Genomic DNA, 1,153,433 nt, shown 5'->3' with positions numbered 1-1,153,433 from the left:
GTCTTACTCTCTCCATTCATGTCAGCAAACTTCAGTTGCTCTTTCTTGTTTTTAACTTTTGACATTTGAATCTTGCACTTTTCTGTTCATGAAAGAAAGTCCCTTATTCGAAGAAGCATGTCCATTTGTCTGTATCCAAGGGTAATGAATTTAGTCAGTCGTACAATTTAGGGTCACTTCATGAATTTGAACTTATTTATAAAACTTTAGATTTATAGCACAACTGCTTATTATTCCATCCGAGGATCATAATGCAATATAGAAGTAACTATTGACCTCAAAGCAGGCATGGAACAACATGCAACAGCCAACAAAATGGCACAGTCAGACTTTGTTTTCCTAAATTTTCAGGAGAGTCCAATAAAGCAAGTGTTGATATGACTTTAAATTTTATAATAAGCAAAGGCTGGCCTTCAGACTGGGAAACCCAGTCAGAAGCTGGTTAAATGTTGTTAATTAAAGCAAGCTTTTATCACTATCCGATTTACATGTCAGACCTTATAGACTTGCCTGTTAGGAATGCAAAAAGTTCATCACGCACATTCCTAAATCTCCACTATCCTAACTGCAAAGGGCTAAAATATAAATCCACATACGCGACCAGTTTCTCATACATCTGCACGCAACTATGGAACGCACTACCAAAGGCCATAAAAATAATGCAAGACTCAACTATATTCCAAAGGCTACTGAAAACAGATCTTTTCAAGAAGGCATACGACAAGCATCCATCCTAAATACTAAATAACAACACTATACACAATCTATACAAAACCAAACTCTTATCACATGACTGCTTAAACTTTTTGAATTTAATAATCAAGTAATACCACGTTATACCTTATGCTGAATATGGTCTCTTATAGTGGATGACCTAATATATGTTACAATCCTATTTATTACTCAGGAACCTTCATGCAATATCATAATTTATTCTTCTTTACTATGTATGTATCCACATGATGTATATATACACCATGATCTGCTCCATCCATGTTATGTTCCATGTCTGTTACCATGTATGTAAGCACCTTAATGCAATACTATTTGTAATTTCTGTTACCCGGAAATGGCTACCACCATTACGGCAAATGTAAGCCACATTGAGCCTGCAAACTGGTGGGAAAATGTGGAATACAAATGCTACAAATAAATAAATAAATAAATCTGACAGCACAGACCACATTTTTGCTTGCATGTAGGTTGTGGCCAAAAATAGTTTTACAGGATAACCATAGCTTTTTTGACATTGTGAATGAGTTTTATAAATTTGATGATAAGAAGTTCATGGATAATGAATAAATACTGTTTTTTAAAAAATGTATTTTTTCACACTTAGGGGTATGTCTTCTAAAGCGCATTAGTAAATGGGCTTAGTTTGTGCTAATGCATGACTTTCCCTCATGCTAAGCCTATTTCTAATGCACCTTGGAAATAAAACAATTTTCTTCCACTATTTCTCTTTCAGGTCATGCACTAATATTGGCATTGACATGCATAACCTGAAGAAAATTGATGTGGGATCTAGTGGCATAGTCACGGAAGACCTCGGGGGCCTGGGCCCCCTGCTTTGGGCAAAGATACCCTTCAAACTTTTACAACTAGATGCATGGCTGGCGGGAATGCCCAATCCCCGCCAGCCAAATAGATTCTTTGCTGGAACTATGCTCATACTGCTGAAGTAATGAGGAAGCCGGCAGGGTGCTCCAGATGCCAGTGGCAGCACTTCCATGCATGTTCAGTTTATGCATTGAACTGAGCATGTGCAGAAATGCCAACATTGGAAGCTGGAGCACCCTGCTGAACATGAACTCCTCCCTGCTCATGTTCAGATTTGGACCAATTATTCATCAATACTTATTTAAAATTCATTTGTTTTTATTGTGCTTTATTTTGTCCTGAATGCATAATTTATAGGTTGTTTAAAATTTTTTTTTAATGAAGTTTCTTTTCAGCGCATGGAAAGATCAATTTTATAAAGTGGTTGCCAACATTTACATACCAAATGTGTGCAAAAATGGCTAGAATGCTGGTATGTATGTTCATATACGTCAAAAATCTGCCTACTCTGTAAATACAGTCATATAATTATTTTTTTTAAATATTTTGCTCATACCTTTTCTGTAGTAGCTCAAGGCGAGTTACAAGCAGGTACAGTGGATATTTCCTTCTCTAGAAATCATGCTTTAGTTTTGTACCTGAGGCAATGGAAGGGTAAGTGACTTGCCCAAGATCACAAGGAGCAGCAGCGGGATTTGAAGTGGCTGTCTCTGGATGTCAAGACCTGTGCTCTAACTACTAGACCACTCGTCCACATGCATTAACCACTAGGCCACTCCTTCACATGCATAGTATATATTTTACAGGTAGGCATAAACATGGGTGGAGTCTGGGCAAGTACACATGCTTATAACTTACTGATTAAACATTATTGCATGGATATTTACACTAGCTCCTTGACTGCCCTGATTGCTCGCATCTAACTGCATAGGCATGTATATACCTGGTTACACCAGTATTCGATGAAGAAAAGAGGGCACCTACTTTCCTTTATAGAATAGGCATTACATAGGTGCACTCTGTGTGCTTATATATAGGTGCATTGATATAATATTGCCCTCTGCATGGCATGGCTCACTTAACTGTTATGATTAAGTCAACTCTTAAACAATCAATCTAACCCAAAAAGAGAATTGCTTTTCATTAACCAGCTAGAAGTAGAGAGAAAGTAGGACTACCTCTTTAATTAGTTCCTCCCTCTTCCTAACAAAGTCAACTGGTCCAATGACCAGGTACAGAAAGAAGTGTACACAGTGATGACTGCTCTTCAATAAATAGCTCGAGTTATTGCACAGGATTAGATAGATGCCATCAGAGACTGTGCTATAATAGAGAGCCTTGTCCCAATTAAAGTGCAATAAGAAATGAATGAAGTCTTTGTTGTTTGGGAAGCTACTCAATTCCTCTTCCCTTTTCCCATCAATTTATGAGATTTCTTTTCAAGGTTCAGCCTCCCAATTAAATTGTTTAAACATGTTTATTTTTACAGGAGATCAGGCAGCCATCCAGATATTACTTATATAGGCAGGAACAATAATGTTGCATACTGAGTCCAAAAAAGAGCTTAGACTTTGTATATTGTTACAAATCAGTAGCAGAAATGATGTCTTACATCTCCTAATGAAAGTCAAGCAAATTCATCTACAATGTTTGTATGACCTTTCTCCTTCCATTTGGCATTAGAACACAGGCGCTTAATATCTAAAACATACCTACAGAACCAGAAGGAATATTTGCATACTCTATTACTCTCTCCTTATGAGGAAAAAAAGAAATGTGGTGAGATTAGGTTGCTGTTTATGACAGTGAACATTGAATCAGAATTGAACATATCCCAACACAACAGTTGTGTGGTTTCTGTTAGTGATTACCTGTTATACTGCTATATTATGTAATGCCAGCAGAGGCAAAATACATACTGCAGAGGTCAGGTCACCATCTACAAGGAAATTATTTGAAATAGAAGAACGTAATTTAAAATAGTGGGGAAAGCATGTTGAGCATAGCTCATGGAATTCCGTCTCTGTAGGTGTGTGTGTCTTTGACCTACAGGGGTGGGGGTGTGATATGAAAGGAGTGGTTCAGAAAGATCCTATTGTTTTTGAAACAATATTAAAATGAAACCAAGTATTATATCTAACCATTAGATGACACTGTCAATAAATATATTTATTTTTTTTATTTATTTAGATTTTGCTCACACCTTTCTCAGTAGTAGCTCAAGGTGAGTTCAATTTAGGTACTCTGGATATTTGTCTGTCCCAGGAGGGCTCACAATCTAAGTTTGTACCTGAGGCAATGGAGGGTTAAGTGACTTGCCCAAAATCACAAGGAGCAGAAAGGATGCAGTTTACAGTTTAAGCAGAGGGCACTACTGTCTCAGGCAACAGGTATTGCTATACTTCTTTACCACTAGGATGCAATACATATAGGGCTAGATTCCATATATGGCACCTGAAAATTCCACATGGAAAAAGTGTGCCTAAATTTTATAGAATAGGCTTAAATTTCCTTATGGTATATTAAATAATGCTGATCGCCTCTCCACATGACCAAATGTAGTCACAGCCATTTACACTATATTTTACTTGGTATAAATCCCGATGCTTAAATTAGGCACAGAGTGGGTGTATTCTATAACAACGCATATAGATATTAGAAATGCCCATGCCTATGCCCCCTTTTCAACTATGCAACTTAGAATTTACACTGAAAACGTGATGAGTATGCTCTTTCTGAAAGAAAGAAGTGCTGCTTTGTTTCTGGACACAATATAGCTATTAGGGGAGCGCTTGTCCTGAATCTCCTATAGGTGTGTTATTATTCATTGCTATATTTGGAATGTTGGGTGTTCAGAAACATCCAACAGAAGAGTCGAGGCAGGTGGCTGAAACACGACTTGTGTAGACTCATTGGATGTTTTAATAAATTTCTTATATACCTTGAACATCGTCCAGCTTCAACTTCTATAAAGCTTATTTTCAAAAGAGAAGGGTGCCCATCTTTTGACACAAATCAGGAGATGGGCATCCTTCTCCCAGGGTTGCCCAAATCGGCATAATCGAAAGCCGATTTTGGGTGTCCTCAACTGCTTTCTGTCGCGGGGATGACCAAAGTTCACGGGGAGTGTCGGAAGCATAGAGAAGGTGGGACTGGGGCGTGCCTAACATATGGGTGTCCTCGACCGATAGTGGAAAAAAGAAGGGCATCCCTGACGAGCACGGGCGAGTTTACTTGGTCCATTTTTTCTTGCGACCAAGCCTCAAAAAGGTGGCTGGACTGACCAGATGACCACCGAAGGGAATCGGGGATGACCTGCCCTTACTCCCCCAGTGGTCACTAACCCCCTCCCACCCTCAAAAAAACTTTAAAAATATTTTTGAAAGCCTCAAATGTCATACCCAGTTCCCTGACAGCAGTATGCAGGTCCCTGGAGCAGTTTTAGTGGGTGCAGTGCACTTCAGGCAGGTGGACCCAAGCCCATCCCCCCTACCTGTTACATTTGTGGTGGCAAATGTGAGCCCTTCAAAACCCACCAGAAACCCACTGTACCCACATGTAGGTGCCCCCCTTCACCCATAAGGGCTATGGTAATGGTGTACAGTTGTGGGGAGTGGGTTTGGGGGGGCTCAGCACCCAAGGTAGGGGAGCTATGCACCTGGGAGCAATTCTGAAGTCCACTGCAGTGCCCCCTAGGGTGCCCGGTTGGTGTCCTGGCATGTCAGGGGGACCAGTGTACTATGAATGCTGGCTCCTCCCATGACCAAATGGCTTGGATTTGGTCGTTTCTGAGATGGGCGTCCTCGGTTTCCATTACGGCTGAAAATCAGGGACGACCATCTCTAAGGACAACCTAAATTTCTCGATTTGGGCATCCCCGACCGTATTATCAAAACGAAAGATGGACGCCCATCTTGTTTCGATAATACGGGTTTCCCTGCCCCTTTGCTGGGACGTCCTGTGAGGACGTCCTCAGGAAAATTTGGGCACCCCTTTCGATTACAGTCCTCCACGTCTCATTAATCCATGCTTTTGAATATGCTCTGTAATTTTGTTCTTTATAATAGTCTCTACCATTTTGCCCAGCTCCGACATCAGGCTCACCAGTCTATAATTTCCCAGATCTCCTTTGGAAACTTTTTAAAAAATCGGCATTACATTGGCCACCCTCCAGTCTTCTGGTACCAAGTTCGATTTTAAAGATAAATTTCATATTACTAATAATAGTTCCGCAAGTTCATTTTGCAATTCTATCAGTACTCTGGGATGAATACCATTCAGTCCAGGAGATTTGCTACTCTTCAGTTTGTCAAATTGCCCCATTACATCCTCCAGGTTTATAGAGATTTCATTCAGTTTCTCTAACTCATAAGCTTTGAATACCATTTCTGGCACTGGTATTTCTCCTAAATCTTCCTCTGTGAAGACTGAAGCAAAAGAATCCATTTAATCTCTCCACTATGGTTTTGTCTTCCCTGATTGCCGCTTTTACCCCTCAGTCATCTAGTGGTCCAACCAATTCTTTTGCTGACTTCTTACTTTTAATATACCTAAAAAGAATTTACTATGAGTTTTCGCCTTCAACGCAATCTTTTTTTCAAAGTCCCTCTTTGCCTTTCTTATCAGTGCTTTGCATTTAACTTGACATTCTTTATGCTGTTACTTATTATTTTCAGTCGGTTCCTTCTTCCATTTTCTGAAGGATTTTCTTTTCACTCTAATAGCTTCCTTCACCTCACTTTTTAACCATGCCAGCTGTGGTTTGTTCTTCCTTCCTCCTTTTTTAATACACAGAATATATTTGGCCTGGGCTTTCAGGATAGGATTTTTGAACAACATCCATGCCTGATGTAAATTTTTGACCTTCGTAGCTGCTTCTCTAAGGTTTTTTTCCACTGTTCTTCTCATTTTATCATAGTCTCCTTTTTGAAAGTTAAATGCTAACGTATTGGATTTCTTATGTGTACTTACTCCAAAGCTGATATCAAATCTGATCATATTATGATCCCTGTTATCAAGCGGCCCCAGCACCATTAATTCCTGCACCAGATCATGCGTTTACCCAATCATTATTATTGCATTCCCCAGTTTGTTAGCCTCCCTAATTTCTGATAACAGTTCTACATCCATCTATTAATCCTGCCAGGTGGATGGTAGTATACTCCTATCACTATCCTTTTCTCCTTAACACATTGAATTTCAATCCATAGGGATTCCAAGATGTGTTTTGTTTCCTGCAGAATTTTCAATCTATTTGATTCAAGGCTCTCCTTAACATACAATGCTCCACCTCCATCGATTCAATCCACCCTATCACTATGATATAATTTGTAGCCCAGTATGAGAGAGTGTCCCACTGCTTATCCTCCTTCCACAATGTCTCATAGATGCCTATTATATCTAATTTTTCATTTAGTGCAATATATTCTAACTCTCCCATCTTATTTCTTCAGCTTCTGGCATTTGCATATAGACATTCCAAACTATGTTTGTTGTTCCTATTTACATCTTGCTCAGTAGTTGACAATGTTAATTTGCAATCTTTTATCTGATTTTTTTAAGGACACCTGCCAGCTTATAATTGAAAAAGAAAAACGCCTATATTGCGACCCAAATCGGGAGATAGACGTTTATCTCACAAAAACGAATAAAGCGGTATAATCGACAGCCGAATTTGGACGTTTTCAACTGCACTCTGTCGTGGATGCGGACAAAGTTGATGGGGGCGTGTCAAAGGCGTGGTGAAGGCGGAACTGGGGCGTGGTTATCGGGCGATCAGAGATGGGCGCCTTTCGCCGATAATGGAAGAAAAATATGCGTTTTTAGCGAGAATTTAGGGCACTTTTCCTGGACCCTGTTTTTCCACGAATAAGGCCCCAAAAAGTGCCCTAAATGACCAGATGACCACTGGAGGGAATCGGGGATGACCTCCCCTGACTCCCCCAGTGGTCACAAACCCCCCTCCCACCACAAAATATGCCGTTTCACAACTTTTTATTTTCACCCTCAAATGTCATACCCACCTCCCTGGCAGCAGTATGCAGGTCACTGGAGCAGTTATTAGGGGGTGCAGTGGACTTCAGGCAAGGTGGACCCAGGCCCATCCCCCCCACCTGTTACACTTGTGCTGGTAAATGGGAGCCCTCCAAACTGCCCCCCAAACCTACTGTACCCACATGTAGGTGCCCCCCTTCACCCCTTAGGGCTATAGTAATGGTGTAGACTTGTGGGCGGTGGGTTTTGAGGGGGATTTGGGGGGCTCAACATACAAGGGAAGGGTGCTATGCACCTGGGAACTCTTTTACCTTTTTTTTTGTTTTTGTAAAAGTGCCCCCTAGGGTGCCCGGTTGGTGTCCTGGCATGTGAGGGGGACCAGTGCACTACGACTCCTGGCCCCTCCCACGAACAAATGCCTTGGATTTATTTGTTTTTGAGCTGGGCGCTTTCATTTTCCATTATCACTGAAAAACAAAAACGCCCAGCTCACAAATTGTTGAATAAAACATGGACGTCTATTTTTTTTTGAAAATACGGTTCGGTCCACCCCTTCACGGACCCGTTCTTGGAGATAAACGCCCATGGAGATAGATGTTTTTGTTCAATTATGCCCCTCCTGTTCTACTATGGTCTCATTTGCAACCTTGCTATTGGGATACCCTATCTTTCCTGTTTTGGTGATATCTTTGAAAGATACCTTGTTCCAAACCATGCATTTTTGAATTACTGTCGGCCTTCCCCATGGTTCTAGTTTAAAAGCTGCTCTATCTCCTTTTTAAATGCCAATGCCAGCAGCCTGGTCCCACCCTGGTTAAGGTGGAGCCCCCTTTCCCCGAATGTTGCCCAGTTCCTTACAAATCTAAAACCCTCCTCTCTGTACCATCGCCTCATCCACGCATTGAGACTCCGGAGCTCTGCCTGTCTCTTGGGCCCTGTGCGTGGAATGGGTAGCACTTCGGAAAATGCTACCCTAGAGGTTCTGGATTTGAGCTTTCTACCTAAGAGCCTAAATTTGGCTTCCAGAACCTCTCTCCCATTATTTTCCTATGTCATTGGTACCCACATGTACCAAGACAGCCAGCTCCTCTCCAGCACTATCTAAAATCTTATCTAGGCGATGCATGTGATCCGCCACCTTCGCACGAGTCAGGCAAATGACCAGGCGATCCTAATGTTCACCAGCCACCCAGCTATCTACATGCCTAATAATCAAATCACCAACTACAACAGCCGTCCTAACCCTTCCCACCTGGGCAGTAGCTCCTGGAGACACATCCTCAGTGCAAGAGGCCCCTGGTGTGCTGGTTCTGTCTACAGGATTACTTCTAGCTGCACCAGGGTGATGCTCTCCTTGTAGAGTTCTCCCTCCTCTAAGACAGCACAGGGGCTGCTAGATTGGAGGTGGAACTTCTCTACAATGTCCCTGTAGGCCTCCTCTATGTACCTCTCTGTCTCCCTCAGCTCCTCCAAGTCTGCTACTTTAGCCTCAAGAGAATGGACTCATTTTCTGAGAGCTAGGAGCTGTTTGCATCGAGCACACATGTATGACATCTCACCATCTGGGAGATAATCATACATGTGATACTCAATGGAAAAGACTGGATAACACCCCTCTCGCTGCTGGACTACTGTCTGCATCTTACTGTTATAGAGCTGTTAGTAATTAAAACTTCTTAAGGTACTAGGGGATATCAGATGAATTTAAAGAGCCTTAAGATTAGTTTAATTTGTAATTTATTTTGGGTTTGCCTCTTAGAAACTAATTAAATGTAATTAGAACTCTAATGAAAACTCTCCCCTTGTTGTCCTAATTAGAATTGACAATAAATGAAGAGTTGAGATAGGAATGGATTGGAGTTGGGGAAGGTGGGCGAGAATGAGGACTGAACTGAGACCTTCTGTGCCTTCTAGAGACTGATAATGCTGTGGCAGAAAATTCAAGTTTTAAAACTATGGGGAAAAGGGTGTGGAGACTAGCTAATAAAGTTTGCTTTTTTTTTTAATTCTAACTGTGTTTATCAATATCCTACAATTCCTCTTTTAAACCCTAATCTTTAAGCTACCAAGCACAGAATAAAATTATGTCTCTTACCCACAGAGATGTCCTCTTCTCTCAGAACTTCTCAGAAAGCATGTTAAATCATTTTATGGTATTTTGCCTGTTAGCATGTGCTTTTAACTATTTAAAAAAAATTTAAGAGGGGTGTGTCATGGGTAGAGAATGGGCATGGAAGTGTTAACCACCTAGTGCAAGAGGTACTAAGCCCAGATTTTAATGCCCTTTAGTAAAAGGGGTCCTAAATGAATTGTGTCACAGGTATACCACCTTATTATACCTGTGTCTTTGATATTCGTCTGGAGTTTGCTGTTAATTGAGAAGATCACTTGGATATACAGTATATATATAAGTATACTTATTTTGCACAACTTTAACGTATTGTTGATCTATTGCAGGCAGACTGGAATTTTGATTTTTACAGAAGTGCACACTTTATAGTCTTTGTGAACCATAAACAGATTTGGTTTTCTGGGCAGTCAAGCTATGAAAATTAGCCTGTTTCTCAAACCAAATGTATGCAGATCTGGCTGATGACTATTCATTGTAGATAGTTTGAGGAGCAGGATTGTTCATCTTAGTTTATTACAATCATTCATTTTCTGTTATCCAGTAGGAAGGAATCAGCCCATTAACTACATTGTCATTTCTGTTAAGCCAATGCTCAAATCATGAGAGAGACAAGTTCAGTCAGGTTATTTTTTTAATCTTCATCCAAGTACATTCTTCCCCTTGCTGTGCTATTTTATAATAAGCAGGGTTACACATACCAGAATTCATGGAATGGTAGAGAGAAATCCCAGACTGGCCTTGTCTGCTCAGTGACCTTGAATCTCTAGAACAAGTGTGCATTATGTTGTAGCTGATGGGGGGGGATAGGCCACTATGTTGCTGATTTATTAATGTGTGCAAAAATGTTCAAATGCTTCCCACATGCAAGTTCAGCAATAGCCAGATCTTAAGTGGTAAAACAGTACAATGTATGATGGAGCTTGGAGTCTAATGCCTGTTAGGATGCTGAAGTTGCTGGACATGTGGACCTCTACCATTAAGTACTTTGTTTTTATCAGGTCTTGTTTGAATAACAAGCTAATTAGCACCAAGAATTGGCTTTTTAGCAAGGAATTAATGACACTAATTAGAATCAATTAACATGTACAGAACCTGTGCCTAAGTTTTACATGCAAGTCAGAAAAAGGGGCACAGAAATGGGAGGGCCATGGGTGGATTGGGGAGGATCAGGGTGTGACTTTTAGTTGCACACTTAATTATAGAAAAAGGGGCCTCCATGCCTAAATATAGCTGTGGGCATTTGCACCATGTTTTTATTGGTGGAAATGGCAGCCGCTAAAACGTAGGTGTGATCCCTGGGTTTAAGCACTATTCTATAAACCATGCCTAACGTTAGGCATAGTTTATAGAATAACATCTATGTGCCTTATGGAATTAGTTCCAATTCCTCTGCATGTATATGTGTGGGTGAGTGTGAGAGTGAGAGTGTGTGTGTGAATATACACTTGTGTGCCTGTGTGTATGTATGTTTCTGCATTGTGTGCATGTGCCTGTATGTGCTTGTGTGTACATTTATGTACATCTGTATCATGTGTACATGAGGATAATTTTATAAAGCTTTTCCTGTGTGTAAACTAGACTTTTCACATGAAAAAGGGTCTTTAAAAAATTGCACGCATAAAAAGAAGGCATACAGAGTGTGCCTCCTGTGAATCACACAAAGGTATTTCCAGGGGCATGGTTAGCATACATCTGAAGTAGAGTTGCAATGTAGATTAGATTAGATTAGATTTATAAATTGCTTATTAAGCAGTATACAAAATCACATACATAATTTAAAAAAATATATAAAAACATTAAAACATATACATACTCTATTACATAAACATATCCAGAACATATTACATAAACATATCCTGTTCAAAAAGGCATACCACACTGATCTATCCTAAATTCCAGATATCGAAACTTATACCAGAACTGGACAAAACTGAACCCTCGATTCAACTTGATTGCTTAATTTACTCTGTCACCATTGAACTTTAACGCAATACCACTTTAATTCTCATTCCAGAAATGAACTCTCTAAACCTGACTGCTTAAAGTACTCTAACTTATGAACTTTAATGCAATACCACTCTGTATTTCTCATTCTGATAATGGCGATCGCCAGTACGGCATAATGTAAGCCACATTGAGCCTGCAAATAGGTGGGAAAATGTGGGATACAAATGCAACAAATAAATAAAAACACAATTTTCATCCACAACTCAAAGTAATTTATATAGTCGTCAATTAGTTTCTGCCCTATACATCTTCTAATTACTCTTATTACTAAGTCAAATTATCATCGGTTGATGTTGCTGCCATAAGCTTTTTCAAACAAATGATTTTTAAAATTTCTTTTAAATTGCTATTCCCTCTGTTTACAAAGCCACGCAGCAATGCCGACACAACCCATTTAAGTGAATGGGCTGTGTCAGCATTACCGCACCGGCAGCCGCTAGCGTGACTTTGTAAACAGGGGGAGAATGTGTCTATTATCAGTGAAAATCATGCAGAATAGGTTTGATGTGTTGAAAGAGTGAACATCCAGAAAACAGTCTAGCAGCAGAGCTCTGAATCAATTGCAAAGCATGTAATTTAATATTCGGTAAACCTAAATACAAAAAATTGCAATAATCAAGACCCATTAAGAACCAGACTTTGAACAATTAAGCCTAAATCTGGGATTTCAATTTCTCCAACATTCGTATCTTAAAAAAATTATTTCTTCCCACCTGACAAATATGTGGTTGAAAAGACAGATTTGAATTTGAAAGTACACATAAACTATGAACCGGATTTAATATTGGTATCTTGTAGTCATACAAACATATTTTTTTCTGGAACATCATCAGTATGCACCTTCCCAACTATCATAATCTGTCTTCTTCACATTTAACATCAATTTATTCCATTTCAACCAATCAGCAATTTCTCCCAACATAAACTTTACTCTTTGAATAGCTAATTCAATCCCAGTATCAATCCAAAAAAAGAAATTGATGACGAGCAGGTGGGTTTTGTAATATGTGTATGTTGTGATTTGTTTTTTGTTTTATTTTTTTATGTATGTTTGATTTGTAAACCACCTTTAAAAAAAATAATTAATGTACATCATCTGCATAAAATGCAAGAACAAGCGCACATTTACATCTGTCTCAGAGCAGGTGTTACTTTGTGCAAGAGGATTTGTGCACTGTTAGGCGTTTATGTACTCATTCCCTCTTTCATGGCAATTATTCATGATCACACGCGACATTCTAGTTTTTCAGTTAAAGGTCCTGAATACTGGAATATGTTGCCACAGCACCTCAGATTACAAACTTCCCAACAATAGTTTAAAGCAGATCTCAAACATTTCTTTTTACCAATGTATTTTCCTAGTATGAGGTTTCTTTTTCTTTTCCCCTCTCAGGTTGCAGGTGTAGGTCTGGAGGACATAGCAGATCCTTATAATGCTGACCCGTTCCTCTGTCCTATCAAATATTGTAGTTCATGTCCTCCTATCCTCTCTAGTTGGTGATGTCATTCCTATCTTTCTGTACCCCATATTAGCTTTGTATGCCGCTCAGACAAATTATATTTGATGGTTGGGATAGTAAATTTTCATTAAACTTGGAAACTAGCCTCATGCTGCCTTTTCATAAACAATGTTCCACAGCATAAATAAAACTTTAATCTAATGGCCTCAGCAGTGCCCCTTTCAGTATCACTGTTATATACCAAAATACTTACAGCACCCAAGAAAAAGTTCTAGGTGTCATTGCAGACAATATACTGAAATCTTCTCCTCAGTGTGCAGCGGCAGAGGCCCAAAATGCAAACAGGATGCTAGGAATAATTAGGAAAGGGATGGCATATAAGACCAAGAATATTATAACGCCTCTGTATTGATTGCAACCTCACCTTGAGTATTGCGTTCAGTTCTGGTCACTGTATCTCAAAAAAGATATAGCGGAATTAGAAAAAGTTCAAAGAAGAGAAAACAAAATGATAAAGGTGATGGAACTCCTCTCATATGAGGAAAAGCTAAAGAGGTTAGAGCTCTTCAGCTTGGAAAAAAGATAGCTGAGGGCAGATATGATTGCGGTCTACCAAATCCTGAGTGGTGTAGAATGAGTAAAAGTGAATCAATTTTTTTCTCTTTCAAAAAGTACAAAGACTAGGGGGGCACTGAATGAAATTACACAGAAATACTTTTAAAATAAGAGGAAATATTTTTTTCAATCAAATAATTAAGCTCTGGAACTCAATGGCAGTGGATATGGTAACAGAGGTTAGCATACGTTCCTGGAGGAGAAAAGTCTCCTAAAAGGAGAGCATCACCCTGGTGAAGTTGGAAGACTGACAGAGACTGATGAGAAATATAAAGAGAGAGATTGATCGTGAGAGATTGAACGTTACAATGATACATGGGATCTTTTGAAAATCTCCCCGTCACCATATGTGTACTAGAGGTGTCTTACGGTTGTGAACCTAATTTTTCCTATGATTGAAACTAAGTACTTCTTCATTTTTTGATAGTTTTGATTTTGTTCTGTAAGTTTTTCCCTCAATAGTATCTTTTCTCTCGTCTCGTTTTGATATTATTCTTCTGATAATATATACAAGATGTTACTTTAATAGATATCACCTATGTCTATTAATAACTGATTTGTTACTATACCACCCTCTTTTTTACTGCAGACTGGTCCAGTGGTTTTGCTCTGCAGGTGTTTTGGAGGTGGTGGTTGGCTTATGATGAAAGCCATTATAGGTGTGTCCACTGAGTTGGTACCCTTGGCTTATGAGGCCTTTATTTAATATTCCTTAAGAAGTAACCTTTTGTTATACACAAGGTGCATATTTATAATTATTTAGAGCATTTCTCTATAAGTTTCTTAATTTATTGTTCTAAGCAGAATCACTAATTTTTTGAATTATTTGATAAATTACCTCATGAAAAACTCCAGAGGAAATTGGAAAGTCATGGGATAGGAGGTAGTGTTCTATTGTGGATTAAAATCTGGTTAAAAGATAGAAAACAGAGAGTAGAGTTAAAAGGTCAGTATTCTCAATGAAGAAGAGTAGATAGTGGGGTCCCTCAGGGTCTGTACTGGGACTGCTGCTTTTTAACATACTTATGAATGATTTAGATATGGGAATAACTAGTGAAGTAATTAAATTTGCTGGTGAGACAAAGGGACTCATTTTCAAAGCACTTAGACTTACACAGTTCCATAGTAACCTATGGAACTTTGTAAGTGTTTTGAAAATATGCCTCAAAGTTAATCAAAGATGTTAAATCACAAGAGGATTGTGAAAAATTACAAGAGGACCTTATGAGACTGGGAAACTGGGCATCTAAATGGCAGATGACGTTTAATGTGAGCAAAAGCAAAGTGATGCATGTGGGAAAGAGGAACCCGAACTATAGCTACGTGATGCAAGGTTCCACATTAGGAGCAGAAGCATAGCTAGGTTTTAAGGTCAGGGGAGCGGTTATGCTTGGCGGCCGGACAACCCCGGGTTTCATCTGCGCTGACTGCCATTCCCCAGAGGCTTCCCCATGTAAACCTCAATAGCCCCTAGGTGCAGTGGCCTGCAGGGCTTACGAGATGGAGCAGGAAGCGGGGTGATGAACGTGATGGCCAGACAGGCAGCAGGCAAGAGAGTGATCCAGGTACAAGCAGAGTCAGGAGGCAGGCAGCAGGTCAAGAGAGTAATCCAGGTACAGGCACGGTCAGGAGGCAGGCAGCAGACACAAGAGTAATCCAGGTACAGGCAAGGTCAGTAGGGAGGCAGCAGACACTAGAGTAATCCAGGTACAGGCAAGATCAGTAGGGAGGCAGCAGCAGACACAAGAGTAATCCAGGTACAGGCAGAGTCAGTAGGCATGCAGCAGACACGAAAGTAATCCAGGTACAGGCAAGGTCAGTAAGGAGGCAGCAGACACTAGAGTAATCCAGGTACAGGCAAGATCAGTAGGGAGGCAGCAGACACGAGAGTAATCCAGGTACAAGCAAGGTCAGTAGGGAGGCAGCAGACATGAGAGTAATCCAGGTACAGGCAAGGTCAGTAGGGAGGCAGCAGACATGAGAGTAATCCAGGTATAGTCAAGGTCAGTAGGCAGGCAGCAGACATAAGAGTAATCCAGGTACAGGCTAAGTCAGCAACGAAGAACAAAGTAGAGGAGAAGCACACTACTGAGCAAGTAGCACCTACCAAAGTAGAAGCCGAAGCAAGGAGTCTAGGGAGAGATCAACTGATAAAGTGCTGGCATCTGACATCAGCAGGGAGAAGGGGCACAGCCATAGGACAAGAGCAGGGGAAGGAGGAACTGGAAGACCAATAGGAGAGAAGCAAGGGAAGCCAGGCAGTGGAAGAGCAGACCCAGGTGGGTGGAAGCAAAGCAATCAAGGAGCCTGGAAGCCAGGAAGAGAGAGAGAGAGAGAGAGAGAGAGAGAGAGAGAGAGCAGAGCCAGGTGCATGGAAGCAAAGCAATCAAGCAGCCTGCAGCCAGAGAAGAACTACACACACATGGCTCACGGCTGTGCCGGTCAAGTATGCGTGTCAACGGGACCCTGCGCAGCCCGAGGACACCGCTTGCGTTGAGGTAGGGGACATGAGATGCATTCTTTGGAAAGCTCTAGCTGGTTAGCAGTAGTGGCCATGCCTATATGACAGGAATGGGTTCCATAAGCCCCTTTCCAGACCTAATGACAGTAGACCCTGTTTGAGAACCCTGGTGAACTGATAGCAGATGAGAGAGTGACTACTGGCATGTAATAACCAAGGTGCTTATTGAGGACGCAGCATCAGATAGTTGCGTAAGTTGAGCATTAGGCACGTAGGCCACCCCTCTAATCTGTTGAGTGTGAGCATTGTCCCCTTGGCTGTCTGATCCATCTTGGATCAATGAATTTTTATGAACACTTAGCAGAGATTGGGTGGCGACGCTGGTAATTGCGAAGCAAAATCAGTGCTGGGCAGACTTCTACGGTCTACGCCCTGATCGTGACTGAATAGATAGGGATGGGCTTAAGTATAAATTTTAAGGGGCTTCGATGTTAGCTTCAGAACTTTTAGTAAAAGAAGAGTGCTGGGCAGACTTATATGGTCTGTGCCCTGAGAATGGCAAGGACAAAATCAAACTCAGGTATACATATAAAGTATTGCATATCATGTAAAATGAGTCTATCTTGTTGGGCAGACTGGATGGGGCCGTATAGGTCTTTATCTGCTGTCACTTACTATGTTACTATGTTCAGCTAACAGTCTGAAGCCAAGAGCCCAGATGTCACCGACTGCATGACGCTGTGGGGGATTAATTTGCCTATGCGCAATTCTGCAAAACAGGGTAAAGAGAATGCGTACCTGAATAGCAGCATTTCTTAGTGGTCTGTACAGACCTGCCTTAATGGTGCCAACAATGCTGAAAGGACATCATGTGTAATGGGTAGTCTAGTGGATAGCCTCGCCCAACCCTTCATAATTTGCCGGATGGCAAAATGGCCCTTCGGGTTGTGCAACCCCAGCGCTTTAAGGACAAAGCTGATGCTGACTAGTTGAGTGTACACTGCTACTTGGCTGGAGCCTTTAGTCTTTTCTTTTATGATGAAGTGAATGAGTGTCTGTACCTGAAGCCAGGAAGATGTGTTTTCTGTACAGAAGTGGAAACAGTTTTCTACTGCTTTCTGACATTTTCTTGCTGTCAAGTCAGATAATGATGCCCAAATCAAATGTCAAACATCTGATGACCAACCTGTCATACCTTCTCTAGTTCCGGTTTTCACCGAGTTGGCCAACTGTGCCAGGCATCAAAAGTGTGAGCTTAGAAAAAGACAAGGCATCAGCAATATTATTCTGGTCCCCAGGGATGTGCACAGCTTTGCATGTAATATTGCAATGCATGCAGCACAATATGATCACCCTAAGGAGGGCAAGTATGGCAGGGGGCATGGCTGTGAACATGTTTAGCATATCCACCACCGCCATGTTGTCTGTTCTAAAAATAATGTGCTGGTTGGCTAGGTTGCTGGACCAGAAGGTCAAGACAACCATGTTAGGGAATAACTCTAAAAAAGTTATATCTGTTGTGATTCTGGAGTCGTGTTAACTAGCAGACCAGTGTTCAGAGCACCACGAGCCCTTAAAATAAATGTCAAAGCCAATGTCTATGGATGCATCTAAGAACAGCTGTAAGGGATACTCTGCCAGAAGGCCTGCTCATTGAAGGACTGCAGGAAACTTCCCCCCACCTCCAGGTCATCCCTAAGTGACTATATGGCAGATAAAATGGTGTCTGTTTTTGACACCTGCCATTGCGAGTACAGATTGACGACAAAATATCTTCCCCCAAGGTACATTGTGGGTTGCAAAAGTTAAAAATTCAGCAAAGATTGGAATTGTCTGAGAGTTGCCTTTTTGGACCCTTTGAAATTATGAATCTTGTCTGCAGGTTTTTGCACTGTGTCATGTGGGACCCTGGAGATTTGACTTGCCACATCAATCTGTGTACCCAGGAATATTAACATCTGGATGGGACCTACTGTTTTGTCGCTGGCAAGGGGAACTTCAATTCTGCGTGCCATCCTCTGAAAGATATTGAGGGTGGTGGCACATTCTACTTAGGATTTGCCAATTATTAGAAAATCATCCAGATAATGAGTGATGCCTGGAAGCTTAATAACCTGCTCCACCACCCAGTGTAGAAATAAGCTAAATTGTTCAAATTAGTGGCAGGATGTTGAACATCCCATGGCAGGCATTTGTCATAATGCTGGTTATCTTCAAAAATGTCAATAAAATTTACTTTAAAATAAAAATAAAAAGAAGTGTTGGCCCAGGTGGAAGCCCAAAATATGATAGGAATCAAGGTGAACCAGCAGGAGCATTGGACGGCCAACACTTCAGGGTCAATGAACTCAAACAAAAAATTCCACAGGTTATAATAAGTTGTATATGGGCCTGTATTTACCTGGTTCCTTTATTGGAATGATCTTGAGGAGGGAGATCAACATGTCTAATAAGGGGGGTACAGGGAAGGGGCCCGCTATTCTACCTAAAGCAAACTCTGACTCTATTTTCTCTTTGGTGATATGGTTTGTGTGAAGTGACATGGAGTTGTGGGGTAGTGCGGGCACTCTACATTGGGGACCAGTATAGGGTATGGGAAAGCCGTGAGAAAAACTGTCTTGCAAGAATAGTGCCTGTTCTTGATCTGGGTACTTGGCCAGCCATGGCAACATGGTGTCAAGATTGATTGGGGACGGGAGTGATAAATAGGGGTGCCAGCTGAAGAAAATATACTGGAAGGGAGCCACTGCTCAGACTCCTTATTTGGCCATGGAAGTCAGTTTGTTGTGGAGACGACCAGGGTTTGGAAAGAATGTGCACCTGTCTATTTGTGTTCTAAATTGAGTGGCAGTGAGGGTATTTCCGCAGGATGAACAGATGTGACGAAACCAGCATGGGTTCCACGTATAGTGGCTGTTAAACTGGTGACAAATGCTTTTACTAGTGGGTGCATTGGGGTTGGGCCTATATGAAGACATGTGATTAAATGAAGGAAAGCTGTCAGGTTTGAATGGGTTGCAAGCAGTCATCTCATCCAAATAGAGGTCCACTACATGTTGCCTGCAAGATATGGTTGGATCCTCTGCCATACTCTTACGGAACTTAATATCATAAATAAGCCAGGCCCAACCCCCATATTTTTTGTGTACTCTAGTGATGGTGTCTAAATACCTAGGCTTTCTTTTACAAAGCTGCGCTAGTGATTCCCATGTGGCAAATAAGAGGAAGCCCATAGGATTGAATGGGCTTTCTCTCATTTGCCACACCGAGAATCAGAAGTGCAGCTTTCTAAAAGAGGCCCCTAATGAGGTATGGGCTCAATTCAGGCTCTTTTTCAACAACCATGCTCATAAAAATATGGAAGGCTGAAACCCAGTTACTAATGGACTTGTAAATTTTAGGTTTCTGCTCTCTATCAAAACATTTAAGGTCTTTTTCCACTCTGTCCATAGTAATCTCATCCTGATCCTGAATAATTAGTGAGAGAATATCAATAAATTCTCTGTTCCAAATCTTTTGCTTCAATTTTAAGGGTACACCTTTAGAAAAAGAATTAACACTACAAAAAACATTTTACGACGCATTTGGAGTTTTTGCCTGACCCAGGACTACCGGGGTAACACTGCATGCTTCTGCTGTATTAAGCATAGAATAGGTTCAGAAACAAGATTACTAGATTCAGCAGCTGGGGTGAGCTCCCTGTTGGCAGATGGATTAACTGCCGCCTTAAGAGTGCAATTCCCATCTGGGGAGACCTGTCTGGACCAATCATTTTGTAACTGAGAAGACTTTGTCTATATGACTCAATAACACTTTGAATGACAGTAGCAAGAGATAATTCATCATCATTGGCGGCAATGGAAGCAGTAACAGGAAGTAGTGTTGTAGCACTGTGTGCAGACTTACCCCTCTTGCACTCCTTGGTCGTAGCTGTCTGTTCTGTGATGTTGGCTTGCATTGGAAGCTGGATCTGAGGCTTTGTGAGTGGTTGAGTAGGCATCTTCGCTGGTGAATTTAGCGCCGGAGTTTGTAGACGCAGGCGAATCTCTTTGATGCCATGTGTTGCAATCTGCTGATGCAGCTCCTGAAAGAGATCCTCCAGACCTTGAGGTTCAATAATACATAAGTACATAAGCACGTAAGTAATGCCACACTGGGAACAGACCAAGGGTCCATCGAGCCCAGCATCCTGTCCATGACAGCGGCCAATCCAGGCCAAGGGCACCTGGCAAACTTCCTAAACGTACAAACATTCTATACATGTTATTCCTGGAATTGTGGATTTTTCCCAAGTCCATTTAGCAGTGGTTTATGGACTTGTCCTTTAGGAAACCGTCTAACCCCTTTTTAAACTCTATTAAGCTAACTGCCTTCACCACGTTCTCCGGCAATGAATTCCAGAGTTTAATTATGCGTTGGGTGAAGAAACACTTTTTGCCTTTCTGTTGGATTTGCGTGGATTGCCCGACCTCGCAGAGCGTTGACCTGGCTCTGCATCCATTATGGGGGTTATTCTGGAGCACTTAGGCTGGGCCTCTTTTGCCAGGGGCATGTCTGCAAGACAAGGCTAAAAACAAGAAACTTAGTAATAAGGACAAGTACAAGGAACTGGCAGACACAGATAAATGTGCAAGTGAAATGGAGCAAACCTAATTATTTATATAAATAAAGAAGGCGTTAAAATAAAATCTGAGCACAACATCTAGAACATATGCCATCAACTAGAAGGTGGACAGCACAATTCAAATAGAGAAGTGACCAATGCATGAATGGGAGATCATGACAACATGGTGGAGGACGCAAAGGTATAGCATCATTAAGGCTTCCCTAGGTCTGATGATCTCCACAGTATGGTTCCATAATATGGCCTTCAAAGTCACCCAATGACCTCCCCAATATGGCCTCCCAAGTCACCCAATGACCTCCACAAAACGGCATCCACAAACACCACGTGACCTCAACAAAATGGCTTCTGAAGGCTGCCAGTGACCTCGCCAACAAAGTTCCTGGAGGACCTCCCCACTATGGCTATTGTTCATTTACATGGTGACAAAATGGCCAGCGTGCGTATAACTGCCACCCAGGCACATGCCTTGACTAGAACAGAACCCTACTGAGACACTGCTGCAGGCCCCATGTAGGCCCAAATATGTAAAGGCATACCATACTGTGGGGCAGTACTGTAATTTTGCACTTTAAGATGGCATGTTAAATTATCTTTTAAAATGAGCACTAAAAGTGGCACTTAAATCAGCACTAATCTCAGCACTTAAAAGGCATGCTGCATGTTAAAGCAGCATTAGCCTCCCCATGTAGAGCAATGAAGAAAGTGAAGCTAAAGTATGGGAAACCAGCACAATGAGAACACACCGCTGAGCACAGTGAAAGACCTGGAAGCGTCGTAAAGCAAAGCAACAAAGCAGCCCACCAGCATGAGAGAGGCGCCATATGAGGTAGAGGCAGTGAAGGGCAGTGCATAGTGCAAAGAACATGTGGTTAGACCAGTAAAAGATGCTGTGGAGATCTTAACAGAGGCAGCACCAAGGGGAGCTACAATGCAGGAGCCCTGCCATGTGTGCTGTGGATCCATGCCCTCACAGAAATGGGGACATGCGTGGTGAGAGTGAACACAATGAACACATCCTGACCCCCAACTCAGCTCGTATACAACAGCATATCTGCAGAAAGTTCCCAAAATAGCGACACCGCACATGAGAACCCGAGAGAAGATTTTCCTGGACTCTGCCGGGGGATGGAGCAGGTATGGAATCGCTCAGTCAAAGTTTGCGGCAGCACTCATGGAACAGGAATCACTGCTGCAGAGAGGGAGAGTTGCGACACTGCTGGGGTTGGGAAAAGTGAAGTGCAAAGATATACTTGCAAGGTAACAAAGTCGGGAGAAACAGAGTGCAAGGATCAGCATACGAGATAACAAAATTGCTGCACTCCCTCCCAGCGCTGGCAGAATAATGGCACTGTCTTTCAAACTCTTCCTCTAATCCCACCTTGACTCCACCCTCCCACTTCCCCCTATTGGTTGCCCCACTCGCTTCTATTGCCCCTCCTACCTGTCCTTCCCAATATCTGCTGTAGCTCAACACTGACCCACCCCTTCTTGTGCAAGCCTCTGCTGATGGTGGCTTGGCCTGCTCCTTTTCTTTTAGGAAGTTATGTAAACCCTTTTTAAACCCTGCTAAGCTAACTACTTTTACCATTCTCTGGCAACAAAATCCAGAGTTTAATTACACATTGCGTAAAGAAATATGTTGTCCAGTTTGTTTTAAATTTTAAATATATAGAATTGTTCTATAAATTTATTTTTATACAGTGTATAATGGTGGTGAACTTTGCATACCCTTTCTATATGTAAAACCAAGTTTTTACATGCAGAAAGCCTTCCAAAAATTTTCCTTCTTAGACTGATATGATTTTTAGATTTTTTGAGGTGTGTTGCAAATGTTCATACACAGTAGAATATGAGCTAAACTTCAGAATGTCACAGACTCGTGACTCTATTCTATTAATGTCCAATGATCAGAATACTCACAATAAAGTCTGTTTCCCTCATCCATTCATATCCACATCAATAGGTTCTCTGTAGGAAGACTAAAATAACCACTGTCTCATTCAACTGGACTGTGTGGTTTCATATATTTGTAAGCGGTGGCGACAGTCTAAGCTCAGATGCCAGAACATGAGAGAATCTTCAAAGTGCGGCAGAAAATCAAATTGCCGCAGTGCTTGTAATGCTAGGTAATTATTAGGAACTGTAATCCATCATGATTCACTGAGATTAGTGCTGAAAGTATTTAGGCATTAGGTTTTACAGCAACCTATAAGAAGCAACCCTTTGCAGCAGGAAAGAGCCAAGATCTGGCTTAGTAGACTAGAGTGTTTCAATGTGATAGTGATTTCTATTTTATTTGTACAAAAATGATAGAGTTTAAGAACTTCAGATAATGTGAGACATTGCCATGTGAGTTTGTTGTGAACTCAAGGACATTGTGATATGAAAATTAAATTTATGATTGCACAATAGCAAGTTTAGACTGAATAGTTTAATACAGATCAGACGTGCAAATATCATGTATTTAAAAGGTTCAACCCAGTCTTTCATAGAAATCTAACTAGAACCAATGAGTAAATTCATTATCCAAACTTTAAGGCAGCAGAACTCTAATTTAACACAAAATATTCATATAGCACAGTACCATTGTGCTTAAAGGGAACTATGAACAATAAAACTCAAGATGATTTATTGCCAAGCAAGGTAAATGTTATCTTTTCCTTCTTTGGAAAATATGTATTAGACCCAGGCAGATTCTTGGCCAGCTTTCCTTGAAGACAACTATCTGGTGTTGCTCAGATCATGAACTTTGTGCTGGAAGTGGTAAAGGAATAAAGCTACATTTGCACACTATTGTGAGAAATTTGTGCTTTGTTGATATTCAAAGGTTCATTTTATGTGATACCCCACTAATTATAATTAAATTCATAGTGGTTACAAAGTATTAGAATGGGTGAAAAGAAAAAACACATATAATAAAAGTAAGACAGACACATGAAATGTAAAATAAACTATAGTATGTTAATAAATTGAAAACAGCAATGGAAAGGGAAACATCAACCAACAAAAACAAATAAAACAAATGTCTGTTGCAGCACAAAAAAACCCAGCAGTAATAGAGAACTGTTCCCAATGAAACCTAGCTGAAAACCTTATTGGGTCTAGAACTTATTATTCATAGAGCGGGATAATCGAATGGGAACGCCCATCTCCATGGCTGCCCATCTCCGAGGACGGGGGCGCGAAGGGATGGGACAGACCGTATTATCGAAAAAGATGGGCGGTCATCTTTTCTTTGGATAATACGGTTGGTACCGGCCAAATGCCTAGGATTTGGGCGGATTTGAGATGGTCAGCATCGGTTTTCAGCGATAATGGAAACCGAAGCCAGCCATCTCAAAAACCCGGCCAAATCCAAGCCCTTTGGTCGTGGGAGGGGCCAGGATTGGTAGTGCGCTGGGCCCCCTCACATGCCAGGACACCAACCAGGCACCCTAGGGGGGCACTTTTTAAAATTAAAAAAAAAACATTAAAATACCTCCCAGGTGCAAAGCTCCCTTACCTTGGGTGCTGAGCCCCCCAAATCCCCCCGAAAAACCCACTCCCCACAACTCTACACCATTACCATAGCACTTATGGGTGAAGGGGGGCACCTAGATGCGGGTGCAGTGGGTTTTGGGGGTTTTTGGAGGGCTCCCATTTACCAGCACAAGTGGAACAGGTAGGGGGGGGTGGGCCTTGGTCCACCTGTCTGAAGTGCACTGCACCCACTAAAAACTGCTCCAGGGACCTGCATACTGCTGTCATGGAGCTGGGTATGACATTTCAGGCTGGCATAGAGACTGACAAAAAGTGTTTTTAAAGTTCGTTTTTTTTTGGTGGGAGGGGGTTAGTGACCACTAGGGGAGTCAGGGGCGGTCATCCCCGATTCTCTTCGGTGGTCATCTGGGCAGTTTGGCCACTTTTTTGGGACTTGGACCTAACAAAAAAAGGGTCCAAAAAAAGCGGATCAAATTCTCGCTAGGGCTGCCCTTCTTTTTTCCATTATCAGCTGAGGGCGCCCGTCTCTTAAGCATGCCCTGGCACGCCTCTGTCCCACCTTCGCTACCCTTCCGACATGCCCCAAGGAACTTTGTTCATCCCCATGACGGACTGCAGTTGGGGGCACCCAAAATCGGCTTTCGATTATACCGATTTGGGTTGGAAAATGGACGTCCTTCTCTTTCGAAAATAAGCCTGACAGTGTTGACTGGTTACCAATCCTCATGGGGGTCCTTTAACTAAGCCACGTAAGGGCTTACACGTGCCCAACAACATGTGTCAATTCTGAGTTACCGCCCGGCTACAGTGTGACCCGGGGGGTAATTTCATTTTTGACGTGCATCCGATACACGCGTCAGAAAATAGTTTTATTTTCTGGCGTGCAGGCAGTAATCAACATTTGGACGTGTGTTGACCATTGCTGCCCGGTTAACACGTGAGACCTTACTGTTAAGTCAATGGCTGCCGGTGAGGTCTCAGACCCAAAATGGACATGTGACAATTTTCATTTTGACATATGTCTATTTTCGCCCCCCCCTCAAAAAAAAATAATCCTGCGCGTTTCCAAAACACATGCCTACACTACCACAGGACATTTTTCAGCGCACCTTAGTAAAAGAACCCCACAGTTTGGAAGATAGATAATGTCCTTTAAATAATGCCCATGTATGTATACTTTGTTATTTATTTTCTGGGATTTAATAACTGTCTTTATGAAGAGCTTTACCAAACAATCACAATAAATGAGGTAAACTTAGAAACGGCAAACTGAAACCTAATAGGTCTAGCATGAAACAGTATTAGAAATGTACACAATTAGCAGCAATGTAGATCATATAACAGAAATATGATAAATGTCAGTACAATACAAATTATACCATAATAGGCAGCATGGAAGAGCATTCAAATAACAAAGATATAATGTCAGCATGATACCAATGAACACCTAATAAGCAGATATTAGCACATTCAAATATCATAGATATGATGCTAATGTTTTTCCTACAATACAACTTACTATGTAGTTGAGGGGCCAAAAGCGAGTCAAGAAGTGATCTCAATATAATATCTTTATTAAAATATCACCCAATGTGGTCCATGTTTGCCCACTCATGGGCTGCTTCAGGGGTACAATACTAAAAATAATCAAAATAATATAGTAACCATAAAATATAATATATAAACAGCAAGAAAACAAAAATGTGAGGGTTCCAGGACAATATATGTGCACTAACAGCAATGAACAATTCCAATAAAAATTAAAATATTTATAACAAAAATATAATCATGCTTTATAAATAATATATGGAAAATAAATACTACTAATAATAAACATGTGGACAAGTCTATGCGATGCATTACAATATTTTGTGTACTTGTGCACATGAGATTCAATGATATCTGCCAGCATTTTCATCCCACATTTTCCCACCTATTTGCAGGCTCAATGTGGCTTACAGAGTTTGTTACTATTGACAAGCAAATATCTATGGTACATCTTATGTGTTACAAAATAAAATGTGTAAAATATGTAGTTCAAACTACAGGCAGCAGTGCTTAAGAACATTTCATCTTTACATACCAATGCTGGGAGTACAAAAGGACTCACAATCCTAGATCAACTATGAAAAAAATGCTCAGCAGAAATAAAAAGACCAGATAAAAATCTATAAAACCAATTTTCAAACTTACCCCCCCTGTTTATTAAGCTGCACTTACAGCTGTTGTGCGCTAATGCCTCAGCATTGCTGCACAGATTAGTAAACAGGGGGGTTAGTAAGAAACAACTCCCTTGAAAACAGTAGTACCATAACATTATACTCTAAAAACAAATGAACATACCAAACCTCAATTATTATTTATTCAGAGCACACTGTAGTTATAAAAGTCAAGAAAGTTTACTTTTCAATAAAAAAAATAAACTAGTATCAAACTCACCAGTGCCGACAACAACATTCTCACAGACTCCTCTTACTGCAATAGCAATTGAAAACAGTGCATGATGGGAGACATATCTAGTACGTCCTGGTTTACTTTAACATAATAATTTTTAACAGCAAACCTAGTAGAATCTAAAAAAGATAGACAATAACTGAAACCAGGTCAAAACTAAAAATATTACATATTACAACAACAAAACAGATTTTAAAAATGCTTTAGGTGCCATTAACTCACGATTGGAATACATATGCGTTCAAGTGACATCATAAAGCGGGACATCTAATCAAAAAGCTTCAAAGTCATCAAAATTAAAACCGTATATGACAAACATGTTTTATGCATTAAAAGCTTGAAATTAAACCCATAAATTGGTATTTAAAAATGTTCACTGACCAGTGATGTATAGTAGCACTGAATCCCACAGAAACAAAAAGTGCCTAAAATCGAGCTTGGAATGCATATGCGTTCCAATTATGTTATCTAACTCAAGGCAAATTCTATGTGCAGTTAGACAAGATATGAGGAACTAGTCTACATTACAGGGTGTGCAGCAAGCTAGTCCAGGTGTGGAGTGAGCCATATGTATTAAAGGCTTGGGGAAAAAGCCAGGACTTCACCTGCTTTCTGAAGTAGTACTTCGGATTTGCTTCTCCTTTCTAGAATGCTGACAGTTTTGCAAGAAGTAGGCATTTTTGTTCTATACTTCCAGCATTGTAATTCTACCATCTTCTGAGAATACCAAAATGTTACTAACATTCCTCAAAGTTAAGTCATGTTCAACATGCTAATCACACACACACCCACATACACACACATTATCCACTCCTACCCTAGCTAAGATTTTATTTATTTAAAAAAATGTTAACCTGTTTACACCTAAGTGGTTCACATAAAATACATACAAAAGCATAAATCTACAAAACAATACCAAATATAGAAACTACTGACCCTTCTCCAATACCCACCATACTCATAAATAAGCCAGCCTCAAAGTCACCCCTATCCCATAACTTACCCCATCTCAACTGCAGATCTCTCTATATACTAAAATATTAAAGACTCCTTCTCAAAAGAAGGCCTGCACAAAAAAGTGGGAATTGAATAATCGTTTAGATCACAACCTATCTGCACATAAATGCAACTGATACCATAACTGTGGATCTGCCACAGCAAAAGATAAAGCTTTAGTATTTGCATAGTGTACTGTCAACATCATGACCATAGAAAAATGCATTGCAGTCTAAGGGGTCCTTTTACTAATCTGTGATAAAAGGGGGCCTGTACTAGCATCAATGCTTGTTTTTGACGTGCTAAGGCCCCCTTTTACCGCTGTGGGTAAAAGGCTGTCCATTTTTGGGAAAAAGAAACGGCTGTGCTGTAAGTGAACCACTTACCACATGGCCATTTCAGTGGGAAGCCCTTACTGCCACCCATTGAGATGGTGGTTAGGGCTCCCGCCCTAACCCGGCAGTAACTGCGCAGTGCCGATTACCACCAGTTAAATTTCGGTGCTACAAAAATAGGACATATTTTTGTAGTGCTGGAAATGGTGCACGCTAGGGGTGGGACTACTGCCAGGCTTCTGCAATAGCCCAACTGTAGTTCTGGATTGGCACATGGTAAGCCCACGATGGGCTTACAGCTGCTTAGTAAAAGGGCCCCTCAGATTGCAAAGCTCTTCCAGTTTGATACACATTCAAAACTCCTGAGATATACTCAGGTACTTTTCTATACAGTGCCTGATGGATGATTGTCAAAACCTTGTGCTGTATTCTGTATTCCACTGGTAACCAGTGAAGTTGTTTGAATGCTTCTATCTGTACCTTTAGAAGCCCCAAAACCAAAACATTGCATTACACTACAAAAATCCCTCTCCTCCAACATTGGTTTCAGTCTATATAAAACGTAATTCCTGAAAAGCAATTGCTGATAATTTTCAAGCATCATTCTGCATGTTCAACTTTCTTCAAATTAGCCCTTTATTGACTTACTCCTGCTACTCTATCTTATCTGTCTATATGTTCCATGTTTTCTTACACCCTATACTGCCAATTAAAATGTTTTATCATGTATTGTGTTGACATTGCAATGTAGCACAATATGACATACTTTGTACTGTAATTTAAGTATTTTTTACCGCTGTAATTGTCTATTGCTTATGTTTAACTTATTATTGCTGTTCACCGCCTTGAGTGAATTCCTTCAAAAAGGTGGCAAATAAATTCTAACTAATAAATAAAACCTTAAAGAAAGCAATTTTAATATTCATGAGGACAAATAGAGTTTGTAGGCATTTATAAATCCTGTGGAAGACCCAATATGGAAGGTTCCTGGTCTCAATCCTCCACGTGGGTTATGGAAATTTCTAAACCATATCCATGCCACTCATCCTATGATGTATAATCCCTTTTAACTAAGAATAAATAAATAAATAAATCTTCCTTTGTAGTAAGATTAACCACAATCCATGGCTATTTATTTTCTGAAACTTTATAAACACAGACCTTGACAAATACAGAGCACTATCAATAGATCTTTGAATACCCACAATGCATTTTACATACAGCCCTGTCCTTCATTGTTACCTTGAGGCTGTTTATACCAATAATGAATAAAAGCTTAATCAGCAAATGTAGGTACAGTGTACAGCACAAGTTTAAAGGCAGTTGTGCTGTGGAAAGAAAGAGCATTTAAGAGGAAAATCAAGCCCTCTATAGTTAATCGCTGGGACAGAATACAAACACAAACAATGAATCTCTCCAGGAAACCGCAGACCTGTTTAAAATTAAGCCTGTGTTTAGGGTGTCTTTGTAAAAAAAAGAAATCTGATAAGCAAGCATACCTGTCTGGTTATTAATTGTTAGAAATTTCTTTGAGGTTGTATACTGTTAGTTGATAGAGGATTACAATCCAATACTGGTGTTCTCCATATATGCTGTTTAAGGACAGCTCTGTTGGGGGGCAAATTGATACTTTGACCCTGGAAGTCCTTGCCAGCCATGTTGCGGTAAAACTGGTGAGCACCTGACTCATAGTTGTTGCGTTCTGAGTAAAAACCTGTTTGGAAGCACAGAATTGTAGCTGTAGGTTAATATATTGGTGAAAAGAATAAAAAAAGAAACAAAGGAAAAAAGAAACTTGAAATGGCAGCATATGGAACAATAGCTGAGTGACAGCGACGGTAAGTGAACTGAATATGTGAAATGTTTGCTACATTTCTTTAAAGCAAATAAAATCACTAATGAGGACCAGCAGCTGTCCGTTTTCCTCACAGTCAGTGGGTTGAATACCTACTCACTGATTCAGAAGCTGGTTGTTCCATCTCTGACACAAAAACCCTGAAAGAACTGTATGACTTGGTGCAGAACCATGTTAACCCCCAGCTATCCGCTATTGTGCAAGCTTAAGTTTCACAATCAGCACTGGCCAGGGAGTCTATTGCTGCTTATGTGGGGGGACTACACACTCTGGTCACTTTTGTGACTTCAGTGATTCTCTGAACAGACAACTGCACAGTCAATTGGTGAATATGATCCCAGAAGAATGCATTCGGAGTTGCCTGTTAGGCGATCCTAGGCTGTATATTCTAATCTAACCTGCAATTTATAGTCCACACTAGTCCTGGCAACAGTTTCAAGGAGGTTAACAAAATAAGATAACCCAATACAAAATGAGGAATTTTAAAATTATTTAAAACATTAAAACACAACCAACATTTTATCGAACAAAAATGTTTTAAGCTTTTTGCATAAGTGTATATAGTTATTCTCCGAACAAATTTGTATAGGAAGAACATTCCAGATTGAGAGTGCCCGCGAAATGGCATTTTAGCCGAATGCCATTAAATGCAGGAAGTTTCGACAAAAAAGAGATTTCCCTTTGGAAGCAGCTTTAAGGCAGATTCATTTCTTACAAGGTTTTTCGGGCCTAAACTAGCTCTTGTTGACTAGGAGACATGATCCCAGAACCTTTCTGCTTCTTCAATGCCAAGTCCACGTTGTTGTCCAGATGATTTTTGGTGGATCCCCAGCTCTATAAGTTAAGTGAAGCATTATGAATGATCACAGTGTGGTGGATCCAAATATTCAAAAGGGTTTAACTGGTCAGGAGAGGCTCCTGCCTGATTAAATCCCACTGAGATGGCTTTCCACCAATATTCAGTGGCACTTAACTGGGCAGTGTTGCTGAATATTGCCTGTGACCGCCCAGGTGAAATCCAGCTAGTATAGGGGAAGTCTAGGGATGGAGATGGGGACGAGCCAGGAACTATGCAGGTACCAGAGAAATTCAGTGCCCACATAGCTAAGCAACCAGATAGAACTTCACAAAAGGCTGCTCTAACTTTGGTCATTTAGCTAATCATGTGCTGGTATTAAATATCTGGAATAGTACAAAAACACACCCCACAATCCTTGGTGAGAATTATATATCTAATACAAAAAACCAAAGATCAATGCTGTCTGGAACAGGCTAACAGCAGAAATCCAAATCTTAAAAAAAAAAAAACTTATACCACAGCACTCATGATATAGATTTTTAATCTCTTAATGCTTTTATAAAACTTTTATGAAAGAGTACCCTCAGAAAAGTCCACCTATTTTAAGGCAATATCATTAGTTTTGCCTGGTGGCATAGCACATCTTTCATAGGGCTAACTCTTAATCACGAGTGTAAGTGCTATTACCTGAATCAAAAAGTGCTCACAAATTATATAGTGTTCAAAAATGAAAAACGTGCACTTACCTTTAAACGTTTTTTTTCAAATTTTTTGAAAAAATTCTCCACTTGCTCATAAAATATACGGCTTGCTAATGCATCCTCTTAAGCCTGATGCTGTGGACTGCACCATAGTCGCCTTTCTCATATACTGCACTAACACAGCTTTTCAAGGCGCCTTTTATGTGACTCGCACCAGCGATCGCTCTGATGACATCACTGCAATTTAAAAAATGCTTGATTAATTGACCTGTTCTGAGAGATATCGACACAGAACAGATAAAAACAATTGTAATGATATAACTGATAAACAAGCATACACAGAGGAACAGGTTATAAATGGAAAAGTTAGATCATGGAATTCCACTCAATATTTTCATTTAATCCGTGAGGACTGATGGTCTATAACTTATATATCCACCATTGTTCTCTACGAGTTAGGGCTGTCACTCGATCTCCTCCTGCTGCCGACTCTGGCACATGATCGATAATGAACCATCGCAAATCAGAGAACACATGATGATGTTGTAAACAATGGGGAACTAGTGGTGCTGTCAAATTCTTTGTCATAAGACGACTTTTATGCTCTACTAATCGGGTTCTCATTTTCCTTATTGTACAGCCCACGGAATATAATGCACAAGGGCAACAAATAATGTACACATTACTAAGGATGACTGACATGTGGTTAAATGCTCCAAGGTATACATTTGCTAAGTACCTCTGTGTGTTCATTGTTGCAATGTACTCGTTTGAAGACAGAACTGACATTCACCACATGGTGAATGACAACCTTGAGTGATATGCTGATTGTTCTGTGTGAACTTGGTATGCACCAATTGATCTTTGAGATTGCGACCATGGGTGTACGCTTTGCAAGGATGTTGATGAAATACAGGATGAAATGTCAACACTTGCCAGTGTTTATGTATCAGCCGTGCTATTTGTGGGGCCAAAGTAGAAAAACTCAAAACACAAACCATTTGATCCATTTTTTCTTTTGATTTGTCTAATAACAACAGGGAGCGCTGAGCATACCAAGCTCTCTTGTATGCTTGTCGTATACACTTGTCTGAGTATCCCCTTGCCTGTAGTTTGACTTAGTAGTCATCATCCTCAAAAATTAAAATGGTCTCTTCCGGTCGAGCAGTTTCTGCGTTTGCGCAGAATATGCTTGACGGACGAGGCATTTAAAGTTCAGGCTGAAGTTTTAACATCTAAACTACAGGTGGGAAAGAGGAACCCAAATTATAGCTACGTAATGCAAGGTTCCATGTTAGGTGTCACCAGTGCTCATATAATATACGGCTTGCTTGTCCAGCTTGCTACCCAGTCACACAATGTGCGACTGCCCCATCGGCTTCCCCTGATAACGCCCGACACTGCGGGTTTCAATAATTTCCTCAGAGACTTGGGTTAAAGCCATCTAATGCATCCTCTTAAGCCTGATGCTGTGGACTGCACCATAGTCGCCAGTGCATTTTCTTTTAGCAAAAAAGGTGATGGAACTCATAATCTAGGCCAACCTTCAGGGGTGGGGTGACCACTGAGGGACCTATGCCACAATAGCCAGGTCCCTTGTAACCAGTCACAGAATCTATGACAAGGCAGAATTGGTGTGTAGAGCCTGAGTTCTTTCATTAAAACTTGGGGTCCATGGGTCAGTTTTAGCAGACAATGGAAAAAGGTGCTGGTACTCAGTACCCCCTCAAGAAAAGCCCTGGGTGTCACCGACTAAGAAAGGGATCTAGGCGTCGTCGTTGTTGATACGTTGAAACCCTCTGCTCAGTGTGCTGCAGTGTTAGGTATTATTAGGAAAGGAATGGAAAACAAAAATGAGGACATTATAATGCCTTGTATCGGTCTATGGTGTGACGGCACCTTGAATATTGTGTTCAATTCTGGTCACTGCATCTCAAAAAAGATATAGTGAAATTAGGAAAAGTACAGAGAAGAGCGACGAAAATGATAAAGGAGATGGGACGACTTCCCTATGAGGAAAGGCTGAAGTTGCTAGGGCTCTTCAGTTTGGAGAAAAGACGGCTGAGGGGAGATATGATAGAGGTCTATAGAATAATGAGTGGAGTGGAACGTGTAGATGTGAATTGTTTGTTTACTCTTTCCAAAAATACTAGGACTAGGGGGCATGCGATGAAGCTACAAAGTAGTAAATTTAAAATGAATTAGAGAAAAGTTTCTTCTCTCAACGTGTAATTAAACTCTGGCATTCATTACCACAGAATGTGGTAAAGGTGGTTAGCTTAGCGGGGTTTAAACGAGGTTTGGATGACTTTCTAAAAGAAAAGTCCATAAACCATTATTAAAATGACTTGAGGAAAATCTACTGCTTATTTCTTTGATAAGCAACATAAAATGTATTGAAATTTTTTTGAGATCTTGCCAGGTATTTGAGATCTGTATTGGACACTGTTGGAAACAGGATGCTGGGCTTGATGGACCTTTGGTCTGTCCCGGTGTGGCAATACTTATGTACTTATGCACACCATCACAGGTCTAGAAAAGAACTCCATTCAAAATTACATGTTGTCAGTTCTCATTCAGAGTATAACACCACATGTATATGCACAGGTAAAAAATACATCAACAGATATCCTTCATACAAGAAATGTTTATATAATCCACTTAGCTCATGCTGTCTTCATATCCAGTGTAGGAGAATATCGAAAGCATGCTTTACAGTTCCAAAAACCTGCTGTCTTCCAAATATAGGGGGGATGAAGCAGCATGCAATCAGATCCCCAATACCCGACAGGGAGTCCCCGTTTTGCCAAAGCTGCATCATGGTAATAATCCTGTGCCATAATCAGTGCTTCTAAACAAAATAGGCAGGGTAACTGACAAGAAAACGCCGATCAAAATTTAAAGATGGAACTCCGTCTACTCTAGTAGAGGGAAAGCCAATCAAATCAAAGAACGGAGTATTATCATTCAAAAAAAACGCGGACAACTTCATCCTGATGTCTAGACCATTTTTTTCAACTGAATTGAAGAAATTTCATCATTTCTCAAATTGATGCAACATACGCATCAAATCGTCCCTGCGATTGGAACGATGCAATTGTTCCAAGACAATGCATTGTAACATATCAAATTGATGGTCCTTCTGTTCACAATGCATAACATGAGGAGCCTCCCACTAGCCTAACTTTATACAGGACCTATGCTCCATAGGTCTCGCTTTCAGAGTTCTTGAAGTTTGTCCAATATATAGAGGGTCACATGGACAGCATAGCAGGTAAATAACACCCATTGATTCACAAGTAGTGTCAGTTCTCAAAATACACTTCTTTTCAGTTGATAAATGAACAAATTCACTCGCTTCCAACATTATATTGCATGTCCACATTTTTATGAAATGTGAACAATGTCCATATTTTCTATGTTTGCCTTGTCGCAAATAATGAAGCTGTTTCTGAGACCATACATCATTCCAACTCAATAAATTTCCAAGCATACAACCACACTGATATGAAAACAAAAGTCTGGTTCTTTCAAACACATGATGAGCCTTCAATATCCCAAAATGTTTCTTCACAGCCTTACATAGAGTGTTCTTATTCGCACTGAATTTAGCCACAAAAGGGGTCTTTTACTAAAGATTAGCTCGAGTTATCTGCTGCAGGAACCATAGGAATAAAATGGGACCTGCTGCAGATAACTTGGGCTAACCTTTAGTAAAAGACCCCCACAGGAATTAATCTCCTCTTCCTGCTGTGTTGCCTTATACTGCAATAATGCATCACTTGGATTGTAGAAAGCTCTTTAATGTTTGTTTCACTAAATCTATTGGATAACCACACTGCATAAATTTCTTACTCAGCTCTTTTGTTTTCTGTTTAAAATCTGTATCTGAAGAGCATATTCAGCTATATCTTAAAAATTGAGCAAATGGAATATTTTTCTTCATATGGGGCAGATTCATACTAGAAAAATGCAATGTGGAATTTCTGTCTGAGGTTTTTGAAAAAACTTTTGTAGAAACACTATTTGACTTTCTATACCAATACATCCAGAAATGCAATTTTTATCTCATCAAAAGATACCTCAAACTTGATAGAAGAATGGCAATTATTCAAGTAACTTACAAACTTGTGCAACATATCAGTAGTGTCAACCCAAAGACAAAAAACATAATTGACAAATGTAACCCGATGGGTTACATTTATTTTTCCTTAGTTTTATTTTTGCCTGGGGTCCGGGGGAGGCCCTGGGCTTCCAATGATTGTTGGTGGCCAGTGCTGTGGGTCCAGAAGCGGTTCTGGGCTTCCTGAGTGGAGCGGAGCTGTCTGCGGCTTGTCCCAATGCTCTGAGCTTTGGATTTGGGTTTTTTTGAGTTGGCATCACTTGTGTGTGGGGTAGAGTGAACATTTCTAGTTTTTTAGAAGTTTTGATAGAGATTTATGATAAAATTCTACAGATGTCTTTAAATGTGTTTAAATTTATTTAAAAATGCACTGTATGTGTAGTTTGAAGGTACTAATGATTGTAAGTTATTTTCCAAAATGGAGATTGTGAAAAAATGCTAATTACGGTCCATGAGGCAAACAGCCTGTGTTCTGAAACCTTATTGGCTGGCAGAGGTCAGCTGGTGACTCAGAGACCCAGTCTTCCTTGGCAACAGCTTGCCAGGAAGTGGAGGAGGGGCTGAAGACACCGAAGAGGAAGATGCATGTGTGGAAGCTCTGACTGCATGACAGGATTTCTGAGACAGAAAGTATGTGAAAGTAAGTTTTTCTGTAAGTGTTTGAGCTCTGAGTGCAGATGAAGTAAGCTGGTGGAGAAAGGTGTTGGATTTGAGCAGAGAAAAAAAGTTCTAAAATGATTTTTTTGTGTGTGCTGTTTAAATATATGAAAGGGAATTTCTCTGCAAGTGTTTGAGCACTGAATCACTGAGTGCAGAAGAAGTGAGCTGGAGGAGAAAGGTGTTGGATTTGAGCAGAGAAAAAGCAGAACTAAAACTGATTTTTTGTTTGTTTGTTTGTTTGTTTGTGTGTTATTTAAACGTTTTGCAAGACTGAGGAAGAGAGACCAAGTGCATGATTGTGTAAAACAAATTTGTGCAATTTGATTAATCCCAGTTAAGCCACTAGGAAAACTGGTCTCCAAGTTTAAGGTTGGACGTGCAGCATGTGTGTTCTGCATGGTCTGCTGGTGTACTAATGTGGAAGATTGTATTATTTTTTGAGAGACCAAGTTGCTGTGGGCAGTGTGACTACAGGATCCAATGAAGAGTGCCCTCCCTTAGTTAGGGAACTCAGTAAAAGAATAGAAAACTATTTAAGATTACACAATTATTATTTATTTTGTTAGTTAGAAAGCTACAGTTATCCCTGTATCCCAGCTAGGGCTGTTCCTGCTGTTAGTCAGGGAGGAAGTCTTTTTTGTTGATTTTATTTAAAGTGTGAGGCAGTAGTTTCCTGAACTAGAAAAGAAGAACCTGAGCTCCAGTGTTCAAGCAAGGAGAAGAAAGAAGCTCCAAGCAAGACCAAAGATAAGTCTTCACTCCCATGCATAGCTTAAGGACACTGAAAGGTCACTGAGTTGTCTGTTCTAGAGACTGGATCTGGGTGTTCACACCTGAAAGACATAAATTAGTTAAAAAAGAATCAATTCTTGAGACATACACTAAAGGAAAATTATAACTATATAGTAGGAGAAAGGAAATAAGATACTTTGGTTAATACTTATCTGATGGTTTCACTGTTGTTCGTAAGCTATACTACTGCACCTGTTAGGGACATTTCTATTGTTAGTTTATGTTTAAATGTCTGTTATGCAACAAAAGAATCTAATGTGTTAACACCACATTTTCTATACCCTAAATTGGGTTTAAATAAACAACTAGTAACTTGTACTTACCATCTGTCTGGTTCCAGACATTTTTCTATGCTGTTCATCTGCAATGCATCCAAATCTCAAGGGGGCGTGTTGGGGGCATGTTAAGGATGGGATTTGGGCAGTCCTATGACTTAGATGTTTTTCAGCCATAATGGAACAAAACAAAACTAAGATGTTTTGAGCTAGATCCATTTTTATAATGAATAAGGCACAAAAATGTGCCCTAAATGAACAGATGACCACTGGAGGGAATCAGGGATGACCCCCTACCACCCTCCAAAACTATGAATAAAAATATGACTTACCAGCCTCTATGACAGCCTCAGATGTCTATTAGAGCAGCATGCAGGTCTCTGGAGTAGTGTAGTGGTCGGTGCAGTGCACTATGGAGTGGGGAACACGGGTCCCTATCGCCCTCTACTTCTCACACTTGTGTTGAAAACTGTGACCCCTGCCAAAGTCACCAAAACCCTACTGTATCCACATATAGGTGCCCCCTTTACCCATAAGGGCTATTGTAGTGGTGTACAGTGGGGAAAAGTATGTTTTGGTGGGCTTTGGAGGGCTTAGGGTACAAGATAAGGGAGCCAAGGTGACATGTGTACCTGGGAGCATTTTTATGAAGTGCACAGACATGCTCCCTAGGGTGCCCCATTTCTCTCATGTGATGTCTGGTGAACAAGTCTGCTAAAAATGTTGGCTCCTCCTACATCCCAATGGCTTGATTTTCTATTTTTTGTACTTTTTTTTTCAAAAATGGACCAAAAAACAAAACATCCAAAGCACAAAACTTTATTCAAAATTGTATTTAAAAAAATATTATATATATATATAATGACCCCACGGTACAAACCACAGGCCACTGCAATTCTAAATACTTTCCTGCTGAGCAGCCCTCTTGCCAAGAGGAAACACAGAGACAGCCCTCCCGTGCCAGTCCCTCCTCCGGGTCCCCTTGTCCAGGATTTACAAAACTCCAGACCAACAGTCTTTCTTTTTTCCTTTATTTATTCTCTTCAGCACAGTCCTTGATACACACAAACAGCAGGTTTGCTTCAACTTGCCTTCACTCCCTTCTCATTACTTCCTGGGAGTTGAAAGGGGTCCCACCCCACCCCTGTCAGCCTCTAACATCTGACAGTCCCCCTCCTGACCCCAGCTGAAACCCCTCACCCCCTGTTGGAGTGCTTCTGCAGTCACTTCTTTCCCTCTTTCACTAAGTCACAGAACCATTGGCCACAGAACCATTGGCCAGGAGCCCTTTTACTTGCCCACCTTTAGCTTGCGCTAAGGCTGAAATGTCCATGGGCTCTCCTCCTGCAGTCTCCTCTCTCTCCAATCCTCCTCCACCTTCTCCAGACTGCCAGTCCATGGGCTCCTCTACAGCCCTCTTTACCAGCTGCATCCCATCATCATTATCCCTCTCACCCAGCTGTTTCCTATTTGGTTCCTCCAGCCCTCCCAGATCCTCTTCCTTTCCCCTAGGATTCTGGGACTAGTAGTAGGGGTAACACTTCCTCCTACTACCCGGCCTCTCTCTCAAGGGCTGCTGGGACTTGTAGTCCTTCAGCTTCATTGCCCTCATTGGTGAAGGAGACAGGCTGCTTTCCCCCACCGGCCCTGCACTTCTGATTCTGGCCCTTTCAGCTCTGTCCTCCCGGGGTGATTTAGGGTACCTAAGCGACCCTCACTCCCCACTTGATCACATACCCTCCCTTAAGCAATTGCTACCCCCATGTTCTTGCTGTACTTCAGAACAAGGGTTAGCAATCCTTGACAGAGCATCAACATTACCTAATAATTTCCCTGCTCGATGCTCTGTTATATACTGGAAGTGTTGCAGGGCAAGATACCAGTGCATCAGCCTTGAATTGCTGTTCTTCATCTGATTAAGCCACCTAAGGGGAGCATGGTCATTAATAAATTTGAATTCTCATCCCTGCAAATATTACTAACAGGCCTGAATGGCCCAGCTAATAGCTAGGCACTGTTTCTCATTGGTAGCATAATTCACCTCGTGCGGAAGTAGTTTGCGACTCAGATAAAGTACCGGATGCTCTTCCCCCTCATGCTCCTGGGACAGGACCAAGTACCGGATGCTCTTCCCCCTCATGCTCCTGGGACAGGACCGCCCCCAGTCCTACTCCTGAGGCATCTGCCTGAAGGACAAAGGCCCTGAAAAAATCCACAGCCTTAAGTACCGGCTCTTGGCATAATGCCTGCTGCAAGGTATTAAACGCTTCCTGCCCCTCCTTCTCCCAACTTAGCTGGTGGGGTTTATTACCTTTAAGCATGTTCGTGAGGGGAGCTGACAGGGCCGTGCCTAGGGTTTCTGGTGCCCCCCTGCAGACTATGAGTTGCCCCCCCCCCCATACACACACACATAATCAGGCACTCTTTTATAATTTCAGTCAACTTAGATCAAACACCAATTCTCTCATTCAATTCTTACACACAAGGAGCTCACAGCTGCATGTCTCTTGGCCAAACCCAGTTGCTTTCACTCTGTTCCCGGGCAGATTTCTAACAGGAGCTGATCATCCAATCAGAGAGCTCTATTTGAATGCATATTAATATACAGACACTCTAATGGGAATTTTTAGTCAAAAACGCTAGATAAACCCTTCATTTTTGGATCAAACTTAACAGTTTTGATCAGAGCCATGCCCTAACATTAAGGCTGTAAATATTTCCATCAATTTTTACCCATAAATATGCAAATGAGAACCTCCCAAAAATGGACTAATTTGCATATGATTTAAACAAATCAGAGCATATGACAACCAAGTACAGACTCCCAGCACCTGAATTCTGCAATTAGATTTAATGCAAATACTTTTAAAACTTAAAAAAAAGCAATCAGATTTTCACTTACCAGCTCTTCCTCTTTGAAACTACTGTTGAAACCATCAGCCAATGAAATGGCTTTTAGCTGTAGCTATCCCAGAATACCTGATAATTATGCACACAACATTGCAGTCATGCCCTCCTCTCGGTGTACATGATGCTCAGAAAAAAAAACCCAACTTTGAACCACTTACAGATTTTAACAATTACACTATTTATTTTTTTTCTCCCCAGTCTCCCTCCAAACCTGTTCTCTTTAATTTGAATGTTGTTCAAGCTCACCTTGACTGATAAGTTCTTCCTACACCAAAGGCATATATAGCACTGGTTGTATTGTTTCAAGCAACTTGCAGAGCCTGCCTGCCTCAGTGAATATTGCTGCGCTGCTTTTACTTCTGGTGAAAAAGGGGAGAGCAGGGGAGATACGAGAATGGAGAATCACAACTTCAGGTAAAAGATTTTGCAAGTGAGCGGAAGCGGCGCCCTTGAAGGCAGGCACCCCCCCCCCCCCCCCCGCTGCGCTTACCCCGCTTACCGTGTTGGCACGGCCCTGGGAGTGGACAGGGTGGAAAAATGGGGAATAAATCTCTATAATAGCCGATAAGCCCCAGAAAGCCTCTTAATTGCTTCTTTGTGGTTGATCGGGGAAATTCCCTTATACTTTTAACCTTATCCAGAAGGGGTCTCACCTCCCCCTGGCCTACCTTGTACTCCAAGTATTTGACCATGCCCTGAGCAAAGTGGCACTTTTGGAGATTAAGGGTTAAACCGGCTTCCCTAAAGGCCTGTAACACAGCTCGTACCTGTCTAACATGGGTCCCCCAGTCCTTACTGTGGATTACCATGTCGTCCATGTAGGCGGCCGCATAATCTTGATGCCTCCGCAATACCCTATCCAGGAGGCATTGGCAGCTTGCCGCTGCGGAGTTTAAGCCAAATGGCAACATGGTAAATTGATACAACCCCATTGGGGTAAAGAAGGCCGTTTTAGGGTGAACCTCTCTTTAGTTAAATCCAGAGTGATAAGGTATCGGGCTGTTCCCAACCTATCCAGTAGTTCATCTATGCACTGCATAGGGTAGGCATCCACCTTACAGATGGCATTCAATTGGCGGAAGTCTATACAAAATCTCCAGGTTCCATCCGCCTTTGGGACTAAGACCACCGGGCTAGACCAGGGGCTGTTTGGCTCCTCAATCACCCCAAACTTCAACATCTCCTGAACCTGGTTTATAACTTCCTGTCTTTTCTGAGGGGATAGCCGATAAGGTCTCTGCTTCACTACCTTACCTTCCTCTGTTATGATTTCATGGGTTAACAGGTGGGTTTCCCCGGGACATGGAGTTAACACATCTGCAAATTCCCCCCAGAAGGTGTTCCATATCTCCTCTTTGCCTAGGATTGAGCTGAGGGTTAACCTCTGCTTTCACTGGCTTGAAAATGTCCGAAATTTGTGGACCCAGCTCCTCCTCCATTTCCCCTTTTAAATTAGCTATATATCCCTCCCTATCTTGCCAGGGTTTCATTCAATTTACATGGAAGGACTGGAGCTTTCCCCTCTCGTTGGCCACTTCATAAGTGAGTGGGCCCAATCTTTGCTGCACTGTCCAGGGACCTTTCTACCTAGACATGAACTTATTGGAAGAGTCCAACACCAAGATAAGGACCTTGTTCCCCTCCCAAAATTCCCTCCACTGGGTTCCCTGGTCATAATACCCCTGTTGCTTACTCTGGCTCTTCCTAAGCACTTCCTGCGAGTATTCCCACAGCCTGTTGAGCCTCCCCTTTAAATTATAAAGATAAGATACGACAGTCCTGTCCTCCAGGTCGGGAGCAACCCACTGTTCTTTTAGGATATCTAGGACACCTGTAGGGGAACGTCCATACATTAATTCAAAGGGAGATACACCCAGAGAGGCTTGCACATTCTCCCAATAAGCATACAGGTCCTAATTCCCATAATTAGTTGCTAACCCCCGCCGTAACATGGCCTTAAGGATCTTACTAAACCTTTCCACCATCCCATTCATTTGGGGATGGTAAGTGGATGTATGTAAGGGTTGGATGTTAACGGCCTCCCAAACCTGTCTTAGAGTGTGGGACATGAAATTGGACCCTCTATCCGTAAGAACTTCTCGGGGAAAACCTACCTCACAAAAAACCCTTATTAGCTCAGCCACTATACTCTTGGCCGAAATATTCCGCAGGCGAATTGCCCAAGGAAAACGAGTGGCCACATCCATTATCACCAAAATATAACTGTATCCCCTACTGGACTTAATTACTGGCTCTACTATATCCATCGCTAACCGCGCTACCGGCTGCCCTATACGTGGCATGGGACATAGGGGTGCCCTCTTAGTAAAACGATCCGTCACCCTCTGACAGTTGGGGCAGGAACTGCAGCATTTCTCCACCTCCTTATAGACACCAGGCCAATAGAAACGGCTCAAAATTTGGGCCTGGATAGCCTGGGTCTCCTTATGCCCTCCGAGTGGGTGATCATGGGCCAGACGAACAAACAGCTGTCTGAAAGCCTGAGGTACTACCAGCTGCTTCCTGGAACCCACCCCCTCCTTCTCCGAAGACCTCCTATACAATATCCCTCCTTCAACCATGAAACTGGGATACCCCGCCCTGCCTTCCTGTTGACCACTCTCCCATGCATATTTCAGAGAGGGGTCTGCAGCCTGTTCTAGTGAGAAATGAGGGAACTGTTTAAGGGCCCCAGGATCAATTGGGAAATACCCCTCTTCTTCCACCCAGTCCATGGCCCTCTTCCTATCCCTTTGCTCTGCCCTTTTCACTGGCTTCGCCTTGCGAGACTTCCCGGGTGCCCCCATAATATCAGTGTGAAAGGGAAAAACCTGGGCTAGGTCAAGTTCTTCCTCTTGCCCCTGTCGAGCCTGTGCCCGGGTTGTCACCATAACCACCGGCCCTGCACTTCTGATTCTGGCCCTTTCGGCTCTGTCCTCCCGGGGTGATCTAGGGTACCCAAGCGACCTCCCCCTTCCCACTTCCCTCGCTGCATGACCCTTGCTCCCCACCTGATCACAATATAGACTTTTTCTTTTGTGAAAATGACCTTCTTTCCTATTTGGATTTTGGACATTTTGTGCAAAATATCCAAAGTCGGACTTAGACGTCATATTGAAAATGCCCCGCCACGTAACTTTGTAAATCTAAGTGCTTTGAAAGGCTAATTAAATTCTCTATCTACTGGAGCTTATTCTATATACTTGCCCTACACTAGAAAGCTGTCTGTTTTGCAGGCATAACAACTACTTAGCACAGCAGCCAAACAGACTTCCCTGACTCCTAAAGCCAGATTTTCAATTACAGCACTGTCACGCACCACAGCTATCAATCTTTCCAAGTTTCATCCTACCCTTTCACAGCCAGGCCCAGGGTCACACAGTACTCAGGCCCCAACCAGGTCAGACCTGAAACCAGGTGAAATCTTAACACAAGATTTTAAGACAATTCTTTCTCAGCTCACTCTAGAATGTCATATTCACAATAAGCTGTTTAACATCTAATGACCCAAAACAAGCTTCTCAGTCAGCTTCAGTCACAGCATGTCTAGCACCCTCACAACTTAAAAGGAAAATCAGGGTTGTGTTTCTTCCAAACTTTGCTCTGAACCTGTTTGGCTAGATACTCTCACACAGCAGTGAGACACTTTTTGAGCTTATCAATAGAAATCAAACAAAATAAAACATGGAAAAGAAAATAAGATGATACCTTTTTTATTGGACATAACTTAATACATTTCTTGATTAGCTTTCAAAGGTTGCCCTTCTTCATCAGATCAGAAATAAGCAAATGTGCTAGCTGACAGTGTATATAAGTGAAAACATTCAAGCATTACTATGACAGTCTGACAGGGTGGGAGGATGGGGGTGGGTAGGAGGTATGCATGGGGACATCAAAGCATATCATTGATATTCTAACAGGATGGGTGTAGATAGGTGAGGGGTGGGGTGGGGTGATCAACAGAGACATACAGCTTTATGGTTTATAATGGGCTAGGAACCCCAGATCCTTGTTAAGTCCTTTCTGTTGGGTGTTAAAATATTCAATCATTCTGACTTCAAAGGTCTTACGTTCTTGTATGGTTTTAAAGTTACCTTTCAGGATTCTCACTTTAAAACCATACAAGAACATAAGACCTACCCACCCCCATCCTCCCACCCCGTCAGACTGTCATAGTAATGCTTGAATGTTTTCACTTATATACACTGTCAGCTAGCACATTTGCTTATGTCCGATCTGACGAAGAAGGGCAACCTTCGAAAGCTAATCAAGAAATATATTAAGTTATGTCCAATAAAAAAGGTATCATCTTATTTTCTTTTCCATGTTTTATTTTGTTTGATTTCTATTGATAACCTTAAGAGTGGACTAACACGGCTACCACACTCCTCTACACCTTTTGAGGAAATTCTCTGTCACCTCACAGAACCACACATCTGTGCTTCCTCACTCACAGGGTCACAGCTTTTCTGAGCAACTGCCACCCAAGCTCTTGCCAGGGTAACAATGACTCTGAAGCATATACTCAAACACATTCTAAAGCTTTTGCATGCAAGCAGTTCCATTCTGCAATCTCAATCTCCATTTTGAAATTGGGCAAATAATACCACAAAAATCATCACATATTTTAATAAAAACTATATCAACATCCCATTTTACTGTGTATCAACCGAACACTTTTCTTCAAATTTGAAACACTATGCCATACATGACATTACCAAATTTCTTCACAAAAATACCCCAAATTCACCAAAGACCCCTCAACATCAATTTTAAAAATTAAAACATCCACTATCACAAGTGACGGGAGCCTGAAATGCGTACCCAAAAGCCCTAAAACCTGCCTGCATTTAAAACAGCCACAAAACCAATTTGAGGTCTAGCTTCATTTGGGGCCTACTGGAGCAGCAATGCATATGTGTGGAAAAACACACATGCACCCGAGCTCCTGCCCCCAGAAGCCTCATTCATGGCTAGATGTGCCTGCCGCTTGTCTAGTCGTAGAAGCCCCCAGACATCATCCAGATCCAAGAAAGTGTCCCCATTGACCACTCATGACCCCGTGATCCTGGAAATAGCCCCCAAACCAATCCCAGGTAATTGTACCTTTTTTTAATCCTCCAGGTTACAATATTATAGGTCTATTTAAACACGTCAAATGTTCTGCAGCCATGTTTTGAAAGGAAGCTCACATCATTTTGAAGTGGTGTGATTTTCAAGCAAGCAGTAAATTTGGCACATGTAGTTAAATGGTTAGTCAAGAAGGTAGTGAACATAAGAACATAAGAGTAGCATACTCGGTCAAACCAATGGTCCACCTAGCCCAGTATTCTGTTTCCAACATTCACCAAGCCAGGTCACAAGTACCTGGCAGAAATCCAAATCGTGGCAACATTCCATGCTACAAATCCCAGGGCAAGCAGTTGCTTCACCATGAGGCTTATTTTCAAAGCACTTAGCCTCCCAAAGTTCCATAGAAACCTATGGAACTTAGCCTCCCAAAGTGCTTTGAAAATATGCCTCCATGTGTCTTAATAGCAGACTATGGACCTTTCCTCCAGGAACTTGTCCAAACCTTTTTTTAAACCTAGATATGATAAGAACATAGCCATACTGGGTCAGACCAATGATCCATCTAGTCCAGTATCCTGTTTCCAGCAGTGGCCAAGCCAGGTCACAAGTACCTGGCAGAAACCCAAATCGTGGCAACATTCTATGCTACAAGTCCCAGGGCAAGCAGTTGCTTCCCCATATCTGTGTCAATAGCAGACTATGGACAAGTTTATCTTTTTGTTGTTCAATGGATGCAGTGATTGCTAAGATTGGTTCCTCCAATCCCCAAACCAGCAGTTCAGCGAAACGCTGGCCACTGTCGGTGAAACCAAGTCTCCAGTTAAAGCAGATAAGTTATGTTTCTGTTTCTAATGATTTTTTTCACTGTAATTTTTGTATTGTACAGAGCTGAGTATATATTGGGGGGGGGGGAGTTGTTTATGCCTATGAAGTAATTGTCCATAAAGCCTCACTAAAATTTACTGCTGGAGGTGGTACTCTGACACTTTTACCTCTATTTTATTGTTTAATTTTCACTTTACCTCTGTCTCTGCATTGTGGTTTTGAGCATAATGAATGTGGGTAAATTAATAGGCCCTGTCTAGCTTGCTATTTTATCTTTTTGCCAGACCCTACAGTAAGCACTATTATTGTAGCTTCAGTATACCAAAATATATTAGGTTGCTCAAGTGACATAATTAGAACAGGAAATTAAATGTTTTAAGTGTGAAAATATTAAGCCTGGGGCTGGTCTCATGGCTTAGTGGCATGCTCCTGTGTGAGAGATCCAACTTCAATGTAAACTAAAGTGTGGGAGTGACAAAGGAAAGCAGGTGAAATCAAAAAGTCACCCCAGATAATGTTAAAATGCAACAGCAGTGGGGAAGATAATGTAAACATTATCATCAACAAGAAGGGGAGACTAAGTGAAACATTATGCAGAAGATACCAGTAAAATGTTGCTGGAAAGCAACGAGCACAAACACTCATAGTTTAGGAAATAAAGTTCAGGATCTGCAAACCCTGATGTTAGAGGCTTACTTGGATATTGTTGCTGTCACAGAAACATAGTCCAATGATTCCCATGAGTGGGATGCAACCATACCAGGCTATAACCTTTTTCGAAAGGATAGATATGACTGAAGGGGTAGAGGAATGGTGCTGTATGTGAAAAACAATATTAAAGAATCTGAAATACATGGGACCTGAGGAATGGAGGAAGCACTATGGACCAGCTTGAAAAGAGAAGATGGAACCTCTATACACAGGTGTCATCTACAGGTCTCCAATACAAATGGAGAAGCTGGACAAAGATCTGGTGGCAATATCTATAAATTGGGTCTGATGCAGACTGGAATGTCCAAACTGCAGAATCAGAAAGAAGTAAAGAGATTGAGGATGCCCTTCAAAGTGCTCTACACAAAGTGCTCTGGTATTAAATAGAATTTGCTCAGAGGAAAGGAAGGTGAGTAGTGGCATGCTCCAGAGATCAGTACTAGGGCTGATTCTGTTTGATATATTTGTGAGTGACATTGCTGAAGGCTTAGAAGGAAAAGTGACACGAAAATTTGCAACAGACTGGCATACCAGAGGGAATAGAAAACATAGAAGAGATCTGCAAACATTAGAAGAATGGTCTAATGCAAAGAAGTGCGGAGTGATGCACTTGGGGTATAAAAATCTAAAGGACTAGAAGAAGGACCTTGGTTGATGGTGTCTGAGGATCTCAAGGCTGTGAAACAATTTGATAAAGCAGTGGCCATAGCCAGAAGGATGCTGGGCTGCATACAGAAAGGAATCACCAGAAGAAAAAGGGAGGTGTTAATGCCCTTGTACAAGTCATTAGTGAGGCCACATTTGTAATATTGTCTTCAAGTCTGGAAGCCATATCTTGCTAAGTGTCACGTCTCTCGCGCTTGCCGCGCTCTCGAGGACCTTGGCATACCTTCAGGCTTCTTCCCCGGGAGCGCGGGGTTTGTGAGTCCATAGGCCACTACCGTGGAGCGGCAGTGGCAGGCAAAATCACCTTCCAGGTAGAGAGGAAACAAGACTGGACCGGAACTCCGGACTGGAGTGCTACACCGGAACACTCGGAACTGGAACGCACCGGACGGGTGCGCACTGGAGTGGGGCCCGCTGGACTGGACACACTGGAGTGGCCCCACTGGACTGGAACATACAGGAGTGAAACCCGCTGGACTGGAACACACTGGAGCGGAACCCGCGGAACTGGAACACCCTGGACCTAGGCTTCACCTACACTTGACTGCCTTTCCCCGAGGGTTGAGCCCTAAGGTTCTGGCAGCTGGTAGGACTTACAGGAACAGCAGGAATGAAGATCCAGGAGTGCCCCCTGGCACCTAGGCGAAGGCAAGGCAGACAAGCAGGGACTGTCCGGGTTCTGGCAGTCGGCAGGATTCAACACAATGACTAGTAAACTGTACCCAGGCTAATAGGAACGCTATACCCAGGCAAACCAGTCATACACAGGAACATACACAGAGCAAACTCAGGAGACTTGGAAGGCTATACACCAGCTAACAACTAAGCTGTGCCCAAGCTAACAAGTCATGCACTGGAAACAAATGCAGAACACTAGCAAAGCTTTACACAGGCTACAAGCCACACGGTGCCTAAGCTGGCTAGTCAAGTAATAGGAACAAACCCAGAGAACTAGCAAAGCTATACACAGGCTACAAGCCAGACGGTGCCTAAGCTGGCTAGTTTATCACTAGGAACCAACACAGAACTAGCAGAGCTATGCACAGGCTACAAGCCAGACGGTGCCTAAGCTGGCTAGTCTACACCAGGAACAAACACAGAACTAGCAGAGCTATGCACAGGCTACAAGCCAGACGGTGCCTAAGCTGGCTAGTCTACACCAGGAACAAACACAGAGAACTAGCAGAGCTATGCACAGGCTACAAGCCAGACGGTGCCTAAGCTGGCTAGTCTACACTAGGAACAAACACAGAGAACTAGCAGAGCTATGCACAGGCTACAAGCCAGACGGTGCCTAAGCTGGCTAGTCTACACTAGGAACAATCACAGTCTTGGGATAGTGGCTAGCAAGGGCGGCTAGTCTAACACGAGGAACAAACACAGAGAACTAGCAGAGCTATGCACAGGCTACAAGCCAGACGGTGCCTAAGCTGGCTAGTCTACACTAGGAACAATCACAGTCTTGGGATAGTGGCTAGCAAGGGCGGCTAGTCTAACACTAGGAACAAACACAGTCTTGGGATAGTGGCTAGCAAGGGCGGCTAGTCTAACACTAGGAACAAACGCAGAGAACTAGCAGAGCTATGCACAGGCTACAAGCCAGACGGTGCCTAAGCTGGCTAGTCATGCACTGGAAACAAACACAGAGAACTAGCAGAGCTATGCACAGGCTACAAGCTACACGGTGCCTAAGCTAGCTAGTCATGCACTGGAAACAAACACAGAGAACTAGCAGAGCTATGCACAGGCTACAAGCCAGACGGTGCCTAAGCTGGCTAGTCTACACTAGGAACAATCACAGTCTTGGGATAGTGGCTAGCAAGGGCGGCTAGTCTAACACTAGGAACAAACACAGAGAACTAGCAGAGCTATGCACAGGCTACAAGCCAGACGGTGCCTAAGCTAGCTAGTTTAACAAACATAGAAACTCACACAGAGCAAACACTGAAACTGTGTACAGAGCACTCTATACACCAGGACCTCTAGATGAGATGCAAAGGCCAGGACTGTAGTCTCCAAGTGACTAATAAAGCCCATCAACACCAGAGCCACAGCTGCAGCAATCACCTTGTGACCAAACAGAGGCTTGACACTCAGAGCAGTCAGCCCATAGGAAGGAACAGCGGGAGCCATCTTGGATACTGGCAAAGAGGAGGAGGCGGCAGCCATCTTGGAAGAGGCAAAGCCCACACAGGTGAGGTTCAGTGGGCAATCAGCACACAGAGCCAGAGAGAACCTAAGACACACAGACACAGAGACAAGCAGAAGCCAGCAAAGACACTGACTCCCAGAAAGAGGGTAAGTCTGAGGGTTGTCACGGCCACGGACGGGACACTAAGGATGTAAGAAGACTTGAAATGGTCCAGAGGATGGTGACAAAAATGATAACAAGATTGCACCAAGAGATGTACCAGAAGAGACTTGAAGACCTGTATATGTATACCCCAGAGGATAGAAGGGATAGAGGGGATATGATACAGTTGTTTAAATACTTGAATGATATTAATCTACAAACAAATCTTTTCCAGAGAGAAGTGATAAAACTAGAGGACAAAATTTGAGGTAGACTTAGAAGTGACATCAGGAAATACTTTTTTTCATACAGAGGGTGGTAGATGCTTGGAATGCCCTCTCAGTGGATGTGGTAGAGATAAAGAGTGGCAGAATTAAAAAGTGCATGGGATAGACACAAAGGTACTAAATAGAAAAAGGGTAGTATCAAAACAAAATTTAACACATCATCAGCTATAAGTTCATTTATGATGCACAGGAATGGTGCTTAAATGGCAGCTCCAGCAGTGGGGAAGTGAAGCCAATGCTAAACGGACTTCTACAGTCTGTGTCCTGTATATGGCATGAATAGAGACAGCAGATTTGGATAATTTAAACAAGCCATCTTAGAGACAAAAAAAGATTATATGAAAAATATAACCCCAGCAAATAATCTTCAAAACATTTATTTCAGATATTAAATCATTAACCTTTAACGACAACATTCAAATAATTCCACCAGAAATGTAGCCTCATGCAGATGCATTGGCTAAATTGAGAACATAAGGCAGAGTCTTTTGATAGACAATTAGAGTCCACAGTCATTGGTTAAGATAGAAGAGAAGGAGGTTGTACCTATGTATGAAGATCAATATTGGTGCCAGTTTTCAACAGTATCAGAAAATACTTTAGCTGTATATTTGAAGATGTTATCAAAGAAAGCAAGTTTTTTAGATATATGCCCTTAATACCTATTAAAGGATGTACCTCTAAATATAGTCATCTGGTTAACGGGGTTTGTAAACTCTGTTTTAGGTAATGGGGTCTATCCTTCTGATCTGATATAAATTTTGTTAACATGAATTTCAAGGATAATGGGAGCAAACTTTTCTAAAGAAGAGAATTTTAGGCCAGTTGCAAGCATTTCTTGGCTTGCAAAATTACTAGAATTCGTAGTGTATATACAACTTAATGATTTTATATTGCAGTTTGATATCTTGCATGTTCACAACATGGCTTTAGATCATTTTATAGTACAGAAACACTATTATTAGAGATGACAATAGAACTAAAATTATCTTTGAGCAAAGGGAAACAAATGATTCTGTTACAGTTTGATATCTCAGCGGCCTTCGATACAGTAAATCACAGGCAGTTGTTGAGTAAATTGAACAAACTGGGAATTGATGAATTAGTCGAGTTGGTTTTGAGATTTTTTGCAAAACAGATCATATAGAGTTAAGAAGGGAAATAATATTTCACCGGAGTGGCAGTTAGTTTGTGGGGTTCTGCAAGGCCCTCCTCTCTCATAAGTACATAAGTATAGCCATACTGGGACAGACCAAAGCCCAGCATCCTGTTTCCAACAGTGGTCAATCCAGGTCACAAGTATCTGGCAAGACCCCAAAACAGTATAATACATTTTATGCTTCTTATCCTAGAAATAAGTGGATTTTCCCCAAGTCCATTTTAATAATGGTCTATGTACTTTTCCTTTAGGAAGCCATCCAAACCTTTTTTAAACCCCGCTAACCTCGCCAACATTTTAAACATCTATTTGAGTAAGATGGGAGAAGCTTTGTCAATATTAGGTATTGGTCTTTTCATATGCAGATGTTATTTTCCTATTATGTACAGCATTAGAGAAATTTGAAGACACCTTAGAATTGATAAAAGATGTGATTACTAAGACTAAGACAGACTGGTTGAAGGATAATTTGTTGAAATTAAATAGGTTAAAAATGAAGATAGTGTGGTTTGGCGCAAATGATCAACTGCCTAAGAGACAAATGACAGAGGATGGTATTTATTTATTTATTTTAGATTTTGCTCACACCTTTTTCAGTAGTAGCTCAAGGTGAGTTACATTCAGGTACACTGGATATTTCCCAGGAGGGCTCACAATCTAAGTTTGTACCTTGTTTGTAAGTAGTAAATACAATTTGAGTTGGGTGAGAAATTAATTGATGATCATTCCAAGGTATTGGGGGTCATTTTAGACTCAGAGTTGTCATTTGAACTACACGTAAATGCCTTAGTTAAAACATTCTTTTTCAGATTAAGACAAAAGCAGTATGCTCGGTTTTATCTCCTTTAGAAGTGTGGCACAGGCTATTCTAACTCCTTATTTAGATTACTACAATTCTTTATATGGAGGTATTTCATGTAAATTGATTAATAGGTTACAGTTTTTGCAGAATATGGCAGCAAGATTGATTTTTGGATTGGGAAGGATTGAGAGGGCTACACCATTATTGCAAGATTTACATTGGTTACCTATTACTTTGCGGATAAAGTTAAGTTGGCTTGTTTGATTTTTAAATTTCTCTATGGTGACAGTTCCAATAGTTTAGTTCATTATCTGGATTTTCCCTTCTGCATTTTGCACAGTGCATAAAGAACGGTGTTGGAAGTTAAATTATCCATCTGTAAAGAATGTACGGTGCAAATTTGTTTTAGAATCTCCATATCTGTACCATGGAGTAAAAGTCTGGAATACATTGCCTTTGCATATCCAACAAATTTGGATTTATTGTGTATATAGGAAAGCTCTCAAAACTTATTTTTTTAAAGAAACATTTTTGCAAGAATGTTTGTAAATGGTATATAATTTCTTATACTTTATATAAGGTGATGGAATATTTTATTTCTCCTAGTGTAGGATAAATATTGTTGTGTTCTGCTTAGAATCTAATTGGAATTTAGCAGAATACAAGAATTGCATAATATAACTTAACAAGACAGATCTGGATGGGCTGAAGTGGATTTCAATGACAATTCCAATAGCTGGGAAGTAAGAGCAGTGCAGAGCAGACTTTTTATGGTCCGAGTCCTGAAAATGGCAAGGATGGATCAGGAACAAGTATGCGTATTTTATACCACATTCACATTGTATGAATGCAGGTCTTATAAATCTCAGTAGGGGAGGGGAATACACAGTATAGTGGAACTTAGCAAGTAAAATGTTGTAGTACTATTGGATTGTTGCTTCAATAATGCTTTAATAATGAATGTGATGTTAGGCAGACTGGATTTACTATGTTACTATGTTTAACCCCCAAGCTAGGCTTCTGCTCTTCATGCTAGTAGCAGGGCTGCCAAGAGATGGGGCAGGGCCCGAGGCAGACAATCTTAAGGGCTTCCTGCACCCCCACCCCCACCCCACACCCTGTCACTTAATGCATCTACTTCCTCTGTCTGATTTCTCTCTCCTGCTTCTGTATGCCGGGACCTGGGTTATCTCATTAATGTGTACATTGCTCTGCTGCCAAAGGTCCTTCTTCTTGCTGCATCCCTTATAGCCTATGCAGAAACAGGAAGTACTTCACAAAGGAGGAGGCTGGACAAGGCAGGAAGAAGGACCTATGGCGACAGAGCAGAGTTAACGCATTAATGAGATAACCAGGTCCCTGGCCTGGCACACAGTCTTCTGCCTGTGTATGTCTGCCTGCCACCAGAAGCCTTGCCAGTACCGTCCCACCCCCTTGGAGGCTGGGCCCGTGGGAATCTTGCTCCCCTCCTTTGGGCAGCCCTGGCTAGTATGTGCTGAGGCTGATGGAGAAACTCAGCCATTGCTAAACAGTGGCCTAGACTGAAGAGATTCAGGATGCACAAGCACCAGATTCTGGAAGATGAGTTCTGTATCCCTTAGCTAAGGATTGTTGTTACAAGGTCTAAGATAAAAGTGAGACAGTTAAAAGGGATGTGCACTTATTTTCAGATGAATGGTAAAAAAAACAATGAATGAGGTCATTTTCACTTCATAGCAGATCAATATTAGCCACTGCAATCAGTGTTTCTTTAAACACTGGCTGTGGTGGTCAAAAAACATCCATATATTGAGCGCCACTATCTAGATAGTGGCCAGTGCTGAATATCCAAATAAGGTGATCAGTGCTGGAACTTATCTGAATTGTGACAATATTCAATCTGTTATCCGGGTGACTTATCTAAATAACACAGGACAGCCTTCTATCTGTTCTAAGTTATCCATATAATCGGAATAGCAGACTAAATATTGCCACTATCCAGATAAGTTCTGGGATACTGCCCATGCTATGCCCTGGCGCTATCCATATAGTGCAGAGGAGATATGTAAGAATATTCAGAGCTACTATCAGATAGTGCCTCTGAATATCACAAATAGCAGCATTTATCTGGATAGTAGATGCTTTTGAATATTGATCCATATATCTTTAAATGAAATGAATGGACGAGAGGCAGGCTTAAAGTAAATCATTTGTTCTATTTATTTTCTGTGGCAAACCACACCTGCACATAGGCAGGAAAGCACACAGACTGGGAGGAGGAGAAGGCAAAATCAAAAAGCACTCTAAACATGTTGAAACCTTTTCACAGGGCATCCCATTCTACCAAACCCCATGGCTGATGTTATTAGCAACTGACTAGGAAAGTGAAATAAAGCTGCATGCAGAGAAAAGAGAGAAAGGTATTAGTTCGAGAAAACGTTTACAGAAGAAAAAACTTGTAAAAGGAAACATAGAAAGAGAGAGAGAGAAGAAGAAGAAGCACTGTTTATTCTAGTGTCACAGCAAAGTGACTCCCGTAAACGTCTTTCAGGCTGTCTGGATGTAGGTCTAGGATTACGTGGAGGGTCATAATTGAACGAAAACGTCTATCTCCATGGGTGTTTATCTCCGAGAACGGGTCCGTGAAGGGGCGGACCGAACCGTATTTTCGAAAAAAATAGACGTCCATGTTTTATTCGACAATTTGTGAGCTGGGCATTTTTGTTTTTCAGCGATAATGGAAAATGAAAGCGCCCAGCTCAAAAACGAATAAATCCAAGGCATTTGTTCGTGGGAGGGGCCAGGAGTTGTAGTGCACTGGTCCCCCTCACATGCCAGGACACCAACCGGGCACCCTAGGGGGCACTTTTACAAAAACAAAAAAAATGGTAAAAGAGCTCCCAGGTGCATAGCACCCTTCCCTTGTGTGTTGAGCCCCCCAAATCCCCCTCAAAACCCACTGCCCACAAGTCTACACCATTACTATAGCCCTAAGGGGTGAAGGGGGGCATCTACATGTGGGTACAGTGGGTTTGGGGGGGTTGGACGACTAAGCATTAAGCAGCACAATTGTAACAGGTAGGGGGGGATGGGCCTGGGTCCACCTGCCTGAAGTCCACTGCACCCCCTAACAACTGCTCCAGGGACCTGCATACTGCTGCCAGGGAGGTGGGTATGACATTTGAGGGTGAAAATAAAAAGTTGTGAAACATCATTTTTTGTGGTGGGAGGGGGTTAGTGACCACTGGGGGAGTCAGGAGAGGTCATCCCCGATTCCCTCTGGTGGTAATCTGGTCATTTAGGGCACTTTTTGGGGCCTTATTCATGAAAAAACAGGGTCCAGGAAAAGTGCCCTAAATTCTAGCTACAAACACATACTTTTTTTCCATTATCGGTGAAAGGCGCCCATCTCTGTTCGGGTGATAACCATGCCCCAGTCCCGCCTTCACCACACCTCCGACATGCCCCCGTCAACTTTGTATGCTTCCGTGTTGGAGTGCAGTTGAAAACGTCCAAGTTCGGCTTTCGATTATACCGCGTTATTCGTTTTTGGGAGATAAACGCCTATCTCCCGATTTAGGTTGCAATATAGGCGTTTTTGTCTTTCGATTATAAGCTGGATAGTGAACACAGTGAGGATGGGAGGACAGGGCAAAGCACAGGCAGGCCTGTTCTCTGTCTCGCTGCCAACAAGAGGCTCCCTAGCCCTCGTTGGCAGCTTTTATGCGTTCCCCTGTAGCCCTGCCCCTTCTGGCTTCCCAACCAATGACAAGCGGGTCTCCTGCCGCGTCATCTCGATCGCCGATGTGGAAGCCGGAAAGGAAGGGTCACTCTGACTCAGGAGCTGCCGGGCAGCAGCCGCCATGTTATGTGCGGCTGCTCGGCATGCCCCTCGCTGGCCTACCTTAGTGAACACAGTGAGGATGAGAGGACAGGGCAAAGCACAGGCAGGCCTGTTCTCTGTCAAGTGTCATGGAAAACTGAGTTTTAAAACGTTTCTATGTTCTGTGAATCTAGACTGCCTGCATATTCAATCCAGAGAGGAAACAAACCCACAAAGTATAAGCATCTGACTGTCATCGATACTACTTTTCCTTTTAAAGTGAAAGCAACCGTTCTACAGAGCTTGCAATCTAGTTAGCACCTTTACTCTTTAATGTATTTTTCCCCTTTAGTCTCATTCATTGAGTCCCTTGGTTTGATGGTATACATTACGCTGATGATATTCTGATCCTGGCTGGCGCTGACCCGGGTGACATACAATCCATTAGTGCCCTTAATCTTAAGCTTGACCAGATATATGACTGGCTTCATACCCACAGCCTTAGACTCATTTCTGAGAAATGCAGAAGCATTCTGTTCAGTCACTCTGGGATACCTTCCGTGGTCTGACCACTATTATTTTGGCTGGCTGTCAACTGGCCCAAAGCGAGTCTCTAAAAGGTGATTCTGGACAACAGCCGCTTCTTCCAACAGCATGTCTCATCAGTGATTCGGACATGTTTATATAAATTGTGGTTGCTCTATTCAGTTTGTCATTTGTTTTTGGACTCTGCCCTGCGTATCCTTATTTATTATCTGGTGTACTCTAACCTAGATTACTGTAATGCCTTGTTTCAAGTCATTAGGTGTAGGAACATTCACAGACTTCAGCTGGTGCAAAATGCGGCTGTGTGCCTGAATGCTGGGGCCTTGTTCTTTGCCCTTACTGTGTTTAGAACATTGGCCCCCGTGTCCCATCGTATCGCTTTCAAGATTCTGTTAATGGTGTATAAAATCTATTACTCAGGACACCCTGCATACTTCTCCCAACTCTTGTTACCCTACCATCCTTCCTGGACTTTGCGTTTATCTCAGCACCACCATCTCCAAATCCTGTCTTTGTACTCTGTCTCTACATATTAGGAATAGGATATTCTCTGAGATGGGCCCTACCTGTTGGAACTCTCTCCCTTGACCTACATTTTGACCAGTCCCTGACAAGCTTTAGGGCTAAGCTTAAAACATTTCTCTTTTCTGGGGCTTATGGTTCTTTTCCTTAACTTTGGTTTTGATTTGCATTATTGTAAACCACCTTGATGGGCTTCCTAAAGGCGGTGTATCAAGTCTTAAATAAACTTGGAAACTTAATGTGGTCAAATCACAAAGCTTGGGTGGGGCAGGTGTGGAAAAAGTAGAAGCAGTGCAAGAGAATCAGTTGATGCTCCCTGCAGATTAAGGGCCAGAAGTAGCACTAGTGAAGAGGAGCAGAGAAGACTATCTATAATCCACAGAAGTCCAGTGGCCAAACCAAATAGAGATTTCCTTAACAGGAGAGTAGAAACAGCTTCAATGTCTGGTACAACTGTGAAAGACTAGTTGCTAGCTCCAGTCTTTACCCTGGGCAGAAAAAGGTTGATGTAGTTTGGTGGGGTGGGGGTGGGGCAAGAGACCAGCAACAAGTAAAGTGAACAAAGTAAATTAGCAGGCATCTCCTGTTTTCTGCTGAGATGTATATGGAGTGGCTACAAAATCTAATGAATCCTCATGTGAGAAATTTCCATCAGAATAATTGGATATTGAAACTTTTATAGCTGAAGAGGGAATTAAAAATCTAATTGTTAGCATGATAAATAGTGAGAAGATAGGAAGTGGCATTCCAGGTCTAAAAGAGCAGGTAAATTAGGTAGTTGAAAGGATGCCCTTGTCCTTTCATCTTTTGCTTTGTCCTCAACTTCAGTTCCAGCATTAGCAGTGGTAGCAGCAGCAGCAGCAGCAATAGTACAACTACCCCTAAGAAAGCAGAGAGGAATTCCCATAAAACAGAGGAATGGAGGTAATTTAAAGTGATTGAGAATATGCAGAATGCAGAATCTACATACTCTGAAAGGCCATTTATTTATTTAAAAATTGATTGAAGACCATCCAATGCAATGTACTTAAGAACATACATAAATAACAAATTTAAAACTACACACAAACATACAATAAACACTTACAGTGTAGATCAATAAAAATAAAAATAAAACATACCAATCAAATAAAGAGAAGCATAAAAACAAAGATGAAAATAAAAACCCAAGACATCTTTCCAACATGGCATTCTGCATCATTTGCAGAAGCAAAACCCTTTCTAGATAGGTTCAAGGAAGCATGATGATTTTAGGCTAGGGTACCTATTCTGTTCTGCAAGTAGCAGTGGGAGAAAAGCTGCAGAAAAAGAGAAAATCCATTTCTCAAGCTAATCCCTCAGCCTCTTCTCCCAGTGAGGTGGCAGTCAAGCAGCCCCAAATTATGTCTAAATAAATCACCATGGAACTGATAGTGATCTCCATTATCTTTGTGCCCAAGGCAAAACAGCAGGCAGCATTGAAGGTGGTGACATGGTGCATTAAGGAAATAATTGCCCTAGATGACTAACTCCTGCAGGTGATTGAAAATGTGGGGTTCAAGATGTTTCTGCATCTGTTAACGCCCAATAATAAGTTCTTCCAGGACAACGTTTAGTAGGAGGTTGATTTCTAGCCTACAACGTTTGTGCCATGACCAATTTCAGACACAACTGGAAAAGAAATAGATTAGTAGCATGCATTTCACCTGTGACATCTTATATAGTTAGAACACTATACACACCTATCTCTTTCTGACAGCACCCTTCATTGTTCTCTGTTACCACTGCTGCTTCCTAATACCATTTACAGATGATTCCATGTGGTTCACAATTCTGATCCTACCCACCATGCTGTCATTTTACATTCCCTGCAATCAGTGTCTTCCATCTACTACTACTACTTAATATTTCTAGAGCGCTACTAGGGTTACGCAGCGCTGTACAGTTTAACAAAGAAGGACAGTCCCTGCTCGAAGGAGCTTACAATCTAAAGGATGAAATGTCAAGTTGGGGCAGTCAAGATTTCCTGAATAGAGGTGTAGTGGTTAGGTGCCGAAGGCGACATTGAAGAGGTGGGCTTTGAGCAAGGATTTGAAGATGGGCAGGGAGGGGGCCTGGCGTATGGGCTCAGGGAGTTTATTCCAAGCATAGGGTGAGGTGAGGCAGAAAGGGCGGAGCCTGGAGTTGGCAATGGTGGAGAAGGGTACTGAGAGGAGGGATTTGTCTTGAGAGCGGAGGTTACGGGTAGGAACGTAAGGGGAGATGAGGGTAGAGAGGTAAGGAGGGGCTGCAGATTGAGTGCATTTATAGGTTAGTAGGAGAAGCTTGAACTGTATGCGGTACCTGATCGGAAGCCAGTTTGCACCTTTCTTTGTGCCTTGTGTCTTCATTTCACCGTAACTGTTGTTTTTCCCTCTGATGATGGCTTGGGGTCTTTATTCCATCTTTAGTGCCCATTGCACTTCTTTTAGTTCTGTGAGGTCTTTATGTCACTCTCAAAATCTTCATTTAGTGTTGCCTCTGTGGTGGATGCCTTCCAGGAAGTATTAAGCTAATTTAAATTAAAATGGATGGAAAATTCCTTTGTTAGGGTGCAACATTACTTTCCCCATTAACTTGAATAGACTTCAATGATCCAAATAGAATGCTGCCATGACTTAGGTCACTGATAGGCACTTGTGACCTGATTTGGCCACTGTTGGAAACAGGATACTGGGCTAGATGGACTATTGGTCTGACCCAGTATGGCTACTCTTATGTTCTTGTGTAAATAATTTGGAATCCAAAGATGAACTGGTTAAATACAGAGCAGTTGTTTAATCCTTCAAACACCAAAAAAGAGGACACTCCATGAAATCAATCAACAGCACATTAAAAAAACAAATTGTAGTAAGTTTTTATTTCATGTAGTGCATAATTAAGCTATGGAATCTGTTGCAAGAGAATATGGTTAATGTGACTAATATGTGGAGTTCAGCAGAGATTTGTACAAGTTCCTGGAAAAACAGTCCATAATACATTTTTAGCAAGGTAGATCTGAGAGAAATATCTATCTATCACTCATTCCTGAAAAAGAGCTATTAGTAATTGGTCTTCTTTTTGAAATCAGCCAGATACTTGTGGCCCAGAGAGGCCACTACTGGAGATACTGGGCTTGATGGACCTTATGCAGAAGAAACCATGGAAGATACAGTAGAACTTCCTTGAATGGTAAACAAGCCTTTTGGTTCACATGAGCTCACACAGATCCAAAATAATATTAGTACATAAGTACATAAGTATTGCCATACTGGGAAAGACCAAAGGTCCATCGAGCCCAGCATCCTGTTTCCAACAGTGGCCAATCCAGGTCACAAATACCCGGTAAGATCCCAAAAATGTACATAACATTTAATCCCAGTCCAGATGAGGAGACCAAAGGGAAAAATAAAACAATGAGTGTGCAGGTAAGCAAGGCTTAAGACTGTAACGTGCCTTAGGCTACATGGGCCAGTAAGTTCAAAACTGAGGACCTTTCAGAAGGGTGGATTTTAGGAATTTGTTATCAGCATATTTATGCATCAGGTCATGAATCTTCCTGTGTTTACCAAGTCTTCTACTGAGGTGTCCTTAACAGATGTCATACACCCATTAGTCTGATTAGTCAGGCTCGTCCTCTAACCAATTCCTTAGCATGTCACTTTTTCCTCCCTCTTTTTATTTGGCGCACATTTTAGGCACTGGTTTATTTTGGTTCTCCCTAGGGATTGTGCACTGTACCAACGTGCCATACAGGTCAGACCAATGGTCCATCCAGCCCAGCATCCTGCTTCCAGCAGTGGCCAATCTAGGTCTCAAGTACCTGGCACAAGCACAATTTGTAGCACCATTCCATGCTACCAATCCCAGGGCAAGCAGTGGCTTCCACCCTGTCCATCTCAATAGCAGGCTATGGACTTTCCTCCAGGAACTTGTCGAAACCTTTTTTAAACCTAGATATGCTAACCGCCATTACCACATCCTCTGGCAACATGTTCCAGAGCTCAAGTATTCTTTGAGTGAAAAAATATTTCCTCCTCTTTGTTTTAAAAGTATTTCCATGCAATTTCATTGAGTGTCCCCTGGTCTTTGTACTTTTTGAATGACAGAAAAACTGATTCACCTCTACCAGTTCTACTCCACTCAGGATTTTATAGACCTCAATCATATCAACCCTCAGCCATCTCTTTTCCAAACTGAAGAGCCCTAACCTCTTTAGCATTTCCTCATACAGGAACAGTTCCATCCTCTCTGTCATTTTGGTTGCTCTTCTTTGCACCTTTTCTAATTCTGCTATATCTTTTTTGAGATACGGTGACCAGAACTGAAATACTCAAGGTAAGGTCACGCCATGGAGTGGTACAGAGGCATTATAACATTTTTGGTCTTATTCTGCATCCCTCTCCTAATAATTTGTAGCATTCTGTTTGCTATTTTGGCCGCCGCTGCACACTGGGCAGAAGATTTCAGCATATTGTCTACAATTACACCTTGGTCTTTTTCTTGAGTGCTAGCTCCTAAAGTGGACCCTAGCATTAGACAATTATGATTTGTATTATTCTTCCTAATGTGCATCACTTTGCATTTGCCTACATTAAATTTCATATGCCATTGGCTGCCCTGTCTTCCAGTTTCCTAAGGTCTTCCTGCAATTCTTCACAATCCACATGCGTTTTGACAACTTTGAATAGTTTTGTGTCATCTGCAAATTTAATCACCTCACTCGTCATTCCAATTTCCAGATCATTTATAAATATGATAAGTAGTAGTAGTAATGGATGCTGAGGACCTACAGAATGAATGCACTTGTAAGTTAGTTAGAGGAGTTTGAACTGTACACAGAAATGCATAGGGAGCCAATGAAGTGACTTGAAGAGAGGGGTTATGTTTGTGCAGCGGCACTGGTGGAAGATAAGTTGTGTAACAGAATTTTGAACAGATTGAAAGGGAGGGAGATTGCTTTGTGGAAAAGCTGTGAGAAGTAAGTTACAGTAATCTATGCGTGAGATAATGAGAATGTTAATATGGGTTTTAGTAGTGTGCTCAGGAAGGAAGGGACAAATTTTGGTAATGTTATAGAGAAAGAAATGGCAGGTTTTAGCAGTCTATTGGATATGTGCAGAGAAAAAGAGTAGAATCAAAGATGACCCCAAGGTTACATGCTGATGAGATGGGGTGAGTGAGAGTGTTATCCACAGAAAAAGAGAATGGAGAAAGAGGAGAGGTAGGTTTAGGGGAAAAGATAAGAAGCTTAGTCTTGGCCACATTTAGGTGAGACATCCAGGCAGCAATATCAGACAATAGGCTGAGACTTGGGCTTGGATTCCTGGTGAACTTTCTGATGTAGAGAGGCATATCTGGGAGTCATCATTCTGTGATCATACTGAAAACCATGGGAGGAGATCAGATCGCCAAGGGAATAAATATACAGAGAAAGAAGAGAAGAGGTCCCAAGACAGAGTCCTGAGGTTCACTGACTGATAGTGGGATAGCAGTGGAGGTGGATCCTCCAGAGTATAAACTACCTCCCCCCCCCCCCCCAAATTCTATATATATGGTTCCCAAATTTGGTCGCTGATCCAAGATGCATGTGCATGTTAAGTGGATGATTAGCCGTTAACAAGCAATAATTGGAGGCTAACAACCAATTATTAATGTTAAATGGCACCAATTAGGATTTTTGGATACATCTAGCTGCCCGTTATTCTATAATCCTGGATGCTCAAATCCCATAGCATGCAACCCTAAAGGGAGCATGGCCATGGGAGAGGCATGGATGGGTCAGGGGCATTCCAAAGTGTTGAGCGCAGTGTTATCGAATATGGGGGATCTGCACTCAACTTGGATGCCAGGTTTCAGCTGGTATAAGTCCTGCATCCAGAGTTGGGCACAGGAATCCTAAAACAGGCTTAACGTTGATTTTTTTCTGGCACTGAATTTTGAGCACTATTTGTAGACTTTCCCCCTAAGAATGCAATGTGAGAAGAAAACCAAGACAGGATAGAGCCCGAAATCCAAATGAGGACAGCATATCAAGGAGTAGGTGATGATCAATAGTGTCAAAAGCAGCAGACAAGTTAAGGAAAATGAGGATTGAGTAAAGTCCCTTGAATATGGCCAGGAACATGCCAGTGGAGACTTTGGCAAAGCATAATTTCTGTTGAATGTAGAAGGTGAAAACTGGATTGTAGTGGATCAAAAATAGTTTTACATTTTCAAGTAAAGTAAGGTGATATTTTTAATCAAGAAGTGTAAACTTAAAAACAAAATTTTTATCTCTAAAACTAATTTGGATCAATGATTAGAATATTGGAACATTAAGGGGGTCTTTTACTAAGGTGTGGTAGTGTTTTTAGCTCACGGTAGAAATCAGCTGGCGGTAAACATCAAGGGCACCTTGGCATTTACCACCAGCTGATTTCTAGTACAAGCTAAAAATGGTACTGCAGCTTAGTAAAAGACCCCCTAATTCATGAACAAGTAAGCAATGAGTTCCAATGATTACAGTGGTCCTTGTGGTACAGGTTTAATATTTTTTGAGAAATTTTGAATAGTGTTTAAACTGTTACCTTTATAAAATATCCACAATGTCAAAAACACCTCCATCTCAAGATAAGTTCTGTGTTATGAATTTGGTCACTAGCAAGTGGATTGAAACATTGAAAAAATTGGAAAGAAATATTTGATAATGGAAAAAAAACTGCTGGACCGATGATGATACATTTAGATGGCGTTTCTTGATGTACAGTATGTGCCATGGGAATTATATTGCCTCTGTGCTGATGATATTATTTTGAAAAAGTCTACTTTTAGGAACGTTGCATTACTACTTGTACTTATTATAAGATGTTTTTGATATTAAAGGTTTGTTATTTTCACCTATTTGGGATGTTGGTATATTGGCCTTTACAAAAAAGAAAAAAAATAGACCCATTTTTGGAAATTTTTAAGTACCCTGTTATGAAATTACCTCCCACATATATGTTTACCTTCTTTGTTAATATGGGAAAGTTCAAAATTTACTTCGACAAATTACTTTAAAATAGGTGACTTTTATAATCTCTTGTGGAGTGTATGTAGTGGATCCTCCTGCACACCCTCAATACTTGTTTTGGAGACATGTCAAAAGGTTTCCTATTTTTTTAAAAACTTTTATGCCACCCTTATGACACCTAAGTGGTTTACAGCTTCAAAATATATATACAACATAAAACAGCAAAATACATTCCAATTATATGTGAAGGGGCATTTTCGATATGACGTCTAAATCCATTTTTGAATATTTTGCGAAAAACATCCACAAATCCAGTAGCGAACATGGCCATTTTGAAACCAGAAAAATGCCCAACTTTTTGTTTTGAAAATGGCCATTTGCTAGATCATTTTGTGCTCAGTGTATCTATCATTTAGGAAAATGTTTGGGGAAAAAAAAGTCCAAGTGAAAAATGCAGAAAAACATGCCATTGGGATATATGGAGAGGGGCAGCATTCTTAGTAGATTCGCCACACAGACATTTCAGCAGAGCAGTGGAGCACCCTAGGGAGGCACTGCAGTGAACTTCACATAAAAGGTCCCAGGCACACATCTCACTGTTACTCCCTTATATTGCATCCCCTTATATTGTATGGTGAGCCCTCTAAAACCCAACAAAAACCTACTGTACCCAACTGTTCCACCACAAATGTACTCACACGTTCCACCACAAGTGTACCAGTTAAAGTGGGATATTGGCCTGGGTCCTTTTTTCTACAGTCCACTTCACTGACCACTAGTCTACTCCAAGGACCTGCTTGCTGCTCTATTAAGCCTGGCCTGAAGCTGTCATAGAAGCCGATATGTACTGTTTCTCTCTCAGCTTTGAGGACCTCACCAAAAGTCTTAATTTTGGCCCTACACATTTTTATTTTGTTCCATTATTGCAGAACAAGGACTATCTTTTGGTGCCGCCCATGTCCTCTCCAAAACACACCCTCAACACGCCCTCTAGAAATTTGGATGAACTGTGGAGCAAAACGTCTAAAATTGGAATGTTGAAAATTGCAACATGGCCATTTTTGAGAGAAAAACATCATTCTGCCATCTTATGATGTTTTTTAAAAGTACTAAGTAGAAACAAAACAGAAAAGAAAATGATACCTTTTTTATTGGCCTAACAATACATTTTTCAATTAGCTTTTGAAGGCAACCCTTCTTCTTCAGATCAGAAATGAGCAAATGTTAACAAACAAAAAACACTGCCTATAGTAAAAAACAAAAAAAAACAAAGGCTATTTGCTATGACGCTGAATAGCTCCTGAAGGATTTGGATTACCCTTTCAGTGATGGCCCATCAGTGGCAACCCACAGCTCTCAGCAATAGTTTTATGGCCATCACTGATGACATCACTCAGGGGTAAGAGTAGACTTAAGTCTAAGTTCATATGCTTGCAGCTGAGATAAAGAAATCGCTGCAGAGATATTTTTGATGATCTCCTTGTATAATAGTTGTTATTTGGTAAGTCCCATATTGCCTCATTCACCCTCCAAAGCCCCAAAGAAGGGCTGTATTAAGTCCTACGAGAGCACAACATTTATTTATTTATTTACTTTTTTGAGAGATTTATAGACTGACCATCTAACACTGAATGAAATTCTACCAATGCACTATTATGCACAACCTATATAGCGTATATTTGCTAGGGGTATACACATGGACAGAGTGTAAACAGAGTTCAAACTTATGTGCATAACATATAGAATTCTGTAAGTTATGTGCATATGTGTGGGATTAGATGGTAATACACCATCTCTATGGCTGGCATAAGTGCTGGCACCTAAATTTTAAGTATGTATTTAAGTGATTAGGCTAGGATTCTATAAAAGAAAGTAGATGTCAACAAATCTCCCACAAGGCATCCTCTGGGCACCAAATTATAGGTGTCCAGTTACAGAATTGCTCTCTTAGGGCCAGATTTAGTAAATGATGCCTAAAATTAGGCGCCATTAAGATCTGTGCTAATCACCAGTTCTATAAAGGTCACCTGCCGCTATGCAATCTTTATAAAATAGCACTTCACGCAGATTCCCATACCTAACTTTGGATGCGAGGACCTACGTCTCCTGAAACTGGGTGTAAATCCTCATGCCCAACTAGTGGCAGTTGGGTGCGTAAATCCAAGTATTCTATAACATCGCGCCTAATTTCTGGGAATGCCACTGACCTGACCATACCCCTCCCGCGGCCATGTTCACACTATGAAATATAGAATAGAGAAGTTGTGCATATCTCCTAATTAGTGCCAATTAACCCTAATTAAGCCTAATGATTGTTGGCACCTCATTGACTAATTAGTTTATGCACATTTGTGGGATCCATGCCCAAATTTGCACGCTCAACTTTGATAGATAGAATCTGGGGGTTCATACACACTGAGCCCTGCTTAATATCTGACCTAGAGGCGCGTTAGTGCTTTTAGAGCACGCCAACCATTAGCATGCGCTAACTGTGTAGGCGCCCACAATATTCTAATGGGCGCCTACACATTTAGCAAGCACTAATTTTGTGCACGCACTAAAAATGCTAGTGCACCTTAGTAAACAGGGCACTAAGGACCAGATTCTATAAATCACACTCAAAAATGGGTGCCAGAAAAGATTGGCTGCAAGCATGATTCTTTAAAAGGTTTGCATGCTGTACAGAATCACGCTTGGCTCCGATTCTCATCTCTAATTTTGGGTGCCAGACTTATGCCTGCTGAAACCTGGCATAAATGCTAGCGCCCAAGTTGGGCATGGAGACCCAATACTCTCTAACAATGCGCACAACGTTTTGGAATAACCCTGACACGGCCAGCCCCTCCCATAATCTCTCCCTTTTTTGAGTTGTGAACAACGGGATTTGGGCACCATGCATTATAGAACAGTGCACAGCCAAATGTGTGCACAAATCCTAATTTGAGCCAATATCAATAATTGGTTGTTGGCCAATTATTGTTCGTTAATGGCTCATTAGTTAATTAATTTACACGCTCATCTCAGGATCACATATGAATTAGAATCCAGGGATAAAAGGTGTTTTTATCTGTGTTAACTGTATGGACAGATGCTAGGAATTCCCCCAACAGTTAATGCAGAACTTAACACACATTACTTTTCACTACTAATATGCACTAACTGCAAAACTTTATCACATTTTAATAAAAAGACCCCTTAATTTCCAAGATGAAATTTCATACAGGAATTGCTTTCTTCATGGTCTTTATGAACTGCTATCAAATGCTTGTTTTTACATTCTGCAGAACTTATTTTAACTCAACTGCTAAACTCATTCATGTGATTTGCACAGGCCATGGCACAACAGATTGATGTGTCTAGTATCTAGACCAGTAAGACAATGTACATTTGTAAACTGCAGCTTCAAGTCAGAGCACTGTCCCATGAGCTTTTATACTTCAAAGCTCCTGCTATGTATACCAAAATATAAAGAAAGCTTCCACTTCTGTTTTAAGGTATATAGCACCACTGCAAAAGCATTCTAAAGGCAATATCATATTACATAGGTATGAGAGACTTGATTGAAAAGAAGGGTTGAGTTTCAGTACACTGAACAAGGTGGCCACATCAGAAAGAGTACAAAGGAGATGCAACATAATACAAGGTGGCATTTAAAAGCCAGATGACTTCTGTGAAAGTGAGTGAACAGTAGCTAAATACACAGCTTCACTTCTAAAATCTAGAAGTGTTTGGTTGGAACAACAGTTAATATGTTTGGGCTTATTTATCAATATTTGGTGGTAATCATGGATGCTACTAACAAGTGATTTCGTAGGGTGACTCAAGCTGTCAGACTTCACTCATCAAGCTTTTTTTTTTCTTTCTTGACTGGGAATTTGAGTATACTATGGCCATTATTTCTACATACAAAAGGGAGCAATTCTGGGTGCCCCGGCAAGATGAAAACCACCATAAATGGAAAGACAAAGACTTGGGTTAGAAAATTTTCTGAAGGGTCTCCTCAGAATGCTCATTTTATTTGCTCTGCCACACTCACATTGTTGGTTGTGAACGAATAGAACTCAAGGAATCACCTATACAGTACTTGGTTTAAAAATCACCTTGAACCCACCAGTGAACTTGTTAGCATTTATCTGGCAGTAGACTGACAAACTAAACAGGTTTTGCCTTGGAGAATGATTAGTCTCTAATAATGAAACAATGCTTTTCCCCCTATTTTCCCCCTACTCACCCGATGCTTTTTCCTCCATTCTCAGCACTTCCCACCCATCTACTCACTCACTCACTCCCAACCAACCTACTAGAAGCTCATCATGAAACTGTTCCTGCGGTAGCAGGAGAAGACTTCTTATTAATACTTTTCTTTCTGCTGACAGAGGAGGAGGTTGCCACACCTCACTGGACCTGCTGAGCAGAAGTCTCAGCCTCATTGACAGGAGCTATTCCTAGCCAGTTAAATCGCTTTGAATATCGACCCCTCAGAATATATACAAATGTTCACTGTCATGACGGGTTCATTCATACTGGCTGGCTCACTACAGCACCTAAAGTTCATTCCAAGCAGGGGGAAATGAATCTTCAGGACCCTTAGGCAACTGAGCAAGTATCTCTTCCAGTGATTTCTCTGCACACAGAGAATGGTTTCGCAACAAAATTAATTTACTGGATTGAAACGTCTTTAATGTTGATTTGACAAACTGCAGATTTCTTGAGATTATTCATCTCCAATGTACATTCCTAGTATATCTTTGCCCCTTCTGGCAACATGGTAATAGGTTCTAGGGATTTAACCTTGGAATCTGATTTTCCATGCTGCAAATTTGTGCATCTCCTTTCCTCCTCACAACTCCATTGCTCCTTATTGATAGCACTGTATGGGTACTTACTTCTTACTCCTTCCTGGATTTACTACCTGGGGGATACTGGTACAGCAATTGAACAAGATGAGGCAAAGCTGAGCATGCAGGAAAATCTCCCACTAAAAGTAGCACAGGTCACTTTTTAGGGCATCTTTGTAAAAGGACCCCTTAACCCTCTATTACCCCAGGTACAAAATAAGTGCCTACATAATATGTAAACCATTTTGATCGTAACCACAGAAAGGTGGTATATCAAGTCCCTTCTCCTTTCCCTTTTCCAGAGGCAGAATTGCATTCTGGGCCATTCCCTAGAAATTAAGCTCTGGTCTCAAGGTCAAACTTGACTCTTTTCTAACCTTGGAAGACCAAATCTTAGCTCTAGCCAACATGGTGTTCCAGCATTTGTAATATGCTCATCAGCTATAACTTTTTCTGCCCTCACCAACTTCTCTCTTCTAGACTATTGTAACTTCTTATGCATTGACCAACAACAAAAATTCTTAAAGTTGTTGTTTGAGAAAGACAGGGGAGAAATTTATCAAGGTGCAGTAAAAGTCAGGTTTTTACTACACCTTGATTTACTGAGGGAGTCAACAAACAGAGGTAGCTCAGTACGGCAAGTCACTGATTTCAATAGCACAGTATATGAATAACATTGCTTGCAATCAACCTCGTAAGCACCATTATTTCAATGTCCTGGGAGCATCAGGCTGCAAACCTGGGGATCTTTTAAATAAGTCAACCAAGGAGTCAGTGAGCTCCCCAATACCACCTTTATCAAGCCCCTACCGTTGCAAGCCCTCCCCACCTCTGATAATCCCTTCAACCAAAAGTCCCCCCTGATAGCCCCAATACAGAACCCCTCCCTTCCGCTGATACTCTCCCTGGCCCATAATCCCTCCAATTCAATGAGTGCTTTAATCCAGTATTCCCATCAGCCAAAGCCCCCTCATCTTTCCAGAGGCTCTTCTGGGCCCAACTTTAAGATCCCTGTTTCCTAGTGGGATCAGGCAGGAGTGATCCTCATTTTGAACCTGGTACCAGCAAGGGCAGCAGTGACTGGGGATTACTCCTGCCTGACCACAGTAAGAATCAGTGATCTTAAAGGTAGGCTTAAAGGGTCTTCAAAAAGGTGGCGTGGGGGGGGGGGACTTGGCTGACTGGGGCTCCTTCTTGAATTGGGGGGCTTCCAGGAGAGGTGGATATCAGTGGAAGGGGGCTTCTGATTTTGGGAGTTATCAGGAGGGAAATTCAGTTGGGTGGCTATTGGGCGGGGAACTTTCAGTTGAAGGGGCTTTTGGTTGGGGGAGCTTGATTTGGGGGGCCTTGATTGGGGACATTGGCAGTGGCGGGGGCCTCAGGCAGCATCATTGTCTATCAGTAGCCTCTTTAAGATGTGGCCTTTCAAGACTTTTTTGAAATGTTCTTCTGTTTCCTGGTTAAATAAGTCCCAGATGGTCGTTTATAAGGGGGGGGGGGTTCTCATTATCTGGTGGAATGTTTGTTGAAACTACCTGTAGTCCCTGATGAAGAGCATTAACTTTGCTGACAAAGTATGTGGCAAAATTATTGATGATTAGTTACAACTGGGAAGTTTTGTGGGGAATGCCATAGACTGTTTAAGACTTCGAATATGTTCATGTTCATCTTTATTTGATATACCGCTAAAGAGATGTACCATCTCAGCGGTGTACAATAATGTAATAATCATAAGAAAGTCATAGTAGGAAAGGAACTGCATTTCCAATAGTACAGCAAAAAAGGAAACAAGCAATACAGTTGTCATATAGGAAGATGAGAGCAATAGAGAAGTACAATAGAAAGTGCAGAGTACAGACTTGGTTGCTTGGTTAAATTTGCAACCTGTTCAGTGAGCTGAAAGAAATAAGTTTTTTTGGCTACTGTTAAGCCTTGCAGTACAATGCCATGTGTTTCCTACTGTTGAGCTCTCTTCATCTAGATCAAATTTCTACCATTTTCTTTCACATTTACATTCTTAATGCTTAAGGACCTGTAGTTTTGGGGAGAACCATTGGGAGCAATTATGTGTAGAGCATAGGACCTTCTTTTGTGGGACTTTCTTCTAAGGCCATCAGTGTTCTGTCACCAACAGACTTTCTGACAATGCTCTGACATGTAGCTAAACCTTGTATTTAGCATCAGCAGACAGACTCAAACCCTTGATCCAATTCTTCTTTAAGACTTATTTTTGAGAAGTACTTAAATAAGAGCTATTGCCTTCTGCGAAGTTAAGAGTCCGTTCTTAACAAGCTTGCTCCAGACAAGAAGGGGCTGGGGAATCAGCTACACACTGCCTGGTAATGTCAATACATATACAGTATAGTGATGAAAACTCAATAACTTCACAAGGAATTGGAAAAGCTGAGCAGTCAGATCACAGCATAGACAGCTTCTGCACTGCTTTTTCAGACACAAAGAGAGAGAAAAGCAGGATCCATACCTAGCATGCTTGGAGGCGAAATGTCGAGATCACGTGACACTATTGTTGATGAGTTTGCACTGGCTATCCATTCACGTACATATTCAGTTTAAAGTTCTTACGCTGACTCACAAAGCCGTCTACACTGGACTTGCTGAATATCTGGCTAAATTAACCATCTCCTATGCGCCCTCTCATTGTCTTTGTTCTATGACTGACCACAGGTTGGTGTTACCTAGCCCATGTCAAGCTTACTGGGAAGTGTAAAAGCACTTTATATTTTTTCTCCTCTTACTTATGGAATGACCTTCCTCTTGATCTTAAAGCTGAATCATCTTTAAAAACTTTTAAGGCAAATCTGAAGACCTTTTTGTTTACTAGGGCTTTCTCGCAGGAAACTGAACTGGTAGGTGCACTTGATCTCAGTGCAGAAGAAAAGAAAAGATTGTTTGGCTGATTTTGTCATGATTGTTGTACTGTCCTTTTATTTTATAGCATTCCTTTTCTTACTTTGTATTTGAGTTTTTATTATTTTTTTAAATTGTAAATCGCTTTGACTTACGCTGTAAAAAAAGTGATTTATCAAATTTTAATAAACACAAACAAAGAACAATAGGGAAGCCCAAAAGGCACTGGGAGCAGAGCACATGTGTTCAGAAAGAGCCAATGACAGAAAACTACAAAACTATAGGAACTTGTAGTCCATAATACACAGTGTTTGATAAATACAACAACATACACTGCTTCCATGCAAATGAGGGCAGAACAGTCATTAACCCCTGGATTCTATACAGATTGCCCCAAGTTGGGTGCCCAAATTTGGGCATAGATCAATTAGGTGTTAATTAGCACTTAGTTGCAAATAATTAAGAGTTACGCATGCATCTGCTCTATGCCCTATTCTCTAACGTGCATGCCTACATTTCCTAGTGGGCAGCTCAAAAGGGGTCATGGCCATGGGAAGGGCATGGGCCAGTCAAGAACATTCCCAGAAATTAGGCATAATGATATTGAATACTTGAATTTGAGTGCCCAACTGACATCAGTTGGGCAAGGAGATGTACATCTAGTTTCAGCAGGCATAAATCCTTGCACACAAAGTTGGGAATGGGAATCCTTACTAAGCGTTATTCTGTAAAGGTTGCTTAGCTCTAAGCAACCTTTACAGAACTGGCGCTTAGTGCGGATATTAATGACGCCTACCTTTGGGTGCCATTTACCCAATCTGGCCTTCAATGTGCATAAGTCCATAAGTATTGCCATACTGGGACAGACCAAAGGTCCATCAAGCCCAGCATCCTGTTTCTAACAGTGGCCAATCCAGGTCACAAATACCTGGCAAGATCCCAAAAAAGTACAAAACATTTTATACTGCTTATCCCAGAAATAGTGGATTTTCCCCAAGTCCATTTAATAACGGTCTATGGACTTTTCCTTTAGGAAGCCATCTGTCCAAACCTTTTTTTAAACTCTGCTAAGCTAACCGCCTTTACCACATTCTCAGGCAACGAATTCCAGAGTTTAATTACACATTGAGTGAAGAAACATTTTCTCCGATTCGTTTTAAATTTACTACATTGTAGCTTCATCGCATGCGCCGTAGTCCTAATATTTTTGGAAAGCATAAACAGACGCTTCACATCTACCCGTACAACTCCACTCATTATTTTATAGACCTCTATCATATCTCTCCTTAACTGCCTTTTCTCCAAGCTGTAGAGCCCTAGCCTCTTTAGCCTTTCCTCATAGGGAAGTCATCCCATCCCTTTCTGTACCTTTTCTAATTCCACTATATATTTTTTGAGATGTGGCAACCAGAACTGAACACAATGTTCGAGGTGTGATCGCACCATGGAACAATACAAAGGCATTATAATGTCCTCATTTTTGTTTTCCATTCCTTTCCTAATAATACCTAACATTCTATTTGCTTTCTTAGCTGCAGCAGCACACTGAGCAGATTTCAACGTATCATCAACGACGACACCTAGATCCCTTTCTTGGTCTGTGACTCCTAACGTGGAACCTTGCATACTTTATAGAATACACTTAGATGTAATTCATTTCGGTGCTGATTTTTTAGGCATGATTTATAGAATCTAGTCCAATATACAAATATATGATTACATAATAGGAGCCATTGAGGGGAAGGGAATGCATTTCAGGGCATGTACATATCTACAGGTGTAGTGTTAATTTTAAAAAATATATATGCTTGCAGCTGACTCTTGACCTACATGTTTGAGATGAAACACTGGCCTTTGTAGGAGTGAAGGAGTAGTCTAGTGGTTAGTGCAGCAGACTTTGATCCTGGGGACCTGGGTTTAATTCCCACTGTAGCTCCTTGTGACTCTGGGCAAGTCATTTAGGGGTCATTTTACTAAAGCATGCCGAAAAATGTCTTGTGCTGGTGTAGGCACGTGTATTGGGCACACACAGGTCCATTTTTTTAGCGCACCCGCAAAAAAAGACGTTTTTCTGGCTGAAAATGGACATGCGTCAAAATAAAAATTGGTGCACGTCCATTTTGGGCCTGAGGCCTTACTGCCACCCATTGACTTAACAGTAAGGTCTCGCGCGTTAACTGGGTGGTAATCGTCAGCATGCTTACATTGCCGATTACCGCCTGGTTAGTGTCATGCAGTAGAAAATAAAAAATATTTTCTGCCACGCGATCGGATGCATGTAAAAATTAGAATTACCACCCAGGGCACGCAGTAGCCCGGTGGTAGTTCTAATTTGACACGCGCCTTGGTAAAAGGGCCACTTAACTCTCCATTGCCCCTTGTACAAAATAAGTACCTGTATATAATAAGTAAACTGCTCTGATTGTAGCCACAGAAAAGTAGCTACAATCCCATTCCTCCTTTCTTTCTAAATTTAGATGACAGTTGCTAGAGAACACCTTTTTAGATTTGCTCACACCCTTTCAGTGATAGCTCAAGATGATTTGCATTCATGTATAGTACATACTTCCCTGTCTCCAGAGGGCTTCTGATCTAAGTTAGTATATGAGGTGATAGAAGGTTAAGTGACTTGCACAAGATCACAAGAAGCAGTACGATTTGAACCATTCTTCTCTGTTGTCAATTTGGCACTCTATCCACTAGGCTACTCCTCCACATTGATCTCATGCATTTAGATATATCGCCACCTTAAGGACTGATATTTCCCCTTTTTAAAAGACTCTTTAGCATGCAGCAGTTAACAAAGCTGCTAAATTTTCAGCTGGTTCTTGACATCCTTTTGACAAGCCATGCTCTAGTGAATGCAACCAGCTTGAGCCAGTCCTGGGTGTTTTGAAGTATGCTCTCTTTTCATGGACAGTGAACATTCTAACTTTTTGCATTCAGTATGAAATGAGAGAGCAATCACACACTCTCACAAAACGACTGCCAGTAAGATGGTATATATAAGCAGTATGTTTATGCAACAGCTGAATTTGCAGCTGGCTTTTTGTGGGGTTTTTTTCATCCAATAAACCATTCTTAAATGTTTCTAAAGTAAGACATCCTTTAATAAACACAGTCTTATAAACTTTTTAGTGAATACTCTCATTGGTAACAAATAGGTCACTCAACCCTCCATTGCCTCAGGTACAAAATTAGATTGTGAACCCTCTAGGGACAGGGAAATATCCAGTGTACCTGAATGTAACCCACCTTGAGCTACTACTGAAAAAGGTGTGAGCACAATCCAAATAAATAAATAATAAATAAGGGATCTAAAATACTAAAGGGCATTAACATACTTAAACATGGACATTACAAAATGCCTTTATCAAATATGTTATTTGCATACACATCCTTACTGGGTGGTTCCACAGTGTGCATGTCAACAAAGTGAACAGCAGCAACTTTTATGCTAATTAGATTATTAGGTATCAAACCTACTTTATTAGGTTTTTTTTTTTAACAATTCTGTGTCTATGGGAATAGAGCTTAGTAGATCGGGCCCTATGTGTATTAGCAAAGGTCTTGTGATTCAAGAAACAGCTACATCTCAGGAGGTATAGTTAAGATTCTTGTTCATGGTCTATGTCAACACATAAATTTTGATGTGTTTATTAGCAAAGCAAAGAAACACTAATCTGAAATAACTATTTGCCACTGGAAAAAAAAAATCAATACTATCAGAGAAAACATCCAGAAAGAACTTGTATATAATATCTACACTGACAAAGAGAGGGGTAAAAAATACTTCAGATACAGTCACCCTCACAGAGTTGGGCTCACTTTTTATTATTCATTTGTTCCAAACATTCCTTTCTTCATTCCATGTCCAACATCACAAAATATTCTTGCTGTGCGTTTGATCAATTATCTTCAAAATTATCAGTGATAAATCACCTATCTCAAAGATGTGACAAACTCATATCTTGAAAATGTGTTTCTCATTATGCTACATAAATTGCCTATTAAGAGGTTTCTTCATCTGCATTGCGCTCACATTGTAAGTGTCATATCTATGTTATATGAATGTTCCTCCATGACACCTATTATGATGTACCATTTGTACCCTGCTGAAATGTATCATATTTCTGTTATATGATTGCTCCACTGTACCAATTTAGGGGCCCTTTTACTAAGATGCCTTAGCCGCTAATGCACACCTAAATCAGCTTAAAATGGAATGCTGCGGGTCGCGCTAAGGTGTCCTGCAACTAACTACCAAAGTAGTGCATGCTAACTGCACGCTAAAAATATTTTAAATTTTTTTTGACAGGGCATGTCAGGGATTAGAAAGAGGGCATTCCTGTGGTAATCAGTTAGCGCAGCTACATTACCACGTACTAACTGGTTTGCGCAGGAATACTATTTGTAAGAGTACAGCTGTATTCATTTGTTGGGTTATAATCTTTAGTTATACAAATCTGTTGAGGTCTACAAAAGAAGTTTGTTACAGAAATTCGTGTTTCACAAAATATTTTTGAAAGTTTGGAATTTGGGGACACAAATAAAACTGTTAAACAACTTAACTTTATCTGATTTTTGTGGTTAGAAATCTTTTTCTTGGTTTATTTTCCCTCACTTATTTCAAAAAGTTGTGAGTGACGTTAGTTTAAATGTACAAACAGTTAACTTCTTGCTAACTGAGAAATCACGTACAGAGTGCTACCGCACAAACTCCTCTGTTTGTCAGTTTGATCTGCAAGAGCTTTTTTCTATATTGGAAATCAATAGACCCCTGACGCAGGCCTTTAAGGCCGAAACATGATTCGTGTCGGGTTTGCTTTTATTGATTTGAAATAAAGACCTTGTTTTAAGAAAACACCACTTGTGAGAGGACTCTTTTGGATCCACTGTCTCTGTGTTCAGGTGTATTCTATGACAATGCAAATAGATTTTAGAAACACCCATGACCCGCCCATGGCCATGCCTTTTCCGCTATGCACCTTAGAATTTACACATATCAATTTACAGAATATGCTTAGAAAGTTGTTCACTTAAATTCTAGGTAGTGTCAATAATTCCTTGTTAATTGGCAATTATCAGTGCTGATTGGCTTGCTAGCTAATTAAGTTGTATCCAAAATACGACCAGATTTGCGTGCACAAATTAAACTGTGCTATATAGATTCTGGGGCTTAGTGCCTTTGGCAACTGACTCTGCATTCACTCTTCATTTGGACTAGCTTACTATACATGTTGTAACTAAGACCAGTTCTGCATACCTTATTCAACTGTATATGAAATCAATGTTATATATAATCAGCCTAATATATATATATATTTGTCACTGTTTTATTTATCTCAATGCCTGTGTCCTACCCATCTTTACTGTTTATATATGTGAACTGCACTTGCCCTCTGCCTCCTTCCCAGCTGCCTTTTAAGGTGTTTTCATTTGTACTACACTAACATTGTGAGTATCATACGATGTTCTATGTTACATGTTGCCTATTATGTTTATCATTTATATTGACTTGAAATGTATATTTCTGTTATATGAATGTTTATTGTGCTCTTTTAATATGTACAGTATATTTCTGATACTGTATCAAGTCACTGCTATTGCTAGGATTTAATATGCCTATCTCCAAATTAATCTCATTGATTGTATTTTGCTATTGGTGTGCTGTTTAACACAATGTAAGTTATATGAAGCTATGCCTGTTTTATACTGCCTTGGGTGAATCTCTTCATAAAGGTGGTTAATAAATCCAAATAAATAAATGTTTTTATATCTGAAAAACCTGGTGATACCACTGGAGTATAGTGACATTCCATATATGTCAAACCAATCTGAACTAAGATTAATTAGAATCCATTTAGCAGTAGGATGGAAATTGGATTCATAACCTGGATTTAGTAAATGGATATCACCAGTATCCTGATTGAATCTGCATGGAATTATGAGTAGTTTCTTCAGAGAATGGATGATGAAATAGTGGTGGAACTGTTCAATCTACCTGCCTCAAATTCTATTCTGAATAAATACAAAAGACCTGATAGCAACATTAGCAATAACGCAAAGTTCAGGTAACTCTAGCAAGTATCCACAAGGCCAAGTCAGGCATAGCACTAGCCACAGAGAAGAAGTCAGATATACTTGCACATACACACCATGTGAAGCAGGTCAGATATAACCAGTACATGACATATACTGATGAGCTTAGCATGTCATTTCACTCAGATAAGGGGAAAACACTTGTATAAACACATCCAAAAACAGTGCAGAAAAAAGATCTCAATGAGACCACTCAAGCCACCCAAGGTTCAAGGCGTTGAGAACAGTATACCATCATAGATCAGAAAAAAAAACTCCACTTTCCATAGTATCCATCAATTTATTTCCTTCCCAGAAACAGAGTAAAAAAAACATTTTTATATCCACAGGTTTAGAAAAGCAAAACACAGTCACTATAACTCAAATTGGGTGAAAATTTCTAATTGACTTATTTCATACCGTCTTCAAGCTGTATATCTTCACATCAGCTGTCAGTAGGACCCCAATACCCAACAGGGAATCCCCGTTTCGCTAAAGCTGCATCAAGGTAAATTATCCTGTGTATGGCCACTGTACAATAAGGTCCTGCAGGCTTTTTTCTCCAATTTTTGGATGTGTTTATACAAGTGTTTTTCCCATTACAGAGTTTAATCTACTTGTTTGATATAAGACCTTTTCTTTGGATACAGATTTTCTTGTTTCAAACTTTCTAGCGTGTGTGAACTTTAGTCATTTCCCTCAGATGCCAGGACTCCTTGGGAACTATTGACTTGCACCTTAAACATGAACGAGCACAAGCAGAGCTTAGAAGTGCAACACCTGGAAAAGAGCATTTCCACTTTCAGTATTGGTTTTTTTTTCTGCAAGTCCTTTCTCCTAATCTGGTCTGTGCTTGGTTTGTTCTGTCTGGGACCCTGGAGCTGAGCCAGAGCTGCTCTTGGATTGGAATGTAATGAAGTAGCAGACTATTTCTGGCCAGCCCAAGATGATTAATATCTGAGTCAATTGCTGGTTAACAGCACCACTAAGGTATTTTTCAGAGATACACAGTCAGTTACCATCAAACCAAAACAGCCTGAAAAAGAGCAGAGTTAAAATAACGTGTCGTTCGTTTATTTCTGTATTAGTATCTATACCCACACTCAACTTCAAACTAATAAAGCAGCACTTGAGAGCATGATATGTAGCACCCCCTTACGGCTGCTGTGAAACCAATATCTTTGATAAACAGAAGTTTTGTTATCACAGTGGACAAGTGGCAGATGTTTTCCTTGAAGGTGGTTCACGTTCACCCAAGTAGCTACAAGCACATTACTGTTAGAAACCTATGGAATGCATTGCCCATTGAACTTAGTTTAATACAGAATCTAGATCAGTTTAAAAAAGCTTTAAAAACGTATTTATTTTCTCAGGCCTTTGGTTCCTCTGATGTATGATAGTGTTTTATCTTAATAGCATGTATATTTACCTTGTAGCATGTTTTATTTTAAGAGTTATATAGCAAATGTTTGTATAGTTTTTTGAGTGATGAAATAGTTTTTATTGTCATATTTGTTTGTTTGTTTTTATAGTTTGTATGTGATTTGCTCCCCACTTAGACTTTTACAGATATTGAGAGTTATAAATAAAGTTTTACTTATTTATTTATTTATTTATTATTATTATTCCCAGGTGTGTGTTATCTTCAGTTGTGTTCAGAGATAAGGGAAGGAGACTTACAATGCTAATAAATGTAAAACAGATGTATTTTTATTATACAATATTATTAAAAGAATATTAAGTACTTCAATAGTTTTAAAGACAAATGCAAACAGATGTTACATTGCAAGTAAGATATTGAACTTAATAATAAAATGTATTTTTTTCCTGTTTGGTATATCACATTCAATAATTGTCAATTACTGATCTTTTTCTCTATTGTCCCTACAGATATTTCAATTAAACAGCTTGATGTCAGATAAGAGTCTTTATGGTAACTTCAAATTACTTCTTATATTCTACTAGTGGAACCATGCCCATTTCCTCAACAATGAAATGGGCCCTAGGTAGGCTGTCCTGTAAGCTTTTTTTCTCTCTCTCCCCTCCCCTCCCCTCCATGTCCAGTGATTCTCCTAATCCCTGCCCTCCCATCTGTGTCCCGCGATTCTCTCCTCTACTGTCCTCCCAACCTATCCATGTCCATCAATTCTCCTCTGCCCTGCCCTGCCCTCCCCTTCCCTTCCTTCCTTCCTTCCTCCCTCCCCTCGATGTTCCTTGATTCTCTCCTCCCCTCGATTTGTACCTGAACGTTCTCTGGCTGGCTGGTGCTGGCTTCCGTTCCATTCGTAACATCCCTCCTGACTTCAGCTCGCCTCCAACGTTCCCTTCCCTCTCATTGTTCTGCCCTCTGACGTCATTATGTGTTGAGGCGAGGGCGGGGCAATGAGTGGGAATGGATGTCACGAACCCAGGCATCCAGAGGTAGAACATTGGAAGTGCAAATTATTATATAGGATTTTACCTAAGAGCTTTCTTTTATGTAAAACTAGTAAAAAAGGCCTGTTTCTGGCTCTAATGAAACGGGCGTTAGCAAGGTTTTCCGCGGAGTGTGTATGTTTGAGAGAGTGTCTGTGAGAGTGACTGTGTGAGAGAGAGAGAGTGAATGTGCAAGTGTGTGTGTGTGACAGAGTGAGAATGGGAGCGAGTGTGTCTGTGAGAATCAGTGTGTGCGAGTGTGTATGTGAGACAGTGAGTGTCCTCCCCTCTCCCCCCTCTCAGGTCTCAGGACCCCCTCCCCTGTGGTCTGAGTACCCCCTTCCCCCCTCTCTGTGGCCTTAGGGACCCCCTTCCCCCCTCTCTGGTCTTAGGGTCCCCCCTCTCTGCTCTTAGGGTCCCCCTCCCCTCCCCCCCTCTCGATAGTTTACCTTCCAAAGACTCGATCCCGGTTGCCTGTGCCAATGAATCTTCCTATTTTGCAGCAGCCTATAAGGGGAGTTCTTTGTCCAGCTGGCTAGTCCCTTGAACAGGTTTTGCTAACTATTCTGCTTTTACTGCCTAATAAATTTATTGAGAAGTGTATGCCTTTACATCAAAGTCTTCTCTTAAAATACAATATAACCTTCGTCTGTGGGACTCTCGGTGCTCCTCGGGTCGCTCCCACTGTGCCTCCGCTTGCGGCTTAGTGCTGTGGTGTCAGCGTCTCTGTCCAGGCTTGCGTGGCGTGGTTTGGGTCCCGGCTGTCTCTCCTTATGCTTTGTGGGGCAGTGCCAATCGGTCACGGGGCACTCCGAATCGCGTTCATGCGTCATGGGTTTGATGTCACGTTTTGACGAGCGATGCGATTTGCTGAGTGTCAGTGCTCCACCCTCGACATCATCACGTTGTGACGCAAGGGCAGGGCAGACACTCATGGAGAAAAAGGGATCTACACAACTACAAATTTAGAACGTTGGGAGACTTGAGGCTTCATTAGAACGTTGGAGGTGCGTTTTATAGAGAGATTATTTCTTTTCTTTTTCTAAAACTTAGAGCCCACAGTGCCAGGACCTAGCACTATTAAGGTAAATATTTAGAAGTTGCCCCTCTCTTATGGAATTCTTTGAATGCTAATTTAAGGACAGAATGTTATGGTTTAGAAAACTTCTTAACACTTTTTTATTTTAGAAATACAGTATGTTGAATATTAATTGTTGTTTTTTTTAATTATTTATTTAAATTTTCCAATACATCACCACTTAAAGTGAATATGCAATCGGCATTATTTAACATTAGGAAACAAAAATAATAAATATATATCTTTACAGCCTGTTTGTCCACAAGTTAAAGAAATTTGATTCCAAGATTAAGGAAATTCAAAAAAAAAAAAAGAAAGAAAAGAAAAATACAAAAATTAACAATCAATAGATGCTTCCTCTGGTTCAGACCCCAGCCTGCTGATTAGGGAAAGTTTACTATATTCATATCAACTCTTGCATCAATAAACTCTTTTAACTGTTTTGGGTCTACAAACTGAAAATGTTTACCCTCAAGCATCACATCACATTACAAAAACAAGGAAATCGCAAGACAAAATTTGCTCCCAATACCACCACCCTGGGGCGAAGTTCCAAAAAGGCCCTTCGTCTCATCTGTGTAGGCCGTGAGAGATCTGGAAAGATACGGACCTTTGAGCCCAAAAACAGATTTAATAAATGTCTCAACGAAAGCCATAGTACGGCATTCCTATCAGGTTCCAGCGCAAAAGTGACAAGCAGAGTTAACCTCTGAGTAACTATTTCTAATGAGCTTTCTAGGAATGAGGTAAGATTCATTCCTTCCCCTATTACGGGGGGGGGGGGGGGTTCCTACCACCACTCCAGAACTCCCGATGTAATAAGCCCGTGTAATGGGAGGGAGGGAGTCCTTGTCCATTCCTAAGATGTCCACCACATATTTTTTAACCATCTCCAAGGGAGAAATTAACGACGATTTGGGAAAATTAAGAAACCTAAGGTTAAGTCTTTTAGTCTGATTTTCCAAGTATTCAAGTCGTTTATGTAGGAAATTATTGTCTTTAACCAGAGCTGTTTCTATATCCACATGTTCCAATTTCTGGGTTTGCTGTGCAGTCACTTGTGCTTGAAGCAGGGCAGCCTCAGAAAGAACTTCAATATCAGAAGAATTCTGCTTTAAAGTAGTTTGCATAGAGGTTTGGATATTGTAAACAATATCCCATAGTGACTCCAGCGTCACAATTGCTGGTCTAATCACTCCACTAGCCACAGGAGGAGATTGAGATAGACTATCAGCATGAGCTAACTTGGAAACAATAGCTTGAGGCAATACCTTTGAAGCCTGTTGTAGTAATGTTTCCCAAAGTTGAGAATCTATCTCCGTTGCTGCAGTCACACCCTCAGACAGGACCAGCTGAGCCACTTCGGCGTCTGTCTCTGTTTGAACAGCCAGCAACTCTCCTCCAGGCTGGGGAGGTGCAATTTGCTCCACAGGGCTCAGGGAAGCCCTGTTTCCACTCTCAATCAACTCCGAAGGGCCGAGAGCTGCAGAGGGGGTCGAAGTTCCCTGAGGACCCGGTTGCTGCCTGGGAAATTGCAGGGTTGTTTGTTTCATCGTCGAGGAGGTCACAGGAACCGAGGGATATTCCTTTACCTTCCCCCTCCGCTTCCCCATCGTTGACGAGGCTACAGAGGCACCGATGAAAACTCACAAACACAGCAGCCTCCAGGAGCAAACACAGGTGCGTCCATTCACAGCGCCATCTTGGAATTGATGTTCTGATTAATTGTTGTTTTATGCCTCTTTTACTACTTTGTAGCTTCATCGAATGCCCCCTAGTCCTAGTATTTTTGGAAAGAGTAAACAAACTCTTCACATCTACCCTTTCCAGTCCGCTCATTATCTTATAGACCTCTATCATATTTCCCCTCAGTCATCTTTTCTCCAAGCTGAAGAGCCCTAGCCACTTTAGCCTTTCCTCATAGGGAAGTCATCCCATCCCCGTCATCATTTTTGTCGCCCTTCTCTGCACCTTTTCTAATTCCACTATATCTTTTTTTGAGATGTGGTGACCAGAATTGAACACAATATTCGAGGTGCGGTCGCACCATGGAGCGATACAAAGGCATTATAACATCCTCATTTTTGTTTTCCATTCCTTTCCTAATAATACCTAACATTCTATTTGCTTTCTTAGACGCAGCAGCACACTGAGCAGAAGATTTCAATGTATCATCAACCACGACGCCTAGATCTCTTTCTTGGTCGGTGACTTCTAACGTGGAACCTTGCATGATGTAGCTATAATTCGAGTTCCTCTTTCCCACATGCATAACTTTGCACTTAAAGAATAGTTAAGCTCTGGAACACTTTGCCGGAGGATGTGGTACCTCGGTTAGCGGTTTTCAACCAATGTGCCACGGCACTTTGGTGTGCCAGAGCTAGTCTGCAGGTGTGTTGTGGGAGTACAGGCTCATTTATATATGTAGAGCCAGCTTAATTTGATCTGGAACTGAGTGTACCTTTTATGTTTTCTTTTCTCTTGCAGTCAGCAGCAGCAGTTCTACAGCCTCCTTGCGCCAACTCCGGAGCCTTCTCTTTGATGCTTCCCACTTATGTGGAAGCAGGAAGTTACATCAGAGAGAAGACTCCGGGGTTGGTGTGAGCAGGCTGTATGAATTACTGCTGCTGACTGCTAGAGACAAGAAAACTTTTAAAAGGTACATGGGGTGGGGTGTCAAGAAAGACAAGGGCAGATGTCTGGTCACTGGCTTGTGATTGGACAGGGGGGAGAGATGCTGGATTATTTGTGAGTGTGGGAGTGGGGGAAGAGAAAGTAAGTGCTGGACTATTTATGTGGTTGGGTGGAGGTAAAATGCTGGACTGTGTGTGGGGATGGAGTAGAAGATAAAATGCTGGTTCACGTGTGGGGATGTGCCTTGATCATTTTAGTCCTGTATAAGTGTGCCGTGAGACAAAAAAGGCTAAAAATCTCTCGGTTAGCGTATCTGGGTTTTAAAAAGGTTTGGACAAGATCCTGGAGGAAGAGTCCATAGTTTGCTATTGACACAGACATGGGGAAACAACTGCTTGCCCTGGGATTTGTAGCATGGAATGTTGCCACAATTTGGGGTTTTGCCAGGTACTTGTGACCTGGCTTAGCCACTGTTTGGAAACAGGATACTGGACTAGATGGACCATTGGTCTGACCCAGAATGGCTACTCTTATGTTCTTATATTATGTTCTTATGTACCTGTCATGTCTGTCATTAAAAAACATAGAGTTGATCTTAAAAATGGACTGTATTGATTTATTTTTTACTGTAAGTTAAGGTTAATTATATTTGCAGTGATGATGAGCTTGCCAAAGGTAATAAGGCAAATAAAATTTGTGCTTTGTTAAATGATTGCTAAAACATTCCAACATTCTCTCCAAATATACTAAGGCCATGATATCTTAGGATATGAAGATTCTAGAAATGCACAGAGTAGTCATTTTTGTATTTATGAAAAAGACTATTCCTTTTAGTGAAGAAGTTGCTGAAAGCCTCAAAAGCACCTAATAAAACAGAGGCAAGCAATACATCGTGAACTTTATCATAGGGTAATTGATACCTCTGATTATAAAACTCAAATGAGAGATGCTTTCTGAATTCACATACAGGAACAGAAACGCAGACTTAACACTGCTGGCTATAAATGTAAGTGCCTAAAGAATTAATTATTTCAATTGATTGATGAAGTGTTCCTTAGAGATAATGCATATTTTGCGGTCACAAAGACATTTTTTGAAAAGTACAGAAAACGAAAAAGCAATCTACATTTCCACTATATATTTTCTTTTATTATTTGTTGTAGGCACAATTCAGATTGGCCTCTTTTTCCATAAATAATGTTGTTGCAGAAGCCTGTATTCTTTGTGCATATTTTGACAATTGGTGTGAATTAGATTGGAAGGTACCCAACAGGTAGCTTTTGCAAGTTTAGGTGCTCTTTTACTAAGGTGTGCCGAAAAATGGCCTGCGCTGGTATAGGCGCATGTTTTGGACACGCACAGGTCCATTTTTCAGCAAACATGCAAAAAAGACCTTTTCTTGGGCGGGGGAGGGGGGGTGAAAATGGATGTGTGGCAAAATTAAAACTAGCACACGTTCATTTTCAGCCTGAGGCCTTACCATCACCCATTGACTTAGTGGTAAGGTCTCATGCATTAAACAGGCAGTAATGGTCAGCGTGCGTACACTGCCGATTACCGCCGGATATGCAAAACCCAGTAGAAAGTTTCTACTGCATGTTTTGGACGCGCATCTGAAATGGAATTACCACTCGGGGTATGCGGTAGCCGGGTTGTACTTTCAATTTGACACACGTTGGACGCATGTAAGCACCTACACGTCTTACTAAAGGGGCCCCTTAGTGTTTGTGTTGTGGACTGTCTTAATTCTACATTTGAGAATGGAGATGTCTTTTAAGAATTTTAAAATGGAGTTGAAAATGTGTTTTGTAGATAGACGTTTGAGCAATGAGGGGTGTGGTACAGTACATTTTTTGTGCTGGACAACTCCATTTTAGACGGGTCATAGAAGAAGGAATTGGGAGATGCAAGCCAGTGTGTCTCAAGTTTCACCAGTATTTTAGAACAGAATCTTCTGACATAAAGTCTGTTCTAAAGTATAGCAGAAATGGACTTTTATGCACCGAGTGCCACAACATAAATATCCATTTTGAAAAAATAAATGTAGATAATACAGGTGGGTTCCAAGGCAGCACATAACCAGTTATCTTTGCAACCTTAGAACCATTACTTACTATTATCCCAACACTGTCATAGTAACTGATTCTCCTTTCTAGTTTGACATTTGAGGGGGACAAAAACCACTGGGAGTTTAATGGGGCCACCCTTACCCCCAATCCTTCCAGTGAAGTGCTGCTCAATAGCACCTGTTTCCCAAATCCTAAGCGTGCTTGGTAGCAGGTATAACTCCTGACATTGATATTTTAGAATATAAATGTTTAATCCCCTTATGAAATGAGGAAAAACATCTTTGAACTCGCCACACCCATATATGCCCATATCACCTCCCTTGATATCTGCATTCTGCACACATTTGAGCTTGATAAATGCATATCCTGACTTTGTAAATTGGGGAGATTGCAAGATAAACTTTAAAGTGCCAGTTTATGCATGTTTCAAATGTGATTAGGACTTACAAAATGAGGGCATTAGTTATGAGTCTATTGTGTTTTTTTTTCCCCGGTATTCAAATATTTTATTAATTTCCAAGAATACAAATAACAGGAAAACAATGATGGAAAAACATAGGAAGCAAGAAACACAACAGGTGGGAAAGGAAAAAAAGAGAAAGGAAAGAAGAGAAAAAAGGAGGGGAAAGCATCCAGGTGTTTAACAAATAAGTCCTTCGTACTGGTTTAAGGTGTGGCCTGAATAGTTTGGAGGTAGTTGTCCAAAATAGACCAAATTTTTTTTTCTTAGATACTATCATCCGACTTTTTGCAGCCATGGCGAGCTCAAACTTCTGATGCTGCAGGACTGTATTCCACCAGAAATGAATATTCAGCAACCATGCGTTTTTCCAGTTTTGCAAAATACGCCGTTGAGCAATAGTGAGGAGAATGTCCAATAGTTTTGATTGCGGGGAGGTCAAATCAAAAGTTGCATGAACGGACTTAAAAATTACAATTGAATAAGTCAGGTCATCAGTTATGGGCAAATGTTTTTGTATAATATTCCAAACAGCCTTCCAGAATTGAAAGATCGGAGGACACTCATATAACATATGAGAGAAAGTACCCACTTGCAGCGAACAGTGCCAACATTTGTCTGATGAGCTCAGGCCAGCAGTAGCAAGTTTTCGAGGAGTCCAATTGGTTTTATGATATAAAAAAAACATAGACAGTAAGACCGCTGCAGAGGAAAGAGGTTTCATAACTTTAGACCAGAAACAGAACCACATATTTTCATCTACCACAGACTCTGTATCAAGCTGCCAATTATGTTGAAGGGCAGTATTAAAGTTGTATGTTGCGTTAATAAAAATTTTATAAATAGATGAAGCTGTGTGCCCAGCTAATACTAGTGTCTGGGCGTTGGCAAATAAAGAAGGCAGCCGAGATGACAATAATGCCAGCTCAACAGATACCTTCACACTATGAGTAAGTTGCATCCATTGAAAGAACATAGTAGGAGGTAGAGAAAATTTGGATACCACCTCAGAAAAGGACCAAAAACTATTATCAGCATTAACAATATCAGACAGATAGAAGACTCCCTTATCTATCCACTCTTTCCAAAAGAATGGAGCCTTATTTATTAAGATATGCGGATTATACCAAAGTGACTGATGTGATGACTTACTGAGAGGTATTGCTTGAAATTTGTCGAGGTCCAATAAACATTTGACCGTGGAGACTATAATCTGATTAACTCTATGTGATGGAAATGAAGAAGCAGTAAGAAGAAGCGGTAAAGTGAGAGGAGCTACCATGGCCTCCTCCAATTGCAGCCACATGGGCTTGTATTCAGAAGTGCGGAAGAACCATCTGCACCCCTGCTGTGAAATGTAAGATTTATGATAAGTGTTTTATATGTATTGAGCTGTGCTGTTTTTAGTTTGTAAAAACAAAGTACAGGTAAATACAAAACTCCACTATTGTAACTATGCAAAGCTGTAAACATTTCTTCAAATAGTTTTTAAATGGAACGAAAATGCTTTAAACTCCCAGCCAGTGTTACTATGGGATATTTACATCACAGGCTGAAAAAAACTTCCATAATGAAATTTACATTTTAGCTTTCAATAAGACAGCAAAAAATGTGAAAATGAATTTATAACTTCAAGATATTATGTTAATCAAACGTTTACAGTTTGCTTATTGCGGTCATACCAACAGTGGCCAAAGTTTTGCAATTTGCTGTTTCAGACATTAAGGACCACCGAATTTTACATTTCAACATGGTTCAACAAACTCAGAACTTGATTGCACATATGCTCAAGATGCAGGAAAGTAATTTTAGTTATAATATATTATTAGCTTCACAATACATCTCCACAGTACAGGGCCTGTCTCTGATGTACATCAGAATGGTACTATGCATGTCTGATAGCTGTACAGAAATGATAAATAGAAGTAGTTAATAGTAGTAGAGGTAGTAGTAGTGCTATGTTCAATCCTTTCTCAGAATCCTGGAGAAAAATGCTTAGGGACCTCTGTGTCTTATGTTCTCAACCCAGTCTTCGGGACTCTTCAATGAATATTCATGAGATAGATCTGCACAGAATGTAGTGCATGCAAATCTCAAGCATATTCATTGCGAAGATCCAAAAATCTTGACTGGCTGGGTATGCCCCGTGGATTGGGTTGAGAACTTTGACTCTAAGCTGTGGTTATTGGATATGAAGGCTATTTGATACCATTCTGGTCAAAAGATGGCAATACCATAAGCAAGCCTATGACTTCTCCCAGCATCCTGTTTCCAGCAGTGGCCAATCCAGGTCACAAGTACCTGGCAAAATCCCAAAACATTACAATACATGTTATGCTGCTTATTCTACAAATAAGTAGTGGATTTTCCCCAAGTTATTTTAATAAATGGCTTATGGACTTTTCTTTTAGGAAGCTATCCAAACCTTTTTTAAACCCTGCTAAGCTATTTCTACTACATTCTCTGACAGAGTTTAATTACACATTGAATGAAGAAATATTTTATCTGATTCATTTTAAATTTACTACTTTGTAGCTTCATTGTGTGCCCCCTAGGCATAGTGTTTTTGGAAAGAGTAAACAAGTGATTCACGTCTACCCATTCAACTTGACTCATTATTTTATTGACCTCTTTTCTCCAAGCTGAAGAGCCCTAGCTGCTTTAGCCTTTACTCATAGAGAAGTCATCCCATCCCCTTTATCATTTTCATCGCCCTTCTCTTTACCTTTTCTAATTCCATTATATCTTTTTTGAGATATGGTGACCAGAATTGCACACAATATTCAAGGTGCAGTTGTACCATGGAGTGATACAAAGGCACTATAATGTCCTCATTTTTGTATTCCATTCCTTTCCTAATAATACTTAATGTTCTATTTGCTTTCTTAGCTGCCGCAGAACACTGAGCAGAGGGTTTCAATGTATCATCAATGATGACACCTAGATACCTTTCCTGGTTGGTGACTCCTAATGTGGAACCTTGCATTATGTAGCTATAGTTCGGGTTCCTCTTTCCCACATGCATCACTCAATGGTTCCATTGAGAATACTGACCATTATTCCTACTCTCTGTTTTCTATCTTTTAACCAATTTTTAATCCACAATAGGATACTACCTCCTATCCCATGACTCTCCAATTTCCTCTGGAGTCTTTTATGAGGTGCTTTGTCAAATGCCTTTTGAAAATCCAGATACAAAATATCCACTGGCTCACATTTATCCCCATGTTTGTTCATCCCTTCAAAGAAATGAATAGATTAGTGAGGCAAGATTTCCCTTCACTAAATCCATGTTGGCTTTGTCTCATTGATCCATGCTTTTGAATATGCTCTGTAATTTTGTTCTTTATAATAGTCTCCACCATTTTGCTTGGCACTGACGTCAGGCTCATCAGTCTATAATTTCCTGGATCTCCTCTAGAACCTTTTAAAATATCGGTGTTACATTGGCCACCCTCCAATCTTCCGGTACCATGCTTGATTTTAAAGATGAATTACATATTACTAACAATAGTTCTGCAAGTTCTACTGTAAATAAATATATAAGGTAAAGTCTCTTGTCTACAGTTATCAATAGATGCAGGGCCATTGTTTAAGTGAATTAAGATGAAAACATATGTGAGTATCATAGATATGTGTGCATTGACTAATTATTTCTCTTTCATAAAGGCAAGATCCATTAAACACTACAAAATAAATAGGGGTGGAATAACTTATTTTTACCAAATTTTGAACACACTGGAACTTTGCATGCTCGTTTCAACAAAACAAACATAAAATTTGAGTTTTGTTTAACTGAGTAGCTAATATTTGCAAAAACAGGAACATGTTAAACCAACAGAAGAGTTCAATCCTGCTGCTAGTGCTCTCATTCACAGCCTCTAACTATTTGCAGAAATCCTTAGAACATCTGGCATTAGCTCATTGGCAATAGAAGACAGAGTGGGTCACCATAGCACACGGGGAAAGGATTAAGGATAAGGGAGAGGCATGTCCATGGTTACTTAATTTATATCAGTGTTTCCCAAGTCCAGTCCTGGAGTACCCCTTGCCAGTCAGGTTTTCAAGATATCCACAATGAATATGCATGAACTTGATTTGCATACACTGCCTCCATTATATGCAAATCTCTTTCGTGCTTATTCATTGTGGATATCCTGAAAACCTGACTGGCAAGGGGTACTCCAGGACCGGACTTGGGAAACACTGATTTATACCACTAATATAGTGGTATATGTTTCCTTCTGTACAATATTGCTTCAAAAATAATTGTTTTAAAATGGAAAAATAGTTCTTGGAGCAACAAATACAACATTTTGAATGTTTAACAAAATGTTCTAGAGCAGTGTTTCCAAAGTCCAGTCCTGGAGTACCCTTTGCCAGTCAGGTTTCCAGGATAACCACAATGAATATGCATAAACTACATCATTACATGCAAATCTCTTTTATGCATATTCATTGTAGATATCGTGAAAGCCTGACTGGCAAGGGGTACTCCAGGACCAGATTTGGGGGAAACACTGCTCTAGAGGTTCCACGAAACTCAAGATATCTCTGAGATCTCCCATCCCTAAAATCAAGTGAGGGAAAACCATCCAAACATATTATTTCTAGCTGGGTATTATACTTTGGGAAATGATTAATTAAAAAAAAACAAAGTAAATTCCAGCAAGAGCTGGAGGGTACAGACTATTCAAAAGACTAAGTCAAGACTCGGTTAGTACTCTTCTATTGGGCACTATTTCTTCTTTGATATCTCATTATCAGCTCAGGTGATACCTAGAGCCACAGACTGAATATAAAACTACACAAGCAGGGAACCTTTCACAAAGGCACGTTAGGCTCTATGCATGTGCAGCACGCACTAAAAGGAGACTGCCGCTAGGCTACCGCAGCCCCCGGAGGTAATTTCAGATGTGCCGTGCATCCATAATGCCTCGTGGCCTTTCCAGCAGTAATTGGCAGTTGGCGCATGCCGACCGGTCACCGCATGTGTAGCTCGTGAGCCCTTACCAGTAGATTAATGGGTGGTGTTAAGTGTTCAGGCTGTTTTTAGGTGTGCGCTGGTTTCAGTGTTACTGCATGCCCTTTTCCCATCCCATTTTAAAAAAGTCCTTTTTTGCAGACACAGTAAAAACTGGCCCGGCACACACCCAAAACACGTGCCTATACTACCGCATGCCACTTTTTATCATGGCTTAGTAAAAGGACCCCGCATTGCAGCACACTAAGATCATTCAATCTTAAATTTGATGAATCACCATTTTGTTGATTTCTTGGTTCAAATATCAGTAACACAGCCTGATACACATCTAAAAGACAAAAAATATTTCTGACTATTTAAGATAGATATCTTCAGTCTTTAACACCAAGAGCTCATAGTTGAATTTTGAATGGATTCCAGGGGAAAATGTTTGGTCCTAGTTGAGATCCATCGAGAGGTAATGGTTAGAAGTGGGCCTAGACTCTAGGGTTTGGGTAGGGGGATTGTGGGTGGGGACTGAGGTGGTTTATCTATATAAGGGTTGGCAGGGTTAATAAGAGCACAGGCCCTGCTGCCATCCAGAAACATTGTATGCTTGTCTATTAGATAGGCCATTAGTCTTGGGGGGAAGAAGGGAGTGTGGGAATAGATCTGTAACTCATTGGATGCTTTAAAGGAAAAGAAAGATCATTTTGCTATGAGGCTTAAACTGTTCATTTGTTCAAGAGACAGAATTTCTTTTAAACAGTCGAAAGGATCGAGTTATATGGTAGGGATGGAGAGGGAAGAAAGGATACTTGTAGCTTGATGATGGTATGTAACAAAATGAAGATGACATCACCACGGAGACCCAGGCCAAGGTATCGGCTTGCTTATCCGACATTGCTGCATGGATGTCCAACCGCCACCTGAAACTGAACATGTCCAAGACCGAGCTTATCGTCTTTCCACCAAAACCCACTTCTCCTCTTCCTCCACTCTCTATCTCAGTTGATGGCACCCTCATCCTCCCTGTTTCATCTGCCCGCAACCTCGGAGTCATCTTCGACTCCTCCCTCTCCTTCTCTGCGCATATCCAGCAGATAGCCAAGACCTGTCGCTTCTTTCTCTTTAACATCAGCAAAATTCTCCCTTTCCTCTCTGAGCACACCACCCGTACTCTCATCCACGCTCTCATTACCTCTCGCCTTGACTACTGCAACCTTCTCCTTACTGGCCTCCCACTTAGCCATCTATCCCCCCTTCAATCTGTTCAGAACTCTGATGCACGTCTTATATTCCGCCTGAACCAATATACTCATATCACCCCTCTTCTCAGGTCACTTCACTGGCTTCCAATCAGATACCGCATACAGTTCAAGCTTCTCCTTCTTACCTACAAATGCACTCAGTCTGCAGCCCCTCATTACCTCTCTACCCTCATTTCCCCTTACGTTCCCGCCCGTAACCTCTGCTCACAGGACAAATCCCTCCTCTCAGTACCCTTCTCCACCACCGCCAACTCCAGGCTCCGTTCATTCTGCCTCGCCTCACCCTATGCTTGGAATAAACTTCCTGAGCCCTTACGCTAAGCCCCCTCCCTACCCATCTTCAAATCCTTGCTCAAAGCCCACCTCTTCAATGTTGCTTTCAGCACCTAACCTTTATACCTTTCAGGAAATCTAGACTGCCCCTATTTGACTGACTGTACATTTGTCCTTTAGATTGTAAGCTCCTTTGAGCAGGGACTGTCCTTCTATGTTAAATTGTACAGCGCTGCGTAACCCTAGTAGCGCTTTAGAAATGTCAAGTAGTAGTAGTAGTTGTGGTTCTTAAATGTTTATTGTTCTATGGATAGTTATCAATAAAATGTTAAAAATGCTTCATACACAAACTGTAGCACAGGTATAAAGAACAAGTTCCAACCACACACTGTGCACAATATTGTATATATTCTTATAATGTTAACACGATCAATATTCCCCAGATTTTTTCTGTTTTAAGGGTTTTACATTTTTTCATTAGGAGGAAAAAAGACCTCAGAAGCCTACCGTGCTCAGTGCTGCAGCACAGACAGTTTTTAGCACTAAATAGGTACACAGTTCGATCATGGGTCAATTAAAATATCAAAATAGAACTTCTTTTATCAAGCAGAAATAGCCAGCACTTGACTTCTTGCAGCAATCCAGACGGGGACCCGTTTCGCCACCAGCTTTTTCAAGGGAACTGCCTGCCTGTATGTTGTGCCTGTACCCTACCTGTCATTATTTAGGCAGCATTTTCAGGTAAACTTGATTAAAAATGAACTTACAATGACGTGGTATACACAACCCTACCAGATGTGAACAAGCCCTTCTTATTCTGAGCATTTAACATACCAGGAGTGGCCCAGACTCAGAAGGGCTTAATCATTTCTGGTACAGTTGTTGAATCTATGAATTGGCAAATTTTTTCATTGATGTTTATTTCCACATATGCTTTATATTTGATTTTAATTTCCAGTAAAGGTGAGCCCTTTAGGTCCTGGGTTGGAGGGAGATCCTCCATCTTTGGTTAAGCAGATTTAAGTATTTATATTTTATTTTATTTATTTTTTCTATATGTTTACTTATGTTTGTTTCTGTTTTATGTATTTTGTTTTTTTCTTTCATTAGAATAACCCAACACACTTTGGAGTTGGGTACCAAAGGTGTCCTTGGTCATCTTTATGCTCTGTTTTTATAGATAACCCAGATGCAATAATTTGCAAAAACATATCAGGATAGATGAACTGTTTTCATGATATTTTAATGAACACATTTTTTCATGGTATGTTAATGATGTAATACATTTTCATAGAGGGTTTGCAACAGAGGTTTGTCCACCCTGTTTCTTCACAGCTTTTCCTGTTCTTCATTGATCTTCCTGATACATGACCAATTTGAGTACCACTTCTTATCTCGCCCCACACCCCGTTTCTTTACCAGAAGTGGTTATATACACACTTTGCTCCCATTATCTGTGAAACCTCATTTTCTACTATTTCATTTTACGTCATCTCTTCCCCCCCCTTATGAACCAATTTTAAAAAATCATTCTGAATAAGTAGTTTCAACTTTATAATACACTTTAAAATGCAGCACAAGACAATGTTAGTTTAAAGAAAACAGTTTAGAATGCTACACTCCCTCTACCTTGTTACTAGTTAAAAATATTCAAAAGGTACAGTGAAATACTGGATCAGTCAACCAGCAGACTGAATAATATGTGGGTGCATCAAATTCTTCCAATTGCTTTAAATTTGTAACATTTTGCTCTTTACACTTGAATTAGCATAATCATAAACTGACAATCAAACATATAAATTGTGAGAGACCGTACTCACCCGCAAATGCGCAGTAGAGACTTTCCCTCTCTGTCCCGCCCCCGTGTCAATACGTGATGATGGGGGCGGGACAGAGAGGGAAACTGCGCGAAGGGGAGGGAGGGAACCGCCGAGGTCACTACCGCTCCCCCCCAACCGGAGTCACCGCCGCTGCCCCCCTCCTCCCGGCCCGGGCCCTCTCTTCGCAATTCAACTTACAGTGCCAAAAACGCAGCAGGCAGATCAGCTGAGCTGCCGTTGGCCTTCCTTCCCTGCCTCTGTCCCGCCCTCGCCGACGTTACGTCACACGAGGGCGGGACACAGGCAAAGAAGGAAGACCGACGGCAGTTCAGCTGATCTGCCTGCTGTGGTTTCGGCGCTGTAAGTTGAATCGCGAAGAGAGGGCCCGGGCCGACGACCTCGGGGGGGAGGGGTGGCGGCGACCTGCCGAGGAGGGTAGCTGGAAATCTCACCCATTTTAACGGGCATTACGACTAGTATTTAATAAACAGTGAGTTAGACTACCAGAATCCCCTGAGAAAATGGAAATGAATTGCTCTCCAGACCCTGTTTGTGGATTCATATTAATTGCCATCTAAATTAATTTACTTCTAATTACTTTGAATTTTTCCTTTCAAAAGCTATTTTTCCCTCCCAACTTGAGTTCCTTTTATATGAACTTATAGTAATGCACCCAGATAATTGTCAAAAGATGAGCACTATCCCAGTGTAAATCATTAAAGCTAATCTGATATAATTTATCACTGAGCACATTGTGCATTTATTACACAAGCCTAATATTGATCAACTCTTAAGAAACAATGGAAAATATTTCTTTTTTTCCTTTAGTAGTAAGAAAATGAAGTGATAGCTATAGCAATTCCTCATTTTTATTATCAACAGCCTTTTTTTGTTTGCTAAGGTTTTATTAACATTCACTTTTTCACCTATGCATGTGTATTCTAGACTGTCTGCAAAAAGCGAGTATACTTGTTGATACAGCTGTAATTCCCTCCAGACTGAGTCATCATATGAGCTGCCAAGAAAGAGCTTCTCCAGTAGCAAAAAGATCACTATAAGGTACTTTTCTCTTTGACTTCTATCAGGACTACCTCTACCATATATCCACCTCCGTATGACAGTAACTTGAGCAATGTATTCAGGGTTTCTACAAATCAAAACAAGAAGCATAAGGGAAGTTTGACATTACAGAAAGTGACAGAAGGGAAAAGAAAGAAGAAGGAAGAAAAATAAATTGAAGCCTAAATTGTGAAAATAGGAAGGTTGTTGCTACTGGACTTTACCATACTGAAGAGTACAGATGCTTTCAGGAAGTCAGTTTTCAAAACAAAAAGACCACACAAGCTCTTAACTTGTCGAAAACAGCTCTGCCAGTCCTCTTTTGTTATTCTCTAGGAAAATTCATCTTTGAGCCCTTGCAAGAGGTACTAGAAGATATTAAGTTATTTTAATTGCTTGAGCTGGAATAAAGAAACAAAGCAAACTGTTTTCTCCATTCATTCTTCTCAGTAAAGGTTTCTTTCTGAATGATATATGTGATCAAAATTATTAATACTCTACACATCTTTGAGGCCTGCAAAGGGAATTCTTAACTGTATCCTCACCAATGAAAATCGTATAATGTGATGCCCATCAGCAAGCTTAATCAGGTGTAGCCCTCACACTCTGAAACATATTCCTATAGAGGCTATACTAACTCAAAACTACTTCTACTTCAGAAGGAAAGTGAAAGCCTGGCTTTTCTCCAAAGCTGTTATTGACTGTGATGGCTGCCTTTCTTATCATTCATACTCAATCTGGACTAGCTTCTAATGTGAGACCAGTTGTGCATACCTTAAACATTATATACATTCAATATACCCTCAATCCAGACACTCACTTTATATTTATATCATCTCTTTGTCATACCAATCAACTGCACATGTCACCGCTGCTACCTAATAAATATTCATTGTAGTGTGCTGACATGAGTATCATATTTTTGTTATATGAGCATTCTAATATACCATTTAATGAGTATGGTACTAACTATAATTTAATTTGGCTATTTCCAAGTTCTAATTGCATATTATGCTGACATTAGGAGATTTTATTATAGTTAGGGCTCTTAATCATAATGAAAGTTGCATATGTCAAGCTACACCTATTGTACTACACCATTTTTGGTAAATCTCTTTAAAAGTTAATACATCTATCTGTACACTAAAGACTCAGGGATTTGTTTCCTTGTCTCCATGTATTGGCAAATTCTTATTCTTTTTGTCAGAATGGTTGTCCAAGTTTAGGGGTGGAGTGTACTCTGGACTTTTACTTCAATACTTCAATATTTTTTGTGTATTTGGATCTGTTGATGCTGTTAAGTAGTCCTGGAGTCAGAGGTGGTTCCACCCAAGCCCTATTCAAACTACTCCCCCTTTTAATCTGTGTACATAGTACAGATTTATACATGTCAACACCAGCTTTCTACAAACAGATTTTACATGTGTATGTGATATACATGAATAAATGCAGGTACAGTACAGTCTCGATTATCCAACATAACCGGGACTGTCCTATTGTCCAATATGTGAAAAGTTGGATAATATGGTAAACAATAGTAACCCCTCACTTAATGTACAGAAAATATACTTTATGTTATTTGTACAATGTTCTTAGTGACAAAATTGTTAGTACATAGGTTAATATTTCTCTATGGCATGGGGTTTACAATGGGTCAATTGAAGTGTTTGGATCAATAACCAGCTTATAATCGAACGAGAAAAACGCCCAAGTTCCGACCTAAATCGGGAGATGGGCGTCTTTCTCACAAAAACAAATAAAGCGGTATAATCGAAAGCCGAACTTTGGACGCTTTCAACTGCACTCCGTCGCGGATGCGGACAAAGTGGACGGGGGCGTGTCGGAGGCGTGGTGAAGGCGGAACTGGGGCGTGGTTATCACCCGAACAGAGATGGGCGCCTTTCTCCGATAATGGATGCGTTTGTAGCTAGAATTTAGGGCACTTTTCCTGGACCCTGTTTTTTCACGAATAAGGCCCCAAAAAGTGCCCTAAATGACCAGATGACCCCCAGAGGGAGTCGGGGATGACCTCCCCTGACTCCCCCAGTGGTCACTAACCCCCTCCCACCACAAAAAATGATGTTTCACAACTTTTTATTTTCACCCTCAAATGTCATACCCTCCTCCCAAGCAGCAGTATGCAGGTCCCTGGAGCAGTTGTTAGGGGGTGCAGTGGACATCAGGCAGGTGGACCCAGGCCCATCCCCCCCCCTACCTGTTACAATTGTGCTGCTTAATGCTTAGTCGTCCAACCCCCCCAAACCCACTGTACCCACATGTAGGTGCCCCCCTTCACCCCTTAGGGCTATAGTAATGGTGTAGACTTGTGGGCAGTGGGTTTTGAGGGGGATTTGGGGGGCTCAACACCCAAGGGAAGGGTGCTGTGCACCTGGGAGCTCTTTTACCTTTTTTTTGTTTTTGTAAAAGTGCCCCCTAGGGTGCCCGGTTGGTGTCCTGGCATGTGAGGGGGACCAGTGCACTACGAATGCTGGCTCCTCCCATGACCAAAGGGCTTGTATTTGGTCGTTTTTGAGATGGGCGTCGTCGGTTTCCATTATCAGCGAAAACTGAGGTCGTCCATCTCTAAGGTTGACCATCTCAACATTTAGGTCGACCATCTCTTAGGTCGACCTAAATTCTGAGATTTGGGCATCCCCGACCGTATTATCAAAACGAAAGATGGACGCCCATCTTGTTTCGATAATACGGGATACCCCGCCCCTTCGCGGGGACATCCTCAGAGATGGGCGCCCTTAGAGATGGGTGTCCCTGTTCGAAAATGCCCCTCCATGTGTACATTTATTTGCATTAGTTTTACTTTTGTGTATGTTCCTTTGACTTTCTTCAGGTGCCCCTGTGGTGTGGGCTAATTGTTCCTAATTTTAAAAAAAATACCTTGGCTGCATTTTGTGGTAGGTTATTATTTCCTGTAAATAGGAATAGTTTCTTTTTTGTGTACTTTATGCAATGCAATACAATTTTCAATTAAAAACATATTTTTTTCATGAGGAACAGGCATAGGGTATTTTTAACTTAAAAATATTGTTTACTAACACTAATTAGTAATGAAAAAAATAAATAAAATTTGTACAGCAAGCAACTTGAGCACAAATATAGAGCAGCATACACTGCACAGCAATTGTATAACAGGCAATGTGAACAGAAATACTGTGCAGATATAGGACCGAACCAGAGAAACCATATTTATCAACTTCATATTCAGTACAGAAATACAGAATCAAGCAGAGCCCCATTTCTCAAGATCATTGTATTGTCTTCTCCAGTCAAAATCAGTGTGAAGCAGAAATCAAGGCGGCAGAACTAAAACTGGAAACCCTCTGGATCAAAGAATGAAAGTAAGAATAAATAAAGTGTTGTAAATATAAATGAACAAACAGGAATAGGGTACATGAGGTACTGCATAAAACTCATTGTGCACAAGAATCTTACCACAGTTCCATTTCTGCAAAAGCATGGCCTCGGATCAAACATGGATCCCTGACTGGAAAAGCAGGCTCTTGGGTCACAGAGTGCAGTGTGTCAGCTCCAAAAATTTCTGCAAAAGCACGGTCTCAAATCAAAAATGGTTCCCTGGGTAGAAAGCAGCTCAAAACATCTTTAATGTTCACTTTCTTTTGCAGTTCCTATCTGCAAAAGTTTCTGCTCTATAGACAAAAAAAAAAACTTTTTTCTTCTTTCCACTGGCCAAAAATTGATGCCATGCTGTAAAAGCAAAGTCTCAGCTAGAAACTTCTTCACTGGTTCCCTCACTGTAAAAGTGGGGTCCCAGGTCCAAGAATTGCTGCCTTGCTGTAAAATCAAGATCTCTGCTTAAAAGTTTTTCAATGGTTCCCTCGCCATACAAGTAGGGTCCCTGGTTCAAAAATTACTGCCATGCTGTACTATTAAAAAACAAGTTTAAAAGTTTTTCAATGGTTCCCTCTCTGCACAAGTGGGGTCCCTTGCATAAAACTATGGTCTCAAAAACAAAATTAATGCATGAAACCATTGTCACATCAAAAGAACAGTTCCCTCACTGCAAAATTGGGTCCCAGGTCCAAAACTTCATTCATAGAAGCATGGACTCAAATCACAAACAGGAAGAGAAGCATGTGCTTTTAACTCGGATGAGGGATGCATGAAGGAATGTCAGCTGCAGTGGCGTACCAAGGGGGGGGGGGCGGTGGGGGCGGTCCGTCCCGGGTGCACGCCACTGGGGGGGGGTGCCGCGCGCCTGTCGGCTCTTCGTTTTCATGCTCCCTTTGCCCCGGAACAAGTTACTTCCTGTTCCGGGGCAGAGGGAGCATGAAAACGAAGAGCCGGCAGGCGCGCGGCACCCCCCCCCCCAGCGGCATGCACCCAGGGGGGGTTCTTTCGCCAGGGGGGCATCACACTGTTCCGGGGGTGCTGCACCCGGGGGGTGTGGCGCATCGGCGATCTGCCCCAGGTGTCAGCCCCCCTAGGAACGCCACTGGTCAGCTGCACTGCAAGGATCCCTTGCAGAGAAGCACAATCTCAGATCAAAAACATGGTTTCCTTGCAGTGCGTGAAGCCAGAAAACAGGAACAGAAGATGCACACTTCTTAACAGTAATGCGATGATGTCACCGGGGGGGGAGGTCTGTCGGATATGCCAGATAGTTGGATTAGCGAAGGTCAGATAATCAAGACTGTACTGTATTACATGTAGGGATGCTAAAATAAGGGCCACAGAAGTTCATTCCTTCTTCATCCTGTTGTAGGGATGTGCAACCATAGGGCCCTGTTTACTAAGCCGCGCTAGAGGCATGTTAGTGCTTTTAGCGCACGCTAACTGTGTAGGTGCCCACAATATTCCTATGGGCGCCTACACAGTTAGCGTGCCCTAATTTTGTGCACGCGCTAAAAACTCTAGAGCACCTTAGTAAACAGAGCCCATAGCTTGGGGCTCATAAAATTTAATGAGTTCAATCCCATCCCTAATTACTGGATTCTTGAAATGTAGTTGAGCAGATGGTACAGTGAACCATATCAGAATGATTGCTGAATAAATATTTCTTGCTAGACAAGGATATCTTCCCCTTTACAGCAAACCCAGACTTCTATCCTTCTCCAAATAAATGGCTCAAACGGGGCAGTTGGCATCTTGGCACTCTCCTTTCATCCCACCGAACGCTCCATATATTCACACATGATGAAACTGTATAAGAAGAAAAGTGGAATTTATTATGGCCGCAGCATTTTACTACTTAAATATATGAAAACATTTGCAGTATCATGCAAATACATACATGCATGCAGTTACAATATCAAGCAATAAAATACCTAGTTAGATCCTCTATCTTTATTTATTTATTTATTTATTTGCTGCATTTGTATCCCACATTTCCCCACCTCTTTGCAGGCTCAATGTGGCTTACATTATGCCGCAATGGTGATCGCCATTAACGGAATGAGAAGTACAAAGTATTATTACAATTAAGGCACATAAAATATCGAGTAAATTAGAACTAAATAAATAAATAATTCATATCAAGTATATGAGATCAAGGATAAGGTATAACGTTCAATCATAACAATGTGATTAAAGTAACCAAATTAAAAGAGTTCAATGTTGGCTTGTTCTGGTACAGTTTTGATGTCAAGTCTTTTATGAAGGATTCTTTCTATCTAGAGCATTTTTGGGCAGGGCGTCTAGCTGCCTGAGTCATACAGCTCTACCAACTTCCATCTTACACACAAGGCACCTTTCCTGTTCCTCCTCAGGCATATATCATTGACATGCCGAGGTGCCACCATCACATCCTTGTTGAGAGGGTTGCTGTAAAAGCTCATCCTCTTCTAACTGTTGACTCTCTTTCTTGATGCATTCAGCCTCCCCATTGCGTCCACTGACTTTCTGTTATATTGGCACTGGTCCCCTTCAGTACAAGAGAGGGACCACTCCTGGTTTTTATATCGCCCATGCCACTGCTAGCATGTGACAAAACAACACACATTTAACCACTATTGCAGCTTGAATTGGTGTGAAACATAATGCTGTCTGCTCAATCAGGCTATGACCCACCGCCATAGACCGAGGCATCAACACATCATGGCCTCCCCATCCCTCCTACTACTAGCTGCGGCCATTCCTAAACTTGTATATTCTTTAACTCCGGTATTCATGAAGTCCTGAGCTACACAGCTGTACCCCCCCCCCCCCCAAGGAGCAACCTGCTGCGTGCAAAATGTCTGGGCAAGTCACTTAACCCTCCATTGCCCCAGGTACAAATAAGTACCTGTATATAATATGTAAGCCGCATTGAGCCTGCCATGAGTGGGAAAGCGTGGGGTACAAACGTAATAAAAAAAATAGTCCGACAGCCAAAAGGCCCGAGCTATCTGCGTGGTCCATCTGTAAAAAGTCAGATAGGTAGTGCTTAAAAGGTGGAGGGCAAAAGATTTTTTTTAACTTATTCGATACTTTTTTGATTTATTTGAAAGCTTCCCATATGTAGATATAAATATCATGAAATAAAAACTGAATATCACTAAAACAGCTTCAAACAATAATACATGGCCAAATTTCAGTGAGGATCAGTGGCGTTCCTAGCTTAGATTGCACCCGGGGCGGATCGCCGATGCGCTCCCCCCCCCCCCGCCTGCAAAATTACACCTTCCCCCCGCCCAGCGAAATGACACCTCCCCCTGGGTGCACGCCGCTGGGGGGGTGATGCGGCGCGCGCCTGTGGGCTCCGACTTCGCTAACTTCCCTCGTTCGTTGCAGCTCCCTCTGCCCCGGAACAGGAAGTAACCTGTTCCGGGGCAGAGGGAGCTGCAGCGAACGAGCGAAGTTAGCGAAGTCGGAGCCCACAGGCGCGTACCGCGGCACCCCCAGTGGCGTGCACCCGGGGCGGACCGCCCCCACCGCCCCCCCTTGGTACGCCACTGGTGAGGATAGCCTGTTTACTGATGGGTTCATCTTAACTGTTGTTGTAATCTGCCTTGGGAAGCCTGGTGTTATAAAGATTGTAAGTAAAATTAAACTCTCCTTTCATTGGGGCACATGGAATCACATCTTCACCTCATCTCTTTTTTTCAAATGGATTATTCTGTTTTGAGCAAATTTCAGGGATAAGTGGTTTTCGTAAGACAAAATCATTAAAAAATGTATTTTCTTTCATGCAATAAGATAACACAGAAGCACATACCACCTCCTATTTAGGAGGTGCTAAGGGCTCCCTTGTGTACCCAGCATTATCCAGTTAGTGCGCACTAATCCTAATACACTAACTAGATAATGTGGAAACACCCACTCTTTGCACATGACATGCCCCCTCTAATAATTACCATGTGGCTCTTGTGGTAATTTCATTTTTGGCACACATCCGATACGCATGGATGAAAAATAATTTTTATTTTCTACTGCGCATATCAGATGCGTGCCAAGGGCATTTGGTGCGCGTAAGTCATTATCGCCTGGTTACCACATCAGACTTTACTGCTAGGTCAATGGCTGGCAGTAAGGTCTCAGACCCAAAATGGACGCATAGCAATTTTCATTTTGCTGCAACTCCATTTTCAGCAAAAATTTAAAAAAGGTCTTTTTTGCAGGTGCGCTGAAAAATGATTCTGCATGCGCCCAAAACCCGCACCTACACTACCGCAGGCCATTTTTTAGCGCACCTTAGTAAAAGGACCTCTCTATGCCCTGTACCAAATGTTTCTTCAGAACTTTTTTTAATTTGCCTAATAAACAGGAGAACTGGAAGAGACAAATACACAGTTACACACTCTTGTAGCTCTCATCTTTGTCTGCTTATAGAAATTTCTTTTGGCTTTTAAAAAAAAATCTCTTTCAAGGCTATTTTAGCTACCTCCACAATAAACTGGGTTGGAATGCTGCTTTTCTTTGGATAAGACAGTCTCAGCTATCACAATGACCTTCTGCTGAGGGATGTTCATATAATGAGACTATGAGGCTCATTTTCAAAAGAGAAAAACTTCCAAAAAGTTTCATAAAGGATGGTTTTCTTCTCAGAATGTCCAAATTGGTATTTTCAAAACCTTGCAGACGTTTATCTATGCAATTCGTCTGCAGTGTGTCCAAATCACAAGGGGCATGCTGGGGGCATTTCAAAGGCAGGGTTAGGGTGTGCCTAACACTTGGACATTTTACAGCCATAATGGAACAAAACAAAATAGCCCAGGACTAAAACAAAGACATTTTGGTCTATGCCTGTTTTCAGAACGAATAGGGCACACAAAGGTGTCCTAAATGACCAGATGACCACTGGAAGGAATCAGGAGTGACCCCACCAATACCCCCCAATGGTAAATGACCCCCTCCCACTCTATAAAAATGTGAATAAAACCTCTATGACAGCCTCAGATGTTAAAGTCAGGTCTCTTAGAGCAGCATGCAGGTCCCTGGAATAGTGTAGAGGTTGGTGCAGTACACAGTGGGGGACCCAGGTCCCTATCTCCCTCTACCTGTCACACTTGTGGTGGAAAATGTGACCCCTCCCAAACCCTACTGTACCCACATATAGATGCCCCCTTCTCCCATAAGGGCTATTATAGTTGTGTACAGAGGGGGACAATGTGTTTTGGGTGGATTTTGGATGGCTCAGGGGACAAGGTGAGATGTGCACCTGGAAGCATTTTCATGAAGTGCAAAGAAGTGCCCTCTAGGGTGCCTCGTTGCTCTCCTGGGATGTCTGGGGGAACCAGTCTACTAAAAATGCTGTCTCCTCCTCCTCCTTTATTTCCTGTTCAGATTTTGGACGTTTTGTGCAAAACATCCAAAGTCGGACTTAGACATCATATCGAAAATGCCCCTCCACGTCAAAAGTCGCCAAAATAATATCATATCTATGGGTGGAAAAATTCTGTAATATCTGAATAATATGTGAAGAGTTCAATTTAAGAGATAACCGTAAAGGTTTTTTTCTGTCATAGCAGTGTGGGTGCGATCTGTCATTTTGCCTGTCAATGAACACTGATTGCAGAGTACTCTTGTCCTGAATGTGACATGGGGGTGATGTAATGATTGACAGGTTAATGGCACAAATCTCTTCATCAGTGGCTTTTTTTTTTCAGTTTTTACACTACAGTGGACGCTGTTTGATTTTTATTATAAGACCTTTTTTACTGTTGATCTCTGTCTAAGACTGCGGCTATGGTGAGTGGTGGATTTTGTGGTGAAAGTTAAAATTGCATCCTTTATGAGAAAAAGAAAAGTTGCAGATGAAGACAAGAAGAAAATGAACATGCATACTGAAGGAAAGCTATGGAGCTTGTTGGAATATGATCAACTCTGCAGACTGAAGAAAAGGAAAGAGCAATGGAACAGCTGCTGCAGAATGGGATGTCCCACACATGTGCAATAAAGAAGAATCTGGAAATTCTGTTACGCTAGTGGCCCCATGCACTTGGTGATCCATTAATGTAATAAAATCTTATTCGATGTGCCATGGGGAAATAAGTGACCGCTTCCTGATGGTATACAAGTTCTTATGTAATATATTAAGAAAAAACTAATTCTATATATGCTCAAAATTGCACACATTAATATGGGCACACACCCAATTTGCGTGCACAATTTAACTGATAAATGAGCCAATGAGCACTGATAATCGGACACTAATAATTAATTATTGGCACTAATTGGCATTAATTAAAATGTGTGTGCACATCTTTAGGCGTAGGGATCCATGGGTAAATTTTTCACATGAATCCAAAAAGAGGATGAAGCCATGGGAGGGGCATGGGTGAATCAGAGGCATCCTGGAATTTGTGTGCAGTTATGCTAAATAATGGAGATCCGCACCTAATTTAGGTGTGAGAATTTACAACAGGTTTTGGTGAAAATCCTCACGCCCAAAATTGGGCGCAGATGCCAGCACCAAATGCTATTCTATAAATGGTGCCCAACTCTGACTGCCATTTATAGAATAGCACTTAGTACTCATTTTTATCGGAGCCCCAATTGGGACACCATTTATAGAATTGAATCCGAAATGGACAAATTGTTGTTTTACAATTTTAGGGACCCTCCTACTAAAACGTGTTAAGCGCTAACATGCACTTAACAAGGGTACCGGAAACACTACTTTTAGTACTCAATACTAGGATAAAATATTTTTTTGAGTACAGGACAATAAATCATATTGCTGCAGTTTGATGTATTGGAAGCTTTTGATGCTATCAACCATTCGTTGTTCCTTTTTAAATTAAGGGGCCCTTTTACTAAGCCATCTACGCATGCCCAACACGCGCCAAAATAGAGTTACTGCCTGGCTACCGCATGGCTCTTGCGGTAATTTCATTTTTGGCCTGCATCCAATATGCACATCCAAAAAATGTTTTTATTTTCGGACACGTGTATCAGACGTGCACCAAGTGACATTTGATGAGCATAGGTCATTACCACCCGATTACTGCGTGATTCTTTACTGCTATGTCAATGGCTGGCAGTGAGGTCGATGACCCAAAATGGATGTGCGGCAATTTAAATTTCGCCATACATCCATTTTCGGCAAAAAAAATTTTAAATGCCTTTTATTACAGCTGCGCAGAAAAATGGATCAACATGCACCTGAAATGACCAGATGACCACCAGAGAGAACCGGGAATAACCTCCCGTTACTCCCTCAGTGGTCACTAACCCCCCTCCCACCCTCAAAAAACATCTGTAAAAATATGTCATGCCAGCCTCTATGCCAGCCTCAGATGTCATACTCAGGTCCATGACAGCGGTATGCAGGTCCCTGGAGCAGTTTTAGTGGGTGAGTGCACTTCAGACAGGCAGACCCACCCCCTCCCACCTGTTATGTTTGTGGAGGAAACAGTGAGCCCTCCAAAACCCACCACAAATCCACTGTACCCACATCTAGGTGCCCCCTTCACCCATAAGGGCTATGGTAGTAGTGTACATTTGGGGGTAGTGGGTTTTGGGGGGGGGGGGGTTGGGGGCCTCAGCTCACAAGGTAAGGGAGCTATGTTCCTGGGAGCATTTTATGAAGTCCACTGCAGTGCCTCCTAGGGTGCCCGGTTAGTGTCCTGGCATGTCAGGGGGACCAGCACACTACAAAGGCTGGCTCCTCCCACGACCAAATGGCTTGCATTTGGTTGTGTCTGAGATGGACGTCTTTGGTTTCGAAAATCGTCAAAAATCAGAAGCGACTATGTCTAGGGACGTCCAAATCTAGGGATGGCGAAATTTAAGGATTTGGACGACGCTGATGGCATTTTCGAAACAAAAGATGGACGTCCATCTTGTTTCGAAAATACGGGTTTCCCCGCCACTGGATCGGGACGTTTTCCAAGGACGTCCAAATTGAAACTTGGACGTCCCTTTCGAAAATGCCCCTCCACGTTACCTATTTACATAAATCTACTCCTTTTTGAACTTTTTTTTTATTTGTATATCTGGGAGTTCTCCTGTGCTGTTGTTTATTCTTTATTTGTTATATTTGCTGTTTTATATTCTGTACCTTTCTTTAATATAACTAAACGCAGATTTGAAGAAAAAAAAAAAAGAAAGAAAGAAATGATATATACAACTAGTGAGATGTGTGTTGAAACTGATTGGCTATTGTTTCCAGCTGGATATATGAACATGAACACTAGCCAATGTTCCAGATGTTAACAGTGTAAGGTGCACTGCTGTTTAGAGATGTGATGCTTCTGAAAAGATACATCCCCTGAAGTAGCAGTTGGCAAAATGGGAGCTTCAGGATTGAATTAAGAATATATATATATATATATATATCAGATGCCTAAGTTCAGTATAAATGTTTATTTTTATTTTTATAATGCTTTGATGTAGATAATACAGAGGAGACTTCATGACCTATGATTACAAATCATAGGTCCCTGTTTACTAAGGTGTGCTAGCATTTTTAGTGTGCGCTAAAATTAGCACATGCTATAAATGCTAGAGACACCCATATATTCCTATAGGTGTCTCTAGCGTTAGTACGTGCTAATTTAAAGCATGCGCTAAAAATACTAACACACCTATAGAGTGGCTTAGAGGCCTTTTACCAAGCTGCAGAAAAAAGGACCCTGCGGTAGCCAGGGCCCTTTTTACTGCAGCGGGTAAAAAGCCCCAAAAACAAAATGGCCATGTGATAAGAAAACTCTTACCGCATGGCCATGTGGTGGGGAACCCTTACCGCCACCCATTGAGGTGGCGGTAAGGGCTCTCGCAATAACCCAGCAGAAACCAGGCAGCACATGGTGATGCCCAATTACTGCCAAGTTACCACAGTGCTAACCATTTCCAGGGATATTTCCCCCTGAAATGGTGGATGCTTGACCCGGAACTACCATCAGTAGCCACATTGGGCCAGCAGTAGTCCCAGAATAGCAAGAGATACGTTCACGTTGAGCTTACCGCCACTCTGAAAAGGGCCCTTAGTAAACAGGGCCCTTAACCTTTTGGGTTATTGCAAAATTAGGCCTATTTTATTTATTTATTAGGATTTATTTACCGCCTTTTTGATGAAGTTCACTCAAGGCGGTGTACAGTAAGAATAGATCAAACATCAGCAATAGGCAATTACAGCAGTAAAAATATTCAAAAACAATACAAAGTATGGCATGGTATACTAGCAATGTCAACACAATACGTAATAGAACATTATAATTGGTAGTGAAGGGTAAGACAAAGTTGTAACATATAGATGGGTAAGAAAGTAGGAAGAATTAGAAAGTATGTAAAGTCTTTTCTCCTCATGTAAAAAATGATTAAAAATAGAAAAATGGAAAATAAAAATTAACCGTTTTAATTGAATAGTTGTTTGCAAAATCAAATTTATCACACCTTAAGACAAATATTTTTTGATATGGTACGTTACTAAATTATCTCACATATTTGTTTTTTTCTCAGCACAATGGGAAATAGTTCTGTATTGTTCAAGAATTTTCTCCTTCTTTATCTGACTCACGGAATAATTGCTTGAAACTGGCACCTCTATGATCAAAGCCATTCTGGTGTTTTCCTATAAATTAATTACTATGATCTTTTTTTTCCCCTACCATCATGCGTTTGTTTAGGGTTGCATCCCAAACTCACCTGTACCCATGTGCCACTTTCATCCTGTAATTTAAATATTTGGCAATATATTGTTTAAATTGCTCATTTAGGATCTTTTCTCCAGCCACGCAAGGATAGAAACATGATGGCAGATAAAGGCCATATGACCTATCCAGCCTGCCCATCCTCTGTAACCCCTAATTCTTCCTGTTCCTAAGCAATCCCACATGCTTATCCCATTCCCTTTTAAATTCTGGAACAGTCCTCGACTCCACCACCTCCACCGGGAGGCCATTCCACGCTTCCACCACCCTTTCTGTGAAATAGTACTTCCTTAGGTTACTCCTAAGCCTATTCCCTCTTATCTTTGTCATATGTCCCCTCATTCCAGAGCTCTCCTTCATTTGAAAAAGGCTCTCTTCCTGTACATAAATGCCCTTGAGATATTTAAATGTCTCTATCATGTCTCCTCTCTTCCAGCGTATACAAGTTGAGGTTCATAAGCCTGTCCCTATAGTTTTTGCAATCAAGACCGCTTACTAATTTTGTAGCTGCCCTCTGGACCGACTCCATCCTGTTTATATCTTTCCATAGGTGCAGTCTCCAGAACTGCACGCAGTACTCCAAATGAGGCCTCACCAGAGACTTATACAACGGCACTATCACCTCCTTTTTCCTGCTGGTCATGCCTCTCTTTATGCACCCAAGCAAACTTCTGGCTTTGACCGTCGCTTTTTCTACCTGTTTGAAAGCTTTAAGTTCGTCAGACACAATCACCCCTAAGTCCCTCTCTTCCTTCGCAAACTGAAGCACTACACCCCCTATACTGTACCGTTCCCTCGGATTTTTCCGACCCAAGTGCATGACCCAGTGGCGTAGCCAGAAGTCAATTTTTGGGTGGGCCAACAGGTTGGATGGGTGGGCACTAGACAGTGGTGTGCTGGTAAATGTTTAACAACAGGCTCTCTCCCCGGTCCACCTCTGCACCCCCCCCCCCCCCATCCACCTCTGCACCTCCCCTCAAAATTGCAGAGCTGGCTATAGCCGGGGAGAGAGCCTGGGGGGGGGGGGCAATGCATTACTGTCTCCAGGGAAAAAAAATTAAATGATCCCAGGTTCCAATTTAATTCATGTTTAATGTGGGATAAAATGCCATAAATAAGTAAATAAATATAAACTTTTAATGTTGAGCACCTGATTCTCAAAGTGGACATATTCCAAACACTATAATGAAAATAAAATGAATTTTTTTCTACCTTTGTTGTCTGGTGACTGTTTTTCTGATCATGCTGGCCCAGTATCCGATTCTGCTGCTATCTGTCCTCTTAACTCCGTTTCCAGGGCTTCCTTTCCGCCTTTCTTCTTCATTTCTTGTCCTACATCCATAAGTAAAAGCTGGGTCCTCCGCAAACTTGACTGTCCAGTGGATCCAGCTTTTGCCTATTTTCTTCATCCATGTGCAGTTTTTCTACTCTCTTCCTTTTCTGTTATCTCATCTCCTTCCTCACTCCTCCCTCCCCCTCCATGTCCAGCAACCCTCCTCTCCCCCCTACCCTCCCCTCAATCCACCCATGTCCAGCAACTCTCCTCTCCCCTGCCCTCTCCCCTTCTTCCACCATGTCCAGCAACCCTTCTCTCCCCTTCCCTCCATCCAGCAACCCTCCTCTCCCCTTCTTCCACCATGTCCAGCAACCCTCCTCTCCCCTTCCCTCTGTCCAGCAACCCTCCTCTCCCCTTCTTCCACCATATCCAGCAACCCTCCTCTCCCCTTCTTCCACCATGTGCAGCAACCCTCCTCTCCCCTTCTTCCACCATGCCCAGCAACCCTCCTCTCCCCTTCTTCCACCATGTGCAGCAACCCTCCTCTCCCCTTCTTCCACCATATCCAGCAACCCTCCTCTCCCCTTCTTCCACCATGTCCAGCAACCCTCCTCTCCCCTTCCCTCCATCCAGCAACCCTCCTCTCCCAATCCCTCCATCCAGCAACCCTCCTCTCCCGTCTGCCCTGTTTCCTTCCTGCCCCCCGTACCTTTAAATATTACAGTTTTGCTGGAGTCGCGGGCGGCCGGCATTGAAGACATCGGCAGGCTTACGCCGGTTCCAGCAGCCTTCCCTCTTCCCTCGTTGCAAGTCGGATGATGGCTCCGCCCTCGTAGATACAGGAAATACGTCAGAAGAGGGCGGAGCCATCATCCGACTTGCAACGAGGGAAGAGGGAAGGCTGCTGGAACCGGCGTAAGCCTGCCGATGTCTTCAATGCCGGCCGCCCGCGACTCCAGCAAAACTGTAATATTTAAAGGTACGGCGGGCGGCGGCGGGGCAGTGGCGGGTTGGGGAGGCAGATGCGGGATCGGAGCTCAGCCTGCTCCCTCCGCTCCGCTGCCTCCACTGCTGGGTGGGCCTGAACCAAAACTGGGTGGGCCTGGGCCCACCCAGGCCCACCCGTGGCTACGCCCCTGGCATGACCCTGCATTTTTTAGGATTAAGCCTAATATTGGTCCATTCCTCTAGCTTCGCTAGGTCCTTCCTCATGTCATTCACACCCTCCAGGGTGTCCACCCTGTTGCAGAGTTTAGTATCATCCGCAAAGAGACAAACCTTACCAGATAGCCCTTCCGCAATATTGCTCACAAAGACGTTAAAAAGAGCCGGCCCCAGGACCGATCCCTGCGGTACTCCACTGACGACATCCTTTTCTTCAGAGCAAGCTCCATTTACCACCACCCTCTGTCTCCTACCATTCAACCAATTTTTTACCCAATCAGTTACTCTAGGTCCCACACTGAGGGCACTCAATTTATTTATCAGTCACCTGTGCAGAACCGTGTCAAAGGCTTTGCTGAAATACAAGTATACCACATCAAGCGCCCCTCCCTCATTCAACTATTTGATCACCCAGTCGAAGAAGAAAGTCAGATTCGTCTGACACGACCTGCCACTAGTGAAGCCATGCTGCCTCGGGTCCCGCATTCCATGTAGTTCAAGAAATGTCACAATCCTCCTTTTTAGAAGCGTTTCCATTAGCTTACCACTGAGGTCAGACTGACAGGTCTGTAATTCCCAACCTCTTCCTTACTTCCACTCTTGTGCAAAGGAACCACATCCGCCCTTCTCCAGTCCACCAGGACCACTCCAGTTTCTAAGGAAGCTTTGAAGAGGTCCATCAGCGGAGCTGACAGAACTTCTCCGAGTTCCTTAAGCACCTTCGGGTGTATCCCATCAGGCCCCATCGCTCTGTCTACTTTTAGTTTGGCAAGACCCTCACGAACACAGTCCTCCGTAAACGGGTCTTGGTCTACCATACATCCATCCCCTTTAGCCTTTGCTTTCTGCAGCCCTACCCCCGGTTTTTCATTCGTGAACACAGAGCTAAAATACTTGTTAAGCAGTTCAGCTTTATCCTTATCATTACAGTATAACCTTTTGTTTGTCCCAGCTGCCCATGAATCAAAAACATTTTTATTACACCAGGTCTGAACCACATATTGAGTTGTTTTGTTTTTCTTATAAAGTAGGTTTTCCTTTCCTTTTCCTGAGACAGGTAGAACTTTGGCAAGTGCCACAGTGCTTACCACAGACTAAAGCACCTCCCTCAACTTCTGGAAATCTTTCTGTGCTATGCGGAGTCATTTTACTAAGCTGCGGTGAAAGGGGGCCTGCGCTAGCACCAGCACATTTTTGACACACGCTGAGGCCTCCTTTTCCTGCAGCAGATAAAATGCTGTCTTTTTTTCTCGATAAGAAATGGCTGTGCGTTAAGTGAACCACTTACCGCATGGCCATTTGGGGGGGGGAGCACTTACCGCCACCCATTGATGTGGTAGTAAGGGCTCCCGAGCTATCCTGGTGGTAACCAGGCAGAGCGCAGTGCTGCCTGATTACTGCTGGGTAAATAGAAAATATTTTTGTAGCACTGGAAATGGGAACTGCCGCCAGGCTCCTGCGCTAGCCCAATGGTAGTTCCAGATTGATGCGTGGCAAGCCCATTGCCATGTGCCAACCCTTTAGTAAAAGGGCCCCTAAGAGTGTTGTTTCTAGCCGGGTCATTTGCCATCAGTTTTAGAATTCTTACTTTGTTCTTTGATTACATTCAATATTTGTCCCAGGAGTCTATATATGGCACTGAATTTTCAGCACCGAAAACTGAGCATGGATGCAAGATGTGCATCACAATTAGCTAATGAGCCATTAACTAGCAATCAATTGATGGTAACAATCAATTATTGCAGTTAATTGGCAATAATGTGGGATTTGCACACACCTCTGCCTGAGCGATATTCTATAATTCCGTGTTCCTAAAAATCCAACTCATTCTGGATGGGGCATTCTGAAAAGTTGCACAAGGGGTTATAGATAGCCATATTTCCACGCCAGGATGCCAGGAGTCAGGTGCCAGCATTTACATCAGCTTTCAGCTGGTGTAAAAACCGGCACCCAACTCTGGGCACAGGAATCGTCACTGAGCGTTATTCTATAAATAGAGCGCAGTCCAGACCACCGTTTATGCAACAGTTTTTTTCAGTGCCAAATTTCTGCGCCATTTATAGCAAGCACCCCTTTGTGTGCATTCCTGTTAGCTGACTATCCTGAGTCTATGGTCTCAAGTTAATGCCTCTGATAATGGAGTCTGTTTTGGGATGTTTTGCCAGTGCCTTGGAGAATCTGTGTGTTGAGTGTCTCTTCATTTTTGGCACCACGTCAGATTCCATCTCAAGAGCATCACAAGTTTCCAATGCAGCAAAGGCATTTTTAGGGGCGTCATTTGGAAGAGTGGGTGTCATAAAGTAACAGAGCTCACTGTAACTCATCTATTCCTGGGTTGATCTTATACTTTTTTTCTAAAATATTTCACAGATCTTATTAGGTCATACCACTGCAAGCTATTATTTTTAACTTGCAATATAGTGCAATATGTATATATATCACTGACTTTGTAAATATTATCCAGGGTAACTTAAAAAATGTAGGGTTTCTTTTACAAAGCCGTGCTACCGATTCTCGGTGTAGCAAATGAGAGAAAGCCCATTCAATTCCTATGGGCTTCCTCTCATTTGCCACGCAGGAATTGCTAGCGTGACTTTCAGGCTTATTTTCGAAAGAGAAGGGCGCCGATCTTTCGACTCAAATCGGGAGATGGGTGTCCTTCTCCCAGGGTCGCCCAAATCGGCATAATCGAAAGCCGATTTTGGGCGTCCTCAACTGCTTTCCATAGCGGGGATGACCAAAGTTCATGGGGGGGGGGGGGGTGTCGGAAGCATAGCGAAGGCGGGACTGGGGCATGCTTAACACATGGGTGTCCTTGGCCGATAATGGAAAAAAGAAGGGTGTCCCTGATGAACACTTGGCCGACTTTACTTGGTCCTTTTTTTTTTACGACCAAGCCACAAAAATGTGCCCTAAATGACTAGATGACCACTGGAGGGAATCAGGGATGACCTCCCCGTACTTCCCTACCCTAACCCCCTCCCACCCTAAAAAACATTTTTTAAATATTTTTTCCAGCCTCTATGCCAGCCTCAAATATTATACCCAGCTCCATGACAGCAGTATGCAGGTCCCTGGAACAGTTTTAGTGGGTACTGCAGTGCACTTCAGGCAGACAGACCGAGGCCCATCCCCCCACCTGTTAAACTTGTGGTGGTAAATGTGAGCCCTCCAAAGCCCACCACAAACCCACTGTACCCACATCTAGGTGCCCCCCCTTCATCCCTAAGGGCTATGGTAGTGGTGTACAGTTGTGGGGAGTGGGTTTTGCAGCACACAAAGTGTGGGGCTCAGCACACAAAGTAAGGGAGCTATGCACCTGGGAGCTTTTTCTGAAGTCCACTGCAGTGCCCCCTAGGGTGCCCAGTTGGTATCCTGGTATGTCAGGGGGACCAGTGCACTACGAATGCTGGCTCCTCCCACGACCAAATGGCTTGGATTTGGTCGTTTCTGAGATGGGCATCCTCGGTTTCCATTATCGCCGAAAATCAGGGACGACCATCTCTAAGGTTGACCTAAATGTTGAGATTTGGGTGTCTCCAATCGTATTATCGAAACGAAACATGGCTGCCCATCTTATTTTGATAATACGGGTTTCCTCGCCCCTTCACAGGACGTCCTGCGAGGATGCCCTCAGGAAAACTAGGGTGCCCTGTTCGATTATGCCCCTATTTGTAAAACAAGTCTTTAAGGCCCTGTTTGCTAAGGTGTGCTAGCTTTTTTAGTACACACTCCATTGCTAGAGACACCTATTTATTCTTATGGGTGTCTCTAGCGTTAGCACATGCTAATTTTTAACAAAGTTAAAATGATGTGAACTAATGAAAAAAATAAAAATTCAAAAAATAAAGTTAAAAATTTGATTAAAAAAAAATTAATGCAATATGGATGCGTGAGTGCCTCTTGATGTGCACACAGTGGCAGTCGATGTAGGATCTGTGTTGGTTGGAGAAATTCTCCTTGCAGCTCAGAGCTCTAAACAAACCAGGTTGCTTAAAGTTTGGTCAGATTCCATCAACAATAAGTGCTTAATAAAATGAATGGTCTGCCTTTAATATATTCTTTGGAAGACAGAAAATCTAGATTTCTTTTTTAATATCAAGGAAATTACTTGGAAGAGTTTTGTGATGTTCCAAACTAAATCCAGCCTTTTGTAACCCTGTAAATATCAAAATGAAATTCAGGTATGATTCTGATTATATACTGCTGTGCAATGGCCATGAACCTACATGGTGTTCCAGATAATCATCTTTTCCCTATTTTAAAAGTGCATTCCACCCTGTCATTTTTATCAAGTGATGTCCTAAGAGTAATTTGATTCCTATTCTACTTATTTATCCAAACTAATATAATTATATAGCAGTTTATTTATACAAAAGCTGGACTGGGAAACAGAATATGAATCCTATTTTGGAGGTCATTCTATTACAGTGCAACTATATTTAGGCATCTAGAGGGCACCTATGTAGTGACTATTCTATATAGGAGAGTAAGAGCCTTGTTTACTAAGCCGCATTGTAGGCATGCTAGCATTTTTAGCACACACTATTGCTAATGACACCCACATATTCCTCTGGGAGACCTTAGCATTAGCACACACTAATTTTTAGTGCATGCTAAAAACGCTAGCGCATCTTAGTAAACAGGACCCTAACCCCCGGATTCCGTATAGTGTGCTTAGATTTAGGCACTGAAATTGGCGCAGATTCTATAACACCACGTATAACTTAGTTGACTAAGAGGGGCATAATCGAATGGGGCAGGCCATCTATACGGGCGGCCATCTCTAAGGCCGGCTCCGTAAAGCGGCATACCCAACCATATTATCGAAACAAGATGGCCCGCCATCTTTCATTTCGATAATACGGTCAGGGCCGGCCAAATCTCAACATTTGGGCCGGCCTTAGAGATGGCCGGCGTTAGAGATCGCCGCCATTGGCTTTCACCATTAATGGAAACTAATGGCAGCCATCTCAAACCCGGCCAAATCCAAGGCATTTGGTCGTGGGAGGAGCCAGCATTTATAGTGCACTGGTCCCCCTGACATGCCAGCACACCAACTGGGCACCCTAGGGGGCACTGCAGTGGACTTCACAAATTGATCCCAGGTGCATAGCTCCTTTGCCTTAGGTGCTGAGCCCCCCAACCCCCCCCCCCCCAAAACCCACTCCCCACAACTGTACACCACTACCATAGCCCTTAAAGGGTAAAGGGAGCACCTACATGTGGGTACAGTGGGTTTGTGGTGGGTTTTGGAGGGCTCACATTTACCACCACAAGTGTAACAGGTAGGGGGGGAAAGGCCTGGGTCCACCTGCCTGAAGTGCACTGCACCCACTAAAAACTGCTCCAGGGACCTGCATAGTGCTGTGATGGAGCTGGGTATGACATTTGAGGTTGGCATAGAAGCTGGCACAAAAATGTATAAAAAACGTTTTGGTGGGAGGGGGTTGGTAACCACTGGGGGAGTAAGGGGAGGTGGTCAGTTGGGGCACTTTTTTGAGGCTTAGTCCTAAAAATAAATGGACCAAATGAAGCCGGCCAAGTGCTCGTCAGAGCTGGCCTTCGTTTTTCCACTATTGACCGAAGCCGGCCATCTCATAACCACGCCCCCGTCCTGCCTTCCATACCCTGCCAAAACGCCCCCTTTAACTTTGGGCGGCCCTGCGACGGAAAGCAGTTGAAGCCAGCCAAAATCGGCTTTCGATTATACCGATTTGGCTGGCTTTAGGAGAAGGCCAGCCATCTCCCCATTTGTGTCGGGAGATGGCCGGCCTTCTCCTTCAAAAATAAGCAGGAGAATAAGCTGAGCACTGATAACAGCACTTAACAAGCAATAATTGGCATTGATTAGAATTTAGATGCACAACTCGCTAAGCGTATTCTGTAATGATGTGCACCATTTTTGGCTATATCTTCCATCAGTTCCGCTTTCTTTGGGTTCTTATTATTCTTTTCATAAAGATTTGAAAACTTATTTGTTTAAGAAATTTTTAAATTATTTCTGTCATATCATATCTTTATTTATTTAGATTTTGCTCACACCTTTTTCAATAGTAGCTCAAGGTGAGTTACATTCAGGTACTCTGGATATTTCTCTGTCCCAGGAGGGCTCACAATCTAAGTTTGTACCTGAGGCAATGGAGGGTTATGTTACTTGCTCAAGGTCACAAGGAACAGCAGTGGGATTTGAACTGGCCACCTCTGGATTGCAAGACTGGTGCTCTAACCACTAGGCCACTCCATCTTTGTATTGTTACCCACTTTGAACCATTTTTTTGTGGGAGTTGGCAGGGTACAAGAGCCATATTACAGTACTACTACTACTACTACTACTTAACATTTCTAAAGCGCTACTAGGGTTACGCAGCGCTGTACAATTTAACATAGAGGGACAGTCCCTGCTCAAAGAGCTTACAATCTAAAAGACAAGTGAACGGTCAGTTCGATAGGGGCAGTCAAATTGGGGCAGTCTGGATTTACTGAACGGTAAGAGTTAGGTGCCGAACGCAGCATTGAAGAGGTGGGTTTTAAGCAAAGACTTGAAGATGGGCAGCGAGGGGGCTTGGCATACGGGCTCAGGAAGGTTGTTCCAAGCATAGGGTGAGGCGAGGCAGAATGAGCGGAGCCTGGAGTTGGCGGTGGTGGAGAAGGGTACTGAGAGGAGGGATTTGTCCTATGAACGGAGGTTTCGGGCGGAAACGTAAGGGGAGATGAGGGTAGAAAGGTAGTGAGGGGCAGCAGACTGAGTGCATTTGTAGGTAAGAAGGAGAAGCTTGAATTGAATGCGGTATCTGATTGGAAGCCAGTGAAGTGACCTGAGGAGAGGGGTGATATGAGTATATCGGTTCTGGCGGAATATAAGTCGTGCAGCAGAGTTCTGAACAGATTGAAGGGGGGATAGATGGCTTAATGGGAGACCGGTGAGGAGTAAGTTGCAATAGTCAAGGCAAGAGGTAATGAGAGCGTGGACGAGAGTTCGGGTGGTGTGTTCAGAGAGGAAAGGGCGAATTTTGCTGATGTTAGAGGAAGAAGCGACAGGTCTTGGCTATCTGCTGGATATGCGCAGAGAAGGAGAGGGAGGAGTCAAAGATGACTCCGAGGTTGCGGGCAGATGAGACGGGGGAGGATGAGGGTGTTATCAACTGAGATAGAAATTGGAGGAAGAGGAGAAGTGGGTTTTGGTGGAAAGACGATGAGCTTGGTCTTGGACATGTTCAGTACATTATATCACATAACAAAAGAAATATGCACTGTAATTTAGGTACGAGCAGTTATGCCAGCCATACAGTTGCTAAAAGTGCATGCCCCTAAATGCTGCTCTTGTAACTTAAAGTATTCTATAAGCTTTCCCTCTGATCCTATAAATGGAACATACAGTTATGCATGCAATTGTATGGAAGGTTACCACTTAGATAATTTAGGGGCCCTTTTACCAAACTGCGGTAAAAATGGTCTTAGCACATCGTGTCCAACCAATTGCCCACTATAAATATCTATTCAGTAATCAGTACTATGTATAATCATGCACAAACAATATATATTCGATTACTGTTATAACCAATCTACTCTGTTGTTTGGCGGTACCCTGCTATCAATTTTTTATGCGGTAGTAATTCCCACCTTTCTCATCATCGGTCATAGTAAAGAATACCTTTCAAACAGTTTTATACTTGATCTTTTATAACTATATTAATAACAGCTTAATATTTATAGTCAAAAAATTCTGTACTTATCATCAAACGGGTTATTTAAAAACCCTTTAGATCTTGTGAGGCTAGATCTTGGAGCTGCACACCAACACGTGTTTTGCTTCAGCTTTTTCAAGGTATGCCCCTTTATGTCTCAAAAATGAGTACTGAGCTCTTCACCCCTTCTGCCAAGATACCTTTTCATTTGAATATTTAGATTGGTTATAACAGTAATCGAATATATATTGTTTGTGCACTTAGCACACCAAGGCCATTTTTACTGCATGGGTAAGATGGCTGCTTTTTCTATTTTTTGAATTAATGTCCACTTGCTCATTTTCCCATTAGTTTCTGGCCATTAACACCTATTCTGTTGGCGGTAAGGGCTCATGCACTAATCATGCACCAATTGGTTAACGTGCGGCAATGTAGCTGCTCTAACTGATTAGCACAGAATATGCCTACTTTCTGCCCCTCAACTTGATCCAGTGCTAAAAAATAAAATCTGTGTTTTAGCATGTCGGAGGTGTGTGCTAATCACAAAATTATTGCGGGACACTTGAGCGTGCCCTGTGGTGAGGCCTTTTTTGCTACGGTAAGCATGTGTTAGTGCTTACTGTAGCTTAGTAAAAGAAACCCTTAATTGGCCTTGATTGGTGCTTAATTGGTGATAACTACCAATAATTGGCCTTAGCTAATTTGCAGGTACCCACATGAGTAATGACCCTAATCTGTGAAGTGTGCATGTAAATTGTCTAGTCTGCAACTGAACGGGGAGCATGACATAGGAGAGGCATGGATGAGTCGTGTGTTCTGACTATTCTGGTGCACCCTATCGGCCTTATTTTCGAAAGTGATGGGCGCCCATATTTCGACCCAAATCGGGAGATGAGCACCCATCTTGCAAAGGCGCCCAAATCGGTATAATCAAAAGCCGATTTTAGGCGCCTGCAACTGCACTCCATCGTGGGAACGAACAAAGTTGACGTGGACATGTCGGAGGCATGGTGAAGGAAGGACTGGGGCGTGTTTATCGGCCGAGCAGAGATGGGTGTCTTCGGCCAATAATCGAAAAAAATGGCTGTTTTTTGTGAGAATTTAGGTCACTTTTTTGGACCCTTTTTTTTTCACGAACAAGTCCCAAAAAAGTGCCCTAAATGACCAGATGACCACCGGAGGGAATCGGGGATGACCACCCCTGACTCCCCCAGTGGTCACTAATCCCCTCTCACCAAAAAAAAAACAACTTTTTTTGCCAGCCTGTATGCCAGCCTCAAATGCCATACCCAGCTCCATCACAGCAGTATGCAGGTCCCTGGAGCAGTTGTTAGTGGGTGCAGTGGACTTCAGGCAGGTGGACCCAGGCCCATCCCCCCCTACATGTTACACTTGTGGTGGTTAATGTTGAGCCCTCCAAAAAACCCCAAAACCCACTGTACCCACATGTAGGTGCCCCCTTCACCCCTTAGGGCTATGGTAATGGTGTCGACTTGTGGGCAGTGGGTTTGGGAGGGAATTTGGGGGGGCTCAGCACACAAGGGAAGGGTGCTATGCACCTGGGAGCTATTTTAAATGTTTTTTTAATTTGTAAAAGTGCCCCCTAGGGTGCCCAGTTGGTGTCTTGGCATGTGAGGGGGACCAGTGCACTACGAATCCTGGCTCCTCCCACGACCCAATGCCTTGGATTTGTTCGTTTTTGAGCTGGGCGCCTTCAGTTTCCATTATTGCTGAAAACCGATAGCGCCCATCCCAAAATTGCCCAAATCCTAGGCATTTGCTCCGCACAACCCGTATTATCAGGTTTGTCCCGCCCCTTTGCATGGCCGCCTACGGGGCACCCACTTTCGATTATGCCCCTCCACATAGGATAAGATCAGGGCTAGATTCTATATATGGCACCAAAAATAGCAACATTCTATAAACTGCACTTAAAGTTAGGCGCGATTTGTAGAATAGTGCTTACACCCAGGGGTCACGCGTAAAATTAGGCGCTACCATTTGCACCAATGAAAATGTGCTGCAAATGCCCATGCCAAAATTTATGCACAGAGCCCCATATTCTATAATTACATGTGCAACTCAAAACCATGCCCCCGATCCACCCCAAAATGTCCATGACCCTCCCATTTCCACGCCCACTTTTTAAAATGTATGCAAGTTCTAATTAAATGTAACTAGTAATAATAATTGCTTGTTAAAAAGCCAATTATTGGCAGTAATTGACTCATTATGTAATTAAATTGTGTGAGCAAATTCAGTGAGCACACAAATTGTTTTTGAATTCGGGAGAAGTGCCAAATTTAGGCATGTGCATTTATACCTGCATTAGACATGATGTAAGTGGTCACACCTAAATGTTGACACGAAAAAGCTGACTTATTCTAATATCCTATAACAGCAATTCTGTGCTTACTTGCCATTATAGAGTTTGTGCTTATGCATGAAATTTAGGGGCCTTTTACTAAGCCACAGTAGGGCTACCACACGGGTAGTGTGTGCAAAATCAGCACTATCACTGAGGTAGCGCAGGCACCCAGCGGTAATTTTGAAGTTTGTGTGTGTTGTTTCCTATGGTAGAAAATAACAAAGGTCTGGGGATACAATTCTGTCTAAAATGGATAAGGTTACTTCAACCCTGAAGCTTTTAGGCAATAAATCACTATAAAGAGCAGAGTCTGTATACACACTTTACACCCTAGTAAGAACAGAGACAATTTTGCAAGATCATAAAAAGGAAAATGAAATAAACTGATGTTAAGAATGTTCGGCCTTCAGTGTACCTTAGAGAGGACACAAAGTCCAGTTCTCATTAATCCCCAAGAGGGGCATGAGATCACATTTAAAACACCCAAACGTTCCCCTCTGTAACAGTTTTCTAATTGTATCCCCGCCTTTTAAGCTTTCCAATTCTTTGTACAACAAAAACCATCCAAATCTATTAAAATGACAAACCACCGGAAGTTTCTCAATTGTTGTGGGAAGAAAGGTACAAGAGTCACTCTGACAGTGACATTTGCAGACTAATATACAACAGTAATAACTATAATTAGTTTAGTTTAGTTTCTCTTTTCACATAGCATCCTACCCAGGATACTTAAGAAGAAATAATATAATACATAATTTTAATGATACATAAATCCATGAAAACTAAACTAATAACATATAAATATGAAGCACGCTAATGCCAAATACAAAGCAAACTAATCCAATCCAAGAGAAATCAACATAAAAGTCATAAGAAGCAGAGTTAAAGCCAAAGAAACTTGTTTTTGTCTCTACCACTTCCTCTGGATCACTATTATAAATCCTCTTAATATAGTAACATAATAAATGTTGGCAGATAAACACCTGTACAGTCTATCCAGTCTGCCCAACAAGGTGGCCAGAATCGTGTCTGGCAAGCTGCGCAGGTTCCATTTCTTCATGGTTGAACAATAGCATCATAAACAGGGCAGTTAGCAACTTGCCTTGCTGTCACAGTAGACATGAGCCCTATCTCTATTATGTAGAGACAATGACATACAGTTTTTTTTATTTTTTGTTACATTTGTACCCCGCGCTTTCCCTCTCATGGCAGGCTCAATGCGGCTTACATGGAGCAATGGAGGGTTAAGTGACTTGCCTAGAGTCACAAGGAGCTGCCTGTGCCTGAAGTGGGAATCAAACTCAGTTCCTCAGGACCAAAGTCCACCACCCTAACCTCTCCTCCACTCCAGAACACTAGATGTGATTCCAAAACAGATCTGATTTATTTAAAATCTAGATATCGCATACAGTTCAAGGTTCTCCTACTAACCTACAAATGCACTCGATCTGCAGCCCCTCCTTACCTCTCTACCCTCATCTCCCCTTACGCTCCTACCCGTAACCTCCGCTCTCAAGACAAATCCCTCCTTTCAGTACCCTTCTCCACCACCGCCAACTCCAGGCTCCGCCCTTTCTGCCTCACCTCGCCCCATGCGTGGAACAAACTCCCTGAGCCCATACGCCAGGCCCCCTCCCTGCCCATCTTCAAATCATTGCTCAAAGCCCACCTCTTCAATGTCGCCTTCGGCACCTAACCACTACACCTCTACTCAGGAAATCTAGACTGCCCCAACTTGACATTTCGTCCTTTAGAGTGTAAGCTCCTTTGAGCAGGGACCGTCCTTCTTTGTCAATTTGTACAGCACTGCGTAACCCCAGTAGCGCTCTAGAAATGTTAAGTAGTAGTAGTAGTAGTATTTATTTAAAATCTAGATAAGAAAGTCCTCATTCATAGGCACATCCTTACTTAGCAAAAATATACAACTTAAAAGTCTCAAATGGAATGTTTATTTAGACCCTGGATCATCAGAGAAAATACCTATATCTGGGATTCTGACTTATATAGTTTAGAATTATTTCTAGCTGGAACTTATGGGCTGGAGACATAGTAGAACTTTTTGGCTTAAATGATTCTAGATTCCTATTCCCTACATTAGTGGCCAAGAAGTTTGCATAGAGTTCATTCTTGAGAAAAGGAGGTAATTCTACTGGGTTGTACTGCCTTCTCTTTCCTGGAGGCATGAAAAGAAGAAAGACCCAAGCCAGGAGATTGAATAAGCATAGCAAATCTCCAATTTAATTCACACCTTTATCTATAGTAGCTAAGATGAGTTACATCCAGGCGCATTTTCGAAAGAGAAAGAAGCCCATCTTTTGACACAAATCAGAAGATTGGCGTCCTTCTCCCAGGGTCGTCCAAATCGGTATAATCAAAACCCTATTTTGGACGTCCCTAACTGCTTTCCATCAGAGGGGTGGCCAAAGTTCAAGGGGGCATATCGGAAGCGTAGCGAAGGTGGGACTTTGGCGTGCTTAACACATGGACGTCCTCGACCCACAATGGATAAAAAGGGCATCCCTGAGGAGCACTTGGACGACTTTACCTGGTCGTGTTTTTCTTACTACCAAGGCACAAAAAGGTGGCCGAAATGACCAGATGACCACCGGAAAGAATCGGGGATGACCTCCCCTTACTCCCCCAGTGGTCACTAGCCCCTTCCCACCCTCAAAAAATATCTTTAAAAATATTTTGTGCCAGCCTCAATGCCAGCCTCAGATGTCATACTCAAGTCCATCACAGCAGTATGTAGGTCCCTGGAGCAGTTTTAGTGGGTGCAGTGCACTTCAGGCAGGCGGACCCAGGCCCATCCCCCTCCCTACCTGCTACGTTTGTGAGGAAACAGCGAGCCCTCCAAAACCCACCAGAAACCCACTGTACCCACATCTAGGGGCCCCCCTTCACCCATAAGGGCTGTGGTGGTGGTGTACAGTTTGGTTTAGTGGGTTTTAGGGGGGTTTGGGGGGCTCAGCACACAAGGTAAGGGAGCTATGTTCCTGGGAACATGTTATGAAGTCCACTGCAGTGCCCCCTAGGGTGCCCGGTTGGTGTCCTGGCATGTCAGGGGGACCAGTGCACTAGAAATGCTGGCTCCTTCCACAACCAAAGGGCTTGCATTTGGTCATTTCTGAGATGGGCGTCCTTGGTTTCCATTATCGCTGAAAATCAGAAACGACAAAGTCTAAGGATGGCCATCTCTAAGGACGACCAAAATTTCAAGATTTGGGCGTCCCCGACCATATTATCAAAATGAAAGATGGACGTCCATCTTGTTTCGATAATACGGGTTTCCCCGCCCCTCCATCAGGATGTTTTGCGAGGATGTCCTCAACAAAACTTGGGCGTCACTTTCGATTATGCCCCTCTAGGTATTTCCCTATCCCTGGAGGGCTTACAATCTAAGGGGTCCTTTTACTAAAGTGAACTAACAGATTTAGGGATCTTTTACTAAGCCACGATAGCATTTTTAGCTCGAGGTATAAATCAGCTGGTCGTAAATGCTGAGACGCCCATAGGAATATAATGGGCATCTTGGCATTTACCACCAGCTGATTTCTACCACAAGCTAAAAATGCTACCACAGCTTAGTAAAAGACCCCCTTAGCTAGTGCTAATGATTGGTGTGCGCTAAATGATAAGACACCCATAGGACCAAGAAAGGAATTTAGGTGTTGTCGTTGATGATATGTTCAAACCTTCTGCTCAGTGTTCTGTGGCAGCTATGAAAGCAAATAGAATGTTAGATATTATTAGGAAAGGAATGGAAAACAAAAATGAGGAAATTATAATGCCTTTGTATCGCTCCATGGTGCGACCGCACCTTGAATATTGTGTTTAATTCTGGTCGCTGCATCTCAAAGAAGATGTGGTGGAAATAGAAAAGGTGCAGAGAAGGGCGACGAAAATGATAAAGGGGATGGGACGACTTCCCATGAAGGAAGGCTAAAGCGGCTGGGGCTCTTCAGCTTGGAGAAAAGACGGCTGAGGGGAGATATGATAGAAGTCTATAAACTAATGAGTGGAGTGGAACGGGTAGACGCAAAGCATCTATTTACGCTTTCCAAAAATACTAAGACTAGGGGGCATGCGATGAAGCTACAAAGTAGTAAATTTAAAATGAATCGGAGAAAATGTTTCTTCACTCAACGTGTAATTAAACCCTGGAATTCGTTGCCAGAGAATGTGGTAAAAGCAGTTAGCTTAGCAGAGTTTTAAAAAGGAAAAGTCCATAGACCATTATTAAATTGGACTTGGGGAAAGTCCACTATTTCTGGGATAAGCAGCATAAAATGTTTTGTACTTTTTTGGGGATCTTGCCAGGTATTTGTGACCTGGATTGGCCACTGTTGGAAACAGGATGCTGGTCTTGATGGACCTTTGGTCTGTCCCAGTATGACAATACTTATGTATATAAGTTACACAAGTATTGCCATACTTATGTACTTATGAATATAATGGGCGTCTTCTCATACAGTGTACGCTAATCATTAGCATGCACTAAATCCATTAGTGTACCTCAATAAAAGGACCTCTAAGTTTGTACCTGAGGAAATGGAGAGCTAAGGGCCCCTTTTAATAAGCTGCGATAAAAGGGGCCTTGTGCGTGTGGTGGTGGCCATTTTTGCCATGTGCCAGGGCCATTTTTATTGCAACAGGTGAAAAGGCCAAAAAAAGAAATGGCCTTAATCTAAGTTCATATTTGCCGTGCAGCCATTTCAGGAGGGGCACTTACCGCCACCCACTGAGGTGTCGATAAGGGCTCCTGTGTTAACCAAGCAGTAACCGGACAGCATGCAGTACTGCCCAATTACCACTGGGTAACTCCTGCCTAGAAAATGAGATCTGATTTTCTGTAGTGCCGGAAATGGGGTAAGCCTGAGGTGGAACTGCCACTGGCTCCTGTGTTGGGCCGGTGGTAGTTTTGGGTTGCCACGCTGCAACACTTTAGTAAAAGGGCCACTAAGTGATTTGCCTAAGCTGCGGAATTTGATCACGCTTCCCTAGTTGTTACCCTGGTGCTCTAAATATTAGGGGGTCCTTTTACTAAGGTGTGCCGAAAAGTGGCCTGAGCTGGTGTAGACATGTGTATTGAACACGCACAGGTTCATTTTTCAGCACACGTGCAAAAAAGGCCTTTTTTGGCTGAAAATGGACATGCGGCAAAGTGAAAATTGGCACACGTCAATTTTGGGCCTGAGACCTTACCACCACCCATTGATTTAGCAGTAAGGTCTCATGCAGATTGCTAAAACATGTTGTTTCTTTCTCTACAACATTAGCAAAATCCGTCCCTTCATCTCTGAGCACTCTACCAGAACCCTTATCACCTCTCGTCTTGATTGTTGTAACCTACTACTCACCGGCCTCCCTCTTAGCCATCTCTCTCCTCTTCAATCAATCCAAAATCTGCTGCATACTCATTTCCCGCCAAAGTCGCTATGCCCATATTAGCCCTATCCTTAAGTCACTTCACTGGCTCTCTATCCATTTCCGTATTCTATTCAAACGTCTCCTATTGACCTACAAGTGCATTCACCCTGCCATTCCCCAGTACCTCTCCACTCTTGTCTCCCCCTATGATCCCCCTCCAGTACTCCGTTCTGTAAATAAACCTCTCTTATCCGTCCCTTTCTCCTCTACTGCTAATTCAAGACTCCGTTCCTATTGTCTCGCTGCACCTCACACCTGGAATAGACTTCCCGAGTCTGTACGTCTAGCCCCGTCCTTAGCTGTTTTCAAGTCCAAACTCAAATCCCACCTCTTTACCACTGCTTTTGACTCCTAACTCACTTACCCTGTCCTTTTTCCTCACCTCTTTATTCCCTTACCCTTAATTGTTCTGTCCATTTACCTGTCTTATCTAGATTGTAAGCTCTTTGAGCAGGGACTGTCTTTTGTGTATGGTGTACAGCGCTGCGTATGCCTTGTAGTGCTATAGAAATGATAAGTAGTAGTAGTAGTGCATTAACCGGGCGGTAATCGTCAGCGCACATACCCTGCCAATTACCACCCGGTTAGCGCCATGTGGTAGAAAATAAAAAATATTTTCAGATGCACGTATCGGATGCACATAAAAAATGGAACTACCACCCAGGGCTTGCGGTAGCTGGGCGGTAGTTGCAAATTGAAGCGAGATGGACGCACGTAGGCACCTATGCGCCTTAGTAAAAGGGCCCCTAGGTTACTCCCACATTCGGAGGCATTTCTGCACATACAGTACTTGCCACCTAACTTAAGATGGCTCCAGTCTGTAGCACCTGATCTTTAATATGTGTCCCATCTGCAATATGAAATGATGGAATTCTTGGAACATGGAAAAAGCAGCTACAGCTTTCCAATTATTTCTGTTACTTTGTTCCCAAGTCTGGTCCAGCAAAACAAGGTCCAGAATCTTGATCCTCCTGTCATTAATTCCCTTCTTCTGCTTATTAGTTTGTAGAACACATGCATGATCCATAAAAGCTGCCTAAAGGAATTTTGCCATTTTTTCAGTGCAGGCTTTGCAAAATCATTTCTTTTAATATTCTAGTTGTCTGCAGAGCTTTCATTGGATGTGAAACATAGGCAGAGAGCTGGGAGGTTTTCCTGAAATGTATGTGGTTGAAACCCCCTGAGGGGGCTGAGACACTGGTTACCAGTACATGCCGAGTAGATTGCAGTTTTAAGTAATTCATGCATGTGTGTGTGTGCGCACACTTGTGCAAATTCTGGGTTTTATTTTCCTCCATTCTATTTTTATTAGATATATCTCATTACTATCAAAGTGGAAGCACTGAATAACTGCAATACGTTATACTTCTACATAGCACATAACTGCATTCACAACATTACCATCTTTCTGTTTTCAAATAAGTTGAGATCTAAAACAAGACTTATCCTTTATTCATGAGAGACAGATGTTATTTTTGGCTGTGCAGTGTAATGAATACCATATTATGCTCTCTTTAACCTAGTCCTAGAAATAACACACTCTAGCGTTCACGAGCTAAAGCCATTATCTATAAAAGCTTCCATTAACATGCAGACCTGATTTTTTCTTTCCAACGTGAAAATCTTAAGCTGTCAGCTGCATGCACTATTTATTGTCAATGCTTATTTTTATGCAAGCAAAGTACAGTATTCGTGTAAAATATAAGCCTAGGCAAGCTATGATGTATGAGAACAATATTCAAAGGGAGTTTTGAGGGTAAATAAATAGGTGATTATCAACAGAAAATAATCCTTTGAAATATAGTCCCTATCCCTGCTTTGGGGAAAAAAGAGGGCTAATGGGACAAAGTTAGAGCAGCTTCCATAAGTACTCACGGGGATTTCTTTTTGTGGTTTTATCCAGCATATTTTGCATCTTTCTCCATAGTTTAAACTTTGGGGGAAATTTTTGTTAACTATATTGCTGCTTCTTCCAATCCCTCTAATCGATGCTAATTCAACGCATGCTAATCAAAGTGGCGCTACCGATTAGCATGCATTGAATGTAAAGAAGCCCATTCAATTACTGTGGACTTCTTCACATTCCGGCACACGGTAATCAGTAGCACCACTTTGTAAAAGGAGCCCATAGTGAATTATCTTTAGCTCAGTTCAAAACCACTATCAAGACTTGGCTGTTCCAGCAGGCATTCAATGCTTGATACTCTGTAATTCTTTTTCTTTCTATGTCCATTGGTTACACTCCTCCTTTTTCTTTCTGATCCTTTCCTAATCTCTCTTTCCCTCCTTTTCTCTTCCCCTCCTGCTATAAATTTTTCTCTAACTGAATGGTTCCTCTTCTTTCCTATCATAAATGGAATTTCCCTTTCTTTTTTCCATTTGTAGTCTGTCAAACCACCTTGTTCTGCATGACAGGTTAGGTAGTATAATAAATCCAAATAAATAATAAAGGATAAATTTACCATACCCTCCCCTCTGACTAGCAACCCTCAGGTGCAATGTAATAGTCTTGCTGCATTGTACAGCTTATACCAAGCATACTAGAAATATATATAACAATAATGACAAAATACCATTAATTAGCCATCTTCACCAGAAACAAAGTCCAATTATAATGCATACGATAAAAAATTCCAACTTTCTAGAAATATATGCCTCTGTCCAAATCCTGTAGCAAAGCCATGAGCTTTTGCATGCAAATAAAGTCAAGCATCTTGGTTTCCCTTAATGATAAGACTAGAGGATTTCAGTCTAGCTATCACTGCAGAATACATTGCTTTCCAATAAGAAAAGAATTTTCCAAAAACTGTCAATGTGCTTTCCCCATCAACACTATACCCACATTCAACTTCAAACTAATAAAGTAGCATTTGAGAACATTCTATATAGATAGATATTTTAGGGTCATCAAAATGTTATAGCCTTTCTGAGCTTTCCCTTTCTCAAAAGTAGTAGGCTATAATATTCTTGATCCTTTCTTTTTCATTTTAAATACCGTTCATTACTCCAAAAATAATAATTCAACTTATCTTATGCAGAGATTCAATCTCAGAGGAAGTTGTGGTAGAAAACAGGAACCCAACATGAATTTGTGTTTCACCCAACTGGCTGTCTCAAGGGGAACTACTTCCTCCACTTCATTTTTCAGTATGACAATTGCACCAGTCACATCGCTTCTGTTCTTCCATTGAAATGGCCAGAATGGTCAAAATGATCCCATTCTGAGCTTCTGATCTAACCAATATGAATACTACCCCATCAACACTGGCATACCAAGAGGGGCATAATCGAACGCGAACGCCCATCTCCATGGGCGTCTATGTCCGAAAACGGGTACATGAAGAAGCGGGACAGACCATATTTTCAAAAAGAATGGGCGTCCATCTTTTGTTTCGAAAATACGGTTTGGACGGACCAAATTCCATGGATTTGGTCCTTTCTGAGCTGGGCGGTTTTTTTTTTTTTTTTGCGATAATGGAAAATAAAAACGTCCAGCTCAGAAACGTCCTAATCCAAGCCATTTGATCATGGGAGGAACAAATGTACAATACTGCCATAGCTCTTAGGGGTGAAGGGGGCAACTACATGTGGGTACAGTGGGTTTCAGAGGCCTCCCATTTACCACTACAAGTGTTACAGGTGGGGGGGTGGGTGGGCCTGGGTCTGTCTGCCTGAAGTGCACATACCCACTAAAAGTGCTCCAGGGACAGGACTTGTTGCTGCTGTATAACCTTGGTAAACCAGTTGACACCTGAAGACTAATCTCGCTGAAAACGTCCTTTATTTGAATAAGTACCTTTACTCACAGTTAACTGCAGATCAGAGGTTGTGCCCCACTGGCAACGAGTCTCGCTGGTACTGAGATTAGCAGTAGGTCCAAGCTGGCAGAATGGTGTACAATGCCCTCTTTCAGCAACATTCAAGGTAAGAACTAAGTGCTATAACGTGGCTAACACATGAACAGGATCTAAAACTGGCTTACAAAAATGGCCACTACCTCATGGACTACAGAAAACAAAACAGGGCACACTCTGACCCACTAAGCAGAGGGAAAAGCACCAGGGGAGTAGAGCCTACCAACTACCAACATTGTGAGCATTTAACAGAAGCTAGTGGAATCACGGAGCCCAATACCCTACACCCACCACAATGCATTGCTGATGTGACTCTGCAGTGCCCTTAACAGAAAAGGTGTCACACTCACCCGAGACCCACATCAGAACCAGGGAAAGGCTGTCAGAGGATAGAACACATTCTGCTGTCATGGAGGTAGGTACGGAATTTGAGGCTGGTATACAGGCTGGGAAAAAAAGTTAGTAAAGTGGGTTTTGTTTTGGTGGGAGGGGGTTAGTGACCACTGGGGGAGTCAGGGCAGGTGATCCCCGATTCCCTCCAGTGGTCATCTGGTCAGTTGGGGCACTTTTTTGGGACTGGTTCGTGAAAAAAAGGGTCCAAAAAAAGTGATCCAAAATCGCGGTAAAAACGCGAGAGAAAGACGTCCATCTCCTGATTTAGGTCAGAATATGGGCATTTTTCTCTTTCGATTATAAGGTGGCAAGTCACCTCAGCAAGCATCATTATCTTAGACCCAATTATCCTCTTTCAAGATATGGCTACTAAAACGTGAACAATTTCCTTAAAAAAAAAGTTAAATTCTCTTGCAATCCTGCAAACTGCATAGCAAAGTACCTATGTGAACATTGTAGAGTAGAGGAGTAGCCTATTGGTTAGTACAGTGGACTTTGACCCTGGGGAACTGGGTTTGATTCACAATGCAGCTCCTTGTGATTTTGGGCAAGTCACTTAACCCTCCATTGCTCCAGGTACAAATAAGTACCTGTATATACTATGTAAACCATTTGAATGTAGTTGCAAGAAAACACAGAAAGGCAGTATATCAAGTCCCATCTACAACAATGTTGAGAAGTAGGGCCAGTGCTGGGCAGATTATAAAAGTCTGAGTTCAAAAAATGACAAAGACGAATCAGGATCAAGTTTGCATATTTTATACCACATTCATATTGTATGCTATGAGTATGGGTGCTATGTATCTCAGTGAAGGAGAGGAAGACATCTTAATGTGGAACTTATAGGTCGATGATCGGAAGCAAATGCAGGTGCTAGAGGCTGTTAGCGCCATACTAGTGCCTTCGTTTGCTACCGCCCCATGATCAGAGCCCCCGAGCGTGTGAAACAATGTGTTCGTGGGCTCTGAACACAACTAGCATGCAAATGCATGCAAAACAGGGCTCCTCAATGATCAGTGACCAGCTCTCTAGCCGTGGCAAACCCTATGCCAGCTTGAAGCTCGCATTAGGGTTTGCAGAACATTGGGGAGGAATGGTGAGTCCTGTCCAGCATGCATTTGCATTCTAGCAGGCCCCCATTCCCCCAATGCAGCAGCCCCCCCACAAGAACCCTGACCGACCCCCCCCCCCCACCCCAGCGACAGGGGGCTCGGACCTCCAGTCCTCCAAACCCACTGACACAAGTTCAGGGGAGCAGGAGATCTGGTGGGTCCAGCCCCCCCAACCTCCCCAGCATCCCCTCAGATGTCACCTTATATGGTGTAAAGCCCTACCCAGCGCATCCCAGGATGCACTTGGCAGGGTTGGGTGCTGCCATTTTTAAAGCAGCACCAATGGAAGAGGGGGATGGCCACCTCCCTCCTACAACTAAAGGTAGGGGTGGGGAAGGGGTGCTAGACTACCAGGTGGGGGGTATTGACCCACAGCCCACTGGGCCACCAGGGACATCTGAGGGGATGCTGGGGGGGTTAGGGGTGTTCGGGGAGACCTGAGGTCCGCTGGACCTCCAGCCCCCATTTCACTTGGCTCAGGGTGGGGGTACTTGGGGTCTGTTGGTCCCATGGACCTCCAGCCCCTATGTTTGACAGGTCTGGGCTTTTGACAGCCCAGACCTGTCAAATAAGTACAGGAGGATTGTGCCTGAGCAATCCTCCCACACTTTACCCTATGATCATCGATAACAGTGTGCACAAATTTGCATGCTATTATCTCTGATCATAGGGGTAGTAAAGCCCCGTGCTGTTCCAGCGCTATTTTTAGAGCATTGTTTGGAACAGCACAGGGCTTTCAATCTTCTGCCCATTAGTGAGTATAATGTTGTTAGTTAGTTAGTAATAGTTTATCTTTGTTATGTGAAACAATTAGGGCCTTTCTTTTTTAGCACTGAGTTTCAGTTTATGTAATCACAACCATTCTGCAATGGTGTTCAATTCAGTATTAAGTACTTCAACAGAATAAAGTAGGGGAGGCTCCAAAGTACATTACAGTTGAATATCATCAATGTAAGAAAAATATGTGATTTCTAATGTTTGAATCAGGGATAGATAAAAGTGATAGAAAAAAATTGAATAATGGTGCTAATATAGATCCTTGTGGGACCCTGCAAGCATTGACATAAGAATTAGGCAGTAAATTATTCCAAAGCTCTTTATAATGTCTGTCTTGGACGTCTAAACAAAAACCACTCAAATGTAAAATCAGTAATACCAATATCAGATAGTCTACTAAGCAGGAGTGAATTATCTACCAGATCAAATGTGCAAGAGAGATCCAGTGATAGTAGAATTACTAATTTGTCTTAATCTAGGCTAGAATGTATGAATGTTGTTACACCCAGAAGGGTGGTATCTAGTGGGAATGCAGGTTTTTACATAGCTTGGTTTGACTGGTAGCCTATGCAGAAGATCTAGGGGGATGGACTTTTGGGCAACAGCCACACCAGCATTCATAGCTATTTAGATTATTATAGCTAGTGCTTTATGGTTGGGCATAGAAAGGTAGGCTTTTATAAAATTGCCCTAATAATTTGAATCATAATACAAAGCAGGATTCTTACACCATGCTTTACCACTCTAGAACACACAGCAACTTGACTGAACTAGGCTGTTATCACATATTGCTAGTACCTATCTCAGCAATAAAAACTCTAATAAAGGACTGCATGCCACTCACCATCAACTCGCTCCATTTCACCTGTCTCCCTTGCATCTGGACTTGGGGAAAATCCACTGCTTACTTCTAGAATAAGCAGCATAAAATCTGTTTTCCTCTTTTCAGTTCTTGCCAGTTGTGACCTGGATTGGCCACTGTTGGAAATAGGACACCGGGCTTGATGGACCTTTGGTCTATCCCAGTATGGCAATGCTTATGTTCTTATGCTTCTGGATCTGAAACTTCCTTTCCTGCAGGTAAACAGTTGTTAGTTTTGCTCCAGAAGGCATGCTGCATAGGTAAGCAGTTGCTCATTTTATTGACCTGCTTGATGGTGATCCTCTCATTCAATGCCTGTGGCACCTACTACTGGCTCAGCTTGGTCATCGAAGAGTGAGGAGTGGTATATGCATGTCTGTCTCTTAATCTGCAGCCTCCAAGTCAGCTGTCCAGGTTGCAGAAGCTCCAGTACTTTTCTGGTAGCACAAATTGAACCTCCACAGTTGATGGTCCTTGGTTGCTGCTCCCCTGGTGACCCACCTAGCTTCGCCTCTGATGTATGCTGACTCAGAAATTAACTGGGCACTGGCTGATATTCAGACCAGTGCCCACTAGATGGCTAAGTGCTGTCTCTGCCCAAGCTCCGACCCTGGACCATCTGTAGTCTAACTGGTTAGGGAATGACAGGTTTGAGGAGATATTCAGCGTCACTACCCAATTAAGCGCTGCTGAATACTGGCGGCCGGTTAGATCAGCAGGATATAATCAAACAGGAGCCTCTGCTGCCTAGTTAAACCTTTTTGAAAATCAACCCCTTAAAATTTAGTCGGAAACAGTCAGTACTCGGCAAAGAAAGGCCATCGCATTCCAGAATGAACCTTTCCTTCCATCATTTGCAATGACTTCATTAAGTGTCACTGGTGCTGGTTTTTTGACTTGAGCCAGTTTGTGTTATTTTTGCATTGTCCAGACACACATAGTTTTTCTTTATTTTCATTTCCTTAGCTTCCCTCTTACCACAACAGAGAATAAAAAATAAAAGCAGCTCCATTTCTGCATAATTCGCTGGGAACATCTGGAAATGGTCATTAAGCATAATCATGTCAAAAAGTATGTAATATTTTGCAGATTAGGCTGCCAGGGTTTTATAATGTAATGTTCTCAGATATTGGAATACTCTTAAAACCATTAAATCTATCTGTAGAACAGAAGCTCTGAAAATTATATTCAATAGTGTCTTGGCAACTTAAATGGTGTCCTTTTTTCTTGTGGACAGTTTAAACTACAACTGTTAAAAGGCTTTTTGGCCTACAATAATATTTATTATATATCTGTGAAACCATTTAATGTGATGTATCATAGTCCATACAACAGATATAATTGGTGTAGTGCTAATGCCCAGATTAGCTATGTGGTTTGCACATGACTCATATGTGTCATATCTCTATACTCAGTGAATAGGCTATACAGGAAATGGAGAAGTAGCCTAGTGGGTAGAGCAGCAAGCTGTGCACCAGGAAATAGTTTATAAAAATTGTCAAGATTTTTCTCTGTATTTGTTATATATTCTTCCAAAAATCTAAAAAAACTGTTTAAAAAATTGCTATAAATGTGAATCAGTGCCATCAGTTTTGGAGTTGATGCTTACCAGATAAGCTCCTTTATATACATCTTGCTTTAATAAGAGACTATTGTTGAACAAGGACTGATATGGACATTTCTATTAAGGACTCTATCCAGCTAATTTTCGAAAGAGATCCCCGGCCATTTTCCGACACAAATCAGGAGATGGCCGGCGATCTCCTGAACCCGGCCAAATCAGTATAATCCAGGGGCGTATCTGCGTGGGGCCTCAGGGGCCTGGGCCCCCACAGATTTTGCCCTGGACCCCCCTACCGCCATCAACCCTCCCCCGCTGCCGTTGCTTACTTTTGCTGGCGGGGGACCCCAACCCCCGCCAGCCGAGGTCTGCTTCCACCTGCCGCTGCCGTAAAAACTTCTTCTTCAGCCGGCGGGGGACCCCAAACCCCCGCCAGCCGCCCCGCGGTGTTTAAAATTCATCTTCGGCCTCCGTGGCCGTGCTGCTGTGATAGGTGCTGTTGAAATCCACTTCGGAGTCTGACGTCGTTGTACGTTGTACGTGCTGCGACGTCAGACTCCGAAGTGGATTTCAACAGCGCCTATCACAGCAGCACGGCCACGGAGGCCGAAGATGAATTTTAAACACCGCGGGGCGGCTGGCGGGGGTTTGGGGTCCCCCGCCGGCTGAAGAAGAAGTTTTTACGGCAGCGGCAGGTGGAAGCAGACCTCGGCTGGCGGGGGTTGGGGTCCCCCGCCAGCAAAAGTAAGAACGGCAGCGGGGGAGGGTTGGCGGCGGGAGGGGGGTGGAGAGAGTCATTGGTGGCGGTGGGGGCTCGGCGGTGGGGGCTCGGCGGCGGCGGCGGCGGGGGGGGGGCTAAAATGTGCCCCCTCCCTCTGGCTCTGGCCCCCCCTACCGCCGGAGTCCAGATACGCCCCTGGTATAATCGAAAGCCAATTTTGGCCGGCTTCAACTGCTTTCCGTCACAGAGCCGGTGAAACTTCAAGGGGGCGTGTCGGTAGCGTAATGAAGGCAGGATGGGGGTGGGACGGGGGCATGCTCATGAGATGGCCGGCTTCGTCTGATAATGGAAAAAAAAGCCAGGCTTGACGAGCATTTCGCCAGCTTTACTTGGTTCCTTTTTTTTCACGACCAAACTTCAAAAAGGAGCCCCAACTGACCAAATGACCACCAGAGGGAGTTAGGGATCACCTCCCCTTACTCCCCCAGTGATCATTAACTCCCTCCCACCCTCAAAAACACAACTTTAAAAACTTTTTTGCCCAGCCTCTATGCCAGCCTCAAATGTCATACACAGGTCGATCGCAGCAGTATGCAGCTCCCTGGAGCAATTTTAGTGGGTGCAGTGCACGTCAGGCAGGTGGACCCAGGCCCATCCCCCCCTACCTGTTACACTTGTGCTGGTAAATGGGAACCCTCCAAACTCCCCCAAAACCCACTGTACCCACATCTAGGTGCCCCCCCTTCACCCATAAGGGCTATGGTAATGGTGTAGAGTTGTGGGGAGTGGGTTTTGGAGGGGATTTGGGGGGCTCAGCACCCAAGGTAAGGGAGCTATGCACCTGGGAGTTATTTTAATTTTTTTTTTAACTTTTTAGAAGTGCCCCCTAGGGTGCCCAGTTGGTGTCCTGGCATGTCAGGGGGACCAGTGCACAACAAATGCTGGCTCCTCCCATGACCAAATACCTTGCATTTGGCCGGGTTTGAGATCGCCTGCATTAGTTTCCATTATCGGCGGAAATGAATGCCGGCCATATCTAAAGCCGGCCAAAATGCTGAGATTTGGCCGGCCCCGACTGTATTATCGAAATGAAAGATGGCCGGCTTAATTTCGATTATAGGTTGGGAAATATGAGTGGCCCCAGCTGCTCTGTTTTGGGTGTCCTCACTTCGATTAAGGGTGATAATGATAAACATCTGCAGCTGCTCTTCCCATTTGGAAGCTTGCACTTGCTTTATTGGCACCTCTTTAAAACAGCTTACTCTGTATTGCACTTCAGAGGTATTTCTTCACATTATGGGGTGGTATTTGAAAGCGTTTGAGCTCCAGTTATAGTAAACCTTGTTTTTCCCACTGTATGCTTGTGTACACTTGTTTGCTTGTGGTTTGGGGGTTTTTTTTTTGGGGGGGGGGGGACTTTTTGCCAATTCTTGAAAGATAATTGGTGTGTGGGTTTGGTTTCAGACTGGGTGTTAGCTGGTAGCTTAGCATATACTCTGTATTTTCTACATGTGACCAACTCTCCATTCTCTACCCTCCAAGAGTTCATTGCTGTGTGTGATGTGCTCCCTCACTGCCCTCCATTCTCTCTCTCCTTTGTTGAAGCAGGCAGCCTCTGGTCCCTTGGAGCCAACAGATTCTTGCAGCACAAGTTCAAGGTAAGCTCTTACCTCTCAGCCACCTCTTCCCTTTCTGCTATGTAGGTGCTAAACAAACACTTCTTGCATCTTATAGGATAGCTGGTCGAGAGGATTGCAAGAGACAGCAGTGGACTGTAATACAGTGGACTCTGAGAGCCATGATTTCTACCCAATTCATTGTACAGATGTCTTGTTCTCTATTGGACACATTCGGTTGTGGCTGCCTGTGGGGTGCCGGAAGGGAAGAGGCCCTGAGAATGGATGTGTGCATCCTTCATGGTCAAGGGCTCCCCATTCTGTCTCTGTTCTTTAGAATTAAATCTTACCTCTATTTTCACCAGGTTCACGGGTATCCACAGCAGGTAGTTTTTCTCCCGCTTTCCACCTCATGTGTCTACCAGCTAGGTTCCATCCTTCTTTATGTGGTGAACCCCAGTCCCCTTTTATGAAGTACCCACCCATTCTCAAGGTTGTTGTGGGTGGGGAGGGGGGAGCATATATGCACTGAATGTCTTTCCAGGTTATTCAACACAGTCCTACAATCCTCCATAGTTATGGAACAACAACATTTCTAAATTCTAGCCTGCAAACTATTTTCAAGGTGGCCACAGGTACTGAGCCCTTAAGTCATGGTGAGGGAGAGGGTTTCTGGTTACAGTTCCTAATCCAAATTACCTGCAGGTGGCTACAGCCTGGTGGCTGGAGTGGCCTAGTGGTTAGAGCACCAGTCTTACAATCCAGGCAGACCACACTCATTGCTCAGCAGCATGTTTGCATTATGATTTGTGACTATGGTTGGCTGACCATTTTGGGTTTGTGTTATTTTTTGGGGGGGAAGCACATAACTTTACATAGTAATATAGTAACAAAGTAGATGACGGCAGAAAAAGACCTGCACGGTCCACCCAGTCTGCCCAACAAGATAAACTCACATGTGCCATTTTTTGTGTATACCTTACCTTGATTTGTACCTTTTTCAGGGCACAGACCGTATAAGTCTGCCCAGCACTATCCCCGCCTCCCAACTACCAGTCCCGCCTCCCACCACCGGCTCTGGCACAGACCGTATAAGTCTGCCCAGCACTATCCCCACCTCCCAACCACCAGCCCTGCCTCCCACCACCAGCTAAGCTTCTGGGGATCCCTTCCTTTTGAGCAGGATTCCTTTATGTTTATCCCACGCATGTTTGAATTCCGTTACCGTTTTCCTCTCCACCACCTCCCGCAGGAGGGCATTCCAAGCATCCACCACTCTCTCCGAGAAAAAATACTTCCTGACATTTTTCTTGAGTCTGCCCCCCTTCAATCTCATTTCATGTCCTCTTGTTCTACCGCCTTCCCATCTCCGGAAAAGGTTCATTTGCGGATTCATACCTTTCAAATATTTGAACGTCTGTATCATATCACCCCTGTTTCTCCTTTCCTCCAGGGTATACATGTTGAGGTCAACAAGTCTTTCCTCATACGTCTTGTAACGCAAATTCCATACCATTCTCGTAGCTTTTCTTTGCACCGCTTCCATTTTTTTAACATCCTTCACAAGATACGGCCTCCAAAACTGAACACAATACTCCAGGTGGGGCCTCACCAACGTCTTATACAGGGGTATTAAAACCTCTTTTCTTCTGCTGGTCACACCTCTCTCTATACAGCCTAGCAATCTTCTAACTACAGCCACCACCTTGTCACACAGTTTCATCGCCTTCAGGTCCTCAGATACTATCACCTCAAGATCCCTCTCCCCGTCCGTACCTATCAGACTCTCACCACCTAACACATACGTCTCCCGTGGATTTCTATTTCCTAAGTGCATCACTTTGCATTTCTTCACATTGAATTTTAATTGCCAAATGTTAGACCATTCTTCTAGCTTCCACAGATCTTTTTTCATGCTTTCCACTCCCTCCGGAGTGTCCACTCTGTTGCAAATCTTGGTGTTATCTGCAAAAAGGCAAACTTTACCTTCTAACCCTTTGGCAATATCACTCACAAATATATTGAATAGAATTGGCCCCAGCACCAATCCCTGAGGCACTCCACTACTCACCTTTCTCTCCTCCGAGCAAACTCCATTTACCACCACCCTCTGGCGTCTGCCCGTCAACCAGTTCCTAATCCAGTTCACCACTTCGGGTCCTATCTTCAGCCCGTCTAGTTTATTCAAGAGCCTCCTGTGGGGAACTGTGTCAAAAGCTTTACTGAAATCTAAGTAGATTACATCCATAGCACGTCCTTGATTTAATTCTCCGGTCACCCAGTCAAAGAATTCAATGAGATTCGTTTGCACGATTTCCCTTTGGTAAAACCATGTTGTCGTGGATCTTGCAACTTATTTGCTTCCAAGAAATTCACTATCCTTTCCTTCAGCATTGCTTCCATTACTTTTCCAATAATTGAAGTGAGGCTTACCGGCCTGTAGTTTCCAGCTTCTTCCCTATCACCACTTTTGTGAAGAGGGACCACCTCCGCCGTTCTCCAATCCCACGAAACCTCTCCCGTCTGCAAGGATTTATTAAACAAATCTTTAAGAGGACCCGCCAGAACCTCTCTGAGCTCCCTCAATATCCTGGGGTGGATCCCATCTGGTCCCACTGCTTTGTCCACCTTTAGATTTTTAATTTGTTCATACACACTCTCTTCCGTGAACGGTGCTATATCCACTCCATTCTCACATATACTTTTGCCAGTCCATTGTGGTCCTGCTCCAGGATTTTCTTCTGTGAAAACAAAACAAAAGTATCTATTTAGCAAATTTGCTTTTTCTTCATCATTATCTATATAGTGGTTCTCAGTATCTTTCAGTCTCACAATTCCCTTTTTAGTCTTCCTCCTTTCACTAATATACCTGAAGAAAGTTTTGTCACCCCTCCTTACATTTCTAGCCATTTGTTCTTCCGCTTGTGCTTTCGCCAGACGTATCTCTCTCTTGGCTTCTTTCAGTTTCCTCCGGTATTCCTCCCTGTGTTCCTCTTCTTGAGTCTTTCTGTATTTCAGGAACGCCAACTCTTTAGCCTTCATTTTCTCAGCCACTTGTTTGGAGAACCATATCGGTTTCCTTTTTCTCTTGCTTTTATTTACTCTCTTTACATAAAGGTTTGTGGCCCTATTTATAGCTACTTTCAGCTTGGACCACTGTCCTTCCACTTCTCGTTCATCCTCCCATCCCATCAGCTCCTTCCTCAGGTATTCCCCCATTTTACTAAAGTCAGCACGCTTGAAACCCAAGACTTTGATTTTTGAGTGGCCGCCCTCCATTTCAGCCGTCATATCAAACCAAACCGTTTGATGGTCACTGCCGCCCAGGTGGGCACCCACTCAGACATTTGACACACTATCCCCATTTGTGAGCACCAGATCCAGCGTCGCTCCCTCCCTCATTGGTTCTGTCACCTTTTGTCTGAGTAGAGCACTTTGAAAAGCATCCACGATCTCTCTACTTCTTTCCGATTCCACAGACGGAACTTTCCAATGTACATCCGGCAGATTGAAATCTCCCAGCAACAGCACCTCTCTCTTCTTTCCCAACTTATGGATATCTGCAACCAGATCTTTATCTAGATCCTCCAATTGCGTTGGAGATCTGTAGACAACACCCACGTGTACAGAGGTTTTATCATCTCTTTTTAAGGTGATCCATATCGCTTCCTCCTTTCCCAGGTCCCTGACATTTCAGTTGCCTCGATGTCATTTCTCACATACAGAGCTACTCCTCCACCTTTTCGACCCTCTCTATCCTTCCTAAATAGATTATAGCCCGGTATGTTTGCATCCCATTCATGGGAACCATTTAGCCACGTCTCCGTGATTGCAACAATGTCTAAGTGTGCCTCCAACATCAGGGCTTGAAGGTCATGAACTTTATTGCTTAGACTGCGAGCATTTGTGGTCATTGCTTTCCCATGTACATTTTCTGGTATGTGTTTCAACATTTGTGATTTGGGGTTGTTTTTTGTCTTTGGGTACCTTCATATCTTTTTGTTTCACCTCCATAGCTTGTTCTTCCGCATCAGTTCTATTTTGAGGAACATCACAGTGCTGTAATGGAGCAAAAGAATTCTGTAGGGGCAACACTTATGAGGGTGGATGCCTCTGTGTCACATAACGAAGTCTGCCTGAGCCTACGGTGAACCATCTATTCTTAGGTGGTTTTATCCTTTGAGGTAGTGGTGTGAATTTGGCTTGATTCTGTGCATTATGATGTTGTGCAGTCTTAGAAGTTGCTTTAAGTGCATCTAATTCCTGCTTTACTTTACTGAGCTCCTGTTTTAAACTATTGAGCAGATGACAGATAGGACAACCCTTAAGGCTCCAGATGATTGGCTTTGAAACTAAAGCACCACAATTATTACAGAGAATAAAAGACATCCTGATTTGTTGGAATGGGTATGAACAGGTATGCTATAATGGGGTTTAACCGTGTGCAAGATTAATTTTACTCCTCAGCAATCTGAGACAGTTGTAATTAGGGTGAAGTTAATTTGTGATAAGTAATTATTCAGAAAAGCTATTTAGGAAGTGTCAGTCTTGGGGTGGGCGGGCTTAAACTTTACCTGTGGAATGTGTTTGCTGTAAAACCTATCTCTCTAGGATTGTGTTAAGCCACTATTCTACACAGCTCTTTGGGACAAGGGGAAGACAAGGTTAAGAAATGCACCAGAAATGTGCAGAAATGTGCAGGGTAGGGAAAGCCAGCACAATTCTTTAATATGAGGCAATGACATCCACTAAGAGTAGAACCTCAGGCAGGAATACCATGAAACAGTATCCACCCCAGAAAGGGGGATACAGAAGTGAGGCGTGTCATCTCATTCATCTCAGAGGAGGTTAGTTGGAAGTTGCAGCCACACTCACGGGAGGGTAGCTGCAACCTCAGGCCTTGATCTGGGACAGAGGTGTTATGACATACTAGTTGCCTATTAGCCACATGAAAACTGATATTGGACAGGACATTTGCATTATTAAATACATACATTTACAAATGAGTACAGGTGTCCTGTTTATAATGCTTACGTTGAGCCCTGATGCGCCATCTTGCTGCCCTGATCATGTCAGGACTGTTGCTCCTGATTCGGTGGAACCTCCGCCGGAGGGACTCAAGGTCCCTCCGAATGCCAAATCTTCTGCAAGATATAAGTTTGTACACCAGGAGTCAGGGGATGACCCTTCTTGCCTTCAGCACACAAATTCATTTGGAAATCAAATAGGAGAGACTCACAACACTGATTGTGGGGAGGGGGACACATTACATAGTTACAGATGATGTCATTGAGGTGGACGCTAGGACAGAGAGTACCGTTTGTGTTTTTGCTTTCTAGTACATAGATTCTATTAATGAATGTGCATGTGCACATATCACTGCTTACCCTTGAATGCAAACTCCAGTTTGTGCTTACAATGCTGAGGGAGCTCTTATATGTGTAGCTACAGGAGGGGTCCCTGATAGGCCAGGAGGGGGGGAGCAAACACTTACCTCTCCAACCTGTCCCTTATCTCAGTCCAGGCTTGGATGGAGAGAGTCCTGGGGGGCAGGTGGTGGTGGTGGTGGGGAAATAGAATTCCCCTGTGCCTTACGCACAGGTACACCAGTAGCAGATTTTCTGCTATGCTGAAATTAGGTTCTCTCTGGAGAGCCATTTTCCCAGTGAATAGCCATTGGAAAGCGTGCATCGCCTTATATGGACGGCCATGCGTGATGGCCGTCCTTACATGTACGGCTCCATATATGGCTCACCATTCCATATATGGATAGGTCAGTATGTGCTCGTCTTCACATGTATAATGGCTCCACACATGGCCGGCTGTGACGCATGGCCGTCCATGGACTGTCATGCGTGCGGGGCCTACGTGCGGAGTTTTCCTTATATGGGAGTTTTCCTTATATGGATCATTCTCAAGTGTGCGAACTTCATATATACACAATAAAATGAGTATGTTCGTTATATTTCCCATAGCTGCATGTTCCGCAAGTATAGTACATGTAGTTGCGGACATCCAGGTAGGGGGGAAATATAAGGAACATTGAGAAGTATAAAGTACAGTAACGCGTTTCTCACATAATTGCCATATTTTTCCTATTCTTTGGGCGCACTTGATTTAGCTGTGTTCAACTATGATAATGGAATAGCTGAGGCCGGCCTTTTTCCTATACTTTGGCCATCCCTGATTTGGCCGGTTCCCACCGTATTATCGAAACAAAAGATGGCCAGCCATCTCGTTTCAAAAATACAGTTGGCTCCTCCCCCTCATGGCACCATCCTCGGAGATGGCCAGCGCCATTTGATTATGCCCCTCCAGATGACCACTGATGGAATAAATTAATGACCCCCTACTCTCCCAGTGTCACTGACCCCCTTCCCAGCATCAGCATCAGATATATAGTGCAGTGTACTGTAGAGAAGAGGTCCCAGGCTCATAATCCACTCTAACACTTGTGGTGGAAAGTGTGAGCCCTCCAAAATCCAACAAAAACCTACTGTACCCACATATGGGTGACACCTGCAGGCATAAGGGCTATTATAGTGGTGTACAGTTGGGTGCAATAGGTTTCTGGTGGATTTTGGAGGGTTTCCCATACAATATAAGGGGGTAATAGTGAGACATGTACCTGAGAGCTTTAATGTGAGGTCAACTGCAGTGACCCCTAGGGTGCCCCACTGCTCTTCTGGGATGTCTGTGGCCAGTCTAGTAAGAATGTTGGCTCCTCCTACATCCCAATGGCTTGATTTTGTGCATTTTTCACTTGGACTTTTTTTTTTCAAAAATGGACCAAAAAGATAAACACACAGAGCACAAAAACATATAGCAAGTGGCCATTTTCAAAAAAAAAGATAGACGTTTTGCTGTTTCGAAAATGGCTTTATTTGCTATTTGGATTCTGGATGTTTTGAGCAAAACATCCAATGTCGGACTTTGATGTCATATCGAAATGCCCCCCCCCCCCCCCCCCACACACACACACACACACGGGGCATAGTTATCAATAGAGGCTACCACTAAGATGTTATTTTAATACTAATTTGATCTATTTTAGCACAGGTCCCAATTTATACAGTGAGATCTAGGGGTTAACAAAAAAAAATACATGTCTTAACAGAAGCCCACACTGATAACTTTTTACTATTTTGTGTTGTATTGTATTTCTTTTCAGAATATGTTTGAGGTTGGATTCTCAGAGATGGAGGCTGTCTTTACTCATATTTGGAGGATTAAAACACATTTGGAGAGCATTATCTTGCTGAGATTGTCTTCAGAAAGGCATCATTTTTTTATAATTTATAATTTTATTTATCTTGCATTCACTGAGAACATTCCAACTAGATACATATAACACCAAAAAAAAAAAACAAAAGCCGTAGTCGACCAACATGTGAAACACCTCATAAATAAATTGTCCATCTGGTATGGAGAAGGGCAGATGGGTAGGGAGGATACTCACCTGATACAGTTGGCATAGCAGTGAACAGCGGATTTACATACAAAACTTATAGGGTTGGACCCAATGATAGTGTGGAAGGAGAGAGCACAGTTACTCACTATTGCAGGCCTGCAAGAAGTACTCTTCAAAATTCTCCATCAAGGATAAATCACTAGAGTGGGGAGCTCAATTAAAACTTTGGACAGAAGATACCTATTCAAAGTACAAAAGGGGACAGGGAACTTGGATTCATATGGCTTCATTTTGCTCTGTGTCTGTGGGACATGATCAATACAAATTTTAGGTGTGGAGTTAACTGACCAAACCAACAGCTATGCCCTATTCAGAAAAATGAAGGATCTTTTTTCAATGGTTTGCTTGCACATGATGCCTAAGGGGCCCTTTTACAAAGTGGCGGTACGCCCAACGTGGGTTTACCGCACGCTAAAAATGAACTACCGCTGGGGCAACGCAGCCACCGGCAGTAGTTCCTGGTTGAGCACACATCATTTCTGGTGCTCCCCGGAAATTACTGTTGTCTAGCAGGGTGCTAACCTGGCAGTAATTGGGCATCACCGCGCACTGCCCAGTTACCACCAAGTTACCACAGGAGCCCTTAATGCATCCTGCCGCATGGTCATGTGGTAAGTTATCTTACTGCATGGCCATTTTGTGGGGGGGCTTTTTACCCGCTGTGGTAAAAAGGGGCCTGGCGCTTGGGAAAAACAGCCCCTGATGCTACCGCGGGGTCCTTTTTCCCTCAGCTTAGTAAAAGGACCCCTAAGTAACTACAATGACTGGTGAACAGGTTGAAACTTGTGGAGTATGGCATCCTGAATGGGATATTTACTCAAGAGCACCCTAAGGATTTGTGAAAGATTATTTTCTGTTTCTCTTTGTTGAGGCTATATTATACTTCTGACCAGTGCTTTTTTTTTCTAAGAAAAAAGGTGCCGGTTCTCAAAAGACTGGCCACCCTTCAGGGTTGGGGTGATCACTGAGGAACCCACCCCACAATAGCCATGCCCCCCGCAACCAGTCACAGAATCTATGAGAAGACAGAATTGGTGTATAGAGCCTGAGCTCTTTCATTAAAACTTGGGGACCATGGATCAATTTTGGTTGACAATGGAAAAGGTACCCTCAAGTACCCCTTCAAAAAAAGCCCTGCTTCTGACAATCAAGCATCATATATTTTCTTGAAACTAGAATATTGATGTTGACAAAATGATGATCACTCTTTTCAGTAGTGATTGTAATGACCTTTGGCAAGTTAAATTTCAGTAGAAAGTTCACACCATTTCCACTTCAGGGAGCAATGAAGAACCTAGATAGAAATCAGTACTGTAAGGTGAACCTCAGGGTCATATTTGAACTCCATTTATTTAATTTGCTAACATTTGAATCCTAGGCAACTGCAACGAGAATTGTTTTTTTTTAGAAATAATGTGTAAGAAGATATCCTAATGAAATGATTAGAAGATTTTAATCTGTGTTTCTTCAACTAAGCATCACTTTCCTTCCCCCAGTGCATCCTGATATCTGTTCAAAGAATGTGATTGTCTGGTGTTGGAAACGGCTGGAACTAAAACCTCTCTTCGCAAAGTGATTCATGAGGCAAATTCTCTCTTTAATAAAAGCCTTCTGTCTAGAATGAGACAGACAGACAGGTACCATTTGCCACTTTGAATACATAAACATTACAAATGTAAGTCCACTTTTTTCATAGGAAGTTCAAGTGATTCATTTTATTTATTGTATTTATTGATTTTTTTTCAGTTTACAAAACGCATATAAAATGTAAAGCATTCATTGCCAAGGCAGGTCACCTTGAAGTCTGACATGGTACCATGATTTTATGGATACTTTTACAGCACGCATTCAGTCCTGGAGCTTTTGTCCAATGTGGGTGAATTAATGGAGAGCTATATAATGGTAGAATGCGATAACATCTTTACCTCCATCTTCCTCTGCCTCATCAAAGTCACCTTCCATTTCAGGACAACAAAAGAAACTTGGTCAATTAAAACACGAAATCGGAAAGCAAGATCAGGGAGACTAAATAGCCCATCTGAGTAAAGTCATTTGTTTCACTGCCGGTCCTCCTCTTCTGGATCGTATAGTACTGTCTGACTCACAAATTTAAACAGAAGCTATCTCTGATGACCCTCTCTGGCATGTTCCTTGTTTAAAGTATACCTCCTCCATGAAATGGGACCTCCTTTTCCCTAAAATAATGCAATTTAGCTTCTAGCATTCTCCTGCCAGTGGATTTATTTATATACCAGTAGTAGGAATGAGAGCCTGCAATGGAAAATGCCCGATAATGTTTTGGAGCTGGCTCTGGCATAGATATTACTCATATTCACAGCACATAAAAAGATTCAACTGCATCAGTGAGGAGGCACACTCAAAGGTAGCAAAATATTCCTCCTTTTCTCTATTTATTAAAGCCAGTTGTAGGAAGATATGTCAACAGAACATGATTCAGAGATTAAAGAGGTAACAAAAAAGTGGTCTGCAGTATCAGTAGAACAAAGGCTTTCCCGCACACTGCGGCCACTTTTAGCGCAGTTGTAAAATGTCTGCATTTCCCATTTTCTGTATTAATGGCCACATGCTAATTTCCCAATTAGCAATGATCATTAGCATGAGAGACCTTAGCACCACCTATTTAGTGATTAGCACTGGCCATGCCCCCCCCCCCCCATTTTTTAGTACATGATGGTTAGCGCATGTCAAACACAAACTTACCGAAGGAAGGCTCAGCATATCCTGCTACACTAGATTTTATGCTGTGAAAAGCATGCTTTAGTGCTTACAGCAGCTTAGTAAAAGGACCCCCCAACCCTATACAGACACGTAGAGGGGCATAATCGAAAGGGGCGCCCAAGTTTTCCTGAGGATGTCCTCGCAGGACATTCTGGCAAAGGAGCGGGGAAACCTGTATTATCGAAACAAGATGGGCGTCCATCTTTCGATTCGATAATACGGTCGGGGATGGCCAAATCTTGACAGGTCTTCCCTAGAGATGGGGGTACTGCAGTGGACTTTAGAAAAAGCTCCCAGGTACATAGCTCCCTTACCTTGTGTGCTGCTGAGCCCCCCAACCCCCCCCCCCAAAACCCACTACCCACAACTGTACACCACTACCATAGCCCTCATGGGTGAAGGGGGGCACCTACATGTGGGTACAGTGGGTTTGTGGTGGGTTTTGGAGGGCTCACATTTACTACCACAAGTGTAACAGGTAGGGGGGGATGGGCCTGGGTCCGCCTGTCTGAAGTGCACTGCGCCCACTAAAACTGCTCTAGGGACCTGCATACTGCTGCGATGGACCTGAGTATGACATTTGAGGCTGGCATAGAGGCTGGCAAAAAATATTTTTAAAGAATTTTTTTGAGGTTGGGAGGGGGTTAGTGACCACTGGGGGAGTAAGGGGAGATCATCCCCGATTCCCTCCGGTGGTCATCTGGTCAGTTCGGGCACCTTTTCATGGCTTGGTCATAACAAAAAAAGGACCAGGTAAAGTCATCCAAGTGTTCATCAGGGACACCCTTGTTTTTCTATTATGGGTCAAGGACGCCCATGTGTTAGGCACGCCCAAGTCCCGCCTTCGCTACGCCTCCGACATGCCCCCGGGAACTTTGGTCGTCTCCGTTACGGAAAGCAATTGGGGATGCCCAAAATTGGCTTTCCATTATACTGATTTGAGCAACCCTGTGAAAAGGACGCCCATCTTGCAATTTGTGTCGAAAGATGGGCGTCCTTCTCTTTCGAAAATAAACCTGATAAAATACTAGGGGTAAACCACCAGAAATCATGGCCAGATTGAAGCCATGGGCATTTTAATCTGCTTGGGAGCAGGCATGAATGTTAGTGCCTAAAGTACATACATATGCATATTTTATATAATACGCGTGTAAATCAAAACTCTGTTTAGGCCCTGCCAGGCAGCATTCCTACATGCAAATCACGTGAAAGAATACATTGTCTGTGACTGCACATACTTTCACACAAGTACCCCTGCACTAATTTCATAAAAGCCCTTTTATGCATGTAAAATGGCCTTCATGCATGAAAAAAAAACTTTAAAAATTGCCTCCTAAGAGATTAATATGTTGGATTTATGATGTCCTTATTTTGTTTTTCTTTTATATGATGATGGCCCTTACCTTCTAAAAAATATCGTAATCATCAACCAACTCCTACCCAAATTATTTAGCATGTAATTTGGTGGTCATGTCCTATGCTGTTTAACCTATTCATAAATAATGATCTGGAGAAAGGAGCAATGAGTGAGGTTGAAGATCACATAAATGTATTCAAAGTCATTAAAATGGCAGAAAATTGTGATGAATTGCAAGTGAAATGTGAAGTGGCTTTTTACAATGGATGTAAAAATTAGAACTGACATACCTCCAACAAAAGGGAAGTGAAGTGCAAACCAATCACCAAAACAGTAATACTTCCCTGTAAACACCATGAGGCCCTTTTACAAAGGTGTGCTGTGGTAGTGTAGATGTATGTTTTGGGCGTGCGCAGAATCATTTTTCAGCACACCTGTAAAAAAATGCCTTTTTTAATATTTTTGCCGAAAACGGATGTGCGGCAAAATGAAAATTGCCGCGCGTCCATTTTGGGTCTGAGACCTTACCGCCAGCCATTGACCTACCGGTAAGGTCTCACACAGTAACCGGGCGGTAATGGTCTATGCACGTAGAATGACGATTACCACCCGATTACCGCCCACATGCCAGAAAATAAAAATATTTTCTGGCGCATCTAGTGGATGCACGTCAAAAATTAAATTACCGCAAGGGCCACACGGTAGCTGGGCAGTAACTCAAAATTGACACATGTAGGCACCTAAGTGGCTTAGTAAAAGGGCCCCTGTGTTCAGTCTTACATACTCCAGAAAGAGTGGAGAAGTGGCCTAGTGGTTAGAGCACCAGTCTTGCAATCCAGAGGTGGCCAGTTCAAATCCCACTGCTGCTCCTTGTGATCTTGGGCAAGTCACTTAACCCTCCATTTTCTCACGTACAAACTTAGATTGTGAGCCCTCCTGGGACACAGAAATATCTAGAGGCTTATTTTCAAAGCACTTAGCCTCCCAAAGTTCCATAGAAACATATGGAACTTAGCCTCCCAAAGTGCTTTGAAAATATGCCTCCTAGTGTACTTGAATGTAACTCACCTTGAGCTGCTACTGAAAAAGGTGTGAGCAAAATCCAAATAAATATATGTTTATATCTGAAAAATAGGAAGGAAAAGCCTCAGACTGCTGATGGATGCTTTTCTATCCATTCATGTATCCTTCACAGGCATAAAAACCTTCCAGCCTCCCTACTTTTACTCAGACTTTATTAACATGTTCCAAAAAAACTTTCATTTAACTTGTACTTAGCTTCTCAGCTTAGTTTCATGGTATCCCCCCCCCCCCCCCACCCCTTAATCTTTCTTTTTAAATAGGAAGGAAAAGCCTCAGACTTCTGACAGATGCCTTTATACTCTTCTACCCTTTTATGTATCCATCACTACTACTACTACTACTACTTGACATTTCAAAAGCGCTACTAGGGTTACGCAGCGCTGTACAGTTTAACATAGAAGGACAGTCCCTGCTCAGAGCTTACAATCTAATGGACAAATGTACAGTCAGTCAAGTAGGGGCAGTCAAATTGGGGCAGTCTAGATTTCCTGAAAGGTATAAAGGTTAGGTGCCGAAAACAACATTGAAGAGGTGGGCTTTGAGCAAAGATTTGAAGATGGGTAGGGAGGGGGCTTGGCATAAGGGCTCAGGAAGTTTATTCCAAGCATAGGGTGAGGCGAGGCAGAATGAGCGGAGCCTGGAGTTGGCGGTGGTGGAGAAGGGTACTGAGAGGAGGGATTTGTCCTGTGAGCAGAGGTTATGGGCGGGAACATCACAGTGAAAGTAGGGAGGCTGGAAGGTTTTTATGAATATGATGGATATATGAATGCATCAATTCCAATTTCTATCTAAAATGGGCCTTAAAATTTGTAAGTAAATAAATGATAAACAAAAAAATAACATGTGCTGGAAGCACAATGCTGAGCTAATATTTAACACAGCAACTTACCACTCAGTGCATGCTAATTCCCACATAAAAAGGGTAATTCTATAAATTAGGTGTTCACATTTATGTGTGTGTCATGCACATAAATGTTTAGAATAATGACATATGCATGCATATGTGCACACTTATGCACATAAATGCCAGTATTTTGCCTAAATGCTATACTACAGATACCCACTTAATTTATATAGGGAGCTTTTTTACAATGCTGGGGTAAATGCTGGCTCATGCATACTGCAGCTTAAAAGTGCTTTCCGCAAGTTGCACTCAGGCATTCTGCGGTAAGTCACAAATGTGCATGCACTATCCGCGCAAATGTGAGTGTGTTTGCCCTAAATAGTCAGTGCATTTACATTAATGCATGCTGATTAGTGCAGGAATACTGCATGAGTCCTTACCGCCTATATAATGGGTGGTGGTAAGTGCTCACGTGGTAATTTGTTTTTAATGGCCACGAGCTAATGGCGACATTAGCACATGGTCATTAATACCAAAAATAGAAAATCAGCTGTTTTACTGTTGAGGTATAAATGGCCTTAGTGTGTGGGGAAAAACAAAACACATAAAGGTGCACTAAAGCTGTTTTCTACCACAGCTTTATGAAAGGACCCCATAGTGTATATTTGCAAGAAGGGCAAGAAGTGGGTTGCAAGAAGTGGGTTGACATCCCACTTACACAGGTGACTTACAGAATGTGTCTTCCCTGCCCCGTTTAGGTGCCTGTTTATAAGTGTGGGTGCCTACATGTTAGGCATGCTGATTCCAGGTTATGCAAATATTTTGTAATGCTATAGAATAGGCTGCCGCAGGCACAAATTGAAAAAGTTGTCTCCAAAAACATCTGCGTTTAAATAACGCGATATGAAGACATGGACAAATCTAATAGGATGAACACAGCTGTGTTCATCCTATTAGATTTGTCCACGTCTTCATATCACGTTATTTAAATGCGGATGTTTTTGGCGCCAACTTTTTCAATTTGTACCTGCGGATGTGAGATGGTATACTTTTCTTTATCAAGAGACATTATGCGCTCCACCGTCAATCAGTATACAATTGTGCACTCACTGATCGACCCCTGATGAAAGCTTTCTAAAGCCGAAACACGGACCATGTAGGGTCCAAATAAAGTTTTGATTTGTGAGCATCTTACCCTGGTGTTTTGGATTGATCTCTTGAAGTTGGTTTCTTTTCTACCTTTCTTTGTGTCGTTCTATTATTTGTGGAAATTGTGAACCCCTCTTGGTTGTTTGCGATAGAATAGGCTGCTACTGTATTTATTTATTTATTTTATTGCATTTGTATCCCACATTTTCCCACCTTTTTGCGGGCTCAGTGTGGCTTACAATAAGATATGAATAATAGAATTACATTTGTTACAACTTGATTATGGAATACATTGTGCAGAGTTGTGCGAGACATTCGAATATCATTAGGAATATAACAATGGGACATCAACATAGAAACATTGGAAGGAGACAGTGGGACAATGGATTACGGGATGAGGGATGAGTATGGCCTTGGGGGTGCCTAATCAGAGGCACCAACTTATAGAATTTCCCCCTAACTACATAACTTGGAATGAGGTGAGGAATGTCTGTGGACTGCACCTTGTAATTAAGGCATGGTAACTTGCCACACGTTAACCATAGCAGATAATGTAGATCCCTTAACACCACCTGCAATGCAGTTAAAGTTTGGTAAATATCAGGGGCAGTATTTAGCCATATTCAATGCCAGCCCTTCTCTGGGTACAAGCACTGAATATCCAGGTTTGGGGAGGCCACTATTATGCAGCTGGAACCAAGTATCTACTCAGTTAATGTAAAGGATTGAACAAAATAAAAACACTTACCTGGAGGGAGGCTGCTGGGCAGTAGTGGGTCAGTCTGGGACATTTTCGTCCCGATCCTGCTCTGTTGGGGACTTGCTCTGGGGCTGCTGGCACCCAATTTGGGTCTTTGTTAAGTCTGGGTCCAGTTAAATCAGTTAAAGTACTAAAGGATTTTGAAATGATATTGACATTGTTTTCTGAGACATGTTTAAGTAGAAGCTGCTGGGAAGTTACCATTGTATTATATATGTCCCTACACATATAATATTTTTGTTCTACTTATTGGATTTAGTAAGCAAGGGGAAGGCAGGCTGGAAGGAAAATGGTCTGCTTTGGAACTGGCCTGCCAGAGCTCCCCTATATGCATGGTGGCTTATGCATTGGAGCTCTGGTAGGCCTCTGATGAAGCCAGGTCTCAATTTTTATTTCTGCCTGGTGGGCTGCCGCATTGGGCCACAGGCAGCCACCAGCAATGAGTGGAATCAGCCTAGAGCTATTTTGTCGGTGGGGGCAGCCTGAGGAGTGGCAGCAGAACCAGTTAAGAGGTCTCCTGACCTCAGATTTTATTTTTTAAAATTTTATGGGATATTTTTGATGCGTTTGGGCTCAGGCTCCAGAGAGCCATTTTAAAATGTATTGTTTTTGTGGTTGGGGATTCTGGAGGCCTTTAAAAGGGAGGTTTAAGTAAAGTAGACCCTTTTAACAAATATTTTAAGTAGGGGTTTTTTTCACCTTTTATAGTGCGGAGGGTCTGAGGCCTTTAAAAATGCAAACATAAGAATAGTCATATTGGGTCAGACCAATGATCCATCTTGCCCAGTATCCTGCTTCCAGCAGTGGCCAAGCCAGGTCACAGGTACCTGGCAGAAACCCAATTAGTAGCAACATTTCATGCTAACAATCCCAGGGCAAGCAATTGCTTTCCTCAGATTTTCGGAGTCTGTCAGTTATGCTGCAAAAGGAAAATTATTTAAATTCCTCTTGAGAATTTTGCAAGTTTGGGATATGTTATGTGGTCATTTTTGGGAAATAAATGTGCAACTTTAAAAAATGGTGATTTTAAAATTTGGTCTGGATTATATTGAATTGCAATGGATTTCTTGGTTATTTTTGTCAAAACTCTGAGAGTCATTCTTACTGTATTTTATTAGAAAATTTATTTTCCCATTAAAGTTAATGGGCAAAATAACTTTCAAAATGGAGATTTCCTCAAAGTTTAATGAGGAGAAAAAAAAAACATAGTTAGCCCCCCCCCCCCCCCCCCATGCATGCTCAGTTTTCATGTATGCAGAAAAAACAAACATTCATGGGCATGGGTCAGCAGTAGCTGAAGCAAAGGAAAAGAAAATCAATACATTCAAAATAAAACACTTTTTTCTACTTTTGTTGTCTAGACATTTTATTTTCTATCATGTTGGTCCCAGTTTCTCCGTCTGTCTTCTGCTAATTCTCTTTCCAGCAACTTTTATCCATTTGTCTTTTCTTCTCTCTCCTGTCTTGTACTATTCCTTCACTACACCTGTCTCTCACATATTGATCCTTCCTTTATCTCTTATCTCCCTTTTCTCTTTTCACCCTCTCTATCCATTCAGATTTCATCTTTCTCACCCTTCTTTTTAACTTTTCAGCAACCTATTAACTTTCCATATTCTTCTTTCATTCCCTAGGTGTCCCATTTCCCATCACTCCTTTCCCAGCCTGCTATTCATTTCCATCTTTCATCTACCCTCCATTACTATATTTCTATCTCTATATTCACTATCCTCCTCTCACTCATTATATTGCCACCCCTTCTTGGCCTGCCCCACATGATTCCACCATTTCCACTATTTCTCCTCCCTCTCCTTTCCTCCACTGTTGTAGCCCAATACTTTCTCTCCCTATCCCCCCTCACCATGGCCTAACATCTCCATGTCCCCTTTTTTCCACACCCCTATCATCTTCCTGTCCCATCTCTCTACCCTCCTGCCCCTCCACCTTGGTCAATCATCTCTTTTCCTCTTTCTTCCCTCTATTGTCTAATATTGCTCCCAATCTCTTTCCTGCTGTTGTTCCCCCCACCCTATCCAACATGAGCCAGCATCTCTCCCTACCTCCTCCCCTCCCATTGTTCAACACCTGTCTCTCCCTTCCTTCCCTGGGTCTAACATCTTTCGCTTCCTTCCCATCTAGCATCTCCCCCTCCGGTCCCACCATTCCCAATTTCGACTTTGGTGAAATATTTTGTATTATTGACAGAAAGCAATTTGTTGTACACTTTATAACAGCACTGTTAGTTTGTACAGCTTTGATTTTAAATTGTATTTTAACTATTTTAGCATGTTTTGAATTATTTTAACATCATTGTTACTGTTTTAATCTAATCTCCCCCTATTTACTAAGCCATGCAAGCGGCTGCCATGTGGTAATGCGGACACAGCCCATTCAAAGTGAATCTTAATAAATATTTTGTCTGTGCTTTAAAAAAAGACATGTTCATGTGAAACACATATAGTATTTAATGCTTTAATGAGTCACATGTGGTTCCCAGGCTCAGGCCTTTGGAGGAGGAGGGGTGTTTTTGTTTTATTTTCCCGAAGGAAGATTTTGCAGCTGCCAGCCTACTCCACATCATGAGGAATAGGCTAATTCAATCCTGCTTTTATCCTAGTGTAAGCAACCTATTGTGCCTGCTTCTCTTAGGAAAATCAGTAAGAACGTCAGAAGCATCATATTCATGAATGCACTGGGGGTAAAATCTACTCCTTATATAGGTAACCCTACATTTTTCTGTCTGAGAAGTCATGGCTTTATTATAAAAGGTCCTAGCAATATGGATCAAGAAACAAATATAAAACTAAGCTTCTAAGCCAACATTGAAAACATTAATTCAGTAAGGGGTCCTTTTACTAAGGTGCGCTAAAAATGGCCTGCGGTAGTGTAGGCGCGGGTTTTGGGTGCACACAGAATTATTTTTCAGCGCACCTGTAAAAAAAAGGCCTTTTTAAAATTTTTGCCGAAAATGGACATGCGGCAAAATGAAAATTGTCACGTGTCCATTTTGGGTCTAAGACCTTACTGCCAGCCATTGACCTAGCAGTAAAGTCTCATACGGTAACTGGGCAGTAATGACCTATGTGCGCCAAATGCCACTTGGCGCATGTCCGATACGCAAGGCAGAAAATAAAAATTATTTTTTGGCTGCGCATATTGGACGTGTGGCAAAAATGAAGTTACTGTAAGAGCCATGCGGTAGCCGTGTGGTAACTCCATTTTGCCATGCGTTGGGCACACATAGACACTTACGTGGCTTAGTAAAAGGGCTTGCTGTGGGGCACACTTAGGCATCCCAAAGTAATTTTAGCTTTTTGGGGTGGGTCAGGGGCGATGAGTAGGCGTGTCCTGCACTAATCAGCAACATTGCTGTGCACTAACCAATTGGTGCATGTAACACAAGAGCCCTTACTACCTACAAAATAGGTGTCGGTAAGTATTCATGCGCTAATGGGAAACTTAGCGCCTGGCCATTTTACCTAAGCAATAAAAATGGCCTTAGTGCATGGGAATGACACATGTAAGCACTCGCTTACTGCAGGTTGGTAAAAGGGCCCCTAAGTAATTGACAATATAGGGAGTACTACAGAATACACTTGAGTGTCCTGTGGTAACTTCAAAATGTGCATACACTTACCACATGCTAAAAAATACTTCCATTATTTTTTGGAGGGGGGATATCAGGGGTAGAGAATGGGTGTTCTTGCACTAACCAGTTAGTACAGGGATACCATGTGAGCCCTTACTGCCTACAAAATAGGTGGCAGTAAGTGCTCACACAGTAAAGTTTAAAAATGGTCGTCAGCTAATGGCAACATTAGTGCATAGCCACTGATACAAAAAATAGAAAACAGGCTATGTTACGGTCTTAGTGAAAATGGCCTTAGCACATGGGAAAGACCTGTGAAAGGGCACAGTAAGGCCACTTTTTTCCACAGCTTAGTAAAAGTACCCCAACGTTTCTTGAGTGCATAGAACAGAACTTTGGTGGTAAATCTATAAAGCAGAGGTATAGCCACTAGTGGTCCTGGGCCTACCCACTTAAGGGCTCAGGCCCACCCAGCAGCAGGACACCCTTGACAGCGCTGGAATGGATGCTCCCACGATCCTGCATCTCCCTCCTTCCCACCCTTAACAAACATCTCTCTCTTGAAAGGGTCACAGGCAGTGGCAGTGATTTCCATACGCAGCCAGAGGCTGACCCAGAACCTCTCCTCTGCCACAATTTCCTGTTTCTGCTTGGTTAGAACGTGGCAGACCAGATGCTTTTGGGTCAGTGGCAGGCAGCATTTGAAGAGAGATATGCCTCTTAAAATAGATGGGGAGAAGATCCAGAGAAGTGCTGGACAATGGTAGGGAGGAAGGGAAGATAGAGGAAGAATTGCTGGACATGGGGGGGTAGGGGAGGTTAAGAAAGAGATGCTGCATAGGGTGGGGGAAGAGAGAGAAAGAATTGTTGGATGTGGGGTGAAAGAGGGAAGGAGAAATGCTATATGGGGGGAGAGGGGGAGAGAGAGAATTATTGGACATGGAAGTGGAGGGGAGGAAGGGATGAAAGGGGTTTGAAAGGGAGAAATGTTGCACATGGGGGAGAGATGTTGCAAGTGGGGAGAGAGAGGGAGAAATGTTGGACATGGGGGTGGAGGGGAAGAGGGAGAAGAGAGGGATAAATATTGGACATGGTGGTGGAGGGGATGGAGAGATAGATGCTGCATTGGTGGGAGAAGAGAGAGTTATTGAACTCAGGGCATAAGGGAGGGAGAGAGAGAGAGATGGTGGACCATGGGAGAAAGGGAGAGATGTTGGACATAGAGGAGGTGAGGAGGGGAGAAAGACGGAGATGTTGGATCCAGGGGCAGAAAGGAGTGAGGGAGAGATGCTGGACAATGGGAGTGAGGGAAGAGACAGGGAGAAATGTTAGAACATGGGGGAAGGAGAGAGAGGGAAGAATGCCATTTTGTGAGCAACTGTAGATGCTGAAGATTTGTTACAGCAGTTTGAGTACACCAGTTATATGCAGGGGCGTAGCCAGACCTCGGCGGGAGGGGGGTGAACCTGAGGTGGGGGGAAACTGTTTAGCCGCCTCCCCCTGCTGCCAACCTCCCCTCACCGCCGCTGCCAACCCCCACCACCACCACCACCACTTTGGACCCCCCCCCCACAACCACAACCCCCCCCCCCCACCGCAACCACGGCCCACCTGCCCCCTGCCGCATCAGGTACCTTGTTTGCTGACTGGGGTCCCCAATCCTCGCCAGCCGAAGAGTCTTCTTCAGCGCCGGTCGACTCCGGTGCCTTCGTTGTGGTATCATCTGTTTCTGAAGCCTTATGTCCTGCACAGGGCTACATGCACGGTGCAGGATGTAAGGAGTCAGAAACAGATGATCCCACAATGAAGGCGCCAGAGTCGTCCGGCGCTGAAGAAGACTCTTCAGCTGGCGGGGTTTGGGGACCCTCGCCAGCAAACAAGGTACCTGATGCAGCAGCGGGCCGGGGGGAGGGTGGGCGGCGGTCAAATGTAGAGGGGGGCCAGGGCGTAATCTGTGGGGGCCCATGCCCCCGTGGCCCACATAGCTACGCCCCTAGTTATATGTAACCATTCTACTGGCTTAAGAAGAACCCCTGATGAAGGCTTGATGTGCCGAAACACGGCCCATGTAGGGTTCTATTGTCAGGAATTGGCTAAATAAATGACTATTAGTGATCCTGTTGACAGTTGTGGCTTGGCTTTTTCCACTCTTGTGGTCGCTTTGGTTCTTTTTGTGGAAGACATGTTTTCCTCTTTTGTACTAGCTGTAGGAAATGTGTATAGCAGATGTCTTTGTATTATGTTCAGTAGAAAAGGAAATGCATATCTGTTTTTATTTCTCAAGTTTTGAAGTGTATGCCAAATTTAACTTCATGGGGTTTCCAGTTCAATTATTGCCTACAAAATTTTATTTCTAATTTATGATCCCTTGTTCTGTGTTTGTTTTGTTGGTGTAATAGCAATAAATACTCAAATTTCCTATAGGTATAAGAATGGAGACAAAATTAGGTTGCTACCTTATTTGTGTCTATGTGACAGTCCTAGTGTGCTGAGTTCCTTAAACCTATCTGGAAATTATTTCCATGGGTTGCCCAGACTATACAATGAATAAGCCTAACTGAAAAGGCTCTTACACACAGCTATCACACCATCATTGGACTTCTCACCGTGTGGAATAGTGAAGCGTGTTTAGTGACTATAATATTCAGTGTCCATTTAATACTTCTCATAACAGAAATGTCACTAGCACAATTCTTTTTTGATCTCCATACGCGATACTCATTAAGCACCAACATCTGGAACAAATTGTGGGGGCGTGGCAAGATGGCAACTTGATCCCAGTGTTGTGAGAGACGCTGATCCTTAGCTGGTTTACTTCTTTATATTTATTCCTGAAAATATGCCTCATACAAAGAGAAAAGGGACTGTGACATTTCTTCTCCCGCCTACCTCAACGTTGTCCCCAATCCAGCAGAGATTAGATCGTTTCCTCACCGGAGCCTCTCCATTAGAGTTGAGGGGGGTGAATCCTGCTGTGGAGGAAGTCGGAGGAGTGAAGCTCCGCTGGGACATGAAAAATCTCTTTCTCCCCCCTCTGATTCCAACATTCCTCCATGTCCAGTGTCCACTGCTTCGCTGGGAGGCAACCAGCACGTTTCCGGATGTGTAACAGGCAAGTTTATATCCTCTCCACCTTCTCCTTCTTTTTTCTTCCTGGGGTTCTTAGGCAGATAATAGATCTTATTAAGAGGAGGAATAGCATCCTGTGGTATTTTCAAATTTTCAACCAAATATCTTTTAAATAAATCCACAGGCAAAATCCCAGGTACTTTAGGAAAATTCAGTAGGCAGAGATTTAAACGCCTGTTGAAATTCTCTATCTGCTCGATCTTTTTATGGAGAGCTAATTTATCTTTGACTGGGGCAAACCTAAAATCTTGAAGCTGTTTCACATCATCTTGAATTTGTTTGACCCGAGTGGAAAGATTTTCTTTCACTGACTCAACTGTCTTAACAAGGTCTTCAAAACTTAAGATTCAAAGCTATTACCTCACCTGAGGATTTCTGAAGTGTTGAGTCCATCTTGTGAAGCATCACCCAAATCTTTTCCAGATTCACCTCCGATGGTGTATCAGGGACTCCAGTCACACCCTGAGTCCCACTCTCCAGGCTCTCTCGCTGCCACGCTGGACCCTTGCTAGGAGCAATGATGTGAATAATATTTCTGCTATTTTGGAACAATCAATAGAAAATGTTACTGAGAGAGCTACACTTCTAATTTCCTTCGTGTTTGAATAAGATCTTAATGTCGTTCTAAGACTTTATTTTAGATACTCAAATGTGTTTTTTGGAGGAAAAAAATTTTGGATTTATCCAGATGTTACCAAATCAACTCAAGAACGGAGAAAATTGTTTTTGGCTATGAAACAGGAAACATTGAATTAAGGAGGAAAATATTTTCTTGCTAATCCATGTAAATGCTTGGTCCGATATGGAGAGACAAAATACACTTTTTTTTATTCCCCAGAGCAATTAAAAGCTTTTCTTGATTTAAAAAAGATAAAATAACAATATTGTTGGAAATAGAAACGTAGGATAGGTAACCACGTGTAGCCTTTATGTTTGAATGTATTGCTAACTATTGCTATATATACAGTTGATATATATAATAGAAAAATCTCCTCTGATTTAGTCACGCTTCCTAAATGATGGTGGTCTAAGAAGGTTGATTTTATTTGTCTTTATGATGCTTCATTTTCTTTGTTATTGTTTCCTTCTGTGTTTTTGAATAACAAGAGTATGTGTTGTAAAAAATTTGTAAACTTATTATAAATATAATAATAATTTAAAAAATCACCAACATCCAAAATAATAGCATTGTGGAAACTGATAAAAACTCCTGGTGTATCGAGTAATGTACCATAAATCGTTCTTAAAAATAAATGCAACAACTGAATGCGGCAAAGACCACTTATCTGAATGATGCAGCCATCTTGAATTTTTGGAGGGGTCAAGATGGCTAGCAGGGGCATCTTCGAAAGAGAAGGGTGTCCATCTTCTGTCACAAATCGGGAGATGGGCGTCCTTCTTTCAGGGTTGCCCAAATCGGCATAATCAAAAGCCGATTTTGAGCATCAACTGCTTTCCGTCGCGGGGACGACCAAAGTTCACAGGGGTATGTTGGCAGTGTACCGAAGGCGGGACAGGGGCGTGCTTAACACATGGGCGTCCTCGGCCGATAATGGAAAAAAGAAGGGCGTCCCTGACGAGCATTTGGGCGACTTTACTTAGTCCCTTTTTTTTCAGGACCAAGTCTGGAAAAGGTGCCCAAACTGACCAGATGACCACCAGAGGGAATTGGGGATGACCTCCCCTTACTCCCCCAGTGGTCACTAACCCCCTCCCACCCAAAAAAAATTTAAAAACATTTTTTGCTAGCCTCTATGCCAGCCTCAAATGTCATACCCAGCTCCATCACAGCAGTATGCAGGTCCCTGGAGCAGAGTTTAGTGGGTACTGCAGTGCAGGCAGGCGGACCCAGGCCCATCCCCCCCTACCTGTTACACTTGTGGTGGTAAATGTGAGCCCTCCAAAACCCACCACAAACCCACTGTACCCACATGTAGATGCCCCCCTTCATCCCTAAGGGCTATGGCAGTGGTGTACAGTTGTGGGGAGTGGGGTTTGGGGGGCTCAGCACACATGGTAAGGGAGATATTTACCTGGGAGCAATTTGTGAAGTCCACTGCAGTGCCCCTAGGGTGCCCAGTTCCAGTTGGTGTCCTGGCATGTGAGGGGGACCAGTGCACTATGAATGCTGACTCCTCCCTTAACCAAATGCCTTGGATTTGGTCGTTTTTGAGATGGACGTCCTCAGTTTCCATTATCGGCAAAAACCAAGGTCGACCATCTCTAAGGTCGACCTAAATGTTGAGATTTGGGCGTCCCCGACCGTATTATCAAAACAAAAGATGGACGCCCATCTTGTTTCGATAATATGGGATGCCCCGCCCCTTCGCGGGGATATCCTCGGAGATGGGCGCCCTTAGAGATGGTCATCCCCATTCAATTATGCCGTTCCATGCATATTGAATGGCGTTGGTATAGCGGTCAATGTCTCGGAATTGGTTCAGAATCTTTCTTACCATGCAATCCTATACAGTTAACATGGATGGTACTTTCTCTGATAAATGGTACTATATTAGATCAAAAGTTAATAATGGTAAGCCATCGTGTACAGAGTTGTTTTTGGCTAATGCTCAATCTCAGAATAATTCATAAATATTTTAGTCAGGATTAATTTTAAGCTGATAGTGCAGGCACTAATATTGTCAAAATTGGACTACTATAATAGCTATTTATTGAGGAAATTACACATTGTTCAAAATACCGCTCTCTGATTGATCTGCTTAGTGAATAAGTTTGAGAGAATCACACCTTGGTACATACAATTTCATTGGTTCCCAGTGGAGGCCAGGATTGATTTTAAATTATATTGCTTCATATTTAAAGTCATTCATCGACTGACCCCACCCTACAATATCAGTTTATTGACTATTTCCATTCTAAATTCGGAACTCATAACCAATTAAAATTAATATTTCAATTCTTTAAGGGTATCAAGTCTAAGAAAGCTTTTTCTATGTTATTCTCTCACCCTCTGATATTCAGCCAGTAGCAGGCAGCACTTTGACTGCCTGCTGCTGGCGTTCAACCTGGATATTCAATGCCAGGCCGTTTCCAGTGACTGGCAATTAATATCCGGGTTTTTCAACACCAGCTAGCATATGACCGGTTAAGTCCTGATATTTGGAACTTAAAGGACCATGGCTTAGTAGGCAAAGAGAGGTCTGCTTTTTATGTGGCCTTATTGGCTGCTAAGCCTGGCCAGTTAAGTTCTAAATATTGGTACTTAACCGGTCATTTCCCTGGAACACCCCAACACCGCATGCTTTATTTTTGGTACTAGCTGGGCATTTTCAGTGGCGATAATTGGTTAAATGCTGCTGAAAATCACCGGTTATCTGCTGAGATGCAAGTTAACCAGTCGGTAGCCATTTCTGGCTGGTTAACTCACGCTGAATATCAGGTCCCTATTGTGCAGCTAGGCTATGAAATTTACTGTTCATGTCTGTGGTTCAAATGCTTAATTATGCTGGTTTTCACAAATCGATTAAGACTATTGTGTTTCAATAAGTGTTTAGTCTAATTGTAATTGTTAATTTAGAAGTCATTTTACTAAGTCGTGGTAAAAAGTGGCCTTCAATAGTGTGGGTGCATTTTTGGGTGCACGCTAGGCCATTTTTTGCCGCTGCTGGGAAAAAGAGCTTTTTTTAAATGGGCCGGGAAATGGGCGTGCGCTGAAATTAAAACTAGCTTGCACCTATTTATTGTCTGAGCCCTTATCACTACCCAATGACCTAGCGGTAAGGGTTCACGTGCTACCCGCGTGGTAATCATCCAGCACGTGCCAACTGCTGATTACCTCTGGGAATGCCCCCCGTGGTACAAAATAGAAAATTATTTTCTACCGTGGGATTTGGTGTCCGCCAAACTCAGAACTACTGCCAGGCACACGTGCTAGCCCAGCGATAGTGCTGGTTTGGCTCGCCTACCTGCGCATTAGCCCTCCCTTGCCTTAGTAAAAAGGCGTCTTAGTTACATTGATTGAAACTGATTGTATCCTTCATATTCCAAAACATGGTCTTCTCCTTATGTAATCCACTTTAAACCAGGGGCGTAGCCAAACAACAGATTTTGGGTGGGTCTAGGCAAGAAGTGGGTGGGCACCAAGTGTTCTTTCCCCCCCCCCCCCCCCCCCCCCCCCCCAACCACCACTAAAAAATATCTCAGCTGGCGGGAAAATGCTTCTTTCCACCTTGGCAGTCTGCAGCAGGCATGTGCTGAAAACTGAGCATGCACAGGTGCCAGTATCGTGGAGAGTTGTGTTTTCGCTACTATCAGGAGGAAGTCTTCAGCTGGCCGAGCTTGGTATCCCCACCAGTTACCACTAAATGTGTGGTACTGTTGGGTGGGCCTGAGCCCTAAATGGGTGGGCCCTGGCCCACCCAGGCCCACCCAGGCCCACCTGTGGCTACGCCACTGCTTTAAACCTGTACTGGTGTAGATGGAATATAAGAAATGGATAAAATAAAGTGTGTAAATGTTTAGAATACTAGCATAGATCTTCATGTATGTGTGCAAATATATGCTGTTTTTATTTAATTTAAGCTTTTAACAGATTCCATAAAGACATTTGTTACACTGGGGGTTTTTTTTTTTTTGTTAGTACATTTCCTTCTTACACCACTGCACATTTCTGTTTTCTAATAACAATAAAGAAGTGATTTATATTTATTTTGGAGCTTCTTTTGTTATCAGATGCTGTGCATTGACATTCTTGAAAAATAAAGATCAATTCATCACATTCCTGGAGGGGTAGCAGTGAGAATGGGAGATTACCTAAACAACAATATATAGAAACCACGCATTCCGATTGTCACAAGAACATTACAACAACTACAAGGCTCACTTTAATGACTATGTGCATAACTCCAATAGTGCTCAGGTAGGCTCTGATAAAATTGCTTTAAAAAGTAAGGGCTTCTTTTACAAAGCCACACTAACGATTCCCGCATGGCAAATGAGAGGAAGCTCATTCAGTCCTATGGGCTTCCTCTCATTTGCTGCGTCAGAATCGCTAGTGCGGCTTTGTAAAAGAAGCCCTAAGTTTACAGAAATATTCAGGTCAATATTAACACTCAGTGGTGAGCATTTTTTTAAATGCTGCTGCAGGGATAGCAGGAGGGGAGCTAGGGGTTTGTGTACGTTGTATTTCATTGTGTATGTTTTGTACTGGAATCTGCCTAGTTTATAGGCAGAATATAAAAATCTAAGATAAAATAAATAAATAAATACAAGTACATAGAAAGGGCTCGCTGTTGGCAGTTATCCAAATACCCAGGATTCTATATAACGCTCCTAGATTTCTGTGCCGAAATCCAAGCATATTCCATAACAACGTGTGTAACTTAATTAGCTTAGCAAGCTAATCAGCATTGATAACAGCACTCAACAAGCAATTATCAGCACTAATTGGCAATAATAAATCACTAAGCATGTTCTGTAATGCACTGTGTCTAAATTCTAATGCACACATCCAAAAATGGGCATGACTATGGGCGGGGAACTGAGTATGTCATGGGCATTCCGAAAAACTACATGCTTGGTTATAAAATATACCTGCACCATGCGTTATTTAGGTGCCAGTATTCACACCAAGTTTTACTTGGCATAAATGGGCACTCCTACAGTTAGGTGTAGTCGTGGCCACTAGGCGTATTCTATAAACCACCTATTCTATATGCCATGCATAAATCTAAGCAGAGTTTATAGAATATGCCTATATTCCGTGCATATTTTTCAGGCGACATACATAGAATTTAGTCCATAGCGGTGATATGCAGTCACGCTTTACATAGCTAAGCAAATTTATTTAGAATAGCCTTTTTGCAAGCTTAAGCTAAACTGTTTAATTACATGATCAGCAGCTGAATATTGCCCCTATTTGTATAGAAAAATGGAATACCCACAATCTGTCCCAGCGCTATGTACCATATATAGAGGACACCTATATTTAAGTGCCTAGATGGCACTTATGTGGCACCTATTCTATAAAGAAAGTAGGCACCTATATGCCTCTATAGCATGCAAGCATAACAAGTAGAATATGTGGCTGTAATTCAGGTGCACCACATTTGCCAGCCATAGAACTGGGGTAAGTGCGTGCACCTAAATTGCTGAAACACGTGTAAATTATAGTATTCTATAATTTATGAACACTACTGTCAGTCCTGCCTATTCTCTGTCCATACTTACTTATGTGTACACCAATCTTCAAACGACACCATTGCCTTTAGGTGCTTTTTTATTGATTGTGCTTAGTCAGATTTTGGGTATTTTGTGCATATGTATATCCAGTATTCTAATCATTTTTGCATGTATTTGATGCACAGCACCATACACAAAAAATGTTATAGACAGTCTCTTAAAGAGATTAATCTCATCTGCCATGCAAACAAAATCTTCCTTGTGCCTCTTAATACATGATTTACTTCCTATGTTAAAATATTGCATTCAGCTTTCCTCCCAGACTGAGCTCTGATTTTGACATCCAATAATGTCCTGCTAGCTTGTGTTTGTTCCTCTGTCTGGAACACAAATGTTTATTATGACCTTGGGGGAAACATCCCATCGTCCATCTGTAGCATCTTTCCTCCACCTGTCAGTTTTTTTATTGTTCAATTGTCTCATCTTATGCCAGTCATTACAAACTAATCTCCTCATTCATTTTCCATTAGCTTTGTTGTCAAGGATATATTTTGTTGTTAGTTAAAATTATGTTTTGCAAATTATCTGCAGTTTCATAACAAACAGTAGTAAATTACTATTTGCAAGGATCATGCATTTGTGAAGCAAGCTTAATCTATCAAAGCCCTGTAGGAGGCGCTAGCTATCTCGTTCATATGAAAACCCTTATTTTCTGATTAGCTGTATTCTTAAACCATGGACTAGGACAGCAACTGTATCAATATTCTAATTTCAAATTGAAATGCAATTTTCAAACAAAACAAGTGTTTGATTAAGAAATGTTATGCTGATTTTATCATGGTAACAAATTTAAAACCTTAATAAAAAGTAGAGGATTAGGAAGTCAAATATGTTAGTGTTTAACTTTAAAAAAGGAAGCTATGACAAAATGAGAAGAACGGTTAAAAAAAAAACCTAGAGGAGCGACTGAGAGGATAAGAAACCTACAACAGGCGTGGATGCTGTTCAAAAACACCGTCCTGGAGGCCCAGGCCAAACATATTCCACGTATCAGAAAAGGAGGATGGAAAACCAAATGACAGCCAGCGTGATTAAAAAGTGAGGTAAAGGAGGCTATTGGAGCTAAAAAGGAATCCTTCAGAAAATGGAAGAAGGAACCGAATGAAGAAAATAAGAAGCGGCATAAGGAATGCCAAGTCAGATGCAAAGCGCTGATAAGAAAGGCAAAGAGGGATTTTGAAAGAAAGATAGCGTTAGTGGCGAAACTGATAGTAAAAAAAATTTTAGATAGATTAAAAGCAGGAAACCAGCAAAAGAATCGGTTGGCCCACTGGATGACCGGGGCGTAAAAGGGGCGATCAAGGAAGACAAAGAAATAGCAGAAAAACGAAATGAGTTCTTTGCTTCGGTCTTCACCAAGGAAGATTTGGGTGAGATACCGGTGCCGGACAGGGTATTCGAAGATGAAGAGTCAAAAAACCTTAATGAAATATCTGTAAAACTGGAAGACATAATGGAGCAGTCCTGCAAACTGAAGAGTAGTAAATCTCCTGGACCGGAAGGTGTTCACCCCAGGGTACTGATAGAACTAAAAAATGAGCTACTGTTATTGATTTGTAATTTATCCTTCAAATCGAGCATGGTACTGTTAGATTGAAGGGTGGCCAATGTAACGCCGATATTTAAAAGAGGTTCCAGAGGAGACCCGGGAAATTATAGACCGGTGAGTCTGATGTCGGTGCCGGGCAAAATGGTAGAGACTATTATCAAGAACAAAATTACAGAGCACGTTCAAAAGCATGGACTAATGGGACAAAGTCAACATGGATTTAGTGAAGGGAAGTCTTGCCTCACCAATCTGCTGCATTTCTTTGAAGGAGTAAACAAACATGTGGACAAAGGTGAGCCGGTTGATATTGTGTATCTAGATTTTCAGAAGGCGTTTGATAAAGTCCCTCAAGAAAGACTACAGTGGAAATTAGAGGGACATGGGATCAGAGGTAGTGTCTTACTGTGGATTAAAAACTGGTTGAAAGATAGGAAACAGAGAGTAAGATTAAAAGATCAATATTCACAATGGAGAAGGGTAGTTAGTGGGGTCCCTCAGGGATCGGTGCTGGGACCTCTGCTTTTTAACATATTCATAAATGACCTAGAGATGGGGGTTACTAGTGAGGTAATCAAATTTGCAGATGACACAAAGTTATTCAAAGTCGTCAAATCGCGGGAAGATTGTGAAAAACTACAAGAGGACCTTACAAGACTGGGAGATTGGGCGTCTAAATGGCAGATGACGTTTAATGTGTACAAGTGCAAAGTGATGCATGCGGGAAAGAGGAAGCCAAACTAACTACGTCATGCAAGGTTCAGCGTTGGGAGTCACGGACCGAGAAAGGGATCTAGGTGTCATCGTTGATGATACGTTAAAATCTTCTGCTCAATGTGCTGCTGCGGCTAGGAAAGCAAATAGAATGTTGGGTATCATTAGGAAAGGGATTGAAAACAAAAATAAGGATATTATTCTGCCGTTGTATTGCTCCATGGTGCGACCGCACCTCGAGTATTGTGTTCAATTCTGGTCGCCGCACCTCAAAAAAGCTATATTGGAATAGGAAAAGGTGCAGAGAAGGGCAACAAAGATGATACAGGGGATGGGACAACTTCCCTATGAGGAAAGGCTGACGAGGCTAGGGCTCTTCAGCTTGGAGAAAAGGTGGCTGAGGGGAGATATGATAGAGGTCTATAAGATAATGAGTGGAATGGAACAGGTAGATGTGGAGCGTCTGTTTACACTTTCCAAAAACACTAGGACAAGGGGGCATGCGATGAAGCTGCAGTGTGGTAAATTTAAAACAAATCGGAGGAAATTTTTCTTCACTCAACGCGTAGTTAAACTCTGGAATTCGCTGCCGGAAAAAGTGGTTAAGGCGGTTAACTTAGCGGACTTCAAAATAAAGTTGGATGGCTTCCTGGAGGAAAAGGCCATAAAATGTTACTGAATGGACGAAGGAATAATACACTATTTCTAGGATGGGCGGGACAAATTGCTTGTTCTTTTGGCCACTGTCAGTGACAGGGTGCTGTGCTCGATGGATCCTTGGTCTGTCCCAACATGGCAAAGCTTATGTAAAATGTTGCGAAGGGGGAGATGCCGCCCCTCCTAGGTGCCACTCCTGAAAAGTGCTGCCTGAGGCCCCCACCTCAAGTGACCTAATGCTCGGGCCGCCCCTGTCTATTAGGAGAGAGGGTTAGCCTTGTCTCATCTTTTACATGCTAGAGTGGGGCAGCTGCCTCTTGCACTGAAAAATCATATTTTACTCAAACTGGGACTTATTCCACTCATTAAAGGACTCTTAATTGTTCCATTCTTGAAGGCTTTTGTGTTTTTTTTCTTTTGCTGTATTATGAGAAAGAAATTTGGATTACATTCACACTGCTCTACGTATTTATCAATCATTGTCAATACTGAATTTCAGCCAGGACCGACCAATTTTTGTTATAAGTGATGGAGTAAAAAAGGACTGACCATTTTGCTTCATCTTGTGAAGAATGATGAAGCAACTTTCCTAGACTATAACACATAAAAAAAATAATTATGTGTTGAGGCACTTGACCTACATTATTAATACACCTCAGTATCAATACCGATCACCGGTGCACAGGAGAAGGCTTTTTGCTAGAGCCTGCTTTTTCACGTTGCAGCGGATATCTTGAACAACACTTTAATATGTTGAGGCACTTGACCTACATTATTAATCCACCTCAGTATCAATACTCTGACCCCTGAGGCAGGCGTCATTTGGCGCCGAAACACGGCCCGTGTCGGGTCACCTGTTAATAAAGTACTCCTGTTGTCCTAGTCTTGAAGGCCCAGTGTTGCTCTTTTTTCGTCTGTATACTTTGGTTGTATGCTGTTTTACCCTCTCTATCTGTACTCACAGATCAGCACCAGCAGACAGCAGCTAACAGTCAGCAGGTAAAAAAAAACATTATGGCTTTATTTGTCTGACAGGAATATAAGCAGCTGTGTGCTGCCTCATTATGGAGTGTTCAAGCTCTCTACGCACTGGATTAATGATTAAGGGACAGCTCTAACAGCCAGTTACCATATCCTTATACTTTTTTCTTCAGAGATCAATCAGAGGAAGAAGAACAAAACCAGCTCCTCCCAGCATGTCTAAAGGCAGGCATCAACAAGGTCTAAGTACTGAGAGCAGAACAGGCTAATCACTGAGGACCAGAGAATTAGATGGACCTGGTTCATCCATTCTACCCAACTCAAATATACAGACTTGAAATCCATCACACATATATACTACAAAGGTTGTCCCATGCAATGGGGCCAGCACAGACAGGTGCTAATCAATAAATTAAGAAATAAATATTACTTTTTAGTTCTGTAGTGGGATATACTGCCCATACCTGTTTGTAACTGAAACAATAGTGTGGTACTATGTGCAGTCAAAGGTCAAGAACTCATATAGTATCGTTAAACATCAAATAATTCCCAAACCTCAATTTTTTGTGGAACTGTAAAGAAATGTCAGACAAAATAAAATAATTAAAGCAGTCATCCTTTCAAGCTCTTCATTAAGCCAATCTGGGGCAACTGTTTTTAATTCATAAAAACAGCACTGTTCTTTATAATTCAGGTGGCTTTCAAAGTCTCCACCCTCCCTCCCACATTCAAGGGAGTCAATAATCCACCATGTGTCTTGCAGTACTTTGCTACTGTTTTTCTCACATATTTTTCTTAATGACATTTTATCCATAACATCTAGTGCTACACCAGCATCCTTCAAGGCTTTGGTTAGGTTGAAAGCAAGTCTGAGATCTGCAGATCTAGTACCACCTTCTTATTGTTTAACAGCTACATTTTGTGTGGTAATCCAGGGGGAAACATAATCGTTCTACATGTGTAGTCAGTTCAGCAGCAATAAAAAATAATCTCTTGCAGCCTCAAATACAGAAATCAGCTTAAATCCTAACATCAGCACTTTTTCCCTTGAGTGTAATATCGTTGCTTTTCAGTCTCTGGTTCTCACACTCCATCTCAAACTTACTGTAAGCTTTACAATAAGTAACTCAACAAAATAACCCAAATAAAAACATTAAAGTGTACACATGCTCAGCCATGGGAACCCTGACATCATGATTGTCATTGACAGCATCATCATCATAAGAGAGTTTAAAGCAAGGTTGCTACCTGTAACAGATATTTTCCATAGACAGCAGGATTAATAAGGCACACAAGTGGATGATGTCATCTAACGGCACCAGACCAATTCTGCTCCCACACAGCTCACTTAGTTCTGTATAGGTAACATCTGTATAGATAAGCAACATTGCTTCGTCCATTAACAAGCAAGAATGAGGCAGGGACACAAGTGGGTGACTCCCAAGCTTAGGGCTGCTCAGTTTCATATTATCTTAGACTTTACAGCAGCCTGCATAGGAAACTGAGAGAGTTGATAGGTGATAGGGGCAGAGTGGTTGGCACCGCTTGATCAAAAGTATTGTCCTTTGCTGAGACCTGGTCCAAATAATAATGTGTAATAAACCATGAAAGAAGAACCAAGTAGCTGCCTTGCAGATTACATTTAGCAAAGTGGTTCAAGATGGCGGCGCTAACGGCTGTGTGAGCCCTGGACTCCGCGGTTCCAGCGAACGTAAAAGCTGACAGAAGTTCTCTTTCCGATTTCAAAAATGGGAAAGAGAAAGGGGAAAATGTAGGCCCCTACCTCCATGGTGCCGACGTCGACTCAATCTTGAGGCAAACGACGTTGGAGAGCTTCAGAGTCAGGACCCCGGGCGAAAGAATGCCTACTTCGATGGGTTCGACTCCTTCGGGAACCGAGCGCAGCACTGAGGGAGTGAGGCTGAGTCCTCCCGATTCCATCCCCCTCCACAACCCGGAAGTGTGATGGCGCCGGCAGGACCGCAGCACCTGGGGAATGCAGCCTTGCTGTTTGCGGAAGGAGGATCTTTCGTTGCACAGACTCCTGTGAAGGAAACGAGTCGGGGACAGACGCTGGTCGCTGTCCCTAGAATCCAGGATCTACCTTCCGAGGATATTGGAGGTATGGAGAGACCAATGAGGGTGACAATGGAGACATTGTGGGAAGCAATCCAGGGGGTGAACAAGACATTACTTCAGATGAATGTCTCTGTTACTGGCGAAATTAAGGACTTAAAACAGACTTGCCAAACATTGATTAAAGATGTTCAAGAATATAGAGGGCAAATTGAGGTGATTGAAAATGAAGTCAAACAATTAAAGAATTTAACAACTACTTTGATTAAAGACAAAGAAACCCAAGAGAGAAAAATAGAATATTTGGAGAATAATGGGAGGAGAAACAACCTGCGGTTCTTGAATTTTCCCAAGTCACCTTTAATTTCAGCAGTGGATATGCTCAAGAAGTATTTCAGTGAAATATTGTGGATTCCTATGGAGGGATATCCCCCTATAACGAGGACCCGATATATTTCAGGGATAGTGAAACAATGGAATGAACAACCACAGGTAACTCCAAGTTTAAATTTGACTGAGTTTCTTGAAAACTCTCTGGAGTTTGTAACAGAGAGAACCACGCTGATTGCATCATTTGCTCTTGAACTTGATAGAAATAATATTTTAAGACTCTACTTTCACCATTTAAATGAAATGTTTTTGGGACAAAAAGTTCAAATTGTTCCTGATATGGCAAGAAGTACACAGAAAAGGAGGAAAGAATTTCTATCTTATAGATCTAGAGTTGTTAAATTGGGTGCTACTTTCTTGCTAAAGTTTCCCTGTAAATGCTTTGTAACTTTTGAAATGAATAACTACATATTTTTCCCCTTTGAAATTGTTAGAATTTATCTCATCTAAAGAAAATGTTAAGTCGCCAACTGTTTTGCCTCCCTAATTACAGTGCTGTAACGTCAGCTGTAGACATCCGTAGCCCCTCCCGTTTTAATTTTTGATTTACTATATAGATTTAAATTTCCTAGTGTCTTGATCCACCTATTGGGGACAAATGTAAATTCTTTTTTTCCTTTATAATTTAACTTGTTTAGGTTATAGTAATTTGATTGCCTTTACTTGATTGCTGATATTTCATGTTTATATTATTGGATGTAAACAAAAAATTTATAAATAAAGAAATTAAAAAACAAACAAACATTTAGCGAAGTAAGCTTTAAGAGTGCTAATGTCAATGCAGTAGTTCTAATTTGAGCTGAGAGGGATTCTGCTTGTCCATAATAGAATTGAATACATTAAGGGCAAACTTAAGGCCAGTGCTTATTATATTGATAAAGAATTCTGACCACATGTTCAGTGAATGACAATTGCCAATGAGTTCAGCAGCCTTGATTTGAGGCATGTGTAAGCAGAAGTAACTGATGGTGCTAAGGTGCAAAGAGCACTGCTAATATGGGGGTATATGGTTACAGGGCCGTGCCAACCCGGTAAGCGGGGTAAGCACGGCAGGGGGGCGCCTGTGTACAAGGGCGCCATGCCCGGCGCTGCTGTCCAGTTCTTTTTCAAAATCTAAAAAAAAAAAACTTACCGCGTCGGCGCATTGGCGGAGGCGCCTATGCGCATGCGCTGGTGCTGCCTTCCTGCACGCACGACTCTTTGGCGCCGCCACCGCCAGCTGTTCCCACGTGCGGCAGTGCGGATGCGGAGTATGTGCTGCACGTGACACGTTGGTTATTTGGACTGCCGTTGGAGTGCTGACTGCTGAGACTGAGAGGCAGTGAAAGGCTGAGAGCCGCTGCTGCCTTGGATCATCTGGGGAGGTCAGCGAGCTAGCCTGCTGCTGGTGTAGCGACGGAGGGGTGAGTTGTGAGGAAAACTTGCGTTTATCTCTGCCGAGGAATTTTATATTTTATAGTTTTAAAGTAACTAGCAGGGACCTGCTGAAACTTGATGGAAGGGCCTGTACAGGGTCATGACACTAAGACTGTCATAGCCTCTTTTCTGTCCCTATCACCTTCTCTCCCATTGTCTCCTCCCTGTTCCCAGCAGTGTATGTATCCATTTCTCTCATAAAGTTCCATTAACCCCTTTCCCCCAACACTCATTCTGTCGACTTTTCTACCTCACACCCCATGCTAGCTAAACACAGAGAAATTCCATGGTGGTTCAAATCCCAATCTTTCCCTCTCCCCTCCCCCCCAGACTAACTCAGTAGCAGTTTCTTCCCATGATCAGATTCAACCCCCAGCTTTCTCTTTCCTCCTCCAACTGAGCACTTATGTCTAGAAGAGCAGCTGAGAGGTCTAGGGGACATGTCACTCACATAGCCACATGGCCTAATTCAGGCCCCCTTAAGCTCATGGGCAAAATGAGTAGACTTTTCTTAAGGCTCCCTGCTACTTGTCACACAGCCTGTCTCCACTACTTTGTTCTCTTCTACACATGTCCTAGAGACCTCATCCTCATTTGACCTGAAACTTCCAATAACATCATAGTAGCGATGGGAGCTTTCCCAAGGCTTCTACTGCTGGCTATAACCTCCCCAAACTATCTGCTGCTTCTTCTGACCATGACTGACAGCAGTACTCTGGGCCCCCAACTTCTGGGTTCAAATGCATGGTTGCTGAAAGCTCCAGTTATAGTAACAGTCTACTATACTGAGCCTTGTGCTGCCACTGTCCCTAGCATAACCCTTTACCCTACACCTAATCACTCGACAACGACTATGACTTAGACCACATCTTCCATCAACTCCCCCTATGCTATCCCTTAAACTATTCCATCCTCCAGCCACTCCCACCCCTTATCCTTTGCTCATTTCAACCTTCCCCCTCCTGCCTCTCCTACCCCCTTCTTACTTGCCCATCCCATCTATCTGCATATCTCCATCATTATTCTATTATACCACAGCTTGTACTCTCTCTGTACTCTCTACACCTTGTAACCCCTATTACTGTGTAAGTCAACAGTCTGCACTAGTATTCTGTTTTTGCTACCAAGCCACTCTGGTTTTTATGATATCCACAATGATAGTGCTTGAGAAATATGCATGCTGCACTGCTAAGTGGTTATAAACCCTTTATTTGTTCAGCAATCCCACAAAGATGCACTCCATCTTTCAGCTCCTATTTCCTTTGCATCTTGTGCCAAACTGGGGGGGGGGGGGGGGGCACCAACTGATAGTCTGCAGAGGGGCACCAGAGACCCTTGGCACGGCCCTGTATGGTTACACAACAAAAGAGGCACAACTGAGAAGGAAGAGGAATGAACAGATTAGGAGCAAGGATTCCAATGGAATCTGAGACAGTCAAGAGAGACTATATTCATACACAGGTAAGACAATGATCTGAACAGTACTTTGAGGAACTTTGTAGTTATGAACCTGAGCCTTCAGTGAATGGCAGAAGCCAGTGTAATGATTTTTTAAGATAGGTGTAATCATTGCAAATATTTTTTTCAGATGAAGAAATAGCACAGATTTGCAATACAGTCTACTTCAAGTAAATCACATAAAATTAATAAAAATGATTACCAATACATCAGTAACTATCACATATCAACAGTGACAATTTTCTGGTGCCCTGCTCCCCCTCCCCCAACACAAACAAAAGAGAAAGTATGTTTTAAAACCCAGCTTAAATTTTGCAAGTGATCTTTTGCCTTTTAAGTGAGGGAGAAACGAACGTCGGAACCTGGAACATCATACTTTAGTATGCTGTTTCCAACAGTGGCCAACATATAGTGTTGGTACCTGGAACCTCATACTATGAAAGAGAACATAAGAAAAGCCATACTGGGTCAGACTAATGGTCCATCTAGCCCAGTATCCTGTTTCCAATAGTGGCCAATCCAAGTCACAAGTACCTGACAGAAACCCAATTAGTAGCAAAATTCCATGTTACCAATCCCGGAGCAAGCAGTGACTTCCCCCATGTCCATTTCAATAACAGAATTATCTTCCAGGAACTTGTCCAAAACTTTTTTAAACCCAGATATGCTAACTGCTGTTGCCACATCTTCTGGCAATGAGTTCCAGAGCTTAACTGTTATTTGTTTTAAAAGTATTTCCATATAATTTCATCGAGTGTTCTCTAGTCTTTGTACTTTTTGAAAGAGTGAAAAATTGATTCACTTTTACCCGTTCTACACCACTCAGGATTTTATAGACATCAATCATATCTCCCCTCCCCTAGTTGTCTCTTTTCCAAGCTGAAGAGTCCTAACCTCTTTAGACTTTCCTCATATGGAGTTCCACCCCCTTTATCATCTTGATCACTCTCCTTTGAACCTTTTCTAATTCCGCTGTATCTTTTTTAAGATACAGCAACCAGAACTGAACACAATACTCAAGGTGAGGTTGCACCATGGAAGAATACAGAGGTATTATAATATTCTTGGTCTTATTTTGCATCCCTTTCCTAATAATTCCTAGCATCCTGTTTGTCTACAGTAGGAAGGGGGGGGAGGGAATGGGATTTGATATACCACCTTTCTGTGGTTACAATCAAAGTGGATTACATACTATATACAAGTAGTTATTTTGTACCTGGGGCAATGGAGGGTTAAGTGACTTGCCCAGAGTCAGAAGGAGCTGTAGTGGGAATCAAACCCAGGAGCTTTCTCTCTGATGTAACTTCCTGCTTCCACATAAATGGAAAGCGTTAGAGAGAAGGCTCCGGGGTTGGCGCAAGCAGGATGTATGAACTGCTGCTGCTGACCGCTAGAGACAAGAAAGCTTTTATAAGGTCCATGAGGTAGAGGTGTCAAGAAAGACAAGGGGAGATGCCTGGTCACTGGCTGGAGATTGGACCAAAGGGGGAAATGCTGGATTATTTGCAAGTGTGGGGGTGGGGAAGAGAAAGTAAATGCTGGACTATTTGTGTGGTTAGGGGGGGAGAAGATAAAATACTGGATCATATGTGGGAGTGGGAATGGAAGTGGGAGATGGAGAATGTAAAAGGCTGGATCACATGTGGGGGTGTGCCTTGACAATTTTTGCGCTGTGTAAATGTGCCATGAGACAAAAAAGGTTGAACATCAGGCATTTTACTCTGTTAAGCCATCAAGATAGTTTTAGGGCAAGTGTATTGTGAAGCACTGGCGAAGTCTTGTTTGTTTGATCCGTAAATACTAAACAGCAGAAGCAGAGTGAAGAAGCACACTAAGGAACTAAGAAGAATATTTGGTCTCAGCTAGAGTTTTGTAGTAATTCCAATCTGCTATAGGGACTCTAATCTTTGTCATCCGACACATGGCATTGTTGGATGTATTGCTTGTGGTGTTGTTCTTCTCTTTTGGTTCTGGTTTGTAAATAAATAAATAAAAGGGCTTGAACTAAAATAGCTGAGAAGAGCCAGAACATGTAGTTCCTAGTTTGCTAAGCGATGAGGAGGTAGGAAGTGATGCTGCCAGGGCCAAGACCCAATTGGAGGAGTAGCCTAGTGGTTAGTGCAGTGGACTTTGATCCTGGGGAACTGAGTTCGATTCCCACTGCAGCTCCATGGGCAAGTCACTTAACTCTCCATTGCCCCTGGTACAAAATAAGTACCTGAATATATGTAAACTGCTTTGAATGTAGTTGCAAAAACCTCAGAAAGGCGGTATATCAAGTCCCATTTCCCTTTCCCTCTCCCCCACAAACACACACATGTAGAGCAGGTGATGGAGTGGGAGTGTATGAAGGAGGACTCCAGTCTTTCATCTCCTGTTCTGCACTCAACCCCAGTCCACAAGCAGAAGCAATAATACCACCAGCCCCTAGAGAAACAGGGAGGAAGTCATGCAAAACAGAAGTGTAGAGGCATTTGAAAGCAGTAGAGGATCTGCAAATTTCAGAATGCAAGTACTGAAAGAAGTAAATCAATACAACCTTCCAATTAAAAGCCGATATTAGAGACGATAATTCACAACCAAGAGGGAAGAATATCAGTTATAAAAGCCACTTATGAGGCTCAAGAGAGCTAAGTATAATGAATATCACTTTAGGCAGATCATTCAAGTTCTGATAACCATCATTTGTTCTTCCCTCTTTTCAAAATAAACTTCCATCAAGAGGCACAATTTTCATATATGTAGAAATAAAAGGTCCTGAATATTGTGCTCAAATTTAAAATGTCCATATACTGAAGATCTCAATGAATCTACTCCATTGCACATTCAATGTTTGCAATAAAGATGGCTGGTAAACAGTTTATTAATAATGCCAATATGAATAATAATTTGCTCTTTAATGAGTGAGAAACTACACAAGCATTTATCTGCACCACTCTGATGCTTAATCCTTCACCAGGGACAAATATAGTACACAGTGAGTAATAAACTGGCAAAAATACTCCTTGGCATCTTCACGTGATGAAAAAAATGGCAGACATCTAATTCTACTGTTTGTGTTAAGGTGGCTTATGCTAGTATTCCATTAAAAAAAAGTAGGTGCCTACTTTTCTTGTGGAATAGGCTTCAAATATGCACTTTCTTAGGAAATAAATCTAGCCCTCCCCCCTTATAAAATAACCCTCCATACATGTATGATGTGGTATTTGTTATCTCAAATTTACCTCCTATTTACAAAGCTGCGCCAGCAGCTGGCGGTGCAGTACTGCCGACACAGCCCGTTCACTTTGAATGGACTGTGTCGGTAATGCTGCACGGCTTTGTAAACAAGGGGATTACTGTTTGAATTTACAAAGAGCAGCAAGAGAGAATGTCTAAACGCAAGCCATGACCTAAAATCTGCCTCCAGAAACAAAGCTATTTGGCAGCTCTGAGGATTTGGGCTACGCTAAAAACAAACAAACAAACAAAGAGAATCACTCAGAATCAGAGAGCATTGATAACTGGCACAAAGAACATGGGTGACCCTGAGAAAGCTAAGCTCTAGGACATTGTCTTTTTGCTCTCCCTCTAATTCAGCCTTGAAAATATGTATCACATTAGTTTCCACATCTGTCAATGACAGGACTTGTGAGCCACACACAAGCTAAAAAAAACAAAAAAAAAAATAGGAGTATAGCACAGTTTTTATTTAAATTTGTCTAAAATGTGTTTGAAATGAATCCCAGTTGAGTTTCATGATATGTTTCCAAACAAAACAACAAATTAGCAGAATTCTAAGCCTTGCATGCAGAAGTGACAACTGCCTTGGCTTTACTGAGCAGTACAAAGGTATATAAAATAATGAGTGGAGTGGAACAGGTGGATGTGAAGCGTCTGTTCACGCTTTCCAAAAATACTAGGACTAGGGGGCATGCGATGAAACTACAGTGTAGTAAATTTAAAACAAATCGGAGAAAATGTTTCTTCACCCAACGCATAATTAAACTCTGGAATTCGTTGCCGGAGAACGTGGTGAAGGCGATTAGCTTAGCAGAGTTTTAAAAGGGGTTAGACGGTTTCCTAAAGGCCAAGTCCATAAACCACTACTAAATGGACTTGGGAAAACTCCACAATTCCAGGAATAACATGTATAGAATGTTTGTACATTTGGGAAGCTTGCCAGGTGCCCTTGGCCTGGATTGGCCGCTGTCGTGGACAGGATGCTGGGCTCGATGGACCCTTGGTCTTTTCCCAGTGTGGCATTACTTATGTACTTATGTAAATGAATTAAATGGTGCAATGTCCGTGCTGATATTGTCCATATACTTTAAGCCTGTTATTCAGATAGCTTACTGGTTTAGAAGCTAAATATCATCATTAAATGGATAGTTTTTAGGGTTCCTTCCACCCTGCCTCTAACCTAGCACACAATTATATGGATAAATTTAGGGATCCTTATACTAAGTCGTGTTAAGTACTAATGCAGCTAAAAATGGAATACCATGGGAGATTCAAGATGGTGACACAGTAAGATGCTTGCACCCTGTGCTCCTGCATTGCTTGTTTCTTTGGCAAGTATTTTGATGTTTTTCTACCTTTGAGATGCCTAAACAGAAGGGGAAGATTCTTGCAGCTGCCTGTCATGAAACTCCTAGCCACCTGCCTGGGGTTACTCTGCAGCCACTTAGAGGGTCTATCCCTGGCACAGCTCAGGTCCACCTGCACCTGCCGCTTGTGCTCTACACTAGCACCCTCCTCCCACTGCCTGGGTCACAACCGCCTCTGGGTGATTCTCCCACTCTCAAATTATCCTCAGTGATTTCTAGGTTACTGGAGCCACAATCCCAGTGGTCCCACAGTTCCCAGAATGCACTTACAGACCCAACACACAAACCACCAGTCCAGACAGGCAGAGGCAATAAACTAAAAGAAATGCTTATTGTCTGAAAAATTGAACAATGAATAAAAAATGTGCAATCAGCAAACAATAACAGGTAACTGAAATATGGATCAATTATAACACTAACTAAACATTTGTTTTACTTTCTAAAGAGTACCTGAGACGATCAGGATTCACCGAGCCTCAGCAAAGAGATATGTCTCTTCTCTCTGGCTAAGACTGGAGCAAAAGCCAGTACTCTCCAAATGAAAATGAGCACCTGGGCTAATCAGAGTCCAGAACAAGAAAATTTCAAATATATACTGCTTCTTGCTTCCAGTTTGTGTGCTGAAACTAAAGAACATTCTTTTTTCTATAAAAGCTTTACAGCAGAGAAACACCAACTGCTGGCCAAATATGAGAAATACACTTCAGGACATAATTAATGCAGGAAAATGTCCAATACATTTTACAGACTTAAACACACTGTTTCTTCAGTGTCTGATAGCCTTCGACCCCCAATTTATGGCAAGCAGTTATTATAGGCTCCTATCGACCTTCCTAACTCCCTTTGGTATTTGAATTGGATCTCTCCTCTAATATGGTCTTATCAAGCTTGATTATTATAATTTTGTTTTCCTGTTTGGAAGATTTGCTATGTGCTTTCTCTGGGCTCTTTTCTATAATCAATGCTTGTTCTTTTTCAAGATTTTCTTGATGTAAATTGCAAAGTTTATAAATAAAAAAAATAATGGAATACCATGAAATGTGCTCAGCTGGGGGAACTTCAAAATGTGTGCACACTAATCATGTACTAAAAAAAACATTTTTTTTTTAGAGGGCTTGTCGGGGGCAGAGAGTAAAGAGAGTAAGCATTCCTGTGCTAACCAGTTGGTGCATCTACATTACTGCAAGCCAACTGGTTAGCACATGAATATCCCATGAGCCCATCCAGCTCATTTTCGAAAGAGATTGCCGGCCATCTTCCGACACAAATCGGAAGATGGCTGGCGATCTGCTGAAACCAGCCAAATCTGTATAACCGAAAGCTGATTTTGGCCAGCTTCAACTGCTTTCCGTCGCAGAGCCGGCAAAATTTCAAGGGGGCATGTCAGTAGGGTAGTGAAGGGGGGACGGGGGCGTGCTCACGAGATGGCCGGCTTCTCCCGATAATGGAAAAAAGAAAGCCGGCCTTGACGAGCATTTCGCCAGTTTTACTTGGTCCCTTTTATTTTCACGGCCAAGCTTGAAAAAGGAGCCCCAACTGACCAAATGACCACCAGAGGGAATCGGGAATGACCTCCCCTTACTCCCCCAGTGGTCACCGATCCCCCCTACCCAAAAAAAAATAAAAATAAAAAATCCAAGTGCTCATCAGGGACGTCCTAAATCAAAACTGTTTTTGCTCAGCTTTTTCAGTAGTACCAGCGGGATTTGAACCAGCCACCTTTACAAGGCTGGTGCTCTAACCACTTGGCCACAGGTCCACTTACTTGGATGTCCCTCCCTTTTGATTATGCCCCTTCAGGTCTCTCTCAGCCACTCACAGACAGCTAAAAGCGCTGTGATTGGCTAAGAGAGACCCCTGTCTGTGATTGGCTGAGAGAGACCTGAAGGGGCATAATCAAAAGGGAGGGACATCCAAGTAAGTGGAGCTGTGGCCAAGTGGTTAGAGCACCAGGCTTGTAATTCAGAGATGGCTGTCCAAAAAAGTGCATGCCAATCCAGAGGTAGCCATCCAAAAAGTGCATGTCAGGGACGTCCTTTCACTCAAACAAAAAAAAGAGGATGTCCCTGACAAGCACTTGCATTTTTTCCCACTTTTTTAAGTTGCATGAAGTCTTTATTGAACATTTATCAAAACAGCATCACAAAATACAGCACTCCAGAACAATTAAGTCATAGCATAACTGATCAGCAAGATCTAAGCATCCAGAAGTACCGTATCCCAACAGTGGGCGTCCTCCACTGCTTGGGTCCCACGCAGCCCCAATGAGAGGTGTAGATCTCCCATTTTTTCCATGGTGCATGGGGTCGGAAAACGACTGTGAATCTCCTAATTAGATCATTATAATAACCTGTAGATCATTTGCATTCCATTTTCATTAGCTGCTACCGTGACAGGGTGCCCGATTGGTGTCCTGGCATGTGAGGGGGGACCAGTGCACTACAAATGCTGGCTCCTCCCACGACCAAAGGGCTTGCATTTCGCCGGGTTTGAGATGGCTGGGCCCAGTTTATTACGGCCGAAAACCGAAGCCGGCCGTCTCTAAACCTGGCAATCTCAACATTTGACCTAAATGTTGAAATTTAGCCGGCCCCAACAGTATTATCGAAAGAAAAGATGGCCGGCCTTCTTTTTCGATAATACGGTTGGCTCTGCCCGAAGATGGCCAGCCATATAGATGGCCGGCGCCGTTCGATAATGTCCCTCCATATTGCCTACAAAATGAGTGACAGTAAATGCTCAAACGGGAATTTTAAAAAAATGGTCACATTCTCGTATCTTTGTAAAAGGACCCCTTAGCGATTTACATGACTAAATGCTTTCCATATCACTTTTGAAAATACGCAAATAAGAAAATTACACATTCACCAGCTGTCAACAAATGCATTATTTGCTTTGAATACTAGGCAGACTGTGCCTGACTGTCACAACAATGAAACTAAAGCAAGGGCTATGAAGTGTTGAAAATCTTGAAGTGTAACACTCACATATACACATAAATATAAAAGAGCAACTTAGAATCTACCTCATAAGCAGGTCTGACAGATGCTGGGACTATATCAAAGCCCACCCGCAACCATACACTCCAAAAATGACATATAATTCATAGTAAATAATTTATGTTTTAACTAGTAAAAAAGACCCGTTTCTCACACAAATGAAACGAGCGCTAGCAAGGTTATCATATAATGGCGATTATGTTTTTAAGGGAACCGTTAGGAGAAATGTTCTGTCATGATAAGTAATAATTGGGAAGGGTGTAAGATTGTAAGCTCTTTGAGCAGGGACTGTCTTTCTTCTATGTTTGTGCAGCGCTGCGTATGCCTTGTAGCGCTATAGAAATGCTAAATAGTAGTAGTAGTAGTAGTAAGGTGCCAGTACTCATTATGGGTGGGGTCACCACATATGACCCCACCCCTATTATAGCCACACCCACATTAGCCACACCCCTTATACCAGCCATGGTGCATATAAACAGACATCATTGAAAATATTATACTAGTATAGGAGAAAAAAATAACGTGATTTTTTTTTCATTATAAATAATTTCTGTAAGCTGTTACAGCTCCAGTATACCCAGTGCAAAATAAGACAGCAGATGTAAATTCTCAAATTGGACATATTCCAAACACTAAATTGAAAATACAATGATTTTTTCTACCTTTGTTGTCTGGTGACTTTGTTTTTCTATCCATATTGGTCCCAGTCTCTGATTCTGCTGCTCTCTATCTGTTCTCATAACTCTGTTTCCAGGGCTTCCTTTCCATTTATTTCCCTTCTTTCCTCCTTTCTTCTTCATTTCTTGGGTCCTCCTCCGTGGAATTGACTAGAGGAGGTATAACGTGGATCCAGCTTTTGCCTATTTTCTCCATCCATGTGCAGTTTTTCTCCTCTCTTCCCTTTCCCTCATCTCCATCCATGTGCATCTTCTTCTTTTTTCTTACCTCCCCTCCATCCATGTCCAGCACTTCTCTCTCCTCTCCTCCATCCATGTCCAGCATTTCTCCTCTCTCTTCCCTCCCCTATATCCAATTAAAGCAATAATTCTCTCTCCCCTCTCCTCCATCCAAGTCCAGCATTTCTCCTCTTTCCCCGCCAACTCCTCCATCCATCCATGTCCAGCAATTCTCCTCTATCTCCTGCTCTCCTCTCCATCCAGTTCCAGCATTTCTCCTCTCTCCCCTGCCCTCCCCTCCCATCCATGTGCATCTCCTTCCTGTCTTCCCTCCCCTCCATCCATGTCCAGCATGTCTCCTCTCCCCTGCCCTCGCCTCTCATCCATGTGCAGCGATTCTCCTCTGCCCCCTGTCCTCCCCTGCCATGTCCAGCGATTCTCCTCTCCCCTGCCCTCCCCTCCCATCCATGTCCAGTGATTCTCCTCTCTCCCCTGCCCTCCCTCCATGTCCAGCGATTCTCCTCTCTCCCCTGCCCTCCCCTCCCATCCATGTCCAGCAATTCTCCTCTCCCCTGCCCTCCCCTGCCATCCATGTCCAGCAATTCTCTCTTCCCTGCCCTCCCTTCCCCTCCCATCAATGTCCAGCATGTCTCCTCTCTCCCCTGCCCTCCCCTCTCATCCATGTCCAGTGATTCTCCTCTGCCCCCTGTCCTCCCCTGCCATCCATGTCCAGCAATTCTCCTCTTCCCTGCCCTCCCTTCCCCTCCCATGCATGTCAGCATGTCTCCTCTCTCCCATGCCCTCCCCTCTAATCCATGTCTAGCAATTCTTCTCTGCCCCCTGTCCTCCCCTTCCATCCATGTCCAGCGAATCTCTCTCCCCTGACCTCTCCTCTCATCCATGTCCTGCAATTCTCCTCTGCCTCCTGTCCTCCCCTCCCATCCATGTTCAGCAATTCTCCTCTCCCCTGCCCTGCCCTCCCATTCATGTCCAGCATGTCTCCTCTCTCCTCTGCCCTCCCCTGCCCTCCCCTCCTATCCATGTTCAGCAATTCTCTCTTCACTGCCTTCCCCTCAAATCCAAGTCCAAGTCTCCCCTGCCCTGCCCTCCCCTCCATGTCCCGCAATTCTCCTCTCTCCCCTACCCTCCATCCCCTCCATGTCCAGTGATTCGTTCAAATCCCAGCCCCCCCCCCCCGCCCTCCCTCAGCTACCCGACTTTCCTTGAAATCTTTAATTTACCCGAAGTTGCTGTGAACCGGCAGTAAAAACAGCTGGCAGGCAGGCAGGCTTGCCTCCTCATTGCTTCCCTTCCCTTTCAGCGTGTCCTGCCCTCGTGGAAAGGAAATTACATCAGAGGAAGGCGGGACGCGCTGACAGGGAAGGGAAGCGACGAGGAGGCAAGCCTGCCTGCCTGCCAGCTGTTTTTACTGCCGGTTTGCCGCAACTTCCAGTAAATTAAAGATTTCAAGGAAAGTCGGGGAGCTGAGGGAGGGAGGGTGGTGGCGGCGGGGGGGGGGGGAGCTGAGGGAGGGCGGGGGAGCATGGGTGCACAGGTGCACGGGGGGAGCACAGGTGCATGAACGGAAGGGAGCGGGCAGGTGAGCCGGACCTCACAAAAAAGGTGCCCGTACGCCGTACCGGTGTGTACCGGCACAAAAAAAGCACTGAGTAATATGCTCCAGGGGTATGAGATACAGATTGTTTTATCTATGTTTTTTTTTTTGTTTTAATCTTTCTTTTTTTGTGATTTTTATTTATAGTATTTTTTAAAAGATAAGAGTATGCAGACTCCACCCATGTCTAGCATTTCTCCTCTCTTCCCTCCCCTCCATCCATGTGCATCTCCTTCCTGACTTCCCTCCCCTCCATCCATACATGTCCAGCAACTCTCCATTCTCCCCTGACCTCTCCTCCATCCATCCATGTCCAGCAATTTTCTTCTCTCCCCTGCCCTCCCCTCCATCCATCCATGTCCAGCAATTCTCCTCTCTCCCCTGCCCTCCCCTCCTGTGCTGTCCAGCGATCTCTTCTGTCCCCTGCCCTCCCTTCCTCTCTTGTCCAGCGATCTCTTCTCTCCCCCTGCCCTCCCATCCATGTCCACCGATTCGCCCTGCCCTCCGTCAGCTCCTTGACAACCCTCCTCTCCGTTCCTTCCCCCCCCCCCCCCCCCCCCGCGCGTTTAACCCTTTTACTTTCAGGAGCAGCGACGGTAGTGAAGAGGACAACACAGCTTCTCCCTTCCCTCACACAGTGTCCCGCCCTCACAGAAACAGGAAATGCATCATCACAGAAGGCGGGACACTGTGTGAGGGAAGGGAGAAGGTGGAGGCGAGCCCGCTGTGTTCTCCTCTTCACTGCTGTCGCTGCACCTGAAAGTAAAAGGGTTAAACACGTGCAAGGGGGGGAGTAACGGAGAGGAGAGCTGTCAATCGGGGAGCTGAGGGCAGGAAGGAGCGGAGGGACCGTCCGAGAGCTGCCTGGCTGCAGCACTGCCGCACCAGGCAGCCCTGCGTTTGGGGGGGGCAGCAGCCAGGGGAAGGTCACAGTTGGTCAAGCCTCTTATACAGGGTGCCTATGATTGGCCTCCCATCCATGTCCATCAATTCTCCTCTGCTCTGCCCTGCCTTCCCCTTCCCTTCCTCCCTCCCTCCCTCCCTCCCCTCCCTCCCCTCGATGTCCCGCGATTCTCTCCTCTTTGCTTTCGAAAATCACTGAAAGTCAAAAACATCCATGTCTTGGGACGTCCAAATTTAAGGATTTGGACGTCCCTGACGGTGTTTTCAAAACAAAAGATGGACGTCCATCTTGTTTCAAAAATACAGGTTTCCCCACCCCTGGATTTCGCCATTTTGCATGGACGTCCAAATCACAACTTGGACGTCCCTTTCAAAAATGCCCCTCCAAGTGTTACAGGCTTTTTGAGAGTGAAGCTCTCTTACTGCCATTTAGTAAGGTAATTAGGGATATTATCATTTTGTCATTTTCTGAAGGTTTTATGCCTGATGCTTTGAAGAGATCTGTTGTTAGGCCTTTGTTAAATATCACGTAACCCTGATGTTGTCCTTAATTATAGGCCTGTCTCATTGCTCCCTTTCCTGGGGAAACTTACTGAAAAGATGGTTTATGACCAACTCCTTAACTTTGTGGAGAAGTACAATGTTTTGGATATGAAGCAGTTTTGTTTTAGGCCTTTGCACAATACTGAAACATTGCTAATTTCTACCACGCATAAAAAATAACATGACACTATGACACTTTGTACCCATACATTGTATTATCCCTATGATACTTTGTACCCATACATTGTAAGCCGCACTGAACCTGCTATCGAGCGGGAAAGAGTGGGGTATAAATGCTACAAATAAATAATTAATTAATAAAATAAAATTTAGATAGTGCCAAAGAGGGTTTTGATTAAGGTAAACGCTATCTGTTGGTAAGCTTGGCCATATCAGCAGCCTTCATGCAGTTGATCATACCATATTGATAGGCTGTTAATGTTTATTTATTTAGATTTTGCTCACACCTTTTGCAGTAGTAGCTCAAGGTGAGTTACATTCAGGTACTCTGGATATTTCTCTGACCCAAGAGGGCTCACAATCTAAGTTTGTACCAATGTTAGTTTGCTGTCTGTGTGAGAATTCCTTGATGTTGTGTTTTATGTGATGGTCTCTGTTTTTATAATGTCATGTCATTTCATCTCTGTGAATGTACTTATTATAAACCGCCAATAGCTCTACAGACTGTGCAGGTTATACATGTTCTAAATAAATAAATCTAATTTCTAGTTACCATTGGGAGTGGGAGTTTGACTCCACCCAGAAGTGACATCAGACATGGTGGTATTTAACTGCAGCAACTAGTGGCAGGCTACTGTCTAAGATGTGCAACGACTTGTGCAGCATTAGGCAAATTATATTATTGGTTTGATTGGTAGAGTTTTCGAGATTTGTTTGATTTAGGCTTTTTAGATTTAGATTCAAATCTTTTTATATAGTGGATTTTATAGAAATTGTATTAGCCATAATGTGTTGGCCTGGTGGGTTCTATAGTTAATATGAATTTTCCTACCTGGTGTATTCCTCCTGTAATATCATCAAATGATTTTACAGATCATTTAGTTAATAGAAAAATCTAACAGATAGTGTTCTAACAGGATGATACATGAGATCAGTAGAACTACAGCTAGAAGTAAGGGAAGAATTGATAAGATATGTAATTCCAGTAACGCTAAAAATAGGAATTTGGTAAAGATAATTAGGTCATTGAAGGGCCCTTTTACAAAGGCGCATAAGGGCATACGCTATCCAGCATGTGCCAAATTGGCATTACTGCTTGGCTACCATGTGCCCCAGGCAGTAATTCTGAATTTGGCATGTGCAAAAACATGTAGTAGAAAATCTTTTCTGTTTTCTACCGTGTGGCGCTATAAACTTGAAACTTGAAAAGGGCCCCTAAGGTATAGGAGGGTTAAATGATTTGCCCAAGGTCACGGGGAGCATCAGTAGGATTTGAAGTGGGTTTCCTGCTGCTATAACCAGTAGGCTACTCCTCCACTCCACCACAGGGTTTCAATAACTCAGCCGCAAAGTCGCAAACTCTCCTCAAGCATGGGTTATAAAGCAAAGAGTTCAATATCTAGTCTTAGGTAAATCACATCAGAAAGTAGGTGCAGCCTTGATTTCACAAATGTGACCTTAACCTCTATCTAACCTCTCTCTATAATAAACACTATCTACTTTGGTGAGCAGTATGATATATATAAGGTACTTTCTAATTTCCTCAAGAGTCTTTTGTGAGGTACTTTGTCAAATGCCTTTTGAAAATCCAGATACACAATATCCACCGACTTACCTTTATGCACGTTAATTCACCCATTCAAAGAAATGTAGCAGATTGGTGAAGCAAGATTTCCCTTGACTAAATCCATGTTGGCTTTGTCCCATAATTCATGCCTGTGTATATGCTCAGTAATTTTGTTCATTGTAATAGTCTCTACCATTTTCCTTGGCACCATCATCAGGCTTACTGGTCTATGATTTCCCAGGTCAACTCTGGAACCTGTTTTAAAAATTGGCATTACATTTGCCACCCTCCAATCTTCTGGTACAACATTTGATTTTAAAGATAAATTGTAGAATACTACTAATAGCTCTGCAAGTTCATATTTTAGTTCAGCCTGGGATGTATATCATTTGGTCCAGGTGATGTGCTACTCCTTAGTTTGGCAAATTACCTCATTACATCTTCCAGAGATGACTCATTACTATTAAATATCATTTCTGGCCCTGGTATCTCCCCTATAGCTTCCTCAGTGAAGACCAAAGCAAAGAATTCATTTAGTATTTCCGCTAAATCCTTGTCATCTCTGAGTGCCCCTTTTACTCCTCAGTTATCTAGCAATCCAAATGATTCTTTTACTGACTTCTTGCTTCTAATATACCTAAAAAAGATTTTACTATGTTCCATCTGATCTCAAATATCCCAAACTGACACCTAGACTGCTTCAAATTTAGATAGCTTAGATATAGTATATCTTAGATTTGATGTAGACCCTTGACTATTCTGTGCCAGGACTCACAAATACTTAATTCAACTCTGAAAATTTGTCTCCAGTATCTTGTTGAATTAACAGTCCTGTACTGCCTGGTGTATAAGAACATGCATTCTGGTAAGACTGGAGAGGGTCTTGTGTATCACATAATTAATTATTTATTTATTTATTTATTTATTTGTTACATTTGTAGCCCACATTTTCCCATCTATTTGCAGGCTCAAGTTTTTAGTGATTTCCTGAAGTTTAGATGGTCGTAGATTGTTTTCACTCCTTTTGGCAGTGCTTTCCATAGTTTTGTACCTAAATAGGAGAAGCTGGATGCATAGATTGTTTTGTATTTGAGACCTCTGCAGCATGGATAATGGAAATTTAGATATGTTCGAGATAATCCAAAACTGTTCCTATTTGGCAGGTCTATAAGGATTATTATTAGGATTCTGTCACGTGTGAAAGGGGATTTGTTGTTATGGAAGATTTTTCGAAACAGTTCAATGGTGTGACTATGTGGCAGACTCCAGAGGTTTATAATGATGATTTACAATTAATTTTCAGATGCTGCGCGGGGTGCTGGATTTGGTATTTATTTTGCTGGATCTTGGTGTTTTGAGCCTTGATCTGCCTTGTGGTTTCAGAGAGATTGTACTAGGAATTTAGCCTTTTTGGAATTATTTCCTATTTGGGTGGCTTTAATGTTATGGAGTGATAGGTTATAAAACAAAAAATTGGTGATTAGATCTGATAATATGGCTGTTGTTTTTGCTATTAATAGACAGTTTGTACACTGTGAGCTGACTTTGTGTTGCTTATGATTTTTTTTTTTGTGATGTTTGTATTTGAATGTTTTGCTGAAAGCCTGTCATATTCCTGGATACAATAATGTTTTGGTGATTCATTATCTCAATTTCAGTGGTCTCATTTTTTGCGCTTTACTCTGGATGCGGAAAGAAGTGCAACAAGAATGCCGGAGGAATTTTGGACAGCTTTCCTGCATTCGTGGAGAAGTTATCTGAATCTTTATCTGCCAATACTTTGAAGTCTTATTCTGGGACTTGGAAAATTGGGGGTTGCAGTAGGTATTGGAAGTTTATTCCCGGTGCTCGTGTTGGAAAAAATTTGATAACTGCTTTGGTGAATACAGCCTCTTTTGTAAATGTGCTGGGTTTAAAGATCCTACAAGTTCATTTCTGGTGAAGAAATTAGTGTGGGGAACTTGTATTTCTGTTCTGAAAGTTAATAATGCTAAGACTCGTTTGCCTACCAGTCATGATATTTTACTTTCTTTGCTGTACTTCCCAAAATTTGTTTTTTGCAGTATGAGTTGGTATTTTTTCAGGCTGCATTTTCATGGGCATATTTTGGTGAGTTTAGGGTTAGTGAATTAATTGCAGATTCAAAGCAGATACGTCCATGAGAGATCTTTTAGTGGGTGATGTTACAACCGCTTCTGACAAAGTCGATTTGTCAATAAGAAGGAAAAGGAAAATTTGGGGAACGTTTTGATTTATACATGATCATTTGAGTCTTTTGAATCAGTACCAGTTTAATGCTGTTTTGAAATTAGCTTTGATAGGAGGAAATGTCGCAGCTCTTGCTACACTACTGTAAAACATATGTGCCAACAGGACAGGATGAGGAGGAAGAATCATAAATATTTTTTTATATCAGTGTGAAACAGACAGGAATGCCTACCTCCTCATAGGGTTTCTTTGCACAGAGATGCAGTAATATTAGGAAATTCTCACATTAGGAATCAAGAAATTATATAAATGCTAGCTATATGTCAGAACTCCAAAATGATAGCATACAGTTTTAGATTTTAAAAAACTGTTTTTGTTCAATAAACACAATTTTTGCTTTGTCACATTCTGCAGGGTTGGCATTCCTGAAAAGAAGAATAGAAATATATATCTGTTCCCTGCTAGAAAATATATGCATTTAAACATATATAACTATATTTAGCCTGAACACTGGCAGGTCTAGCCTGGAGGGCACAGAAACAGTACAGTTTTCTCTGTATTATTTACTCATTACAATGATATGAAAAGTGATACCGTTTCACATTTATAACAACCGAATAGAGGAATGATCTACTGATTTAAGGAGTGACCAATAGAGCAGGGCACCTGGAGTTCAAATTCTGCTTTTCCAGCTGCTGCTCCTAGGACAATTCACCCTTTATTGCCTTAGGTACAAATGCAGGCTTCTATTTACTAACTTGTAGTAAAACAGTGCACAAACCCATGATACCACTTTATTACAGCTAGGAATATAACACATTCCTGGCCACAGCAACACAAAGATAGAGAGCTCCAACTTAGGCTATCATCTTTGAAAGTAACCAGTGATTTGCCAAAAATAGCCCTCCCACCCTAATCCCTTTTTAAACAAATCAGAACCCTCTGATTCAATCCCATCCTTGACCCATTGCAAAAAATTAGGTAATCCTTGATCCAACCCCCTCTCCAATTTCTTTGTACATTAGTTGATGCCCTCAGACCTATCTTCGTTCCCTGATCCATTTGTAAAAAGTTGTGATGTCTTTGGACTCCTCAACACCTACCTCCCCCAGCACGCCTAGGATATACCACTTATTTCTGTGGGCAAGTGAGGAGCAGAAGTGATTCTTAGTTGCTCCTGCTCCAGGGGCTTCCTCTTCCAACATGGCACTGCCTGAGCCTATAGAGATAGTCTCATGGTACAACTGCTAAGGGTCAGCCTGCAAATAAGGGTGTTCATTCTGTTCTCAAGTCAAGTCTTCTATTCCACAGGTCAGCTGGGAATGTTGCAGAGACAGTGTTCACTTTGCTTTTTAATTGATGAAAGGATCCAGCACCAACACAGCCATATTTCACAATACTGCCTCAGGGTATGGTCCCTTTAATAATATTCAGTGACTTCTGCCACCCTTCCTGTTGCTCAGTATTGCAAAACATGGCTGTGTTGGTGCTATTTTGAAAAGCTTTTTAAATGCTAAAGTTGTCAAAAAAAATTCAAAACATTTTTCAAAGAATGACATTGAAGTAAATATGTATATGACATTACTGGAGTTGTTTACTAAAGCTTAGGTCAAGCTATCTGCAGCAGGGATCATAGGAATAAAATGGGCCCTGCTGCAGATAACTCAAGCTAACCCCTACATTGGCTAAAAAGTGGACCGATGAAGAGTAAGTTGAGTCATAAGGCATGTTCCTCATGTGAAAAGAGTCGCTGCTGAGGTCCGTAATAAAAAGTCGTGATATTCTTGTACATGAAATGTATGTTTGGAAGCTATTAAGTCAGTGTGGGGTTTCAGTTTCAATAATGAACACCAATATGCTAATCAGGTGTTCATTGGCATTTTTATTGCTGGCCCTTGTAGTGGTGCCACACCAGGTAGCATTTCTTTTTACTATTTCTTTCACTGCCTTTTTGACATCTCCTTCCTCATATTTAGATAAGTACATAACTACGTAAGTGTTGCCATACTGGGACAGACCAAAGGTCCATCAAGCCCAGCATCCCGTTTCCAACAGTGGCCATTTCAGGTCACAAATACTTGGCAAGATCCCAAAAAAGTACAAAACATTTTATACTGCTTATCCCAGAAATAGTGGATTTTCCCCCAAGTCCAATTTAATAATGGTCTATGGACGTTTCCTGTAGGAAGCCAGCCAAACCTTTTTTAAACTCTGCTAAGCTAACTGCTTTTACCACGTTCTCTGGCAATGAATTCCAGAGTTTAATTACACGTTGAGTGGAGAAAAAGTTTCTCCAATTCGTTTTAAATTTACTACTTTGTAGCTTCATCGCATGCCCCCTAGTTCTGGTATTTTTGGAAAGTGTAAACAGATGCTTCACATCTACCCGTTCAACTCCACTCGTTATTTTATAGACCTCTATCATATCTCCCCTCAGTCGCCTTTTCTCCAAGCTGAAGAGCCCTAGCCACTTTAGCCTTTCCTTATAGCGAAGTCATCCCATCCCCTTTATCATTTTCATTGCCCTTCTCTGCACCTTTTCTAATTCCACTATATCTTTTTTTTGAGATGCGGTGATCAGAATTGAACAAAATATTCGAGGTGCGGTCACACCATGGAACGATACAAGGGCATTATAATGTCCTCATTTTTGTTTTCTATTCCTTTCCTAATAATACCTAACATTCTTTCTTAGCCGCAGCAGCAAACTGAGTAGAAGGTTTCAACGTATCATCAAGAACGACAAGATGTGGGGGGTTTTCCTGTAGAATTTGATTCAAGGCTCTCCTTAATATACAGTGCTACCCTTCCACCAATTTGATCCACCCTATCATTATGATATAATTTGTACCCCGGTTTGACAGTGTCCCACTGGTTATCCTCCTTCCACCAGGTCTCAGAGATGCCTATCATATCTAATTTTTCATTTAGTGCAATATAATCTAACTCTCTCATCTTATTTCTTAGGCTCCTGGCATTCTCATATAGACATTTCAAGCTATGTTTGTTGTTCCTATTTACATGCTTAGTACTTGACAGTATTAATTTGCAATCTTTTGTCTGGTTATTTTTATTTAAGGACACCTGATCTACTATGGTCTCTTTTGCAACCTCACTATCAGGATACCCTATCGTCCCTGTTTTGGTGATATCTTTGAAAGATACCTTATCCCGAACCATGCGCTTTTGAGCGACTGTCGCCCTTTCCCCAGTTTCTAGTTTAAATGGTGCTCTATCTCCTTTTTACAGAAAGGTGCTCCAATTGAGCAATTCTCCACTGGAGGGAGTAAGGGAAGCACAATAGGCATTTTTCTGTCCCTGGAGGGCTCACAATTAAAAAAAAAAAAAATCACAAACAGCTGCACTGGTGTTTAAACCTATAAGCTGTGGTTTTCTGCTGACTAAACATTAGACTACTTTTCCACCTGGAGGCTGTATAGCTATTTTGTAATATGGTCATTCCAATGCTGCCACAAATACATTCATGTACTTTGTTTTGCCCCTGTTGATAATTTGGATGTTTCCGTTTGTAAAATAGATGTTCATTGTAGATGTAACAGCACTTGGATGTCCATTTCTCATGTATTTTAGAACAGGCTGTATGTCAGCAGATCATTTTCAAAAATACATGAGATATGGACATCCATATTCTGAGTTAGAGGTCCATTCTATAATTCTATTGTTATTATAATTCAATTTTAAATGAGCATTATCCAGCCACTCTGCCACTGCTGAAAGGCATATTTCCAATGGCTCTAAATCTAATATCTCTGGATCCAAATACGCCACTAACTGAATATCCTCTGCAAAATAATAAGCACAAATCCCTAATGTCTGTATTAAATTGGCCAATGGACTAAGATACAGATTAAAAAGAATAGGAGAAAGCACTGGGCTTTGAGGTACTCCACAAAGCAGTGGCACCGGAGATGAAACTGCTGACTTCCAGGTGACTGTACATGATCTCTTGAATAAAAATGATTGAAATCAAGACAAAACAAGGGTTCTCACTCCTAAATCAATTAATTCCAGAAACAGTAGCTGATGTTCTAGATCAAATCCCAAAAGAGATCAAGCTACACAGCCAGTGCAACCAAACCAAAAATGCTCTATTTTCACCTATCATAGCTGTCAAACTGTCTCCTACTATGTTCTTTTTTCTCTAAAACCTGCCTACCAAGGATGTAAAACATTATTATTTTTAAAAGATTTTAATTGAAGGAAAACTGCCCACTACATAAATGTAGAAATCAATGGTACATTGAAACTGGACAATAATATGCTGGGACAGCAGGATCAAAAGCGGGGGGGTGGGGGTGGGGGGCTCAAAATTTGGCATATTATTTCCTTCATTATTCTAATACCAGCTCTCCTAAATTTAGACCAGATTAGGAATAATTTTGTCTGCTAACCAGGTAAATACCTGGATAAACTTAGGACAGCAAAGGGGCTGCCCTAACTTTATCCAGACAGTTATCTGGGTACTGGTCTCAATAGTGTTCAGGACGCAGATCACTTCTGATGGCTGCCTGTGACCTGATTATTCAATCAATGTCAGTTCCTGGATTAGGCCCAGCATTGAATATCAGGATTAGATTCAGCCTGTGGCAGTAAGGCCCTGATGCTCAAAAGTAAACATGGGAGCTAGAGGCCATGCGCACCGTACTAGCACCCATATTTACCAGCACAGTGGGGAAACAATGAGTTGAGGAGTGGCTTAGTGGTTAGAGCACAGGTCTTGCAATCCAGAGGTGGCTGATTCAAATCCCACTGCTGCTTCTTGTGATCTTGGGCAAGTCACTTAACCCTCCTAGGACAGAGAAATATCCAGAGTACCTGAATGTAACTCACCTTGAGCTGCTACTACTGAAGAAAGTATGAGCAAAATCTAAATAAATAAATTAGTGTGTGAAGCAATAATGCAGATTAGATGAGCTTGGCTACAATTTAATGCTAATGAGATCATGAACATGCAAATGTAGTTGAGTGGAGAAGTAGCACAGAGGAGTAGCCTAGTGGTTAGAGCAATGGCCTTGCTATCCATAGGTGGCTGGTTCAAAACTCACTGCTCCTCCTTATGATCTTGAGCAAGTCACTTAACCCTCCATTGCTTCAGGTATAAAATTAGACTGTGAGACCAACAGGGAAATACTGCATGTAACTCACCTTGAAATGCTACTAAAAAAAAGTGTGACAAAATCCAAATAAATAAATACATTTTGTATTCCTCCCCAATGCTACAAAAAGAGCACATAAAACAAAACTGCCTTAGCACTGCAAAAAATAACACCATGTCACAGCAGGCATTAGGGTGTTGGAAGACAGGATTTCTCATGATTCTTTCAGCAAAATCTGCTGGCTTTGATTGCCTTTTGAAAGAGAAAGAACAATGATGCATTTTTCCAGTTCGTTAGGATCATGGATTGTCCAATGGTAATCAAAATATCAAATAAAACTTGTTGATGCTCTGTTGGATGAATCTCAGGAGAATAAGATTTAAAAGCGTCCATGCTAAAAAAAAAAAAAATTAAAAATGCCTAGTGAAAGCACGCTTTGGTGTCTGTTTCCTGTGTCTAAATGTAAGCATCCAAGCTAAAAATAAAAATAAAAATTAACGCTTATATTTAAGCCACAGAAAATAGACACCAATGTGTGCTTCAAATTCGGGTTTTACCAGGCCATGTGCACAGCAGCCGAGCTTACCGCGGAACTGTTCTATGCATGTGCTAAGCACAATCCTCCCATGCCAAAGCGCAATCCTCCTGCCAAACTCCCTAATACTCAACGCTATGAATGCACCTATATTTGCATCTCATTAGCATTGAGCATTAGGGCATTGTTCTTCTGCGCTGTTCCGGCAGTATTTTTATGGCGTTATTCAGAATAGTGCTAGAGTTTTGAGCATCGGGGCCTCATTGCCTTTAAAATTCGCTGGCTGCTGCAAGCTTAATATGGAAAGAAGGGAGATGGGAGTTAAATTTACTAGTACTATTCAAGAATCACACCTTTTTTCTGCTGTTCTTTTATAGATTGAACCTTATGAAACATTATCATCCACTATAACCAAAGTGATCTTTTCTTTTCTTTTCTCGGACCTCTTATGCAACTTTCTTTAAATTAGTCACCTTACTTTCCAACTCTTCTTACTCTCTTTCCTACCTATATGTTCCATCCTTGCTTTACCCTTCACTACCAATTAAAATGTTCTATTATGTATTGTGTTGACATTGCAATTAGTATACTCATACTTTGTATTGTTATTTGAATATTTTTACTGCTGTAATTGCCTATTGCTCATGTTTGATCTATTCATACTGTATACTGCCTTGAGTGAATTCCTTCAAAAAGGCGGTAAATAAATCCTGATAAACAAATAAAATAAAATAAATAAAATGAAGCTTAACCTATTTATCCACTTAAATCTTGCCACTCACTCTCCCCAGACACTTATTTTCATTACATTGTAAACTCTATAAAGAACTGTCTCTTATGTGTATTTGTACAGTGCTCTTGCGCCTTATAAATGTTTAGTAGCCTTAGAAAGCAAGGTCCTCTGTGTGTATTGACTTCTCTGTACCAAAGTGCTTGCCTCCTGCTACTCTTCATTTGCTCCCTTGGTCATAGTTTAAAACTGAAGAGAGAGGCATTTTTTTAAAATGTTTTGTGGAACCAAAAAGAGCCCAGAACATGGACAATCCAAATGCTGTATCCGTTCCTCAACAGTTCCCCCTCCTCCCCCAGGACATCCATAATCACCCAGCAGAACCCATACATTCACTTTTAAGTAAACACTTAATCTACAATTTCCTTTAAACCAACACTTTACAGCCCCTCTGCTCTCCTGCTCCTTTCACACTCACCATGGAATGAGACAGAACAGCTGAGAGAATAAATCAAGAGCAATGACCCTTACAAGCCTTTCTGTGACCTTACCAGGCTTGATCTGCAATATCTAACTGGCTGGGAGGGAGTGTTCCTTCCTGAGTACAATCATCAGATTTTTTTTAACCTCTTGCTCTCTATTGTCTTTGTTTATTGGGGGTGGGTGGGGAGGGGGCATCAGATAGAATGGGAGGAGAAATTTTATACCGGTCCTCGGGGAAAGGTGATCTTGAGGAAACCAAAACAGAAATTCTAAAACCACAATTGCTCTAAATAAATGATTTTCTGTGCATTATCCATTTAAATAGACAACTCTGAACAAGCACCACACAGTCAGCGATAGGTTAACATGATGCTTAAGAAATATTAAGGACCCCCCCCCCCCCCCAAAAAAAAAAAAAAAACATTTTTCAATGCTGCTGAAATGCATTGTAAAGAGGTTAACAGACGATAAAGTGACTTGCAGTTTCCAACGTGGAATCAGAAAAATGATGGAAAACATGTGGAAAGCAAACACAGACCAGATGACTGAAGAGAGAATGAGAGCCAGAAAAAGACTGCAAGAAAATCACAATCCAGTGTAAAGTCACTTCAGTTCATGCACTTCACCAGCATTTCTAGACTGCTGCCAGCTCTTTGCCACTTTGGGATTCTGGGGATTGGAGAATATTCTTTAGGACAAGCCTCCAGCACAGGATTCAAGACCCCCCCTTCTACTTCTGCCATTCAATACAAATAGTTCTGAGCAATTAAATAACACAGGAATCTTTGTACTAAAGTATGTTAATGTGGTAAAGGAGTCTTCCTGTGATAAGCATTTTGGCCTGTGTAGTAAGTGAAACCCTCCTGCCAGATACAGCTCTAAGCAAGGAGCACAGCTTGATACTGGACTGACTGATATGAGACCTGACTCACTTCTTCCAGTCATATGAAGAATTTTCTAACAGGCCGAAGAGCAGCCTAATGGTCAGAACAGTGGGCTAACAACCAAGCAACCTCAGCTCAAGTCCCACTATAGCAGCTTGTGACCTCAGGCAAATCATTTAACCCTCCATTACCACAGGTACAATCTCAGGGCTCCTTTTACAAAGTGGCAGTAAGCTAAAAAGGAAGTACCGCCGAGCTACTGCAGCAGCCCGACAGTAGTTCCCACCCCCAGTGTGCTGTCATATCCAGTGCTACAAAAATATAATTTTTTTTGTAGTGCTGGTGTGTACCCGAAATGGCCGCGCAGCAAGTGCTTCACCTGCCGCATGACTATTTCTTGAAAAAAAAGAAAGACCTACCTTTTACCCGCTGCAGTAAAAGGGGTCCTCGGTGTACGTCAAAAACACACACCGATGCCAGCGCAGGCCCCCTTTTGCAGCAGCTTGGTAAAAGGGATCCTCAGATTGTGAGCCTTCCAGAGACAGAAAACTACTTATTGTACACAACTTCAATAGCCTTCAGGTTCATAGGCAGCATATGAGAAATTAAATTTTAAAAAAAGACATCATGTAATTTGTCAGAAAGACTTTTCTCAGGATTGCTGTTCCAAATCAAGAAGCCCTTTTACTAAGCTGCACTAAAAAGTGTTCCAGCACTATCACTAGTACAGGGCTTTCCCAAGCACTGAGCCCACTTTTCCCATTTCCTCAATTAATGGCCAAGTGCTAATTTCCCCATAAGCATGTGGCCTTTAACATGGGAGCTCGTAACAACACCTATTTTCTAAATGGAAAGGGCTTTCGCGCTAATCACATGCTAATCAGTTGACATGTGGCTATATAGCTGAGCAAACCAATTGGCACAGAACACGCCTACACTCCACCCCCAAACACATCCCAGTGCTAAAAAATAAAAAGTATTTTTTTAGCACATGGGAAGCACACAAAGATGCCCAAACTACCGTGGAATGCCTGAGCAGGTTAATGCTTACTGCAGCTTAGTATTACTATAAAATTCAACATACATTTTTGATAAATGTTCTTTTCTGTCTATTATACACAAAATACTGGTGACAGGATCTTGACCGCCTAAGGGTACCATGTTGGAGTAGCCTAGTGGTTAGTGCAGTGGACTTTGATCCTGGGAAACAGAGTTCAATTCCCACTGCAGCTCCTTGTGACTCTGGGCAAGTCACTTAACCCTCCATTGCTCCTGGTACAAAATAAGTACCTGAATATATGTAAACCACTTTGAATGTAGTTGCAAAAACCTCAGAAAGGTGGTATATAAAGTCCCATTTCTCCCATTGCTTGATCTCTGCTCTGTAGGTAGCTGATGACTCACTTGTTTAGAGAAGCTAGGTGGAGGGGAGCACCCTTGGGCTGCACAGAATTTCTCAGTTCACTCTAACCCCTGGGGCTCTCAGACTCAACACAGTTTCCTCCTCTCTACGCAGCTAGTTCTCTTTCATCTGTAGACAGACTGCATAAGTTGGTGGCACACCAGAAAATTTGCTACTGCTATGTGATTTGGGAACAAATTAAGCGCATCCTTATTTTTTTTAATAAGATGGATCTTGAGCTTCTAAGTTCATATTGCCCTGTGCGCTAAAGTGCATTACCTTTCTCATTGCCATGTAGTTGTGAGAAAATTAATGGTATCACGGTGGGACAGGGGTAGAGAAAAGGCTAGCATGCAAACCTTGCATCACAGGGTCATCATATTAACCTCTTTGGCAACCATTCCAAAAGAAGAAAGGTAGTTTAGTTTCTGATTGCTCATCTGTCTTCAAAACACAACAGTAAACCTGCACAGACTCCAACATGAGGTAGCCTATAAGAACGAGTGTACGCTGAGACTGCTTATTCAAAGAGCTGAACGAGGAATAGGCCTCGTAGAGAGAGATTATTATACAGAGCTTCCATTGTAGGCTTCCAGGCCTATTTAACATCATCAACAGATCTAAATGTTGGAAATCTAATTATTTGATATTCTGGAAATACCTCAAAGCCTCTCTGTTTAAGCAATGTCTCACGGATGATCATAATTAATTTAAACCCCTAATTGTACAGTTATTCCAATTTCTCAGTTCCATTCTCTGTTCCATTGTTATTATACATGGATGACTATAAATTGTTACCTTTTGGCATCTAGCATTCATTTCCATATTACATATTGTAATACCCGGTCCTTGTTATAACTACTTAATGTATACTATCCCACATCGCTTTTTGTACTGTTAATTACAATAAGTTAGCCACATTGTACCTGATCTATTGGGATAATGTGGGATATAAATGAAATAAATAAAATAAAGTGCTGAAGTATGAAGACATATTTCTAGAAATATCCCAAACACTGTCTAATCTAATAAATTCATAAATAGTATGTTATCACAGCATAACCACCATTCTCATTCATAAATTAACATTGTTTATTAGAACAGGATCCTCAGATTTTTTAACCGCTTCCACCATCCGGGAACTGTGCCCCAATGTATTAATGGTGTTGCTCACATCGTCATCGATCAACCCATTTTCTCTATATACAGGAGCGAATACAGTGATGCATGCCTCTTCCCTGAAGAAGAATTTCGAAACCTGACCATGTCGGCAGAGGTTTGAGCTGGGAGAAAAATCTCTGCTGAAAGTCATTTAAAGCTAAGTAACATTATAAGATACAGCTTGTATACAAAAGCTTGCAATGAACTTGAAGATATTGATTGACGGAGAATATTTAAAGCGAATTATATGAGAAGCCTTTTTGAAAAAGTAAAAGTAAAAAAATTTAAAGAAAAAAAGAACTATGATAGAGGAAAGAACACGGGTTGATCGATGACGATGTGAGCAACACCATTAATACATTGGGGCACAGTTCCCGGATGGTGGAGGCGGTTAAAAAATCTGAGGATCCCCGTCTAATAAACAATGTTAATTTATGAATGAGAATGGTGGTTACGCTGTGATAACATACTATTTATGAATTTATTAGATTAGACAGTGTTTGGGATAGTTCTAGAAATATATATTGAATTAATCCCCACACTAGAAGCAAAAGGTCTATTAAATCAGAAGTATGAAGACAAGCATCCAGAATCTGGTTTCATCATTAAACTTGGACAGGAATTCTGATAAGCAGAAGGAATGAGTGAGAATCCACCTGTATGTAAAGGAATGGAAAAAACAGAATATGCAAAGCAGGAGAAAAAGCTCTTTAAATAACTAGGGAGCTCTTTTACTAAGCTGCGGTAAAACATGGCCTGCGCTAGTCTGGATGTGTGAAATTAGCGGGTGCTGAGCCATTTTTTACCATGGTGGGTAAAAGGGCCTTTTTTAATGGGGCGGTAAATGGCCGTGTGCCAATATTAAATGTTGCGTGTGGCTATATACTACCTGAGCCCTTACTGCCACCTATTTATTTGGCGGTAAGAGCTCACATGCTACTCCTGTGGTAATCAGTCAGCGCACGGCAATGTGGCCACGCTGCCAATTACTGCTGGGAATGCCCCATAATAGAAAATAGAAAATTATTTTTTACTGCGGGAAACAGCATGCGCCAACTTAGGAATTACTGCCGGGCACCCAAGCTACCCCGACAGTAGTGTCTATTTGGCATGCACCCTACTGTAGCTTAATAAGAACATAAGAGCAGCCATACTGGATCAGACCAATGGTATGAGCCAACAGATTTATTTTCCATTGAATATAATTAACTTTGGAGCCCTTTTACAACAGCATGGGAGGGCTAATGCACAGGTAGCGTATGCTCAATTGTCACTACCGCCAGGGTAGCGTGTGCACCTGGTGGTAATTCAGAGTTTGGCGCATGCCAAATCCCATGCTAGAAAATAATTTTCTATTTTCTACTGTGGGGGCATTCCCGGCAGTAACTGGCAGTGCGCCCACATTGGCACGGACTGCATGGTTACCACTTGGGTAGCATGTGAGCCCCTACCATAGGTCAGACCATAAATAGGTATGTGCTAGTTTTAATATTAGTGTAGGCCCATTTCCCGGCCTGTTAAAAATAGCCTTTTTCCCAACCATGGTAAAAAAAATGGCTCAGAGCATGCCTAAAAGATGTGCCCACACTACTGCAGGCCACTTTTACCGTGGCTTTGTAAAAGGGCCCCTATGTATGAACTTGGCAGCTAATAGTGTGCTGAACTGGATAATGTTGGTATATTTAGACTGACTGGACTTCTACATGAAGGTAGCTCTGCCTTCATTATTCAATATCTGTCTTTCAAATAGTAGTAATAAAAATATCAAGTGCATTTTTATAATATACCACTGCAATCCTCAAAATAAAAGAATCAAGTTCTTATAAGCCATCTTTTTCTTTTGATCAAGGCCCAGGAAAAAAAAAAAGATTTTAAATGCTCTCAGGTTTCAACCTAATTCATGTTTGATGTGATACATAAATGTCATAAATTGATAAGTAAATAAATACATAGATAGAAACTCTGAATGTTGAGCACCTGATTCTGATAACATGATGTCTGTTTTAGTGGACCTTTAACAGGAGAAAAAAAATCTCGACACGAATATAACACATGCTAGGGTGTCCCTATAACCAGCCCCTCCAAAGGACACACTGGTTATGATTTATAACAAATTGCTACTCTACCTTCTGAAAAGTTATTCCATTATTATACTTCCTCTGTGTACATCCATATGCTGCACAAGCTGGCATATTTGAAAATATAAGTGAGATTAAATAAAAATGCTACCAACAATAAAGAATGACAACGTAGATGCAGCAGCTCATAAGTTTTGTTTGCTTTGTTTTGCGCATACTGGGATGACAGTGGTGCAGGGGGAGGGGAAACAGAGGCTAATCTAATTGGCTTCAACCTTTTGGCAGGAGAATAAAAAGGAGGAGGAGAACCATCACGTAAACAAAAGCAATGGACAAAAAAGTGAGGACAACTCAAAGAGGATATCAGGAAGTCTTTAATATAAACAGCTTAGAAACGACCTGACATGGCCGTGTTTCAGCACCAGGGCCTGCATCAGGGATCAAATGAATCTCTTGTGTTGTGGCTAGTTGGCTTAACCAAGAGAGATGTAGCTGTGTAACTTGTATTTTTGATGTCATAGATGAGTTTTGCTGCTGTGGCATTCTGCAGCCCAGTGTTCTTTCATCTTACAGAAGTTACACAGCTACTACCATAGGGTTAACACCCAGCTGTGGGCAGAGAACATCATCCCCTGAGCCCCACTTATGGGTTTGACTCCCCAGTCCAGCTGAGGTTCTGACTCCTGTACCAGCTTCTACAAACTTGACAGCCTCTGCTACACTCTTGGATCAGCTTAAGTGGAGTTGGCAATACAGAATCCCCCTTAATCTTCTAAGGGTGACTTGACAGGGGGCTTAGAATGAATCCAGATCTAGGCAACCAAGGACAATTTTCCCAGATTTACTCTCCCTATTTATTGCATGGCAAGCTCTTCCCCACTCTGTGGCTCTGCAAATCAGGACTCTCCTCTATGGAAATGATTTCATATGTTAATGATCCCAATTCTAACCAAGGGTTACACATGCATTAGCGCGGTAACTCACATTATTAACTAGTTGGCAATATGGTAATTAGTTTTAAGGACAAAACTTGTGTTTACTGAGCCCAACAACTTTTATTACGGGATTTTTCTTCCATATTGTTTAATGAATTTAGAAACAATGCAGCAATAAATAAAACAATAACAACTGTGTAAAAACAAAAAAAGCACCATCATGCATGTTACCTTTAACTGAGATTGCAATGACATCAATGACTGGAAACAGATTGGTCCAGGGGCTGCCAGATTTAAGCATATGTTCCTTTTCCCAGGATTTTCTCATTCATCACCAATTCAAATTTATGCATTTCACTCACAGTACTCCAACACTGTTCCCTCTAAGCTGCGCACCTTTTAGTAAGAGGCCGCACAGCTGATTAGCCCCACCGCACAGCCGGTACACTGGGCCCTCCTGCATCACTCTGTCACCCTTTGCCACTGCTGCTGCTACTTTCCCAAATGAGCAGCAGTGACAAAACAAAATACAGCAGTTGCGGGACCTTCCTGTACATGCCCGGGACTGCCGCCCCCCCCCCCCCCCCCCCCCACACACACACACTTCCCAGCGTCACTTCTTGTTCCGGGTCAGAGCCGGCAGCTGTGAGTTTGTACAGGAAGGTCCTGCATGACTGCTGTATTTTGGTTTGTCACTGCTGCTGCTGATTAAAGCAGCGATAAGAGTGTTAGGGCCAGATGCTGATGAAAGTGGGGAGGTGAGACGCTGAATGTAAGTAGAGAAGAGGGGGAAACCAATGCTGGATGAAAGTGGTGTGGAGAAAGAGAGGGGAAGATGCTGGTTTGAAGTGGAGTGGAGAGAGAGGGGGACAGACACTGGATGGAAGTGAGGTGGAGAGAGAGGGAAGCAGATGGGGGTTGGAAGGTGGAGAGAGGGGGACGATGCTGCTTGGAAGTGGGGTGGAGAGAGACAGGGAAGACACTGGTTAGAAGTGGGGTGGGGACAAAGGTTGAAAATGGTGGATGGAAGTGGGGTGAAGAAAGAGGGGCAGACGCTGGATGAAAGCGGAGTGGAGATAGAAAGGGGCAGATGCTGGATGGAAGTGTGGAGGAGAGAGAAAGGGGCAGACGCTAAATAGAAGTGGAGAGGAGAGAAAAAGGGGCAGATGCTGGATGGAAGAAGGGAGGAGAGAGAGAGGGGCAGACATTGGATGGCAGCGGGGAGGAAAGAGAGGGACAGATGCTGGATGGAAGAGGGGAGAGAAAGAGGGCACATGCTGGATTGGGGAAAGAAAGGGCAGATGCTGGATGGGGTAGAGAGGATAGAGTTAGTGAGTTCCTGGGGAAAGAGGTGGCAAGCTTTAGGTAGATACAATGAAAAGAGAGAAATTGAGAACTAAATAGTAAGAAAGAATTAAATCTAGACAGAGTCAGAAAATAAACTGAAGAAAGCTGAAAGGTAGAGGAGGAGAGAAAAATGACAAACGGACAGGAAGCAAGAGAGTTAAGAGAGGACGAGGAAAGCAGAAATCAGATACTGGAACCAACACAACTGAAAAAAGCAAAGGTAGGAAAAAAGAATTTTATTTCCCGTTTAAGATAAAGTAGTGTCTTAGCTGTGTTAATAAACGTTAATAAATAAAAATAGAAAATCGGAATAAGGTGTTATCTTTTTTTAGATTAATTTTAATACCTTTTTGAATAACTTTCAGAGACCAAAACCTCCTTCCTCAGATCACTCTGTCAATCTGTCCTCAGCTTTCGACCTAGTTGATCATGCTCTTCTTCTCCTTCATCTTCAGGCTATTGGTATCTCTGACACTGTTTTGTCTTGGTTCACCAGCTCTCTCTCCTATTGCTCGAAGATGCTGGACTGGGGAGCTAAGGCTGATCGAGAGCCAAGTGTTAAAGTACCTGTATATATTTCCAGAATACTGTAAATATTATTCTGTTCAATATGTTGCATCATTTTGCCATGCATTATTTTGATTTGTTTGGTACATAACTCCCTGGAGTTAATACAGTGTATATAATATCATCAGTAACAGAGGTACTGGGGGAGGTAACTGGTAGATAGTGAAGGTGTTCTTCCATGCTGTGCTCAAAATCGCCCCTACTGTCCCTTTTTTTTTAAAGAGTGGTGCTCATACAGGGCTGTGTCCAGTATCTGAGTAAGATTCAGAGTAGCTATAAAGTACAGGTGAACAAACAGGGAAAGCATACAGAGTCATTTCCACCTCTATGTGAGTGTTTATGTATGTATGTATGTGTGTGTGTGTGTGTGTTCATGTCTGTTTGTGTATCTGAAAGAAGTGTTCACAAGGTAATGTAATGGAAAATTTCCGCTCACGTCAACTCAGTCCTTTGCTCGCAATGACAAATTTTTGCTCATGTCAATTCAGTCCTAAGAGGGAACATTGCCCACCACATATTAATATCTAGCACTGAACTGATTTTCCAATGAGTTAAAATAAGTTTTATTGCTCTAGAAATCAAGAGTGTGAACAAATGTAAACTATTCTTTGGAAGGTACCAAGAAACTAACAGGCAAATGGTCCGCAAGGGCCAGACTAGCATAGGGTCAAGAGCAGATCAGGTTAAAAAAAAAAAAAAACAGGCAGTCCAATATACAAATCCAAAGAACTTTTATTGGCAACAGATGATGAGGAGTGAAAACTGTGCCCAACTTGGTCAAGTTTTGCCCAACTAAGGGCTGCCTCAGGGACTCTAAGTACTGTAGAACAACCAAAAAAAACACATAAATGGTAATAAATAGCAAATAATAGCAAACAATACTAATAACATGCATACAAATAAAGCCATAAAAACATTGTCAGTTGTAAATAGAAATAATAAATATTATCTTATAAATACTTATTCCATATCCAATGCGTCTAAAAACAGGGAAAGGTGTAAATAGTCTAAACAAACACCCACATGAATAAGTGTCTTCTAATATAGTTCAAAGCACAGAAAATACATGCATTTAATATGTGTACATAAAACATTAATAACGTGTATATCTAAATTATCATTTTTAACGTGTGATTTGCACTTAAAAATTATTCATAAAAGGCAAGTTGCATCATGTGCTATAGTTGTGTATTGCAAGGGCAGCATGCTTAAAACTTACATACCCAGTAAGGTATAAAGAATGAACTTGCACCAGACCTGGCAGCAATTAAAGGTAAAAAGAATGAAATAACACAAGGATATTACAAAACACAGATCAAAAACTTTGAGCTTCAAACTATTTGCCCTTTATGAATAGATTTTAAGTGGAAAGCACACATATTTTAAAATTTATAATTTGAATAGTTCGCCAAAGTCGCTCTGAAGTCACTTCACTGGCTCTCTATCCATTTCCGTATACAGTTCAAGCTCCTCTTATTAACTTATAAGTGCATTCACTCTGCTGCCCCTCACTACCTCTCCACCCTCATCTCTCCCTACACTCCTTCCCAGGAACTCCGTTCACTAGGCAAATCTCTCATAATTGTACCCTTCTCCTCCATCGCTAACTCCAGACTCCGTTCCTTTTATCTTGCTGCACCTTATGCCTGGAATAGACTCCTTGAGCCATTACGTCAAGCTCCATCCCTGACCACCTTCAAATCCGGGCTAAAGGCTTACCTGTTTGATGCTGCTTTTAATTCCTAACTTGTCACCTGCTCGTAAACCTTTATCTTGTCTTCCTCTCTTCAATAGTCCCTTTCCCGTATGTCCTTCTGTCTGTCCTACCCTTATCCCTTATTTGTCCTGTCTGTCTGTCCTGATTTAGATTGTAAGCTCTTTTTGAGCAGGGACTGTCTTTTCTTCATGTTAAATTGTGAAGCGCTGCGTACGACTGGTAGCGCTATAGAAATGATTTATAGTAGTAGTAGTAGTATACATATTAAATGCATATATTTTCTCTGCTTTGAACTGCATACACCTTTCCATGTTTTTAGATGCATTGGATATGGCATAAGTGTTCTTAGGATATTATTATTTCTGTTTACAACTGATAATGTTTCTATGGCTTTATTTTTATGCATGTTATTGATTTTGTTTGCTATTATTTACAATTTACTATGTATTACTTATTATTTATTATCATTTTATGTATTATTTGTATCGGTTTGTTCTACAGTATTTAGAGCCCCTGAGGCAGCCCTTAGTTGGGTGAAACTTGGCCAAGTCGGGCACAATTCTTACCCCTCCTTGCCTGTTGCCAATAAAATTTCTTTGGATTTGTATATTGGACTGTCTGGCTTTTTACCTGGTCTTGCTTAACTATTCTTTGGAAGGGCACTTTGCAAAGCCCATGGTCCTCCGCATCACTATTGTAAGAGTCCATTCCTCACGTAAGTTGAATATAAATACTGACACAGTACTAGATGAAACCCCAAAAGGGCTTCAGATTAGGCTAAAACAACAATATGTGAGAAAGAGTTCTGGGCTCAGTAATACAAGACCAACACTTGTCATTGCTATCTCTGATAATGCTTGAAACTTTTATTGGTGCCCAAATGGCTCTATATGCCAGGAAACATAGAGACTGCAAAAGAGAGGCAGAGAAGGAACACCTGTTAACTTTGCTCCAATATGCTTGCTATATTCCTCATGTGTTCCTCTGAATTCCTGCCTACAGCACCTGACCTTCACCTCTTGTAATCATATAGAATTTAGAGGCTAATCCCCTTACATCTTACAATTTAGTGCAAAGTTCTTCTGTGTCTACTCCTCTGCATAGCCCTCTTTACTAGTAAAATAAGTGAACACACAATATGACAGCTGAAGCAACTGATAATAGGTTTTGTTAGGGAAGCAAAAGAAAAGTACAGCTGGGCCTTCAAGACTGAGACAACAGGGGCCGTGTTTCGGCATAAACAACGCCTGCCTCAGGGGTCCAAATTCAATATCAAGATACACAGGTAGGGGGCTCAATAAAAGCAAACTCTTAAGTTAATATACAAGTCCCCACCAAAGAAATTGCAAAAGCTCCTGTGGAACGCCGTCAGTCAGAAAAACCGCCAAACCACAGGTCAGTCATTCTCAGGTAAACTAGGGTGCAATAAAAGCAGAACTTTTACTGCACCATAATAACTCCCCTCCCCCCGTGTTGTCTGTAAGTTCTTTGCATTTTTGGACTAGCATAACAAATTTCTGCATTTGTAATAAGAACTGATTGATTTGCATAGTTTGTCATATCATTTGGGTCAACCTAGTCAATATGGACTAATCAAAGTAGCAGTTTGCAACTATTACTATTCTGGATGCTTCCAGAAGTATAAATATTTGAATTGATACAGAATGAGTATATTTATTTATTTATTACATTTGTACCCCCACATTTTCCCACCTATTTGCAGGCTCAATGTGGCTTACATAGCACCGTGAGGTAAAGCCTCCTCGGTTAAGAAAACAAATACAGAGTGATGTTGCTAAATGAAATAAATATGTACAGAGAAATTAAGAAACATAGAGAGTAAGGTTATGTAAAGTTCATTAAGTTCATATCACATTTGGGTCAATTTGAGTTGTTGGATTCAGGTATTTAAGTTGGATCATTAGGATATGCCCTTTCGAACAGGAAAGTCTGTAGTGATTTCCGGAAGTTGAGGTGGTCATACATAGTTTTCACGGCCTTTGGGAGTGCATTCCAGAGTTGAGTACTTATATATGAAAAGCTGGATCCATGAACTGATTTGTATTTGAGCCCTTTGCAACTGGGGTGGTGGAGACTCAAAAAAGAACGTGATGATCTGATTGAGTTTCTGGTCGGCAGGTCTATGAGGTCAGACATATATCCTGGGGCATCACCGTAAATAATTTTATGAACCAGGGTACAAATCTTAAAAGTAATACGTTCTCTGATTGGTAGCCAATGGAATTTTTCACAAAGGGGTGTGGCCCTGTCGAATCGCAGTCTTCCAAATACAAGTCTCGCTGCCGTATTTTGAGCAGTTTGAAGCTTCTTTATAAGATTTTATTTGCATCCAGCATAAATTCTGTTAGAGTAGTCGGCATGGCTGAGGACCATTGATTTTATCAGATTGCAAAATATTGCCCTCGGGAAGAACAGTTTCACTCTTTTAAGTGAATGGAACATTTTCTTGATTGTGGAATTAACTTGGCTCTCAAATGTAAGGTTCCTGTCAATAATAACACCGAGGATTTTCAAATTATCTGAAACAGGAAGAATGTAGTCTGAGGTGATTAGGTTGGAGGGAATATTTGAGTTGTAGTGGGATGAGAGGATTAGGCAATGAGTTTTATCTGCATTTAATTTGAGCTTGAATGCTTTTGCCCATGCTTTTGCCAATTAATACAAGGGATGTGCATTTGTTAGCATGCATTCAGTTTATTAGCGTGCCTTAAACATTTGTATGTACAAAATTAATGTAACACACATTAAACTATGGACTAGCACATGTGAAGTTGATTTCTGCATGTTACAAAGTTCTACCACATTTTTAAAAATAGCCAAAAGGTTTGAAACTACCTGAAAAAATGTCCAACAATTTGGGAAGAGATCTGAAAATGATCTGAAAAAAATATTTTTTTCCCATGCACATCCCTAATTACTATTTATCAAACTACTAAAATGTATTTCAAATACAGCAAAATGCACAGAGATTAAGTTATTTCTAAAGGATATGATGGCTGTGTAACTGTCTGCCTTTTTCTTGGCAGTGGGAATGGTCAAGGGAGTAATTTTGTTTTGGCTTTTGTCTCAGGTTTAATCAGTTCTCTCACTGCTTTAGGCTACTAAGCAAAGACATCATACAGAAGATTGGAGGTTTTCCTAAAGTACTATAAACAGTCTGGCAGTGAGGAATAATGGTAATTGATAGCAGTACCTAAGGCACCTTAACATGGACAAACATAATGCCCAACATCAATATTTAAAGAATTAGAGCATCCAACAAATCTCTTCTAGTTCCAAAGAGCCACACACATAACTTAAAAAATGACTCTGAGAGAGACATCAACAGTGACTTAATTAGCCTTTGTAACTTGATACCGGCAAATGTCAGACACAATTCCCATTCTTCGCCTATCTCTTCTACTTTTGTGGCAAGTGCTCAACCAAAATTAGGAATCAGAAGAATGTTTTGTCTGAATAACAAGCCAAGTCTCTATATATTAATGTAAATATGCTACAAACTCCACTTCAGTAGTTTCTATATACTGTAAATATACATAAATGCCTCTCAAGATAAAAACTTAAAAATGGCTGCCAATCCCTCTACAGGAACTTGAGTGAATCAAATTCTTTTTCATATCTTTAGTTTCTCATGATGTCAACAGACATCAAGCTACATCTCAACCCAATATCAATGTTTTGGCTGGCAGCCTGCTGTTGGGGTATCCTTTCATGTGCTGGAAAAAGTAGAAAAGATTATTATGCTGGCATGAACAATGGTGCCATGCTCCTCAGATGGGTGTCCTCGGTTTCCATTATTGCCAAAAATCGGGGACGACCATCTCTAAGGTCGACCTAAATTTCTTGATTTGGGCATCCCCAACCGTATTATCGAAACAAAAGATGGATGCCCACCTTGTTTCGATAATGCGGGTTTCCCCGCCCCTTCGCCGGGACGTCATGCGAGGACGTCCTCAGGAAACCTTGGCCGCCCCTTTCAATTATGCCCCTCCAAATATTATCGGAGATTTGTCGATATGATCATATTAGTTTGTGTCCATGTTTATTGTGCTGGTGGCCAATGAAATGGAGTACTGAGTTCAAGATTGTTATAATAGTGTTCAAAGTTCTTTCTAGTGAGGCCCCTGTAAGTATTTGTACTACCTTCAAGATTTACTGTCAGCCAAGACTCTTGCTTTCTGAAAGGAAGGTTTATGTTCTTTCTGTGAAACATTCCAATCTAATGGAGATTCAAGAATGAATGTTCTTCATTTCTGGCCCAGTTCTACCAAGTTCTTTACCAGCAGAATTACAAATTTTGACTCATTTACTTCCTTTTAAGAAACAGCTGGAAGGATATTTGTTTCAACAGATGTATACAATGATACTGTGATAAACTGGCAGGTGCACTATGGTGTAGTATTTTGATGATGATTTAATTTTATTGATCTGATTTGTTATTGACTATTAGTTATGTCATGTTTTGTGGAATTTTCTGTGCATGTTTTATTTGGCACCCACCTAGACTGTAGGATAGAGCAGGAAATAAATCTTTTAAATACAGTAAATGCCAATATTCCAGCTATGAACTATTCCAGTGGTCTCCAACCTTCTTCATGTAAAGGGCCACAAAGTAACATCATATGATCTACAACAGGAAGCTCTCTTTGGCACAATGTAAGCACGTCATTGAGCATTAGAAGAAAATTTGAGATCCTATTCCATATACCCTGGCTTAGGAGTGAGGTTCATTGCTGTCATGGTATGCGTAAAAATAACCCATTTGGAAACATTACCCCATAGAATTTTCACAAGGCAGCAGGAGGTGAAGTCTTGTTTTAAAAGTGTTGTCTTCATCCTGCACAGCATGGCTCTGGCAAAGTATGATCCATGCAGTCCCAAAGTCCTGTACTGTTCTCACAATACTTTGAGAACAGCACAGGATTTCAGGCACCCATGCAGCTCGCACTTAAGGAGAACCACATGCTGCAAGAAGATGACTGCACTGGGAGAGGTATCTACAGCATTGGGAGGGGCTAAAGAGACAGAGGGGTAGATGCATCAAGCAAACGTAAAAAAATCAGAAACGTAAAAACCTTTACCGAATCTCAAATAACGAAGCATGCTCCAAAAACACAGCCCCAAAAAGTTTGGTGCGGTATTGGAAAGAACGATGCACTAATCCCCGTCGGTAATCGGCTCGTAAAGCATGCGCAAAGCAGCCAAGTGTTATGCTGGCTGCTCTGCGCATGCCAGAAACGTAAGAAAAAAAAGAAACCACAAACACGTGGCTCCCCACTTTCCCCTGCATGTCTCCACAAACATTAAAGGATCGGGAGGGGGCAAAGGCGCTCATCAGCAGCGTCCTGTATGGACGGCCTTGCCCCCCCCCCCCCCCCCCGAGGTCCCCGCTGCTCCCCGCTGCTCCATTTGTGAAATAAAAGCTTTTAAAAATGAAACCTTTGCAGTTGCTGGGCTCCCCCTCCCTTCCTGTGTCTCTCTTCTTTAGTCGGCAATGCTCCGCCTCCTGCCCTCCTCCACCTCCGTGCCCCCCCCCCCGATTTTGTCCCCGCCGCTACCCCCCCCACCGGACCCTCCCTCCACCATAATGGCCAGTGCAGCGCCTCTCACCTATGTTTGAAGGCGCTGCACAGGATGGATCAGCTATTCTTTAGCTCTTCTGTCTCCTCCGATTTCTCCTTTTTCTTCCTGTGTCCGCCCTCCTCTGACGTCAGTTATATACGTAGATAGCTGACGTCAGAGGAGGGCGGACACAGGAAGAAGAAGGAGACATCGGAGGAGACAGAAGAGCTAAAGAATAGCTGATCCATCCTGTGCAGCGCCTTCAAACATAGGTGAGAGGCGCTGCACCGGCCATTATGGTGGAGGGGGGGGTCCGGTGGGGGGGGGGAGCGGCGGGGACGAAATCGGGGGGGCGGGGCACGGAGGTGGAGGAGGGCAGGAGGCGGAGCATTGCCGACTAAAGAAGAGAGAGACAGGAAGGGAGGGGGAGCCCAGCAACTGCAAAGGTAAAATTATGTATAATCATACCTGATAATTTTCTTTCCATTAATCATAGCTGATCAATCCATAGACTGGTGGGTTGTGTCCATCTACCAGCAGGTGGAGATAGAGAGCAAACTTTTGCCTCCCTATATGTGGTCATGTGCTGCCGGAAACTCCTCAGTATGTCGATATCAAAGCTCCATCCGCAGGACTCAGCACTTAGAGAATTACACCCACGAAGGGACACTCTGCCCAGCTCACCACCGCCGAAACGGGGGAGGGGAATTAACCCAGCTCATCCCCACACAAGTGGGGGAGGGGAATCCGTCCAGCTCATCCCCGCGGAGCGGGGGAGGGACACCACACCCGCCGATGCGGGGGGATCTGGCTTATCCTGCAACCGCAACCGCGGGAGGAGCTGACTGACCCTAACACCGCCGAAGCGGGAGGGGTACAAAGCTGCCCTACAGCCGCACGAAGCGGGAGGGAGTGCCGGCAGAATTTATGTCTCAATCCAGCCCCGTAAAACGGAGGGGAGAGGAATGCAGCAGCTCACTGTAACACAAAGTCGTCTCAACTCTTGAAGAATCCAAGTGAAAGAAGAACTTGAACACGAAGTCCTCCTGAAGTAACTGAAGGCTAAACTTGAACCTAAAATTCAACCCGAATATAAACAGTACAGATATCTGGGAGGGGCTATGGATTGATCAGCTATGATTAATGGAAAGAAAATTATCAGGTATGATTATACATAATTTTACCTTCCATATCATCAAGCTGATCAATCCATAGACTGGTGGGATGTACCGAAGCAGTACTCACCCAGGGCGGGACATAGAAATCCCTGACCTCAACACTGAAGCTCCAAACCGGGCCTCCGCCCGTGCAGCCACAGTCAAACGGTAATGCTTGGAGAATGTATGAGCCGAAGCCCACGTTGCCGCCTTGCATATCTCTTCCAAGGAGACGGATCCGGCCTCTGCATCGAGGCCGCCTGAGCTCTCGTGGAGTGAGCCTTCAGCTGGATAGGCGGCACCTTCCCCGCGGCCACATAAGCCGCTGCAATGGCTTCCTGGACCCATCTTGCCACTGTAGGCTTAGCAGCCTGCAGACCCTTACGAGGACCTGCAAACAGGACAAACAGATGATCCGATTTCCGTAAATCATTGGTCACTTCCAAGTAACTGATGATGACTCGTCTCACATCCAGATATTCAAGAGCGGAGTACTCCTCTGGGTAGTCCTCCCTACGAAAGGAAGGGAGACAGAGCTGCTGATTCACATGGAAGCGAGAACCAATCTTGGGCAGGAAGGAAGGCACTGTGCGAATAGTCACTCCTGCCTCAGTGCACTGCAGAAAAGGCTCTCGACATGAGAGCGCCTGGAGCTCGGAAACTCTTCTGTCTGAAGTGATAGCCACCAAAGAGACTGCTTTCAACGTCAGGTCTTTCAGAGATGCCCTCGACAAGGGTTCCAAAGGCGGCTTCTGCAATGCTCTTAGCACCAGGTTGAGATTCCACGCAGGCACCACTGAGTGCAGAGGAGGGCGCAGGTGATTAACTCCCTTGAGAAAGCGCACCACATCTGGCTGCGAAGCCAGGGAAGCACCCTTCAGGCGGCCCCTGAAGCAAGCCAGAGCCGCTACCTGGACTTTAAGGGAACTGAGCGACAGGCCTTCTTGCAGGAACGCCAACACTGAAGAAATTGGAGCAGTGAAGGGAGAAAATGAGCCTGCTTCACACCATGCTGCAAAGATACGCCAAACCCTGGCGTAAGCAGTAGAAGTAGAGCGCTTCCTCGCTCTCAGCATAGTGGCGATGACCTTGTCTGAGAAGCCCTTCTTCCTCAGACGCTGCCGCTCAATAGCCAGGCCGTAAGACCAAAGGGAGAGGGATCCTCCATCATCACGGGACCCTGATGTAACAGGCCCTGCTCCACTGACAGCCGCAGAGGATCGTCGACTGAGAGCCTGAACAAGTCCGCATACCAGGGACGTCTGGGCCAATCCGGACCCACCAGGATTACCCTGCCGGGATGCTTTGCCACCCGGTCTAGCACCCTGCCCAACATGAGCCAGGGCGGGAACACATAGAGGAGCTCTTGTGTCGGCCACTGTTGGAGAACAGCATCTACTCCCAGGGATCGAGGGTCCCGTCCTCTGCTGAAAAAGCGCGGCACTTGGCCATTGGCCGATGACGCCATCAGATCTAGGCTCGGCTGGCCCCAGCGCTTCGTGATATCCAAGAACGCCTGAGCAGATAGTTGCCACTCTCCGGGCTCCAAGGTATGGCGACTGAGAAAGTCCGCCTTGACATTCATGACTCCGGCAATGTGGGCCGCTGAAAGCTGCTCCAGGTTCGCTTCCGCCCACTGGCAAAGACTCATAGCCTCCTTGGCTAGAGGGGCGCTCTGGTACCTCCCTGGCGGTTGATATAGGCCACAGCCGTGGCATTGTCCGACAGGACCCGTACAGGCTTCAACACGAGTACCGGGATGAACTCCAATAACACCAAGCGAATGGCTCTGAGTTCCAGGAGGTTGATAGACCACTTGCCTCTGCAGGAGACTAGAGCCCCTGCGCTGTCCTTCCCAAGCAGTGGGCTCCCCAGCCCATCAAAGAGGCGTCTGTCGTGACGACAATCCACTCCGGGGTCACCAGAGGCAATCCTGCAGACAACTTGTCTGTCTGCGTCCACCAGCTCAGCGCCTTGCGCACTGCTGGGTCCACGGGAAGGCGCACAGCATAATCCTCCGACATCGGAGTCCAGCGCAGCAGCAGAGATAGCTGTAGTGGTCTCATATGAGCCCTGGCCCAGGGCACTACTTCCATCGTGGCCGTCATAGAGCCCAACAGCTGCACGTAGTCCCAAGCCCGAATAGGAGAGGCTACTAGGAACTAGTCCACCTGAGCCTGAAGCTTGACAATCCGATTGTCTGGCAGGAACACTCTGCCCACTTGGGTGTCGAATCGAACTCCCAGATACACCAGGGACTGAGTCGGGCGCAGCTGGCTCTTCTTCCAGTTGATGATCCATCCCAGGGAGCTCAAAAGAGCAACTACCCGGTCCATAGCTTTGCCGCACTCTGCATAAGAGGGGGCTCGGATCAACCAGTCGTCCAGATAAGGATGGACTTGTACTCCTTCCTTTAGCAGGAAGGCCGCTATGACCCCCATTACTTTGGAAAAGGTCCGCGGAGCAGTAGCCAACCCGAAAGGGAGGGCTCTGAACTGGAAGTGTCGTCTCAGGACTGTAAAACGCAGAAAGCGTTGGAGAGGAGGCCAGATGGGAATATGCAGGTACGCTTCCTTGATGTCCAAGGAAGCCAAGAACTCTCCTGCCTTCACTGCCGCTATAACAGAGCGGAGAGTCTCCATGCGAAAGTGCCTCACTTTCCAGGCCCGATTGACCCCTTTGAGGTCGAGGATAGGCCGGACAGAACCTCCTTTCTTTGGAACCACAAAGTAAATGGAGTAACGTCCCTTGCCAATCTGATTTTTTGGCACCGGAACGACCGCACCCAGGCGGATCAGGTTGTCCAAGGTCTGCTGCACTACCACAGCTTGACCGGAGACTTGCAGGGAGAGAGTACAAACCCGTCTCTTAAGGGTTGGCAGAACTCTAGCTTGTAGCCGTCTCTGATGACTTCCAGCACCCACGCGTCTGAAGTTATAGTGATCCACTCGCCCAGAAACGAGGACAGCCGTCCTCCAATCTGCACTGGGGCGTGGACCAAGGCCCCGTCATTGGGTTCGAGACCCTGGGGGAGGACCGGAGGGAGCACCTCCGGGACGGCGGTCTCTGCGAAAGGAATGCTGCTTGGGGGAGAAATTCCTCTTGAAGGAAGAGGGGGCAGAGGAACCCGACTTGCCCGGGCGGTATGGAGGTATCGGGACGAGTACTAACCCGAGCCCTGACCTCTGGTAATTTCTTGCCCTTAGACGTGCCGAGATCGGTCACGATTTTGTCCAGCTCGACCCCAAAGAGCAGCTTGCCTTTAAAAGGCAATCTAGCCAGGCGGGATTTAGAGGCGTGGTCAGCAGACCAATGCTTCAGCCAAAGCCACCGCCGCGCAGAGACTGTCTGAGCCATGCCTTTAGCTGAGGCTCTCCAGACATCATACAGCAAGTCTGCCAAATAGGCTAAGCCCGATTCCAGGGCCGGCCAATCAGCCCTCAAGGAATGATCCGAGGGGGAAGCCCGCTGCACCATAGTCCGGCACGCCCTGGCCACATAGGAGCCGCAAACTGAGGCCTGCAAACTTAAAGCAGCTGCCTCCAAGGACGACCTTAAGGCCGCCTCCAATCTTCTGTCTTGGGCGTCCTTTAGGGCCGTGCCACCTTCCACCGGCAACGCCGTTTTCTTAGTCACCGCAGTGATTAAAGAATCCACGGTAGGCCACAGATAGGCCTCACGTTCACTCACAGCCAAAGGATAGAGGCGGGACATAGCCCTAGCCACTTTAAGGCTCGTTTCCGGGACATCCCATTGAGCCGCAATTAAGGTGTGCATGGCATCATGCACGTGGAAGGTTCTAGGCGGGCGCTTCGTCCCCAGCATAATGGCAGAGCCAACAGGGGCTGAGGGAGAGACGTCCTCCGGAGAGGAAATCTTCAAAGTGTCCATGGCCTGTAACAACAGGTTGGGCAAATCCTCTGGGCTAAAAAGCCGCGCTGCAGAGGGGTCATCCGCTCCATCCGAGCGGGGATCTATCTCCTCCAAGGAATCCGCAAAGGATCGTTGGGAGACCTCAGACACGCTGCCCTCATCTACATCGGAGGAGACAAAAGTCCTCCAAGGCCTGGAAATCAACCCGAGGGCGTTTACCTCTGGGAACCTCAACCTCTTTATCAGAAGAGGGAGCAGGGGCAGCGTTTTGCATGAGGAAAGCCTGATACAGCAGCAAAACAAACTCGGGGGAGAAACCCCCCAGACTGTGCACTTCCGCAGCCTGGGCAACAGCCCTAGACGCACTCTCAACCGGCGCTCGCAATAGCGGGGGAGAGACATGCTGCGCATCCAAAATGGCGTCCGGCGCGAAACTCCGTGAAGGAGCCGCGCGGGAAGAACGGCGCTTAACTTTAGCCGCTTTTGTGCCGTCGCCCAAATTAAGGGCGTTCATGGCATTAATGTCTCCAACCTCAAGGGCGGCCCGAAGAAGCCATCCGAGCCGCGTGGCCGGCCAAGATGGCGGAGGCGAGGAGCGGGGGATGGGCGTTTATGGCGGGAAAAAACCGCCACGCCGGAGGAACGACCGGGACATTCATCGGTCACTAAACTATCACCCATCAAGGGCGAATCAGGTTGTAAAACCCCCGCATCCCCTCTAGAAGCGCTCCAGCGATCCGGGGAGCGACCCTTTGCGCCCTCGCCCTCCGACGCCATTGCCACGAGGAGAAGAATCGGGGAACCCCCTGCCCGCTATAAAAAGGTAAAATTACCTGCTTGCCGCTCCGAGCTGTAACGAACTGGTGTCCCAGTGAGTAGCTGCAATGAACGTTTAAAGAAACGTCGAATTAAACGCCTTTAAAGACGTTTAAAAATATTTTTTTTTTTTTTTTTTTTTTTTAAACGGAGCCAGCGGGAGGGGGGAGAAAAGGAGGGACCTGGCACCACCAGGTTTGCACTTGCTCAAAAGAGCCCTCAACCCCAGGCCTCAACAAAACCTAAGGATTAGGCTTGGAGGCCTAGCCAGAGCTGCTGCTGTGTGTGACCACCACCTGCTGAGATAGAGAACATACTGAGGAGTTTCCGGCAGCACATGACCACATATAGGGAGGCAAAAGTTTGCTCTCTATCTCCACCTGCTGGTAGATGGACACAACCCACCAGTCTATGGATTGATCAGCTTGATGATATGGAAGGTTTCATTTTTAAAAGCTTTTATTTCACAAATGGAGCAGCGGAGACTTCGGGGGGGGGGGGGCAAGCAAGGCAAGGCCGTCCATACAGGACGCTGCTGATGAGCGCCTTTGCCCCCTCCCGATCCTTTTTTAATTTAGTTTCCTTTTTTATTTTAGGCACAGGGAAGCAGGGAGCCACTTTTCTTTTAAAACATGCCAGCAATTTGGTTTTTCATCGTGCAGGGGGCAGTGGGGAGATGACAGCTCAGGCTTTAACGACAGGTCTGAGCTGACGTTAAATTTCTGGTGGTAAGTGAATCGTTGCTATCGTCGGTATGGTTAGTGCATTCCGAATTGTCTACATTTCAATGGTAGTTTCTCATTTGCATTCCAGTTTCGTTAGCTGCTACTGCCATCGAAAAATAGGCTTTAGTGCATGGAAAGGATAGGAAATTCTTCCTTAAGGGCTCATTTAACGATGAAAAACGTTTAGTGCATCTGGGCCAGAGTTGGGGAAACGACTTGCTAAAGGAGACAGTAGGTGGGTGGAGGAAATGAACTGGGGGAATTAGGATAATGGTATTTCTTTGTGAGGGGGGGATGAGCTGAGGAGATATGAACTGGAGCTGAGGAAGACAGGGAGTAAAGGATATATACGAGGGAGCATAGCTTGTTTTTTTTAATAGGGAGGACAGACTAATCTACTGCATTATAGTTAGGATTTTTGATTTCAAGGATTTTCATTTGGCAGTCTTCAGAGTCCAAGATGAGCTATAAGTAATACTGATATTTTTTTTCAAATGTGTACATTTGTAGCAACAACCACGAGCACTGCTGCATTGCCACCAGTATTGGCAGCTGCAAGAAGTCAGCACTGCCTGTGACTCCATGGATTGCTAGATTAAAAACACCAAAATCCATAATTGCAGTCACTATTACTGTATCCCAGGGGAAATCTGTATCAAATCTTTAAAATGTTGCATCTTTGAGTAAGAATTAATTTCTGTTTTCAAGTTTAATTATTACTCAAAAACAGTGGTTCTATTGTATTATTTTAATAAATTTAACTTGCATAATTTTGGAAAAATATTTAAATATTGTATACATAGTTCTCACAATCTGATATTTAGCCACCACAATCCATGGGGTTTTTTTTTTTTTTAACACTGGCCACAGTGCCTGGATTGTGGGCGGCACTGAAAATCTGGGTAGAGCAGTGAGTGCCCTAAATTTATCCAGATATTTATCTGGTTAACAGGTTGAATATTGCCATTAACTGGATAACTGCCAGGAATGCCCATGCTCCACAAACACCACCCCAGCACTATCCAGATAGAGCCAAAGTAGCTTGTAAGGATATTCAGTGGCACTATCCGAATAGTGCCAAAGCAGCCTGTAAGGATATTCAGTAGCACTATCCAGATAGCGCTGTTGAATATCCTACATAGCAGTAGCTATGGGAAATATCCAGATAACTGCAGCAGTTTCCGGATATTTTCCTTTGAATATTGACTTGCTAATTTATTTGTGCTGATTTCCTCTAGGAGTAACGGGTGAGCCAGAGTACCAGGAGTCACATGCCGACAAATCTGGGGGAATTGCCAGTGTACTAAGAAACACATTGAAAGAAAGCACAGCATTACTCTGAGGTTTACCAATGTCAGTGCCAACTTGCAATCTACACATATACCTCAGCACTGACATGTGTAAATGCTGTATTTTACAAAACTGGATGTCCAGAAACAGCCGAGTAAGAAGCTGAGTAATATAACTCAGCACATTACGAGGTGACTTTCCAGGTTACTGAGCACAACTGTGCCCTAAATTACCCCCAGCTTTACATTCCTGTGAGGGCTGGCATTACGGGGGTGAAACCTAGGCAACCGTCCTGCGCCATGTCACAGAAAGGACATGATTTAGCTCTCGAAATGTCTCCTGATATTTCTACCAGTACAGATTTTGCACCATCCTCTCAGCTGTCTTATTAGCATTTCAGTAGGAACTGCTTCTTTTTTACTTGTTTATTTAGATTGGACCACATCTACTAAGCCTTTCCCATACGCACAAAATAGGAAAACATCTCTTAATATCTCTGCCTGATAGTGGTTTTACAGGACTTGAACAATTACTATTATGCAAATGAAAGCCTAAATCCCTGTCCTTTAAGATTTATCAAGTTAAACTGCTAGCTTTAGTCAACTGTATAGATCTTACAGTTTGCAATAAAGCTACCCAAAATTGAACCCTACTTAGTGGCCTAGTGGTTAGGGTGGTGGACTTTGGTCTTGAGGAACTGAGTTCAATTCCCACTTGAGGCACAGGTAGCTCCTTGTGACTCTGGGCAAGTCACTTAACCCTCCATTGCCCCATGTAAGCCACATTGAGCCTGCCATGAGTGGGAAAGCACAGGGTACAAATGTAGCAAAAAAAAAACTGAAGAGGAAACAGTCAGCCAATGGGTTTTGGGACCCCCTCTCAAGTTTCTGCCCTGGGCCTTTGCTTCTCTAACACCAGCCCTGACTCCTGATTGGGAGCAAGTGTAATATACTGATCTCCATATTTTTAAATATATACATGAATTGCTATTGCAAAATTGAAATGTATGCGTACTTTTCTGGCCATCCAAAAAAATGCTTACAATACTCCCATTTCCAAAGTGCTTATTGCGGCTTTTATACATGTAAATAGTGGCTTCCTAGAATTGTAGTTTACATGTGTAGAGGATTTTACACACGTAAATACTACTATTTTCATGTTCAAAAGCCGCAAGCCCCCAATTGATTTCCTTTGTCTATTTGATTACTTTGCAAACAGCCTTGGGTTGAACTCTGGTTAAGGTAGTCTATAAGAACATCATAACAGTAATTTAAATGCTTTGTTTTAAATCTTTTCCTCTCCTTTCTTTTGTGGATTGTGCAAGATTCTCTTCAATCAGTAAGTTTGGCAAAATGATAGAATGAAATCAAGCTTTTAGGAACCAGGGCAGCTGTTACTAATTCTGCCATTGCCTGAGGCTGTGTGTTAATGTTCAGATTACATTGGCAGCAGTGAGAGAGAAAGAAAACATGTTTGGAAGATATAGCATATGATTGAAAAGCAATTAAAAAGGGTGGGAAAGAGCAGCAAGCCCTGAGTGATGGTCCTGCATCTTTGTACATAATAAAGAGTGATTATATCAAGTTCTACGTATTTCTCTCTGCTACCAAGAAATGAGCAACAAGAAAAAGAACCTTAACATAGCATCAGAATGCTGTAGCAAGTCAAAATCAATCGACACAGCCTCAGAAAATTAAACCCTGGTGGAATATCCCTTCTCAGCTTTATTGCAAACTGTAGAATCTATAGAGTTGACTAAAGCTAGCAGTTTAACTGGATAAATCTTAACGGACTGGGGTTTATCCTTTCTTCTGCATAATATGAATTGTTCAGGTCCTGTAAAAACATTACCAGCTAGAGGTATTAAGATATGTTTTTCCACTTTGTGCATCCGGGAAATGCTTAGTAGATGTGGTTCAATCTAAATAAACAAGTAAAAAAGAAGCAGTTCCTACTAAAATGCTAACGAGGCAGCTGAGAGGCTGGTGCAAAATCTGTATTGGTAGAAATATCAGGAGACATTTTGAGAGATAAATCAAGGTTTCGATATCTTGCTTCATATTAAGCAACTGAGTGGCCTAGTGGTTAGGGTGGTGGACTTTGGTCCTGACGAACTGAGTTTGATTCCCACTTCCGGCACAGGCAGCTCCTTGTGACTCTGGGCAAGTCACTTAACCCTCCATTGCCCCATGTAAGCTGCATTGAGCCTGCCATGAGTGGGAAAATGCAGGGTACAAATGTAACAAAAAAAAATGTTTTTGTTTAAAAGGTTTGTGTTAAATGAATAGTGGATGTGGAAGGACATTTTCAATATGATGTCTAAATCCGATTTTGGATATTTTGCTGAAAATGTCCAAAAATCAAGTGGCGAACATATATAATTTTCGAAACAGAAAAATGTCTGTCTTTTTGTTTTGAAAATGGCCAGTTACTAGATGTTTTTCTGCTCACTGCATCTATCTTTTTGGACCATTTTTGGGGAAAAAAAAAAGGCCATGGGAAAAATACACAAAAACAAGCCATTGGGATGTCTGGAGGGCCAACATTCTTAGTAGACTGGCCACACAGACATCCCAGCAAAGCAGTAGGGGACTCGGGGGCACAACAGTGGAATTCACATAAAAAGTCCCGGCTACACATCTCACCATTACCCCCTTATTTTGCATGGTGAACCCTTCAAAACCCACCAAAAACTATTGTATCCAACTGTACACCACTACAATAGCCCTTATGGCTGCAGGGGTCACCTATATGTAGGTACAGTACGGTTTTGGAGGGCTCACACTTTCCACCAAACATGTAACAATTAGAGTGGGATATGGGCCTGGGTCCCCTTCTCTACAGTGCACTGCACTGACCACTAGGCTACTCCAGGGACCTGCTTGCTGCTCTAATAGGACTGGCCATAACATCTGAAGCTGTCATAGAGGCTGGTATGTACTGTTTCTTTCACAACTTTGGGGGGGGTGGGAGGAGGTCAGTGACCACTAGGGGAATAAGGGGGTCATGCCTTAATCCCTCCAGTGGTCATTTGGTCATTTAAGGCACCTTTTTGTGACTTACTCTTGATTGAAACAGATCTACACCAAAACATCTAACTTTTAGCCCTGGACATTTTTGCTTTGTTCCATTACAGCAGAAAAGCGTCCAAGTTTTGAGAACACCAAAATCCTGCCCCCAGCATGCCCCCTATTATTTGTAGATCCATATCGAAGCTGTATTAGCTATTATTTTTCTGATATTCTTGACAATTGTAAGTCACATTGAACTCAAGAGGCTTAACGTGGATAGAAGTGTCATAGTAAAGTAAAGTAAATACCTGGAGAACAGATTAAGCAAATTTTAGCAATTACATTATTATTTGTTGTCATTTAAATTTGTATTGGAAATTACAATTAACAATTCACATCCAGAAAAAGTAAAATCAAAATACAGTATATGCCAATCTTACCAGAACAAATGGGAATACGTACATAGCCACAAAAGAAAAAAAAAAACAATATATCAGATAAAATATACCAAATAGCCTGTGTTCCCTTTAGACCCCCAAATGAGAAGAGAGCTGAAGAAGTAAAGTACCTGGTTCTGAAGTGAACAACCTCAGAATGTGTACAGGGAACATTCTCCAGACATTGAGTAAGCTCATATAGATGGATTGGTTCTATACAAATGTAACCCTTCTCTCTGAATTTGACAAAATACTGTCAAGGAAATGTTAAAAATCCAAAACCAAAGCTCCAGGTTATATTTGAAAAAGAATCATCTAACTTTCAATGTTGTGACAGAAAGATATATATCTTATGACTATAAAAATAACTCTGACCTAATGATCTTATCCTATTATTAACTATTAGCCAAAGTTCCTGTGGAAAAGTCACTTTTAAAGGAACAGTAATATTTTTCTTCTGAATATCACTGCTCTTGCTTTTTAAAAACTGCTTCAGCAAACTCTGACAGCTATATTATATAACATGCACATCATCTAAATCCAGTTTTCTTTCTATTCACATATTTATTGCCTCAAACATACTCATTCAGTCACTACTTACACATCCAGAAGAAACAGTTTTTCAGTATGTATACAAATAAACTAGAACTTTCCATACCTTTCTTGATGACCTCAAAACCAATCACATTTTCAAGATATCCACAATGAATAGGTATGAGGTAAGTAAAATATATGCAAACAAATCTCATGCCTATTCATTGCGAATATCCTGAAACCTGACTGCAGTATCACTAGAATAGGTTTCAGAAGCTCTGATATTTAATATTTCCAATATTGAGAAATACTGTAGAATATAAGAAATTTATATATCAAATACTTTTCCTAATATAAATATCTACATTTATAAAAGTGTCATACAACTAGTGCTTCTGATTTTCAGTTGTAACCAAAAAACTCTGATAAAACACTCCTGAAGGGGAATTTAGAGTGTTCGGTTATAACCAAATAAGGAGTCCTTTTACTAAGGTGCGCTGAGAAATGGCTTGTGGTAGTGTAGGCGTGGATTTTGGACGTGCGCAGAATCATTTTTCAGCGCACCTGTAAAAAAGGCCTTTTTAAAATTTTTGCCAAAAATGGACGTGCGGCAAAATCAAAATTGCCATGCGTACATTTTGGGTCTGAGACCTTACCACCAGCCATTGACCTAGCGGTAAAGCCTCATGCGGTAACCGGGCGGTAATGACCTGCACGCATCAAATGCCACTTGGCACGCGTAGCTGATGTGCGCCAGAAAATAAAAAATATTCCCGCGTAGTGGACACACACAAAAAATGAAATTACCACAAGGGCCACACGGTAGCCGAGCAGTAACTCGGAATTGGCATGTATTGGGCACATGTAGGGACTTACGCGGCCTAGTAAAAGAGCACCTCAATCCTGAAAAATCACTGATTCCTCAGCTCCAATGACATCACCCAGCAGCTGCTGTTGCAGCCAAGTGATGTCATCTGAACCAGGAACTACGGCAATGGCAGGAGCTTCAGCTCTTACTCCTGCTGCTCTCTGCTGTTTCACTGGTTCTGGCACTGAAAGGTGAGAACAGGCACTTCCTTTCTTGTGTCACTGACAGGTATGGCAAAACGGGACAATGGCAGGAGTAAGAGCAGAAGCTGCCACCACTGTGGAGGGAAGGGGAGAAAGGGTAATACAGGGGTAGGAGAAGGGGGTGGTTGCCACTGGGGCTAGGAGAAGGGTGAGCTGATGCAGGCAGATGAAGGGTTGTTGCCAATGCAAGGAGTTGGGAACAGGAGAGGGATTGGACTGTTGCTGATATATATAGAGAGAGGGAACTATGGCTGATAGAGGAGGCTGGGAGTTGTCACTGATAAGAAGGCTGGGAGTGGGAAGCTGCTGCAGATGTAAGGGCTGAGAGAGGGGTGTTACTGATGCAGGGGGCTGGGGGAAGAGGGGGCTGATGCTGTTGCTGGGGCTTAGAAGAAGGTCTGATGTTTTGCTGGAGGCTGGAGAAGGGGGGGGACTGGCACAAAAAAACTGTGTTTGGGGTCATTGAATGGAATTAAACCTGAAACCCACCTAATAAACTCTTTTTGCAATGTGAGTACACTGATAATGTCTATTTTTTTATTTTATGTATTTATTACATTTGTACCCCGCTCTTTCCCACATATAGCAGGTCCAGTGCGGCTTACATAGTAAAAGAAAGTATCTGGAAAAGCACCTAATTGCCCTTAAAATTCTCAACTATAAACACCTAGAATCAGAAGCCATAGATACAACAAATTCATAACTACAGGTAGTACTAGAACAACCATACAAAACTTAGAGGCCCTTTTAATAAAGTGCAGTAAAGTTTTGCAAATACTGTACGGTAACAATTATTTATTTATGTATTTATTTATTTATTATTTTTTATTTATTTGTAGCATTTGTATCCCACATTTTCCCACCTATTTGCAGGCTCAATGTGGCTTACATTTGCCATAATGGCGATTGCCATTCCGGACTACAAATATGCACTTGGTTTTGCAATCAAGTGCGTACAGACATGGTGGAAGAATGCATTGTGATCTTGCGTACATATTAGTACATGGTTTTACAATCAAGTGCGTACATACATGGTAGAAGAATACATGATCTTGTGTAGGTGTCGGCATTATGTAGTTGCTCAGGTGAGGACTTTAGGGTGAGAGTATTGGTGTATGGCAATGAGGTTAGTCGGCATTTTGTGTTTGCATAGTAGTCGATATTAGATTAGAAGTGGTCTTATTTGTTCATTAAGGTCATTGAGTTTGCTCGGTCACGTGATTAAGGTCGGTCCAATCTTAATCTTCATTCTTATTGTTTGGTAATTAGGACGGTTGTTTGTTGTATGCCTTCTTGAATAAGTCAGTTTTCAGTAGTTTTCTGAAGATGGTTAACTCTTGTGTTGTCTTTATGGTCTTCGGAAGCGCGTTCCATAGCTGCTTGCAAATGTAGGAGAAGCTGGTTGTGTAAGTGGACTTGTATTTTAATCCTTTGCATTTGGGGTAATTAAGAACACTGACAGCATCTTCCCATACAGTTGCCATTTACTGTGGCTAAATGCTGTCACATATTGTGTGCATGCACTTACTGACCTGTAAATAGGTGCATCCATACTGTCTGCTTTGGTGACTGTTAAAGGAGTAGTTATTAAGGTGTTCTAAAAGGTGGCCTTTTAATACACCTCAACAAGATAAAAGCAGATTACATAAAAACCACAGAAACGAGTGAATAAAAAAGGAGAAGTGGTTTATTAAAACAGTTACCCAACATGACCGCGTTTCGCCCTCAAGCTGCATCAGGGGTAAAAAAACTAAAAGGGGTGGGTAACAGGGTCTACCCCTAATAGAAAAAAATCAAACCACTTTTTCCACTTCTCACCACACTGTCAGTTCCATGAACCGAGTGGGTCTGAGTATGGTGAGAAGCGGAAAAAGGGATTTGATTCGAAAAAATTGGGACATTGTACAACAACATCCGTTGTTCAAGAAATTGGAGTTACAGATAGCTTTCTCGAGGGAACGTAATCTAAGGGAATTGTTATGTCCGGCAGATATTGTGCCTAGAATGAAAGCTATGGATGGAACCCACAAAAAGTGTGGATCATGTATGTTTTGCAATATTATGATCGAATGTGACAGTTTCCGCAACCCGGTGGATAATAAAATATATAAATTGAGACATCTCACGACATGTAAGTCAGATCATGTGATATATTCTCTTAAATGTCCGTGTGAGAAATTATACATTGGCAAGAATGACAGGAGTTTGAAAAAAAGATTGAGTGAACACAAGTCCTGTATAACATCTTCGAAGTTGAGGGCACCGCTAGTCTCTCATTGCAGAGAATGTAATCACAGTTTCAGGCATTTTCAATGTTTAGTGATAGATCATGTGCAAGAATATATTCGGGGCGGAGATAGGAGCAAATTGTTATTAAAAGCAGAACAAAGATGGATCCACAGATTAAAAACTCTGGAACCTATGGGTTTGAATTCGTCCTTGCAATGGGGAGCATTCCTATAAATCCATAATTTAACAACATCAGGAATCGGGTGTTGCCCTTTAAAAGATTCAGTCGAGCTGTCAGCTGGAGTCATTATGGGGATTAGTTGAGTCACGCACAACGGCAGTGACGTACCAATCTGAGATTGGACAAAGGTTCTTTAAATCCCTCATCAAGTTCAGGTGAGGACGCCGAGAATTACATAGAAGGTCTATATTGATGATAAAGGCAAGATGACATGATTTGTTCTTGAGGGATGATTATGGTGAAGTTTGGGAGAGTTTTTCGTTGTATTGATCATCACAATGAGACGCGATAAAGTATGTAACAACAAGATTTATTTTTCTTGCTTTGGTCTAGTATTTACGGTGCTGAAATCTAGGAGCGAGCAGGTTCCCTGATGAAGATATTCGAAACGGGACCGTAGGAACCGGCGCATTACTAAGAAGGAATTGGCGCAGTATTGAGAAGAAAATGCGGCAAGATAAGTGAAGGGGTTCAATGTTTTTCGATATGTCAAACTGTTTTTTCAGTCTTAAAGAGACACTTACATGATCTAATATAAAGGACATTGTAATTAAAAATTGAAACAAAAAAAGAAAAAATAAATAATCGAGGGTTTTTGAGTCAGTGATGACTTTTTCTATGTGCTATACAATGAACACCAATGTGTAAAGATAGCCGTAACAGTTGAGACTTTTCCCTCATTTGCAAAAAATCTCTGCTAGAGATGTAATTAGATTATCTAGTAAATTAGCAGTGTATCTGGTGTTGGAATTTTTACATTTGGATTCAGATTGTTGTCATGTCTAATTCGTGGAAGACCGGCTTTAGTTTTTCGTCAGAGTCAGTGACTTCCTTGTTAAGTGATAACACGTTTTTTGGATCCTCACCTTTGGGAGTGGGGTCTGGAGATTGGGACACCCTACTCATTAAATTTAAGACAGCTATCAAATTAGAATTAAACAGTACAGCATTAATTGAGTACTGTAAAAATGAGCGCATTCCCCGGGGCTTAAGGATACAAAAAGCGCCGCAAGCTTTCAAGTCAAACGAAAATTTTGTGAATAAATGGAACATGATTCTAAACAAATGCTCCTTGGACTTGATGGTGCTTATCATTGAGAAAAGTAAAGTAGTATTAGAAGCAGAGAAAACAGCTTTGGATGCGGATCTTAAAAAACTTAAAGAAAACAGCCAGACGGCAGATTTTGATTATCAACATGATAAATTGAAAGAAAATCTAAGATTATTTAGGGAGAACATCAGAGCCCTGAAAATAAAGAAATTTGAAAGGGATGCCAAGGATTATTCAAACAATAATGTATATATATGGATGCGTAAGGATGCTCAATTGACTAACACAAGGGATGAGTCACAGGCTGAATCTCTAGACAACATCTTAAGTGACAGTTCATCTTCAGGAAGTGAACGTGGTGATTTTTTAGGCAGGCGCCAATACAGAGGAAGAGGGAGAAGCGCCCGAAGAAGAAGGGGTGGAAGCGAAACGTCTCGTCCATACACCAGATCACAGAGACAATTCCATCAAGTTCCACAGTGGTAACCAATTTGTCTAAACGAACATTATCTAGTGCCGAGTTGAGTTTATTACAAAAAGGTCTGTCATTTGTGCCTATGAGAAGGTTTGATCTTTTTCAGTTTCGGATTGACCTTGAACGGTTTCTCCGACAATTACAATTGAGAATTCATTTTGGTAATGCAGATCAATATCATGAAGAATCGAGGATACAGATCAAATCTTCCTGGACACCCCCTGGACCATTGGATCCAATTATTAAAATATTTAAGGATGTGCTTCTACGGGACATCACAAAACATTCTGAATCCCAGGGTTGGATAAAAGACAATTTATCCAAGGAAGAAAGAAAGTCTATACAAAATTTGACATCGGATGAATCTATTGTTATTAAAAAAGCAGACAAAGGGGGAGCCATTGTGGTGTTAGACAAAGAAAGTTATCTAGAAGAAGTTTTCACTCAATTATCAGCCATTGACGTGTATTCGAAGATAGATCAAGATCCAACTATGGAACTTCAAGATATCATCAAAGTAATAACAATGGAAGGATTAGCAACTGGGTTTCTATCGAAAAAAGAGTTTAGATTTTTAAATTCTAAACATCCTAGAACTCCAGTTTTATACATGTTACCAAAAATTCATAAAAATGTAGAGAAACCTCCAGGCCGCCCCATTCTGTCACTGAGAGGATCAGTGCTTGAACCCCTCTCAGTGTTTGTGGATTCTTTTTTGAAACCCTTTGTTACATTGACATCTGCTTTTTTGAAAGACACTACTCATATTTTGAATGTTTTGGAAGGAGTGATCTTGGAACCTGATGCACATGTTATCATGGTAACATTGGACGTAAAATCGTTATATACTTCAATACCCCAAGACGAAGCAATGGAAGTCATAAGGAAGGTTTTAGAAGCCCGTCCGAGACCATATGATGTTCCTACAGAATTTTTGACAGAACTGGCTGGATTGGTTTTACAAAAAAAAAAATTTTCTTTTCCAACATGAATATTTCCAACAGATTTCAGGATTGGCGATGGGGGCTTCGTTTGCCACCTCGGTTGCCAATTTATATATGGCCCGATTCGAAGAGAGACATCTTTCAAACCATTATTGGAAAGATTCTGTGTTGGTATGGAAACGATTTATTGATGACATTTTTCTCCTCTGGAGAGGGGATGATAACACCTTAAAACATTTTGTCATCTGGTTAAATTCTTTGAATCCAGTTTTACAGTTTACAAGTGAGAGTTCTACATCAAACATCCATTTTTTGGATGTTGATATAGAATTAATAGTGGGTGTGTTCCAAACAACTGTATATAAAAAATCTACAGATAGAAATACGATGTTACAGTACAACAGCTGTCACCCGAGATCATTGAAGGACAGCCTACCATTTTCACAGTTCTTGAGGTATAGGAGAATCTGCTCGGACGATAGCCTCTTTAAACAACAGGCCAAAGGATTGGCTCATTCTTTACATCAAAGAGGCTATCCGGTACATGTATTGAAAAGATCCTTCACCAGAGCAAAATACAGTAATAGATCTCTATTGTTATCCAACAATGCTAAATCTGGGAATGAAAGCAGAGACTGTTGCAAAGTATAATAAATCCCTAATTTGTTTAGTCTTTCCCAAGTGCCAAAATATGTAGAGTAACAAAGATATGAAAATAATAAAGAGAACAGATAAAGAAACAGCACCAGAAAATATAATTAATATATATCACATTTAGGGGGTCTTCAATAAAAAGAGCAGTAGGTTTTGCACTTACCATGCATTAGTTGCAGGAACAAGCACATAATCCCCCTAATTCACTAAAGTTGTGTGCTCAATTTACGCTTAACATGGAAAGTAGCTTGATCAACTTAATTCAATAATTGGCAGTTAACTGGTGTTAACAGAGAATTACTGTCTGTAATTGGCTTTAATTGGTCCTAATTGGTACTAATTAGCAATTATGCACACAAATTCATTGCCAGAGAATGTAATAAAAGCAGTTAGCTTAGTGGGATTTAAAAAAGGCTTGCATAGCTTCCTAAAAGAAAAGTCCATATTCCATTATTAAGATGTACTTATTTCTAGGATAAGCAGCATAAAATGTATTGTACAGTTTTGGATCTTGCCAGGTACTTGTAACCTGGATTGGCCACTGTTGGAAACAGGATGCTGGACTTGATGGTCCTTTGGTCTGTCCCAGTGTAGCAACACTTATGTATGTACTTAGTCACTATTCTGTTAGTTGTGTGCACACATTATATAGCATGCAACTTCAAGGGGGCTTGGACTCAAAACCCCACCTACAACTTAGTCTAGGAAAGGAAATCCTCCCACCACTCACTCCCACTCCTACTACCACTTGGAAGCATTGATCCATATAAGGAAATTATCTCCTTATATAGAAAGATGTCATCTAGTAGTAGTAGTACCACCAGATTACTGCGAGAGCCATGGTAGCCATTTTTAATTCCTGGAGCAGATGGGGCAGGAGCAGAGGGGGACCACTCCTACTCCAGCCCATAGACTACCAGGAATCACCTCCAGATAAGTCCAGGGTTGATAGGGAGGCTGAGGAGGTAGGTGAAGAGTTTTCTTGAAAAGTTGGTGAAGCTTTGAGTCGGGGATGGGCTTATTAGAGAGATATGATGGAGGGTTTGGGGAAAGAGATTGAGAGATTCAGGGGTTTGGGGAAAGAGATCAGGGACTTTGGAATCAGATCTGGGGCATCAGAAGGAAGTCAGATGACAGGGTGGATCATATGGGGGGGGGGGGATTGAGGACCTGCACCAATTAGTCTGTGTCCTTGCTACAGGACTGCTGGTAGCGCAGCTATACTAAGAGGCCCTTTTACAAAGGCATGCCAAAACGTAGCCTGCAGTAGTGTGGGCGTATGTTTTGGAAGCTCGCTGGACCATTTCTCTAGTGCATCTGGCAAAAAAAATTTTTTAGGGGAGCCGGGAAATAGATGTGCATCAAAATTAAAACTAGCATTCATCTATTTATGGCCTAAGCCCTTAATGCCACCCATTGACTTAGTGGTAAGGGCTCACACATTACTCACGTAGTAACCAACCAGCGCACGCCAACTGCCGATTACTGCTGGGAACGCCCCAGCGGTAGAAGATGGAAAATTATTTTCTACAGCGGGTTTTTGGCGTGCACCAAACTCAGAATCACAGTCAGATGCATGCGCTAGTTAGGCAGTAATGCTGATTTGATGCACACTGCACGTGCATAGGCCCTTAAACACCTTTGTGAAAGGGCCCCTTAGTGCCTCTTCTTGAGTTGGTGGTAAGTGCAGCCGTGCTATCAGCAGTCATGACAGCTAGCATGTAATACTGATCCATGTGATAGCTGTCACAGCCGGCCACTCCTCCAACCCACCTAAGCCATGCCCAGTTCCTGCCTCTACCCATGTTAGACAGCCAGCAGGAGGTTTGTACTGCACTGCTGGTTTTAATGCATGATATAGATTAATGTGGATCCACATATAAGGATCAAAGAACCATAAAACCTTATTAAAAATAACCCAATGTGGCCACATTTCACCTCAAAAGAGCCTGCGTCAGGGGATTCATTTTATACTACTAGGATCCCTATGGGCACATACACCTAGCAGTGGCCGTCATCTAGCAGCACTAAATCAGTATCAGGCGCTGCACAAATTCTTGATAATCAGAGTTTCAAAAACAAAGCTTCTCCTCCTACTCTTTGTACATTTAATAAATAGGTGGATAAATAGATAGGTACAAATGCCAAAAAATAAAATAAAATACATGCTTGGCGTCCTGCTGGAGAGACATAACTTATGTTTTTTCTGCAACACTGGAGTTTGGCTTCGACATACTCTGGAATTTATTCTTATAAGTCTGATGACTATTAGATCTATCTGTCTGACGATCCCTGAAATAGGCGTTATGCCGAAACACAGCCCATGTAGGGTCCTGCATTTACACCTCTGGTGGACCCAAATTTTATATTGCTGGTATACTGTTAGAGTTTTCAGATTTTGTTGGTGTACTGTTGGAGAATAAAGGATTTTTAGAAGTTTGAACGTCACTCGTGTCTGATTTTCCTGGAACATTATTCTTCTTCCACCTTCTTTGTGTCCAAAATTGTGCACCTGTCCAAGATGTGCACTCAATTAAATTTGCTAATGAGCCTATTAGTGCTAATAATTTGAAATCGGGCACACATTTTGCTTCACACTATTCTATAACAATGTGCACCCAAATCCCATAGCATGCAACTCAAAGGGGGGTGTGGCCATAGGAGAATCATGGATGGGTCGGGAGTGCTCCTAATATTTGTACTCAGGGGTCCTTTTACTAAGCAGCGGTAAAAAGTGGCTTGCGATAGTGTAGGCATAGGTTTTGGGCATGTGTAGAAATATTTTTCAGCACATGTACCAAAAATGCCCCTTTTTTTATTTTTACCAAAAATGGACGTGTGTCAAAATCAAAATTGCCCCATGTCCATTTTGGGTGTCTGACCTTACTGCCAGCCATAGACCTAGCGATAAGGAATCTGCACGGTAAGGACCTACGCATGTCAGATGCCACTTGGCGCGCATCCGCTACGCACATCTGAAAATAAAAAATATTTTCCAGACGCACGTAGCAGACGCGTGCCAAAAATGAAGTTGCCGCAAGAGGCACGCGGTAGTCGGGCAGTAAGTTCATTTTGGCGCACATTGAGCATGCGTAGAGCCTAACGCAGCTTAGTAAAAGGGGCCCTCAGTGTTATAGATTCCAGGGATGTGCGCTGAAATTGGGCGCCAAGAATGACACCTGGTTTCAGCAGGTATAAGTCCTGGTGCCCAAACATGGGCACTGAAATTGGCATTCAATGCTATTCTATAATGGGCGCTCATCATTATAGAATAGCATTGAGTGCCAATTTTTCACTGAATCTAGCCCATAATGTCTTCAGATCTGCTAACAAAAGAAAACAGAGATATGATTTACCAAAAAAACATATACTAAGAATATGTAGAGATTCAGTAGAAGGGATATGAGTATCATATTGCTTATACAGAGCCACAAGGTCACTACAGAAGGTATATTTGAAAAGTATATTAAAATGTGGAAACATACCTATCTTGTAGATAGCAATTTTAAAATGATGTGGATCAAGAGATAAAGATCAAGAAATAAAGCTGGCTAAAACTAATGTAAACAAATAAAAATAAAGCAAAGCAAAAGAAAATGTAAAAAGAAAAACAAGAGGGAACATATCTGAGTGATACTATTACTGACTGAGTGGTGTGTTAATTTAATGCCTCAGTACTTATAGAAATAGTATCTAAATATCTGTAAAACATGGGAAAAAACATATAAATATATAATACATAAAGATGGGAGTGCAAAAAATGTGATACATGAAAATATAAATAAATAAATATTTGATGCAGGAATAAAGCAACGTGCGTGAAGCTACTCTTCTGCTAAATGAGCTTCATTAGCTCCAAGTGGAGAGTCACATTTTTTCAGACTTGCTTGCCTGGTACAAAAGCCTTTATGGCTTATGCTCGGAGACAATAATCCAATTTTTAACATTATCTGGAAATGGATTTAATTCAAGGAGCAAGGAAAGGTTGTTTTAAAATTTTCATTCTATGAAGAAGTGAACTGTAAATCGGTCTGGGAATGTTTATTTATTTTTCAATGGGTTAAAATCTGGACTAGTATTCCGATTCAGTTACATCATAATCCATCTTATAATTTTTTCAGAAAATGTCTGTTTTCAAGGCAAATTTAACGCAGAATGTATTTGTGTTTTTAGTTTGTTAATAATGATATTGTATTAGGAAGTGTTTATTCTTTTGATTTGTAAATCCTTCTTTTATGAGAAGCCTTGACTGATTGTAATCCGCCTAGAAAGGTTTGTGTTAAAGAGCGGAATATTAATTTGCTAATACAATACAACACAATTCAATACAACAAAAGAAGTGTGACAGGGTTTAAAAGCAATGATCCATATAAACATAACTGCAGACTTATAAAAACAAAGAAACAGAGAAAATGATGGCAGATAAAGACCACACAGCCTATCCAATCTGCCCATCTATACCATTTACTAAGCTCTACAATACTTTCCTCTCCTTTAGAGGTCATCTGTGCTTCTCTCAGGCTTTCTTGAATTCTGATACAGTCCTTGTCTCCAACACCTCATGCTGTGAGGCCATTCCATGCATTCACCACCCTTTCCATTAAGAAATTATTCAAAACTTAATTCAATTATTGGGAATTAATTGGAGTGAAGAGCTAATTATTGGCTCTAATTGGCCTTAATTGGTACAAGTTATCTGCCACAGGACCCGTTTATTCGTATGGGCCCTGCTGCAGATAACATGCACTAATCATTAGTAAAGACCTCCTTAGACTGTGAACCCACTGTATATAACATGTAATTCACTTTGATTGTAACCACAGAAAGGCAGTATATTAAATCCTCTTTCCATAATTCCCCCTAATTTAGTTGCACCATAGAAAAGCAATATATCAAGAACCTAATAAAGCATAACTATTTCCTTAGATTACTCTTGAGTCTGTTCTCTTTCAACGTCATCCTATGCCCCCTCATTCCAGAGCTTATTTCCAATTAAAAGAGGCCCTCCTCCTGTGCATTTATGCAATGGAGGTATTTAAATATTTCCCTTCTCTCTAAAAGGTCCTTTGCCTACTCCAATGGATTAGTTCATGAGTTAAAAGGATTCAGTGGCCTTCCTCATGTAGCTCACCTTACACTACAACTGAAAAGACATTAGCTAAAGCTTAACATGATTATTATTATGATTATTATTATTATTATTATTAAGTAAGGCCTTTCTCTTTCCTACAAGGAAGAAGTCCAGGCTTAAAGCAGAAGATGGAAGACATATATCCTATAGTTTAGATCTCTTGGAATCTCCTAGAGAAGTCTGAGGTATGGGGGGAGGGAGAGATCTATCCTTTTAGTTAGCTCTGTTTTCCATAAACATAGAAATGCTATCCTACATTTCTTTTCTTTTTTTTAAATCATAACATTTTCCCTTATCTATGAAGCAGTAGTCAAGATCAAAGGCATAAGTTTAGAGCTGTTAAGAAGCTCTTCAATTTCCTCATTTGTTACCAGTAATTGGCTGTTGTTTGGTTGGTTTGTTTGTTTGTTTGTTTTTAATTTAGATTTGGCTCATGCCTTTTTTACATTTACAACATTAATGGTAAAATTATGTATCATACCTGATAATTTTCTTTCCATTAATCATAGCTGATCAATCCATAGACTGGTGGGTTGTGTCCATCTACCAGCAGGTGGAGATAGAGAGCAAACTTTTGTCTCCCTATATGTGGTCATGTGCTGCCGGAAACTCCTCAGTATGTCGATATCAAAGCTCCATCCGCAGGACTCAGCACTTAGAGAATTACACCCACAAAGGGACACTCTGCCCAGCTCACCACCGCCGAAACGGGGGAGGGGAATTAACCCAGCTCATCCCCACACAAGTGGGGGAGGGGAATCCGTCCAGCTCATCCCCGCGGAGCGGGGGAGGGACACCACCCCGCCGATGCGGGGGGATCTGGCTTATCCTGCAACCGCAACCGCGGGAGGAGCTGACTGACCCTAACACCGCCGAAGCGGGAGGGGTACAAAGCTGCCCTACAGCCGCACAAAGCGGGAGGGAGTGCCGGCAGAATTTAAGTCTCAATCCAGCCCCGTAAAACGGAGGGGAGAGGAATGCAGCAGCTCACTGTAACACAAACTCGTCTCAACTCTTGAAGAATCCAAGTGAAAAAACTTGAACACGAAGTCCTCCTGAAGTAACTGAAGACTAAACTTGAACCTAAAATTCAACCAGAATATAAACAGTACAGATATCTGGGAGGGGCTATGGATTGATCAGCTATGATTAATGGAAAGAAAATTATCAGGTATGATACATAATTTTACCTTCCATATCATCATGCTGATCAATCCATAGACTGGTGGGATGTACCGAAGCAGTACTCACCCAGGGCGGGACATTGAAATCCCTGACCTCAACACTGAAGCTCCAAACCGGGCCTCCGCCCGAGCAGCCACAGTCAAGCGGTAATGCTTGGAGAATATATGGGCCGATGCCCAAGTTGCCGCCTTGCATATCTCTGCCAAGGAGACGGACCCGGCCTCTGCCATCGAGGCCGCCTGAGCTCTAGTGGAGTGGGCCTTCAACTGAATAGGCGGCACCTTCCCCGCGGCCACATAAGCCGCTGCAATGGCTTCCTTGACCCATCTTGCCACTGTAGGCTTAGCAGCCTGCAGACCCTTACGAGGACCTGCAAACAGGACAAACAGATGATCCGATTTCCGGAAATCATTGGTCACTTCCAAGTATCTGATGATGACCCGTCTCACATCCAGACATTTGAGAGCAGAATACTCTTCTGGGTAGTCCTCCCTACGAAAGGAAGGGAGACAGAGCTGCTGACTCACATGGAAGCGAGAAACAATCTTGGGTAGGAAGGAAGGCACTGTGCGAATAGTCACTCCTGCCTCAGTGAACTGCAGAAAAAACTCTCGACAAGAGAGTGCCTGGAGCTCAGAAACTCTTCTGGCTGAAGTGATAGCCACCAAAAAGACTGCTTTCAACGTCAGGTCTTTCAGAGATGCCCTCGACAAGGGTTCAAAAGGCGGCTTTGTAAGGCTCTTAGCACCAGGTTGAGATTCCACGCAGGCATCACTGAGTGCAGAGGAGGGCGCAGGTGATTAACTCCCTTGAGGAAACGCACCACATCTGGCTGCGAAGCCAGGGAAGCACCCTTCAGGCGGCCCCTGAAGCAAGCCAGGGCTACCTGGACTTCCAGGGAACTGAGCGACAGGCCTTTCTCCAGACCTTCTTGCAGGAACGCCAGCACTGAAGAAATTGGAGCAGTAAATGGAGAAAGTGAACCTGCTTCTGTAAGCAGTAGAAGTAGAGCGCTTCTTCGCTCTCAGCAGAGTGGCGATGACCTTGTCTGAGAAGCCCTTCTTCCTCAGACTCTGCCGCTCAATAGCCAGGCCGTAAGACCAAAGGGGGAGGGATCCTCCATCACCACGGGACCCTGATGTAACAGGCCCTGCTCCACTGGCAGTCGCAGAGGTTCGTCCACTGAGAGCCTGATCAAGTCCGCATACCAGGGACGTCTGGGCCAATCCGGACCCACCAGGATTATCCGGCCCAGATGCTTTGCCACCCAGTCTAGCACCCTGCCCAACATGGGCCAGGGCGGGAACACATAGAGAAGCTCTTGTGTCGGCCACTGTTGGAGAAGAGCATCTACTCCCAGGGATCGAGGGTCCCGTCCTCTGCTGAAAAAGCGCGGCACTTGGCAATTGGCCGATGACGCCATCAGATCTAGGCTCGGCTGGCCCCAGCGCTTCGTGATGTCCAAGAACGCCTGAGCAGATAGCTGCCACTCTCCGGGCTCCAAGGTATGGCGACTGAGAAAGTCCGCCTTGACATTCATGACTCCGGCAATGTGGGCCGCTGACAGCTGTTCCAGGTTCGCTTCCGCCCACTGGCATAGATTCATGGCCTCCTTGGCTAGAGGGGCGCTCTTGGTACCTCCCTGGCGGTTGACATAGGCCACAGCCGTGGCATTGTCCGACAGGACCCGTACAGGCTTCAACGCCAGTACTGGGATGAACTCCAAAAGCGCCAACCGAATGGCTCTGAGTTCCAGGAGGTTGATAGACCACTTAACCTCTGCAGGAGACCAGAGCCCCTGCGCTGTCCTTCCCAAGCAGTGGGCTCCCCAGCCCGACAAAGAGGCGTCCGTCGTGACGACAATCCACTCCGGGGTCACCAGAGGCATTCCTGCAGACAACTTGTCTGTCTGCGTCCACCAGCTCAGCGCCTTGCGCACTGCTGGGTCCAAGGGAAGGCGCACAGCATAATCCTCCGACATCGGAGTCCAGCGCTGCAGCAGAGAGTGTTGTAGTGGTCTCATATGAGCCCTGGCCCAGGGCACTACTTCCATCGTGGCCATCATAGAGCCCAACAGCTGCACATAGTCCCAAGCCCGAAGAGGAGAGGCTACTAGGAACTGGTCCATCTGAGCCTGAAGCTTGACAATCCGATTGTCTGGCAGGAACACTCTGCCCACTTGGGTGTCGAATCGAACTCCCAGATACTCCAGGGACTGAGTTGGGCGCAGCTGGCTTTCCTCCCAGTTGATGATCCACCCCAGGGAGCTCAAAAGAGCAACCACCCGGTTCACAGCTTTGCCGCACTCTGCATAAGAGGAGGCTCGGATCAACCAGTCGTCCAGATAAGGATGGACTTGTACTCCTTCCTTCCTCAGGAAGGTCGCGATGACCACCATTACTTTGGAGAAGGTCCGCGGAGCAGTAGCCAACCCGAACGGGAGGGCTCTGAACTGGAAGTGTCGGCCCAGTACTGCAAAACGCAGAAAGCGTTTATGAGGAGGCCAGATGGGAATATGCAAGTACGCTTCCTTGATGTCCAAGGATGCCAGGAACTCTCCTGCCTTCACTACCGCTATAACAGAGCGGAGGGTCTCCATGCGAAAGTGCCTGATTGACCCCTTTGAGGTCGAGGATAGGCCGTACAGAACCTCCTTTCTTTGGTACCACAAAGTAAATGGAGTAACGTCCCATGCCAAGCTGATTTTCTGGCACCGGAACGACCGCACCCAGGCGGATCAGATTGTCCAAGGTCTGCTGCACTGCCACAGCTTTGACCGGAGACTTGCAGGGAGAGAGTACAAACCCGTCTTTAAGGGTCGGCAGAACTCTAGCTTGTAGCCGTCTCTGATGACTTCCAGCAACCAAGCGTCTGAAGTTATTGTGGTCCACTCGCCCAAAAACGAGGACAGCCGTCATCCAATCTGCACTGGGGCGTGGACCAAGGCCCCGTCATTGGGTACGAGACCCTAGGGGAGGACCGGAGGGAGCACCTCCGGGACGGCGGTCTCTGCGAAAGGAATGCTGCTTGGGGGAGAAGTTCCTCTTGAAGGAAGAGGGGGCAGAGGAGCCCGACCTGCCCGGGCGGTACCGACGGGCTTCCTGAAACCGTCCTCTGGAGGTACCGGGGCGAGCACTAGCCCGAGCCCTGACCTCTGGTAACTTCTTGCCCTTAGACGTGCCGAGATCGGTCACGATTTTGTCCAGCTCAACCCCAAAGAGCAGCTTGCCTTTAAAAGGCAATCTAGCCAGGCGGGATTTAGAGGCGTGGTCAGCAGACCTATGCTTCAGCCAAAGCCACCGCCGCGCAGAGATTGTCTGAGCCATGCCTTTAGCTGAGGCCCTCAAGACATCATACAGCAAGTCTGCCAAATAGGCTAAGCCCGATTCCAGGGCCGGCCAATCAGCCCTCAAGGAATGATCCGAGGGGGAAGCCCGCTGCACCATAGTCAGGCACGCCCTGGCCACATAGGAGCCGCAAACTGAGGCCTGCAAACTTAAAGCAGCCGCCTCAAAGGACGACCTTAAGGCCGCCTCCAATCTTCTGTCTTGGGCGTCCTTTAGGGCTGTGCCACCTTCCACCGGCAACGCCGTTTTCTTAGTCACCGCAGTGATTAAAGAAACCACGGTAGGCCACAGATAGGCCTCACGTTCACTTTCAGGCAAAGGATAGAGGCGGGACATAGCCCTAGCCACTTTAAGGCTCGCTTCCGGGACATCCCATTGAGCCGAAATTAAGGTGTGCATGGCATCATGCACGTGGAAGGTTCTATGCGGGCGCTTCGTCCCCAGCATAATGGCAGAGCCAACAGGGGCTGAGGGAGAGACGTCCTCCGGAGAGGAAATCTTCAAAATGCCCATGGCCTGCATTAACAGGTTGGGCAAATCCTCTGAGCTAAAGAGCCGCGCTGCAGAGGGGTCATCTGCTCCATCCGAGCGGGGATCCGTCTCCTCCAAGGAATCCGCAAAGGACCGTTGGGAGAACTCAGATACGCTGCCCTCATCTACATCGGAGGAGACAAAGTCCTCCAAGGCCTGGGAATCAACCCGAGGGCGTTTACCTCCGGGGGCCTCAACCTCTTTACCAGACGAGGGAGCAGGGGCAGCGTTTTGCATAAGGAAGGCCTGATGCAGCAGCAAAATAAACTCGGGGGAGAAACCCCCCATACTGTGCACTTCCGCAGCCTGGGCTACAGCCCTAGACGCACCCTCAACCGGCGCTCGCAAGAGCGGGGGAGAGACATACTGCGCATCCAAGATGGCGTCCGGCGCGACACTCCACGAAGGAGCCGCGCGGGAAGAACGGCGCTTAACTTTAGCCGCTTTTGTGCCGTCGCCCAAATTAAGGGCGTTCATGGCATCAATGTCTCCCACCTCAAGGGCGGCCCAAGAAGAAGCCGTCCGAGCCGCGTGGCAGGCCAATATGGCGGAGGCGAGCTGCGGGGGATGGGCGTTTATGGCGGGGAAAAAACGCCACACCGGAGGAAGGACCGGGACACTCATCGGTCATGAAACTGTCACCCAACAAGGGCGAATCAGACTTTAAGACCCCCACAGCCCCTCTAGAAGCGCACACGCGATCCAGGGAGCGACTCTTGCGCCCTCGCCCTCCGACGCCATAGGCCACGTGGAGACCAATCGGGGAACCCCCTGCCCGCTATAAAAGGTAAAAATTACCTGCTTTCCGCTCTGAGCTGTAACGACCTGGTGTCCCAGTGAGTAGCTGCAATAAACGTTTAAATAAACGTCGAAATAAACGCCTTTAAGGACGTTCAAAATTTTTTTTTTTTTTTTTTTTTTTTTTAACGGAGCCAGCGGGAGGGGGGAGAAAAGGAGGGACCTGGCGCCACCAGGTTTGCACTTGCTCAAGAAGAGCCCTCAACCCCAGGCACTCAACAAAACCTAAAAATTAGGCTTGGAGGCCTAGCCAGAGCTGCTGCTGTGTGTGACCACCACCTGCTGAGATAGAGAACATACTGAGGAGTTTCCAGCAGCACATGACCACATATAGGGAGGCAAAAGTTTGCTCTCTATCTCCACCTGCTGGTAGATGGACACAACCCACCAGTCTATGGATTGATCAGCATGATGATATGGAATTATGTATTTAGCTCCACCTTAGGAGGCAGCAGTACAGTGGTGGAAATAAGTATTTGATCCCTTGCTGATTTTGTAAGTTTGCCCACTGACAAAGACATGAGCAGCCCATAATTGAAGGGTAGGTTATTGGTAACAGTGAGAGATAGCACATCACAAATTAAATCCGGAAAATCACATTGTGGAAAGTATATGAATTTATTTGCATTCTGCAGAGGGAAATAAGTATTTGATCCCCCACCAACCAGTAAGAGATCTGGCCCCTACAGACCAGGTAGACGCTCCAAATCAACTCGTTACCTGCATGACAGACAGCTGTCGGCAATGGTCACCTGTATGAAAGACACCTGTCCACAGACTCAGTGAATCAGTCAGACTCTAACCTCTACAAAATGGCCAAGAGCAAGGAGCTGTCTAAGGATGTCAGGGACAAGATCATACACCTGCACAAGGCTGGAATGGGCTACAAAACCATCAGTAAGACGCTGGGCGAGAAGGAGACAACTGTTGGTGCCATAGTAAGAAAATGGAAGAAGTACAAAATGACTGTCAATCGACAAAGATCTGGGGCTCCACGCAAAATCTCACCTCGTGGGGTATCCTTGATCATGAGGAAGGTTAGAAATCAGCCTACAACTACAAGGGGGGAACTTGTCAATGATCTCAAGGCAGCTGGGACCACTGTCACCACGAAAACCATTGGTAACACATTACGACATAACGGATTGCAATCCTGCAGTGCCCGCAAGGTCCCCCTGCTCCGGAAGGCACATGTGACGGCCCGTCTGAAGTTTGCCAGTGAACACCTGGATGATGCCGAGAGTGATTGGGAGAAGGTGCTGTGGTCAGATGAGACAAAATTGAGCTCTTTGGCATGAACTCAACTCGCCGTGTTTGGAGGAAGAGAAATGCTGCCTATGACCCAAAGAACACCGTCCCCACTGTCAAGCATGGAGGTGGAAATGTTATGTTTTGGGGGTGTTTCTCTGCTAAGGGCACAGGACTACTTCACCGCATCAATGGGAGAATGGATGGGGCCATGTACCGTACAATTCTGAGTGACAACCTCCTTCCCTCCGCCAGGGCCTTAAAAATGGGTCGTGGCTGGGTCTTCCAGCACGACAATGACCCAAAACATACAGCCAAGGCAACAAAGGAGTGGCTCAGGAAGAAGCACATTAGGGTCATGGAGTGGCCTAGCCAGTCACCAGACCTTAATCCCATTGAAAACTTATGGAGGGAGCTGAAGCTGCGAGTTGCCAAGCGACAGCCCAGAACTCTTAATGATTTAGAGATGATCTGCAAAGAGGAGTGGACCAAAATTCCTCCTGACATGTGTGCAAACCTCATCATCAACTACAGAAGACGTCTGACCGCTGTGCTTGCCAACAAGGGTTTTGCCACCAAGTATTAGGTCTTGTTTGCCAGAGGGATTAAATACTTATTTCCCTCTGCAGAATGCAAATAAATTCATATACTTTCCACAATGTGATTTTCCGGATTTAATTTGTGATGTGCTATCTCTCACTGTTACCAATAACCTACCCTTCAATTATGGGCTGCTCATGTCTTTGTCAGTGGGCAAACTTACAAAATCAGCAAGGGATCAAATACTTATTTCCACTACTGTACCACATGCGTTCACCAGGGTGCAGTATTTCCATGGCTAATCCTGCAGCCGTAGAACCCCTATTTTATAGCTGCTAATTTCAAATAATGTAAAGGGATAGAACCTCTGCTGATGCCCTGCATCAGTATAAGGGTGTTGGCTTCATCTGTGATTGTCTGAAAATATTGGAAGAAAGCTTGCAATAATTCATGGGCCAACTTCAGCCCCCCACCCCACTCTCATTTTCCCTCCCTATTGTGTTCCATTTTGAACAGTACTTTTCTTTATTGTCATTGTACCCTTTTCATATCTAGTTTTATATCATTTATATCATTTTTTCAATTGTTCAATTTCTTTCCTTTCTTTAAATGACTTGTTCTTCTTCATATCCTTAGGTTGTTCATTGTATTTTCCTTTTTATATTTTTTTTTATTTTTTGGAATTTAAATGCATTCTTTTTGGTTTACCTTTTTTATACTACTTTGCTATTTTTTTTTTTTTTTTTCAAAGAGTGGCATAGCAGACCCTGCAACACACTTCCCCGCGGATGCTATCTATGACACTAAACGTTTGGCACAGATCCAAGATGTGTGTGCAACTAAATTGATTAACAAGTCCTTAACTATCAATTAATTGACTTTAACAATCAAATATTGAAGTTAATTGGCATTAATTTGGATTTACACACACATATGCTTGCACAATATTCTATAATATCAGGGAGCTGATATTCAGACTGTGGAAGGAAGCCTGGCTAATTCCCGCGGTCGGCAGTCAGCACGGATATTCAATGCCTGGCTGTTTCCAGTGACTGGCAGTGAATATCTGGTTTATTGTTAGCCAGTTTAAATTTAACTGGCTATGTCGATATTCGAAGATAGCTGGTTAACTTTAAACAGGCTAAAGATATACCAGCTATTTAAGCGGCCCAATGTGGCTTCTTAGAATATCTGGATATGAATTGAATATTTGGGGATAACTGGATATATCGTGTAGCATAGTAACACAGTAAGTGACGGCAGATAAAGACCTGAGTGGTCCATGCAGTGTGTCCAACAGTCACATTCATTATCAATTCAAGATTTAAATCAACAATCAATGTGATATTATTTACTTGATCATGGCCTTTCTTTGGTATTTCTGGGACATAGACCATAGAAGTCCGCCCGGCTCTGTTCTTATGCTCCAACTACTGGAGTTGTCAACAAAGCCCACTCCAGCCTACCCAAATCTGTCTTGTCATTTGCGGGACAAAGACCATAAAAGTCTGCCTGGCACTGTCCTCATGTTCCAAACCGCTGGAGTTTCCATCAAAGCTCTCTTCAGCCCACCCTAAACTGGATCGTTTATACTGTATGCGCAGACTATACAACCCAGCCCCGCATCGGCCTTAGTTGATGCAGCCAGGGTCACCATCTAAGCGCCACTTGATATGAAACCCTTTAAGTATTTTCTAATTAGATATCCTCCGTATTCACCCCACGCCTTTTTGAATTCCGCCACATTTTTTTTCCACCACCTCCCTTGGGAAGTCATTCCAGGCATCCACCACTCTCTCTGTGAAAAAGAATTTTCTGATATTACTCCTAAGTCTACCCCCCCCCCCCCCCCCCCCAACAACCTCAATTCATGTCCTCTAGTTTTGCCACTTACCCTTCTCTGGAAAATATTTGTTTTTATATTAATACTTTCATTTAAATATCTATATCATATCTCCCCTGTTCTTCCTCTCCTCTAGGGTATACATATTCAGGTCTTCCACTCTCTTCTCATATGTCTTTTGGAACAAGCTCTATATCATTCTTCTCGCCTTCCTCTGGACCACGTCAAATATTCTTACATCTTTAGCAAGATACAGCCTCCAAAACTGAACACAATACTACAGGTGGGGCCTCACCAACGATTTGTACAGGGGCATCAACACCTCCTTTCTTCTGCTGGTTACACCTCTTTCTATACAGCCTAGCATCCTTCTCGCTATGGCCACCAAACTGTCACACTGTTTTGTCGCCTTCAGATCCTCAGATACTACCAAGATCCCGCTCCCTGTCTGTGCATATCAGCCTCTCACCACCTAGTACATATGTCTCCCTTGAATTTCTACTCCCTAATTGCATCACTTTGCACTGAATTTTAATTGCCAAAACATTAGACTATTCTAACTTCTGCAGATCCTTTTTCATGTCTTCCACTCCCTCCGGAGTATCCACTCTGTTACAAATCTTGGTATCGTCCACAAAAAGGCAGACCTTACCTTCTAAACCTTTGGCAATGTCGCTCACAAATATATTAAACAGAATCAGCACCAATCCTTGAGGCACTGCACTACACACCTTTCCTTCCTATGAGTGAATTCCATTAACCACCAACCTCTCACGTCTGTCCGTCAACCAGTTCCTAATCTAGTTCACCACTTTGGGTTCTAACTTCAGCCTGTCAAGTTTATTCAAGAGCCTATATTTATTCAAGGCTATATTACACTCGAGTGCAGATTACCTCCTATCCCATGACAACTGCGGAGAACTGTGAATTTCCCTGAACTCCAGCTGGATATTTTGGTTTTGGATATGTGGTTGTGCCTGTATACTATAAAAGACTAGTATAAATGCTGACTTATACTAGTCTTTTATAATATTATATATACTATTACGCATTCAACGTCTCCGTTACAGGCAGCCAACTCTGGAACGCAATACCAAGACACATCCGAACAACCAATGAACGCCCACCCTTCCGAAAGCTGCTGAAAACTTACCTCTTCAAACAAGCCTATCCAAATCACCCAACATAACTCACGAACCAACGCACACCACTAACACCACCCTTACCATAATCCCTCCCCCCCCCCCATCTCTTCCTCTTGTCCCACTCTATACAATTGTGTTATCTCCGCTATATTTTATACCATACATTGTAAGCCATCATCTCTATGATACTTTGTACTGTACATTGTATTTTATATTTAATTTTCTTTATTAATTTTCATTATATACAAATATATAAATCTTTGGTAGATAGTCCAATATTGAATAAATGTACAACATAATAGGAACATATAACATAAAAAAGAAAAATATTGGAATTCAAATAGTCCACAAATAAGGAGAACCAAGGTTTTATCCATGGAAGTGAAGCTCGATATTATATTATAAAAAGGAAATATATGTAGGTGGCAGTCCTATACTTAAATTATCCAGCATATATTTCTATCGGTCAATCATTCTTGATCTCATGCCTATCTAGAAAGGCACATAGTTGTTCTGGCTCATAGAATATATATCTATTATTTTCAAAGAAAACTAAACATTTACAGGGGAATCTCAGCTGGTAGGAAGCCTTAATCGCCAGAGTTCTCTGTTTTAATTCCAAAAATTTCTTCCTCCTTTGTTGTGTCCAACGAGAGATATCTGGGAAGATTAAAACTTTACTTCCCAGAAACTCAGGTTGGATATTTTTAAAATACAAACGAAGCAATGCTTCTTTATCTTGCAAAAACACAACTGTAATAATCATAGTTGCAAAAGTCTTAATTTCTTCCTTAGATTGCTCTAAGAACTCCGATAAATCCAATGTCTCTGAGGAAACTTGTTGATCTACATCTCCTTGTAATGAAGCTGATTGTAACTTCTTTTTATCTCCAAGATAATATATTTTTTGCAATGGTGGAAGAGATTGTTCTGTATATTTAAATACCTCCTTCAAAAATTTATTGAACATTTCTCTTGCGGAAATATATTTAGTCTGAGGAAAATTTAATATACGTAGATTTAAATTTCTCACAGAATTCTCTAAGTTTTCAATTTTTCTATGATATAACAATCGATCTCCAGCCATCTGCGATTGTTGCTCCCGTACTTTAGCCAAGTCCCCTTCTAGAGTTTTATACTTTGTAGAAATTTTTTCAAAGTTATCTTTTATTTCTTTTACTTGTGTTATATTATTCAATGAGGCAGAAATAAACACAGTACAGACCTTGTGCATGGCCTCAAGTGCTGACCATATAGACTCCAGGGTTATCTCTTGGGGTTTCACCAAAGGCTATATTACCACGGTTTGTAGCGAAGTTTCCGCTCCGGAGTCAGCATTCCGGCTCCCTTCCGCTAACATTTCTCCTCCCTCCATGGTTGGTGAACTCTTCTCCCCCTCCTCGATAGACGCTGACGCCACTTCCTTCAACGGGGTCTGCCGCCCCTTCGAGCTGTTGCTTTCCGCGCTCAGAACTATGACGCCGCCGAGTTGTGGCGGGGGGGAGTTGCTGGACCAAGCGGGCTGAGCGATATCTCGCCCTCCAAGCTGGGACTCTTCCCAGTCACAGCTAAGGATTCGCCCGTTGGAGTGGACACCATATACGCTGTTATGGAAGGCTGACCCGAAGAGAGAGGTTGTAATCTCGGGAGGGGAGGTCCCTTTGATTTACCTTTTCTCTTCGGCATGATTCAGAGGAAAAAGGTAAGCTTTTCAGTTTCAAGCAGAGAGCGTTCCTTCCGTGTGTCCTACACAATCGCCATCTTGGTTGTGTACTGTACATTGTAAGCCGCACTGAACCTGCTACTGAGTGGGAAACAGCGGGGTATAAATGCTACAAATAAATAAATTATGTACATAACTGCTGCTAATTCGTGCTTTGAACATATGTTTTAGGAATCTAACTTTAGGCAACTTGAACAGAATTACCCCATCCCCCTAATCCTATAAAGTGCAAAGTTACCCATGCAATTTATAGAATAAGGTCAGTTACATCACCTAACTTGTTTAATTAGATGCTAATTGGCTTTAACATTCAATAATTCCAATTATTGGGATTAACTAGCACTAATTGGCTCTAATTCGTAGCTAGGTACATAACTGACCTTAGCATTCTATAAACCGGGTTCACAATTTCCATAGCGCACAACTGCTAGGGAGACATATACATGGAAGGGGCATGGGAGGGTCAGGGCTGTGCCTAGGAGTTACACATGCATATTTTAGAATACTAGCAATTACTTGCTTAACTGCCTACAGTTAGGTATGATAAATCCAATTAATAGGCCCACTAATTTTTTCAAACATCTATATAGATGGGGGTAATTCATTCAGAATAATTAAACAATCAAGCCCAACGTCTACGATTCAAAATGTTCAAGTGTTTGTTTAGAGCAGATTTATAAGTCACAGACCTCAGTGATATCACGTTTCAAAAGAGCCAGACACACTCTTGGCTCGCCTTGCTGCCACACTGGTCTGTCTAGACTTTAACTTTTTTACTATTAAATTCACTTCATTATTATCCTCTCGATCAATTGAGGGACCACCAGCTCACATGCAGCATGTTTCGCAACAGCTGCGTCAGGGGCTGGTCCTCAATCTTTGCACGCCATAATGTTTCAGCTGCTTTTATTTTCTGCTGTTTTGGATCTTGCAGACTTTTTGCCTGTGTGCTTTATGTGACCTATTCTGGGGAGCTGCATGCTGCTCTAATGGACCTAGCTATAACATCTGAGGCTGTCAGAGGCTGGTGAGTACTATTTTTATTCGCATTTTTTGGTGGTGGGAAGGGGTCAGTGTCTACTGAGGGAGTAAGAGACAGGGGCGTAGCTAGGTGGGGCCAAGGGGGCATTGGCCCCCACAGATTTAACCCTGGCCCCCTCTACTTTTGACCTCCCCTGCTGCCACTTTCGACCCCCCTTCCCACCCCCGCCAGGTACCTTTGCTGGTGGGGGTCCCCAACCCCCGCCAGCCGAAGTCTTCTTCAGCGCAGGTCTCCGGCGCATTCGCTGATCTGTTTCTGTGAGTCCTGACTCCTGACGTCCACCTGCAAAGGTACCTGGCGGCGGCAGCAACAGGGGAGGGTCGGCAGCGGGAGGAGGGAGTCGAAAGTGGCGGGGGAGGGGTCGAGCAGGGAGGGTCAGCGGCGGGAGGGAGGTCGAAAGTAGCAGGGGGAGGGTTAGTGGTAGCGGGGGGGTCGAAAGTGGCGGGGGGTCGGTGGCGTGCTAAACTGTGCCTCCCATCTCGGGCTCTGGACCCCCCTCCTGCCAAGGTCTGGCTATGCCCCTGGTAAGAGAGGGCATCCCTGATTCCCTCCAGTGGTGATCTGGTCATTTAGGGCACCCTTTTGTGCCTTATTCTTTCTGAAAACAGGTCTAGACCAAAACATTGAAGTTTTTGCCCTAGACATTTTTGTTTTGTTCCATTATGGCTGTAAAACATACAAATGTTAGGCACACCCTAAGCTCATCCTACTCTCACCTTTGAAACGCCCCAACATGCCCCCTTGTGATTTGGATTCACTGCAGACGAACTGCATAGATATACATCTGCAAAACAGGTTTCAAAAATACCAATTTGGACGTTTAGAAAAGAAATCTGTCCAAGTGGTGTTTTATGACATAGTTTGGATGTTTTTTCTCTTTCAAAAATGAGCCCCTTACTGTTAAAGTTCAAGATTATGACTTAAGGGTAATTAACATCATTGACTTTAAAAACCTTCTTTAAAAGTGCACAAAACCCCTTCAAAACATACATGCAAAAACATTCAAAAATTGTCAAAAATATATATTCAAAAAACTTAGCTTTAAAGAAGATAGATCTCCTTAATAGTTCAACAGTCCAACTGGCGGTGGCAGGCATTTCACTTCTTGCTCCTTCATGGAATAAGGACAGGGTTCATCTGAAACCACAATGTTCATCATTATACTCCATGAATCTGCCACCAGAAGAAAAGAGCAGTATGGAATGTAGCTTGATCTCAGGTCAGATGGACAGAAGGAACTGGATAAACCGCAAGAGCATGACTATACAGCACCACTTGAAAATCTGAGCTCAGCTGCCTGTCTGTACAGTGACTGGTGGAAAGTGACATCCAGATGGAACAGTTTCTTAAAGCCTGAATATGAACTGAAAGTAATTACTATTTTTGTTGTACATTTAAATACTTTTCTGAGCCTTCCCAAGGTACCCTATTCCATAACAGTGGCGCTGATTTTCAAAAGTGAAAAACATCTCAAAAGCAGCACAAAGTGGCAGATGGAAGTGATATCCCAATTTATGCTGATTAACATTGTCTGACATAGAAAAGAGTTCGACTGAAACTGAAATTTCCAGGGAGGCCTGTAAGTAAGGGATCTATGCAACGCAAGGACTCTGTGTTTATTATCTGTAGTTTCCAGCAGAGTAGAAACTTGTAATTTTGAAAAGATTGCTACAATAAGCTTTCCATTTCTTAGACACTACTTTTGGCCAAATAGGGGACCCATTAGCAATAACTCTTATGGGCCCTTTTACTAAACTGTGGTACTCAGCTTTAACTGCAAAAATTAACAAATGGAGGGGCATAATCGAACGGGGACGACCATCTCTAAGGGCGTCCATCTTTAAGGATGTTCCGGCGAAGGGGCGGAGAAACCTGTATTATTGAAACAAGATGGACGTCCATCTTTCGTTTCGATAATACGGTTGGGGACGCCCAAATCTCAACATTTAGGTCGACCTTAGAGATGGTCGTCTCCGATTTTCGGCCATAATGGAAACCGAGGACGACCATCTCAAAAACGACCAAATCCAAGCCCTTTGGTCATGGGAGGAGCCAGCATTCGTATTGCACTGGTCCTCCTCACATGCCAGGACACCAACCAGGCACCCTAGGGGGCACTGCAGTGGACTTCACAAATTGCTCCCAGGTGCATAGCTCCCTTACCTTGGGTGCTGAGCCCCCCAAACCCCCTCTAAACCCCACTCCCCACAACTGTACACCACTACCACAGCCCTTAGGGATGAAGGGGGGCACCTACATGTGGGTAACTGTGGGTTTCGGGTGGGTTTTGGAGGGCTCACATTTACCACCACAAGTGTAACAGGTGGGGAGGGAGGGATGGGCCTGGGTCCGCCTGCCTGAAGTGCACTGCACCCACTAAAAACTGCTCCAGGGACCTATATACTGCTGTGATGGAGCTGGGTATGACATTTGAGGCTGGCATAGAGGCTGGAAAAAAAGTTTTTTAAATTTTTTTTTAGTGTGGGAGGGGGTTGGTGACCACTAGGGGGGTAAGGGCAGGTCATCCCCGATTCCCTCCGGTGGTCATCTGGTCAGTTCAGGCACCTTTTCGAGGCTTGGTCGTGAAAAAAAGGGACCAAGTCGACCAAATGCTCGTGAGGGACGCCCTTCTTTTTTCCATTATCGGCCAAGGACGCCCATCTTTTAACCACGCCTCTGTCCTGCCTTCATTACACTGCCAACATGCCCGCGTGAACTTTGGTCATCCCCGCGACAGAAAGCAGTTCAGGATGCAAAAAATCGGCTTTCGATTATGCCGATTTGGGCGACCTCGGGAGAAGGATGCCCATCTCCCGATTTGTGTCAGAAGATGGGCGTCCTTCCCTTTCGAAAATAAGCTAGATAGTGGGGTAAATTCTATATATCACGCCAAAAAAATCGGAGCTGAAAGAAGCACTATTCTATAAAATGTGCTTAAAGTTAAGCGTGGTGTGTAGAATAGCGTTTATGCCTGGGAATTGTGCCTAGCTTTAGGCACGGCCATTTGCACCAACTAAAATGTGGTGCAAATACCCACACGTAAATGTAGGCGCAGATGCCCTTATTCTCTAATTACACACATAATTTAAAGGAATGCCCAGGACCATCCCATTTCCACACCTTCTTTTTGGACTTATGACTAAATTTACGTGCAAACATTTCAAGTAAATCTAATTAATGCCAATAATTGCTTGTTAAAAAGCCAATTATTGGTGCTAATTATTATTCAATTAAATTGCGCGCACAAATTGGTCACACATCCAAATTTGCCGATGCAATTTTTAGCGACTTTTATAGAATTAGGGAGAGTAAGTGCAAAGGCTGTGTAGTAATTGTTGGGGACACTGAAATGTTCCTTACCACATGTTAAGATGGTTTGCAATTCATGAGGATGCACTTAACACCACCAACTGAGGAGGCAACTAAGGAGATAATTCTGTGAGTGGGTGCCTCCAATGCTGCACAGTGAGACCCAATTCTATAATAGCATCTGGGCACCCTAATGCCAGCATAACCAGGTATTGGGGCGCCGAAAATCTAAGCTCAATAACATTTTTTATTCCTTTCTGACTGAAAGTGAAAACACATCCACACAGTGTTGTGTCAAGTTTTGTAGTGGCTGTAAAGAGCAATTCAATAATCTAGGCGTCTGCAAGTATGCACATCTTAAACACATAAATGTTTAGAATACTAAAACTTACGAGCACAAGCAGCCTAAAAATGCCACAAAAAAAGTAAATAGATTAAAGGCTCCTAAATGCTGTTCTGCAGATGCCTGCTTAACTTACATATCGCCTATGTGCAAGGGGAATGTATATAGGGGTGGAGCATGAGGGGGACATAGGTGAGGCTCCCTAAATAAGTTAAAGGATACTGTAAGTTACACATATTCCTACCATATTTAGGCATCAGAACATAAGCTTTGCCATACTGGGACAGACCGAAGATCCATCAAGCCCAATATCCTGTTTCCAACAGTGGCTAATCCAGGCCACAAGTACCCGACAAGATCCCAAAAGAGTAAAACAGATTTTATGCTGCTTATCCTAGAAATAAGCAGTGGATTTTCCCAAGTCCATCCTAATAATGGCTTATGGACTTTTTTTTCAGAAAATTATCCTAACCTTTAAACCCTGCTAAGCACCCACACTTAGAACAAGTCTATGGCTGGCATTAATGCGGGCACCTAAATGTTAGGTGCACTATTACCGGGCTATGCTTGTATTCTAGGATTTGTTACAGAACAGACTGTTTTGGGTGCCTAAATGCAAGTGACAAGGTATAGAATTGCCTCCTACACTTTTCCACAGAGGAACCTCTATTCCGAAAATAAGGAAAATATCACTCTGGCTGATATTCAAAGGCACTCATTCAGAGGTCCTTTTACCAAGCTGTGGCAAAAAGGGCCCTGTGCTAGCGGCGGAGGCCATTTTTGCTGTTCGCTGTGGCCCTTTTTACTGCAGAGGGTAAAAAAGGCTGAAACTAGACATGGCCACGTGGTAAGATTGCTCTTACTGTGTGGTCATGCAGGGGGGAGCACTTACTGCCACCCATTGAGGTGGTGGTAAGGGCTCCTGCGCTAACCTGGCAGTAACCAGATAGCGCACAGTGCTGCCTGATTACCACCAGGTTAGCACCATGCTAAAAAATACGGAACATTTTTCCCTAGCACGGGAAATGGCACGCTCTGGGTCTGGAACTACTGCCAACACCCGCATCAGGCCAGCAGTAGCTCCAGATTAGTGTGCAGTAAGCTCACATTGGGTTTACCACCGCTTTGTAAAAGGGCCCCTCAGTTAGCAGAAGCTGCACAACAGATAAGTGTTAGCAAACAGAATAGTCAGCAGCACTGAGTTGTTCTTTTTATTGTAAGCTGCTTGTACTTGCTAAATGCAGTATATCACATTCATGATATAAATGCATAAATAAATAAATATTCCCTCTTACTACCCTGGCAGAATCAAAAAGTGCCGGGGCAGCCTGTGGGTTGATTTTCAAAGAGTTCAACTGAGCAGAAGAGGTGCCTGCCTGGTTAAACCCTGCTGAGCTGGCCATTCCCAGGTATTCAGCGGCACTTAACCAGTTTGTGCCACTGATTATCCCTTCCAACTGTCAAAGCACTAACCCCCGGATTCTATATATGGCATGCTGAGTAGCGCACATTAAATTGTGCATGCAGCCAGTTTACACATACTACTCAATTAATGAGCTCAATATCAGCTGCTGCCCGGTTAACTTCTGGGATGTGGTACTAACCTGGATATTCAATGCCAGAGGCCAGACATGCCCCAGCATTTATTTATTTATTTATTTATTGCATTTGTATCCCACATTTTCCCACCTCTTTGCGGGCTCAGTGTGGCTTACAATAAGATATGAATAGTAGAAATACATTTGTAACAACTTGGATATGGAATACATTGTGCAGAGTTGTGTGAGACATTCGATTATCATTAGGAATATAACAATGGGACATCAACATAGAAACATTGGGAGGAGACAGTGGGACAATTGATTACAGGATGAGGGATCTGAAGTGGACAGTGAACAGTGAGTATGGACTCTATGTGTTTTGGTTCTTTCCGTAAGTTTGTTCAAACAGGTACGTCTTCAGTAGTTTTCGGAAGGAAGCTTGTTCGTTAATCATTCTTAGGTTGCGCGGTAGTGTATTCCAGGCCTGCGTGCTCATGTGGGAAAAGGTTGACGCGTGTAGCGTCTTGTATTTCAGGCCCTTGCAAGTGGGGAAGTGGAGGTTGAAGTATGTTCGGGATGACCTTTTAGCGTTTCTGGGTGGTAGGTCTATTAAATCAGACATGTACGCTGGGGCTTCGCCGTAGATGATCTTATGGACTAGTGTGCAAACTTTGAAAGTAACGCGTTCCTTAAGTGGAAGCCAATGTAATTTCTCTCGTAGTGGTTTCGCCCTTTCGTATCTTGGTTTTCCGAGGATGAGCCTGGCTGCTGTGTTCTGGGCTGTTTGAAGTTTCCTCATTATTTGCTCTTTGCAGCCCGCGTATAGTGAGTTGCAGTAATCCAGGTGGCTAAGGACGAGGGATTGCACTAGGCTGCGGAAGACGAATCTTGGGAAGAATGGTCTTATCCTTTTCAATTTCCACATGCCGTATATCTGGCATTAATTCAGCCCATGGTTATGAGTGGCTTACAAGCCACTTACCACAGCAAGCTGAATATTGAGCCTTAGTGCAATATTCAGACTGCAAATCAGATAACGGTATCGGTCAGCACTGACTCATGACTATTCAGTACCATCTGGTATCCGGATACCAATGCTGAATATCCAGTGTTTTTCTATCATGGTACCTAGTGTCTTAAAAAGCAATAACTGCTGCTGACTTAATATTAGCCCCCCCTCCCCCCACTCCCAAACCTGTTTCATATCCAATTGAATGAACAAATTATCTTCTACCTTCCCAGATTTTGAAGATAGTTGGTGTGACTTGGGTGCTCATTTTCAAAAGAGAAAAAATGTCCAAAAACTGGCATAAATCTGCATTTGAACATTTTTCTCATGTCCAAAGTCAGACTTAGATGTCATATCAAAAATGGCCCTATTGATGTGGTCCACTTTTAAAGGTAATAAATAGAAATAAATCAAAACATAGAAAAGAAATTAAGATACCTTTTTTATTGGACTACCAGTAAATCGGTGATACTTTCATGATTTGGACTGAGGGAGAAGAGACTCTCAAACAATTTTACAGTTCCTTCCATACATATCATCCTACAATCAAATTCAAAATTGAGTACTCCCCCGAGAAAGTCATCTTTCTAGAAACCACAGTTTCCATCAACAATGGTTACATACAAACATCTATCTATAGGAGACCTATGGACAAATGCAACTATCTCCACAACTCCAGCTCCTACTCTTCACATACAAAAAAATCCATTACGCACAGCCAAGCCACACAATACCATCGGATCTGCTCTGACCCAAGAGACAGAGATAAACACCTCAAAATTCTGACTGAATCCTTCAGACAAAAAGGCTACACCCCAAATAATCTCCAAGAATATTGCTTTTTCCATTAAAATACCTATTAAAAACCTACTGCAGTGCAAAGAGAAAAAAGCCATAGAGACAATCCCTCTTGTAGTGACATACAATCCAGAGCTAGAAAAATTGAAAAGAACCATAAAAGATCTACAGTCACTACTCCAGGAGGATGACTTACTGAAAGAGATATTCCCAGCCCCACCAGTGCTGGCCTTCCAATAGCCACCTAATTTAAAACAGAAATTAGTGAAAAGCAAACTCCCAATATAAGCACAAAAAGAAGAGAATGGCACACGTCCCTGCAATATACTTAGCTGTAAACTGTACCAACACAGCTCACAGGACCCTACAGTCACTCTCATGGGAAAAACATTCAGCATAAGGCGATCCTTCACATGCTTATCTTCAAATGTGGTATATATCATTCAATGCAAAAAGTGTGAAGAAGGGTGCTATATTGGAGAAACAAGCCAGATACTAAAGACAAGGCTCAATTTACATAGACATAATATTAAACATTCCAATGCCAACCAGGATGCCACCTTTGTGGGACAGCACATTACTAAACCAGAACACTGCATCAATGATCTTATGGTAAGAACACTAAAAGGAAATTTTAAGACAATCCAGGAAAGTAAGACCTTTGAAGTCAAAATGATGAAATATTTTGACACCTACCCAACAGGACTTAACAAAGATCTGGGCTTTTTATCCCACTATAAACCATAAAATTATACTGCTTTGTCACTCTCTTATCAGCCATCTATCTCTCACCCACCCTGTTTCTCGCCTAGCCCACCCCATCCTCTTCCTGTGAGACTGTCATTGACTTTTTGCTTTTTTTGTTTGACTTATATATTCTGATATTTGTCAGCATTTGCTTATTTCCGATCTGAAGAAGGATTACCTTCAAAAGCTAATCGAAAAAATATATTTAGTCCAATAAAAAAGGTATCATCTTATTTTCTTTTGTTTGTTTTGATTTGTTTCTATTTATTACCTTTGATAGTTGTGTTAATTCCACTCAAACAGCTCATAAAGTGCAACCTGTTGTACACCACATTGGGTGAATCTCTTCATAAAGGAGGTTAATAAATCCCAGTAAGTAAGTAAAGGGAGCACCAGGGAATTAGAGGGTTCCATTTGGACCCAAATTTAGCTCACTCCTCTTTAATAGTAGTTTAAGGTGAGTTCAGGGATGTTAACATGTTTATAGTACAGAGAAAGCCAAACCTGATCAGGAATAATGATGCAACTTGTATGAAAACAGACCTAAAAAAAAAAAAAGAAAAACAAATGTATAACTGAAAACTTTGCATTAGAATAACATAAGTATCAAATACATACAAAAAAGTTAGAAAGTGTAGAATTATGGGAACATTGGCATATAGGGAGCATAGTTTTAACCCATGTCTGTGTGTAAAGCAGGAATGGATCAGAAATATTTCCTCAATTATTACTTTAAAAGGAGTGAAGCCTGTGAAAACTGGGATTACTTTAATCAGTGGGATCTGAATTAGAGACTTAAGTATATGTATTGTTAAATAACTTCTAGTTTTTTAAAAGAGAAAGAATGTATTATTTCTAACTAATATTGGATAATAAGTACGTTTTCAATTAAATGAATTGACTATACACCGTATTGGCCTTGAAGAAGCCAACCAGATGATCAATGTGGAATAATGAATTAGACGAGTAATATCTGGGGGAAAATAGGTTAATACCACGTTTTTTTTTCTGTTTACTGTTTAATTGATCTCCTTGTCTTGTTTCACTCTCCCTATTTAGTGATCTCAGGAAGAGAATAGAATTACCTGATTGAAATAATTCCTATATATTACCTTCTCTGTATTTCTGGCAAATTGTTTTATCGCTTGTACAAATTTAAATGGTTATAAATAAAAAAAATAAAAAATAATAAAAAGCAGGAATGGATGCTTATAAAATTGTGCAAGTGATATGTTATGTTGTGTTATGTTATGTTAATAACATGCTTTATAGCCCGCCATATGCCTTGTCAGTTCAATGCAAGTTACAAAATCAAAGAAACCAGATACAATCTTCTGGGAATTACAAATTCAAACAAACGAACAACAAGAACCATAAAGTACCACAATTAAGACAGAGTTCGTGGGAACAGAAAAGTTTTCAGGTTCTTTTTAAATATAATATTTTTATTTATTTATTTTTTATTTATTAGGATGTATTTATTTGAAGGCATTTACTCAGAGCGGTGTACAGTAAGAATATTGTGAACAACATTGCAGTACTTGAGGTAGTGAGTTCCAGATAGAAGCCATCTGGTAGGGAAGAGAGGCAGAAAATGTCTAATGAATTTTAAAGCAGTAACCTTAGGAAATCCTAAGAAAAATTGATTTCATGTTTGGGATCTATGGAAGAGAATTAATAAATCCATCATGTACAAAGGGGCTAATCCAGACAGAATCTTAAATATCATCATACATAGTTTAAATTTGATACGTTCTTTAATTGGTAGCCAGAGTAATTTCAGATAATATTCTTTTACTGAATCATAACGTGTTAGGCCATAAATAAGTCTGACTGCCATATTTTGCATTACCTGCATATGCGAGATAACACAAATGTAGCACATGGAGGGGCATAATCGAAGGGGGCGCCCAAGTTTTCCTGAGGACGAAGGGGCAGGGAAATCCATATTATCGAACAAGATGGGCGTCCATCTTTCGTTTCGATAATACAGTCGGGGACGCCCAAATCTTGACATTTAGGTCGTCCCTAGAGATGGTCTGATTTTCAGCAATAATGGAAACTAAGGACGCCCATCTCAGAAACGACCAAATGCAAGCCCTTTGGTTGTGGGAGGAGCCAGCATTCGTAGTGCACTGGTCCCTCTTACATGCCAGGACACCAACTGGGCGCCCTAGGGGGCACTGCAGTGGACTTCAGAAAAAGCTCCCAGGTACATAGCTCCCTTACCTTGTGTGCTGACTCACAACTGTACCCACAACTGTACACCACTACCATAGCCCTTACGGGTGAAGGGGCACCTAGATGTGGGTACAGTGGGTTTCTGGTAGGTTTTGGAGGGCTCACATTTACCACCAGAAGTGTAACAGGTAGGGGGGGATGGGCCTGAGTCCGCCTGCCTGAAGTGCACTGCACCCACTAAAACTGCTCCAGGGACCTGCATACCGCTGCGATGAACCTGAGTATGACATCTGAGGCAGACATAGAGGCTGGCACAAAATATTTTTAAAGTTCTTTTTTTGAGGGTGGGAGGTAGTTAGTGACCACTGGGGGAGTATGGGGAAGTCATCCCTGATTCCCTCCGGTGGTCATCTGGTCAGTTCAGGCACCTTTTTGTGCCTTGGTCATAAGAAAAACTGGTCCAAGTAACGTCGACCAAATGCTCATCAGGGACACCCTTTTTTTTCCAATATGGGTTGAGGATGCCCATGTGTTAGGCACGCCCAAGTCCCGCCTTCACTATGCCTCCGACATGCCCCCGGGAACTTTGGTCATCTCCGCAATGGAAAGCAGTTGGGGACGCCCAAAATCGGCTTTTGATTATGCCGATTTGGGTGACCTTGTGAGAAGGACGCCCATCTTCCAATTTGTGGGCGTCCTTCTCTTTTGAAAATAAGCCTGATAGTGGCAGATGGACATTTTTCTAGCAAAAACATCTAAGTCATGATTTTCAATACTCAGAATTGGGACATTTTATTCTGCAGTTCGTCTAAATCACAAGGGGCATGTCAGAGGTGTGTTTGGGCGTGACTTGGGCTGACTTAAAACCTGAACGTTTTTCAGCTATAATGAAACAGAAAAGAAGTCCAGGGCAAAAAGAGAAGCACATGTTTATCCAGACCTGTTTCAGTCATGACTAAGTTACAAAAAGGTGCCCTAACCAACCAGCTGACCACTGGAAGGATTAAGGTATGATCCCTTCCTTAATCCCCCAGTAGTCACTGACCCCCCCCCCCTCCCAAAGTTGTGACAGCTCCAGATATTATGGCCATTCCTAAGAAAGCAGTAAGCAAGTGGAAGAAATAGCCAAGTGGTCAGTAGAGTGGACAGTGAACAAACTGACCCAGGTTCAATTCCCACTTTAACTCTTTCATTTCAGTACAAATATGTCAGCTGTCCTGGAACATAGAAATACCTCCTGTACCTTAATATATAAGTGCCCTGTAAGCCTGAGGGCTGTTGTAGCGATAGGCCTTTAGGTACCATAGGTTTTCTCTGTTCCTAGAGGGCTCACAATAAGATATGAAGGATTTTAGATGGGATTTGTACCTGAGTCCCATTATGTGAAGTCCAGTGCACTGACCAATAGGCTGAACCTCTGCACTGCTGGGATGTATGTGTGGCCAGTTTACTAGGAATGCTGCCAGACAGACATCCCTATGGCTTGTTTTTCTCTGTTTTTCCCTGTGACATTTTTTGTTTTTGAAAATGGTATTTATAGATGAACATGTTTAGCATAAAAATGTCTAGCTCAAACCCATAATCAAACCGGAAATTTAGATATTTTTCTGGTTTGATTATGGCTGAGAGATAGATTTTTTTTCAGACATTTTCAGCAAAATGTCTCAATTTAGACTTAGACATCATATCGAAAATGCCCCTTAAGTGCCAGTTCTATGCACATAGATCACAGTATTCTCAAGTTACACATGCAAATGTATGTCCTACTCAGACTCCACTCATGTGCACACCCAACAGTAAAATATGAACTATGTAAGATACACGCTTATTTAAAGAATAGTGCACGTATGCATGTATGTGTACATACACATGCATATGCTAGCATTCTGACCATTTATGCACATCTGAGCACCTATTTTATAGAATTGCTCCCATGTGGTTGTACCTGTACAGTGCATTCATTCCTTGGGGTAATTTTCAAAGTTGAAACGCATGTATACTTCAATTTTGAAAATTAGGCAATACCCACACAAGCAAATGTATGCCTGTACTATTTACGCATGTGCTCGGTTATAAAATTACTCCCAAGTCACTTAGAGGCTCTTTTACTAAAGCTTGGCATGGGCTAACAGACATTAGCATACACTAAGTGCTACATGGCCCATAGGCACAAAACATGACGTCCAGCATTTAGCCAGTGCTAATTCCAGCAGTGCACACTAAGCTTTAGAAAAAGCTCTTCATTGCTTCAGATACCAATCTAGACTGTAAGCCCTCCAGTGACTTGGGAAAATAGCTGCTATACCTGAATATAATTCCCCTTTCTGAGAAAGGGGTGGGCTAAATCCAGTTCCCTTTCCCTTTCCCATACTGTCAGAACAATAAGAACATTAAAAAAAAGCCATAATGGGTTAGACCAATGGTCCATCTACCCCAGTATCCTGTTTCCAACAGTGGCCAATCCAGATCACAAGTACCTGGCAGAAACCCAAATAGTAGCAACATTCCATGATAACAATCCCAAGGCAAGCAGTGTCCTAGTTATGAGAGAACAGAAAAGAAATTACTTTAAATGTCTCAACTTTTACACCTTTGAAAGCTTAATGTTATTGTAAATGCATTTATTCAGTGAATACATAAATATATAATAAAGATATTATCAAAAAATAAATAAATAAAATGGATTTATGTCTCAATAGATGCAAGTCTGAGGGAACATGAGTAATTGCCTACATCTTCCCTCCTTAAATGGCATCCCTGGTAAGCAGTTATTCTGAAAGGTTAGCAATTCAAAAGTAAATATCTGCCATTCCCAGATAGAACTTTCTCCCATGACTATTATCCTTTCTTACATGCAAGGTCTGTCTCCTGCTGCTAAGAGAGTCTTGTCTGTGGTTGGTGGCATTTACTGCCTTCATTATACTGGTATATTATACTGTTATTATACTAGATGCCCTTTTAAGTAGTATAAACTAAACTCTAAATTGAATGAGAAGGAAAATACGAAGCTGACAGAACAAACCAGTCATACTCCAGCATTTGCAGGAGCTTTACTAGGGTAAGCTGTTGCAAGTGTTACAAGACAACGCAGATATGGAATGCATTACCTACAGACCTGAAAGCAATCAAAGAAACAACTATGTTTCAAAAATCTCTGAAAACATTCTTCTTCAACAAGGCCTATAATGAAAACCTACAACTTCACTAAGTCCACTCAATTATGAACGCACACCCTATATAACTACCTCAACAACTCTCTTCCTTCTTCCCTCTCCCCTTCCTTAATCGCTACACATAACTAACTGTATCTGATATCCAGCTATGACAATGTTATCAAATCTATGTAAGCCACATTGAGCCTGCAAATAGGTGGGGGAATGTGGGATAGAAATGCAATAAATAAATAATAAAAATAATGAAGGTGAATGTGACTACCACTGATTGATACATGGCAACTAATCTGGAACCAGCAGTCTACAAGCTCTACCAATCAGTGACATATAGGTAATACACACTAAAAAAAGAGAGTCGGAAACGCTGGCCACCATTGGAGATGATCCTTTTGTATGAAAGTTAAGTACTCGCTGTTAAGGACATACCAACCATTATGTTTCTGCTTTTTAGATTTTGAACTATTTGAAATAAATTTTTGAAAAGCTAAAGGATGGGGATTTTTTGCCTATGATCAAGAAAACTTGAGCAAATAAAAAGCTTTTAATTACACACTGAGTCCTGCTCTCTGAGGCTTCTTCCTTCCTTAATAGCTATATTGGAAATTACAAAAAAAAAAATCTGGAATATTTAAGACGAGACAAGATTTTTAGTGGAGAAATATTTTTGTGTGGGTGATACATGTCAGACATAACCTTGATCTCATCTTTTTCAAAACTTGTTTTAATTGTGCTTGATATTTGTCTAGTGGTGATTGTATCATTATGGATCCAAATATGACTATGTTATATGTTAAAACATCTTGAATATTACATCAAGCCTTAAGAACCCTTTTCTTTTGTTGGAAAGACCTACCAAAGTAACGTATTTAACTTGGTGGAATTCTGTGTGTATATTCTAGTAATGCTGAAAAAAAAAATCAAGAGAGTGTCTGACATATCTTATGTCAGAGAACAACAAAAGAGAGTCTTATGTCAGCACATTTTTCTGGTTTATTCGGTTGTGTAGCCCCTGAAGCAGCCCTGCTGGGTGAAACACGGCCTGTGTCGGGTTGTACTGTATATAATTTTTACTATCTCTTGATTTGTATCTGCCATTTAAGGGCACAGACTGTAGAAGTCTGCCCAGCACTAGCCCCGCCTCCCAGCCACTAGCCCCGCCTCCCACCACCAGCTGTGCCACCCAATCTCCGCTAAGCTTCTGAGGATCGATTCCTTCTGAACAGGATTCCTTTATCTTTATCCCACGCATTTTTGAATTCAGTTACCTTTTTCATCTCCACCACCTCCCGTGGGAGGGAATGCCAAGTATCCACCACTCTCTCCGTGAAAAAATACTTCCTGACATTTTTCATGAGTCTGCCCCCTTTCAATCTCATTTTATGTCCTCTAGTTCTACCGCCTTCCCATCTACAGAAAAGGTTTGTTTGTGGATTAATACCTTTCAAATATTTGAATGTCTGTATCAGTAACCAGGAAGCACCGCACGATTACCGCCGGGAACTACAAAAATAAAAATTTTTGTAGTGCTTAATACGACATACGCTGGGGGTGGGAACTATTCCCGGGCTGCTGCGGTAGCCCGGTGGTGCTTCCCTTTTCGCAAGCAGAAAGCCCGCGTTAGGCTTACCGCTGCTTTGTAAAAGGAACCCTAAATGAGGTAAACTTGAAAACAATAAATTGAAACCTAATAACAGAACTACCGTGAAACAATGTCAAACATATACACATTTAACAGCACTGGAATTCAAATACCAGAGATATGTTAACATAATACTAATGATACACCTAATAAGCATGCATTAGAACATTTAATGAACATAGATATGATGCTAAAGATTTTCTACACTACGGCTGATCCTATAGCTGAGGGACCAAGAGCAGATATAGGTGGCTGGTGGTTAGAGCACTGGTCTTGCAATCCAGAGGTGGCTGGTTCAAATCCAACTGCTGCTTCCTGTGATCTTGGGCAAATCACTTAACCCTCCATTGCCTCAGGTACAAACTTAAGTTGTGAGCTCTCCTGGGACAGAGAAATATCCAGTGTACCTGAATGTAACTCACCTTGAGCTACTACTGAAAAAAGTGTGAGCAAAATCCAAATAAATATTCAGCCAGCAGCACTCAGCATTTTGCTGACCGCAGCCAGTGTTATGCCCAGAAATTCAATGCCAGGTCATGTCTGGGCTCCAGATTGAATTTCTGGGTTTCCAGAGCCAGCTACACCATAGTTAAGTGTAACATTCAGCACTTAACCAGCTATGGGGCACCACATAAAGAAAGGACTAAACGTTTATGCACTTAACCAGCCAAGCGCTGATTCTGCCCCTGGTATGCCTCCAAAATAGCTGGGTTTGCATTAGGCACTAACTGGTCATTTTCAGCAGCATTAACTGTTTAAGTGCCACTGAACATGACCGGTTAGCCCCAAATAAGGGTTAAATCGCTTTGAATATCAACCCCTATGTTTCTGTTAGTACCAGAGAAATGGTAATTGACTCCACAGCCTAAGAGGCCCAATTTCTCCCTGGGAAAGAGGAGAAGAAAGAATTACCGATTTCCATAATGGTACCTTCAATAGAGAAGAGGAGTAAGTATTCCCCAGATACCAGGAATCTGAGGAGGAAGCAAAGCATTTCATTTATTTCATTATTTAACCCTTCCTCCCCAAAAAGCTTAGGATAGGCTCCATAAAACAGTCATAAAACACCTTACAAAAATACTTACAGAGAGAAATCACTTAGATATAGGAATCTCCCCCACCACCACCACATTCCCCATAGTACCCATGAAGCCTCCTAAAAATCATAAAAAGATATGGAGACTCTAGAAAAAGGTAGAGTCAAGCTCTGTTTACTGAAGTGGATTTCACTCCAGAGACCTCATATCCAGTGTTCAAATGCTATTACACCATGTTGTAACATCACACAGGACTCAAACATCCTACACTTAAGCCAGTTTGAGTCCTGTGTGATACCGGGCCAGGTTTGGTAAGCCAAAGCATTACACATTCTACACCTGGTTTCTGGATGTTAACTGTTCCCCCAAAACCAGAGATCCCACAGCTGGGGCTAGATAGAGCAGCCAAGAAATAAACAGAGATTCAGCCCAGCACCAAACCTGGCCCGGTACCATTATAGGAGGACAATGAGACAGGGGCTTTGCTGGTCTTCCTGATTCCTCCTTTCAATTTCTTCAAATCTCCAGGGCCTACTCAGTTTTACAATCCCAGTGCTAATACTCCCATGCCTCTGGTTTGCCTGCTTTTCCACACCGATTTACTGTCTGGCTTCATTATGATTGTATGATCTTCACACCTGAAATACAATGGGAGCTTTTCTCAAAGTTTGGGAGCCTTTCCAAAAATAGAGAAAGACTAGACTGGGCCTCGATGATTGATGATATTCAGTTCTATTGGGGGATAGTACTATGTTGCTGGTTATTGTATTCTACCTTGTCACCTCCTTCAACTTTTGTGGGGGGGAGGGGATTATGACTAGAGGGCTATTTTGATGTTATGTTAAGTAATGTACAGAAGAACCACAGTACATCATGTTATTGGGTCTTTTATTAGTGAAATTTTATTTGTGTAAAAAATTTAATAAAATAAAGTTTAAAAAAAGATTCTTACACCTGCATTTAAATATCTGCAAAACTATACTCCTTCCACCCTTTCCTAATTAGCCAGTGTCTCTGCATGCCCCCCCCCCCCCCCCCCCCCACGATCACACACACATATATATTCCTCCAGCCAATTCTTGCTCACATTCCCCATACTCATTTGTATACTGTCTAAACAGCACCTGGGAAGATCTTGTCTTGCTAGTTTGTGTTCGAAATATTATGCAAGCTCATTTGCAGTAGGTGGGGTTTCAGTTGAAGCCAGTACATCTTGGGTTTTCAGTAGGTTGTTCATGAATTTGAATATTTTTTTTGTGTGTTAGTCTGTTCTGGGTTGGCATATGTGCTATAGTAATCTGCTTCAGCTTTCTTTATATTGTGTGTATATGTTCTTATGTTTTTTCTCCATATGGTTTTGTTTTTGGCCCATGTTCTTTCAAGTTTTATACATAGTTTTTTTCATGTGTAGTAGCTCATCATTAAACCAGGTATGTGGTTATTTTTTATTTCTTGTTTTCGTTTTATGTGGTGCTATTTTGTTAGTTTGCTTGTTTCATCCCAGTTTCTCATGAAGTGAATGTCCTTGGGTGGTATGTTATATTTTCATTCATCACTGTTTTCCAGAAAGGTTTATGTAGTTGTGTATGTGTGTGGTGTTCTTGGTTCTCTGTTCTTGCCGTTTTCTTTCCATCATAGTTAAAATGTGAGCTTGCTGTGGTCTGACCATAGTACCTCTTCCCTCTAATATGTGATTGTTGTTTGCTGAGAATCTATGCGCTAGTATGTCTAATATGTGGCCTTTTGTATGAGTTGAGGTGCCTTGTGTTGTTTTGAAGTTTCATTGGTTTATGAAGTTCATTACAGTTCTGGTGTTGGTGTCATTTTGTTTTTCTAGGTGCAGATTGATATCTCCTAGTAGTAGGACATTTGGTTGGATTGTACAGATGTTCGATACGAAATCCATGAAATTTTCTTGAGCATTTGACCAACTTCCTGAGGGGGCGATGAAACAGTATGATACATAGTTGATCAGCCAAAATTTCAAGTGCTGAGGATATATATTTAGTGACAGGTTCTACTTAGGATTTGTATATTATCAAAATGGCCGCCGCATAGAGGGCGGGGGCTCCCGGGGCCCCCAGGTTTACCGCCTGTCTCTGGCCATGGATTGGCTTGGCACCGCTGGTCCTACACCTCTCTTGGTCCGGGGTGCCGTGGGGAGTCTGTTAGGCTGCGTCCGGCTGCTCGTATCGGCCAGTTCATGCCGTTTCTGTGTGCCTGCCGCCGGCCAATAGCGGCCGCCCGCTCGGGCCATTCATACCGTGTGATAAATAAGAGGCTGTCCTAGCCGGGGCAGGCCACTAGATGGCGCTGTTCCCCTAAAAATGTCCAGGATGTCCGGGGTAGGCCACTAGAGGGCGCTAGGAGAATAGCTGGAGGTCGCTAGGACCGGGGAGAGCCCTGGGAGGTCCACAGGTATAGGAGGTTATGGGCTGGGTCCTGTGTAGCTAATTAACCACTTTATACCCCACCTGAGATGTGAAAAAAAGAAGAGAGCTGGTAGCTGAAGAAAGAGAATCCCCCCCTGGAAAGAACTGGCTAATCCCTATGGACTTGTGGTGGACTGTGTGCTCAAGGAAGAAAAACAGGCTGGGGTAAGAAGTCCCTAAAGCATTAGTGTTGGACTGTGTAGCCCCAGTACTTAGAGGAACTGTGTGTTCAAAGAAAAGACTGAGTCTAAAGAAAGAAAGGACTGGGGTGTCCAAGGAAGGAAGGACTGGGTGTCCAAAGAAGAAGTAGGGCTGTGTGTCCCAGTACTGAGAAGCAGGCTGCAAAGCCTGGGGTTAGAAGTCCCCAAAGTATTGAGGTTAGTGCTGAGCCCCGGAATCTGTGTGGGGAGACTCAGTGAGAAGATATGTAAATGTATAAAGTATTTAAGCTAGAAGAACTGTGCCCAGGGGCTGGAATAAAGAATTGCCTGAATATGCTGTTGGTAAGACCTGTTTAATTTTGCCTCTGGAGAACCAGGTCACCCTGAGCATGAAAGGATAACATGCTAATCTGCATATAATTTGCATACTGAGAACCAGCTCACCCTGAGTGAAAAAGGGGCCCAGGAGCTTGAGGTTGGATTGCTCAGGATGCTAGGAAGAGACAGTTTGGGGTCCTGTTCAGAGGCCACAGACCAGTGAGGCCTGCTGGAGAGTGGGAGCAGAAACCTCATTTTCACAACCGTGAGCGACTGGAAGTCTCAGCTTGCCTTGTCAGTTCCAGATATTGTGGGGAGACGGCATCCTCTGAACCAGGCATACTAACGTCCCTACTCCTTAGCGGTGTTGTTGTTGGGCCCCTTGGCATCCTGGGCCCCGCCTTCATTGCGTGCAATCAGCTGTTTGATGACAGTCTCCAGCTACAGCTGTTTGCCTCTGGTTCCCTCTTCTTCTTCTCTTCAGGCCATTTACTACTGTTGTCGCATTTTGGTTGCACCTATAGGCACTCAGCCTGCCGCCCGTTCGCCCCGGGCCTGTTCATCATCCGTTGATCGTTGCGGCTGGGCCGTTGGGCCTTTTGGAACTGCGTCGCCTGGTAGCTGCATCCATCGTCTGAGGAGCTGGAGCGGACGGTTGAGGAGCAGCTTTCAATTTCTTCTGCAGCCTACTTTTTCGACTTGGCCTGTTCGGTCGCTCTCATCTCATCCTGCCACGGTTGGGTGGCCGGTTGTCACTGTTCAATCCAACTGAATGAAAACCTTCTCTACCATCAGAGACTGGCACAGGCAGCAAAAGGGGGTTCAGCCTACGCCTCGACCTCAAAATATCACCTGAAGTCCTTCCTACCAACATATTTATGGACCATTTTGGTCTTGTTTCACCTTTCCTTATTGTCTATTTTTTTCTGTTTCTTTGTTTCTATCTAATCAATTTCTGATTTCATTGTACTTGTATCTCCTCTGACCTGGCCAAAGCCTTTCAGTGCATTTTCCCTTCCCTTCCCTTCTTCCTCTGATCCTTCTACCCTCTCTACTGTCATTGTAATTGTTTCTTCAGTTCATTGTAAGCCGTTTTGAGGCTGCTTTAAGTGGTATAAAGCGGGGCATAAATGTTCTGAATAAATAAATTATTGCAACTCCGCCTCCCTTCTTTTTAGTTTTGTTGACGTGTATTGTTTTGTATCCCGGTGGGCAGAGGTCATTCAGTGCTGGGTCATCTTCAAGGTGTAGCCATGTTTCTGTTATGAGCAGTAATCCTAATTGTTGTGTTTCTATCAAGTCTCTGAGTAATGCTGCTGATCTTGCATTTATGTATCTTATAAGTATCGGGACATATGTTGTTGGTGTATTTAACCATTTGTAGTTGTCCGTGTGGTTTATCAGTTTTGGGATTGTGGTATTATCGATTATTGTTCAGGCTTAGTTTTGTTGGTTTGGTCTCTGCTTTGTTACGGGGGTTGTGATTAGGTTCTTCCAATTGTTTTTGTAAGCATGATGCATATGGGGCTTTTGTTCCATTCTTTAGGGGAAGCAGCTGGTATCCCCATAATCCATATTGTTATTATGTAATTTTAAAAAATCCATATCCTTAGGTTGGCCATGTTGACGGGTGCTTAGGTACAAGGGGGAATCTTTCTGTAATTGTTCTCAGTATTCGTGTTCCCCAGTGAGGATTGGATTTGTTTGCTGTGTGTTTTTTCATGTGTGTGTTTGGTATTCTGGGGTGTTTGTATTTGTATGTGGGTGTGAGATTAAGAGGGCATCATTTACCTACCTTGGTTGCTGATGAGGCTTCTCAGTTTCCCTGTCATTCCGACTTCCCGTTTAGTTAGACATTGCTGGGTGAGTGTGATTCACAACTGATTCCGGGGTGCCTCATGCTGGGCTCCGATCTGGAGGATCATGTCTAGGGATTGATGCCATATGGCTATGCAGACTGTCTTCCCTGCTCCTGCTGTCCATCCAAGAAAAGACGCCTCACCGGCCCCGACTGGTCGAGTGGGGGTCTGAGATTCATTCTCAGGACCTGCGATCTTGAATCTGTGAGAACACCTTCTGTGCTAGTGCCTCATCGGTCCAGGAGAATATGCAGGTGTAGGGGGGGTCCTGGATTTGCTCTCGGGACCAGTGATTTCAATTCTATAAGGTCTCCGTTTGTGCTCTCACCGCTTCTGTCCAGTTCAGAGATTCTGTTGCCGATTGCCACTTGTGTTGTCAGCTGTGTGCGCTTGCACCGGCAGGTCAAACTTGGGATTTGGGTCAGATGCGGAGTGTGTCATCTCCGACATTGCTCGCTCCTTGGACTTGTGATCCCATGTCCGCTGGGCTCCCGCCACCGGCGGCACCATGAATGTTTCTACACTGGATTGCTGCAGCCAAAGCCATTCCTTGGACTTGTGAGCCTGTGACCGCCAGTCCTTGGTCAGTGGTGGCACCGTGACGGTTCCTGCAGTAAATTGCTGTAACCAATGCTGCATGTGCAAGGCGGCCACAAGTCTTACTGCAGTGCTTCGGCTAGATGACTCAGCCTCCATTCTCCTCAGAGTCATCAGCCCAACACCTCCCTATCTGGTCCACTCACCCTTTGGTTTTCCACTCATCAGTTGCCCCCAATTAGGGCAACCATCCCAGGCCAGGGTGACCAGGACCATCCAAGGTTCCAGGAGCTCACTTCGGAGCTTCCTGGCTATGCTAAGCATCATAGGGCCTCAAGATCTGAAGCAGCTGTAGCCCTGCTGGAGGCCAAGGTCACAAGTTGCAGAAGGTTCTTCCCATGCTCTGCATCTGGCTTCTGAATCTGCTACAGAAGGACACTGGTGGAGGTAACATAATAACATAGTAGATGACGGCAGAAAAAGACCTGCACGGTCCATCCAGTCTGCCCAACAAGACAAACATATGTGTATACCTTACCTTGATTTGTACCTGCCTTATTCAGGGCACAGACCATACAAGTCTGCCCAGCAGTACTTCCCGCCTCCCAACCACCAGTCCCGCCTCCCATCACCGGCTCTGGTGGAGGTGATGTGGTGCAGATGAATTCAAATCTTTAAGTTCTTGATGGGGTCCTGGGATCAATAAACAGCTTCTCCTGTGTCCGTTTTCCAACTTTCCGCCATCTCTGTATGTGTGAACAGGACACAGGCCCACCACCAAGACCTTAAGAACCCACAATGGACCCACTACCAAACTAGCAATTTATAAATTAAACCCAAGCTTCCCCTCTTTTACTAGTTCTTGGTCAATACAAGGCCTTATAACCTAAAGGACAGGTACTTACAATAGCTGAACTAACCTGGTCCATATCCCATGTCTCAGTTATCATTACAAATTCCACATCAAGTTCTTCTATGATCTATGGCATCAAAGGCTGCCAATATGTCAAATTGCAGGAGCACCACCTGCCCACCTGTACTCAAAATGTCTCTAATCTCTGTAGTCATAAGCAATAATAGAGATTCTGTGCTATGCAAATGACGAAAGCCATGTTGAGAAGGGTGTAGCAAGTCACTGGAAAATTTAAAATCTTGTAACTGTTAGTAAACTATAAATTCCATCAATTTTGCTAACCAGGGGATGCCCACTAACAATGCATAGTTATCAACTATTGTCAAATTAGTGCCAAATGATTTAGGTATAGGAGTGATAACTATAATAGCCTAATCAATTCTGCCAACCATATTACTATCTGTAGCAGTCTGTAGCAAATAAGAAGGGCAGTTATCCAATACACAAGATTTCTTGGAAAGCTTTGTTAACAACTTTTGAACAGACTCAAAGGAAATAGTGAAAAAAAATCCCAAGATCTATCACCAAGAAAACAGTCAGTTTTCTCTGGGACTATCAATCAATGCTCGACCCAATTGTCTGAATTAAGATTAAAATCCTGCCTTATTTTATTTACTTTGGTCTGGAAAAAATTAGCTAAACTTTCAGCAGATGGCTGTAAATTCTGTGCTATAGAAACAACAGCATTCATATTAGTTAATCCAAGGGCCAGAGGAACGCGATAAGCAGGGTATGCACGGCAGGAAGGCGCCAACCTTCGAGGGGTGCCAGAAACTGCCATGCATACCCATTGTGCTGTGCTCCACTGGCCACTGCCACCACACACTACAGCCCTCCCAAGACCTACCTTGAAGGCCAGGGCCCTCCCTGGTGGTGTAGGGAGGGTGCAGAGTCTGCAAATACACAAATAAAGACAGAGAACAAAGAAGCAACAGGTGCTGAGAAGTACTTGTTTATGGAGGGCTGATGACCTCTGGGACCTAAATGAGTGAAATACTTTTGGTCCAAAAACTGGATAAGCAATGCCATTTAAGCTACAAAATGAGATTTCTTCTGCTGTGGGGCCACTCTTATGGTGTGAATCCTGATATCTGCACGGTTCATACTAGTAGCAAGATTGGTTCCAAGATGGGAGCACCAAAACAAAAGTTGGATCAGAGAGCCACAACCCCTTAAAGCCAGCCCTGGCAGTCAGCATTTAAAACTGAGAAATAAGAAGCCCATGAAGGAGGATAGAGTCACCTAGGGGGTAAATCCACACACAGATTTTGGCAGAAAAAGCACATGCAAATGCCAATATTCTAGTCATTTATACACATATGTGAACACAAATGCATGTAAATAACCATTTTCCCATGACATGCTAATCTGTAAGTGTGCACCAATATTCAGTAATGCATACTTTGCAGGTGGGTATTTGCACGGAGAGAGTTTGGGTGGAGCACACATCTACACTCATAAATTCTAAAATACTATAATTTATGCACATTCTTTCACAATCTAGGTACAGCATGTACACCGGCTCTATGGCTGGTATAAGTGCTCACACCTAAAGTCAGGGCTTTTTTTGAGGGAGTACTTGGGGGTACTGAGTACTGGCACCCTTTCCACTGTCTGCTAAAATTGACCCATGGACCCCAAGTTTTAATGAAAGAACTCAGGCTCTACACACCAATACTGCCTTATCATAGGTTCTGTGACTGGTTGCAGGGGGCCTGGCTATTGTGGGGTGGTCCCTCGGTGATCACCCCACCCTTGAAGGGTGGCCTAGCATTTGAGTAGCAGCACCTTTTTTCCTAGAAAAAATGCACTGCCTAAAACATACCAAAATAATGGAGAGAAGAAAATATTCAAACACCCTCTGGAAGGAAAGCTCACTAAACACTGATAAATTGCACAGAGCAATCCTATGTCACCTACCAATGGCAAAACAAAACTTTTTAAAGACATTTTTGAATATGTCCAAAAACCAGTGAATTCCACACTATACAAAATGACTAGACTATCAGGGAAAACGCCTCAAAGATCTCCAAGATCAATAAATGGTCTCACAGAGCTAAAAAAGACCCAATGGTCTTCTCTTCATCATAGGCAAAAAAAAAACCGATGTCGCAGTTTTTTTTTTAAAAACCTTGAAAATCTGCGATCACTTACTGTGTTAAATATACTTCATGTTATATTTTTTAAAGATTTCTTGTTATTTTTGCGCAAGTCACTACTAGAACATGTCCAACTATTCAATTTGCACTTTTGCACTTATCTTTAATGAACAGTATTCCCTGGGTGCTGCTCCTTGCTATGCGGTTCCTCTCTTGCTACCCTGAGCCGACAGTGACCAGCGTTTCGCTGCTTCTTCAGGGTCTTGGGTTGCAACTAGAGGAAAAAAGATGAGATCATAATCTAGTTTAGCTTACCCACGCAGGATGACAAAAAATATATATAACAAAACCCCACAGACAACTAAATACTTGGAACGTCAGCACAGCTCTCCACGGCAGCGTTTTGTATTTAAAAAAGCCACTGCTATGCGTCTAAATATAGTTTTTCTGACGTCAGACACCAATTATCAAATAGCCAATCAGGATGTCTAAAAGAAATGACACCAGTCCAAGCGGGAATTCAAACCTTGCGGTTCTAAAGAATGCAATTTAAAGATCCACTTTTGTTCTATTTGTAATAATCACTTCCGATGATCACCTCCTCATCATGGGATCTAAAACTTTCTTGTAGAACCAAACAATGCTTAATACAATGATCAATACAATGCTTAACCATAGGTAAACCTATCTTTTGAGTATTAATAGCACTTCTGTGTTCAGTTAAGCATGTGCTTAATATTCTAGATGTCTGTCCCACATAGATTTTCTTACAGGGACAGAGTAAACAGTAAATAACAGAACTTGATTTACATTTAGTGTTGATCCGAAGTTCATATCTTTTCTAATCTACTGGATTAACAAAAACTGTTGTCTCAAGCATCATGGGACAAAAAGAACAGCTGTTACATTTCTTATGACCGATCCAATTAGTTGATTCACCATACTCTTTAGCAGGATTCAATAACGTAGCAGGACATAAAAGTTCTTTTAAATTTCTGTACCTGCTATATGATAGTCGAAGCTGTGCGTCTTTAAATAAAGGATGAGTTTGTATAAGTTTCCAATGCTTTCTCAGTATAGCAGTAATGCGTGGTGAGGATAAATTGAATTGTGTAACATAAGTAAAAATTAAGTCTTCTTCGGTTGTGGCCAGATTATTAGGTCTTAAAAGAAGATCTCTATGATTATAACGGGCCCTTCAATATGCATTCTTAATCACAGGTTTAGGGTATCCTTGAGCTGTCAGTTTATTAGATAAAGTCCTGGATTGATTCTTAAAATCTTGATCATTAGAACAGATACGATGATATCTCAAAAATTGTGAAAGAGGTAAACTGTTCTTTAAAGCAGTTGGATGACTACTCTCATAATCCAGAACAGTATTCTTGTCTGTAGTTTTATGAAACACCATAGTGATGAAACTATTCCTATCGTTCTTAATCAATACGTCCAGAAACGTTATCTCCGTTGCATGCGCATGCAACGTAAATTTAATAAGTGGATGATAGGTGTTCAATTCCTTTGTAAATTGATCCAGCTCGGATATACTGCTGGTTCTTAACAAGAATATATCATCTATGAATCTTACCCCCATACCCACATACCAATGGTTAAAGGACTACCACAGACCCACTTAGGTCATCTATATATCCAATAAAATATAATCATAGCACACTCAGGGGTCCTTTTACCAAGCTGCGGGAAAAAGGGCCCTGCGCTAGTGGCGGGGGCTGATTTTGCCAAGCACTGTGGTCCTTTTTACCACAGCAGGTAAAAAAGGCTGAAAATAGCCATGGCCTTGTGGTAAGATTGCTCTTACTATGAGGCAATGTGAGGGGGAGCACTTACCACCACCCATTAAGGTGTGGAAATGGTGTGCTGGGCCTGGAACTACCACCAGTGCCTACTTTGGGCCAGGAGTAGCTCCAGATTAGCATGGGGTAAACCAACGCTGGGCTTACCGCTGCTTTGTAAAATGCCCCTCAATATTCATTTGGGTCCCAAGACAATGACTGAGATAAGTAAAATAAGTTTTCTCATGCTTGGTCTAAATGATTTTGGGATGAGCCTAGTGGTTAGGGTGGTGGACTTTGGTCCTGGGGAACTGAGGAACTGAGTTCGATTCCCACTTCAGGCACAGGCAGCTCCTTGTGACTCTGGGCAAGTCACTTAACCCTCCATTGCCCCATGTAAGCCGCATTGAGCCTGCCATGAGTGGGAAAGCACGGGGTACAAATGTAACAAAAAAAAATTATCATGTTATAAATGTTACAAATGAATATTGAATGTGCTATGATTTTATTTTATTTTATTGGACAAATAGATGATTTAAGTTGGTTTCTCCGGTAGTCCTTCAAAGTTTAAGAGCACACTACTTTTATCACTTCTTTAACACATTAAAAAAGTCTTTAAAAAAAAATTTGCCATTGGTGGGAGACATAGGATTACTCTGTGGGATTCATTATTTTTTACTTACCTAAAATATAGGCAGGTATTTGACCTGTTACACTAGTATTCTATAAAGAAACGTAAGCAACCAGTTTTCCTTATATACTCATATCACCCCTCTCCTCAGGTCACTTCACTGGCTTCCAATCAGATACCGCATTCAATTCAAGCTTCTCCTTCTTACCTACAAATGCACTCAGTCTGCCGCCCCTCACTACCTCTCTACCCTCATCTCCCCTTAAGTTCCCACCCAAAACCTCCGTTCACAGGACAAATCCCTCCTCTCAGTACCCTTCTCCACCACCGCCAACTCCAGGCTCCGCTCATTCTGCCTCGCCTCACCCTATGCTTGGAACAACCTTCCTGAGCCCTTACGCCAAGCCCCCCTCCCTGCCCATCTTCAAGTCTTTGCTTAAAGCCCACCTCTTCAATGCTGCGTTCGGCACCTAACTCTTACCGTTCAGTAAATCCAGACTGCCCCAATTTGACTGCCCCTTTCTGACTGACTGTTCACTTGTCTCTTAGATTGTAAGCTCCTTGAGCAGGGACTGTCCCTCTATGTCAAATTGTACAGCGCTGCATAACCCTAGTAGCGCTTTAGAAATGTAAAGTAGTAGTAGTAGTAGTAGTAATTCTGTGTGCTTATCAGAGCAACATAGGACTTTCTTCAATTCAATGTGTCAGTATATATTTCTTACATAGCAGGGAAATACATTGAATTGCCCACTCTGACCAGTTAAGATTTTTCTAAACACTAATCCTCCCTTCATGTGAGATTGGCATCAGAGCTTTGGGTTTGAATACAGCCTTTAGAGCTTTTCCACATTAGTATTATAAGCAGTTTTTAGTGAGCTGCATCCTGCTGCCTTGGTCATAATAGATGGCAACAATTCTTGACCTATGCATAGAAGGGATATGTGAGAAAATAAGGGAATGACTGAAAGTCATGCATGATGGCTCCCTGTTTAATGCCTCCAGGGAAGGAGGATAAAGGAACCTGGGAATAAGGAAACAAAAACATTAAATCACATCATAACTTCAGTGACATGCATGGAATCTGAGCTTGGATGTTTTATATTTCAAGATTGCCTCAGGGGGAAAAGTGAAAGCTTGTTTCCAGAATTCATTTAATTCTTGTCCTGGACAACAGAAGGAGTACATTCCTTGCTTTATATAAATCAGAGGCAACATACTGTATAAGTGATTTTTCTCTTCATGTCGCTGGATACTCCAAACCACAAAACCACTGGGATATGATCTGTTTATGTGTGATCCAGTTTCCTGAGAAAGCAACGGTGATTTGTTTGCCGTATCTACTCTGAACATCTTCTCACTATTACAGAAAGTCATCTTCAGGAAATTTTGTTGCAATTAATTGACCTTCCCCAGTTAAAAGGTTTGATTTGTGTTAAACGTTATTTGAAGCATAAATTATATCTTTAAAAACACCAAATCCTTATGTTCTATTGACATGTGGTAAGATTGAGGTGACGATAAGGGCTTCCATGCTGACCCGGCGGTAACCAGGTAGCGCATGGTGCTGCCCGATTACTGCTGGGTTAGCGCCGTGCTAAAAATCGCTGCCCTATTATCATTGGACTTAGCTATGCACAAAATAAGTTTCACTACAAAGCTGATAAACTGAGCAGTGACTGATCCTCCCCCAACAATGTTAGCTGGCTGCTTGACAAGATTCATAATCAAATGGGATGAGCACTTTGGTGTTGGCTCTTACTCAAGTGTTTGATGTATTAGTTGTGACATGTTTCTGATACTCAGAAATTTCAGCTACTGTACATTTGCAAATTTCCTCTATAATTTCCTCTGCATACTGTAGAATTACACTCAAAACTTTTCTCTCTCTTAAGAAGTCTTCTCACAGTAGCTTGCCATTCTGGAATAGTATTATAATTTTCTTCACAACAGAAACCGGCATGTGAATAGTAGAGAGAGCCAACTTTCACCAGCCTGGAGGGAGGGGGGGCTATACCAGCTTGCCTACAATATTCAAGAAACTCAAACATGTTCAAGATTGGACAATTTGTACCTATAAATTGCATGAGAAAGGAACATAGGTAGTCCTGGTAGTTGAAATTTTAAAATATTTATTAGCCTAATCAAGGTAATTCCTCTACTCAACTGCATTACTGATTTTCTTCTAACAATTTTTTGGGGGTCTTTTACTAAAGATTAGTGCTAACCTTTAGTACAAGACACCCCTTACTTTTTGTGGACTGAAATGATATGCCCTTTCTACTTTTTCAGTACTACTTAAATCCATCTCCACAAATCCTCAAATATCTGGGAGCGATCAATAAAAAAACTGAAAATTACTTTGCATGCAGTATATCTGATTGGCTGCTATTAACTATGATGTCATAAATGACATTACACTATACTATAATATTAACAGGAGAAAACAAACTCTATGGAAATAATCTAACTTTCTAAAAGGAGTTTGCAAAATATATAGTTAGTTAGTTAGTTAGTTAGTTAGTTAGTTAGTAAGTGTCCCTTTAATTGTGGAAAAACCTCCACTTTAAATATAGTACAAAACAATTGGAACCTCAAACCTCCAAACAGGAAAAATACCAATGTATTCACTATAGCCTTGTTATCTCAGGAGTAGGTTAATATCATTGGTTCCCCAAGAAGGAGGAAGAGAAAAAAACCCCAGACGCAAAAAAAACTCATATTAAATGAGAAAAAGCGAATGAGATAAAGAAAACTCTCTTACCTTCTTACTCCAACTAATAAAGGGACACCAACACCAAACTAAACTATCACAGACTGATCCCAGCCCAAAAAATACAAAAAAGGGGGCTACCTACGGAAAAAAAAAACCCTACGAGAGAGCAAAACAATCCATACAGTTTATTGAGAAGGCATTAGTTTAAACACCCACACTCTTTCCTTCTACTTTCACTAATAAACAGCAAACTAGCATACAAATAGCTAATACTTAGCTTCGATTAAGCAGACAATCACAAGTCCACAGATCTTGACGACATCTGCTACAATGAACTGCAATGGGCAGCAGTAGGCTGGAAATTGCTGAGAATTGCTGTGAGTTACTGTAAATGCTGAAAACAAACACTCCACCTAGGACTCCAGAGCCCTACAAAAAGTCTTTAAACCGACGAAAAAAACGCCAACCCTTCTTTTCGTCGGTTTAAAGACTTTTTGTAGGGATCCGGAGTCCCAGGTGGAGCGTTTGTTTTCAGCATTTACAGTAACTCACAGCAATTCTCAGCAATTTCCAGCCTACTGCTGCCCATTGCAGTTCATTGTAGCAGATGTCGTCAAGATCTGTGGACTTGTGATTGTCTGCTTAATCGAAGCTAAGTATTAGCTATTTGTATGCTAGTTTGCTGTTTATTAGTGAAAGTAGAAGGAAAGAGTGTGGGTGTTTAAACTAATGCCTTCTCAATAAACTGTATGGATTGTTTTGCTCTCCCGTAGGGGTTTTTTTCCGTAGGTAACCCCCTTTTTTGTATTTTTTGGGCTGGGGTCAGTCTGTGATAGTTTAGTTTGGTGTTGGTGTCCCTTTATTAGTTGGAGTAAGAAGGTAAGAGAGTTTTTTTAATCTCATTCGCTTTTTCTCATTTAATATGAGTTTTTTGCGTCTGGGTTTTTTTTCTCTTCTTCCTTCTTGGGGAACCAATGATATTAACCTACTCCTGAGATAACAAGGATATAGTGAATACATTGGTATTTTTCCTGTTTGGAGGTTTGAGGTTCCAATTGTTTTGTACTATATTTAAAGTGTTTTGTACTATATTTAAAGTTCCACAATTAAAGGGACACTTACAAACTAACTATATATTTTGCAAACTCCTTTCAGAAAGTTAGATTACACTATACTAACCATCCCAGGCCTTAATGCAGAATTCCTGAAAAAACTGGGCTGTTGGACATGAGGTTTCAATGCTGCATAGGTCATTTCTTAAAATTCTAGTATGTGGGCTACAGTTTATGACAACACTATAAATATGGCTGATAGCAGTTAAGTTTTTACTGATAAAAATTATTCTAAACAATTTCAGTTTTATAATCCTGTTACTATTACTGACAGTTATTTATTGTTTTCGTACTATTAATATGCAATCCTCTATAGATAAGTGTACCCTGTCTATCACAGAGCAAGCTTTTGACCTTCTGAAATCCTGCTTTCATTGCCTTAACCACATCAGTAGCTTCTTGCCACTTACTCGAAAGTGCTCCAAACCTTCTTTGTACACGTCATGTTGCACAATCTTTTTCTTCAGGACAGCATTTAATCAACATAGAGTTTCTCTTTTCATTGCCTGATTCATGTCATTCTTTAATGCAGAATATCATTAACCTAGGATTACATTATCTGATAGGAAATCAAAAGTTTTCAATGAATGTTTTATAAATCTGCCTCTTCCCTCATTGTTTCCTAAGGAGAAGAGGTGGGTTTTGTTCTAGAGAGAGTAGTGGATGCTTGGAATGCCCTCCCGCGGGAAGTGGTGGAAATGAAAACGGTAACAGAATTCAAACACTCGTGGGATAAACATAAAGGAATCCTGTTCAGAAGGAATGGATCCTAAGGAGCTTAGCCGAGATTGGGTGGCAGAGCCGGTGGCGGGAGGTGGGGATAGTGCTGGGCAGACTTATACAGTCTGTGCCAGAGCCGGTGGTGGGAGGCGGGGCTGGTGGTTGGGAGGCGGGGATAGTGCTAGGCAGACTTACACGGTCTGTGCCCTGAAAAGGACAGGTACAAATCAAGGTAAGGTATACACAAAAAGTAGCACATATGAGTTTATCTTGTAGGGCAGACTGGATGGACCATGCAAGTCTTTTTCTGCCATCATTTACTATGATACTATCTGTCCCAGTTCCCCAGGATCACAATCCCCTGCACTAACCACTAGGCTACTCCTCTACTCCTGCCTGATGCTCCTAAGCAACCCAGGGTTACTATACACTTAGATTACAGTCTGTCCACATTTACTTTTACTCGCTGACCCCTTGTTCCAGAGCTTCCTTTTAGCTGAAAGAGGCCTGCCTCCTGTGCATTTATACCATGGAGGTATATAGATGTCTTTATCACATTTCCATTCTTTCACCTTTCTTCGAAAGTATATATATTGAAATCTTTAAGTTTATGGTTTATTAAAATTTACAAGACCACTGACTGTTTTAGTAGCTGTCCACTGAACTCACACCATCTGGTTTATATCCTTTTGAAGCTGCACTCTCTAGAATTTTACACACCAGAGATTTACACAAAGGCATTATCCCTTTCTTTTTCCTGCTGGCCATCCACCTCCCTATGCACCCAAACATAGTAACATAGTAACATAGTAGATGACGGCAGAAAAAGACCTGCACAGTCCATCCAGTCTGCCCAACAAGATCAATTCATGTGTGCGACTTTTTATTTGTACCTGTCCTCTTCAGGGCACAGACCGTATAAGTCTGGCCAGCACCATCCCCGCCTCCCAACCACCAGTCCCGCCTCCCACCACCAGCTCTGGCACAGACCATATAAGTCTGCCCAGCACTATCCCCGCCTCCCAACTACCAGTCCCACCTCCCACCACCAGCTCTGGCACAGACCGTATAAGTCTGCCCAGCACTATCCCCACCTCCCAACCAGCCCCGCCTCCCACCACCGGCTCTGGCACAGACCGTATAAGTCTGCCCAGCACTATCCCCGCCTCCCACCACCGGCTCTGCCACCTAAACTTGGCTAAGCTCCCAAGGATTCATTCCTTCTGAACAGGATTCCTTTATGTTTACCCCACGCATGTTTGAATTCTGTTACCGTTTTCATCTCCACCACCTCCTGCGGGAGGGCATTCCAAGCATCCACCACTCTCTCCGTGAAAAAGTACTTCCTGACATTTTTCCTGAGTCTGCTCCCCTTCAATCTCATTTCATGTCCTCTCGTTCTACTGCCTTCAAATCTCCGGAAAAGATTCGTTTGCGGATTAATACCTTCTGGCTTTTTGTCATCACCTTTTCTACCAGTTTTGTCATCTTAAGATCATCTGATATGCTCACCCCCAGGTCCCGCTCTTCATTCATGCACAGTACTTCATTTTCTATACTGTACCACTCCCTTAGGTTTTTGCAGCCCAAATGCAAGAATCTGCATTTTTTTTGCATTTCTTAGCTGCCAAACTCTAGACCATTCTTCAAGCTTCATTAGATTTTTTGTGTGTGTGTTTTCCAAACCTTTCTTTTGCAGAGGCTAACTTTTTCCAACAGTACTTCTGCAACAATGCTTATGAAAATGTTAACAAGTACAGGACCAAGGACTGATCCCTGTGACACAACCGGTGTTGAATAGTAATACATTTGTGCTAATATATTACTTTAAAAAGTCATGAGTAGCTATAACAATTACTTTTGTGCAAATGTAAATGGAGTGGCCTGGTGGTTAGGGTGGTGGACTTTGGTCCTGAGGAACTGAGTTCGATTCCCACTTCAGGCACAGGCAGCTCCTTGTGACTCTGGGCAAGTCACTTAACCCTCCATTGCCCCATGTAAGCCACATTGAGCCTGCCATGAGTGGAAAAGCACAGGGTACAAATGGAACAAAAATAAATAATATATTACTTTTTCAGTAATGACTAATATAATGTATAGTTACTTTAAAACATAAGTACATAAGTATTGCCATACTGGGACAGACCAAAGGTCCATCAAGCCTAGCATCCTGTTTCCAACAGTGGCCAATCCAGGTCACGAATACCTGGCAAGATCCCGTAAAAAGTTCAGTACATTTTATACTGCTTAGCCCAGAAATAGTGGATTTTCACCAAGTCCATTTAATAATGGTCTATGGACTTTTCCTTTAGGAAGCTATCCAAACCTTTTTTAAACTCCACTAAGCTAACCGCCTTTACCACATTCTCTGGCAACGAATTCCAGAGTTTAATTACACGTTGAGTGAAGAAACATTTTCTCAGATTTGTTTTACATTTACTACATTATAGCTTCTTTGCATGCCCCCCAGGGGTGTAGCCAGACACCCAATTTTGGGTGGGCAGAATAACTTTGCCCTGTCCCACAAGTGATTTGGTCTCTCCCTCTCTCGCCTGCATGCCATTTGGTCTCTCAAACATCCTCCCTCCCTTACATGCAGCAACTAATACACACTGCTCATGTTGGCCCCACAGCCTTCCCTCTGATGCAACTTCCTGTTTACGCATAGTTGGAAATACATCAGAGGGAAGGCTGTGGGGCTCGTGCGAATAGTATGTATCAGTAACTGCTCGCTGCAGGCAAAGATCTGCTATTTACAAGTTATGCAGGAGGGACAGTTGTTGGGAGGTTTTGGCTGGTGAGGCTTAGGGATCACTGCCAGCCACATCATAGGTGTGCTGCTACTGGGTGGGCCTGAGCCCAAAGTGGGTGGGCCTGGGCCCATCCAGGCCCACCCTTGGCTATGCCACTGATGCCCCCTAGTCCTAGTAATTTTGGAAAGCGTAAACAGACGCTTCACATCCACCCGTTATCTCCCCTCAGCCGCCTTTTCTCCAAGCTAAATAGTCCTAGTCACTTTAGCCTTTCCTCATAGGGAAGTCGTCCCATCCCCTTTATCATTTTCGTTGCCCTTCTCGGCACCTTTTCTAATTCCACTAGATCTTTTTTGAGATGCAGCGACCAGAATTGAACACAATATTCAAGGTGCGGTCGCACCATGGAGCGATATAAAGGCATTATAATGTCCTCATTTTTGTTTTCCATTCCTTTCCTAATAATACCTAACATTCTATTTGTTTTCTTAGCCACAGCAGCACACTGAGCAGAACGTTTCAACGTATCATCAACGACGACACTTAGATCCTTTTCTTGGTCTGTGACTCCTAACGTGGAACCTTGCATGACATAGCTATTGTTACCACCCCTCTTGGCTGGACTGTAGTGATGTGCTTCCAGATACCTGCTGTTTGTAGTTGTGGCGAATATCCAGGGAACACACACTCACAGCCGAGGGAATGGAACAAATAAACTAACCTCGTCCTTTACTCTCAAAGAATAAAGGAGGAAAAGAAGCTAAATTTAGGATTTGTTCCTGAACTGGAAGAACTGCACCTTCAGATTTACAAATTATCTTTTTCTTTATTGAATACAAATGCAAGCAAATTTTCATTCAAATAAACTCAAATTCACAATTAGTGTAAGGCTTAATAGAAATGCAATAACATATTCAACATTCAAATGTTGAACTACATGTATACCCTTAACTTTGTCTGTTTCACCTAAAAAGGCAGAAAAGAACCTTTTCAGATAAGTATTTAAATTGTCTTTTATCAAAATCAGATATTTGTGGTTATTCTCTTTCCTGGTGTAAAAATTGGTCTCTTTGTGTGCACTATTGGTGTTTTTGCAGGGATCTCATGGATTTTTAATATCTGATGGTCTGTTCCTTTGTTTTCCCTTAAAATGTTGTGAAAAAAATAATATATTCCGTTCACACCCTTGGCAATGTCACTTAGCTGTAGTTGAATTTACTTAGATGATGTCTTTCTTGTTGGAGCTCATCTGGAAATCCTTCAGCGGATGATCTGCAGAATTCTTCTTCCTAAAACCTCACTTATAAAGAAAATAAATGGAAGCAAAGCCCTTAAAACTCCCTGCTTGTCCAGGAACTGACTCCACTCTGGTGACAATTAATCAGTTCTCAATACTGTGGCCACACTCTCTAATTGAAATAAAATAAGTTAAAGGTTTTCTCACTACAAAACCTATTTCTCACTTTTGATTCCCTGTTCAAAAATCCAGCAGGCTTTTACACTACATTCAGAGATCTCACACAGTAACCCATTCCATATTCAAATGGTGATTCAACATTGCATCTCACAGACTTCACATATAAGCATAACATTTCCCTGCACAGCTATCAGATTAATCTGGAGAATACAGCATACTCATACAAAAACAGTGCTGGATTTTCTTTAATCTGCAGTCTGATTCCAAACCCTGTACTGAACTCAGAACTCTCACAAACAACACACCTTTTCCACAGACACAGCCTAAAAGTTTATTTCTCTAAATAACAGATACACCTTCAATTTCCCCTTAAATCCCCCTTTAAATTCTAGCACATTTCTTTCCCTGACACCCTTATAGTTTCTCTCACTTAGAATAACTACCAGCAGAAATCACAGTCTCTCACACTTCTACCAGTCTCTCTCAACATGAGTCTCAACTGTTTTTCCCTATTCTAAAAACAGTAGGCAGCCATGTGTCCACTTAATACCTTAGCATAGAGACTCTCAATTGTAACCCACTTTTTATCTCTTGGAACCCAGTTCTATCTCTGAAACACCCTTGACACTCACCTCAGCTCACTTTCAATATCAAAATACCCTTTTTCAATGCCACTTATTTCATTTTAAACTCAGAAAATATACTTTTATTTCTTACATTTCACACACTCAACAAACGTTTTTTTCTCTCCCAGTCATTCCCTGCTCTAGTCTTCAGTTCACTCAGTCTCCCTGGCAACTCACCCCCACTAGAGGAACACCTGACATCACTCAACCAATCAGCTTGTCAGCGAAAGACAGGGTTTTTTTCTTATCTGTTTGGTTTAGAATCTAGGCTGTCCCTTCCCCCCATAGAAGTAAATGCAAATTCCCTAAACAGAGAATTTCAAAGTCAATTTTAACCTGACTTGTACCCAAAACAGAAAGGAACATTTTAAAGTACAATCCCCACTTAATCATGGTTTATTCCTTGAAAAATAAAACCATATTTAAGAAACATCTCACACTTCACCTAACTCCATTAATAATTTCCAAACTAACTTTAAATCTTTTCCAGCCAGCAGCATCCACCTAAACCCTGGAACAGCCCCCCCAGAGCCCCAGGAAAAAAACATTTAATATATGTTACCATATATTACACTATAATTCAGGTTCCTCTTTCCCACATGTATCTCTTTGCACTTGCTCACATTAAACGTCATCTGCCATTTAGACACCCAGTCTCCCAGTCTCGTAAGGCCCTCTTGTACTTTTTCACAATCCTCCCGCGATTTAACGACTTTGAATAACTTTGTGTCATCAGCAAATTAATTACCTCACTAGTTACTCCCATCTCTAGGTCATTTATAAATATGTTAAAAAGCTGCCGTCCCAGCACAGGCCCCTGGGGAATCCCACTAACTACCCTTCTCCATTGAGAACACTGACCATTTAACCCTACTCTCTGTTTTCTATTTTTTAACCAGCTTTTAATCCATAATAGAACACTGCCTCCTATCCCATGACTCTCCAAATTCCTCTGGAGTCTTTCATGAGGTACTTTGTCAAACGCCTTCTGAAAATCCAAATACACTCAACCGGCTCACCTTTAGCCACATGTTTGTTCACCCCTTCAAAGAAATGTAGTAGATTGGTGAGGCAAGATTTCCCTTCACTAAATCCGTGTTGACTTTGTTTCATTAATCCATGCTTTTGAATATGCTGTGTGATTTTGTTCTTTATAATAGTCTCTACCACTTTGCCTGGCACCGACGTCAGACTCACCGGTCTATAATTTCCCGGATCTCCTCTGGAACCTTTTTTAAAAATCAGCGTTACATTGGCCACCCTCCAATCTTCCGGTACCACGCTCGATTTTAAGGATAAATTACATATTACTAACAATAGCTCCGGAAGTTCATTTTTCAGTTCTATCAGTACTCTGGGATTAATACCATCCAGTCCAGGAGATTTGCTACTCTTCAATTTGTAGAACTGCCCCATTACATCCTCCAGGTTTATAGAGAATTCATTCAGTTTCTCTGACTCGTCGGCTTCAAATACCATTTCTAGTACCGGTATCTCACCCAAATCTTCTTCGGTGAAGACCGAAGCAAAGAATTCATTTAATCTTTCCATTACGGCTTTGTCTTCCCTGATCGCCCCTTTTACTCCTCGGTTATCTAGCAGTCCAACCGATTCTTTTGCCAGCTTCCTGCTTTTAATATACCTAAAACAAAAATTTACTATCCAGCTTATTTTCGAAAGAGAAAGAAGCCCATATTTCGACCCAAATCGGGAGGTGGGCATCCATTTCCCGTGGGCGCCCAAATCGGTATAATCGAAACCCGATTTTTGGTGTCCTCAACTGCAGTCCGTCAGAGAGACGAACAAAGATCACGGGGGCATGTCGGAGGCATGGTGAAGGCGGGATTGGGGCGTGGTTATCGGCCGAGGAGAGATGGGCGTCCTTAGCTGAAGGGCGTTTTTGACGAGAATTTGGTCCACTTTATTTGGACCCTTTTTTTCAGGTCCAAGTCCCAAAAAAGTGCCCCAATTGACCAGATGACCACCGGAGGGAATCAGGGATGACCTCCCCTGACTCCCCCAGTGGTCACTAACCCCCTCCCACCAAAAAAAACCCACTTTACAAACTTTTTCCCCAGCCTGTATGCCAGCCTCAAATGCCGTACCCACCTCCATGACAGCAGAATGTGTTCTATCCTCTGACAGGCTTTCCCTGGTTCTGATGTGGGTCTCGGGTGAGTGTGACACCTTTTCTGTTAAGGGCACTGCAGAGTCACATCAGCAATGCATTGTGGTGGGTGTAGGGTATTGGGCTCCGTGATTTCACTTGCTTGTGTTAAATGCTCACGATGTTGGTAGTTGGTAGGCTCTACTCCCATGGTGCTTTTCCCTCTGCTTACCGGGTCAGAGTGTGCCCTGTTTTGTTTCCGGTAGTCCATGAGGTAGTGGCCATTTGTGTAAGACACTTTTAGATCCCTTTCATGTGTTAGCCACGGTACAGCACTTAGTTCTTACCTTGAATGTTGCTGAAAGAGGGCATTGTACAGCGTTCTGCCAGCTCAGACCTACTGCTAATCTCAGTACCAGGGAGACTCGTTGCCAGTGGGGCACAACCTCTGATCTGCAGTTAACTGTGAGTAAACGTGCTTATTCAAATAAAGGACGTTTTCAGCAAGATTAGTCTTCAGGTGTCAACTGCTGTGCCAAGGGTATACACCAGCAGCAAGTCCTGTCCCTGGAGCACTTTTAGGGGGTACTGCAGTGCACTTCAGGCAGGCAGACCCAGGCCCATCCCCCCCCCCCCCACCTATAACACTTATGGTGGTAAATGGGAGGCCTCTAAAACCCACTGTACCCACATGTAGTTGCCCCCTTTACCCCTAAGAGCTATGGTAGTGTTGTACATTTGTCCCTCCCACGACCAAATGCCATGGATTTGGTCCCTTCTGAGCTGGGTGTTTTTAGTTTCCATTATCGCAAAAAAAAAAAACCCACCCATCTCAGAAGGGACTAAATCTATGGCATTTGGTCCATCCAAACCGTATTTTCAAAACGAAAGATGGATGCCCATCTTTTTCAATAATATGGTCTGTCACGCCTCTTCACATACCCGTTTTCGGACATAGACGCCCATGGAGATGGGCGTTCGCGTTCGATTATGCCCCTCCACGTGTTTTTGACTCCAACACAATCTTTTTTTCGAAGTGCCTCTTAGCCTTCCTTATCAGCGCTTTGCATTTGACTTGACATTCCTTATGCTGTTTCTTATTATTTTCAGTCAGTTCCTTCTTCCATTTTCTGAAGGATTTTCTTTTAGCTCTAATAGCGTCCTTCACCTCACTTTTTAACCATGCCAGCTGTCATTTGGTCTTCCATCCTCCTTTTTTAATACACGGAATATATTTGGCCTGGGCTTCCAGGATGGTGTTTTTGAACAGCATCCATGCATGATGTAAATTTTTGACCCTCCCTGATGTAAATGGAGTCGATGCTGAAGGAAAATATACTTAACTTTCTAGAAGCCAATGGGTTACAGGATTCGAGGCAACAAGGCTTTACTAAAGGAAAATCCTTCCAAATGAATGTGATTAACCTCTTTGACTGGGTGTCCAAAGAACTGGATAAAAGACATGTGCTAGATGGAACTACTTGGGTTTCAGCAAAGCCTTTGATACAGTCCCTCACAGAAGACTCATGAATAAGCTAAGAGGGCTGAATTTGGGAACCGTGGAGGGGCATAATTGAACGGGGCGCCCAAGTTTTCCTGAGGACGTCCTCTCAGGGTGTCCCTGCGAAGGGGTGGAGAAACCCGTACTATTGAAACAAGATGGGCGGCCATCTTTCATTTCGATAATACGGTCGGGGACGCCCAAATCTCAGCATTTAGGTCGACCTTAGAGATAGTCGTCCCCGGTTTTCGGCAATAATAGAAACCAAGGACGCCTATCTCAGGAACGACCAAATCCAAGCCATTTGGTAGTGGGAGGAGCCAGCATTCGTAGTGCACTGGTCCCCCTGACATGACAGGACACCAACCGGGCACCCTAGGGGGCACTGCAGTGGACTTCAGAAAAAGCTCCCAGGTGCATAGCTCCCTTATCTTGTGTGCTGAGTCCCCAAAAAACCCCAAAACCCATTCCCCACAACTGTACACCACTACCATAGCCCTTAGGGATGAAGGGGGGCACCTACATGTGAGTACAGTGGGTTTGTGGTGGATTTTGGAGGGCTCACATTTACCACCACAAGTTTAACAGGTGGGGGGGCCTGGGTCTGCCTGCCTGAAGTGCACTGCAGTACCCACTAAAACTGCTACAGGGACCTGCATACTGCTGTCATGGAGCTGGGTATGACATTTGAGGCTGGCATAGAGGCTGGCAAAAAATATTTTTAACGTTTTTTTTAGGGTGGGAGGGGGATAGTGACCACTGGGGGAGTAAGGGGAGGTCAGCACCGACTGCTTTATAAAAGGTAATAAGAAAAGTGAAGGTTGCATTGAAATATTGATAACATCTTTATTTATGTTGGTTATGAATTTTTGATTGGTTAATAAAGCTGTGGCCAAAATTATTCTTCTATTTTATAAGGTTGTCGAGGTATTCTTTGTTCATGTGTGTGTCAGGAACGGATGCAATGCAAGTGCCAATACTACGGATTATAAATATTAAGCTGGTTTAATGAGTCAAAACTTTAGGGACCAGGGATATCCAGTTTTGGTTATCAAAAGGGCTTATAAGAGGACTTTGTATGTGGAACATCAATGGTTATTGCGAGATAATTCAGAAAATGATACTGTTATTCTACAAAGATTTTTGATGTGCGTAGAATTCTACAGAGACATTGGAGCATATTATAATATTTTCCAGTTTTACATCAATCACTTCAATTTGCTTATTGGAGACACAGAAATCTAGCAGATATATTAATGACATCTCATATGCCACGGTATGTACAATGTACACCACAGGAGGAATATGGTCACTATGCTTGTGGTCACTGCACATATTGTGATTATGTGTGGAGTACTGACAAAGTTCCTATACCAAATAGTGAGCGTGTTTATTATCTAAATTCTGAACAGACTGTGAGACTGCGCAGGTGGTGGTCTGTGTTGTATGCCCATGTCAAAAATTATAGAATATGATCTAAAATTTGTTATATTACAAGGAGTGAGTTTGCAGCAGGGCAGTGATGTTTCTCAAATTTTGATTCAACAGGAGCAGCGCCTTATTTATGATTGAAAGACGTTTCAGCCATAAGGTCTTAATAAGGAAGTGGATTGCACTTTAGTCATATGATAGACTTATGTTTAAATCTGTTTATTGACGTATCATAGAACATTTACATTCATAATGGTGCAACAAGTAACAGTACTAACACAACCAGCTACAGCAATACTTCCTCAAATGTCATTCATTTTCTTCTTTTATCCCCAACCAACCCATCCCTCCCACCCTACCCTCCCTGCCATTTAGATTTCAACGGTTTTTATTGATGACTCTTCAATACAAAAATCACTTTCCATTTTCTAAATGTACAGAAACTCAATCATAAATAAGTAAACAATTAAGACAAGTTGCTGCTTTCAGTCATCAGACTTTTACCATTTCACCCCCCCCCCCTCCCTCTGTTAATGGTCCACCATTAAAATTGAACGTTGATTATGGATGACACTCCTCAAGGATTCGACCAATTATACAAGGGTGATGAAATCGTGACAGCATGAGGTATCATTATATGCACTAAAACATATGATGTCATCATAGCTTAGAACTTTGTAGACCCTACCCCATCCCTCAATAGTTAACGTCAATCTAGCCTTTTTTCAATGGTCAAAGAAAGCTAACAGCCAGTTATGTTGGACAGGCAATATTAAGTAATAAATAACTCTAGGCTGCATTTGTCTACAAATGGCATTGCCCCCTATAAGCCAGTTCATCTAGTACAAGCATCAAATTCTGACCAACCCAACTAGGATATGAAAGTCAGTAGACAGCTCCCAAACCATTCGTACTGCCCTTTCCCATGACACCTCCGTCGATGATCCTATTAGTCTATATGGTGTCTCAGCTGTGTCAATATCTTCGCCCTTATGTTACCCCCAGTCAAGCCTCCCTATCTTCCCTCCTCCCCCCCCCCAAAAAAAACACATCATAAACGATTCAGAATGAAGCTGCGTGCTTTGGCCGATAGGGTTTGTATGTAGGGCTCCCAGACCCTCAAGAAAGCTTTCCTCCTCTTCGGGGAGGATCCCACCACCCTGCGCTCCTGCAGTAATAACTCGTGTAAGCTGTTCCTCCAATGCCAATAGTCTGGGGCTTCTGTCTGTAGCCATGCAGTCAATATCAGTTTCTTCCCAATTATACCCACTTTTCTAAGAAATTGTCGGCCCCCCCCCCCCCCCCCCTTGTTTGCTGCGTAAACACTTCGTACCTGTCCAGTAAGAAACCCTCTGGAGAAAGAGCTACCTTACCCTGCACCACTGTGTCAATATATTTTATAATTTCCCCCCAGAAAAATTTTATTTGGGGGCATTCCCAGAAGGAATGAAACCATGAACCCTCACCTGACCCACACTTTGAGCATAATGGATCCGGGGCCCCTCTGAATCTGAACACCTGGCTTTTAGTCATGTATGCCCTATGTAATATTCTATATTGACATTCCCGCAAGGCGGCGTTGCCAGATAGTGTAGGTATGTGGGCCATTAGTTTCTGAAAGTCCAGAATTAAGTTAGGGTTCTGCATGTCACGGGCCCAGCGTTGCAGTATGTTTCCTGTTTCTTTCTTTCTGCATTGTTCCCCTAACACCTTGTGCAACCCCGAGACCGAGAGACGTTCCCCCGGCACTGAGCTAAAGAATTCTCGAATACGGCGTCCATGCCCGCCTTTCAATTTCCCAGGTTCTAGTGCCCGGACATAATGTGCTAATTGGCTATGAGCAAATATGGAGCTATGCTCTATACCCACCCCTAATGCTCCCAAATCTAACATCTGTCCCCTTGACCCTAATACATGTTCTAGCTGTGTGATCCCCATGTCTGCCCACCTATAAAATACTCTGTTTTCCATCCCTGGTGTAAACCCAGGGTTGCCCTGTATAGGCAGCAAGTCTGAGGTATCCACCGCTAGACCCCAACTCTGAGTCAGGTCTTTCCAAACCTCCCGCAGGGGACCCAATAATACACTTCTCCCCACCTGAGCTGGCAACAGTTTCCTGGGACAATGTAACAAGAAATACAAATGAAATGGTTTAAAGTAATCCTGTTCTAATGTTCTAGGTGTAAAATCTTGCCTGTTCAAGAACCAATCCCCCAAATGCCGTAGCAGGCAGGCCTGATTATAGCGGGTCATATGATAGACTTAAATAAAGACTGTTGGATGTGTTGGTCTCTCCGAACGCCATCTTGGGTCTGTTGACTCTACTCCTTTAGGAGCCTGTTCAAATTGTTAACTTGTGAGTTTTTTTTGAGTTATTTGATTTTTTTTTATTTTTGCTATGCAGTTATTAATAGAAATTTCTTATTTCTATGGAGGTACCCCTGACAAAGCTTTCTCTGTATAGCGAATACTGGATCCGAGTTGGGGTAAAAAATGGAAGATTTCAATAGAGTTTTAGACACCAGATTTATCAATGCAGATCTGTTCCTCTAGGTGTGGATTGGCATATAAGAAGATAAGTTATTTTGAACTACAATATTTTCATCATTTTTGAATCTTGTTTTCTTCTTTAAAACTGTAGCCTTAAGTGAATGAGGAAGTGCAATGTTAAGAAACGGTGACTATATTTATGAATTTCACTCGAATCACATTGGGTTTTGAGCACATTCACCGCACAAATTTTAACAGTATATATAAGGTTTCCTGGGATTTGAGTTACAAAATTTAACAAATTATTATCCTGGTGTTACAGAATATGCGTAGCGAGTTGTGCACGTAAATTCTAATTATTGCCAATTAGTGCTCATTATAGCTTGTTAAGGGCTCTTAAAAATGCTGATTGGCTTGTTAAGCCAATTAAATGATATGCATCGTTATAGAATATGCTTGGATTTTGGCGCAGAACACTAGGTGTGATATATAGAATCCAGCAGATAATGCTACTCCCCCTCCTTTTCTTCCTACACTGTCTTTCCTGAACAGATTATAGCCTGTTATAACTGTATCCCAGTCATGGTTCTCCGTGAACCACGTCTCTGTGATCACCATCAAATCCAAATCAGCCTCTTCCATCACATCCTTATTTCCCATACTTTGGGCATTAGTATAAACTGCTTTCCAGACTTTGCTCCTTTTTTCCCATTTGTGCACCCTCTTTGCACTATTATCAGCAAATGATATTTTGTTACAAACAGCAGCCCATCCATAAAAATCATAAAACCATTTTTAATTTTTGGGACTTGGTATGTGTCAGCTTTAGGAAAAGTGCACCTTTCTAATTTTGTAATGTACAGGAGAAAATGCATTTCTGCTTCTAATTTATCAGTAGTGAAATGCATATAGAGACTGGTTTCTTTAGAGGTTTCCATTTCAGTTTGTCTATCTGTTTCTTTTTAACTTATGGTCTCTTATTCTGTCTTGAATGAGTGTGTGTCCATGTTTTATATATGTAACTAAGGTGAAGAATTCTGCTAGCACAGGTGCTCTCAACCCAGTCAGGTTTTCAGGATATCCACAGTGAATATGCATTAGATAAACCTGCATGCACTACCTCCGTTCTATGCAAAATATATCTTATGCATATTCATTTTGGGTATCCTGAAAACGTGACTGGCTAGGAGTGTCCCAGGGGCTGGGTTGAGAAGTGTGTAGCTAGTGTATAGCATCTTTGTAGGGATCTATAGCAGTCTAACTTGTTCTAGTTTCCCAATATTTGCTACATTGCTATTGTAATATTTACTGTGTTGTCCTACATCCTAAGACACGTAAAGTGACTGACAGGGAAGCTAAGTTATTATTATTATTATTATTATTATTAGCATTTGTATAGCGCTACCAGACGCACGCAGCGCTGAACACCTAAGAGACAGTCCCTGCTCAAAAGATCTTACAATCTAAATAATACAGACAGACAAGACAGTTACGGGTGAGGGAAGTACTGGGTGAGAAGGAAGGAAGGAGCAAGGGGAGGGCAAATGAGTAGAGGCTAGGAGCCAAAAACAGAAGTGAAAAGGTAGGTTTTCAGCATGAAAAAGAGTTGTGAGAGGAGATGACAAGAAGAATAGGTGAAATGGTTATTTGTATTTCTCATCCACCCCTATTGCAGAGGGTGAAGTTAGGAGACGAAGTGGGGTTGGGCTGGGGCAGAGTGGGGCAGGGCTGGAGGAACAGTAGCAGGGGCTGGGAGCATGTGCTAAAATCTCTCTCAAAATTTGCTCCCCCTGGCATCCCTGCCTTACATCTATGTCAGGAATAGGCAAACTATAGCCCTCAAGCCATATCCAGCCTGACAGCACTGAAAATTTGGCCTGTCACCTAGCAAAACTTTGATACGCTGTTGCCACCATTGCACTCATCTTCCTGCAACTTCATCTATCTGAGTCTGAATGTGTGCTTTTAATGATGTGTAAATAACCAGTACATTATTCCCCACCCCCTAGCAATTCCACATTATTTTAGCCTACAAATTAAGCACTGCCGAACAACATTAACTCAACAGATTCACCAGGAATACCGAGTAGAAACTCTACTTCCACCCACTCTAATTAAAAAATCCACACTTAAATCAGACATCTATCTATGATAGAAAACGGGAACAACCATTACAACACTAATCAGTGGGTGCTGTAGCACAGTGTTTCCCAAGTCCGGTCCTGGAGTACCCCTTGCCAGTCAGGTTTTCAGGATATCCACAATGAATTTGCATGAAAGAGATTTGCATATAATGGAGGCAGAGTATGCAAATCAAGTTCATGCATATTCATTGTGGATATCCTGAAAACCAGACTGGCAAAGGGTACTCCAGGAACGGACTTGGGAAACACTGCTGTAGCAAGCTGATATACCCTTCTACTCTGTTTTCACTTAAATGTTCCTGCTGCAAGGTACACATTGTTCTAGTAGTGAATCCCAAGGGCTTACTATACAATGTTTTTGAGATCTTTATGGGACCAGTCTACAATACTAAAGCTGTTTGACAGTGCAGGGATTGCAATCTGATTGATGGTTTGTATCTTATTCCATGCTGTTAAAGCACTTTTCAATTTCAGTTTCAGACACCTGTAGTACTCTTTACTGATCTTTCTCTCAGAGATCTGTGCTGAATTGTTCCACGTTTCTTTACTCCTAGGTATTTATATACGCTTCCCTGCTCAAGTTACATTATGTTAGAGTCTTCAGTCAAGGAAATGTTTTTAGTTTTGCTTAGTTTTCCTCTAAGGAACATTGCCTTAACACATTTGTCTAGGCCGAATGTCATCCTGTTGTCATCTGAAAAGCTGTTCGCTACTTGGAGTTGTTCCACTAAGTGACAATTATAGGAGCTGTGAAGCTTCAAACTGTCTACAAATAGTAGATGCGATATTATCTATGGATCATTAGTGTCTCAACTCAAGGAATAAGGCTGAATCTGTAGCCCAAGGATTTACTAAGAGTGGATCTAGTGCCAGGAAAAAGCAAGTGGTGATAAAGAATCTCCCTGAAATATTCCTCACTGAATCTTGATGTTAGGTATGAAAAATGTTCCATCTCCATAATTCAGATGGATTGTAGTTTGCCACATTTTCATGGTGAACTTGATGTACTACTCAAAGGCTTATCCAAAAAATATGGGACAGTATCAAAAGCTTTCAGCTAATCCACAGTTGGCCATGATTCATTATTAACTGGTTTTGGCTTCATATATGTGCATTATGTGCAGGGCTTTTTTTGAGGGGGTACTTGGGGGTACTGAGTACCGGCACCGTTTCCATTGTCTGCTCAAATTGACCCATGGTCCCCAAGGTTTAATGAAAGAGGTCAGGCTTTACACACCAATTCTGCCTTGTCCTAGATTCTGTGACTGGTTGCAGGGGGCTTGGCTATTGTGGGGTGGGTCCCTCAATGATCACCCCACCCCTGAAGAGTGGCCTGGCATTTGAGTACCGGCACCTTTTTGCTTGAAAAAAGGTGCTAATTATGTGCATACTTACGTGCATAAATGCTGAAAATCTGCCTAACAGATACTCTTTAAATATGTGCATTCTATAAATGCTGCTAAAAATTGCTTGTGTAAATTTGGCGTGTTCTCAATTTGAACATGCAACTTAATTGAATAATGAGCCAATTAGCATCAATAATTGGACTCTAACAATCAATTATCACTGCTAATTGGCATTAATTAAAATTTACACATGTATTTACACAGCCCAATCCACATCTAAAATTTACATGTGGATCCAAAGAGGGAGCCATGGCCATGGGAGGGTCATGGGCAGATCGGGGGCATTTCCCCAATTTATGCAGGCTGTTATAGAATAAAGGGGATCCACACCTAATTTAGGTGCAGGGATTTACAACAGGGTTTCGTTGGTATAAATGGTCGCACATAAAAGTAGTTCCAGTTGCTAAGCACTATTTTTTAAGTGGTGCCTAAACTTTGAGTGCCATTTATAGAATACGGCTAAGTGCTATTTTTTGTGCCAATTTTTGAGGCACCATTTATTCAATTTAGGCATCCTTTTACTAAGCCATGGTAAAATGTGGACTGTGGTAGTGTGGGCATGTGTTTTGGGGGCACACTGGGCCATTTTTTAACGCAGCCGGGAAAAGGGGCTTTTTTAATGGGCCAGGAAATGGGTGTGCGCTGAAATTAAAACTAGTGCGCGCTTATTTACGGCCTGAGCCCTTATTGCCACACATTGACTTAGCGGTAAGGGTTCATGCGCTACCCGCACGGTAACCATGCAGCAGTGCCAATTGCTGATTACTGCCAGGAACGCCCCTGCAGTAGAAAATAGAAAATGATTTTCTACCACGGGATTCAGCATGTGCCAAACTCAGAATTACCGCTGGGTGCAAGCGCTAGCCTGGCGGTAGTGCCGATTTGGCATGTGCTTCCTGCACATTAGCCCTCCTGCGCTTTAGTAAAAGGACCTCTTAGTGCACTGTGTCACCTCTTATACCTGATAGAGGCACTAGGGGTCTCTACATCTGCTCAAAGGGACCAACTCTTGATACTATGGAAAAAAATCTGATACTAATTGTACAGCTAAAATTGTTATCAAGCGACTCCTACCAAAAAGGATATAACAAACATACTAATTTATTCTGACATTATATAAATTCCTACCAAAACAAACTGCCAAATCCAGGGATGTTTTCAGTGGCAAATATAGGAAAAAAATGGACCATCATCTGCAACCTCTGGTTAAAGCATAATTGTCAGCAGATCCTGCAGTAATGTCAGCAGGGACTCAGCTGATGAGAACTCAATGGCATTCACAAAAAAGCAAACTGGAAAACAGACTGTTTCTTATTCAGCAGTGATTCCCTTCAATTTCATCTCTCTTTAATGGCATTATAAAGTGACAGCATGCATGCAATACTCCTTTCTTTAATGCGTGGAAGCTTTTGAATTTTCAAATTTTGTCCAGGATATTTAGGAAACCTAAGTTATATATGGTAGAAAACTTTTAGAAGGCAATATTATAACAAGTTACCTATGTGTGAAACCAAATAAGCACCTATTTCAAACTTATTTTATGAAGACTCAGGGGTGCTTTTGCATCCTTGCAAGATACTAAGGGCAAAGTGGCAAAAATCATACCTAGATTTCACGTGTAAAGTACATTTGTATTTTTGTAAGCCACATTGAGCCTGCAAATAGGTGGGAAAATGTGGGATACAAGTGCAATAAATAAAATAAAAAATAAAATAAAGATAAAATATAAATTCTGACTCTACCCATACTCAACCCAAACTTTGGCCCTGAACATGCTTATATGTGAGGTGAATAAAAATACATGCCTTCTTGGCACCATGTGTACTATTACACACATAGGTTCTGGGGTTATCTTATAAAAGTCTTTTTATATTGCTATAAAGATCTTGACATTCAAAAACTTCATTATTAAATTTCCACCTTAGGAAATATATTTATTCACACTGGTGAAAAATACGCATATACTTTTCACTCCAAGTCTATGCAGGATTTGGAAAGTTAAAGTACTTGTATACTTGCATTTTTTTCACATTGAAATTTATCCCAAGAAAAATGTCTAGACATATTGACACCTGCTAATTTCTGAAGATATTTCTGAGTAAACTAGGTAATAATTAAAAAATATACATGTAGTTCCAGTTGCTAAAAGTGTGCACATATACTTTTTCTCACATATAGGGCAAAGTATAAATATTATTATTATTATTATTATTAATTACATTTGTACCCCGCGCTTTCCCACACATAGCAGGTTCAATGCTGCTTACATAGTAAATAGAATTACAAAGTCTTGAAGGAGAATGTTACAAGTTGTAGTAAACATAGTAGTAGTGGGGTTTTGAGAATATGTAAATTGAGCATGGAGAGGTAAACAAAGATAGGATGAGCAAAAGGAGAAGAGATTGGGAGGGGTAAGGAGTAGGAAGGATGGAGAGGAAGAGATTGAGGATGAGCATAAGGAGATTGTGAGACATGGTCAAAGGTATAATAATCATCGGGGCAGGAATCATGTGAGTGGGCTTAAAAAGTTGTTGGGTCATTAGGGTAAGCTTTCTTGAAGAGATGGGTCTTCAACGTTTTTCTGAATGGTAGATGGTCGTTGATTGTTCAGATGGATCTTGGAAATATCCATTTCCATGGGCAAAGCTCTGTTTTTTCGGCAGAAATGGCTTGAAAAATTCCTTCATGGCACCCTTTTACTAAGCTGTGTTAAGCAGCTAATGAATGTTTTACCACATGGTAGAAATTAGCATGGGTCCACACTAATATCTTCTACAGTAAAAAAAAAAAAAAAAAGCAGCATTAGCTGCCTAACAAGGGAGTGGGTTGGAGCTCAGCATGACATGGGTGGGCAGAGGAGTAGTTGGCTGTGACAGCCAGTGCACAGGTTGGTGCAAAGGTTGGGATTGGCATATTATGTTATGGGATCTTGGAGAGTTCAGAGTTATGATCAAAGGGATGGAGGGGAGTTCAGGGTTGTGACAGAGGGATATCGGGAGGTTTGGGGTTGTGATCAGGGGATGGCAGGGAGTTCAGGATTGTGATCATGGGGTTTCAGGAGGTTGAGGAATTGGATGTCAAGGGAAAGAGCATCAAGTAACTATGATTCAGATTATTCTTTCCAATGTGTATCACTTTGGATTTGTTCATACTAAATTTCATCTGCCATTTGGATTCCCAAGCCTCCAGTTTCCTAAGGTCTTCCTGCAATTTTTCACAATTCGTAAGAGTTTTGACAACTTTGAATAGTTTTGTGTCATCTGCAAATTTAATCACCTCACTTGTTGTTCCATTTTCCAGATAATTTATAAATATGTTAAATAGCACCAGTCCCAGTCCAGATCCCTGCGGCACTCCACTATTCATCTTCCTCCATTGAGAAAAATGGCTATTTAAACCTACCCTCTGTTTTCTGTCTAATAACCAATTCATAATCCACAGAAGGACATTGCCTCCTCTCCCATGACTTTTTAATTTTCTTAGGAGTCTCTCATGAAGAACTTTGTCAAAAGCTTTCTGAAAAACTAGATATGCTACATCAACCGGCTCACCTTCATCCACATGTTTATTTACACCTTCGAAGAAATGATGCAAATTGGTGAGGCAAGACTTCCCTTGGCTGAACCCATGCTGACTCTGTTCCATTAAACCATGTTTAACTCATGTGTTCCATAATTCTTTATATTAGTTTCCACTATTTTCCCTGGCACTGAAGCTAGGCTTGCTGGTATGTAATTTCTCAGATCACCCCTGGAACCATTTTAAAAATCGGTGTTACATTGGCCACCCTCCAATGTTCAGGTACTATTGACAGATTACAGATCACTAACAACAGATCAGCAATTTCATGTTTGAGTTCTTTCAGTTCCCTGGGGTGTATGTCATCCGGTTCAGGTGATTTATCACTCTTTATCTTGTTGATTTGGCTCATTATAGTCTTCAAGGTTCTCCAAGATTTCTTTAAGTTCCTCTGCTTTGTCACCCTTGAAAACCATTTCTAGTACAGGTAGATCACTTACATCTTCTTCCGTTAAGACTGAAGCAAAGAATTCATTCGATCTCTCCGCTATGGCCTTCTCTATCCTGAGTGCCCCTTATTCTCCTTCATGATCTAACAGTCCCACAGATTCCCACACATGCTTTCTGCTTTTGATGTACCTGAAAAGGATGTTACTATGAGTTTTTGTCTCCACAGCAAGTTTTTCATAACATTCTCTTTTAGCCTTCTTTATCAATGTTTTGCATCTATTTTGACACTGCTTATGTTGCTTCTTATTTTCTTCATTCATATCCTTTTTCCATTCTTTGAAGGATGCTCTTTTGGCTCAAATAGCCTCTTTCACTTCACCTTTAAACCATGCTGGCTGTTGTTTGCTCTTCTTTTCTCCTTTGTTAATATGTGGAATACATCTGGACTGGGCTTCCACGATGGTACTTTTAAACAATATCCTTGCCTGATTTAAAGTCCTAACCTTTGCAGCTGGCCCTTTTAGCTTCTTTTTAACCATTTTCCTCATTTTGTCACAGTCGCCTTTTCAAAAATTAAATGCTGCTACAGTAGATTTCCTTAGTGACTTCACTCCAGATATCAGCTCAAATTTGATCATGTTATGAGTACTGTTTCCCAGTGAATCCTACATTGTTACCTCTCATACCATGCCATGCATTCCACTAAGGAATAGATCTAAAATAGCTCTCCCTCTTGTTGGTTCTTGGACCAGTTGCTCCAAGAAGCAGTCATTTATTACATTTAAGAATTTTTCCTCCCTAGCGCTCCCTCGTGTAGCATTTATCCAGTCAATATTGGGATAATTGAAATCAACCTTTATTATAATGCTGCCCAATTTGCCAGCTTTCCTAATTTCTATAAACATGTCTTCATCCATCTGTTTGTTTTGTCCTAGCAATCAGTAGTACAGCCCTATCAGTAAGCTCATTCCCTTCACACATGGAATTTCTATCCACAAGGATTCCATGCTGTTATCTGTTTCATGTAGAATATGTATTTTGTTTGGCTCAGTTCCCTCTTTAAAATATAGTGCAACCCCACCCCCCTCCAATTTGATCCACTCTATCATTGCAGTATAATTTATACCCTGATAAGACAGTGTTCCATTGATTGTCCTCCTTCCACCAGGTCTCTGAGATGCCTATTATATCTACCTCTTCATTTAGTGCTACATACTCTAACTATCCCATCTTATATTTTAGGCTTCTAGCATTTGAATATAGACACTTCAAACTGTGTTTTTTCCTAGCATCTACAAGTTGCTTTGAAGTTGACGGGGATAATTTGCATCCCTTACTCTGTTCTCCCATTAAACACTCCTGGCTTTCTTTCACCGTTATTGAAACCTCTCTATTGGAATTCCCTAAAAATCCTGTTTGAATAGTACCCTTCGAGGGCACTCCACACTGAACCATGCACTCCTGGGTGACTGTCAGCTCCCCCCTCCCCCCAATTTTAGTTTAAAAGCTGTTCTCTCTCCTTTTTAAATGTTAGCACCAGCAGACTGATTCCATCCTGTTTAAAGTGGAGCCCATCCTTTTGGAACAGGCTCCCCCTTCCCCAGAATGTTGTCCAGTTCCTAACAAATATAAATCCCTCATCCTTGCACCATCGTCTCAACCATGCATTGAGACTGTGGAGCTCTGCCTGCTACTCTGGAGGATCTGGATTTCAACTTTCTACCTAAAAGCCTAACTTTAGCTTCCAGAGCCTCCCTCCCACATTTTCTTATGTCATGTGTACCCACATGTACCAAGGCAGCAGGCTCCTCACCAGCATTACTTAAAATATTATCTAGGTGATGCATGAGGTCCACCACCTTCACAGCAGACAGACAAGTGACCAGGCGATCCTCACACCCACCAGTCACCAAGTTAACCAAATGCCTAATGATCGAATTACCAACTACAACAGTTGTTCTAACCCTATCCTCCTGGGCAGAAGATCCTGGACTAAAGAGAATCCACAAGAAAAGTGGAGAACTCGATAGATCCCACGAGGCGTGAAATGAAAAATAAAAAAGGTGGGAATATAAGCCAGGCTATCCAAAGAATGGAACCAAATTATCTTTAAAAAAACAAAATTTAATAATTTTCAAACAAATAATAATATAACAATCACACATTAAAAATGACTCGACACAACGTTGTGTTTCGGCCGGATAGGCCTACATCAGGAGTCTTATTAATCAAGGTGAAATTGAATATAACACATCAAAGGAATCTCAAAATGCAGATAAAAGATTCCAAGGATAAAAGATCTGCAGATAAGATCTTAAAAATGGTCTTTCCCCAGGTGGGCGATCAGACTCAGCCACTTTCAGTTGAGTCCCTTTCCTCCTTTCCCTACCACTCTCGGGTGCCTTGTGCTAAAAGGTGGCTTCCAAAAGTCCAGGCTCCCTGCCACAGGCGCTGAGAGGAACAGAGCTCTTGACAGTCACACACTGGGAGCACCAGAACGAGGCTTGGAATACAAGAAGAGAAGCTATTGGAGTCCCACAATGAGGCTTGAAATGCACAGAAGCTCCTGGAGACACATCCTTGGTGTGAGAGGATATAGCATCCCCTGGTGGACAGGTCCTGGGTGATGCTCTCATTCTTGGAGACCTCCCTCCTCCAAGGCAGCACAGAGGATGTGGTATCAGCAGTTACTGTATCTGGATTTAAAAAAGGTTTGGACAAGTTCCTGGAGGAAAAGTCATGCCACTGCTTGTCCTGGGATCAGTAGCATAAAGCTTGCTATTATTTGGGTTTCTGCAAGGTACTTGTGGCCTGGATAGGCCACTATTGGAAACAGGATACTGGGCCAGGTGAACCATTGGTCTGACACAGTAGGGTTGTTGTGCAGAAATCCTACTCTCTTTCATATCAGGCTATTCTTTCTCTCTAATCATGCATGCTCCTTATTCCATTTTTTAAATTCTAGCAAACTGATAATTCTAAAATAGAAAAGGAAACACAAAAAGAATACAGTTATTGTTTCCAGTATGCTTCAGACATGCTAAGTTGTAATTAGTTTGGGTGAGTTTTGCTGAGACAGAATTACCTACCATTGTATATGTTAGTTGCAATGCAGTGATGCATTTAATAACAGTGGACTATCAGGTCTCACAAACTGCAAAACATAAAAATAAAATCATACCCCCCCCCCCCTATTTTAGACCACAGAAGTATTTTAATAAAACCCACCAATAAAAGCACATATTTAATGAAACTCACTTGATTGTGAGTGATTCTATGGGACATGACTGTTTTTGCTGATGGATTTTAGCTGCTTATTTGTTAAGGTCAGTAGAAGGTTAGGTTCAAGTGGGAGACCTGATTTGAAGTAAACAAAAATGTCTTAATCATATGAGCAGAGTATATTTGTGATGTTGCTTCTCTCCATTTCCTTCCAGTGTCTGGCTCTGCAGAATCAACAACTGGCAGGAAAAAAGGCCAGACCCACAAACCCACAAATCACAGGGTCAACATAAATGTTAAGAAGAGTCAAGAAGGAAATTATGCAATTTAACATGTAAATAGCTAATCTAGAAGTGTTATTCCACATTTTTCTGGACACACTTTCTTTTTAAGGTACTCATCCCTGCTCTGTGCTGATCTTCCAAACATCTTTTACAAGTTATAAAAGTTTATTCATTTTTAAAAACCAAACACTGGTCGTAGGCATTCTTGTGATTTACAAATGATCAGTGGAAGTAGATTTACTAGTACTGGAAGGTTTATATGCTGGAATTACTTTCTCCATAAAAGACAAATTTCTAAGTAAAATATAGAAAACATAAACAGAATTGTGGTTCTGTGTTGTGGGGGGTGGGGTCCTTTGGTCATTTACTTTAAAGGTAACTTTGAACCAATTTGGAGCACAGAGAGACTAAAACTTGTCAAAAGAGTTTATATCATTTTGCAGGTCAAAATATTTACTACCTTACTATAGCCTGAGGCTAAATAAGGGACTAAATAAGGGGCTCTTTTACAGAGCAGCGGTAAGCCCAACGCGGGCTTACCACTCGCTCTTCCGGGATTACTGCCGGCGGCTGTGTTGGGCCGGCAGTAGTCCCGCCCTGAGCATGTGCCATTTCCAGGGGAAAAAGAAAACCCCAGAAATGGCTTGAGCGGTGATAACCCGGCAGTAATCGGACATCACCTCACACTGTCTGGTTACTGCCGGGTTAGCGTGAGAGTCCTTATTGCCACCTCAATGGGAGGCGGTAAGGGCTCCCTGCTCCATGGCCTTATTGTAAGAGTTCTCTCATCACGTGGCCATTTTGGGGGTTTGGGGCTTTTACTGGCTGCAGAAGAAAGGACCTAGGCGCATGGGAAAAATGGCCCCCACCATTGCCACAGGCCCTTTTTCCTGCTGCTTAGTAAAAGGACCCCTAAACATTATCCAGTCAATATTTATTTATTTATTTACTTCTTTTTAATTATTAGGATTTATTTACCGCTTTTTTTGAAGGAATTCACTCAAGGCAGTATACAGCAACAAACTCCGTAGTAAGCAATTATTTAAAAATACCAATCTCAGCATGTAAATAAAATATGGATAGTCAGCACCAGAATCTGGATAGTAACTGGCACTGAATATTTGGAATCCACTAAACAAATTTTTTGGTGGTTTGGAAACGCAAACCAATCAACAAATTCAAGAAAAATCCACAGTACGCTGCATTGGAGAGCTATGCGTGTGACCCATTTTTAGCCCGAGACCCTGAAGAAGCAGCGAAACGCTGGCCATCGTCAGCTCGGGGCTGGAAGTGAAGGACCGCACAACCTAGAGCAGCAATCCATTGAACACCACTTCATAAAGATAAGTGTAATTGTGTGTATTGGATACTGCATAGTGTTCTAGCAATGATCTACGTTTACAACATCACTCAGAATATCTTTTGACCATAGACACTAGAAGATGATTCAGATCTGTGGCATTATAAGGTTTTTTGGCCAATGATGATGAGAAGACCGTTTGGTCTGTTTAAGCTCCGCGAGATTGTTTTTGATCTTGGAGCTCTTTGAGGCCATTTTCCTTAAGTATAGTCATTTTTCAATTTGTGGATTTTTCTTGAATTTGTTGACTGAATATTTGGATACAGCTGTGACTGATGCCACTATCTGTACAGCAGTGACACTGAGTCCACTATCCAGATAGCTAACTGCATAAAGGGGTCCTTTTACCAAACTGTGGTAAAAGGACCCCTGCTGTGGCACTGGCACGTGGGTTTGTCATGCACCGAGGCCCCCTTTTACCACAGCGGGTAAAAGGTCTTTTTAAAAAAGGATACGGTCATGTGGTAAGTTAACCACTTGCCACATGGCCATTTCCCAGGGGACCTCTTACCACCACCTATTTAGGAGGTGGTAAGGGCTCCCGTGCAACCCCCCCCCCCCCCACACACACACACACACACACAAAAAAAAATAAATTTCAATGTGTCGGAAATGGGGCATGATGGGGCAGGCAGTTCCGCCAGTCACCTGTGGTAGCCCGGCAGTAGTGCCAGATCGTTATGCAGGAAGCCTGCAGTGGGCTTGCCATGCTTTAGTAAAAGGGCACCAAAGTTAGGGCAGCCTTTTTGCAAATTGAATATCGCCACTAAAAAATTAAGTGAAAATTCTAACCACTAACTACCATGACACTATCCAGATAGTGCCCAAGAACTATGTAAGTAAGGAAAAGGGGATGGGATTTGATATACTGTCTTTTAGTGGTTACAATCAAAGTGGTTTACATATTACATAAAGGTACTTTATTTTGTACCTGGGACAATAGAGGGTTTGGTGATCTGCCCAGAGTCACAAGGAGCTGCAGTGGGAATTGAACCCAGTTCTGCTGGTTCTCAGCCTACTGCACTAACCATTAGCCTATTCATTCACTCTGAGTATAATGAGTGGCACTATATGTATGCTACTGTTGAACAGTGGTGTAGCTATGGAGGGCCTTGGGGGCCCAGGCCCCCCAACCCTGATGGCCAGTCAAGTGCCAGTGTTTTAGGTACTACTGGCTGCCCTCCCACTCCCTGCACCACTGTCCTTCACTGCTCCTTGTTCCGCTGTCTCACTCCCTGCACCGGTGTCCTTCAATTTTCTAGGCCGCTTGCAGCGTCAGTGAAGTAAACACACTGCCTTCAGTGGCCCGGAATCTTTCTCTCTTCTGCAATTTCCTGTCCCGCCTAGATGGGACGCTGCAACAGAGGGAGAGCTTCCGGTGCCCCAAAGAGAGTGTGTTTACCTCACTGATGCTGCTGGCAGCCCACAAGATTGAAGAAAGACAGCAGTACAGGGAGTGGTGAAGGACAGTGGTGCAGGGAGCTGGAACAGGAGACATCAAAAAGCTGAAGCCAATTAGGTTGGTCTCTCTTTCCTTCTCCTCTGCGCAGTTGCTCTATCCACGTTGTCGTCCTTCATTGTTGGTAACATTTTTATTTGATCTCGATTATATTTTCAAACGTGCTGATTTTGCAGCATGTGGATGTACACAGGGGAAGTATTGAGTAATTAGTTTTAAATTGTAAATTATTTGGAGGGGCTGATTATAGGGACCAATTGTATTAGTGCAGAGATGTTTTCACCTAGTAAAGGGCCACCACAATAGACATCATGTTATGAGAATCAGGTGCTTAACAATCACACTTACTATTTATAAGTATAATTTTTTTAATGTTAAGTAGGTTGAGACCTGGGAGCATTTAACATCTTTTTTTCCCTGTGACAACATCAAAAGAAAAAGATGGCATGTGGGAACTTGCTCCTTTTGTTTTGTGGATTGCAATGGTATATTATAAAAATGTACTTGCCTTTTTTATTACTACTATTTCAGAGAGAAGTATTGAATAATGAGGGAAGGGTTTCCTTCACACAGAAGTTCTGTCCAGAGTCAGTCTGGATATGGCAACATTGTCCAGCTCAGCACACTGTTAGCTACCAAGTTCATACAAAGTTAATTATGTGTCACGTTCAGTGAAAAATAAATCTGTTGGCTCATGCTGCTTGCTACGTGAATATTCTATCACTATTTCATTATTTCTACCAAGTATTACATATTAAGGGCATTTACTTTAAACTTTGTTTTAATTTGTTTATCCAGTCCTTACATGCACATGGTTTTGCTTTTTAAACCCAAAGGTGAATCCTAAGGGTGGTTGAACAATTAGGTATAAACTGTGTTGTTTCTGAATTTACTTGTTTTGTACTGATTTGGGTCCTGCTGATCTATACATCTGTTGTCTAGAATTTTGGAAGATGGAAATGAGAACATAAAAATTAAGTTTTGGATATACTCTGTAGAAGTTGTTGTTTACCTTTGCAGTGTGTGTGTGTGTGTGTGTCATATTGTCTTTATTGAAACTTGCAACAAGACAAACCAAGCATACAAACAAGCGCTAAAACAAGCAATAAAACCCGCTAACTAATACATAAATAAAACCTTACTGGCCAATACCCCCGCCCCTCAACAAACCCTCCCACTCAGGGAGGCTGAAACGAAAAACCCCTCCAATGCCTTGCCCACTGTAGTCCAGAACAATGCTCCTTCTCCCTCACTGCCAGCTGCTGGACAAAATGTACCACATCCCCTGCCACCTCCTGTACAGACAGCCACTTCCGATATAATGAAGCTTGGCAGCGTGCCTGCCACAGGAAGTAACAAAGGGCTGCAGCGATGATATACAGTGTCTCCCTACACCACCCCTTTCCTTTTGGAAACCCTCCATAGGCCCATTCTGCATAAGATAGCTGGTGGAAGAAAGGAATCCCTAATTGGCGGGCTACTGCCTGACAGACTTGTTGATTGAACGGGCACTTGAGGAGGAAGTGGTCCATTGTTTCATCCTCCGTCACGCACTCCCCCCTCGGGCACTTACGATCATTGCTGTTTCTATTTTTCATGTTAGCTCGAACATAAAGCCGGCTGTGGAAAGTCAGCCAGGCCATGTCCGCAATCTTCCGGGGGAGGCGTGATGAATTGAGGAAAGCCAGACCTTCCTCCTGTAGTGGACCTGGGCAGTCCCTCAAGGCTAGACGTGTTGAAAAGTGTGTCTGAATAATGCGGTGTTGTAGCTGCCTCCTGTCCTCCTTCTGGATTTCCTGTACTGTGATACCCCATCTCTTCACCAATCTCAACAGAGGTGAGATGTACTGTGGCAAGTATCCCGCCTTCCCTCGCAGGGGCATTGCCTGACCTCCCCTCACCCAATCCCTCAAGTACCGCTGAAGCCAGGAGGCCATGCAGTCTGCCCAAGCCGGCCTCCCTTCCCGCAAGACCCCTCCCAGATTTTGTTGGAAAAAGAAACAACTAAAATGTACCACAGGGTTGACCATTCCCAACCCCCCCTCCCTTTTGGGCAAATAGGTCACCTCCCTCCGGATAATATTCATCCTGTTCCCCCATAGCTGTTGGAAAAACAAGCTGTATACTCTGGCATGTAACGATATAGGCAGTAAACAGACCTTGGATATGAACAGGAGAAGGGGTATCAGATAGGTCTTAATGACATGCAGTTTTTCCACAAACCGCAACTTATATGATTTCCACTGGGCCACCCTTTCCTCGACTCTCCCCAGCCCCTTCTCCCAGTTGATCGTATCATAGTCCTGTCTGCCTACCCAGAGACCCAGGATCCGTACTTCATCCCTTGCTACTGGGTACTGACTGGGAAGTTTGAAAGCTGGTCTGCCCTGTCCTACCCAAATTGCGGAGCTCTTATCCTGGTTTATCTGGGCCCCCGCAGCCTGTGTGTATTCTGCCATCCAGGTCTGAACTCGCTCGGCTTCCTCCTTGCTACTGATTACTACTGTGACATCATCTGCGTAGGCGACACATCGCCATGTGTGTGAACCCAAAGAGATGCCCTCTAGTTGACCGCTAAACCCTCCACTCAACCTTCTGAGGAAAGGATCTAAGGAAAGGACGTACAGCAAGGGGCTGAGGGGACACCCCTGCCGTACCCCTGACCTCACTGCAAAGCTCTTGCCCACCCAACCATTTATTAGAGTGCTACTCCTTGCATTGCGATACAAAGTCTGGATCCACCCTATAAACTGGTCGGGTATCCCATAGCACCGAAGCACTAGCCATAGGTACTCCTGGGACACCCTGTCAAAAGCCTTAGACTGATCAAGGGTCAGCAAATACTTTCCCTTTGTCCCACCTTGACTCCTTTCCACTATTTCACGGATGGTACAAACTGCTTCCACTGCCCCTTTCCCCTTCACCGAGCAAAACTGTGCTGAGGACAAGAGACCACCCACTGCCCCAGCCAGGCGGTTGTAAATAATCCTGGCCATTATTTTCCTATCTACATTCAGAAGACTTATGGGTCTCCAGTTCTCGATAAGTTCCAGATTTCCCTTCTTTGCGAGGAGAACCAAAATAGAACACTGCTGTGAAGGGGCCAAACGCCCGTTCTGCAAACAATTATTAAAAATTGCAGCTAACACTGGAATCAGGACCACACGGAATTTTTTGTAGAACTCTGGGGTCAGCCCATCGGGACCCGGAGTTGTACGTGCTGATAGCGTATCAATAGCATCATCTACCTCTCCTGTGGTAATGGGCCTAAGCAGTTGTTCCATCTCCCCCTCCGAAACCTTTTCCAAGCCTGGGGCACTCTGCACGTATGATAGCATGAAGTTAGAAACCAAGCTCTCTTTCCCCCACAATTGGGTGTAAAACCGAATGACCCTGGCCTCGATTGAACGTTGGTTCGTCAATCGCTGCCCTGCTTCATCTCTCATAGCATAAATGACCTTGTGTCCTACTGCTACCTTGCAATTCTGGAAAGGATCCGGGGAATACCGATGCCCATATTCCCTTTCCAGAAGCAAAGCAGCGTATCGATCATATTGCAACAGCCTCAACTGGGCCTGCAAAGCTTCTATCTCTCCCTTCTCTAGATGGTTGGAGACCGCGTGGTCCAATTGCTTACGAAGACGACAGCACTGTGCCTGTAACCCCAGACTCTGCTTCCTGGCTAGGGACCGGAAAAGGGCCTTGACTCGCCCCTTTACCATGTCCCACCAGGCTCCCTTATCATCCATCACCTCCCATAGTGTTTCTTGGTCTGCTAAAAAACCCTCAAATATTTGTCTGTTTTCCTCTACTTCTAATAACTTTGCACTCAGTTTCCAAAATCCTGGGCCTTTCTGCGCCCCTTCGCATATTGTTAAGACTGTGGAAACTAAGGCATGATCTGAATATTCCGTCCATCTATTCGGCTGCCCCTGAAACTTAGCCAACCCGCCTACAAAGAGCCAGTCAATACGGCTCTCCGTGTCTCCCCTTCTAAAAGTGAACCCCTTCCCTCCCGCCACCTCCAGTCTTGCCTGTTTTACAATTGCTGCCAGCTGGAGGCTGTCATAACCCACCTGACGCCTGGACCCCTTTCTATCTGCTTGCTGTAAGACCATATTAAAGTCTCCTCCAAATACCACCAATTTGCTTGTATATAAATACGGTTTCACCCGGAGCAACAGCTGCTTGCGTTCCCAACTAATCTGGGGCCCATAAAAGTTAATGATTCGCACTGCTACCCCTCTAATGAAAACGTCTAAGACAACACACCTCCCTATCTCCACCTCTATTTCCCTCGTAATCTCCACTTCTCGGGTGGCAAAAAGAATAGCCACCCCTGCGCATCTTTCTTTGGCCAGAGACCAGAATGAGGGCCCCCCTTTCCAATCTCTCTTGGCCCGGTGCAGGAGCTGCAAAGAATCCAAATGAGTCTCCTGCAACAGGATGCAGTCTACCTTGCACTGGGTCAAATCGCTAAAGGCGACAAATCTAGTTCTCTCTGCCTTTATGCTGGCTACATTCAGAGTTGCAAAGATTAAGGACAAGGCAGCCATGGTTTATTTCTTAAATTTCTTACCCCTCCTCATCTCTTCACCGCAATCCCTCTTCACAGATATTCCTGCCCCCATCATTTCTTCAGGATCCTCTATAATTTCTTCTAATTCCAAATCCTCCCACTCTGAGTCATCTTCCCCGGCTTTCTTTCTACCCTTTTTTTTCTTGGTTTCCTCTGGACCAGCCCTTTCCCCTTTCATCCCTTCCTTACCCTCCTCTATTTCCTGCATGAGGCCCTTCGTTAAACTAGTAGGATGTGATGTTAGACTGGGGGGTAACACTGCTGGCTCCTCTCTGTTAAGTCTTTCAGATGATTCATTCCTTGCTCCCCTCCCCTCCCTCCTCTTCTCCTCCAAAACCTCCCTTTGGGGTGGATTCATCTCAAGATCACCCTCTCCTTCACCTGAAACCTGAAACACTGCATATCGATTACTCTGGCTCTTCTCCAGAATATCTGTTCTCCCCGCTCGGGCTAGCCCCCTCCCCTCCTTCCTCCGACCCCCCTTCCCTCCATGTTTCCCTACCAGGGTCCATGCTTCCCCTTCTTCTCCCCCCTTCTCCCCACCTCCTTCTTCCATCCTTTCACAAATACCCCTTCTTTGAATGTGATCCAAACCTGATGCCCTTTTCTCCCCCTTTCCCTTTCCCTTAGTGCCTGCCTCTGTATGAATAGTGGTATTTGATTTATCCATTAATCCCTTTAATGCTTCCCGCTTCTGTCCTTGTATCCTTGTAGTTTCTGCTTGTGCCCCTTCCTCCCCCCTCCTCTCTTCCTCTACCTGATTGTGCGATGCTTGTGGGCACTTGCTAAAAGGGTGCCCCAAGCCTCCACACAGGTTACAGCGTATGGTAGTGCAGTCGCTGGTGTCATGATCTGTACTACCACATCGCGAGCACTTTAACACTGTACATGACATGCTTAAGTGACGGAAAGATCCGCACCTGTAGCACTGTCTGGGTTGTCCTGCATAAAAGCATTGAATTCGATCCCTTCCAATGTATGCGGCTGAAGGTATATGTTGGGTGACATAGCCTGCCTGTTTTAATTTTACAAGGGCACTCCACCCCCCCGCCCACACACGACTCTGGTCTGGTATTTTGCTTAATGGGGTCCTAATTTCGGCATACCGTCCCAACCAGTATGACAGGTCTGCAGCCATAAGAGATTCATTACGTACCAAAATGGTAATCTGGACTGCGTCCTGTCTACTGATGGGGACAGCCTTAAAATCCACCCATCTACCCTGATGCTGCACCTCTGTGTACTTTTCCCAAAACAGGTCCAAACCTCGCCCTGTTAAGAAACTAATATCATATTCAGGGATTCCCACAGGGTGTATGCATGCATACAAATCTTCAGGGATAAAGCCAAGGGAGAATACCATTCTTAAAACAACCTCTCTAGGTGGTGCTACCCCTGTGCCCACCCAACGCAGCTGGACAACATTTCGACGTTTTGGGGTAACACCGCTCCCGGGACCCCGCAACGGACCAGAAAATGGATTTCCCCTTGTCTCCATGTCTGACTCCTGCCTCCCCTCCTCCTTCCCTGTCTCTGCCCCTCCTCCCCGTACTACTGCTGCAAAGGATAAAGGGGCTGATACCAGTATGCTCCCCCCTTCCCCACTCCCTTCCTGCCTTCCTCCCCTCCCCCTCTCTTCCCCTCCCTCCTCTCCCATGTCCACTAACCCCACTATGTTCAGTTCACTTGTGCTGTTTCTGTCTCTTCCCCCTCTGCAATATTCTACTTCCAGTCCTTTGCCAGTTGCTGCTGTTCCCAACCAGCACTCGTTCCCTTGCTCTGCAACTGTCCCACTCAGACCAGGTCTGGGATCTGTCTCCTCTTGTAGCTGACACTCTCCTCCATGCACTTTCTCTGTTTCTGACACTGTCATACTCAGTCTGAGTCTTGGCTCCGCCTCCTGGTGCAGCTGACACTCTCCTTCATGTACTCTCTCTGTATCTGGCACTGTCTTACTCAGTCTGGGTCTTGGCTCTGCCTCCTGGTGCAGCTGACACTCTCCTCCATGCTCTGTCTTACTGGGTCTGGGACTTGGCTCCGCCCCCTGGTGCAACTGACACTCTCCTTCATGTACTCTCTCTGTATCTGGCAATGTCTTACTCAGTCTGGGTCTTGGCTCCACCTCCTGGTGCAGCTGACACTCTCCTCCATGCCCTGTCTCACTCGATCTGGGTCTTGGCTCCGCCTCCTGGTGCAGCTGACACTCTCCACAATTCTCTCTCTCCTTTCTGGGACTCCTACTTTGATGGGCATGAGTTTCTGAGAAGCTCCCTTCTGCTCTTTCTTCTTGTTTCTGAGTGGCAGAATCTATTGGGAGCCCCTGCCTGTCACTGAGCTTCCCCCATGATGTCATCAGCACTTCTGATTGAGATTGGATGGCAGCTCTTGGACAGCCCTGCTCAGAGGTCTGCCCTATCAATTCTGTCCATGAGTGACTGTGGTGTTCCCACGATGTTCCCGCCCTCTGTCCACCATATTTGCTCTCAGCTTCTTCCATCTCTTGTAGTACTCCACTACTCCATTCCTGTACTTTCCCATCCTCTTTAGTCTCTGTCTCCATCTGCAAAACCCCTTGTTTTTGCTCTACTTTCCCTCCCGTTGTTCCTGGTAACTTCTGTACTTGCTCAGTGTGTAGTGATTCTTCTCCTACCTCAGCATTCAAACTGTTCTGATTCTCCTCAGCATTCAAACTGTTCTGATTCTCCAGGCTGTCTTTCTTCTCTGTCTCTCCCAGCAAACCTGAGCTCTTCTCTGTGGGTTCGGCTATGCCCTGCCAGCTCTCTAAGTATAAGGGACGTTTTTGAATTTTTTTCAGTTTCATAGCTCTTTTGTGTTCCAAACTTGCCAGGCTCTCTTGCTGCATGCAGTGCTGGAGCCCCTCCTTATCCACAGTACCTGCCACAACTGGACTAGGAGCCTCTGTTCTACAAGGCTGGTAAGTGGATGGAGCACCTAGCTCTTGGGAATCCTGTAGGAAATAAAATACTGGTGATAACTGGGAATTATTTGTGTCAGTCTTGTCTTTCCCTCCTTCTGGCTGCTGCTGTTTCTCTTCCCCTGCTGTCCCTTCCAGCATAGCCTCTGGGGTGTCTGGAACCACGGAGTCCTGTGTGTCTCTGGGTTCTGCTTCCTGCTGGATCTGGGACTGCGTCTGGGTCTGCTGCATGCGTTCCCTGTTCAGGAAAACCTCACGAAGGGGATTATCTCTGCAGTTCTTTAGTTTTTGCAGCTGCCTTTGTTTTGCTGTAAGCCGCTTCTGGAGTGCTTCAACTCCCTTAACATACTTGTCTCGTGGGCCAGTGGAAGCCAGGTTACACATAGTTTTTGCTAGCTTCAGCCGCTTCCTCAGTACCTCTATTTCACCTTCTACTCGATTCATTTTCTTCACTGATCTAATTACCTCTTCAGGAGTCATATGCTGGGCCTCTTTCTTCTGCCAGGCCCTAGGCCTGGATTCCTTCTCCTCCTCTTCTTCCTCACTAACGTCCTCTTCAGACTCTCCGCTATTCTCTTCCACCACCTCTCCTCTGATACTGGATGCAGAGAACCCTGCTCTGGAACCCGGGCCCTGCCTTCTTGCCCCCTGTTCTTCACCCAGCTTAGGAATGTTATGGCCAGGACTTACAGTCAGGGTGAGCTGGCTCCTCAGCAAGCGCTGCTGGGCTCTGGTCCTTCCTCCGTCCACAGGCCTGGGCTCTCCTGGTTCTCCTGGTTGCATGCTTGGGGCTTGGGTGGAGGAAGCCTCCCCTTCATAGTGTTTCTCAGCTCCAAGTGTGCTAGGCCTTTCAGCCTGGGGCCCTCCTGCAGGGGGGCCCCCTCCCCTCTGCATTGTTCAGCAGCCACAGGGTACAGCAGCTCTCCTTTCAGCACCTCTTCACCACAGGTCTGTACTCTGTGTGTGTGTGTGTGTGTGTGTGTGTGTGTGTGTGTTTATATATACAGCTATAATTCCTGAACATGCAGCATCATTAAAGGATAGACTTTTATATGCCCAGTTGGGTATATATGCTAATCTCAACTTTGTTAAATGTTTCAGACATATCCATCTATTTGCTCCCATAATATAAATGAATTCTATTGATCTATCTATCTCACTGTATTTTCAAATGTAAGCCACATTGAACCTGCGTTTGCTTAGGATAATGTGGGATATAAATGTAAAAAATAAAAATAAAAAATCCTTTATCCTCCACCTGGATGGTGATAGCACAAGGAAATCGGGTCCAGTTTACTAAGGTGCGTTAGCATTTTTAATACACATACAATTTGCGTGTGCGCTAACTGTGTAGGCGCCTATAGAGATATTGTAGGCACGTACTGTTAACGCGCATACATGGCTAACGCACATTAAAAACATTAACGCGCCTATAATGTGGCTTAGTAAACAGGGCCCCAAGTTTGGTCCAGTGAAGACTAACTCAAAATAACTTGTTCCTTAGCTGGACTCTAGTATTACCATATTTAAAATGTGACCTGGGGTCATGTGATGGTTTCAGACTGAGTGGACACCTGCCGGCTCGGCTCCTCTCCCCACGCCTCTTAACCCACGATTAAACAATGATTTAAGCTAGAATTTCCATCTTATTTGCCAGATTAGAACCCACAGAGTTCGATTACATTCTCCGGGAGCTTTGGGGGCATGCCGGTGAAGACGCCGCGAGCCGGAAGGGAGAGAGTAAGCGCTGCGCCAAAGAAAATGCCATTGCCTCCCATGTCCCAACCATCGATGGCTCCGGCCCTGGCACTTATGGATGATACAATGCAGGTATCCATGAGGAACCTTTCGCAATTGCTGGATGACAAACTCGTTAAATTGTATGAGAGTATGGATGAAATCAAAGAGAGCATAGCGGGCCAAGTGGCGCGGCTTTAACACACGAAGGAGTGCATCTCCACCCAGGAAGATCTTGTGGCCGCAGCGGAGAACAGGCTCCATGAACTGGAGGATCGTGTGCAGGGGCAAGGCAATGGGACTGTGGGACTCAGACAAATGCAATAAGTGTGCAGGGAGCAAGGGATCTATTATACATCATGTCTTGGAGTGCATTACACTAAAGGGGTTTTAGCAGGGAGTGCTTGCTTTATTAGAGGGGGTTGTGGGAGTCTCCTTGGAATGGACATATGAGATCATACTGCTGGGGTCAGATTCAGAACTGGCTGTGATTGGCTCAGAGACTTCCAGGTCTCTCAGTTGAGTGAAGCACGTCCAAAAAGGACGTTTTTATTATTGTGGGGGGGGGGGGGGCGTCCAAAAAGGATGTCTTTTTGGATGGACGTCCTCAACTGCACTCTCCTGCTAGGATCGAGCCGCATCGGAGCCTTCCTGCAGCAGGCCGTGGAGGGGGTGAGCGGCACGGCGTCTTCCTTTCGGGCAGCACAGAGTGGCGCATGCTCGACCGGCTGTCTGACTGACTGTTTACCGATGGAATAGAGAATGCAAGTGAGCTACAATGAGCAGCTCATTTGCATTCCTTTTCCTTGATGCATGCCCGTTCCTTACCGATTCGCTAAGGGAATCGGTAAGGGAAGGGCTTTAATTAGTCTTTAGTGCATCTTCCCCTGAATCCTTGCTGTATATTACTTACCTCTCCTCTGAGTCGGAACGGTGGTTGTGAATGGCAGCTGGGAGATGAACCACAGCAGAAGGAAAGAGAGCTGAAACAGCACAGCAGCAGCCTGAGGAGGAAATCCGCAGCTAGTGAACACAGCCACAACAACAACAACAGCTGAGATGCAACAAGACAGGCTGAACTACACCTGCAATGGCAGTAGGGCCAGTTTTACCTATGAGCAAAAGAGGCAGCTGGCCCAGGCCCAGATTAACAGGGAGCCCCTAAGTAAAAGTGACCCTGAGCACAGGGCCCACTCCTGCTGACCTCTGACACCCTGTATAAGAGGCTTGTGGAGGCTAAGCCTCTCCAGCCCCAGCTGCAATCCTCCCTCCCAACTATGAGTCAAACTGACAGTCACCACTGCTATTTACCCTACTTTCCAGTTTAACTCAGAGTTGGAGCTAAAAGGTGTGTAGTCCCCTCCAGTGCAGCATCTTGCTTCATTCCTTCTTCCCCTCCCCTCCCCCCCAGCTTCCTCACTACCCTGCCAGTTCTGCCATTTCCTGGCAAAAAAAGAAGCAGCAGAGCTGTTGTCTAGTTTGCACCACTGATAGTTTTGCCAGCTCTGTCCCTCAGAACTAGGAAGTTCACATCTGAAGGGGTGGGACCGACAGAGCCATCAGCAGCGCAGACTAGACAGCAGCTTCATGCCTTTATGTTAACTTTCCTAGAAAGGGTACCAGTGTTTTCAAGTAGCACATTTGTTTGCCAGCAGTCTCAACCAACATTTGGATTTGGATTTATTATTTTTAATCTGCCTTTGTTTGTCCAAGGTGGCTTACAAAAGTACAGACATAAAATCATATAAACACATATATAAAATCTAGTAAATACACAATGACATGATATACAATTATACTAAGCAATGATATCCAGGCCCTTTAGGTGATCTAAAGAAGTAGTATCATCAAATGCTTAGTAAGCCAGACCACACAAGAGGTAACATCCAGGTCCCTTAGGTAATCAAAAAGAAGCATCATCAGATGTATAATATGCCAAGCATAACAAATGTCTTTTCAACTGGCGTTCAAATGTCAGTGCATGTCGTTCATTTTTGAGATATCTCGGCAATTCATTCCATGTTCTTGGTCTGCCCAAAGAAAAAGTTCCCCTTCTTATTATATCCAATCGCACACTATTCAAAGCAGGTAATGCAAAATCACATTTGCTCTATTCTGAACAATTCATTCATCTGATTATGCCAACCCCCACTGATTTTTAACAGAAACTAGTAATATAAAAGAGCTGAAAACAAATTATCTGAAAACAAATGAAATGAATGAAAAGGGAAACTGATCTGAAAACTAACCAAACCAAAAATTTATTGCATGCACATCCCTACATACCACCTCACATACACGCATACTCTTACACACATGTAAGGCCTCGGGTTATACCAGGCAGAATAGACAGAAGGACTATAACATATTTGCTTCAACTATCCAATGGGAGATTGCTACATGGATTGATTCCAAATTCTATGGGGTCCTTTTACTAAGCTGTGACAAAAAGTGGCCTTAGCATGATGCCCTTACACAGGTCTTCCACACACACCAAGGTCATTGTCACCGCAGCCATAAAATTGTCTTTTTTTATTTTTCGCATTAATGGCCATTTGCTAATATTGCCATTAGTGCACAGCCATTTTGTACAGTTACTGTGTGAACATTGTAGGCAGTAAGGGCTCATATGCTATCTGTGCACTACCCAGTTAGCACATGGTAATGTAGATGCACTAACTGGTTAGCACAGGAATGCCCAATCTGCCCATGACACATCTCCTCAAAAAAGATACAAAAGTTTTTTTAGCATTTGGTTAGTGTGCGTGTGGGGCGTTCACAGATAACATTCTTTTGGGGTGTTATTGAGAATGTGACACGTGGAGGGGCATAATCGAATGCCCATCTCCGTGAGCGTCTATCTCTGAGAACGGGTACGTGAAGGGGCGGGACAGACCGTATTTTCGGAAAAAATGGGCGTCCATCTTTTTTTTCGATAATATGGTTTGTGCGGGGCAAATGCATCAGATTTGTGCGGATTTGAGCTGGGCGGTTTCGTTATTCAGCGATAATGGAAACCGAAGGCGCCCAGCTCAAAAATGAACAAATCCAAGGCATTGGGTCATGGGAGGGGCCAGAATTCGTAGTGCACTGGTCCCCCTCACATGCCAGGACATCAACCGGGCACCCTAGGGGGCACTGCAGTGGACTTCACAAATTGCTCCCAGCTGCATATCTCCCTTACCCAGCTGTGATGGAGCTGGGTATGGCATTTGAGGCTGGCATACAGGCTGGAAACAAAGTTGTTAAAGTTGGGGGTTTTTTGGTGGGAGGGGGTTAGTGACCACTGGGGGAGTCAGGGGTGGTGATCCCCGATTCCCTCCGGTGGTCATCTGGTCATTTAGGGCACTTTTTTTGGGACTTGTTCGTGAAAAAAAGGGTCCAAAAAAGTGACCCAAACGCCTTTTTTTCGATTATCGGCCGAGGGCGCCCATCTCTCCTCGGCTGATAAACACGCCCTAGTCCCGCCTTCACCATGCCTCTGACACCCCCTGTCACCTTTGTTCATTCCCACGACAGAGTGCAGGTGAAGATGCCCAAAATCGGCTCTTGATTATAACAATTTGGGCGTCTTTGCGATTTCAGTCAAAATATGGGCGCCCATCACTTTCGAAAATAAGGCGGTTAGTATATATTACAGAGAAACGTGATTCTGCCACGTTTTGGCATTAGAAAATGTAGTGTCGGGAAAGCAGTTGTGTTCCTTTTTATTTATAGACCTGAATTCATAAGAACATAATCCAATCCCATTGTTAATATTGATAATTTTTATTTAAAACTTGATTCAGTCTCTAGAATACTAGGTGTGGAATTAGACAGTCAACTCTCTCTTAACACTCAGGTTAACAAAGTGGTTAGTAAATCTTTCCTCTAGCTAAAATAGTTGCAGGATATCTGTAAATACTTTGAATTTAAAATTTTTTGCTTTGTGGTTGAATCTTTAATATTCTCAACATTGGACTACTGTAATTCTAGTTATATTAGTTGTTCAAAATCTTTAAAAATGAAGTTGCAGAAAGTTCAAAATGCTGTAGTCAGAGTAATTTATGTAGCAAATCAAATATGTGCTCAAAAATAAACTTGTTTAATATAATGTCTAAAAAGACACATGGCACTCAATTTCCATCATAGCACAATCTCTGTGATTCTGTGAATATGTGCATGATATTAAACACATCAAAAAAATCTTCTCCTTCAACTTATCTTTCAGTCAGTGAATCCAAATGTTTTTCACAGTCCAAGTTGTCCTGTCGCAGGCAGAAGGAAATTGTAAAGTGCTCATACCACTGTCTTCTGAAATTTATCAAATCTTCAGTTGTTCAACTGGGTTCCCAGTTTCACCATGTCCAGCTTCATCAGGTATTCTTCACAATGATCTATATAATAAGGCTGGAACAGAATCACAGAAAATGTGCTGTGATGGAAATTGAGTGCTACTCATCTTTGTAGATGTTATATTGCATAAATCATACATTTTATTTACGATTGAAAAATAATTAAACATTGTTAATACAGTTAGAAAGGTATTTTTAGTAATAAATATAGGTATTTTGAAAGATTATTTCACCTTAGTTCTTTAGATACAATTAGGGTAATTATCATTCTTTGGGGTATAAATGTAACAAATAAATAAATTTAAAGTAGAGCTAGCTCTGTTTTTATTTTTGCATCACTACTCAGAGCAGTTATGGCTACACTGGGCTCGAGTACTAATACTACTACTACTACTATTTAGCATTTCTATAGCGCTACAAGGCGTACGCAGCGCTGCACAAACATAGAAGAAAGACAGTCCCTGCTCAAAGAGCTTACAATCTAATAGAGAAAATTTGCATGTGGCCATTATCGGAAAATAGGAAAATCTGCCTTTTATTGGCAGTGCTAATAGTGATCTCAGCATTTGGGAAGGGCCCGCTTTGAGGTTACCGCAGGCTACCTTTTAGCACTGCTTGAGAAAGGGACCCCTATATTATTTGCCTGTCATTTCTCACCCTGTTTCAGTTGCCTCTAACCCTGCCAGTGGAAGAACGTTCCTCTGACAGTTCAAGTTTCACTGCAATACTGGGGTCCTCACAGCATGTGTGTTTGTATGTTTATGCTTTTAAGTTTACAATTAACAATACTTTGAGAGGAAATTCAAAAATATTACAAATAAAGAAGAAAAAAATTAAGATAAAATAATGAAAAACTTTAAACATATGTGACTATCTCTGGGAAATGGTAACTAAGGTCACCGGAAACATAAAATGGGGTTTTAATGAACTCTGTTAGAGCAAGGAATGTATAATACAACAGTCCAAATCCCATCCTTTTATGTGAAAATTAAAACAAAAGCTAAAAAAGTTCAAACATGTAACTTTTGCAGACTGTTTATGGACCCATGACATGAAAAATCAGCCACTCTCAACAGTTCAGATCTGCTACTTTAGTCACTTTTTCCAAAGATGGTCACAAACAGTCCACCTTCAGGAGGAAGAACACAAATGAGAATCCAAAATAAAAGTAACCATGGCTCCATCAGTCTAAGAGAAGGAGGAGAACTTCCTACTAACTTTAAGAAATCCTGACGTGTTAAGAAGCATCCGTGGTTACCCGTGAAACACTTTTGCCTTCAAGAAAACATTGATTCCAAAGGAAATGGTATCCAAATTGTAGCCAAAGAAATCCAAAGATGTTCCAGATAGGAGGAGAGAGATTGATAAGCACAGCTCAGGAGAGGGACCTTGGTGTGATAGTGTCTGAGGATCTCAAGGTGATGAAACAATACGACAAGATGATGGTCGCGGCCAGAAGGCTGCTGGGCTGCATAAAGAGGGGTATAGCCAGCGAGAGAAGGGAGGCCTGGATGCCCTTGTACAAGTCATTGATGAGGCCTCTCATCAGTGTTCAGTTATGGAGGTCATATCTTGCTAAGGACGTAAAAAGACTTGAAGTAGTTCAGAGAAAAGCAACAAAAATGGTATGAGGTTTGCATCACAAGACATATGAGGAAAGGCTTGAGGATCTGAATGTGTATAACCTGGAGGAAAGGAGAGACAGGGGTGATATGATACATTCACATATTTGAAAGGTAGTAATCTACAAACAAACCTTTTCCAGAGATGAAAAGGTAGTAGAACTACAGAATTTGAGTTGAGGTTGCAGGGGGGTTGACTGTGGAATAATGTCAGGAAGTACTTTTTCACAGAGAGAGTGGTAGATACCTAGATACCCTCCCATGGGAGGTGGTGGAGATGAAAACGGAACAGAATTCAAAAATGTGTGGGATAAACACAAAGGAATCCTGTATAGAAGGCATGGAACCAAACAAGCTTAGAAGTGATTAAATGGCAACACCAGTAATTGGGAAGCAATGCAAGTGCTGGACAGACTTTTATAGTCTGTGCCCTGATGGTGGCTGGATGGATAGGCCAGTGCCGGGCAGACTTCTAAAGTCTGTGCCCTGACCGTGGCTGGACAGATTGCATGGCTGGAGTGGGGCTTAGATGACAACTTCAGAATTTGGCGAGCAAGGCCAATGCCAAGCAAAATTCTATGGTCTGTGCCCTGAAATTTTCAAGGACAAATCAAGATCAAGTATATATATGTAGTATCACATCATACATTATGATATGAGTTTATCTTGTTGGGCAGATTGGATGGACCATACAGGTCTTTATCTGCAATCTTGTACTATGTTACTATCCAGCTCATTTTCGAAAGAGAAGGGCGCCCATCTTCCGACACAAATCGGGAGATGGGCGTCCTTCTCTCAGGGCCAGCCAAATCGGCATAATGGAAAGCTGATTTTGGCTGCCCTCAACTGATTTCTGTTGCGGGGACGGCCAAAGTTCAAGGGGGCGTGTCGGCAGTGTACCGAAGGCGGGATGGGGGCGTGGTTAAGAGATGGGCGTCCTCGGCCGATAATGGAAAAAAGAAGGGCGTCCCTGATGAGCATTTGGCCGACTTTACTTGGTCCCTTTTGTTTCACGACCAAGCCTCGAAAAGGTGCCCAAACTGACCAGATGACCACTGGAGGGAATTGGGAATGACCTCCCCTTACTCCCCCAGTGGTCACCAACCCCCTCCCACTCAAAAAAAACCATTTAAAACACATTTTTTTCCAGCCTCTATGCCAGCCTCAAATGTCATACCCAGCTCCATGACAGCAGTATGCAGGTCCCTGGAGCAGTTTTTAGTGGGTGCAGTGCACTTCAGACAGGCGTACCCAAGCCCATTCCCCCCCCCCCCTTCACCTGTTACACTTGTGGTGGTAAATGGGAGCCCTCCAAAACCCACCACAAACCCACTGTACCCACATGTAGGTGCCCCCCCTTCACCTGTAAGGGCTATGGTAGTGGTGTAGAGTTGTGGGTAGTGGGTTTTGGGGGGGGGGGGCTCAGCACCAAAGGTAAGGGAGATATGCAGCTGGGAGCAATTTGTGAAGGCCACTGCAGTGCCCCCTAGGGTGCCTGGTTGGTGTCCTGGCATGTGAGGGGGACCAGTGCACTACGAATTGCTGGCTCGTCCCACGACCAAATGCCTTGAATTTGGTCATTTTTGAGATGGGCGTCCTCAGTTTTCATTATAGGTGAAAACCGAGGCCGCCCATCTCTAAGGTCTGCAATCTCAACATTTAGGTCGACCTACATGTTGAGATTTGGCCGGCCCGACAGTTGCTGCAACAACTCTCCCCTCTGTTCCAGCATTGAAGCTGACACCAATGAACCAAAATCACCCAGCATCGAAGAAACAACCTGCAGAGTCAACCCAGCATCACCCCCGGGATCCTCCCCAGACAGTACAAGCTGCTGTTTGGTTATTCTTGGGGGATGGGGCGAGACAGGCCAGCCGGGCTCAGAGAGACTTTGCCATCCATGTCAGAGTTCTTCTTCACATCAACAGCAGAAATGCCTGATACAATAGGCAACGTAAAAGATGTAATCACGATTTAGCAAGATGATGAAACAACCGATGTTTTGGCATCTTAAGATAAGAAGAGGAAACTTTTCAAACAAATGAAAAAAAAGAAAAGCTGATAGAGCCTCCTGCACTCCATCGCCATACTAGTTCCTCCCCCAAATGTATAGTTAATTTGAATAATACTACCTTATTTCTTTGAACCTGTTCGGTTGTGAAGTTTCCTGAATGCTAGATCTGTCCCTGAAGGTCCAAGTTAGATTATGAAGCTGGATAGATTATTAAGTTAAAGTTCTGAATATGAGTATTGTCTCTACCAATTTGTGTTTTGCTTTATATTAGTTTCTTAATAGATGCATCTTCTATTTGTGAATCTTGTCCTCTCAGTTTTTGTGGACTACTGAAGCTTTATGAAGTTCCCTTGCATTTTTACATATTTCTGTATTTCTAGCAATGTTACTGTGCAAAGATCTTTGAATCTCAGTCTCTCTCTCCCTTCAGAGCTGAAAGGTCAGGGCTAGAACATGGGCTGGATGAAGCAGACAAATGACTTGAGGCTTCACCACAGAGATTAATAGGAACATGTAGTCTCTCTGTCTTTTGTCCCTCATGAGGCAATAAGATAACCATCAGAATCAGGGCAGCTGCAGAAGAGAATCTTAGGACCAGAACCTTTTTGGAGTTGCAGTATCTGGAATGGGAAAAAAACTTTCTGCCTTGTTCCTATATGTTCTTATACATGTAACCCATGATCCACCTGGGGGTGGTGGTTTGGCTTTATGTCATCCTGGCTCCCTCAGCACTCTCCCTGTGCTGGCAGGTTCTCTCATTAACCCCACCTTCCAGGACTTTATATAGTTCCTGCCAAACACACTCTCAGTAATGGATACAAAGGCCCATCCTCAATTAACATCACATTATTTTCACAATACACTATTTAGGAGCAAGCTCCAAAAACTTCCTCATTCTAATAACAGAGGATAGACTGGGAGCTCTGCTAAATACGCTTCTATATGCATATTCATTATAAATACATAAACATGTTTTTAACACAATATTCAACAAACTTCATCAATTCTCTGGTCCATTTTTTGATAGCAGAAGGGTGTTAAGAGTTCAAATGACCACATACTTTTTAGAATGCCAATGGTTATTCATTGGTCAGTTTGACAACTGCTCTTTGTTAGAAGACATAAGATGCAGACAGCCTGTCTGGATGACTGTTACTTTACAATATCAGCATTATTCTGTCCTTCTTGCAGTACATTACAAAAGTCCCAGAAGCCTTCACTTCTTCCATCTTGTACGGTAACGCTTTGTTCACTTATAACGCAGGTTCCTTAGTTTGATTTGAAACAATTGATAGAAAAGCACTATTTCCCCTACAGTCAGTGGGGTGTAAAGTGTTGATGTAGAAACCTGTATACAGAAAGGCACAATAAGGTTGTAGGGCTCATTCACATGGAAATAATGTAAACACTGTAACATTGCTGTGGCATAAAAACATAGGCTATCACAACTCAGACAGAATAGAAAATGAAGAAATGGTGATTACCTAAGCCATTCCTGTTCCCATAGACAGATATTATGCAAAAGGAGAAAAGCACAAAACAGCACTTTTAATAGAAGAGTTAATGCCACTTGATTATTTTGTATCAAAAAGTATATATATCACAGCAGAGGCAATAATATATCTACAATCACATACCAACCCAGTGTTTCAATATTCACAGGTGAGTGTCCAGTCTGAATTTCATAGCAACAGATAAGTTTTATAAATAATATTAAATTAAGCGTTGTGATACATTAAATGAAGATACAGTACAATAAGATTAAGAAATAGATAAAGGTCATGAAGAAAAGGAGCCGATGATGATATTGGCAAGCCACAGGGTTGTACCCTTGTGTGAAAAGAGCTGCTGCTGAGGCTCCTGCATGACTTAATTTATAATCCTACCCATGTTTTCCTTGGAAGTTATTGAATGAATACTGAAATGTTGGGTTGATATGCAATTGTGGACATGATTATTTTGTACTACTTGTGGAGAAAAAGAAGATCCCAAAATACCAAAAAATGCAATCAGAGCCCAGAAACATACATAAATAACTCTAATTGTATTGGGCACCACCAGCCTAATTAGAAAGAATTTCTAAACACATATTGATAATGTTGTACATCTTATGAAAGAAGGCTTTCTGTAGAACAATGCAAGGACTGAGGTGAGCATTAGCAATGAATCTGAGAAGTTGAGATCATCTCCAGCATACCCTGTTATATATATGGGATTCATTCTTAGCTCTGTAATCACAAAATTAGCCTATTTGGAGACATAACATTGACACTCGCATGTCAACCAACCACACATGACACAGTGATGCAGAAGGAAGGGCCAGAAGGAAGGCTTTTCACTCTTCTGGGATCTTGCCAGGTACTTGTGACCTGGATTGGCCACTGCTGGAAACAGTATACTGGGCTGGATGGACCTTCAGTCTGTCCCAATATGGCAACGCTTATGTTCTTAAGTTCTTGTGTCTCCTTTGCTACTGTTTCCACTTTTCTCTGCAATCTATTGGCTGGCAAATGAATATCTGACCAGTGGCCTGCAGGGGGAGCTCAGAGCAGCAGTATAGGACAGACAGGCTTCCTCCCATAGTGAGGGACAGAGGTGCTTATAAAAATACTGGGAAAGGGAATAAAGAGCTTACAGGCAAGTGAAGGATGGACTGGTTGAGAGAGAGGCAGAACAGTAGTTCTATTATTAGGTTTCAATCTACTTTTTTCAAGTTTATCTCATTTATTGTATTTATGTTTGTTCTTGGTTACTTTACTATTGTTGTGCTGTTAACAAAATTGTAAGTTTTATGTTAAACTGTACCTGCTGTACACCACCTTGGATGAATCTCTTCATAAAGGTGGTTAATAAATCCCAATAAATAAATAAAAAGTATCAGCTCTAATTTGCCTTAATTGAAATGGGTGCTGTATTTTAGGTCGTGTAGATCCAAAAAGGGGGCACAGCCATAGGAGGGTCTAGAGCAGATGAGGGACATTCCTAGAATTTATGCACATTGTTATAGAATAAGCGGGATCCATGCCCAATTTAGACATGAGGACTTAAACCAGGGTTTACTTGGTGTAAATCCTTGCATCTAAAGTTAGATGTCAATTCTGGCACTAAGTGTATTCTATCAATAGCACCTAACTTGTATAGAATACACTTAGTGCCATTTATAGGATAGTGCTTAGTGGTCCTTTTACTAAGCTGCGGTTACACTTTTGCTCACTGTAGAAATCAGCAGGCAGTAAACACTGAGATTCCCATAGGAATATAATGGGCATCTTGGCATTTACCTTCAGCTGAATTCTACCGTGAGCTAAAAACACTACCATGGCTTAGTAAAAGACCCCCTTAGTGCATTAGTAACTTTTTTCAGCGCTATTTATAGAATTTTGTCTATAATGTCTCTACTCTGATCTTGTTAAGAGGAAGAGCGTAAAAGCCAATCTCTGTGCACACAAAGAGCTCATTTAACTGCTTTCTTCAAAAGTGCTTTCAGATAACCATGTTCCAAAAATTGAGGAATATTGGATTATAGATCTTTAATATCAAACGTAACCGAGATAATGGGGTTATCCTTAGAAATCTGAATATCATTGAGAATTTGAATTAAATGCATTGAATCTCATACATAAGATGTGGTTTTCAAAATAAAAGATTGTAAGTAAAAGTCCTAAAACTATGAAAGAGGTTCAAAAAGAGACCCTCAGCCAGATACTGTTGGATGACCGGGGGACATTTATCAATTCTACTCAGATATCTAAGGATAACCCCATTATCTTGGTTACTCTTGATATTACAGCTCTTTATACCAATATTCAATAACACAATTGAACTTATTAAGTAAGATTTGAGTCAAGCCAATCTGTCTATCTAGAGATAGATTTATTAATCACCATGGCACAATTTGTAATACAGAAGAATTATTTTTGTTTTCAAAATCAGTATTTGTTGCAATTAAGGGGCCCTTTTACTAAGCTGTGCTAAAAGGGGCCATGTGCTGTGATTAGCATGTGGGTTTCCCCATGCGCTGAGGTCATTTTTAGCACAGTTCTAAAATGGCCGCATTTCCATATTTTCTATTAATGGCTAGGCACTCATTTCCAAATTAGCACATGGCCATTAGCACGTAAGCCCTCACTGACACCTATTTAATAGACAGAAAGGGCTCACGCAGTAGCCATGTGCTATTTGATTGGCATGCAGCAGTACAGCCATGCTAAGCAATTAGCACTGGGCATGCCTACTCTCTGACCCCAAACATACCTCTGGCGCTAAAAAATACAAAGTAATTTTTAGCACCAGGGAAGCATGCGTAGATACCTGAACTACCGCAGGGTGCCTGAGCGCACCCCGTGGTACAGCATTTTAGTATGTGGAAAGCACATGGTAGTGCTTACCACTGCTTAGTAAAAGGACTCCTAAAGGAGTGGCCATGAGGACTACTGTAGCATCCATCACTGCCTGTCTCTGCATGAGGATTGTTAAACACTGATTTATATATTCATCAATTTATAATTCCCACATATTTTTGTGGAAGAGATTCATCGACGATATATTTCTAATATGGCAAGGGGATACCGACTCTTTGTAGTAAGTTTTGCAATCCTGGAATACTTGTGACCTGAATATTATTTTTACTCCATCTATTGGGCTCACTACTGTGAATTTTCTGAATGTCAACATTCAATATCAGGCTGGACAATTTTCAACTAGTGTTTTAGAAAGTATACTCAAGGTAGGACAATTTTCAACTAGTATTTTTAGAAACTATACTCATCGAAACTCTACTTCACTATTGAAGTCACCATACAAAATGCTTGCAGAATAGCATCCTCATGGGGCGATTTTTGCACTTTAAATGATTATGCTCATCTGGTGATGAATTTAAATCACAAGCATGCTTGATGTAGCACTGATTTTTGGAATGTGGTTATCCAAAGGCACTTTTGAAGAAAGCACTTAAATGAGTTCTTTGTATGCCTAGAGATTGGCTTGTACACGCTTCCTCTCAACAAGATCAGAGTAGAGACATTATGGACTCAATTCTACAAATGGCAGTCAAATTTTGGCTCAAAAAAATGGGCGCTAAGTTGTATTCTATAAATGGCACTGAAAGTTGGACGTGAAGATTTACACCAACTGAACCCTGGTGTAAATCCACATGCCTAAATTAGGTTCAGATTCCCTGAATTCTATAACACTATGCTGAAATCTAGAAATGACCCAACCCTCCCATGGCCATGTCCCCTTTTCAGATCTGCACAGAAAAATGTATGAGCACATCTTTATAGAGTAGTGACTATAAAGATGTGTGCGTAAATTCCAATTATTGCCAATTCGCATCAATAATTGAGTGTTCCAATAAACAGGACCAAATATAGATGCATGGATATTTACATATATAGTTACATACATAGTTACATAGTAGATGACGGCAGAAAAAGACCTGCACGGTCCATCCAGTCTGCCCAACAAGATAACTCATATTTGCTGCTTTTTGTGTATACCCTACTTTGATTTGTACCTGTGCTCTTCAGGGCACAGACCGTAAGTTATAATAAAAAAAAAACTCACAAATAGCATCTGCAGTCTTCTCATATATCTTCAAAAAGTATAGAGACGGTGTCTGACGTCAACAAATTTATAACAGCAGCTGATAGGTAAGGTAACTGATTGGATGCAGCAAACCACCAATACAATGCTGATTAGAGAGAACAAATGTCACTCAACTATAGTTCTCCATTAAGACCAGCAGGGAAAAGTGTTTTCAATTGAAAAATCCATCTTTGCTCCTTATAATTTAACAATTGTTCAACATTCCCACCCTCCCAACTGAGTTGAACACTGTCTAAAATACACCATCATAAATCTTCAAGTTGATGATTACAATCCCACCAGTGCTGTACTAATGATACCGATAGTACCTGATTCTCGATTCATGATTTATGTTCATTGAGACAAACTCTAATAGGACAACATGATTGCAGTGCCGTAGCGAGGGCTAATGGCACCCGGGGCAGGTCGCCGCTGCGCACCCCCCCCCCGGGTGCAGCACGGCGCGACCCCCTCCTCTGCAGCACGACCCCCCCCCCCGGAGCGCAAACCCCCCCCCCCCCCCGGAGCGCATTCTTACCTGCGGGAGGGCCGATCCGCCCCGAGTGCACGTCACTTAGAGCTGCGTCGGCCCCGCTGGTTCCCTACTCTCTCTGCCCCGGAACAGGAAGTAACCTGTTCCGGGGCAGAGAGAGCAGGGAACCAGCGGGGCCGGCACCCCCCGAGCGCGTGCACCCAGGGCGGACCGCCCCTCCCGCCCCCCTTCCTATGCCACTGCATGATTGTCTAATATATAATTGTTGGTAAGGGCATATAATCATGTAAATGGCATTAGCTGTCTTACAAGTGGTATGAGTTCTAGATGATACACACTGAAGAGTTGTGGGACATACCCAATCAGTGCTCTCGATCGTTAAAGGGCACCACTGACATTCATCACATTTGAAATGTCCCAATGTAACAGTAGTAGTGAATACACTTGCAAGTCTGATGGTGTTTAAAAACTGATACTTTAAGAATGTTTGCAGGGAAAATTGATCTTGCTAATAATTGATTGCTAGCACCCAATTATAAGCACTAGTTGGCTCATTAAGCAATTAAATTGCTCACACAATATGGGCACACAGCCAAATTTGCACACACAATTTGGAACACTATATATAGAATTAAGGAGTACTTGTGTATTACTTTTTCATCTCAAGCTTTTGGTATACGAAGGATTATTCATAAAAACTGGGATGTACATCGATGCCCATTAACCAAGATTTGCTTATAAGAGCGGCAGAAACTTGGGTGACATTTGAGTGCTGGATTATCTGAAAGTTTATCAGGACATCATACAGACTGATCATGTAGTCAATCCATGTAAACAAAAGTTTTATTTATGTGACTACATGGACTGTGATTCTAAAGTTATTTACTGTATTATCTGTCTGTGCTCTTTGATGTATATAGGACGAACTCATATGAAATTTAAACAGAGAGCTCCTGAGCACCTCAGCAGTTTGTGAACAAATCAGATTGAGGTTCCACTTATATCACACTGGCAGGAAGTTGGACACTTGCTTTCTGAACTTTATTTTGTGACATTACTTCATTTACAATCTCCCCATGAGGATGATATTTCCCACAAGCTGTTGTATAAGGAACAGTGATTTATTTTTTGATTGGCATATTACTAAGCCCTACGGTCTTAATAAAGAAATTAAATGGTCATAGATCTAATGTGCTGAAGGTGCCCAATGGATGTTAAGAGCACATGTGAATTTTAAACTGAACCTGGCATCTTTCAGTTGATGCTGGTGGGAGCCTCAGGCTATCCTGCTTATAATCGAAAGAGAAAAACGCCTATATTACGAACCAAATCGGGAGATGGGTGTCTTTCTCCCGTGGGCGCCCAAATCGGTATAATCGAAAGCCGATTTTAGGAGTTTCCAACTGCAATCCGTCGCAGAAATGGGTAAAGTTGACGGGGGCGTGTCGGAGGTGTGGTGAAGGCGGAACTGGGGCGTGGTTATCGACCGAGGAGAGATGGGCGTCTTTAGCTGATAATCAAAAAAAAAGGCATTTTTACCGCAAGTTTGGGTCACTTTTTGTGGACCCTTTTCTTTCACGAACAAGTCCCAAAAACGTGCCTCAACTGACCAGATGACCACTGAAGGGAATCGGGGATGACCTCCCCGGACTCCCCCAGTGGTCACTAACCCCCTCCCACCAAAAACCCCACTTTACAAACTTTTTTTCCAGCCTCTATGCCAGCCTCAAATGCCGTACCCACCTCCATGACAGCAGAATGTGTTCTATCCTCTGACAGCCTTTCCCTGGTTCTGATGTGGCTCTCGGGTGAGTGTGACACCTTTTCTGTTAAGGGCACTGCAGAGTCACATCAGCAATGCATTGTGGTGGGTGTAGGGTATTGGGCTCCGTGATTCCACTAGCTTGTGCCACATGCTCACGATGTTGATAGTTGGTAGGCTCTACTCCCATGGTGCTTTTCCCTCTGCTGGGTCAGAGTGTGCCCTGTTTTGTTTCCGGTAGTCCATGAGGTAGTGGCCATTTTTGTAAGCCAGTTTTAGATCCCTTTCACGTGTTAGCCACGTTACAGAACTTAGTTCTTACCTTGAATGTGGCTGAAAGAGGGCATTGTACACCATTCTGCCAGCTCTGACCTACTGCTAATCTCAGTACCAGGGAGACTCGTTGCCAGTGGGGCACAACCTCTGATCTGCAGTTAACTGTAAGCGTGCTTATTCCAATAAAGGACGTTTTCGGAGAGATTAGTCTTCAGGTGTCAACTGGTGTGCCAATGTTATATAGCAGCAACAAGTCCTAGAGGCCTGCGTGTATGCAGGTCCCTGGAGCACTTTTAGTGGGTACCGCAGTGCACTTCAGCCAGGTGGACCCAGGCCCATCCCCCCTACCTGTAACACTTGTACTGGTAAATGGGAGGCCTCCAAAACCCACTGTACCCACATGTAGGTGCCCCCTTCACCCCTAAGAGCTATGGTAGTGTTGTACATTTGTGGGTAGTGGGTTTTGGGGGAGGGGGGTTGGGTGCTCAGCACCCATGGTAAGGGAGCTATGCATGTGGGAGCGTTGTCTGAAGTCCACCGCACTGACCTCTAGGGTGCCCAGTTGGTGTCCTGGCATGTCAGGGGGGCGAGTGTACTACAACTCGTGGCCTCTCCCATGACCAAATGGCTCGGATTAGGACGTTTTTGAGCTGAGCGTTTTTAGTTTCCATTATCGCTAAAAAAAAAACAAACGCCCAGCTGAAAAACACCCATTTTTTTGAAAAATACAGTCTGTCCCGCCTCTTCACGTCCCCGTTTTCGGACATAGATGCCCATGGAGATAGGCGTTCGCGTTCGATTATGCCCCTCCACGTAGCCCAGTATTCTGCTTCAAACATGGCCAATCCAGGTCACAATTAAATGGCGCAGTCTTAAATAGTAGAGCATTCAATGCTACCAAACCTGGGGCAACCAGTAGCTTTCCTCATATCTACCTCAATAGCAGACTATGGACTTTTCCCCCAAGAACTTATCCAAACCTTTTTTTAACCAGATACACTAACCGCTGTTACCACATCCTCAGGTAACAAGTTCCAGAGTATTTGAGAGTGAAAAATATTCCCTCTTATTTGTTTTAAAAGTATTACCATGTAACTTCAATGACTGCCCCTAGTCTTATTACTTTTTGATTGAAAAAATTATTTAACATTTACCTATTCTACACCACTCAGGATTTTACAGACCTCCCTTATATCCCCCCTCAGCCATCTCTTTTAGAAGCTGAAGAACTCTAAACTAAGAAAATAAAACATAAGCACTGCCATACTGGGACAGACCGAAGGTCCATCAAGCGAAGGCTCAAATTGTAGAAAATCTTTAGCATCATATCTATGTTAGTTAAATGTTCTAATGCATGCCTATTAGGTGTATCATTAGAATTATGCTAACATTGTACTATATCTCTGGTATTTTAATTCCAGTGCTGTTAAATGTGTATATTTTTTATACCGTTTCACAGAAGTTCTATTATTAGGTTTCAATTTCAAGTTTTCAAGGTTACCTCATTTACTGTATTTATGTTTATTTTTGGTTATTTTTTGTTAACAAAATTGTAAGTTTTATGTTAAATTGTACCTGTTGTACATTGCCTTCAGTGAATCGCTTCATAAAGGCAGTTAATAAATCCCAATAAATAAATAAATAAATAAGCCCGATATCCTGTTTCCAACAGTTTCCAATCCAAGTCACAAGTACCAGGCAAGATCCCAAAAGAATAAAATCCAAGTCACAAGTACCTGGCAAGATCCCAAACAGTAAAACAGATTATATGCTGCTTACCCTAGAAATTAGCAGTGGATTGTCCCAAGTCCATCTTAATAATGGCTTATGGGCTTTTTTAATGAAATTATCCAAACTTTTTTTAAACCCTTCTAAGCTAACTGCTTTTACCACATTCTCTGGCAAGAAACTCCAGAGTTTACACACTGAGAGAAGAAATATTTTCTCTGGTTTGTTTGAAATTTACTACTTAGTAGCTTCAATGTGTGCCCCCTAGTCCTAGAATTTTTGGAAAGAATAAACAAGCCCTAGCCACTTTACACTTTCCTCATAGAGAAGTCATTCTATCCCTGCTATCATTTTTGTCATCCTTCTCTGTACCTTTTCTAATTCTGCTTTATCTTTTTTGAGATGTGGTGACCAGAATTGATCCTGGCAACCTGGGTTCAATTCCCACTGCAGGTCCTTCGGCAAGTCACTTAACCCTCCATTGCCCCAGGTCCAAAAAAACTTAGGGCCCTGTTTACTAAGCTGCGCTGTAGGCGCGCTAACTTTTTAGCGTGCGCTAACAATAGAGACACCTATTATATTCCTATGGGTGTCTCTAGAATTAGCGCACGCGGCTTAGTAAACAGGGCCCTTAGATTTTGAGCCCTCTAGGGACAGAGAAATACCTGCATATAATAAGAACAGCACTGCATACATCTAGTAGTGCTATAGAAATGATTATTAGTAGTAATAGTAGTAGAATTGCCCATATATTCAAAGTGCAGTTGCACTATGGAATGAGACAAGGGTATTATAACATCCTCATCTGTGTTTTCCATTCCTTTCCTAATAATTCCTTACATTCTATTTGCTCTCTTAGCCACCGCTGCACACTGAGCAGACAGTTTCACCGTATCATCAACAATGACACCTAGATCTTTTTTCTGGGCTGTGACTCCTAATGTGGAACCTTGCATCACTTAGCTATAGTTTGGGTTTCTCTTTCCCAAATGCATCACTTTGCACTTGCTGACATTAAACGTCATCTGCTATTTGGATGCTCAGGCTCCCTGTGTTGTAAGGTACTGTTGCAATTGTTCAACTTTAAATAACTTTGTGTCATCGACAAATTGAATTACCTCACTAGTTATTCCCATCTCTAGATTGTTTATAAATAGGATAAAAAGCAGCAGTCCCAGCACAGATCCCTGTGGAACCGTACTATCTACCTTTCTCCATTGAGAATACTGACCATTTAACCATACTCTCTGTTTTCTATCTTTTATCCAGTCCTTAGCCCACAAAAGGACAGTATCTCCCAAGATTTTCTAATTTCCTCAGGAGCCTTTCAGGTGGTACTTTGTCAAATGCCTTTTTAAAATCCAGATACACAATAATGCCTGTCTCACCTTTATCCACATGTTTACTCACTCCATCAAAAAAATGTAGCACATTGGGGAGGCAAGATTTCTATTGACTAAATCTATGTTGACTTTGTCTCATTAATCCATGTTTATGTATATGATCTGTAATTTTGTCAGATTCACTGGCCTCTAATTTCCTGGATCACTTCGGGAACACTTTTTAAAAATTGGCATTATATTGGACACCCTCCAATCTTCCAGTACCATGCTGCATTTAAAGATAAATTGCATATAACTAACAGTAGCCTGCAAGTTTATTTTTCAATTCTGTAAGTTCTCTGACATGTATACCATTCAATCCAGGCAGAGCCGCCGAGAGACTGGGCCGGGCCCGGGACAAGACCGCCCCTGGGGCCTCGCCCCTGCCACCCTCGCCGCCCCGCCCCCATGAGATCGTCACCACCGCTCCCCCCTCCACCCCCCCGAGGTTGCCACTGCTCCCCCCCCCGAGATCACCGCAGCCACTGCTCCCCCCTTCCCCCCCCCCAAAGTCACTGCCACCACTCCCCCCTCCCCCCCCCCGAGGTCACCACCACTCCTCCCCTCCGTCCGCCCTCACGGAAGTTACATCAGATGAGGGCGGGACACAGGGAGGGAAGGAGGCCCGAAGGGAGGCGTTCTACTGCCTGCAGCGCTGCTTTCACGGAGGTGAGACTGCGATTTCAATGCAGGGGGCAGACGGTCGATGACGGAGGGTGGGTGAGACTGTGGTGCCGGGCCCCCCTTGGAAGTCCGGGCCCGGGCAATTTTGTCCCCCCTGCCCCCCCCCCCCCCCAGCGGCAATGAATCCAGGTGATTTACTATTCTTCAATTTGTCATATTGCCCCATTACATCTTCCAGGTTTACAGAGATTTATTTCAGTTTCTCTGACTCATCAGCATTGAATGCCATTTCTGGCACCGTTATCTCCTTCCTCAGAGAAGACCGAAGCAAAGAATTAATTTAATTTCTCCACTATACCTTTGTCTTCCCTAAGTCCCCTTTTTACCCCTCAAGCATCTAGCGGTCCAACTGATTTTTTTAACAGTCTCTTGATTCTAATATACCTAAAAAGAGTTTTTACTATATGTTTTTGCCTCCAACGCAATCTTCTTTTTAAAGTCTCTCATTGCTTTCCTTATCAGTGCTTTGCATTTGACTTGTGATTCCTTTGGGCTTATTTTTGAAAGAGAAGGACGCCCATCTTTCCACATAAATCGGAAGATGGGCGTCCTTCTCACAGGGTCATCCAAATCGGTATAATCAAAAGCCGATTTTGGACGTCCCCAACTGCTTTCCGTCGCAAGGACAGCCAAAGTTCAAGGGGGCATATCGGAGGTGTAGCGAAGGCGGGACTTGGGCTTGCCTAACACTAGGATGCCCTCAACCCATAATCTATTGAAAACCAACTATTGAAAACCAACTTGTTTAAGAAGGCCTACCCCCCTGATCCAAATTAACTTCCTGCGACACAGCAAAATATGGACCGTACTAGACTTCTATCACTACACCCTCTTTATTTCCTTGATGTTTTATACTGATGTTTGTTACATGCTTACTACTGTACTATGTATTTGTATTATTGAACCAGAGCCTACCTCTACGGTATTGTGTATGCCACATTGAGCTTGCAACTAAGTGGGATAATGTGGGATATAAATGTGTTAAATAAATAAATAATCGAAAGAAACAAGGATGTCCCTGATGAACACTTGGACGACTTTACCTGGTTGTGTTTTTCTTATGACCAAGGCACAAAAAGGTGCCCAAAAAGACCAGATGACCACGAGAGAGAATAGGGGATAACCTCCCCTTACTCCCCCAGTGGTCACTAACCTCCTCCCACCCTCAAAAAACATCTTTACAAATATTGATTGCCAGCCTCTATGCCAGCCTCAGATGCCATACTCAGCTCCATGTGCACTGCAGGTCCCTGGAGCAGTTTTAGTGGGTACTGCAGTGCACTTCAGACAGGCAGACCCAGGTCCATCCCACCCCCCCCCCCCTACCTGTTATGTTTGTGGAGGAAACTGCCCATCCAGATCTGTCCAGCCATGATCAGAGCACAGAACATAGAAGTCTGCTCTTTGACTTCACATTGTGCAGTACTACATCTGTCCAGTAGCAATATAATAAACATTTTATTAATGTTAGTTACTCTGGTAGTTTCTTTGAAAATTCCTTGAAAATCATAGGAGACAAAAGTCCCCATATACTTTACACTTGTACAAGTTATTCAGCATTGCTCCCATTGTGTCCAATATGTAATCTTAGTGAACCAGGTGCTTTTTATTTACAGCCATGGATGTTATTTTATAGGAAGTTCAGTGAGCCACAGCCTTCAGTGTTCATTAGAAAACATAAATCTTGATGGGCTCTTCTATCCTCCCAAGTAATTAAGAAAAGTCTCCCCACCGTGCCCTGACAAAAGGTTCAAAAGTCCACACAAGAATACCTACCATGTAGTAATTAAGCATTTTATTTATAAGCTGCTATATTTTGAATTCTGTAACCAACTCTCCTTAGCTCTTTTGAAGCCCCAAGAGCTACAAGGTTCAGACCACTGTCATAAATTACATGACACAGCATGGTATTCAGTTACTAAATGTTGTGTGGATGTGTGAAACCATTGATTCTGTTCATTAACAATCCATAATGCACAAGCTTTTGCTGGCATTTAATTCCTTGACTGGAGGACTCAAACAATCTAGGTGGCACCTTTAACTCTAGCAAGGTTTCATCCAATGGTGGAGAACCTTTCCAGAAGAATTATCTCTATAATAAAGTTAAAGTCTGATTGTTTTTAATTTTTGATGGATCATGCTTATGTTTTTTTTAGAGGAGAAGCAGGGGATACAAACACTTTGCTCAGTGATGTTTTTAAAATGTTACTAGAGAATCATATTGTTGGGAATCAAACTGTCTATGCAATCAAGCATACTGTGTAACTCAAGATTCGAATTTTTGTCATTCTCAAAATCTTATACACTTGTACTTGTTTCCTTTCTGATTACAGCTTGTCTATGTAAAACTAAGTGACACCCTTTGAAATATTCTATTTTTTACTTAGTTATTGGGATTTGTTAACCACCTTTATTAAGAGGCGGTGTATAGCAGGTAAGCTTAACAGAACTTACAATTTTGTTAACAGCATAACAATAGTAAAATAAGCAAGAATAGACATAAATACAAAAAATGAGGTAAACTTGAAAACAGTGAATTGAAATCTAATAATAGAACTACTGTGAAACAGTATGAAAAATATACACATTTAACAGCACTGGAATTCAAATTCCAGAAATAGAATACAATGTTAGATGCGTGGTACAGAGTCAGTTGAGATAATTTGATGGTTAGCTAAATTCAAGAAGTTTTTTGTATAGTTAGGCAAGAGATAAGTAACCAATCTAAGTTACAGTATGTGTAGTAAGCTACTACAGGTGCAGAGTGGTGCAAAGTCAGTCACTGCATGTATTAAAGGCTTGGGAGAAGAGCCAGGCTTTCACCTGCTTCCTGAAGTAGAGGTAGTCTCGAGTTAGATGTAGCCCCTCTGGGAGTAAATTCCAGAGCATGGGGGCCACTCCTGAGCAGGCTCGCTGGTGGGTATCACATCTTTAAGTACTCTGGTCCATTTTGTCTGAGGACCTTGAAAATCAAACATAGATTTTTACATTTAGCCCTGTAAGGTACTGGTAGCCAGTGTAACTTTTGCAGGAAGGGTGTGATGTGGTCATGCCACTTACAGCCTTCCATCAGTCATGCTGTAGTATTCTGAGTAAGTTGGAGCTGATACAGACTCTTTCTGGTTTGGCCAGTGTACAGGGCATTACAGTAGTCTGGTTGTGATGTTATCATGGCATGGACCACTGTTGTCAGACTCAGTCTTTTTAATATATGAAGAGATTTAGTAGCTACCGAAGATAAAGGTTGTTTGAATTTGTGAGATCAGATTGAGTAATGAGTCTAGCAGTATCCCAAGATTCTTGACTTGTGATTTTAAGGGGAGTTCATACTTCCCAAAAGGTATTTTGAAGTCGGGTATGTGTCCACTTGTATTTGGTACCCAAAGAATCTCAGTTTTATTTGGGTTCAGGCAGAGTTTGTTGTTGTTTGCCCCATTCCTGAGTTGCAATTAGGCAGGCAGGCAGTTTACTCAGAGCTGTGGGTAGATCTGGTTCAGTGGGTATGAGTAATTGCACAACATCGCACAGATGTAGAAATTTGTGTCCATTGACTGAAGCAGCTCAGCCAGAGGCTTGAGGTAGATATTAAATAAAATGGGAGATGGTATAATTCCCTGTGGCACCCCACAGTCCAGTACCCAAGGTAATGATGTGCTGTTGCTGAACAGAACTGGTTGTTGTCTATCTGGCAGATAGGATTTGAACCAAGTAAATACTGTGCCACTGATACCTGTTTCTGCCAGTCTTGTAAGCATGATATTATGGTCCACGGTGTCAAAGGCTGCTGAAAAATCGAGCAATACTATTATCGAGGCAGATCCTCTGTCGTGGTTTTTGTGCAGATCCTCAAGAAGGGACACAAGAACCGTCTCTGTTCCGTACCCAGGTCTGAAGCCATATTGACATGGGTCTAGCCAAATACTTTTAATTAGCCAGTCATTGAGTTGAGTGCAGACTGTCAGTTCTATAAGTTTTGCCAAGAAAGGAATGTTAGAGACTTGTCAGTATTTTTCAAGCTTGTCCTGGTCCACTGAGCTCTTTTTCAGTAGGGGGCATACCACAGCTCTTTTTAGTGTTGTTGGCATCTGCCCTTCCATAAGAGAGAAGTTCATTCTAGTGGCCCTTCAATGAGGCCTGTACTCACTCGTTTTACAATCTTTGCTGGGCAGGGATCAAGAGGGCAGGTTGTAGGCCGTAGGCATTTCAGGAGCTTCCTCTGTGACCTGGTTGAATGAGTCCCAGATGGCTGTGCATGGCGAGGAAGAGGGAGTGTTCTCTTCATTAGTTGGTAGGAGCTTTGATGGGACTGTCTATAGGACCTGATGGAGACCTTTAATTTTGTTGGCAAAATAAGTGGCAAAACCATTGCTGGTTAGTTGTGACTGGGAAGGCTGGTTCTGTTGTGGTGTTTTCAGTACATAAGTAATGCCACACTGGGAAAAGACCAAAGGTCCATCAAGCCCAGCATCCTGTCCACGACAGCGGCCAATCCAGGTCAAGGGCACCTGGCAAGCTTCCCAACATACAAACATTCTATACATGTTATTCCTGGAATTGTGGATTTTTCCCAAGTCCATTTAGTAGCGGTTTATGGACTTGTCCTTTAGGAAACCGTCTAACCCCTTTTTAAACTCTGCTAAGCTAACCGCCTTCACCACGTTCTCTGGCAATGAATTCCAGAGTTTATGCGTTGGGTGAAGAAACATTTTCTCCAATTTGTTTTAAATTTACTACACTGTAGTTTCATCGCATCCCCCCTAGTCCTAGTATTTTTGGAAAGCGTGAACAGATGCTTCACATCCACCTGTTCCACTCCACTCATTATTTTATATACCTCTATCATGTCTCCTCTCAGCCATCTCTTCTCCAAGCTGAAAAGCCCTAGCCTTCTTAGTCTTTCTTCAGTAGGCTGTTTACTATTTTTAATAGCTGCTTGGTTGAATTTGAGGTTTTTAAATTTTCCACAATCTAGACTAACCCTGGAGAGTGATCTTTTTTCATAGGTTTTTGCAACTTTATTGAAATTTCCAGAAGCAATGTTTTCACCTTTGCAAAAATTTTTCTATTTGGAGTCGAACATTTTAGATATTCTAAAATCTTCAGAATCTGAAGTAACAGCAAGAGCTGCCCTGCTGAGGTTTTTTGAATTTCTACAAGATAGGGTTTAGCCTTGAGATTATATTACAAGACTGTATGTACATCATTTTTGGGAAAGAAAGTGCAGGTGTTTCCGGATGTATCTAAGTGGATACAGTCTAAAAGAGAGAAATGTTTGGAATTATGTTCTGTAGTGACTTCTTTAGGAGCCACCTTAAAACTTAAATTTCCTTGTAAATGTTTTGTAGGATATAAGAATATGTGCTATATTTTCTATAAGCCTGTTCAGTTAAAATTCTTTCTTGAAGGCAAAGGTATAACTCTCACTTAACCTCAGCTATCTAGATTTCAGGTAGTCTAGGTATATCAGAAGGCAATTTTCTTACTCTTTTTCTTTTTAACTTTTTTCTTTTTTTTTTTTGATCCATCTTTCTATGGATTTGCTAGGTCTTGGATCTTCTTCCTAATGTGGATTATGCTGAAGTATTATTTTTTTCATTTATAGATTACTGAGTACAATTTCTTTATTATTCATTTTCTGAATTGCTTGTCAAAGTATATATTGAAATGCAATTTTTTAAAAAATGCAAGTGAAACATGAATACAGAATAACATTTAAGGGAAAAGTTATCAACATGGGCTACCATTAAAACGGGTTATTTTCCCACAAGTTGTGCTATTTTAGCACAGGTCCCATTTTATGCAATGAGACCCTGTGCTAAAATAGCACAACTTGTGGTAAAATAACCATTCTTAATGGTAGTCCATGTTGATAACTCCCCTCCCCCCCATAGGGCATTATTATCAATATGGGTTACTATTAAGATGGGTTATTTTACCACTAACTCATGCAATTTTAGCACAGATCCCATTTTATGCAGTACCTAGTTATTAATAACTGGGGTTAGTAGTAAAATAACCCATCATAACAGTAGCCCCATATTGATAACTTTCCCCTGAATTGATCAAAAGACTCAAGAGCCCTTTTACCAAACAGACGTAACATGTGGCCTTAATGTGCCTGTATGTGGGTCATTCCTGCACACGAAGGCCATTTTTACCGCTGGAGTAAAATGGTCAAAACATCTATTTTTGATATTAATGGTCATGTGACAATTTTGCCATTAGCATGTGGCCATTAAAACAGATTAGCACATGAGCCTTACCACCACCACCCATTATGTAGGTGGTAAGGACTCACATGCTAAGCACATGCTAATCCGTTATCATGTGGCAATGAAGCACTGCTAACCAATTAGCACAGAGCACGCTTACTCTCCACCCCATACATGGCCCTGTGCCAAAAAATAAATTAGTTTTTAGTGCGTGGGTAGCATTTATACATAGGAAAATTACCATGGGACACCTCAGCGCTTCCCACAATCTGCCATTTTTTGCTGCTGTAAGCATGCGTTAGTGCTTACCGCAGCATTGTAAAAGGCAGTGGCGTAGCCAGTATGGTGCCATGGGGGCCTGGGCCCCTGTAGATTTGCCCCTGGACCCCCTTCCGCCGACCCACCCAACGCACCCCCCCACCGCCAACCCGCCATCGCCTACGTTTGCTGATGGGGGACCCCTACCCCTGCCAGCCGAGCCAAGGTCCTCTTCTTCCCAATCCCACGCAAGGCTTCGTTCTAGTCTGATGTCCTGCACATTGTACGTGCAGGACGTCAGACTCACAGAAATAGAACGAAGCCTTGCAAGGTGGGTTGGCGGCAGGTTGGCAGCAGGAGGGGGGTCGGGCGGGTCGTCGGCGGGGGGGTTCAGCAATGGCGGGGGGTTGGCAAAGGCAGGGGGGTCAAAGTTGGTGGCGGGGGGGTCAGCGGCGCCAGGGAGGGCTAAAATGTGTCCCCTGACCTCGGGCTTTGGACCCACCTCCCGCTGAAGTCTGGCTACGCCCCTGGTAAAAGGGCCCCATAATAATCTATAAAGTGGATCAAAGACTCATCAAACATTACAAAATCTCTAATGTATTTTTTAAAACAAGATCTTGATATCATAAAAATGAGGGCTGCATATTAATCAAGGTTAATGCCGCAATTAGCACATTAATTATTAATTGTGTGCTGCCCACCTTCTCTCTCCCTCCCACGCCTCCCCACAGCTCTCCCTGGCTCTTGCCCCCCACCAGCACCCGCACCTCCCCCCTACTGATGTACCTTTCTAAACAGAAGTCTTTGGCCTTGCAAGCCAATGGTAGCCATGCTCAAAGGCTGCCTGCAGCCTGCATGGGCCTTTCCCTCTGCACCAGCCTGCCCCTTCTGACACAACTTCCTGTTTTCAGAAGGGGCTGGCTAGGTCAGAAGGAAAGGCCTATGCAGGCCGCAGGCAGCCTTTGAGCATGGCTGCCACTGACTTGCAAGGCTGAAGACATCTGTTTAGAAAGGTAAATCGGGGGGTGCAGGTGCAGGGAGGGAGAACCAGAGTGGCGGGCAGGTGGGGAGTGCAGGTATGGGATAGAGATCCAGACCTGTGGGCAGGTCTGGGGGGGGGGGGGTGAAGGTGCAGGCAGGTGGATGGGGGAGGAGAGCGAGCTGCAGGTGGTTACAAGGGGGAGGTGGCTCAAGAGAGCTGTAAGGGAGCTTGGGAGACCCATGGGGGAAAGGGGAGCCTGAGAAAACCATGGAGGGAGAGGGGCCTGATACAGCTGCAGGGGGAGGAGGGGGACCTGAGAGAGCCACAGGGGGGCAGGGCCTTGAGAGAGCCATGGGGAGAGGAGATGAGAGAGCCACAAGGGTGAGGGATGCCTTGAGAGAGCTACAGGAGGGGGGGCATGAGAGCACTGCAGCCTAAGTGCCAGGAAGATTTCAATTTTTTGAAATCTTTGATTTGAATGAATTTAAATGAATTATTAAAATCGTTCAAAAGTTAAAAACAAAAAATTTGCAAAAATATTGATAATAATATATCATTATTAAAGGAGGTTTTTCTGGACTGGTGAAGAAATATGGTCATTAGTCCACGTTTTGTCTCTAGATGTAACTTTAGCCACTGAAGTCCTTTTCCTCCTTATTTTTCAAACTTTTCAGCTATTCTACTGTTATTTGCTGGTTGGATATAGTGACATGCACTATTGGGGAAATTAGCACATGGCCAGTACAAACAAAACCCAAACACGGCCATTTTATTGCCATGCTAAAACTGCAAGTGGCATGCAGGATACCCATGCACTGACAGCAGCGCTGGCCTCTTTTTAGTGCAGCTTAGTAAAAAGAACCCATAATCTCATGGCAGCCACTTAAAAACCAAATACAGGGGTCCTTTTACTAAGTGGCAGGTGGCAGTAAGTACAAACACGTGCTTACCGTGGGAGAAAATGCACTACCACAGGGCGCACTCAGTCATCCCGCGGTAGTGTTGGCATCTGCACATGCTTCTCAGGCACTTAAAAAGACTTTCAGGCTTATTTTCGAAAGAGAAGGATGCCCATCTTTTGGCACAAATCGGAAGATGGGCGTCCTTCTCACAGGGTCATCCAAATCGGTATAATCGAAAGCCGATTTAGGACATCCCCAACTGCTTTCCGTCGCGGGGACAGCCAAAGTTCACATGGCCGTGTCGGAGGCGTAGCGAAGGCGGGACTTGGGCGTGCCTAACACATGCACGTCCTCAACCCATAATGGAAAAAAAGGGCGTCCCTGATGAGCACTTGGACGACTTTACCTGGTCCTGTTTTTCTTATGACCAAGGCACAAAAAGGTGCCCGAACTGACCCAGATGATCACCACAGAGAATCGGGGATCACCTCCCCTTACTCCCCCAGTGGTCACTAACCCACTCCTACCCTAAGAAAAAAAACTTTCAAAATATTTTGTGCCAGCCTCTATGCCAGCCTCAAATGTCATACTCAGGTTCATGACAGCAGTATGCAGGTCCCTGGAACAGTTTTAGTGGGTGCAGTGCACTTCAGGCAGGCGGACCCAGGCCCATCCCCCCCCCCCCCCACTTGTTACACTTGTGATGGTAAATGCGAGCCCTACAAAACCCACCACAAACCCACTGTGCCCACATCTAGGTGCCCCCTTCACCCGTAAGGGCTATGGTAGTGATGTACAGTTGTAGATGGTGGGTTTTGGGGGGGATTGGGGGGGCTCAGCACACAAGGTAAGGGAGCTATGTATCTGGGAGCAATTTATGAAGTCCACTGCAGTTCCCCCTAAGGTGCCTGGTTGGTGTCCTGGCATGTGAGGGGGACCAGTGCACTAAGAATGCTAGCTTCTCCCATGACCAAATGGCTTGCATTTGGTCATTTCTGAGATGGGCATCCTTGGTTTCCATTATCGCCGAAAATCAGAAACGACCAAGTCTAGAGACAACCATCTCTAAGGACGACCTAAATTTCAAGATTTGGGCGTCCCCGACCGTATTATCGAATTGAAAGATGAACATCCATCTTTTTCGATAATATGGGTTTCCCCGACCCCTCCATCAGGTCGTTTTGCGAGGACGTCCTCAACAAAACTTGGGCATCCCTTTCGATTATGCCCCTCTTTATGTTTTAAATCTATTTCAAGAGACCTAATTTTATAGATGTGGGGAATATTCCATATATATCACAATCAACTCCCAGACATCCACTCTTTTTTAATTTTTATATATACATTTTTGCAAAAGACCCACATTAAAGAAACTTTTTTATGTAAATATATATTTTATATATATGGGGATCATCAGAATCTTCATTAGCAGTCCCTTCCGGGCACAGCGTCCCACATTTTAGGACGCCATGTAACTCTTCATAGATCTACCCACTTCATATTTTTCTTTTTTATTATTGCTTTCTGATCTTTAACTTTATCTTCTTATTTTTAATTCTTCATCTTACAACTTATAAAAATCATAAAGTTTCTTTACTTATAAGTAGCAAATTACTTAACGTTTCAGCAGCAATTTTTCTCTTTATGTTTTAGCATTGGGAGCATGTTTGGGGGCAGAATGTAGGCGTGCACAGTGCTACTCAGTTAGCTCAGGTACATTGCTGCACACCTACCGATTAGCATATGGTTAGCATGTGAGCCCTTTCTGCCTACTAAACAGAAGTTGGTAAGGGCTCATACGCTAATAGCCACACGCTAATTGGGATATTAGTGTGTGGCTATTAATTGAGGAAATGAAAACTCAGCTAATTTACAGCTGTGCTAAAGATGTCCTCAGCGCATGGTGAAACCCACACGCTAGTCACAGTGCAGGCCACCTTTTAGCGCAGCTTAGTAAAAGGGTCCTATAATGTAAAAATCTGATTTACATAGATGACTCTAAAAATATACATGTGGAATGAATCTTTTAGAGCTACTGTTGTACAATTTGTAAAAATGACACAAGTTTCTTAAAGCTGCTGCGGTACGATTGCCATTATAAAAATGCAACATGTCTCCTAAAACTCCTGCAATAAGAGAATGGCTCATAATGTAGAAAAGTTTTCAAGCCATTGTATCGACCATACTTTAAAGAGAAACCAGAAGCTATCAATCTAAAATCTGTGATATTTTATTACAAATAAATTTTCTCTGTAGCAATAAGCACATAAATATTTATATAATAACACTACAGTACAATTGTTGAACTTAGGGGTCATTTTACTAAGATGCACGAATGGATTTAGCACTTGCTAACAACTAGAGTGTGCTAAATGCCATAGGTATAAAATGGGCTTCTTAGCATTTAGAGCATGCTAATGATTAGCGCTAAATCCATTCGTGCACCTTAGTAAAAGGACCCCTTAATAATTGATGTATGGAAAATAAATTCATAAAACCTTATCAAAACAGCTTCCTAAAATCATCATGTACAATAATGCTTTCACTTTTCAATGTACACTGTACATGCTAAGTTGATAAAAATAGAGAATGGAACGAACCAACATCAAGAATACAGTGCTAAAAGGCTTCCTAATTTCATAATCAAGTTAATTTATTACAATGTAATATATTCTAATATTACAATAAAAGAAACATAAGGTACATATATTTGCATAAAAACATCAAAATGCAAACAAAAGTAAAAATATAAACTTTTTATTGTGAAAACATTGAAAAGTGAGAACTTAGCTTATTTGACATTTAATGAAAAACTACCATGTAACATTGGGAAAAAGAAATAAGGGGAAATCTAGGAATGAAGAGGAGAGGGAAGGGAAGAGGAAGAGAAGAGAAGGAACGGAAGAGAGGGAAGGGGAGAAAGGAAAAGGTGCAAGGTCAGGGGAAGGATAGGTAAAAGGGGAGAAAATGATCTTATTTTATCTTGGGCGGACTTATTACCCGCCTAATCCCTTAATAAGGTTCAAAGTGGCGTAACAAAAGAAATTACTGGTACAATAGCCAGGAATGGAAGTGTGAAAAAAGGGGGAGGTAGGTGAGGGGAGGAATGGGGGAAAGGTAAGGGGAGAAGTGAAAAGGTAAGGGAAATAGGGAAGAGCAGTTGGTGAGGAAGGGGGAAGATGAGAGGGGTCAAAACCATTTGGAGTCTCGACTTGGGTGAACTATCCATAGAAACGATATCAGCCCATGCCTCTGGGGTCATTTGATTTGTATGACCATGATAATGGGGTCACAGCCACAGAAATTTTGAAAAGCACTGCATTATTGCCTTAATTACAACAACAACAACAACAACAAACGTTAACTCTTCAAAAGTGTGATTACTACTTAAAGAATGATCAACAAGAAGTGCCGTTCTGATCTCTTTTTTCATACACCTACTGTGCTCTGTTAAGTGGGTTGCCCCCCTTCTTAAGAACGTAAGTATTGCCACACTGGGACAGACAGGTCCATCAAACCCAACATCCTGTTTCCAAAAGTGGCCAATCCAGGTTACAAGTATCTGGCAAGATCCCAAAACAGTACAATACATTTTATGCTGCTTAGCCTTGAAATAAACAGTGGATTTTCCCCACATCCACTTTAATAATGGTCTATGGACTTCTCCTTTTACGAAGCCGTCCAGACCTTTTTTAAACCCCGCAAAGCTAACCACCTTTACCGCATTCTCTGGTAACAAATTCCAGAGTTTAATTACACATTGAGTGAAGAAATATTTTCTCCAATTCATATTAAATTTACTACTTTGTAGCTTCATTGCTGATATCTTGACGAAACCGCTAGCTGTAAGAAATTTTGAAAATCTACGAGAAAAGCTAGGACTGTATGTATATAAATAAATATATAAGAATTGAATTGTTGGACAATAATGCATGTGAAGGGGTATGTAGGAATATGTGAAAGACAAGTGCTGCATGCATTAACTGTCAACAATTCTATGAGCTATGATGTCATTGGATATAGTGTAATGTCTTGTGGGTGTGTCTGAGTCACTCTAGTTGCTCTGTGAGTGAGTCAGTCTGTGTCAGCATAAGATGGTGTTAGCAATCTCTCTTCAAGCTGTATGATAACCAACTGACAGAATTTTGTATTCAGTAGTTTTACCATGTCTACTGCAAGTATGATGTAAATAGCCTATCTATTAAAAGAAAAGAATCAAGTTGCTGATATGTTAAAGAAGTTTGTAGCTTTGGTAAGCAATAAATTTGATAAAAAAAACAAAGATTCTACAGACTGACAACGGTGGTGAGTTTACTTCACATACCATTCAAACATTTCTAGAACAAGAAGGTATTCAGCACATAAAGACAGTTGCATATACAACTGCGGGCGGGACTCAATGTGGGGAAGGCCCGAACGACATCGAAGAGATTTTTAGTAGCAGGGCAGACGCGAGGCGCTGCCTGTCACTGTCCCTCCGACGCTTCCAAATTGTTTTTTTAAGGCAGTGAGGGTGGTGGGCGGCAGAATGGAGCTCAGCTGGTAGGTGGGTCGGGGAGGGGGGGAGGGACTCAGATGGGAGAAGGGTGGGGGTGGGGGTTCTCAGATGGGAAAAGGGTGGGGGGTGGGGGTTCTCAAATGGGGAGGTGGAGAGGGGGTTCACGGATGGGAGAAGGGGTGGGGAGGGGGATGGTTGAAGGGGACTGGGGTTGGGGAGGGGATTCTCGGATGGGAGAAGAGGACAGGTGGGGAGGGGACTGGGGTTCTTGAATGGGATAAGGGGACTAAGGTGGGAGGGGTATTCACGGATGGGAGAAGGGGTGGGGAGGGGGTTCTTGGATGGTTGAAGGGGACTGGGGTTGGGGAGGGGATTCTCGGATGGGAGAAGAGGACAGGTGGGGAGGGGACTGGGGTTCTTGAATGGGATAAGGGGACTGAGGTGGGAGGGGTATTCACGGATGGGAGAAGGGGGTGGGGAGGGGGTTATTGGATGGTTGAAGGGGACTGGGGTTGGGGAGGAGGTCACAGATGGGAGAAGGGGATGGGTGGGGAGGGGACTGGGGTTCTTGGATGGGATAAGGGGACTGAGGTGGGAGGGGTATTCACGGATGGGAGAAGGGGGTGGGGAGGGGGAGGGGGTTCTTGTATGGTTGAAGAAGACTGGGGTTGGGGAGGGGATCACGGATGGGAGAAGGGGCGGGAAGGGGGTTCTTGGATGGTTGAAGGGGACGGGTGGGGAGGGGACTGGGGTTCTTGGATGGGAGAAGGGGACTGTCACTTGGGTCTGAGAAGGAGCCATATGGGGCCTGGGGCTGGTGGGGAAAATGGGGCATGCGTGGGTCAGGTGGGAGAATGGTTCTGAAAAGGGGGCCCTAATACAAGGCATGTGGATGAAGGGGGCTGGATCTGGGGGCTGAAAGGAGGGTAGGTGGGATAAGGGGGCTAGTACTGGGACTGGAGGCTGAAACTGGGGGACTGGGGGCTGAAAAGGGGACAGGGAGAAGTGGCTGGGGGGCTGAAACTCGGGACTGGTGGGATAGTGGGGCTGGAACTGGGGGCTGAAAAAAAGGGGCGGAGAGAGGGGCAGATCCTGGATGGGGGAGCGAGAGGAAGGGCAAACCCTGGATGGATGACAGAGGGAGGGCAAATGGTGGATTGAAGGGGCAGAGAGAGAGAGGGCTGACAGTGGATGGAAGGGATAGAAAGGGCAGACAGTGAATGGATGGGGGAGAGAGAGAGGGCAGACAGGGGCAGATGGTGGATGGATCATGGAAGAGGCAGAGATAGAGGGCAGATGTGGATGGAAGGAGCAGGGAGAGAGGGCAGACATTGGATGGAGGGGACAGCAGAGAGGGCAGACACTGGATGGCAGAGAGAGACCGAAGACAGATGCTGGATGGAAGGAAGACAGTGAAAAGAAGATGAGGAAAGGAGAAACCTGAGACAACAAACTGTAAATAAAATATATATTTTATTTTTTTGCTTTAGGATAAAGTAGTATTGTAGATGTGTTAATAAATGTTTATAATATAGAACATGTAAACAAGGTAATCTTTTGATTGGACTAATTTTAATACATTTTTAATACATTTTGTCTAACTTTCGGAGAACAAAACCCCCTTCCTCAGGTCAGGATAGGATACTGTAACAGTACTATACTATATTGACCTGAGGAAGGATGTTTTGGCCTCTGAAAGCTAAATCTATTAGTCCAATAAAATGGTATTATTTTATTTTCTATATTTGTTTTATTTCTATTTGTTAATTTGAAAAAGTGGTGATTGGTATTTGTTAGGTTTTTTTTTTTCAAATTTACATCTGCTGTCTTTATATTTTGCACAGTACTAGGGGACATTTTCTGTTTCTGTGGTGTTGCATTGTATGCAGAGTCTGGCATCTTGGGGGTTCAGTTTAATTTTTGTCTAAATAGAAAGTTTTAATATTACTACTTATTATATAGTGGATTAGGGTGTATCTGTGTTTATGAAAAAGACGTGGCTTTCACTTGGCATTGACTGTGCAGGATCGACGACGATCTGTACTATTCTGTCTGGTTTCATTTTACAATAGGTGAATTGATGCTCTAGTGCTCACTGTAGTGTTTTAAGATGTTTTCCTTTTCTTTGTGTGATTTAGTAGAAATGGCTGCTTATGGTATGGTAGAATTGCTCTATAGGTCCTGAGTGTTTTGTATTCTCGGCATACCTAGTACTGGATTTTGGAGGGGGATGTTAAAAAATGACTGGGAGGGAGGGAGGGGGCCTTGGAGCTCGAAGGGAGCGGTCTGGGAGCTTGGAGGGAGGGGTGGCCAGCCTTGGAGCTAGGGAGGGGCGGGGCTAGGGGGTGGGGCCTTATCAAATTGGTCTGCATAGGGCCCCGCACTTGCTAAGACCGGCCCTGATGCCTCGTACCTGTGCAAATAGCCCAAATTCTTTTTGTTATATCTGTGGAGAGTTTACTCTGAAATTGCAAAAACGAAAACTTAATCCTCTTGTAAAAAAGTGCTACGAACTATATTTCGGGTGTAAGGTTGGTGAACAGGACCGCAAATGGGCTCCCCACATTTGCTGTTTGATGTGTGTTACACTCCTGACAGGCTGGTTAAAAGGAAGACGTCGCATGCCCTTTGCTGTTCCCATGATTTGGAGGGAACCAACGGATCACACAACAGACTGTTATTTTTGTCTGACAAAAATAGCAGGAATCACCTCGAAAACAAGGAAAACTGTGCAATATCCTAACTTACCATCTGCTAAAAGACCTGTATGTCACAGTGAAGAATTGCCAGTACCAGTGCCTCCTGAGAATTTGATAGTGAGTGAAGATGAATACAGTGACGAACATGCAGAAGACAGAGAAGGGGATATGCATACCGACCCATCATTTCAGGACCTCTGTGAATCAAATGTGCCCCACTTTTTGACACAAGGGGATCTCAACGATCTTGCTCGTGATTTAAATTTGTCGAAGCAACAGGCTGAGCTTTTAGGTTCGAGATTAAAAGGATGGAATCTTCTTTCTTGCGATACGAAAGTGAGTGTTTTTCGTGACTGACATGCTATTTTTTCTGAATATTTCTCCAAGGAAGGTGACATGGTCTTTTGTAATGATCTTTTACTGGTCTTTTACTCTTATGTTGCTTATATCTTTGATTTCTTCGTGAACTGACACAGTTTTTTTTGGAACTCTTGTAGCAGAACCATTATCACATGAAAACTGAGGCTGATACAGAAATTCTGAAATGAGATCTGGATTCAGGGAAGAATTATCTTCCAGAAAATGTATGTTTTGTTCTTGTTACAGAAAAAAAGTTTTTTTTGTAGACCAGTGTAATCATACATGTGACACTCAATGCAAAAGACTGGATAGCACCCCTCTCACTGTTGGACTACTGACTGCGTCTTAGTATTATAGAGTTGTTTAATTAAAACTTCTTAAGGTACTAGGGATATCAGATAATATAATGATCCCTTTGACTGTTGTAATTTGTAATTTATTTAGGGTTTGCTTCTTTGAAACAAATTTAAATGTAATTCAGAGTCTAATGAAAATTGAAAATTCCCCTCTTGGTGTCTTGATTAGAATAATTGACTATAAATGAACAGTTACACTTTCTGGGGAGATTTTCTCCTCTGAGGTGGCAGAGAAGGATCAAATGGGATGCCATAGGACTCCTCATCTGAGAGGTCCTGTGGGTCTTGATCTGTCTCCCAGGAGAGGTCTGAGTTGGACTCTGCATAGTACTGCTCATGAGAAGTACATGGGAGAGAGTGCCAACCTGTATGTCAACTATGCATCAAACTGTGTTGAGACATATGAGTTTCTGGCATTGGAGAAAACTCCTTTGCCGACAATACATATGTTGGTCAGGTACAAGATGCTCCTGAGAGTCAATGTGGAGCCTGTGTACAGGACCTCTCTCGTGACCGTCTCTCTGATGTATCCATGGTCTGGGCTAAGGCAGGCGCAAGCACCTTAAATGCCTGTAGAGACCGTGATTGCAGTAGCCCTGAGAACTATCCCTGAGCATAGTTTGGATTTCCTCATGCAGGCTTGGCATTGGTATGGGCTGAGAAGCCGGTATGGATGCATTCTGTGCAGGAGTAGAAGATCTAGAAGACTCTGAAGGCTCTCAATGCAAATCATCTGTAGAGATGGAGAACAGTCACTGTGGTATGGGTGCTTCCTATGCATTGATGACACGGATGCAGGGGAGGTGTGGGACGAATGCCTAGAGGGAGAGCGATGGTGATGCTTCTTAGGCTTTTTACACTGCAGGTCCCTCAATGCTGAAAGTACCAATGAAGAGAATGAGGAGTCATGTCGCGGACATGGCATTGACTTCAATTCTACCATCTCGATGCTGAATGGATGCACTTGACCTTGATGCCAGTGCTGATGCAGGTTCCTTGTCTTTGACCAAATCTCTTGCATTAGCTTGATGCCAATGCCAAAGTCGATGCAGAACCAAAAGGTTTTTGACACTGGATTCTGTGAGCTTTAATGGACCACTTTTGCATACGCTGACAGAGGTTACAAAGGTCTCGGTGATCCGGACCTAGGCACTGGGGGTCTTTGCCTGAAATAGTCCTATTACATAAGTAATGCCATACTGGGAAAAGACCAAGGGTCCATCGAGCCCAGCATCCTGTCCACGACAGTGCCCAATCCAGGCCAAGGGCACCTGGCAAGCTTCCCAAACGTACAAACATTCTATACATGTGATTCCTGGAATTTTGGATTTTTCCAAGTCCGTTTAGTAGCGGTTTATGGACTTGTCCTTTAGGAAACCGTCCAACCCCTTTTTAAACTCTGCTAAGCTAACCGCCTTCACCACTTTCACCGGCAACAAATTCCAGAGTTTAATTACACGTTGGGTGAAGAAAAATTTTCTCCGATTTGTTTTAAATTTACTACACTGTAGTTTCATCACATGCCCCCTAGTCCTAGTATTTTTGGAAAGTGTGAACAGATGCTTCACATCCACCTGTTCCACTCCACTCATTATTTTATATACCTCTATCATGTCTCCCCTCAGCTGTCTCTTCTCCAAGCTGTATAGCCCTAGCCTCCTTAGTCTTTCTTCATAGGGAAGTCGTCCCATCCCCACTATCATTTTAGTCGCCCTTCGCTGCACCTTTTCCAATTCTACTATATCTTTCTTGAGATGCGGCGACCAGAATTGAACACAATATTCAAGGTGCAGTCGCACCATGGAGCGATACAATGGCATTATAACATCCTCACACCTGTTTTCCGTACCTTTCCTAATAATACCCAACATTCTATTCGCTTTCTTAGCCGCAGCAGCACACTGAGCAGAAGGTTTCAGTGTGTTATCGACGACGACACCCAGATCCCTTTCTTGGTCCGTAACACCTAACGTGGAACCTTGCATGACGTAGCTATAATTCAGGTTCTTTTTTCCCACATGCATCACCTTGCACTTGCTCACATTAAACATCATCTGCCATTTAGCCGCCCAGTCTCCCAGTCTCGTAAGGTCCTCTTGTAATTTTTCACAATCCTGTCGCGATTTAACGACTTTGAATAACTTTGTGTCATCAGCAAATTTAATTACCTCACTAGTTACTCCCATCTCTAAATCATTTATAAATATATTAAAAAGCAGCGGTCCTAGCACGGACCCCTGAGGAACCCCACTAACTACCCTTCTCCATTGTGAATACTGCCCATTTAACCCCACTCTCTGTTTCCTATCCTTCAACCAGTTTTTAATCCACAATAGGACATTTCCTCCTATCCCATGACCCTCCAATTTCCTCTGTAGCCTTTCATGAGGTACCTTGTCAAACGCCTTTTGAAAATCCAGATACACAATATCAACCGACTCCCCTTTGTCCACATGTTTGTTCACTCCTTCAAAGAATTGAAGTAAATTGGTCAGGCAAGATTTCCCCACACAAAAGCCATGCTGACTTGGTCTCAGTAATCCATGTCCTCGGATGTGCTCTGTAATTTTGTTTTTAATAATAGCCTCTACCATTTTCCCCGGCACCAACGTCAGACTCACCGGTCTATAATTTCCCGGATCTCCCCTGGAGCCTTTTTTAAAAATGGGCGTTACATTGGCCACCCTCCAATCTTCCGGTACCATGCTCGATTTTAAGGATAAGTTGCATATCACTAGCAGTAGCTCCGCAAGCTCGTTTTTCAGTTCTATCAGTACTCTAGGATGAATATCATCCGGTCCAGGAGATTTGCTACTCTTCAGTTTGCCGAACTGCCCCATTACGTCCTCCAGGTTTACCGTGAAGTCAGTAAGTTTCTCCGACTCGTCCGCTTGAAATACCATTTCTGACATCGGTATCCCACCCAAATCTTCCTCGGTGAAGACCGAAGCAAAGAATTCATTCAGTCTCTCCACTACGTCTTTGTCTTCCTTGATCGCCCCTTTTACCCCTCGGTCATCCAGCGGCCCAACCGATTCTTTTGCCGGCTTCCTGCTTTTAATATACCGAAAAAAATTTTTACTATGTTTTTTTGCCTCTAATGCTATCTTTTTTTCATACTCCCTCTTGGCCTTCTTAATCTGCGCCTTGCATCTTTGACACTCCTTATGCTGCTTCTTGTTATTTTCAGACGGTTCCTTCTTCCATTTTCTGAAGGCGTTTCTTTTAGCCCTAATAGCTTCCTTCACCTCACTTTTCAACCACGCCGGGTGTCTTTTGGACTTCCGTCTTTCTTTTCTAATTCGCGGAATATGTATGGCCTGGGCCTCCAGGATGGTATTTTTGAACAGCGTCCACGCCTGTTGTACAGTTTTTACTCTCTCAGTTGCCCCCCTAAGTTTTTTTTTTACCGTTCTTCTCATTTTATCATAGTCTCCTTTTTTAAAGTTAAATGCTAACATATTTGACTTTCTGTGTACAGTTACTTCAAGGTCGATATCAAAACTGATCATATTATGGTCACTGTTCTCAAGCGGCCCCAGTACCATAACGTCCCTCACCAGATCATGCGCTCCACTAAGGACCAAATCTAGAATTTTTCCTTCTCTCGTTGGCTCCTGCACCAGTTGCTCCATAAAGCTGTCCTTGATTTCATCAAGGAATTGTATCTCTGTAGCGTGTCCCGATGTTACATTTACCCAGTCTATATTTGGATAATTGAAGTCACCCATTATTATCACATTGCCCATTTTGTTCGCATCTCTGATTTCTTTTATCATTTCTGTGTCTACCTGCTCATCCTGGCGAGGCGGACGGTAGTACACTCCTATCACCATTTTTTTCCCTTTTATACATGGAATTTCAACCCACAGTGATTCAAAGGTGTGATTTGTGTCCTGCTGAATTTGTAATCTATCTGAGTCAAGGCTCTCGTTAATATACAATGCTACCCCTCCACCAGTCCGGTCCACCCTATCATTACATTGAGTACAGAATGAGATCATTTTTTTTCTTTATGATCAGGCACCAACAAATACATTTTTGACATAAAGTGCATTTCAGTGGAATTTTATTATCATTATTATTGGAAGTTTTGTTTTATTTTTTAAGCATGAAAGAAATGATGCAATGTGAAGATTTCTCACAGACAAATTTTAATGGGTGACTATATAATACAGGTGGTCTGCAAGCAGACATGATAAATTTCAAAAGTTCACTCCAGAATAATATGGATAGTGATGAGGGTAATATCATTAAAGCCTAGGGGGACAAACTGTGCGAGACAAATTGACAGCTTAAATGAAGCATTCAAGTATGGGATTCACATTATTTTTTCAGGGGAATGGGGAAGGAAGGACAGGAGAATGTGATTCTTAGCAATGGTAGAATCCCTAATGACAGGTTTTACTGGATTTATGTGCCATTTTCCTACAGAGAATACTAGTGCAAATCCACATCCATGAGCCTAAAGGTGGATACAAATAATTATGACAGATCTATAGCTTCCATAAATATTAGCGCTTAAACATGACTTGCAGTATTCTGTAAGGTGCCTGTGTAAATGTTAGCCTTATCTAAGCCCCACCAATACCTCTCTCCTGTAAACAATCCTGTAAGAATTACACACTATGGGGGAGAGTCTATATATGGTGCCTAAAAAATCGGTGTGGAAATCAGTGCTGACTAAGCATATTCTATAAGCAGTACCACCTAGATTTAGGTGCAATATATAGAACTAGTAAAAAAGGCCCGTTTCTTAAGGCAAGGAAACGGGCACTAGCAAGGCAATCCCCCACCCTCCCTCGCTGTGTCGCTCTGTCCCCTCCCAGCCTCCCTGGACTGCCACCCACCCAGTTCAAGGCCCCCTCACGCCCCTCCCACCGAGTTCCAGACTCTGCCCTCCCTCCATTTTCAACACCCCCCCTCAGCGCTACGGACCCCTGTACCCCCCTTCCGCGACCCTGTCGACACCCCTTGTCGCCAAAAACCATCCCCCGCCGCCGTCGAGTACCTGTGCTGATGGGGGACCCCAACCCCCGTCAGCCGAAGTCGTGTTCTGGCCGTCGCGGCGTTGCTTCCTCAATGATCTTCTGTTGAAGTTTCTGTGCATGCGTCTGACATCAGACGCACGTAAAGAAACTTGAACAGATCATTGAGGAAGGAATGCTGTAAAGGCCAGAACACGACTTCGGCTGTCGGGGTTTGGGGTCCCCCGTCAGCACAGGTACTCGACGGTGGCAGGGGACGGTTTTGGGGGGGGGTTGACAGCGTCGCTGAAGGGGGGTACAGAGGGCCGTAATGTGGGAGGGGTTGAAATCGGAGGGAGGGCGGAGTGTGGAACTCGGTGGGAGGTGCTTGAGGGGACACGGGGTGTTGATGTTCGTCGGGTGGGGGGGTCTGTGTTGCCCCGCTCCCTGCCACTTGCTCCGAAGTGGCAGGGAGCGCCGCACTGACAGCTGATTCCCTTGCCTGGGAATCAGCTGTCACTGACGTCCTGCGCAGCCAATCAGTGGGATTCATGATGTCAGTTTGATCTACAGCACCTAGCAGGCCACGGCGGAAGCCAGGGTCCCAGGCAGTGACAGAACGTTGGAGGTGAGAATTATTATATAGGATATGCTTAGTTGATAGCTCAGCACCTAAAACTACGCGCCTCCATTTACACCAATGAAAATGTGGCATAAATCCCAGCACATAGATTTACACACATTGAGCCATATTCTATAGCTAGGCATGTAAATTTTGAAACACCCATGAAACATCCATTTCTCCACCTATAACCACACCCCTTTTTGCCTGCGTGTGTTAGAAGTTTGGCGCACTTCGTTACAGAATACGCTTAGCGAGTTCTGCACCTAAATTCTAATTATTGCCAATTAGTGCTCATTATTAATTTATCTGCAAGGACATAAGGTCCTCTCAAAGACTATCACTAACCACACCCTCTCCAAAAAGACATTACACAATGTAATACCGGTGAGCCTTTACCGGAGAAGCCCCCACAATCTGGAATGCACTTCCTGAAAGGCTCCACTTAACACAAGACTATCTCTACTTCAGGAAGCATGAGAAAGCTTGGCTCTTCAACCAGGTATTTAATGGAAGAAGTAACTAACTTGTTAGTCTCACTCACACACACAAGGAGTGATACGGGCTGCACATACTGCAGCAGGACATGTTTATCCACTCCTACCCTAGCTGAGATAATATTTAACCATTTGTCTGACCTCATGTGCAACTTTCTTTAAATTAGTCACCTTACTTTCTAACTCTTCTTAGTCTCTTACCTATCTATATGTTCCATCTTTGCTTATACCCTTCACTACCAATTAAAATGTTCTATTACATATTGTTTTGACATTTTAAGTAGTATACTATGAATACTCAAAAATCCAAAAAAAAAATACTGAAAAGCAAAAATAATATAAAATCACTACTCGGTTTGCCCTAAATCATAACAGTAACCCCCAAGATCATCTATAAGAAATATATTAAAGGAAGAAAATCTCAATAGCCCGGGGTGCCTACATAGATGATCTTCCCCTTTGAATGGCTTTTATCACAGGTTTCAGTTATCCTCTGAAACAAACTGCAATAGAAAACAACAACTCCAAACTGGAGAAACATGGGGGGGACATAATCGAAAGGGGCGCCCAAGTTTTCCTGAGGACGTCCTCGTATTATTGAAACAAGATGGGCGTCTATCTTTCATTTCGATAATACGGTCGGGGACGCCCAAATCGCAAAATTTAGGTCGACCTTAGAGATGGTCATCCTTAGAGATGGTCGTCCCCGATTTTCGGCGATAATGGAAACCAAGGATGCCAATCTCAGAAATGACCAAATCCAAGCCATTTGGTCATGGGAGGAGCCAGCATTTCTAGTGCACTGGTCCCCCTGACATGCCAAGACACCAACTGGGCACCCTAGGCGGCACATCAGTGGACTTCAGAAATTGCTCCCAGGTACATAGCTCCCTTGCTTTGTGTGCTGAGCCCCCCAACCCCCCCCCCAAAAAAAACCCACTCCCCACAACTGTACACTACTACCATAGCCCTAAGGGGTGAAGGGGGGCACCTACATGTGGGTACAGTGGGTTTCTGGTGGGTTTTCAAGGGCTCACATTTACCACCACAAGTGTAACAGGTAGGGGGGGATGGGCCTGGGTCCGCCTGCCTGAAGTGCACTACACCCAGTAAAACTGCTCCAGGGACCAGCATACTGCTGTCATGGAGCTGGGTATGACATTTGAGGCTGGCATACAGGCTGGCAAAAAATATTTAAAAAGTTTTTTTAGGCTGGGAGGGGGTTGGTGACCACTGGGGGAGTAAGGGGGGGTCATCCCCGATTCCCTCCGGTGGTCATCTGATCAGTTTGGGCAACTTTTTGAGGCTTGATCATAACAAAAAATGGACCAAGTAAAGTCGCCCAAGTGCTCATCAGGGGCGACCTTCTTTTTTCCATTATTGGTCGAGGACGCCCATGTGTTAGGCACGCCCCAGTCCCACCTTCGCTACACTTCCGACACGCCCCCATAAACTTTGGTCATCCCCGGGACGGAAAGCAGTTGAGGACGCCCAAAATCGGCTTTCGATTATGCCGATTTGGGTGACCCTGAGAGAAGGACGCCCATCTCCCGATTTGTGTCGAAAGATAGGAGTCCTTCTCTTTCGAAAATAAGCCTGATAGGGGGTTACTAAAGCTTAGCTCGAGTTATCTTCCGCAGGGTCTATAGAAATAAAATGGGCCATGCTGCAGATAACTCGAGCTAAGTTTTAGTAAAAGACCTCCATAGTAACATAGTAAATGATGGCAGATAAAGACCTGTACAGTCCTTCCAGTCTGCCCAACAAGATACATTCATTTTACTACTACTACTTATCATTTCTATAGCGCTACTAGATGTGCATAGCACTGTACACTTGAACATGAAGAGACAGTTCCTGCTCGACAGAGCTTACAAATTTTACATGGTATGCGATACTTTATATGTATACCCGAGTTTGATTTCTGCCAAAAAACTGAAGAAAAAGTTCAGCTACAATAATCTTTAGGGTTAATGTCATAATATCTTAATATCACACTGAAAATTATAAAGAATGCTACTAGTGCACAGAAAAAAAGTCCACTTAGCTTATCCACCGGGGTGGTTGCTATGACTACCAAACTTTTACATAAATTTCCAACCGGGTAAGGCTTCAAAAGTGCTGAATATCAGTGGATAAGCGGTTAAGCGCTATTTAACCGGTTAACATTCATTCTGACCAGTTAAATAGCGCTAAATATTAGGGGTGGGGGTGTCATAACTAAAAGGTTAAACCTAATTCTATACTCTATGTTCAGCCCATATTCTGTTATAGAATACTAGCATAACCTGATATTGGTACACCTAACATTTACACACACAGAGCCATAGACGTGGCATAACTGCAGTCACGGGACAGTATTCTATAAAGTTACAGGCATATGCAGGGCTCTGCCCATTGTCTGATCATCTACATGCCTCCCCTTGCATTCAAATTAAATATCACCCAGATAGCACACTGTGGGGACTAATAATGGCCATTTTCTGATACACAGGGTTATATGCAGGATGAAAAGAGAGCCTCTTCCTTGATAAAGCATTACGCGAAACTTGGCCATGTCGGCGGGGGTTCCCTGTTACTGTTAAATCGCTGCCTTTTACAGATAAGTGAATATTTATTCATGTGAATTTGCACAGTTTTGGTATATAAAAGATGCAAGAATACAGATAAAAGAAAAAAGAAATAAGGGGATTACATGAGGATTTGCTCCACACCAGTTCGCCTGTGCGAGAGAACAATATTGTTCATATGGTTGTGGGAAGCAGTTAATCTGATTATCCCCATGCACTAGATGTTGTGCTGTAAAATCCTGCTTTTGATACAACTGTTTGGGACATTAACTATTTGTTCCCCTTGCATTCATGCATTATGTCACTTCCGCACATTGTTAGCATGGGTGAGTGTACACCCTATTTACTAAGGTGCACTAGTGTTTTTAGCACATGCTAAAAATTAGCGTTTGCTAACCGTGTAGACGCCCATAGGAATATTATGGGCATCTACATGGTTAGCACAATCTAATGCTTACCACATGCTAAAAATGCTAATGTGCCTCTAAGCGTGGCTTAGTAAACAGGGCCCTTAGATGCATAAGAGCTAGTATTTTGTAACAATGTGCACAAGGGGCACTTAAATGCGAACGCACACATACAGAATCACCCTCCACAAGTCAATAGTTCATTCGAAATAGAGCTTGATAGCACAATATTTCTCCTTACTAAATTGCTAGAGAATGAGACTTCACTTTCTGTTACCAATATTTTCATATGGCAGCAGGCACCATAGATTCAATTAGATTAGAAATATGAGGGTGAGGGCCAGATTGGCAGAGATTTTAGATCTGCCAGTGACACTAGGCTAAAGAAAATCAGGTTTTCATTTCCATAAGGCTGCAGTTCCTGCTAGGAAATCAGATCACCCACTGGGTTGCTGCCATGAATTTTAGTCTTAGGCATGGGATTTTTCATACTGTATGAAAATACACATAATGTCCTCTTTTTCTTAAAGCTTTCTGTCTCTTCTCTGTGCTTCACTACCCTCATCTTAGTAAGGAATCATCTGATACTCACTGAACAACTCGACAAGACTTCATTCCTTGTGTTTGGCCTCCTGCTAGAGGACAAGGGGCTTGACAGAGCTGCCAAGTTACCCAGTACCAAGAGGGAGATTTTAGGCAAGTTCTGGATATCTGATAACCATATCCTGAAGCATTATGGGATCTGCAGTAGAGAGTTGCACGGGGACAGAAATTTCACCTGTTCCCACCTGTCCCTCCTGGAATCTAACCCGTCCCCACTCGTCCTCTTTGGAATCTCCTCCATCCCCACCCATCTCCTGTACTAAAATAACCCAACTTGTGGTAAAATAACCCAACTTAACAGTAGCCCATGTTGATAATTTCCCCTCTCAGTGCATATGGGGATTTCAATGCTATCAACCATATCCATTCATTTTTTTTTAGTGCTATTATAATTGCTAAACTAACATAGAAACACAAGGAAAGGGCAGGTAGGCTGGTCTGGCACTACACTTCTGTGGGAACCCTGCAGGACCTTCACCCATCCCCATGGGACTCCCACAGACCTGAAAGGGATCCCCGTGGGAATCCCATGGAACTAAAGGGGATCCCCATGGGATTCCCGCTAATCCCATTCTTGTACAGCTCTCTAATCTGCAGTACTGATTTCAGTGGATAGAATTAGGGACTTCAAATATCATGTGGATTTGGGATGCAAACTTAAAATCTCCCTGCTGGAACGGAATAGCTTGGCAGCTCTGGGGTGAGAGCGCTAGAATCAATTATTTTGTTTCATGCTGCAGCTTATCTCACATCAGTCCCTTTGCAGTGGTTTGGTACCATGCAAAGGACTTGAATTTAATTCCCATATGAGGATTCTGCTCCACAGGTCAGCCAAGCCTAAAGATGTACTCCCCAAGTGCAATTAGGGGATTCTCTGTCCCATGCTTTTTTCTTAGCTTTCATTGTTGGGTTTTTCCATCCATCTACTACCACCCTTTCTGAGAGAATTTGATGCCAGAGTTTTTGACATCAAAACTTAAAACAGAATCCTTTATCGTAGTAACATAACATATACTTTAGTTGGATTTACCATTATCCCTAAGGATTCCACTAAGTGTTCATGACCTTACATGTGGAATTACCAGGCTTAATTGAACTTGTTGGTTTCTGAGTGTGGATCTACTAAATATTGTTGATACTAGTCTAATTAAAGACATTCGGAGACCTAACCTGTTCAAAGAGACTTATAAAAAGAATCCTTCATAAAAGACTTAACATCAAAACTGTACCAGAACAAGCCAACATTGAACTCTTTAATTTGGTTACTTTAATCACATTGTTATTATTGAACGTTATACTTTATCCTTGATCTCACATACCTGATATGAATTATTTATTTATTTACTTCTAATTTACTTGATATTTTTGTACCTTAATTGTAATAATACTCTGTACTTCTCATTCCGTTAATGGCGGCATAATGTAAGCCAAATTGAGCCTGCAAAGAGGTAAGAAAATGTGGGATACAAATGCAGCAAATAAATAAATATCCAAAATCCTGTATTCAGCCAGCACTGTATTTTTTTTTTAATCTCGGCATGGTAAATGCAGGACTTTTAACTGTGGAAGTCACTATGGAGGTGATTCTGTAAGCAGGCTCTGTGCATTTCTGGTTCTGACATTAATCTAATGTTGTGGCCCATGAGGAATAGTACTGACATTCATGCAGCCTTCTGTATATAAAGGTTGCCTTCCCCTGGAATAGAATCAGCTCACAAAATGGCTACTAAAATAGTCACCAGTCTTCGTTATAAAGTATATGGGTCAGACTTAGAGATCTCAATATGTATACTTTGGAAGAAAGGCAGGAAGGAGAGGGGAGATATGATAGACATTTAAATAGTTCCATGGCATAGATGCACAGGAGATAGGCCTCTAAGTTGAAAGGAAGCTCTGGAATTAGGGGGCATAAGATGAAGAAAGGGACAGTTTCAGGAATAATCAAAGAAAACATTTCATTATGTGAAGGGTGGTGGATGCATGGAACAGCCTCCTGATGGAGATGGTGGAGATGAAGATTGTATCTGAATTCAAAAGAGCATGGGACAAGCACAGAAGATCTCTAAGAGAGAAGAAGGGATAGAAGAGATTAGTAGATGGTATGGTTGGGTACACTTGATAAGCCATATGGTCTTTATCTACTATCATTTTCTATGTTTCTATATACATGCTGGTATTCTAACCATTTACACATGTAATTGGCACATAAATGTTAACGCCCACTTTATAGAATTACACTGAAACCCCCCGTAACCCATTCTACCACAATTTCACCTTGTATTGTTCATACCTGTATTTGTTCAAACCGGAATTGGCTAAAGCCGTTTACGGTACTATGTAAGCCACATTGAGCCTGCAAAAAGGTGGCAAAATGTGGGATACAAATGTAACAAATAAATAAATGGCAACTAAAGTTGCGTGCACAAATCTCCACACATAGCCGATTTGCGCACGCAACCTAATTGTTTAACAAGCTAATCAGTGCCGATAATTGGCCAATGATTAATTAGAATTTGGGCACACAACTTTCTAAGCATATTCTGTAAAGAAGACCACGTAAATTCTAATGCACAGATCACAAAGGGGTGTGGCCACGGGAGGGGCATGGGTGGGTCATGGGTGTTCCTGAAAATTGCACGCACTGTCACAGAATATGCCTGATCCATGCCTAAATAATACACAGGCATTTACACAAGGTTTTAGTTGGCATAAATGGTTGCACCTAAATTTTAGTCATGGGATGGCCGCTACATGTAATCTATAAACCGCGCTAACCTTAGGCGAGGTTTATGGAATACCAGTAAGCACAGTTTTTTTCACTGATGATTTTTTGGGAGCCATATATAGAACCTGGCCCAAAAAGTACACAGATCTTTAAAGTCTGTAGTATTTTCTTACCCATAAGCTTTTCATCAGTTTTCAAAGGGGACAAATTGCCTTTAAACATTGAGGGAAAGTATTTGCCCTAATCTGCACCTGCTATTTGTGCAGGATAGTTTCCCTATATGAACCTGTATGCATAATGAGCCAGATTTTATATAAGGTGCCTAAAAAATCCACACGGTAAACATTTGCGCCTAAGTGTATTCTATAAGCAGTGCCTAGATTTAGGCACAATATATAGAACACACTTAGTTGATATCCCTGTGTCTAAAACTACACGCCTCCATTTACACCAATGAAGTGGAGGAGTGGCCTAGTGGTTAGGGTGGTGGACTTTGGTCCTGGGGAACTGAGTTCAATTCCCACTTCAGGCACAGGCAGCTCCTTGTGACTCTGGGCAAGTCACTTAACCCTCCATTGCCCCAGGTACAAATAAGTACCTGTATACAATATGTAAGCCGCATTGAGCCTGCCATGAGTGGGAAAGCGTGGGGTACAAATATAACAAAAAAAATGTGACATAAATCTCTGCGTGTAGATATATGCACACTGGGCCATATTCTATAACTACGTGCGTAAATTTGGGAATGCCCATTTCCCTGCCTACAGCCACGCCCCTTTTGAACTGCACTTTAGAATGTAGGTGTAGTTCAATACAGAATACACTTATCGAGTTGTGCGTGTAAGTTCTAATTATTGTCAATTAGTGATCATTATTGTTACATGCTGTTAAAAATGCTGATTAGCTTGTTAAACCAATTAAGTTATGTGTGCTGTTATAGAATACACCTGGATTTCAGCGCAGATACCTAGGTGCACTATATAGAACCCAGCAGAATATGCAGATACCATGCCCCCAGAAAAGAATGCAACATTATGGAGGGAATTGTATAAATGGCACTCAAAATTCAGCAAGGAGAAAAAGGAGGAAAACAAACATTTTCCACAAGGAATCAACAAACAAACAAAAGTGGAAGTCACCAAAACACAAATGTTCAAGACTGCAGGACTAAATAAAAGTCATTAGGCTAATAATGATGTCCATCAAATTTATTCATTCATAACTGTTTAAACCTCAATCCAGCTAAAGAAATAAGACCCAACATGGGCCATGTTTTGGCCTGCAGGCCTTCTTCAGGAGTCCTTTAAAAATATGAATAAAATAAAGTAAATGATCCCAAAGTAAAAACTAATACAAGAATCAATACAAGAATAAATATAAAACATAAAAATGAATGTGGATAAAAACAGTGCACAGTTTAATACAAATATTTACATTGTAAACATAAAGTTGTTTATATGTGAGTTAAAAGATCACTTGGCCAAATCTGTCTCCCGTTTTTTTTCTTCTTACCTCTCTGATGCTTCAGTAGCCCCCACTGTCTTCTGCGTGCTCCAAGCCTCTCTCTGTAACAGGAAGTTCTGTCAGAGGGGATGGAACTTCCTGCTACAGAGGTTTGGGGTGAGGCAGGGAGATGGAGCCACTGTGAGCAAGCACGAGGAGGAGCTGCTGAATCCCTCATCTCGGGAGGGGAGGAAAAAGAGAAGTGGAAAAATGGTGATCATGGATGAAGGGCAGGAAGGAGATAGTACCAGGGGAGAGGAAGGGAAGGGAGAACATGGTGCCCCTGAAATAGAGAGGAGAGGAGGGGAGGAGAAGGGAAAGGGCAGGGAAGATGATAAAATAAAATCACCAGACAATAAAGGTACTAAAAAAGAATAATTTTGGTAGGGCTACACCAGTGGCGTAGCCACAGGTGGGCCTGGGTGGGCCAGGGCCCATCTACTTAGGGCTCAGGCCCACCCAACAGCAACACATATTTAGTGCTACCTAGTGGGGATCCAAAGCTTCGCCAGCTGAAGACCTCCCCCTGATGGTGCTGAAAACACTGCTTTCCACTTCAGCAGTCTAAGCTTCCTAAGCTGCTGATACTGGCCTCATTGCATTGGGGGGGGGGGGGGAGAACACTCGGTGCCCACCCACTTCTTGACTAGGCCCACCTAAAATCTACTGTCTGGCTACGCCCCTGGTAGTGCCGCCAACCCCACTCAAAGCTGCCAAACTTGCTGACCCCCCTCAGAGATGCCAGAACCGTCGACCCCAATCTGAGCTGCCAGAGCCACCAACCCCACTCAGAGCTGCCAGAACTGTCGACCCCAATCTGAGCTGGCAGAGCCGCTGACCCCACTCAGAACTGCCAGTGCCACTGACTCCACTCTAAACCAGAGACAATGACCCCACTCAAAGCTGCTAGTGCTGCCTACCCATCTAAAAACTGGAACTCCCCCCTTCACAACTGTGAAGAGAGAAAATGGCAACAGAAAACGATAAGTTTTGCTGAACGGTGACTTTCTTTTCAAGGAAAAGACAACTGTTGTTTGCAAATATTGTGGTAAGGATTTCAAATACCATAGAAGCTTCACTATGCGGACCTACCACCTTAAAAGCAAACATCCTTTTGTTCACTCATCAAAAGCTTCATCTGACACCCGGAAAATTGAAAACTTCTTCAGAAAAATCAACTGTTGTAAGTAAGGCGAAAGCTGATGCAATGACCAACGCATTGATACAATGGATTGCTATGGACTGCAGACCAGATTCAGGGCTGCAGAGACTTCTCCAAGTGGCCACTTCTGACTCTACCTACCTGTTGCCTTCACTAGCTTTTATAAGGCAAAATTTATCTGAACGTTATGATCATAAAAAGCAGGAAACGATGATGCAATTATCAAAAGTTACGTGTGTAGCTACTACTGAAAAAGATGCCAGCTAAATCCAGAAAAAACATATTCAAATCAGCCACTGTTGGCGCATGTCTCTCTATGCACAAGCTTATAGAATTGCCTTTCACATGCTTGAAGAAATTGTGTTCTTTTAAGGAAACTGGAATCAAAGTTAGTGGCTGAATGTTTAGGATCAATAAAAAATGTAAACAACTATGTGTACACGCTACATTTATTTTACACTTGTACCGTGCGATTAATCGCGCGATTAAAAATGTTTAGCACATTTTGACATGCAATTCAAGTTTTAATCAATGAACAGCCCTATTTTATAGATAACTAGTAAAAATGGCCCATTTCTGACACAAATGAAACGGGCGCTAGCAAGGTTTTCCTCTGAGTGTGTATGTTTGAGAGAGAGTGTGTGTGAGAGATGGAGTGTGTGTGTCAGAGAGAGAATGAGAAAGAGACAGAGTGTGTGTGTGTTTGTGTGAGAGAGAGAGTGTGTGAGAGACAGAGTGTCTGTGTGTGTGAGACTGTGTGTGTGTGACAGAGAGATAGAGTGTGACAAACAGAGAGTGTGTCAGAGAGTGTATGTGAGAGACAGTGAGTGAGTGTATGCCCCCACCCCCCTCTCACAGGGACCCCCTCCCCACCCCCACCTCCCTCTCCCCTGCCCCCCTACAGCCACCCATGTCCAGCGACCTCCCCCACACCCAGCGTATCAAACCCCCTCGCCACCCGCAGCTGCCACTGGTAACGCTGTCCAGCCGCTGCTGCTTCTCCTGTTGAGCAGCAGCAGCCGCTACAAAAAGAAAAAAAGCAATAAATGTTTTTAAACCTGAAACGCAGCACCGTAGACAGCCATCAGGCATTGCCTGTCAGCTCTGCAGCCACTCCTCCTCTCACCTCTCACATCACTGCGCTCCTCCGGGGTCTTACTCCAGGGGCAGTGACGTAGAGACGAGAGGAGGAGCGGCTGCAGAGCCGACAGCCAATGCCTGGTGGCTGTCTATGGTGCCGCGTTTCAGGTTTTAAAACATTTATGGCTTTTTTTCTTTTTGGAGCAGCCGCTGCTGCTTCTAGCGGCTGCTGCTGCTCAACAGGAGAAACAGCAACGGACGGACAGCGTTACCAGTGGCAGCTGCGGGTGGCGAGGGAGTTGATGTGCTTCAGGGGGGAGGGGGTGTTTGATGTGCCGGGGGGGGGGCATGGGTGATGCGCGGAGGGGGTGTTTGAGCGGCACACTCACGGCTGATTCCCAGGCAGGGGGAGGAGTAGGGAAACATGCGGAGCAAGTTGCTCTGCATGTTTCCCTACTCCTCCCCCTGCCTGGGAATCAGCTGTGAGTGATGTCAGCCTGGCTACGGAGCCTAGCTCAGCAACTCCAGGAGCCACGGACACAGGCAGCTACTTTAGAACGTTGGAGGTGAGAATTATTATATAGAATAGTGAATACCGATAAATATGCATAAAAATGATAATAGATAAAAGGCAATAAAACATTATAACAGGCAATCAAATTGTATCAATATAGATGAAAAGTAACAGTTTAAACATGGTGAATGAATAAAAAAATGTCAAAAGTGACAGATATTTAGGACTGTAGTGCCAACTAGTTGAATTTGAAAAGTAGCATCCAACACCAAGAAACAACATGATGAATGTGCCTTGACCCAGTAAACCAAAAGACTTCAGGGATCCCAGTGGTGTGTGGAAATGGAACCCATAATCCCCACTAACCAAAGAACACAAAAGTGCAAGAGGTCAAAAACCTGCCTAGCAATATGCAATCACCTCACTACCATACCTAAGCTAACCCCAGCAGCCCCAGATTACCCTTTGGAACCATAGGCCTGGTGAATATCAGATCAGCTATTAAGAAATCCCCAGTGATCCATTACGTCATCTGTGAACAGTATCCAGATATTTTAGAAATAACTGAAACCTGGCTAGATAGAATAAGGAGATTTATCACTGTCTGAACTATGCCCAACAGGTTTCAATATCCAACATCAACAAAGACCACGGAGATGGGATGGAGATGTAGCAGTCCTGGCTTGGGAAAAAAATCAAGCTGTGCAAAAATTGCCATCCTCCAGCTAAATGAATTAGAATCCCTTTTTATCATGCAGGAGGAAAACATGTTTATGATATACAGAACACCTCGTAACTCATCAACTGCTTAAGAATTCCTTGATCTGATTACAGAGGTAACCTTGAACTTCCCTAAGCTGGTGACCATAGGATGCTTCAATCTACAGATTGAAACCCCAGATACTACCACAGCAGTCTTTCTAGACATTATGACAGCACTAGGATTCACACAAATGATCAATTCTCCAACCCAAGAAAAGGGTCACATACTAGACTTGTGTTCTGCAAGGGGGTTGACATCCCAGAATACTGGGGTAGTTAACTGACATAATACTTCTATCATGAACGGACAACTTTCTAATCAAATTTTCTCTAAATGAACATCTGAAGCGAATGGTGCATTACAGAGTTTGGAAGAAAAATCTGTCTGCTGAGAATTTCATAGAGACCTTGGATTATCTCCATGTGGATGACAAGACAATTATAGTGTCCGAGCAGGTTCCTCTTTAAATACACACTTATTTAAGGCCCTAGAGAAAATTGTACCACTAAAAAAAAAGGCCTCATACCCCACTCACAAGCACTCACCTTGGTTCTCTCCAGAATTTCAGACACTAAAGCACAAAGGATGGAAAGGATATTTAGAAAGGAGATGACGAAAAGCTCACCTGAATGAAGACAGGTTAAACTGTGGGAAATACATGACAAAGTCCTGCCATGCAGTAACAGCAGCCAAAAATCAATATTTTTCTCGGTGACTTGACTAGGCTGCCAATTCAACCAAGTACCTAAGAAAACAGCATACTGTGATCTCCAGAAAAGAACTAGCCTGACCATTTGAAGCTGAACTGCAAAGATTTTGCTGTATACTTGCACACAGAATTAAAAGTCTGTGTGCAGCGGCAGCCAAAAAAGCAAACAGAGTGCTGGGAATTATTAAGAAAGGAATAGAGAATAAAACAAAATATATAGTAATGTCTCTGTATCACTCCACTGTGAAACTGCATCTTGGGTATTCTGTGCAATATTCTGATCATCCCATCTCAAAAAAGATATAGTAGAACCAAAAAAGGTACAGAGAAGAGAGACCAAAATTATTGAGGAGATGGAACAACTCCCATATGAGGAAAGGCTAAAGAGGTTAGGGCTCTTCTTCAGCTTGGAGAAGAGACGGCTAAGGGGGGATATGACTGAATCCTGAATAGAGAAGAACATAGAATCGATTATTTACTCTTTTACAAAGTATCAGTGCTTTTTTTTGTAGAAAAAAAGGTGCCGGTACTCACTGTGGGCGGAGTCACCACATATGATTCCTCCCCTATTATAGCCACTCCCACATTAGCCACACCCCTTATACCAGTCATAGCGCATATAAACAGACATCATTGAAAATATTATACTAGTATAGGAGAAAAAAATAACGTGATTTTTTTTCATTATAAATAATTTTTGTAAGCTGTTACAGCTCCAGTATACCCAGTGCAAAATAAGACAGCAGATGTAAATTCTCAAATTGGACATATTCCAGACACTAAAATGAAAATAAAATGATTTTTTTTCTACCTTTGTTGTCTGGTGACTTTGTTTTTCTGATCACGCTGGCTCAGTATCTGATTCTGCTGCTATCTGTCCTCTTAACTCCATTTCAAGGGCTTCCTTTTCATTTATTTCTTTACTTTCCTCCTTTCTTCTTCATTTCTTGCCCTACATCCATAAGTAAAAGCTGGGTCCTCCGCAGACATGACTGTCCAGTGGATCCAGCTTCTGCCTAGTTTCTACATCCATGTGCAGTTTTTCTCCTCTCTTCCTTTTCCCTCATCTCATTTCCTTCCTCACTCTTCCCTCGCCTCCATCCATGTCCAGCATTTCTTCTCTCTCCCTTCTCTCATGTCCAGCGACCCCCCTGTCCCCCCTGCCATCCACCTATGTCCAGCGATTCTCTCTTCCCCCTGCCATCCACCCATGTCCAGCAACCCTCCTGTCACCCCTGCCCTCTCTTGCCATCCACCCATGTCCAGCAATCCCCCCTGCCATCCACCCATGTCCAGCGAATCTCTCTTCCCCCAGCCATCCACCCATGTCCAGCGACCCTCCTGTCCCCCCTGCGCTCCCCTGCCATCCACCCATGTCCAGCAACCCCCCCTGTCCCCCCTGCCATCCACCCATGTCCAGCGATTCTCTCCTTCCCCTGCCATCCACCCATGCCCAGCGACCCTCCTGTCCCCCTGCCCTCCCCTGCCATCCACCCATGTCCAGCAACCCCTCCTGTCCCCCCTGCCATCCACCCATGTCTAGCGATTCTCTCTTCCCCCTGCCATCCACCCATGTCCAACGACCCTCCTGTCCCCCTGCCCTCCCCTGCCATCCACCCATGTCCAGCAACCCCCCTGCCATCCACCCATGTCTAGCGATTCTCTCTTCCCCCTGCCATCCACCCATGTCCAGCGACCCTCCTGTCCCCCCTGCCCTCCCCTGCCATCCACCCATGTCCAGCAACTCCCCCTGTCCTCCACCCATGTCCAGCGACTCTCCTCGTTTCCCTGCTCCCCCTCCCTCTAGCTACCCATACCCATCTGAGCCCCCCTCCCTGACTCAGCCCCCACCTGCCTACCAGCTCCGTGCCGACGACCCTCTTCTCCTGCCACCCGACACCGTGACCCAGCCTTTAAAAAAATCTACGAAGCGGCGGAGCGGTGCCTCGCGTCTGCCTGTAAAAGTTACATGGTGGCAAATTTAAAAGAAATAGGAGAAAATAATTTTCTTCATTCAATGTTTAATTAATCGCTCTAACTCAATGCTGGAGCAAGTGGTAAAAACAGTTAACATAGCTGGGTTTTAAAAAAGTTTGGACATGTTTCTGGAGGAAAAGTCCATACGCTGCTATTAAAGTAGACCTGAAGAAAGCCAGTGCTGTTGCCAGTGACTGCACATACTGAAAGAATATGCAGCCTGAAGACAATAGGCAGTGTGACCAACAGGGAAAGCTTTACTGGATAATGGTTTCAATGTCAATGACCTGCATCTATATTTTTTCCAGTCTTTGGTCCAGGCTGACCCTGCTTAGCTGATGTGCTTCAATGCGGGCTTCTGGCCCTCTTACAGTGGCCCGCTCCACTCTGCAGCTCTCCACAACCATGGCTACGTCCAGTCACTGTGCCTTTAGTATGCACTTCCCAACAAACGGACAGACACTCCAACCGTCTTATAATAAAGGATTTTCTTTTATTTACATCAGTTCAGCTGTAATCACTTCAGCAGCACATTATATTGTCTCATCTTAGTCTCTTTGACCTTTGTTCACATTCACAATGTCAAACAGGGGTTCATCCCCTAACTGGCTGATCACAGTTTGATGCTCTTTAACACCACCTTTCCTTCCTCAGTTAGTCACTGATTACCTTGTTAATCACCAGTTCCTTAGATCACGCAGCCTTTTACTCTTTCCCCAAGCTGAACCTTCTGAATTACTTGCTGCCACAGGTTCCTTCCCAGCTGCATCAATCCTGTCTTACCAATTCTAGACAGTTGAAGAAGTACAGCAGCCAGGAAACCTCTCACCTTAGCACTAGCAGTCTGTGCACATGTAGCCACCTCCATACTCTCTTCCTCGCTCTCCTCTATATCCTCCTTTTTATCCCATTCCAACTCTTCTTCCTCCTCCCAGAACTCCCCCAGCTGCTCCTCATCTCCCTGATTAGAAAACATCTCCCAATCCTGCCCCTCCCCCTTCACTTCCTGTGAGTCCTGTATTGGGTCAGGTGCTTTGTGGGAATGTTGGTCCCTGGGCTTATTCCTTATTCTAAACAGTCTCTTGGCCACCGGAGGGCGGGCTCCTCCTCTACAAGAGGTTTGTGAAGGCCTCCCTATCTCCCTCCGGGGCTGCTCTCGCTTTCCTTGAGACCGTCTTCTCAGTAAACCCTCACAATATATAACTTTTTCATATACCGCCACTACTACAAAAGATTGCAGCAGTTCGCAACAAATTAAAACAAAAACATAATAAAAAAATAAACAGAAAAGAACTCCATATTATATAGGATAGAACAATCATACAAGAGTAACACACAAGTCAATCAAATAGCTAACTACATGGACGACTGGTGGCCAGCAACCCACAGTTAAGTGAGGGGAGGCGAAAAAAAAACAAATGCTAAAGAAAAAATGTGTTTTCAGTAGAACTTTAAAATGAGAGGACAGTTCAGAACGTAAAACTGGGGAAGGTCATTCCAAAGTTTAGGTGCAAGAAAGTAAAAAGTAGTGTGACATGTCGACTCATACTGAGACTGCTCTGAAGAAGGAAAAACCAAACGGTTTGAGTCAAGTGAGCGAAGAGGGCGAGAAGGGGTGTAAGGAATAATAAGAGTGGAGAGATAGGCAGGACTACCGCAGTGGAGTGTCTTATATGAGTTAAACAGAGAATTTTGAACCAAGATTGAAATTTGATTGGAAGCCAGTGAAGTGAAGATAAAAGACGGGTAATAAAATCAGATCACTGAGATTTACAGAGAAAACGAGCTGCTGAATTCTTTAAAGTCTGAGATGACACAAATGAGTATTTGAAGACAGATCAGAAATGCATGCAAGAGTATGTAGAGCCAAGAACTCAAGGAATTTAGTGATAGAATGAAGATGTCTAAGTGAAGAAAAACCCTGTTTGAGAACAGAAGAAACTTGAGAGGAAAAAGTGAGACCCGAATCAACACCAAGATATTTAAATAAGGCAACAGTAGGAACAGGAGAATTAAACAGAACCGACATGAGTGAGGGAACAAAAAATGGACCTGAGATCCAGCAAGCGGTAGTCTTCAAAGTATTAAAGTACCAAATGATGAATAGTGAGCCAGCCAGAAACAGCATCAAGACAAGATTGTAAGTGACTAAAATCTGGAATATAAAGCGTTTAAAACAGTGGTTCTTGATGAAGTGAAAAATGCCTGTAAAAAACGAAAAATATATCATAATCTATCCAAAGGAGAGGAGAGAGCGTTAAGAACTCTTCAAGAAGATAAAGAGATAATAAGAAGAAGAGTGGATAAAGGAGGAGGTTTGGTGATATTGGATAAGGATTATTATGATACGGAAATTTTAAATCAACTGTCCGATACCCAAACATATAAGAAACTTCCATATGACCCTACTGAAGAATTACAAAATCTTATTAAAGATACAGTATTGAAGGGGATAGAGGCTGGTTTCCTTACTGAAAAAGAGGTGTCATTTTTTAATAAAAGTCATCCAATAGTACCAATATTTTATACGGTACCTAAAATTCATAAGAACTTACAAAGACCCCCTGGAAGACCTATAGTAGCTTCAAAAAACTCCATCTTAGAACCACTGTCACAGTATGTGGATTGGTTTTTACAACCAATAGTAAAAAGTAGTGAGTCCTACATACAAGACAGCACCCATAAAAAGTAACTATAATGGTGACTTTTGATGTGGTCTCCTTGTATACTTCATTACTGCAAGTGGAGTGTTTAAAGATAGTAGAACGAAATTTGAAGATGAGACAGCGACCACATCAAGTCCCTACTGACTTTCTAGTAAGATTAACAGAAATAGCACTATCCAATAACTTCTTCATATTTAATGGAACATTTTACCAACAACAAAAAGGTGTAGCAATGGGCGTAACGTGTGCACCTTCAGTTGCAAATCTCTATATGGTGGATTTTGAAAATAAATGGATAGCTCAGAATCCATGGAAAAATTACATCAAAAGATGGTATGGATTCATCGACGACGTGTTTGCACTATGGGAAGGATCTTTAGAAGAATTGAGTAAATTCAAAAATTGGTTAAATGAAAGAGATGAAAATATCCGTTTTACAATGCAAGCGTCAGAAATTCAAATACATTTTCTGGATATCCAAATTTTGAAGCAACAGAATAAGTTATACACTAAAGTGTATGTAAAATCCACAGATCGGAACACGCTGTTACACTTTTCAAGTAATCATCCGAAAAAAACAAAAGAAAGCCTACCAATAGCCCAATTATTGCGATATAGAAGAATCTGCAATGATACAAAAACCTTTAAGGAACAGGCAAAAATGTTGAAAGAAAAATTTGTTCAAAGAGGTTATCCTGAGGAAACAGTTAAACACGCGTATAAAAGAGCAAGGTTTAACCACAGAGAACTATTATTATCTAAGAAGACGGAAGAAAATGGTGAAACAGCTATACAAACATGTGTATTACGCTATATGCATAATAACAACCAGGTTGTCAAAAGTATAAGAAAACATTGGCAATTAATGCAAATGCATCCAGCATTTAGAAATAAACATCTAAGAATAGTGTACACACGTAACCAAAATCTTAAAAAATTATTACAAGAAAAAAGTGAAGATCCGGTGGATATAAGTACACCTGGACATACAGAGTGTGGTAAATGTAAATATTGCAAATTAATGAGGACTACAGAAAAGTTTAAGAATCCAACTGACGAGAGACAGTACAATTTGAGATACAAGACAAATTGCGAATCAACATACGTTGTATATATATTGATCTGCCCGTGCCAGAAAATATATGTGGGGAAGACGAAAAGAGCTTTGAAAATAAGAATGAGTGATCACAATCATAATTTAAAATTTAAAAAATTGGAGGCTCCCCTAGTACAACACAGCTTGGAAAGGGGTCATTCATTTATGGATTATGAATGTGTAGTAATTGATCATGTCCCCATATCCATACGAGGAGGTGATAGAAATAGGAAATTGTTGCAAAAAGAACAACGTTGGATATATAGATTGGAAGCCTTAAATCCAACGGGACTGAACAATAAAATAGAGTGGAAAGTTTTCTTATAATATCAGTAGAACAAAAAAAAGGGGTATATGAGAGAGTGGAGAGGGGGAGGTTCGAGTAATTTGATTGGTTTAGAGAAAGAAGAGCCAGCAAGGCATCTGACGTAATAAAATCAGCTGATCGGCGCCATTTTCTGAGATATCCTCTAGCTGGGAGACAGACCAGCTTATAATCGAACGAGAATAACGCCCAAGTTCCGACCTAAATCGGGAGATGGGCGTTCTTCTCACAAAAACAAATAAAGCGGTATAATCGAAAGCCGAACTTTGGACGCTTTCAACTGCACTCCGTCGCGGATGCGGACAAAGTTGACGGGGGCGTATCGAAGGCGTGTCGAAGGCGGAACTGGGGCGTGGTTATCGGGCGAACAGAGATGGGCGCCCTTCGCCGATAATGGAACAGTTTTGAGCTAGAATTTAGGACACTTTTCCTGGACCCTGTTTTTTGACGAATAAGGCCCCCAAAAGCGCCCTAAATGACCAGATGACCCCCAGAGGGAGTCGGGGATGACCTCCCCTGACTCCCCCAGTGGTCACTAACCCCCTCCCACCACAACAAATGATGTTTCACAACTTTTTACTTTCACCCTCAAATGTCATACCCTCCTCCCAAGCAGCAGTATGCAGGTCCCTGGAGCAGTTGTTAGGGGGTGCAGTGGACGTCAAGCAGGTGGACCCAGGCCCATCCCCCCCCTACCTGTTACAATTGTGCTGCTTAATGCTACTAGTCGTCCAACCCCCCCAAACCCACTGTACCCACATGTAGGTGCCCCCCTTCACCTCTTAGGGCTATAGTAATGATGTAGACTTGTGGGCAGTGGGTTTTGAGGGGGATTTGGGGGGCTCAACACCCAAGGGAAGGGTGCTATGCACCTGGGAGCTCTTTTACCTTTTATTTGGTTTTTGTAAAAGTGCCCCCTAGGGTGCCCGGTTGGTGTCCTGGCATGTGAGGGGGACCAGTGCACTATGAATCCTGGCCCCTCCCACGAACAAATGCCTTGGATTTATTCGTTTTTGAGCTGGGCGATTTCATATTCCATTATCGCTGAAAACCAAAAACGCCCAGCTCACACCTTGACGAATAAAACATGGGCGTCTTTTTCTTTTAAAAAATACGATCCGCCCCGCCCCTTCACGGACCCGTTCTCGGAGATAAACGCCCATGGAGATAGGCGTTTCTGTTCCATTATGCCCCTCAGAGTGGTCTAGCAGAGAAATGAGATAACTGTGAGTACATGAGATGAGATATATATAAGATATAAAATAAAAAGAAGTAAACACAGCCAGAAATTTATATAAGTTGTTTAATTGCAGGGCACAAGAAAGGTTTAGCTCCAGATGAAGATGTTACGAAACAGAAGCGCACTGTAGAGCAAACCAGTGAGAAAGCCTGGAAGAAAAGATAAGTGCAAAATTGTATGATATTAAAAAGGAAGAATAAGTATAAAAAAGCAAAAAACTATTAACCTAGACTAATGAGGATTCCCGCTGTTATAATAGTAATACAATCCAACGGTACAGCGGAGAGGTGTAGTTTATGTAGTAAATAATTAATAAACACATCGGAGATCTGAAGACAAGGTGATTATATGCATTAAGAAGACTGTGTTGAAAAGTTTAAAGTGCCACAGAGGTATTAATTGATAGTATCGATTCTAAAGAGTACTATTGTTGAAGTGTAATTTACAATATAGTAACATAGTAAATGACGGCATATAAAGACCTGTACGGTCCATCCAGTCTGCCCAACAAGATAAACTCATTTTACATGGTATGTGATACTTTATATGTATGCCTGAGTTTGATTTTTCCTTGCCTTTCTCAGGGCACAGACCATAAAAGTCTGCCCAGCACTGTTCTTGAGCTTTCCATATCTATTCAGTTACAATCAGGGCGTAGACCATAGAAGTCTGCCCAGCACCGGTTTTGCTTCCAAATTACCGGCGTTGCCACCCAATCTCTGCTAAGATTCCGTAGATCCATTCCTTCTAAACAGGATTCCTTTATGTTTATCATGGAAGAAGAGGTCAGGAAAAGCAAGAGAATATCATCTGCATAAATGAAAAACTTAATGTTAAAACTTTGGATTAGAGTTGCAAGAGGCCTGAGAAAAATAAAAAAAAAAGCAAAGGTGAAAGTATAGATCCCTGAGGAGCCCCACATGACAAAGGAAAATCAACAGACTCAGAAGAGTCTGTGATAACAGTGAAAGAGCGAGAGGAAAGAAAAGAAGAAAACCAAGAAAGAACTGTGCCCCAGAGACCTAATGAAGCAGAAGTAATGAGTGATCAACAAGATCAAAAGCTGAAGACAAGTCGAGTGAAACCAGAAGGGTAATCTTACAAGCACTTGAAAGATAATCTAAGTGATTTCTCAGTAGTGGCCCCTAGTGTCCAGACTCAAGATCAACAACAGAAATATTCCAGAGAAAGTGGCAGTTTGTGACTGAGGAATGGCACTAAATAGTTGAGTTGCCGAAAGGGGGACATATAAATGGGAAAACTCCTCCCCACTCCCCCAAGTAATTAACAATAATAATGCTTATTTTTATAGCACTGCTGACAAGGTTTCAGGTATAATGGCCCTGCCCCATACAGCTTACAATTTAGAGGCAATGAGGAATACAAGGGCCTGTTTACTACAGTGCACTAATCAGGTAACATAGGATTTAGCATGCACTAACTATTAACATAAACCCTATGTGCTAAAAACAGCCAGCAAGCTACACACCCCATGCTAATTGCATAGAATGTTAGCAGGCAGGAACTGGTGGATTATGGACAGAGAGTGAGTATGGATTGTGCATGGTACTTACTCCAATTGTACAGTTAGCACAGGTGCATTTACCACCAGAGGAGGCAGTAACTGTGAAATACTGTATAGGCCACCCAAAGTTAGGCGTTGGGATGATTCGCATCGAACACGCTTTATAGAATACTAGCTTAACGTACATTTCGCACCTAACTTTGAGAGCAAGCAATTACGCCTGCCAAAGGCTGATGTAAATGCTTGCACCCAAGTAATGGCAGTTAGACATGCAAATGCAAGTAATTCTATAACACTGCGCCACAATTCTGGGACTGCCTTTGACCCGCCCATGCTCCCCTTTGGAGTAACATGCTATGAAAATTAGGTGTGCATGTTATAGACTAGGACATAGGGCAGATCAACTCATAACTCCTAATGACTGCCAATTAAATACTTGTTAATGCCAATTATTGATTGTTCTCACCAATTTAGCTAATTACTTTGCACACAGATCTTTGATCTATGCACAAAATTGAGCAACTAACTTTGGGCAACCTATACAAGATACACCCCCCGAAGTGCATCTACACTAATTACGAATAACCTTAAGAAGCAGTAAAGAAAATGTCTGAGCAATAACTGCAGGGGATATGCTGAGCAGGGTCCAGAAAGGTTACAAGGAGTGTTGGCAGTGGTGTGCTGGAGCCGTCTTGCTGGGCCATTTGTTATTTTTTTTAAGAATTTTGGGAGCCGTTTGTTAAACTTTAACAATCGGCTCCCAAAATTTGGGCTCCTGGCGGCTTCGGCGTCCAGCTGCCCTGTGGCTTGGGCATCTCACTTGCTTTCCTCCTCTCCGACCTTCACAGCAGCAAAAAAAAAAAAAAACGGCATGAAACCATGCGCAGGGCCGTAGCCCTGTGCACGCCGCTGCCAGCTCCCTTCCTTCTCCCTCTCCAAAACAAGAAGTTAAATCCTGAGGAGAGGGAGGAGGAAGCTAGCAGCGGCGCGCACAGGGCTATGGCCCCACACACAGTTTCATGCTGTTTTTTTTGTTTTGCCCGCTGCAAGCGTGAGGGTCACAGAGAAGAGTGAGTGAGCACAGCTCGTGGTTCCTTCAGGCCGCCGCAGTACCGGCCCGGGAGGAGGAAGGAAGCTAGCAGCAGTGCGTGTAGGGCTGCAGCCCAAGGAGGTTAGATTGAGGGAACGCATGAAGTCAAAAAAGTTGAAGCCACGGAGGTTTGTCTCTCTTTCCCCTCCCCCATGCAGCCGTCATCCCCATACATTCAAAATAAAGCAAACAGTCCTTTGAGCTGCTGCATCCACGTTGCCGTTCCTTATTATTGGTAGCATTTGTATTTAATCTCACTTATATTTTCAATCATGCCAGCTTGTGCAGCATACGGATGTACACAGAGGAAGTATAATAATGGAATAACATTTTCATAGGTAGAGTAGTAATTTGTTGTAAATTGAAATTAGTGTGTCATTTGGAGGGGCTGATTATAAGGACACTCTAGGACCTGTTGTATTTGTGCAGAGATTTTTTTCCTCCTGGTAAAGGGCCACTAAAACAGACATCATGTTATGAGAATCAGGTGCTCAACATCCAGCGTTTCTATTTATTTACTTATTTATAACATTTATATCCCTCATTAAACATGAATTAGGTTGAAATCTTGGAGCATTTAAAATCTTTTTTTTTCCTGTGCCTAGATCAAAACAGAAAGATGGTCAGCGTCCCTGCCAGCTAAGGTATGTCTAGCGTGCCCACATGAGGGGGAGGGAAAAGTGAGGAATGCATTGCCCCCCAGTCCACCCCAGACTCCCCTCCCCCCAAACTGCACGACTGGCTATGCCGGAGAGAGAGCCTGTTGTTAAAAGTGTTCCAGCACACCACTGAGTGTGGGTGACAGGACTGAATGGTTGCTCTGGGTCTCAGCCCATCACTTCATAGAGCCCACTGGAGTCCAGCTCTGACTGTGCCTGAAAGGAGCAGGAGGAAACTGCTGGGCCAAACAAATGCTCATTTACAAGTATATTACAGCAAAATATAGACCCTGGTGTTCAGTCACACCCACTATCTTAGTGACCCTTTTACAAAGGTGCGGGAGGGCTAACACGCAGGTAGCGCATGCCAGATCAGCACTACTGCCGGGGTAGCATGTGCGCCCAGTGGTAACACTGAGTTTGGCGCGCACTGAATCCTGCAGTAGGAAATATTTTTCTATTTTCTACCGCGAGGACGTTCCGGCGATAATTTATTTATTTATTTTATTGTATTTGTATCCCACATTATCCCACCTCTTTGCAGGCTCAATGTGGCTTACAATACATCATGGATAATGGATATGAGAAGAGGTTAAGCATTTGGAGTTACAGCAGGGTTTGTGTTGGATGGTGATGGAAAGCGTTAGAGTAAGAGACAAGGGTCTTGATTTACATTCATTGTATAAGTGAGAGTTTCGCATGACTTGGTCTTTGTGATAGGTCTTGTCGAAGAGATGGGTCTTTAGTAGCTTCCGGAAGTTGGTTAGTTCATGGACGGCTTTCAGGTTACGTGGTAATGCGTTCCAGAGCTGTGCGCTCATGTAAGTGAAGGTTGATGCGTGCATTAGTTTGTACTTTAGACCTTTGCAGTTGGGGAAATGAAGATTGAGGAATGTGCGAGAAGATTTTTTAGCATTCCTGGATGGTAGGTCTATCAAGTCTGACATGTATGCTGGGGCATCGCCATGGATGATTTTGCTCATTTTCAAAGCACTTAGAGGCTTATTTTCAAAGCACTTAGCCTCCCAAAGTTCCATAGAAACCTATGGAACTTAGCCTCCCAAAGTGCTTTGAAAATATGCCTCTTAGCCTCCCAAAGTTCCATAGAAACCTATGGAACTTAGCCTCCCAAAGTGCTTTGAAAATATGCCTCAAAATTTGTGTACTAGGGTGCATACTTTGAACGTGATGCGCTCTTTGAGTGGGAGCCAGTGTAACTTCTCTCGAAGGGGTTTTGCACTCTCATATTTTGGTTTACCAAATATGAGTCTGGCTGCCTTGTTCTGGGCTGTTTGGAGTTTCTTGAGTATTTGCTCCTTGCAGCCAACATAAAGTGAGTTGCAGTAGTCTAGATGACTAAGGACTAAAGATTGAACCAGGTTATGGAAGACGGTCCTCAGGAAGAATGGTCTTACTCTTTTTAATTTCCACATTGATTGGAACATCTTTTTGGTTGTGTTTTTCGCATGATTCTCAAGTGTTAGGTGTCGATCAAAGGTGACACCAAGGATTTTCAAGGTGTCCGAGATAGGTAGCACAGCCACATTGACATATGCTGCATGGTTACCATACGGGTAGTGTGTGCGCCCAGTGGTAATTCTGAGTTTGGCGTGCACTGAATCCTGCGGTAGGAGGATGCAACCATGTTTAGCTATAACTAGGGCAGCACCATGGGTAGCATTACCCTAGCCCTTAGACATCATGGGAGAGGGGCACAGTTTGTTGACTATTTCATTTATTTGTCTTTTGTTTTTTTTGGGGGGGTGGGGGTTCAGGAGAAAAAGAGAGATCTTATCTCTCTGCATTGGACGGCATGTCTCTACCGTCTATGTAAATACCACACGCGGCTGACTTTCTGGTCCCCTACTTATTAAAGAAGCCCTAGTGGGATAGTGATGGGATTTTGGATGCAGTCCCTGGGTACAGTTCCCAGCTGGCAGAATCAAGCCAAGAAACGGAATTTTTCAGAACGATTTCTCCACACGCTACTGCTACAGTTTGATAAGGACAGAATGTGCGTTTCCCCAGCTCTGTGGAACGTTTTAAAAGAAAATGGCGAGGTGTGGTCAACTTTTAAGGGCAACAATCTCCTCAGCCACGTTTCTTTAGCAAATGATCCGACGGGTCTGGAATTGGGATTTTGCATAGGTTGTCCAGCGGGCCGTTAGATTACATTACACTAGCCATTAAACCCTAGCCTAGGACTCCCTCGCCCTGCAGGACGTGATATTAGCGCCTGACTTCACCCAAGAAACATCTGAAAACTCTGTTCGATCTAGTTTTTGGGGAGCTCGCGTGTGTGTCTCCAGCCCCTGAAGCGAATCAGCGAGGTCGCCTGGCAGAACGTCAGCGGGGAAGGCGCCTATAAATCCACCTCCCGCGCCGCTTTTCACATGGACTGGAGCACATCTGCACTGTCAATTCTCGAGCCCGTAGCTCGTGTTTCCAATATCTGATCCCAGGACAAGAGCGCGGGATTAAAAGAGGCTCTTCTCAGGTTGTAAGGAGCTGGCTGCCCCCGACCACGTTTGGATTGCAAAAGTAATCTATCTTCCTCTCCACATTCCACTTGGATCTAATCTGGCAATGTGACGCGATCCCTTTTGCTGGAGAAAGAAGTCTTGCTTTTCACTAATAAGTCTCCGAGCTCTCTGATCTTAAGCCTACGGTCCAGCCTTGGGTTGTTTTTTTTTTCACTTCTCAGCTGTTTTGCCCCCTCCTCTTCCCCTACCCTCGTGCTATCTGGACCAGCTGCCGTTACAGGAGTCCTGATGTCTTCATTTGACCCCTCGCAGTTGTTGATGCTGTGTATTTCTCAGATTTCTAGGAAGGTTCTCAGCATCCAGGCTGCTGAGCTGAGCTAGAAGGAAAGGAGGGAGGGAGAAAGAAAGAGCAACGTGAGAGCAGGGGATCTGCCTTCCTGGGGTTGTTCCCTCTCCCTGGCCGCCAGGGCTTCAGGAGCACCATCAAAAAGCCTCTCGGACTGTGCAAAAGCACCGACCTTTGTGCTGCTGTGTTCAGCTTTTTTTTTTTTTTTTGTATTTTTTTTTTATTTTGTATGTTCCACTTTTTTTTTCCCTCTTGCTGCTGTTATTGTTTTTAACATACGATCCATGATTGTGAACTTTTCAAGACGTTGCTACGGAATAAGAGATACCTGAGCCCGATCCAATTCATGCATTTCTTGGCTGGTGGATTGAATCTCGGGATTTCATGTCAATCTTAGGTCTGAAGAGACCATATAAAAGGTAAGAAACTGCTGTAGCTTAGGAGGGGGTTTACCTGCTGGGACACAGCCCCTGAAAACCTTAGAAAGTGCACTGCAAAAGCAAATTCGTGTACAAATGGTTTGGATTTTTGTTTTTTTGTTTTTTTTGGGGGGGGGGAGCGGGCGAGGGGTGCATACTTGGCCATTACTTTTTTTTTCTCTCTCTCCTGAGTAGAGTATTGCTTGCAACTAGCACAATGAAACTCCAAAGCAAATTTTGTAATATATACGTACATGTTTCTTAATTTTAAACGGACTATTGACTAAAAATCCAGTATGTTTTTACTGCACTTTGCATGGTTTATTTCAGCAGTGAAAAGCGATACAAGCTCTATGCGCAACTTGGATTGCACCATGGCAGCTTTTGCAAAGTTGTGTGTCGTATATTTTAATTCGCACAAAAGAAGCTTACAATATCACTTAAGCGCAGGTACATTTAATTCTGCTTGGATTGGAGCAAAAAAAAAAAAAAAGTGAGAGTGTATTTGGATTTGACAGTTTTATTAGGAAACAAGAAAGTTAGAGATGTCGACAACTTGCCATACTCGATTACCCACTCTCATTATTAACTGTTCGATCGCCAGAAACTAATCTAAACTCGCCTTCGGTTTTGGGGTGCCACTGCACTTCGCCATTAGCCGACTGGTCTGCCCTTTTAGCTGTACTGACACGCACTTTACATAATTCAAGCACAGAACCGTGTAGCAGTCAACATGTAACCCAGTACAGAGCTTAGTTGCAATACCAGACAGTTGGCCCCAGGAAAGTGTTTTTGCCATAGTTGGGGGGGAGCAGCTCTCTTTTCAGCCTGATACCTTGCTGCACAAGGAACTGCAGTTGATGCTTTGATCTCTCGCTTCCCCCAAGGCTGTGTGCCCTTTTGATACGGGTCCCAGAAAGTGTCTTCCTTGCCAGCTGGCAGATTCATTTCTGTCATCACGCAACTTTCTCCGTCTGTCATGGGCCGATGTCCATTAAAGTTTAACTCAAATCTCGCCTGAGCATTTCAGACCAAAGGATTTTAACTGGGGAGCTGAACCGGTCTGCAACAAGTAAGGAGACTGTTGGCCAGCAGCCTTGGTTTTTGATAAGTGCTTACTTGTTGCAGGTTTGTGCACTAGTGGGGTTGTGGTTTCCAAAAGCGCGGACAGTGGCCACAAGAACGTTTTGTGAAGCGTTCACCAAATTAAAACTTGACCCACTTAACTCCTAAGTAAAAACGCTGCAACATTTGATCTGTGTTGCTCCGCGGACACAGAAGTTTAACTAATAAAACGAAAAATAGCCAATGCGTGAGAGCCGAAGAATCTCAGAAATGGGGCACTGTAATACTTAACATTTTTTTTTTCTGGAGGGTGCCTATAATAAAATTGTGAACAGGAGAGAAAGAATTCCACGTAGTTGTAAATCTGACAGTTCTTCTGTCCGCATAGTATTCCATATTAGGAAGGTAAATAGGTAAGAAAATGATCTGGTTGGGCATCTCTGGACGTCGGAAACTCCGTATTGCATTTACACAAAATCACTGACTGCTTTTTCGTGCAAGAGAAAGGTGACCCTTTGAAATGTTTCCATTGTGTTGCTATAAATGACCCGTTTCCTTTAGACAAACAATGCATTCCATTGCTTTGCAAAATTGCAAGCGCTCCCAGCAAATGCAAAGGGCCACCGATTTAAAATGAAACCTTACGAGAGGCATTATTTTGGGCGTTTACACAATTGTCTCGGGTGGGGGAGCCAGCTGTATTGACTGTGAGCTAAACTTTGTTTTGCAGTAAGTTTAAAGGTTTTGCCACGCTGCCTGGTTCCTCCCCCACTGGATTTCATTATGCAGTTAACAATTTTCTATTGCAAAACAAACCCGGGAAGTGGCCGTTCTCTAAAGTGTATTAAGTGAACCAATAGCATTTTAGTATTAAAGTGACTAGACGACACTGCCCTCTAGTGTTTGGGGCAAAAAACAGCACTCGCCTTTACAGTACTTCACTGTAAACTAAGAAGTCTTTTCGTCCAGAACAATCGAACCGGAGATTTTCCGGAGATGGGAGGGCAGTAGAAGGAGAGGACATGATATGAGAGTGAAGGGGGGCAGACTCAAGAAAAAATGTCAGGAAGTATTTTTTCTGGGAGAGAATGGTGGATGCTTGGAATGCCCTCCCGCGGGAGGTGGTGGAGATGAAAACGGTAACAGAATTAAAAAAAGCGTGGGATAAACATAAAGGAATCCTGTGCAGAAGTAATAGATCCTCAGAAGCTTAGCCGAGATTGGGAGGCGGGGCTGGTGTTTGGGTGGTGGGGCTAGTTCTGGGCAAGACTTCTACGGTCTGTGTCCTGAAAATGGCAGATACAGATCAAGGTAAGGTATACACAAGAAGTAGCACATATGAGTTTATCTTGTTGGGCAGACTAGATGGACCGTGCAGGTCTTTTTCTGCCGTCATCTACTATGTTACTATGTTGAGGTGACAAACTAGTTTCTTATCAATAATATTTATCCACTTGTAGTCGATTAGTGGAAAGCAATCGGAGGTTAACATTTTCCAAACATGTGACCACTATATATACAAGGTAGTGCTTAAAGGTGCATCAGCCGACATGGCTAGTTTGCTTAACGCTCTGTTTACTTTGAGTTGCTGATAGCCGTCTGCTTGAGCAGGTCTCGGATTAGTTGCATTTTGAAAGAGGTGGGATTCCTGAGAACGAGGGAATGGGGAAACTGTTCTCCACTTGTCTTGTGAGTTTACAGACATAAAAAAAAAAAAAAAAGTCGGAATGAAAATATGAACACATTCGATTACTAACTTGCTCGGAGACTTCAGTGTCGGTAAGAAACTAGATATCCTTTGCTTTTACGTTCAAACTGTCAATCCTACACAATCCGAGAGGGGGTGAAATAGAAAAATTCTGAACTTCTAATATGTTTCCATGCTTTTTTTCACGTGAGAATAGTTAAAACCTCTCACCGGTCACATAAGGGAGTTTATCTGATCAAAAGATAACAAAATCACTTTTAGACACAAATTAAAGGAAACAAAGCCAGCACATCTGTTGGAGATTTTCCTTAGCAGAAAAAAATACAATTCAGGCTTGATTAATCGACAGACAGTATTTTTCAAGATATTAAATATGGAAGGTCCACAGTGCAGGATTCAGTTTAAGTTATAGATAAAATGCCTTCTAATCTAATTGAATCCATTTCTAGACAGACAGTGGCTCCAGCAAGTTATCCTTTCTTATTCTAAAAAGGTTTTGCTAGTTCAACTGTTGCTTAGTAGAGAATGAGTTCTGATGGCCTGGTGCATGGTTTGGAAACATTGCCTGAATTTATTGCCCTCCACCTGAATTTACCATTGCTGAACTTTCCTGGAGTAAATACTACTACTACTACTACTACTTAACATTTCTAGAGCGCTACTAGGGTTACGCAGCGCTGTACAAATTAACAATTAAGGACGGTCCAATTAACAATTAAGGACGGTCCCTGCTCGGAAGAGCTTACAATCTAAATAAATCCAGTCTTTATTGCTTCTGATTGCCTTTGTTTTCTTGTTCTAATGTATTTTATTTTCAATGTTTTAACTTTTTTTTTAATAAGGGATGAGCATTTGTATAAAGCTGGCCTTTGAAAAAAAATCCCTTTTCCTCCCAAACCTTCCTCTTGGTATTTCACAATAAATAAATAACATTTAAAAAAATAAATAGGTGACACCCTGCATTGCTTTCTCCTCAGAGTATAGGGCTTCTCCCATTCAGATTTAGATTAATAATCCCAGGAACAGATAATAAGAATGAGTTCTGAAATCCTAATTAATACCGGTATCGCCTCATTTCGATGACAACCAGCAAGCCATTGATTAAAAAAAAATAATCCGAGTTATGTTGCTTCAAAATATTTATTGAATTCCCACATTTGATTTCAAGAAGTGAATTAAAACTGTTTCAGGCTTCAGTTTTCCCAAATTTAGCAGCAAAGGGATGAATATTATGTGGTTGGACTGTTAAACAGCTGATATCAAAAGCAGGTTCTCTTTCCAACATGTCTGCAGATGTAGCCAGAAAGGATCCGGTTCTTTCTTGAAAGAGGCTGTGATCAAGGTCCAGGTTTAAACCCTCTGAGATACTACAGATTATTATATTTCATGAAGGGCAAATTTTGCAGGCCAGCTGTCCTTGAAACATCCGAATGCCATGAATAAACTCCCTTGCGTAACAGTTTTACATTCTGAATCAAATATTGCTCATCAGATCCTGGGGCTGCCTCTGTTTCAGGCTAACCCATTGTGCTCCAATTTAATGTTTCCTTTCTACCAAAAAAAAAAATGACAGCCACAAAAGCCATTTAATTATTGGAAGCCTTTCTGATAAAAAAAAAAAATATATATATATATATATACATATATAAACGTTTAAGGGAAGGGCAAGGAAGTCTGATTGTTACCGCTGGCGTCCTTCTGTTCTATGCATTGTTGAAGCCAGTCTGCATGGGAGAGTCTTGAGAGGCAGTAGAACTCCCTCCCACCCCCCCCCCCCCCCCCAAAAAAAAAATCTGTTCCTTTGAAAGGCAATCACAGAGCCAGGATACAATGGCCTCCAGAGACATGAAAAGTGCCTCAGCGCCATGGCCCTAACTAGTGTGAGAGCATAAGCTAGCAGCCCCGCAGAAGAAGGGAGAGAGCCCATATGCAGCACAAACTATAAAAGAAAGGCCTGGAGGATCCCCTAGACTTCTTTACAGCAGGAGATCTAAGGGATATTTCCATAACTCAGCAGGAGAAAAACAGCCATTGCCCAGCCACCCACTGTTTAATCAGATTCAATAGCACTTTGAGAAATGAAATGGGAAGAAGCTAGGGGAAAGTGAGCTGCCCTGAACTTTCAGTTCTCAGGAATTTAAGGAAGCTAATAGTTATAATCTGGCATTGTATTCCTTCTCTTTTTGGAATGGACAGGTCCCTCTCCTGGAAGTCCATCTAAGATGAAGTTATGGGCTGTTGTGGCTTTCTGTGTGTTGCTGCTGAGCTCCATGTCCAGCACCCCGCTGCCCGCAAGCTGGCAGGCTGGTAAGAAGCATTTCCATGTGCCAGCATCCCTGGAGGAAGAGGAACAGTCCTTGCCAGTGCCTCAGGACCTCGGAGAAGTCATCCCCCATCCATACCTTCACTGTAAGCAACAGTGCTGTATTCTGCTTTGCTGGCATTCACTGGCTCCATAACCCTAAAGGCTTAATTTGTAGACATAAAAGAAGGGGGAACTGTGGAGTCAAGGCAGGGGGTAGGAACAGGGAGGTTTTAGTTATGCACCCCTCTCAAGCCAGCTCATGGCTCTACCCCACCCCACCCCCTATACTCCAGTATCTCCTCTTCCCTTCCCTACCCCCTATATAGCCAGCATTTTACCTTTCCTGTTCCCCAGATGACCAGCTTCTTTCCTTCCTTTCCCTATCTCCCCATTTGGCCAGCATCTAGCATCTCTCCTCCCCTCATCCAGTGCCCAAGTCATTCCATTTCTCTTCCCTACCCAACCCCAAAGATGACTATCTCACCTTCCCTGCCCTCCCCATATCCAACATCTCCCCTTTCTCCCCCCCCCCTCCCCCCCAGTGTCCAACATCTCTTCTTCCCTACTGTCTCCCACCTCCTACTTCTGCCACTGCCTTTCTACCTCAACCAGAGCCAACTCAGCAAAACAGAGTGGCAGCAGGAGTTTGAACACAGTATGTTCTCATGGCCTTCTGGGTTTCACCCCTTCTAATGCAAGCTTCCTGTCAGAGGAGACAGGATGTGGCAGGTCTTGAGCATGTGCACACAGGTGCTCAAAGACCTGACACTGTGCTGCTGTCTTGCCAGTCCAGCACCCTTCTTTCACACACACCCTCTTCCCCCCCCTTAAAAAAAACTGCCACCATAGAAAGCCACTTAGTCCACCTGGTGGTAGAGCTAGCCCTGGGAGGACAGGCCAGGGGCAGGAGCAACAGGAAAAGAGGGGCTGGATTAGCAAATATGGCGACTGTTCCCTGCTCTGCTCCAGGACACCCTCTCCCTCTTCTTCTTCTGCTTGGAAGGAGTGGAAGAAAGGGCTGGAGAACACCCCTGCTGCACTAGAGTCTGAAAAGAAAACTGTGTTCCAGGCCATTCCCCCAGAAAATAGGCCCTGCCTAATTAAGCTTCTTTCCTGATCATTTTTCTGCATGTGTTGGAGTCAAGTCCAGGTGTTTATAATAGTGCAATATCATTTTTCTAGCAATATCTGTGGTAGACGTATAATATGCTTTTGTGAAGCCTTGGTTCATCTCTGAAAATGGCATCGGTCTGTAAGTGTCAATTCTAGTAGACTTAGAGGGGCATAATTGAACGAAAACGCCTATCTCCATGGGCGTTTATCTCCGAGAACGGGTCAGTGAAGGGGCGGACCGAACCGTATTTTCGAAAAAAATAGACGCCCATGTTTTATTCAACAATGTGTGAGCTGGGCGTTTTTGTTTTTCAGCGATAATAGAAAATGAAAGCGCCCAGCTCAAAAACGAATAAATCCAAGACATTTATTCGTGGGAGGGGCCAGGATTCGTAGTGCACTGGTCCCCCTCACATGCCAGGACATCAACCGGGCACCCTAGGGGGCACTTTTACAAAAACAAAAAAAAAGGTCAAAGAGCTCCCAGGTGCATAGCACCCTTCCCTTGTGTGTTGAGCCCCCCAAATCCCCCTCAAAACCCACTGCCCACAAGTCTACACCATTACTATAGCCCTAAGGGGTGAAGGGGGGCGCCTACATGTGGGTACAATGGGTTTGGGGGGGTTGGACGACTAATAAGCATTAAGCAGTACAATTGTAACAGGTAGGGGGGGATGGGCCTGGGTCCACCTGCCTGAAGTCCACTGCACCCCCTAACAACTCCTCCAGTGACCTGCATACTGCTGCCAGGGAGCTGGGTATGACATTTGAGGGTGAAAATAAAAATGTGTGAAACATCATTTTTTTGTGGTGGGAGGGGGTTAGGTACCACTGGGGGAGTCAGGGGAGGTCATCCCCGATTCCCTCCAGTGGTCATCTGGTCATTTAGGGCACTTTTTGGGGCCTTATTCGTGAAAAAAACAGGGTCCAGGAAAAGTGTCCTAAATTCTAGCTAAAAACGCATACTTTCTTCCCATTATCGCTGAAATGCGCCCATCTTTGTTCGGCAGATAACCACGCCCCAGTTCCGCCTTCGCCACACCTCTGACACGCCCCCATAAACTTTGTCCGCATCCGCGACGGAGTGCAGTTGAAAACGCCCAAAAATCGGCTTTCGATTATACCGCTTTATTCGTTTTTGTGAGATAAACGTCCATCTCCCAATTTAGGTCGGAACTTGGGCGTTTTTCTCGTTCGATTATAAGCTGGTTATTGTGCTGCTACCTTTTATCAGGCCAACCTAAAAATGATCCAGAATCATTGCAACCCTGAAGATTTAGAAAGAACAGCTCATGTAGTAATTTTCAGAATAGCCCAATAAACGGTCTCACAAGCCTGCAAAGAATCCAGCCCCTGACAGCAGTAACAGATAATACAAGTTTTTCCTTTTTCATGATATCAAACATGGCTGATCCTTAAACTGCTTAGAGTGGACAGATTTTTATTCCCCAGAACTTGATCTGCATGTCCTAATTGCTTAGAGACAGATCATGTTAAGAAAAAACACTTTGGTGTAAAACTGATCTGCTCAGTTTTTTTTCCTTTCTGATAAGATGCATAAAATCATAAAAACAGCCATATTGGGTCAGACTGATGGTCCATCTAACCCAGTATCCTGCTTCCAACAGTGGCTAATTCAGGTCATAAGTACCTGGCTGAATCCCAAAGAGGAGTAAGATTCCATGTTGCCGATTTTAGGAATAAGTAGTGGTTTTTCGCCATGTACAGTGGTGGAAATAAGTATTTGATCCCTTGCTGATTTTGTAAGTTTGCCCACTGACAAAGACATGAGCAGCCCATAATTGAAGGGTAGGTTATTGGTAACAGTGAGAGATAGCACATCACAAATTAAATCCGGAAAATCACATTGTGGAAAGTATATGAATTTATTTGCATTCTGCAGAGGGAAATAAGTATTTAATCCCTCTGGCAAACAAGACCTAATACTTGGTGGCAAAACCCTTGTTGGCAAGCACAGCGGTCAGACGTCTTCTGTAGTTGATGATGAGGTTTGCACACATGTCAGGAGGAATTTTGGTCCACTCCTCTTTGCAGATCATCTCTAAATCATTAAGAGTTCTGGGCTGTCGCTTGGCAACTCGCAGCTTCAGCTCCCTCCATAAGTTTTCAATGGGATTAAGGTCTGGTGACTGGCTAGGCCACTCCATGACCCTAATGTGCTTCTTCCTGAGCCACTCCTTTGTTGCCTTGGCTGTATGTTTTGGGTCATTGTCGTGCTGGAAGACCCAGCCACGACCCATTTTTAAGGCCCTGGCAGAGGGAAGGAGGTTGTCACTCAGAATTGTACGGTACATGGCCCCATCCATTCTCCCATTGATGCGGTGAAGTAGTCCTGTGCCCTTAGCAGAGAAACACCCCCAAAACATAACATTTCCACCTCCATGCTTGACAGTGGGGACGGTGTTCTTTGGGTCATAGGCAGCATTTCTCTTCCTCCAAACACGGCGAGTTGAGTTCATGCCAAAGAGCTCAATTTTTGTCTCATCTGACCACAGCACCTTCTCCCAATCACTCTCGGCATCATCCAGGTGTTCACTGGCAAACTTCAGACGGGCCGTCACATGTGCCTTCCGGAGCAGGGGGACCTTGCGGGCACTGCAGGATTGCAATCCGTTATGTCGTAATGTGTTACCAATGGTTTTCGTGGTGACAGTGGTCCCAGCTGCCTTGAGATCATTGACAAGTTCCCCCCTTGTAGTTGTAGGCTGATTTCTAACCTTCCTCATGATCAAGGATACCCCACGAGGTGAGATTTTGCGTGGAGCCCCAGATCTTTGTCGATTGACAGTCATTTTGTACTTCTTCCATTTTCTTACTATGGCACCAACAGTTGTCTCCTTCTCGCCCAGCGTCTTACTGATGGTTTTGTAGCCCATTCCAGCCTTGTGCAGGTGTATGATCTTGTCCCTGACATCCTTAGACAGCTCCTTGCTCTTGGTCATTTTGTAGAGGTTAGAGTCTGACTGATTCACTGAGTCTGTGGACAGGTATCTTTCATACAGGTGACCATTGCCGACAGCTGTCTGTCATGCAGGTAACGAGTTGATTTGGAGCATCTACCTGGTCTGTAGGGGCCAGATCTCTTACTGGTTGGTGGGGGATCAAATACTTATTTCCCTCTGCAGAATGCAAATAAATTCATATACTTTCCACAATGTGATTTTCCGGATTTAATTTGTGATGTGCTATCTCTCACTGTTACCAATAACCTACCCTTCAATTATGGGCTGCTCATGTCTTTGTCAGTGGGCAAACTTACAAAATCAGCAAGGGATCAAATACTTATTTCCACCACTGTATATCTTAATAGCATATTATGAACTTTTCCTCCAGGAACTTGCCCAAACCTTTTTTTAAACCCACCTACCCTAACTGTTGTTACCACATCCTCTAGCAGCATTCTACTGTGACAAGCAAGGAAAGACAGTCAGGGACAAATTCTGTATTTTGGTTCTGTAGTCACTAGTAAAAAAGCCCCGTTTCTGATGCAAATGAAACGGGGGCTAGCAATGTTTTCTTCTGTGTGCATGTGGGAGTGTGTGTGTCCCTGCCCTCTGGCCTCTCTCCCCTCCCCCCTCTGAGTCCTTCACTGTTACAGAGCCAGCGATTTGATTTCGTGCTCTGCTGTTTTCCTTCACTGACTGTGTTACAGAGAGGGCGGGGCAGACACTCATAGGGAAACCGGATATCTCGCCCCCTTCACACTTCCGGCTGGAGGCTTCATAGAACGTTGGTGTTGCTTTTTATATAGAGAGATATTACTGCAAACAGAAATCATCAGGGGTCATTAGCTACACATTCCATTTGCATTTGAAAAGCTACATTTTCATCACCTAAGACTGGAAGCAATCCCTCTTATTGATCATGACTTTTTGAGGATTATTCTGTTACTTAGGCATTATATCTGATCCGCATGAAAGTGATGAAGCAGAAGGGATCCATCAGATTACATAACACTTCTCCTTGATAAGGGGGACAGGTGATACCAATTGCAGTGTCAGTTTCTGTGGGGCTTCTAAGCCAAAGAAACAAACACAATGTATTTTCTCCTCTGGCATGACACTGAACAAGGTAATGAACTAGAATGGTATTAATCATTCAAAAGGGAGAGCTGACCCAGGCATCTTTGATGTCATAGTTCTTATTGAATGCAGCTGACAGGTTTCTATTTTGTTCTGCTTTTGCCTCTAGCATCACACATTTCAGTGGCACACATAAAAGTAAAGTGAGTTCTAAGACAGGTGCACAGTTTATTTGAAATTCTGTACATAAATCAGCTTCTGAGTTACAGATGTGGGGAGTCTCTCCAGGAGAAGGGCTATTTTTGTCACAAATGAACACAATTGGCAGTAACTTCTTAATAGTAATTGAATATAAATAATTAAGAACACAAGTATTGAAATTCTGGGACAGACCGAAGGTCCATCAAGTCCAGCATCCTGTTTCCAACAGTGGCCAATCCAGGTTACAAGTACCTGGCAAGATCCCAAAACAGTACAATACATTTTGTGCTGCTTATCCTCGAAATAAGCAGTGGATTTTCCCCAAGTCCATTTTTAATATTGGCTTATGGACTTTTCTTTGAATGCTATCCAAACGTTTTTTAAACCCCGCTACGCTAACTCTTTTACTACATTCTCTGGCAATGAATTCCAGCGTTTAATTACACATTGAGTGACAACATATTTTTCTCTGATTTGTTTTAATTTTATTACTTTGTAGCTTCATTGTGTGGCCACTAGTCCTAGTATTTTTGGAAAGAGTAAACAAGCGATTCAGGTCTACCCGTTCCATTCCACTCATTATTTTATAGGCCTCTATCATATCTCCCCTCAGCCGTCTTTTTTCCAAGCTGAAAAGCCCAAGTCGCTTCAGCCTTTCCTCATAAGGAAGTTGTCCCATCCCCTTTATCATTTTCATCGCCCTTCTCTGTACCTTTTCTAATTCCACTATATCTTTTTTGAGATGTGGTGACCAGAATTGCACACAATATTCAAGGTGCGGTCACACCATGGAGCAATACAAAGGCATTATAATGTCCTCATTTTTGTTTTCCATTCCTTTCCTAATAATACCTAACACTGTATTTGCTTTCTTAGCCACCACCGCACACTGAGCAGAGGGTTCCAATGTATCATCAACAATGACACCTAGATCCCTTTCCTGGTCTGTGACTCCTAATGTGGAACTTTGCATTATGTAGCTATACTTTGGGTTCCTCTTTCCCACATGCATCACTTTGCACTTGCTTACATTAAACATCAGCTACCATTTGGATGCCCAGTCGCCTAGTCTCCCAGTCTCGTAAATCCTCTTGTAATTTTTCACAACCCTCTTGCAATTTAACAACTTTGAATAACTTCGTGTCGTCAGCAAATTTAATTACTTTACTAGTTACTCCCATCTCTAGATCATTTATAAATATGTTTAAAAGCAGCGGTCTCAGCACAGACACCTGGGCAGCCCAACTATCTACCCTTCTCCATTGAGAATACCGACCATTTAACCCTACTCTCTGTTTTCTATCGTTTAACCATTTTTAATCCACAATAGAACACTACCTCCTATCCCATGACTCTCCAATTTCCTCTGGAGTCTTTCATGAGGTACTTTGTCAAGTGCCTTTTGAAAATCCAGATACACAATATCGACTGGCTCTCCTTTAGCCCCTCTTGGTCCATCTCCTCTTATTCCTGCATCCTAGCGCTGTATCTCCTGTAAACAATTCTAGAGTCTGATCTAAAAGAGCACATACAGATTTGCAAACGCAAAATTGTGTGGAAAATAAATGGCCCATAGCATGCATAATTGTTTATGAATATGTACGTGCAATATTTGCCATTTTTTTCATATCAATAAAGAAGGGGGGTGGACCAGTGGTTCCAATGAAAATGACAGTATCCAGTAAACAAATCGTTAGTTTCGTTCTTGACAAGGTGGCTTGTGCTTCGCTTGCATACACTTTGGTGTTTTTGATAGCAGTATTATTTGTTTACTGGACATTGTGGCTCTTTTACTTAGGCGTACTGGCGTTTGTAGTGTGCGCTAAAAATAGGCGCGTGCTAAATGCTGAAGATGCCCATAGGAATGCATTGGTGTCTTCAGCGTGTAGCACGTGCCTATATTTAGCGTGCGCTAAAAACGCCAGTGCGCCTTAGCAAAAGACAGCCATTGTACTCCGCATTTTTTGGACTCATAATATTAATTAAAAGTATTTTGACTCCTGATGTGCATTGCGCTGAAACGCAGACTGCACAAGTCATTGTGATTTTACTGAATTTTAAGTCATTTTACCAAATTTTTTTCTTTGTTTTATAAATATCCTTCCTTGGAACCACTGCTCCACCCCCTTCTTTGTTGGTTGTGTTGTGTGCTTTTATGACTAGGGTTTTATTTTTCCCTTTCCTTTGGATTCCATTTTTTCATGCTTAATTTTACATTTAAAAAGCTTATCTCAATTATGCAAAATCACTAATGGATGAACAATCATGCCAGACAGCTCATCAGTGATTTCACCATCACAAAATTAAGCAACATGGCAGTTTTCCATATAATTACACTTCAAAAAAGTGTAGTTAAATATTTTCTGATAAAATCTACAATTTCATGCAAGCTATTGCAAACAAAATTCCTGCAAGTTAATTTGTATAACATTTAAATGAGTTGGCTGGGGGTAATTCTCTAAACAGTCTGGCTATATTCAGGCACTTCTTCTATAAAGAAAAGTAGGTTTCTATTTCCCTTATGGAATATTAGTGTAACAGGCAGTGGCGTTCCTAGGGGGGCGGACACCCGGGGCAGCGCCCCGCCCCCCCCCCCCCCCATGCAGCGAGGACCCCCCCCCGCGAAAGAGCCCCCCCCTGGGTGCATGCCGCTGGGGGGGGGTGCTGCAGCGCGCGCCTGCTGCGAGTTTACTAACTTTGCTCGTTCGCTGCAGCTCCCTCTGCCCCAGAACAGGAAGTAACCTGTTCCGGGGCAGAGGGAGCTGCAGCGAACAAGAGAAGTTAAACATAGTAAACATAGTAGATGACGGCAGAAAAAGACCTGCATGGTCCATCCAGTCTGCCCAAGAAGATAAATTCATATGTGCTACTTTTTTATTTGTACTGTCCTCTTCAGTGCACAGACCGTATAAGTCTGGCCAGCCCTATCCCCGCCTCCCAACCACCAACCCTGCCTCCCAACCACCAGCTCTGGCACAGACCCTATAAGTCTGCCCAGCACTATCCCCGCCTTCCAACTACCAGTCCCGCCTTCCACCACCAGCTCTGGCACAGACCGTATAAGTCTGCCCAGCACTATCCCTGCCTCCCACCACCGGCTCTGGCACAGACCGTATAAGTCTGCCCAGCACTAGCCCCGCCTCCCAAAGTTAGCAAACTCGGGCAGCAGGCGCACCCCGCGGCACTCCCCAGCGGCATGCACCCTGGGCGGACCGCCCCCACCGCCCCCCCCCCCCTTGGTACGCCACTGGTAACAGGTTAGAAAATATATGCAGCCCATTGTGTTTTCCTTCTATTGTAGGCAAAAAGAGCAAAAATTCTTGATTCTTTACAAGCGGCAAAACTAGGAGTAGAATTAGGTAAGGCTCTTCAGGCTGTCTGTAATTATTTGGATTTTAGGAAGAAGGTCAAAACTATACTGTTTTACAAATACATTTTAAGTTAATCTGTTAATAGAGGCTAAGTAGTAGTGTTGGTAAATGCTCCTTCTCACTATGTAGTTCCCAGAAAAGTTTTATGGCTCCTTGCTGTGTAATCCACTTAGAACTGAGTAGGTACAAGAGGAATAGAAATTCCAATGTTATGTTAGGAAAGGGATGGTGAATAAGACCGAAAATACTATAGTATCTCTGTATTGCTCCATGGTGCATCAGCACCTTGAGTATTACGTTCATTTCTGGTCACCATATATCAAAAAAGATATAGCAGAATTAGAAAAGGTTCAAAGAAGAGTGAACAAAATGATAAAGGGGGGATGGAACTCCACTCGTATGAGGAAAGACTAAAGAGGTTAGGGCTCTTCAGCTTGGAAAAGAGGCAGATGAGGTCTACAGAATCCTGAGTGGTGCATAACGTACACACCAATCAATTTTTTACTCATTCCAAAAGTACAAAGACTAGATGACACCCAAGGAAGTTACATGGAAATACTTTTAAAACAAATAGGAAGAAATATTTTTTTCACTCAATGAATAGTTAAGCTCTGGGAACTGTTTGCCAGAGGATGTGGTTAGCGTATCTGGGTTTAAAAAAGGTTTGGACAAGTTCCTGGAGGAAAAGTCCACAGTTTGCTATTAAGACAGAAATGGGGAAGCAGCTGCTTGCCCTAGGATTTGTAGCATGGAATGTTGCTACTAATTGGGTTTCTGCCAAGTACTTGTGACCAAGCTTGGTCACTGGAAACAGAATACTGAGCTAGATGGATCATTGGTCTGACCCAGTATGGCTACCCTTTATCCCTCCCCTCATGGTATGGCAGCTCAGTTCATTGATTAAAATTTGGATCATTCAATTCAAATTTTTAATTGTGCAATTAATCACATGATCCAAATGGGCACCATCTCTTCCTATTTCCCTCCCCTCCCTCCATGGGCAAATCTCTCTCCCTCTCATTCCCCCACATCAAAAGCATAGGTCACACTCATACACAACATACATACATCGCACCACCACCACACTCCCTACTTTCCTCTCTGCTAAGGTATTTCGCTATGTATGAGCTCTGGAATAGCATTAGTACAGTAACGCAACCTTTAAACATGCCAATAGAATCAGCATTAATCTTTGAGCCACGCCACATTTTATTAATCAGTAAGTTACTGCCATTAACCAAACTTTTTCAACACTGTAACTGTGGGTAACACAAAGTACACACTAACAGAACAAGTCACTCTTTTAAAAAAAATTCAGAATGATCGCACTACTAAATTTGATTACCCTTTAAACAACCTAATCAATCCCAATAAATTACCAAAAAATATTAGTGTGATCATTCTGAATTTTTTAAAATAGCAATTGGCTCTGTAGTGAAAACCGCCTGTTTAAGATGGGGGGAGGGGGTGTCAACTTCACATTTTGAGGGCACCCAGCCAGCCAGACCTTTCTTTTAAAAAGTTATTAGATTTTTTGCACCTGTCCACCTGACTGCTGGATGGGTCAGAAACAGTCTGCTGCAGGGGCTAAGTGGAAAAGAAACTATGCAAATAACCAGTTCACAGCAAGGGATAAGAGCAGGAAAAAAATGACAGTCACAGAGACAGACTCTATTGATTCGCTCAGGGTCAGAAATATATGCCCGATGGCACTCTGCAGATAGAGGATTTAAAATAGGCATTAGTAAAATAATAAAACTCACCTGTACTGTAGTCTGACTGTCTGATCTTCCTCCCAGCTCCATTTATCTCTGGTGCTCAGTGATCAGCCTGACATCCTCAGACTAGTGCTTGCTCACCACAAAGGCATTGATCACTGACTCACGCCTGCCACACATCGTACCTCCACTGCCGCTGCAAAATCCACAAAATGGCGCAGCTATGCTGCATGCTATTTAAGATGTGTGGCGGCAGTGTAAGGCGATGTAGCAGAAGATGAGACCAATCACAACACTCTTTAGAGTGAAGTCATGCTTGGAGGGCGGGAGCAGCGGTAGCCCTGCATGGAGTCAGTGGAAATCAAGGGAGTCATAGGCCTGGTTACTGAAAGGTGGCAGTCCATCAGACATTGGGAGGAGAAACTGGTGTAGGGAACATGGTGGGGCAATAAATACATTTGCTTCCATATCTGAAATTCAACTATATGCTTTGCTGGCTGTTACCATGGATTAACCCCACATTCATTACATTACCACATGTCCCCTTGATCATCATTCTCTAGGTTGCACCACTTCTTACCTCTCCTGGCACTCCAGAAGCCCCCCTGTCCTTTGCATGCTCCCTGCCTCTCACAGCTGCTGTAAAAACAGTGCTGTTTCTCATCCAGCCCAAAGCCTCTCTCTTTGTAACAGGAAGTTGGACAAAGCAGTGGGACCGGACCGGACGGGATCCACCCCAGGATATTGAGGGAGCTCAGAGAGGTTCTGACGGGTCCTCTTAAAGATTTGTTTAATAAATCCTTGCAGACGGGACAGGTTCCGTGGGATTGGAGAACGGCGGAGGTGGTCCCTCTTCACAAAAGTGGTGATAGGGAAAAAGCCAGAAACTACAGGCCGGTAAGCCTCACTTCGGTTATTGGAAAAGTAATGGAAGTGATGCTGAAGGAAAGGATAGTGAATTTCCTAGAAGCAAATAAGTTGCAAGATCCGAGACAACATGGTTTTACCAAAGGTAAATTGTGCCAAACGAATCTCATTGAATTCTTTGACTGGGTAACCGGAGAATTAAATCAAGGACGTGCTATGGACGTAATCTACTTAGATTTCAGCAAAGCTTTTGACATAGTTCCCCACAGGAGGCTCTTGAATAAACTAGACAGGCTAAAGATAGGACCTGAAGTGTTGAACTGGATTAGGAACTGGTTAACAGGCAGACGCCAGAGGGTGGTGGTAAATGGAGTTTGCTCAGAGGAGGGAAAGGTGAGTAGTGGAGTGCCTCAGGGATCGGTGCTGGGGCCGATTCTATTCAATATATTTGTGAGTGACATTGCCGAAGGGTTATAAGGTAAAGTTTGCCTTTTTGCGGATGACACCAAGATTTGCCACAGAGTGGACACCCCGGAGGGAGTGGAAAACATGAAAAAAGATCTGCGGAAGCTTGAAGAATGGTCTAACATTTGGCAATTAAAATTTAATGCGAAGAAATGCAAAGTGATGCATTTAGGGAGTAGAAATCCAAGGGAGACGTATGTGTTAGGCGGGGAGAGTCTGATAGGTACGGACGGGGAGAGGGATCTTGGGGTGATAGTATCTGAGGACCTGAAGGCGACGAAACAGTGTGACAAAGCGGTGGCCGTAGTTAGAAGATTGCTTGGCTGTATAGAGAGAGCAGCAGAAGAAAAGAGGTTTTAATACCCCTGTATAAGACGTTGGTGAGGCCCCACCTGGAGTATTGTGTTCAGTTTTGGAGGCCGTATCTCGCGAAGGATGTTAAAAAAATAGAAGCGGTGCAAAGAAAAGCTACGAGAATGGTATGGGATTTGCGTTACAAGACGTATGAGGAGAGACTAGTTGACCTGAACATGTATACCCTGGAGGAAAGGAGAAACAGGGGTGATATAATACAGACGTTCAAATATTTGAAAGGTATTAATCCGCAAACAAACCTTTTCCGGAGAGGGGAAGGCGGTAGAACTAGAGGACACAAAATAAGATTGAAGGGGGGCAGACTCAAGAAAAATGTCAGGAAATATTTCTTCACGGAGAGAGTAGTGGATGCTTGGAATGCCTTCCCGCAGGAGGTGGTGGAAATGAAAACGGTAATGGAATTCAAACATGCGTGGAATAAACATAAAGGAATCCTGTTCAGAAGGAATGGATCCTCAGGAACGTAGCCGAGATTGGGTGGTAGAGCCGGTGGTTGGGAGGCGGGACTGGTGGTTGGGAGGCGGGGATAGTGCTGGGCAGACTAATACGGTCTGTGCCAGAGCCGGTGGTGGGAGGCGGGACTGGTGGTTGGGAGGCGGGGATAGTGCTGGGCAGACTTATACGGTCTGTGCCAGAGCTGGTGGTGGGAGGTGGGGCTGGTGGTGAGGAGGCAGGGATAGTGCTGGGCAGACTTATATGGTCTGTGCCAGAGCCAGTGCTGGGAGGCGGGGCTGGTGGTTGGGAGGCGGGGATAGTGCTGGGCAGACTTATACGATCTGTGCCCTGAAGAAGACAGGTACAAATCAAGGTAGGGTATACACAAAAAGTAGCACATATGAGTTTATCTTGTTGGGCAGACTGGATGGACAGTGCAGGTCTTTTTCTGCCGTCATCTACTATGTTACTATGTAGTTAAACTCTGGAATTCATTGCTAGAGAATGTGGTAAAAGAAGTTGGCTTAGATTCAAGTTTATTTAGAACTTTCTATCCTTCTGATCAAGTAAATGTCTGAGTGGTATGCAATCTAAAATAGAAAGGGAGAGATGAAGGGGAAAATGACTTCAGAGCTAGGGAAGAAGGTGAAAGCATGTGGGGGTTATATGCCCTCCCCCCACCAAGGAACCTATCAGTTCTTTATCCTAGAGTCCCCTGAAGAGGTCAAGTGAAATAAAGTACATACACAATATATATAGAAAAATGCGAAGCAAATTCCTGAGTCTCCTGAACTGCAGAGATTCTACAGGACTGGCTCAGATACACTTCAGTCCTCTTCTTTTTATTGGGAAGCAATCGATGCCACATCATCATTAGATTCAGGAACCAATCACATGTTATCTGCATCATATGGAAGACATTTCTCATTAATCATTACCTTTCTTATGAAAGTTCAGCAGAATCATGGAAAATTATTGTTTTGTTTTTAATTTTAAGATTTTACAATAATTTCAAGATACTTCTTGATTTAGTAAAGATGATTTACAAAAATGAAAGAAGAATTAATAATAATAATTCTATACATTTTCCATCTTATATTGACAGGCAACATGTCATAAACAAAATGAAAAAGGAATCAAGTAATTATACCAGTAATTTACAATATAAAATGTAGAAATTTCCATATTATTCATCTATAGTCCACAACATAAGAGACCTGTCACAACATCCAAGGAATACCTAAAGTAAATTATTTCCTTAGGAAACTAGGGATAAAGGAGGGGATTATAGGAATTTCTAACTATTTCACGGGGTAGATGTAACAATTGGTCTTGACTGTTCTGAAGGTAAGGCTATTTTAGAGTCCAAAAAAGAGTTAAATTGTTTGGGATCAAAAAAGACATATTTAACAGAATTCAATTTTACTACACATTTACACGGAAAATTTAACCAGAAAAGTGCGCCCAATTGATAAACCTTAGGGCGTAATTTAAGAAATTCTTTACGCCTTCTTTGGGTTGCTTTAGAAACATCCAGAAACATTCTTATCTTATAGTTCATAAAGAGCTGCTCTCTATGGAAGAAAAACTGTTTAAGAATCCAATCTCTATCCGGTTGTAGTACAAAAGAAACTATTAAAGTCATTGGTATTAAGCCTAAATTGTCATCTTCTAAAGTTTGTGTTAGATTCAAATCCAAAATATCAAATGGTATTTCAGTTCTTTAACCCTCCAGTTCTTCCTTCTCCTTTTTTTTTTATATGGTAGTAGTAAATTTTTGATATTGGAGGGTATGCTTTCTCTGGTATCTTCAGAACTTCACTCAAGTATTTTTTAAAAGTTATTGCTGGAGCTATTGAGGACTGTTTTGGAAAATTTATCAGTCTTAATGTATTAGACCGCTGAGCATTCTCCAAAGTTTCTATTTTATTCTGAAGATATGAATTTTCTTTAATTAAATTGGCTTGTACCTGTTGAAGATTTTGTATTTCTTTCACATTATTCTCCATTGATTTATCCAAAGTTTGTACCTTTGTTTCTAGTATTGGTATTTTATTTAATGGAATCTGAGATTGATCACATAATGAGGACATTTTTTGCGATAGTGAAGTTTCCATTCTCTTTAGGACTTCCCAGATGGCTTCCAGGGTAATATTATCTGGGTTTTCCCCCAAAACAAACTTACTTGGTAAATCTGCATGTACAGTTTCCTCTATTGGTCCTGCTTCCTTCATCAGCTGGTTCTCAGTCAAAGCTTCTCCTTCCCTTAATTCCAGCACTACATGTGCGGTTGGCATCGGTAGACTTCCATCTGGGTTGGGTCCTGTGCCGGGAGGCCCCATTGCCTCTTGGGAACTTGGGGTTTCCCGGTCGCTCCTCGGCATGTCTGCCGGCATGGGAGGACCACTGTTCGGGGCTTAATGTTGTTTCTATCTCTAGACAGGGAGGCGGCTCACCTCTCCCCACACTCTCCGTCAACAGAGCTCCTGCACCCGACACCGTTCCCGGACAAAAGAAGTGCTCCAAAGTACCAAGTACCGGCGAAGCAGAAACCGCAGGTCTGGTTCTCTGCCTTCCCCTCCTTCTACGCATTATACAAAGAAACAGATAAACTTTTTCCAAGGAAATTTAAGTAAGTGGTTCGGAGCATCTCCTCAACACTCCCTCCCCGTCGCCATCTTGCCTCTCTCTCCCCGGAAAATTATTGTAATATCAGAATATGTCAGCAGTTGTCCAACCAGCATATTAGTAACATATTTTATCTATATTTTTATCTTTGTAATTCACGTGAAGTGTCTGGTCAGGTAACAGATCTCGTCACTTAATGCTGACAAAGCTATGATTTCCCAAAAGCAAGCAATAATTCATAGACATGGCCTAGTTCCGTGTTCTTTATCATTCTGCTAGCCTCATCTGTTGATTTAGAAATATGTGTCATGTCTAGCATCTATTTCAAGTTATTGCAACATTAGCTCAATTCCCAGTAAATTATTATTATTTTAGTTGCTGTAGGCAGAATCATCTAGCTGCAAGCTTTTTGTCTCCCCTGATTTATTTGTTACATGAAATTCCTGGGCAGCTCCTCATAATCAGGGCTTTTTTTGAGGGGGTACTTGGGGGTACTGAGTACCGGCACCTTTTCCATTGTCTGCTAAAATTGACCCATGGATCCCAAGTTTTAATGAAATAGCTCAGGCTCTACACACCAATTCTGCCTTGTCATAGATTATGTGACTGGTTGCAGGGGGCCTGGCTATAGTGGGGTGGGTCACTCAGTGATCACCCCAACCCTGAAGGGCAGCCTAGCATTTGAGTACCGGCACCTTTTTGCTAGAAAAAACGCACTGCTCATAATCATTTTCAACCCAGACCTGGGGGTCTCTATTCTCATTCTCAGACAGATTTTCCAGACCATCAAAGGAAAGTACAATTTCAGTAGTAGAGAGGGGGGAGGGAAATACATAGGGACAGCTGTGTAGTCCGGATTCACAGCAATGTTAAAAAAGATTTAAACCATTTCCTAAAAGAAAAGTCCATAAGCCATTATTAAGATGGGCTTGGGAAAATCCACTGCTTATTCCTGGGAAAAGCAGCATAAAATTAGTTTTATTCTTTTGAGTTTTTGCCAGGTACTTGAACCTGAATTGGCCACTGTTGGAAACAGGATACTGGGCTTGATGGACCTTCAGTCTATCCCAGTATGGTAGTGCTTATGTTCTTATGTTTTATGTTGCATTTTCCTTCATGCAAGAGAATTCAAGAGAATGTGTGAAATTTCTTTTTAGAAACATAAAAATATGATGGCAGACAAAGGCCAAATAGCTCATCTAGTCTGGCCATCCACAGCATCCCACCATCTTCTCTTCTCCTTAAGTGATCCCCACATGTCTGTCCCTCGCTTTCTTGAATTCAGATACAGTCTTTGCCTCTACCACCACCAGCAGGAAGCTATTCCATGCATCCACCACCCTTTCCATAAAAAAGTATTTCCTTAGATTACTCTTAACTTCATCATATGCCCTCTCATTCCAGAGTTTTCCTTCATTTGAAAAAGGCTCACCTCCTATACAATAACACTACAGAAGTATTTCAACATCTGTATCATATCCCCTCTCTCCTGCCTTTCTTCCAGAGTATACATATTGAGGGCTATAAGTCTGTCCCTATACACTTTATGATGAAGACCACTGACCACTCCATCCAGTTTATATCTTTCTGCAGGTGCGGTCTCCAGAATTGCACCCAGAATTCTAAATGGGGCCTCACCAGAGACTTCTATAATGGCACTATCACTTCTTTTTGCCTGCTGGCCATTCCTCTCCCTACGCACCCAAGCTTATCGGGCCACCCAGTATTGGAATATGATTCCAATATGTTAAACAATTCCCTACATATGCATTGTTTTGTAAACTTCTGAAATAATTTTTTCTGAAATATTTAAAGTAGGTATTAGGAAGACCCTACTGTCTGCAATATATGTATTTCTGAATTTTTATTCTATTACTGTATATTTTTATCTGATTGCATCTTAGATTTTGATCCCTTGCTTTTGTTAGCCATATTGCACCATATTTTCGGAATTAGGCGGTTTATAAGTGCTATGATTGTGATTGTGTGACTGTGAGTATTTGCACACATGTACACCTTTGTCAGAGCAAATACATTTACATGAGAGAATTTGTGTGTTACTGGGAGTCACGTACTAGCCTATATTATAAAGGATGCAGGCATTTATTTTGCCTTTAAAATAGGTTAAAAAGAGATGCCTTAGCATTTCATATGGACTCCCTGTTATATAATTAACACCATACTCTGTGTATGTGTGTGTGTATAGATAGATAGATAGATAATAGATAGATAGATATTAACAAAAAAATGTTTTTAAAGAAATATCACATTCTTCCTCTCCTAAACCTGGCAGAGTGATACTTAATAATGATAGCACAGCCCATCACAGCTGTAAATCATCTTAGTTTTATGAAATTTGCCAAAAGCTTAACTACTAACCACAAAGTCTCACAGGCATTTTTCCCCTTAATTCCTTACTCTAGCATTCATGCAGGTACTTGTCCAGGTAAAATCCTCTTTACCCTTCACTGCCTGTCTCTACAAGTGATCATTTTCTGGGGTGTGGCGTTTTTTGGTTTTTTTTTTTTTTAAGTTTCACAAAATACATCTCTAAGGAAGGATAAGGCAATGAATAGATTCATACATAAATATGAAAACAAAAGGAAACAAGAAAAATAACAACTCTATAGTCCATGTCAAGAGGAGGCTAAAAGGGGCACGTTCAAAAAAAGTCTAAGTCCTAAAAGAAATTGCCATCTCACAGCCACAATCAAACAGGAAAAACATCTAGATTTCCTGTTTGTTTATGGCTGCAAGATAAGATGTCTTTGCACTGAAAATGTCCAAAATGAATAGCCATTTTCTAAAGTGTAATGTTCAACTTTTACACCACAAAAACCAGAGCCATGAACCAGAGGCGTAGCCAGGTTTTGATCTCAGGGAGAGCAGACTTTTATAAAATAGGTCGGTTGGTATCAGCTAGACAACAGTGTCTGTGTTATTGCTCAGGGGCTATAGCAGGCACTGATTAATACAGGCTGTCTCTGTTGCATCCTGCCTACAAGGAAACAGTAAGTTACATCAGGAGGCAGGACACAGAAGAGCAGACTGGCCAGAACAGGCAACCTGTCTTCTTAACTACAAAGTAAAAATATTCAAATCATGACCATCACCTCAGGAATAGCACACACATTCCTTCCACTGCTAGACACCTTGTTTAAATCAAATGGGCTTTTGTTTGTGTGGTGACTCTACAGGATGTGAAGAACACTAGTCTTGAGCTTTATTATTTTGGGTGACAAAGGCCACCAAAGGTGAGCCTTGCCCCACAGCCTACTTTCAAATAGGTCTAGACACTGTGAAGTAACACAAACCCCTGCAAAAAGACACCCAAAACCTATACTGAAAACTTACCACACCATAACAGCCCTAACCTACGTATGAAAAGATAGTGCTATAAATATTACAGTGGGACCTAGAGAAGTATTTCCCTAGGTGGTCCTGGAGCACCCTCTTGCCATTCAGGTTTTCAGGCTATCCACAATGAATCTGCATGAAAAAGATTTGCCTGTAATGGAGGCAGTATATGCAAATCAATGTCATGCATATTTATTGTGGATAGCCTGAAAACCTGACTGGCAAGGGGGTACTCTAGAACCAATTTGGGAAACACTGCCCTAGAACACAAAACCTACCACCCCATAACAGCCCTAACCCACCTATGAAAAGACAGTGCTATATATTTTACACTGGGTTCTGGAGCACCAATATACCTACTATTGGGAAACTGGAACAAGCAGTACTGTTACACATTCCTACACAGACACTACATGCTAGCAGAATCCTTCACCTTAGTCACACATGCAGAACGTGGACAGACCCTCATCTATATAACATAAGAGTAGCCATGCTGGGTCAGACCAATGGTCCATCTAGCCCAATATCCTGTTTCCAACCCAGGTCACAAGCACCTGGCAGAAACCCAAATTGTGACAACATTCCATGCTACCAATCTAATACAGAATAGAGAGCAACAACAACAAAAATTGAAATAGAGACCCCCCCCCCCCCCTCCTCTCTGCCCAAGGAAGCCAGACTCTATAAACAGTGTGATACTGGTAAAAAAGAAATAGAAATGCATTTTATCCTGTACTTTGCAAGATAAAAATAGAAAAAAATGTACCTTTTAGAAAGCAGGTACATCTCAGACCTTACAAAGTATTAAATAAAAATAATTTTCTTCTACCTTTGTTGTCTGGGAATTTGGCTGGTCCCAGTCTTTTTTTCCATGTTCCATGAGTCAGCCATACAAATTCTTTTCCAGGTTGGCCTTTCCATTTCTTCTCTCACCTCTTGTCTTCTTCCTTTCCTTCTCTACATCTGTTGGCACTGATCTTTCGTTTTATGTCCCCACTATGAAATAGCTGTGCATAGAGCTGCCAAGTGATCGAGCTCCAGAAGGGAGATTTTTCAACCAGTCCTAGTGTGAACTGACATTCCCAATCATGTGTGATTTGCAGTCCCTGATTCTACCCATCAAAATCTGTGCTGCAGTACATTCAAAATGACTTAAGAAAATGCACTCAGACCCCTGCAGGGTTGCTAATTTGAAGACATCGGAGATGTGCATTTTTAAATACTGTCATATTCCTAAAATCAAATTCAAAATAAAATACCTTTTTCTACTGTTTGAACAATTTATTTTCTCATTTGCTTTGGTCCCACTGTCCCTTTTCTATTTTTCTCCGTTTCTTCTGCCTTTACAGGGTCTCTTGCCCACCTGACATTTTTCTATCTCCAAGTGCATCATCCTTCTTTCCTCTGCACCACTATTTGTCCTGTCTAGTATCTCCCTTCTGTGTCCCTTGTCCCTATCCTATCCCCAAGTTCAGCATCTGCCCTTTCTGTGTCCCCATCTCCCCCATTTTTCAGCACAAGCTTACCTGGTCTCCTCATCTCCCCCTTTTCTAATATCTGCCCTCCTGGTGTCTCCGTCTCTCCCTTCTTCTAACATTGCCCTGTGTCCCCATCTTCCCCCTTTTTCCAGCATTACCTCTTTCTCCCCATCTCACCCCTTTTTCACCCTTCTCCCCATATTCCCATTCCCCCCTTCCTCTTTGTGTCCCTATATCCTCCTCCCCATTCCAGTAGTGCCCTCTCTGTGTCCCTATCTCCTTACCCCCCTTTCTAGTAGTGCCCCTGTGTCCCTATCAGTGAACCGTGAAGAAAAATGAGCTCAACCTGTAGAGTTTATAATTGCGGTTTCTATAATAATTTTTGAAGCTGTTTTAGTGATATTCGATTGTTATTTCTTTTCTCCTCCAGCTTTTAAGGCACTGCCTATCCAACTGAAACTGCTTTAGACTTGTTACAGATGTACCAACAATAAAAAATTACAAGTTGGATGCAGTAGCTCATAAGTTTGCTTGCTGTGTTTCGAGTGAACAGCAATGATAACTGCCCGGGGGAGTACAAACAGATTAACCAAATTGGCTTCCCTACTTACAACGGACTAGACAGGCTGAGTTCTACTCCTGTCTAATAAACCTTCTTGGGCAGCTTTCTCCCTTCTCCAGCCCCCCCCCCCCCCCTCCTCCTCTTCCTCCCCAAGTCTTACATGTTTCGTCCGTGGTGATTTTCACTGCCCTCCTGCGCGAGTCTTGCACCTACTCCAAGTCCTGTTTCTTCTGCCCGCTCTCTCCCATCCGTGTGGTCGCTCATTTTTAAAGCCCCGAGGCGTTCTCCCTTCGTCACCGGCGATTCACATAGCCAGCCTTCTACCAGCATCGGAGCCTCTCCTCAGGCGCGTCCCACCTCTGCAGAAGACAGGAAGTTGCATCAGAGGAGGCGGGACACGCCTGAGGAGAGGCTCCGACGCTGGTAGAAGGCTGGCTATGTGAATCACCAGTGTCAAAGGGAGAACGCCTTGGGGCTTTAAAAATGAGTGACCACATGGATGGGAGAGAGCGGGCAGAAGAGACAGGACTCGGAGTAGGTGCAAGACTTGCGCGGGAGGGGGAGGAGGCAGAGAAAGCTATTGGCACTGCAGGCATTTGGCGCTTAGGTGCCATATCTTCTAAAAATCTGTTTGGGGGAGCAACGGCTCCCCCTACGCCCCACCTATCTACGCCACTGCCATGAACATCTGTCTGGCATCCTTTTCTAAAATATGGACACAGAGATATCCCTGCAGAACAGAGTGGTTAGTGCAGTGGCCTGTAAACCAAAGGACATAGGTTCAAACCGCATTGTAACTTTTTTTTGTAAATGTGATCCCTCCTTGACCTGACAAATACCTACAATACCTGAATGTACATTTCAGTAGCCTTCAGGCTTGCTTGTGTCTTATATATTTTGGTACAGTAGCTATTTTTCTGTATCTGGAAGGCTCAGAATAATTAAACCAACCTAATAAGAGGAGTTTGATTTATATGTATAAAGTTAGTTTGAAGGTGTCCCTTTAAACTGATGGAAAAGAATTCCAACCTATGCAAAGCATATATATCACAAATGGAACCTCAAACCTCCTAACAAGGGACAATACTTACATATTCACAACACCTTGTATAAACAGGAGTAGGTTAATATCATAGGTTCCTACTAAGAAGGAAAAAGAGAAAAAAACCCAGACGCAAAAACTCATACTACATGAGAAAAACGAATGGGATGAAAAACTCTCTTTCCCTCTTGTAAATAACAATTAAACGAACACCAAAAACCAAACTAACCCAAACTGACCCCAGCCCAAAAGAAGGCTACCTAAAAGGAGCCCCCCCGGGAGGAAAAAGTACCCTAAAGTTTAACAAAGAAACTGAAATAGCAAGGGCAAACACTTACATACCCACTCTTGCCTAGTAAAGCATACAACAAGCATGCCAAATGCAATGGCTAAAAGGTTACTTAGCTTAATCCAAGCAGGGCAGCTTCACCATGTCCTTTGTTGCTATCTTTGCTAGAAATGCTGGCAGTCAAAAATTCCCCCCAAGGACTCCGGAGCCTTGTAAAAATTCTTCAACCGACGAAAAAACAACAAGAGCGCCTTGTTTCACCAACCTCATGGCTGCTTCAGGAAGGGCGCTTCAAATCCATCTGGTAATGAAAAACCAAAACGACGCTGGAAACTGAGACTCTGTCGTATGGATACAAAAGATGGTGCAGGAGCAGGAACTCCGGATCAAATTACGTTTTTTAAATCTTGTAGTAACGTCATGACGTCATTACATCATAGCGTCATTGCGTATCCAATCACAATGACCAAAAAGCGAAGGAAACCACACCTCCAATACTGCACCTCATTAATAGTAAACATTCCACTCAATATTTCTGTTCAATCCTTGAGGTGCAACTGTTTTAAGTAAATAGATCCAGTGTTGTTCCTTACGCCATAAAATTGTTTTAAAATCCCCCCCTCTCTTACCCATAAACACTTGATCAATAATCATGCATTGCAACTGATTAAACTGATGTTGAGCCTGTTTACAATGGCAAGTCATAGGTGCTTCCAACTTGGCATTGGTAATACAATGCCGATGTTCTATAACCCTTGTTTTAAACTGACGAGTAGTGTGACCTATATAAAGCAAATTACACGGACACCGAAAAAGATAAACCACATTCTTTGATTCACATGTGGTTCTGTGTTTCAATTTGTAAGTCTTGCCATCCGTGGACTTAAACTTCGAACATTCCACTGTTATAGAACAGATAGAACAGTGTCCACATTTCAGTGACCACACATCTGCCACACTGAGTTGATCCTGTAGATTTTGGTTCCGAGCAAAAGAAAGCATGAGATGATGATCCTGAAATGCTTCCTGAGTGAGCATGACCTTCCAATGCTTTCTTAGAATTGCAGAGTATTGTCCCTTGTTAGGAGGTTTGAGGTTCCATTTGTGATATATATGCTTTGCATAGGTTGGAATTCTTTTCCATCAGTTTAAAGGGACACCTTCAAACTAACTTTATACATATAAATCAAACTCCTCTTATTAGGTTGGAGCAAGAGACTTGAACCTGGGTCCCTTGGTTCACAGTACACTGCACTAACCATTGGGCTACTCCTGTAACCTGCTTTGGGCTTACTGCTAAGTTAGAATGGCCATAATACCTGCACCTGACAGTCTGGTTTTCCTTGCCAGTTCCTCTTTCAAGGGAGAGGGAAGGGGACAGCAACCACTGGGAGATTAAGGAGGGGTCATGCCTTAGTTCCTCCAATGATCAGCTGCTCAATTAAAGCAACTTTTTAAAAAATTTAGGCATGACTGAAAAAGAGCTAGATAAAAATGCCCATTTTAGACATGGATGTTCTGCCCATTCAAAAATGGCTGCTGGATGTTTTACTTGTGGGCCCTCTCTAGTCTCACCCAAAACACACCCACAACAGGCAGGGATAGTGCTGGGCAGACTTATACGGTCTGTGCCCTGAAAATGACAGATACAAATCAAGGTAAGGTATACACAAACAGTAGCACATATGAGTTTATCTTGTTGGGCAGACTGGATGGACTGTGCAGGTCTTTTTCTGCCGTCATCTACTATGTTATTATGTTACTATGTAACACCCTCCCTTGCTATTGGGCAAACTGCAGTGTGAAACATACAAATTCTGACTTCCCAAAGTCAAGATTTGGTCGTTTTTAGCAGAAGACTTTTTTAGGCATTGAAAACATCCATCTGCTTTGAAAATGAGCATCTAAGGGGCATAGTTATCAATGTGGGCTACCATTAAGATGGCTTGTTTTGCCACAAGTCATGCTATTTTAGCACAGGGTCTTATTGCACAAAATAGATTCTGTGCTAAAATAGCACGACTTGTGGTATAATAACCTGTCTTAAGCCCACATTGATAACTTCCCCCTTAAAGCTCATAATCAAAAATAAATCATAAAGACCCACTGGTCATAACTACCACCTGATTATATCTACTAATCACCAATAACTCCATCCCCAGGCAATCATTTAATGTCCATATGGATCAAAGCCTAGCTCTAGCTGCTATCATATACATCAGTGATTCTCAACCCCACTCCTTAGAGATCGTCTGGAGAGTTGGGTTTCCGGGATTTCCACAAGGAATATACATGAGATATATTTGCAGGCACTGGATATCCCAGAAACCTAACTGGCCAGGCAGTGCTCCAGGACAGGATTGCGAACAACTGATATAAATCTTTACAGGATTGCTTAAAGTGAATATCACTGAGATAAAGCTTTGACATGACCTACTGTCTGTCTTTCTCTGTTTTGAACAGCTAATACACCAGACCACTATTTAGATCAATTGGATGATGTTATGGAGTTTATCCAAACCACCATAAAAAGAATAAGGAGGTCATCAGACCGACAGACTCCAGTTCTTTCTAAACGACAGAGAAATCGACAAATTGCAGCAGCAGCAAACACAGAGAACTCCAGTAGAAAGATGAGCAAGGACAAGAGACGCAAGAATCGTAATTGTGTCTTAAGAGAAATACATTTAAATGTGACTGATTTGGACCTGGGATATGAAACCAAAGAGGAGCTCATCTTTCGGTACTGTAGTGGATCCTGTAATACACCAGAGACCACTTATGACCAAATTCTTAAAAACCTAGTCAGGAACAAAAAGTTGGTCAATGACAAAGTGAAACAGGCTTGTTGCAGACCCATTGCTTTTGATGACGCTCTGTCATTTTTGGATGATAGGTTAGTTTATCATACGCTGAAACAACATTCCGCTAAGAAATGTGGATGCATCTGACTTGTTGATATTTCTACAGTATGCTTTGCATTCCTGTGATAATGCAAATGGAGGGAGCAAAGATTCCTAGGAAGGGTTTGCAGAAAATGGAGAAGAGGACCAAGGATGATGGAATCTACAGTGAATACGGAAGCCTGCAGGAGCAATAGGCCAGCAACACAAACCTGCATGGGAGCCACTCAGAAAACTGAGGCTTTCGGATAAGGTTGGAGCTCCTTCATGGATGGATGGATGAATGGATGTGCTATCACCACTTGAGTGGGCATGATTCACCAGAAGAGATGGTTGGATCTGTGAAAGAATGGGCTTAAAAGCACAACCAGCTTTGTCTCATGCACTGGTATTTATTTCTTCAGTTTTTACATTATTAGCAGTGAGAGGGAGCAGTCTCTATAGTTTGGGCTTTATTGACGGTTATTTATTGATCTTTCCTTATCAAACATGTTCCTCCAAAACAATATACCAAAGGTACAACCTTTTGGTTTCACATACACACATTTATTTTTCTAAGAATGAATTGCCTTTTACATTTCATATCCCTGCTCTTCTCTAATTAGACTCAGAATGGCTAATAAGTTTTAATGATTCTACTACTACTACTAACATACGCAGTGCCATACACATTATTTTGAGGTACTTTCTCTGTCCCTAGAGGGCTCACAATCTAAGTTTTTGTACCTGGGGCAATGGAAGGTTAGGTGACTTGCCTAAGGTCACAGGGAGCTGCAGTGGGAATTGAACCCAGGTCACCAGGATTAAAGGCCGTGCATTAACTATTAGGCTACTCCTCCACACCATACAAAACAAAAAGTAGAACCTGCAGCCATTTCATCCTGTAGATTGGAAACTTGGAGGACATTTTGTACAACAATTAAGGGACATTACCTTCCCTGCTACTCTCAGCAGCAAGTTGTGTTTTTAAGCATTGATTAGTGGGAGTGATGAGGAGACATCAAGCCCACCAAAACAGCAGAAAGTGTTTCTCTTGGTTTACAAAGGACTCATTTCTCTTACATAACAGTACATTGAAGATTGGTCCCCCCAGACCAAAACAGACTTGCTCGATGCCATGCATCCATTCAGATATCTAAGTATATAAGAGATATTTATTGAGAATTAAGTTATTGTTATTTATTATAGTCCAGTTATGAAAGTCTCTTTATTTATTAAAAGTTTCTTTTCAGAAGGTGCCAAAGTGGAACATGCTTGCAAGACATGGTTAAAATGGGAACAAATATCCGATTATCAATCTTTATGGCAGCAAAAAAAAAATCACTTACTTTACCTTTTTAATAAAACCCTGGTTCAATTTTCACATATGGTTCCAGCTCTGAGCCCTGTTCATGCAGCATTTTTACCAGTTTTGCACATTGCAAAACGTCCTGCTGAATAAGGACACTATGTTAGAAAATCTGCTATTCATTTTAATCATATTTACATTTGCAAACCATTATCTTTATCACAGACCTCTTATTACTACCATAAACAATGCGTGGATAAATTTTAGTCCTGTATCTTACTCATTGCCAGAAAAAAACACTGGGATAAAACTGTGTTTTTCCATGGCAGTCATTTTTAACCCTGCACAAGTATTCAGGAAAAATAATTGCATCTTGCGTGTACTTTTTTCTTTTCTATGTGCACAATGGACAGGGTTCACAAATATCCGAGTCTTGGATTTAATTCAGTCCTGGGATAGTACATTAAAATTATGGGAAATGGCCAAAGATTCATTTAATTCATCAAAGTATTTCATGATCCACTTGGCACTAGTCCATTAAGAAAAATTCTGCATTTCTGATTTGGCTAGTGTTTCCTTAGGAAGAGAGAACTGTACCCAGAAAACAAACCAGCCGCTATCACATTTTTAAAAATGCTATTTTACTCTCTAATGCTGGCAAGTCACTTAGGGGTCCTTTTACAAAGCCATGGTAAAAGTAGCCTGTGGTAGTGTGGGCTCATCTTTGAGGCGTGCGCTGGGCCATTTTTTTTACCACGGCTGGGAAAAAGGCTATTTTTTTTTTAATGGGCTGGAAAATGGGCCTGCGCCAATATCAAAACTAACATGCGCCTAATTACGGCCTGAGCCCTTACCGCCACCCATTGACCTAGCGGTAAGGGCTCAGGCCGTAATTAGGCGCATGTTAGTTTTGATATTGGCGCAGGCCCATTTTCCAGCCCATTAAAAAAAAAATAGCCTTTTTCCCAGCCGTGGTAAAAAAAATGGCCCAGCGCACGCCTCAAAGATGAGCCCACACTACCACAGGATTTGATGCACACCAAAATCAGAATTACCGCTGGGTGCACGCACTACCCCAGCGGTAGTGCCAAGTCGGCACACACTACCCGCTCATTAGCCCTCCCGTGCCTTTGTAAAAGGGCCCCTTATTAAGCAACAGTGGGAGTACACTAAAATGGAAAATGTTGAGTTTAAGGGAAGCATTAACCTCTATCAGAGGTTTGCCATGCTATAGATTATGTAGGAAATAAGAGAGGTTTCTAAGGTTAATAATGTTTCTGGATGTGTTTAGTACGGTGAGCCCCACTATGCACACTAGGGGCGATAGAGGTCTTTCTACTGCCTGTGCTGTAACTTGAAAAGGAGTTAAAGTGCATTTAGGTTCTGTCAGGCATCAGGTAGTAACCAAAACACTTTGGATTTCATTCTTTGTTGCAGCACTTAACAAAAAAAACAAAAACAGCAATAAAGCAAATAACAAGACAAAAGAAGGGAAGATCATTTACTTGGCCATTAAAACAAATAAAATCATTAAATTCCTCTTATACGCCTTCTGATTTGGAAATATTAGGGTTTCGGATTTTTGAAAGTCTCATTCTCTCCACCCTCCTGTCGTCCCCTCCTCCAACAACACAATTATGAATCTAAGCTATCAAAGTTATGGTTAATGCTTCCCCAACCTGTGCACACAAGCATCAGGGCAATTATATAATCTAGGCACCCACATTTGCACATCTGTTATGCACGTAAATTTTTGGAATAATGGTACATACGTGTACAAATGCCAAAAGTTTTCTTAAGTGCTATTCTGCAAATACCTTCTTAACTTACATAGCTTGTTTTTCAAAAGGGGGGGCGCACAAAGGGGTAGAGAATGAATAAGACATAGGCGGTGCTCCCATTTATGTATGTAACTTACAAAATACTGTAAGTTATGTGCATGCCTTACCACATTTAGGCCCTCACACTTATTCCATGCAAATATTGGGTTATAACAGAATCTGGGCATCCAGGTGCCATTATAGAATAGGCTGCTAGTGCCTGCCCTCAGGGCACCTAAATGGAGGTGCTCAATTACAGAATTGCCCCCATAAAGCCTAAAAATGACTGTAGAGTTTAAAGCGAAGAGACACAGCTATAAGAAAAGGTGCTTATATTTGTTCCAAGAGGTGTGGCAGTATCAGCATCATAGAACCTTATAATCAAAAAAGAAAGGAAACCTAAGAATAAGACCAAAAGAGAATACAACACAGCCAATAAATACTCAATCTGATATTTTGAAGCTAGTATTGCTACTTAAATGATGTGCTGCTTTGCTGTTTGTCTGCTGACTTCAGCTCGTTTCTTCTACATCACAGTAGGCTTTTTTTTTGTTATGTCAAAGTATACTTATGTTTTATCTACAAAAGGGTAAAGTTTGTGATTTTTCCTAATAGCATCAAAATAGAGGGGGTGTACTTCTCTGGAGAATTTTACTTCATGTATGATTTTATGTCTCAGTCATTTGTGTTATTCAACCAAAGTTCTCTACAGACTTTATTTTTGTACAATATTCATTTTATAACTTTTTATGAAATAAAATCCATTTCTACCATTGTCTATAGTTTACTAGCACTTCTTAAACTGTTGGAAGGGTTTACCTTTACCTGTGGCCGAGAGGGTTTGTACATGCTGATTACTGATCAGTTCAAGAGATGTTGTTGGAAAGAGGTACTGTGAATGTTTATGATCTGCCTGTCAGAAACATTATTGTAAAAGATTTTATAAAAGGAGTTCCACTGAAAACAGGTAAAAGATATAAAAATGATAGGATACACTTAAAAAAGAGAAGTTGCAACAACAACAAAAAAAGGTAGTAAATACATGCCTGATGAAAACCACAACTGTTTGGTAAAAAGTAAGCAACTTTAAGAGCTCTGTAAAAGCCAAACACCATCTCGCTACCAAAATCTTAAACATCTCTGAAACACAGCGAGTACTCTGCAAGTGTAGCACATTTATTAGCCTACAGGCAGCTGCAGGAAATCCCCAGTAAACATCACAGAGTTTTTACCATTTATGTTCTTAAGAATGGCTCCTTCTTGAAGTATGGGAACACACACACAACAGGTCAGAAGCAAGGAGTGTGTGTGTGTGTAAGCAGAGAGGAATCTGCAGTAATGCTAGTAAGGGTGGAGAAATCTCCAGCATTCTCTTAGCTGGGGACTGTATTGGGACGGGGACTGTATTGGGACAGGCACTGGCAGAGAATTAAAATCAAAGGAATGAAAAAAGATGAGAATCTTCTGAATGAAAGTAAAATTGAGTCTCTTTACCAAAGATCATTGTCCATAGGAAATGGTTCTTCTCTGCTACTGTCAGTTAGCTTTAACAGGCAAAATAAGTTGATACCCATAAAGAACAACTGATGCTAGCGTCACCGTTTGAAATGACAATTTGAAATCAGGAGATTTTCAGCTCTCTATTCCCTGTGCTTGGAGTTAAAATATGGAAATCTCTATCTATTGCCATCAGAACAGAAAATAGCTACTTTAGCTTCAGGAAGAGGCTAAAAACCTTTCTCATCCTAAAGACAGCTTCATAACAATCGATTGACTTCTACCTCCATTATCCTTTCCTATAATGTTTTTGGTCTCATGCATTACACCAGTGGTCTCTAATTGTTCTCATACTCACACTAACATTATCGGCTTTTGTCTCGTCCAGAATGTAAACCGCACTGAATTTTGGAAAGGGGACATTAGCAGTATTCAAGAGTTGATTTGCTAAAACACTGGCAGCAGCCCCAAAACTCATCTCCTAATCTACAGCACAAGGGACACTCTTATGCCTTCTCCACAGTGCTTATTTATGTTTCCCAAATTAATTTTAAATTAATTTATGAAAAATATTTACTGATTTGAAGGTAAGTTAAATGCAAATGATCTAGAAATCCTAGGTACACCAAGGGCCAAATTCTATATAGGGCGCTACAAATTGTGTGTGCCCAATCTAACGTGCATAACTTGAGTAACGAGCCAATCAGCACTGATGGTTGGTGATAACAATTATTAGCACTAATTGACAAAAATTAGGATTTGCACGCATATTGTATTTTATAATAATGCCTGTGTAAATCCTAACATGTGTACATATTTGGGGGCGTGGATAGAGATATTTCTAGGGGTGTTCCCAAACGTTATGCATGTTGATATAGAATATGGCCAAATTGCACCTAACTGTAGGCACCAGCATTTAAATCTGTTCATAGCCTAATTGCCAGCACTTACAGTTAGGCGCAGTTTATGCTTCAGCGTGATTCTATAAAGGGCGCGTACTCTTTATAGAATCATGTTAAGCACACTGAGTTTTAGGCACTACTTATAGAATATACCCTATGTATATGTGGAGGGGTATTTTTGATGTGACGTCTAAGTCCAACTTTGGACGTTTTGCTTAAAACATCTAGCATCCAGGTGGCAAATACAGTGATTTTTGAAAAAGCAAATTGTCTATCTGTTTTTTGAAAATGGCCACTTACTAGATGTGTTTTTGCTCTGCGCGTTTATCATTTTGGTCCATTTTCTTTAAAAAAAAAAAAACAAACAGTCTAAGTGAAAAACTCACAAAATCAAGCCATTCGGATCTAGGAGGAGTCAGCATTCTTAGTAGACTGGCCATACAGACATCCCAGCAGAGCAGTGGGGCACCCTATGAAGGCACTGCAGTGAACGTCACATAAAATCTCCCAGGTACACATTTCACCTTTACCCCTCTTATATTGTATGGTGAGCCATCCAAAACCCACCAAAAACTTTCTATACCCAACTATACACCACTACAATAGCCCTTATATTTGCAAGTGACACTTTTATTTTGGATGGGCTGACACATTCCACTACAAGTATAATAGAATGGACTATAGGCCTGAGACCCCTTCTCCACAGTTCACTGCATTGTCCACAAGGGACCTGCTTGCTGCTCTAATAGGACTGGTCATAACATCTGATGCTGTCATATGTACTGTTTCATTCTCATCTTTGGGGGGGGGGGTGGGAGGGGGTCAGTGACCACTGGGGGAGTAAGGGGGGTCATTTCTTTATTCCTCCAGTCGTCATCTGGTCATGTAGGGCACTTTTGTGGCTTAGTCATTATTAAAAATAGGTCTAGCTCAAAACATCTTAGTTTTAGTCCTGGACATTTTTGTTTTTGCTCTATTATGGCAGAAAAACATCTAAGTGTTAGGAATACACAAATCCCGCCCTTAACATACCCTCAACACACTCCTTTGTGATTTCAATGCACTGCAGATGAACAGCATAGAAAAACAATTATAAAATGTATTTCAAAAATAACGATTTGAATGTTTTGCAAGCAATACATGCAAATGCTGCTTTATGCCACTTTTTAAACATTTTTCTCTTTTGAAAATGAGCCCATATACATATATATATATGATAGTAATGCATAACTTATTAGCAATATTAAATCTTAATTTTCAGTCACTTGAAATTTTGTGATTTTGATATATAGATTCATATTTTATTTTGAAAGATGGGGGAGATCAGGAATGATTTGTCATTCTTAGTGAAGCTCAGTTCTTTATATCATCATAATGATCTCTTATACTCACTTAACTGTCTCCTCGAAAGCTGAACACTAAGCAAACATTACATAGCTGGTTCCAGAACACTTTATAAATATGGTAACAGTTCCAAGGTGTGCTGGCTATTAACACGCTTTCTAGATGCCAAAGCCATAGAGTCATTTTTCATCCATGTATTTACGTTTCTGGATTATTATGAGGTTCACAATAGTTGAAAATTAAATTGGAGGCCCCGTGGTTCTACAGCAATATAAGCTTAATGGGCTGGATTCTGTATAAGGCGCTTAAAAAATCTGCATTGTAAACATTTCCAGCTAAGCATATTCTATAAGCAGCACCTAGATTTAATCATGGTATAAAGAATATGCTTAGTTGAGATCCCAGCACCGTGCCTCTAGTTACCCCAACAAAAATGTGACATAAATCCCTGCGCTTAGATTTACACACACACTATGAATATGCACATAAATTTTGGAAAACCCATAAAACACCCATTTCCCCACCCATAACCATGCCCCTTTTGAACTGCATGCATTAGAATTTAGGCACGGTTTATTACAGAATACGCTTAGCGAGTTATGCGCATAAATTCTAATAATTGCCAATTAGTGCTCATTATTTCTTGTTAGGTGCTCTAAACAACACTGATTAGCTTGTTAAGCCAATTAAGTTACGTGCATTGTTATGGAATATGCGTACATTTCAGCATGGAACGCTAAGCACACTATAAAGAATCCGGCAGAATATGGCGTCCTTAGCCGTTCTAACTGCTTCTTACAGAGATTCCAAGGAATGTGATAAGCAAAAAATAGAATGGTAAGATGGCAGTCTGAAAGATGTATATAGATGCTATGGGTACATTTGACCTTGTGCTATCAACACATATATTCCTACAACTACACAATCTAAATTCTATGTGTTCAGGTATACTAAACATTTTGGTAAAAAAAATATATATATACATCTATGTATAGATAGATAATTTTATATAACTTGTAAAAGCATTAATATGAAGCAGAACCATATTTTGTAGAATTTAGAGCAAAGGTTAGTAAATGCATTTTAAAATATTATTTACATTTTCCCAAGATTACTGCAAAATGTTTTTTTGTTCTTTTTTTACTTAGGGGCCTGTGCTGTCACTAGCATGGGGCTTTCCTGCGTGCTGAGACCACTTTTAGTGCGGGCATAAAATGGCCCCATTTTTCATCTCCTCTATTAATGGCCAAGCACTAATTTCCCCAGTAGTGTGCGTGTGGCCATTAGCGTGGGAGCTAGGTGGTAAGGGCTCCCTCACTAATCACCTAGGGGGCCCTTTTACTAAGGAGCGCCTAAAAATGGCCTGCGCTGCTGTTGGTGCGTGTTTTGGATGCGTGCCGGTCCATTTCATCAGCACGCCTGGAAAAAAGGCATTTTTTGTGCCAGAAAATGAGCTTGCGGCAAAATTAAAACCAGCGCATGTTCATTTTCGGCCTGAGACCTTGCCACCATCCATTGACTTAGCGTAAGGTCTCATGCTAACTGGGCAGTAAGGGTTCATTGCACATAAACTGTTAATTATCACCGGGTAAGCGCCCCACGGTACGAAATAGAAAATATTTTCTACCGCGTGTTTTGGGCAAAAGTGAAATTACCGCCTGGGGCACACGATAGCACCAATTTGGCGCGGGTTGGACGCACGTAGGCACCTATGTGCCTTAGTGAAAGGGTCCCCTAATCGCTAATCGGTTGGCATGTGGCAATGTAGCTGAGCTAACCGATTAGCATGGAACACACATAAAAAAAAATTTTGTAGTGCATGGGACGCATGCACCAATCCAAATACTACCACAGGACGCCTGAGCATGTCCCATGGTAGTGGTTTTTAACCTGTGGTAAGCACGTGTTAACTGCTTACCGCAGCTTGGTAAAAAGGCCCCTTAGTAACTTGACAATAGATTTACAAGTTTCTTATCGGCAAATATCTGTGCTGTTTGTCATAGGATTAGAATCACTGGAACTATCATTTAAATGATTGTTCTCTGAACTTGTTTTTTTATACATCATTGCTATACATTTCATCTTTCCAGATATAAAATATTTGTGTGACAGATATCAGCATTTAAAGATAACTTGTGAAGTACAAATATACCTTAAAATGGAAGTTCCATTCACTGGGTACTAGAAGTTTCCAGAAAGCTCACAAAAGCACAAAAGTTGTCAAAAGCTGAAAATAGTGAAGATAACAAAAAATAGATTTTTTAAAAAGTGGTGTTGTGTTTTCTCTATCAAGCAGTTGAGTATCTAAGATGAGTACCGAGGGTTCCTCAATGACATTTTTTAAATCTTGAGCAGCATCCGCGTTGATCAATAGGTTTTATATTCCTGGATGTGAGACATGATGGTAAGAGAAAAGTAGATTTGAACTATTTGGTCTTAATGCTACTACTAAGAATTTCTATAGTGCTATTAGACACATGCAGCACCATACAGATGCATAAAATGAAGATCCATTGAGCTTACAATCTACTTAAGACAAACAGGTAAGACAAATCATTTCTAGTAATTAATTATTACAGTAAATACATGCTTACCGTGAGAAGGCAATATCAGAAAAGTCAGGAGTTTTGAATTTACAGTAAAAGAGCTGGGTTTTGGGAAGTCACATGATGACCAGACCACAAGTGCAACCTACCCCGTGGAACTCTCTTTACTGACCTGCTATTTTCTTTTTAAAACTGATCCCTACTAGTGTGCATCTTCCTTGCGGCACGTTAATCACCTTCGGAACCTCTGCAGCTGCTTTGGGTCCATTTTGTAAACTCTGGGTGCCTAGGACGTTGAACAAGTCACGCAAAAGTGCAGTGGATACGCCACGTGCATCAGAGGCCAAGATAGCGACAGGGCGCAAGCAGCCCATTCTGATCATGTCAGAGGAAATGGCTCGGCACCCCACCCAGCGTGTGAAAGCCATCCTGGAGAACAAGATGTTGCAACTGCAATCCACCCTCCATGAGATGAAAGAAACATTGGCAACTCAAGCCGGGAAAATTGACCATAGAATTACTGCGCAGGAGGTGGAGTCCTCCAACCTGCAGGACCAGCTGGTGATGCTGAGACATTTCTGGCACCAGTATCCCACCCAAATCTTCCTCAGTGAAGACCGAAGCAAAGAATTCATTTAATCTCTCCGCTACGGCTTTGTCTTCCCTGATCACCCCTTTTACTCCTCGGTCATCTAGTGGTCCAACTGATTCTTTTGCCGGCTTCCTGCTTTTAATATACCTAAAAAAAAAATTTACTATGTGTTTTGACCTCCAACGCAATCTTTTTTTCGAAGTCCCTCTTAGCCTTCCTTGTGCTTTGCATTTGACTTGACATTCCTTATGCTGTTTCTTATTATTTTCAGTTGGTTCCTTCTTCCATTTTCTGAAGGATTTTCTTTTAGCTCTAAAAGCTTCCTTCACCTCACTTTTAACCATGCTGGCTGTCGTTTGGTCTTCCGTCCTCCTTTTTTAATACGCGGAATATATTTGGCCTCGGCTTCCAGGATGGTGTTTTTGAACAGCATCCACGCCTGATGTAAATTTTTGACCCTCGCAGCCGCTCCTCTAAGTTTTTTTTCACCGTTCTTCTCATTTTATCATAGTCTCCTTTCTTAAAGTTAAACACTAACGTATTTGATTTCCTATGTATACTTACTCCAAAGCTAATATCAAATCCGATCGTATTATGATCACTGTTATCGAGCGGCCCCAGCACCATTACCTCCCACACCAGATCATGCACTCCACAAAGGCCTAGGACTAGAAATTTTCCTTCTCTCGTTGGCTCCTGTACCAGCTGTTCCATAAAGCAGTCCTTGATTTTATCAAGGAATTTTACCTCCCTAGCGTGCCCCGATGTAACAATTACCCAGTCAATATCGGGGCAATTGAAATCACCCATTATTATTGTGTTGCCCAGTTTGTTTGCATCCCTAATTTCCTTTAACATTTCTGCATCCGTCTGTTCATCCTGGCCAGGTGGACGGTAGTACACTCCTACTCTGCTGCCTAGCTCATACTAAACCGACAGGCCATTGTGGCCCCCCTTTTTCAATCCTTTCAAGGAGCTGATTGTTGGAGCTTAGCTATGCCCTTACGATGTTACCTGTTTCTGATGTGCAGTTTTTCTTGTTTATGACAGGTGGGGATGTTAAGTGTCTTCTACTGTTCTGGGGTGGGGTGGGGGGAGGGGAGCTATGCAAGGGGAACTGTGACAGGGATGTGTAGAGGAATTGTGGGTTAGTTAGTAAGTAAATGCCTGGTTTGTCTGTGTGTGGTGTGTGTTTGCGGGTTTCAGGAGGGAGGGAGGGAATGATACGTGATTCTGTGCAAGGTTGTATGTTCAGGTTGTGGTGTCCTAGATGTGTTGGGTAGCTCTTCTGTGGCAGTATGAAGAGATTTATGGGTGGGGTAAGGGGGTTGCTGGGACCCCTCTGTACCCCGGGCCAGTGGTATAGCCAAGGGTGGGCCAGGCCCACCCAATACAGTGCTCCGTAGATGTGGCTGCCAGGGATCCGCAAATCCTGCCAGTAGAAGAACTTCCAGCAGAAAGAACACTTACATCCTGTGCAGCCAGCAGTGTCACTGAGCCACTGCTGCCCCACCCCTTGCACATACTCAGTTTGCGAGCATGTGCAAAAGCTGGCCATGTCAGTGGCTCTGGGACACTACCACTGGTTGCGCAGGGTGTAAGTGTTCTTTCTGATGGGAGGAGGTCTTCTGCTGGTGGGGCTTGTGGATCCCTGCCAGCTTAGGTATTTCTTTTGGTTTGATTGGGAGGAAAGAGAATCAGAGGGGGCCGAGGAGAGCAGGAAGACCACCAGAGGGGGGTGGGCTGAGAAGGGCAGGGAAGAGATGAGTTTTGCCCACCTTCTTTGGGCTCAGGCCCACCCTAAATTTGGCTACACTACTGCCCCAAGCTATATGAGATTGTTGTCTGACTGGGATCTTGTGTAGCACTAGGTAATGGGTGATATCAAGGTTATATCTTTAAATGTTAATGGTATTCAATCTACTGTCAAACAAATCAAGCTTCTCATCAGGGCCGTGCCAACACGGTAAGCGGGATAAGCATGGCAGAAGGAAATGATGTCAGAAGAAGGCGGGACACTGAGCGAAGGGAAGGCTAGACAGACACGTCGGGAGCGCCGCCTCCTTCACTGACGCTGCGCCTGCGCTGCTGGACGGAGGTAAATTTAAAAGAAAAAAAAAAGGAAAGGGATGATGGAGGGGGGGAGAAGAGGGCGGGCAGTTGGGACATGGGAGCAGGAGGGCAGGGAAGAGGAGCATGGATGCGAGGGAAGGGTTCATGGAAGGGAGAAAGGGGAATTGCTGGATAGGGATGAATGGAGGGGCAGGGGACAGATGGGCATGGATGGATATGGATTGCAGGGCAGGGCTCAGGGAGAGAGGGGAATTGCTGGATAGGGATGAATGGAGAGGGCAGGGGACAGAGGAGCATGGATGGGCATGGATGGGAGGCAGTGGCGTAGCGAGGGCGGCTGACACCCAGGAAGGGTCGCTGCTGCGCACCCCCCCACCCGGCTGCAGCACGGCACACCCCCTCTCGGCACGCGCACCCCCCCTCAGAGCGCAATCTTACCACTGGCGCTCTGCCCGGAGTGCACGTCGTCGCTGGGAGCTGCGTTGGCTCTGCATGTTTCCCTGCTCTCTCTGCCCCGGAACAGGAAGTAACCTGCTCCGGGGCAGAGAAAGCAGTGAACCAGTGAAGTCGACACCTCCCCAGCGGCGTGCACCCGGGGCGGACCGCCCCACCCCCCCCCCTTCCTACGCCACTGATGGGAGGGCAGGGCTCAGGGAGAGAGGGGAATTGCTGGATAGGGATGAATGGAGGGGGTAGGGGACAGATGGGCATGGATGGATATGGATTGCAGGGCAGGGCTCAGGGAATTGTTGGATAGGGATGAATGGAGAGGGTAGGGGACAGATGGGCATGGATGGAAATGGATTGCAGGGCAGGGCTCAGGGAGAGAGGGGAATTGCTGGATAGGGATGAATGGAGGGGGCAGGTGACAGAGGAGCATGGATGGGAGGGCAGGGCTTATGGAGAGAGGAGAAATTGCTGGACATAGAGGGGAGGGAAGAGAGATGAAGGAGATGAAATGAGGGGAAAGGAAGAGAGGAGAAAAACTGCACATGGATGAAGAAAATAGGCAGAAGCTGAGGACCAGAAATGAAGAAGAAAGGAGGAAAGGAATGAAATAAATGGAAAGGAAGCCATGGAAACGGAGTTAAGAGGACAGATAGCAGCAGAATCAGATACTGGGCCAGCATGATCAGTAAAAGAAAGTCACCAGACAACAAAGGTAGAAAAAAATCATTTTATTTTCATTTTAGTGTTTGGAATATGTCCACTTTAAGAATTTACATCTGCTATCTTATTTTGCAATGTATAGCAATTTGTTTCTAAGAATATTGCTGACAATTCCTGTCAGTGTGGCAAGTGGTGAGCGATCATTTTCACGGGGGGGGGGGCAACTGATAGTCTGCAGCGGGGCACGGCCCTGCTTCTCACATATTTGCGACGGCGTGGAGCAGCTACGGCTCTCTTGCAGGAGACACATTTATCTGAAGTGGAACATGGGAAGCTGCACAGACAACGGGTAGGCGCAGTGCTCTACATTCAATAATCACCAGAAAGGGGTGACCATTTTGATAAAGAAAGGGTTAGAATGGCAGTTGCATAAGGTCATCAAGGACCCTCAGGGGCAGGTGATCGCAGCACTGGGAGTACTCATAGGACATAAGGTCATGCTTTGTAGTATTTATGGCCCCAATGCTTATGACCATGGCTCTTACTCCCAATTGATAGCTTTGCATACACAATATCAGGTTTTCCAGTTACTCCTGGGCGGTGATTTTAATGTCACTGCCAATCCCCTTATAGATTGTGAGCCACCTAAACCACCTGAAGCAGATCACTAGCACAAAGGAGTTAATTTTGTGATGAGCCAATTGGGGCTCTTTGATGTGTGGCGATCACTACATCCAGGGAACACGGAGTTCACTTATTTTTCTCAGGTGCACCGGGTTATGCCCATTTAGATTATTTTTTGCTCCCAGTGCACTGCTTTTCCCATCTGCTGCAGGCAAATATTGAACCTGTGCTGTCTTGAACCATGCAGCAGTGGAGATCACTTTGCAGTTGATGGGTTTGCAGTGCTCCAGAACTTGGAAATTTAATCCTTTGTTGTATCGTAATCCTACATTTTTAGCCTTTCTGTGGAAAAAGAGGCAGGATTTTCTAGAGCGCAACGACACAGGTCGGGTTACCCTATTACTCTGGTCATCTTGCAAGGTTGCTAAGATTGGAGGAGTGGCTTAGTGGATAGAGCACCAGTGGCCGGTTCAAATGCCACTGCTGCTCCTTGTGATCTTGGGCAAGTCACTTAACCCTCCATTGCCTCAGGTACAAACTTAGATTGTGAGCCCTCCTGGGACAGAGAAATATCCAGAGTACCTGAATGTAATTCACCTTGAGCTACTACTGAAAAAGGTGTGAGCAAAATCCAAATAAATAAATAAATCTTGCAAGGCCTTATTATTTCTTATGTCAGTCATGGGCATAAAGAGCTAGACCGTCAGCTATTGAATTTGCTTGAATAGTTGAGGGCTGCTCAGCATAAACACCAGCTTACCCTGACCCGGGCAGATCGGGTTGCTTATACTACTGCTCATGCCCAGGTGGATCAGCTCCTCAAGCAGAGATCCCAATCTAACATTTTGCTCTATAAGTATAACCTTCATAAATGGGGCAATAAATCTGGAAAGTTGTTAGCTAATTTGGTGCATCCGAGTAGATGTTCATCGCTAAATTGAGGGTGGAGAGTTAAGTCCTTCAAAGTCCCCAAGATGTTATGAAAGCTTTCATAGATTATTATAAAATGTATGCTCATGGTGAGGGGGCCCGGGATGTCTTTTTTCAGGGTATGGACTTGCCCTCACTTTCAGAAGTGGAATAGAGGGTTTTAGATGCTTCCATTGTGATAGAGGATACATGGGAGGTGATTGCTATGATACCTACTATTACTACTATTTAGCATTTATATAGCGCTACAAAGCGTACGCAGCGCTATGGGTAAGGCACCGGATTTTATAAAATGCTAGCAGATTAGGTATCCCTGGTTCTTTTTTTTTTTTTTTTGCAGTGTATGCACTAGACCCAGGTCCAGGCCCAGTTGGGGGGGGGGGGGGGGGGAGGGTGCCTACCAAAACAGGGCTCATGTTTTATTGTTTCCTAAACCCAGGAAGGACCTGGAGTGGATGGAGTCCTATCACCCTATCTCTCTGATTAACCAAGATATGAAACTCCTAGCCAAAATTCTAGCTCTCCACTTAAATCAAGTCCTTCCCAAATTAGTACATGAGGATCAAACTGGCTTTGTACCTGGCCGATATGAATCGATGAATATTCTTTGTGTGATCATGGCCTTGTGCTCCATGGGTGTCCAGTGGCAAAAGGCCTTTGATCATATCTATTGGATATTAGAAAGATATGGAATTGGCTTCTCCTTCTGCTTGTGAGTGCATATCCTTTATGATAAGCTCGAGGCACAGGTGCTTATTAATAGGGCATAGACTGACCCCTTTTTGTTGGCTAGGGGAATGCAGCAGGGGTGTCCACTGTCCCCTCTGCGCTTTATTTTGACATTGGAACCCCTAGTCCAGAAGATCCTTTTAGCACCTGATATTTGTGGTATTCTTGTTGGGGCCCATGAGCAGAGGATGCACCTTTTTGCTGATGACATGTTGGTTTTTCTGGTTAGTGAGGATTTTGGGCCCCTCATTGATTTGATCACCTCCTTTGGGCATTTCTCTGGGTTGCATATTAATTATGATAAATCTGAATATCTTGGTGGTCAAGGCTTGTGTGTGGCTTCCCTGGGTGTACCCCTCTGTAGGCCCAGGGGGCCATGCATTATTTGGGAATACACCTGGCTCCCAAAAGACGTTGCTTGTACTATCTGAGTGTACATGCTCATCTAGAGAAGATTAAATAATTATGTGAGTGCTGGAAAGATCTCCTGCTCTTTCTGATGAGGAGATATGCACTTTTCAAGATGGTCATGTTGGGCTTTGTGGCAGTCTCTTTGGCAGGCATTGTCCTAGAAGGGTTATGCCACTTTGGGTGATATCTTGCTACTCTCAGAGGGCACCCTTCCCTCTTTTGCTGATATTAGGTGCAAATGGAGCCTTCCCATACACATTTTTTCCACTATTTGCAAATCTGACATTAGGAAATGCTCAAAAACATCCCCTTCTAGTCTCCACTGGAATGAATGTGATGAGGGCATTGTCCTTTAGATTTAATACCCTATCTGTTAGGTATAAAGACAGCTTAGCTGCCCAAGGTATTCAACATGTGGAGTCCCTTGCTAGACAGTGGACTGCAGACCTGGGGGTGGATGTCAATGCAGACAATTTATGTAAATACTGGAAGGAGGATTATAAACATATTCCCTCTGTGCCACTACAAAAAAATTAATTTTAAAGTCTCCCATAGGGTGTATATCACATGGTCTAAAGAATGTCAGATGAAGCTTTGGGATGATGATACCTGTTTCATAACACCCTCTATACTGGTTGCCTGCCTTATTTCTCTGTCCTAATTTCTCCCTATACCCCATCCCAAGCTTTACATTTAACCTTCCACCTCTCCCTCCTCTCTACCCGCTGTGCTCATCTTGAGTCCACCCAGCACTCAGCCTTTTATGTGTGTGGCCCTTTCCCCATGGAATACCCTCCAAGTCCTTCAAGCTAAATAGTTCTACCCCCCCCCCCCCCCCCCCGTTTTTGGGCTCTTTTGAAGGCCCACCTCTTTACCGTAGCCTTCCCCTCTTACTACTCGGTGATGCTTGGCTGTTGATCCTGGACCAAAATGTGGGTTTTCTTTCTTTGCTGTCCTTTTCTAAATTTTGAATGGATTTCCCATGGACCTTGACAGGCATAGCCTGTCACAATATTGAGATCTTTAAATCTGTCCCCGTGTGCTTTATGATGATGTCCATTTCATATTTTAGTAGCTGCAATCTGGACTAAATCCATCTCATGTATATCGTTTTGAAGATGTGGTCTGAATGGCATAGTAGTCAACTAGAAGCACTTTATCCTTTATCCTGCTACCAATGCCTCTTCCTGTACACCCAAGCATCCTTCTGGCTTTTTCTGTCACCTTTTCTACATGTTTGACTACTGTAAAAGCAGCAGATACCATCACCTCAAAATCCTGTTTCATTTTTGTACACAGAAGTACTTCACCCCCTATATTGTACCTCTGCTTCGGCTTTTCAGCCCAGGTGCATGACCCTGCATTTTTAAGCATTTAAATGTTAGTTGCCAAATTCTAGATCACTCTTAAAGCATTGTTAGATCCCTCTTCATGCTATTTATACTCTCAGGGGGTGCAGATTTTGGTATCATTCACAAAGAGATAAACCTTTCCAGATAGCCTTTCCTCAATATCACTCACAAAAATGTTATAAAAAGCCAGATTAGGTCCAATCCCTGGAGCACAACACTGGTATCATCCTTTTCCTCCAAGTGAACTGTATTTACCACTACCCTTTGTCTCCTTACACTCAACCAGTTTCTAACCAAGTCAGACACTCTAAGGTCCATACCGAAGACAATAAGTTTACTTATGTCATCTATGCAGAACTGTGTCAAAGGCTTTCCTAAATCTAAGTACAACACATCCAGCGCTTTCTCTCGATCCAACTGTCTGGACACCCAGCCAAAGAAATTAATCAGATTCATCTGACAAGACCTAAAACCATGCTACCTTGGGTCCTGCAAACCACTGGTTTCCAGAAAACTCATTATCCTCTGTTTCCATTAATTTCTCACCACAGAGATCAAACTATTCAGCCTATAGTTCCCAACCTTCTCCTTACTTCCGTTTTTGTAGAGAGGGGCCACATCTACCTTTCTCCAGTCCTCCAGGACCACTTCCAACTCTAAAGAGGCATTGAAAAGGTCAGACAGCAGAGCCGCCAAAACTTTCCTAAGTTCCTTCAGTACCTTCAGATGTATGTCGACCCGCCCCTATCCACCTTCAGTTTAGCTAACTCCTTACAAGTAGTCTTTTGAAATTTATTCAAGATCTTCCACACTTCCATTTCTATTTATGTTTGTTTTCTGAGGTCCTATTCCCAGCCCTTCCTCTATGAACACAGAACAGAAAATACTTGTTAAGCAATTCTGCTTTATTCTTATCAACTTCTATATAGTCACCTCTTCACCCTTAAGCCTCTCAATGCTATTTTTGTACTTCCTCCTATCACTAACTTATCTAAATGTCTTGCCCCCCCCCCCCCCCCCCATTTTACTGTATTGGCTATTTTTCTTCCATTTCCATCTTTGCTTTCCTGACTACTTTACCAGATTCTCTTAGCTTTTCCAGATACTGCAACCCATCTTCCTCTTTCTGAGATCTCTTATAGTTTATGAAGGCTACTAACCTTTTCCCTTACCTTTTCAGCTACAACTTTTGAGAATCAAAGTGGACTCCCTTTCCTCTTACTTTTATTTATTTTCCTAACAAAAAGGTTTGTTGTCCTTAAAATTGCTCCTTTCAGTTTTGCCCACTGTTTTTCTACTTTCTCCAGATGTTCCTATCCAGCTAACAACTTTTGCTAAAGTTAGGTTGGTTTTTTTTAAAGTCTAAAACCTTTACTTTTGAATAAACCCACTCCACTTCTTTCTTAACATTGAACTACACCATCTGGTGATCACTAGATTCCAGCATATTGCTTACTATAACATCAGAAACACTCTCCCGGTTCATAAGCACCTGGTCCAATATGACCCCATCTCATGTGAGTTCCACTACCAACTATTGGAACAGTTCTACCTGTAAAGAATTCAGGATTTCCCTACTTTTAGATGACCCTGCAAATAGGGTGCCCCAATCAACAACTAGCATATTAATAGAACGTCCCTTTTCATAGCTATATTTTGAATGTTCTCAATTAAATCTCAGTCCACTTCCTCTGCTTGTGAAAGAAGCTGTGAGGGAGTGGATGGTATAGTGAAAAGCACTCCCTCACTCATGATACTGTTCAGCCATCTTTCAGCAGGTGGCGCTAGTCTGCCAAAGTTGAGGCTGAGTCAGAGGGGCAGGGCTCAGACAAGGCTGGAATTAAATGCCCTGAATGCAATGGGCTTCAAGGGTGTGGCAAGCAGGACTGCAAACTCTGGGGAGAAGACTGGCCTTAACGAGGAGTGCTAGCCTGTAAGTGACAGAGCAGAAGTAGATTTGAGGTAGGATAAGTTTATCTTGCAACCTGGTAGATAATAGTGACTTAGGAACTTAGAGCCAAGCGATGTCCAGTGTGGACTTTGAAAATGGAACGGTAGGAATTCCAGGAAGATACAAGGTGGTTGGGTTGCTTGGAGGGGTAGAGGGGTGACCAAGCATGTGCTGGGGGCCTACAGGAGCAGGCTACAGGAGAGAGAGCTTGTGACTATAAGAAGTGACTTTGTATGTTTATTTACCTCCGACCTGTGGAGAGAACAGATTACTCATTTCTCTGTATGTAAATAAATATTTTCCTTTCACCTGTATCCCCTTTGTGGCTATATTTACTGAGGGCCCAGTCCTGTCTGTAGACTTATGTTACCACATATGGCAGCAATGCTGAGATCTGAGATTCTGCTTTAAAGAAGCTTACTTCATGTACCTCCAGGGCTTGGGGCCTCAGTACAGCTGGGGGAGAGCTAGGGAAATAAGACTTAGTAAATGCTGGTGTGCTGAACAAGCAGGATGTTTTGTGGGGTTTTGGTGGCAATGCTGTAGTACAAGTAAATTCTGGCCTGGAGTCAACAGGAAGACTGGCCAGGAGGGGCCAGAGAAGTGCAACAGAAGTGTTTTTGGGGCTGTTATGCAAGCCACCCCTAGCCAGGAGATTTGGCAAGGTAGAAAAGAAAAAATAAAGTTTAAAAGTGTAATGAAATACCCTGTGTAGGACTAGAAAAGTTAGAGTTAACATTTTGTCTGGAAAAAAATGTAAGAAATTGTCTTAAGTGAGTTATTGACAAATGCTAGTTTAGCAGATTCCACTTTATATAGTGAACAGAAGGCCAGTATGTACAAATAGAAGTCATCATTTACTACAGACTTCATTATCTATATTGACAAAGAAAGGCCTTTTCATAAGAGAGGTTAAAGAAGATGAAAAACTAACCAGAATTTATGATACATATCTTCTTTTAGAAAAGTAAATCATACTCTATGTTTAACTAAAGAGAACAGGCTACAAATGTTAGTCTATTATTATTAAATGTAGTTGAGAAATACTATGTAATAGGCTTTTTCCATTTTACTATGCCCTTATACGTCAGACTTTTAGAATATTTGCTTAGATTAAGTTCAGCATTCTAAAAAGATGTTTTCCTGATGCTGTGGAATTCTGTGTAGACAGATCAATTACCTCATAATTGTTGAGGGTATAAAGGTGAGCACTGGACTGCCAAACTTCAGGGGGGACTTGGAAGTAGAGATTTCCCTCCCAGTCTTCTATCCTTGTTAACAAGATACTTTATGCAATTTTAAAATAAATGACCAATTTAACTAACCACTTGTACAATGTATTTTATTTCTCAGAATTTACCTTCTTTCTACACCTATAAGCTGTTCCCTATTGGGAGGATAGTGGAAGAGAGTGTGTTGTGGCTTCAGACTGAGCTACAAATGGCAGAGTGCTGAAAACTGGAAGCTTGATTAAGGCACAGAGTGCACCTGGATGATCGCTGTCATAATCACAGGATGGCGAGCCCTTGGGCTGCAGCTCCGATGAGTCCCCTGGGCTGGCACCGTACAGGAGTCAGAGCAAAAACCAAGGCAGGACTGGGCAAGGCAAGACTTGAGAGGACAGGACTAGGCTGAACAAGGCAGGGCTGGACAAGGCTGGGCAAGACAAGACTAGGCAGGACAAGAAGTAGACTGAGCAAGGCAAGACTAGACTGGTCTGGGCAAGGCATAAAGGTCAAGGCACAATAGACAAGACACAGTCCAGATCCAGATGAAGCAAGGCAACAGGGCTAGAACTGGGACCCAGACAGGACAAGGCAAGACACGGAACTAGGCTAAAACTGGGTCCAGATAGGCAAGACCAGGGCAAAACAATAACTGGATCTATGCAGGACTGGACAAAGCAACAAGCACTATAGACACGGCAAGGCAGGGGGAAAGGCAAGGTCTAGGCAAGACCGAGCAAATCAGGGCAAGGATAAAAGTTCCAGGTAAACCAAGACTGGCTGGGTCCACAGCAGGGCAAAGTCTGGAGACAAGGCATGGCTTAGAGCTGGGCAGGAACATAGAGAAAAGGCAGGTCTGAATCTTGGCAGGAACTCAGAGACAAGGCAGGGCTTGGAGCGTGGCAGGAACTCGGAGACAAGACAGGGCTTGGAGCTTGGCAGAAACTTGGAGACAAGGCAGGGCTGGAGCTTAGCAGGGTCTGAGAGACAAGGCTGGGTCCGAGGCAAGACTAGGTGTGATGCATGGTCCAAGGCAAGGTCTGGAAACTAGGCAAGGCTGGAACAAGAACAGGAACAGGCTGGAGCACACAACAAGGCAGACAACCTCGTTGCGAAGGCCCCAAGGAAACATAGGGGACATTCCTTAAATACAGCAGAGCAGGAGACGATGATCCCCGTGGTCTCCCGGTGACACTGCAGTGGGATTGTAAAAGCCCTCACTGCAGCATGCATACATGCACCCTAGGAGACAGCGCATGAGCACCATGGCCACCACCCCAGAATGCTGCAGGACCCAATGCCGTGAAGCAAGACAGGAGCCAACTAAATGAGGTCTCACCAGAGTCTTATAGAGGGGCATCATCACCTTCTTTTTCCTACTAGCCGTTCCTCTCCCTATATGTCCAACATCCTTCTAACTTTCACTGTTGTCTTTTCTACCTGTTTGGCCACCTTAAGATCATCACATACAATCACACCCAAGTACCGCTCCTCTTTCATTCACAAAATTTCTTCACTCGCTAAACTGTACCGTTACCTCAGGCTTCTGCAGCTGAAATGCATGACCCTGCATTTTAACATTAAATGTTAGCTGCCAAATTCCACACCATTCCTCTAGCTTCGCTAAGTCCTTCCTCATGTTATCCACACCATCAGGGGTGTCTACCCTATTGCAGATTTTATTATCATCCGCAAAGAGGCAAACCTTACCAGACAGCCCTTCAGCAATATTGCTTGCAAAAACATTTTTTTAAAACTGGCCCAAGAACCAAACCTTATGTCACTGGTAACACCCTTTTCCTCAGAATGAGCTCCATTTACCACTACCCTCTGTCGTCTTCACTCAACCAGTTCCTGACCCAGTCAGTCACTTTAGGTTAAGTTACCTTGCAGAATGCACTCGCCTAAATTAACCAGAAAACATGCCTGCTTAATTTTAGGACAGCTATTTTCAGCAGCATACCTTAAATTGTAATGATATGTTACACATTTATTTATTTATTTATTTATTCAGTCAGTCAGTCAGTCTTGATTTCCCTCACCCATTTTTTTTTTTGGTGGATGTCACAATTACCAAAAGCATATCAGCAGTTTCATAATGTACTGTATGTACCTTTAAAACAACAGAGTGAATAGTATCTAATCCCAGTGATTTGCTATCTTTACTGTATTCAGATTTAGACTTAAACCTGTCTTTTTCCCAATCCAAGATCAAGGTAAGTTACAATCACTTTACTCTGATATCTTCCAGAGTCACATTACTTTGTAGAAATTTCTCTAAGCTATCAGCTACAAAGAATGGTTCCAGAATGCATATCTCCCCTACGTCCTTTCCAGTGAAGTTATGCTACGGCCTTAATTTCTTTGAGCACATTTTTTAACCAGGTTATCTAGGGGGCAATTCTATAACTGGGCACCTGATAGGCACATATTCTATACAGAAACGTAGGCACATACTTGCCTTTATAGAGTACTAACATAACCAGGTATGTGCATGGGTAAGTGTCTAAATGTAAGTACTTACACTAGCCATAGAGCTTGTGTAAATGCTCATTCCTTGTTTCAGAAGATATAGAATTCTATAAGTTATGCACTAAGGGCCAGCTTCTATGTATGGGCCAAAAAATAACACGCTTAGAGGGGCATTTTCGAAAGAAACGTCTAAATTAGGATTTGGACGTCTTTGTAAAATGTCCAAATCTGGAGGCGGGGAAAAGCATATTTTCTAAAAAAGATGAACGTCCATCTTTCATTTCGAAAATACCAAGGGCGCCCTTAGATTTGGACCTCCTTGAGTTTTGGTGATTTTCGAAACCAAAGACGTCCAAGTCAAAAACGTCCAAATGCAAGCCATTTGGACGTGGGAGGAGCCAGCATTTCTAGTGCACTGGTCCCCCTGATATGCCAGGAAAACAATCGGGCACCCTAGGGGGCACTGCAGTGGACTTCATAAATTGCTCCAAGGTATATATCTCCCTTACCTTGTGTGCTGAGCCCCCAACCCCCCCCCCCCCAAAACCCACTACCCCCAACTGTACACCACCACCATAGCCTTTACAGGTGAAGGGGAGGCACCTAGATGTGGGTACAGAGGGTTTCTGGTGGGTTTTGGAGGGCTCACTGTTTCCTCCACAAATGTAGCAGGTAGACGGGGTATGGGCCTGGGTCCACCTGTCTGAAGTGCACTGCACCCACTAAAACTGCTCCAGGGACCTGCATGTGCTGTTATAGACCTGAGTATGACATCTGAGGCTGGCATAGAGGCTGGCAAGTAATATTTTTAATAATGTTTTTTTTGAGGGTGGGAGGGGGTTAGTGACCACTGGGACAGTAAGGGGAGGTCAACCCCGATTCCTTCCAGTGGTCATCTGGTCATTCCGGGCACCTTTTTGTGCCTTATTCATAATAAAAACAGGTCCTGGTGAAAATGTCCAAGTTGTAGTCATGGACATCTCTGCTTTTTTCAATTTGGGTCAAAGACGTTCAAGTCTTAGGAATGCCCAAGTCCCACATTCACCACACCTCCGATATGCCCCCTTGAAATTTGGACGTCCTTGCAATGGACTTCAGTTAGAGATGTCAAAATCAGGTTTCGATTATACCAATTTAAACGTCTCTGAGAGACAGACGTCCAAGTACCGATTTATATCGGATGACGGACGTCCATCTCTTTCGAAAATTAGCCTGTTAGCGTATTCTATAAACCTCACCTAAAATTAGGCATAGTTTATATAATACGTATAGCGGCCATCCTGCAACTAAAATTTAGGTGCACTCATTTACGCCAACTAAAACCTGGTGTAAATGCCCAGGTCTTCTTTAGGCGTGAATCGGTCATATTCTATAACAGTGTGTGTAATTTTTAGGAATGCCCATGACCTGCCCATGCCCTTTCCATGGCCAAGCCCCCTTTTAAGATCTCCGCATTAGAATTTACACGGCCCACTTTGCAGAATACACTTAGAAAGTTTGCGTGCATAAATTCTAATTAGTGCTGATAATTGGTTATTGACCAATTATCGGCGCTGATTAGTTTGTTAAACAATTAAGTTGCGCATGTAAAACAGCTACACGTGCAGATTTGCATGTGCAACTTTAGTCGCAGTTTATAGAATCTGGGGGTAAGTGTGTGCTCCCCCAGTGTTTCCCCATACAGTGGTGGAAATAAGTATTTGATCCCTTGCTGATTTTGTAAGTTTGCCCACTGACAAAGACATGAGCAGCCCATAATTGAAGGGTAGGTTATTGGTAACAGTGAAAGATAGCACATCACAAATTAAATCCGGAAAATCACATTGTGGAAAGTATATGAATTTATTTGCATTCTGCAGAGGGAAATAAGTATTTAATCCCTCTGGCAAACAAGACCTAATACTTGGTGGCAAAACCCTTGTTGGCAAGCACAGCGGTCAGACGTCTTCTGTAGTTGATGATGAGGTTTGCACACATGTCAGGAGGAATTTTGGTCCACTCCTCTTTGCAGATCATCTCTAAATCATTAAGAGTTCTGGGCTGTCGCTTGGCAACTCGCAGCTTCAGCTCCCTCCATAAGTTTTCAATGGGATTAAGGTCTGGTGACTGGCTAGGCCACTCCATGACCCTAATGTGCTTCTTCCTGAGCCACTCCTTTGTTGCCTTGGCTGTATGTTTTGGGTCATTGTCGTGCTGGAAGACCCAGCCACGACCCATTTTTAAGGCCCTGGCGGAGGGAAGGAGGTTGTCACTCAGAATTGTACGGTACATGGCCCCATCCATTCTCCCATTGATGCGGTGAAGTAGTCCTGTGCCCTTAGCAGAGAAACACCCCCAAAACATAACATTTCCACCTCCATGCTTGACAGTGGGGACGGTGTTCTTTGGGTCATAGGCAGCATTTCTCTTCCTCCAAACACGGCGAGTTGAGTTCATGCCAAAGAGCTCAATTTTTGTCTCATCTGACCACAGCACCTTCTCCCAATCACTCTCGGCATCATCCAGGTGTTCACTGGCAAACTTCAGACGGGCCGTCACATGTGCCTTCCGGAGCAGGGGGACCTTGCGGGCACTGCAGGATTGCAATCCGTTATGTCGTAATGTGTTACCAATGGTTTTCGTGGTGACAGTGGTCCCAGCTGCCTTGAGATCATTGACAAGTTCCCCCCTTGTAGTTGTAGGCTGATTTCTAACCTTCCTCATGATCAAGGATACCCCACGAGGTGAGATTTTGCGTGGAGCCCCAGATCTTTGTCGATTGACAGTCATTTTGTACTTCTTCCATTTTCTTACTATGGCACCAACAGTTGTCTCCTTCTCGCCCAGCGTCTTACTGATGGTTTTGTAGCCCATTCCAGCCTTGTGCAGGTGTATGATCTTGTCCCTGACATCCTTAGACAGCTCCTTGCTCTTGGCCATTTTGTAGAGGTTAGAGTCTGACTGATTCACTGAGTCTGTGGACAGGTGTCTTTCATACAGGTGACCATTGCCGACAGCTGTCTGTCATGCAGGTAACGAGTTGATTTGGAGCTTCTACCTGGTCTGTAGGGGCCAGATCTCTTACTGGTTGGTGGGGGATCAAATACTTATTTCCCTCTGCAGAATGCAAATAAATTCATATACTTTCCACAATGTGATTTTCCGGATTTAATTTGTGATGTGCTATCTCTCACTGTTACCAATAACCTACCCTTCAATTATGGGCTGCTCATGTCTTTGTCAGTGGGCAAACTTACAAAATCAGCAAGGGATCAAATACTTATTTCCACCACTGTATGCTGCCCATATGTATGTCCACCTGCAAATTATGCCCTATCAAAGATTTTTGCATAGTTCTGGAATAGCTCTTAGGTGCACTTTTGGCTTGTACATGGGTATGTGCACACACACATGCATATATATGCTAGTATTCTGAATATTTACCATATAACTGGTGTGTAAATGGTCCTTCTAACTCTCTCTTGCAGGCTTCTTGCATTTGTTTTATTTGAACATGTTTTAATTACTGCTATTTGTCTTTTTGGCAAGTCTCTCCTCATGTTTTATATCTGATTTGTGTTTTTGCTGTTTCTAGTTTTCTTATTAGGACTTGCATTCTGGTTTTAGATGTTGTGGGGGTTTGGGGCTTTAATAACCTCTTCAAAACGTAGTTTCACCATGCTAGCAGTTGTTTGGTCTCCATTCTACCATTTTTAACTTGTCTTCTCTTCCAAAATGATTATTTTAAATAATCAGACAACTGCCATAGAACTATAGTGATAAACTCCAAGAACACAACAGGTCAAAATGAACAAATGTCCGGGCTAATTTGTCAGCAAGTCTTATGTGGGTCCCAGCTGAATATCAGTGGGGACATGCATAAGAGTATTCGGCCAGGCCCCAACCCCCCCCCCCCCCCCTGTTTCCAATCCTCCGTCCCATCCTTCCGGAACAGCAAGAAACGCCTCCTTCAAATTCCCCCATGTCCTCCTTCCCTTCCCTCTGGAACATCAAGAAACCTCTCCTGATTCCCCTGCCCCCTCCAGACTGCATATATTTTATTTTTGGAGGATCACCTAAAAGCAGTGCTTTTACTGAAAAATAATACTGAGGTCCTTTTTTGCCATTTTTTACTTATTGTGTTGTGTTTGTACTACATGTAGTGATATTATACACAGTAAATAGAGAACTAACCCTGAATTTAGCTTAGTATATAAACAGATTTGTTTCTTAATTTTCACAACTTTAGGTATTTGGATATTAATTACTCACTTTTCTGAACTCATGTTCAAAGCAGTTTACATTTCAGGTACAGTAACAAAAATCCAACAGAAGTAAGAAATTCACCAGCTTAACCAATAGGTCAGGAGCAGTCAGTGACTCCACATGAGCAACTGGTAAGCGTAAACGTAAAGACCTTCCTTTCGATATAACATCTCAGGTATTTGGATATTAATTACTCACTTTTCTGAACTCATGTTCAAAGCTGTTTACATTTGAGGTACAGTAAGAAAAATCCAGCAGAAGTAAGAAAATTTACCAGTTTAACCAACAGGTCAGGAGCAGTCAGTGACTCCACATGAGCAGCTGGTAAATGTAAAGCCCTTCTTTTTGATATAGCATCTCCACCCATATAATGTTTTCCAGTTCCTAATGAAGACCTCCTCACTGCGTTGAGCCTCTGGAGATCAATCACTTCTTGAGTCTTGCTCAGGGAACTGAGAATACTTCTGAGAATGTTAATCTGGAGATTTAGAATTTAATCTAGAAGCTTAAATTTGGCCTCCAGAACTTCCCTTCCATACCTTCCTATGTCATTGGTACCTACATGTGTTCAATTCTGGTCACCGTATCTCAAAAAAGATATATCGGAATTAGAAAAGAAGAGCGACCAAAATGAACAAGGGAATGTAACTGCAACCGTATGAGGAAAGGTGAGAGAGGTTAGGGCTCTTCAGCCTGGAAATGAGATAGCTGAGGGGGGATATGATTGAGGTCTACAAAATCATGAGTGGAGTGGAACACGTGGAGGTGAATCGTTTTTTCTCTCATTCAAAAAGTACAAAGACCAGGGGACACTCAATAAAATTACATGGGAATACTTCTAAAACAAATAGGAAGAAATATTTTTTCACTCAGAGAATAGTTAAGCTCTGGAACATGTTGCCGGAGGATGTGGTTATGGTGGTTAGTGTATCTGGTTTTTAAAAAGTTCCTGGAGAAAAAGTTCATAGCTTGTTATTGAGATGGCCATGGGGGAAGCCACTACTTGCTCTGGGATTGGTAGCTTGGAATGGTGCTACTAACTGTGTTTCTGCTAGGTACTTGTGACCTGGATTGGCCACTGCTGGAAGCAGGATACTGGGCTGGATGGACCATTGGTCTGACCTAGTATGGCTGTTCTTATGTTCTTACGTTCTTACTATGACAGCTGACTCCTTCCCAGAACACTCTGAAATGATATTTGAGTGACGTGAGGTCTCCTAACCTTTTATCGGGTAAGCAAATTACAATGTAATCAGCAAACTAGCTATCTGTATTCATAATTACTATATCATTAATAGTCACAGCTGTCCTAGTCCCATCTTCCTAAGCACCCACCCTGGTAGACAGCTGCAAAGCAGGATCACTTCCTGTCATTCAATATATATTTCCTTCCTAGAAATCTCCAAAGCTCCCCAGGGCTGGAAATGAGAGATGGAACTGTTCTATTTCTCTGAAGACCTCCTCTGTAAACTTCTTCATCTGCGTCAGCTCCACAGGGTTTGCCATTATGCCACACTAAGCTCCAAAGACTTCACTCATTTTCTGACAGCTAAGTGTTTTTGCACTGGTTGTACATATACGACCTCTCCCCAAGAAGGTACTTAAACATATAACACTCACTGTTATCTAAGGACTGGAAGGTAGCCAGTATAACATCTGTTTTTCAAAAATGTTCCAGGAGTGATCCTGGAAACTACAGATCAGTGAGCCTGATACAAGTGCCAAGCAAAATGCTGGAAATGAGTTTTACAAATAGAATTACTGGATATATGGATAAATGTAGCTTAGTGAGGAAGAGGCACCTGGAAGTGGTGGAGTAGCCTAATGGTTAGTGCAGTGGGCTTTGATCCTGGTAACCTGGGTTCAATTCCCACTGCAGTTCCGTGACCCTGGGCAAGTCACTTACCCTCCATTGTCCCAGATACAAAAAACTTAGATTGTGAGCCCCCTAGGAAAGAGAAAGTACCTGTATATAATGTGCACAGCACTGCATATGTCTAGTAGTGCTACTGAAATGATTAGTAGTAGTAGAAAAGCCAATATGTGATTTAGAAACAAACAAAAAAAGTCTTGTCTTGCTAATCTATTAGAAAACTTTGAAGGTGTAAATGAGCATGTGGACCAGAGGAGGAGGCCAACCAATGTGGAGGGGCATTTTTGAAAGAATGTCCAAATCAGAATTGGGACATCCTGCTCATAATGTCCAAAAAAAACTGTCCATCTCGCTGCCATTTTCGAAGTGTAATAATCCTGTTTCAGAGTACCTTGTAAAATATACCCTAAGGGAGGTCAATATAGGAGACCCTATGGAAATATCAGAGGAACGACTTATTTAAATGAGTGCACCAAGCATTGGAGCCGACTCTGTGGGTGCTGTGGGTGCTTGAGCACCCCCAATATTGAGAAAATTCCTTGTATGTGTTCAGGGAGGAGTCATTTCCATTGGGCTTAGCACCCCCAATAATTTTGAAAAGTTGGCTCCTATGGCACCAAGTGTTGGAGAGTTTATGCAGTTGGAATGTTCCTGTGGTTTCAAGTTAAAGACTAAACTGAGTTTTAAGCTGCTGACAGCGGAGTGGTCATTTTGGACTAGACAGTGTATTTCTGTCCCCTCAAGACAGCCTATGTTTAACTGCCAGTCTTTCTTCCCACAGGGGTTTGGACCTTGACTTTTGAGTTTCCTGGGGGACAAGAGGGTAATCCCACCCGCTAAGGCTTCTTTCCCAGGTGGAGGCACCGCGTGCCGAGTGAGTGAGGGTCCGATAGAGTCTGCCCTTCGCAGGGACTCCAGCCCATTCCAACCCTGGACCCAGAAGTACCCAGGCAAAGGGACATTACATATGCACTGTACAATTAATAACATTTGTCTTAAATACAGTTCAGTCTCAAATACCACGGAATGTAAAATTCACATAAGTATTTGGCACATTTGGGTGTTTTAGAATATATTAGCATAATATAGTATCAACTCAGGAAACATAGTTCAGTATGCAATAGGGTAGTAGAACAAGCATAAATATTAAACTAGTAAATAAAAGCATTGTTAGAGAATTCAAAATGCAATCAAAACTATAAATGTGAGCAATAAAAATGCAAGTGCTGTTCAGCATTGTCAGTCCAATAAAAATGTTTAATTCACAGTGAAGCTAGTCCGCATTAGATCAAAACATTGTTAATAAATAATATATTTTCTAAGTGTAAATACTGTTGAACATGTTGGAACGTATAGGAGTACTGGAGTATGTTAATGTAATGTTTATAGCAGTGTTACAGCTCAACCCACTTATACATTTTTTATGTAATCATTTTTCTTTGTCACATTGTACATTAAGCTGTCAAATGCCATTCCTTAAGCTATCTTGACCTACACATGCACCATTGTAACAGAGAATTATTTTTAATAACTGTAGAGATGATTTTTTTCATGCTGTTCCTGACATTTATAGCTGCTTTTCTCTAGGACAGGAAATATTTTATTAATGGTGTACAGCATCTCTTTCTATGTCTTATTCTTTTCTCAGCAGATCCCCAGGTTCATTTCGGTATCACATGTCTGCATATATTTCATTGACAACAAAACAAATCAACTCAGATTGTTGCAGCTGGAATTACTCTGCCAATGATTTTCCTTGTAGGCGACTGCGGTGTGCTGGTAGCCATGTTGTCCTGAAGTAGGGACTCTTGTCATCAGACTTTTCCGAAATCTTCCATCTTAGACTACATTCTTGCATTCATTTGTTTGCTCATTTCCAAATAGTTTAATAAGATTTCACATACTTGGGCATGCTTGTTGTCCCTCGTTGAAAACATCTGTACAAACCTGATTATCTTCCAATAGTTAAGTAAACACTTATGAAATAGCAAGGTCTGTATCTGGATGGACAGGATCAGCTAAATAACAAGCATGGAAAGATCTACAAGAGGGAGTAAAAAGTATTTCTAAACGTTTTCTATATGTTGAGCTCAAACATCCAAAATATATGTGTGTCTGTAGAGAGAGATTCAGTATGTATGTATTTATTTATTCAAATTTATTTACTTCTTTTTAAATAAAATTATCTAATGTGGTATACAGCAAGAATAAGCTGGGCATAGGCAATACAGTGGTTCTGTTTCTTTTTGTCTGAAGAATCTTTCTCTGTCTCTTATATTACCTCCTTTTCAAAAACAATTTCCACTATCATGGTGTTTCCCAGGGCCTGGATCTATCTCCTGTCTCGTGTAACTTATTTTTGACCTAATTAGCTCTTTTGATCCAGTCTCTTGGCGTTAGTGCACATTTCTTCACAGACAACAAAAAGTTGATCTTTTATGCTGACCTCACTAGCCCGTATCTTACCTCATGTAATGCCAGTCTTGTCACAGATTTCTTTTGACTGAGTCTCATTGTTTAAAGTTAAACCTTAATAAAAACAAAGCCCACATGGATCACTGAACAGTCTTTAATACTGAGTAATGCTCCTGTATTCACAGATCATACGCTTCCTATTGAACCTCCACTTAAAATGCTAGCTTTCTTAATCCCCAGCTTTGTTTGTATTCACACTTCTCATTAGCCATTTGGACTATTGTAATTCAATTTACAATGGCCTACCATATTATCACTACACCATCTTCAGGTAATATAACATACTACTCTGTAAATTAATTTACAATGCCCAATGGTTTCATCATGTAAACCCTCTTCTTAAGGATACCAATTGGCTCCCAATCACTTATCATATTAAATTAAATGTGCCTATTATGACTTACAAGGCTTTCTACAGACAATCTCCACTATACTTCTATAGTCTCTTAGAACCCAATGCTCAAAACTCCAGCGCTGTTCCAAATAGTGCCACAGAAATACCTCTGGAACAGCGCAGACCACCACCACCCTAATATTCAATGCTAATCAGATGCAAATATAGGAGCGCTCATGGCGAGCTTTAGGGAGTTCAACGGGAGGATTGTGCTTTGGCGTGGGAGAATTGTGCTTGGTGCATGCTCAGAAGAGCTCTGTGGTAAGCTTGACTTCTGTGCGCATGCACCTGGTAAAACTCAAATGTGAAGCACACATTGGCATGCTTTCTGCAGCCTAAATAATTGGACACTTATATTTAGATAAAGGGAAAAAAGACATCAATATGTGTTTTCATTTTGGGCATTTTTTAATTTTTTTTTTAGCATGGGTGCTTTAAATGTAGATGCAGGAAACAGACGCCAATGTATGCTTTCACGTGGGTCTGTTGTTTCCCATGACTAGCGCTTAAGGACTTGCAAGGGCTAGCAAGGGCTTCCTTCTGCTTCCAAAAGCAATCAAAACTGGCAGATTTTGCAGAAAGAATCATGAGAGAAGCATGAGAATCATGAGAAATCCTATCTTCCAACACCCTAATGCCTGCTCCGACCTGGCTTTATTTTTTACAGCAGTAAGGCAGTTTTGTTTCAGGTGCTCTTTTCTGAGCATTGAGGAGGAATACAAAATGACCTCATTAATATGAGCTTGACTACATTAGCATGCTACTTGCAATGTTTGTCGGTACGCTCATTTGCTCCCACGATCCGGGCCTCTGAACATTTCTGCGTAGATAAATGCAGGCGCTAGTACAGCGCTAATGGCCTCTAGCACCATGTTTACTTTTGAGCATCAAGGCCTTAATTCCTTATTCCCCTGCATGAAATTTGCAACCCCAAGGTCAAAATCATCTAGTAGTCTCCTGTAGATTGGATTCCACTAGGCAGATGGCATTTTTCTATCTCATCCCTGCCCTCTGGATTGCATTGCATCACCAAAAACTGTTAAGAAGTTTTTCACTTAAGCAATGCTTGAGGCTCATCCCAAGTTAAATTGTATTAATCACTAAACCGATAAGCTGTCTTTCCACGGATTCCAAATCTCTTAACACTAGATCTTTAAAAGTGTTAACTCTGGGATTCATACCTCCTGGAGGATACCAACGGGAAATAGGCTTGCAAACCAAAATGTCAGGGCCAGATGGATTGTCCAAAAAGTAGATCTTCAATTGGAGCTTCCGTAAAAACTTGAAAACGGCGGAACAGATCATGACGTTCAGTAGGCACATATCCCAAATCCAGTTCTAATAAATTCAACTCACTATCCATAAAGCATTGATCAGTTAAATTTATATTTTTTCCCAGTTTGTCGAGTTCATGGACCCAGGGGTCCCCCCCCCCCCCTCTCTCATGGTTTTTTTAATTGCGATTTATCTTTCCTCCACCTCTGCATTGAGGAGTCCTTTTACGTGTGCCAAGGCCCCCTTTTCCCGCAGCAGGTAAAAGGCATGGCTTGTTTTAAAGAAATGGACATGCAACAAGTGAAGCACTTGCCAAGTACCCATTTCAGGGGGTGCACTTACTGCCACTCATTGAGGTGGAGGTAAGGGCTTCCACGCTACCCTGGTGGTAACTGAGCAGCACGCACCACTGCCCAGGTACACACTGGTGCTACAAAAATAAACATTTTTTTGTAGCGCTGGAAATGATGCACACTGGGGGTGGGAACTACCACTGGGCTGCTGCAATAGCCCAGTGGTACTTCTGATTTAGCGAGTGGTAAGCCCACATTGAGCTTACCGCCACTTTGTAAAAGGGCCCCTGAGTGTTTTCTTCACTGTTTGGTTTTTCATTAAACTCACTACTATCATCGCTGCCTTCATCGGATTCACCAAATGATCCCTCAAAGGCCACTTTTTTCGTAATGCCATACTCAGCATTCTTTTTCTTCCAACTGTATACCTGACCCGACTGACAATTGAATTCCTAAGTGTCTCCATCATTTGTTACCGCTCTGCAGTCTAAAACAATGTTGTAATGTATAGGACTGCATTTATTAATTTGTTTTCTCCCTGATTGCAGGGGACACATCCTTGAAACATTTTAGAACATGGACATTCCTATGCTACCTCAATGATATCCATGTCCCTTGTTTTGCCCCATTCATAGTTTGGATATTGCAGTTTATAAAATAGATGTTCATGCTGGACGTAACCAGAACATGGACATCCATTTCTATTGTATTTTAGAACAGGCTGTATATCAATAGAACCTGTTCTAAACTACTAGCACCACAAGCAACATACTGTCTTGAACATCCTTGAGTTGGACAACCTTTCTAAAATGCTGATCCAAATGTTCCTGTGCCTGTAGAGGTTAAATATGTTAAAACACAGAAAAAAGGTGTGTGTTTTTTAAAACTTGTTATGCATTGAACCTATGGAATAAGTTACCTACAGTTTTTAGGTTATATAGGGAGTATCTTTAATTTAGGAAATTTGATGCCAATTAGATGTGATGTGAAGCTCTTAATTAGGTATCTATGATTACAGTGATTTTATGGTTTGGTTCTTCAAAATATGAGTTTATAATGCAATTTTATGATTTTTTTTTTACTTAATATTTGTTTATTTAGTATTGAATACCTCTCAGAAAATGAGAAATAATACAGAAATTGGTAATAGCTAACACAAAGAATATCAATATGTGTCAAAATAAATTGACTTCAATAGGAAAAAGATATACATTCTTCGTCCAAAATAACAGATAATTAGATCCAAAATCGGGAAAAAGTAAGAAAAAATAGAAACTAGCAACCTAGATTGTTGCAACCCATAAGGCTCTTCCCAGCCTATCACTACAGTGCGCAAATATGACTTATACAGTGATATTTATCTCTTCTTTAGCTACAAGAAATTCTTCCAGTTGCTTAGGATCAAAAAATTGAAATAATACAAAACATAAACAGGGAAACTTAAGTACAAAATTGGCGCCTAAGGCCAAAATCCTTGGTTGAAAGGCCAAAAAGGCCTTATGCCTTTTCTGTGTTTCTCTAGAGAGATCAGGAAATATTCTAACTTTAGATCCCAGGAACTGTGTGTCCAAATGTCTAAATTAAAGTCTCAATATGGCATTACGATCCTTCTCCAAAGCAAAAGATACTACCATGGTAGTTCTCTGTGTAATCACTTCCAGTGAAGACTCCAAAAAGGATGTTAGGATCATACCATCTCCAGCTTGGCTTTAAAACTCTCATCAACAGATTTTTTTGAAATCAGTAAATACTGAGCTCGAGTTATGGGGGGCAGTGAGTCACCCGACATCTCCAATATTTCAATCAAGTATTTCTTAACCATATCTATAGACGCGATTAGAGGTAACCTAGGAAAACTGGTTAGTCTCAAATTAAGTCTCCTAACTCGATTTTCCAGATATTCCAATCGTCGATGAGTGAAATTCTTATCCTTAATTGGGACTATTCCCAATGATTCCAAAGTCTGAATTTTGGATTCTAGAAGTTTTACTTCAGTGGACTGTTGAGAAGTCACCTGTGCTTGAAGAAGGGCAGCTTCAGACAAAACCTTTATATCACTAGTATTTTTAAAAGTCAAAGATTGTTAAGAGGAGTGCATATCAAATGTTAAGTCCCAAAGAGGGGCATTTTCGAAAGGGACGTCCTCATTTCGATTTGGACGTCCTCGCAAAATGTCCCGATCCAGGGGCGGGGAAACCCGTATTTTCAAGATGGACATCCATCTTTCATTTCGGTAATACAGTAAGGGACATCCAAATCCTTAACTTTGGTCGTCCCTAGACTTGGTCATTTCTGATTTTCGGCGATAATGGAAACCAAGGATGTCCATGTCAGAAACAACCAAATGCAAGCCATTTGGTCATGGCAGGAGCCAGCATTTGTACTGCACTGGTCCCCCTGACATGCCAGGACAACAACCGGGCACCCTAGGGGCACTGCAGTGGACTTCATAAATTGCTCCCAGGTACATAGCTCCCTTACCTTGTGCTGAGCCCCCAAAACCCACTACCCCCAAATGTACACCACTATAATAGCCCTTACGGGTGAAAGGGGGCACCTACATGTGGGTACAGTGGGTTTGTGGTAGATTTTGGACTGCTCACTGTTTCCTCCATAAGCGTAACAGGTAGGGGGGTATGGGCCTGGGTCAGCCTGCCTGAAGTGCACTACACGGGCCCAACCGTATTATCAAAACAAAAGATGGCCGCCCATCTTTTTCGATAATACGGTCGGGATCGCCCCTTTTCAGATCCGTCCACAGAGATGGCCGCCCTTAGAGATGGGCAGCCCCTTTCGATTATGCACATCCATGTGTCATTAAATAAAAAGAAAAGATTGCATAATTAACACTTTCATCTACTGTCTATATGCGAATGCCAGAAGCCTAAGAAATAAGATGGGAGAGTTAGAATATATTGCACTAAATGAAAAACTAGATATAATATGCATCTCTGAGACCTGGTGGAAGGAGGATAACCAGTGGAACACTGTCATACCAGGGTACAAATTATATCATAGTGATAGTGTGGATCGAATTGGTGGAGGGGTAGCATTGTATGTGAAGGAGGGCCTTGAATCAAATAGATTGAAAATTCTGCAGGAAACAAATCACATCTTGGAATCCTTGTGGATTGAAATTCCATGTGTAAAAGGAAATGGATTGTGAAAGGATTGTACTGCAGTCCACCTGGTGAGGATGAACAGACAGATGCAGAAATGTTATCAGAAATTAGAGAGGCTAACAAACTGGACAACACAATAATAAGGTACCTTTGTATTTTATAAAATAATCATATACAGCAAACTCCTCCCAAACTATATTTTTGAAAATACCAACATGTAGATCACATAAAAAGTAGATGCTCTGTTTCCATGTACCTACCTCTTATACACACATGCAGTCCCACAATTTAATAATAGCCCTTTTCTGCATGTAAAACAGGCTTTATACATCAAGTTTCAAGTTTATTATAAGCTTACTATCCTGCCATTTGGAGAACCTTCATGGCAGCTTACAATCTAAAATATAGCAGAAAGTAGATGAAAATGGAAATAGTATTATAAAATTACTTTCTTGGTGAATATTTGTGGTGCTGATGTTACGCTGAACAGTATGTGGTACTGAAGGTGGCACTTTATAATTACAAACCCTAGGATCATTCAGATTCTGAGTCAGGTTCTGGAGAAGTCTTATATACCTTATTACACAGAGGGGCATAATCGAAAGAGACATCCTCATTTCGATTTGGACGTCCTCGCGAAACGTCCCCATCCAGGGGTTGGGAATATTTTCAAAACAAGATGGATGTCCATCTTTCGTTTTGCTAATACGGTCAGGGATGCCCAAATCCTGAAATTTGGTCGTCCTTAGAGATGATTGTCCCTAGACTTGGTCATTTCTGATTTTCGGCGATAATGGAAACCAAGGATGTCCATCTCAGAAACAACCAAATGCAAGCCATTTGGTCGTGGGAGGAGCCAGCATTTCTACTGCACTGGTCCCCCCTGACATGCCAGGACACCAACTGGGCACCCTAGGGGGCACTGCAGTGGACTTCATAAATTGCTCCCAGGTACATAGCTCCCTTACCATGTGTGCTGAGCCCCCAAAACCCACTACCCACAACTGTACACCACTACCATAGCCCTAAGGGGTGAAGGGGGGCACCTAGATGTGGGTACAGTGGGTTTCTGGTGGGTTTTGGAGGGCTTGCTATTTCCTCCACAAATGTAAAAGGTAGGGGGGATGGGCCTGGGTTCGCCTGCCTGAAGTGCACTGCACCCACTAAAACTGCTCCAGGGACCTGCGTACTGCTGTGATGGACCTGAGTATGACATCTGAGGCTGGCATAGAGGCTTGCACAAAATATTTTTAAAGATGTTTTTTGAGGGTGGGAGGGGGTTAGTGACCACTGGGGGAGTAAGGGGAGGTCATCCCCAATTCTCTCCGGTGGTCATTTGGTCATTTCAGGCACCTTTTTGTGCCTTGGTCATAAGAAAACCATGACCAGGTAAAGTTGTCCAAGTGTTCGTTAGGGACATCCTTGTTTCTTTTGATAATGGGTCGAGGATGTCCAAGTGTTAGGCACGCCTAAGTTCCGCCTTCGCTATGCCTCCAACACGCCCCCTTAAACTTTGGCCATCCCTGCGACGGAAAGCAGTTGGGGACGCCCAAAATCGGCTTTCGATTATACCGATTTGGATGACCCTGGGAGAAGGACGTTCATCTTCCGATTTATGTCAAAAGATGGACATCCTTCTCTTTCAAAAATTAGCCCAATTATCTCCCCCATCAAGGCCTTAGTTCCACCAACTGTTCCCCTTAGATTCTGATGCTGACATGCCTCATTGAAAATTTCTCCCCCAATGCACTGGATATGGACATTAGAACAACTGGTACTGATACTAATGCCGTTTGAAGCACTGGCATTGATGCCATGCCTCCAAGTATCTCCATATTCTCCAGGATCAGTTGGATCTCCCTTTCAATCAGTGTTGATGTACCTGATGCACCAAAGGTTGCAAGGTGTTGATACAGTTCTACCTGGATCCTTCTACCCTGCTCCTCCTTGCATACCAGCACATGGGGTTCAAAAGGAGAGAACCTAAAGAAGTCCAGCCGGGTTTCCAGAGCAATTATACACCACTGACCCTAATGAAGCAAGGCCACTGTTGGTCGAGGGGGTGCTACAGTTAAACAGCTCTAAGACATCAAAGTGCTATCAACAAAACTACATTTTTATATATTTACTCAAAATTTATTTTAAAAAATGGAGATTTTAAAAATGGATTTTGCTTTCAATAAGTAAGGTTTGCAAGAGGAAGGTTTTATTTATGCCAATGATGAAGCGTTTAAGCTCGCTAAGGTAATTTACCTTGAGTTCTTTGAGGCTTTTTCCTTCTGTTTATTTTTGATTTAGAGGACATTTATATTTATGTCACTAGAGTTAGATTTTTGTAGTTCAAAAGAAGAGGCCATTGAGCTCTATGGAAGCAAGAACTAAAGTGGCCCCACACAGTGATACTGATGCAGGAATTCCCACACATGCTCAGTAATGTACCCCAGAAAGCTCTACAGATTTATAGATAATATGTTCCAACCTCAGGCTCTGTTGAATGACATCACCAGCTTGTGAGGATAACCCTGCTTGTTCTGGGAAAACATATTTATAGTTCATCCATTTAGGTAGATGAATAAGTGGAAGTCAACATATGAACAATAAAGAATACAGTAGCTTGTACAGTTACACTCACTACTCCCTTTATTGACCTTTTTACAGCTGATGATTGTAACAAGCCTGTAAGTTTACAAGGATAATGCCCAGGAGTTAACAACAAAGTCCACACAGGACTTAACCGGCTGGAGGTTCCAAATGTGTGCCGGGGGGGGGGGGGGGGGGGGGGGAAGGATGGTCAATATTTCAGAATGATTTATGCTGTTAACTTTGGAATTAACCAAATAAGTTATTTTTAGGCACATTTCACCAAAGCAATAGCATCTATTAGAGAGGCACCATTCATCTGACTATATACATAGATACAAAGATATACAAATACGCACATACTCAAAGACACAAACACAGACAAAATGCACACACACACAAAGATAGACATAAACACACATAAACAGAAACACACATACATGCCCTCTTACAGTCCCTGTCATCTTAATGAGACACACAGTCCTCAAATAGACGTGCATGAGATTGCAAATGCAAGAAGGGGAAATGCACTATTTTGTCATATTTAAGAATGTTCTGTTCAACTTGTTTTAATTCCAAGGCAGCCAGAATTAATCTCAATATCCAGTCAAATGTTATGCATTGAGGAGGAGGCAGTTCCTGGGGTGTTCTGGGAATTGGGACAAAAGAATATCGATGCTATCTGGATAACTTTGTCCTTCTAGTAGGACTGCACAAAAGCTGCCTAACTTACATAGATCATCTGTTTAAGTTTAGGAATGCATATTCAAAAGCAGGGCCGGTGCAATTTGCAAGGGCAGTCTGAAGGCCACCAAAGAGTCAGGTTTCCAGGATATCCCTAATAAATATGCATCAATAATCAAAACATGCAGGACTAATATTATCATTAATCTACTTAATTTTTTAAACATAATACACACAGCATCTCATAAATGCCGGTTATTTGAATATTTATTACATCATTCACAACAACATTCAAAAATGGGGGTTAACATTGACATCAGACAGTTTCACACAACTGTGGTACACAGGTGAAACAACACGTAGAGTGAAAATGTGGATTGCTCAACATTTGAGTAATATTAGATTGTGTAAGGTTGCAACATTCAGTAGATGATCTAAGATTTGTGGTTTTAATACGCTTACAAGGAGGTGTGGGTAATGTTGAACGTGAACTAATTCGCCAAGAACAGCGGTTGATCTTTAATTGGGGAACTGTGCAACCATATGGTCTTAATAAAGAGGTTGATTGGTCAATGCTGATGTCAGTATAAAATAGAGGTGTACGTAAGTACATAAGTACATAAGTAATGCCATACTGGGAGTTGAATCATTCAAGCCTACTGTGATGTAATCATGTTGGAAGCTGCATAAGGCCAGGATGTACCCAGTGCTCTAAAAGTATTGTATTTAAAGTATGTGAGTAAGTGTTTGTATTATTCTTGTAAGGTCTCCCAATGAAGTAAAAAGAAACACGGCCTGTGTAGAGACCTGTTTTGACTTTTTGAATGAAAGTGGTACAAGTGGACATGCTTTAGATGGAGGTTCATTGAATGAAGATTTGGTTTCTTTTGTGCCATATAATTGACAAAGCAGACGAAGGATTTAAAATATTCCATCCATTGTTTTTGAAGGATTCAAAAAAATGTTTTCAACGTCTTCAATTTTTCAACATCTTCAATTTCTGGATACTGATTTTTACTCAGTTAAAGTGTTTAAAGGTTGACATTGTGGCTAAGAAGATTCATGATTAGAGTTTCAACAGAACATTGGATGAACAGATTGAGTGATTACCTTGTTGTTGATCCTCTCTTGTGGACAGAGTCAGGAGGTTTATACTCCAAAAGATAAGAATAGAAATTTGTATTTATGTTCAATCATTGTGTGAAACTGTCTGATGTCAATGTTAACCCCCATTTTTGAATGTTGTTGTGAATGATGTAATAAATATTCAAATAGCTGGCATTTATGAGATGCTGTGTGTATTATGTTTAAAAATTAAGTAGATTAATGATAATATTAGTCCTGCATGTTTTGATTATTGATCTATATGAGACTATTTGCAAGATAATTTCACCCTTGTTATAGTTGCATAATAAATATACATGAGAAAGATTTGGATACAATGCATTTTCATGCATATTCATTAGGGATGTCTGAAATCCTGATCTGTTGGCAGCCCTCAAGGACTGGGGGTGAATATTGGTGCCTGAGGTGGACCTTCAGCTTTGCTGTCCCTTCATTTGACTCTCAGGCATCTTATCTCCTCTTCCTTCTCCCAGAGAACCTGACACTTCTCCTCCCAGAACATACTTGTATAAATACATATTTGGAAATTAGCGTTTAAATATTAAACTAGGTTTCATATATACAGTATATAACAAAATAGGAAACAGCAGAGAAGCTCTTCAGATCTGCACCAAAAGTGATGCAAAAGAAAACAGATCCCAGATGTAGTGCTCCAAAACAAAATCTTTTTATTGAAACAATCACCCAACGTGGTCCATGTTTCACCCACTCAAGGACTACTTCAGGGGTACAATACTAATGTTAGATAAAACCTTCCCATCATGCATGGCTTCTGTTTGCCGTTTGTATTGAGAGCAGTTTGTGTCCATGCTGCTGTGAGCATTGTGTTGCTGAGCATTTTGCATATTTTAGTTGGGATTGTGAACCTTTTAGCTTTCCCACTTCTGGTATTGTACCCCTGAAGCAGCCTACGAGTGAGTGAAACATGGACCACTTTGAGTGATTGTTTTAATAAAGAGATTTTTGTTTTGGAGCAGTACATCTGGGATCTGTTTTCTTTTGTCTAACTTAATACGGCCATTTCCAAAAGGTATTTACCCAGGTACTTTTACCTCTGAAAGTAAAAATACATACATCTGGTTCTTTGTTAGTGTGGCTTTCATGCTTTTACTGCAGCTGCTGCCGTAGGCAACCACTTAGGAGGGCTGGCAGAAACAGATAAACTAGGCAGACACCTAGAGCACTATAGTTTTAGGGTGGTGCCAGTGCTGTGAAAGCACCACAGCAGCAAGACCACTGATTTTGCCTGCCCAGCTTTACCTTGTCTGCCACCACACTGCCTACCACATGAACAATTTTAAATGTCAAATCCAACACTGCAGCAGACAGAATGGAAAAGAGCAGCAAGAAAAGCTCTGCTGGCCTGTCAGAGCTCTGCTCCCTTACTCCTGTGTCACTGCAAAGGGGAGTAAGATAAGGGAGTCATATGCTGTTGGCATCACAAAGCATGCCAGTAGGGTGTGTACTGCTGTGCTGCAGGTCTCCCATGTCAAGAAAATCACCTCCCACCAGCAGCATTGTGATAGGCAGAAGCTGACTGGAGACTTGATCCTTGGAGAGAAACTTAAAGAAACGGTGGACATCATTAAAGTTCATTGTTTCATTCTTCAACAGCTCTCAGCAGTGCATCTCTCCACATTGACCATCACTGCTAGGCACACTTCATTCAACCAACACAGATGTGGTTATTATTACCGCAAGAGATTTTATTACCAAAAATGAACTTAGCAGACTCAACATACTATAATCCCGAAACTCGACAAAGAGAAAGGGCTCAATCTAAGCAGATGGCCCTTACCCAAGCTAAGCAACAGCCTTCTTTTTGACTATGCTTCTTGCATCTAGTCTCTTCCGAGCACTCATCCAACCATACTTGTGGGAGGCAAGGTTCAACTTTTTTTGCTTAGTTTGTCAAAAAAAAATCACCAAAGATATATGGGTCCTCTCCATTATTTAGGATGGCTATTGTCTCTGCTTCACCAACCATCCTCCAGATTGTCCTCTACCAGGGACAAAACCTCCTTCCAGACAGCTAACTATGTTACAGGAGGAGATCCATCTACTTCTCCAGGCCAATGCTACAGAACCTCCCCATTACAAAAAAGACAGATGTTTGCACCCAATACTCAAGTTCAGCACCTTAACCGATACCTTCTCAAAGTGAAGTTTAGAATGACCACCATTCCTTCCATTCTTCCTACAATGAAGACTGGATATATGCCCTGGATCTTAAAGATACATATATGCACATTTCAATCTATCCTTTATACCTGGACTATTGATTTCTAGTGGCTCAGTCACAATCATAGGTCCTAATTCTTCTAAAGAATGCAATCATATTTTTACAGTCACTTGGAATCCTTATCAATCATGCTTTGTACGTCCAAAGTGGAGGAGCAGCCAAATGATTAGTACAGTCCAAGATCATAGCCAGGGCTTTCTTATAGATGCTGGGCCACATAGATGCAAAGTCCATATTATCCCCCGGATTCTATATAGCGCGCCTAAAGATCAGCACCAAAATCAATGCAAATTCTATAACAATGCATGTAATTTAACAAGCTTAACAAGCTAATGAGTGCTGATAACAGTACTTCACAAGCAATAATGAGCACTAATTGGCACTGATTAGAATTTAGGTGCACAACTCGCTAAGCATATTCTGTAATGATGTGTGCTGAACTTCTAATGTACGCAGGCAAAATGAAGCGTGGTTATGGATGGGGAAATGGGTGTTTTATGGGCATTCTGAAATTTACACACCTAGTTATATAATATGGCCTGGTGCACCTAAATCTACATGCTGGGATTTATGCCATATGTTCATTGGTGTAAATGGATGCATGTAGATTTAGACACTGAAATATCAACTAAGCATATTCCATAATCAGTGCCTAAATCTTGTCACCGATTATATCACTGATTTCTGCACTGATTTTTTTAGGCACCATATATAGAATCTCCTCCTATACCCTTAACTCATCTCAAAATGTGATGCCCTTGGTGTGATCTCAAGCTCCAATGAAATCAAGCTCCTAACCTCTCTTTGCCATCTTCCTGACTTCATCTGTTATGATAATGGATGTATAGCTTTGGCCTACCCAAGGGAGTGCCTTTTGCACCGTGGCAGAATCAGTTAGTTCTCATTAGATGCTTCATCCCAAGAACAGAGAGTTCATCTAGACAACTTATATTTGCAAGAAATGGCATGCAGATAAGAGACACCACATCAACCACATGGAGCTTGGGGTCACTTCCACACTCTAACAGTATTCCATCATCAACTTCACAGTTTTTTTTTTACTAATTTAAGATGGACACTCAAGTAGCTATGTTTTGTGAACAAGCTAGGAGACTCAGAGTCTCTTCACTCTACTGAGAAAGAACCAGAATCTGTGACCTTGTGATCATTAACTCCATCCAGATACAGGCTATTTACATACCCAGACCACAGAATCAGTTAGCCAAAAAGCTCACAAATAGTCCCTTGATATAGATATTCTGATGTCCCTCTTTTGAGATTGGAGAACATCCCAAATCAATCTCTGCCAGTGAGAAGAGCACAAAACTTGATATCTACTGCTTCATTCTGCCTTCTCCCCTACATTTTGCAGTAGATAGACATTAATAATTGCACAGATTTGATTGTTTACGCTTACCCTCCAATTCCCCTCATACCAAGATTACTGCACAAATAACTTCTTTAGTCCGAGTCTGTTTCGAGACATCAGAGAAAAGCCAAACACGATGATAGATGTTTCAAAAAGGTTTGTCAGATTAAGACTATCAGATGAAATCCCTTCCAAGTGTTCTCCTATCCCTTGATCTTCCAGCTTTCACCTATAGGAAAGATTTTTTTTAACGCTTTGAAAGGGAAGAACTGCATTTTCTGGTATTCCAAAGAGTTCTTTTGGGGATACAGAGGGAGATCAAGAGAAGTTTAAAACCCTTCAATTTAAAGTCCTTGTCCTGTTCTCCAAAATCTCCAATCTATTGCACAATGAAACACTATCTTTAATTATCATCATTTTGGTCTCTTGAATAGACATGACTTGTTGTTCTAGCTCTTTCAGTTGATTGTTATAGCTGATCACATTCCTTTCTGGAATATTGAAACAATCTTCCAGTCATCATAGTGTCCCCTCCGTATTAGCAACTTAGTCTTTTCCATTGCTACCAAAGCAGCCTATACAGTATCCAGAGTAATAACTGCTGGTTGTCAGTTCGAATAAAGACTAGGTGGTAGAGGTTCATGTAGGAATGGAATGAAAATTGCCTGCATTATCACTCTCCCAGCAGTAAGCACACTCACCTAGCAGGGAAGTGGCGGTTCAGGGGTCGGAGAAAGTCAAAACAATCCCAGTAGCCACTGACTCTTCATGCACAATTATATCCAGTGGGCTTACATCCAAGGTGAATTCAGTCCCCTGTTGAGGAGGGGGCTTCCCCCTTTTTCAGGGCTTACAGATACCTCAAGCTGAGTTGCCTCTCCTACTGCTGACTCAGCAGCAAGGGCAGCACCCAATAGAGCAGCTGCCACCTTCGAAGTTCAAACCAGCTGTGGAATAATTGGCTATGTTGATGCAGGGGGGCCCTAAGGAAAAACCTTGGTCTTTTCCCTTCTCTTCACTATTGCAAAAAAATGAAAAACCTGCAAAATATGTCAAAAGGATTCAAACGCAGAGGAGCTCCCAGCAGTAGCATCATGCTGCCTGTGACATTTTGGATCTTAACATCCATCAGAAGATATTACTAATTAAAGCCCTCAGAAGTATAATTGTTATCTTTTAACAGATAATTAAAATTTGATCTATTTATTTCCTTGATTTTCCCTTCTAACCAATACAAAACAGTTCCGTTTAATTCAATTCATCTGAATGATGAGTGGGTCTATATAGCATGATTTGAAAGATGGGGTGAGTGAGAGTTGGGATGAGGAGAGAAGGAACTAACATCTCAGAAGTGCTATGACTTAAGTATAATTAGCTCGCCTCTCCTTTGAACTGGAGGTAAAAAGAAAGTCCTAGAGCAAGCAAATGTGTTTCTTAAAAATAATAGATAAACAATTAATCCATTTTGACTACAGCAACAGAAAGTAACCCAACAGCTAACCCAGAAATAAACAATTTAGAATTTAAATTTTCTTTTTTAAAGAGATCAGGTAGGGCACTTGATGTAAAAAAAGTCATAAAATTATCTCAGTTTGTTATTTGTTCCTCTCAGGAAGATTTGATTCTTCCCTAGACCTGAAGCCCTGAGCATGGCAACTCAGTGAAAGGAGGTCAGGCTCTTTTGCTGTCCTGTTTAGATAGGGAGTGCATAGGAAGATTTGAAGGACTATTTTTTCTAAGGGGTGATTGATGGCTGAAGAACAACTCAGTTCAGTATGTCATGTTGATGTTTGTTGTGGTTATAGAATATGTTTTAATTAATAAAGAAATATTAATTATACTTTTGAATGCTTCTTTGTGCACTCTTGTAAAATTCCGATCTGAGGAAGAAGGGCAACCTTCGAAAGCTAATCAAGAAATGTATTAAGTTATGTCCAATAAAAAAGGTATCATCTTATTTTCTTTTCCATGTTTTATTTTGTTTGATTTCTATTGATATAATAAATTAGAAATACTAGAGAAGAAGGCCAGGAAATGTAATCTCCATTTTGTTAATTTTCATGAAACTGTATCTACTTCTCCAGAAGATATCATTTTATTTATTTATTTAGTTATTTATTTGTTGGGATTTATTAAGCACCTTTATGAACAAATTCACCCAAGGCAGTGTCCAACAGGGTCCAGTTTAAAGGGAAAGGGGATGGGACTTGATATACCACCTTTCTGTGGTTACAATCAAAGCAGTTCACATATTTTATACAGGTACTTATTTCATACCTGGGGCAATGGAGGGTTAAGTGGTTTGTTCAGAGTCAATAAAATGTACAATTTTGTTAACAATAATAAATAAACAAATATAAACATAAATACAATAAATGAGGTAAACTTGGACACATGAAGTCAGTGCAACACAAACAATACCATAATAGACAGTATGGAAGAATAATCAAATAACATATATATAATGAAACACCTAATAAGCAATGCAACAGAACATTCATGAAACTGTATCTACTTCTCCAGAAGATATGATTTTATTTATTTATTGGGATTTATTAAACCCAAGGTGGTATGCAGCAAGTCCAGTTTAACATAAAATTTACAATTTTGTTAGCATAACAATAGTAAAATGAACAAATATAAACATAAATACAATGAGGTAAACTTGGGAATATGATGTCAGTACAATACAAACAATACCATAATAGACAGTATGGAAGAATATTCAAATAGCATAGTTATAATATGATGTCAGCATAATACCAATGAAATACCTAATAAGCAATGCAAAAGAACATTCAAATAGCATAGATATGATGTACATAAGTACATAAGTAGTGCCATACTGGGAAAGACCAAAGGTCCATCTAGCCCAGCATCCTGTCACCGACAGTGGCCAATCCAGGTCAAGGGCACCTGGCACGCTCCCCAAACGTAAAAACATTCCAGACAAGTTATACCTAAAAATGCGGAATTTTTCCAAGTCCATTTAATAGCGGTCTATGGACTTGTCCTTTAGGAATCTATCTAACCCCTTTTTAAACTCCGTCAAGCTAACCGCCCGTACCACTAATGCTTCTCTATCTAGCTGAAGGGCCAAGTGCAGATATATAGATGAGGACAAGATGGATAGTACAGAGTTAACTGGAATAAACTGATGGGTGGCTAAACTCAAGGCAAAATCTTTGTACATTTAAACAAGATATGAGGAACTGATCTCAAGTTACATGGTGTGCAGCAAGCTAGTGCAGGAAAAAAGATACCGGTACTCATTATGAACGGGGTCACCATATATGGCTCCACCCCTATGGTAGCCACACCCACAGTAGCCACACCCCTTATACAAACCGTGGCACATATAATCAGTATCATTGAAAATACTATACCAGTATAGGAGAAAAAAAATAACTTGTGATTTTTTTTTCATTATAAATAATTTCTATAAGCTGTTACAGCTCTAGTATACTCAGTGCAAAATAAGACGGCAGATATAAGTTCTCAAATTGGACATATTCCAAACACTAAAATGAAAATAAAATGATTTTTTGTACCTTTGTTATCTGGTGACTTGGTTTTTCTGATCATGTTGGTCCCAGTCTCTGATTCTGCTGCTCTCTATCTGTTCCCTTAACTCTGTTTCCAGGGCTTCCTTTCAATTTATTTCTTTACTTTCCTCCTTTCTTCTTCATTTCTTGCCCTACATCCCAGGGGCGTAGCCACGGGTGGGCCTGAATGGGCCTAGGCTCACCCAGTTTGGGTTCAGGCCCACCCAGCAGCGGAGCGGAGGGAGCAGGCAGCGCTGATCCTGCATCTGCCTCCTTCTCTCTGACGGCAGCGCTTCCCAGACGCTGCCTACCACCGCCACGATCTACCTCCTCCCTCTGTCTCACTCTCAACAGCAGCGGTAGCGATTCAAACATGCTGCCTGCTGCTTCTAACCCGGAAGCGTCTCCTCTGCAGAGGAGACGCTTCCGGGTTAGAAGCAGGAGGTAGCATGTTTGAATCGCTACCGCTGCTGTTGAGAGTGAGACAGAGGGAGGAGGTAGATCGTGGCGGCGGTAGGCAGCGTCTCGGAAGCGCTGCCGTCAGAGAGAGGGCAGGCAGATGGAATAGGAGGGAAGGATGCATGGGGGTGAAGGAGAATCACTGGACACATGGATGGGAGCGGGAGGGGAGAGAGGAGAGTCACAGGATGGATGGATGGAGGTGGGGGTCAGGGGAGAGAGGAGAATTGCTGGGGATGGATGGATGGAGGTGGGGGTCAGGGGAGAGAGGAGAATTGCTGGGGATGATGGATGGATGGAGTTGGGGCAGGGGAGAGAGGAGAATTGCTGGGGATGGAAGGATGGAGGTGGGGGGTAGGGGAGAGAGGAGAATTGCTGGGGATGGATGGATGGATGGAGGTGGGGGGCAGGGGAGAGAGGAGAATTGCTGGGGATGATGGATGGATGGAGGTGGGGGGTAGGGGAGAGAGGAGAATTGCTGGGGATGATGGATGGATGGAGGTGGGGGGCAGGGGAGAGAGGAGAATTTCTGGGGATGGATGGATGGATGGAGGTGGGGGGCAGGGGAGAGAGGAGAATTGCTGGGAATGGATGGATGGAGGGGACAGGGGCAAGAACAGAATTGCTGGGGATGGATGGATAGGGGCAGGGGAGAGAAGAGAATTGCTGGGTATGGATGGATGGATGGAGGGGAGAGGAGAGTTGCTGGACATGGGTGGATGGAGAGGAGGGAAGAGGAGAGAGGAAGGTTGCTGGACATGGGTGGATGGAGGGGAGGGCAGGGGGCAGAGGAGGGTTGCTGGACATGGATGGATGGAGGGAAGGGCAGGAGAGAGGAGGGTTGCTAGATATGGATGGAGGAGAGGGAAAAGAGAGAGAAGAAATGCTGGACATGGATGGAGGAGAGAGAAGAGTGAGGAAGGAGTTGAGATGAGGGAAAAGGAAGAGAGGAGAAAATTACACATGGATGAAGAAAATAGGCAGAAGCTGGATCCACTGGACAGTCAAGTCTGCGGAGGACCCAGAGCAAGAAATGAAGAAGAAAGGCGGAAAGTAAAGAAATAAATGGAAAGGAAGTCCTGAAAACGGAGTAAAGAGGACAGATAGCAGCAGAATCAGATACTGGGCCAGTATGATCAGAAAAACAAAGTCACCAGACAGCAAAGGTAGAAAAAAATCATTTTATTTTCATTATAATGATTGGAACATGTCCACTTTGAGAATCAGGTGCTCAACATTAAAAGTTTATATTTATTTACTTATTTTTTGGCATTTTATCCCACATTAAACATGAATTAGATTGGAACCTGGGATCATTTAATGTTTTTTTTCCTGGAGAGAGTAATGCATTGCCTCCCCCCCCCCCCCAGGCTCTCTCCCCGGCTATAGCCAGCTCTGCAATTTTGAGGGGAGGTGCACAGGTGGACGGGGGGGGGGGCGCAGAGGTGGACCGGGGAGAGAGCCTGTTGTTAAACATTTACCAGCACACCACTGTCTAGTGCCCACCCATCCAACCTGTTGGCCCACCCAAAAATTGACTTCTGGCTATGTCACTGCTACATCCATAGGTAAAAGCTGGGTCCTCTGTGGACTTGACTGGAGGAGATATAGAGTGGATCCAGCTTTTGCCTATTTTATTCATCCATGTGCAGTTTTTCTCCTCTTTTCCCTTTCCCTCATCTTGTCAGTATGTATCTCCTTCCTCTTTCCATCAACGTCCAGCATTTTCCCTCTCCCCCTCCATCCATGACCAGCATTTCTCCTTTCTCCTCCCCTCCATCCATGTTCATCTCACTTCCTCTATCTTCCCTTCCCTCCATCCATGTCCAGCATTTCAACTCTCTCCCCTAAATCCATATGCATCTCCTTCCTGTCTTCCCTCTCCTCTATCCATGGCCAGCATTTCTCCTCTCTCCCCTCCATCCATGTGCATCTCCTTCCTGTCTTCCCTCTCTTCCATCCATGTCCAGCATTTCTCCTGCCCTTCTCTCCATCCAACCATGTCCAGCAACTCTGCTCTCTCCCCTACCCTCACTTCCCATCCATGTCCAGATTCTACTCTGCCCTCCCCTCCCATATGTATCCGGCGATTCTCCTTTGCCCCATCCTCCCCTCCCAACCATGTCCAGCGATTCTCCTCTCTCCCCTGTCCTCCCATTTATGTCCAGCGATTTCTCCTCTCTCCCCTGCCCTCCCCTCCCATCCATGTTCAGCAATTCTCCTCTGCCCTCCCCTCCATATCCAGTGATTCTCCTTTGCTCCCTATCCTCCTCTCCATGTCCAGTAACTCGCACCAGCCTCCACCTACCCCCCTTTTAAGCCCCCGTTGAGTTCCAGTACCCCAGCCCCACCTGCCCGCCCTTAGCTCCCTGACAGCCCCGCTTTCTGTGCCTGCCACTCCACGACGCGTTTAATTCTTTTAAATTTGTTTTACCTGAAGTCACAGCGCCGGCATTAGTGAAAGGACCAGGCTCGCCTCCTCCAGCCTTCCCTTCGTTCCCTCTCAGTGCCCCGCCTTCTGACACAGTTTCCTGTTTCCATGAGGGCAGGACACTGAGAGGGAACAAAGGGAAGGCTGGAGGAGGCGAGTCTGGTCCTTTCACTAATGCCGATGCTGCAACTTCAGGTAAAAAAAAAAAATTTAAACATGTCATGGACAACAGGAACAGAAAGCAGGGCTGGGAAGCTAAGAGCAGGCAGGTGAGCTGGCCCTAGGAAAGAAAGGTGCCGGTATGGCATGCACCTGCACAAAAAAGCACTGGTCACCACATATATTAAAGGCTTGTGAGAACAGCCAGGATTTCACCTGCTTCCTGCAGTAGAGGTAGTCTCAATTTATACTTAACCTCTATGGGAGTAAGAACGGGGTCTACTCCTGAGAAAGCTCGCTGGCAGGTATCACATCAAACAATTTCTTTTGATGAGGGTACAGATAGTGATGCTCCTTTAGAGGACCCTAGAGGTTTCAGAGGTGTGTAAAGGGCTAACTTATACTTCAAGTACTCTGGCCCATTTTGTCTGAGGACCTTGAAAATCAAACACAGTTTTAAATTTAGACCTGTAAGTTACTGGTAGCCAGTATAGTTTTTGCAGGAAGGGTGTGATATTGTCACATCGCTTGCAGCCTTCTATCATTTGGGCTGCAGCATTCTGAATTAGTTGAAGATATGATGTATAAATTGGTGCAGGAAGATCTTACATTCTCTCCCAATGCATTACCACCTGTGATATCTAATAGTTTCTCTCTCCTGTAGCAATGCTCAATGGGACAGTAGGAAACCAGTGTTCTCCTACTCCAAGAGCTGTGTTTGATGTTCAATGTTTGTCTGTCAAAAAGCTTGTAAGCTCCACTGCTCAGGGACTGTGTATATCTTATAGTGCTATACAAATAGTATTAGTAGTAGGAATAGTGCTTCTTGGTATCCTATACTTTACTGCACTATAGTATAATGCATACTGTTCTGTCGTATTGCTTAAACCAGTGGTTCCCAAGCCTAGCCCTGGAGGCACCCCAGCCAGTCAGGTTTTCAGGATAAACACAATAAATATTTATGAGAGATATTTGCATGCACTACCTCCACTGCATACAAATCTTTCTCATGCATATTCATTGTGGATATCCTGAAAACCTGATCGGTTGGGGTGCCTCTAGGACCAGGTTTGGGAACCACTGGCTTAAACAGTCTCCACATTCTTGTATTTAATTAAACAGCTCACACATGGAATTTTTCCAGTACTTTACGATATAGTAACTTAATTAATATTTTAGCTTCACATATAAGATTGAAGTTTTGATCTAAAAACAAAAGCAGTTAAAATTTCAGAGCAAGATAAAGCCACTATTGACATCTACGATGTCCAGAATGCATGAGCTGTTTGTGAATAACTTCTTAACTTCTTATCCAACAATTTGTGGTTTTCAGGGCAGCATGAAGGCCAAAGGTATTGAAAACTGCTGAGCAAATCCTGTTGGCAAGTTTGATTCACTAGATTCATTGGGATCATCGTCATGAGAAATAATAAGTGGAAAGACCAGTGCTGGGTACATAACACTTATTCATCACTTGAAACACTGCACATTATTGTACTATGTTCACTCAGTGTCTAAAATTAGATTATTATGTAAGGAAGAGGCAGCATAAGTTGAATAGCTGCTGTATTAAACTGATAATGTCACTCATCTTTACTGAGCCCATAGTTACTATATAGCCTTAGCTGTGGGCCAGTCTGAATTCATTAGCTATGAAATCATTGCTCTAATAGAGTCTTCAGTGAGGTAAACAGAAGCTGAAAATTCTGCCATAGTATCATTAGCATCTCCTGTATACAACTTGACTGTGGAATCCCATTGAAAGCATCTTCTTATTTTAAATACCTAAAATTTATCAAATTATTATTAAAAGAAATTAACAACAAAGAACCAAGTTGCTATGTCCAAAAACTGGAATGTCCAAAAATAAGCAACTCTAAACCAGTGTACTACATTCTCCACTGAATACAGAAGATTGTTAATATGGGAGGGGCATTTACAAAACACATCTAAATCTATGAGTAGCTCATAACATAATAATGTCCAAAAAACGGTTACCTCATAGCCATAATCAAACAAAGAAACCGTCTAGATTTCCTTTTCGATTATGGCTGTGAGATGGACGTTTTTGCACTGAAAACATCCAATATGAATAGCCATTTTCCAAAGTGAAACGTCCAACTTTTGAATGTCAAAAGACCAGGGACAAGAACATCAGTCCGGCATCATTTTCAAAATATGGCCACGCAGACATCCTTGGCAGAACAGAGGAGTAGCCTAGTAGTTGGTGCATTGGACTGTAAAACAAGGCACACAGGTTCAAACCACACTATAACTCTTATTTTGTTTTATAAATGTGACTCCTCCAGGACCTGACAAAGACCTGCTGTACCTGAATGTACACTACTTCAATAGGATTCAGGCTTGCAGGTGTCTGATATATTTAGGTACAGCAGGTATTTTTGTTTCTGGAAGACTCAGAATTGTTTAAAAAAAAAAAGAGTTGGTGGAACTTGAACTTGGATCCCTCAGTTCATAATCCACTGCACTAACCACTAGGCCATACCTCAGACCTATTTGTTATTTTGCTCAGAATGGTCATAATAGTGGCAGCTGACATAGAGTCTGGTTTTCCTTTCCAGTTTCATTTTCAGGGGATTAAGGAGGGGTCACGCCTTTAATCCCTCCAGTGGTCAGTTGCTCAAAATCCCTGTTAAATATCCTACTTTTGGGCCCTCCCTAGTCCTGCCCAAAACATGCCCACAATACACCCCCTTCCTATTTGAATGAACTGCAGTTTGAAAACTTTTTAAATGCCCATCTGCTTTGAAAATGAGAACATAATCTACTAAACAAACACATGCAAAAAGCAGAGAAAAAATGTGAAAAACACAATCAAAACTCGAAATACACTGAAACAGAGTCTTTATCATTGGTCATTAAAAAAAAACTCTGTAAAAAAATTTATAATAGAGAAAACACAAAAAACTCGTTTTAAAAATAAAAATGCAGTGGGATACTGGTTGTAACATTTTGAGGAGATGAAAATAGCATCCCCAATCGCTTCTTTAATTTTCAATTATAGAAAAGCAAAAACACGTAGCTGAACAGCTGATGAACTTTATCCAGAGCAGGACCCACAAACTGCAACAGAGGCTTCTGTTTCATATATCACTGCATCAGGGGAACAGAATCATCTCATCACACAATATCACAGTATGGCATTCAATATGGCTGCAGTGGCAAAATAACCCAAAATTTAAAAATTGAGGTCACTGAAACTCCACCTCCTTTAAAGATGAAGGCCTCTGTTTACAAAGTCCAAATGGGAGAGTTTCTCAAGGAAGAATTAGTAGAATGGGAACAGCTGAAGGAAGTAGAACAGTAATGGACAAGACTGAAAGGAGCTAAATTAAAGCAACTAACCTTTATGCTAGAAAATTACTTAAAAGGAAAAGGAAAAGAAGGCCGCTCTGGTTCTTGAACGGCGTACCTAGGGTAGTTGACCCGGGGCCGGTCATTTTTTAAACACCCCCCTCCAAAATCCAGTACTAGGCATACTGAGAATACAAAACACTCAGGACCTATAGAGCAATTCTAGCATACCATAAGCAGTCATTTCTACAAGTCACAAAAGGAAAAGGAAAGCATCTTAAACACTACAGTGAGCACTAGAACATCAATTCACCTATTGTAAAACGAAACCAGACAGAATAGTACAGATCGTCGATCCTGCACAGTCAATGCCAAAAGAGAGCCATGTCTTTTTCACAAACACAGATACACCCTAATCCACTATAGAATAAGTAATCATAAACTTTCTATTTAGAAAAAAATTAAACTGAACCCCCAAGATGCCAGACTCTGCATACAATGCAACACCACAGAAACAGAAAATGTTCCCTAGTACCAGTGCTTTTTTTGTAGAAAAAAAGGTGCCGGTACTCATTGTGGGAGGAGTCACCACATATGACTCCACCCCTATTATAGCCACATCCACGTTAGCCACACCTCTTATACCAGCCATAGCGCATATAAACAGACATCATTGAAAATATTATACTAGTATAGGAGAAAAAAATGTGATTTTTTTTTTCATTATAAATAAATTGTGTAAGCTGTTACAGCTCCAGTATACCCAGTGCAAAATAAGACAGCAGATGTAAATTCTCAAATTGGACATATTTCAGACACTAAAATGAAAATAAAAAGATTTTTTCTACCTTTGTTGTCTGGTGACTTTGTTTTTCTAATCATGCTGGCTCAGTATCTGATTCTGCTGCTATCTGTAGTCTTAACTCCGTTTCCAGGGCTTCCTTTCCATTTATTTCTTTACTTTCCGCCTTTCTTCTTCATTTCTTGCCCTACATCCGTAAGTAAAAGCTGGGTCCTCCGCAGACTTGACTGTCCAGTGGATCCAGTTTCTGCTTATTTTCTACATCCATGTGCAGTTTTTCTCCTCGCTTCCTTTTCCTTCATTTCATCTCCTTCCTCAAACTTCCCTCCCCTCCATCCATGTCCAGCATTTCTTCTCTCTCCTCCATCCACCCATGTCTAGCAGCCCTCCTCTCCCCTGCCCTCCGCTCCATCCACCCATGTCCAGCGACCCTCCTGTCCTCCCTGCCCTCCACCTATGTCCAAAAACACCCCTCCCCTCCATCCACCCATGTCCAGCGACCCTCCTGTCCTCCCTGCCCTCTACCTATGTCCAGAAACCCCCCTCCCCTCCATCCACCCATGTCCAGCAACCCTCCTGTCCCCTTGCCCTCCCCTGCCATCCACCTATGTCCAGAAACCTCCTCCCCTCCATCCACCCATGTCCAACGACCCTCCTGTCCTCCCTGCCCTCCCCTGCCATCCACCTATGTCCAGAAAACCCCCTCCCCTGCCATCCACCCATGTCCAGCAACCCTCCTGTTCCCCTGCCCTCCCCTGCCATCAACCTATGTCCCGAACCCCCCCTCCCCTCCATCCACCCATGTCCAGCGACCCTCCTGTCCCCCCTGCCCTCCCCTGCCATCCACCTATGTCCAGCAAGCAAACCCCTGTCCCCCCTGCCCTCCACCCATGTCCAGCGACTCTCCTCGTTCCCCTGCTCCCCCTCCCTCCAGCCACCTGAGCCCTCCTCCCGTCTGAGCCCCCCCTCTCCGACTCAGTCCCCACCTGTTTACCAGCTCCGTGCCGCCAGACGACCCTCTTCTGCCACCCGACCTGGCCGGCACCTGACCCAGCATTTAAAAAAAATCTACAAGCTGAGGTGCGGTGCCTCGCGTCTGAGAGTAAAAGAAGAAAAATCGCTTCGTCGGCCGGCCTTCCCTCATTGTGTCCCGCCCTTGTGGAAGTTACATCAGAGGGAGGGACACAGTGAGGGAAGGCCGGCCGACGAAGCGATTTTTCATCTTTTACTCTCAGACGCGAGGCACCGCACTGCCGCTTGTAGATTTTTTTTAAATGCTGGGTCAGGTGCCAGCCGGGTCAGGTGGCAGAAGGGTCGTCTGGCGGCGCGGAGGGACTCTAGGCTAGCTCGGGGGAGGGAGGAGAGCTGGCTCCAGCACAACGTTGGAGAGCTGGCTCCAGCGCCGTCGGACCTAAAAAAGAAGGTGCCGGTACACCGTACCGGCGCGTACCGGCACAAAAAAAGCACTGCCTAGTACTGTTCAAAATATAAAGACAGCAGATGTAAATTTGAAAAAAAAACTAACAAATACCAATCACCACTTACAAATTAACAAATAGAAATAAAATATAGAAAATAAAATAATACCATTTTATTGGACTAATACATTTAGCTTTCAGAGGCCAAAACATCCTTCCTCAGGTCAATACAGTATAGTGCTGTTACAGTATCCTATCCTGACCTGAGGAAGGAGGTTTTGTTCTCTGAAAGTTAGTCAAAATGTATTAAAATTAGTCCAATAAAAAGATTACCTTATTTACATGTTCTATTTATAAACATTTATTAACACGTCTACAATACTACTTTATCCTAAAGCAAAAAAATATATATATTTTATTTATAGCTTGTTGTCTCTGGTTTCTGCTTTTCTCATCTTCTTTTCACTGTCTTCCTTCCATCCAGCATCTGTCTTCGCTCTCTCTCTCTGCCATCCAGTATCTGCCCTCTCTGCCGTCCCCTCTATCCAATGTCTGCCCTCTCTGCCATCCCCTCCATCCAATGCCTGCCCTCTCTCCCTGCCCCTTCCATCCACTGTCTGCCCTCTCTCTCCCTTCCATCCAAATCTGCCCTCTATCTCTGCCTCTTCCATCTACCATCTGCCCGTCTGCCCTCTCTCTCCCCTTCCATCCACTGTCTGCCCATTCTATCCCTTCCATCCACTGTCTGTCCTTTCTCTCTGCCCCTTCAATCCACCATTTGCCCTCCCTCTCCCATCCATCCAGGGTCTGCCCTCCCTCTCACTCCCCCTTCCATCCAGGATCTGTCCCATCTCTCTCTCTCTGCCCCTTCTTTTCAGCCCCCATTTCCAGCTCCATTATCCCACCTGCCCCTAGTTCCAGCCCCAGCCCACATCTCCCACCTGCCCCCCCTTTCAGTCCTCAGTTTCAGCCTCACTATCCCACCAGTCCCCAGTTTCAGCCCCAGCCCTTTTCTCCCACCAGTCCCAAGCTTCAGCCCCAGCCACTTGTCCCTGCCCCCTTTTCAGTCCCCAGTCCCCACAGTTTCAGCCTCTGCCCCTTTTCAGCCCCCAGTTCCAGTACTAGCCCCCTTATCCCACCTACCCTCCTTTTCAGCCCCCAGTTTCAGTCCCCTTCATCCACATGGCTTACATTAGGGCCCCCCCTTTCAGCCCCAGACCCATTCTCCCACCTGCCCAAGGCATGGCCTCATTCTCCCTCCTGCCCCCTTCTCAGACCCCAGTTCCAGCTCCAGGCCCCTTCTCCCATCTGAGCCCCCCCCAGACCAAGTCCCCTTCTCCCATTTGAGCCCCCCGCAGTCCCAGTCCCAGTCCTAGTCTCAGTCCCCTTCTCCCATTTGAGCCCCCCCAGACCCAGTCCCCTTCTCCCATCTGAGCCCCCCCACCCAGTCCCAGTCCCCTTTTCCCATCTGAGCCCCCCCCAGACCCAGTCCCCTTCTCCCATATGAGCCCCCCCCCGACTCAGTCCCCGTCTGCTTACCAGCTCCGTCGTCAGATGACCCTCTTCTCCTGCCACCCGGCACCCAGCCTTAAAAAAAAATCAGTGAAGCACCTCGCGTCTGCTCTGCTGTAAAAGAAGCAAATCCCCTCATCTCGTCAGCCCTTCCCTCACTGTGTCCCGCCCTTGCAGAAATAGGAAGTTACATCAGAGAGCAGGACACAGTGAGGGAAGGGCCGACGCGATGAGGCGATTTGCTTTTTTTACAGCAGAGCAGACACGTGAGTCTTTCACTGCATGTCATTTGAAGGAAAACTCTGGAAAACATCAGACAATTGAAACTAGTCTGTTGAAGTTTTTTAGTCATTGGTGTGACCCCTGACGCAGGTGCGGTGGCACTGAAACACGGCCCGTGTCGGGTCTTCCTCCAATCAAATTCTACTAGTAAAGGATTTTTTATATGAAAGAACTGTGTTCCCTGTGTTTTTAACGGCCCTTTGTGCTGTTTTTTTTTTTTTGCTTGGGCTCTTTTTGTACTTAGCTCCCTCTCTTTGTCACAGGATCGGTAGGGTATGCCTTTTTTTATTTATTTATATTTTACCAATAGAAAACAAAAATACATAATCTTTGAGGAAATAATACAAAGCAAAGAGGAAAATTTTTTAAAGAGAGATTACATCACTCTATTTTTTATAGTCCACATTAAGGAGATCCAAGATGTCCTAAAAAAAAAACCAATGGGAGTTGGTATCACAATAAGAATATTTCTATAACACTATCCAGCTTATAATCGAAAAAGAAAAACGCCTATATTTCGACCCAAATTGGGAGATGGGCGTTTTTCTCGCACAGGCCATTCAAAGTGAATGGGCTGTAGAAACATAGATGGCAGACAAAGGCCAAATGGCCCATCCAGTCTGCTCATCCTCTGTAACCCCTAACTCTTCCTAAGGGATCCCACATGCTTGTCCCACGATTTCTTAAATTCTGACATAGTCCTTGTTTCCACGACCTCCACCAGGAGGCCATTCCATGCTTCCACCACCCTTTTGTATGAAATAATACTTTCTTAGATTCCTCCTAAGCCTATTCACTCTTAACTTCATCGTATGCCCCCTTGTTCCAGAGTTTTCTTCAGTTGAAAAAGGCTCACCTCCTGTACATTAATGCCCTTGAGATATTTAAATGTCTCTATCATATCTACTCTCTCCCTCCTTTCTTCCACTGTATACATGTTGAGGTTCCTAAGACTGTCCTTATACTTTTTGTGTTCAAAACCACTTACTAATTTTGTAGCCGCCCTCTGGACCGACTCCACCCTGTTTATATCTTTCCATAGGTGTGGTCTCCAGAACTGCACACAGTACTCTAAACGGGGCTCATAAGTACATAAGTATTGCCATACTGGGACAGACCGAAGGTCCATCAAGCGCAGCATCCTGTGGCCAATCCAGGTCCCATGCACCTGGCAAGATCCCAAAAAAGTACAATACATTTTTTGCTGCTTATCCTAGAAATAAACAGTGGATTTTTCCGAGTCCATTTTAATAACAGTCTATGGACTTTTCCTTTAGGAAGCCATCCAAACCTGTTTTAAACCCCGCTAATCTAACTGCTTTTATCACATTCTCTGGAAATGGATTCCAGAGTTTAATTACACGTTGAGTGAAGAAAGATTTTCTCTGATTCGTTTCAAATTTACTACTTTGTAGCTTCATTGCTTGGCTCCTAGTCCTAGTATTTTTGAAAAGAGTAAAAAAGTGATTCATGTTTACCTGTTCCACTCCACTCGTTATTTTATAGACCTCTATCATATCTCCCCTCAGCCGTCTTTTCTCCAAGCTGAAGAGCCCTAGCCCCTTAGCCTTTCCTCATAGGGAAGTCTTCCCATTCCCTATAATAATAATTTTCGTTGCCCTTCTCTGTACCTTTTCTAATTCCACTATATCTTTTTTGAAATGCACTGTCCAGAATTGAACATAATATTTGAGGTGCGGTCGCACCATGGAGTGATACAAAGGCATTATATCGTCCTCATTTTTGTTTTCCATTCCTTTCCTAATAATACCTAACATTCTATTAGCTTTCTTAGCTGCCGCTGAACACTGAGCAGATTGTTTCAACATATTTATTTATTTGTTACATTTGTACCCCACATTTTCCCCACCTATTTGCAGGCTGGTTGAATGAGATTCATGTGTTAGATTCATGTGTTATAGACACATTAGGGAATCGTGGAGAAGAGTTAAATAGTGTTCATTACGAGCTTCGGTTTCGTTGTGTTGCAGGGTTCAGGCACTTAAGTTAGGTCAGTAGGGTATGCCTTTTCGAACAGGTTGGTCTTTAGTGATTTCCGGAAGTTAAGGTGGTTGTACGTTGTTTTTACGGCTTTCGGTAGTGCATTCCACAGTTGCGTGCTTATATAGGAGAAGCTGGATCCATAAATTGATTTGTACGCCTAGATCTCTTTCCTGGTTGGTGACTCCTAATGTGGAACCTTGCATGACGTAGCTATAATTTGGGTTCCTCTTTCCCACATGCATCAGTTTACACTTGTTCACCAGATACTTATACAAGGGCACTATCACATCTTTTTTCCTGCTGGTCATCCCTCTCTTTATGCACCCAAGCATCCTTATGGCTTTGACCATCACTTTTTCTACCTGTTTGGATGCTTTAAGGTCATCAGGCACATTCCCCCAAGTCCCTCTCTTCCTTTGTACACAGAAGCACTTCACCCCCTATATTGCACCGTTCCCTCAGATTTTTGTGACCCAAGTGCAAGACCCTGCATTTTTTAGCATTAACTCTGAGTTGCCAAATATTTATTAGGCCACTCCTCCAGCTTTGCTAGGCCCTTCCTCATGTCATCCACACCCTCTGGGGTGTCCACCATGTTGCAGAGTTTGGTATCATCCACAGAGACAAACCTTACCAGACTGCCTTTCCACAATATCACTCACAAAGATGTTAGAAAGAGCCGGCCCGAGGACCGATCCCTGTGGTACTCCATTGATAACATCCCTTTCTTCAGAGCAAGCTCTATTTACCACTACCCTCTGTCTCCTTCCATTCAACCAATTTTTAACCCAATCAGTTACTCTAGGTCCCATACTGAGGGCACTCAATTTATTTATCAGTCACCTATGCGGAACCGTGTCAAAGGCTTTGATGAAATCTAAGTATACCACAACTAGCGCCCCTCCCATATCCAACTGTTTGACCACCCAGTTCAAGAAATCAATCAGATTCGTTTGACATAGGGTTACCATATGGCTCCAGAAAAAGGAGGACATATTGAGCCAGTCTGGGTTTTACTTCCATTGCTGACACGACCTGCCTCTAGTGAAGCCATGTTGTCTTGGGTTCTGCATTCCATCCAATTTGAGAAACCTCACAATACTCCACTTTAGAAGCATTTCCATTAGTTTACTCACCACCGAGGTCAGACTGACAGGTCTGTAATTCCCAACCTCCTCCTTACTTCCACTCTTCTGTAAGGGTACCACATCCACCCTTCTCCAGTCCTCCAGAACCACTCCAGTCTCTAAGGAAGCATTAAAGAAGTCAGTCAGCAGAGCCGCCTGAACTTCTCTGAGTTCCATGAGCACCCTCGAGTGTATCCCATCAGGCCCCATTGCTTTGTCTACCTCCTCACAAACACAGTCTTCTGAGAATGGGTCTTGGCCTACCATACATGCATCCCCTTTAGCATTTGTTTTCTGCAGTCCTATTCCCTTTCTGAATCATCTTATAACGTGTGAAGGCTAACCTCCTTTCCCTTACCTTTTCAGCTACTATGCAGTGGCGTACCAAGGGCAGGGTGGTGGGGGTGGTCCGCCCCAGGTGTCAGCAGGTAGGGGGGTGCTCCACTGGCGCCGCAGTCCCCACCTGCCCACCAGCTCCGTCAACAGACGACCCTACCGATCCAACTTAAATGACTGACCTTTGCAACACAACAAATCTAATTTGCGTAACGGACATAACTCAACTCCTCCGTTCATGATTCCCTAATGTGGCTGTGCCTCATGAACTTTATCTTATCATAACATCACATTGTATTTGTTCACACCAGAGTCTGCAAATGCCTCTTCGGTACTATGTAAGCCATATTGAGCCTGCAAATAGGTGGGAAAATGTGGGATACAAATGTAACAAATAAAAAAAATAATAAAAATAAATATAATATAAAACTTATTTTCCAACCAAACTTAAACAATTTACTTTGTACTACATTTTTCACAGGCTACCCACTGGAAGAAATTTAAAAGTTAGAATTTTACTTTTCATGTTTTCAGTTTAGCAGATGTAAAACAAGTTTCTTTGGGTCAGTGTTTTGTGCGACATTTTGTTCTACTGACAAAGTAGCCAGGCAAACAAGTCTTTTTTTGTATCACTGAGGAACAAATGAATGTTGTCATCAACTTTAAAATAGGAAAGCTTCGTTCACTACTGGCCACAGAAAGGGTCAAGAGAATGCGGAGGGCAACAAATAGGTTGGAACATTTCTGTCAGCTTCTGTTCCCATATTATTATATTTAATACATCTCATGGCAATGCACCCATTGGAATTCATCTTGCAATGCTGCAGTTCACTGTACAAATCTGTTCAATCAGTACCTTTGGATTCTTCATTTTGTAAACCTAGTTTCATACAACGTGCCAGAATTTCTTTTGGTGTTCTATTCTCCAAACAGTGAACATTATTAAGGGAGCCAAATGCAGAACTCATTTGATACATGTCTATAAATCAACTGATTTGTACTGTACATAAGTAATGCCACACTGGGAAAAGACCAAGGGTCCATCAAGCCCAGCATCCTGTCCACGACAGCGGCCAATCCAGGCCAAGGGCACCTGGCATGCTTCCCAAATGTACAAACATTCTATACGTTATTCCCAGAATTGTGGACTTTTCCCAAGTCCATTTAGTAGCAGTTTATGGACTTGTCCTTTAGGAAACCATCTAACCCCTTTTTAAACTCTGCCAAGCTAACCGCCTTCACCACGTTCTCCGGCAACGAATTCCAGAGTTTATGCATTGGGTGAAGAAACATTTTCTCCGATTTCTTTTAAATTTACTACACTGTAGTTTCATCGCATGCCCCCTAGTCCTAGTATTTTTGGAAAGCGTGAACAGACGCTTCGCATCCACCTGTTCCACTCCACTCATTAGGACTGCAAAATAAAAGTTCACTTTGAGGTTCACCTTGGCACTTTGAATAGGCTCATGGTCTGATTCATATATGGACTGCTTCTTTTTTCTTCTAATATATACTGGATCTGGTTTAAAATATACAGGTATCCCCATCTCCTCAGCAAATTCATGTGCATCTACCAATATTTTAACAAAACTTTCTTCACCCTTCTAGTCCAAAAGAAACTTCTTGGTTCCTTTCAGTTGTCCAGTAGCATTGTGTAAGTCTAATTTTTTCATCTAAAGCTGTTTGTTAGTTATATTGATTTCAAAAAGAATGTTATACCACGCAACAAGAGAAACCACAAACTTGGAATTAGAAACGATTTTTGCAAGAGCTTGCACACCTACTTCTGAAGTATTGCCAGACAATCCAATAAAGGTGGTACCATTAATAATTTCAGTTCATGTATCATGGCTATCTCCTAGCTGATAGATAAGAGATTTTAATGAATGAATTCAAATTTCCCATCTTTCACATAAATACAGAAAGCACATTTTGGAAGTTTGAAGAGATAAGATAAACCGCTGCATACTTCATAATAGGTAAGCAAGCAGGCATGATTATACACAATGAATCAAGATAACTTCCTCTTTTGACTTAAAGGGCACCTGAGGAAAGAAAAGAAAAGAGAAAAATATCTATCAAAATCCTTACAACAGGGCTGACCTTAGAAAGTGCAGGGCCCACCACCCAGAACTTTAGACTGCAAATGAGGTGTCAGGGATTTATTTATTTAAACACTGACTACTATTGTGGAAACCCAGTAGCTCTCTCATTCACAGCAAGGAATTCCAATATTTTCAAAGGCTCTCTAAAATATGAAAAAGGAAGAACTGATTTTAGTGATTCAATTTCCTCGACTGGCATACAGATAACTTTACTGAAATGACATGTTTATTTTCCTGAATGAGCTTGACATCTGTTAGAGCTGGTGAACCTTGAATCAATGATCCTTCCAGTCACCTCTACTCTGCCGATATGACTGTGACTGAGATTGGCTGGAGCCTGGCTGGGAAGGTTATAGTTATGGTTTATTGATACTTTATATACCACCTTTCAATTATTCAAATCAAAGTGGTTTGTAATAAATAAATCAGAAAAAAGAAAATAACTGTAATCAGTGACAGGAAAAAAGGAAAATACAAACTTCTAACTGGTTACCCATCCAGGGAAAGCAGAAGAGAACAGGTGAGTTTTTAGGGTCCTAAAGAATTTTTGACAGGAGAGTTCTTCACAAAGGAAGGATGGGAGGGAGTTCCAAAGTTAAGGCACAATATATTTATTTATTGCATTTGTATCCCACATTTTCCCACCTCTTTGCAGGCTCAATGTGGCTTACAATACATCATGAATAGTGGAAACATTTAAGAAAATATATGTTTAGCATACAGAAGGATCTTGATAACATGATAATGATAAGTCATATTACTAGTTTAACAAGCATAAATTATAAGGCAGTTCTGGATATTTGTATAAGAGTTCATATTTGTTGATCTTTGTGGTATGCCTTGTTAAAGAGATGGGTCTTCAGTAGTTTGCGGAAGTTGGTTAGTTCATAGAGTGTTTTTAAGTTGCGCGGCAGCGCATTCCAGAATTGTGTGCTCAGGTAGGAAAAAGGTTGACACATGCATTAGTTTGTATTTTAGACCTTTACAGTTGGGGAAGTGAAGATTAAGGAATATACGGGATGATTTTTTAGCATTCCTGGGTGGTAAGTCTATCATGTCTGACATGTATGCCGGGGTGTCTCTGTGAATGATTTTGTGAACTAGGGTGCATGTTTTGAACGCGATGCGTTCTTTGAGTGGGAGCCAGTGTAGCTTTTCTCGTAGGGGTTTAGCACTTTCATATTTTGATTTACAGAATATGAGTCTAGCTGCAATATTCTGAGCTGTCTGAAGATTCTTGATTATTTGCTCTTTGCAGCCAGCGTAAAGTGCATTGCAGTAATCTAGATGACTGAGTACCATTGATTGTACCAGATTGCGGAAGACGATCCTTGGGAAGAAAGGTCTTACTCTTTTTGATTTCCACATTGAGTGGAACATCTTCTTGGTTGTGTTTTTCACGGGACTCTCAAGTGTTAGGTGTCGATCAATGGTGACTCCAAGAATTTTCAGGGTGTCCGAAATTGCAAGATTCAATTTTGGTGTGCTAATGGTGGTGAATTTTTTTCGTGTTGTGTTGTGAGGTATTAGGCATTGAGTTTTTTCTGCATTGAGTTTCAGCTGAAATGCGTCCGCCCATGTGTGCATGATGTGTAGGCTTTGGTTGATGTCATTGGAAATTTCCTTTAAATCTTGTTTAAATGGGATGTAGATCGTTACATCGTCTGCATATATGTATGGGTTAAGGTTTTGGTTTGATAGTAGTTTCGCCAAGGGTATCATCATTAAGTTGAATAAGGTCGGTAAGAGGGGGGATCCCTGTGGAACTCCACATTCAGGTATCCATGTAGCTGATGTAATCGAATTAGATGTCACTTGGTATGATCGTGTGGTTAGGAATCCCTTGAACCAATTGAGAACGTTGCCTCCAATTCCGAAGTACTCCAGGATATGTAGTAGTATTCCGTGATCAACCATGTCGAAGGCGCTAGACATATCGAACTGTAGAAGTAGTATGTTCTTGCCAGTTGCAATCATTTGTTTAAATTTATTCATAAGAGTAACTAGTACCGTTTCCGTACTGTGGTTAGACTGGGAGTCGTATAGTATTGAAAATTTGTTTAAATAGTTTGTGAGTTGTTTGGTTACCATACCTTCCGTAAGTTTGGTTATTAAGGGAATGGATGCTACTGGCCTGTAGTTGGTTAGTTCACTAGCGCTCTTCTTTGTGTCTTTGGGTATGGGGGTGAGTAGAATGTTTCCTTTCTCCTCTTCAAATGACGAGTAGCCTCAAGTCAAGCGTATGAGACTGAGGGAATGGAGAGGAGATGGGTAAAAGAAGAATGCAGAGAGTGAGAAGAGACATACAGGAAAATCAATGAAGACAAATAGAAGGGAGTCCTTTGGTGTAGGACCTTGTGGGATAAAGTTACTATCTTATGATGATTGCAAAATGGGATGGGAAGCCAATGATGTTTGAAAAGGAGAGGGATCACATGTTCAAAGCGATAAGCATGTGGCAGATGTACAGAAGTATTTTGATCAGACTGCAGATACTTTAATAAAGATTATGGAAGACCAGCATAAACAATGTTACAGCAGTCAAGTTCAGATGCTATGAAGGCATAGAGAAGAATCGCACAACCAAAATTTTCAAGGCAACTGTGGATAGTACTAATATAATGGTGAGAGTGAGAGTGACTGTGTCCTGGGGTCCTGGCTGGCTCATGCTTGGAAAAGTTGGCACTACTGCAGGGCCCATCCACATAATGTGTGTGAGGTGAAGCCGAAAAGGCAATAAAATGGTGCTATCTTTCTGAGAAGCACTAAATCAAAGGGTGAAGGAAATGAGAGGAAGGGAATATATCGCTTCTCTGCCTTTTGACTAAGATCAAGTGTAATAAGGGCTGTTCAGTGCTACAGTGGGAGGAGAATATAGTGTCAATGCAGAGGAGAATGATTACTAAGGGGGAGGGAGAGGAAGATAGAAGGAGATGGCGAGGAAGATGGAGATGGAGATAAAAGCAGCCAGTTACAAATCTCAGTTAAGCGTGAAGCCGTGTGACCACCCCTGTTGCCCTTCCTTAAGGCTAGCCCTGCAGCTAAAGTATGTCTGGTAAACATTGTGTCACCAAAGCTGTTGCCCCCATTACAGCTTCCACCTCTGTTCAGTCAGACGAAAAGTGTGCTACAAGGTAAGGGATTAGCTTCTTGTGCAAGATGTCTGCAGGTTGAATACTTCATGAAAGAATTGAAAGAACTGTGAAAGGAGGTTGCAAGGCCGATAAGCATCCATGATAACTAGAAATACATTGATGCTGCTTGAGGTGTCAATGATCCCCAGAAGAAGGTAAAAAGCTGTGCTGAAAGAGCATAAGTGTAAATATCTGAAATTATTGAAAGGTAAACAATGAAGGTATTATAGTGGATTGTGTACTCACTAAAAATTCAATATTGATCAATTCATGAAGCTGAACCAAGGACAAGGAATTCACATACACTGAGTCAGCAATGCTCACAATTTCCTGCTCCTCCCCTTTTGCACCTCCTCCTCCACTTTTGCACCCTATCTTAAGGATTGATTCCATAGGATAGGGATTGTTTCCTTGGAATGGACTTTCAGCACCCATGAATCCCTTTTATGAATTAAAGAAACATAGAAATATGATGGCAGATTAAGGCCAACTGGCCCATCCAGTCTGCCCATCCTACGTAACCCTTAACTCCTCCTTTTCCTAAGAGATCCCACAAGCTTCTCCCTGCTTTCTTAAACTCCCTTGTTCTCTCTCTTTTAGTCACTAGGCTTGACTACTACAATATAATTTATCTCGTGTCTAATCTTTGCAAAACTAGTTTCTTCGTACTTCAACACATTTAATATGGCGTTATTTTGATCAGGATACATTTCACTCCCTTGTTCTCTCTCTTTTAGACACAATGAAATTACATAGAAATAGTTTTAAAACAAATAGATGGAAATAGTTTTTTCACTAAAAGAATACAAACTCTGGAAATCACCGCCGGAGGATGTGGTAACAGTGGTTAGCGTATCTGAGTTTAAAAAAAGGTTTGGACAAGTTCCTGGAGGAAAAGTCCATAGTCTGTTATTCTAATAGACATGAGGGAAGCCACTGCTTGCCCCTGGATTAGTAGCATGGAATGTTGCCACTAACTGAGTTTCTGCTAGGTCAGTTGTTCTCAAATCTGGTCCTGGAGGCACCCCAGCCAGTCAGGTTTTCAGGATATCCACAATGAATATTCATGAGAGATTTGGGAACCACTGTGCCAGGTGCTTGTGACCTGGATTGGCCACCATTGGAAGCAGGATACTGGGCCAGATGGACCATTGATCTGACCCAGTATGACTATTCTTATGTTCATATATAGTTTTTATCTGCTATCATTTTCTCTTCTTCTATGTTTCTATCTTCTTACAAAAGGTCAAGTAGTTCAGTTCTTGCTTCCAGTATTTGCATAAATGTGATTTTATTCTATTCTATTCTCAACATTTAGGCTTTAATTCTCACCAATTCTTCCCAACATTCCTTTAGTTTACATGCTGCCTCTTGGGTCCTTGTGTGGAATTGGGAACATTTCCAAAAATGGTACCCTGGAAGATCTGGATTTCAGCTTTCTACCTAAGAGCCTAAATTTGGGTTCCAGAACCTCCCTTCCACATTTTTATATGTCATTAGTGCCCACACGTACCAAGACAGCTGCTTCTCCTTAGCACTGTCTAAAATCCTATCTAGGTGATGCGTGAGATTTGCCACCTTCGCACCAGGCAGGCAAGTGACCAGGTGATCCTCACATCCACCAGCCACCTATATGCCTAATGATTGAATCACCAACCCCAACAGCTATCCTAACCCTTCCCTCCTGGGCAGAAGCTCCTGAAGACACATCCTCAGTGTGAGAGGATATTGCATCCCCTGGTGGGCAGGTCCTGGTTTACAGGTTTACTTCCTTCTTCACCAGGGTGATGCTCTCCTTTTAGACCTCTGTCCTCCAAGGCAGCACACGGGCTGCCAGACTGCAGGTGGAACTTGTCTACAATGTCCCTGTAGGCCTCTCCTATATACCTCTCTGTCTCCCTCAAGAGAAAGGACTTATTCTCTGAGAGCTAGGAGTTCTTTACATTGAGCACACACATATAACCTCTTGTCAACTTGGAGATAATCATACATGTGACACTCAATGCAAAAGACTGGATAGCACCCCTCTTGCTGCTGGACTGTTGCCTGCATCTTAGTATAATTGAGTTGTTTAATTAATTAAAGCGCGTTAAGATACTAGGAATATTAGTTTAATATAAAGCTATAATATAAAGGTAGATTGTGTAATTTATTTAGTGTTTGCTTCTCAGAAAGTAATGGCATGTAATTAAAACTCTAACGAAAACGTCCCTCTTATCCTAATTAGAATAATTGACTATAAAGGAAGAGATGTACTAGGGGTGGGCAAGTATGAAGATTGAACTAGGTCCTGTTGTGCATTCTAGAGGCTATATGCTAATGCTGTAGGCTGTAATTGTTACGTTTCTACCTCTGGCAGAAAGTTCAAGTTTAAAACTATGCGGAGAGGGGTTTTACACTATGGAAACTAATTTGATTTTCTAAATTCAAACTGTCTTTATCAGTAAACCTACAATCCCTCTTTTATCCCCAATCTTTAAATCATCAAAGCACAATAATGCTCACTTACCCACAGAAATGTTCTCTTCTCTGAGGGGCAGATGTTCAGAACTCCAACACTATACAAAACAATGCCGAAAAATACCGCTCTGACACTGCTGAAAAATAACTCCCCAATGCTCAATGCTGATATACAAATATTATGCAAGCTGTTAGCACTGAGCATTGGGAAGTAAGGAAAGGGGGAAGATATGCCCAGCACATGTGCACAAGACCTGTGCATCCTTCGTGCTACTGCAGTGATATTGAACAGATCCTTTCCAACTGCTGTACTTTTTGGATAGAGGTAAAATCTCCATGGTATATGGTCATAAGAGGCGGTCACTCTCACGCTGCACTCTTTAGCTGCAGGCATGTTTTTTCCTATCTACTATGTTACTATATTACTCCCGCCTTGCATTTGTTTATTTGATTTGATTAAAAAAAAATCATTTTTTATGTTTGCTTTGTTGGCTTTCAGATGTCAAAAGCTTGATTAGTTTTCACACTGCAGCTCAGACTTATGAAGGTCTGTCTAGTGTAGGAGGGGGAGAGAGAATGGAGAGATGGTATCCCTGACACCCTAGTGCTGTAGTGATACTACATGCTGTAGTCACACCTCTCCTCAAAAAACCATCACTTGACCCTACCTGCCCCTCCAACTATTGCCCCATCTCCCTCCTACCCTTCCTCTCCAAGATACTTGAATGCGCCGTTCACAGCCGCTGCCTCGATTTTCTCTCCTCTCATGCCATCCTCGATCCGCTTCAATCTGGTTTTTGCCCTCTACACTCGACAGAAACGGCACTCACCAAAGTCTGTAATGACCTGTTCCTTGCCAAATCCAAAGGTCATTACTCCATCTTCATCCTCCTCGACCTATCCGCCGCATTTGACACTGTCAATCATAATTTACTCCTTGCCACACTATCTTCATTTGAGTTCCAGGGCTCTGTCCTCTCCTGGTTCTCCTCTTCTCTCTCCCACCGTATCTTCAGAGTACATTCTCATGGATCTTCCTCCACCCCCATCCCACTCTCTGTTGGAGTTCCTCGGGGACCTGTCCTTGGACCCCTTCTTTTTTCAATCTACACCTCTTCCCTGGGCTCGCTGATCTTATCTCATGGCTTCCAATATCATCTCTATGCCGACGACACCCAGCTTTATCTCTCCACACCAGACATCACTGCGGAAACCCAGGCCAAAGTATCGGCCTGCTTATTGGACATTGCTGCCTGGATGTCCAACCGCTACCTGAAACTGAACATGTCCAAGACAGAGCTTATTATCTTTCCATCCAAACCCACATCTTCTCTCCTCCCACTCTCTATCTCAGTCGATGCCACTCTCATCCTCCCCGTCTCATCTGCCCACAACCTCGGAGTCATCTTCGACTCCTCCCTCTCCTTCTCCGCGCATATCCAGCAGACAGCCAAGACCTGTCGCTTCTTTCTCTACAACATCAGCAAAATTCGCCCTTTCCTCTCTGAGCACACCACCTGAACTCTCGTCCACTCTCTTATTACCTCTCGCCTTGACTATTGCAACCTACTCCTCACTGGCCACCCACTTAGCCACCTATCCCCCCTTCAATCCGTTCAGAACTCTGCTGCATGTCTTATCTTCCGCCTGGACCGATATGCTCATATCACCCCTCTCCTCAAGTCACTTCACTGGCTTCCAATCAGGTACCGCATACAGTTCAAACTTCTCCTACTAACCTACAAATGCACTCAATCTGCAGCCCCTCACTACCTCTCTACCCTTATCTCCCCTTAAGCTCCTACCCGAAACCTCCGCTCATAGGACAAATCCCTCCTCTCTGCTCCCTTCTCCACCATCGCCAACTCCAGGCTCCGCCCTTTCTGCCTTGGGACTGTCCTTCTTTATTAAACTGTACAGCGCTGCGTAACCCTAGTAGCGCTTTAGAAATGTTAAGTAGTAGTAGTATCCCTGACACCCTAATGCCAGCTTGGATTTGGAATTAGGGTTTCAGCGGTAAGAGTGCTGTTGTAAGGCATGCAGCTACCCAAAGAAAAGTCCTTTTCTCACAGAACATCTCAGAATACATGATTGAGATGATGGTGCAGGAATGAGGGATGTAGATTTCTAGGAACTGGGCAGCATTCTGGGAAAGGGAATAGGACTTGATATACTGCCTTTCTGTGAGGTATTTTTTTTTAATTTTTTGCACAACTACTTCCTGCGTGCCGCCCAGAATTTAAAAGTTCTTACCTCGGGGTCCGGCAGGCAGCAGTGAAAGTCGAGCAGGCACAGCGCTTCAGCCTGCCTTCCCTTCTGTCTCAGCTGTGCCTCTGGTCCCGCCCTCATTTCCTGTTTCCAGAAGGGCAGGACCAGAGGCAGAACTGAGAGAGAAGGGAAGGCAGGCTGAAGCGCCGTGCCTGCTCGCCTTTCACTGCTGCCGCCGGACCGAGGTAAGAACTTTTTTTTTTAAATTTATTCACTTATTTCAATATATAATCACAATACGTGAATATGCAATCGGCATTTATACAAAAGGCAAAAAAGAAATAAAAGGAAATATCATTAACAGCCTTTCTGTCCACAAGTTTAGGAAATTTGGAATCCAAGAATTAGAATTTAAAAATAAAACATATAGCAATAATTACGAACTAATGGTTGCAACCTCTGGATCAGACCCCAGCCTGCATTTAGGGAGGGCACACAACATTCAATTCCACTCTAGCATCTAGAAATTCTTTTAACTGTTTGGGGTCTACAAATTGAAACTGTTTACCCTCAAGCATTACATTACAATAACAAGGAAAACGTAATATGAAAGTTGCTCCCAGTGCCACCACCCTAGGGCGGAGTTCCAGAAAGGCCCTCCGTCTCATCTGTGTAGGCCTTGAGAGATCAGGAAAAATACGAATTTTTAAGCCCAGAAACAGATTTTCTAAGTGTCTCAAGGAAAGCCTTAATACGGCATTCCTATCAGGCTCCAGCACAAAAGTAACAAGCAGAGTCAACCTCTGAGTAATTATCTCCAATGAACTTTCAAGGAAAGAAGTAAGATCCATTCCTTCCCCTGCTATCGGGGGATTTTCTTCCACCACTCCACCACTCCTGATATAATAAGCCCAAGTAAGGGGAGGCAGTGAGTCCTTATTCATTCCAAGAATATCAATCATATATTTTTTAACCATATCCAAAGGGGAAATTAAAGGCGATTTGGGAAAGTTAAGATTTGGGGGCCTGGAACTTTGACGGGGGAGAGGGAGGGGGCAATTCTCCCATGAATCTATCCTCACCTCCAACGTTCTGTGGCTGGCTGGTGCTGGTTTCCCTTCCCTCTCACTGATCCACCCTCTGACATCATCACATTTAGACGCAAGGGCAGACCAATGGGAATTGTGTTACGAACCCAGGCATCCAGACGTAGAACGTTGGAGGTGCAAATTATTATATAGGATTAGGATTTATGTAACGCCTTTTTGAAGGAATTCACTCAAGGCAGCATACAGTAATAGGACCCATACCTCATTTTCTATTGTTAGAGTACAGTAAAGCACTTAATATCTTCAGGATAGATTCGGTATAAATTCCTATCTCTTATCATTTGTCCTGATTCAGTTTTAAGTGATAAGTGGACACCCATTTTCCTAGTGTCTCCATACAATTTATTATAGCTAACATCATGTTGTCCCAGTCAGTCAAAAATAGTATTAAAACAGTAATATCATTGGCATGTGTATGAAAACTGACACCTAAATGGTGCTAGAATTTGTTGAGGGTAGACATCAATAAATTTAACAAAACAGGTAAGAGCATTCTCCAAGGGTCCAAGTGAGAAAACCCTTTAGCCAACTAAACACATTGCCTGCTACTCCCGTTTAACTTAGGGGTCTTCTTACATAGCTGCGGTAAGTGCTACTGCGGGAAATCCTGCGGTACGTCTAAGAGTAATACACATAAACTTCACGCTAAAAAGTATTTTCAGTTTTATGGCAGGGAAGGCGTGTCAGTACTGATCAGTGAGTGCACTGCATGCTGATTATCGCATGAGCCCTTACCACCCACAAAATAGGTGTTGGTAAGTTCTCACATGCTAATTTGTTTTAACAGCCATACATTAATGGCAGCATTAGCGCATGGCAATTATTATTTTTTTTTAATGGAAAAATCAGCCATTTTACTGCTGCGGTAGAAGTAGCCTTAGCACGCAGGACAAGGGCACACTAAAGCCACTTTTTCCCACACCTTTGTAAAAGGACCCCATAGTAATCGTAATAATATTTGATGATCTACAAGATGAAATCCTGATGATAGATCACATTGAAGTAATAACACTTGGAAATTCTAACTCAATAGGATTACTCTCTCCCTATACCGTATTGTTTAATTTTAATATGCAATCCATGTTCAATATTTTCCCTTTTTTTTGCCTGACTGTTCATTTAGCATTCATGTTCTATATATATTACCAATTGTATATGTATTCTGAAATGACATAAGTCATGACGGAAAATTGGGTGGGATACAAATGTAACAAATAAATAAATAAATAAATAACTTAGATGGTATCTTATTTCTGTTAAGGTTAACAGCAAGATGTCTATGCTGAAATCTCTATGAAAGCCAGACTGAGTGACCTGCAGAATTTTGCGGGTTTCCAAATATTGTAGGCCTCAGCCTACCAAACCTTCATCTAGCTTAGCAAGTAATGAAATGTGAGCTATAGATGAATTCTTTGGTATTGGAGTCAATAAGATACTACCTAGGGAAGCAGGAAAAATTCCTTGATATAATAAATTCTTCATCAGAGCAAAGTGCCAAATCAGAAAATTGATGGGATGAAAAAACATCTAAGCTGCAATGGGATTTGAATATTTTCCTAAGGAGACATGTGTCTCCTTAAGCAAAATAGGAGAAAAATCCAACCATAACCAATCTGCTGGAATGCCTTGCGTTTCCTCAGATTTCACAGAACAATCTGTCTTGTGAGAAGGAGGGAGTTGGGCTCTTAAAGTTTCAATTTTCTTACTAAACAATCTGGCTAAATCACCAGTGGAATAGAGCTCTCTTTAGAATTAGTACAGTTCAGGTAATCTGTTCAACATAAAGCTTCCATAATCTTAAATAGTTTGTTTTTTTTTCAAATCAAGGTCATTATCATAGAACATTTTTTAATAATATGCCTTTCTAGTCTCTACTATCAGGAGCTTGTAGCTTTTAAATTGCAATTTTCATTGTTGTTTTAGGGCAAAATCATTACACAATTCTTTTTCTAAGTTCCTCCTACATGCTTTTATTAATGCTAATAGGCTATCATTAAACCAAGAATTATCTCTTGTTTGTCCTGTTTGTCTGTCCTAATTAGATTGTAAGCTCTGTTGAGCAGGGACTGTCTCTTCATGTTCAAGTGTACAGCGCTGCGTACGTCTAATAGCGCTACAGAAATGATAAGTAGTAGTAGTAGTAATCAGTTTTCTTGAGATAGGTCGAATCATTAAAGGTGCAGTCTGTTCTAAAATTTCATTTGTAGTTTTTTTTTTTGTCAGACAGATACCATTAAATTAGGGTTGGAGATGAATGGATCTAAATAAAGGAGCAATTGAGACTATAAATTCTTCAGCATTAGATTCTGCCTTTTCTGTTGCTGTTTAACAGCTAGAGACTTCCAATTTAAAGTAAACTGCAACGGAAAATGATCTGAAGACAAGTTACGAAGGCAAATATATCTAACTGGTGACCTTGAGTATGAGTACTTGGGGGGTCAGAGTTTTAAGCCTAATGAGTCTAAAACATTTTGGAAATCTAAAACCATGGGAGGGCCTATTAGCTCCAAGTACAGATTTAAGTTCCCCAACAAAATGCAGCTTTGCTTTTTCAAGGTAAATTGAGATATAAAATCATACAAAGAATTCTGAATCAGGATTATGCATGAGATAAATATGCATACATCAGACACCCAGTATAAGTAAATTTATCTCATGCATATTCACTGTGGATATCCTGATAACCCAAATGACTGTGGGATCACCAGGATAGGAATGGAAAGCAACAACATAGTGAAAGCATGAGTAAGAATCATACAACAGACAGGAATCCTGGTTTACCATAATTCTTCTGTCACATAAAGGGCTGCAATATCCACGGAATAGGCCAGTCCCTTAGCAATCACAAAGGCTGGTGTCTACAGAAATTGTTGGCTTGGATGAAGGGTGTCAACTGCATCAAAGGCAGGCCTCCTTCTCTGCTTCCACTCCCTTCCCCCATCACTATCTCATGCCACCTAGGGGCCTGAAGGAGAACAGTGGCAGTATAAAGTATCAGGCTGCATTCTCCTCTTTTCCTGTCCAGTGCCTAAATATCATGCTTTGTAAGGACAACATTGTCTCCATGTGTCCTCCTCCCAGGGGCGTAGCCAGACACCCAATTTTGGGTGGGCCTGGGCCCAGGATGGGTGGGCAGAATAACTTTGCCCTGTCTCACAAGTGATTTGGTCTCTCCCTCTCTCGCCTGCTTGCCATTTGGTCTCTCAAACATCCTCCCTCCCTCGCATGCAGCAATTAATACACACTGCTCATGTTGGCCCCACAGCCTTCTCTCTGATGCAACTTCCTGTTTCCGCATAGGTGGGAAAACATCAAAGGAGAGGCTGTGGGACCGGTGCGAATAGTATGTATCAGTCGCTGCTCACTGCAGGCAAAGATCTGCTTTTTACAAGGTATGCAGGAGGGACAGTTGTTGGGAGTTTTTGGCTGGTGAGGCTTAGGGATCCCTGCCAGCCACATCATAGGTGTGCTACTACTACTACTAAAATCATTTCTATAGCGCTACCAGTCATACGCAGCGCTTCACAATTTAACATAAAGAAAAGACAGTCCCTGCTCAAAAGAGCTTACAATCTGCTACTGGGTGGGCCTAAGCCCTAAGTGGATGGGCCTGGGCCCATCCAGGCTCACCCTTGGCTACACCACTGCCTCCTCCAAGTCCCAAACCATGAGAGAAGCATTGAGAAGTGGTCATAGTAATGGTGGCAGCAGTGGAGGTGGTGTGAGAAAAAGTGACTGCAATAATGTGGGGTGGAGAAAGTCTATGTGAGTTGCAGGGGGTGTCTGAGGAGTAGAAGGTGTTAGACTGGGGGAGGATCAAAAGATGACAGTATTAAGGAGGAGTAGCCTAATGGTTAGTGCAGTGGACTGAGATCCTGGGGAACTGAGTTCAGTTCCCACTGTAGCTCCTTGTGACCCTGGGCAAGCCATTTAACCCTCATTGCCCCAGGTACAAAAACGTAGATTCTGAGCCCACTAGGGACAGAGAAAGTGCCTTCTTATAATGTGTACAGCGCTGTGTATGTCTAATAGCACTATAAAAATGATTAGTAGTAGCAGTAGCAAAGGGAGACAAGAGGGAACTGTATCTGGTGGAGAGGCATGGAAGCAAAGTGTGCCAAAGGAAAAGTTAAGGGGATCAGAGGGAAGGTGGATTGTGTGGAGGGATGGAGGAAAGTGTGAGAGAAGTTTAAAGGGTAGGATGCAGGAAGAAAGTGATGGGATAGAAAAGGGTGTGGGCGGATCAGAAGGGATACAGGAGGGTGGATAGAGTGAATGAGGGTATTCAATGGGGTGAGTGTGAAGAGAGAAGATCAGAGGTGGTAATGTGGAGTATTAATATGCTGTGAGAGGTGATGTAGAATAACTGGACGTGGCAGGAAGATAGAGAATGAAGAGATCAGAAGGGGTCTTTTGCAAAGGGGATGGGGCTGTGGAATGTGAGGGGATGATTCCTTTTCTCTACAGGATCCCCTTCCCTGCTCCAGCATCCTTTATTTTCCATTCCTCCATGATCCTCCTCTATCACCTTCCCTTGTTCTCTTTTTTTCTCCTGCTGCTGCTTCATTTCTCCCAATCCTCCCATCCCCTTATACCCCCATCAGTCCATCTCCTGTCTCTCTGCCTATGCTGCTTGAGATCACTTTTTCATTTCCTTCCTCTGCGATCCCCTCTCCCTCTCCATTACTCAAATCCCTTCCCAGTACCAATCACTATGATTCCTTCCTCCAGAAAAAGGACCAAAGAAATAAAATGTGCAAATAAGAAATGACAAAATAGTTTTAAAGTTACATAATTGAATATGCAAACTAAGACATACATATGAAAATCTAGCACATAATTAGCCCACAATTTGCAAACTGTTGCTGCAGAACCTTGAAAAATCTGCTGCAGTAGACCAGAGAAAAACAATAGAGAATAGCAATGTAGTAAATGTTAGCAAATATTCCAGAACAGTAAGTCTGTGGAAAGTGATTGTTTCCAGTGAGAATGTCTGGGAGAATAACATTTGGTGAGAGAGGGCCAAGGGCAGAATTCCCAGTATATCAAGAATATTACACCAGACAGTTCTTCAAACAGTGCAAATTTTGATTATTTTTGACTAATGTTACAGTCTTTAATATTGGATAGATAAAATATATGAATTTTGACATAGACTTAAAACTCTGGGGGATTTGTAAATTACTTATTGAAGATGAATAAGATTGATGAGATTTCTTAACAAATGAGTAGCAACTAAAGGGGGAGGTGCCGTTTCCGTCTGTTCTTTTTTTTTTTTTTTCCTCCTTTGGACTTCCGCTTAACTGGACTCATGTATGTAATCCAATGCCAAGAGCCTTCACTCACAACTATTAAGGATTTCCCCTCCTCCCCCTTTTTTTTTTTTTTACATCCCCTGCCAATTCACTCAGTTCATTTATTACAAGGGCAATGTACTATATGGCTCCTTCAGGAATCCTGCAATAACGGGCTCTTAATCCAACCACTAGTTGTCAACGTGACTGGGACTCTCTCTCCTATATGATGTGAATGCTGTCTCTACAATATTCCCTTCCCCCACTCACTCCCCACCCCTATGAGGAAGATATGCATGAAGTGTCCTAAGATAGGGAAACTTCCAAAAATAAAAGGGCAGTGTATAATGCAGAAAACAAAAGAACTTGCAAGGAGCAGCAAAATGGAGTTACGCATGTATCCTTAGCACAGCCTTCATCTACACGTGCAAAGCCAACAGGTGGCAACTAGCAAGTTGCACATGTATGTGTTGTCATTTTGCAAATAGTACATGTAAGTGGCACACAGAGGAGGTAAGCAGCACTTCCCAGGAGGAGGAGAATGAAGGGGGTGTGGAAAGAAGAGACAGAGGAGGAGGAACTCCTTGCCCGTGAGCACCACAACAGGAGGAGAAGAAAGGCCTCCCAAGCCTCAAAGACTTGTGCCTGTGTGAGAAGGAGGAAGTGTTTTTTGCTTTGGAGCGGAGGAGGAGGAGGAAAGCCATCCTTCCCACCAGAAGCTGCAGAAAAAGCAAGAATGCTTATCTGCATCTGAGCAAGTGGAGGAAGAACATGGTCAGGGGATACCTACAAGACCCCTTGCAGCTGGCTGGCTACAAATGCATTGCCTGTAGTGGAAGCCATGAATTAGATGGGGCATCATGAGGCCCCAGAGCCATGCTGCCACCCTGAAGTCCTGCTGCACTTCTTCAGTCCTGAAACATGACATGCAATAGGGTTCAGGGACATGCAGCTTGCCATGGGTCACATTAAGACCCAACTGGAGGGAGAACTGGAGGGAGTGAGAGCACAGCTATACATCCTCACAGATGCTGCTAGGCAGCTTAGTAAATCAGATAGACTGGACAAAATTGGCTTCAAACAGGTAGGGACATATAAACAAAGGAACAGTCAGTCCCAGGCACTTAATACTTTCATTATCATGCAATAGCAGAGTAGGCGTAAAACCCCAAAGATGTTAATTCATTTACATAGTTTTCCTATGAATTTCACTTGATTTTCAAAAGTTTTCCTATGTGCAAAAAACTTTTTTTTAACTCAAATTCCTAGTATTACTTAACTGGCAGCACAGCTTTCCATGTAGTATGGATATGTTTGTATTTTCTTTGCTGGATTGGTTGCGAACTGTTGTACCTACCTTTGACTTAATAAAGATGTTTAAAAAAAGAAACTGGTCTACACAGGAAACTGAAAACATAAACGTTGATCACTGCAACACAACACAACTGAAACATGATAGGGACATAACTCATAACTTCTGTCTCACGATCCCCTAATTCGGATAAACCACATTAGTTTTATTTAACTAGTTAACTACAACATCACCTTGTATCCGGTTCATCTGAGTTTGTAATCACTTCTCCAGAATTATGTAAGCCACATTGAGACTACAAATAAGTGGGAAAACATGGGATGCAAATGCAACAAATAAAAATAAATAAAATAAAATAAAACATTTAAGTGGATAAAGCAACAATAAGTGGAAAATAAACCAAAACCAAAAAGACATGCCAGAGAATGCTCAGCCAAAATTTAATTGACAATTCAAAAAACAAAACTTAAGAGAATAATTCACACATGCTAGACTCTGGGATGGAGAAGATTTAGCCTACTCAATTTAGTTTGTTTGCCAATAGTGAACAAATAAGCTTAATTTTCACCATATTAAATGAAATGCGCTCAATCTAACAAAAATTGTGTTTAGAATTATTCAAAGCTGGTGAATAGCATTAAGCATGGGTATTTGTCAAGTTCAATATCAAACATGCACCAATGTATTGAAATGTACTATTATGAGGGTTAAAAGCCTGTGGTATCTATTGCATGCTGTTAATTCTCATAAACAAGCTTGTGTTTCATATTGTGTTAGATTTTGTTAAACTGAATAGTACTGAATTGATTTAAGCTAGTAGGGTTTCCATACTGCTGAATGTTTAAGTTCCTAGTTGAGCTCTGGAACCTGCTGCTGGAGAATGTGGTAGAAGCAGTTAGCCTAACTGGGTTTAAAAAAAAAGTCTGGATTAGTTCATGGAGGTAAGATCAATAAACTGTTACTAAAATGGAACTGAGGAAAGTTGCTGCTTATACCTGGAGGTTGGTAACATGGTTTCTTGCTACTCTTTGAAAGTCTGCCAAGTACTTGTAACCTTGATTAGCCACTGTTAGAAGCAGGATACTGGGCTAAATGGACCTTTGGTCTGAATCAGTATGTCAATTCTTATGTTCTTATTTTTGTGTGTGTTAGCCTGCCTGTAGCTCTGTCCACTGTGGTAATAAAAGCAGTCCTGTTTTAATCCTGTTATAAAAAAGAAACCCCAAGTTGGCATTCTCTTTTTTAAATTTTAATATTATTTTTATTATGAAATTGACAACCAAATACAATACAACCAAGTCAGTGCGTGTTTGTTCCTTACATGCAGTAACAATAACTAAAATACATATGCTCTCTCAGTTGTGACAGAACAGTGAACATAAACATGTTACCCCAAAAACCCTTTCTCACCTTCCCCATTTCTGTTCTTTGGTTGCTAGAGAGGTAGCATGGCCAGTGACCTCTATTAAGTGTTGATTAAGGTGTGAGGAAGCAGGGGCGTAGCCAGACAGCAGATTTTGGGTGGGCCTAGGCAAGAAGTGGGTGGGCACCAAGTGTTCTCCCCCTCCCACCCAAAAAATATCTCAGCTGGTGGGAAAATGCTTCTCTCCACCTTGGCAGTCTGCAGTAGGCATGTGCTGAAAACTGAGAATGCGCAGTTGCCAGTATCATGGAGAGCAGCATTTTTGTTAGCATCAGGGGGAAGTTTTCCCACTGGCGGAGCTTGGGATCCCCACCAGCTACCGCTAAATATGTGCTACTGTTAGGTGGGCCTGAGCCCTAAGTAGGTGGGCCCCAGCCCACCCAGGCCCACCTGTGGCTACGCCACTGTGAGGAAGTAGAATATCTGCTTCCTGAGTTAGCTTGAAAGAGCCTCTATTGAAAAAGTCCCCTTAAATTCAAAACTATATGAAGAGGAAAGGTCCCACTGAACTTTATTTCTGAGAAGATCTGAGAGAAGAGGACATTGCTCTGGTAAGTGAACACTATTTTGCTTTGTGTTTTGGGAACTTAAAGATTGGGGTTTAAAGGAGGAATTGTAGGTTAGTGATAGGCAGAATAAAAATATAAAACAGCAAACTTTATCAACTAATCTCCATACTCTTTCCCCCCTAGTTTTAAAACTTGAACTTTGTACCACAGCATTAACAGATAGCCTCTAGCAGGCATTGCAGGACATTTTCATATTAGGCTAATATCCTTAATACTTTAGCAATGATTGAAAAACTCAAAAATACTAAGATGGAGACCAGAATCCAGCAGCGAGAGGGGTGCTATCCAGTCTTTTGCATTGAGTGTCACATGTATGATTATCACCCAGTTGGTGAGCGGTTATGTGTGTGCCTGATGCAAAGAGCTCCTAGCTCTCAAAGAATGAGTCCGTTCTCTTGAGGCTAGAGTAGCAGACTTGGTGTAGCTGAGGGAGACAGAGAAGTACATAGAGGAGACCTACAGGGACATTGTAGAGAAGTCCCACCTCCAGTCTGGTAGCCCCTGTGCTACCTTGGAGGAGAGAGGTCTCCTAGAAGGAGAGCATCACCCTGCTGAGGTAGGATGTACTCCTGTAGCCAGGACCTGCCCACCAGGGGATGTACTATCCTCTCGCACTGAGGAGGGAGGGAAGGGTTAGGACAGCTGTTGTAGTTGGTGATTCGATCATTAGGCATATAGATAGCTGGGTGGCTGGTGGACGTGAGGATCGCCTGGTGACTTGCCTGCCTGGTGCGAAGGTGGCAGACCTTACGCGTCACCTAGATAGGATTTTAGATAGTGCTGGGGAGGAGTCGGCTGTCTTGGTACATGTGGGTACCAATGGCATATGAAAATGTGGGAGAGAGGTTCTGGAAGCCAAATTTAGGCTCTTAGGTAGAAAGCTCAAATCCAGAGCCCTAGGGTAGCATTTTCTGAAGTGCTACTTGTTCCACGTGCAGGGCCCAAGAGACAGGCAGAGCTCCAGAGTCTCAATTCGTGGATGAGACGGTGCAGGGAGGAGGGTTTTAGATTTGTTAGGAATCAGGCAACATTCTGGGGAAGGGGGAACAATTCCGAAAGGATGGGCTCCACCTTAACCAGGGTGGGACCAGGCTGCTGGCATCGGCTTTTAAACTAGAAACTTGGGGAAGGCTGACAGTCACTCAAAAGTGAATGGTTCAGAATAAGGTATCTTTCAAAGATATCACCAAAACAGGGAAGATAGGATATCATGATAATGAGATTGTAAAAGAGACCATAGTAGATCAGGTGTCCTTAAATAAAAATCAGACAAAAGATTGCAAATTAATACTGTCAAGGCATGATGATGTAAATAGGAACAACAAACATAGTTTGAAATGTCTATATGAGAATGCCAGAAGCCTAAGAAATAAGAGGGGGGAGTTAGAATATATTGCACTAAATGAAAAATTAGATATAATAGGCATCTCTGAGACCTGGTGGAAGGAGGACAACCAGTGGCCTGGATTGGCCACTGTTGTGGACAGGATGCTGGGCTCGATGGACCCTTGGTCTTTTCCCAGTGTGGCATTATTTATGTACTTATATCATACCGGGGTATATTATAGTGATAGGGTGGATCGAATTGGTGAAGGGGTAGAATTGTATGTTAAAAAGGGCCTTGAATCAAATAGATTGAAAATTCTGCAGAAAACAAAACACATCTTCAAATCCCTATGGATTGAATTCCCATGTGTAAAGGGGAAAAGGATAGTGATAGGAGTGTACTATCGCCCAACTGGCCAGGATGAACAGACAGATATAGAAATGTTATCAGAAATGAGAGAGGCTAACAAACTGGGCAACACAATAATAATGGGTGATTTCAATTATCCCGATACAGACTGGGTAAATGTAACATCAGGGCATGCTAGGGAGGTAAACTTCCTTGTTGAAATCAAGGACTGCTTTATGGAGCAGCTGGTACAGGAACCAACAAGGAAAAAGGTAGTGGAGCGCATGATCTGGTGCAAGTTATGGTGCTGGGGCCATTTGATAACAGTGACCATATCATCTTTTGAAAATGAGCCCAAAAGCAAACATGGATTTAGTTAAGGGAAATCTTGCCTCACCAATCTATTACATTTCTTTGAAGGGGTGAACAAACATGAGGATAAAGGTGAGCCGGTTGAAATTGTGTATCTGAATTTTCAAAAGATGTTTGACAAAGTACCTCATGAAAGACTCCAGAGGAAATTGGAGAGTCATGGGATAGGAGGCAGTGTCCTATTGTGGATTAAAAACTGGTTAAAAGAAAACAGAGAGTAGAGTTAAATGGTCAGCATTCTCAATGGAGAAGGGTAGCTGGTGAAGTACCCCAGGGGTCTATGCTGGGACTGCTCCTTTTTAACATATTTATAAACTAGTAAAAAAGGCCAGTTTCTGTAAGAAATGAAACGGGCGCTAGCAAGGTTATATTCAAATGGTGATTGTTGTTAACCAAACAGTTCATAGAAAAGTGCTATAATGAGAAGGAATAATTGTGAAGGGTGTATAATGAGGAAGATGGTCCATGAGTTGTTGTTGTTTTTTTTTGTAATTCATGTGTTGCCCTGTCCTACCCCCATGTGCACCAACCCCCTCCTCATGTCCACTAACTGTCCTCTCTCCCCTGCCCTTCTTTTTTTTGTGTGTTTTTTTAAAACTGTAATTCACCCAACGGGTTTGTCTGTGTATTTGTGCCCTCACCCCATGTTCACCAACCCTCCTGTCTCCCCCAAGCTTCATGGTTTTTTTTTTTTTGGCATGTTGACGTTGTGCAATGCGTTCCTCTGTGTGTTCCTGTGTGACAGAAAGAGACAGTGAGAGTTGTATGTGAGACATAGAGTGTCTGTGTATGTGTGAGATACAGAGAGAGTGTGTGTGTGTGTGTGTGTGAGAGAGAGAGAGGTGGGTGGGCGGGGAGGATTTTGGAGGGAGGGCCAGGGGCACAGAGGGGGAGCGGTGGATGCTCTGCGGGGGCAGTCTGGGGGGCAAGGGTAGCGGCATATTTATAGTTGTCCATGCTCATGTCCACGTGGGTTTGCGGGCCGAGGCCTCTGGGCCCACTGGTCCGACGGCCTCGTGGTTGGATCCCCTCCCCCCGATCCCTTATCCACCGGCCTTGTGCTCCTGCCGTATGCCGCTCCCTTCCGCGTGCTTGTGTTTGTGGAGTGTGTCATCAATTTCTGGGTTCACCCTGTGTTTGGGTACAGCCGCTGTTCGTGGTGCGGCGACCTAGGATGCTGGTCAGTGTCGCAAGGGTGGGAGGTGTGGTGCATCGACGGTGGTGGCAGCCTCGGAAGGTGGGCGGCGTTGGTGATGGCGGTGTGGGCAGCGTCGGAGGTGTCGGTGTGTACATGTGGAGGGGTGTGTGGCAGTGGCGGCACCTCCTGTGCTAGCCTCCAGCGTTCCCTGTGGGGGGGGGGGGGCGGATCACCTGTGAGGCGTTGTTTTTTTTCTTCCTTTTGCAAGGTTTCTGTTGCTGTCGTCATAATGCATATGCTGACGTCAGGCTGTGCTACGGAGCCTAGCAGACTAACACCGAAGAAGTCACGAACACAGGCAGCAAGACCAACAGAACGTTGGAGGTGAGAATTATTATATAGGATGACCTAGAGATGGGAGAAACTAGTGAGGTAATTACATTTGTGATGACACAAAGTTATTCAAAGTTGTTAAATCGCGAGAGGATTGTGAAAAATTATAAGAGGACCTTACGAGACTGGGAGACTGGGCATCTAAATGGCAGATGGTGTTTAATGAGAGCAAGTGCAATGAGATGCATGTGGGAAAGAGGAACCTGAATTATAGCTATGCAATTCAAGGTTCCACGTTAGGAGTCACTGACCAAGAAAGGGATCTAGATGTCGTTGATGATACGTTGAAACCTTCTGCTCAGTGTGCTGCGGTGGCTAAGAAAGCAAATAGAATGTTATTTATTATTAGGAAAGAAATGGAAAACAAAAACGAGAATGTTATAATGCCTTTGTGTCGCTCCATGGTACAACCGCACCTCGAATACTGTGTTCAATTCTGGTCACTGTATCTCAAAAAAGATATAGTGGAATTTGAAAAGGTGCAGAGAAGGGCGACGAAAATGATAAAGGGGATGGGACGACTTCCCTATGAGGAAAGGCTAAAGCGGCTAGGGCTCATCAGCTTGGAGAAAAGACGGCTGAGGGGAGATATGATAGAGGTCTATAAAATAATGAGCGGAATGGGTAGATGTGAAGCATCTGTCTACTTTTCCAAAAATACTAGGACTAGGGGGCATTCGATGAAGCTACAAAGTAGTAAATTTAAAACGAATCCGAGAAAATTTTTCTTCACTCAACGTGTAATTAAACTCTGGAATTCGTTGCCAGAGAATGTGATCAAGGCGATTAGCTTAATGGGGTTTAAAAAAGGTTTGGATGGCTTCCTAAAGGAAAAATCCATAGATCATTATTAAAATGGACTTGGGGAAACTCCACTGCTTATTTCTGGGATAAGTAGCATAAAATGTTTTGTACTTTTTGGGATCTTGCCAGGTATTTGTGACCTGGATTGGCCACAGTTGGAAAAAGGATGCTGAGCTTGATGGACCTTTGGTCTGTCCCAGTTTGGCAATACTTATGTAATATGCAGGGAGCATGTACTCTAATCAGTAGCATGATAGCTATAGGACCAAGAGATATGGCTAGTTAAGTAGGCATTCCCTTATTTAAGCAAACTCCAATGTGCTCCAAATCTCTAACAATGCAAATTCTAAGCTGAGGTGGGTTGCAAAACTATGTAAAACATATAGGTGGTCTTTTACAAAGGCACGCTAGCGTTTTTAGTGCACTAAACACTAGAGACACCCATAGGAATATATGGGCATCTCGAGCATTTAGCACATGCTTATTTTTACTTTCAACAGTTTTTATTGATGGCTCAGCATGTTATACAAAAACAACATATTCCATATATGACAAATTACATAACATAACATGTGCATAAGAATTAGTTGTGAACTTCTGTTCCAGTGTACATAACTTTGTTTTTCCTCCCCCCCCCACCCCATTAATGTTACCAATTGTAGAACATTGCAAACAGTTCGTATACAAGCACTTGGCCTATAATCATCCCCTCTACAGGCCCTCCCGCATCCCCCCTCCCTTGCTTTAGTCGTCCACCTTCTGAGTTCCGCATGCTTGCCCATACCAAACTACTGCCTGTCCTCCTTACTACCCCATGGCAACCTATTCAGAATTTGGCTGCGAGCTCTAGGTGACACTTTATTGAGATATGGCATCCAGATTGCCAGGAACCTTTCCTGTCTCTTCGCCGAAACTCTGGCTTCCCTGGATTCCCATATCATAAGTTGGTGAAGCTTGTTCCTCCAGTACCAGTACGAGGGAGGCATGTCCGACACCCAATGATTAAGAATACATTTCTTCCCTACTATGCATGACTTACTTAGCAGTATGCGTTCTCCCTGTGAGCCCACTCCCCAATGCCTCACAAGATTAAACATCATTCTTTCAAAAGTGAGGATAACCTGGTGTCCCAATACCTGACTTAGAAATTGCCTTATCCTCTGCCAGAATAAGTAGATATGTCTACACTGCCACATGCAATGAACAAAGGTCGCTCCCCCCTGCCTACATTTTTGACATTGATCAGTGTTTATTATCCCTGCATGAAAAGCCCTTTTCGGTGACAAGTATGCTCTGTGCACCGCCCTGAACTGGCATTCCTGGAGTTCTGCTCCTTGGATGACCAAAGTTATCTCTATTAGTGACCTCCTTATAAGCGTCTCCGAAATTGGTGTGTGCCTGTCCTGACTCCATCGCTCTGCCACCTCAGTCACCCTCCTTGCTGGCTGTCCCTTCCCCAATTCCTTGCAGAACCAGGAAACGGATACTTGCCCCACTGCATCTCCCTCTAAGAACTCCCTCAGATTCCTGCCAAAGCTGGAAGAAAGTCCTGCCTGCGGGAAACTCTGTATATAATGGGACAGTTGATGATATGCCAAGACCCCCATTTGGCTCCCTGAACATATATGCATGAAATTGCTTGCCGAAAGCGCACGCTTATTTTTAGTGCACACTAAAAACGCTAGCACATCTTTGTAAAAGGACCCCTTAATTACCTATTAGCACAGCAAAAAACATATGAATGTTAAAATCTGCAAAATATAATCCAACCACATTATCGCAATAATGTATCTACACTTCTGGAAGGTATAGTTAAGTGTTTGCCTTACCATTCATATGAATTTATTGTCTGCAATGTGTGCCTTATTTGCATCTCATTAACACTGACTATTAATATGCATGCAGTAGACAATGTTTGCATAGTTTGGAAAACTGGCCACAGATTTTAAATGCTGCTTATTTTTTCATTTTCATAAAATTAGTAATGTATTGTTCTGAATTCAGGCCCCCAACTGGGCTATTCTTTAATAGTTTTGCTATACAGAGCACTTTACATGCAAAGAATAGACAAGAATGTGGCTCCTTGGATGTGTATGGAAACTTATATGGAGAAAAACAGAACATGATAACAGTAATGTGCCTTCTTTTGGCCTAACAATAGTAAGCAGTCCATCATCCACAAACAATTCAAAATCTTGAAAATAGACAGTACAGCTTTTTATTTTAATATTTGAAAGGCAACTACATACAATCAACATATCTTCTGTGTTACTGTGACAGTGACATTACAAGGCAGAAAAAACACTTTTGATAAGAAGACCATGATTTTGAAAACAAAAGAAAGATCTGACAGTTACTTTTAATTGGTATTACTGCATTTATAGCACAGAAAAATAAAAATGATCAGTATACATTTATTACAGCAAAAATACCAAGAATGCCAATTAACAAGATGCTGAAAGGTGTGGGAGCATGGGAAAAAACTTGTACTATTAAAAACCAAACTGAAAATTAAACCTTACAAAAATGTACATTATGTATCTTCCTTGTAAATCAATTTTGGCAAAATGTTGACTGACAAGTTTAAATATGACATTTATTTTATTTATGGTTGTTATAGATAATTTTCTTACTACAATGATTAAAAAAAAAGAGAATATATGTAAACACATTTTGAATCATCATTGCCTGTAATTCTGCAAACTTAATAGGTATGAAAGAAAGGGCATAAATCTCCACAGCAAAAAGCTCATCATCTTTCATGCTGGGTCAATCATTACCATGAGAAAATATTCTGTGGTTTTAATATTTCCTAATCATCAGGGGCAAAGTTATTAAGGTGTATTATAGCAACACCACAATTTTCCCTTAACACATGTTAAAAAGGTGCCATCTTAAAGGGGCCACCACAGGTAAAAACTTAGTAATGATTCTCACTACTCTCCTACTGGAGATAATCTTGAATCCACCAGCAGCCAAGCTCCACTCCACTCCTCCCCTGCCTTACAAGGACTCCTACCAGAAGACATCCCTGGCGATCTAGTGGACAATGAGCAGAAACAATCCCCAATAACTCCTGCCCATGCTGGCACTGGATTCAAAATGGCAGCTGTGACCTTTAGCAGTACTCTCACAACCACCAGTGTGAACCCAGTGTGGGAATGAGCAGAAGCGATTGGGGATAACTTCTGCCCAACCTCCACTAGACTACAAGAGAGATTTTCCATTAGGCCCGGGGGGGGGGGGGGGGGGGGGGGGGGCGGAAGACCCTACAGGGGGTTGGGTTCTATGAGAGTAGAGGAAGTTACCTTGAGAGGGAGGGTGGGGATAAGCTTGCCTACTGAGGGAAGGGTATCTCTCAAGAGGGGGGGCCACTGCTTTTTACCCGTGGCAGCCCCTTTAAGGTATGCTCCCTAGGAGAATTTGGCCACATGTTAGCAGCCCAATGAATGAATAATGCAGCTTGTGAGGATGACTGAAAACTACATTATTCATGTAGTATGGGGGTAACTAACCTGCAGCATTGAGATACTGCAGGCTAGTGACCCCCACAATACACCAATTGCTTATTATTTCTATTTTTTATATACCGCAAATCATATAAATATATATCTATGCACAACTTTTACCGCACCTTAATAACTACCCCTTCAGGTTTTACAGATTGCAGAATGGAGAACCAAATGCATCATTCTAATCATACCATCTGAAAACTAGCTATGTACTTTTGTGCAGTCTTGAAATATAACTACTTTAACAGCATACAAGTATTAAAAAATTTAAATCAACAGAGTACATGAAAACATTAAATTAAAAAAAAAATTCCTTTCTGATGCCAGTGTCAAAAATAAACTGAGGAACACCCTTTAATAAATATAAGTAACTTACCTAGTCTTGACAATTCAATATTGCTTTCTGCTAAAAACTGCTAATTAACAACAGGATGAGGCAAAATTTTAATTTTCTTATCATTGAACTATCAAGTAGAAAATAAGATTGTGTAATATTGAATTGCAACAAACTTAAGGGCAGTGTTTACTAAGACATGCTATAAGCGTGTTGATGTTTTTAATGCACGTTAATGGTTGACGCATGTTAAACATTAATGCGCCCATAGGAATGTATTGAGGCATTAGCATTTAATATGCCTTAACTTTAAAGGCACATTAAAAATGCTAACGTGCCTTAGTAAACATACCCCTTAGGGCCCTGTTTACTAAGCTCTGCTGTAGGCGTGCTAGCGTTTTTAGCGTGTGCTAAAAATTAGCGCATGCTAAGGCTAGAGACACCTATATATCCCTATGGGTGTTTTTAGCATTAACTCACACTAAGTTTTAGTGTGCACTAAAAACGATAGCGCACCTTAGTAAACAGGGCCCTTAATCTTTGCATAGGAGAAAATACAAGTACCAAATATATAGAACTTTTATTTCTTTCTTTAAATTTTACGTTTTTTCCAGTCTGGTTCATTGTCTTCTTCATCCTCAACTGATTCCATGTCTGCAAAAACTGCATGTGGCTGAGTTCTAAAAAGTATAATAAAATCAAGGGAAAATGATGAATGTGAATTCATTATAGCCTTAATCATAAAAGGAAAGTAAAAATGATCAGCTGTTCCATTAGGATAGCGTTTATAAAACCTCTTAAAGGTTAGCTTGAGTTATCTGCAGCAGAGCCCATAGGAATAAAATGGGCCCTGCTGCAGATAACTCGAGCTATCTTTAGTAAAAGACATACTTAATTAATGTATTCTTAATGACATAGAGAAGCCTACAACCAATTAATTATTGCACAACATTCTATAGTTTTCCAGCATGTTTTGATTTTAGGTGATTTGAACATATTTGGATGATTTACAGGATCCAATTCCTTTAGACTAACTGGAACATTTAAATCTGATTTTATTTCATACAACTTATACTCATTAAGTTCCTGCTTATACATTTTCATTTAAGATCTCCACTGATTTTTCGCCTCTCCTTCCAAGGTCACCCTCCAGTCACATCTAAACGCCTACACGCTAATTTCAAGTATGCTTAAAATGGATGAATTTGAAGGGTTTCTTTGCCTCCCCTTTCTGTCCCTAAATGTTTCTTCATCTATCCCTCCCCTGCTCAGTTTTCCCTTTCTTTCTTTAGTTTTATCCCTTTTTATTTCTCCATCTTTTCTTACCTCCATGATGATATTGTACCTTCCTTTCTTCCATCTTAAATTTGTAAACTGTGCAGCAGTGCCATCGGTGTGATAGGTGGTAAATCAAGAGTTGTAAATTAATACTGCTCAGAGTTTATTAAGGGGAAAAACTAACATTGAATTGCTATGGTCTGCTATACAGTTTAATTTTCAGGAAGTTAACATAGGTTTGCGGGGCAAATGATGGGGCAAATGCTGGTGCATGGAATCAATCAGTTACATGCACACTAAAGATAATTGCCCCACTTAAAACTATTTATTTACAACTGCTTGATAAACCACCTACCACACCGATGGCACTGCTGCGTGATTTACGAATTTAAACTAAAAGATGGAAGAAAGGAAGATACAATTATCATCGTGGAGATAAGAAAAAAGAAAAGATGGAGAAATAAAAATGGACAAGACTAAAGAAAGAAAGGGAAAACAGAGCAGGGGAGGGATGGATAAAGGAACATTTAGGGACAGAAAGGGGAGGCAAAGAAACCCTTCGTATTCATCAGTTTTAAACATACTTGAAATTAGCGTGTAGGTGTTTAGATGTGACTGGAGAGCGATCTTGGAAGGAGAAGCAAAACAATCAGTGGAGATCTCAAATGAAAATGGAACTTTTAAAGATGAAAAGGGATTATTATACAAATAATGTTGCTATGCGACAAAAGCAGTCTACTCAAACAGAGCTAGTGGATTATTTTATAAACAAAATTAGAGGACTTAGAGATCCTCTCCCAGAGGTCTTAGAACTATGGAGTGATAATGTTCTCATGGTGTCAGGGGCTCAACGTGTCATTAAGGCCGATTGTTTCTGGAGTAACTTTTTTGCCTCTCTTGTTTAGAGACATTTAGTGATTGCTAAAGAAGTTGTTTTAAATTAGTTAGGTTTTGGATTCATGCCCTGCAAATTTGTTAAAGGATATGTCCATGGAGACCATGTAGTTATAGCTTTATTTGTGATATGAGTTTTGAATGAAGGCATTTTTCTTTAGGAACTTGGCCAAATTAATTCCAATTCCCAAAGCTAGCAAGAATGATTTCAATAATTATGCTAGGCCAAATTGTTGGAGGCTACAGTGGCACCCCAATTCAAAGTTTACTTGGATTCACATGAGTTTTTGCATCCAGTGCAATTAGGATTTGAAACATGCATAATATTAAGATTTATTCTGTCAGGAGATAGGGATAGTACTCGATAAAGGAAGGTACGCAATTCTGATGCAAATCGATTTGCTTCCCACCTTTGATTTGGTTGAGCATGACCATCTGAAATTGAGTGATTCAGGCATTACAGGTAACATTTATAACTGGTTCAAAGGTTTAAAAAAAATCATATGTTCAAGGTAAAAGAGGAGACGGCAATCAATTCACTTTGGAGAATGAAATGTGGAGTGCCTCAAGCATGGGCGTAGCCAGACTTGACATTTTGGGGGTTCCCAGAGTTAACATGGGGGAGGGGGCACTAGGTATATAGGTGTGAGTACTGCTTGGCATGCTCCTAAATAATGGCTTAGCGTGAACTTTATTATGGATTTCTAAGTAAACAGTTTGTTCTACGTCAATGTAAACCATATTCACACTTATGGAAACTGGAAAAAGTTGGGTGGACTGTCTGTGGGGCCTGGTCCGCTCCATGTAATAGGCCAATGCTCTCTTGCAATCCAAGGTGTGCAAGGTGCTCTCGCCAGGATGGGCATGAGGTCGGGGAAAGAATGTTGGCAAGACAATCAACTGGTTCAGATGGAACTTCGAAACCACCTTTGGCGGAACTTAGGGTGCATGCAGAGGAGCACTCTGTTGTGATGGAACTAAGTATAAGATGCATCCACTACTAAGGCCTGAAGCTCACTGACTCTACGAGCTGAATTAACAGCCACCAAGAAAATGACCTTCCAGGTCAAGTACTTGAGATGGCAGGAGTCCAGTGGCTCGAAAGGAGCTTTCATCAGCTTGGCGAGAATGACGTTGAGGTCCCATGACACTGATGGAGGTCTGACAGGGGGCTTTGACAAAATTAAACCTCTTATAAATCGAACAACTAGAGGCTGTCCAGAGATGTGTTTACCTTCTACGTGATAATGATAATTTCACTGAGGTGAATCCTTACAGAGTTGGTCTTAAGACCAGACTCAGGTAAGTGTAGAAGGTATTCAAGCAGGGACTGTATAGGGCAAGCAAGGGGATCTAGGGCCTTGCTTTCACACCAGACGGCAAACCTCTGAATACCACTTTTTAGTGGAATCTTTCCTGGAAGCCAGCAAGACCCTTTGAAAGGCCCAAGGAAGCAATTTCTACACTCTCAACATCCGGGCTGTGAGAGCCAGAGATTAAAGGTTGGGATGTAGAAGAGATCCCTTGTCCTGAGTTAGGAGGGTTGGAAAACACTCCAATCTCCATGGTTCTTCAGAGGATAACTCCAAAAGTAAAGGGAACCAAATCTGCTGAGGCCAGTACAGCGCGACAATCATGGTTCCTCAGTCTTGCTTAAATTTCAGCAAAGTCTTCCCCACAAGAGATATGGGAGGATATGCACACAGCAGACCTGTCCCCCAATGGAGAAGGAAGGCATCTGATGCTAGCCTGCCGTGGGCCTGAAGCCTGGAACAGAACTGAGGGACATTGTGATTGATTTGAGTGGCAAAAAGATCCACCGAGTGGGTGCCCCATGCTTGGAAGATCTCATGGATGTGCTGAGAGACCGCTCGTGTGGTTGCATAACTCTGCTTAGTCTGTCGGCCAGGCTGTTGTTTTTGCCTGCCAGATAAGTAGCTCATAGGTACATGCCATGATGGCAAGCCCAATGCCACATCCGTACGGCCTCCTGACACAGAGGGCGTGATCCAGTACCCCTCTGCTTGTTGGTGTAATACATAGTAACCTGGTTGTCTGTTTTAATGAGCACAATTTGGTGAAACAGCCGATCTCTGAAAGCATTTACAACATTCCAAATTGTCTGGAATTCCAGGAGATTGATCTGAAGACTTGTTTCCTGGGAGGACCAAACACATTGAGTGTGGAGCCCATCCACATGATCTCCCCAACCCAGAAGGGATACATCTGTCATCAAAACTTTTGTGGCTGAGGCATTTGGAATGGAAGTCCCAGAGTTAAAATGGATTGAAAGGTCCACCAGTGAAGTGAGCGAACAAGCTCTGGGGAAACTCAGATGATATCTTCCAGATTCCCCATGGTTTGATACCACTGAGAAGCTAGAGTCCATTGGGCAGATCTCATATTGAGGCATGTCCTCATTTGGGTTCCAGGGCTCTGTCCTCTCCTGGTTCTCCTCCTATCTCTCCCACCGCACCTTCCGAGTTCACTCTCATGGATCCTCCTCCACCCCCATCCCGCTATCTGTTGGTGTTCCCCAGGGATCTGTCCTTGGACCCCTTCTCTTCTCAATCTACACCTTTTCCCTTGGCTCCCTGATCTCATCTCATGGTTTCCAGTATCATCTCTATGCTGATGACACCCAGCTGTATCTCTCCACACCAGACATCACCGCAGAGACCCAGGCAAAGGTATCAGCCTGCCTGGATGTCCAACCGCCACCTGAAACTGAACATGTCCAAGACCGAGCTCATCGTCTTTCCACCAAAACCCACTTCTCCTCTTCCTCCGCTTTCTATCTCAGTTGATAACACCCTCATCCTCCCCGTCTCATCTGCCCGCAACCTCGGAGTCATCTTAGACTCCTCCCTCTCCTTCTCTGCGCATATCCAGCAGATAGCCAAGACCTGTCGCTTCTTCCTCTTTAACATCAGCAAAATTCGCCCTTTCCTCTTTGAACACACCACCCAAACTCTCGTCCATGCTCTCATTACCTCTCGCCTTGACTACTGCAACTTACTCCTCACCGGCCTCCCACTTAGCCACCTACCCCCCTTCAATCTGTTCAGAACTCTGCTGCACGTCTTATATTCCGCCAGAACCGATATACTCATATCACCCCTCTCCTCAGGTCACTTCACTGGCTTCCAATCAGATACCGCATTCAGTTCAAGCTTCTCCTTCTTACCTACAAATGCACTCAGTCTGTTGCCCCTCAATACCTCTCTACCCTCATCTCCCCTTACGTTCCCGCCCGAAACCTCCATTCACAGGACAAATCCCTCCTCTCATTACCCTTCTCCACCACCGCCAACTCCAGGCTCCGCTCATTCTGCCTCGCCTCACCCTATGCTTGGAACAACCTTCCCGAGCCCTTACGCCAAGCCCCCTCCCTGCCCATCTTCAAGTCTTTGCTTAAAGCCCACCTCTTCAATGCTGCGTTCGGCACCTAACTCTTTCAGGAAATCCAGACTGCCCCAATTTGACTGCCCCTATCAGACTGACTGTTCACGTGTCCTTTAGATTGTAAGATCTTTGAGCAGGGACTGTCCTTCTATGTTAAATTGTACAGCGCTACGTAACCCTAGTAGCGCTTTAGAAATGTTAAGTAGTAAGTAAGTAAGTAGTCATGAGAGTCACAAACTGTGGAACAATGTGCCCAACAGCCTCAACATCTGCCAAGCTGTGACCTGCTGAGAGGCTCAAACCTGAGACACCAGAGTGATGAGTGTCTGCTCTTGGCCCCGGAAGGTAAGCTCGAACTGTTTGTGCGTCGAGCAGGGCTCCTATGAACTCCAATTGTTGGGCAGTGCAAAGGTGGGACTTGGGGTAGTTTAAAACGAACCCCAGTAGCTCCAGTACCCGAATAGTCCTCAGCATGGACTCCTGAGCACGTTCCTCCGAGGTGCTCTTCACCAGCCAATCATCGAGTTAGGGAAACACATGGACACCCAGTCTGTGTAGCGATGCTGCAACTACCGCTAGGTGAAAACCCTGGGAGCTGACACATGGTCAAAAGGCAACAAACAGTACTGGTAGTGATGTGTTCCCAGTCAAAATCGTAGATACTTCCAGTGGGCTGGAAATATCAGAATGTGAGAATACGGATCCTTTAAGTCCAGAGAGTATAGACAATCGTTTTCCTGAATCATGGTGAGAAGGGTGCCGAGTGTAATCCGTTATAGGTGCACCGTATAAGCCTTCCCAGCCCCAACTGCAAACTTTCCCGGACCCACTGCCTCTCCTATCCTGTCTTACCCTGTTTCTCTTTCCCTCCCATTTGATGCAGCACAATATCCCTCCCATTGCACCTTGAAGGTCTGCGCTAATAAATAAGCAAGGCAGAAGCGCAGGACCATGGTTCTTTGCTTGATGCTACTGCTTCCTGGGCCAGTCTGACCTCCTCTGATGTAAACTTCCAGGAAGGCACAGGAAGCAGTAGCAGCAGGCAGACAGCCACGGTCCCATGCCTCTGCCTTGCTTGTTTATTAGCACGGACCTGGCGAGGTGCAATGGGAGGGATATTGTGCTGCATGAAATGGAAGGGAGAGAGAAATGGGCAAGACTGGAAAGAAGGGGAGAAAGAATGCAATGCTAGATGGGGAGAGAAAGATAGGGCAACACTGGATGGAGGAGGGGGAATGCTGGATGTGCTGGAGAGCAAGAGACAGCAGAGAGGGACAGTAGTGCATAGGAGGGGCAATTCTGGATGGGGGGAATAGAGATAGGCATGGGCAATGCTAAATGTTTGGGGGAGGGGGGAGAAGAGAGACAGGGGCAGTGCTGCATGCCAGAGGGAGCACGACAGGCAATGCTGGATGGGCTGGAGAGAAACATAAGAGGGGAAATACTGCATAAAATGGAGAAGTGCAGTGCTGGATGGGAGAGAGAGAGATATGCAGTAGCAATGCTGAAATAAGTGGGAGCGGGGGAGGGGGGAGTCAGAGGCAGTACTGCATGCCAGGGAAAGACAGACAGATCAGGCATTGCTGGGGGTGGGGAAGGGGAGACAGAGAAAATACTTCATGGGGGGAGCGAGAGAAAGAAAGACAGGGCAATGCTTTAAGTGCAGAGAGAGAGAGAGAAAAAAAAGGGCAATGCTGCAGGTGGGAGGAAAGAGAGATGGACAATGCTGCATGCCAGGGGCAGACAGAGACAGACAGGGGCAATGCTTGATGATGGGTCCGGGGGGGGGGGAGGAGGAGAAATATAGAGGAGATACTGGATGGGGAAGAGGGGAGACAAGAGAGGGGATGCTGGCTAGTGGGGGGGAGGAGACAAAAGAGGGATTCTGGATGACCGGGGAGGGGGGGGGGGGAGAAAGACAAGAGAAGATATGCTGGATGGCAGAAGGAGGGAGAAGAGATGCTGGAATGCAGGAGCAGAGAGAGAATATGTTGGATGGAAGGGGGAGAGAGGAAAGAGTTAGCTGTAGGCAGACATAGTAAAAAGAGGGAGATTAAAATCTGGAAAACATGAATGAAATCTGAATGGATTGGCAGAAAAAATGGAAGAAAGTTGAAAAGAACAGATCAGTGCTGGAGTTGGATGTAGTGGAGTAGGCAAAGAAGACAGAACAGAAAAAAGGAGACACTTGGAAAGAGTTAAAAGAAGACAGGAAAGAAGTAACCAGAGACGGGCCAACACAAAAAAATTTAAACGGCCACACAGGAAAGGTAAAAAACAGAATTTTACTTTTTAGGATGAAGTAATGTGGTTGCTGTGTTAGTCCATTTAAAAAAGTTAATAAACGTAAATAAAAGACAAAAAGGAAAATAAGGTGACACCTTTTTATTGGACTAAATTTATTTTTTGACTAACTTTCAGAGGCCAAAACCACCACTTTCAGGTCGGGACAGTATACTGCTGTTATGCTTGTTCTAAATTGAGGAAGGATGTTTTGGCCTCTGAAAACTAGTGAAAAACTGTAAAGTTATTTTCTGTTTTCATTGTATGTATTATAATGTAGCAAATGGACTATCTGCTCTATTTCTCTGGTGTTGCACCAAATGCAGAGTGTAGCTTTTGGGGGGTTCAGTTTAATTTTTGACTACATATTTCTATTTTTCGTTTGTGCTTATTTATTCTATACTAGAGGGTTTACCTGTGTTTGAAATAGGCCGGGTATTCTGTTAGTATTGAGTCTGTGTAGGATTGATCTGTACTAATCTAGCTTGTTTAGTTTTCCATTAGGTGTAATGATGTTCTGTTGCCTACTGTAATGCTTATGGGGCTGCCTTTTCCTAGGAAGGCCCTTTTTTTGTGACCCCTGGAAGTTAATACTGTTATGGTATGGTAGAGTTGCTTTATAGGTCAGGAGTGATTTTGTAGGATTTTTTTTTATTATTATTACTTCACAGTATGCCGGTATTGGATTGTGGATTTGGATTTAGCTCATGCCTCTTTCAGCTGTAGCTCAATTCATATACAGTAGATATTGTCCTGTCTCTGGAGGGCTTACAATCTGTTTGTACCTGAGGCCAAGGAAGGTTAAGCAGCTTGTTCATGATCTCAAGGAGTGGCAGTGGGATTTGAACCCTGGCTTCCCTGGTTCTCAGACTAATACTGATAAAACATATTACAAACATGTTTGTTAACTCAATAATAAACTAAAGTCTGGCAGATCTGAATCCTAGTGGCCATTTGACAACCTGCCAAAAAAACTGATAGGCAAATCATTTTATGGTTGCCATTAACCACAAGATTTCTGTTACAGTACTGCTGAACATCACTGCTCACTTGATGAACAGGAAGATGCCGGACTAGGGAGCTAGGTATGTCTGGGAGTCAAGTGTTAAAGTACTTGCATATATTTCCAGAATACTTCAAATATTGTTCTGTTAATATGTTGTATTAATGTGGTGCATTATTTATATTTTTTGGCGTATAATTTCTGGAATATATTCTGTGTGCACAATATCATCAGTAACAGAAGTACTGGGGAGACAGCTGATACAGTTGTACCAGAGCCACATAGTAAAGGACTCGTTCCATGCTGTGCTCTAAAGTGTCCCACTGTCCTTTTACTGTTCACACAGGTGTTATGCCCCACTCCAAGGATTTTAACTTTCTCCATTCTGTTGTACTCCACCCCATAACCACCCTAGCCACACCTATACTTGACCCTAGCCCTGTTCATTTCAGTCTCCCCAAACTGCTGAGTCATCGACTGCCTATGGTAACCATTCTGAATTTTTCTTTGAGCAGGAGTTTGTTCAGGGCCCTTAGGTCTAGGATGGGATGCACCCCCACCCCCCGTTTTCTTCTGCACAAGGAAGTACCTAGAAAAGTATCACCACCCTTCTTCCCCTGGTGGAACAGGTCCAACTGCATGGGCCTTCAGAAGGGCTGAGAGTTCCTCTGCAAGTACCTGCTTATGTTGAGTGCTGAATGAAAGAGCTCTTGGTGGGCAATTTGGTGGTTTCTGAGACCAACTGAGGGCATATCCGAGACAGACTATTTGGAGAACCCACTAGTTGGAAGTTACTAGGGGCCACCTTTCGTGAAAAAATTTCAGCCTCCCCCCAACCAGCAAGTCGTCCAGAATGGACACTGGTATTGCAGCTATGCTCTGCTGCAGCCAGTCAAAAACCCGTCCCCTGCTTTATTTATTTATTTGTGGCATTTATACCCTGCTCTTTCCCGCTCGATAACAGGTTCAGTGCGGCATACAAAGTATGATACAAAGTATCACAGAGATAATAAAAGTATGGAACAATGTATAACACAAAGTATGGAACAAAGTATTACAGAGATGACATAATTACATAGAGTAGGACATTAGTAAGAGATATGGGGAAAGATATGGGCTTTGACTGGGGAGCAGCAGGGGCTGAGCCTGAACAGGCTGGTGAGAAGAGGAGGCGTACCTATGCCTCTAAGAGAAATAAGGGTCCCTCCTCGACTTGCCAAAGGACCTCCTAGATGTGGAGGCAAATGCAGAAGGCGTTCGGCAGGAGAGAGAAGAGATGGTATCAGTATGTTTCTTGATCTGGTCTGCAACCTCTTCAACCTTCTCTCCAAAAAGGTTATTCCCCCCCCCCCCCCCCAGCATGGGGCATCCACCACCTCGCTGAACCAACTGTTCCAAGTCAGAAACACGTAGCAATAAAAGTCTGCACATTGCTATACTTTGGGCAGAGATCCTGGACGCCACATCAAAGGTGTCATAAGTACCCCTGGCCAAGAACTTTCGACATGTCTTCTGATGCTTGGCCAACTGGTAAAGTGACTCAGCCTGCTCCAGTGGGAGAGAGTCAGCTAAGTCAAGCATCTTGTGCACCGAGTCCCGCAAGCAAACACTCGTGAAGAGCTGGTAAGACAGGATATGTGACATGAGCATAGAGTGGAACATCTTCCTCCTAAAAGAATCCAAAGTCCTAGCTTCTCTGCCTGGGGGCACCAAGACAGTCTCTAGAACTTCTGGCTCTTTTTAGAATGGATTCCATGGAATTGTTAGGCAACTGAGGCTTATCAATACCAGGTGTACTGTGGATCCAGTATATAGTACTGATCTTCTTGGGCATGACTGGGACCGACAGAGGGGACTCCCAATTTCAAACGAGGACTTCCACAGCCATTTCCTTGACAAAAGAAGGGAATGAAAGGCTCTCTGGAGGAGACTTTCTCCTTTTAGGTGGAGGGGAGGTTTCAGAGGGAATTCCATAGGACTCATTTGAGAAAAAAATACCTTGGATCCTCCTCTGAATCCCATGAGCACTCCCTCCTCAGTGTTAGACAATATTGATACTGGCAATGAGAAGCGGGATCCCACCTTGACTCCAGCGAAGCTTCCTCCACTGATGTTGAGGGAGTGCCAGCTTGGGTGGCAGTTGACAGCAGAGCCGCATGCGGCATCAAAGTTGGAGGCCGCACCACAGGCTGAGGGCCAAGTGGGGCTCCAACGAGAGGTAGGGTAGGTGCAAGCACCCCCAACGCAGATGCACACCATTGCAAAAGGACATCCAGCAGCTCAGGAAGCATGACTTGGATGTGCTCATTGAGGGCCAACACCAGGAAAGGCTGGGGTGCTGGCGCAGGTTGCAGAGCTGATGGGGTTGATGCGGGAGCTGGGTATTGGCTGCTGGGAGACCAACACATCGGAACCTTCTATATAGAGGGGAGTGGTCCTCTTGGAGCTGATGCTTCTTGGGTGCCAAATCCTTTGATGCCCTGGAGCTCCTGGCACCATGAGTCAAGGGCGATCAATGCCGGTGCTTCTTGGCCTTTGCCCTTCGAGGTTCCTCAGTGCCAATGAGGACAACATCCTGGACAGTCCCGGGGGCCCTACATAGCAGGAGGCATTGAGGCAGGTGGAGACTCACTCGATGCTTCACTGCACTTAGTGTCCAAAGGTCTAGCAGCAGTCATGCTTACAGACACTCACGATGCCAGTGCAATGCTCGATGTCGATGCAGACGCCTCTGACCTCAATGCCGATGCTAAAGTCGAGGAATCGGACTGGGCTCCAAAAATCCTCTCTTTGAGCCTCTCTGGAAACCTGGGTCTTCTTCTTTACACGAAGGCAGAGTACAAAGTTAGCCGGGCTATGGTTGGACCCACGACATTGAAGACAGCAAGAATGGGTGTCTTACAAGAGATCGTCCGATTGCACCAGGTACAGCACTTAAAGCCACTGCAAACCTTCGTGGCCATGGAAGGAAAAACTTCCTCAGCTAAATTAAATGAAGTGATGGTGCCTGAAAGAGGGGCAAGGGAAAAACCCAGCTGAAGTCAAGGCCTAAAAACGGCCGGATGACAACAGAAAAGAAAAGAAACTTAAAACTGGGCAATAAAAAAAACTAAGAAATAAAGGAAAGAGGGAAAAATGGGGGTTCCACAAGTGGGAACACAAAAAATTGCCGAAAGGCACAAAAAAAAAGCTCTTTGGACTGAGCAAAGTGAGGAGACAGTAAAAAAAAACCCACACCCTCTCCTCACCGCAGTAGAAAAAGAACTGAGGAGACTGGGAAGGCACTCACACATGTGTGGTACAGCGTGTCTCATGCTCTACAAAGCTCTACTTATGCTAGTCACAGGGGCGTAGCCACGGGTGGGCCTGGATGGGCCCAGGCCCACCCATTTTCCCTCCAGGTCCGCCCATCCACATCCTTCGCACGCTGTCGCTGCCCTTTTGTCCCGCGGAGGCAGCGTTCAGTGTTTCCATCCTGCCCTGTCTTATCCCCAAGCTCCGCTGCATCGGTCCCTGCAAGTAGAAATTTGGAATCCTTCTCCTTTTCGGCCATCGCGCTGCGCTGCCATTCACACAGGCAGCTTTGCTCCTCTCTGCCGCGTCCATCTGGCCCTCTCTGATGCACTTCCTGTTTAGGGCCGGATGAACGCAGTGGGGGAGAGCGAAGCTGCCTGTGTGTATGGCAGCGCAGCACGACAGCCGAAAAGGAGAAGGATTCCACTTGCAGGGACCGATGCAGCGGAGCCTGGGGAGAAGACAGGGCAGGAAGGAAACGCTGAACGCTGCCTCCGTGGGACAAAAGGGCAGCGACAGCGCACGAAGGATGTGGATGGGCGGGCCTGGAGGGAAAGTGGCTGGGCTGCTGGGACATGGGAGGGAGAGGAGGAAGGGACTTGAGGGAAGGGAGAGAGCTACTGGACATGGGAGGGAGAGGAAGAAGGGACTGGAGGGAAGGGAGAGAGCTGCTGGGACATGGGAGGGAGAGGGGGAAGGGACTTGAGGGAAGGTAGAGAGCTATTGGACATGGGAGTGAGAGGAAGAAGGGACTGGAGGGAAGGGAGAGAGCTACTGGGACATGGGAGGGAGAGGAAGAAGGGACTGGAGGGAAGGGAGAGAGCTACTGGGACATGGGAGGGAGAGGAGGAAGGTACTTGAGGGAAGGGAGAGAGCTACTGGACATGGGAGGGAGAGGAAGCAGGGACTGGAGGGAAGGGAGAGAGAGCTACTGGGACATGGGAGGGAGAGGAAGAAGGGACTGGAGGGAAGGGAGAGAGTTGCTGGGACATGGGAGGGAGAGGAGGAAGGGACTTGAGGGAAGGTAGAGAGCTACTGGGACATGGGAGGGAGAGGAAGAAGGGACTGGAGGGAAGGGAGAGAGCTGCTGGGACATGGGAGGGAGAGGGGGGAGGGACTTGAGGGAAGGTAGAGAGCTACTTGTCATGGGAGGGAGAGGAGGAAGGGGCTGGAGAGCTGCTGGACAAGGGAGGAAGAGGAAGAAGGGACTAGAGGGAAGGGAGAGAGCTGCTGGACATGGGATGGAGAGGAGGAGGGGATTGGATGGAAGGGAGAGAGCTGCTGGACATGGGAGGGAGAGGAGGAAGGGGCTGGAGAGTTGCTGGACAAGGGAGAAAGAGGAAGAAGGGACTGGAGGGGAGAGAGCTGCTGGACATGGGAGGATAGGGAGAGAAAGAGGGGAGATGGATGAAAAGATGCAGAGAGAAAGGGGAGAGACTGGAAGGATATGGAGAGAGAGGGGAGACTGAACAGAAAAGGGTAGAGATATAGAGAGACACTGGATGGAAGGAGAGGGGAGATAGAGACACTAGATGGAAGGATCAGGAGAGAGGGTAGATGGGTGGAAGGATGAGGAGAGAAAGAGGGAAGACACTGGATAGAAGGGTAGGGAGAAAAAGGAGACGCTGGATGCAAAAGAAAGAGGGGAGACACTGGAAGGATGGGGAGAGAAAGAGGGGAGCTGCCGGATGGAAAGAGGGAGAGGACAGAGTAGGGAAAGACTGGAGAATAAGAGGAAGGGGCATGTGGACAACAAGGGTGAGGAAAAGATGAAAAAGCCATAGGTGATGAATGGACAGGAAACCCTGGCAAGAGAAAGACGAAGGAAAGCAGAATCTAGAGACTGGGAGCAACACAATGAGAAAAAGTAAATGGTCATACAACAAAGGTAAAGAAAATAATTTTATTTTTAGTTTAGGATAAAGTAATATGGTACCTATGTTAATAAAGTTTCAGAGACCAATACTTCCTTCCTTAGGTCAGGAGAGGATACCATAACAGCATTATACTGACCTGAGGCAGGAGGTTTTGGCCTCTGAAAGCTCATTGAAAAGGGTGTTAGGCTATTAAATAAATTATTTTCTGAAACCTGATGCACTGAAAAGCAGCACTTTACCCCTGTGTGACAAATGCATCTGATTAGTGTGACTAAATTTTGCTGGGGAAGGGGGGTAGAGAGAAAATTTTGTGCCCACCCACTTTAGGTTCAGGCCCATCCAAAATTGGCAGTCTGGCTACGCCACTGGCTAGTCATAAGTCATGGACCAGGCGACGCGGGTCGGTGTCACCCATTTGTGAGAATAAACAGGCCTTCTTGTCCTCTGCGAAAAATGCATTCTCTACAGTAGGAAGCAAAATACAAGCTCACTTTCTACTCCAAAATAAAACCCACAATTAAATTAATAATCTGGATACCCATGAAATGTTGAAAAATTGTGGACAAAGTGTCTCCAGCCACAGTGTTTAAATACATTCCGCAAAGACATGCCATGTACATTAGGTGGGTGTTTAATGAACAGCAGTTAGACAGCATACTAGAATATACGTATGTAAGTGGACTCCTAGGCATATATATGTTAATATTCCGAACATTTATACCCATTACAAACATAAACCACCTCTTGCCCAACCAGGTCCATCAATCTGAATGCAAGTAAATCAGGGGAAGGATAGGGGAACACAACAGAACTGATCAACATTACCCCCACTCTCAAGCACTAACAGCAATAAAACATGCATATAGGGAAGCAGATAAAATATGGATACCCCAGATCCATCAGATCCAGTCTATATCAGCTTAAATCAGGCTTCAATAAAGGATCAAACTTTTAACCAGTCAGCCAACATCCTTGGATCTCTGCTATCTCAGTGAGGTCCTGCTATGTCCCAGTTTTCCGCCTAGGAATCTTGGCATTTTTTCTTCACATTAAAGGTGAATGTGAAAGTCTCCTCTAGAACTGACTTTATTGCTAAAACTCAACCTGCCTGGGGAAGTTCAGAGGCAGCACAAAGCAGGATCAGAGACCTCCAGATCCAACTTTAATATGAAGATAACAAAATGCTTACGTTCCTGAGCAAGAAAAGCCAGCGCAAAGCAGGGTTTGGCCTCAGTAACAGAGGATCCAGGGACATGGCTGAGCAGAGGACAGGAAAAAAGGTGTTATAGACTGAATCAGGTAGATCTAGGAAACCTGGCTTTTACCCAGTCCCTAAATACAGCACCAAAACACAGGAGGTGCTCTTTGAATCCCTGAGCATTAATATCCCATCACTAATTCCTTCAATATTATCCTCCAAACTTGCTGCATCACTCTTCCCTCATAGCCTCTAACATTCATCCATTTACCATGGCTACCTCGAAGGCTACCACCACCCCCCCCCCCCCCCCACTTACACGTTCATCCCTTTATTTTCACTCCTTCCCCACCCAGGCTCATAACCAATCATTTTCAACCCTCTCCCCTGCCAGTCTCTTTTTCAGTACTGCTAATCAAAGCAGGCAGGAAGGAGAAAAGAACAGGGATGACTTAGATGATCTCCTTCTCCTGCTGCCTTAGTGTTGATAAGTACATAAGTATTGCCATACTGTGAAAGACCAAAGGTCCATCGAGCCCAGCATCCTGTTTCCAACAGTGGTCAATCCAGATCACAAATACCCGGCAGGATCCCAAAAATGTACAAAACATTGTATACTTCTTATCCCAGAAATAGTGGATTTTCCCCAAGTTCATTTAATAACGGTCAATGGACTTTTCCTTTAGGAAGCCATCCAAACCTTTTTAAAACTCCGCTAAGCTAACCACCTTTACCACATTCTCTGGCAACGAATTCCAGAGTTTAATTACACGTTGAGTGAAGAAAGATTTTCTCCAATTCGTTTTAAATTTACTACATTGTAGCTTAATCGCATGACCCCTAGTCCTAGTATTTTTGGAAAGCGTGAACAGATGCTTCACATCTACCCGTTCAACTCCACTCATTATTTTATAGACCTCTATCATATCTCCCCTCAGCTGCCTTTTCTCCAAGCTGAAGAGCCCTAGCCGCTTTAGCCTTTCCTTATAGGGAAGTCGTCCCATCCTCTTTATCATTTTCGTCGCCCTTCTCTGCACCTTTTCTAATTCCACCATATCTTTTTTGAGACGTGGTGACCAGAATTGAACACAATATTCGAGGTGCGGTCGCACCATGGAGCGATACAAAGGCATTATAACATCCTCATTTTTGTTTTCCATTCCTTTCCTATTAATACCTAACATTCTATTTGCTTTCTTAGCCGCAGCAGCACACTGATCATGAGGGGGAGGGAAGGAGGAAGGAAAAGACGGCAAGAGCTGATGCTGGTGGTTGTCAGAAGAAGCCCAGGATCGAAGCATTATCTACTACAAGGGAGGCCTAGGTCAGTGGAAGGATCAGCATCAAGGAAATCCTGTGACTGCAGCACAATTGGCTGCAGGGAAGGCCAGGCCGAAGACCACAACATAATCAGAAACAGAGGCAGCTCAGGAATGCAAAATAACTGGTGGCAGGGGAGGCCTGAGACTATAGAATGATCAGCCGCAGGAGAAGTCTGGGACAGCGGCATGATCATTTGGTGAGAGAAGTGAAAGTAGATGTAGGCTGGCAATGGTAAGTGGCATTTACTTTCTGGTCCTTCTGAGCTGCTAATTAGGAGCAGACACTAGAGCAGGGGTTCTCAGCACACACCTAGCCAGTCAGGTTTTCAGAATATCCACAATGAATATGAATAGAATGCAGGTTAAACATGAAAATTTATCTGAATACCTGACTGGCTAGGTGTATCCCAAGGACTGGGTTGAGAATCCCTGCACTAGATGGACAGAGAGTAACTGACTCTACATGTGCTACACATGCTAGTTAGAAAAGTGCATGCTCACTTTGCCACGCAGTGCTGACTCTGGGGTTTTTTCTCCTCATATGTAAATGTACTCATTATCCCAAATGAGGATTTTATGACCCCATTTGGAGTCACAACCACAGTTTGGGAACTGCTGAATTATGATCTTTATCTGCCATCATTTTCTATGTTTCAGCATTGGTCACAACCCTAACAGCAGTGATACGGATGCATTACACGTCCAAGAAACCTAGGGCAAACTGCATGGAGGCACAGCTGTTAAAACCTAAACATCAATGAGAATAGGGAGGCCAGATATTTTTGAACAACAATTTTACAGATTTTGGTGGCTGTGTGGATTGTTGCAGAACTTGGTAGTTGGGCATAAGTATTGTTTTGTAAGAATCAAACAAAACAATGACAATCAGTGAACCAGATAGTGGAGACCAGCATGGTGACACAGCTTGAACATTATGACTAGGGCAAATTTAAAATGTAGTGGTAGAAACAGGATTGAGAGGTTGAATAAAAGACATCTGAATGGCCGGGGGGGGGGGGGGGGGGGGGGGGGGGGGAGTGATGCTGACTGAAACTTGGGAATTTGAATGATTACCTGTTCTAACTGTTGAAGAACCAATGGAGGACTGTAGGCCGGACAGACTGAACAGAACAACTGGTCTTTATCTGCCATCATTTACTATGTTCAACAATGTCTGTTCTCTGTGATACCGTAAGTGTTTTAAGCTTCTAAGCTAGCTGAACTGCAGCTTAGCCCCACTGAACCATGACTGGTGCTCAATGAGCCAGTATGATTTTCAATAGTAAAGATGATTAAAAAAAGCATTAAAAATAAATGTTTTCAAATGTTCATAGCTTTAAACTAAAAGCCTTACATTACAATACTCATTTTACACAAAGTCTCAAAATTTGTCAAATTGAGTACAGTGATATGGTAGCCATGTTAGTCCATTTTTAAAGGTAATAAATACAAATAAAGTAAAACATAGAAAAAAAATAAGATGATACCTTTTTTATTGGAATAACAATACATTTTTTGATCAGCTTTCAAAGGTAACCCTTCTTCTTCAGATTAAATTGAGTAGTAAACAGATTATGGATACCTGCAACCTACTTGAAACTTCACAAGCTTTAATAAATTCTACTTACAAAATCATCTTCCAATATCCCAAACCTATAACAAGAAAATTACAAGAAAACACTGTTCTTGCATAAGGAAATGGCCACTTCAACTACATCCTGTTTTTACCTGGAATATGCTGGAGCAACCCAATATGGGTTAGCCTCAGCATCCTTTGCATGACGTAAAATGGCCTCTCGAGGGTTGCTATCATCAGTCTTATCCAGTGCAATATTCTTAACAATAAAGGAAGATAAGGTACCTCCATGAGTTCCAACACGGCCACCACGACCTATGACATACAAGGGAAAGACCATCATACAGACCTACTTCATTAGACTTAACAATTTATACATCAAATCTTTGTGCTATTGTACTTTCATTTCATTTTATTATTAATCCTCAAGCAATAGAGTAAACTGTATTGTGGAAAACACATAAATGTGTTGTTCTGCAGTAAAATACCCTCTCTCTCTCTAAGTGGGCCCCTCCCAGGGCTTTTAAAAGAACAGTAAAAGAGCATCTTTATCTGGCTTAACAAACTCCAGAAAATCTGCAGGTCTGCAATTCAAAGAACCCATTTTAGAGAACAATATTCCCTATTTACAGCAAAATTCAAATGGAATCCACAATCATCTATTGCATATCTTCAGAAAATCCAAAGTAAATGCCCACTGTTAAATCATCTTGGGATTTTCCACAGAACCAGTGGGGGAAAAAACAGCTTGACAAATTTACCCAGCAGATTTGGGAGAAAAAAAATCTGCATTTTCCATCAAACTCAAACCAGGTTGCAGTCTGCCAGGTTATATTTTAACAGCAAATTGTTCAGACATACCTAGTCCCTAGGAAACAACAGAATGGGATTTGTGGTTTGGGGGGGGGGGGGGGATTAATTTATTTTCAAAAGCCACTTATTTGGGTAGAAGGAATGTCAGAAAAGTCTCCAACCTTAACAAATCCTAAAAGCATACATGTTACTACAATAGTAGCTTTAGCTGCATTAGGAAGAAGTGCTACAGGAAATATGCTTAGTTCATGGGAGAAAGGTAACGCAGGTAGATAGCATTTCCAAATTTGGAAGAAAAAGCAGACGCATATTTTTGGGGGTACACTGAATTCTTGCTCATTTTTAAAGTTAAAGTATATGTTTACATTCCCTTTGAAACATGGGATAAAGCCCACAGGTAACAAGTACCCATGGACTTTCAAGCAATGCTCTGCCCTGATGACTCTGCTTCAGTCGCAGCCCTGTGCCATGGCGGTTATCTATTTTCACATACTCCTCGCCCTGCTGGCCGTGGGGGCGGTGTTGGACTACTTCTCTCTCCCTCCTCCAGATTTCAACCCCTTCTTCCACCTCAATCTCACTGTTTTTCCTCCTTTGAAGTCCACTCTATCCACCTTTTCTGTCCTCTGCCTCTTCGAATAGCGGTCATTTATCGTCCCCCTGATAAGTCCCTTTCATCCTTTCTCAGTGACTTTGACGCCTGGCTAGCCTTCTTCCATGATCCTTCCTCCCCCTCTCTCATCCTTGGTGACTTTAATATTCCTGCTAATGATCCTTCCAACTCTTATATTTCCAAGTTACTCGCTTTAACGTCGTCCTTTAATCTCCAACTATGCTCCACCTCCCCCACTCATCAAAATGGTCACTGTCTTGATCTCATCTTCTCCTCCAACTGTTCACCTTCTAGTTTCCTTGCCTCTGATCATCCCTCCTCTGATCACCATCTTATAACTTTCACACTTAAATCTCCTCCCTCCCAGTCCCGTCCTATCCTATCTAATTTATCTAGGAATCTTCACGATATTGACCCTTCATCTCTATCCTCCCATGTTTCAAACCTCCTCTCTACTGTGGCACCATCCACGTCTGTCAACGAGGCTGTTTCTTCTTACAACAATACTCTATCCTCTGCCTTAGACACTCTTGCACCTTTGATGACCCGCCCTGTAAGGCGTACAAAACCCCAACCTTGGCTGACTTCTAATATCCGCTACCTACGTTCCTGTACCCGCTCCACCGAACGCCTCTGGCGGAAATCTCGGGCCCTTGCTGATTTCTTACACTTTAAGTTCATGCTGACCTCTTTCCAATCTGCTCTTTTACGTGCCAAACAGGATTATTATATCCAACTGACCAACTCTCTTGGCTCTAATCCTCGACTTCTCTTCACCACATTGAACTCTCTCCTCAAGGTGCCCCCTCCCCCAACTCCCCCTTCATTATCTCCTCAGACCCTTGCTGAATTCTTTCACAACAAGGTTCAAAAGATAAACCTTGCTTTCTCTACCTCACCAGCTCTCCCCCACTAGTCCGTTCCCCTCTCTCTCCTTCCCCTCATTCCCTTTCCTCCTTTCCTGAAGTTACTATTGAGGAAACTACACTTCTCCTTTCTTCTTCAAAATGTACCACCTGTTCCTCTGATCCCATTCCCACCCACCTTCTTAATGCCATCTCTCCTACTCTTATTCCTTTTATCTGTCACATTCTCAACCTCTCACTTTCCACTGCGACTGTCCCTGCTGCCTTTAAACATGCTGTGGTCACACCTCTCCTTAAGAAGCCTTCACTTGACCCTACTTGTCCCTCTAATTACCGACCCATCTCCCTCCTTCCTTTTCTCTCCAAATTACTTGAGCGTGCTGTTCACCGCCGCTGCCTTGATTTTCTCTCCTCACATGCTATTCTTGACCCATTACAATCTGGTTTTCGCCCTCTCCACTCAACCGAAACTGCGCTTACTAAAGTCTCCAATGACCTATTACTGGCTAAATCCAGAGGTCAATATTCCATCCTCATTCTTCTTGATCTTTCCGCTGCTTTTGACACTGTCGATCACAGCATACTTCTCGATACTCTGTCCTCACTTGGATTCCAGGGCTCTGTCCTTTCCTGGTTCTCTTCCTACCTCTCCCTCCGCACCTTTAGTGTTCACTCTGGTGGATCCTCTTCTACTTCTATCCCTCTGCCTGTCGGCATACCTCAGGGTTCTGTTCTTGGTCCCCTCCTCTTTTCTATCTACACTTCTTCCCTTGGTTCATTAATCTCATTCCATGGCTTTTCCTACCATCTCTATGCTGATGACTCCCAAATCTACCTTTCTACCCCTGATATCTCACCTTGCATCCAAACCAAAGTTTCAGCGTGCTTGTCTGACATTGCTGCCTGGATGTCTCAACGCCACCTGAAATTAAATATGACCAAAACCGAGCTTCTCATTTTCCCCCCCAAACCCACCTCCCCGCTCCCCCCGTTTTCTATTTCTGTTGATGGCTCTCTCATTCTCCCTGTCTCCTCAGCTCGAAACCTTGGGGTCATCTTTGACTCTTCTCTCTCCTTCTCTGCTCATATCCAGCAGACCGCCAAGACCTATCGTTTCTTTCTTTACAACATCCGTAAAATCCGCCCCTTTCTTTCCGAGCACTCTACCAAAACCCTCGTCCACACCCTTGTCACCTCTCGTTTAGACTACTGCAATCTGCTTCTTGCTGGCCTCCCACTTAGTCACCTCTCCCCTCTCCAGTCGGTTCAAAACTCTGCTGCCCGTCTCATCTTCCGCCAGGGTCGCTTTACTTATACTACCCCTCTCCTCAAGACCCTTCACTGGCTCCCTATCCGTTTTCGCATCCTGTTCAAACTTCTTCTACTAACCTATAAATGTATTCACTCTGCTGCTCCCCAGTATCTCTCCACACTCGTCCTTCCCTACACCCCTTCCCGTGCACTCCGCTCCATGGATAAATCCTTCTTATCTGTTCCCTTCTCCACTACTGCCAACTCCAGACTTCGCGCCTTCTGTCTCGCTGCACCCTACGCCTGGAATAAACTTCCTGAGCCCCTACGTCTTGCCCCATCCTTGGACACCTTTAAATCTAGACTGAAAGCCCACCTCTTTAACATTGCTTTTGACTCGTAACCACTTGTAACCACTCGCCTCCACCTACCTTCCTCTCTTCCTTCCCGTTCACATTAATTGATTTGATTTGCTTACTTTATTTATTTTTTGTCTATTAGATTGTAAGCTCTTTGAGCAGGGACTGTCTTTCTTCTATGTTTGTGCAGCGCTGCGTATGCCTTGTAGCGCTATAGAAATGCTAAATAGTAGTAGTAGTAGTAATGCCAGCAGTTTTGAAATTTGCTCCTTTATATCTCTGTGCTGACAGTAGCATGTTAGGAACTACCGGAAGAGCTCTAACATGCAAAGTAATCAGCCTGTTAATGCAATGAATTTCTTTTAAAAGAGGTTTATTGAATTAACAGATCTGCAGATTTATTTTCAAAGCCATATGAGCCTTATGATTTTTAGATTACAGATTGTTGAATAATGCTTTATTATTTTATATAAGTTTGAATCTTGTTTATTGTTCTCTGCCCAGAAAAGGCTGATGCTTAAATTGGTCAGAATATAAAATGGACTGAACATTTTTTGTAGATGATGGGATACACTTTTCCAATTTCGTTCATTATTTTGTAATTCTTTTCACTTTTTTCTTTCTATCATTCTCCTTCGTTTCTCTTGGCTCTCTCACCTCTGCCAGACCTGCTTTCACTACAGCCACTCTCCCATTTCAGAAATTGGCTATTTTCCTCTCACTTGTTTCTACTGTACTTCATACAATGAAGTTTAACCTCTCTGAATCCTTCCCCCTTTAATTATTATCCCCCCCTCCCTTTGTCCCAGCTAGTCGTCCTATTCCCTCTCTTTTTCATACAGCCTCTCCTTTTTCCTTCATACTCTCTTTTAATCATCCTTCTTTCACTTCCATCTGTCTTTCATCTTTTCCTTATTCCCATTTTCCCTTCCCTGCAGCCTTTCATTCCTTCTTCAAACTTAAAATTCATGGAGACAATATTCAGTCATTATTTTAACTAGATATTCAAAAACTGGTTAAGTCACCATAGCTGAATATTCTTGCCTAATATGAAGTTATCTGGATAATTTTTTGTAACCAACCAACAGACTATTTGTGATCAGAGTTAAATTGTTTTTCAAAAATTACTTACTTGGTTATTTTCTGAAATGAATGTACGATTTCAATTTGCTTTCTATAGTTTTAATATTTACTACAATTTTTTTTAATTTTCTGTTTTGTATTTTGAACTGGTTATGCTTATTATGTATGGAAGCATTTTTTAAAAATATTGTACTTTTCTTCTTTACATGATCTGCCTTGAACCTATAAAGCAATGCAGAATACAAGTGCTACCCAAATGCAAGGCCTTAAATAATAGTAGCAACATTTTAGAAACACATCAAGAGTTGATTGGTAACCAATCCAGAGATTTTATATGGGGAGGACAGATTTATAAGTTGTTTTGAATGATTTCTCAGGAAAGCGGTATATACATTTTTATAAATAAAAAACTTGCTTCTTTTAATAAACATGCTGCATAATTTTTGCATGGGCCAAATCCAAATGAAAGCCCAAAGGAGTAAGAGAAGACTACTCAACCAACCATTCCTCAAGTCTCTCTCCTCCCCCTTCCCAATAACAAAAGCAAAACAAATGTACTTAATACAACACAGATGATTGTATTAGGTGGTTATTTTGCTATCTGAATATCTATGAAGGACAAGCAGCTCTTCAAGGTACAAGCAAAATAAAAGTGAAGATTGTTCTCTTCAGGGATTAAGAAGCATCACGGAAAACAACAGAGATTATCACTTTGATGAATTTAATGCAGAGACATCACTGCATATGACTTTTAAAGAAGGAAAAGTAGTTATTTTCAGTATATATAGGTGGACATCTTCGGCTTCTGAAACAAAGTACCAGATGCAGCTAAATAACTGACATATCTGTTTGTCTAATTTACCTAGGGGGTCCCTTTACAAAGCTACGGTAAAATGTGGACTGTGGTACTGTGGGTGCGTCTTTTAGGAGCACGATGTGCCATTTTTTTACCATGGCTGGGAAAAAGGCTATTTTTTTAATGGCCAGGGAAATGGGCCTCTGCTAATATTAAAACTAGCAAGCCTATTCATGGCCTGAGCCCTTACCGCCACCCATTGACCTAGCGGTAAGGGCTCACACACTACCCAAACGGTAACCATGTAGCATGCCAAAGTTGGCATGCTGCCGGTTACCACCAGAAAAGCCCCCCGTGGTAGAAAATAGAAAATTACTTTCTACCATAGGATTCGATGAGCACCAAAATTGGAATTACCACCAGGCACACGCATTACCCCGCTGGTAGTACCAATTGGGTGCACATAGTTAGTCCTGCTGCACCTCTTTAAAAGGGCCCAATGTATAAGGGACTAAGGTTTTGTATTTCACATTTACTTAAAAAATCAGAATTCATAATAAATAATAATGAAGTTTCTATAAAACCTTTAAATGATTTCAGTAAAGTGCATACCTGGCCCTGCAACTGGAGGCTCGGGCTTATGAGATTTCAAAGGATCCAGTCGATCCTTTTCCAGTTGTTTTCTTGTACTTCGCTGACGTGGTTCACGGAACATTGGAAGAGCATGAGCTTTAAAAAATAAAGAAAATCAATATTACAGTCCAAATATTACTTTAGCAAATCAAGAACCACATGGGAAATTCATTTGGCCTTAAAAGTCAATGGGAGCTGCCATGCAGACTGGCAAGGTTGAATAAAGTGCTTACAAGAAAGGTAGCACATCAGTTAAACACTGGATCTGTAGGTTACAATGAATGCAAGCTGAACAGGATTTAGCAATGAAACCCAAACCAAGATTGCACTGGAAGGCCCATCATGCTGCTCAATTTAATTCCTGTTGCATTGCCTTAAATGCAAGTTGATCTCCATTGTCCCTCCTCTCATTTGTACTTAACGATATAGTCAGATCAATTTTTGGGGAGGCAATTTTTTTGAATATATGTTTATTAAAGAAAAGATGACAATGAAACAATAAAATAAACAATTACATTTTGTCCCCTCCAGATTCCCACCATCCCTTTCCTCACACATTCCCTCCTTCTAGTAAACAATAAACTAGACCTCCACGCTTGGTGGTTTCTTATCCAAGCCTGAAAGTATACACGATTGTTAAGAGTCATGCATTAAGTGCAGATCACCTATTTAAAATCCAACTGTGTGCCCTGGGTGGTAATACTGCCCACAGGACTTCCCAGATTTGCTGGAATTTCCTCCAGCCTGCTTTATGATGTTCCATAATCATCACTTCATACAGTAAATTGAACCACTGAGTTCGTGTGGGTGCAGTATAACTTAACCATTGTAACAAAATTGCTCTCCAAGTTACTAAGAGCAAATAATGCAGGATAGGTTGTGTTGTCTTATTTGATTTAGGTGCTGCAGTGCTATAACAGTCAAATAAATAGATTGTCGCTGATAGTGGGAGATGTAACTAAAGAATTTGCTGAATCTTTAATGAAACCTCAGTCCATAAATGTTGGATTGCTGGGCATGCCCAAAACATGTGGCCTAGAGTTGTGTTCTTACCCATACATTTCAAACATTGATTACTCTGTGTTATCTCCATTAAGAATGCTCTTCATGGAGATATATAAGCACTGTAGAGAAATTTATATAGTTGTTCCCGATATCCTGTAGAAATCAATTTTACCAAAGGTTTACATAAGAGTTGTTGCAATATGTCCTCTGTAATTAGTGTGTCTAAATCTGTAGTCCAAGCTTCTGAATGATTTTTGGAAGCTAAGAGGTGGTAGATCGGTTCTCAGTACTTTAAAGTAAAATGATACTTTCAGAGTTCTGTCACCACTTAACAAGAAGACCTCTGCCACCTGTTCAAATGCTTCTTCAGTCAATGCCATTGTAGGCAGCGAAGAGACAAAAACGGAAGATGGACGTCCTTCTCCCAGAGTCGTCCAAATCGGTATAATCGAAACCCGATTTTGGACGTCTCCAACTGCAGTCTGTCGCAAGGACATCCAAAGTTCAAGGGGGCGTGCCGGAGGCGTAGCAAAGGTTGGACTTGGGCGGGACTAACACTTAGATGTCCTTGACCCATAATCGAAAAAAACAAGGATGTCCCTGACGAACACTTGGACGTTTTCACCCGGTCGTGTTTTTCTTACGAATAAGGCACAAAAAGGTGCATGAAATGACCAGATGACCACTGGAGAGAATCGAGGATGACCTCCCGTTACTCCCCCAGTGGTCACTAACCCCCTCCCACCCTCAAAAAACATCTTTAAAAATATGTCGTGCCAGCCTCAGATGTCATATTGAGGTCCATGACAGCACACGCAGGTCCCTGGAGCAGTTTTAGTGGGTACTGCAGAAATCACAAGCTCCAGCTGGGTTAGTGTCGTGCATTCTGGCCTTGTCAATGCCAAATAACTTTGTTTAACCAAACGTTTATGACTTTGAGGGGTCAAAATATTGTCTCACAGGTACCACTTTGAAGGGGTTCACCTTGACTGGGAGACAGGTTTCATGACAATGTACAGTGTTTTTCCAACAACAGCGCCTCTCCAGCTGCAAGGGAATTTCCAAAGGTACTTCACTAGTCTGGCCATTATGTCAGTACTGACAACAACATTGTTATTCTGGTACATTGGCACCCTTGGTTGCGTTCTCTTGTCTGGATACAAGGCCGAGACCTATTAGACAACATTCCTCTGCATGAAAGATGAGATCGGCTAAAGTCTGCTGTCATGTATTACAATCCTATATACCTTTGTTATACAGGAGCATACAATGTGGTCTATAGTACTTTATGCAGTGGCCCTTTGCCTCCACATTCACATTCAATTTATGAATCCAATATTATTCTTTTATGATTTAAAATACTCTCCAAAATTGTTTTATAAAAGCAATATGTGTACCTATGTACCTTTTATTAAATTAAACAAGTTGGGTGTGGAAATAACTAATCGCTTGAACATACACTATTCACAAAATTTCCACAATCAAAAATACAGTGGTTAGCATGTGGTGTCAGTCCCCGCTAAAATGCTTCAAACTAGGAAAGAACTTATTTCACGCGGTCTAAGGATTTCGAAGGAACCCAAATTATTCCTAGATAAGGACTTTTTTACAGAAATGGGCGGGAATTTTGAATAAATGTTTGTTAGATCTAATGGTCCTCATTATTGATAAAACAACTGAGATTTCTGCATCCATAAAAATAGAAACTGATACCATCAGTGAGGGACTTAAGGCAAAGATATCCATTGAAGCTTTTCAGAGACAACTTGCCGACCTGAACTATCAAATTGAGCAATTTCGGTCTGATCTGCAAAAGATGAAAATATTTTTAAAACTACCTACTTTTATGGTTTCTTCATATCTATCATCTCAAAGTCAAATTGATTTGGGTGAATCAAACTTTCATAGAATCTGGTGAAAAAACAAATTCTAAAGCAGTTCTGACAAATAATTTCACAGTTATGTGCAAAACCAACTTAATTACTTACGTGTTATAATATAATTCTGGGTAAGAGTCTCTGCCTGTTTAGCTTTCCGTTTCGTTTTAACAACACACAATTTTGCTCCCCTGTTGGAAAAAAATAGTTTTTTTTTTAATAACAGGAAATAGTTCAATCAGGATAATACGTATTCACTAGAAAGAAAGATGATTAATGGAGAGCCTCAAGGCTGATTCTGTTCAATATATATATGAACGATATTGCCAAAGGCTTAGAATGACAAGTATGCCTTTTTGAAGGTGACACAGAATAGCTACAGAGTGGACACCCTGGAGAGAGTGGAAAGCATGAGAAGTGATTTACAAAAATTAGAAGCTTGGGCTAATGCTTCAGGTGCAGAAATCCAAAGGAGCTGTATGTGATAGGAGGTGAGAGCTAATATGCATGGACCAAGAAAAGGACCTCGGGGTGATGGTGTCTCAGAATCTCAATGTGGCAAAACAATGTGACACAGTGATGGCCAAAGTCAGAAGAATGCTTGGCTACATAAGAGAGGGGCACAATAGGAAGAAAAAAAAGAAGGTGATAATGCCCCTCTACAAGTCGTTGGTGAAACTGAATTTGAAGTACTCAGTTTTGGAGACAGTATCTTTCAAAAAGCATAAAGCTATTCAGAGAAAAGCAACCAAAATGGTATGGGGTCTATGCCAGAAGATGTATGAGAAGAGAAGGTACAGGGGAGACATGATATAGACATTTAAATTCTTGAAAGGTATTAAGCAGCAAAACAATCTTTTTCCAAAAATAGAAAGACTAAAGATCTAAAGGACATGAAATGAATTTGTAAGGAGAGAAAACATAAAACAAAAGCAGGAAATACTATTTAACAGAAGGGTAGTAGATACCTGGAATGCTCTTTCACGGGAAGTGGTAGTCAAAAACTGTGACAACATTCAAAAAGACATGGGATAAATATAGGTGTTCTCTATACGGCATATAGATGGAGTAAACATGATTTCCATTCACAGGAAAACTTAAAGGGGAAAAAAGCATAGAGCAGGTAAATTGCACTGGGCATAAGTAACAACACTATAATGACTGTAAAAAATGGGTGGGGTGGTGGTGGGGGGAGGTAATCGAGAGTTACAGGTATAATTCTGCTACTTTTCAGGGCAGACTGGGTCGGCCATGATGGTCTTTATCCGACATTATTTGCTACATTACTATGGAATTGTTCCAAATATTTAATAAAGTTTGTTAAGACATTAATTTTATATCTTTTTGACTGGCTAGAATATAGATCATTAATTAAAATGTCAATATAGGGACAGCTAAAATAGCATATTTAGGAGAAAAAAAACCCCTAGAAATTGTTTCAGAGCAAGACAGAAAAAAAACAAAGACATACACCTTGAGGTGCAGAAACCCAAAAGAGAGATACCGGATAGCAGGGGAGAGATTAGTAAGCTCGACTCAGGAGAGAGACCTTGGGGTGTTGGTGTCTGAGAATCTAAAGGTGAAGAAACAATGCTACAAGGCGACGATCGTGGCTGAAGGATGCTAGGCTGCGTAGAGAGGGGCATAACCAGCTGAATAAAGGAGGTGTTGATGCCCCTCTACAAGTCGTTGGTGAGGCCCCACTTGGAGTATCGTGTTCAGTTTTGGAAGCCGTATTTTGCTAAAGATGTAAAAAGACTGGACGTGGTGCAAAGAAAAGCTACAAAAATGGTATGAGATTTGCGTTGCAAACCGTATGAGGAGAGACTTGCTAACCTGAACATGTGTACCTTAGAGGAAAGGAGAAACAGGGGTGACATGATACAGACGTTCAAATATTTAATCCGCAAATGAACTATTTTCGGAGACGGGAAGAAGGTAGAACTAGAGGACACGAATTAAGGTTGAAGGGAGCAGACTCAGGACTAATGTCAGGAAGTATTTTTTCACGGAGAGGGTGGTGAATATGTGGAATGCCCTACCGCGGGCGGTGGTGGAGATGAAAACGGTGATAGAATTCAAACATGCGTGGGATAAACACAAAGGAATCTGGTTTAGAAGGAATGGTTCCATGGAATCTTAGCGGAGATTGGGTGGTGACACCGGTAATTGGGGAAACAAAGCAGGAGCTGGGAAGACTTCTACCATCTACGCTCTGATCGTGACTGAATAGATAGGGATGGGCTGGAGTGTAAATTTTAAGGGGCTTTGATGTTAGCTTCAGAAGTTAGTACAAGAACAGTACTGGGCAGACTTCTACGGTTTGTGCCCTGAGAAAGGCAAGGACAAATCAAACTCGGGTATACATAAAAAGTAACATATACCATGTAAAATGAGTTTATCTTGTTAGGCAGACTAGATGGACCCTACAGGTCTTTATCTGCCGTCATTTACTATGTTACTATGTTACCTGTAGCAGGTATTCTCTGAGGACAGCAGGCTGATTGTTCTCACATGTGGGTCGGCGTCCACGGCGGCCCAGGAAACAGCAAAGTTTTCAGAGCAAAAATAAAAGTTTTGCCAGAGCCTTCTGGCACACGAACCGCACGCACCGCGCATGCATGGATGACTTCCCGATCAGTTCAATCAAAAAGCAAATAATAAACAACAACTCCAAAGGGAAGGTGGGCGGGTTTATGAGAACAATCAGCCTGCTGTCCTCGGAGAATACCTGCTACAGGTATGTATCATCGCTTTCTCCGAGGACAAGCAGGCTGCTTGTTCTCACATGTGGGGTATCCTTAGCAACCAGGCTTACTCAAAACAGTGAACACTGGTCAATTGGGCCTCGCAACAGTGAAGACATAACATAGATTGACCTGAAACCATAAACAACTAACTGAGAGTGCAGCCTGGAACAGAACAAAAATGGGTCTAGGGGGGTGGAGTTGGATTCTAAACCCCGAACAGATTCTGCAGCACCGACTGCCCAAACCGACTGTCATGTTGGGTACCCTGCTGAAGGCAGTAGTGAGATGTGAATGTGTGGACTGAAGACCAAGTTGCAGCCTTGCAAATCTCCTTAATGGAGGCTGACTTTAAGTAAGCCACTGACGCAGCCATGGCTCTAACATTGTGAGCCGTGACATGGATCTCCAGAGTCAGCCCAGCTTGGGCATAAGTGAAGGAAATGCAATCTGCTAGCCAATTGGAGATTGTGCATTTTCCTATGACGACTCCCCTCCTGTTGGGATCAAAAGAAACAAACAACTGGGTGGACTGTCTGAAGGGCTTCGTCCGCGCCATGTAAAAGGCCAATGCACTCCTGCAGTCCAAAGTGTGCAAACTGCTCTCGCCAGGGCGGGTATGAGGGCGGGGAAAGAATGTTGGCAAGACAATTGACTGGTTAAGATGGAACTCTGACACCACCTTTGGCAGGAACTTAGGGTGCGTGCGGAGGACTACTCTATTGTGATGAAACTTGATATAAGGTGCATGCATTACCAAGGCCTGAAGCTCACTGACTCTACGAGCTGAATTAACAGCCACCAAGAAAACGACCTACCAGGTCAAGTACTTCAGATGGCAGGAATTCAGTGGCTCAAAAGGAGCTTTCTTCAGCTGGGTGAGGACGACGTTGAGATCCCATGACACTGGTGGAGGTTTGACAGGGGGCCTTGACAAAAGCAAACCTCTCATGAAGCGAACAACTAAAGGCTTTCCAGGGCTTACCCTCTACACGGAGGTGATAAGCACTAATCGCACTAAGGTGAACCCTTACGGAGTTAGTCTTGAGACCAGACTCTGACAAGTGTAGAAGGTATTAAAGCAGGGTCTGTGTAGGACAAGAAAGAGGATCTAGGGCCTTGTTGTCACACCACACAGCAAACCTCCTCCATTTGAAAGAGTAACACCTCTTTGTGGAGTCTTTCCTGGAAGCAAGCAAGACTCGGGAGACACCCTCTGAAAGACCCAAGGAGGCGAATTCTAAGCTCTCAAAATCCAGGCCATGAAAGCTAGAGACTAGAGGTTGGGATGTAGAACCGACCCCTTGTTCTGAGTGATGATGGTTGGAAAACAGTCCAATCTCCACGATTCATCGGAGGACAACTACAGAAGAAGAGGGAACAGATCTGACGCGGCCAGAAGGGTGCTATCAGGATCATGGTTCCGCAGTATCGCTTGAGTTTCAGCAAAGTCTTCCCTACTAGAGGTATGGGAGGATACGCATACAGAAGGCCTGTCCCCCAATGTAGGAGAAAGGCATCTGAAGCTAGTCTGTCGTGGGCCTGAAGCCTGGAACAGAACTGAGGGATCTTGTGATTGAACTGAGTGCGAAAAAGATCCACCGAGGGGGTGCCCCACGCTCAGAAGATCTTGCGGACTACGCCCATGTTCAGTGACCACTCGTGAGGTTGCATAATCCTGCTCAGCCTGTCGGCCAGACTGTTGTTTACGCCTGCCAGATAAGTGGCCTGGAGAAACATGCCGTGACGGCGTGTCCAAAGCCACATCTGGACGGCTTCCTGACAGAGGGCGAGATCCGGTGCCCCTCTGCTTGTTGGTGTAGTACATGGCAACCTGATTGTCTGTCTGAATTAAGATTACTTGGTTGGACAGGTGATCTCTGAAAGCCTTTAGAGCATTCCAGATCTTAATTCCAGGAGGTAGATCTGCAGAACTTTTTCCTGAAAGGACCAGTCTCCCTCAGTGTGGAGCCCATCTACATGAGCTCCCCGCCACAGGAGAGATGAATCCGTCGTCAGCACTTTCTCTGGCTGAGGAACTTGGAATGGTCACCCCACGGTCAGATTGGATCAAATCGTCCACCACTGAAGTGAATTCCGAAAGCTGGTGGACAGTTGGACTACATCTTCTAGATCCCCCGCAGCCTGAAACCACGGGGAAGCTAGGGTCCATTGAGCTGATCTCATATGTAGATGTGCCATAGGCGTTATATGAACTGTGGAGGCCATGTGCCCCAGAAGTCTCAACATCTGCCGAGCCGTGACCTGCTGAGATGCTCGAACCATGGACATCAGGGATAGAAGGATGTCTGCCCTTGCCTCGGGAAGATAAGCTCGAGCTGTCTGAGTGTTCAACAGGGCTCCAATGAATTCCAATTTTTGGACTTTGGTGAGATGGGACTTGGGATAATTTATGATGAACCCCAGTAGTTCTAGCACCCAAATAGTCATTCGCATGGGCTCCAGAGCACCCTCCTTCGATGTGCTCTTCACCAGTCAATTGTCGAGTTAAGGAAACACATGCACTCCCAGTCTGCGTAGCGACACTGCGACTACAGCTAGGTATTACACTCTGGGCGCAGATGCCAGGCCAAAAGGCAGTACAAGGTACTGAAAGTGCTGTGTTCTTAGGCGAAACTGAAGATACTTCCTGTGAGCTGGAAGTATCGAGATGTGTATGTAAGCATTCTTTAAGTCCAGAGAGCATAACCAATCGTTTTCCTGAATCATGTAAAGAAGGGTGCCCAGGGAAACCATCGTTTTCCTGAATCATGGGAAAAAGGGTGAACAGGGAAGCCATCCTGAACTTTTCTTGGACTAGAAATTTGTTCAGGGCCCTCAGGTCTAAGATGGGATGCATCCCCCCTGTTTTCTTTTACACAAGGAAGTACCTGGAATAGAATCCCAGCCCTTCTTCCTCCGGTTTGACCACTTGGGCCTGTAGAAGGGCAAAGAGTTCCTCTGCAAGTATCTGCTTTGGCTGGGCGCTATAGGACTGAGCTCCCGGTGGGCAATTTGGAGGCTTGGATTCCAGATTGAGGGTCTATCCTAACCAGACAATTTGAAGAACCCACAGGTCGGAGGTTAAAAGAGGCCACCTTTGGTGAAAAAACATTAACCTCCCCCCAACTGGCAAGTCATCCGGTACGGACACGTTTACTGAGGCTATGCTGAACTGGAGCCAGCCAAAAGCCCATCCTCTGCTTTTGCTAGGGAGCCACAGTGGCCTTAGGCGCATGCTGTTGACGAGAACGAGTGCGCTAGGGCTGAACCTCGACAGGCTGCCGAGAAGCAGGAGTGTACCTACGCCTAGCATAAGAATAGGGAGCACTCCTCTTCCCTCCAAAAAACCTCCTAGATGAGGAGGTAGTAGCAGAAGACGCCCGGCGGGAGAGAGAATCCATAGCATCATTGTGCTTTTTAAGCTGGTCAACTAGATCCTCTACTTTTTCACCAAAAAGGTTATCCCCTTAGCAAGGAACATCCGCCATCCACTGCTGGACTGAATGATCCAGGTCAGAGACACGTAGCCATGAAAGTCTGAGCATCACTATACCTTGGGTAACGATCCTGGATGCTACATCAAAAGTGTCGAACGTACCCCTGGCCAGGAATTTTCGACACGCCTTCTGCTGCCTGACCACCCGGCGAAAAGGCTCAGCCTGCTCCACAGGGAGTGCATCAACCAAGGTAGACGGTTGCCTCACCGGGTTCCGCAAGTGGATGCTCATGAAGAGCTGGTATGTTTGGACCTTGGCAGCGAGCATAGCGGCCTGATACACCTTCCTCCCAAAAGAGTCCAAGGTTCTAGATTCTCTGCCTGGGGGCGCCGAGGCATAGTCCCTAGTACTCTTGGCTCTTTTGAGAGCGGAGCCGAACACCATGGAATTGTGAGGTAGCTGAGACCTCATCAATCCAGGCTCCCCATGGATCAGATATTGGGATCCAGCCTTCTTCGAGATCACGGGATTAGACAGAGGGAACGACCAGTTTCGCATAAGGACTTCCTTCAGTACATTATGCAAAGGAGCCGTTGCAGCCTCTCTAGGTGGAGAAGGATAATCCAGGACCTCGAGCATCTCAGCCCTGGGCTCATCCTCAACCTCCATAGGGAAGGGAATAGCCGCAGCCATTTCCCGGACAAAGGAGGTGAAAGATAGACACTCTGGTGGAGAAAGTCTCCTTTCTAGTGGAGGGGAAGGTTCAGAAGGAGTCCTGTAGGACTCGTCAGAAGAAAAGTACCTGGGATCCTCCTCTTCCTTCCACGAATGCTCATCTTCAGTATCAGACAAGACATCCTTCAGAGCAGTCCGAAACTGAGCCTGCCTCGACGCTGAGTAATGATGTCCTCGATGGTGATGCCGAGAAGTTGACACCTGCCTGGACTCCGGTGAAGCTTCCTCCACCGACGTTGAAGGAGAGTCGACCTGGGTGGCAGGTGACACCGATGCCGCAGCCAGCACCAAGGCCGGGGACCTCACCACAGGCGAAGGGCCAGATGCCACTGCAGCAGACGGTACGGAAGGAGCAAGCACCCCCGACACCGAAGCAGATTGGCGCAGCAGCCCTTCCAGAAGCTCTGGAAGCAGGGCCCTGATGTGTTCATCGAGAGCCGCCATCGGACAAGGCTGCGGGGTCTGTAGAGGAGCCGGTGGCAGAATCTGTCGAGGCTTGGGAACAGGTACCGGGGCTGCTAGAACGACACGTCGGCGTCGACGCTTTTCAGGTGCTGAATCCCTCAACGCCCCAGAGCTTCTGGCACCGTGTGTCGAAGGAGAACGATGACGGTGCTTCTTCGCTCAACGCCCGTCATCCAGACTCCTCGGTACCAATGAGGAAGACGTGGAATCCTCATGGCTCCTCGGGGCCAGGGCCGACGAAGGTCGGTCCCAGGGGGCCTGCATAACAGGAGGCTATGAGACAGGTGGAGACCCACTCAATGCCTCATTGCTCCCAGCACGATTTGGTCACTCCGCAGCCATTACCTTCGCTCCCAATGTCGATGCCGCCGACCTCGGTAGGAACAAAATGAGCCCCAAAAAGCTTCTCTTGTTGTGCTTCTTGAGACGCTTGGGTCCGTTTCTTCATGCGAAGACACAGACTGCAAGAGGCTGGGCTATGGTCGGGCACAAGGCTCTGGATACACCAAGCGTGGGTATCAGTACCTAAGATGGTTCGGTTGCACTGAGTACAACGTTTGAAGCCGCCGGGTGTCTACGATGACGGAAGAAAAAATGGCTTCGGCACAATCAAAAGACGTGATTGTGCCTTTGCAAATAAGAAAGCACAAAAGAAAAAAAGGGGTAAGACCCGACCGAGTGGCCTAAAAGACGGCCGCTTCGAACAAGAAAGAAAACTTACCAAAGAGGTCTAAAAGCAAAGAAAAAAATGTGGGAAAGGAAGAGAGTTTATTTGTTTTTTTTGTTTGTTTTTTTTTAAAGAAATGATGTAAATCGTCGAAAGCTCTTTCTGTGTCAAAAAACGGAGATGAACCGAAGTACGGTGTCTCTGTGCCGCGGACAAGAAAAAACTGAGTGGGAACGCTCACAAAATGGTCGGGAAGTCGTCTGCGCATGCGCGGTTCGCGCACCAAAAGGCTCTGGCAAAACTCTTATTTTTGCTCTGAAAAATTTGCCGTTTCCTGGGCCACCGTGGACGCCGACCCACATGTGAGAACAAGCAGCCTGCTTGTCCTCGAGAAAATATATAACATCTCAGGGACATTAGTTTGCCCATAAAGTGGCAATGGAAGAATAGTGCCAACTTCTTGAAGGGGTATGCCTCCCAGTTCAGGTTTTTGCGAACCACGAAGAACATAGAATTCTTTAAAACACAAAATATGAACTCCAGGCAAACATATTGGTCATTTCTCTTTTCTCAGTTTAGTTTTATGCTGAGCTGCTAAGTAGAAATTTAGAATAACAAGGCAGACATAGCATCCTAGAGAGAGAGAGGGGGAAGAGGCACAAGAGTCAGAGACCCATACCACAATCTTGTGACCCAAGAATTCTGTGTTGGGCACTAGGAAACTGGACATCCTAGAACAAGTAATAAATCTGATTAACAGGGAATGATAATCTCTGGAGAAGGAACAGCATGAAATGGGTTAAGGGGATGCCTCTAAGGTTTATTATTTTTTTAGGGAGAGAATATTATTTGTTTTATTATGTTTAGGTCTTTCTTGGAATAATATAAGGTTGCTTCTGATATGCAAGGGTAAGAAGAGTGGTTTATCAAATAACACATGAAAATGGAAAACACCAGCTACATAATTTTAATTATTGAAGGCTTATTGACCCATCTTTATGAAGCTGCTCTCCTTATTACAGAAACTATTCACATTAAGGGCCCTGTTTACTAAGCTGCGCTGTAGGCGTGCTGTTTTTAGCTCATGCTAAAAATTAGCGTGCGCTAAGACTAGAGACACCTATAGGAATATATGGGTGTGTCTAGCATTAGCGCATGCTAAAACGCTAGCGCACCTCAGTAAACAGCGCCCTAAGGCATAGTGACAAAACAACTCACTGAATACCTAAATAAACAATTCTGCACGAATCTCAATCAGGATTTTGGTCAAATCATAGCACTGAAACTGTTCTAGTGTCCGCAATGAACTCATTCAAACAAGCAATTGCAATCGGTAACAACATACTCCTCCTACAATTCGACTTGTCCAGTGCCTTTGACATGGTTAATCATGAAATAGCATTACATATACTGGAATACTTCAGAGTAGGAGGCACAGTTCTCAAATGGTTCAAAGGATTCCTGACCACAAGATCATACCAAGTAACAATGAACGTGGACAGATCACCCCCATGGATACCTGAATGTGGAGTCCCCCAAGGATCCCCCCTCTCCAACCTTATTCAACCTAATGATGATACCTTTAGCCAAACTTCTAGCCAACCAAAACCTCAATCCCTACATATATGCAGATGACGTCACAATCTACATCCCGTTCAAACATGATCTAAATGAAATCACCAACGAGATCAACCAAAGCCTCCAAACAATGCACACATGGGCAGATACATTCCAACTAAAACTTAACGCAGAAAAAACACAATGTCTTGTACTCACCTCACAACATAACACAAAAATTTTCTCCACCATAATCACACCATACTGTTCTCTTCCTGTCTCACAAAACTTGAAAATTCTTGGCGTCACCATTGACCGAAACCTCACTCTTGATGCCCATGTGAAAAACATGACGAAAAAGATGTTCTACTCCAAGTGGAAACTCAAAAGAGTAAAACCGTTCTTCCCGAGATACATCTTTCCGTACCCTGGTATAGTCAATGGTAATATGTCATCTGGACTACTGCAATGCACTGTACGCTGGCTGTAAAGAACAGACTATCAAAAACCTCCAAACTGCCCAGAATACGGCCGCCAGATTCATATTTGGAAAAACTAAATATGAAAGTGCAAAACCCTTAAGAGACAAACTCCACTGGCTCCCACTTAAGGAACAAATTGCATCAAGATCTGCACGATTGTACACAAAATCATTCACGCAGACGCCCCAATTTACATGCTAAACCTCATGGACCTACCTCCCAGAAACGCCACAAGATCATCCCGCAAATTTCTCAACCTGCACTTCCCCAGCTGTAAAGGACTAAAATACAAGCTGATGCATGCCACTACCTTCTCTTACACGAGCACGCAGTTATGGAACGCACTACCTACAGACCTGAAAACAATCAACAAAATAACTATCTTCTGCAAATCTCTGAAGACATACTTCTTCAACAAAGCCTACAATGAGAACCGATAACCAATAAGCTCAATAATCCACCTCACCAACCCACTCAGTTATGAAAGCCCACCTTCTATAACTACCCTAACCATTCCCTCCTTCTTCTCTCTTCCCTACTTAATCTCTGCACAATACTAACTGTATCTGATATCCTGGAATGACAATGTTAACAAAACTATGTAAGCCACATTGAGCCTGCAAATAGGTGGGAAAGGGAAAATTAGGTTCTTACCATGATAATTTTCTTTCCTTTAGTCATAGCAGATGAAGCCATTACGTATGGGTTGTGTCCATCAACCAGCAGGGGAGATAGAGAGCACTCAACTTTTCACAGTGCCTCATGGCCAGCTAGCTCCACTGCCTCTTCAGTATTTGAAGCTTCCAAAGCAGTATGGCAAACCGCAATGGGAATAACATGAACTTTCCTCACAGCGAACGATGGCCCCTTAACAAGGGCATAAACTCAAAAAAGGAGGGACTGAACTCATCCTCCTGGAGGGAATAAACTCGTCCTCCACTTTGTATAAACGGAGGGAATACTTGCATCCTCCTGGAGGGAATAAACTCATCCTCCCAAAACATGAACTGGAGGGAATGAACTCATCCTCCTATAACTGTAACAAGAATCCTGAAGACTATTTTCCGACTCCCCAAGGAAGGAATATAACTTCAGGAAACAAGAACAGCACCTAAAATCAGAATCACTGCAATACAGACAATCATACAGGGAGGGCTCATGGCTTCAACTGCTATGACTAAAGGGAAAAAAAATTATCATGGTAACAACCTAATTTTCCCTTCCTTGTCATCAAGCAGATGAAGCCATTACGTATGGGATGTAACAAAGCAATCCCTAAATAGGGTGGGAACAAGCCACACCATGCACTAGCACCTGTGCTCCAAAACGCGCATCCCTCCTGGCAGCCACATCCAGCCTGTAATGTCGGGCGAAAGAGAGCTTAGAAGCCCATGTTGCAGCACTGCAAATCTCATGAAGAGATAGTGCTCCAGTTTCCGCCCAGGAAGAGGAAATCGCTCTTGTGGAATGTGCCTTAAAGGCTTCAGGCAGAGCCTGGCCAGACAGCAGATATGCTGAAAAGATAGCTTCTTTGAGCCAACGGGCAATAGTGGCTTTAGACACTGAAGACCCTCTGCGAGGACCTGCAAACAGCACAAAAAGATGATCAGAGGTCCTGAAAGAATTTGTAATTCGCAGATACTGCAACAGAGTCCTGTGCACATCCAAAAGGGGAAAGGGAAATGGGGCTTGATATACCGCCTTTCTGTGGTATTTTGCAACTACATTCAAAGCGGTTTACATATATACAGGTACTTATTTTGTGCCTGGGGCAATGGAGGGTTAAGTGACTTGCCCACAGTCACAAGGAGCTGCAGTGGGAATCGAACCCAGTTCCCCAGGATCAAAATCCGCTGCACTAACCACTAGGCTACTCCTCCACTCCAAAAGGTGCAACTGCCCAAATGAATCTGGAAACTCCTCCTCAACAAAGGAGGGAAGAAAAACAGGCTGGTTTAGGTGAAACGCTGAAACCACCTTAGGCATGAAGGAAGGCACGGTCCAAACCGTGACCCCTGACTCTGAGAATTGCAGAAAAGGGTCTCTACAGGACAGCGCCTGGAGCTCTGACACCCGTCTTGCCGAGGTAATGGCCACTAAAAAGACGGCATTCAGTGTCAAATCTTTCTCTGAAGCTCACCGAAGCGGTTCAAAGGGAGCCCCCTGAAGGGCCTTCAATACTAACCCCAGGTTCCAAGCTGGACAAGGTGCCTGCACGGGAGGACAGAGCCAAAGCACCCCTCTAAGAAACCGTGCCACATCTGGATGAGCAGCTAAGGACACGCCTTCAACCTTGCCACGCAGGGAGGCCAATGCTGCCACTTGCACCCGCAGGGAATTATAGGCCAAGCCTTTGTGTACACCATCCTGCAAAAAGTCCAGAATCGGCGAGACAGGAGCCCGCAACGGAGAAAGCGCTCTTGAAACACACCAGACTTCAAACTGGCGCCAAATCCTGGCATAAGCCACGGAAGTGGAGCGCTTACGGGCCTGCAGGAGAGTGGAAATTACCTTATTTGAGTAGCCTTTATCTCTCAATTGCGCCCTCTGAATCGCCATACCATAAGACCAAAGCGGCAGGCGTCCTCCATGGCCACCGGACCCTGTGACAACAGGTGCGGAACCAGAGGTAACGGAAAGGGAGCCTCCAACAGCATCTGTCGGAGGTCCGCATACCAAGGCCTCCTGGGCCAATCCGGGGCGATGAGCACCACTTCTCCTGGATGCAGCCGAATCAGCAGGAGCACTCGCTCTAACAAGGGCCACGGAGGGAAGACATACAGCAAGCCCAGGGGCCAGGGTTGAGCCAAGGCATCCAACCCGGCAGAGCGAGGATCACTCCGTCTGCTGAAGAAGCACGGGACTTTGGCATTGGAACCGGTCGCCATAAGATCCATCACTGGCTTGCCCCATTTGGCACATATCTGCAGGAATACATCGTCTGCTAGTTCCCACTCCACTGGATTGATCTGATGCCTGCTTAGATAGTCGGCTTGCACGTTGCTCTGACCTGCAATATGAGCTGCTGACAGGGACTGTAGATGCAGCTCGGCCCAGTGGCAAATTTGTTTGGCCTGCGCGGCTAGAGCTCTGCACTGAGTGCTGCCTTGTCGATTTATGTAGGCCACTGCTGTCGTGTTGTCCGACATCACTCGGACAGCCAATCCTTCCAGGGTCACTTGAAAGGCCAGAAGAGCCAGAAACACCGCTTTCAACTCCAGGCGGTTGATAGACCACTCCGACTCGTCAGGCATCCACAGACCCTGGGCATGTTTCCCCTGGCAATGTGCGCCCCAGCCCTTCAGGCTGGCATCTGTCACCACTCGGCACCAATCGGGGAGCACCAGCGGCATTCCCCGCTGCAACATGCTGTCCGAGAGCCACCACTCCATACTGAGGCGGGCCGCAGGGAGCCTAGAAAGTCTGCACTGACAATCCTGAGATACTGGAGACCATCGTTGAAGTAGAGAATACTGTAGAGGTCTCAGGTGCGCTCTCGCCCATGGCACCACTTCCAAGGTGGCTGTCATCGATCCCAACAGCTGGACAATGTCCCAAGCTCGCAGGCGGGGCATCCTCAGGAACAGACGGACCTGATTCTGAAGCTTGCACTGCCTTTGCTCGGGAAGAAACACATAGCCCTTCAGGCTGGCCAACTCCAAAAGGCCAGGATCCACCGGGGGGGGGGGGGGGGGGGGGGGTCAGGCAGAGGGTCTGAAGATCCCTGTGGAAGAGCTCTTTTAAGCATGTATGCCCTATGCAGCATTAAAACAAAATCAGGGGAGAAAACCGCTCCCTGACTGCCCAGATCCTGCCCAGGGCTATCAGCTCTATTATTAGCCTCACTCAGAGGACCCCCCCCCCCCCCGGATTCAGGGCTCTCTGTCGCAACGGAGGCTGCGCCATGTGGAAAATCCAAAATGGCGTCCGCTGCCAGCTCAGAGCGCAACAGATCGCCGCTCGCCATGCTCGGGCCAGCTCTACCGTCTGTACAGCACAAATTACAGAGCCCCGCTGCTGATCTGCGCTTGCCACATTTAGAACAGCGCTTTACAGTCTCTGCAGCCATCGCCGAAAACGGCAGTAAAATTCAAAAATGGCAGTTCGTGCCAAAAACGTCCCGATCGCGGGCCCACCCCGTAGGAGTCAGAAAACACTCTTACCTCACTGGACCGAGTATCACAGCTCTGGTCCTGCAGAAGAATCTCAAGAAAAAAACCTCTTTTCCAAGATCGCTGCGCTAAAGCGTGACTTTAATTATTTATTTTTAACAACGCTGTGAGGAAAGCAGAGGCAAAAGAGGTAAATAAAAACACTCCGGAGGCTCAGGTAAGTGGGAAAGGCAGGGAAAGGCGAACCAATGTGCCCGCATCCACTAAGTGGGAAAGGACAGGGAAAAGCAAGCTAATATGTCCACATCCACGGGGGCATGGGTAAGGCAGGGAAAGGGCTGACCTATGTGCCTTCAAAGTGAAGCTGCTATAGCCTCTAACACCCCGGCTAACAACTGGCAAGTCAGGAGCCACCCCCAGGCAGATTTTTGATGGAGCTCGAAGAAGCTGCAGCCACCCTGCTTGGGGAGATAGAGAATACTGAAGAGGCAGTGGAGCTAGCTGGCCATGAGGCACTGTGAAAAGTTGAGTGCTCTGTATCTCTCCCTGCTGGTTGATGGACACCACCCATACGTAATGGCTTCATCTGCTTGATGACAAGGAAATGTGGGATACAAATGCAATAAATAAATAAATAAATAAATAAATAAATAAATAAATAAATGATAATGTCTATTATTTGCCAGGCCATGCACTATTTCCAAGCACAACCCATGTAACTAATCCAAAACAGCAGCATAGACTGAATACTTACCTTACTTGGGCTACATAAGTCAAAGATCTCATTTACAGTTTGAACAATATGGTCCCATCAGTTTTCCTTCCTTACATTAAGAAAATCTTCACTTTTAATACATTTTGATGGCAATTTTCAAATGTCTGTGGGTAGTTATAAAAAGTCTACCAGTACAGCTACCTCTGGATTTTGTACCATACTTTCCCTTTGAAAATTACATGGCAAATAGTAGCCACATAAATCTGCATCCACCTTTTTTCCTCAACTACTTTGTCCCATCAAAATAACAAAGCATGGGGAATTCAACAAAGCATGTAGTTTTGTATTTTCAGATTTTCATCTGAAAATACAAAACTACATGCTTTGTTGAATTCCTTGCTTCTAAGAATACATCCACGAAATGCATGTCAAAGGTACACACATTGTACAAAAAAGCATGCACCTTTAAACATAGGGAAAATGCCAAAATGCCCTTTTACCTACCATAAGTACATGGGGTTTGAAAACTGACCTCTTAAAATTCAATGTTTCTACATGCTTTAAGTATGGTACTAGTTTAGTTAAGGACACATTAAACAGAGTATGAAAAAATAAATCACTGAAGTCCTGAGAACATTAAATGTAGCCTCTGCAAAAATATTTATAAAATTCAGTGGTTGGATCCATTTACCAAAATATGCCAGCAGCTGAAGAGTGGAAAAACTTTCATTGTGCAAGCAAGAAACATTTTTCTTATAAACAATAAAGCAACGTTGCTTAATTGCAACAGATGCTCTTTGAACACGGTATTTCACAAGTCACATGACCATAAGATCCCAAGTTGAATTTAATTGCAGAATTCTCTGGAAAAATATAAAGAGGCTATTTACTAACACGTGTTAGCTGTTTAATGTGGGAATTACTGGGTGTTAACAGTTAATGTGGCATCTTAACAGTTAGGACAAAGGTATTTCCCACACTAAACTGCTAATGTAGAAGGAAGCATTGAAAGGGGTACAGACTTTATGATGTCGTTTTCTGTGAAACAACCCTTTCTATTTGAGGATTCACTCTTAGAGTTGCGTAGCCTCTACTTCTCCTACTAGCTGAGAAGGAGGAATTCACAGGCCTGAGGCCCATTGAATCTGTTCCTCTCATCTCTCTTTCATTTACACATTCTAGAGGCTGGATGCACAATTGGCCAAGATGAATACAGGGCATTCATCTTATAGGCCCTGAAATAGGGAGCTCTAGTTATATTCAAGCACAAGAAGGTCAGTTCAGATCATCATAGTCTGGTCATAGGCAAACACAGCAATAGGCTATAATATCTGTGATGGACATCTTTCTGATGCAAATTCATTTCTGAAGTCACTGACTGTGCTTGCCTTGACAGTCTATCAGTTAAAGTGAATTCAAATTTTCAGCATAATTTTTAATTTTAGGGGCACATATTGTATCCAGAGGGAGGGAGAAACAAAAAATTTAAATGATTGTAAATAATCTTCCTCTCAGCCATTAAGAATCAAGACTATCCCCCCCCCCCCCCCCCAAAAAAAAAAAAAAAAAAAAAAAAAATCAGTGCAACAGCTGAACCATGCCTATGCTATAGCTTGCAGAAAATAAAACTAAGGGACCTGACCTCCTGCATGTGCTCAGGAAAACCTCAGATTCTCTGAGCTCTGAGAGAGCTATCTGTGTCGTGCTGTCAAATGACATATTCCATTTGTGTGGTTGATTCGTCTTGCTTGTTGACAGAGAGACATTAATGTCCCAGTTCCTCTAAGATTTTTTTCTCTCCTCATCCTTCTATTCATCGCTTTCACTATCTACCATTTCCCTCTCATCTCCTCCTTCTCCCCGAACCTTCTTTTAACTCTCTCACATTTTTCACCTTTGTTAATGTTGTTATTTTTTCCACATGCCACATAATGCTCATGATTCTGTTATTAATGTATGTATGCAATTTTGTATTTTTACAAGTGTTGATTCAACTGTATTGTATTTGTTTATATAATTCTAATAAAACAAACTTAAATATAACCCTCTCAGATCGTGATAATATCAGTGATGTAGCTACAGGTTGGCCTGGGCCTACCCACTTTGGGCTCAGGCCCACCCAGCAGCACCCTCGTCAAGGTCAGCATTGATGGGGGTCAAACTGAGCCATACAGCTAGGGAGGCCTCCATGGTATGCATCTCCTTCCCTCCCCTCTCCACTCCTCCAGTGTACCTTAACAGGTGTCTTTTATTATAGGGATCACCAGCAGAAGCAGCGGTTTACCCATGTTGCCTGCAGCTGACCTGGAAGGTTTCCCTCTGCCACATCCCACCCCCTATAATGCAGCTTTTTGTGTCCACCTGGGAGGAACTCAGCAAAGGGAAGGCTTTAGGGTAAGCTGCAGGCAGAATATGTGAATTACTGTAGCTGCCAGCAACTCCTATGAAGACAGACATCTGTTAAGGTAGACTGGGGTAAGGGGAGGCACGAAGGGACATGCTGGACTGCAAGTGGGGTGAAGGAGGAAAGAGAAAGAAATACAACAATGGAAGGGAAGAATTGATAGAATGATCCGGGGCGGAGAGAGAGATGGTGGACAATAGGAGAGAAGACAGGAAGAAATGTTGGACTCGGACTGCAAGGGAGGGAGAGAAAAATGGTGGACAATGGGAAACATGGAGAAGGAAAGAGAGAGAGAAAGATATTGGACTTGGGGGTGGAGGGGATGGAGAAAGAGATGCTGAAAAGGAAGAGAGAAAGAAGAAAGAGATGCTGGATCCAGGGGCAGAAGGGAGAGATGATGGACAAGGAGAGGGAGGGACGAGAAAGGGAGATGTTATCCTATGGGGGAGAGGGGGAAGACAGCAAAAGAGAGGGATGGAGAAATGCTGGACCATGGGGGGGGGGGCAGGAGGAATGGGACAGGAAGATGCTGGGAGTTTGGAGTGGAAGGTAAAGGCAGATATCAGGCTAGGAGGGTGGGGGAGGAGAGAGAGAGGGAGCAGATGCCAGGCTACAAGAGTGGAGGGTGGGAGATGCTGGAAATAGTGGAAACAGTGAGAAAGGCAGAGTGTGGGGTTAAGGAGATAAGTGAGAGTAGGACAGTAAGTACAGAGGACAGAAATGTGGTAATAGAGAGTAGATGAAAAATGGAAGGAAATAAGAGGATGGGGATGGAGTGAGAAGGGAAGTAGGAGAGCTAGGGGTGAGAGAAAAAGATGAAAAGTTGATAGGTAGTTGAAAAGTAAAAAAGAATGAGGGCATAGGCGGTCGGTGGCCCAACTGTTTGGGGAGGCTAAGAGGGCGGGGTTAGGGGTGGGGCCAGGGGTGGAGCTTAAATCCATAATTGTCTGATAACACACAGAAAAAATAAATAAAAAGTCACAATTAATACCTTTTATTAAATTTAGATATTAGATATGTATCATATGTCAAAGAATAAAGTGGTTGCTCAAAGCATATACTAACCACAATTGTAACTACAAAACACTATGCACAACTTTGTGCAAAAACACACTCAGAACCTCACTGTACCATACATATTACACTGGGCAGAACCTAATACACCAATATACCACCCATACGGAAAATGTAGACCGTCAACAATATGAAACAAGGATCATAATATCACAATTCTCATGTAGAGCCACAAAACATCCTAATTCATGTTTAATGTGGGATAAAATGCCATGCGCATAAGTAAATAAATATAAACATTTAATGTTGAGCACCTGATTCTCAAAGTGGACATATTCCAAACACTATAATGAAAATAAAATTATCTTCTCTATCTTGGTTTTCTGGTGACTTTGTTTTTCTGATCATGCTGGCCCAGTATCCGATTCTGCTGCTATCTGTCCTCTTAACTCCGTTTCCAGGGCTTCCTTTCCATTTATTTCTTTACTTTCTGCCTTTCTTCATTTCTTGTCCTCGCTCCCCTGCCTCCCCCTCCAGCCATCCATACCCACCCATTGATTCTCTCCTCTCCCCTGCCCCCCCTCCAGCCATTCACACCCACCTACCCATTGATTCTCTCCTCTCCTCTCTGTTCCCGGGCAGATTTTCTAACAGGAGCTGCTCATCCAATCAGAGAGCTCTATGTGAATGCAGATTAACATACAGACACTCTAATGGGAATTTTTAGTCAAAAACACTAGCTAAACCCTTCATTTTTGGATCAAAGTTCACATTTTTGATCAGAGCCATGCCCTAACATTAAGGCTGTAAACATTTCCAACAATTTTTACCCATAAATATGCAAATGAGAACCTCACAAAAATGGACTAATTTGCATATGGCTTGAGCAAATTTGAGTACATAGCATACCAATCCCACTTCCTAGCACCTAAATTCTGCAATTAGATTTAATGCAAATACTTTTAAAACTTATTTTAGCACTTTTAACATTTCAGGGGTCAGTGCAAGTCTCTTTGGTGTGAATTGCTCATGTGCAGGAATTCATGATCCTAGTTAAATATCTCCCTGGCAATCCCGGACACCTCCAGCCAACCCCCCTCCCCTGCTCTGCTCTCCCAGCAGTAAGATGATCAAATTACAACTGGTTATACATAAGGCTAGAGATGGCTTTCACTGCAGCTGCTGCTATCCCAGAGCAGCAGGACTCGCAGGAGAACTACTACTAATACTATTTAGCATTTCTATAGAAACAGCTGATCCATCCTGCTGTGGCTGGGGAGGCATAGCCTCCCCAAGCCTCTTATACCGGGCGCCTATGGAGAAGGGTAAGAAAAATGGTGATATTTGAGTGGACAAAGAGACAGAAAATAAAAAAGAAAGGAAAGAGCTAAAAGGGAAGGATCAATATATCAGAGACAGGTGAAGTAAGGAAATGGAACAAGACAGGAGAGAGGAGGAAAGACAAATGGAGAGCAGCCACTGGAAACAGATTTAGAAGAAGATAGGAAAGCAGAAAAGAGAAATTGGGTCCAACATGATAGAAAAATAAAATGTCCAGACAACATAGGTAGAAAAAAGCATTTTATTTTGAATTTATTAACTGGAACACAAGAGCTTTGGAAAATGTGCATAGCAGGTGTCTTTGTATTATGTTAGTTATAAAAGAAAATACATTTCTGTTTTTATTTCTCCAGTGTTGCAGTAAATGCCAAGTTTAACTTCTTGGGGTTCCTAGTTCAATTTTTTTCTGCACCTTTTTATTTCTAATTTGTGATCCCTTGTTCTGTATTTGGTGAGGGTCTGATAATATGTGATAGTAATGGGAGGTAGGGAGATTGGAGAGGGGGATGCAAGGGAGCAGTAGGGATCAGTGTGCCCCATCCTTATTTTCTGCCCTGGGCTCCAGAATGTCTAACACTGGCTGTAGCTGGTAGGGATCCCAAAGCCTTGCCAGCAGGACCTCCTCCGAAGTTGGCTAGAACTCCCTTCTACCAAGCTCGGTAGTTGGCAATAGCATTCATGAGCCACTGATGACAACAACTAAAAATGCACAGGATGCCGGAGTTAGTGGCTCAGGGTTGCAGCTGTTGACTGCCAAGCTTGGTAAAATGGAGATCCGGCTGCCTTTGGAGGAGGTATTCAGCTGGCTGGGCTTCGGGATCTTCAACAGGTAAAATATTTAAATTTTGAGTTGGGGGGGGGGGGGGGTGAGGGTGATGCAGAATGGAACAAACCTGCTTTTGTCACTGAAAATTGGGCCCCCATAGGCTGTGAATTGGGCTTTTTAGAGGCCTCGCCATAGGCCTTGCCTTGGATACCTATGGAGAGGTATCTGTTTTTCTTATCTGACATGTCTATGTTTGTACTGCTTTGTCACTGAATCTCCCTGTCATAGCCAGAGTCCTTCACCCCCTCTTCCCCTTATCAGTTAGTAACAGAGAAACATTCCTTTCTGTATACATGCACATGCTACCCTGACCAGGCTCTGTGCATGTGTACATATTTTGATTGGTTGCCCTGTCTGGGCTGGGCAAAGCAAGAGTATAACTGCGCTATGCATTGGTATGTTTGAAGGTTTTTTCTTTTCTTTTGCTCTTATATTTCAACTGTGCATTGTGGAGATGCAGCCACAAGTCTCTGCAATTCAGACCCTTCATGCCCCTTCCCCATGCACAGAAGGATAGAGAGTGCCATGAATACCATCTACCTGTAACCAGAAGCTGTGTAGCTATTCATTCTGGCATCATAAGAAAAGTATCTATCCTATTTATTTCCTAGGTGAGTATGTGAGTTTGGAGTCTATGCACATTTGTCATCCAAAAATACAAAAGAACTTATAAGGTACTAGCAGTTCTAGATCATATGGTGTCAGAATCCTGATATTTTCCAGATAATAATGTGTTGATTTGCATCTGTGAATGTAACAATTATGAGGAATAGGTTAGGAAAATCCTAAGAAAACTGTATGTATTTTTTGATGCTGGTGATATAGCCTTGTACTCTTGATAGACTCTTCACATATTTATTTATGATATTTATACCCCACATTTTCCAGTATAATTTCAAGTAAAATGTGGCTAACAATCTAAAAAGAAGTCATTACAAAATATGAAACAAAATACATACCCAAACATATCAATAAGGAAAGAACTGTAAATATATAAAGAATTCAATAATAAAACATATGGGGAGAATAGAAGGGGGAGATTAGGCACCAGAGGATTAGTCACAAGGATCAACTGACAGAAATTTTTTGAAAAGAAAAGGTTTCAAAAGCTTACAAAAAAACAAACAATCATGTTGGGATCTTATATTTTTCGGCAAGGAATTCCACCATTTAGTACCCTGGTATATTCATGTTTAAGTTCAAGTGGGGTACTAAATGGCAGGATAAGAAGGGAAGCACCATCCCTAAGAGTTCCTATGGTGGCTCATGGACCTCAGCACTTAAAATCATAGAAGATTAGGCAGATCCTATGGCCAATGCCAGGTTCGATGTAGAAGTGACCTCTGAAGGGGTGAAAGCTGAAATTCACACCTTAAATCTGGGAAGCAGTAAGCAGAACACAAAGTGGTGGAAACATCAGGATAGGTTTTCCTGACTGCTCTCTCCTGCGTAGATGGGAAGTTGAAACTGTCAGAGAAAAATCTGAAACAAACAGTTGCGGTCTTAAATTTCAGAATGGGCAGGCAAGATCCATACCCTAGAAGATGTGCACATGCTCTCTAGAGAAAATGAGCACTTGCAATTGAAAAACTTGAGAAAAGGGATAAGCAGGTTGCCAATTTAGCAGCTCAATTAACAATCACTACTATTTTATTTTATTTATTTATTTAGATTTTGCTCACACCTTTTTCAGTAGTAGCTCAAGGTGAGCTACATTCAGGTACATTGGCTATTTCTCTGTCCCAGGAGGGCTCAGTTTGTACCTGAGGCAATGCAGGGTTAAGTGACTTGCCCAAGATCACAAGGAGCAGCAGCGGGATTTGAACGGGCCACCTCTGGACTGCAAGACCTAAATCAAGAGATGAGCAGGTTGCAGATTAAAACTCTCAGAGATTCACATTCTAAAGGAGACCTCAAGGGTGTGGCTGGCCTCTACTGAGGAACAGACGGATAATAAAAAGAAAGAATGATTTACCTGATTGTTATGTAGTGAATAAATGTGCAAAATGCAACAAGTAGCTTCTGAGTTATTTAGTCCTGCGGACCTGGGTGATTCAGGGCTAGATAAGCATTATTTCAGATCTAGTAAAGCACTGTGTTAAGCAAGAAGCATGTGCCAGCAACAGAACAGATAAAGCTAACACACAGCTGGAACTGTTAGCTAAAGAAATGCAAGCAGATAAGGTTCTGGCTAATGAGAAACAGGAATGCTCTGCATCTCTGACTCAAGCAGATAGTATGAATTTAAAAGTTACTCTGACAGAAAATAACAGTGAGACATGCTTAGACAGCACATCATCCCCTAGATTCTATATAGCACAACTGTGAGCACAAATCCAGTCGTATTCTGGATTTGCTCACGCAACTTATTTAGCTAACAATCAGCACTGATAAATTGCCAACTAACCAGCAATAATTGACACTAATTGGCTTTAATTAGAATTTACACAAACAACTAAGCGTATTCTGTAACGTGATGCACATAAATTCTAAGTTGCATAGTTGAAAAGGGGGTGTGGCCAGGGCGGATTGTGGGCATTTCTAAAATCTATACGCGTTATTATAAAATATACCCAGTCTGTGCCTAATTTAGGTGTCAGCATTTACACTAAGTTTTACTTGGCATAAGTGCCCGCAACTAAATTTAGTCACATGAAAGAGCACTCAGCAAATTCTATAAACAGTGCAGAAATTTAGGCTTATTCTATAAAGTACACCTAAATTTAGGTGTACTTTATAGAATATGCCTAGGTGTATTTTGTTTCGGCATGAATTTTTTAGGTGTGATATATAGAATCTAGTCCAATATGCTGAAATTGGAGGCATGCAGGCTAAGGTAAAATTATGTATAATCATACCTGATAATTTTCTTTCCATTAATCATAGCTGATCAATCCATAGACTGGTGGGTTGTGTCCATCTACCAGCAGGTGGAGATAGAGAGCAAACTTTTGCCTCCCTATATGTGGTCATGTGCTGCCGGAAACTCCTCAGTATGTAGATATCAAAGCTCCATCCGCAGGACTCAGCACTTAGAGAATTACACCCACGAAGGGACACTCTGCCCAGCTCACCACCGCCGAAACGGGGGAGGGGAAAACCCAGCTCATCCCCACACAAGTGGGGGAGGGGAATCCGTCCAGCTCATCCCCGCGGAGCGGGGGAGGGACACCACACCCGCCGATGCGGGGGGATCTGGCTTATCCTGCAACCGCAACCGCGGGAGGAGCTGACTGACCCTAACACCGCCGAAGCGGGAGGGGTACAAAGCTGCCCTACAGCCGCACGAAGCGGGAGGGAGTGCCGGCAGAATTTATGTCTCAATCCAGCCCCGTAAACGGAGGGGAGAGGAATGCAGCAGCTCACTGTAACACAAACTCGTCTCAACTCTTGAAGAATCCAAGTGAAAGAAGAACTTGAACACGAAGTCCTCCTGAAGTAACTGAAGGCTAAACTTGAACCTAAAATTCAACCAGAATATAAACAGTACAGATATCTGGGAGGGGCTATGGATTGATCAGCTATGATTAATGGAAAGAAAATTATCAGGTATGATTATACATAATTTTACCTTCCATATCATCAAGCTGATCAATCCATAGACTGGTGGGATGTACCGAAGCAGTACTCACCCAGGGCGGGACATAGAAATCCCTGACCTCAACACTGAAGCTCCAAACCGGGCCTCCGCCCGTGCAGCCACAGTCAAACGGTAATGCTTGGAGAATGTATGAGCCGAAGCCCACGTTGCCGCCTTGCATATCTCTTCCAAGGAGACGGATCCGGCCTCTGCCATCGAGGCCGCCTGAGCTCTCGTGGAGTGAGCCTTCAGCTGGATAGGCGGCACCTTCCCCGCGGCCACATAAGCCGCTGCAATGGCTTCCTTGACCCATCTTGCCACTGTAGGCTTAGCAGCCTGCAGACCCTTACGAGGACCTGCAAACAGGACAAACAGATGATCCGATTTCCGGAAATCATTGGTCACTTCCAAGTATCTGATGATGACTCGTCTCACATCCAGATATTCAAGAGCGGAGTACTCCTCTGGGTAGTCCTCCCTACGAAAGGAAGGGAGACAGAGCTGCTGATTCACATGGAAGCGAGAACCAATCTTGGGCAGGAAGGAAGGCACTGTGCGAATAGTCACTCCTGCCTCAGTGAACTGCAGAAAAGGCTCTCGACATGAGAGTGCCTGGAGCTCGGAAACTCTTCTGGCTGAAGTGATAGCCACCAAAAAGACTGCTTTCAACGTCAGGTCTTTCAGAGATGCCCTCGACAAGGGTTCCAAAGGCGGCTTCTGCAATGCTCTTAGCACCAGGTTGAGATTCCATGCAGGCACCACTGAGTGCAGAGGAGGGCGCAGGTGATTAACTCCCTTGAGAAAGCGCACCACATCTGGCTGCGAAGCCAGGGAAGCACCCTTCAGGCGGCCCCTGAAGCAAGCCAGAGCCGCTACCTGGACTTTAAGGGAACTGAGCGACAGGCCTTTCTCCAGACCTTCTTGCAGGAACGCCAACACTGAAGAAATTGGAGCAGTGAAGGGAGAAAGTGAGCCTGCTTCACACCATGCTGCAAAGATACGCCAAACCCTGGCGTAAGCAGTAGAAGTAGAGCGCTTCCTCGCTCTCAGCATAGTGGCGATGACCTTGTCTGAGAAGCCCTTCTTCCTCAGACGCTGCCGCTCAATAGCCAGGCCGTAAGACCAAAGGGAGAGGGATCCTCCATCACCACGGGACCCTGATGTAACAGGCCCTGCTCCACTGACAGCCGCAGAGGATCGTCGACTGAGAGCCTGAACAAGTCCGCATACCAGGGACGTCTGGGCCAATCCGGACCCACCAGGATTACCCTGCCGGGATGCTTTGCCACCCGGTCTAGCACCCTGCCCAACATGGGCCAGGGCGGGAACACATAGAGGAGCTCTTGTGTCGGCCACTGTTGGAGAAGAGCATCTACTCCCAGGGATCGAGGGTCCCGTCCTCTGCTGAAAAAGCGCGGCACTTGGCAATTGGCCGATGACGCCATCAGATCTAGGCTCGGCTGGCCCCAGCGCTTCGTGATGTCCAAGAACGCCTGAGCAGATAGTTGCCACTCTCCGGGCTCCAAGGTATGGCGACTGAGAAAGTCCGCCTTGACATTCATGACTCCGGCAATGTGGGCCGCTGAAAGCTGCTCCAGGTTCACTTCCGCCCACTGGCAAAGACTCATAGCCTCCTTGGCTAGAGGGGCGCTCTTGGTACCTCCCTGGCGGTTGATATAGGCCACAGCCGTGGCATTGTCCGACAGGACCCGTACAGGCTTCAACACCAGTACCGGGATGAACTCCAATAACACCAACCGAATGGCTCTGAGTTCCAGGAGGTTAATAGACCACTTGCCTCTGCAGGAGACTAGAGCCCCTGCGCTGTCCTTCCCAAGCAGTGGGCTCCCCAGCCCATCAAAGAGGCGTCTGTCGTGACGACAATCCACTCTGGGGTCACCAGAGGCAATCCTGCAGACAACTTGTCTGTCTGCGTCCACCAGCTCAGCGCCTTGCGCACTGCTGGGTCCACGGGAAGGCGCACAGCATAATCCTCCGACATCGGAGTCCAGCGCAGCAGCAGAGATAGCTGTAGTGGTCTCATATGAGCCCTGGCCCAGGGCACTACTTCCATCGTGGCCGTCATAGAGCCCAACAGCTGCACGTAGTCCCAAGCCCGAATAGGAGAGGCTACTAGGAACTAGTCCACCTGAGCCTGAAGCTTGACAATCCGATTGTCTGGCAGGAACACTCTGCCCACTTGGGTGTCGAATCGAACTCCCAGATACTCCAGGGACTGAGTCGGGCGCAGCTGGCTCTTCTTCCAGTTGATGATCCATCCCAGGGAGCTCAAAAGAGCAACTACCCGGTCCATAGCTTTGCCGCACTCTGCATAAGAGGGGGCTCGGATCAACCAGTCGTCCAGATAAGGATGGACTTGTACTCCTTCCTTTAGCAGGAAGGCCGCTATGACCCCCATTACTTTGGAAAAGGTCCGCGGAGCAGTAGCCAACCCGAAAGGGAGGGCTCTGAACTGGAAGTGTCGTCTCAGGACTGTAAAACGCAGAAAGCGTTGGAGAGGAGGCCAGATGGGAATATGCAGGTACGCTTCCTTGATGTCCAAGGAAGCCAAGAACTCTCCTGCCTTCACTGCCGCTATAACAGAGCGGAGAGTCTCCATGCGAAAGTGCCTCACTTTCCAGGCCCGATTGACCCCTTTGAGGTCGAGGATAGGCCGGACAGAACCTCCTTTCTTTGGAACCACAAAGTAAATGGAGTAACGTCCCTTGCCAATCTGATTTTTTGGCACCGGAACGACCGCACCCAGGCGGATCAGGTTGTCCAAGGTCTGCTGCACTACCACAGCTTGACCGGAGACTTGCAGGGAGAGAGTACAAACCCGTCTCTTAAGGGTTGGCAGAACTCTAGCTTATAGCCGTCTCTGATGACTTCCAGCACCCACGCGTCTGAAGTTATAGTGGTCCACTCGCCCAGAAACGAGGACAGCCGTCCTCCAATCTGCACTGGGGCGTGGACCAAGGCCCCGTCACTGGGTACGAGACCCTGGGGGAGGACCGGAGGGAGCACCTCCGGGACGGCGGTCTCTGCGAAAGGAATGCTGCTTGGGGGAGAAATTCCTCTTGAAGGAAGAGGGGGCAGAGGAACCCAACTTGCCCGGGCGGTACCGACGGGCTTCCTGCAACCGTCCTCTGGAGGTACCGGGACGAGTACTAACCCGAGCCCTGACCTCTGGTAATTTCTTGCCCTTAGACGTGCCGAGATCGGTCACGATTTTGTCCAGCTCGACCCCAAAGAGCAGCTTGCCTTTAAAAGGCAATCTAGCCAGGCGGGATTTAGAGGCGTGGTCAGCAGACCAATGTTTCAGCCAAAGCCACCGCCGCGCAGAGACTGTCTGAGCCATGCCTTTAGCTGAGGCTCTCCAGACATCATACAGCAAGTCTGCCAAATAGGCTAAGCCCGATTCCAGGGCCGGCCAATCAGCCCTCAAGGAATGATCCGAGGGGGAAGCCCGCTGCACCATAGTCCGGCACGCCCTGGCCACATAGGAGCCGCAAACTGAGGCCTGCAAACTTAAAGCAGCTGCCTCAAAGGACGACCTTAAGGCCGCCTCCAATCTTCTGTCTTGGGCGTCCTTTAGGGCCGTGCCACCTTCCACCGGCAACGCCGTTTTCTTAGTCACCGCAGTGATTAAAGAATCCACGGTAGGCCACAGATAGGCCTCACGTTCACTCACAGCCAAAGGATAGAGGCGGGACATAGCCCTAGCCACTTTAAGGCTCGTTTCCGGGACATCCCATTGAGCCGCAATTAAGGTGTGCATGGCATCATGCACGTGGAAGGTTCTAGGCGGGCGCTTCGTCCCCAGCATAATGGCAGAGCCAACAGGGGCTGAGGGAGAGACGTCCTCCGGAGAGGAAATCTTCAAAGTGTCCATGGCCTGTAACAACAGGTTGGGCAAATCCTCTGGGCTAAAAAGCCGCGCTGCAGAGGGGTCATCCGCTCCATCCGAGCGGGGATCTATCTCCTCCAAGGAATCCGCAAAGGATCGTTGGGAGACCTCAGACACGCTGCCCTCATCTACATCGGAGGAGACAAAAGTCCTCCAAGGCCTGGAAATCAACCCGAGGGCGTTTACCTCTGGGAACCTCAACCTCTTTATCAGAAGAGGGAGCAGGGGCAGCGTTTTGCATGAGGAAAGCCTGATGCAGCAGCAAAACAAACTCGGGGGAGAAACCCCCCAGACTGTGCACTTCCGCAGCCTGGGCAACAGCCCTAGACGCACTCTCAACCGGCGCTCGCAATAGCGGGGGAGAGACATGCTGCGCATCCAAAATGGCGTCCGGCGCGAAACTCCGTGAAGGAGCCGCGCGGGAAGAACGGCGCTTAACTTTAGCCGCTTTTGTGCCGTCGCCCAAATTAAGGGCGTTCATGGCATTAATGTCTCCAACCTCAAGGGCGGCCCACGAAGAAGCCGTCCGAGCCGCGTGGCCGGCCAAGATGGCGGAGGCGAGGAGCGGGGGATGGGCGTTTATGGCGGGAAAAAACCGCCACGCCGGAGGAACGACCGGGACATTCATCGGTCACTAAACTATCACCCATCAAGGGCGAATCAGGTTGTAAAACCCCCGCATCCCCTCTAGAAGCGCTCCAGCGATCCGGGGAGCGACCCTTTGCGCCCTCACCCTCCGACGCCATTGCGACGAGGAGAAGAATCGGGGAACCCCCTGCCCGCTATAAAAAGGTAAAATTACCTGCTTGCCGCTCCGAGCTGTAACGAACTGGTGTCCCAGTGAGTAGCTGCAATGAACGTTTAAAGAAACGTCGAATTAAACGCCTTTAAAGACGTTTAAAATTTTTTTTTTTTTTTTTTTTTAAACGGAGCCAGCGGGAGGGGGGAGAAAAGGAGGGACCTGGCACCACCAGGTTTGCACTTGCTCAAAAGAGCCCTCAACCCCAGGCCTCAACAAAACCTAAAAATTAGGCTTGGAGGCCTAGCCAGAGCTGCTGCTGTGTGTGACCACCACCTGCTGAGATAGAGAACATACTGAGGAGTTTCCGGCAGCACATGACCACATATAGGGAGGCAAAAGTTTGCTCTCTATCTCCACCTGCTGGTAGATGGACACAACCCACCAGTCTATGGATTGATCAGCTTGATGATATGGAAATAAATGTTTTCTGTAGTGAAATATCATGCCTCCATAGATGGAAGAAATAAAGTAGGTTCTTAGTCATCTGAACGCACACCAGCCATACAGATTGTAGACCACACCTACCCAAGGGTGGAGGCCTTGTTTGTCCTGCAGACAGGGGCAGGCAGCTAGACAGAGGCAGATAAAGTCTGCAGGGAAAGTGTATCTTCAGTATGTGCATTGAAAGATAGTGTGTCACCTTCTTTGTCAATACCTGCTCTATCTGCAATAAGGCACAAATCCTAAATGACTGGATGACTGAATCTCAACCAGGGTGTGTCTTTCTAGTAGAAACATGACTTCACTTTGTATCGGACCCCATAGTAAATGACCCATGCTCTCAAGGGTTCAAAATTGTGTCTCAGTCCAGAGATGGAAAAAGAGGTGGTGGAGTGGCACTGATTCACAACAGCGAATTCAAAGTCATCGTAGCTGGTTCATTCCTCTCGCCTAACCTGGAAATGATGGCATGCCAAATCAGCGACAATTCACTATGAGAAATGCTAACCTGTATACTGTTCTATTGCCCTACTGGATGCTGGGCTCAGGTGAAGGAGACGTTCTACGACTCTGTCCTAAAAAAACTCATTAGATTCACAGTTCAGCATACTACTGGGAGATATCAACATTCACTTAGAAGATAGGAATGACCAAAGAGTGAATGAACGTTATTACATGCCAACAGCTATGAACTACTCCATGACTCAATCCACAGTGACTCACTCAAATGCCATCAACTAGACCTGCTTAAGTGCAACCACTTCAACCCACTCCATTAGCATCTCCAATGTCGATTGGGAACCAATCATATGATCAGTTCACTTTATGCTCAATTTCAACCAGAATTGGAACCGAGAGAAGGAAGATATCACCAAACCTTCCACAAAATACGCCATGAGGGGTAGAATTGACGTAGATCTATTCTTGGACCAGTTTAAACATTCTCAACTGATTGACCACTGGGACAACTTCGGAGATGAATGGTTATAACACAGTGAGAAAACTCTTGATAACATTGCCCTGTACACCTGGACAGAGTAACAAGTGGTACAATCCAGAGCTAACCTCACAGAAACAAAAATGCAGACAACTAGAATGAAAATGGACAAAGTCAGGAAACACTGAGTTGAGACAGAAATGGAGACATGTGATTACTGAACATAAAAAATGATTTATTAAAAAAAAGGCCTGGTACTCTACATTAATTGGAACAGATGTCTCAGACACAAAAGCTCTCTTACACCTAGTATATAAACTATCAGACACCTCAAACTTAACACAGCAAATTAAGAATAACACAGCAAAACAATACAAAAACTCCATCAGCATTCAAACCTTGAATCCTTTTTTCAAAACAAGATACTCATGATGAGGTCTACCTTCACAACCTCAATGGAAGACAGTTCCACAGCTGTGGAGTCAAATCCAATGACTATAGTAGGAGACAGGATCTGGGTCAAATTCCACCCTCCAAACTGGAAAGATTTCACCTCACTGTTTCACAGATGCTCCAAATCCTACTGTATGCCTGGCCATTGCCCACCCTATCTGATGTGCTCCCCCTCTACCAAAGTCCTGAGCAACCTGTTCCTATGGATCCAAGACCAATTTTCTATCGGCCAACTCGTATCAGCAATGGGTAGAATTATTATCACTTCACTAATCAAAGATATCAAAGGATCCACTGAACTAACATCCAACTATAGACCAGTGGCCACAATTCCACTGTTCACAAAACTGACCGAGGGCCAAGTCAATCTTCAACTAAACCACTACCTTCTCCAACATAACATCCTACACTCCTCTCAATCTGGCTTCAGAACCCATCATAACACAGAAACAGTACTCATATCCATTGTAGACAAAGTCAGAGCCATTCTAAGCAACAAAGGCTGAGCACTATTACTACAGTTTGACCTGTCCTCAGTCTTCGACCTGGTGGACCATGACATCCTACTCTCAGAACTAAGCAGCATCAGAATTGGAGATAAGGTCCAGAACTGGTTTAAAGGCTTTCTAACAAGATCATATAGAGTAATACAACATACTATGCTATTAGAATCATGGAGCAACCCCTGAGGAGTCCCCCAAGGATCCCCACTGTTGTCCTCGGAGAATACCTGCTACAGGTATGTATCTTCGCTTTCTCAGAGGACAAGCAGGCTGCTTGTTCTCACATGTGGGGTATCCCTAGCAATCAGGCTCACACAAAATAATGAGCATGGTCAACTGGGCCTCGCAATGGCGAGGACATAACATAGATTGACCTGAAACCATAAACAACTAACTGAGAGTGCAGCCTGGAACAGAACAAAAATGGGCCTTGGGGGGGGGGGGGGGGGGGTGCAGTTGGATTCTGCAGCACCGACTGCCCAAACCGACTGTCACGTCGGGTATCCTGCTGGAGGCAGTAGTGAGATATGAATGTGTGGACTGATGACCACGTTGCAGCCTTGCAAATATCCTCAATGGAAGCTGACTTTAAGTGAGCCACTTACGCAGCCATGGCTCTAACATTGTGAGCCGTGACATGGCCCTCCAGAGTCAGCCCAGCTTGGGCGTAAGTGAAGGAAATGCAATCTTCTAGCCAATTGGAGTCTGTGCGTTTTCCGCTGGCAACTCCCCTCCTGTTGGGATCAAAAGAAACAAACAACTGGGTGGACTGTCTAAAGGGCTTTGTCCACTCCAAGTAAAAGGCCAAAGCTCTCTTGGAGTCCAGAAGGTGTGCAAACTGTTTTCGCCAGGGCGAGTATGAGGACAGGGAAAAAATATTGGCAAGACAATTGACTGGTTAAGATGGAACTCTGACACCATCTTTGGCAGGAACTTAGGGTGCCTGCGGAGGACTACTCTGTTGTGATGAAACTTGATATAAGTTGCATGCACTACCAAGGCCTGAAGCTCACTGACTCTACGAGCTGAAATAACAGCCACCAAGAAAACAACCTTCCAGGTCAAGTACTTCAGATGGCAGGAATTCAGTGGCTCAAAAGGAGATTTCATCAGCTGGGTGAGAATGATGTTGAGACCCCATGACATTGGTGGAGGTTTGGGGGCTTTGACAAAAGCAAACCTCTCATGAAGCGAACAACTAAAGGCTGTCCAGAGATAGGCCTACCCTCTACACGGCGGTGATAAGCACTAATCACACTAAGGTGAACTCTTACGGAGTTGATCTTGAGACCAGACTCTGACAAGTGTAGAAGGTATTCAAGCATGGTCTGTGTAGGACAAGAAAGAGGATCTAGGGCCTTGCTGTCACACCACACAGCAAACCTCCTCCATTTAAAAGAGTAACACCTCTTTGTGGAATCTTTCCTAGAAGCAAGCAAGACTCAAGAGACACCCTCTGAAAGACCCAAGGAGGCGAATTCTAAGCTCTCAACATCCAGGCCGTGAGAGCCAGAGATTGGAGGTTGGAATGTAGAAGCGACCCCTCATTCTGAGTGATGAGGGTTGGAAAACAGTCCAATCTCCACAGTTCTTCGGAAGACAGCTCCAGAAGAAGAGGGAACCAGATTTAATGTGGCCAGAAGGGTGCAATCAGGATCATGGTTCCACAGTCTTGCTTGAGCTTCAGCAAACTCTTCCTTACTAGAGGTATGGGAGGATAAGCATACAGAAGGCCTGTCCCCCAATGTAGGAGAAAGGCCTCTGATGCTAGTTGGAAAGCGCGGGGTATAAGTGTTACAAATAAATAAATAAATAGTCTATCGTGGGCCTGACGCCTGGAACAGAACTGAGGGACCTTGTGATTGATCTGAGTGGCAAAAAGATCTGCCGAGGGGGTGCCCCATGCTCGGAAGATCTTGCGGACTACACCCATGTTCAGTGACCACTCGGGAGGTTGCATAATCCTGCTCAGCCTGTCGGCCAGACTGTTGCTTATGCCTGCCAGATAAGTAGCTTGGAGAAACATGCCATGATGCTGTGCCCAAAGCCACATCTGGACGGCTTCCTGACACAGAGGCCGAGACCCGGTGCCCCCATGCTTGTTGGTGTAGTACATGGCAACCTGATTGTCTGAATTAAGATTACTTGGTTGGACAGTCGATCTCTGAAAGCCTTTAGAGCATTCCAGATCACTCTTAATTCCAGAAGGTTCATCTGCAGACTTTTTTCCTGAAAAGACCAGGCTCCCTGAGTGTGGAGCCCATCTATATGAGCTCTCCACCACAGGAGAGATGCATCTGTCGTCAGCACTTTATCTGGCTGAGGAATTTGGAATGGTCGCCCCATGGTCAAATTGGATCGAATCGTCCATCACTGAAGAGAATTCCGAAAGCTGGCGGACAGTTGGACTACAACCTCTAGATCCCCCGCATCTTGAAACTACTGGGAAGCTAGGGTTCATTGAGCTGATCTCATATGTAGACATGCCATGGTTGTTACATGAACTGTGGAGGCCATGCGCCCCAGAAGTCTCAACATCTGCCGAGCCGAGACCTGCTGAGACGTTTGAACCATGGACATCAGGGACAGAAGGTTGTCCTCCCTTGCCTCGGGAAGATAAGTTCCAGCTGAGTGTTCAACAGGGCTCCAATGAATTCCAATTTTTGGACTGGGGTGAGATGGGACTTGGGATAATTTAAGACGAACCCCAATAGCTCTAGTACCCGAATAGTCATTCGCATGGACTCCAGAGCACCCTCCTTCGATGTGCTCTTCACCAGCCAATCGTCAAGATAAGAAAACACATGCACTCCCAGTCTGCGTAGCGACGATGCGACTACAGCTAGGCATTTTGGTAAACACTCTGGGCACAGACGCCAGGCTAAAAGGCAGTACACGATACTGAAAGTGCTGTGTTCCCAGCCGAAACTGAAGATACTTTCTGTGAGCTGGAAGTATCGAGATGTGGGTGTAAGCATCCTTTAAGTCCAGAGAGCATAGTCAATCGTTTTCCTGAATCATGGGAAAAAGGGTGACCAGGGAAGCCATCCTGAACTTTTCTAGGACTAGGAATTTGTTCAGGGCCCTTAGGTCTAGGATGGGATGCATCCCCCCTGTTTTCTTTTGCACAAGGAAGTACCTGGAATAGAATCCCAGCCCTTCTACCCTGGTGGAACGGGTTCGACCGCTTGGGCCTGTAAAAGGGCAGAGAGTTCATCTGCAAGTACCTGTTTGTGCTGGGAACTGTAAGAATGAGCTCCCGGTGGACAATTTGGAGGTTTGGATTCCAGGTTGAGGGTGTATCCAGACCGGACTATTTGAAGAACCCACTGGTCGGAGGTTATGAGAGGCCACCTTTGGTCAAAAAATATCAACCTCCACCCGACAGGCAAGGACACGTTTACTGAGGCTATGCTGAACTGGAGCCAGTCAAAAGCCCGTCCCTTTCTTTTGCTGGGGAGCCGCAGAGGCCTTAGGCGCACCCTGTTGACCAGAACGAGCGCGCTGGGGCTGAGACTGGACAGGCTGCCGAGAAGCAGGAGTGTACCTATGCCTAGCACAGGAATAGGGAGCACTCCTCTTCCCTCCACTGAACCTCCTATATGAGGAGGTAGTAGCAGAAGACGCCCAGCGGGAGAGAGAATCCATAGCATCATTGTGCTTTTTGAGCTGGTCAACAAGGTCCTCTACTTTCTCACCAAAAAGGTTATCTCCCCGGCAAGGAACATCCGCCATCCGCTGCTGGACCGAATGATCCAGGTCAGAGACATGCAGCCATGAGAGTCTGCGCATCACTATACTTTGGGCAGCGATCCTGGATGCTACATCAAAACTGTCGAACGTACATCTGGCCAGTAATTTTCGAACGCCTTCTGCTGCCTGACCACCTGACGAAAAGGCTCGACCTGCTCCGGAGGGAGTGCATCAACCAAGGTAGACAGTTGCCTCACTGAGTTCCGCAAGTGGATGCTCGTGAAGAGCTGATATGTCTGGATTTTGGCAGAGAGCATAGCGGCCTGATAAGCCTTCCTCCCAAAAAAGTCCAAGGTCCTAGATTCTCTGCCTGGGGGCGCTGAGGCATAGTCCCTAGTACTCTCGGCTCTTTTGAGGGCGGAGTCCACTACCATGGAATTGTGGGGTAACTGGGACCTCATCAACCCAGGTTCACCTTGGATCCGATACTGGGATTCAGCTTTCTTTGGGACCACGGGGTCAGACAGAGGGGCCGACCAGTTTCACATAAGGACATCCTTCAGTATCTTATGCAGAGGAACTGTCACATCCTGTTTAGGTGGAGAAGAATAATCCAGGACCTCGAGCATCTCAGCCCTGGGCTCATCCTCAACCTACACAGGGAAGAGAATAGCCGTAGCCATTTCCCAGACAAAAGAGACAAAGGACAGACTCTCCGGTGGAGATAGCCTCCTCTCTGGCGGAGGGGAAGGATCAGAAGAAATCCCAAAGGACTCATCAGAAGAAAAGTACTTGGGATCTTCCTCTGACTTTGTACTCAAAAGAACAACAGTACAGGCTGTTGATCAAAAATAGGTAAGCTAATACAATACAAAACTGAACAACAGCTCAACACAATCCAACAGGTTGTGTAGAATAGATGTGACAAAAATGGGAAATACCCTCAGAAACCAGGCCTGTTTCAAGAGAAGTCAAGTTACTCTGAAACTAATACCCCTGATATTATGACTTATTTGAATGGTTCCTGATGAAGCCCTGCTGTGGGTGAAACAAATTGGGCCCTGTTGAAAGAGAAAGAAAGTCAGCAGTTATGCTGCGGGGTAGTCAAGCCAGCATTTATAGTAATAAGTAAAAGTAGACTATGCTGTTGCTTGAAATGTTTTTGACTCAGTTATCCTAAGAATAATGTTTGAAATTTGAAATGAAACAAATAGGGAATATATACCCCATGAAAGAAATCAGATCACAGACACAAAATCTTTCTTAGATAACAGTGTATTGTTGATCAGACCTTGGCGGGAGCCTTGGTTTCTGAGGGTATTTCCCATTTTTGTCACATCTATTTCTACACAACCTGTTGGATTGTGTTGGGCTGTTGTTCAGTTTTGTATTGTATTATCTTCCTCTGACTCCCATGAGCGCTCCTGCTCAGTATCGGATAAAGCCTGTGTTAAGGTGCTTCGACACTGAACCTGCCTCGACGCTGAGGAACAATGTCCTCTATGGTGATGTCGAGAGGCCGATGCACGGTCCAACTGCGGCGAAGCTCCCTCCACCGACGTCGAAGGGGAGCCAACCTGGGTGGCAGCTGACATCGATGCCGCAGGTGGCAGCTTTTCATTAAGTTGACAGAAAACCTGTGAACGCTTCTAGAGATCTGGAGCTAGTGCTCATAAGCCAAAGTCTCTAGATCAAATCCAGGATTTTCAAATATAACCTCAAAATTCTCTTTTCTTTAGATAATGGTTATATACATTGTTCACAACCCCTTTATGCAGACTTATTCCAGGGCTCTGTCCTTTCCTGGTTCTCTTCCTACCTCTCCCTCCGCACCTTTAGTGTTCACTCTGGTGGATCCTCTTCTACTTCTATCCCTCTGCCTGTCGGCGTACCTCAGGGTTCTGTTCTTGGTCCCCTCCTCTTTTCTATCTACACTTCTTCCCTTGGTTCATTAATCTCATCCCATGGCTTTTCCTACCACCTCTATGCTGATGACTCCCAAATCTACCTTTCTACCCCTGATATCTCACCTTGCATCCAAACCAAAGTTTCAGCGTGCTTGTCTGACATTGCTGCCTGGATGTCTCAACGCCACCTGAAATTAAATATGACCAAAACCGAGCTTCTCATTTTCCCCCCCAAAACCCCCCTCCCCGCTCCCCCCGTTTTCTATTTCTGTTGATGGCTCTCTCATTCTCCCTGTCTCCTCAGCTTGAAACCTTGGGGTCATCTTTGACTCTTCTCTCTCCTTCTCTGCTCATATCCAGCAGACCGCCAAGACCTGTCGTTTCTTTCTTTACAACATCCGTAAAATCCGCCCCTTTCTTTCCGAGCACTCTACCAAAACCCTCATCCACACCCTTGTCACCTCTCGTTTAGACTACTGCAATCTGCTTCTTGCTGGCCTCCCACTTAGTCACCTCTCCCCTCTCCAGTCGGTTCAAAACTCTGCTGCCCGTCTCATCTTCCGCCAGGGTCGCTTTACTCATACTACCCCTCTCCTCAAGACCCTTCACTGGCTCCCTATCCGTTTTCGCATCCTGTTCAAACTTCTTCTACTAACCTATAAATGTATTCACTCTGCTGCTCCCCAGTATCTCTCCACACTCGTCCTTCCCTACACCCCTTCCCGTGCACTCCGCTCCATGGATAAATCCTTCTTATCTGTTCCCTTCTCCACTACTGCCAACTCCAGACTTCGCGCCTTCTGTCTCGCTGCACCCTACGCCTGGAATAAACTTCCTGAGCCCCTACGTCTTGCCCCATCCTTGGCCACCTTTAAATCTAGACTGAAAACCCACCTCTTTAACATTGCTTTTGACTCGTAACCACTCGCCTCCACCTACCCTCCTCTCTTCCTTCCCGTTCACATTAATTGATTTGATTTGCTTACTTTATTTATTTTTTTGTCTATTAGATTGTAAGCTCTTTGAGCAGGGACTGTCTTTCTTCTATGTTTGTACAGCGCTGCGTATGCCTTGTAGCGCTATAGAAATGCTAAATAGTAGTAGTAGTAGTAATTGTTATCACATGCATCTACTTATATTAACTGGATGAGAGGACTTCATGAAGCTGGACTATACCGCATACTAATTTGCAACATTTAGGTTTAAACTAGGAAACTGGCTGGCTCAACAAAAGTGGTGCAGTAAAGATCATAAACCTGATGAACATAAACCAAACTATAAAATGACTTTCTCAGAGGCACAAAACTGAAAAGAAAAATAAAAACAAAATAAAAGAAACAAAAATTGTAGTGTAAACTACACCCTACCCTAAAGAGAGATACCAAATAGGAGGAGAGAGATTAGTAAGCTCGACACAGGAGAGAGACCTTGGGGTGTTGGTGTCTGAGGGTCTGAAGGTGAAGAAACAATGCGACAAGGTGACGGCCATGGCCAGAAGGATGCTAGGCTGAATAGAGAGGGGAATAACCAGCAGAAGAAAGGAGGTGTTGGTGAGGTCCCACTTGGAGTATTGTGATCAGTTTTGGAGGCCGTACCTTGCTAAAGATGTAAAAAGACTGGAAGCGGTGCAAAGGAAAGCTACAAAAATGGTACGGGATTTGCATTGCAAACCGTACGAGAAGAGACTTGCTGACATGAACATGTGTATCTTGGAAGAAAGGAGAAACAGGGGTGACATGATACATATGTTCAAATATTTGAAAGGTATTAATCCGCAAATGAATCTTTTCCAAAGACGGGTAGGCGGTAGAACTAGAGGACATGAATTGAGGTTGATGGGGGCAGACTTAGGAGTAATGTCAGGAAGTATTTTTTTTACAGAGAGGGTGGTGGATATGTGGAATGCCCTCCCACGGGAGGTAGTGGAGATGAAAATGGTAATGGAATTCAAACATGCGTGGGATAAACACAAAGGAATCATGTTTTGAAGGAATGGATCCACAGAATCTTAGCAGAGATTAGGTGGCGACGCCAGCAATTGGGAAACAAAACCGGTACTGGGCAGACTTCTATTGTCTACGTCCTGATTGTGACTGAATAAATAGGGATGGGCTGGAGTGCAAATTTTAAGGGACTTCAATGTTAGCATCAGAACTTAGTACAAGAAGAGTGCTGGGCACACTTATACAGTCTCTGCCCTGAGAATGGCAAGGACAAATCAAACTCGGGTATACATATAAAGTATCACATACCATGTAAAATGAGTTTATCTTGGTGGGCAGACTGGCTGGACCATACAGGTCTTTATCTGCCATCATTTACTATGTTACTATATGTTACCCTATAGTTTTAAATAAATCTCTGGCTTACAGTTAAATTATTTCTCTCCTTTTACTCTAGTAATGGTAAATAATCTTGCTAAACTTTTCCTTTTTTTAGAAAAACAGCAGCACTCAAACGGATTCAAATTTGTATACATGGATTAACTGATCCATCCTGAACCCTTACGCCAAGCCCCCTCCCTGCCCATCTTCAAGTCTTTGCTTAAAGCCCACCTCTTCAATGCTGCGTTCGGCACCTAACCCTTACCGTTCAGTGAATCCAGACTGCCCCAATTTGACTGCCCCGATCGGACCGACCGTTCACTTGTCTATTAGATTGTAAGCTCTTTGAGCAGGGACTGTCTCTCTTTGTTAAATTGTACAGCGCTGCGTAACCCTAGTAGCGCTCTAGAAATGTTAAGTAGTAGTAGTAGTAGTAAATTGAGCACATTGCTTGCTGATATGTCCATATCCCACCAAATATATGCAACCTTGTATACATCATAGGCGCCGACTCCGTGGGTGCTGTGGGTACTTGAGCACCCCCAATATTTCACCCACTGGAAGTTCGTTCACCACCAGAAGTTTGTTCCCTCCCTCCCTCCTCTCATCGAGTTCCAGGCCCCCCTCCCTCCAAATTTTAAAAGTCATCTATTTTACCTCGTCGGAGTTAGGGCGGCAGCAGCGGTAAAAAGCATGCAGGCTCGGCTCGGTGCTTAGTTGTTTTCCCTTCTCTCTTTCTCAGCTCTGGTCCCGCCCTCATTTCCTGTTTCCGCAAGGGCAGGACCAGAGCTGAGAGACAGAAAAGGGAAAACAACTAAGCACCGAGCCGAGCCTGCATGCTTTTTACCACTGCTGCCGCCCTAACCCCGACGAGGTAAGATAGATGACTTTTAAAATTCGGAGGGAGGGGGCCTGGAACTCGAAGGGAGGGAGGGGAGACCCTGGAACTGGGAGGGAGGGAGGGAGGGATGATCCTGGAACTGGGAGGGAGGGGGGACCCTGGAACTTGGAGGGACTGGAACTGGATGGGAGGGAAGGGGGCCTGGAACTCAGAGGGAGGTGGAGGGGGGACGAGGGAGGGGGACGAGGGGGAGGGGGACGAGGGGGAGTGGGAGAGGGTGGGGGGAATGCACCACCTGTAAAAAAAATAAATATTCAGCACCCCCAATCATTTTGAAAAGTTGGCTCCTAAGGTATGCATCAGTTACAGAATAGCACCTAGCAATTATAACTGAAAATGCCAATTAGTGGTGCCTATCACACATACAAATGTTAGTATTCAATAATATATGTATGCTTTTGGTGCCTAGGCGCCAGCTTATAAAATTGCCATGATATATTTGGACATATACTGTACAACTTCAGCATACCTACACTGTTGCGACTTTAAGGCCAATGTATTAAAAGGATAAAATCCGTGCAAGGCCATTTCGCATGAAATGCAAATGACTCCTGTGAAGATTTTGTAGAAATAAGGTTTGCAGGAAATCGTCAATATTTTTGCAAAAACTACCTATGCCTCCTTGAGAAGTAGTTATATGTTGCAGAAAATCAAAAAATTGGGCAGTTTTGTACATGTAAATTAGCTACAGCAAAATGGTTAATGAGCAAATTTGTATGGTTTTTCAGCTCATGAACAATTTTGCATAATTTCCACAAATACATTCTTAATCATACACAAACACCCCAAATAGCGCAACACAGAAATTCATAAATATAATTACATGGCTATTTGGTGTTTGTGCACATATCATCCTGTTTGAGAACCACTTCTTAATTTAGCACATCACACTCTTTGCAACAGAAATCGATAATTAAATACATTGACCTTCAACATCCATTTCCAAACGTATACATTTTAAATACTGAAATAACATTGGATAACACTTAAATGCCATTTTAGTATTAACATACACCTTATTTTTAATCAAGAAATCATGGAGTAAAGATAAACATTCATCTCAGTATGAAAATCTATAATATTAATTTTGTCTATATTCAATACGCTACCTCTGGCTCCTGTTGGGATCATAGTACACTTTAGCCAATCCATTTCCTGTGCCGACCATGATCTGATTCAGTTTAGGATGCCATAAGCAACGCACAACACTCTGAAAAAAAAATCCATGCCTCATTATTACTCTGTTTAAAAAAAAAATTAATCTTTATAACAGCCACAGAATGCAACAACACGCTAAAAAGCATTACAACATATTGGTTTTAAATTTTCACACCACCACCACCCCTTGCCCCAGTCACAGAATACAAAACAATTGGATCAGACTGCACATGTTGAGTCTTCATGGTGATCTGAACCCACAATCATAATTATCCCAAACTGTGTCACCCTCCCTCCTCCTCAAAAAAGCAAGTACTTCAAGTTACAGGTTCAACAAGTAGCTACAAGTGCAATGTGGCAAACGATCCCACACCAGGGACCAAATTTGTTGAAAGGTTTTCCAGGACCTAGGAGCCCTCCATTCAACATCCAATTTTTCCATCTTCATGAGATGAAAAACTTCAAGCAGTCACTGGCTGGGCGGCAGCCTGTCTCCAGCACATCAAAATAAACTTTTGAGCCAGAAAATAGGCCTTGTGTAAAACAAAATTAGGATCTGATCTGAGGCCCAAAGAGACAAAGTTCAAGAGCAACTGAATGTCCACTTGGAGCAGCAGTCACCTACCCAAAATCATAGACAGACAAGTGAGTACTCATGACCAAAAAGGTTTTATCAAAGAACATGTCCAAAAGAAATGCAACATCATCACTGGCTCAGTCCTTTATCATGGGCACTCGGCCGCGTCTGTAAGATGAGCCAAATATGCCTGATGAAGAGAAATATACAGACGAAGCAGAAACTTATACTGTTATTCTTGAAAGAATACAGAATGGGTAAGACACTTCAAGTGTTTCATGAGCAACCAAAGAAAATTCTGATTCCAAACACCAACCAGAGCATCATAATCCCAAAGAGGTGCCAGGATACGTAAACTAAGCTGATAAAAATGGTATGGGATTTGCATTGCAAAACGTACGAGGAGAAACTTGCTGACCTGAACATGTATACCTTGGAGGAAAGGAGAAACAGGGGTGATGTGATACAGGCGTTCAAATATTTGAAAGGTATTAATCTGCAAACCTTTTCCGGAGACCGGAAGGAAGTAGAACTAGAGGACATGAATTGAGGTTGTAGGGGGGCAGACTCAGGAGTAATATTAGGAAGTATTTTTTCACAGAGAGGGTGGTGGATATGTGGAATGCCCTCCCGCAGGAGGTGATGGAGATGAAAATGGTAATGAAATTCAAACATGCATGGGATAAACACAAAGGAATCCTGTTTAGAAGGAATGGATCCACGGAATCTTAGCGGAGATTGGGTGGCGACGCCGGTAATTGGGAAGCAAAACCAGTGCTGGGCAGACTTCTTCAGTCTACGCCCTGATCGTGACTTAACAGATATGGATGGTCTTGAGTTTAAATTTTAAGGGGCTTCGACATTAGCTTCAGAACTTTTAGTACAAGAAGAGTGCTGGGCAGATTTCTAGGGTCTGTGCCCTGAGAATGGCAAGGACAAATCAAACTTCAGTATAAAGTATCACATACCATGTAAAATGAGTTTATCTTGCTGGGCAGACTGGATGGACCGTACAGGTCTTTATCTGGCATCATTTCCTATGTTACTACAGAAATGAATAGTAGTAGTTGTAGAATTGCCCATTTATTCGAAGTGCAGTTGCACTATGAAGTGATACAAGGGTATTATAACATTCTCATCTTTGATTTCCATTCCTTTCCTAATAATTCCTAACATTCTATTTGCTTTCTTAGCCACTGCGGCACACTGAGCAGACGGTTTCACCGTATCATCAACAATGACACCTAGATCTTTTTTCCGGGTGGTGACTCCTGTTGTTAAAATTGTTCATAGTACCTGAAGATTGGAGAGTGACCAATGTGACGCAGATTTTTAAAAAGGGTTCTAGGGGTGATCCAGGAAATCATAGATCGGTAAGCCTCACGTCAGTGCTGGGCAAAATAACGGAAACTATTATAAAGAATAAAATTATAGAACACATAGACAAACACGGTTTAATGGGACAGAGTTAGCATGGGTTCAGCCAAGGGAAGTCTTGCCTCAACAATTTGCTTCATTTCTTTGAAGGCGTGAATAAACATGTGGATAAAGGTGAACCGGTTGATGTAGTGTACCTAGATTTACAGAAAGCTTTTGATAAAGTTCCTCATGAGAGACTCCTGAGAAAATTAAAGATTCATGGGATAGGAGGCAAGGTTCTGGTGTGGATTAGGAATTGGTTATTGGACAGAAAACAGAGGGTAGGGTTAAATGGTCATTTTTCTCAATGGAGAAGGGTGAACAGTGGAGTGCTGCAGGGATCTGTACCGGGACCAGTACTATTTAACATATTTATAAATGATATGGGAATCGGAATTACGAGTGAGGTAATCAAATCTGCAGATGATACAAAACTATTCAAGGTTGTTAAAACACATGCGGACTGTGAAATATTGCCAGAAGTCCTTAGGAAATTGGAAGACTGGGCATCCAAATGGCAGATGAAATTTGATGTGATGATGCATATCGGAAACAATAATCTGAATCATACTTACCTGACGCTAGGGTCCACTTTGGGGGTCAGCGCTCAAGAAAAAGAGCTGGGTGTTGTAGAAAATATGCTGAAATATTCTTCTCAGTGTGTGTCAGTGGCCAAAAAAGAAATTGGATGCTAGGAATTATTAGGAAAGGGATGGTGAAAAAGACTGAAAACACTATAATGCTTTTGCATCGCTCCATGGTGCGTCTGAAACCTTGAATATTGCGTTCAGTTCTGGTCACTGTATCTCAATAAACATAAAGCTGAATTAGAAAAGGTTCAAAGAAGAGTGACCAAAACGATAAAGGGGATGGAACTCCTCTAGTATGAGGAAAGACTAAAGCTCTTCAGCTTGGAAAAGAGACGAATGAGGGGAGATATGACTGAGGGCTACAAAATCCTGAGTGGTATAAAATGAGTAGAAGTAAATCAATTTTTTACTCGTTCCAAAAATACAAAGACTAGGGGGCACTCGAGGAAGTTACATGGAAATATTTTTAAAACAAATAAAAGGAAGTATTTTTTCACTCAACGAATAGTTAAGCTCTGGAACTCTTTGCCGGAGGATATGGTAACAGCAGTTAGCATATCTGGGTTTAAAAAAGGTGTGGACAAATTCCTAGAGGAAAAGTCCATAGTCTGCTATTGAGGCAGACGTGGGAAGCAACTGCTTTCCCTGAAACTGGTAGTATGGAGTGTTGCTACGATTTGGGTTTCTGCCAGGTACTTGTGACTTGGCTTGGCCACTATTTGGTAAACAGGATACTGGGCTAGATGGACCACTGGTCTGACCCAGTATGGGTACTCTTATGTTCTTATGTGGGTGAATAAGGACACATATCATCAGAAAAAGCCATACATTTCACCACTTCATCCCCAATAGTGAGGCCAAAACCACATAACCACAGGGTCTGCCTGCAATGCAATCAAGAGAGGCTCCAAAGTAAGAACAAATAACAGCGGTGACAAAGGGCACCCCTGATGAGTGCCCCATGCCAAAGAAAAGTAATCAGAAAGCTCCCCCATTGACCAGCATTGCCGACATAGGGCTCGTATATAAGATTTTTATCATATCTAAAAAAGGATCTCCCAAACCATATTTGTCCAATAAAAGAAACAAATAGTCCCAATGCACACAATCAAATGCAGGGGCATTACCAGTAGCACAGTACCCCATAACTGCCATGTCCTTACAGACATTCCAAACTGCCAGTAGGGACTGCACAAAGCCCACCTGATCCTGATGGATAAGATCTGGAAGCAGGCCTGCAACATGAGTGGAGCGGTTTGCAGAGATTAGAAGGGAGTGCATGGTCATACCTTTATCTATGTGACTTCTAGAAGCTTTTTTCGCTGCTTTAGAATCAAACTGAGTGTTACTATATTTTACAATCAACAGTGTTTATAAAGACCTCCGGTTTACCTTTTTGGTAGCTATCTATGCTTTATGCTTGTATCCCTGTAAAACTCCTGAGGCAGGCACTAGCCAAAACACAGTGCCGTGTGAAGTCTCTTATGGAAGAAGGGTGTTTGATAAGCCTATACAAGCCCAGTAAAGTAGGATCACGGCCAGGCTTAGGTAAAACCACTATAACAGATCGATTTGCATGGGCTGGAAAAGCTGTGGCTTCACAGACCCGTCCAAAATACGCCTCCAAAGGAAGAGAAGCATGGTCCTGCATAACTTTATAAAATTTGGTACTCAGGGCTGGGGGTCTTAGACAAGGGGGTCTGCTTTATAGCATGAAGGATCTCCCAAGCCAAAATTAGGTCATGCAACAATTCATCATTTTGGGGGTGGACCCGAGCCAGAACCAATGAAGACAGGACTGAACATCTCTAACAGACACCGGAGACTGCTGGTAAAATCTAGCAAAATGTTGGGACAACAAAGACGTCAATTGGTCAGTTTTAGAAACAAACTGACCCTGATGATGTATACCCTGACAAAACCTAGGGACATCCCAGGGATGGACTAAATGAGCGAACTTCCTGTATGATTCCCATAACGGTAAAGTTTATGCTTATAGTATACATACGATTTTACCACCTTCTCATGAATATGGGCATTAAGGGCCATCCTAGCAACTTCTAAACTGTCTTTAGTCACAGGTCACAGGAGGATACAAAATCCACTCCTGCATGCAACAGTCCACCTGACGCTCAAAACAGCCTTCGCTATTTCCTAAGATAATATGGGGTCGGAGGCATGCTGATTATTGTCTGCTAAATATTGTTGCAACTTCTGAATAAGGTAGGTGTGAAAATGGGAATCCCAATACAGATGGGACGGAAAACGCCAAACCCGCTCGTCCAGGACTCCCTGCAAATCCACTCAAATTAAAGAATGACCAGAAAGCACTGGAAGGTCGGTCTATGGCAACATCAATAACCCTATGAAAATGAGGGGATATCACAAAAATATAATCTATGAGGGACATGGTCGAGTGTGCCCAGGCAAAATGGGTAAAATCTTTGTCTAGATGGTGAAAAATCCGCCAGGGATCTACCAAATATAATATTTTGCAAAAATGTTGTAGACCCTGACTTGGTCTAAAGTCTACATGGTCCCCTTCCTTCCCCCCCCCCCCCCCCTCCAAATCAATCCACAGACGGATCCATTGCAATATTAAAACCCCCCCAATATCAAAAGGGGCAAGTGCAGATAAGGTGCAACAATGTTAATCAACGCCTGAAAAAAGGAAAGGGCAAAAACATTTGTGGAATAAACATTGAGTAAGATCAACTCAATATTCTGAAGTCAGGTGGACCAACTCATATCTACCCTCCCACCGCACAAGCAACCTACGAAGTTGATGAGACAAATTTACTGATCAAAAGCACTACCCCTGCACTGTGAGTGGTGCTGGCGGAATACTGTACTGCTTCCACCCAACCACGCTGCAACTTCTGATGTTCCTCATTGCTAAGATGGGTTTCCTGAAGGCAAGCAAAAATTTTTGATCTCTTGATGGGTGAGTAAATCCCCGCCACATTCCAAGAACAAACTCTCAAGGAGGATCCGACAACAAAAATCATAATATGCATAGTAGAAAGGGAAACCAAATTAGCCTGGGTATCCCGGTGCCAAGCCCCCACCATGTTTACCCCTCCACACCATAAGCCACTGAAAACCATACCACACTCACAGTCATCCAGCTAAACAAACCTAAAGTATTTCCCCCAACCCCACATCCACCCTACTACCCACCAACTGTCAAAATACAGAACAAGGCCAAACTGAAAACAAAAAAACACCTATTAAAGAAGCAATATAACAAAGGTGTATCCACTGAAAAAGTTCCCAGAAAATGTCCACCAACTGTTCAATCATCCTTCCTTATCAGCACATAGCATTTGACATGCAGTTCTTCATGCTATTTCCTATCACCTTCAGTTGGATTCTTCTTCCATTCTTGGCCCTTGATTAAAACTAAGAAAGACTCTTGGTACAATCATAACCTCCTATTATCAAAAAGACAGCTGAGACATGACGAATACAAATGGAAAAAAAACACCATACCAGTTCTTCACTAAGGAAATATAGGATGTTAGCTTAGTCCTATAATAAGGGTATTCTAGAAACCACACTGAAATACTACTGTGGTCAAATTTCTAGAGCATTGCACTCAGCAAAGATATTCAACCAATGACAGTCAGCATTTTTGTCTGATATCAGCTTTATGCACAGATATTTAATGCCAAGCCATGTCCAGGCATCAGCATTGTATATCTGGGCATTCGTGACTAGATGAAACATAGCCAGTTAAGTGCAATATTCAGCACTTAACTGTCTATGATGACTCACATAATGAGAGGGCTGTGTTTTATGCAGTCCTATCCTAGCTGGTTAAGTGCTGAATATTGGCACTTAATCGGCTAAGTGCTGACTCTACCCTCAGAACGCCCACAAAATTGCCAGTTTCGGCTTGGGCACTAACTGGACATTTCCAGCATCACTATTCAGTTAAATGCTGCTGAATATGCTTGGTTTGCCCTGGGAAAGCAATTTAAATGGCTGCTCTTGGTCCCTCAGCTATATGGTAAGCCATATTGTAGAAAATTTTAGCATCATATCTATGTTAGTTGAATTTTGTAATGCATGCTTATTAGGTATATCATTAGTATTATGCTAACATTGCATTGTATCTCTGAATTCCAGTGCCGTTAAATGTGTATATTTTTGATACTGTTTCACAGTAGTTCTATTATTAGGTTTCAATTTACTGTTTTCAACTTTACCTCATTTATTGTATTTATGTTTATTCTTGGTTATTTTACTATTGTTATGCTGTTAACAAAATTGTAAGTTTTATGTTAAACTGTACCTTAGGTGAATCTCTTCATAAAGGCGGTTAATAAATTCCAATAAATAAATAAACAAGTCCCCTTCCTCAATACGCTCCGGGATGCCCACCAAGTGCATTTGGTCTATCTACTTATTTCTATGCGGACGATATTCTCTATCCAACTGACATCCTCTCTTTTTTGATTTCTCCCCTCCAAGCCTGTTTAGATTGTATCACTACCTGACTCTTTGAACACCAGCTAGTTCTTAATGCTGTCGAGAATGTGGCCTGTTGGTTCTCCAGTTCCGCAATCCCCCCCCCCCCCCCCCCCCCCACCTCCTATTTCCCTCTTTGGAAAAGTGATCTCTTCGTTTCACATTTTTGTTATCTGGAAGTAATCCTGGACTCCTCTCCATTATTTTTGCCACACATTTCACACTTGTTCAAGCTTTGTGCTTCTTTACCTTTCGGTAGTTACAGACTATTCGTCATTGCCTCGACCATGACAGTTTTCACGCACATCTTTCTTTTTTCACTTCACATCTTGACTACTGTAATGTCATTTATTCAAGCCTACCTTGGTCTGCTCTTAAGAAGTTACAGACTTTACAAAACACGGTCATTAGACTATTATGCCACACTCACCATTCTGATCACACATCCCCTCTATTAAATTACTTAATACATATATGTGGTCATGCTGTTTTATTAAAGCCCTTTTCTGTGTGTAAATGCAGAAAAGCATTAAAAATAACCTCCCAACCCCCAGTGGAATATCGGATCATTTATAATGTCACCCTGCTGATATTTAAGGTTTTTAGGCTAGGCACCCCAATTATCTCTCCCACCTTACTATCCCCTACTCCCTTGCCAGAGTCCTCCGCTCCTTAAACAACTACCATCTTGTTTTATGTGTCAACATTTTTTATTGATGATTTCACCTGGTAACACATCCATTAGAGTACATACATAAGTTGTAAAACTGTCGGTCTTATGTACATTAATCTTAAGTTGCTATCATCAGTTTTTGTTTTTGTAGCAGTACCCTCTCTTATCCCCCCTCCCCCCTTATTACCTTCACTTTTGCCATGCACACTGAAAGAAACAATAGTCAGCATGTTACATTAACCTCAAACCGTAATTTCCAATAGTAACACCTTACGTTATTCCGTGATTGAACCCCTTGTTACTATTATTCCCCCCTCCCCTCCCATTCATCCCCTTCCCCCCTTCTTTTTAAATACTCCATGCTCATTCGTAATCCCTTCATGGTCTAGTCATAGCCATCCTCTTCATTTTCCTATATTTAATGTGTCGGTAAAGGTACACTGCCTTATTGGTGCTTCTTAAAGCTCTACGTACCATTATCCTCTCTGTCTATTATATTCCCTGTCCAGACTCACCCCCCCCCCCCAAAGATACCCTGAGACTCCAAACAACTACCATCTTGTTTTAACAAGCCCTAAATTTGCCAACTAGAGACAACTAGACACTATGTTATTTTTCTTCCTTTCTCCTCACACTTGGAATTCTCTGCCCCTTGCCCCACATAGTGATCTGTCTCTTAAGAGTTTTAAGGCTAACTTGAAAGCTTGGCTTCTCAGACAAGTCTTTGGAGATGAGTGCTGACTAGAGGCTGCTACCAGCTAGTTGGGTAGAGCCCCCCCCCCCCCCCCCCCCCCCCCGTTCTAGACTGTGTGCCTCTCTTTGAATGATGGTACCTCTTCTCTCTTTCTTTGTGTAATACTTTCTCTTTCCTATTATCATTTGCAGTTCTTTTCTTTTTCCATATGTTTTTTAAGCTTTATACACCGCTCTGCTCTGCTTTGGCAGCTAGAGCGGTTAAGCAACCAATAAACTATAACTATAAACTACTGCGCCTAGCCCAATTTTCCAAATCTTCAGCTTTGTCAGTAAGGGCCTGTAATTGCTTAACCAGAGTACTTTGCTTGGTCTCCAACTGTTGCAGGGAGTCCTGCACCACTCCAGTCCACTGCTGCACCTAATCCATCTCCAGGCCCATACTGTCTATGCTCTCATGGCATTATCAATTTTATCAAAAAACTGTTGCAATTTTTCTCTCCTAGTCCATACACATCAGACCCCGCGTGTGCTTTAGACTGCATTCTCCCATGAGAACTGCTGGCTCCTTTTAAGACAGCTTTGGATGAGGGCTCCTTTCACAGTTTCCCAGTTTAGCTCCTGAGAGCGTGAGAAACATGAGTTGAGCTAGATTTGCTGCCAAGCCCAATTTAATAAAATCCAAATAGATTTGTGAGAGAATCTGCATTAAAAGTACCTGCCGTGGACCCCTAAAATCAAGTGAATGTCCTTAATGCTAATATAGCTTTGACAGTTTGATGAATCTGCATCAGAATATACATATTCTGTGAAATCTGCCAAACTAAATAGCTGAATCAATAAACCTCTTCTAAAGCTATACTGTACCAGTTTGCAAACTTAAAATTTTTTTTACGCATCTCTACTAATGAATGGGCATTATCAGAAGCACCTTGAAAAATTCACACTGAAGCAAAATTCAAAGTGAAAAGTAGAGAAGTAAAGGTGGCTGTTTTGTTTATTAATATTACATGTGTTTAACCAACCCTTTTAAACTTTATACTGTAACTAATGTGATTCACCACTTTTTAGTGTCAAGTAACTACATCTTACAGCAGGGCACTGGACAGCAGCCAACAATAACAAATCCTGAGACAGCATGGCTCACAGACTGATGTGAACTGCTACACTGCTAACTTGTCAAACATGCATTCTGCACTTAAAAACAATATGGCACAAGCTTCAAAACAGACATAAGAAATTGTCATAAATCACAAACCATCAATCTTCAAAAACAGTAAAACCTACCCATGAAGTATCTTGCTTAAAACTGGGGAAAATGTAGTCTCAGAAATAAAATAACCGATACATACTGATGGAAAAAGTTACTGTAAACATGAAAAGTAAATAGCTAAAACTCTTGCAATTATGTATTTCCAAGTCAGCTAAAACCGATAAAGATGTTCAATGAATCAATATCAATGCTTCCCCCTTTTGGGAGGGGGGGTATTTTTAATGCTTTTCTGCATTTACACACAGAAAAGGGCTTTAATAAAACAGCATGACCACATATATGTGTTAATAAGTTAAGAAGTATGCCTATGGAAAAGTGTGCTCCTACTTTTGTATGATTCATGTGTAGGCATTCCTTGTAGTTTGGATAAAGCAAAGGAACAGTTGTGATGTAACACATCTATTTTATAAAACATGTATTTATATGTGTAGAATCCATGTAAAAATTTGAACCTCCTTTGGAGCAGGTGTAAATTTATGTGTTGTCATTTGTGTGCTATTGAGTCTGGATCCAGGAACCCATTTTCTACAGTGGCGAACCTAGGGTAGTTGACACCCGGGGCCGGTCATTTTTTAACACCCCCCCCCCCCTTCCAAAATCTATTACTAGGCATGCCGAGAATACAAAACACTCAGGACCTATAGAGCAATTCTAGCATACCAAAAGCAGTAATTTCTACAAGTCACACAAGGAAAAGGAAAGCATCTTAAACACTACAGTGAGCGCTAGAACATCAATTCACCTATTGTAAAACGAAACCAGGCAGAATAACACAGATCGTCCATCTTGCACAGTCAATGCCAACTGAAAGCCATGTCTTTTTCACAAACACAGATACACCCTAATCCACTATAGAATAAGCAATAATAAACTTTCTATTTAGACAAAAATTAAACTGAACCCCCAAGATGCCAGACTCTGCATACAATGCAACACCACAGAAACAGAAAATGTCCCCTAGTACTGTGCAAAACATAAAGACAGCAGATGCAAATTTGAAAAAACTAACAAGTACCAATCACCACTTTACAAATTAACAAATAGAAATAAAACAAATATAGAAAACTAGTATAAAAGGCCCGTTTCGGTAGGCAATGAAACGGGCGCTAGCAAGGTAATCCCCCCCCCCCCCCTGCAGCGTCCTTCCTGTCTCCCCTGCCCCCTCTGCAGCCACCCATCTGGTCTCAGGATCCCCTCCCCACCAACCCTCCTCTGCCCCTGCAGCCATGCATGTCCAGCGACTCTCCTCTCCCCCTGCCCCCCCTGCAGCCACCCATGTCCAGGAACCCTCCTCTCCCCCTGCAGCTACCCATGTCCAGCGACCCTCCTCTTCCCTGCCCCCCCTGCAGTGTCCCTTCTGTCTCTCCTGCCCTCCCCTGCAGCAACCCATCTGGTCTCAGGATCCCCCCCCCACCTCCCTCTTCCCTGCCCCCCCTGCAGCCATCCATGTCCAGCAACCCTCCTCTTCCCCTGCAGCCACCCATGTCCAGCGACCCTCCCCTCCCCCCCCTCGGCGCATCACCCAAACCCCTACCCCCCCATCGCATCACCCAAGCCCCTACCCCCCCAGGGCACATCAACCCCCTTGCCACCCGCAGCTGCCAATACTAACGCTGTCCGGCCGCTGCTGCGTCTCCTGTTGAGCAGCAGCGGCTGGTACAAAAAGAAAAAAGCCAAAAAAAGATTTTAAACGTGAAACACGGCTTCGTAGACAGCCATGTGGCATTGGCTGTCATCTCTGCATCCGCTCCTCCTCTCCCCTCTGACGTCGCTGCGCTCCTCCGGGGTCTTCCTGCAGGGGCAGTGACGTGGAGGGGAGAGGAGGAGCGGCTGCAGTGACGACAGCCAATGCCAGATGGCTGTCTACGGAGCCGCGTTTCAGGTTAAAAATCTTTTTTTGGCTTTTTTCTTTTTGTACCGGCTGCTGCTGCTCCACAGGAGAAGCAGCAGCGGCCGGACAGCATTAGTATTGGCAGCTGCGGGTGGCGAGGGAGTTGATGTGCCCGAGAGGGGGGGGAGGGGCTTTGGTGATGCCCCAGGGGGAGGGGCTTGGGTGCTGCGTCGAGGGGGGGTAGGGGCTTGGGTGCTGCGCCGAGGCGGAGGGGCTTGGGTGTTGTGCCGATGGGGGGCACTGAGAGTTGATTGATAGGCAGGGGGAGGAGTAGGGAAACACGCTCCGCGTGTTTCCCTACTCCTCCCCCTGCCTGGCTCGCGGTTTTGCAGGGCAGGGGCTTGGGTGTTGTGGTGAGGGGGGGGGGGGGGGGCACTGACAGCTATTTCCCAGGCAGGGGTAGGAGTAGGGAAACACTACTCTTCCCCTTGCCTTGGAATCAGCTGTCAGTTACATCACCTATGTCAGTGCATTCTAAACTGCCTAGCAGACCACCTCTGAGGGAGCCACGGTCCCAGGCACATTAGAACATTGGCGGTGAGCATTATTATATAGGATAAAATAATACCATTTTATTAGACTATACAGTTAGCTTTCAGAGGCCAAAACATCCTTCCTCAGGTCAATACAGTATAGTGCTGTTACAGTATCCTATCCTGACCTGAGGAAGGGGGTTTTGTTCTCCGAAAGTTAGTCAAAATGTATTAAAATTAGTCCAATAAACAGATTACCTTGTTTACATGTTCTATTATAAACATTTATTAACACAGCTACAATACTACTTTATCCTAAAGCAAAAAAAATAAAAATATATATTTTATTTACAGTTTGTTGTCTCTGGTTTCTGCTTTCCTCATCTGCTTTTCACTGTCTTCCGTCCATCCAGCATCTGTCTTTGTTCTCTCTCTGCCATCCAGTTTCTGCCCTCTCTGCTGTCCCCTCCATCCAATCTGCCCTCTCTCCCTGCTCCTTCCATCTACATCTGCCCTCTATCTCTGCCCCTTCCATCCACCATCTGCCCCTGTCTGCCCTCTCTCTCTCCCCCTTCCATTCACTGTCTGCCCTTTCTATCCCTTCCATCCACTGTCTGCCCTTTCTCTCTGCCCCTTCATTCCACCATTTGCCCTCCCTCTCCCATCCATCCAGGGTCTGCCCTCCCTCTCACTCCCCCTTCCATCCAGGATCTGTCCCCTCTCTCTGCTCCTTTTTTCAGCCCCCAGTTCCAGCCCCACTATCCCACCAGTCCCCAGTTTCAGCCCCAGTCCTTTTCTCCCACCAGTCCCGAGCTTCAGCCCCCAGCCACTTCTCCCTGTCCCCTTTTCAGCCCCCAGTTTCAACCCCAGCCCTTTTCTCTCACCAGTCCCGAGCTTCAGCCTCAGCCACTTCTCCCTGTCTCCTTTTCAGCCCCCAGTCCCCACAGTTTCAGCCCCTGCCCCCTTTCAGCCCCCAGTCCCAGTACTAGCCCCCTTATCCCACCTACCCTCCTTTCAGCCCCCAATTTCAGCCCCCTTCATCCACATGCCTTGCACCCCTTTTCAGTCCGACCCATTCTCCCACCTGACCCAAGCATGCCCCATTTTCCATCATGACCCCTTCTCAGACCCCAGTTCCAGCCCCCTTCTCCCATTTGAGAGCCCCCTCCTCCCATCTGAGAACCCCCAACCAACCCCATCTCCCATCTGATAACCCCTCCCCTCCCCATCTGAGAAGTCCCACAACACCCCAACCCACCCCAGTCCTTCTCCCATCTGAGAACCCCCAGAACACCCCTCTCCTCTCCCATCTGAGAACCCCCTCCCCACCTCAGTCCCCTTCTCCCATCTGAAAACCCCTCCCCTCCCCAGTCCCCTTCTCCCATCTGAAAACCCCTCCCCTCTCCATCTGAGAACCCCCTCCCCACTCCAGTCCCCTTCTCCCATCTGAAAACCCCCTCCCCATCTAAGAACCCCCACAACACCCCTCTCCAATCTGAGAACCCCCTCCCCACCCCAGTCCCCTTCTCCCATATGAAAACCCCCTCCCCTCCCCTTGTGAGAACCCCCACAACACCCCTCTCCCATCTGAGAATCCCCTCCCCACCCCAGTCTCATTCTCCCATATGAAAACCCCCTCCCCTCCCCATCTGAGAACCCCCACAACACCCCTCTCCCATCTGAGAACCCCCTCTCCACTTCAGTCCCCTTCTCCCATATGAAAATCCCCTCCCCATGTGAGAACCCCCACAACACCCCTCTCCCATCTGAGAACCCCCTCCCCACTCCAGTCCCCTTCTCCCATATGAAAACCCCCTCCCCTCCCCATGTGAGAACCCCCACAACACCCCTCTCCCATCTGAGAACCCCCCTCCCCACCCCGACCCGACTCTCCTGCTCCCACCCTACCTTAAAAAAATTTTTTTTGAAGCGTCGCTGTCTTCTAATAGAATACGTGCCAATCTATTTTGCTGTTTAAACCCTCGGGCTTTATTGTGTTTAATTTGAAAGTTCATTTTGCCTCCCCGCGTTGTAATAATTTCCTGTTGCCTCCTCTTTGATTGTGGCTCTCTACCTTATCTATGATGCAACATTTAAGGTCCTCGAAGGAGTGATTCATATTTGTACAGTGTTCCACTAGTGGTTCTTTCATATTTTTCCTATTAATGTTTGACTTGTGCTCTAGCATCCTGGTTTTAAAAGGTCTTGTTGTCATACCCACGTAAAGCTTGTGACAGGGGCATTGGACTATGTATATCAAGTATTTTGATCTGCAATTAGTGCAATGTGGTAAAAGATATTCTTGATTGTTTCTAATGTCTTTAAATATTTTTGTCTGTATCGTGATTTCACAGATCTGGCATGTGCCACACTTGAAATGCCCCTGTAACTTTTTATTAAAGCTTGTTGACATTGGCAAAGCTGCTGGGCATAATTCTTCTTTCAGATTTTTTCCCTAGCGAATGCTATCCTCAATTTCGTTTTATAAATCAGAGGATTGCTCTGCATAATCTCCCATCGTTTCTTCAATATTTTAGTAATTTCTGGACTCAATGCATTATATTTCATGACCATGGTGTATATATCACTAAATATTTCTCTTTTGTTTGCACCTGTTAGCAAGAGTTCCCTGTCATTATATTTTCCTCTCCTGTATGCTTTGTTTAATGAGTATTTGGGGTAACCCCTCTCTAGCAGTCTTTTGGTTAAATCTTTGGCTTGTCTCTTATATGTATTTTTTCAGAGCAAATGCAGCGGATCCTTAGCATCTGTGAAATCGGTAAGCTGTTCTTTAGCTGCATAGGATGGCAGCTATCATGGTGTAAAAATGTGTTCCTGTCTGTGGGTTTTTCATATACTCTAGTGGAAACTTCTCTATTTTGTACTGTAAGATCCACATCCAGAAAATGAATTGCCCATGCTGAGTATTGTAATGTAAATTGTATATGTTCATTACAGCTGTTGAGCCATTCATGAAATTGCTTCAGCTCACTGGCTGTGCCCCTCCATAGCATGAATACATTGTCTATAAATCTCCACCATTTGTGTATTTTACATGTGAATGGGGAGGCTTTAATCCATTCCTTTTCAAAAGATGTCATGTATAAATTGGCCATGGAAGGTGCAACTGCTGCACCCATTGCCAACACCCCTGATCTGTAGGTAAAACACTCCATTGAACAAGAAGTAGCTTTCTTTAATGGGTATTCTTGTTAATTGCCATGAGGAAGTCTGCTAGAGAGGGGTTACCCCAAATACACATTAAACAAAGCATACAAAAGAGAAAAATATAATGACAGGGAACTCTTGCTAACAGGTGCGAGCAAAAGAGAAATATTTAGTGATATTTGCACCATGGTCATGAAATATAATGCATCGAGTCCAGAAATTACTAAAATATTGAAGAGGAGTGTGGTAGCCGTGTTAGTCCACTCTTAAGGTTGTCAATAGAAATCAAACAAAATAAAACATGGAAAAGAAAATAAGATGATACCTTTTTTATTGGACATAACTTAATACATTTCTTGATTAGCTTTCGGTTGCCCTTCTTCGTCAGATCGGAAAATGAATTGCCCATGCTAAGTATTGTAATGTAATATATCTGATGAAGAAGGGCAACCTTCGAAAGCTAATCAAGAAATGTATTAAGTTATGTCCAATAAAAAAGGTATCATCTTATTTTCTTTTCCATGTTTTAAAATATTGAAGAAACGATGGGAGATTATGCAGAGCAATCCTCTGTTTTATAAAATGAAATTGAGGATAGCATTCGCTAGGGAAAAAATCTGAAAGAACAATTATGCCCAGCAGCTTTGCCAATGTCAACAGGCTTTAATAAAAAGACACAGGGGCATTTCAAGTGCGGCACATGCCAGATCTGTGAAATCACGATACAGACAAAAATATTTAAAGACATTAGAAACAATCAAGAATACCTTTTACCACATTGCACTAATTGCAGATCAAAATATGTGATATACATAATCCAATGCCCCTGTCACAAGCTTTATGTGGGTATGACAAGAAGACCTTTTAAAACCAGGATGCTAGAGCACAAGTCAAACATTAATAGGAAAAATATGAAAGAACCACTAGTGGAACACTGTACAAATATGAATCACTCCTTCGAGGACCTTAAATGTTGCATCATAGATAAGGTAGAGAGCCACAATCAAAGAGGAGGCAACAGGAAATTATTACAACGCAGGGAGGCAAAATGGACTTTCAAATTAAACACAATAAAGCCCGAGGGTTTAAACAGCAAAATAGATTGGCACGTATTCTATTAGAAGACAATGTATAGGCACACCCTTTTAAGATCAGCTGGTTAGAGAGGCCTATTTAAATGGCGTAGTCAGCGTGGGTGCCATTTTGAGTGAAATATTATCACTAAAAGTAAGTGTAACAATGTTAAAGCATTTAAGTCCAGTTAAAGAATTGTTTGTGATAAAAATGACTGATTTTCATAGACCTCAATGTGCCATGAAACAACGCACATTCCTGAGGAAGCCATATGGGTGAAATGGTGGCCCCCGTCGAATTTTAAGCTAAGTGCAGTTGTATTTATATTTTGGCGCTATTGTATAGAGAGTTGCTAAGATTCAAAAAACATACATAAATGTTTGATGACTACATTAAAGCGAACACAAGGAGTTTTCCCCTATGATAGAAACTGAACAACGGCATATAAAGTTTGCCATTGTAAATCTAGGATTTGTACGAATCCAATAGGTTTCTGAGGGTTTTCTCCTTATCAAAATGGGAAAATTAGGTTTCTTATCTTGATAATTTTCTTTCCTTTAGTCACAGCAAATGAATCCATTAACTGATGGGTTGTATCTGCCTATCAGCAGGTGGAGATAGAGAACACTGAAAGCACATGGTGTTCCTGGACGCCCAGCCCCCTCTGCCTTCAGTATATGAAATTTCCAAAGCAGAGTGAATAAGAAAGGCAAAATAACTTAAACTTTCCTCACAGAGAACAAACGCCCCAGAACCAGAGCAATAACCAATCAAAGGAGGGACGTTATCAACCTCCTGCAATAAAAACAGCATGTAGTAACTCTGATAGCTTGTCTTCAAGTACTCCTGATAAGGCACAATGTCTGTATGCAACATCTGTACAAAAATTAAAGTCAGACAGGGAGGGATCATGGATTCATCTGCTGTGACTAAAGGAAAGAAACTTATCAAGGTAAGAACCTAATTTACCCTTCCGTGTCATCAACAGCAGATGAATCCATTAACTGATGGGATGTACCAAAGCACTACCTAAGTAGGGTGGGAACAGGCAACTCTGCGAGCAAGCACTTGCACTCCAAAATGCGCATCCTGCCGCGCTGCCACATCCAGCCTGTAATGTCACACAAAAGAGAGCTGAGAAGCCCAGGTAGCCGCACGACAGATCTCCTGAAGAGAAAAGACACCCGTTTCAGCCCATGAAGAGGACATTGCCCTCGTACAGTGTGCTTTAAACGCTTCAAGCGGCGACTGCCCTGAAAGCAGATAAGCAGAAAAAATGAGTTCCTTAAGCCAGCGGGCTATAGTGGCCTTAGACGCCGGAAACCCCCGTCGGGGACTTGCCAACAGAACAAATAATTGATCAGAATTCCTAAACTCATTTGACATCTGCAGATACTGCCACAGAGCCCTGCGGACATCCAAAAGGCGCAATTGCCCAAAGGAGTCCGGAAACACCTCCTTACAAAAGGAAGGAAGAAAAATCGGCTGGTTCAGGTGAAAAGTTGAAACCACTTTAGGCAGAAAGGAAGGCACCATACGAACAGTTACCCTGGATTCCGAGAACTGTAGAAAAGGATCCCGACAGGAAAGAGCCTGAAGCTCAGACACTCTTCTTGCCGATGTCATTGCCACTAAAAAAAACTGTCTAGAGAGTCACATCCTTCTCAGAAGCCCATTGAAGAGGCTCAAATGGAGATCGCTGGAGCGCCTTCAACACAAGCCCCAGGTTCCAAGCCGGACAGGGCGACCGCAAAGGAGGACGGAGACGAAGTGCCCCTCTGAGAAATCGGACAATATCCGGATGAGCAGCAAAGGACAAGCCGGAAACTTTCCCCCGGAAGCAGTTCAATGCTGCCACTTGAACTCGAAGGGAATTGTAAGCCAGGCACTTTTGTAGCCCGTCCTGCAAGAAGTCCAGCAAAAGTGAGACTGTCGCCAGAGTCGGCAAGATAGACTTTGGAGTACACCATGCCTCAAAAGTGCGCTAGATCCGAGCATAAGTCGCAGAGGTAGACCACGTGCGAGCCTGCAAGAGCGTGGCAATAACCTTATTAGAATAGCCCTTGTCCCTCAATTGCGCCCTCTCAAGAGCCAGGCCGTAAGACTAAAGCGGCAAGGATCTTCCATAGTCACCAGACCCTGAACTAACAAGTTCGGAACCCGAGGCAATGGAAGAGGCGTGTCCACCAGCATCCACAGGAGATCCGCGTACCACAGACATGTTGGCCAATCCGGGGTGATGAGAATCACCAATCCTCGGTGCAGGCGAATCCGAAGTAGTACTCGCCCTATCAAGGGCCAAGGAGGGAACACATACAGGAGTCCCGAGGGCCAAAGTTGAGCCAGGGCATCCAAACCCGCCGAGCGAGGATCTCTCCTTCTGCTGAAAAAGCGAGGGACTTTGGCGTTTACGCTTGACGTCATGAGGTCCAAGCCCGGAGTCCCCCATTTGGCACAAATCTGAAGAAAAACTTCTTCTGCCAGTTCCCATTCAACCGGGTCGATTTGATGTCTGCTGAGGAAATCGGCTTGTACGTTGCTCTGACCGGCTATGTGAGCCATGGACAACAGCTCTAGGTGGCGTTCAGCCCAGTCGCAGATCTGAGATGCCTCCAGAGCCAGGGCCCTGCACTGAGTGCTGCCCTGACCATTGATGTAGGCCACTGCTGTCGTGTTGTCCGACAGAACTCGGACAGGAAGACCCTTCAGCGTCCTGTGGAAGGCCAAAAGAGCCTGGAATATCGCTCTCAGTTCCAAGCGATTGATGGACCATCCCGCTTCCGTAGTGGACCACAGACCCTGAGCATAGCGTCCACGGCAATGAGCTCCCCAGCCCGAAAGGCTGGCATCCGTTATCACCAGCCACCAAAAAGGAAGAGCCAGTGGCATCCCCTGCCGCAGCATGCTGTCGGAAAGCCACCAATCCATACTGCGCTGGGACGCAGGAAGCCACCTTAGTCTGCATTAGCATTCCTGGGAAATCGGAGACCACTGCTGAAGCATCTAGGCAGCATGTGCTGCAAAGCCCCGCTGCTGATCTGCGTTCCCCACAGTGGGAGCAGCGCTTAACCCCTTCAGCAGCCATCAAAAACTTACCCCACACTGAGCGGGAACCTCCCCAGAGGAGCTGGGCAACACTCTCACCTCAGGAGACCAAGTCAAACGAGCTTCTGTCAAGCTGCACCGAACCAGGAGCTCTGTAGAAAGCCTCAGAAATCGCCACGATGTGAAAGCGAGCCTCTTTTTCTTTTTTTTTTTTTTACTGTGAGGAAAGTAAAAGGCAGGCAGCCACAGAGGAACTCCGGGAGGAGGGGGAATGGGGTAAGGCAGGGACAGGGAAAACCAAGTATGCCTTTAAAGTGGGCACCACCAGCCACAACACCCCCGCTCTACTGGCAAAGCACAGGAGCCACCCCAGGCAGAAATCCAGGAGCTGAGAAAGCGACGTCCACACCTGCTGAGAGATAGAGATATACTGAAGGCAGAGGGGGCTGGGCGTCCAGGAACACCATGTGCTTTCAGTGTTCTCTATCTCCACCTGCTGGTAGGCGGATACAACCCATCAGTTAATGGATTCATCTGCTGTTGACAAGGAAAAAGGCCTACAATTGACTAGTGTTTACGAATGCTTGTATAGATTTACCTTATTACTACACTAGTCCATTCTGCAAGATAGGTTTTCCATAGTCTCTGCCTATACCCGACTGAGGCCCATCAATATCCCATCTCACTGAAGGTGCCAAAAGGGTTCACTACAACTGTGATGGAGTTGGACACAGAAAGCACCTGTTATTCTAAAAATTTAAAACAGCATTCAACTTAAAAAATACTACTACTACTACTTATCATTTCTAAAGTGCTACTAGACGTACGCAGCACTGTACACTTGAACAAGAGACAGTCCCTGCTCGACAGAGCTTACAATCTAAATAGGACAGACAAACAGGACAAACAAGAGATAAGGGAATATTAAAGTGAGGATGATAAAATAAGGGTTCTGAACAAGTGAATAAGGGTTAGGAGTTAAAAGCAGCATCAAAAAGGTGGGCTTTTAGCTTAGATTTGAAGATGGCCAGAGATGGAACTTGACATACCGGCTCAGGAAGTCTATTCCAGGCATATGGTGCAGCAAGATAAAAGGAACGGAGTCTGGAGTTAGCAGTGGAGGAGAAGGGTGCAGATAAGAGAGATTTACCCAGTGAACAGAGTTCCCGGGGAGGAATGTAGGGAGAGATGAGAGTGGAGAGGTACCGAGGAGCTGAAGATAGGTCAATAAGAGGAGTTTGAACTGTATGCGGAACTGTATGCAGAAACAAATAAACTATAAACAAATAGTAAGTTTCAAAATGTCAAATTATCTCAGGAAAAAAAGTCCTTTGTTGTGTATTCATATCCATAGAAAGAGAAGATTTACAGACATGGCAATTACAGAGATATTTGTCTGAAAAACAGCAGCCACTGGAGAGATCCACAATAAAAAAAAAAGTTTTAAGGACGCACTTAGGTACTTAGACCTGGATTGGCCACTGTTGGAAACAGGATACTGGGATGGATGGACCTTTGTTCTTTCCCAGCAGGGCCGCTGAGAGGGGAGGGGAGCAAACTACCCCAGGGCCTGGCCTCCAAGAGGGGCCTGACACCTGCCCGGCACTAGCATGGCTCTCCTGCTCCTGTGTGCAGCAGAGCAGAGTTATCGCATTAACTCTGCTCTGTCGGCCACAGGTCCTTTTTCCTGACGCATCCCGCCTCCTGTGTAAAGTACTTCCTGTTTGAACGCAGCAGAAAGAAGAACCTGTGCAGCAGAGCGCAGCTAGTAGTTGAGAAGATAAGCAAGTAAGCAGGCCCAGGGAAGGACTGGCTGACAGGCCTGGAGGGGGGGGGGGGGGCAGCGTGCAGGCTCAGAGGGGTGTTTGCCCTGGCTCGGCCTTTTCTCTCAGTGGCCCTGTGTTCCAGTATGGCAAAACTTATAGTCTTATGTTCTTAAGCACTGCATGATGAATTAAGACATGGACAAATGTAAAACAGAACAAAATGGTGGTAAAGAAAAATCAAAGATAAAAAAAAAAATACATGCTGCAATAAGCTAGAAGAAAATCTTGGTTTCTTCACACACTCTGCCTGTCTCTCATCCATGAAATCAGTTAGGAGCATTTGCATCACTAAATTAGGGGCCCTTTTACTAAACTGCAGTAAAATCTGTAGTTACCGTAGCTTAATGTGGGATTTTACAGTGCAGTAACTGTAAATTTAACATGACACCTATTGGGGGTGGTCGCTGCATTTTTCAATACAGGTCCCAAATTAAGAGTTCCCTCAGTGCATGGTACTGAGGTGGCAGTTAATGCAGAACCACTTTGCACCTCCTAATTAGGAGGCGGTAAGTGGTCTCATGCTAACTGTGCATAGCATGCAGTAAATACTGAAACCTCTCCACATCCATTCTTTGCCCATGCCCTGGCTAGCTGCACCACTTAGCAAGAAATGCTATTACTGTGCAGTTTAGTATGCAGTAATGGCAAAAATACCACAAAAGCAGTTACTGCGTTTGTATTTTGGCTACTACTGCACACTAAAATGCATGTTAAACAGCCTAACACACTTCAGTAAAAGGGTCTTTTAATGTGTAACAATGTTGTTTGGAAAAGAACACATGTACCTGGAATATACTAGGAATGCGCTGAAGTAACTACAGCCTTAGATTCTTCAACATAATATTCCAAGAACACTACTAAGATGAAACCACATTTCCTGATCCTTTACAGCTGCAAACTCTCATTGTAAACCAAACACTGTCCGTTTTTAGCATTGTTTAATTTTCATCGTGCTGTGCTGTGATAGAAAATCCACTTCTGCTGTCTCCGAGCCAACAAGGCTTGCAATACGGCTTATTACAGCTTTGAGAAAAAAAGGAGTCGTGTCAGCACCCACTAGTCAAAATGTTTACACCTGCAGAGGATATACAGCTCACTTCCATTACCTGCTGTGTCTTTTTCTTGTGCTTTTTTATATTACATTTTAAATTATTTATGCTTTTATATTTTAGGCAGTGCTCTGGGACACAGTTCTCTTGAATATTTTATATGAGCAATATTATTCTGAATCAATGAACTAACGGAAACCTACTAATCTTATTATATATATTTTTTTCCATTTAATTTACAATGAGAAATTTCTTTAGATTTTTCTCTTAACAGAAATCTTTCTACATGAAAGTTAAAATTTACACAGATTTCTTCTCATCCCCATGACTGATGAGACTGACTAGGACCAGAATGAACACACATACCCCTCTCCAAAAATTCCTCAGCTATAACAATGATGAAATACTGAAAACTCCCCTAATTATGAGTCAGTAGCATCTATAAAATGAGAGAAAATTAAAGATTTAGGAGTAAATCTATTATGGGTCGCTATGCTAGTAAGAGTGGCCTAGTGGTTAGAGTGGTGGACTTTGGTCCTGAGGGACTGAGTTCGATTCCCACTTCAGGCACAGGCAGCTCCTTGTGACTCTGGGCAAGTCACTTAACCTTCCATTGCCCCATGTAAGCCGCATTGAGACTGCCATGAGTGGGAAAGTGCGGGGTACAAATGTAATAAAAATAAATAAAAATAAATTAAGTCATCAGTTACATACCAAACTTTAAGTGTGACTACTTATGCCATTATCTATGGCTGGTGCAAATGGTGGCACTTAAAAGCAACTGCTGGGCAAATAAATGTAACTACTCTATAAAGTGTGCGCAAGCATACTCGGAATGCCCTTCCCACATTAACATCCTCTTTGCATTAGCATGTGAGCAAAGTTAGGTGTGTTGTTTATGGAATAGAGGTATTAATCTGTTATGCACACAATGACATATTAGCACCAATTAGTGCTTAACACCAATTATCAGTATTTATCACCATTTGCCAATTTACTGCCTATCAGTTAATTATGCAATGTGCATAACTGGTCATATTTTATAACTGCATGCCCAATTGAGGGGGGGATGCACCAAAGTCCTCGTTAGAGCCATTTCGTACCGAATTCCATAACGAATCAGTACGGAACAGCTATGCACGAAGGAAACGGAATGCAAATGAGCTGCTCGTTGCAGCTCACTTGCATTCTCTAACCCTTCGTAAAACCGTCAGAAAATCGACCCGTACAGCCTGCGCAGAGCAGCAAAGCATTATGCTGGCTGCTCTGCGCATGCCAAGGACGTCAGAAAATAAACCACATCCTTTATGGACAGCCTTGCCCCCCCCCCCCCCACTCCCTCCTGCATTAAAATCATAACTTTAGGCAGCCCCGGCCCCCCTCCCTCTCTTTCTCCTCCTTTCTTTGAAATGACAGCTCCGCCTCCCGTCATCCTCCCCCGTGCCCCGCCACCCCCCTGAGGTCGTCGCCGCCGCTCCCCCCTCCGTCTGATACCGGGCCCTCACAGCGCCTCTCACCTCTGTGTGAAGGCACTGCACGGGCAAGAACAGCTGATCACCTCTTCGGACGTCTTCGCCTTTCCTCCTCGGCCCGCCCTCATCTGACTTAAGTAACCTACGTCACAATGCACTCTTCTTGCAGACATTTTAAGGGTCTTTGCATACCTTGTGGCTTCTTTGATCACTGGTGATGCATACAGGCAGTCACTAGTACTCCAGGAAAACAGAATCCCCCCCATCAGGTAGGGACGTAGCCAGGATTCACTTCTGGGGGAGCCCAGGGGTAGGCAATGCTTTTCTCTCTACTTCCCCCTCCCCTGCCCTCCTCGTTAATACCATATTGGTAATTTTACAGTTGCTGGACAGAAGTCCTGGGGTACATATGTGGTCTTCGAGTGGTTGAATCCCAAAGCTGCCTCAGTGGGGAGGCCTCTCTCCCAGCAGTCCATGCTGGCGATCCTCGTGCATACTCAGTTCATACGTGCTAAACAATTATTTCTCTTGAGTGTTCACGGAGGAAAATCCTGGAGAAGGACCGTGGTTAGCTGCTGAGGGAATGTCTGGGAATGGAATGGATACTGTGCCGTTTACGGAAGAAAGTTTATAAACAGCTGGAAAATCTGAAGATGGACAAAGCCATGGTGACAGATGGGATACATCGCAGGATACTGAGGGAGCTGAGGGAGGTCCTGGCGGGACTTCTTAAAGATCTATTTAATAGATCTTTAGAGACGGGAGAGGCTCTGCGAGATTGGAGACGAGTGGATGTGGTCCCTCTTCAAAAAAGTGGAGACAGGGAAAAAGTGGAAAACTACAGACTGGTAAGTCTCACATCGGTGGTAGAAAAAATAATGGAGTCACTGCTGAAAATAAGGATAGTTAACTTTCTAGAAGCCGACGGGTTACAGGACCCAAGGCAACATGGCTTTACCAAAGGAAAATCCTGCCAAACGAATCTTATTGACTTCTTTGACTGGGTGACCAAAGAACTGGATGTAGGTCGTTTGCTAGATGTAATCTACTTGGACTTTAGCAAAGCCTTTGATATGGTCCCCCACAGAAGACTCGTGAATAAGCTGAAAGGGTTGAACTTAGGACCGAAAGTGGTGAACTGGATAAGAAACTGGTTGACCGACAGGTGGTAAAGGATGGTGATAAATGGAATCTACTTGGAGGAAAGGATGGTGAGCAGAGGAGTTCCTCAGGGGTCGGTGCTGGGGCTTATTCTGTTTAATATATTTGTGGGAGATATTGCTGAAGGGTTGGAAGGAAAGGTGTGTCTTTTTGCGGATGACATGAAAATAGCCAATAGAGTGGATACCCTGGAGGGAGTAGAAATGATAAGGGATCTCCAAACATTAGAAGGTTATCAATAGAAATCAAACAAAATAAAACATGGAAAAGAAAATAAGATGATACCTTTTTTATTGGACATAACTTAATACATTTCTTGATTAGCTTTCGAAGGTTGCCCTTCTTTGTCAGATCGGAAATAAGCAAATGTGCTAGCTGACAGTGTATATAAGTGAAAACATTCAAGCATTACTACTATGACAGTCTGACAGGGTGGGAGGATGGGGGTGGGTAGGAGGTATGCATGGGGACATCAAAGCATATCATTGATATTCTAACAGGATGGGTGTGGATAGGTGAGGGGTGGGGTGATCAACAGAGACATACAGTTTTATGGTTTATAATGGGCTGGGAACCCCAGATCCTTGTTAAGTCCTTTCTGTTGGGTGTTAAAATATTCAATCATTCTGACTTCAAAGGTCTTACGTTCTTGTATGGTTTTAAAGTTACCTTTCAGGATTCTCACTGTGAAGTCAGGTGGAAGAATTGAAGGACTAACGCTTTTCTTTTTTGTTTGAAAAAATACACTTGCAGGACTCCGGAGCCCCTTAGGAGGAGTGTGGGCTTTCAGCATTTACAGCAGCTGACAGGAACTCATAGCTTGCTGCAGCCCACAGTCCTTAGCAATATACAGCAGCATCAGACACCATCAGGATCTCGGGACTTGAGACTGTCTGCCTAATTAAAGCTAAGTACCAAACTCTAGAGGAGATAGTTTGTTGATTGTCAGTAAAAGCCAGCATGAGGAACTTTAAGTCAATGCCTGCTTAATGAACTGTTTAGATTGCCGTGTCCTCTGATTGGGGTGGTTTTCCGTAGTTAGCCTTTTTGCAAGTTTAGGGCTGGGATTGGTCTGTTATGGTTTAGTTTGGGTGAGTGCCCCTTTATTGGTTAATATTTGAAGGTAAGAGAGTTTTTTTACCTCATTTGCTTTTTCTCACTAATTGTGAGTTTTTTGCTTCTGGGTTTTTTTTCTCTTTGTCCTTCTCAAGAAACCAGTGATATTAACTTACTCCTGATATAACAAGGATAGTATAAATACTTTTGTATTCTTTCCTGTTTGGAGATTTGAGGTTTCAATTGTTTGTAATATAATATAAGTGGGGTTTTTTTCCACAATTAAAGGGACACTCACAAACTAATTATATATAACAAACTCCTTTTAGAGAAGTAGTATACCATGCCATACTTTGTATTGTTGTTCGAATATTTTTATTGCTCTAATTGCCTCCTGCTCATGTTTGATCTATTCTTACTGTACACCGCCTTGAGTGAATTCCTTCAAAAAGGCGATAAATAAATCCTAATAAATAAATATCTGGAAAAGCTAAGAGAAGTTGGGCAAGTAGTCAGGAAAACAAAGAGGTAAATGGAAGAAAAAGCAGTAAATAGTAAATAGGGGAAGGATAATACTTCCCCCCCCAAAGATTATGTTAGTGACAGGAAAAGTGCAAAAGTGACATTGTGAGATTCAAGGGTAAGGAGAAGGAACATGTAGAGAGTGATGAGGATAAAACAGAACTGTCTAACAAATATTTCTGTTCTAAGTGCAGATACAAGACCAGGAGTAGGACTGCAGAAAAGAAATAGGAAAAGAACGGAGGTAGACCTCAAATGATTTTTAGAAGACTGTGTTTGTAAGGAGATAGAAATGAGGTTGGACTGGATACATCTGTAGACACTGAAGAAATTTAGGGAATTTTTTATGCTCTGTTGTCTGACCAATTCAATGCCTTTTAGAGTTAGGATTGGTCCTGGAGGACTGGAGACAGTCAGATATGGTCTCTCTTCTCAAAAGCAGGAAGAGGAAACTGGAGCTACAGGCATGTTAGTTCACCTCAGTGGTGAGACAATCAATGGAAACACCACTGAAACAGAACATAGTGCAGGTTATAGAATCCAAAAGACTACAGGAAAGAAGGCAGCATAATTTTACTAGAGGTATACATATTTCCCCATGTGATGCTGCTCTTTTTTTGAGCACATACATTTCTAAAATGGCTCTGTTATAAATGTTCACACAGGAGCAGAGAGCATCAAACTGACTTCCAGCCTGAGAGAGAATGCTCAAAGGTTCTTTATTTAAGGACACCAGAGAAATGACCTGACACGGGTCCGTGTTTTTGCAGAAGCAGACACCTGCCTCAGGGGTCACAAGAAATACTCCATATAAACTGAATTTGAACCTGGTGCAATAGATAAATGTATATGCCAGGATAAAAGACTGCACTGATATATAGTGTGCAGTCTCTCAAAACAGCTCAAGGAACCAATCTGGTGGGGTTTTCATCATGTGGTTGGGACATTTGTCTAGCAGACATCTCGAATGTGCGTAATTTGTCAGTAGTGCCTTTACTATGCTCATTTTGGATGATTCAAAGGCGGACAAGATTCTGTCTGCCGTGGTTTGGGTGTTGTTGGTTTCACAGTCATGTAAGAAGTCAGTGATGAAAGTTTGCGGTGTCATAGGTTAGCCCTTGTCTTTGTTCTTTTTTGTTTAAAGCATTGAGCTAACTCATCTGCAATAGGTGGTGTTTCAGCTGATGCCAGTATTTCCTATGTTTTCAGTAGATTGTTCATGAGTTTCAATATTTTTTTCATATTATTCTGTTCTGGATTCATGTATGTGTTGTACTATTCTGCTTTGGCTTTCTTTATATTGTGTTTGTACTTTCTTATGGCTTTCCTCCATGTGTCTTTGTTTGTTTTTGGCCCATTTTCTTTCTAGTCTCCTGCATAGTTCTTTCAAATGCAGTAGCTCATCGTTGAACCAGGGACTATGGTGTTTCTTGGCTTGTTTTAAGTGATGCTACTTTGTCCAGTGTTTTTTCACATACTTGATCCCAGTTCCTCATGAAATGGATGTCATTTGGTTCTAAGTTACTATGTTCAGTCATCACTGTTATCCAGAAGGTGTGGTTGTCCACTTTCCCTCAGGTCGTGAGTGTATGTTGTGACCTTAGTTTACAGTTCTTTCTGCTCGGTTTCCATTGAAGTGAAAGTGAGCTTGCTGTGGTTTGACCATGGCACCTCTTCCCCTCTGTGGTTCTTTATTGTGCGATAGTTGTTTATTGGTAGCCTGTGGGCTAGCGAGTCCAATAGGTGGCCTTTTGTGTGAGGTGCCTTATGCTGTTGTGAAGTTCCATTGGTTTAGGATGTTCATTAGAGTTTTGGTGTTGGTGTCATTCTGTTAGTCTAGGAGCAGATTGATATCGCCAATTAGTAGGACATTATGTTGGTCTGTGTAGGTGTTTTGATACAAAGTCCATGAATTCGTCTTGGGCATTTGTCCAGATTCCTGAGGGTCGCTAGAACAGTATGATACATAGTTGGCCTGCGACTGTTGTGTCAGTGATTTTGCATGACAGGATTTCAATCGCTGAGGATAAATGTTCAGCGACTGGTTCAACAATGAAAGTGGATTTGTATATTTCTGCAACTCCCCCTCTTTCTTTTTGTTTCATATCCTGGTGGGCATAGGTCCAGCAATATTGGGTCATCTACTAGGTGTAGCCATGTTTCTATTATGAGTAGTAATCCTCACTTTTCCGTTTCAATCCACTCTCTCAGTAGGGCTGTCTTGTTGACTGCCAATCATACATTTATATATCCTATGGGTATCTTGGTGTATGTATCATGAATGATTTTGTTGTGTTTGATAATCTGTAGTTATCTGTGTGTCTGTCCGATGTTTGGTTGTGATCTTGTTGTGTGTTGTTCTGGCTTGTCCTTTTGTTGTTGGTGTTAGGTTTTGTCTCTTTTCTGTTGTTAGGGTTACATTTTGGTACTTCCAATTGATGGGGTCTTCATTTGTCGGTGATGTGTATGAGTATTTTGTTCCATTCACTTGGTGCTGCCACTAATATCTCTGTTATCCATATTATTATCATGTAGTATGAAGCCCATGTTCTTATGTCTGCCATTCTAAGATGCATTTGGGCACAGGGAGCTGCCTGTCAGAAGTCCTGTTGTGAATCCTATTTAGGTACCCTCCAGTTGTTCTTCTATAAGGTTTTTAGGCACGGAGTCCTTGTGGGGACCCTATGTAGAGACCCTCTGGTTATTATGAAATTGTTGTTTTTAAGTATACAGATTCAAGGAGTCATGTAAGAATGAGATCGCCAATGAATGGTATAGTGTCTGTTTTAGTGTAAAATTGTCCTCAGATATTATTCAACAAGATACAATGGCAGCTGTATCAGTGTAGAGCATGCAGATAGAAGAGACTGGTTTGCACATACAACAATACCTGCGGCGTTAAGAGCAGGTAGGAGAGAAGTGGCTTGCATGTACACTACCTGCAGCAGTGAGTACCAACACTGTAGTGATAATCACGGCTAGAGTGAAATATACAGTGGAGATTCGTTATATTCAGCATTCTGAGGGTGATGCCATGGTTCACTGTGTCAGACAGGATAAGTGGTGTAAAGTACGCACACCTGTCATATTATCCTCAGATGGGAGGTCTTCGCACCAGGCTGCTGTTCATCTATTGTGGGTCATGCAGCACTGAATAGGGAGACCGAGAGACAGTAAAACTTAAAACATAACAGTATCTGTTCTGTGGCAGGGCCGGTTCTCCCCTTGCTCCTGTTGTGGTGGCTGCGGATTGGTCTGTGCTGTTTCAACCTCATGCTCTTGCCATGGCTCACAGGAACTCTTGTGAGGCATGCTGGGAGTGGTCAGGTTCTGGGCAGTAGCCGGGACCAGGTGATAGCTGAGGCTCTTTGATCTATAAGACAGTGCAAGGCTATCTGAACGATAGAGAGCGGGCTCTTTAAATCCAGGGGTCCCTGCTGGCAGAAGCGCTGAAGGCGTTGTCGTATTAACTGTTCTTGAGGCTCAGGTTCCTGGTTTATTCAGCCTCAGGTGCCAGTCGTGGGCATTGAGTCCGTATCAGCGGTGTCAGTGTTCACGGTTCATTTCTTGTTCCTCTGATGCTTGTTGTCCTGCACTCGCCCTCCGTGCACCCACCAGCCGACCCGCTCTTCTGTGTGGCGTCAACCACGAGGACGGGTCTCAGTGTAAGCAGTACGAGAAGGTCAGTGTCCATTCCTCCGATGGAGCTTGGCTGGTTTCTGGTTAGTCTCTGGTTGGCTCCTCCACACAATGTCTGACCTGAGGGTGGATTGCATGAATCCCGGAGGCCGTAGTGTGGGAGGAGTCAGCATCTCACTTGCCAATCTGGCCCAGCAGTTTCCAACCAGCAGTTTTCCAGTCACTCAGCTTCCAGCAGCATCTCTGCCCTAACCGATCAGCTGGGCTTCGCAAGACTGCTATCAGCAATGCTCCAGGTTGGATAGTCTGTTCCCCAGCATGTTCAGGGGTCAAGGTATGGTTCGGCCTGGTTTGGAGTGATCTTGCTCCGGGAATGCTAGGAGCTTGTTGTTTCCATGGCTTCCTAGTTAGCCACTATCCTGACCAGTTGAACATCCATTTAGCCACCAACATGAACTGTACAACGTTAATCTCATGAAGGCACATTTTGCATAGGTCATTGAGTTAAAAATTGAGACGTCCAGGTCAGGACACACTAATTACTCCATTATTTTATAAAAGGTTCTTCCATTTTGTAAAATATTTATAAGGAAGACCATAAACTGTATTTGCTGCCACATATATCCAATGCATCCATTTTACAAACATGCATGTGAAGAAAAAGAGTGGCATACCTGGGGGGTTTATATGTGTAAGTATCTGTATCCATATTATCTAGGTGCCTATTCTACAATGTGCACGTGTACACATTTTAAAACAGCTCCATGTACAAGAGGAGTCAATTTAGGAGATAAGTTTTTAAAAAATGCCATCATTTGCACTTTTGAGGGGGAAGCAGACATCACAAAGGTCTGTGCAGCTAACCTCTAATTTAGTGGATCAGTAAGTAGCCACTTGTATGTGCCTCAGAGCAGGTATTCATGTATTCCCCTTTAGTCCATACAAACCATGCCCTCCTGAAATTTCTGCATTGTGACCATCTACACATGAAAGTAATAGCTTTATGAAATGATATGTAAATGCTGTTGTTTCTGTCAGGAGTGCTGGAAGTCAAAATTATTGCTGGACATACTTATATTAATACGATAGCTGACAGTTTCCACAAATAAATACTTCTAAAATGAACTCCTTTGTGTCATCTTTTATTATTTAGGTTGAAATGTTCTGTGCTGATCTAGAACTATAAAATGTATTGTACTACATCTTTAAAAAAGCAATACTGATATTAAAAATGTTATCAATGTAATTTTGTAATTATTCATCAAATCATAGCTTTATATTTTTTGAGAGTTCTAACAGGAAGTAGGGACATAAGCAAGGGTCAAACCACCATTTCCTAAATTTGTTCTTGATATGCAAATATTTAAAAGTGATAACTAAAATAAAAAGCGCCACCCATGAGCACAGCTCCATCTCCTTCAAAACAGTGGATGCCCTACCCCAACTCCTTCAGAACCTATTGTATCTTTGTTGTGTGTGTGTGTATTGTGCCCACAAGCATGCAAGGTGGGGGGGAGGGAGGGATGAGGAGGAATTCTATCTAGCTCTCATTTGAACTGCTTAAACTAAATGCTGCAGTAACGTTCTCCAGGAATAGGAACTGTAAAGTGCAAATACTAAGTAATATCAAATTTATGAAACAGCAACAGGCATTATTCCACTAATGGCAAATCTTCAAAGAACAATAACAGAATCTTATTAAACCAGCCTTAAACTCAAAGGAGGAGTGGCCTAGTGTTTAGGGTGGTGGACTTTGGTCCTGGGGAACTGAGGAACTGAGTTTGATTCCCACTTCAGGCACAGGCAGCTCCTTGTGACTCTGGGCAAGTCACTTAACCCTCCATTGCCCCATGAAAGCCGCATTGAGCCTGCCATGAGTGGGAAAGCGCGGGGTACAAATGTAACAAACAAAAAAAAACAAAACAAAACCTGATCTTAAGTGATTAAGAAGCATATTTTCAAAGCACTTAGACTTACTAAGTTCCATAGTAACCTATGGATCTTTGTAAGTAAGTGATTTGAAAATGAGCCCTGTAGTCACTGAAGGAAAGCTCACTTGTCAAAAATTGTTACAAAATGTGCTTAAGGTTAAGAACATTCAAGCACATACATTAGTTACAGATTGCACAATTTAAAATGTAACATGAATGAGCTTACTGTTACTTGTGTCAAATTCTATAAACTTTGCTTAAGACGGACAAAAAGGAATGATCTACCTTGCATGTCAAATTATAGAAGGGAGTACGGCGGAAACTAGCTACACCCAAATTGCCTACTTGACTACAAATCCTGTTTTTACTTGCACAAATTGGCTACTCTGCTTTTTGCCTGAAGTCATGATGGTATGCAGTGGTCTATTAGAATAGCAGCATCATTCTGATTTGCTGCACTTGGCTGCCCATGCAGTGAGATAAGCAGCCTGTCAACTGAAGAGAGACTGAATGTGCCATGGACACTTTGACAGCAATGGTCAGGCTCAGTAATTAATCAGAACAGCACAAGTGATGCTCTGCCAAAATGATTACTAGTTAGGTATTTTTCTAAATTGTCATTTTTTATAGATGTCAACACTCTTTAAGGAACCTTATGTCCCTCTGCATCACCAGAAGTGCAAGTGAAGCAAATTCATTTCACAAAGTTATAATCTGATAATGTACCATGAATAAAAAATGAAAAAAAAATGTTTGACATAATGCAATTAAGAGTTCTGGCTTATAAAGACTATTCTACAACTTTTCCTAAGATCTTTCAAATAAGAACTTGATGATCTGGATACACAAAGGTTTTTGCCCTATGTTTATTCCACACTTGATATCATATTGACTATAGATACAGTCAATGCGTTTTACATATATTATTTTTTTGCAGGCAAGTTTCTGTCCCTAATGGGCTCACAATCTAAGGTTATTTGCACCTGGGGCAATGGAGGGTTAAGTGACTTGCTCAGGATCACAAGGAGCTGCAGTGGGAATCGAACCCAGTTCCCCACAATCTCAACCCACTGCCCCAACCGTTAGGCAGCAGTGGGAATCAAACCTATTTCTTTAGGTCTGAAACCCACTGCACTAACCATTAGGCCATTTCTCCACTTGTGTGTGGAGGGAAAGGGGGGAGTGAATTTTATAATTGGATACCTAAGTGAGAAAACCAAAATGTAGCTATTTTCTATTGGCAACATAAGCACTTCTGGGTTCTCAGGACTAGCTACAACAGCACACATAAGCCAGTACACAAATTTAAACCTGCACAAAAAAAAAAAGTCAATTTTGCTTGTATTCTAGGTGTTAATTTTATAAAGGATTTTCTGTGCTATACGTCAGAATAGGTATGTAAAATGCCATTTATAAAATTATCCCTCTCCAGTACACACAAGTATTCATGATGACAGAAATGCACATATTTGCATATAGCTTTGGTATATGCAACAAACAGTGGGTTGAAAAATGGTCTCAAAATAAATATCTTTATTGAACAGATCAGCAACATAGTCCACGTTTTGTCCTCACATAGGCTGCTTCAGACACAAAAAAAAACAATAATCATAATGCATAAGACAATATAAAATGGCAACATATAAAGTGTGGGGGATCCCAGGAAATATATGTGCAATAACAGGCATCTTCAATTGCTCTAAAAACATGCATAAAAATAAACACAAATTAAAACCAAAATACTAATAAAAACACATAATAATCAATATGTGGACAAGTATGTGCAAACTCTAGAATCAATAAGTACCATCTAAGAAGGAAACATTAAATAAATCATACAATATACTATATAAACTAAAAGACACTTTTATATTAAGCTAATATCCTTAATACTGTAGCAAGTTTTAAATTATTGAAAAACTCAAGAACACTAAGATGGAGTCAGCAGTCCAGCAGCGAGAGGGGTGCTATCTAGTCTTTTGCACTGAGTGTCACATGTATGATTATCTCCCAATTGGTGAGATGTCATATATGTGTGCCCGATGCAAACAGCTCCTAGCTCTCAAAGAACGTGTCCATTCTCTTGAGGCTAGAGTTGCAGACTTGGTGGAGCTGAGGGAGAAAGAGAGGTACATAGAGGAGACCTACAGGGATGTTCTAGAGAAATGCCACCTCCAGTCTGGTAGCCCCTGTGCTACCTTGGAGGAGGGAGGTCTCCTAGAAGGAGAGCATCACCCTGGTGAAGTAGGAAGTACTCCTGTAGCCAGGACCTGCCCACCAGGGGATGTACTATCCTATCGCACCGAGGATATGTCTCCAAGTGCTGCCCGCAAGTGAAAGGTTAGGACAGCTGTTGGTGATTTGATCATTAAGCATATAGATAGCTGGGTGGCTGGTGGATGTGAGGATCACCTGGTGACTTACCTGCCTGGTGCAAAGGTGGCAGACCTCACGCGCCACCTAGATAGGATTTTAGATAGTGCTGGAGAGAAGCCGGCTGTCTTGGTACACGTGGGTACCAATGACATAGGAAAATGTGGGAGAGAGGTTCTGGAAGCCAAATTTAGGCTCTTAGGTAGAAAGCTCAAATCCAGATACTCCAGGGTAGCATTTTCTGAAATGCTACCCGTTCCACACGCAGGGCCAAAGAGACAGGCAGAGCTCCAGAGTCTCAATGCATGGATGAGACGCTGGTGCAGGGAGGAGGGTTTAAGATTTGTTAGGAACTAGGCAATATTCTGGGGAAGGGGGAGCCTATTTCGAAAGGCTGGGCTCCAACTTAACCAGGGTGGGACCAGGATGCTGGCAATGGCATTTAAAAGGAGATAGAGCAGCTTTTAAACTAGAAACGGGGGGGGGGGGGGGGGGGGGGGGGGGGGGGGGGGGGAAAGGTCGGCAGTTGCTCAAAAGCGCATGGTTCGGGATAAGGTATCTTTCAAAGATATCACCAAAACAGGGAAGATAGGGCATCCTGATAGTGAGGTTGCAAAAGAGACCGTAGTAGATCAGGTGTCCTTAAATAAAAATAAAAATCAGACAAAAGATTGCAAATTAATACTGTCAAGTACTAAGCATGATGTAAATAGGAACAACAAACATACTTTCAAATGTCTATATGTGAATGCCAAGAGCCTAAGAAATTAGATGGGAGAGTTAGAATATATTGCACTAAATGAAAAATTAGATATAATAGGCATCTCTGAGACCTGGTGGAAGGAGGATAACCAGTGGGACACTGTCATACCGGGGTACAAATTATATCATAGTGATTGACAGGGTAGATTGAATTGGTGGAGGGGTAGCATTGTATATTAACGAGAGCCTTGAATCAAATAGATTGAAAATTCTGTAGGAAACAAAACACTTCTTGGAATCACTGTGGATTGAAATTTCATGTGTAAAGGGGAAAAGGATAGTGATAGAAGAGTACTACCATCCACCTGGCCAGGATGAACAGACGGATGCAGAAATATTAAAGGAAATTAGGGACGCAAACAAACTGGGCAACACAATAATAATGGGTGACTTCGATTACCCCGATATTAACTAGGTAAATGTAACATTGGGGCACGCTAGGGAGGTAAAAATCCATGATGAAATCAAGGGCAGCTTTATGGAGCAGCTGGTACAGGAGCCGACCAGAGAAGAAAAAATTCTAGACCTAGTCCTTAGTGGAGCGTATGATCTGGTGCGGGAGGTAATGGTGCTGGGGCTGCTTCATAACAGTGATCATAATATGATCAGATTTGATATTAGCTTTGAAGTAAGTATACATAGGAAATCAAATACTTTAGCGTTTAACTTTAAAAAAGGAGACTAGGATAAAATGAAAAGAACGGTGAAAAAAAAACTTAAAGCGACTGCAAGGGTCAAAAATTTACATCAGGCGTAGAGGCTGTTCAAAAACACCATCCTGGAAGCCCAGGCCAAATATATTCCGCGTATTAAAAAAGAAGGATGGAAGACTAAACGATAGCCGGAGTGGTTAAAAAGTGAGGTTAAGGAAGCTATTAGAGCTAAAAGAAAATCCTTCAGAAAATGGAAGGAGGAACCGACTGAAAATAATAAGAAACAGCATAAGAAATGTCAAGAAAAATGCAAAGCGCTGATAAGGAAGACTAAGAGGGATTTCGAAAAAAAGATTGCGTTGGAGGCAAAACACATAGTAAAATTTTTTTTAGGTATGTTAAAAGCAGGAAGCCAGCAAAAGAATCGGTTGGACTGCTAGATGACCGAGGAGTAAAAGGGGCGATCAGGGAAGACAAAGCCGTAGCGGAGAGATTAAATGAATTCTTTGCTTTGGTCTTCACCGAGAAAGATTTGGGTGGGATACCGGTGCCAGAAAAGGTATTCAAAGCTGACGAGTTGAAGAAACTTAATGAATTCTCTGTAAACCTGGAGGATGTAATGGGGCAGCTCTACAAACTGAAGAGTAGCAAATCTCCTGGACCGGATGGTATTCATCCCAGAGTACTGATAGAACTGAAAAATGAGCTTGTGGAGCTATTGTTAGTAATATGAAATTTATCCTTAAAATCGAGAGTGGTACCGGAAGACTGGAGGGTAGCCAATGTAATGCTGATTTTTAAAAAGGTTCCAGAGGAGATCCGGGAAATTATAGACCGGTGAGACTGACGTCAGTGTCAGGCAAAATGGTAGACACTATTATTAAGAACAAAATTACAGAGCATATTCTAAAGCATGGATTAATGAGACAAAGTCAACATGTATTTAGTGAAGGGAAATCTTGCCTCATCAATCTACTACATTTCTTTAAAGGGGTGAACAAACATGTGGATATAGGTGAGCCAGCTGATATTGTGTACCTGGATTTTCAGAAGGTGTCTGACAAAGTACCTCATGAAAGACTCCAGAGGATATTGGAGAGTCATGGGATAGGAGGTACTGTTCTATTGTGGATTAAAAACTGGTTAAAAGATAGAAAACAGAGAGTAGGGTTAAATGGTCAGTATTCTCAATGGAGAAGGGTAGTTAGTGCGGTTCCCCAGGGGTCTGTGCTCGGACCGCTGCTTTTTAACATATTTATAAATGACCTAGAGATGGGAGTAACTAGTGAGGTAATTAAATTTGCTGATGACACAAAGTTATTCAAAGTCGTTAAATCGCAGGAGGATTGTGAAAAATTACAAACTGACCTTACAAGACTGGGAGACTGGGCGTCTAAATGGCAGATGACATTTAATCTGAGCAAGTGCAAAGTGATGCATGTGGGGAAAGAGGAACCAGAAAGCGAAGATACTTACCTGTAGCAGTTATTCTCCGAAGACAGCAGGCTGATTGTTCTCACTGATGGGGCGGCGTCCACAGCAGCACGGAAACTGCAATTTTTCTCAGCAAAAATAGGGAAAGCTTTGCCAGAGCCGTCTGGAACGCGGGACATGTGCACCGCACATACGTGGCAATCTTCCTGCGCAGCGTGCGCGAGTCCCCACTCAGTTAGGTCAAAAGCAATTACAAAAGAAGAAAACATCTCCAAAGGGGAGGTGGGTGGGTTGGTGAGAACAATCAGCCTGCTGTCCTCGGAGAATACCTCCTACAGGTAAGTATCTTCGCTTTCTCCGAGGACAAGCAGGCTGCTTGTTCTCACTGATGGGGTATCCCTAGCACCCCAGGCTCACTCAAAACAATGAAGAGGGTCAATTGGGCCTCGCAACGGCGAGGACATAACAAGAATTGACCTGCGAAGTAAAACATATAACTGAGAGTGCCGCCTGGAACACAATAAAAATGGGTCTAGGGGGGTGGTGTTGGATTCTAAACCCCAAATAGATTCTGCAGCACCGACTGCCCAAACCGACTGTCGCGTCGGGAATCCTGCTGAAGGCAGTAATGGGATGTGAATGTGTGGACAGATGACCACGTTGCAGCCTTGCAAATCTCTTCTACAGTGGCTGACTTCAAGTGGGCCACCGACGCTACCATGGCTCTAACACTATAAGCCGTGACATGACCCTCAAGATTCAGCCCAGCTTCGGCATAAGTGAAGGAAATGCAATCTGCTAGCCAATTGGAGATGATGCGTTTCCCAACAGTGACTCCCCTTCTGTTGGGATCAAAGGAAACAAACATTTGGGCGGACTGTCTGAAGGGGCTTGTCCACTCCACATAAAAGGCCAATGCTTTCTTGCAGTCCAAGGTGTGCAACTGATGTTCAGCAGGGCGGGCGTGAGGACAGGGAAAAAATGTTGGCAAGACAATTGACTGGTTGAGATGGAACTCCGACACCACCTTTGGCAAGAACTTAGGGTGCGTGCGGAGGACTACTCTGTTGTGATGAAACTTGAGATAAGGAGCATGCACTATCAAGTCTTGAAGCTCACTGACACTACGAGCTGAAGTAACAGCCACCAAGAAAATGACCTTCCAGGTCAAGTACTTAAGATGGCAGGAATTCAGTGGCTCAAAAGGAGGCTTAATCAGTTGGGTGAGAACGACGTTGAGATCCCATGACACTGGTGGAGGTTTGACAGGGGGGTCTGACAAAATCAAACTCCTCATGAAGCGAACAACTAAAGGCTGTCCAGAGATAGGCTTACCCTCTAAACGATAATGAAAAGCACTAATCGCACTAAGATAAACTCTTACGGAGTCGGTTTTGAGACCAGACTCTGACAAGTGTAGAAGGTATTCAAGCAGGGTCTGTGTAGGACAAGAAAGAGGATCTTGGGCCTTGCTGTCACACCAGAGGGCAAACCTTCTCCATTTAAAAAAGTAACATCTCTTCGTGGAGTCTTTCCTGGAAGCAAGCAAGACTCGGGAGACACCCTCAGAAAGACCCATGGAGGCGAAGTCTACGCTCTCAACATCCAGGCCGTGAGAGCCAGAGACTGAAGGTTGGGAAAAAGAAGCGCCCCCTCGTTCTGAGTAATGAGGGTTGGAAAACAATCCAATCTCCACAGTTCTTCAGAGGACAACTCCAGAAGAAGAGGGAACCAAATCTGATGCGGCTAAAAGGGAGCAATCAGAATCATGGTTCCGCAGTCTTGCTTGAGTTTAAGCAAAGACTTCCCCACCAGAGGTATGGGAGGATATGCATACAGAAGGCCCTTCCCCCAATGCAGGAGAAAGGCATCTGACGCTAGTTTGTCGTGGGCCTGAAGCCTGGAACAGAACTGAGGGACCTTGTGATTGAACTGAGTGGCAAAAAGATCCAACGAGGGGGTGCCCCACGCTTGGAAGATATTGTGGACTACGCCCATGTTGAGTGACCACTCGTGAGGTTGCATTATCCTGCTCAGCCTGTCGGCCAGACTGTTGTTTATGCCTGCCAGATACGTGGCTTGGAGAAGCACGCCATGACAGCGAGCCTAAAGCCACATCTGGACAGCTTCTCGACACAGGGGGTGAGATCCGGTACCCCCCTGCTTGTTGATGTAGTACATGGCAACCTGATTGTCCACCTGAATTTTGAATAATTTGATTTGACAGCCAATCTCTGAAAGCCTTTAGAGCGTTCCAGACCGCTCGCAGCTCCAGGAGATTTATCTGAAGACCTTTTTCCTGAAGGGACCAAACTCCTTGAGTGTGAAGCCCATCTACATGAGCTCCCCACCCCAGGAGGGATGCATCCATTGTCAGCACTTTTTGAGACTGAGGAATTTGAAAGGGACGTCCCAAGGTCAAATTGGATCGAATTGTCCACCACTGAAGGGAATTGCGAAATTCGGTGGACAGCTGGATTACATTGTCTAGATTCCCAACAGCCTGATATCACTGGGAATCTAGGGTCCATTGAGCAGATCTCATATGAAGTGATAACAAAACCGAGTAGCTCCAACAGTTGAATACTCATCTGCATGGACTGTAAAGCTCCTGCCTCCGAGGTGTTCTTCACCAGCCAATCGGCAAGATAAGGGAACACATGCACTCCCAGTCTGCGTAGCGACGCTGCAACTACTACCAGGCATTTTGTAAATACCCTGGGCGCAGATGCTAGACCAAAGGGCAGCACACAATACTGGAAGTGCTGCGCTCCCAGACAGAATCGAAGACACCTCCTGTGAGCTGGAAGTGTCAGGATGTGAGTATAAGCATCCTTTAAGTCCAGAGAGCATAGCCAATCTTTTCCTTGAACCATGGGAAGAAGGGTGCCCAGGGAAACCATCCTGAAGTTTTCTCGGACCAGGAATTTGTTCAGGGCCCTTATGTCTAGAAAGGGATGAATCCCCCCTGTTTTCTTTTGCACAAGGAAGCACCTGGAATAGAATCCCAGCCCTTCTTGCCCCGGTGGAACAGGCTCGACCGCATTGGCGCTGAGAAGGGCGGAGAGTTCCTCTGCAAGTACCTGCATGTGCTGGAAGCTGAAGGACTGAGCTCCCGGTGGGCAATTTGGAGGTATGGAGATGAAATTGAGGGAGTATATGAGCCGGACTATTTGCAGAACCCACCGGTCGGAGGTTATGAAAGGCCACCTTTGGTGAAAAAATTTTAACCTCCCCCCGACCAGCAGAGACACTTTTATAGAGGCTATGCTCATCTGGAGCCAGTCAAAAGCCCGTCCCTTGTGCTTGCTGGGGAGCTGCAGGGGCCTGTTTGGGGGCACGCTGTTGACGAGAACGAGCGCGCTGGTGCTGAGCCTGAGAAGGCTATCGGGAAGAAGGATTGTAACTACGCTTATTGTAGGCATAGGGAGCATTCCTCCTTCCCTAGGAAAATCGTCTACCTGATGAGGTAGAAGCTGAAGGCGCCCGGCGGGAGAGATTGTCCATAGTGGTTTCCCGCTGGTGGAGCTGATCGACCACCTGTTCAACTTTCTCACCAAAAATATTATCCCCCGGCAAGGGACATCCACAATCCGCTGCTGGACTCGATTCTACTACTACTACTACTTGACATTTCTAAAGCCCTACCAGGGTTACGCAACGCTGTACAATTTAACATAGAAGGACAGTCCCTGCTCAAGGAGCTTACAATCTAAAAGACAATCTAAAAGACAGGTGTACAATCTAAAAACAAGTATAGAGTATAGAGTCCGTCTGATGGGAATACTATAATTCACAAAGGTTAGGTGCCGAAAGCAGCATTGAAGAGGTGAGTTTTAAGCAGAGATTTGAAAATGGGTAGGGAGGGGGCTTGGCGTAGGGGTTGAGGAAGATTGTTCCAGGCAAAGGGTGAGGCAAGGCAGAATGAGCGGAGCCTGGAGATGGCAGTGGTGGAGAAGGGAACTGAGAGGAGGGATTTGTCCTGTAAGCGGAGGTTACGGGTGGGAACATAGGGGGAGATGAGGGAGGAGAGGTAGTGAGGAGCCGCAGACTGGGTGCATTAGTAGGTAAGGAGGAGAATCTTGAATTGTATGCGGTATCTGATCGGAAGCCAGTGAAGTGACTTGAGGAGAGGGGTGATGTGAGTATATCGGTTCTGGCGGAATATTAGACGTGCGGCAGCGTTCTGAACGGATTGAAGTGGGAATAGATGGCTAAGTGGGAGGCCGGTGAGGAGTAAGTTGCAGTAATCAAGGCGAGAGGTAATGAGAGCTTGGACGAGAGTTCGTGTGGTGTGCTCGGATAGGAAAGGGTGAATTTTGCTGATGTTGAAAAGGAAGAAGCGACAGGTCTTGGCAGTCTGCTGGATATGCGCAGAGAAGGAGAGGGAGGAGTCGAAGATGACTCCGAAGTTGCGTGCAGATGGGACGGGGAGGATGAGGGTGTTATCAACTGAGATTGAGAGTGGAGGAAGAGGAGAGGTGGGTTTAGGTGGAAAGACGAGGAGCTCGGTTTTGGACATGTTCAGCTTCAGGTGGGAGTTGGACATCCAGGCAGCAATGTCGGATAAGCAGGCCGATACCTTGGCCTGGGTCTCTGCGGTGATGTCTGGTGTGGAGAGATATAGCTGGGTGTCATCAGCATAAAGATGATACTGAAAACCATGAGATGAGATCAGTGAGCCTAGGGAGGAGGTGTAGATTGAGAAGAGAAGGGGTCCAAGGACAGATCCTTGGGGAACACCAACAGATAGTGGAATGGGAGTGGAGGAAGATCCATGAGAGTGTACTCTGAAGGTGCGGTTGGAGAGATAAGAGGAGAACCAGGAGAGTACAGAGCCCTGGAACCCAAAGGAAGACAATGTGGCAAGAAGTAGATCATGATTGACAGTGTCAAACGCAGCGGACAGATCGAGGAGGATGAGGATGGAATAGTGGCCTCTGGATTTGGCGAGGAGCAGGTCGTTGCAGACTTTAGAGAGTGCTGTCTCTGTCGAGTGTAGAGGGCGAAAGCCGGATTGAAGTGGATCTAGGATGGCATGAGAGGAGAGAAAATCAAGGCAGCGACTGTGAACGGCGCGTTTAAGTATTTTGGAGAGGAAGGGGAGGAGAGAGATGGGGCGGTAATTGGAGGGGCAGGTAGGGTCAAGTGATGTTTTTTTTAGGAGAGGTGTGACTACGGCGTGCTTGAAAGTGTCAGGGACAGTTGCAGTGGAGAGAGAAAGGTTAAGGATGTGACAGATGGCGGGGGTGTCAGTATGGGAGATGGTGTTAAGTAGGTTGGTGGGGTTGGGATCGGAGGAACAGGTGGTACATTTCGAGGAGGAAAGAAGGTGGGAGGTTTCATCCTTGGTGATCTCAGGAAAGGAGGAGAAAGAGGCAGTGGTTGGTTGGTTGTTGGATAGGGCTACAGGCTGAGGAGGAGGTGGCTTGGTAGTGAACTCAAGGTTGATTTTTTGTACCTTGTCGCAGAAGTAGTCAGCTAGTGATTGAGGAGTGAGAGAGGGGGGAGTTGGAGCGGGGGGCACTTTGAGGAGGGAGTTAAGGGTGGTGAAGAGACGACGAGGGTTGGAGCTGAGAGAATTGGTCAATTGGGTGTAATAGTCCTGTTTTGCAAGGAATAGGGAGGAATGGAAAGAGGATAGCATGAATTTGTAGTGAAGGAAATCTGAATGGGTAAGAGACTTCCTCCAAAGGCGTTCAGCGGATCGGGTGCAGGAGCGAAGGTAGCGGATGCAAGGGGTCAGCCAAGGCTGAGGACTAGAACGCTTCGTGGGACGGGAGGTGGATGAAGCGAGGGTGTCCAAAGCAGAGGAGAGAGCGGCATTGTAGGCGGAGACCGCTTTTTCTGCCGTCTCGGAGGACATGATGGAGGGGAGGAGGTTAGAGATACTAGAGGATAGAGTGGGGGTGTCAATAGCCTGGAGATTCCTGGAGGTGGTAGTTAAAGTTGGACGGGGCGGAGGAGGGGGGGTGAAGAAGTGTGAACGTGATCAGGTGATGATCGGAGAGAGGGAGAGCAGAAGTGTGGAAATTGGAGGGTGAGCCGGAGGAGGAGAGGACTAGGTCAAGACAATGGCCGTCACGGTGAGTGGGGGTGGTGGAGGATAGTTGGAGGTTGTAGGAGGATGTTAGGGTGAGGAACTTAGAAGCGTTAGGGTCGGATGTGTCATCAACGTGAATGTTAAAGTCTCCGAGAATGAGGGACGGAGATGAGGGTTCAAGAAAGACAGAGAGTCACGCATCAAAGTCGGTGAGGAAGGAAGAGAAGGATTTTTCAGGGGGGCGGTAGATGACTGCAACTCTGAGTGGCAGCGGGTGGAATAGCCAGATGGAGTGGGCTTCAAAGGATGAGAAGCAGTGAGACTGCGGTAGGGGGAGGGGTTGGAAACTACAGGAGGGCGAGAGTAGTAGCCCAACGCCTCCACCGCGGCCAACTGTGCGGGGAGTGTGGGAGAAGAGATAACCTCCATGGCAGAGGGCCGCGACTGAGGCCGAGTCTTCGGGGGAGATCCAGGTTTCGGTTAGGGCGAGCAGTTGAAGGGAGCAAGAGATGAAGAGATCGTGGGTGAAGGGCAGTTTGTTACAGACTGTGTGGGCATTCCATAGGGCGCATGAGAAGGGGAGGGAAGAGGGGGGGAGGAGGGGAATAGAGACGAGATTGGAGACATCTCGGAATCGTTTGCATGGATAGGACGGGGACAGGAAAGGGGGACCTGGATTAGGGTTAATGTCACCCACGGATAGCAGGAGGAGGAGCAGGAGAATGCGGAGGAGGGTGGGGGAGGTCGGGCGAAGAAGACGAGGTGTACTAAGGAGGAATGGGGATGGGTTAAAGGCAGGAAGGAAGTGTTGAAGGTTAAGAGCTAGGAAGGAGACGGGGGACAGGAGGGATGGTGAGGTGGTGGGGGGGTGAGGGTGAATATGGTATTGCCGTGGTGGGCAGGGCAGGAGGGCAGCGAGTTCTAGTGGTAGACAGCGGGAGGGGGGGGAGAGGAGATTAGGAAGGGACAGGGCAAGGAAGAGAACGTGGACAGGGGCCATAAGTAGTGACTGATGTGTGACAGGTGACTATGTAGTGACTGAGGTGATAGGCATTTAACAGGTGTTAACAGGTGGCTATGTGGTGACTGAGGTGTTAAGTAGATAGATGGAGCTGGAATGCTGGGTTTGGACTGGCGAGTAGGTGAGTCAATGGCTGACAAGCTAGCAGGCAGGTAGGTAAGTCAATGGCTGAGAGGCTTGCGAGCAGACAGGTAGGTTACTCGATGTGTTAACAGGCAGGCGGGTAGCAGCTGGAACAAGCGGTCAGGAACAAGGTAGATGGACAGGAGCAAGCTGGAACAAGTTGGAACAGGTCGTAGCAAGCCGGAACAAGATGGACTGGAGCAAGCTGGACCAAGTTGTAACAAGTTGTAACAAGCCGGAACAAGCAGGAACAAGCTGGGACAAACGGACTGGCACAGCGGGTCATGCAGGAACGGATGGATCAAGCTGGAACAAGTCGTAGCAAGCCGGAACAGCAGGAACAAGATGGACAGGAGCAAGCTGGAATGAGCTGGAACAAGTCGTAACAAGCTGGAACAGACGGACTGGCACAAGCGGGTCATGCAGGAACGGATGGAACAAGCTGGGTCGGCTGGGATGGACGGACTGGAACCAGGAGTAAGTTGGATCGGCGGACTGGAACAGGATGGGATCGGGAGGACTGAAACGAGCTGGAAGACGCTGGAGCAGATGGATTGGAGCAAGCAAGGAGAATCTGGATCTGGATCAGGCAGATTGGAACGGGGACTGGAACAAACTGGAGCACACTGGAACACACTGGAGTCGAAGGACTGGAACACGCAGGGGGAAAGCTGGGTCTGCGGACTGGACCACACTGGAGTCGATGGACTGGAGCACATGGACTGGAACACGCAGGAGGAAGGCTCCAGAGGACACCGGAGGGCTCGGGTTCAGTGGTCTTCGCCCGGATTCCCTCCTCTCGGGCTCAGCAGACTCGGCGCTTGGGTAGCGTGAGGCCAACCCGTGTCTCTGGCTTAACTGGGGGATTACACCGCAGTGAGAGCGCTGGAGAATCGATCCTCCGACCGGTTCCCAGCGGAACTCCTTGCAGTGCGTCCCAGGTCAGAGGCACGCAGCCATGAGAGTCTGCGCATCACTATACTTTGAGCAGCGGTTCTTGATGCAACATCAAAAGAGTCGTAACCACCCCTGGACAGGAATTTACGACACGCCTTCAGCTGCCTGACCACCTCCTGAAAAGGCTTGGCCTGCCCCGGAGGGAGCTTGTCCACCAAGTCCGCCAGTTGCTTCACAATGTTCCGCATGTGGATGCTCGTGTAGAGCTGGTATGACTGAATCTTGGACACGAGAATAGAGGACTGATAGGCCTTTCTCCCAAAAGAATCCAGGGTTCTAGATTCCCGTCCCGGAGGCGCCAAGGCAAAATCTCTAGAACCTCTATCATATCTCCTCTCAGCCGCCTTTTTTCCAAGCTGAAGAGCCCTAGCCGCTTTAGCCTTTCCTCATAAGGAAGTCGTCCCATCCCCTTTATCATTTTTGTCGCCCTTCTCTGTACTTTTCTAATTCCACTATATCTTTTTTGAGATGCGGTGACCAGAATTGAACACAATATTCGAGGTGCGGTCGCACCATGAAGCGATACAAAGGCATTATAACATCCTCATTTTTGTTTTCCATTCCTTTCCTAATAATACCTAACATTCTATTTGCTTTCTTAGCCGCAGCAGCACACTGAGCAGAAGGTTTCAACGTATCAACAACAACGACACCTAGATCTCTTTCTTGGTCTGTGACTCCTAACGTGGAACCCTACATGATGCAGCTATAATTCGGGTTCCTCTTTCCCACATGCATCACTTTGTACTTGCTCACATTAAACATCATCTGCCATTTAGACACCCAGTCTCCCAGTCTCGTAAGGTCCTCTTGTAATTTTTCACAATCCTCCCGACTTAACGACTTTGAATAACTTTGTGTCATCAGCAAATTTAATTACCTCACTAGTTACTCCCATCTCTAGGTCATTTATAAATATGTTAAAAAGCAGCGGTCTCAGCACAGATCCCTGGGGAACCCCACTAACTATCCTTCTCCATTGAGAATACTGACCATTTAACCCTACTCTCTGTATTCTTTTAACCAGTTTTTAATCCACAATAGAACACTACCTCCTATCCCATGACTCTCCAATTTCCTCTGGAGTCTGTCATGCAGTACTTTGTCAAACGCCTTCTGAAAATCCAGATACACAATATCAACCGGCTCATCTTTATCCACATTTCCCTTCACTAAATCCATGTTGACTTTGTCTCATTAATCCATGCTTTTGAATATGCTCTGTAAATTTATTTTTTTATAATAGTCTCTACCATTTTGTCCGGCACCGAAGTCAGACTCACCGGTCTATAATTTCCTGGATGTCCCTTGGAACCTTTTTTAAAAATCGGCGTTACATTGGCCACCCTCCAATCTTCCGGTACCACGCTTGATTTTAAGGATGTGTAACTTACTAAGATTCCAAATGCACCAATCATCAAATTGACCTTAGAAAAGACTAAAACAAAGGCAAATGAATTGGTATTCTGGTAGCTGTTTGATTATTTCTCTACAATTATTTTTATGAACATAAGAATAGCCATACTGGGTCAGATCAATGGTACTTCCAATAGTGGCAGAAACCCAATTTTGCTGTATCTTTTTTGAGATACGATGACCAGAAATGAACGTAATACTCAAGCTGAGGTCGCACCATGGAGTGATACGGAGGCACTACAATGTTCTTGGTCTTACTGTGCATCCCTTTCCTAATAATTCCTAGCATCATATTTGCTTTTCTGGCTGCCGTTAGCTCAACACAGGTGAAACACTAGTGAGTCAGTTGATAAAAACAGATTATTACATACAAACCTTTTCCAAAATGGAAACATAATAATCCAAGTGCTAGCCGTGGCAAGAGGAAATGTAAAACATACATGATCTTTTAAGTTTTTTTTCTTTTCAGAATAAATGGCACTGTTGGAGCTAATGCTCCACTGAAACACTTACCTTTCACCTAGATGTCGACCAAAATCTACACTGGAGGCAGTTTTACAGTGTAGTCACAGTCAAAGATCCTGCTTTAAGTAAGATAATATGACTGGCCTTGCCAAACCGCTTGAATGAAATGGACTGTTATATGATATATTAGTAGCAATACTTTGGATTTAATCCATGGCATGAAATAATATTTTGTTTCATTTGGCATAACTGGAGCATTCTCCATCACCATAACTGCAGCTCAAACACACTGAGTTCAATCGATATACGGTACAGTACTTTTTGTTACAGTAATACAAATATTATAATACATATTCTCCAAAGTATTTTTGAAAGAATAATTTGTGTCATTAATATTTATTATGCATGTAGTACAACTTTGATGAACAGGCCTATCTCTGAAGTTTTACAAAATATGGGATCAATATTCATGGTTTTAGCAGGTAAGATTGGCTCCTGTCTACTTAAAACATGCTGAGTAAACCAGCTGCCACCAGCCCAAGAAGTCTCCTGCAGGAGGGGTGAGATCTGAGGGGACTGGGAGAGGGTGGACATGCAAGGAAAGGAGAGGAGGGACCTAGGCCACACAGCCATGCCCACACACTGATTTGACTAAGCAGCAGGGAAGAGCATACAGCTACGATCTTGGCAAGCAAGACTGACAGGGTCTGAACAGTATCTGAAGGACTACATCATTGATTCTGCATACCTGAGTCAAAGACTAACTGTTAATACTAGACAGAATTTGGTTTGAGGTTAAGTGCCAAGACTATTGATGTTTGTGTATAATAGCTTGAATATATAAAGATCTGTGTACATAGTTAAATAAAATCTATTTAATTTATTAGTCAATACTGTTCACAGCAGTACTCCTTTTTTGGGGGGATATTTCCTGGGAGGAGAAGAGGGTGATCCCACCCGCTATCACTTTTATTCCCCAGGTGGATGCACTGAGCGCCAAGCGACAGGACCTGAATCCAGGAGCGCTCAGTAAGGGGGCATTACACGTGGTTGAGACAATGGTGCAGGGATGAGGAATTTAGATTTGTTAGGAACTGGGCAACATACTGTTCTGAAATGATAGACTCCATCTTAACAAGGATGCAACCAGGCTACTGGCACTAACATTTAAAAAGGAGATAAAGCAGCTTTTAAACTAAAATTGGGGGGAGGGGGGGGGAGCTGACAGTCACCCAAGAGCGCATGGTTCAGTGCGGAGTATCCTTGAAGGATACTACTGAAACAAGATATTTAGGGAATCCCGATAGAGAAGTTTCAATAATGGTGAAAGAAAGCCAGGAGTGTCTAATGGGAGAATAGAGTATAGGATGCAAATTATCTATGTCAACTTCAAAGCAGCTTGTAGATGCAAGAAAAACCACAATTTGAAATGTCTATATACAAATTCTAGAAGCCTATAATACTACTATGGTTACAGACCAAAACAAAATGGCTAACTTCGATGATCTAAACAAAACTTCGTTACCTTTTGCAATTAACCAAACAACTCTCCCATTTGGAACACAAGTCTCAACTCACTCCTGTCCCAGCCATCTATATCAACACTAGATCCATAGGGAACACAGCTCTCTTACTCAGGGCTCTGCTAGAATCTTCAGATCTGGGCATTCTCTTTATCTCAGAAACATGGTCCACAGAAGTTGACAGTCCGATACTGCCCTACATCTATCCACCCAGTTATGGTACCCTTCATTCTCCAAGACAGAGTGAAAAAAGGAGGTAGACTTGCTCTTATCTTTAAGAGTTTTTTTCCAACGTGTCTTTAGTTAGTTATGGAGTGAGTTTTCCCTGAACTGGAATATATGCCATGCAAATTCTGCAATGATTCAAAAGAGGCAAATCAAATCACCCTAATCCTCATTTACCATCCTCCAGAAGTGTGGTCTAAGGCAAAACCACTACTTGTAAAGATTACTTCTTCTGCCATGTCACAATTCTCAAGGATTATCTTCCTGGGAGACTTATTATTTTATTCGTTACATTTGTATCCCACATTTTCCCACCTATTTGCAGGCTCAATGTGGCTTACATAACACCGTAAAGGCGATCGCCAAGTCCGGTATGGAAACAAATACAATTTGATATTAGGGTCGAGTAAGGATAGTATCTGACTTAAATCTACACTTGGAAAATGATGCAGATACCAATGTCCACAACTTCAAATCATTCCTGAAGGACTGCAAACAAACTATATTCTCCGAGGGTGCAACTCATGAAAAAGGACACATGTTAGACATCATGACAACCTATTCTAACACCTTGATTAGTTCATTAAAAATGGAAGCCAGTACCATGGCCTGACCATTTCCAACTGGATTTCACCATTGATATCTGTATGTCAAGCTTAACCAATCATAAGTCACCCAAACTGATCTCCACTTGAGATAAAATCAATGAGGCCACTTTCTGATCAGAGCTAACAGATTCCCTCACTACATCTCATACACATGGTTCAATCAAATCCCACTTCCACGCCAAGGTGAAAGCCATATTAGACAAAATTGCTGCATTTACCACTAAAAAGGTCAAGACATCCAAAAATTTGCCATTGCTTACAGTGGAACTATCCATCCTAAAAAAGGAATAAGTACATAAGTATTGCCATACTGGGACAGACAGAAAGTACATCAAGCCAAGCATCCTGTTTCTAACAGTGGCCAATCCAGGTCACAAGTACCTGGCAAGATCCCAAAACAGTACAATACACTTTATGTTGCTTATCCTAGAAATCAGTGGACTTTTTCCAAAGTCCATTTATTTATTTATTATTATTATTTGTTACATTTGTATCCCACATTTTCCCACCTATTTGCAGGCTCAATGTGGCTTACATAATACCATAAAGGCGATCGCCAAGTCCGGTATGGAAACAAATACAATTTGATATTAGGGTCGAGTAAGGATAGTATCTTCAGGTACATAGGGATAGAAAACAGGAAGGAATATATAATGTCCAGTACAATCTATGGTTTTGCTGTGTTGCAGGGTTGAGGCATCTAAGTTAGGTCGGTGGGGAATGCTTTTCTGAATAAGTAGGTCTTTAATGATCTCCTGAAGTTTAGGTGGACATAGATTGTTTTCACAGTTTTGGCAGTGCATTCCACAATTGTGTGCCTATGTAGGAGAAGTTTCATGCATAGGTTAATTTGTATCTGAGTCCTTTGCAGCTTGGGTAGTGGAGATTCAAGTAGGTACGTGATGCTCTGGTTCTATTTCTGGTTGGGAGATCGATCAGGTCGACCATATACCCTGGGACTTCACCGTAGATAATCTTGTGGACGAAGGTGCACAAACACGTCTCTCACCGGGGCACCGAATTCCAGTCAGTAACCTTCTCTGATCAGGTCCAGGACCCACTGATCCGAGGTAATCTTGGTCCACTCCTCTAGAAAGAGGGAAAGACGTCCTCTTATTGCAGGCATGGAGGAGTGGACCGGCATCCCATCATTGTTGAGGACGCCCCTGAACTCCTGGCCTTGATCCGGCCCCTGCGGAACGTTTGTCCGAGCGAAAGGAGTTCCTCTGCTGAAAACGGGTACGTTGAGAAAACCCAGCAGAGCGCCCCGGGCGATACCTGCGAGCTTCACGGAAGCGAGGTCTGGAAGAGGAGGGAAACACAGAACCTTTGGAAGAAGGCCTCGGCCTATCCTCAGGTAACCACTCCAATCCCTCTCCAAATAAAAGGAGGCCCCAAAAGGATAGCCTCACCAGCCTTTGCTTAGAAGCCATGTCAGCCGCTCAATGCCGTCACCAAAGAAGGCAGCGGGTAGAAACCGCCACAGACATCTGTTCAGCCGAAGCTCTGACCAGATCATAAAGGGCGTCAGCCAAAAATGACAGGGCCGACTCCATCTGCGGGGCAACCTCAGAAAGGGTACCTGCACCATCGGTGGGTTGCTCCACCACCTGCTGTAACCAGGAAAGACAGGCCAGGGCTGCACAGGAACTGCAAATAGACGCCCTCAAGGCAAGGCCCGCAATTTCAAAGGACCGCTTCAGCATGGACTCCAGCCGCCGGTCCTGCATGTCTTTCAAAGCGACCCCTCCCTCTACTGGGAGAATGGTCTTTTTTGTCATCGCCTTGACCAATGCATCCACTTTAGGCATCCCCAAAAGGGCCAAGTGCTCCTCACGCAGAGGGTAAAGCTGACCCATGGCCCTGCCCACTTTCAACGGCCCATCAGGGTCAGACCATTGAGCAGCAATAAGCTCTTGGATGGAGTCATGCACCGGAAAGGCCCGAGTAGGCTTCTTAGTACTTGCCACCTAAGATTAACAGAGGAGGCCTCACCTTCAACAGGACCATCAATCGAGAAGGCCTGCAAGGCGTCAGTAATGAGAGCTGGCAGCTCGTTGCGGTGGAAAATCCGAATCGCATTGGGATCATCCAAATCCAGTGGCAAACAGGCACCCTCCTCTGGATCATCCGTCCCTGAGGACCTGCCAGATCCCTCAGACTCCCCACAGCCCGACCAGGGGGGGGGGGGGGGGGGAGGAGGATATGCACCACTTTCAGACGAGGAATTTACCTGTCTATGTTTAGCGTGTTTCCAACGCTCGGGGGAGGAAATAACATCTGAAGCCATCCCGGGGCCTCAGCACCCGGAGGAAAGCCAGGAGGCAATGCAGTGTCAGACACCTGTGGCAGAGCTCTTTTCAGCATGAACGCCTTATGCATTAAAAGCACAAACTCAGGGGAGAAAAACTCACCCTGGCCCTCCGCCTCCGAATTAGGAGAAATGGATGTAGGAGCTCCTCTGGCAGCCTCTAAACGAGGCGACCCCCTGCACTCAGACTCCTCCGCAACCGCGAGGGTCAAGACATGCGGCACATCCAAAGTAGTGCCTGCTGTCAGCTCCATCGAGCGGGAAGAAGCATTGCTTGCCACGCTCATACTAGCATGATCATCTAAGAAGCATGTTTTACACAGCCCCGCTGCTGATCTGCGCTTACCACAACGGGAACAGCGCTTAACTCCCTCAGCAGCCATTGCCCAACTGGACAGAAATTTGGCAATAAAATGGTGGCTTCGCGCCAAAACTTACCCCATTCGGAACGGCGTCCGCGGGACCTCCCCGGATGAGCTGGGTACCACTCTCACCTCAGAAGACCGAGTCAACGAGCTCCGGTCAAGATGCACAGAGCCAGAATCTCTGGAAAAAGCCTCAGAACAGCCACGCAGTAAAAGCGCACTTTTTTTTAACGCTGTGAGGAAAGTTGGACGCAGGCAGCAACAGAGGGACTCTGGGAGGCAGGGGGAATGGGTAAGGCTGGGAAAGGGTGAACCCGTATGCCTTTAAAGTGGGCACCACCAGCCACAACACCCCTGCTCAACTGGGAAAGCACAGGAGCCACTCCAGGCAGTCTGAAATCCAGGATCTGATCAAGCTATGTCCACACCTGCTGGGAGATAGAGAAATACTGAAGGCAGCTGGGGCTAGCCGTCCAAGAGGCACTATGGTTTTTCAGTGTTCTCTATCTCCACCTGCTGGAAGGCGGATACAACCGATCAGTTAATGGATTCATCTGCTGCTGATGACAAGGAACTACCTGTTCCAGAAACTGAGGAACTGAAAGAAATCTCAGTGAACCTGGAAGACGTACTGAGCCAAATTGACAAGTTAAAGAGTAATAAATCAGGGTACTGAAAGAACTCAAACATGAAATCGCTGATCTGTTGTTAGTAATCTGTAACCTGTCGTTAAAATCATCTCTAATACCTGAAGACTGGAGGGTGCCCAAGGTAAAAATGATGTTTAAAAAGGGTTCCTGGGGTGATCCGGAAATTACAGACCAGTAAGCCTGACATCAGTGCCGAGCAAAATAGTGGAAACTATTGTAAAGGATAAAATTATGGAACATATAGACAAACATGGTTTAATTGGGCAGAGTCAACATGAGATCAGCCAAGGGAAGTCTTGCCTCACCAATTTGCTTTATTTCTTTGAAGGCATGACTAAACATGTGGATAAAGGTGAGCTGGTTGATGTAGTGTGTCTAGATTTTCAGAACGCTTTTGACAAAGCTCTGCATCCTGAACAAAATTAAAAAGTCATGGGAGGCAATATCCTTCTATGGATTAGGAATTGGTTATTGGACGGAAAATAGAGGATAGGATTAAATCGTCATTTTTCTCAATGGAGGAGGGTGAATAGTGGAGTGTACCAGGATCTGTACTGGGACCAGTGCTATTTAACATACTTATAAATGATCTGGAAATCAGAACTAGCAGTGTGGTGATTAAATTTGCAGATGACACAAAACTACTCAAAGTTGTCAAAACACAAGTGGACTGTGAAAAATTGCAGGAAGACCTTAGGAAAGTGGAAGACTAGACAAATGCAAAGTGATGCACATTGGGAAGAATAATCTGAATCATAGTTACCTGATGCTAGGGTCCACCTTATGAGTCAGCACCTAAGAAAAATATCTAGGTGTCAATGTAGACAATACATTGAAATCTTCTGCCTAGTATATGGCGGCAGCCAAAAAAAACAAACAGAATACTAGAAATTATTAGGAAAGGGAATACTATAATGCTTCTGTATATCTCCATGGTGCAATCTCATCTTGAGTACTGCATTCAGGTCTAGTCACCGAATCTCAAAAAAGATATAGCGCAATTAGAAAAGGTTCAGAGAAGAGCAACCAAACTGATAAAGAGGATGGAACTCCTCTCATATGAGGAAAGGCTAAAGAGGTTAGAGCTCTTCCATTTGGAAAAGAGACGGCTGAGGGGGGATATGATTGAGGAATACAAAATCTTGAGTGGTGCAGAACAGGGGAACGTGAATTGATTTTTCATTCTTTCAAAAAATACAAAGACCAGGGTGGGTTTAAAACAGGTTTGGACAAGTTCCTCGAGGAAATGTCTGCAGTCTGTTATTAAGATAGACATGGGGGAAGCCACTGCTTGCTCCTCGATTAGTAGCATAGAATGTTTCTACTAACTGGGTTTCTGCCAGGTACTTGTGACCTGGATTGGCCACTGGTGGAAGCAGGATACTGGGCTATGACCCAATATGGTTATTCTTATATTTTTAAGTTCTTATTTGTATGAACAGTGATTCTTATTGATTTATGCACCAACAAATCAGAATATTTGTTTTTACTTTTGACATCTGTTTGTACTTTAAAGTAACTGAAATATGCAAGCTTTTGAAGTTAATAAATAGAAATAAAACAAAACAAAAACTGAAGATAAGATTATACCTTAATATTGAACTAACTTAATACATCTCTGACTAGCTTTCAAAGGCAATATCTTCTGCCAAAGAAGATATTGCCTTTTGAAAGATAGTAAATTAAGTTAGTCCAATAAAAGGTATCATCTTATCTTATTTTTATTTCTATTTACTACTTTTAAAAGTGGGCTAATGGGCTACCATACAAATGCATGCTTTTGAAAAATACTCAAATAGAGATTAGCTGGGTTAGTGGCCTTGATGGCTGGTGCTTACTGCTCACAAGTTTAAAACTTGCACAAATTCAATCTCTTTGAATGTATTATTATTATTATTACTACTATTACTACTACTACAAATCACTTCTATAGCGCTACCAGTCGTACGCAGTGCTTTACAATTGAACATGAAGAAAGACAGTCCCTGCTCAAAAGAGCTTACAATCTAAATCAGGACAAACAGACAGGATTAATAAGGATAAGGGAAGGACAGACAGACGGACACAAAGATAAGATAAAAGTGACAAGTCAGGAGTCGAAAGCAGCATCAAACAGGTAGGCCTTTAGCCCGGATTTGAAGGCAGCCAGGGATGGAGCTAGACGTAATGGCTCAGGAAGCCTATTCCAGGCATAAGGAATCACAATTGTTGAAGAGCTGGACTAATCATAAAGGCAGTTAATAAATCCCAATACATAAATAAATAATCAATCCAGAAATAGCAAGTGAATAGAGCAACTAATGATATGCTTTTTTTTTTACTACAGATTAGGACTCATAAGTGGTTGTTGGATAAACCTGCTTCACAGAATGAGAAGGTTTTGAGAAGCTTTCTGAATTTTAAGTATTGTGTACATGCTCTTAGAAGACTAGGGAATTGGTTCCACAGATTGGTTAATTGGTATGGAATAGATGTTTGTTAGATTTTAGGTTCTTATACATTGGGAATTTGAAGTGGAATAGGTTTTGAGTATTATACCTGGAAACTGGGCTACGTACTAGGGATATAATTTTAGCATATATGTATGTACACTTGTAAAACAAACATCTCTGATTATAGGCTTGATTCACCAAATCTTCTTTCATGTTCTCTACAGGGGGCATCATTGTCTAATGGGTTAGTTTTACACATCAACACAATTCAAAGCCTCAAAACATAACAGAAAACAGTTTATAACATAAAAAAATAGAGGAGAAATAAGGAATTTCAGAAACATGTGTCCAAAGACTTAACTGTGGCAATTTTAATGAATCCTTAGTTCAAAAAAAACTCTTCTTAAGCTGACATTATCCTCACAGATTTTCAAAGCAAATATATCCTCCTATCTTCAAATATGGTCAACCAAAAATATTAACAGGCACTTAGCTGTTCATTTGTAAAACTGAAAAACCAAAGATCTTTATTTCGCTAGCAGAACACTGCTTCAGGGGACACCGTCACAATCGATTTTACACATGCTATGACAGTAATGAACCTCACTCTGAAGACAATGAATGTGGAGGATGAGCTAAATATCTGAAATTTACTGCCAGCGTTTGCTGCAGTGTATGCATTGTGTCAAAGACAGCTTCCTTTTGGATTTAATAGGATGCAATATACATAGGAAATCCATCAAGCTGTGCTTGAAGTTGCCATCAATAAAATGGGGAACAATTCTGTATCTTTCTCCTACACTCTCCAGTCTAACTGTACATCTTAGCATCTATGCATCCTCTCCCTGATCCACAGAACCATCACTAGCCACCATCAGTGCTGTTTTTGTATTTTTCTACTTTATCATTTTGGCTGGTCTTCTTCCATCAAGCTTTGTATCAGTTGTAATGAAAATCTCCTATGTGATCATAACATCTTCATTTTTCATGATTCCTTAGGGCCATGGTCCCAATGCTTTCCCAATACAGTAATACCACACTGTTTACAAAATTTCCAGTGGATGAAACATCCCACCCAGTTGTGTCTCTCTGAACAGAAACCTCCCTTTAGAACTCACAGCCAGCCATTTCCAACCCTGTCTGTGGGGAAAAGACCCTGAGGAATCAGGGTGCATTCTTCCATCACAGTTCACTCTCTTGAGGTTCAAACCGATATTGTGTACAATGGACTGGTAATCTTCTAACATGAGAAATTGAAGATTCCCAAGTCAATGGGTCAAGGAATAGGAAGGAATCACTTTATGGCAGTCAAACCCTAGAACTGTGGGCTGGTGAGACTTTGGGTTTGACAAGGATTCAACACAAGAGCACCTGTGGAACAACACGGGATCAGAGAGGAGATATAACTATATTCTGTCTTGAGATGGGCTGCCAAGCCAGAGTAATTTTATCAAGGGAAAGAAATAGGAATAAGAATAATCTTCTTAAAAAAAAAACTCCCTGCAGACAAATTTGAGGGGTCATTGATAACTAAATATAATGCAATTGGAGAGGCTACAAAATGCAGCCAGTTTATGCAACCACTGACAGACAGAATTAATTCAGGAAGCACATTTTCACAGCTACACACAGCCAAAGATAGGAAGAAAATGCTGAATAAAGATTATAAGGAGTTAACAGATACTAGCAAGCATCTGAAACACACAGAGGGACACTTCCTCAGTATACCTATCATGCTATACAACACAACTTAAACATATGGTGACTGTATCAGCTTTTAATGTACACTGGTTCAGTTCCTGTACCACATGGAGTTATTTAAGTCTATCAGGACAGGAAAGTCAAAGAGAATCAGAATGTGTTGCAATGAGGTCCTTTTTACTGCTGATCAGTAATACATAAATAAGTATCATACATGTACGATAGTATTGTACATTAAGCTGACTAGTTTTTTAGGCAGGGTATACATTTTAAAATAAAAAATTAAAACTAGAATTTTGATAATTTGTTCCTTACTAGTAATGGATTAGGGGCATTTTGATAACTAAATTCAACAATCATGATCATCCCAACAGCTCCCCTCACACAACCAACATGTACAAAATGCATAACTAGACATCATACTTTGAAATATTAAACACTGCTTTTCTGTATGTGTGCACTTACTCTCACTGCAGGTAAGATAATATGTTAATGGCTCCGAGTTATGTTTTGTCTGGTGCTGCTCTTGGCTGCTGCCAAGCCAACAGCCTACTCTTGCCTAATGGTTAAATTGGCCCTGTGCCCCAGAAGTCAGTTTACCAGCATGGGTGTTTTAATCTGCCCCACCTTCACTACCCATTAAAGAGATTTATTGATAGGAAATATTTGCTTCTTGTTTTTTTGTGTGAATAATTGTTGAAAAATGGACATGCTTAGATAATTGCTGTTAAGGTTCTCTTTTCAAACATGTGAACGACACTCTCCACCAGAAACAATGAAAGACAAGAAGATATTATATAGCAAGAGATTATATCTATATTTTTTCTATATTAAATATATTGACCAAAAATTGCAGGGAGTACACTTAAGAGAAAAACATTTTGTTCTTAAGAGTTTGAATTTTCTATGATGTGCTCATGACTAGGAAAGTTTCCTGTTTTAATGTGAAAGCGTGTGATGTGTTACAGAAAAAAATGAACCATGTGCAGATGCACAATAGCATGAATTTAATTACTAAGCGGTCCTTTTACTACGTGCGCTGAAAAATGGCCTGCGGTAGTGTAGGCGTGGGTTTTGGGCACACGCAGAATCATTTTTCAGTGCACCTGTAAAAAAGGCCTTTTTAAAATTTTTGCTGAAAATGGACTTGCAGCAAAATGAAAATTGTCATGTGTCCATTTTGGGTCAGAGACCTTACCACAAGCCATTGACCTAGCGATAAAGACGCGGTAACTGGGCGGTAATGATCTACGTGCATCAAATGCTACTTGGCGTGCCAGAAAATAAAAAATATTTTTCGGATGCGCATAGCGGACGTGCACCAAAAATGAAATTACCGCAAGGGCCATGCAGTAGCCGGGCGGTAAGTCAGAATTGGCGCTTGTTGGGCACGAATAGGCACTTATGCACCTTAGTAAAAGGGCCCCTAAGAGATCAATGTTCAGTATTGTTCAAGTGGACAGGATAGGCTCCTACCCAGTTAAACCACATAAAGTGAATTGGCCACCGATATTCAGCACTTAACCGGGCAGTGCCGCTGAACATAATTTCTAATTGTTCAGTTCAAAAATGGGCAGTACAGGGACAGTCTGAGGGCGGAATCAAGGCAGCACATGCAAGCACATGCTATATTCAGTGATCGTATCTGAGTAGCTAAGCATACTTATAAACAAACTATACTGGCTTACAATAGTCTACACTACATCCAAAATATGCATCAAAACAAAGTAGACTGTTTCAATAACCGTTACTTCCTGACTGGTGTGTACAGGTATTCTGTCAGGAGGAAAAAGGTGTCATAAATCACAGTGATCTAGCGCTCAAATAGCGATTCAACAGTGTATCAATCCCTTTCTTGTAATTGTGAATAATCATAGACCTCAAAAACCTCCTCCTATATTAATCTGTGTTTTAGTGCATAACATACTGTAACGTGAAAACAAATATTTTTCTTGTTGTTTTAACTTTTTTTCTTTTTTATTGCTGTTTTCTTTATTATTCAGCAATTATTTCCCAAAACAACTAACAGTTCAGCTACCACAGCCGGTCCCAACAAGCGCTTGTTTCGCTCTCACTTTCTCAGGGGACTTGAGTGGGAACATTTAAAATTGCCTCACTGCTGTGTACTGTTAGACTCGTATCGGGCTTATTTTCGAAAGAGGAGGATGCTCATCTTTCGACACAAATCGGAAGATGGACGTCCTTCTCACAGGGTTGCCCAAATCGGCATAATCAAAAGCTGATTTTGGGCGTCCCCAACTGCTTTTCGTCACGGGGACGACCAAAGTTCCCGGGGGTGTGTTGGAGGCGTAGCAAAGGCGGGACTTGGGCGTGCCTAACACTTGGACGTCCTCAACCCATACTCGAAAAAAGATGGGTGTCCCTGACGAACACTTGGATGACTTTAATTAGTCCCGAAATGACCAGATGACCACCGAAGGGAATCGGGGATGACCTCCCCTTACTCCCCCCAGTGGTCACTAACCCCCTCTCACCCTCAAAAAACAACTTTCAAAATATTTTGTGCCAGCCTCAAATATCATACTCAGGTCCATCGTAGCAGTATGCAGGTCCCTGGAGCAGTTTTAGTGGGTGCACTGCACTTCAGGAAGGCGGAGCCAGGCCCCCCCCCCCCCCCCCACCTGTTACACTTGTGGAGGTAAATGTGAGCCCTCCAAAACCCACCACAAACCCACTGTTCCGACATCTAGGTGCCCCCCTTCACCCCTTAAGGCTATGGTAGTGGTGTACAGTTGTGGGTAGTGGGTTTGGGAGGCTCAGCACACAAGGTAAGGGAGCTATGTACCTGGGAGCAATTTCTGAAGTCCACTGCAGTGCCCCCTAGGGTGCCCGGTTGGTGTCCTGGCATGTCAGGGGGACTAGTGGCTCCTCCCACGACCAAAGGGCTTGGATTTGGTCGTTTCTGAGATTGGCGTCCTTAGTTTCCATTATCGCCGAAAATCTGAAACGACCAAGGCTAAGGACAGCCATCTCTAAGGATGACCTAAATTTCAAGATTTGGACGTCCACAACGTATTATCGAAACGAAAGATGGACGTCCATCATGTTTCGATTATATGGGTTTTCCTGCCCCTTCATGGGGACATCCTGCGAGGACGTCCTCAGGAAAACTTGGGCGTCCCCTTCAATTATGCCCCTCCATGTCTCTAAAATATTTAATAAATTAATGACAGAATTAAATTAATACTCCCTTCAAAAATACGTATATACTGCTAATAAGCTGTAGAAAGCAAGGTCATACAAAAAAAGCAAACAAAATCTCAAACAAAAGAACAAACATATCTCCTATACATATCTCCTATAGGGGGCTTTTACTAAAGATTAGTGCATGTATCTGCCGCAGGGCCCATAGGAATAGAATCAGTCTTGTGGAAGATAGCATGCACTGATCTTTGGTAAAAGACACCCAGTATGCATTAAACATAGCATGCAGAATGGTAACTCAATGAGAATCTCAACCTCTCCAATTAATCACCATGTTTTCAAATTGATAGTGAAAAGACAGGAAGCTGTTATTCAGTGATCTGGCTTTAAACTTGTTCTCTTGCAATGCATGCTTTGTTTTTAATACTGAACTGTACAGCAAGTAACTAATTTTTGTTTCATGTTTTAGATCCACTTTGCGAGGAGCAAAACACTCACAGAATCTGTAGCCTCTATTTCATATATCTTCTGGAATGTCTCTCGTTCAAAGAAAAGAAGTTTCCCACTGCCAACTCCTTTTTTGACAGAGGTTCCAGTAATGAGAAACTTGTCATCTGGACTGAAACAACAGTCTGTCCTGCAAAAAAAACAAAACAAAAATAAATAGAAAAATCATTCCTTGAAGCAATTTCTTGACTTACAGGATCAGTAGGACTATCAACAATCAGCATAGACTACAACTGTTCCTACTTAGAAGGAAGGCTTTAAAAAAAAAACAAAAAACCTTTTTTTCTTTCAGTTAAGGGGCCAATGGGACCTTTAACAAAGGCACGCTGAAAAATGACCTGTGGTAGTGTAGTTGTGTGTTTTGGTCACAAGCAGAATCATTTTTCAGCGCACCTGAAAAAATGCCTTTTTTACAATTTTTGCCAAAAATGGACATGCGACAAAATGAAAATTGCCGCGCATCCATTTTGGGTCTGAGACTTTACCGCCATTCATGGTCTCAAGCGGTAACGGGGCGGTAATGGTTTACACACAGAAAATGCCAATTATCGTCCACGCGCCACAAAATAAAAATATTTTACAGCGCGCATAGCGGACGAGCATCAAAAATAAAATTACCGCAAGGGCCATGCGGTAGCCAGATGGTAACTCAAAATTGATGTGCACTGGACGTGCGTAGGTGCCTAAGCAGCTAGGGCCCCCAAGTTCTTGCTTTGGGGGTTACTCTTTATTTGAAGTTAACATACAAAGGGGAATAAATACATTTCTCTAGAAACTGTATATCTGGATAATTTTCTTAAAGAGAGAATGTGTGATGTTAATTTTGCTTTCTTTTTGTTGTTTTGAATTTCTGTCAGTTACAAATGAGTTGGGTTAGGTTTAGTTTGACAGTGTTTATTTTTGTATTATCAGACAGGCTGTGTGTGTGTGGAGGGGGGGTTGTTCTTGAAGAGTTCCTTTTACAAGGGTATGGTAGCATTTTTAGTGCGTGCTAAAATTCAGCATGTGCTAAATGTGAGAGACATTTAGCACACACTAAAACCACTAGCGCATCTTTGTAAAAGATCTCCTAAGTGGGCTAGTCAACAGTAAAGATTTTTTAGCCTATGATGTATTCCTGATGATATTTCTTTCTTTACCCTTACAGTTGTTTTCTTATATTTACTTTGAGGTAGATTCTTTGGAAACCTTAAATTCAAAATAATAATAATCATCATCATTAATAGGTAGGTAATTCAGCAATGTCCTATGGTTTAAAATTAAAACAAGCACATCACCAGTAAATATGACTTTGCTAACATGTGGGCATACCTTAAGGAAGCATTAACCTGAGGAACATTTTGTGTAGTATCAGATAAACTCTGTGAGTGTGTGTATTTATGTATTTATTGGGATGTATTAACCACCTTTATGAAGAAATTCACCAAAGGCAGTATACAGCAGGTAAAGTTTAATATAAAACTTACAATTTTAACAGCATAACAATAGTAAAATGTATTTGTCAAGAAATATCTAGCCACCTGCCTGGGGTTCCCCGCGGCCACTTAGAGGGTCTATCCCCACCACAGCTCAGGTTCGTTTGCATCTGCCGCTTGTGCTCTATACAAGCACCCTCCTCCCACTGACTGGGTCACAACCGCTTCTGGACGAGTCTCCGGCTCTCAAATTATCCCCAGTGATTTCTAGGTTACTGGGGTCACAGTCTCAGTAGTCCCACAGTCCAAGAAAGCATTCACAGAACCAAACTACAAGGATTCTTTCAGTCCAGACAGAAAGGCAATAAACTAAATATTATTGTCTTTTAAAAATCAAACAGTGGAACAAAATAGTGCAATCAGCAAACAATGACAGGTAACTGAATTATGGATGAATTATAACACTAAAACATTTGCATATTGTCTAAACAGTACCTTAGGAAGATCAGGACAAATAATTCACAGAGCCTCAGCAAAGAGATCTGTCTCTCTTTTATCTTGGGCTAAGACTGAAGCAACAGTCAACAACAAACTGCTGGGTAATTTCAAACTCAAGGCCAATCGGAGCCCAGTCAACAAATTTTAAAAGTATACTGCTTACAGTAATGTAGATTCACTTCTATCAGTCTTGCTGCAGCAATCTGAATTATTTGGAGCTGATAGAAACTTTCTTTGGATTGACCAGTGTAGTCTAGTGATGATGTTATCAAAGTATGGACCATTGTGGTCCATTAACCACCTTTATGAAGATATTCACCTAAGGCAGTGTACAGCTCGACATAAAACATGATAGCAGCAGAACAATAGTAAAATGGCCAAATTATAAGCAGAAATCTATTCAATGAGATAAATTTAGAGATGGCCAATTGAAACCTAGTAATAGGACTAACATGATATAGCATCAGAAATATAAACATTTAACAGCACTGTAACATAGTCATGTAACAGAAACATGATAAATGTCAGCAAAATATGAATGATACCATAACAGGCAGCATGGAAGAACATTCATATAACAGATATGGTACTCATGATGTCAGCACAATACAAATGAAACACCTTTTTAGGCACTCATTAGAACACTGAAATAACACAGATATGATGCTCATTTTGTTTGTACATCTTCCTAGGCACCTACGGCTAGTACAAAGTCACTGGGATAAATAGATGAGTGGCTAAATTGCAGGCAAATTATATATACAGTGGAATAAAATATGGAAAGAATAAAAATGATCAAGCTTGTTTGCCACCATCTCTCTTTGGTAAAACCAAGATGCCTTGGAACCTGAAACCCGCTGAATTCAAGATAGCCTAGGTTCTTCTTCTTTAACGGCATCTCTAATTTTCCCACCACTGAAGAAAGGCTAATGGCCTGTAGGTGTGAACCCTTTTACTTTATGCAGTCTTGTGAAAATTCTCACATATGAACATATCCATCCGTGGACATACCAGAACCTCTCTAGACTATATCCCATTTAGACCATAGCTTTTCCCCACTGTCAGTTTCGCAAGTTCCATACAAAACCTTTCTTTGTAAAATGGTATTTAGCATTTCAGCTTTGTAAAATATTACATACAAGTATAAAAGGCCCGTTTCGGTAGGCAATGAAACGGGCGCTAGCAAGGTAATCCCCCCCCCTGCAGCGTCCTTCCTGTCTCCCCTGCCCCCCCTGCAGCCACCCATCTGGTCTCAGGACCCCCTCCCCACCAACCCTCCTCTGCCCCTGCAGCCATGCATGTGCAGCGGCCCTCCTCTCTCCCCTGCTCCCCTGCAGCCACCCATGTTCAGCGACTCTCCTCTCCCCCTGCCCCCCCTGCAGCTACCCATGTCCAGCAACCCTCCTCTCCCCCTGCAGCCACCCATGTCCAGCGACCCTCCTCTCCCCTGCCCACCTGCAGCCACCCATGTCCAACGACCCTCCTCTCCTTTCCCCCCCTGTAGCCACCCATGTCCAGCGACCCACCTCTCTCGCCTGCCCCCCCTGCAGCCACCCATGTCCAGTGACCCTCCTCTCCCCCTGCAACGTCCCTTCTGTCTCCCCTGCCCTCCCCTGCAGCCACCCATCTGGTCTCAGGACCCCCTCCCCACCTCCCTCTTCCCTGCCCCCCCCCTGCAGCCACCCATGTCCAGCGACCCTCCCCTCCCCCCTCGGCGCATCACCCAACCCCCTACCCCCCCAGCGCATCACCCAAGCCCCTACCCCCCCTCGGGCACATCAACCCCCTCGCCACCCGCAGCTGCCAATACTAATACTGTCCGGCCGCTGCTGCGTCTCCTGTTGAGCAGCAGCGGCCGGTACAAAAAGAAAAAAGCCAAAAAAAGATTTTAAACCTGAAACCCGGCTCCGTAGACAGCCATCTGGCATTGGCTGTCATCTCTGTAGCCGCTCCTCCTCTCCCCTCTGACGTCGCTGCGCTCCTCCGGGGTCTTCCTGCAGGGGCAGTGACGTGGAGGGGAGAGGAGGAGCGGCTGCAGTGACGACAGCCAATGCCAGATGGCTGTCTACGGAGCCGCGTTTCAGGTTAAAAATCTTTTTTTGGCGTTTTTCTTTTTGTACCGGCCGCTGCTGCTCCACAGGAGAAGCAGCAGCGGCCGGACAGCGTTAGTATTGGCGGCTGCGGGTGGCGAGGGAGTTGATATGCCCGAGAGGGGGGGTAGGGGCTTTGGTGATGTGCCAGGGGGAGGGGCTTGGGTGCTGCATAGAGGGGGGGTAGGGGCTTGGGTGCTGCGTCAAGGGGGGGCACTGAGATCTGATTGGTAGGCAGGGGGAGGAGTAGGGAAACACGCTCCACGTGTTTCCCTACTCCTCTCCCTGCCTGGCTCACGGTTTTGCAGGACAGGGGCTTGGGTGTTGCGCCGAGGGGGGGGCACTGACAACTGTTTCCCAGGCAGGGTTAGGAGTAGGTACCCGTCCCCTTGCCTTGAAATCAGCTGTCAGTGACATCACTGACGTCAGTGCATTCTAAACTGCCTAGCAGACCATCTCCGAGGGAGCCACGGTACCAGGCACATTAGAACGTTGGAGGTGAGAATTATTATATAGGAAATGAAAATTATTTATGCTCTGCCAAAACACAGACCTGCCAAGTATGTCTAGAGATGATTTTTCCTCAAAAAAAAAAAAGACACAGTATTCCTATCACAAGCATGCATTTGGTGCAGGTAAAAACAAAAAAAAATAAAAATTAAACTGATCACTAGACAAAATTCTTCAAGCACAATGAAAACTTCTCTTCTGAACTACACTGAGTATGTATTGTTTAACAATTTTTTTTTTTTGGTAAGCAGACAGTATTCTTTTAATTTATTTATTTTTACCTTCAAACTGTGAAATAGTCACAGTTATTCAGAAACCAGGAATAACTGCTATCTTTTTCTAGAGTATAAAATGTTAATATAACTCCTAGACTAGACAACAACCAGATGAGAATAAATTATTTTGATAGTTTTATCCTTCATTCTGTTGTGACTCTTCTATTAAATATAACATAACAGTTTAAAAAAAAAGTTTCCAGAGACTTGTATTGAACTTTGCCAACTACTATAAAATGAAGTGTGAGTTGAACTGTTGGAATCCTTACTATAGATTCAACAGCTCCTGTTAACAGAACTTTGGCTGTTGTAAACTATAATAAAGTTATCTATAGCCTGCTATAAATACACTCCAATGAAAGCAGGCAGGCTGCATTACATTTAAAATGTTTAAGAAAATAAGAGGAAAGAGTTGAGTAACCTACTGCTTATAGCAATAATTAAATAATTTTCTTCTGTTTGTACGCCTCTGTAAAGATTAGTTCAAAATATGGATCTCATATCCAAGAATCCCACCTCAACCCCAATTTACAGCTTTAGTTGTCTTATCTCACAATTTGCTACCAATAATGTTTCAAAATTAAGTGGTCCTTTTACTAGGTGCGCTGAAAAATGGCCTGTGGTAGTGTAGACGTGTTTTGGGTGCACACAGAATTATTTTTCAACACACCTACAAAAAATGCCTTTTTAAAAATTTTTTCAAAAATGGACGTGAGACAGAATGAAAATTGCCGCGCGTCCATTTTGGGTCTGAGACCTTACTGCCAGCCATTGACTTAGCAGTAAGGTCTCATGCGGTAACCAGGCAGTAATGACCTACGCGTGTCAAATGCCACTTGACGATGCATGCCAAAATTGAAATTACCGCGCAGGCCACATGGTAACCGGGTGGTAACTCCAATTTGGCGCAGATAAAGACCTGTATGGTCCATCTAGTCTTCACAACAAGGCAGCCAGAACCATACCTGTCATTTCATGATCAAATACTACATAATCGGGCAGTCACACAATCTTGAAATGTGGGTACCAATGACATAGGAAAATGTGGGAGAGAGGTTCTGGAAGCCAAATTTAGGCTCTTCTGTAGAGAGGTGTGGTAGCCATGTTAGTCCACTCTTAAGGTTATCAATAGAAATCAAACAAAATAAAACATGGAAAAGAAAATAAGATGATACCTTTTTTATTGGACATAATACATTTCTTGATTAGCTTTCGAAGGTTGCCCTTCTTCGTCAGATCGGAAATAAGCAAATGTGGTAGCAGATAGTATATATAAGTGAGACATCCAAGTATTACTTTGACAGTCCCCATGCATACCTCCTACCCACCCCCACCCTCCCACCCTGTCAAAGTAATGCTTGGATGTCTCACTTATATATACTATCTGCTACCACATTTGCTTATTTCCGATCTGACGAAGAAGGGCAACCTTCGAAAGCTAATCAAAAAAGAAATAAAGCTATCTTCTCTCCTACAGAATCACAGAGAGAAAAACAGCTTATCCTTGAATAGCTACAGCTCTGCAGAACCAACATCCCCAGACACCTTGGAAACACTTGGATATACATCTGAGGCATGTGAAAATCAGAGCCCAAACAAACCAGGGAATACTGATCACACCTTTAGAGATACAGATCAGATGGGGATAATAAACCTCTCGAACCATCAATCATCACAGCATGAAGTCTCTGTACTGGCCAAAGGACTTTCATTTTGCCCATCCAGCAAACTGGATGAAATCCAACTATATTCATACCTAGAAGAATTCTTTAGAAAAATGCGTCTTAAAACACATTTCCACAATAAAGGGACACCAAACAGACCAGAATACAGTCTTAAACAAAAGAACACTTATTTCACCCCCCAGGAGGGACAAAACTACAAGCTGGGTAATTACATAGAAAGTTTCAGACTTAGGGTAAAATCCCAACTTTCCAACAAACAAAAGAGAATTCTGTACAATCTTACCCCACCGGAAAGAGCGGCCATAAGAACTCTACAAACTAACGAACGCATTATCATCAAACCTGCAAAGCCAAGCTACAAGATACCACCGCATCTGCTCGGACCCATGGGATAGAGACAGACACCTTGAAACCCTGACTGCATCTTTCAAACAGAAAGGCTACAACCCCAAAATAATCTCCAAGAATATTGCCTCCTCCCTCAAAACATCCAGGGAAAATCTGCTACAGTACAAAGAAAAAAAAGCCACTGACAGAATCCCCCTTGTAGTGACATACAACCCAGAGCTGGAGAAACTGAGGAAAATCGTAAGAGACTTACAGCCTCTACTCCAGGAAGATGAATTACTGAAAGAGATATTCCCATCCCCACCAGTGCTTGCCTTCCAACAGCCACCCAACTTAAAACACAAGCTAATCAGAAGTAAACTCCCAACACAGACTGAAAAGGAAAAGAAGGGTACATTTCCCTGTAATATATCCAGCTGCAAGCTATGCCAAAACATTTCAAAGGACTCCACAGTCATTCACAAAGGAAAAATATTCAACACGAAGGAATCTTTCACATGCCCATCTTCCAATGTGGTATAGGTATATATCATTCAGTGTAAAAAATGTAACGAAGGATGCTATATTGGAGAAACAGGCCAGATGCTTAAGACAAGATTCAATCCGCACAGACATCACATGAAGATAGCCGGTGCCAGTCAGGTTCCCACCCCGGTGGGCCAGCATTTTACAAGACCAGGACACTGCACCAGTGATTTCATAGTTAGAATCCTGAAAGGTAACTTTAAAACAATACAGGAACGTAAGACCTTTGAAGTCAGAATGATTGAATATTTTGACACCCAACAGACAGGACAAGGATCTGGGTTTTCTAGCCCATTATAAAACATAAAATTGTATTTCTCTGTTTATCACTCGCCTCTCACCTACCCACACCCATCCTGTTAGAATATCAATGAAATGCTCTGATGTCCCCATGTATACCTCCAACCCACCCCCACCCTCCCACCCTGTCAGACTGTCAAAGTAATGCTTGGATGTCTCACTTATATATACTATCTGCTACCACATTTGCTTATTTCCAATCTGACAAAGAAGGGCAACCTTCGAAAGCTAATCAAAAAATGTATTAAGTTATGTCCAATAAAAAAAGGTATCATCTTATTTTCTTTTCCATGTTTTATTTTGTTTGGGCTCTTAGGTAGAAAGCTCAAATCCAGATCCTCTAGGGTAGCATTTTCTGAAATGCTACCTGTTCCACCCGCAGGGCCCAAAAGACAGGCAGAGCTCCGGAGTCTCAATGTGTGGATGAGACGATGATACAAGGAGGAGGGTTTTAGATCTGTTAGGAACTGGGCAACATTCTGGGGAAGGGGGAGCCTATTCCGAAAGGATGGACTTCACCTTAACCAGGGTGGGACCAGGCTGCTGGCATCGGCATTTAAAAAGGAGATAGAGCAGCTTTTAAACTAGAAATGGGGGGAAGGCCGACAGTCGCTCAAAAGCGCATGGTTCGGGATATGGTATCTTTCAAAGATATCAGCAAAACAGGGAAGATAGGGTATCCTGATAGTGAGGTTGCAAAATAGACTGTAGTAGATCAGGTGTCACTAAATAAAAATAAAAATCAGACAAAAGATTGCAAATTAGTACTGTGAAGTACTAAGCATGATGTAAATAGGAGCAACAAACACAGTTTGAAATGTCTATATGCAAATGCCAGGAGCCTAAGCAAGATGGGAGAGTTAGAATAAATTGCACTAAATGAAAAATTAGATATAATAGGCATCTCTGAGACCTGGTGGAAGGAGGATAACCAGTGGGACACTGTCATAACGGGGTACAAATTATATCGTAGTGATAGGGTGGATCGAATTGGTGGAGAGGTAGCATTGTATATTAACGAGAGCCTTGAATCAAATAGATTGAAAATTCTGCAGGAAACAAAACACTTCTTGGAATCACTGTGGATTGAAATTCCATGTGTAAAGGGGAAAAGGATAATGATAAGAATGTACTACCATCCGCCTGGCCAGGATGAACAGACAGATGCAGAAATGTTAAAGGAAATTAGGGACGCAAACAAACTGGGCAACACAATAATAATGGATGATTTCAACTACCCCGATATTGACTGGGTAAATATAACATCGGGACACGCTAGGGAGGTAAAATTCCTTGATGAAATCAAGGACAGCTTTATGGAGGAGCTGGAGAAAAAAACAAGACAGAAGGAAAAATTCTAGACCTAGTCCTTAGTGGAGCGCATGATCTGGTGCGGAAGGTAATGGTGCTGGGGCCGCTTGGTAACAGTGATCATAATATGATCGGATTTGATATTAGCTTTGAAGTAAGTATACATTGGAAATCAAATATGTTAGTGTTTAACTTTAAAAAGGAGACTATGATAAAATGAGAAGAACAGTAAAATGAAAACTTAGAGGAGTGACTGCGAGGGTCAAAAATTTATATTAGGCGTGGATGCTGTTTAAAAACACCATCCTGAAAGCCCAGGCAAAAAATATATTCTGCGTAATAAAAAAGGAGGACGGAAGACTAAACGACAGCCAGCGTGGTTAAATAGTGAGGTGAAGGAAGCTATTAGAACTAAAAGAAAATCCTTCAGAAAATGGAAGAAGGAACTGACTGAAAATAATAAGAAACGGCATAAGGAATGTCGTCAAATGCAAAGCGCTGATAAGGAAAGCTAAGAGGGATTTTGAAAAAAAAGATTGCATTGGAGGCAAAAACACATAGTAAAAATTTTTTTTAGGTATATTAAAAGCAGGAAGCCGGCAAAAGAATTGGTTGGACCGCTAGATGACCGAGGAGTAAAAGGGGCAATCAAGGAAGACAAAGCGGTAGCGGAGAGATTAAATGAATTCTTTGCTTCGGTCTTCACCGAGGAAGATTTAGGTGGGATACCGATGCCGGAAATGGTATTCGAAGCTGACGAGTCGGAGAAACTTAATGAATTCTCTGTAAACCTGGAGGATGTAATGGGGCAGATCTAGAAACTGAAGAGTAGCAAATCTCCTGGACTGGATGGTATTCATCCCAGAGTACTGATAGAACTGAAAAATGAGCTTGCAGAGCTATTGTTAGAAATATGCAATTTATCCTTAAAATCGAGCCTGGTACCGGAAGATTGGAGGGTGGCCAATGTAACGCTGATTTTTAAAAAAGGATCCAGAGGAGATCCGGGAAATTATAGACCGGTGAGTCTGACGTTGGTGCCGGGCAAAATGGTAGAGACTATTATTAAGAACAAAATTACAGAGCATATTCAAAAGCATGGATTAATGAGATGAAGTCAACATGGATTCAGTGAAGGGAAATCTTGCCTCACCAATCAACTACATTTCTTTGAAGAGGTGAACAAACATGTGGATAAAGGTGAGCCGGTTGATATTGTGTATCTGACAAAGTACCTCATGAAAGACTCCAGAGGAAATTGGAGAGTCATGGGATAGGAGGTAGTGTTCTATTGTGGATTAAAAACTGGTTAAAAGATAGAAAACAGAGAGTAGGGTTAAATGGTCAGTATTCTCGATGGAGAAGGGTAGTTAGTGGGGCTCTGTGCTGGGACCGCTGCTTTTTAACATATTTATAAATGACCTAGAGATGGGAGTGTCACGTCTGTGGCTGTGACCACCCTCAGACTTACCTTATTTCTGGGGGTCAGCTTCTAAGCTGGCTTCTGCCTATCCTTTCTGGAGTAGTTTTCCTTCTGTGTGCTGGCTGCTTCCAGCATGGCTCTAATTACTTCACTCTACTGCACCTGGGGGTGCTGTCTGAGTTAGCTCTACCTCTGTCTCCAGCATGGCTCTGTTTGCTCCTCTGTGCTGCACCTAGGTATTATAAGTCTCTCTATGTTCTGTGTGCGCTCTGCCTGCTCCTTAGTTTGTGCTCCTCTCACCCGCTGGTGTCCAGAGCCAGTGGCTGCCATAGTTTGTCTTGCTGTTCCTACCCGTTCCAGACTTTAGCCCAGTCCGGTCCGGTTCTTCCAGGCTGCCGGACTTGTCTCTCTTCTTTGTGCCTGGACAGCCTCCGCAGTTGCTTACTGATGACTGCAGCTGCTCCTCAGGTGTTGAAGGGCTTTATTAATCACTTAGAGACTGCAGCATTTGCGTCGTCTAAGGTCCCTGGTATGTTAGAGTGCTCTGTGCACTGCTACCTTGTCCAGTTCAGTGTGAGTTTCTAGCTTGTTACTAGTAGCTTGGGCATAGCTTTTCTTGTTGGCTTGTGTATAGCTTTACTAGTTCTCCTGTGTGTTGTGTTGTGTGAGTTCCTAGCATGTGACTAGTTAGCTTGGGCATAGCTTTCTTGTTAGCTTGTGTACAGCTTTACTAGTTTTCTTGTGTTTAGCTTTCTGGTTTTCCCATGTGTGTTTTCCTTTGCTTCTGGAGCTTCAGCCCTAGTCCTGTCCACTGCTAGTACTCCTTGCTACTGGAGTTCCAGCCATAGTCTTGCTACTTGACCTGACCATTGCCTGAATCTGACTACTCTCTGCCTGAACCCCGAAACTTGCTGCCTGCTGCCTGACCCGACTACTGCCTGAACCCTGATACTTGCTGCATGAACCGACTACTGCCTGAACCTGGATATTCTCTGCCTGTGGCTAGACCTGACTATTGCCGGAACCCGGACATTCCCTGCCTGTCTGCCTTGCTTTCGCCTAGGTGCCTGGGGGCACTTCTGTATCCTGATTCCTGTTGTTCCTGCTTGCTAGTTCCAGTTCTGGTTTTCCTGTAAGCCCTGCCGGCTGCCCGAACCTCAGGGCTCAATCCTCGGAGAACTGTGGCTAAGCGTAGGTGAAGCCTAGGTCCAGTGTGTTCCTGTCCAGCGGGTTCCGGTCCCGTGTGTTCCAGTCTAGTGGGCTCCACTCCAGTGTGTACTAGTCCAGTGGGTTCCAGTCCAGAGCGCACCTGACCGGTGCGTTCCAGTCCTGTGTATTCCAGTGCAGAACTCCAGTCCAGGGTTCCAGTCCAGCCTTGCCTCGTCTCTGCTTTGAAGGTGACCTTGCCTGCCACTGCCGCTCCACGGTAGTGGTCCAAGGGCTCACAAACCCAGTGCTTCCAGGGAAGAAGCCTGACAGGGAGTAACTAGTGAGGTAATGAAATTTGGTGATGACACAAAGTTATTCAAAGTCGTTAAATCTCGGGAGGATTGTGAAAAATTACAAGAGGACCTTACGAGACTGAGCGTCTAAATGGCAGATGGCGTTTAATGTGAGCAAGTGCAAAGTGATGCATGTGGGAAAGAGGAACCCGAATTATAGCTACGTTATGCAAGGTTCCACGTTAGGAGTCACCGACCAAGAAAGGGATCTAGGTGTCGTTGTTGATGATACGTTGAAACCTTCTGCTCAGTGTGCTGCTGCGGCTAAGAAAGCAAATAGAATGTTAGGTATTATTAGGAAAGGAATGGAAAACAAAAATGAGAATGTTATAATGCCTTTGTATCGCTCCATGGTGAGACCGCACCTCGAATATTGTGTTCAATTCTGGTCGCCGCATCTCAAAAGAGATATTGTAGAATTAGAAAAAGTGCAGAAGGGCGACGAAAATGATAAAGGGGATGGGACGACTTCCCTATGAGGAAAGGCTAAAGCGGCTAGGGCTCTTCAGCTTGGAGAAAAGGCGGCTGAGGGGAGATATGATACAGGTCTATAAAATAATGAGTTCAGTTGAACTGGTAGATGTGAAGCGTCTGTTCTCGCTTTCCAAAAATACCAGGACTAGGGGGCATGCGATGAAGCTACAATGTAGTAAATTTAAAATGAATCGGAGAAAATTTTTCTGCACTCAACGTGTAATTAAACTCTGGAATTCGTTGCCAGAGAATGTGGTAAAGGTGGTTAGCTTAGCGGAGTTTAAAAAAGGTTTGGACGGCTTCCTAAAGGAAAAGTCCATAGACCGTTATTAAATGGACTTGAGGAATATCCACTATTTCTGGGATAAGCAGTATAAAATGTTTTGTACATTTTTGGGATCTTGCCGGGTATTTGTGACCTGGATTGGCCACTATTGGAAACAGGATGCTGGGCTCGATGGACCTTTGATCTTTCCCAGTATGGCAATACTTATGTACTTATGAAAGAGTGTATGTACAATTTTGGTTGCAGCACAGTCATATTAATTGTGAACAGTTGCTTAAACCATCAATCCAAAGTGCACTATTGTTCCTTTTACTGAGTGTATCGTAAAAATGATGATTATTAGAGTTTTAAGACTAGACAGAGCCATGATCTGTAAGTTGAGCTCCTTTAAACTTAGATGAACTGGATTAATTTAATTCAGAAATGATCAAGATCTGTAAGATCAAATTAAAAGTGTCCTATGTTGCCCAAGAATCATGTTCTTTTTGCAGCCACGTGAACTGGGATCGTGGCTGCAGAAAGACTGGTGAGAGCTGGAGTACAGGCAGGGCCGCCGAGAGGGGGTGGGGCAGGGGGACAAAATTCCACAGGCCCTGGCCTCCAAGGGGGGCCCGGTGCCGCAGTCCCCTCCACCCTCCGTCCACCACTGGGCCGGGCGCCCCTGAATTCAAATCATAGCGCCTCACCTCGACCCGTGTGAAAGAAGCGCAGCAGCGGCAGTATGCAGATCGCCTCTCTTCGGGTCTTCCCTCCCTGTCTCCTGCCCTTGTCTGACGTAACTTGCGCGAGGGCAGGACACAGGGAGGGAAGGCCCGAAGGGAGGCGATCTGCAGACTGCTGCTGCTGCGCTTCTTTCACACAGAGCAAGGTCGAGGTGAGGCGCTATGATTTGAATTCAGGGGGGCCCAGCCCAGTGGTGGACGGATGGTGGAGGGGGGGCAGTGGAACCCCGGGGGCAGTCTTGCCCCAGGCCCGGCCCAGTCTCTCGGCGGCCCTGAGCACAGGGAAGAGAACAGGAGTGTGTATGTGGTACAAGAATAGAAAAAGTAGAAGACAGAAAAGTATACAGTAAACAGAGAAGGGCATAAGAGAGTAAATCGAGTGAAGAGCAAAGAAAGGGAAAAGATCAGAGCTCCTCTCTCGTTGTATAAAAAGGGTGATTTCCACAGGCCAGTGCACATGCTTCAACCTCCACAGAAGGAAAGCACAACATGCAAGTGCAACTGAGTTCTTTAATCTGTAATCATTTAAATAACCCACAGATTACTACTTCAAAGCTGCTTGGTTATTTATTTTTTTATAAATAAGGCCACCGCTATTTAATACCAGTTTAATTTAATTTATAGCCAAGTTAGATAAGAAAAACAGCAGAAAGAAAAGCCTGATTGAGGGAACCAATAAAGACATCCTTCTCTATACCCCTACCCGTTCTCTTCGTTCCCTTGATGCGCACTGCTTGGTTTTCCCCTAGGTTAGTGTACTATGTATCGACCAAGTCCTCTGCATTCTACTTCTTAGCTTCTAAGCCAGTGATGGCGAACCTTTCAGAGACCGAGTGCCCAAACAGCAACCCAAAATCTAATTACTCATCGCAAAGTGCCGGTACTCATTATGGGCGGGGTCACCACATATGACTCCACCCCATGATAGCCACACCCCCTTACACCAGCCATGGCGCATATAAACAGACATCATTGAAAATATTATACTAGTATAGGAGAAAAAAATAACATGATTTTCTTTCATTATAAATCATTTCTGTAAGTTATTACAGCTCCAGTATACCCAGTGCAAAATAAGACAGCAGATGTAAATTCTCAAATTGGACATATTCCAAACACTAAAATGAAAATAAAATGATTTTTTTCTACCTTTGTTGTCTGGTGATTTTGTTTTTCTATCCATATTGGTCCTAGTCGCTGATTCTGCTGCTATCTGTTCTCTTAACTCTGTTTCCAGGGCTTCCTTTCCATTTATTTCTTTACTTTCCTCCTTTCTTCTTCATTTCTTGCCCTCCATCCATGTCCAGCAACCCTCCTCTCCCCTCCAGCCACAAATGTCCAGCCACCCTCCTCTCCCCTCCAGCCGCCCATGTCCAGCCACCCTCCTCTCTCCCCTCCAGCCACCCTCCTCTCCCCCTGCCCTCCCCTCCAGCCACCCTCCTCTCCCCCCTGCCCTCCCAGCGGCAGGCCTCCCTCCCACCCAGCACCAGGCCACCCAGCACCAAGCCTCCCTCCCTCCCACCCAGCACAAGGCCATCCATCCACCCAGCACTCCCACCCAAGCACCAGGCCTCCCACCCACCCAAGCACCAGGCAGGCCTCTCTCCTTCCCACCCAAGCACCAGGCCTCCCACCCAAGCCTCCCTCCCTCCCTCCCACCCAGCACCAGGCCACCCACCCAGCACCAGGCCTGCCTCCCTCCCACCCAAGCACCAGGCCATGCACTCACCCAGCACTCCCACCTAAGCACCAGGCCTCCCACCCAAGCACCAGGCCACCCAAGCACCCAAGCCTCCCTCCCTCCCACCCAGCACCAGGCCATCCACCCACCCAGCACTCCCACCGAAGCACCAGGCAGGCCAGCCACCCACCCAAGCACCAGGCAGGCCGCCCACCCAAGCACCAGGCAGGCCAGCCACCCTCCCACCCACCCAGCATTCCCACCCAAGCACCAGGCCGCACTCCCACCCAAGCACCAGGCCTCGCTCCCTCCCTCCCTCCCACCCGGCGTACACCAGGGCACCCTCCCACCCACACGGCGTCAAGCATTCCTCCCTCCCTCCCACCCGGCACCAGCCCGCCATCCTAACGGGAAATGAGGGCGGGACCAGAGAGCTTGAGAGATGGAAGGCTGAAGACCTGACGAAACAGCAGCACGCTTTTCGCTGCTACTGCTGATGCTGACGCCGCCTACTCGGACAAGGGAAGACTTTTAAATTTCTTCGGGTTCGGCGGGAGGGATGGAGGCCGGGCGGGCTGGTGCCGGGTGGGAAGGAGGGAGGAATACTTGACACCGGGTGGGTGGGAGGGCTAAGTTTCGGGTGAGGCGACCGGCAGCGCGTGTGCCAACAGAGAGGACTCCGCGTGCCCTCTCTGGCATGCGTGCCATAGGTTCGCCATCACCGTCCTAAGCTCTGGAATGACTTCTCCCTTCCCTTAGGTACGAACTTTCCTTTCTTAAATTTAAATCTCTACTTAAGAGTCATTTCAGACTTCAATGTTTCTCTAGAATGATCTCCCACTGGTAGCTGGCCATATAGTGGTAGTGTGTTTATGTTCCCTGCTTATGGTTCCCTCTCCTCTTTTTGTTGTTCGTTTCATCCTGTTTTGTCCCGAGTGGCTGGCTCGCTTGAGTTCTTTCTATCATTAATATGGAGTTCTTTTCTTTCTTTGCCTGTATTTGACCTTTTTTCTTTTTTGTAAACCACTTGGACCTCAATCTGTAAAGGTGGTATATCAAATGAACACAAACATAAACAAGATGGGATAAGCATTCAAGAGGCAAGAATATGAATGTAAACAGAATAGATGCAGAGTTAATATGAAGGACCAGGAGTTGTAGTTTAAAGTTCCTGCTCTTATACCAGAAATCTATATTACACGGTGCCTGTTTTTAAAAAAAAAACTTTATTTTTGATGCAATATATAAGTACAACACATCTACTACAGCTGTTTCTTACATAAGCATTCAAAACAAGGTACAGTCATATATAACGCAGTAACATATAATATAGTAGATGATGGCAGATAAAGACCTGTACGGTCCATCCAGTCTTCCCAACAAGATAAACTCATTGCATATGGTATACCAAAAGGAACAGATAAATCATCAAAACAGCCACCACTACGACCTTCCATCCAACAAGTAACTGCCAGGATCTCCAATACACTATACCACCCAACCACAGCATGGACTTAGCACCCCTGTACTGCTTGTTAGGTACTTAGCATACCCTTTTTTTCAAACAAACATTCATTCCCCCGTTCTTGCAGTACTCCCCAAAAACCTCACATTCACTCATCCATACATCCCATCCCCCTTCCCTCACTTGTGAGTTTGAGCGTGCGGGTTGTATCTTAAGTTGATGTCCCTTTTTATTTGGGCTGGATATTCTGGAATCTTTGTCACAGACATACATAGAGGCATATTTTCAAAGCACTTTGGGAGGCTAAGTTCCATAGGTTTCTATGGAACTTTGGGAGGCTAAGTGCTTTGAAAATGAGCTTGATAGTAACATAGTAGATGACGGCAGAAAAGACCTCCACACTCCACCCAGTCTGCCCAACAAGATAAACTCACATGTGCCATTTTTTGTGTATACCTTACCTTGATTTGTACCTGTCTTTTTCAGGGCACAGACCGTATAAGTCTGCCCAGCACTATCCCCGCCTCCCACCACCGGCTCTGGCACAGACCGTATATAAGTCTGCCCAGCACTATCCCCACCTCCCAACCACCAGCCCTGCCTCCCATCACCGGCTAAGCTTCTGGGGATCCTTTCCTTCTGAGCAGGATTCCTTTATGTTTATCCCACGCATGTTTGAATTCTGAGGGGGTAAGCAAACATGTGGACAATGGGGAGCCGGTTGATATTGTATATCTGGATTTTCAGAAGGCGTTTGACAAAGTGCCGCACGAAAGACTCCTGAAGAAATTGCAGAGTCATGGAATCGGAGGTAGGGTATTATTATGGATTAAGAACTGGTTGAAAGATAGGAAGCAGAGAGTAGGATTGCGTGGCCAGTATTCTCAGTGGAGGAGGGTAGTTAGTGGGGTCCCGCAGGGGTCTGTGCTGGGTCCGTTGCTTTTTAATGTATTTATAAATGACCTAGAGATGGGAATAACTAGTGAGGTAATTAAATTCGCCGATGACACAAAATTATTCAGGGTCGTCAAGTCGCAGGAGGAATGTGAACGATTACAGGAGGACCTTGCGAGACTGGGAGAATGGGCGTGCAAGTGGCAGATGAAGTTCAATGTTGACAAGTGCAAAGTGATGCATGTGGGTAAGAGGAACCCGAATTATAGCTACGTCTTGCAAGGTTCCGCATTAGGAGTTACGGATCAAGAAAGGGATCTGGGTGTCGTCGTCGATGATACGCTGAAACCTTCTGCTCAGTGTGCTGCTGCGGCTAGGAAAGCGAATAGAATGTTGGGTGTTATTAGGAAGGGTATGGAGTCCAGGTGTGCGGATGTTATAATGCCGTTGTATCGCTCCATGGTGCGACCGCACCTGGAGTATTGTGTTCAGTACTGGTCTCCGTATCTCAAAAAAGATATAGTAGAATTGGAAAAGGTACAGCGAAGGGCGACGAAAATGATAGTGGGGATGGGACGACTTTCCTATGAAGAGAGGCTGAGAAGGCTAGGGCTTTTCAGCTTGGAGAAGAGACGGCTGAGGGGAGATATGATAGAAGTGTATAAAATAATGAGTGGAATGGATCGGGTGGATGTGAAGCGACTGTTCACGCTATCCAAAATACTAGGACTAGAGGGCATGAGTTGAAGCTACAGTGTGGTAAATTTAAAACGAATCGGAGAAAATTTTTCTTCACCCAACGTGTAATTAGACTCTGGAATTCGTTGCCGGAGAACGTGGTACGGGCGGTTAGCTTGACGGAGTTTAAAAAGGGGTTAGATAGATTCCTAAAGGACAAGTCCATAGACCGCTATGAAATGGACTTGGAAAAATTCCGCATTTTTAGGTATAACTTGTCTGGAATGTTTTTACGTTTGGAGAGCGTGCCAGGTGCCCTTGACCTGGATTGGCCACTGTCGGTGACAGGATGCTGGGCTAGATGGACCTTTGGTCTTTCCCAGTATGGCACTACTTATGTACTTATGTACTTATGTTACCGTTTTCCTCTCCACCACCTCCCGCGGGAGGGCATTCCAAGCATCCACCACTCTCTCTGTGAAAAAATACTTCCTGACATTTTTCTTGTCTGCCCCCCTTCAATCTCATTTCATGTCCTCTCGTTCTACCGCCTTCCCATCTCCGGAAAAGGTTCATTTGCAGATTAATACCTTTCAAATATTTGAACGTCTGTATCATATCACCCCTGTTTCTCCTTTCCTCCAGGGTATACATGTTCAGGTCAACAAGTCTCTCCTCATACGTCTTGTAACGCAAATCCCATACCATTCTCGTAGCTTTTCTTTGCACCGCTTTCATTTTTTTAAAACATCCTTCACAAGATACAGCCTCCAAAACTGAACACAATACTCCAGGTGGGGCCTCACCAACGTCTTATACAGGGGTATTAAAACCTCTTTTCTTCTGCTGGTCACACCTCTCTCTATACAGCCTAGCAATCTTCTAGCTACGGCCACCGCCTTGTCACACTGTTTCGTCGCCTTCAGGTCCTCAGATACTATCACCCCAAGATCCCTCTCCCCGTTCGTACCTATCAGACTCTCACCGCCTAACACATACGTCTCCCGTGGATTTCTACTCCCTAAGTGCGTCACTTTGCATTTCTTCGCATTGAATTTTAATTGCCAAACGTTAGACCATTCTTCTAGCTTCCGCAGATCTTTTTTCATGCTTTCCACTCCCTCTGGAGTGTCCACTCTGTGGCAAATCTTGATGTCATCCGCAAAAAGGCAAACTTTACCTTCTAACCCTTCGGCAATATCACTCACAAATATATTGAATAGATACTTTTGTCCTCCAAATAAATTTCCTTAACATTCAGTGGAAAGCCATTACCCTGTTTTCATGCAAAGCCACCAACACGTTAAGATTCTTAGATGCATATATCCTGTTACAAAGCTGAGTTGATCAGCCAGGGCCGCCGAGAGACTGGGCCGGGCCCCGCCCCCGAGGTGACTGACGCCCCCCCCTCTACCGGGCCCTCTGCATTGAACTCACAGCGCCTCATCTCCGAAAGCACAGCAGGCAATGGCAGATCGCCTTCCTTTGGGCCTCCTTCCCTCCCTGTGTCCCGCCCTCACGGAAGTTATGTCAGACGAGGGCGGGACACAGGAAGGGAAGGAGGCCCGAAGGGAGGCGATCTACCACTGCTTGCTGCGCTTTCGGAGGTGAGGCGCTGTGAGTTCAACTTAGGGGGCCCGGCCCGGTGGCAGACAGTCAGACGATGGAGCCGAGGGCGGGCACGCGGGTGGGACTGCGGCGCCGGGTCCCCCCTGGAGACCCGGGCCCGGGGAATTTTCGTCCCCCCTGCCCCCCCTCTCAGTGGTCCTGTGATCAGCTTGTCTGATATGAGGTAGATACTTATCTGCTTACATGATAAAATCGTGCCAAAATTTCCATATCATGATTTAGAAGTGATATTGGCCTGTAAGCACTCACCTGTTTTGGATCTTTCCCTGGCTTTGGGATGAGCACTATATGGGCTATGTTTTGCTTTCTGTTCCTTCCATCCCTACCAGCCATATATCCAGGATTATGTCAAATGTTCTGTCAAGAAATTAACACCTTTACTTCCATGATCCCTCATCCTCTGCTTAGGTGCCTTACAATCAATGGAGGGCTCGGCTGTAATATGAAAATCTCTTCCAATTATCAGCTTATAATCTGGGTCTGAAAAGAATTTATGTTTGTACACACTGGGCACATAAACATTGTGAAATAGACATTTGTTACCCAATAGTGAAACAAAACATCCTTCGCTGTCTTGAATTAATTTATGCATATGAAATGGTAGCTGTTTGTGTTAACAGGATAGCCACATCCCTGTCCTCCGCTAAAAGCAAAATATTCCTCCTCTCCCACCCATCCTCTCCTCAGTTTCTCAAGTTCTAGTGTTGTTACATGGGTTTCATGGAAATAGGCACACATTATTTATGTAATAAGGATAGAATTTCTGTCTTTTAATGAGGGAGTTGATCCCATTCACATTAAGTTGCTAGTTTCAACTTGGAAATAATACAAACTGTATACAAATGTATGCGTCCTTAACCCATGGCAAATCCCTCCAACTAGGCTCACCAGGTATACCTCTGGAAATCAATATACTTTCCACAGTACCTTCCAGTATGGTAGATCCCTCTCACTCTGGATTTAAGTCAATAATACCAGATAATCACATTCATCCATCCCCATTCATATCATTTCACAAACTATCTCTAATCCTTCCTCCCTCACAGGCCCCCTCCCCACCCAACATAATCATGTCAGTATCTCTTTACCCACTGCTTGAAGAAAAGTAAAGTTGTTCCCCTACCTCAGCATAAACCCCCACCTCAATAACTCAATATCCCCCCAAAAGATATCCAACTAGGTAAACAATCTGAGAATTCAACTGATGCACAACTTCATTACCATGTTCGTCTTCTCCCAGGACTCTAGATATCAATAGCTATCTGGATTCATGATGCATGTCAAGAGAGTGCTGACAACTATAAAGCAGATGTAGTGCCTTTCAGAGTTTGGCAACCTCTGCTAGAGTTATGTCTATGTCCCTGTTTACGATCAAAACTAGAGCAAAATCATGAGGTAACCATCAAACAAGCAAACTTGATGATCATAGCGTACCAGTTCTGCCACCTTCTCATATCCACCTTGCTAGACAGCAAAGGGTTCCAGCTCTAAGATGGACCAAGTGACAAATCAACAGTATGTCAGAGCAGAGTCCACTCTTGGCCACAGAAGCAGACCACGTTCAGAACTACACCAAAGACCCCTCTCAATGGTGTCAGAGGGGTCTTTGGTGTAGTAAGTTAATAATAATACTGGGTGATATGCATGTCACTGTTACAAAACATCTACTGTCAACCATGTCCATATATCTGATTCAGAGCTGCCCTCCACCATCTGCTGTTTTAATCAGACCATCCAAGAAAGCTTTGGCCTCTCTCCTTGGGGCCAGATGCACTAAACTTAACGAGCCATTAACGAGCAAGTAGTAAACCCTGGCATGCACTAAATACTTTTTTCTGACGACGGTAGCAGCTAACGAAAATGGAATGCAGATGAGCAAATTGTGTAGAAACCCCTATTGTGATGAGATGCACTAACCTTTTCCGATTGCCTTAACGCTGGAAAACAGTGGAAAATCTAACGAGAGGTCTGTACCTCTCGTTGGGTCTGCGCAGGATTGGAAAACTTCATAAAATGTTTAAAAAAAAATCGGAGGGGGGGGGGGGGGGGGGGGCAAAAACGGCCAAGTGCTCGTCATGGACGCAGCTACAGAATGCACTACCACCCGCTTTGAAAAAAATGCATGACCAATTCAACTTTCGGAAATCCTTGAAGACCCACCCCTTTAATAGAATATACCATAATGATCCACCATTTGAACATTAGTACATTGCTGTGCTTACCTGTTCTTCCGATATTGATATCTTTATACATGATGCTTTCATATACAATGCTTCCCATATTCTTATGAAATTATAACTGTATATGCCATTCTGTCATGGTGACCCCACGACAGAACAATGTAAGCCACATTGAGCCTGCAAATGTGTGGGAAAATGTGGGATACAAATGCAATAAATAAATAAAATAAATTATGTGAGCGCTCCACCTGAAAAACAGCCCAAGTGCTTGTCAGGAGCATCCCTTATGGACATTCTTCACCATATTAAAAAAAAGAAATCAAACAGGCTCCAATGCTGCAGACTCTTTTTTGGACCCCGGAATAATAAAAATGTCTTTTTTGGCCGAGCTTCACTCAGCTGAGAGACCTGGAAGTCTCTGAGCCAATCACAGCGCGTCTAGCTCGGCTGAAAGCGTTGTGATTGGCTCAGGGACTTCCAGGTCTCAGCTGAGTGAAGCTCGGCCAAAAAAGTCATTTTTATTATTAAGGGGGCCTAAATGAACGGGTTCTTTTGGATGGGCACCCATTTTGGCCGCCTTCCTCCCCTTGCAATAATAAAAACGTCTGAGGTGAACTGGATTAGGAACTGGTTGACGGACAGACGCCAGAGGGTGGTGGTGAATGGAATTCGCTCGGAGGAGGGAAAGGTGAGTAGTGGAGTGCCTCAAGGATCGGTGCTGGGGCCGATTCTGTTCAATATATTTGTGAGTGATATTGCCGAAGGGTTAGAAGGTAAAGTTTGCCTATTTGCGGATGATACTAAGATCTGTAACAGAGCGGACACCCCAGAGGGAGTGGAAAACATGAAAAAGGACCTACGGAAGCTAGAAGAATGGTCTTGCGAAGAAATGCAAAGTGATGCACTTAGGGAGTAGAAATCCACGGGAGACGTATGTGTTAGGCGGGGAGAGTCTGATAGGTACGGATGGGGAGAGGGATCTTGGGGTGATAGTATCTGAGGATTTGAAGGCGACGAAACAGTGTGACAAGGCGGTGGCCGTAGCTAGAAGGTTGTTAGGCTGTATAGAGAGAGGTGTGACCAGCAGAAGAAAGGGGGTGTTGATGCCCCTGTATAAGTCGTTGGTGAGGCCCCACTTGGAGTATTTTGTTCAGTTTTGGAGGCCATATCTTGTTAAGGATGTAAAAAGAATTCAAGCGGTGCAAAGAAAAGCTACGAGAATGGTATGGGATTTGCGTTACAAGACGTATGAGGAGAGACTTGCGGACCTGAACATGTATACTCTGGAGGAAAGAAGAAACAGGGGTGATATGATACAGACGTTCAAATATTTGAAAGGTATTAATCTGTCAACGAACCTTTTCCGGAGATGCGAAGGCGGTAGAACAAGAGGACATGAAATGAGATTGAAGGGGGGCAGACTCAACAAAAATGTCAGGAAGCATTTTTTCACGGAGAGAGTAGTGGATGCTTGGAATGCCCTCCCGCGGGAGGTGGTGGAAACGAAAACAGTAACAGAATTCAAACATGCGTGGGATAAACATAAAGGAATCCTGTTCAGAAGGAATGGATCCTAAGGAGCTTAGCCGAGATTGGGTGGCAGAGCCGGTGGCGGGAGACGGAGATGGTGCTGGGCAGACTTATACGGTCTGTGCCAGAGCCGGTGGTGGGAGGCGGGACTGGTGGTTGGGAGGCGGGGATAGTGCTGGGCAGACTTATACGGTCTGTGCCAGAACCGGTGGTGGGAGGCGGGGCTGGTGGTTGGGAGGCGGGGATAGTGCTGGGCAGATTTATATGGTCTGTGCCCTGAAAAGGAAAGATACAAATCAAGGTAAGGTATACACAAAAAGTAGCACGTGAGTTTATCTTGTTGGGCAGACTGGATGTGGACCGTGCAGGTCTTTTTCTGCCGTCATCTACTATGTTTACTATGTTTAGTCGAGCTAAACGCACTGTGATTGGCTCAGAAACTTCCTGGTCTCTCAGCTGAGTGAAGCACTGCCAAAAAAGACGTTTGAGCTGCGAAGAAGTTGCAGGAGATGTTTCTTTTTTTTTTCTTTGCAGCTCGTCCCGGCAGGCAGGCAGTCTGAGCAACTGCCTGGGGGGAGCTAACGATGCTTCTGGGACTTTTGAAAGGCTTTGAAACGGATTGGGTGAGTTTTCTTTGTTGTTGTTTTTTGAGTGAAGGACATCCTTGGCATGCGCAGAGCAGCCAGCATAACGCTTGGTTGCTCTGCGCATGCTCGACCGGCCAACTGGCCGAGTGTTTACAGACAGAATAGAGAATGCAAGTGAGCTACAACGAGCAGCTCATTTGCATTCCCTTTCCTTAATGCATGCCGGTTCCCTACCGATTCGCTAAGGGAATCGGTAAGGGAAGGGCTCTAACAATTTTTTAGTGTATCTTCCCCTTGGTCACCAATGTCGCCATCATGCCAGACTCAAAGTCATGCAAGGTATAAGAGGGCAAATATTATTCCTTTACAACACAGCTTGTGCAGCAGGGCACCATTTCCTTTCTTTGTATAACAACCCTGTTGGAGTAGTCATTAAAGAGTAGAATCTTGTTACCTTCATATTTCAGCAGTCCCAATTTCCTGTAGGCTATTAAAATCTGCTATTTGTTCAACCAACTAATATATGAGCAATAGCTGTACTGGGTCTGCGATCAGCATCTCCCTTAGAAAATCAAGGAGAAGGTAATCCACCAAGGTGGATGAACGCTGACTCCCACGAGAACACAGAAGATAAAGGAAAGTGGGAAGTGGACCAATGACTCCAGGGAAACAGGATACTGATGTATAAAATACCACTTTTATACATCAGTATCCCGTTTCCCTGGAGTCATTGGTCCACTTCCCACTTTTCTTTATCATCTATTATCAGCCTCTCCCTTAGCACTGATCCTATGAGCGTTCTCAGAAAAGAATGCTAGCCTAATCTTTCTGGGCCCAGGCACTCTGGCAACCAGCTGCTAAAGATCATATAAAGCTCCACATCAATCACACTCTCCAGGAGACCAACCAGCCTAAAGTTGTTTCTATAGTTTCTACTCTCCTGCTCTTCTAAGTGGCTATTGAGCAGCGGCATCTGATTTTTTCCACTGCTGACTGTAGTTTGTTCAGTTTTTCTTCAAGAGCCACAGTAACATTACAGGACATCTTCTGCTCCCTATCTCCTGATGGCACTGTTATCATTACAAGCCCTTCCGCCATTTTGTTCTCATTCATTCTTGGTTTCTCCCAGGCACCCTGTGTGCTTCAAGCTCAGCAAGGTTTTCCAGCTGAATCTACAGGGATTCCAGGTATGATATAGACCATGGTGAGCTTGATTTGGGAGTCAAAATAGCCTGTATTTGTGCAATGCCCACAAAAGCCTTGCTGTCTTGCATTTAACTAGGTAGTGTGCACCGTGTGACCTCCCCCCTCCCCCTCCAATATTTCCCAGTGTTAATTACAGTATCTCATCATGATTCAGATTACAGGAATACAAAATAGCCAATGATGCTCTTATTTATTACTTTCTTTTGGACTATTCTATGTACCGTAATCTCAAGCCTGTGCACTTTCCAACTCAGATTTCCTTCATGGTAGCAAAATGCAATTCTAATGAAAAAGTAATAATGCATTACTTACATTGGAAAGAAGCTAGGCAGACCTGTAACAGTATTCAGAGCTTTCTTGAAATTTCTGATGTCCCACGTTTTTAGAGAATCATCTCCTGTAGAAAAAAAATATATTAAGACATGGCAAACAAAGCAGAATTTTTACTCTGTGGTACAAGGGGATTTACTACTTTCCACTGATCTACAACTATTCCAGGGTCTGAACATCCTGAACGTAAATTTATCGTATCAGATTTTTTTAAACTTCTGAAAAAAATCACCCTACAAAAGGAACTGTTTACACTGTTCAGTTCTTTTTTTTTTTTTTTAATTTATAGAAGTCTTTATTAAGCATTTTGTAGACAAGTCATTCAGTACTCAAATCAGTACATTTCAATATGTTTCCAATATTCTAATGCTAACATTGAGTAGCTATCTAAATGACACTTCAATATAACCAAAATACACTGATACCAACTGAATATACTTCTAATTTATAACATTTTTGCATTACCCAAGTCCTAACCCCTCTCCCTTATCCCCCCCCCCCCCAACTCCCTCCCTCCTCCCGACTTCCATTCCTTATCGTTAATAGTTATATTACCCGGAACATCGTTGCAAAAAGGGTTCCCATACTTTTTTCCATTTGGGTAAAGTTTTCCTATTCACCGCAGTCAATCTCTCCATCTCACACACGTGGAGGGGCATAATCGAACGAAAATGTCTATCTCCATGGGCGTTTATCTCCGAGAACGGGTCCGTGAAGGGGTGGATCAAACCATATTTTCGAAAAAAAATAGACGTCCATGTTTTATTCGACAATTTGTGAGCTGGGCGTTTTTGTTTTTCAGCGATAATGGAAAATGAAAGCGCCCAGCTCAAAAACGAATAAATCCAAGGCATTTGTTCATGGGAGGGGCCAGGATTCGTAGTGCACTGGTCCCCCTCACATGCCAGGACACCAACCGGGCACCCTAGGGGGCACTTTTACAAAAAAAAAAAAAAAGGTAAAAGAGCTCCCAGGTGCATAGCACCCTTCCCTTGTGTGTTGAGCCCCCCAAATCCCCCTCAAAACCCACTACCCACAAGTCTACACCATTATTATAGCCCTAAGGGGTGAAGGGGGGCACCTACATGTGGGTACAGTGGGTTTGGGGGGTTGGACGACTAATAAGCATTAAGCAGCACAATTGTAACAGGTGGGGGGGGGGTGGGCCTGGGTCCACCTGCCTGAAGTTCACTGCACCCCCTAACAACTGCTCCAGGGACCTGCATACTGCTGCTCGGGAGGTGGGTATGACATTTGATGGTGAAAATTAAAAGTTGTGAAACATCATTTTTTTGTGGTGGGAGGGCGTTATTGACCACTGGGGGAGTCAGGGGAGGTCATCCCCGATTCCCTCTGGGGGTAATCTGGTCATTTAGGGCACTTTTTGGGGCCTTATTCGTGAAAAAACAGAGTCCAGGAAAAGTGCCCTAAATTCTAGCTACAAACGCATACTTTTTTTCCATTATCGGCGAAAGGCGCCCATCTCTGTTCGGGTGATAACCATGCCCCAGTTCCGCCTTCACCATGCCTCTGACACACCCCTGTCAACTTTGTACGCTTCCATGATGGAGTGCAGTTGAAAACGTCCAAGTTCGGCTTTCGATTATACCGCGTTATTCGTTTTTGTGAGATAAACGTCCATCTCCCGATTTAGGTCGGGACTTGGGCGTTTTTCTCGTTCGATTATAAGCAGGATAGTGCACTTTAGTGATCCAACCAGCCATGGAGGGCACCAATGGACTTTTCCAGTTTTTAGCCAAATGAACTCTAGCCGCTTGCAGAGAGTACCGCACCAAAGACCACTGATCAGATGTAATGCCCTCCGATTTCTGTCCTAACAAAAAGATTAGAGGATGCCACCGTATAGACCTATCTATCCATTTCTGTAATCTAAATTGTACCCCTTTCCAATATGCCTGCGCTTTAGGACAGAGCCACCAGATGTGTCCCATGTTCCCATCCGCCCCACAGTTACGCCAGCACCTTTTTGATGTCTGGGCAAACATATGGTGTACTCTTACCGGTGTCAAGTACCATCGGTAAAATACCTTTATAGCGTTCTCCTGCATTGCTACTGACCTAGAGGATCTTGAAAGTCCCCTTTCTAAAGTCAACCAGCCTACTTCCGGTAATGTAAATTTTAACTCCTGCTCCTACCTGTTCCTGTGTAAGAGGGACGGTTTTGATCTTGCCTCCAATACAAACGTGTGATCATACCTCTCGTTCCTCCCGATTCTACACACATCTCCTCCATCGGGTGTACTTCCCGTCTCATGCATCCTGCATAGGTCTCCCTTTCAAAAAGTGTTGTATTTGTAGGTAGGCATATCTATCCCATACCCGGAGCCCAAAGTCCCCCCTCAGTGTCTCAAACGAGACCACGGTCTCTCCCATATGTAGCTGTCCGAACATATCCAGTCCAGAGTCCGCCCAACTACTAAAGACGCTACTTCCTATGCCTGGTACGAATGAAGGGTTATCCACTATTGGGGCCAGTCCCGACACGGGCGGCTGCCTCTCCGGGAACATACTATTCCAGTAGTAAAAAGTGGCCTGTACTGTAGGTGGGAATTTACCCACCTGTCCTCAGCTAGCCACATTAGATGTCCAAGCTTCCGGGACCCCACCAAGGCTTGTTCTATGTCTACCCACAGCTTATGATCTTCCCTTCTAAACCATTCTACCGCCGCCCTAGTTTGCGCTGCACAATAATACTAGTGTAAATTTGGCACCCCCAGCCCTCCCAATCGTTTACTCTTGTATAGGAGGGCTCGAGGCAACCGCGGTCTTCACTGGTTCCAAACGAACCGAATTAAGATGTCTTGAAGACCCAACAAAAAGGATCGAGATATCCTCAAGGGGAGGACCCGGAACAGGTACAATAATCGAGGTAAAATATTCATTTTAAGGGCTGCTATCCTCCCGAACCAGGACAAGCCCATATTCCCCCAGCGCTCTAGATCTCTCTGCACCTCTCTTTTGAGGACCGGATAATTGACAGCAAACAGCTCAGACAATTGACTAGGAATCTTCACCCCAAGGTAATTTATGACATTACTCTCCCACTTAAAGGCAAAGGATGACTTCAAGGTGTCCATTAAATTCAATGGGACCCCTATTGCTAGACCCGAGGATTTGCTAGCATTTAATTTATACCCAGATACCCTTGTATACTCCTTGATCTCCTTCATCAAATTAGGAAGAGAGACCAATGGGTTTGTTAAGGACAGGAGAACATCATCTGCAAATAATGCAATTTTATATTCCCGTTCTCTCATCCTTATGCCCGCTATATCCTCATTGTGTATTATCGCCGCTGCCAGAGGTTCCATCGCCAAAGCGAACAGTAAGGGGGACAATGGGAATCCCTGCCGTGTTCCTCGCTCTAGCATAAATGCCTCAGAGTGTCCCCCGTTCACTCGAACACAAGCTCTCGGCGATGAGTATAATGCCTGAATCCAGGTTCTATATTGCAGACCAATCCCTGCTCTAATCATTACTTTGTCCAAATATCCCCAGTGGACCCGGTAAGGCTGCCCCTTCTCTTACCGAGTTAATGATCATCGTCAAGTAAGGCACCAGGTCCAGCACATAAGCTTTAAAAAACTCATTCGTAAATCCATCAAGACCTGGCACCTTACCCGCCGGTAGCTCCTTTATAACTCGGATAACCTCGTCAACCCTTACTGGTTCGTCAAGTTCTCCCTTCTGCACCGCCGATAAGGTCGGTAGGCCTCTGTCACGTCCCTTACCTGTGCCGCCCTGCCCGCAGTGATGCCTCGCTCCGCGAGCAGGAGAGAGCGGGGTATCGCTGGCTACGGGCGGCGTATGCGGGGAATCGTGCTGACCTCCTGGACGGCGCCGGTTCGCCGCTATTGCGCGGTGGCGGCTGGAGAGCGCCGGCGCTGCCATAATGGCCGGCGCTCACAAGCTGGTGAGTCTCTTCCGGGCGCGGGGCCCGGGAGCAGGGAGAACGCCCCTTCGAGGTCTGGATTGGCTGGTCGCGGCCGCCCTCTCTCGGTGACCAGCCTATCCAGAGCCCTGGAGCGGGTTGCAGGCTCCACCCCCTGGACAGCTGAAGATTGTCTTCCTGATGGAGGGGGCTACTTAAGGACAGAGGCTGGCAGAACTCTTTGCTTCGGCTTCTGCTTGTGTGGTTCCTGAGTTCTGTGTTTTGTGGATTACTTGCCCTGAACCTTGGATTGGACCTGGACTTTGCTTTTGCCTGCCGCTTGCCCTGAACCTTGGATTGGACCTGGACTTTGCTTTTGCCTGCCGCTTGCCCTGAACCTTGGATTGGACCTGGACTTTGCTTTTGCCTGCCGCTTGCCCTGAACCTTGGATTGGACCTGGACTTTGCTTTTGCCTGCCGCTTGCCCTGAACCTTGGATTGGACCTGGACTTTGCTTTTGCCTGCCGCTTGCCCTGAACCTTGGATTGGACCTGGACTTTGCTTTTGCCTGCCGCTTGCCCTGAACCTTGGATTGGACCTGGACTTTGCTTTTGCCTGCCGCATGCCCTGAACCTTGGATTGGACCTGGACTTTGCTTTTGCCTGCCGCTTGCCCAGAACCTTGGATTGGACCTGGACTTTGCTTTTGCCTGCCGCCTGCCCAGAACCTTGGATTGGACCTGGACTTAGCTGTTGCCTGCCGTCTGCCTTGAAGTTCTGTTTTGACCTGGTGCTGGGCTCTGGCCATCTGTCTGCTGTCCCTCCTGGGTTCCAGTCCTTCCTCCCTGGGGAAGTTCCTGTCCTGATTCTCCAGGTAAGATCAGAACTGTCTGGCTGCCAGACGTGTTTGGCACAGGGGCTCACTGATCGTGGAATAGGCCTGACAGAAAGCCGAAGCCATGAGCTCGCCAGATAAGCCTGATCTGACCGACTTGGCCCAAGCCCTTCAACAACAGCAGGATCAGCTTAACAGATTGTCTGGGGTACTATAGGATGTGTGCTCTCAGATGTCAGCACAGCGAGGGTCGTCGTCTGGAGCAAGTAGGACGTCTCCATCCCATCCTGCCTTTCGTTTGCCCGAACCTCCCCGATTTGACGGCACACCCGCCGCATGCCGCGGATTCCTGAATCAATGTCAAATGCTCTTTGACATGCAACCTGCCTCCTTCCCTACGGACACATTAAAGATTACCTACATCATTTCGTTACTCTCCGGTCCTGCCTTGGCCTGGGCTTCACCACTCTGGGAACAACAGGATCCTCTCCTCTCAGAACTAGGAGAATTCCTACGTAGGTTCCGCATGGTTTTTGATGTCCCAGGGCGTCCCTCTTCTGCTGCTAGTGAGCTACTACGGATTCAGCAAGGGAACAGCTCGGTTGGAGCCTATGCTATTCAATTCCGCACCCTGGCTGCGGAACTTAAATGGAATCAAGAGGCCCTTACGGCCATTTTCTGGCAAGGCTTGAGTGGGCGTATTAAGGACGAATTAGCCGGCCGTGAGATTCCAAGTACTCTGGATGCCTTAATCGCCCTATGTATCCGGATTGATGTCCGCTTCCAGGAACGGGCACGAGAACAGGGTGCCTCTCGTTTGTCTCGAAGGACCTCTCCTCAAAGACACCGTACGGTCTCCCCTCAGGGGGCTGCGGGTCCAGCTGCGGAGGGAGCGGAGGAGCCTATGGTGATTGGCAGACACCGACTATCAGCTGTTGAGCGGGCCCACCGGAGGAGTAATAAATTATGCATGTATTGTGGGAAACCTGGGCATTTTGTGAAGGGATGTCCCAACAAGCCGGGAAATGCTTAGACCCTAGCCTTGTGGAAGGGGTGGTTTTGGGTCAGTCAGGAACCCTTCCGGACAATTTGATGACTGTACCGATTATCTTACTGTGGCAAGACTTTAGAATAAACACCCTAGCTTTACTGGATTCAGGAGCAGGGGGCAACTTCATTGATGCTAGCCTACTTCAGGGGATAGGAAGGCCGGTGGTTCCCTGTAAACCAGCTCTGCAGGTGACTTCTATTCATGGCTCTACTCTTCCCCAGCCGATTACTCATCTCACCCTTCCGCTTCGGATGCAGGTGGGCCTTCTTCATCATGAGGAAATACAGTTTCTTATTTTACCTCAAGCCATTCATCCTGTAATTTTAGGTATGCCCTGGCTGCGGCTGCATGCGCCCTGCATAGACTGGCCTTCAGGAGAGATCAGTCAATGGAGTACTCGTTGTTTTGAGACCTGTCTGACACCAGTGCACCCTCCTCCTACTAAGGTGCTAGCTCTGCCTGGAATCCTCCATCCCTGTGAGGCCTGTCTGCCGAAGGAATATGATGAGTTTTCGGATGTCTTTGATGCCCGGGAGGCGGATTCCCTCCCACCCCATCGCCCTTTTGATTGTCCCATTGAATTGTTGCCGGGCACGACGCCTCCTAGAGGAAGATTATATGCCTTGTCCCGGGATGAATCTGCAGCTATGCGGGACTATATTCGGGAGAATCTTCGTAAAGGGTTCATTCGACCTTCTTCCTCTCCTGCCGGGGCAGGTTTTTTTTTTGTCTCCAAAAAGGATGGGTCCTTGCGACCCTGCATTGACTATCGAGGGCTTAACAACATCACGGTCAAGAACCGTTACCCTCTTCCGCTCATCCCGGAGCTTTTTGATCGACTCCAGGGGGCGGTCATTTTTACTAAGTTGGATCTCCGAGGGGCCTACAATTTGATCCGGATCCGCCAGGGGGACGAGTGGAAGACTGCGTTTAATACTCATGAAGGCCACTTTGAGTACCGTGTCATGCCTTTTGGTCTTTGTAACGCTCCGGCTGTGTTTCAAGATTTCATCAACTTCATTTTCCAGGATCTCCTTTATTCTTCAGTCATTGTTTACTTGGACGATATTCTGATCTTCTCCACTTCTCCTCAGGATCATCCCAGGCATGTGCGCACGGTACTTCAACGGCTCCGGGATCACCGACTGTTTGCCAAATTGAAAAAATGTGCATTCCATCAATCCACTATTCCTTTTTTGGGACATATTATCTCTGCTGTTGGATTACAAATGGATCCTGCTAAACTACAGGCTATCCGGGACTGGCCTCTTCCCCAAGGTCTCCGGGCTCTGCAGCGGTTCCTTGGATTTGCTAACTACTACAGACAATTCATTCCCCATTATTCTCTCCTCTCAGCTCCTTTAACAGCCCTTACTCGGAAGGGTGCGGATGTTCGGCACTGGTCTCCAGCTGCTCTGGACGCCTTTTCTACCTTGAAGGAGGCTTTCTTGTCTGCATCTGTGCTCCGAAGTCCGGATGTCACTAAACCTTTCGTTGTGGAAGTGGATGCCTCTGCTTTGGGGGTGGGGGCCGTACTGTCCCAGACTGCTTCCTCTGGTAAGAGACATCCTTGTTTTTTTTTTTCTAAGAAGTTTTCTCCAGCAGAGCGTAATTATACCATCGGTGACAGAGAGCTGCTGGCTCTGAAGCTCGCCTTTCAGGAATGGCGATACCTGCTGGAGGGGGCGGCTCACCCCATTACGGTCATTACGGATCATAAAAACCTACTTTATTTACAAGATGCCAAACGCTTGAATCCCCGGCAGGCCCGATGGTCCCTGTTTTTTGCGCGTTTTACCTTTCACTTGGTGTTCCGTCCCGCGGAGAAGAATATACAGGCGGATGCTCTTTCCCGAGCTTTTGATGTACCAGAGGAACCTGAGGAGCTCTATCCTATGCTCAATCCTGCTTGCCTTTCCCCTATGGTGGGGGCATCCGCCTACCTTAAGACTCCTGTTCCTGTCCGGTCTCGTCGCAAGGTTCTCCAGTGGGGTCATTCTGCTGCTTTTTCGGGACATTTTGGGTTTCGTAAGACTTTTCATCTTATTTCCCGCTATTTTTGGTGGCCGCACATGGCTCAGGAGATTCGGCAGTTTGTCTCTACATGTCCTACTTGTGCCCGTACCAAGTCTTTGCCGGGCAAGCCCTGGGGGCTTCTTCAACCATTGCCGATACCCCAGTTACCTTGGCAGGAGGTCTCAATGGACTTTATAACGGATCTTCCTTGCTCCAAGGGCAACACTATCATCTGGGTGGTGGTGGATCGGTTTTCCCGCATGGCGCACTTCGTACCCATGCGGTCCCTGCCATCTGCGGCGGCTCTTGCCTCCCATTTTATCCAGCACATTTTTCGGTTACATGGACTACCGCACCGCATCATCAGTGATAGAGGTTCTCAATTCACCTCTAGATTTTGGAGATCCTTATGCTCAGCCCTTGGAGTTACCACGCATTTCTCTTCAGCTTACCATCCCCAGACCAACGGCATGGCAGAACGCACTAACCAGACCCTTAAAGCATTTCTCCGGGCCTTTACAAATGATCGGCAAGATAATTGGACTGATCTCCTGCCCTGGGCTGAATTTGCCTACAACAATAGCTTCCATTCTGCTTCTCGGACATCACCCTTCTTTACCGTTTTCGGACGTCACCCTCGTCTGCCACCTCCGATTCCTTTGAATGAAGCCTCTCCACTGATCCGGTCTACTCTTACCACCATTCATGCCACTTGGAGGAAGGTTCGTCAGCAGTTGGGGAGGGCGGCCGCACGATATAAGCAGTTTGCTGACCGACATCGAGGTGCCGCTCCCGTATTCCAGCCAGGACAGCGAGTATGGCTCAGCACCAAGTACCTCAAACTTCGACTTCCTTCCCTTAAATTTGCTCCTCGCTTCATCGGGCCTTTTTCTGTGAAGTCTAGAGTGGGGACGGTGGTTTATCGTCTTCACTTACCTGGGAACCTTCGCATTCACAATGCTTTCCATGTATCTCTGCTTAAACCTTTTCGGACTTCCCGCTGGCATCCTGCACCAAAGAAGATTCTGGTTCCAGACGCGGACCCTGATCCTGAGTTTGAGGTAAAAGAAATTCTTGATTCTAGATTCCAGAGAGGACGATTATTTTATTTGATCTCATGGAAGAACTTTGGTCCTGAGGATAACTCTTGGGAGCCAGTTGGTAACATCCTGGCCCCTGACTTGTTGCACGATTTCCACTCTCGTTACCCTAAAAAACCAGGGCCTAGACGGAGGAGGGGGGCTTACGGGGGGGGTACTGTCACGTCCCTTACCTGTGCCGCCCTGCCCGCAGTGATGCCTCGCTCCGCGAGCAGGAGAGAGCGGGGTATCGCTGGCTACGGGCGGCGTATGCGGGGAATCGTGCTGACCTCCTGGACGGCACCGGTTCGCCGCTATTGCGCGGTGGCGGCTGGAGAGCGCTGGCGCTGCCATAATGGCCGGCACTCACAAGCTGGTGAGTCTCTTCCGGGCGCGGGGCCCGGGAGCAGGGAGAACGCCCCTTCGAGGTCTGGATTGGCTGGTCGCGGCGGGACTCCGCCCTCTCTCGGTGACCAGCCTATCCAGAGCCCTGGAGCGGGTTGCAGGCTCCACCCCCTGGACAGCTGAAGATTGTCTTCCTGATGGAGGGGGCTACTTAAGGACAGAGGCTGGCAGAACTCTTTGCTTCGGCTTCTGCTTGTGTGGTTCCTGAGTTCTGTGTTTTGTGGATTACTTGCCCTGAACCTTGGATTGGACCTGGACTTTGCTTTTGCCTGCCGCTTGCCCTGAACCTTGGATTGGACCTGGACTTTGCTTTTGCCTGCCGCTTGCCCTGAACCTTGGATTGGACCTGGACTTTGCTTTTGCCTGCCGCTTGCCCTGAACCTTGGATTGGACCTGGACTTTGCTTTTGCCTGCCGCTTGCCCTGAACCTTGGATTGGACCTGGACTTTGCTTTTGCCTGCCGCTTGCCCTGAACCTTGGATTGGACCTGGACTTTGCTTTTGCCTGCCGCTTGCCCTGAACCTTGGATTGGACCTGGACTTTGCTTTTGCCTGCCGCATGCCCTGAACCTTGGATTGGACCTGGACTTTGCTTTTGCCTGCCGCTTGCCCAGAACCTTGGATTGGACCTGGACTTTGCTTTTGCCTGCCGCCTGCCCAGAACCTTGGATTGGACCTGGACTTAGCTGTTGCCTGCCGTCTGCCTTGAAGTTCTGTTTTGACCTGGTGCTGGGCTCTGGCCATCTGTCTGCTGTCCCTCCTGGGTTCCAGTCCTTCCTCCCTGGGGAAGTTCCTGTCCTGATTCTCCAGGTAAGATCAGAACTGTCTGGCTGCCAGACGTGTTTGGCACAGGGGCTCACTGATCGTGGAATAGGCCTGACAGCCTCTGGCTGCAAATAGTCATCTATTTCCCCAGTCTGTACGGCAGCATCCTGCTTATATAATGTCTCATAGTATTGGGCGAAGCATTTCCTGATCTGTGCTGACTTCTGTGTCACACCACCCTTGGCGTCCCGCACTTTAAGGATATGTCTCTCTGACCTCAATTTTCTCAGCTTAGTAGCTATTAGTCTACCCGGTTTGTTGGTACACTCATAATATGTCTGTCTCACCCTTGCATGGACGAATTTCAAACTATCCTCTTACAAGGAAGCAATCTCCAATCTCATCTCTTGTAGCTTTCGATAATCAGACACAGAGCCCGAGACCCTGTATCTGGCTTCCAAAGCCATCACCCGATCCATATAATAAAGCAGTCGCATCCTATGGGCCCTAGCCTTCTGTGCTGCACATTTAATAAAGTACCCTCTTGAAGTGGCCTTAAAGGCATCCCATACCACCCCCAGTGATGGTCCTGAGTCTAAGTTAATATCAAAATATTCTTTCAAGACTGGGATGAATCCGGCCAAAAGTTCCGGATCTTGCAACAGACTATTATTGAGTGTCCATCTCTTTTCTCTCATCTCCTCCCTCAGTGAAGGAACAACAATCCAGGATGGGGCATGATCAGAGATGGTAATGGGCCCTATACCAGATTCTCCCCCCTCCCCACCTCTGACAGTGTTTTATCCAAAAAAATATAATCCAATCTAGAGTAGGAGAGGTGCACCGGGGAGCAATAAGTGTAATCCCTCCCTCTAGTGTGTCCCAATCTCCATACATCATACAATCCCATATCCTCTACAAAGTTTTTCAAGCTTTGCGAGATTTTACAATCCAGTGGAGCAGGAGGCGTCGACCTATCCAGGCCTGGCTGCATTGTAGTATTGAAGTCTCCCGCCACTATTACCTTACCCCTATAGCAAAGGCTTGCAACTCTTTCAAAAGCTTCTGAAAGAATCAGTCTTGACCTTCATTTGGGGCATAGACTCCAGCCAATGTATATTCCTCCTGCTCCAACATAATATGCAGAAAAAGATATCTACCCTCCCTGTCTTTCCTTGAATGCAAGACCTGCATCTGCACGTCCTTGTGGAATATAGCCACTCCCCTTTTCTTTGCCCCTGACATGCCTGAAGTACATGCCACGTGTGGGTATTGCTTAAAGGACAGCAATCCTTCGTATCGCTTTAAAAAATGAGTTTCTTGTAAAAATATCACATGTGGCTTTGTCAGGCGCAATTCCCGCATTAAAGCGTGCCTTTTGTATGGGGAGTTCAAACCCTTTATATTGTAAGTGTAGTGGCGTTCCTAGGGGGGCTGACACCCGGGGCGGATCGCTGATGCGCCCCCCCCCCCCCCCGGTGAAAGAACCCCTGATCCCCCGATGAAAGAACTCCCCCCCTGGGTGCACGCCGCTGGGGGGGTGGGGGGTGCTGCGCGCCTGCTGGCTCTTCGTTTTCATGCTCCCTCTGCCCCGGAACAGGAAGTAACCTGTTCTTGGGCAAAGAAAGCATGAAAACGAAGAGACGACAGGCGCGCGGCACCCCCCCCCCCCCAGCGGCATGCACCCGGGGCGGACCGCCCCCACCTTGGTACGCCACTGTGTAAGTGAGAAACTTAAGATCTTCCATCTGTGCAACTCTGGTCCAACCAATCTTTGAATGGAAGACTTCTACCCTTCCCCCCCTCCTCCTTCCCCCAACTGTCTTCTATCCTCCCCCCTCCCATCCTCTGCATGATACCCATCCCACTCCCGCGTTATCAACCTCCAACCAACTCCCAAGGGCCCTGCTTGGGAACAAGAAGAACGTAACCTCACCAGCCCCCCTTTAAAACTAACTCCAAAATACAAACCTATACAAATATAACCTCCCAAACACTCCCGCCCCCACCCCCTCCGCACATTGTACATACATGGATTCATCCCTCTCTGTCCAACTTTATAAACCTCTCAATATTTCTCTCCCACTAAAGTCTCACAACAGTGTCATTCAAAGACAATCAGTTCCAGGTCTCACCATCTATCTGTCTTAGATCATCAGTCTTTCAGGTCTTGGGCTTCTTGTTCTTAATCTCCTTCTCCACTCTTTTCCATCTCTGGAACCGGGCTTTTGTAGAGGGCGCGATCTCCACCAGCAAGGTCGCCGTCGAAACCAATCCCACTTCATGAAGCCTTTGCCACACTGCCCCCACACTTCGACATCTCTGTTGTTCTCCATTTATCTCAAAGCATATCGCAAATGGAAAGGCCCATGGGTAGGGAATCTTCTCTTTGGTCAGGACTTCCATGGCTGGCTTCATAGCTCTCCTCTGACTCAGCGTAAACAGCGACAGATCTTGACAGATCGCCACCTTTGCCCCCCTTAAACTCCAGGTTAGAGGTCTGCCGTGCCTTTTACCAGATCTTGTCTTTGCCAAGATATGTGGTAAACCACACCACAATATCTCACGGTCTGTTTTCATTCACTTTGCCTAGTGCTCTGTGAGCTCTATGCCCACTTCATTTACGTCGAAGTCAGCTCCCATCAATTGCGCACAAAGCGCCCGCACTACAGCCAGGACGTCTTCTCTGTCACCATTCTCTTGGACTCCTCGGAACCGGAGGTTTTGTCTACGCCCCCGATTCTCGAGGTCGTCCAGCTTATACTGGAATTCCTCCGCCTGGTCCCCCAGTTTTTTCAGGAGCCTTTCCACCTCCACATTTTTCTCCATCTGCTCATCTGCACGCTCTTCGAGAGTCTCCACCCTTCCTCCCAACTCTCGCAAGTCCACACTTAGGGCATCTACGTGCTCTAGTATCTCATCCTTTGAGGCGAGAATTTCGGCTCTGATCACCTCAAGAGTTTTTGCAAGATCCTGCGACATTGCCTGCTCAAAAGCGGGTTCGCCACGCTCCTCCCGAGATGAAGTCGACCCAGATTCCGACAACCTCCTCGCCCTTTGGTGAGCCCTGCCGCACTGGGCCCCGCTCTGTCTGTCGTGCCGAAATTCACTTGCTTTCCCGCTGCAGTACGCCACTCTTTTTACTCATCTCGCAGCCCTGATGTACTCGCCTGTTGTTTACAGCTTTTTGCAGCTCCGGGAGAGGGTTTTTAATTCAGATGACTGCTAGTTATAGGTGGGATAGTGCAGAGCTCCGAGATTAGGCGGCCATTCAGGCTCGTGACGTCACTTCCTCCCACTGTTCAGTTCTTTATCTATAAGAACACATTTGAATGGTCCACTGGATTTCACCATTATTTTATAAGTAAGTTTGTTAATAAGGCCATCTTAACACGTACACCAACAACCAACGTCACAACCAAATGTGTATGATGAAAAATGTATTACATTGCTTATCAGATTTTGCTGTTTTTCACAATAGGTGATAACACCTATTGTTGAGCCTCAGTCCATCTGTCTGTCCATATTCATGCAGACAAAGATATGCCTATACAGATGTAGGAGCTGTTAGCGAAAGAGCTACTGGAGATTCCTCCTTGCCTCCACCCCTCTCCCCCACCACCACTAGTTGCACAAGTATAGCTGGACCCATAATAGTGGGCCTGTATACTGAAGAAGTGACTGGGCTCATGACTGCATGAATTTAAATGGCAGCTAGGCGACATAAGAAGAGACAGAATGGACAGGACTGAATGAAAGGGGCAGGGAGAGTACAAAAGGAAAGAAATAAAAGAAAAGGAAAAAGGAGAGCAGAGTCACCCTCCCCCCTCCACGTACCCATTTCCCACAGCTACACAGTCCCTTCCACACACACACTCAGATTTTTCAGTCATTCTTCCATGCCTAAATCCCCTAACCACTCAGACATTAACTCAGCATCGTACAAAATTATAACCCCCTCATCCACTCACTCACTGTGCCTCCTTCCCCATCATTCCCATCCACTACCACACTTCATCTAATCATGTTTTCAGCTCTTCTGCCTGTTATCACCCATCTATTCACTACCTCAGTCATCCCCCAGATCCATTCACACACACACAGTCCTTCAACACACAAGCTCCCAATGCACTCATTTACTCAGTCGCTCTGCCAATTATATCCAAGTCCAATCACTCATCTCCTCCAGCACTCATCACCCCATCTACTCACAGTTACAAGCACACTCGGCCCCAAAACATACATTCCCACTGTGAAATATACCTCTGAGCATGCACGTTTCAACTGGTGATCTTATCATCTGTTTAAAAAAAGTTGTTTACTCCTAATTGATGTTCTCCATGGATTGCAGAATAAATTAGATCACACAAGTGAGTGATGACACTGATGTTGATGTGGAGGAGCATAATCGAACGTGAACGCCCATCTCCATGGGCGTCTGTCTCCGAGAACGGGTACATAAAGGGGCAGGACAGACCGTATTTTCGAAAAAAATGGGTGTCCATCTTTTTCCCGATAATACGGTTTGTGCCAGCCAAATACATCGGATTTGTGTGGATTTGAGGTCGGCGGTTTTGTTTTTCAGCGATAATGGAAACCAAAGGCGCCCAGCTCAAAAACGACCAAATCCAAGGCATTGGGTTGTGGGAGGGGCTAGAATTCGTAGTGCACTGGTCCCCCTGACATGCCAGGACAACAACCGGGCACCCTAGGGGGCACTTGTATCAATTAAAAAAACAAAGCAAACTACCTCTGAAGTCCATAGCTCCCTTCCCTTGGGTGCTGAGCCCCCCCAAATACCCCCCAAAACCCACTCCCCACAACTCTACATCATTACCATAGCACTTATGGCTGAAGGGGGGCACCTAGATGTGGGTACAGTGGGTTTTGGGGGCGGTTTGGAGCATTCCCATTTACCACCACAAGTGTAACAGGTAGGGGGGGATGGGCCTGGGTCCACCTGCCTGAAGTCCACTGCACCCACTAACAACTGCTCCAGGGACCTGCATACTGCTGTGATGGAGCTGGGTATGACATTTGAGCCTGGCATAAAGGCTGGGGAAAAAAATGGTTTTAAAGTTGATTTTATTTGGGTGGGAGGGGGTTAGTGACCACTGGGGGAGTCAGGGGTGGTCATCCCCAATTTCCTCTGGTGGTCATCTGGTCATTCATTTAGGGCACTTTTTTGGGACTTGTTCGTGGAAAAAAAGGGTCCAATAAAGTGACCCAAATTCGCGCTAAAAACGCCTTTCTTTTTTCAATTATCGCCCAAGGACACTCATCTCTCCTCGGCCGATAGACACGCCCCAGTCCCGCCTTCACCACACCTCCGACACGCCCCCGTCAACTTTGGCCGTTTCCGCGACAGATTGCAGTTGAAGACGCCCCAAATCGGCTTTCAATTATAGCGATTTGGACGCCCACAGGAGAAAGACGCCCATCTCTCGATTTGGGTCGAAATCTGGGCATCTTTCTCTTTTGAAAATAAGCTGGATAGTGTCCTAATTTAGTAGATTTTCTGAGTACGTGCTGACAGATTGCACATGGACCCACACTTCCAAGGCCATCTCAGTCATATAGTGAAGCTCAAGATAGTAAAAGAAATTACATTTTTAAAACTCCAAAGTAAGATGCAGGGGCGTAGCTATGGGTGGGCCTGGGAGGGCCCAGGCCCGCCCAATCTCAGCTCAGGCCCACCCAGGCAGCCGGCAGCTGTCCGGTCCTCCTCTGCCTAATTTTGTTTTTAGTGCAGCGGCTGCAGCCATTGTACTGTTAGACGCTGGCGCCGCTACTCTGTCGCTCACCTCACTCCCTGAGCTCTGCTCCTCCCCTCCCTCATGCGCAATGGCACCGCAGTGCTGCATGGGAGGGGAGTCTGTGCCGGCTATCGTCGCATCGCGGTCGCGGTTGCGGTTCCTGTTCCTCCACTCTGTCGGTCTGCCCTGCCTCAGCAGCACTCCCCCGTGGCCCCACAACAAAACACATGGAGCAAGAGCACAATTATTGCGCTCTGAGTCTGCTCCACTATCTTCCACCACCACCAAAGCCCAGCTGCTCAGGCCAGGTAAAACATATATATATTTTTTTAATTTTAACATCCTGTACAATGTAATGGTGGGTGGGGGTGTTCTCTTCACTGCCTAGGTAAAAAAAAAAGGCATATTTAATAATTTTCATATACCTTTTTTCACTAGGCAGAGAAGAGCCCACCCCCACCCAGAAGCCCACCAACAATAAATTTGTTATAATGCTCAGGTTGCAATCTAAAAAAGGTTGTATATTTTTCATGTTGATGAGTTTGGGGGGTTGTTCTCTGCAGGGCCCAGGTTACAAATTTTTTAAAAAAATGTTTTAAATTTAATATAGGCAGGTTTCTGGGTGGAGGTGGGCTCTGCAGTGCCCAGGACATAAAAAAAAGTCTTATATTTAATGCTGGTGTCCTTCATGGTTGGGGGAAGAGATCCCAGACCGTGGAAGGATGGGTAGGGGGTAGGACAAGGCTGATGCTAGGCTAAAGGGCGGGGTGGGGGGTTATGGTAGGGCTTATCTATGGGATGAATGATTGGGAAGGGCTGATACAGTGCTACGGGGAAAAATGGGGAAGAGGGTAAGGTAGGAAGGGCTGATGCTGGGCTATGGAGATGGATGGTGGGGTGGGGTAGGGAAGGGAAAAGCCGATGCCAGGCTGAAGGGCAGGGATGGACTGATGCCAGTCTACAGGACAATTGCTAATGTTTGGTCCTCTATTCTGTAATTGATGAGAGTTGGTATGTGCTCTGCATGTGACCAAGGTGAGAGATTCTGCTGGCATGTAGGTTGTGTCAGGTTGTATGAGTCTGACTTGTCTGACTTTTCCAATGGGAAGTGTATTGCTGTTATGTATATGCACTGCTGCATTTATAAAAGTACTGTTATTGGTATTCGTGTTCAGAATTGGTGTTGAGATTTGCAACATAGGCTCTAAGAAGTTTCTTTGCAGGATTTAGTGTTACTTCACAAAGTACCTGACAGTTAAGGGATTTTGTATTGCTATTATTGAGGTGCTACCAGAATTTGAATACATCTTTCCTGTGTATTTATATTGCAAGATCCTGTTGTGTGTTGAGAGGTTTGCCACTGTAGTAGACTTATGTCGGGTCAATTTTAAGATATGGGAAAATGTAATTATATTAAAATAAATTGGTTTTTCTGTTATGTATGTGGTTTACACTGATGCAGCTGTTAGGGGGAGACTACTTAGAAATCCATCATCAAGTGCATTCTAAGGCCTTATTTTGTAGTATCCCAAGAAACACTACTTATACCTATATACATAGTGCCCACCCATATTAACTCTGGGCCCACCCAAAATGTCAAGTCTGGCTACGCCACTGGTAAGATGAAAGGGTATATAATGAAATTTTCCCACTATGAACAGAGAACAACAGTTATAGGTAAGAACCTTTGTTTTCTCCATGAAAAAACAGTAGGGACCTTTAAACTTCCTCCCACTTCGGACACAAGAGAACCCATAAAAACTGGAAGAGAACCCATAAAAACTGGAAAATTGACAGGAAAAATTAACAGGATTACTGTAATACCCACTATACTGGAAGGAGTTTGCAAAAGTTCCAGTTGGTTCAGAATAACTGCAGCATGACTAACACTCTTCCTGCAAAAACTCTACTGGCTACCAGTACAATACAGGGCTAAATCTAAAACTCTATTTTTGATCTTCAAGGCCCTTAAAAGAAATGGATCAGACTACTTAAAGAACAGAATATTCTTCTACATACCTTCAAGGTCACTAAGATCCTCCCAAGGAATAGTCCTAACTATACTTTCTCCAAAGGAAATCATGCAGTTTGACACCCGGCAAAGTGCCTTCTCTGGAGTAGCCACATTCTGGATGCACTTTCTAAAAGACGTTGCATAATACAATAGTATCTCTACTTCAGAAGAAAGTGAAAGCCTTGGCTCTTCTCCCAAGCCTTTAATGGACTAGCTACTCACACACACAAGAACTAACACCAGCAAGATATATTGTAACAGATCTTGATCTACTCCTATTCTAGCTGAGATCATTTCCCTCCAACTTTTCTGTTAGTCGGTTTTATTTCTAACACATGTTATCCTATCTGTCTATATGTTCCATTTCATCTTATACCCTATGCTGTCTATTAAGATGCTTTATTATATATTGTTGATATTGTCAGCATACTCTGCCATAAGGTGTATTATTTGACTATGTTTACAGATGTAATTGTCTATTGCCTACGTTTGACTTATTCTTGCTGTACACCCCCTTGGGTATTTTTTTTTTCAAAAGGGCAGTAAATAAATGCTAATAGATAGATAAATGCCCAAATCTAATATCCTGATAGAAATCTATGTCCACGCAGTAGTGTGATCTAATCAGTGCGTTTTTTCCAGCGAAAAGGTGCCGGTACTCAAATGCCAAGCCACCCTTCAGGGGTGGGGTGATCACTGAGGAACCCACCGCACAATAGCCAGGCCCCCAGCATCCAGTCACAGAATCTATGACAAGGCAGAATTGGTGTGTAGAGCCTGAGCTCTTTCATTAAAACTTAGGGACCATGGGTCAATTTTAGCAGACAATGGAAAAGGTGCCGGTACTCAGTACCCCAAGTACCCCCTCAAAAAAAGCCCTGGGTCTAATACACAGTGAACTCCAAGTAGCACTATTGTAACTGGTAAACCAGGACTATTAGGGTCACAAGAAATGAAGCAATGGGACATTTCTGAAAATCTTTGGTCCTGTGTAATTAAAAAGAAAGAGCTTTTTTACAGTATGAAGTATGCAAGGTTTCCATTGTCCTATGTGGATGGAACCTACACAAAAAGACCAGAAGACTGATGAATTAATTTAAGTAAAAATCTGAAACTACCTTTAGCAGAAATTTAACGGGCACATTCATAGCCTCTCTTTTATTGTACACAAAATTCTTCAGTGGGTAACTCCCCAATGCCTTAAGTTCAAACACGCTTGTAGCAGATGTCCTTACTATGGAAATATGACCTTTAAGGCTAGATATTTGAGATAGCATGTGTGAATGGGCTCAGAGGGATGTCTTATGATTTCAGTAAGAATTGTAAGATCGCAAGAAAATACAGATGACATTGTAGAGAAATTGATGTGACACCAACTTTTATTAACCAAGACACTAGATGAAGAGAAGAGAGAGGTTTTCCCTCTTCATGGTTGTGGAAAGCAGCAATAACATGAAGATGAATTCTGACCATGCTTATCTGTAAATACGATTCAAGAAAAAGCAGAGTAGATGTGAGTTTGTAATAGAATAAGAGAAAAGACAGAGTTCTGCCCATATATGTATCCATACATCAAATAGAAACCTTCTCCATTTGAATATGTAAGAGGTTTTGGTGGACTGGTTAATTGATGTCAAAAGCACTTTTGAGACACTGGCAATTTAGCTACAGAAAGAACCTATTTTCTCAACAACATCCAGGGTGCATTGCTTTAGTGATATCCGGAAGCAGCAATGCACCCTGGCTGTGAGACACTAGACCTGGGAGAAGGTTGAGATGGGGATCTCTCATGGAAAACAGAAGGCAGCAGTGGCTAGTCAGGAGCTAGACTCATTGCAGCTTAGTCATCATTTTATCTTTACCTGAGTTTCTGCTACTGGAGGCAGTGACAAAGAGGCAGAAGGATGACTGTACCTCAATTTATGAAGAATGCACCTATTGCCAAAAAGAGCTTCTGGATTTTGTTGTTGACATGGATAACAAATAGGTCCATTTCTGACTGTAAGAGGAATTTTGCTGCCTGAGGTAGTAAGGACTACTAGTAGGGATCTATAATTCTGCAGAGGTTGTCTGCTAAGAGATTCTCCAAGCCCGGCAGGTATATTGCCCAAAGGAGCAAGGCATGAACCATCTGAGATCCTGCAAATAGGTGGGAAAATGTGGGATACAAATGCAATAAATAAAATGGACTCTGGGCAAAGAGGGGTCAAAGCCCATTCCTGGTTGTTGATGTAAAACACTGTCACCTGGTTGTCTGAATTAAGATGATATTGCAAGACAATAGCTGTTGCCAACCAAGGAAAGTCATATTTTGCTAAAAGAACTTTGTTTTAGACATTGAAACATCTGATCAAATGTAAGGTTTCTAATTTTGATACATCCATGATATGTTTCATTTTAGGCATATAATTAAGGGAAATATACATACACAGTTGAAAGCATCTTAGTATTTATATATAAGTATATTAATCTGTTTTAGTAACCTCATCAAATGCCTGGACCAGTTCCATAAAGGAACAGGCCCTTAAGAAGAGCTGAAATTGCTAGACTACTGTAGTGTGTGCATGGAGGTTAGAGATATGGCACACCTATATGTTCCCATGCTGACTGCTTCTGCAGAGTGCTGTAAACCCATGGTGTGACAGAGAACTTCTTATGCCTGCCAGTGGAATTTGAAACCATGCGTACCCAGGCCCACCCATTTTCCCTCCAGGCCTGGCCATCCACATCCTTCGCGCGCTGTCGCTACCCTTTTGTCCCGCGGAGGCAGCGTTCAGTGTTTCCATCCTGCCCTGTCTTTTCCCCAATCTCCGCTGCATCGGTCCCTGCAAGTGGAAATTTGAAATCCTCCTTCTTTTCAGCCGTCGCGTTGCGCTGCCATTCACACAGGCAGCTTCACTCCTCCCTGCCGTGTCCATCTGGCCCTCTCTGATGCACTTCCTGTTTAAGGCCGGATGAACGCGGTGGGGGAGAGCGAAGCTGCCTGTGTGTATGGCAGCGCAGCGCGACGGCCGAAAAGGAGAAGGATTCCACTTGCAGGGACCGATGCAGCGGAGCCTGGGGAGAAGACAGGGCAGGAAGGAAATGCTGAACGCTGCCTCCGCGGGACAAAAGGGCAGCGACAGCGCACGAAGGATGTGGATGGGCAGGCCTGGAGGGAAAGTGGCAGAGCTGCTGGGACATGGGAGGGAGAGGAGGAAGGGACTTGAGGGAAGGGAGACAGCTACTGGACATGGGAGGGAGAGGAAGAAGGGACTGGAGGGAAGGGAGAGAGCTACTGGGACATGGGAGGGAGAGGAAGAAGGGACTTGAGGGAAGGGATAGAGCTACTGGGACATGGGATGGAGAGGAGGAGGGGACTTGAGGGAAGGGAGAGAGCTACTGGACATGGGAGAGGGAGGAAGAAGGGACTGGAGGGAAGGGAGAGAGCTACTGGGACATGGGAGGGAGAGGAAGAAGGGACTGGAGGGAAGGGAGAGAGCTACTGGGACATGGGAGGGAGAGGAAGAAGGGACTTGAGGGAAGGGAGAGAGCTACTGGACATGGGAGGGAGAGGAGGAAGGGGCTGGAGAGCTGCTGGAAAAGGGAGGAAGAGGAAGAAGGGACTAGAGGGAAGGGAGAAAGCTGCTGGACATGGGATGGAGAGGAGGAGGTGATTGGATGGAAGGGAGAGAGCTGCTGGACATGGGAGGGAGTGGAGGAAGGGGCTGGAGAGCTGCTGGACAAGGGAGAAAGAGGAAGAAGGGACTGGAGGGGAGAGAGCTGCTGGACATGGGAGGATAGGGAGAGAAAGAGGGGAGATGGATGAAAGGATGCAGAGAGAAATGGGAGAGACTGGAAGGATATGGAGAGACAGAAAAGGGTAGAGAGATAGAAAGACACTGGATAGAAGGAGAGGGAAGATAGAGACACTAGATGGAAGGATCAGGAGAGAGGGTAGATGGGTGGAAGGATGAGGAGAGAAAGAGGGAAGACACTGGATAGAAGGTAGGGAGAAAAAGGAGATGCTGGATGCAAAAGAAAGAGGGGAGACACTGGAAGGATGAGGAGAGAAAGAGGGGAGCTGCTGGATGGAAAGAGGGAGAAGACAGAGTAGGGAAAGACTGGAGAATAAGAGGAAGGGGCATGTGGAGAACAAGGGTGAGGAAAAGATGAAAAGCCATAGGTGATGAATGGACAAGAAACCGTGGCAAGAGAAAGACGAACGAAGGAAAGCAGAATCTAAAGACTGGGAGCAACACAATGAGAAAAAGTAAATGGCCATACAACAAAGGTAAAGAAAATAATTTTATTTTAAATTTAGGATAAAGTAATATGGTACCTGTGTTAATAAAGTTTCAGAGACCAATACTTCCTTCCTTAGGTCAGGAGAAGATACCATAACAGCATTATACTGACCTGGGGCAGGAGGTTTTGGCTTCTGAAAGCTCATTGAAAAGGGTGTTAGGCTATTAAATAAATTATTTTCTGAAACCTGATGCACTGAAAAGCAGCACTTTACCCCTGTGTGACGAATGCATCTGATTAGTGTGACTAAATTTTGCTGGGGAAGGGGGGTAGAGAGAAAATTTTGTGCCCACCCACTTTAGGTTCAGGCCCATCCAAAATTGGCAGTCTGGCTACGCCACTGCTATGTCATAAAGGAGGGCCTAGACTAGCTCCATAACAGGCCCTCACTGAAGGGCCATTCCAGAGGGCCCTTAATGTGGACAACAGTGTGTTTCCACTTCCTGTCTTGTTTAGAAGATGCCTGGTATATTATGGAACTGTGAGTTTATCTTGTGGTCACTGCTTTGCTCCTTTTTCCTATACCAATTTCCATACTTATCATAACTGGTTATGGTCAATATGGCTTTATAAACCCAACTGCCAAATTTTCTACAAGATTGCCATTGGTGTTTAAAACGGTACCTGTAAGTTCCTTGCCCTCGCATGTACCTGCTATATTACCTTGTGGTCATCTTTAAAGGTTATGTTAGTGAACCCTAGATCTGTCTGTAATAAGATTCCTGTACTGAATGACTTACTTGTTGACAGAAAGCCAGACTTATTTTGCAACACATTGTCCTGGCTTTCTATCACAGGTGTTGTATTGCTTAATCAAATAATGGATAATTCTATAACTGTGCGCCTTGGCCATGCAAGTGCTGAAAATAGGCTCTTTCACATGTAAGTGCACTAAGGGATATTCTATAACGTAGCATGTAAGTTCCTTGGCACATAACTGCAAGGGAGAGGGCGTACACATGGGCAGAGCATGGGAGAGGCATGGATATTTCTGCAACTTACTATAACTTTTGAATTTTATTTGTTTTTTTATTTAAAAAATTTATATTCTGCACTCTCCTGCAACTCTAAGTGGATCACAGCATCACATACATAATCAATACTATTGACCCATCTTCCTCCTCCCTTTCCTATCCAGTATACTTGAACGTGCTGTTCACCACCATTGTCTTGACTTTCTTTCATCTCAAGCTATTCTTGATCCACTTCAATCTGGCTTTTAAGCCCTCTTCATTCAACTGAACCAGAGCTTGCTAAAGTCTCCAATGACCTGTTCCTGGCCAGATCCAAAGGTCTGTATTTTTTCATCATCCTTCTTGTTCTATCTGCTGCTTTTGATACTGTTGATCACCGCCTACTCCTTGATATGCTGTCCTCACTTGGATTTCAGGGCTCTGTTCTTTCCTGGGTTTCATTTTATCTCTTCCATCGTACTTTTAGTGTATACTCTGGTGGATTCTCCGCCACTTCTACTACTTATCATTTCTATAGCACTACTAGACGTACGCAGCGCTGTACACTTGAACATGAAGAGACAGCCCCTGCTCGACATAGCTTACAATCTAATAAGGACAGACAAAGAGGACAAACAAGAGATAAGGGAATATTAAAGTAAGGATGATAAAGTAAGGGTTCTGAACAAGCGAATAAGGGTTAGGAGTTAAAAGCATCACTTCTATCCCACTATCAGTTGGTGAACCTCAGGGATCTATCCTAGGGACCTCTTCTTTTCTCCATCTATAATTCTTCCCTTGGTACTCTGATCTTATCCCAAATCTACCTCTGAAATTACAGCAGGAATCCAGGCCAAAATATCAGCCTGCCTGTCTGACATTGCTGCCTGCATCTGAAACTAAACATGACCAAGACTGAGCTTCTTATCTTTCCCCCTAAACCGAACTCTCCTCTTCCTCCATTCTCTATGTCTTTGGATAACATCCTCCCTGTCTCATCAGCTCGTAACCTTGAGGTCATCTTCAACTCCTCTCTCTCCTTCTCTGCACATATTCAACAGACTGCTAAAACCTGTCGTTTCTTTCTCTATAATACCACCAAAATTTGTCCTTTCCTTTCTGAGCACACTACCAAAACTCTTATCCACATTCATATCACCTCTCGATTAGACTATTGCAACTTGATTCTTACAGGTCTCCCACTAAGCCATCTCTCTCCCTTTCAATCTGTTCAAAATTCTGCTGCACAATTTATATTCTGCCAGTGTCACTATGCTCATATTAACTCTCTCCTCAAGTCACTTCAATAGCTCCATATCCATTTCCGCATACAGTTCAAACTCCTCTTACTGACTTACAAGTGCATTCACTCTGCAGCTCCTCAGTACCTCTCCACTCTTATCTCTCCCTACACTCCTCCCTGGGTAAACCTCTTTTATCTGCACCCTTCTCCTCCACTGCTAACTCCAGACTCCGTTCCTTTTATCTTGCTGTACCCATATGCCTGAAATAGACTTCCTAAGCTGGTACGTCAAACTCCATCTCCAGTCGTCTTCAAATCTAGACTAAAAGCCCACCTTTTAACTTCTAACCCTTACTCACTTGTTCAGTACCCATGTTTTATCATTCCCACCTTAGTAATTTCCTTTCCCTTATTTGCCCTGTTTGTCTGTCCTAAAGATTGTAAGCTCTGTCGAGCAGGGACTGTCTCTTCATGTTCAAGAGTACAGTGCCGTATATGTTTAGTAGCGCTACAGAAATGATAAGTAGTAGTATTAATCTGCCCCTCCCCCCAGACATGTTTTTAAACTTTGGTGTGTGTGTTTGTGTGTGTGTGCACATACATGCATACAACTGAGGGCAATTTCCAAAAGTCATTTACCCAGGTACATGGGCTATTTGAAAATCACAAAAATTCAATCATAAAAAAATGCATGTTTAATCTTAGCTGGTCAGGGCACACCCAATCACCAGACAAGGAAAAAAACTCCACTTCAACTTTCAAACGTCAAAATGTCTCTAATTTTCAAAAATTATCCTTCCCAAAAGACCAACAAGTAGAACATGAATGAGCAATCAAAAAATCAAAAATTCTCAGTTTAAAACTGCAAATAATGTTTTCAATTTTAAAAAAATACACTTCCAAGAAGTCGATAAGTTTGCAATAACTATCATCTTGGAAGTCTTTTAAATGTAGCATTATTTGCGGTTATGTAATGAGAACTTTTGATTTTTTGAGTGTTCTTTCATGTTATACCTGTTGGTCTTTCCGGAAAGGATAATTTTTGATGAGGACATTTGAAAGTTGAACTAGAGGGGTTTTTTTCTTGACCAAAGATTGAGTGTGCTAAGGTCCTTTTACTCCACTTTTTATTATGATTTAATTATTGAAATTTATTTCCCTCAGACCAAGGTATTTCTGTCTGTCAACTATAATCATGTGTGATTTTTCTGGACTCTATAGTTTCCTCTTATAGTTATTGATGTACTATTTGAGAATCACCCACTCTTCCTGCAGGTAAAAGTATGCATTGGTGGTTCTTTGAGTTTTGGGGGTTGTCAGCTTTGGTTGCAGCTGCTCTTTCCTGCCCTTAAGAAGCTGCTGCCGTAGGTGATATGCCTAGTCTTGCCTAATGGTTGGGCTAATTCTGATGGGATCTGTGCGGGGTAAGCATACTGTTGCAAACAAAACTTTATAAGTGAGGGAATGGGAGCCCTCTCCATCTTGTATAGTTTCCAACTCTCTTCATCACAAACCTATTTGTATTAGTATAACTGCCATCAGCAAGGACCTAAGCTATGTTTTTAAATTATGTGGAGGACAATTGTCAAATGTTGTACCAGCAAAACAGACAGTTTAAAACAGCCCCTCTTCCAAAAAAAAAAAAAAAAAGAAGTATAAAGAAAGAGGATCTCAAAATATCTTAATAGAAAATCCCACTGACATACTAAAATCGACAAGATGAAGATAGAGAGAACAGAAATCCTGTTAAAATTAGTCAAACATAATTATATGGAGAATGGCAATATGACTAGTTAAGTTGCTAGACTGGCAGCTGATAAAAAAAAAAAAAAGAATTACCAGTGGATTAGGGAATTAGTTTTGCAGATGGGCAGTGGGTTGTCACAAAATGACTAGCCATCCGCCTGGGGTTACCCCGTGGTCACTTAGAGGATCTATCCCTAGCACAGCTCAGGTCCACCTGCATCTTCCGCTTGTGCTCTACACTAGCACCCTCCTCCCACCGACTGGGTCATAACTGCCTCTGTTTGAGTCTCCCCAGTGATTTCTCTGTTACTGGGGGGCCACACTCCCAGTGGTCCGTGGTCCCACAGTTCCTAGAAAGCACTCACAGACCCAACACACAAACCATCAAGATTCTTTATCAGTCCAGACAGGCAGAGGCAATAAACTGAAAGTTGCTTATTGTCTTAAAATTCTGAACAATGAACCGAAAAAGTGCAATCAGCAAACAATAACAGGTAATTGAAATATGGATCAATTATAAAACTATCTAAACATTTGTTAACTTTCTAAAATGTACCTGGGAAGATCAGGGCATATAACTGTTCACAGAGCCTCAGCAAAGAGATCCTACTCTATTTTCTTCCTGGTCAAGACTGGGGAAAAAGCCAGTAAAATCCAAATGAAATTGAGCTCCTGGGCCAATCAGAGCCCAGAACAAGTTTTAAAAGTATACTGCTCACAGTATTGTAGATCACTTCCTCACTGAGGGGCCCATTTACTATGCCGCACAGACACCTACGTGTCTAACACGCATCAATTCGGAACTACCGCCCAGCTACTGCGTGGATGATGTAAAATTGATAAGGTGGAGTTTCCTGCTCATTTTATTAAGAACATGTTAATTTTGGGAGTAATTTTACATAATGGATTAGAGCTGCAGGAAGTAAGAAACTTCTTCAGATATTCTGGTTTCAGAGTCAATGTAGATAAAATAGAAGTGCTAGTGGTGGAAATCACTTACAGAGACTTCCCAGGACACACACTAGATATTTTCACCCACAAATTCTCATCAGAACCTAACCTCACACTTACAGATAAAAAATGGACAGCCATGCCATGGTCCGATCACTACAAAGCAAACCTCTCCCTCCACTGGAGAACAAAAACAAGGAAAAAAAAACCTATACTACGAGAGGCAAAATAGACCCACTAACATTCTGGCAACTATTCTATACCGATGAATGGATAACACCTACAGACTCACCCCAATTTCTCCAAGAATGGGACAACAGATGCAGTAGTGGTTAAGGTGGTGGACTTTGGTCCTGGGGAACTGAGGAACTGAGTTCGATTCCCACTTCAGGCACAGGCAGCTCCTTGTGACTCTGGGCAAGTCACTTAACCCTCCATTGCCCCATGTAAGCCGCATTGAGCCTGCCATGAGTGGGAAAGCGCGGGGTACAAATGTAACAAAAAAAAAAAAACAACAAAAAAACAATACTAGACAATATAGCACCACTTCAAACCAGAACCTCACATAGAAAAAACTCAATACCATGGTTTAATGAAGAACTGAAAGAACTAAAAACTCAAGTTAGAAGATTAGAAAGAGCATGGAACAAGAAAAAAGACGAACACACACTCAAAGACTGGAAACAACTACAAAGAAAATACAAATATGCTATCAGACAAACTAAAAGAACATACTACAAAACCATAATAGGACCAAATTACAAGGACACACACAAACTCTTCTCACTAGTAAACAAACTCAAACTACATTGGTTACCTCTAATAATATAGACACCCCATCCGCAAACAACCTTGCGAACTACTTCAATGAAAAAATTATAAAGCTCAGATTCATGATACCTACCAACACCACTGAGTACACAAGCATCCTTGAATGTCTAGACCCAAAACCTGGAGAATGCCCATCAGATCGATCATGGACCAACTTTGATACAATATCGTCAGAAGAAACCTCACATTGGCTCAGAAAATACGCCAAGTCACAATGCAAATTAGACATTTGCCCTAACAGCCTAATAAGATCTGCCCCTAAACAATTCAAAAAAGACCTCACGAATCATGTAAACCACAGACTTCAAAATGGCCTCTTTGTCACGGATAAAGGAAATATCTTACTGACTCCGCCACCAAAAGATGCTAAGAAAAGAACAATGGACCTAACCAACTATCGCCCAGTAGCTTCTATTCCGCTCACAACCAAACTCATGGAGGGCATAGTGACGAAACAACTTACCGAATACCTCAATCCTGCATGAATCTCAATCAGGATTTCGATCAAATCACAGCACCGAAACTGTATTAGTATCCGCAATGAACTCATTCAAACAAGCAATTGCAACTGGTAATAACATACTTCTCCTACAATTCGACATGTCCAGCGCCTTTGACATGGTTAACCATGAAATACTATTACACATACTAGAATACTTCGGAGTAGGAGATACAGTTCTCAAATGGTTCAAAGGATTCCTGACCACAAGATCATACCAAGTAACAACGAATGCGGACATATCACCCCCATGGATACCTAAATGTGGAGTTCCCCAAGGATCAACCCTCTCACCAACTCTCTTTAACCTAACGATGATACCTTTAGCCAAACTTCTAGCCAATCAAAACCTCAACCCCTACATATACGCAGACGATGTCACGATTGCCATCCCGTTCAAACATGATCTAAATGAAATCACCAAGGAGATAAACCAAAGCCTCCAAATCATGCACTCCTGGGTGGACGCATTCCAGCTAAAACTTAACGCAGAAAAAACACAATGTCTTGTACTCACTTCTCAACACAACACAAACAACTACTCCACCATAACCACACCATACTACTCCCTTCCCATCTCACAAAACCTGAAAATCCTTGGAGTCACCATTGACTGAAACCTCACACTTGATGCCCATGTGAAGAACATGACAAAAAATATGTTCCACTCCATGTGGAAACTCAAAAGAGTAAAACCTTTCTTCCCAAGATGCATCTTCCGTACCCTGGTATAGTCAATGGTAATAAGTCACCAGGACTACTGCAACGCACTTTACGCTGGCTGTAAAGAACAGATTATCAAAAAACTCCAAACAGCCCAGAATACTGCAGCCAGACTCATATTTGGAAAAACTAAATATGAAAGTGCAAAACCCCTAAGAGAGAAACTTCACTGGCTACCACTAAAGGAACGCATCGCGTTCAAGATCTGCACGATTGTACATAAAATCATTCACGCAGACGCCCCAATCTACATGCTAAACCTTGTGGACCTACCTCCCAGAAACATCATAAGATCAGCCCGCAAATTCCTCAATCTGCACTTCCCCAGCTGTAAAGGACTAAAATACAAGCTGATACACGCCACCACTTTCTCTTACATGAGCACGAAGTTGTGGAATGCACTACCTACAGCCCTGGAAATCATGGATGAAATAACTAACTTTCGCAAATCTCTGAAGACACATCTCTTCAACAAACCCTACAAAGAGAACCCATAACCTACAAAACTACCTCACCAACCCACCCAGTCATTAAAGTCCACCTTCTACACTAACCTGCCTCACACCTTCTTTCTTCCTTCCCTTACCTAATCTGTGTACTTTACTAATTGTAACTGATAGCCTGGAATGACTATGTCATAACAAAACCCTGTAAGCCACATTGAGCCTGCAAATGTGGGAAAATGTGGGATACAAATGCAATAAAATAAATAAATAAACATAACTCCTTTTGCAGAAGATTAGGAATTAGCTAGAGAGCTGGATTTCCTTAACTCAAAGCTGAACAGGGCATACAGAGGCAATTATAGTACACCTGAATGTAACTCACCTTGAGTTATTACTGAAAAGGAGCGAGTTAAAATAAAAATAAATAGTTAATTCTTATTTTTGTTTTCGCAAATGTTCATTAGTATTTACCTTGGAATTTATTTTTTCAGAAGTGGAATATATACTGTGACCCAGTGGAATATGTACTTAAAGAAATTTGCCTGGAAGAGCAAAAGGCCATGGGTTAGCTAAAACAGAAACTTATCCAGCCTGGAGTCCTAGGGCCTTGTTCACTAAGGTGTGTTAGTGTTTTTAATGCGTGTTAACTATGTAGGCACCTATAAGAATATTGTAGGCGCATACACGGTTAACGCACATACATGGTTAACGCGTATTAAAAACGCTAATGCGCCTATAATGCGGCTTAGTAAACAGGGCCCCTAGTTTGCAAATGTATTATAGGGCTACAGTCTTGAAGGCCTTCAAAGACCATTTTGACAGACTCCTGGGAGCGCACTGGAAAAAGCTGAAATGATTGTTCTAACCCTTCAACACTCCAGTGGACAAAGTATACACATAGAGACATCAGTACAGCACTATTTAAAAACACAAAAACAAAAAACAAATATAAAAATCCGGAAAGCATTTAAGAAGAAAAAATTAGTCAAAAATGATTAACCTTCTCTTTATGCAAAATAGATCTCCTATTCTCTACCATTTTTCATTTGGGGCATTTCCTTTTGAAAATGAGTATGCAGGCCCATGGGTACAAAGTAGCAGAAAGCTCCATGAGTTTTTGGAAACTGACTCCTATAATTATCTCATTTGCAGTAACATGCTGTACTAGGGAAGAACATAGGTCAGACACCTACCTCCTCGAGTTGCAATGGTTGTGCCATCATAGGAAAATGTCAAGCATGATGTGTCAGTGCCTGGAGCATGTGCTTGCCTGCAGTGGAACTTTGTATGGACCTGTTCAGCAAGCCAGAAAGACACATAAAATGCATTGCTTTAACAATATAATAATTTCTCATTAAATATTGTAAAAAGTAGTTTTGCAAACAATACATGCATATTATCCTTTAAATTTCACACAACCAAGTGCAATCAGAAAATCACTTTACAGACAGCAGATGAGTAACCTAATGGTTGGTGCAGCTGGGCCGAGAACCAAGGAAGCCGTCTTTTATTCCCACAGCAAGTCCTTAACCCTCCATTGCCCCAAGTATAAAAACTTAGATTTTGAGCCCACTAGGGACAGAGAAGCACATGTATATAATATATAAATTGCTTTGGTTATACCACACAAAGATAGTATGCACCATGTATACTCTATATTTATGTACCTTAATGCAATACCATCCGTAAGTCTGATACCCGGAAATGGCAATCGCCATTACGACAAATGTAAGCCACATTGAGCCTGCAAATCGGTGGGAAAATGTGGAATACAAATGCTACAAATAAATAAATAAAAAGTATATCAAATGCGTTATCCATCATTTTATATATTTTTTCTCTCTGAATGATGGCAGCACTTGGCTGATGAAAATTCCCATTCCAAAACACCAAAAATTAGCAATTGTTAAAGATGTCAACAAAGTTAAAAATATGTATTTTTAGTAGAAGCTCCATTGGTACTTGTGTTTACAATGGGCACAGAGCTTTAGTTATATAAGGAGAGCAGTGTAGTCTAACTGTACAAAATTCATCTTTGCACTCAGTGCTCGACTTGGAGGAAGCCATATACCTTAAAAAAAAAGTTTGGACAAATTCCTGGAGGAAAAGTCTATAGTCTGCTATGAGACAGACATGGGAAGAAACTGCTTGCCCTGGGATTTGTAATATAGAGTGTTTCCATGATTTGGGTTTCTGCCAAGTACTTGTGACCTGGTTTGGAAAACAAGATACTGGGCTAGATGGACCATTGGTCTCACCCAGTATGGCTACCCTTATGTTCTTATGATCTGCTAACTGGCAAAGGAGGTATAGAAAGCCCAAATAAAACTATTATTTTTTAAACATTTCTCTTGCAGAAATAACAGGATTACGAGGAAAATTGAGAAGACTTAGGTTAAACCTTCTTTGATAATTTTCCATTTTCTCTAATTTGCTTTTACTAAAGCTTAGCATGCACTAAGGGGTCCTTTTACAAAGGCACACTAGTGTTTTTAGCGTGTGGGTTAAATATGCATACATTAAACACTAGAGACGCTCATATATTCCTATGGGCATCTCTAGCATTTAGTGCACACTAATCATTAGCATAAGCTAGAAATGCTAGTGTGCCTTTGTAAAAGACTTCCTAACAAAATTAGTTCACTCTAAATACTAAGATGCCCATAGATGCATAATGGGCTCCTTACTAATTTTGTTAGCACATGCTAAGCTTTAGTAAAAGGGCCACAAAATAACATAGTAGATGATGGCAGATAAAGACCTGAACTGTCATACTCATTATGAATTCATGATTAAACCAACAATGAATATGGTATATGTAATAAACCACGAAATAAGAAGATTGTAGGCACAAAAGCTTCAGAACATCCAGGCAAAAGCCTGTATTGGCATTAGACAATCATAAGCATAAAGGAATCCTAATGGAAACAAAAAGCTTCTTAACATAGCACTTATCTCAAAATATGCAGCATTTTCATCTTCTGTTGACAAAGTGCAAAAATTTCAACTATTTCCAAAGTCCAGTGTTTTCATTTTCTCTCATCGAAGTTCGATGTTGGCCGGCGTTTCACTGATCTGCTTCAGGAACTCTGAACAGCTTCACATTCTTTATTGGTGCTACACTAGAGCTACCGAGCAGATCAGTTACTAGGCCACGAGCTCACTAATCTTGAAGAAACCGCTACTACAAATACAACTCTCCAGGTCAGGTACTTCAAGCGACAAATATCTAGTGCCTCAGTAGTTTTCATCAGCAAGATAAGAACATCAGAATGCCTGATAGAAGGATTCATAAACAGGAAGCCTCGCATTTAGCAATACTGCCAAAAGGCTGCCTGGTAAAGTTTGGCTCTTTACAGATAATACCAAAATCTGCAATAGGGTAGATACCCCTGATGGTGCAGATAACACAGGGGTCCTTTCATAGCTATTTTCCTCTTTTTTTAGTCTCTGGCGTTTTTTAATTTAATTTGCCGCTTTTTTGAACTTTGACCCGGAAATGATGCATATAAACATCATAGGACACTTGCAACAGTTTTTCCAGCTTTAATAATGGTGTGTCCATTTATGTACGCTAGAGACTACAGTAAGTATATTTTTGTTTTGAGACACATTTTATGTATGCGCATCATTGCACTATTGGCATTTACATTTTAATATTTAAACTGTAGCAATTTTTTTTAGAGACGCTGATATCCATACTCATGTTGGTCTCTGCTGTAACGCTGTAGGCGTCCTTGCTTTCATATATACTCACTCGAAGCAGTATTGCACTTTTGTTTTTAATCTTCAGACTTCTGCAGTTTTGCTTTTTAGAGACGTTGATATCCACACTTCTTGTGGTCTCTGCTTTAATGCTGTAATCATCCCTGTTTTTATGTATAATCACTCGTAGTAGTATAGCAGGAAGTTTACTGGCAACGTGGTGGTATCATTTTATTGTGTTTAATTCTCCTCCGATGCTGTGTTAATATTTCATTGCACCTCTGTCAGCCTTTAAGGGCATTGATAATTGTTTGTCACACATAACAATAAGTGCATCATTTTATAACACGGCACTTGTAACGTTTTAGATATTTTATCATTATATCGTGTTTATATATGTGACATCGCTGTGCCATGACGTTGTTTTGATTACAAGACGTTTTGTATATAGCATTTCTTATAAACACATTGCACTAGTCATGTCAATACACAATGTAGTCTCAATACACCTTATGATACCTAAACTAATGTTATATTATTAGTCGTGATCCGCTCTAATTTTATTTTTTGGTTTTTTATTAATTCTTTTTGATTTATGATTATAGGGATTCCCGTTTGAGCTGTTTTTTTCTTGACTTTTATACACCATATGTGAGTAACATTTTTATTGTTTACATTTATCTTCATTTTTTATCTTCATTTATTTTTATTTTCATTACTTATCTTTCATTTTTATTTTGTCATAATTTTTCCTTATTTATTTTTAATTCATTTTTCTTTTTTTAGTTCTATACATACTACCCCATTCCTCATTTTTGGTAACAGAGTATTATTTGATTGTGTCCATGTTCACTTTTTTATAGTTGCCCCTTTACGAAGGTTTCAAATTAGGTATGTGCCCTTTTATTATCTCATTTATACATTTTTTCTATACATATTTGTATGAAGTTCGTAACCTATACCAGTGCCCTTGCTTTGCTTTTATGTGATGTCAGATTTTATTATGCTTTCATATATATGTTTAAATGCACTGTCATACAATTGTTGCATTACATATACTTCTTTTATATATATATTTTCTTAAATATGCTCTTTTATGTACATGTATATATACTTTCTTATATATGCTCTTTTTATTGGACAGTGCGTAATGCTTATTCATGTGCGTAATGTGCGTAATGCTTATTCATGTAATTATTCTAGTATACTCTCTATCCACCTTATAATTGAAAGAGAAAAACGCCTAGATTTCGACCCAAATCGGGAGATAGATGTTTATCTCACAAAAACGAATAAATCGGTATAATGGAAAGCCGATTTTGGATGTTTTCAACTGCACTCCATCGCGGAAGCGTACAAAGTTGATGGGGGCGTGTCAGAGGCATGGCAAAGGTGGAACTGGGCGTGGTTATCGGCCGAGGAGAGATGGGCGCCTTTCGCCAATAATGGAAAAAAAGTATGCATTTGTAGCTAGAATTTAGGGCACTTTTCTTGGACCCTGTTTTTTCACGAATAAGGGCCCAAAAAGTGCCCTAAATGACCAGATTACCACCAGAGGGAATCGGGGATGACCTCCCCTGACTCCCCCAGTGGTCACTAACCCCCTCCCACCACAAAAAATGATGTTTCACAACTTTTTATTTTCACCCTCAAATGTCATACCCACCTCCCTGGCAGCAGTATGCAGGTCCCTGGAGCAGTTGTTAGGGGGTGCAGTGGACTTCAGGCAGGTGGACCCAGGCCCATCCCTCCCTACCTGTTACAATTGTGCTGCTTAATGCTTAGTCGTCCAACCCCCCCCAAACCCACTGTACCCACATGTAGGTGCCCCCTTCACCCCTTAGGGCTATAGTAATGGTGTAGACTTGTGGGCAGTGGGTTTTGAGGGGGATTTGGGGGGCTCAACACACAAGGGAAGGGTGCTATGCACCTGGGAGCTCTTTTACCTTTTTTTTTTTTTTTTTTGTAAACGTGCCCCCTAGGGTGCCCGGTTGGTGTCCTGGCATGTGAGGGGGACCAGTGCACTACGACTCCTGGCCCCTCCCACGAACAAATGCCTTGGATTTATTCGTTTTTGAGCTGGGCGCTTTCATTTTCCATTATCGCTGAAAAACAAAAACGCCCAGCTCACAAATTGTTGAATAAAACATGGACGTCTATTTTTTTTCGAAAATACGGTTCGGTCCACCCCTTCACGGACCCGTTCTCGGAGATAAACGCCCATGGAGATAGACGTTTTCGTTCAATTATGCCCCCCTTTGTATACTTAGTAATATTTCATATTTTATTATTTGTTTTTTGCCAATTTATATATTTGATATATTATGCTCGTATGTGTGTTATATTTTATTTATTATGATTTATGATAATTATTATATACTTGTTCATTGTAGCCCCTGACGCAGCCCTAGGTGGACGAAACACAGCCTGTGTCGGGTGATTTGTTTATACACAGTATCTTCAATAAAATCTTTTTGTTGTGATATTGATCTGCTGGCTTTCTTTCCAAGGTTTGGCTCTTTACAGATAATATCAAAATCTGCAATAGGATAGATACCCCTGATGGTGTAGATAACATAGGGGTCCTTTTACAAAGACGTGCAAGGGCCTACGTGCGTGCGGCACGTGTCAAATTGGCATTAATGCCTGGCTAGCATGTGCACCTGGCGGTAATTCCGAGTTTGGTGCATGCCGAAAACCCGCAGTAGAAAATAATTTTCTACCTTGGGGGTGTTCCCAGTGGTAATCGGCAATTAGTGCGTGCTGGACGGTTACCGATCGGGAAATGCATGAACCCTTACTGCTAAGTCAAGGGGTATCGTTAAAGGCTCAGGCCATAAGTAAACGTGCGCTGGTTTTAATTTTGCTGCATGTCCATTTCCTGGCCCCCCAAAAATCAAAACCTTATTCCAGAAGCGGTGGAGAAATGGTCTAGCACGCGTCCAATAAATATGCCCACACTACTGCAGGCCACTTTTTGGTGCGCCTTTGTAAAAGGGTCCCATAAGGAGGGATCTAGCAAAGCTGGGAGAATGGTCCCACAGAAATGCATTGGGCCATCTTTTTTTTTCCGGGAAGGAGGCTTATTTCTCGAGAACCCTGGCTATGATTTGGTTAATTTTGGAATTCTATATTTCTTTTTTTTTTTTTTTTACATTTTTTCCCACTCTGTTAATTTTTCAGTAGCTGAACTCCTGTTCCATTAAAATGCATTAGACCATTTTTAGGGGGGGGGGGGGCTTATTTCTCTGTAACCCCTGTTCGCTGGCAGTTTTCCCAGTATCCAGTACATACTGTGTGTTATTTCTGAGGTACCTTAAATACATCTTTGTAGTTTCAGAGTGTTTCTGTGATCTCTGAGGCAGATTGGTTTTGCAACGCTGAAACATGACCCTGTGTCGGCTCCTGCTCCTGGTGCCTTAAAAAAGACTCTTCATTTCATCACTCCCAGTGTGGAAGTCATTGTGTCATCCCCTAATTCTCCTAGTAAAATACACATGAAATACTCATGCTGTTCAGAAGCTATGTGAGTGAGTGATTTATGAAAAAAGTCAGCTGTTCTCTTGAATTGCAAATCAGCTCTTTGAAACTTAGTGCTGTGAAATCCAAGCAATAGTTTTTATTTTTTATTTATTTGGTACACTTGTATCCCACATTTTCCCACCTATTTGCAGGCTCAATGTGGCTTACATAGTACCGTAAATGGCGTTAGCCGATTCCGGTATGAACTAATACAATTACAAGGTGATATTGTGGTAGAGAGAGGTACATGTGTGGTAAATACAATTGGGGGAACATTAGAGAGGGAGCGGAAGAGTTAGGATATGTCCATTACAGTCTTTGGTTTCATTATGTCGCAGGTATCCAGGTTTTTTTATGTTGGGTCAGTGGGATATGTTTTTCTGAACAGGTCTGTTTTTAGTGCTTTCCGGAAGTTTAGGTGGTCGACCGTAGTTTTTATTACTTTTGGCAGTGCGTTCCATAGTTGTGCGCTTAAGTAGGAAAAGCTGGATGCATAAGTGGATTTATATTTGAGTCCTTTACTGCTTGGGTAGTGGAGGTTTAGGTATGATCGTGCTGATTTCCTAGTGTTTCTGGTTGGCAGGTCGATGAGGTCTGTCATGTATCCTAGTGCTTTGCCGTAAATAATTTTATGAACTGTAGTGCAGATTTTGAAAGCGATACATTTTTAAATTGGAAGCCAGTGCAGTTTTTCTCTTAGTGGTTTGACATTATCAAAACGCGTTTTTCCAAATATGAGCCTAGCTGCTGTGTTTTGGGCGGTTTGAAGTTTCTTTATGATTTGTTCTTTCCATCCCGCATAAATTCCATTGCAGTAGTCTGCATGGCTTAGTACCGTTGACTGTATCAGGTTGCAAAATATTTCCCTCGGGAAGAATGGTTTCACGCGTTTGAGTTTCCACATTGAGAAAAACATTTTCTTTATGGTGGATTTCGCTTGGGTCTCTAGTGAGAGGTTTTGGTCAATTGTTACTCTGAGAATTTTCAGGCTGTCTGAGATAGAGAGGGTGTATCCTGGGTGTTAATGTTTGTAGGTTTATATGTATTGTATTGGGATGAGATGAGATGATGAGGCAGTGTATATTTTCTGTGTTGAGATTTAGTTGGAATGCATTTGCCCATGAGTTCATGATGTTTAAACTGAGCTTGATTTCATTGGTGATTTCTGCCAGATCATGCTTGTAGGGGATGTATAGTGTGTATAGGGATGTATAGTGCCCGCCAAATCCAGCCACCTGCTCCTGCCATTCCAGCCCACCAAATCCAGCTTGCTCCAGTCAGCCTGATCCAGCTCCCCAGCCACCTGCAATCTGGTTTCCAGGGTGACTATATGTTTATGCTTGATTTCACTTGATATGATCTGGTGGTTAGAAAACCCTTGATTCAAATGAGAGTGTTACCACCGATTCCGAAGTAATCTAGGAGTCTTAGCAGTATGTTGTGGTTAACCATGTCGAATGCACTAGACATGTCAAATTGGAGGAGGAGAATGCTTTTGCCTATTGCTATCTCCTGCTTGAATTTAGTTAGGAGAGTAAGTAGTACTGTTTCGGTGCTGTGTTGGGGTCGAAATCCTGATTGTGACTCATGTAGTATGGTGAATTTGTTTATGTAATCATTACGTTGTTTGGTCACCAGTCCTTCCAATAGTTTGACTACTAATGGGATAGATGCTACTGGGCGGTAGTTGGTGATGTCGTTTGTTTTTTTGTTTTAGTGCATTAAAGACCAGAAAACAAAGAACGGCACCTTACCTAGAAGGGAAACCAAAGAGAGATTTTCCTCTAGAAACAATAAAGGCAATTCTAAAACTATGAAAATATGAACATTACAAAAGTGAAAAATTATGCAATATAAGAAATAAGTAAAAGGGACTCATAAACAGATGGAAAACTTATAGCCAGAAACTTGTTGCAAGGCTCTCTGTGAAAAACACCCAACCTTGCTGTGCAACATGGCTTATCTGATTCCTCAAGGGTCAAAGATTACTTAAAAATAAAACACTCTGGGCCCTTTTACAAAGATGCAATAGTGTTTTTAGTGCACGCTAACCATGCATAGGAATATTATGAGCGTCTACATGGTTAGTACACGTTAAAAACGTTAGTGCACATTTGTAAAAGACCTCCTTAGAGAATAGTTTATAAAAAAAACACAAATTCATTTTTGACCACAATTAGCTTAGTCCCAATGATGTTCTACTTGAATCTATAATACTTATGTCTTTTCAAAAGATTCCTGAAGGCTCAAAAAATCTCGGTGAGGTGACCACATTGTTTATCTTGAAGAACATAAAAACACAAAATATTGATGAAGGCTTGAAAAGCAGATTTATGCCCTCCTGAAATCGCTAAAAATCACTACAAAAATCATTAAAACTGTATAAAAAAACGCTAAAAAAATCTTCTACATCCAATTATCAGCGCTGATTAACTTGTTAAATGACACTAACTGGACTACATTATGGGATGTATTTAAGGCTTACATCAGAGGTGTGATCATCTCCTCTACAGCCTCTGTAAACAAATAACTTAATGCTGAAATTAATGATCTAGAAGCTTCCTTACAATCTCTGGAGTTTGCTCATCAAACCAAACCTTCAGAAACGAATGTGCTCTCTCAATCAAAAAAAGGGCTAGATTTACTCACAATTCTCCGCTAAACAGGAAGACAAGTAAAATAATTTTTATGCAATCAGCTCAATACTACTCTGAGAGCAACAAAAGTGGCCACCTTTTGTCTAATTATCTATCTAAAATCTAGATATGAGAGGAATAATACCACTGCTATTAAGGATGAAAATAATAGCTTGCTGACCTCTAATATGGCTATCTCTAACAGGTTTAGATCTTTTTATATCTCTCTACATACATCTGAAATTAGGCCCACCCCTATAGAGTCATCTTTCTTTAATGACCTTGAACACTGTCACAACCTGATAATAACATGCTGGCCAAATCCATAATGGTGGAGGATATCAAAAATAGTATGGCCACCAAATTCTACTCAGCCTTTCAGAAAACTTCATCACTAATAATATCTTCCTTTTTCAATCACCTTATTCAATCTGGGGAAGTTTGTAGTTTACTTACGGAAGCCACAATTATTGTACAAGTGAAACCTGGCAAACAACCACTTGTAGTCCAAAATTACAAGCCTTTATCCCAATGCTGAAGCAAAACTCTTCGCTAAAATTATTGCAGACCAACTACAAAAAGTCCTACCCAAGTTAATTAACAATGATCAGACTGGCTTTAAGCATGGCTGATACTCCTCAGACAACACTTGAATGTTTACTATTTTTTGTTACAGGCTCAAACAATCACAGATCCAATTGTTGCCATCAGATTAGATGCTGAAAAAGCATTTGACCATGTTGAGTGGTCTTTTCTTTTCTACATCTTATAGTCATTCGTTTTTTCACTTGAAGTAATCAATGTGATCAAAATATTATAGACTGACCCTACCACTAGGATCCAAATCAACAACACAGTCTCCTCCTCTTTTTCTCCATCCAATGCTCATTATAATCCCTCTTATTTAGCTTGGCTTTGCAGCCTCTCCTAATTGCAATTAGATCATTCTCCACCATTTCAGGTGTCAATATTGGTTCTGTGGTTACCAAAACATCTGCTTATGCTGAAGATATATTCCAATCCTTCCTCCATTCCTGCCATTATGGATCTCATTGCTAACTAATCTTCCATCTCTGGATATAAGCTTAATGCCACCAAGACTGAATTAACGCTTCTCAATTGACCTGGTATCAAAGATCAGATTCAAAAATATTCTTTGCAATGGTCTCCTAATGAAATGAAATACCTAAGCATCTACTGTGGCCCATATATTGCTGATACCATCCGACTGAACTCTGATCATCTCATCATACTATTGATCTAGTCAGCAAATGGTCTCCCCTTCGCCTACATTTGTGGGGCAGGTTGGACACAATAAAAATGATGATTGTTCCAAACATTAATTACATACTCAGCATATTCCCAATACTATCCTAGCACTTACAAATCTCTTGAAAAAATCTTATCTGCACTTTTATGGACCAACAAAACTCCACGCATTGCTATGAAATAGCTACAAGGTCTCAAAGTGGAGTCAATTTCCTCAGTTTCTTCGAGTATCATACAGTCTGCCTGATGCGCCAGAGTTCTCAACAGCCACAAAGAAGGACACATCCTTTGTACCAATGTGGTTACGATTTGAAGCTGAACGATGGTTCAATATCCCCTTACAATTTCTCTCCATAATCTGCCATGAAAAACAGTTTTCTAATGACCTATTGAAATCCACACAGACAGCTTTCTTTGAAGTTGATAAACATACCCAAATTCCTTGGACCTCTACCTCTCATATTCCTCTATGGAACAATCCATTCTTCCAAATCCATAATAAATGTGTGAATTGGCAGCCTTCAAGGACAGCTGGCATCATGACTGTCAATCATCTTTTGGATGGCTGTTCATGGCTACCGTTAGATTCTTTATCATCTAGATATAGTTTATCATCTCAACAATACTTTCAATAGATTCAGCTTAAACACTGCATCTCCTCTAAGATGACTATTTCTAAAATCAACCCTGCATATTCAAGTTGCTGGGAGCTTTGCAAAACACTCTCAGCTGGACCTAAGGTTACCTCTAAGTGGTATAAGCTCCTGCAGTAGTGGAAATTCACTTCAACTTCTACAACTGAAGCATCTTGGGAATAGGACCTGGAAGTTACCTTATCCTTGGAACACTGGCAGCTATTATGGCCCTCACTTATCAAAGATAAAACAACAAGGCAGAACTTGTAAAAATCAGTTTTTATTACTAGATTAAAAACTCCTAGAAATTTAACATAAAATGCCGGACATGGCCATGTTTCACCAGTATAAAAAAGCTGCGTCAGGGGCAGTGATTCACTGTAAATGAAAATAAAATTATTCAGTATCTAATAATAAAATTCTATAAGAACATAAAAATAAATAAAGAAATAAACTATTAAAAATACAAGAGGAACTCTCAGAAGAACTCTTAATAACAGCACCATACTAAAAAAAAACCTAATGTCAAGGTGCTAAAACTATGTGCAAAGTTAAAACAATAAATAACCAGAGAGGCTTACCCAGTTGATGTAAAATTCCAAAAATAGCCTGGCTGGTATAACTGTTAAAACATACCAAGCTCTAAAAAAGAAACACCTCCACAGATGATAAAAACAGCCTAACTGGGCTGAAAATGAATCCATTAAAAGTGCACAATATACTTACAGATTCTGGGATCAGTCTCTCATAAAAACGCTGTGATTGTATCAACCAAGCTTATATGTATGCTGAGGTCATGCATGGATAATTAGTACAAAACAAGCAATACTTGGTTAAAACCTAATAAAAACATATGCTTGAAATGCAGAACCACTAAAAACAGCTTGAGAGTGTCCTTAAACCAAAAAAGTTGCCAGTGTTTACATCCGTGGAAAATCTCTACAATGATTGGAAAGAAAAATGTAAAAAGAACACCCTGAGATGTTGTAGGATTCATAACCACTAAGATCGATGCAAAAAACTTCTTAAAAGGTCCTGAAAACAGAAAAAAATAATTTAAAAAGGTGGTGGAATGCATAGTAAAGCTGGATGTTACCTTATCCTCAGAACACTGGCAGTTATTATGGCCTTCACTTCTCAAATCCACAGGTTCCACAGCTATCCCTCAATTGGAATGGTGGGATTCAAGATAAGAATCATAGAGGGGCATTTTCGAAAGAAACGTCTAAATCAGAATTTGGACGTTTTACAAAGATGTCCAAATTCTGAACAGGAAAGAAGGTCATTTAAAAAAAAGATGGATGTCTATCTTTTGTGTTCCAAAATACTATGGACGTCCTGTGATTTGAACGTCCTTTGTTTTGGTCCATTTTCGAACAAAAGATGTCCAAATGCAAGACGTCCAAAACAGAGGAGGAGTGGCTTAATGGTTAATGCAGCAGGCTTTGATCCTGGCAACATGGGTTCAATTCCCACTGCTGCTCCTTGTGACTTTGGGCAAGTCAAATGCACAAGGGGCATTTTTGGATATGACATCTAAGTCTGAATTTGGTCGTTTTTTGTAAAACGTCCCAAATCAGAACAGGAAAGGTCATTTTCTACAAAAAAAGTCTATCGTTTCCTTTTGAAAATGCTGTTTGGAAAAATGTTTTGTGATTTGGGGGAGTAAGGGGAGGTGATCCCTGAGTCCCTCCAGTGGTCATCTGGTCATTTGGTGCCCCTCTTGTGTGGAGTAGAGGGGTAGCTTAGTGGTTAGTGCAGCAGACTTTGATCCTGGGGAAGTGGGTTCAATTCCCACTGCAGCTATTTGTTATAAAAACAGGTCTAGCTCAAAATGTCTTAAGTTTTAGTCATGGACGTCATTGTTTTGTTCCATTATTGCTGAAAGACGTCCATGTCTTAGGAATGCCCAAGCCCCGCCTTGAACACGCCCCTGGAACACCCCCTTGAGATTTGGCCGTCCTTCTGACGGACTTCAGAGAAAGATGTCCAAAAAGAGGTTTTGATAATACTGATTTGGACATTTCTTTGAGATAAACTGGATATACTGGAATTAACTATGTTAACAATACTATGTAAGCCACGTTGAGCCTGCAAATAGGTGGGAAAATGTGGGATACAAATGCAATAAAATAAATAAAAGTCCAAAAGCTGACGTATGTCACTTTTTGGACGTCTATCTCTTTTGAAAATGAGCCTGATAGTCTTCCAGTTTATCTGAATAAAAGAAGTCCACCAAAGTCTTTCTTTTTGCTGGAGACAAACAAAATTCTGAAGGAAAGGAAATTTGCAGAACTGTGTCTGATCTTCTACATTCTTTTAGAAGTAGTGGACCTCATATTAAAACGACTTTGCTATCAGATCTTTGATCTGCTTTCTTCCTTGTAGACTGCTTTGAGCTGATTGATCAGTGCTGTCCTTATGAGTCTTGAAAATCTGAGAGTTAACACTTTCCACATGGTTCTCCTTATGTCAAGTAGGTTGTGTGCAGACTGTTTCCTGCTCAGTACTAACTGGCTGTTTTTGCATACTGACAGCCACATCTTGGCATAAATCCTCTGCATTCTTTCAGCCGCCTTGAGCCTGCCATGAGTGGGAAAGCGCGGGGTACAAATGTAACAAAAAAAACATGGTGCCTGAATCCTAGTGTCACTTGAACCTGATTCTAGTTGGTAGAACCTTTGTTTTGCATCTTAGAAGAGACTTGCAGGCTCATTTTCAAAAGAGATGGACGTCCATCTTCCGACATAAATCAGTACTTGGATATCCATCTATCAGAGACGTCCAAATCAGTATAATCGAAACCCGATTTTGGACGTCTCTAACTGAAGTCCGTCGCAAGGACGTCCAAATTTCAAGGGGGCATGTTTTTACTGTATTCTTTACCATGTAAGATGCTTTCTTTTACTATGTAAGCCGCACTGGACCTGCTGTATGTGGGAAAGAGCGGGGTACAAATGTAATAAATAAATAATAAATAATTAAATAAATAAGACTTGGATGTCTTTGACCCATAATGGAAAAAAGCAGAGACATCCATGACTAACACTTGGACATTTTCACCTGGACATATTTTTCTTACGAATAAGGCACAAAAAGGTGCACGAAATGACCAGAAGACCACCGGAAGGAATCAGGGATGACCTCCCGTTACTCTCCCAGTGGTCACTTACCCCCTCCCACCCTAAAAAAATCATTAAAAATATTACGTGCCAGTCTCAGATGTCATACTCAGGTCTATGACAGCACATGCAGGTCCCTGGAGCAGTTTTAGTGGATGCAGTGCACTTCAGACAGGCGGACCCAGGCCCATACTCCCCCCTACCTGTTACATTTGTGGAGAAAACAGCGAGCCCTCCAAAACCCACCACAAACCCTCTGTACCCACATATAGGTGCCCCCCTTCACCTGTAAGGGCTATGGTAGAGGTGTATAGTTGGGGGGAGTGGGTTTTGGGGGAGGTTGGGGGGCTCAGCACACAAGGTAAGCGAGCTATGTACCTGGGAGCATTTTATGAAGTCCATTGCAGTGCCCCCTAGGGTGCCCAATTGGTGACCTGGCATATCAGGGGACCAGTGCACTACAAATGCTGGCTCTTCCCAAGTCCAAATGGCTTGCATTTGGATCTTTTAGACATGGACGTCTTTGGTTTCGAAAATAGCTGAAAGTCAAAGATGTTCATATCTAAGGACGTCCAAATCCAAGGATGGCCCTGGTATTTTCGAAACGAAAGATGGACATCCATCTTTTTTCAAAATATGTTTTTCCCCACCCCCGGATTTGGACGTTTTACAAAGATGTCCAAATCCCAACTTAGACGTTTCTTTCAAAAATACCCCTCTTGGTCTTCCAGTTTCACCACTGACCTCTGTAATCTACCTTGTATGGAGAATACACCCCACTTTCTGGTCCTACTCTTGACCATCAAAATAGAAGAATTATAAATGGGTAGTCTGAAGTTCTACATTCTACAGTCACCTCCAGTTCTCCCACTTAATGAACAATAAGGCACATTAAAATCTATTAATAGGACATCACAAAACATTTCACATATAGAATTTTTCAACATATAATGAATATTGCAGAAATATGTCCATAGTAAGGGGCCTTGGAAGAAAAGAATAAAGGATTGGGATTAATCATATTAATTAAATTGTGAAGAGACTGAATACAGAGTACCAGCACATCTCTGACATCAGCAGAATAACGTTTTCTTTTTTTAAGTTTTTTTGAAGCAAGCTGCTTGTTGCTAGATGGATTACGCAAACTAAAAGACATAAAATGATTCACAATTTGACCTTACCTTCACTAGGACATGGTACACTTTAAAGCACAGTACAGCCCAGTTAAGGTCATGTCCTATATTCAGTTAAGCTTTATTTTTAAGATTATTTATCACCAAAATCCACTATAAATGTTCAGTTCTATATTCAGCTACAGAAAGGATTAACTGAACGAGCACCACTGCTATTCCTGCTGATCAGATACACCTTTACATCTTAATTATATAGTGTTCCTAGAAAAATACTTCAGTGACAAAAAGTGAGCTCTCAAAATACTGAAAACTCTGGGAATGTGATATGGAGGAGTATTTTCAAAGCACTTAGACTTACAAAGTTACATAGTAATCTATGGAACTTAGTCTAAGTGCTTTGAAAGTAAGACCCAAAGTATATTATGGACAAATGTTTAATGTGTTTTAGGAATGGAAGAATGTCGCTTCCTTGTTTGATGTTTGTTTTCACCACCACTAACCTACCCCTCTTCAAATATTGGTGACTAAAAGGGGGGGGGGGGGGGGATGTTCACAATTTCAGTCAATTATTACTTGCACAAAAAAGTGCAAAATTAGCTCCAACCACAATGTTGATATATTACAGGTAAATCTGTGGAAACAATTCCTCTATATTTAAAGATCCCGCAAGAGGAAGTGTCTCACAATTTAAACTTAATCATACACAAGTCTGCTACAAAGACAATACCTCAACAGATCCTGCAAAATGTTCTATAACCCTGTCTGTTACGACAAACTAAGATTACATTAAAGATTTGAAGTTTTGGGGGGGGGGGGGGTGTCACATGATGCTGTGAGAACGGGAGGACGTCTGTTGGACCGTCTCCAAGATCCCAACCCCTCTTTGTGCAATAATACCCTATTTTCTTTACAATTAGGAGAGAGCCGGACTAATTTCAGAGGAGGATCGCGTATGGACAGATTTTTGCAGCACATGAGTAGTGAAAGGTCAGGAAGAGCAAGTAAAACTAACCACACATGAGCCAAACCGCCAGAAGATAAGATGGCAGATCTACTCCCCACGGCAGTTTCGCAATTCAAGGAGTCGGCTTTGGTGGACCTGACCCCCAGGCAGTCAGCCAAACACTGGGACCCTGACTTGAACTGCTATCTGGCCAAATTACACACTTGGAAAAGCTGCTCACCAAGACCCAGCAGTGCACATCAGAGTTGGAACAGTACATGTCCACGCTGGAGGACACATCGAACCTGGGGACTCTGGACGTGGATTCTTGAAAGGCTCAGCTCTAGCAACGCACAGAAAAATGGGAAGATCTGGATAACTGCTCCAGACGTGGTAATCTCCGATTCCTTGGCATCCTGGAAATTATAGTGGACAGCCAATTAATCACTGTGCTTGAAAGCTAGATGAAAATGAAGTTTTCCATGCAGCACGCCCTGGGCCTGGTGAGATTTGAGCATACACACTGCTTGGGCCAGAAGGGAGCACGGGATCTTCGTCCTCGGGTAGTTATTGTTAAACTCGATAATTATGTTCACAAGGTGGAACTTCTCCAGATGTACTAAACTAAATGAAACATCCTGTGCTATTATAGTCAATTTGTTCACATTTTTCAAGATTTTTCCCTGGCGCTGATAAAACGGTGGAAACAATTTCATCCTATTTGCGCAACACTAGTGAAGAAGCAGATTTGCTTCATGTTTCTACACCTGGCGTTGTTAAAAGTGCAGCATGAGGGCTGGTGGAAGACCTTCAATGCAGTGCGTGCAGCAAGAAATTTTTTAACACTCTGTCGCCCAAGGATGGGGACACCACTTGAGCATTCTTGGATTGCGATGTGTATTTAGTCCTGTTCAGCTTTCCTGCTATTCCAGTGTTCCTGGGTTGCTTGGGTATTTGTGGGCATCTATTGTCAGTGTAATGGCTATAATTAATATTGATGTGGGTTGGGGCCCTGTGAAGTGTCTTAAATGTGCCCTACTGGAATTCCTGGTTTGCCTGGGGATGTCAGGTATTAGTATGTGTGTTACATTGGTGGGGGGGATTCAGAAGGGGGGAGGTGGGGGAGGGCAGCTGTTCTGTGTGTATTTTAGGACTATGGTGAAGTTCTATTTACTATCTTTGGTACTAACCTTTCTATTTGCAGGTTTGTTTACTGAGACTTACTCTTTACAGTTTGGTAGCACCCAGTGGGTGCTGTTCTACTGGCCCTTGGGTGGAGGCTAGGATGCCAGGGGTCCATATCTCTCTATGTTTTATTTGGTTATGGGTGATGGCCAATTGAATGTTTTGTCCTGAAATATCTCTGGGATTTCCTCAACTGTTAAGTTGACAAAAATCTTGATCTTGTTGAAACATCATAAGGCTGATGTATAGCTTGCCTTCAAGAAACGAAGTTAACTGATCAAAATTTAAAGTGGAGGTGGGTGGAGGATTTTTTTTTCTGCTGCCCATAAAAAGAGAGGGGTGGTAGTTCTCATCTGTAAAAATTTGCCCTGTACAATTCATGAAGTTTGTAAAAACACCATAGGGAGGTATTTACTGCTACAGATCACTTATTGGGGTGTACATTTCTCTTTGATGGTGGTTTATGCCCGTTTATGACCATGTTATTTTTTTTTACAACACTGGCTGCCATTGGGGTCTGGGATTTATCTTGCCCACTGATACTAGCCGGTGACTTAAATTGGGTTTTGGACTTTCAGCTGGATCGTTCTGGTGGGTTGGCATCCCCGGAAGAGCGAAGTATAGTTCGAGGGATACCTTATTTGTGTGCAGCCATGGGTCTAGTTGATCCTTGGAGATTATTGCATCCAGACTATACACATCTCTCTAGAGCGCATGGCATCTGGTTGTGCATTGATTACATTCTACTTTCACAATCATTACTCTCTGCAGTACAATGCATAGAGATAGGACCACAGGAGGTGTCTGATCACTCCTTTGTCCAGAAGCAATTAGAAGTGGGGGACCCAGTGGAAATCTTAGTGTTTGGAGGTTTTCTGCGTACTTGCAGGATGACGTGTACTTCCAGACTTACTTATCTCAGAGATGGCAGAATTTTCTCACCTTTAATAGACATGCTTTGCAGACTCCTCAAATATTCTGGGATACTGCCACAGCTGTCCTCTAGGGAGATATTATTGCTTATGTGACCACCCGCAAATGCCAGACTGCTCAAGGAATAGTACATCTAAAAAACAAATTAGTTTTTACTAAGTGGGAGTATGTCTGGCATTCTACCCCAGCAGCCCGAGAGGCCTTCCTGGCTACTCAGGCAGCCAGGGCCGGTCTTAGGCAGAGACGACCGAGGCGGCCGCATAGGGCCCCGCGCCTAAGGGGGACCCGCGCGGCGCGCCTCAACTCTGCCTCGCCTCTCCGACCATGCCGCTGCTCGCCTGCTCTCCACCCATGTCCAGCGACACGACTCTCCTCGTTCCCCTGCTCCCCCTCCCTCCAGCCACCTGAGCCCCCCTCCCATCTGAACCCCCCCGCCCGACCCTCTTCTGCCACCCGACTCACCGTCACCTCACCTGACCCAGCATTTTAAAAAAATCTACAAGCGGCGGTGCCTCGCGTCTGAGTAAAAGAAGAAAAATCGCTTCGTCCGTCGTCCGGCCTTCCCTCATGTCCCGCCCTCTGATGTAACTTCCGCAAGGGCGGGACATAAGGGAAGGCCGGCCAATGGACGAAGCGATTTTTCTTCTTTTACTCCGACGCGAGGCACCGCCGCTTGTAGATTTTTTTTTAATGCTGGGTCAGGTGAGGTGCTGGCGGCTCGGGTGGCAGAAGAGGGTCGTTTGGCAGGTCAGGGAGGGGGGGGTTCATACGGGAGGGGGGCTCAGGTGGCTGGAGGGAGGGGGAGCAGGGGAACGAGGAGAGTCGCATCACTGGACATGGGTGGAGGGCAGGGGGGACGGGGGGGTTACTGGACATAGGTGAATGGCAGTTGGCAGGGGGGACAGGAGGGTCGCTGGACATGGGTGGATGGAGGGGAGGAGGGTTTCTGGACATAGGTGGTGGATGGCAGGGGAGGTCAGGGAGGACAGGAGGGTCGCTGGACATGAGTGGATGGAGGAGAGGGGGGTTTCTGGACATAGGTGGATGGCAGGGGGGACAGGGGGAGTTGATGGACATGGGTGGAGGGCAGGGTGGACAGGGGGGGTTGCTGGACATGGGTGGATGGCAGGGGAGGGCAGAGGGGACGAGGGGTTGCTGGACATAGATGGATGGCGGGGGGGGGACAGGAGGGTCGCTGGACATGGGTGGATGGAGGAGAGAGAAGAAATGCTGGACATGGATGGAGGCGAGGGAAGAGTGAGGAAGGAGATGAGGTGAGGGAAAAGGAAGAGAGGAGAAAAAGTGCACATGGATATAGAAAATAGGCAGAAGCTGGATCCACTGGACAGTCAAGTCTGTGGAGGACCCAGCTTTTACTTACGGATGTAGGGCAAGAAATGAAGGCGGAAAGTAAAGAAATAAATGGAAAGGAAGCCCTGGAAACGGAGTTAAGAGGACAGATAGCAGCACAATCGGATACTGAGCCAGCATGACCAGAAAAACAAAGTCACCAGACAACAAAGGTAAAAAAAACTATTTTATTCAGGATTTATTCATTGGAATAGTCAGTTTTTGGAAATGTGCATCTGTGATATTTTTCATGTAAGTTTCAATTTTTGTAGTATTGCTGCATGCTGAGTCTGACTTCTTGAGGTAACTTTCTAGTTCAGTATTTTGCCTTCAAGTGTTTTTCAGGTGTGATCAAGGAAGGTGCAGTATTCTGCTAGCGTATAGTTTGCAGCCCTTTTTGGTTTTTTTTTTTCACTAGGTTGTGCACTGGTGTTTTACAGCCCGATGTAATTACAGTTGTCTTTCCACGCCACGCATAAGGTTGTAGCTCTTCCTGTCCTTGGAATTAGTGCTGTTTATGGTTTGTTAAGGTTTTGAGTGTGTTTCTGCACAAGTTTGTGTATAGTGTTTTGCAGTGGAGAGATTGTGTGCTGGCCTTACTAAGGTGGCACCAAACATCAGAAAGGGTATAGAGCCTAAATCATGACACACTACCTCTAAAAGGGTGTTTTGTGGCTCTACATGAGAATTGTGATATTATGATCCCTTGCTAGCTTCATATTGTTGATGGTCTGCATTTTCCGTATGGCTGGTATATTGGTGTATAAGGTATTAATTGTGACTATTTTATTTTTACTTATTTTTTTTCTGTGTGTTGTCAGACAATTATGGATGACAGACAGAGTTGGAGTCTTCTTGAGTCAGAGAGTTGTGGTATATATTTTAAAACAATTTTAATACCTTGGTGGTCTATATGTTTTTATATTGTACATTATATTTCACACATCACTTTATTTTATTGTATATCTTTTCATTTCATTTTTATTTTATTGCATATATGGGTTACAGAATAATAGGGGAATTTGAAAGTATTGAATCTTTTCTTAATATTTTTCTTTTATTCTCCTTTGTTATGAGAATTGGAACTACTAATTGTAGTGGAATTGAACTGAATAATTTCTGGGGAGGGGAGGTTTCATGATAGCATTGTGCTTATTATTTCAATCAGTTTTTTGTACAAGTTTAGCTTCATTTGTCTTTATTTGAAATTTCATAAATAAAAAAATGTTCTAAAAAATGGAATAATCTTATCAACGGGTGGAGCTAGGGTGGGGGCGGAGCTAGGGTAGGGGGCAGGGCTACGGTGGGTGGGGCTAGGGTGGGGCCCCACTAAATTGGTCTGCATAGGGCCCCGCACTTGCTAAGACCGGCCCTGCAGGCAGCAGACGCATAAGAGGCTACTGTATTGAAAATTTCAGTTTCATCACTTTGGTAATCAGCTGGGGAGAAAACTGGTGCAGCTTACTAAGCACTCTCAGGGCACACTCTATGTTTTAAGTTGTTACCAAGCCACATGACAATGCTGCACAATTTTATAACTATTTTAAGAGTTTTTATGCAGTATCGCCTGATAACATTGGCTTGCAGCTTCATGATTATTTGGAAGATTCTGGGCTACCTGTGTTGTTCCTGGATCAGCGGGCTTACCTAGAGGGACCCTTGCAGGCGAAAGAGATACAATCCTGTATTAAACAACTTAAGAATACCACTCCTGGTCCAGATGGATTCTTCCCAGAATTTTTAAAGATGTTATCTACCTCGTTTTTGGGTCTTTTAAAAGTGTATTATGAAGACAGTCTGGAGAAAAGAAAGTTCTCTGCCTATGCCAATGAGGCCCCTATATATATCCCTATACCTAAAGCCCAGTAGACCAATTCGTGTTGTGAGTCATATCGGCCTATATCTTTTTTTTCCCCAAAAAAATTTTATTAGGGTTTTCAGATAACAAAAATATTGCATGTGCTATCTTCGGTGATGGGCAACCATCAGGTGGTGTTTATTACAGGTCGTCATTCGGTGGTTAATGTCCACAAGGTGTTGTTGGCAATGCCGTGTGTGCAGTTGGTAGAGGTCCCTGGAATGTTGGTGGGATTAGACGCAGAGAAAGCGTTTGACAAAGTGAGCTGGACCTATTTGATTGCCGCCCTGCACTATGTGGTGATCTCTGTACTGTGGTCTGACCATTGCTCCAGGTACAAAACACACCTTAGATTGTGAGTCCACTAGGGACAGGCTCAAAATTTATTTGATAATTATCACCAGTCAACAGGATATCATTCAGAAACATAAGGTCTAAAGTAGGACAGACCATCAATTGTGATAAGTCATTAGATGGGAGAATGTGCAAAAAAATCATCAGAAACTGACGAGGCAGACACATCATCTATATGCAAGTTAAAATCTCCCAATAAAAGGGAGAATGACTTAGATCAAGGGTGGGCAAATGTTTTGACTTTAGGGCCACAACTCTTTTGGGGACCTGGTAGTAGTCTAAAATTTAAGAGACAGAGCTGGGTTTACTAGAGTGTTGGCATGTTAATGCATGATATTCTACAATATTTACAATAGGTCAAATTCTATAAGTACCGTCTTAAAATTGGCGATGAAAATTTAATGCGCATAGCTAGGGGTATGCATCCTTTACAGAATTGCGCTTAGCACATAACTGTGTCTAAGTATAGGTGCCTGCAATTAGGGCTGCTATGAGCAGGCCTAGTTGTAGGCACCTACAATTAGGCACAATTCTATATGTACACACATAAAATTTAGGAATGCCCCCAGAATGCCCCACAAATGCCCCTAGCACATTAGAATTTAAGTGCAGATCATTACAGAATACGATATGTGTGTAAAACCTAATTAGAGCTAATGAGTGCTGATTGGTTATCACCAATGGCTCGTTATTCAATTAAGTTATGTGTTAAATTGGGTGCATGTCCAATTTAATGTGCATAACTCTAGGCACCATATATAGAATATGGAGGAATGTGTTCCTTAACACATTAATGTGCATTTGTAAATTTAGCCCTAGAGAGTCAGTTGTCCAAAAAATAAGTGTCAGTGGGTGGTGAGTTTTGGTTTGCAGGCTGCAGTTTACCCACTCCTAATTTAGATAACAGGTGCAACTTTTCAGTACCAGCAAGTTATGTTTAGGCAGACAACCCTAGCCACACAAACAATATATCTAAAGCTAGCCAGTAAAATGTTGATCATCTAGATTTAAGAAAACTTTATGCTGAAAACCTAGCTGGTTAGGTTTCACTAAAATGTTTTTCTAAATAAAACAGGCTAGAAACAGTTATGTGTTCATCAAGCTGCTCTTTGAAAACTGACCCAAAAAACTCTAAAATTTGTGTATGAAATTCACTCCATGATTACAGTGTTTATAACATACAGTACCAAAGCACCAATAAAAAAGCAGGTATGAATACCATCCCTGTGAAAGTGTATCACAATGTTTTCTCTTAAATAAGAATAGTTCTAGTTACAACTTAGATTTTCTGCAATCTATTATACACATCTTGGTGATAAACCATAGAAAAGACCAATACTGGTTGTAAGATAAACACACTTTTCTTAGCCCCACCATGAATCAGTAAAAGATCATTATCGGTTGCTATTTTCATCCTAGGTGACAGGCTTTGAGATTTAGAACTGCCTCTCATCTGTATACAGATGAGGCAAAGGCATGTAGGTTAGCCTCTTACTATAAATTGTTTATCATCTCAGGGAGACACACATTTAGAAAAATTGCAGGGAACACTTTCCTACAAGGAGGAAACTATGTCTGAAAATTGTATACTACTATTTTTTGTTTAGTATAAGATGATTTGGTTTGGTTGTCAGAGCTTGGAACCAGAAATGAAAAAAAAAATTATACTGTTGAAAACCTGATGTTTTGAGAAATCTCTATTTCCCATTCAGGAGAAAAGAGTTTGAATCCTTGGGTACTAAGTGGAAGAACTATTAGCACAACCAAGATAAGAATGAAAAAATTGAGAGGTATAAATGAGTGTGTGTAAATGTGTGTAAATTGGAAAGGATGGGTGAGATAAGAGTCATTCAATTTGGTTCATGTAAGCTATTTCTGAACGATGTAACCACTGCAACTCAACTCCAAGGCAGTGCACTCCATTTAAGAGCACATCAGATAAGCGCATGCTCTGTTTAACTGCATGCCATACTTCAGTCCCGTTTTTAGCGCCATCAATTTCTATGGGGACAAACTTTGGTTTAGCACACCACTGATAAGTGCAAGATTCGCTTATATGCATGATTTAGAACTGCTCCTCTGCAGGAAAGACTCCGCATAAGTGCACGCACGGAATATGGAAGCCAATTGGCACGTGACAAAGGGGCGATAAATTTGAAATCTCATTGGTTAACTGCCACAGGCAGAATAAGCGAAAGAAAGATGGTAAGAGTGTACACTGGAGTTGTCGTCGTCATCGTGCAACTGTAAGACTTTAACACTGGCTGAACGAATAGAAGTTCTTAAAAAATTAGAAAACAAAGTCAAGCATCTATTGCTAAAGAATATGGTGTCAATCCCAGTCAAATTTCACATATCTTGAAGCAGAAAGATCAGCTTCTAGAAGACTGGCAAAACAATACAAATCCACACAGGAAACGTAAACGGGCGGGAAAAGCTGAGGATGTAGAAGATGCTCTTCTTCGGTGGTTTCCTCGAGTCAGGAGCAGACAGTTTCCTGTTAGTGGTCCACTGCTTATGGAGAAAGCTAATCAGCTAGCTGAAAGTCTTGGACTAACTGAATTCAAAGCCACTGTGAGATGGTTGGAAAGATGGAAGGAGAGGAACAACATAAAATTCAAGAAAGAGCATGGTGAGAAACAAGACGCTGATGACTTTGGTGCTGAAAATTGGGCTGTTTCAGTTCTTCCTACCATCTTGAACGAGTTTGCACCTCGTGACATTTTCAATGCTGATGAAAATGGTCTCTACTGGCGAGCGATTCCTGATGGAACACTTGTATTCAAACAAGCCGAAACTACAGGAAGTAAAACGTCGAAGGACCGACTGACGATCTTCCTTTGCTGCAATATGGATAGGAGTGAGAAGTTGGAACCACTCGTCATTGGAAAGAGAGAACAGCCCCGTTGCTTCAAGAATGTTAAGCGACATCCGGTGTCATACGAGGCTAATGCTCCAGCGCCTATTTTGTTCTCAATGTGTTGCATTGAAAATGTGCGCCAGCACCGGCGGAAGTCCGCTCTCACTCCCCCCGCGTCGTCAACCTGGCTCCGCTTCTGGCACTTTTATGTAGAAAATGCCAAGTAATGCCACTCTTTTTAAGCATATGTAGGTTTTTGAAATTGCTCCTCTCACTGGTACATACTGTTAAATACATATTTCTTTACCAGCATTCTTATATATATTTTACAAAGGAATACCTGGGGGATTGTGAATGTCTCAAAGAAGACATTCCAGTTCATACCTAGACATTCTATGCAAAATGGGGCTACATGGCTTTTTTTTCTAATTCTGTGCCTTTGTGGAAAAAAGTTTAGTAAATCAAGCCCTTAGATTAGAATAGTGATGAACTTACAAAATGAATGTTGACTCACAATATTTCAATTTCCTTATCCTTATTAGCCCACTTGAATGCTAGTCACAAGCTAGTCACAGATTTACTGGAAAGTCCAGTAAAAAGATACCACCCTCAACTTTTTTTGATACTGAAGCTCCTCCATGAGGTGGGTTTTGATGAGAATAAGGTGAGAGAAGAAATCTTGTTGAAGTACTTTTAAAAACACTAACACAGTTATTCTTTCTGAGATTATAACTGTCAGTTTGCTGCCCATCTCGTCTTCCGTCAGGGTCGCTTTACTCATACTACCCCTCTCCTCAAGTCGCTTCACTGGCTCCCTATCCGTTTTCGCATCCTGTTCAAACTTCTTCTACTAACCTATAAATGTACTAACTCTGCTGCTCCCCAGTATCTCTCCACACTCGTCCTTCCCTACACCCCGTCCCGTGCACTCCGCTCCATGGATAAATCCTTCTTATCTGTTTCCTTTCCACTACTGCCAACTCCAGACTTTGCGCCTTCTGTCTCGCTGCACCCTACGCCTGGAATAAACTTCCTGAGCCCCTACGTCTTGCCCCATTCTTGGCCACCTTTAAATCTAGACTGAAAGCCCACCTCTTTAACATTGCTTTTGACTCGTAACCACTCGCCTCCACCTACCCTCCTCTCCTCCTTCCTGTACACATTAATTGATTTGATTTGCTTACTTTATTTTTTGTCTATTAGATTGTAAGCTCTTTGAGCAGGGACTGTCTTTCTTCTATGTTTGTGCAGCGCTGCGTACGCCTTGTAGCGCTATAGAAATGCTAAGCAAATTCATGGATGACTGGGGAAATTTGGAAGCAGTGGCTAAAGAAGTTAGACACTAAAATGCGGGCACAAAAGCGTCAGATTTTGTCTCTTTGTGATAATTGTGCTGCACACAGTGATGATGTCAGGCTATCGTCAAGGTGGTCTTCCTGCCACCAAACACTACCTCTCTGATCCAACCTATGGATCAGGGCATAATAGCCAATTTCAAAAACATTATCGGGCTCTTGTGCTACGTCGTCTGATGAACGTTATAGATGACCAGACTGGCAAGGATAAACGTGCTGTTGAACTGGCTCGTAATCTATCACTGTTGGATTCCCTACATATGCAGAAACAAGCCTGGAATCATGTTAAACAGGCAACCATTGTGAACTGCTACAAGCGGGCAAGCTTTGTTAGGGAAGTGGAGAGAGATGAAACAGATGCAGCTGTTGCAAACTTGTCAGATGAACAGGCTATTGACATCCCAGCCGGTTTTACTGAAGAGGAGTTTCATCACTGCGCAGCTGTTGATTACGATCTACAAACAGCTGACAACAGCACTGATGTCGAGATATGCGTCTACACACAGGCAACGGCTGATGATAAAAGATATGATGAAATGAGCAGTGAGGCACATGCTGATAAAATTCAACAACCTCCTGTCACTTTTGCAAGAGCACTGAAGAGTTTCAACCTGAACCCTTACGCCAAGCCCCCTCCCTGCCCGTCTTCAAGTCTTTGCTTAAAGCCCACCTCTTCAATGCTGCGTTCGGCACCTAACCCTTACCGTTCAGTGAATCCAGACTGCCCCAATTTGACTGTCCCTATCGGACCGACCGTTCACTTGTCTATTAGATTGTAAGCTCTTTGAGCAGGGACTGTCTCTCTTTGTTAAATTGTACAGCGCTGCGTAACCCTAGTAGCGCTCTAGAAATGTTAAGTAGTAGTAGTAGTAGTAGTAGTATCTGGAGGCCACTGGATGTCAGTGCTCTGACAATTTTTACCGTCTGGCAGAAGTAGTCTATGGAACTCACAGACACAATAGTGTACCGAGAACTATGACTGATTAATCAAGTAAGCCTAACGTCAGTTAACGGAGACTGTATACTGTACATATAATAAACAGTACTGTACATATGTTTATCAGATGTCAAGCTTCTTTGGGTCACAACGGTTAAGTGCATGCTCCGGTTAACTGCATGTATTTCTTTGGTCCCAGACCCTTGCACTTAAGCGGATTGCACTGTATATGAATTATGAAAGTATGCAAAGAAAAAGTGAGTAGGAAAAAAGGATCTCTCAGATGCAGACTTAAACTTGTAAATCCTCTGGAGAACAAGGGAATATAATAATTCACATTGAACTACTACTGAAAAGACATGAGTTGAATATATATGGTAGTATAATGAAAATAAATGGTACATTCAAATTTAGGAAACATGAAGCTAAATTTTCAGACGTGTCTTGCGGCATCTTCAATTTCTAAATAAAGTACATTTAAGAGGCTAATTTCCAAAACATGCAGATTGCTAGCAGACCCACACTAGGGATCAAGCTGCTAAATAAGGGCAGTTTGTGAAATAAAAATATGAAATGCAGTGCTTCTGAATTTTCATAAGAGGTAGGGATGGGGAAGGCCCTGGTAACTAAGAATTTAATATTCCAAAAATGCTGGACTCTTAAATTTGTGTCTTATTTTCAGCTGAAAATGAGTCTCTATTTAGGAGCTTAAAAGTTATGCTTATAAATTTAAATCTAGTATTCATTTGTTTAGATCAAGGATGCAGGAATTCAGGGGTGACCAGTGGGAGTGGGGTCACTGGCTTCTGCATCTGCCCCTTGATTTAGATCACAGATCTGAACTGCGAGCTGGAACTTGCACATGCCTCAGCAGGTGTAAAAGCAGACATGAATATTTTTTGAATTTTGATGTGGCGTCCCATCAGAACATGGGAAATGCTCTCTTAGGCTTCTGCAGCTGGTGTTACGATTGTTACAGTTGTCAGGTCTTGCCGCATCTGAGTAAGTGGAACCAACACTTCAGCCATCATACTCTGGCTTTCTTCAGGGTATGCTGAGAAGTCTGTGGGGTTCCCACCAAAATTCAAGTTTGGGACCAAAGGACTTGCCTCAATCTCCTTCCTTCCTGAGGAAACTACCCATCTCAAACCCCAGCCAATAAGGTTTGAGTACCCACTATACATAAAGACAAACTGCAGATATCATAGCATACCCTGAAGAAACCATCGTATAATGGCTGAAACTTGGTTCCACTTACTCAGACCTAGCAAGGCCTGGACAACTGGAACAATCATAAAATGGGCCATACATGCTAATTTTGATGCACATCCAAGCAACGTCACTACCATATCAACTTTAAATCCCTGCATCCTGTGGGCTATATACATATAGATAACACCTTCTAAAATCAATATTTGTACATGTATGTGATTTAGAGGTGTAAATGCTACCATTTACACATATAGATGCTTCTAAAATTGCTTTCATAATGATTTATATGTTCAAAATGATCTGTTTAGCCGCCAAGAATTTGTTATTTTTACTGCACTTATGAGAGCCAAATATTTGCTTTTGAATATCGACCTTGCCATTTAACTTTTTACCATGTAGAGGCTACATCAACTTCTATTCAATCAGGGATTCACTGAAACACCCAACTTGACCAAGGGTGCCTAAACTTTTGCACACAGCTGTAGGCAACTAGGGACAGCCTTTCTAACTCCATATTTCACAAAGTCCATTACGAACTAGCCTATGATTTTGCATGCAACAAAAAATACCCATTCCCTCTGGTATATAACAATGTACATTTTTGTAAATCTACAGAGCAAAAATATCAATATAGTTTGTAATGACAGAATAATCTCTCTTTTGGCTTGGCAGTTTGTTCTTGTTCCTTTGAGATTCTAACACACAACCAGAACTAGCCTCTATTGGACTTCTCATGCCCTATCCCCCTTCCAGTTCAGCACAGCCATCCTGACAGCACTGGAACATATCACCATTACAGCATGACAAAAGAATTTGCCAGTGCTCAGCGCTAATGGTATGCAAATTTTATGTGTGCTGTTAGCACTGAGCATTGGGAAGGGGGGGGGGGGGGGGACATGCCCAGCACATGTTATGTACACAAGAGCTGTGTGGTAAGCACAGCTCTTGTGCGCATGCCTAGTTGAACATGCCTTGGTAGGACAGGGTCATGGGCTGCAGCAGGTGGAGGGGTTCTCTGCTATGGCTGATGGAGCCTATGAGCTTGCTTATAGGAGCTGCCAGACGTAACAGCTTGAAGTAGGGCAGCCCCTTGCTGCATTGGCCTGAAAGTTTGCTGTGTTGGCTCAAGTGGGTTATCTGCGAGCAGATGGTCTAGTAACAGTACCTCATCCACTCAGCTCCTTACGCCCAACTCCTGTCTTTTACTGCTTGTGGACAGGACGCTTTCCACAGAATGGCAGACAGTACCTGCCCCTCCCCCACCAGCTGAAGCCCAGTCCTCTGACAGTGAGTGGTCACCACGGCACTTTAAACCCTAACACCAACTCCGAGCTGGTGTAGAGAAAGCAGTAGCAGTGCCCTTGTGACGCACGCTGTTTTTTTGAACATCTCATCTGCATGACTTTAATATTATTTGCATCTCATTTGTGGTGTTCCTGCTAGCACTTGTTGTTTGCTGTGGTAGGGCCTTTTGTGCATTCTGCGCTGGTAAACGCTGGCGCTAATGGTCTCTAGCGCCCGCGTTTACCTCTGAGCATCAGGGCATTGGATTCCACTGGGAGCAATGATTTGTGGCCTCTGGCCATCTAATGTCTCTAGTTGTCACTGCTGAGCACTATTTGAGGCCACCTGTTATCAAAGTTGTCAGCAGTACCTCAGGACAGCCCAGGAACCAAAAGCATCGCCCAGAAATCAAACTTATTTCTCCCACATGGTACTGTCACTGGGCTACAATGCCAACATGTGACAGAAGTATCTAAAAAAAGTTAAAATAGCAACACTGTCCAAGCCAGCAGAGTATACTAAGCAAGTGTCAACAAGTGTCAGAGATAGATTTTTTTTTGGGGGGGGGGGAGCCCTCTATTACTTTTAAGACCAGCAGAACAGATACCAACTTTGCTTACAACTTCTGTTTACAGATTGCAACAAGCTATTTCTCATTATCCCTATCAATTCTATGGTTTCCATACAGTCCCAAAAATGTAACTGTGATACTTCCAGTTGAGAATGAAAATATTTATACTAAGCAGCTCAGAATTTTCTTTGACCCTTTATATGCATATCTGGTGGTATCAGCTATAATGTCCATCAGAAAGGATAGTAGAGTATGAAAACTATCAAATATTAATCCTTCCCTGGGCTAATCTCACAGGTCAGTGTTCTCCCCAGACCTTCTGAATGGGGGTGCCAACCGGCTGATTTTACTGACCATCCAGCTAAGTTAACAAAATTACAACACAGTGCCCTCTCACCCCCCCCCCCCCCCCCCCAAACCTGGCTACTCCTTCATGACACTCATCCGGAAAAAATTATGGGGAGAACACTGCAGGTAAATGTTGCCTTATTCCTCACAAACTGATATTATTAGGTCTGTGTTCACTTTTGATACCTTGTTAACCCCCTTGTCAATTGCACTATAGTTTCTGAAAAACTCTGTATTTTTATATGAGTTCATTACAGCTTTGTACTTTCCACATCAAGTTTAATGACTCAAGGTATAAAAAGCCTCTAAAAGCAAACACAAGAATTTAAATGCTAAATATAGGAAAAGTATTTATTTTACTACACAAAAAAATGTAGACTTGGAAACATTCTTATAAACTTAGCAGTGGCAAATCTGTTACGCGAATAGGTGGTGGATGTTCATTAACTGGAGGTTCATAAACAAAGGAGGAGCTCTGAAATGGAAGCTATATGAAAAGTGGCATCTTAAGAATTTTTCTTACAGCATGATATATTTCCAGGAGGAAAGATAACTTTTTCAACAATATCTGCTAATAAGAAAGTCCTGCTTTTATTACTTATGCATCCTTATGAAATAAGACATAGCATAAATAGCTGTAATTAGTAGTATTTGGGGAAAGTTAACAATGTGGGCTACCATTAAGAGGGGTTATTTTGCCACAAGTCTTGCTGTTTTAGAACAGGGTCTCATTGAATAAAAATGGTAAAATAACCCCTCTTAATGGTAGACCATATTGATAACTTCTCCCCTTATAGTCTGAGCCCCTGATGTTTCACAATTTAGTGGCTGCAGCACTGCCATCTAACAAGTCTCCAGCTGCAAAATCCCTCACGGGATTGTAGGAAACTCATAGGTCCTTCCCTGCTACTTTCTGCTATCTGCAGTGTAAGACTTCCCAAATTTGCCCTGTGAACCTCACAGCCAATTAGGATGTCAGACATCCACAATGAATATACATGGGGCAACTTTTAACATATGTAATCTTTGCTCTCCCAAAGTAATGCTCCTGTATTAGGCAATGTAGTCACTTTGTTATATCCTTAATAGTTATAGGGGGAGTTTCCTCCAACGGTAGAACTAAATGGAGGTTTAGAGAGGTGGTTATTAAGGTGTGATATAACCACAAGTTATTTGCTCCTTAACACTTGTCAAATGGCAATAACTTCTGTTATAGTACCGTAACACAAACGCATAAATAACATCTCTTTACTATGTAGACTAAATAATGCAGCTTGCTATGAACACCACAAGCTGTTATTCCTGGAAAGAAATGCCAGTTTTTAGCTGGTGTTATTTTTTTCTGATCATCCCCCAGGTCACTTCTTAATGGGGCAACGAATGAGTGCCCCCCCCCCCTTAGCTGACATAATCCCCTCAGCACATACCCCTCCAAAGCTCCCCGCCCCTGGTTGACATAACCCCCTCAGCATATATCCTTCCAAAGCCCCACCCTCTCCAGTTTATCTGGTGAAATTCCCTGGGAGTGGGGGTAGAACTGGATAGGAGTGATCCCAAGTTAATCCCTGCCCCTGCCTGCACTGGGTTCAAAATTATGCCAGTGAACCCTAATGAACTAGTGAAATTCTTGTGGCAGTCATGCTGCTGTATAAAGGTCTTTTCAAGTAGCAACCCCTTACTATCTGACCAATTTATTGTGTAATAATCTGCTCAATCTTATTCTTAAGGAAATCAGCTAATTCTACAGTGGATAAGCCCTTTTCTTCCATCTTATTCCTTCTCAGTCCTCCTGATATTTCTTTGAACAATTCCCTTGGTTTATTAAATGCCATCTCAATGTCCTCATCTACAAATTTATGTTTTGCCTCTCTCAACATAACCCTTATACTCTGTTAACTTCTCTTTCTGTAACAATTTAATTTCTATACTCCTGCTCTTATAGCACAATCTTTCCAGCTGTCTCACAGTCCTCTTCAGCTCTCAAAGAGAGTCCTGACAACTCCCAGACCTTTCTCCATCTACTTTTTCCACCTGCAATGACACCATTTTACCAACCCTCTCAATACTCTGTTCCAATCCTCTACCAAATCTCCAATCGGAGCATCACTCTTTTCTTTTACATACCAATCTGAAAAATCCATTTTTTCTGGTAACATATTTTTAGACCAAGGGACACAGTTTATGTCTAAGCTGATCTAAAATCTGTGGGCACACTGTGGAGTGAAATCTGTACATACCACATCATATCACCCTGAAACTAATGGGTTGGTAGAGAGATTTAATGGTACACTAAAGCATATGTTGATGACCTTTTAGGAGATAGGTGACCAAAACTGGGAAAAATACTTACCCTACCTACTGTTTGCATACTGAGAAGTACCTCAGAAGTCTACAGGATTCTCTCCATTTGAGTTGCTTTACGGGTGGAGGGCGAGAGGGCCCCTTGACCTAATAGGAGAACATTGGGAGGAAAAGTTGATACCTCTGACACCCCTGTAATTAAATATGTAGTTAATATGCAGAAGAAATTAGAAAAACTTGTAGGCTTTATCAGAGATAACTTGCAGGCAGCCCAGACTAAGTAAAAGACCTGGTATGATCATAAGGACCAAAACAGTTTTACGAGGAGCAGCAGGTACTTGTTTTAGTCCCAGTTTGTCTGAATAAGCTTCAAGCTAATTGGGCGGGACCTTACAAGGTCATAAGGAGCCTGAGTGATACAAACTATGTTATATCTATGGACTCTCAAGACAGTGTGGCTCCAGTAACCTAGAAATCACTGGGGATAATTGAAGAGTGGAAGAGTCGCCCAGAGGCGGTTGCGACCCAGTTGGTGGGAGGAGGGTGCTAGTGTAGACCACAAGCGGCAGGTGCAGGCTGACCTGAGCTGGGCATAGACCCTCTAAATAGCCGCAAGGTAACCCCAGGCAGGTGGCTAGGCATTTTGTGTCACTGTATATCTCAGTTTAGAAAGCATGGGGTAAGCACAGTGGATCTGTAAGGAGAGGTAAGGAAGGGATACTAGAGATTAATGGGTTGTATGTATGAGTAGACTGGATAGGCAATATGATCTTTATTTGCCATCAAATAAGTCAGGCTAATTTTTTCACTTTCAAAATCAGAACACATTTCCCACTATTATATTCATCTTCATTGGCTTCTGATAGGGGCAACAGTGATCTTTAAATTTTACTGCATTCTGTTTAAGATTTTTAATGGGATAACCCCTCAATATACGTATCCTCTATTCATGTTTACTTCTGTTTCCAAACTAAGGGGATCTTTTACAAAGCATCAGTATGCCCAACGCGGGCTTACCATATGATAAATCGGGACTACCGCTGGCCCAACGTGGCTGCCAATGTTAGTTCTGCCCCGAGCACACGCCATTCCCGGGGGGGGGGGGGAGACATCAAGAGGCTAATTTTCAAAATATATAGACTTACAAAGTTCCATAGGTTACTATCAGGCATATTTTCAAAGCACTTTGGGAGGCTAAGTTCCATAGGTTTCTATGGAACTTTGTAAGTCTGTGCTTTGAAAATAGGCCTCTATGTCACTTGTAAAAATGAGCCCCTAAATGACAAGGAAATCTTGTTCATATTCATATTAGATGCAGCACCAGGATCTTAGTTCTATATATTCTTCCTCCTTAAATACATAAAAAATAGTTACCTTGTTTTCCCAGTTTTATGGAATTTATTTTTTTGCCAGTAGCCCCCTAATTCTATAACATGGCACCTACATTTAAGTGCTAATTGTGCGCATAATTTAGATAATATCAGCACTTGTGGGTAACTGTATATTTATGCACATAAATGCTAGCTTTTCTGATTGGGGAGGTTAGATCAGTTTGGGGGTGCTTCTCTGGTTCGGAGGATCAGGAGGTAGGTTAGATCATGTTGGGGCGAGTGGGGGGACCCAATATCTCCTTATGTAGGGTCAAGCGAATGACAGCTGGGACCTGTGATAGCTGACCATTACTGGTGTGAGTGTCCAGTCCCTGCCAAAATTCAAATTTCTTACCAATGGACTTTCCCACCACAATTCCTGCTGAAATCCCCCTTCTTTCCTGAGGAAACTACCTCCTTCAAACACCACCCTATCAGGTTTCAGAACCCACTATATATAAAGACAAACTGCAGACCTCACAGCATACCCTGAAGAAAGTCGCAGCACGATAGTCGAAACATCCACTTACTCAGATGCAGCAAGACCTGAAAACTGCTACAATCTTATCTGGATCATGGCTGAATTTTACCACTAGGGTACAGCAAAGAGAGGGAACAAAGTACAAACAAAAAGTCTGAATAGCAAAACAAAAAAGTACGAGGAGCCTTCAAAAAAGGGGATAAGAATTTTAATCGAATGTATAGATGAAACAATCTTAGAATGGGTCCATTCTAGGATTGTTTCATCTATACATTTGATTAAAATTCTTATCCCCTTTTTTGAAGGCTCCTCGTACTTTTTTGTTTTGCTGAATTTTACCACTATCCAGATCATTTTCTGCTACAATCTTATCTGGATCATGGCTGAATTTTACCACTATCCAGATCATTTTTTGGCCCTCCTTCCCTAACATGTCCCATAAATATATGGATAATACCTGACCCTTTAGTGCCGCACAGATAGGCAAGTAATACACGTTCATCAGCTGCTAATGATGGCATTACAGATTTGAATACTAGGAACTTTTAACTTTAAAATGAATTTTTTAAAATGATAGATTTTTATAAAAATGCATTCTGCATACAATTATATGCTAATTTACAGAAATATGCCACAAAATCTCAGCCTGTGCAGCAAATCTGCTCATAATCTACCTGTAACTTGTTGCCAGAAAGCAGGGACTTTAGTAAAAACACTCTTTTAATTACAATGCATTATAAGGCTTGCTCAAAGTACATGTACACTTCAGAAACGTCTTACATTTCTAGCTTAGTTTTTGCTTTCTACATACACAAAGGATAACTTTGCTGGATCTACCTCGTGAACATTAAACATTTACTATTTTGTTTATATTGCATTAAATACTGATGTTTGGCCTTGTAAACGTACAAAATAAATCAAATGTCCTAAAACAGAAACATGATTCAGGTAGCACAGCTAGTACACAGAAGCCATTAATGTAAGCGCTGAGGGATATTCTGATGGTTTCCAGACGGTCAGTTATTTGCTCTAACATAATGCAAGCAACATACCACTAGGAAGATCCAGTGTCTGTATGATCAAATGTGTTACCCTTCAGGGCAGCTCAATGAACTCACAGTAAATTCAATTTGCACTCCTACCCAGTCATGTCTCCTCCTTTCCATCTCCCATCCTCTACTATATATCTGTCACTTATCTCCCACTACCCCATTCTCCCTAACAGAAATGTAATGTTCCTTCCAGCTCCACAGCAGTGCTTATACACCATGAATGCAACTATAAACCCAGTTCAAAAGAAAAAACAAACAATAGTGGGATTACAGACCTAATGTACCTAAGTTCACCCCTTGTATAAAAGCAGGATATGGGGACTAAAACTAGTACACCCCACCAGGTTTACCACTGCTTTATATGTTGAGGAGCATTTTTGAAAGGGACGTCCAAGTTTTGATTTAGATGTCCTCGCAAAATGTCCCGATCCAGGGGCAGGGAAACCCGTATTTTTGAAACAAGATGGACGTCCATCTTTCATTTCGAAAATACTGTCAGAAACGTCCAAACCATGAAATTTGGTCGTCCCTAGACATGGACATTTCTGATTTTCTGAGATTTTCGAAACCAAGGACGTCCATCTCAGAAACGGCCAAATCCAAGCCATTTGGTTGTGGGATGAGCCAGAATTTCTAGTGCACTGGTCCCCCTGACATGCCAGGACACCAACCGGGCATCCTAGGGGGCACTGCAGTGGACTTCATAAATTGCTAGAAAATGACACAAATGTATTGCACTATATGCTAGAGTTGAAATGTGTAACCTAATACCTGGATATATGGGACTCTAGCCAAGAATTTTAATATCAATTGTGCTTGTATTGTGCTGTGGAGAAAAGCCCTCTGAAACCAGAGGCAGTCTTGCCTGAGGTTTTAAACGTGGTTATCAATTTAAAGTTTTATCTATAACATACACTTGGATTTAATCATTGGGCGTCCAAATTGGTATAATCGAAAGCCGATTTTGGACATCCCCAACTGCAATCCGTCGCAGGGACGGCCAAAATTCACGGGGGCCTGTCGGAGGTGTAGTGAGGGCAGGACTTGGGCATGCCTAACACTTAGATGTCCTCAACCCATAATGGAAAAAAAAGGACGTCCCTGACGAACTCTTGGACGACTTTACCTGGTCGTGTTTTTCTTACACCCAAGCTTCAAAAAGGTGCCAGAAATGACCAGATGACCACCAGAGGGAATCAGGGATTACCTCCCCTTACTTCCCAGTGGTCACTAACCCCCTCCCACCCTCAAAAAACATCTTTAAAAATATTGATTGCCAGCCTCTATGCCAGCCTCAGATGTCATACTCAGCTCCATCACAGCAGTATACAGGTCCCTGGAGCAGTTTTAGTTGGTACTGCAGTGAACTTCAGGCAGGCAGACCCAGGCCCAACCCCACACCTGTTACATTTGTGGACGAAACAGCAAGCCCTCCAAAACCCACCACAAACCCACTGTACCCACATCTAGGTACACCCCTTCACCTGTAAGGGCTATGGTACTGGTGTACAGTTGTGGGGAGTGGGTTTTGGCGGTTCAGCACACAAGGTAATAGAGCTATGTTCTTGGAAGCATTTTATGAAGTCCACTGCAGTGCCCCGTAGGGTGCCGGGTTGGTGTCCTGGCATGTCAGGGGGACTAGTGGACTACGAATGCTGGCTCCTCCCACGACCAAATGGCTTGGATTTGGACGTTTCTGAGATGGACGTCCTTGGTTTCCATTACCGGCGAAAATCAGAAACGACCAAGTCTAGGGACAACCAAATTTCATGATTTGGATGTCCCTGACCTTATTATCGAAACAAAAGATGGCCATCCATCTTCTTTCGATAATACGGGTTTCCCCGCCCCTGGCTGGGGACGTTCTGCGAGGACGACCTATGGAAAACGTGGACGTCCCTTTCGATTATGCCCCTCCACGGGGACTAAATAATTGTATTGCGTGGAATTCAATTGTTTAATTCAACACTCATTTTGTTTTTCAGTGCTTGTATGCATAACGTTCACTTTCTTGAGATGTACAATGTCATCACATTGTAAGGTGATTTAAATTTTTTTTTGGTTGCATTTCCAGGAAGTTGTCCCCATCACTGGGTCTATCAAGACGTCCAAGACTTACTTACAAGGGTTCTGTAAGAGGATACTTTGTAGAGCAGTAATCTCACCAATGTATGGTGGACAAAAGAAAGCAGATAAGCCCCAACATTTTTATATGCGATATTCATAGCATTATATGATTCCAGAAGGATTTTGGCTAAGAAAACAAGTTTCTTAATATATAATTGTATAATTTCACCCAATGAGCTCCTGAGAGTATATTATATTGTCTTTGCTGCACACTTAATTGAACTAGATTAATTTTAAACATTACACAAGGCCATATATCCAGGAGACCTATGATAGTGAGAATGTGAATGAACAACCGACACACACAAAAAATTAAATAAATAAAAAGATGGCACCTTCATTATCTTATGCTGCTGAATGGAAAATACTGGTTCCACCAAATTTATTACTGTGACTGAACCAGCATGCATGCACAATCCCCACAAAAGCTTTGCCTACTTAGACAAATGTCCTTTTCAAACAGGAAACCCACTTTAGTAGGGAATCAGGGCTGCCAAGAGACCAAGGAAACACCAATTCACAGTAACATGTAAAGTGTAATATATAGCATGACTCTTTTCAATAAAAACAAAGATCATATAAAGGTATTATATTGCTCTTAAAAATTGAGAAAGAGTACGCCACTTATATACTATTTCTTAATAAATTCGAGCCTCAACTGCCCCAGGATAAGTCATAGACTTTTACACCATATAACACAGTGGGGCACTCTCTCATTGGCTCAATGGCAGGTTGTAAAAACTACAGTGGAAAACAACTTCCTAAGGGGAGAAAAGGCCACAGCTGGAAAAAATTACAACTATGGCTACTTCTTTACTCAATTTTTCAAGGTTAAAGAATATACAGCAGTTTCAAAGACCCGAGCTGTGCCTCTAATTTTCGTATGTAACTTTAAATGCATGCATTTAGCTTCCTTTAACTGTAAAAATCCAAAGCAAAAAGCCAGTACAATTCAAAGACCAAAGGCAAAAAGCTCAAAGTCCTGATCCTCAACAAGGGCCCCCTTGTTTCGCAGAGCTGCATCAGGAGGTGAAATAATAAAAGCAAAAAATGATGAAAAGGAATTTAAAGTCTTTTCCTTTTCAACAAACTTTCCTGCACTGAACAGTTATCGACCAATTAGAAGAACGCATTCCATTCTATTGGACCATTCAAACCATTAGGGGTTATCCTGTTATATTGATAGATCAAGCATTGCTCACGTGCCATAACAGCCTAGATATGTCGCCTCTGTGACTGTCTGGTATATGCTCAATAGCCATACATTTTAATTCTTCAAAGTTGTGATTAAAGTCTAGACAGTGCTTAAACATTAGAGCATCCAACTTTTTAGTTTTCAAACAGTGTCTGTGTTCTACTAACCACGTTTTTAACTTTCGTTTAGTTTGTACCACGTATAGTAATCCACATGGGCACTGTATAAGATAATTACCCTAGTGGTATTGCAGTCTGTAGTACTCAGTATAGGAATCATCCTTTTTCTTTTAGCCCACCAAAACTGATTGCCTTCTTCCATGTTTATACAGAAAGAACATTGACCACATTTCTGATGACCCACGTTTTTCGACCTAATGTTCGTACGGACATTTGAATAAGATAAAATGTCGCCAAATTTCTATTCCTAGCATAAGATTCCATACATCAGGACTCACAAAAGAGGTCATGCACACCAAGCACTTTCCAAAGTTTCTACTATTTTTGCTATTTTAGGAGTGAAATTGGATACTTCAATATACACACAATCTGTTTTCTCTTCCTGTTGCTTTGAATGTAACATCAATTGCCTGTTGTTTTAAGAATTAAGAGAGCTCTATTTCTCTTAATTCTTAAAACTTTTTTCAGTCTGTCCATAAATTTATCAATTAACTTAATCACTTGTTCTTTGTACTTCTCTTTTGAATCACAAATAAATCAGTAAAGAACTGAGAAACAGGGAGACTATTTTTAATGTGTGCAGGATGCATGCTGTTGAACATGAGTAAGGAATAACGATCTGTAGGCTTCGAGTATATACTGGTACCAATTTTACCCTCCTGTAGATGAACCTGTATGTCCAAAAATTTGCATTCTACAGGGTGACATTTATATGAAAAACGAAGAGTGGAATGTTCATTGACAAATGAATGTAACGACTCTTCAAGTACCATTCCACATTACAAATACATTGTCTATATATCTCCACCAGCTTTTCAATAAAACACATATTTCATCATATGTGCAACAAAGCACATATTTAAACTCAACAAGAACACCACTCACAACTTGCAAGCTTTCATCTCTGGGACTATATTTTTATAAAAATCACTTACATTGTAGAAAACTGAAGTGTAGCAAATTGCTTAAAGTTTAGAATTATGAGAGGAAATCCAGTAATTCTCTGCCATTAAGGGGGCAACTTTACAAAGGTATGTGAGTGGCCTAGTGGTTAGGGTGGTGGACTTTGGTCCTGGGGAACTGAGGAACTGAGTTCGATTCCCGGCACAGGCAGCTCCTTGTGACTCTGGGCAAGTCACTTAACCCTCCATTGCCTGCCGCATTGAGCCTGCCATGAGTGGGAAAGCGCGGGGTACAAATGCAATAAAAATAATAAAAAATATATATATATAAAGCATGTTTTACATGTAGAAAATGTCTATTACAAAATTGCTTGGGGTTATGCACACAGAAAAAGTAGGCATACCAAAAGATAGTATCTATATTTGCTCCTAGGCATTCTCAGGAGCACAGTTTGCCTACAGCTGAAACAGAATTGTGATGTACCTGAGTATTATAAAGTTGTGTGTACACGCATAGAGTAGATCCACACATTAACATCTGGCTAAAAGCAGGTGCAAATTTGGGCAAGAGCATTTGTGTACTATTAGAGATAATTCTGGGAGCCTATTCTATGAAAGGCATATAGGCATACATGTTACCTTTATAAAGCAGGTGCATTTATGAAAAATGGCCACAGGTCACGTGATGCTAGGCTAGGGGGAGGACGCCGCACGTAGTTGCTCCGCGGTCCCTCGAATAACATCTACCCATAGCGGCATCAAAAGCTGGGGGAAAACCCTGAGAAATTGCAGGAAAAGCAGTGGGAACCTCGCGAAAGCAAAACCCAGCTAAAACCGCTGCGGAAATCGAGTCGGAATAACTACAAATGCAAGCCGCAAAGAAGGCACGAGGAGCCGCGTGGGAGACGGCAAGATGGCCGACGCAGGCTCTTCGAATGAATCGCCGAGCTCGATCTGGGCGGCAGAGATTGCAGGAGAAGTTTCAAGTCTCCTAGAAGTATCGGTAGAGAAAAAGCTGCAGCGGATTTCAGACCAAATTGAGAAGCTGGATGGTAAAATGGAGGGACTGAAAACTGACTTATCAGGCTTCCAGCAGAGCTTATCTGATGTAGAGGATCAGAGCATACAGCATGAAACCCAGCAGAAAGAAATGCTAAAGAGGATGGAAAGCCTAGAGTCTAAAATTGAAGACCTAGAAAACCGCTCTCGCCGCAATAACGTAAGACTTGTGGGGCTGCCGGAGTCCATTAGAGAAGTGGACCTCCGGCAGTTCTTGGAGAAGTGGTTGCCCCAGGTGTTAAATCTGAAGCAGATGGAGAGCGGTTTAAAGATTGAGCGGGCACACCGACTCGGGCTACTAAGACAAGGGAAGGACAGACCGAGAGTAGTGATCTGCAGAGTCCTGAATTACACCCACAAGCAGGACATTTTGCATACATGGCGGCAGCGGGGTAAAATCCAATATGAAGAGTCTACGGTGCTGTGTTTTCAAGACTTTTCAGCAGCAGTAGCGGCACAGCGCAGACAATTTACAGAGGTCTGCAAGCAACTCTATGAGAGGCAAGCAAGCTTTGCATTACTTTTTCCCGCCAAGCTGCGCATACAGTTTGAAGGCAAGCCTTACTTCTTCACGTCCCCTGCGGAGGCGAAGCAGTTTGTGAAGCAAATGGAAGGCGCCGCGGCGGAGAGCGGTGAAATGGAGGCTGCTGGTAATCGCCCAGAATAATGCTCCGCTGGGAGATGTATGACAAGAGAAGAACATGCGATACCAGGGGAAGACTGTTGAGAGGTAGTGCAAAATGCAGCAGTGGACAGTAAATTGAAGGGGTTGACTACTGCATTTGGGAGGTGGGCAAGAGGAAGAACCATAGGTTAATTACTCATGGGAAGAGAATTTTTTGGAAATGGGGCGATAAAAGTTATAGTGTTCTATGATGTCGCAGGGTGAGGGGAGGGGCATGGACGTGACCAGTTCTCAAGTGAGGACACAGTCTCAGTTTTCGGGAGGGGAGGGAGGTGGGAGGGGGGGAGGGGTTGGGCGGGATGGAGAGGGTGAGGGGAAGATGGGTGGGGAATATGAGAGTGAGCCTACATATATTGTGTGCTGGATGTTATTTGTGTTTTATTGTGTTGTTCTCCTCCTCAGAGCAGAACGGAGTGTGAGTTGTAGAGTACAATGCTCTAAACAGGGTGGCGAAAGGGGACTGCACCCAGGGGCTGGGGGGTGCGTCCTCACAATGAAGGTTAAAAGATCAAAATTTAAGACAGACCTGCAGATGAATGAGACCGTTTAAGCTAGTGTCCTGGAATGTGGAGGGGATATCCTCACCCATTAAACGCACAAAGGTTTTGCAAGCACTAAGGTGGCATAAAGCAGACCTTGCGTTTTTGCAGGAGACACACTTGACCACTCAGGAACATAATAAATTCCAGAAGGGCTGGGTAGAACACGTGGTGGGTTCCCCGGCAGCAGGCAAGAAAGGGGGAGTAGTGATTTTGATACGTAAAGGCCTGCAGGCTCAGATTAAGCGGGTTAAACGGGGTGCAGAGGGGAGATACGTTCTGGCTGAAGTGGAGATGGGGAGCATTAGGTATATTTTATGCAACGTGTATGCACCCAATGTGTATGATCGCAAATTTCACCGAACCCTCATAGAGCTGCTGGGTCCTTATCAGGGGAGTAATGTGATTTTGGGAGGGGATTTCAATCTGGTGTATGACGCTCAGATGGATAAGACGGGTCCCTCAGCAACTAGTCGGGTTCAGGGGGTGGGGGGACTACCCTTCCTCTGCTCCACACTGGACTTGATAGACGTGTGGAGAATGCTACACCCAAATATGAGGGACTACACACACCTGTCCAGGGCGCACCTCACACAATCGCGTATTGATTACTTCTTCATTTCTAGAAATCTATTTCCAAAAGTAACAACAGCAGAGATAGGGCCGTGTGAGGTGTCAGACCACTCCATCATCTGGATGCAGTTGCAGGGACCAAGGGAGGGGGAAGCTGGAGATTTCCATTTGAGTTATTTTGGGACCCACAATTTAAGGCCTATATAAGTGAAAAATGGAAGGAGTATGCGGACCATAATAAGCAACATCAGTGCCAGCCCAGTTTGTATTGGGAGACATCTAAGGCGGTGATACGGGGGGAGATAATTGCATACAGGGCCAGAGCTAAGAAGATGAGAGACAAGGAGATCATCAGATTGGAGAAAGTAGTCCGTTATCGGAGGGTTAGGTGTGGGGCACACATGACATCAGAGGAGAAAGGAGCTCTATTAGCCTCCCAGAAAGCGCTGAACGAATTACTGCACCAGAGGGCGGTAAAGTCCCATAAGTACTATCAATATCAATATTTCATTCATGGTAATAAAGCTGGGGCGTTGCTGGGGAGATTGATACGCGGAAAACGGGGCTGTCAGGGAATTTTGGAAGTCAAAGATGAGGGTGGCCGGCTTCGCAGGGAATCAAAGGACATTGCTAATTGTTTTAAGAGGTATTATGAAAAATTATATAGGGAGCCTACAGAGATAATGCAAGATAGTAAGCTTTACTTAATCAATCAAGCCCTGCCGCAGATTTCAGATTCTCAGAAAGAGTACCTAAATGGCCCCATTACGGAAGGCGAGTTGATGCTGGCGCTTCAGCAGAGCAATATCCAAAAAGCACCGGGGCCTGATGGGTACACCATTGCCTACTACAAGTTAGTCCAAGAACAGGTGACACTTCCCTTGTTAAATCTTTACAATGAGATGGCTACCTCCGGGGTAATGTCTGATACATTGAATGTGGCAAAAGTGATAGTACTACCAAAGCCAGGGAAGGATAGTACTGAAGTAGGGTCATACAGGCCCATTTCCCTATTAAATTGCGATGTAAAATCTACGCCAAGATCTTGGCCAACCGTCTGGCCAGGGTTCTGCCAGACTTGATTGCGTCCCCGCAGGTGGGATTTGTGAAGGGAAGATCGGTGGGGAGCAATGTCCGGGCGCTCTTGGCATCCCTGGAGATTATGGAGAGGCAGAAAAGGCCTTCTCTCCTGGTCAGTTTCGACGCAGAGAAGGCCTTTGATCGTGTCGTTTGGAATTTTATGTTTACAGTAATGGAAAAGGTTGGGGTGGACGGTCGTTTTCGTGCTGCAGTGAGGGCACTATATTTCAACCCGCAGGCATTCATGTGGGTCAATGGGGAACAATCGGCATTGTTTAAGATCAGAAGAGGCACCCGGCAAGGGTGTCCATTGTCCCCGTTGTTGTTTGTGCTTGCTCTGGACCCATTGATTAGGGAAATCGTGTCCCACCCAGAGGTGGAGGGGGTGCGGTGGGGCTCCTCCATGTTTAAGGTGTCTGCATTTGCGGACGACATATTAGTACATCTTACTCACCCCGGTCGATCGTTATGTGCTCTGCTGGAACTGTTTCAGGAGTATGGCGACTTTGCAGGGCTCAAAATAAATTACTCTAAATCGTGGGCATTGACAGCTCATGCAAGTGTAAAGACAGAATGGGGGGCAGGATTCCCGCTCAAGTGGGCTTCGGATTTCATTCCGTATTTGGGGGTGAAGATCTCCATGAGAACCTCCATGTTGTATCAACTAAATTTCACTAATCTGCTAGACAAAATGAAGGGTAGACTGAATAGGTGGGGGACTCTACCACTTACACTGCATGGGCGGATACATTTATTTCGAATGGTTGAATTTCTGAGGTGGCTATATACATTCCAGGTTCTGCCCTTGCGGCTCAAATGCACAGATCTCAATCAGTTGTACCGACATCTGAGGAGGTTTGTGTGGAGAAATGCGAAGCCGAAAATTCCACTGACATTACTCATGGGTCCATGGAGGGAGGGAGGCATGGGCCTTCTAAATGTCCGCAGATACAATCAGGTCTATCTGTTGAGATACTTGGGGGACTGGTTGTTAGGGAGGCAAGATTACACACCACGGAGCAGGGAGTATGATTTTTTTTAAGCCATTCCATCCGCATTATCTACTGCATGGGGATAGGAGAGTGATACCGGCCTATATTCGTCACAGTGTACTTTTGGGGCCCTTAAGGGAGGTGTGGAGAGATTTGAATAAGACATGGGGCTTGGAGGCAGATGTCTCGGATTTATTGCCATTGCAGGATAACCCACAATTTGTCCCCGGTACAGAGAACAAAATATTTCATAGATGGGCGACACTGGGGATTACGAGACTGGAGCAGTATTAGATGCAAGGGGGAAGATCCTATCTTTGGGAGCTTTGGGAGTAGGTATAAGTATGAACCATGTATTTGCATACCATCAGCTAGCTCACTACATCCGGTCTTTGGACCAAAGTAAATTGGGGAGTGGTCATGGGCGTAGGCTTAGGGCCTTTTTTGGGATGATCCCAGGAGACAGGCTGTCAGTTTCAAGCTTGCAAAAAGCCATAGGGGAGCTGGAAGGAGAGAGGGACACTTCCGTTATTTGTCAAAGATGGGCAGGGGACCTGGGGCAACCGCATTTACAGTTAGATTTCCGTAAACTGATAGCACGTGTCCCTCAGATATCAGTAAATGCAGGCCTTCGGGAGTGCCAATACCGTATCGTGTATAGAGCATATATGGCCAAAAGTCAACTGTTCAAATTTGGGGGGGTTACGGACCCGCTATGTATGAAATGTGAGCAGGGGGAGGGTACGCTGGTGCACTCTCTTTGGACATGCCATAAGTTTCAGGCTTTTTGGAAACAGTTAATCCAATATCTTGAATCTTTGGTGCATCTCCGGATTCCATTCTCGCCACAGGGGATATTACTGGACAAATATGAAGTATTTAGGCCTCACGGTAAGGGGACCCAGCAGCTCATTCGCAAAGCAAGCCTGGTCGGGAAAAAGATCATAATGGGCGTCTGGACGAACGAGTCTCCACCAGATTTCTGGCATTGGAGGAACAAGTTCCATGACCTTCTCTTAATGGAGCGCAGGGGTGCAGGGTCTTCCCCCAAGAGGCGGAAAGCATTTCTGGCAGTTTGGGAACCCTACATACAATCACTGTCACCGAAAGCTCGCAGCTTAATATTCAATAAGCTCTGAAAGGGGAACTCAGTAGGCACACACATGGGGGGAGGAGGGACATAGGGAGGCATACAAGGTTGGTCAATAACCAAAGTATGTGTTAAGACAGCGGTATATGGCTTTCATGTAATATGTTGTAAACCGGAACCCTCGGGCGGCAATTTATTTGAAATAGACATAAGTCAGAAGAGGGTATAGGAAGGCATAGGGGGGGAGGGGGGCTAGTGGGAGGGGGAGGGGAGGACAAGCATGGGAGGGGGAGGAGAGCAATCATAGGAGGAATGTACTCAATGGTTAGATATTGCAGTGCTAGTTGATGCTTATTATCGGTATGTTTGCATGATGTAACACTGTAATTGCAGTTCTGGTTTCTGCATTTCATAAATTGAGTTATATATATATATAAGAAGTTGTGATCTGTAAGAGGGAAGATGGGGGGGGGGAGGGGGGAGAAAATGGAAGAAATGTTTGATGGTAGACAGTTTCTTTCTGTTTAGGAAGATCACACATCTGCATTTTGTATTATAAATTTGCCTGTTAGTTGGAAATGTGTGCTTATTTACTATCAATAAAAACGTTGGAACATGAAAAATGGCCACTGAGGCTTCCTGCAGCAGACCCACGAGATTGCCGCTTCAAGTCTTGGCAGCCATTTTGAAGAAGCGGGCATGAAAGAGTGGGGTTCTTTCCTGCCCCCAAAGAGGCCACCAGACCACCAGGGTGCATTAAGGTAGGCCCGGAGAGGGCCCACTGAGGCTTGGGGGTGGGGCGGGGGGCAGGGCAGCCTGTCAGACTAATTATCCCCATTACCATGGAATAAATTAAAGTCGTTGATCCCTCTGTACTACCGCAGTAGTACTGTATGAGGTTAAAAAATTGGTAGGGAGCACTGTCTACTCTATCCCTCTGAGCTTGCTACATAAAAAGGAAATACCACAGACATGTGCCAGTGGATCACTGACCTCTGATGCAGCTGCGCTCATTACCCAACTATTCTGTAACTGCATCTGTTCTCTATAAACCAGCAGATTCAGTCAATGCAACATCTCTTCCATCCAGCTTCACTTGAGATGTTGACTCACACACTATGGACTACTGTAATGTACTTTTATTAAGGCCTTAGGGCCTTGGATAGTCGTCACCTTCAAATTACTCAAAATGTTGCTATCAAGCTTATTAAAGGTGCACGAAAGTATGATTATGTAATGCCACTTCTCTGTGAAGCACACTGGTTGCCCCTTATACAGCGTATATCATAAAAGTGGTCCTTTTAGTATTTAAATCCTTCAGACTAAACTCCCTGAGTTTTTGTCATGCTTGCTGACTCCTTATACCCCCCCACGTGATCTTCAATCCCAACACCAGCACTTGCTTACTGTGTCCACATTCAAACATATTCATTATGATTATATCTGGAAAAAATCACTACAGTATTTATTTATTTGAAGTCTCTGGCCTAACAAAGATACATCTCCAAATGTTTTACCAAAGAATACATTATTCATATTGTATGGGAAAACATGGCAATTGACATGGCATTACCTTGCTCCCACATAAGAGGGGCAAATCTATAACTGGGCACCTCCATTTAAGCACCTCAAGAGCAGGTGGTAGGAGCCTGCTTTCAGAACTTCATCTTTCTCAATTAATTTATTTTCCAACCCAACATGTAGGACACTCGCTGGATGCTACAGAAAGTGTCCTACATGCTACCATCCCCATTTTCCTTCTTGGAAGATTCCCTATATACTCTCTCTCTTTACTTTAGTTGGATCATTTCCTCTTGATTTTTGATTGGATTTTTCTTGCAGCTATACCCCCTATCCCCACTTCCACCAGCTAACTTTAGGAATCTTAAGGCTCTAACAATAGAACACTTTCGGGATTGTGCTGAAAAATGTCCTGTGAGCTTTTCTACTCTGTCTCTTGAAGAACAAGTTGTTTGCTGGAACCCAACCCTTCGAAATACTGAGATTACCTTATTGGTAACTGTGTATTAACTAAAAAATAAAAAAAAAGATCAGATAAAACCACTTAACTATAACAATTTTGATGCAGAAACACAATCAAAAACTTTTCCCACAACTTGATCAGTGATTTTCTTTGAAAGTCTGCTTATTCTGTGCTTCAAATATCCACTTAAGTCCTGTCTTTTTATTTATTTTTGTCATTCCAATGTTTCCTCTTATAATACATTTCTAATATACTTTTTTCTTTTTTAAAGAATATAAGGTAACTTATTGTGGCTACAATGTTGTTACACAGATCACTGAGATGCCTGTATGATGTTTTAATAAATTCCAGCACAATAGCATTTCAAATGATATTAGATTTCCAGGAGCAGTGAATAGGCATTGTTAAAAAAAATTACAATATATAGTCAAAACTGAAATGAAAATGATTCAAACAAAACCTTAACATGTTTACTTATTTTCTATTAGTGCCATTGCTTTAATAAATGGCTCAAAAAAGACCCCATCTGAAACCCATCTTTTTAGGGTTGGCTAGCTGAAAATCCTACTATATAAATAAGCAGTGACCGATGTGCCGTCTCTTCACAGGTCTCTCCACTACGTCGCCGCTACCACCCCTCCAACCCCACGAGGTCAATGCTGCAAGCTCTGACCGACCTGCCTCAAAACATGGTTGCAGTGAAATCTGGATTGGCCCCCCTCCAGCCACCCAGCGATTCTCCTCGCTCCCCTGCCCCCCCTCCAGTCACCCAGCAATTCTCCTCGCTCCCCCTCCAGCCACCCAGTAATTCTCCTCGCTCCCCTGATTATCTCCGTTGAAGCAGCCGCATCATTGAAAGCCCTGCCCGTCTGTAGCCTTCCCTTCAAGTTCGTTCCCTCAGAGTCCCGCCTTCTGACGCGAGGGTGGGACTCTGAGGGAACGAACTCGAAGGGAAGGCTACAGACGGGCAGGGCTTTCAATAACATGGCAGCTTCGACGGAGGTAATCAGGGGAGCAAGGAGAATCGCTGGGTGGCTGGGGGGGGGCAGGGGAGCGAGGAGAATCGCTGGGTGGCTGGAGGGGGGCAGGGGAGCGAGGAGAATCGCTGGGTGGCTGGAGGGGGGCAGGGGAGAGAGGAGAATTGCTGGGTATGGGTGGCTGGAGGGGGCAGGGGAGCGAGGAGAATCGCTGGGTGGCTGGAGGGGGGCAGGAAAGAGAGGAGAATCGCTGGGTATGGGTGGCTGGGGGGGCAGGGGAGCGAGGAGAATCGCTGGGCAGCGCAGGCAAACGAAGGCAGTGGTGGGAGGTAAACGGGGTAAGCCACACATATACACACTCTCACTCTCTGAACTCACTCTCACACTCTCTCTCTCTTTCAAACAGACGCACACAAACACACTTTCTCTCTCACTCTCTCTCTCTCACACACACACATACACAAAATAGTACAACAATAAGGAGCATAGGAAATCATATAAGTGTACTATAGACATCAACTCACATTACATTCATCAACTTTAAAATTACATTTCAGAAATAAAAAACCTTGCCCATTTTAATGGGCTTAATGGCTTATTGTGGTATATAGGAAACAAAATAAAATAAAATTTCAAGACATGCATATTATCTGGCTCAACATCATTCATCAATTTGGAGGGGCATCTCTAGTAACCTATGCATCCAGCTTCTCCTATATAAGCACACAACTATGGAACGCAATATCAAATGCCGTGAGAACATATGACCACTTGAACATCTGGAAACTACTTAAAAACTACCTTGTTCAAAAAGGCATACCCCAACGATCCAACTTAAATGCCTTAACCCAGCAGCACAACAAAACCAAAGATCATACTGGACTTAACCTAACTCTTCCTCCTTACAATTACCCAATGTGTCTCTCACAAATGAACTGTACTTTACCACAACCTCACTCTGTATTTGTTCAAACCAGTATTGGCGATCGCCTCTATGGTACTATGTAAGCCTGCAAATAGGTGGGAAAATGTGAGATACAAATGTAACAAACAAATAAATAAAAATATACTAGAAGCAAGAATTTAGATAAAACTGTAATGGCTTTGGTCCCATTTAAGAGAAAATATCATTCAACAAGGGCTATTAGAAAACTACAACAGAATGCATGAAAAGTCAACTACAAGCAGATGAAAACACAGTTATTTTCTAACAGGCTGGAAATAAGTGTTAAGGCACAAACTGGTCTTAAAAAATCTACTGAAAAATGTTTTAAGCCTAAAGAGCAATGCCAAATAAATACTGTAGTTAACTGCCATATCTAAATAACCAAGGTTTTCTCAAATGTTTTTGATACACTTAGCACCTGTTTCCCCCTCATATATTCCCTTTCATTAGGAAAAACTTTAGCACTCTATCCTAAGCAATAAGCTTATCGGCAAGAACATAGTACCGAATCACATTTTAAATGTATTGGTTAATGAGATTAGACTTTCTGTCCTAGGAGGAGGATAATGTCTCTAAATGGGTTAGTTTTGCCACAGCATGACAGTAATTAACCTTACTCCTAATCTAAAATATGTGGTATCTTCATCAGATAGTTTGGATTTTTCTCATTATCTTTAGTGATCTTGATTCTTTGAGAAACTGGTCTATCATTGACACTTCTGCACCCTGTAATGCTATATTTATTTTAATGTTTCATCCCAAACCCCCAGGAAGAGGGAGTTATTTTTTCCTCTTCTTCTGGCCCTGTGTCCGTTCCAGTACGTTTCTCTCGGAAACATTTTTTACTGCAGCTTACTGAATTTGATTTATCATTGCACTATCAACAGATGGTTCTTTTATGCAGATTATGACCTCACTGATTGTACTTGCTTTCTACTCCAGGCATGAGGTTCAACTTAAAAATCCTTCCCTCTACTGAGTCTGAGCACATCTATGTCTCCATGCAGGCCAGGAGCTCCATTACCAGTTCCTTAACCTCTCAGTCTTTCTCCTGACTCTTCTCCTCTACCTGTCCCTGGCCTGCTTTGCACCATTCATATCCCCTTGCGGAGTTCGCCTTCCACCTTACCACTTGTCCTGCATCTCTTCTTCACTCAGCATCCCACTCTCTCCTTCCCACTCCATAACCTCATTCATCAGAGATACCTTCCCCATTGACCAATCCAAGCCCTAAGGTTGGTGTGGCAACTCCCCTCCAGCATTTCTTTCTGAATCCATTTTCTCTTTCTGAGGCACTGATCAGCTGTTCTAAAATGTTCTTATACAGGCAATTTTCCTTAATTTGTCCAACCAGAGATCTTATATTTACATCAGTTGCCCCTTGCTGCTTTCCTTTGACATATTTTCTCTTTTTTCCGTTTTTGGTAAGCTCTTTTTGTATACTCTCTATGATCAAATACATGGTTTGTGGCATAATACTAGCAGTACATTGTCCTTTTTTTCTTCATGAGTCCACCTAACTTCATTAGTTTCTGTAGTTTATCTCATGCTGCTGTGAATCCATGAAAATGTTCGCCATGGCCTATTGAACCACATGAACCATACACTCAGTTTATTGCTGCACTGTGGATGTTATCTTCTGCTGAAGGATTTGCAGTATCACTACCATCACCTTCAGCCCTAGTGCAAAAGTAATGGTAGGCACATTTTCACTTGGGCAACATACTGCTAATATATATCCTTTTTTTCTTCTTATCATACTAATATTCTAGTGTCATCTTTATGAAAATTGGTATAGATTTTATGCAACAGGGTCACCATATGAAGAAACTCTGCAAGCCCTAGGGAGAAACATTTATGTTCTGCCCTTGAGAGATACACAGCAATTCACCAGTTTGTTCCTGAACTTTATGTTGTGGTCCCTGCTGACCCACAGACCTTTTCATGATGTGGGGAAATTTGTGATTATTCTGCTAACCAACTGGTTAATTCCATATGTACTGGCCAAATCTTTATGTTCCTCCCAAGTTTTACTATTGTTAGTTCTATCTGTGGTAAGGATTCGATTGGAAGCTACATGTTGATCTGCACCTGCTTTTCTTGCACCACCTCTTTAGAATGCTTTACTGTTGCATCTTAGACAGAAGACATGTTTCAAGAAATTTAAAGCTGGATTGAGATGAGTAGTTATGCAATATGTGCTTGGTATTTATCTAACCCTTTAGCACTAGACTTAATAAAAAATATGGTATGCTTATTTAATTTGTAAACCATATGCTGGTGGGGTCTTTTTCCAGAGTAGCTTATGGGTTTGTCTCTTGTATCCTTGAACAAAATCAACATTTACTGGTATCTGTAGCACAAATGGATGTGAAATGTGTTATATGGAAAACAATTGTTCCCCTAGTTTTCATGGCTAGAAAAACAGTAGATACAATTTTCTTGACTGCCCCTGAAGCCTAAGGCCCATCATGGTTTATAATTTAAAAACAACAAAAAAGAAATAATAATAATAAATACAAAGGAAAACAGGAAAGAAAAATGTAATGCTACACGCAACTTCATAGTCATAGATCAAACGCTTGCCTGAAAAACGGCTGACTTGTAAGTATGGAGTTCAGTGCATTACTAACTTCTCTTTTCCTGTTATCTTCTAGGTTTGTTAGTTATTTCTTTTAATTATTATTATATTTTTATGGGTCTTAGGCTTCATGGGCATTCAAGAAAATTGTTATCTACTATTTTTATCTTTAGCTCTGAAAACTGGAGAACACTTATTTTCCATTTCACATCAATTTGGGCCATAAAAAACAGTAAATGTTGATTTTGTTTAAATACAAGCTACAAGGCACAAAACCATAAGCTACCTTGGAAAAACTCCACTCTACCGCCCCACCCCTCCTCTCCCCCCAGCATATAGTTTACAAATCAAATAAACATCCCATCTTTTTATTAAGTCCAGCACTAAAAGGGTCAGATAAGTACCAACCACATATTTCATGCTCATTTTGTTTTACCTGTTTGAAACAGAACAGAACTAACAATAGGAGCCATGATGGAATCATGCTATTCAAAGAATGTAAAGCACTGCCTGTTACCTCATGTGAAACCTTCAGCTGCAGGTGCTATTTGCATTCTGAAGATTTATCTGTGTAGGTTATGCTGTATTGACTATCTAAAGATAAAAATTATGAAGTGAAAACATGACTGACAGAAGCACGATGAAGAAAAACTATTTTGTTTCAAGCAAAATACAGCTAAAATTGAAAGATGATGCTGGTACCATATAAAACGTAACTGGATACAAACTCCTAAAACTACTATGACCATTATTTAAGGATCAGTGGACAATGAAAAGGAAATAACGGGATGGATCACTGAATTATATATAAATCAACTTCTAATGAAGTTCACAGAAATTGCAATATGCCATCTAAAAGAAAAGAAGACTTATATGCGCTCACATAGAGTGGCAAATAAAGGTTCAGAAAACCATGGGCACTGCTGCTGAAGTCACACAGGAAAGCTTAATATTTCAGTACTGTATATGTTTAAATCAACAGCCTACTAAGAAGATGAAAGCCAGTCTCTGAAAAATTTATTATTGTTTGAGCAAGTTTACACTTCAAATGCATTCCAAAAACACCATGCCACAACCGAGTTTCACAAGGTTGACAGAGGAAACAGAAATAGATGATAAAGGAGAATTTTCAAAATGCAATTTATCATCAATTTGTATATATTTACATCTGAATACTTTTCTTGTCCACAATGAAATTATATTGCCCTCAAATACTTCAGAATGCCCAGCTTGCCTGCATTTGTTTTCCAGATAAAAGCTTGTGACACCTGCCTGATACAGGCAAAAATTACAATGATAAATAATATAGGCTCAGAATAGATTTCTGCAAACTAAAGCACCATCACATATCAGTCAAACTGAAGCTCTAGTTATTATAATATACAAAAACAAAATATTTTTTTAAAGCATGTTATTGTGTTTTCTCAACCTAGTATGCCAGGATTTATTTATTTCAATGTAATGTACTGCTCTAGGTTTTCACCTCAAACAGTTAACAATTAAAACAATAAAACATACAGCATTGTTGCTCACTTGTAACAAGCTTTTCCATAGACAGTAGGATTGATCAGGCACACAAGTGGGTGACATCACACATCACCAGGCTGGAAACAGGTCTCCTAGAACTTGCAACTTAGTACAAATTTCTAAGCATCTGTGGTCATTCCACCACGCAGCGGTCTTCTCAGCAACTCAGCTATATAGCTCAGGAATTAATGCAGTTTTTAGGGAGATGGGTGGGACTGTGTGTCTGCTAAATCCTGTTAAATGTGGAAAACACTCATTACAGGTCAGCAAAAATGCTTTTTCCATTGACAAGCAGGACTCCTAAATGCTCCCAAAGGGTCTCTCAGCTCTTTATGTATTGCCCATCTTCTATGAGCAGCCCACACCTAAACCAGAGTAGGAGATGCAGGCTCAAACACATTGGCAGGCATAGCTCAACCAAATGCACTGTCTGGTCAAAGCAGTAATGCAAGGTAAAAACATGAAGCGAGGACCAGGTCACTGCTTTACAGATAATATCTAGTGATTCATACTTCATGAGTGCCATAGTAGCTGCAATGGCTCTGATTTAATAACTGAATTGGATGCAGAATGCTAACCAATTTTCACGAGCTTGGCGACTGAAATGCCAATTCTACAAGGGTCAAAGTAGACAAAGAACTGCATAGATTTGCAGATAAAATCAATTATTTTGAATTAATGAGATTCCACTCAGTCCAGAGTGAAGTGCTTTCTCACATGTACTCTGATGAAGCTTTAGATAAAAACTAGAAAGCACTATTGTCCTCGTTAATATGGAAAATGTTACTTTAGATAAAGTTCGACAAACTATCTTGCTCAGACAAAACTGAGTGTATGGTTCATATTTCATTATTGTTTGACATTCACTTAATTTTTTAGGTGAGGTAACTGCTGTTAGAGAAAATACTTTCTAGGTGATAGGTTTAACCTAAGTAGACTATTAGCTCAAACAGTGGCTTCATAAGTTATGTGAGATTCCATGGCACAAGAAGCTTCTACATTTGTGATGTGACGTAGAGGTGAAGCCCTTTCCCAGAAACCAAGAAATGATAGAACATTGGGAAGCCAGACGCCTATAACTGGAACGTGATAGGCAAGGGAGAACTAAAATGTACTCTAATGGAGGAGAAACAACAGATGATAAAGATGATATAAGTAGCAGAATATAATGTTATGCGGGCAAAAAATATGGTCATAGCCATTCGTGAAAACACTGATGGAACACTTCCAGAATACAGAGAAGATGAGCTGACGCATGCTGCCAGAGCTCCCACCAACTCCCCGAATTTTGACATTCTTTCTGACAACACCCAGGATCTTGCCTAACTATTCCTTGTGGAAGACTTATAAGCCACAAAGTGCATCCAGTATTGCACAGATGGTGAATCTGGGTAATGCTGTTGAAAACGCCCAAAGCACAGAGGAAGAAAAGTAAGCTCACATCACTAAAGATGGTGCAATGCAATAAAGGAGCCGCAGCTCTACTCACCGGAGATTTTGCGCAAGAGATATCCAAGATCGATTTGGTGACACTGGAGGACAAACTGAATAAACTGCACTTGGCCTATGAGGGAGTGGGTGGTACAGCAAAGAGCACTCCCTCACTGGTGGTGCAGGTCTGCCACCTTACAACAGGTGGTGCTAGGCTGCCAAGTCTAAGACTGAGTCAGAGGGGAGGGCTCAGGCCAGGATGGAATTAAATGCCCTGAAGTTGAACAGATCAGAGAGGTCCCAAGTGCAGAGGACTTCCTGGGTGTTACTGTTGGCTGCAGTACCTGGGGAGAGCCTGGGGAAGAAGAGCAGCCCTCAGCAGAGATTGTTACCCTGTAATTGCCAAAAGCAAAAGTCTCAGTGAGGTAGGAGACGTTTCCTTGGAATTTAAATTAAGAGAGTGAGTTGTGAGGACGTGACTGGATATCTAACCTGTGGAAGCTGTGTCTGGGACAAGCGCAGGGACCCTGAATCAAGAAGGAAATGGAGTATATATTGAGTGTGGAACCTGTCAAGGACAAGGTTCAAGGATTGTGTTTGAGAGACTTTGAGAGTGCAAAATCTGCGATGAAACAGACCTTTTATTTCCCTTTTGTACAGTAATAAAGCTTTCTTTTTGACATTGCACTGCCCTCTGTCTGTATTTTACGAGGCTCACACTACTGTACAGCCATGAGATGAGATCTGAGAACTGGATGAAGCTGAATCACACATCTTGGTGCAGGGGGATTTTCAACAAAATTCGAGGGACAACTTGCGCAGTTGCATTCTGACAATGCCGGCTTCTCAAGCGCTTAAAAGATCAGGAAAATAGGAGCTAGAGGAAAAACATCAGGCTGATGGGCTTACCAGAGGAGGTAAAAGACAGTTATTTGTTAAACATATTTGAGCAACAGCTCCTGGAGAAACTAGATCTGGAGGGCGTGCAAGCACAATCACGTGTAAGAGACCCACAGAATCGGCTCACTAAAGGAGTGGGAGATGTGTCCAAGACCAGCTATTGCTAGGATTTTGAACTGAGCCATGAAAGAGCGTATTATGTGAGCATTTTGATGACAGAACCCCTTGGAATATAACAAACACAGAATTTTGCTGTTCAATGATTATTTGGCACAAGTGGCCCTAAATCACAAGAAAATGGTGCCTATCTGCTTTGAATTTAATAATAGGAAGGGTTTTTTTTCTTTTACATTTCTTTACCCCATTAAGCTACACATACAACAAGAAGGCAAAGTGCTATATTTAGACTCTGTGAAGACGACTTGGAAATTTCTGGATCAGATTGCTACTCCTAGTTTGGAGGAAAGAGATGGTGCAGGAGTCCAAGAATAAGTGAGAAATGTGAGATTGATATGTTGCATATAGCTTTTTGATATGGAATAGGCAAATTCATTCTTAACTTCTAATTAAACAATAAAATATTTAGGCATTCTTTGGATGTGAATTTTAGTGGTCGGTGTGCCACATACATGAACATTGTCTTTCAGGTGTGTCACAACAGAAGAAAGGTTGAGCAACACTCAGACCCTGACCCCAGCCTCCTGTGCTTCAGCGACGGCGGGGCCACAGGAATTGAGGGCAATGCTCTGACTCCCAATTCTGACCCCACCTGACCTGACGGGAGCGAAGACTGCAGGGGGAACACCAAAGCACCCGGAGAGGCCTTTTTTAATAAAAATGCCTGATGCATAAGTAAAATAAACTCGGGGGGAAACGGGTCCCCCTGCCCCTGAGCTGCCATAGTCTCCGATACCGGTCCCCGAGACTCCCGTGACAACTGGCTGCCCTCTGCTAGCCTCTTCACTAGTACCATGCGCTCCTCTGCCTCCAGGGCCGCGCTGGAAGCGTCCCCCAGTGAATCCAAAATGACGCCCACCACAAGCTGCGGAGCGTGGGAAACCCCATCGGAGACCGCCACTGCCCCCAATTCCTCCATGCAGCCGGTGCTGCAGAGTCCCACTATGCTGCACTGTTTCCCACAGCGAGAACAGCGCTTGGCAGTCTCAGCTGCCATGACTGGCAGCGCTAACGGCTTGGGCGAACGCGGGGACTGGCAGAGAAAAGGAACAGCACTCACCCTACCAACGAGGGTGGCAAAGCCTGTCCACGGAGGAGCTGCAAAATGGTGTTCCAATCCTCCAGCACCTGGTCCAACAGAGCTGCCTGTGTGCTGATTTTTTTTTTTCACTGTGAGCCAAAAATCAGACAGACACAGAAGCCACAGCACAAGCAAACGACTGGGAGCAGGGGAATCAAGGGTAAGGCAGGGACCTGAACACAAGTATGCCTTTAAAGTGGGCACCACCAGCCACTCACCCCAGCTCAACTGGCACCCCAGGAGCCCCCTCAAAACAGACAATCCAGGAGCTGGCAAGCTCCGTCCACCACCTGCTGGAGATAGAGTTATACTAAAAGGAGAAGGACCAGTACACAGAGGGTCTCTGTCTGTTTTTTAGTGTTCTCTATCTCCACCTGCTGGTAGACAGATACAACCCACCAGTTCCTGGATTCATCTGCTGCTGAAGCTAAGGAAAGATACTGTCTTCGTCTCTACCACTTCCACTGGGAAGCCGTTCCACAAATTCACCACCCTTTCCATGAAGAAGTATTTCCTCAGGTTACTTCTGAATCTATTCCCTTTCACCTTATGTCCCCTCATTCTAGAGCTTCCTTTCAATTGAAAGAGACTCGCCTCCTGTGCATGTATGCCGCGTAGGTATCTCTACCATATCTCCTTTCTCCTTCCTTTCTTCCAAAGTAGCAGAGAACAAAAGCATAAGGAGCCTTCAAGACAGGGAGAGTCAAATCAATTTTATTGGCCAGACCTGATACGGTCCGTGTTTCAGCAAAATAGCTGCGTCAGTGGTCTTAAAAAAGTACACAGTGTCCAGAAATTGCAATAAGACAGTGGTCAATCTGAAGATGCCAAAAATTGCCACAAAGAACACCTGGATTATTAATATCAAACCATATCGCAATCGTGAACAGCCATGAACCGGCAGAGTAATGCCAAGAGAATGAAAAACACCTTCTTTTTCCTACTGGCTATTCCTCTCCCTATGAACCCAAGCAGTCTTCTAGCTTTTGCCGTAACCTTTTCTTCCTGTTTGCCCACCTTAAGATCATCATATACAATCACACCCAAGTCCCGCTCCTCTTTCATGCACGAAAGTTCTTCACCCCCTGAACTGTACTGTTCCCTCAGGGTTTTGCAGCCCAAATGCATGACCTTGCATTTTTTAGCATTAACTGTTGGTTAACTTCTGCCACCAAGTCTCCATGTCCCCATATCCCTTCCTCCTGAGCAAAACGAGAACAGATTTACTTACCAGACTGAGAAGCACTGCACAGCTCAAATTACCAAACTGAAACAATCCTGCAGATGTGGCAGTCACAGATAAGCACACTTTATTTCTGCCAGAGAGGGAGCCCCCCCCCCCCCCCCCCCCCCCCAGTGATGGCGCATTAGAGGATAAGGAGAAATGGCTCACTGAAGCAGCAGTGGTGCCTGCAGTCACCTCTTCCCCTGCTTGGCAGCAGAATGTGGTGGCTTCAGGAACAGGAGCAGTGCCTGAGGAATCCTTGTACCCACCTACCCACTGCTCTCCTGGTACAGCCTAGAGACAACAGTGAAGTTTTATATGCTATTCTTCTGACTGACATTTTTTGACCTGAAGAGCCCACAGGTTTTCTTCATGGTTTACCACTACTGTGAAGAAGTCATGTTTCCCACCACAAGACCCATGAGTTCCCCTTGAATCAAAGTTATAAAACAAATCAAATATACTTAAGAGATCATTTTCAAAAGAGAAAAATGTCCAAAAAGTGGCATAATTGGTATTTTCAAAACCAATTTTTAGACATTTTTCTATTAAGTCCATCAGAAGTGAGTTCAAATCACAAGGGAGCATGTCAGGGGCATGTTAAGGGCAGGATCTGAGCGTTCCTAACACTTGGACGTTTTTCAGCCATAATGAAAAAAAAGTGTCCAGGACTAAAACTAAGACATTTTGAACTAGACCTGTTTTTATAATGAATAAGGCAAAAAAGGGTGCCCTAAATGACCAGACGACCACTGGAGGGAATCAGGGGTGACCCCCCCCCCCATACCCCCCCACCCAGTGGTCACTGACCCCCTCTCACCCCTCACCAATGTGAATACAAATAGGATTTAGCAGCATCTATGACAGCTTCAGGCAGGTCTATTAGAGCAGCATGCAGGTCCATGGAGTAGTGAAGTGGTCAGTGCAGTGCACCATGGTGTGGGGGACTCTGGTCCCTATCTCCCTCTACCTGTCACATTTGTGGGGGAAACTGTGAGCCCTCCAAAATTCACTACAAACCCATTGTACCCACATATAGGTGCCCCATAGTGGTGTACAGTTGTGGGCACTGGTTTTTTTTTAGGGGGGGGGGGCTCAGCAGACAAGATAAGGGAGCTACAGTGAGATGTGTACCTGGGATCATGTTTTTGAAGTCCACTAAAGTGCCCCCTAAGGTGCCCCATTTATCTCATGGGATGTCTGGGAGACCAGACTACTAAAAATGCTGGCCCCTCCTACAACCCAATGACTTGATTTTCTATGTTTTTCACTTGGGACTTTTTTTTTTTTAATTGACCAAAAAACAAAACGTCCAAAGCACAAAACCTTGTTAGAAACAGATACATGTTTTTCTTTTTTGAAAATGAACTTCTTTCCTATTCAGATTTTGGACGTTTTTTGCAAAACGTCTAAAGTTGGACTTAGACATGATATCAAAAATGCACCTCCACATCATATATTTTGATTTGTCTTAAAAGACTTACAGAACAATTTTTTGATTATGGTATTAAAACAAAGCGATCTTTATAGTCTTGAAAACTCAATCACTACAAAAAAAGATTTTGTGGGCCTTTAAATGTTATCTCAAGCAATTAAAATCATGTTTTTCTTAGAACCCACAGTTAAAATAACTGTACTGCAGTAAGCATACAAAGGGCCCTGTTTACTAAGCAGCGCTAAAGGCGCGTTAGCATTTTTATCACGCGCTAAACGCCATGTTACCCATAGGAACATATGGGCGACTCTAGCGTTTAGCACATGCTAAAAACGCTAGCGCAGCTTAGTAAACAGGACCCAAAATGATCCACAAGCATGTAATTTAAAATCAAGATGTTATCTACAATAAATATTCAGTGAAAGCCCATTGTTGAATTTTGAGCTTATTATCTTGAGAAATGTGTTGGTGTCAGCAATGTGAAATGTTTTCACCATATTAGATCATTTTTCTAGAAAAATTACTTACATTTAGATTTCTGTCCCAGATTTGGATGGTTCCATCTTGGCAGCCAGCTGCAATAAGTTTACCATCTTTGCTGTATGCACAGCAGGTAGGAATTACTCGTTTACCTTGCATTGACCGTGGTTTAAAGAGACTTTTATGCTTCTTTTCATTGTTAACATCCCAAGTTCTCACAGTCCTACCAAGAGAAACAGATACATTATTTTACAAGTAATAGAATGTATTAAAGAATTTCTTCAATTTTTAATGTGTGGATATGTTTCTTTAACAGATTGAGGGCCCCTATTACTAAGCCACGCAGGCGCCTATGCACGCCCAACGAACTCCAAATTGGAGTTACTGCCCGGTTACCATGTGGCCCTTGTGGTAATTTCAATTTTGGCGAGTATCCGCTACACACATCTGGAAAATATTTTTTACTTTCTGGTGCGCGTAGCGGACACACGTCAAGTGGCATCTGATGCATGTAGGTCATTACTGGCCAAATTCTTTACCACTAGGTCTATGACTGGCGGTAAGGTCTCAGACCCACAATGGATGCGACACAATTTTGATTTTGCCGCACATCCATTTTCGGCAAAAAAAAAAGGCCTTTTTTACAGGTGCACTGAAAACTTATTCTGAACGCCATTTCTTAGCACGCCTTTGTAAAAAGACCCCTAAAAGATCTATGCAGTACTGAAGGACACTATAAAAAAGTTATTTGCCTCGCATGTGCTGTTCATAGAAAAGAGCCAAAAAGCAAACAAAAGCACACAAATTAGCTAGAAATATATATATATATATATATATATATATATATATATATATATATATACACAAATATATATATTATAAGGTATAATACAATATAAGTCCAATATCCTGTTTCCATAAGTGGTCAGTATGGGTCACTTTAGTATCCAGCAGATCTTAATAGGAAGGTCTCTTTCCTGGTAATCACTCTCAGACCAAGGTACTGACGATCCCCATCCCTGCCTTACTGTGCTTCAGAAATTTGTGCAAATCATTTTTAAACCCATGGCCACTTCCTCCAGCTTAACTGTGCACTGATGGAAAAAATATTTTCTTAAATTAGTTTTAAATTTCCTACTGGTTTTTATTGATTAGGGCTGCAAAGTTAATTTTAGTTAACTATGCGATGAATGCATTAATTATTACTTGGATTTAAAAAAATAATAATAATCATGCTAAAATGTCTCTTGTCTCCTCCAGTCACGAAAGAGAGGGTATAACAGCATACAAATAAATTACAAGAACAGAAAAAAGCAATACTGGGCCTCCAAGAAAGAGAATTGCCGTCCTTTATTGAGAGCAAGACCCAACACGGGCTGTGTTTCAGCGCACAAACGCCTGCCTCAGGGGTCAGAATGTGTCTTCACAATCTAGATAAATAATGAAATTCAAACAGTCTAGGTCAAGTACAATCAGCAGTCAATGGTACTTGACCTAGACTGTTTGAATTTCATTATTTATCTAGATTGTGAAGACACATTCTGACCCCCGAGGCAGGTGTTTGTGCGCTGAAACCCAGCCCGTGTCAGGTCTTGATCTCATTAAAGGACAGCAATTATCTCTTTCTTGAAGGCCCAGTATTGTCTCCTCGAAACATCTCTTCTACTATTTTACACTCCCAATTCCTGTACTTAGAGTGCTCCGGCATCTTTCTCCCCATCTTTGATCCAACATCACCCCCTTCCCCAAGCTAGGGTTACCATATTTGGGGAGACAAAAAAGAAGACACAAAAAATAAAAATGATCCTGTTCTGCCTTCTAGAGGCTATCTGTTAATGTTGTAGGCTGTGATAGAAAGTTCAAGCTAACTCAACGATCCTATTGCCCTTAATAACCTTTGCAAATATTCTACTTCCTCACACCTTCATTAACACCTAATTCAGGTCAGTAGCAGTGCTATCTCTGTAGCAGTGCTCTCTCTCCATCAGCCAAAGAACAGAAAATAACTGTCTTTTAGAACAAAATCTGAGCCTTGCTACTATTCTTTTTAATTTTCTTTGGCTGTTAAGTTTCTACCTCTAGAAAAAGTTTCGGTTTAAAACTATGGGGAAAGGGTTGTACATTATGGAAACTAGTTAATAATGCTTGCTTCTCTCTTTTTTCCCCCCTAAGCCACTGAACTAGGCCCTGCTGTGCCTGCTACAGGCTGTTAATATTGCAGTACAAAGTTCAAGTTTTAAAACTAGGGGGAAAAAGGTATGGCGATTAGTTGATAAAGATTGCTTTTTTTTTTTCTAATTCTACCTAAAAATAACTTACAGTTCCTCCTTTAAACCCCAATCTTTAAGTTCCCAAAGCACAGAGCAAAATAATGTTCACTTACCAGAGAAATTTAAAGTGGGACCTTTCCTCTCTATATAGTTTTGAATCTAAGGGGACTGTTTCAAACAGATCCTTTCACAATAACTCAATAATCCTATTGCCCTTAATAACCTTTGCAAATATTTTACTTCCTCACATCTTATCACTTAATTCAGGTCAGTAGCAGTGCTACCTCTCCAGCAGCCAAACAAAAGAAAATAACTGTCTTTTAAAACAAAAATTGAGCCTTGCTACTATACTTTTTAATTTTCTTTGGCTGTTAAGTTTCTACCTCTAAAAAAGTTTCAGTTTAAAACTATGGAAAAAGGGTTGTACATTATAGAAACTAGTTAGATTGTAAGCTCTGTCGAGCAGGGACTGTCTCTTCATGTTCAAGTGTACAGCGCTGCATACGTCTAGTAGCACTACAGAAATGATAAGCAGTAGTAGTAGTAGTTAATAATGCTTGCTTCTCTTTTTTCCCCCCTAAGACACTGAACTAGGCCCTGCTGTGCCTGCTATAGGCTATCTGTTAATCTCATGACTAATTACAATTAAAAATTTTAATCATAAAGCAGCCCTAGTTTTTATCTATTCATTTTTTTGATTGGAATTTATTACCACTTTTATGAAGAAATTCACACAAGGTGCTGCACAGCAGATACAGCTCGACAAATTTTTAAAAATAATTTTATTAACACCATAACAATAGTATAATTATTTTATTTTCAACACATGATATATCAAGTGATCCATGAGGCGACTATGTGGTCTACAATTTCCATTACAGGTGTTTTGCACTGTCCCTAATGTGCTCAAAATTTACGTTACATATTTCAAATATGAGCATTAATACAATCAATGAGATAAACTTGGTTGTTTTCACGAAACATTCCTTGGTTTAGTACTATTTGAAAGAATAAATATCCTCGCCAGTCATAGCTTTTATAAAGCGAAGATACATACCTGTAGCAGGTATTCTCCGAGGACAGCAGGCTGATTGTTCTCACGACTGAGTCGGCGTCCACGGCGGCCCCCAGAATGGAATTTTTCAAAGCAAAAAGTCTTCAAAGCTTTGAAAGAACCTTCTGGCGCGTAGGGTGCGTGCACTGCGCATGTGCGGCTGTCTTCCCGCCCATCGCACAAGAGAACCCCTCAGTTATATCCAAAAGCAAGAATGAAAAAACAACTCCAAAGGTGAGGTGGGCAGGTTTATGAGAACAATCAGCCTGCTGTCCTCGGAGAATATCTGCTACAGGTATGTATCTTCGCTTTCTCTGAGGACAAGCAGGCTGCTTGTTCTCACATGTGGGGTTATCCCTAGCACCCAGGCTCACTCAAAACAACAAAGAAAGGTCAATTGGGCCTCGCAATGGCGAGGACATAAAAAGGATTGACCTACAAACTAGAACATCTAACTGAGACTACAGCCTGGAACAGAATAAAAATGGGCCTAGGGGGGTGGAGTTGGATTCTAAACCCCGAACAGATTCTGCAGCACTGACTGCCCAAACCAACTGTCGCGTCGGGTATCCTGCTGAAGGCAGTAGTGAGATGTGAATGTGTGGATTGATGACCACGTTGCAGCCTTGCAAATCTCTTCTATAATGGCTGACTTCAAGTGGCCACCGACACTGTCATGGCTCTAACACTATGAGCCGTGACATGACCCTCAAGAGTCAGCCCAGCTTTGGCATAAGTGAAGGAAATGCAATCTGCTAGCCAATTGGAGATGGTGCGTTTCCCGACTGTGATTCCCCTTCTGTTGGGATCAAAAGAAAGGAGAAGGTAATCCACCTAAGTGGATGAACACTAACTCCCACGCAAATATAACAGTGTAAAGAAAGTGGGAAGTGGACCAATGACTCCAGGGAAAATGGGATATAAGTTTTCAGAGTACCACTTTATGGCAACCTGATTGTCTGTCTGAATTTGAATAATTTGATTGGCCAGCCGATCTCTGAAAGCCTTCAGCGTGTTCCAGACCGCTCTCAACTCCAGGAGGTTGATCTGTAGACCGGTTTCCTGGAGGGACCAAACTCCTTGAGTGTGGAACCCATCGACATGAGCTCCCCACCCCAGAAGAGACGCGTCCATCGTCAGCACCTTTTACGGCTGAGGAATTTGAAAGGGACGTCCCACGGTCAAACTGGATCGAATTGTCCACCAATGGAGGAAATTGAGAAACACTGTGGACAGCTGGATAACATCCTCTAGATCCCCCGCAGCTTGATACCACTGGGAAGCTAGGGTCCATTGAGCTGATCTCATGTGAAGGCGGGCCATGGGAGTCACATGTACTGTGGAGGCCATATGGCCCAGCAATCTCAACATCTGCCAAGCTGTGATCTGGTGAGACGTTCTGACCAAAGAAACAAGGAACAGAACATTGTCAGCCCTTGCTTCGGCGAGGTAGGCCTGAGCCGTCTTTGAGTCCAGCAGAGCTCCTTTGAATTCTAGTTGTTGAACTGGAAGGAGATGGGACTTTGGGTAATTTATAACAAACCCAAGTAGCTCCAGGTGTTGAATAGCCATCTGCATAGACTGCTGAGCTCCTGCCTTGGAAGTGCTCTTCACCAGCCAATTGTCAAGATAAGGGAAGACATGCACTCCCAGCTTGTGTAGAGATGCCGCCACTACCGCCAGGCATTTGATGAACACCCGGGGCGCGGAGGTGAGCCCAAAGGGCAGTACACAATACTGAAAGTGCTGTGTCCCCAGACGGAATCGAAGATACTGTCTTTGAGCTGGAAGTATCGGGATGTGCATATAAGCATCTTTCAAGTCCAGAGAGCATAGCCAATCATTTTCCTGAATCATGGGAAGAAGGGTGCCCAGGGAAAGCATCCTGAACTTTTCTCGAATCAGATATTTGTCCAGGGCCCTTAGGTCTAGGATGGGACGCATCCCCCTGTTTTCTTTTGCACAAGGAAGTACCTGGAATAGAATCCCAGCCCTTCTTGCCCCGGTGGAACGGGCTCGACCGCATTGGCGCACAGAAGGGCGGAGAGTTCCTCTGCAACTACCTGCATGTGCTGGAAGCTGAAGGACTGAGCTCCCGGTGGACAATTTGGAGGTTTGAACATCAAATTGAGGGAGTATCCTAGCCGGACTATTTGGAGAACCCACTGATTGGAGGTTACAAGAGGCCACCGCTGGTGAAAAAATTTTAACCTCCCTCCGACCGGTAGATCGTCCGGCACAGACACTTTTATGTCGGCTATGGTCGCCTGGAGCCAGTCAAAAGCCCGTCCCTTGCTTTTGCTGGGGAGCTGCAGGGGCCTTTTGAGGCGCACACTGTTGATGTGAATGAGCGCACTGGGGCTTAGCCTGAGCAGGCTGGTGGGAAGGAGGATTGTACCTACGCTCGAAGCACGGTCTCGGTACCCCCCCTCCCCCCCGGTACCAATGAGGAAGACGTTGAATCCAAACGTCTCCTCGGAGTCGGGTCCGAAGAGGGTCGGTCCCAATGGGTCTGCACCGCAGGAGCCCTCAAGGCAGGTGGAGACCCACTCGATGGCCCACTGCTGCCAGCGTGAGATGGTCTCTGGACAGCCATTACCTGCGCTCTGGATGTCAATGCACTCTCCGGTGCTGACATCGACACTGCCGATCTCGACGCCGAAGGGCCGGGCAAAGCTTGGAACAGGCACTCCCACTGAGCTAATCTCAATGCTTGTGTCTGCTTTTTAAGGCCACGACACAAAGTACAAGCGTCGGGGCGATGACTCGCCCCAAGACACTGAATACACAAAGCATGTGGATCAGTGGCTGAGATTGCCTGGCTGCACCGAGTGCACTTCTTGAAGCCGCTGGCGATCTTCGATGACATCAACGGAAAAATCATGGCGATGAAATCAAAAGACACAATGGCGCCAAAAGAAGCACAGAAAAAGGGGAAAAAAACCCATACGGGCGGCCAAAAGGGCCGCACACGAAAACAAAAAACTATTTGCAGAGGATCATTTAATTGTCCAGGGGTGTTTGCCGATGATGAAGCAGCCCAGCCCCCTTGAGCTTTTTAGTTATTTAGCCCAGGGCTTCCTGAGGCATCACCTCTTTATTCTATAAATTTAATGTGTGGTCAGATCAAATGCCAGTTGAGTCTGTACCTATTCTCCTTCATTATTGTGTATGGTTGTTCAGACAGAAGTACTAGAAGGAGATTGCCTTCATAATTTGTTTTAATCATTTGATTATCATCTAAAAGAAGGGATTAAGATGGCCGATCAGTATTGGAAAACCGGACACACCATTTCTCCTGAACATATAACAGATACCCTTAGAGATGTCTCCCTCCTTGAACTTGATCCTGCACTGGCTCTATCGGTATCATGGACAGCTGCCATAGATTCACATAGAAGACTTACAAGAGCGGAGTTACATGGGGCGACAATGATAGAATATTGCAAACAAGAAATCATCCCATGGGGTCTACGCATCGTGAAACCACCCAAGATGTTTAATAATGATACTGACTTTCTGACCCAGTGGGCAGGGATATTGAACAAATGTTCACTTGACCTCATGGTCTTGATCATCAATAAGACTACATCAACAGCTGCTGTGATAAAAGAAGAGATCGGGACAACATTAGAGATGTTGAAAACACAATGTACAGCAGATATTTTTTCTAAACAACGTGAAGATTTAAAAGCGAAAATTGATATATTTCGACGTTCTCTTCAAGAATCTAAGATTAAAAAGTTACAAAGAGACGAAGAAGACTATGGGAAGAATCGGGTATATCCCTGGTTACAACAGAAAGATAAACAGGAGGTTCCTCCTCCTTTGTGTGGGGAGGATAGTGATCTTTCAGATAGGAGTTCCTCAGGTTCGGATGAACAACCTTTTTTAGGGGACTCCAGAGGGAGAAGAGGCAGAGGACGCGGAGGAAGAGCGCGGAGAGGCAGGATAGGAATGCGGAGAGGGGATCAATATCAACAAGGGACTTGATTGACCATGATCCGAAAGAATCAGGATGTATTGTGATAAATCTCTCCAGTTTCTCACTCTCCACAAAAGAAATGTCCCTGCTGTCTAAAGGTCTTTCTTTCGTCCCCACACAGCAGCACGATTCGTTCCAGTGCAGAGTGGATTTAGAGAAATTTTTCCACAAATTGCATTTAAGAACTTATTTTTCACAGTTAATAGATTCTGAGACTAGGACTACAGATATATTAAGAGTCAAACTGAAATCTACTTGGTGCCCTCCGACTCCACCGGATCCTGCTCTCTCAATTTTTCGCCAAGTGGTGTTACAAGATCTTGAAAGTGTTGAGGACACCAGTGGTAGATACAAAAATAATTTGACTAGAGAAGAACAGAGTGCTTTGAGACAATTGAGAAATAATACTCAGCTGGTGATACGGAAGGCAGATAAAGGAGGAGCAGTGGTACTCCAAGATTGTTCTGCTTATGAGGAGGAAATTTATAGGCAATTGAACAATACAAGAGACTATATACGTCTTGATGACTATCCTACTGAAATGTTGAAGACTTCCATTTTCCAGCTGACAGGGGCTGCTTATGCAGCGAATTTAATCACTCAAAAGGAATTTCAGTTTCTCAATACTAACACTCCTAATGTACCAGTGTTCTACACGCTACCAAAAGTGCACAAAAAATCCACCTGGACGCCCGATTGTCTCTGGAAAGGGCTCTCTACTTGAACCCCTTTCCGTGTACATTGATACTTCCCTACGTCCACTGGTTCCTCTGGGGAGATCTTACATCAGAGATTCCACACATTTTATGCTACTTTTGAGTATGTGGGATACCCCGTTGGATGACGCTTTGCTAGTAACCTTAGATGTGGTTGCGTTATATACATCCATCCCTCAAGATGAGGCTTTGGAAGTAATGAAAGTGACATTGCTGGAGAGACATGGAGCAGCACTCACTTCATTTATACTGAAATTAGCTACCCTGGCCATGAAGAAAAATTATTTTCAATTTGACTATAAGATCTTTCAACAAATTTCGGGAGTTGCCATGGGTGCAACTTTAGCGCCCTCGGTAGCTAACTTATTCATGTCACTTTTTGAGGAGAAGTTCGTATACACCTGCTCCTACTGGTACCACATTAAATTGTGGGGCAGATTTATAGATGACATATTTTTGTCTGGGAGGCTGATTTACAGACTTTGGAACTGTTTATTCAGTTTCTAAACCAATGCCATCCAACTATTAAATTTACGGGTCATCACGATGTCCAGGAGATCAATTATTTGGATGTGCAGGTTAAGAAAGGTGTATCCTCTTTTGGAACTACGATATATCGGAAGGAGACAGATGTCAATAGCCTGCTACAGTATGAAAGCTGTCATCCTAGGTGTCTCAAGAACAGTCTCCCATTCTCCCAGATGTTGAGATATCATCGTCTTTGCTCTGAGATGGAAGACTTTCGCAAGCAGGCAAGGATTTTAAGCAAGCGATTAAATGAGAGGGGTTATCCCAAAAAGATTGTTAAACAAGCGCACTGCAGGGCTAAATATAACCATCGTGAGCTACTGTTATATTCTAATGAGTGCCCTGCGAGGAAGAGGAACCTATCACTTGTGTCTTGCGCTACAATAGTGATGCACATAGGATAGCTAAGATTCTTAGAGACTATTGGAGCATATTACAGACTTTACCAGTGTTCACAAATCGAAAGATACGTTTTGCCTACAGCAGATCAAAGAATTTGAAGGAATTACTATGTCCCTCTTTACTACCTGCATATAGGGGTATATATCCCCCACTTTCGAAGGACATAAACATTGTGGAAGTTGCTGTATGTGTGACATTATGTTGGAAATAACGGTATTTGTACACCTGGTTTCCTCACCAATTGGAAAAGTGAACACCAATTGTAAATCAGACTATGCAGTGTACTGTCTGGTTTGTCCCTGCAAGATGCTTTATGTGGGACAGACTTCACGCACGCTGTATGTCCGCTTGATTGAGCACCGGAGCGTGTTGAACACGAAGAAGGTAGCCACGCCTTTTGCCCACCACTATGATGCAGCACAACATTCTTTTGCTGAATTAAAATGCTTTGTTTTACAGCAGATTGAGGTCTCTCCAGTAAGGATAGGAGGTAATAGGAAGTGGATCTTGTTCCAGTGTGAACAGAAATGGATACACCGCTTGAATTCACTGACTCCAGTGTGTTTGAACGGTAAAATTGAATGGGGTCATTTTTTTCTAGTTTGGGATGCCGAGTTATTCAAATGTGAAAAAGACATCAGGGGTTCTGTTTAAATGCTGAAACAGATTGATTACAAGCTGATTGGTCAGGTTGATTCCTGGCGTCTGACGTAACTCAGTATTTAAATCGGAGGGGCCATTTTCTTTTCGCTGGTCCGTTGGAGCTGAGTATTCTCTAGGCTAAGGTTTCTGCAAAAAATGCTTATGATGAGACTAGTGCTGTATTACCCAGTTCGATGTTCTCAATATTATTTTTCAATATTTTTTCTTTACAGATTGACACAGACCATATGACCCTGAGGCAGGTGACGAAACGTTGGCCACCGTTGGTCATGGTCGTACCCAGCATCTCATGAGCTTAGATTGAATGAAAGCTAAGTAATTTGTATTTTTTAAAAAATTCTAAAGTAAAGAAAAAGTAAGCAATAAGTAAAAATTTATTTGCAGAGGATCATTTAATTGTCCAGGGGTGTTTGCCGATGATGAAGCAGCCCAGCCCCCTTGAGCTTTTTAGTTATTTAGCCGGGGGCTTCTTGAGGCATCACCTCTTCATTCTATAAATTTAATGTGTGGTCAGATCAAATGCCAGTTGAGTCTGTACCTATCTCCTTCATTATTGTGTATGGTTGTTCAGACAGAAGTACTAGAAGGAGATTGCCTTCATAATTTGTTTTAATCGTTTAAGTAATATAAGACTGCAGGGGTAATGCCCTGAATAAGTTCAAAATATATGGTGTACAGCTGAAAGATGATGGACAGTGTATCTAGATCTTCAGACAGCGTTTGACAAAGTCCCTCATGAGAGACTCCTCAGAAAATTAGAAATCCATGGGATAGAAAGCAATGTTCTGTTGTGGATTAGGAATTGGTCCATGGATAGAAACCAGAGAGTAGGGTTAAATGGATAATGCTCTCAGTGGAGGAGGATGAATAGTGGAGTGCCCCAGAGATCAGTACTGGGACTGGTGCCATTTAATATATTTATTAATGATCTGGAAATGGGAACAACCAGTGAGTTGATTAAATTTGCAGACGACACAAAACTATTCAAAGTTTTTAAAAACAATACGGATTGTAAAAAAAATTGTAAAAAAAATTGAAGGAAGAACTTAGGGAGTTGGAAGAATGTGCATCAAAATGCCAAATGAGATTTAATGTGGACAAGTGCAAAGTGATGCACATTGGGAAGAGTAATCCAAATCATAATTATTTGAAGCTAGGTGTCACCCTAAGAGTCAGCATTCAAGAAAAAGATCTAGGTGTCATCATGGATAATACACTGAAATCTTCTGCATAGTGTATGGCGGTAGCCAAAAAAGCAAACGGAATGCTAGGAATTATTAGGAAAGGAATAGAAAATAAGACAAAGAATATTATGTCACTGTATCACTCCATGGTGTGACCACATCTTGAGTATAGTGTGCAATTCTGGTCACAGTATCTTGAAAAAAGATATAGCAGAATTAGAAAATGTTCAAAGAAGGGTGACCAAAATGATTAAGAGGATGGAACTCCTCTCATATGAGGAAAGGCTTACAAGGTTAGGGACTCTTCAGATTGGAAAAGAGACTGCTGATGGGGGATATGATAGAGGTCTACAAAATACTGAGTGGTATAGAATGGGTAAACCTAAATCAGTTTTTTACTCTTTCAAAAAGTACAAAGACTAGGGAACACTCAAGGAAGTTACATGGTATTACTTTTAAAATTAAGAAGAGGAAATATTTTTTCAGTCAACAAATAATTAAGCTATGTAACTCACTGTCAATGGATGTGGTATCAGCGGTTAGTGTAGCTGGGTTTAAAAAAGGTTTGGACAAATTTCTGGAGAAAAAGTCCATAGTCTGCTATTGAGATAGACATAGGGAAAGCCACTGCTTGTCCTTGGGATCATCAGCATGAATCTTGCTACTATTTGGGATTCTATCAGGTACTTGTGACCTGAACTAGCCACTGTTAGGAGCAGGATACTGGGCTAGATGGACCATTGATCTGAACCAGTATGGATATTCTTATGGGTGTGGAGGAGTAGCCTAGTGATTAGTGCAGTGGACATTGATCCTGGGGAACTGAGTTTGATTCCCACTGCAGCTCCTTGTGACTCTGGGCTCCATTGCCCCTGGTGCAAAATAAGTACCTGAATATATGTAAACCGCTTTGAATGTAATTGCAAAAACCTCAGAAAGGCGGTATATCAAGTCCCATTTCCCTTCCCTTATGTACATAAACGTGCCAACTGCCAACTACAGCTTTGCTCGTGCAAATCCATCTAGCAATTCACTGCAAAATTATTATAATGAATTGATCTTCACCATGTCTGGAGTAGAAAAAAATGTCGTCCCTAAACTGCTGTGGAATTTCAAATGTCCTACCCACAGTCGGGAATTGCAATGCTTCTGAATTTGATAACATTAGAGCTTGGTGTCATTGTAATGTCCACTTCAGCATCGCATGTTTGGGCAAGGCCATCAGAACGCTGTCAGTTGAGTACTTAGTCCCAACTACAGCTGTTGCAAAGACTTCACTCATCTTTGACTTCATTTCACCTACAGCTTTTCACGTCAATATTGCTTCCATATTACCATATTACCACTGTGGTTATGTTCAAGATTCACATTTCCAATGATTTTATCTCCATCTTTTGTTATTTGTGCCTGATACTTTGACTTTTGTTAAATTTACATTGCCATTTTATAGTTCCACTGTTGTACTGCCAGTGCCAGAGGTATTCAAACTGCTTATACACAACAGTAGTATTAACCTTAGACATTCTTGAGAAAGGTACTGTTTGTTAATCCATTCCAAATGTATTATCAATAATTATAATCAATAATAATATTTCAACAGTTAATAAAACTTTAAAAAACAAAACCGTGTAACTAGGTTTATATGTTCTCTGCTCAATATTTCAAAGCTTTTCAAATTTTTCATCATCTCAGAAACATCCTTCTTAATGTTATGTAAATAAGAAAAAAAACAAACAAACAAAAAAAACAGGCCAAAATTATACCCACAGACACGTCTATAGGCGTATCTTCAAATCTTTAAGGGCCCCTTTTACCAAGCTGCGGCAAAAGGGGGCCTGCGCTGATGTCGGCGTGTGTTTTTAACACGTACCAAGGCCCCCTTTTACCATAGCAGATAAAAGGTAGGTCTTTGGGGTTTTTTAAAGAAATGGCCATGCGCAAGTGAAGCACTGGTTGCGCGGCCATTTCAGGGGGGGGGGAGGCATTACTGCAACCCATTGAGGTGGCGGTAAGGGTTCCTGCGCTAACCCGGCGGTAATCGGGCAGTGCGCAGCACTACCCGATTACTGCCAGGTACACACTGACGCTACAAAAATAAATACATTTTTGTAGTGTCGGATATGATGGCGTGCTAGGGTGGGAAATACCGCCGGGCTGCTGCAGTAGCCCGGCTGTACTTCCTTTTTAGCAAGCAGTAAGCCCGCATTGGGCTTACAGCTGCTTTGTAAAAGGGGCCCTATTTGACCATCCACTGCCCATGTGCAACAAAACAGCATATCCAAGCAAAACTAATGTGCATGCATATGGTCTCTGCCTCTGAATACAGTGCAATTTAACAATGCTTAAAATCTGCAAATGACTATCTCATAGCTTATAGCATTGCTGCAGTTTATTTTGTTGTTAATAATTGAGAAACAAATTGCAGTAGACTGCTGTCCACACCCATATACTTTGAGATGATCTTTGTACACAAGTTTTCGCTGCATATATTAGAGTACATTTCAGTAAATTTCGCTTTGATGGAGTGATGAACTGCTACATAATGGATTGTCAGATGATGACCTGGCTCAGTGATGAAGGTACGCAGTGATAAACTGCCGCATGATGAACTGTCACCAGATTGGAGCAAAGGTACTACTCACAAGCATAAAAAACCAATGACAACATTCCTTTCACTTGGTCTGAAACAGTACACAGGAAACAAATGAAAACCCCTAAGTTTGAAACAATGAGGATAGCAACAGCTTTTCCATTAACAAAAGTGACTAACAGCATTCTGCCACACAAAGTATAAAAAATTTGAAAAAGGCTAATATGTCTTACTGAAATATTTGTTATGAGGGGATAGAGTTTGAGTGTGGGAGGGAAGGGAGACATTTAATTAAGCTAGAAAGAGGCAGTAGCCAGTCTGTAGGGTTTTTATCAATGCATGCTGTACTATAAGCTGTAAAGCATTTATTATTCTTGAAAAAGAATATAAAAAGAAAGTTAAAAATATTTGCCGAGAAACAGACTGGAAGAAATGAGGAAATAGAAAGTAGAATAATTCTATTTTGCTTGGGTTTAATTGTAGGAATCCAAATTAAATCAATTATAGCCTCTTTAATCACAGATCTTGAGGGCAGCCAACAGGTCAGGTTTCTAGGGTACCCCAAATGAATACCCATGAGACAGATTTGCATGTTTATTCATTAGAGGTATCCTGAAAACCTGACCTGTTGGTGGAACTCAAAGAGTGGGAGTGAAGATCGAGGCATTATAGGATGGCAGTCATACTACACAATATATGAAAAGTAATAAACAGAAAATGAAAGGTATCAATAGTTCAGAAAATATATAGTTACACAAGACAGGAAATAACACCATCCATGATGTGTCTTCCAGCAGAAGAACAAATGACAATTTTAAAAAACCCTTAAGAAGGACAGATATGCCATGAGAAAAACCATATTACGATCATACTTAAGAATCTTAGTTTTGAGAGCAGAATTCAAAACAGGATTATTCAGCTTTGTCAACAGCACTCAAAGAAGTGCAATAGGGGGAAGTGATCAAGTTGCGTTAGGGATTTAAGTCATATTATTTGCTCCTTCATACAACTTAGTGTCCTAACGCAGTTTTAAAAAGTGGATTTTCTTTGACTTATTTTATTTATTTTTGTTACATTTGTACCCCGCGCTTTCCCACTCATGGCAGGCTCAATGCGGCTTACATGGGGCAGTGGAGGGTTAAGTGACTTGCCCAGAGTCACAAGGAGCTGCCTGTGCCTGAAGTGGGAATCGAACTCAGTTCCTCAGTTCCCTAGGACCAAAGTCCACCACCCTAACCACTAGGCCACTCCTCCACTTAAGTGGATTTTCAGCATTTACATATGTGTTCAGTATGTAAATGCTAGCACTTATTTACAGAATTGTCCCAGTATGCTCCTGCCACAAACAGGTTACAATCCAAAAGGGTCAGTTAAATTGTGTTCAGAGGGTAATCTACAGTTCAGTGGCATAAACTTACAAATCAACACTACCTAATTAGGAATCTAACAACCTAAATTTCCTCAATGTTTATTCTGTTTGCTGTGCTTTTGTACTGAACAGTGATTATGATACATAAAGTAAAAAGAAAAGTTCTGGGAATAAATATATAAAATTATATGTGTAAATTTAATTGTATGATTCTGATTATAGTTTCCTGTGAGATATACGAGATAAACTTACAAATGTCAGAGAACTTGCTTCATCTGATAGTACTACACTTCAATTGCCTACAACAAATACACTTGCTGATTATTTTCAAAATAAAATATAAAAAATTAAAAATCATGTAGATTCTGAAGGATGATGAAAATCCAGCTATGGAAGCTGTTACTGATATTGGATACAATCAATCAAATTTCAGCTGATAGAATATGGTCTAATTTTAGATTGATACATATGGAAGAGGTTTCAATTTTTACTAAAAAGATTTTCTTCTATCCATTGTGTGCTGGATTTATATTCAAGGTACTTGCTTGGATCTCCACCACCATGTTTTATATTATGGCTTCATACCTGGATAAATCTATCCTTAAGATCAAGATCTTTTCTGACATCACTGGGTGATATAGTGTTGAACTCCTTTACTTAAAAAATCAATCAGGGAGTAAAGAGGAACTTGCAAATTATAGGCCAACTGGGCATCGCTCCTGCCTGAAGATCCCCCCCAGACAATCCCTAGAAGACCCCCACACTGGACCATCAACCTTTCATTTAGGGGAAGGGGAGTGGGGGGCTTAAACTCTGAGGGTGGTATGCTTTATTAGGGGAGGGTGCTTGAGTGGGAGGGTGAAAGTCTGGGGGGACCCTCAGCTAGTGACTCGGGAGCATCACGATGCTATTTTGAGGCCCGATGCTCTCGGGCTGCTGGAATAATGCTGCTTGCGAGGTGGCTCACAAGCAGCATTATTTCTGTAAGGTAGGATTCAGCAAACTGCGGTACCGGGATCCCACATTTTGCTGAATCCCACGGGAAATCAAGGTGTTGTAAAAGGCGAATTTTTACTGCACCTTGATGAATCGCACCCCGTAAGTCTGCCTTTTCTCTAGTTTAAAAGCAATTTCTCAGCAAATACTTACCAGTGAAGTTCTCTCCTCTCTGGAAGTCCTCTCACAGCATCTCTTCTGGAATGCTGTTAGAGGGACAGACTAAAGGTCCCTCTCACAGCAAAATGCATTTTAATGCAAGTTACTTTGCACTATTTAATGCAGCTACTGTTACTGGCAATCTGGCTTACATGCTAATAATGTTAGTAATGTACATTTAGCCTTTAGTTTATAAACTGTTGGAACAGAATAATACTTACTGTATCTGAATGCAACTTGTCTTGAGTGATCAATGAAAATTTAAGAACATATAAGAATAGCCATACTAGGTCAGACCAATGGTTCACCTAGCCCAGTATCCTGCTTCTAACAGTGGGCAATCTGGGTCACAAGTACCTGGCAGAAACCCAATTAGTAAAAACATTCAATGCTACCAATCCCGAGGCAAGCAGTGGGCTTCCCCCATGTCCATCTCAATAACAAACTAAGGACTTTTCCTCCAGGAATTTGTACAAACCTTTTTTAAACCCAGATACACTAACCACTGCTACTACACCCTCCAGAGTTTAACTATTCTTTGACTGAAAAAATATTTCCTCCTATTTGTTTTAAAAGTATTTCTATGTAATTTCATTGTGTGTCCCCTGGTTCTTGTACTTTTTGAAAGACTGAAAAATTGATTCATTTCTACCTGTTCTACACCACTCAGGATTTTATAGACCTCAATCATATCCTGTATCTTTTCCAAGCTGAAGAGCCGTAACCTCTTTAGCCTTTCCTTATATGCATAAGCTAAACTGAAACAAAATAACTCAGAATTCTAACAATCTTTTGTGAAAGTTTACTATTTTCAATTGGGCAATTTTGCAGATTTTTTTCACAAACGGGTCCTATGCATGAAAAAGAAAAGCAAATGCCCCAAACCCTAATGCTTCCACAATATAGCAATGATAATCCCAACTCTAGCGATGGCAAAATGTTTTAAATATACACCAGAGTCCAAATCAATCTTTACATTTCAAGCACAAAACTAGGAAGTAAACAGACCTCAGTACTGCAACTCGGAGCTGAAAGATAAACTTTGTTACAGCTTCAAGAATCATACACTCCATTCATCATCGGTCTCTTTATACTTTTTATACAAAAACTTATTTTAATGTTTCTTTCATATACAATTTAAATGTTTGAATATTTAAACTTAGTTTTATTAAATTTGTCGGCTCTGGGGCAAACAGTCCAACATTGCATATGTTTCGCTTAACGCTGTTTCAAGGACCAACCCCCTGAAAAAGATCCAAACAGAGAAACATTAAGTTCCTATAATATTGTAATTAAACATTCCTTTTAGTAATGCCCCAAAACAATCTCCCATAGTAACCCCCCCCAAAAAAAAAAAAATTTTAAAGACAGGTACTTCACCACTTAAGTTTAACTCCTCTACTTGTCGACCAGTGATATCAAAATAACATGGCGAGAGTGTTTATTCTAATTGTTTAAATAATAAGGGGTCGAACAGCTGATTATTTAAACAACTAGATTAAACTCTGCTGCTATGTTATTTTGACATCGCTGGAGTGGAGGAGTGGCCTAGTGGTTAGGGTGCTGGACTCTGGTCCTGGGGAACTGAGTTTGATTCCCACTTCAGGCACTTTGGGCAAGTCACTTAACCCTCCATTGCCCCAAGTACAAATAAGTACCTGTATATAATATGTAAGCCGCATTGAGCCTGCCATGAGTGGGAAAGCGCGGGGTACAAATGTAACAAAAAAAATCTACAATTTCAACTAACAGATCATCAATGGTCTCTTTTTTGGACAAAAATAAGCAAACCAATTGCTTCGGCAAACTATCTTCAATCTATTTTTTTCATTCATTACAGATCACTATGGACTCTGCAAAATATGTATACAGCTGGTCAATTAACTAATACCCTATGTTGGTCCTGCAAATCTGAAAAAGGCACACTTTTACACATGCTTATAGAATGCAATCATACTTTTCAATTTTGGAACAAAGTATGGCAGAAAATCATTATACTTTCCTTATCTGAAAACATCTCTACAAGCAAAATTATTTTTGGTTCTCTTGCTTTGGAAACCCCAATAGACCCGTGTCTTTCCAAACTTTATGACACATTAATTGTTATAGCGCTAAAAATGGTGACAACTAACTGGAAAGACAATACCAACCTCAACATTCATTTCTGGTGGCATTCTGTCATACAGATTCATAAATTTGAAATTTCCCTTGCTATTAAATTAAAATTAATACATCAAGCTAAAAAAATATGGCTACCAATTGAACACTATTTGACAAATGGTCAACCCAACTCTTCTATATAATGTTCATTTTTGTCTACTTGTCTATATGCAGAAGCAAGTAATAACCTTCAAATACCCTAATTTGGTTGTATAGTGTCATGCATTCTAACAAATCACGTACTCTAACAAGCCATTTAAACCCTTGTTGTACTAACACATCCTATCTAATAAAACGCATCTCCAACGTTCTGAAGCTGACTGCATGGCTGTCTGGCTGAGGCATTCGTGTGCTGCTCTGCTGTAAGGCTACTGAACGTCATGTACTTCCGGGAACATCAGCCGAAGCACTCACCAACCGCACGAGGCCCCACCCCTGCCACCCTCGCCGCAACGCCACGCCCACCCAGGTAGCCACCAGGCGTGCAGGCTCGGCCCTTCTCTCCCTGTTAGCTCTGGTCCCGCCCTCATTTCCTTTTTCCGCAATGAGGGCGGGACCAGAGCTAACACTGAGAGAAGGACCAAGGCTGCACGTCTTTAAACGTTGCTTTCCTGTGAAGATGATTTTTAAAACTTGGAGCAAGTGCGGCTGGAATTGGGAGGGAGGGAGGAAGGGAGGGACGATGACCCTATAACTGGGAGGGAGGGAGAGGGATCCTGAAACTCAGGGGGAGGGAGCGGGGAGGGGTGGGGCAACCCTGGAACTCGGAGGGAGGGAGGGACGCGACCCTGGAACTCGGAGGGAGGAAGGGAGGGGCGACCCTGGAACTCAGAGGGAGGGGGTCCCATGGCACACACTCTCATTCTCACACACACACTCTCTCACAGACACACTCGCACCCAATCTCACTCTCTCTCTCTGTCACACACACACACTCACACATTCACTCTCTCTCTCTCTCACATAGTCAGTCTCACAACCACTCTCTCTCTCAAACATACACACTCAGAGGACAACCTTGCTTGCACCCATTTCATTTGTGTCAGAAACGGGCCTGTTTTACTAGTTATTGCATAAAGGTCATTGTACTCATATCTTCATTTTAGGTGTTCAGCTACTATTACTCTCCCTACTCCTTTTTCCCCCTTTCTCCTGTCTTTTCTTGTTCCAATTACCTTATCATTTATTATTCTCCATATACATTTTATACATTTTCTATTTTCAAGACATTTACTTAATCTTAAAATAATTATAAACGTTTAAGTTTGAAAAATTTATTATAATGTGTTAATGGTTATCACTTTGCATAACTTACTAGAAAATGTACAAATAAAATAATAACATTTTTTAATATCTATTTTCCCTATCCCTTTTATGTATCCCTCTTTTCTAACAAAACGTTCAATAAAATCTCTTTAAAAAAAAAAAAGAAGCAATAACAAAGTTTATCTTTCAGGTCCGACTTGAACTACTGAGGTCTGTTTACTTCCTAGTTTTGAGCTTGAAATATAAAGACTGCTTTGGACTCTGGTGTATATTCAAAACACTAATGTTTGCACATTTTTAGTCATTTTATATGTTTTTGTGTACATCAGCCACTATCTGTACAAAAAAAATGGCAGTTTAGTACAGTGACATCTAACAAGAAAAGCAAGTAAAAATATTTAAGATATCCAATTGTTCTGATCCTCTACTTTAATGTTTACTAAATTGTGGCTTTTTTAAACTGTTTGAAAGCATTCAGGCTTAAAGGCCTTTGATAACATTTTGCCAGCTGTGGTCTATTGTTCTATCTTGGGAACGTACAAATGCTGTGTTCATGCTGCTGTATAAACGTGATATAAAACAGAAGGGTTAATCTGGAAAAGTGCCCACAATATTCTGATGTAGAACTATGCTATAAAAACAGCAGCATTAATCAACGCAGAGTGCTTCATTTAAGCTGCTGTGGAACTGTGACATAAGGACAGCAGATTTTATACGCAAGAGTATTATTATTAAGAGCCTATAGAACGGTGCTATTAATTGAACCGAAGGCATTGAGGTCTGATGCAATGTACCCTGAATTAGTTCTGCAAACATGGAGGAAAGCTTTGTGTAAGTTGTCTAGGTCACAAACATTCTCTAAAAAATCAAGCTTCTGCAGTTGGAGGTAGTCTTGAATGCACGACAGGTAGGCCCAATCCTCCACTCAAGCTTTCCTCCAGAACCTAGGTCCAAACCGGGGCTTTGGAGTTGGAGTCAGAGCCAGAATCGAAGTCGTGGAGTCACAGTCAGAAGTAATTCTGAGTGGAGTCAGAAAAAATGTACTGACTCCAACTCAGACTCCAGCTTCAAAATAAAAACTTACATTATAATATATTGTAAATTTATCACTTTATACATATACCTATATATTATCTTTGTCCTGGTCCTAAAGTTAAGTTTACTAGGGCTGCATTTCAATTAAAATTTTAATCATGATTATTGCCCCCCCCCCCCCCGCCCCCCGACTGCAGCTCCTTCTGACTCTGGACAAGTCACTTAACCCTCCATTGCCCAGAGTCACAAGGAGCTGCAGTAGAAATATGAATAAATAAATAACACACCTTTAATCATGCGATGAATCACAATTACACATTTTAATCAACATGCTGCCCCAAATAAATTAAAGAATAAAAAGTAATGAAAAAATAAGAAATACAAAATAGAAACCAACAAATTAAAAAATCTAAAACAGCATTCAGAATAGCTATAAAGAAACTTACAGTTTTTACAGCCTACTTCAGAAATGCAACCCTAATATTTACCAGTACTTTAAATCCAAAACAAAGAGAGATAGAGATATACCTTTGTCCTGGATCTAACATACTGGTAAAAAATCTGAAAACTAATATCAATAGGAGTCAGAGTCAGACAGCAGAAAAATAGAGGTGTTGAAGATTTGATGTACTGACTCTACAGCCCTGGTCCAAACAATAAGTTTGACAAGTGCAATGCATTATTGAAAGCAGTTAGAAATACAAAAGGGGAATTTTCCAATGTATATACTTTGAAAGACCACCCAGAACATGCCTCCTTTAAATTTCTGCATGCTGCTACATATATGTTTAAGTTGCATGTGCTATATATACAAACATGCTGATTTACATATATAAACATTCTTTTACATCTGCAGAACCACCAAGACAACATTTAAACCAAACCTGGCGGCTAATTCTGTGGGTGAACAACGATCACAAGCAGAACTGAAATGCTTACAAGAAGGACAAACAGGTTAAAAAAAGGCAACGGCAAAAGCCAGGACAACACTTGGGTACATAGGGAGAAGAATGGCCAACAGGAAAAAGGAGGTGATAGGCCTCTGTAAAATTTCTGGTGAGACCCCATTTAGAGTACTGCATACAATTTGGAGACCGTACCTTCAAAAAGATATTAACAGGGTGGAGTTGATCTAGAGGGCGGCTAATAAAATGGTCAACGGTCTTAGTCAAAACGTATGGGGACAGAGTTAAAGATTTCAATATGTATACTTTGGAATATCAATAGAAATCAAACAAAATAAAACATGGAAAAGAAAATAAGATGATACCTTTTTATTGGACATAACTTAATACATTTCTTGATCAGCTTTCGAAGGTTGCCCTTCTTCGTCAGATCGGAAATAAGCAAATGTGGTAGCAGATAGTATATATAAGTGAGACATCCAAGCATTACTTTGATAGTCTGGCAGGGTGGGAGGGTGGGGGTGGGTAGGAGGTATGCATGGGGACATCAAAGCATTTCATTGATATTCTAACAGGATGGGTGTGGGTAGGTGAGAGGAGGGTGAAAAACAGAGAAATACAATTTCTACCCACACCCATCCTTTGGAAGAAAGATGGGAGAGGGGAGATATGATAGAGGTATTTAAATATTTCTGTGATATAAATGAACAGGAGGCAAATCACTTTAAATTAAAAGAAAACTGTAAAGAGGAGGCATGGGATGAAGGTGAAAGCAGACAGAAGTAATCTAAGGAAATACTTCTTTATAGAAATGGGTGGAACAGCCTCCCAGGGGAAGTAGTGGAGACAAAGACTATTAAATTCAAGAAAGCATGAACAATCTTGTTATTCGGAGAGGAAGGGACAGTAGATGGCTTGGAAAGGCAGACTTGATAGGTCGTATGATCTTTATCTGCCATAATTTTCTCTGTTTCTGTATTTCTATGCTGACTGAAATTTGTAATGGGAGAAAATCTGTATACAGAAAGTCAAAAAGAAAAAAGGTAGGGTGTCTCATCCATTGGAAACTATGTGAACACTAGCATCACTGTACCAGAAATGCACCGGTATCATATTCCTAAGAGAATTATGAGGATCGAAAAGGTTGTGATCACCTGGGACATTCCTATTCCAATCAATGACAACCACAGTGGTAGAATTATATTGATAATCAAAATGCCTGTGCCAAGTGATTACTCTGTACTTTTTAGAGAAAGAGAAGATCATAAATTATCAAGAATGCAGTCAAAGGTTTCAATAATCATGAAATAGAGTGATGTATTTTAATAATTTTAGTAATTTATACAAATGGAACGCAATACTGAGGAAAGAAACCTACATTTTGCAAATGGCTAGTTATATACAGTTTTAATCCCATGTTGTTTTAGATCTTCAAATCTTGCATGCATACACTATAAATCTATTTAGATTATTGACTAGTGTCTGGCAAAGCATGCATTTGTTTGTCTTTACCTTTGCTATGAAGAGCACTAGCATTTCTCCTGGCTCAGACTCCTCTATAAGGCAGCCTCAACTTTATGGAAAATAATGAAGTCCATCTGGTGCAAATATCTGCAAAAAGGTGGCATAGGGCTTCAAAAATAGTGAAGATACATACCTGTAGCAGGTATTCTCCAAGGACAGCAGGCTGATTGTTCTCATGTGGGTCGGAATCCACGGCGGCCCAGGAACGGCAAAATTTTTAACTAGCAAAAAATGTAAAAGTTTTGCCAGAGCCTTCTGGTGCGCGAACCGCGCATGCGCTCATGACTTCCAGCCCGTCGCATGAGCGTTCCCGCTTAGTTTAATCAAAAAGCAAAAATAAACAACTCCAGAGGGGAGGTGGGCGGGTTTGTGAGAACAATCAGCCTGCTGTACTCGGAGAATACCTGCTACAGGTATGTATCTTCGCTTTCTCTGAGGACAAGCTGGCTGCTTGTTCTCACATGTGGGGTATACCTAGCATCCAGGCTCACTCAAAACAATAAACATTGGTCAATTGGGCCTCGCAATGGCGATGAAGTAATATAGATTGACCTGAAACCATAAACAACTAACAGAGTGCAGACTGGAACAAAACAAAAATAGGTCTAGGAGGGTGGAGTTGGATTCTAAACCCTGAACAGATTCTGCAGTACCGACTGCCCAAACCGACTGTTGCGTCGGGTATCCTGCTGAAGGCAGTAGTGAGATGTGAATATGTGGCCTGATGACCACGATCAGGCAACCCTCAGGGGGAGGAATTCTGGCTTCGGCCTAACCCCTGGTAAGCCTTTCCTTGGCTGAGAGGTGCCCAGCTCTACCACCGGCTGCCTTTCAGGTGCTGTGGAGGACTTGCAGCTCATCTGCATATCCTTACAGCCTTCTCCGGGGTGACTCCCAGGTCCACTCCGATCCACTCATTTTCTCTTTACATTTATTTTTCTCCCAGTTACTACATACGGCTCCAGTACACTTTTTCTTCTTGGTACTGTCCCTTCCTAATCTGTTTCTCCATCTGAAACCACTGTACACTGCAGGAACACATTGTCCACCCTCTGTATTCATCATCTCACCATCTCTTTTTTCCTCTTCCTTTTTCTCAGCTCTCAACCTTCAACATTTCCTTCTTTCCATTCATCCATCTCCTTTCTATCTGAGTACATCTGGCCTTCGTCACTGTCGTCATACCTCTCCTACTCTTCTCTGTACTCTCATGCTCCTTCTCCTGCTCTCTGCTGGGGACATTAATCCCAATCCTGGTCCTCCACATCAGCTCTCATCCTATTTCTGCAGGTCACACCGTGATATCTCCAATCTAATTTCTGTTCCTTTCCTCCCCCCTTCTTCCCTGCCTTTCTCTTGAGCTCTGTGGAATGCCCGCTCTGTCTGTAACAAACTTTCCTACATCCATGACCTCTTTATCTCTCGTACTCGCCATCTGCTTGCCCTAACTGAAACTTGGCCCCTGAAGACTATGCTTCATTCGCGGCCCTATGCCATGGAGGTTATCTTTTCTCTCATACTCCTCGCCCGGTTGGCCGCGGAGGTGGTGTCGGGCTACTACTTTCACCCTCTTGTAGATTTCAACCTCTTCTTCTACCTCAGTCTCACTGTTTTTCTTCCTTCGAAGTCCACTCCATCCATCTATTTGCTCCTTTGCCTCTCCGAGTAGCAGTCATTTATCGACCCCCCTGATAAGACCCTTTCTTCCTTTCTCACTGACTTTGATGCCTGGCTTTCCTTCTTTCTTGAACCTTCATCTCCATCCCTCATTCTTAGGGATTTTAACATTCATGCTAATGATCTCTCTGATTCTTATGCTTCTCAGTTTCTTGCTTTAACACCCTCTTTCAATCTTCAACTGTACTCCACTGCCCCCACTCATCAGAATAGCCACTGTCTTGATCTTATCCTCTTCTCAAACTGCTCACTCTCCAGTTTCTGTGCCTCAACTCTTCCCCTCTCTGACCATCATCTGATAACTTTCACACTTAAACACCCTCCTCCCCAGTCCCGTCCAATCTTAACCAATGCATTTAGGAATCTTCAGGCTATTGATCCTTCTACTCTGCCCTCCAGTGTTTCAAATCTCTTCTCTACCACTATGTTATCCAAGTCTGTCAATGAGGCTGTCTCTTCCTATAATACTATTCTCTCCTCTGCTCTGGATACTCTCACTCCTCCCATTCCCCGTTCTGTAAAATGTATCAAACCCCAGCCTTGGCTGACCTCTAGAATCCGCTACCTACGTTCCTGGCCCGCTCTGCCGAATGCTTTTGGCTGAAATCCCGTGCCCATGCTGACTTCATACATTTCAAATTCTTGCTGACCTCATTCCAGTCTGCTCTTTTACTTGCCAAACAGGACTATTACACCCAGTTGACAAATTCTCTTGGCTCAAACCCTCAACGTCTCTTTGCCACACTGAACTCTCTCCTCAAAGTGCCTTCATCTCCAACTCCCCCTTCACTTTCCCCCCAGACTCTGGTTGAGTACTCTCATGACAAGATTCACAGGATTTAACTGGTGCTTCATTAAAATCACATATCATTCATCCATTCCAATTTTGCCATCACAATAATAAAGGGAGCAGTTATTGTGATGGCAAGATTGGAATGGATGAATGATATGTGATTTTAATGAAGCACAAGCACGAGCACAATATACCACAAGGGAAGTGAAATAACTGTGTGAATATATGTGCATATCAAAATGTGGGTTGGTTTATGTAAGATATGTGGGGGAAGTGAGATCAGGGTGTCATGAACTAACATATACCTCCTTTAGGTTCAAACAACTGTTGTATTGTATGTTCTATTATCTATGTATTGGATGGTAATATGGAATGCACCATAATGTATGGGCGAAGGTTTGAGCTCAAGCCTAACAGTATTTAATTTGAGTAGTTTATGACCTATACATATTTATTATAGATACATGCATACACTGGTGATAAAGATCTGCTTGGGCTCAGCTGTATGTACATACACAAATATTAGGAGGCGGAACATCGTATGTGCAATGATGGTTCCATTGTGACACCACCACATATTCCTCTTGGGGATATAATGGGTGTAAACGGTATGGTCTGAGCACATTTAAAACACTTTATAATATTTATAGCATTTTAAAGTGAATATATAAAGCGAATGCTACAAACCTGTAGAAGGTATTCTCCGAGGACAGCAGGCTGATTGTTCTCACTGATGGGTGACGTCCACGGCAGCCCCTCCAATCGGAATCTTCACTAGCAAAGGCCTTTGCTAGTCCTCGCGCGCCCATGTGCACTGCGCATGCGCGGCCATCTTCCCGCCCGAAACCGGCTCGTGCCGGCCAGTCTCATATGTAGCAAGACAAAGAGAAGGGAAGACACAACTCCAAAGGGGAGGCGGGCGGGTTTGTGAGAACAATCAGCCTGCTGTCCTCGGAAAATACCTTCTACAGGTATGTAGCATTCGCTTTCTCCGAGGACAAGCAGGCTGCTTGTTCTCACTGATGGGGTATCCCTAGCCCCCAGGCTCACTCAAAACAACAAACATGGTCAATTGGGCCTCGCAACGGCGAGGACATAACTGAGATTGACCTAACAACTTATCCAACTAACTGAGAGTGTAGCCTGGAACAGAATAAAAATTGGGCCTAGGGGGGTGGAGTTGGATTCTAAACCCCGAACAGATTCTGAAGCACTGACTGCCCGAACCGACTGTCGCGTTGGGTATCCTGCTGCAGGCAGTAATGAGATGTGAATATGTGGCCTGATGACCATGTCGCAGCTTTGCAAATCTCTTCAATAGTGGCTGACTTCAAGTGGGCTACCGATGCTGCCATGGCTCTAACATTATGAGCCGTGACATGACCCTCAAGAGCCAGCCCCGCCTGGGCGTAAGTGAAGGAAATGCAATCTGCTAGCCAATTGGATATGGTGCGTTTCCCCACAGCCACTCCCCTCCTGTTGGGATGAAAAGAAACAAACAATTGGGCGGACTGTCTGTTAGGCTGTGTCCACTCCAGATAGAAGGCCAATGCTCTCTTGCAGTCCAATGTGTGCAGCTGACGTTCAGCAGGGCAGGAATGAGGACGGGGAAAGAATGTTGGCAAGACAATTGACTGGTTCAGATGGAACTCCGACACAACCTTTGGCAAGAACTTAGGGTGAGTGCGGAGGACTACTCTGTTATGATGAAATTTTGTGTAAGGGGCCTGGGCTACCAGGGCCTGCAGCTCACTGACTCTACGAGCTGAAGTAACTGCCACCAAGAAAATGACCTTCCAGGTCAAGTACTTCAGATGGCAGGAGTTCAGTGGCTCAAAAGGAGGTTTCATCAGCTGGGTGAGAACGACATTGAGATCCCATGACACTGTAGGAGGCTTGACAGGGGGCTTTGACAAAAGCAAACCTCTCATGAAGCGAACAACTAAAGGCTGTCCTGAGATCGGCTTACCTTCCACACGGTAATGGTATGCACTGATTGCACTAAGGTGAACCCTTACAGAGTTGGTCTTGAGACCAGACTCAGACAAGTGCAGAAGGTATTCAAGCAGGGTCTGTGTAGGACAAGAGCGAGGATCTAGGGCCTTGCTGTCACACCAGACGGCAAACCTCCTCCATAGAAAGAAGTAACTCCTCTTAGTGGAATCTTTCCTGGAAGCAAGCAAGATGCGGGAGACACCCTCTGACAGGCCCAAAGAGGCAAAGTCTACGCTCTCAACATCCAGGCCGTGAGAGCCAGAGACCGGAGGTTGGGATGTAGAAGCGCCCCTTCGTCCTGTGTGATGAGGGTCGGAAAACACTCCAATCTCCACGGTTCTTCGGAGGACAACTCCAGAAGAAGAGGGAACCAGATCTGACGCGGCCAAAAAGGAACAATCAGAATCATGGTGCCTCGGTCTTGCTTGAGTTTCAACAAAGTCTTCCCCACCAGAGGTATGGGAGGATAAGCATACAGCAGACCCTCCCCCCAGTCCAGGAGGAAGGCATCCGATGCCAGTCTGCCGTGGGCCTGAAGCCTGGAACAGAACTGAGGGACTTTGTGGTTGGCTCGAGATGCGAAGAGATCTACCAAGGGGGTGCCCCACACCTGGAAGATCTGTTGCACTACACGGGAATTAAGCGACCACTCGTGAGGTTGCATGATCCTGCTCAACCTGTCGGCCAGACTGTTGTTTACGCCTGCCAGGTATGTGGCTTGGAGCACCATGCCGTGAAGGCGAGCCCAGAGCCACATGCTGACGGCTTCCTGACACAGGGGGCGAGATCCGGTGCCCCCCTGCTTGTTGATGTAATACATGGCAACCTGGTTGTCTGTCTGAATTTGGATAATTTGGTAGGACAGCCGATCTCTGAAAGCCTTCAGAGCGTTCCAGACCACTCGTAACTCCAGGAGATTGATCTGCAGATCGCGTTCCTGGAAGGACCAGCTTCCTTGGGTATGAAGCCCATCGACATGAGCTCCCCACCCCAGGAGAGACGCATCCGTAGTCAGCACTTTTTGTGGCTGAGGAATTTGGAAAGGACGTCCCAGAGTCAAATTGGACCAAATCGTCCACCAATACAGGGATTTGAGAAAACTCGTGGACAGGTGGATCACGTCTTCTAGATCCCCAGCAGCCTGAAACCACTGGGAAGCTAGGGTCCATTGAGCAGATCTCATGTGAAGGCGGGCCATGGGAGTCACATGAACTGTGGAGGCCATGTGGCCCAGCAATCTCAACATCTGCCGAGCTGTGACCTGCTGGGACGATCGCACCCTCGAGACGAGGGACAACAAGTTGTTGGCTCTCGCCTCCGGGAGATAGGCACGAGCTGTCCGAGAATCCAGCAGAGCTCCTATGAATTCTAGTCTCTGCACTGGGAGAAGATGGGACTTTGGATAATTTATCACAAACCCCAGTAGTTCCAGGAGTTGAATAGTCTTCTGCATGGACTGTAGAGCTCCTGCCTCGGATGTGTTCTTCACCAGCCAATCGTCGAGATACGGGAACACGTGCACCCCCAGCCTGCGAAGTGCCGCTGCTACTACAGCCAAGCACTTCGTGAACACTCTGGGCGCAGAGGCGAGCCCAAAGGGTAGCACACAGTACTGGAAGTGACGTGTGCCCAGCTGAAATCGCAGATACTGTCTGTGAGCTGGCAGTATCGGGATGTGCAAGTAGGCGTCCTTCAAGTCCAGAGAGCATAGCCAGTGTATCCTTGCCAGACTATTTGAAGAACCCACTGATCGGAGGTTATGAGAGGCCACCTTTGGTGAAAAACTTTCAACCTCCCTCCGACTGGCAGGTCGCCCGGAACTGACACTTGGATGTCGGTTATGCTCTGCTGGAGCCAGTCAAAAGCTTGTCCCTTGCTTTTGCTGGGGAGCCGAGGGGCCTTGCTGAGGCGCACGCTGCTGACGAGAGCGAGCGCACTGGGGCTTAGCCTGGGCCGCAGGCTGGCGAGAAGGAGGATTGTACCTACGCTTACCAGAAGAGTAGGGAACAGTCTTCCTTCCCCCAAAAAATCGTCTACCTGTAGAGGTAGAAGCTGAAGGCTGCCGGCGGGAGAACTTGTCGAAAGCGGTATCCCGCTGGTGGAGCTGCTCTACCACCTGCTCGACTTTTTCTCCAAAAATGTTATCCGCACGGCAAGGCGAGTCCGCAATCCGCTGCTGGATCCTATTCTCCAGGTCGGAGGCACGCAGCCATGAGAGTCTGCGCATCACCACACCTTGAGCAGCGGCCCTGGACGCAACATCAAAGGTGTCATACCCCCCTCTGGCCAGGAATTTTCTGCACGCCTTCAGCTGCCTGACCACCTCCTGAAATGGCTTGGCTTGCTCAGGGGGGAGCTTGTCCATCAAGCCCGCCAACTGCCGCACATTGTTCCGCATGTGTATGCTCGTGTAGAGCTGGTAAGACTGGATTTTGGCCACGAGCATAGAATGGTAGGCCTTCCTCCCAAAGAAGTCTAAGGTTCTAGAGTCCTTGCCCGGGGGCGCCGAAGCATGCTCCCTAGAACTCTTAGCCTTCTTTAGGGCCAAATCCACAACTCCAGAGTCGTGAGGCAACTGAGTGTGCATCAGCTCTGGGTCCCCATGGATCCGGTACTGGGACTCGATCTTCTTGGGAATGTGGGGATTACTTAGTGGCTTGGTCCAGTTCGCCAGCAATGTCTTTTTTAGGACATGATGCATGGGTACTGTGGACGCTTCCTTAGGTGGAGAAGGATAGTCCAGGAGCTCAAACATTTCAGCCCTGGGCTCGTCCTCCACAACCACCAGGAAGGGGATGGCCGTAGACATCTCCCAGACAAAGGCCGCAAAAGACAGACTCTCGGGAGGAGAAAGCTGCCTTTCAGGGGAGGGAGTGGGATCAGAAGGAAGGCCCTCAGACTCCTCGTCAGAGAAATATCTGATGTCCTCCTCCTCTTCCCACGAGGCCTCACCTTCGGTATCAGACACAAGTTCACGGACCTGTGTCTGAAGCCGTGCCCGGCTCGACTCCGTGGAACCATGGCCACGGTGGGAGCGTCGAGAGGTAGACTCCCTCGCCCGCACTGGCGAAGCTCCCTCTGCCGACGTCGTTGGGGAGCCATCCTGGGAGGCGACCGCAGACGGTACCGCACGCGGCACCAATGTCGGAGACCTCACCCCGGGCAAGGGGCCAGCCGGCGCCTCACTCGACGGTACCGGTGGCGCAAGCACCTCCGGTACCGGAGGGGAAGGGCGCAACAGCTCTCCCAGAATCTCTGGGAGAACGGCCCGGAGACTCTCGTGCAGAGCGGCTGTGGAGAAAGACGTGGAAGCCGATGCAGGTGTCGATGTCAGAGTCTGTTCCGGGCTGTCCATAGTGAGCGCATCGACACCTCTTGAACAGAGGGTGAGCGGTCTTCTCGGTGCCGACTCCCTCGGCGACCCAGAGCTCTCGGTGCTGATATGGGAAGGGGACCGGTGTCGATGCTTCTTCGATTTCTTGGGACGAAGCATGTCACCGGAGCTTCCCGGCACCGACGAGGAGGACGTAGAATCCAGCCGTCGCTTCCTCGGGGCCGAGGCCGAAGAAGGTCGGTCTCGGGGGGGGCTGTACCGCAGGAGCCCTCAGGGTAGGGGGAGACCCACCTGAAGGCTCACCGCCACCAGCAGGGGAATGGACAGCCCTCACCTGCACTCCAGTCGAAGCACCACCGTCCGACGACATCAGCAGAAGTGGAGGTCCCGGTACCACCGACGCAGCCTTCCGATGTCTCAGCCCCGATGCAGAGGGTCGATGTCTCGATGCACTCGATGCAGTCGCGGCCGAGGACGGAGGTCTGGACGCTGTCGACGTCAATGCACTCGATACTCCCGGTGCCGATGCCGACGAAGAGCCCGAGAACAAAACGATCCACTGGGCCAATCTCGCTACCTGAGTCCGCTTTTGTAAAAGGGCGCACAGACTACAGGCCTGCGGGCGGTGCCCAGCCCCCAGACACTGAAGACACGACGCGTGCCTGTCAGTGAGCGAGATTACCCGGGCGCACTGGGTGCACTTCTTGAAGCCGCTGGGAGACTTTGATGACATGGGCGGAAAAATCACGCCGGCGAAATCGAAACTCGTAATTGCGGTAGGCACCAAAAAGAGGGGGAGGAAAAATTCGACCCAAGGCCTCAAAAGGGCCTACCCCGAAGACGAAAGAAAACTTACCGGGGCAAAAACTGAAAATAGAGGAAAAGGAAAAAAGACCGAAAAGGTCGACTTAAGGGGCGCGAACGGCGTAACACGACTGTACCGAGCGCGGACAAAAGAAGACTGGCCGGTTAAGGCCATTATTATGAAGTAAAACTCCACAGCCAAACTCGGTCATGTGATAAGATAGCTGTACCCTGTAGGTCTACCTCTGTAATATAACACAGTGTCCCGTCCGTGGCCGTGACAACCCTCAGACTTACCCTGTTTCTGGGAGTCAGTGTCTGTGCTGGCTTCTGCTTGTCTCTGTGTCTGTGTCTGTCTTAGGTTCTCTCTGGCTCTGTGTGCTGATTGCCCTACTGAACCTCACCTGTGTGGGCTATGCCTCTTCCAAGATGGCTGCCGCCTCTTCCTCTTTGCCAGTATCCAAGATGGCTCCCGCTGTTCCTTCCTATGGGATGACTGCTCTGTGTGTCAAGCCTCTGTTTGGTTGCAAGGTGATGGCTGCAGCTGTGGCTCTGGTGTTGAAGGGCTTTATTAATCACTTGAAGACTACAGTCCTGGCCTTTGCATCTCATCTAAAGGTCCTGGTGTATAGAGTGCTCTGTACACAGTTTCAGTGTTTGCTCTGTGTGAGTTTCTATGTTTGTTTAGACTAGCTAGCTTAGGCACCGTCTGGCTTGTAGCCTGTGCTTAGCTCTGCTAGTTCTCTGTGTTTGTTTCCAGTGCATGACTAGCTAGCTTAGGCACCGTGTGGCTTGTAGCCTGTGTATAGCTTTGCTAGTGCTCTGTGTTTGTGTAGACTAGCTAGCTTAGGCACCGTGTGGCTTGTAGCCTGTGCATAGCTTTGCTAGTGCTCTGTGTTTGTTTCCAGTGCATGACTAGCTAGCTTAGGCACCGTGTGGCTTGTAGCCTGTGCATAGCTCTGCTAGTTCTCTGTGTTTGTTTCCAGTGCATGACTAGTTAGCTTAGGCACCGTCTGGCTTGTAGCCTGTGCATAGCTCTGCTAGTTCTCTGTGTTTGTTCCTAGTGTTAGACTAGCCGCCCTTGCTAGCCACTATCCCAAGACTGTGATTGTTCCTAGTGTAGACTAGCCAGCTTAGGCACCGTCTGGCTTGTAGCCTGTGCATAGCTCTGCTAGTTCCCTGGGTTTGTTCCTAATACTTGACTAGCCAGCTTAGGCACCGTGTGGCTTGTAGCCTGTGTAAAGCTTTGCTAGTGTCTGTGTTGTTTCCAGTGCATGACTTGTTAGCTTGGGCACAGCTTAGTTGTTAGCTGGTGTATAGCCTTCCAAGTCTCCTGAGTTTGCTCTGTGTATGTTCCTGTGTATGACTGGTTTGCCTAGGTATAGCGTTCCTATTAGCCTGGGTACAGTTTACTAGTCATTGTGTTGATTCCTGCCGACTGCCAGAACCCGGACAGTCCCTGCTTGTCTGCCTTGCCTTCGCCTAGGTGCCAGGGGGCACTCCTGGATCTTCATTCCTGCTGTTCCTGTAAGTCCTATCGGCTGCCAGAATCTTAGGGCTCAACCCTCGGGGAAAGGCAGTCAAGTGTAGGTGAAGCCTAGGTCCAGGGTGTTCCAGTTCCGCGGGTTCCGCTCCAGTGTGTTCCAGTCCAGCGGGTTTCACTCCTGTATGTTCCAGTCCAGTGGGGCCACTCCAGTGTGTCCAGTCCAGCGGGCCCCACTCCAGTGCGCACCCATCCGGTGCGTTCCAGTTCCAAGTGTTCCGGTGTAGCACTCCAGTCCGGAGTTCCGGTCCAGTCTTGTTTCCTATCTACCTGGAAGGTGATTTTGCCTGCCACTGCCGCTCCACGGTAGTGGCCTATGGACTCACAAACCCCGCGCTCCCGGGGAAGAAGCCTGAAGGTATGCCAAGGTCCTCGAGAGCGCGGCAAGCGCGAGAGACGCGACACACAGACTACAACAACACTACACTGCAACAATACTGCCACCTTCCATCAAACATACAGTGATGGTATGCCATGTCAAATCATGTCTCAAATTCCCAAGCTGGCTGTCCCTTGCTCTAGTGATATCTTTTGTGGATTCCTTGCTGTGCCTGAGACCAGATCTGAGATGAAGAATGACTCATCCCTTATTTGCTCCCAAGGGATAAAAGTGGGAGAATTCTCAGTAGGTGAAACATATAAAAATAAGTATGGTCCCTCCAACAACAAGCACTCAAAAAACACATACAGCAGGACTCAACAAATTTTCATCCAAATCTAGGAGCCAGCACAAAAACATGAAGCCAATGACGGAGACCTCTCTCTCTCGCTTCTCCTTCCCCACACCTCCAGCATTGCCCCCCCCCCCCCCCCACACACACACCCAGTGAAGTGCAATGGGAAAGGGGGAGGAAAAGGAATCCATTCCCAGCTTTTAGAAACTGATTTACTAAGGCTCTTTTCCTATTATGTGTCTCTGGTCAAAGAAATTTTAGTAAATCTGTCTCTTAAGGTACCTCTGCAAATCACGGGCAGAAGATTGAAGGAAGCAGCCTCCTTTCCCAAAGGATGCTGTCAGCTGTGTGACTGCAAACACTTGACAGGCAAAGCTCAGAGACAATTGCCTCTGTTTCATTTATCACCATGGTCTCTCTCTCATATCCTCCCCCACCCCCCCCCCCCCACCTTCACCTAATTTATCTCTTTCTTATATCCCACCTCCAAACTTTAGTCTCTATCTCATATAACCCACCCCCAGGCTTCACCCACTCTCTCTCTCTCTCTTACACCCCACCCCTTCAGCCTTCACATTTCACATTCATTTCATATACCGCAAATAAAAGAATATCCAAGCAGTTTACAGCAAGACAAACACAAGGAGGCCCAAGTTAAACTAATTTATAATAATTTATATTATATAGGAAGAGGAGGATAGGGGGACATTTACTCAAAGACACACAAGGGAGGGACGTCGCGTATGAAAGTAGACAGACTTAAGTGAGTTTGCACTGCTCAGGGACCACTTGCAGGTTAATGATGATGGAGGTCAATCAGTCCTATTTATTTATTTATTACATTTGTACCCCGCGCTTTCCCACACAATGCAGGTTCAATGCGGCTTACGTAGTAATTCGAAATACAGTCTAATAGTGAGTGAAATTAAACAGTAGTGAAACATGATAAAGTTGAAGCTTGATAACGTATGATTAGGATAAGGGAGGGTAGACAAGATATGATAGTATAGGTTGGGGGAAATGTGGTAAGGAGGAATATAGTAAAGGAGAGATGGAGAGGAGACACAACCTCTATATGAAAGGTCCGGGGGGGTGGCTGACCACAATATTGATGATTAATTGGCAAGGTAGAACTGCCATGTTTGTCAGATAAAGAATATGAGTCTTTTAGGGGGCAAGTCTACAACTGGGCACCTCCAGTTAGGTGTGCCAATGCTGCATGTGGAGCTCCAATTATATTACGGTATTTATATGCCAAGATGCCATTATAGAATACTAGCCTAAGTAGCAGACAGTGCTCATATTTAGGCACATCCACTTATGCCAGGTCTACATATGAGGGTAAAAGCCCCTACTACAATTTAACTAGTGTACTGGTTATCAATAGAAATCAAACAAAATAAAACATGGAAAAAAAAATAAGATGATACCTTTTTTATTGGACATAACTTAATACATTTCTTGATTAGCTTTCGAAGGTTGCCCTTCTTCGTCGAAGGACGAAGAAGGGCAACCTTCGAAAGCTAATCAAGAAATGTATTAAGTTATGTCCAATAAAAAAAGGTATCATCTTATTTTCTTTTCCATGTTTTATTTTGTTTGATTTCTATTGATAACCTTAAGAGTGGACTAACACAGCTACCACACTCCTCTACTAGTGTACTGCAAATTATACCAGACCTATTGTACATCCTATACATCTCACAGAATATACTATTCTCTAAATAAAATATATGCCTTTCTAGAGGGAAATGCTTGGTAAATAAATAAGTCTTGACAGAAGCTTTGAATTTCTGAAGTGACATTTGTAATCATAGTTCAAAAGGAATAATATTCCATTCCATGCCTTCACCAAGATTAGTTTGTGGCAGATTACATAATAAAAACTACAAACAATCATTCTAGGAATTACAAAACTGGATTGAAACAGATTAATCAAAAGATACAAATGTAAATATCTTATCAGTAAAATAAAGCCAGAGAAACAAAATACAGTTTTGATTATTTGGACGAGCAACTCAAGGTGTGTGTGTGTGGGGGGGGGGGGGGGGGGAAGCACGGAATTTTTTGGGTGATGGCCATCTTTGAGCCGTTTGACTAACTGTACTTTTTGAAAGGCTTTTGTCCACTGAAGCAGCTCGGAAGGGCGAATCAAGGTTTCCTTTTCAGGACATTCTATTAAACTGCAGTGGGAGATGGAAAATTGTTCAAGCAACTTAGTAAGATTTACAGTTAACTCGACTGATTCTACACTGCTGTATTGAATTTAATAAGTTGAATCTGACAGCTTCCTTTGAAGATAAGTAGTTTCTTCCTGCCTCGCCTCACCCCATGCTTGGAATAAACTCCCTGAGCCCATATGCCAGGCCCCCTCTCTGCCCATCTTCAAATCCTTACTCAAAGCCCACCTCTTCAATGTCGCCTTCGGCACCTAACCACTATACCTCTACGCAGGAAATCTAGACTGCCCCAACTTGACATTTCGTCCTTTAGATTGTAAGCTCTTTTGAGCAGGGTCTGTCCTTCTTTGTTAAACTGTACAGCGCTGCGTAACCCTTGTAGCGCTCTAGAAATGTTAAGTAGTAGTAGTAGTTTGGATTGTCACAATTAATAAAAAATGTCTAATTGAAAAATGACTAATTTTTTTATTATTAGTTTCAGAAAAAAAGAAAAAATAGCCTAATAGCAACGAGACACTGAGTTTAATGGAGTTTTTTTAGGACCAGTGATGGAGCTTTTGATGGATACTTCCAGTTACGCAAGGCCATTTACACTGAGATCCTTTTTCTCCATTTATTTGTAAACAAGTAAGCGATTCATTCGTTATTTTCAGTATAAGGGAAGATTTTTTTTTGTATTTTAAAATCAGCCATCTACTCTTTACAAATAAGACTGTCTAATCCAATTATTTATATAAACAGCTCATGGTTTAGTACAAAGAAAGAAGAACTAGTACACAGGGTAATCATAATGGTGAGCAACAAGGACAATCACCCTAGGTACCAAGCCCTTTTGTATTAGTCTGAAAGTATGCAAGCACATGAGCCAGGCATGGGGCAGGAGGGGACTGCAAAAGCAGCCCTTGCCCAGGGTACCATTTTCTCCAGCAACTGCCTTATTGGTATGAGTCTAATGCTTTAATGAACCATATTTTGGACAATAATAGGAATTAAACATACTTTCCATGAACCATATTTTGGACAGAGATAGGAATAGTTTCCACCACTAGCGATAACCAATTTTCAGTTAAATGGCATTGTTTAAATAGTCTTCTATATTGCAGTGGCGTAGCTACGTGGGGCCTGGGGGGGCCTGGGCCCCCTCAGATTAGGCCCTGGACCTCTTCCCCGGCGTCGCCAACCCTCCACCGTCGAGTACCTGTGCTGGCGGGGGTCCCCAATCCCCGCCAGCCAAAGTTCTGTGTCTTCAGCCCGTCTCTGGGCCAGCGCGTTGCTGCAGCCTGCAGCAGCTGATTTGATTCTGCAAGCGGGAAGCCGATTTTCTTTGCGTGGTATGAATCATCCTGACGTCCTGCACGACGTCAGGACGATTCATACCATGCAAAGAGAATCGGCTTCCCGCTTGCAGAATCAGATCAGTTGCTGCAGCAGTCTGCAGCAACGCGTCGACCCAGAGATGGGCTGAAGAGTCTTCAGTGAAGACACAGAACTTCGGCTGGCGGGGATTGGGGACCCCCGCCAGCACAGGTACTCGACAGTGTCAGGGGAAGGTTGGCGATGCCGGGGGAGGGGTCAAAGATGGTGTCGGCGGCGGGGGGGGGGGGGAGGGTCAAAAATGGCGGCACCGGGAGGGGGGGTTCGGGGGGGGGTGCCCCCTTCACCTTGGGCTCTGGCCCCCCTCCCGCTGAAGTCTGGCTACGCCCCTGCTATATTGTATTACTATTTCACACCAATTCATGATTGTGAAGCCTATTCTATGTAAGATATGCATTTAAATTTTAGCAAAATGGTTTTAAAATTGTAAATATTCAAATATTCTATTATTAGGTTTCAATTTACTGTTTCAAGTACCTTATTTATTGTACTTATGTTTATTCTTGGTTATTTACTATTGCTATTCTGGTAACAAAATTGTAAGTTTTATTTAAAACTATACCTGCTGTACACTGCCTTGGGTGAATCTCTTCATAAAGGCAGTTAATAAATTCCAATAAATAAATATTTCACAGTTTTATCTTGAGTTTTTATGGCCTAGCATCAAACATGCTATAAAAATATGAAGTTTAACTCTGAAATTATCAAGAAAAATCCTTCCCACCCTGCTCCCACTGCCCCCACCCAAAAGAAAGCAATTAATAGTGGAAGCACTACACACAGTTGGCAGTACAAACAAATGCAAGAGAATAAATTCAGGTTTAACTTACCTTGGTTTGTACCCATCAAAAGAAAAGACTGAACATACAAGGACTACAACTTAGCTTGTCAAGATCAAAGGAAATTTATTTTAAGGGAAAAAAACAAAGACATTTTCATCAGTGCAATGATTCAAAAGCAGTGTTTCATGAGGACTGCTAAGAAAACAGGAAGGTTCCCAAGAGAGACAGATTCTATGTCCAGATTAGCCATTGTTGTAAACAGTTAAATAACTCTCTTGGGCTCTGAGTAATCTTCACAGATAAAGATCTTCCACTGGTGCTAACGTTTAACAACACTGTTCACTACCAGACTTTCCTAATTCAGAGCTCTTTTAAGAAACCTATCAATTGATACTGTACACATTCTAGTAATTTGAACTCACAAACACACTTCTGCCACCTCAAGTCACCCCATCTCATCTAGTTTAACACTATTATGCAAATAGTCAAGTAAAGACTCTCAGAGATAGAGTTCATAATAAAAAAAAAAAAAGATTTACAGAGTCAATAAAAGTTGTAGCTGAGAAATTAGTCTAACAAAATTGAATACAACTTGTTTGCTAGTCCTCAATTCTATATATACAAGATCTGCTCAAAATTGTTATGGAAATATTATTTTACTTGCATAACTTTTAAATGTTAGAGTAGCCTGGTGTTTGTGCAAAGATAACAAGATATCTACATTATTTAGTTCCAGAAAACAAATTTCAGAATACTAAGGGCCTCTTTTTACAAAACCGCACTAGCGATTCCTGTGCGGCAAATGAGAGGAAACCTACTCAATTCCTAGCGTGGCTTTGTAAAAGAAGCCCTAAATGTTCAGTAAAATGTATTTTTCTAAATACAAACTAACCTTTACTGTTCTATCAAAACAAAACTCTGAACAACAGTAGCTTGGACTTCTCAATGTACAATAAGCCTTATGCTACTGGTTCACTGCTTTTAGCGCAAACCCTGCTCAAGCTGTAATAACAGGCTCTGGGACCAGAAAATGGAAAATAAAGATAAATAAATATCTTTTCATTGGACTAACAATGCATTTTTTGATTCGCTTTTCAGTGAGGACAAAAGATGGCAATATTATAATATATGAGTAAAACATAAAAGTATTCCTATAACTGTCTCAAAGGGAAACGTAGGGATGGGGGATGGAGAGAGAACAGAGGAAGAAATAGATGGGTGATCAGAAGGTGACAAAGCAGTAGAATTTTATGGTTTATAATGTGGTAGGAAAAGAAGATCTTCATTAAGTCCTCTCATAAGCTACAAAGGGTCTTTTTTAAACTTCAAACACCTTATGTTCTTGGATTGTTTTAAAATGTCCTTATTATTTCAAGGGATTAGGAAAGAGTTAAAATGTACTCCAAAAGACTCTTTGTATTTCAAATGAAAGAGTTTTATGTATTATTTATTATTATTATTGTTACATTTGTATCCCACATTTTCCCACCTTTTTGCAGGCTCAATTTATTACAATTTATTTATTTATTAGGATTTATTTACCGCCTTTTTGAAAGAATTCACTCAAGGCGGTATACAGTAAGAATAGATCAAACATGAGCAATAGGCAATTACAGCAGTAAACATATTCAAAAACAATACAAAGTATGGCATGGTATACTACTTACAATGTCAACATAATACATAACAGAACATTATAATTGATAGAGAAGGGTAAAGCAAAGATGTAACATATAGATAGGTAAGAAAGTAGGAAGAATTAGAAAGTAATGAATGTATGCTACGGAAATTCTTTGTTTAGGATACAGTTGATATTTATCAACATGGGCAAATGGCTAGTCCAGAGGGAAATGAGCAATCTCCTCTCCCCCCCCCTGTTTAGGGTCAGCCTGGGCGCCAAAGGCAAATAGCAGGTGTCAGTTCAGGTCTTGCTTGCCCAGGCCGTGCGCACAAGAGTTCACTGGGAGGGAGGGGAAACGAGGAAATGGGACGCAAGTTCTGCAAGCGCTTCTCATTGGAAGCACTTTTTATAAATTTAGCTGGCAGGAAGAATCCCTAACAATGGGAATTCTTCCTCGAAAGCCACATGGAAAATGGATGGGAGGGAATAAAATAGGTCAACCTCTTCAGAGCATGATCCTCCTGCTCCTAGGAGGCATCTTGTTTGTGTGCCGTTGCACCAAAAAAAGAAAAAAAAAACTTGATAATGGAAAGAGAGACTGCTTCGACACTGGAGCAGGCTGCTCTCCTTGCTTGCTAGTGATTCCTTTGTAGAGTCTCCAGACTGGGTGAGTCTTGGATCAGGAGTTACTCCTGCTTCTGGTTCTGCCCCTCCCAGGGTTTCCAAAGCAGCTGAATGGACTGCAATCGCTGCTAATGTGGCTCCCCTAGAGAAAAAAGAAAAAATCTAAAAAAAAGCGCGGGGGGGGGGGGGTCGGTCAGATTCTTTTGTAAGGATCCCTTCAGGCCCTGTCCCCCTGCTGTATTAGGGCTGGATGAGGCGCTCCCGGTTGTGTTAGAGGGTACATCTTCCTCTCAAGTCAGGGGTTTCCCTGCTGTGTGGGGCGGGGCTGCTAGGTCCCGGGCTAGGGATGGTAGACAGGCTGAAAATGGAGGGCCCAACGGGTCCCAATCCGAGGAGCTGGAATGAGATGAGGATTATGTTAGGGAGGAATGGCCCCCTTTTTCTCCTATATCCTGGTACAGGGGTCAGAGACCCAGGCTTTCAGGGCCACACCCTTCTTGGTTGGGACCACCTAGACCCCAGTGGGGTTGGGAATGGAGTGGTTAGAACTCCCCCCTCTTGGGTGGGAGGGCTATGGGTTGGGTAAATTGGGTGGGGGGGGGGGTAGGCACAGGCGTTCAGGTAGGGTCTCGGATGCTGCTCCTTCCTCTTTTTGCTTTTCAGGCCCAGCTTGCTGAGGATTCAGACGTGGACACCCACTGTCATGGTTCCAGGCGTTGGGACCCAGTTTCATTGGACAAAAAGCCTGCTTCACAGTCTGCGGCTGGATTCGTACCCCTTCAACCAGTGGTGGCACCAGGTGAGGACACTTTGGATTCAGGTAACAAAATGAAAACTAAAAGTGCTTCTAGACATAGAAAGGGGAAAAAGGGGAGGCACAGATCTTTCATCTTCAAGTTCTTCCTTGTTCGATTCTTCATCTACCTCTACATGTTCTTCGTTGGAGTCACACTGTACCACGGAAAAGGGAGGGGACCCCACTGTGTATACCCCGGAAGGTAGAGGGCTGCCTGCCCTATTTTCCTTGACTGAGTTGTGGGAAGCAGTTCCCAAGTCAGTAAGGAAAAAGATTAAAAGAAGAACTTGCAGAGATATATTTTCCCTGATGCAGGGTAGACATGTCTAAAAGTAAGAAGTCCAAATCGGACTCAGCTGCGAAGAATAAGACTTTTTCTAGGAATGTGGTCAATTGGATAAGGTCTTTCCTATGCATAGCTAGCATTTGGGGGCATGAACACCCTGCTTAATATGGATTGCTTCTGAGTTATGCTGACACCATCCTCAATGCATACCAACACTTCAGGGGATGGTGTTGCTTAATTATGAGAGTTTTCATGACAAGATAGAGGAGAATATCCACATGTCTTGGAGGACCCAGGATATTAATTTGTGGCTTATGCATATGCAAAAGGTGGTAGGTCCTGTCCTTCCCTTTAAAACTTCTGGACTTCCCTCTGGTTCAAACCATTCCTTTCACCCAGCGGCACTGGCAGCAGAAGCGGGGCCATCCTCTCCCTCAGACCTGGGCTGGTGATATAACAAGTCTGGATGCCACTTTGCTGACTGCAAATTTCAACACATGTGCACAAGTTGTGGAGCATCACACCCTTCGCTCAAGTGTCCCCCAAAAAAACCGCCCTTAGTTGCAGGTTTACCCGAACAGGGAGGCCACTGATATTTTGTTGCAGGGCTTTTCCATTTATTATTTTATGTATTGCATTTGTATCCCACATTTTCCCACCTCTTTGCAGGCTCAATGTGGCTTACAATACATCATGAATAGTGGAGATATATAAGACTTAAACATTTAGTATTACAGAAGGATCTTGGGTAATATGATAGTGAAAAAGCATGAAATCAGTGTACAAGCGAATATTATAAGACAATTCTGGATGTATGTGGAGGGTTCACATTTGTTGGTCTATGTGGTATGCCTTGTTAAAGAGATGGGTCTTCAGTAGTTTGCGGAAGTTAGTTAATGTTACGTCTGTGCTTTCCTCGCCCTCTGGTGGCCAGAATGGGTGGCTGATATGGACCATCACCCGTTCCAGATTTCTGCTCAGTCCGGTCCGGATCTTCCAGGCTGCCAGGTTTGCTTGTGTTGTTTGAGCCTGCACAGCAACCGTAGTTGCCTGGTGATTGCTGCAGCTGAGTTCCAGGTGCTGCTGGGCTTATTAGCCTTTTGGATTCTCTCTGCAGTTGCCTTTGCATTGCGTCTTAGGCCCTGGTATGTGGGTGCTTGTGCACTTCTGCCTGAGAGACTTTGTCTGGACCTGTTTCTGCTTTTGCTGATTTCCTGCCTTTTGAACCTTTGCCTGAACCTGGACTTTGCTTTGCTTGCCGCCTGCCTTTTGAACCTTTGCCTGAACCTGGACTTTTGCCTTTGCTTGTCGCTTGCCTTTTGAACCTTTGCCTGAACCTGGACTTTGCTTTGCTTGCCGCCTGCCTTTTGAACTTTTGCCTGGACCTGTCTTCTGCTTGCTGGCTGACCGCCTGGAGACCTTGCCTGGATTTGCCGGTACGTCTGTTCAGCCTTGCTTCTGGTGTGGGGTGGTTTTGCCTGCCGCTTCTCGGCGGTGGCCCAAGGGCTCACAAACCTAGGTTCCAGCCTGTAAACGTGGCAGTTAATTCATAAATCGTTTTTAAGTTGCGCGGTAGCGCGTTCCAGAATTGTGTGCTCAGGTAGAAGGTTGACGCATGCGTAAGTTTGTATTTTAGACCTTTGCAGTTGGGGAAATGAAGATTAAGGAATGTGCAGGATGATTTTTTAGCATTCCTGGGTGGTAGGTCTATTAGGTCTGACATGTAGGCTTGGGCATCTCCGTGAATGATTTTGTGAAATAGGGTACATATTTTGAATGTGATGCATTCTTTAAGAGGAAGCCAGTGTAGCTTTTCTCGTAGGGGTTTAGCACTTTCATATTTTGTTTTACTGAATATGAGTCTAGCTGCCGTGTTCTGGGCTGTCTGAAGTTTCTTGATTATTTGCTCTTTGCAGCCAGCGTAGAGTGCGTTGCAGTAGTCTAAATGACTGAGTACCATTGATTGTATCAGGTTACGGAAGACATTCCTAGGGAAGAAAGGTCTTACTTTTTTTAATTTCCACATTGAGTGGAACATTTTCTTAGTTGTGTTTTTCGCGTGGCTCTCAAGTGTTAGGTGTTGATCAATGGTCACTCCGAGAATTTTTAGGGTGTCCGAAATTGGAAGATTCAGTTTTGGCATATTGATGGTGGTGAATTTGTTCGTGTTATGTTGGGAGTTGAGTATTAGGCATTGGGTTTTTTCTGCGTTGAGTTTCAGCTGAAATGCATCCGCCCATGAATGCATGATATGTAGGCTTTGATTGATGTCATTGGAAATTTCCTTTAAATCTTGTTTAAATGGGATGTAGATCGTTACGACATCTGCATAAATGTATGCGTTTAGGTTTTGATTTGATAGTAGTTTAGCCAATGGTATCATCATTAAGTTGATTAAGGTTGGTGAGAGGGGGGGATCCCTGTGGAACTCCACATTCAGGTATCCATGTGGCTGAGGTAGTCGAATTTGATGACACTTGGTATGATCGTGTGGTTAGGAATCCCTTGAACCAATTGAGAACGTTGCCTCCAATTCCGAAGTACTCAAGGATATGTAGTAGTATTCCATGGTCTACCATGTCGAAGGCGCTAGACATATCAAATTGTAGAAGTAGAATATTCTTGCCTGTTGCAATCATTTGTCTGAATTTAGTCATGAGAGTTACTAGTACTGTTTCCGTACTGTGGTTGGTCCGAAATCCTGACTGGGAGTCGTGTAATATTGAGAATTTGTTTACTTTTGCATTTACTAGTCCATATCAGGGCCCAATCATGACCCCCAACAGTGCACAACTCTGTTTGTTCCTCAAAGTTAGCTAAAGTGGTTCTAGCCAAGTTGGGGGGAGGAGATCAAGTTGGGTAGGATCACGAGCCCCTTTCCATCTCTTCCATTCATGGACATGTGTTTGTCACCACTCACTGTCATCCCTAAAAAAGAACCAGGAAAATTCTGACCCATCCACAATTTGCCATTTCCCTCGGGTCTATTGGTCAATGGAGGCATTCCTTGCAAATACTGCGCAGTGCACTATACTTCCTTCTATCGGGCACTTGCAATAGTTTGTCGATGCAGCCGACAGCCTTGCTGGCCAAGGTAGATATTGAATCCACTTTCCATCTGCTGCCTGTGCATCCTGATTCTTTTCCTCTTCTTGGTTTTCAGTTTGGCAGTTTGTACTATTTTGATAAATGCATGCCGATGGGCTGTTCAGTGTCATATGCTTACTTTGAATGTTTTAGTACATTTGTGCATTGGATGATAGTGCAATGGTCAGGGTTTTTCTCACTGATTAATTACCTCGATGATTTTCTTTTCATTGGTCTTGCTTCTTCTGATGTGTGTCATAGGTTGATGCTTGTTGTCTTTCAACTAGCAGAAGAATTTGGTTTACCTTTATCCAAAGACATAACGGAGGGCACGGTTGAGATTCTGACCTTCTTGGATATATGAGATCAATACACTTCATATGGTTACTAAGTTGCCTCAAGCAAAGGTCTCTGATCTCCTGGGTCTTATTCATACAGTGCGATGAATGAGTAAGCCGCAGTTGTGATTGGTGCAGTTGTTGATTGGTTTCTTGAATTTCGCCTGTCAGGTTATTCCCATGGGCCGGGCCTTTAGTCATTGGTTCTTGGCTGCTACAGCGGGTGTTTCTAAGCTGCACCATTTTGTACGTCTGTCAGCAGGTATCCATAGTGACCTGGACATGTGGGCTTCCTTTCTGCGAGAGTTCAATGGCATACAACCTATACAACAGTTGTCCAATGTTGATTTCCAACTACTTACTGATGCTGTAGGGGGTTTCAGTTTTGCTATATTTTGTAAAGGTTTGTGGTGTGCTGATCAATGGCCGAGTGGGCATCGGTGGCTTGACCAGGAACATTATATTTCTGGAGTTGTTCCCAATTGCGGTTGTTTGTGAGCTCTGGACGGACCGCTTGTGAGATCAGAAAGTTCTCTTCTGGTGCGACAATGTAGGGGAAGTGGAGGTGATCAACCGGCAGGCTGTGTATTGTCCTAAAGTCAATTCTTTACTGCAATATTTGATTCTGTGATGCTTGAAGCTCAATATTTGTTTTAGAGCTCGTCATGTGCAAGGGGTTTTGAATCCCATAGCTGATGCCTTATCTCGCTTTCAATTTTAGCGTTTCAACAATTTGGTCCCGTGGGTGGACCGGGATAGGACACCTTCCCGATTCATCTGTGAAGCATGGGTTCACAGACACCTGGATATTGTTGAGACTTTCAGCAACACCAGCTACCTGGAAGAGTTATGTGTCTGGTTATAAGAGGGTGGATCTTCAGAATGCTGGCGGACACAAAAATGAGTTTTTAGATTCCTTGTTGGCGAAGTATATTGTTTCTGCAAAGGAGAGGATCTACTCCAAGAGGGCAGTATTGCAGCACATCATAGGTTTTGCGTTCTTTGCTAAGGCTCGGGGTGTGAATAATCCTGTGATGGGTTTTTTGGTCAAACGAAAGTTTAAAGGCTGGAGCCTTATTGAGCCTCCTCTGCCTGATGCCCGCCACCCTACTAAGCATCAGTTCTTGTTGTCTTTCAGGAATATTTTACCTATGGTGACTGTTTCTCACTTTGAGGTGGTGCTTTTTCATGCCACATTTAGCATGGCCTTCTTTGCTGCACTAAGAATTGGTGAACTGGTGCCCAGAACCACCTTTCTTTGGATAGAGGGGCTGCACCTTAAACATGTCCAATTGTTCTCTGTCTCTCTTCGTATAATAGTAGCCCGGTTCAAGATGGATCAGTTGGCTTATGGTCACTATCACTTTGAAGTGTATTCCTGGACTGTCCACTTGTCCTCATTATAGTGTGTCCCATCTCCACCGGATGAGGCCTACAGGTTCTTCATTCTTTTTGCTGTATGCTGATAAATCCCCTCTGACAAAATACCAGTTTGCAGCGGTACTGCGCATGGTCATCCATCTGCTGGGACTTGACAGCACCCTGTATTCCTCTCATTCCTTTCGCATCAGCGCTGCAACAAGTGCGGCAGCAGGTTTGGATCATGAACCAATTCAGCGACTGGGGAGATGGAAGTCTGAGGCATTCAAAACATATATTAGGAAGCCTTGAATGATTTGGCGGGATTGGGGTCTTGTTTCTGGGTCTTTTTTGTTACCTGTTCCTTTCTTTTACAGATGTTTCAATGTCTTGGTTGTGGGCCATTCCTTTATCCACTGGGCTGGTAGAAGAGTGCCTCGGCATCCTAGAGGGCTGCATCTTGACTTGAAGTCTCAAGGAGTTTGCCTTTCATGGTGGGGTGACCGGGGGATGTGGTGGCACGACCTGGTTCCCTTACTGGCAGGATTCAGGCACTGGAGGAAGCGTCCGGACTTTCTCCTGCTACATCTTGGTAGGAATGACATCTCCAGTTGCTCGAAAGGACAGCTCATAAACGATATCAAAGCTGACTTAGCTGTTCTTCTAGATTGGTTCCCTAATACTCATCTACTGTGGTCCGATATGATTCCCTGTCCGTGTTGCTTGGTCAAGAGGAGATAATCCTGCAGAGCTGACAAGCTTAATCATTAAGTGGCAAGATGGCTGCAGGCGAAAGGGGTTTTCAGATATCCCATCCCTGGGTGGATACTTCTTGTCCAGGTCTGTTTGGTCATGATAGTGTCCACTTCTCAGACATTGGTGTGGACTTGTTATTGAACAATTTTCAAGCAGCCATTGAGTTGATGTTGTGGCTTGCAGCTTCTTTTATGGTAGGTGGGGAGCCACTGGGGCGGTGGTCCCCTTGGAGGGTACCTGAGCTAGAAGCACCTTCAAAGGAGGAACTTTGAAGTGGGCCTTAACATTCACCAGGTGGTCAATGTTAGGCCTATGCTCTAAAGCTCAGACCTGGAGATCCAGGTCTACTTATTTTGCTCTTGGTTAATGTTGTTCAATTCTTATTTGCTCTTGCTGTTGTGGCGAGCCAAGGTATTTAGATTGTGTTTTAATGGTTTATTGCTCGGTCAACATCTTGCTAACCACCTATAAAATGAAGCTGCAGTCGTATGTTTTATACCAATAAATATTTGTTAGCTAATAAGTATTTTGGTTATTTGTTGTAATTAATTATATTAAAAGGGGGAATTGTCTCACATCCCCTGTTACTGCTTTTCAGCATTTATAAATCTGACATTTTCATAGTAAGTTTGCTGTTTCCTTTGTTTCCTTGAAATACAATGCCTTCTAAAAGTCTTCACACTGTTTAGTCTAAAAAGCCACAATTCAAAATGCATGAGTATGTTTCATTAGTTTACACAACATACTCTATACTTTCACTGTCAAAAAAATAAGTACAGAAATCTTTAAAAACAATAAAAAAAAATAAACCAAAAAGTCTTTGCTGCATGTATCTTCACACACTTGGATGCAATACTTCATAGAAGCACCTGGGTTTTTTTGTTGTTGTTTTTTTTTTAATCAAAAACAGCCATGAGTCATTTAGGGTATTTGCACAATAGGATGGTGCAGCTTTTGCCCATCTTTCAAGTTGGCTGGGAATTGTTTATGGCTTGCAGTCTTTCCACAGATTTTCTATTGAAATCCAGTCTGGGTTTTGACTGAATTACCCAAGGACATTCACTTTCTTCTTGCTGGGCCACTTCCATTGTTGCTTTTGCTTTATTCATTGGATCATCTTCCTAGTGAAAGTGAATCTTTTTTCCAGTCCCAAATCTATGGAGGACTGGAATAGATTTTCCTCACTTAAGAGCAAAAGCTTTCCTGTCCTCGCTACTGCAAAGCATCTCACAACATAATGCTTCCATTACCATGCTTTGTTATAGGAAGACCAAAAAGTTCAAATTTGGTTTCATCAGACCTTCTCCCACATGCATGCTGTGTCCCCTAAGCATAGGCGCCCGGTATAAGAGGCTTGGAGAGGCTAAGTCTCTCCCCTGCTGCAGCAGAATGGATCAGCTGTGGAGTCCAGCTGCTCTGAGGGGATTAAATTGTTGATTTACCTCCATCCTCACAGCAGGAGCTGCAGTGAAAGCCCTCTAGCGGTTATATTTCTAAAGTCACAAAGATAAGTGGGTATGTACCTGTTTTTATGCTGGCTTTGAACCTGTTGCTATGTTCTTTGTTTATTTTGCTAAAATACATGTTTATGCTGCACATAAGCGCATAAATGTCCATTTCTTGTGTATTTTAGAACAGTTTCTAGTTTGGCATATTCTGTTCTAAAATACTTGTGACACTTTACACACATCTGCATGACTCAATTCAGACTTCTACGACCTGTCTAAAATGGGGCTGTAAATGTTAGAGGGATAATTAGCCCTTGCAAATAGAAAAACATTTTGAAGCACTTACAAGACCACAATACTGATATGCATTCTTGCAGAAGACCCACTTGTCACATAGGGAACACAAAAACTTAGTGCCAAGGACATAAATTAGCATCTATTATTCCTCCACAATGTATTAAAAAAAAAAAACAAGGGAGGTGTATTCTGATAAATAAAAGAATACCGTTTCTGGTTTATGATTCTGTAAATGATGATCAATATAGGCTGGACTGGGTTACTGGCCAGATGGATAAGATGAAAATATCACTCTTCAACCTGTACACCCCCAATGGATCAAAAGCTGACTTTTTAATTAAGAGTCACTTCTTGTTTGACGAGAAGGCTAAAGGGGTTAAGGCTTGGAGGGAAGATTTAAACTGTGTGTTAACTCAGCAGGGTAGGTCCAGACCACCTAGTACAGGGGATAGAAAAGAAGGAAACATGCTGAAGTGGACAATGGAGACATACCAAATGGTGAACATCTGGAAGGAGTTTCACCAAATAGAGAAGGACTACACTTATTATTCTAATATCCATGACACGTACTATAGAATAAACCTTTTGCTGGCCTATAGGGGGCAGCTGGGGGGGGGGGGGGTTCCACAGGATGAAAATTTACTCTAATGCAATTTCAGATCGTGAAATGGGATCTGTGGATATCAGAGAAACATTTTCTAGTGAAGCCCAAAGAAGCAGGGGTTGGAAAGTGAAGGTTAGTTTTTTGCAAAACTTAGCAACTGTTGCCAAGTTTCAAGAGGAATAGAGGTACTATGTCGAACTGGATGATCAGGAAGATATAGATATTAACACCCTGTAGGATACTAGGAAAGCTTATAAGAGAGGGGTGTTGATAAAGAGGGACAGGGAGATAAAGAAAGGGAGGGAGAAGGGAACTTGATGCCGTTCATAGGGAATTGGAAATGGTGAAACAGAGACATAAGAAGAAGTTAGGAAAGCAGCTTACTCTGATCAGAAGCAAAACAAAACAAACACCATAGAGGGAGACAGAACTGAATTTCTAAAGAGAAACATCTCGGAGCATGGGAACACAGAAAGGTTACTGGCTTGACAAATAAAGAAGAAAAGAACTGGATGAATGGAAAAGAGTCTGGGCAAATAAAGATATAAACAAAGTTTTTAAAAGATACTATGAAACGTTGTATTCATCTGAACGCTCTGCCAGTGAGACAAGTATTTGGGAATACCCGAGAACATCCCACCCTCCACCCCTAGAGATGTCCAAGGGAAAGGCCATGGGGGAGGATAGGCTCCTGGCTGAATATTATTAAGGTGGAATATCAAGTCTCAAATAAACATAAACGAAGAGTTGACCCAGGTGGTGAACCCAGATTTGGCAAATCCATTCAATGCTGTTCTTGAGGGGCAATTATTGCCTGAGCCAAAATATATTGCAAATGCAGTGGTCCTTCAAAGAGAGGGGTAACCAGCTGATAGGTGCGGAAGTTATCAACTAAGCTATCAACTAATTGCCCTATCAAACTGTGACATGAAAAGTTCTAATAAAACTTTGGTCAATTGGCTAGAATACCCATTGTCAGGGCTCGTGCACCTGAACAAACCTGGGTTTGTTAAAGGCAGGCAGATTGGAGATAATCTAAAATCTGTGAATGTTTCCCCAAAAAGACGGGGGAAAAGAAACTGTGTGTGACACTGGATACAGAGAAAGGCTTTGATCAGGTGGAACAAGGTCTTTTTCTTTGAGGTGTTGCAGCAATAAAATTTGGGGAAGTGCCTGTCTATATCTCTGTCAGCTTTGCTGAAGGAGATCAAACTGTTCTCTAATCTGTTGGGATTTAAAATAAATGTTCAAAAAACTGAAGCACTCCTGGTAGATCTGAACCAGGCTGAAGTGGGGCTGCAGTTTCCCTTTTATACTGCAGGAGAGGGCATAAGAGATTTGGGGGTTACGCTGACCATAGACATGTGGAAATTGTTTCAGTTCCAATTATATACCCCAACTAGAAAAAAAATACATAGAGATTTATTGGAATGATGTCACTTGATATTTTCCTGGTTGGGAAGAGCTGTAATTCCCTCAAGATGTCAGTGGTGCCAAAATGTATATTTTTGTTCAGCCAGATTTTGTATGGGGAGGAGAGAGGCCAAGGATTAGTAAACTAAGATTAGTACAGAAGAAAAATGCTGGGCTGAAGGCTCTGTGTCTTTCTGATATTACAGAACTGCCATCTTTAAAGCAATGTGGGTATTCTATCACAGATTGGTGGATGTGTACTAGGTAAAAATGGAAATCTTACTATTAGGTTCTATCTTGATATTTAAGGCAGAAGGGGGAACAAGCAGTATGGGTAGAGAGGATAACAGGTATTCCTTCTCAATTTGATTAAGGCTTACAGGGATATAGAGAGAGGGTTGGGTTGAGTGGAGATCTATATCTAGGTAGCGAGGTCAGGGATGTACAGGATATTTAAAGCAGTTGAATGTGAATTTACAAAACTGAAAGATCTATTTCTTGGGACCATTTAATATCCATGTCCTCTCATGACTGCTGAAAAGACAGATCCCCCTCCTTTCAATATTTTCAGCTATGACACTGGCTCTTCAATGAGTGTGAAGGCTAGCCTCTCCACAACGTCTATGGAGTTAGAGAAGGCTCTCAGTGCATAGTCCACAGAAAGGCTTGTTTGCGAGGGTGTATGCAGATGTGAGATAGAAGTACAAGCACAATCACTTCAAGCCACTACACATTGACTTCTGACAAAGAACTACAGGACTCTTTGGTTCAAAATTCATAAGTACATGCACAACTGTACCTTTGCATCAAATTATAGTCTGTTACAGTTTAAGCTAGTTGGGAAGGTATATGTTACCCCCTAGCCCATGTACAGAATGAGAAAGTCCCAGCTGAAAGGTATTGGAGAAGATGTACAATGGATGGTACATTATTTTATAAGAGGTCTTTCTCCTGGCACCAAAGCAGCAGTAATACAAGAAGTGAACAGTGTACAAAAAGCAACTACATCAAAATAAGCACGCAGGTAAAACAGAGCACTTCCCAAGTAATAAAGCTCAAACAAAAACCTCTAATTTTTAAGAGAAAAGAAATTATGGTGTATAAAAACAGCAACCATGTAAAGTCCTTTATCATTCTCCAGGCTAAAACAAAAGTCGCTGAGGACAATGAGTAAGGAAGAATTCCCGGATGCATTCCCATATAGCCAAACACCTATTGTTTTGTGCAGTTAATTATTCCATGTTGGCTATATATCAAAGTTTTGTAATCCATTTGCAGACAGGTGGAGCAATGGCAGATTTCCAGGCCACAGCCAATGTAATACAACCAGCATTGAGGCAATGCTGGATAAGGAGTTGCTGCCTAAGAAGCGCATCTGAAGCAGATTTATTAAGCAAGTAGATACCTGGGTCCCAAGGTATCATACGTCCCAGCCAGTTTTGCAATTTCTATAGTACCATTTTCCAATATGGTCTAATCTTATGACATGTCCGCCATAGGTGTCCCACAGTACCCTACTCACCACAATTTCTCCAAGAAAACGATGAAAGAGTTGGAAAGATGCAGTGGAGTCTGACTGAAGTGAGATACCAGCTATACATAAGTTTTACCCCATTCTCTTGAAAGCTCACAGCTCTAGAGAAAAGCAGCAGAGCCCTTCCATTGCCCTCAAATCACGCTCATCAAGATAGACACTCAGTTCTGCCTCCCGCTTAACTCCATGAGACAAATGAAGTGGTTTCCTATCTCTGAGATATCAATATAGCGCTGTGATAATTTTAAGAGTGTTTTGGAAATGTTCACATAAGTCTTCTAAAAAGGTGTTTTCTTTAGTGACTGAAGGTTTAATAGACCTGGAGGTCAAAAAATGAGTCAGTTGTAAATATGCAAAGTGATCACAGTGGCAATTGATAATCACAAGCCAGCTCTTCAAAACAACGTAAATCAGTGTCACCAAATAGCTGACCCCCAAGTAAGAAGTTGAGTCACTTGCCAGTGCCTGAAAATCTCTGAGGTCTGTCTAAGAAGAAAAAGAGGGTTACCTACAATGGGAGAAAACTTGGATAATTGAAAGTCACAAATGTTCCCCATTCGGTCCCAGATCAAGAAAGTGTATCTAGTGGCAGGACAAACTTTGGATGCAAATGCCCTATGAAGCATCCAGAATAAGGCAGCCAAACTCTGGGGACCCACCCATGGTTGCTCAATAGTAATCCAAAGCTTATAGGAAACCACTCTACAGCCACACATGCCTGGGCTGCATGATGATAAAGAACCAAGTTAGGGACACCAAGGCCTCCTTTCTTCTTGTCCCTATAGAAAATACTGTGAGGCAACCCAGGGCATTTGTTATTCCAAATAAAGCGAGTGACCCTGCTCTGGATGCAAAAAAAACAAAAGACTTAGGCAGGACCTGGAACAAATATAACAGTCTTTGGTAATAGGTTATTTTTTACTGTAGTCATAAGCCTACGCCAGGACAAAGGTAAGTGGTTCTAATGATCGAAGTCAAGTTTCAGTTTCCTCACTAAAACTGGATAATTAGCCTGAAATAAACCAGCATAATTTGCTGTTATATAAACTCCCAAATATTTATTCTTTTGTTCCACCCACTTAAAATAAAAGGAATGCTGCAATGCATGATAAAGATCAATGTCAAGATTTGCTCATATTCATTTTGAAGCTGGGACAGCAGCATAGCACTGCAAAATTTTTAATTAGGCAAAGAAGAATAAAAGCTGGTAAGAGACAACAATACGTTGCCAGCAAAAAGGTAAATTTTGTGCTCAGTGTCACCCACAGAGAGGCCCCAGATGTCAGGAAAAGCTCTCAACACAGATGCCAAGAGCTTCTTTTCTATTAGAGCAAAAAGTAGGGGTGACAGGGGACAACCCTGCCTCATCCCTCTGCCCAGCACAAACTGTAAGGAGTTACCCTTGTTAACAAGCACACAGGCTTGGGACTTCGCATAAAAAGCATTAATCCAAGCCCGAAAGTAAAGGCCAAGGCCGAATCTTGCTAGAATCTCAATAATAGGCCAATGAACACAATCAAAGGCCTTCTCAGCATTTATACCAAGAAAGCACATCAGAGTAGAGCAAGCTATCCCTATGAAGTCAATAATTCTACGGATGTTATCTGTGGAATGAAGCCCACTTGATCAAGATGCACTAAAGCTGACAACAGAACAGTGAGCCTATTAGCCAATATTAAGTGTTAAGCACTGAAATAAAGTGATAGGTTTGGCAGGTCACTATGTCTTTCTGCCGCTTAGGTATCACTGCAATCCAGGCCTGCCTCATGGTTTCTGTCAACAGGGCTCCCAAGCAAACTGCCTTTAAAAGATCCATAAGCAATGAGGCATGTTCAGGGGCAAGGTCTTACAAAATTCCCCAGAAAAATTATCTAATCCTGTGGATTTGTGAGCAGGGACAGATCTAATAACTTGTTACACTTCCTTGACAGTAATTTCACCATCCAAGGAAGAGCATTGAGCTGATGTCAAGAGCAAGATCAGCCAAATATCAATCAATAGCCGCCAAGTCAATCAAGTGGTCTACGGTGTACAAGTCACTATAATATACCTCAAATCTTTACTGTATCTGCAGTAGAAGTCAGCAAAGAGTCATCTTTATCTTTAATTTTATATATGCTCCAGTAAGCTTACTGCCTGCGTAAGCGTAAAGCCGATGTCCGGCTCACTTTATTGTTAGTTTCGTAAGTCAAATGTTTAAGCTAGGCTGAGGCATAACTAACCTTTGAAGTGTAACAGCTATCCAATTGCAACCTGGCTGCCTGTAATTGCCTAAAAACTGCTTCAGAGCCTGTGCACATATACTGTTGATTCTAGAGCACTGACTTGAGTGGTATATTCCTGAATGAGTGTATTTTCCTTTCGCTTCCTCTGTGAGGCCTCCCTAATAAAGAATCCCTACAGACAGCCTTAAGAGAATGCCATATCACCCCCAAAGTGGGCCTGAGTCAAGTTTAAGATTAAGATATCCTTTAAAATGACTCTGTAGACCTGAAACAGAGACTCATCCTTTAACAGGGTGTTATTAAGAGATCAGTGTGCAGTTCTAGAGTCACTTCCAATATCACGCAGCTCTACATAGGTAGGAGCGTGATCAGAGATAGCAATTATTCCTATGGAAGACTAAAGTCAACAGTAAAACAGGCAGCATCCACAAGTATGTAAACAATCCTAGAATAGGATCTATAGGAATGGGAGTAAAATGTGTAATCACGTCCTTGAGGGTTAGCCAGCCTCCAAGCATCTGCCACACCAAGGGCATGTGTAAGATGTCAGAAGACTTTGGTATTATATGTATCATCCCCCGAGGAGGCTCCAGTGTGATTCAAGGCTAACTGCAACCAGGCGTTAAAGTCTCCCCCTAGTCTACCTACCACAAAAGTAGAAAGTAGATGGGATACTTTCCTAAAGAAAAGGGCCTTGGCAGTATTCGGGGCATATATAGTACATAAGTAAAATCACAGTCGAGGGGTTTGACATGCACAAAAAGGTAATGCCCTCTGGATCTCACTTCACCCTCTCGATATGCACTACCTAAGCTGTTGTGAAATAAAAGCATCACGTCTCTCTTTTTAGCCCCCAAATTATCAGAGGCAAATAACATTATAGAAAACTGAGAGTCTCTAAATAGAGACTCACAGCCCACTCAGAAATGAGTCTCTTGCAACATTAATACTAGGGGCAGACTAAATGCCTCTTTCAAGGGAAATTAAGACCCTTGGCGTTACAGGTTAGAATTTTAAGATCAATCTCATAATGCACTAGGTAAAGAAGAAAAAGAAAAGGGGGAGAGAGCACAAAAAGAACAAAAAACACCCAGCCTACAGAGAATAACTCATCCATCCAGAGACCCCTCAACTCCCATCCACTCAAAATACAAGACAAATCCCTCCTTCCAACCCCGCAAAAGACCCAACAGGAAACTAAACCCCTCTCCCTCCCTTCCGTCTACAAAACCCCACAGACATAAGCGAGGTACAAGAGGTCCTAATCAACCACCCCGAAGCTTCACAGCCCCCCTCCAACCCCACCCCCCACACACACATACAAATTAACAGGGAATAAAAACATCCTAAGAAGAAAATAATGAGTAACACTTAGAAGCTATATACAAACTGCACATGAAAAGCCCACCAAAAGGCAAAGAGAATACACAGTGGTTATAAAAGGTTTCAAGTGGTTCCATCCACACTGAGGCCTCTTGGACTTGTCAGGAACTTGTTGCCACTGCTGAAGCTTGGCACATGACAATGGAGCAACTATAGAAGAGGTGGCAGGCAAAGCAGGCAATGGAAACTGTGCAGACTCCTTTAAGATTCTCCAAGCCTCAGTCAATGTTTTCACGTGGTGAGTTTTACCAGTGTAGACAAACACTAATGCAAAAGGAAAGAGCCAGCAATAAGAATTTTTTTCTCAAAAAAGAACTTCCAGAACTTTGTTCTTCATAAGTGTCAGTGCAGAGAGGTCCTAAAACACAGTAACATCAGCATCCTGAAAATACAGAGGGTCTTACTTTCAGACACCTTGGTAAATTCGCTCTTCTTTCACTGCAAATTTTACAACGTGGACAACTATATAGTGGTGCGATGGGGGGGGGGGGGGGGGGAGGCGCCTACCATGAGTGTAGTGGGTCCGTTCCTGCTCATCAGGCTCCAATTCTCCATCTGGGCGCAAAACTTGGGCACATAATGTTTGAACCACCTTGCCCACATCTTCTTGGCCCACTGCTTCAGATACCCCCCCGGAAATCTCATATTTTCCTGCCTCCTTCTATTTTCCAAGTCATCCACCTTAAGAAACAGATCATCATACTTAGCTCAAAACTCATTGGCCTGTGCCTGCATGTTATCGAGTGATGTAGCGTGTTCATCAGCACACATCTCTTCCACCCCTGTGCCCAACTTTCTGAGGTCACAGTGAACAAATTTAATTTTAGCTACAATTTCTTCCCGCATTTCTTCAAGACACCCAGGGTCGATCTTAGGTAGGGGCGACAGGAGCGGTCGCACAGGGCCTCGCGCCTCCAGGGGCCCCGTGACGCTTCCTTCACTCCCTACCATATTGTCGCTCAGCTGCTTTCCTTCCAGCCGCCCTGTATTTAAAAAGTTGCAGCGGCAGCAGCAGCAAAAATGCAGGCTTGTCTCTAGCCTTTAAGCCTTCCCCTTCTCTCTCAGCGTGCACTGATGCAATTTCCTGTATCCGGTTTCCGCAAAGGTGGCACGGTGCACGCTGAGAAAGAAGGGGAAGGCTTAAAGGCTAGAAGCGATCCTGCTTTTTTGCTGCCGCTGCTGCGACTTTTTAAACGCAAGGTGACTGGAAGGAAAGCAGCTGAGGAAAACTGAGGGCACAGATAGGGCTGGGGTAAAAAGGGGACCTGAAACTCAGGGGCTGAAAAGGGGGGTAAGTTAAGTTGGGGGCTGGGACGGGAGAGTCACTGGACATGGAGGGGAGGGCAGAGGAGAATCACTGGACATGGATGGGATGGGAAGGGATGGGAGGGCAGGGGACAGAGGAGAATCACTGGATGTGGGGATGAGAGGGGAAGACAGGGGGCAAAGGAGAATCACTGAGCATGGATGGGTGGGGAGGGCAGGGAAGAGAGGAGGTTGCTGGACATGGATGGATGGCAGGGAGGGCAGGAGAAATGCTAGACATGGATGGAGGTGAGGGAAGACAGGAAGGAAATGCACATGGATGGAGAGGAGGGGAGAGAGGAGCGCGCAGGGGACAGAGGAAAATCATTACATGTGAATGAGAGGGGAGGACAGGGGGCAAAGGAGAATCACTAGACATAGATGGGAGGTGAGGGCAGAGGAGAATTGCTGGACATGGATGGGTACGGAGGGCAGGGGAGAGAGGAGAGTTGAATGGATGGATGGAGGGGATGGCAGGAGAAATGCTGGACATGGATGGAAGTGAGGGAAGACAGGAAGGAGATGCACATGGATGGAGGGGAGAGGAGAAATTCTGGACACGGATGGAAGACAGAGGAGAATTGAAATGCTGGATATGGATGGAGGGGAGGGAAGAGAGAGGATGTGAGATGAAGATGGATGGAGGGGAGGAGAGAGAGGAGAAATGCTGGACATGGATGGAGGAGAGGGAAGAGACAGGAAGGAGAGGCATACTGACGGAGATGAGGGAAAGGGAAAAGAGGAGAAAAACTGCACATGGCTGGAGAAAATAGGCGAAAGCTGGATCCACTCTATACCTCCTCCAGTCAAGTCCACGGAGGACCCAGCTTTTATCTATGGATGTAGGGCAAGAAATGAAGAAGAAAGGAGGAAAGTAAAGAAATAAATGGAAAGGAATCCCTGGAAGTGGAGTTAAGGGAGCAGATAGAGAGCAGCAGAATCAGAGACTGGGACCAACATGATCAGAAAAACAAAGTCACAAGACAGCTCCTGGCTGCAGGTGGCCAGCAGGATTTACTGGGCAAGGCAGGACTGGATACCCACTAGGCTGAACCAGGACTGAGGGTCAGAGGGTAAAGGAACATACAGGGGCAGTAGGGCAAGGATGGGAAAGCCAAAGGGCAGGACTGAAAGCTGCAAGCAGCCACTAAAACAGGGACTGACTGTTGACGTTGTAATGCATATTGCAAAGACAAGAGAATTCGCCCCTTCCTTTCTGAATACACTGCCAGAACCCTTATCCACACCCTTGTCACCTCTTTCTTGGACTATTGCAATTTACTTCTCACTGGTATTCCGCTCAACCATCTCTCCAATCTGTCCAAAATTCTGCGGCACGACTTATTTTCCGCCAGAATCATTATTCCCACACTAGCCCGCTCCTCGTCACTTCACTGGCTCCCTGTCCGCGTCTGCATTCAGTTTAAACTTCTCGTACTGACCTTTAAATGCATCCACTCTGCAGCCCCCCATTACCTCTCCACTCTCATCTCTCCCTACATTCCTCCCCGTGAACTCTGCTCACTGGACAAATCTCTCTTGTCATCCCCCTTCTCCTCCACTGCTAACTCCTGGCTTTGCTCCTTTTCACTCGCGGCACCTTATGCCTGGAACAGAATTCCTGGACCTATACGTCTAGCTCCAACTCTACCTATTTTCAAATCTATGCTGAAAACCCACCTTTTCACTGCTGCTTTTTAGCTCCTAGCCACTACTCAGTTGCCCTCCCCTTGTCCCTTCCTTCCTTCTCACCCATTACTTCCCTCACCCGTAACTGTCTTGTCTGTCTGTATTATTAAGATTGTAAGCTCTTTTGAGCAGGGACTATCTCTTTGTATCAGGTGTTCAGCTCTGCGTGCGTCTGGTAGCGCTATACAAATGCTAATAATAATAATAATAAAAGGGAACAAAACACTGATAAGACACAAAACTGAAAGCTGCAGAACAGCCACTAAAGACACAAACAGACAAGGACTAGACACACAACAGAAGAGTAAACCAAAGGACAAGCCGGGTCTGGGCAGGCAGCAGGCAGTAGAAAAAACCAGGAAACATGCCGGGTCTGGGCAGACAGCAGAATCAGGCAAGAACCTAAAACAAGAAACTAGGCTAGGCAGAAATGCACAGAGCACCAACATACCAGGGACCTTAGATGATGCAAAGACAAAGGCAGAGAATTTCCAACTGACTAATAAGCCCAGCAGCAGCTGAGGCTCAGCTGCAGCAATCACCAGGCAACCACTGGTGCTGTGTAGGTTCAACCAAAGCAAGCAAGCCTGGCAGCCCGGAAGATCTGGACTGGACTGGGCTGAAATCTGGAACGGGTGACAGCACACAGACAATCTAATGCAGCCAGCACACAGAGACAGAGACAGAACTAACTCACAAAGAACAGACAGAAGCCAGCTCAGAAGCTGACCACAGGAAATGAGGGGAGTCTGAGAGGGGTCACGGCCACAGACGAGACAAGCCACTCCTCTGCTGATACAATTGCATTGGCTTCCTATTAAGGCCAGGATTGTTTACAAGCTCTGTGCTCTCATATTTCAGATTTTATATTGTATTGCCCCTTGCCTTTTCACAATGTAGCCTTTGATGCAAGAGATTACCAGCAAGAAAGTAGTCTATAAATCAATTTATTCCTCTACTAAAGTGGACTAAAGTGGTGGAATTCCTTGTCGAAATACATTAGATCCCAGCATGATTACTTAGTTTTTCACAAGTTTTTTAAAATCTTTCCTTTTTAAAAAAAATGTCTGTTACTTGATGCTGATGCCTAGTTTTTCCCCTCCCCCTTCTATGACATCTGTATTTATGATATTTTATTTTATTGATATGTGTATGATTATGGATTTATTTAATATTTTCTAATGTCTCCTTGTAGCTTGTTAGTCACATTGAACTCAAAATTGTGCGGCATATAAATGTAATAAATAAATAAGGAAGAAGCTCTATATTATTATTAAGTAATGCATACAAAATGAGGGAAAATGTATTCTATGCTACTGGCTGCAGGAGACACCCATCTTACTGGTATTGGAGAAATAAATTTCATGCACTGATGATGTGGGAAGCACAAGGAGCAAGTAAAACTCCTAAGTGACAAAAAGCATTTTAATGGCTTGGGATTGTTAATTATAAGCTTTGCTGCCAAGAGCACGTAGTATAGCGCTGAATAGTTTTGTAAATAAAATAATAACGAATAACTTGTAACATGGGTATAGTGTAAGGGGATTCTCTGACAGGATGAGTGGGAAGGAGGGCAGGGTTTAGGGAAGGTTTCTGTGTTTTACTGTTGATATCTGCTAATGAGGATGGTTCAAGGTCCAAAGTGTCCAGGCCACTGGCCATCCTACACATTTACTTTTTTAAGGATATGGGTAGGGATAGATGGAGGGTGGGATGTACTCAATTCCACAATTGGGATTCAGTTAAGGTTTCTTAAATATGGTAATGATTGAATATGAAGCATGAGATTGTATTCTTTGTAGAGTTGATTCCTATTGTATTATTTCTTTCTATTAACCTGAATAAAAACAGTTTAAACATAAGAGGCTAGATTCTATATATGGCACCAAAAAAAGTGCTATTCTATAAGCCATGCTTAAAAAGCATAGTTTATAGAATAACGCATACCTCTGAGAACATAGTAACATAGTAAATGACGGCAGAAAAAGACCTGCATGGTCCATCCAGTCTGCCCAACAAGATAAACTCATATGTGCTACTTTTTGTGTATACCTTACCTTGATTTGTACCTGTCCTTTTCAGGGCACAGACCTTGTAAGTCTGCCCAACACTATCCCCGCCACCCAACCACCAGCCCCGCTTCCCACCACCAGTTCTGGCACAGACCGTATAAGTCTGCCCAGCACTATTCCCGCCTCCCGCTCTGCCACCCAATCTCGGCTAAGCTCCTTAGGATCCATTCCTTCTAAACAGGATTCCTTTATGTTTATCCCCGCTCCCCCCGTTTTCTATTTCTGTTGATGGCTCTCTCATTCTCCCTGTCTCCTCAGCTCGAAACCTTGGGGTCATCTTTGACTCTTCTCTCTCCTTCTCTGCTCATATCCAGCAGATTGCCAAGACCTGTCGTTTCTTTCTTTACAACATCCGTAAAATCCGCCCCTTTCTTTCCGAGCACTCTACCAAAACCCTCATCCACACCCTTGTCACCTCTCGTTTAGACTACTGCAATCTGCTTCTTGCTGGCCTCCCACTTAGTCACCTCTCCCCTCTCCAGTCGGTTCAAAACTCTGCTGCCCGTCTCGTCTTCCGCCAGGGTCGCTTTACTCATACTACCCCTCTCCTCAAGACCCTTCACTGGCTCCCTATCTGTTTTCGCATCCTGTTCAAACTTCTTCTACTAACCTATAAATGTACTCACTCTGCTGCTCCCCAGTATCTCTCCACACTCGTCCTTCCCTACACCCCTTCCCGTGCACTCCGCTCCATGGATAAATCCTTCTTATCTGTTCCCTTCTCCACTACTGCCAACTCCAGACTTCGCGCCTTCTGTCTCGCTGCACCCTACGCCTGGAATAAACTTCTTGAGCCCCTACGTCTTGCCCCATCCTTGGCCACCTTTAAATCTAGACTGAAAGCCCACCTCTTTAATATTGCTTTTGACTCGTAACCACTTGTAACCACTCGCCTCCACCTACCCTCCTCTCTTCCTTCCCGTTCACATTAATTGATTTGATTTGCTTACTTTATTTATTTATTTTTTTTGTCTATTAGATTGTAAGCTCTTTGAGCAGGGACTGTCTTTCTTCTATGTTTGTGCAGCGCTGCGTATGCCTTGTAGCACTATAGAAATGCTAAATAGTAGTAGTAGTAGTTATCCCAAGCGTGCTTGAATTCTGTTACCATTTTCATTTCCACCACCTCCCGCGGGAGTATCTTTTAGAACGGGCAGTTCAAGGGGGTAGTGGTAGAGGAAGCATCACAAGGTTTTATCGAGATTTACTGCTCCAAATTCTTGTACAGCCTCAATATCAAATGGTTTGGGAAAATGCCCTGAGAAGTAAATTTGCAACAGAGACATGGGAGAAACATTTACTGTCCATGTTGCGAGTTTCTATAGCATCTAATATGGTAGAGAATGGCTACAAAATGCTATACCAATGGTATTCTATACCGGTGCAACTGAAATCTATGTATAAGCTCAGTAGTGATGCCTGCTGGCGGGGTTGTGGGATGCAGGGGTCCTTTTCGCATATCTGGTGGACATGCCCTGTTATATGGTCCTTTTGGGAACAGATTATGCAGTTAGCATCTGATGTGCTGGGCGTGCCACTGTCAGAGAACAGATGCTGGGTGCCTATTACTGGCTCCTTTACTGTGACCCAGCATAAGAGGAAATTGGTCCACATGATAGCCACTGCTGTGTGCCTCCTGATGGCTTTGGCTTGGAAAACCTTGTTAATATATGGCCTAGCTTTAAGGCTACCACTGGAATAGTGATGGGTAAAGCTATGCAGCCTAGAAAAGTACTAGAAAAGTACTGACTAGGCCAAAGAACAAGCAAGTGATTTAATATTTGAGAATCTGCAAAAAGCAGGTCTGAATAATGGTACAATTTTTAAATCAAATATAGCATCTGTAATGAAAGATCAGATGAATAAAATGGAGCTTATTAGTTTTGGTATACAATGATACAGAGGTAATACAGAGTTCATGAGAAAGGTATGAAAAGTATTGCAGCCGGAAGATGTGAAACTGTTATCTCAACGCTTCCCAAAACATGTTGATAATTAGCAGTAGCTGAGAACGGAAGGAGGTGGGCACATCAGATAGCAGATCGCATGGGAAAGTATGATCTCAGAAAGTGAGAAAGATTAGGAGCAAGGTTTCTCACCATTCACTTCTATGGAGAGGATAGAGTATAAAAGATGGGAGATTTTGGCTTAGTTTGAGAGTCTTCTCCAAAGCTTCTGTCAGACGGCGAAGCTCTGTCCGGTTGTACCCAGAATCTGTCTGCTGAATGTACCTGATTAAAGTCTGATGTACAAATAAAATCCTTATTCGAAATGATGATTTGTGGGCTTAACTTAATGATGAAAGGCTGTAAGTATAAATGCTTCTGCTGTATCAGGCTATCACTCGCTGCATTATATAACTTGTAACCTAAATCCAGTTTGTCATAAGGCTGGTATCTGTTCCTTGCCAGTGCTGAGAGGCGGACTAATGCGGGTCTCTTAGATCTAACGTCTCTTTCAGTGGCAACTCCTCTTAGAACTTCACAACCCCCTGATTGCCCCAGTTCTAGGGCTATTCAGAGATGGAGTCAGATTAAGGTCATTTAAGCCTTCTTGGGGGGGGCTCGGGACCCCTTAATTCACGACATTGGTGACCCAGCGTTCGATTTAAACACGCCATGCGAATTTTTGTCAAAGTGGGGATTGATTCTAGCTCTTGACTAAAATTCTGTTGTTTTATCTTCCAATTGATTGCTGTCCTTTTCTTGCCTTTTCTTGCCCCATCACTGTCTTTCAATATTCTGTTCTGTTCTTTCTCACCCCCTTTTTCTTTCTCCCATCCTGTCCGTCTCTTTGATTTGCGTGATGTGCGCAAGAGTGTGCTTGTTGTGTGAATGAAGCATAACAACGAATCCAGGCGACTGCGATTTGGGGTTTGCTGTATGTTTATTTCAATGTTCAAAATCTTTGGATTGGTCTTTATGCTAGCATTCTCGCTTAACAATCCTTAGAGATTGCGCATTTTTCTGCTTCCAATCCCACCCTGTGTTCTGTCTTATTCCCTCCTTTTCAAATCCCTGTTCCCCTGTTCTTATCATGTATTCTGTTCTTTCTTCTTCTGTCGACCTTACTTTCCTCCCCAATACCTTTTCCTGTTCTCCTTCATCCTAACTTCTTCTACCTATCTCTCCTATTAGTCCCCTGGGTCTTATTCCTGCTCTTTTCTTTTCTGTACAGTTTCTTTGATGTTCCCGTATCGGGGGAAGTCCCTTTACTCTAGGAGAACAGCACGCTTTCAAATTGCTCTCTCCCTTAAAATCCTTTTGAATTCTCTGTTCTTATAACCACTCCTCAAAACTGACAGCCCCCACCTTTTCACATCTGCTATTGCCTTCACTCTGTGTGTGCGACAGTTATCCACGAGATTCTTTTTACGTCTCGGGACTGTCCCTTTTATTATTCCTCCTCATTTTTTTCCTATTGGAAACAGTAATTACGGTGTTCAGCTTTGTAGCTGCTTACCGTCGTCCAACTACTGTTTTCCTCTTATCTAATCAGTTCCTTCAGTCTTCTGAACTATGCTTTCTCTCTAACCACTCAGCCCACACCCCCCCTTCCTGTCCACACTTTTCTCGGCTCTTTTTCATAGTGCAGCATGAATAACTGCGTAGTATCTCTTATTCCGTCCTTTTTTCTTTTGCATCTTCGTGTGTGTCTCTGCACTCCGTCTGATTTGGATTTTTGTGTGACCTATACTGTTCCGTCTCTGCTTTCTTTATTTCTCATCTCTGTATGCCGTGGTCATACAAATCTGGCTTAGCTTTTTCACTTTGAAGCGCATTTCCTGTTCTTTATTATTTACTGCGTGGTTCAACTGATTGCTCTTTTTCACAGCTGTTCAGTCCTGTGCTCTCACCCCACCCCCATAGCCATTTTTCTTTCCTTAAGTCCAATCTGAATCCCTTCCTCCACAACATTTTGTTCTTGTCCCCCTTTTTCTGCCACAATAATCCTCCCTGCCCTCCTCTCTGATGCTCTACCGACTCCTACACTATATGTCTGTGGTCCGTGTAAAATTTATAAGGCTGTGGCCCGCACGGTACCAATTGGGGTAACTTAATACCTTACATACACCTTTTTGGCTTCTTGTGCAAACCAGAAATCATTTTTTTTTATTATTATTTTTTGATTTCCTAGAAAACTTTTCTTTTTCCTTCTCAGTCCCATGTGCTGTGAGGTTTGATTCTCTTTCCGGAACAAAGCTTATTACATTACTAGTAAATATATACTCCCTCTTGGGCTTCGAATCTGCCTTTGTAAATCTATTTAAACTTGCCCGAAGAGTTGTAAGTTCTAAACCCCTTTTTCTCACATTTTTTTAATATCCTTATCCAGGCTTCCGTAACTGCCATTTCTTTCTGTAGCTTTTAAAGGTTTTCCCTAACAAGTGCTGTAGTTCACTATCTCAAGGACATGAGAGTCTGGGAAGCTTGCCCACTTTAGCTGCCTTATCAGTCCAGCACTGCTTTGGCAGAAGAGGCTCTACAGTTCACTTTTAAAAGCTAAGAAAGTGATTTCTTTTTCTCTCCCCCTTTTCCGTTCGTTTTTGTCCCTGTTCTATGCTGAAGTGGTACAAGTTAAACAGTCATTTACACAGGTATTCTTTTTAACCTCTCACTGCCTATCCTCTGTCAACTGTATTGCTCCTAAATCCATCTAACTAACTCCCTCTCATATCTTTTTCATATCATTCAACTCCGGTTTCCCCTCAAAATTGGTTCCTTAAGCAGGCACCATAATTGTAAAATGACTTATCTTTTCATGCCTCATGCTGCCAAGTCCATTGTAAGTGCACTTCTGAGCATGTAAGAATGTACGGATGTATTTCTGCTTTCACTTTTAAAATTATGACACTGCATCTTAATCTTACTCTGCATTCTCCTTTTATCAGGGCATACTTTTTTCCTCCTCTTTTATATTATGTTATTAGGACGTTGTCTCCCACTCCCCAAAATTCTCTGCTTATACTGCTTTGACTTTCGGGCGTTGCCCTCTATTTTATTTCATCTCCCTTAAACAATAGATCGTCTGATACTCTAATGCTTTCTCATTCTGTCTCTGAGCCGTGATTTTAACCCCGAGACAGGTTTTTCTTTATTTTGGTACTGCAAGTGACAGCTTGATAGACCTTATTGTGCTACACCATGTGCTTACAAAGTATTAAAAGGGTATCTTTCCTTTAAACATACATTACTTGACTTTCCCCTTTAAAAACCGGCTTTCTCCTTCTTTGTCCTAGTGGCCCCCCCATGACTTATACTGTAAATGATATTACTTACTTCCTAGATATATGTCTTAATAGTCCACTATAATGTATTTCTTGCTGAATGCTTAACCAGCAGTATTTTAGGAAGGCTGTTGCATATTTTGTTTTATTGTTCTATTTAAATGATATCATATTGTGCTTGTGTTCTATGACATAGGGGTATAGCGTGGTTTCCAAGGCATATTAGATACAGACTTTTTCTTGTAAAAATATTCGTGCTCAAATCTTCATACCTTTTACTTCCGCGATGGCTGCGCTGGTCCGCTGCTCATCTATAATCTTTACATGTTTTCAACACTAATCTTATCAGCCATACAAGAAAACATTAAGCTACGTATACCTTCCTGTTCTGCTCTACCACCTTCAAGCTTTCTTTTCATACTTTGCTGTGTGACAACCTTAGTATACACTGTAAAGTTAAGGTGCCTTACCCGAAGAGCTTACTTGTTTCTTTTCCCTTTAAAACAATTTTTTTACTTGCTATCTCTGGAATAGGTTTCAGGGATTCTTTCTAGGAACATACCATATATCTTTTTATTTTATTTCTCTGTTTTTCCTTTTCTAATTTTTTTTTTTTTAAATCATTTATTTATAATTTTTTCATTTTACAAGGATCACTTGCAAAACAGTAAAACAGAGATGATTGTACATTAAAACAATATTAGAAGAAAAAAACAATCTCAACAAGATAAATGGATTTTATACAATCTTTCTCTTTCTTAGACCACAAAATAAATAGGGAGAGTGAAACAAGACAAGGAGATCAATCTAAGCAACAGCAAACAAAGAAAACGTGGTATTAACCCGATTATCCCCAGTTATTATTTATCTAAATCATTATTACACATTGATCATCTGGTTGGTTTCTTCAAGACCATAACAGTGCATAGTCCATCAGTTTCATTGGAAACATACTTATTGTCCAATATTAGTGAAAGTAATACACCTGATTTCATTTTTTTTTTCCCTTTTAAAACCAGAAATTGTTTAACAATACAAACCCTTGAATCTCCAATCCAATTCCCGCTGATTAAAGTAATCCCAGTTTCACAGGCTTCACTCCTTTTGAATTAATATATTAAGAGGAATCATTTCAGAGGAAAAAAAACATTAGGAGTCATACCCGGAACTCTGGGAAAACAACAATCTCGATATTAATCATCTATAACAATATTCATTTTGTTCAAATTTTTCTGATCTTTTATCATTTTCAAATCTTAACCGTTTCCTACTTCTTCCTTTTCTAATTTTTTATTATTATTTCTTTTACCAGTGTCACGCTATAACCATTGACGATACTGATGCCTGGGGCTTACACCTATTGGAGGGTCACAAATCCTTCAATGGATGACAGTATCTTAATTAGTAGATTTTGAGCAGAATTCCATTCCATTTTCGGAGTGGCCTGCGGATTCGGCATTATTGCCCATATTGGGGTTACTTGTATACATGATCGCTGTGACAATAAAGGGACGCCTAAGGCATTGGTTGAGATTGTATACAGGTTGACTCGGGCAATTCTAAATTATTACGTGTATTTCGGTTTGACGAATAGAGCGGAATCTTCAGTTGAATTGAGCAGACTCTTCATTCAAAATTGTTAGGTGTATATTAAAATATCCTATGGAGGGTAGTTGAGTAGAGCAGAATCTTCATTTGAATAGAGCAGAATCTTCCTAACCGGCGAAAATCCATAGGGTATCTGTTCTCCGAGTTCAGGGAACTAGTTTCGCAGCTTCCTGAGCACTTTCAGGGGTAGTAGTCTCCCCTCCTTTGAGGGTTCTACCATTGGAGCGAATCATGGCCAATGGAGCTGCATCTTGGCAGCTAGTAGAGCAGAATCCTAATTGTAGAAGCCTACCCTGGGGAACAGTTTTCTTTTATTAGAGTAGTATAGATACATAATAGCTGACACCATTTATTTTTGTACTATTTTCTTAAACTCTCCTTTCACCTTTGTGACTTTCAATTGTCTGTTTATTTAACCTGCGGCAAAAGCATTGAGCTTTCCGCCAATTAGTAATTTTTATTTTGGATCCCTTTGTTGGAGCACATTAACAGATGCATGAGTATGATTGTGTTATGTCTCTGCATGTTTTACTATTAGGATAATCATTGCATGTTTTTGTAAACTGTTAGCACATTATCATTTTTAGATCTCCTTGCTATCCCTGAAGCTGCCTTGTGAACCACTGACCTTGTACCAGGTTCTAGATCTAATCAATATATATATATATTGCTAATCTAGTTCATTTTCCTATAGCATATATTAAACCAGCTAGTTATTAAGGAATCATTTCTTTAGTTTTAAATTAGTGCTTTAAGGTTACTCTGCGAGATTGCCTATCAACTGCAGTGGTAGTAAATCTCAAAGGAGTGTTTTTTTCCAGGATTGTATATTATTTCATTTAAGCAATGTTTGTTTGATTTATAACGCGATGTTACATACCTGATTGTTTTTGATTTCTGGTAAATTGCTTTCACTAACAATGCAAGCACTCTTTAGTTTTAATTTTATAAGTGTATGTCCGTGTATGTGTTCTTTGAAAATTGCATAATTATTCCAGATATTTACTATAAAAGGTTCTATATTATATGCCATCTAACACACTGTTTATTTGTGATGTTGTTTAAAATAACCAGTGCTGATGTTCACTTCCTGGCTTTTTATTGGGGATGTGTTCCGTAATAATGAATTAAGTATTTTAATTTTTTCTTTTCACGTCTTATCTACAACTTTCAAACTTCCTTCCCTGCCTCTTAAAGATTTATGGTTTTAAGACAGAGTTCCAGCATTTCTGGTTCTCAATAGGGTTTCAAGATTAACCCTTGCATAACACAACTAACTGGTAAATCCGAACTAAAGAAATTCAGTTTGCTATTATTTTAAAGTTATGTTCAGAAAAGACTAGCTACAATTGCCAACTTCCTTTTTATTGAGACCCGTACCTATGGAAAACAGATAAAGTAATAACCTTCTTTTCCTCCTTTTCCTCTCCTGCAGTATTAATTCTATGAAGACTAATTACACCAGCATGACGTATTAATATAAAAATTTCAACTTACAGTTTTTGCCTGACCCCCCCACTTTGGTGTCAGGTATAGGTATAGACCTATTTTCAGTCACCATTATATCCAATGCTTGCAGTGAGCAGTAAACTCAAATTAGACACAGGAAGCACCGTTATTTCATGATTTCCTTAAGACCGAATGATAGAGATTAACCCTTTGTAGTTCTTATTTTCTCTAAAGTTCATCTTTATAAATGCTTTGAACTCAGTATATGATGCAGGAATTCATTACGTGTTTCAGATTTTTAATAACTGGATGGGTTATTCTATGATTCTGTGTTATCCTTGTTACTTTGTTTAGAATTCAATTTACAATGTAGGCCTACAAGCTGTTCCATTTATCATACTGGTCCATATGAACATACCCTAAGGGTCAATTTATGCATTTATTGCATTAATAAAAATTATTATTATATCCTTGAATTTTACTAAAATGTTTTAAGAAATGCTCCTACGTGTCTCCTGCTTATAAATTGGCTCCTCCTCTGTATTTAAAATATACTCTAAATTGTAAATTGGTTCCTGGGAATATATAAGCTTATTTTTAGCTATCCCTCTGAAGGTGAATCTTGATATGCTGTCATAATTTAGGGCCCAAATTGTGAAAGCATAGAAAGGATCAGTTTAAAATTTAATATAATTTTTATTTTCCAAATTGGCTGTGAACTATTACAGAGGACTATAAGTTATTGTCCTTCTCATTTGACCTATTTAAACCTTGTAAAGGTCACGTGAGGAGGCCTCATAGAAATATATAGTTTTTACATCTTTCTTTTCTGATATTGGCTTTTCTCTATCTCTCTAAATATCATATTAAAGGCTGTTGTATTTTCCTAGAGCAGACTCTGACCACAGTGTTTCCTCAGACTCTGCTGACTTCCTGTGCCAGCACCATCAACTCTTCAGAGAAAACTTGTTTTCTACTTGTAATTTGTGATATTATATATTGAGTCTATACTCCACATACTGGTGCACCAAGGAACTAACAATGCATTCTTTGATTTTTTCTTTCTAATGATCCTGTACTAAGATTTAAATACTAGGCATTACTCGTATGTCATCTCTATTTAATCAGTACTGTAGGTTGACTGAAGACTGCAAATCCAATTCCTGATCTACCGCCTCTATTCCAGTTTAGTACTTCTGCTGCAACTGACCTCTGACAAGAAGAAGGAGCACCAACTTCTCCAATGAGAATTTTCTTTTGTCCAAATGATGTCCTTAATTTAGACCTTCTCGGTTATGCTCTTAAATATTCTGCTATATTAAATATTTTTGCAGGCTCATCTTTTCCAGAACTTACATGGCACTTTACATACGAGCTCTCTATTACAACAGACAGCGATCGTGATTCCAGAAGATACTTCCATCACCTGGACTAGTTATGCATTTTAAATTCCTGCACATTAGACTTCTGCTCTGAATATGACTATTTCCTAAGTTACCCTTCTTTCTGAATCATCTAACTTATAAGTCCTGCTGGCCTCCTGCAGCTGAGGGCTCAACCCTTGGTGAATGGTAGTCATCGTAGGTGAAGATTCCATATCTATTGGCGATAGATTGCGATGCATTGCCCTCCATACATCAATAGTTGAACATTTACCATCATCTCTAAATTCTAATTGTTTTTTAATCTTCTCTTTTGTTCCATATACTTTACCATTGTTATTTGATCATGCCTTTGTAATAATTACCAATCTGTCTTGCATTTATGTAAATTGGCTTTTCATTATTGAACCCTTCTGGTTTCCCTTTTGCTTTTGCACCTAATTAACACTGTTTTCTCCATGTTGACATTGTCTTTCATGTCTATTCAATTCACACCGCATTATGCCCACTAAGATATAGCAATGTATCATTCAAGCATACAGTTATTTTGCTTATTCCTTTGCCAGCCTCTGGCTCTTGATGGACTGATTATGATGGTGTATGCCTAGAATAAAAACAAAATCTATCCTGGCCCAAATGATGTTAGATCCCCCAAGTTTATGGCAATAATCTTTACACCTTGCAAACTACTGGACCACATGTGAAAGATATACGTGTTTACTCAGCCGCAGAACCAGATGTTACCAGCCTAACCATCTCAAGACCGGCCACTTCCCAGCCCTGTTGGATCTTCCAGAACTCCGTCCAGATTCTTCAACGCTTCCACCGCCTCAACCATGATCGATGAAAGAGAATTTAGAACTGATACTTAATTTGAGAATTACTGTTGCTGTTATGGACATTATAGATTCATATTATGTTTTATTTTCAGTTTAGCAGCAATCCTGTCTAGATATTGAAAAGGTTTTATTTTTATTTTCCTATTATTTCCTTTAATTGTTCTAATTGTTTTTCCACGAGTTTCCCCGTCATTTCTGTTTATGTAATTTAAATTGAAGTTGATATTGCTCAGATACAAGGGTAAAATCAAACCCTAATACTGGCTAAGATATCATAATGTAGATGTAAACTCTGTTAGTATCAACCTGTTATGCAATTGTTTAACTTTGGTGTAGGCTTACTTGAGCTGCATGTCTTTCTGTAGGTTTGACTAAGCTCCAAGTGGGGTAACGGATATATACAATGCTTCCCATACTTCCAGGTCATTATGCATATGTCAAGATCCATGCATGACCTTGGTTAATATAAATTTTCCTAGGATTGACCATTTTTGCTGTATGGGGCAACCTCATACTTGCTATCCACTTATTAGTGCTCATGATTGGATGCCAATGATGAGTACTAGTAAGGTCCAGGAATCCCGACCTGTTTAAGGATTCTGAATACCTACAACAGCCTGCAATCTGAATACTAATCACATATTTGTTGAGCCCATAACAATGCTTGATCAAAACCACTGTTCCTTCCGAGGACCACTGAGATAGATACATTAGATTATCTCCCCAGGTACTATGCAACAGATACAATAGAAGTCATAGCAAGACCTGAAAGTGTTTATTAGTATGATCCACCTGAAATTGCTATTACCCGCATACCTATATTTCATGGGATTTTGTAGATGAACTCATGGTTTTGTTCCAATCATAAAACCTCTCTCGCTACAGGTTTGAGTAAGTCTCAACCGAAAACTAAACAAATTGTACCAGTTGATCTTAAGACTCAGATAATTTGATGGCCTCATAGAATACCTTCTGGAATGGATGGTACCAAGGTACGTTAACCCTGGTGTCACCCTATGGGATAGGGTGAAGAGGGGAATGTTAATATATGGCCTAGCTTTAAGGCTACCACTGGAATAGTGATGGGTAAAGCTATGCAGCCTAGAAAAGTACTAGAAAAGTACTGACTAGGCCAAAGAACAAGCAAGTGATTTAATATTTGAGAATCTGCAAAAAGCAGGTCTGAATAATGGTACAATTTTTAAATCAAATATAGCATCTGTAATGAAAGATCAGATGAATAAAATGGAGCTTATTAGTTTTGGTATACAATGATACAGAGGTAATACAGAGTTCATGAGAAAGGTATGAAAAGTATTGCAGCCGGAAGATGTGAAACTGTTATCTCAACGCTTCCCAAAACATGTTGATAATTAGCAGTAGCTGAGAACGGAAGGAGGTGGGCACATCAGATAGCAGATCGCATGGGAAAGTATGATCTCAGAAAGTGAGAAAGATTAGGAGCAAGGTTTCTCACCATTCACTTCTATGGAGAGGATAGAGTATAAAAGATGGGAGATTTTGGCTTAGTTTGAGAGTCTTCTCCAAAGCTTCTGTCAGACGGCGAAGCTCTGTCCGGTTGTACCCAGAATCTGTCTGCTGAATGTACCTGATTAAAGTCTGATGTACAAATAAAATCCTTATTCGAAATGATGATTTGTGGGCTTAACTTAATGATGAAAGGCTGTAAGTATAAATGCTTCTGCTGTATCAGGCTATCACTCGCTGCATTATATAACTTGTAACCTAAATCCAGTTTGTCATAAGGCTGGTATCTGTTCCTTGCCAGTGCTGAGAGGCGGACTAATGCGGGTCTCTTAGATCTAACGTCTCTTTCAGTGGCAACTCCTCTTAGAAATTCACAACCCCCTGATTGCCCCAGTTCTAGGGCTATTCAGAGATGGAGTCAGATTAAGGTCATTTAAGCCTTCTTGGGGGGGGCTCGGGACCCCTTAATTCACGACAACCTCTACTCTGCCTGGTTGCTCTGTTCTGATCACCAAGTTGAACTATATCCATTTGATGTCTAAGTTGACAGCGCTTAAAAGGGATAAACTGCTTTTTTACCACCATGTTTGAGACAGCTCTACAATGTGGTTGGACTCAATATTGACACCTGCTCCTACAGCCACGCCAGTAAGGCACCTAATTTTAGGTGCGGCCATTTGCATCAGCTGTAATGTGATGCAAATGTTCACGCCTATATTAGGCGCACATCCCGATTATTCTATAACACCGTGCATTAATTTTAGGAATACCCCCATTCTGCCCATGACCATCCCATTTCTACAACCCCTTTTTCAAATCGCATGTAAATTTTAGGAGCAGGATCCGCATGTAAAGTTCAATTAAATGTAATTAGTGCCAATAATGTTTTTGGCAACTTTTACAGAATTAGGAGATGTTTGTGTCAACATTCTCTCTCTCTCTCCTTTCTCTCTCATTCCAGCCCCAGCACGCATTATTTCCCGTGCTGAGGAAAATTGGGCTCGATTTTTCGAAGCTCTATTGAGCAGGAATTGTCTCTCTGTGTCAGGTGTTCAGCGCTGCGTGCGTCTGGTAGCGCTATACAAATGCTAATAATAATAATAATAATAATCAGGCAGTGCCATGTGCTACCTGGTTACCAATGAGTTAGTGCAGGAGCCCTTACCACCACCTCAAAGGTCAGAGGTTTTTGAAACTTTTCAAGTTGGAGGAGAAGTGCAGTTGATCAAAACACTACTGCAGATAAGTTTGTGGTTCCTTAGTGTCCGTTCATGTTTAAAATCCCAGAGTGTATTGCTGTTAATTCCCCATTTTATTCTGTATGAACTGATGGAGTTTTTTATGCCAGTGATAAGAATGAAGGCAGCTACTGAACTGAGTTAAAACATTGCTATTTAAGTCTGAAACACAAAACTAACCCATTGGACATAATGCCCCCAAACAACAGTAATCTCCACTTTTCCTTACATGCATTAAGATAAGATTGCTAAGATTCCAGTATGGTTTTCTGGCATATTAAGGGGTCCTTTTACAAATATGCGCTAACAGATTCAGCGTGCACTAACGACTAGCACAAGCTAAATAAAATGCCTACTGGAATATAATGGGCATCTTATCACTTAGTGTGCGCTAAATCTATTAGCGCACCTTAGTAAAAGGACCCCTAATTCTTTCCACAACTAGGGGAGTGCACTATTTATTTCAAATGAGCTTTCAACTTTTACTGTAAAACCTAACTTTGTCAATATTTAATAACAGCAATTAAAACATGCAAATCATATTTTCTTAAAACCTCTATGGCCTTCTGTCACAAATGTGAAAAGAGAACCTCAGGTTATTAAATATCTATTTAAAATACTTCTAGCCTGTCTATTCCTAGGCGGGTTACAATAAAACCTACATGAAAATCACAAAGCAATACGAACATAGTCTAGAGCAACAATAGTCTCTCTTAATTCTATCACAGCTAGAAATAAGAGTCAACAAATAAGCCATAGGTGTTAACTTTTAATCTAATAAGAGAAGGCTAGATCACAAAGTAAAGTCAAAAATGTATTATTAGCCTAGAATTTGTCTTCTCTTAATTCTATTGAAAAAAAATCTTAGAATACTTCTCATCTTGTATCAGTGACAAATTGAACTGTAATTTTATTTATTTGTTGGGATTTATTAACCAACTTTATGAAGAGATTCACCCAAGGCGGTGTAATATCATTATGATGAAATATTTTTAAATCTGCATTACACCAAGCATCTCTTATAAACTGATTGGTGCACTAAGGATATTTTATTCTACAGGAGAAAATTAGACGTTTATTTTATTCTAGAGGAGAAATTAATATTTTAGACTTTTGTAAATTCCTCCTAGTTAGCTATCCTTACAACTATAGATGTGCATCAATGTGAATGCTGATCTTTTTATAGAAACTTCTAGGAGTTTCACCTACACATTTTTATCTAGGAATTGTTTTCTCCCATTTTATATGTAAACATAAAAACTTTTCATAAATCAAGACTTTAAAGGCATAAAGGCAATAAACAACCAACAATATGGAACCAAGAGAGAGAGAGCTCATATAACAATAGGGGCCCTGTTTACTAAGCTGCACAGTAGGCGCACTAGTGTTTTTAGTGCGCGCTAATACTACAGACACCCACAGGAATATATAGATGTCTTTAGCATTAGCGCACGCTAAAAACACTAGCGCGCCTTAGTAAACAGGGCCCTAGGTTTTTAAAAGCCGGATATTGCAATAAAAGGTACAAATTAAAAAAATAAAAACACAGGTCTGTTTATGTTAATTAAAATTTTCTAGACCAACTGTTCAACAATATTTTAGAGATGCACTCTCGTTACATAGTGAGCAATTGCCAATAATTTTGTAAGCGTATTATCTTCTCTCGAAGAAGAAGCAGAATCAAACTGTATCAGGGGAACTTCTGTTGGATTCTTTTGAGCCAAATATTGAAATATTTGGGCAGAGAGGTCAATCTCTCTCAACACTTAAATTGACTCTGGGTAGTGGTTCTGAGCGTGATAGAATTCTTGGTTATTTAAAATACAGATATGCTTGTCGGGGAGATTAAAGTGTCTCTTTCCCAATTTGAGTAAAGATACTCAAAAAAGTGAAAACAATTCTTTTGCTTTGCCCAGGTATGCTCCAGTTGGGGGCCCATTTTTTCCTAAAATTCTCCTGTAAATCCATTGTGATTTATGAGTCTGCTAAACATGTTTTTTGGGACCCTCTTAACCCTTCCTTTTTTGGGGTAGCTAAAGAATCTACAAGATCTTCTATTCTACGCTGTAATAATGGGGCTATTTGGATCTGTGATGTCATTTTTTTTCCCTTTTATGATTATTTTATCATTTCCTTTTCCCCATTTTAGTTATTGAGCCCTGTTGTGAATTTGAATTGGTGGGTTAAGAAAATATGACTGCTTGAATTGCCTATATGTTTTTCTTTTCCTTTTTGTAGGTTAAGAATGTTTATTCTCATCTGCAAATAATAACCCTGTCAATTTTTCTGTTCAAGTTTACTGCTTCATGTACTGTTTAAACTCTTAATAAAAGTAAAAAGTCCCTTTTTTTATAGACCACCTTATTTGAGTAAAAAGGGAAGACAAAACCATAAAATAAAAATAACCCAATTTTTACATAGTACAAATTCATTACCCTTTAACTATTTTCCAGTCTGCTTTAATTCACATTGTGTCAGAGTACTATAAAAATAATCCATTATTTAAAATGATGTTGTTATACCATCTTTTCCTAGGACCACTTTTAAGAATAAATAAACCTCAGCACTCCAAAACATACAGTTTTTCTTTGCTACCCATTTAGAGCTGCAAGTAGTCACAAGAAAGAGGATACAAATGTCTACAAGTATGGTGTTTATTTTGAAAAGAAGGAATGTACATGGTCTACTAGGTTTATGGTGACATGAAAGAAGATCTGCATTTTATCTGACTGAGAGCTCAAGCAGAAAAAGAGCAAAAGGTTTGCCTACAGACATTAAATCACATTGGCACCAATAAACGTACAGTACATCTCAATTAGAGAGTAATTTGACAGCAAAATCCCTCAACCCTAAAAGAGATCCACTAGAATTCCAGTTACCCAGCACAAGTTTTGCTCTTATGGCACACAACACAAATAGGAAATTAAAGACTCGAAAAATCAAGAACAAGCAGCTCTGCTGCCATCTAGCTAACTCGTCTGAAAAGATATCTGCTTAGTGTAAACTTTTACTTAGAAAATATCTGGAATACAACACAGATGCTAAACAAGACGTGTTTCACCCACAAAATGAGCAAAATAGTTACAGGCATGCAATCCATTAAGGAAAGGACTGCAGAGAATAAAATGTAAAGATGAAAAAATGGCAGTGAGATAAGCAAAATTTTCTAAAACCATAGAATATTACGCATTAATAGATTCTACTTCTACTTTTACATAAAGGTTTCAAAAGATCTAACAATACAGGACACATGAAAGAGAGAATGATCTACTACAAGAAGATACATTTCATGGAAACTTCTGCATGCTAATGGACCTTTTTAATAACCTACATTAGGTGCTAATGTGCATCTAAATGAGCTTAAAATGGCATACTGTGCAATTTGCTCAGGAATCCTGTGGTAAGTGCCAAATGTGCATTTGTTAACTACATGCTAAAAAATATTTTACTTTTTTTTTTTGAGGGGGCAAGTCTGAGGGGCCAAGAGTGGGCATTCCTGCGCTAATCAGTTAGCACAGTTACTTTACCACATACTAACTGGTCAGTTCAGGAATAGCACCTGAGCCCTTACCACCTACAAAATGTGTGGCGGAAAATGTACACGTGCTAATCTATATATATAAAAGGCAACCCCAACGTTCTGAAGCCTCCACGGAAGTTGAGGCGCCCGAGATATCCGGTGTGCCCTGGAGTGTCTGCACCGCCCTCGCGTCAAAACGTCATGACGCGTCAAAACGTCATGACGTCGAGGGCGGAGCTATTGACAATCGAGGGCCGAAACGGCCCACAGCGAACAAGGCAAGTAGCTTCGAGGGACGGAGGGAGGGGGCCCCTTGCTAGCGCCCGTTTCATTCCGCTCAGAAACGGGCATTTTTTCCTAGTTTTTTATAATAGACAACGAGGTAATGACAACATCAGCGACTGGTCACTAATAAAGAAACCAGAAAAAGGCCATTTTTACTGCTGTGGTAAAAACAGCCTTAACGCATGAAAAAAAAACACACAAGGGCATGCTAAGGTCACTTTTTGCTGCAGCTTAGTAAAAGGACCGCTAAAAAAAGAAAGAAAGAAAGAAAATAGTGTACATCTGTGAAATAACACACTATTTTCCATTTAAACATGCAAAGCCAAATAGTAAAATTTCACATTTAGTTTTTTGCATGCAAAAATGTATTCCAAATAATTAAGTCGATGCTATGCAAAACAGCTCATTAAACTATTATTTATTATAATTTGTTTACCACCTTTTTGAAGGAATTCATTCAAGATGGTGTACAGCAAGAATAAGTCAAACATAAACAACAGGCAATTACAGAAGTAAAAATATTCAAACAACAGTACTAAGTATGGCATAGTATACTACTTACAATGTCAACACAATACGTAATAAAACATTTTAATAGACAGCATAGGGTGTAAGCAAAGATGGAACATATAGGGCCTCTTTTACAAAGCCACGCTACCGATTCCCAGTGCAGCAAATGAGAGGAAGCCTATTCAATTCCTATGGGCATCCTCTTATTTGCCACACGGAAACTGGTAGTAAAAAGAAGTCCATAGTTAGGTAAGATAGAGTAACAGGAGTAAGAAAATAAAGGGACAAATTTAAGAAAGTTGCACATGAGATCAAAGGTGCTTGAATATTATTTTAGCTAGAATAGGAGAGGTAAAAAGTGTGTGTGTGTGTGTGTGCACGTGTGTCTGTGTCTAACAAGTTAGTTCTTCCATTAAAGGCTGGTTGAAGAGTCAAGCTGTTACCTGCTTCCTGAAGTACTCAGAGTCTTGTGTTAAGCTTAAGCGAAGCCTTTCAGGGCGTGCAATCCAGACTGCGGGGGCTACTCCAGAGAAGGCTCATTGGTGGGTATCACATCGTGTGATGTCCTTTGGAGAAGGTGTGGTTAAGGATACTCCTAGGGAGGACCTTAGTGACCTTGGAGATTTGTAGAGGGAGAAGTTGTTCTTCAAGTACTCTGGCCCATTTCCTTTAAGGGCCATGAACATCAGGCACAGAGTTTTAAATTTAACCCTGTGTTGTACTGGTAGCCAGTAAATATTTGCAAAAATGGTGTGAGGAGGTCACACTGCTTCCATTCTTCCATTAGTCTAGCTGCAGCATTCTGAATCAATTGGAGCTGGTGCAGAGCCTTTGTAGTGAGACCAGTATACAGTGCATTACAATAATCCAGTCTTGATGTTACCATGGCATGCACAACTGAGACAAGATCTGTCTTCTTAATGTAAGAAGAGAGGAAGCGTAGTTGTCACAAATGTTAGAAGCAGCTCTTGAAGGTTGCATGAATTTGGGGGGATCAGAGAAAGTATTGAATCTAGCTGTATTCTAAAGTTCCTGACTTGTGATTTGAGGGGGAGTTGGGAGTGGCCTAGTGGTTAGAGCACCAGCCTTGTGATCCAGAGGTGGCTCCTCTGCTCTTTGTGATCTTGGGCAAGTCACTTAACCCTCCATTGCCTCAGGTACAAACTTAGATTGTGAGCCCCAGTGGCCTGACATTTTGGCTGGTCCCAGAACTTATATATATATATATATATATATATATATATATATATATGAGAGGGAGGGAGGGGGAGAGAGGGAGGGAGGGGGGGGGGAGAGAGAGATGGGTATGAGTAGTGTTTCTTGGGATACTACAAAATAATGCCTTAGAATGCACTTTATGATGGATTTCTAAGTATTCTACCCAACAGCTGCCCTGCATCAACACAAACCACATACGGGTGGGGATGGACTCCTCATTGCCTAGGCCAGGACAAAAGAGATATATTTAATGACAAAATACATCTTTTGGGGTTTTTTGCCCTAGGCAGTAAACAGTCTACCCCCCCACCCAATGCCCATCCAGAAGCCCACCACCAGACCAGAGCCATCATTTTGATTACAAGAGTAATCAAAACGTTGGCTGGTCCCTGTGGTGGGCTTCTGGGTGGGGGTGGGCTCTTCACTGCCTAGGGCAAAAAAAGGTATATTTTAATCATTAAATATACATGTTTTGTCCTAGGCACTAGCAGTGAAGTGCTTACCCCACCCAGAAATTCCCAACAATAAATTTTAATAGTACCCAGTTAGCTTAATTTTTAAAAAAAATCACATGATGATGTTAAAAAATATGTATTTAAAATTTTATTACCTGGTCCTGCGGTGCTGGAAAATATGATAATATCATTTTTATTGGACTAAATACATTTTTCAATTAGCTTTCAAAGGCGAAAACCTCTTTCCTCAGGTCAGAACAGTATACTGCTGTTATGGTATTCTGTTCTAACACAAAAAAGGAGGGTTTGGTCTCCAAACATTAGTCAAAAATGTATTAAAATTAGTCCAATAAAGATATCACCTTATTACCATTTTCTGTATTTATTAACACAGCTACCACACTACTTTATCCTAAACTAAAAATAAAATTCATTTTTTTTCCTACCTTTGTGGTCTGGCTGTTTACTGTTTCTAATTGTGTTGGTCCCAGTCTATTGTTTCTTCTTTCCTCGATCTTAACTCTCCCCCCTTTCCATCCAGCGTCTACCCCCTCTCTCTCCCCTTTCCTTCCAGCATCTGCCCCCCTCTTCCCCCTTTCCATCCAGCGTCTACCCCCTCTCCTCCCCTTTCCATCCAGCATCTGCCCCCTCTCTTCCCTCTTTCCAACCAGCATCTACTTTATCCATCCATGTGTAGTTTTTCTACTCTTTTCCCTTTCCCTCATCTGTGTCAGTATGCATTTCCTTCCTTTCTTCACTCCCCTCCATCCTTATGAATCTCCTTCCTCTCTCTCTTCCCTCTCCTCCATCCATGTCCACCATTTTTCCTCTCTCTCCGCCCCGCCATCCATGTTCATCTCACTTCCTCTCTCCCCTCCTCTCCATTCATGTCCAGCATTTCTCCTCTCTCCCCTCCATCCATGTGCATCTCCTCCTGTCTTCCCTCCCCCTGCATCCATTTCCAGCATTTCTCCTGCCCTCCCCTGCATCCATGTCCAGCAACTCTCCTCTCTCCCCTGCCCTCACCTGCATCCATGTCTAGCAACTCTTCTCTCTCCCCTGCCCTCCCCTGCATCCATGTCCAGCAACTCTCCTCTCTCCCCTGCCCTCCCCCCATCCATGTCCAGCAACTCTCCACTCTCCCCTGCCCTCCCCTGCAAGGCTGCATCCATGTCCAGCAACTCTCCTCTCTCCCCTGTCCTCCCCTCCATCCATATCCAGCAAATCTCCTCTCTCCCCTTCCCTCCTCTCCATCCATTCATGTCCAGCAACTGTCCTCTCTCCCCTGCATCCATATCCAGCAACTGCCCTCTCTCCCCTGCCCTGCCTTCCCCTCCATCCATGTCCAGCAACTCTTCTCTCTCCCCCGCCCTCCCCTGCATCCATGTCCAGCAACTCTCCTCTCTCCCCTGCCCTCCCCTCCATCCATGTCCAGCAACTCTCCTTCTCCCCTGCCCTCCCCTCCATCCATGTCCAACAACTCTCCTCTGCCCTCCCCATCCATATCCAGCAACTCTCCTCTCTCCCCTACCCTCCCCCATCCATGTCCAGCAACTCTCCTCTCTCCCCTGCCCTCCCCTCCTCCATATCCAGCAACTCTCCTCTCTCCCCTGCCCTCCCCCATCCATATCCAGCAACTCTCCTCTCTCCCCTACCCTCCCCCATCCATATCCAGCAACTCCCCTCTCTCCCCTGCCCTCCCCTCCATCCATGTCCAATAACTCTCCTCTCTCCCCTGCCCTACCCTGCATCCATGTGCAGCAACTGTCTTCTCTCCCCTGCCCTCCCCTCCATCCATGTCCAACAACTCTCCTCTCTCCTCTGCCCTCCCCATCCATGTCCAACAACTCTCCTCTCTCCTCTGCCCTCCCCTCCATCCATGTCCAGCAACTCTCCTCTCTCCCATGCCCTCCCCTCCATCCATGTCCAATAACTCTCCTCTCTCCCCTGCCCTACCCTGCATCCATGTGCAGCAACTGTCTTCTCTCCCCTGCCCTCCCCTCCATCCATGTCCAACAACTCTCCTCTCTCCTCTGCCCTCCCCATCCATGTCCACCAACTCTCCTCTCTCCTCTGCCCTCCCCCATCCATGTCCAACAACTCTCCTCTCTCCCCTGCCCTCCCCTCCATCCATGTCCAGCAACTCTCCTCCCTCCCCTGCCCTCCCCTCCATCCATGTCCAGCAACTCTCCTCTCTCCCCTGCCCTACCCTGCATCCATGTGCAGCAACTGTCTTCTCTCCCCTGCCCTCCCCTCCATCCATGTCCAACAACTCTCCTCTCTCCTCTGCCCTCCCCATCCATGTCCAACAACTCTCCTCTCTCCTCTGCCCTCCCCTCCATCCATGTCCAGCAACTCTCCTCTCTCCCATGCCCTCCCCTCCATCCATGTCCAATAACTCTCCTCTCTCCCCTGCCCTACCCTGCATCCATGTGCAGCAACTGTCTTCTCTCCCCTGCCCTCCCCTCCATCCATGTCCAACAACTCTCCTCTCTCCTCTGCCCTCCCCATCCATGTCCAACAACTCTCCTCTCTCCTCTGCCCTCCCCCATCCATGTCCAACAACTCTCCTCTCTCCCCTGCCCTCCCCTCCATCCATGTCCAGCAACTCTCCTCCCTCCCCTGCCCTCCCCTCCATCCATGTCCAGCAACTCTCCTCTCTCCCCTGCCCTCCATCCATGTCCAGCAACTCTCCTCTCTCCCCTGCCCTCCTCTCCATCCATTCATGTCCAGCAACTGTCCTCTTTCCCCTGCCCTCTCCCCCATCCATATGCAGCAATTCTCCTCTCTCCCCTGCCCTCCCCTCCATCCATGTCCAGCAACTCTCCTCTCTCCCCTGCCCTACCCTGCATCCATGTGCAGCAACTGTCTTCTCTCCCCTGCCCTCCCCTCCATCCATGTCCAGCAACTCTCCTCTCTCCCCTGCCCTCCCCTCCATCCATGTCCAGCAACTCTCCTCTCTCCCCTGCCCTCCACTCCATCCATGTCCAGCAACTCTCCTCTCTCCCCTGCCCTCCCCTCCATCCATGTCCAGCAACTCTCCTCTCTCCCCTGCCCTCCCATCCATCCATGTCCAGCAACTCTCCTCTCTCCCCTGCCCTCCATCCATGTCCAGCAACTCTCCTCTCTCCCCTGCCCTCCTCTCCATCCATTCATGTCCAGCAACTGTCCTCTTTCCCCTGCCCTCTCCCCCATCCATATGCAGCAATTCTCCTCTCTCCCTGCCCTCTCTTCCATGTCTAGCGATTTCTCCTCTCTTCCCTCCCTCCCATCCATGTCCAGCGATGCTCCTCTGCCCTCCCCTCCATGTCCAGTGACGCCCCAAACCCCACCTGCCCCCAGAGTTCCAGTTCCAACCCCCCTGCCCGACCTCTTCTCCCTCAACAGCCCTCCTTGCCTTCCTGCCGCCCAGCCAGCACTTAAAACTCATTGTACCTGACTGAAGCCGTGACTACAAAAGAAGCAGAGTAGAGCAGGTTCGCCTTCAGCCTTCCCCTTCTCTCTCAGCATCCCGCTCTCATTTCCTGTTTCTGCAAGGGCGGGACATTGAGAGAGAAGGGGAAGACTGAAGGCGAGCCTGCTCTACTCTGCTTCTTTTGCAGTCACAACTTCAGTCAGGTAAAATGAGTTTTAAGCACTGGCTGAGCAGCAGAAAAGCAAGGAGGGCTGTTGAGGGAGAAGAGGGTGGGTAGGTCAGGCTGGGGATGTTGGAACCGGAACTTCGGATGACTGACAGCAGGGAAAATATTGGGGGTGCTCGAGCACCGACGGAGTCGGCACCTATGGGTGGGTGGGACTGGAGATCAGCTGAGCGGCAGCCACCGCCGGCACGACGATGTGGTACAAAAGTGATGTGTGCAACCGCGCATGGGTGGGCGGGCATGAGCCGAGATTGGATGGGCCTGGGCCCGCCCGTAGCTACGCCCCTGGTGAGCCCTCCTGGGACAGAGAAATATCCTCACCTTGATCTACTCACCTTGAGCTACTACTGAATCTAAATAATAAACAAATAAATATTTCCCAAAAGAGATTTTGATGCCAGGTGTGTGCCCACTTGTGTTAGGGGCCCATAGAAGCTTGGTTTTACTTGGGCCAGGCCCATTTTTCAACTGATGTAAGACAGGTAGTCAGTTTTATTCAGGGCTGTAAAGTCAGGTTCAATGGGTATGAGTAGATGCACATCATCCGAATCCATGGACCGAATCAGCTCAACTAGTGGCTTGAGGTAGATATTGAACAGAATAGGTGACAGTATTGATCCTTGTCGTACCCCACAGGGCAGTGCCCATAGTAGCGACAAAGTGATGCCAAACAGTGGACTGTTGTCTGTATGACAGGATCTGAACCAAGTAAGTACTGTTCTACTGATATCTACTTCTGCCAGTCATGCTAGCGGGATATCATGATCCATAGTGTCAAAAGCTGCTGAGAAATTTAGCAATACTAACACAGAGGCAAATCCCCTGTCTCGGTTTCAATGAAGATCATCTAGTATGGATACAAAGAAAATTTGTTCCATAACTTGGTCTGAATCCAGACTGACATGGATCTAGCCAGTTTCTCTCTTCTAGCCAATCACAGAGTTGCATACAGACTGTTGTTCTATAAGGGGTCTTTTTACAAAGGTGCGCTAAAAAATAGCCTGCGGTAGTGTGAGCACGCGCAGAATCATTTTTCAGCGCACCTGTAAAAAAAAGCCCTTCCCATCACCAAAAAAAATGGACGTGCGGCAAAATTAAAATTGCCTCGTGTCCATTTTGGGTTTGAGACCTTACTGCCAGCCATAGACCTAGTGGTAAAGAATTTGGACGGTAATAACCTACGTGTGTCAGATGCCACTTGACGCGCGTCTGCTACATGTGCCAGAAAATAAAAAAATTATTTTTGATATGTGCGCCAAAAAAGAAAATTACCTCAAGAGCCATGTGGTAGTCAGGCAGTAAGTCTATTTTGGCGCACGTTGGGTGCTCGTAGGCGCCTACGCTGCTTAGTAAAAAGGACCCTGAGTTTTCCTAAAAATGGGATGTTAGATACTGGCCAGTAATAGTCAAGTTTGTTCTTTCTTCGCAAAGGACACATCACTGCCCTTTTAATGCTGTTGGTAGTTGCTCATTTGAAAGAGAGGAGTTCATGATTTTGTGGCACCTTCTATGAGGCCCCTACTTGCCTGCTGCACTATCTTTGATGGGCAGGGGTTGAGGGAGTAGGCAGTTAGTCAAAGGCCTCTTAGAATTTTGTCAAGGCTCTCCTCTGTTATTGGGTTTAAAAAGTCCCATATGTCTGTGTCAGGAAGGGCAAGTTTGTGCGCTTCTGGTTAGCTAATTGGAGACAGGGTGGGGCTGCCTGTAAATCCTGGCAGAGACTTTAAATTTTGTTGGCAAAGTATGCAGCAAAATCACTGCAGTTCTGTTTTGACTGGGCAGGTTGGTTCTGTTGTGGGGGTTGCAGTAAGCTGTTTACTATACTGAACAGGTGCTTGGTTAAATTGGCAGCCTGTTCAATGCATTGAAAGAAATATTATTTTTTGGCTCCTCTTAAGGTTTGGTGGTACTTTGTCATGTGTCCCCTACAGTCCTTATCCAGGCGAGATTTATGCTATCTCCTTTCCAGTTTCCGCCCTTCGCGCTTAAGGATCCGAAGTTCTAATGAATTTCGGGGCATAATGCCAACCAATCAAGGTGAGTGGGGCATAAGACCTTTTTCAGTGGTGCCGTTTTCTCTAAGGTTTTAGCTGTGTATTCCAAATATCATCCTGTTCTGACACTGTAGTTGTCTTTTCATCCACATGTGGATAATCCAAGACGTCTAGGAAATTCACGGCAGTCATCTTTTTCTGGTCTCTGATCTCCTTCTAAACTCTGGAAGGTGCTATTTCTTTCAGGTGGTCACTTACAGAAAACTTAATTAGAAAATGGTCTGTCCATGATAGGGGTGTTATTTCAATACTGCTATCCTGGGATGACAACCCACTTGTAGAATACCAAGTCTAGTATGCGACCCTTTTCATGAGTTGGAGAATTGATCACCTGTGTGAATCCCAGTGCTGACTTCGTGCACATTACTGCACAGATAAACTAGGCATTAAATTGTCTTTACAGATGATGATTTTCCATTCTCAGCTGCTTGTATTTGAAGCACTCTACCAGTTCAAATAAGAAATATGACTAGTTACTGTTTATTTAGAAACTTTTTTTTTAAACATTTTTGTTTAGGAAGATTTTATTATTAATTATGGTGTCTGGTATTATAATTGTACCTCTGTAATTCTCCAGAAATTGTATGGATTTCTTTAATCTGAAATCTGAATAGAACTATGAGGTAATTGTGGACTATAAGAATAAATTGCATTGTATTGTATTTATTGTATTTCTTTTTTTTGTGTGTGCAAAAGACTACACCTTCATAAGGCATATTTAATAAGCAAAGGCATCAATATTCAGCATTGTTTAAGCAGGAAGGGAAAGCTCCTGCCCGCTTAAACCATACTGAATGAGCCAGGAGCCTCTCTATCCTGTTTAACCACACAGGGACATTAAATATTGGCTCTCACTGGTTAGTGTTGGGGCAGTCTAGTGGTAAAGCCTGGAGTTATGCAGGCACCAACAATGTTCAGTGCCACTGCCCACATAGTTAACCAAGCAAGTTGGACTGCAGAAAAGGCAGTATTAATTTTGCCTGGTTAGCTATACTTAAGTATTGCCATACTGGGACAGAAGGTTCATCAAGCCCAGCATCCTGTTTCCAACAGTGGCCAATCCAGGTCACAAGTACCTGGCAAGATCCCCAAACAGTACAATACATTTTATGTTGCTTATTCTAGAAATAAGCAGTGGATTCTCCCCAAGTCTATTTTAATAATGGTCTATGGACTTTTCCTTTAGGAAGCCATCCAAACCTTTTTTAAACCCCACTAAGCTAACTGGTTTTACTACATTCTCCGGCAAAGAATTCCAGAGTTTAATTACATGTTGAGTGAAGAAATATTTTCTCAGATTCATTTCAAACGTATTACTTTGTAGCTTCATTGCGTTCCCCCTAGTCCTAGTATTTTTTTGAAAGAGTAAACAAGCAATTCATGTCTACCAGTTCCACTCCACTCATTATTTTATAGACTGTGATAAAGTCACATCCAGGATAGTTGGGTTAAGGCAGTTTCAGTCTAAACTACAAGTCCCAAAAGGCATTGCAGGCAAGGAGCCAAGGGGTGAGATGGAAAACCCGGACTGGACTCCTAGCTGCAATAAGGGAGGACATGGGTGTAAGCTAAGAGGAGGTGTAGATTGGCTGCCACTAGGGGGAAAGAGAGATAGGAAACCCTGTGTGCAGGAGCTCCTCATTAGGCTCATGCTCAACTCAGCTGGTATGGGTGTGTAGAGAAGCTAATGAGTGGAGAATAACTGGTTGTGAAGGCAGGAGCCAGGGATTGATTAGGCAGGTGGGAAAGACTGGAGTTCAGTTCAGTTCAGGAGAGAGAAGCAGAAGGAGAGAAGCAGTTGCAGGCTGAAAATCCTTGGGCAGGGAGGTCCCTAAAGTACTGAAGCAGGCTGAAATTCCTTGGGTGAGAGGAAGTCCCAAAAGTATTGAATTCACTGTGAAGCTGATGCAGGGGAAAACCCTTGGGTAGAAGGAGTCCCTAAAATATTGAACTCTCCTGAAGGTAAAGAGGATAGAAGGTAGAAAATGCTGCTTTTTTTTTTTTTTGTTACATTTGTACCCCGCGCTTTCCCACTCATGGCAGGCTCAATGTGGCTTACATGGGGCAATGGAGGGTTAAGTGACTTGCCCAGAGTCACAAGGAGCTGCCTGTGCCGGGAATCAAACTCAGTTCCTTAAGACCAAAGTCCACCACCCTAACCACTAGGCCACTCCTCCACACTGAACTGTGATGATAAACTGTGACTGAACTGTGATGATGAACTGAAAGAACAGTTTGTCTTGGGAACTGAATTACTGTTTATTGTGCACTGGATAAAGAGCCCAGACTGAAGCCTGTAAGCCTGTATTGAATCCTGGTATGTGCTATGCTGCTGTTGGAACTGTGTACTAGAAACCTGCATGGAATAAAAGTCCTTAAGATTGAAGTTACTGGTGGACATCTATTTTTTCATTGTACCGGGAGCCTGTGGCTGGAGGAGATTGTTCTATCCTTGGCTGCACAAGAGAGGTACCTGGTTACAAGACTTCTATCATATCTCCCATCAGTCATCTTTTCTCCAAGCTGAAGAGCCCTGGCCATTCTAGCCTTTCCTCATAGGGAAGTCGTCCAATACCCTTTATCATTTTCATCACCCTTCTCTGTACCTTTTCTAATTCCACTATATCTTTTTTTGAGATGCAGTGACTAGAATTGCACACAATATTCGAGGTGTAGTCACACCATGGCGCGATAGAAAGGCATTACTACATCTTCATTTCCTAATAATACCTAACATTCTATTTGTTTTCTTAGCCACCGTCAAACACTGAGCAAAGGGTTTCAACGTATCATCAATGATGACTCCTAGATCCCTTTCTTGGTCGGTGACTCCTAATGTGGAAGCTTGCATTACATAGCTATAATTCGGGTTCCTCTTTCCCACATGCATCACTTTGCACTTGCTCACATTAAACATCACCTGCCATTTAGATGTCCAGTCTCGTAAGGTCCTCTTGCAATTTAACAACTTTGAATAACTTTGTGTCATCAGCAAATGTAATTACCTCACTAGTTACTCCCATCTCTAGATCATTTATAAGTATGTTAAAAAGCAGCGGTCCCAGCACAGACTCCTGGGGAATCCCACTATCTATCTTTCTACATCAAGAATACTGACCATTTAACCCTACTCTTTGTTTTCTATCTTTTAACCAGTTTTTAATCCACAACAGGACACTACCTCCTATCCCATGACTCTCCAGTTTCCTCTGGAGTCTTTCATGAGGTACTTTGTCAAACGCCTTCTGAAAATCCAGATACACAATATCAACCGGCTTACCTTTATCCACATGTTTGTTCACCCCTTCAAATAAATGTAATAGATTGGTGAGGCAAGATTGCCCTTCACTAAATCCATGTTGGCTTTGTCTCATTAATCCATTCTTTTGAATGCTCTGTAATTTTGTTCTTTATAATAGTCTCTATCATTTTACCTGGCACCAACATCAGGCTCACTGGTCTATACAGATATGGTACTGGATATTGGCTGTAACCACATAACTTCCAGGTGCTACTGCTATCCCAGATATTCGATGCCACTGCTCAAATATAGCTTGGCACAATATCTATGGTGCCAGCTCATTATTGACCCCATAAATCTGGATTGCTAAGTTCTGTACACTATTTTTCCACCAGCTTCAATAGCATAAGTTGAAAAATGGCACACAAATAAGTTGATATTCAATGTAATTTAAACAGCTAGAAATGGCTCCTGGCTGGTTAAATCGCCTGTCTGGGGCTAACTGGTCATTTTCAGCAGCACTTAACAGATTGCTGCCACTGAAAATAACCAGTTAGAGCCGAACTGAAAACTGGTTATTTGGGGGGCATTCTGGGGTGGAGTCGGCTCGTGGCAGTTATGTGTCGACATTAAGCACTTAACTGGCCAAGGTAACTGCATAAAGAGAACTGCATAAAGTTAGTTCCATCTTTATGCAATGCCCCATAGCCAGTTAAGTGCAGAATATCTAACTTAACCGGCTATGCTTTAGCCAGCTCTGCAAACCTGGAAATTGAATGCCAAAGCCCAGACATGGCCCAGCAATGAATTTCGGGGCATAATGCCAACAGCGGTCAGCAAAATGCTGAGGTCTACAGACTGAATATTGGGCCCAAGATTCACAACATGCTCACTAAAAGACCTCAAAGGTTTGGCTAAAAACTTAGTGTTGAGCTGGAGGGGTCACTACATTAGTACCAACCCTTTTGTTTAAATTAATATATATTTCAGCACGTGCCAGAACTCATTATTTGTTTTAAGCCTACTATTTAATGGGCCTAAACTAAATGGTTATGCACAGCTGAATAGTGCTGCAACAAGGATAATTATGCAGTGCTACCTCTCCTAACTCAGCCCCAAATTATCACAATTATATGCCTCAATATACATACAAATTCATACTTAATCCTTCTGTTTACAATAGATGTTCCAAAAAATACTGGACACAACTTCAGCAAAAATCTAAACTATAACGTCAATAATGAGCTGAACTTACTTAAACACACTAACTTAATAAACGTGCAGTGTGGTATCAATTCTTTTTTTCTTTTTTCTTATTTTCAATTCAAAGTGGAGAAAAATATCTCAGCAGTCTCTGCATGGCGATACTGTGCTCAATGTGCTCAAACGCCAGCATTCCTTGGACTCCAAGGAATGCTGGTGTTTGAGCACATTGAGCACAGTATCGTCATGCAGAGACTGCTGAGGTCTTTTTCTCCACTTTGAATTGAAAATAAGAAAAAAGAAAAAAAGAATTGATACCACACTGCATGTTTATTAAGTTACAATAGATGTTCCACATGTAACAATCTAACATTATACTTCCCAAATGCTAGAGGCCTTAAATCTAAAAGGATTTTCACTTCCTCTTTTGCTTTCAGGCTGCAAAGCATGGAACATACTGCCAATTAAATCAATATTTAACTAATTATGAGGGTAAGAAATCTACAAAAACATTTTTGATGCGTAGATATAATGTCTAAGTAATTTGATTGCAATTTTCTAGGTAATTAACTAGCTTCTTTTTATGTTATCCACCAAGAACTAGATAGATATCAGTGGAATCAGCCATGCAATTTAAATGACCTGATATTCTATGTATCACTTTGAAAAATATATTGAAGCAAATTATACATTGTTAAACCAATATGTTTGTTGTATCTGTTCATTTGACCAAGTAGAAATTGGATTACCTTTTCAGAAGGGATGCTTCCCTCATCACACCAGAAATGAATTAGTTAAGGATGTTACCCAAGTACAGAGATAAATTACAGACTGCATTGCAATGATGGTATTTGTTTTCAAAGCTGTGAAGAGTTGTAAAGTAAAAGGACTGAAGGAGACATGTTTATAAAGGTGTAGGAAAACAGAAGGAGGCAAACATAATTTATAGCTATAGGGAAGCCTATTTCGGTATGTCTCTTTTAGGTCCCTTGGTTTCTTCAAAGTGTTTAACCTTGCTAATTTCAAATGGCTGAACTTCTTGGATACTTGCAAAGATCCTTTTTATTATCTAACAAGCTAGAATCAGAGAAGCAAGACAATTATTTGTTTTAGTGATTTCCAGATCTTCCAGCAGGTCTCTTATGATTTCTCTTTTTCTACCTTCACTTATGTGTTACTTTAAGAGGTCCCTGCCCCATGTTGAAGGTTTCCACTACATATTGAGACAATACAGTTTTCTTCCTGATAATTTTAGTGTCATAGTGTCTGTCTTTGAACTTTAAGTGGTTTATTGCTCTCATAGGTCAGATTACAACATTGTATTCAAATAATGGAGACTGGAACTATATAAAGCAAGCTACATCTTTCAGTTGGTTTTCAGTGTACAAATGTTTGGAAGTTATCATTTGTAGTAAACTTTAATTTCTTTCTACTTCCTTTCTTATTCCCTTTGAGATACGTCATGGCATGGGTGCCCTCAATGGCACAGAATGTCTATCTCCGCACTCTGCCTTCTCTTTGTTGAATAGAATATAAACCCTATCACAAACCAGCCAATCCAGCACTGAAAAAAAATGAAAGAACAAAAGAGACAGAACAGATGAAACCCAGAGAGCTGCTTGGGGAGTCTCAAGATTAAAAAATGATGCAAGTCCCACGTGGACAAAAGAAAGAACAGTAACAAACACAGGAAGAACCAGCAAATCATCATGACGGCATTTCATGATGAATACAAGACTCAAAGGATACCAAACACCTTCTGCATACAAAGTAGCCTCCCTACACACAAGCACAATCAACACCCAAAAGCTATGCTGGCATAGGTGCCGAAAACCAAAACAACCAGTGTGCCTTCCAAGAGACAGAGAATGGCTTCCACAGGCAATGGACAGCCTGAGAGAATCCCTCTACCTGTAAGAAAAACTCTACAGCCATCAACTCCCCAATCACAACATCCGAACACAATATGCCTCCCTGTAATACTACTAAATAACAACACAACCATCAACCAGAAGGGCCCCATCCCTCCCAGAGCTGGAATAATCAGCCTCCATTCTCCCAGCATTTCCACCAAGCCCTACACACCACCAAACACCACAGTGCTTACTGCAGTGGGTTGAGAACCTGGGGAACTGAGTTTGATTCCCACTGCAGCTCTTTGTGAATCTGAGCAAGTCACTTCACTCTCCATTGCCCCAGGTTGAAAACTTAGATTGTGAGCCCACTAGTGACAGAGAAAGTACCTGTATATAAATATGCAAACCACTTTGGTTGTACCATAGAAAGGTGGTATATTAAATCCATGACCCTTTACCCTTTATCTACTCAACAATCATGGCCAACTGCCTGTTAGAATCATGGCCAGAAAACATGACACCTACCAAGCATTCCCAAAACCACACATGGGCAGATCCCTCCATGCACATGGAGACAAGAACAAAAAATACCTACACTCACAAGATAAACAATCTGTTCAGCTCCCAGGCCATAGGGCCTTGCAGTGTCCTCTGCTATGCATTTAACACTAATTACATAGTTTCCTCAATACTAAAAATGGAACCCCAAAGAAGCCACACCCCCACCAAGCAAACAGGACTGAACAACCAATTCAGAACACCTAGCAAACAAGGTCAAAAATCTTCAAACACCACCTCTGCACATAGACCCACAGTACATAGAAAACAAACAATTCTGACCAACATGTTGCTTAGCGCAGAATAAATGACGATGTATGATATTTTACAGGATATATCCGTGAGGCAGTTTCTAAACAAGCAACTTCACTCAAAGTGGGGCACACTAGACACGCTCTCCATAGGCACAGAACTGGGATCACCCTCAACAAATGCAGTCAATGCTTTCCATTCTACCTACAGTTCATCATATGGGGCCCTCAATGAAATTACAAGGAAATATTTTTAAAACAAATAGAAGGAAATATTCACTCAAAGAATAGTTAAGCTCTGGAACTTGTTGCTGGAGGATGTGGTAAAAGAAGTTAGTTTATCTGGTTTTAAAACAGGTTTGGACAATTTTCTGGAGGAAAAGACCATAGTCTGTTATTGAGATAGACATGGGGGAAGCCACTGATTGCCCTGGGATTGGTAGCGTGGAATGTTGTTACTATTTGGGTTTCTTCCTGGATTGGCCACTGTTGGAAACAGGATATTGAGCTAGATGGGCCATTGGTCTGACCCAGTATAGTTATTCTTAAGTTCTAATAACCAGCAACCCCTACACTTATAGCCAAGTACATCATCACATAAGTATCACCCCCCCCCCCCCCCAATTATCATATCTGCCTCCTGCATCACCTCTTCAATCTACAAACCCATGGATATCAAAATGAGTGTAGGTAGAGTAGCAATTATTTGAGATTTTGGGTGCTCAGTTGGTGTCGCTACATGGTCACATCTTCTGCAACTGCTCCTCCCCCCCCCCCCCCCCACCTTCCCTGTGATGTTAAAAAGGGCTACAGCTACAATTACTTATTTCTATACCACTGCTACACATATGCAGCATACAACGACAGTCCCTTCTCAGCAGGGCTTACAATCTATTTAAGACATGCAAACAGAATAAGTAAGAGATTAAGGAGTTCCATTTACTTTAGAAATGTTTAAAACCAATGGACCTGATATTCGGTCGGCAGCTATTCGTTTTGCTGACCACCACTGGCATTATCCCTGGAAATTCAATACTGGGACATGTCCAGGCTAATTGGACTTGTTCAGCGGCACTATCCAGTTAAGTGCCATTAAATATGACCAGTTAGCCACAAACAATTTAACCTGCCAGGAGTCATTTCGGGCTGGTTAAATCATTTTGAATATTGACCCCAACATAGATATGAACAGAAGAATAAAGGACTAAGATTTAAATGCAGCCTCAAAAAGTTGGGCTTTTATTTCAGAACTGAAAAGAGGCAGAGAGACATTCAACACAGCAATGCGGAATTAACAGAGCCAGCAAGTCAGGAGAAGGGCATAGATTACATAACAGATGGAGTTCCTGAGAAAGCATGAAGGGAAAGAGAAGAGGTAATGAGGAGGTGACTGAGCTGTAGGTGAGTAAGGGTGGTGGTTATCGAGCTGCATTATGGCTATAATATACTTTATTTGCCCCTTAACATATATTAACGAACACTAATACAAGTTATATTACTGTAATGAACAGTAATTTAAGCTGTGGCCTGATACTCCTAGGCATTTCTTAAAAGAGCCAGCCAAAGAGGCATGGTGCTCCCCCCCCATCCCTATACCCTCTCTCCCAATCACAAAAACCTCCACCACCCAGAATCCCCTCCAACTGAATACCCCTGCAAGCCCCCCCCAAAAAATTAAGCCCCCTCCCAGAAGATCCCACCCACTTGTAGGTACCCCAGGTCTACCTTGTATTTTCCCTGGGGTCTAATGCGGGTCCAGCAAAACGCCCTTCTAGGGCAATCTGCTTCCCTGTATTACCGCGAATTACCCCTAGGGATCACCAGCGCCATTTTGCACCTTACACCGGCAGCTTTTTGACATATTTATAAATGAACTAGAGATGAGAGTAAATAGTAAGGTAATTAAATTTGCTGTCGACACAAAGTTATTCAACGCTGTTAATTCACAAAAGGATTGTGAAAAATTGCCAAGAGGACTTTACAAGACTGGGAGACTGGGCATCCAAATGGCAGATGACATTTAATGTAAGCAACTGCAAAGTGATGCATGTGGGAAAGAGGAACCCAAACTATAGCTACGTGATATAAGGTTCCACATTAGGAGTCACAAACCAGGAAAGGGATCTAGGTGTCATCGTTGATATGTTGAAACTCTCTGCTCAGTGTGCAGCGGTGGCTAAGAAAGAAAATAGAATGTTAGGTATTATTAGGAAAAGAATGGAAAACAAAAATGAGGACATTATAATACCTTTGTATCGATTCATGGTACGACCGCACCTCGAATATTGCGTGCAATTCTGGTCACTGCATCTCAAAAAAGATATAGTAGAATTAGAAAAGGTACAGAGAAGAGCAATGAAAATGATAAAGGGATGGGATTACTTCCCTATGAAGAAAGGCTAAAGCAGCTAGGGCTCTTCACGTTGGAGAAAAGACGGCTGAGGGGAGATATGATAGAGGACTATAAAATAATGACTGGAACGGGTAGACGTAAATCACTTGTTTAGTCTTTCCATAAATTCTAGGACTACAGGGGGCACACAACGAAGCTACAAAGTAGTAAATTTAAAACAACTCAGAAAACAACAGAAACCTGACTCTGCCCTGATGACTCTGCTTCAGTCGCAGCCCTCTGCCATGGTGGTTATCTTTTTTCCACATACTCCTCGCCCTGCTGGTCACGGGGGCGGTGTTGGATTACTTCTCCCTCCCTCCTCCAGATTTCAACCCCTTCTTCCACCTCAATCTCACTGTTTTTCCTCCTTTGAAGTCCACTCTATCCGCCTTTTCTCTCCTCTGCCTCTTCGAATAGCGGTCATTTATCGTCCCCCTGATAAGTCCCTTTCATCCTTTCTCAGTGACTTTGATGCCTGGCTTGCCTTCTTCCATGATCCTTCCTCCCCCTCTCTCATCCTTGGTGACTTTAATATTCCTGCTAATGATCCTTCCAACTCTTATATTTCCAAGTTACTCGCTTTAACATCCTCCTTTAATCTCCAACTATGCTCCACCTCCCCCACTCATCAAAATGGTCACTGTCTTGATCTCATCTTCTCCTCCAACTGTTCACCCTCTAGTTTCCTTGCCTCTGATCACCATCTTATAACTTTCACACTTAAATCTCCTCCATCCCAGTCCCGTCCTATCTTATCTAATTTATCTAGGAATCTTCACGATATTGACCCTTCATCTCTATCCTCCCATGTTTCAAACCTCCTCTCTACTGTGGCACCATCCACGTCTGTCAACGAGGCTGTTTCTTCTTACAACAATACTCTATCCTCTGCCTTAGACACACTTGCACCTTTGATGACCCGCCCTATAAGGCGTACAAAACCCCAACCTTGGCTGACTTCTAATATCCGCTACCTACGTTCCTGTACCCGCTCCGCCGAACGCCTCTGGCGGAAATCTTGGGCCCTTGCTGATTACTTACACTTTAAGTTCATGCTGACCTCCTTCCAATCTGCTCTTTTACACGCCAAACAGGATTATTATATCCAACTGACCAACTCTCTTGGCTCTAACCCTTGACTTCTCTTCACCACATTGAACTCTCTCCTCAAGGTGCCCCCTCCCCCAATTCCCCCTTCATTATCTCCTCAGACCCTTGCTGAATTCTTTCATGACAAGGTTCAAAAGATAAACCTTGAATTCTCTACCTCGCCACCTCTCCCTCCACTACTCCATTCCCCTCTCTCTCCTTCCCTCATTCTTTTTCCTCCTTTCCTGAAGTCACTATAGAGGAAACTACACTTCTCTTTTCTTCCTCAAAATGTACCACCTGTTCCTCCGATCCCATTCCCACCCTCCTTCTTAATGCCATCTCACCTGCTCTTATTCCTTTTATCTGTCACATTCTGAACCTCTCACTTTCCACTGCAACTGTCCCTACTCCCTTTAAACATGCTGTGGTCACACCTCTCCTTAAGAAGCCTTCACTCGACCCTACTTGTCCCTCTAATTACCGACCCATCTCCCTCCTCCCTTTTCTCTCCAAATTACTTGAGCGTGCTTGTTCACCACCGGTGCCTTGATTTTCTCTCCTCACATGCTATTCTTGACCCACTAAAATCTGGTTTTCACCCTCTCCACTCAACCGAAACTGCACTTACTAAAGTCGCCAATGACCTATTACTGGTTAACTCCAAAGGCCAATATTCCATCCTCATTCTTCTTGATCTTTCCACTGCTTTTGACACTGTCGATCACAGCATACTTCTCGATACCCTGTCCTCACTTGGATTCCAGGGCTCTGTCCTTTCCTGGTTCTCTTCCTACCTCTCCCTCCGCACCTTTAGTGTTCACTCTGGTGGATCCTCTTCTACTTATATCCCTCTGCCTGTCGGCGTACCTCAGGGTTCTGTTCTTGGTCCCCTCCTCTTTTCTATCTACACTTCTTCCCTTGGTTCATTAATCTCATCCCATGGCTTTTCCTACCATCTCTATGCTGATGACTCCCAAATCTACCTTTCTACCCCTGATATCTCACCTTGCATCCAAACCAAAGTTTCAGCGTGCTTGTCTGACATTGCTGTCTGGATGTCCCAACGCCACCTGAAATTAAACATGACCAAAACCGAGCTTCTCATTTTTCCCCCCAAACCCACCTCCCCACTTCCCCCGTTTTCTATTTCTGTTAATGGCTCTCTCATTCTCCCTGTCTCCTCAGCTCGAAACCTTGGGGTCATCTTTGACTCTTCTCTCTCCTTCTCCTTCTCATATCCAGCAGATCGCCAAGACCTGTTGTTTCTTTCTTTACAACATCCGTAAAATCCACCCCTTTCTTTCCGAGCACTCTACCAAAACCCTCATCCACACCCTTGTCACCTCTCGTTTAGACTACTGCAATCTGCTTCTTGCTGGCCTCCCATTTAGTCACCTCTCCCCTCTCCAATCGGTTCAAAACTCTGCTGCCCGTCTCGTCTTCCGCCAGGGTCGCTTTACTCATACTACCCCTCTCCTCAAGTCGCTTCACTGGCTCCCTATCCAATTTCGCATCCTGTTTAAACTGCTCCCCAGTATCTCTCCACACTCGTCCTTCCCTACACCCCTTCCCGTGCACTCCGCTCCAAGGATAAATCCTTCTTATCTGTTTCTTTCTCCACTACTGCCAACTCCAGACTTCGCGCCTTCTGTCTTGCTGCACCCTACGCCTGGAATAAACTTCCTGAGCCCCTACGTCTTGCCCCATTCTTGGCCACCTTTAAATCTAGACTGAAAGCCCACCTCTTTAACATTGCTTTTGACTCGTAACCACTTGTAACCACTCACCTCCACCTACCCTCCTCCTTCCTGTACACATTAATTGATTTGCTTACTTTATTTTTTGTCTATTAGATTGTAAGCTCTTTGAGCAGGGACTGTCTTTCTTCTATGTTTGTGCAGCGCTGCGTACGCCTTGTAGCGCTATGGAAATGCTAAATAGTAGTAGTAGTAGTAGTAGTAGTAATATTTCTTCACTCAATGTGTAATTAAACTCTGGAATTCGTTGCCAGAGAATGTGGTAAATGCCGTTAGATTAGTGAGGTTTAAAAGAGGTTTGGATAGCTTCCTAAAAGAAAAATACAAAAGTCATTATTAAGATGACCTTGAGGAAAATCCACTGCTTATTTCTAGGATAAGCAGCATAAATTGTATTGAATTGTTTTGGGATCTTGCCAGGTACATTTAAACTGGATTGGCCACTGTTGGAAACAGGATGCTGGGCTTAATGGACCTTCGATCTGTCCAGTATGGCAATACTAATGTACTTATGAAGAGAGGAAAAAGCATATAGATATAATTTTAAATTATGTGGTCTGCTGTTGTCTGTTTTGAGTCAAATAATTTGTATGTCTACATAAAGTGTTTTAATACAGTACAGTCTCAATTATGCGACATAAACAAAACCAACCTGTTGTCGGATAAGTAAACAGTCGGATAATATGGAAAACACTGCATAAAACTGTCAAACAATGTTTAAACAAAGGCACAGAGTTCCCAATTTTCAAAAATTGTTCAAAGGTTTTTAATAGAAATAAATGTGATGGTGTCACGGGGAGGTCTGTCAGATATGTCAGATTAGCAAAGATCAGATAATCAAGCCTGTACTGTACTAATCTAAGGGGAAATTTTTGAAAGTATTTCTACAAGTAAAACATTATTCTACAAGGAGAAAGCCTTTTATAAAACTTCCTGTGCGTAAATTTATATTCATATAGCCTGCATGAGCATAAATTAATTTGATCTGAGTTGAGGAATTCCTGGGGTGAGATTAGGGAAGGGTTAGTATTTACATGCATACTTTATATACTATGTATGTACGACCCTAAAATCTGCCTGGAAAGGTAAAATTATGTATCATACCTGATAATTTTCTTTCCATTAATCATAGCTGATCAATCCATAGACTGGTGGGTTGTGTCCATCTACCAGCAGGTGGAGATAGAGAGCAATCCTTTTGCCTCCCTATATGTGGTCATGTGCTGCCGGAAACTCCTCAGTATGTCGATATCAAAGCTCCATCCGCAGGACTCAGCACTTAGAGAATTACACCCACAAAGGGACACTCTGCCCAGCTCACCACCGCCGAAACGGGGGAGGGGAATTAACCCAGCTCATCCCCACACAAGTGGGGGAGGGGAATCCGTCCAGTTCATCCCCGCGGAGCGGGGGAGGGACACCACACCCGCCGATGCGGGGGGATCTGGCTTATCCTGCAACCGCAACCGCGGGAGGAGCTGACTGACCCTAACACCGCCGAAGCGGGAGGGGTACAAAGCTGCCCTACAGCCGCACGAAGCGGGAGGGAGTGCCGGCAGAATTTAAATCTCAATCCAGCCCCGTAAAACGGAGGGGAGAGGAATGCAGCAGCTCACTGTAACACAAACTCGTCTCAACTCTTGAAGAATCCAAGTGAAAAAATAACTTGAACACGAAGTCTTCCTGAACAGGAACTGAAGACTAAACTTGAATCTGAAATGCAACCAGAATATAAACAGTACAGATATCTGGGAGGGACTATGGATTGATCAGCTATGATTAATGGAAAGAAAATTATCAGGTATGATACATAATTTTACCTTCCATATCATCAAGCTGATCAATCCATAGACTGGTGGGATGTACCGAAGCAGTACTCACCCAGGGCGGGACATAGAAATCCCTGACCGCAACACTGAAGCTCCAAACCGGGCCTCCGCCCGAGCAGCCACAGTCAAGCGGTAATGCTTGGAGAATGTATGGGCCGAAGCCCAAGTTGCCGCCTTGCATATCTCTTCCAAGGAGACGGAACCGGCCTCTGCCATCGAGGCCGCCTGAGCTCTTGTGGAGTGAGCCTTCAGCTGGATAGGCGGCACCTTCCCCGCGGCCACATAAGCCGCTGCAATGGCTTCCTTGACCCATCTTGCCACTGTAGGCTTAGCAGCCTGCAGACCCCTACGAGGACCTGCAAACAGGACAAACAGATGATCCGATTTCCGGAAATCATTGGTCACTTCCAAGTATCTGATGATGACTCGTCTCACATCCAGACCTCTGAGAGCAGAGTATTCCTCTGGGTAGTCCTCCCTACGAAAGGAAGGGAGACAGAGCTGCTGATTCACATGGAAGCGAGAAACAATCTTGGGCAGGAAGGAAGGCACTGTGCGAATAGTCACTCCTGCCTCAGTGAACTGCAGAAAAGGCTCTCGACATGAGAGTGCCTGGAGCTCGGAAACTCTTCTGGCTGAAGTGATAGCCACCAAAAAGACTGCTTTCAACGTCAGGTCTTTCAGAGATGCCCTCGACAAGGGTTCAAAAGGCGGCTTCTGCAATGCTCTTAGCACCAGATTGAGATTCCATGCAGGCACCACAGAGTGCAGAGGAGGGCGCAGGTGATTAACTCCCTTAAGAAAGCGCACCACATCTGGCTGTGAAGCCAGGGAAACACCCTTCAGGCGGCCCCTGAAGCAAGTCAGAGCCGCTACCTGGACTTTAAGGGAACTGAGCGACAGGCCTTTCTCCAGACCTTCTTGCAGGAACGCCAACACTGAAGAAATTGGAGCAGTGAAGGGAGAAAGTGAGCCTGCTTCACACCACGCTGCAAAGGTACGCCAAACCCTGGCGTAAGCAGTAGAAGTAGAGCGCTTCCTCGCTCTCAGCATAGTGGCGATGACCTTGTCTGAGAAGCCCTTCTTTCTCAGACGCTGCCGCTCAATAGCCAGGCCGTAAGACCAAAGGGGGAGGGATCCTCCATCACCACGGGACCCTGATGTAACAGGCCCTGCTCCACAGGCAGTCGCAGAGGATCGTCGACTGAGAGCCTGATCAAGTCCGCATACCAGGGACGTCTGGGCCAGTCCGGACCCACCAGGATTATCCGGCCCGGATGCTTTGCCACCCGGTCTAGCACCCTGCCCAACATGGGCCAGGGCGGGAACACATAGAGAAGCTCTTGTGTCGGCCACTGTTGGAGAAGAGCATCTACTCCCAGGGATCGAGGGTCTCGTCCTCTGCTGAAAAAGCGCGGCACTTGGCAATTGGCCGATGACGCCATCAGATCTAGGCTCGGCTGGCCCCAGCGCTTCGTGATGTCCAAGAACGCCTGAGCAGATAGCTGCCACTCTCCGGGCTCCAAGGTATGGCGACTGAGAAAGTCCGCCTTGACATTCATGACTCCGGCAATGTGGGCCGCTGACAGCTGTTCCAGGTTCGCTTCCGCCCACTGGCATAGATTCATGGCCTCCTTGGCTAGAGGGGCGCTCTTGGTACCTCCCTGGCGGTTGACATAGGCCACAGCAGTGGCATTGTCCGACAGGACCCGTACTGGCTTCAACGCCAGTACCGGGATGAACTCCAAAAGCGCCAACCGAATGGCTCTGAGTTCCAGGAGGTTGATAGACCACTTTGCCTCTGCAGGAGACCAGAGCCCCTGCGCTGTCCTTCCCAAGCAGTGGGCTCCCCAGCCCGTCAAAGAGGCGTCCGTCGTGACGACAATCCACTCTGGGGTCACCAGAGGCATTCCTGCAGACAACTTGTCTGTCTGCAGCCACCAGCTCAGCGCCTTGCGCACTGCTGGGTCCAAGGGAAGGCGCACAGCATAATCCTCCGACATCGGAGTCCAGCGCTGCAACAGAGAGTGTTGTAGTGGTCTCATATGAGCCCTGGCCCAGGGCACTACTTCCATCGTGGCCGTCATAGAGCCCAACAGCTGCACATAGTCCCAAGCCCGAAGAGGAGAGGCTACTCGGAACTGGTCCACCTGAGCCTGAAGTTTGACAATCCGATTGTCTGGCAGGAACACTCTGCCCACTTGGGTGTCGAATCGAACTCCCAAATACTCCAGGGACTGAGTCGGGCGCAGCTGGCTCTTCTCCCAGTTGATGATCCACCCCAGGGAGCTCAAAAGAGCAACCACCCGGTTCACAGCTTTGCCGCACTCTGCATAAGAGGGGGCTCGGATCAACCAGTCGTCCAGATAAGGATGTACTCCTTCCTTTCGCAGGAAGGCCGCGATGACCACCATTACTTTGGAAAAGGTCCGCGGAGCAGTAGCCAACCCGAAAGGGAGGGCTCTGAACTGGAAGTGTCGTCCCAGGACTGCAAAACGCAGGAAGCGTTGATGAGGAGGCCAGATGGGAATATGCAGGTACGCTTCCTTGATGTCCAAGGAAGCCAACAACTCTCCTGCCTTCACTGCCGCTATAACAGAGCGGAGAGTCTCCATGCGAAAGTGCCGCACTTTCAAGGCCCGATTGACCCCTTTGAGGTCGAGGATAGGCCGGACAGAACCTCCTTTCTTTGGTACCACAAAGTAAATGGAGTAACGTCCCTTGCCAATCTGATTTTCTGGCACCGGAACGACCGCACCCAGGCGGATCAGGTTGTCCAAGGTCTGCTGCACTGCCACAGCTTGACCGGAGACTTGCAGGGAGAGAGTACAAACCCGTCTCTTAAGGGTCGGCAGAACTCTAGCTTGTAGCCATCTCTGATGACTTCCAGCACCCAAGCGTCTGAAGTTATTGTGGTCCACTCGCCCAGAAACGAGGACAGCCGTCCTCCAATCTGCACTGAGGCGTGGACCAAGGCCCCGTCATTGGGTACGAGACCCTGGGGGAGGACCGGAGGGAGCACCTCCGGGACGGCGGTCTCTGCGAAAGGAATGCTGTTTGGGGGAGAAAGTCCTCTTGAAGGAAGAGGGGGCAGAGGAGCCCGACCTGCCCGGGCGGTACCGACGGGCTTCCTGAAACCGTCCTCTGGAGGTACCGGAACGAGTACTAGCCCGAGCCCTGACCTCTGGTAACTTCTTGCCCTTAGACGTGCCGAGATCGGTCACGATTTTGTCCAGCTCGACCCCAAAAAGCAGCTTGCCTTCAAAAGGCAATCTAGCCAGGCGGGATTTAGAGGCGTGGTCAGCAGACCAATGTTTCAGCCAAAGCCACCGCCGTGCAGAGACTGTCTGAGCCATGCCTTTAGCTGAGGCTCTCAAGACATCATACAGCAAGTCTGCCAAATAGGCTAAGCCCGATTCCAGGGCCGGCCAATCAGCCCTCAAGGAATGATCCGAGGGGGAAGCCCGCTGCACCATAGTCAGGCACGCCCTGGCCACATAGGAACCGCAAACCGAGGCCTGCAAACTTAAAGCAGTCGCCTCAAAGGACGACCTTAAGGCCGCCTCCAATCTTCTGTCTTGGGCGTCCTTTAGGGCCGTGCCACCTTCCACCGGCAAAGCCGTTTTCTTAGTCACCGCAGTGATTAAAGAATCCACGGTAGGCCATAGATAGGCCTCACGTTCACTTTCAGGCAAAGGATAGAGGCGGGACATAGCCCTAGCCACTTTGAGGCTCGCTTCTGGGACATCCCATTGAGCCGAAATTAAGGTGTGCATGGCATCATGCACGTGGAAGGTTCTAGGCGGGCGTTTCGTCCCCAGCATAATGGCAGAGCCAACAGGGGCTGAGGGAGAGACGTCCTCCGGAGAGGAAATCTTCAAAATGCCCATGGCCTGCACTAACAGGTTGGGCAAATCCTCTGAGCTAAAAAGCCGCGCTGCAGAGGGGTCATCCGCTCCAACCGAGCGGGGATCCGTCTCCTCCAAGGAATCCGCAAAGGACCGTTGGGAGAACTCAGATACGCTGCCCTCATCTACATCGGAGGAGACAAGGTCCTCCAAGGCCTGGGAATCAACCCGAGGGCGTTTACCTCCGGGGACCTCAACCTCTTTACCAAACGAGGGAGCAGGGGCAGCGTTTTGCATAAGGAAGGCCTGATGCAGCAGCAAAACAAACTCGGGGGAGAAACCCCCCAGACTGTGCACTTCCGCAGCCTGGGCTACAGCCCTAGACGCACCCTCAACCGGCGCTCGCAAGAGCGGGGGAGAGACATGCTGCGCATCCAAAATGGCGTCCGGCGCGACACTCCGCGAAGGAGCCGTGCGGGAAAAACGGCGCTTAACTTTAGCCGCTTTGGTGCCGTCGCCCAAATTAAGGGCGTCCATGGCATTAATGTCTCCCTCAAGGGCGGCCCACGAAGAAGCCGTCCGAGCCGCGTGGCCGGCCAAGATGGCGGAGGCGAGCAGCGGGGGATGGGCGTTTATGGCGGGAGAAACCGCCACGCCGGGGGAAGGACCGGGACACTCATCGGTCACGAAACTGTCACCCAACAAGGGCGAATCAGACTTTAAGACCCCCGCATCCCCTCTAGAAGCGCCTAAGCGATCCGGGGAGCGACTCTTTGCGCCCTCGCCCTCCGACGCCATATGCCACGTGGAGATCAATCGGGGAACCCCCTGCCCGCTATAAAAAGGTAAAAATTACCTGCTTTCCGCTCCGAGCTGTAATGACCTGGTGTCCCAGTGAGTAGCTGCAATAAACGTTTAAATAAACGTCGAAATAAACGCCTTTAAAGACGTTCAAAATTTTTTTTTTTTTTTTTTAACGGAGCCAGCGGGAGGGGGGAGAAAAGGAGGGACCTGGCACCACCAGGTTTGCACTTGCTCAAGAAGAGCCCTCAACCCCAGGCACTCAACAAAACCTAAAAATTAGGCTTGGAGGCCTAGCCAGAGCTGCTGCTGTGTGTGACCACCACCTGCTGAGATAGAGAACATACTGAGGAGTTTCCGGCAGCACATGACCACATATAGGGAGGCAAAAGGATTGCTCTCTATCTCCACCTGCTGGTAGATGGACACAACCCACCAGTCTATGGATTGATCAGCTTGATGATATGGAATCTATGTATACTACATAGTAGGTGTAAATGATGCATGTAATTTTCAAAAGTAAAGTATATCCATACTTTCTTTTAGAAAATTGGTGTAACTTATGTACGTACTGCCTTACAAGCAGGTAGCCCTTTATAAAGTTACTCTCTTTCTGCCTACTTTGCTTACACTGCTATCAACACAGGTACACCTGTAAGGATCACCTTGGCATCGGTTCATCTTGCTATACAATACCTTGAGTAATGCAATCAATAAATCATCATACATCAATAATAAATAAAATATCCCAGGGTAATCTTTGATATACCAACATAAAAGCTAACCTAACACAATTAATATACCAAATCCTCTGCAGCTGACACCATACTTTAAAAATGTTTAAACTCCAAACGCCTTTAAGCATTCAGCATGTCACTGCAAAAAGAAATACGTGATTTTCCATATTTCTTTTTTTTTTCTTTGAATTTTTATTGAAATAACATCTCAAACATAACAACGAGCCATTGGCTCCAGCACATGACAATACAACAATTTAATTTTTATTTTAACATTATGCTTATAACCCTTTTAACCCCCCCACCTTCCCCCCTCACCCTGATTTTCCATATTTCTTATATGCAGCATTGCCTAATAATCTTCTTGTTTTCACTTTAGAGATATTTTCTTATGCCTATTATTGTGAAAAGATATTCTATCATCCTATCTAAAAGTAAATTATTGATAAATATAAATATGGTAACAAATGCCATTTTAAAATAACTGCAGATTGGCCTCAACTTTTTTATTTTCAAAGGGGCATATATTCATATACACATACACTGAATAACCTGCTGTTGACATGAAAGGGAATGGGAAGTGTGTTGAATGGTTTCAAATACTTTTCTTGTAATGTAAGCCATTTGGTGTCTCCAAGATTATAATTGCACATCCATTTATAGCTTTGTTTGTCTGAATTTCTTCACTTGACCAGACCTTTCAATTCACAGCAAATCAAGCATGAGAAACCCACTGAATCCAAATATGGCATAATTACAAGGATTATATTTATGCAGACTAAATCAGTCATGAGAGAATATGATTTCCTAAAAATTCTTAACCTACAAACCATTCAACTAATTATGAAAAATAAACTTTAAAACATTACACAGAACAGCTATACTCATGTGTTTGCAACAATAATTATATTTTATTCACTTAAAATGGACAATCTGTTCACAAAGTTATGACAAGTTCCAAACCCTTACTTAATACTTTCAAGGGGTCTTTTACTAAAGGTTAGCTCGCTTTATCTGCAACAGGGCCCATTTTATTCCTATGGGCCCTGCTGCAGATAACTTGAGCTAACCTTTAGTAAAAGACCCCCTCAATTAGTTATGCAGCAGATGTGTATGTGTATAAATACATTTCTCAACAAAAAGGCTATGACAGAGGAAGTGACGTCAGCGTTGCAAATGGTGGCTTGAAACGATAGCTCCCGAACCAGCAACCGCAAAGCTATAATTATCGGCACGATCTGCACCACGCTGTAAGGCGAACCACGAAGGAAAAGCGGTGGGAAAGCGGAGCGCAGGGGGCGATGACATCGGGAAGCGCCAAAACAGCTGAACTGCAGGCATTTGCGTTTAAACGCAAAGACGCCAAGACGATGCAGCAGCAGGAAGAAAATGGCGCGAGTCAGAGGACCGACCACGAAGTATCAGCTTTCCTAGAGGGCGGAGAGGCAGACGCACCACAACAAGAAGTCTGGGCAAAGCTCTGCAACTGGTTCCAGGAGATCCGCACAGATTTAAAAGACCTAAAAGAGGTACGTCAAGATATAGCTGCCCTAGGTGCGGAGCTTCGGGGAGAAATGGCCGAGCTAGGCAGCCGCGTGGTGGAGTTGGAGGCGGGCCTAGAAGAAAATGGGGAGACGCTACAGACATTAGAACAACGTGTGCAAGGCCAGAAGGCAGAGACTCAATACCTACTAGACAAAGTAGAAGATCTAGAGAATAGAAGCCGACGAGCTAACATTCGGGTGCGGGGCGTACCCGAACTACCAGACTATGTGAATTGCGAAGGGGTAGTACAACGCATAGCGGCCCAACTGCTCTCGGAGCCGGATAGCCTAATAGACATGGAATCCATACAGATTGAGAGAGCACATAGAGCGCTGGGCGGTCGAAAAAATAATGCGCCAAAAGACATAGTGGCCTGCTTTAAAGACTATAAAACAAAAGAAGCGGTGATGCGGAAAGCTAGAGCGGCTGAACCGATCGAGTGGGATAGCTATCCTATAGCAATTTATCATGATCTGTCATCCACCACCCTGAAGCGGCGCAGCGAACTCAAACCCCTCACAAACCAACTGAGAGAAGCAGGGATTAAATACAAATGGCAGCATCCGTTCGCCTTGATGTTTTACAAAGAAGGCAAGCAATGCAGAGTGGGGTCGATTGAAGAAGCACAAGACTATTTGGCGGCCCATGGATCAGATGAGGCTACTACAGCTCCGCAGAAAGCAGGTCAACTACGGAAAGAAAGGCCGAAATGGCAGCGAGTGTCCCAAGGAAGGGGGAGACTGAGACGCCAACTATCAGATAAGCGGATGACCCCATCGGCGAGCATGGGATGACCATTTGACTATAGACCTATGGGAAGATGGCTGTTAACAAAAGTCTGGAGTTGTTACACATTGAGGTTAACTAGCCCTGTGGTGCAGACTGATGGTATGCTGAAGGTTGCTGAGATGATGACGTGATTTCCTCTTTAATGGACATGCCAATATTGGGTAAATTGGCATGTCAAACACAGATGTGGGGGGCGGGAGGGGGGGTTGGGAGGGGAAAGGAGAGGAGGGAGAGCACTAGGTGGTGGATATATAGGTGGGGAAAAAAATAGAATGTCATGTCGGTGTGCACATATGTGACAATGAATGTGCGAGGCCTAAACACCCCCCAGAAAAGAAGGCAGGTGTTCAGAGAGATGCTGCGTCTGAAAGCAGACGTGGTGTTTCTTCAAGAAACCCACTTAAAACGAAGCCATGAACACTTGATGAAGCATAAAAGCTTTCCAATTATACAGTATGCGTCGAGTCTAGATGGCAAAAAGACGCGGGGGGTGTTGGTGGCAATGTCTGGTGCTCACCCATGGTATATACATAAAACAATAAGGGACAAATTAGGCAGATATCTATTGGTGGTGGCATCCCTATACAGTATATTCTATACCTTGGTATGTGTATATGCTCCAAATGAGGGCCAGGGAGAATTTCTGGAAGAACTAGAGAAACTCATGCAAAAACACATACAGGGACAGCTTATGGTGGGAGGTGACCTGAATCTCACGATGGACCCAGCAATAGATAATTCGGGGGGAAAGGTGACATATGCCAAAAAGGACAGAGTTGCCCTTAAGGGGTGGATGATGAGATGGGGGCTAAAGGACCTATGGAGAGAGAGACATGGGCCAGTAAAAGACTTTACATATTATTCACCAAAATATAATTCATATTCTAGGATAGACTACTGGCTAGGTGAGGGAGTAATGGGGGATAGAGTGCGTGATGTGGAAATTGAACCAAGAACATGGTCGGATCACTCCCCGGTGGTTCTAACCATGAGGGTGGTAAACGCGCCTAAAAGGCAGTGGCAATGGAGGATGAATGAAGCTCTCCTATTAGACCCGCAAAATATAAGTACCATAGAAAACTATATAACAGAATACCTTAAATTTAATGACACAGAGGAGGTACAGCCTATCAGCATATGGGAGGGGCTTAAAGCAGTACTTAGGGGTCAGCTGATATCACTTCAGGCCCACTGTAATAAAACCAGGGTGGAGCGGGAAACCACTCTCAGGAGAGCAGTAGCAGATCTGGAAAAAGCCCATAAAACTGACCCGGCAGATAAGAAAAAGGCGGCAGAGCTGCACGAGCTTAGGGCGCAATTAAATGAACTACAGCTGTCAGAAATAGCAGTGCAAATGCAGCAAACACAACAAGAACACTTTGAGTTTGGGAATAGGGCTAGCAGATTGCTCGCTTTTAAGCTTAAAAAGAGTGCACAAAGGAATGTCATTACTGGCATAAAGGATGCTTGGGGAGATCACCACACTCAAACAGAAAAAATACAGGAAATATTTTGGGAATTTTACACTAGGTTGTATCAGTCAGAACATACAGCATCTGAGAATGAGATAGCTCAGTATTTGAAGGAAGCTGACCTACCTAAAATGGCCTATGAGGAACTGGAAACACTGTCAGGACCTATGACATTAGAAGATATAGAAAGAGCAATCGCAGATCTACCCAATAACAAGGCCCCGGGTCCAGATGGGTTCCCTGTCAGGTTCTATAAAATGTATGCCAAATGGTTGGCCCCTGTGTTGCTGAGGGTGGTGACATCCCTAGAAACGGCCAGAGAACTACCATACTCTTGGAGAATGGCAGAGATAGTACTGATCTTAAAGCCTGGTAAGGACCCGCTTCAGTGCGGATCGTACCGACCGATTTCGCTCTTAAATACTGATTATAAAATATTCACTAAAGTGTTGGCTAAGAGATTACAGGGGGTAATGCCACGCTTGGTGCATGAGGACCAAGCGGGATTTATTGAGGGACGGCAGACATTTGATAATATTAGATGTCTGCTCCATATTATTCAACAAGCGAGGGAAGATGAAGCTCCAGTGATTGTGTTCTCGGTGGATGCAGAGAAAGCGTTTGACCGAGTAGAATGGCCATTTCTGTTTGCGGTCCTAAAACAGATAGGAATAGAAGGAAGATTTCTGACTTGGCTTCGCCTGCTATACGCTGACCCACTGGCAATGATTAAGATAAATGGTACACGTACCAAGCCGCTGTCATTGAGCAGAGGTACACGACAGGGATGTGCGGTATCACCGCTGTTGTTTGCACTATCAATTGAGCCACTAGCCAGGATGGTTAGGCGCCAGCAAGAGGTACGGGGAGTGGTCAGAGGTAGACGCGAGCACAAGATCATGCTGTTTGCAGATGATATCTTACTAACCCTTACACACCCAAGGCAATCGCTGGAGCAGGCGATGGAGCTCATGGATCACTATGGGCAGATGTCAGGCTTTAAAATTAATGCAAGCAAGTCAGAAATCTTAAACCTCACGACGCCGCCAGGAGAGGTAGCACAAATACAGAGAGCTTACCCATTCGTTTGGGCAGAGAAATCCATCAGATATTTAGGAATCCAAATTACTAATCAGGTAGAGACAATGTTTCAAGCAAACTATCCCAGAAAGGTAAAGGAGTTATTTGAAGAGTTAGACAGGTGGGAAGGTCTAAACATATCATGGATGGGCAGAGTTCATGCAATAAAAATGATGATACTCCCCAAACTACTATACCTGTTCTTGGCCCTTCCAATACCAATTCCCCGCTCATTTTTTCAACAATTAAATAGGAAAATGTTTGCGTACATTTGGCGGAAGAGGCCGCCCAGGGTGCGCAGGTCGGTGATGTTCCAGCTCCCGGCCATGGGAGGCATGGGTGTACCAAATTTCTATCTATATTATCAGGCTGCACAGTTGAGGATTCTAGCGGAATGGTACCCTGAAAATAATAAGAAATGGTTACACTGGGAGAGAGCATGGCTAGGAACCCGATACTTAGGAGCTATATTATGGGCCCCGGGGAAGGACCTCTGGGCAGCTATCAGACGGGCTCCGGAGGGGATAAGCCATCTCTTACGCACCTGGCACCACATCCGAACGCAGACATTCCCAGACAGGAAATACTTCCTACAAATGGCTATTTGTGAAGCTCCGGGATTCCCACTGGGAAAGTCAGAGAGTGTGTATCAAAGGTGGGCTAAGCAGGGACTGCATAAAATAGATCAAATATGGGATAAGGGGACAATACGAGAATTTCAGGACATGCAGGAGGAGTATGGATTGGAGGAGAAGGATTTGGTATACTACCATTGCTTGAGAAATTATATACACAGACGAGCGAGGGAAGAGCTAGAGTTGGCTGAAACAATGCTCGAAAGAGCGATCAGGGGGGGAGGAGGCAAGGGCGCTGTGACTAGGCTTTATAGGGCCCTGCTGCTGCTCTCAACTCCCCAGGAATATTATGTGAGGAGATGGGAGTCGGTGCTACAAACCAGCTTTACGGATGAGAGTTGGCGGAATGTGTATAGATATTTGTTAAAGCCATCTATAGCACAACCCCTAATTGAAAATGGGTATAAGATACTGTACTGGTGGTACTACACGCCGGACAAACTCCAGAGAATTTATACACACATGTCTGCAGACTGTTGGAGAGGTTGTGGGATAAGAGGGACGTTTATGCATATTTGGTGGGAATGTCCAAAGGTCAAGGTGTATTGGGCACAGGTGCTGGAGATGATTCATACAATGGTTAAGGTGACATACCCTAGTCAGGCAGGATATTGCCTATTACACCTTCGGCCCCCGAAAGTTAGGATACGTTGGCATAAATTAGCGATCCAGTGTTTTGTAGCAGCTAAAATTATGCTAGCGAAGGCCTGGAAGCAGGTCGAACTACCTGGCATGCAGCTGGTGGCACGTAAACTAGATTATATATACCAGATGTCCAAGTTGACAGCAATTAGAAAAGGCCATGTTAATTTGTTTCAGAAGACATGGCTCCCATACGAACAGAAAAGAGAAGTGCTTTTGTCACCACCATAGTGCGGGAGGGATGGGGGGGGGGGGGGGGGGGGGGAGGGGGGGAGGTTGCTTTATCTGTAACTGTTTTGAATTGTATGAGAAATCCTATGTATGAGACTTGGCAAATGTTGCTGTTTTTTTTTCTCTGTTGAAATTGAAAAAGCAATAAAAATATTTGGAAAAAAAAAAAGGCTATGACACACGTGAAAATAATATATAAGTGGGTCTATATAACCAGAAAGGTAGGACAACAGGGGTTCAAATGTAAAAGACTCATCTGTGGTATATCTTTACAACTGAATCTATGACAATATATTATCTGAATTTTTTTAAGAGTTACTTTTGAACATGGTCCAATACAGTACAGAATTAATTGGCATTCTATGTTGAATTTATTCAGCTTGAGAAAATAAGAGCATTCAAAATGTATTATAAAAGGGTCAGAAGTTTAATATACGAGACTATAAAAAAAAAAGCAAGGACTACTCAACCTTTCAACACAAAGGGCCCAAAATTCAAAAAGGTACACAGACAACATAAAATAGTGCAGTAAAAATAACTGCCAGAACTATGGCCATATAAGTCACTGTATAGCTTCAGTTACGCGTTTTCAGTTGGAAAAAAAAATGGACCAAGTTGCCCAAGTGCTCGTCAGAGACGCCCTGCCTTTTTCCATTATCGGTCGAGAACACCCGTGTGTTAGGCACACCCCAGTCCCGCCTTCGCTACGCTTCCGACACACCCCCGTGAATTTTGGTCATCCCTGCGATGGAAAGCAGTTGAGGACGCTCAAAATCGGCTTTCGATTATGCCGATTTGGGCGACCCTGGGAGAAGGACGCCCATCTCCTGGTTTGTGTCTAAAGATGGGCGTCCTTCTCTTTCGAAAATAAGCCGGAAGACAATAACATAGAATTCCTGAAAATTTAGGCACCCTTTTAACTAAGCCATGGTAAAAAGTGGCCTGAGCTAGTTTTGGTGCATGAAATTTGTGCACGCTGGGCCACTTTTTGCCACAACAGAAAAAAGGCCTTTTTTAAAATCGGGCAGTAAACAGTTTACTGCTTGAGCCCTTACCGCCACCTATTTAGGAGGTGGTAAGGGTTCGCGAACTAACCCTGCAGTAATCGAGCAGCATGTGGTAATGTGGTCACCCTGCCGATTATCACCAGGAACGCCCCCCCCCCACAGTAGAAATTATTTTCCTTTTTTAAAAAATTCTTTATTTATAATTTTGAACATTTAATCACAAGCATAACACTTGTTAAGGAAACATGATTAGCAAATTCAGGGGCCCTTTTACTAAGGCACACCCAAAAGTGGCCTTCGCTGGTGTAGGCGCAAGTTTTGGTCACATGCTGGTCCATTTCCTGAGCCAACTTTGTAACTATTGCCGGGATCCCGCTTTTCCCTGGCAGTAGGGCCAATTTGGAGTGCCCTACTACGCCTATGTAAAGGTTTAGGGTGCAGTAGCAATGCACATGAATATTTTAAACACATTGAGTATAGGCACATATTTACACTAACTTTGGAGAAGGTTCAATACAGGATACAGTTCAAGGTTCTTTGTTTTGTTCATCAAGCTGTTTATACTTCTACCCCAAAGTATTTGAAAGATTGTTTTACTTTATATCAACCTAACAGATGTTTGAGGTTGAAAGCTACAATGCGGACTTCCGGTGACGTCATGAACTGAGGAGCAGTGCTACCGAAGCTCTGGGCCCCCCCCCCCCCCGACTCCGCAATGGTAGCGTTAGCGAACATACCGGCTTCCTAAAGACAAATCCTGCTTTATGGAGAAGTTCCTTAAAAGCACACCGACGAGTATGGCACAAAATCTGTAAAAAAGGCGGGAAGCGGCAACGCCAAGATGGCGGATGAAGTAACCCACCCCGGAGCGGCGTTTATGGAGACACAACTTGCACAACTCACCCAAGCGGTGGAAAACGCATGGAACCCAAGGTGGACAGAACTACATATCAAATTAGAAACCTACCAAACGGCGCTTGATGGACTGGGAATCCGGGTAGGCGATCTGGAGGCTAGGGTGTCAGCGGCAGAGGATGATGCACCAGGCTACGGCCCTAACATAGCGAGCCTCCAGCAACAAGTAAAAGACCAAAGGCAACTGTTGGACGAATATGAAAATCGAGCCCGCAGAAATAACATTAGAATAGTGGGCCTGGATGAAGCTCTTCCGGAGCGAAATCTGGACGTTTGGTTACAAACCTGGTTGTCTAAGGAACTGGCGCTAACAGATTCAATGGGCCCCATAGTGATCGAAAGGGCACATCGCGTGGGCCGCAAAATAACTGAGAGAAACAAGCCGCGTGTTGTGGTGGCGAAAATATTAAATTACAAACATAAGGTGGAAATCTTACAAGGCTTTAAGCTAAAACGAGATATCTTAAAATATAATGGACAGAATATATTAATATTTCAGGACTACTCCATCCTAGTACAGGAACGGAGGAAGCTGTATCATCCGTTGTGTTCTTCCTTGGCAAATAAGAAAGTTCGCTTTCAATTGCAATATCCAGCACAGCTGAAAGTTTACTTCCAGGATAAATGGAATGTGTTCCACTGCAAAAAACGCCCAAAAACAGCTACTACAACATAAAGTGATTGATGCTAAGTGACTCTGGGACCGAGAACATTGTATTAAAGTGGTAGGTGGGCCATGACAAGTATCTATCTCAGAATTGTAATTGGTGCTGACTGAATGATAAGGTTGCGGGGTCGGGGGACCAAGGCATTCACCGAGGTCTTTCTTATCCCACCTGGCAAGTTTAGGGGGATGGGACGGGGTACAAGTTTGGGAGACGGGAATCGGGTCTGGGGGGGGGGGGAGGGGGGAATCAGGGATGAGTAAGGGCCCTCTGCAACAGATGAGAGGTAATCTAAAAGACGTTGCCCAGCAGGTGAAACAGTCTCAGAGACGGTATGTGGGTAGAGAGTGGGCTCCCTTACAGAAATTGACACGGAAAGATTTGGGGCAGCAGGGGGATGAAGGGTCTATAATAGTTGCAAACACTCATGCCTCTTAGGGTGATCACTTGGAACGTGGGGGGCATAACCTCCCCCATAAAGAGGAATAAAATCTTGGTGGCACTGAAGAGGCATGGGGCTGACATAGCATGCCTCCAAGAAACCCGCGTAAGTGACTTGGAGCATGGGAAATTAAAGAGATCTTGGGTAGGAGAATGCCGCGCGGGGGCCTCCAGAGGACGTAAAGGGGGGATAGCAGTCCTATTTCGGAAAGGATTAACATACAGAGTGTTGGAAGAGGTGACAAGAGAAATGGGGCGTTCCCTACCCTGAGGATTTGGTTGCAGGGGAATGAGGTTTCCTTGGTTGTAATCTATGGACCTAATGAACATGACCCCAAGTTCCTGGGGAAACTTGGAAGTGCATGTTTACAGCGAGAGAATGGACAGGTGATGGTACTGGGAGACTTTAACTTGGTGCGAGACCCCTGGGAAGACACTAATAACCCAGCCTCTGAACATTATGCTGGCCAACGGGCAGGAGTACTACAAAGGTTTATTAAAACACTAAATTTAGTGGCTGTATGGAGAACATTACACCCCGGGGAACGTGATTATACACACAGATCAAGAGCGCATGGAACAGTAGCGAGGTTGGATTACATCCTGCTAGAACGCACTATGTTCCAATCAGTGAGGGCAGCAAGAATAGGTCCAGAGGAAATTTCGGATCACGCCCCAGTATGGGTGGACTTAGAATTTCCAGTAGATACGATGGGAGGGGCAGGTTGGAGGTACCCGGCATACTTGTTTATGGACCCCCAATTTAAGGAGTACCTGGAAAAAAGATGGGGAGATTATGCACATAATAATGGGGAGCATGCTCTGGAAGACCCTATATTATACTGGTCTGCCTCCAAGGCAGTATTGAGAGGAGACATAATTGCGTACAGTCATATAACAAAGAAACGTAGATCTGCGCAAATATTACAGTTAGAAACACAACTAATTAGGGCTAGAAAACTTCATATGCAGAAACCCACAAGGAGTACATTGGATAATGTAAAATCTATACAAATAACATTAAATTCACTGCTCCATGAAAAGGAGACTAGGTCAGCTATATATTATAAATATAAATTACAATGATTTGGAAATAAGCCTGGCAGGCTGCTAGCAAAAATAATAAAGAATTGGGGAGGGTCAAGGGTAGTGCCCATGTTGAGAAATGAGCAAGGTAAAATCATCAATGATCAAAAAGAAATTGGGCGCCTTTTTACAAAATATTTTGCCTCCCTTTACACATCTCCTGGCTCGTCAGATGAAAGAACAATGCAGGAGTATCTGGATAGGGCAGGGCTCCCTTCCTTGACAGAGGAGGAATTGGTTAGCTTAAATAAACCCTTAACCTTGAAAGAGCTGCAACAGGCAATTAGGAGATCGAAATTTCGTTCTGCGCCAGGCCCGGACGGGTACACAGGGGAGTACTATAAAACAATACCGCTAGATGCTCAGGTGGCTTTATTAGCTTATTACGCAAAAGTGACAGAAGAAGGATGCTTCCCCAAATACGCTAACACGGCCTTGATTACATTAATACCAAAACCCGCAAAAAAAATTAGACAAGGCAGAGGATTATAGGCCACTATCTCTTCTCAATGTAGAGGTGAAACTCCTAGCAGGGATGATGACCGAGAGGTTAGCAAAATATCTTCCTAAATTGATAGGCACTGACCAAGTGGGATTTGTCAAGGGCAGGCAGGCCACACATAATGTTCGACGACTATTACTAGCAATGGCGATTGCTCAGGAGGTAGGGGACCCATCAGTAGTAGTTAGCCTAGATGCCGATAAGGCATTTGACCGGGTAGGACGGGACTATCTCTTTAGTACTCTGACATCCATGGGGATAACAGGATGGTTTCTACAGGCCATACGGGTCTTATATTGTCACCCAAGAGCCAGTGTCCTAGTCAACGGCATAAAAGAAAAGGAATTTGATATACTAAGGGGCACAAGACAAGCTGTCCTCTTTCTCCTGCTCTATTTGTGATTTCAATGGAGCCCCTATTGAATATAATTAGAAGAAGAAAAGAAATTCGGGGAATTGGGGTGGCGGGGCAAGAAGTGAAAGTATCGGTCTTTGAAGATGACCTCTTGGTGACGGTTACAGACCCACCTAGGTCTATGCAGGTTATGTTGGAGGAAATTGAAAACTTTGGACAGATTTCGGGTTTTTAATTGAACATATCTAAGTCCTTTGCCCTTGAGGTGGTGAATGGAGGTCACCGCGGCTGGCAAACCAAGTTCTCCTTTACGTGGGAGGAAACATTTATTAAATATTTAGGGGTGCAGATCCCAGTGGATTTAAACAAATTATATGAGCTTAACATGCAAACCCTAATGAGAGGGTTAAAAACGAAGTTGCAGGCGTGGTCCTCTCTACCCTTTTCGCTGTTGGGGCGGATTGCTCTTTACAACATGATAGAGACCCCCAAATGGATCTATATCTTTCAGACTCTCCCGATATATATGAGACGGGAGGATGAATGAGCCAGTAATAAAATATTACAAACTTTCCTCTGAAAGGGGAAGAGGGCACGCCTCCCGATAACAACCATTAGCATCCCGGTAGAATATGGGGGATTGGGCCTGTTAAATTTAAGATTTCTAAATATTGCCAGTGGTATGAGAGCAATAACCGATTGGTACAGAGGCACTAGTGAATATACAAATTTGAACTTGGAATTAGGACTTACCCCAGGGGTTCACTTCAGTAATTATTTACACAGTACTGGGCTCCAAATTCCATAAGTCCTGAGTCATTCCTGGATTATGAAGACTGCCAAGGCAGTCTGGAGGTGGGTGTGCCGATTGCACCACTTTTCTGCTACTGTGACACCATATTTGTCAATTTGCGATAACCCAGCTTTTAAGCCAGGAACTATGCATTCAGTATTTCAAAGATGGAACCATACGGGACTGGTGTACATCCTACAGGCAGTGACAAGAGAAGGCCACATGAGATCATTTCAGGATCTACAAACGGAATATGACATCCCTGTTGGCGAGAAGTTTCATTACGAACAGTTACGTCACTATATTTCATCTTTACCATGGACATCCTCAACAGAGGATGTGCAAGAGGAACTATCGTTGGCCTTTACCCTAGAATCGCAGCAAAGGGTACCCATGTCCTATCATCATAGACACATATGGGACACGGCGATGGAACTGGATTATCAAAGACTGGCACATCTATGGTCAGCGGACTTACAGGCAACAATTACAGCATCACAGCTGCAAGCTCATGTAATGTCGATCCGCAAAGTAACGCCATTGGCCACACATTGGGAAATGCAATACAGGATGGTGTTAAGACTGCATATACCTCCACGTCGAGCCTTCTACATGGGACTCTCCCCTTGGGGAGAGTGCCCGAAATGTGGGGGAGAGGGAGCAACTTTGGGCCATATGCTGTGGACATGTGTTGGAATACAGAGCTTCTGGAAAATGGTTACTTCATATGTTTCGGGTATGTGGGGCCAGACATGCCATTGTGACCTAGCACTTTTTTTGGACATCCTAATTTGGGCCCCGCTCCAAAGAGGGGATATGCTGCATTTACAAAAAGGGCAATAATTGTGGGTAAACAGACAATACTAGCAGAATGGATATCCCACAAATATCCCACGTGGCAGGAATGGCGTACCCGGATGATGTCTTTGCTACGAATGGAACGTCTGGAAGTGAGGAACATTGATTCAGCCCCGAGGAAACAATTTCAGCAGAGGTGGCACAAGTTTTGGGATACAATGAACCCAAAAGCAAGAAGTTACTTGATAAATGTTTGAACCTGACTGGACAATACTTTTCAGTATGGGTTGCAGAGGGGAGGGGGGGAGTAAAGGGGGGGGGGGAGATAAAGGGGACAGTTGAACGAGGGGTGGCAAAGTTGAGGTTAAGCAGGGGAGGAGGTGTAGTTCTGTTTCTGTTAAAGAGCTTTAGAGGAAAAGAAGTAGATTGATAAGATTTCTGTTATTTACTGTTAACAACACATTAGGTATAGTATTACTAAGATAGGTTATTCATATGTTCTATACCTGTACTATGAACAGGGGAGGAGAGGAAGAGGGAGTGGGGGGGATATAACCAAACAATTCCTTGGTGATTGGGAATGAAAATGATGTGTTGAATTTCAACATTGATGAGTGCACGAATGTCTAGAGAATTGTATTTAATCTTTCTTTGCCAATAAAACAGATTTAAATATAAGGAAATTTCCGAACCTCTTCTGAAAGACACAGGGTAAGATCCTGGATTCATCTGCTGTGACTGAAGGAAAGAAAATTATCAGGCAAGACATAATTTTACTTTCATTGCGTCAGCAGCAGATGAATCCAGAAACCAGTGGGATGTACCAAAGCACTCCCTAGGTAGGGTGGGAAGCAGACATCCCACGCGCCAACACCATAGCTCGAAACTGTGCATCCGCGCGCGTGCCAAGACACCAATCCTGTAATGCTTCACAAAAGCATGCAAAGACGCCCACGTCGCTGCCCGACAAATCTCTTCCACAGACAGCATGCCTGTTTCCGCCCAAGAAGTAGCCTGAGAACGAGTCGAATGAGCCCGAACACCCACTGGAGAAGAACGACTCACCAAGACATAAGCCAACGAGATAGCGTCCAAAATCCAATGAGCAACTGTCGCCTTGGAAGCGGCCTCCCCACGACGCTGCCCCGCTAACACAACAAAAAGATGATCCGAACGCCAAAACTCGTTTGAAACCTGCAAGTATTGCATCAGGGCCCTCCACACATCTAGTAGCCGAAGCGAAACAAACTGAGCGGGAAAATCCTCCCGACGAAAAGCCGGAAGATAGACATCCTGATTAAGATGAAATACAGACACCACTTTAGGGAGAAAGGAGGGAACCGGTCAGAAGGAGACCCCCGCCATCGTGAACCGAAGAAAGGGTTCTCTACAAGACAACGCCTGTAACTCAGAAACCCTACACGCAGAGGCTAGCGCCACCAAAAAAACTGTCTTAAGGGTCAAATCCTTCTCTATCGCCTTGCGAAGTGGTTCAAATGGTGCCCGCTCCAAAGTTCGAAGAACTAATTTAAGATTCCAATTAGGACAAGGTTGACAAAAGGGAAGCCTAAGATGAAGAACCCCTCGCAGAAAACGAGAGACGTCCAGGTGTGCCGCAAACGAACATCCAGAAAGTCGACCTCGGAAGCAGGACAGCGCTGCTAGCTGAACCCTTTCTGAAGCCCGTCCTGAAGAAAGTCCAACATTTGCGAGACAGAAGCACGAGAGGGTTCCTAGCCCCGAACAGTGCACCACAAAACAAAGGTACGCCACACACGGGCATAAGCCATAGTCGTTTAACGCTTCCGAGCCCTCAACAGCGCAGCAATCACTGTATCCGAATAACCCTTCCATCTCAATCTCGACCTCTCAAAAGGCCAAGCCGTAAGACCAAAGCAGCATGGATCCTCCATCAAAATGGGACCTTGATGTAACAGATCCAAAGACTCCGGAAGTCGAGGTGGAGTCTCCGCCAGCAACCTGACCAAGTCCGCAAACCACAGACGCTGCAGCCAATCCAGGGCCACCAGGATCACTAACCCCCAATGCCTGCTGATCCTGAGAATGACCCGTCCCAGAAGGGGCCACAGGGGAAACACGTACAGGAGCACATCCTGAGGCCACTGCAGCAGCAACAAGCCTACCTATTTTCGCCTGTTGAACCACGAGAGTAACCTGCTCGCCTCGGAAGAAAGCACCCGATTCTGAGTTCCCCCCTGCCGGTTGATGTAAGCCACTGCCATTGTGTTGCCTGAAGACACCTGAACCAATTCCCGAAATGCCCTCAAAGCGTTCAGAATGGCACGCAACTCCAAACGATTGAAGAACCAAGTCGCTTCCCTCTGCTGACCAACATCCCTGCGCACAACTGGACAGGCAATGCGCCCCCAAACCGCAAAGACTGGCATCCGCCATGACAACGATCCACTGCGGAGCAGCCATGGACATCCACTGTCGGAGGTGGGAGGGAAGAAGCCACCAAGATAGGCTGGCCCACACAGGAGTCAACCAAGGAAGCTGACGCGAGTAATCCTGGGATACCGGAGACCAGCAACTTAGAAAAGACATTTGCAACGGTCTCATGTATGCTCGTGCCCAAGGGACTACCTTGATAGTAGCCACAATCGACCCGAGAACCTGAACATAATCCCAAACTCGGGGACTCGGCTGTCGCAAAATGCTTCTCATGTAAGACCAACTTGATTCTCCTGCCCTCCGGCAGGGAAACCACCCCTTGAGCTGTATTGAACTGTACTCCCAGATACTCCAGAGCTTGAGAAGGAGAGAGATGACTCTTGGCAAAGTTGATCACCCATCCCAGAGATTGAAGAAAGTCCAGAACCCTCCGGGTAACCACACGGCTCTCCACTTCTGATGACGCCCAAATGAGCCAGTCGTCCAAATACGGGTGAACACAAATTCCCTCTCTCAACGCAGCCGCCACTACCATCACCTTGGAGAAGGTGTGAGGCGCAGTGGCCAAACCGAAAAGTAAGGCTCGAAACTGAAAGTGCTGTCCTAGGACAGCGAACTACAGAAACCACTGATGCGATGGCCAAATTGGAATATGACGATAAGCTTCCTTAAGGTCCAGGGCAGTCAGAAACGCCTGTGGCTGAACCGCCGCTATCACCGCTCTGAGAGTTTCCATTCGAAAATGGCGCACCTGGAGGGCCTGGCTCACCCTCCGGAGGTCGAGAATAGGTCTGACCGAACCCCCTTTCTTCTGCACCACAAAGAAAATAGAGTACCGACCGGTGCGCATCTCTGACAATGTAACATGAGAAACAGCCCCAATACTTGACTACTTCACCTACTCTGTCAATAATTGATCTCTAACGCAATACCACTTGATTTCTCATTCCTGAAATGGACCTTTGATTTCTCATTCCGGAAATGAACCTTTAATACTTGACTGCTTAATTTATTCTGTCAAGTACAAACTTTAATGCAACACCTCTCTGTATTTCTCAATCCGGAAATGGCGATCACCATTACGGTATAATGTAAGCCATATTGAGCCTGCAAATAGGTGCGAAAATGTGGGATACAAATGCAACAAAAAAATAAATAAAATGGCCAACGGGTCGCACAGTGCCCCGAACACTGCCTCTCACTTTGAAGTGGCGCACCAGGACTCCAAGAAAGAATCTTCGACCGGAGTCGAAAACTCTTAATTTGTAACCGTCTCTGATAACATCGAGAACCCACTGGTCCAAAGTGATGTTGGCCCACTCTTAGAAAAATTGGGTCAGCCAACCCCCTATCCTTACGTCCGAAGAGTGGGCCGGCACCACATCATTGCGAGGATCGATTAGCTGCTTTCTCTCCCTCCACTAGTCCGTTCCCCTCTCTCTCCTTCCCCTCATTCCCTTTCCTCCTTTCCTGAAGTTACTATTGAGGAAACTACACTTCTCCTTTCTTCCTCAAAATGTACCACCTGTTCCTCTGATCCCATTCCCACCCACCTTCTTAATGCCATCTCTCCTGCTCTTATTCCTTTTATCTGTCACATTCTCAACCTCTCACTTTCCACTGCGACTGTCCCTGCTGCCTTTAAACATGCTGTGGTCACACCTCTCCTTAAGAAGCCTTCACTCGACCCTACTTGTCCCTCTAATTACCGACCCATCTCCCTCCTGAAGTTACTATTGAGGAAACTACACTTCTCCTTTCTTCCTCAAAATGTACCACCTGTTCCTCTGATCCCATTCCCACCCACCTTCTTAATGCCATCTCTCCTGCTCTTATTCCTTTTATCTGTCACATTCTCAACCTCTCACTTTCCACTGCGACTGTCCCTGCTGCCTTTAAACATGCTGTGGTCACACCTCTCCTTAAGAAGCCTTCACTCGACCCTACTTGTCCCTCTAATTACCGACCCATCTCCCTCCTTCCTTTTCTCTCCAAATTACTTGAGCGTGCTGTTCACCGCTGCTGCCTTGATTTTCTCTCCTCACATGCTATTCTTGACCCACTACAATCTGGTTTTCGCCCTCTCCACTCAACCGAAACTACGCTTACTAAAGTCTCCAATGACCTATTACTGGCTAAATCCAGAGGTCAATATTCCATCCTCATTCTTCTTGATCTTTCCGCTGCCTTTGACACTGTCGATCACAGCATACTTCTCGATACCCTGTCCTCACTTGGATTCCAGGGCTCTGTCCTTTCCTGGTTCTCTTCCTACCTCTCCCTCCGCACCTTTAGTGTTCACTCTGGTGGATCCTCTTCTACTTCTAACCCTCTGCCTGTCGGCGTACCTCAGGGTTCTGTTCTTGGTCCCCTCCTCTTTTCTATCTACACTTCTTCCCTTGGCTCATTAATCTCATCCCATGGCTTTTCTTACCATCTCTATGCTGATGACTCCCAAATCTACCTTTCTACTCCTGATATCTCACCTTGCATCCAAACCAAAGTTTCAGCGTGCTTGTCTGACATTGCTGTCTGGATGTCTCAACGCCACCTGAAATTAAATATGACCAAAACCGAGCTTCTCATTTTGCCCCCCAAACCCACCTCCCCGCTCCCCCCGTTTTCTATTTCTGTTGATGGCTCTCTCATTCTCCCTGTCTCCTCAGCTCGAAACCTTGGGGTCATCTTTGACTCTTCTCTCTTTCTCTGCTCATATCCAGCAGATTGCCAAGACCTGTCGTTTCTTTCTTTACAACATCCGTAAAATCCGCCCCTTTCTTTCCGAGCACTCTACCAAAACCCTCATCCACACCCTTGTCACCTCTCGTTTAGACTACTGCAATCTGCTTCTTGCTGGCCTCCCACTTAGTCACCTCTCCCCTCTCCAGTCGGTTCAAAACTCTGCTGCCCGTCTCATCTTCCGCCAGGGTCGCTTTACTCATACTACCCCTCTCCTCAAGACCCTTCACTGGCTCCCTATCCGTTTTCGCATCCTGTTCAAACTTCTTCTACTAACCTATAAATGTATTCACTCTGCTGCTCCCCAGTATCTCTCCACACTCGTCCTTCCCTACACCCCTTCCAGTGCACTCCGCTGCATGGATAAATCCTTCTTATCTGTTCCCTTCTCCACTACTGCCAACTCCAGACTTCGCGCCTTCTGTCTCGCTGCACCCTACGCCTGGAATAAACTTCCTGAGCCCCTACGTCTTGCCCCATCCTTGGCCACCTTTAAATCTAGACTGAAAGGCCACCTCTTTAACATTGCTTTTGACTCGTAACCACTTGTAACCACTCGCCTCCACCTACCCTCCTCTCTTCCTTCCCGTTCACATTAATTGATTTGATTTGCTTACTTTATTTATTTTTTGTCTATTAGATTGTAAGCTCTTTGAGCAGGGACTGTCTTTCTTCTATGTTTGTGCAGCACTGCGTATGCCTTGTAGCGCTATAGAAATGCTAAATAGTAGTAGTAGTAGTCCTTAACGAGCCGCAGAACTCACTCCCTTTTTGTCCCCACGAAAGGAAGACTTCTGCTGAAAACGAGACTGTCACATCTGTGGCCGTGACCACCCTCATTCTTACCCTGTTTCTGGGAGTCAGTGGCTGTGCTGGCTTCTGCTTGTCTCTGTGTCTGTCTCTGTCTTAGTTTCTCTCTGGCTCTGTGTGCTGATTGCCTTACTGGACCTCACCTGTGTGGGCTATGCCTCTTCCAAGATGGCTGCTGACTCCTCTGTGCCAGTATCCAAGATGGCTCCCGCTGTTCCTTCTTGTGGGCTGACTTCTCTATGTGTCAAGCCTCTGTTTGGAGACAAGGAGATTGCTGCAGCTGTGCCTCTGGTGTTGAAGGGCTTTATTAATCACTTAGAGACTGCAGCCCTTGCCTTTGCATTTCGTCTAAGGGCCCTGGTATGTAGAGTGCTCTGTACACTGCTAGATTGTTTGCTCTGTGTGAGTTGCTTTGTTTGACTAGCTAGCTTGGGCACAGCTTTGCTTGTTAGCCTGTGTACAGCTTTGCTAGTTCTCCTGTGTGCTCTGTGTATGTTTCCAGTGTATGACTTGTTAGCTTGGGCACAGCTTTGCTTGTTAGCCTGTGTACAGCTTTGCTAGTTCTCCTGTGTGGTCTGTGTATGTTCCTGGTGTATGACTGTTAGCTTGGGCACAGCTTTGCTTGTTAGCCTGTGTACAGCTTTGCTTGATCTCCTGTGTCTGCTTAGTGTATGTTTCTAGGGTATGACTTGTTAGCTTGGGCACAACTTTGCTTGTTAGCCTGTGTACAGCTTTACCAGATCTCCTGGGTTTGCTTAGTGTATGTTTCTAGTGTATGACTTGTTAGCTTGGGCACAGCTTTGCTTGTTAGCCTGTGTACAGCTTTACCAGATTCTCCTGGGTTTGCTTAGTGTATGTTTCTAGTGTATGACTGGTTAGCTTGGGCATAGCTTTCTTGTTAGCTTGTGTTCAGTTCCTAGTCTTCTTGTGTTTAGCCTGCTGGTTTTCCCGTGTGTGTTTTCTTTTGCTTCTGGAGCTTCAGCCCTTGTTCAGTCTGTTGCCAGTACTCCTTGATACTGAAGCTCCAGCCACAGTCTTGCTCCTTGACCTGACCATTGCTTTGAACCTGCCTTCTGCCGGAACCCGGACATTCCCTGCCTGTCTGCCTTGCTTTCGCCTAGGTGCCTGGGGGGTACTTCTGTATCCGGATTCCTGCTGTTCCTGCTTGCAAGTTCCAGTTCCGGTTTTTCCTGTAAGCCCTGCCGGCTGCCCGAACCTGAGAGCTCAACCCTCGGGGAAAGGTGGCTAAGCGTAGGTGAAGCCTAGGTCCAGTGTGTACCTGTCCAGCGGGTTCCGGTCCCGTGGGTTCCAGTCCAGTGGGATCCGCTCCAGTGTGTTCCAGTCCAGCGGGCTTCACGCCTGTATGTTCCAGTCCAGTGGGTCCACTCCAGTGTGTTCCAGTCCAGCGGGCTCCACTCCAGTGCGCACCCGTCCGGTGCGTTCCAGTTCCGTGTATTCCTGTGTAGAACTCCAGTCCGGGGTTCTGGTCCAGTCTTGTCTCGTCTCTACCGTGAAGGTGATCTTGCCTGCCACTGGCGCTCCATGGTAGTGGCCCAAGGACTCACGAACCCAGTGCTCCCAGGAAGAAGCCTGACAGTATGCCAAGGTCCTCGAGAAAGCGACAGAGACAAAGGGAAGGAAGAAGAAGAAGATCTACCCGGACGATAGTGCCTCGCCTCGCCTCTCGAAACCTAGGCCTTGTCACTCCAGAACGGCTAGAGGTCCTGGGCTTATCCTCGGGTAACCTCTGAGATTTAGATTTGCCCAAATCTCTAACAATCTTTTTCAAATCCTCTTCAAACAGCAGCTTACCCCAGAAAGGTAACTTGGTGAGATGCTGCTTAGAGGCCATATCCGCAGCCCAATGACGAAGCAACAGCAGACGTCGAGACGTAACAGCTAATGCCATAAGTTTCGCCAATGAGTGAACCAGATCATACAAAACGTCCACCAGGTAAGCAAGCGCAGCCTCCATCTTTGGAACCACAGCTACGGAGAAACCTCCCGGTTCCTACTCCTGATTTGAAGACTGCTGAAGCCAATCCAGAGAAGCTTGGGCAATGTACGAACTACACACTGACGCTTTGAGAGCTAAAGCAGCCACCTCAAAGGCACGCTTTAGGGAGGCTTCCAGATGCCTGTCCTGCATGTCCTTTAACACCCCCCCCCCCCCCACCTCAACTGGAAGGGTAGTTTTCTTGGTGACAGCTGTCACCAAAAGCATCTACCCGTGGAAAATCCTAGTTATCTTCTAGGCCACTCTGGTCCGGGTACAACCGAGCCATAGCCCTAGACACCTTGAGAGAAGCATCAGGATCCGACCACTGATCTTTGATCATCTCCAGAATAGACTTGTGTACCGGAAACACTACAGTGGGCCTTCTCGTACTCGCCATGCGAATATTCAAAAAAGCTGCCCCCTGCGCCTCAGGATCCACAATGTTTAAGATCTCTAAAGTCGACAAAATAAGAGAAGACAATTCTTCTCTATGGAAGATATGCACTGCTGAGGTGTCCTGCGTCTCTTCAGAGATGATCTATCCCTCTTCCACATTCAGCGCAGCCAGGGACCTCAAATACTCCCCTAATCCCCTGGGAAGCGAAGAAACAAGAGACCTTGGTGCCCTACAGCCAAGCTCAGACTCTGCATCCAAGCTCAGACTCTGCATCCAGACACCTGCGTTTCTGAGACTGCAGTCCCTCAGCTGAGAAAAGACAACCACTGGCGTCCCCCAGCGCCGACTGAGACTCCTGCCTCTCAACAGAAACAACAGGAGGGGGCAGACCACATTTTAACAGGTAAACTTGTTGGAGGAGAACGACGAATTTGGGGGAAAATGGCATCCCCACCACAATCGTCTCACTTCCGGTTGCTGACGACCCGCTCTGCGGGGTCCCCGGACCTATAGGAACCCCACTGCCGTCCTTCCCAGCTAAATCAATGCTTACTTTCCCGGCTGAAGCCGAGAATGGCGGTGCGACCGAGGAACGCACCGCCGGGGAAAACAAAATGTCGCCCACGTCCTCGAGCTCCGCTTGGGAAGTCGTCACAGCAGAGAAGCGCCCAAATCGGTCCCTTTGTTCGCGGCACAGTCTGAGCTGCACACCCCCGCCGCCGAATGGTGCTTCCCGCATCGGAGCTTAACAGCCTCCGCCACCATCCCACACAAGAGATCAGAGAGGAGCAAATCACTCACCCCAAATGGAGACAGGATAAGAGCCGGTACTCACAGCCCAGTGCAGTACTCTGAATTCCTCCTCAGAAACAATTCCCATGCTACACAAAAAAATGCTGTAAAGGCAATTCTTTTTTTTTTTCTGTGAGGAAGTTTGAGCAGTCAAGGAGGCAGGGAAAACAGCATTCACAGGGTGAGGCAGGGACAGAACACCAGTATGCCTCCAAAGAGGGTCACCGACCACACACACACACCTGGTCTCACCTGGCAAACAGCCCAGGAGACTCTAAAATCCAGAAACTCAGGAGCTGGGACAGATCAGTCCACCACCTGCTGGAGATAGAGATACAGTAATTGGCTATAAGGCTGGTACTACGGTATAGCTCTCGGCAATTTAGTCCTCTATCTCCACCTGCTGGTAGACGGATACAACCCACTGGTTTCTGGATTCATCTGCTGCTGACGCAATGGAATGGCATTCTGGATTAATAGTTCAATGCAACATCATAGCAGATGAGGACAAGCTCAATTGTTTAGACTAAGTTGCATTACATTCAAAAGATCTCATAACCCGCAGTTACCATTCAGGTTGAAAGTGGCTAACAATAAAGCAACTAGACAGTAACTAGGAATTACAATGACATAAAAATTATTATAAAATCACCACAATGACAATTAAAAGACACTGACTAAAATGACATCAGATACCCTAAGATCATTACAGGCCTAATACATATTTTTCTAAAGAAAAAGGTTTTCAATAGTTTTCTAAATCAACGATAATCTGTAGTTCTCCTAACAGATAACAGAAGAGTGTTCAAGATCAGTGCTGCCTAGTAGGGTAATGAATTGCCTAACAATTTATTAGATTTTATGGATTTCGATGATGGAAATCCCAGCAGTAGTTTCTCTCTCATATTCCTTGAGGATAAACCTGACAACAATTGGAAATGATCTGCCATATATGTAAGCAATTCTCCAAATAAAAACTTTTAAGCAAAAACACAAACTTTAAAATGCAACCTAGCTTTAACCGGGAGCCAATATATTTTTTTCAGTAGGGAAGTTATTGAATCATATTTATAGACGAAGAACAAATCAATCTGGCTGCTGAATTTTGAACCAATTGAAGTCAAAATTTCTGAGACTTGGTATAACCTAAGAAAATGACATTACAAGTCCAATTGTGAAAGGACTAAAGATTGAACAATAAGTCTAAATACTTGTAGTACAAAAAAGTTTCTAACTGCTCTCAATTTTTTCAGGATTATAAATGAGTTCTTAATAACCTTATCTACTTGATTTCTCAACATAAAAAAACTGTCCATTTCTACTCCAAGGACTCTGGAAGACGCTTCCAATTGATAATTCAAATCTGATAGCTGTAAAGTCAGGTGCATATCCTGCAAATCTGGTTTCCTGATCCAAATAAATTTTGACTTTGTTTTATTCAAATTCAATTTCAATGTATGAGGAGTAACCCAATTCTCTATTAATTCCAGACAATGTAATAAATTCAATTGAGTATCACTCACGTTCAGTCTTAGTTCTGTGTACTTGCAGGCAGAAGGTTCTTTTTGGCAGAACTTCTGCTTCCAAGATTCGCTGGGGATGATTCTGAGGCATTGTTTGGGCTGGAGAAGGGGAAGTTGGGGCCATTTTGTGAAGTGTTGCTTAGCAGCAAATTACAGGCTCATGATAGTCAAGATGTTGGCTACACTGGCCAAATAAGGTATGATTGTGTAGAGGGGAAAAAGGGAGAATACAAAACAGAGAAAAAAGCCTAGACAGTGTGAATGACGGCTCATGGCATGAAATACCAGCCTAGTTCCAAATGAGTTGGAAAACAAAAACAGGAAAGAACTGCTGAGTCAAAAAAATTTAAATTGTGAAAGACAAAGCAAAATAAAAAAACAATACAAAAACCCAGCAGATCATGAGTAGCACCAAGTTTCCATTTTAGTATTTCACATATTTATCTTTTATCATTTAATTCATTCTCAAAACCTGTACAAATGAATCTAAAGAAAACTTTGAACCATTAAAAAAAAAGCAATATGTAACTGCACAAAGAAACTACTGCAAAGGTGAAATAACAGTGGATACTCACCCATCATTTGAGCAAGTCATAAATTCCTCCTTTATTTTTGGATGCCAGCATCCCTCGCTAAGCATTGCTACATGACCCTACAAAATATAAACACAAACACTGATATTTAATATGTACAGAAAGTAAATTTGCATTGTTATATTGTATTATTATTCAGAAAAATAAGCTCATAAAAGACATGGCGTTCTGGCAGGAAGACACAGTAGATGGAAGGCTGACAGATCCTACAATATATTTCTAAGACCTGGGAGAATAATGTTACCATCTTAACACATCTGATCATTTAGAGGTCTTATTTGTACACGCTCTTTAGAAATCTAGACTCAGGCATTTATGGCAGCTCTGGTGCCTATTTTCCTTTATAAAATAGTGCCTAAGTAGATGCCTCCTTATAAAATTATCCTCAAAATGCTAAGCTCTTCTTCTAAGGAATCTTTTTACTGAGGTGTGCTAATGAATTTAGCATATACTAGATGCTGAGAAGCCCATTTTATACCTATGGGTTTCTTAGCATTTAGCTCGCGCTAATTAGCATGCGCTAAATCCATTAGCACATTTTAGGGGGGTCTTTTAGCTCGAGTTATCCACAGCAGGGCCCATAGGAATAAAATGGGCCCTGCTACAGATAACTCGAGCTAAGCTTTAGTAAAAGACCCCCTTTGTAAAAGGACCCCTTAGAAGGAGAGGAACTGCGCATTTTGAGGACAATTTTATACGAAGGCACCTACTAAGGCACTATTTTATAAAGGAAAATAGGCACTAGAGCTGGTATAAATGCCTCAGCCTAGATTCTAAAGAACATGCTCAAATAAGATTTTATAATATATACGATTAATTGTATGCTCTGCCTACCAGCATAATACATGCCATCAATTTTACTTGTGTACTTATAAAATCTTGTCCAGGGGAAATGCGAATATGCGAACACATATATACAAATGACTACAATACCACCATTTACGTGTGTTGTTAGTGCCTAAAACTAGGTGCCTTCATACAAGATTACACTCCACATTTGGGTGCCACAGAAGCAATGCCTAGCAGAAGAAAAATGCATAAACAAAATCAAATAGTAATGAAAGTGAAGTCATTTAGCTGTACCACATATTTTCTGAAGAAACCAGGCTACCAGTTGTCACAAAGGAGTGACATCATTGGACAAAGCACAGGCTGTTGCAATGAAAATGAAACTTTTGAAAATGCTCTACTGAATATATGCAAGAGCCCACATAGCATCAACATACGTGGCCACCTCAGCTTGGTATAAAGTTAGTACTAGGAGAAGACAATTCCTAGGGAAGGTGGGTGAGTTTTGTGAGGAATGTTATTCTGCTTTCCTTAGAAAACATATGTTAGAGGTAAGCAAATTTGCTTTTTCAAAGGACAACCAGGATAGTACTCCTCACAGACTGGAATCCCTAGTTACAGGTTTCCTTTAAATTTAAAGGGGAAAATGAAAAAATTACAATGTCAAAAGGCAAAAACCAGCATGTTTTTGATAGCAACCGATAAAAAAGAAGTAGGCAAGGACCTAGGGGAAATAAATAAATAAAAAGCAACTTAAGGGCCCTGTTTACTAAGGTGCACTAGCGTTTTTAGTGTGCACTAAAAATTAGCGTGTGCTAATGCTAGAGACACCCAGAGTTAGCATGCGCTAAAAACACTAGCGCACCTATAGCACAGATTAGGAAACAAGGCCTGTATAAAAAGAATTCCCCAAAACAGTGGAAGTTCAAAAGAAGAACTCGACAAGGTGCCATGTTTCAGAGCAACTGCCTGCATCAGGAGTCAAAACAATCTGAATAGTTCTAACCATAAGTATCTGTGTGAATGCTTTCTCTGCTAAATGCTCCAAGGAGCGTCCTTCTTCTGAACTTCCACTGTTTTAGGGAATTGTTTTTATTCAGAACTGATGATCTAGTTGTTATTCTAATAAACTTTTTGTTTGTCACTCCTTGATTCCTAGGTTCTTTTTTATTTATTTCGTTATATTTTATTGGTCCTCCCCTACTACTTTTTCATTTGTATTTTTCATGGGGGATTTTTTTTCTCCTTTTTGATGTTTTGATAGCAACAGGTCCACTTTATGTTTGGGGGAGTTTTGTAGGTCCTCTCTGGAGGCAACGCAGAAAAAGTAAAAAAAATTAATAATAATAATGCCTGGGTGGGGGGGAGGGCATGGAACTGGATACAAAATCTCTGATTCCACAGGAAACACTGATCAAAGTTAGTGTTGACTGGGAGTTCCAATCCAAACAATATTGTTAGATCAATATTTGGACAAAAGTAAATATTGCTGCTCTTTCATGGAGACTGATCTTAGGTGGACAACCAACAACACTTTTGCTCTGTTATTGTTGCAGGAATGGATGCATGAATTACCCCTATTGTTAGCAGAATCTGTGGTACTTCAGGAGTCAGACAGCACACATCAAAATGAGAGAGAAATCTTCTTTATTTGCCAGCAAACAAAGTAGAACATCAGCATTAAGTTTTCTTCTTCTCTTCTCAGCTCTCTTTGTCTCTCTCTCAGCTCTCTGTGTCAGCTCTCTGGATGTTATGGCTTCTGTCTGTCCTCTTCAGCTCTCTTCTCTTCTCTTCTGAGCTCCTTCTTCTTCTGTCTGTTCCTTCTGCTCTCTTTCTTTTGTCTGTTCCTTCTGACGTAAGCTGCTTCTACTCCCACTTAAATACAGTGCTATCCCCCTCCTAGCCTAGCCCCCCTTACTCTCCAGATGGTAAAGAATAGATTGGTTACCTTGCCTCAGCCAATCAGCTCTATAAAAATATCAGTTACATAGGTTCCAGACATCCTAAACTGACCTGTGACCTGGGCCCCTCACACCAGACATTTGGGCTCCAGAACTCCTACATGTTATTATGATTAATTTCTCATATTCCTAGTACTAACTGCTAACTGAACTCTGGCATTCATTAAAGGGTCAAGGGCCAGTCTTACTTAATAGCATACAGCTATAGTTTGTTATTTCTTTCAAGATCCATTCCTACATTTACCTATAATTAATCAAGGAGAAGAGAGCTGACTAGTCCTGACCTCTTTCACCCACCAGCTCCATACATTAAACCAGCCAGAACTGCAGATAAGTCAAAACACGTTTGACCTCTTCACTGCAGTCCTTGCTTGAAACGTCAGACAAAGAGTAATACAGAATTTAACAGACATTCTACACAGAAACAAAACTTATTAATTACACAGAATACAGCATATTCTAAAATAAGCATCCTTATAAGACATATTCTACATACTTATAATGGTCTCTATATCTATATCTAAGCTATCTCCTTCTAAGCATTTTAAACTAATCCTAAACAAACTGCCTGCTTTTAAACTACAGTATGTCTGGCTCATTCCTTTGTTCATTCATAATAGTTTACAGCTGTGCCAGCATTAACAATCCATCATTCACAAAGGACAGAGTTTCATTTCTCACTGACCTTTTTGACCTGCAGCTCAGTAGAGCTAGATTCTAATAATTAAATCCAGCTGCCATTCCTCCATCACTTGCAGGACTGAGAATTTAAAATAGTATTTGAGCACCTTTAAACAGAATTAACCCTTCATATGATTTCTCAGAATTAATCAATTTCTTTTGCCCACTGCCTCATTCCCCCCTTTGAGACTAAAATCAGCTTATGCAGAGATAAGTCTCACAACTCAAACTCTGGAGATTATAGTGATCCTAACTAAGAATAGACTTATGAACCACCATTACCTTACTTGTTAAGGTTCGACGGCATACTGCCGAAGCACATGAGGCCAGGAAACAAAACAACAACCCTGCTAAAACTAAGACTATTAGGGAAATGAACAAAGGACGTATCCAGGAGGTCAATGACCACCACCAGGAGGTAAGGTCTAATCCTCCTCGGTAATCCTCCACATTAAGGCTGGCCAACTGTAGGACTTTATCCATAGCATGCCTAACTACATGCGTCCTATTTATAACAATAGTACAGCACTCTGAAGAATTTAGCACTGTGCAGAGGCCACCCTGGGCTGCAAAGAGATAGTCAAGACCCATACGGTTATACCGAGAAACTATACTTAATTCATTAATTTGATCCTGCAATGCATTGACTACCACGTTCAGCTCATGAACTAAAACATGGAGTAGAGACTGAAGTCTCCGGGTAGCCATGCCCAGTTCAGTAATACCCGCTACCGGGCCCCCAATTGGAATCCAGGCCGTAGCAGAAAGGGCTACAAGTCTCTTTTTAGTCAGAGGATAAGTAGAATTAATATACTGGAGGGCTAATTCAATCGCCTCATCCTCTGTGGCCACGGAGGAAGGTAAGGACAAGGCCTCTCGCTTAGAGCGGTGCGGGGATGGTGGCCTGAGGAGAGGAATAACTTTAGGAAAATAATTCAAAGTTACCAATACACAAAAATCATATGTGGGGGGAAGAATCATGTGGAGGACATTATCACAGAGCCAGTAATGACCAAGGAGAGGGCGAGGAAAGTTCCCAATAAATGTTGGCACAGGATGGACACTAGGATGCCCATAATGCGAGCCCCTATCCCAGGGGGAACTAAGAAGAAATGGAGACTTTGTACACCATAGGTGCCAATCCCCAATTGTGACAGACCGCTCATATGATGCAACCCCTTCATACCCCGGGGACTTATGAAAGTAGAAAATAGGCCGGGACACTATAGTCTTCTCAATAGTAAGGTTAGGAGCCAGATAATCACCTTGGTCATAATCTACAGGTATGGTAGTAGGGCACATAGGAGTACCTGGAGAAACTACCCACACAGATTCCCCTTTTTCTGGGAGAACATTAGTATAGTTACAGGGAATGGGAAGAACAGTTGAGATGTCTCTTGTTAAACAAAACACTCCAGAAGCTGGATAGGGAGACGTAAAGACTGGCCTTAGAGAAGAATCAGAGGGGGAAGTAGCATTATAAAAGGACCACCAAGTATAATCCTGGCTCCAAGGGCCTGAACTCGAGAAGTAGGGAGGTATAAGAGCTGGGAGCTGCACAGGAACAGGAACAGCTGGGACATCTGTAGTATAAGGAGAAAATCGGGAACACACAATACAAGGGGAAGTAATCTTTGCCTGGCTAATTAGTTCCTGGACTGAGTGTAACCAAAGGTTGGAGCGAGTTGGGGTATTAGGAACAAGGAGGCAAGGAGTAGAAAACAACAAAAGCATCCAAACTACTAACATTTTCTTTCTTCCTAATCTAAAACAAATACAGCAAACTAATTAAGCAATAATATTTCAACAGTCTGTGCTAATCACAGATTATTCTCATATAATGTTCTCAGTCTTTGAGTTCTTATACCAGTTGGGATAGACCCTCAACTGACAAGGATCAAGCTCTCAAATTCCAAGAAAGCCAGAATCTGGACAGAAAGAGTCTCAGTGTGAAGCCGAAGTTCAGCAACTCCTGCAGTATGCAGTTGACCCTTCTTTTCAGCTAGTAGATTCTTTGGTTCGGGTCAAGCGCAACTTCAATGGCTCCGCAGGATCTCTTTCTGCTCTCCACTGTTCAGGCTCCGTCTGATCCGTGCTGGGCTCAGTCTGGTCAGCAGACTTAATTCGAGACCAATGGACCCATGGAGTTATCCCTGCAACCTTCACAGCTGTAGGGGTAGAAAGCAAAACAGTAAAAGGTCCTTTCCATCGGGGCCCCAAAGGCTGGAGCCTCCAGTCTTTCACCCAAACTCTATCCCCTGGCAGGAAGGAATGCACCTGAGCCTGGAAGGGGACAGGGTTTATTTCTCTCACATAAGACTGAAGCTCAGAAATTATCTTGCCCAAGAGGGCTACCTGCTCCTGCACCTGGGCAGACCCTAAAATCCCTATGTCTCCCTTAATTCCCTGCAAAATGGCTGGGGGCTTCCCATACACAATTTCAAAGGGAGAGAGGGCTGTTCCTTTAGTTGGGGTGCATCGGAGGCGGAAGAGGGCTAGTGGCAATGCCTGTGGCCATTTCAGTTGGGTTTCCTGACAAATCTTTGCTAGGCTATTTTTCAAGGTTCTGTTTGCCCGCTCAACCTGCCCTGAACTCTGAGGACGATAGGCACAATGCAATTTCCAGGTAATGCGCAATGCGCGGGACAGGGCCTGAAGTGTAGCTTCAACAAAGGCGGGACCATTATCTGAACCTATGGCAAGGGGCAGTCCATACCTGGGGATGACATCCCTAAGGAGGGCTCGAGCTACTTCTGTGGCTTTCTCAGTGACTGTAGGATATGCTTCCACCCACCCAGAAAAGGTACAGACCATGACCAAGAGGTATCGGAGCCTACCGCTCCTGGGCATTTCTGTGAAGTCTATAACTAGAGACTCAAAGGGTGTTAGTCCCCTAGACTGAACTCCTGGTGGAATACGGGGTCCCTGACGAGCATTATTCTGGGCACAGAGAGTACATCGGGCAGAAGCAGTGGCAACCAGACTATCCAATCCTTCCAGCACCACTACTCGACTGAGTAGGCGGGCTAGTGCTGTTTTCCCTAAATGTGATAGGTCATGAGCTTGAGACACTACAGGCCAAGCTAGGTGGCGTGGCACCAGAACTCTGGTATCAGGGAGATGTAACCAGCCATCAGGTCTCCTTACTGCACCTTCCTCTTGAGCCCATTTCTCTTCCGTTTGGGTATACATAGGTGTCCATTCTTGCAGTCGAATTTGGAACAGGGGAGTCACAGTACTTGCTAGGGGTCCTCGAGCAGCTTCCTTGGCCACCCGATCAGCATGGCGATTCCCTCGGGCCACTGGAGTATCTATCCTTTGATGTCCCCTGCAGTGAATGACCGCTACCTTCTTAGGGGCCCAAACAGCCTCTAGCAGCTGAAGTATTTCAGGTCCATACTTAACAGGTTGGCCTGCGGCATTTATGAGTCCCTTTTCCTTATACAAAGCTCCATGAGCATGTAGAGTTGTGAAGGCATACTTGGAATCAGTATAAATGTTGGTCACCAGTCCTGCTGCTAGATCCAGAGCTCGTATGAGGGCCACAAGTTCTGCTTTCTGGGCTGAAGTTCCTTGGGGCAGGGCTCTTGCTTCTATCACCTTGTCTTCTGTCACCACAGCATAGCCTGCCAATCGCTTGGAGTTCTCCACATAACTGCTTCCATCTGTGAAATAAATTACATCTGGGTCCCTCCAAGGAACATCTTTAAGATCTGGTCGACTGGAGTACACTTCATCCATGGTTTGGATACAGTCATGATCCGGTGGTCCCTCAGATGCTGGCAAAAGAGTGGCAGGATTGAATGTAGCCACTGTTTCCAGGTGTATCCATGGATTCTCACACAAACTAGCTTGGTACTTAACCATACGGTTATTTGTAAACCAATGGTTGCCCTTATACTCCATGAGGGTGAGAACTGCGTGGGGGACTTTAACAACCAGTTCTTGCCCCAAGGTCAGCTTATCAGCTTCCTGGACCAGTAAGGCTGTTGCTGCAATGGCCCTCATGCAGGCTGGCCATCCTTTAGCCACTCCATCCAGCTGTTTAGACAGGTATGCAACAGGCCTCTGCCAGGATCCCATCATCTGGGTCAGCACACCCAGAGCAACCCCCTGTCGCTCATGGACATACAATGAGAAAGGTTTCTCCACATCAGGAAGGCCTAACGCAGGGGCTTGGAGTAGGGCTTTCTTTATGGCAATGAAGGATTGTTGAGCAGTAGGTCCCCATTCAAATGGTTCCTTTTCACCCCCCTTTGTGGCCTGGTAAAGGGGTTTCGCCATCAATGCAAAATTTGGAATCCAAATTCTGCAGAATCCGGCTGCTCCCAGAAATTCCCTAACTTCCCTTCTGGACTTGGGTTGGGGAATTGCAGCAACTGCTTGCTTCCTACTGACATCCAATCTCCGACTTCCCTGGGAAATACAAAAGCCCAGATACTTCACTTCTGACTGACAAAGTTGGGCCTTTGAGCGTGAGACCTTATAGCCTGCATCCAAGAGTAGCTCCAGCAATTCTCTGGTAGCCTCAAAACACTCTTCCTGAGTCACTGCTGCAATCAGGAGGTCATCTACATACTGGAGTAAAACTCGCCTGGAAGGCTCAGATTTAAAAGTCTTAAGGTCTTGTCCTAGGGCAGTCCCAAAAATGGTGGGGGAGTTCTTGAACCCCTGTGGCAGGCGGGTCCATGTATACTGAAGCTTCCTTCCTGTTACTGGGTTTTCCCATTGAAAGGCGAAAAGCAGTTGACTGGCGGGGGCCACCCGAATACAAAAGAAGGCATCTTTTAAGTCTAGTGTCGTGAAATGGGTAGCTCCAGAAGGTATCAATCCTAGCAGGACATATGGATTAGGCACTACAGGGTGTAATGAAATAGTGGATTTGTTGACCACCCGTAAGTCTTGGACTGGCCGGTAGTCCTCAGTCCCTGGCTTCTGAACTGGCAATAGTGGCGTATTCCATGGAGACTGGCAAGGTCGAATAATTCCATGGGATAACAAACGATTCAGGTGTGCTTGGATCCCTTCCAGAGCCTTTCGGGGAATTGGGTATTGGCGAAGATGGATTGGCCGGGCACTTGGAAGTAAGTCTACATGGACAGGAGGAATATTTCGGGCCAACCCTGGGGGATTATCTTCTGCCCATACCCCACTGACCTGAAAGCTGTCTGCCAGGGGTAGGTCAACTTGGCCATGCGACTGATGCAGCCGCCATTCTTCTTCAAGGGGGCAGCAGAAACTCAATATACCCTTAGGGCTGGATGTCGGGGGCCGAAAGGAAACTGAAGTCTGGCCATCAGAGTCAAAGGAAATTTGGGCCCTAAGCTTGGACAGCAGGTCTCGACCTAACAAAGGGATTGGACAGTCTGGCATATACAGGAATTCATGAGTGACTGTGTGTGAGCCTAATTGGCATCTACGGGTCGTCAGAAAGGGCCTCCGGTTCTGCACCCCCGTGGCTTCCACCACTCGGACAGTTTTTCCAGACACAGGCGCTAATCGCTCCGTCACAACAGAATGTTCAGCTCCTGTATCAATCATGAATGGAATTGAGCGGCTCCCTATAGTTAACTTGACCATAGGTTCCTGGGAGCCCAGTTTGTAGGAACCCGGTCTGTCCTATTCGTCCCATTCTGCCATCTCGGCTATCCCGATGATGTCAGATTCAGGAGGCTCATATCTTCCCTCTCGAACTCGGCCTCGGCTTCCTCGATCTCCTGGTCCCCTTCTCAGTCCCTGGCGCCTCTGGGGGCATTCATCTTTCCAGTGCCCTCTTTCCTTGCAGTAGGCACACTGGTCCCTCTCCAATCTTGGTCTGGGATTCTCCCCCCTTGGCCGGGATTGATTGAAGGAATCTCGGGGCCTGGCTGGCGGTCCGGGGTCCCACTTTGGCTTCCCATTAGCTAGAGGTCGACCTCGGTTAAGGGTGGAATTAGTAATGGCTGCTGCTAAAAGGTCGGCCTTCTTCTGCATCTTCCGGTCAGCCTCTCGGCGCACCTCCTGATTAATGAAAACCTTGGTTGCGATCTCAATTAGCTGGGTGGTATTCATCCCTGCGAATCCCTCCTGACGCTGCAACTTCTTCCGGATATCTGGCATACTCTGTGCCACCAATGCGCTATTCACCATTCTCTGGTTTTCTAGTGCTTCAGGGTCAAAGGGGGTGTATGTTCTGTAGGCTTCAATTAGTCGCTCTAAAAAGGCCCCAGGGGATTCAGTTGCCCCTTGGAGAATTTCAGAGACCTTTGCCAAATTAATGGGCCTCTTTATGCCTTTCCTCATACCTTCCAGCAAGTCCCGGCAATAGCCAGACAACAGTTCATATTGCTGCTCATTATTTGGATCCCAAGCTGGAGCTGCGCGAGGGAACCGAGTTCTAACCCAGTCCTCTAGATCCGGTGTCCTCTCGGGGGCACGCGCTCGCGTGATGGCCTCAGCATTTTGCAAAATCTTCCGCCTCTCCTCAGTTGTGAAGAGGGTCAGGAGAAGTTGTTGACAATCAGTCCAGGTTGGGTTATGGGTGGCCATAATGCTAGCCACTAGGTCCACCACTGCCTGAGGCTTTTCAGTATAAGAGGGGTAATGCGTCTTCCAATTCAGGAGATCGGTGGTTGTGAAGGGTACATACTGGTAGGCCTGTGCCTGCATAACCTGACCCTCATTATTAGGATTCGGTCGAGTGGTGGTTACCTGGCGGAGTGGCAGAACTCTCGAGGAGGTGGGAATGGAATCTGAGGTAGAGCTAGGAGCTACCCTCCTATCATGCTCAAAAGTGATTGCAGCGGGTCTAACCCATTCAGTGGAGGTGTGTTGAACCCCTGAGGGATGGGGAGGGGTACTCATAGACTGAGAGGTGGTCACAGGTGATTCAGTCCATTGAAAGGGATGCCGGGCCCCTAATGAGTGGGGAGGGGTATTAGAAGGAGAGGCTGGGCTGTCGGGAGTTGAGGAGTCAGGGAGTGGAGCCCAAAGCGGGTCTACAGAGGTTAGCAGGGAAGGATGTGGCACAGAAGGGTAGAGGCCGGATGAAAAGTCCAACCTAGGATGTGGCGGGGTTTGCACAGAAGAGGAGCTATCCGGAGAAGCCTGTGCTGGAGAGGCTTGGGCTGGGTGGCGTGGATCTCTGGGGGTGGCACGGAACCCCAACAATGGGCCATAAGGTGGTGGCTCAAGATCTGAGGGGTCATCAGAGAGTATGGGTTTCTCAGACAGGGTAGGGGCGGAAGCCACCGATTGGGTGGTAGGCTTCCTGGGGCTCTTTCCCTCTTCCAGTTTAGATTTTCTAATCTTTCTTTGAGCACGGCCTAACATGAATTTTACTGGGGAACCCATATAAATTTTCAACCAAGAGGGAGGGTCAGTCACAAGGCTGTCCCAGGAATCTATATAGGGGAGTTGTTCAGAATATTCTGGTTCTCCTACAATTATGCTGTAGACCTTCCAGATTACTTCAATATCTAAGCTGCCACTAGAGGGCCACCCCACTCCCATAGATGGCCACTCAACTTCACACAAGGTTCTTAGAGTACTTGAGCTTAAAGTCTGTCCATAATCATTAATTAAAAATCCTTTTTTGAAGTTCTTAAGCATACACTCTAGGGGAGTATCAATTTGTCTAGACGATTTCCCTCCCATAATGCTTACAGTTACAACACACAAAAGGGAGGGAGTTTTTGAGAGTGCAGTAAGGGGTCCACACTCTCGAGACACAAGGTAAGACAGACAACAATCGCTTCCTTCGGTCACTGGCCAATTGAACTCGCGTTAATTGGAAACGCAGTTATAAGAAGTCCGCACTCATTTAACATTCACGCATCACACATTCTGCACAAAAAATCCCACCCAACAATTTCAGATTTCTCAGATACAGATAAGCTCAAGCGGTTTCGCTTCTAATCTCCACTAGACTAAAAGCTACTAAGGCCTTCGCTGAGAGTTGATCAGACTCCCCTTCCCTCAATTTGTGACGGGCTGGTTTACAGTTTCCTAGCTAGGATTACAATACAGAATACAGAATACATACCCGGCGAATGTTCTCCAGTCAGTTGGGTGCTGGGATTAATGCAGGATTCAGGATCCCACCGCTGCCACCAAGAATTGTTGCAGGAATGGATGCATGAATTACCCCTATTGTTAGCAGAATCTGTGGTACTTCAGGAGTCAGACAGCACACATCAAAATGAGAGAGAAATCTTCTTTATTTGCCAGCAAACAAAGTAGAACATCAGCATTAAGTTTTCTTCTTCTCTTCTCAGCTCTCTTTGTCTCTCTCTCAGCTCTCTGTGTCAGCTCTCTGGATGTTATGGCTTCTGTCTGTCCTCTTCAGCTCTCTTCTCTTCTCTTCTGAGCTCCTTCTTCTTCTGTCTGTTCCTTCTGCTCTCTTTCTTTTGTCTGTTCCTTCTGACGTAAGCTGCTTCTACTCCCACTTAAATACAGTGCTATCCCCCTCCTAGCCTAGCCCCCCTTACTCTCCAGATGGTAAAGAATAGATTGGTTACCTTGCCTCAGCCAATCAGCTCTATAAAAATATCAGTTACATAGGTTCCAGACATCCTAAACTGACCTGTGACCTGGGCCCCTCACACCAGACATTTGGGCTCCAGAACTCCTACATGTTATTATGATTAATTTCTCATATTCCTAGTACTAACTGCTAACTGAACTCTGGCATTCATTAAAGGGTCAAGGGCCAGTCTTACTTAATAGCATACAGCTATAGTTTGTTATTTCTTTCAAGATCCATTCCTACATTTACCTATAATTAATCAAGGAGAAGAGAGCTGACTAGTCCTGACCTCTTTCACCCACCAGCTCCATACATTAAACCAGCCAGAACTGCAGATAAGTCAAAACACATGTTTGACCTCTTCACTGCAGTCCTTGCTTGAAACGTCAGACAAAGAGTAATACAGAATTTAACAGACATTCTACACAGAAACAAAACTTATTAATTACACAGAATACAGCATATTCTAAAATAAGCATCCTTATAAGACATATTCTACATACTTATAATGGTCTCTATATCTATATCTAAGCTATCTCCTTCTAAGCATTTTAAACTAATCCTAAACAAACTGCCTGCTTTTAAACTACAGTATGTCTGGCTCATTCCTTTGTTCATTCATAATAGTTTACAGCTGTGCCAGCATTAACAATCCATCATTCACAAAGGACAGAGTTTCATTTCTCACTGACCTTTTTGACCTGCAGCTCAGTAGAGCTAGATTCTAATAATTAAATCCAGCTGCCATTCCTCCATCACTTGCAGGACTGAGAATTTAAAATAGTATTTGAGCACCTTTAAACAGAATTAACCCTTCATATGATTTCTCAGAATTAATCAATTTCTTTTGCCCACTGCCTCATTATTATGAGCCTTGACATGCCTTTTCTAGTCAAGCCTGCCTAGGCAAAACAGAAAAGAGATATCATCTGCTAGCCCATTAGATGATGTGAATTTAGGAATGGAAGTACCAGGCTAATAGGGAACAAAAGAAACAAAAAACTGGGTGGACTATCAGGGCTTTAGTCTGCTCCAGGTAGATGGCTAATGCTCTTGTGCAATCCAGCCTGTTTAAGGCACATTTACCTTTGTGGACATACAGCCTGAAGAAAATACTAGAAGAATGAAAGATTGGTTAATAAGGAAATTCAACACTACTTTTAGAGGAACTTAGGATGCATTGTCAAAAAAAATAAACTTCGTGTAGAGTGAATAAGTCATTATGTTCTGAAGTTCAGCAACTCCACCTGCCAAAAGGATTATCACTAAAAATAAGACTTTCAGGTCAAGTACTGCAGCTCACAGGAGTTAAGTGGTTCAAATGGAGCTTCCATCAGATAGGTTCATAACAAGCAGAATCTCAAGACATGCCAGTGATAATCACCAATTGCACTGAATGAAAGAGTTAGGTTTTCTACCTTTTTACATTTTTTTCCATTCTGCATTTAAGTTAGGAATCTGATCCTTTTACTCTATACTAGTAGTCACTAAATTTTAAATCAGGGCCACTTTGGATCGAAATGGGCAGGAAGAAAGTTGATAAATATCTCTGTACATGGGGCTGTGATACTAATGACCAAAAATACACCAATGATATCCATTCCCACCAATCTGTCTCTCTTTCTCTCTCTCTCAAATGCCACCCTTACCTTAAGCCAGCAGTCTCTCTCTCTCTCTCAGTGTCTCTCCCTACCCCTCCTTCTTGTATTTATATACAACCAGTCTCTCTCTCTCTCTCTCTCTCTCAAACATACATCTACCTTGTCCAAACACTTTCTCTCAAACCCCACCCTGCCCATCAATCTGTTCTTTAATAAAGATATACCTTTTACCTGCAGACAACAATGAAATCTGGATCTCCACTTCCCTCCATACATATGATCCCCCAAATCAGTAAACCATTTTGGTTGTACCACAGAAAGGTAGTATATCAAATAAATAACCCTATGCCCCCTTATATAAAATATCTCAAAAACCACAACTCCATGACGAATCAGGACACTCATATAAATTACTTCCTCTTCTCCCTGAACCCCAGCAATCACACATTCTCTGTCTTCTATCCTGGCTCTTATCATTATCTCCCTCATCTCCCTTGTCTCCAGCAGTCTTACTCTCTGATTCTCTCCCCCCTCCCCTAGCAGTTTTCTTTCTTTTTTTTTTTTTTCTTATACTGCCATCTCCTCCCAGAGCACCTACTTCCATGTATGTTGTTTTCACCTGTGTCAGCTGGTCAGACAAAGCAGAAACCTCCTTCCTCAGCCAAGCCCTCACCATGCAGCCTGGCATTACTCCTTGTACTTGGTTATGGAAGAGGAATAGGTGGGAGGCCTCTGTACAGTGGTGTGCTACTCTCAGCTGCTCATCCTCCTATTCTCACTAATTCTGTGGCCATGGAGACTTTAATTGAGCTTCAGCCCGTGGTACAGGTGCAGAAGTTCTACACCTGAAGCAGTGACACAACCAGTGATACTGCTTAGTATTGCTGGAATCCACACTCTTCACTAAGGTCAGCCTCCAGAGCAGGAAGGCATCAGCATTGCTGGGAAGACCAGGATGGAGAGACCTGGCTGACTGCACTGGTGTATAAGATCCAGTTGGATCTATCATGTTTCTGGGACTCAGCTGATCTGTTTTCATTCATGGGGATGGATGTGGAGCAACATCTAACTGCCCAACTCCCTGCAGTACAGCAAGTCAAATTCATCCTCCCCTTCTGCCATGTACACAGGTTATTTCCTTGACCCCTTGGGTTTGTGCCCTTCATACTGACCCCACCCAGGGCCCTAGAGGATCACATCAGTAACAGATTAAGTATTTTACTCCCCTCACCCTAGCCTAGACCCACTCACACTGATACCCTGAGTGGCTCTGAAAGGTGGGTATTTAGATCTTTATGCCCTGCTGCTACAAAATACATCTCCAGGAAAAAGAGGGCCACCATTGAATCACCAGCCTTTCATTGACGAATACTGCTCTATACTTTTAAAATGAAATATAAATTATAAAAATATTCCAAAAGTTATTAATTTTTAAGAATGTCTTGACTGCACAAGACTGCACACCCCATGATTCAATATTTTGTGGAAGCACCTTTTCCAGTAATAACAGCCATAAGTTGATTAAAGGTTTGCCCAGTTAGCTTGACTAATACTTCTAGTTTACCATACAAGCTTATTTCCTGCTAATACCTCACAGTTCAAAACAGGTAACAAGATAAGGCAAAACCAGAGCAAACCTCTGGGAATTACAGTAAAATGGAATTCATTTGAAACAAATTTTTGGAATAATAAAAGTCTTAATCTTTCTCCTAAACATCAAGCTGGCTGGGGATTATTTATGGACCACAGTCTTCAAATCTTGCAATAGAATTTCTATTGAATTCAGGCCTTGGTTTTGACTTGGACATTCAAAAGCATTCACTTTCTTGCTGTTGAGCCACTCCAATGCTAGCCTTCATTCTCATTTAAAGTGAAATACTGAGTTTTCAAAGCATATCTCATCTAGCATCTACCTTCCCTATCTTTATTACAAAGGCCAATAATGCAAGAATATTTCATTTTACCATTATACTACATCAACATTTTGATTGTGTCTTTCCACCAATGTTTGTTATTTTGCCCAGTTTCTAAAATGCTATGCAGATTTATATTTATACTAAAATTTTCTGGAAATACCTGGTGTGATTATCTCTCAAATGTCACACAGGAGAAGAAAGAAATAATCCTTCTCTTTCCATTTAAACCAGTGAGGATTATACCCCTCTAATTTTATTTTACTTGCAGCCCACCTATCCACAGTACTAAGCAAAGTATAATACAAACATGAGAGATCAGATGAATAAGACAAAAGACAAAGCAATGACACACAAAACAAAAAATTTATCGGATCTCGTCATGACTTAACTATTTTCTAACCACAAAACATCTTATCATAAAATATAAGCACAGTGATGAAGAAAGTTTGGGAAGGTGATCCTGCCTTCCACTTTGTTTATTTTAAATTCACAGAAAGCTATACACAGAGTTTTTCCCCTCACAGGAAATCAAAAATAGATCTTCGGTTTCTAAAATACAGTATTTATAAGTTTAGCCTAGCACTCTTCACAGAAAATCAATGTGTTTATAAACACACAGAAGCTCAAAGTGTAAAACATCATGTCTACTCTGATTACACTAGTGGCAATGCTTGTTTTCAGCCATCTATGCAACACTAAAACAAATCACATTACATCACATTAAAAAAAACCTATAAGGGCAAAAATTGCTACTTACAATAAAGTGATAAAAACCTTAAAGTGTGGCATCTTGATTTTGTAAAATATCATCCTTTCTCTTCCTTACTTATTTTATTTAAATTATTTGAGAAAGTGGTGTTGACTCAACTGGATGATTATTTGGAAGACACTGCAATATTAGATTCATTTCAATATGGCTTTCATAGGGGACATAGTACAGATTCACTGTTTTTGTCTACGACACTTGTATTATGGAACGGACTTGACCAGAGTAGCTCCTTTTTCTTGATATTTTTGGACATTTCAGATGAACTTGATACAGTTGATCTTCTGTCTTGATGGATAGATTTCAAAATGCTGGACTGTTAGGAATGGTTTATTGTTGGCTTAAATATTATTTGTCTGGAAGGAAACAAGTAGTGTGAATGGGAAATTTTATTTCTCTATCAAAGGACATGGTGGGAGGTGTGCTTCAAGGATCCTGCTTATCCTCAGCACATCTATTTAGCTTCACTGCACCTGAGATTGAAAGATTTGAATTTCCAAATGCAGGTAACATTCAATTCTTGCTTCCCTTCGATATCTCTCTTAATTTGGCTATGGAAATGTTTGCAGACTATTTTCCAGGCTATAGCCACATGACTACAGGAGAACAGACTAGTGTTGAATTTTTCTAAAACTGAGGTAATTTGGTAACTCATAGAGTGATTACCAATGAGAGGAGGAGAAGGTGTTCTTGCCTGCAGGAAGAGTTTGTTCAGAGGGCCAAAAGATCCAGTGCACAGCAGCACCTGACATCATCTTCAGGAGCCGCTGTTGGAAGTATAAAAGCCCACTAATAAGGTGTACCCAAAGGGGCATGCAAGGCCCTGTGGAGCCCCTTCGGAACACCAGAGAAGCCAGAGACTCTGTCCGATTGTTATCATCAGATGTACTGTTTTTAATATTGATTATATTATGGGAAGATTGAAATTTAGCAATGTCAACATACCTCATTTTTCAGGCCTATGGACAAACAATTCACACTCTCAGGTTCAGACTCAGTTGAACAACTGTGCACTCCTTTAGACTCTGAAGCCTCCCTTAGTTCAAGGGGCAGCCCAACTCTCCCACCTACAGCTTCCTTGACCTTGGCAATTGGAGACGTTTCTCTGATTAGTTTATCCTCCTTAAAAAGGGCTTCTACTCTTCAACAGGATCAGGCTCCCATCCCAAAGACATTATCTCTACCTCTGCCTACAGCAGCTTCTTGCCCATCTTTTACAGAGGTAGTGAAGGACCCACCAAAGGACGTTTCTCTTTTGGACATCTGGATGGTGGTTACTAGAATTGAGGAAAGTTGCTGTCTTGTCAGACAGTGGATAAGTTGGCAGATATTGACATTGTAGCTCAACCACCAGAATCATGAAGTAGTCAGTGGATGCTCAAATTTCAACATTGCAGGCTGCTGGGGCTTTGGCAATCAAAGACAGCTTGGTACTACATAAGCAGCTGGAGAGTTTAAACATTTAGATCAAAAAAAGTTATGTTTGTGCTGTTATGTTTATTATAATCATGATACTGGGGAGTGTAACATAAGGGTGGAGGATGTCTGGGACATAACACTTTTTGTAGACGTCTCAAGCAGTAATCAATGAGAGAGACAAGATAAGATCAGAGTTCTCAAGGTATATTTTCCTCAGAAAGATGTAACTTATCATGGTTTACGTTATTTTTCTGACTGCATATTGGCTTCTCACCCAAATAAAAAAGTTAGGGGTGTTGGGATACTAATTGCGAAGGGAGCTCAAGTCCAGATGAAGGAAACTATAACTGACCCTATGTGAATGCTGTGTTGCTATTCATACTGATATACAAGGTTACCTACACAATATAGTGTAAGTGTATGCATCTAATGAGAAGCTGAGGGAGTTTTATCTTGAATTGGAAAACCATTTATTACATTTGAGGGTGAGGAGGTGGATCATAGGTAGACATTTTAATATTTTATTTATTACATTTGTGTCCCACATTTTCCCACCTATTTGCAGGCTCAATGTGGCTTACATAGTACCGAAAAGGCAATCGCCAGGTCCAGTAGAGGAATAAATACAATTAGATGTTAGGGTCGAATAAGGTAAGTTACAGGCACGTTAGGGGTCAAAGATAGGGAGAGGTAAATAGTGTCGAGTATGATCTTTGGTTTTGCTGTGTTGCTGAGTTGAGGCATTTATGTTGGGTTGGTGGGGTATGCCTTTCCGAACAGGTAGGTCTTTAGTGATTTCCTGAAGTTTAGATAGTCATAGATTGTTTTCACAGTTTTAGGCAGTGCATTCCATAGTTGTGTGCTTATATAGAAGTTGGATGCATAGGTTGTTTTGTATTTGAGACCTTTGCAGTTTGGGTAGTGGAGATTCAGGTAAGTTCGTGATGAACCGGTTTTGTTTCTGGTTGGGAGATCAATCAGGTCAGTCATGTATCCTGGGACCACACCATAGATAATCTTGTGGACCAAGGTGCAGATTTTGAAGGTGATACATTCTTTGATTAGGAGCCAGTGTAGTTTTTCTCGGAAGGGTTTGGCACTTTGAAATCATGTTTTACCAAGTATCAGCCTGGCTGCTGTGTTTTGGGCTGTCTGAAGTTTCTTTGTAAATTGTTCTCTACATCCAGCATAGATTCCATTGCAGTAGTCTGCGTGGCTTAGTACCATTGATTGTATTAGGTTACAGAATATTTCCCTCGGGAAGAAAGGTTTTACACGTTTAAGTTTCCACATTGAATGAAACATTTTCTTTATAATGGAGTTTACTTGGCTCTCAAATGTAAGATTGCGGTCAACTGTAACGCCTAGTATTTTGAGACTATCTGAAATAAGGAGGGTGTGGTCTGGGGTGTTTATGGTTCTGGGTTTATAATTATTGTGTTGGGCTGAGAGCATAAGGCAGTGTGTTTTTTCAGTGTTCAGTTTCTTTTTTTTTTTTTATTTAGTTTATTATTACAATTTACAATAATTACAAGACTAAATCTTGCTTGGCAAAGATGATTAACAAAGGAAGAGAAAAATTAACAAAGAAAGTAATTCCATAATTCTCATGTTACATTGAAATGATAAAACATCAAAGGATAACATATGTTACTTAAAGAAAATAAGTTTACAATATAAGATGACATTTTAAATCACATTAAATCATTCATCTATAGTCCACAATATGGGAGGCAAACCAAAATATTCAGGAAATTGTAAAGAATAACTTACAAATTCTTTCTATAAGGAACTAGGGAATGAGAGGGAGTTCCAGGAGTTCCTAATTAATCACGGAGTTGATGTAATTATTTGTCTTAACTGTGCAGAAGGCAACAGGGCAATTTTTGCATCCAAGAAAGAGTCAAATTGAATAGGGTCAAAAAATATATATTTAACCGAATTCAATTTAACTACACATTTACATGGGAAGTTTAACCAACAAAGAGCGCCCAACTGTTGTACTTTTGGGCGTAATTTGAGGAATTCTTTACGCCGTTTTTGGGTCGCCTTAGAGAAATCCGGAAACATTTTTATTTTATAATTCAAAAAAAGCTGTTCTCTATGAAGGAAAAATTGTTTGAGTAGCCAGTCTCTGTCCGGTTGTAATACAAATGAGACAATTAAAGTCATTGGTGTTAATCCCAAATTGTCATCTTCCAAAGTTTGAGTCAAATTTAAATCCAAAGTATCAAAAGGAATTTCATTTCCTTGTTCTACCAATTGTTGGTTCTCCTTTCCCTTGTAAGGTGGTAAAAAATAGATTTTTGATATAGGCGGATATGCCTTTTCACGTATCTTCAAAACTTCACCTAAGTATCTTTTAAAGGTTATTAATGGAGCTATCATAGGCTGCTTAGGAAAATTTATAAGTTTAAGTGTATTAGCTCTCTGTGCATTCTCCAACATTTCTATTTTATTCTGTAGATATTGATTTTCTTTAATTAAGTTAGTTTGCACTTGTTGTGACCTTTGTATTTCTTTCAAATTATTTTCTACGGATTTGTCCACAGTTTGTATTCGTCCTTCTAGGGCTGGTATTTTATTCAACAATGTCTGAGATTGGTCAGATAGTGGGGAAAGCTTTTGTACAAATAAAGTTTCCAAATTCTTTAATGCTTCCCAAATGGCATCCAACGTTATATTTTCTGGTTTCTCACCAATTGAAAACTTACTTGATGTATCCGTATGAATAGGGTGCTCCAGTTGCCCTGCTTCCTTTAGTAGTTGGTCTCCAGTCAAGAGTCTCCCCTCCTGCAATTCCAACACTCCATGTGTTGTTACTCTCGGCAGAACTTCATCCGAGTTGGGTCCCGCTCCGAGTCTCCCTTCCACCACTTGGGTACTAGGGGTTTCTCGGTCCCTTCTCGGTGAGTCTGCCGGCATAGGCGAGGCCAACCGCTGTTCGGGGTTCAGCGTTGTTTCAGTCTCCAGGCGGTGAGGTGGCTCTCCTTCCCCCACTCTCTCCGTCAGCGAAGTATTCGGTCCCGACATTGCTCCCGGAGTAAAAAAAACGCTCCAAAGTAGTAAACGACGACGAAGCTGGAACCGCGGGACCGGTTCTTTGCCTGCTCCTCCTCTTAGGCATGCCGAACAGGAGTTCACAGGAAAATAAAGGTATGAGGTATGGAACGTCTTTTCAAAGCTCCCTCTCAGTCGCCATCTTGACTCCCCAGTGTTCAGTTTCAATTGAAATGAATTTGCCCTTGAGTCCATGGTGCTCAAACCACTTTTGATTTAATTGGAGATTTCTGATAAGTCGTGTCTGAAAGGGATGTAAATTGTGACATCGTCTGCATAGATGAACGGGTGGAGGCCTTGGTTGGATAAGGATTTGGCCAATGGGATCATCGTTATGTTGAAGAGTATTGGTGATAATGGAGGAACTCCGCAGTCTGAGTGTCCACGGTAGTGACATATTTGTATTAGATTTTACATGGTATGTTCTGGTGGGTAGAAAACTCTTGATCCAACTAAATATATTTCCATCAATCCCAAAGTGGTCTAGGAGTCGCAGAAGTATATTGTGGTTTACCATATCGAATGCGCACGACATGTCGAATTGGAGGAGAAGTATACTTTTACCTGTAGCTATTTCATGCTTGAATTTGGCCAGGAGGGTGACGGTGCTATGGGAGGGGCAGAATCCTGATTGTGATTCATGTAGTAATGAGAACTTGTCCATATAGTCGGTGAGCTGTTGGTCACCATGCTCTCCATCAGTTTGACTACTAGTGGGATAGATGCGACTGGGCGATAGTTGGTGAGATCGTTCGGGTTTTTTTGTGTCTTTCGGTAACGGGGTGAGTAGAATGTTGCTATGTTCCTCAGGGAAGAGACCTTCCTGGAGCATGTAGTTTAGGTAGGTTGTGAGGTCTTCTGTGAAGCGATTGGGGGCGGATTTGAGTAGGTGGCTGGGGCAGATGTCCAGTTTGCAGTGGGTATTGGAGAATCTATGAATCGCTTGGGTGACTGATTCAACGGTGAGGAGAGCAATTTTTGACCAGCTACGATCAGCTGGGCATTCTCCAGAGATTGAGTCTAGTCCATTGATGAAGTTTTCGATGTCAGTGTTGTGCTGAGGAAGTGTATTGTGTAATTTTATTATTTTTTCATTGAAGTACTTGGCAAGTTTGTCTGCAGATGGGATATCTGAGTTGGTTGTGATGATTGGAGTGGTGTCTAGAAGCTTGTTTACAAGTTGAAATAGTTTCTTCAGGTCCTTGTAATCTGGTCCTATTTTAGTTTTATAATAGGATCTTTTGGTTTGTCTTATTGCATACTTGTATTTTCTTTGTATTTGTTTCCATGCGTTGAGTGTGTGCTCATCTTTTATTTTTTTTCCATGCTCGTTCGAGTTTCCTAGTTTGCGTTTTGAGTTTTTTTAATTCGTCATTGAACCATGGGATCAAGTTTTGTCTTCTTGTTATTCTTGTTCTTAAGGGTGCTATTTTGTCTAATAAGCTTCTGCATCTTTCGTCCCAGTCAGAGAGGTAGTGTATGGAGTCGTGCTTTCCATTCATAGTTATATATCTGTTGCCAAAATTATTTTGGGTCTATTTGGCCTCTTGTGCTGTAGGTTGTATATTCTTGGGTATGGTATGATCCCTTCTTTCACCAATTTAGAGATAGGTTTAGTTTGTAATGATCGGTCCAGGGTGTTTCTGACCATTTGATATCCTATATAATAAAAAGCACCTCCAACGTTCTGAAGCTGACTCCGTGGCAGTGAAAGTTTGAAGGGTTCGTGCTGCCTCTAACGCTGTATCCATCTCCTGAATTCATGTCACGCACTTCTGGGTTTGTCACAAACAGCACTGACCAAACACAGGATAGCAGCATGAGGCACAACCTCAACGTCTACAGCCTTCCCTTCGAGTTCGCTCACTCAGAGTCCTGCCGTCACGGAAAGAGGAAATGACGTCAGCAGGCAGGACTCAGAGGGAACAAAGTCGAAGGGAAGGCTACAGACAGGCAGGGCTTTCAAAGACACAGCCGCTTCGACAGAGGTAAACAGGGGAACAAGGAGAATCGATGGGTGGCTGGAGGGGAGCGAGGAGAATCGATGGGTGGCTGGAGGGGGAGCAGGGGAAAGAGGACAATTGCTGGGTGCCTGGAGGGGGGGCAGGGGAAAGAGGAGAATCGCAGGGGGCTGGGGGGGCAGGGGAGACAGGAGAATCGCTGGGTGGCTGGAGGAGGGGGTAGGGGAGATAGGAGAATCGCTGGGTGGCTGGAGGGGGGCAGGGGAGAGAGGAGAATCGCTGGGTGGCTGGAGGGGGGGCAGGGGACAGAGGAGAATCGCTGGGTGGCTACGGGGTGGCAGGGGACAGAGGAGACACACTCACACCCAGCAGTCTCACTCTCTCTCTGACACACACACACACTCGCACATTCACTCTCTCTCTCTCACACACACACTCTCTCTCTCTCTCTCAAACATACACACTCCGAGAAAAACCTTGCTAGAGCCCGTTTCATTTGTGTCAGAAACGGGCCTGTTTTACTAGTCTGTTAATAAAATGTTGTGGTCTGTGGACAGTTTGTGGAAGAGGAGGTCCAGTGTATGCCCTTTAATGTGGGTAGCTTGCATTAGTGGCCATTTGAGATCCCATGAGTGGAAGAATTCCTTACAATCTCGTGCATTGGTAGAGTTTGGGTCTTCTAGGTGGAGGTTTATGTCACCTAGTATTAATATGTTGGAGTTGGTTGCACAAATGACTCTTCATCCTCTGCTGGACAAATACAACATGAATACAATATCACAGAATAGATCATTTAGCCTTTAAGTCCTTTTTGAAAAGGATGGGCTTAGTGGATGTATGAAGGGAATTCAACCCCAACACCCACCAATACATTCTACTCAGCTCCTCACAATCATCATTCTTGTACAGACTATTTATTCTGTGATAAAACTATATTGCCATGTGCATCTTGCTTGATAATTGAGTCTACAGTGTTTGACCACTCTCTGGTGTGGCTCACTTATAAGATGGGAAAGCTGGAGACTTACTACTACTTTAATGAGTATTCTAAAGGAAAAAGAAGTAATTTCAGACTTTAATTCAATTGATACCAGAATATTTTTCTAATAGTAGTACTCAGGACACCTCATTGAGTATGTCATTGGATGACTTTAAGACCTTCATTAGAGGGCACCGTATCAAATTGGCTAGCAGACTGCACAAACAATGTAATCAGCAGGATACGCAGCTGCACCAAAAAACAGAACAATGTGAGTGAGAATTATTTAGACAGCCCAATGAACAGTTGCAAATTAAATTATCTAAATTGAGAGATCAGTCAAAAAGTCTGTGGGCAGGGAAGATACAAAATGACTTAGATATGATTAACCAAAAATACTTTGAAGAAGGCAACAAAGCCAGCAAGCTGGTCACACAAGTGAAAGCTAAACAGGCACAAACTCAAATTATATCTATAAGAACTGATGAGGGACATTACGTTAGAGCGCCAGAACAGCTGAGATAGTGCTTTCTTACTTTTTATTTTAAAAACTATATATGGCAGAAGTACAAGTACTCCTAATGATATTAATGCATATTTGACTCAGATTCAGTTAAGGAAGTTGTTGGAGCTAGAAGCTCAACAACTTCATAATAAAATTGATGTAGATGAAGTACAGAAAGCTATCTCGACTCTAAAACTGAGAAAGTCATCAGGATTATATAACGTGCAAAAGATTTTATAAGAAATTCTCAAATTTCGTAGCCCAATATTGGAACAAACATTTAACTCCATTCTAAAAGAAGCTCCCTTAAAATCATCCGTGTTAGAAACAGGCATAACAGTGCTTCCAGAACCATAAAAAGATTCCACCCTTTGCAGCTCATATCGACCGATATTCTTATTAAATTTGGATGTTAAGCTGCTGAGGATCAATCTTGTTTCATCTCTGGCAGGACAACAGGAGATAATGTAAGATATACAGTAAACAATTTGGCAGGCTAAACTAGGAAGAAACTGATGGTACTTTTGACCACTGACGCTGAAAAAGCATTCAACAGGGTGGAGAGAGGATTCATGCATCAAGTGTTCAGTGCTTTTGGATTATCTCAGTGCTGATTTTTCCTGACTACGGACGGTTTCAACTGTTTTTATTTAACTGTAAGTTATGAGTGCTCGTGGTTCATGTGTTTTTCTTTCCTGTCACAATGGAATTCTTTTCTCTATGTATTTAACATGTTTTTTAGTTCTTTTGTAAACCTCCCTGACCTGTCTGTTCAGAAAGGACAGTATAACAAATTTTAATAAACATAAACAAATGTTACAAAGTATGGGATTTTGCCCAAATTTCAGTGCAAGGATCTCTGCTCTCTACTCCGACTCTCTTGCTAGACTGTCACTGTTATGCTTTGATGTTTCACTTATATATACTGTCGTCTACCACATTTGCTTATTTCCAATCTGACGAAGAAGGGCAACCTTCGAAAGCTAATCAAGAAATGTATTATGTCCAATAAAAAAGGTATCATCATATTTTCTTTTCCGTGTTTTATTTCTATTGATTACCTTGCTAGAATTAGAATTAATGGGGGATACTGATAAATTACAATTAATGAGGGGGACCTACTAGGGTTGTCCTTTTCTCCCCTTCTGTATGCCTTGATGGTGAAACCCCTGGCAACCCAAATTAGTGTGAATTTTGCAATCAAATAAATAACTGTAGGTGGGGAGGAGTATAAAATATCCCTTCTTGCAGACATCTTATTAACCGTAGGTAACCCTGTACAGACTTTACCACACATAGTGGAAGAGTTGCAAACTTATGGCACTTTGTCTGGTTACAAAATGAATGCCAACATGTCAGAGGTACTTAATATCCAACCTCACGCTGTGCACAATATTATATACTAGCCGTTAAGCCCGTCAAAACGGGCGAGTATTGGAATGTGTTTTTTTCCAAGGCCCCTCCCCCCTCCCCTCACCGCTGCAAGGCCCCCTGCCCTCCCTCCTTCCCTGCCAGCTGCAAGGCCCTCCTCCGTCTCTCCCTCCCAGCTCCAAGGCCCCCTGCCCTCCCTCCCAGTTCCAAGGCCCCATTCCCTCCCAGCTCCAAGGGCCCATTCCCTCCCAGCTCCAAGGACCCCCTTCCGTCCCTCTCTCCCATCCAGCTCAAAGGCTCCCTTCTGTCCATCCCTCCCAGCTCCCAGGCCCCCCTCCTTCTGACCTCCCATGTCCAGCATCCTCCCTCCTTCCCTCCCAGCTGCAAGGCCCTCTGTCCCTCCCTCCCAGCTCCAAGGCCACCCGCACTCCCTCCCAGTTTGAAGGCCCCTCCTCCTCCCTCCCAGCTCCAATGCCCCCCTCCGTCCCTCCCTCCCAGCCAGCTTCAAGGCCCCCCTCCTTCGAGGTTGCCGATACCGCTCCCCCCCCCCCGGAGTCGCCGCAGCCGCCCCCCCCCCCCTCCACCCGGGCCGGGCCCTCTCTTCACCACAGAACTTACAGTGCCGAAAACGCAACAGGCAGATCAGCTCCCGTCGACCTTCCTTCCCTGCCTTTGTCCCGCCCTTGTGTGACGTCACGTCGGCGAGGGCGGGACACAGGCAGGGAAGAAAGGCAGACAGGAGCTGAGCTGTTGCAGTTTCGGCGCTGTAAGTTCAATAGCGAAGAGAGGTCCCGGGCCGGGTGGAGTGGGGGTGGCGGCGACTCTGAGGGGGGGGTGCGGTAGCTGGGACCTCGGGGGGGGGGGAGCGGTAGCGATGGTATCCTTGTGCGGCTGTGTGTTTCCCTGAGTTCCGCTCCTCCTTCCCTGCCTGCTCCCTCCTCCTCCAATTTCCACGCCCATGGAGGCGGGGCTTGGACTCAACGTTCGGAGTGTACTGCGCATTTGCAAGTGAGTACGGTCACTTGCCATTTATATGTTTGATACTCTTATAGTGATAACACAGTGGATATTCACAGGCTTTTCTGTTTAAAAAAGTTTTTTAGTTTTTTTGTTGTTTAGGAGGAAAAAGGACCTCAGAAGCCTACTGTGCTCAGTGCCACAGCACAGACAAGTTAAATAACTAAATAGGTACTCCACTCAATCACAGGTCAAAAAACCTCAGTTTTATTTTTTTTTAACTTTTTCTTTGCAATTAAAACATTAAATGAGAATCTTTTTTCAAGCACAAATAACTTGCACTTAACTTCTTGCAGCTATCCCGACGGGGACCTGTTTCACCACCAGCTTTTTCAAGGGAACTGACCGCTTGTTTCTTGTGCTTATGCCCCATCTGCCATTATCTAAGCAGCAGGGGTATGTGGAATTCTTTTCAGTAGCTAAGAAACTTATATAAACTTCCAAGCATAGTGTTTTGTGCACCTCCAGGTCCAACACTATTTGCAGTCTTCAGCCATAGAGGGATGGCTGAGTGCCAAGCCTTCTCCTTGGGAGATTTTGGAACAAGGAGCATATCAACTTAAAATTATTTCTAAGTTATATAGTTTATTGATGGAAACTCTAAATTGAATTTTATTAACTACTGGGGAAAAGATGTTGGAGATATTACTGTTAAGGAGTAGCAAAGCGTATATCAAAACACTTTCGAGATCCCTATATCTGCCAACCTTATGGACTCAAAATGCTATATTTTTGGTATATATGCCCAACGAGGCTTATCCATTTTAAATCCAAATATTCTCCTACGTTTTGGAGGAATGGCAGAGTATTTTGACAACAATTCTAACTAAACAGATACCATTAGACCCAAAGTTCTTTGTGTTGAACTGTATTCATGATGGAATTGCTTGTGACAAGGTCAAAATCTTACTATCATGTTTGGCAGTTCCTCAAAAAGACATAGCTAGATGGTGGAACACTATAACAGTACCACAGATGCTATTAAACCTACACTTTGGCAAGCTTACTGTCTAAGAGGCTAAGTGCTTTGAAAATATGCCTCTAAGCAAACTAACTTCTCTCAGACATGGACGCCAGGATGTAATGGAAATAAGATGGAAACCCTTTTTGGTTTGATACAATCAGGATACTACTTGAAGATTCTGGTCTTTCAGAGACTAAGAAAGAGCTTAAAATAGAGACTACATATAAGACTTCTGGGTTAGTGAGTTAAACAACATACAGCACTACACGCTGCTTATCATTGCCACTACTGAGTTTTAGTTCTTGTTCTGTAAATCAAAGTTTTGGGATCTGTAATATAGAAACATGACAGCAGATAAAGGCCATATGACCCATCCAGTCTGCCCATCCTCTGTAACCCCTAATACTTCCTATTCTTAAGCAATCCCACATCCCTCGAGTCCGGGAGGCCATTCCACGCCTCCACCACCCTTTCTGTGAAATAATACTTCCTTAGGCTACTCCTAAGCCTATTCCCTCTTAACTTTGTCGTATGCCCCCTCATTCCAGAGCTCTCCTTCATTAGAAAAAGGCTCTCTTCCTGTACATAAATGCCCTTCAGATATTTAAACGTTTCTATCATTTCTCCTCTCTCCCAGCATATACATGTTGAGGTTCATAAGCCTATCCCTATAATTTTTGCATTCAAGACTGCTTACTAATTCCGTAGCCGCCCTCTGGACCGACTCCATCCTATTTATATCTTTCCGTAGGTGCGGTCTCCAGAACTGCACACAGTACTCCAAATGAGGCCTCACCAGAGACCTATACAATGGCACTATCACCTCCTTTTTCCTGCTGGTCATGCCTCTCTTTATGCACCCAAGCATCCTTCTGGCTTTGGCCGTCGCTTTTTCTACCTGTTTGAAAGCTTTAAGGTCATCAGACACAATCACCCCCAAGTCCCGCTCTTCCTTCACACAATAAAGCACTTCACCTCCTATACTGTACTGTTCCCTCAGATTTTTGCAACCCAAGTGCATGACCCTGCATTTTTTGGGATTAAACCTTAGTTGACAAATATCGGTCCATTCTTCTAGCTTCGCTAGGTCCTTCCTCATGTCATTCACACCTTCCAGGGTATCCACCCTGTTACACAGTTTAGTATCATCCGCAAAGAGACAAACCTTACCAGACAGCCCTTCCGCAATATCGCTCACAAACACGTTAAAAAGAGCCCGCCCTAGGACCGATCCCTGCGGTACTCCACTGATGACCTCCTTTTCCTCAGAGCAAGCTCCATTTACCACCACCCTCTATCTCCTACCATTCAACCAATTTTTTACCCAAACAGTTACTCTAGGTCCCGCACCGAGGGCACTCAATTTATTTATCAGTCGCCTGTGCAGAACCATGTCAAAGGCTTTGCTGAAATCCAAGTATACCACATCAAGAACCCTCCCACATCCAACTGTTTGGTCACTCAGTCGAAGAAGACAGTCAGATTCGTCTGACACGACCTGCCACTAGTGAAGCCATGCTGCCACGGGTCCCGCATTCCATGTAGTTCAAGAAAACTCACAATCCTCCTCTTTACAAGCGTTTCCATTAGCTTACTCACCACCGAGGTCAGACTGACAAGTCTGTAATTCCCAACCTCCTCCTTACTTCCACTCTTGTGCAAAGGAACCACATCCGCCCTTCTCCAGTCCACCAGGACCACTCCAGTTTCTAAGGAAGCATTGAAGAGGTCCGTCAGCGGAGCCGACAGAACTTCTCCGAGTTCCCTAAGCACCCTCGGGTGTATCCCATCAGGCCCCATCGCTCTGTCTACTTTTAGTTTGGCAAGCTCCTCATGAACACAGTCCTCCATAAACGGGTCTTGGTCTACCATACATCCATCCCCTTTAGCCTTTGTTTTCTGCAGCCCTACCTCCAGTCTTTCATTCGTCAACACAGAGCTAAAATAATAGTAAGCACATCTTCCACATATTTCTCTCCCTCAGCTTTGAGCCTCACAATGCTATTATGGCACTTCCTCTAGTCACTTACATATCTGAAAAAGGTCTTGTCCCCCAATTTTACCGTATTAGCTATCTTTTCCTCCATTTGCCGCTTCGCTTTCCTGATAGCTTTTCCAGCTTCTCTTCGCTTATTTAAGTATTCTCTCCTGTCTTCATCTTTCTGAGCAGTCTTACAACATGCAAAGGCTAGCCTCCTTTCCCTTATCTTTTCAGCTACTACATTCGAGTACCAGAGAGGCCTTCTTTTCCTCTTACTTTTATGTAATTTTCTAACATAGAGGTTAGTTGCCTTTAATATAGCTCCTTTCAGTCCTGTCCATTGCTGTTCTACATCCTTCAGCTGTTCCCATCCCGCTAACTGTTGTTTGAGAAATTCCCCCATCTCTGCAAAGTTAGTTCCTTTGAAATCCAGATATGTTGTATATCTTATTTTCTTTTTGATTTGGGAAGATTGGGGAACTTAATGTTACTTTGTTTTGTTATATAAAACTAATAAAAATCTAAATTTAAAGAAAAATAAATTTGGTACCAATTAGTATTAGATTCATAAAATAAATTCAAGAAAGTATAATTGGGTTTTAAAATGTTTGAACAACTTTGTTAGGCCAAGTCCATTAACAACTATTAAGCAGGTAAACTTGGGGAACACAATTTTTTTACTGTCAGAAGATTGAAGTGAACAAATGGGAATGATCATCCCTTTAGTTCTTTGAGAACTTCATCCAAGTTTGGACAGGCCACTCTCACAGACAGGATGCTGAGTTCAATGGACCACTGGTCTAAGTCAGTATTTCCTATCATTTCCTATATCCTTAAACATGTAGAAAGTTTCAAAAGATACACCACTAATAACGTAACAAACAGGGAATGCGTGCGGGGTATAGATCCTGGGAAACTGGATTCAGATTGTGTGTGTGTGTGTGTGTGTGTGTGTGTGTGTGTCTGTGTGTGTGTGTGTGTGTGAAGTCTTCAGCTAACTACATCCCAGAAAAAAAATTAAAACCTAACTCAAAAATTCCAAATCTACTTAGTGCTTGGCAGACTTATACGGTCTGTGCCCTGAAGAGCACAGGTACAAATCAAAGTAGGGTATACACAAAAAGTAGCACATATGAGTTATCCTGTTGGGCAGACTGGATGGACCGTGCAGCTCTTTTTCTGCCGTCATCTACTATGTCACTATGTATTGATGTCCTTTCTATAAGCTATCAATGTCCTTTCTACCTCCTAAGAACCATAATTGTATTCTCACGTAACGGTAAGTTGTAAGCCACTTTGGATAACAGTGGGATACAATAACACACAAATAAATATATAGAGAGATGATAGATAGATACAGAGTGGAGGAGTGGCCTAGTGGTTAGGGTGGTGGACTTTGGTCCTGGGGATCTGAGGAACTGAGTTCGATTCCCACTTCAGGCACAGGCAGCTCCTTGTGACTCTGGGCAAGTCACTTAACCCTCCATTGCCCCAGGTACAAATAAGTACCTGTATACAATATGTAAGCCGCATTGAGCCTGCCATGAGTGGGAAAGCGCGGGGTACAAATGTAACAAAAATAAAAAAATATATAGATAGATATCTGTTGTGATATATCTGTCTTTCATGTATATAGATAGATGAATAGATGTAGATAGATATAGATATATAGAGAGATGAGAAAGACAGTTTCAAAGGAGCAATTCTTTAACTACTATTTTCACTTTATCAATTATTCTATGCTGCAACTCTTTCTATCATAGAAATGCACAGGACCACTATTTCTCTTGAGCTCCCCATCATTTCACTGTTTTCCCCCATACCAAATTGGGTCCTATTCCATTACATTTTTTAAGTCATTTTGGTCGTACTCAGATATACAGACAAATGGACAGACATTCGCAACACCTTATGTATAACTCTTTCCAACATCTGTTGGGTTGAAAGGGTCAAGAAAGAATAAGGAAAGTAATTACATCAATATTCAGCTACTACAATCAGTGCTTCTTTTAAACACCGAATGTAGCATTCAAAAGATATCTGCCTTTCAGCAGAACTATCCTGATAGTGGCCGGAACTAAATATGCAGATAAGGCAATCATGACCAGTACTTATCAAGATAGTGGCAATATTCAATCTGCTATCCAGATAACTTATCTGAATAACTTAGCATACCCTTCTATTTATTTATTTATTCCTGATATTTATATCCCACATTATCCCAAACAAGTTTGAGTTCAATGTGGCTTACAATAAACAGTATAGGGCACATAACAAAGAATAATGCATAAGAAAGTAATTTGTTGTAAGAATCCAATTTTACAATACAGTATCATAAACATACTGGGATAACTATGAATGTTTACAATTTAGAAAATCTATTATAAATGAGAAATTGTACATGAAACAAAGAGAAAGTTAATGGTAAATAGAGTACTAACCAATTCAAGTAATAATTAGTTGTTTGAGATATGGTTGCTCTTTGCGAGGATTTGTTTGAATAGGAACGATTTGAGGATTTTGTGGAATCTAGTATATTCCTGTATACTTCTTATTTTGGGTGGTAAGGAGTTCCACCATTTGGATCCTAGTTGAGTGAAGTCTGCAGAGTGGACAGTTTTTTAGATCACTTTTTTGTAATTTGGGAGGTGTAGTCTGAGATAGTTTCTTGCCTCATATTTAGTGTTTCTTTGAGGTAAGTTTATTAATGGTACCATATAGTCTGGAGCTGTGCCATTTAGGATTTGAAAGATAAAGCTACATAATTTGAAGGTGATTCTTGCTTTGATGGGAAGCCAGTGTCATTTGATTAATAAAGGGGAGGCACTTTCAAAACGAGAGATTTTGTATATGAATCTGGCTACTGTTTTGAGCTGTCTGGAGTTTTTTTCAACAGGTGCTCCTTACAGCCAGCATATATGGCACTACAATAATCAAATTGGGATAATGTTAATGACTGTATCAATAGTCTGAATGTTTCTGATGAGAAATAGGATCTCATCCTTTTTAGTTTCCAAAGAGACCTGAAAAATTTTGTGATTATTGAGGAAACTTGAGTACCAAAAGTTAAATGTCTGTCTATAATTACACCTAGAATTTTCAGATTATTGTCAATGGTGAATGAAGTGTTGTCAATTGTGAAAACTGTTGTAGTCGTTTTGGTCAAATAGGATGGTAAAGACCATGAGTTTTGTTTTTTCTTTATTTAGCTTTAGTTTGGATTCTGAGGCCCAGGTTTCCATCAAACTTAAGCCAAGTTTTGCCTTTTGTAAGATGAATGTTCTTTTTGAAGGTTATGTATATAGTAACATCATCAACATATATGAATGCTTTGAATCCTGCTGTTTCTAGTCTGTTACCTAGTGGTGACATCATTACATTAAACAGAATGGGCAATAGTGGAGAGCCCTGAGGTTCGCCACAGTCCAGTGACCACAGAGAGGATAAGGTTCCTTTCATTTTCACTTTGTAAGATCATGATTTCAGGAATCCTTGAAACCATTTGTGGACTATGCCACACATAACAAAATTGTCTAGTATGTTTAGTAGGATATTGTGACCTACTACATCAAATGCACTAGACACATCAAACTGCATTATTAAGATCTTAGACTCTATGCTAATTTCTTTTCTGAGATTTGATACTAGGGTAGTAAGGCCAGTCTCGGTGCTATAGCATGGTCTGAAACCTGATTGCGATTTGTGTAGTAGGGAGAAATGTGAAAGGTAGTCCATAGTTTGTGATGCTACTATTCCTTCCATCACCTTTATCATCAAAGGAATGGAGGCTACTGGTCTGTAGTTTGTTACATCAGTTATGGTGATTGAACTATTTTTTGGTATTGGTGTTAGGATAATAGAACCTCCATTATCAGGGAAAGTGCCGTGGAATAGTAGGAAGGAGATATATTGTTTCTAAATTATCCAGATAAGTTACCCAGACAGTGGACTGACTATTGGCATTATCTGGATAAGTTCCGGGACAACCCTGGTTCTGCCCTGCACTATCTGACTGTATTGAGGCAATCTGTAAGGATATTCAGGGCCACTATCTGGATAGTCCTGCTGAAAATCCTGGTCAGCAAAATTTATCAACATGACAGTAGAGTTACCTGGATAAGTGCTTTTGAATAATGACCCAATTAAGCTTAGTATGAAGCAGGGGCGTAGCCAAACCTTGCGGTGGGAGGGGGCCAGAGCCCGAGGTTGGGGGAGCACATTTTAGTCTCCCGCCCCGCCACCTCGCTGCTCCCCCCGCCGCCCTTCCGCACCCCACAGCAGCAAATACCTTTGCTGGCAGGGTTTCCCAACCCCCACCAGCTGAAGCCTTCTTCAGCGCCAGTCTCCGGCACAGACGCATTCCCTGCCCTTTCTTCCTCTTCACATCCTGCATGCGCCTTTAAGTGAAACTGAGCATGCTCAGTTTCACTTAAAGGAGCATGCAGAACGTGAAGAGGAAGAAAGAACAGGGCAGGGAATTCAGCGGTGCCAGAGACCGGCGCTGAAGGCTTCAGCTGGTTGGGTTTGGGGACCCCCGCGGCCCCACCTAGCTACGCCACTAGTATGAAGCATTCTATTCACCTCATGAAGAACTGTAACTCTGCATTCTATTCACATTTTTATGCTGACTGCTCTTGTCCTACAGTACCACTTCCCATAGCCTTGGCCCTGACTGAACACTAATGACAATAAATAGCCTAGAAAGCACAGGTAGCTAAAAAATGGTTCGAACAGCCCTCTGCCAGCCTAATGTCTTATTAGTATGACAACTGAACAGCTGCGGGAAGGATGACAACAGCAGCAACACTTGAAAAAATAAAGAATAAAGCATTATTTAAAGCGAAGCAATGAAAATGAACTGCAACAAATAAAACGTCTAGCTGGAATCACCAGAAATGTCTAGGTTTCCTTTTGTGAATCATATGTTTGTTAAGATAAAGGCAAAGACAAGGAATTTTAAGTGTTTCCGTCTGTTAAAACAGTGACTTCAAATTAGTCATAACAAATAACAAGTTCAAAGAGGATTTCCTAAAGAGATCTGACCAAATACACTGTGTAAGTCTCAGATTGTTTCAAATTAGTCAAGACACTTGTTGCCAAGCAACAATTGTGAAGTTTAACGGACAACTGTTATTATGCTGGTTATGTAGATAGTCTCTAGCATTAGTATGATTTCCTGCTAAAATCTTTAATATAATTTTCTCTTCCTAACCCCATTCTTCCCTCCAGATTCAACTGACAGTTGGTTTTGTGCTATAATTTGAATAATTAAAAACAATGTTCACACATGTCACAATGCAAAAAGCTTCAGCATCATAATTCATTAATGTTTGCCCATGTTGCTTCTACAGTTTGACCTCTAATGTCAAAGTTGAAAATCTCACATGCCATTAACAATGTTTATAATATCATTCCTCAAACATGAACCAAGTGCTAGTGTATAGCACTTTTGTAATTAATGACATTGTTCACAGAAAAATGAGAATTTCTAATCTGTAAAAGAACTGCTAAACAGAATGATCAAGTTATGTTGGTGTTTTCTTTTTATCAATCAGTTTCAGCTTTCATCGCGACATGCCACATTTCAGCTTTCTACCAGTACAGTACTTTTAGTTTCTACAGAGCATAAAATATATACAACAATACAAATAAACAGAGTATAAAAATATTAGAACTGAGGGTCACGTGATGCTAGGCGAGGGGAAGGTCGCCGCTTGAGAGAGCTCCAAGACCCCTCGTAAAACAACTTCCCCTAGCGCTGACCACAGCGGCAGAGAGCCCACAAAATCGAGCTGGAAAAGCGTGGGAAACTCCCTTGGTGCAAACGACGGCGAGTAAACAGCGATTCGGGTCGGAATGGCCACAAAAATCAGCCGGAAAGACAGCACAAGGAGCCGCACGGGTGAAAACAAAATGGCGGAGGTCGGCGCGTCGAGCGAGGCGGTGAGTTCCGCCTGGGCGGCAGAGATAGCCGCGGAGGTTTCCGCTTTGCTGGAGGCATCTGTCGACAAAAAACTACAGAAAATCTCAGATCAAATAGTGCAAATGGACGGCAAATTAGAAAGCTTACGCACAGATTTGACTGGGTTTCAGCAGAGACTGTCGGACGTGGAAGATCAGTGCCAGCAGAGAGATAAGAAACAAGAACAAATGAGGGAGCAATTGAATAAACTGGAAGCCAAAATAGAAGATCTCGAAAACAGATCGCGCCGGAACAACCTCAGACTGGTGGGGCTCCCGGAGTCAATACGCGAGGTAGAGTTGAGGGACTTTCTCGAAACATGGCTGCCTAAGGTCCTGAACCTACCAGAATTGGAGAAGGAGTTCAAAATTGAGCGAGCGCACCGGTTGGGCCGTGCAGGACAGAACTTGGAAAGACCTCGTGTGATAATATGTAAAATCCTCAACTACACTCACAAGCAAGAAATATTGCGGGCATGGAGAGGGAGAGGCAAGGTGCAGTACGAGGCCCGCAATGTCCTATGTTTTCAAGACTTCTCAACAGCAGTAGCAGCCCAGCGCAGGCAATTTGTAGAAGTGTGCAAGAGCCTGCATGAAAAGAGAGCGAATTTCGCTCTAATGTACCCTGCCAAACTAAGAGTTCAGTATAAGGGCAAACAACACCTTTTCAGTTCACATGTGGAAGCCCTGCATTTTGCCAACAAAATGGAGCAGAGACCGGAGGAAGGGAGTGAGGCCGCAAGGAACAACAGCCCAGGAGATTAGGGATAAGGCGGTGATAAAGGCTTGATTGGAGTAAGCCCGGACACTAAATCTCTGCTAAGCTGACAGGACTGTAAGGTCTGTGCAGAAAGGTAGAATGCTTGAATAACTGCAGGTATTATCTAGGCCTTAGCAGGGACATACACCGTAGATTTTTGTATTAAAGGCTGTGTCTAAGTTCACATAGAAAGGATGTAAATCTAAGGCTAATACTATGTATAAGAAAATGCAGGTCTGCATAAAAGTTAGAAGTTTATAATTAACAAAGGGTGAAATATAACATTTGGGGGTCAGCGCTGGGGGGAAAAGGGGGGGGCGTGACTCGTTCTCTAGCGAGAACAACAGGACAGGAAAGAAGGAAGACAGAGGAGGGGGGAGGGAGGGTTAAGGGGCAGATGGGGAAGGGGAAAGAGGAAATACGGAAAGGAGCAATGAGTGTAAAGGGTTTTTTTTTTTTTTTTTTTTTTTTTTATTATTGGTTTGGACAGCCGTACATGGATACAATTGCAGGTCAAAGAAAGGAGGGTGCCCTGGGGCTGGGGGGGTGCTCTTCAGAATACGAAAGTTATCAGATATAGTAATGATTGTAAAACAAGAAGATGACCCCAATTAGGTTAATATCCTGGAATGTGGGGGGGATCTCCTCTCCGGTGAAACGTTCTAAAGTACTGCAGGCGCTGCAGAGACACAGAGCTGACATAGCATTCCTTCAGGAGACCCATCTCTCAACTACAGAGCATAAAAAATTTCAGAAGGGCTGGGTAGAACAGGCAGTAGGATCACCAGCACAAGGGAAAAAAGGAGGAGTGTTGATACTAATAAGGAGGGGCCTGCAAATGCGAACAAAAAGAATAAGACGAGATGAGGAAGGCCGAATAGTGATAATGGAAATAGAAATAGGCACGACTTCATATATTCTGTGTAACATATACGCACCCAATGTGTATGACAAGAAATTCTATAGCAAATTATTGGAACTGCTGGGCCCCTATCAGGGGGGCAATGTAATACTCGGAGGGGACTTTAATATGGTGTTGGACCCTGAAATGGATAGAAGTAGTACACTGGGACTACTGCATAGATTTCAATCAAGGGGTGTGCCTTTCCTCTGCTCCGCCCTCAACCTGATAGATGTGTGGAGGATATTACACCCTTCGCAGAGGGACTATACACATACCTCTAGGGCGCACTTGACCCAGTCCCGTATAGACTACTTTCTCATATCCCCAACATTGTTTTCCCAAGTGCCAAAAGCAGAGATAGGCCCATGCGAGATATCGGATCACGCGATGGTATGGTTTGAATTACAAGTTACGGGAAGGGGGCATGGGAGGGGAGGATGGAGATTTCCGTTTGAATTGTATAGAGACCCAAATTTCAAGCCCTTTATCAGTGAAAAATGGCAGGACTTCCAGCAATTTAACGAGGGCCATAGGCAGGAGGTGGCACTATACTGGGAAACAGCCAAAGCTGTAATGAGGGGGGAGGTGATAGCCTACAGAGCCAGAGCTAGGAGACTGAGGGATAAAGAGATTCTCCGCTTGGAAAGGGAGGTTCGGACAAGAAGGAAGAGACTAGGGGAGGAAGTAACGGACGAGAACAAGAAGGAACTGCTCATAACTCAGAAAAACCTAAACGAGCTCCTCCATCAAAGAGCACAAAAAACGCAAATGTACTATAAATATCAATTATTTCAATACGGAAATAAAGCAGGTACACTTTTAGGCAGGTTAGTGCAAGGGAAGAAAGGGCCCTCAAGGATCTTGCAAGTGAAGGATGGAGGAGGGAACCTTATAAAAGAAACTGGAGGTATTATAGGGAGGTTTAGGGACTATTTTAGGGCCCTATATGCAAAACCTACTGATATTATAGAAGACAGTAACCTATATTTAATAAACCAAAATTTGCCCAAGATTACTGAGGTGCAGAGGGAGACTTTGAACAAACCTATTGAGGAAGGGGAATTGATGCTGGCCTTACAACAAAGTGATTTGCACAAAGCGCCAGGGCCAGACGGGTTTAGTGTAGCATTTTACAAGATCCTACAAGAACAGGTTACACCTCCTCTGCTAGATTTATATAATCACATGATCACAACTGGGACAACGCCAGACTCCATTAACATAGCAAAAATCATACTATTACGAAAGCCAGGGAAGGATGATACTGACGTAAGTTCATATAGACCAATCTCCCTTTTAAATAGTGATCTAAAACTATATGCAAAGATCCTAGCCAATCGACTGGCAAAGCTTTTGCCTGGGTTAATAGCATCCCCTCAAGCTGGGTTTGTGCGAGGGAGAACAGTGGCAAAAAATGTGCGGGCCCTGTTGGCATCCTTGGAGACAGTGGATAGACAGAAAAGGCCTTCTCTGGTGGTCAGTTTTGATGCAGAGAAGGCCTTTGATAAGGTGGTGTGGGGCTTTCTGTTTGCGGTGCTGACAAAGATGGGCATTGAAGGGGCTTTCCAGGACGCGATAGGAGCACTATATGTAAACCCTCAGGCATATTTATGGATCAATGGGGAACAATCGCCCTTGTTTCCGATAGAGAGGGGCACGAGACAGGGGTGTCCTCTCTCGCCCCTGCTATTTGTCTTGGCCTTAGACCCGCTGATTAGGGAAATTATGGACCATCCAGAAATAGAGGGGGTAAAATGGGGACCTGAAGGGTTTAAGATATCCGCATTTGCGGACGACCTGTTGGTTCATTTAACGCAACCAAAGAGCTCATTGGAGGCCATATTAGAACTCTTTAGGGAATATGGGGATTTCGCCGGCTTTAAAATAAATTTTTCAAAATCATTAGCACTGGCCACAGATAATAAGGTAAGGCAGCTGTGGGGAACAGAGTTCCCGCTGCGATGGGCATCAGAGTCACTTAAATACTTGGGAGTACAGATTCCTAAAAAAACATCGGAAATACATCTGATGAATATTGGTCATAGGATTGCAGCTTTGAAGGATCGATTAGACGGATGGGGAGCCCTGCCACTTAATCTGCATGGGAGAGTGCATCTATTTCGTATGGTGGAATTTCCACGATGGTTATATCTATTTCAGGTACTCCCTATACGATTACGGGCTAAAGACATAAATCAAATCGGTAAATATGTCAGGAAATTTATCTGGAGAGGAGCAAAGCCAAAACTCCCCTTGAAGTTAATGATGGGGTCATGGAGAGAGGGAGGCATTGGGCTACCAAACCTCCGCCGTTACAATCAGGCAAGTTTACTAAGGCACCTGGGTGATTGGTTACTAGACAGGCAAGACTACACTCCCCGTAACTTGGAGCAGGAATGTTTTAAACCATACCATTTATATTTCATGTTACAATGCCCAAGCCGACAACTCCCGCCATGGGCAAGCAATAGCATATTGGTAAGACCTCTGAGACAAATGTGGAGAGAGTTAAATGAGATCTGGGGGCTAGCAGCGGATGGGACAGACCTTCTACCGCTGCAGGGCAACCCACAGTTTTTACCAGGTACGGAGAACAAAATAATATGTAGGTGGGCAATGATGGGGATCACCAGATTAGAACATGTACTGGATTCTAAGGGACGACTATTGGAGCTTGGAGCCTTGGGGGTGGGTATAACTCAAAGCCATCAATTTGCGTATTACCAGATAGCACATTATGTCAGATCTCTAGAACAAGGGAAATTGAGTAGTGGGCATGGGCGCCAGATAAGGGCATTCTTTAGGTCTATACGAGGGGAGCGTTTATCGGTCTCTGGTTTACAAAAAGCATTGGGAGAGACGAACAGGAGTAAAGATACAGGCTATATTCTAGGGAAATGGGCCCAAGACCTAAAGCGTCCAAACCTGAAACTAGACTTTCAGAAACTATCTGCTAGGATTCCCACCATATCGAGAAATGCGGCTATGAGGGAATGTCAATACAGGATCTTACATAGGGCTTACATGTCCAAGCAGCAACTATCCAAATTCGGAGGAGGAGCTGATCCTTTGTGCACTAAGTGTGGGCAGAGGGAAGGCACATTATATCATTACCTTTGGGAGTGTTACAAGATCCAGAATTATTGGAGGCAAATTGTGGGATTTTTAGAGCGGATATTAAAGAATAAGATTCCACTTACTCCGCAGGGTCTCCTTTTGGATCAGTATGAGCTCTTTGTCTCGCACAGGGGGGGAACCCGGCAATTCATCAGGAAAGCCAGCCTGGTAGGCAAGAAACTGATCATGCAGGCCTGGGTACACTCTGATCCGCCGGAGTATTGGCATTGGAGAAATAGATTGTATGAATTACTGTTGATGGAGAGAAGAGAGGTGGGATCCTCCCCCAAGGGGAAGAAGGCATTCTTGAGGATCTGGGAACCCTATATCCAGTCCCTGGCACCCAGGGCGAGGAGTTATATTCTGAATCGACTATAAGCGGCTATGTCCTCTTTTTTTTTTTTTTTTTTTTTTTTTGGCATCAAGTCGTATCATAAGGTTGTAACAGAGTTTTCTTTAATATGCTGTAGTGCTGTATAAGCACTAGAGGAACATTGTTTGCTTCGCAGGATCACCAAGAAAATCTGTTGATCTTTATAATTATAAGGACGGGAGGGTGGGGGGAGGGGGGGTCTAGGGATAAAAGAAGAAAATGAGTTGAAGTATGCGGAAGGATCACAAGTGTCCGTGGTATCAGAAAGGCCATCTGTCGAACATTAAGTAACAGGTTTCATACAATGAGACAATGAATAGATGAAACTTAATGACTTTCAAAGGAGACAAGATATGTGATCGTATATAACATGTTTATTGAGAATTCAACATTTGTAGCATATATTGTGTTTTCAAATGTTATTGGTTCTTTGTTGTATTCTTTATACACTTCAATAAAAAAGATTTAAAAATAAAAATATTAGAACTTCTCAGGGGGGCTGCAGGGAAGGCAGAGATATGTGCTGGACTTGTTGTGGGAGGAGAGGGCTGCATGGAAGAGACAGGTGTGCTGGACTTGTTGGGGGGCTGCAGGAAAGGAAGAGGTGGGCTGGGCTTGTTGTGGGAGGAGGGGGGCTACAGGAAAGGGGGAGGTTTGCTAGACATGTGGGAGGAGGAGGAGGGCTGCAGAGAAAGGGGTGGTGTGATGGATTTGTAGGAGGAGGAGGACTGCAGGGAAGAGGTAGAGGTGCTGGCCCTGAAGGAGGGGGGAGGAAGGAAAAGGAAAGAAATGTCAGACCATGGGGATGAATGAAGTGGGGCTCAAATACTGAATCCACAGCAGGAAGGAGGGGGGATGGGCAAGCATGCAAGCAAGGCAGATGCTAGAATGATAAGGGGGAGAAGTGAGAGGGAGAGAAGCTAGATGGGGTGGGGTTGGAGAGGAGAGACACATTGGCATGGGGGAGGAAGAGAAGGGAGTAGCTGGACAGGGAAATATAGGGACAGAGAAAGGGAGATGCCGAGCATTGAGGAAGATTGACACAGAGACGGAAGAAGATACAGTGGGGGAAATAAGTATTTGATCCCTTGCTGATTTTGTAAGTTTGCCCACTGACAAAGACATGAGCAGCCCATAATTGAAGGGTAGGTTATTGGTAACAGTGAGAGATAGCACATCACAAATTAAATCCGGAAAATCACATTGTGGAAAGTATATGAATTTATTTGCATTCTGCAGAGGGAAATAAGTATTTGATCCCCCACCAACCAGTAAGAGATCTGGCCCCTACAGACCAGGTAGATGCTCCAAATCAACTCGTTACCTGCATGACAGACAGCTGTCGGCAATGGTCACCTGTATGAAAGACACCTGTCCACAGACTCAGTGAATCAGTCAGACTCTAACCTCTACAAAATGGCCAAGAGCAAGGAGCTGTCTAAGGATGTCAGGGACAAGATCATACACCTGCACAAGGCTGGAATGGGCTACAAAACCATCAGTAAGACGCTGGGCGAGAAGGAGACAACTGTTGATGCCATAGTAAGAAAATGGAAGAAGTACAAAATGACTGTCAATCGACAAAGATCTGGGGCTCCACGCAAAATCTCACCTCGTGGGGTATCCTTGATCATGAGGAAGGTTAGAAATCAGCCTACAACTACAAGGGGGGAACTTGTCAATGATCTCAAGGCAGCTGGGACCACTGTCACCACGAAAACCATTGGTAACACATTACGACATAACGGATTGCAATCCTGCAGTGCCCGCAAGGTCCCCCTGCTCCGGAAGGCACATGTGACGGCCCGTCTGAAGTTTGCCAGTGAACACCTGGATGATGCCGAGAGTGATTGGGAGAAGGTGCTGTGGTCAGATGAGACAAAAATTGAGCTCTTTGGCATGAACTCAACTCGCCGTGTTTGGAGGAAGAGAAATGCTGCCTATGACCCAAAGAACACCGTCCCCACTGTCAAGCATGGAGGTGGAAATGTTATGTTTTGGGGGTGTTTCTCTGCTAAGGGCACAGGACTACTTCACCGCATCAATGGGAGAATGGATGGGGCCATGTACCGTACAATTCTGAGTGACAACCTCCTTCCCTCCGCCAGGGCCTTAAAAATGGGTCGTGGCTGGGTCTTCCAGCACGACAATGACCCAAAACATACAGCCAAGGCAACAAAGGAGTGGCTCAGGAAGAAGCACATTAGGGTCATGGAGTGGCCTAGCCAGTCACCAGACCTTAATCCCATTGAAAACTTATGGAGGGAGCTGAAGCTGCGAGTTGCCAAGCGACAGCCCAGAACTCTTAATGATTTAGAGATGATCTGCAAAGAGGAGTGGACCAAAATTCCTCCTGACATGTGTGCAAACCTCATCATCAACTACAGAAGACGTCTGACCGCTGTGCTTGCCAACAAGGGTTTTGCCACCAAGTATTAGGTCTTGTTTGCCAGAGGGATTAAATACTTATTTCCCTCTGCAGAATGCAAATAAATTCATATACTTTCCACAATGTGATTTTCCGGATTTAATTTGTGATGTGCTATCTCTCACTGTTACCAATAACCTACCCTTCAATTATGGGCTGCTCATGTCTTTGTCAGTGGGCAAACTTACAAAATCAGCAAGGGATCAAATACTTATTTCCCCCACTGTAGATAGTGGACATGAAGAGAGAAGAACTGTCTAATGGACAGGACACCTTGGTCAGCGAGTTAAGAGAAGCAGAAACCAGAGCTTGGGACCAACATTTGAAAAATAAAATAACCAGACAACAAAAGGTAGAAAAATATTTTTTGTTCTATTTTGTGATTAGAATATGTCAGATTTTAAAGGGACATCCTGCCAGAGCTGGTGTTAGACATGGCTGGGGCCTAGGGCAGAAATTTGGTAGGGGACCCCAAAGCTTACTACCAGGCTGCATATTCTTCAGCTTCTAGCAGGCTTGGGGCGCTCTCTGGCCAGGGGGCCAAGGGCTGTTGCTCTAGTTATACCCCCTAACACCATCCCTGGCATGTGCTATCTTTATATTTTGCACAGTGTAGGCTGAAATGCATCTTTCTATTTCTCTGGTGTTGTATTACATGCAAGGTCTGTCTTATTGGGGTTTCAATTTAATTTACATTTATGGTCACTAATTTTGTATTTGGCATTTGTGTTCTGTGTTGTGTGTGTTCTGTTAGCATGAATTTTCTATGTAGTATTCTGTAGTGATTTGGCTTGTTCAGGTTTTTTGACAGATGCATATTGATATTTTAGGACCCTAAGGTATCATAAGTAGGATCCTTGTTTTGGATGTTAGTGTTGGTATGGTCGATTTGCTCTAGGTTCTGAGTGACTTTTTGTTTAATAGATTTTTGTATTACTTTAAAATATGCCTGTTATTGAGATAATACTAGAAACAACATTTTTTGTATGGTGAGTTTTATGGGGAAATGTCCTAAATCTGCTCTACATCCACTGTTGGGGGAGGGCCAGGGGGTTATATGGATGCCGATTATTTGGGGGAAACGTGTGTTGAGGGATGAAGAGTGTAACCTGTACTTTTCCTAACCCTCAACATGGTCTGCAGCCACTGAAGCCTGCACTGGTACCCTCAATGAAATTACTGGAATTATTGGGAGTGGGGCAAGGGTGTCTAGACATACTGTCTCTGGGGTTTTGTTTTGTTTTTTTACATAGCAGTAGTCCACTGATAAAATATAAGCCACTTTGCAGACCAATAGAATATACTTTTACACTACTGAAATGAAACAGAATCAACATATGGTTTAACTCCTTGGAGCAGGGACTGTCCTTTTTGTTAATCTGTACAGCGCTGCGTAACCCTAGTAGCGCTCTAGAAATGTTAAGTAGTAGTAGTAGTTAACTTACAACAAATACTTTATTAAAACAATTCTATACTCCATATATCAGTATATTTAAAATGCAGAGAACTGCAAACATAAGGGATGAACTGTTTTACACACTAGAAATAAACTCCATCACTGATTATCATTTATTCAATATAGGAAATAGGTTTATACATAGCTTAACTTAATTCCCAGATGTCAAATGATCCCATTTTAATCATTTTCCCTTTATCTCCCTCTCCTTCACTGCTCCTGTGGTTACAGAGACACTAAAGGAATTGAAATCTCTCTGCTTCCATTTGCGCCCCCTTCCTCCATATTAACTATTTTCTACTATGTGCCTCCAATAATCATTCTTATAAAGGAGAACTAGGACAGAGTGCAACTGCAGTATGCATTGGGATTATAACACAAATCTAGACGTAGGCAGAACTCATTTAACTCCAACTACAAAGCTGTGCTATAGAAATGATAAGCAGCAATGGTAATAGTAATCTAGTAAGCATAAAAATGTTTCAAAGTTTAGTGTTCTGTAAGCTTTTGAAGGCAAAAACTGGTCTATTTTTATCCTTGTGACTCTGGGCAAGTCACTTAACCCTCCATTGCCCCTGGTACAAAATAAGTACCTGAATATATGTAAACCCCTTTGAATGTAGTTGCAAAAACCTCAGAAAGGCAGTATATCAAGTCCCATTTCCCTTTCCCCTTTCCTATATTCATTTTTCTTACATTAGGTTGACATATTAAACCTTTTATAGCTGTCTGTCAAAGACCAAGTACTGCAGTAATCACTCATGGAGAAAAGAGCAGCCAGTGGCATGTACTGAGGAGAGGGTAGAGGAGAAACGGTGCCATGAGCCACCTTGAAAGGGGCACTCTAACATCCACGCCTGTCCTCAGCTGCAGGAGTGGCTCTAACAGGTGCCAATGCTACTGCCACTGTTGGGGAAGGAGCGGGTGAGTTGAGATTTGAAGAACCCTCAAACACAGAAAATAAGAGGCAGAAGTGAAAGAAAAAGTCAGACCTCGAACATTCATAGGAGCTGAAAGACTCTGCACTGCTTTTCTGCTACCATAGATTTAGGAGGATGCAGCACAAATGTGGTGAGGGGAACAGATCAGAGGGGAAAACATTAGATGAGTTAAGGTAGAGAGGGAAAGCAAGAGAAAGATCCTGGCCATGAGGGGGAGCATTAGAATGGGAGAAATTGACCAGGGGAGGGATAGAATTGGGAAAGAAAGCAAGGGGGTGATGCTAGACAATGTTCCCTCTAAGGAATGCAGCAGTCCATCTAATACCTATCAGCTGGAATGGGGCAGTGATATTGTTTCAATCGCAAAGAGCAGGCAAGTTCTGCAGGATTCCCAGTGAGCCTACCTACCCCTTCCTGATTGAAACTGACATTTCTGCACCACTCTCAACTGCAGGAACAAGGGTAGATGACTCCTGTGCACCTTAAAGGAAAACAATGCTGGATACAGAAGGTGGAAAAGGTAGTGAGAAAGGAGAGTTGCTGGATGGGGAGATGTCTGGCATGTTGGAATTATGTGGGAGAGACTACTAAGGTTGAGTTACAAGTAAATGAGTGATGAGGAAGCAAATAGAGCCAGGGAGGTGGTGAAAGAGAGAATGAGAGTAAAAAGAGAAGAACAGGAATAAAATAAGTCCTTTCCAGCCCATTCTAAACCAGATTGCCATATATTTTATTTTATTTATTTTTGTTACATTTGTATCCCGCGCTTTCCCACTCATGGCAGGCTCAATGCGGCTTACATGGGGCAATGGAGGGTTAAGTGACTTGCCCATGAAACACAGACCATACAAGTCTGCCTGGTATTGGCCCTATTTCATCACTGCCAGAGTCACCATCTAAGCATCATTCGACACATTCACACACATGCAGCCATTTAAGTTTAGGTTTTTCATAACTTCCATTTTCTAATTAGAGATCCTCTGTGTTCATCCCACGCCTTTTTGAATTCCGTCATCATTTGTGTCTCTACCACCACCTTAATGGAGACTTTCTGCACCTGTGCTGTTAAAGCACGGATGAGGAGACAGCAGTCAAAGAACTTAATACTCGGTAGGTGAGAGGCTGGTGCAAGTGAAGCGTACACTTCCACGGAAACCCCACAGGAATTGTTTCCATCCCCGCAGGAACCCTGCAGGACCTGCTTCTGTCCCCAGGGGATCCCCGCAGAACTACTTCCATCCCTGCGGGAATCCTGTGGTTTCCGCAGGATTCCTGTAAACCCTATTCCTGTGCAGATCTCTACTCCCAAACCCCAGAATCACTATTCCAGACCACAGACCCACTCCCAAGTTCAACTAAGTTGCAGGTGAACTGGAATGGATGAGTGAAGTAAAAGAGGCCCTGAATGTGAAACGGAACTGAGCTATGCTTTGTGGCCTGGGGCCAGAGCTATATATATTTCAAGCACCAAATCAACTGCAACTTAAAGAATGATGAATGTACCACTTTTGCCTGGCCCAGAATATTTTCAGTTCCATCTTAAATTGGTTTGAACCCTGAAACCCACTGTCATACAGGCAGAGGTGCAAAGCACACAATATAAAACTTTAAGACTTGGCACATTAAGATGTGGAGCACGACAGTATTTCAGAAAACAATAAAAGACCCATGCATGGGAAGTAAGGGGGTAAAGATCAAATCAAACATGCTAGTTATCTGAGAGCCCTCTAGTTCCTTCTTCAGCAACTCTTGATCCAGGCAAAAACATGACGAGAAAAGGAAAAAAAGTATGATGCTGGAGTGGACAAAGTACAAAGAAAAGCAGGGAAGAACTACTCTGTTCCCCAATACAGCCCATCCCTTTCCTGTTATTTCCTCCTCTTTTCCAATCACAGTGGACAACCATAAAGCTCAGGCCATTTTATTGCATATTATGATGTAGAAAATTGGGAGATGAGTTTCATGGCTCGAGCAATAGCGCTGCACTTATGCATTGGATTTCCCTTATCTATTGTGGCCGATTGGGTCTTGATGCACACTGGAAGTGCTGCACTCAGATCTAGGGACCAAGGGAAGACAGACGGTACTGCTGCAATGTCCCCTTCTAATTCAAACAACTGAACTGAAAATGCATCTTGCAGGATACACCAAACTGCCCTTGAGTTAGCAGGTTCCCATTGGTCTCATGGGCATACCATCTGAGGAGATGTGAATCGTTTGTTTACTCTTTCTAAAATACTAGGACTAGGAGGCATTCTATTAAGCTACAAAGTAGTAAATTTAATTCGAATCAGAGAAAATATTTCTTCACTCAACATGTAATTAAACTTTGGAATTCGTTGTCAGAGAATGCGGTAAAGGCAGTTAGCTTAGCAGGGTTTAAAAAATCTATGGAACTTTGTAAGTCTAAGGGATTTTAACAAATTGTACATTTTACCCAAGTGTGGTACTTTTTGCTTTTTTATTTGTAAAGAAAAGCAGTTCCTTTTATTATCCTGAACTGTTCTTTCATATTGATGTGATCACATTTTAAACATATTCAAGAAGTGTGGATCCTTTGTTTTCCTCCATTTTCTTTCCCAATGGCAGAGTTAGAACCTAAGAACAGAAGCACTGCCATATTGGGTCAGACAAAGGTCCATCAAGCCCAGTATCCTGTTTCCAACTGGGCCAATACAGATCACATCTATCTGGCAAGATCACAAAAGAGTAAAAACAGATTTTATGCTGCTTATCCCAGGAATAAGTAGTGGATTTTCCCAAGTCCATCTTAATATTGGCTTACAGACTTTTACTGTAGAAACTTGACCAAACCTTTTTTGAACCCTGCTAAGCTGCTTTATCACATTCTCTAAAAACGAATTAGTTTAATTACACGTTGACTGAAAAAAATATTTTCACTGACTTGTTTTAAATTTACTACTTAGTAGCTTCCTTGTGTGCCCCCTACTCCTTAGTATTTCTCTGTAATTTCATTGAGTGTCCCCTGGTCTTTGCACTTTTGGAAAGAATGAAAAAATTGATTCACATCTACCCATTCCACTCCACTCAGGATTTTATAGACCTCTATCATATCTTCCCTCAGCCATCTCTTCTCTAAGTTGAAGAGACCTAACCTTTTTAGCTTTTCCTCATAGGGAAGTCATCTCACCCCTTTATCATTTTTGTCACCCTTCTATGTGCCTTCTCTAATTCGCTATATCTATTTAGATGACACAAAACTATTCAAAGTTGTGAAAACACAAGCTGGAAGACCTTGAAAACTGGAAGGCTGGGGATCCAAATGGCACATGAAATTTAATGTGGACAAATGCAAAGTGATGCACATTGGGAAGAATAATCAGAACCATAGCTACCTGATGCTATGGTCCTTCTTGGGGGTCAGGACTCAAGAAAAAGATCTAGATGCCATTGTAGACAATATGATGAAATCTTCTGCCTGATGTGTGGCGGTGGCCAAAAAAGCAAAAAGGGGTTAAATGGGCAGTATTCACAATGGAGAAGGGTAGTTAGTGGGGTTCCTCAGGGGTCTGTGCTAGGACCGCTGCTTTTTTATATTTATAAATGATTTAGAGATGGGAGTAACCAGCGAGGTAATTAAATTTGCTGATGACACAAAGTTATTCAAAGTCGTTAATTCGCAAGAGGACTGTGAAAAATTACAGAAGGACCTTACGACACTGGGAGACTGGGCGGCTAAAAGGCAGATGACGTTTAATGTGAGCAAGTGCAAGGTGATGCATGTGGGAAAAAAGAACCCGAATTATAGCTACGTCATGCAAGGTTCCACGTTAGGAGTTACGGACCAAGAAAGGGATCTGGGTGTTGTCATTGATAATACGCTGAAACCTTCTGCTCAGAGTGCTGCTGCGGCTAGGAAAGCGAATAGAATGTTGGGTATTATTAGGAAAGGTATGGAAAACAGGTGTGAGGATGTTATAATGCCGTTGTATCGCTCCATGGTGCAACCGCACCTTGAGTAATGTGTTCAATTCTGGTCACCACATCTCAAGAAAGATATAGTAGAAATGGAAAAGGTGCAGGAAGGGCGACTAAAATGATAGCGGGGATGGGACGACTTCCCTATGAAGAAAGACTAAGGAGGCTAGGGCTTTTCAGCTTGGAAAAGAGACGGCTGAGGGGAGACATGATAGAGGTATATAAAATAATGAGTGGAGTGGAACAGGTGGATGTGAAGCTGTTATGATTGGGGTCTGAACCCCTCTCAAACTTACCTCTTTCCTGGGAGTCAGCTTCTTAGCTGGCTTCTGTTTCTTTCTCTGTCCTTTCTGAGCTGGCTCTGTCTCTCTGTGCTGGCAGCTTCCAGCAGCAGGGCTCTAATTGTTTCACTATACTGCACCTGTGTGGGTAGTCTGAGTTGCTCTAACTCTCTTTGGGTGTACTGGCTTCAAGTGTTTCACGGTTTTGCATTGGTGTGGGTTGGGCCTCTCTGGGTCAGTGTGCTTTTGCCTAGGTCTAGGGAGTATGACATCATCAGGGAGGGCCTTGATAAGGAAGTGGTGTTGTTTCCTTCAGGGCCTTTGCAACGGTGGTGTTTGCTTTAGGTAGGGTGGTGCAGTGTGCACTTCTGACTTCGTGTCTAGTTTCCCTGCTTGCTTTTGCTAAGGTCCAGGTTAGTGTTAGTGCAGTGTGCACTGGTGTTTGTGTGTTTAGCTTTCTTGCTTTTCCCTTATGGTTCCCCTGCTTTTCCCTCTTGGTTTTGGAAGCATTGCTGTGTGTAGGGCTTTGGAAGCTCTGTTGCTGATAGAAGTACTTCAGGGTTTGGTGTTGTTAGAAACACTGCAGAGTTTGCTGTTAGAAGTACTTCTGGTGTTTGTGCTATTGGGAGCATTGCAGTCTTTGCTGTTGGTGTTTGGTGCTTTAGAAGCACTTTTGGCTTATGTGTTAGCGTCCCTGTTTTTTCCTTGTGGCTCCCCTGTCTTCCCTTTTAGTGCTAGGAGCTCTTCTGGTTGCTTACCAGAGTAGTGCTTAGGAAGCACCTTGTTAGTTGTATCTAGCTTGCTAGAGCAGTGCTTAGGTAGCTGGTTAGTTCTGTGTTTAGCTTATTAGTGTAAAGCTCTGCTTGTAGCTTGGTGCTTAGTAGCACCTGTGTTAGCTTTGTGTTTAGTTCCCTGCTCTGTTAGTTTAGGGCTTAGGAAGTCCCTTTCTTGAGCAGGGATTAGGAGCTCCTGTTTTAGTATAGGGCTTAGGAAGTCCTTTTGTCAGTTTACTGTTAGGAACACTCCTTCTGGTTTAGGGCTTGGGAGCACGTAGATCAGTTTAGGGTTAGGAGCACTTCTGTTTCCAGTCCTGGTCCCTATGTCACCCGGTATCCAGTAAGTCCTGTCGGCTACTCGAACCCAGAAGCTCAACTCCTGGGGGGCTTAGTAGCTAAGCACAGGTGAAGCTGTGCGGACCAGTCCAGTGTGCTCCAGTCCAGTGTGTTCCGGTCCTGTGTGTGTTCCAGTCCGGGGGATTCCAGTCCATGTGTTCCTGTTCGCTGGGTAGTGCCTGCAGTCCCTGCCGGTGTGCTTACCCAGTGTTGGTTGGTGGGTTTTGCCTGCTGCTGTCGCTCCTCGGCAGCAGCCCAAGGGCTCACGTTTGCTCCAGAGCCCGGCCCCACGGGCTCTGAACCTGAGAACCTGACAGAAGCATCTGTTCACGCTTTCCAAAAATACTAGTGAGGCAGCCATGGGCATAATATATATAAGAAATCATATTAAGGGTTAATTTTGTTTAAAGGTGCTCAAAATACTATTTTAAATTCTCAGCCCTGCAAATGAAGGAATGCCAGATGGTTCATATTATTTTCAATGTCTGGCTTGGCTGAGCCAAAGGTTAGAAAGGTCAGAGACAGGAATTTCTTTCACCCTTGTGAATAATAAATGCTAGCTCAACATCTGTATACTGTTAGGCATACTGTAGTTTAAAGCTGAAATAATTTCAGAAGTTCTTGATATGTAGATTTTGTTATAAGGAGATAGCTTAGATATATAGACCATTATAAGTATGTAGAATATGTTTTATAAGGATGCTTACTTTAGAATATGCTGTATTCTGTGTAAATTAATAATTCTGTGTGGAATGTTTGTTCAACTCTCTGTCTGACGTTCTGAGTAGGGCTGCAGTGAAGAGATCAACATGTGGTTTGACTTAGCCATAGTTCTGGCTGGTTCAATGTATAAGCTGATAGGTGAAAGAGGTCAGGACTAGTCAGCTCTCTTCTCCTTGATTAATTATAGGTCAGGACTAGTCAGCTCTCTTCTCCTTGATTAATTATAGGTAAAATGTAGAAATGGTCTTGAAAGTAATAACCTGATATGTATGCTATTAAGTAAGATTGGCCCTTGACCCCTTTAATGAATACCAGAGTTTAGTTAACAGTTAGTACTAGGAATATGAGAAATCAATCATAATAACATGTAAGAGACTGGAGCCCAAATGTCTGGTGTAAGGGGCCCCAGGTCACAGGTCAGTTTAGGATGTCTGGAACCTATGTAACTGATATTTGTATGGAGCTGATTGGTTGAGGTAAGGTAATCAATCTATTCCTTAACCAATTGGAGAGTAAGGGGGCTAGGCTAGGCTAGATAGAACTGTATTTAAGTGGGAGAAGAAGCAGGTTACGTCAGAAGGAGCTCAGAAGGACAGAAGGAACAGACAGAAGAAGGAGAAGACAGCATAAGAAGAGAAGCAGCTGAGAGAAAGACACAGAGAGCTGAGAGAGAGACAAAGAGAGCTGAGAAAGAGAAGAAGAGACTTAATGCTGATGTTCTACTTTGTTTGCTGGCAAATAAAGAAGATTTCTCTCTCATTCTGGTGTGTGCTGTCTGACTCCTGAAGTATCATAAATTTATGCATCAATTCCTGCAACACTAGGACTAGGGGGCATGCGATGAAACTACAGTGTAGCAAATTTCAAACAAATCGGAGAAAAGTTTTCTTCACCCAACGCATAATTAAACTCTGGAATTCGTTGCCGGAAAACATGGTGAAGGTAGTTAGCTTGATAGAGTTTAAAAAGGGGTTAGACGGTTTCCTAAAGGACAAGTCCATAAACCACTACTAAATGGACTTGGGAAAAATCCAGAATTCCAGGAATAACATATATAGAATGTTTGTACGTTTGGGAAGCATGCCAGGTGCCCTTGGCCTGGATTGGCCGCTGTCAGGGACAGAATGCTGGGCTTGATGGACCCTTGGTCTTTTCCCAGTGTGGCATTACTTATGTACTTATGATACTAGGAATTATTAAGAAAGGCTGCAAAATAAGACCAAGAGTATTATAATGCCTCTGTATTGATCCATGGTTCGAATTCACCTTGAGTATTGCATTCAACTCTGGTCGCCATATTTCAAAAAAGATATAGCAGAATTAGAAAACGTTCAAAGAAGAGTGGCCAAAATGATAAAGGGGATGGAACTCCTCCCATATGAGGGAAGGCTAAAGAAGTTAGGGCTCTTCAGCTTGTTAAAGAGGCAGCTAAGGAGATATATGATTGAGATCTGCAAAATCCTGAGTGGTGTAGAATGGGTAGAAGCGAATCAAATTTTCATTCTTTCCAAAAGTACAAAGACCAGGGGATGCTCAAGGAAATTACAAGGAAATACTTTTAAAATAAATAGGAGGCAATATTTTTTCACTCAAAGAATAGTTCCGCTCTGGAACTCGCTGCTGGAGGATGTGGTAACAGCGGTTAGCATATCTGGGTTTCAAAAAGATTTAGACACGTTCCTGGAGGAAAAGTCCATAGTCTGTTATTGAGATGGACATTGGGAAAGCCACTATTTGCCCTGGGATTGCCATGCGACAGGGAGTCCTTACCGCCACCCACTGAGGTGGCATTAAGGACTCCAGCGCTAACCTGGCGGTAACCAGGCAGTGCCCGGTGATGCCCGATTACTGCTGGGTTATCGTCACAGAAGCCATTTCTGGGGGAGGGGGGGTACTCCACAGAAATGGCGTGCACTCGGGGTGGGACTACAGTTGGCAGGGGCTTACTGCTCGCTCTTTAGGGACTACCGCCGGCCCAACTGCCAGCAGTGGTCCCACCTGAGCACGCACCATTTCCAGGGGGGGGGGGGGACAGAAATGACCCCACCCCCAGAAATGGCTTGTGCCGCGATACCCCAGCAGTAATCAGGCACGTTGGGCTTACCACTGCTCTATAAAAGGGCCCCTCTATTTGCTTTCTTCACTGCCACTGAACAATAAGCAGAGGATTTCAACATATCATCAACAACGATACCTAAATCCTTTTCCTAGTCAGTGACTCCTAATGTGGAACTTTGCATCGCATAGCTATAGTTTGGGTTCCTCTTCTCCTCTAGTGCATCACTTTGCACGTGTTCACACTAAATGTCATCTGCCATTTGGAAGCCCAGCCTCCTAGTCTCATAAGGTCTTCTTGCAATTTTTTCACAAGTATGATTTAACAACTTCGAACAGCTTTGTATCATGAGCAAATTTAATCACCTCATTCATTATTTCTGTTTACAGACCATTTATAAATATGTTAAAAAGCAGCAGTCCCAGCATAGACTCCTGGGGAACCGCACTATTAACCAAACCTTCTCCATACAGAATATCGACCATTCAACCCTACCCTCTGTTTTCTTTTAGCCAGTTCTTAATCCACAAGAAGAAACAGCCTTCTATCCCATGACTTTCTAATTTCTCATTTGTTCATGAGGTACTTTGTCAAAAACCTTCTAAAAATCCAAATACACAATCTATATAAATAATTCTCACCTCCAATTCTGAAGCTCACTGTGTGGCAGGGAAACACTGAAGCCCTGTACTGTTGCAGCCTCTCACACCACTCATTCTCACTCTCACTCATACACCCGCCCTCAGCCATGCCCTCAGCCACGCCCCATCTGGACATAATTCGCAACCCCAACATTCGAATGAAGCCACCCAAGCTCCACCCACTTTTGTGAAGGGTTCGTGGATTCATGGTGGTGAAGCCTCTCCACTGCCCATACCTGTGTGTCACACCCTCGCGTCAACCGTGATGACGTCACGACCGACATCACGACCGAACTGACGTAGGGAAGGAGCGGGTCATGAGGAGGTGGAGCCAGGACACAAGTGGCGAATCCGGGGCATCGGAGGCATGAGAACAGTTCCCGGGCCTCGCAGCCGCAACACAACCGCTATCCTTGCACCGCCGGCGCTGGCAAAATGGCTCGCACTCCAAACTGCTGCAGTGGCAACAGCGATGCACCGCCGCCGCCATGATGGCCAGCGTAACAAACAGGGTGACCAGTGTGCTGTCGGAGCATCCCCCACCCAGCATGGCTGATGATCCCCTTCACGGAGGTGGGCCCAAGGAGCGGCCAGGACGCGGGGAGCGGCGAACACGCGCAGCAGCTCAGGAGCGTGACAGGTACTCAATTACAACAAAGTTCGCTTATTCACATCTTCAGCTGCCTCAGAAGTGCAGGCACAGCAAACCCACTGTTGAAGAGGCCCTCAAAGCACTCAGAGATGCTGGGATTGAAGGCCTGGCAGTGCCTCTCTCCACAGAACCGGTCAGACCCCACAGGTTCCTCACTACATCACAGAACAGAATGAGGAGCCAAATCAGGTAGCACTGCGCATTCAGAAGCAGACAGAACATCTCACACCTGACACACCCAGGATTTGAAGGCACCCAAGGACAGCAGTAGAAGAGCAATTTTGCAGTAACACACACAATGGAATGAATGGGGCCAGATGAACAGGGAATATTGATGGTAGCATACAAAGGGAAGGAGTGTGTATGGCACACTGAATGCAATGGTGCAAGGGGGTAGGGAAGCAATCACTGTTGGGGCTATGGTTGAGGACACTGGGTTACGTAACACATCCTCTGCAGCAACACCTGCCAATGTTTGGGTTCAACATGGGGGGGAGGGGAGGGGCAGGAGACGTAGAGGAGATGGGGATACAGGGGAGAACAACAAGACTATTGGCAGGACATGGAGGGGGGAGAGAGGGAGGGCACACCGCTGACACTAGAAGAGAGGGAGGGGACGGGACAACCCTGACACTGGGAGGGAGGGGCAACAACTCTCGAACGGGGGTGGGGAGAGGGACCCTGGAACAGGGAGGGGGAGGGGACCCTGGGAGGAGGGAGGAGGAGGAGGACAGCCCCTGGCACACACTCTCCTTCTCACACACACTCGCACCCACTCTCAGTCTCTCTCTCACACACACACACTCTCAAAGATACACACTACGAGGAAAACCTTGCTAGCGCCCGTTGCATTTGTCTTAGAAACGGGCCTTTTTTTACTAGTTTGCCATATTTTCAAAGCACTTAGCCTTCCAAAGTTCCAAAGGTTTCTATGGAACTTTGGAAGGCTAAGTGCTTTGAAAATATGCCTCAATATCAACCAGCTCACCTCTGTCCACGTTTATTCCATACCCAAATCAGAGACATAACAAAACAATCAAGCAACAAATGCCAACCTTTAATATGTTTTGCAATGTTAAACTGTTGAGTAATTTCCTATTCTAAGCTTCTATTCTCGGAGAAAAAGGATCTCAGTCACCCTAATAGCACTATGTTATATTAATGTGTCATTTGCTCAGGTGCCATTTTTTAATGATTGACCCACAAAAACCTCCATTTTACAATGAACATGTGTGCAAAAACTAATTGTGCAAACATTTACTTCTATCATCCAGAAAATCTTTTTTCTCATCTTTGTAAACGAATATCATCACAGCCCATGTTTCTAAATCAGCAAATTTATCCAAAATGAGCACTTATCTTGCATAGCCCGACGGGACCCGTTTCACAACAAATTCTGGCTTCATCATGGGTCTACACTCAAATATGGGAGTACTCTGTTAATATAATATAGTGTCATTAAGGCAACTTAGATCCTTCTCCTGTGAGAACAGAAGCTTATTCAACAGTTTAACTCATTGCAAAACATTTTAAAAGTTGGCACATGTTTATTCACCCCTTCAAAGAAATGTAGAATATTGGTTGCTTATATCCATGTTGGCTTTCTCCTATTAATTCATGCCTATGTACTGTATATGTTCATTAATTTTATTCTTTATAATAAAATTAATGAACATATACAGTACATAGGCATGAATTGTCTCTACCATTTTGCCTGGCACCAACATTAGGCTCAACAGTCTATGATTTCCTGGATCACCTCTGGAACCCTTTTTAAAAATTGGTGTTACATTAGCCACCCTCCAATCTTCCATAACCAGCCTTGTTTTTAAAGATAAATTACATATTACTAATAGCAGCTCTGCAAGCTAAATTTTTAGTTCAATAGTCTGGGATATATACTATCTGGCCCAGTCAATTTACTACTCTTTAGTTTGTCAAATTACCCCTTTACATCTTCAAGGTTTACAGAGACTTGTTTCAGCTCTTCCAATTCACCACCATAAAATACCATTTCTGGCACGGGTATCTCCTCAGTAAAGACCAAAGTAAAAAATTCATTTAGTCTCTTCACTATAGCCTTGACCTCACTGCCTCTTTTACCCCTTGGTCAACCAGTGATCCAATTGATTCTTTTACCAGCGTCTTGCTTCTAACAACACATATACAGTAACATAGTAAGTGACAGCAGATGAAGACCTGAATGGTCCATATACCTAAAAAGGTTTTTACTTTGTGTTCTTGTCTCCGAGCAAAATACTACACACAAAAGAGAACTATTCTCACAAAACAATAGCAGTGCTAACCCCCAAAACAAAGTGAGAAATATGCATTCAACCAAACTCTTTATGCAATGTCACCAGTGGACTGATAATTACTTCATATGTTGCTTTTTTTGCTTCTTTACTTTTTTACTTAATAATAAAAATGGAGGAAAAAGGCCTCAGTGGTAAAAGGCTCATTGCTGCTGCAATGTTTGGCATGATGGCTGTCAGCCAATGTCTCTGTTTTTGTTTTGTTTTTCTCCTTTATTTATAACTTAATGAATAATTTACAAGCATAACACTTGAACAGGCAAAACAGATAGGAATATTTCCAATAATAATACATTTAAAGAAAAATCGCAAATCCTCCTTAGACCACAAATCTGAGGGAGTGACCATAATTAAAGGATAAGGAGCGCCATTAAAAGAAACAAAGTCAGAGGTATAAGCAATAATGTAATCCACACCAAGTCCTTTAAATAGCAATCCAAAAGGAAAGCCATTTATTCTTCAAACTTCAAAAATGTTTGAAGGGCATCAACAAATCATAGTTTGTAGGGCATCAACAAATCATACAATGCAATCATTTAGTTATGTTTTTTAAATCAAGGAAGGCTCTTAACTGGTCAGGAACATAAACTATATATTTTATCCCTAGCATTTAATTAAACATTTACAGTGATATGCAAGTAAGAAGGTAGCTCCCATTAATAATACTTCCTGTTTCATAGCCAAAAACATTTTACGATGAACCTGGGTTTGTTTAGAAACATCAGAACAAACCCATATTTTACTACCATAAAACAGCATTTGGGAGTTATGAAAAAAAAAGTTTCATTACTGCATTTAAATCTTGTTTGAAAACAAAAGATATTATTAATGTAGCTCTATTAATATCTTCAGATAAAGATGACTCCAATATCTTGGATATATTTATTATCTATTTATTAATGACTTTTACATCCCACATTATCCTAAGGTGTCATGAGTTCAATGTAGCTTACAACAAAGATTAATCATCATAGCAACAAAAAGTATCAATGCAGTAAATATTTAACTCTCCTTGGTCTTTATCCTGAATTTCTTGCCCTTGTTCCTTCTCCTTTGGTGACTTAGACAGTAAAAAGCAAATTCTATTCACAGGAGGCATATTCTCTGGAGAGAATTTCAAAACTTCTGTAAGGTATCGTCTAAAGACATCAATTGAAGACATTCCCATGGGCTTAGGAAAATTCAGTAAATGCAAATTAAGCCTATGATTGAAATTTTCTAATTGCTCTTCTGATGTACAATCAATTTATCTTTAATTATTGTCAATGTAACTTCTTGAACAGTTTTTATTTCCTGTTTAACATCCTTCATCTGTATGGTAAACTCTTGTTTACTCCCTTCCAATCCTTTAAAGATTCTACAGAACTCACGAGTGTAGCAATGCCACGTGTAGACTCGTGACCGATCCTTCAAGCTTTCGAAGTGCAGACCAGATGCTTTCCAAAGTAACTACCTCGGGCTTCTTAATCCCTCCATCAGAAATGGAGAGTGAACTCCCAGAGATCTTTTTATCGCCTGAATTCCCAATGATGTCACCCCCACCGAAGGTCTCCTAGCACCTTCCACTATCGGGGCTCCTTCCGGAGTAGCTAGGGCTGGTGGAAGAGGCAGAGGAATGCTTGCTGGGAGAGACAGAGAGACATCGAGCTCAAGAAACCAGAGATTTCTTCATCTGGTAACACAGCAGGGCACTCCCTTGGCTCCTGATCTTGGATCCTGGCAGCATACCTCAGGATCGTTTGCTGAACGGGAGACAAAGTCTTGGTTGCAGGGGAAGCATCCTTGACAAGCCCCTTGCATTTGGTATGAGGCATATTCCACCCCAAGGGGAAGCAACAGGTAAAACTCGCAGCAAACTTTCCCATCCAAGCACAATGCTACCAGATCATGCCACCTTCTTGGTCACACCCCCCATCCCAGAGTTCTCCAATGTCTCTATTCAATTTGAACACTGCAGCACCTTTTAACTTGGACCAGTCATTGGCTAAAAAGCCTCCTTTACTTTTTATTTAATTATTTGCTTCTAGAAAAATAATCTGTATTAGTCAATGCTGCCACTAACATTGCCCAATATATAATACTACCTTTAAGAACACTCATGCAACAAATGAAGAAATTTTGTAATTGAACCTACAACTTAGCTTAGTGAGGGATTTCTGATGATGAGCCCATAGAGGCTAAGAAAGGGCCAGGCTCAGCCAAGGACCTTATTAAATCCATCAATGAGAATTTTTCTGGAGCACCTGGTTGGGAAGGTGCAGATCGATATCCTTTTAGTTTATACAAATGTGAACACACTGGAAGTTTTCTGAATTCTAGTCTGCATCCCTTTTCTGCCTCATGGTGCCTCTCCTGAATCTGCAGTGCTTGATTCTAAGAAAGCCCCACTGCCCTCTGACTAGAATAAAGAATGCCGCAAATAACTTTTTCAGGGAACTGTCTCACTGTCCCTGTCGTGCACGTGGTCTATCATTCCTATAATATTGAAGAGTAACAAGACTCGGTATTTTGGATAGGCCCTTCCATGCCCACATGCCCCCTCCCCCACCCCCAAGCACACACCACAAATATCTTCCTGAAGATATTTTTTAAGAACATAAGAGTTTTTGTTTGTTTTTTTTCTTTTTTTTTTTTCCTACTCCACATCTTCTCCCTCTCCTCTGTGGCATTCCGGCATCTGCGCTCCTGTCTCTGAACTCCGTCCCTCCCCAATGTTTGTACAGGGATCCTCGGAGCCTGCAGCAATTCATTCTTACTGCTTGCGTCGGCCCTGCAGGCTTCCATCTGCCATGTCCCGCCATCACTGACGTCATTGCCTGTTTCCTGTCTGGTGGAACGTTGATGATACGTTGAAATCCTCTCTACAGTGTTCTGTGGTGGCTAATAAAGCAAATAAAATGTTAGGTATTATTAGGAAAGGAATAGAACACAGAAATGAGGATGCTATAATGCCTTTGCATCGCTCCATGGTGAGACCGCACCTTGAATATTGTGTTAAATTCTAGTCACCACATCTCAAAAAAGATATAGTGGAATTAGAAATGATACAGAGAAGGGTGATGAAAATGATAAAGGGGATGGGACGACTTCCCTATGAGAAAAGGCTAAAGCTGCTAGGGCTCTTCAGCTTGGAGAAAAGAAGGCTGAGGGGAGATATGAAAAAGGTGTGTAAAATAATGAGTGGAGTGGAACGGGTAGACATGAATTGCTTGTTTACTCTTTCCAAAAGTACTAGGACTAAGAGGCATGCAATGAAGCTACAAAATAGTAAATTTTAAATGAATTGGAGAAAATGTTTCTTCACTCAACATGTAATTAAACTCTGGAATTCATTACCAGAGAATGTAGTAAAAGCAGTTAGCTTAGCGGGGTTTAAAAAAAGGTTTGGATGGCTTCCTAAAGGAAAAGTTCATAGACCATTATTAAAATAGACTTGGAGAAAATCCACTGCTTATTTCTAGGATAAGTCACATAAAATTTATGGTACTTTTTTGGGCCTTTGCCAGGTACTTGTGACCTGGATTGGCCACTGTTGGAAACAGGATGCTGGGCTTGATGGACCTTCTGTCTGTCCCAGTATGGCAATACTTATGTAACATATTTATTTTTTATTTTTGTTACATTTGTACCCCACGCTTTCCCACTCATGGCAGGCTCAATGCGGCAGGCAATGGAGGCTTAAGTGACTTGCCCAGAGTCACAAGGAGCTGCCTGTGCCGGGAATCGAACTCAGTTTCTCAGGACCAAAGTCCACCACCCTAACCACTAGGCCACTCCTCCACTCATATGAAGTAATTGTCTGTCTACTGGTGACATTGCATAAAATTTTGCCTCCAAGGTAATCTTCTTTTGCAAGTCTCTCTTTGCCTCCCCTATGAGTGCTTTGAATTTGACTTTGTCATTCCTTATGCTGTTCCATATTATCCTTAGTTGGGTCCTTCTTTCTTTTTATGAAGGATGTTCTTTTAGCTCTAATGGTCTCTATCACCCCACTTTTTAACCATGCTGTCACGATGGTGGTCGTGACCCCTCTCAGACTCACCTTATTTCTGGCGGTCAGTTTCTGAGCTGGCTTCTGTCTGTTCTTCCTGAGTTAGCTCTGTCTTTGTGTGCTGGCTGCTTCCAGCATGGCTTTAATTGCTCCACTATACTGCACCTGTGTGTGTTTAGCCTCTCTGTGCATCAGTCAGGCCTTGATACGGAAGTGGTGTTGTTCCATTCAGGGCCTTTGCATCTCCAAAGGTTGAGGTTAATTTGAATGCAGTTTGCATTTCTGCCTTGCTTCTAGTTGGTCTGCCTGTGGCACTGGCACTTCTGTTTGCTCTTGTCTAGAGTTCTGTCCTCTGTCTGTGTTTGTCAGCTACTGGAGCTTCAGCCATTGCTCTGTTCTCTGTCTGTGTTTGTCAGTTACTGGAGCTTCAGCCATTGCTCTGTTCTTTGTCTGTGTTAGCGAATGATACATACCTGTAGCAGGTGTTCTCCGAGGACAGCGGGCTGATTGTTCTCACGACTGGGTTGACGTCCACGGCAGCCCCCACCAACCGGAAGAAAACTTTGCTGGCGGTCTCGCACGCAGGGCACGCCCACCGCGCATGCGCGGCCGTCTTCCCGCCCGTGCGCGGCCGTTCCCGCTCAGTTGAATGACAAGCCAAAGAATGAGTAAAAACGCAACTCCAAAGGGGAGGAGGGAGGGTAGGTGAGAACAATCAGCCTGCTGTCATCGGAGAACACCTGCTACAGGTATGCATCATTCGCTTTCTCCGAGGACAAGCAGGCTGCTTGTTCTCATGACTGGGGTATCCCTAGCTCTCAGGCTCACTTAAAACAAGAACCCAGGTCAATTGAACCTCGCAACGGCGAGGGCATAACAGAAATTGACCTACGAAGAACAACTAACTGAGAGTGCAGCCTGAACAGAATAAAATCGGGTCCTGGAGGGTGGAGTTGGATTCAAACCCCAAACAGATTCTGCAGCACCGACTGCCCGAACCGACTGTCGCGTCAGGTATCCTGCTGGAGGCAGTAATGTGATGTGAATGTGTGGACAGATGACCACGTCGCAGCCTTGCAAATCTCTTCAATAGTGGCTGACTTCAAGTGGGCCACTGACACTGCCATGGCTCTAACACTATGAGCCGTGACATGACCCTCAAGAGTCAGCCCAGCCTGGGCGTAAGTGAAGGAAATGCAATCTGCTAGCCAGTTGGAGATGGTGCGTTTCCCGACAGTGACCCCTTTCCTATTGGGGTCGAAAGAAATAAACAATTGGGCGGACTGTCTGTGGGGCTGTGTCCGCTCCAGATAGAAGGCCAACACTCGCTTGCAGTCCAATGTGTGCAACTGACGTTCAGCAGGGCGGGTATGTGGTCTGGGAAAGAATGTTGGCAAGACAATTGACTGGTTAAGATGGAACTCCGACACCACCTTTGGCAGAAACTTGGGGTGAGTGCGGAGTACTACCCTGTTATGATGAAATTTGGTATAAGGAGCATGAGCTACCAGGGCTTGAAGCTCACTGACTCTGCGAGCTGAAGTAACTGCCACCAAGAAAATGACCTTCCAGGTCAAGTACTTCAGATAGCATGAATTCAGTGGCTCAAAAGGAGGTTTCATCAGCTGGGTGAGGACGACGTTGAGATCCCATGACACTGCAGGAGGCTTGACTGGGGGCCTTGACAAAAGCAAGCCTCTCATGAATCGAACGACTAAAGGCTCTCCAGAGATGGCTTTACCCGCTACACGATGATGGTAAGCACTAATCGCACTAAGGTGATTCCTTACTGAGTTGGTCTTGAGACCAGACTCTGATAAGTGCAGAAGGTATTCAAGCAGGTTCCGTGCAGGACAAGAACGAGGTTCTAGGGCTTTGCTCTCACACCAGACGACAAACCTCCTCCACTTGAAAAAGTAACTCTTTTTAGTGGAATCCTTTCTAGAGGCAAGCAAGACACGGGAGACACCCTCAGACAGACCCAATGAAGCAAAATCTACGCCCTCAACATCCAGGCCGTGAGAGCCAGAGACTGAAGGTTGGGGTGCAGAAGCGCTCCGTCGTTCTGCGAAATGAGAGTCGGAAAACACTCCAATCTCCACGGTTCTTCGGAGGACAACTCCAGAAGTAGAGGGAACCAGATCTGACGGGGCCAAAAAGGCGCTATCAGAATCATGGTGCCTTGGTCTTGCTTGAGCTTCAGTAAGGTCTTCCCCACCAAAGGTATGGGAGGATAAGCATACAGGAGGCCGGCCCCCCATTGGAGGAGAAAGGCATCAGACGCCAGTCTGCCGTGTGCCTGTAGTCTGGAACAGAACAGAGGCAGCTTGTGGTTGGTCTGAGAGGCGAAAAGGTCCACCGAGGGACAAGTGTTCTCTGTTTCACCTCCTCGGGTTGCATCAGGGGAATGTATGTTCTCACCAATGTAAAAAATGATCACCTCTTTTCAATACCATCACAATTTTTCAAAAAACAACTTTCCACATAAAGCTCTCAAACAAAATGGCAAACCTGTCGGGATGGAAGAAAAGTTCTTGAAATAAGTAAAAACCATTTAAGAAGACACAGTGCTTAGGATACCATAGTTAGTACAAGCTTTCCAACAGTAACATACTATTCTGTATCTCAAAAAGATTTTTGGTCATTTAGAATAACTGTGTGGAGTTTTTTTATGACTAATGATTGAGGGAGAGCCATCCACAATTATGAAGGTTTACCTTACGAGTAGATATGTATCTCGCAGTATCTGAAGTCTTTTTTCTCCACTGACAATTGTTTGATATATGTTACATGACCTTTCTAGAGATACAGAATAGATAAGTGGAGAATTATTAGTAAATAAAATCACCAATTATTATTATATAAACCAGTTTGTTAGCTTCCCTAATTTCTGCTAACATGTCTATAACTGACTATTCGTTCTGGCCAGGTGGACAGCAGTTGTCTTTTAAGCAGCATGAGTTCATAATTACACCGAGTTATTTTCTTTTTAGGAAAGTTAGAGCTTGTCGATGAAGGTGATATAGAGGGGCATTGTCGAAAGAAATGTCTAAGTTGGGATTTGGACATCTTTTTAAAACATCCAAATCTGGAGGTGGGGAAAAGCTCATTTTCGAAAAAAGATGGACATCGTCCATCTTTCGTTTCGAAAATACCAAGGACGTCCTTAGATTTGGATGTCTTTGACTTTCAGCGATTTTCAAAACCAAAGACGTCCAAGTCAAAAACGTCCAAATGCAAGCAATTTGGACATGGGAGGAGCCAGCATTTCTAGCACACTGGTCCCCCTCACATGCCAGGACAGCAATTGGGCCCCTAGGGGGCACTACAGTGGACTTCATTAAATGCTCCAAGGTACATAGCTCCCTTACCTTGTGTGCTGAGCCTCCCAAAACCCACCACCATAGCCCTTACTGGTGAAGGGGGGCACCTAGATGTGGGTACAGAGGGTTTCTGGTGGGTTTTGGAGGGCTCGCTGTTTCTTCCACAAATGTAATAGGTGAGGGGGGGTATGGGCCTGGGTCTGCCTGTCTGAAGAGCACTGCACCCACTAAAACTACTCCAGGGACCTGCATGTGCTGTCATAGACCTGAGTATGACATCTGAGGCTGGCATAGAGGCTGGCACATATTTTTAATGATGTTTTTTGAGAGTGGGAGGGGGTTAGTGATCACTGGGGGAGTAACGGGAGGTCATCCCCGATTCCCTCCTGTGGTCATCTGGTCATTTCGGGCACCTTTTTGTGCCTTATTCATAATAAAAACACGTCCGGGTGAAAACGTCCAAGTGTTAGTCATGGACGTCTCTGCTTTTTTCCATTATGGCTCAAAGACATCCAAGTCTTAGAAACGCCCAAGTCCCGCCTTCACCATGCCTCCAATACGCCCCCTTGAGATTTGGACATCCTTGCGACGAACTTTCACTAGAGACGTCCAGAATCGGGTTTCGATTATACCAATTTGGACGTCTCTGAGAGATGGACGTCCAGGTACTGATTTATGTAGGAAGAGGGACATCCATGTCTTTCGAAAATGAGCCTAATAGTATCATACTTTTTTGAAGTGTGTTCCACGTCTTTGCTTATTCTTCTAAGGAAAGTGTTCTAAAAGAGTCTAAGGGTATTGTTTAGGGTCTGTTCAAACTTTTCTGACACAAGATTATTAGGGGTCCTTTTACCAAGCTGCGGGAATAAGGACCCTGCCCTAGCGGCAGGGGGCCATTTTTCTCCACGCGCTAGAGCCCTTTTTACGGCAGTGGGTAAAAAGACCCCAGACACACATGGCCATGTGGTAAGAGAACTCTTACCACATAGCCATGCGACAGGGAGCCCTTACTGTCACCCACTGAGGTGGCTACAAGGGCACCCGCGTTAGCCCAGCAGTAACTGGGCAGCATGCAGCAATGCTTGATTACCACCATGCAAGCCATTTCTGGAGGTTTTCTTTTTCCCATGGACCGCCAGTGGCCACACTGTGCCGGCGGTATTCCCGGAAGAGCGAGCAGAAATCCTGCGTTGGGATTACCGCCACTCTGTAAAAGGGCCCCTTAGTGTTTCTAAAATTGGCTGTGTCCTTTAAGGATGCCATAGGAGGTTGTGTATAAGTACTACAGAATTCTATTAGATAATGTCATCTGTGGCAATGGAGCAGTATAAAAATTATAAAGATGATTGCTAGAAGAGAAAAGTACCATGTCAAGAGTATGGCCCTTAGCTTGAGTAGGAAAGGAGATATGTTGTATCAATGAAAAAATCCTGAAGAAAATGAATGAATTCTAGTGTAGTAGCTTATCTATATGATTACTGAAGAGACATAGGATAATCAGATATACCGTGTTTCCCCGAAAAGAAGACACTGTCTTATATTAATTTTTGCTCCCCAAGACCCGCTAGGTCTTATTTTCAGGGGAGGCCTTATTTTTCGGGGAAACATCGGGTCGCCCCCCCCCCCCCACCTGAGGTCACCCCCCACCCGAGATCGCCGGTTCCCCCCTCCCTCGATCGCCGGCTCCCCCCGCCCTCAGTCGCTCCCGGAACTAACCTCTTAAACGCTTCCTGTCACCATTCATCTTCGCACTCGCAGCCAGCAGCAGGGCAGGCCACTCCTTCCTTCCGTGTCCCGCCCTCGCCTGACGTAACGTTACATCAGGCGAGGGCGGGACACGGAAGGAAGGTGTGGCCTGCCCTGCTGCTTGCGGCGAGTACGAAGGTGAAAGCAAGCGTTTAAGAGGTTAGTTCCGGGAGCGACTGAGGACAGGGGGAGCCGCCGATCGAGGGGGGGAGCCGGCGATCTCGGGTGGGGGGGTGACCCCGATGTTCCCCCGAAAAATAAGGCCTCCCCTGCTAGGTCTTATTTTCGGGGGAGGCCTTATATTTTCAAATTGCAGCAAGACCTCTACTAGGTCTTATTTTCGGAGGATGTCCTATTTTCGGGGAAACACGGTATGTTTTGAATAACATGATGGGCAAAACACACAGTGGATCCAAAAAAGTCCTCTCACAATGAGTGTCTTGAATAACATGATGCAAGATCAAATATCTGCTATAATAAAACGCACCCTCAACGTTCTGAACACAATGTTCTGAAGTCACTTCACTCCGTGAAGGGTCCGTTAGTTCATGGTGGTGAAGCCATCCCACTCACCATGTCTCTCTGCCCCGCCCTCGCGTCAAAACGTAATGACGTCGAGGGCGGAACAGAGAGACACATAAGGACCTATCCCACTGATTGCCTGCGTCTCGGGTGAAATCACCAGCCCGACGCACAGCAGCAAACAGCGACCCAGCCAGGAGGAGGAGTCTACTCCTGCCCCTGCCTACAAATCGCTGGAGACTGCCTGCCAGATGCCGCTCCTCCCGTCCACATCCCCCCCTTGAGAGAACTCGCCGCTAGATTCCGAAGCCCCCACCCACAGTCACCCTCACCCACCCTCCTCCATGATGGACACTCCTGCCCCTGCCTATGAATCGCTGGAGACTGCCTGCCAGATGCCGCTCCCCCTCCCCCCCCCCCCCGAAAGAAGTTGCCGGCGCGCGCACCAAAAGAAGCCCACTGATCCCATTCAGTCCGTACCTCGCGCGACCAGCCTAAAACCTGATCTCATCTGGCAGTCAACAAAGCCGTGAGACTGCAAACACGAGCTAACTGCCATGATTGTGGCTAGCAGGCAGCAGGTTTGCTCGCTTCTTCTTTCAAGATTTGCACGTTGGCTGTAGCGCAAAATGGGGAAGCTACTGTGAAATGTTTAGAAGTTCTGTGTGCAATATTTAATTTAAATTAAATGTCCATCGTCATGATAACATGATGCAAAATGTTTAGCTTTCTCCGGGGCTGTTTCTAAGTTCCTGCCTGTTAAGGATTTTTAGCTACGCCCGAGGAACAGGTTTGCTTTATACAGCTCAGACGTGTATTGTAAGACTATTTTTAGAAGTGTATAATTTGTTAGTTTCTTATACAAGCGCGTCCCCTGATCTAGGTGACAATAGTATATGCATGTCATTTGCTGTATTACTCTCTCCCCCGTCCACCAACCCTCCTGTTTCCAATGCCCTCCCCCCATATCAAGAAACCCTGCTCAATCCCTTGCTCTCTCCCCTGCCCTGCCCCCATGTCCACCAACACTGCTCTTTCTCTTGCCCTTGCCCTCATGTCCACCAACCCTGCTCTCTACCCTGCCCTTGCCCCCATATCCAGCAACTGTCCTCTCTCCCCTGCCCTACACCCTTCCTCTCTCTCCTTAAAAAAAAAAAAAAACAGCACTCTTACACACAGCACACACACAACAAGGCTGACCAACCTCTAAACCGCCTGCCTGCCACCCACTCCCACTAAAGCAGCATCAACCCTGTCACACTCTGTCTCACTCTCTCTGTCAAACACACACACTCACACATTCACTCTCTCCCTATCACACAGTCACTCTCACACATACTCTATCAAACATACACATTCAGAGGAAAACCTTGCTAGCGCCCGTTTCATTACAGTCAGAAACGGGCCTTTTTTACTAGTTTAAAATATTTTCCAATGATGTACTAGTAATGGGGAGAGGCCGACACAGAAGTAAAAAGTTAAATGAATGTAAAGAATGCAGTGTGAAAGAGACGCCTTCAACAGAAGATTGTGATATTATATCATGGGCATGAATGTTCAGAGTATTCCTATATATAATCGCAAAGCTGCCTCCCCTTCTTCAGTGGCGTAGCCAGGAATTTTCAATAGGGGGTGCATCTCTAGCCGGGTCAGGGTTATTGCAGAGTTCCTAATCATTAGGCTCTCACACACAACATTATTATTGTTCTCACGTACTTTACAGGCTGCTGATGTAAGGAATACAAAGCAAAATGCCAATGCTAAACTTATGCCTACATTATATACTGGCGTCAATACATTGCTTACTTGCTTAGCATAGCTGCAACCGCCGATTTTTCAGCACAAAGAGAAAAAAAACAGAAGAAAAGTGCAGCTGATTGTGCAGTGGACCTAGTGCTTCTCTAACCTGCACTTACTATTGCCTGTGCCTCCCCTACATACATAATTCACAGCTCACATCAGTTGTTCAACCTTCCTGGTGCTCTGTGGATCTCTACTGCACACTAGAAGAGACACTGGCAACAGGAAAAACAGGTTAGAGAAGCACCTGGCCTCCTATGTTATCAACTTCACTCTCCTGCTGTTGTATTTTCACAATTCTCAGTTTCCATTTTTGGGCCAGAATATATGGATTTATCCTGATGTGGCAAAAGTACACAAAAGAGAAGAAAAACCTGAATTTGAGGCAAGAGACTAGAGGTTTGGTTGCCTCCTTTTTATTATGATAGCCACGCAAATGTTTGATTTGTTATGCTGGGGTTAAATATGCTTTCTTTACTCCAGAGCAATTCTGACTAAATTTGTGATGACTGATACTGAATTAAGAGGTTAGATAGGTTCATGTTATTGCTTTTCTTTAATTTTGATTTCCTTTACTTCCCCTTCCTCCCCACTCAAAGCATTGCGGTCTAACATGGAACAAATACAGATTAATTTGTGTTTTATTGCTTGGGGTTTTTTTTCTTTTGCTTTAAGATTATCTTGTATATTATTTTCTGAAATGTAAAAATAAATATAAAAAAACCCTTCAATTTTCCGTTTTCTTCACCCAACTGAGATAGTGGAAAACTCAATCCTTCACATCCCATAAAAATAATGAAGATCATAGCACCCAAAAAAGTTTTCTCTATTAATTAACCAATTACAAGTAAAAGTTTAGTTTTAAAACTCCATCATAAAAACCCAAGTCACTTTGGGGTCCTTTTACTAAGGCATGCTAACAGATTTAGCGCACAGTAAATGATAAGAGGCCCATAGGAATATAATGGGCATCTTATCATTTTATGTGTGCTTACTGTTAGCGTGCGATAAATCTGTTAACGTGCCTTAGTAAAAGGACCCTTTTGTTATGTCATAAAGCATCTTCTTCAGTTCAAGATTATCATGTGCATTTTAAACACATTATTCTTTAATCGTTGTTCAAAACAAAATTATCACGCAACAATGCAGATAATTTCCCATTTATAATCCATTCACTTCTACAACATGAGGAAAACAAACTTTACAGAAGATTGACTAAATTCCTACATTAACATTCAACACAAATATGCAAACACAATAACGCTTATAATTTAACATTCAGTTTTACTACCTTGGTGTTGGCCATATCCACAATATATTGATCGCCTTTAACGCATTCCATCACCTGGAAACCATCTCTGTCAAGTACCTTAGCCTGAGAATTTCCAGCCACAACTAGAATAACATCTCCAGTGCTGCTGTATTGCAGAGACTTTATCTGATGACTGTAAGAAGAAAAAAGAAAGATAATTCCATATTTATATAATGAGAAACATTAAATACAAGCTACTTGGGCAAGCATCTTTTTTTTTTTTTAAACAACAGGGCTTTTTCTTTTTAACAATAACATCTCTACATAATAAAGGACACAACAACTACATGAGTTACAAATAATCTAAATTACATTTGGTGGTAGTTCTTTATTATAAATGATGAAGTTACATATTTACACACTTACTCCTCCTCTCCCCCCCCCCCCCCCCCCCCCCCGGTTTATTAAGCTGTGCTAGCAGATGTAGCACGGCAATGTCAACACAGCCCATTCAAAGTGAATAGGCTGTGTTGGCATTAGTGCACGGCAACCGCTAGCATGGTTTATAAACAGGGGTGGTTAAGTTTGTTACATATTCTTGCCCATGAATCAAACATTTTATAAGTGTATAATATGCATCTGATTAAGTGAAATTTTGCTGTACAAAGTCTGTATCTCAATAAATCGGAGTATATCAAGGTAATGTCAGCTGACATACAAGTGTTGCTCATCTGATGAACATATTTGTATTTTATCTGGCTTAACTTGTTATTACTGGACACTTTCCATCTCCTCTGCAAAATACTACTGCAAAACCTCACCAATAAGTCCCAATGACAGTCAAATTAATGTACAGTTTTCCACAAACTTGTAACTATACATCAGTTGCTGAGTAAGGTCAATATAACATGGATATTTAAAGTCCTGAAGACAGTTCTTTTCAGAAGTTTTAGTGAACCAAAAAGCTTTGTCTTTTTCCATATGTAATGCCCCCTTGTGGGGGGTCTCTGAGTCCGTGGTCCGACCTGGTTGGAGTCCCTCTAAAGCAGGCTCTATCGGTCCCTTAAGCTTCTAGCACCTGGTGCCTCCACCTGGGGAAGAAAAGGGTTAATGAGTGGGTTTACCCTCTTCCCCCCCCCCCCCCCCAGAAGATCCCATATAATGACCTCTCTGAACAAGCCTGTAAACAAAAGATATAACAGTTTTATTGCACTATGTAAAGGTTTTGCTATACAGTTATATAAAGTTGTTGAAAGATTTGTTTTGACATAACCACTGAAATGTGTAGAAGACTATAAACCACATGTCACACAGTCTAATACAAATACTCTTAACCAATTACCTTTTCTATTAACCAGTGCTCTGTTAACCAATTAGTCCAGCATTCTTTTAACCCATTAGTCCTTTTGCCTAAGCAGCAACTCCTAACTCCTGTCTGTCTCTCTAGGCTGAGTCTTTCTGTGGGCATGGCACTATGGCCTATGTTCCACCCCTTACTCCTTCCTAGGCGTCCTTCCCACCAAGTCTCACCCTCCTGCCGGAGCACTCTGGGCTGGTTGCTGCTAAACATTCAATGAGATTTAGTCAGACTGGTTGGGCCAGTCCCAGCTGCCAAATTCCAAGCGCTGATTGCACTCCCTAGAGTTATCTCCCCCACTGAACACCTGGTGCCAAGCAGAACCTCATGAGCCGCCACCTCACTCCCGGTGTTGATCATACCCCGAAAGCTTTCCACCACTGGACCTTGGGCACTCCCCAAGTACCTCCAAAGGCCTTGCCCAGAGTTGGCTCCCAGGGGCCAATATGCCCTGAGCCCACTTCCAACGGCCTTCTTTGCCACTGGACCTCAGGCCAATTGGGTCCCCGAGGCAGGTTAGCTGACGAAGCAATGTGCTATACTGTGTGTGAGAATCCACACCTCCTCCCCCTCTCCCATATCCCCCATATACCATCTCCTCCTTCTCCTCTCACACCCCTCCTGTTTCAAGGCATCATAACTGTTTCCCTGTCTGTGTGAGCTCAAACAGGATTCTCCTCCTCCTCGTCCAGAAGACAGATAAGAACATAAGAATAGCCATACTGGGTCTGACCAATGATCCATCTAGTCTACTATCCTGCTTCCAACAGTGGCCAATCCAGGTCACAAGTACCTGGCAGAAACCCAAATCATGGCGACACTTCATGCTACCAATCAGGGCAAGTATGGCTTCCCCATGCCTATCTCTATAACTACCTATGGACTTTTCCTCCAGGCACTTGTCCAAACCATTATTAAAACCACATAGCTAATCACAGCTACCACATCCTCCAGCAAAGAGTTCCAGAGTTTAACTATTCTTTGAGAGAAATAAATATTTCTTCCTACTTGTTTTAAAAGCATTCATATGTAATTTCATTGAGTGTCCTCTGATCTTTGCACTTTTTGAAAGAGCGAAAAATCAATTCACTTTTACCTGGTCTATACAATTAAGGATTTTATAGACCTCAATCATATCCACCACCCCCAGCCGTCTCTTTTCCAAGAAGAGCCCAACCTCTTTAGCCTTTCTTCATATGGGAGGAGTTCCATCCCCTTTATCATTTTGGTCGCTCTTCTTTGAACCTTTTCTAATTCTGCTACAGTTTCTTTTTAGATACAGCAACCAGAATTGAACACAATACTCAAGGTGAGGTTGAACCATGGAGCAAAACAGAGGCACTATAATATTTTTGGTCTTATTTTGCATCCCTTTCCTAGTAATTCCCAGCATTATAATATTTTTGGTCTTATTTTGCATCCCTTTCCTAGTAATTCCCAGCATCCTGTTTGCTTTTTTGGCCACTACTGCACACTGGGCAAAAAATTTCATTGTATTGTCTACAGTGGCACCTAGATCTTATTCTTAAATGCTGACCCCCAAGAAGGACCATTGCATCACTTTCCATTTGTCTACATTAAATTTCATCTGCTATTTGGATGCCCAGTCTTCCAGTTTCCTAAGATCTTCCTGCAATTTTTCACAATCCGCATGTGTTTTAACAACTTTGAATAGTTTTGTATCATCTGCAAACTTAATCACCTCATTCATCATTCTGATTTCCAGATCATTTATAAGTATGTTAAATAGCACTGATCCCAGTACAGATCCCTGTGGCACTCCATTATTCACCCTCCTCTATTGAGAAAAATGGCCATTTAACCCTACCCTCTGTTTTCTATCCAATAACCAATTCCTAATCCACAAAAGGACATTGCCTCCAATCCCATGACTTTTTCATTTTCTCAGGCGTCTTTCATGAGAAACTATGTCAAAAACATTCTGAAAATCTAGATACACTACATCAACCGGCTCACCATTATCCACATGTGTAATGACGCCTTCAAAGAAATGAAGCAAATTGGTGAGGCAAGTCTTCCCTCGACTGAATCCATACTGACTCTTTCCCATTAAACCATGTTTGTCTGTGTTCTGTAATTTTATTCTTTATAATAGTTTCCGGTATTTTGCCCGGCCCTGCAGTCAGGCTTACTGGTTTGTACTGTCCTGGATCACTCTTAGAACTCTTTTTAAAAATTGGTGTTATATTGGCCACCCTCCAATCTTCAGGTATTATGGACAATTTTAAAGACAGGTTACAGATCACTAACAGCATATCAGCAATTTCATGTTTGAGTTCTTTTAGTACCCTGGGGTGTATACCATCTGGTCCGGGTGATTTATCACTGTTTAACTTGTCGATTTCACTCAGTACAACTTCCAGGTATGGTTGCTTACTTTGTTTATCTTGATTATGGTGCGGTGTCCCAAGGCTGGTCCTCTAGGCCTATATATCTCCTAACAAGCTCCATAAATATCCTGGGGGGGGGGGGATGAGCACCCCAGGGTCCTCTTATTTTTTGCATCTTGTCTCAGACACTACCCCCATTTTATTGTGCTATGGCTAGTTCTTTCATGCCTCGTACAGTACCATGGAATGTGTCTGGGATTACCTCCCCTATAAAACGTCACAAGGCATTGATTACTTGTTTACAAGAAACAAAGCTTTCAGATGTGGAGCATGAAAAATTAAAACAATAGTGGGTAGGTGATTGCTATTATTCTTCATCAGGGAGAAAACAGGGTGGTATGGCCCTTCTTTTTCAGAAGGGTCTCCCCCGTCAATCAAGGTTGGTTATCCGTGTTGATTTGGGGCGATTCGTTGTGGTCTGGGTGAACTATTTAGGGTAGCAGTGCATGGCCCCAACACCTATGACTCCCAATTTTTTTTCTCAACTAGTGTCCCTGGGTCTTCAATACTCAGAGGCTTCCTGGATATTACTAGGGGGACTTCAATCAAGCATTTGACCCCACCTTAGATAAATCCCCCCCCTCGAGGCTGTCCAGTCTTGAGGGAAGACAGGGGATTGTTTTCCTATGTAAGACTTTAATCTCCTGGATCCCTGGTGGTTGCTTAATACTACCACAAGTGATTATACTCACCTCTCTCGGGTCCACCATACATGATTATGCTTAGACTACATTTTTGTGTCTCAGTAATTGTTCCCTTGGGTACAGAAGGTAGACATTAAGCCCATGGAAGAATCACACTACTGTATGGATGGGGATTGATTTTGGGCAGCAGGGTTTAGGCTTTGGTGCCTGGAGATTTCCTTCCTACTTGGCACAAGATGCAGATTTTTGCAATTTCTTGCTGAAGAAATGGGACTGTTTTCAGTCACTAATGAACAACATTGCAATTCCCTGAACCTTTTTTGGAAACCTCCAATAGTGAACTTCTCAGAAGTGAGATTACTGCCTTTGTGCATGCCCATAATAGAGATTTTTATCTCAGGGTATCATACACCTGGAAAAGGTATACAAGGCAACTAAATCTGCTTATCTACATACGCCTTCCAATACTACTAGGAAAGCCATGATGGCTGCTCTGACAGCGCTTAACTCTTTAATCCATGAACTAGCAAAAAAAAAAAAAAAGCCTGTTTTTCGACAATTTCAATCCCATAAATTTAGTATTTTCAAAACCAATTTTTAGATGTTTTTCTTTGAAATCCATCAGAAGTGCGTTCAAATCACAAGGGGGGGGGGTGTCATGGGTGTGTTAAGGGCGTGATCTGGGCGTTCCTAACACTTGGATGTTTTTCTGCCATAATGGAACAAAACAAAACAGTCCAGGACTAAAATTAAGACATTTTGAGCTAGACCTGTTTTTATAACGAATAAGGCACAAAAAGGTGCCCTAATGACCAGAAGACCACTGGAGGGAATCAGGGATGACCTCTCCTTACTTCCTCAGTGATCACTAACCGCCTCCCACCCCCCAAAAATGTGATTTACAACATTACTTGTCAGCCTCAAATGTTATACTCTGGTCCATTAGATCAGCATGCAGGTCCCTGGAATAGTCTAGTGGTGGTTGCAGTGCACTGTAGATAGGTGGACCCAAGCACATACACTTGTAGAGGAAACTGTGAGCCCTCCAAAACTCACCAGAAATCTACTGTACCCCCTTCACCCATAAGTTGAGGGTAGTGGGGTTGGGGGAATAAGGGAGAAATGGTGAGATGTATACCTGGGAGAATTTTAGGAAGTCTACTGCAGTGCTCCCTAGGGTGCCCTATTGCTTTCCTGGGATGTCTGGGGGACCAGTCTACAAAAATGCCAGCTCATCCTATATCCCAATGGCTTGATTTTGTGCTTTTTGCAGCTAGAAAAACTGCCTTTAAAGTGAAATGTTTGACAGTTGCCAAATGAAGAGACTCAAAGAGGGCCAAATGAAGAGCCTTAAGAACCACTTGAAGATGTCATTAAGAACAAATATTGCAGAGAGGGGGATGCAGATGAGTGATTCCTTAAAGGAACCACACTATCAGGGTGAGCAGCTAATGAGACATTCTGTAGTTTGCTTCTACAGCACACCAATGCTGCCACCTGAAACTTAAGCGCATTAACAGACAAACCTTTTTCAAATCCCTCCTGAAGGAAGGATAAAATTAGAGATAAGGAAGCACAAAGTAGAGAAACACCATTCTGTGTAGCCCAGCTCTCAAAAGTTCTCCACACTCTAGCATAAAATTGGATTGTGTCCATTCTTGTCGCAATTTAGGAACAACATCATCCACATAACCCTTCTTCATCAATCGTGCCCTCTCCATCACCAGGCCGTAAGACAAAAGGGAAGAGGGATCCTCCATTAGTACTGGACTTTGGTGCAACAAGCCTGTCTGTAGAGGGACAGTCAATCGAGGAGCGATTTGAAGACAGATGATGTCCATATACCAAGGATGTCTGGACCAGTCTGGAGCCACGAGAATGACGGATGATGAGCAATCCTGTGCAACATCTTTCCCACGAAAGGCCACAGAGGAAACACATAAAGGAGGCCATTTGACAGCTAAGGCTGTCTCAAGGCATCCATCCCCATTGAGTCCTTCTCCCTGAAGTGGCTGTAGAAACTGTGGACCTGCGCATTGAGTCTGGATGCCATGAGGTCCAGAATTGGAAGGCCCCACTGCATGGAAATGAGGCAAAATACAGCCTTTGACAGTTACCATTCTCCAGGGTCCAGAAACACCTTGCTGAGGAAATCTGCTTGCAAGTTCAGGGAACACACAATGTGGGACACTAAAATTATCGGAATGTTCAACTCTGCCCACAGAAAAAGAAAACGAGCCTTCTGAGCTAGGGACAAACTCTTTGCTCCCCCCTGTCTGTTGATGTAAGACACCGATGACATGTTGTCCAAGAATACTCGCACCGGCCTCCTGCGAAGAAGAGGCACAAAGGCAAGTAGAGCTTTCTGGACAGCGCAAAGTTCCAATCTATTGATGGACCAGGAAGCCTCCACATTCGACCAGCAGCCCTCCACAGAGGGGTATAGATAAAGGGCTCCCCATCTGAATACACCAAGTGGGAGTCTGAACACATCTTGCCTGAGTGTGCATAGGTAGAAGCCACCAGGTCAGACTCCGTCTGACTTGAGGCATCCATGGCACAAATAGGTCGCAATCCTCTGAGACCAGAGACCACAGGCTCAACAGGGAAGACTAATGGGGCCAAATATGGAATTTCGCCCAAGGCAGAAAATCTCACCACCATAGAACTGAGAACCTGAGCAAAATCCCATGTCTGCGGGCAGCGAAGAGAGAGCAGTCTGAGAATTTGGTATTTGAGCTTGAGCTGACAATGATGGGGAGAAAAATCTTCCCCACCGTAATATCGAAGAATACTCCCAGAAATTCTTGAGTCTGAGTGGGGTTGAGATGACTCTTGCTGTAATTCACCACCCAATCCAGTGCAAAAAGAAGAGATAGTACTCTTTGTGCACTCTGAAGGCTCTTGTGATAAGTAGGCGTTCGAATCAGCCAATCGTCCAGGTAAGGATGGACCTCGATTCCTTGCTTGTGAAGGAAGGCTGCTACCACCACCATAACTTTGGAAAAAGCATGAGGTGCATTGGCAAGGCCAAAAGGTATGGCTGTGAATTGATAATGATCTCCCAGGATCGCAAACCGGAGAAACTTCCTGTGAGGAGACCAAACTGGGATATGAAAATAAGCATCCTTGAGGTCCAATGAGGTGAGAAACTCGCCTGGCTGGAATGAAGCTATCACAGGTCGAAGAGTCTCCATGCAGAAGAGTAGCACCCTGAGAGACCTGTTTACCCCTCTGAGATCCAGAACTGGGCAAAAAGGGTCTTCTTTCTTTAGGACAACAAAATAGATGGAACATCGGCTTGTGCCCATCTCTGCTGGAGGAACAGGCTGAATGGCCTCTCAGGTGAATGAAAGATGCCTAGGTAGTTAGCACTGCCTGACTCTTGGCAGAGCTGCCACAAGGGAACAGCAAGAAAAGATCTGTAAGTGGCTTGGAAAATTCCAGCTTAGGCCATGCAATATTAAGTCTAGGACCCATTAGTCTGTAGTGATGGTGGTCCACTCCTTGTAAAAGCAGGAAAGATGCCCACCTATGCCTATGAACAAAAAGTGAATCTCGACCCCGTCATTGTGAGGGCTGCGAAGAGGGAGAAGGGCTTTTTGCCCCCATGAAAGGAAGACCAAGTCTGAGGAAAGTGAGGGTTTTACTTTTTTTCAGAGGAAGCACTAACTTTCCCCAGTCTATACCTCTGCATTTCTTGAAATCAAGAACTAGATGCCTGGAGATGAGCCTTAGGTTTGTCCTCAGGTAAACACTGGACCTTGGAATCTCCCAGGTCTTTAACAATCTTCTTCAAATCTGCACCAAAGAGAAGTTTCCCAAACACCCCCAAAAAGGTAACTTCAGCAGACGAGACTTGGATGCCACATCAGCGGCCCATGTCTCAACCACAGCCAGCACTTCGCCGAAACAGCCGAGGCCATACTTTTAGGCAATGCTCAAAGAATATGATAAACAGCGTTAAATAGGACAACCCCACCTCAAGGGAAGAAAAGGTCTGGAGGCGAGGCCAATGTTGACAATTGCTGAATCCATAATAAAAGAGCCCTGGCCACAAAAGAAGATGAAATTGTAGCCTGAGAATCTAAAGCAGCCATTTGAAAGGCAAGCTTCAAAGAAGCCTCAAGCTTGTGGTCATGCATATCTGTAAATGCAATGTCGCCTTCAACGGGGATAGTGGTACATTTAGTAACTGCTTGTGCCACCCGGAGGTTAAAGTCAGGGGTATCCCACTGAGCTGTGATAAGCTCCTGCATAGCCACATGAATATGTAAGGCCTCTAAGTACCTGACATAATAGAGGAAGCAGGAGCAAAGGACTGAGAAGCAGGAGACGAAATGTGTAAAGTTTCCACAGACTTTGTGATTAACGGAGGCAACTCTGCCCTCAAAAACAACCAAGCTACATTAGCATCATCACCCCCACCTAGCCCTGAAATTTCCAAGTTAGGGACCTCAGCAGAATCAGAGCAGTCAGAATCCATAGAAGAAAAACCTCCTCTGACTCCCAAGCAATAATGTCCTCCAAATCATATTAAACAGAAAGTTTTCTTTTCTTAGGAAGCTGTTCCTCCGAAATAACGAGAGAGCGAAGCAGAGGCAGTTTGAGCTGACTTCAGTAAAAATGCCTGGTGTAACAAAACGACAAATTCAGGTGAAAATGGCAGGGCAGAAACTTCAACTCCTGCAAAACCAACATCCCACAACACAGTAGAAGGCGAGGAACCCGCTGAAAAAATGGCCGCCAAAGCATTGTGGAGCACAGTAAGCTGTTGTCGCTGAGCCCGCCAAAACCGCCATTGGAGTAGAGCCCTTTTGAACTTCCAGAGACAAAGTACTCATGGCCAAATTAGGACAATGGCATGTCTGCAGATGTAAATTTAGCACAGCATGCAGGAACCGGTAGCCAAGAGCTTACCCCCCAGCATGCACATGCACAAGATTTAACAGGCTCAGACATATACTCACAGAAACAGCCAGTTTTTTGACCTCCAAGGCACTGAAGTCTCACAATCTTCCCACAGCACAAGTGCTCAAAAAGAGAAATGTAGTGGCTGACAATTTTTTTTTTTTTTAGATAGAGGCAGAAGAAAAAGAGTAGATAAGACAGAGACAGGTAGAAAGTGGAAACGGGGGAGTATGGAAGGATCTAAATCACTAGGTTTACACCTGAGGCACAGGATATTCTCAACCCCAATCTCTACTGAACCTGCAAGTAGGACAGGAGGCCACACAGAAGTCACCACAATGCACAGGAATTGCTATTCCTCCTGCTGGAGACAGAGAATACTGAGTTGGTTGTGTAAATAATTCGGCTACTTCTAAGCCATTAACCACAGAGGACTGACCTCTGTAAGTAAGGACAAGGAAGTGCCAGGCTGTAAGTTATTCTATACTGACTCCTTTACCTGATAGAGTAATAACCTAAACCCAACTAATTAGGGACCTAGATAAAGATAAATAAAGAGAATAAGAGATAGGTTTTCTTCTAAAGTTTATTTACTTACCAAAGCGAGTAATACAAATTAGTTATAAGAATATATACATATTCTTATGGGAGGTCCGTCCGACAGAGTGACCGGCAGGTCTTACATGTCCTGGACTCTCCATTGCATGTGAGCTGTCAGTTCCTTAAATATCCTTTTGGCTAACATTAATTCCAATGAGCCTCAAAATTGATAAACATGTTTACGCCTAATTTTCCAGATGGCCGTTATTGCACCCCTCACCGCAAATTTTCATAACTGTCCCAAAAAGCCCCTTCTTTCCACACCTGGTCTTCTGACGTCCATACTGGACTTTTAACCACAACTTCTCGTTTTGCCCTGCATCTGGTGTTTATTAAATTCTTTTCAGTTATTTTTGTCAGAGCCCACTTTCACAACTGCCAACTGTCACAAACACAGTAAGGAACTTCTCGTAATTATTTGATACAGACATGCCCTTTGATTTCTACTTCTTGGCCTATCAAACCTGCTTAACCTATCTTTTCCCAAAGGCAGCAGGCTGCACCATTTTTCTACAGTTGCTATGCACAGGACATTATAAGGCACAACACATTAGTGTTCTTTATCTCCACCTGCTGACAGATGGTCACAACCCATTTTGTCTGGACTGATCCTTGGGATGTAATGGAAATATTCTTTCAACTAATATAAAATAAAGTTGCAAAAAAAAAAAACATTGCAAGAGCAAAAATTTCAGTTTAAGAGCTTGACAAAAAAGAGCAAAAACAAATCTAAGTTTTCCTTATTATTTCAGAGGGCAATTTTATTAGTTTGCACAAGTTGAAAATATGCATGTATTTTACCTTTGAAAACTATCCCAGAAAATGTAGCCAGACACATTAATACTTGCTAACTTGTGTACATAGTTCAAAACCATGTCACAATCTACCCGCCAGAAACACTTCCAGCATGGGAAGTAAAAGTATGTTTGGAATGTTATTACACATATTCTTTTCCTGTACCTACACCAGGTAATTTTATAAAAGTCATTTCTACTTTTTTAACCATGGGTTACCTCTAACACTATTAGCTTGTAAAGTGTGTGTGCTGAAATCTCAGTATAGCAAATGCCGACCTTTCATATGGATGAAAAATTCAAAATAACTCATTTCCATGCTGCTTTGAAACCAATGGAACAAATAAATAAGGCTACAGAGAATTAGTGTAACAGACTGCTGTACTTCTCAGTGGCTTAGAAACAAGGGTATAGAGTTAATACTTAAAGGCATCCATCTTGATAAACAATATTCAGGATATTAGTCTACTTTGCAGTCACATCAAATTTTATATAGCTTTTCATTTTAATTTCAACTTCACAGCAGTTATCTAGAGTGCACTTAATTTCCAAGCTAGAAAGTAATCTGGTTTAGCTTCTTTATATCTAATAACAATGGATGAACCATCAGTGTGCATTGGTTTGAATTAGACTAGTTTTATAACCAGGTAGTTTAAATTTATTGCCTCACTGAATTATATTGCTCCTCCCATGCATGAGTAAATTAAAAATCTGAATTCTTGTCAGATGAATATCTTTCACACAAATTTAAAACATAATGATGATACTCAATTTAATAAACTTCAAATTGCAGTTACTTTACCAACTAGTTTAGAAACATGAAATAGCCAATTTTACGACAGCATAAAAAACATCTGTACAGATAAAGAGGTTAGAGCTCAACTGTATGAAGTTGAAGTTTTTGAAGGTATCAGGGCTATCCCTCAATTCAAAAATACTTATTACTTACCATTCGCAAGGCTGAAGTGATCGAAATGCTTGAAGGGATGCATCCATTCCAGCAAAATCCCAAAATTTAACATCATAGTCATAGCCTCCAGTAACCAAACGAGCACCTGAAGGATCCAGCCCCAAAGCAGAAACCTGTGTGATCAAAAAAAGAACCCCAGCAATTTAATTACTACACAATCTAAATATTTCTATGCAATCTGTCTATAAAAACCACAATGTACCAAAAGCAATAAAAAACAAATACAAAGAACTAGACAAAATGCTATTTAAATATATGTGATGATGCAAGCCTTTAACTTTGGATTTCAGTCTCCCTTGTAATCCAGTTCAAGTTCTACATAGTAACCAATTCAAGTCCTACGTGGAGGGGCATAATCGAACGGCCCAAGTATACCTGAGGGCGTCCTCGTAGGACCGCGCCGTGAAGAGGCGGGGAAACCCGTATTATCGAAACAAGATGGGCATCCATCTTTCATTTCGATAATACGGTCGGGGACGCCCAAATCTCAACTTTTAGGCTGACCTTAGAGATGGTCATCCTTAGGTCGTCCTTAGAGATGTTCGTCCCCGGTTTTCGGCGATAATGGAAACCGAGGACACCCATCTCATAAACGACCAAATGCAAGCCCTTTTGTCGTGTGAGGAGCCAGCATTCGTAATGAACTGGTCCCCCTCACATGCCAGAACACCAACTGGGCACCCTAGGGGCACTGCAGTGGACTTCAGAACAAGCTCCCAGGTGCATAGCTCCCTTACCTTGGGTGCTGAGCCCCTCAAACCCCCGCAAAACCCACTCCCCTCAACTGTACAACACTACCATAGCCCTAAGGGGTGAAGGGAGGCACCTACATGTGGGTACAGTGGGTTTCTGGTGGGTTTTGAAGGGCTCACATTTACCACTGCAAGTGTAACAGGTAGGGGGAGATGAGCCTGAGTCCACCAGCCTGAAGTGCACTGCACCCACTAAAACTGCTCCAGGGACCTGCATACTGCTGTCAGGGAGCTGGATATGACATTTGAGGCTGGCATAGTTTTTATTTTTTAGGGTGGGAGAGGGTTGGTGACCACTGGGGGAATAAGGGGAGGTCATCCCCGAATCCCTCTGGTGGTCATCTGGTCAGTTCGGGCACCTTTTTGAGGCTTGGTCTTAAAAAAAATGAACCAAGTAAGGTCGGCCAAGTGCTCGTCAGGGACGCCCTTCTTTCTTCCATTATCGGCCAAGGACGCCCATCTCTTAAGCTCACCCCAGTCCTGCCTTCACTACACCTCCGACACGTCCCTGCAAACTTTGGTAGTCCCCGTGACGGAAAGCAGTTGAGGGCGCCCAAAATCAGCTTTCGATTATGCCGATTTGGGCGACCCTGGGAGAAGGACGCCCATCTCCCGATTTGTGTAGGAAGATGGGTGCCCTTCTCTTTTGATTATGCCCGATAGTAGATGATAGCAGATAAAGACCTGTATGGTCCATCCAGTCTGCCCAACAAGATAAACTTATTGCACGGAACACCTGAATTACATGCTACAAAACGGACTCTTCCCAAAGAATCAAGGAAATATTTTACTCACCCCTATACCCAAAGATGCAAAAAAAAAAAAAAAAGCACAAGCGACCTAACCAACTACCGCCCAGTAGCATCCATTCCGCTGATAACCAAATTAACGGAAGGATTGGTGACCAATCAACTCACCAGCTTCCTAATTAAATTCTCCATACTGCACAACTCCCAATCAGGATTCCAGTCTAACCACAGCACCGAAACAGTGTTAGTTACTCTGATGACTAAGTTTAAACAACTGATCGCAACTGGCTACAACATACTCCTCCTACAATTCAATATGTCCAGCGCTTTCGCGATATGGTTGATCACGGAATATTACTACACATCCTTGAATACTTTGGAATTGGAGGCAACGTCCTCAATTGGTTCAAAGGCTTCCTAACCACACGATCTTACCAAGTGATATCTAACTCTGCCACCTCAGACACATGGACACCTGAATGTGGAGTTCCACAAGGATCCCCCCTCTCACCTTGGCCAAATTACTATCCAATCAAAACCTCAATCCATACATCTACGCAGATGACGTAACGATCTACATACCATTTAAACAAGATTTAATGGAAATTACCGACATCAACCAAAGCTTCCAAATCATGCATTTGTGGACGGATGCATTTCAGCTGAAACTCAATGCAGAAAAAACGCAATGCCTTATACTCACCTCACAACATAACACGAACAAATTCACCACCTTAAACACACCAAATTTATCCCTTCCCGTATCGGATACATTGAAAATTCTTGGAGTTATCCTCGACCGACATCTTACACTTGACAATCATGTGAAAAATACAACTAAAAAGATGTTGTACTCGATGTGGAAACTAAAAAGGATAAGACCGTTCTTCCCAAGGACCATCTTTCGCAACCTGGTACAATCACTAGTGCTTAGTCACTTAAGACTACTGCAATGCACTTTACACAGGCTGTAAAAAACAAATCATCAAAAGACTGCAAACCTCACAGAATACCGCAGCTAGACTCATATACGGAAAAACAAAATATGAAAGTGCCAAACCCCTGAGGGAGAAACTACACTGGCTTCCACTTAAAGAACGCATCACGTTCAAGATATGTTCTTTAGTTCATAAAATCATCCACGGAAATGCCCCAGCCTACATGTCAGATCTAATAGACCTGCCGCCCAGGAACGCTAAAAGGTCATCTCGAACATTCCTTAATCTGCACTTCCCCAGTTGTAAAGGCCTAAAATACAAACGTACGTATGCGTCTAACTTCTCTTACCCGAGTACACAGTTGTGGAATGCATTGCCGCGCAGCTTAACAACTACTTACGAACTAATTAACTTTTGCAAATCCCTGAAGACCCACCTATTCAACAAGGCATACCAATAAGAGTAGCAACTAGAAATGTAGTACAATGCAACCTTACCTATTATCAACAATGTTCTTGTTATATCTACTTATCTGAAATTCTCCACCGTACCTATTATCAGTAATACTTTCTACCTATATCTACCTGTTCAATTTTCGATCATGCTACCTTCCATGTAATACTAACTGATATCTCCCAATCTATCATCTACTAATACGACACATTGTAAGCCACATTGAGCCTGCAAAGAGGTGGGAAAATGTGGGATACGAATGCAATAAATAAATAAATAAATACTACATATGCATACTTGATCTTGATTTGTCCTTGCCATTTTCAGGGCAGAGATCATAGAAGTCTGCCCAGCACTGGCCTTGTTCTCCAACTATTGAAGCTGAATCTATCCAGCAATAATCAGAGCAGAGACTGTAGAAATCTGCCTAGCACTGGCCTTGTTCTCCAACTATTGAAGCTGAATCTGTCCAGAAATGATCAGGGCAGAGACCATAGAAATCTGCCAAGCACTAGCCTTGTTCTCCAACTACTGAAGCTGAATTTGTTCAGCCATGACCAGGGGTACAGACAGTAGAAGTTTGCCCAGCACTGTATTTATAAAGTGTTTAGGAAATAATTAGCAAAGCCTCTGACAAGAATACTTAATACATTAGAACAAATAGGGGAGTTACCACAATCATTATTCCTGGCAGAAGCTACTGTAAATTATAACCCAAATAAGGATCCTAAGAGTTGTGGATAATACTGACTTATCTTGCTGCTGGGAACTGATTATAAAATACTGACCAAAGAAAACGCCTTCTCTGCTGGTCAGTTTTGACGCAGAGAAGGCGTTTGATCGAGTTGCATGGCGGTTTATGTTTGCGGTTTTGCAGAAGATAGGTGTTGAGGGGTTTTTCAGAGATGCAGTGGGGGCCCTTTATTTGAATCCGCAGGCGTACATGTGGATCAATGGAGAAAGGTCCCAAGTATTTCTGATAAGGCGGGGCACGCGCCAGGGGTGTCCTTTATCCCCGTTGTTGTTCGTCCTTACGTTGGACCCCTTGATTAGAGAGATAGAGTCTCACCCTGAAGTGAAGGGAGTGGGTTGGGGATCCTCTACGTTCAAGGTTTCGGCTTTTGCGGACGACATATTGGTACACCTTACTGATCCCAAGAGATCCCTGGAGGCTCTGATGGAATTATTCCAAGAATATGGGGACTACACTGGTTTTAAAATAAATGTCTCTAAATCCCTGGCTCTTACGGCCTCAGATACAGTGAAACGTGAATGGGGGGAATTCTTTCCCTTAAAATGGGCACAGCAACATTTTACCTATTTGGGGGTGCAGGTGGCTCTGCAGACCGCAGATTTTTGCCATTTAAATCTTACCAGGTTGTTGGAAAACATGCGAGAGCGGTTGAGAAAGTGGACAGTATTGCCGCTTACGCTTCATGGGCGGGTTCAATTGTTCCGAATGGTGGAGTTCCCCAGATGGCTGTATACGCTTCAGGTGTTGCCATTACATTTACGTAGTGCAGACATGCGGCAATTTTATAAACATCTGCGAATTTTCATTTGAGGGGGAAAGAAGCCTAAGCTCCCCATGGGTTTATTGTTAGGATCTTGGAGAGTGGGAGGTATGGGGGTCCCGAATATTAAGTGCTATAATCAAGCGTGTCTATTGCGGCACTTAGGGGATTGGTTATTAGATCGGCAGGACTACACGAACAGGAAATTAGAAAAGGATTTTTTCCATCCGTATCATCTGTATTTTTTGTTACATGGTCCAAAGCGAATGGTGCCAGCTACATTTAAGGACAGTTTATTGTTAGGGCCCTTGAGGGCGGTCTGGAGTGATCTCACTGGATATTGGGGCTTGTCGTCGGAGGTTACGGATCTTTTGCCATTGCAGGGGAACCCATTATTTTCACCTGGCTCAGAGAATCCAGTATTTCGTAGCTGGGCCTCATTAGGAATCACACGGTTGGAACACGTGTTGGGGTTGAGGGGAGGATTACTGAGTTTAGGTGCTTTGGGAGTGGGGATAGATCTTAGACACGAATTTGCTTACCAACAATTGGCACATTATGTTAGGACCCTCAATCAAGATCAGTTGAATAGTGGACATGGGAGGAAGTTTAGAGAGTTCTTTAAGGCAATGCCAGGGGACCGACTCACTATTTCGGGTATATATAGGATTCTATGGGAGGTAGGGCCTGATAAAGATGTGAGGGCAGTCGAGGCGCATTGGGCGCGAGATCTGCAGAGATCCAACTTGGAATTAGATTACAGAAAATTAGTGTCCCGTATTCCGGCGGTATCAGTCAATGCTAATCTTAGAGAATGCCAATATAGAATTTTGTACAGAGCTTATATGTCTAAAGTGCAGGTATTTAAGATGGGGGGAGTGCCAGACCCTCTTTGCTCCAAGTGCAGGCGGAAGGAGGGGACATTCTTTCATTGTCCCTGGGACTGTCCTTTAATACAAGCCTACTGGAAGAAGATCTTTAAGTATTTAGAAGGGTTGTTGAAATCTAGGATTCCTCTTTCTTCATCAGGGATCTTATTGGACAAATTTGAACTATTTGGTTTCCAAAAGAGAGGCAATAGCCAATTCATACGTAAAGCTTGCACTTTGGGGAAGAAGTTGATCATGAATAGGTGGTTGAGTGCGGATCCCCCTGATTTTTGGTACTGGAGAAACCAGCTACATGATCTTTTGCTGCATGAGCGGCGGGCGGTGGGACCCTCCCCGAAGACAAGAGTGGGATTTTTGAGAATCTGGCAACCTTATATACAATCTTTGTCTGTTCGGGTGCATAGTTTAGTATTAAATGGTATGTGAGGGTGGGGAGAGGGAGCGGATTAGGAGGAAGAGGGGGTTTTTTTTCTCCTTTGGGAAGGGGGGGGGTTGGATAGAAGTAAGGGGAGGGGGGAGAGAGGGAGTTTTAGATGGTGGGATAGGATACTTGGTTAGGAAATTTAGTTCTTGGTTCCCAGACTTACATGGGTGGGCTCGATATTCTAAGAATCAGTAGCAATATAAACATTGTATAATATGAGATTCTAATTGAAATTAATATTTTAGATAAAGATCATTTTACAAAATATGCATCCATGTGGGCTCTGGAGATACTGATTTGAGAGAGGGGGAGGAGAGAATCCTACAAGGCATTGATGAAACACCCTCCTTATTACTCACATAAGAAGGCTAAGTTGTTAAACTAATTGCTTGTAGAATTTTAGAAGCTATGTTAGTCGAGTCATGTTGTTAATAGGATTTCTTTTTCTCCTCATTTAATAATACAAATGTAAGTCTATTGGTTATGGCACAATGACGGGAGGGGAGGGAGGGAGAAAATGATAAAATATTGATGATACAGTTCTGGATATGTATATAAGTATGCTGTCTTATTTCAAATGTCATATTTCATGGTTAAATTATATAATCTTGAATCATCAATAAAAACTGTTGAAAATAAAATACTGACCAAAATTGTGGCTGCTCAGTTACAGACATACATGCCATGCCTGGGTCATGATGACCAATGTGGGATTTATAACAAGTTGCTAAACAGCAGATTTTATTCAGCGCACTAAGGGGCGCTTTTACTAAGCAACGATAGAGCTAATGCATGGGTAGCGCACACCAAATCGGCACTAGCACTAAGGTAGTGCGGGCACCTGGTGGTAATTCCAAAGTTGGCGCGTGCTGTTTCGCACAGCAGAAAATAATTTTCTACTGCAGAGGGCGTTCCCGGTGGTAATCAGCAGGGCAGCCACATTGCCACGCACTGCCTGATTACCGCGCAAGTAGCACATGAGCCCTTACTGTCCAGTAAACAGGTGGCTGTAAGGGCTCAGGTAGTAAATAGCTGCGCGCTACTTTTAATTTTTGCACACGGCCATTTACTGCCACTTTTTAAAAAGGCCTTTTTACCTGCGATGGTAAAAGAAAATGGCCCAGCATATGCCAATTTCATGCACCCAGGCTAGCACAGGCCACTTTTTACCACAGCTTAGAAAGAGGGCCCCTAAGAGAGATCGAATGCCAGCTTTAGTACTTGTAATCGCTGCCAAGACCTTTCGTAAGGCCTTTTAGCCCTTTTAATTAACTAAATGGGGATTGAGGGGCAGTTCTTGGATTGGATAAAAATCATATTTAAAAAAACACTAGTATGCTTGAATGTCAAGGGGGGCTTAGGCTGAGAGTTCTGAATTGGCGTAAGGCAATATTTCCTAGGCCCAATCCTGGAGTACTCACTGCCAGTCAGCTTTTCAGGATAACCACAATGAATATGTATGAACTTGATTTGCATATACTGCCTCTATTATATGCAAATCTCTTTCAAGCATATTCATTGTGGATATCCTGAAAATCTGACTGGCAAGGGGTATTCCAGAACCAGACTTGGAAAACACTGGCGTAAGGTACTGGGTAAGGATGCCCACTACCTCCTCTTTTCATTTCATTTATTTATTTTAAAAATTTAAAGACCACCTAAAACTAGGTGGTTTCCAATAAAACATTCATAATCCATTACACATTATAGCACAAAACAATACACAGCAGAACATACTACAACAAAGCCTCCACAATATCAACAAAATAGCAAAAAAAAAAAAAAACTCAGCAACAAAAAGCTTAGTCACTGTTAATATTGCTAGCTTTCTCAGCAGCTTTTGACACTGTGGATCATGATATCATGCTAGCATGACTGGCAGAAACAAGTATCAATGGAACAGTACTTGTATGGTTCAGATCCCATTTATCAAACAGGCAACAATCCATAATGTTTGGCAGCAACTCATTGCCACCAAGGGCACAGACCTGTGGAGTACTACAAGGATCAATACTGTCACCTATTCTGTTCAGTATCTACCTCAAGCCAATAGCTGAGCTGATTCGGTCAATGGACACTCAGTTCTACATATACGCAGATGATGTGCATTAAACCTGACTTACGTAGAGACCTTAATAAACTGATTACCTGTCTAACATCAATTCGAGAATGGGCTAAACACAACAAAGCCTGAACCCAAGTAAAACAGAGCTTCTCTGGAGCCCTAACACAAGTGGATACATACCTGACATCAAAATCTCTTTTGGGAAGTACGAACTCCCCCTACAATCACAAGTCAGGAACCTTGGAATATAATTAAATTCAACACTTACTCAGATACCCCTAATTCAAGCAACCTTCAAGAGCTGCTTCTACTATTTTTGACAACAACGCTGCCTCTCTTCTTACATCGAGAAGGAAAATCTTATCCCAGTTGTGCATGTCATGATAACATCAAGACTGGATTACTGTAATGCACTCTACAATGGTCTTACTACTACTACTATTTAGCATTTCTATAGCGCTACAAGGCGTACTCAGCGCTGCACAAACATAGAAGAAAGACAGTCCCTGCTCAAAGAGCTTACAATCTAATAGACAAAAAATAAAGTAAGCAAATCAAATCAATTAATGTGTACAGGAAGGAGGAGAGGAGGGTAAGTGAGGCGAGTGGTTACAAGCGGTTATGAGTCAAAAGCAATGTTAAAGAGGTGGGCTTTCAGTCTAGATTTAAAGGTGGCCAAGGATGGGGCAAGACTTAGGGGCTCAGGAAGTTTATTCCAGGCGTAGGGTGCAGCGAGACAGAAGGCACGAAGTCTGGAGTTGGCAGTAGTGGAGAAGGGAACAGATAAGAAGGATTTATCCATGGAGCGGAGTGCACGGGAAGGGTCTGCACCAGCTCAAATTGATTCAGAATGCTGTGGCAAGACTCATAGAAGGTTGAAAGCGATGTGACCACATCACACCATTTTTGTAAGAATAGGATGATCCTCTACACACTTCCAAGGGCACTAAGGTTCTCTCAAGGACTATTACTAACCAAACCCTCTCCAAAAGTTATTACACAATGTGATACCCACAAGTGAGCCTTCTCCGGAGTAGCCCCCACACTCTGGAATGCTCGCCCTGAAAGGCTCCGCTTAACACAAGACTATCTCTACTTCAGGAAGCAGGTGAAAGCTTGACTCTTCAACCATGCCTTTAATGGAAGAAGTAACTAACTTGTTAGTCTCACTCACACACACAAGGAGTGACATGGGCTGCACATACTGTAGCAGGACATGTTTATCCACTCCTACCCTAGCTGAGATAATATTTAACCATCTATCTGACCTTATGTGCACCTTTCTTTAAATTAGTCACCTTATTCTCTAACTCCCTTACCAATCTATACGTTAATCATCTCTCTGACCTCACGTGCAACTTTCTTTAATCACCTTATTTTCTAACTACTCTTATTCTCTTACCTATCTATATGTTCCATCTTTGCTTATACCCCTACACTGTCAATTAAAATGTTCTATCACGTATTGTGTTAACATTGTAAGTAGTGTATTATGCCATATTTTGTATTATTTGAATATTTTTAATGCTGTAGCTGTCTATTGCTCATGTTTGATTTATTCTTACCAAGGAGGTTTAATAGATAGGAGTGGAAGTGAGCCTATCTAGTCCACTGTAAGCAAGGAAGCTAATTTTATTAATCTCTGTTTCCACTCCCCTGCACAGCCATCATCTCTAGTACACTCAAAACAAAGCAAGCAAACCTATGAGCTGCTGCATCCATGTTGTTGTTCTTTATTGTTGGTCCATCTGTAACAAGTCTAAAGCTGTTTCAATTAGATAGGCAGTGCCTTAAAAGATGGAGGACAAAAGTTGTTTTTGTCTTTTTTTTTTAATTATTGGACAGCTTTTTAATTTATTTGAAAGCTTCCCACATGTAGATATAAATATCATGAAATAACAATTGAGTATCACTAAAACAGCTTAAAAATTATTATAACTGGTAGAAACAGCAATTTTAAACTCTGCATTTTGTGCTCATTTTCTACACTAAAAACTAAATAAATAAATACACTGCATACAATACAGATGGCCAAATTTCAGTGAGGATATCCTGTTTCCTGATGGGTTCAATCTTAACTGTTGTTGTAATCTGCCTTGGGAAGCCTATGATGGAATATATTGACATTAAATGGAAGCAGAATTAAACGCTCCTTTCATTTGGGCACATGGAATCACATCTTCATCTGTTTTGTAGAAGTTTACCTTTTAGATACACACATGGATTATTCTGTTTTGAACATGTGTCAGGGGCAAGTGGTTTTATAAGTCAAAATAAAAATAAATATTTTGTTTCATGCAGATTTCATTTTAAACATAAATGGGCTACAAGCACCTAATGCAGCCCATTGGTTTTCTTATATTTTGTTCTTGTGATAACTTATACTGTGCCAAAATTGAAAACTCTTATCTCTATCTGGTCGATAATAAAAGGAGCTCATTGTGAACACTATCCATCCTAAAAGGTTGTTTTGTGGCTGTTGATATTGAACAAATAAGTGTATATTTGTGTCCCTAGTCATGCATCCTAAGCTTATAGAATCCTTTCAAGAAATCCAGTTAATCTTTTAACTTATTAATGGAGCATAACAGAGGCATGGTATGGTTACATTTTCAATATGGTAATACTAGGGCCCACCTAAGGAACAGGTTATTTTGAGTTAGTCTTCACTGGATCAAACATGCTTTCCTTGTGCCATCACTATCCAGCAGGTAGGCAGTGTCTTAAAAGGTGGAGGATAAAGGATTTTCTTTTTTTTTTACATTTATATCACACATTATCCCAAGCAAAGTCGGGTTCAATGTGGCTTAATCTGAAAATACAGTGAGACAGAATAATAGAATTCAGTTATAGTTATACCGGGCATTTAAAAGTTTGTCCTTTAATTATACCACATGTTCAGAAATCCACAGTCATTAGTACAGGCAGTTAATCAAAGATTATCCAATGGACACAATAGAACAGGCATCTATCACATTGCAAAAGTAAACTACAGAGTACAATCAAGATTTTATTTTTATTTCCTTATTTTTATCTTCCAAAATTCCAGGCAACAGATGTACAGATCCGTATACTGCACAAGCTGGCATGTTTAAAATATAGTGAAATTAATAAAAATGCTACCAGCAATAAAGAATGACAACTTGAATGCAGCAGCTCATAGGTTTATTTGATTTGTTTTGAGTGTACGGAGATGATGGCTATGCGGGGATGGGGAAACTTAAGACTAACCTAATTGGTTTCAATGTTTTGACGTCAATTGGTCTCCTGTCTATTAAACCTCCTTGATTCTTACTGTACACTGCCTTGAGTGAATTCCTTCAAAAAGGTGGTAAATAAATCCTAATAAATAAACAAACTTGGTCCAAGCTTTGTAAGAAAAGGAATGGGAAAGGATGTATCAAATGTTATTTAAGGTATCCTTATCTAACAATTTTTGTAATATAATAAATGACAGCAGTCCATCCAGTCTGCCCAGTCACATTCATTATCAAAGCATTACTGAACCAACAATCCAACAGCATTATTGCATTTTCCTTGCTAAGTTCCAATATATGATGTCTTCCCTTCTCCCACTGAGATATACAAGACCCACACTCATACTGGTCTTATAGAAAATGGATATAAAATGCTTTACCAATGACACTATCCCCCAGAGTGAATGCAATGGATTTATGCATTGCGGCCGGTCTTTACTGATGTTTATGTGGCCATTCAGGCACCTTTCAACAGATTTGCTAAAGAAAAACAACCTTGACCATGACAAACTTGAAATTTACCGGCCAGTATCCAACATCCCAAATTCTAGGAAATCTCATAGAACAGTCAGTCTGTGTTCAACTCAGTGACTGGCTAAAAGGGAGAAACTGGCTAGATTCATGTCAATCTGGATTCAGACCCGGTTAGGGAACAAAAACGGTCCTCGTATCCCTAACTAGATGATCTTCACAGAAACCGAAACAGGGAATTCACCTCGGTGTTAGTGTTGCTAGATTTCTCAGCAGCTTTTGACACTGTGGATTATGATGTCGTGCTAGCATGACTGGAAGAAACAGGTATCAATGGAACAGTACTTGCGTGGTTCAGATCCTATCCATCAGACAGGCAACAATCCATAATGTTTGGCAGCACCTCATCGCCACCATGGGCACTGACCTGTGGGGTACCACAAGGATCAATAATATCACCTATTCTGTTCAATATCTAATTCAAGCCACTAGCCGAGATGATTAGGTCAATGGACACTCAATTCTACATCTACACGGATGATGTGCAGCTATTCATGCCCATTGAACATTACTTACGTAGAGCCCTGAATAAACTGATTACCTGTCTACCATCAATTCAAGAATGGGCTAAGCACAACATACTTTGCCTGAACCCAAGTAAAACCGAGCTTCTCTGGGTCCTTAACACAAGTAGACACGTACCTGACATCAACATCTCTTTTGGGAAGTACTTATTAACCAAATCCAAGTAACCTTCAAGAGCTGCTTCTACTATTTAAGACAACTACGCTGCCTCTCTCCTTACATCGAGAAGGAACATCTTATCCCAGTTGTGCATGTCATGATAACATCAAGACTGAATTACTGTAATGCACTATACAATGGTCTGACTACAAAGGGTCTACACCAGCTCAAATTGATTCAGAATGATGTGGCAAGACTCATAGAAGGCTGCAAGTGACACGGCCACATCACACCATTTTTGTAAAACTTCACTGGCTACCAGTACAATACAGGGCTAAATTTAAAACTCTATGTCTGATCGTCAAGGCCCTTAAATGAAATGGCCCAGAGTACTTACGAACAGGATGATCCTCTACACACCTCCAAGGACACTAGGGTCCTCCCAAGAGGTATCCCTAACCAAACCCTCTCCAAAAGACATTACATGATGTGATAACCGCAAGTGAGCCTTCTCCGGAGTAGCCCCCACACTCTGGAATGCTCTCCCTGAAAGGCTCCGCTTGACACAAGACTATCTCTACTTCAGGAAGCAGGTGAAAGCTTGGCTTTTCAAACAGGCCTTTAATGGAAGAAGTAACTAACTTGTTAGTCTCACTCACACATACAAGGAGTGACACAGGCTGCACATACTGCAGCAGGACATGTTTACCCACTCCTACCGTAGCTGAGATCACATTTAATCATCTCTCTGACCTCATGTGCAACTTTCTTTAAATTAGTCACCTTATTATCTAACTCCTCTTACTCTCTTACCTATCTATATGTTCCATCTTTGCTTATACCTTATGCTGTCTATTAAAATGTTCTATTACATATTGTGTTGACATTGTAAGTAGTATACTATGCAATACTTCGTATTGCATATTTTTACTGCTGTAATTGTCAATTGCTTATGTTTGATTTATTCTTACTGTACACTGCCTTGAGTGAATTTTTTCAAAAAGGTGGTAAATAAATCCTAATATTTGATGGACATTCTTTATGGTTCAGGACATTTGGGATGGTGTTACATCTTTGACTGAGGACATCCAAGGAGTTAAAATATGTAAACAGGTGAGATATTTTCTGTTAAATAATGAAATCCCTGAGATTTAAGAGGGGAACCAGAAACTTATTGATTTCATTATAATAAATGATATATGCTATTTGCATAATGATACCAAAATGGTTCACAATAAAAACATCTCAAATGGGACTTAACAAAAGCTATTTACAAATACTATCAGCAGGAAAACAAAATAAATAAGTAATAAGGGTAAATGCAAACTATACAAACAAATAAAATAATAAGCAGAATTGCTATTCAATAATATTTTTAAATGCAGGCAAAAAAAAGAAAATCGGTGGGAACCCAATGTTGATATTTCAAGAGAGAAGTAATATGAGTATATTTCCTGAAGAAGTAGATGAGCCTAGCTGCAGTATATTGACAGAAGGAACACAGGAAAACAAATTAAAGTTCTGAAAGAAATTGAACTCAAAGTAATTCTGAAAAATGTAAATGCTTGATAGTGGTTTTAGTTATGTATTGAAAGAAAGTAAGAGGAGCCCTCATTACAGAGAGTAGTGGATAATCTTTCTATTTAATGTCAAAGCTCACAACTATGTGCAAAAATAGGATGGCTACATTCAAATTTGAGAGCCCTTTGGAAAGTGGTGGGAAGTAAATACAGTTGTAACCCCTGGATGGGGAGCTCATGAAAGGGGGAAATGAGAGTTTAGGGGTATTGCAACTTCCCTGGCAGTATGCATACCTGTGAATGAGAAGATGGGTGAGAAAGGGGGATGGGGAGCTGAATTGAGTAATGGTTTTGTTCTTAGAAAGAGCTACGGGAATGCTTTTTAGATGTTCACAGATTCAGATATGAAAACATTTGGTGTTCTGCACCATATATTTGCCAATAACATGTCAATAAAAAAAAATAAATTTAAAAAGACTGGCTAAATTTACACTACAATAAATACAGAAAAGTCAAGAAATGATTACTAGAGAAAATAATGATTCCATTATTTTACGGTCTCTTTATAAAATTTCACACATTTAAAAAAGGGGGATGTTGGTGGAGAATTTAGATTTTTTTTTATTTATAAAAAATATATTTTAAAGATTTTAATTGATATTAGAAATCATTTTGAGGATATGGTTTATTTATTTAGATTTTGCTCAAACCTTTTTCGGTAGTAGCTCAAGGTGAGTTACATTCAGGTACACTGGATATTTCTCTGTCCCAAGAGGACTCACATTCTAAGTTCGTACCTGAGGCAATAGAAGGTTAAGTGACTTGTCCAAGATCACAAGGAGTAGCAGTAGGATTTGAACTGGCCACCTCTGGATTTCAAGACTGGTGCTCTATCCACTAGGTCACTCCTCCAGTTTATTGGACTTACAGCCCTGTTTACTAAGGTGCGCTAGTGTTTTTAGCATGCACTAAAAATTAGCACGCACTGTTAGAGACACCCTAAAAGTTAGTGTGTCTATAGCATGGCTTAGTAAACAGGGCCCTTAATATACTACCCTTCATTAAAAAATGGTAAAAGCACTGTACAAATTAAGAGCCCTGTTTACAAAGGCATGCTAGCGTTTTTACACAAACTAACCGTGTAGATGCCAGTACTGGCCCTTCTTCTATAAAGGTTATGCTCCTAAAATTTATGCTCCTAAATTATGAGCATACTCTATTTTGAAGCATAGAGTATGCTCATAAATGTAGGCGCATAAATTTTAGGAACATAAATGTAGACGCATACATTTTAGGAGCGTAAATTTAGGATTATAATCTTTATAGAATATGGTCCCATGTTCTAAGGGTGTCTACACGGTTAGCGTGCACTAAAAACATTAGCACACCTTTTTAAACTGGGCCCTAAAACAATAAAAAGTAAGGAAAGGAACTACAATCTCAATAGCAGAGAAAAGCAGGAAAAAGATAAAACCACAAGAACCAATAACAACAGTAAACAAGTAAGGACAGTGAAAATAAAACTATGAATCAAACGCAGAAGAAGAGAGATACGTTTTTAAGGCGCTCTTAAATTTAGGAAAAGAAAGCTCAAGATGTAAGTGCTTCAGAAGTGAGTTCCAAAGATGCATCAGGTATGTATGGGGCACAACTGTCAATGTAATGTAATGGTGCTAAGTAATATATAGCCAAGGTACGTGCTGACTTACTACTACTACTATTTAACATTTCTAAAGTGCTACCAGGGTTATGCAGCGCTGTACAATCTAACAAAGAAGGACAGTCCCTGCTCAAAGGAACTTACAATCTGAAGGACAAAAAAGTGCAGTCAATCAAATTGGGGGCAGTCTAGATTTCCTGGATAGAGGTACAATGGTTAGGTGCCGAAAGCGACATTGAAGAGGTAGGCTTTGAGCAAGGATTTGAAGATGGGCAGGGAGGGGGCTTGGCGTATGGGCTCAGGGAGTTTATTCCAAGCATAGGGTGAGGCGAGGCAGAAAGGGAGGAGCCTGGAGTTGGCAGTGGTGGAGAAGGGTACTGAGAGGAGGGATTTGTCCTGTGAGCGGAGGTTACGGGTAGGAGCGTAAGGGGAGATGAGGGTAGAGAGGTAATGAGGGGCTGCAGATTGAGTGCATTTGTAGGTTAGTAGGAGAAGCTTGAACTGTATGCGGTACCTGATCGGAAGACAGTTAAGTGACTTAAGGAGAGGGGTGATATGAGCATATCGGTCTAGGCGGAAGATAAGACGGGCAGCAGAGTTCTGAACGGATTGAAGGGGGGATAGATGGTTAAGTGGGAGGCCAGTGAGGAGTAGGTTGCAGTAGTCAAGGCAAAAGGTGATGAGAGAGTGGATGAGAGTTCGGGTGGTGTGCTCGGAGAGGAAGGGGCGAATTTTGCTGATGTTATATAGAAAGAAGCGACAGGATGATGGTACATTAGTACATAAGTACATACATAACTACATAAGTATTGCCATCAAGCCCAGAATCCTGTTTCCAACACTGGCCAATCCAGGTCACAAATACCTGGCAAGATCCCAAAAAAGTACAAAACATTTTATACTGCCTATCCCAGAATTTTCCACAACTCCATTTATGTTTAAGTCTGTTTATTGACGTATTACATAAAACATGTATACATAATGTTCAAAGAACAGCCTTTCAAATACAACTGATACCTATCAATCAATCCACATACGTCAAAACATTTTCTTCTTTTAGCCCCGAACAACCTCCCTCCCTCCCTCCACCCTCCCCTCCTTTAGACAGATTTATTTACCTCTGTTTCTTAATTCTACCAAGTAAACTGTGAAGTGAACATGGAATTAGACATTTTACAGTATATAAAGACTCTGCGGCAAACTCTTCCATCTGAATTAAAGCAATACTGTATAACGGCAAAGGGCCTTGTCTCTGATGGCCCCGTGCCTACATCTCCACCTTCTGTGGACCTGCTGTGAACATTCCATGATATTGATCGTTAGTGTTACACTCCAGTAACCAGGGCAACAGCTGAACACAAGTCTTTAAGACAAACCGTCAGACAAGGTTAAATGCCCATTCTCCGCCATAGTGCCCCGGAGTATATTGTTAAGATTTACATCAGGTCAAGTTTACAGCACTTTCTCAAGACAATGAAATTATTATCTACCAACCACCATATGCCATGGTTCTGCGCTTCATAGGTTACTAATTTTGAACTTGGTGCTTCCCAATCTCCCTTCCCTCTCCCCCCCACCTCCCACCCTCTCCCCCCATTCCCAGGCAGGCTTAACTGAAACGGGAGCGACCGCAGTGTTTTAGACTCTATATATGCTAACTGGAATTAACGAGCAGACTTCTCCCATGTGGGCTCAACAATTGTAAATAAGGGGACCAAATTTGAAGAAAAAGTCGTCTACGTTTGACTGATGTTTTGGATTCTCGTGCTTCCCACGAGGCTAGGAGATGGACCTGATTTCTCCAGTGCCAGTAGGCAGGCGCCTCCGGAGAAATCCAATACTGCAGAATGCATTTGCGAGCCACCAAACACAGCTTCCTACCTAAAAGAGTCGCTGGCGCTCTATTGGGGGCGAAAGCTCTAGGTAGGTCTATCAAAAATTGCTTCTCTGTACCCTGGACTTTAACACCTAGTCGTATCAAAAATCCACGAACGCGGTGCCAAAATGTCCGTACCCTAGGGCATTGCCAAAGGGCATGATAAAACGTGCCTGGTCCCTCCGTGCACTTAGAACAGGTGGGACTCATCGACCTCTGCATATGGGCTAACTGTACTTTAGTCATGTATCCCCGTAGTATAACTCTATATCCACATTCTCTCAATCTTTCATCTGTAACTAACTGTTTAATCCCTTTCAGCGAGGCCACTACATCCCAGGACGCCAGCGAAGTCCCAAGGTCTTGCTCCCATTTAAGTTTAATTTTGTCATATTGTTGCACCGATCGCTTCCGGGCCAGAGCCCCATATAAGTCGGATATTGCATGTCTTTCGGTCGCCAGATCCATAAAAAAGTCCTGTATCTTATCCCCTAAGCGACCTCTTAATGCTTCCTGTGGCATTTTCTGCATATAATGTCGGATTTGCATGTACGCAAAGTGGGTTCCCCAATCAGATCCTATCCTCTCTTTTAACATATCAAATGGCAAGAAGCCTCCTTTCTCCTGTAGGAGATGCTCTAGGATTTTGATGCCTCTCTGCTTCCAGCCCATAAATATCGAATTGCTCATTCCTACTGCAAATGCTGCATTCCCTACAATTGGAATCTGATCTGAGATGTTTGGATGTCCCCCTAATTGTCCTACCCACCACTGCCACGCTAGGCGAAGGGGTTGAAGCAACACACTTTTCCTGAGCTGCGGGGGTATTTTATTTCGGGGTAAGTGAAATAATGCAATCGTATCATGCGGTGCGAGACAAGCCTGTTCCAGCTCTGTGGGCGTGTAATAATGTGTTGAGTAAAGCCAGTCTCTCACGTGTCGTAACAAACAGGCTTGATTATATAAGAACAAGTCTGGAAATCCCATACCTCCCTGCTTCCAACCCCCCATCAGCAGTCCCTGTTGTAACTTTGCTTTCTTACCAGCCCAACAGAATTGGCTCCATAGGCGATTTATACATTTCAGATCCATTTTTGTTAAACGGATAGGCAGTGTTTGTAAAGTGTATAGCCAGCGTGGGAAAATCACCATCTGAATCAAGTGGACCCGACCCAGCAGAGACAATGGCAGACCCCTCCAAGAATCCAGCTTTTTCCTAGTATAATCGAGAAGGGCCCGAATATTTAACCGATGTAATTCGGTTGTATGCATTGTAAGTCGGATCCCAAGATATTTAAAAAAGCGGTTAGCCCAGCGTAAAGGAAATTCATCGCCCCAATCTACCTCGCCCATTGCCGAGGATGCCAGCGCCTCAGACTTATCCAAGTTGATCCTAAAGCCCGAATAATCCCCGTATTCCTGAAATGTCTCCAAGAGCGTCTCTAATGACTCTTTTGGTGATGTCAAGTGAACCAGAAGGTCGTCCGCAAAGGCTGCTATTTTAAATGTCTGTGTGCCCATTCTCATTCCCTTTATCAAGGGATTTTCCATAATGTCTCGAATGAGAGGGTCCAACACCAATACAAAAAGGAGGGGAGATAGGGGGCAGCCTTGCCTGGTTCCTCTCTGAATGGGAAAGCTTGAGGATGTTACCCCATTCACCCATATCACAGCACTTGGGTTGGCGTATAAGGTTTGAATTGCCTCTATAAATCTACCTGAAAAGCCATAACTTTCCAGAGTATCAAAGAGAAATGTCCAATGTACTTTATCAAAGGCCTTTTCGGCATCAAAGCTAATCAATAGAGACTCCAAGCTCTTGCGTTCCCCGTGTTCTAGCGATGCTAAGATTGCCCTCAGATTTTTACTCACGGCTCGGCCTCCCACAAAGCCCACCTGACTCTCATGTATCAATCGGGGCAGTAGTCTGGCCAATCTATTTGCCAAAATCTTTGCCATCAACTTGGTGTCGTAGTTCAGCAAAGATATAGGGCGATATGCCGCCGGATCTAATAGATCTCTCCCTGGCTTAGGTAAGACTATTATCTGCGCCCTATTCAGATCAGGCGGCATTATTTTCAAGTCAACCATTTGGTTTAAAAAATTGGACAAATCTGAGACAATATCGGCTCCCATCATTTTATAAAATTCGGCCCTTAGGCCATCCGGCCCTGGGGCCTTTAACAAAGGGCTCTGAGCTATGACCATGGTCACCTCATCTACTGTAAATGGTTGATTAAGTTGTTCTCGCTCTCGTTGGGTAAGCCTAGGCAGATTAAGGTTATTTAAATACATCTGGTTTGCTAGGCCTCCCTCCTCCGGGGGGGCATAAAGATTTTTATAAAAGGTCTGAAAAATATTGCATATCTCCCGGTCTGTGGTTTTAAGATCTCCCCCTTTCTCTCTAAGGGCCAAAATGTGCTTAGATCCCCCTTTTTGTTTGAGGAGTTTGGCCAGCAATTTGCCTGCTTTATTCCCATGTTTGTAAAGCATGTACCGATAGTACATGTGCGATTTACGCGCCCGCCTATGTAAGAGTTCATTCAGGGCTGATTGTAACTCCAGTACCTGTTGTTTGTCAGCAGCAACATGCGTTTCCCCAAACCGCATCCTCGCACGGCAAAGTTGCTTACTTAACCGCAATATCTGTCTGTCTCTGGTGATCCTAACATAATGCACATGGCTAATGATTTCCCCCCGAAGCACGGCCTTAGCAGCTTCCCAGAACAAGACTGGGTCTTTTTGATGTTCATGATTTTGAACCACGTAATCCGCCCAGCTAGCCTGTAAACGCCCCTTTAAGATGGGATCTGCATAAAACTCTAAGGGGAATTGCCACCTACTGTCTTTTCGGATCTGTCCTCGTGGTTTCCACTCTACACGAACCCACGCATGATCAGATATCATGTAGGGCCCTATCTCTGCTTTTATAATTTCCCCAAACATCTGACTGGAAACAAGGACATAGTCAATACGAGATTGTGTCGAGTGAGCCCGTGACAAATGTGTGTAATCTCTCATTCCCGGGTGTAACACCCTCCAGACATCCGTCAGGCCTAACAAGTGGCTTAACTTCAACAAACCTCTATTATTATAGTAGGCCATAGTGTTTCCTGGTATTGATTTATCTAGAGAGGGGTCCCAAACTGCGTTAAAATCTCCCCCTACTATGAGTTCTGCGTGTGGTTGCCGAAGGAGAAAGTTGATTATCGTTTGGAAGAATTTTTTGTCATAATTATTAGGAGCATAAATATTGCTAATAAGCACTTTTTGTTTACCTACCAAGGCCTCCAATATAACATATCTTCCCATGGTGTCTACTAAGAGTGGGCGTATCTCCGTAGCTACCCCTTTACGGACCAGAATAGCCACTCCCCCTTTTTTCCCCTGTGCATGTGCCGCTACACACTTATCTACCCACCATGTGTTGAGTTTGGCATGTTCTATCTGGGATAAATGTGTCTCCTGTAGTAATGCAATATCTATATGTTGTCTATTTAGTTGTTGTAAAATCTTGGAACGCTTCATAGGTGAATTTATTCCACCTACATTCCAGGTTACAATGTTTACCATACCTCCACTATATATAAAATGCTATGTAGTACAAAAAACTGCGATAATTGTGAGAGGGGGCATCCCAGCCACTGTCCCCTCCCACTTCGGACTCTTCCAGTCACTAATTGTCTAACCCTCTGAGTCTGCATCCACAACCAATCTCCCAACATCCCCAATTCCAGCCAGCATATCCATCTCCCAGTCTGCCAGACATATAGTAAGACTTGTCTCTCCACGGCCGCTCCCCTTCTCCAAAGGCCAATTCCCAAATCTACTCCCCCCCTCCCCCTTCCGCCCAATCCCTCCCTCCCTATCCCAGAATCTCCTACCCCCCTTCCCCTGAAACCCTGGTATCCGGACCCACTAACTGGGACCATTACTTCCTACGTCCCTCCCTCTTCCCCCCAGAACCCCTTTACGAACTCCAACCTTTCCTTGAAATAGAACCCAAAGAAAAAACTTAAAGAACATCCCCTATGTATTACAACTTCTATTTAGCCTTTCTTTGTTAACCAAAGCCTTTAAATCTTTTAAATCCTGCTAATTTAACCTTTAAACATGGCCCGCAACCAGGCTCCCCATAGATAAATCATATAGTACATCCTCTGTGACTCACTACGTGTGCCCCTGGGAGCACATATCTTTACCAACTCTCATTTTCAAAGTCCCTCCAGGATCCGGTCTGTCATCTTGACTGGTACCACCGCTTCATTTTCAACGATCTTCAGGTGCATCCGCTTCCAGCTGTTTTAAGATGTCTTGGGCAGCAGTTACTGTTTCGTATGTCTTAGTGATTCCTTTATAGGTGACACGTAGTTTTGCTGGGTACTGCAGCGCAAACCGCACTTTCTTCTGAAACAGCTTTGAACAGATCTCCGAAAACTGGCGCCTTTTTGCTGCTACACCAGCGGAATAGTCCTGAAAGCACCTTATCGTCTCTCCTTCAAAAACTAAAGAGCTTCCTGTTCTAAGCCGTTGCAAGATTTCTTGTTTTTGAGCATAGTCTAGAAATCTTAAAATGATTACACGTGGTCTACCAGTTCCTGTGCCTTTCGGTCCTAATCGATGGGCTCTCTCGATGCGGAGTGGCCCCAATGCTTCTGGGAGTTGTAGTTCTTTCTTTATCCAGTCAGCCAAAAAGGTCTCCAGGCCCCGTTCCGGGATATTCTCCGGGAGACCCACCAGGCGAATATTATTTCTTCTAGATCTGTTTTCCAGATCTTCTACTTTATACTCCAATGCCCTCAGCTGGTCCCGCATCTGTTTTTGTGTTACTTCCACCTCCTCGACGCGATCCTCGACTTCGGAGACTCGCGTTTGAAATGCTGCACAGTCTTTCGACAGCTCTGCGAGCTGAGTCTGTACTCGTTCGAGCTTGGCATCTATCGGGGTGAGCCGGCGATCCAGAAGATCTTCCATCACTGTTCGCATTTCAGCCGTGATTTCGGCTATCCATGTCGATGTGCTCGACGGCCCAGGCGGGCTTGCGGGCGGCGCCATTTTTTCTTCGCCCACCCTGCCGCGGAGTCTGTCTTTTGTGGCGGTTTTCGCTGCCATATCAATGTCCGTAACCGCAAAACGTTATTGACCAGATCCTGGGTTTGTTAATTTATGATCTTTAGCGAGCTGTAATCCACGTTGTTTACTTTTTTAAGGCTCTAGGGGGAAGACAGGAGCCGGAGAGATTTCTCCTTCAACCTCTCTCGGTCATGACGTCACCGGAAGTCCCCACAACTCCATTTAATAATGGTCTATGGACTTTACCTTTAGTAAGCCATCCAAACCTTTTTTTAAACTCCGCTAACCTAACCACCTTTACCACATTCTCTGGCAACGAATTCCAGAGTTTAAATACATGTTGAGAGAAGAAAAAATTTCTCCCATTTGTTTTAAATTTACTACATTGTAGCTTCATCGCATACCCCCTTAGTCCTAGTATTTTTGGAAAGTGTAAACAGACGCTTCACATCTACCCATTCAACTCCGCTCATTATTTTATAGACCTCTATCATATCTCCCTTCGGCCGCCTTTTCTCCAAGCTGAAGAGCCCTAGCCGCTTTAGCCTTTCCTCATAGGGAAGTCATCTCATCCCCTTTATCATTTTCGTCACCCTTCTCTGCACACAATATTCGAGGTGCGGTTGCACCATGGAGCGATATAAAGGCATTATAACATCCTCATTTTTGTTTTCCATTCCTTTCCTAATAACACCTAACATTCTATTTGCTTTCTCAGCCACAGCAGCACACTGAGCAGAAGTTTTCAACGTATCATCAATGACGACACCTAGATCCCTTTCTTGGTTGGTGACTCCTAACGTGGAACCTTGCATGACGTAGCTATAATTCGGGTTCCTCTTTCCCACATCACTTTGCACTTGCTCACATTAAATATCATCTGCCATTTGGACGCCCAGTCTCCCAGTCTTGTAAGGTCCTCTTGTAATTTTTCACAATCCTCCCGCGATTTAACAACTTTGAATAACTTTGTGTCATCAGCAAATTTAATTACCTCACTAGTTACTCCCATCTCTAGGTCATTTATAAATATGTTAAAAAGCAGTGGTCCCAGCACAGACCCCTGGGGAACCCCACTAACTACCCTTCTCCATTGAGAATAATGACCATTTAACCCTACTCTCTGTTTTCTTTTAATCAGTTTTAATCCACAATAGAAAACTACCTCCTATCCCATGACTCTCCAATTTCCTCTGGAGTCTTTCATGAGATACTTTGTCAAACGCCTTCTGAAAATCCAGATACACAATATCAACCGGCTCCCCTCTTTCCACATGTTTGTTCACCCCTTCAAAGAAATGTAGTGCATTGGTGAGGCAAGATTTCCCTTCACTAAATCCATGTTGACTTTGTCGCATTAATCCATGCTTTTGAATATGCTCTGTAATTTTGTTCTTAATAATAGTCTCTACCATTTTGCCCGGCACCTACGTCAGACTCACCGGTCTATCATTTCCCGCATCTCCTCTGGAACCTTTTTTAAAAATCGGCGTTACATTGGCCACCCTCCAATCTTCCAGTACCACGCTCGATTTTAAGGATAAATTACATATCACTAATAGCTCCGCAAGCTCATTTTTCAGTTCTATCAGTACTCTGGGATGAATACCATGAGGTCCAGGTGATTTGCTACTCTTCAGTTTGAAGAACTGCCCCATTACATCCTCCAGGTTTACAGAGAATTCATTAGGTTTCTCCGACTCGTCAGCTTCGAATACCATTTCTGGTACCGGTATCCCACCCAAATCTTCCTCAGTGAAGACCGAAGCAAAGAATTCATTTAATCTCTCTGCTACGGCTTTGCCTTCCCTGATGGCCCCTTTTACTCCTTGGTGGTCATCTAGTGGTCCAACCGATTCTTTTGATACCTAAAAAAAATTTTTACTATGTGTTTTTGCCTCCAACGCAACCTTTTTATCGAAGACCCTCTTAGCCTTCCTTATCAGCGCTTTGCATTTGACTTGACATTCCTTATGCTATTTCTTATTATTTTCAGTCGGTTCCTTCTTCCATTTTCTGAAGGATTTTCTTTTAGATCTAATAGCTTCCTTCACCTCACTTTTTAACCATGCCGGCTGTTGTTTGGTCTTCTGTCCTCCTTTTTTAATACGTGGAATATATTTGGTCTGGGCTTCCAGGACGGTGTTTTTGAACAGCATCCACGCCTGATGTAAATTTTTGACCCTCACAGTCGCTTCTCTAAGTTTTTTTTTTCACTGTTCTTCTCATTTTATCATAGTCTCCTTTTTAAAAGATAAACACTAACATAGTTGATTTCCTATGTATACTTACTTCAAAGCTAATATCAAATCCGATCATATTATGATCACTGTTATCAAGCGGCCCCAACACCTTTACCTCCCGCACCAGATCATGCGCCCCACTAAGGACTGGGTCTAGAATTTTTCCTTCCCTCGTCGGCTCCTGTACCAGCTGTTCCATAAAGCTGTCCTTGATTTCATGAAGGAATTTTACCTCCCTAGCGTGCTCCGATGTTACATTTACCCAGTCAATATCGGGGTAATTGAAATCACCCATTATTATTGTGTTGCCCAGTTTGTTTGCGTCCCAAATTTCCTTTAACATTTCTGCATCCGTTTGTTCATCCTGGCAAGGCAGACGGTAGTACACTCCTATCGCTATCCTTTTCCCCTTTACACATGGAATTGCAATCCACAGTGATTCCAAGAAGTGTTTTGTTTCCTGCAGAATTTTCAATCTATTTGATTCAAGGCTCTCGTTAATACACAATGCTACCCCTCCACTAATTCTTTCCATCCTATCACAACAATATAATTTGTACCCCGGTATGACAGTGTCCCACTGGTTATCCTCCTTCCACCAGGTCTCAGAGATGCCTATTATATCAAATTTTTCATTTAGTACAATATATTCTAACTCTCCCATCTTATTTCTTAGGCTCCTGGCATTCGCATATAGACATTTCAAAATATGTTTGTTGTTCCTATTTACATCATGCTTAGTACTTGACAGTATTAATTTGCAATATTTTGTCTGATTTTTATTTTTACTTAAGGACATCTGCAGGCTTATTTTTGAAAGAGAAAGACGCCCATATTTTGACCCAAATCGGGAGATGGGCGCCTTTCTCCCGTGGGTGCCCAAATCGGTATAATTGAAAGCTGATTTTGGCTGCATCCAACTGCAGTCTGTCGCGGGAACGAACAAAGTTGACGGGGGCATGTCGGAGGCGTGGTGAAGGTGGGACTGGGGCGTGTTCATCGGCCGAGGAGAGATGGGCACCCTCGGCCAATAATGGAAAAAAGAAGGGCGGCAGTACCGAGAATTTGGGCTGCTTTTTTTGGACCCTTTTTTTTTCACGAACAAGTCCCCAAAAAGTGCCCCAGCTGCCCAGATGACCACCCGAGGGAATCGGGGATGACCTCCCCTGACTCCCCCAGTGGTCACTAACCCCCTCCCACCAAAAAAAAAGAACTTTAAAAACCTTTTTTTCCCAGCCTGTATGCCAGCCTCAAATGTCATACCCAGCTCCATGACAACAGTATGCAGGTCCCTAGAGCAGTTCTTAGTGGGTGCAGTGCACTTCAGACAGGTGGACCAAGGTCTAACCCCCCCCCCCCCCACCTGTTACACTTGTGGTGGTAAATGGGAGCCCTCCAACCCCCCCCCCCCCCAAAAAAAAAAAACCCACTGTACCCACATGCAGGTGTCCCCCTTCACCCATAAGTGCTATGGTACTGGTGTAGAGTTGTAGGGAGTGGGTTTTGGGGGGATTTGGGGGGGCTCAGCACCCAAGGGAAGGGAGCTATGGACTTGGGAGGTATTTTACTGTTTTTTTTTACTTTTTACAAGTGCCCCCTAGGGTGCCCGGTTGGTGTCCTGGCATGTGAGGGGGGCCAGTGCACTACGAATCCTGGCCCCTCCCACGACCAAATGCCTTGGATGTGTTCATTTTTGAGCTGGGCGGCTTCGGTTTCCATTATTGCTGAAAATCGATACCGCCCATCTCAAATCCGCCCAAATCCGATGCATTTGCCTGTCACCAACCGTATTATTGAAACAAAAGATGGACGCTCATCTTTTTCGAAAATACGGTCTGTCCCGCCCCTTCGTGTACCCGTCCTCAGAGATAGTCGCCATGGAGATGGGCGTCCGCGTTCGATTATGCCCCTCCTGATCTACTACGGTCTCTTTTGCAATCTCACTATCAGGATTCCCTGTTTTGGTGATATCTTTGAAAGATACCTTATCCCGAACCATGCACTTTTGAGCGACTGTCGGCCTTCCCCCGTTTCTAGTTTAAAAGCTGCTCTATCTCCTTTTTAACTGCCATTGCCAGCAGCCTGGTCCCACCCTGGTTAAGGTGGAGCCCATCCTTTCGGAAAAGACTCCCCCTTCCCCAGAATGTTGCCCAGTTCCTAACAAATCTAAAACCCTCCTCCCTGCACCATCGTCTCATCCACGCATTGAGACTCCGGAGCTCTGCCTGTCTCTTGGGCCCTGCACGTGGAACGGGTAGCATTTCAGAAAATACTACCCTAGAGGATCTGGATTTGAGCTTTCTAACTAAGAGCCTAAATTTGGCTTCCAGAACCTCTCTCCCACATTTTCCTATGTCATTGGTACCCACATGTACCAAGACAGGCTCCTCCCCAGCACTATCTAAAATCCTATCTAGGTGACGCATAAGGTCCGCCACCTTCACACCAGGCAGGCAAGTCACCAGTCGATCCTCATGTCCACCAGCCACCCAGCTATCTATATGCCTAATGATCGAATCACCAACAGCTGTCCTAATTTTTCCCTCCTAGGCAGCACTTGGAGACATATCCTCAGTGCAGGTTTTTTTTTTTTTTTTTGTTACATTTGTACCCCGTGCTTTCCCACTCATGGCAGGCTCAATGCGGCTCACATGGGGCAATGGAGGGTTAAGTGACTTGCCCAGAGTCACAAGGAGCTGCCTGTGCCTGAAGTGGGAATCGAACTCAGTTCCTCAGTTCCCCAGGACCAAAGTCCACCACCCTAACCACTAGGCCAAGGTTCTGGCTACAGGAGTACTTCCTACTTCACCAGGGTGATGCTCTCCTTCTAGGAGACCTCCCTCCTCCAAGGTAGGACAGGGGCTACCAGACTGGAGGTGGCACTTCTCTACAACATCCCTGTAGTTCTCCTCTATGTACCTCTGTCTCACTCAGCTCCACCAAGTCTGCTATTCTAGCCTCAGGAGAACGGACACATTATCAGAGCTAGGAGCTCTTTGCATCGGGCACACAAATATGAGATCTCACCAACTGGGAGATAATCATACATATGACACTCAATGCAAAAGACTGGATAGCACCCTCTCGCTGCTGGACTGCTGACTCTGTAGCATGATATGACATAGTAACATAGTAGATGATGGCAGAAAAAGACCTGCACGGTCCATCCAGTCTGCCCAACAAGACAAACATATGTGTATACCTTACCTTGATTTGTACCTGCCTTATTTAGGGCACAGACCGTACAAGTCTGCCCAGCAGTACTTCCCGCCTCCCAACCACCAGTCCCGCCTCCCATCACTGGCACTGGCACAGACCGTATAAGTCTGCCCTCCACTATCCTCGCCTCCCAACCACCAACCCCTCTTCCCCCCACCTGCTCCGCCACCCAATTTCGGCTAAGCTTCTGAGGATCCATTCCTTCTGCACAGGATTCCTTTATGTTTATCCCACGCATGTTTGAATTCCGTTACCATTTTCATCTCCACCACCTCCCGCGGGAGGGCATTCCAAGCATCCACCACCCTCTCAGTGAAAAAATACTTCCTGACATCTTTCCTGAGGCTGCCCCCCTTCAACCTCATTTCATGTCCTCTCGTTCTACCGCCTTCCCATCTCCCGAAAAGATTTGTTTGCGGATTAATACCTTTCAAATATTTGAACGTCTGTATCATATCACCCCTGTTCCTCCTTTCCTCCAGTGTATACATGTTCAGGTCAGCAAGTCTCTCTTCATACGTCTTGGAACGCAAATCCCATACCATTCTCATAGCTTTTCTTTGCACCGCTTCCATTTTTTTAACATCCTTCGCAAGGTACGGCCTCCAAAACTGAACACAATACTCCAGGTGGCGCCTCACCAACGACTTGTACAGGGGCATCAACACTTCCTTTCTTCTGCTGATCACACCTCTCTCTATACAGCCTAGCAACCTTCTTGCTACAGCCACCGCCTTGTCACACTGTTTTGTCGCCTTCAGATCCTCGGATACTATCACCCCAAGATCCCTCTCCCCCCTCAGTACCTATCAGACTCTCACCACCTAACACATAAGTCTCTCTTGGGTTTCTACTCCCTAAGTGCATCACTTTGCATTTCTTCACATTGAATTTTAATTGCCAAACCTTAGACCATTCTTCTAGCTTCCTCAGATCCTTTTTCATGCTTTCCACTCCCTCCTGGGTGTCCACTCTGTTACAAATCTTAGTACCATCCGCAAACAGGCAAACTTTACCTTCTAACCCTACGGCAATGTCACTCACAAATATATTGAACAGAATTGGCCCCAGCACCGATCCCTGAGACACTCCACTACTCACCTTTCCCTCCTCCGAGCGAACTCCATTTACCACTACACACTGGCGTCTGCCCGTCAACCAGTTCCTAATCCAGTTCACCACTTCAGGACCTATCTTCAGCCCATCGAGTTTATTTAAGAGCCTCCTGTGGGGAACTGTGTCAAAAGCTTTGCTAAAATCTAAGTAGATTACGTCTATAGCATGTCGATGATTCAATTCTCCAGTTACCCAATCAAAGAATTCAATGAGATTCGTTTGGCACGATTTCCCTCTGGTAAAACCGTGTTGTCTCGGATCTTGCAACTTATTGGCTTCCAGGAAATTCACTATCCTTTCCTTCAGCTTTGCTTCCATTACTTTTCCAATAACCGAAGTGAGGCTTACTGGCCTGTAGTTTCCAGCTTCTTCCCTATCACCACTTTTGTGAAGAGGGACCACATCCGCCATTCTCCAATCCCTCGGAACCTCTCCCGTCTCCAAGGATTTATTAAACAAATCTTTAAGAGGACCCGCCAGAACCTCTCTGAGCTCCCTCAATATTCTGGGGTGGATCCCGTCCGGTCCCATGGCTTTGTCCACCTTTAGCTTTCCAAGTTGTTGATACACACTCTCTTCCGTGAACGGTGCTCTATCCACTCCATTCTCAGGTGTACTTTTGCCAGTTCCTCGTGGTCCTTCTCCAGGATTTTTTTCAGTGAAAACAGAACAAACGTATCTATTTAGCAAATTGGCTTTTTCTTCATCATTATCTACATAGCGTTTCACTGTATCTTTTAGTCTCACAATTCCCTTTTTAGTCATTCTCCTTTCACTAATATACCTGAAGAAATTTTTGTCACCCCTCCTTACATTTCTAGCCATTTGTTCTTCCGCTTGCGCCTTCGCCAGACGTACCTCTCTCTTGGCTTCTTTCAGTTTCATCCGGTATTCCTCCCCGTGTTCCTCTTCTTGAGATTTTCTATATTTCTGGAATGCTAACTCTTTAGCCTTTATTTTCTCAGCCACTTACTTGGAGAACCATATCGGTTTCCTTTTTCTCTTGCTTTTATTTACTCTCCTTACATAAAGGTCTGTGGCCCTATTTATTACTTCTTTCAGCCTGGACCACTGTCCTTCCACTTCTTGTACGTCCTCCCAGCCCATCAGCTCCTTCCTCAGGTATTCCCCCATTTTACTAAAGTCAGCACGCTTGAAATCCAGGACTTTGAGTTTAGAGTGGCCGCCTTCCACTTCAGCCGTCATATCAAACCAAACCGTTTGATGGTCACTGTTTCCCAGGTGTGCAGCCACTCGGACATTTGACACACTATCCCCATTTGTGAGCACCAGATCCAGCGTCGCTCCCTCCCTCGTGGGTTCCATCACAATTTGTCTGAGCAGAGCACTTTGGAAGGCATCCACGATCTCTCTACTTCTTTCTGATTTCGCAGACGGAACCTTCCAATCTACATCTGGCAGATTGAAATCTCCCATCAACAGAACCTCTTTTTTCTTTCCTAATTTTTGAATATCTGCGATCAGATCTTTATCTAGTTCCTCTAATTGTGTCGGGGGTCTGTAGACAACACCCACGTAGACAGAGGTTCTATCCTCTCTTTTTAAGGTGATCCATATCACTTCTTCTTTTCCCCAGGTCCCTGTCATTTCAGTCGCCATGATATCATTCTTTACATACAGAGCTACTCCTCCACCTTTTCGACCCTCTCTATCCTTCCTAAATAGATTATAGCCTGGTATGTTTGCATCCCATTCATGGGAACCATTAAGCCACGACTCCATGATTGCAACAACATCTAAGTCTGCCTCCAACATCAGGGCTTGAAGGTTTAATTGTCAGAGTTAGTGATTTTGCTAGATCAGATACAAATGTATATATATATAAAAATATAGCTGCAAAGACTTATTGGGACAGAATCAGATAAACTGGTCTGGCTTTCATCTCCCCCCCTTTCCCCCTGGAAACTACTGATAACAAAAACTAGCTAGGTGGAGACCTAAGCCCATCAACACATCTCCAAAGAACAAAACTCTGAAAATGGACAGCAATCACAAAGACTGGAGTTAACCAAAGACAGTGAAACTCCACCTATTCTCAGACAATGACTCAGACTGAAAAGTCCATCTAGCTATCTAATCTGACAAAAGAAGCCCACCTATCCTCTGTCTGAGTATTTCTCTTGTAATCCTGTCAGATGCCTTACGGATGTGTATCTACCAGCAGATGTCCAGACAGAAAGTCTTATGATGTCATTAAACATGTGACCAGTTACCATGCTCCATCTCAAAACTAGATGAAGCCAGTTCTCAGACACCCCACCTGACTTCAGCCTAGGGTCCAGCAAGAAAATATAAAAAGCCTGGAAAATGCCCAGCTCTCTGGGGATCTGCCTCCTGGCTCTCTGCTGGACTTCACACACACACTGATGATTTTCTCCAGGATCCAACTACACCTCTGCAAGAAAAGACTTCTGTTTCAGCAAGGATCTTCATCACTCCACCCAGCAGCATCTATCGAAGTGAGTTACCATTATCCAGGATAATTTATAATTCAGACTTGATATCTTGAAAAGCACATTTCACTTGTGAAAGATTCATAAAAACTGCCTCTCTCTTGTAACAATATTAAATTACCGGTATTGTAAATAAACATTTTAAAGTTAAATATATAGTCTTTATGTTCTGAGCACGTCTTTAAACCTTGCAGTGCAGGTTAATGTAATTCAACAAATATAGTATTTAATTCCCCCTTTTCTTACATATTCTTATTCTTATCTTATTACCTAATAGGTAATTGGTGGAGAATAGAACGTATATTATTTAATAACTCCATCTTAGTGTATTTGAGTTTTTCAATAATTTAAAACTTGCTACAGTATTAAGGATATTAGCCTAATATAAAAGTGTCTTTTAGTTTATATCGTACATTGTATTATTTATTTAGTGTTTCCTTCTTAGATGGTAATGAAATGTACTTAAAACTCTGTAAGAGCACTCCTTGCTTGTTACCCTAATTACAATAACTGACTATAAATGAAGAGTTGTCCTAGGGGTGGGAAGACTAAACTAGATCCTGCAGTGCCTGCTAGATTCTGTTAATGCTATTGAACAAAGTTTTTAAAACTAAGTGGAAAAGACGATGGAGATTAGTTGATAAAATTTGCTTTTTATATTTTTATTTTGCCTAACACTGACCTACAATTCCTCCTTTAAACCCCAATCTTTAAGTTCACAAAGCACAAAGCAAAATAGCGTTCACTTACCAGAGAAATGTCTTCTCTCGGAACTTCTCAGAAAGGAATGCAAAGGCGGCGGTCAGTGAGAGAGCGGAGGACATGTGTTGGGGTGTATGGGATAATGATAGACAACAGATAAACTGGAGATCCAAGTTGCAATGTTTTACGAGTGAGTGTGATGATTTTAAAGTTTATATGGGAGGTAACCAGTGATACTGCTCCAAAGGAGAAGTAACATGATTAAAAAGAGTCGCATGGCAAAGAACTCGAATGGCAGTATTTTGAATTGATTGTAACCTGTGTAAAAGATTCTTTTGAGAGTCAAGCATAAATTATATTGCACTAGTCAAGCTTCAAAATTACCAAAGCCAAAAATATCGTGATTAGGGAAAAAGGGTCAAGATAGGAACAGATTGCTCGAAATTGTCTCAAAGAGTAGAAACAATTTTTGTAAGTGCTTTAACCTGTTAGTTTACTATTGAAAATGATTCCAAGATACTTGAAGTTGGGGACTAGAAATAGAGATTTACCATCCAGCAACGGAGCCAGAAGTGGAAGAGGGAAATCCAGCATCCAATGGTCTTAGACCATCCAGTGATCTTAGAGCAGTTAAGAGCAAGAAAATTAGTGGACAGCCATGCAGTAATCTTCTCCAGTGATGGCTGCAATGGGGAGAGTTCAGTAGTGAAAGGATCAGTACAGAAGACATGAAGAATATCATATGTATAGTAATATCAGGGCCGGTCTTAGGCAGAGGCGACCAAGGCGGCCGCATAGGGCCCCGAGCCTAAGGGGGCCCCGTGCGGCGCGCCTCAACTCTGCCTCACTCGTGCCTCTGCTCTGACCTCCGTCGCTGCTCGCCTTAGTCGCCTGAGATGATCCCCATTCCCGCGGCTCAGCCGCTCTGCTCCCGCCACCACCAGCGCGGCGCCCACCCCCGGCTAGGGCCCGCTGAGCACGTCGTCAGCTCCCGAGTCCCCGGACCCCGGCGACTAACTGAGCAATGCCAGCGAGCCAGCCCAGGCAGCGATGGCCCCGCCCCCTACGGCAACGACAGCCAGGCTCCAGCTTCCCGCTCAATGTCCCGCCTTCTGATGTATTTCCTGTTTCCGGACGTGAGGGCGGGAGTCACTGAGCGGGAAAAGCTGGAGCCTGGTCGGAGGTGGTGAGGACGTGAGGTGAGCCATCGTTGCTGACGCCAACAGTTGTGCACTTATGCCAAATCGGAAATCGAAATCGGATTCCATGCAGGCAGGAGATCAGGAGAAGTGTTTCTCTCATCTAACGACGCCTGCGGACAGTGCAAGGGTTGGAAATGTCTGCCTCCCTGAGAGGAATTTGGCCCAACAACATTAGTTGCTGGAGAAGCTGAGCAAGTAAGATCTGGCTTGGAAGAGGCTGTTTCTAACATATCTGGGTTATTTTCACATAGATCTGCAGATATTTCTCCTGATAAACATTTGGATGGCAATAGCAGATTTAGCTAAAACACTGCTTCCAGTAATTAATGATATGACACCTCGAATTAATCATTTGGAAGCTAGACTGAAATCACAGGAAGAAAAGATTACTAAGCTAAAATCTGAGAATGGAAATCATGAAGTTCAAACTATTTTAGTAACTGATGTGGCTACTTGCCTCTCTGGTTTGATGGGTTACAGAGTAATAGGGGAATTTGAAAGTACTGGATCTTTTCTTAATATTTTTCCTTTATTCTCCTTTGTTATGAGAATTGGAACTACTAATTGTAGTGGACTTGAACTGAATAATTTCTGGGGAGGGGAGGTTTCATGATAGCATTGTGCTTATTATTTCAATCAGTTTTTTTGTACAAGTTTAGCTTCATTTGTCTTTATTTGAAATTTCATAAATAAAACATTTTTCTAAATATTGAATAATCTTATCAGTGGGGCGGAGCTAGGGTGGGGGCGGAGCTAGGGTGGGGCAGGGCTAGGATTGGGCCCCACCAAATTGGTCTGCATAGGGCCCCGCACTTGCTAAGACCGGCCGTGAGTAATATACAGTTAAGCCGAGATCTTGAATAAGTGTTGCTAAAGGAGAAAGATATTGAATAACAGAGGGGAAAGAACAGAGAACCATGGAACTCCAAGACAGAGAGGAGATGGAACATGATTCAAGCTTCTGCAGAACTGAGACAGTAATGTTAATATTCTGAAGTCGACAAATGAGAAGGGAATGATCCACTAACTGGAATGCAACACTGAAGTCCAATGAAATAAGTAAGGCAATATGGTCAATAAATCATAAAGAAATAAGCTTGCATTTGCTTTAAGTTTGCAAACATTTATTATTTCAACAAACTAATACATAAAATATCCTACAGATAAGACCTTCTACATGTACTTTTGCAACTTGTCACTTACCGTTTTCGTCCCATGCTGGAGTGTAATTTCATGCGAGTCAGGAATTCTTTTGACAGGGTTCTAAAAGACAACAGAAAAGTATATTTTAATTCTTATTCTATATCAAACAAAGCATAAACCAAAAAAAAGGATACTTCTTATTTGGCAATAGCAAAGTGATATATATAGATATGTATACACACAATATGTTCATTGTGCACAGGTTATTCAAAACGTCTGCTCCTTTCTTCTCCGTAATGGGACTTCTGAGACTTCAGATATGCCACCAATGACCATTAAATTAGGTTGGGTGCACTGAAGTGGGCCCCCATAGTGAGGCTAGACCTCAGGACATAATTGCCTGTTTCACTGATTTACGCTGAAAAAGCAAACCCTAAACAAGGACAGGGCGCAGGGGAAAATTCTCTGGAATAACTAAGGTCACGGTTTTTCAAGATCTAGCTCGTCAGATCTTACAACAGAGAACAGAAGTCAGAGATATTACCCGCTAATTGAAGCACTCTAACATAAGTTACCGGTGGCTTAACCCCTTTGCTCTCTCAATAACAGTTGAGGGCTCCTTGAAAAGCGTGAAAATGGTAAAGTGTGGAAAGCTCTTGGATATTTTGCTTGTATCTGCCTAAAGTAAGCACTACTCCATTGCCACTATGCACACTGGGAGTGCACAATGCCTGAAAAAAGTCCAGTAGGAGCGCAGACATTCATGGCTCTCTCCAATCACATAAGCCTTAAGCCAGCGATCGAGACTTTGTTTCAGGCAAATGTTTGCTTATGCTGTGTCCATTTATTTTTGCTTTGGTAGCTGACATATGATGATTACTATCCCATGTTTTGGTTTAACGTTTTCTTTTAATGGCTGTATATCTTATGGGTTAATGCAAGGAAACTGTTTATGTCATTGCGCCTTTATGACTCTGAGCATTTTCTTCCGATTCTTTTAAGCTGACTCAGTCTTCTCACTGGACAGCGGGAGGAGGGGGACTGGAGTTTGACACTCTCTCTATCCAGCATTGACCCTCTCTGACCCGAAAATGGTACCACCCACAAACCACAGCAGCATCTTCCCTCTCCCCTCTCTGAACCAACGTAGCTATGTGAGAAGATCAGGTAATTGTGAGAAAACAACTTTTCCATCAAGTTTAGAAAGAAATGGTAGGTATGTAATTGGTCTGTAATATAGGTAGTCTTCTGTGTGAACTCAAGCAGTTTGGTCAGTGAGGTCAAGGAAGGGAGGTTAAATTGAGACCAGGGATGAAGCAATGGAGAGCCTGTAGTTTGCAGAGGGGTGGTGCATGGTAAGGCAGAAATCTGGGGAATTGAGGGAGATGTTGATTGAGGAACAGAAGAGTGAAGGGATTCAATCTTAGATGCGAAGTAGAGAAAGAAATCCTCAGCAGAGATGTTGTTTGGATATGTGAATGTTGGACTAATTAAGGATAGTTGGTTAACTATAGAGAATAATATTTTGGGGCAATTGGTGGATCGATTGATTCAAGTTTATTTATAACTTACTATCCCACCCTATGGGGTACTGTAGGGGTATTTACCTGAGATCTCACCTTTGCTGGTCTTGGCCTATACAAGCCTGAACCATTCTTATAACAATATGGATTCTACAGCCTGTGGCCTGAATACATCTGTAACTATCAGAATCCAGCTTTCTTGCAAAGCAAAATAACTGCTGAGCTTTGCAAGATTATTTAATCCAAGGACATATTCTGTGTTGCAAACTGGCTGCTATCTCCTGGGAAGCTTGGAGGAGGAAAACACCCATGGCTCCAAAAGAATGGAATCAGACAAGGAGTTTGCATGCCATTGATAACCGCTTCATGGCTATAACAAAGGCTTCTTCATGACTATGAATCTGGCTGGACATTATGTCATCATATGTGATTGGTCCACAGGTATCATCTGACGATTGGATACCAAAGGTTTGGACTGAAGAAAGTGAGTTGGAAGTAAGAACGAGGTAGGAAGGAGAACACCAGAGAGAGAAACACCGGAGAATTTGCAGGTGGATAGAAAGCTCTAAAGAGAGCAAGAGACTGATTTTCCTAACACCAGTGAACTGTGTGCCTTGTAACCAACTGACAAGGTCTGCTCAGCTTCAACATCAGGCCTTATCTAAGACTGTAGCATTTGTATCCAGAATTCAATTCTGGGACCTGATTCCTGGACTGAGACTTCAGCTCGAGTCAGAGAAAAAATCCGCTACTCTACCATTGGGAGTCTGTGTCAGACGGCAAGGTGAGATAGCAGAATTTATTAGCTATAGTCACAGGGATAGTTAGTCCTTAGTTGTCTGAGACATAGGTTTACGTCAGGACTTCTAGTCTGTGTATTCAGCTGATCACTGTATTTTGCATAAGATGTGTAATAAGTTCTTATAAGGATTATTAGGATAATCAGATGGTAATCTTTGTTGGTGATAATCTAATTGCATAGCAAGTTATTTTTGTATTTTGCTTGGCACTTTGCTTCAGAACTATTTATATATATTTTTCTTTACCTAATAAATAATAATATATTCCATCTGTGCAGTGGCATAGCCACAGGTGGGCTGGGGTCCACCCACTTAGGGCTCAGGCCCACCCAACAGTAGCACACGTTTAGTGGTAGCTGGTGGGATCCCAAGCTCGGCCAGCTGAAGACTTCCTCCTGATGGTAACGAAAACGCTACTCTCCATGATACCGGCACCTGCGTATGTTCAATTTTCAGAGCATGCCTGCTGCAGACTGCCAAGGTGGAAAGAAGCGTTTTCCCACCAGCTATTTTTTGGGTGGTGGTTGAGGGGGAGGGGGGAGAACAATTTGTGCTCACCCAGTTCATCCTTAGGCCCACCCAAAATCTGTTGTCTGGCTACGCCCCTGCATCTGTGGCATGGTTTATTTTCCAGCACAGCTAGCTTGTCATTTGGGCTATAGAGGTACACCTCCCTAGACACGAGTCATAGTATTGCTATCTGGTAATGCTCTCGGATATAAGTACCTCTAGCATGCCTACAGTACCTTCAGGGTGGCTTACAATCTAGACAGACAGAAGTCAAAGGTAAACATTAAATCAGACAGGACACCAGGGGAGGGGAAAGGGGTAGAACTACAAAATCTGACAGGAGAGTGGATGGGAAGGAACAAGAGGGGTACTGCAAGTGTGATCAGGACCAGTCCCGTGACAGAAAGCCACAGAAGTAAAAAAGAATTAGCAGAAAGCATCTTGAAATAGAAAAGTCTTAAGATCGATATGAAACTGTGCTAGCGAAGGTGATCCAGAAAATTATAGACCGGTGAGCCTGACGTCAGTGCTGGGCAAAACGGTAAAGACTATTATAAAGAACAAAATTACAGAGCATATTCAAAAGCATGGATTAATGAGACAAAGCCAACATGGATTTAGTGCAGGAAAATCTTGCCTCACCAATCTATTACATTTCTTTGAAGGGTTGAATAAACATGTAGATAAAGGTGAGCCAATCGATACTGTGTATCTGGATTTTTAAAAGGCATTTGACAAAGTACCTCATGAAAGATTCCAGAAGAAATTAGAGTCATGGGATAGGAGGTAGTGTTCTTCTGTGGATTAAAAACTGGTTAAATGATAGAAAACAGAGAGTAGGGTTAAATGATCAGTATTCTCAATGGAGAAGGGTAGATAGTGGGGTTCCCCAGGGATCTACGCTGGGATCAATGCTTTTTAACACATTTATAAATGATCTAGAGAAGGGAGTAACTAGTGAGGTAATTAAATTTTCTGAAGACACAAAGTTATTCAAAGTTGTTAAATCGCAAGAGAATTGTGAAAAATTACAAGTGGACCTTACGAGACTGGGAGACTGGGCATCTAAATGGGAGATGACGTTTAATGTGAGCAAGTGCAAAGTGATGCATGTGGGAAAGAGGAACCTGAATTATAGCTACGTCATGCAAGGTTCCACGTTAGGAGTCACCGACCAAGAAAGGGATCTAGGTGTCGTCGTTGATGATACCTTGAAACCTTCTGCTCAGTGTGCTGCTGCAGCTAAGAAAGCAAATAGAATGTTAGGTATTATTAGGAAAGGAATGGAAAACAAAAATAAGGATGTTATAATGCCTTTGTATTGCTCCATGGTGCGACCGCACCTTGAATATTGTGTTCAATTCTGGTCGCTGCATCTCAAAAAAAGACATAGTGGAATTAGAAAAGGTGCAGAGAAGAGCAACGAAAATGATAAAGGGGATGGGACGACTTCCCTATGAGGAAAGGCTAAAGTGGCTAGGGCTCTTCAGCTTGGAAAAAAGGTGGCTGAGGGGAGATATGATAGAGGTCTATAAAATAATGAGTGGTGTTGAACGGGTAGATGTGAAGTGTCTGTTCACGCTTTCCAAAAATACTAGGACTAGGGGGCATGCGATGAAGCTACAATGTAGTAAATTTAAAACAAATCGGAAAAAATCTTTCTTCACTCAACGAGTAATTAAACTCTGCAATTCATTGCCAGAGAATGTGGTAAAGGTGGTTAGCTTAGCGGAGTTTAAAAAAGGTTTGGACGGCTTCCTAAAGGAAAAGTCCATAGACCGTTATTAAATGGATTTGGAGAAAATTCACTATTTCTGGGATAAGCAGTATAAAATGTTTTGTACATTTTTGCGATCTTGCCAGGTATTTGTGACCGGGATTGGCCACTTTTGGAAACAGGATGCTGGGCTCAAAGGACCTTTGGTCTTTCCCAGTATGGCAATACTTATGTATTTATGTAATTAAACTCTAGCATTCGTAGCCAGAGAATGTAGTAAAAGCTGCTAGCTTAGCGGGGTTAAAAAAGACTTGGATAGCTTCCTAAAAGAAGTACATAAGCCATTATTAAAATGGACTTGGGGAAAATACACTGCTTATTTCTAGGATAAGCAAGATAAAATGTATTATACTGTTTTGGGATCTTGCCAGGTACGTGTAACCTGGTTTGGCCACTATTGGAAACAGGACGCTGGGCTTGTCTGACCTTCAGTTTGTCCCAGTATGTTAATACTTATGTTCATCTTTTGGTATCACCAGCTTAATTCTTCACTGGTTCTCTTCCTTTCCTGCTGATCACTCATTCCAAATACTTCTCCCTTCTTCTACCTCAGAACTCAGAAATCTGGTGTCCTTCAGGGTTCAGTTCTCTTTCCACTCCTATTTAATCTTTTTCTGGGTCCATTGGCTTCTTTCATTGAGCCCTTTTCAGTTAAATTTTACATGTATAGTAACATAGTAGATGACGGCAGAAAAAGACCTGCATGGTCCATCCAGTCTGCCCAAGACAAACTCATATGTGTATACCTTACCTTGAATTTGTACCTGTCCTTTTCAGGGCACAGACCATATAAGTCTGCCCAGCAGTATTTCCCGCCTCCCAACCACCAGTCCCGCCTCCCATCACCGGCTCTGGTACAGACCGTATAAGTCTGCCCTCCCCTATCCTCGCCTCCCCACCTGCTCCGCCACCCAATTTCAGCTAAGCTTCTGAGGATCCATTCCTTCTGCACAGGATTCCTCTATGCATATCCCACGCATGTTTGAACTCCGTTACCGTTTTCATCTCCACCACCTCCCGCGGGAGGGCATTCCAAGCGTCTACCACCCTCTCCGTGAAAAAATACTTCCTGACATCTTTCCTGAGTCTGCCCCCCTTCAATCTCATTTCATGTCCTCTCGTTCTACCGCCTTCCCATCTCCGGAAAAGATTCGTTTGCGGATTAATACCTTTCAAATATTTGAACGTCTGTATCATATCACCCCTGTTCCTCCTTTCCTCCAGGGTGTACAAGTTCAGGTCAGCAAGCCTCTCTTCATACGTCTTGGAACGTAAATCCCATACTATCCTCGTAGCTTTTCTTTGCACCGCTTCCATTTTTTTAACATCCTTCGCAAGATATGGCCTCCAAAACTGAACACAATACTCCAGGTGGGGCCTCACCAACGTCTTATACAGGGGCATTAAAACCTCCTTTCTTCTGCTGGTCACTCCTCTCTCTATACAGCCTAGCAATCTTCTAGCTACTGCCACCGCCTTGTCGCACTGTTTCGTCGCCTTCAGGTCCTCAGATACTATCACCCCAAGATCCCTCTCCCCGTCCGTGCCTATCAGTCTCTCCCCGCCTAACACATACGTCTCCCTTGGATTTCTACTCCCTAAGTGCATCACTTTGCATTTCTTCGCATTGAATTTTAATTGCCAAATGTTAGACCATTCTTCCAGCTTCTTCAGATCTTTTTTCATGTTTTGCACACCCTCCGGGGTGTCCACTCTGTTGGAAATCTTGGTGTCATCCGCAAAAAGGCAAACTTTACCTTGTAACCCTTCGGCAATGTCACTCACAAATATATTGAACAGAATCGGTGCCAGCACCAATCCCTGAGGCACTCCACTACTCACCTTTCCTTCCTCCGAGCGAACTCCATTCACCACCACCCTCTGGCGTCTGTCCGTCAACCAGTTCCTAATCCAGTTCACCACTTCGGGTCCTATCTTCAGGCCGTCTAGTTTATTTAAGAGCCTCCTGTGGGGAACCGTGTCGAAAGCCTTGCTGAAATCTAAGTAGATGACGTCCATAGCACGTCCTTGATTTAATTCTCCCGTCACCCAGTCAAAGAATTCAATGAGATTCGTTTGGCACGATTTCCCTTTGGTGAAACCATGTTGTCTCGGATCTTGCAACTTATTGGCTTCCAGGAAATTCACTATCATTTCCTTCAGCATGGCTTCCATTACTTTTCCAATAACCGAAGTGAGGCTTACCGGCCTGTAGTTTCCAGCTTCTTCCCTATCCCCACTTTTGTGAAGAGGGACCACCTCCGCCGTTCTCCAATCCCTCGGAACCTCTCCCGTCTCCAAGGATTTATTAAACAAGTCTTTAAGAGGACCCGCCAGAACCTCTCTGAGCTCCCTCAGTATTCTGGGGTGGATCCCGTCCGGCCCCATGGCTTTGTCCACCTTTAGCTTTCCAAGTTGTTGATACACACTCTCTTCCGTGAACGGCGCTCTATCCACCTCATTTTCAGGTGTACTTTTGCCAGTCCCTCTCGGTCCTTCCCCAGGGTTTTCTTCAGTGAAAACAGAACAAAAGTATCTATTTAGCAAATTGGCTTTTTCGTCATCTTTTTCTACATAGCCTTTTGTTGTATCTTTTAGTCTCACAATTCCCTTTATAGTCTTTCTCCTTTCACTAATATACCTGAAGAAGTTTTTGTCTCCCCTCCTTACATTTCTAGCCATTTGTTCTTCCGCTTGCGCCTTCGCCAGACGTACCTCTCTCTTGGCTTCTTTCAGTTTCATCCGGTATTCCTCCCCGTGTTCCTCTTCTTGAGATTTTCTATATTTCTGGAATGCTAACTCTTTAATCTTGATTTTCTCAGCCACTTGCTTTGAGAACCATATCGGTTTCCTTTTTCTCTTGCTTTTATTTACTCTCCTTACATAAAGGTCTGTGGCCCTGTTTATTACTTCTTTTAGCCTGGACCACTGTCCTTCCACTTCTCGTATGTCCTCCCAGCCCATCAGCTCCTTCCTCAGGTATTCTCCCATTTTGTTAAAGTCAGCACGCTTGAAATCCAGGACTTTGAGTTTAGAGTGGCCGCCATCCACATGAGCCGTTACATCAAAACAAACCGTTTGATGGTCACTGTTTCCCAGGTGTGCAGCCACTCGGACATTTGACACACTATCCCCATTCGTGAGCACCAGATCCAACGTGGCTCCCTCCCTCGTGGGTTCATTCACCATTTGTCTGAGCAGAGCACTTTGGAAAGCATCCACAATCTCTCTACTTCTTTCCGATTTTGCAGACGGAACCTTCCAATCTACATCCGGCAGATTAAAATCTCCCAACAACAGCACCTCTCTTTTCTTCCCCAACTTTTGAATATGTATGCTGATGATATCTTACTTGTTTCCACACAAAATCTATCCACTACTGATTTATCCATGCTTCATAACTGCCTAGATGCAATTGATAAATGGGTCTCTTCAAATAGACAAATTCTTAACCCTACAAAAACTGAGCTCCTCTGGATCACAGGCCATCGCTCCCATATTACGAGGTTTGCCATGTATGTAAGCTCTACACACTACCATGGAGTGATTATAAATTCACAACTATCATTCAACACCCATATCTCTTCAGTTGTAAAGTCATATTTTTTTCTCCTTAAGTCATATCCGTTCCCTTAGTTCTTACATAGATGAAACTACTTGCGCTTCTCTTCTCCATTCTCTCAAGGCCACCCACCTTGACTACTGAAGTATTTGCTTTGGCCTTCCCGCATCTGCCCTTTGATGTTTACAAAGAGTACAGAATACTTCTATAAGAATTAGTTACAGTTTATTCAAATTTGGTATATCGCCAAGCCTTTTCAGTTCCAGGCAGTTTACAACAACAACAACAAAAAAAACCCACAAAGAAACAAACTCTCATGTTATATAGCGAATGCTACATACCTGTAGAAGGTATTCTCCGAGGACAGCAGGCTGATTGTTCTCACTGATGGGTGACGTCCACGGCAGCCCCTCCAATCGGAATCCTTACTAGCAAAGTCCTTTGCTAGTCCTCGCGCGCCCGCGCGCACCGCGCATGCGCAGCCGTCTTCCCGCCCGAAACCGGCTCGAGCCGGCCAGTCCAGTATGTAGCAAGACAATACAAGGGAAGACACAACTCCAAAGGGGAGGCGGGCGGGTTTGTGAGAACAATCAGCCTGCTGTCCTCGGAGAATACCTTCTACAGGTATGTAGCATTCGCTTTCTCCGAGGACAAGCAGGCTGCTTGTTCTCACTGATGGGGTATCCCTAGCCCCCAGGCTCACTCAAAACAACAACCATGGTCAATTGGGCCTCGCAACGGCGAGGACATAACTGAGATTGACCTAAAAAATTTACCAACTAACTGAGAGTGCAGCCTGGAACAGAACAAACAGGGCCCTCGGGGGGTGGAGTTGGATCCTAAAGCCCAAACAGGTTCTGAAGAACTGACTGCCCGAACCGACTGTCGCGTCGGGTATCCTGCTGCAGGCAGTAATGAGATGTGAATGTGTGGACAGATGACCACGTCGCAGCTTTGCAAATTTCTTCAATGGAGGCTGACTTCAAGTGGGCTACCGACGCAGCCATGGCTCTAACATTATGAGCCGTGACATGACCCTCAAGAGCCAGCCCCGCCTGGGCGTAAGTGAAGGAAATGCAATCTGCTAGCCAATTGGATATGGTGCGTTTCCCTACAGCCACTCCCCTCCTATTGGGATCAAAAGAAACAAACAATTGGGCGGACTGTCTGTGGGGCTGTGTCCGCTCCAGGTAGAAGGCCAATGCTCTCTTGCAGTCCAATGAGTGCAGCTAACGTTCAGCAGGGCAGGAATGAGGACGGGGAAAGAATGTTGGCAAGACAATTGACTGGTTCAGATGGAACTCCGACACAACCTTTGGCAAGAACTTAGGGTGAGTGCGGAGGACTACTCTGTTATGATGAAATTTGGTGTAAGGGGCCTGGGCTACCAGGGCCTGAAGCTCACTGACTCTACGAGCTGAAGTAACTGCCACCAAGAAAATGACCTTCCAGGTCAAGTACTTCAGATGGCAGTTCAGTGGCTCAAAAGGAGGTTTCATCAGCTGGGTGAGAACGACATTGAGATCCCATGACACTGTAGGAGGTTTGACAGGGGGCTTAGACAAAAGCAAACCTCTCATGAAGCGAACAACTAAAGGCTGTCCTGAGATCGGCTTACCTTCCACATGGTAATGGTATGCACTGATTGCGCTAAGGTGAACTCTTACAGAGTTGGTCTTGAGACCAGACTCAGACAAGTGTAGAAGGTATTCAAGCAGGGTCTGTGTAGGACAAGAGCGAGGAGCTAGGGCCTTGCTGTCACACCAGACGGCAAACCTCCTCCACAGAAAAAAGTAACTCCTCTTAGTGGAATCTTTCCTGGAAGCAAGCAAGACGCGGGAGACACCCTCTGACAGACCCAAAGAGGCAAAGTCTACGCTCTCAACATCCAGGCCGTGAGAGCCAGGGACCGGAGGCTGGGATGCAGAAGAGCCCCTTCGTCCTGCGTGATGAGGGTCGGAAAACACTCCAATCTCCACGGTTCTTCGGAGGATAACTCCAGAAGAAGAGGGAACCAGATCTGACGCGGCCAAAAAGGAGCAATCAGAATCATGGTGCCTCGGTCTTGCTTGAGTTTCAACAAAGTCTTCCCCACCAGAGGAATGGGAGGATAAGCATACAGCAGGCCCTCCCCCCAATCCAGGAGGAAGGCATCCGATGCCAGTCTGCCGGGGGCCTGAAGCCTGGAACAGAACTGAGGGACTTTGTGGTTCGCTCGAGATGCGAAGAGATCCACCAAGGGGGTGCCCCACGCTTGGAAGATCTGGCGCACCACTCTGGAGTTGAGCGACCACTCGTGAGGTTGCATAATCCTGCTCAGTCTGTCGGCCAGACTGTTGTTTACGCCTGCCAGATATGTGGCTTGGAGCACCATGCCGAGACGGTGAGCCCAGAGCCACATGCTGACGGTTTCCTGACACAGGGGGCGAGATCCGGTGCCCCCCTGCTTGTTGACATAGTACATGGCAACCTGGTTGTCTGTCTGAATTTGGATAATTTGGTGGGACAGCCGATCTCTGAAAGCCTTCAGAGCGTTCCAGATCGCTCGCAACTCCAGGAGATTGATCTGTAGACCGCGTTCCTGGAGGGACCAGCTTCCTTGGGTGTGAAGCCCATCGACATGGGCTCCCCATCCCAGGAGAGACGCATCCGTGGTCAGCACTTTTGTGGCTGAGGAATTTGGAAAGGACGTCCCAGAGTCAAATTGGACCAAATCGTCCACCAACACAGGGATTCGAGAAAACTCGTGGACAGGTGGATCACGTCTTCTAGATCCCCGGCAGCCTGAAACCACTGGGAAGCTAGGGTCCATTGAGCAGATCTCATGTGAAGGCGGGCCATGGGAGTCACATGAACTGTGGAGGCCATGTGGCCCAGCAATCTCAACATCTGCCGAGCTGTGATCTGCTGGGACGCTCGCACCCGCGAGACGAGGGACAACAAGTTGTTGGCTCTCGCCTCTGGGAGATAGGCGCGAGCCGTCCGAGAATCCAGCAGAGCTCCTATGAATTCGAGTCTCTGTGATGGGAGAAGATGGGACTTTGGGTAATTTATTACAAACCCCAGTAGCTCCAGGAGGCGAATAGTCATCTGCATGGACTGCAGGGCTCCTGCCTCGGACGTGTTCTTCACCAGCCAATCGTCGAGATATGGGAACACGTGCACCCCCAGCCTGCGAAGTGCCGCTGCTACTACAGCCAGGCACTTTGTGAACACCCTGGGCGCAGAGGCGAGCCCAAAGGGTAGCACACGGTACTGGAAGTGACGTGTGCCCAGCTGAAATCGCAGATACTGTCTGTGAGCTGGCAGTATCGGGATGTGTGTGTAGGCATCCTTCAAGTCCAGAGAGCATAGCCAATCGTTTTCCTGAATCATGGGAAGTAGGGTGCCCAGGGAAAGCATCCTGAACTTTTCTTTTACGAGATATTTGTTCAGGGCCCTTAGGTCTAGGATGGGACGCATCCCCCCTGTTTTCTTTTCCACAAGGAAGTACCTGGAATAGAATCCCAGCCCTTCTTGCCCGGATGGCACGGGCTCGACCGCATTGGCGCTGAGAAGGGCGGAGAGTTCCTCTGCAAGTACCTGCTTGTGTTGGAAGCTGTAAGACTGAGCTCCCGGTGGACAATTTGGAGGTTTTGAGGCCAAATTGAGGGTGTATCCTTGCCGGACTATTTGCAGAACCCACTGATCGGAGGTTATGAGAGGCCACCTTTGGTGAAAAGCTTTCAACCTCCCTCCGACTGGCAGGTCGCCCGGCACTGACACTTGGATGTCGGCTATGCTCTGCTGGAGCCAGTCAAAAGCTCGCCCCTTGCTTTTGCTGGGGAGCCGTGGGGCCTTGCTGAGGCGCACGCTGCTGACGAGAGCGAGCGCGCTGGGGCTTAGCCTGGGCCGCAGGCTGTCGAGAAGGAGGATTGTACCTACACTTACCAGAAGAGTAGGAAACAGTCCTCCTTCCCCCAAAAAATCTTCTACCTGTAGAGGTAGATGCTGAAGGCTGCCGGCGGGAGAACTTGTCGAATGCGGTATCCCGCTGGTGGAGATGCTCTACCACCTGCTCGACCTTCTCTCCAAAAATATTATCCGCACGGCAAGGCGAGTCCGCAATCCGCTGCTGGAGTCTATTCTCCAGGTCGGAGGCACGCAGCCATGAGAGCCTGCGCATCACCACACCTTGAGCAGCGGCCCTGGACGCAACATCAAAGGTGTCATACACCCCTCTGGCCAGGAATTTTCTGCACGCCTTCAGCTGCCTGACCACCTCCTGAAAAGGCTTGGCTTGCTCAGGGGGGAGAGCATCAACCAAGCCCGCCAACTGCCGCACATTGTTCCGCATGTGTATGCTCGTGTAGAGCTGGTAAGACTGGATTTTGGCCACGAGCATAGAGGAATGGTAGGCCTTCCTCCCAAAGGAGTCTAAGGTTCTAGAGTCTTTGCCCGGGGGCGCCGAAGCATGCTCCCTAGAACTCTTAGCCTTCTTTAGGGCCAGATCCACAACTCCAGAGTCGTGAGGCAACTGAGTGCGCATCAGCTCTGGGTCCCCATGGATCCGGTACTGGGACTCGATCTTCTTGGGGATGTGGGGATTACTTAGTGGCTTGGTCCAGTTCGCAAGCAATGTCTTTTTCAGGACATGGTGCAAGGGAACAGTGGACGCTTCCTTAGGTGGAGAAGGATAGTCCAGGAGCTCAAACATTTCAGCCCTGGGCTCGTCCTCCACAACCACCGGGAAGGGGATGGCCGTAGACATCTCCCGGACAAAGGAAGCAAAAGACAGACTCTCGGGAGGAGAAAGCTGTCTCTCAGGAGAGGGAGTGGGGTCGGAAGGAAGACCCTCAGACTCCTCGTCAGAGAAATATCTGGGGTCTTCTTCCTCTTCCCACGAGGCCTCACCCTCGGTGTCAGACACAAGTTCACGGACCTGTGTCTGCAACCTCGCCCGGCTCGACACCGTGGAGCCACGTCCACGATGGGGGCGTCGAGAGGTTGACTCCCTCGCCCGCATCGGCGAAGCTCCCTCCGCCGACGTACTCGGGGAGCCCTCCTGGGAGGTGGCCACAGTCGGCACCGCACGCGGTACCGACGTCGGGGACCTCACCCCGGGCGATGGGCCAGCCGGCGCCACGCTCGACGGTACCGGAGGCGCAAGCACCGCCGGTACCGGAGGGGTAGGGCGCAACAGCTCTCCCAGAATCTCTGGGAGAACGGCCCGGAGGCTCTCGTTCAGAGCGGCTGCAGAGAAAGGCATGGAGGCCGATGCAGGCGTCGACGTCAGAACCTGTTCCGGGCGTGGAGGCTGTTCCGGGCTGTCCAGAGTGGAGCGCATCGACACCTCCTGAACAGAGGGTGAGCGGTCCTCTCGGTGCCGATGCCTGCTGGGTGCCGACTCCCTCGGCGACCCAGAGCTCTCAGTGCCGACGCGGGGAGGAGACCGGTGTCAATGCTTCTTCGACTTCTTCCGAAGCATGTCACCGGAGCTCCCCGGCACCGACGAGGAGGACGTAGAATCCAGCCGTCGCTTCCTCGGGGCCGAGGTCGAAGGAGGTCGATCTCGGGGGGGCTGTACCGCAGGAGCCCTCAGGGTAGGGGGAGACCCACCCGAAGGCTCACCGCCACCAGCAGGGGAATGGACAGCCCTCACCTGCACTCCTGACGATGCACCACCGTCCGACGACATCAGCAGACGAGGTCCCGGTACCACCGACGCCGATGCAGCTATCCGATGTCTCGGCGCCGATGCAGAGGGCCGATGCCTCGATGCACTCGATGTACTGGCGGCCGAGGATGAAGGTCTGGACGCTGACGACGTCGATGCACTCGATGACCCCGGTGCCGATGCCGACGAAGAGCCCGAGAACAAAACGTTCCACTGGGCCAATCTCGCTACCTGAGTCCGCCTTTGTAACAGGGAACACAGGCTACAATTCTGAGGACGGTGCTCGGCCCCCAGACACTGAAGACACGAAGAGTGCCTATCAGTGAGCGAGATTACCCGGGCGCACTGGGTGCACTTCTTGAAGCCGCTGGAAGGCTTCGATGTCATGGGCGGAAAAATCACGCCGGCGAAATCAAAATCCGAAATGACGAATTTGAGCACCAAAAACTTTGAGGGAGAAAAATCTCGACCGAGGCCGAAAAGAGGCCTACCCCGACGACGAAAGAAAACTTACCGGGGCAAAGACTGGGAGTACGGGAAGGGGCAAACGAAACCCAAGGGGGCTTGCGGAGCACTTTCCGAACGAAATTAAATCTTTTCCGAAGAAAAAACACGTCGATTTGAACAACAGACGCGCGAGGTCGACTCTCCGGGGCTCGACACGGCAAAAAACACAGCCGTACCGAGTGCGGACGAAAGAAGACTGGCCGGCTCGAGCCGGTTTCGGGCGGGAAGACGGCCGCGCATGCGCGGTGCGCGCGGGCGCGCGAGGACTAGCAAAGGACTTTGCTAGTAAGGATTCCGATTGGAGGGGCTGCCGTGGACGTCACCCATCAGTGAGAACAAGCAGCCTGCTTGTCCTCGGAGAATTATATTTATTGCATTTGTATCCCACATTTTCCCACCTATTTGCGGGCTCAGTGTGGCTTACAATACATTATGAATGATGGAAATACAATGTGTTACAGTACGATTATGGGTTACATTATAAGGAGTTATGGGAAGACAAAGTCAAGTCAAAACAACATTTACAGCGTATAAACAGTGGAATGTCACAATGGGGAAAAGATAGGGCGATAGAACAATATCACGAAAACTTTAGGGTATAGCAATTTTTTATGTGGGTGGAGTGTTAATTGTAGTGAAAATACGGGTAAGAGAATTCAGAAGAGAGTATGTTGGTGTATTTCTGTTAGTGTGTGTGGACTTCATGTGTTTTGATCCTTGCAGTAAATGTTCTCGAAGAGATAAGTCTTTAATCGTTTGCGGAAGTCCGTTAGTTCGTGGATCGTTTTCAGGTTGCGTGGTAGTGTATTCCAGAGTTGCGTGCTCATATAGGAGAAGGTTGACGCATGCAGTCCTTTGTATTTTATGCCTTTGCAGTTAGGGAAGTGGAGATTGAGGAAAGTTCGGGATGATCTTTTAGCGTTTCTGGGTGGCAGGTCTATTAAGTCAGACATGTATGCAGGGGCTTCACCGTGGATGATCTTGTGGACTAAGGTGCATACTTTAAAGGTGATACGTTCCTTGAGTGGGAGACAGTGTAGTTTCTCACGCAAGGGTTTTGCACTTTCGTATTTTGGTTTTCCGAAGATGAGTCTGGCTGCTGTATTCTGGGCTGTTTGCTCAGTATTTGTTCTTTGCAGCCTGTGTATAATGAGTTACAGTAGTCCAGATGACTGAGTACGAGTGATTGCACTAGGTTACGGAAGACGGATCTCGGAAAGAATGGTCTTATTCTTTTCAGTTTCCACATGGAGTAGAACATCTTTTTGGTTGTGTTGTTTGCGTGAGTCTCAAGTGTTAGGTGGCGGTCGATAGTGACTCCAAGGATTTTTAAAGTTTCGGAGATTGGCAGTTGTAGTTTAGGTGTATTAATAGCGGTAAATTTATTCGTGTTGTATTGGGAGGTAAGTATGAGGCATTGAGTTTTTTCTGCATTCAGTTTCAGTCGGAATGCATCTGCCCAGGTATTCATGATGTGTAGACTTTGGTTGATTTCGTTGGAGATTTCGTTAATGTCTTGTTTGAAAGGAATTTATATCGTTACATCATCTGCGTATATGTAAGGGTGAAGGTTATGATTTGATAGTAGTTTTGCCAAGGGGATCATCATTAGGTTGAAGATAGTTGGCGAGAGGGGGGATCCTCGCGGTACTCCACATTCAGGTGTCCATGCAGCAGACGTTGTTGAATTTGATGTGACTTGGTATGAGCGTAGGGTTAGGAATCCCATAAACCAGTTTAGGACATTGCCTCCGATGCCAAAATATTCAAGTATGTGTAATAGAATTCCGTGGTCAACCATATCAAAGGCACTTGACATGTCAAATTGTAGGAGGAGTATGTTGGTGCCTGTAACGATCATTTGTTTGAATTTGGTCATAAGGGTGATAAGTACTGTTTCTGTGCTGTGATTTGACCGGAATCCTGATTGGGCATCATGTAGTATTGAGAACATGTTGAGATAATTTGTGAGTTGTTTGGTTACCATCCCTTCGGTTATTTTGGTTATTAGTGGAATAGATGCTACTGGTCTGTAATTGGTTATTTCGCTTGCGTTTTTCTTTGTGTCTTTGGGTATTGGGGTGAGTAAAATGTTTCCTTTTTCCTTTGGGAAAAGTCCGTTTTGTAGCATGAAATTCACGTGGTTCGTTAGGTCTGTTATGAATTGTTGAGGAGCTGATTTCATGAGGTTGTTTGGGCAGATATCTAGTTTGCAATGGGATTTGGCGAATCTTTTGAGCGTTTTAGAGATTAGGTCCTCTGACAGTAGTTCGAATTCAGTCCAGATCCTGTCTGCTGGGTATATTCCGTCTTCTGGGTCTAGACAGTTTAGGAATGTGGCGTATTCAGTAGGGCTGGTGGGTATTTTAAGTCGTAATTGTATAATTTTTCCCTTGAAGTATTTTGCAAGGTCGTCGACCTCTGGTGTATCTTTGCTATTGTTTGTAACTGGTGTGGTGTCTAGCAATTTATTTACAAAGTAGAAGAGTTTGTGTGTGTCTTTATAGTTTGGTCCAATTATTGTTTTGTAGTGTATAGTCTTTTAGTCTGTTTTATGGTATATTTGTATTTCCTCCAAAGTGATTTCCAGGCATTTAGTGTGTGTTCATCTTTCTTTTTGTTCCATGCGCGTTCTAGCTTTCTGACTTGTGTTTTGAGTTTTTTTCAGCTCTTCGGTGAACCATGGATTTGATTTTTTCCTACGTGATGTCCTGGTTTGGATTGGGGCAATTGTGTCCAATGTTGTTTTGCATATGTCATCCCATTCTTGGAGGAATTGGATTGTGTCTGTTGACCATTCGTTTTGATAGACCTGTTGCCAGAATATTGTGGGGTCTATTTTTCCTCTTGTGGTGTATGTTGTTCGTTCGTGTTTGTTGATTGCGTTTCTGTGTATTTTTCGCCAGTGGAGGGTGACATTTGCTTTATGATGGTCTGTCCATGGTGTGGGTGTCCATCTTGTGTCTGTGAGTAGGAGAGTTGAGTCTGGGTCGAATTTGTGTGTAATGATGTCTAGTGTATGTCCTTTCTCGTGTGTTGGCTGATTGTTAGGTGCGTGTAAATCCCAGAGTTTTAAGAATTCTTTGAACTCTTGTGTGCCTGTTGAGGTGTCGTCTTCGAGGTGTAGGTTAATGTCTCCTATTATGAGGATGTTTGAGGCCGAGACACATGTGTTGGAGATGAAGTCCATGAGTTGCGTTTCGGAGTCTTTCCATTTTCCTGGTGGTCTATAGAATAGGATTGCGTTGAGGTGTCCTTGTAGGTTTGGATGGGTGATTCTTGTTGAGGCGATTTCGAGTTGTGGTGAGGTGGATTCGCCAGTGGTTGTGATGGTGAACTCGGATTTGTAGATTATGGCTATTCCACCACCTCTCTTTCTATGTCTTGTCCAGTGGGTGATTTTGTATTCTGGTGGGCAAGTCTCTATGATGGCGGAGTCAGTAGGGTCATGGAACCATGTTTCCGTGATGAATAGAAGGTCTAGATTCTCTGTGGTAATCCAGTCTAGTAGGTCTACTGAGTTGCTTACTGCTGATCTAGCGTTAATGTATCCTATTCGGATTGAGCGGTATGGTTCTCTAGGGAGGTTGGATGTGTTTATTTTAATTAGTTGTCTGTTTCCTCGTTGGTTGAATTTGTCGTTCACTGTACTAATCACATAGCTCTCTTCTAGCCCACCACTGGCTTCCAGTCCGCATTCAACACAAAATTCTGACTTTGGCACATAAGGTACTCCACGCTGGGATTCCTTCCTATCTTTACTTCCTTATCACCCCCTGCCCCCCCCCCCCTCTTGTGCCTCTTTGCTCTGTCTCTGCTAATCATCTGTCGATTCCTGCTGCCTATTGCTCCTGACTTGAATACACTTGCCACTCTGCTTTCTTTTTCCAAGCCCCCTTTCTTTTACTTTTCTATCCTTCATGATGACATCATAGTGGTAACATAAGCACTTCATTCATCTGATTCCAGAACTTAATAACCACCATACCTGGGAATGATCTGCATGTCACCCAGAGACTAAGTATTTGTATACATTACTGAATCTCTAGAAAAACACCTGAAAGACCCAAGCATGGGCTACTCCATAACAGTGCATTCTTTTAATAACTGCTGAAGCACCTCCCCTTCAGGCAGAACGCACTGGATCAGGATGGGATGAGCTGGAGAAGGGAGCAGGGCAAACTGTTTTCTGCTCTGCTGTGTCTACTCAAGCCTCACTCTGTCGCCTCCTACAGTGCTCATGTCAAACAGGCAGTATGTAGCAGGAAAACAGAGGGTAGGAAGGATTTATAGCAGAAAGAACGGATCATTTTCTGCTCTTCTGTTTGCTTCAGCCTCAACCTTTCCCCTCCTGTCTCCTTGTCATCAGGCAACAACTGAGTAGAAATAGGAGTGGCTGAAGTAGACATAGCAACCTGCAGCTCTGTGGGCCTCAACTGAGTCCAGTCCTGTGATCAGACTATCACATCAGTCTCATGGGGAAGGAGGAAGAAGACACCTAGAACATAAGCCAAGGAGATGCAATTGATTTATGTAGGAGAAGAAGTGCTGGGGTCATCCCTGGAGGAGAGAGAGAGAGTGTGAAAGTGTGTGTGTGTGTGTGTGTAGTGTAGTGTAGTGTAGTGTAGGAGATTGCAAGTAAGGAAGCTGACGTTCGCCACCCACCCTTGCTAATCATGACCACAACTTTCCAGGTATCACATGGTCCTATCAAGAAAGTTATTTCTGCTTATTTGAAAAAGGATAATGAATCTGAAAATTATCTTGTATTACATGATTCAGGGCAAAGGCTAATCTCTTTATGTCCAGCATGCACCAAGTAAATGGAACTTAATCTGTTTTCCTGAAATTTGTATGTCCTTGCACAGGATATGATTCATTTTACTCAAACTCCACAATAAACCTTTTGGCCTACATTTTCTTATGTCCCAAATATGAATGAATTGAGCCAATTATGTTATTTGAATCAAGATCTTCTCAACTTTTCTCCTTCTGCTTACAACACCAAAAACTCATAATTCACAACTGTATCAAAACCAATGAAAATAAAAGTGACAAATACATGAGTGTATCCTATATTCAGTTAAACACTCACAAGTAGTTATTTTTTGCATGTCTGACTCAAATCTGGACAAAACTCCTTATCCCAACTGAATGAATTTCCTGGTGTCATGAATGACAAATAAGTAATTATAAAAAGGTTCCATTGTACTGCTCTCTCAAAATACAAATCATCCACCCACCAACCTCTGCACTAAAAATAAGTGTCTGAACTATGAACAATTCTATTGTCTTCATGTTTATGAAAAGCAAATTAATCATTCTCCTAAGAAATGCACAACCCACAGCGAAGTCTACATGAGCTCAAAGGACACCATCTGAAGTCACCCAACTTGAGGGGTGACATGAAATTATATTTTGTTCACTCAGCAATGGGGATGTAATTAACAAAGGGAAAAAAAGAAAAAGGAAAACAGGCCTCAGCACCACAGGCTAATGTTTGGGCAACTGAGAAGCTACTCACTGTATGCCCGTGGATAGAACAAAAATCAAGAGACTGCCTGTCATGTCAAAAAAGAACCAGCTAAAACAAAATAGTACTGAAGGGAATAAGTAAGAAGAGATTAGTACACTATGAACATATGAGTGACAAAATACTGTACAAGTCCAAAAATCCAGACAGCTCAGAGATTGGGTCAGTCTGGATTTTTGGATTTTCTGACAGTACTTTTGATATTCAAATTTAAGGAAGACTAAGCGTATCTTTTCCCTTTCCAGTGTCTCACTTCCCCTTCCAGCATCTCTCCTCCCCCGCTTCCAGCATCTCTTTTCCACCATCCAGCGTCTGTCTTCAACAAAGAGGGGGCCCAGGCACCCAAAGCCCCCCCTCCCCCGTGGCTATTCCCCCCTGCCTGGTCTGCCATCTCTCTCTCCCTCCTGGCCCTGCCCATGGCTCTGTCTCATTCTCACTCACCTATTATGAAGTCTTCCATGCTGCTGTGCCAGCTACGGGTTCCCTATAAAGTACCTTTACTGCATCTAAAAACCAGCCCCCCATTCCTATGTAGTCTAATACTTGGAATAGGTACCTCCACCGTACTTTATCGAACGCCTTTTTGGCATCTAGACTAACAAGTAAGAGGTCCAAATCCCTTGCATGGCAGTGTGCAATTGCCAAAAGTACCTTCCATACATTAAGGACTGAGTTCCTATTTTTCATAAATGTCACTTGGTGCGCACCAATCAAAGTACTCATAAAGGGTGAAAGCCGATCCGCCAGAATTCGGGCAAGTATTTTAAGGTCCACGTTGATAAGGGAAATAGGGGGATATTTTATTTATTTATTTTTTATTTATTTATTTTATTGCATTTGTATCCCACATTTTCCCACCTATTTGCGGGCTCACCTATTTGGGTCTTCTAAATGAAGGTTGATGTCTCCTAGTAATAGTACATTTGGTCATACATGTGTTTGAAATGAAGTCCATGAAGTTGGTCTGGCCTTCGTTCCAGTTGCCTGGGTGTCTGTAAACCAAGACACAATTTAAATAGTTGCGTAGGGTTTTGTTATGGATTCTGATTTAGGCGATTTCAAGTTGGGGTGTCATGGACTCGGCAATGGTTTTGGTGGTAAAGTAAGATTGATAGATTAGTGCTATGCCTCCGTCTCTTTTTCCCTTTCTGGTCCAGTGTGTGATTTTGTATCCTGGAGAGCACAGGTCTAGGATTATAGGGTCTTTTTGGTCGTGGATCCAGGTTTCACTGATGAAGAGTAGGTCAAGGTCTTCTGCCGTGATCTAGTCTGTTAGGGTTGCTGTTTTGTTTACTGCGGATCTGGAATTGATGTAGCCCACTTGGATTGTTTGGTATGGGTCTTCTGCATTTGGTGTTGTGTGGACTTTTAGTAGTTGTCGTTTCTTAGGTGGGGTGAGTTTATTTGGGCCCTTCTTTGCATTCTGAGTTAATTGTCTACATGTTGGTGTTCTTCCTTTGTTAAAGTAGTTGTCTGATTGATGAGGTGTGGTGTGTCTAATTAGTCTCTGATGATTATGCAGTATGTGTATGATATTACTGTCTACAAGAGGGGTGGTCAGCGTAAAGTGGATCAGTGATAATGAGTAAATTATTAGGAGTGGTTTGAAGGTATTCATTTTGGTTTATGTTCGCTGTGGATAGAAATGGGGCTATTCCTGATGACTGGGTGTGTGGGAATAGTTTTGTTCTTTGGTGTGAGCCTGATGTTTTGATCTTGTGTGTTATTTCAGCTTGCCATTCTGGCTGTGGAGATCAGTATTGAATTAGGTTTCAATGATGGGTTAATGAGTCAGGCAGGCAGGCAGCACTTCATTCATCAGGTAAAGAACTCCAGGTGGAAAAGTGCAATAAACTTAAGTGTGCATAACAGTGGTTGTTCATAAGTTATTAATCATTATGATAAGAACAGTCAATTTCAAACACATTTTTTTCAAAAAATTTTCAAATTTTTCAAGAAAGCCTGCGTTCAAATGTCGACATTCACCATCTCACTGTAACCATGTCAGTTCAGGATAACGTAAAATACTTATCTTATTAGACGTATCTACCGTATTTTTGTGTATATACCCTGTACACGGATGTAACCCGTGGAAAAGAAAGAGCAATGTAAAAATTGTTTTGCATTACCCACACCTTTGCATTCCCTGAACATGCTCAGTTCATACTGCTGAGCTGAGCAAGCACAGAAGTGTGGACATGGGTGACCAAGGCATGCCACCAATGCTAGACTGGAGAAAAAGCAAGGTAAGCTGATATAAAGGAAAGTTTTAAACTAACGGTAGTCCATTTACAATGCCAAAAAAGAAAGTCATACACAGCTGAATTCAAATTATCGGTAGTCGAATACGTGAAAGAACATGGAAATCATGAAGCTGGGTGTATGTTTTCTGATGATAAGAAGTCTATCCGTGAGTGGCACAAAGCTGAGGAAAAACTTAAAGAAATTCACCCTAGAAAATGCACATGATGTGGTAAATCTGCCAAATGTGGAGGCAAATCTGAAACAGTGGGTACTTTTGCAACGAGATAGCTGAAGGGTTGTTTCCACCATCAGCATCAAACAGAAGGCTAAAGCATTAGCCATCGACATGAAAAGCCCCAATTTTTATGGAGGAGTAAACTGGGTGTATAAGTTTATTTGTAGGAATGACTTATGCATTCAATCTGGAACTACAATGGGTCAAATGCTACCAGATGACTGGGAAGAGAAAATGGGTAAATTTGTTAATTTCACGCAAGAGGAACGCAAGAAAAATAACCTGCAACCAGGAGACATCATCAATGTGGATAAGTTATCGATGAGTTTTGATATTCCAAGTACAAGAACAGTTGCTGAGAGTGGCATAAAGACGGTGGTTGTAACAACCACCGATCATAAACAGACAAGTTTTACTGTTGTGTTATCATGTACTGCAGATGGAAAGAAGTTGAAACCGCTAGTTACCTTCAAACGCATAACTATGCCACATGAACAATTCCCCAAATCCATTGTTAAGTTTAACAAAACAGGTGGCTAAATGAGGATATTATGAAGAACTGGATACATGCATGTTTTTGTACTCAATCAGGTTGGCTTTTCAACAAGAAATCATTGTTAATATTTAGCTCCATGACAACCCACAAGCTGGACTCAGTTAAAAAAATGTTGCATGCCGCTGGAGCACATATAGCAGTAATCCCTGTTAAATTAATGTGCAAGCTACAGCCTCTAGACATAGCTGGTAACCATGTATTTAAATGTCTAATAAGGAAAGAGTGGGATAAATGGATGCATGAGGCCACACACTCATTTCTTCCTATTTGTTCTTAAAGTATTTCCATGTAACTTCCTTGAGTATCCCCTAATCTTTGTACTTTTGGAACGAGTAAAAAATCGATTTACTTCTGCTCATTCTACACCACTCAGGATTTTGTAGACTTCAGTCGTATCTCCCCTCATCCGTCTCTTTTCCAAACTGAAGAGCCCCAACCTCTTTAGCCTTTCCTCATATGAGAGGAGTTCTATCCCCTTTATCATTTTGATCACTCTTCTATGAACCTTTTCTAATTCCGCTATATCTTTTTTGAGATATGGCGACCAGATCTGAATGCAATATTCAAGTTGCGGTCGCACAATTGAGCACTATAGAGGCATTATATTATTTTTGGTCTTATTCACCATTCCTTTCCTAATAATTCCTAGCACCATGTTTGCTTTTTTGGTCACTGCCACACACTGAACAGAAGATTTCAACCTGTTATCTACAATTTTATTTATTTATTGCATTTGTATCCCACATTTTCCCACCTTTTTGCGGGTTCAGTGTGGCTTACAATACATTATGAATAATGGAAATACAATTTGTTACAATTCAGGTTATGGATTACATTGTGAAGAGTTAAACGAGTCAAAATCAAATTCGTTAAGGAGTAAATCAATTGAAAAGAACATTGAGACATTGGAAGGAGACAACGGGAAATTAAGGGGCGCTATATGAAGCATATGGTATACATTTTTCTGTGAGTAGATGTTTGGGTGTGGTGAGATTAGGACACCTAGATCTTTTTCTTGAGCGCTGTCCCTCAAGATGGACCCTAGCATCAGGTAACTATGATTCAGATTATTCTTTCCAATGTGCATCACCTTGCATTTGCCCACAATAAATTTCATCTGCCATTTGGATGCCCAGTCTTCCAATTTCCTAAGGTCTTCCTGCAATATTTCACAGTCCGCACATGATTTAACAACCTTGAATAATTTTGTGTCATCTGCAAATCTAATCACCTCACTCATTCTACTGTTCACCCTCTTCCATTGAGAAAAATGACCATTTAACCCTACCCTCTGTTTTCTGTCCAATAACCAGTTCCTAATCCACACCAGAATATTGCCTCCTATCCCATGACTCTTTAATTTTCTCAGGAGTCTCTCATGAGGAACTTTATCAAAAGCTTTCTGAAAAGCTAGATACACTACATCAACAGGCTCACCTTTCACCACATGTTTATTCACGCCTTCAAAGAAATGAAGCAAATTGGAGAGGCAAGACTTCTCTTGGTTGAACCCATGCTGACTCTGTCCCATGAAACCATGTGTGTCTATGTGTTCCTTAATTTTATTTTTTATAATAGTTTCCACTATTTTGCCAGGCACTGACATCAAGCTTACTGGTCTGTAATTTCCATGATCACCAATGGAACACTATTTAAAAATTGGTGTCACATTGGCCACCCTCCAATCTTCAAGTACTATGGATGATTTTAATGACATGTTGCATATTACTAACAGCAGATAAGCAATTTTATGCTTGAGTTCTTTGAGTACCCTTGGATGTATACCATCCGGTCCAGGTGATTTACTACTCTTTAATTTGTCAATTTGGCACAGTATACTATATCAACCTATTAGTGCACTGAAATGCTCTCATAAGCTGCTCTGAAGGTATCGCCTTGGCTGCAACCCGATGTATTTTTTTTTTTTTTGTTACATTTGTACCCCGCGCTTTCCCACTCATGGCAGGCTCAATGCGGCTTACATGGGGCAATGGAGGGTTAAGTGACTTGCCCAGAGTCACAAGGAACTGCCTGTGCCGGGAATCGAACTCAGTTCCTCAGGACCAAAGTCCACCACCCTAACCACTAGGCCACTCCTCCACTACATATAATTATCAACTCCTTCAATTATCTCATTCATCAAAAACTGAAGATTACATAGCCTATCTTCCACTACGCCCAAACATTTCTGGAAATTTCTTTTATCTTACACTTTCATTTCTGCAGGCAATCTTTCCTTCTCAGTCAGCCTCCTGAATTCCAAATTCTTGGTTTTGTCTCTGATTACCCATAAGGGTCCCACCAACATTACTTTCAATTTCTTAAACATAAATTTGTCCATATCGCTCAAATATTTGAATATGTTGAGAAAAAGATCAACATAACCATAGGAACTGATGTGAAAAGCAGATAAATTATAACTCCTGCCCAGAGCTTCTCTAACTCCTCAGCTATACTACAACCAGAATACTATTCATTTTTTCCTCTAAAAAAGGAAATTTCCCATAAGTATTACTTATGTGTCCTGCACATGTACTGAAAGGTTTAATTAATATGCAAGTTTTAATGAGTGAGTGAGTGCTGGACTGTGAGTGCACATGTCCAAGCTTACAAGTTTAATCAATATTTGATATACTGTCCATTCAGGGATCCATGCTGAGTGGTTTATAATAAAATAATTCAAATAAGAAAAGAGAAGTGAAAGGGAATTACATCGAACATGTCCCATCACAGGCAGGTGAACGCGGAGACAGTCCAAAATGCTAGTTATATCAGGTACTACAAGCATCCTAGAATAAAAATGACTTTACTCCCTCCTTAAACTTTGACAGTGATTGCTCTAAACATAGGTGTAGTGGTAGAGCATTCCAAAGGGTGGGATCCATGACACTTGAATATTCTAGTTCTTATAATGTCCAGACAAAACATTTGAAAGCTGGGAACTGTGACACAATCCTGTTGGATCTTTTGGGGGGGGTATATGGGATAAATATAATGAGACAAAAGAGGTGGAGCACCAGAATAATATGCCTTGAAAACCAGACGTGAGGTCTTATAGGTAATCCTATATGAAATTGGAAGCCAATGTTTTGCACAAAGCACATGTGTCACATGATCATATTTTCTTGAATTAAAGATCAGTTTTACAGCAGCACTCTGCACTATTTGGAGTCTTCTAATGCCAGAAACATATATTCCTTGTAATAGGGCATTGCAATAGTCAAGGTTTGGTATGATTAGAGAGTGAATCAACACACAGAGAGCAGATGTAATGAACAAGTTCCTGACAGAGAAAATCATCCTAGCTTAAAAAAGCAGCACTGTACAATTATGGATAAATGAGGCTGGAAACTGAGGTATTGATCTATGGTGACACCCAACACCCACAGAGTTGAACCAAACGGTAATATTGTCAAGCAAGACTGGGGCATATAGAGTGGAAGTGATTTTCTGCAATAGCAGGAGGTCTTTCAATTTATCGGGGTTCGATTTTAACTTAAGTTGCAACCAGTCTACAACCTCATTCATTTTTTGATTAAATGCAGAAACGGCATTTTAGTCTTGACAATTCAGAGTGCCCAAGATTTGGATGTCGCCTGCATAAACGAATGGTGCAAAATCCAGCAACTGAATAACACACAGTAGTGGGGCCAGGAAGATATTAAAAAGGACCAGGGCCAGCTTGGACCCCTGTAGCATCCCACAGAAATATTCAAGAACATTGGAATTGGAGTCTCACCAAAGGACCGTACTGAAGCATCCTGTCAGAAAGGACTAAAACCATTTCAGAACAGTGCCACCTATACTGATCTCCTGAAGCCTAATAAGGAGTAAAGCATGATTTTTATCATGTTTTTATCAGGTTGAAGGCCCCTGATAAATCCAATGAGACAGGTACTACAGTGTTATCCAAGTCAAAATTATGATATACAAAGGTAGTCAAACTGATGGGAGAGATTTCAGTGCTGTACGAGTGTCGAAAACCCGTTTGGTTTGGGTGTAAATTATTGGTCTTAAAGATAACCTTCTAGTTGTGTCAGTACTAGTGATTCCAAGATTTTTTTAAATAAAGGGAAGGTTGGAAATGGGGCAAAAGTTAGTTATGTCTGAGGTACCAACCTTGTGATCCTTCAGGCATGGGCATATATAACCTTGTTTCTGGGATGAACGAACCTACCTTGTTCCAAGCTTGAACTTACCATTCCAAGGATAAATGTAGATAACTGTGTAAGGAACCGTTTGATGAAAATTGAGGGCATAGGATCATGTGGTGCTGCAGTAAGCTTAAGTGAGGCAACTGTATCACAGGAGGGTGGGATTTGTTAAAATTACTGGTTAGGGAGATGTGTAGTGTAGGTGTTTAAATGCTTGGGGGAGCCTGGTAAAAAGGTGAAAGGGCAGTAAAGTATGTGTAGGTAATATGTTGAGATGGATGCGGTCAAAGACTGTTTTCAACAGACAAGTACTCTGATGTGCTATGACAACTGTTGTACTTTCTATTTAAAAATAGCAAAATAGGGCTTTGAAAAAGGGCAGTTTTTAATCTTTTTCCTGAAGGAGACTGTGTGAACTTACACCTGCTCTGAGCTGGACTAAATGTATTCAGAATAGAGGACTCAACAAAGACATATAAGTAGCTTTTATCTATTACTAGTAAAAAAAAAAAAAAAAAGGCCGTTTCTGACACAAATGAAACGGGCACTAGCAAGGTTTTCCTCGGCTCCCCTGCAGCCACCCATGTCCAGCGACCCTCCTCTCTCCCCTGTCCCCCCTCCAGCCACCTATGTCCAGCGACTTTCCTCTGGACATGGATCAGTCCAGCGACCCTCCTCTCCCCCTGCGCCCACTGCAGCCACCCATGTCCAGCGAACCTCCTCTCTCCCCTGCCCCCCTCCTACCACCCATGTCCAGCGACCCTCCTCTCTCCCCTGCCCCCCTCCAGCCACCCATGTCCAGCGACCCCCCCCCCCCCCCGTAGCCACCCATGTCCAGCGACCCTCCTCTCTCCACTGCCTCCCCTCCAGCCATCCATGTCCAGCGACCCTCCTCTCTCCCCTGCCCCCCATCCAGCCACCCATGTCCAGCGACCCTCCTCTGGACATGGATCAGCTGCGAGGCATGTTTTTTTTTCCCCCAGGTTCTCAAGTTGACATCATAATGGCTACAGTGATGTCAGCCTAGCAGACCAACTCGGAATGAGCCATGGTCCCAGGCAGCAAGTCAGAACGTTGGAGGTGAGAATTATTATATAGGATGGTGGAAGTAGATAACCCTTTGGGTATGGGGCTACAGCTAAACAGGGGTCAATAGACAGCTCCTGCCCCCAATAAACACCAGGCAGACCACCAGGAACATTAGGGGAGGGTAAGGGTGGGGCCTTTATTGGGGGCACAGGGTTTGGGGGGAATGGACTGTGGTTTGGGGGAGACGAGTTCTACCAGTCTTTGCATATGCCCCTTTAAGCTGGCACTTACGGGTGCCTTGGGGAAGGTGTAAAAGCCAATATGGTAAATTTCTAGGTCTCTACATGAATTTCCCTTCTAAAATGGGGAACATAAGTTCAGATTTTTAACCCATACAAGCCACGGTCTATGTATACCTACACCACATCACCTTAAAATCTGATCTCCACATAAAATCAGCAGTTTTCCAAAATTGCTATTTACACATACTCCAGACTGCAAATGTAAAAGCTGCTATTTGCATGCTGAAATGCTTTTAAAATAACCCCCACCCCCAAGAAGTTAAACATGTATAACAGAGGAGAGGAGGGAAATATGATATGCATTCAAATGGCTCAAAGGAATTTGTTTAAGAGCACAGCAATTTCTAGAACAAGAGGTTCTTGACTAGGAGGCTTGGAAATATTTCTTACAAAAAGGATGGTGTATACATGAAAATGCCTAGTGGAGACGAAGACGACAAAAGTAACATATCTTGTGAACTGCCATACATAAAAACCTGATTAGATTCCCAGCTCAGGTCTTCCACTCCACAGGTCAGCCAAGCTAGGGGTCCCATGGAGGCTGCATTCACAATCTCGGAGTCAATCACTGCATAAAGGCAACATTAAGTGGCTATATTTAAGCCTCATAATTGCAGGGTCTGAAAAGAAACCTCATACATTATATCTGGAAGGACTGCTGCTGCAATAATTAGACAAAGTCAGGAGTGGATATGAAATAAGGAAAAAAAATCCCCTAGGTAGGGGTGAAAAAAGGTGCCACATTGTAGCCCTGGTTCACATTTGAATTCACTGTAGCATCTGATTAAGTAGTCAGTTTAACCACTTCATAGTTTTATCAACACAGTTGCAACACAACTGTGGGACTCCAACACTCATGAACCCTCCTGCCTCCAACATAACATGTTCTGTCACTACTCATCTCCCTTCTCCCACTGATGTTTAATGTTAAACGTTTAATACAGGCTTGATATACTGCCTTTCTTAAAAGCGGAGTACAATTCAAAAACTTCAGGGCAGACTAAAAAGAACTACAATAATAAGACAGGAAAAGAAGAGGAGAGAAAAGAGGGAAAACACACACACAGCTCACATTGCCCACATACAGCGCTGCTGACTAGAGAACTGCTCCGAAATATTGAGTAATCACTCAACCGAATAGAAGCCCAGGGAAAACATGTATGTTTTAAGAGCAGCACAAAATTTAAGATATGTTTGCTTGGTTCTAACTTCAGAAGGAAAACGGTTCCAGAGGGAGGATAGGCAAAAGAAGAAAGCCAAATGTCAAGCGGATTCTAGACGGGAACAGTAGAGGAGATGGGTAGAAAGTTGGTTAAAGAAGGATGAGTGGAGTGATCGAGACGGAGTATAGGGAGTGATCACTAAGGACAGGTAGGCAGGGGTACCTAAATAAAGAACTTTGTGAGCCATTGTTAAAATTTTACACTGAATCTGAAATTGAATAGGCAACCAGTGAAATTGAGTAAGTAGAGAGTGAAGCATGATCGTTTCAGTGGGCTCGAGTAAGGAGTTGATAATGGTGTTTTGAACAGTTTGTAGTTGTTTTAATGAATAAAGGGGATGTCCAGAAAAAAATGATATAACAGTAAAGTAGCACAGGAAGAGTCATCCTTGTCATTTTGGGAAACTCATTTTGCCTTTCACTGGCCTATGTACAAACTTAAATGTAAACCCAGTCTGGGGCAGGAATCTGAACTTGCACTCAAATTTTACTGGAGTACAGTTCGGAAAGATAGATAATTAAATCCAAGATCCAAACCTTTGGCTTTCCATACCTCCAGCCACTGTTCATCCAATCCTTTCCTCTTCAGTTGCCAGTGAAGTTAAAGATCTACATCATCCCTAAACTCCACCCTTCAGGTACCTCTTCCTCCAGATCCAAGCCTACCTCCAGCTGCTGATGTTCAGACTCCTGGGCTTCCTTCCACCTCATGCCACTAAACCAAAAAATCTGAAATTTCAAAGCCTCTTAGCTGCTTACGAACTTCTCATGAGCCAGTTCCTGCTGCCTGACAACTCTGGTCCTCTTCCTGAAGGGGGCTTCCCCAAAGAAATCAGAATGCACTTGTGTGAGTGTAACAGTGCACAGTACAAGGAGCTAATGCTCAAAGCTGGACGCTAAAGCCCACAACGCAAAATGCCACAGCACAACAAATGTACAGAAAATAGCTCCGTGATGCTCAAAGGAAATGACATGCAAATAATATGCATGGTTAATTTGTGATAAACTAAAAACAAGGGGAGAAATGTGTCTGGCACATGTATTCAAGGGTTTTACGGTAAGAATGGCTCTTGCATGCATGCCCAGGCAAAAAAAACCCGAAGTTCAAGCACACATTGTCGCTGTTCTTCTGTGCTTTAAAATAGGAGTCTTTCAAAAAATGTCTGCACTTACAATTTTTGAAAGGCTCTTATTTAAGAACAGAAAAACAGGCGCTGTGCTTTTACTTTCGGTTTTGGTCAGACTCACACACGTTTGTTTTTCACTATCAATGCTTAAAGTTGCAGGGGCTTCCTTCCACTTGCAAAAGAAAACAAAACCTGAAGTTTAATGTGAGCAATTGACAATAAATCTTCTCCTGAAAACCCTCTATGTTGTCTCTGACCTGGTAGTAAATGTTCATTATTATAAACTATCATTTCCTTCTGTGCAATACAGCACTTTCATTTGTGCACTGGGAAGGAATACTTACTGACCTCATTAACATCCATTTAAATACAATTTGCAGCCATCTATAGCACACACATTAACACCAGCACTCAAGTCCTCTGAGCATTTGGCACTGTATAACATGTGCACAAACCTGGTGTGAACCGAATGTTAACACCGGAGATAGTTTTGAGCATCGGACATTAATTTTATGCCATTAGAGGAAAAGTACACCAAAAGCACGTCTACTGGCTATATCAGGGCTTCTCAAACCCGTCCTGGGGACCTCACAGTTGTCAGGTTTACAAGCTAGCCACCAGGAATATGCATGAAATAAACCTGCATACAATGAAAAACAGTGCGTGGAAATCTCTCTCAGGCACATTCATTGTGTAAGCCTAAAACTGACTGGCTGCAGGGTAATCTGGACAAGTTTGGAAAAGCTGGACTAAATACTGCCAAAAAAAATCTCAGTCATGATGCCTCCAAAAAATGTACTGTGGAGATAGCTTGTGTTACAGCGCCATCTAATGCAATGAGGTGGAAGACCTCTGCTGAAAAACAATTCAGCTAAAAATTTACTTTTAGTCCATCTGATCAGCACTTTTAATCACAATAGAAAAGCAAGATAAAAATGATAAGAACGTAGCAGCTTTCATATATACTATGTGATATGATAAAATTATGTATCATACCTGATAATTTTCTTTCCATTAATCATAGCAGATCAATCCATAGACTGGTGGGTTGTGTCCATCTACCAGCAGGTGGAGATAGAGAGCAATCTTTTGCCTCGCTATATGTGGTCATGTGCTACCAGAAAATCCTCAGTATAGTCGATATCAAAGCTCCATCCGCAGGAATCACCAAACATAGAGAATTACATCCACAAAGGGACACTCCGCCACCCAACCACCACCAAAGAGGGGGGGGCATCCACACCCGCTGACGCGGGGGGAACTGGCATGTCCTGCTACCGCAACCGCGGGAGGAGCTGGCTTAACCCATCACCGCCAAAGCGAGAGGGAAACAAAGCTACCCTACGTCCGCACGAAGCAGGAGGGATCACTGGCATAATTTAGTTATGAATCCAACCACCGTCGAAACTTGGGGAAAGAAGCAGCAGCTTACTGTAACACAAAGTCGTCCCAATTCCAGGGAAATCCAAGTGGAAGAATTTGAACTCGAAGTCCTCCTGAACAGGAACTGAAGTCTAAACTTGAACCTGAAATAGAACTGAACTAGAACAGTACAGATATCTGGGAGGAACTATGGATTGATCTGCTATGATTAATGGAAAGAAAATTATCAGGTATGATACATCATTTTACCTTCCATATCATCAAGCAGATCAATCCATAGACTGGTGGGATGTACCCAAGCAGTACTCACCCAGGGCGGGACATGGAAATCCCAGAATGCAACACTGAAGCTCCAAACTGGGCCTTGGCCCGTGCTGCCACGTCCAAGCGATAATGTCGTGAGAAGGTATGAGCTGACGCCCAAGTCGCCGATCTGCAAATCTACTCCAAGGAAACAGACCTGGACTCTGCCATCGAAGCCGCCTGTGCTCTAGTAGAATGAGCCTTCAGCTGGATAGGCGGCACCTTCCCTGCGGCCACATAAGCCGCCGCAATCGTTTCCTTGACCCAACATGCCACGGTAGGTTTAGATGTCTGCAGACCCCTACGGGGGCCCACGAACAGGTGATCCGACTTCCGGAAATCGTTGGTCACTTCCAAGTATCTGATGATAACTCGTCTAACATCCAGGCATCTGAGAGCACGATACTCCTCTGGATAATCCTCCCTACGGAAGGAGGGTAGACAAAGCTGCTGATTCACATGGAAGCGAGAAACAATCTTGGGCAGGAAGGAAGGCACTGGGTGAATAGACACTTCTGCCTCCGTGAACCGCAGGAATGGCTCTCTACAGGAGAGCGCCTGGAGCTCGGAAACCCTCCTGGCTGAAGCAATTGCCACCAAAAAGACTGCTTTCAACGTCAGGTCCTTCAGAGACAGCCGCGATAATGGCTCAAAGGGCGGCTTCTGCAAGGCCCGCAGCACCAGATTGAGATTCCACGTAGGCACTATCGAGTGCAGAAGAGGGCGTAGGTGATTAACCCCTTTGAGAAAACGCACCACATCTGGCTGAGAAGCCAGGGAAGCACCCTTCAGGCGACTCCTGAAGAAAGCTAGAGCCGCTACCTGGACCTTAAGAGAGCTGAGTGACAGGCCTTTCTCCAGACCTTCTTGCAGGAACGCCAACACTGAAGCAATTGGCACCATGAAGGGCGACAGGGATCCTGCCTCGCACCATGATACAAAGATACACCATACGCTGGCGTACGTAGTAGAAGTAGAGCGCTTCCTCGCTCTCAGCATAGTGGCGATGACCTTGTCTGAGAAGCCCTTCTTCTTCAGCCGCTTCCGCTCAAGAGCCACGTAAGACCAAAGGGGGAGGGATCCTCCATCACCACGGGACCCTGATGTAAGAGGCCCCGCTCCGCTGGAAGCCACAGAGGACTGTCTACGGAAAGCCGGATCAGGTCCGCATACCAAGGGCGTCTGGGCCAGTCTGGACCCACCAGGACCAACCGGCCTGGGTGTTTCGCCACCCAGCCGAGAATTCTGCCCAGCATAGGCCAAGGCGGGAACACGTAGAGAAGCTCCTGTACCGGCCACTGCTGGAGAACAGCATCGACCCCCAGAGATCGAGGGTCCCGTCCTCTGCTGAAGAACCGCAGGAATTGGCCGAGGTCACCATCAGATCCAAGGTCGGCATGCCCCAGCGCTTCGTGATCTCCAAGAACACCCGAGCAGACAGTTGCCACTCTCTGGGATCCAAGGTATGGCGACTGAGAAAGTCTGCCTCGACATTCAGGACTCCCGTAATGTGAGCCGCCGACAGCTGGTCCAGATTCACCTCTGCCCACTGGCATAGCTTCATGGCCTCCCTGGCTAGGGAGGCGCTCCTGGTACCTCCCTGGTGATTGACATAGGCCACGGCCGTGGCATTGTCTGACAGGATTCGAACTGGCCTCAGTATCAGTACCTGAAGAAACGCTTGAAGCGCCAACCAAATGGCCCGAAATTCCAAGAGGTTGATGGACCACTTCGCCTCCGCCGGCGACCATATCCCCTGCGCTGTCCTTCCCAGGCAGTGGGCTCCTCAGCCCGTCAAGCAGGCGTCCGTCGTAACGACAATCCACTCCGGGGACGTGAGAGGCATACCAGCTGACAACTTGTCTGACATCAGCCACCAACTTAGCACCCTTCTCACCGCCAGGTCCAGGGGAAGGTGAACTGCGTAATCCTCCGAAACCGGAGTCCAGCGCCATAGTGGTCTCATATGGGCCCTGGCCCAGGGCACTGCCTCCATCGTGGCCATCATGGAGCCCAACAGTTGCACATAATCGCAAGCCCGAGGAGCTGAGGAGGCTAGGAACCGGCCCACCTGGGCCTGAAGCTTGAGGCTCCGGTTGTCCGGCAGGAACACTCTGCCCATTTGGGTGACGAACTGAACACCCAGATACTCCAGGGACTGAGTCGGGCGCAGCTGACTTTTCTCCCGGTTGATGATCCATCCCAGGGAGCTCAGAAGAGCAATGACCCTGTCCATCGCTCTCCCACACTCCGCAAAGGAGGGAGCTCGAATCAGCCAGTCGTCCAGGTAGGGATGGATTTGCACTCCTTCCTTGCGGAGATAAGCCGCAATGACCACCATCACTTTGGAGAAGGTCCACGGAGCCGTAGCCAACCCAAACGGGAGGGCTCTGAACTGGAAGTGCCGGCCCAGCACTGCAAAGCGCAGGAAGCGCTGATGAGGCAGCCAGATGGAAATGTGCAGATAAGCTTCCTTGATGTCCAAGGATGCCAGGAATTCTCCTTCTTTTACCGCAGCAATCACGGAGCGAAGAGTCTCCATACGGAAATGCCGTATTCGCAAGGCCCGATTGACTCCCTTGAGGTCGAGAATAGGCCGAGAAGAGCCTCCTTTCTTTGGCACCACAAAGTAAATGGAGTAACGTCCTATGCCAAGCTGCTCTACAGGCACTGGGACCACCGCCCCACGGCGGAGCAAGTTGTCCAAAGTCTGCTGAACTGCTGGCACTTTGAGGGGAGACTTGCAGGGAGAGTTCATGAACCCGTCTCTCAGGGGCCGGCAGAACTCCATCTTGTAGCCGTCTCTGATGACTTCTAGAACCCAAGCATCTGAAGTTACCCTGGTCCACTCGTCCAGAAAAGAGGACAACCTTCCTCCTATCTGCTCTGGGCCATGGACCAGGGCCCCGTCATTGGGTACGAGACCCTGGAGGAGGACAGGAGGAAGAACCTCCTGAGCGGCGGTCTCTGCGAAAGGAATGCTGCTTCGGGGAGAACCTCTGCTTGAAGGAGGAGGAGGAGTCCAACTTGCCCGGGCGATACCGACGGGCTTCTTGAAAAAGGCCCTTAGAGGAACCAGGGCGAGCACTGCTGGCCCTTGCCTTGACCTCCTGCAACCTCTTGCCTTTAGAACTGCCAAGATCCGTCACGATCTTGTCCAGCTCATCCCCGAAGAGCAGCTTGCCCTTAAAAGGCAACTTGGCTAAGCAGGATTTGGAGGCATGGTCAGCTGACCAATGCTTAAGCCATAGCCATCGACGGGCAGAGACTGTCTGAGACATACCTTTAGCCGAGGCTCTCAAAACATCATACAGCAAGTCTGCCAAGTAAGCTAAGCCCGACTCCAGGACCGACCAATCCGCCCTCAAGGAAGGATCCGAGGGGGAGGCCCGCTGCACCACCATCAGGCATGCCCTGGCCACATAGGAGCCGCAAACTGAGGCCTGCAAACTCAAGGCAGCCGCTTCAAAGGCTAACTTTAAGGCCACTTCCAATTTCCTGTCCTGTGAATCCTTAAGGGCAGAGCCACCTTCCACCGGCAAAGCCGTCTTTTTTGTCACAGCAGTGATTAGAGAGTCCACTGCCGGCCAGCGCAAGGCCTCCTGTTTACCCTCTGGCAGAGGGTAAAGACGAGTCATGGCCCTGGCTACCTTGAGGCTCGCCTCAGGAGAATCCTATTGAGCCGAAATTAGAGTTTTCATGGCTTCGTGGAAGTGGAAGGTCCTGGAAGGGCCCTTGGTTCCCAACACAATAGCAGAACCCGCCGAGGCTGAAGGAGGGCCTTCCTCCGGAGAGGAAATACTCAAGATGCTCATAGCCTGAACTAACAGGTTAGGCAATTCCTCTGAGCGAAAAAGCCGCGCTGCAGAGGGGTCATCTCCCCCATCAGGGCGAGGATCAGCCTCCTCCAAAGAATCCCCAAGGGACCTTTGGGAGAACTCAGAAACGCTGCCCTCATCTACATCAGAGGAGACAGAGTCCCCCAAGACCTGAAGATCCACCCGAGGGCGCTTGATCAGGGAAGCCTCTTCCCCCATATCTGACAGGGGAGCAGGAGCAGCGTTTTGCAGTTGAAAGGCCTGATGCAGCAACAAAATAAACTCGCGAGAGAAACCCCCCTGTTTGTGCACCTCTGCAACCTGGGCCACAGCCCTAGAGGAACTCTTAACCTCCACTCCATAGAGCGGGGGAGAGGCGCGCTGCGCATCCAAAATGGCGTCCGGCGCGTTACTCCGGGAAGGAGCCGCACGGGAAGCATGGCGCCATCTTCTTACCACCGCCCAACTCAAAGGCAGCCATACCAAACTCCGTCCGAGCTGCATGGGCGGCCGACGTGGGAAGGCAGACATCGGGGGATGGGCGCCTAAGGCAGGAAAGGCCGCCGACGCCCCAGCGGAGGAAAAACCGGCTAAATCAGCAAAGTTCAGAAGGGCGCCCAAAAAGGGCTTCTCTGCCTCTGATCCCCGTGCCTCCCCACTAGCCGCGCGATCGCGGTCCGGGGAGCATTTTTTCGCGCCCTTACCATCCGACGCCATGATCCACGAGGGAAACGTTCGGGGAACCCCCTGCCCGCTAGGAAAAGGTAAAATTACCTGCTTCTTGCTCTGAGCTGCAACGAATTGGTGTCCCAGTGAGCAGCTGCAAGTAAAATCTTTTCTGCTTCAAGATTGTTATGTTTTGCTTTTTTTTTTAACGGAGCCAGCGGGAGGGGGGAGAAAAGGAGGGACCTGGCACCACCAGGTTTGCACTTGCTCACGAAGAGCCCTCAACCCCAGGTACTCAACAAAGCCTAAGTAAATAGGCGTGGAGACCAAGCCAGAGCTACTGCCTGTGACCACACACCTGCTAGATAGAGAGAATACTGAGGATTTCCTGGTAGCACATGACCACATATAGACAGGCAAAAGATTGCTCTATCTCCACCTGCTGGTAGATGGACACAACCCACCAGTCTATGGATTGATCTGCTTGATGATATGGAAATGGGCAATTATAGCTTTTTGATTTGTTGGCTCTTGTTTTGATTTATTCTTATCTTAGTCTGTGGAATAGGGTTAAATCTCCTATATATTTAACAAAGTTTTTAATCAATGAATAGTAACATAGTATCAGTAATGGTGGCAGATAAAGACCGGCATATAGTCCAACAGTCACACTGATTATCAATTCAGGATTAAATCAACAATCCAACAGCATTACCAACAACATTTTACTCACTAAATTCAACTTTGATGCCTTCCCCTCCCCCACTGAGATATACAGCACCTTTACTCATAGGATATGATATGAATATGGCATGAAACACATATTTGATTCTGATCTGTCTCTGCCATTTTTGAAGCACAGACCATAGAAGTCTGCCCGGCAGTGCCCTACTCCCACCTACTGAAGCTGTATCAAAGCCCACTCCAGGCCATCCTGATTTGTCTTGCCATATACGGGACACAAACTATGAAAGTCTGTCAAGCACTGGCCTTTCTTCCCTACTGCTAGAGCTGCCATCAAGGAACCACTTCTGTCCTAACACATCAACAGCTATGAAGTCATTTAGAGATCCTCTGTATCTATCCCATGCATTTTTTAATTCTGTCACTATTTGTCTCCACATTCCAGGCATCCACCACCCTTAATTATAAACACAGATTTCTTATAAATAGTATATCTGCTGTAGATGCTTATGCAGCTTAGTAAAAGGGCTCCTTAATCCATTAATAACATTTTTAGCAAAATACTAATAGGGTTGCCAGATACCTCCTTCACAAAAATAACATTAAAAATCATAACAGGACATTGAAAGCAGAGAAAAAGAAATGGGTCTTTAATAACCTTGAGTAATGATAACTCATTTCATATATATACTAGTAAAAAAAGGCCCACCTGGAACAACTTGGAGTGAAGTATTGACACAGGTTGTCTTTGTCCTTTGCCTAGAGTGTGTAGCCTTCTGGTTCCTGATTTATGTGCATCATCCTGTCCGGGAACAGGCGTTGCATTTGTGCTCTTGTTTTGCCTCTCATCCCACTAACAGAAGGATGGGACCCTCTCCAGGTCTAATATCTAAGAATTGCCACAGGCTAATAGCCAGAGGCTTCTCCTTCCTCCTCCCCTCCCCCTCCCAGCGGATCCAGATGTCGAGGAAGCTCCGCCCAGTCGCACTCCCCCGCCTCTCTCCAGCCCGTGGACCTGCAGTGACGTCTGGCGGAGTGAGCCAATCGGACGGGGCTGGGGGAAGGGTGGGGCGGAGGCGGGTGTAAGGGGAGACTTGTGCTAAGAATCCGGAGTGAGCCAATCAGGTGGCACGGTGGGCGTGGCGGAGAGAAGGTGGGAGTAGCAGGGGGCAGGGTTAGTAGTGTTGAGGCTGAGGAAGTCGTCGGACGGAGCTGGACTCAGGGAGCAATCGACTGCTGTCTGCGACCAGGTGAGTGTCCAGCTCTGTACCCGGTGCTGCCAGTGTCGGGGAGAGGACGGGACTTGTGGTTTTATCTTGGTAAGAAGAGATCAGGCACTGGATGTGGCTGAGGGTGGGAACCAGACCTGGGCTGGCAGTGGCAGAAAGTTCTTTTTTCCTTTACTTTTGTTAACTGTACCCCACCCACACACACACAGTGAGTGCCCGATACTGTCTTGCATGGAAGGAAGCCAAGTGTCAGCTCTGCTGGGTCTTGTTTTCTTTTCTGCATCCTCCTTCCAGGGAATGAACGGTCCAGTCAGTCTGGCGGTGAGGGGCTTGGGTGATGCGCTGGGGAGGGGGCTCTGACAGCTGATTCCTGTCAACGGGTCGGCGATCCCCTGTCCGTTTCGCCACTCGAGTGTCAGTGCTCCGCCCTCGACGTCATAACGTTGTGACGCGAGGGCGGGGCAGACACTCATGGGCAAACTGGATATCTATGCCACTTCAAGTTTCCGGCTTGAGGCTTCATTAGAACATTGGAGGTGCGTTTTATATATAGAGATATGGGAGGAGGTCGTTCCAAAGTTTTGGTGCCAAAAAGTACAGTCACGAGTACATTTGGTTCACATAGGTTATAGGCTTTGTATATCAAGAGAGGCATTTTAAATAAGATGGAATAGTGAACAGGAAGCCAGTGTAAACGAATAAGTAACAGAGTGGCATGGTCAAACTTGGCAAACGAACCTTTTCCGGAGACGGGAAGGCAGTAGAACTAGAGGACATGAACTGAGGTTGAAGGGGGGCAGACTAAGGAGTAATGTCAGCAAGTATTTTTTCACAGAGAGGGTGGTGGATACTTGGAATGCCCTCCCGCGGGAGGTGGTGGAGATGAAAATGGTAATGGAATTCAAACATGTGTGGGATAAACACAAAGGAATCCTGTTTTGAAGGAATGGTTCCATGGAATCTTAGCGGAGATTAGGTGGCGACACCGATAATTGGGAAGCAAAACCGGTGCTGGGCAGACCTTCTACGGTCTGCGCCCTGATCGCGGCTGGATAGGGATGGGCTGGAGTGTAAATTATAAAGGGCTTCGACATTAGCTTCAGAACTTTTAGTACAACAGTGCTGGGCAGACTTCTATGGTCTGTGCCCTGAGAATGGCAAGAACAAATCAAACTCAGGTATACATATAAAGTATCGCATATCAAGTAAAATGAGTTTATCTTGTTGGGCAGACTGGATGGACTTTACAGGTCTTTATCTGCCGTCATTTACTATGTTACTATGAATGAAACCCAAATTATATAATACAGTTCCAGTTACAGTAGCAAGCTTCAATTTAATGTTAACTGTAAAATTAAGTATGTTATGATAGTTCAAGTATGAAATTGCTCTTTGCTTGCATTAAGAATTTCTTCTCTTACAAAAAATCTGGACCACTTGATTATTTTATGTCCAAAATTAACATATCATACAACCAAAATTATCCATCCAAAAAAAAAAAACAGGTGGAATTTGAGGTATTCCAAGATACCCCCATTTTACTTAGACATCTAACTTGGATTTGGTGATATTCAGCTCCTAAAGCATAAAGTTGGATGGCCAAGTGGGCCACACAAATATCAAGTATAACTTAAATGGTTCAAAGTTATAAAAGAGTATATTCAGGTGCACCATCTAAATCAGGGGTGGGCAACCACAGTCTTCGACAGGCACAACCCAGTTGGGTTTTCAAGATTTCTGTAATGAATATGCATGGGATCTATCTACATACAATGGAAGTAGTACATGCAAATCAATCTCATGCATATTCATTGTAGAAATCTGGAAAACCCAACTGGGATGCTAGCCCTCGAGAACTGTGGTTGCCCACCCCTGATCCAAATGAATAGTGTTGCTGATGTTTAGGTTAGATGAAATTGCAGAGCTATTATTAGTAATATTTATTGGAATTTATTTATTGGAATTTATTAACTGCCTTTATGAAGAGATTCACCCAAGGCGGTGTACAACAGGTACAGTTTAAAATAAAATGTATAATTTTATTAACAGCATAACAATAGCAAAATAACCAAGAATAAACATAAATACAATAAATGAGGTAAACTTGAAAACAGCAAATTAAAACCTAATAATAGGACTAGCATGAAATAGGATCAAGGCATTGTCTGCCTCGATGCTATTCTGTAAATACCCTATTAACTTTTACAGTGTGTATTTATGTAATTTATCTTACGATCAAGCCTGATACCAGAAGATTGGAGGGTGGCCAATGTAAAACGAAGTTACTCACCTGTAGTAGATGTTCTCCAAGGACAGCAGGACATACTTTACCACATGAGGCTGACGTTATCTGACACAGCCCGACACAGATGCTTTAGAAACCTTTGGAAGTGCCGCACTGTGTATGTGCAGGTGCCTTCCCACCAAATGTGAATGTGCAGGACAAGTAGTATAATAAAAAAACATAAGGAATTTGTATGTGGTAATGTGTGTCCTGCTGTCCTCAGAGAACACCTGCTACAGGTGAGTAACTTCACTGTCTTTGAGGACAAGCAGGACACTATATACCAGTGGCGTAGCTACGTGGGGCCTGGGCCCCCGTAGATTAGGCCCTGGCCCCCCTGTCGACGCTCCCCTTGAACCCCCCTCCCGCCACCAACCCTCCCCAGCCATCGCCACCCGCCCCGCTGCCGCATCAGATACCTTGTTTGTTGGCGGGGGTCCCCGAACCCCGCCAGCCGAACAGAGTCTTCTTCAGCGCAGGAGTAGCGCCTTCGTTCAACTAAGTTCCTGGTGTGATCAGCTGTTTCTGACGCCTTACGTCCTGCACGGGGCTACATGCACGGTGCAGGACGTAAGGCGTCAGAAACAGCTGATCACACCAGGAACTTAGTTGAACGAAGGTGCTACTCTGGCGCTGAAGAAGACTCTCTTCAGCTGGCGGGGTTCGGGGACCCCCGCCAGCAAACAAGGTATCTGATCCGGCGGCGGGGCGGCAACGGCGGGGGAGGGTTGGTGGCGGGAGGGGGGGTTCAAGGGGATCATCAGCAGGCTGGCAGGGGGATCCAATATGGTGGAGGCGGCGGGGGGGGCCTAAACAGTGCCCCCCCACCTCGGGCTCTGGACCACCCTCCCGGCAAGGTCTGGCTATGCCCCTGCTATATACCATACATGGGAATCCCTAACTACCAGGCTCACCAAAAACAAAAAAATGGTCAATTGGGACTTGCAATAGGCAAAAACAATCAAGAACCAATGAATCTAGAACTTATATACAAAGCTGTGGTGTACGTTCAGCCTGGTACAGAAGAAAAATGGGACTAGGAAAGTGGAGCTGGATTCTAGACAAAAATAAATTCTGCAGAACTGAGGAAACCAACTGTCGCACTGGGAATCCCGCTCAAGGCAGTAGCGAGATGTGACTGTGTGGCAAATCTCCTCAATGTAGGCTGACCCCAAGTGAACCACTGACACAGCCATGGCTCTGACACTGTGAGCCATGACATGACCCTCCAGCATCAGCCCTGCGTGGGCATAAGTAAAAGAGAAGCAATCTTATAGCCCATTAATTTTCTATCTTTTCTTACCTAATATTCCCTGTATGAATGAGTTATTTCCTATATTACACTGGCATTTCTTTCCCATTATAATTTAATTTGTATGTTGTTTTTAATTGTACACAGCTGTGACCTATGAGTCTGTAATAGCGGTATATGGTCACGAAATGCCTAGCCACCCCCCTGGGTCTATCTCAAGGACACAGCTCAGGTCCGCCTGCACCTGCCGTTTGTGCTCTACACTAGCACCCTCCTTCCAACAACTGGGTCACAACTGCCTCTGGGCAAGTCTCCCCCGCTCTCAAATTATCCTCATTGATTTCTAAATTATTGGAGGCCACACTCCCAGTGGTCCCACAGTTCCCAGAAAGCACTCACAGACCCAACACACAAACAACCAGGATTCTTTATCAGTCCAGACAAAGAGGCGATAAACTGAAAATTGTATATTTTCTTAAAAATATTGAACAATGAACAAAAAAAGTGCAATCAGCAAACACTAACAGATAACTGAAATATGGATCAATTATAAAACTATCAAAACATTTGTTTACTTTCTGAAAAGTATCTGGGAAGATCAGGACATATAACGGTTCACAGAGCCTCAGCAAAGAGATCTGTCTGTCTCTCTTTCCTTCCTGGCTAAGACAGGAGCAAAAGCCAGTATTACTGGGTAATTTCAAACTCCAGGCCAATCAGAGCCCAGAACAACATTTTTTTTTTTTAAAGCTGGCCACCTCACTGCAGGCACTTCCTCTACTCTGTGTGCTAACTAAAAGAAGGACCGGTCATTCCTCTGTAACAGTTTTAAATATAAACATGCACCACCTGCTGGCCAAGCTAGAGAAATACACTTCAAGAATACCCAATACCTTTTACAGGCTTAAAACACACTGTTCTGTCACATATATCAAATTCTAGTCCTATATAATAATTCTCACCTCCAACAGGATGTGCTTGGGACCGTGCCTGCCGGAAGTGGTCTGCTAGGCAGGCACGCACTGACCTCAGTGACATCAGTGACAGACAATTTGGCAAAGCAAAACAATCTGAGTGCTGGCCATTAGGACACAGGGTAGATAGGAGAGTTTTAAAAGACTGAAGGAAACAAAAGTGTTAAACTGGAGAGGGGGGGGGGGGGGGTTATGAATGACTGAAAGACATGCAAATTTGGGACAGGAAAACAATCTCAATGCTGGCCATTAGCACACAGGGTACATAGGACAGTTTTAAAAGACTGAAGGAACCAAAAGTGTTCGGGGGGGGGGGGGGGGGCCAAGTTCTGAATGAATGAAAGAAATGAAAATTTACGAGAGGAACACAATCTGAATGCCGGGCATTTGTACACAGGGTAGATAGGACACTTTTTTTAAAAAATGAAGGACGTGAAAGTATTACATCTTGGGGGAGGGGTGAGGAGGAAAGCGGTGGGGTATCCGGATACTGGGCGTTAGGGCCACGGGGGTACATAGACTTTTGAAAGCCTTAAGGAACCCAAAGTGTGGGAAAGAGGAGGAAAAGGAGGGGAGGGAACGGGGTGAGGGGCATTAGGAACAGGGGAGGGGGCCCTGTCACACACTTTCATTCTCACACACACACTGTCACACAGACAGTCTCACTCTGTCACACACCCGCACATTCACTCTGGCTCTCTCTCTCTCAAACATACACACTCCCAGGAAAACCTTGCTAGCGCCCGTTTCATTCGTTCCAGAAACGGGCCTTTTTTACTAGTAAACTATAAACTACAATTTATTTTCAGTCTGGAGTAATTTTCATGAAGTATTCTCTTCTTTTTGTGTTGTCTGAAAGGTTAAAAGAACTGTTCTTAATTTAAACCTTCCACCATTCATGATTGTATAAACCTCTATCATATCATGTTTCTTCATCATCATTTTGCCAAATGATCTTTCTGTAACACTAAATGTCTATTCTCTATGTAATTCCACTATTTATGATGTATTGCAAGCCACATTGAGCCTGCAAAGAGGTGGGAAAATGTGGGATACAAATGCAATAAATAAATAAATACTGCATCTCAGCCATCTCTTGTACAAGCAGAAAAGCCCCGACCTGTTTAGCCATTCTTCATATAGGAGATGTCCACCCTCTTTATCAAATTTTGCTGCCCTTCTTTGAACATTTTCTGGTTCTGCTGTGTCCACAATACTCAAGGTTTAATCACAAGGCATAATATTCTCAGTTTTGTTCTCTACCCGTTTTCAAATAATTCCTACTGTTCTATTTGCTTTTTAGCAGCCACTGCACACTGGGTTGAAAATTTCAACTACTGTCCACAATCACTCCAGGATCATCAGCTTCAACGGTGACTCCTAACTCAGAATCCAACATTTTGGACCTAATATTGACATTATTTTCCCTATGTGCATTACTTTTCGCTTGTTCACACTAAATTTCATCTGCCATTCTTCTAAAAATCCTCATAACCCCTGCCATTTTAACAACTTTGAATAACTTTGTGTCATCTGTAAAGGTGATCACCACCTCACTTCACACTTATGAATATGTTAAATAGCACAGGTCCTAGAGCAGACTCATGGGGCATTCCTCTAGTAACCCTTTTCCTAAGTGGATAACTGACCACTTAGTCCTACTCTCTGTTTCCTATCTTATAAGCCCTTTGAAATCCACAAAGGAACGTTGCATCCTAACCCATGACTATTTCCTAAGGAGTCTCTCATAAGGGAATGGTAAGCTTTTTATTACTGTACCATCCCTTTGGAACTCACTCCTAAAATCCCTGCAACTCGAATCCCCATATCCCAGATTTAAAACTGGACTTAAGACTCATCTGTTTCAAGACGCCTTTGATCTTTAGCCGTACTCCTTTTTCTAGGCAGTTACTCATACCTCTGTAGCATCTTTTCTTCCTCTCCTTACTTATTTTCACCTTTCCTGTCTGTTTTTTTGTAGTTCCTTTCCATTCTAAGTAAGATTTGATTGTACACCACTTTGTTGTATTCACAAAGGATGGTATATTAAGTCTAAAACATAAACAAACATTTCTGAGAATGCTACCTTGGAGATTCTGGATTTCAACTTTACAACTAAAAGCCTAAATTTGGCTTCCAGAATCTCCCTCTTACACTTTCCTATGATGTTGGTATCCACATTGGTTCAAACAGCCAGCTTCCTTCTACCACAGTCTAAAATCTTATCTAGATGCATGAGGTCTGTCATCTTCAGGCAGGCATGTTACCAAGCAATCCTCACAGCCACCAGTTACCCAATTATCTACATGCCAAATGAATGAATATCCAACTATAAATTGGCAGTCCAATCCTTTCCTTCTGGACACTGCATAAGACCTAAAACAGGTCTGTACACTAAGGTGATGCTTTCCTTCCAGTCTCTCTCTCTCTATATCTCAGTTCCTACAAATCTGCTACTCTAGCCTCTAGAAATGAACTCATTCTGAGAGTCCACATATACAAACTCCTTCCAACTAGAAGATAATCATATATGTGGCACTCGGTGCAAAAGACTGGATCGCCCCCATCTCCCTGCTAGACTATGCTCTGCATCTTAGAATTTGTAAATTGTTTAGTTATTTATAGTTAAGGGAGTAGGGGCAGGGTTTCCAAAATCTGTCCTGGGGGAGCCCCAGCCACTCAGGTTTTCAGGATATCCACAATGAATATGCATGAGACCAATCTCATGAATATTCAGTATAGATATCATGAAAACCTGACTAGCTGAGGTTTCCCCAGAACAGATTTGGAAATTACTGGGGTAGGGATACTTAAATTAATACAAAAAATGTTCCTTAAATTTATTAGGTATAATTTTATGCAAATTATTGTACATTTGCTTTTCAATGGACTACAAAGGTCCTAGAATTATTCTATTGCTAAGAGTTATCACTTGCTGATGCTGATGAAAATCCCCAATTAAACCCAATTAAATTCTTTCCATCTAGAGAATGACATGGGAACAAAGTTTGTCCCTGTGAGCTCTGTCTAATCCCAGCCGCACAAGCCTTGAACTATTAGGATTTTATATTTAAATAATTTTTAATAAAGTATAAAAAGAAACAATATTCTGTACAACTGTCGTTTTATAAATCACAAACAATACAGAACAAAAATCAACAAAACTGGTCTCCCCCCGCCCCCCACCCCTTCACAAACATCCCTTCCACTATCGAGAAAACTGAACAAGCCAAATTACTACAAAATGCTACATAGAAAATTCATGCTAACAAAATACCTCAGTCACACCCACAAACAGAACACAAATGCCAACTACATAATACCTGACCAAAAATTATAAACATAAATGAAACCAAAATTCCAAGAAGCCACCCAAAGAAACAGAAAGAGATGCATTTCGTCCTGCTGTATATGTGCAAAATATAAAGATCACACATGCCAGGGATTGTGTTAGGGGAATGCAACTAGGACGAATACCTCTTGTCCAGAGCCCTAAGCCTCCTGGAAGCTGAAGAAGGCACAGCCTGATGATGGACTTTGGGGTCCCCTCCCAACTTTCTGCCCTGGGCCCCAGCCATGTCCAACACCAGGTCAGGCAGGATACACATTTCATATCTGACATATTCTAATCACAAAATAGAAAATACAATTATTTTTTCTACATGTTGTTGTCTGGTCATTTTATTTTCAAATCATGTTAGTCCCAGGCTCTGGTTTCTGTTTCCCTTTGTCTTCTCTTAACTCACTCTCAGGGTCTCCTATCCATTTGACATTTCTTTTTTCTCCATGCTCACCATCCATCTTCCATCTCTGTGTCCCTATCTTTCCCCATGTTCAGCATCACACTTCACTGTGTCCCCTACACTTTCCTGTCAAGCATCACCCCTGTGTCCATCTCCCCACATTCATCATCACCACTCTATGTCCCTATCCCCTCCCCCTGTGTCCAGCATCAATCCTCTGTGATCCTATGCCTTCCCCAAGTCCAGCATCTTCCATCTGTGACCCTATTCTCCCCCATGTCTAGCATTGCCCCTGTGTCCGTATACCATCCGCATGCATCATCTCCCACTGTGTTCCCTTCAGCTCCAGCCCCCCCCCCCCCCTCCTGTGGGTCTGGCACTTTGGCTTCCTCTTCCCCCACCCCCACTGCAGTATATACCTTATGAAGCTTCGTGACCAAAAATGATCCGCACAGGCCTGCTAAACAGAAAATTGAATGAAAAGACAGGGCCCAGCAGAGGGAAGGCCCCAGAGCAGGCCTGTGGGAATCTTGTTGATGGCGCATAAGGTAAATACCATGGGAGGAGGAGGAGGAAGACACAGATGCCGGGCCCACAAGCTATAATCGCATTTTTCTTTTTTTTTTTTTTTTTGGGGGGGGGGGGGGGGTTATTGCATGAGTAAAGTTTTTTTAGCATTCCCACAGGGCAATAAAAAGTTTTTGCTCCTGCACCCGCAGTAAACGTACCAATTTTGTTTTGTTACCACGAGTTTACCCCGGGTCTCCAGTCCCACCTCATTCTCCACTTCTATCCTCTTAAATCATTTAAAAGCATATAAACCAAAGACTGAGCCTGGCATGAGTGGAATTGCAAGGGGAGGGGGACTGGTAGTAATCAAACATAAACAGATAGCTTTTAACAAATCTATTGCTTACCTGACTATATAAAACACAATTGAGAAGTTTTTATATCAGCCTATTTCTATGCTTCCTAAAGAGTGAATCAATCATCAATAAGAGCTCTTAAATGTTAGTATTTGTTGTTTACTAGGATCAATAAGGACTCAGACATAGGTGGAAAGGGAAACATACAAATACAGGTATAGCTGAACACATTTTTGTAAATATTATTCTTTATTCTAGTTAGCTGAGGTTATTAACTCATCTGTTTCAACACCTGGAGAGAGATATCAACACTTTAGGGGTACTTGCTTATGTGCGAGTTACTTACATCATCTTCAGGTTCATCTTCTTCATCACTACTACTGTCCTTGTAGCCAGGAGGTAGAGGTGGCCCAATAAGTTCATTATCTGAATCTTCATCAGAACCTTGGGCGGATACTTCAAAAGGTAGAGGTGGACCAATAGGCTCCTCATCAGAACTGTTACCACTTTCACTGTTTTACATTCAAAAATTGGTAAAAGATAACAATTATTCATGTATTCAATTACTTTCTCTTTGCCTTCCACACATTATCCTATTCTATCAGATGAGAATCAAACTAGTTTGCTTAAGATTCATCTACCGTCATTCAAAAACTCATGTTTTCAGCAAATGTTTTTATTCTTATAAATCAGCAACTAATATTAGCTGAATGTGGGAATATATACCTTTGAAAAATATCTGCATAAGTCCTGCCAAAACATTTGACTTCATTTATATAAAACATTAGGCAAATGGACAATTACAAAGAAAATGCTTTTTTTTAAATATCTTTTTATTAATTAACAATTTTCAATACAAAGCAGTAGTTCAGGTTAACATTGCAATCTATTCTTCCCCCCTAAAACCTCCCTCTGAACTCCCCCCCCTCCCACCCCCCTCAGAATATCCGTCCACTGGTCATACTGTATAAATCTCAAGTTGTGAACATCAGTCTGTAAGACCCCGCCATTCCACATAGGAGGACCAGGTTTTAAGATATCTCACCATTCCCCTTCGCCTTAAGGCGGTAAGTTTATCCATTAAACAACAATAGTCCACTTTAGCAAGCACTTGATCCACAGTGGGTAGCACTGGTTGTTTCCAATGTTTTGCAATTAAAGTCCTAGCTGCTGTAACAATATACATCAAAAGTGCAGAGCCAGAACCTCGGGTCTTTTCCAGGGTTATGTTCAGCAAACACAGGCCAGGATCGAGCACCAGCTCCAGTCCCAGCCCACCCCTCACGAAGAAAATGTTTTTGACAGGACTCATGAAATTAGATGTTTGTGGCAAGTAATTAAAAGATTCGAGTTTCAAGGAGGCAAGTTTTATCTGTGATGTATTTATTTTATCCTTTTGGGTTGCTGCATGTATGCTGCTCGATAGAAGGCATACTAGATCTTTCCTCTCACCCTCAATTATTTTCCCCAAAAATGCTACCTGTATTTATAACAAAAGATAAGCATTGCTGAGTTAGACCAAGGCCCATCAAGTCCCAAATCCTATCTCTGACAGTGGCCAGTCTGTGTCACAAGTACCCAACAGATATAAAAGTAGATCAATTTCTCATATCCATTTCCAAGAATAAACAATTGCTTTCCCAAGGCTACCTGGCTCATAATTTAAGGAAAGGAATGGAAAACAAAAATGAGGATGTTATAATGCCTTTGTATTGCTCCATGGTGTGACCGCACCTCGAATATTGTGTTCAATTCTGGTCACCGCATCTCAAAAAAGATATAGTGGAATTAGAAAAGGTGCAGAGAAGGGTTACGAAAATGATAAAGGGGATGGGACGACTTCCCTATGAGGAAAGGATAAAGCAGCTAGGGCTCTTCACCTTGGAGAAAAGGCGGCTGAGGGGAGATATCTGTGACCGGGATTGGCCACTGTTGGAAACAGGATGCTGGGCTCGATGGACCTTTGGTCTTTCCCAGTATGGCAATACTTATGTACTTATGTAATTAAACTCTGGCATTCGTAGCCAGAGAATGTAGTAAAAGCTGCTAGCTTAGTGGGGTTAAAAAAGACTTGGATAGCTTCCTAAAAGAAGTACATAAGCCATTATTAAAATGGACTTGGGGAAAATCCACAGCTTATTTCTAGGATAAGCAAGATAAAATGTATTATACTGTTTTGAGACTGGGAGACTGGGCGTCTAAATGGGAGATGACGTTTAATGTGAGCAAGTGCAAAGTGATGCATGTGGGAAAGAGGAACCCGAATTATAGCTACGTCATGCAAGGTTCCACGTTAGGAGTCACAGACCAAGAAAGGGATCTAGGTGTCGTCGTTGATGAAACGTTGAAACCTTCTGCTCAGTGTGCTGCTGCAGCTAAGAAAGCAAATAGAATGTTAGGTATTATTAGGAAAGGAATGGAAAACAAAAATAAGGATGTTATAATGCCTTTGTATTGCTCCATGGTGCGACCGCACCTCGAATATTGTGTTCAATTCTGGTCGCCGCATCTCAAAAAAGATATAGTGGAATTAGAAAAGGTGCAGAGAAGGGCAACGAAAATGATAAAGGGGATGGGATGACTTCTCTATGAGGAAAGGCTAAAGTGGCTAGGGCTCTTCAGCTTGGAGAAAAGGTGGCTGAGGGGAGATATGATAGAGGTCTATAAAATAATGAGTGGTGTTGAACGGGTAGATGTGAAGCGTCTGTTCACGCTTTCCAAAAATACTAGGACTAGGGGGCATGCGATGAAGCTACAATGTAGTAAATTTAAAACAAATCGGAGAAACTCTTTCTTCACACAACGTGTAATTAAACTCTGGAATTCGTTGCCAGAGAATGTGGTAAAGGCAGTTAGCATAGCGGAGCTTAAAAAAGGTTTGGACGGCTTCCTAAAGGAAAAGTCCATAGACCGTTATTAAATGGACTTGGGGAAAATCCACCATTTCTGGGATAAGCAGTATAAAATGTTTTGTACATTTTTGGGATCTTGCTGGGTATTTGTGACCTGGATTGGCCACTGTTGGAAACAGGATGCTGGGCTCGATGGACCTTTGGTCTTATTTTCCTGCAAGAACCTCCAAACTACTTTTGAACTTCACTGTGTTATCACAAGGTAATACTGCTTTAATCTTTTCTTTAGACCTTTCTGCAGCTTTTCACCTAGTGGATCATAAGTACATAAGTATTGCCATACTGGGAAAGACCAAAGGTCCATCAAGCCCAGCATCCTGTTTCCAACAGTGGCCAATCCAGGTCACAAATACGTGGCAAGATCCCAAAAAAGTACAAAACATTCTCTCCTATTATCTTGCCAGACCAATATCAGACTCTCTGGTACCATTCACAGTTGGTTCTCATCCTTCTTGCAAAATCGTTTCTTCCCTATGTATTCACTCTCAGGTCCTTCCCAATCCTATACTCTTAACTGTAGGGTCCCTCAAGGTTCAGTCCTCTCTTCAATATTTCCATTAGCCATTTAGCCACTCTGATTCAATCCTTTAACATCAAAACTTTTATATATGCTGATGACATCCTGCTGATGTTTCCTGTCTTCTCTCAATATTAACCTTCAGCCCTTAAAATGCTCTCTCTCTGCACTTGCCTTCTGGCTTGCTTCCAACTGGTGTTAAATCTGGTGAAGACAGTTTCCTATTGAGTCACAGGAACTTTGAGTCAACCTAAACTAGACCCAATTCTATTCTCCCCATTTCCCTGGTAACTTGTTTTCGCCACTCAGGAGTTTGAATTGACTCTCAACTCTCTTTTCCAAAACAGATCTCTGAAGCAATCAAATAGGGTTTTGCAGTTTTGAGAACCCTTTGCTATCTACGTAATTTCTTGAACTTTATTTCTCTTCGTACTGCAATACATGCCTTTTTAATACCTCACCTAAACTACTATAACTCTGTATTCCATCACTTCAAATTAAATGCCTTTATACTCTCCAGAATTGTGCTGCTAGGCTACTCTGCAGGACCAAAAGGTTTGACCATGCCTCCCTATTACTTCTGTGATTATACTGGCTTCCCATTCATTTCCAAATACTTTTTAAGGTCTTGATTTTGACCCACAAAGCCTACTATTTGGGGACTCCCTTCTATCTTTAAGCTTTAACTATTCCATACACTCCTTCCCATTCTCTGCACTCCCTTAACTCCCACCAGTTACCTCTACCCAATCCCAAGCAGGCCCATTTTGAATCTAGCAGCCATTCAGCATTTTCCCAAGCTCTGGAATGATCTCCCGAACCACATACATAGTAAATAATCCTTTCCAAAATTCAAATCCTTACTAAAGACACATTTTTGTCAACTGGCTTTTGGGACCTTGGAGATTGGTGTAGCTTGAGTGGTTTGGGATACCGTGTGACATTGTATGTGATAAGTGTATTTGCTCTTGGCTGATTATTTCATTTCTCCTATCTTATACCCTGGCGTTCCTTTTCTTTTCATAATTTTTATTTGTATTTTTAGTTTATACACCACTTAAATCCACCAGTTTGGTATATATGTGGCACAACAAGTTTTAATAAATTATAACTATAACCATAATCATAGGTGCCAACTCCGTGGGTGCTGTGGGTGCTCGAGCACCCCCAATAGTTTCACCCGCTGGAAGTCAGAAGCAGAGTTGCCAATTGGGCTAGTTTCCACGACCTGCCACAGGATTTCTAACACAGCTGCGGGTTGCGGGATTTTGGGCGGCTTGCTGCTGCGGGTCCGCGATTTTCCCGCAGCCGCAGGTTGGCTGCTTTGCCGTGGCCAATAGAAGCACCGCGGAAGTGGGATTTAGGCTTCCACTGGTCCAACAGGAGTGAAGGAGGGGCTGCAGGCTTCCTAAAATAGGCTGCAGTGCGTGGCGCTGCACAGGTTTTGAAAACTTTTCCATCCACGTTGGGGCTGGCTGCCTGCCTCTGTCTGGTTCTGTAAGGAGCCAGTGAGCAAGGCCCAATTGCCGTCCTCGATGTGCGGAGCCCGCCGGGACAGAAAGCTCTCAGCTCTAAGGCAGCTGCAGCAAAAGTAGGGATAGCGATGGCTTCGGCGGGGGGAGGGCAGACAGGCAGATGGGTGCGACGGCAGGGGGAGGGCCGGCAGAAGGGTGGGATGGCAGGAGGAGGGCCGATGGGTGTGACGGGAGAGTTCGCGGTCTCGCGGGCCACAGATCTGGCGGGGGGGGGGGGGTTGCGGGCAGGCCTGTACTAATGCAGCCCAGCAATAGCATAGCATGGAAACAGAGGGGGAGGTCGCGGGCAGGCCTGTACTAACGTGGCCCAGCAATAGCATAGCATGGAGACAGAAGGGGGGAGTTGTGGGCATAAGCCATTATTAAGATGGACTTGGGAAAATTCATTTATTTCTAGGATAAGCAGCATAAAATCTGTTTTACTGTTCTGGGATTGGCCTAACACAAGTGGACACATACCTGGTATCAAAATCTCTTTTGGGAAGTATGAACTCCCCCTCAAATCACAAGTCAGGAACTTACTCTGATTGCCCAAATCCATGCAGCCTTCAAGAGCTGCTTCTACTATTTGTGACAACTACGCTGCCTCTCTCCTTACATTGAGAGGCAAATCTTATCCCAGTTGTGCTTGCCATGATAACATCAAAACTGGATTACTGTAATGCACTTTATATGGGTCTAACTACAAAGGGTCTGCACCAGCTTCAATTGATTCAGAATGCTGCAGCAAGACTAATAGAAGGATGCAAGCAATCACATCACACCATTTTTGCAAAAACTTCTTTCAGCACAATACAGGGCTAAATTTTAAAACTCTGTCTGATCTTCAAGGCCCTTAAAGGAAATGGTCCCAAATACTTGAAAAACAAGATCACCATCTACATACCTCCAAGAACACTAAGATCCTCCCAAGGAGTATCCCTATCCACACCGTCTCCAAAAGACATTACATGATGTGATACCTTTAGAAAATTATACAAACCTTTCTTAAACCCCCTAAAGCTAATTGTTTTTGCCACAATCTCTAGCAACAAATTCCAGAGCTTAATTACATGCTGAATAAAGAAATTTTTTCTCCTGTTTGTTTTAAATTTACTACTTAGTAGCTTCATTGCATGCCCCCTAGTCCTAATATTTTTGGAAAGAGAAAACAAGCGATTCACATCTACCTGTTACACTCCACCACTCAGTATTAAATAGACCTCTATCCTACCTCCCCCTCAGCTGTCTCTTCTCCAAGCTGAAGAATCCTAGCCACTTTAGCCTTTCCTCATAGTGAAGTTGTCCCATCCCCTTTATCATTTTTCTCACCCTAATTCCACTATATCTTTTTTGAGATGTGGGGACCAGAATTGCACTTAGTATTCAAGGTGCGGTCGCACCATGGAGTGATAGGCATTATAACATTCTCATTTTTGTTTTCCATTCCTTTCCTAATAATTTTTAATATCCTATTTGCTTTCTTAGACACCACTGCACACAGAGCAGAGGGTTTCAACGTATCATAAGCGACGACACCTAGATCCTTTTCCTGGGCAGCGACTCCTAACGTGGAACAATCATGAAGCTATAGTTGTCACGTTTTCATGACAGAAACTAGGTTCGTGAGCCCTTGGGCCACTGCCGTGGAGCAGCAGTGGCAGGCAAAACCACCCCACACCAGAGACAAGGCAGCACTCTGAAAGGAACAGCTAGCCTTCACCTGCACTTGACCGCCGTTCCTCAGGAGTTGAGCCCCTGGGTGCAGGCGGCCAGCAGGACTTACCGGACAGGGCAGGAACTGAACACCAACTAGGCTGAACAGTGACTGAGGGTCAGAGGGGAAAGGAATATACATGGGCATAGCTTCATGGCCTTCTTGACTAGAGGGACGCTCCTGGTACCTCCCTGGCGACTGACATAGGCCACAGCCGTGGCATTGTCCGACAGCACCAGGACCGGGAGAAACTCTAGAAGCGCCAACCGAATGGCTCGGAGTTCCAGGAGGTTGATAGACCTCTTCACCTCTGCCGGAGACCAGAGCCCCTGCACTGTCCTTCCCAGGCAGTGGGCTCCCCAGCCCGTTAAACAGGCGTCCGTCGTGACGACAACCCACTCCGGGGTCATGAGAGGCATTCCTGCGGACAGCTTGTCTGGCCTCAGCCACCAACTCAGCGCCTTGCGCACCGCTGGATCCAAGGGAAGGCGTACAGTGTAATCCTCCGAAACTGGAGTCCACCACCGCAGAAGAGAGTGCTGTAGTGGTCTCAAATGGGCCCTGGCCCAGGGCACTACCTCCATCGTGGCCGTCATGGAGCCCAACAGCTGCACATAGTCCCAAGTGTAGAGGATGCTAGGAACTGGTCCACCTGGGTCCGAAGCTTGACGCTCCGGTTGTCTGGCAGGAACACTCTGCCCAATTGGGTGTCGAATCGAACTCCCAGATACTGCAGGGACTGAGTCGGGCGCAGTAGAAACTAAAAGGTGAAATTAGATCTTACCTGCTAATTTTCTTTCCTCTAGACCCTCCAGACCAGTCAAGAGGTCTCAGTCTCCCTCTGCTGGTAGGAGTGCATAATCCAGTTGACGATTCATCCCAGGGAGCTCAGAAGAGCAATAACCCTGTCCGTAGCTCTCCCACACTCTGCATAAGAGGGGGCTCGGATCAGCCAGTCGTCCAGATAGGGATGGACCTGCACTCCTTCTTGCGGAGGTAAGCCGCGATGACAACCATTACTTTGGAGAAGGTCCCGAACGGGAGGGCTCTGAACTGGAAGTGGCGGCCCAGGACTGCAAAGCGCAGGAAGCGCTGATGAGGCGGCCAGATGGGAATATGTAAGTAAGCTTCCTTGATGTCCAAGGATGCCAGGAATTCTCCTTTTTTCACCGCAGCTATTACGGAGCGGAGAGTCTCCATCCGGAAGTGTCGTATTTTCAAGGCCCGATTGACTCCCTTGAGGTCGAGAATAGACCAAACAGAACCTCCCTTCTTTGGCACCACAAAGTAAATGGAGTAACGTCCCTTGCCAAGTTGATCTGCTGGCACTGGGACCACCGCGCCCAGGCGGATCAGGTTGTCCAAAGTCTGCTGCACTGCCCTGCTTTGACTGGAGACTTGCAGGGAGAGTTCACAAAGCCGTCTCTCAAGGGCCGGCAGAACTCCAATTTGTAGCCGTATCTGATGACTTCCAGAACCCAAGCGTCTGAAGTTACCCTGGTCCACTCTCCCAGAAACGAGGATAGCAGTCCTCCTATCTGCTCTGGGCCATGGACCAGGACCCCGTCATTGGGTACGAGACCCTGGGGGAGGGCCGGAGGACGAACCTCCGGGACGGCGGTCCCTGCGAAAGGAATGCTGCTTGGGGAGAAGTTCCGCTTGAAGGAAGAGGAGGTCAACTTTCCTGGGCGATACCGACGGGCTTCCTGAAATCGGCCCTTGGAGGAACCAGGGCGAGCACTGCCAGCCCGTGCCCTGACCTCCAGAAACCTCTTGCCCTTAGATGTGCCGAGCTCCGTCACAATCTTGTCCAGTTTGTCCCCAAAAAGCAACTTGCCTTTAAAAGGCAACTTGGCTAGGCGAGATTTTGAGGCATGGTCAGCCGACCAGTGCTTAAGCCAGAGCCACCGCCGGGCAGAGATTGTCTGAGCCATACCTTTAGCCGAGGCTCTCAAGACATCATACAGCAAGTCTGCCAAGTCCGACTCCAGGGCCGGCCAGTCCGCCTTCAAGGAAGAATCCGAGGGGGAAGCCCGCTGCAAAACAGTCAGGCACGCCCTGGCCACATAGGAGCCGCAAACCGAGGCTTGCAAACTCAGGGCAGCCTCCTCAAAGGCCAACTTTAAGGCCGCCTCCAATCTCCTGTCCTGAGCGTCCTTCAGGGCAGTGCCACCTTCCTCCGGCAGAGCCGTTTTCTTAGTCACCGCAGTGATTAAAGAATCCACTGTAGGCCAGAGAAAGGCTTCCCGTTACCCCCGCGCTGCAGAGGGGTCATCCGCTCCATCCGAGCGAGGATCAGTCTCCTCCAAAGAATCCCCTAAGGACCTTTGGGAGAACTCAGATACCCTGCCCTCATCCACATCAGAGGAGACAGAGTCCCCTAGGGCCTGGAGATCCACCCGAGGGCGCTTGATCATGGAGGCCTCATCACCCTTATCAGACAGGGGAGCAGGGGCAGCGTTTTGCATAAGAAAAGCCTGATGCAGCAGCAAGATGAACTCAGGGGAGAAACCCCCCAGTCTGTGCACTTCTGCAGCCTAGGCCACGGCCCTAGAGGCACTCTCAACCTGAGCGGGGGAGAGGCGCGCTGCGCATCCAAAATGGCGTCCGCCGCGACACTCCACGAAGGAGCCGCGTGGGAAGAATGGCGCTTTAATTTTGCCGACTTTTTACTATCGCCCGAGTCAAGGGCGACCATACTATTAACGTCTCCCACCTCAAGGGCGGCCCAAGAAGAAGCCGTCCGAGCAGCGTGGCCGGCCAAAACCGGGAGGGCGGCCAGCGGGGGATGGGCGCCTAAGGCGGGAAAAACCGCCGCACCGGAAGAAAACCCGGGGAACTCTCCCGACCCCAAAAAAGGCGTCTCTGCCCTTGAACCCCCTGCTTCTCCGCTAGACGTGCGCACGCGGTCCGGGGAGTGTCTTTTCGCACCCTTGCCATCTGACGCCATAGCCACGTGGAGACCGTTCGGGGAACCCCCTGCCCGCTAGTAAAAGGTAAAATTACCTGCTTCTCGCTCCGAGCTGCAACGATTTGGAGTCCCAGTGAGCAGCTGCAACCAAAGACGTTTTTCTCTCAAAGACGTCTATTTTTCTGTTTTGTTTTTTGTTTTTTAAACGGAGCCAGCGGGAGGGGGGAGAAAAGGAGGGACCTGGAACCACCAGGTTTCACTTGCTCAAGAAGAGCCCTCAACCCCAGGTACTCAACAAAACCTAAACAATTAGGCTTGGAAACCTAGCCAGAGCTGCTGCTGTGTGACCACACACCTGCTGAGATAGAGAACATACGAGGAGTTTCCGGCAGCACATGACCACATATAGGGAGGCAAAAGATTGCTCTCTATCTCCACCTGCTGGTAGATGGACACAACCCACCAGTCTATGGATTGATCTGCTTGATGACATGGAACTTCGCTTTCTCCGAGGACAAGCAGGCTGCTTGTTCTCATTGATGGGGTATCCCTAGCCCCCAGGCTCACTCAAAACAATAAACAGTGGTCAATTGGACCTCACAACGGTCAGGACATAACGGAGAATGACCTACAAAGAAAGATCTAACTGAGAGTGCAGACTGGAACAGAACAAAAATGGGCCTAGGGGGGTGGAGTTGGATTCTAAACCCCGAACAGATTCTGAAGCACCGACTGCCCAAGCCGACTGTCGCGTCGGCTATCTTGCTGAAGGCAGTAGTGAGATGTGAATGTGTGGACTGATGACCACGTCACAGCCTTGCAAATCTCTTCGATAGTGGCTGACTTCAAGTGGGCCACTGACACTGCCATGGCTCTAACACTATGAGCCGTGACATGACCCTCAAGAGTCAGCCCAGCTTGGGCGTAAGTGAAGGAAGTGCAATCTGCTAGCCAACTGGAAATGGTGTGTTTCCCGACAGCCACTCCCCTTCTGTTGGGGTCGAAAGAAACAAACATTTGGGCAGACTGTCTGAAGGGGCTTGTCCGCTCCACAAAGAAGGCCAATGCTCTCTTGCAGTCCAATGTGTGCAACTGACGTTCAGCAGGGCGGGTATGAGGACAGGGAAAAAAAATGTTGGCAAAACAATTGACTGGTTCAGATGGAACTCCAACACCACCTTCGGCAAGAACTTAGGGTGAGTGTGGAGAACTACTCTGTTATGATAAAATTTAGTATAGGGAGCATGGGCTACCAAGGCTTGAAGCTCACTGATTCTACGAGCTGAAGTAACAGCCACCAAGAAAATGACCTTCCAGGTCAAGCACTTCAGATGGCAGGAATTCAGTGGCTCAAAAGTAGCTTTCATCAGCTGGGTGAGAACGACGTTGAGATCCCATGACACCATAGGAGGTTTGAAAGGGGGCTTTGACAAAAGCAAACCTCTCATGAATCGAACAACTAAAGGCTGTCCAGAGATAGGCTTACCCTCCACACAATAATGAGAAGCACCAATAGCACTAAGGTGAACCCTTATGGAGTTGGTCTTAAGACCAGACTCTGACAAATGCAGAAGGTATTCAAGCAGGGTCTGTGTAGAACAACAGCGAGGATCTTGGGCCTTGCTATCACACCAGATGGCAAACCTCCTCCATTTAAAAGAGTAACACTTCTTTGTGGAATCTTTTCTGGAAACAAGCAAGTCTCGGGAGACACCCTCAGAAAGACTCAAGGAGGCGAAGTCTACGCTCTCAACATCTAGGACGTGAGAGCCACAGACTGGAGGTTGGGATGAAGAAGCACTCCCTCGTTCTGAGTGATGAGGGTTGGAAAACACTCCAATCTCCACGGTTCTTTGGAGGATAAGTCCAGAAGAAGAGGGAACCAAATCTGACACAGCCAGAAAGGAGCTATCAGAATCATGGTTCCACGGTCTTGCCTGAGTTTCAGCAAAGTCTTCCCCACCAGAGGTATGGGAGGATATGCATACAGAAGGCCCTTCCCCCAATGAAAGAGAAAAGCATCCAACGCTAGTCTGTGGTGGGCCTGAAGTCTGGAACAGAAGTGAGGGACCTTGTGATTGATCTGAGTGGCAAAAAGATCCACCGAGGGGGTGCCCCACGCTTGGAAGATCTTGCGGACTACTGCCCTGTTCAGTGACCACGCGTGAGGTTGCATGATCCTGCTCAACCTGTCGGCCAGACTGTTGTTTACGCCTGCCAAATACATGGCCTGGAGAAACATGCCATGACGCCGAGCCTAAAGCCACATCTGGACGGCTTCCCGACACAGGGGGCGAGATCCGATGCCCCCCTGCTTGTTGATGTAATACATGGGTCATTCCATGCCAAGTGGTCTAAAATTAAAAAAGTTTCCCACCATCATGTTCTCCAATTTTGTTCAAGTTTTATCTGTTGCGCAAGTCAGGTGTTAAACGAAGTTTCCCAAAATTTAAGGTCTCTAACTGCAATAGTTGCAGATCTAGACCCCCTTTTCTGAAAGGTTGTCAGTCCATGAGCGCGCGACATTTACCAAAATGCCATTTTTGGGGTCTAATAAAATCCAAACACATTTATAAGAATGGCTGAAAAATTCAAATCCTGTACAGTTTTTGATGCTAATTCCAATGAAATACATTTTAATATTATGGATGCAAAATCCAGTCAAATAAGTTGACTCAAAGTGTGCATCAAAATTGGTCGCGACTCATCGGAACATATTTGGACCAATATTCAGACCGAAACAACTTCCATGCAAACAAAGATACGAACTTGAAATTTTGAACAAGCATTATGTTTGTGCTGGACATAATACTGCCAGATTTGCAACTAACCAGCATCTATAACCTCCCTGCAGGATCTCTTCAAAGTGAGGCAACTGGGACTTCATCAACTCTGGGTCCCTGTGAATCCGATACTGGGATTCAACCTTCTTAGGAATGGTGGGATTAGATAATGGTTTCATCCAGTTCCTGTACAATGTCTGTTTGAGGACATTATGTAGAGGGACGGTGGATGACTCCTTAGGTGGCGAAGTATAGTTCAAGACCTCAAACATCTCGACCCTGGGCTCATCCTCAGTTACCACAAGGAAGGGAATGGCCGTAGACATTTCCCGCACAAAGGACGAGAAAGACAAACTCTCCGGGGGAGAAAGCTTTCTCTCAGGCAAAGGAGTGGGGTCAGATGGAAGGGCACAAGACTCCTCAGAAGAGAAATACCTTGGGTCTTCCTCTGCTTCCTAAGAGGCCTCTCCCTCGATATCGGACAGGAGTTCTCTGACTGCAGTCCGAAGCCGAGCCCGTCTCGACGCCGAGGAGCTATGTCCTCGATGGCGATGTTGAGAAGTCGACTCCCTTATCGGCAGCGATGAAGCTCCCTCCATCGATGTCGACAGGGAGACAACTTGGGTGGCAGCCAAGGCCGATGCCGCAAGCAGCACCGACGTTGGAGGTCTCACCACAGATGGGGAGCCAGCCACCGCATCTATCGACGGTACCATAGGCGCAAGCACCCCCGGTACCGGAACAGACGATTGCAGCAGCCCTTCCAGGAGCCCTGGAAGAATAGCTCTGAGGCGCTCGTCAAGAGTGTCTGTCGAGAAAGGCTGTGGGATCGGTGCAGGAGTCGAAGCCAGAATCTGCCGAGGAGGCGGTACCGGGCTGTCCAGAGACCAGCGCATCGACACCTCTTGTATGGAGGGTGAGCGGTCCTCCCGGCGTTGACGCTTCATGGGTGCCGAATCCCTCGACACCCCGGAGCTCTCGGTACCGTGACGAGAAGGGGACCGATGATGGTGCTTCTTCGCCTTTGCTCGAGACACGTCACTGGTACCCCTCGGTACCGATGAGGACGTGGAATCCACATGCCTCCTCGGGGTCGGGTCCAAAAGGGGTCGGGTCCCGATGGGCCTGCACCGCAGAAGCCCTCGAGGCAGGTGGAGACCCACTCGATGCTCACTGCTGCCAGCGTGAGATGGTCTCTGGACAGCCATTACCTGCGCTCCTGACGTCGATACACCCTCCGGTGCCGACATCGACACCGCCGACGACCTGACATCGACGCCGAAGTACCGGGCAAAGCTCCAAACAGACGTTACCATGGAGCTTGTCTCGACGCTTGTGTCTGCTTTTTAAGGCTAAGACACAACTTACATGTGTCAGGGTGATGGTCGGCCCCAAGGCACTGAATACACCACGCGTGAGGGTCGGTGCCTGAGATTGCCCGGTTGCACTTCTTGAAGCCGCTGGCTATCCTCGATGTCATGAATGGAAAAATAGCGGCGGCTAAATCAAAACTCGCGATGGTGCCAAAAGAAGGGCACAAAAAAGGGAGAAACCCGTACAGGCGGCCAAAAAGGCCGCACACGCAAACAAAAGGAAATTTACTTAGGGCAAAAACTAAGAAAATAGAGGAAACTTTTTTTTTTACAGAACAGCTCAAACGCGAGCTGCACACGCAAACACAAAGAAAATCGGCGAAAAAAGCCGGCGAAGTGAAGGCTCTTCTTCTCCTGAGGCAACAGAACCACCGTAAAACAGCCACTCTTGACCGCGGAAAAAAGAAGACTGAAGCGGGACTCTCACGCAACAAGCAGAAAGATGGCCGCGCCCTCGAAGGCTCTAGCAAGCTTTGTTGCTAGGAAGATTTTCCAGACCTGGGACTGCCGTGGACGTCACCCACATGTGAGAACAAGCAGCCTGCTTGTCCTCGGAGAATACTTCGTCACAGAAAAGGTGGTGAATTCGTGAAATGGCCGTCCCAGTGGAAGTGGTGGAGACGAAAACAGTATCTGAATTCAAGAGAGACTGGATAGGCCATATGGTCTTTATCTGCCTACATTTTTCTATGTTTATATGGGGTATTTTTGTTTGTTTTGTTGAAAAGTTAAATAAAGATGACTGAACTAAAAAGAAAAGAAAGCATTGAAAACAAAATCACAGTGTTCATAACAGTTCAATTCATGCAGATAGTCTGATAACATGACTGAATTAAACACGCTGTGGTCTATTTACTAACTACATTAGATTAGTAACATGGAATAGGCAAAAAATGGGTGGGGAGTGCACCCTGCAGTTAATGTTGTGTCGTTACTGTGCGTTAACTGCTAGGAGGCACATAGCACTGAACAGTTAACTACACATCCAGAAGTGTAGCTACATGGCATTTTAACAGTCATGCCATTAATACATAGCAGCAATCACTGTCCCCAAAATGCTGGAAATACTCCCCAATGCAGAGATTTTGTTCTTAATGCATGGTGCAGGCAAAGTTTTGGCACATATTATTTATCTATATGTTCCATCTTTGCTTACACCCTATGTTGTCTATTAAATGTTTTATTGCCTATTGTGTTGACATTGTAATACAACATACTATGCCATACTTGGTAATGTTATTTGAATATTTTTACTGCTGTAATTTATTCAGGCTGTACACCACCTTGAGTGAGTTCCTTCAAAAAGGTGGTAAATAAATCCTAATAAATAAAGGGCAAAATCTTAATACACTACAGTAAATTGAGGCTGTTCTTAGCACCAATTGACAGTACAACAGATTTCAATCTCCACACAACAATGAATGTAGAAACTACAAGGTGAAATTAGATCTTACCTGCTAATTTTCTTTCCTCTAGACCCTCCAGACCGGTCAAGAGGTCTCAGTCTCCCTCTGCTGGTAGGAGTGCATAACCCACGCGTCTTGACCAGTCTGGAGGGTCGCTGAGGAAGCTGCCTTTAAAAAAAAGGATTATCCAGTACCATCTTCCATACACAAATTTAAATGAATAGTTCCAATGAGCAATACCTGGATTTTGATGGAGAATAAGCAGTCTTCGTACCAGAGCATGAAGCAGCTGATTTCAAATCTTCGTGTTGATGTCCTAGGTTTTCTCCTTTTCCTTCCTGTTGCTCTCTTTCTCTTGCTTCTAGAAATTGCAAAGATCACAACTACTTTTATTTTACTAAAAAGGATCCAGCTTAACTCTGAATACTACAGTGAAAAGCTCAACTAAGCAGTAACTCTCTACAAGTTCTCCAGTCCTGGAGTTCCTTCCTGCCTCATTACTCTCAAGTATTATACAACCCCCCCACCCAACTGATTCTACCTCCACATCTCTTTTTAACACTCACATATTTTAAGCTGATAGTTATTCTATGATGAAGAAACAGAAAAATGCACCAGAACATTGTGACCATGAAATGGAGGGAAGAATCACAGACTAAAACAGCACTAATTCATCACAGACTTCAATGAAAACTCTATGCTAATTTGTAACAAAGTAATAAAACAGTTGAGTCAATACAAGGAGGTTTAATGACAGGAGATGGTATAAGCTATCTGGCCCATTATCTGGGCTGAAGACAGTGGTCGGAGTTTGCCGCCATATTGGTGACAAAAAACAAATGCTATTGAAAACAACAGCAAACTCGTGAAGTTTATATTGTTTTATTAAACCTCCTAAGTTTTGCATTCTCTCTGTTAGAAGGAAATGGGGGGGGGATGTAAGGGGAGTGAGGAATTGTGGAATTTTCAAGGGGTCTGTGAAGGGAGGAGGGTTATATTCAAAATATATGTCAGTGAACCAGAGCTTGCTTTCTTATTTGCAATGCTGTGTTGTGGATCTCAGTACTGCGCTATATGACTTTATTTTTGCTTATGATGACAATAAAGATATTTCTATATAAAAACAACAGCAAACGCTTATGACTACCTATGTGTGTTTGTTTTTTTTTTATTTTGTTTTTGGTTGTCAGTACAGAGAAACATGTATGACAGCAAAACTATTACAGAAACATTATCAAATATGGTACACAAACCAACAATGCTTATACAGATTGCCAACCATTAGCACACAAAATTCCTCCATAGCAACTTTATATATTTCCCCCCTGAAACCCCCCCCTGAATCACAAACCCTCCCCACTAGCACACTAACACTCTTCCCTCTGTACCAAAAACCCACACCATATATCCTGTCATCCACCATATCACACCCCATCCGTAACCACTATTTCCCCCCCTCTCCCTACGTATCAAGCGCCTCTAAGCAATGCCTCCACAACACAGCTTCCCATATTTAGATATATATTATGAAATAAAATTGAAAATTATTAAAACATCATTAAAAATTAGTGTATCTGGGACTAAGTCACATGATGTGATGCTTCAGGGCAGCAGCAACTGAGCTGAGTTCTGAAGTACTCCCGAAACTAGCTAAAAATCTGCTGATTTAGGGACTCTTGCCAAAACCTTTTGTGCACTGAGGTTCCCTAATCAATTGTGCATGACGGGCTGCATCAGGGGACTAGTGGACAGAGCTATCAAAACACCAAAGGCGCTAAAGAAAGACCAGGACATACCTGGTATGGCGTCCAAGATGGCACCCGCATCCAGCCCGGGGTGCCTGACCATGAGTTCCAAGTGGACTACTAAGATACTAATGGAGGTCATGGCAGCCACAGAAGCAGCCCTTGACAAAAAGCTCCAGAAGATCTATGACAAGGCGAAGGAGGCCCATGAGATCATCAACACTGTTGAACTGGAACTGAAAGAACATCAGCAGCATATAAGCTCTCTGGAGGATCACACTCAAGACATGGCGCATACCCAGAAATCCCTGCAAAAAAACATTCTGGCCCTGGAACAAAAATTAGATGACACAGAAAACAGACGGTGCCGTAATAACTTGCACCTAATTGGGCTTCTGGAGTCCATATTGGAGGGGGAGCTCTGGGGCTTTTTGGAAACTTGGTTGCTGAGGGAGCTTCAGCTGGGAGACTATGAGGCATATTTTCAAAGCACTTTGGGAGGCTAAGTTCCATAGGTTTCTATGGAACTTTGGGAGGCTAAGTGCTTTGAAAATGAGCCTCTATGTAGAGAGGATCCATTGGATAGGACAACAGAGGTCTGAGGGAGGTCGCCCCAGGCCAGTCATCTGTCAGGTGTTTAATTTTGCCCACAAGCATGAAGTTATGAGCGCCACCCAGGCTGGCAAGAAGTTAGCATACCAAAATAAAAATGTCCTTTGTTTTCATCATTATTCAGCCACAGTGCAGGAACAGCACCGGGTGTTCACGCTGGTGTGTGTGGCGCTGTTTAAACGGTGGATCAGATTACCTGTAATTTATCCTGTAAAACTCCGGGTGAATCACAAGGGCCAAATAAAACTTTTTTTGAGAAACTGAAGGGTGCAACAGCTTTTTTGGCCCAACTAGATGCTCCCAACGGGGAATGTGAGCCTCTCGAGTGACAGCAGGAGAATCCCTTCGGAGTACAAAGCAGCTGCTTGAACAGAGTAGTGCCTTCTGAATAGTGTGAACCCTGCAACTGCCTGTAAGGGGCTGTTGGATTGGTGGGTTTCTGCTTTATTTTGGTGGGTAACAAAGTCTTGCAATGTTTTATGCTATGCACATACTGTTTATTTGGAATGCTTGTTGTTGGGTGGTATGAGTAGAAATTGCACTTTCCCCTGGGGTAGTTGTTTGTTTGGAGGGATGTCACTGGGGACCTTTGCCAGGGGGGTTGTTTTGATGCAAGAGTGAGGAGTATGATAGGGAACTGGACTCAAGTGGGGAGGTCATAGAGACATCAGAGACATTTTTTTTCTGGAGGGAGTGGGCGTTATAAGTGGCACGACTGAGAAAGGGTTACAGGTGAAGGTAATTTCTGTAGGTATGATTGAGAGTTGTTACATGGGTGGGGGCTGAGGCAGTTAGGACAGGTATGCATGCTCTAATGAGTAGTTTGGCTAGCGGATCCTTCATGAGTAGTTTTTTCAGGCAGTTAGTGCTTTGTCTGGGGGGCTGGGTAAGGCCTGGGTGCCTGAGCCTCAATTTATTTAGAGATAAGCTGGTGGTCTAGCATCCATTGTTTTAGTTGGGAATGTCCTCTTTGAATATTGGTTCCTAGAATGTAGCAGGTATTAATTCCCCAATTAAGTGATCCAAAATTTTACAGGAGTTAAAAAAAAAAACAAAAGCTGCATACAGCCTGTCTCCAGGAGACCCATCTCTCCAAGTTGGAGCATCTTAAATTAAGTAGGATGTTGGTGAGGGAGATCCTTTTGGCTGTGGGTACTACTCATAGTGGTGGGGTGGCTATTTTGCTTAGCAAGCATCTCCCTTATACAGTGCAATATTTGGATAAGGATAGTGCAGGTAGTAGTTCCCTGCTTGTACATTTGCATATTCAGGGCACTTAGCTTGTGTTACTCGACGTATATGCACTGAATGTTTTTGACCATTATCTTTTTTCAGAACTTGGTTTTATTTTTATTTTTTGTTACATTTGTACCCCGCGCTTTCCCACTCATGGCAGGCTCAATGCAGCTTACATATTGTATACAGGTACTTATTTGCACCTGGGGCAATGGAGGGTTAAGTGACTTGCCCAGAGTCACAAGGAGCTGCCTGTGCCTTAAGTGGGAATCGAACTCAGTTCCTCAGTTCCCCAGGACCAAAGTCCACCACCCTAACCATTAGGCCACTATTTGCATAAGCCACTGGAGGTTTTGGGAGACTACGCTGTTATGGATCCTCAAATGGACCAGGCTGGGTCCCCCCTGGGGAACTCTAGGGTCTGCTCAAGGACTGCAGAGCTTTTGCAGAGCATTAGAACTTGTGGATGCTTGGCAGGTATTTCACCCACTGGATAAGGATTTCACTCATATGGCTAGAGCTCACCCCATTATGTCATGTATTTATGAATCTGTACCATCAAGGTGGTTCGATCTGGTGTCTCAGCGCAATATAAGGCTCCCCACCATTTCAGACCATGCAATAAGTGTATAGTGACAAGGTGTTCAGGTGGGAGGATAGGAGTTCCCAGCTGGCGCTTTCCCCTTTATTTGTATGGAGACCTGCATTTTAAGGAATTTTTGGTGGATAAGTGGAAGAATTGAGGACAATGCTGAGCACGTGAGTGATGCAATGTTGTTTTCGGAAACTGCTAAAACGGTCTTGCGAAAGGAAACAAGAGTCTATGTAGCTCGTAAATGGAAACAGGCTGCTAGGGAATTGTTATATTTGGAGCAGCAAACTGAGGCCTGTAAAGCTCAGTGGCTCCAGACGGGGACGAAAGATCAAGATAACTTGCAGGCCACCAGGGTGGTATTGAATTCAAAACTCCATGAGGAAGCAACAAGATCGTACCTCTAGTACTGCCATAAGCAGTATAGATATGGTAATCATACAGGTAAGATATTTGTTCATTCAGTCCACCCATGGCAAGGTCCAAGATTTTATAAAAGTTTAGCGTGTGAGGGGGAGACCATCACAGACCGCCAGCGTATTTTAACTGCATTTAGCAAATATTTTCAATCATTTTACCAAAAAAGGGATGTCCCTGGGAAGGCTATTGATAATTATCTAGTGTCCATTGAATTGCCCCAATTTGGGGAGGATGTGCTTCATTCCTTGGGGAAGCCTATTTCCTTGACTACCATTAAATATGCCCCCCTATCCAAGGCTCCAGGACCTGATGGCTTTATGGCCGAGTTTTATAAACTCTTGCAAGATCAGGTCTCGCTGCCCTTAGAGGCTTATTTTCAATAAGTACTAGAGCAGCGGGCCTTACCTGAATATGCAACTTGTTCTGTAAATTGTTGTGTTGCCTAAACCTGGTAAAAATCACTCCTTATTAGAATCTTATATCCCAATTTTACTAATAAATCGTTAAGTAACATTGCCTGCTAACATTCTAGCTTCACATCTGGCACAGTTTCTCCCAGGGGTGGTACATACGGATCAGGTGGGTTTCATCCAAAATAGGCAAGCTGTTTGGATCATACGACAAGCCTTGGCAGTGATGGGTCGTTGTGCCACGTGAAGGCAAAGGATCCCTGCGTTATTAGTAAGCTTAGACACCCAAAGGGTTTAACAGTACATATTGTGAATAGTCACATGGCAGGAATACATGCTAGTATACTAAGCAGCATGTCAAAACAGTACACTGTAAGTTGGTCAGAAGGTTTGTGTAACAGATTAAATGTGGACGTGTTTGAACAGGGATATGTATATGAATTATGATATACTCTTTTTTGGGACAGGCCAGCATAGCAATTGATTTTATTTTGAATTAACAATAACTAGAACTGTATAAAGCATAAAATCTGAGAACAGCATTGAGCTAATGGTATTTTGTTAAGGATTTGGCCAGACATTAAGTGAATTGTTACCTTTTATGACCTGAGGCCTAAATTGATGCCCTGTTTGCCCTGCTCTGTTTAATTGATTTATTTGCAGATTCACCCTACTCTTTTTTTTTAATTTTTTTATTTATAACCATTTAAATTTTTACAAGCGATAAAACAACTTGCTGGAAATACAGAGAAAGTAATATGTAGGAATTATTTCAGTCAGGTAATTCTATTCTCTTCCTTAGACCACTAAATAGGGAGAGTGAAACAAGATAAGGAGATCAATTAAAAAGTAAACAGGAAAAAAAAAACCCCATGGTATTAACTTGATTATCCCCAGATATTACTCGTCTAATTCATTATTCCACATTGATCATCTGTTGGTTGGCTTCTTCAAAGCCAATACGGTGTATAGTCAAATCATTTCATTGAAAACATACTTATTGTCCAATATTAGTTAGAAATAATACATCTGCTTACATTCTTTCTCTTTTAAAAAACAGAAGTTATTTAACAATACATATTCTTAAGTCTCTAATTCAAATCCCACTGACTAAAGTAATCCCAGTTTTCACAGGCTTCACTCCTTTTAAAGTAATAATTTGAGGAAATATTTCTGAGGAAAACTTTAGGAGTCATACCCGGAACTCTGGGAAAAACAATAATCTCGATATTAATCATCTAAAACAATATTCATTTTATTATTCAAAATTTCTGGTCTATTATCATTTTCAAAATCATAACCACTTCTTGCTCATGTAGAATCATTTGTTATATCAATTTTTTACTCTCAAAGGGTTCAGTTGAATTGTCCATGTAACTCTCTAATGAAATTATATCTGAAACAAAATCATTTACTGCCACCATTACCTCCCGAAGCGCCTTCCAGATGGTATTCAATGTAACCTCCACAGGAGCCAAAAACTCCAAGCTGATTTCTCACAGGTGTTTAGGAGTGGTTCCGCCGATTCGGGTTCTGCTGTAAACGTCCTCCGTTTCAGCATATACCTCTAACTCACTCCTCCACTCCTTTGGGCATGGTGGTTGAATAATTTGGGAGCAATGGAGTTGTTTTTTTCCAGATTCACCCTACTCTTATTTATTCTAGGTTGAAGCCTTCCAGAAGCAGCATGCCATCTCCCATGTGAAACCCTGACTGTGTAAATTTTACTGCAACTGTCTGCCAACTGCGGCTTCCCAATACCAGAACCAACACTGACTTCTGTTGATTCATCTGTCACATGGACATTTCTACACAAACATTATGGACTTTTTTCTAGTTTACTATTTTTATTTTTGCCTTATCTTTCTCCTAAGATTCCCTTACCCTGGTTTGCTGTTTGTATCCTGTGGTCTCACATGTCATCGCCACTAGTACAACCAAAGTCCTGCTTATCCCTTACTTAAGACTCAAGCTCTTGTGCATGTTTTGACCCATGAATTGCACCTTGCCTTTACTGCTGTACCAGACCACATTGATGAACTTAAATACAATCTCTCTATATAAAACACACCTCCAACATTCTAATGAAGCCTCACTTTCCCAACGTTCTAAAGTGAGGCGGCAGAGACCACTTTTTGAACATCAGTGTTTGCCCCGCCCACGCGCTGCTGATTGGCTGTGCCTCAGGTGATGCACACAAAGTACGGTTCCACCCGCCCACGCGCTGCTGATTGGCTGTGCCTCAGGTGATGCACACAAAGTACGGTTCCACCTCCCAAACACTCACATGGACTTAGAAACCACCAAGCCTTTGAATGGGACCGGTGCTGCAGAGGAGCAGGAGTGGGACAGCGAAGAAAATGCAGCGGCGTTCAGGAAAAAACAAACAAACACACACGAGTCCCGCCCCTTCCTGAGGAGGGGGTAGCTACCAGCACGGGGACCAACCGCGAGGAAAGCGCGGACGAAGAACGCCACTAAACAACCACTACATCGCGGACCTTACTCTGCAAGCTGTTCATGCGGTGAGTCTCCAAGCCGGCGTTCAGTGCCTACAACAGAGACTTCCAAACACATGCGCCCTCAGCCCCGCCCCCCCTACAGAACGCCACCCACATTCCACACTAAAACCAAACCAACCCCCCCCCCCAAAAAAAAACCACCCAAACGGAAACCTCCGGCGCCCAACCCCCCCTAAAAAAAACGGATAATAGCCCACCTGAGTGCCCAGCTGAAATCAGTGCCTACAAGGAGACCTCCAGACACATGCGCCCTCAGCCCCGTCCCCCCCTAAAGAACACCACCCACATTCTACACTCGAAAAAAAAAACCATATCTACTCCTACTGCCTGCCTGCAACGGATCCCTCTGGTTTCAACAAAAATACAAGTGCCTACAAATACCACATCAGAGTGCCCTGCTGAATTAAGATTACTGTATCACACTCACACGCAGAGAATCACCCCCTACCAGCCACAAAAAAAACCCGCATCTAATATGGACAATCAGCATCATTCACTAACACACATACATACAACCAAACTGCCCACCACCCAAAATGCCACACACTGCCATGGACAGACAACATCTTGCTTTCACACTCATACAAACACACTCCCTCCCCCAACCCCCTTAATACAAAAACTGAAACAGTAAAAACCTAAATATCTCTCTTACAAACACCCACAGAATCCCATAATCCCCCCCCAAACACAAACACTCATACAGAACAACCCTACTGGACAAACACCCCCCTACAAACACCCCCCCCCCCCCACAAAATGGCACACACACCCACAGACACCCACAACCCCCCTCAAAACCACAAACACTCATACAGAACAACGCTACCCTACCCCACAAACACCCCTCCCCCCCCAAAAAAATAGCATACACCCATAGACCCCCACAACCCCCCCTCAAAACCACAAACACTCATACAGACTTTACAACTTAAAAAAAAAAACTCTTCCTTTTTAAAAAAAAATATATCCCTTAATATCAAACAGAAAAAGAAAACAAACAAAAAAAAAAAACCCACATGCTAGCGCCCGTTTCATTTGTTTTGGAAACGGGCCTTTTTTACTAGTGTTTATATGTTTACATCTTTGTTCAGTAATCTCAGCGTAAGATTTAAAGGTTTATTGTAATTTACCATGATATTTGTAGCCATGCTCTTGCTTGTCTGTTGCTTCTTACTAGGGTTACCATACGTCCGGATTTCCCCGGACATGTCCTCTTTTTGAGGGCATGTCCGGGGCGTCCGGCGGATTTTGCCCCCGCCCACGTTTGTCCGGATTTCTGGACAAACGTGGGCGCGGGTGCGGGCAGGCGCGTGCGTGCGGTGGGCGTGTGGGCAGGCGATCGGCGCGTGGTCTCCCGTTCCCTCCCCTCCCCTTCCTTACCATGTTCCCTGGTGGTCTAGTGACGTCTTCGGGGCAGGAAAGAGCCCCCTCTTTCCTGCCCGGAGCGCTGCCTCCCCTGTCTATCATCCTTCTCGGTCTGGCTGGGGATTCAAAATGGCCGCCGAGAGTTGAACTCTCGCGAGGCCGCTTCAACTCTCGGTGGCCATTTTGAATCCCCAGCCATACCGAGGAGGATGCAGCAGGCAAGGGCAGGCAGCGCTCCGGGCAGGAAAGAGGGGGCTCTTTCCTGCCCCGAAGAGAAGACGCTACTAGACCACCAGGGCTAGACAGTAAGTGAGGGGGGGGTATGTGATGGGGGGGAGGGGACTATGTGACAGGGGGGGGGGGAATAGGGGCGGAACCCGGACCTGAAGGGGGCGTGGCAGGGGCGTGGCATGAGGCGGGGCGGGGCGGGGTAGGGGGCGTGACATGTGTCCTCTTTTTCAGAGGACACAAAATGGTAACCCTACTTCTTACCTTATTACTCCCGCTCTGTAGACAATGTGCCACTAATATCAGTCAGACCATTGTTTCTGATAACACCCAAATGAATGTGACTGTGATGAACCTCCGTGAAAGGCTATCCATTTTACAGGACACTGAGACCACCCATTAGCACTCATGAGGTCGTGTGGCCAAGACAGATAAGACAGGCTCAGGATTCCCATCCTGCTGAAGGAGCCTAGTAGGCCTGCAACCTAAGACAGCCAACCACTGGGGCGCTAACCCAGCATTCCATTGAACCTTTGTGATAATTGGAGACCAATTATCAAGAGGGAATATGTTGAGATACACTTAAGGAAAAGGTCAAAGCACACAGACTAAAGGCAGGTTAGCTCTGTGGTTTACTGTCTCTTTATTGTTTCTTGTAACAGTTCACAGTTTCACAAATGTTTGAGCTCAGAGTCACCAAAGGAATGTACAGCACTGATAACACAGAGCCAGTTTAAACAGGCTTGGTGGGGGCAGGACACAGCAGGCGCATATGTATACAGAAGCCAGATAGTGGTATAAAATAAGTGTGTGATAAAAGGAAAACGAGCAGTCGCCTGGATTCCTAGCTTTCTGAGTACTCTGCGCTGCTCCCTTAAGAACGAAAGTTCCCTTCAACTGCTCGCCCTAACTGAAACCTGGCTCACCCCTGATGACTCTGCCTCAGTCGCGGCCTTATGCCATGGAGGTTATCTCTTCTCCCATTCTCCCCGCCCAGTTGGCCGCGGTGGCGTCGTCGGATTACTACTTTCGCCCTCCTGCAGTTTTCAACCTCTCCTTCTACCGCAGTCTCACTGCTTCGCATCCTTTGAAGTCCACGCCATCCATCTATTCTACCCACTGCCACTCAAAGTTGCAGTCATTTACCACCCCCCTGATAAGTCCCTCCCTTCCTTCTTTACCGACTTCGATGCCTGGCTCTCCGTCTTTCTTGAGCCCTCATCCCCATCCCTCATTCTTGGTGACTTTAACATATAAACTGATGACCCATCCGACTCTTATCCTTCTCAGTTCCTCACTCTAACCTCCTCCTTCAACCTCCAACTGAGCTCCACCACCCCTGGGAGGTGGTGGAAATGAAAACGGTAACGGAATTCAAATATGCGTGGAATAAACATAAAGGAATCCTGTTCAGAAGAAATGGATCCTCAGGAACTTAGCCAAGATTGGGTGGCAGAGCCAGTGGTGGGAGGTGGGGCTGGTGGTTGGGAGGTGGGGATAGTGCTGGGCAAACTTATACAGTCTGTGCCAGAGCTGGTGGTGGGAGGCGGGGATAGTGCTGGGCAGACTTATATGGTCTGTGCCAGAGCCACTGCTGGGAGGCAGGACTGGTGGTTGGGAGGCGGGGATAATGCTGGGCAGACTTATATGGTCTGTGCCAGAGCCGGTGGTGGGAGGCGGGGCTGGTGGTTGGGAGGCGGGGATAGTGCTGGGCAGACTTATACGGTCTGTGCCCTGAAGAGGACGGTACAAATCAAGGTAAGGTATACACAAACAGTAGCACATATGAGTTTATCTTGTTGGGCAGACTGCATGGACCATGCAGGTCTTTTTCTGTCGTCATCTACTATGTTACTCACCAATCTGGCCACTGTCTTGACCTCACCCTCTGATTTCTGCGCCTGAGCTCTTCCTCTCTCTGACCATCACCTGATCACCTTCACACTTCATCACCCTCCCCCTCAGTCCCGCCCAACACTAACCACTACTTCCAGGAATCTCCAGGCTGTCGACCCTCCCACCTTATCCTCTAGTATCTCTAATCTCCTCCCTTCCATTATGTCCTCCGAGTCTGTCAACAAGGCTGTCTCCTCTTACAATGCCACTCTCTCCTCTGCACTGGACACCCTTGCACCATCCATCCCCGTCCCACAAGGCGTACTATTCCCCAGCCCTGGCTGACCCCTTGCACCCGATACCTTCGCTCCTGCGCCCAATTGGCTGAACGCCTCTGGAGGAAATCTCGCACCCATACTGATTTCATTCATTACAAATTCATGCTATCCTCCTTCCAGTCCTCCCTATTTCTCGCCAAACAGGACTATTACACCCAGTTGACTAATTCCCTCAGCTCTAACCCTCGTCGTCTGTTCGCCACCCTCAACTCCCTCCTCAAAGTGCCCTCCGTTCCCACCCCACCCCCTTTCTCTCTCCTCAATCACTGGCTGATTACTTCTGCGACAAGGTGCAGAAGATCAACCTCGAATTCACCAACAAACTATCTCCTCCTCTTCACCCTCTAACCCACTCCCTCAACCAACCATCCCAGGCCTCCTTCTTCTCTTTTCCTGATACCAACGAAGAGGAAACCGCCCATCTTCTCTCCTCCTCAAAATGCACCACCTGTTCCTCTGACCCCATCCCCACCAACTTACTCAACACCATTTCTCCTACCGTCATCCCCCCCATCTGTCATATCCTCAACCTCTCTCTCTCCACTGCAACTGTCCCTGACACCTTCAAGTATGCTGTAGTCACACCACTCCTCAAAAAACCATCACTTGACCCTACCTGTCCCTCCAACTACTGCCCAATCTCCCTCCTACCCTTCCTCTCCAAGATATTTGAACGCACTGTTCATAGCCGTTGCCTTGATTTTCTCTCCTCTCATGCCATCCTCGATCCACTTCAATCCGGTTTTCGCCCCCTACACTTGACAGAAACAGCACTATCTAAAGTCTGCAATGACCTGTTCCTTGCCAAATCCAAAGGCCACTATTCCATCCTCATCCTCCTCGACCTATCCGCCGCTTTTGACATGGTCAATCACAATTTACTTCTTGCCACACTGTCCTCATTTGGGTTCCAGGGCTCTGTCCTCTCCTGGTTCTCCTCTTATCTCTCCCACCATACCTTCACAGTGCATTCTCATGGTTCTTCCTCCACCCCCATCCCGCTCTCTGTTGGAGTTCCTCAGGGATCTGTCCTTGGTCCCCTTCTTTTTTCAATCTACACCTCTTCCCTGGGCTCCCTGATCTCATCTCACGGTTTCCAATATCATCTTTAAGCCGACGACACCCAGCTTTATCTCTCCACACCAGACATCACTGCAGATACCCAGGCCAAAGTATCGGCCTGCTTATCCGACATTGCTGGCTGGATGTCCAACCGCCATCTGAAACTGAACATGGCCAAGACCGAGCTTATTGTCTTCCCACCCAAACCCACTTCTCCCCTCCCTCCACTCTCTATCTCAGTGGATAACACCCTCATCCTCCCCGTCTCATCTGCCCGCAACCTCGGAGTCATCTTCGACTCCTCCCTCTCCTTCTCTGCGCATATCCAGCAGATAGCCAAGACCTGTCACTTCTTCCTCTACAACATTAGCAAAATTCACCCTTTCCTCTCTGAGCATACCACCCGAATTCTCATCCACTCTCTCATTACCTCTCGCCTTGACTACTGCAACCTACTCCTCACTGGCCTCCCACTTAGCCATCTAACCCCCCTTCAGTCCGTTCAGAACTCTGCTGCACGTCTTATCTTCCGCCTGGACCGATATACTCATATCACCCCTCTCCTCAAGTCACTGCACTGGCTTCCGATCAGGTACCGCATACAGTTCAAGCTTCTGCTACTAACCTACAAATGCACTCGATCTGCAGCTCCTCCCTACCTCTCTACCCTCATCTCCCCCTACGTGCCTACCTGTAACCTCCGCTCTCAAGACAAATCCCTCCTTTCAGTACCCTTCTCCACCACCGCCAACTCCAGGCTCTGCCCTTTCTGCCTCGCCTCACCCCATGCTTGGAATAAACTCCCTGAGCCCATTCGCCAGGCCCCCTCCCTGCCCATCTTCAAATCCTTGCTCAAAGCCCACCTCTTCGATGTCACCTTCAGCACCTAGCCACCATACCATATTCATGAAATCTAGACTGCCCAACTTGACATTTCGTCCGTTAGATTGTAAGCTCCTTTGAACAGGGACTGTCCTTCTTTGTTAAACCGTACAGCGCTGCGTAACCCTAGTAGCGCTCTAGAAATGTTAAGAAGTAGTAGTAGTAGTAGTACTTTCTGAGTACTCTGCGCTGCTCCCTTAAGAACGAAAGTATTTCTCCTTCTTAAGACTGTTTAACCATTTCTTTCATTTTCTTCTGTAACACTTAATAAAGCCAGCTTAATTTGATTTATTACTACTTTGTAGATTCAATTTATTTCAGGCTCCAGAACCTAGGGTCTCAGAAGGCTCTGCCTGCCTTAGACTCTGAACAAGGGGAGTTGGTGCTGGTAGGGGTATATGGCCCTACTCCACACAAGAGTTCCTTTTTTCCTCTCCTTACTCAAACATGTGCTCAGTATGCTGAGTTACCTTTGATAGTAGCGGGGGATATGAATACTGTAATGGACCCATACATCAATTGCTAAGCGGGGTCTCCAATGGGACCCCGGGCAGCCATGGAGTATTACACAATTTTTGTTTAGCATTAGAACTTCAACTCCTGGAGGGTTTTTCATCCTGCGAAAACAGATTACACTCACACCTCTAGAACACACCAGTCCCTCTCCCGATTAGATTACATTTTTGTGCATAATACCTTTTTTCATCACATCCTTTCAGCGACTTTTGGACCAGAGGAGATCTCCAATCATGCACTCATTTGGATAGAGTTGGATTTAGAGTCTTATTTTGCCCAACGTCATGGCTGAAGGTTCCTGTCCTATTTTTTGTCCTTGCCAGATTTTTCAGCCTATTTATATACGCAGTAGGATGATTTTGCCACGAATAATCAGCAACACATAGAAGATCCAGCACTGTATTGACCTACAGCTAAGGCAGTGATGAGGGGCACAATCAGTGTATATGAGAAGGCAAAACAAGCGCAGAACACAAGGCATAGATGAGCCTCTGGAGAGGCTCTTGCTATATTTCTTCCATTCAGGACTCGAGTGGGCAACTCCATACCAAAATGCAAGATATAGCTGAGGTGGTTTTCACTCATTTTAGGAGCCTTTATGATGTTCAGCTAGAAAACATTAACATACCTTCAAGACTCGAGCATGCCCAGTCTTTCCCCTGAAGCCATTTGAGCTCTTAATCAACCTTTCTCTGCTAAGGAAATACAATCAGCCTTACGGGCCCTTAAATTATGTTCCGCCCCAGACCTCGACGGCTTCATGGAGAATATTACAGGTAGTGAGTCTCTTGCTTGGCAGGTCCACCACCCAACCAGGGCCTTATCGACTGATCTCACTTATTAATGTAGATCTTAAAAACACCATCCTGGAAGCCCAGGCCAAATATATTCCGCGTATTAAAAAAGGAGGACGGAAGACCAAATGACAGCCAGCGTGGTTAAAAAGTGAGGTGAAGGAAGCTATTAGAGCTAGAACTATTAACCTTGGGGTAATCTTCGACTCCTCTCTCTCCTTCTCTGCTCACATTCAGCAGATTGCCAAAACCTATCGTTTCTTTCTTTATAACATTAGCAAAATCCGTCCCTTCCTCTCTGAGCACTCTACCAGAACCCTTATCCACACTCTTATCACCTCTCACCTAACTTGCTTCTCACCGGCCTCCCTATTAGCCATCTCTCTCCTCTTCAATCAGTCCAAAACTCTGCTGCACGACTCATTTTCTGCCAGAGTCGCTATGCTCACATTAGCCCTCTCATCAAGTCACTTCACTGGCTCCCTATCCATTTCTGCATTCAATTCAAACTTCTCTTACTGACCTATAAATGCATTCACTCTACCGCTCCCAAGTACCTCTCTACTCTTGTCTCTCCCTACGCCCCCCCTCGGGTACTCCGTTCTGTGGATAAATCTCTCTTGCCTGTCCCCTTCTCTTCTACTGCTAATTCCAAACTCTGTTCCTTTTATCTCGCAGCACCTCACGCCCATGCCTGGAATAGACTTCCCGACTTTGTACGTCTAGTTCCGTCCTTGGCCGTTTTCAAATCCAGGCTAAAAGCCCACCTCTTTAACACTGCTTTTGACTCCTAACCACTACTCACTTGCCCTGTATCCCTTTTATCCCCTCTTTAATTCCCTTACCTCTTAGTTGTTCTGTCTGTCTGTCCTACTTAGATTGTGAGCTCTTTGAGTAGGGACTGTCTTTTAATGTATGATGTACAGTGCTGCGTATACCTTATAGGGCTATAGAAATGATAAGTAGTAGTAAAAGAAAATCCTTCAGAAAATGGAAGAAGGAACCGACTGAAAATAATAAGAAACAGCGTAAGGAATGTCAAGTGAAATGCAAAGCGCTGATAAGGAAGGCTAAGAGGGTCTTCGAAAAAAAGATTGCGTGGAGGCAAAAACACATAGATATATTAAAAGCAGGAAGCCGACAAAAGAATCGGTTGGACCGCTATATGATCAAGGGGTAAAAGGGGCGATCAGGGAAGACAAAGCCGTAGCAGAGAGTTAAACGAATTCTTTGCTTCGGTCTTCACCGAGGAAGATTTGGGTGGGATACCGGTGCCGGAAATGGTATTCGAAGCTGACGAGTCAGAGAAACTTAATGAATTCTCTGTGAACCTGGAGGATGTGGTGGGGCAGTTCTGCGGGCTGAAGAGTAGCAAATCTCCTGGGCCAGATGGTATTCATCCCAGAGTACTGATGGAACTGAAAGATGAGCTTGCGGAGCTATTGTTAGATCAAGCGTGGTACCGGAGGATTGGAGGATGGCCAATGTAACGCCGATTTTTAGGGAAGGTTACAGGGGAGAGCCGGGAAATTATAGACCGGTGAGTCTGACGTCGGTGCCAGGCAAAATGGTAGAGACTATTATTAAGAACAAAATTACAGAGCATACTCAAGGGCATGGATTTGGTGAGGGGAAATCTTGTCTCACTGGTCTGCTGCATTTCTTTGAAGGGGTAAACAAACATGTGGATAAAGGTGAGCCGGTTGATGTTCTGTATCTGGATTTTCAGAAGGCGTTTGACAGGATACCTCATGAGGGACTCCAGAGGAAGTTGCAGAGTCATGGGATAGGAGGTAGTGTCCTACTGTGGATTTAAAACTGGTTAAAAGATAGAAAACAAAGAGTAGGGTTAAATGGTCAGTATTCTCAATGGAGAAGGGTAGTTAGTGGGGTTCCCCAGGGGTCTGTGTTGGGACAGCTGCTTTTTAATATATTTATAAATGACCTATAGATGGGAGTAACTAATGAGGTAATTAAATTTGTTCATGACACAAGGTTATTCAAAGTCATTAAATCGCGGGAGGATTGTGAAAAATTACAAGAGGACCTTACGAGACTGGGAGACTGAGCGTCTAAACGGCAGATGACGTTTAATGTCAGCAAGTGCAAAGTGATTCATGTGGGAAAGAAGAACCCGAATTATAGTTACGTGATGCAAGGTTCCACGTTAGGAGTCACAGACCAAGAAAGGGATCTAGGTGTCGTCGTTGATGATACCTTGAAACCTTCTGCTCAGTGTGCTGCTGCGGCTAAGAAAGCAAACAGAATGTTAGGTATTATTAGGAAAGGAATGGAAAACAAAAATGAGGATGTTATAATGCCTTTGTATCGCTCCATGGTGTGACCGCACCTCGAATATTGTGTTCAATTCTGGTCGCCGCATCTCAAAAAATATATAGTCATAGGCGGTCGGTGGCCCAACTGTTTGGGGAGGCTAAAGGGGGCGGGGTTAGGGGTGGGCCAGGGGCGGAGCTTACCTCCATAAGTGTTTGACAACACACAGAAAAAAAATAAGTAAAAATAAAAGTCACAGTTAATAACTTTTATTAAATTTAGATATTAGATATGTATCATATGTCAAAGAATAAAGTGGTTGCTCAAAGCATATACTAAACACAATCGCTCAACTGCAAAACACTATGCACAACTTTGTGCAAAAACACACTCAGAATCTTACTGTACCATAAATATTACACTGGGAAGACCCTAATACACCAATATACCACCATACGGAACATGCAGACCGTCAACAATATGAAACAAGGGATCATAATATCATGATACGTGTAGAGCCAAAAAACACCCTTTTAGGGTGGCTAGTGTTCACAATGAGCTCCTTTTATTAACGACCATATGTAGATCCTTCAAGAGGTAGTGTGTCATGATTTACGCTGTACACCCTTTCTGGTGTTTTGGTGCCACCTCAGTAAGGCCAACACACAATCTCTCCACTGCAAAACACTATATACAAACTTGTGCAAAACACACTCATAGCCTTACCAAACCATAACAGCACTAATTCCAAGGACAGGACGAGCTACAACCTTTATGTGTGGAAAGGCAGCACTATAATTACACCGGGCTCTAAAACACCAGTACACAACCTAGTGAAACCAAAATAAAACAAAAAGGGCTGCAAATACTTCACGCTAGCAGAATACTGCATCTTGATCACACATGAAAAACACATGGCTTAACAGATATGAAGGCAAAATACAAGAAGTCGGACTCAGCATGCAGCAATACTAGAAACACTGAAACTTACATGCAAAATATCACATATGTACATTTCCAAAAGCTGACATATTCCAATTAATAAATTTTGAATAAAAAAATGTTTTCTACCTTTGCTGTCAGAGCATTTAGTTTTTCTATTAGCTTTGGTCCCAGTGTCTTCTTTCCATCTGATATTTTTTTCTCTCACCATGTCCACCATCTTTCTGTGTCCTTATGCGTCCCGTCTACCACCCTATCCTTTCTCCAGTTTCAACATCTGCCCTCAAAGTGTTCCAATCCAGCCTTTAAATTCAGCAATTTCCCCTCCATCCATATAAAGCATTTCTCCTCACTCCCCTCCCCTCCATCCATGTGCATCTACAACCTTTGTCTTCTCTCCCCTCCATCCATGTCCAGCATTTCTCCTCTCTCCCTTCCACTCCATCCGTGTGCATCTCCTTCCTTTATCTTTCCTTCCCCCCCATCCTTGTCCAACATTTCTCCTCTCTTCCCTGCCCTGCCCTCCACTCCATCCATGTCCAGCATTTCTCCTCTCTTTCCTCCCCTCCATCCATGTGCATCTCCTTCCTGACGTCCCTCCCCTCCATCCATCCATGTCCAACAACTCTCCATTCTCCCCTTCCCTCTCCTCCATCCATCCACCCATATCCTGCAAATTTCCTCTCTCCCCTGTCCCCATTCATCCATCCATGTCCAGAATTCTCCTCTCTCCCTTGCCCTCCCCTCCATCCATCCATCCATGTCCAGGAACTCTCCGTTCTCCCCTGCCCTCTCCTCCATCCATCTCCAGAAAATTTCCTCTCTCCCCTGTCCCCATTCATCCATCCATGTCCAGAATTCTCCTCTCTCCCTTGCCCTCCCCTCCATCCATCCATCCATGTCCAGGAACTCTCCGTTCTCCCCTGCCCTCTCCTCCATCTATCTCCAGATAATTTCCTCTCTCCCCTGTCCCCTCGATCTATGCCCAGCAATTCTCCTCTCTTCCCTGCCCTCCCCTCCATCCATGTCAGCAATTCTCTCCCTGCTCTGCCCTCTCCCCTCCTGTCCAGTGATTTCTTCTCTCTCCCTGCCCTGCATCCATACATGGTCAACAATTCTCCTCTCCCCTGCCCTCCCCCTACATGTGGCAGGCTGCAGCGTTTTTGCGAGGCAGCTCTGGCTCTCCCTCCTTCCTTCCTTGGTTCCCGCTCTGGCTCCCCGATCAGCAGCCCCCCCCCCCCCGCGTTTTAACCTTTACTCTCCGACGTGGCAGCGATGTCAATCAATGAAGAACGTACAACAGACTCGCTTCCAGCTTCTCTCTTCACACAGTGTCCCGCCCTCGCGGGAACAGGAAATGCATCATCGCTGACGCTGAAGGCGGGACACTGTGTGAAGAGAGAAGCTGGAAACGAGTCTGTTGTGCGTTCTTCATTGATTGACATCGCTGCCACGTCGGAGAGTAAAGGTTAAAACACGCGGGGGGGGGGGGGCTGCTGATCGGGGAGCCAGAGCGGGAACCAAGGAAGGAAGGAGGGAGAGCCAGAGCTGCCTCGCAAAAGCGCTGCGCTTGTGACGGCAGCAGGGAAGTCCGGTCCACGATTGGGCTGGGGAGGCTTAGCCTCCCCAAGCCTCTTATACGGGGCGCCTATGGATATAGTGGAATTAGAAAAGGTGCAGAGAAGGGCAACGAAAATGATAAAGGGCATGGGACAACTTCTCTATGAGGAAAGGCTAAAGCGGCTAGGGCTCTTCAGCTTGGAGAAAAGGCAGCCGAGGGGAGATATGATAGAGGTCTATAAAATAATGAGTGGTGTTGAACGGGTAGATGTGAAGCGTCTGTTCACACTTTCCAAAAATACTAGGACTAGGGGGCATGCGATGAAAATTTAAAACGAATCAGAGAAAAGTTTTCTTCACTCAACATGTAATTAAACTCTGGAATTCATTGCCAGAGAATGTGGTAAATGTGGTTAGCTTAGCGGAGTTTTAAAAAGGTTTGGATGGCTTCCTAAAGGAAAAGTCCATAGACCATTATTAAATAGACTTGGGGAAAATCCACTATTTCTGAGATAAGCAGTATAAAATATTTTGTACTTTTCTGGGATCTTGCCAGGTATTTGTGACCTGGATTGGCCGCTGTTGGAAACAGGATGCTGGGCTTGGTGGACCTTTGGTCTTTCCCAGTATGGCAATATGTACATCTAGCAACCCTCCATTGCCCCAGACACAAAAACCCAGATTGTGAACCCTCTAGGAATAAATAAAGTATCTGTATATAAATAAATGTAAACTGCTTTGTTTGTACCACAGAAAGAAAGTATGTCAAATCCATGACCTATAATATTCATTTGTCATGGCATGCACAAAATAAACCCATTCAGGAAGAGATGAGAAACATCCCATTAACAGGGACTAAAACTGTGGATAATTATCATAATTCTGGGGTGGTTCCTTTAAGCTGATTAAAGTACTATACCTCAAATAATTTCCTTGATTGGTTTATGTACTATGTAACTATGTTTCTTTTATTATTGAAATTAATACAAAAGAAGAACACCAACATCAACAAATGCTCAGAACAAAAGCTACTTAGTGATTATTCTAAGTTTGGTCTACAAAGTTTATGTTAAATGTTTTGATAGTTTGAATCTGTTGAAAAAATACAATACTTACCTAGAGTTTTTCTACTTCTTTCTACAGCACTTCTGCGTGTTTGTTCAAACATTGCTTCCAAATCAAATGTTCGTGCTTTCTTTCCTAAAATAATTACCAAAAACAGATGCAGACAAAACTTGTTAAGCTGTTAAATAATGTTTAATCTACCAATGGCCATTAATGTATGTCTGCAAAATCACCACTTTTGAGTTGGAAATAGGGTCTAGTAATTAAAACCCGAGGAGGTAATTTAATAATAGCATCAGCACACATTCACTAACCACCACAGGGTCCATTTTATTCTCATGGGCCCTGCAGCAGATAGCACATGCTAAACATTAGTAAATAACTCCCAGAATAAGTTTGAAAAAATCCTCAAATGAGCAAGAAGTTTTATTTCTGTCACTGATTTTGTATAGCCTGAAGAAATTCAGATTTCTTTCTTGGCTCTCTACCTAACCATGAAGACAATTCACTAAAACTCCCTCCTTCACACCATGACAACAGTAAATCAGAAGGACTGGCTTAAACATTAAGCAAACTAGGCAGCCACAGAGGGCAGTAGCTTCGGGGAGGGGGGGGGGGGGAGCAAAAAGGGAACGGGAAATGGGACTTCATATTCTGCCTTTCTGTGGTATTTCACAACTACATTCAAAGCAGTTTACATATATAGTACTTATTTTGTACCTAGGGCAATGGAGGGTTAAGTGACTTGCCCACAGTCACAAGGCACTGCAGTGGGAATTGAACCCAGTTCCCCAGGATCAAAGTCCGCTGCACTAACCACTAGGCTACTACTCCAAAGCAGCTGCAAAGCAAAAGATCCTGACAGGTATGCAACTCAAAGAACCACCAGCATTCACAGGAAGGGTAATTTTCAAATAATTCATCTACCAAGGTGAATGGTTTTTGGAAATTGCTTTCAATAGGTATGTAGACATAAAACAAAAGTTAAATACTTGTGCAATGTCCGTCTATGCATTTTTACACTACTTTTCTGAGATGGGTGATTGTGGGGTAATTATGACTGTATGATTGTTGAGTTTAATTATCAAGAGGGGAGGCTTTAAGGGCACAAAACACAATTGGGAAAGGGTTCAAAGCTAAAGGTGCCTAATACCCTTGCACCAGCCCTGGAAATCAGACCCTTTAACTGGATAATACAGATACTGTCCCCTCCCCTTTATAACATTCATGGAGTCCTGGAAGAAAAATGGGATTTTCTCCAAAGCAGAGACCAAAGCTCCACCGACAGAGCTCCATTTTCTGTGATGTCAGTCTCTCTAGGCAGATTTAGTTCCATTGTTGCTGGCAGATTGCCACCAGCAACTCATTGAAAGGGCAAGAAAGATCTTGCCTCTGTGCATTCTTCATGTATGTCCTGTTGTTCTCATTAATATATATTTCTCTTACTTGTTTTTAAGTTTACTTTTATTGTGCCCATTTCTCCACTCTGTTGTTTGTACTGAAAGATTTTAATTTACTGTTATGTTCTTTTCTGAAACCCAGGAAGGGCTAACTGGACTTGCTAAACACCACTCTCTCCAAAGCTTCAGGCTTTGATATTGTCCAGCAATATCAGTGCTCAAAACATGTATCAGAAGTAAGAAATTTTCCTATTGGCTAATCTGCTTTATCAGTCCATTGTCTTTTTCCTTTCTGCCTTTCTCCTTGAGGTTTTACTTAAATTTTGCATATATAATCTGCTTTGTCACCAACAGTTTGCTTCAAGGTGAATCAAAATCAAAATTAAAAATATTCCATCACACACATTAGCCAAACTCTTAAATATTCCTTACTAGTAAAAAAGCCCCGTTTCTGATGCAAATGAAACGGGGGCTAGCAATGTTTTCTTCTGTGTGCATGTGGGAGTGTGTGTGTCCCTGCCCTCTGGCCTCTCTCCCCTCCCCACTCAGTCCTTCACTGTTACAGAGCCAGCGATTTGATTTCCTGCTCTGCTGTTTTCCTTCACTGACTGTTTGTGTTACAGAGAGGGCGGGGCAGACACTCATGGGGAAACCGGATATCTCTCCCCCTTCACACTTCCGGCTGGAGGCTTCATAGAACGTTGGTGTTGCCTTTTATATAGAGAGATAATGTGAACAAGTAAAAAGCAGGATGAAGAACCCAAACTACAGCTACATGATGCAAGGTTCCACATTAGGCATCACCACCCACGAAAATAATCTAGGTGTCATTCTTGTTGATATGTTGAAACTTCTGCTCAGTGTGCAGCAGTAGCTGCTAAGAAAGCAAATGGAATGTTAGGAAAGAAACGGAAAACAAAACAGATTATTACATTCAATACTTGTATGCTGTGATAACCATGAACGGATCAATGCGGCTTACACTGAAAGTAGGAGCATAATCCATAAACACAAATTATGAAAAAGCTACTAAGCAATAATATCTAGATTAATCATTCTCATTGACAAAAAAAACCAAAACACTTGATATTATTGTGACAGTGCCAGCTTCTCAGATCTTTCGGAAAATCGTATAATTGGACTGATGGCTTATATATTTTGGATCACTCCATGGTACAACTGCACCTCTAATATTGTGTGCAATTCTGGTCACTGCATCTCAAAAAAAGATATAGGTGAATTAGAAAAGATACAGAGAAGGGTGACTAAAATGATAAAAGGGATGGGATGACTTCTCTATGAGGAAATGCTAAAGAGGCTAGGGCTCTTCAGTTTAGAGAAGAGATGGCTGAAGGGAGATATAAGATCTATAAAATCCTGAGTGAAGTGGAATCATTTACTCTTTCCAAAGTAGGACACACAATGAAGTTATTAAATAGTACATTAAAACATATTCTTCACTCAGGGCTAGATTTTATATATCAGGCCTAAAAAATTGGTGCTGAAAAAAAATATGCCTAGGTGTATTCTATAAGCTGCGCCTATATTTAGGAGTGGTTTATAGAATATGCCTAAATCAAGACGTAGTTTATAGAATATGCCCAACATCAGTTTTCTATGACTATATTTAGTCGCAGTCATTTATAACAATGAAAACAGGGTGTAAATGCTGATGCCTAAATTACATGCGGAATGGGCATATTATTCTATAACAGTGTACATAAATTCTAGGAATGCCCATGACTCTGCCCCCTTTACTGATTCACGTTTCAGAATTTACACACATCACTTTACAGAATATGCTTAGACATTTGTGTGCCTAAATTCAAATTAATGCCAATTAGAGTCAATAATTGCTTAAGTTCAATTATTGGCACTGATTGGCTTGTGAAGCTAATTAAGTTGTGTGCGCAAATCCTGAATACGACCGGATTTGCACACACGCAACTCAAGTCGCACTATATAGAATCGGGGGGTCAGTGTGTAATTAAGCTCTGGAATTCATTACCAGATGATGTGCTAAAAGCAGTTAGCTTAGCAGGATTTAAAAGGTTTGGACAAGTTCCTAAAAATGTTATTAAGATGGACTTGAGAAAATCCACTGCTTATTCCTGGGATAAGCAACATAAAAATCTGTTTACTCTCTTAAGATCTTACCAAGTACTGTGACCGGGACTGGCCACTGTTGGAAACATGATAATGAGCTTGACAGAACTTTGGTTTGTCCCAATACTTATACACTTAACATATTAAAAAGGTTGGTTTTTTTTATTATTATTATTATTTATTTAAATTTTCCAATATATCACCACTTAAAGTGAATATGCAATCGGCATTATTTAACATTAGGAAACAAAAATGATAAGTATATATCTTTAAAGCCCGTTTGTCCACAAGTTAAAGAAATTTGATTCCAAGATTAAGGAAATCAAAAAAAAAAAATACAAAAATTAATGATCAATAGATGCTTCCTCTGGTTCAGACCCCAGCCTGCTAATTAGGGAAGGTTTACTATATTCACATCAACTCTTGCATCAATAAACTCTTTCAACTGTTTTGGGTCTACAAACTGAAAATGTTTACCCTCAAACATCACATTACAAAAACAAGGAAATCGCAAGACAAAATTTGCTCCCAATGCCACCACCCTGGGGTGAAGTTCCAAAAAGGCCCTTCGTCTCATCTGTGTAGGCCGTGAGAGATCTGGAAAGATACGGACCTTTGAGCCCAAAAACAGATTTTCTAAGTGTCTCAACGAAAGCCGTAGTACGGCATTCCTATCAGGCTCTAATGCAAAAGTGACAAGCAGAGTTAACCTCTGAGTAACTATTTCTAATGAGCTTTCTAGGAATGAGGTAAGATTCATTCCTTCCCCTATTACGGGGGGGGGGGGGGGTTCCTACCACCACTCCAGTACTCCCGATGTAATAAGCCCGTGTAATGGGAGGGAGGGAGTCCTTGTCCATTCCTAGGATGTTCACCAAATATTTTTAACCATCTCCAGAGGAGAAATTAACGGCGATTTGGGAAAATTAAGAAACCTAAGGTTAAGTCTTTTAGTCTGATTTTCCAGGTATTCAAGTCGTTTATGTAGGAAATTATTGTCTTTAACCAAAGCTGTTTCTATAGATCCCATTTCTTGAATTTTGATATCCACGTTCCAATTTCTGGGTTTGCTGTGCAGTCACTTGTGCTTGAAGCAGGGCAGCCTCAGAAAGAACTTCAATATCAGAAGAATTCTGCTTTAAAGTAGTTTGCATAGAGGTTTGGATATTGTAAACCATATCCCATAGTGACTCAAGCGTCACAATTGCTGGTCTAATCACTCCACTAGCCACAGGGGGAGATAGACTATCAGCACGAGCTAACTTGGAAACAATAGCTTGAGGCAATACCTTTGAAGCCTGTTGTAGTAATGTTTTCCGAAGTTCAGAATCTATCTCCGTTGCTGCAGTCACACCCTCAGACAGGACCAGCTGAGCCACTTCGGCGTCTGTCTCTGTTTGAACAGCCAGCAACTCTCTTCCAGGCTGGGGAGTGCAATTCGCTCCACAGGGCTCAGGGAAGCCCCGTTTCCACTCTCGATCGACTCCGAAGGGCCAAGAGCTGCAGAGGGGGTCGAAGTTCCCTGAGGACCCGGTTGCTGCCTGGGAAATTGCAGGGTTGTTTGTTTCATCGTCGAGGAGGTCACAGGAACCAAGGGATATTCCTTTACCTTCCCCCTCCGCTTCCGCATCGTTGACGAGGCTACAGAGGCACAGAGGGAAACTCACAAACACAGCAGCCTCCAGGAGCAAACACAGGTGCGTCCATTCACAGCGCCATCTTGGAATCAAAAGGTTGTTTTTTAATTTTTATTTCAAGTTGTTATTCAACTTATAGAGCATATCCATTAAACAAACGTTCCATTCCATTTCTTTTACCTGAATTGTGCCAAAACACAGCAACAAATGACCCAATATTTTCATGTGTAACAGACATTTGCTCACCAGCATTCCTTCCTTCCCTTTCTGCCAATCTAGAAATCACCTTCTAAGCCTCCCTCCCACCCCCAAAACCAATGCTAGACCAAAGCTATCCAACACTCTGCTGAACCTTCAACAGTGCACCTCCACCCAGGAGCAGTTCAAAGACATACCTCCCCACCCAGTTGTTCAACATTTTCTCTCTATCCACCCCTATCCAGATGACCATCATCTCCCTTTCCTCTCCCTACTGCCCCAGATAGCCAACACTTCCCCTTTTCTTCCCTTCCCCCATGCTCATCTTCTCCCTCACCCCTCCCTGTCCAACTAGATAACTCTTCTCACGGCAGCCCCAGGTGAGGTCCTCTCCCTCCTCAGGCAATACTCAGGACAACCATGAGCAGGAATGGGGACTTGTAGTGTGATGTGCAGAGAGTTCTGCCAGGTGCCAGGTCAGAGGCAGCAAGACAGACACAAGGAGAGAAGAACCATGAGCCTGCAGTGCTGAGACTGGATCCAGCCATGTCCTATTGCTAATAGGAAAGTAAACAGGATGAAGGGAGGGGAAAGGCAGGATGAGGGCAGATTATGGGTTTGAAGGACATGACTGCTGACTGCTTCAATTACAGAAGGGTCACAATCCAACCTCAGAAGTCTGCCACCCTAAGCATACCCCTAGTCCACCTAATGATAGGACCAACCCTACCCAAAACTAGTGTTAAATCTTTTTCCCACACTAAAATATGGGACAGTTCCTTTGTAAAACGAGCATTAGGATATTCTGGAGATCACACCTGTATTCTTCCAAGACTTATACAAGACCTCAAATGTCATCTTATCAACCCAAGGTTATGCAGGACTATCTCCAAGAAAAGTAGCATCAGACCTTCAACCAATATAGATAATCCATATTGGGGGAGCCCATGTTTTTCTCAAAGCTCTTCAAAAGAGACCATAGTACCTCCTGCAACTAGTTGTTCCACTCCATTGCAATCTGTTATAAACTCTATATATAAACCTCGGTTGAATTCCCTACTAAATAAACCTAACTGGCACATTATTAGTATGGCATTTCTAGATAAGCAGTCCAGACTGATATTTCTCCCAAAGCCTAGCTGTGAGTTCAATCTAAGGGTTGTTCAACACCCCCCCCCCCCCCCCCAAGGATGTACTAACTCAGGTAACCAGCAAAGGCAGTTGAGCAGAAAGTGAGTATGCCACACAAGAGTAATACTTTAAAATCTAATTTATTGAAATGTTTTGCTCTTTTGTCAGGTCAATAAAGATTTATACATAAAATATAACTCATTGAATCTGCCTTATGCAAGGTGTCAAGACCTGCTAACTTGCAGGAAATTAGTGCTAAAGTTTTATATTATTGGTAGTTGGTTCCAGTAAGGCTTAATCGTTAGTTTCTCATAAATCTTCTTACATTTTGAAGAAACTGTGGCAAAAGGCGAAAAACAGACCATATTTGGTTGATGTGTCGTAAGGTGCAACATTTCTGGAAGTACCTACAGTACAAGATTCACATCTGGGCAGGTATGAAGATATCTTGGGATCCTGAGATTTATCTATTGAATAGATCCATTTCATGATATTACAAAACCACAAGCTGCACTTTTACGGCACTGTTTCACTGCAGCTAAGTTCGTGATAGCTAGATGTTGGAAGCGGGTGGAGCACTCACCATTCTGATATAGTTGGTCAGATTACAGCATATCTGTACAACAGAATGGCTGACTACTGTGCATAAGCCCTTGTATAAATGGGAAAAAGCCTGGGGCCCTTGAGTAAAATTCTATAACAAAAATAAAATGTGAGAATGTGGCAATAGCAGTTAGCTTAGAAAGGTGTAAAAAAAGGTTTGGATAATTTCCTTAAAAAAAAAAGTACATAAGCCGAGATGAAGTGACGTCATGAATGGCCGCTTAATCCTTTAGTTCCCGCGCTTCCCTACCTTTTTTACAGCACCATTCGTGGTAATTTCCTTCATCCTGAAACGGGTTGCAGAGACTCGGTGTGTGTTTCTGCACAAGATGAGCAAGAAATGTTTTGTGCCACTTCGGCAGAGCGAACATCCTTCCACGAGGCAGACGGTGCGGGGCTTATCTTGCCATGCTTCTCCTGCGCTATGGAGATCGTCTGATTCGGACTCGGCTTCTTCTCATGCGGAGCGACCCTGTTCCTCAGAAAAATCTCCCGCAGGATCTAAGTGCCTAGAGTCGATCAGAGCTGAAATTCAAGCCTCTAAAGAAGAAATCCTGGAGCACGTGGATGCGCTAAGCTTCGAACTGCGGGAGTTGGGGGGCAGGATGGAAGCATTAGAGGAGTGAGTGGACGAGCAGGCGGAGAAGAGCGAGGCGGTGGATTTGCGTTTAGCCAAGTTGGATGAGCAGGCAGAGGAACTTCAATATAAGTTGGATGACCTCGAGAATCGGGATCGCAGGCAGAACCTTCAGTTTCGAGGCGTCCCAGAGAATGGAGGATGTTCCGGCTGTAGTGCGCGCATTGTGTGAGCAGCTTATGGGAGAGAGTTTTGATGCTGGAGCAGTGGGGATCGAAAGAGCCCATAGAGCGTTGGGCAAATCTAAAGACAATAGACCGAGAGATATATTTGTGAGATTTCTATGTATGCGTGTAAAGATCAGCTGTGGCAGAAGGCTCGTCAGACTCCTGCTCTGGAGTATAACGAGGCACGTGTTTCGATATATCAGGATCTCTCTCTGTTTACACTGAATCAGAGGCGAGCTATGAAACCAGTACTTGAGATCCTGGTTAAAGAAAAAATAGCCTATCGTTGGGCTTTTCCTTTTGCTGGGTGTTTTGAACTTAAAGGGAGCAGTTTCGATGTCGATGGAAGTGTCTTCATGAGGCTGGTTTGACCCTGACTGAGGCCCTGCCAGTGGGGATGGCCTCCTCTACGAAAGCCCGGCTTCAGAAGTGGAAGAGAGTGGCAAAGACAGCAAAGAGACATGGGACTCAGACTTAAGCAGCTGTAGCCTGGACTGGTTTGGTTGCTGCTGGGATTGCTTTATATTGAAATAATATGATCTCTGTATGGAGATTTATTCTTGTTTGAGCTGCCATGTGTGTTTAAGGTTGATGGAATGTAAGGGGTGAATTATAGTTTGATTGTGATATATGAAGGTGGGGTAAGGGTGTGGGGTTGAAAACGGCCCGTGGGGTCGTTTTCCTTCTGATTCCCCATTCGGTGTTGTATGGCACTGTTTGGTGGGTGGATGAGAGGGGGAGGGAATGTGGGGGGGGGGAGAGGGGGCCGGTGGAGGGGGGCTGGGGGGAGTCTGGTTTCTTGGGGACTAGGGGAAAGTAGGTTCCTTTCACCATTCACGTGTTCTGGACAGAGAATGTCAGATGGCTGGCTATAAGGTTTTCACTTGTAATGTAAAGGGTCTGAATTCTCCATTCAAAAGGCATTCATTGCTTAGTGAGTTACGTTTGATACATCCACATCTGGTTTTTCTGCAGAAAACTCATTTTCTAAAAAAACATGAGGGTTTATTATCTTTTCCGCAGTACCCGACTGTGTATTATGCTTCTGATGCAAAGGGGGCTAAGAAAAGAGTGGTGGCTATTTTGTTTCACAAGGATGTCCAGGTACAGCTTGTGCATTTAAAGAGAGACACTGAGGGTCGCTATCTTTTTTTACATGTTATGTTGGAGCAGGAGAAGTACACTTTGGCTAGTGTTTATGCCCCAAATGAGCAGCAAGAGCGTTTTTTTTTGTGCGCCTCCAGAGGGAGTTGCAGAATTTTGCTTGGGGTAAAGTGCTGGTGGCTGGAGATATTAATGCTACTATGCAGCCTGGGATAGATAGATCTGCTCCTCCTGCTTCGACTGACTATAGAATCTCTAAAGCTTTGGGGAACTTTGTGGATGCTATGGGTCTTTATGATGTGTGGAGATTTGGACACCCTAGGGGTCGGGACTATACCTTTTATTCCCATGTGCATCTATCTCATTCCAGGTTAGACTATGTTTTCTTTGATAAAACTCTGTCAGAGGCCACCCTACTATTTCAGATCATGCTCTGGTCTGGGCAATCATTTCCTCTTTGCGGGAGGAGGTGAGAGACCAAAGATGGACATTCAATAATTGTTTGTTACAAGACCCGGATATTGTTACTAATTTTCTTCCTGTCTTAAAAGAGTATTTCGCTATTAATTTGGAGTCGGGACCGACATTGGGTACAGTGTGGGATGCCTTTACAACAGTATGGAGAGGTTATTTTATTAAGTGTGCAGGTCAGCGATCTAGGGTTCACAAAGTGCGTTTGGCCCAGTGTATGGAGCGATTAGGTGCTCTGGAGGACAGGTATAGGGCCTCTGGCTCTGTGTCTCTTTTTGAAACTCCAGGCGGTGCGGTTGGAGTTGGCTGCGCTGCATGATGAGAGTTTGCAATTTGTGAATGCACGTTTGAAGCAAGTTCACTATGAATGTACTAATAAACCTAGGCGTTTGTTGGCTACCAAATTAAGAAAGATGAGAGCAGATAGGCGAGAAGTGGCCTAGTGGTTAGGGTGGTGGACTTTGGTCCTGGGGAACTGAGGAACTGAGTTCAATTCCCATTTCAGGCACAGGCAGCTCCTTGTGACTCTGGGCAAGTCACTTAACCCTCCATTGCCCCATGTAAGCCGCATTGAGCCTGCCATGAGTGGGTAAGCGCGGGGTACAAATGTAACAAATAAAATATCGTGAGAGTGCGTGATGAAAGAGTAGCTGTGTTACATATCTTGGCTTGGATTCGGGAACATTTTGCCCAATTTTATGAGACTCTGTATAAGGAGGATGCTGCTGTACAGACTGGGGAAATTGACAACTATTTAGCTGCTCGGGGTTTGTCAGTATTGTTTGACTTACAGCGAAGGGAATTGGAAGCTCCAGTGATGGTGGAAGAGGTGATGCAGGTTATTAAGGCATTGCCGACAGGTAAGGTGCCTGGTTTGGATGGATTTACGAATGAGTTTTTTAAGAATTTTGTGGGGGAGTTGGCACCTTATTTGACGTTGATTATTAATTCTGTGAGGGATGGTGCACCTTTTCCCCAGTCTATAATGGAGGACTGGTTGGCGGTAATTCCAAAACCAGACAAAAATAAAACTGATTGTGCATCATATCGCCCTATTTCTATTCTAAATACTGATGTTAAAATATTGGCTAAGGTGCTTGCGAACCGTTTGGGTAATGTGCTTCCTAATTTAATTCATCCAGATCAGGTCGGTTTTGTAGCACAGCAACAGGCAATGGATAATATTCGCAGAACTTTGGACTTACTTTATGTATCTCAGTTGAAAGATTTGCCTGTGGTGTTGCTAGAACTGGATGCCGAAAAGGCTTTTGATAGGGTCCATTGGGGATTTTTGGATAAGGTTTTGAATTGATTTGGGGTGGGTCTGTTTTATAGGTCATGGATTCAAGCGTTCTATTCTTTGCCAAAGGCTTGTGTGAGAGTAAATGGGGGTCACTCGGGGGTTTTTTCTTTGGGGCGAGGTACCAGACAGGGATGTCCGTTGTCTCCTCTTTTATTTGCTCTGGCGATGAAGCCTTTGGCGACAGCTATTCGAGAAAATGTTGACATTTCCGGGGTAAGGGTGGGAGGAAAGGAACATAAAATCGCATTATTTGCAGACGATGTCCTCCTGTCCTTAACTCAACCATTAGTTTCTCTTCCTAATTTCATGGAGATAGCGGCGTATTCAAGGGTATCTGGCTATAAGTTGAATGCGAGTAAGTCTTTTGGGATGGCTGTGGGGGTGCCGTCTGGGTTGATGGAGGCGTTGAAGACTTTTTTTGCTTTTACATGGTCCATTAGAGATCTTCGCTATCTGGGGGTTCAGATTCCTGGGAACCTGTCAGAGTTGTTTGCTGTTAATTATCCGGCTGTTCAGAAGGCGATTCAAGGAGATTTGGATAGATGGGCGTCCATGGGTCTCTCCTGGTTTAGGCAGATTGCTGCGATTAAAATGAATATTTTGCCTCGCATACTGTATTTGTTTCAGGTGCTTCCCTTGCGTTTGTCTAGTTCGTTTCTGTCTAGCTTACAGGACAGTTTGATTTGTTTTATTTGGAATCAGAAGCGACCACGTTTGCCGCTTGCTTTGTTATGTAAGAGTAAGCATGCTGGGGGATTGGGGGTACCCAACCTGTTCTGGTATTATTGTGCTGCGCAATCTAGATCAGCTGTTGAGTGGTTTCGGAGAGAAAATCACAAATTGTAGGTGCATATTGAGCAATCTTTGGTGGGCACTCATTGGTTGGGGCATTTAATGTGGCTTTCAGGTAAACATAGAGGACAGGTTGAGCGATTTCCGCCTACAGTGCAGGCCACTTTTTATTATTGGGATCTTTTATTCCCGGAAAGGCAGCCCCATGTGTCTGGGCTGGCGCCAATTGTGGATAATCCTTTGTTTGGGCCAGGTGTGGGGAATAGCCTTTTCACCGTTGGGCGGTGTTACGTCTGTGGCCGTGACCACCCTCAGACTTACCCCGTTTCTGGGAGTCAGTGGCTGTGCTGGCTTCTGCTTGTCTCTGTGTCTGTGTCTGTCTCTGTCTTAGTTTCTCTCTGGCTCTGTGTGCTGATTGCCCTACTGAACCTCACCTGTGTGGGCTATGCCTTTTCCAAGATGGCTGCCGCCGACTCCTCTATGCCAGTATCCAAGATGGCTCCCGCTGGGCTGACTTCTCTGTGTGTCAAGCCTCTGTTTGGATGCAAGGTGATTGCTGCAGCTGTGCCTCTGGTGTGGAAGGGCTTTATTAATCACTTAGAGACTACAGCCCTGGCCTTTGCATTTCATTTATGGCCCTGGTGTATAGAGTGCTCTGTACACTGTTTCAGTGTTTGCTCTGTGTGAGTTTCTATGTTTGACTAGCCAGCTTAGGCACCGTGTGGCTTGTTAGCCTGTGTATAGCTTTGCTAGTGCTCTGTGTTTGTTTAGACTAGCCAGCTTAGACACCGTGTGGCTTGTTAGCCTGTGTATAGCTTTGCTAGTGCTCTGTGTTTGTTTAGACTAGCCAGCTTAGGCACCGTGTAGCTTGTTAGCCTGTGTATAGCTTTGCTAGTGCTCTGTGTTTGTTTAGACTAGCCAGCTTAGGCACCGTGTGGCTTGTTAGCCTGTGTATAGCTTTGCTAGTGCTCTGTGTTTGTTTCCAGTGCATGACTTGTTAGCTTGGGCACAGCTTTGTTGTTAGCTGGTGTATAGCTTTCAAGTCTCCTGAGTGTGCTCTGTGTATGTTTCTTGTGTATGACTGGTTTGCCTGGGTATAGCATTTCTATTAGTCTAGGTACAGTTTACTAGTCATTGTGTTTAAACCTGCCGACTGCCAGAACCCGGACAGTCCCTGCCTGTCGGCCTTGCCTGCGCCTAGGTCCAAGGGGGCACTCCTGGATCTTCATTCCTGCTGTTCCTGCTTGCAAGTGCCAGAACCTGAGGGCTCAACCCTCGGGGAAAGGTGGTCAAGCGTAGGTGAAGCCTAGGTCCAGTGTGTTCCAGTCCAGCGGGTTTCACTCCTGTATGTTCCAGTCCTGTGGGGCCCTCCAGTGTGTTCCAGTCCAGCGGGCTCCACTCCAGTGCGCACCCGTCCGGTGCGTTCCAGTTCCGTGTATTCCGGTGTAGAACTCCAGTCCGGGGTTCCGGTCCAGTTTTGTCTCATCTCTACCTTGGAGGTGATCTTGCCTGCCACTGCCGCTCCACGGTAGTGGCCCATGGGCTCACGAACCCAGTGCTCCCGGGGAAGAAGCCTGACAGTATGCCAAGGTCCTCGAGCACGCGACAGGCGGCATCTGGATTGGATATGTGGGGGCAGCTACACATGAGAGAGAACTTTGTCTCTTTTGAGACACTAGTGGAGGATTATAAGCTTCGACCTAGCGATCATTATACTTACTTGCAATTGAAACACTTCATGCAGGGCCCCGCCTATAGAGTGTGTTTGAGTCGGGATGTTCTTCCTTTAGAGGAGTTGTGTGTGGACTCTCCGAGTACGCGGGGGGGTGATAACCTTTTTATATGGGTACCTGGTGACACGTCTCAAGCCTTATCTCTTGCATCGGAGGAAGTGGGAACAAGAGTTGAATTTTACTTTATCAGACACTGATTGGTTGAAATTAGAAAAGGGGATTTTGAGGTCTTCGTTGGCAGTGGCTATGAAGGAAAATGCCATTAAGGTTTTTTACCGGTGGTATCTTACTCCAGCAAGATTGTATCATATGTTTGGTACGGTGTCAGATGGATGCTGGAGGGGGTGTGGGGGATTGGGGACAATGGGGCATATTTGGTGGTCTTGTTCCAAGGCGAGGGCCTACTGGAAGGGTGTGCAGTCTCGTCTTCAGGTTTGGGTGAGTACATCTACACAGTGGCATCCTGCAGTCTTTTTACTTGGGCAGAGGCCGGATGGGCTTACGATGAGTCAGTGTTTGTTGGTGAGGGGAGCCTTGCATGCGGCTCGTATAAATTAGGCAAAGTGTTGGAAGTCTTCTTTGGTTCTCTCAGTGATATGGTGGATCTCTAAAGTGCGATATATATGTGAGATGGAGCGGTTGACAGCAGTGAAAAGGAAATGGGAAGTGGTTTGGAGACCCTTCTTGAATGTGTGTTCTGATTAAAAGGTGATTGGTTTGGATGAAAGGATAGGGGAGGGGGGTGTTTGAGATTTTAGAAGGGGAGTGTATTGGGCGTGAGGGATGTGGAGTTGGGGGAAGGTCTACTGGGTGAGTCTGGGGAGATGGGTTGTTAGGGGGAGGGGGGTTTATCATCAAAAACTGAAAAATCTTGAGGTATAGTTTGTATTTATAATAGCATTGATACTTGTCCTTGTGCTTTCTTATGATATACACTTTGTTTTACATTAGGAACACTTGTTCAATCCTGTATTTTGCAGAGCTGAGTATGTTTTGTTCTGTATTTACAATGCTTAATAAAGACTTCTATAAATTTTAAAAAAAAGTACATAAGACATTATTAAGATGGACGGGAAAATCCACTGCTTATTTCTAGGATAAGCTCCACAGATTCTGTTTTATTGTTCTGGGATCTTGCCAGGTACTTGTGACCTGGATTGGCCAGTATGGCAACACTTATTTTGTTATGTAGTACCCTTTGGATGTTGCTATACCTTAAAGGATACATATCTATGTTTACCCTGTGGGTGGCCCTTGAATCTGTTGTTTCCCCCCCCCCCCCCCTTTTTGGGAGCAGGGTGGGAGATTTGGGTGGAGAACTTGATTTTTTTTTTTTTTTTATGTGGTAGCTATGGAGAGTTTACAGAGGTTTTTTGGAATATAAGGTTTTTTTGTTGGGGGGGGGGGGGGGGGGGAACAATATAAGGAAAAGCCCAAAAAAAAGAGGAGATTTACTTCTACATATATACCTCAGCAATTTTTTTTTATTGTCAGAAGATTTTATTTTGAGGAACAGTTCTTGTGCTTTGCAGCATTTGACGGTTCTTGTCTGGATTGTTCATGTCTTTTTGTTTGTTTTGGAACTAAGATAGGTTTCAGTGTTTGACAAGTTCTTAATAAAAAAAAATAAAAAGCTTTGAGAACTTTTATCAAAATTTATTGTAAGAATGCCCAATGTGGCCACATTCAGCCCACAGTCTACATCAATACTAGAACAAATATTTTAAAAAATTAATACAAAATGAAATATAAATGAATATAAAAACACACCACAATTTCATAAATAAAACATGTTAATATAAAATGATAAAATGAAGAGGGTCACGTGATGCTGTGAGCGGTGGAAGACGCGAGTCACTTCAGCTGCTCGGGGCCACATCCGCAGTTTGACTTTTTCGCATGTCTCCTGGAACTTAGAAACTAGATTTTTCGACTCATGAGTAGCTAACAACATATGGACAAATATCTAACCCGAGTTGCGATGTCTTAATACATTTAAACTACACGGGTCAAGAATATTATCTATGAGCAGTGTATGGGCCTAACGTATATGAAGCTAGTTTTTTTCACACATTTGTCAATTTGGGACTTAGATATGACACGGCCGGGTGGATTGTTGTGGGTGACTTTAATCAGGTTCTGGACCCAACTTTAGACCACTCCTCGCCTGGGGCATGGCGTGCGTTGACCTAGGGCAGGGGTTTGCCCTACCTCTGCAGGCTCCTGGACCTGGTGGACCTGTGGCGATTATACCCGACGCAGCATGACTATACACATCTGTCTCGAGCCCAGCAGACTTGGTCTCGTATTGACTATATCCTACTAGCTACCTAGATCTTCTCATGGGTTGTGTCAGCAGACATGGGCCCTATGGCAATTTCAGATCATACGCCTATCTGGGTGGATTTATCGCTGGGCCCGGATGTAGAGGCGATGAGAACTTGGAGATTCCCATCTTATCTTTCGGACGACACTGATCTTCAGGATTTTTTGATTCAAAAATGGGAAGTCTTTGCGGAAACTAATGCTGGTCATAGGGAAGCATCAAAGGCAGTGATGCAGTGTGAAATCATTAGCTATGTGTGTGCGCGAAACAGAAGAATCACCCAGGGGATCCTCCTGATGGAACACCGTTAGCAACAAGCCAAAAAGGCCCATTTAAAACATCCATCTGAGGTTAACTTTGAGAACGTGAAAGCCGCCTTAGCTGCATTAAATTCATGAACGTATGAAAAAACAGTTATTCTCTCGTCGCTGCAAATTCCATAAGTTTGGTAATCGTCCGGGTAAACTACTTGCCCGAGTAGTGAAAGCGTGGTCAGCCTGAACGTTCATCCCTATGTTAGTGGCACCGGACGGCTCTAGGAAAACTAATCCCAATGATGTTATGCAACTCTTCTATGATTATTTCTCACAGATCAGGCGCATGCAGAGCAGGGTGGCCCATCGCTATTAGACTACCTCAAAGATTCGAGGGGAATGCAGATTTCCCTGCGGGTAGGACCTCAGCGGTTTTCCGCAGTTGGAGGGAGGAGGGGACCATTTATCTCTTCCAAGTATTAAATAAGGATGGCACCTGTAAAACCTTTCAGGCTTTGTGTACAAGCAAACATCTGACTCCTCAGGCTTTCCTTCCCTATTTACAGCTATGTCACTATATTGCTTCACTGTCAAGGGCCTCCCTGTCCTTGAAAATATGGGAACTAGTAGAGCTATATGACCTGGAAGCTCAATTATCGGTCCCCTTAAAATACTTTCATAATCAACTATGAGAGGCACTGCCTGAGATGTGCTATGGAGTCCTGGCGCAAAGTTGGTGTGGGGAATTGGGGTGCCAGATCCAGGATAAAACACTGCAAACTTGCTTACGTACTTGCTATGGGGCTTTTGGGAGTGCTAACATCAGGGAGCTACAATATAAATTTATTATGCGTCTGTATGTCTCACCATAGGGCTTTCAGGGCTACTCTGCGCCCCCGTGATGACTGTCCAAGGTATGCGGGATCCAGGGCCCATCTAGGTCATATGTTCTGGCTCTGCCCTCCAGTCCTGGCATTTTGGACATCCTTGTGCACCTACGTGTCTAGGATCTGGAGGATTAAGTGGCGACCCTCCCCTGCATTGCTGTTTGATGTTTATCACATAGGGGTACATCGTAGGGTGGGGATGATAGCCTTCTTAAGGCAGGCGGTAATGATGGGGAAAAAAAATTATATTAAATGTCTGGCTGCTCACTGACCGCTCTTCGATTCAACAGTGGCGGTCCCTTATGATCTCCCTGAGCGCAATGGAGCGTAAGGATGTTCGGGACTTGGCCTCACAGCGAGGGGACCATTTTTTCCAGTGTTGGTCCTCCTTCTGGGACATCTTAACATCGACTGCCCGTAGCAGAATTTTGAATGGTTGATGTCCTCCAGGGGAGGGAGTGGGTGGAATGGGGGGCGGGGGAGGGTTTGATGTGGGTATGGGAAAGGGAAATGGGACTTGATATAGCGCCTGAGGTTTTTGCAACTACATTCAAAGCGGTTTACATACATTCAGGTACTTATTTTGTACCAGGGGCAATGGAGTAGGTTTATCTTAGTCTTTAGGGTTAGTAATATGGGTGGTATGACAAAATGATAAATAAGATGGTTGACTTTTTGCCGTTCTTGTAACCGTATTCACTTGCATAAAGTTTTTAAAAAATGATAAAATGAATTTTAAAAAAAAATGTATAAATATATGATCAATATTCAAACTCCTAAAACATAGTACATAAAGAAGCATACAGATCACATGACATGACGGGGCTCATTTTCAAAGCAGACTTACAAAGTTCCATAGGTTACTATGCAACTTTGTAAGTCTAAGTGCTTTGAAAATATACCTCTATGTCAGGTAATCAAAGCTGAAGGATTCTGCTCCTGACTCCTATCTTGATACCCCCCTATTATCTGCTATTATTGATGCCACCGATCTGAGAGAATAATCGGGGAATCGCGTCTGGATAAGAGCTGTGCCAATTCTGAGTGCCAGCAAGAAGACAGAGACAAAGATTATTATGCATAGAAATGTTTAAGAAATATCTTATGGAAGTTTTGCATATTTCTTCTGATAATTTTCCACCTATAACAAGGATTCAGTATATTACTGGTATAAGAAATGTGAGGAATTCTTCCCAGCCTGATCTGAACCTAATTGAATTTCTTGAAAACTCATTGGAAATAGTAACTGAAAGGACCACTATGCTGGTAACGTTTGCTCTTGAACTTGATCGTAATAATATATTTAAATTATATTTCTGCCATATAAATGATAATTTCCTAGGATCAAGAATTCAAATGTTTCCGGACCTATCGAGGGATACCCAAAAAAGAAGGAAAGAATTTCTGCAATTAAAATCAAGAATGCTTAGCTTAGGTGGAACTTTTTTTGCTTAAGTATCCCTGTAGATGTGTTATTTAATTCTTCAAATTATGGGCCAGATGCAACAAGACCTTAACGAGCAAGTAGTAAACCCCGGCATGCACTAAAGATTTTTTCCGACGACGGTCGCAGCTAACGAAAACGGAATGCAGATGAGCAAATTGTGAAGAAACCATACTGTAATGAGATGCACTAACCTTTTCCGATTGCCTTAATACTGGAAAATCTAACGAGAAGTCTGTACCTCTCTCGTTGGGGCTGCGCAGGATAAAACTTGGCCCAAAGTAACAAAAAAAAAAAATTGGGGAACAAAAAAACACTCCACTTTAAAAAAAACTTCATTCCCCCCCCCCTCGCAGTCTTTAACCCTGCTGCTGAACCCTGAAGAGTTTTCCCTGCTCACCACCACCCCCCCCCCCCCCATACAATAATAAAAATGTCTTTTTTTGGCAGTGCTTCACTCAGCTGAGAGACCAGGAAGTCTCTGAGCCAATCACAGCGCGTTTAGCTCGGCTGAACGCGTTGTGATTGGCTTAGGTATTTCCAGGTCTCAGCTGAGTGAAGCACTACCAAAAAAGACGTTTTTATTATTGCAAGGGGGAATGACGGCCAAAATGGACGTTTTTTTTTTGGCTGGGCGTCCTCAACTGCACTGTCCTCTGTTGAGCCGCATCGGAGGGGGTGAGCAGCGCAGCGTCTTCGAGCGGCACAGGGAGGCGTATTTGGCATGCGCAGAGCAGCCAGCATAACACTGCACATGCTCGACTAGCCGACTGTTTAACGACGGAATAGAGAATGCAAGTGAGCTACAACGAGCAGCTCATTTGCATTCCTATTCCTTGATGCATGCCCATTCCTCACTGATTCGCTCAGGGAATCGGTAAGGAAAGGGCTTTAACGAGTCTTTAGTGCATCTTGCCCTATATCTTTTTTGAACCTGGAAAATTATTAGAATTTATTACAAGTAAAGAGTAAAATAGAAATCCCTGATTGTAATACTATGCATCGGCTGTGCTTATTGAGGGAGCCTTCTGTTTTCAATTGTTGACTAATGCTATGTAAATTTTTCCTTGTTCTTGGATAATTTTGTGGACTAAATATTGAATTAGTTTTCTTCATTTAATGTTATAAGAGAATATTTCAGAATTACTATATGTTTATGTTATGACTAATGTAAAATGAAAAATTCATAAACAAAAATAATAAAAAAAAAAAAAGATGATTATGCAGTCTGGCAGGCTCCTCAGTCAGCTTGGCCTGGGCTGTCAAAATTACAGCAGAGATAACAGCGGCAGTAGAACAGGCATTAGACAAGTGCTTACAACCAACAGCAGCAAAACTGGAACTGGTGCAAGAGAAGATGGAAACCCTAGAGATTTTACAACATACAGGCAATCTAGAGGATTGTGTATAAGGTATGATGGGCACATATGCATGCAGGAGCAATTATAAACAAGATGGTGATTCTGGAAATAAAAATAGAGAACCCTGAAAGTCGCTCAAGAGAAGAGTAATCTCAGGCTGTTAGGCATCTCGGAAGCAACTGCAGACAAGGAGCTGGATTTCTTTAAGCTTGGTTAGTGCAATCTATGCAGCTGACTAGAACCTTAACATATAGAACAGGCACACAGACGTCCTAATAACGACCTTGAAAATGTTATCTTCAAATTGCTTAAATATCCTCTGCTTTCAAGATTACTCAGCTAATGTGGCAGCACAGCGGAGGACTTTTGCCCCAATCTACTCCAACCTAATAAAAAGTTCAAATTTGCTTTGCGTATCTGACACGACTGAGGGTGACTAACAGAGGCTCACTTCAAGTATTTGAAACTGCCTGAGGGTAAACAATATATGAGTCAACTTGATGTTAAAAGAGGAACACAATGGTAGATTTTGAAGATGACCAGGAATGCTGCCTTATGGTACACAGACTTGCACGATTCTTATTTTGGACATGACAGTAATAGGGATGATTAGTGGCATCTACTACTACTACTACTTAACATTTCTAGAGCGCTACTAGGGTTACGCAGCGCTGTACAAATTAACAAATAAGGACAGTCCCTGCTCAGAAGAGCTTACAATCTAAAGGACGAAATGTCAAGTTGGGGTAGTTTAGATTTCCTGAGAGGAGGTGTAGTGATTAGGTGCCGAAGGCGACATGGAAGAGGTGGGATTTGAGCAATGATTTGAAGATGGGTAGGGAGGGGGCCCGGCGTATGGGCTCAGGGAGTTTGTTCCAAGCATGGGGTGAAGCGAGGCAGAAAGGGTGAAGCCTAGAGTTGGCGGTGGTGGAGAAGGGTACTGAAAGGAGGGATTTGTCAAGAGAGCGGAGGTTACGGGTGGGGACATAAGGGGAGATGAGAGTAGAGAGATAAGGAGGGGCTGCAGATCGAGTGCATTTGTAGGTGAGTAGGAGAAGCTTGAACTCTATGCGGTATCTGATCGGAAGCCAGTGAAGTTACTTGAGGAGAGGGGTGATATGAGTATATCGGTTGAAGCGGAAGATAAGACGTGCGGCCGAGTTCTGGATGGACTGAAGGGGGGATAGATGGCTATACATTGATGTGCAAAATGTTATTTTTTGGCAGAACTCTGCTTGAAGAGCAGTCTAAGTTTTATAATGGCAGAACTGTCTACTTTGAGCTAAAGAGCAGATCAAGGGGTCCTTTTAAGGTGCACTAATGGATTTAGTACACAGTAATGAATTAGTGTGTGTTAAGTGCCATGCAGCCTGTAGGTATACAACGGGCTCAGCAGCATTTAGTGCACCTTAATGAAAGGACACCTAAATTAGGTGCTCAGACCTGGAGCTTTTGAGGAGTTAACTGGGCTGTACTGTTACGCAAGAATTATTAAAGTAATTAAATCTGTATGCTATGTTTTCTTGTTATCTGCTATGAGCATGCTCTATAAACAGCGATATATAAATTCATCTTACAAAGAAAACCAGCAGAACAGATATCTTTCAGGAACACTAAGTGGAACTATTCTACGAGGGAAAAAAAAACATAGAACACACCAAATCCGGAGAAACCCATGGTGGCAGCCACATCGGACACTTCGTTCTCATCCATTTTGAAATCTATCAGTAGAACAACAAAAACAAAATAAAATAAAATTGTCAACTACATTTTCAATCTGCAAGGGAACAGGAAATTTTAGCTTTAGAAATGCAAAGAGACGAAGTTCGATTTCAGCAGAGATACCAAGGCATATTTTCAAAGAACTTAAGCAAGTTCCATAGGTTACTATGTAACTTTGTAATTCTGAGTACTTTGAAAATGAGCCCCAAAGGCACACGCATTCAACTACTCTCACACGCGACCCCGCGGTATACCATCCCTTCCTCGTTCTCCCCTACGTAGCATATCTCCTCCCCATTTGCAGTCCTCCGTTTATCCATCATTCTCAAGCTTACCAACCTCCTTAACAGACATTTTACCTTCCAATTCTCGAATTTGAAGTCGCCCGCAGCTTTCCTCTCCACTCCAGTATCCCGCCCCCCTGACGTTACTTCCGGTAACAGTTTCCGATAGGAGGATGGGACGCGGCCGACATTACGTCGAAGGAGGGCGGGACGTGGAGTGGAAAGCTGTGGGTGGGCGCGCGTGAAAGGTAAGTTTGAAGATTGGAGCAGGCGAGGGAAGGTGGAGAGTTTCAAAATGAGGAAAAGATGCTGTACAGGGGATGGAGGTTTGGGTTTGAAATAGAGGTTGAACGAAAGAGAGGTTGTTGAGTGCTTATTTCGCTTTGCTTTTCAACGTACTTAGAGATGTAGATACCTCAATTTCGTTAGTGTTCCTGTGTGCGGGTTGTCAGGGAGTAGCTTGAAGGAACGGCGCAGTAATCGTCCTTGGCAATCTCTACGGAAAGAACTTCTGTCTCCTTCAGTCCACAGACGCAGTTCGCGATAGGCCTTGCGTATTCAGTAACGTGCATCGCTGTCTCCTACCTACCTACCTGCAATTGTGACTCGGGTTTAGTACTGCATACAGGGACTTTGCACATGAGTTATACGTTCCCGCACTTAAATGTCTTTGAAGCTGTAAATGTAAGACTGTTATATACTCTGTAACTTTATTTTATTGCTGCGATTTTGAGGAAGGATTTTCCATTTTAACCACTTTGAATATAATTTCCTAAATAATTTTATATGTATGAAGAGAGTCCTACGTGTGGAAAGGGGCGGTGTAAAAGCCAGATCCACAGGATCTTCCCGATCTGTTTAGTACTACCTTAACACTGGAACGGCTCTGTGTTTTGACGGCCGCCGCTGGTGGAGCGCTTTTTTGTTTTGACGGCCGCCACTGCTTTATGCAGCGATCAGTAGTCATAACCCAGCGCATTGGTTCTCTTGTCCTCTATTTCCAGGTTCTCCTGGGCCCTTTGTCGTGCACTATCAAGGAGGTTTAATAGAGTGGCGTGTAATGTTCTCCATCCAATGTTTCAGCTCCCGAATTTCATCTATCTGGCTCCTTTCGCCGCCTTCATCAGGATTCTCCATCTTCGTGTTTCTCTCCAGCAGTCAGTGGATGCTGATCAAGACAGGGAAACCCCAAGGCCACTCTCAAAACAAACTTTATTATCCTAGGACTAGAAACTTTACTTGAACCTGCAGAGAAATTTTTCAGGTTATAGATCAAACTCAATACTTCAATTTTCAGGACAAAACTTGAAAACATTTTAAACCCCAGAGGGTGCAAAAGGCCCAAAATCCTGCCCCTACGCCAAAAATTGGTAAGTGAGCCTATCTAGTCCACTGTAAGCCTTTTGATTAATCTCTGTTTCCACTCCCCCGCGCAGCCGTCATTGCCATACACTCAAAACAAAGCAAACAAACTTATGAATTGCTTGATCCACGTTGTCCTTCTTTATTGTTGGGCCATTTGTAACAAGTCTAAAGCTGTTTCAGTTGGATAGGTATGCCTTACAAGGTGGAAGATAAAAGACATAATTGAATATCATTAAAAAAGCTTCAAAATGTATTGTAACTGGTAGAAACAGCAATTATAAACTCTGTAGTTTGTAGTCATTTTTCTTCACTGTTATTCTGTGCAATATAGATGGACAGGTGAGGATATCTTGTTTCCTAATGGGTTCATCTTAACTGTTGTTGCAATCTGTCTTGGGAAGTCTGATGTTATAAAGATGATGGAATATATTGAAATTAAATGAAAGTAGAATTAAACTCCGTTCATTGGGGCACATGGAATCACATCTTCATCTGTTTTGCAGAAGATTACCTTTTAGATACACAAATGGATTGTTTTGAACATGTGTCAGGGGCAAGTGGTTTTATAAGTCCAAATAAAAATAAATATTTTGTTTAAAATTTTAATCAGCAAATCAGCATTACAAATTATTGTACCTGCTAGACACAGCAGAAACTCTCTTTGCATATGTCCAAAACTTTCTGGAAGGGCTGCTCACACCTGACTCCAGCTGTATTCATTGTCATACACCTAGCATACACCTAGATTCAGCTCTGTTTCTCATCAGAAGGGCCACATACACCAGGATCCTGGTGTATTTTCGATCAAAAGGGAAGAATACACCAGAATCCTGGTGTATTTTTGATCAGAAGGCCCGAATATGCCAGGATCCTGGTGTATGTGGCCCTTCTGATGAGAAACAGAGCTGAATCTATGTGTATGCTGCCCCTCAGACAATGAATACAGCTGGAGTCAGGTGTGAGCAGCCCTTCCAGAAAGTTTTGGACATATGCAAAGAGAGTTTCTGCTGTGTCTAGCGGGTACAATAATTTTTAATGCTGTTTTGATGATTAAAATTTTTATGTTATATGTTCATAGGAAAAGCTTTAAAATAAATGACATTTTTGTCAAATTTTAAAAAATTACACATATAGGCATTAAAACTTTTGCAAGTATTTTTATAGAGGACTATCTTTATTGTCATCATGAGGAAAAAAACAGGCATCTAGCGCTCCAATGAAAACCACAATGCAGCCTGGAAATAACAAAGCAGCTTCTGCAGTACTGACAAATATATTTTGAAAATAAGCCTTCCCCATTCACAGACCCTTGAAAATTCCACCAGCCCCCTACAACTCCTCTTAGATCTTCCCCGCCCCCCCCCCCCCCCCCAATCTCTTTACAAGAGAGAATACAAATCTACTTTACTATTGTTTTTGAGAAACGGAGATGGCTGCTGGAGGGGGACCGGCTTCAACTTTATAGTCATACTGTCTCCTGTAGACCACATAAGCTTATCCCATTTCCCCTCATTTATCCTCAAGGAGATAAGAGTTTTCAGTTTTGGCACAGTATAAGACATCACAAGAACAAAATATTAGAAAACCACTGGACTGCATTAGGGACTTATAGCCTATGTAGTTATGTTTAAACAAAAGAGATCTGCATGAAATAAAATATTTATTTTTCTTTTGAGTTATAAAACCACTTGTCCCTGAAACATGCCTAAAAATAGAATAATCTATTTGTATATCTAAAATGTCAACGTCTACATGACAGATGAGATGAAGATGTGATTCCATGTGCCCCAATTAAAGGAGAGTTTTTTTATTCCATCTTTATAACACTAGGCTTCCCAAGGCAGATTCCAACGACAGTTAAGATGAACCAATAAAGAAACAGGATCGCAATTAAATTTGGCCATCTGTATCCAACTGGATTAGGTTTAGACTATACAGATGGACCACGCATAACCAGTCCGTTATTTCTAATAATCTTTTGCTAGTGTTGTCAATTGCTATTGTTTTGGTGAACTAAAACAGTGGCATGCTCAGTCTATTGCAGGCAAGCTCCGCCTACTGGCTCTTTAGTTGGAGACTATCTATATCTTTCACTCTTTTCATTTATTAGTTCTTATACCCTACATTATCCAAACAAAGTTTGGGTCAATGTGGCTTACAGTAAACAGGTAAGTTTACATAAAACAAGAGCTAACAATGTGGCTAGGGTATATAACAATGTAACTAGGGTAGATACACAGAGTGAAAGGATTACGTGAAACAATAGTTAACTAGATTGTGTAAAACAATAGATAACCAATATAGCTGGAATTGGTACATGGCGTATATGGGGTGTATGGAGCAATGGTTAGTAGATCCACACAGCTTCAGCTTTAGAAATGTTAATTTCTTTTCTTCATCTCTCTCATACACCCCAGAATAATTCACTGCTGAGTCACTTTAAAGTTGAAGTAACAAAACATCTGTTTACTCACAGTTTGTAGTTAGATTATATTCAGACAAGCTTATATATACATAATACTATACATTTGGATTATCAGCTCTTTCCATGTGCTTAGATGGTAATGGATGCTCACACCACCATAGATCCTCTCAGCTTAGGAGAGATCATGAGCTCCATGTGCTGTGCCTAACCCCCACAGGAAGTTGCATGGGTGTGACCTCTCTAAGTAATTCACATCAGAGGTCACAGAGTAATCACAGAGAAAAACAATTTCTGACAGGCAATGCATGTAAAATACAATACATTCCAACAAATCCAACTAGGCTAGGTGCATGAAGCAGTAGGTTGCAGTGTAGCTAGCGTATAAACTTTGGCAGCTCAGCATTAACTCAACAAGGCAACAGTGTGACAGAATAATGGTAACACAGTAACCTATAGATATCAACAGAGAAATATTTAATTTAAGAACTGTTAATTCTACTCTAGATGTATATTACTATTCATATCTAAAGAGAGGCATTCTGTTTATAGTGGCTCTGTGTTTAATGTATTAGGCGTTATCTTAAAGTGTTTGTTGAAGAGGGATGCTTTAAGGATCTTTCAAAAGTGTAGATAGTTTGTGATTTTTCTTACGTCTAGTGGTAGTGAGTTCCACATTTTCGATGCAAGGTATGGAAAACCCGAGGTGTGGATGGACCTTAGTCTTATTCCTTTGCAATTGAGTAAGTGTAGTAGTAGGTAATTTATCTGTGTGGATGTTTCAATGTGGTAGTGTTAAGAGTGGGCTGAGCTAATCGGGGGCCAAGCTGTTCAGAACTATAGATGATAGTCATGATTTTGAATTGGATTCTCGATTTTACAGGGAGTTAGTGTAATGTGTGCAGTAGGGGAGTTGCTCTCTGATATCGTGAAGCTTTGAAAAACAGCCGTTTAGCAGTATTTTGAGCTGTGTATAGTTTCTTGAGGCAGGATTCTTTGCAACCTAGACAGCTGCTATTACATTAATTTGAGATAGTATCAGAGATTGGACCAGTAGTCTAAATGATATGGTGGAGAAGTAGGACCTTATTCTCTTCTTAGTTTCCAGAGTGTGTAGAACATCTTTTTTTATTAGTGTGGATTTGTGACTCGAATCTCCAAACCATAAGATCTTAGTTTTCTATCCAATTTTAAAAAGGTTCTGTAGTCCACTTATCTACGAGTGAGATAGTGTTTTATAAATGTTAGAGTATCTTCAAAATTTTCTAAAGCGGACATAATTAAGAAAATGGCAGCTGCAAGAGACAGAACATCTGAAAAGAGGTACCAAGCGAACTAAGATATACATTAAAATAGTGATAGCAAGAGCAGCGAGCCTTGTGGTACTCCACAACCGGGATTCCAACATGATCTCATACTGTTCCTTCCTCTTACGTGATATGTCCTATAACTCAAAAAATTGCTCAAACCAACAAAGCACTGTCTCTGTAATTCCCATTTCAGCGAATTGTTAATAGTGTCAAACGCACTGCAGATATGTCAGATTGAAGTAGTACAACCTGTTGTTCCCCGTCCCCCACACAAAAAGTATTTTATCTTTGTAGTAAGAACTAAGAGTAGTGTTTCTGTGATGTGTCTAGGTCTGAAACCATGCTGAGTTCATAAGACATTGTGTGTCTGTAAAAACTTGAAATTGTTCATGTCACCTTTTTTTTCTATTAAACACTAGCGCTAAAAGTTTAAAAAAAAAAAAAGAGGTAGCAAGTTAGCAGGTTTGCAGTTCGCTCTTGCGAGTCGCACCTCTGACCGGATGTTTTTTGGTACGGTGGCATGTTGGTCCCTGCTGAAGTGGTGAAGCACTACTCCTCCTGTGGGAGTAGACACTCTTCCTTGGGCCACTGCATGGTGTGCAGACCGGTGTCCCCGATTGGAGGAGGAGGAGATCCTGGTGGCCTTTCTCTGGGGATAACGGGCCTGGATCAGCACTCTGGGTCCCCAGGGGAAATGTCTTGGCGACTTCTCTGTGGCAGAGGCAGGAACTTCGGCCATTTTGTCCTCCGCGATCAGGGAACGTGCTCTGCCGGTGGCAGAGAAAGGGGCAGTCGCAGCAGGGGGCTTACCTGATCAGGGTATGCCTTTTTCCCCTGAATTTGTCTTGTTAATGCACCAGGCATTTTTATTGAAGCAGGGGGGCTCTGCTGTGCCTACTCCGGAGGGGGTGCGGAGACGGACTCGGTCCCTCCTCCTCCCAAGAGACTTTAGCCTATCCTGTTGGACGACCCGTTGGAGGGTTGTTCACCCGTTTCTCCGGGTCAGACGCGGAGTCCGCTTCATCGGGGGGCCCTTCGGTCCTGGAGCCTTTAGAGGGGGAGACGGGGATGACCCTCGGGTGCTCCAGCATTTTCATAAAGATGAATTGGGTGCGTTGATTTTGGAGTCTTTATCGGCTCTCTCTATATCTGAACCTTAGGGGGATTTTTCAGGTTCCCAGCAGTCTGGTCCCATGCGGGGGCTTAGGGATCCCTCTAAGGCGTTCCCGATGCATCCAGATAGGATTTAATCTCTGCAGAGTGGAATACCCCCGAGGCAGGTGTGCGAGTAGGGAGAGGCATGGCCCGTCTCTACCCTTTTGTTCCCGAGGAAAGGGAGAAGTTGGGCGTTCCTAAGGTGGATTCTTTGGTGACAGCGGTCACTAAGAAGACGACCTTACCTGTGGAGGGCGGGTGGCCTTAAAGGCAGGTTTGGGACTACGTCCAGCTTCTAGGGTCCATGACAGCGGCCATGGAGGTAGTCCCTTGGGCGCGAGCTCACATGCATCTGCTTCAGAGGTCTCGCTCTCCCGCTGGTCTCGGTGTCGGAGGCTTACCAAGTCAGACTGCCTTGGACGTTGGAGGCCAGATGGAGCATGAGATGGTGGCTCTGCCCCCATTCTCTGGCTCGGGGAATGTCCTTTCCCATTCTGCAGTGGGAGGTAGTGACAACGGATGCCAGTCTGTCGGGCTGGGGAGCCCATTTCTGGGGCCATTTAGCTCAGGGTACGTGGTCACCGCAGGAGACCCGCTGGACCATCAATTTTCTGGAGCTTCAGGCGGTGCGGCTAGCTCTGAAGTCGTTTCTCCCGTTCCTGAAGAGAACGGCGGTCCGAGTCTTCTCTGACAATGCGACTGTAGCTTATATCAACAGGCGGGTGGGACCCACAGCAGCCGTCTGGCCAGGGAATCCGGCCTCTTGATGGTCTGGGTGGAGCGGCACCTGTCTTACCTCTCAGCAGCCCACATTGCCGGGGTCCTCAACGTAGAAGCCGACTTTCTCAGTCATGTTTTGGATCCCAGCGATTGGGAGCTGTCTGCTGCTGCGTTCCAACTAGTGATGCAGCATTGGGGCCTTCCTTGCATGAACCTGATGGCCACAAAGGACAATGCCAAGGTTCCATAGTTCTTCAGTCGTCGCAGGGAGGAGGATTCATTAGGCCTGGATGCCCTACTTCAGCCGTGGCCGGTAGAGGGAGTCCTGTATGTCTTTCCTCCTTGGCCGATGTTGGGCTGTCTGCTGAGAAAAGTAGCGACCCATCACAGCAGAGTGATTTTGGTGCCTCCGGACTGGCCCAGGCATCCTTGGTATGCTGACCTCATCAGTCTTCTGGACAGCCAGCTGCTGCGGCTTCCGCAGGAGAGGGGTCTTCTCCAGCAGGGACCGGTAGCCATGTAAGATCCCTTCTACTTTGGTCTTACAGCCTGGCCCTTGAGAGGTCTCGTTTGAGGAAGAAGGGCTATTCGGATTCGGTTATTACTGTCTTGCTTCAGGCTCGCCAAGCGGTCTACTTGGTCGGCCTATGCCCACGGCTTGCATATATTTGAAGCTTGGTGCACGGAAAGGGGTTTGGATCCCTTTAGCGCTTTGGTGGGTAGCATTCTTGATTTTCTGCAGCAGGGGGTGCACAAGGGCTTAGTGCTGGGGTCCTTGAAGGTCCAGGTGGTGGCCTTGGCCTGCTTCCGAGGGCATTTGCGCAATTCTTCGCTGGCGACTCTCCCGGATGTGGTCCGTTTTCTGAAAGGAGTGGGTCGTCTATGACCTCCCTTCCGGGCTCCCTGCCCTGACTGGGATCTCAATCTTTTGCTTGTAGCGCTTCAGCATCCTCTCTTTGAGCCTCTTCGTCAGGCTTCCCTGAAGGATCTTACTCTGAAGGCGGTATTTTTGTCTTTCTCCTGCAGAGTGACAGAGGACCCCGGAGTACGTACAACAATGAAGAACCATCAGGACCGATAGCTCCAGACCTCCCGTTAAATTTGTGCATCGCTTTGAATGTACATTTGAACAGTACATAAGTATTGCCATACTGGGACAGACCAAAGGTCCATCAAGCCCAGCATCCTGTTTCCAACAGTGGCCAATCCAGGTCACAAATACCTGGCAAGATCCCAAAAATCTGCAAAACATTTTACGCTGCTTATCCCGGAAATAAGCAGTGGATTTTGCCCAAGTCCATTTAATAATGGTCTATAGAAATGATTTGTAGTAGTAGTAGTAGTAGTATGGACTCTTAGGATGCCAGCCAAACCTTTTTTTTAAACCCAGCTAAGCTAACCACCTTTACCTCATTCTCTGGCAACAAATTCCAGTTACACGTTGAGTGAACAAAAATTTTATCTGATTAGTGTTACGTCTGTGGCCGTGACCACCCTCAGACTTACCCTGTTTCTGGGAGTCAGTGGCTGTGCTGGCTTCTGCTTGTCTCTGTGTCTGTCTCTGTCTTAGTTTCTCTCTGGCTCTGTGTGCTGATTGCCCTACTGAACCTCACCTGTGTGGGCTATGCCTTTTCCAAGATGGCTGCCGCCGACTCCTCTATGCCAGTATCCAAGATGGCTCCCGCTGGGCTGACTTCTCTGTGTGTCAAGCCTCTGTTTGGATGCAAGGTGATTGCTGCAGCTGTGTGCCTCTGGTGTGGAAGGGCTTTATTAATCACTTAGAGACTACAGCCCTGGCCTTTGCGTTTCATCTAGGGCCCTGGTGTATAGAGTGCTCTGTACACTGTTTCAGTGTTTGCTCTGTGTGAGTTTCTATGTTTGACTAGATAGCTTAGGCACCGTGTGGCTTGTTAGCCTGTGTATAGCTTTGCTAGTGCTCTGTGTTTGTTTAGACTAGCCAGCTTAGGCACCGTGGGGCTTGTTAGCCTGTGTATAGCTTTGCTAGTGCTCTGTGTTTGTTTAGACTAGCCAGCTTAGGCACCGTGGGGCTTGTTAGCCTGTGTATAGCTTTGCTAGTGCTCTGTGTTTGTTTAGACTAGCCAGCTTAGGCACCGTGGGGCTTGTTAGCCTGTGTATAGCTTTGCTAGTGCTCTGTGTTTGTTTCCAGTGCATGACTTGTTAGCTTGGGCACAGCTTTGTTGTTAGCTGGTGTATAGCTTTGCTAGTGCTCTGTGTTTGTTTCTAGTGCATGACTTGTTAGCTTGGGCACAGCTTTGTTGTTAGCAGGTGTATAGCTTTCAAGTCTCCTGAGTGTGCTCTGTGTATGTTTCTTGTGTATGACTGGTTTGCCTGGGTATAGCGTTTCTATTAGCCTAGGTACAGTTTACTAGTCATTGTGTTTAAACCTGCCGACTGCCAGAACCCGGACAGTCCCTGCCTGTCGGCCTTGCCTGCGCCTAGGTGCCAGGGGGCACTCCTGGATCTTCATTCCTGCTGTTCCTGCTTGCAAGTTCCAGTTCCGGGTTTTCCTGTAAGTCCTACCGGCTGCCAGAACCTGAGGGCTCAACCCTCGGGGAAAGGTGGTCAAGCGTAGGTGAAGCCTAGGTCCAGTGTGTTCCAGTCCAGCGGGTTTCACTCCTGTATGTTCCAGTCCTGTGGGGCCCTCCAGTGTGTTCCAGTCCAGCGGGCTCCACTCCAGTGCGCACCCGTCTGGTGCGTTCCAGTTCCGTGTATTCCGGTGTAGAACTCCAGTCCGGGGTTCCGGTCCAGTTTTGTCTCATCTCTACCTTGGAGGTGATCTTGCCTGCCACTGCCGCTCCACGGTAGTGGCCCATGGGCTCACGAACCCAGTGCTCCCGGGGAAGAAGCCTGACAGTATGCCAAGGTCCTCGAGCACACGACAATTAGTTTTAAATTTACTACTTTGTAGCTTCATTGAATACCCCGTAGTCCTAGTATTTTTGGAAAGAGTAAACAGATGCTTCATGTCTACCCTTTCCACTCCACTCACTACTTTATAGACCTCTATCATATCTCCCCTCAGCTGTCTTTTCTCCAAGCTGAAGATCCCTAGCCGCTTTAACCTTTCCTCATAGGGAAGTTGTCCCATCCCCTTTATCATTTTCGTCGCCCTTCTCTGCACCTTTTCTAATTCCACTATATCTTTTTTTTTTCAGATGCGGTGACCAGAATTGAACAATATTCAAGATGTGGTCACACCATGGAGCAATACAAAAGCATTATAACGTCCTCATTTTTGTTTTCCATTCTTTTCCTAATAACACCTAACATTCTATTTGCTTTCTTAGCCGCAGAAGTTTTCAACATATCATCAATGACGACACCTAGATCCTTTTCTTGGTCGGTGACTCCTAACGTGGAACCTTGCATTACATAGCTATAATTTGGGTTCCTCTTTCCCACATGCATCACTTTGCACTTGCTCACATTAAATGTCATCTGCCATTTAGACTCCCTCTGAGCTGCATAGCACCCTCACTTGCAGTATCAAACCTATAAATGGCAAGTGACCGAATCACCTGCAAATGCGCAGTAGAGACTTCCCTCTCTGTCCCGCCCCCGCGTCAAGACGTGATGACGGGGGGAGGGGGGCGGGACAGAGAGGGAAACTGCGCGGAAGGGGAGGGAGGGAACCGCTGACGTCACTACCGCTCCCCCCCCCAAGGTAGCCGCTACCGCCACCACCCCCCACTTCACCCGGCCCGGGCCCTCTCTTCGTTATTCAACTTATAGCAGCGCCAAAACAGCAGCAAGCAGCAGCTCCCGTTGGCCTTCCTTCACTGTCTGTGCCCCGCCCTCGCCGACGTGACGAGGGAGGGAGGGAGGGCAAGCAGGGGGCCTTGCAGCTGGGAAGGGGGGAGGACTGGAGCCTTGGAGCTGGGAGGGAGGGCAGGGGGGCCCTTACAGTTGTGAGGGAGAGCAGGGGGCCTTGGAACTGGGAGGGAGGGAGGGAATGGGAGCTGGAGAGGGCCTGGGGCCTTGGAACTGGGAGGGAGGGCGGGGGGCCTTGCAGCTGGGAAGGGGGAAGGACTGGAGCCTTGGAGCTGGGAGGGAGGGCAGGGGGGCCCTTACAGTTGTGAGGGAATGGGGCCCCTTACAGTTGTGAGGGAGAGCAGGGGGCCTTGGAACTGGGAGGGAGGGAGGGAAGGGGGCCTTGCAGCTGGGAAGGGGGGAGGACTGGAGCCTTGGAGCTGGGAGGGAGGGCAGGGGGGCCCTTACAGTTGTGAGGGAATGGGGCCCCTTACAGTTGTGAGGGAGAGCAGGGGGCCTTGGAACTGGGAGGGAGGGCGGGCAGGGGGCCTTGCAGCTGGGAAGGGGGGAGGACTGGAGCCTTGGAGCTGGGAGGGAGGGCAGGGGGGCCCTTACAGTTGTGAGGGAATGGGGCCCCTTACAGTTGTGAGGGAGAGCAGGGGGCCTTGGAACTGGGAGGGAGGGAGGGAAGGGGGCCTTGGGAGCTGGGGGGGAGGGCCTGGGGCCTTGGAACTGGGAGGGAGGGCAGGGGGTCTTGCAGCTGGGAAGGGGGGAGGACTGGAGCCTTGGAGCTGGGAGGGAGGGACAGAGGGGGCCTTGGAGCTGGCAGGGAAGGAGGATGGCAGGGGGCCTTGCAGCTGCAACGGGAGGGGGGCCTTGGGAAAAAAAACATTCCTATACGCGCCTGTTTTAACGGGCTTAACGGCTAGTATTATAATAAAGTGATCAACAACACTGGAGCTGCTGAAGCTTCGCACATCTTTTGCCATTTGTGGGACACAGACCATAGAAATCTGTCCGGCATCAGCCTCAGTTTCCCCTATGCTGGAGTTTTCAAATCTTCGGTCTTTTGCTATTTGCGGGACACAGACTGTAGAAGTCTGTATGGCTTCTGCTTTAGTTCCCACTACTCTTGCCTAATATAAACACCTCAACAGCTATGTTGTATTTTCATCCTCTTTCTATTTAGGCATCCCCTGTGTCTGTTGTAAGCTCTGTCAAGCAGGGACTGTCTATTACATGTTTAGTGTACAGCGCTGTATATGTCTAGTAGCGCTATGGAAATTAGTAGTAGTAGTATTTTTTAATTCATTCACCTCTTTTATTCTTACCACCTCTCCTGGAAGGACAATCCAGGTGTCCACTACCCTCTCTGTGAAAAAATATTTCCTGATGTTACTCCTAAGTCTACCTTCCTTCAACCTCCATTCATGTTATCTAGTTCTACCACCCCTACATCTGTGTGTTCTTCCTCCAAACATAATCTTTACTTTTCATTTGTGAAAGTGGGGCTGCCACTTTAGCATAATTGTGCATAAATTCATGGCAAAAGCCAGCGAGTCCCAAAAATAATTTGAGTGATTTCTGATCTGTAACGAGTAGTAATTTCTGTATTAGCTCTATTTTTTTGAGAATCTACAGACTTATCATTCTAGCCAATGATTACACCTAGAAAGGAAACCTATGATTTACCCAGCTGAGCCTTGGCAGGGTTAACTTCACCACATTCTAAGAAAGCTTATAAAACCTCTTAGTTGAGCCCAATGTGAAGACTTTATTCCCATACTGAATTAAAATATCTACATACTGTATTACATCTTCTTTTCAAGACACATGTGACATGGCTTCATGTATATTATTTGTGAAAAATAGATGGAGAATCTTTGTAATCCTGGGGCAGCACAGTCCATGCAAACTGTTTGTTCAGCCACTGAAATGCTATCTTGTAATAGCATTCAGGTGCCAGAGGCAGACACCAAAAACTATTAGATATGTCTAAGACAGAGAAAAATGTACATTTGGGAGCTCAGTTTAGAGATTATTTCAGGGTAGGAGGCTACCGTGGGTACTACAGATTTTGAAACTTGGCTTAGAGCACGGAAGTCTACAGTAAGTCTGAAGGAAACCCCCTGGTTTGACTGTCGGCCAGGCTGTTGAGTTGTATGTTGAAGAGAGATGTAATTGGACCCCTCTCCTCCAGTATCTTTACAATTTTAGTTATTTTTTATTTTATTTGTTTCATTTGTACCCCACATTTTCCCACCTATTTGCAGGCTTAATGTGGCTTACATAGTACCATAGAGGCGTTTGCCAATTTGGTTGATAGCAGATACAAAGTTATATTGTGGTCAGATGAGGTAGTTGTGGATCAGGCGTCATGGGGTCGAGGGAAGTGAAGATCATAAATTGTCCAGTACGAGCATTAGTTATGCTGGGTGCTGGGATTTACAGTATGTTGGATCGGTGGGTAGGCCTTTTTGAAGAGGTGAATTTTGAGTGATTTCCTGAAGTTGAAGTGGTCACGGATTGTTCTCACAGCATTTGGGAGTCCGTTCCATAGTTGTGCGCTTATGTAAGAGAAGCTGGATGCGTAAGTTGTTTTGTATCTTAGTCCTTCACAGTTTAGGTATGATCATGATGATCTGATTCTGTTTCTGGTTGGTAGATCTGTTAGGTCTGTCATGTATCCTGGGACTATGCTGTAGATAATTTTGTGGATCAGAGTGCATATTTTGAAGATGATCCTTTCTTTGATTGGGAGGCAATGCAACTTTTCTCGTATGGGTTTAGCACTTTCGAATCGTGTTTTACCATATATCAATCTGGCTGCTGTATTTTGGGCGATCTGGAGGTTTTTTTATGAGTTGTACTTTGCGTCCCGTGTAGATTCCTTTACAGTAATCTGCATGGCTTAGGACCATTGATTATATTAGGTTTTGAAAAGTTTCCCTCAGGAAGAAAGGTTTTATTCGTTTGAGTTTCCACATTGCATAGAACATTTTCTTTATTACGGTATTTATTTGGTTCTCGAGTGTAAGGTTGCGATCGAGTGTGATGCCTAGTGTGATGCCTAGTATTTTTAAGCTATCTGAAGTAGGGAGTGTGTGTCCTGGGGTGCTTATAGTTGCGGGTTTGTACTTGTGTTTTGATGAGTGGAGGAGTGGCCTAGTGGTTAGGGTGGTGGACTTTGGTCCTGGGGAACTGAGGAACTGAGTTCGATTCCTGGCACAGGCAGCTCCTTGTGACTCTGGGCAAGTCACTTAACCCTCCATTGCCTGCCGCATTGAGCCTGCCATGAGTGGGAAAGCGCGGGGTACAAATGTAACAAAAAATAAAAATGAGAGGATGAGGCAGTGTGTTTTTTCAGTGTTCAATTTCAATTGGAATGAGTTTGCCCAGGAGTCCATAATGTTGAGGCCATCATTAATTTCATTGGTTATTTCTGTCAAGTCCTGTCTGAAGGGAATGTAGATTGTAACGTCATCTGCATAGATGAATGTGTTGGAACCTCGATTGGACAAGGACTTTGCCAGTGGGATCATCATCATGTTGAAGAGTATTGGTGATAATGGTGATCCTTGAGATACTCCGCAGGCTGCTTTCCATGGTGGTGATATGTTACTGGCCCTATTACCTGATGAATTACTGGGTATTGTTTCTGTGGTGGAGAATCCTCTCCTAACAGTATTTCTGTGCTCATTCTTCCACAATTTAACTTGTCTTGTGCCTAGACTGGAATATTGGTGACCTCTGAGAGAATTATACTCAGATCATATTGCTGATCTGCTTCTGTGCTCTTCCATGCCCTCTCTTTCCTTTGTCGGTGTTTTTTGTGTATTGAGATGTTCTCTCAGCTTTCTACTTCCTTGCTTTTGACACTGTTATTATCTGTGATGGCTGGGTCTTCCAGACAGATCCGATACTGAGCATTAAAATGTCAAAATTTCAAAAGGGGTTGCTTTAGGGTCCTGAAAACAACAGAAGGTGCTTACTTATCTTGGTGGACAACAAGTCTAATAGAAATTCCTTGTGCTTTCTCTGACCAGTCCTGGACCAACACTCCTGCTAAGGACTGCTTCTAGCACCCACACTCTCTATATGCAAACTGTTCCAGTGAATCATTTAGCAGAGGTGAGATGGTTCTAAATACTTGCATTGGAGTACAGTGAAATAGTTTCTCAATACCCCTTTTCACAAACTGGTATGGGTGAATGAAAGAGCCACATTTTATAGTAGTGTGGTCCCAGAGCTAGATGCATAAGCCTGTCAAAATCTGAATGTTTCCTTTTATACCTTCCTAGACCGAAGTGAATCAGAACAGCAGTTAACATAGTAGAAGACAGTAGATGAAGACCTCCATCTAGTCTGCCCAGCAAGGTAAGGTATGATGTGATAATACATATGTATTCCAACCGAGAAAAAAAGATGAGCAATCCCTCAAAGTCAGCAAGACAAAACCAAAGGGTGTGAATGACCAGGCAATGAGCCATGAAAACCAGTTCAAGTCTTTATTGCTGGCATACACAAACAATGGCACAATTTGGATATAAGACAGACATTCACTAATGTAAAGGACTCTATATGGTCCGTGTTTTGGTGGGTGCCTTCATCAGACGTCTGTACAGAAAAACAGGTGTGTTTGACAAGCACTGAAATGATGATTGGATCTAAACCCGTATTGCCAAATGTCCAAATAAACCCTGTCTCTCTTCCTCCAGGGTATACATATTCAGATCCTCAAGTCTCTTCTCATAAGTCTTCTGATGCAAACCCCATATGATTTTCGTTGCTTTTCTCTGAACTGCTTCAAGTCTTTGTATGCCCTTAGCAAGATACGGCCTCCAAAACTGAACACAATACTCCACATGGGGCCTTGCCAACAACTTGTACAGGGCATAAGGTCAGCTTTCTCCGCTATCCTTTCAGTGTCACTCCTTTTAATGAATCCTGAAGCACCAACTTTACAGATGCTCTGAGTTCTGCATTAGATTCTAGTTCCAAGTCATTGGGGTTACCCTGCTTACTCTGGCCTTCATTATTATTCTGTTCTGGCTGTGGAAAACTAGGAGGATGTCCCTTTTCTGTGCCTATCTGATTAGTACGTAAGTATTGCCATACTGTGACAGACCAAAGGTCCATCAAGCCCAGCATCCTGTTTCTAACAGTGGCCAATCCAGATCACAAATACCTGGCAAGATCCCAAAATACAAAACATTTTATACTGCTTATCCCAGAAATAGTGGATTTTCCCCACGTCCATTTAATAATGGTCTATGGACTTTTCCTTTAGGAAGCCGTCCAAACCTTTTTTAAACTCCGCTAAGCTAACCACCTTTATCACATTCTCTAGCAACGAATTCCAGAGGTTAATTACATGTTGAGTGAAGAAACACTTTTTTTGATTCGTTTTACATTTTCTATATTTTCGCTTCATCACATGCCCCCCTAGTTCTAGTATTTTTGGATGCTTCACTTCTACCCTTTCAACTCCACAAAGTATTTTATAGAATCAACTCATTATCTTCTTCATGTTTCACAGCATTTTTTCCTTCTTTATGCCCTGCTACTAACGCTTCTGTGTTATCTTCGACCCCCTAATGTGCCTGAATGCCTGGATGCAACACACCTTGAGCTACTACTGAAAAAGTGTGAGCAAAATCCAAATAAATAAAATATGTAATGCACAAAACAAAAATTAGTGCTATTTACCCAGCTGGAGACACTCGGAGACCTGAGAGGAGGCCTCAAAATGACACGGGGATGGGGACCTGTGGTAATTCCATGGGAACAGTAAAACTGTATAAATTACCTCTTACTGCCCTACAGAAATGGTAAAAAGCCTTGTTTCTGCAGTAAAATAATAATACACCCCCCCCCCTACACACACACACACACACAAAACCACTGATTACCAAACTTTTGCCCCCAAACAAAAATCAAGCAGCAACAAAAGACATTGAGGAAAGTTTTAGGCTTATCTCACGCTAACCAAACCTCTAGTAGCACTGGTGATGGTGCAGCTAGAGATCAGCAGCTTGGATGGGCCAGCTGCGGAGGCTCTTAACTGGCCACCAGACATGAGAAGCACCTCACAAGGTGTGCTGCAGTTCCAAGCAGCACAGAATTTCTGGGGGAGCGAGGGCAGGCTGCAGTGGAGCAGAGCCAGTAGGGTCCCTAGCAGGAAATCAACAAGCATACTGCCTAGGCACAGAAGAGGACACATAAGCAGTAACAGAAAAATAGAAAAAATAATCAGTCATTTAAAATATACTAACTCTTCAAACTCAAACATCCCTAACTTATTAAAACCTTGTAGCTTGGAAGCCTTGAACTCAGAAACCTTTGCTGGTTTTGTTTTCTTAAAGCTGAATCGGAGATCCTGGTTTGCCTTGACAATTTTGAAAGTGAATGCTGTATGTAACTAGACCTGTTCAAGTTGTTGAAACCCTTGCGTTATCCTTGGAGAAGGGGAACTTGTGTCCTGTTCAAATCCTGTTTGTTCTGTATATACTTTGGTAAAGACCAGTTTGGAATTGCTGAAGTGTGGCTTAAACTGACAAAGCCATCAATCTTTCATAACTCGGCACTCTCTAAAGTGAGACATCAGAATGGGTCATTGTAATGCCACTGTTTGTGTTTTTGTTGCTGCTCTCCTGCAAGGTTTTCCTCTGTAGGTTGGCTGGAGTCCTGAAATAAGTATACTGTGCCTACTCTACATGCCATCCCTGTCGGTTTTGTGGTTTTTTTTTAATTATAGTTCCTGAAGAGGCAGATATGATTATTTGCTAGCTAATGTCTGAAGCAGGTGTATCTAGTGATAAAGCACAAGGGGAATGGATTGCTCATCACAAAGATCACAATTGCTATGAGGTAATGAAATTAGAAATAAAAAAAATTAAAATGTCTGGTTTTAAATTTTACTGCTTTAAAAATATAAAAATATTGTGACAAGATATTGGATAGTCTGCTAGTGTTACATGTTATATTTTAGAGCCAAAAACCTGTTTTGGCATGATCTCTGCTATCTGCTGGAACAGATTTTAGGCAAGTGTTTGTAAATGACAGATATGTGGCTTAAAGGCTGGTGTGGGTGAGAATGCTAATGCATTTAAGAACCGTTGCTGCTGTTATACCACATCCTCTAGAAACTCACTGTCCACATGACATGATAGCTTACCTTTTATGATCCTGTAAATTTCAGCTATAAGGGCACTTTTACCAATCAGGAGTCTCACATTAACTTTTCAAACTTCTTAGACCCTATGGATGGGGCTTATTTAGAAGGTCTTTTGGATGAAACATGAACAGTTCTGTAAAAATGTATAGTATGGTATGTATGGTTCTGAGTGTGTTTTGCACAAGTTTGTGCATCGTATTTTGCAGTGGAGGGATTGTGTGTTGGCCTTACCAAGATTACATCAAAACGATATAATTTTAGTTTGTTATAATCAGATGGGGCTTTTGAACATATTACAGGATCTGTGATGTGTGTTGGGGTGATTGTCTTATAGCAGATTTTTGTGTCAAGTTCATTTGATTCCATAGATGTATATGTGGTTTACTGTTCGTAAGTTCTTGAAATAATTGAGTTTAGATTATTTAACATGCCATGATACAGAAATCCAATTTTTAGATTCATTACTTTTCAATAAAATAGCCATCAGCCCTTCCTCTGTCCCATCACCATTGTGTGTTATTTATTTCCCCAAATGTACAAGAAGAAAATCCTCACTCATTAGCCTTCAATGTCACTCTTTGTGATAGGCCACAACCTTTAGCATCATGATGTCTGCATTCTGGTCCAGCATATTCCCTCCCCTCCCTTCTGCTCTACAGCTTGTCCTACAATGTCTAACACTCACCTCACCATCTTTACACAGGGAGCCCATCTCTGCAGAGGTTTCTCCTCTTTCTTCAGAACAAGTCAGGTATCTTCTACAGTCGCTGTTCTCATTTGACAAAGGTGAGTAATTAAATTTAAAATCCAAAGTTGTGTTACCCCGTTAGAATATCTATCTATACCCTAATTCAATCCATTGTAATAGTTTGTACTGCAGTTTTTTTGAGAGGGGGTTGTTTTGTTTAGCTTGGCCAATTGCACTGTCATTTCTTTTTTTTTTTTTTTTCTAGGTTCTCTCTAGTCATGGATAAAGCAAAAATACAAATTCTCATTCTGACAAAAAGCCAAAGATTGTCTTTTGTTGAAAATGATGGCACTAGTGCAGTGTGGAAGTCATTTGTTGTCATCCATGTGGATGGTCAAAGCAGCGGTTTTGCCATGTGCAAGACTTGTAAGACCGCGTTAAAATGGAATTCACGTGATGGTACCAGTGGATTGAAAGCACATAAAACAAGCTGTGAGAAAAGGCATACTCTTAAGAGAAACACTGGAGACTTCTCACATAAAGTGAATCAGAAGGACGGACCAGCCACAATGATGACTGTGCCTGCAAAAGTGAAAGCAGAAGTTACTGACATGGTCGCCTCGATGTGCGCCATGGACATGAGGCCTTTCTCAATGGTTGAAGGACTTGGCTTCACTCATCTTGCTGAGAAGTTGATCTCAATTGGTGCAAAATATGGCCAGCTTTCTGCAGACCACATACTCCCGTCTGCCAAAACAGTTTCTAGACATATTTCTGCTATTGCTGAAAAGGAAAAAGCAGCACTGTCTAATGCATTGCGACAGCAAATTAAATTTGGTGTTACAACTGATCTATGGACTGAAGATGGTACTGGAATGCCATACATAACAGTAACTACACAGTATATAGATGAAAATTTTCATCTTAACTCAAGAATCCTTGCTACTAGAACTCTGCTTGAGAAACACACTGCAGCAAATATTAGATCTATTGTGAAGGAAATTTTGCAAGAATTTGGGGCTTACCGTCAGGACAATATCTATGTTACTGACAGTGGAGATAATGTTAAGGCTGCATTCAAGGATCAACAGTGGATATCATGTGCTGGCCACAACTTGAATCTTGTGTTGGTTCGTGGACTGAAGGATGATGATGGCTCTGATTCTCCAGCTGCTGAAGTAATTGGGCTGATAAAACTTGCAAAAGACATTGTCACACATGTCAAACATTCAAGAATGCATCAGAAGCTTGAGACTAGCCTTAAACAGGCTGTTCCAACTAGATGGAACAGCATCTATAAAATGCTAGTATCAATATCTAAAAACTTACCACATCTTAACCAACTAGCAACTGAATTCAGTGATAAAAAACTACAGAGGCTGCTTTTGGATTTAAATGCAGCACTGTTAAATGACATCATTTGTGTCTTGTCTGCCTTTGATGTGGCAACAAGAGTCTTGTCTGCTGATCAGACTCCTACCATCTGCAATGTCCTTCCATCACGTGCCCAGTTGCTCAAGCATCTGACTATTACTGCAACAGATTCATCCATTGTTGCTGGCATCAAGGAGCATTTCCAACACATAATTGACACATATTTTCCAGTTCATCCACTACACAGTGTTGCTTCTCTTCTACATCCACGTCTGAAAGACAATCCAATTATATTCCCAGATGATATAAAAACACAGGCAACTGAATCTTTGAGACGGTTGTATCAACAGATCGAAATGGAAGTCTCAAGTCTATCAACATCAACAACTCGAGATCCTCCACAATCTGTATTTCCAGAAAGTGTCACATCTGTTGAAGAGCCCCCAGCCTCCAAAAGAATGAAAATGGATGCTAGCAGTTTTCTGAGCGACTTTTATGGAACATTGTCTCCTTTGAAGGCTGTTAATGAATTGGACAGTTATTTATGTTCAAGTGATGCTAATGATGATGTTTTGACATTTTGGAAAAATAAGCAAAATTGCTGGCCAAAACTAGCTAAACTTGTACGGGGGATCCTGTGCATTCCTGCTACCAGCACGTCTTCTGAAAGAACATTTTCTATCGCAGGAAGGACTGTAGAAGAGCAAGCTAGACTGAATCCTGAGATTATTGATGATTTATTATTCATACACGGATCAAAAAAATCATAAATGTTGAAGAGTATAGGGAGTGCTGGTATCAGCTGGGTGCTTTTTATGGTGTATTTCTTTCCCTGAAAGGGCATACAGTTCAGGTTGTACTCTGTCCCTCATCCCAGCCCCCCCTCCCCCAAGGCATTTTAACAAGGTGGGTTAGATCTAATAACTGCTGCAGTGTTTCTCAGAATTCAGAGAGATTGTTAGTGTTGGAAGGGTGGCGGGGGGTTATTTCAGTTGCTCATTGGATTATTTGGGTTCTTGTGGCTGTGCTGGGAAAGGGCACCTTTATGGTGCCTTTGTAATTGGGTCAGGGAGGAAGTGTAGAGGAGGGGATGTTTGTGAAGGGGAGATGGGGGTTGTACCTTGTTCTCTAGTATTTGTTTCTATTTGTGATTTATAAATGGCAGTTTACAAAATATTCCTTTATACTTTAATAAAAAGATTTAAATGTAAAAACATAACTGTTCAAAGCTTGTTTGGATGGGGGATAGGACAAGCTTTGTCCACTTGTCATTCTCTACCCCAGATGTTAACTTTGATGTTGGTTTTGTTCTAGGTTCCTTTTCTTTGGTCCGGTGTGGCTTGGAAAAGAATTTTATATAGAAATAATCTTACTACAAATGTACAGCACTTAAAAGCATCTCTGTAACAACTTTGTGTTCTGTGTGTGACACAGTGAGGCTTATTTTCAAAGCACTTAGCCTCCCAAAGTTCCATAGAAACCTATGGAACTTAGCCTCCCAAAGTGCTTTGAAAATATGCCTCAGTGTCTGCGTGTCCCTCTAATTCTGTATGTGTGTAAATGAATATCAGGCTTATTTTCGAAAGAGATCGCCGGCGATCTTCCGACACAAATCGGGAGATAGCTGGCCATCTCCTAAAACCAGCCAAATCGGTATAATCGAAAGCCAGTTCCTCAGCAACCCTCCAGACCGGTCAAGACGCTTGGGTTATGCATGCCTACCAGCAGAGGGAGACTGAGAACACTAACTTCAAACTGAATACATATAACCTGTGCTAGCCCTCTATCTCCAGTATTTTCTCAGTCTCAGCAGAGGGTAGACATGCAGCCTGTGCAGCTTGTCCGGTCTGGTAGGATTTAGGTTCCTTGTTGTGAGATTAGTTAATCTTCAGTTAGTTTCTGGGGATAAATTGATGAAAGAACAGTGTTAATCCCTGTGCCTGGAATTCTGTGGTGTGCAAGGGCTTGGTAGGTCCGGTGGGGCCTACCATTGTCCCCTCTGGGGTGTCACACCCGGGTGGCCGGGTCCCTCCCCCCGACTGGCTCTCCCGTTTTGGGCAGCGTTGTGCCTCGGCTGCAGTGTTAATCCTGCAGCCTTGAGTGCCATACAGATAATAGCAGCAGGGCTCAAATAAAGTTTAAAAAAAAAAAAAAAAAAGAGCACACCTCGTGTGGAGAGCTGCAGGAGCTGCACTCCGGTGTTTCCGGAGTTGTTCAGCTGGTCTGGGAGAGCTGAGCCAGTAATTAAGCGCCGGTGAGTGTTTTTTCTTTTCTTTGCTGTTCGCCGGTTGTTGTAATCAGCTGTTTCTGAGGCGCGAGTATGTCGGGGAAGTTGCTTCGTTGCCGGCTGTGTGCGCGTCGGGGTGTAGACGCGGCTGGCGGTCCCTGCCGGTTCTGTGGAGAGCCCAAGGCCCTATCCCTCGCGCCACCGGTGTTAGCAGCGGAGGTTCCTTCGGCGGGATCGCAGGAGGTTGCTGCGGCTCAGTTTGGCGCTTCAGCGGCGGTTCCGATTTTGGCGGGAACCGCCGCCATCTTGGATTCGGGTCTTTTGGGCGCTGAGACGGTCGTGGGACCACAGTCTCTCCCGATTTCGAGCCCCGCTGGGGGGGAGGCCTCGGGCAGCATGGGGTTCCCTCCGGAGTTTGTTTGGAGTTTGTTTCAGGCTTGGAAGGCGGGCCCATCGGGTGCAGAGTCCCTTAGTCCCAGGTTGGGGGGGGCTATCGCTAAAAGGCCACGTGTGGAGTGCTCTGAAGATGTAGAGGTTTTTTCTCCTCCGGATTCTGAGGGCGATTTTAGCCCCCTGGAAGAAGAGGAGGGGTCGGTTGCAGGGCAGGATGGAGACCTGCCTTTGCCAGGGGAAGACCCCTCGGTGGTTCGGATTTTTCACAGGGATGAATTATCTGAACTCATTGAGCAGGTGTCTGCCACTTTAAGGTTTGATCCTGCGGCAGCTCCCATTGGGGATGGGAAGCAGGTGGATCCTCTGGTTAAGGGGATCAGGCGGGTCTCTCGCTCTTTCCCTATGAATGCGGACTTGAGAGATATGATCACGCAGGAGTGGCAGTCGCCGGAGGCTCAATGTAAGGTGGCTCGGGCTATGACCAAGCTCTATCCTCTTCCTCAGGAGGACAGAGATTCTCTCAGGCCCCCGACGGTGGATGCCGTGGTGACGGCAGTGACTAAGGCTACTGCTATTCCAGTGGATGGGGGGGCCGCGTTGCGGGACCCTCAGGATAGGAAATTGGAGACCTTCCTAAAGCGGAGTTTTGATCTGTCTGCCTTGGCGCTGCAAGCGTCTGTTTGTGGAGGTCTGGTGGCTCGGGCGTGTTTTCGCTGGGCTGAGAAGGCTCCTGGATAGCCCGCAGGCTGATAGGGCTTCTCTTGTTCAAGATCTGGCCAAGTTGGAAATGGGGTCGTCGTTCTTGGCGGATGCGCTGTACGATTTGTTGAGGGCGTCTGCTAAGAACATGACCTTTGCGGTGGCGGCTCGGCGGGCCCTGTGGTTGCGGGGCTGGGTGGCCGATGCCGCCTCCAAGGCTAAACTTTGTTCCCTTCCTTTTAGAGGCTCTTTGCTTTTCGGGGAGGAATTGGATAAGTTGGTGAAGGGTCTTGGTGATGCTAAGGCCCCGCGGCTTCCTGAGCTTCGTCCCAAGGTGCCTAAGGGGGCTGCAGGGCGGGGGCGTTTTCAGGAGGCTCGGCGGTATCGGCCCGGTAGGTCTTCTGGGGGGACTAGGGGTCGGTTTTTCCAGAGAACCCAGTCCTTTCGAGGTGGCCGTCGCGGGGGGCGAGGCTCCTCTTCGGGAGCGTCCGGGCCGTCCCGTGTGTCGCAATGATGGTTTGGGGACCCAGCCTCTGGTTCGCGTGGGGGCTCGCTTACGCTTGTTTTACCAGAGGTGGGTCCAGATCACGTCAGACCAGTGGGTACTGCAGATAGTGCGAGACGGGTACGCCCTAGAGTTCGACAGTCCTCTCTCCGATTTCTTTCTCGTGTCTCCCTGTCATTCAAGATGCAAGGCAAGAGCAGTACGGGCCACTCTGTCGCGTCTAATCGGTTTAGGGGCGGTGGTACCTGTTCCCATGTTAGAAAGGGGTACGGGCTGTTACTCCATTTACTTCGTGATGCCCAAGAAGGAAGAGGGTGCCTTCCGGCCCATTTTAGACCTCAAGAAGGTCAATGCAGCCCTAAAGGTTCCCTCCTTTCGGATGGAGACATTACGCTCAGTTATTGTAGCGGTGCAAGAAGGAGAGTTTCTGACTTCTCTAGACCTGACAGAGGCTTACTTACACATTCCCATTCTAGAGGCGCACCAGCGTTTTCTTCGCTTTGTGGTCTTAGGGAGACATTTTCAGTTTTGTGCGCTTCCCTTCGGCCTGGCGACTGCGCCCCGCACCTTTTCCAAGGTGATGGTGGTGGTGGTGGCGGTGGCGGCGGCGCTGCGCTTGCAGGGCATTTTGGTTCATCCGTATCTGGACGACTGGTTGATTCGGGCCAAATCAAGGTCGGAGAGCGAGGAGGCGACCGGCCGTGTGGTGACCTTCTTGCAGTCGCTGGGTTGGGTGGTCAATCTGGCAAAGTGTCACCTGGTGCCTTCCCAGTCCCTGGAGTATCTGGGAGTTCGCTTCGACACGAAGAAAGGCCGGGTGTTTTTGACAGCTCCTCGCATTTCCAAGCTGCAGGGGCAGATCCGTCAGCTCCGAGCGCAGAGAGCGCCGTCGGCTCGGGCGTATCTTCAGGTGTTGGGTCTGATGGCGGCAACAATAGAGGTGGTGCCTTGGGCCAGGGCCCATATGAGAGAATTACAGAGAGCTTTGTTGTCTCGTTGGTCTCCTCAGTCTCAGGACCTGGAGGAGAGGTTCCCTCTGTCGGGGGTTGCCCTTCGCAGCCTTCGCTGGTGGCTCCACTCTCCGAATCTAGCGAAGGGCATGCCGCTGGACACTCCCAATTGGACGGTGCTGACCACGGATGCGAGTCTCTCGGGCTGGGGAGCGCATTGCCTGGGTCAGGTAGCCCAAGGACGTTGGAGGAAGCATCTTGGTCCATCAATCGCCTGGAGACTCGAGCAATTCGGTTGGCTCTTCGGTCCTTTCAGAGCCTGCTAGAAGGCAAGGCAGTCAGGGTTCTTTCCGACAATGCCACGGCCGTCGCATATGTAAATCGGCAGGGGGGAACGAAGAGCCAAGCGTTAGCTGTGGAGGCGGCGGAGTTAATGTTGTGGGCAGAGGCTCATCTTCAGGGCCTCTCGGCGGGCCACGTGGCAGGGGTGGACAACGTGAGCGCGGATTTTCTAAGCAGGCACACGTTAGACCCCGGGGAGTGGTCCCTCCATCCCTCAGTGTTCAATCGACTGGTGTTGGAGTGGGGTCGACCGGTGCTGGATCTCATGGCATCGGCCGACAACGCTCAGGTCGCTCGCTTCTTCAGTCATCGAAGAGATCCTCGGGCCGAGGGCATCGACGCGTTAGTGCTCCCGTGGCCGGCTCAACAGTTGCTCTATGTCTTTCCGCCGTGGCCTCTGGTGGGCCGCGTGGTGCAGCGGATCGAGCGCCATGCAGGTCTCGTGGTTCTGATTGCGCCCAATTGGCCTCGACGTCCGTGGTACGGAGACCTGGTTCGGTTATTAGTGCAGGCTCCGATTCCGTTGGGGCCCGGGGTGAGATTGGTTCAGGGGCCGATCGAGATGGCCGACCCTTCTCCATTCTCGCTTACGGCCTGGCTCTTGAGAGGCTCAGATTAAGGAAGAAAGGTTTTTCAGCCAGGGTAATTGATACCATGTTGCGTTCTCGTAAGAGGTCTACTTCTTTGGCTTATGTGCGAGTGTGGCGCATTTTTGAGAACTGGTGTCAAGAGCGGGATTATGTTCCTCTACGTGTTTCGATCGCGGAAGTTTTGGAGTTCCTACAGGACGGTCTTGACAGGGGGCTCTCGCTCTCTTCCCTGAAAGTGCAGGTTTCAGCGTTGTCTTGTTTCCGTGGAAAGATTCAGGGGATTTTCTTGGCGGCTTCGCCGGACGTGGGGCGGTTCTTGAAAGCTGTCAAGTTGCTTCGTCCGCCTCGTCGGCCGACGGTTCCGCCTTGGGATTTGAATTTGGTCTTGGAGGCTCTGGTAGGCCCTCCGTTTGAACCATTGACTTCCATCTCGTGTAAAGATCTTACTTTAAAGACGGTGTTTCTGGTGGCCATTACTTCGGCGCGTAGAATTTCGGAGCTACAGGCTTTGTCTTGTAGAGAGCCTTTTCTCTCCTTGGCTAAGGAGAAAGTGACGTTGCGGACAGTTCCTTCGTTTGTTCCTAAGGTGGTTTCCTCCTTTCATGTAAATCAGGTGATTTCGTTACCAGTGTTGGGGGATAGGTCTGGTGATCGCTCTCAACGTCGTTTGGCTAAGTTGGATGTGCGACGCATTTTGCGGTCGTATTTGAGCAGAACGCAGGACTTCCGAGCGTCGGATCGTTTGTTCATTTTGTTTGGAGGTCCCAGAAAGGTGAAGCGGCTTCCAAGGCTATTCTGGCTAGATGGTTGAAGGAGACTATTGCCTCGGCGTATTTGTTGAAGCGGCGGCCAGTTCCCTCGGTACTAAAGGCACACTCTACTCGGGGGGTAGCCGCCTCCTGGGCGGAAAGTAGTTTTATTCCTTCGCAGGACACTTGTAAGGCGGCGGCGTGGTCGTCCATTCATTCTTTTGTAAAGCATTATAGAATTGATGTGCAGGCAAAAGAGGATGCTCGGTTTGGAGCGGCTGTGTTGTCTTCTGCTTTTCGTGGGTCCCACCCTTAATGTGTCTACTGCTTTGGTACTTCCCAAGCGTCTTGACCGGTCTGGAGGGTTGCTGAGGAAGGTGAAATTAGGCCTTACCTGCTAATTTTCTTTCCTCTAGACCCTCCAGACCGGTCAAGAGCCCGCCCTGTCGCTTAGCAGAAGTATTTTTCAGCCGTGTCGATTATCAGAAGTATTTTGAGCCGTGTTCTGCTATGCCTGTTCATTTTATATTCAGTATGGTCGGAGAACTTTCTTTGACCCTAATATTCTGCAGAGTGGGACGCCTGGGCGTTTCATCTGTTTTAAGCACACTGTTGGTGTTTCACTATTAGTTTTCCAGGTACAGGGGTTCTATTAGTTTCAGAGTTACTGTTCCAGGGATTTGTTTCTCTGCTTTGCTAAGTGTATACTGGAGATAGAGGGCTAGCACAGGTTATATGTATTCAGTTTGAAGTTAGTGTTCTCAGTCTCCCTCTGCTGGTAGGCATGCATAACCCAAGCGTCTTGACCGGTCTGGAGGGTCTAGAGGAAAGAAAATTAGCAGGTAAGGCCTAATTTCACCTTTTTGGACACACTCGCCGGCATTCCGTCGGGGAGGCGGCCAAACTTCAAGGGGACGTGTCGGCAGGGTAGCGAAGGCGGGACGTGGGCGTGCTTATGAGATGGCCGACTTCAGCTGATAATGGAAAAAAGAAAACCGGCAATGATGAGCATTTGGCCGGTTTTACTTGGTCTATTTATTTTCATGACCAAGTCTCAAAAAGTTGCCCAAACTGACCAGATGACCACTGGAATGAATCGGGGATGACCTCCCCATACTCCCCCAGTGGTCACCAACCCCCTCCCACTCCAAAAAAAAAACTTTAAAACATTTTTTTGCAGCCTCTATGCCAGCCAGCTCCATGACAGCAGTATGCAGGTCCCTGGAGCAGATTTAAAGCCAGGTGCACTAAACTGCACGGAAGAGTCCTTCCCTTACCGATCCCTTAGTGAATCGGTAAGGGAAGGGCATGCATGAAGGAAATCCCATGCAAATGAGCTGCTCATTTGCACGTGAATTTCCTTCCCTAGGAGGGGAAGCCAGTGGGCCAGCTCGTAAAAAAAAAAAAAAAAAAGGATCTTGCTGATCAGTTATGTTATGACTTACTTGTTCTGGAGTGCTGTATTTTGTGATACTGTTTTGAGAAATGTTCAATAAAGACTTCATATAAATTTAAAAAGTCCCTGCTGTGCATTTTCCCTTGATGGCTGTCCCTGACATGCACTTCTCTTGATGGCCGTCTTTCTCCCCAAACGGGGAAATCAAAACTGTTTCTGTTCATAGCTTTTTTTATTAGTAACAGTGGGATTTGAACTGGCCACCTCTGCATTACAAGACCAGTGATGTAACCACTTGGCCACAGCTCCACTTAGTTGGATGCCCCTCCCTTTTGATTATACCCCTTCAGGTCTCTCTCAGCCAATCACAGCGCGTTTAGCTGTCTGTGAGTGGCTGAGAGAGACCTGGAGGGGCATAATCAAAAGGGAGGGCCATCCAAGTAAGTGGAGCTGTGGCCAAGTGGTTACATCACTGGTCTTGTAATGCAGAGGTGGCTGGTTCAAATCCCACAATTACTACTAAAAAAGCTGTGAGCAAAAACAGGTTTGATTTTTCCCGTTCGGGGAGAAAGACGGCCATCAACAGAACGATGGCCATTAAGGGACGGCCATCAAGGGAAAATGCACAGCAGGGACTTTAATTTGTATGGTCTTTACTGAACATTTCTCAAAACAGTATCACAAAATACAGCACTCCAGAACAAGCAAGTCATAACATAACTGATCAGCAAGATCTAAATATCCAGAAGTACCAGTGCACTACGAATGCTGGCCCCTCCCACAGCCAAATGGCCGGTTCCAGTTTCCATTATCGCTGAAAAACAAAGTCGGCCATCTCAGACCCAGTGATCTATGGCATTTGGCCGGCCCCAACCGTATTATCGAAACAAAAGATGGCCGACCATCTTTTTCGATAATACGGTTCTGGACAGCTCTTTGCAGCGCCGCCAAAATAGATGGCCGGCCATCTTTTTGGCCGGCGCCATTCGATTATGCCCCTCCACGTCTGTCTTTTTGTAGGTGACTGAGAAAGGGTGTGTGTATGTTTGTATGTCCCTGTGTGCTATATACCTGAATTCTCTTTTCCAGTACCTTCTGTGTCACAATTTGGTTTGATCTGTCTCTTGATTAGCAAGGAGGTGTGAATTCCTTTGAAGGCATGGTTCTCACAGGTTGTGAGACATCCTGTCTACCTATACTGATATCACCAGGGGTCAGAACTGCCTGCAATATCTCCCAGAGGTTTTTGGCTGATTTTATGGGTAGGCCCTGAAGCCTCAGTTAGACTACTGGGGGCTAGATGCACTAAGCTTTACGAGCCAGCAATGTGGGTTTTAAACTGGTTCTAGCCAGTTTAACATGCAAGTAGTAAACCGGGATATGCACAAAAGGGCATTGTCCTATCACAGTAGCAGCTAACGAAAACGGAATGCAGATGAGTAAATTAGTATTATAATGTGTTTAATTCGTAATCTAATGAGATGCACTACCGTTTTCCGATCCCCTCACCGTGGAAAACCTAACGGGAGGTTTGCACCTCTCGTTGTGGCTGCTGTGAGGGAATCAGAAGGAAAAAAAATTCTTGCAGAGCTGAACAACCCCCGAGCTACAAAAACGTCTGAGAAGGACGACAATCTGGGGAAAAAAAAACATCCAAGTGCTTGTCAGGGACGTCCAAGTGCCTAACACAAGCTGGACATCTTCCTGCAGCTTTTGTGATGGGCGTCCTTCCTGGGCATGTTTTTTCTTACCTGCCTGAACTGACCACAACCACAGTCCCCCCCCCCCCCCCCCCCACACACACACACACAGGATTGGGACATGCGAGGACGTCCAAATCAAAACTTTTTGGACGTCCCTCCCTCTAGGTTTCTCTCAGCCAATCACAGCGCGTTTAGCTGATTCTGGTAACAGCTAAACGCGCTGTGATTGGCTGAGTGAGACCTGGAGGGAGGGACGGCAAAATTGTTTTGTGGGGGGGGGGGGCGCAAGCTGAAAACAACCTTGGAGGGGACTGTTGAGAGAACTGTGGTTGTGGTCAGTTCAGGCAGGTAAGAAAAACAAGGACGTCCTTTTTTTTTTTGTTTGTTTGTTTTTTTGTTCAGAGAGTCCTTCCTAATTGCCTGATGTAAGCCTGCCTTTAACATGCAAAGCAATAAGCAATGGAAATGTTACACAAACGAAGAGCAGCAGCACGTAAATTAACTGGGGCTCTTTTCAGCACTTTTTCTCTTCTGAGGTTTCAGGCTGCTGACAAGTTTCCTGCTCGTCAGGGACGTCCTTTCTTTGTTGTTTTTGAGTGAAGGACGTCCATAAAGGATGACCTTGGCATGCACAGAGCAGCCAGCATAACGCTTGGCTGCTCTGCGCATGCTCAGCTGGCCGACTGGCTTGGAAGGAAATCCCATGCAAATGAGCTAGCAGCGACCAGGTCATTTGCATGCGATTTCCTCAATACATGCCCGTTTCTTACCGATTCACTAAGGAATCGGTAAGGGAAGGGCTTTAATGATTTTTTTTTAGTGCATCTACCCCTGGGTTAGGTCCAGAACAGCACAATGTTATGCTGACAGCGTGGAGCATTTATGTGATGTTGGGATTATTTTAAGAGCCTGCTGTATAAAGGCAGCTAAACAAGTAACTTGGCTTTATAAAATAGAAGTATGGATTGAATTTTTTTTTATATATTAGCCTTTTGTTGTAAAATTACTTTCCACGTGTATTTTGCAACAGATATTAGGCCAATAAAAGTTCTCAATATGTAAAGGATAGCCCTTCCTTTTTGATGAGAGAAGAACTCCATGCAGGTCTTAAACAGCTGCCCCAGTGGTGAACTAGGCAAAGTCCCTGAATTGGAACAGTTGTGCATTTATTTAATAAAACTAGGTGAAATGTTTTTGAATCTTGACATTTTTTTTAAAGCGTATGCCTTATTGTCCCTTTCCATTATATCCCAAGGATCAGTTCAGACAAATGGTTTGTGACCATCCACCAGCAGGTGAATGCAGAGAACACTAATGAGCTGTGCCTTATAAGGTCCTGTGCATATCTTCAGCAGACAGGATAGCAGCTCCTGTGCAGTGTGGTGACTTCTATGTGTGGCCTGTTGTTATAGGTCAGTAGAGTTTGAGGTTGAGAATATCCTGTTCCTCAGGTATAAACCTGGTGGTCTAGGTCCCTTCCTGCTTACCCGTTGTCACTTTCTACATGTCTCTGTCTTCCCTACTCGTTAAGTCTTGTGCAAGCTGCAGGGGTGAGCTCTCAGCTACCAGCTTGTGCACGCTGCGAGAGTGAACTGTCAGCTACCAGTTCCTGCACACACTTTCACATCCATGGACATGCTGCTTTTACCTAATTTTGCCGTTGGTGCTTCGCTCCAATGGCAGTTTTGGCGGGCTCAGTGGCCCCTGCGTTTCATGATGTTTTGGCGGCCATTTTGTCACCAGATTCCTCACCCGCTACAGTGTCCCAGGATGTTGGTTTTGCTGGTTAGAAGTCTCTACCCTGAAATTTTTGCCTGATTTTGGGTTTTTTTTACTTTCATCAGGCATTTTAATTAAAGTCAGCTCAAACTGTCTCTGCTTCTCACTCTCACGTTACTTCTTAGGAACAGCTTCCTAAGAAACAGAAATGCTGTTTCACAGGATTTGGGAGGATGTTCCTCCTTGGGATTCGGGGGAGGCTTTATCTTAGGATTCTGACCATTCTAGTTCTGCTCATGTCCCTGACTTGGACATTTCAAGGACAAATGGGGGCAATGGTGTGCTGGTAAATTTTTAACAGGCTCTCTCCCCTAGTATGGCTTCTTCCTGTGCACATGCAGGTAAGGTTGCCCTTACAGACTCCCAGTTGTTCTCACCTCCGATGCCAGCCTCTTTGAATTTTTAGGTACAACTTGTCTGGAATGTTTTTACGTTTGGGGAGCGTGCCAGGTGCCCTTGACCTGGATTGGCCACTGTCGGTGACAGGATGCTGGGCTAGATGGACCTTTGGTCTTTCCCAGTATGGCACTACTTATGTACTTATGTACTTATGAATGGGGAACTCATTATCTCCACCACTGTGCATATGGCCGCTTGTTGAGAGTGGAGGCTTCCTGGTCCGTCAACAGATTGGAATTTCAAGCTGTCTGGAAAACTCTATTGGCATTTGTGCCTCTTCTTTGCAGGAGATTGTAGAAATGTGGGCACAGGTCAGTACCCCAGCGCAGGTCGAGAAGGGCAGAGGCTGACAAGCTACTCTGGAATCTATCAGAGATTGAAAAGCTTGTGATTTATTAAAGAACATGAGCTTGTGTAAATTCAGGAATTTATGGTCTAATATGATACCCTTACGGCCAAGCAGGCCTTGGGAAAAGAAACTAGTATAAACGAGAATATGGATGTAGCAACCTGAAGGAAGATAGATGATGAGAACAGAATGATCTCTCAGGAAGATAAGTGCTGAAGCCTTGCTTAACACAACAGGTATATAAACAATTGAACCAGAGCATTAGGTGGGAGAGACAGAGGCAGACCACGTTTGTGTCCCCTACTCTCCACATGAGAAACTAGCATTTGTAATTGTAAATTTCTCTTGGTAAATAAATTAAAGAATTGCTTTTCTCATATGCTGGCCCTCATAGTCTTTTTATCTCTCTCTAAATTGAGGGTGGTTTGTGAGTATTAATTTGGGAGTGGCCTAGTGGTTAGGGTGGTGGACTTTGGTCCTGAGGAACTGAGTTTGATTCCCACTTCAGGCACAGGCAGCTTCTTGTGACTCTGGGCAAGTCACTTAACCCTCCATTGCCCCATATAAGCCGCATTGAGCCTGCCATGAGTGGGAAAGTGTGGGGTACAAATGTAACAAAAATAAATAAAAATACAAGCAGCCTAAAAAGATTGGTGTGAGTGCTCTCGGACAATGTGACAGCAGTGTCTTACATCAACAGACAAGGGGGAACAAAGAGTGTATCCCTAACCCAGGCAGCGCATCTTCTTTTTCAGTGGGCGGAATTGAACATTCCGATAATTTCACTGTCCCACATTACGGGTTCCCTGAACTAGCAAGTGGGTTTCCTCAGCAGGGTGTGTCTAGACCCGCTTCATTTCCACACAGTGGAGCCTTCCAGTTCTGGACTTCATGGCATCCAGACTCAGTGTGCAGGTACACAGTTTCTACAGCTGCTTCAGGGAGAAGGACTCCCTAGGAATGGATGCACTAGTACAGCCTTGGCCATTAGATGGCCTCTTTTACATTTTTCCTCAGTGGCCTCTCAATGGAAGGACGTTGCAAAGGATTGCTTGTCATTCCAGGAAGGTTGTTCTGCTAGCTCCACACTGGCCAAACATCCTTGGTTTGCGAACCTCAGTTTGTCTTCAAATCACCCCTCGGATGGCTGTTCTTCCACAGTCCAGTACTTATGGAGGATCCCTCCGGCTTTGGTTTTACAGCCTGGTTCTTGAGAGGGTACAATTGAGGAAGAAGTTACGCGGATGATATTTCTATATTGCTGCAAGCATGAAAGCGATCTACTTCTTCTTAGGCTAGAGTGTGGAGAACTTTTGAGAGCTGGTCTACACAGAGAGGCTTTTTTTTCCATTTCCTACTTCTTTGACTCAAAATTTAGCCTTTCTTCAGAAGGGATTCAAAAACGTCTTGGCTCTTAATTCGCTCAAGTTTCAGGTGGCAGCATTGGCTTGCTATGAAGGCAAAATTCACAATGCCCTGTTGACTACTCACCCTGATATTGTGCTGTTCCTTAAAGGAGTTTACTCATCTGCGTCCCCCTCTCTGTAGTATTTGTCCTCAGTGGAGTCTTCAAGTGGTTCTTAAAGCTCTTCAGTTGACCCCCTTCAGTCGGCAACTATCAAAGATGTCACTTTAAAGGCAGTTTTTCTAGTTACCATTTTGGCAGCATGGAAAGTTTCTGAACTTCAAGCTTTCTTTCAGGGATTCCTTACTCTGTTTTTCTGACTCTGGGATTTCAGTATGGACAGTTCCATTCTTTCTGCTGAAGATTGTATCTCCTTTTCACATCAGACTGTTTCTTCCTTCTTTTTCCAGGGAGATCTATCCTGAAGAATATGCTTCTTTGAGACTGTTGGATGTAAAGCAGCACATCCTTATGCACTATCTTGCTGCTATCAACGATTTCAGGTGTTCTAATCATCTTTTTGTCCTCTTTGTGGGACCCCAGAAGGGTCTACAAGCCTCCAAAGCAACAATGGCTCGAATTCTTCTGCTTATATTCTGAGGGGTAAATTTGTTTCTCTGTGGACAAGCAGGCTGCTTGTTCTCACATCTGGTCAACGTCCGCGTCAGCCCGGGAATTGGCAATTTTGCAAGCAAAAAATTTAAAAAGTTTGCCAGAGCCTTCTGGCGCGTGAACCGCGGGCAACTTCCCGCCCAACACATGAGTATTTCTGCTCAGTTATTTTTTTCTCCGCGGTGAGGTGTGGTGGAGTTTTTCCCCGCTCCTCTCAGGCCCGGGAAAGAGTCCATCGGTTTTGCATCTTTTTGCCTTTTTTCTTTTTATTCTTGTTAAAATTTATGTTTTGTTTTTTTTTACTTTCCCTTAGTTTCTTTATTTTTTTAACCCTTTTAAAGTTTCCTTTCTACCCTATGTTGCTATTTAATACTTTTAAATATTCGAAAGATCCCCCAGAGTGATTCAAAGCGTTTGTCAGGCTAGCAGTATATTTTGGAATAACAACCATACTACAGTTTTGGAGAGCGGGAGAAGAACCCCCCCCCTCCAGGTATGGAGGTCCCAGTTAATAAAGCAAATGCGGGTGGACAAGTTTGGGGTTCAGGACATGGATAGTATATTAGGCCAAAGATTTCGGGCACAGTGGAAGCCCCTATGGGACACCCTAACCCCCAGAGGTAGAAACTTGCTGTTAAACTTTTAATATTCTCAGGAACTGGCTTTCTTTTATTTGTGTAGGGCATAGGCATACCAGACATAGATTTATATTTAGGTGCAAGAGTATTACTTGATATTGGACTCCGGACAGTGGCACACACAAAGGGTAAACTCATCAAAGCACAGGACTAGCGGGTTTGGAAGGGCACTATCTCCTTAAAGTATAGGGGTTAGGGAGTTAAGGGGAGGGGGAGGATAAGAGTAGAGTGGGGGGGATAAGATATACAATTATAATGATAAACCCATTTGAAATGTTTAAGTGTTCATATACTGACTAATGGTTGAGAGATTTGCTCCCTAATGGGATGACATTCCACTATAGAGTTAAGACAATTATAATCTTATGGAACAGAATACCGAGTAGCAAGTGGATAAGATTAATATCAGAGGGAGGGGAAGGAGACGGGGAGTAAGAGTGGAAATTTGATGGAAACTATACCACGGCACAGTTAATTGGAATATGCTGTTGAATGGTACTTGATCCTGTTGATTGTTTCTATTGTTTCTTGCTTAACATCAATAAAAATTGCGTGACATAGAAACATGCAGGCAGTTGGACAAATCACGGATACTTGGAAATGCCTGGGAGCTGACATTTTGATTCACCGACGCTGAGCGATATTTCTTTCACAGTCAGCTGTTACTTCTACAGAACTATTTGTTTATTTTATTAACTGCCAACTACAGATAGTATGGTTAACAGAGGTCCATTGAGAAGAGGGGGAGGGGGTGAGCGGTGGGGAAGGGAGAAAATGTTTAAAAAATGGTTGATGATAGACGTTCATGTATATCTTGTCAGTTTGAATGTTTTGCCAACGGTATTTCTGTGTCTACTGGTTACTGGATGTATTGATCTTTGTTTATCATCAATAAAAACGATAAAACATAAAGTTTCCTTTCTTTTTCGACGTGGCCGGCTTGTTCCCTTCTTTTTGTGCCCTTTTTTCTTTTAACAGGCACGATCGCGTCTTTGATTCTGCCAAAGCCGTTTTTCCTTCCATGTCATCAAAGACACCCAGCGGCTTCAAGCGTTGTACTCGGTTCAACCAGACCATCTCAGGTATTGTTACCCACGTCTGGTGTATCCAGTGCCTTGGGCCCGACCATAGCCCAGCCGCTTGTAGTCTGTGTCTTCGCCTGAAGAAACGGACTCAAGTGTCTCGAAAAGCCCAATGAGAGAAGCTTTTTGGAGGTCGGCGGCATCTATGTCAGGAGCGAAGGTAGTGGCTGAGGAACGAGCAACTTGTTCTGGGAGCAGTGAGGCATCGAGTGGGTCTCCACCTGTCTTGAGGCCTTCTGTTATGCAGGCCCCCCTCACGCCTCCTTGGGCCCGGGTCCGACTCAGATCGGTCCCGGGGGGCCTGCATAGCAATAGGCCTTGAGATAGGTGGAGACCCGCTCGATGCCTTGCTGCTCCCAGTGCGTTGTGGTCTTTTGGCAGCCATTACCTGAACTCCCGATGTCGATGCCTCCCTTGACGTCAACGCTGATGTCGAAGGACCGGACCAATCGGAAAGCTTCTTGCGGTGAGCCTCTTGAGCCACCTGGGTCCACTTCTTCATCAAATTACACAACTTACAGGTAGATGGTTGGGACTCAGGCACTGAAGACATCAAGCGTGGGGATCGGTCCCAGAGATGGTCTGGTTGCACCGAGTACAATGCTTGAAGCCGCTGGGTGTCCTCGATGCCATGGAGGAGAAAACGGCGGCAGCAAAATTAAACGCCTCGATGGTGCCAGAAAAAGGGCACAAAAAGAAGAAAATAGCCCGACCAAGCAGCCTAAAGGTGGCCGCGTTGAAAAATAAAGGAAACTTTAAGAGGGGAACAAAAAAAGAAAAATATGAAAAAGGGTTTTTTTTTGTTTTTTTTATGTTTGATATTAAGGTAGAAGAACGAAAATTAATGAAAAAATAGGCGGTAAATGCTGAACTCTGGTCTCCTGATCTAGGAAAAGCAGGGAAGGTACGAAAACACAACTTTCCCTGATCGCGGATAAGAAAAAAACTGAGGTAGCGTATTTGCGTCGCTGGCAGGAAGGCACTCACGTAAGCGCGCTGTTGCTCCCGCGCGATGCTGCCTTTGAAAACTCTCTTTGATTTTTTGCTTTGTAAGTCTCCGTCTCCTGGACCATCGCAGACTAATTGCAATGAACCAAGTAGAAAATGTCTTCAGAATGTACAAGGAATGCAATCACATCTACTTAAATTCAAAGTGTGGACTTATCTCTTTTAGTGTTCTGTGCTTAGAAAATCTGGAAAATCAGCACAGTTATATCTGAGAATGAAATATAACAGATCTTGCCAATACCAGCTCTGGCAAATGTCCATTCCAAAAACTGACACATTCTAATCATGACATAAAAAATAAAATTATGTTGTACCTTTGTTGTCTGGCCATTTTTTTTTCTAATCATAGTGGAGGAGTAACCTAGTGGTTAGTGTAGCGGACTTTGATCCTGAGGAATTGGGTTCAATTCCCATTGCAGCTCCTTGTGACTGTAGGCAAGTCACTTAACCCTCCATTGCCCCAGGTACAAAATAAATACCTGTATATATGTAAACGGCTTTGAATGTAGTTGTAAAATACCACAGAAAGGCGGTATTTCAAGTCCCATTTCCCTTTCCCTTTATTGCATTTGTATCCCACATTTACCCACCGTAAGGCAGGTTCAATGTGGCTTACATATTGCTAAAAAGGCAGTTACAAAATTTAGATTTGTAGAAGTCTAGTACATAATACAGAAGTACAATAAACGCTTAGGCTGATATATTAGCATATTGTGAGAGAGGTTAATATTGTTTTCCATTGGTCCCAATCTCTGGTTCATATTTTCCTCTTCTGCAAGGTCTCCTGTCCATTTGAAATGTCATCTCCCTCCATGACCATCATCTATTGTTCAGCATCTCCCCTCTGTCTGACTTCATGTTCTGCATCTCCCCTTCCCCCTTAACGTGGTCTAGCATGTTTCCTCCCCCGCCTACCAAATAGTCCAGCATCTCTTCCCTCCCATCCCCCCTCCCCCAGTCCAGCACCTCTCCACATCTCTTCCTTTTGTTCTATAAATCAGTTTTCACAACAGTTTATATGGATCAAACTGGTGGAATTCTATCCCTAAGAATATTAGATGCATTAGCAATTATCTGCCTGAATCTAAGTAAAACCGTGCTTCTCTGGGTCCCTAACACAAGTGGATACATACCTGACATCAAAATATCTTTTGGGAAGTATGAACTCCCCCCCTCAAATCACAAGTCAGGAACCTTGGAATACAATTAGATGCAACACTTGCTCTGATTCCCCAAATCCAAGCAACCTTCAAAAGCTGCTTCTACTATTTGCAACAGCTACACTGCCTCTCCTTACATTGAGAAGGTAAATCTCATCCCAATTGTGCATGCCGTGTTAACATCAAGACTGGATTACTGTAATGCACAGGTCAGGTACAATGGTCTGACTACAAGGGGCCTACACCAGCTTCAATTGATTCAGAATGTTGCAGCAAAACTCGTAGAAGGTTGCAAGTGATGTGACCAGATCACACCATTTTTACAAAAACTTCATTGGGTGCCAGTACAATACAGGATTAAATTTAAAACTCTGATCCTCAAGGCCCTTGAAGGAAATGGCCCCGAGTACGTTAACAGGATGACCCTCTACACACCACCAAAGACACTAAGAGGGGCATAATCGAAAGGGATGTCCAAGTTTTGTTGAGGACATCCTCGCAAAACGTCCCGATGGAGGGGCGGGGAAACACGTATTATTGAAACAAGGTGGACGTTCATCTTTCGTTTTGATAATACGGTCAGGGATGTCCAAATCTTGAAATGTAGGTCATCCTTAGAGATGGTTGTCCCTAGACTTGGTCGTTTCTGATTTTTGGCGATAATGGAAACCAAGAATGTCCATCTCAGAAATGACCACATGCAAGCCCTTTTGTCGTGGGAGAAGCCAGCATTTGTAGTGCACTGGTCCCCCTGACATGCCAGGACGCCAACTAGGCACTGCAGTGGACTTCATAACTTGCTCCCCTTACTTTGTGCTGAGCCCCCCAAAACCCACTACCCTTAACTGTACACCACTACCATAGCCTTACGGGTGAAGGGGGGCACCTAGATGTGGGTTTTGTAGGGCTCGCTGTTTCCTCCACAAACGTAACAGGTAGGGGGGGATGGGCCTGGGTCTGCCTGTCTGAAGTGCACTGCAGTACCCACTAAAACTGCTTCAGGGACCTGCATACTGCTGTTACGGACCTAAGTATGACATCTGAGGCTGGCAAAAAATCTTCTGAAATATTTTTTGAGGGTGCGAGGGGGTTAGTGACCATTGGGGACGTAAGGGGAGGTCATCCCCAATTCTCTCCGGTGGTCATCTGGTCATTTCGGGCACCTTTTTCTGCCTTGGTCGTAAGAAAAACAGGACCAGGTAAAGTCGTCCAAGTGCTCGTCAGGGATGCCTTTTTTTTTTTTCTATTATGGGTCGAGGATGTCCGTGTGTTAAGCACCCCCAAGTCCCGCCTCCGATACGCCCCCTTGAACTTTGGCCATCCCTGCGATGGAAAGCAGTTGAGGACGTCCAAAATCAGCTTTCAATTATACAGATTTGGATGACCCTGTGAGAAGGACACCCATCTTCCGATTTGTGTCGAAAGATGGGCATCATCTTTCGAAAATTAGCCCAACAGATCCTCTCCAAAGACTATCACTAACCACACCCTCCCCAAAAGACATTACACGATGTGATACCCACAAGTGAGCCTTCTCCAGAGTAGCCCCCACACTGGAATGCACTGCCTGAAAGGCTACGCTTAACACAAGACTCTCTGTACTTTAGGAAGCAGGTGAAAGCTTGGCTCTTCAGGCCTTTAATGGAAGAAATAACTAACTTGTTAGTCTCACTAACATACACAAAAGGAATGACACGGGCTGCACATACTGCAGCAGGACATGTTTATCCACTCCTACCCTACCTGATATAATATTGAGCAAAGTCACAGCGAAGGAGACAAAAAAGATGATGGGGACTATTTTTTATTTATTAATTTTTAAGGTGGTCTATGTGTATATATGACTTTACAAACTTAATTTTGGTCTTTCGCTTATAACTGTAATGTATTATTTTGTTTTACCTCATATACATGTCATATATTCTTTATACATTTTTTTATAGTTTATATTATACCATGTATATGTTATATATTGTTTTAGGGACTCCTGAGGCAGGCAGGCCGGAGTGGCCAAAACATGACTCGTGTCAAGTCCAGATCGTTTTAATAAACTTTTGCTGTGAACTTTCTTTGAGTCCAGTAGAAGTTTCTTTGGCATCATCTTTTTTTGTCTCCTTCGCTGTGACTTTGCTCTTTGGGTTTCTCGTACTATTAAGTTGATTTGGGGTGGACACCAACCCAGATTTAACAAGAAAATCTTGTACAGAGACGCCAGAAAGAGGAGGCTTATACCCAATTTGTGGCTTTATTACAAAGCAGCTCAAGTGAGATCACCTATAGAATGGTTCCAAAATCACACAAACTATGGGTACAAATTGAGCAAGACCAAGTTGGAGGGACACCTCTGGGTGTCCTTATGTGGATTCCATGTACTGCACACTCACTCATGCCCACTAGTACACCACACTTTCAAGATATGGGACTCAATGGGGACTAGGCCTGATTTTCACCTACCCTGGTTTTCTCCTATTTGCCATAACCGTTTGTTTCCCCCTAGTCTGCATTCACCCATCTACAAAATGTGGGCTGGTTTAGGGTTGACTTAATAGAGGCAATACTTTGAGGAGAATAAAATACAATTTTTTTGAGAGCTTATCAAAGGAATTTAATTTGTCCTTGACATACAGGTATCCATACCTCCAACTCAAACATTTCTTGCAAAACAGAATCATAAGGACCCACCTAACAGGTGCTCCCTCTTTCTTAGAGTCTGTGAAGACTTCATTTTCACTAAGCACCTGGTAAGCGCTTTGTATGGTTATCTTGGGGATCTCATGCCAGCAGACCTGTACCACAGAGCTCGCTGGAAGCAAGATTTGGGGGTCAACTATACTCCTGCTGAGTAGGACTTAATGCGCTAGATAAAATAGCCATAGCCTCTAATGTCAAGGAAAACAATGTTAAAGTCATGTACTGTTGGTATCTGACTCCATCACTGGTATTTATCTAGCCCCTTGTATTGGTGCCAATGCAGCATGATAGGCATGATTGAGCACAGTTGGTGGTACTGCCCCAAAGCTAAGGCCCTCTGGAAGAGTGTGCACTTTCAGAATAAATGGCTCATTGTTCTGCTGATTCCCTGGAACCCGGCTGTCTTTCTGCTCAATAGAAAGATTCCTCACTATCATAAATCCCAGATGACATTAGTTAAGATACTTGTTGAATGTTGCAAAACTGACTTTAGCGTCTGTTTGGAAGACTACAGGTGTTTTCTCAGTGCTTTGATGGAGAAACAAATTATGCCACATTTACAGGATAGAGAACCTAACAAGCGAGAGACATCAGTGTGCACAGCTAGACAAAGATATTGGGGGGGGGGGGGGGGATTTCAGAGTGTTTACTGTAGCAGCTATTCCCTGCCCCCCTCCCCTGCTCAATGTTTGCCTTAGCCTCACCCTTTCCTCTCCTCTTTGTTTTGAGCTCTCCTTTGTTTATTTTGTATGGGTTGTTTTAAAAATAAAAATCTTGTACAAATGAGCATTATGTGTATTGGAGTTTTGATTGTTGCAGTATTGGTTCCAATTACTTGCATTTGCCCATTTTATATTTTTACACAATTAACTCTTTAAAAGAATATTTTGACATCAAGACAGTTTTCTTGAATCTGATTAAACAACATTACTGTAATTTTTAAGTATTAGTAAGATAATAAAGTTTTAACAATTTGTAGCACTATTCCTGAAAAAGTTAATTACTTTGGGCTGAAAATCAGTATTACCCGCTATTGATAAATAAATAGATATACCTATTACAGGTAAACATACAGATATAGAAGGTTTAGGGCTTCTTTTACAAAACCATGCTAGCGATTCCTGCACAGCAAATAAGAGGAAGCCCACAGGAATTGAATAGGCTTCCTGTCATTTACTGCGCAGAAATCGCTAGTGTGACTTTGTAAAAAAAAAAAAAAAAAAGTCCTTTAGAGACAGATTTTAGAAAGGACAAAGAGGGGAATTCACACATCTATGTCAGGATGAGTGGAATTCCCATATTATTTTACAAGAGGCTCTGCAAACGTAGTCTGTTGAAAAATAGGTACTGGGCTCCAAATCCCAGCCCAATGCCATCTATCCCCTGAAGTGCATACAACCTGTTAATACGCAGACAGTTCCAGTCCAGCGACAGGTTTATCACCAGCTCCAACTGACCTGTCCTTGGTCAGTGAGTACAGGTGCAAGAACAGGCAGAGGAACAGATATGCAGAAGGAATAGGAGGTAGTGTTGTAGTGTGGATTAAAAACTGGTTAAAAGATAGAAAACAGAGAGTAGGGTTAAATGGTCAGTTCTCAATGGAGAAGGGTAGTTAGTGGGGTTCCCCAGGGGTTTGTGCTCAGACTGCTGCTTTTTACATAAATTACCTAGAGATGGGAGTAACTAGCGAGGTAATTACATTTGCTGATGACACAAAGTTATTCAAAGTCGTTAAATCGCAGGAGGATTGTGAAAAATTACAAGAGGATCTTACGAGACTGGGCGTCTAAATAGCAGATGATGTTTAATGTGAGCAAGTGCAAAGTGATGCATGTGGAAAAGAGGAACCTGAATTATAGCTACGATATGCAAGGTTCTGCATTAGGAGTCATGGACCAAGAAAGGGATCTAGGTGTCGTCGTCGATGATACGTTGAAACCTTCTGCTCAATGTGCTGTTGCGGCTAAGAAAGCAAATAGAATGTTAGGTATTAGGAAAGGAATGGAAAACAAAAATGAGGATGTTATAATGCCTTTGTATCACTCCATGGTGCGACCGCACCTCGAATATTGTGTTCAATTCTGGTCGCCGCATCTCAAAAAAGATATAGTGGAATTAGAAAAGGTGCAGAGAAGGGCGGTGAAAATGATAAAGGGGATGGGACAACTTCCCTATGAGGAAAGGCTAACGCAGCTAGGGCTTTTCAGCTTGGAGAAAAGGTGGCTGAGGGGAGATATGATAGAGGTCTATAAAATAATGAGTGGAGTTGAACTGGTAGATGTGAAGCGTCTGTTTACACTTTCCAAAAATACTAGGACTAGGGGGCATGCGATGAAGCTACAATGTAAATTTAAAACAAATCGGAGAAACTTTTTCTTCATTCAACGTGTAATTAAACTCTGGAATTTGTTGCCAGAGAATGTGGTAAAGGTGGTTAGCTTAGCGGAATTTAAAAAAGGTTTGGATGGCTTCCTAAAGGAAAAGTCCATAGACCGTTATTGAATGGACTTGGGGAAAATCCACTATTTCTGGGATAAGCAGTATAAAATGTTTTGTACTTTTTTGGGATCTTGCCAGGTATATTGTGACCTGGATTGGCCACTGTTGGAAATAGGATGCTGGTCTTGATGGACCTTTGGTCTTTCCCAGTATGGCAATACTTATGTACTTATGTAATAGGGCCAAGTGGAGCCTTTAGCTACAAGCAGGCTACCCAAGAGATAAGTAAATAAAATACTGTATGCCAAAATATAATGCTGTGTGAGACCCCAGGCTAGGTTTTTGGGGTGGCCCTAGAAATAATTCAGCCAGACAAGGTAGATAAGGTGAAAGTAAGTGTTTTTATTCACCTGAGCCCTGGGACCTGTTACCTCACAGACCAGGAATCTCAGTTGGAAACAGTCTCTGGCTAAAAGGCCAAGCAGTCTATGGCTGGTGGGGCTGCCCCACCCCAAACACAGCTTGTGAACTTTCAAGTTTGAGTCAAATCTGGCTCCAGCCAGACCTTAGCAAGGCTTGCAAGTCTTAACATGAACAAAGTTGGCTTACCTCAGCCAGATCACAGCAGCAAACCACTTTCACCAAAGGCGTAAACATGGGTTTCAGTTCTTCCTTCTTTAAGCCTCCTTAACTTCAACCTGGCCCTCTCTTTTAAACTCCCAGGTATTGACTCTGCCCCTCCTGGCTCACTTCCTCCCTAGGCAGGATCAGTGCTCTTAAGGTGGCCCAGGCTAGTTAGAGAGGGACTTTTCAAGGGTGAGGGACAATGTTCTATAAACCCTTATCAGCTTGCCATCCAAAATAGCACATGCAAAGAAAAGTATATACAAGTGAGCAGGAGTGGGCTTTCTTCTCTCTACCTTTCTAGCAGTCTTACGTTTCAGTTCATAGGTATTGCTATGGGGTGGCATGTGCCACCCCCCAAAAATGGTTTGCCACCCCAGTTTCAGTATGTGTGTACTTATTCAGCAATTCCTCCGCCGAGTGTTTACATGCAGATAAAAAGAAGATAGGAGCATAAGCATTGATGTCTTTAGGCAGTCCAAATGGCTCTATGGGACACAATTGGATGAGGTGTCGCTGAGTCTGCCTACCCCTGCCACTCTACTACAACCTGGAAATGCTTCTTCTGGCGGTGTTACCAAACTTCGGACCCCAGCAGGGTAAGGTACTGATGTGGCTGTGAAGTGGACATCACTGGTGACATTTTCCTCTATTGCTGGGGGAAGGAGTGCAGTTTCGGGGTAGGTGAGCGTCTCCCTCTTCCTGCCTCTGAGTTCACTGATACCTTCTGGAAGAATGCACATTTAGAGACATCAGCAGTGGTTACTTTAGTAGGAAGTGCTATTCTCTTTAGATAATTAATTCCAGGTATGAAATGCACAAACTTTACTTAAGGTAGATATTTTTGTGCAGTCTTTTCTCACATGTTCAGGCACAAAGTCAACAAGCTGCAACAACTGAATGTTTGGAGATACAGGTACTTGAACTGCTAGATCTTAAGAGTGATTAAAATTGAGAGAGTCTTGTTGCAGAAGAGGATGGAGTATCTAGAAAATCAAAGCAAAAGAACAATTTAAGATTTTGAATTTTCCCAATCTCCCTTGGTCTCTCTTGTGGACATGCTGCGGAGGAGAGGTTTCGGGAATGCCACGTGATAATTTACCACCAGTTGTGTGAGCTCTATATTTGACTGTGTCTTCAACTGGGATCTTGGTCTGCAAGGAAACCCTTTGAATTTGACTGAAATTTTGGAGTCTTCTATGGAGCCAGTTATAGGGAGAACTCCCCATCTCAGTACTTTTGTGCTTGAACTGCACTGTAAAACTGTTTTAAGACTGAATTTCAGACATATACTGAGCATTTTGTAGGATCGCATTTTAGAGTTTTTCCTGATGTGTCAACTCTTGAGTGATCTAAACAGACACAGGGACGTCTTGGTTTTAAAACCAAGGGTTCTTGCATTGTGGGGCAATGTTTTTGCTAAAATTTCTGTGTAGATATTTTGTAATGTATGGTGGGACTATTTGTTTGTTTGTGTGTGTGTGTGATCCAAAGCTAGTAGTTTTTTGTTTCCAAATTACTAGTTGTGATTAGTTAAATCCTACAACTATCCTTACCCAGCTGTTGTTGAAATTCTGCAGCTTCTTCTTCATTTTTATTTCCTTACACTATAATTTCTTTCTTGGTTCCCAAAATATCGTGAATGAAATTACTTGTGGAGAAAAGCAGGTCTACAACCACCACTAAAGTAATGGAATACAAGTTAAACAATGAGGAATGGGCACAGAAGACAATTTCGGATAATGTTATCACTTTGCAGTCAACAAATGGTGATAGGTTTCCCATAAGAATATAAGTGTTGCTCTACTGGGACAGACCGAAGGTCCATCAAGCCTAGTATTCTGTTTCCAAAAGTGGCCAATCCAGGTTACAAGTGTTGCAGGAATTGATGCATGAATTTATGATACTTCAGGAGTCAGACAGCACACCAGAATGAGAGAGAAATCTTCTTTATTTGCCAGCAAACAAAGTAGAACATCAGCATTAAGTCTCTTCTTCTCTTTCTCAGCTCTCTTTGTCTTTGTGGCTTCTGTCTCAGCTGCTTCTCTTCTTATGCTGTCTTCTCCTTCTTCTGTCTGTTCCTTCTTCTGTCCTTCTTTTTCTTCTGAGCTCCTTCTGACGTAAACTGCTTCTTCTCCCACTTAAATACAGTTCTATCTAGCCTAGCCTAGCCCCCTTACTCTCCAATTGGTTAAGGAATAGATTGATTACCTTGCCTCAACCAATCAGCTCTATACAAATATCAGTTACATAGGTTCCAGACATCCTAAACTGACCTGTGACCTGGGGCCCCTTACACCAGACATTTGGGCTCCAGTCTCTTACATGCTCTTTTACGTGCCAAACAGGATTATTATATCCAACTGACCAACTCTCTTGGCTCTAATCCTCGACTTCTCTTCACCACATTGAACTCTCTCCTCAAGGTGCCCCCTCCCCCAACTCCCCCTTCACTATCTCCTCAGACCCTTGCTGAATTCTTTCACAACAAGGTTCAAAAGATAAACCTTGCTTTCTCTACCTCACCAGCTCTCCCTCCACTAGTCCGTTCCCCTCTCTCTCCTTCCCCTCATTCCCTTTCCTCCTTTCCTGAAGTTACTATTGAGGAAACTACACTTCTCCTTTCTTCCTCAAAATGTACCACCTGTTCCTCTGATCCCATTCCCACCCACCTTCTTAATGCCATCTCTCCTACTCTTATTCCTTTTATCTGTCACATTCTCAACCTCTCACTTTCCACTGCGACTGTCCCTGCTGCCTTTAAACATGCTGTGGTCACACCTCTCCTTAAGAAGCCTTCACTTGACCCTACTTGTCCCTCTAATTACCGACCCATCTCCCTCCTTCCTTTTCTCTCCAAATTACTTGAGCGTGCTGTTCACCGCCGCTGCCTTGATTTTCTCTCCTCACATGCTATTCTTGACCCATTACAATCTGGTTTTCGCCCTCTCCACTCAACCGAAACTGCGCTTACTAAAGTCTCCAATGACCTATTACTGGCTAAATCCAGAGGTCAATATTCCATCCTCATTCTTCTTGATCTTTCCGCTGCTTTTGACACTGTCGATCACAGCATACTTCTCGATACCCTGTCCTCACTTGGATTCCAGGGCTCTGTCCTTTCCTGGTTCTCTTCCTACCTCTCCCTCCGCACCTTTAGTGTTCACTCTGGTGGATCCTCTTCTACTTCTATCCCTCTGCCTGTCGGCGTACCCCAGGGTTCTGTTCTTGGTCCCCTCCTCTTTTCTATCTACACTTCTTCCCTTGGTTCATTAATCTCATCCCATGGCTTTTCCTACCACCTCTATGCTGATGACTCCCAAATCTACCTTTCTACCCCTGATATCTCACCTTGCATCCAAACCAAAGTTTCAGCGTGCTTGTCTGACATTGCTGCCTGGATGTCTCAACGCCACCTGAAATTAAATATGACCAAAACCGAGCTTCTCATTTTCCCCCCCAAACCCACCTCCCCGCTCCCCCCATTTTCTATTTCTGTTGATGGCTCTCTCATTCTCCCTGTCTCCTCAGCTCGAAACCTTGGGGTCATCTTTGACTCTTCTCTCTCCTTCTCTGCTCATATCCAGCAGACCGCCAAGACCTGTCGTTTCTTTCTTTACAACATCCGTAAAATCCGCCCCTTTCTTTCCGAGCACTCTACCAAAACCCTCATCCACACCCTTGTCACCTCTCGTTTAGACTACTGCAATCTGCTTCTTGCTGGCCTCCCACTTAGTCACCTCTCCCCTCTCCAGTCAGTTCAAAACTCTGCTGCCCGTCTCATCTTCCGCCAGGGTCGCTTTACTCATACTACCCCTCTCCTCAAGACCCTTCACTGGCTCCCTATCCGTTTTCGCATCCTGTTCAAACTTCTTCTACTAACCTATAAATGTACTCACTCTGCTGCTCCCCAGTATCTCTCCACACTCGTCCTTCCCTACACCCCTTCCCGTGCACTCCGCTCCATGGATAAATCCTTCTTATCTGTTCCCTTCTCCACTACTGCCAACTCCAGACTTCGCGCCTTCTGTCTCGCTGCACCCTACGCCTGGAATAAACTTCCTGAGCCCCTACGTCTTGCCCCATCCTTGGCCACCTTTAAATCTAGACTGAAAACCCACCTCTTTGACATTGCTTTTGACTCGTAACCACTTGTAACCACTCGCCTCCACCTACCCCCTCCTCTCTTCCTTCCCGTTCACATTAATTGATTTGATTTGCTTACTTTATTTATTTTTTGTCTATTAGATTGTAAGCTCTTTGAGCAGGGACTGTCTTTCTTCTATGTTTGTACAGCGCTGCGTATGCCTTGTAGCGCTATAGAAATGCTAAATAGTAGTAGTAGTAGTAGATTTCTCATATTCCTAGTACTAACTGCTAACTAAACTCTGGCATTCATTAAAAGGGGTCAAGGGCCAATCTTACTTAATAGCATACGTATCAGGTTATTACTTTCAAGACCATTTCTACATTTTACCTATAATTAATCAAGGAGAAGAGAGCTGACTAGTCCTGACCTCTTTCACCTATCAGCTTATACATTGAACCAGCCAGAACTGCAGATAACTTAAAACACATGTTGGCCTCTTCACTGCAGTCCTTGCTTGACCTCTTAAACAGCAGACAAAGAGTAATACAGAATTTAACAGACATTCTACACAGAATTATTAATTTACACAGAATACAGCATATTCTAAAGTAAGCATCCTTATAAGACATATTCTACATACTTATAATGGTCTATATATCTAAGCTATCTCCTTATAACAAAATCTACATATCAAGAACTTCTGAAATTATTTCAGCTTTAAACTACAGTATGCCTAACAGTATACAGATGTTGAGCTAGCATTCATTATTCACAAGGGTGAAAGAAATTCCTGTCTCTGACCTTTTTAACCTTTTGCTCGGCAAGCTAGACATTGAAATAATATGAACCATCTGGCATTTCTTCACTGTAGTTGCAAGGTAAAAAATTAGAATTCAAACTTAAAGCTTTTAATATCATTTCTCAGAGTTAACACTTTCTTTGCCCATGGCTGCCTCATTCCCCCCTTTGAGACTAAAATCAGCTTATGCAGAGATAAGTCTCACAACTCAAACTCTGGAGATTATAGTGGTCCTAACTAGGAATAGACTTATGAACCACCATTACCCTACTTGTTACGGTCCGACGGCATACTGCCGAAGCACATGAGGCCAGGAAACAAAACAACAACCCTGCTAAAACTAAGACTATTAGGGAAATGAACAAGGGACGTATCCAGGAGGTCAATGACCACCACCAGGAGGTAAGGTCTAATCCTCCTCGGTAATCCTCCACATTAAGGCTGGCCAACTGTAGGACTTTATCCATAGCATGCCTAACTACATGCGTCCTATTTATGACAATAGTACAGCACTCTGAAGAATTTAGCACTGTGCAGAGGCCACCCTGGGCTGCAAAGAGATAGTCAAGACCCATACGGTTATACCGAGAAACTATACTTAATTCATTAATTTGATCCTGCAATGCATTGACTACCACGTTCAGCTCATGAACTAGAACATGAAGTAGGGATTGAAGTCTCCGGGTGGCCATACCTAGTTCAGTAATACCCGCTACCGGGCCCCCAATTGGAATCCAGGCCGTGGCAGAAAGGGCTACAAGTCTCTTTTTAGTCAGAGGATAAGTAGAATTGATATACTGGAGGGCTAATTCAATCGCCTCATCCTCTGTGGCAACGGAGGAGGGTAAGGACAAGGCCTCTCGCTTAGAGCGGTGCGGGGATGGTGGTTTGAGAAGAGGAATAACTTTAGGAAAATAATTCAAAGTTACCAATACACAAAAATCATATGTGGGGGGAAGAATCATGTGGAGGACATTATCACAGAGCCAGTAATGACCAAGGAGAGGGCGACGAAAGTTCCCAATAAATGTAGGCACAGGATGGAGATTAGGATGCCCATAATGCGAGCCCCTATCCCAGGGGGAACGAAGAAGAAATGGAGACTTTGTACACCATAGGTGCCAATCCCCAATTGTGACAGACCGCTCATATGATGCAACCCCTTCATACCCCGGGGACTTATGAAAGTAGAAAATAGGATGGGACACTATAGTCTTCTCAGTAGTATAGTTAGGAGCCAGATAATCACCTTGGTCATAATCTACAGGTATGGTAGTAGGACACATAGGAGTACCTGGAGAAACTACCCACACAGGTTCCTCCTTCTCTGGGAGAACATTAGTATAGTTACAGGGAATGGGAAGAACAGTTGAGATGTCTCTTGTTAAACAAAACACTCCAGAAGCTGGATAGGGAGACGTAAAAACTGGCCTTAGAGAAGAGTCAGAGGGGGAAGTAGCATTATAAAAGGACCACCAAGTATAATCCTGGCTCCAAGGGCCTGAACTCGAAAAGTAGGGAGGTATAAGAGCTGGGAGCTGCACAGGGACAGGAACAGCTGGGACATCTGTAGTATAAGGAGAAAATCGGGAACACACAATACAAGGGGAAGTAATCTTTGCCTGGCTAATTAGTTCCTGGACAGAGTGTAACCAAAGGTTGGAACGAGTTGGGGTTTTAGGAACAAGGAGGCAAGGAGTAGAAAACAACAAAAGCATCCAAACTACTAACATTTTCTTTCTTCCTAATCTAAAACAAATACAGCAAACTAATTAAGCAATAATATTTCAACAGTCTGTGCTAATCACAGATTACTCTCATATAATGTTCTCAGTCTTTGAGTTCTTATACCAGTTGGGATAGACCCTCAACTGACAAGGATCAAGCTCTCAAATTCCAAGAAAGCCAGAATCTAGGCAAGAAAGAGTCTCAGTGTGAAGCCGAAGTTCAGCAGCTCCTGCAGTATGCAGTTGACCCTTCTTTTCAGCTAGTAGATTCTTTGGTTCAGGTCAAGCGCAACTTCAATGGCTCCGCTGGATCACTTTCTGCTCTCCACTGTCTAGGCTCCGTCTGATCCGTGCTGGGCTCAGTCTGGTCAGCAGACTTAATTCGAGACCAATGGACCCATGGAGTAATCCCTGCGACCTTCACAGCTGCAGGGGTAGAAAGCAAAACAGTAAAAGGTCCTTTCCATCGGGGCCCCAAAGGCTGGAGCCTCCAGTCTTTCACCCAAACTCTATCCCCTGGCAGGAAGGAATGTACCTGAGCCTGGAAGGGGACAGGGTTTATTTCTCTCACATAAGACTGAAGCTCAGAAATTATCTTGCCCAAGAGGGCTACCTGCTCCTGTACCTGGGCAGACCCTAAAATCCCTATGTCTCCCTTAATTCCCTGCAAAATGGCTGGGGGCTTCCCATACACAATTTCAAAGGGAGAGAGGGCTGTTCCTTTAGTTGGAGTGCATCGGAGGCGGAAGAGGGCTAGTGGCAGTGCCTGTGGCCATTTCAGTTGGGTTTCCTGACAAATCTTTGCTAGGCTATTTTTCAAGGTTCTGTTTGCCCGCTCAACCTGCCCTGAACTCTGGGGACGATAGGCACAATGCAATTTCCAGGTAATGCGCAATGCGCGGGACAGGGCCTGAAGTGTAGCTTCAACAAAGGCGGGACCATTATCTGAACCTATGGCAAGGGGCAGTCCATACCTGGGGATGACATCCCTAAGGAGGGCTCGAGCTACTTCTGTGGCTTTCTCAGTAACTGTAGGATATGCTTCCACCCACCCAGAAAAGGTACAGACCATGACCAAGAGGTATCGGAGCCTACCGCTCCTGGGCATTTCTGTGAAGTCTATAACTAAAGACTCAAAGGGTGTTAGTCCCCTAGACTGAACTCCTGGTGGAATACGGGGTCCCTGACGAGCATTATTCTGGGCACAGAGAGTACATCGGGCAGAGGCAGTGGCAACCAGACTATCCAATCCTTCCAGCACCACTACTCGACTGAGTAGGCGGGCTAGTGCTGTTTTCCCTAAGTGTGATAGGTCATGAGCTTGAGACACTACAGGCCAAGCTAGGTGGCGTGGCACCAGAACTCTGGTATCAGGGAGATATAACCAGCCATCAGGTCTCCTTACTGCACCTTCCTCTTGAGCCCATTTCTCTTCCATTTGGGTATACATAGGCGTCCATTCTTGCAATCGAATTTGGAACAGGGGAGTCACAGTACTTGCTGGGGGTCCTCGAGCAGCTTCCTTGGCCACCCGATCAGCATGGCGGTTCCCTCGGGCCACTGGAGTATCTACCCTTTGGTGTCCCCTGCAGTGAATAACAGCTACCTTCTTAGGGGCCCACACAGCCTCTAGTAGCTGAAGTATTTCAGGTCCATACTTAACAGGTTGGCCTGCGGCATTTATGAGTCCCTTTTCCTTATACAAAGCTCCATGAGCATGTAGAGTTGTGAAGGCATACTTGGAATCAGTATAAATGTTGGTTACCAGTCCTGCTGCTAGCTCCAGAGCTCGTATGAGGGCCACAAGTTCTGCTTTCTGGGCTGAAGTTCCTTGGGGCAGGGCTCTTGCTTCTATCACCTTGTCTTCTGTCACCACAGCATAGCCTGCCAATCGCTTAGAGTTCTCCACGTAACTGCTTCCATCTGTGAAATAAATTACATCTGGGTCCCTCCACGGAACATCTTTAAGATCTGGTCGACTGGAGTACACTTCATCCATGGTTTGGATACAGTCATGATCCGGTGGTCCCTCAGATGCTGGCAAAAGAGTGGCGGGATTAAATGTAGCCACTGTTTCCAGGTGTATCCGTGGATTCTCACACAAGCTAGCTTGGTACTTAACCATGCGGTTATTTGTAAACCAGTGGTTGCCCTTATACTCCATGAGGGTAAGAACTGCGTGGGGGACTTTAACAACCAGTTCTTGCCCCAAGGACAGCTTGTCAGCTTCCTGGACCAGTAAGGCT

The 1,153,433-nt window shown here is 43.6% G+C and overlaps 2 protein-coding genes across 3 annotated transcripts; one reads left to right on the top strand and one right to left on the bottom strand.

The window, feature by feature from the left end:
* The first annotated feature begins 384,048 nt into the window (after positions 1-384,048).
* On the top strand, positions 384,049-415,499 carry GDNF (glial cell derived neurotrophic factor). Its single transcript, XM_030192166.1, has 3 exons — positions 384,049-384,833; positions 389,803-390,015; positions 414,319-415,499. Exons 2-3 carry the CDS (start codon positions 389,829-389,831, stop codon positions 414,804-414,806), a joined length of 675 nt encoding a protein of 224 aa, XP_030048026.1. The 5' UTR covers positions 384,049-384,833; positions 389,803-389,828; the 3' UTR covers positions 414,807-415,499.
* Positions 415,500-504,910: 89,411 nt separating this feature from the next.
* Positions 504,911-1,100,996, bottom strand: WDR70 (WD repeat domain 70). Of its 2 annotated transcripts, none has more exons than XM_030193048.1 (18): positions 1,100,925-1,100,996; positions 1,100,502-1,100,564; positions 1,079,341-1,079,424; positions 1,059,128-1,059,248; positions 1,044,101-1,044,266; positions 995,876-995,935; positions 961,370-961,503; positions 949,743-949,896; positions 879,916-879,992; positions 750,477-750,651; positions 690,041-690,140; positions 659,340-659,424; positions 633,805-633,943; positions 573,026-573,126; positions 532,072-532,151; positions 529,058-529,174; positions 522,817-522,979; positions 504,911-505,214 (listed from the first exon to the last, which is right to left on the bottom strand). In XM_030193048.1, the coding sequence occupies exons 2-18, from the start codon at positions 1,100,554-1,100,556 to the stop codon at positions 505,127-505,129; spliced, it is 1,899 nt and encodes a 632-aa protein (XP_030048908.1). In that variant the 5' UTR covers positions 1,100,557-1,100,564; positions 1,100,925-1,100,996; the 3' UTR covers positions 504,911-505,126. The 2 variants fall into 2 exon arrangements, with proteins under 2 accessions (XP_030048908.1, XP_030048909.1); XM_030193049.1 differs by lacking the exon at positions 1,100,925-1,100,996 and adding an exon at positions 1,100,901-1,100,918.
* Between the last annotated feature and the right edge of the window lie 52,437 nt (positions 1,100,997-1,153,433).

Source organism: Microcaecilia unicolor, chromosome 2 (genome assembly GCF_901765095.1).
Source record: "Microcaecilia unicolor chromosome 2, aMicUni1.1, whole genome shotgun sequence".
NCBI lineage: Eukaryota > Metazoa > Chordata > Amphibia > Gymnophiona > Siphonopidae > Microcaecilia > Microcaecilia unicolor.
The sequence above is the reverse complement of the archived record's forward strand: the minus strand, read 5'-3'. Positions and strand labels throughout refer to the sequence as shown.

What these genes read in the sequence shown, in the direction of transcription:
- GDNF (XM_030192166.1), top strand. Translation starts at nt 389,829, where the DNA reads ATGAAGTTATGGGCTGTTGTGGCTTTCTGTGTGTTGCTGCTGAGCTCC. An exon ending in CCCCCATCCATACCTTCACT is followed by an intron (nt 390,016 to 414,318) that starts GTAAGCAACAGT and finishes TGTTTTGAACAG; the next exon opens with CTAATACACCAGACCACTAT.
- WDR70 (XM_030193048.1), bottom strand. Translation starts at nt 1,100,556, where the DNA reads ATGGATGAGAACGAAGTGTCCGATGTGGCTGCCACCATGGGTTTCTCC. An exon ending in AAGAAGTAGAAAAACTCTAG is followed by an intron (nt 1,059,249 to 1,079,340) that starts GTAAGTATTGTA and finishes TGCAATTTCTAG; the next exon opens with AAGCAAGAGAAAGAGAGCAA. An exon ending in CCAGAATTATATTATAACAC is followed by an intron (nt 529,175 to 532,071) that starts GTAAGTAATTAA and finishes TATTTTTTAAAG; the next exon opens with CTCATGCTCTTCCAATGTTC.